The 1,153,433-nt window shown below is 42.0% G+C and overlaps 4 protein-coding genes across 4 annotated transcripts in view; 3 read left to right on the top strand and 1 right to left on the bottom strand.

The window, feature by feature from the left end:
• fitm2 (fat storage inducing transmembrane protein 2) overlaps positions 1–6,339 on the top strand; it is a 17,579-nt gene extending 11,240 nt beyond the window's left edge. Inside the window, exons 2-3 of the mRNA XM_034171551.1 lie at positions 982–1,221; positions 3,980–6,339. Coding sequence (XP_034027442.1) covers positions 982–1,221; positions 3,980–4,589 — 850 coding nt within the window. The 3' untranslated portion in view covers positions 4,590–6,339. The remainder of the gene's footprint in view (positions 1–981; positions 1,222–3,979) is intronic.
• Positions 6,340–22,116: 15,777 nt separating this feature from the next.
• gdap1l1 (ganglioside induced differentiation associated protein 1-like 1) lies at positions 22,117–68,014 on the bottom strand. Its single transcript, XM_034173357.1, has 7 exons — positions 67,858–68,014; positions 67,560–67,817; positions 52,934–53,126; positions 33,294–33,467; positions 29,575–29,669; positions 22,754–22,868; positions 22,117–22,672 (listed from the first exon to the last, which is right to left on the bottom strand). The coding sequence occupies exons 2-7, from the start codon at positions 67,737–67,739 to the stop codon at positions 22,329–22,331; spliced, it is 1,101 nt and encodes a 366-aa protein (XP_034029248.1). The 5' UTR covers positions 67,740–67,817; positions 67,858–68,014; the 3' UTR covers positions 22,117–22,328.
• Positions 68,015–70,921: 2,907 nt separating this feature from the next.
• On the top strand, positions 70,922–148,334 carry jph2 (junctophilin 2). The gene is made up of 6 exons (XM_034173356.1): positions 70,922–71,895; positions 74,239–75,055; positions 116,123–116,241; positions 122,711–123,606; positions 143,363–143,463; positions 147,504–148,334. Exons 1-5 carry the CDS (start codon positions 71,517–71,519, stop codon positions 143,441–143,443), a joined length of 2,292 nt encoding a protein of 763 aa, XP_034029247.1. The 5' UTR covers positions 70,922–71,516; the 3' UTR covers positions 143,444–143,463; positions 147,504–148,334.
• A 47,597-nt stretch (positions 148,335–195,931) lies between these two features.
• On the top strand, positions 195,932–1,141,836 carry agrn (agrin). Its single transcript, XM_034173355.1, has 40 exons — positions 195,932–196,397; positions 202,381–202,642; positions 411,396–411,416; positions 534,970–535,008; positions 737,022–737,237; positions 792,262–792,486; positions 800,831–801,055; positions 807,307–807,513; positions 840,037–840,258; positions 868,966–869,163; positions 870,548–870,748; positions 880,015–880,157; positions 880,242–880,347; positions 884,859–884,969; positions 885,471–885,635; positions 891,117–891,260; positions 893,438–893,562; positions 893,706–893,811; positions 900,460–900,894; positions 916,235–916,360; positions 924,364–924,491; positions 932,226–932,340; positions 941,180–941,299; positions 941,419–941,823; positions 958,124–958,316; positions 964,595–964,810; positions 966,011–966,240; positions 1,004,775–1,004,909; positions 1,031,049–1,031,139; positions 1,031,484–1,031,648; positions 1,081,210–1,081,321; positions 1,095,404–1,095,415; positions 1,097,123–1,097,239; positions 1,100,464–1,100,647; positions 1,101,720–1,101,807; positions 1,108,605–1,108,628; positions 1,110,486–1,110,518; positions 1,113,655–1,113,879; positions 1,122,430–1,122,533; positions 1,139,115–1,141,836. Exons 1-40 carry the CDS (start codon positions 196,203–196,205, stop codon positions 1,139,273–1,139,275), a joined length of 6,330 nt encoding a protein of 2,109 aa, XP_034029246.1. The 5' UTR covers positions 195,932–196,202; the 3' UTR covers positions 1,139,276–1,141,836.
• The last annotated feature ends 11,597 nt before the right edge of the window (positions 1,141,837–1,153,433 follow it).

Here is a 1,153,433-nt window from a genome sequence, read left to right as displayed (position 1 = left end):
TCTTCAGGTCACTGACCAGGTCCTCCTGTGTAGTTCTGAGCTTTCTCAGAATCATCCTTACCCCACAAAGTGAGATCTTGCATGGAATCGCAAACCGAGAGAGATTGACAGTCAATCTTGTGTTTCTTCCACTTTCTAATAAATAATCATAACAGTTGTCTTCTACCAAGCTGCTTGCCTGTTGTCCTGTAGTCCATCCCAGCCTTGTGCAGGTCTACAGTTTTGTCCCTGGTGTCCTTAGACAGCTCTTTGGTCTTGACTATGGTGGACAGGTTGGAGTGTGATTGATTGAGTGTGCGAACAGGTGTCTTTTATACAGGTAACAAGTTCAAACAGGTGCGATTAATACAGATAAAGAGTGCAGAATAAGAGGGCTTCTTGAAGAAAAATTAACAGGTCTGTGTGAGACAGAATTCTTGCTGGTTGTTAGGTGTTCAAATACTTATTTGCAGCAGTAACATAGAAATAAATTATTAAAAAAATCATACATTGTGATTTCTGGATTTGTTTTTTTTTTTTAGATTATGTCTCTCACAGTGGACATGCACCTAAGATGAATGGATCGTGGTCTTTATGGGGGTGGGGGATCCAAATAGACTGCAAGAGGGCGGGGAGAGGAATATTTTGTCTTCCATGGAATAATTTGCCAAGTCATATATTCTCGCATCAGCTGATGTTTTATTTAAACTCAATTATGACCGTTTTTACATTGCTGGCATTTTATATATTTCTTGATCATTTTTATTTGTCTGTTAATTTTTATATTCGTAGACATTTGTATATTTATGCATAATGTTTGCGTTTTATGGAATATTGTACGCTTTTTATCACACTAATAAATTATTTATTATGAATTACGGTGTTTTCTTGAAACCATCCGTTTGACGCTGACATTAGATGTAAATAAACGTCTGTTCATAATCATTTCACTTCGTGACGGTCGCTTTGACTTTAATTTTGCTGCGTCCACTTTGTCACGAGGCCTCGCCTCATTGGCTGCATCCCAGTGACGTCACGGTCACGCCTACCTCCTCCTGCTGGCGTCAACATGGCAGCGGTGGATGTCATTGTGGAAAAGTTAGCGGCTTTTTGGAGGAGACGGATCGTTCGACAAAACTTTCCTTGGATGTTTTTGCTGATTTCAGCGGTGGGGTCAGTTCTGAAGGAGCTGCAGCTCGTCCCGCAGACATATTTCAGCAGCAGTAGGAACGTCCTTAATGTGTAAGTCCTGCGTGTTGAGTTGCTAACTGCTAATTAGCTAACACCCAACATAAACAATCTGTCACTGAGCGGGTCATCGCCAGCTCATGAGAGAAAACGGGCTGTTTTCTTTTAGGTCTGTTGTCATGATTTTAGCAGTGTTGGTTGTAACTATTAGACTATTTGATCAGCTGTAAATCACGGGCAGGTTCGACTTATAAATTCTTCAGTTCTCTGGAACCAGGACGATCTCGGTGCCACATAAATGTATTCATGTCATGCGTTTTGGTCCATATCTCCCGTAATATTTGTCGTGCTATTTTTTTTTAAACGTGTTCCTCATGTAATGCTCTTCAAGAATAGCATATTGAATTGTATTGACCGCTCACTAAAAAAGTATAGTAAGTCCCGAAAAATGGGGTAAATTTGTGCTCTGAGAGGTATTTTTAATCTCTGCGGGCGGCCAGCTGCCAAAACACTGTGATTACATTATGTTCTGATATATAAAATCTACATCCTGTATTTAGTGTAGTCAGCAAACTACATGGGAATATTCATGATACAGTGAATCTATGTCAGGCTGACTCAGTTAAAACGCGATTCGGTACTATTTACCACTTTTTGGTGTGCTGTCAATAAATGTGTTTGTGCACAAGAAACAGGAAATGTGTCCTTAACACATACCTGAAGATGGGTAGATGCCCCAATGAAATGACCTTGTCTTATCAAGATACCAGATCAAGTGTCTTCAAGTGTTCCAAATATGTCATGGCAAAATGTCTGAAACCATGGCCAAGGCTTTGATCACTACATGGCCAAGGCATTCATGCATTCCTATATCTGCTTACTTCAAGCCAAGGCATAAATAAATGAACAATTTATGGATCGTGAAGAAGAGCCTTTATTGTCATTATATGTGCATACAATGGAATTTGTCAGTATAATTGCAGTTAGACACAATCACTACTAGGAACAGTGGGCAGCCACAGTCCGGCGCCCAGGGACCAACTCCAGATGTAGAGACGCTGCCTTGGTCAAGGGCAGAGAAAGGAGCAGACTAGGGCTGAAACGATTAATCGAGTAATTCGAATAATTCGATTACAAAAAATGTTCGAGGCAAATTCTTTGCAGTGTAAAGCTGTAGTACATACGCCAGTCCTGTATGTGGCGCTGTAACGCTCCTACAAAAATACAGAAGAAGACCATAGCGCTAATCAATGTAGCAGGCGATGCTACAAGTTTGCAAAGCCACACGCTGAGTAAAATAAAGCCTTTTAAGAGAAAGGGTCCGCGGATCGTCTGAAACAGACTTATTGTGCATTTAAAGTGAAGCAGTGTGTTTGTATATATATTAAAAAAAAAAACACGTTTTGCGCCACTGGCCGTTCTCCACCTCCGCAGATGAAGCGAAAGGACGCACACTTTAAATGAGTCATGTTTAATGATTAAAAAAACCTTTAATTCAGATTTGGTAAGAGTTTTTATCAACGGGCAGCTTTTGTGGAAACGCTGCAATCCACAGCCGTTTTTCAAAGGCTGTGATATTTGCCAAGTATCCACAGAAAACAAAGAATTTGACTTTGGTTTGAGCTACACTCTGTACAGCATGTATAAAATATACACTAAACACTGAATAAATCACAGTAATAAAAAGTGCAAATAAAATATGCAATAAGAAGGAAAAAAAGAATGCACTGTCCGCAGACTGAAGATTTCACAGACTGCCTGGTCTTATGGTTTGGCAAAGCTCTAAAACTCTTAATATGAGCAAATAAATAATAACCCAGCAAAACAGAGAAAGGGTACACCCTAAACTTAAAAATCTGCATGATGGCACAGAAACATTGTGCCACTGCTTAGGGAGAGCCCTGCCACTACTGACACTGTTTAAAAATACAAAGGTACTTTTTATCTGATTAATCGATAAAATAATCGAGACAATATTCGATTCCAAAAATATTCGATAACTGCAGCCCTAGAGCAGACCCTAAATAAGCATGGTTTTGACTCTGGGAGGAAGCCCAAATAGACATGGGAAGAACATACTAACTCCATACTGAAAGGACCAGACAGGAAGCGATCCCAGGACCTTCTTGCTGTGAGGCAACAGTGCGACTAAGTCACAGTGCCACCATGGTGACAGAGGTTCAGACAAAAGTGAAACTATGAACATAGATTTTTATAGCCAAAATGTCATGCATTATGAAAGTAATGTCAAGATTAGTACCTGTTTCCTGTAAAAGTAGCATTCTGTATTGTACAGGATGTTTTGGTACCTAAAATGTATTTGAAATGTGGACAGAAATAGTTTGGACATTTGGCCAGCTGTATCCAAATATTCATGAAGTCTTAGCAGCATGATGTCCAATCCGGTTTTGGTCGAGTCTTGCAGGCACAGGAAGTGGCTTTATGTTGATTTTAGGATTGGTTAATGATCAAGGTCAAAGGTGACTGTCAGTAGCATAATGAATAGTTTTATGTAAATTAGTTTGGCTATTTTAGTTTCAGTGAACATGATTTTTAAAATCCCATCTAACATTTTCTCGGCACACGTGTTCCTTTGAAATACGGGTGTTCGCTGTTCTCTCTGAGTACTTTTGCTCTCATGTCATTTGGGCAGTTCTTTAGTAATAGAATTACAATGATGGCAAAATCTGGCCATATTTTAGCTTACAATTTAAAAATTTGCTCTTATTATAATTCCATTACCATTTCTTGTTACTTCAGTTCCTTTTTGATTTCTGCTTGGAACTGATTCAAACTCATGTTTGTCTTGTAGATATTTTGTCAAAGTGTCCTGGGGGTGGACCTTGCTGCTGCTGACACCCTTCCTCCTGCTGTCCAGCTCCTCCTTTAGCAGGAATGTCTCCTTCCTCACCCGCCGATTGCTGTCACTGGTGGTGGCAACAGCCATCTGGTACGTCTGCACTGAAACCTTCTTCTATGTAGAGGATGCGACGGGATCGTGCTTTGAGTCCGACCCTGGGGGTGATGTCAAGAAGGAGTTCACATCCAAAGCCAGCTGCAGGAGGGCCGGCTACCAGTGGCACAGCTATGACATCTCAGGACACTCTTTCATCCTGGTCTATTCGTCTCTTTTCATCATGGAGGAAATGGCCCCAATGACCTCCATGAAGGCAGCCAGGATGTCTGCACTGCCAAAGATGATTCTCAACCTGCTGTATGTGGCCCTGAACCTGATAGTGACCATCTGGGTGTGGATGTTTGTCTGCACTTCTGTGTACTTCCATGATCTGTCTCATAAATTGCTGGGGACCCTATGTGGCCTAGCAGGGTGGTTTGTAACGTACCGATTTTGGTATCTGAAATCTCTGTCACCAGGACTGCCCCCTCAGCGCCAGTCAAAGGAACAGAAACAACATGCCTAAGCAGGCGGTGAACCCTCCTGAAATTCACTGTTGCCAGTGTTACGGCGATCCTCAAAACGACGCACTACAGTTAATTGCATTTGTCTTCGAAGTCCAAGATGGTGGTGCTATTTAAAGTTATTTTGTACAGGATGATTGCAGTTCCTCCATAGAGGCTGGCAGCTGCCGTTCCCAAAATGACTCTGGGTAATAAGAGACAAAAGCTCTGTTGTCCAGCTTCATCTTCAGCTCCTGCAGCCTGCATGTCCCCGACTTGTTTGACTGACATTCTGTTGCCTTGTGATGCTGATGTTTTTGAGACGTGGGAACACCGGAGAATGTTTACACTTTCAGTTCCAGTATCGCACTGATCAGTGTATGTTTTCAGACTAATAGGTATTCAATGTTTTTGTTTTTTTATAGGTAAACAATGTTCTAAACAAAGTCATAAACTACGATGGGCCTGTATTTCATCCTATATGTAGGATTTTAATCATCACACTTGGTTTGGAGTCACAGCAGTAATTTCCCTGTAAACACTACTAACTGTGTGCTCAGAGTTTAATGACAGCGGGTGTAAGCAAAATAAGTTTCATGTATAACTGTGCCATAGTTTGTCAATATAACACTGGGTCAGTCCTGCAAAAAACAACATGTAGACCAGGGTTCAAATCCCATTTAAGCTACCTTTCTGTCATTGACAAGACACTTCATATTGTCTCATGTTGCATTCAAAACCCTCAGAAGGTCTGCGATTCTCACCTCTAGCTCAGGGAAAAATTCCTTAAATGCTCCATTGGGCTGGAATTTTCACTTGGAAGTTAATGAAGAAATTGAGCAACCTGAGGTGTCCCAAGTTGACGTCACAGCCATGGCAGCTATGTTTGCAATTAGTGAGACAACGTTACTAATGTTGAAAATGGATCTTTAAAAGGAAGTTTTAACAAGACATTACTGCTTGATGTAATGTATTCACATTATATTAACAATTAGTGAAGTTACCAGCACCATATATCAGCAAAAACGTCTTTGACGACTTAATTTCACCCAGATGATATTGTTAGCGTAGTCCTATTGTGATAGGCTAAGTAGTTGATCCATAGTTCTCTCTGAGGTAATCTCATGAACGCAGTTTTTCCAGAAGTACTTTTTTTTTCTCATGTCTGGTTTTTCTGAGTGTTCTGGACGCAGCATCAGTCCAACCAGCTGTAAATGTGTACTGGCCTCAGCTGGGGAAGTAACATACGATGGGCTGGTGTCCCCTCCAGGGGGCGTCATAGACTCATTTGCTTGATAGTATAATTCAGAGATATGCACTCGCACCAACTGGCCTCAGGCTCTGTGTGGTACTTACTTGTACTACTTTTTCTTCATCCTGCAAAATCTCCATAATTTTAGTTTTAAGTTAGTTCATCAGCATGTCTAATGTGTTGTTACTTGCTACTCTGTTTCCTACAAATTAGTTGGTTAGTTATTGAGTAAGCATGCAAAGGAAAATCCAACTTGGTGAAGGTTAACAGTGTTACAAATAAAATTATATCAAGATCCATCAATTCCTTTTTGGAACCCACTTATTCCAGCTACCATTCATTTACTGTGTGGCTGTTTGGTTTCAGTGGTGGTAGAGCCGAGGGCGGAGTTAGCCCATTGCACCCCTAAATATATTTTAAGCACCCCTATATATATATATATATATATATATATATATATGCCAAAATATGTATTACAAGAACACAGTAATTGATCATCTCCCCTTCTTGGGCAAATGGTTCAATCCCACTTTAAATTTTATTTAAAATGGGATTTTCTGTAATCCCATGCATGCTCTAATCTCTGTAATTTTATTACAGAGATTAGAGCATGCCATAGGTATTAAAGGCACTGCGCTGCAGTGGTTTGAATCATATTTATCTAATAGATTACAATTGGTTCATGTAAATGGGGAGTCTTCTTCACAGACTAAGGTTAATTATGGCATTCCACAAGGTTCTGTGCTAGGACCAATTTTATTCACTTTATACATGCTTCCCTTAGGCAGTATTATTAGAAAGCATTGCTTAAATTTTCATTGTTACGCAGATGATACCCAGCTTTATCTATCCATGAAGCCAGAGGACACACACCAATTAGTTAAACTGCAGGAATGTCTTACAGACATAAAGACATGGATGACCTCTAATTTCCTGCTTTTAAATTCAGATAAAACTTAAGTTATTGTAATTGGCCCCACAAATCTTAGAAACATGGTGTCTAACCAGATCCTTACTCTGGATGGCAGTACCCTGACCTCTAGTAGTTCTGTGAGAAATCTTGGAGTCATTTTTGATCAGGATATGTCCTTCAATGCGCATATTAAGCAAATATGTAGGACTGCTTTTTTGCATTTGTGCAATATCTCTAAAATTAGAAAGGTCTTGTCTCAGAGTGATGCTGAAAAACTAATTCATGCATTTATTTCTTCTAGGCTGGACTATTGTAATTCATTATTATCAGGTTGTCCTAAAAGTTCCCTAAAAAGCCTTCAGTTAATTCAAAATGCTGCAGCTAGAGTACTGACAGGGACTAGAAGGAGAGAGCATATTTCACCCATATTGGCCTCTCTTCATCGGCTTCTTGTTAATTCTAGAATAGAATTTAAAATTCTTCTTACTTACTTATACGGTTTTGAATAATTAGGTCCCATCTTATCTTAGGGACCTCATAGTACCATATCACCCCAATAGAGTGCTTCGCTCTCAGACTGCAGGCTTACTTGTAGTTCCTAGGGTTTGTAAGAGTAGAATGGGAGGCAGAGCCTTCAGCTTTCAGGCTCCTCTCCTGTGGAACCAGCTCCCAATTCAGATCAGGGAGACAGACACCCTCTCTACTTTTAAGATTAGGCTTAAAACTTTCCTTTTTGCTAAAGCTTATAGTTAGGGCTGGATCAGGTGACCCTGAACCATCCCTTAGTTATGCTGCTATAGACTTAGACTGCTGGGGGGTTCCCATGATGCACTGAGTGTTTCTCTTTTTGCTCTGTATGCACCACTCTGCATTTAATCATTAGTGATTGATCTCTGCTCTCTTCCACAGCATGTCTTTTTCCTGGTTCTCTCCCTCAGCCCCAACCAGTCCCAGCAGAAGACTGCCCCTCCCTGAGCCTGGTTCTGCTGGAGATTTCTTCCTGTTAAAAGGGAGTTTTTCCTTCCCACTGTCGCCAAGTGCTTGCTCACAGGGGGTCGTTTTGACCGTTGGGGTATTTCTGTAATTATTGTATGGCTTTTGCCTTACAATATAAAGCACCTTGGGGCAAATGTTTGTTGTGATTTGGCGCTATATAAGCGCACCTATATTCATCTCTCTCTCTGCTCTGGCATGTGTTTGTGTCACGTGGTGTTGCGGGTGGCGCACATTTAGCAGAGGCGCTGTCCTGTGAGCGCTGGTGGTAACCTCGCCCAGCCGCGCTGTCAAGTGATTGCCAGGCAGCGGTCACATTTGCGAGGTATTTATTCAGTTTATGTCTCTGAATGTGAAGAGCAAGTACAACTTTCTGAAAAGTGCTTATTTTACTCACCTAGCGACCTATCGCTAAACACAGTATGTTGCTCTACAAATTAGTGCACGCTGTGCGTGGTCAATTGTAAGATTGATTGTGTTGTCTTTTTTTTTTCTTTCAACTAAATCCTCTTGTTAGCTACTAAATGGTGCTGCCCTTCAATCTGTGTAGCTTCCATGAACAAATCCCTCTCCTACATCAAATACCATGTACACAGATCTGACCTTAAATGCTTAGTTAAGGTCCTTAACTAAGCATTTCAGAATTAAGACAGTAAACGTTACCACAAAGTTTAATGCACAGCATGATAAGTGAATAATTAAAATTCCTGCCAAAAAGGTATAAATCATAAAACTCATTTTGTATTTTTAGTTGTTGGCAGTAAGTGGCAAACCAAGCCTGCAGTGCAGTGATGGATATCAGAGAATTTTTTTTCAAAAGCAAAAAAGCTTCAGGTGAGGTTTGCGCACTCTGTAGACTTTATGTGATAGTAGATATGGACATTGAGAATAGCAAAGGATGGAAAGTGAAGCTAAGGGTAAATTGAATATGTGTATCAGACTGTGGAGGTGTCTTACTTGTGTTGCTGGTGTTTTGGTATGAATTCTGACTTTTAAGTCACACTTTTAAGGACTTCATTAGATCTTGTCTGTCCTTTCTATGCTTTGCTGTTAATTCAATAAATAATTCATATTCATATATTTCTTATCCTGAACCCATTTATGTGCAGTTAGACCATCTGTGTTCTCCATCCAGCCTTATAGTGGAGTGCTGCTGTAGCTGTGCTAAACCAGGTCCTCCTGCACACAACACTAAACCTCACTGATCATAACAACTACTGTATTTTTATGACTTACACCGTGGATGTACGTGCTGCCAGAAAAACCAAGACGTCAATCAGTTTGTAGAATAAATAAATGAATAGCCAAAACTAAAACACAATCTAAGTAATGCCTAAAACTATCTAAATGTAATTGAAAAGTGATACCAGGGTGAGTGTTCTGTACTAAGTACTATGACATAATAATCTGTTAATAACTATAGGCTCATAAGACTACTATAAAAAGGATAATATACTTTACTCAGCCTCTGAATATTTCAGACCTGCTCCTAAGTTGCAATTACTGTTTGCCCTCACCACATTAGGAGATTCAATTATTTGTTATATAAACTGCACCACAATGCAGGAATTTTATGTATGGGCCGTTATGCATTGATAATATTCATTTTTTTATCATTTTGACAATGAATGCAGCTTTTACAAGCAATGTTTTCACTCTGAAATCATGGGAAATTGTATTTCTGGACATCTAGATTTTAACATTTTTTAAAATGTGCTAAGCACCCCTAAAACTGGAAGTCTAAAATCACCTCTGGGTAGAGCTCTTTGCACCCTGTGCCATCTTTGGGGTGAACCAGTTTCTGTCTGACGTTATTGCCGAGAATGTAAAGCACAGGAATGTTGTATTTGTTGAAAATCCTCCTGAGTTTCTGTTAAATTCCAGCCACATAGGGAATTAAGTGTTATTCCTTTTGTTCTTTTTTTCTTCATGATCCACATTTTTGTTACTCTTTCTGGCGCTTGTTTTCCACAAAGGTCCGGTTAAGATATCCACAAACTTTAAGTGCCTCCTTCAGGTGCATTTTCATTATTTATTTGTCATTGATGGCAACTCAATAAATTAAGGCTTATGAACAAACATCTTAAAAAGCACCATAAATAAATGCATATATAGAAATATAAAAAAATAAAAGGCAACATAACTCACAAATCATAATCACCCCCCACCCCACTCTTGAAATACAGATCGGAGTTGTCGTAACTGGTGTGCTTGCAGTGATCACAAATGTGTTCGTTGTGTTTCATCCATTTCCTGGTGCGTCACTCGACAAAACAAGCACAAGACTGAGTCGGTACAAATAAATAAAGAGACTGAAGGGAATACCGACATACAATTGAACTTATCAAATCATAAATGGGTGATTCTTAGACTATGGGCACTTATTATGTCCTTTGATCATATTGTATGAAAAACAGAAAAAAGGGGAAATTTCACACTTTTATAGTTATCTTTACAATGAAAGTGTTAAGAAATTTGTTCTAGTAGTCTATGATGACTTTTCCACCTTTTTTCAGCATCATTATATGCAAATATTGCTGTTTTGTGCTTGTCCCACACCCAGACTTTTGATCTTCAATGATAAAAATGAATGGTAAAGAAATGTTTTTTCTAATGTTTTAAAATATCTCTGAATAAAATCAGTAAAATAATCAAAACATAATTGGGGTATTCAATGTCATACAACTGTTGTGATTTTTTTTAAACAAAATGTAGTTGTCCCACGCTATTGCCGTAATTTCCACCACAACACTGTAATGTCCCTAAACAGTTTGTATGAAAGATTGTTTGGGTAGTTTCTATGGAGATAAACAGTGACATCAGAGCACATGTATATAGCGCCAAATCACAACAAACAGTTGCCCCAAGGCGCTTTATATTGTAAGGCAATGGTGTGGTGGAAATTACATTTACAAGGCCAATAGTGCCCGTAGTTAAAGAATCACCCAAATGCGTTTCATTTTTGTACACTTTCCAAATACATTTTATAAAATCATTTGTGCCTTTTATGTCTGCTGCTCATGCAAAAACAGTCTGGTAGCAACTCTCTTTCCTACAGTGTATTTCTGACAGTTTGTTCTATACAGACATGAAGGATCGTTTCCATCACGTCTGTGTTCGCTTTGCGTTTCACACGGGTTGAACCAGACGTCCGGTATGGCAAGCCAACAGTGCCACAATTAACGCCACTTTCAGACGCGTTTCACCCAAAAAAAACGGCGTTTTGTCAGTTATTACGGCGCTTTTTACGCCGTAATTAAAGACGCCGCCGTTAAATGCACCGTAATGTGTCAAACAATACGTCGATTTTACGCTGCAATGGAGCCCTTAAACGCCATTAAAAAAAAACAGTTTTTTTGGTGAAACGCGACTGAAAGTGGCGTGTGACACGTGAAAGGAAAAGCTGATCATCATCTTTGGTTCAATAGTCTGTCTGCCACATCTCGAGCTTCACATCCACTTTCAGATTCTGTTGCATTCTGCGTCTGAAAAGCTCATCCAGGTTCACAGAAACTATTCATGATCCAGGGTTTAACTAGAGTCGCACATTTACTGCGTCGGTGACGGAACACAAATTAGAAAGACTGGTCTGTCTTGCAGAAGAGTCTGTCACACTTGAGGGAGACCAGAAGCAGAACCTTATGTTGTGAAAAAGTACGTTTCACGACAAGAAACCTAACAGGTTGTTAAAACTGAATGTTTTCTGGTTTGAGTTAACAATGTGAGAGGAGGAAAAAAAACTAAAAAAATACACCGGATCGCCACGTGGCCGTGTCAAACTCGCCCCAAGCCTGCACGAGTCAGCTTTTCCTGCCCGATTCTCTCATTTAACCTTTCAGCTCCTTCAGGTTTCTGCATGGCAACACAATTAAAAAATATCTCGCTGTACAAACAGGCTGCAAGGAAACAAACATACAAAATGAAAGTTTTGCTGCGGGCATGTTTTGGTAGACATTATGTCATATTTCAGGTCTCTTTTGATGTCAAATTATTCTCGAGGCAAAATTTTTAAAGGTGACGTGGGCCCTATCTTGATGGTCTAATTAGCAGGAGAGATATGTGTAAAATATTGCTATTGTGCATTTTAAGGTAAAAGTGCCAAATTTTGCTGATATTGTTTAATATACACTCAACAAAAATATAAACACAACACTTTTGGTTTTGCTCCCATTTTGTATGAGATGAACTCAAACATCTAAAACTTTTTCCACATCCACAATATCACCATTTCCCTCAAATATTGTTCACAAACCAGTCTAAATCTGTGATAGTGAGCACTTCTCCTTTGCTGAGATAATCCATCCCACCTCACAGGTGTGCCATATCAAGATGCTGATTAGACACCATGATTAGTGCACAGGTGTGCCTTAGACTGCCCACAATAAAAGGCCACTCTGAAAGGTGCAGTTTTATCACACAGCACAATGCCACAGATGTCGCAAGATTTGAAGGATTTGAAGGAAGCATGCAATTGGCATGCTGACAGCAGGAATGTCAAACAGAGCTGTTGCTCGTGTATTGAATGTTCATTTCTCTACCATAAGCCGTCTCCAAAGGCGTTTCAGAGAATCTCATACAAAATGGGAGCAAAACCAAAAGTGTTGCGTTTATATTTTTGTTGAGTATATATATATATACACACACAGACACACACATATGTATAAAATTATTTTGCGTTAGTATGATATCAGCAACCCACCACACCAGGTGGGTTGCTGATGAGCTTCTCCCCTGCACATAAACACCTGGTCATCAATGAAATCACCCGCTGAGACACCTGAACATTAATGAAATCACCTGCAAAGGTGACTGGTAGCAAGGAAATCCTGCAATGTCTCGGCCCTTTATGGCACATGATTGCCCACCCCTGATATAGTGGGACACACGTTAAAGAATTGTGCTTTTTATGTTAAAAGCACCAAATTTTGCAAGGACGTGTGATTTTGATTGATTGATTGATTTTATATATATATATATATATATATATATATATATATATATATATATATATATATATATATCACACCATGCTTAATTTTTCACATGATGATAAATAGCTAAATCAAAGCTGGCTGCCATGCTACGCTGTGCAAGAATATCTTCAAACTGCTTTGTCATACAGGCACAAATGAGGTGTAGTTTTATATAATTTCTTACACGCTAAATCCAATTTTAACAATAATTACATTTGTTTGTTTTTTAATTGAGCATGGCAAAATAACCTTTTTTTAAATATCAAATAATGTCTGTAAAACCTGTTGCTTTCACCATGAAATGCATAGTTTCACATACTTGCCTCGCTAAAAGCACTTATTCCATTTTAGGTGCATCAAACTACATTCTGCTATTTTGTCATTTAATCAGGGATGTGTTTTGGGCATAACATCATAAACCAATGAGATTGTCATTCCCTGTAGGAGCCATGGTGCACCAGTTGGTGATGTTCTGCTGTTTTGATGGACTGAAGTAAGATGTTTTCTGGCAAGTTGACAGATCTGTGCACAATGCATCAAAGCACTCAAGCTGAGAGCAGACACCAAAGCTCCCTGAGGTGAAGCAGTAAGGTGATGCTTTGTATTTTGTAGTGACACCGCCAGATGCATATGCTGTTGTGATCGCCCATGTTTATATTTATATGTTGGCAAGTTATTTCTAATCAAACTTGGCAGGTGCACCTAGAGAAGGTAAAAATGTAATTTGGTTCTGGTGAGGAGTGGCCGATGAGCACGGGCAAATTTCTGGCTAATATACAGCGACATAGCTAACTATGGAAATGAATTAAGATGTTTTGTTTTTATGGAACTTGATGGTTTAACAGTCCACCTAACAGTTTCTCTACATGCCTGACTATTTGAAATGTGGGCGTGGCATTTGCTCAATTAGTGTTTATTTTGTTTCATGTTTTCGATTCAGTTTCATTGCTTGTACATTCATCATGAATCTGATATGAAAATGACAGCTGTGTTGTTTGGAAACTGAGTGGACGAATTGGACCCTTCATTAGAAACAGAAGTGTTATGATGGTTATGGCCAAAACCAACAAAATAGGCTCAATACTCAAATCTCATTATCTGCTCAAGCTGGAGTGCAGATTTTGGGTTTAAATTTACTCAAAGACCCCAGATTTCATAGTCAACATGGATCCAAATTAACATTTTTCCTGCAAATGCCCCCCCCCCCCCCAAAAAAAATGTTGTGAGCCGTTAGCCTGATTATTAAAAAAAAAAAAAAGCCTTGCTGTAATGTGTAACGCTGACACGTACAGAAACTTTCTTTTTGTAGTTCTGTAAGGAAACTGTTTTGTACATTTGGAATAATTTGACATCAAAATCAAGAGTGTACAGTGATGACAAAAGATTTGTTCAGGATACATTTTTGTCCTTTTATACAGATTTATTCCCAAATAACATATAATTGTATATATGTTGTCAGATAAATCATTATTAATTAATTTTCTGATTCCAGCACTTTATCCACATCCAACAAAAAACTGAAACAGGACCTGTTTCAAACCACAACCCTGAAATTTTCACCTTGCAATGTTTTTAAAAAAGTGTTTAAAAATATTCTGATTCACCCATTTTCCCAAATTTAATTTGGAAATAGATTTTGGGGTTGGAGAGAAAATAAGCAGTTTTAGGGCCCTGTTCCACTGGCGTTTAGGAGGATTTGCGTATGGATTGTGCACAAAATTGGCCCATATTCCCAAACAGCCGCAATATCCGTGTAACATGCCTGTATGAGTCGGCCAACATCTGAACACGGCCATGATCATCCGCAGAGGCACGCATGTCCGCAGCCAGGATTTTTGAGTAGCTCAAAAATCTGGATGCGGATAATATCCGCCTTACATACTCCATACATACTCAATTCATACACAATACATACTCACTCTATGTGTTGTGAAAGTGTTGGAACACGGACCCACAACAGGGGGCGCAATGAACGGACAATGGAGAAAGTAAATAAGTTTTACTGTCGTGAAAATGCACAACCAATACAACAATTGACAATTTGGGTTTACACCGAATTCCACTGGTGTCGTGTGGGCAGGCTCGAAGGTAGGAGACGTCCGTCCGAGTCGAGCCGGAACCACCCAGATTTCCCCTGCCACCGAACCCTGGAAATACTGGAACCGCCAAGTCCCGAATTCCCAGGTGGCCACTGCCTCCGCTCGTCGGATCCGGTACTGCTGGCAAGAGAACAAACACACAGGTGTGGATGCGGCTGCACCCAGTACACAGAGAGGGAAGAAGCTGACTCCACCTCACGTCAATACTGCAGAAAGGTGAGTACTTCTCCAAGCAATTTAGCTCACAATAATCAGCTGTCCTGCAAAGGTTTAACAAATCTTTTAGCCAGTTAATCAGAATATTAATGCAGAGAACGTTACCTCTAACGTAAGGCGATATCTCGGCATTGAGGTGGAGACGCCGTCCTCCTGATATACCTCTGTGCTGAGTGGAACAGCTGAGTCTGGTGATGGGTGACAGCTGTCACCCAGGCTACTCCCATAAGGCGGCAGCGCCCTCTGGTGCCTGGAGCCCGCACTCCAGGCAGGGCGCCCTCTGGTGGTGGTGGGCCAGCAGTACCTCCTCTTCAGCGGCCCACACAACAGGACCCCCCCCTCAACGGGCGCCTCCTGGCGCACGACCGGGCTTGTCCGGATGGCGACGGTAGAAGTCGGCCAGGAGGGCCGGGTCCAGGATGAAGCCCTTCTTCACCCAGGAGCGCTCCTCGGGTCCGTACCCCTCCCAGTCCACCAGATACTGAAAACCCCGGCCCATCCGACGGACATCAAGGAGCCGGCGGACAGTCCAAGCCGGTGCTCCGTCGATGATCCGGGCAGGAGGCGGCGCCGGACCCGGGGTGCAGAGGGGTGAGGTGTGAAGAGGCTTGATCCGGGAAACATGAAAAACTGGATGGATCCGCAGTGAGGCCGGAAGTTGGAGCCTCACTGCGGCGGGGTTGATGACCTTGAGGATCTTATAAGGTCCGATGTACCGTTCTTGTAGTTTTGGTGAGTCAACCTGTAGAGGAATGTCCTTGGTGGACAACCAGACCTCCTGCCCAGGACGATACTTGGGGGCCGGGGCTCGCCGCCGGTCTGCATGTCTCTTCGCCCTCGTCCGGGCCTGCAACAAGGCAGAGCGGGCGGCCCGCCACACCCGACGGCACTTCCGTAGGTGGGCCTGGACCGAGGGCACACCGACCTCTCCCTCAACCACCGGAAACAAGGGGGGCTGATACCCCAAGCACACCTCAAACGGGGAGAGGCCGGTGGCTGATGACACTTGGCTGTTGTGGGCGTACTCGATCCAGGCCAGGTGGGTACTCCAGGCCGTCGGGTGCGCGGCTGTCACACAGCGAAGTGTCTGCTCCAGTTCCTGATTCGCCCGCTCTGCCTGCCCGTTGGTCTGGGGGTGGTACCCAGACGAGAGGCTGACCGTGGCCCCCAGTCCCGGCAGAAGCTCCTCCAGACATGTGAGGTGAACTGGGGACCGCGATCGGAGACGATGTCTGATGGTATGCCATGCAGACGGACGACGTGGTGGACCAGGAGGTCCGCTGTCTCCTGGGCCGTTGGGAGCTTCGGGAGGGCCACGAAGTGGGCCGCCTTGGAGAAACGGTCCACTATCGTGAAGACGACGGTGTTTCCCTGGGACGGCGGGAGACCCGTGACGAAGTCCAGACCGATGTGGGACCAGGGGCGATGAGGCACGGGCAGTGGCTGTAGCTGCCCTGAGGTCTTTCTGTGGTCGGCCTTGCCCCTGGCGCAGGTGGTACAGGCCTGGACGTAGTCCCGGACGTCGGCCTCCAGGGATGCCCACCAGAAGCGTTGCTGGACGACTGTCACGGTCCTTCGCACCCCTGGGTGACAGGCGAGCTTAGAACCGTGACAGAAGTCCAGGACTGCAGCCCTAGCCTCTGGTGGGACGTATAGTCTGTCCTTTGGTCCGTTTCCGGGGTCCTGGACACGGGTCAGGGCCTCCCGGACGGTCTTCTCCACGTCCCAGGTGAGGGCGGCCACGATAGCGGACTCCGGGATGATGGGATCCGGGGGATCCGACGGTTCCGTTTTGACTTCGTCTTCGTGCACCCGGGACAGTGCATCCGACCTCTGATTCTTGGTCCCGGGACGGTAGGTAATCCGGAAGTCAAAACGGCCAAAGAACAGTGACCAGCGGGCTTGCCTGGGGTTCAGCCGCTTGGCGGTCCTGATGTACTCCAGGTTCCGATGGTCAGTGAAAACCGTGAATGGCACGGCTGTTCCCTCCAACAGATGTCTCCACTCTTCGAGGGCCTCTTTCACAGCAAGGAGTTCCCGATTGCCGACGTCATAGTTCTGTTCAGCGGGGGTCAACCTGCGAGAAAAATAGGCACACGGGTGAAGGACCTTATCGGTCTTCCCGCTCTGGGAGAGCACCGCTCCTATCCCTGAGTCCGAGGCATCCACTTCAACCACTAACTGGCGGCTAGGATCGGGCTGCACCAGAACTGGTGCAGACGAGAAGCGCCGTTTCAACTCCTTGAACGCGGCTTCGCACCGATCCGACCAGGTGAAGGGAACTTTGGTGAGGTCAGGGCTGTCAGGGGGCTAACTACCTGACTATAGCCCTTAATGAACCTCCTATAGAAATTAGCAAAACCGAGGAACTGTTGCAGCTTCCTACGGCTTGTGGGTTGGGGCCAATCTCTCACCGCTGCAACCTTGGCCGGATCAGGGGCGACGGAGTTAGAGGAGATGATAAACCCCAAGAAGGACAAAGAAGTGCGGTGGAATTCACACTTCTTGCCCTTCACAAACAGGCGGTTCTCCAACAACCGCTGCAGAACCTGACGGACATGCCGGACATGAGTCTCAGGATCCGGGGAAAAGATGAGTATATCGTCCAGATACACGAAGACGAACCGGTGCAGGAAGTCCCGCAGGACATCGTTTACCAACGCTTGGAAGGTCGCGGGAGCATTAGTGAGACCGAACGGCATGACCAGGTACTCAAAATGGCCCAACGGGGGTGTTAAATGCCGTCTTCCATTCGTCTCCCTTCCGGATCCGAACCAAATGATACGCATTCCTAAGATCAAGTTTGGTGAAGATATTGGCTCCATGCAAGGGGGTGAACACCGAATCCAACAGGGGCAACGGGTATCGATTGCGAACCGTGATTTCGTTCAACCCCCTATAATCAATGCATGGACGAAGCCCGCCATCCTTTTTACCCACAAAAAAGAAACCAGCACCCATCGGAGAGGTGGAATTCCGGATCAACCCGGCAGCTAATGAGTCCCGGATGTAGGTCTCCATTGATTCACGCTCCGGCCGTGAGAGGTTGTACAGCCTACTGGACGGAAACTCACTGCCTGGAACCAAATCAATGGCACAATCATACGGGCGGTGGGGGAGGAAGCGTGAGAGCCAGATCCTTGCTGAACACGTCAGCGAGGTCATGGTACTCCGCCGGCACCGCCTTCAGATTGGGCGGGACTCGGACCTCCTCCTTAGCTTGGGAGCCGGGAGGAACCGAGGAACCTAGACACTCCCGATGGCAGGTTTCGCTCCACTGAACCACTACCCCGGACGGCCAATCGATCCGGGGATTGTGCTTTAGCATCCATGGAAACCCCAAAACCACACGGGAGGTGGCCTGAGTCACAAAGAACTCGATCACCTCCCGGTGGTTACCTGACACCACCAGAGTTACTGGAGGTGTCTTATGTGTGATTGGTGGGAGTAAGGAGCCATCTAGCGCCCGAACCTGCACAGGCGAGGTAAGAGCCACCAGAGGGAGCCCTATCTCCCTGGCCCATCTACTGTCAAGCAGATTCCCCTCAGAGCCCGTGTCCACCAGTGCTGGGGCCTTCAGAGTGGAATCCTCAAACAGGATCGTGACTGGGAGTCGCGTAGCAATGTGGGTGTGTCCCACGTGAATATTTTGGCCCACCCCTGGCCCAGTCTCTAGGGGCGGGCGTTGGAGTTTAACCGCTCGGGGCAGTCGTTGGCGAGATGCTCACTCGAGCCACACACATAACAAGCTCCGTGGGCCCGCCTCCTTTGTGCTCCAGGTGCCCTAAATGTTGCCCTGCTCGTGTCCATAGCTTCGTCAGCAGGGGGAGCCATAGGCGCACGGAGCGCAGGAACAGAGGAGCGTGGGGAGGGCGGAGCTCGATCGGACCCGGAAGGGAGAGGGACGACGCGTGCCTGGCCACGCCCTTCTCCTCGTTCCCGACGGCGTTCTTCTAACCGGTTGTCGAGTCGTATAACTAGATCGATGAGCCCATCTAAATCCCGCGGTTCATCCTTAGCCACCAGGTGCTCTTTTAGGACCAGTGACAGTCCGTTTACAAAGGCAGCGCGGAGGGCAGTGCTATTCCAGCCGGATCTCGCCGCCGCGATGCGGAAGGCGACTGCATAGGCAGCTGCGCTCCGACGCCCCTGTCTTATTGACAGTAGTGCGGTTGAAGCGGACTCTCCTCTATTGGGATGATCGAACACCGTTCTGAGCTCCCGTACAAACCCATCGTACGTATGAAGGAGCCGTGAGTTCTGCTCCCAGAGCGCTGTAGCCCAAGCGCGTGCCTCCCCGCGAAGCAGATTTATCACATAAGCTACTTTGCTAGCATCAGTCGCGTACATCACGGGACGCTGTGCGAAGACGAGCGAACACTGCATCAGAAAGTCCGCGCACGTCTCCACACAGCCTCCGTACGGCTCTGGAGGGCTTATGTATGCTTCTGGGGACGGAGGAAGGGACCGTTGAACGACCAGTGGAACGTCACTTTCGCGCGCAGGGTCCTCGGGAGGGAGAGCCGCAGCGGCGCCCGAAGGGCGCGCCTCCACTTGTGCGGCGAGAGCCTCCACCCTGCGGTTCAGGAGAACGTGCTGCTCGGTCATTAAATCGATCCGAGAGGTGAAAGCGGTGAGAATCCGCTGCAACTCACCGATTACCCCTCCCGAAGCCTCCGCCGCGCCTTGGTCTTCCATTGGCCGTTCAACAGCCGGTTGACGCCCCTCGGGGTCCATGACGCTGGCCGAGATATCCTGTTGTGAAAGTGTTGGAACACGGACCCACAACAGGGGGCGCAATGAACGGACAATGGAGAAAGTAAATAACAAGTTTTACTGTCGTGAAAATGCACAACCAATACAACAATTGACAATTTGGGTTTACACCGAATTCCACTGGTGTCGTGTGGGCAGGCTCGAAGGTAGGAGACGTCCGTCCGAGTCGAGCCGGAACCACCCAGATTTCCCCTGCCACCGAACCCTGGAAATACTGGAACCGCCAAGTCCCGAATTCCCAGGTGGCCACTGCCTCCGCTCGTCGGATCCGGTACTGCTGGCAAGAGAACAAACACAGGTGTGGATGCGGCTGCACCCAGTACACAGAGAGGGAAGAAGCTGACTCCACCTCACGTCAATACTGCAGAAAGGTGAGTACTTCTCCAAGCAATTTAGCTCACAATAATCAGCTGTCCTGCAAAGGTTTAACAAATCTTTTAGCCAGTTAATCAGAATATTAATGCAGAGAACGTTACCTCTAACGTAAGGCGATATCTCGGCACTGAGGTGGAGACGCCGTCCTCCTGATATACCTCTGTGCTGAGTGGAACAGCTGAGTCTGGTGATGGGTGACAGCTGTCACCCAGGCTACTCCCATAAGGCGGCAGCGCCCTCTGGTGCCTGGAGCCCGCACTCCAGGCAGGGCACCCTCTGGTGGTGGTGGGCCAGCAGTACCTCCTCTTCAGCGGCCCACACAACACTATGCGCTGTATATCTGCCGTTAACCGCTGATATCCGCAACTGACGGGGATTTGCGGCTTGGCAGTGGACTGGGAGTGTGTGTAAAACAGATCTATATCGTGCCCATCATGTCCACATCACAAACTAAAATATGTTGTAGCGAATGCATACAAATTGGCCACGAATAAAGCATTTTTATTACATCTGCTTTGCAGCTGATTTGCGGACAATCTGTGAATGCATAACAAACATGTCACGTAAACCCAAAGTACTATATGTGGCAGAAAGCGACATACCAGTCAGTGCCAGTCCGGCTGTGTAGATCCACAAAGATGTAGCTGCTGCAATCCAGGACTTTTATTTAACACCAGCAAAAGGAAGAGTTGCTGTTTAGCCACAACTCACGTTGATGTCTGTTTTCTGTGACCCTCTCAAAAAAGAAAAAAAAAAAAAACAGTCTCACACCCGAGCGGCTTCCCCCCTCTCGCTCCCCAAACTCATGAACAGTTAACCCTCGCATGACAACATGAACATTAACTCTGTGATCAACTTGTCAAAGTCCAGCACTTGCTCCAGAGGCTGTATTGTTGGTGTGAATAGTGATGCCAAAAGGAGCGAGTGTGCTATTTTATGACCGCAATGCAGATGCCGTGCACGCGCAACACGTGCGCGATGCATTCATAATACACCCGTAATACTGCCGTGATAATCTCAATGTGTCGGATCAGTTTCCTCACTACATGTTATATAACCGTGATTGTTCATCATATATTCGCTATATATTATTAATATATCCATAATTCATACTGGGACATTTGTCATTTTTGGCCATTTTTGTTGCGGACGACAACGAACGCCCACAATTTGTGTACTCAATTCATGCGCAATTAATCCTCTCCCCAGTTGGGACTGGGCCCTTAGGTCTTGCTCAAAAACTCATGGACACCCGCACACACTTGTGGATGAAAATGATTTTGAGGACTGAGCTGTAGTCACTCCCACAGTACTTTAAGACAATCTAAACATGTTCCATCATCATCTGTTGGATTCTCATGCCTGATCTCCCCAAAAAGGAAGAAAAATTTAATTAAAAAAAGACAACTTTGTGTTTATTTCATGGTTCCAACCCAAACATTTGACAGGTTCCGCTCTGGGTTTGATGGACTGTTCTCACCACGTGCAGTAAAATACAGATTTGTAAACCCAGTGTAACACCTTTGAGCTGCACATGCAGAATTTACAATATTTCAGTGTTTTTCCCCTAAATACAACTTTAAAATCACCGGACACTGTGGGGGTTGGTGCTGTGCAATGCCTTGTGCTTGAAATAAACATGACTGAATGCACACACGTGTTTGTTACTATTTGAAAGATGTGCACTTAATTAATGATTCCTCCATCCGTCTTAATCTGGCGGTTTCCGACAGTACAGCTTTTTAATCACAGAGAATTTGTAGCATGAATTCCCTCGGCGTTTTATAAATGGTTTGATGGAGGAGCAAATCTAACGAGGGCGACATGCGAGCTTTTATCTGGGTTTATATTTCAGGTTGAAGTTTTGAGTATATGGCACCTGGTGTGGTCCAGGCCTCCAAATAAACACGAATCGCGGGCTTAACGGCACCAGAGCTGCAACTTCCCAAAAAATGAAATTTGATGAAGTTGATTCTCAGAAAATGTGCTGCCAACAATTTCTGATTATAGAATGTTTTCTTATCTTTATTCATCCAGATAAGTAATAGTATATTTTCTTAATATATAGATTTATTAGGATTTCCCGCAGTCATAAAACATACAGAAAATTTTGAAACATCACACAAATACACAGACATTTAACACAACAAGAGGGGGGGCGTTCACTACATGTATTTCTTTTTTAAATACCAGTAGGCGAAGTAGCCCATCCCTCCAAGGGAGCCCATGAGAAAGGAGGCCCCGAAGAAGGACGGCGGCTTCTTTTTTACCATCCGGAACGCGTTGGGTAGGACGGCCGACAGGAGGGTTGTGTGGATGTCGCCCAACACCTTTCGGAACGCGTAGCGTTTTTGCACACGCATAAAAAAGGACTGCAGGTTTGGCCGGCTGCCGTCCTCCCAGTATTTCTTAGAAAGTCCCAAAAACTTGAGCCTGTGCAACAAGGCTCCAAGGCAGATATCAGCTAGTGTAAATTCAGGTCCACATAGCCACAACTCGCACTTCTGACCTGCAATCAGGGAAAAAAAACATCCCATCACGTAATGCAGGACATTTGTTTGATTGCATGAAAATGAATATGTGAACAGACCTTGATACTCTAGTTTCCTTTTCTCCAGTTCGGCCTCTACTTGATCTAGAACCATGGCTAACTCTCCCAGAATTTTCTTCAGATAATTCACATTGTCATGGTCCAAGATTTTTGCCTGTCAAGTAAATACATAACTAAAAATCAATACACTGTGAAAAAGTTTTTATTGACTCCTCTGGACTCGGTCATCTTGTTGCTTGAGTTTTGTCAGTGTAATGTGTCAAACTGCATTGATGAAAAGTGGACACTTTACACCAACATGACGTAACGCAAAGCAACGGGATGACTGAAATGAGTCAAGAATTTTTCAGACTGTTAAGTACGTTGGCCAATATAGGTCACGACAGATCCAAATTCAGATAACACCAGCAAAAGCAGAAACTCTAACAAATCCAGATAACTATATAAACATGCCGACAGAAAACTCAAGGAAATGTAACCTGCAGCACACACCACAAACACAAATGCTTTGCAAAGGTTTGCAACACAACCTGGGCCGCCACGATTAGTCACGATTACGTCGACTATCACAATACTCTGCGACTGATTTAATGATCAGTGTCATCATTTATTTTTTTTAAGGTTTGTTTGTCTCTTAAAACTGCTTTTCTGTCCATGACACACATACGCAGTAGTGGCAATCCGGGTCAGCTGTGATGACACCGGAAAAGTTATGCCCAAACAATATCATGGCTAGCCAGCAACGAAGCTTAAACGTTTGGGAGCATTTTAACCAAATCAAAGAGAAAAATGTGCAGTGCAAAATCTGCAAGTCAGAATTCGCTTTCCACGACAGTACAACGGCGATGCAGGAGCGTCTGAGAAGGAAACACGTCGTGGCTGATTCAGACGAAGTGAGAGTTGCCTCGGTAAGCTAATTGGCTAGTTAGCTGCTAACATTAACGTCTATAGTGAGCTACTTACTTAGCTGTAAACGTTAACACTGACAATGACTATTTCATTAGCATTAGCACACATATGTGTTTGCTGTAACATAACAGTGATGTCACGTTCGAATAGGAAATGTGATAACAGCAATGTTTTATAACGCTATGTTACAGTGCCAAAAAATGTGTTCCTCTTCAATGAACGACTTTGTTACCAAGTATAAGTTGAATGAACTATCATCTTAACTGTCCTGTGTTTAACTGTCTTGCCAACTCAGTAACCTGAGTTTGGACGGTTAACACAAAATTTTGCAGACTGAGCAGTGGATCTAAAACTAAACGTGTATATTCGGCCTCTACTGGTGGTTGGCTCTCACTGCGGTATTGTATCACTTCCTGTTCCGGAGCACAGCGGTGTTTTTCTGTATCTGTTAGCTGTTTAATCTGCGCAGTTAGATTGATCTAGTTATCTAGATTACGATTTGTTTCCCAGTGTAATCTTTACGTGCCTTAACTAAAGCACTCCTTCTGCTGAATCACCTCTAAATTATTTACACATTATTCACTTTGCGTGTTTTTAGGAATCCGCTAGCTTAGCGTAGCTACTAGCTCTTAGCCGATTTAGCATGGCGGCTTCTCCTGTCTCTCCCGCACTTTTCTGCTCTGGGTGTGAAATGTTTAGTTATTCCTCGGCCTCCTTTAGCAGTAATGGTACTTGTAATAAGTGCAGCTTATTCATAGCTTTGGAGGCCAGGCTGGGCGAATTGGAGACTCGGCTCCGCACCGTGGAAAATTCTACAGCTAGCCAGGCCCCTGTAGTCGGTGCGGACCAAGGTAGCTTAGCCGCCGTTAGTTACCCCCTGGCAGATCCCGAGCAGCCGGGAAAGCAGGCCGACTGGGTGACTGTGAGGAGGAAGCGTAGCCCTAAACAGAAGCCCCGTGTACACCGTCAACCCGTTCACATCTCTAACCGTTTTTCCCCACTCGACGATACACTCGCCGAGGATCAAACTCTGGTTATTGGCGACTCTGTTTTGAGAAATGTGAAGTTAGCGACACCAGCAACCATTGTCAATTGTCTTCCGGGGGCCAGAGCAGGCGACATCGAAGGACATTTGAAATTGCTGGCTAAGGCTAAGCGTAAATTTGGTAAGATTGCAATTCACGTCGGCAGTAATGACACTCGGTTACGCCAATCGGAGGTCACTAAAATTAACATTAAATCGGTGTGTAACTTTGCAAAAACAATGTCGGACTCTGTAGTTTTCTCTGGGCCCCTCCCCAATCGGACCGGGAGTGACATGTTTAGCCGCATGTTCTCCTTGAATTGCTGGCTGTCTGAGTGGTGTCCAAAAAATGAGGTGGGCTTCATAGATAATTGGCAAAGCTTCTGGGGAAAACCTGTTAGGAGAGACGGCATCCATCCCACTTTGGATGGAGCAGCTCTCATTTCTAGAAATCTGGCCAATTTTCTTAAATCTTCCAAACCATGACTATCCAGGGTTGGGACCAGGATGCAGAGTTGTAGTCTTACACACCTCTCTGCAGCTTCTGTCCCCCTGCCATCCCCTCATTACCCCATCCCCGTAGAGACGGTGTCTGCTCCCAGACCACCAATAACCAGCAAAAATCTATTTAAGCATAAAAATTCAAAAAGAAAAAATAATATAGCACCTTCAACTGCACCACAGACTAAAACAGTTAAATGTGGTCTATTAAACATTAGGTCTCTCTCTTCTAAGTCCCTGTTGGTAAATGATATAATAATTGATCAACATATTGATTTATTCTGCCTTACAGAAACCTGGTTACAGCAGGATGAATATGTTAGTTTAAATGAGTCAACACCCCCGAGTCACACTAACTGTCAGAATGCTCGTAGCACGGGCCGGGGCGGAGGATTAGCAGCAATCTTCCATTCCATCTTATTAATTAATCAAAAACCCAGACAGAGCTTTAATTCATTTGAAAGCTTGACTCTTAGTCTTGTCCATCCAAATTGGAAGTCCCAAAAACCAGTTTTATTTGTTATTATCTATTGTCCACCTGGTCGTTACTGTGAGTTTCTCTGTGAATTTTCAGACCTTTTGTCTGACTTAGTGCTTAGCTCAGATAAGATAATTATAGTGGGCGATTTTAACATCCACAGAGATGCTGAGAATGACAGCCTCAACACTGCATTAAATCTATTATTAGACTCTACTGGCTTTGCTCAAAACGTAAATGAGTCCACCCACCACTTTAATCATATCTTAGATCTTGTTCTGACTTATGGTATGGAAATAGAAGACTTAACAGTATTCCCTGAAAACTCCCTTCTGTCTGATCATTTCTTAATAACATTTACATTTACTCTGATAGACTACCCAGCAGTGGGGAATAAGTTTCATTACACTAGAAGTCTTTCAGAAAGCGCTGTAACTAGGTTTAAGGATATGATTCCTTCTTTATGTTCTCTAATGCCATATACCAACACAGTGCAGAGTAGCTACCTAAACTCTGTAAGTGAGATAGAGTATCTCGTCAATAGTTTTACATCCTCATTGAAGACAACTTTGGATGCTGTAGCTCCTCTGAAAAAGAGAGCTTTAAATCAGAAGTGCCTGACTCCGTGGTATAACTCACAAACTCGTAGCTTAAAGCAGATAACCCGTAAGTTGGAGAGGAAATGGCGTCTCACTAATTTAGAAGATCTTCACTTAGCCTGGAAAAAGAGTCTGTTGCTCTATAAAAAAGCCCTCCGTAAAGCTAGGACATCTTTCTACTCATCACTAATTGAAGAAAATAAGAACAACCCCAGGTTTCTTTTCAGCACTGTAGCCAGGCTGACAAAGAGTCAGAGCTCTATTGAGCCGAGTATTCCATTAACTTTAACTAGTAATGACTTCATGACTTTCTTTGCTAACAAAATTTTAACTATTAGAGAAAAAATTACTCATAACCATCCCAAAGACGTATCGTTATCTTTGGCTGCTTTCAGTGATGCCGGTATTTGGTTAGACTCTTTCTCTCCGATTGTTCTGTCTGAGTTATTTTCATTAGTTACTTCATCCAAACCATCAACATGTTTATTAGACCCCATTCCTACCAGGCTGCTCAAGGAAGCCCTACCATTATTTAATGCTTCGATCTTAAATATGATCAATCTATCTTTGTTAGTTGGCTATGTACCACAGGCTTTTAAGGTGGCAGTAATTAAACCATTACTTAAAAAGCCATCACTTGACCCAGCTATCTTAGCTAATTATAGGCCAATCTCCAACCTTCCTTTTCTCTCAAAAATTCTTTAAAGGGTAGTTGTAAAACAGCTAACTGATCATCTGCAGAGGAATGGTCAATTTGAAGAGTTTCAGTCAGGTTTTAGAATTCATCATAGTACAGAAACAGCATTAGTGAAGGTTACAAATGATCTTCTTATGGCCTTGGACAGTGGACTCATCTCTGTGCTTGTTCTGTTAGACCTCAGTGCTGCTTTTGATACTGTTGACCATAAAATTTTATTACAGAGATTAGAGCATGCCATAGGTATTAAAGGCACTGCGCTGCGGTGGTTTGAATCATATTTGTCTAATAGATTACAATTTGTTCATGTAAATGGGGAATCTTCTTCACAGACTAAAGTTAATTATGGAGTTCCACAAGGTTCTGTGCTAGGACCAATTTTATTCACTTTATACATGCTTCCCTTAGGCAGTATTATTAGACGGTATTGCTTAAATTTTCATTGTTACGCAGATGATACCCAGCTTTATCTATCCATGAAGCCAGAGGACACACACCAATTAGCTAAACTGCAGGATTGTCTTACAGACATAAAGACATGGATGACCTCTAATTTCCTGCTTTTAAACTCAGATAAAACTGAAGTTATTGTACTTGGCCCCACAAATCTTAGAAACATGGTGTCTAACCAGATCCTTACTCTGGATGGCACTACCCTGACCTCTAGTAATACTGTGAGAAATCTTGGAGTCATTTTTGATCAGGATATGTCATTCAAAGCGCATATTAAACAAATATGTAGGACTGCTTTTTTGCATTTACGCAATATCTCTAAAATCAGAAAGGTCTTGTCTCAGAGTGATGCTGAAAAACTAATTCATGCATTTATTTCCTCTAGGCTGGACTATTGTAATTCATTATTATCAGGTTGTCCTACAAGGTCCCTAAAAAGCCTTCAGTTAATTCAAAATGCTGCAGCTAGAGTACTAACGGGGACTAGAAGGAGAGAGCATATCTCACCCATATTGGCCTCTCTTCATTGGCTTCCTGTTAATTCTAGAATAGAATTTAAAATTCTTCTTCTTACTTATAAGGTTTTGAATAATCAGGTCCCATCTTATCTTAGGGACCTCATAGTACCATATCACCCCAATAGAGCGCTTCGCTCTCAGACTGCAGGCTTACTTGTAGTTCCTAGGGTTTGTAAGAGTAGAATGGGAGGCAGAGCCTTCAGCTTTCAGGCTCCTCTCCTGTGGAACCAGCTCCCAATTCAGATCAGGGAGACAGACACCCTCTCTACTTTTAAGATTAGGCTTAAAACTTTCCTTTTTGCTAAAGCTTATAGTTAGGGCTGGATCGGGTGACCCTGAACCATCCCTTAGTTATGCTGCTATAGACATAGACTGCTGGGGGGTTCCCATGATGCACTGTTTCTTTCTCTTTTTGCTCTGTATGCACCATTCTGCATTTAATCATTAGTGATCGATCTCTGCTCCCCTCCACAGCATGTCTTTTTCCTGGTTCTCTCCCTCAGCCCCAACCAGTCCCAGCAGAAGACTGCCCCTCTCTGAGCCTGGTTCTGCTGGAGGTTTCTTCCTGTTAAAAGGGAGTTTTTCCTTCCCACTGTAGCCAAGTGCTTGCTCACAGGGGGTCGTTTGACCGTTGGGGTTTTACATAATTATTGTATGGCCTTGCCTTACAATATAAAGCGCCTTGGGGCAACTGTTTGTTGTGATTTGGCGCTATATAAAAAACTGATTGATTGATATTCATTTTGTGAATTGTTCTGTAATTTATGTCTGTTGCACGGCCCAAGCAGAGGGTCACCCCTTTGAGTCTGGTCTGCTTGAGGTTTCTTCCTCAGAGGGAGTTTTTCCTTACCACTGCTGCTCTGGGGGTTGGTAAGGTTAGACCTTACTTGTGTGAAGCACATTGAGGCAACTCTTTTGTGATTTGGTGCTAGATAAATGAAAATAAATTGAAATTGAAACTGAAAACTAGATCGCTGAGGCATGGGTATTAAAAACTATGATCAGCTATTTCAGGCATGGAAGGCTCCACTGAATTTTGGAGGTGATCTGGTTCTGGATTCTGGATCAAGATTTCACTTTTTTTGAGCTTTGAACAATTACATCAAAACTACTTCACAGATTCTCACCAACTTTGCACCACAGATAGACATTAGGGCATCTCAACTGAATGTTGGAGGTGATCCGGCTCCAGATTGGCAGATGTCAGTTGTTTATTTATTTATTTGGTACGAGGCTGTAAACCTGTTTATTTCTACTGTAAAGTTGGGCTTCTACAACAAGTGGTTCGCTTCACTTCAAGTGGCCATTCAAGGAACTGCATAGTTTGACATTTCTGCATTTTCTCTTCCAGATTCAATCAAAGTTCCACTCCAGATTAGCTGAAAATGGCCTCACTAGTTTTTTGAGAAATCCTGCTAATCACCACAGGTTGAAGATATAACTGAAAACCTAAACAAAAGGTAGTTGTAGGAGGCTTTAAAGCAATAAATTTCACTTCACTATAGACCTACAATTAAATTACCAGGATGAAGACTGCCTGTAAAGAATGAAACACCCTCATAAAGACGTAAAAGGACTCTGTCTGAGATCTGCTCTCTCTTACGCACAGCAGTCCAAGAGGCTGAAATAAAGATAAATGTTTTTACACACATTAATGGACTTCATAAAAGTGTGTGCTCACCATGAGCTTCTTCTGCTTGGAGAGGTACGGTTCTGTCAGCTGTGGCTCCTCGTGGTCCAGCTTCATCAACTCTGTGGCAGCATTGGCCAGGTGTCCTAAAGTCACACATCACATTGAATCATTTTATCTTGTTGAGGGAGAAACATGTTTAGATGGATAAAAGTGATATTTCTATGTTTTAAGAAACTCCAATGGAGATTTTAGTCATTTCAGGTTTTTACAACAATGATCTTGGTAAATTATGCACAAATCATGCACTCAATGGACCGGTGGGAATAATGCTGACTGCATCCTTCCTTCGCCTTCTCCTCCTTCCTACCTTCATAGTCCCTGAAGACCGACGTGATTTATGACCCGAGACTGATACGGCTGATACGGCAAGCTGATCGTCTTAAAAAAACTGAAAGGCATTGGAGGAGCAGTGCACAACCCGTGCACGCACAGAATAAATTAGTCTGTGAGCCCAAAGCCAATGTTGACCACTTAAGGGGACTAAACAACACTTACAATCCAGCCTCAGTATACCATGGCCAACACAGAAATGAATGGTGGCCAATGCAGGGTGGCAGCTACAGCCAGGTAGGGGTCAGTGAAGGGTCACACAGGGGTCAACATTTAAAAATGCTCTAATCATATTGAAAAATATACCACATTATTTGTCGGATCATAGAAATTCCAGAAAGGTATAGTTGGGACCAGTGCTGGCACTAACCAATTTGGCACCCGAGGCAACATTTTTGCACACACACACATTCATAATGCACCCCTGTTATTTTTGGTTTGTGAGCCAAACCTTTTCTAAAGTTAAAGCTCATTTGTTCAAAGTCCTTGTAAATCTTCCCACTAATAGACATTATTCAACCAATTTCCTTCATTACTGTTTTGTTCCCCAAACAAACCTCCAGGACCCACAAGATGTTTTCACTTTAACCTCCGTGTTGGTCCATTTTGAAATGTTCCAGAACAAACTAGTAGTCAGTAAAATGTATTTATAAAACATTTTCCAGAGACAAACATCATAAAGTGCTTTACATGAGGCAGTAAAAGGAACAAATGTCATCTGAAAGTTATCAGCACGCTACAAACTTTGAAAACAATTTCAATGAAATTTGGTGAAATCAAAATTATGAAATGAAAAAACTCCCAGATTCCAGCTACATTCTGGAATCTGGGAAACTCAAACATCTCTTTCTGATAGTACAAGGAAGACGGAGGTGGAGCTCACAGATGCACAATTTATTTTTATTACTTGTGAGTTTAATAAAAATTATCGGTGTCATATACAAAAAAAAAAAAATGGTTTTCTCTGACAGACAGACTTAAGTAACATTTAAAAAACTGGACTTTAGGGCCCCCAGGCTATTGGGATGCATGCTTCTGTCTGCAGCCTGACGATATGGGTTTTTGGGGGGCCAGTGATATTAGGGAATAAAAAAATTCTGATACCAATATATCTGCTGTTATCATATACCTATAAATGATACACCAATATGATTGGATAAAACACTAAAGAATAAATAGCAATACACCCTTTTCGCAGACGGGTAATATTTTTCATACCACCCGAGTAATCAGCCAATCCGGACAGCGGAGCAGCGCCACGACGAAGAGGCGCGGTCAGAAGAACTGTGAAATACCGGTGAGTCACTATTAATAATTTCTTACGTGTCCAACCTCATAGGTTGATCATTAAAATTAAATTTGTTAGTTCTAAAAACCATCATAATTATTTATAGGAAAACGTTCTATTTTTTTTTCTACTAAGGTTTGAACTTTGAGTGTTTACACAGGAGAGAAAAGTGAGAAAATGTTAATGCCTGTTTGATAAAAGTGTATAAAGTGTGTAGTGAGGGGTTTTACAGCCTTAAAACATCTCTAATAATTGTAAAAAATAACGCTGACTACTTCACGGATTTCACCTATCGTGGGTTATTTTTAGAACGTAACTCCCTTTTGCAGCCTCGCAGTTTCGCAGATTTTTTTAGTGCAATTTTGCATGCTGTTTTTTTTTTTAACAGCGCATTGTGTTCTGCATCATCAGGCGGGCCAGTTGCGGCACTGGTCGGCATCACCACGATTGCTCTCACTGCCTCTGATGCACTTACTGAGTCTGTGGGCTCGGTAAGCGCCGCAGCAGGCCACTCACACCCCCCCGTCTGCTGTGCCAAGCTGCATCCAACTCCAGCACCAGGTCCAGAGACTATGCTCGCTGTTTTGATGCGCCGCGCCCGCTGCATGGTCTCGGTAACCACAGCCGCAGAGCTCCGTGGCCATGACTTCGATTCTTTGCGGGTCACGCATCCGTACCCCCGGAGGCAGTGAGCGAAGGGAGAGCACGCACATTGTGTTCTGCGTGCATTTATCATTTAGGTGACCATACACCCTGAGGCCATACACCCCTTCAGGGTGTATAAAGCCATATTCATTGGTGAACAACTTGATAACTGATAATATCTACATTTTAAAAAAGCCCATGATTCCTAATATTTTGTTATCAAACCCTTATATATAATTGAGATTTGATGTTTTACAGTGTAAAAATGAGCTTTATTATTAAAAACTGTAAATACAAGTCATTTGCCCATGAGGACAAGGGACACAACTGTAAATTGATTATGACGTCATCTAGTGGGTAATGTGAGTATTTCAGGGTTTCTGCACATACGTTCTACTTGAAACCCAAAATTATGTAAAAAAAAGAAAAGAAAAGAAAAGGAAAGGCATTTCTAAATGTGAGAAATGCATGATTCTTGCCAGGCAGATCTATGACCTCAGTATTAATGTGTGTGTGTGTGTGTGTGTGTGTGTGTGTGTGTGTGTGTGTGTGTGTGTGTGTGTGTGTGTGTGTGTGTGTATATATATATATATATAAAAGACTTGATTTTGAGAGTTTTACGGTTCTTGAGTTTTAGGATGTGGAAGGTTTTGCCGTACGGTATGGACAGAGATGGAAGGACAGCAATTTCTCTTGACAGTTTACAGTTGTGAATAACCAACAACACTGCCTTCACTTGTATTAGATTAGATTAGATCGAACTTTATTAATCCCTTGGGAAGACTCCCTCAGGGAATTTGAGGATTGGCAGTCGCTGTGTCACGTTCAAGGTTGGGTAGGATTACTTTGAAATGTAATCCAAAAGTAATCAGATTACAAGTAATCCAAATGTATGTACATACATACATGTAATCCATGTGGATTACATGTATGTATGTACTTTTGGATCAATCCTACTCAACCTTGGTCACATTCCACTGCAATTGCATAAAATAAACTTCCCGTCTATCACTTGTCTCTTGTTGTTGTAAAACACACACAGTGATTGAAAATGAATGACAGCTGGTCACTTTGTCTTTGTCTCTTGGAGCCAATGTGACCAAGTGGTGATGGGGGTCCCAGCCCTGCTTGACAGCATTGAAACAATCCCTTCGGAGTGCCCCCTGCTGGAAAAACTGTGTAATGACACCATTTCCAACTGTTTTTCTACATTGTTTATTCTGTGAAATAAAAGTTTTCATTTCAGCAACAATAATGTAGATACCGATATGTTTGTGAAAGACTCCTATCGGCTGATAGTATCGGCCAACCGATATGTTGGTTGGGCTCTACTTCTGTTCATTATATACAACCGCTGAGGTTGGTTTGCTAGGTCAGCTTGTTTGCATTCTGTTTTGATTTGAAAAGTCATTCCTGCACAATGCTGTGAGCTGGCTTCACTTACTACGTATTTCCGCGGTGGCGTACTTTGGGATCATTGAGTCGGTGGTGAGCTCTGGATGGAGGATGCAGCCGTGTGTGTAAGCGTCCATGGGCAGACCATCCAGTAGCTGACGGTACTGTTGCACACGATCGTGGAGAGGCGAGTCTGCGTCAGGAATCAGCTGAGCCACAGAGTCTGGAGGTAACACACCAGGATTAAAAAAATAATAATTTGCTTTAACATTTTAAAGGAGGTGAGATCATTGTTGCAGCATTTTCCTCCGAGGTCAAAAATAAACTTAGAAAAACAAGACGTAAGTGCCTTGTGGCTTCTAGGAGCACCTGACGATTCTAAAAGAACACCTGAGGATTTACAGAGGCACCTTGGATCCTGGACAACAGAATACTTATTACCTGGTGTAAAGCAGAGACTTAAACTCAGCCTAGACGTACACCAGGAAGTAACGAAATGACGAAGAGGGAGAATGGATTCCCATTCCCAAAAAAGTGTAGAACTATACTATGCCAATATGCTGGCCATACGAAAGGGAAAATAAGTGCGTCTTAAGTCTGGACTTGAAAGTCTCCACAGAATCTGACTGTTTTATTGACGCAGGGAGATCATTCCACAGAACATGGGCACGATAAGAGAAAGCTCTGTGACCCACAGACTTCTTATTCACCCTAGGGACACAAAGTAGTCCTGCACCCTGAGAATGCAAAGCCCGGGCCGGTACGTAAGGTTTAATTAGGTCAGTTAGGTAGAGAGGTGCCAGTCTGTGAACAATTTTATAGACTAGTAGCAGAACCTTAAAATCTGATCTCACTGGGACAGGAATTGCGTTACTTAGTGCACCATTCTGCCTCAATCGTGTTATGTGTGAAGGGGCCCTAAATGTTGTTCCAGGGTCCCAACTTGTTCAGGAAAGCTATGCTCCAGCGGGAGCTGGCCGATCGTTCAGGAGTGTGCCAGTCAACCTTGAGCCGAGCCATGCCAGCTGTGTGGAACGCAATCATCTGAATGTCATCCAGATACATCACATCCCAATATTACAGTGCAATTTCCAGAGAGAGCCGGTTTCCCAAATGTAACTGAAGCTATTGACTGCACACACATTACTGTAAAGGCGCCATCACATGATGAATTTGTTTTTGTTAATAGGAAACATTTTCAATCCATCACTGTTCAAATCATATGTGATGTGCAAATGCATCTAACTAACATCGCGGCTAGGTGGCCTGGTTCAACCATAGAAGTAGCGAGATGGATTGCCAACTTCTAATCTTGGGGGCTGAGGTTGTGCCGCTTATGCGTGAGAGGACTTGGGGTTCTTTACTTCCGGTCTTTTGCTCTGCAGCCAGCGCTTCTTTCACAGGTATTACAAACTCCAATATTCTGCTGGAAATCAATGATATCAAACATCACAAAATAATAGATTAAAGATTAACATAGATTTTGATCAATTTATCTGAATAATTTTCCGAGCCTTACATTTTGTAGCTGCCCCTGTTTATCACTCGCAAAGTCACCCTGCTGTCCAAATGAAAATGTTTTGTCGGTGCTGAACTGTTATTGCTGTGAAGGTTTCAAAGAACCGGTTAGGTTGAAAGGTCAAGATATAGCCTATGTACGTATACCACACGTCAGGAACTATTCAGATCAAATATATACTCAACAAAAATATAAACGCAACACTTTTGGTTTTGCTTCCATTTTGTATGAGATGAACTCAAAGATCTAAAACTTTTTCCACATACACAATATCACCATTTCCCTCAAATATTGTTCACAAACCAGTCGAAATGTGTGATAGTGAGCACTTCTCCTTTGCTGAGATAATCCATCCCACCTCACAGGTGTGCCATATCAAGATGCTGATTAGACACCATGATTAGTGCACAGGTGTGCCTTAGACTGCCCACAATAAAAGGCCACTCTGAAAGGTGCAGTTTTGTTTTATTGGGGGGGGATACCAGTCAGTATCTGGTGTGACCACCATTTGCCTCATGCGGTGCAACACATCTCCTTCGCATCATCTGTGAAGAGAACACCTCTCCAACGTGCCAAACGCCAGCGAATGTGAGCATTTGCCCACTCAAGTCGGTTACGACGACGAACTGGAGTCAGGTCGAGACCCCGATGAGGACGACGAGCATGCAGATGAGCTTCCCTGAGACGGTTTCTGACAGTTTGTGCAGAAATTCTTTGGTTATGCAAACCGATTGTTTCAGCAGCTGTCCGAGTGGCTGGTCTCAGACGATCTTGGAGGTGAACATGCTGGATGTGGAGGTCCTGGGCTGGTGTGGTGACACGTGGTCTGCGGTTGTGAGGCGGGTTGGGTGTACTGCCAGATTCTCTGAAACGCCTTTGGAGATGGCTTATGGTAGAGAAATGAACATTCAATACACAAGCAACAGCTCTGGTTGACATTCCTGCTGTCAGCATGCCAATTGCACGCTCCCTCAAATCTTGCAACATCTGTGGCATTGTGCTGTGTGATAAAACTGCACCTTTCAGAGTGGCCTTTTATTGTGGACAGTCTAAGGCACACCTGTGCACTAATCATGGTGTCTAATCAGCATCTCAAAAAATGAGGTGGGCTTCATAGATAATTGGCAAAGCTTCTGGGGAAAACCTGGTCTTGTTAGGAGAGACGGCATCCATCCCACTTTGGATGGAGCAGCTCTCATTTCTAGAAATCTGGCCAATTTTCTTAAATCCTCCAAACCGTGACTATCCAGGGTTGGGACCAGGAAGCAGAGCTGTAGTCTTACACACCTCTCTGCAGCTTCTCTCCCCCTGCCATCCCCTCATTACCCCATCCCCGTAGAGACGGTGTCTGCTCCCAGACCACCAATAACCAGCAAAAATCTATTTAAGCATAAAAATTCAAAAAGAAAAAATAATATAGCACCTTCAACTGCACCACAGACTAAAACAGTTAAATGTGGTCTATTAAACATTAGGTCTCTCTCTTCTAAGTTCCTGTTGGTAAATGATATAATAATTGATCAACATATTGATTTATTCTGCCTTACAGAAACCTGGTTACAGCAGGATGAATATGTTAGTTTAAATGAGTCAACACCCCCGAGTCACACTAACTGCCAGAATGCTCGTAGCACGGGCCGAGGCGGAGGATTAGCAGCAATCTTCCATTCCAGCTTATTAATTAATCAAAAACCCAGACAGAGCTTTAATTCATTTGAAAGCTTGACTCTTAGTCTTGTCCATCCAAATTGGAAGTCCCAAAAACCAGTTTTATTTGTTATTATCTATCGTCCACCTGGTCGTTACTGTGAGTTTCTCTGTGAATTTTCAGACCTTTTGTCTGACTTAGTGCTTAGCTCAGATAAGATAATTATAGTGGGCGATTTTAACATCCACACAGATGCTGAGAATGACAGCCTCAACACTGCATTTAATCTATTATTAGACTCTATTGGCTTTGCTCAAAAAGTAAATGAGTCCACCCACCACTTTAATCATATCTTAGATCTTGTTCTGACTTATGGTATGGAAATAGAAGACTTAACAGTATTCCCTGAAAACTCCCTTCTGTCTGATCATTTCTTAATAACATTTACATTTACTCTGATGGACTACCCAGCAGTGGGGAATAAGTTTCATTACACTAGAAGTCTTTCAGAAAGCGCTGTAACTAGGTTTAAGGATATGATTCCTTCTTTATGTTCTCTAATGCCATATACCAACACAGTGCAGAGTAGCTACCTAAACTCTGTAAGTGAGATAGAGTATCTCGTCAATAGTTTTACATCCTCATTGAAGACAACTTTGGATGCTGTAGCTCCTCTGAAAAAGAGAGCTTTAAATCAGAAGTGCCTGACTCCGTGGTATAACTCACAAACTCGTAGCTTAAAGCAGATAACCCGTAAGTTGGAGAGGAAATGGCGTCTCACTAATTTAGAAGATCTTCACTTAGCCTGGAAAAAGAGTCTGTTGCTCTATAAAAAAGCCCTCCGTAAAAGTAGGACATCTTTCTACTCATCACTAATTGAAGAAAATAAGAACAACCCCAGGTTTCTTTTCAGCACTGTAGCCAGGCTGACAAAGAGTCAGAGCTCTATTGAGCTGAGTATTCCATTAACTTTAACTAGTAATGACTTCATGACTTTCTTTGCTAACAAAATTTTAACTATTAGAGAAAAAATTACTCATAACCATCCCAAAGCCGTATCGTTATCTTTGGCTGCTTTCAGTGATGCCGGTATTTGGTTAGACTCTTTCTCTCCGATTGTTCTGTCTGAGTTATTTTCATTAGTTACTTCATCCAAACCATCAACATGTTTATTAGACCCCATTCCTACCAGGCTGCTCAAGGAAGCCCTACCATTATTTAATGCTTCGATCTTAAATATGATCAATCTATCTTTGTTAGTTGGCTATGTACCACAGGCTTTTAAGGTGGCAGTAATTAAACCATTACTTAAAAAGCCATCACTTGACCCAGCTATCTTAGCTAATTATAGGCCAATCTCCAACCTTCCTTTTCTCTCAAAAATTCTTGAAAGGGTAGTTGTAAAACAGCTAACTGAGCATCTGCAGAGGAATGGTCTATTTGAAGAGTTTCAGTCAGGTTTTAGAATTCATCATAGTACAGAAACAGCATTAGTGAAGGTTACAAATGATCTTCTTATGGCCTCGGACAGTGGACTCATCTCTGTGCTTGTTGTTAGACCTCAGTGCTGCTTTTGATACTGTTGACCATAACATTTTATTACAGAGATTAGAGCATGCCATAGGCATTAAAGGCACTGCGCTGCGGTGGTTTGAATCATATTTGTCTAATAGATTACAATTTGTTCATGTAAATGGGGAATCTTCTTCACAGACTAAAGTTAATTATGGAGTTCCACAAGGTTCTGTGCTAGGACCAATTTTATTCACTTTATACATGCTTCCCTTAGGTAGTATTATTAGACGGTATTGCTTAAATTTTCATTGTTACGCAGATGATACCCAGCTTTATCTATCCATGAAGCCAGAGGACACACACCAATTAGCTAAACTGCAGGATTGTCTTACAGACATAAAGACATGGATGACCTCTAATTTCCTGCTTTTAAGCTCAGATAAAACTGAAGTTATTGTACTTGGCCCCACAAATCTTAGAAACATGGTGTCTAACCAGATCCTTACTCTGGATGGCATTACCCTGACCTCTAGTAATACTGTGAGAAATCTTGGAGTCATTTTTGATCAGGATATGTCATTCAAAGCGCATATTAAACAAATATGTAGGACTGCTTTTTTGCATTTACGCAATATCTCTAAAATCAGAAAGGTCTTGTCTCAGAGTGATGCTGAAAAACTAATTCATGCATTTATTTCCTCTAGGCTGGACTATTGTAATTCATTATTATCAGGTTGTCCTAAAAGTTCCCTAAAAAGCCTTCAGTTAATTCAAAATGCTGCAGCTAGAGTACTGACGGGGACTAGAAGGAGAGAGCATATCTCACCCATATTGGCCTCTCTTCATTGGCTTCCTGTTAATTCTAGAATAGAATTTAAAATTCTTCTTCTTACTTATAAGGTTTTGAATAATCAGGTCCCATCTTATCTTAGGGACCTCGTAGTACCATATCACCCCAATAGAGCGCTTCGCTCTCAGACTGCAGGCTTACTTGTAGTTCCTAGGGTTTGTAAGAGTAGAATGGGAGGCAGAGCCTTCAGCTTTCAGGCTCCTCTCCTGTGGATCCAGCTCCCAATTCAGATCAGGGAGACAGACACCCTCTCTACTTTTAAGATTAGGCTTAAAACTTTCCTTTTTGCTAAAGCTTATAGTTAGGGCTGGATCAGGTGACCCTGAACCATCCCTTAGTTATGCTGCTATAGACGTAGACTGCTGGGGGGTTCCCATGATGCACTGTTTCTTTCTCTTTTTGCTCTGTATGCACCACTCTGCATTTAATCATTAGTGATCGATCTCTGCTCCCCTCCACAGCATGTCTTTTTCCTGGTTCTCTCCCTCAGCCCCAACCAGTCCCAGCAGAAGACTGCCCCTCCCTGAGCCTGGTTCTGCTGGAGGTTTCTTCCTGTTAAAAGGGAGTTTTTCCTTCCCACTGTAGCCAAGTGCTTGCTCACAGGGGGTCATTTTGACCGTTGGGGTTTTACATAATTATTGTATGGCCTTGTCTTACAATATAAAGCGCCTTGGGGCAACTGTTTGTTGTGATTTGGCGCTATATAAAAAAATTGATTGATTGATTGATCTTGATATGGCACACCTGTGAGGTGGGATGGATTATCTCAGCAAAGGAGAAGTGCTCACTATCACAGATTTAGACTGGTTTGTGAACAATATTTGAGGGAAATGGTGATATTGTGTATGTGGAAAAAGTTTTAGATCTTTGAGTTCATCTCATACAAAATGGGAGCAAAACCAAAAGTGTTGCGTTTATATTTTTGTTGAGTGTATGTTATAGAAAATATAGATCTTGCAGGCGATTAGCAGCAAGGCAAGTTTTAAAAGACAGTTAAAGTCAACTTCATTCAGTCAGGTAAGGGAAGTGGAACACCACCCTTTTATTTGTTTTTTATGTGATTTCTGGTCCAAAAGACTAGCTTTCTAGTCTGAATCTCTGTGCTATTTGTTGTTGTTTTCTTGTCCAAAACATGATGCTAAATTTGTTGTCTACACTTCTACAGGGATACAGTTGCTATTTATGTTAATTTATTAAGATCTTATTGTTCTCTGTTCATCTCATCTCATCTCATCTTCAACCGCTTTTCCGGGTTCGGGTGGCAAGGGGCAAAAGCTCCAGCAGGGGACCCCAGACTTCCCTTTCCCATGCCACATTGACCACCTCTGACTGGGGGATCCCGAGGTGTTCCCAGGCCAGTGTGGAGATATAATCTCTCCACCTAGTCCTGGGTCTTCCCTGTGGTCTCCTCTCAGATGGACGTGCCTGGAACACCTCCCTTGGGAGGCGCCCAGGGGGCATCCTTACCAGATGCCCGAACCACCTCAGCTGGCTCCTTTCAACTCGAAGGAGCAGCGACTCTACTCCGAGCCTCCCACAGACGACTGAACTTCTCACCCTATCTCTAAGGGAGACACCAGCCACCCTCTTGAGGAAGCCCATTTTTGCCCCTTGTACCCGCAATCTAGTTCTTTCGGTCATGACCCAACACTCATGACCATGACCTTATTGTTCTCTGTTCAATTTGTACTTATTCATTGGCATCCCAGTGTAAATGATGATATATAAACTACACACTTATTGCTACTTACATTAATTGATGAGATTATAATGTCTTTGCAATCTGTAGCCTCACATGGACCACAATGGAAATAAGCCTTTATGTACAACTATTATTGTGTCATGTGTGTATCATTGATATATTCACCTTTCTGTGTTTATATTGATTTTACAAAATTACCTCAATCAATTCTGTAAATACTGATGATTTCTGTTTTCCTGTAAATACTATTTTATCTGACGGAAAAAAGTGTGGCTTGAGATCTGCCCAACAAGGCGGTCCACGTTCCCAAACTGAGAACTGCTCGACTCAGCACCCAACAGTTGGTGAACACCCGGAGTGCCAGCCACATGGTGGTCTCCGATGACATCTGTCACCTCCATCATCCTGTCAGCCGCCTGTGAGGCCTCCCAGTTGATTCCAGATATCTTGGACATCTGGATGATGCAATGACTCAGTTGCTTCTCGAGCAATGTGCACAGTTCTGAAACTACAAAACTTTTATGTCAGTTTGACATCTACATTTACCCACATTGGGTTGAAAAGAACAGGAGATACAAACATACACGCATACATACCCGCGCACTTAATCCGAAAAGGGGTGGGATGAAGACAAACTTGAACTAGTTTAAATCATAAAACCATGCTGGTGATTTTTACATAGTTTTCACAGCTTGATAGAAACGGAAACTGACTGTGTGATACCTTAGTGATATTGAAATAATTGAGCCCTGTCCAGGCTCAAGTGGCTCGTGTCGCCCCATATGATCCACGTCAAGCCACATCTGATCCATGCAGTGCCACGTTAATGCAACGCTGGTGCACGTTTAGGCAGTGGTGGGCACAGATATCCAAAAAATGATCTTCGATAACAGATAATCAAATAACTGAAAAGTTATCTTTGATAAAGATAAACCAATAAACCACCCAAAAATGTATCGGAAGTTACAGATAACCGATAAATTCCAGTATTGTCTCTGGTACATTTGCAACTACTAACAAGCAAAATTTGAGTTTTAACACCAGGATCGCTTTTGGAAGCATCAAAAGTGACCCAAACAATGAGCCCGTACTTCTATGTTTGAACATGCTGCCCCTTGCTGGAAGCTACACAGCTACAGCACGGAAGCACCTGAGAGCAACCACAAAGCTCTCTACCAATCACAATGCTCCGGTCAGGTGGAGGTCTTGAAAAATAAAGGCATGCTGACTTATGGTTTTGTGTAAATACTGATAGAATAACTCCATTAATGTCAATTCTGTCATTTGTACAAAGTTAAAATTTAACATATATCTTTTAATGTTGAATAATGCACTAATTCTGAGGTTTTGTAACAAACACAGACAGATCGCAAAGGATTCTGGGTAAAAGTGCCTCTGCTAAACACTGATTGGTTCAGTCATTCATTATGTAAACCAACACGTTAATGTGACGTGTGTCGTGTGTTGGTGTTTACAGATAAATGTGCTTTTGTAAAATATTCCATTTTTTATTTGTAAAAACAGGCATTTTTACGGGGCCCTGGAAGTGTCATTGCAAAATGTTTTGCATGTGGAGAGAATGTGCGCACGGTTTATTAGTGCCGTGTGCACGTTTTATGATGTTGTAAAAAGTGCACTCAATATTGTCTTGACACATAAATGTTGGCTTTACACTGTGCAAGTTTTGGCCCTTTTTCAGATGATTTTTCATTCGTGCGAGAATTTTTTGGACCGAGTTTCAGGTTAATCGCGCATCCTGCATCGTGTAGTGTAAATGGAGTAACAAGCTGCATTTAACATCTCACGACCACCTCCTGATCGCCGATCGTATGGTCGAATGAAAATCAAACCTGTTTGATATTATTCTGCTCGGCCGTCGTGAGGGTATCCTGCTGCTGAAAAGCTACAAGCGTCCAACCGCTCGCACTGTGCATGTGCAAACACCGCAGAGCTGTCTTGTAATGTTTTGTTGTTGTTGTTGTTGTTGTTTTGTTTTTAAACTTAATTTGTAAATAAAAAAAAGCCATTTGCAAAGCCAAAAAGTTGATTTGACAACCATCTGATGTAACCGGGGTCAAAATAAATAGAACACTGCCATCTACTGGTGCCCAGATGCTTAGTACTTAGGGCAAATACTGCCATGAACACTACTGGCCAGTAGATGACAGTAGAGGCCTTGAAAACTTGCCAAAACAAAATTCCAGATAATCCATGTCTGCTACATTTAAGATGCGTGGAATTTAACCAACGCAAATACAATAATGTCTATAAACCCAGAGAATATATTCACGAGAGTTTTAGGCACTAGAGTTTAATGCTGTTGTCCGTGGAGCCTGAACAGAGTGTCTGAAATGCATTTGTCCTGTCGTGAACGTACTGAGATTACCCAATCCTACAGTATGTGCTCACAAAACCTTAAAAATGAGCACATTATTTTAAAACTAAAACATATATCTGATATTTTCACTTTATAAAACTTCAGACATGGCAGTAATTTTAAATAACTTGTCCAAAATTAGTTTGGTTAAAATTTGAACCATAAGTTAAAAATGTATGCCTCTGGATGACTTGGGTGATATTGCCAGCATATTAGTATAGTGTTAAAGAAAAATATTATTATTTTTTTTGACCAGTTCTCCTTTGCCTGCAGAGGATAGTGTGGTTTCTCCTGAACGCAGCACTCTTCTGTTTGCAGAGAGTGGAACTATACATCTCTTAGGAAATGTTTAACAGGTAAGTCTCAACTGAGTTTCAATTTTAAAAATGTTTGCTGTTGTTCAGCTTTGTTTACTACGTTATCAGTCTAAAAGTTAGCGGACAATAATTTGTTGGAAGATAATTAGTCCGATAATGATTTTTAAAGTTATCTAAAAAGACAATCCGATAATGAAAACATTATCTTCGATAATTATCAGTTATCGGATTATCAGAAGTGTGCCCACCACTGCGTTGAGGCATGGGTTTGGTCCAAACCTCCAGCCCTCCCACACTTGGTCCCCTTAAAATTTGGGTTTTCAATTCACAGCATCCATTCAAGATGTCACATTTTTTAAACGCAGTGCAAAAAAAGACACTTCACTGAGTGAGTGCGCGCTCCCACGCCAGGGGATACAGATTCTGATGGGGATAACTACTCTGGCACAACACTGGCCGGTGTGCGCCAGACTACTGCTCACCTATGTTCCAGAGTCAAATGCAGCAGTTCTGTGTGTTCACCCACCTCTCTGTGACCACAAAAAAAAAGACATCACAATGAGGTGGCCGCTTTAGTTATATACACTAGTGTTCAGAATAATAGTAGTACTATGTGACTACAAAGATTAATCCAGGTTTTTAGTTTATTTCTTATTGTTACATAGGAAACAAGGTACCTGTTGTGTGGGCCGCTGAAGAGGAGGTACTGCTGGCCCAACACCAGAGGGCGCCCTGCCTGAAAGCGGGCTTCAGGCACCAGAGGGTGCAGCCGCCTCCCTGGAACACTGACTGCGACAGCTGTCACTCATCATCCTCATCATCCACCCATAATGCATAACCCTTGATGCAGTTTTCGCTTGTCTTTGCACAGCGTCCCGTCATGTATGTGTCGGATTCCAGCCGGGTGGCTTATGTTGTAAATTTGCTTCGAGGTGAGGCACGCGCCTGGGCTACGGCACTCTGGGAACAGAACTCATGGCTTCTATCAGCATACACTGAGTTTGTGAGGGAGTTCAAACAGGTGTTCGATCACCCTAATAGAGGCGAGACCGCTTCAAGTGTGCTGCTGCTGATAAGACAGGGGTGTCGGAGTGCAGCGGAGTATGCAGTCGACTTCCGCATCGCAGCAGCGAGAGCTGGCTGGAATACTGTTGCGCTCCGCGTGGCCTTTGCAAACGGACTGTCTCTGGTCCTTAAGGAGCACCTGGTGGCAAAGGATGAGCCGCGGGATTTAGACGGGCTTATCGACCTGGTAATACGGTTAGACAACCGATTAGCAGAACGCAGACGGGAGCGAGACGAAGGGCGTGGTCAGACACGAGCCGTCCCTCTTCCTTCCGGGTCCGAAAGGGAGCCGTCTTCCCCACGCTCCAAAGCCAGGGCACTCCATGTGATGACAGCCCCCCCTGCTGGCGTTGCTAGGGAAATGAGGAGGGCCAAAAGAAAATCAGATCAGAGACAAAGGAGGCTGGCCCATGGGGAGTGTTTTCTCTGCAGCTCAACCGAGCACACGCAGAAAAACTGCCCCAAACGGTCAAAACAACAACACTCGCCCTTAGAGACTGGGCTAAGGGTGGCTCACAACACGCATGCGGGGAGTGCACGCAAATCTGCACGAATCCCAGTCACGATCCTGAGTGGGGATTTAACCCTTCACGCCCCAGCACTTGTGGACACGGGGTTGGAAGGGAATCTGCTGGACAGCAGATGGGCAAAGGAAGTAGGGCTCCCTCTAGTGGCCCTCCCTTCACCATTGAAGGTACGGGCACTAGATGGCACCCCTCTTCCACTAATCACACACCAGACACAGCCCGTAACAATGGTTGTGTCTGGAAATCACAGGGAGGAGACTGTGTTTTTTTGTAACACCTTCTACCTCCCGAGTCATTTTGGGTTATCCATGGATGATAAAACACAATCCCCGGATTGATTGGCCATCTGGGGTTGTGGCTCAGTGGAGCGAAACCTGCCACCGGGAGTGTTTAGGATCCTCGGTTCCACCCGGTGTGACCGCTAAAGAGGAGGTTCAAGTCCCTCCCCCAATCTTGCGGCGGTGCCAGCCGAGTACCACAATCTTGCTGACGTCTTCAGCAAAGATCTGGTACTCACGCTGCCCCCGCACCATCCGTACGATTGTGCCATTGATTTGATCCCGGGCGTTGAGTACCCGTCCAGCAGGCTGTACAACCTCTCACGTCCTGAGCGCGAATCAATGGAGACCTACATCCGGGACTCTTTAGCTGCCGGGTTGATCAGGAACTCCACCTCCCCGATGGGTGCTGGTTTCTTTTTTGTGGGCAAGAAAGACAATGGACTCTGTCCATGCATTGACTACAGAGGGCTGAACGAAATCATGGTTCGCAACCGATACCCGTTACCTCTGTTAGATTCAGTGTTCACGGCCTTGCATGGAGCCCAAAATTTCACAAAGTTGGATTTTAGAAATGCGTATCACCTGGTTCGGATCCGGAAGGGAGACGAGTGGAAGACGGCATTCAACACCCCGTTAGGTCACTTTGAGTACCTGGTCATGCCGTTCGGCCTCACAAATGCGCCCGCGACATTCCAAGCCTTGGTTAATGACGTCTTGCGGGACTTCCTGCATCGGTTCGTCTTTGTATACCTAGACGATATTCTCATCTTCTCCCCTGATCCTGAGACCCATGTCATGCATGTATGTCAGGTCCTGCAGCGGTTATTGGAGAACCGGTTGTTTGTGAAGGGCGAGAAGTGTGAATTCCACCGCACTTCTTTGTCCTTCCTGGGGTTCATAATCTCCTCCAACTCCATCGCCCCTGATCCCGCCAAAGTTGCGGCGGTGAGAGATTGGCCCCAACCAACAAGCCGTAGGAAATTGCAGCAGTTCCTCGGCTTTGCAAATTTCTATCAGAGGTTCATAAAGGGCTATAGCCAGGTAGTTAGCCCCCTGACAGCCCTAACCTCCACTAAAGTTCCCTTCACCTGGTCGGATCAGTGCAAAGCCACGTTTAGGGAGTTGAAACACCGGTTCTCGACTGCACCAGTTCTGGTGCAGCCCGATCCCAACCGCCAGTTAATAGTTGAAGTGGATGCCTCTGACTCAGGGATAGGAGCCGTGCTGTCCCAGAGTGGGGAGTCCGACAAGGTCCTCCACCCTTGTGCCTATTTTTCCCGCAGATTGACCTCGGCTGAAAGGAACTATGACGTCGGCAATCGGGAACTTCTGGCGGTGAAAGAGGCCCTTGAGGAGTGGAGACACCTGTTGGAGGGAGCTGCGGTACCATTTACGGTTTTCACGGACCATCGGAACCTGGAATACATCCAGACCGCCAAGCGTCTGAACCCCAGGCAAGCCCGCTGGTCGCTGTTCTTCGGTCGTTTTGACTTCCAGATCACATACTGCCCCGGGACCAAGAACCAACGATCTGATGCACTGTCCCGGGTGCACGAGGAGGAAGTCGGAACAGAGCTGTCAGATCCAGTGGACACCATCATACCCGAGTCCGCTATCGTGGCCACCCTCACCTGGGATGTGGAGAAGACCGTCCGGGAGGCCCTGGCACGGAACCTGGACCCGGGGACTGGACCCCAGAACAGACTGTACGTCCCACCAGAAGCCAGGGCTGCAGTCCTAGACTTCTGTCACGGTTCTAAGTTCTCCTGCCACCCAGGGGTGTGAAGAACCGTGGCAGTGGTCTGGCAGCGCTTCTGGTGGGCGTCTATGGAAGCTGACGTCCAGGAGTATGCCCAGGCCTGTACCATCTGCACCAGGGGCAAGGCGGATCACAAGAAAGGACAAGGACTCCTCCAGCCGCTGCCTGTGCCTCATCACCCCTGGTTCCACATCGGCCTGGACTTCGTCACGGGCCTCCCGCCGTCCCAGGGCATGACGACCATCTTCACGATAGTGGACCGGTTCTCCAAGGCGGCCCACTTCGTGGTCCTCCCGAAGCTCCCGACGGCCCAGGAGACAGCAGACCACCTGGTCCACCATGTCGTGCATCTGCATGGGATTCCTACTGACATTGTCTCCGACCGTGGTCCCCAGTTCTCTTCGCAAGTCTGGAGGAGTTTCTGTAGTGAACTGGGGGCCACCGTGAGCCTCTCGTCTGGGTATCATCCCCAGACCAACGGACAGGCAGAGCGGGTGAACCAGGAGTTGGAGCAGGCTCTCTGCTGCGTGACCTCCGCGCACCCGACGGCCTGGAGCAACCATCTGGCTTGGATTGAGTACACTTACAATAGCCAAGTATCATCGGCTACCGGCCTCTCCCTGTTTGAGGTGTGTTTGGGGTACCAGCCCCCATTGTTCCCACTTGTAGAGGGAGAGGTCGGGGTTCCCTCGGTCCAGGCCCACCTGAGGAGGTGCCGTCGCGTGTGGCGCACTGCCCGCTCTGCCCTGCTGAAGGCACGGACGAGGGCCAAGGCCCATGCAGACCGCCGGCGTTCCCCGGCCCCTGCATACCAGCCTGGGCAGGAGGTGTGGCTATCAACAAAGGACATACCCCTTCAAGTGGAATCCCAGAAGTTAAAAAACCGGTTCATCAGACACTTCCCTATCCAGAAGGTCCTCAGTCCAGCCGCAGTGAAGCTGAAGCTGCCAGCTTCACTGCGGATCCACCCAGTTTTTCACATGTCAAGGATCAAACCTCACCACACCTCATCCCTCTGCACCCCCGGACCGGCACCGCCTCCTGCCCGGATCATCGACGGGGAGCCTGCATGGATGGTTCGCAGGCTCCTGGACGTCCGTCGAAAGGGCCGGGGGTTCCAGTATCTGGTGGACTGGGAGGGTTACGGACCCGAAGAGTGCTCCTGGGTGAAGAGGAGCTTCATCCTGGACCTGGCCCTCCTGGCTGACTTCTACATCCGCCACCCCGACAAGCCTGGTCGGGCGCCAGGAGGCGCCCGTTGAGGGGGGGGAGTCCTGTTGTGTGGGCCGCTGAAGAGGAGGTACTGCTGGCCCAACACCAGAGGGCGCCCTGCCTGAAAACGCGCTTCAGGCACCAGAGGGCGCATCATCCACCCATAAAAGCTGGACAGCGACTCCACTTCCCTGCCGAGAAATCAGCTTACCCGACAGGTAACTTCTCAGCCGTTTCTGTGCCGTAAGCACATATCTGATTCTGAACTCTTTGCAGTCGTAACCTTCAGTTAACTTACAGCTTGGAGCTGGTTAGTGGGAATTTGGAGGAGTTGGCGATTCCACTCCTAAATTTCTTAAGTGTTACAGTAGGCACTGCACGTACTCTGTTTTCCTGCTACCTGGGAGTGGAGGACTTTTCCCTCAGGAAGGAACTGTGAGTTTGCTGACTGTTGCTGGGTGTTCGCATACCCACATAACCTGTTTGTTCTTCCTGCCAGCAGTACCCGGTCTGACAGCTGGAGGCAGTGGCCACCTGGGGACTCAGGACTTGGCGGCTCCGGTGTGTTGCAGGTCTCCGTTGGCAGTGGAAATCGTGTGGGGCCCGGCTCTTCTCTGGACAGGCGTCTCCTATCCTCAAGCCTGCCCACACGTCACCTGTTATTTAATTGACTGTTACTTAAAAGCAGCATCTGTATTCCGTTGTGCACATTTCACCACATTAAATTGTTATATTTTGGCATTTTCATTGTCCGTTCATTTACGCCCCCTGTTGTGGGTCCGTGTCACTACACTTTCCCAACAGTACCAGTAGATTCAGTAGATTCTCACAAATCCAACAAGACCAAGCATTCATGATATGCACACTCTTAAGGCTATGAAATTGGGCTATTAGTAAAAAAAGTAGAAAAGGGGGTGTTCACAATAATAGTAGAGTGGCATTCAGTCAGTGAGTTCGTCAATTTTGTGGAACAAACAGGTGTGAATCAGGTGTCCCCTATTTAAGGATGAAGCCAGCACCTGTTGAACATGCTTTTCTCTTTGAAAGCCTGAGGAAAATGGGACGTTCAAGACATTGTTCAGAAGAACAGCGTAGTTTGATTAAAAAGTTGATTGGAGAGGGGAAAACATAGACGCAGGTGCAAAAAATTATAGGCTGTTCATCTACAATAATCTCCAATGCTTTAAAATGGACAAAAAAAAAAAAAAAAGAGACGCGTGGAAGAAAATGGAAAAGAACCATCAAAATGGATAGAAGAATAACCAGAATGGCAAAGGCTCACCCATTGATCAGCTCCAGGATGATCAAAGACAGTCTGGAGTTACCTGTAAGTGCTGTGACAGTTAGAAGACGCCTGTGTGAAGCTAATTTATTTGCAAGAATCCCCTACAAAGTCCCTCTGTTAAATAAAAGACATGCAGAAGAGGTTACAATTTGCCAAAGAACACATCAACTGGCCTAAAGAGAAATGGAGGAATATTTTGTGAACTGATGAGAGTAAAACTGTTCTTTTTGGGTCCAAGGGCTGCAGACAGTTTGTGAGATGACCCCCAAACTCTGAATTCAAGCCACAGTTCACAGTGAAGACAGTGAAGCATGGTGGTGCAAGCATCATGATATGGGCATGTTTCTCCTACTATGGTGTTGGCCCTATATATCGCATACCAGGTATCATGGATCAGTTTGGATATGTCACAATACTTGAAGAGGTCATGTTGCCTTATGCTGAAGAGGACATGCCCTTGAAATGGGTGTTTCAACAAGACAATGACCCCAAGCACACTAGCAAACATGCAAACTCTTGGTTCCAAACCAACAAAATGAATGCCTCACAGATGTGAAGAAATCATGAAAAACTGTGGTTATACAACTAAATACTAGTTTAGTGATTCACAGGATTGCTAAAAAAGCAGTTTGAACATAATAGTTTTGAGTTTGTAGCGTCAACAGCAGATGCTACTATTATTGTGAACACCCCCTTTTCTACTTTTTTTTTTTACTAATAGCCCAATTTCATAGCCTTAAGAGTGTGCATATCATGAATGCTTGATCTTGTTGGATTTGTGAGAATCTACTGAATCTACTGGTACCTTGTTTCCCATGTAACAATAAGAAATATACTCAAAACCTGGATTTATCTTTTTAGTCACATAGCACTACTATTATTCTGAACACTACTGTACACCCGCTGCTGCAACTGTGTGGATCACTTCCAAAAAAAAAAGTATTTATTTCTTCTGCGGATTACAGTCACTGTGATCCAACTTTTAACTTTGTGTTATGTCTGCAAAATCACTCTTTTGAGCGCTGTCGTTCTGTGTTCTTGGACAGCTCTGTGCTGCTTCTCGTTGGCTTTATTTCTACATGGCATTAAACACACAGCCACTTTGACACCGTGATCCAACTTTTAACTATGTGTTCCTCTGTTATTGACTGCAAAATCACTCTTTTGCGAGCTGGCATTTTGCATAAATGCTCATCTTGGGTGCCAGTCAGTGTGCACAGAGTGTGCCTCATCTGATCCATTAACAAGATGTTAAATCTATCATAATCATACTTTTACAGCTAGGGATGAACATGCAACTGTTTTACCAAGCTATTAAAACATTACAAATAGTTACCTTTAAACTGTTTCAAAATACATTCCTCATGGAGCAGGAGAGAGTGGAAAAAAATCATGATGAAACAGTCTTCTGTGATTGCAGAAGCAATTAGAGGTGTTTTCAATATCCGCTACAAAATAATTATTTCATATACAGCGTTCAGGACACAAAGCAAGTGGGATTGTGCCCAAGAGGGCTGAGCTTCTCCAAAATAACCTCTCAGGTCCTAGTATCTGCCAGGATCTCAGATAATGGGCTTTTAACAGCCTCGTCCTCACAACACACATGCCACTATAATCCCCGTTAGTCCTCGTAGTAACCTGCACACAACCTGCCTCACGCTGTTGTTGCTAAATTTTGAACATCTTGAAATTAGCACCACGCTCAGAGATGAGCCTCTTTAACCAAATATTCTGCCTCTAAGAGCCTCTCAGATCCACTATTCTCCCACGACAGTTGAATACCTCCTCTCATAGGAACAAAAACATGCTGCGTGGCTCATTATTCATCCTTCATTATTTGGTGGGGCCAGGGCTTAAGTAAACAGTGTATTTACATAAATGTTTGGAATGAAGCCAGTGTGGGTACATTTGGGCATGTGCACATTTTAAAAAAATTTTCTTGATGGTGAAACTAGAGCTTCTTAACAAGCCCCCGATTGTCTCCCTGTGTTCAGTATTTGTCAATAAATGCATGCACATAGTCAGGTGCACACACTGTCAGGCACACCTCATTCTCTTTAACTTCAGTGTGTGTGCGTGCTGCTTCCACTTCATGTTTATTCTGGTTGACAGGGTACCAAATAAAATATCCCTGCGTATCTCCACTCCACACTGGCCTGGGAACGCCTCGGGATCCCCCATGAACATACTTGGATCCATGCGTATGCACACTTTGATACATCAGAATTTTTTTGCGCTCATGGCAGTTTCTGGGTTTTGGTGTACGCCATGTTTCAGTTTTGTACATGACGCCCATGGTAAAAATTTCATGTCACTATCACCTTTAGAAATATATTTAGTGAGAAAACAGATGCTGTTTGGATGCAAGTTGATGCACAAATTCTCCAGAAATAGCATTATAAATATAATCAACACCTGGATTTCATTGATTGACACAGAGTATCAACATCATTATTTAATAGAATTCAATATATTGTAATGTTTCCCAAAATTCTGACATGATACATCAAATCTGAAATTGTTTTTTGTTAATTTCGACATTACGTCTACTACTACAACCACCAGGTTCATCATCATGTCCCACAGCAGCCTAAAACACCAGGTTCTTGAAATGGAGCAATATCGCCACCTGGTGGACATTTACCATTAATGTGGGTAGAACAGAATTTCACCAAGAGCTCTTGTCTGTCATAATCCTGGTAGGGGTGGGGTGTCAGGAAGCAAAGTTTTTGTAAAAACAAAATAAAATAAAAAAAATTAGTTGTCTGGCAATATCTTTGTATCTTCAACAAACAAAATTTGTGACTGAATGCTAGTGATTCATGCAAAGAATGTCTGCAAATTTCTTCTATAAACTCTAATTAAAAATAGAGATGAAGTGAAACTGAATTTATTGCTGTGCAGGAGGCAGATCTTCTGCTCCTGAAACCACAGCTTAGCTAAAGCATCAAACTGCTGCTTCGGATTAATAACCAGAACATAAAATAAGAGGGCTGTTGAGCTATAGGAGGGCTCTCAGCAGCCATCAGGTTGTTGGTTTGATGCTCCCAGTATATTACATAACAGCATTATATCTTAACTGCTGATTCTATAGGGCGTGACACTGTAGTTGCACACACATGGATACAGGAAGCTTCTGTTGTTCTAACTGTACAGTCTGCACAGACATTCCCTCACGATGCACGTTTCACATCGTCACACATTTTATGCTGGCAGCAATCTCATTCTTCCAACCTCATCACATCTGAATACCCGCTGACACTTTTTAATTATTTATTTGATCCGCTCCTCTGTGTTTTAGCAGTAACGCATTCCTCTATTGTCTGAAAATCTCCGTCTAATCTTAAACGCTGCTGCTTCAAACTGCCTCGTGGGTTTATTCCATTTTGCCTCCAATCCCATCAGAGGAGTTTGTCTCGTGACGTTGGTGCAAAGACACTGAGGACTTTCACGTCCAGCATGCACGCAGTGTGCAAGGATGACAGATGGCCTCACGCGGCGTTTGCTAACCAGCCTTCTCAGACGTTGCGGCTGCAGCCTGATATCTTCTGCAGCTCCGGAGTCTGTCTGTGCTTTCAAATTAATGCTTAACGTGAGTCGTGACAAACAGAAGAGATGCAGGAGTACCGTACCTCCAACAAAGTTTTTCTCCAGGTAGTCTATAATCTGGTTGTAGTCACTGATGATGGTGTCCCCGTGGAGGAAGACGGGCACCTCCTCACCCAGATTGAGCCTCATGAACCAGGGCTCCTTGTGCTCCTGCAGCGGCAAACTCACATCCCTCTCCTCACACACCAGCCCCTTCTCGTTAATGACCAGACGAACCTGCAGTGACATTTCAAACAAAGACGTGTTTAGCATCATTTTAGTGATACTCTCCAAATGAAAGGGGTGCAGAGTGTACCAGGAGAATGTGAGGGCACTCGGACGATGAAATTTTTTATACTGTCTGTTTTGTCCAGACACTCAGACCACCTCAAAGTCATTTGGACATAAAAAAGAAACAAGCAATGTATTGTTGTGTGTCAGTCCAAGCTGTGACTCACACTCATTCAACCTTTCACACACACACATTTTTCCACTTAAAGGACATGTTGCACATTATTTAACATCCCAGTTAGCAACACAACATCAAAGTATTCATGACTGGGTATTCATGGTTCTGCTGGAGGTTTCTTCCTGTTAAAAGGGAGTTTTTCCTTCCCACTGTAGCCAAGTGCTTGCTCACAGGGGGTCGTTTTGACCGTTGGGGTTTTACATAATTATTGTATGGCCTTGCCTTACAATATAAAGCGCCTTGGGGCAACTGTTTGTTGTGATTTGGCGCTATATAAAAAAATTGATTGATTGATTGATTGAAGTCACGACGACAAGTCACGAATGCCACGAAGTACACATTCTTGGCCGCTGATCACGAATGTGATGATTCGGGGCAGAGGCATCAGGTGTCCTCAGGAACTGCTGCAACCTGTTACCACACGTTACGATTAATGGCATATGTTGCCGGAGAATTATCAGGAACCATTACGCACGGTCAAGAATAGTGTTCCATGCTGTTATGCGCTATTGCGCATCGTTAAGTTCTGTCACGTTGTGAACGAGGTGAATTGTCTCCACACACACACACCCATATTCATCCAACCGAATTCAGATCGCTCCAGTTTTTCAGAAGAACTTTGTGACTGCATGCGTAGTTGGGCTCTGTGCCATGGAGTGGCGCAGAGAGGAGGAGGAGGACAGAGCCAGATGTGTGGCTTCATGCAGCTCTTGTCTGGCACATTTCCCCAAACATCAGGCACATGCAGCAGGTGGAACACCTGCAGGAGCACGCTGAAGAGCGCTGAAATTTGACTTTTAACCAACTTGGTGTCAGCAATCAAACAATGTTGTGCAGCGCAGGGTTTAATTTGCGCGTGCTTCTTCCTCCGCCGAACTGGAGGAGGTGCAGAGATGTATGGCTGCACGTGAGTCTCCTCTCACTCCTCTGGTTCAGACTCGTTCTCCCGCTCATCGGTTACAGCAGGTGGAACACCTGCAGGAGCGTCCTGAGGAGCTTCAGCAGGAACTGTGGACCAACATTTGAAGCTGAGTTTAATTGCGCGCACGTGACAGAAAACTGATCCGTCGTGGTGCGCAGTGAAATGTGATGCCGCGTTACAAGTCTTGTCAAAACTTGACAGTTTCCGTGTTACTTTGTAATAACGCGTGGCAGTTTGGGCTCCAAGAACCATCACAGGAACCACTACGAACGTTGTCACGTTGTATTAAGGATCAATTCTCATCAAGACGGATCAATATGCTCAGTTGCGGCCTCCACGACGTGAGACGAAATGAGGGTGGGGTGTGACATTCATGGAAGTTTTTTTGACAGGCAAAAACATGCTCCACAAATATCAAGAATATCACGCACCAACACGTACTATTAAGAAACATATTCAGATGCGTTAAGTCACATTAAGAATGTCAGGAATGTGTCACGAATGACAGAAAAATGACATTCAAAATGCGTCTTGGTTATGTGTAAATGCACCTTAAGTCTATCCGTGCACGTGGTAATAATTAGTGGTCTCTCATGTATTTTATTGCTAATTATCCCTCTCGCTCTGTTACAGGAGGTGCATTGCCGGAAAACATACTCAGCATTTCTTGCAGTTTCTCGGCATGTGACTTACATTTTAGCAAATGCAAAAACATCCCGATGGCCGACAAACAGAGTGAAACGATTGTAGCTACATCTGATATTGAAGCTTCTGAGCTTTCATTCGGAAGTGATGGCTCGGATTTACATAGGGTGTACAGAGAGTGTCTGTTGGATTTTGGATCCTAACGTGAGCGGACTCTGCTTTTTGTGTTGCAGGATGCTATTTTACTGCCGTCATGAATGCGCACATGGAACGGTTCAATGAAGCTGTTTTTACAGGCTGCCTTAACATGCAGATGTATTTCTTACATTGGAAAAAGTCAGAATACCTTTTTTTCAGGAGATAATGGACTTCTATCTAACGTGTCAGAATCATGAGAGAAGTTTCTGAGTAGCTGATGGAGGAGTTGCTGTGGGAGCATGCCAAAATAGCGGAGATGATCGGAGAGCAAACTGCTTTTGGAAGTGGCCAAGAGAGTCCAGCAGCTGTGGCTCAAGAGGAGTGGGCTGGACACATCTGTCCACACCAGCTGGATTTATCCTTTTTTTTTCTTCTAAATCAGGACCACAATGGGAAAACGTCTCATGCTGTGGCGATCATGGTCAGCCCCTGCACACAGAGGTAGGTGGGCGTAATCACAGCAGAACCATGGAGGACATCTGTCCACAGGAGGACGGTGTGGACCTGGACATGGCTCTCTGGCTGGAAATCGCGCATCATCCATGCATAACCGTGCCAGTCAAGACCTCTTTTATGGTGTGGACCTGGACATTATTCTCCAGCTGGTAATTGCGCGTGATCTGTGTGTGACTACTTCTTTGATGGTGTGAATGTTACATATTTAATCTTGGAAATCATTCTACAAGTGGGTGAGTGCCCTGTTGGTTTTTTTGTAGTTTGTTCTAGTCAGTGTTGTTATTTCTATTTTACTTTGAGAAAATCTGTCAAATTTTGGATCTCAATGTGTGCATAGTCTGATCTCTGTACCAGAGCAACAAGCTGTTTTAACCCTGTTCGAGCTCCCACCATGAATGTACTTGCGGAACTCTCCACTGTTTTTCTGGCTGTCTGATCACACAGATGTATTTCTTAGATTTTTTGCTGTTATATCGATGACAAAACTTATAAACATGCACAAAGCTGAGCCTCCAGCAAAGTCTGTTTTTAACATGCTGCGTTCATGCACACTAAGTCTTCTCACAGTGGAGAGTGGCTGCTCCTTTTACCGTGACTGCATCAAAATAAACTGTTATCACTTAAACACAGTTCGTCCAGATCATTATTGTAAATAAGAATTTTTTTCTTAATAACTTACCAGGTTAAATAAAGGTTAAATAAAAACAACAACAACAACAAAAACGAGTCATCATAGTATGACATCACACTGATATAAATTAAAATTGAAATGCAGGGCAGACTGTTATTTGTGAAGCAATTGGTGGGCGATTTCTTTGCAGCTCAGGTGAAAATGTTGACTGGCCAGCACAACAATCTGTCTGTGGGCATTTCAAAGACTCGCTGTTCGCTGATCTCATTCACTCTCCTCTGGAAATATAACATACATCCATAATCCCAAGAAAGCCACGCCTCTTCAGCAGAAGACAGTTTTTAAATGTTAGAAAAAAATTTTACTTTGCAGTAACGAACATGCCTAGTAGCTAACATGTCATGGGGCTGCCTTCACTGTCACTTGTATTCAGCAGGAACTAAGACACGCAACTTTAGACTGCTGCTGTGGGCAATTGGACCCAGTTTCCTCATTTTGCAGTTGGGGCCAGAAATTGACAATGGGAGACCAGCTTATCATGGTTTTAAGGACTAATACAGATAAAGGCACAAGACATGTTTAACTTTCTGTGTGTGTCTGCATACATGAAGTGCTTATGTAGTTTGACAAAATAATGACTTTGAATAATGTCGACTCTGGTCAGTTAGCATCCGGCTTTGTGTGAAGCATAACCCAATGTCCACAGAGAGCTATCAACCAAATCAGATTACCCAAAGGAAACCACACTTGGGAGTATAAAGTGCTACAATCAGCCGCTTACGCGAAAGAGAAAATAGGAGCCGTGCTTTAATGAATTAAAATGAATGTTGAGGCTCTGTTGTTCCGTAACTCCAACATGTCCACCGGCTCAGACAGCAGGAAAGAGTTATGGCTTCAAACCAAACATGCAAAGGCAAATGCAAAGAAAAACCCATCAACAGGAGGCTGTTACACAACAAATCAAACATCTTTATAAGAAGCCGTCACATTAGTTTGGTGACATGGTGGCGTGTGACGCTCATAATAACAGCCATTGTTGCAACAAGTTTGTTACATAATAATATTAGTCACGCCTTAGCAATGATGCCGAGTGCTGCAGCTGCTTGCCTGTTGCTGCATTGTGTGCATACAGCAGGATCCAGGAGGGGCAAACTCTTCGCAGCGATGTGATCCACTGGACTCTGCACTGACAGGAAAGGCGCTGCTGAGGTTGGCTGCTCTGATCAGCAGAGCTCTGTGTATTTTTCCTCAGATTATATTTGTTGTGTTTGCAGTGAGTCAGATAAATGAAATGGAGCATGAATGCAGATGAGGAACTTCAACAGCAAAGCTTCCCTCTGTTCTCTGTGAAATTTGCTGAGGCATCACAGAGATGTAAATAATCTGGTGAATATCTGATGATGGCAGCATCTCAGGTGGAGATCAGGTTTGATGATCTTTTGGAGGAGCAGCACCTTTGTCAGATTATTGACTGCAAGGTTGATGTCAACACCGACTGTCCTTCAATACATCCTGCAGACTATGCACGTTCACCAGAAAATGTGCCGACTGATTGACTTGAAATATTCAGAAGGTCAAAGGTCACAATCACTGGACTTCAGCTCAGCCTTCAACCACATCATCCCAGAGATCCTGGTCCAGAAACTGACACATCTGGGCATCTCCACCCCCATCTGCCAGTGGATCAAGGACTTCCTCACAAACCGCCCACAGTCCATGAAACTTGGCCCCCACCTTTCCTCCACCATCACACTCAGCACCGGTTCCCCTCAAGGCTGTGTACTGAGCCCCCTCCTGTTCACCCTTTACACACACGACTGCTCTCTGACCCATCCCACAAACACCATCATAAAGTTTGCGGATGACTCCACAACTGGGCTCATCTCAGGGGGGGGATGAGATCGACTAGAGACGAGGTCAATCAACTGACAGCGTGGTGTTCAGCTAACAACCTGCCGCTGAACACCACAAAAACAAAAGAAATAATCCTGGACTTCAGGAAGAACAGGGCTGACCCAGCCCCGCTCTACATCCAAGGGGACTGTGTGGAAAGGGTCAGCTCCATCAGGTTCCTGGGAGTGCAGCTCTCTACTACCCTCCGGCCGACGATATAGGTCAATCAAAACTAGGACAAACAGACTCAGGGACAGCTTTCTCCCCAGAGTGATCAGTGCACTGAACAAAAACAAATCACTCTAATCTACACCTTCAAGTTTCTTGTGCAATATCTGTAAACCATGTGCAATATTCCCGTGCAATATGATTCCACAGTTGTATATAATTCTCGTGTTTACATTTTACTTGGTCCACATTTTATTTTATTTTATCTTATGTTTATTTAGTTGTATATATACTCTGAATAATTTATTGTTAAACTTTATTATCTTTTATGTTTCTAAAAATTACTCGCACCATGGAAAGCACCTTTTTGGAGTTGCACTCAAATCTTGCTGCAATGCAAATTACAGTCACTCTGAAGTATTTTTAAAAGTAACAACACAAAAACATGTGAGTGTGATAACTTAATGCTATTCACACGCGATTGTTGGCAAACTTTCTATATATGTTAGGTAGGCTAATGCCAAGACACCTACATACTGTACATACTGTTAGGATCAAGAGTCAAAGGTCAGGGTCACTTGTGAGCTTTACAAATATATTTTAAAGGCTTGTGATTGTCATACCATCTGCTGTACGCACCTGATTCTTAAGAAGTCTGCAAAGTCTATTAGGCAGGCTGACTCCAAGGCACCTGTTTATATTGAAGTTATAAGGTCAAAGGTCAGGGTCACTGGAAGCTTGGTTTTTGCAAAAAAACAAACAAACAAACAAACAAACAAAAAAAACCCCCCACCACAATAAAAAACAAAAAACCTTGTGATAACATCTCCTGTAGATAGCTAATTGTTAATAAACTTGCTATGTATGTCAGGTATTCTGACCACAAGGCTATTTGAAATCATAAGGCTAAAGGTCAGGGTCACTGCAACATTTTTTAACAAAAAAATGGATTTGTGATTGTGCACACATCTATTGTATGAGCCTTATTTTTGTTGAACTTGCTAAACAACCCATGTTGTTTTGGGATCAGAAGTGTCAAGATTAAAATAAATAATACACATTTTTACCCGACGCCATCAAATATGGCAATCAGGTATTGCAAAGGCTTTGTGTCTGTCTGTCTGTCCGTCCGTCCATTCATCCGTTTCTCTGTGCACAGCACAAATCCAGTCCTGTTACTGCCACAGTCTTCAAATTGACAGGGAACATTCTTGGGACATAGACCTTGGACAAGTTTAATGATGGCGAACCTTGACCTATACTAAGAGGTATTTTAGGAGGTTAAAACGTCACATTCTGTTTCATTCTGTTCCTTTTTTCTTTTTTTGAGTGGCGGAGGTGACAGCCAATTGGAGTAGAGCGGCACTGTGACGTCAGTGACTGGTCTCTCTAAAAACACGTCATTTATGTGTTTATACCACATGTTTCTCATATGTTATGTAAAAGCTAGTGAGAAATAAAGACTTCTAAAATTGAAAACCCTGTTTTTTTTGTTTTTTTGTGACTTTGATTGACAAGACATTTCCCGGACAGTAGCGTGGTGACGTCACAGGCTAGCTGCAAACTGTTTCGTTTGTGTGTAAGTATAATGCCTTTGTCATATATTACGTAAAGGCTAGTGAGAAATAAACACTTCTAAAACTGAAAACACTGTTTTTGTAACCTGGTAACATGTCTGGAGTGATTTACAAGACATTTCAGACATCAGCGTGCACGCTAACTTCCAGTAACTCAAAGCTAACTACCGCGCTTCACAAAAGCTCATAAACTGAAATATTGTTTATGACTGATTGATTGATAGAGGGGCTTTAGTGAACATGTAGAAATTGTACATAAGACAACAGGATCTTAATAATTAATGTAAATAACAATAAATGTGTGTGTGTATATATATATATATATATACACATACGAGGTATCTTATAAAACTAACCGGCAGTTTTATAAAAAAAAAAACTATATGGATTTGATTGACATGCGATTACACCAATCATGCTTGAACCCTCGTGCGCATGCGTGAGTTTTTTCACGCGTGTCGGTGACGTCATTTCCCTGTGGGCAGGCCTTGAGTGAGATGTGGTCCCGCCCTCTCGGCTGAATTCCTTTGTTTCACACGCTGCTCGAGATGGCGCGCGTTGCTTTATCAAACTTTTTTCTGGACCTGTGAGGGATATCCGAGTGGACACTATTCGAGAAATTCAGCTGGTTTTCGGTCAAAACTTTAACGGCTGATGAGAGATTATGGGGTTTTCTGTCGCTGTAAGGACTTCCCATGGAGCGGGACGTCCTGCAGCGCTTCTAGGCGCCGTCGTCGGCCTGTTTCAAGCTGAAATCATCCTATTTTAAGACTCTGTTGACCCAGGATGTCGTGAGAGAACAGAGAAGATTCAGAAGAGGCCGGCATGAGGACTTTATCAATCAATCAATCAATCAATTTTTTTTTTATATAGCGCCAAATCACAACAAACAGTTGCCCCAAGGTGCTTTATATTGTAAGGCAAGGCCATACAATAATGATGTAAAACCCCAACGGTCAAAACGACCCCCTGTGAGCAAGCACTTGGCTACAGTGGGAAGGAAAAACTCCCTTTTAACAGGAAGAAACCTCCAGCAGAACCAGGCTCAGGGAGGGGCAGTCTTCTGCTGGGACTGGTTGGGGCTGAGGGAGAGAACCAGGAAAAAGACATGCTGTGGAGGGGAGCAGAGATCGATCACTAATGATTAAATGCAGAGTGGTGCATACAGAGCAAAAAGAGAAAGAAACAGTGCATCATGGGAACCCCCCAGCAGTCTACGTCTATAGCAGCATAACTAAGGGATGGTTCAGGGTCACCTGATCCAGCCCTAACTATAAGCTTTAGCAAAAAGGAAAGTTTTAAGCCTAATCTTAAAAGTAGAGAGGGTGTCTGTCTCCCTGATCTGAATTGGGAGCTGGTTCCACAGGAGAGGAGCCTGAAAGCTGAAGGCTCTGCCTCCCATTCTACTCTTACAAACCCTAGGAACTACAAGTAAGCCTGCAGTCTGAGAGCGAAGCGCTCTATTGGGGTGATATGGTACTACGAGGTCCCTAAGATAAGATGGGACCTGATTATTCAAAACCTTATAAGTAAGAAGAAGAATTTTAAATTCTATTCTAGAATTAACAGGAAGCCAATGAAGAGAGGCCAATATGGGTGAGATATGCTCTCTCCTTCTAGTCCCCGTCAGCACTCTAGCTGCAGCATTTTGAATTAACTGAAGGCTTTTTAGGGAACTTTTAGGACAACCTGATAATAATGAATTACAATAGTCCAGCCTAGAGGAAATAAATGCATGAATTAGTTTTTCAGCATCACTCTGAGACAAGACCTTTCTGATTTTAGAGATATTGCGTAAATGCAAAAAAGCAGTCCTACATATTTGTTTAATATGCGCTTTGAATGACATATCCTGATCAAAAATGACTCCAAGATTTCTCACAGTATTACTAGAGGTCAGGGTAATGCCATCCAGAGTAAGGATCTGGTTAGACACCATGTTTCTAAGATTTGTGGGGCCAAGTACAATAACTTCAGTTTTATCTGAGTTTAAAAGCAGGAAATTAGAGGTCATCCATGTCTTTATGTCTGTAAGACAATCCTGCAGTTTTGCTAATTGGTGTGTGTCGTCTGGCTTCATGGATAGATAAAGCTGGGTATCATCTGCGTAACAATGAAAATTTAAGCAATACCGTCTAATAATACTGCCTAAGGGAAGCATATATAAAGTGAATAAAATTGGTCCTAGCACAGAACCTTGTGGAACTCCATAATTAACTTTAGTCTGTGAAGAAGATTCCCCATTTACATGAACAAATTGTAATCTATTAGACAAATATGATTCAAACCACCGCAGCGCAGTGCCTTTAATACCTATGGCATGCTCTAATCTCTGTAATAAAATTTTATGGTCAACAGTATCAAAAGCAGCACTGAGGTCTAACAGAACAAGCACAGAGATGAGTCCACTGTCCGAGGCCATAAGAAGATCATTTGTAACCTTCACTAATGCTGTTTCTGTACTATGATGAATTCTAAAACCTGACTGAAACTCTTCAAATAGACCATTCCTCTGCAGATGATCAGTTAGCTGTTTTACAACTACCCTTTCAAGAATTTTTGAGAGAAAAGGAAGGTTGGAGATTGGCCTATAATTAGCTAAGATAGCTGGGTCAAGTGATGGCTTTTTAAGTAATGGTTTAATTACTGCCACCTTAAAAGCCTGTGGTACATAGCTAACTAACAAAGATAGATTGATCATATTTAAGATCGAAGCATTAAATAATGGTAGGGCTTCCTTGAGCAGCCTGGTAGGAATGGGGTCTAATAAACATGTTGATGGTTTGGATGAAGTAACTAATGAAAATAACTCAGACAGAACAATCGGAGAGAAAGAGTCTAACCAAATACCGGCATCACTGAAAGCAGCCAAAGATAACGATACGTCTTTGGGATGGTTATGAGTAATTTTTTCTCTAATAGTTAAAATTTTGTTAGCAAAGAAAGTCATGAACTCATTACTAGTTAAAGTTAATGGAATACTCAGCTCAATAGAGCTCTGACTCTTTGTCAGCCTGGCTACAGTGCTGAAAAGAAACCTGGGGTTGTTCTTATTTTCTTCAATTAGTGATGAGTAGAAAGATGTCCTAGCTTTACGGAGGGCTTTTTTATAGAGCAACAGACTCTTTTTCCAGGCTAAGTGAAGATCTTCTAAATTAGTGAGACGCCATTTCCTCTCCAACTTACGGGTTATCTGCTTTAAGCTACGAGTTTGAGAGTTATACCATGGAGTCAGACACTTCTGATTTAAAGCTCTCTTTTTCAGAGGAGCTACAGCATCCAAAGCTGTCTTCAATGAGGATGTAAAACTATTGACGAGATACTCTATCTCCCTTACAGAGTTTAGGTAGCTACTCTGCACTGTGTTGTTATATGGCATTAGAGAACATAAAGAAGGAATCATATCCTTAAACCTAGTTACAGCGCTTTCTGAAAGACTTCTAGTGTAATGAAACTTATTCCCTACTGCTGGGTAGTCCATCAGAGTAAATGTAAATGTTATTAAAAAATGATCAGACAGAAGGGAGTTTTCAGGGAATACTGTTAAGTCTTCTATTTCCATACCATAAGTCAGAACAAGATCTAAGATATGATTAAAGTGGTGGGTGGACTCATTTACTTTTTGAGCAAAGCCAATAGAGTCTAATAATAGATTAAATGCAGTGTTGAGGCTGTCATTCTCAGCATCTGTGTGGATGTTAAAATCGCCCACTATAATTATCTTATCTGAGCTAAGCACTAAGTCAGACAAAAGGTCTGAAAATTCACAGAGAAACTCACAGTAACGACCAGGTGGACGATAGATAATAACAAATAAAACTGGTTTTTGGGACTTCCAATTTGGATGGACAAGACTAAGAGACAAGCTTTCAAATGAATTAAAGCTCTGTCTGGGTTTTTGATTAATTAATAAGATGGAATGGAAGATTGCTGCTAATCCACCGCCCCGGCCCGTGCCACGAGCATTCTGACAGTTAGTGTGACTCGGGGGTGTTGACTCATTATGCGGACATTCCACTGTTTAAGGACATTTTGTAATGAAAGACGTGCGCAAATTCGCCGAGTCGTTTCCGTGACGACTCGGCAAATCTGTGTGTGCCGCGACAGGAAAAACACCTCCGTGTTGAAAACCATTTGTAAAATTCAGGTGGCTTTTGATGGCTTTCAACAAGTGAGTAACTGAGAAATTGTTTAACAGCTTGGGCATGTTCCAACTTGTCCGTTAAGGTTTCCAACGGAGGTGTTTTTCCTGTCGCAACCCCCCGCGGTCGGGTCCAGCCCGACATGCGACTCTGCTCGCACGTTCTTTCATTACAAAATGTCCGTTAACAATGGAATGTCCGAATAAACTCCTCATGCCGACTTCTTCTGAAAGTTCTCTGTTCTCTGACGACTTACTGGGTCAACAGAGCCTGAAATGTGGAAGTTTTCAACTTGAAACGGTGAGACGCTGCCGCCTCGAAGCGCAGATCGCCGTCAGGCGCCGTGGGCCGTCCTTACGGTGACACTACCAGACCAAAATCTCTCATCAGCCGTTAAAAGTTTTACCGAAAACCAGCTGAATTTATCGAATGGTGTCCACTCAGTTGTGCCTTACAGTTTTGAAAAAATTTTGATCAAACAAAGCAGCAGTCTCTGAGCCATTCCTAAACAATGAAAAAATCGACGAGAGGGTGGGCGACTCCTCACTCAAAGATTGCCCACAGGCGAATGACGTAACCGACAGGCGTGAAAAAACTCTTGCATGCCCACGAGGGTTCAAGCATGTCTGATGTAATCACACGTGATTCAAATCCATATGGTTTTTGAAAAAAATAATAAGGTCGGATACTTTTCTAATAGACCTCGTATATATATATATATATATATATATATATATATATATATGTCAATGGGATACCAGTTAAACAACTGCAAATTATGAAGAAGACAATGCTCATATGGCTGAGGGTATTTTTTTGGCATTGTGTTATTTTTTTATTTCATGTTATTGTTTTTGCATGTCACAAAGTAGAAAGCCATTCAGACATCTGCAGGAGTAAAAACATCCACCAACCACAAATGGAATGTGGTCAGAATTCTGACTTGAACCACATCAGCATCTTCTGGTCTCATGACCACTTTATGTGACAACGTGACTGCATGTAGCCAGACACTGATTGATAACCTCCACCCCACCCATCAAAAATATGATATGTTTCAAAACTGTCAGAAATAATATTGCTAAAATCCTGTTGCAAGCAGCCGTTTGGATTATACGAGGTCTGTTATAAAAGTATCCAACCTTTTTATTTTTTTCAAAAACTATATGGATTTGAATCATGTGCGATTGCATCAGCCAAGCTTGAACCTTCGTGCGCATGCGTGAGTTTTTTCACGCCTGTTGGTTGCGTCATTCGCCTGTGGGCAGGCTTTCAGTGAGCACTGGTCCACCCCCCTCGTCCGATTTTCATTGTCAGGGAAATGGCTGAGCGATTGGAGCAGCACTGAATCAAATTTTTCCAGAAACTGTGAGAGACAGCCAGGTGGAAACCATTCGGAAGATTCAGACGGCTTTCAGTGGCTTTTCAGTCGAGTGAGTGTCAGAGAAATTGTGTAACAGCTGGGCATGTTCCAACTTGTCCTGTGAGACTTCCAACACGGACGTGCTTTTTGTTGTGCGCCATTGTGGCTCCGTCCCAACGCGCGAATTCCTCCGCACGTCTTTCATTACAAAATCTCCTGTAACAGTGGAATGTGTCGCAAAAGTGCTGATGTCCACCTCTTCTGCAATTTCTCTGGTAGTCAGACGACATCACGGATCAACACAGCCTTCACTTTGGAAATGATCTGGTCGTTTCAGCCTGTCGATGGCCGCTCGGAGCGCGGCGTGCCCTCCGCTGCTGTGGGCCGTCTTTAATCCGGTTGTAATGCTCCTTAATCTGTGTAACGCCCAGAGTATCCTCACTGAAAGCCGTCTGAATCTTCTGAATGGTTTCCACCTGGCTGTCTCTCACAGTTTCTGGAAAAATTTGATTCAGCGCTGCTCCAATCGCTCAGCCATTTCCCTGACAATGAATATCCGACGAGGGGGGTGGACCAGTGCTCACTCAAAGCCTGCCCACAGGCGAATGACGCAACCGACAGGCGTGAAAAAACTCACGCATGCGCACCAAGGTTCAAGCTTGGCTGATGCAAGCGCACATTATTCAAATCCATATAGTTTTTTAAAAAAATTAAAAGGTCCGATAGTTTTCTAACAGACCTCGTACAGCACCAAGGCACATCCTCAAGAAATTACATTCTAACATGTGCACATGAATTGGCTGCTGCAGTTTCTCTGATTTGTGTTCACTGGTGTTGGATTCACTCCAGCTCCTCCATGGATGGAGGTGATGATCACAACAGCAAGCCACATGCTTAGCTTCCGCCGAGTGACAACACTAACCCAACAACTTCCAGACTCATACCTAGAGTCTAGAGTCTGGAATTTTTTTGTTGTTGTTGTTTTGGGGGGGAGATACAGACAGTAGGGAGTGAAAAAAATCTATGATACTGAAATATCTGCTGATGTACACATTAAAAACGGGATTGATTCCTAGCATTTCATTATCAAACCCTTTTGACAAAGAAATCTAATTGATGTCAAGATGCAGTGTAATTGATGTTTAACAGTTTAAACAGGAACTTTATTAGAAATAACTATAAATATAACAAACGCACAACCAATGCACGTCACGCTGCCATTTCGCATCCCTCATCATTTACATAACACAGACTTCTACTTTCATCCTGTCTAGCTGGCAGCATAGCGACCACTTATCTGTTGTCGCTGTAAAATGCAGAGTTTGAATGAAAATGATTGGCAGCTGCTCGCTTTTCCTCTGGCTCTTGCAGAGAATGTGATCAAGGGGTTGGGGGGGGGGGGGGGGGCAGCCATGCTTGACAACATTGGAAACAATGCTGTCAGAGTACCCTCTGCTTGACAAACTATGGATTGACACCTTTTCCAACATCCAAAGTGTTTTTCTACATTGTTTATTTGGTGAGATAAAAGTTTTCATATCGACAAAAATAACACCGATATTGATATCAGCCAATATTATTGGGGCTCCACTAACTGACATTCCAACCTGCCACCAACACAATCGAGCAGCCTTTTGGACTCCAGGCAGTTTTCCACCAGAGCTGCAAGCAAGGCAAGAGTATGTAACACCCTGCAGTACGCAGAGGCAAAGCATGACTGTGTGTACACACGAGGCACAGATGGAGGCCACTGAGCAATTCACAAGCATGAACGCACAGTATTTTCATGCACGTTATTTTTCAGAGTTTACTGTCTGCTTAACACGATGAGAACATACATAAAAATGATGATTCAGCTGCACAAAGCTGGAGGAGGTGGCCTTTGGTTTGTTTTGCACGTCATTAAGATCAATTATTTAGGTTAGGTTGTGTATACGCGTGCATTCATCTGCTGGAAAGCGACCAAACAACCTGAAGGCGTTAATGAAACGGGAGAAGGCGGCGGTGAGATGGGCATCGTGATTTGTGCGATTAGGCAGCAGGTTATTGAGCGCATGTGGACCAAACGATCCCCGCGCTGCAGCGGCTCTCAGACGGGAGATCTGCCCACCTACACGATCAAACCGTGGAAGTCTGCGTGCACACGGAGCTCCACGATGTGACTGCCATGCAAGAAGACGTGCAGCATCTTTTTTTTTTTTTTTACCTTTTGAGAGGTGAAAGACTGCGTCCAGTGGTACAAAACCAGCCTGTCTTTGTTAAAAGCTTTGGGCTCTGCCGTCGGTTCCTCGCTCTCCTCCCCGTCTGTGATTTTGTCGTCCTCGTCCATGGCTGAGATGGGCCACCAGCTACAGTTGGTGGGGGTAAGATGGTTGGAAGACGCCATGACAGAGCGTTTCGTGCGTCTGGACACAACCGGGGAGAGGAGAAGGGGGGAGAGAGAGAGGGAGAGAGATAGAGAGAGAAGGGGGGGGGGGGGGGGTGTGGAGAGAGAGGGAGAGTGAAGAGAGAGAAAAAAAGAGAGATAGGCAGAGAGAGAGAGATTTCAGCACCGCGGTTTGAGCATCGTCGCGTCACCGCGGCAGCGTCCGTGCGCTCCGGACAGCTCCGGTGCTGAAATCCAGCTCGCACGCGCAGCTGTCCGTCTAGTCCGACATGCTGCTGCAATCACAATTAAAACGACGTGTCAACCGTTTGTGCGTCACGTGATCAGGCACGCACAAACATGCGCGGTACACGAAAACCCGCTGCGCAGAGAGCCTGCGCTTTATTGGAAGGTCAGACTGCACCCTGTCTGCACCCCCGCCACCTCCACCTCACCACATAAACTACTGCAATTAAATACATATGTCGTATTTAATATTTTGAAACAAATCCCCGCGGCAAATAGAAATTTAAGTAAATTTAACAAATAAGTTGTTAAAAAATACAATACACATGAATAAATGTACAAAAAACCCCAAAACAAAACAAAAACAAAAACCCAACCCAGCTCAAAAATACTTAAATTAATTAATTAAAATGGTAACGTTGATTAAAACAAATGTATTATTTAAGAAAATAATAAAGAGTAAGTTATTTGGATTCTCCTTTTTTGGGGTCGCCACAGCGGATCCATTATGAATCTGCAGGTCTCAGTATTTTGAAACGTCATTGTGATATAAATACTTAAATGCCAATATTCCTTAAAAAAAAAAAAATAAACTGTATATTTAAAAAAACGAATGCCATGTAGTACTTTAAAAGTAACTGTGACAAATAAAAAATATTTGAAATGGTAGCATTCATGAACAAACAAAACAGAAAGAAGAAAAACACGAATACTCAATAAACAAACCTAATGCAGTATTTTAAAATCATAAATAAATAAATGAAACATAAAAAAAAACTAATGCCACCACAACAAATGTGGTATTCCAAAGCAAATGTCAAGGAACACAAATGCGAATTTTAAAAAGTAATATCAGGAGGGCAATACAAATACGATGAATTTGTATGATCGTATGAATTTTCGAAGTCAGTGTCAGTATAAATAAATTTATACTTTTAATAGTTTAGCATCCACCAAATGATATCTATAAATGCAACAATTTCAAATGTTCCCGAGATAAATAAATAAATTTAACATAAAATGTGATACACAATAATAATAATAATAATAATAATAATAATAATAATAATAATACTTTCAGGAACAACAAATAAACTATGTTGACAGATAGTGACCAAGTAAATATACATAAATAAATCTAGCATGTGGGCTTCTCTGTTTTAGGGATTTGCCAAAGAAATAACATCAATGTGACTTAAGTATGACTTCGAATTCTTCCAAGAACGTACATTACAATCAGGTTTCTTAATATTTTGGCAGCATTTAAAGCCAAACATTTATATAATTATTATTCTTAAATATTGCACAGATTTCAAATGGAGAATTGTTCTGCATGTCTGCAGAAATGAAAGACTTTCGCTGCAGTTACAGTCATTGACCAGCAGAGGGAGGAAAGGAGCCTTTGTTGCAAAACATTTCGAATAGTTTGTCTACAAAAACAACGCAAAGCACAATTTCTAAAAAGAAAGAGAGAGAAAAAAAAGCCACGGAAAACATTAAATCATGTTAAAACGTTACATTCTGTCCTACAAACAATCCATTTTTAACACCTTTAAGCAGTTTTTGTTCAAGGTTAAATAACTGTGGAATTGGAAATGAATTGGAAATTGTGCAAATCGATATAACAGGAAGAAATTATAGTTTTGTCAAATCCTGGGTTAGTAAGCTGGTATAATTTTAATATAGCATTCCTGTAAATGTCAAACTAAATGTTCCTATTAAGAATGCAAGTTTGGTGTTTTTGTTTGTCTCTTTGTTTGTTTTTTACTCAGTGTATCAACAGAAAATCAAGTCTGAAGTGTTCAAAGATTTCTCCTCCATTAAAAAAAACAGTCATATTTTTATATATTATAATGTTACAGAGCATATTTTCAAATAAGAAAGTATCTGTGTTGAATCATATGACAACACAGACAGTTGCTGATGATCACTCTGTAATAAAATTATTGTACAACCCTAAATGACAGAAGACCCTCTGCACTATAAACACAGCACATTTAAAGAATTATTCATCTTTAAAGATTTAGCTTTCACATTAAATATGCCAAAACCTTTACAATGTATATCCTGTAGATACAGTGCATCTTTAAAGTATTCACATTTGTTATGTTACAGCCTAATTCCAAAATGGATGAAATTTTTTTTCCCCTTCAAAAATCTACTTATATGTAGACAGGTGTATGTTTTTTCCAAATCATGTCCAATCAACTGAATTTACCCCAGATGGACTCCAATTAAGCTGCAGAAACAACTTAAGGATGATCAGTGGAAACAGGATGCACCTGAGCTGAATTTTTGAGCTCCATGACAAAAGCTGTGAATACTTAAGTACATGTGATTTCTTTATAATCAATTTGCAAAAAGCTCATCCATTTTGGGAAAAGGCTGTAACGTAACAAAATGTGGAAAAAATGAAGCGCTGTGAATACTTTCCAGGTGCACTGAATTAATCCCCTGACCTGTCAGAAGAAAACTAACTCTAAAAGTGATGATTTGTATTGAAAAATAATCATTATGTCGACTGGTGCCTGAACCAGGATTTCTGATTTCTTTTTGTTATTATTTTTTAATAAATTTGCAAAAACAATTAAAAAAATAAGCTTTTTTCATATTGTCATTATGGGGTATTGTGTGTAGTATGTTGATGGGGAAAACTGAATTTTATACATTTTGGAATAAGGCTGTAACATAACAAAATGTGGAAAAAGTGAAGCACTGTGAATACTTTCCAGATGCACTCTATTAATCCCCTGACCTGTCAGAAGAAATCTAACTCTAAAAGTGATGATTTGTATTGAAAAATAATCATTATGTCAACTGGTGCCTGAACCGGGATTTCTGATTTCTTAAATTTGTAATTATTATTATTATTTTTAATAAATTTGCAAAAACAATTTAAAAAATAAGCTTTTTTCATATTGTCATTATGGGGTATTGTGTGTAGAATTAGAGGGGACAAAGTGAATTTTATACATTTTGGAATAAGGCTGTAACATAACAAAATGTGGAAAAAGTAAAGCACTGTGAATACTTTCTGGATGCTCTGTAGATAGATTTATGATTGAAAGAGATTTGTGTCCAGACTGAATTAACTTTGTAAGAGAGAGCTCAGTAACTCTCTCACAGTCCTGAAGTGGTCACACTGTGGCTCCTTGCAGGATTGGGTTGTATTTTTGGAAGCCTGTGCGTGTGTGTGGATCGGTCTCCTTGTTAGGACTGCTGAAACATTTCCATCAGCACTGCCTGTCAGGAGATAGCTGGGTCCAGAGACACGGGGAACGGGTCTCTGTGGCCTCCCTGCAAAGCCATGTAAGACCTCAGGTGTCAGCTCCACCTTTATCGTCACAGACCAATTCACTCTGGCAAGACAAAACTAATCTGGAAAAGTGTGACGTTTACTCGGGACCTCCATGGACTCACTAGGAAATCCACTAAACGATTCTGAGAGAAGAATCTCGCACGGTTTGAGCTCCAAGCAGATCTGGGATCAGTTTTGATGTCACCTGGGGCCGAAGTTTCTTCTTGAGCCAGGTAACAGGTTGAAGTGCAAACATGAGTGGAGGTCGCTTTGAGTTTGATGACGGAGGAGCTTACTGTGGAGGCTGGGAGGGGGGCAAAGCTCACGGCCACGGCATCTGTACCGGACCCAAAGGTCAAGGAGAGTACTCCGGGTCATGGAACTACGGCTTCGAAGTGGTGGGAATCTACACCTGGCCTAGTGGGAACACCTACGAGGGATACTGGTCTCAGGGAAAGCGTCACGGGTTGGGAATCGAAACCAAAGGCCACTGGATTTACAGAGGGGAATGGACTCATGGCTTCAAAGGCAGATATGGAATCCGAATCAGTGTTGGTAGTGGAGCCAAGTATGAAGGAACGTGGAATAATGGGCTTCAGGATGGATACGGCACAGAAACGTATGCTGACGGAGGTTAGCGCTTCATTTTCTGTTGTGCAGAAAAGGAGTAAACTAACATTTTGTTCCACAAGCCATAGATGTAGCAGGATAGGGTGAATTGAAACTGCTCCAGAAACACTATGCACATAGTTCAAACCTTGAATCAAAAAAAGTATTCAGTGTTTCAAATGCTTTTAAATGCAACACGGGCATCAGAAAATGAATCACTGTTCCAAGAGACTCAACACACTGAATGAAGCGGTTGCTTACAAACATGATTCAGTTTTTTTGAAACACTAACTAAACCAGTTGCTACAGAAAACAATCTGCTGTTTCAAAACCCACAGAACGCTAAATGGTGCAATTAGGAAAATTATTCAGTGCTTTCAAAATGCTCAAACTACTACATGACCCCGATAACCTTTAATGGTTGTGCTGGAGTAAATGAACCATCCAGTTCGATCCACTGTTTCAAAAATGATCAAAACAGTCTAAAACGTTTGCTTCAGAACTGTTCAATGTTTCCAAATACTTTAAACAGCACAAAGGCAGCATCCAGTGTGCATGTCTCGGCGGGGGGGGGGGGGGGGGGGGGGGGAATTCCTGGATTTTAACTCTTGAACCCTGATGTGGATTCAGTCACAGCAGGAGATAGAATGTTTATAAGAAAAACACTGTTGGCAAATGAGTTCATGTAAGTCTGGTATCAAGGCATAAGAACTGAAAGATTAATGTAATTGGTTCACCTTTAGTTTTGCAAATTTGTAGATAATATGGTTTTAAGCTTGCTATGACAAGGACAGACTGGGTTAAAGTGCTTCAAACATGTTTAAACTTAGTTGAAATCCGGTATTAAAAGGTTTAAAATGGATTTCTAAATAGATATAAATCAAGTGGAAAATGGTTCTAAACTGTTGGTAAACCTGGTTTGCTTTGAAAAAAAAATGTATGTTATAAACCACATTTTCCTTTACATCGTTTTTAATGTGCTCTAAACCAAAGACAAAATGGTTCAAACTGCTTTTAATCTGGTTCAAATGGGCATTAAATTTAATGAGGTTAGTCCCATTGAGATCAAGATCTCTTTTACAAGGGAGACCTGGACAATTATAAAGTTTCCATTTTACTTAACTTGCATGTCTTTAAATGTGGGAGGAAACCCACGCAAACACAGGGAGAACATGCAAACTCCACACAGAAAGGCCACAGGTGGGAGTTGAACCCATGACCTCCTTGCTGTGAAGCAACAGTGCGACCCACTAAGGCACTGTGCTGCCGTAATCTGATTTCAAATCAGTTTAACTCTCCTCCACCAAGCAAAATGGTTTTGAATGGCTGTTTTTTTACCCTGACGAAGTCAACAGCATCAGGTTTGAATAGTTCTATGCGATGAGAGATCGGTTCAAAATGATCTGAAACAGTTGCAAATGTTTTAAAGTAGTTGAAACCATATATGTAATTTTCCTCTATAATTAAAGGACTGTAACCCAAAGGCAAAAGGTCTTACCTTGGTTGTGGTTTCTTCTTATAAACTGGATTTAATGGGGTTCGATTAGAAGTCATCTCGTTAGAACTGTTGAGATGTTCCAAATGGGCTTCATACAGCAGATATTAGCTGGTCACTTTACTCTTAGCTGAAGTCTTCATGACGATTCACATTTTCAGTGTTGCAGGGTTTCAAAGGTTCATTCATATTTTATTTAAAGTTCTCTCAAGAAGCTTCTGCAACTATTATAGCCCTCTAACAGTACTGGAAATAAACATATACAAATATAATCAATCGTGTTGGCATATGCCTGGGGGCTTTTCCTCATCAGATTTCTATATTTTATAAGTTGCATTAGGAAGGCTGGGTAGCAGGGGTGGTAGCCAAGTGGTTAATGCGCTTGGATTCAGTTTAGAAGTCTCTGGGTTCAAATCCCACCCCTGCCACATTTCTCCATGTAATGTGGAGTTGCGTCAGGAAGGGCATCCGGCGTAAAACCTGTGCCAGTTCAACATGCAGATACACCTTGGATTTGCTGTGGCGACCCCGAGTGCAAACAAGGGAGCAGCCGAAGGGACTTTACTTTTTTAAGAAGGCTGGGGGTGGAGATGTGATGGCACCAAATGTCAGGATGTAGCATTACCCTCCAGGCCTCACCGTCTGAGCCGTCAGGATAATCCACACTCATGTCAATTTTAGCAAGTGCTCAGACTCCAAGATGGCGTGACAGTGGAGATGTTAATGAGTTGTCTGGTGCTATTGATAGCCCTGACATTTTGACAGATTTATCCTTAATCTATAAACAGTTTCTCACATTTTGGTCTGTGGTTTTATCGGGGGAAAAGCTGCTTCTTATGTTCTGTTAAATAAAAAACTCTTGATGCTTTCAGGTACTTTCCAAGGCCAGTTTACTGGTGGGATGCGACATGGTTATGGGGTTCGTCAGAGTGTCCCCTATGGTATGGCAGCAGTTGTCTGCTCCCCTCTCCGGAATTCCTTGTCCTCCCTTCGCAGTGAGCACAGCAATGGCACTGTCCTGCAGCATGACATCCCCATTATCACTACCACCAATGCCTCAGGAGAGGAGACGCCCATTGGTACCCCAACTCAACTGGGGCCATCCCGCGGAGGCTTTGCCCTTACTCTCCAGGTAGACCCAGAGGCTGTAAAACCTAAGAAGAAGGGCCTGTTTCAGAGAGGTTCTCTGCTTGGTAAACTGAAGAAGTCAGACTCGAACACCTCACTGTCCAGCCAGAAGAGCAAAATCAGCTTCCTGAGGACAGAGTCAGCTCTCAGCTCCAACGCCAGCGACACCAACTCCACCATCAGCATCGGAGATGAGAGTCTGACCGGGACTGAAGATTTTCCCCCAGTTGAAGCTGACATTGATGCCACCACCACAGAGGTCTACATGGGCGAATGGAAGAATGATAAACGCTCAGGATATGGAATAAGCGAACGATCCAGTGGGCTGAAGTATGAGGGCGAGTGGCTGAACAACCAGAGACATGGGTATGGCTGCACCACCTTTGCAGAGGGAGGTAGAGAGGAGGGGAAGTACATGAACAACATGCTGGTGAAGGCCGTGAAGAAGCGGGTGATCCAGCTGAAAGGAGCCAAGATCAAGCAGAAGGTGGAGCGGGCAGTGGAGGGTGCACAGAGGGCTGCAGCCATCGCCAAGCAGAAGGCAGAGATTGCTGCTTCCAGGTAAGAAGAGACGAAGAACTCCCATAAAAGTTTGGCATCTACACACTTCTATTGTTGATGGTACTTGGGGCTGGAGATATTAGTTACTGAAATCTGTATACATTTGGAGTGTGGCAGGAAACTGACCCTGACACAGTTGTGTGAGCTCAGTTTGGAAGTTCTAGTAAAAAGACATGCTATAAAAAATGGCTCCTGCAGCCTACGTAGCTTTCAAACCTAAGACCTTTTAGGGTAGAACAACAGTACAAACCGCAGCTTCCATTTATTGGGAGTACATCCTTAAACAAAACAAACATGGTGGTTTGGAGTTACTTGTAATATCCACAGACTACAGTACCAGCTTATGAAACAAGAGCAATCCGAGATTTCTGACAGCCGCCAAGTGTAGACAATGACTCAAAGTAACAGATATGTGATTCACACCGTGACCCGGACTTTACCTGGATCAGGATTCCATAACACAATGCAATAATTGCAGATAGATCCAGAACGGATCAAGATGCTGCAATCTGATATTTAATTCACAAGCCGAAGCAAAATTGTCTTCCTGATCTTGGTTTTACATCATGATGTTGTATCCGCGAAGTAGTTTTAACATAATCCTTAAACGTCTACATAGTGAAATCCCGATCCAGAATCTGGATCCGGATCCAGATCACCTCCAAAATTTAATGGAGTCTTTCATGGCCAAACACCAATGTGTGGTGAAAATGTGGTGAAAATTTGTTAAGTAGTTTTGACATAATCCTCAAAATCTGACAAAGTGAAGCATAGAAATTGAAATCCTGATCCAAAATCTGGATCCGGATCACCCCCAACGTTCAGTGGAGTCTTCCAAGGCTTAATATCTATCTGTGGCAACAGACAGACAGACAAATAAATAAAGAAACACCGATGATTTTATTACAACCTTTGTGGATGTAACAAATGTAATTTGTTGTATACAAATTTGTAGAGTCTGTACCTCAGTGGGATAAGGAGTGGGATTACCAATATGTAGACACTACCTGTCTTTGTTTTTGGACAAACCATGTGTTGTCTCAGCCCACCCAGCTGTGAATAGGTACTGGCCATGACTCGTAGACTCCCAGGGTCTATACAGGACTTGCTTCTTCTTCTTTACTGTTTCATATACAGAGGTGTAGTAAGACAAAACAAAAACGTACGTTTCTGACAGAGAGACAAGATGTCAGACTACAGTATAAATACCTGAAAAATGACTTTACTGAAGTCAAAGGTGGAACGCTAACGGCAACGGTAGTGAACTTAACATATGCTGTACAGACCCAAGACTGAAATCTGCACAGTCTTTACTTGGTTTAAAAATGGGGGGAGATCCCATCTCACACATTTGCGTCACAATTTTGAATGAATGGATGAATTTTATTCGGCGCGCACACACACATACTTAACAAAAGAATCTCTCGTAATAAAAAACAAAACAAAGAAAACAAAAACTTAAACAAAAGAAAACAAAAACGCAAACAATTTCCCAGTTTTGTGCAGCCAAAAGGGTGAAGGCTGAAGCAAAAGCTTATAAACGCCCCCCCCAACTTCACCAGTTGCTATATGCACATATATGTACACTCATAACAACAAATACCAAAAAAGAAAAGAAAGACAAGCAGAGATACTACAGATTAATCAGTAAACTAAAATATCTGCACACAGCAGAACAAACAGCAGTATAACACACAGATAAAACAGAAGAACAGTACCAAAGTCAGTTATCCTAATTTATCAGACTATAATAAGTAATTATATTGGTTTTATGAAGTCTTTTCAAGCCAGCCAAAGTACCAGATAATTTAACACTATCAGAACAGTTTTTCCATATTTTAACACCTTTTAAAGAGATACAGTGACTTTTTACAGTAGTTTGAATCTTTAAACTGTCAAATACTAATGTTCCTCTCAGGTGATAACAGGACGTTTTAAACAGTTCCTGGACATGTTGAGGCAAGAGTTTATTATTAACTTTATACATGGTCTGTATCATAATATAATCAACCAAGTCCCAAAATTTCAATATGTGTAAATAAGCAAACAGTGGGTTTGTTGGCTCACAATATGGTTTTTTACTTATAACTCTTAGAGCTTTCTTTTGTAAGAGAAATATTGGGTTTGTGTTTGTTTTATATGTCTGATATAAAACATATTAATATATTTTGATCATTAGTAGGCTCATTTTCTTTACAAAATCTAATTTTAACTGTATATTTGTTAATTTGATGTACTCTATATGTTCTTTTTATCCATAAACAGATACAAACTGGAATTGTAAAGTCTTAAAGAAAATGTAGCAGATTCTGCCATATTTCATTACAGAATTACGTAATTATTGTATGGCCTTGCCTTACAATATAAAGCGCCTTGGGGCAACTGTTTGTTGTGATTTGGTGCTATATAAATAAAATTGATTGATTGATTGATAGATGATTACATACATGTACAACTAATCAGTATCTATCTATCTATCTATCTATCTATCTATCTATCTATCTATCTATCTATCTATCTATCTATCTATCTATCTATCTATCTATCTATCTATCTATCTATCTATCTATCTATCTATCTATCTATCTATCTATCTATCTATCTATCTATCTATCTATCTATATATATATATAAAAAACAGAATGCAGTGTATGTGCACATCCACCTTCAGGTTGTCTGACCTTACAAGGTTGCAATGCTTTTACACTCATCTTCTGCACCTCCAGTAAACAGTAGTGAGCCTTGTACTGATGGACTACAGATCCCTCTCTTTACAGATGTAAATCTAAATATTTTACTATGAGGATTAACAGACGTCTGTAAGAGTTATGTGTCTGTGTTCATTGCGGCATTACTTTAACCAGACCTACAACACATACACATGATCTGAGCTGAGAATAGAAGCAAATGGTTCATTAGACTTCCAGTTGGAACTTTTCTTCATCAGACAAGTTTAATAAAGCAAAAACAAAACAAAACTAATTCTGAATTCACCCTGGGAAACTTGGGCATGCATGGTTTTTGAACATCGACTTGGACATTAGTTTTAAAATAATAACTGGGCATCAGCAATACAGGAAATAAGTAGCACTTCTTTACTAGTTTTTTCCGGTTGTCTGTAGTACAATTTGGATACAGATGCAATTATTTGGATCTCCCGCTCCACATAAGGCAGTTGGACACTGTCAAGACTTTTAAATCTAAACTCAAGACCCACCTTTGTTCCCTGTTTTATCATGAGTATTTTATGTATGTTCCTATATATTTTTATTTTTTGTATTTTTTTATGGGTTGCTTACATCTGTACTTCAATCACCTGTTTTTGTACAGTGCCACTCCACTACGTTATAGTTATATTAATTTAGCAGTGAATATAGTATTACCTATCTGACTCTTTTACTTCTTACAGAAGTTTTTATTATTATTGTTGTTATTATTATTATTGTTTATGCACCAATAACATCAGATCAAATTTCTTGTATGTGTGAATGTATTTGGCAATAAATTTGATTCTGATTCTGATCTTAGAAAGAAAAATGAGTCTGTACAGTGTAACATGTAGGAAGGGATAACAGACTGGAACTGAAACAAGTTACCTGCAAATAAACAAACAAACAAACAAAAAAAACCCCTTTGGTATCTGGATAACCAGTGATGATAAATTTAGTAAACAGTGTGCAGTAGCAGCAGGCAAAGCAACAGGTGTTCTCAGATCCATAAAAAGAACCCTTACACACATTTCACCAGATATCTTCTGGATACTTTACACGACCTATATAACACTACATCTCAAATACTGTGTACACAAGTGTGGCCACCATATTAACGCAAGGATATAGAATTAATGGCAAAAGGTATTAAAGAAGTGTGACCAAGCTGGTTTCCAGTTTAAACAATGTGGCTTATGAAGAGCGACTGAGGACTCTTAAACCCACTAAAACAGAGAAGGGAGCGAGGAGATCTAGTATTACAGAAACCTCCAGGCTTCTGAAAGGATTTATTAGAGTCAGCCCCAACAAAATGTTCTCTAAGTGCCGACTCCGAGCAGAGCACATAAGAGGACATCCCTTAAAACATCTTCAGAAAGAGGGGAGAACTCCTACCATCACTTCTTCAGAGTTAGAGGCTCATGGAATTCTCTCCAAGAAGAAATAGTCAACCAAAAAACTGTGCAAGGTTTTAAAAAAAAAGCAGTGGATCAGCACTGGGGTGAAGTGAGATACCAACATTAGAGAGGTGTAAGCCTGCACGTAGTCCATTTTATTTGAAAAAAGAAAAAAAAAATCAGAAAGTCAGCATTCTGCTTTTTTTAGACATCACATTGTTTGATTCATGTTTTCATTGTTAAAGTCTGTTTGCCTCCAACTTGTATTTGCTTCATAATGTGACATTATCCTAAAAACAACCAAGTTATTCAAAAAAATGAAAGACATCAGAGAGCTGATCCAGTGCGCTCTATACATACCATTCATTCATTTTCTATATCAGTCCGCTCCAAGCAGTGTTCATGGGGGGCTGTTCCAGCAGCCGTAGGGCGTGAGGCATGGTACACCCCAGACAGGACACCAGGCTATCGCAGTGCCTCATACAGACAAACACATTCACACTCGCTCGCACACCTACGGTCAATTTAGAGCAACCAATCCACCCAAACTGAGAGGAAGCCGGAGCACCCGGGTGGAACCCATGCAAACACGGGCAGAACATGCAAACTCCATACAGAAAGGACCAGATGGGAAGTGATCCCATGACCTTCTCACTGTGAGGCAACTGTGCTAACTAAGCCATTATGCTTAGTTAGCACAGCTTAGGACTCTGACGAGGGCGGTCGCATCTCACACCCAATCTCGGCCACCGCTCACGCCACCCCTTCCCCTCTGGGGGCTGCGTGGTTTTAGCTGCGGCAGGTCCCTGTCCCCCCAAAGCTGGCAGCGGCGCGACTCCAGTTGCAGCGGCTACCACACACTCACATCGCCTCAATTTGGATAACGGACTGTTTCAAATTTAGTGCACATAAACAATGTCAAATGTATATGTGTTGTTTTAATTCTGATGTGTGCCATTATTACGGTAAACAAGTAATAATTGTGGATTAATTGCTGTCTGTGGAAATGTGAGTGTGGACGTAATCTCGTTGTTGTTGCACTTGTAATGACAATGACAATAAATCTCATCCATCCATCCATCCATCCATCCATCCATCCATCCATCCATCCATCCATCCATCCATCCATCCATCCATCCATCCATCCATCCATCCATCCATCCATCCATCCATCCATCCATCCATCCATCATGCCACCAGAAATGTCAGCATTGCATCTGATATTTATACCACTGCTAACCTACCTACTTGGTTAAGTCACTTGTGTAATGGGTTTGAAGAAAGCATAATCAAAAGTTTTTCATTTCCATTCATTTGAGTTCATGAAAACACCAGAAATGTTAGTATTGCCACTTTTTTATGGCTAACAGTGCTAACCTAGCTCTTAGCTAACATGCTAACATAAATACACTTTCTCAGCTGTTCTTACATACAGTAAGAAACATTGACTAATTTGTGTATCGTTTAATTTGTATGCTTAGTTTGAAGACAGACTAAAGAAACCTTTTTCATTTTCATGAGCTGTTTTGAGCAAAAACATCAGAAATCCTACCATTGTTGCTGTTTTGTCAATTTTGCAATTGTAACGTTTCACACAAAAAAATTCAAGAAATTTAAGAATGAAAAAAAAAAACAAAGTTTTGATTCATTGAACTTTAAAGCATTGATATTTTTAGGGAAGGTGAAAGCAACTCTTCTTCAGTGGGTCTACTTCTTTGGTGCTCTCTGCATTTCTCAGTGCTAGGTATTAGGTAACAGTACCCACGGGCATCTGACCTTTGATCCCAGGGCAGGTGTGTGCCACAATTACTCTAAATTTCTTAACTGTCGCCAGAAGTAATTCTTTATGGACAATTTTGGTATCAACCTTCATTGACATGGCAATTTTGGTTGAAATCCGTAAAAGACATGATGTTCGCCCCAGTTAATTTCTAGGCAATTCTGGATCTCACCTCCATGTGGGTGCCACCTTTGGTGCAATTTGGAGTAAAAAACTTAAAATTTAGTGACCTTGACCCCAGTAATTGGCCTTGTGCTAAATTTGATCTTCCCAGTGTAATTCCTGAACCCACCTACCTATGTGTGGCAGGTTTATTGGATATGCATCAGTCTGTCCAACCATTAATTTTCGGAACCTGCTTATGCCAGTTAAGGGTCACAGCGGTGGTGAAGCCAAGTTTGGTGGATGTAGGCATGTAAAAAATTGACCTTTGACCTCAATTACCTTGACGTTTGTCAAAACAAACCCTTTAATTCTGGGATTGATGGTCATCTACAAGTACATATCATGTTTGATTAAGCTGGACCAAAAGACCTGGGAGAAATAGAGGAACGAACAAACAAACATTGCTCAAATTATACTCTGATATTAAACTCCAAATGTGTTGGCTGTGCGTAACTGAACAGTGTCCACACTGGTTCTGTTGAACTGAAAGCCATTATTATATAAGTGGAGGAGACATGACACATCTGTTCCTGGCAGCGGTTTCCTCACTCTGTGATCCATCCAAACAGAGAGATAAAAATAAATGCACAACCTGAACTAGGACTCTAGACCGAGCCTCTGAAGACCCAGTTAGTTAAGCATTCACTGGCATGCAGACCTGACGTGAATATTGTTCTGTTGCATGGAGTAAGACCTCTGCGGCCTAGGCAAGTTGTAAATAATGCACAGACAAAGGCCCTGTGAGGAGCGTTGACTAAATATGGAGACTCACACTGTTGCTATATCACAACCAGAAGGGAATGCAACAGCTGATTATCCGCTGTCTGGCCGGCTTTAGTCACAGTCAGACACCCAGACTGTTTTTCACCCAGTAACACTGCAGTCCACTCTTTAACTGTTACAGCTAACCCACTGCCTATTCAGTTTGTACCGTACAAGCAGCATACAACAGACATGACTCCGCCCCCTGTACAATATCACTAAAATGTTAAATAATTCAGAATTACATGGCGACGGGTCTCGCCTTGTTATATATTTCTCCTGTTTCAGTTTTGCAATGAGAATAGAATGGCACTGGGGTGTTCGTGGTGGGAGTCGGGGTTGAGCTAAATATACTGTGCATATAAGTAATAGAGCTCCGAAATGAGCTCCCGTGTAGTGCTGAAACCTTGATGTAACTCTGGCATAAAACTGGCCTAAGACTCTTAAGATGTATATGTAGAGTGGCCTTTACTAGTGCCCCAGGTGCAAACTAAGTTGAAAATCGTTAAACTGATGGTAGAGATTAGGGGTCGACCAATCATTGGCCAGGCCAACAATATGTACCATACTAGGGGCCAGGGGTGCCAAAAAGGAGAGACTAAGGAGAAGGATTCTAGGGGCCCATGATTGACAGCAGCCCAGAGAGGCCCCTAATATAATTATAATACTGACAAAATCATATAGGGGTGGCCCAGTTAGATTTCTTTTCATGGGGCCCAAAAATCCCTGGCGGTGCCCCTGCTAGGGGATGACTGATTATCGACACTGATAATCCCAGTTTAGTAATAATCAGTTGGCCCCTAATTGGTATACTGAATAAATATGAAGAATTGCCCTTATTTGTTTAATCCATCACCGCTAAAAGAAACAAAGTCCACGCTCGCCACTCAGATTGGTCTTCAAAACACAAAACAGCTATTTTAAAGTGATAGTGTAGAAGCAGCTCAGGTGTTGTCACATATATGCGATGTCACTTTGGAGCCACAGGAATGCGGTAACAATGTCACGATGATGCTATGCAACGTTATGTTGTACCTCACTTAATATAGGCCCAATATTTATCACTATTACCAACTAGCATAGAAATAATCTTTAAGATGTCACAATTGGGGCAGTGTGACATCAGATGAAATGATCATTCCACTCAAGGGATCCCAAGGCTCTCCCCAGAAATTTAGAGTATGATGGTGCTGTACCTCTAGCATTTTCTAATATTTAAGACGTTGCAAATGGGGCAGTGTGACATCGGATAAAATCAGGAAACCTTTCAAGGGATCTGTCTTCCGGATTAACGAATCCAGTCAAGCATTGTGCATAGCACAGTGGGCTATTTAGTTGCCTTTTGTCCAAGTTGATGAGTAGAGTGTTTCTTCTAATGAACAATCATAAGCAAATACTTTATGAAGGCTATATTGAAAATTGGGCAATTCTATGGTAACAGATTGCAGTGATAGCAAAATATGGCCATATTGTATCTTACTGTAAACATTTGCTCTGATTGTAATGTCATTTCCATAGAATTGCTGAATACATGCCCAAAGTCTAACAGGTATGCATTTTGATAAATCACGCTGTAATGATCACTTGCAGCCTTTTTTTAAATTAAGTCAGGGGATGGATTTGTGTAGTGAGAGTAGAGAGCAGGTTTAATCTAGCCTGGGGAGGTGATGGTCTAGTGGTTTAAGCGTTGGGCTTAAGACCAGAGGATCCTCGGTTCAAATCACAGCCTGACTGGAAAATCATTAAGGGCCCTTGGGCAAGGTCCTTAATCCCCTAATTGCTCCTGGTGTGTAGTGGGCGCCTTGCATGGCAGCAGCACATTGATGTGTAAAGCGCTTTGAGCATCTGATACAGATGGAAAAGCGCTATATAAATGCAGTCCATTTTAGCTTGGAGAGGTGGAGATATGCTCTGGAGAGAAGGGGAATAAAAGTCAGTAGGAGCAAGACTGAGTACATGTGTCTGAATGAGAATAGTGCAGTTACAAGGAGTAGAAGTGGTGAAAGTAGATGAGTTTAAATACTTGGGGTCAACTGTTCAAAGTAATGGAGAGTGTGGTAGAGAGATGAAGAAGAGAGTGCAGGCAGGGTGGAGTGGGTGAAGAAAGGTGGCAGGAGTGATTTGTGACCAAAGAATATCAGCAAGAGTGAAGGGGAAAGTTTACAAGACAGTAGTGAGACCAGCTATGTTGGACAGCTTAGAGACAGTGGCACTAACAAAAAGACAGGAGGCAGAGCTGGAGGTGGCAGAGCTGAAGATGTTGAGATTCTCTTTGGGAGTGACGAGAATGGACAAGATTAGGAATGAACATATCAGAGGGACAGCTCAGGTGGGACGGTTTGGAGACAAAGTCAGAGAGGTGAGATTGAGAAGTGTTGGACCTGTGCAGAGGAGGGACCCAGGGTATATAGGGAGAAGGATGCTGAGGATGGAGCCACCAGACAGGAGAAGAAGAGGGAGACCAAAGAGGAGGTTTATGGATGTGCTGAGAGAGGACATGCAGGTGGTTGGTGAGACAGAGGAAGATACAGAGGACAGGGTGAGATGGAAACGATTGATCTGCTGTGGTGACCCCTAACGGGAACAGCTGAAAGAAGAAGAAGTAGTGAGGGGATGGATTTGCTGATTATCTCTTCGAGTGTAACGGTATAATATTGCATAGTGATTTTGTTTATAGCGGACTCACTTCAAACACAGTGATAATAAATGATATTGATTAGTGAGAGAAGCTTCTAAGACAGATGACAACTCTGAAGGCCTTACAAGCTTCGGTGGATGAGGCTGGAGAAACTGGGCATAGTGCAACATTTTTCGGTTCCTTTACCAGTAACTTGGTAGAAAGAAGGTCTTTTTAAAACAAGCACTGGTGAAATCTAGGCGTGTGATGGACGGAGGCCAGCAGGAGTCGCTGTGCAATAGTAGTCAGTAAACCTCACTCCCCAACAGCTAACAGGACTCTCTGGGTTTTAGCCATCTGGTTAGAGTGTCCGCCTCCCATGGGGAGCGAGTGGGAGGAGTCAAACACAACAGAATGCAGAAGAGTACAGCAAGTACACTGGCAAACTCAAACTGTAAAATTGGAAGCGTCCATCACTCATCAGATTAATTTTCTGTCACTTTGCTTGTGAAGAGTGAAATTCCCGTATGTTGCCACGCTGGTTCTATGTATTACTGACTGATTATTCAGCGAATTGTAAATGTTCTTGAAATTATCCTCTGTTGTGCCTAAAAGCCACTGGCTTTAAAAATTATATTTCAGTTTTATGTTAAACAAGGTGCATATTTGTCAGGACTTATTGTTGCTTTATGTTTCTACTTTGGGGCCTGTACCTACAATATAGTCTGTCTGAAGTGTTTATTTCTGATTGTTCATAAGAAGAAACATCCCACTTGTCAACAGACGTATTGCATTTTCTTACGAGGTGATTCAAATTTGGATCATTTGACATTTAAGTGTTATTGCACAGGGACGTGTTCACTTCTCACGTAACTTTGCTGGAGTTCACACGAGCCATCGAACTCACTTTGTTTTGTTGTCGTTGACTGTAGACTTCAGCTCTGTTTCCAGCCAGTCTTTAGAGATCACAGACACCAGTGCATTTTGCGTCAGCACTGGTATCGAATGGTTCCATGGATATAAATAACAAACAGCTCATGGGCAAGTCCAGTTATAAAGGGATAGTGTAGATAAATGATGTACCACACCAAGCTTTAGTTAGGGACTTGTGTTTCATTCTGCTGTGCTGATACAAGCATTTTTTTTCTCTTTAATGCAAGAGTAAAAAAATTACATCTTAAGCCGAGGACCAGTCTCTGATCTCTGCTGTGGTAGTTCCAGAGGGTTTTTCCTTGTTGAGGTTATGGGCGGGGCCCAAGGCATGATTACTTAATGGTGGGGTGAAAGATTTTGTAGTAAATAAACATTTGGAAATAAATTCCACATCTGCTTGGGGTCACCACAGTAGATTTATCATAGTTCCACATCTTGATCTGGCACAAGTTCTTACAGTGGATCCCCTTCCTGATGCAGTTCCACATCAACAAAGAGAAAGAAGCTAATGAGTATTGTTTGGTTGCTGTGGTGGAAGGAAACCAGAGAGGACACACACAGAAAGGAAGTGGTCATTGGTGGATTTGAACCCAAAGCTTTTTTGCTGTGAGGCAAGAAACCACTGCTCCACCGTGCCGCCATGTGCTGGCTACATAAGACAGATAGAATTGACAACATCCAGTTGTTTAAACCCCTGTCACACTGCGTTTGAACTGCACTCAAACACCTCGTCCAGCATTCCTACAGCAGCCGTCACATTGGTGTGTGGCTCATGCTGGAAAACATACGAATGGCGGCAGAGTCAGTCGACCTGCAGTCGTACTGCATTCGACCTGCAGCATGAATTGCATGAATGCCGTACGAAGTGACATTTGAGCTACATTCATGCAAGTCTTGCTTCAGTCCAGCTGTATTCGAATTCCCCTCACAGCATTCATGTGGCACGGCAAATTAGCAGGCCAGCACAAATGTAGAGAGCATGCACACTACGCAATGCTAAAACACCCTCGGCCCTATCTTAAAATAGGTCAAGGTTAGCCATCTTTGAACTTGTCCAAGGTCTGTGTCCCAAGAATGATCCTTGTGAATTTGAAGACCCTGGCAGTAATCGGACTGGACTTATGCTGAGCACAGACAGATGGTCAGACAAATGCATGCATGCACGTAAAATCTTCGCAAAACCTGATGGCCATATTTTGGCCTCTGGTAAAAATCAAACAACGACCCTTCTCAGAAGACATAATTAAACCTTGGAAAACTTTAGAAACAAACAAACTGACAAACTGTAGCTGAAAACAGGATTTGAAATGGCAAATGTCAAGTATCTGGTACAAATTAAATCCTTGCAGGGCTACAACCCCATTAATCATCACCAGAATGGTTTACGGATCTCTCATCTCACTCCTTTGCAGTATTGCAGTAATAATACTACAATGCATGCATTTTGTCAACGGAATTTAATTTCGTCTTCTTTTTATAGAAGCTGTCACTCTTTGCCGCTTCATGTTTTATATTCACACACTTGCTTTGCAGTCAAATCGAACCCTTCACGAAGATCCAGCAGCACATGTTGGGCTGACAAAATATCTGTTGCCATCAGGAGGCTGCAGCGAGATAAAAAAAAAAAAAACAGATGGTTGCAAAACAGCTTGGATCACAGTCAAAGCAGACGTGTAGCATCTCTTTGAAGAAAGACTTTCATGTTTATACAGGCTTTCCAGTATAGTTTATACTCGGATTACTGAGAGAATTTCCATATCTGTGGCTGTTGAAGAGTGTTTCTTCACACTTCAAGGAGCTGATGTCTCATCACTCCTTAGAATACAAGAGTATTTCGGTCACAGTGTCAAATGTTGTGTTTAGTTGGAAGAACAACACACACTGTGGCCGTCACAACAGACACATTGGACACGCGTCACTTCAATAAAATGATTAATTAACAGACAGAAAACTGAACAATATGATATGTGCTGACATCAGTTATATCAGTTATATATATGTGTCGGCTGACAAATTCACTGTTTGGTTTGGTAACAAGAGAACTTGGTCCCTGAGGAAGACTTTGCCCGGGTTAGGATTAGTTTAGGGTTGGGGTAGGGTTAGATTAGGGCTAGTTTAGGGTTGAGGTAGGGTTAGTTTAGGGTTGGGATAGGGTTAGTTTAGGGTTGGGGCAGGGTTCATTTAGAGTTAGTTTAGGGTTGGGGTAGTGTTAGTTTAGGGTTTGGGTAGTGTTAGTTTAGGGTTGGGATAGTGTTAGTTTAGGGTTAGGGTAGGGCTAGTTTAGGGTTGTGTTAGGTTTGGTTTATTGTTGGGGTAGGGTTAGTTTAGGGTTGGGGTAGGGTTAGTTTTGGGTTAGGGTAGGGTTAGTTTAGGGTTGGGTTAGGGTTAGTGTTAGTTTAGGGTTGTGGTAGGGTTGGTTTATTGTTGTGGTAGTGTTATTTTAGGGTTTGGGTAGTGTTAGTTTAGGGTTGGGGTAGGGCTAGTTTAGGGTTGTGGTAGGGTTGTTTTATTGTTGGGGTAGGGTTAGTTTAGGGTTGGGGTAGGGTTATTTTAGGGTTGGGATTGGGCTGGTTTATTGTTGGGATTGGGCTGGTTTATTGTTGGGGTAGGGTTAGTTTAGGGTTGGGGTAGTGTTAGTTTAGGGTTGGGATAGGGTTAGTTTCAGGTTAGGGTAGGGTTAGTTTAGGGTTAGGGTAGTGTTAGTTTAGAGTTGGGGTAGGGTTAGTTTAGGGTTGGGGTAGGGTTCATTCATTGTTGGGGTAGTGTGAGTTTAGGGTTGTGGTAGGGTTAGTTTAGCACTGGGGTAGTGTGAGTTTAGGGTTGTGGTAGGGTTAGTTTTGCATTGGGGTAGTGTTAGTTTAGGGTTGGGGTAGGGTTAGTTTTGGGTTGGGGTAGGGATAGTTTCAGGTTAGGGTAGGGTTAGTTTAGGGTTAGGGTAGTGTTAGGTTAGGGTAGGGTTAGTTTAGTGTTGGGGTAGGGTTCATTCAGTGTTGGGGTAGTGTGAGTTTAGGGTTGTGGTAGGGTTAGTTTAGCATTGGGGTAGTGTTAGTTTAGCATTGCAGTAGGGTTATTTTTGGGTTGGGGTAGGGTTGGATTATTGTTGGGGTAGTGTTATTTTAGGGTTTGGGTAGTATTATTTTAGGGTTGGGGTAGTGTTAGTTTAGGGTTGGGGTAGGGTTGGTTTATTGTTGGGGTAGTGTTATTTTAGGGTTGGGATTGGGTTGGTTTATTGTTGGGGTAGGGTTAGTTTAGGGTTGGGGTAGTGTTAGTTTCGGGTTAGGGTAGGGTTAGTTTTGGGTTTGGGTAGTGTTAGTTTTGGGTTTGGGTAGTGTTAGTTTAGGGTTGGGGTAGTGTTAGTTTGTTGTTGGGGTAGGGTTAGTTTAGGATTGGGGTGGGGTTAGTTTAGGGTTAGGGTAGGGTTAGTTTAGGGTTGGGGTAGTGTTAGTTTAGGGTTGTAGTAGTGTTACTTTAGGGTTGGTTTATTGTTGGTATAGGGTTAGTTAGGGGTTAGGGTAGGGTTAGTTTCAGGTTAGGGTATGGTTAGTTTAGGGTTGGAGTAGGGTTAGTTTAGGGTTAGGGTATGGTTAGTTTATGGTTATGGTAGGGTTAGTTTAGGGTTGGGGTAGTGTTAGTTTAGGGTTAGGGTAGGGTTAGTTTCGGGTTGGGGTAGTGTTAGTTTAGGGTTCGGGTAGGGTTAGTTTAGGGTTGGTGTAGTGTTAGTTTAGAGTTGGGGTCTTGTTAGCCTGGGGCCCAGTTCACACCTGGTTTCGAGTTTGCACGGGGCTGAGTTCTCTTGTATCCGTCTGGTTTCTGCTCTGTTGCTTGGAGAAACACAACCTTGACTTTTCAGATGATACTGTGTTCTTTGCAAAATCAGTGGATACTCTGATTGCAGCAGTTGAGAAACCGAGTGTGGAATCGAAATATCTGAGTTTGCCATTATTCTGAATAACAACTAAAATCTAGGCAGGCTTTCAATGACTTGAGGTTTCTTCCTCAGAAAAAAATGCCAGAGTGTGCCTGTGTACCTGTTCAGGGGAGTTGGTAAGGTTAGACATTCTTTGTGTGAAGCACCATGAGGCAGCATTCCTGTGATTTGTCACTATATATTCCCTCCAGCTTCCTCCCACATCTAAAGAAATGCAGGTTAGGTGAATTGGAAATTTTATAATTGCCCAGATCTCCCTTGTAAAAGAAATCTTGATCTCAATGGGGCTAACATGGTTAAATAAAGGTTAAATGAAATGAAATATATAAATAAAATAACTTGAAATGAATAGAATTGACTTCCTGGATTCAGCCACACAGCAGAATCTCTGTGTGAAGAAAACATTAAACTTGCTGAGACATTCACTTTTCTCTGAAGTAACGTTTATGTCTCTGGGTCGTCAGCTTTTATTTATTTTTTTTATTTAATTTTCTTCTTCATTAGCAAGACAACCAACAAGGTGATACGGGACAAATAAAGTGCCAAACCAGGTAAGCAGACAAACAAACATAGTGAGACCCTTTGGCTGCTCCCTTGTTTTCAATTGGGAGTCACCACAGCAATACCAAGGTGGATCTGCATGTTGATTTGGCACAGGTTTTACGCCGGATGCCCTTTCTGACACAACCACACTACATGGAGAAATGGGGTAGGGGTGGTGTTTGAACTGGGAACCTTCTGCACTTAAACCATGCAAACTAACCAGTGCAGGTATTTGAGTTTGAGAACAGAGTATAGAGTAAATGTACAACCCCTGGCAAAAACTATGGAATCACCGGCCTGGGAGGATGTTCATTCAATTGTTTAATTTTGTAGAAAAAAAGCAGATCACAGACATGACACAAAACTAAAGTCATTTCAAATGGCAACTTTCTGGCTTTAAGAAACACTATAAGAAATCAAGAAAAAAAGATTGTGGCAGTCAGTAACGGTTACTTTTATAGACCAAGCAGAGGAAAAAAATATGGAATCACTCAATTCTGAGGAAAAAATTATGGAATCACCCTGTAAATTTTCATCCCCAAAACTAACACCTGCATCATATCAGATCTGCTCGTTAGTCTGCATCTAAAAAGGAGTGAACACACCTTGGAGAGCTGTTGCACCAAGTGGACTGACATGAATCATGGCTCCAACACGAGAGATGTCAATTGAAACAAAGGAGAGGATTATCAAACTCTTAAAAGAGGGTAAATCATCACGCAATGTTGCAAAAGATGTTGGTTGTTCACAGTCAGCTGTGTCTAAACTCTGGACCAAATACAAACAACATGGGAAGGTTGTTAAAGGCAAACATACTGGTAGACCAAGGAAGACATCAAAGCGTCAAGACAGAAAACTTAAAGCAATATGTCTCAAAAATCGAAAAATGTTCAACAAAACAAATGAGGAACGAATGGGAGGAAACTGGAGTCAACGTCTGTGACCGAACTGTAAGAAACCGCCTAAAGGAAATGGGATTTACATACAGAAAAGCTAAACGAAAGCCATCATTAACACCTAAACAGAAAAAAACAAGGTTACAATGGGCTAAGGAAAAGCAATTGTGGACTGTGGATGACTGGATGAAAGTCATATTCAGTGATGAATCTCGAATCTGCATTGGGCAAGGTGATGATGCTGGAACTTTTGTTTGGTGCCTTTCCAATGAGATTTATAAAGATGACTGCCTGAAGAGAACATGTAAATTTCCACAGTCATTGATGATATGGGGCTGCATGTCAGGTAAAGGCACTGGGGAGATGGCTGTCATTACATCATCAATAAATGCACAAGTTTATGTTGATATTTTGGACAATTGAAAGGATGTTTGGGGATGATGAAATCATTTTTCAAGATGATAATGCATCTTGCCATAGAGCAAAAACTGCAAAAACATTCCTTGCAAAAAGACACATAGGGTCAATGTCAATGAGCAGATCTGATTTGATGCAGGTGTTAATTTGGGGGATGAAAAATTTACAGGGTGATTCCATAATTTTTTCCTCAGAATTGAGTGATTCCATATTTTTTTCCTCTGCTTGGTCTAAAAAAGTAACCGTTACTGACTGCCACAATCTTTTTTCTTGATTTCTTATAGTGTTTCTTAAAGCCAGAAAGTTGCCATTTGAAATGACTTTAGTTTTGTGTCATGTCTGTGATCTGCTTTTTTCTACAAAATTAAACAACTGAATGAACATCCTCTGAGGCCGGTGATTCCATAATTTTTGCCAGGGTACAGAAAGTAGAGTGTGTGTACACGTGTGTGTGTGTGTATATATACCTGAATGAGAGACAGAAGATGTGGTATTAATGTTCACACCCATAGTGGGAACAATAATAATGATGATAGGTCTTTTTTTTTTTTTTTCCTTCAAAACAAAATTCCAATTCTAACCAAAAAAACCCATAAAATATTGTTTGTATGAGAGAGGTGGGGATTGGTTCTCATGCACAGCAGAAATCAAGATGCAAATAATGAGTTATAGACAAAACAGGTGTATAGGAAGTTGTTGAGTGGAGACCAGATGGAGAGGGGTTCTATCACTGAGAGCTGGGTGAAGTGTTCCACAGAGATGTAATCAGTGAGTAGGTTTTCCACTGTGCTGTACTGATTTTATTCCTAAATTTCCAGGTCATGAGGATAGTTTTTCTTGGTGACAGTTGGGGCTATGAGAATGAGTTTATTGTTGGAACTTGTCAGGTTTATTCTTAAGGTGTCACCAAGTAAGCAGGGAGAGGACGGGGACAAGGGGATGTAACACCCCAAAAACAGCGACTTTGTGACCTCATACCAAAATAGTTGAACAGGTGTGCAGTTCCAGATGACGTGGGTATTTTTTATTTTTTTTATTAATTTTTTTTTTTTGTCATAAGATAAATGTTTTGGCAGATTTCAATCCAGAAGATGGCATCAGGGGCAATTTAATAAATCATTTTCCCATTTTATTGTCGGTTATGGCGAGTGATTTATCTGAATATGAAATGATTCTGTATATTTTGGAGATAGTTTTTTGATGGCTGGATCTAAACATGAGGCTGATGAGGCTGAGGTTAGTAGTTTAAATGTCAAATGCGGCTTGAACTGAGGATTTAAGTTGTGAGTATTCAATAAACTGATTGCTGCTGATGCCAAACTCCTGGACCAGGTGAGTGAGTGGAATGAGTGCGTTATTCTGAATGATGTGCTGTAAGTGAGTAATCCCTTTGTTTGACCATGAGTAGAGGTGGAGTGTTTTTTATTGAATTTAGATGGACCTGATGTAGCGTATGTAACTTTTTAAAATTTCCACCAGGCTGCCAGAGTTGTGGGCAGCACAGTGGCTTAGTAATACACTGTTGCCTCATAGCGAGAAGGTCATGGGATGCATTCTCACCTGTGACCTTTCTGTGTGGAGTTTGCATGTTCTTCCCATGTTTGTGTGGGTTCTCGCCGGGTGCTCCGTTTTCCTCCCACATCCAAAAACACTCAGGTTAGGTGGATTGGAAACTTTAAATTGCCTGTGGGTGTGACTCATGCCCTGTGACTGCTGGGATAGGCTCCAGCCCCCTGTGACCTTTAATTAGAGTAAGTGATTGAAGATGTGTGAGTAGGTCAGAGATATTGTTGTTCCTTTGAAACATTGATGGTGTTTAACTGAGTGACTAAGAAATGATAAGTCTGAGATGGTGGTTTTTGCAAAATATCTGTTCAATGTTCAGCCATGTATTGTCTGATTGATGGGGATGGATCCATTTATGTATTGTAGCTGATTTACGAGGTAATAGAGGAGCTGGAGGAGGTGTGTGTGGATCGGGAGGTCTGGGCAGCTTTGCTTGAGCTGCTGCCCCCGCGACCCGACTCCGGATAAAGCGGAACAAAATGGATGGATGGATGGATGGATAATGATAGTAATTAGGTGCTGCAAGTCCTCCCTGGGTCTTTGGTTTCTGAAGAGTTATGAGTTTGATTCTGGGTGGGTTTTTTCCTGATAAAATTTTGTAATGATAGAATCAACCAGGACATTGAGGGTTTAGATGGAATCATAGAGAGAAGATAATTAACTTGAAGAAGTACTGACATCTTTATTGTAGCAATTCAGCCTAATATGGAGAGTGGGCAGTTCATCCAGAGAAGAAGTTTGTCAGTTATTGATCTGAGAAGTGGGGTGTACTTAAGATCAAGCAGCTCTTGCAGCCTGCGGGAGACATTAATACTGAGATATGTAATATGACTGGTGCATAATGGAATGGGCGGAGTTTGAGCTGCTACATCCCAGCTGTTTCTGTACAGTGGAAGGGTAGAAGACTTTTGCCAGTTTATGGAGTAGAGATTTTGGAAAATGAGTCAATAAGTTTTATTGTTTCTGATAGGGTTGAGTGAGGGTTCTCTAAAAAGAGTAAAATATCATCGGCATAAAGACTAATTTTATTATGTGCTTTTGGTGGTTGGATTCCTTTGATGTTATTGTTCTGACGAGTGGGTTCTCAGCCTTTGAGAGGCACCTGGGAAGACCTTTCTGAGTCATGAGGTCCCTGGGCAGAGACGTTTCGCAATGCTGATACTTTTACAGGAGAACGAAAGCCCAAGTATTTTGCATAGTGGTTCTTCCTGTCTTACTGTACGGATGTGGGACTTGAATGCTAACCAGTGACCTAAGATGAAGACTCCATGTCTTTCATACTAGGTCTCTTTGAAGGATGACTTGGAATCAACAGTTACTTCAGGAGACTCACAAGAGGGGTATCAATTGTGAGGGAGCATCAATTATGACATTTAGGCCATGTAACAGATTTCTGATGATGATTTAATGCATGCGACGGGTACACTCACAGCGGGTTAATATTCTGCATTTGACTACTTTGATGCAGCCATGTTTGATAGTGTGATTTTTCTTCACGAAAATTCATTCAGATCAGAAGATCAGTTAGCTGGTTTGGACTCGAAGAGGAGGGCGTGTTCAGGTTTCTCTCGTCACACACTGAACCACCCACGTTTCTCCCCTTTATACATTAATGAGTTCATCATCCCGCTCACGTCCCGCTGCTGTCAACATGGCGACGCCCATACACGGACTTCATATCGACTGTTCTGGGTCTCTGTAGAAAACCTATGGATAATGTCACGCAGGCTTTGTCCAGTATATATACAGTCTATGGCCACGACAAACACATAAATGGACAAAGAGGTGGAGCTTGGATGGCTCTGTTGTCTGATTAAAAACAGCATGAACACACCCCTATCTTCAAGTCTAAAACAGTATAGCTAACAGGCTAACCTTGGTTCGAGTGTTTATTAAATCATACTCAATTAAAGACTTGTGTGGTGGTTCTCATAACAGTTAGCTTTGGTGTGGGCATACAAAATTATGAGTCAGTTTTCTCAGTAATCATGCATTAAATGGACCTAATGGATTAGGCTACCAATAGCTGCTAAATATGCTAATTCCATTAGCATACAACATTAAAAAAGATGAAAGTTTCACTCAGTGCGAATATTGCAGCAGATCTACTACAGATCTTACATGATCTGTTTGGGCATTTCACCACACAACAAGCCATATTACTCCAGGTGTTTGTAATCAAATACTCAAAACGACAGACACAACCGTCCGTCTGCAACAGCCAGCAGCCACTTCGAGCGGACAATGAGTTACTGATGTTACGAGAGGTGGAGGCGCCCGCATGAGCCACTGTCACTCAAAGTGACCAAGTATCTACTTATACATAACTTTATGGCTTAACATGTCTTAAATGAAATAGAAAAACTTCACACCCACCTCTCCTTGCCCCAGCCAGCCTCAAGTGGCCAGTCAAGGAACTGCAACTGTTTCTTCTTCCAGGTGGGCTTCATCAGAGCCCATCGAAGTTGCTGACAGCTTGGTTCCACTGTCTTCAGAACCTGTTGCTAAGTAGCAGCTGTTGTTGAAACTGCATTTAGTGGAAGATTTCAGTACCAGTGTGGGAGAACTGGGGCAGAGGTCAAAGAGCTCCATATGTCACCTGCATCAGCAACAGAGGAACATTTATGGAACCCAAACGCTGTTATAATATGATGCATTCAGAATAATGGACAAGTGATTTTGATGGAGGGTACATATGGTTGTCTTGGAGTTGAGGTGCTGACTGTGAGCAAACAGGTGTAGATCCTCTATGTTAAAAATGGAACCTCCAGAGCCTCTAATTGTTCCACCAGGAAGGACCTACCCCACAAGTCTTAAAGTGTGCAAGAGGTTATTTTTAGCCCAGTATAAAGTTACAGTATGTCAAGTATCCACAGAGTAATCACAATCACTAATGCTTGCAGTTAACGCGGAAAAAAATATGAGCAGACCAGCAGCTGGACAGCAAACATATACAGGAGTCAATGTGTCCAAACTGAAACAGTTTGTCCTGTGCAAAATGTGCCTTTGCTTTGGTTCTAATGGCATCTTAGTCAGATGATTACTTGCCAGTTCAATTTATTTATAGAGTACCAAATCATAACATATGTCCCCTGTAGGTGCTTAATAAGCATACGGCCTAGACCTGAACCACCCTGTGAGCAGTTACATCGGTGACAGAAGAGATCCGAAGGCCCACAGGTTCAAGTGTTCACAGAGTGAAACAGATGAATGGTTATGACTTCCACTGGATGGGATACTAGTCTGTCACAGGTTACTTCCCCAGCCAAGACCAGTCCCTTTTTACATTTTGGTGGACTGGGACAATGCAGCTGCAAACCTCCAAAGACAACACCCCTGGTACTCTACTGTGCTTTCTTCTTGTCAGGAGTTGAGGCTTCAAATGGCTTTTCCCCATCCCCTTCATGGTCCGCAATGCCTTCCAATGGAAGGCAGCAGCAGAGTTACTTTTATGGACAGCAGAAACAAGAATCCTTCTTTGAGCTGTGCGAGACGTTTTTATGGTGGCTGAAGTGCCAGTCCTGCCCCCAAAAGGATTAAATGTACACTGGAGGACCATCTACACTTCTGGATGCAGAACCATGTCTGCATGCTGACTATTACCTCCCAAAGAGTTCATCTGCCCATTGACAGATTTTGATTTTCATCCTGCTGGGTGTCATGACACCCTCCTCACCAGTGCAAGCACTAAACTAGGGCACTAACAATCAACACCAGTCACCCATCCATGTGGCAGGTTGTGCTGGGTTACAGGATTACCAATAGCAGAATCAATGCTGACCCTAACCTGACATGACCAGTCCTCTACCACCACCACCACAGAAGATGGTGATGTTATGGATGCAGTAAAGCGCAGCACTTGTACATGCTCCCAGGAGAAGAAGCAACAATGCAAATGAAATATCTTGTCCAAGGACAAAGACAGGGAGCATGAACTGGAATCAAATGCTTTCATCACCTCACTGTTTTTTGATTACAGGAAGAAACTTTAAGCAGATCCAACTCTCTGGGGTGTCCATCTGCTACGGCCACATTAATAAGACAGAATACAGTGTGTAACAATGACAGAAATGTTGCAGCTTAACCTTCTGGGACCGATGCCGTCATATACGATGGCTAAGACCAAGCTTTACTAAATTATAAATAACTTTTTAATGATATGAGATAGAAACGTACTTTTTTTTTTACTGAAAAGTTAACTCCGCTGACTTTCGAGCCAGTCATCGGCCATCGTTGTACTCCTCATAGAAGCTGTGTGATGACGTGCGCAATGTGAGTGTCCAATCGGAATTGGTTCACCGTCACATGGTTTTCCAAAATCCAATCGTAGGGCAGATTTACCTCAAGAGAAAAGCCAAAGATCGTTTACAGGAGTGATATGTTACTGGTTGGCCCGTTTGAATAGCAGTGCTCCAATGAGTACATACTATTAGTACATACTCAGTGTGCCCTGCGCCATTACACACAGTGACCAGTGAAAGCAGGAGCAGACAGAGAGCCTCTGATGACAATCTCATGGGCTCAAACAAAGAGTGTGTAACTATCAGGATTGCTCCACTAGTTTGCATGTGAATGTTACTGGATAACTCTGTTGCTTTCACTGCGTAAAGCACTGTTTACCATATCAATGGACAACAAAACACATAGACCATTTTGTATATATTGTTTAAAATGTGCATTTGTGTTTATTGTTTGAACCTTTTTGTTGTACATTCTTTCACACAAGACCTCATATTACCTTTATAGAGTGTCAAAACAGTTGTTTATTATAGTTTGCTGTGTGTTTTGAGTAAATGTGTGTGGAAAATTATTTTTCGCTTAATTTTTTCCTTGGCTATTTTTGATTGTAAACCTTTATTACACTTATAAAACACAACAAAAACATATATATTCTGAAAGCACAGGTTGTCCTGAAAAAAAAGAGACATAAAACTTGATTGTGGGATGCAGGGAGAGCTGTTAACAGCAATAATAAAACATTTATACCAGGCGAGTGAACTGTCCAAAAAATGCCCTTGGACCCCAGAGGGTTAATAATCACATACAGTCCAATGTTCACAATGTTCACAATGACAGGAGAGTTGAAAAGACAACAATGAGGTGTAGAGACTGCATTACTACAGATTCGGTATTGAGACAAAATATTTCCCATAGCTCACCCCCAACCAAAATGAAGTCTGATCTCTCCCCAGGATGCTCCATCATCCAGTAAAGTATATTCCCATATATGCATACTGATGCAAGTTCAAACCCATTCATATATGAGCAGTGGTGTGCACAGCTAACCAAAAAGTTAGCATCGACAACCATTAATCCGATAACTGAAAAGTTATCTTTTATGACACTAAACCAATAAAAATGTATATTTATTACAGATAACCAATAACTATTAGTACTGATTTGGACGCAACCACAACAGATTACATTGTCGGCTTCTGATAAATCAGTTTCACCTTAAGCGCCGCAGGGACTTCTGGGTAAATTCAGGGATCACAAACACAAAGAACACATGAAAAATGAATAAATAAAAAAATAAAACCCCAAACACTGTCATCATCTTTCAAAAGCAGTAAAACACAGTATTAGAAGCCACAGTTTATCTCGGTATTAGATACATCGTCATTTACGAACTAAAAGCTGCTGCCTTTTTCACACGCTTTGAACCCTGCAGCTTAAACAATGGAAATACGTCCATTAATGCATTGATTGGCAGAATAAAAGACACGTAGTAAATATAAATTCTTACCTGTTAAGTTTCAGTGGGGTTCATCTGAAGAAATAATCCACATAAAGCGTCCTTTAAAAAAAAAAAAAAAAAAAATCCAAAACGGTGTCTAAACAGTGAAGAAAAGTCCCTCCTTCACAGAATCTCACTGTTTTACTGATGCAGGGAGATCATTCCACAGAACAGGGGCATGATAACTGGCACGATAACTAGTCTTCTATGGAAATAGAAGACTTAACAGTATTCCCTGAAAACTCCCTTCTGTCTGATCATTTCTTAATAACATTTACATTTACTCTGATGGACTACCCAGCAGTGGGGAATAAGTTTCATTACACTAGAAGTCTTTCAGAAAGCACTGTAACTAGGTTTAAGGATATGATTCCTTCTTTATGTTCTCTAATGCCATATACCAACACAGTGCAGAGTAGCTACCTAAACTCTGTAAGGGAGATAGAGTATCTCGTCAATAGTTTTACATCCTCATTGAAGACAACTTTGGATGCTGTAGCTCCTCTGAAAAAGAGAGCTTTACATCAGAAGTGCCTGACTCCGTGGTATAACTCACAAACTCGCAGCTTAAAGCAGATAACCCGTAAGTTGGAGAGGAAATGGCGTCTCACTAATTTAGAAGATCTTCACTTAGCCTGGAAAAAGAGTCTGTTGCTCTATAAAAAAGCCCTCCGTAAAGCTAGGACATCTTTCTACTCATCACTAATTGAAGAAAATAAGAACAACCCCAGGTTTCTTTTCAGCACTGTAGCCAGGCTGACAAAGAGTCAGAGCTCTATTGAGCTGAGTATTCCATTAACTTTAACTAGTAATGACTTCATGACTTTCTTTGCTAACAAAATTTTAACTATTAGAGAAAAAATTACTCATAACCATCCCAAAGACGTATCGTTATCTTTGGCTGCTTTCAGTGCTGCCGGTATTTGGTTAGACTCTTTCTCTCCGATTGTTCTGTCTGAGTTATTTTCATTAGTTACTTCATCCAAACCATCAACATGTTTATTAGACCCCATTCCTACCAGGCTGCTCAAGGAAGCCCTACCATTATTTAATGCTTCGATCTTAAATATGATCAATCTATCTTTGTTAGTTGGCTATGTACCACAGGCTTTTAAGGTGGCGGTAATTAAACCATTACTTAAAAAGCCATCACTTGACCCAGCTATCTTAGCTAATTATAGGCCAATCTCCAACCTTCCTTTTCTCTCAAAAATTCTTGAAAGGGTAGTTGTAAAACAGCTAACTGATCATCTGCAGAGGAATGGTCTATTTGAAGAGTTTCAGTCAGGTTTTAGAATTCATCATAGTACAGAAACAGCATTAGTGAAGGTTACAAATGATCTTCTTATGGCCTCGGACAGTGGACTCGTCTCTGTGCTTGTTCTGTTGGACCTCAGTGCTGCTTTTGATACTGTTGACCATAAAATTTTATTACAGAGATTAGAGCATGCCATAGGTATTAAAGGCACTGCGCTGCGATGGTTTGAATCATATTTGTCTAATAGATTACAATTTGTTCATGTAAATGGGGAATCTTCTGCACAGACTAAAGTTAATTATGGAGTTCCACAAGGTTCTGTGCTAGGACCAATTTTATTCACTTTATACATGCTTCCCTTAGGCAGTATTATTAGACGGTATTGCTTAAATTTTCATTGTTACGCAGATGATACCCAGCTTTATCTATCCATGAAGCCAGAGGACACACACCAATTAGCTAAACTGCAGGATTGTCTTACAGACATAAAGACATGGATGACCTCTAACTTCCTGCTTTTAAACTCAGATAAAACTGAAGTTATTGTACTTGGCCCCACAAATCTTAGAAACATGGTGTCTAACCAGATCCTTACTCTGGATGGCATTACCCTGACCTCTAGTAATACTGTGAGAAATCTTGGAGTCATTTTTGATCAGGATATGTCATTCAAAGCGCATATTAAACAAATATGTAGGACTGCTTTTTTGCATTTACGCAATATCTCTAAAATCAGAAAGGTCTTGTCTCAGAGTGATGCTGAAAAACTAATTCATGCATTTATTTCCTCTAGGCTGGACTATTGTAATTCATTATTATCAGGTTGTCCTAAAAGTTCCCTAAAAAGCCTTCAGTTAATTCAAAATGCTGCAGCTAGAGTACTGACGGGGACTAGAAGGAGAGAGCATATCTCACCCATATTGGCCTCTCTTCATTGGCTTCCTGTTAATTCTAGAATAGAATTTAAAATTCTTCTTCTTACTTATAAGGTTTTGAATAATCAGGTCCCATCTTATCTTAGGGACCTCGTAGTACCATATCACCCCAATAGAGCGCTTCGCTCTCAGACTGCAGGCTTACTTGTAGTTCCTAGGGTTTGTAAGAGTAGAATGGGAGGCAGAGCCTTCAGCTTTCAGGCTCCTCTCCTGTGGAACCAGCTCCCAATTCAGATCAGGGAGACAGACACCCTCTCTACTTTTAAGATTAGGCTTAAAACTTTCCTTTTTGCTAAAGCTTATAGTTAGGGCTGGATCAGGTGACCCTGAACCATCCCTTAGTTATGCTGCTATAGACGTAAACTGCTGGGGGGTTCCCATGATGCACTGTTTCTTTCTCTTTTTGCTCTGTATGCACCACTCTGCATTTAATCATTAGTGATCGATCTCTGCTCCCCTCCACAGCATGTCTTTTTCCTGGTTCTCTCCCTCAGCCCCAACCAGTCCCAGCAGAAGACTGCCCCTCCCTGAGCCTGGTTCTGCTGGAGGTTTCTTCCTGTTAAAAGGGAGTTTTTCCTTCCCACTGTAGCCAAGTGCTTGCTCACAGGGGGTCGTTTTGACCGTTGGGGTTTTACATAATTATTGTATGGCCTTGCCTTACAATGTAAAGCGCCTTGGGGCAACTGTTTGTTGTGATTTGGCGCTATATAAAAAAATTGATTGATTGATTGATTGATTGATAAGAGAAAGTTCTGTGACCCACAGACTTCTTATTCACCTTAGGGACACAAAGTAGTCCTGCACCCTGAGAACGTAAAGCCCGGGCCGGTACATAAGGTTTAATTAGGTCAGCTAGGTAGGGAGGTGCCAGTCCATCAATAACTTTATACGTTAGTAGCAGAACCTGAAAATCTGATCTCACTGGGACAGGAAGCCAGTGAAGAGACGCCAAAATGGGTGTAATGTGGTCGAACTTTCTGCTTTGTGTCAAAAGTCTGGCTGCAGCATTTTGAACCAATTGGAGACCCCTAATGCTAGACTGCGGTAAACCAGAAAATAGAACATTGCAGTAGTCCAATCTAGAAGAGATAAATGCATGGATTAGGGTCTCAGCATCAGCCATAGACAGGATGGGACGAATCTTCGCTATGTTTCGCAGGTGGAAGAAAGCAGTCCTAGTAATATTTCTAATGTGGAGGTCAAAGGACAACGAAGGATCAAAAATTACCCCAAGCTTCCTCACTTTGTCAGTGTGATGTATGACACACGAACCGAGGCTGAGTGTTAACTGTTCAAATTGATGCCAATGTCTCACTGGACCAAGAACCATCATTTCAGTCTTATCAGAGTTTAAAAGTAGAAGGTTTCTAGACATCCAACTTCTCACTGCTGCAAGGCAATCTTCTAAGGATTTTATGTGAACAAGATTACCAGCAATTATCAGCATATATAACTGAGTATCATCTGAATAGCAGTGAAAGGTAATCCCAAAATGCCACAATATGTGCCCAAGGGGTGCTATATAAAGGGAGAAAAGCAGGGGGCCTAAGACAGACCCCTGTGGAACCCCAAATTTCATGTCACTAAGGTTAGAGGTAGTGTTACTGTACAAAACACAGTGAGAACGACTGGTCAAGTATGACGTCAGCCATGCAAGGGCACTCCCAGTAATCCCAAAATGATTTTCCAGCCTATCAAGGAGAATATGATGATCCACGGTATCAAATGCAGCACTGAGATCTAACAGCAGCAGAACCGTAGTGGTGTCTGAATCCATTGTAGACAGAAGATCATTCACCACTTTAGTGAGAGCCGTCTCTGTGGAAGGATATTTTCTAAAAGCAGACTGCAGTGGCTCAAAGAGATTATTCTCAGTAAGATAGTCTACGAGCTGCCGTGACACCACTTTTTCCAGACTTTTAGAGCAAAATGACAGATTTGATATCGGCCGATAGTTTGTCAATAGACTAGGATCAAGATTAGTTTTCTTAAGTAATGGTTTAATCACTGTATATTTGAAATGTTTAGGAACAGATCCAGAAGTTAAAGAAAGGTTAATAATTTCCAGTACAGTCGGCCCAAGAGTGGGCCACAGGTCCTTAAACAGTTTTGTTGGTATAGGATCAAATAAACAGGTTGTGTTTTTTGTTGAAATTACAAGTTTTGTCAGCATGCCTAGTGAGATACTGTCAAATTCTGTAAATCTAGGTAACACCTCAGTAGTGGCGCCCACATCAATAGCAGGGTGTAGTGGCTGGGTTAAGGCATGCCGGGATATGTTCAACCTAATGTCTTCCATTTTCTTCCCAAAGTAATTTTAGGGTCTACAAATGTTTCTGACTGTTTAAACTTTGCTCACTTTACCAGCAAAATTTTTTTTATCGGACTGAAAGTTCTCGGGACTAAATTTATCGGAACATCATTGATCTGATGATGGTTTTAAAACTTATCTGAAAAGCTAATCCGGTAGCAAAAACATTAGCTTAGATAATTATTGGTTATCAGATTAGCTGAACTGTGCCCACCACTGAATATGAGGTGACCATGAGTCCATCTCACACATATTCTAAATCCCAAATTCCTTCAATACTGACACTCATTAAAGTCTCCAAATTAGATCCTGAGACTCAACAGCAGTTGAACCCGCACATCAGTCGATATGATCCAGCCAATGAATGAATCCCTCAGGTCCAGGAAAGGCTCTGATGCACATTCACATCATCTGAGCCATTCAGACTGGGACATCTGGACGGTGGACTCACAAGCTACAGCATCTTGTTGTCACAGCAGCTCAAGTGCAGCCACTAAAGAGGAGGCACTGGGAGAGGCACCAGGCAGGAGCTTGGACAGACAACGGAACATAAATAAAGGTTGAGAAAGACCAAACCATCTTAATACCCATTTAACATCCAATTAACATACCAACAATAAGTCACGGTCCCTGTGAGAGTGTGCAAAGGATCCTTATTTTCTGTTCCAGCAAAAAAATAAAGGCACCTCCTAATAATACAACCTCAGTTTTTGGACATGAATGAATGCTACACACGACATGTGTTGAAGTATTTTTGGTCTGTTGTCTCTAAGGCTTCATATTGCAGGACATACAGTAGGTTGGTTTTGGGGTGTTGCAGTGGCTGACGTCTTTGTCATTGTTAAACAGAAGGTCAGTGTTAATGCAAAGACCAAATTTGTTTAGTCATTTACATAAAAAAACAGACTTTGAAATGATTCTTGATGAATTTTATGTTAGTTTCTGAATACCCAGATAGCAAATAGATCTGGGCCGGTTGTAGTCCAAGATCTGGTACCAATCCTGAAAACAGATCCGGTCCAGACAATTTTTGCACCCTGGCCCAGATCCGGCATGGCTCCACTTTACAGTTCTGGAACAGATCTGGACCAGATCTGAACTGGATCCGCAAAAGACTAACCGTTTACAGCCCATATGGCATGGATCTGGGACAGATGTGGACCGCATCACAGCACTGTGGCAGGAACAAGTTTTACAGGGGTAAGTTCTATGGATCCAAGGAACTGATCTGTATCTGTAACACACAGATCAGTGTCCGTGGACTTATCAAACTTGATTGTTGTAAAGAAACAAATCGCTTTGTGAGAAGCATTTAAAAAACCTCAGTGGCGATAGTACACACTAACACCTCCCCCCCTGCCAATGATCTGTGGAGTTTTCACAGCCCTGAGTTTATAATCGCTAATGGATAGTTTCTGCCAAGTGCAGATAAAATTGCTTATCATTATGCTAACCCCATGTTCCTGCCACGGTGCTGTGATGCGGTACACATCTGTCCCAGATCCGTGCCAGATATGGGCTGTAAACAGTTGATCTTTTGCAGATCCAGTTCAGATCTGGTCCGGTTCTGTTCCAGAACTGTAAAGTGGAGCCATGCCTGATCTGGGCCAGGGTGCAAAAATTGTCTGGACCGGATCCGTTTTCAGGATTGGTACTGGATGTTGGACTACATCCGGCCCGGATCCATTTGCTGTCTGGGTATGCATAAGAATGTAACCTTACAAATCTATAGATGCTCCATTTTCTACATGCCTTTGTTATGCCGCAGTTCACTAACAATCTGACAGCAGAGGAAAAAAAATGCACAAATGTAATCTGCTTTTTCTGAGATGTGCTGCTGCATCAGTGTGTTTGTCCAGTTACTGGAGCTGATCAGTCATTTGTAAATGTGTGATATTTTAACCGTAATATATTTTTGTTGCTCCGTGACCCGGTCCTGGTTAAGCGGTTGAAGATGTATGTATTTTGTTGTACTTTTCAGAGTAGTCAGAGCATGAGATCATCTTGAACCCACAAAAATATAGCCAATGAAACTACAGTGTCTATGGTACCAGCACACAGCAAAACAAACGTGATTTAGAGTCTCGAACTGCTGGCACAGGAGCAGGATCCGATCCATCAGGCGATTTCATTACAAGTCAGGGTCAATTCTATACAAACTGTATTCTGCACCCTGACAGGTTTACAACCTGATGTGAAAACATTATTATCTCCACCACAGAGGTTCTGTTTACCGCCACCAAGAAGGTTTTGTTTTCAACTATGTGTACTGTTGTTTTCTGCTTGTGAGCAGAACACTGAAAATGGGTCAAAGAAAGAATACATAAAATTATAATGTGAATTCAGTGATGGTATACAAAAATATTGCCTTTTAAGTTCTGACATCATCAGAGAAAATCTAATACAGGGTGGGCCAATAAAATGTTACCACTTTTTTTTAATTTGTACAATTAGAGAGTGTACTACAACAACCCACAGACCATTGAGGCCCCTGAAGACCAACATCTGTCAACTAACCCTAACCCTCTTGAGATGTGTGGCAATGTCATCACAAACTTCAAAGTGCATGTTGCAGCTGTAAGCCAAAGAAGAGACGTGTGGATTGAACATTGAACTGTACAGAAACAAGAGACAAAGTGGGAAACCTTTGGTATCAGATGCGTGCCTTGCAGATGAAGATGAAGATTTTGGAGGCTAGGGAATATTCTTAATTCATAATTGGGATTTGGTTGTTCAAGTGAAGCTGTAAAAAGTGTTTTTCACTGCTCAAACCACAACACGGCAGGTTTATCAGCCTGAAGGACAAATTGCCCTGCTGTTTTCAGCCTTGGTGAACATTTGGCTGTTTTCTTATCTCAACTCACAAAGACAGTAAACTGTTTCACAAGACTGAAGCATGCTCCACTCCCTCTCCCCACCACCCTCCTACCCCCCATCATGCACCCCCCACTCCGGCTTCTACTCACATCATCCCTTCCCTTCGGTGGGGGTGGCGCAGTTTTAGCTGCAGCTGGTCCCCGTTCCTTCCCCGAAGCTGACGGTGGCGCATCTCAGGGTTGCTGCGTGGCCTTCACCCACTTGCCTCAATTCGGATAACGGACTTCTTCAAATTTAGTGCACATAAACAATGTCAAATGTGTATGTGCTGTTTTAATTCTGATGTGTGCCATTATTACGGTAAACAAGTAATAATTGTGGACTAATTGCTGTCTGAGGTAACTGTAGTGTAAACATAATTTCTCCATTGTGAGATCAATAAAGTATAAAGTAAATGTTAATTTGATGCTTCTGTTACAAGTCTGTGAAAATTTTTTCGAATAAGTTCTCATTTCAAAAACCTGTGTTCAATCAAAAAGTGGTAACATTTTATTGGCCCACCCTGTATGCCTTTTCAAATCTTCTATTATTGCTTCAATATCATAAATAAAGTCTTACCATCTTGTTTATGACACTGTAAAGAAAATACTAACTTTCCTACCTTTTGAAGGTTTTATTTTGATGACCTATGGCACACAGGAAAAAAAACTGCATATAACCAGTACATTGGGGTGTGTTCAACTCCTAATTACTGTTATGTGTCGGACGCAGCTCGGAGAACCGACCAGCGTTTGAAGGACCCAGTATGAAATAAGCAGAGCACGGTACAAAGGCTAACTGAATTTAATACATAACAGTGATAATATAATAACAAAAAGGTGCGGCCTGGCGTGGTGCGCTCCCAGCAGCGCTAACGGTCCGGAGCCAGAAGCTGTTTCGGACCCAAGGACCCCGCCGACACCCCCCAGGTGGCCGCAACAACCGAGTCTGTGAAAGAAGGAACCATTATGTGAGTCCACACTCTACACACAGAGAGAACACTTAAAGGTGTACAAACAGCAAACACTTCCTGGCTTGATTACTGATCAGCTTCCCAACCTGCAGGCATGGAACATCCCGTTCACAAAACTCCACCGCAGTGGAAGCTGATACATGACTAACATACAGCTCAATACAATAAGGTGTGAGGGACACCACATTTACTGACTGTATAACTGTTAGTCACAAAATCCAACGTACCTCAGGAAGTGTGCTGACAAGCGTGAGACCTCACCCCCTCCTCTTTCACAGACCGTGCATCAAACCTGGACATTCTCAGCGTCCGCTGCTGATGAGATGGCTCCCGAGACGACGATCTCACCCGTCTGGTCACAAGGTTGAGTCTCTGGCAAATACACACTGTGCACTCCAGACTTAAATGCCAACATGTTCCAATCCATCCAGATGCACCTCAGCTGTGAGTCCTGACGAGTCGCAGGTGATCAGGGTGAGGTCCTGACAGCCTCAGCAACACAGCCACTCAGTCCCAAATGCACGCCACCTGGGAGGAAAACAAACAGACAAACAAACCGGCAGCCAGGCCCCCCCAGCCATATAACAATTACCGCTACATGTAATGTAAGCACGGGTTGTAATTTGTCACTTCATTAGTTGTGGGTGTTTTTTTGGGCATAACAGGAAATAAACCAATCACACTGTCATTTTCTGTAGAACATAGTAAGTGTGTCAGCACCTGCCACATTGTTATTTGGATGGCAGATTCAGAAGTGAGAGGTTTTCTGCCAAGGAATTGGTTCAGTGGACAGTCTGTGTCCACATGTCCTGAATCTGCCTCTATGAGGGGTATCTGATTAATGCACCACTTGAATAACAGAAAAAACTCTGTGCTGAACTTTAGACCACATATTGGTGGTCTTGTGTTTTCTCTGTTGTTTTCTGCTTTCACACCGTGCCTGACCGTGCATCTCTTTAAGACCAACATGCCCATAGGTACCTGGATGAGCCTAGTTATGCATGGTACTTACATAACTTGGCCACTGGATGTGAAAATTACAGCTGTGTTGATTGTACACTGTCAATGACACTTGCACTGCCCTCTGTGCTGCTCAGTGGTGTTAGAGTACGGAAAATCTATACTCAAGTAAAAGTACAATTGAAGGGTACAGATGCTAATCACAGAATGTGCTTTAAAAAAACCCAAAAAAAACCAAAAAAACTACAACCCCTGGCAAAAATTATGGAATCACCGGCCTCAGAGGATGTTCATTCAGTTGTTTAATTTTGTAGAAAAAAAGCAGATCACAGACATGACACAAAACTAAAGTAATTTCAAATGGCAACTTTCTGGCTTTAAGAAACACTATAAGAAATCAAGAAAAAAAGATTGTGGCAGTCAGTAACAGTTACTTTTTTAGACCAAGCAGAGGAAAAAAATATGGAATCACTCAATTCTGAGGAAAAAATTATGGAATCACCCTGTAAATTTTCATCCCCCAAATTAACACCTGCATCAAATCAGATCTGCTCATTGACATTGACCCTATGTGTCTTTTTGCAAGGAATGTTTTTGCAGTTTTTGCTCTATGGCAAGATGCATTATCATCTTGAAAAATGATTTCATCATCCCCAAACATCCTTTCAACTGTCCAAAATATCAACATAAACTTGTGCATTTATTGATGATGTAATGACAGCCATCTCCCCAGTGCCTTTAGCTGACATGCAGCCCCATATCATCAATGACTGTGGAAATTTACATGTTCTCTTCAGGCAGTCATCTTTATAAATCTCATTGGAAAGGCACCAAACAAAAGTTCCAGCATCATCACCTTGCCCAATGCAGATTCGAGATTCATCACTGAATATGACTTTCATCCAGTCATCCACAGTCCACAATTACTTTTCCTTAGCCCATTGTAACCTTGTTTTTTTTCTGTTTAGGTGTTAATGATGCCTTTCTTTAGCTTTTCTGTATGTAAATCCCATTTCCTTTAGGCAGTTTCTTACAGTTTGGTCACAGACGTTGACTCCAGTTTCCTCCCATTCATTCCTCATTTGTTTTGTTGTACATTTTTCGATTTTTGAGACATATTGCTTTAAGTTTTCTGTCTTGACGCTTTGATGTCTTCCTTGGTCTACCAGTATGTTTGCCTTTAACAACCTTCCCATGTTGTTTGTATTTGGTCCAGAGTTTAGACACAGCTGACTGTGAACAACCAACATCTTTTGCAACATTGCTTGATGATTTACTCTCTTTTAAGAGTTTGATAATCCTCTCCTTTGTTTCAATTGACATCTCTCGTGTTGGAGCCATGATTCATGTCAGTCCACTTGGTGCAACAGCTCTCCAAGGTGTGTTCACTCCTTTTTAGATGCAGACTAACGAGCAGATCTGATATGATGCAGGTGTTAGTTTTGGGGATGAAAATTTACAGGGTGATTCCATAATTTTTTCCTCAGAATTGAGTGATTCCATATTTTTTTCCTCTGCTTGGTCTAAAAAAGTAACCGTATACTCACTGCCACAATGTTTTTTTCTTGATTTCTTATAGTGTTTCTTAAAGCCAGAAAGTTGCCATTTGAAATGACTTTAGTTTTGTGTCATGTCTGTGATCTGCTTTTTTTCTACAAAATTAAACAACTGAATGAACATCCTCCGAGGCCGGTGATTTCATAATTTTTGCCAGGGGTTGTACACTTTAAAATAGAGATTTAGAGGAAAACCCGTTAGAAAATGTAGTTTTCCATAAATAAAAAAAAAAAAAAAAAATTGCACACTGATACTCGCCTAAGCAGCCACACTGTAAATTGTGATTTTGTCTGTTTGTTATCTTAACAGATTATTCTATGTAATTAAGACACATGATTACTGAGGTTGTTATAATAACATGAAATTATTAGTTAAAAATGTCTCAACTACAAAATAAATGCTAATTTGAAAATCCAGGCCCAACTGAATTAGAAATGTAAGTCAACTTGACTTTGGGGATAAAAACACCTGCGTCATCATGCTTTTCTTGAAATGCATTGTGGGAATGCAGCTGCGGGCGGGTGAACATGTGCTCCTTTCCTCCCTTCCTCCATTTTGGACGCACGTTGGAGGGCATCGTCGACCGCATGTTTCTTCGGAGGTAAAACTTTCACTCGGTGAAATTAATCGATTTAATTTAAGTGTGTGTGTGTGTGTGTGTGTGTGTGTGTGCAAATTCAAATCACAACCAAGCAGGTCAATCAATTAATAAATCCAAGTCAACTGACACAAAAAGTTTACACAACTTACAGTTTTAATTAAAATGAAACAGATTTGCTAGTTCAGACAACTACCCTAAATAGTTAAATCAACTGACAAATCCAAGTCAGCTTAACTGAAACAAAAGGTTTATAAAACTGACCATTTCAGATTCAAACAACTACCTGAATGAGTTAAATCAATTATGAAAGATAAATCAACCCAAACTAATGCAAGAGTTTACCCAACAAGGAATATCTAACCTAGATAACAACTTATTTTCTTTCACTTAACTTGAAATTTTAAGGCAGCCCTTTCACTTGTATTTTTAAGTTGAAATGACACGTTAGATTTTACAGTGCAGTGCTGGATACAGTGCCGCTAATCCACTAACTGCTAATTAGCGAAGCTAACTTTTTCATTAGCGGATTAGCTTTTTAGCTAATTTTGAAAACCATGAGCAGACCAATTAGCTTTCACTTAGTTCCGCTAACTTTCAGCCCACTAACAAGTTTTTTTGCTGGTAAAATCAGTAAAGTTTAACGGTCAAAAACGTTTGTAAACCCTAAAATTATTCATTAGTTCCTGTCTGTTGTGTGTTCTGTCGAGATGAGCTCCCGCAGCGCAAATCGACAGTGTGTCAAGTGTAGCTTCCGGTTCACAGCTCAAAGCACACGAGTGCTGGTAAGAAGACACTGCTGTTTTTGCAACATAGAGCCGAAAGAAGTTACACTGTGGACAAAATCAGTATGTAAACAGCTCAAAACTCAGTATTTTTATTTATTTATTGTTCGTGCGTTTATTTTGTGTTTGTGAATGCAATACAGGTGAGCCGTAGCTCTGTTAACGGTTTATCAATATATAATATAGAGCTAAACTGTGACTTCTAATACTGCGATTTGATAAAGATGATGACAGTGTTTGGGATTTTAGTTCTTATTTATTTATTTTTCATGTGTTCGTTTTGTGTTTGTGAGTCTGCAGCTCTTAAACTCAAAGTTGTCTCATCAATAGCCGATAGTGTGTCCGATGTGGCTGCGACCGAGCCAGTACTAAAAGTTAGCAGTTAGTGGTAACTTCTGCTAAATTTTTTTTAGCAGTTTATCAGTTTAGCATTATAAAAGTTAAGCTTTCAGTTAGCAGGTTAATGGTTATCAAACTAACTTTTCCGTTCGCTGTGCCCACCAATGTAAGCAGCCAAGTGTATGTTGGCCTCAATTTGACATTTTTGGAGGTCCTGGGTTTTGCATCTGAACCCTTCAGATACTACAACAAGAAGTACCTTGTTAATAAAGTGCTCAAAGTACATGTTGCTTTCTTCAACCCCATATCATGTTTGTCGGTTTACGGTTGCTTCATGATCATTATAAAACTACGGTCTTATGTGCACCCTCATTATCAATCAATCAATTTTTTTATATAGCGCCAAATCACAACAAACAGTTGCCCCAAGGCGCTTTATATTGTAAGGCAAGGCCATACAATAATTATGTAAAACCCCAACGGTCAAAACGACCCCCTGTGAGCAAGCACTTGGCTACAGTGGGAAGGAAAAACTCCCTTTTAACAGGAAGAAACCTCCAGCAGAACCAGGCTCAGGGAGGGGCAGTCTTCTGCTGGGACTGGTTGGGGCTGAGGGAGAGAAGCAGGAAAAAGACATGCTGTGGAGGGGAGCAGAGATCGATCACTAATGATTAAATGCAGAGTGGTGCATACAGAGCAAAAAGAGAAAGAAACAGTGCATCATGGGAACCCCCCCAGCAGTCTAAGTCTATAGCAGCATAACTAAGGGATGGTTCAGGATCACCTGATCCAGCCCTAACTATAAGCTTTAGCAAAAAGGAAAGTTTTAAGCCTAATCTTAAAAGTAGAGAGGGTGTCTGTCTCCCTGATCTGAATTGGGAGCTGGTTCCACAGGAGAGGAGCCTGAAAGCTGAAGGCTCTGCCTCCCATTCTACTCTTACAAACCCTAGGAACTACACACCTTTTGCACTTTTGATGATTTTTAGTCATCAAAATAAAACCGAAGCATGTTACTTTACCTTTGTTGCACTGCTGATATGCTGTCAGTCTTAAAACTGCAGAAACCTTTTCTCAGTTTTCCTGTGCGTATTTCCCTTTTCATTTCCGTTTGAGTTCAGCGGGACCAACTGCTGTGGAGTTGGAGCACACGGTGTGCGGCGCATGGCTTGTGGCGCACGGTGTGCAGCACTTAATGGCAAATGTACTTAAAACAGTAAATTATTGGCTTAAAAAATTACTTGAGCAAGAATAGAAATACAGTTTTAAAAAAGAATATGAAATGTGCTCTTTCCTCTAAAAAAAGAAAATACATTTTTTTAACTGAAGTGTGTTACCTGTAAGCCCCTTTCACACCGGGGCTGCTCCCAGTTGCTTCCTGTGGTGTCATGAGGACGCAGGAATATCTGTGTCAGGTGCGTGTAGCAGGGGGCAGAGAGGACGTGAGAACGCAGCCTGCAGGTTCTCTGCACAGAGAAGTCCTGACTTCTCTTCTACTTCTTGTTGTGCTGAGCTACAGGGCTGAGCTCTGAGTTCTGTTATAGTTTATCTTTCCTCCCTTGACCGTGAGATGCGCTCGCGTGCGCACGAACCGTCGTTGAGCGGATGTGGAGATGTCTGGAGTTCTACTTGATGTTGACATGTCCTGGACTTATGTCCTTTTTTAACTGTGATGAGAGAGTCTGAGGAGAGAAAGGAACTAACAATGCAGACAATTTTTTTTCTTTTCTTTCCTCCTTTGACCGTGAGATGCGCGCGCGAACGAACCGATGTCTGGAGTTCTACTTGATCTTGACATGTCCTGTCTCAGGACTTATGTCCTTTTTTGTCCTTTTTTTAACTGTGATGTGAGAGTTTCAGCAGAGAACAAGGAACTAATGCCTGCAGACAGACTTTTTTCTTCTTTGAATTGTTCACATGTGCGCGCGTGAACGAACGTCCATGAATGGACAAGAGATGGCTGGACTTTTTACTGGATATTTCTGGCAATCAGTCTGCATTTTTTTTTCTGTGGTCCTTTTTTTGGAGGTGTAGTTTTTACTGCATTAAGTACATGGTATAAAAACAATCCTGCGTGATTTATACTGCAAACAGCAGGAATCATAAATTGTCTCCGAGTCACGCCGGGTAACGCCTCTTTGCCCCGACTTGCACTGGAACCACTTCCTTTCTGCGTCGAGCACAGGACGCCCGACTTGCTTCCTCCTTTGCGCCCCTCGCGCTGTTGTGGCGCCGAGCTGCATCGTCTCGGCACTGAGTTGCTTCCACGCGGCGTTGTCATAATGACGCACGGTGCAACCGGGAGCAACCGGGAGCACCCCCGGTGTGAAAGGGGCTTAAGAGATTACCACCACAGTCTCTGCTTACTACCCACCCCTGGTGCTACTTTGCACCAGTGAGATCGAGCCCATAATCTCTGCTAATAATTCTCATTAGTTACTTCATCCAAACCATCAACATGTTTATTAGACCCCATTCCTACCAGGCTGCTCAAGGAAGCCCTACCATTATTTAATGCTTCGATCTTAAATATGATCAATCTATCTTTGTTAGTTGGCTATGTACCACAGGCTTTTAAGGTGGCAGTAATTAAACCATTACTTAAAAAGCCATCACTTGACCCAGCTATCTTAGCTAATTATAGGCCAATCTCCAACCTTCCTTTTCTCTCAAAAATTCTTGAAAGGGTAGTTGTAAAACAGCTAACTGATCATCTGCAGAGGAATGGTCTATTTGAAGAGTTTCAGTCAGGTTTTAGAATTCATCATAGTACAGAAACAGCATTAGTGAAGGTTACAAATGATCTTCTTATGGCCTCGGACAGTGGACTCATCTCTGTGCTTGTTCTGTTAGACCTCAGTGCTGCTTTTGATACTGTTGACCATAAAATTTTATTACAGAGATTAGAGCATGCCATAGGTATTAAAGGCACTGCGCTGCGGTGGTTTGAATCATATTTGTCTAATAGATTACAATTTGTTCATGTAAATGGGGAATCTTCTTCACAGACTAAAGTTAATTATGGAGTTCCACAAGGTTCTGTGCTAGGACCAATTTTATTTACTTTATACATGCTTCCCTTAAGCAGTATTATTAGACGGTATTGCTTAAATTTTCATTGTTACGCAGATGATACCCAGCTTTATCTATCCATGAAGCCAGAGGACACACACCAATTAGCTAAACTGCAGGATTGTCTTACAGACATAAAGACATGGATGACCTCTAATTTCCTGCTTTTAAACTCAGATAAAACTGAAGTTATTGTACTTGGCCCCACAAATCTTAGAAACATGGTGTCTAACCAGATCCTTACTCTGGATGGCATTACCCTGACCTCTAGTAATACTGTGAGAAATCTTGGAGTCATTTTTGATCAGGATATGTCATTCAAAGCGCATATTAAACAAATATGTAGGACTGCTTTTTTGCATTTACGCAATATCTCTAAAATCAGAAAGGTCTTGTCTCAGAGTGATGCTGAAAAACTAATTCATGCATTTATTTCCTCTAGGCTGGACTATTGTAATTCATTATTATCAGGTTGTCCTAAAAGTTCCCTAAAAAGCCTTCAGTTAATTCAAAATGCTGCAGCTAGAGTACTGACGGGGACTAGAAGGAGAGAGCATATCTCACCCATATTGGCCTCTCTTCATTGGCTTCCTGTTAATTCTAGAATAGAATTTAAAATTCTTCTTCTTACTTATAAGGTTTTGAATAATCAGGTCCCATCTTATCTTAGGGACCTCGTAGTACCATATCACCCCAATAGAGCGCTTCGCTCTCAGACTGCAGGCTTACTTGTAGTTCCTAGGGTTTGTAAGAGTAGAATGGGAGGCAGAGCCTTCAGCTTTCAGGCTCCTCTCCTGTGGAACCAGCTCCCAATTCAGATCAGGGAGACAGACACCCTCTCTACTTTTAAGATTAGGCTTAAAACTTTCCTTTTTGCTAAAGCTTATAGTTAGGGCTGGATCAGGTGACCCTGAACCATCCCTTAGTTATGCTGCTATAGACGTAGACTGCTGGGGGGTTCCCATGATGCACTGTTTCTTTCTCTTTTTGCTCTGTATGCACCACTCTGCATTTAATCATTAGTGATCGATCTCTGCTCCCCTCCACAGCATGTCTTTTTCTTGGTTCTCTCCCTCAGCCCCAACCAGTCCCAGCAGAAGACTGCCCCTCCCTGAGCCTGGTTCTGCTGGAGGTTTCTTCCTGTTAAAAGGGAGTTTTTCCTTCCCACTGTAGCCAAGTGCTTGCTCACAGGGGGTCGTTTTGACCGTTGGGGTTTTACATCATTATTGTATGGCCTTGCCTTACAATATAAAGCGCCTTGGGGCAACTGTTTGTTGTGATTTGGCGCTATATAAAAAAATTGATTGATTGATTGCTGCTGTGGAATTAAGTATTACACAGGCTGGATGGAATAACAGTCAGTATCCTGACCATTCTTCTCTGTCGGTTGACAGAGCGATGTGCTTTGTGAGTGTCTGTCAGTTTTTCTTTCTCTGTATTTTCAGTTCATTTCCTTTGTAATCCTTTATCATCCTACTAATGTAGAAAAGTCACCTGATGATAAAACTGACTCTTTAACTTACATACAGGAAGCGCTTGCCTAACTCTATATCTGATCAACTTCAACACATTCATGAAGACCAACAATGGCACCTGACACCACAAATGCTATTTTTGACATCTAAAAGTGGTACACAGACACTTCATCAATTACGGTAATTATTTTTATTGAGACTGCGTTAGTAGTAACTGTCTCACTTGCAAGAACCAGGTTGCCTTTCTCAAATAAAACACTTTCAAAGCTGCTATTTTTTGCACAGAAATTTCTAGTTACCCCCCCCAGTAGGGGTCAAACTGGCTGGTTGCCGCCATGTAATCTGAGTTTTAGAGCCGTGACTTAGGACGGCCATTTGCCGGAATATCAAATGGACTTCTTTCCGGCATTAACTCATGTTGCAAACGTAACGTGGAAAGAGAAGATGCTTGGAGGATTAATGATTCCCGAAGTATCAGTGATTTGTGTTCTTTCCTCTGCAGGACAACTCATTCTAAAGCCAAGTCAGAGGCGGCAGAACAGGCGGCTCAGGCTGCCAATGACGAGTCCAACGTTGCCAGATTGGTTGCCAAAGAACTCTCCCCTTCCTTCTACCAGCCAGGTCAGTGGAGATCAGCTTGTTATCTGAGAATACTGCAGAAGAGAATTTTAATATGCATACTAAAAGAGTGTACAACGTGATCTCTAGAGTGTTGATGGCAGCAGTAACTGCAGTATTTTCTCCATAAAGTGTTTTCAAAAAATCGTGGCTTAAAGCAGTGATTTATATGTATTAAAGAAGTCACATTCAAGACAAATCACATGCAACGTCTCCCCTAAACACCACACATGCCAGTGACTGATTCAGCCAAACTAAATGTAGTTCCTCCATATTGTCCATGAGACCGCAAACGACTTTTCCCAATCAGTACCACCAAAAGTGATTAAACAGCACTTTCAATCTAGCCTCAGTTTACCATGGCACACAAAAATGTACGTTGACAGGTGTACCACAGTAAAAACTCCGGGATAGCTTTCATTTTTTATGTAGGCCGTGGTCAAGGCTGGATGGTAAGTGCTCTTTAGTCACTTCAGGTGGTATTGAAAACCTGCTTGTTTCATAGACTAATACTCACATATTGAGACAGCAGATCCTTCACTGAGGCTGTGTTGCATTTGAATGTCTAAAAAACCGAGCCTCTTATTGGGTGAAAGGGCTCATATCAGTTTCATGAGAAGCCTGGTGACACACAGCTGTACTTTCACATAAAAGCACTGGAGCTGTTCAGAAGCCTTTTACCTCCCCGTCACTGCCTGCAAAGAGAGCTGATAGGAATCAAACATGATCCACCTCAGAGTGGGGATAAATCTTCTTCAACTAATCCTGCAAATGGATGAGTCCTGAATCCTTACATGGTAAAGTTAACCAAGCAATAAAGCATCAGCGTGTACCACTTTATTTCCACCCACCAGTGTTCATTCACAAATTAATAATGAAATGTTCAGTGTTGTTCTGGGTCCACGGCCTTAAGCCCCGTTTACACATAGACAGTAAGAACTCCCGGAAGCGTCCCAGAAGAGTTTTTGGCCGTCTTAAGGATCAAATGCCGTTGTTCCCTTCTGTCTGATCATTTCTTAATAACATTTACATTTACTCTGATGGACTACCCAGCAGTGGGGAATAAGTTTCATTACACTAGAAGTCTTTCAGAAAGCGCTGTAACTAGGTTTAAGGATATGATTCCTTCTTTATGTTCTCTAATGCCATATACCAACACAGTGCAGAGTAGCTACCTAAACTCTGTAAGTGAGATAGAGTATCTCATCAATAGTTTTACATCCTCATTGAAGACAACTTTGGATGCTGTAGCTCCTCTGAAAAAGAGAGCTTTAAATCAGAAGTGCCTGACTCCGTGGTATAACTCACAAACTCGCAGCTTAAAGCAGATAACCCGTAAGTTGGAGAGGAAATGGCATCTCACTAATTTAGAAGATCTTCACTTAGCCTGGAAAAAGAGTCTGTTGCTCTATAAAAAAGCCCTCCGTAAAGCTAGGACATCTTACTACTCATCACTAATTGAAGAAAATAAGAACAACCCCAGGTTTCTTTTCAGCACTGTAACCAGACTGACAAAGAGTCAGAGCTCTATTGAGCCGAGTATTCCTTTAACTTTAACTAGTAATGACTTCATGACTTTCTTTGCTAATAAAATTTTAACTATTAGAGAAAAAATTACTCATAACCATCCCAAAGACGTATCGTTATCTTTGGCTGCTTTCAGTGATGCCGGTATTTGGTTAGACTCTTTCTCTTCGATTGTTCTGTCTGAGTTATTTTCATTAGTTACTTCATCCAAACCATCAACATGTCTATTAGACCCCATTCCTACCAGGCTGCTCAAGGAAGCCCTACCATTATTTAATGCTTCGATCTTAAATATGATCAATCTATCTTTATTAGTTGGCTATGTGCCACAGGCTTTTAAGGTGGCAGTAATTAAACCATTACTTAAAAAGCCATCATTTGACCCAGCTATCTTAGCTAATTATAGGCCAATCTCCAGCCTTCCTTTTCTCTCAAAAATTCTTGAAAGGGTAGTTGTAAAACAGCTAACTGATCATCTGCAGAGGAATGGTCTATTTGAAGAGTTTCAGTCAGGGTTTAGAATTCATCATAGTACAGAAACAGCATTAGTGAAGGTTACAAATTATCTTCTTATGGCCTCAGACAGTGGACTCATCTCTGTGCTTGTTCTGTTAGACCTCAGTGCTGCTTTTGATACTGTTGACCATCAAATTTTATTACAGAGATTAGAGCATGCCATAGGTATTAAAGGCACTGTGCTGGTTTGAATCATATTTATCTAATAGATTACAATTTGTTCATGTAAATGGGGAATCTTCCTCACAGACTAAGGTTAATTATGGAGTTCCACAAGGTTCTGTGCTAGGACCAATTTTATTCACTTTATACATGCTTCCCTTAGGCAGTATTATTAGATGGCATTGCTTAAATTTTCATTGTTACGCAGATGATACCCAGCTTTATCTATCCATGAAGCCAGAGGACACACACCAATTAGCTAAACTGCAGGATTGTCTTACAGACATAAAGACATGGATGACCTCTAATTTCCTGCTTTTAAACTCAGATAAAATTGAAGTTATTGTACTTGGCCCCACAAATCTTAGAAACATGGTGTCTAACCAGATCCTTACTCTGGATGGCATTACCCTGACCTCTAGTAATACTGTGAGAAATCTTGGAGTCATTTTTGATCAGGATATGTCATTCAAAGCGCATATTAAACAAATATGTAGGACTGCTTTTTTGCATTTACGCAATATCTCTAAAATTAGAAAGGTCTTGTCTCAGAGTGATGCTGAAAAACTAATTCATGCATTTATTTCCTCTAGGCTGGACTATTGTAATTCATTATTATCAGGTTGTCCTAAAAGTTCCCTGAAAAGCCTTCAGTTAATTCAAAATTCTGCAGCTAGAGTACTAACGGGGACTAGAAGGAGAGAGCATATCTCACCCATATTGGCCTCTCTTCATTGGCTTCCTGTTAATTCTAGAATAGAATTTAAAATTCTTCTTCTTACTTATAAGGCTTTGAATAATCAGGTCCCGACCTCATAGTACCATATCACCCCAATAGAGCGCTTCGCTCTCAGACTGCAGGCTTACTTGTAGTTCCTAGGGTTTGTAAGAATAGAATGGGAAGCAGAGCCTTCAGCTTTCAGGCTCCTCTCCTGTGGAACCAGCTCCCAATTCAGATCAGGGAGACAGACACCCTCTCTACTTTTAAGATTAGGCTTAAAACTTTCCTTTTTGCTAAAGTTTATAGTTAGGGCTGGATCAGGTGACCCTGAACCATCCCTTAGTTATGCTGCTATAGACTTAGACTGCTGGGGGGTTCCCATGATGCACTGAGTGTTTCTTTCTCTTTTTGCTCTGTATGCACCACTCTGCATTTAAGCATTAGTGATTGATCTCTGCTCCCCTCCACAGCATGTCTTTTTCCTGGTTCTCTCCCTCAGCCCCAACCAGTCCCAGCAGAAGACTGCCCCTCCCTGAGCCTGGTTCTGCTGGAGGTTTCTTCCTGTTAAAAGGGAGTTTTTCCTTCCCACTGTCGCCAAGTGCTTGCTCACAGGGGGTCGTTTTGACCGTTGGGGTTTTTACGTAATTATTGTATGGCCTTGCCTTACAATATAAAGCGCCTTGGGGCAACTGTTTGTTGTGATTTGGCGCTATATAAATAAAATTGATTGATTGATTGATTAACGCCAGCACTAGGGGGCGTGGCTTAGTTCCGGCTTTACCGGGAATCGAAAAAATTATTCAACATGTCGAATAATTCCGGGAGCACTCCCGGAGAATTTGCGTGATGACGGAGACAACGCGAACAACGGTGTTTGATTTTTTTTAATCGCCATTTCATCCTGCTCCTTCCTGTAGTGCCGCAGTTTACACCGCCGTAATTGCCGGCATTGTATCCCTAATCAACGCCGTGTAAAACGGCGATAGAGCCCACATCGGCGTCCTCAAGGGTGTTTTAACCGGTGACAGAGGCAGACAAAACGGCAGCGCTAGCGGACAGTACACCGTTCTAAACACCACCTCCCGGTTAACGGTGTTCCAAACGGCCGATAGGCGGCGGTCAGTATAAAAATGCTAGCGCACTGCATGCAGGCCTCTCACTCACGGCCAGCTCCAGATATTTTTGCAGAGAAGCTCCAGTATTCCTCCTAAAAGAAAATTGGCAGTGGCAAGGACTTACCAAGAGGTCTGGTTCAGAAGTAGAGGGGAGGCCTGTAGTGGAGACAGAGCAACACGTTGAGGAGGGGAAAAGGAAGGAGAAGAAAAGGCTGAGTATGATCTCCCTCTGCAGTGACAGACACATGTATTCCTGCTGCTTCAGCCTATTATACTCTGGGGGCGGTGCCTATATGCAAAAGTTCCTGGAGTAACGCAGGATTTGCCTGGATAAAACCAGCGGTACACAGGGCGTTATCGGCGGCAGCAGAACACCGCTGTTCTCACGCATGTCTTAACTTGCGATTGTACAGGATGCAACTGGGTATTAACCCCCGTTGCCTGACGTGTGCCGGATGCTACGGCGTCAAAACACCGCTTTGTTCGGCGGATTTAGCGCGTTTTATCCGCGTATTTGTGGCTAGTATGGCGGTCAAAACGCCGGCGAAATGCTCCGCCCCTTTCCACCGCGAAAACAGCCGGAACTACCGCGAACTTCGGTCTACGTACTACCCACCGACAAAACCATCTATGTGTAAACGGGGCTTGACAGATCTGGACATGTCTCGGAAGAGCTTATGGCATCATGGACTGAGGTGTTTGGTAATACCGATATGGGAACACGTATCACCAGTGCAGGCTCCCAGACTTCACCTCACCCTGACCTTTGTTCAAAGAAAATGCCAGCACAAAGTTTAGTCTTTTTTATTAGTTTGGTTTATTTCAATACCCTTTAGCAATTTGGCTTATATACAGTCCATTTTAATAGCACTTTTCCATCTGATACAGATGCTCCAAGTGCTTTACAATGATACCTCACATTCACCGACACACCTGTGTCAGTGTGCTGCCATGCACACCTGGACCAACTTGGTGATTAAGGACCTTGCTCAAGGGTCCTCTAGTCACAAGAGCCTTCGCCTCTGAGGGCTCAACGTGTCAGAACTTGTGGTGCCCCATATTTTAAGTACAGAATTTAAAATATGTCCATAAATGTAGGTGCAACTGGAAAAACTGGCCATAGCTTAACTTTTTGTGGTTACATCACTAGTCACCGCTTGAGTCTCCTAGATGAGTTCTGGCAAATTACAGTTGAAATTTCATTTGCTATGCAAAAGATTCTCCAGTCAAATTAATAGAAGCCTCTTTCACACAAACAGACTCAACAAGCTCATCAGGAGAGCTGTCTCTGTCATGGGGGGTGAGCTGGAGTCTGTGGTGGAGGTTTTAGAGAGGAGGATGTTGAGGAAACTGCTCAACATCCTGAACAGCACGTCCCACCCCTTGCATGCCACACTGACGCCCTGACAGAGCACCTTCAGCCACAGACAGAGACCACTGAGGTGCACCACAGAAAGCCACAGGAGGTCCTTCCTACCTGTGGCAATCAGACTGTATAATTATACATAATGAACAGAGTCATTCAGTCACTCGTGCAATATTATCGAACATCTTGTGCAAATGGTTACATTTCACAAACGGGGCCTAAAAAGTGTAACAGGGTCAAATGGTCATTTTTTTTCCAAATTCATTATGTACACATGTATCCTTTTCAAATGCAACCTTCTGGATTTAATTATTCCATTTAGTTTTACAGAAAAAGCCAATTTATGTGATATAAATAAATGGAAAATGTATTGGAATTAAAAACGTTTTTGTTGATTTTCTCGGAATTGACCTTTTTTTTTTTTGCAAAAACTAGCATTATTCAGTCAATTTTCATGCAAAATCTATGGAACTGGTGTCAAAATGTTCTGAAGAAACCGTTCTTGCATAATATACCATTTTTAAAGACATCTGGGCAAAAAAATGACTGTTTATTGAATCACAATCACCCCCACTGCCGAGTCCACCCCTGACAATTTTTTCAACAGACCACAAGTTCCTTGATTTATGTCCAGATGTTATGAAATCACTGGAAAGAGAACATCCTGAGCTTTAAAATGACACCAAAATTGTCTTGATAGGTTTTCTCTTCTCCAAAAATTTACATCTGATGTTCATAAAAATTAACCAGAGTGTTACAGGTCCACCCTTTTTGATGCACCAGTATATGAAATGCGACCAAATGTCTTCCAATCATTTCATATAAATTTGTTGTACTTATTGAAAAACAAAACCATTGTTCACTGTTTACTGTTTTGGTACTCTGGGAACATAATTTCCTTCGGGATAAATAAAGTTGATATGATCTTATCTTTCTGAGCTGTCATTAGGATCATTTGTTGTTGTTCAATAATTATGGACATTTTTGTAGCTTTGTTGATCAAAGATCAGCTTATGGTGTCACTTATTCTCCTTTGTAATCCTCCTCACTACCTCCTTTGCACAGGCCCCGAGTACCTGAAGAAGAGAGTGCTGCAGGAGGTTGTGGAAGGCAGTGAGAACACAGACACGGTCATGCATGAGCCGCTGCTCGCTGAGGAGGAACCTTTGCCCACGCCACCCGAAAGCCCGCTCATAAATGAACTGGACAACCTCATGCCGGGCTCCTCCCCCAGCCACACTCCCTCTCCCAGCCCAGCCATCATCCTCAATAAAGAAGACTCCAAACACCTCAGTCCAGGAAGCTGGAATGAAGACAAATCCAGTAAAGGTGACAGCACTAAGAATAACAGTAAACCCAGCAGCAGAGTTGGTAGTCGCCCCATTACCCCGTCATCTTCTGTTTCTGCTCCTACTGTCACTGTTGCTGAAACTGTGGCCCCCTCCGGCAGTCGAGGCCCCTCTCGTTCCCCCAGCCATCACAGCAGCAGGAACGAGCAGGGTTCCGACATGGAGATCAAGCCCCTGCAGAAGTTTGACTCTGAGGCAAAAGCTGCAGACGTCGTTCCTGCTGTTTCTGCCTCAGCGAGGAACAGCCTCATCTCCCCAGATGAAGAAGAACCACCTCGGCCCAAACCTGTCACACCTGAGCCTAAACCTGCTGAACGCAAACGTGAGCAAACACTGTCTGCACACAAACAAGTTCCATCCATTGCTGAGAACATGGTAGAATCCAAAGAGGCAGTCCGGCCTTCGAGCAAAGCTGAGATAAAGCTACCACCAAAACGAGAACCCAGCCCAGCTCCTCCAAAGCCTGCACTGAAAGCTGAATCTAAACCAGTTCCCACACTGGTGGCAGTTGAAGCTGTTGTTGCAAAGTCGGTTCCTAAACCAGCCTCAAAGGCAGAGCTCAAGGTAGCAAGCCCAAATAAAGACCGGAGTCAAGAGTCTTTAGAGCCAGAGGTAAGTCAGTAAAGATCCACCCTGACCGTTTAAACAAGTTGTCATGGTCATCTGTGTGCTATATGCACACAAATCCTTCTTAACTCAATAAATCACACTAAGGCACTTGACACTTAGACCATAGATACTTCAAGAGGAGTAGATGAACTGACTGCATTTTAGGGTTGTTTGATTTGCATATTAATGGAGATGAAGTATTTATTTAATATCCTACCAGTTGTAAGGCCAGAAGAGGGGGTGTACATCCGTGTGTGTACTCGTATGTGTATGTGTATTCCTGCATGCATTCCTCGTGCTTTTTTGTGCACATCATGATTTGCCTCTACTGGTGGTTGGCTCTCACTGCGGTATTGTATCACTTCCTGTTCCGGAGCACAGCGGTGTTTTGCTGTATCTGTTAGCTGTTTAATCTGCGCAGTTAGATTGATCTAGTTAACTAGATAACGATTTGTTTCACAGTGTAATCTTCACGTGCCTTAAGTAAAGCACTCCCTCTGCTGAATCACCTTTAAATTATTTACACATTATTCACTTTGTGTGTTTTTAGGAATCCGCTAGCTTAGTGCAGCTACTAGCTCTAGCTTGGTGGCTTCTCCTGTCTCTCCCGCACTTTTCTGCTCTGGGTGTGAAATGTTTAGTTATTCCTTGGCCTCCTTTAGCAGTAATGGTACTTGTAATAAGTGTAGCTTATTCGTAGCTTTGGAGGCCAGGCTGGGCGAATTGGAGACTCGGCTCCGCACCTTGGAAAATCCTACAGCTAGCCAGGCCCCTGTAGTCGGTGCGGACCAAGGTAGCTTAGCCGCCGTCAGTTCCCCTCCAGCGGATCCCGAGCAGCCGGGAAAGCAGGCCGACTGGGTGACTGTGAGGAGGAAGCGTAGTCCTAAACAGAAGCCCCGTGTACACCGCCAACCCGTTCACATTTCTAACCGTTTTTCCCCACTCGGCGACACACCCGCCAAGGAACAAACTCTGGTTATTGGCGACTCTGTTTTGAGAAATGTGAAGTTGGCGACACCAGCAACCATAGTCAGTTGTCTTCCGGGGGTCAGAGCAGGTGACATTGAAGGAAATTTGAAAGTGCTGGCTAAGGCTAAGCGTAAATTTGGTAAGATTGTAATTCAAGTCGGCAGTAATGACACCCGGTTACACCAATCGGAGGTCACTAAAATTAACATTGAATCGGTGTGTAACTTTGCAAAAACAATGTCGGACTCTGTAGTTTTCTCTGGGCCCCTCCCCAATTGGACCGGGAGTGACATGTTTAGCCGCATGTTCTCCCTGAATTGCTGGCTGTCTGAGTGGTGTCCAAAAAATGAGGTGGGTTTCATAGATAATTGGCAAAGCTTCTGGGGAAAACCTGGTCTTGTTAGGAGAGACGGCATCCATCCCACTTTGGATGGAGCAGCTCTCATTTCTAGAAATCTGGCCAATTTTCTTAAATCCTCCAAACCGTGACTATCCAGGGTTGGGACCAGGAAGCAGAGTTGTAGTCTTACACACCTCTCTGCAGCTTCTCTCCCCCTGCCATCCCCTCATTACCCCATCCCCGTAGAGACGGTGCCTGCTCCCAGACCACCAACAACCAGCAAAAATCTATTTAAGCATAAAAATTCAAAAAGAAAAAATAATATAGCACCTTCAACTGCACCACAGACTAAAACAGTTAAATGTGGTCTATTAAACATTAGATCTCTCTCTTCTAAGTTCCTGTTAGTAAATGATATAATAATTGATCAACATATTGATTTATTCTGCCTTACAGAAACCTGGTTACAGCAGGATGAATATGTTAGTTTAAATGAGTCAACACCCCCGAGTCACACTAACTGCCAGAACGCTCGTACCACGGGCCAAGGCGGAGAATTAGCAGCAATCTTCCACTCCAGCTTATTAATTAATCAAAGACCCAGACAGAGCTTTAATTCAAGCTTGACTCTTAGTCTTGTCCATCCAAATTGGAAGTCCCAAAAACCAGTTTTATTTGTTGTTATCTAATTTAATTTATTTTATTCATTTATATAGCGCCAAATCACGATAAAGTCGCACCAAGGCGCTTCACATAATTCACAACAACACAAATTAATCTAAATTCAAAATTAAAAGCAAGAAAAGCACAGTTAAAAGATAAAACACAGTAGAATAAAAAGAAATTACAAAGCAAACACAAACAGATTAAAAAATTAATGATAAGACAGTCTAAAAAAGTGGGTCTTCAGTCTTGATTTAAAAATCTCCACCGTGTCAGACTGCCGAATAACAGCAGGTAGATCATTCCAAAGAGCCAGACCACGGTAGGAGAAGGCTCTATACCCCACAGACTTTTTGTTCATCCTCGGAACACACAGAAGCCCTGCACCCTGCGAACGCAAAGGCCTCGCAGGTACGTAGGGCTTAACCAAGTCCGCCAAGTAGGAAGGCGCCAGTCCATGAACAATTTTATAAACCAACAATAAAACTTTAAAATCCAATCTGGCAGAAACCGGTAGCCAATGAAGGGATGCCAGAATGGGAGTAATATGGTCAAACCTTCTACTTTGTGTCAAAATTCTGGCAGCAGCATTCTGCACCAACTGAAGTCCTCGAATGCTAGACTGCGGCAGACCAGAAAATAAAGCATTACAATAATCCAATCTAGAAGAGACAAATGCGTGAATCAGAGTCTCAGCATCAGCCATAGACAGGATGGGGCGAATCTTTGCTATATTTCTCAGATGAAAGAAAGCAGTCCTCGTAATGTCCCTAATGTGGAGGTCAAAGGACAATGTAGGATCAAAGATTATCCCAAGGTTCCTCACTTTGTCAGTATGATGTATAACACATGAACCTAGGCTAAGCGCCAGCTGATCAAATTGGTGCCGATGTCTTGCTGGGCCAAGAACCATCATTTCAGTCTTATCAGAGTTCAAAAGTAGAAAGTTGCTAGACATCCAACTTCTCACTGCTGCAAGACAGTCCTGTAAAGATTTTATGTGGACAGGATTTCCAGCAGCTATCGGCATATACAACTGAGTATCATCAGCATAACAATGAAAAGCAACCACGAAATGCCGCAAAATGTTCCCAAGGGGTGCCATATACAGGGAAAAAAGCAAGGGACCCAGAACGGATCCCTGCGGAACCCCAAACTTCATGCCCTTAAAGTCAGAGGTAGTGTCACTGCACAAAACACAATGGGAACGACCAGACAGATAAGACGTCAGCCACACAAGAGCAGTTCCAGTAATCCCGAAACAGTTTTCTAGCCTATCAAGTAGAATATGATGATCAACTGTGTCAAACGCAGCACTGAGATCCAACAACACCAATGCTGTAGTAGTATCCGAGTCCATTGCTCACAGAAGATCATTAACTACTTTAATAAGTGCTGTTTCTGTGGAGTGATGTCTTCTAAAAGCAGACTGCAGTGGCTCAAAAAGGTCATTCTCAGTAAGATAGTCCACAAGCTGCCGTGAAACCACCTTTTCCAGAATTTTAGAGCAGAATGATAGATTTGATATCGGCCTATAATTTTTCAATTCACCAGGATCAAGATTAGATTTCTTGAGTAGTGGTTTAACCACTGCAGATTTAAAACAATTTGGAACAGATCCAGAGTTTAAAGAAAGGTTAACAATTTCCAGCACAGTTGGCCCAAGAATGGGCCAAAGATCCTTAAACAATTTTGTTGGTATAGGATCAAATAAACAAGTTGTGCTTCTAGTAGACATCACGAGTTTCGTCAGCACACCTTGTGAGATACTGTTAAATTCCGTGAATCTAGGTAGCACCTCAGTAGTAGTCCCCAGCTCAGTAGCTGGATACAATGATTCAACCAAAATATGCTGAGATGTGCTCAACCTAATATCTTCTATTTTCTTTTCGAAATACTCCAGAAAGTCCTGTGCTGAAAAAGGAGAACGACCAACATGTGGCTGTCCATGAATAAGAAATCAAACAAGAACTTTGAGTTATGCTTGTTTTTGTTGATAAATTCAGAATAATACGCCTGCTTCGTAGCCAATAAAGCATGCTTATAATCTAAAATAGCTTCACGCCACGCAAGGTGAAACACCTCTAGTTTGGAACTACGCCATTTCCGTTCCAACCCTCTAGCCTTCTTACTAAGGTCACGCAAATAACTATTGAACCAGGGTGTCTGTTCTTTGGGAAGGCGTGGCTTTAATAGAGGAGGCGCAATCTTATCAAGTGTGGTTTTTAGCACTAAATTCAGGCTATCTGCAAGACTGTCTACTGACTGAAATTTCATCAAGCTTGAAGTTAGGATTTCAGGTAGTCTTGCTTCGAGTTCAGTCAAAGTTGAAGGTTTAATTTGTCGCCGCAATGATAGGCAAGGTTGTTGCTCCACTAAACGCGGCAGCGTAATTGTAAACCTAATAAGCGAGTGGTCAGAGACCGCAGATGCAAGAGGCAGGATGTCGATATTTGTGACAGCAAGGCCACGTGCAAGAACCAAATCCAGAGTATTACCACTGATATGCGTTGAACCATGAACGAACTGCTGAAATCCTAATGCATCCATGATTTCCATAAATGATTTACCAAGGGGATCAGAGAGCTTATTTATATGAATGTTAAAGTCACCAATAATCAAAATGTTGTCTACACTAGTTGAAAGACTAGAGATGAACGTGCCAAATTCATCTAAAAAATCAGAATATGGGCCAGGAGGCCTGTAGACAGTGACAATATAACATAGCTGATTTCCAGTTTTATGACCTTGGCAGTACTTAGCATCATGGGCATAGCGGAGAATCAGATGCTCAAATGAATTATATTTCTGACCCCCAACAGTTACTAAAGTAAACCTGGATTTATAAATAAAAGCAACACCCCCGCCTTTCTTCACATCACGTGAAACGTTACTAAAAGTGTACTCCAGTGGGCAGGCCTCATTCAGAGGAAGGACAGCTGTGGATTTAATCCAGGTTTCACATAATCCAAGCATATCCAGACGATGATCCACAATTAAGTCATTCAGCAGCAATGACTTCAGAGACAATGATCTAATGTTAATGAGACCCAAACTAAGGATCTCAGTGGGATCAGCAGGTTTTAATGAGGTCATGCAGAAGTTCTGCTCCTCGGCAGCCAGTGACGCAGCGTGTTTCAACAGCCGGAGGAGCTCAGGTGAAACGCCGCGTCTGAGAGCCCGCAGACGACAGCACCGCCGTAAAAACTCTGCAGCCCGGCGAGAGGCAGCAGCGGGAAGCTGCGGCACAAACGGGCACAGCTTTAGCGGAGCTGGTCCGGTCATCAGTTCAGGAACAGGACGAATCCAGCAGCCTCTCTTGTGCAGCGCGCGCTCCCACGCCCAAAAATATCGTCCATCACAGAGGCGGCGAGGATCAGACCCTCTAGTGAAGGCTGCCAGGTAAAACTTAAGTTTCACCAACAGACCACTCCGCTTTCCACACCTTCTAAAGCGCCTCCTCCGGAGAGGAGCGCAAGGAAAACGGAGCAGGTGGAGCGGGACGTCCACGAGCACAGGTGGCAGAGCAGGGCGGGGCCCTCCAAGCCCGGATCCAGATGACAGCAGTGGCTCATAAAGAGCATTAATGTCCAAGAGAGACTGGCGACCATACACAAGCAAGGCTGAAGTGTCCCGGCAGAACACACAGAGTAAAAACACAGCAACAAATAGCAAAAAACTCGACGAGCGACAGGGCTGACGACATGCCAAACACACAGGCACCATCTTCCTCCATTCCTATCTATCATCCTCCTGGTCGTTACTGTGAGTTTCTCTGTGAATTTTCGGACCTTTTGTCTGACTTAGTGCTTAGCTCAGATAAGATAATTATAGTGGGCGATTTTAACATCCACACAGATGCTGAGAATGACAGCCTCAACACTGTATTTAATCTATTGTTAGACTCGATTGGCTTTGCTCAAAATGTAAATGAGTCCACCCACCACTTTAATCATACCTTAGATCTTGTTCTGACTTATGGTATGGAAATTAAAGACTTAACAGTATTCCCTGAAACCCCCCTTCTGTCTGATCATTTCTTAATAACATTTACATTTACTCTGATGGCCTACCCAGCAGTGGGGAATAAGTTTCATTACAGTAGAAGTCTTTCAGAAAGCGCTGTAACTAGGTTTAAGGATATGATTCCTTCTTCATGTTCTCCAATGCCATATACCAACACAGGGCAGAGTAGCTACCTAAACTCTGTGAGTGAGATAGATTATCTCATCAATAGTTTTATATCCTCATTGAGGACATTTTTGGATGCTGTAGCTCCTCTGAAAAAGAGAGCCTTAAATCAGAAGTGCCTGACTCCATGGTATAACTCACAAACTTGCAGCTTAAAGCAGATAACCCGTAAGTTGGAGAGGAAATGGCGTCTCACTAATTTAGAAGATCTTCACTTAGCCTGGAAAAAGAGTCTGTTGCTCTATAAAAAAGCCCTCCGTAAAGCTAGGACATCTTACTACTCATCACTAATTGAAGAAAATAAGAACAACCCCAGGTTTCTTTTCAGCACTGTAGCCAGGCTGACAAAGAGTCAGAGCTCTATTGAGCCGAGTATTCCTTTAACGAGTAATGACTTCATGACTTTCTTTGCTAATAAAATTTTAACTATTAGAGAAAAAATTACTCATAACCATCCCAAAGACATATCGTTCTCTTTGGCTGCTTTCAGTGATGCCGGTATTTGGTTAGACTCTTTCTCTCTGATTGTTCTGTCTGAGTTATTTTCATTAGTTACTTCCTCCAAACCATCAACATGTCTATTAGACCCCATTCCTACCAGGCTGCTCAAGGAAGCCCTACCATTAATTAATGCTTCGATCTTAAATATGATCAATCTATCTTTATTAGTTGGCTATGTACCACAGGCTTTTAAGGTGGCAGTAATTAAACCATTACTTAAAAAGCCATCATTTGACCCAGCTATCTTAGCTAATTATAGGCCAATCTCCAACCTTCCTTTTCTCTCAAAAATTCTTGAAAGGGTAGTTGTAAAACAGCTAACTGATCATCTGCAGAGGAATGGTCTATTTGAAGAGTTTCAGTCAGGGTTTAGAATTCATCATAGTACAGAAACAGGATTAGTGAAGGTTACAAATGATCTTCTTATGGCCTCAGACAGTGGACTCATCTCTGTGCTTGTTCTGTTAGACCTCAGTGCTGCTTTTGATACTGTTGACCATAAAATTTTATTACAGAGATTAGAGCATGCCATAGGTATTAAAGGCACTGCGCTGGTTTGAATCATATTTATCTAATAGATTACAATTTGTTCTTGTAAATGGGGAATCTTCCTCACAGACTAAGGTTAATTATGGAGTTCCACAAGGTTCTGTGCTAGGACCAATTTTATTCACTTTATACATGCTTCCCTTAGGCAGTATTATTAGACAGCATTGCTTAAATTTTCATTGTTACGCAGATGATACCCAGCTTTATCTATCCATGAAGCCAGAGGACACACACCAATTAGCTAAACTGCAGGATTGTCTTACAGACATAAAGACATGGATGACCTCTAATTTCCTGCTTTTAAACTCAGATAAAACTGAAGTTATTGTACTTGGCCCCACAAATCTTACAAACATGGTGTCTAACCAGATCCTTACTCTGGATGGCATTACCCTGACCTCTAGTAATACTGTGAGAAATCTTGGAGTCATTTTTGATCAGGATATGTCATTCAATGCGCATATTAAACAAATATGTAGGACTGCTTTTTTGCATTTGCGCAATATCTCTAAAATTAGAAAGGTCTTGTCTCAGAGTGATGCTGAAAAACTAATTCATGCATTTATTTCCTCTAGGCTGGACTATTGTAATTCATTATTATCAGGTTGTCCTAAAAGTTCCCTGAAAAGCCTTCAGTTAATTCAAAATGCTGCAGCTAGAGTACTGACAGGGACTAGAAGGAGAGAGCATATTTCACCCATATTGGCTTCTCTTCATTGGCTTCCTGTTAATTCTAGAATAGAATTTAAAATTCTTCTTCTTACTTATAAGGTTTTGAATAATCAGGTCCCATCTTATCTTAGGGACCTCATATTACCATATCACCCCAATAGAGCGCTTCGCTCTCAGACTGCGGGCTTACTTGTAGTTCCTAGGGTTTGTAAGAGTAGAATGGGAGGCAGAGCCTTCAGCTTTCAGGCTCCTCTCCCCTGGAACCAGCTCCCAATTCGGATCAGGGAGACAGACACCCTCTCTACTTTTAAGATTAGGCTTAAAACTTTCCTTTTTGCTAAAGCTTATAGTTAGGGCTGGATCAGGTGACCCTGAACCATTCCTTAGTTATGCTGCTATAGACTTAGACTGCTGGGGGGTTCCCATGATGCACTGAGTGTTTCTTTCTCTTTTTGCTCTGTATGCACCACTCTGCATTTAATCATTAGTGATTGATCTCTGCTCTCTTCCACAGCATGTCTTTTTCCTGGTTCTCTCCCTCAGCCCCAACCAGTCCCAGCAGAAGACTGCCCCTCCCTGAGCCTGGTTCTGCTGGAGGTTTCTTCCTGTTAAAAGGGAGTTTTTCCTTCCCACTGTCACCAAGTGCTTGTTCACAGGGGGTCGTTTTGACCGTTGGGGTTTTTACGTAATTATTGTATGGCCTTGCCTTACAATATAAAGCGCATTGGGGTAACTGTTTGTTGTGATTTGGCGCTATATAAATAAAATTGATTTGATTTGATTTGAACAAATGAGTATCTTGGATGGACAGCACGGTGGCTTAGTGGTTAGCACTGTCGCCTCACATATGGAGTTTGCATGTTCTCCCCGTGTTTGTGTGGGTTCCCTCCGGGTGCTCCGATTTCCTCCCACATCCAAAGACATGCAGGTTAGGTCGATTGGAAACTTTAAATTGTCCGTAGATGTTTGTTTGTCTATATGTGGCCATGTGACAAACCGGCGTCCTGTCCAGGGTGTACCCCGCCTCATACCCTGTGACTGCTGGGATAGTCTCCAGCCCCCCATGACCCAGATTTAGAGTAAGCGGTTGAAGATCAGTGAGTGAGTGAGTAACGGGCGAGTTTGAATTTGAGCATGACTCTCATATAGGATCCCACCTACTTTACTTAATAGAGATGTTATTATTGTAATTTATCCTTTATTATCCAGTGGCAGCCATAGGCTTTTGGTTTTGTTATTTTTTTTGTTCAGTATTGTTTTTTTTTTTATCTCAACTCTAACAATTCGCCCTATTAAGATATCCCATAATCCCTTGCACGCCAGAGAGTCACTGTCGTCAAAACAGCAGAGACAATCCACATGATGACAATTGCAAATGAACATTATGCGACCAAAATGTAATTTTTTTATGCTTTTCATCATGTTAATAAGAGACTGCTGCATGAGACCCTGAAAACTTGCTAAAACAAATATTCCAAATAATCTGTGTTTGATACGTTTAACCTGCGTGGAATTTAATAAACGCAAACCGAATGTCAGACATTTTATATATATTACTCTGGAACAAAGAGGACAAACAGTGTTGTAAAGAACAATAATCAGGACGTTAAAGACCTTCTTCTTTGTCTTTGTCTTTCGGCTGTTCCCGTTAGGGGTCGCCACAGCAGATCAATCGTTTCCATCTCACCCTGTCCTCTGTATCTTCCTCTGTCACACCAACCACCTGCATGTCCTCCTTCAACACATCCATGAACCTCCTCTCTGGTCTCCCTCTTCTCCTCCTGCCTGGTGGCTCTCCAAAGCATATCTCCACCTCTCCAGACTAGACTCAACTTGCTCTCTACTCTCACTACAGATCACAATGTCATCTGCAAACATCGTCGTCCATGGGGACTCCTGTCTGATCTCATCCGTCAACCTGTCCATAACCACTGCAAACAAGAAAGGACTCAAAGCTGATCCTTGGTGTAATCCCACCTCCACCTTGAATGAGTCTGTCATTCCGACTGCGCATCTCACTGCTGTCACACTATTCTTGTACATGTCCTGCACTACCCTAACATACTTCTCTGCCACTCCAGACTTCCTCATACAATACTACAGCTCTTCTCTTGGCACCCTGTCATAAGTCCACAAACAAATCAAATCAATTTTATTTATATAGCGCCAAATCACAACAAACAGTTGCCCCAAGGTGCCTTATATTGTATGGCAAGGCCATACAATAATTACAGAAAAACCCCAACGGTCAAAACGACCCCCTGTGAGCAAGCACTTGGCAACAGTGGGAAGGAAAAAAACACACAATGTAACTCTTTCTGGCCTTCTCTGTACTTCTCCAACAGTATTCTCAGAGCAAACATTGCATCTGTAGTGCTCTTTCTCGGCATGAAACCATATTGCTGCTCACAGATCTTCACCTGTTTTCTAAGCCTAGCTTCCACTACTCTTTCCCATAACTTCATGCTTTGGCTTATCAACTTTATCCCTCTGTAGTTAATGCAGCTCTGCACATCACCCTTGTTCTTGAAAATAGGAACCAGCACACTTTGTCTCCACTTCTCAGGCATCCTCTCACTTTCCAAGATTTTATTAAACAATCTGGTTAGAAACTCTACTGCCATCTCTCCTAGACATTTCCATGCCTCCACTGGAATGTCATCTGGACCAACTGCCTTTCTACTCTTCATCCTCTTCATAGCAGCCCTCACTTCTTCCTTACTAATGTCTTGTACTTCCTGATTTACTGTCACCACATCATCCAGCCTTTTCTCTCGCTCATTTTCTTTATTCATCAGCTCTTCAAAACATTCCCTCCACCTTCTCAGCACACACTCCTCACTTGTCAGCACATTACCATGTACATCTTTTACCACTTTAACCTGCTGCACATCCTTTCCAGCTCTGTCCCTTTGTCTGGCCAATCAGTACAAGTCCTTTTCTCCTTACTTACTATTCAACTTCTTGTACAGCTCGCAATATGCCTTTTCCTTCGCTTTTGCCACTTCTCTTTTTGCCTTACGCCGCATCTCCTTGTACTCCTGTCTACTTTCTTCGTCTCTCTGACTATCCCAAAATTTTTTCGCCAACCTCTTTCTCCTTATGCTTTCCTGGACCTCTTCATTCCACCACCAAGTCTCCTTGTCTTCCTTCCACTGTCCAGATGTCATACCCAGTATTGTCGTAGCCGTCTCCCTCACCACATCTGCAGTACTTTTCCAGTTGTCCAAAATTGCTTCCCCTCCAGCCAGTGCTTCTCTCACCTGCTCGCTAAATTTCACACAACAGTTTTCATCCTTCAGCTTCCACCATCTGATCCTTTCTTGAGCTCTCACTCTCTTCTTCTTTACCTCTAAAGTCATCCTACAAACAACCATCCTATGCTGTCTAACGACACTCTCTCTTGCCACCACCTTACAGTCTCTGATTTCTTTTAGCTTGCATCTTCTATAAAGAATGTAGTCCACCTGTGTGCGCCTTCCTACCACTCTTATATGTTACCCTGTGCTCCTCCCTTTTCTTAAAGTAGGTATTCACCACAGTCATTTCCATCCTTTTTGCAAAATCAACTACCATCTGTCCTTCCCCATTCCAATCCTTGATACCATATGTACCCATTACTTCCTCATCACCTCTGTTTCCTTCACCAACATGCCCATTGAAGTCCACTCCTATCACCACTCTTTCATGCTTGGGCACACTCTCCACCACCTCATCTAACACACTCCAGAAATCTTCTTTCTCCTTCATCTCACAACCTACCTGTGGGGCATATGCACTGATGATATTCATCATCACCCCTTCAATTTCCAACTTCACACTCATCACCCTGTCAGACACTCTTTTAACCTCCAACACTTTTAACATACTCTTCCTTTAAAATGACCCCAACACCATTTCTCTTCCTGTCCTCACCATAGTACAACAACTTGTACCCACCGCCGATGCGCCTGCTCTTACTTCCTTTCCACTTGGTCTCTTGCACACACAATATGTCTATCAATCAATCAATCAATTTTATTTATATAGCGCCAAATCACAACAAACAGTTGCCCCAAGGCGCTTTATATTGTAAGGCAAAGCCATACAATAATTACGTAAAAACCCCAACAGTCAAAACGACCCCCTGTGAGCAAGCACTTGGTGACAGTGGGAAGGAAAAACTCCCTTTTAACAGGAAGAAACCTCCAGCAGAACCAGGTTCAGGGAGGGGCAGTCTTCTGCTGGGACTGGTTGGGGCTGAGGGAGAGAACCAGGAAAAAGACATGTTGTGGAGGGGAGCAGAGATCGATCACTAATGATTAAATGCAGAGTGGCGCATACAGAGCAAAAAGAGAAAGAAACAGTGCATCATGGGAACCCCCCAGCAGTCTAAGTCTATAGCAGCATAACTAAGGGATGGTTCAGGGTCACCTGATCCAGCCCTAACTATAAGCTTTAGCAAAAAGGAAAGTTTTAAGCCTAATCTTAAAAGTAGAGAGGGTGTCTGTCTCCCTGATCTGAATTGGGAGCTGGTTCCACAGGAGAGGAGCCTGAAAGCTGAAGGCTCTGCCTCTCATTCTACTCTTACAAACCCTAGGAACTACAAGTAAGCCTGCAGTCTGAGAGCGAAGCGCTCTATTGGGGTGATATGGTACTACGAGGTCCCTAAGATAAGATGGGACCTGATTATTCAAAACCTTATAAGTAAGAAGAAGAATTTTAAATTCTATTCTAGAATTAACAGGAAGCCAATGAAGAGAGGCCAATATGGGTGAGATATGCTCTCTCCTTCTAGTCCCCGTCAGTACTCTAGCTGCAGCATTTTGAATTAACTGAAGGCTTTTCAGGGAACTTTTAGGACAACCTGATAATAATGAATTACAATAGTCCAGCCTAGAGGAAATAAATGCATGAATTAGTTTTTCAGCATCACTCTGAGACAAGACCTTTCTAATTTTAGAGATATTGCGTAAATGCAAAAAAGCAGTCCTACATATTTGTTTAATATGCGCATTGAATGACATATCCTGATCAAAAATGACTCCAAGATTTCTCACAGTATTACTAGAGGTCAGGGTAATGCGATCCACAGTAAGGATCTGGTTAGACACCATGTTTCTAAGATTTGTGGGGCCAAGTACAATAACTTCAGTTTTATCTGAGTTTAAAAGCAGGAAATTAGAGGTCATCCATGTCTTTATGTCTTACAGACATAAAGACATGGATTTACATGAACAAATTGTAATCTATTAGATAAATATGATTCAAACCACCGCAGCACAGTGCCTTTAATACCTATGGCATGCTCTAATCTCTGTAATAAAATTTTATGGTCAACAGTATCAAAAGCAGCACTGAGGTCTAACAGAACAAGCACAGAGATGAGTCCACTGTCCGAGGCCATAAGAAGATCATTTGTAACCTTCACTAATGCTGTTTCTGTACTATGATGAATTCTAAAACCTGACTGAAACTCTTCAAATAGACCATTCCTCTGCAGATGATCAGTTAGCTGTTTTACAACTACCCTTTCAAGAATTTTTGAGAGAAAAGGAAGGTTGGAGATTGGCCTATAATTAGCTAAGATAGCTGGGTCAAGTGATGGCTTTTTAAGTAATGGTTTAATTACTGCCACCTTAAAAGCCTGTGGTACATAGCCAACTAATAAAGATAGATTGATCATATTTAAGATCGAAGCATTAAATAATGGTAGGGCTTCCTTGAGCAGCCTGGTAGGAATGGGGTCTAATAGACATGTTGATGGTTTGGAGGATGTAACTAATGAAAATAACTCAGACAGAACAATCGGAGAGAAAGAATCTAACCAAATACCGGCATCACTGAAAGCAGCCAAAGATAACGATACGTCTTTGGGATGGTTATGAGTAATTTTTTCTCTAATAGTTAAAATTTTATTAGCAAAGAAAGTCATGAAGTCATTACTAGTTAAAGTTAAAGGAATACTCAGCTCAATAGAGCTCTGACTCTTTGTCAGCCTGGCTACAGTGCTGAAAAGAAACCTGGGGTTGTTCTTATTTTCTTCAATTAGTGATGAGTAGTAAGATGTCCTAGCTTTACGGAGGGCATTTTTATAGAGCAACAGACTCTTTTTCCAGGCTAAGTGAAGATCTTCTAAATTAGTGAGACGCCATTTCCTCTCCAACTTACGGGTTATCTGCTTTAAGCTGCGAGTTTGTGAGTTATACCACAGAGTCAGGCACTTCTGATTTAAAGCTCTCTTTTTCAGAGGAGCTACAGCATCCAAAGTTGTCTTCAATGAGGATGTAAAAGTATTGACGAGATACTCTATCTCACTTACAGAGTTTAGGTAGCTACTCTGCACTGTGTTGGTATATGGCATTAGAGAACATAAAGAAGGAATCATATCCTTAAACCTAGTTACAGCGCTTTCTGAAAGACTTCTAGTGTAATGAAACTTATTCCCCACTGCAGGGTAGTCCATCAGAGTAAATGTAAATGTTATTAAGAAATGATCAGACAGAAGGGAGTTTTCAGGGAATACTGTTAAGTCTTCAATTTCCATACCATAAGTCAGAACAAGATCTACCTTTCTCCTCTCCATCATATCAGCCAGCTCTCTCCCTTTACCAGTCATACTACCAACATTCAAAGTCCCCACTCTCATTTCCACCCTTCTAGTTTTCTTCTTCTCACACTGTTTGTGGAAACATTCTCCTCCTCTTCTTCGTCGTCTTCGCCCAGCAGTAGCCCAATTTCCACCGGCACCCTGTTGGGCAACAGCACCGGTGGTGGACGTTGTTAACCCGGGCCGCGACCGATCTGGTATGGAAATTCGATTCTTAGTCTGCATAGTTGTTTGGCTTGTTTTACGCCGGATGCCCTTCCTGACGCAACCCTCCTCATTTATCCGGGCTTGGGACCGGCACTCAGAATGTACTCGCTGCACACCCCATGTGACTGAGTTAGGACGTTAAAGACCAAACTTCATTTTCTCCCAGAACGACATGAACAGCAAATGATCACAGCTCACAGAGATTCCCATTGAAAATAACGGAGAAACAACCTGAGCTTCTCGCACGTTTACATAAAACAAACACAATAACAAAGTCTAAAATAGTGCCGAGTTGAAAACATCAATTCACTGATTTTAAATTGATTCTCATTTTAATTCCCACAGATTGATCCATACATCCAAAGATCGATTTTTTTCAAAAATAATAAAAATATATATAAATATATATGCACTTATCACCAACATTATAATAGCATGTCTGAAAAAATACACTGCAGTTGGGCTGCTGCGCTGTTTCCAAGGGTGTGCATATTAGCCATTTAAAGGTGTTAATCATGACTACCAGGACTGTTGTTGTGGGAAAGAAAAGAAAATCGTCCGCTGTTTAATTCACACAATTGTTCTTTTTTTCCCGTTCCTCTTAATGTGCCATTTCCATAGAACAGCGCACAAAGATTCTCTCGTATGGACTGTGTTCTCCGTGTTCTCCTGCAGCAGGAGAACACGGCTTCCCCCGCTGAAGGATAACTTTTCTAATAGCCACATTCTCCTCCTTCAGCGAGTGCTGCAGGTGCGAGATTTGTAGGGGAGACCGGGCCGTTGTCCCCCAGAAAATTTTTAAATTTATAACTCTCTGAAACACTATTGCCTGCATTTTGAGGGACAAATTTTGTAAAGTAGCATTACTATATTGCATAACTAGACAATCATGTAATAGCTCAAATAACGTTTTTAATAACACTAACCCAAATCGAGACTGGTTCAAATCAAATCAGAATAATCGATTCTGAATCTTAAGAATCATAATCGTATTGATTCTTGAAATTTGAATCAATACCCAGCTCTCGTCTAAAAACCCAGATGATATATTTACGCGAGTTTGGCACAATATACAAAGAGTTTTAAGTTGTGATGTTAATGCTGTTGTCCATGTGCAGCGGTTAAAGTGCAGCCTGATCAGAGCATCTTAATGCAGTTCTCAATGTTACTGACATCTCACAGAGCGGCAAACTCTCTGATGTTTTGTGAGATTTTGCAGGATTTAAAACCTCAATAGGGCAAATACAGGTGTGCGTCTCACTCTCTTATAAAATTATACAATGCCTGTCTAGATACATGTGCTTCAATACAGTTCAGTAAACATTACTTATTCCAATCCGGTGTGAAAAGATCTAATCCAATACAATTCTTTGGTTATTGCAGACTGATTTTTTTTTTCCATAGTGAATTTGAACCATCCAAAAGTAGCATTACTTTACCATCAAATACATTTTTCATGGAAACCACGGACCTTGTTGAGGTTTTTCTACTGTGCTGTAGCATGTTGGTGCTGCCTCTACTTTTCTTTTGTTCACCACTGGGGGCAACAGCACATGAGGTAACAGAAATCACAGCATAGAAGAAGCCAGCTGTCATTAGCTTAGCATAAATGTTCCCATTCTGAACCAGTACGATAGTATTAATGAACAGTGACCTGAACATAAGTATTTATATATTATACTGAGTACCATCAGTCATGTTGATGTTAAAACATTCCTGTGGACAGGCTCACATGCTGACCTTTGAACTTTTAAGAGCATTTGAAGACCTGGAAGCAGCAGAAAATGTTGGGAAAGTGTAGTGACACGGACCCACAACAGGGGGCGTAAATGAACGGACAATGGAAGGAGTTAAATTAGAACACTTTACATAATCAAACTTCTAGGGTCTTTAATAATTGCCAATGAATCCTGTAATTAAAGTGCCACTTGGTAACGACTCCCCCCACTCCACCTTCACACACACACAAACCCCCTCCCCTTCAAACATGATTTTTTTTTTTAAATAATTCTGGGTGATGCTATTATGAAACCCAAAGGCTGGAATGGAATAATCCAGGGTCACCATATGTGTCTCAGGGAATGTCTGGCATGTTGTGGACATTTGTCTCTTCAGCTATTTCTTTACATGCCACGCTTCATATGTTGTCTGAGTCCCAGCTGTTCAGGGTTACAACATATTTGTTACTGCAGTTTTGTGCACAGTAGAAGTGTGGAGTCTGTGCTGGTGAATAAAATAAAGACCATTTATTTCCATCACTTTTGATTTTAAATCTATACAGTAACATTGATTTAAAGGCATTGCATGATACTTTTTATTGGGCCCTATCTTACAACAGACACAACACAATGCAGTTGTGGTTTTCACACCCAGAACTCGTGTTCCTTTAAACTGCAAGTACAGTTGTGCTCATTTGTGCACAGATGGGCAAGCTGGTGTAAAAATAAGGTGCGGTCAGGTGCACTGGTGCATTGGTATCGAAACAGAAAGGCATTGCACCATAGACCAGCAAGAAACACTAAAGTCAAATACTATGCATCTGTGGAATTTAAAAGGTGCAATTCTCAGCCACACCTTACATAAGAAGGTTCATGATTCTATACACAACAAAACTGAATTTAAAGCCACCATTAAAAGAAATAAAAATAAACACATGGAAAAACACAAAACTTCACCTTACAGCTTCACTTCAGGGCAGGGTCGGACTGGGAACAAATTTCGGCCCTGGCATTTTTCCTCTGGACCAACCTCTGGACGAATCCACCCCCAAACACGCACACCCACCCGTCCATACCGAACCCCCATTGAACAAATACTATACACCTAAACACCATGAACACACACCTAAACACACACTTTCACTGTCATTTCACCTTGATCATAGTACAAAACGCGGACCCGGCTCCACAAGGGGGCATCCTGATAACATTAAAGCCAATTACATATTTTGCCGAAATTACAAGTTTAAATGACTATATATATATATATATATATATATATATATATATATATATATATATATATATATATATATATATATATAAAACATCATGAGGTTTATGTCACAGAAATCCTACTTTACAATCACACTGCAGTCATTGTTAAATTATTTTGTTTTGCATTTATAATAAACATTTGTATTTATTTAGTGTTTGTTTTTCTGGTTGAAATAAGATATAAATAATCTACCACACTTCAAAAAATATACAAGTTTCCATGTTATTTTATTTGTCTAAAAATAAATGTCTGAGGTTCCTTATGTTAAACAAGAAATTATCTAATCTGAAATAACAGGTGGTTTTAATACAGATGAAAGGTTTCTAAAGAACCATTTATTGATTTATTTACCTGTTTGAATTACAAGTGTTCTAAACTTTTTTAACAGTAATTTTAATTTTTTTAACAGAAATTTTGAGGTAACAACAACAAAAAAAACATTTCCAATGATTTTTCTTCAGAAAACTGCTCTATAAATGAGCAGTCCTGTCACACATTAATGTTTTGTACAGATCAGTGGTTTCTGCACCAATCGGATTGGTCCAATCCATTTTGTAGAGATCAGTGGTTTCTGCCACAAGTCTTCCGTGTTTTGGCCCGACGCGTCGTTCCTATTGGAGAATGCGAAGGTACGTCATAGCTCAGTGTCGAAAGTTGGCGCACCTCATCTCGACAGAACACCGGCTCTGTGGTATGCAGAAGATCACTTGACCGAGGGTCTATACGTTCAAATAATAATTTAAAAAAATACTGTCATCACTCTTCACTCTTAGTCAGTCTCTTACAACGGTGCAGCGTAAATACACGAGCTTTCCAGGAGCGCACGTCTCCTCCGGTGCACACTATTTTTGTTTTTTTTTTGTTTTTTTTGGGGGGGGGCGACCCCACCCCCTGTGATTTTTTTTTTTTTCTGGCGCCAGGTCTGACAAAACGGAAGCAAAAGCACACAAGCGGCAAAAGGTTTTTGTGTCTCCAAAGTGTGTGAGTGAGAGACAGAGAGAGAGAGAGAGAGGTAATGTGTAACCACTGCTAGGATTCACACAGCAGCAAATTAAGGAGCTGAAGTCCGTAGCTGTTGCATTTAAAGATTAACAAAAGTAAAGCACAGTTAATTAAGATAAAAGAAATGATTACAACCTTGTATCAGTAGAAGAGCGGAGAGAAGTCCAGGCGCCGAGGACTCAATCCATTCACAGGGGCGGGAGCGGCCGCCTGCTCTTCCTGCAATCTGATTGGCCACCCTGTATGCTTCTGCATTGTCATTGGCTGTTGGTCATGTCAGTCATTGTGCTTAATGTAATTCTCTGTTGTGTGATCAAATGGAAACAAAAATGAAACCTAGATTAAGACTGCGCCGTGTATGAAACACTACAGAACTTTTATTTTTACACATATTCAGGACGTGGCTCTGCAGCTGCACCGATTAAATGCTGTAGCTTCACCGATCACGGACTTTCCTCGTGTTGACAGCAGCTCGCGGTTCGAGAACACTGTATATTTCCATAATCTCTATAAATATCAGAGGGCCGGCCCACGCACGTCTAAACGTGCAGCGGCCCACCGGGCAAATGCCCAAAATCACAGATTACCAGTCCGAGCCTGCCTCAGGGCACTTTGGTGGCCACTGTCTGTTGATGAGCTCTTACACGTTTGCTCAGATGTATTAACTCACCAGAAAACTCCTTAGTGTAGCTCAATTTCTTAATAGTAGAGTGGTGTGCACCTGGTGCACTGCAGCTATTAAAGGGAATAACAGATGACACTCTAATGGGTTTATTTCATGTTATGTCCCTTAAAAAAGCCTGTGACTAATTTACAGGATAAATCTAATCCTTTGAACCTTTACTGAAATAGCAAAGTGGAGTTAGTCACAACCCAAATCCACTTGTACCGTGTGTTTTACACTCTGCACTACAGCTTCATCAAGACAGGGAACCTCATCACTTTTTGAAATGGAGTTTGTCACAAATCAAATTCCATACATTCAAACACTAGACATAGTAAATCAAAGGTCAAAATAAGGTAACTGTAACTGCTTAATGAATCACTTTAAATTAAAAAAAATGTCTTTTCCTTTCAAGGGCCCAAACACCATCATGGTCTGCATGGTCATCCTGCTCAACATCGGTCTGGCTATTCTCTTTGTGCACATTTTGTCATGAGACGTTCTCCACCACCTCAGGTAATAAATGTGATTTTATGACATCATTTTTGCTCCTGCTTATATGTAAATGAGGTCAACAACATATTAGAAATATTTATTTAATGAATTTGTATAGAACATCTCCTCAAAGTACTTCTTCAGTGCATTTGAGTCTTCAAACAAACTGTTCTGCACATATTATGTTGTACACCAACTGGCCACTTCATTAGGTACATGTTTGGACTTAGTTTTGCCTTAATATCTGCCTCAACTGCCGGATATCTTTTTTGTTATAGGTTTAACGAGGTCCTGGAAACATTCCTCAGAGATTTAGTTCCATATTGACATAATACATTTACATTTCTCCAGTCTTCCATTGAGCCGTGCTGATGAGACCGTGCTCTCTCATAAATTCCTGTTGGTTGCTGACAGGAGTGGTTCCTTGTGTGGTCTTCTGCTGCTGGAGCCCATCTGTTCCGTGGGTGGTGCATTGAAAGATGATCTTCTTGGTTCTAACCAAGCCCCAACCTCTTGTGATGAAAAATTAAACAGACACGGAAGTGCCAAGTCTTGCAGTCCTACAAATGGGGACTTAATGCTGGTTCCATAAATGAGTCACTTGCCATAGACCCCCATGTTAAATTTCCCAACTTTACAGCAGAACGTAATGTATTTTCAGGCTGGTACACACACACACACACACACACACACACACACACACACACACACACACACACACACACACACACACAAAAGATTTTGGTCACTATAGCTAGTTTCCCCATTTATGACAACTACACTGGAAAGTTTTGCTTATAACTCATTAGTTTCAGCTATTTTACACCATGAAGGTATGATTAACCCTCTGGGGTCCGAGGACATTTTTTGGACAGTTCACTCTCCTGGCATAAATGTTTTATTATTGCTGTTAACAGCTCTCCCTGCATCCCACAATCAAGTTTTATGTCTCTTTTTTCAGGACAACCTGTGGTTTCAGAATATATATGTTTTTTGTTGTGTTTTATAAGTGTAATAAAGGTTTACAATCAAAAATAAGGAAGAAAAAAGAGAAGTGGAAAATAATTTTCCACACACATTTATTCAAAACACACAGCAGACTATAATAAACAACTGTTCTGACACTTTAGAAAGGTAATTTGAGGTCTTGTGTGAAAGACTGTACAACAAAAAGGTTCAAGCAATAAACACAAATGCACATTTCAAACAATATATACAAAATGGTCTATGTGTTTTTTTTGTTTTGTTTTTTTTTTGCTTCATCTCAAAGCAATTTCTGTCTGCTATTACACAAAGGTTACAACACAAACTTCTACTCTGTTTTGGACTGTTCTGTGCTGCTCCTAAAGCAGCTTTCATGTGAGATTGTCATCAGAGGCTCTCTGTCTGCTTTCACTGATCACTAAGATCTGCCCTAAGATTGGATTTTGGAAAACCATGTGACAGTGAACCAATTCCGATTGGACACTCACATTGTGCACATCATCACACAGCTTCTATGAGGAGTACAAAGATGGCCGATGAGTGGTTCGAAAGTCAGCAGAGTTAATTTCAGCAACAAAAAAAAAAAGTAAGTTTCTATCTCACAGAGGTGTCAAGTAACGAAGTACAAATACTTCATTACTGTACTTAAGTACACTTTTTAGGTATCTATACTTTACTCCTTTACTTATTTTTCTGCCTACTTCTGACTTCTACTCATTACATTTTCACACAACTATCTGTACTTTCTATTCCTTACATTTTTAAAACAAACAGCCTCGTTACTCTTGGCTTCAGTTTAATGTTTTTATATATATATATTTCACGTCATGTGCGCCTGTAATTAACTTTTCTGCAGCGCGGCTTTGCTTTGAACCGTGAACCAATCCAAGCAGTGGTTCGCAGATTGAAGCAATGCTTCGACCTATTGCTTCGTTTATTCTTTCTTTCTTTCGCTTAATTTTCCCCCGCTAAAACCGTAAAGAGCATACGTCTGTGAGTATTATTTATCTTTTCTATGTTAAACCGATCTGTTATGGTCTTCTGAAACAGTTGAGAGATGTATTTTATAACTTAAAAACGGGAGCGACGCTAACGCGTTAGCATGTCTATGGCATTTTCAATGTTAAAAGTTAGCATTAAGCAGCTCTCGTCACGTTCGGGTACATTTGTTTTCAAATTGTAATTCTTAAATTTATTTTTGTTTATATATTAATAATCTAATGATTATTATATACAATTTTAGAGAAAGAGGCAAAAAGAACCTGAATAGAAACACAACAGAAAATATAAAAGCAACTAACAATGAACATACATATATGAATACATACATAAATAAATAAATAAATGTTTCCTGTGAACACCTAGTGACTATTACACCTCCACTTCATCCCTGTCTTATTTAATGACAATTTGTTTCGGTCAAACCATATTTTCAGTTTGTTAATTTCTTCAGTTATTTCCTCCTGAACTATCTGCCAAACTAGAAAACTGCTGCATCCTTGTAAGAGCAGAATACTACTGGAATGAATTTGAATAAGGAAAAAAAATTTTTTTTTTCTCACTAAATGGATGCTGCACTCACTGCAGTTTATCGTCTGGAATAATCCCAGATTGCATTTCAGAGCTTCGAGAATTCAAACATTTTCATGCAGGTGGTGTTGGGGGATAATTTGGGGTTTTGGGGTCTTGGGCCACATGTAGAACGAATCAGTTTTTAAATTAAGATTTCAATTCATATAGTGGCATCTACCTTTTTTTTTTTAAAGGTTACTTTATACTTTTATACTTTAAGTAGGTTTTGGAGCACATACTTTTTCACTTTTACTTGAGTAAAGAGGTCAAGTTGATACTTCAACTTTTACCAGAGTGTTTTTAAACTGCAGTATCTATACTTCTACTTAAGTAACAAATGTGTGTACTTTTGACACCACTGCTATCTCATATCATTAAAAAGTTATTTATAATTTAGTAAAGTTTGGTCTTAGCTGTCGTATACGACGGCGTCGGCCCCAGAGGGTTAATTTAAGATAGTGGCATATAGAGCTGCCCCATTTGAGCTTTAAACCCTCAATGATGTCCATTATATTCTGTGGTTGTAACGGGAGGCTATTTGAATTATGAGTGACTTTTTATCAACTTGAACCTGAGAACCTTCACCCATTGGACTTGTCTTCTATTTCAGGTAACTCTAGAGATCACTGTACATGAAAATCCCAATCAGCAGTTTGTGAATGTTCTAAAAGTGCACTGACATGAGCATGACTTTGATTCACACACTTGCATGCCCATCATCCTGATGATCCCACCCGCTGTGATCCCACCCGGATGCCGTGCTTTGTTCCACCGCCTCCCACATGCTCTGCACTGGACGCTGTGTGTATAAAATAATTATTTCGTGGTGGATCAGTCAATTCTAACAAGCTGGAGAAAGCATTTTGAGCCGTCTAAAACGGTAATTATTTGCCATGTTTACATTTTCATGGCTTGGTAAAACAGTTGCATGTTCTTTTCTTCTTGTGTGCAGCTGTTAAAGTATGTTTATGATAGATTTAGCATCTTTTATAATCATTCAGACGAGCTGCTCTCTGATGCGATCCGCAGATGCAACCACTCGCTCTGTTCACTTCTTCTTTACTTCACTTGACGAGCTGCACGTCATGTTGACGATTAGATTGCACCGCGTAGCACGACATTTATGCATGAAGGATTTGTTGAACATTTCAAAATTCTCTTTGCGCAATTGCATGTGCCGGCGCCCTTCTTACGTTCAGTCTGCACCACTTAAAGACGAGTTTACTCTCCTGCATGACACAGGTCGTGCATGTGCATGAATCAAAGTCATGCTCATGTCAGTGCACCTTAAGTCACTTAAATTGCCTTTTTTCTTTGATCCTCTTGACCACAGAGTTTCTGCCAACAAGAGCTTGAGCAAGGTGTACCTAATAAAGTGGCCAGTGAGTGTATTTGTTGACAGTTTGGCAAAGTGTTGGTAGGAATTATTAGTTGTTATTCAGATGTCATTCACAAGTGTGACTGAGTTTGAGTGAAAGCACTCAGTAAGTGTTGATTTGTCGCAGGTCAGAGGCGGCGTTGCAGAGAAAAGGCATGCCTCCTCAGCAAGGGGCCGAGATCAAACAGACCACGGAGACAATCGGAGGCCTCGCATCTGCAGCTGCAGCTCTTCAAAAGCCACTTTGAAGTAGCTCTGTGTCCGGAGCTTTGGCCACCTGAGGGACTCCAAATAACTGATTCCATATACGGCTGAACGTGATGGTGTGTTTGAACGTGAAGGCCCGGAGGTAGAAGTATGTCTCGGTGCTTATGGAGGCGAGGTGTCAGGCTTTGCACGCGAGGGATGTTGGCTTACAGGAGATGATTCAGCTTCGTCACACACGTGTCACTGTGTTTTTTTTTTGTTTTTTTTCTGATGGCTTACGTAGTGCACAATGAAGGCACAATCAGGCAGATTAGACAAACTCAAAGTGAAATTATGCATCATAATGGACACATTTGTTGTTCAGTAATGACCGGCCTGAGGAAAGCAGACTTCCAGACTGAATATTCTCTCCACAGTGCCTTGCACTTGATTGTTTAAACAGACTACTGTAGCAGATGTGTGAAGGATTTAAGTGTGATAACCACAACTGCAATTGTTTTAATTATCTGCAACTTCCTTTGCGTATATATACACACACTTTTAAAAAAAAGGGCTGATATCAGTTAAATAAGCATCTGTCTGTTGCAGTGTTTGTTACTCTTCACTCTCCTTAGCAAGCTAATTGTTCTGCATTCTGCAAAGCCTGCCTTTGACACTGTGGTGTAAAACACTGTGAAATCTTATATTTTGACTGTGATTTTCATGAATTTTGCTGTATTGATTTAGGAGTTGACAAGCAAAATGAATAAGGGGAAAAAGGAAAACAACTGCGGCTAGTGTCTCTGCTTTTGTTCGCTATAGGCTGTGTGCAGTCACGTGACCTTCAGCCTCAGCTTCGCCATTTTGGAGGCAAAAAAGGCGTTCCAAATGCAAAGCGCAAGCATGAATCTGCTGTTGGTAGGAATGTCTCAGTTCAGTCACAGAGATCAATATCATGGAGCTGTTGAGCATTTTTCCAGAAAGTCAAACTAAGTAAAACTGTTCAGTTTTCCCATGAAAACTCTCCCTAAGGATGAATGTTATCAAAGTTTTTGACCTTGAAGAAAATACTGTGAGTTCCATTGGTGCAGCTGCAAAACAAAATTGGTTACATAAAAAAAACAAAAAAAACAATGGAGCTTAGAATCTGTGAGGCAAAAATGAATAAATGAATAACCTGACTGGACAGACCCAATCAAGTGGTTCTATTATAATTATTGATGCAGTTGGATGTCATAAACACGAGCCTCACACTGATCAGTCGGCGTGTCTGTCACCACCGTTCTATCCTTGCTTGCGTCTCATTTACCAGCAGTTTTAAAGGCATATTTATGCTCTGTGTCACTTCAAATATGCACCATATTTGTTTGATCTGCACCAAATTTGCACGCGGTATCCTTTTTACTGACCAATATGGTAGCATTTGAATGTTTCTCATCATCCTGTATGTAATTACCTCCTGTACAGGCCCGTAAGTAGAAGGACGAGGGGTCTGAAGATCTTGGTAAAGGCTCACTCATTTTTATGCATATAATAATGACAATAATAAATGTCGTTTTAACAACTAAAACACATTCTTTGCCATCATTCTACAATCCATATCATCTGTTCAGTATTCGTAGTATGTTTTAGTTTTTCTACTACAATGCTGCACAAAGTGGAATGGGTGAGAGCCATATTAAAAAAAATCTGCATGAATACTTTTTTGTTTTGTAATAAATAAATCAATGAATAAAAACATTAAGTAATGCATTGCAGAGCTGTTCAATTGTCAAGCATATCCACTGGATTGACTTTAACGTTGCTTGCAATATTTTCTGGGCAACACAGGAAAACACAAGCATCAGATTAGGACTTGGTATTGGCAGATACTCATTATTAAATGACCAAAAGGCAATAAATCTTGATTGGGACCGCCCCAGCTGCTCTGAAATATGTTGAACACGTCAGTGGAGACGTTAAAGAATGATGTGACAAATAACACAATTCAAAGTTCAAGTCAATTACAAAATGAACCTGAACATCTCTTATCGTAGAACAAAATATGTTCCTTTAGTCTGAGCTGGATTGTACCAGAAGGTTCACAGTGAAAACTGAAGACCGGCATTAACGATTTAGCTTGTTGTCAAACTGAACAGAGTCTTTCTTGTCCTCCAACACAGTGATCACGTGATCCGACAACATCGGCTGCACAGGGTCTATACAATGCAGTGTCGGTTCAGTTTTAAGTGAAAGTTGTGTGTTTTTGCAATAGTGTAAGACAGAAAAAGGGAGTGAACTCAAGACCTCTTTGCTAATGGAGCATTAGTGTCGGTGTATGTGGTAGGCGGTTGGTTCTATGTATGTACAGGATAATATAGTCACGAGGTCGTTTGGAGTGTTTTGCCCTGTCAAGTACTGTGTGTGTGTACATGGATTCATGTACAAACACTCACCGATGTTTGATCCAAGTCCTGTTGAGCTTACAAACAAATATCAGTTCAACTTTTGTCCACATGGGGGCGCTTTGTGTGGATTGTGGCTCCTTTTTTAAGTGCACCTCTTTTCAGCGGTTACACTTTTTCGCTTTTTCACAAAACATTGTATTTTACCTCATGATTGTGTCATGAAGTGATTTTCAGCTTCACATCTTACACCGAGTGCCGTCACGCTTCAGAAGTGCTCTCATGTTTAATGTTTAAATGTGTAGTCCATTTCAATATTCTACAAAATTTACTTTGTATTGAAATCTAATTATGATGTAGTGCTGCTAAATCCGTGGTACATCACTAAATTACAGCTAATTTTCTTGCTGGTAAAGTGCTTATTTGAGGGGGATTCAAATAGTGGCAAATAGTGACTTCACTCTCTGGGACCTTGAAGGCTCCATTCAAAGGAAATGAGAAACTCAGAATTTTCAACTTACAACTAGGAAAAGTGCATATAGAGTCTAATAAAGTTATGATATGACATTAGTGTAATCACTGATTAATCTTAGTATTAATATTTGACACAGTAGACCTGTGTGAGTGTTGTCTTACCTGCCCAGAAGATCTCCAGCAAAACTTTTATGTGAAATTTCTCCAGATTTTATCCAGAATTCTTTGCAACAGGATCTGTGGTGTCTTGTGTTTGTTATTTCTCTGTTGCTGTCTTTGGTTCAGTTTTATGTTTTTATGTGTTTTTTGTGTGTGTGTGTGTGGGGGGGGGGGGGGGGTATCATGCACTTTCCGTTGTAAATGGTCTGTGATGCCGGCTGTAGCATGTTTAGTGGTGCGCTCAGTTCAGCCCTCAAACCGCAAGCATGCCCTCTTAAACAAACTTTATATCTTTATGAACAACGGAAACGTGCACAGTAACAGATTTTCAAAAATAAGACACCACATTAGACTAATATACAACCCCTGGCAAAAATTATGGAATCACCGGCCTCAGAGGATGTTCATTCAGTTGTTTAATTTTGTAGAAAAAAAGCAGATCACAGACATGACACAAAACTAAAGTCATTTCAAATGGCAACTTTCTGGCTTTAAGAAACACTATAAGAAATCAAGAAAAAAAGATTGTGGCAGTCAGTAACGGTTAGTTTTTAGACCAAGCAGAGGAAAAAAATATGGAATCACTCAATTCTGAGGAAAAAATTATGGAATCACCCTGTAAATTTTCATCCCCCAAATTAACACCTGCATCAAATCAGATCTGCTCGTTGACATTGACCCTATGTGTCTTTTTGCAAGGAATGTTTTTGCAGTTTTTGCTCTATGTCAAGATGCATTATCATCTTGAAAAATGATTTCATCATCCCCAAACATCCTTTCAATTGTCCAAAATATCAACATAAACTTGTGCATTTATTGATGATGTAATGACAGCCATCTCCGCAGTGCCTTTACCTGACATGCAGCCCCATATCATCAATGACTGTGGAAATTTACATGTTCTCTTCAGGCAGTCATCTTTATAAATCTCATTGGAAAGGCACCAAAGAAAAGTTCCAGCATCATCACCTTGCCCAATGCAGATTCGAGATTCATCACTGAATATGACTTTCATCCAGTCATCCACAGTCCACAATGGCTTTTCCTTAGCCCATTGTAACCTTGTTTTTTTCTGTTTAGGTGTTAATGATGCCTTTCGTTTAACTTTTCTGTATGTAAATCCCATTTCCTTTAGGCGGTTTCTTACAGTTCGGTCACAGACGTTGACTCCAGTTTCCTCCCATTCGTTCCTCATTTGTTTTGTTGTGCATTTTTCGATTTTTGAGACATATTGCTTTACGTTTTCTGTCTTGACGCTTTGACGTCTTCCTTGGTCTACCAGTATGTTTGCCTTTAACAACCTTCCCATGTTGTTTGTATTTGGTCCAGAGTTTAGACACAGCTGACTGTGAACAACCAACATCTTTTGCAACATTGCGTGATGATTTACCCTCTTTTAAGAGTTTGATAATCCTCTCCTTTGTTTCAATTGACATCTCTCGTGTTGGAGCCATGATTCATGTCAGTCCACTTGGTGCAACAGCTCTCCAAGGTGTGATCACTCCTTTTTAGATGCAGACTAACGAGCAGATCTGATATGATGCAGGTGTTAGTTTTGGGGATGAAAATTTACAGGGTGATTCCATAATTTTTTCCTCAGAATTGAGTAATTCCATATTTTTTTCCTCTGCTTGGTCTAAAAAAGTAACCGTTACTGACTGCCACAATCTTTTTTTCTTGATTTCTTATAGTGTTTCTTAAAGCCAGAAAGTTGCCATTTGAAATGACTTTAGTTTTGTGTCATGTCTGTGATCTGCTTTTTTCTACAAAATTAAACAACTGAATGAACATCCTCCGAGGCCGGTGATTCCATCATTTTTGCCAGGGGTTGTAGCTCCTCGATGTGCCAGTGGAGGATCAGAAGTCCCCCACAGGTCATCTATGACGTCACATGCAAGCATGCTGCATTCAAAACCCTCAGAAGTTCAGAGATTGTGACTTCTAGCTCGGGGACAAATGCCTTGAAGACTACGTTGGACTGGTGTCGCAGACTGAACAGTCCCTCCTAAAAATCTGTTCACCCTGTCTGCATGTGTCATTAGCCGCGGTTCACCGATTATCACCTCGTTCCTGCTTAAAATTGTGCCCCAGTCATCATCTATCTCAGCGACAGATATCTGAAGCTTTTGTACAACAATCATTTCCACATAAATTGAGCATTATTTCATCATAAAAGATGGAGGACACGGTTTCACCCCCCATGCTCCACCTTTTTACCAATACGGCCTGCTGACACACACACACACACACAACCAAATCACTTTATATATAGGATTCACTTTGTGGCCTCGTCTCCTTTGTGTTTGGGGATTTAAGTTTTTTTTTAACACATTGTTCCTCTATTGTAGACTTTATTTGAATTTTGTGTCAGTCTGTGTTTGCTGCATTCGTCCTCCCTGTATGACGCTTATTTTTGGTATTTCCTCGTGTGCTGCCCTATGTCCTGAGTGGTTGATACTTGTTTTAGTCACTTCTGGTTTTGTGGTAGTTGCATTTACGGTTTGTGAACAATATTTGAGGGAAATGGTGATATTGTGTATGTGGAAAAAGTTTTAGATCTTTGAGTTCATCTCATACAAAATGGGAGCAAAACCAAAAGTGTTGCGTTTATATTTTTGTTGAGTATATTTACTCTTTCCTTCTTTTCTCTGTCTCCCTCTGGTGTCCGTTGGTGGGGTTGCACTGTTCCCTGGTAAAAGGCAAACAACTGCATTTATGGCGATTTCATGGTCAAAGTGACTAAGCCACATTTATGTCTTGTGTCCTGTGTCTGCCTGCATTTTAGTTTAGAACATTACACAGCCATTATTTTTCCTTTCATTTAGTTTTAAATTGAGTTATCTTTACTTTTAGTAAGGTTTCATTTTCAGTTAACTAGTTATCTTAAGTTGTAAACTCAGTGTAAAACTAATCCAAATTCTGAAAATACAATTGCATTAGTTCCACATATGATTAAGAATGCATTAAGATTTTTTAAAAAAATAATGTGATTCTGTACAAATCAAACATCATGATTACAAATATAGAAATACTGAAGGCATTTTTCCAGTTTATTTCAACATGCTACATTTCAATGGTCTAGTTTTTCAAGATTATTTGAGAAAAATAATGCAACACAGATATGAGTGACAGTATGTAGTGTAGACAGTAATATGACCTATAGAGGGAGCTATTGTCCAAGTAATCTACCAGTGCAGCTCTTCAAAGAAACATTCACAACGATTTACTGCACCAGTTCTTAAATGTCACATCAACTTTCATCTTTTATAATGAATAATGACTGTAGTCTGTTCTGTTGTCACTTTAAATAGTGTCAGAATTGATGTTACAGCTACAAAACAAACACTGCAGTTGCTCTTTGTTGATCATGTTCCTGGGCGGCACGGTGGCTTAGTGGTCAGCACTGGTGCCTCACAGGAAGAAAGCAGTGGGATCGATTCCTGTCCTTTCTGTGTGGCGTTTGCATGTTCTTCCCGTGTCTGTGTGGGTTTCCTCCGGGCACTCCAGGTTCCTCCCACAATCAAAAACATGCTTCTTTTTCTGCCCTCATTGTTTTCCTGAATGACTTTGTACCAATCAAACAGTTACTCAGGGAGACTGAGATGACTTAGATAGTGGTGGGTTTCTGTGGGTATGATCCAGCAGCTGGAGAAGGCCAAGGAGACGCTCACGTTTCACCTGACTGCAACAGATAGATGGTTACTCTCGAGGCGTGGGGTTAAATCCACTGTCCATCTGGGTGGATGCCATTAAGGACCAAAGATGGCTCCATTCTGTGGCAGGCGCAGTGATGTGCGGCACAAGTGTATGCTCTCAGACCTGAACTCAGCTCACTGTTTAGGTCAGCAAACAACATATACTGTAGATAACAGTGACCAGATGATTTCATGTTTAACTGGAATTTCAACTATTAGTTGATGTTTGACATTGATTTCAGTTTAAATGTTTTATACCATCCAGCCGCACCCTGTGAGTGTTGTGGCAATATTCAGTTTTCAGTTACTTCAATGGAATGTCTTAGTTTTGGAGCATGATGATTGTACAAAATGTATTGTTCATAAAAAAAAAAAAAAACACCAAGATGGTGGTGTTTGTATGGTGTTACAAATTCTTATTTTTTTTTACCTGATTGTGGCAGGTGGATGGTTACTTTCAAGAAATGAAGATGGGCCGGTTGTCTGCCTGGAGGGTTGTGTCAAATTGCCCATTCTGAATTATTAATAAATGTTTAATTTTGACCATCAAAAATGGACTCTGCCCACCAAATGTAGCAGTTTGGTGGCCCATGGGTCCAAAGCCTCGGTACAAGCCATGGTACACCCCTGGGCTAAAGCCTAGGGTTGTACCGTGTAAAGCACAAGAGCCAGTAGTCAACCATCTGACCTCGTATGGAGCCAATGACCCAAGTCGGCTCAATGTGTCCCACCATTAGTGGCTTTTTCCATGAGTCAACATGATGAAGTGACAAAACAAAGCAAATGACAAAGTCAAGAGGGCACGCATCACATACTGTATATAAAGAGTTTGACACAACAGCCGTCAGCGACGACCAGGAATGTGGTAAAAATGTTGAGCAAATGCTGCTTTCTTTCTTTATCTTAGCCCGACAATTGGCCCTGAATTGGGCCAGATACTGGCCTCTCTTTCCTAGCCTGTGATTGATTGGCGGCAGAGATGCTGATGTCAGTGTTGGTCAGCCTCAGTTTGGGGATGTGGCACGAACGCTGCTCTCCTATTGGTCATTTAGGAGTGGGAAATCTCACTCCAATACTCCAATGAATTGGGCCAGTATCCGGCCCAATTCATAGCTGGGCTGGTTGTCGGGCTAAGATTATCTCTCCACAGGATCCAGATTTCCTTTCTGAAAAATATACACAGACTAGCACCACCTGCTGGCATGGAGAGTTCACACATGCATAGAACGTACACGCTAAATGTCTGCTGTTTCCAGTGTACAAATTTTTTCAGGCCTGGAGGGCTGGATGGACGTGAAGTTGCAGTTGATCGACGTTGCCACTGGTGATGGATAGATGTATCAATCCCTTAATCTTATTAGATACTGTAATTCAGACTCAATAAAAAAAAAGTAAGAGGGTAGATAATGATGTTAAACATTAAATTTTGGTTAAGTTTGATCAACCCAAAAAGCAACTTTATTTTACATATATAATATACCACCGACAAGTGCAGCCGGCGTAAAAAAATCAATAAAATAAAATAAAAAACCTGCGCCAAATCCCAATGCGCTGGATCCGCAGTGACGACCCTGAACAAACGGGAGTGGCCGAAAGGCAAACAAAAACAATATAAAATACACCTGTCTGCTACATGGTGACCACTGCCACCTGCTGGACATGTCTGAGTTTGTTGCAGGGTATAATCATCATAACATGCATGATTAGAATTAGGAGCAGGTGTAGTTGAAGTTGCATGTAACTTGAACTTGTTTTTTCAGTGTATTTCTGTGTTTTATGTGTAAAGCTAATCCTTTTCTATTTACATGTCATGAGCTTTTAAAATTAATAACAATGCAATTCTAATCAGTAGCCAGTGGAGTTTAGAGCCAGAATATTACATTATGCAACATTAGATTAGATTAATTTGCAACTTCAACAGTCTTGCCAACAGTGAAATATTTGGTTATAAGTCTGGCTACAAGCTTTTTATTTAGAGAATTACAATTTAATCTAAGCTCTCACTTTGTGTACTTCAAATAGACTCGGCACAATTTAATATCAGTGATGAAGTCACACAGGCATGTGGTTTAAACTAATATAAACTTGCATCTGAACTCTATTTAATTAACGACGAGCGTGATCAGTATTTGCTGCTGTTGTTGAATGTGGTTCGTCTTGGTGAGTGCACAATACAGCTGTCTTTGGTTATTAAATTGCTTAAAATATTATGTCAACTCTGCTGCTCTTCAACTATGGGATTCTAAAAGCATAAGCTAATTATAATAAAAAGGCAAATATAATTGCAACCTTATGAATCCCTTTTCTTTTCCCTTTTGATGTAATTGGTCTTGAGAACAATTAATGCAGAGATGTACATACATTAAATCAAACCTCAGTCAGGTTCATGATATTATCTCTGTTTGTTTGTTTGTCTGTTTGTGAACAGCCTGGAGCCCATAGTTTTTCATATATCATTATGAAATTTTACCAAAGATTCATATCCTAATGGGCAAAGCCTGCTTCGATTTTCAAGGTCATAGGTCGAAATCAGGAAAAATCTTGGAAAATTGGAAAATCCCTATCTCAACATTGAACAAATTTTCAAAAATTTATAACTCTGACAAGAAATGGTCAAATTCCTTTCATATTTGATGGCATTGTGTAGGATGGTCTCCTTTATCAACCGACAAACTGTGATCTGGATCTGATCCAGATTACAAATTTTGTGGCAATTTAAATTGACCATGGAAAACCCCATTTAATGTATATTTTACATTATATCTTAAACATACCACAATCACTCACATATTTGAAAGTGAGGTGCAGACTAGTGCTCAGTATCGACTGACAAAGTTTGATCTGGTTCTGATCTAGATTACATATTTTGCGGCCATTTAGCTTTAACATTGAAAACCCCATTTAATGTCTATTTTACATTATATCTTAATCAAATATACCACAATCACTCACATATTTGAAAGTGAGGTGCAGACTAGTGCTCACTATCGACTGACAAAGTTTGATCCGGATCTGATCCAGATTACAGATTTGGCGGCCATTTAGCTTTAACATTGAAAACCCCATTTCATATATATTTTACATTATATCTTAATCAAATGTGCCCCAATCACTCTCATATTTGAAAGTGAGGTGCAGATTGGCACTCACTATTGACTGACAAAGTTTGATCCGGATCTGAATTTAATATTGAAAAGCCCAATTGGTGTACATTTTGCATTATACTTCAGTCAAAATTGCTTCAATCGCTCTCATACAAATCTAACCATGTAACTTAATGAGAAAACTACCGGAATGTAATATTAACTGAATACAAAGCTAACCGTTATAAAATGAACTCAATGAAAAATACTGCATGAATATTAATGAACTGAAATTAAAACTCACAGAAATGTTCAGTGACTCTAGAAATTATCCAAATATGAAGCTAAATTATGTTAAAAGTGACTGACTGTAACAATAAGAGAACAGGGAAAGCCTTAATTCACTGATATTATGGGGTGAGGGAATAGAATAAGTGAGAATAAATCAGTGTTGGAACGCAACATAATTACTTTGTCTCTGAGTCACGTTTTATTTCTCTGAGGAGATGCAGATGCTCTGCACACAGACACCTGTCTGTCTGTCTGTGACTCTCACTCCTGTTTCAGATGAGTGCTTTTCACTCGTGCGTGTGAGACAGATTGCAGAGTGGACATGTTGAAGATGAAGTGAACATAAGGCACTCGTGCAGCACGGGGTTCTTGTCCTAACAGGCCTTCAGCCTCCGCTGCTCAGTGACAGACAAGATGCTGGACGAGCTTTCATCACTCTGAGCCTTTGATTCCTCCACTGTCACTCCCGTGTATTTCCCGCTTTTCCTCTTCACTCAGCCCTGCTTTTGAAATATTCCCCCTATGATGGAACCTTGGCTGAAAAAGCCAAACTTCATCCACCCACCGTATTTATCTCCCATCTATTCATCCATCCACTAAGCCTTCTTTTTCCATCCCTCCATCCCCTTGTCATGCATTTCACACTTCCCCCTTTCTCCATTTCATTCCACAAGTTCTCACGGAGGTCTGTGAAGGAGAAGGAGGGATTTGGAATGAGTAAAAAAATTCCTGGGCACGTTTTCATACAGTAACATCTGTTTCTAACGGACGGGGGCGGCTCTTATCCTCTACCTGGCCACAGCCCAGGACTGGATCTGGGTCTGAACCTGTCTACCGATTCACCCAGACAACACACACGTGCATCTGTTCCACGTGACACGTCCATCAGGTCTGATACAGTAGTCGTCATCGGTCTCATAACGACACCTCAAACTGACATCTGGTTGTAATTATAAGCTTCAAGTCCAGCTCCAATTTACAGCTGAACCAAAGGCATAACAAAAATAAAGCTTAGAGCAACGCATAGCTGAAGCAATTAAATAATTAGTGACTGAATGAAAAAAAAAACTGTTTAAGGCACTTTTCACATTTTTAATAAATTATACTTTTTCCAGATGTTTAATGAGGCAATTAATTAGGTTTCTTTGTTATAGCACAATGAATTAGAAAAACTATTTTTAAGCATTTGGACAGTCACATACAATCATTTAAAGACACACACACACACGCACACACACGCACACACACACACACACACACACGCCCAATGGCAATAGAGTGAGAAGTTTTGAGCCTGACCCAGAAAAACCAATACGACCACAATTTCTGGAATTCATTCTGGAATGAGGCTCTAAACTTGTCTCAGCTGCCTAGCAACTTTAAAAAATTATGTTCTCTTATGGTTTTGTTTTAGGGTTAGTGTTGTGCTGCCTTGGTGTTTGCTCTCCTCCCCCTCCCTTCCTGCTCCTCCAGGTGAGCTGATTGCACGCACCTGTCATCAATCATCTGCACCTGTATTTAAAGCCTGGTTCAGTCACTCCACCTTCTCCAGTGACTCAGTTTTCATCCTGTGGTAACCTGGCCTCTGTCATCTTCAATAGTTTTCATGATTCTTCTATTGTTTTCCTTCCTGCGATTATTTTGTCGTGTTTTTTTTTTTTTGTTCCAGCAACTTCTCCTGCAGTCAGCTCTATTCACACCCACCTGATTCCTGGTTCCCTGCCGTTTTCTGGTCTCCAACCATTTTGGTCCAGCTTTTGCCCCGACTCCTGCGCCTCAGAATTCATTTCTGTATCAACATTCTACCTTGTACAATAAACCATTATCTTGTTTTTTCTACTCCAGCTCCCAGCATGTTTGGGTCCAAATCTCTCATTGCAGTTAGTCCGTACCAGTGAGGACTAGAATCGTGGTCTATGATATGCATAACTTTTGAAAAACACACAAGATGTTTGAAGAGTTGAACAATACTTCCATTTCTGAACCACAGCTTTGTGCACGTCTGTGAGAATTGCACAGTAACACAACTCTAATATGGTCCAAGTCTCAATTGAGAAAATCCAGATTTGCAAACTGCATGTAAGAAGAGAATGCATTGGAACAGGATTAAAGTTTCTCAGTGGCGTAGCAACCTCAGAACAGGCCCCAGTCTAAGATATATTGACAGGCTTTACCACGTGTGTTACTACTTATTAGGCTTACACACGCAATCACGCACACCCACACTATGAGATATATATATAGACTTTTACCAACAGTGTGCTGGATTTTACAATCAAATAAATGACTTGGGTTATTGTATTAGAAAATTTTTAAGAGGTCAAGAATCTAGATTTAACTGCCAGCTCTGAATCGTACGCGCACAAGAGTGTGCAGCCAACAGACATCATCATCAGACAGTAGGGGAGGAGCTGTCTAATTCATGGCAGTGCTGAAATGACTACAAAGTCATTTTTCTTGCAAAGTCAAGAGTGCACCCCAACATGATACACCTTAAGGCAAGAAGAGATAATAACATGAAGCCTAAAGCATAACAAGACAGACGAAAAATATGATTGGTTTTTTTTTTGACATTTTATTTAAAGATCTTCTGATCAAACAGCAACTATGTAACAACTGAAAAACTCAGACCTCTCGTGAAACTGGTGCACAGCGGTGATCAAACAGGGAAGGGGCATGGCAACCCACCACCGTCAGATTATTAAGATACCCCAAGTTCCTTGAAAAATATTTGGCTCAGTGAAGGGCATCTTGCGAGCCTTCCATTGGGCAAAATCCTGTATAACATCCCCGATGTTCAACTCCCCAGCTCTGGAGTTTTCAATGGAGGTAAGGCACTCAGCCGCTCCTGCCCCATGGTGCTCCTCAAGTACATCTTGTTCATTTTTAACTTGGAAAACGATCTCTCAGTTGATACCACTGTCACCGGCAACATCAGAAACAAGAGGAGCAGCCTGGTCCCGGACCCATTGGTTGGCGGCTGGTACTGGCTACTGGCTGTGCTGGAAAATCCAAAACTGTCTAATTTCGTCATCTTTGCTCTCTTCTCTTCTCTTTCTTTTCTGTCCTTTCTTTTATGACTACCGGATTTATGTTTGTAGGAAGACATTTTTCTGCAAGGTCTTTGGTGTCACTAGTTGTTATAAATCTAGCTATGCCATTGGTTGACATGGAGGCAGCATATAGTTTATACAGCATTCATCACCGCATAGCATCTTATGAAATATCCCAACAGACATTATGTTATTCTTTTAAATGAGTATTCATTTAAAAAAACACACCATTTTGGAATATTTGCACTTAACTATCTCACCAATTGGAAACCATGATCAGTGACAGGTTTGCTGATCATGGTTAAAGCCTAGGAAAGGCTAGACCAAAATGGTTGACAACCAGAAAACAGCAGGGCACCAGGACCAGGAGGTCAAGCTGAGCTCCTTTTGGGGATGCTCCGGTTATACCCAATCATGACACTCAACCGGTTTCCAATTAGGTGTTCTTTGAGCATTCATCAACTTTCCCAGTCTTTTGTTGCCCCATCCCAACTTTACTGAAACGTGTTGCAGGCATCCATTTCAAAATGAGCAAATATTTGCACAAAAACAATAAAGTTTATCAGTGAACATTAAATATCTTGTCTTTGTGGTGTATTCAATTGAATCTAGGTTGAAGAGGGTTCGCAAATCATTGTATTCTGTTTTATTTACATTTTACACAACGTCCCAACTTCATTGGAATTGGGGTTGTAGCACAAACATTGGATTAGTTGAACTAATACGAGAACAAGCCATGTGATTGAATGAATCAGCAGAACTGATGCAAAGGAAAAGAGAAAAGTAGCACAGAGGCAGCAAAGTCCACACAATCAGCTAATGGAAATATACAGAAATTTAGTGCTCGTGATTGTTTCTTGAGTCACAATGATGCTGCAGTTTGTTCTGGCACATTTCTCTGTTGTCCTTCCTAAAGGACGGACATCTGCACAAGCACAGGGTTAATCCACTGATCACGTCTCCTCCATCCCGTGACACCTGTAGACTAAACACCAATGAATCACATTGTTGGAAAGTTAAGGCCATTTGATGGAAATGAGGATAGTCTTAAGGGCAGAGCTTCTGTGCATCAAAAAGCCCTTAGTAAGAGGACATAACCATAATTAGCTTGGCGGTTTCAAATGGTGCACAAATGCTACACAAGCATTACTGTGTACCCTGTACAGTCCTTAGCGGTCATCCTCTTCATGTCAAACAGTGCAGGAATGATGTTGCATATTAATGTTGAATTGTTCTCGCACAAATGTGTTTGACATCAAACTGGCGTTGCACATTTAAAAACTGGACAAGTGAGCTGATCTAGAATACAAATTCAGCCCGCCTTGGATAAGAAATGAGATGGGGTCCAACAGGCTTTGATCTTGGCTTCGATGTTGTACGCGTTTGCAGCACACTCATCTCCTAATGGATTCTGAGAAGCACCTGCCAAAGACAACGCCATGCAAAAATGAATGGCTTCCATTAAACAAAATGACCGTGAGTGAATTGTGGCCACTCTGCATAAATGAGCAGTTGGTGCTGCAGCAGAAAGATGGAGGAAAACAAGCTAGCTCACTACTGTGCACTGCTACTCTACTGTTAATACGGCTGTCAAACAGTGCCCAGCTGGTTTTAAGTGTAATGCATTGATAGGATGTTCTATTGTTGTGAAAATGTTACATCTGGGAGGTTATACAGTTTCCCTATGTGGAAACAAGATATGACAAGGACAGTCGGTAAGGACAGTTTCCCAATGTGGTCTTTAGTTGGCTGGCATTCCTCAGAAACACTCCGTGACCTGCTCCCTGTCCATCTTATCTATGGTTGCATTCAGATAAGACTAATGTGGGTGGTGGACCTCATCATTGTGTGTTTGGGTGTGAGGATGACAGAAAGAGTGGTTGTGTCCTTAGCAGGACACACATTTGATGGGAGGTGACGGTCTCGGTGGCCTTGAGACCACATAATCCTCAGTCCAAATTCCAGTCAGACCTGAAAGTCACTATGGGTCCTTGAGCAGGGTCCTTGAGCAGGGTCCTAACCCTAACCTTAGTCTCCAAGTTGCTCCTGCAGTGGAGTTGTGAATGTGAGGTATTAATGTAAAGTACCTCCAGCTTCTATTGCAGAAGTTAAAGCATGATACAAATGGAGTCCATGTACTGTATTTGGCCTTTTCTGGCACCATCATTTATGTCTCTAAAGCTATATGAAAGATTGCAATCAGAAACTAATCATGTAATCTGTTACAGATTTTGTGTACACGACCAAAAGAAAAATAATTATTTGGGTGTGGTGTTATTTTTAACCTTCTCGCTGCTCTCCTCCTCAAATCAGACTCCACAACATGGATATTATGGAACATCTTCTCATTCTTTGCTTCTGGCCATGGAAACTGTTAAAATCTTAAAAATCCATGTATTTACTTTCCTTGTCCCTTTATGGGAAAATCTTTGAGGGCTTTCCAAGCATTTAATCATGTAAAAAGGCTTGAGAGTACATTGTTGATCCTGCATCACTATCCAAGTAGCTTCATTTATATGAAAGAAACCAAAGTGAATGGATTCCAATCAGAAAGGAATCATTTTGATGGGTGAATCCACATGGATCATTTACATGTACATAGCAAAAAAAAAAAAAAAAAAAGCAAGCTGATGCACATGTTGTGTTACTCAAAACAACTGGATTGGTTATACTGGCATGAGCACAAAGCAGCTCCTGTTGCCCCATCCAAAGTTCATTTCAGCAATGGAGTCACATTGTAATAATTTTGCTGCTCAGACTGCACCAGAGGATATTCATATCTTAATCAAGAGCGCAGCAGAATCACACCACGTAGTTGTGGCTTTTAATTCCTCCTCTTTCTCACCCTTGGACAAAACTCCTCAACAAGGGCTGGTGCTTCATGCACATTACAAAAAATAAAAACTATTTATTCTGTTTGTTCCTGTGCAGCTAAAGAGTATTTTCTTAATGTTTCAAATCTATGCAGTCACTTCCCTTTTTCCTTTTTGGAAAATCTCTGAAGGCCTTTCAGGTATTTAATCACCTAAAAAGTCCTCAGAGTATGTCATCAATCTTGCATCCCTATGCAAGAACCAATGTTTGTGAAGATGAAAGAAACCAGAAACTATACTGAATGGATTCCAATTGGAGAACAATCATTTTGATGAATGAATCCACATGACCACAAAAAAAACGATGAAGTGGATGTGCACACATCAGCCCCTGTTGTCCCCTCACCATTTCATTGCAGCAATGGGTTCACATTGTTAGAATTTTGCTGCTCAAACTGCAACAGGAGAAATTTTATCTCAACAAAGTGAGCAGCTGAATGGCATCATGTCTTTGTGTAATTTTACTTCCATCTTATTCTTACCCTCAGACCAGAGTGTGCAACAGAAGCTGAATGTTCACGGACAAGTACAGATTCTGTTTGTTTCTGGTCATCAAAGCAAACGTCTTTATAAACATCCGACGATCTTTTCTTTTTGATGATTAAATGCTGAGTCCTCAGAGTATGTTGATGATCTTGCATCATTATGTGCAGAGCATTCTGTGTGTGGAGAACAATCTGATCATGTGTTTGCATGACTGTTTTCCAACCTAATGAACTGCAAAAGGATTGAACCACCCTTGTTGTTCCAAACGGTTGTGTGATCAAATCTACAGACTTCATTCTGTTCGGAGAATTTGAGTCATTTCTGTTTAGATTTTCAACATTCTGAATAAAAATGCATTATTTGGGTTCATGTAAATGCCTGTTATAAGAGAAAGTTGGAGAAAGGAAAAGGGTGGGGCTCCATAGGGCCTTGAACTATAGAACACTCCAACTAACTGCACAAGAAAAACCAGGTGTGAAATCACCTCTCGTTGAGACTTGACATCTCAAAGCAGAGGACCATCTGGCAATCTGTCAGACGGCTTAACAAAGCTGCTGCTGTTCCGCCTTCACGCCGTCTCAGGAAAGTGGTGCTGCCGTTATAAAACACTGAATTTTCTTCTTCAACTTCTCCATTTAATTTGTATCCAGCGTAAGGAACGAAGCATGCTTTCCTCTGGATGCCAATATAGGAAATAGAACAGAGGGAAAATATAACTTTTTTCCTTTTCTCATTATGGATGTCAACAGAAAGCGCCACTTGTGAAGCAAAGCACATTCCAACAACTACAACAGCTCAATGTTAAACTGTGAAAAGACACAATTTAACCACACTGAAATTCCAGACACCTCTCAATGAAACGGTACAATAGTCCCAAAATAGTGTTCATTTGCAGAGAAACCTTCAAGAAAGCTACTATCTGCTGAAAATGCTGTGAGCTGATGTAGCTACATTTTACAATATTGCAAATGCAACAATTCAATAGCTAACCAAAGACTTACTGAAGACACTTTGTAGCACATAACAATCTTATGGGAAAAAAAAAACGTTTATAGCAAGATAATTAAGTCCACATAACTTTTTTGGTGATGCTTATTGCTTGTTGTGCAACTGAAATTATTCAGGATTTTTTTATATGCAAACCTTGGTTGAGTTTGCAGTCCTTGTGTTCTGCTCTATTGTGCCTGGTGTCCTGGATGGTGTGTGTTGCACTGCACCACGTTTGTTCTTTCATTGCTTTGGCGTCTTCTTTTGTTGATTTTTGGCATCTCCCATTTTAGCTGCTACAAATGATGCTTTTCTGATGAGCTTCCAAACTGCCTGATACTGCGTAAGTGTTGTCCTGCGATTGTCTTATTCATGATGTTATTTTCTGGTACAGATTGTAGTTTTGACCTTTTGCATGTGGAGATGCAACTCTGTGTGGAAACTGATTCTTCCAGACCCTCTTCATTCCATACCTCTCGTTACATCTCTCTCACTCTCTTTTTCTTTCACAGCTGAATTCATATAAAACCTTATCTGCATGATTTGTGTTGGCATGATCGTGTTATTAGAGTTTTAGAATGTTTTATTTCTCTGATTTAGTACCTTTCTGTGCAGAAAGAGTGAATATGTCCCAGATGACAGCACCTGCTCCTAATCCACCATCAATCCAGCATCCAGTAACCATTTATGTGATATTATACAGGCAACAAGGTTGGGTAGGATTACTTTGAAAGAATACATGTGGATTACATGTACGTATGTACATACATTTGGATTAGTTGTAATCTGATTACTTTTGGATTACATTTCAAAGTAATCCTACCCAACCTTGACAGGCAACACACAAAAAAAAACGTAAAGCAAAGTTGCTTTTTGGCCCAAGATTTGAATGGGTTTGTCCTCATATAACCATCATATAACCAGATATTACATTTATTGGTTTTGTGTTATCATCAGTGGTGGGCACACTTCCGATAATCCGATAACAGATAATTATTCAATCAATCAATCAATCAATTTTTTTTATATAGCGCCAAATCACAACAAACAGTTGCCCCAAGGCGCTTTATATTGTAAGGCAAGGCCATACAACTGCTTGTAATAAAAGTGTCTCAATCCTCTACAGACAAAGGAGAAACGGCCCAAAAAAAAAAAAACCCAACAACATTTCCTTTAACATCATACCGATATGCTGGCAATATCACCTAAGTCATCCAGAGGCATACATTTTTAACTTATAGTTCAAATTTTAACCAAACTAATTTTGGACAAGTTATTTAAAATTACTGTTATGTCTGAAGTTTTATAAAGTGAAAATATCAGATATATGTTTTAGTTTTAAAGTAATGTGCTAATTTTTAAGGTTTTGTGAGCTCATGCTGTGGTTTATTGTTTTATCTTTATCGAAGATAACTTTTCAGTTATCTGATTATCTGTTATCGAAGTTAATTTTTTGGTTATCTGTGCCCACCACTGGTTATCATGTTAATAACCTACCGATCGATCTATCTATTCATTCACTCACTGCCTTGTATGAGGGGCAATTGAGAAGTTTTGAGCCTGACCCAGGAAAAGTAGGGTGTGGTTCGTCATCTTTTGTATTCTGAGAAACCAACATTTCTCAAGAACATGTGAAGTTTTGACTCACTGGGTGCAAATGTTGAGAAATGCTTTCTCAGAATGCAAATAAAAAAACAAAGATAGAGAAGCACGCCCTAGGCTCAAAACCTCCTCATACAGGATCCATGCTGAGGCTTTTTCCAAAGCCTAGATGCAATCACACATGCAGACAGACACAGGTGAAAGCTTCCATGTTGGATTTACTTTATCACACTTGTTTCCAGTGAATCCTGAATATGGATTCCCATGTAAAAGGACACAAACAAATCCATGGCATCATTTCATAGATTCATCTGGATACATGTTGTTGTCTCTTTGATTCCGGCAGCCGGGTACATCATGGCACAGTCAGACAGCAGAGAGAAGGGGGTGGCAGGCCGGGTGAAACTGGACACCGTGCTGAGGTCTGCAGTCGATAGGTGCCAAGCAGGCGAGGCTGCTCCCGAGCTGATACCTGATAACGGGGACTGTTCCTGTCATCTGGAAAAACGAGCTACAGTAGCTTCTTCCGATAACGCTGGAATGTCTGAGTGTGAGCGGGCACTGTACTTGTGAGTGTGTGATGCGAGCTGGGTAACGCTGAGAGGGTGTGTGCCTGTGCACATAGCAAACAGAGCGGCGGAGCAGCAGACACTATCAGCATGTTTGAAACAGAAAGCAGTGCTGGATGCCAAGATGCAGAATTATTCTAGTTGGAGAGGTGCATTATTTATACAGTACGCGCCGCAAGATATCACTTACATGACTCATGTACACACAAGCCCAAAAGGCTGGAAAGGCTGTCTATGGAGTGCTGCACTCTGGTTCTCTGATTGACCATGATGCTTTGATACACAGGGGTGCAGCCATGCAGCTGCTTCTACAGCCTGCGGGCTTTGCATACAGTTTGGCTGCCGACGTTGTATCTCAGGTTACTCCTCCTGGTTTTCCACCAACACATACAAACTTTCCATCTGTGAAGGTCTCCTCTGTGGAAACCATCAAGTCCCAAGATTATGGAGAGTACAAGCCGACCAGTGTGAGGTTTTCAAGGTCAATGTTGAACAAAATGAGACTATGGAGACTCATGATATTTGATATACTGTAGTCTGATTTCCTGCCAAGTATTTTTCTTAATGGTTTCTTTCGTGCTGGAAGAGGTGTTGATATAATTCTGCAGCAAACTGACATTGTACCGACTGCAGCACTGCTGTAAACATGCTAACAAGAGGCATTTTTTGAAATGCCTGAGTGAAATGTTGCAGTGAATGTGTGTTGCGTTCCATTGTTAACAGGAACTCAGGAAAACACATGCTCCGACTCGAAATAGTGCAGCTGAACGGCAGCCATTCAAGTCAGAATTCCAAGTTGGAAACTCGAGCACAATCCATGTGGACGGAGATTGTCGATCGGACGTCACAGCAATATTAGATTAGATTAGATAGAACTTTACTGATCCCTTGGGAAGACTCCCTCAGGGAAATTGATGTTCCAACAGCATTGTATAGTGGCACACAGGGTAAGAAGCACACAGAGTATCAAAAGAAAAGGAAAAAAAAACAGTTTGCAAATATAAATATAAATACAAATACACAAATATAAATTCCAGACATACTGATCACTACTGGTTTACTGGCTACTACTGTTCCTCTCCTTCCCATCCTCTGTCTTCCTGTTACTCCTCCTCCCTCTGAGTGAGGAGTTGTACAGTCTGATGGCCTGAGGGACAAAGGAGTTTTTCAGTCTGTTGGTCCTGCACTTGGGAAGGAGCAGTCTGTGGCTGAAGAGGCTCCTCTGGTTGATGATGATGATGACTGTGTGCAGAGGGCGACGCACTCAGTGAGCAGCAGAGGCGGGATTAAGTCACTGTCAAGTCATTCTCAAGTCATCAATCTGCAAGTCCCAAGTCAAGTCTCAAGTCAGCTTGCAAATACTTGGTGGTCATTATGACTTGAGACTTGACTTGGGACTTGCAGATTCATGACTTGAGAGGGACTCGATAGTGACTTAAACAGTATACAGAATTAGCTTTTCTTCCATTTTTACTTGTATGTAGTGTTTGATTGCGGGATTTGTATAAGAAATTTAACCAGAGGCGGTTTAACCAGTAAAAGAGCACAGGGTTTCCCCCAAGTATGTTAATGCATGCATGCATGTGTATGTAGAGGCTGTACTCTCTCTGCTTCTGTGTTGTGTTGTCGACTGCTCCAACCCACTCCCCTCAGGACACAAACTCACCATCTCAGGCAAGGGAGGCGGATGCTCGAACCAAAAGGCCAAAATCTGGCTTTTGGCTTTTATCTGTTGGGGAGTGAGGTTTACTGACTACTATTGCACAGCGACTCCTGCTGGCCTCCATCACGTGTAGATTAAAGAGTTATTGACACAATGAACTTATTAACAGGCCGAGTTAACACACAAACCAAATAACATGAAAATTTAATTCAACAGAAATACTGGAGCACGCACTTCATAAATGGCCGTTGGGACAACTAATCACACAACAAGGCATATTATTACAAATATCTGTCATAAAACTTTCAGAAAGGAGGAACACAGTCCACCTGCAGTAACTATTACTCGCCGCTGCTAGTCTGATCAGCTCAGTCGTATATATACAGTGGTGGGCACACTTCCGATAATCCGATAACAGATAATTATTGAAGATAATGTTTTCATTATCGGATTATCTTTTTAGATAAATTTAAAAACCATCATCGGACTAATTATCTTCCGATGAATTACCTTCCGATAACGTACTAAACTAAGATGAACAGTGAAAAACATTTTCAAAACAGTTATAGCTGTTGAGACCTACCTGTTAAAAGTTTCCTAATAGGCATGTTGTTCTATCCTCTGTATGCAAAGAACTGGTGACCAAAAAAAGTAATTTCCTTTAACATTATACTAATAATCGCAATGTCACCAAGTCATCCAGAGGCATACATGTTTAACTTATGGTTCAAATTTTAACCACTCATTTTAGACAAGTTATTTAAAATTATTGTCATGTCTGAAGTTTATAAAGTGAAAATATCAGATATATGTTTTCCTTTTAAAATAATGTGCTAATTTTTAAGGTTTTGTGAGCACTTGCTGTGCCAGGCAGCAATGCATTATGGGTAGCATAAGGTAATCTCAGATGTTCACGACAGGACAAATGCATTTCAGACACTCTGTTCAGGGTCCACAGATAACAGCATTAAACTCTAGTGCTTAAAACTCTCGTGAATATATTCTCTGGGTTTATAGACGTTAGTGTATTTGCGTTTGTTAAATTCCACGCATCTTAAATGTAGCAGACACAGATTATCTGGAATTTTGTTTGACATTTTTTCAAGGCCGCTACTGCCATCTACTGGCCAGGAGTGTTCATGGCAGTATTAAACGTCTGGGTACATGGCTGCTCTCAAAGTGTCGGTATTGTCCATTGTCCAGGTGCTTTTTGTGTGCATATATTTGTTAACTTTGTATTCTAAAACTACGGTTAGAAGTAATTCCGACTCTTTATTGGTCCACACGAACGAGGTTGGCGCCATGTTTTTAGTTTCTGTGGAAGTGACGACAAGAGAATAAGGCTCCTGATTGGATAGAATTTTAATCAGTACCGCCACCCAAAGGTGTGGCAGACTAATTACAACACATTTATATGGTTCGATGTGGATGGATTTTTTTTTTTAAACGACGTAGTGTGGATGAAGTTTTTTCCCCAAACTGAAAGGGTAAGATATTCGGTTTTACAAATACCGACAATGTGTGTACATGGCCTTATGTCTGTGAAAGGCACTATATAAATAAATTTACTTACTTACTTACTAATATTGAGTGCACATTTTACAACATCATAAAAGTTTTAAAACATGCAATTGCGATGACACTTCCAGGGCTCCGTAAAAATGCCTGTTTTTACAAATAAAAATGGAATATTTTACAAAAGCACATTTATCTTTAAACCAACACACGTCACGTTAACGTTGGGTATTTTCTCCTCCAAACATTTTTAAAACCTTTAACAAGACAAACAGAGTCAAGAAACACCAGTGAGACAGAAAGTCAAATATTACGCGCGGAGTGCGGCCAGGCTGTACACCAAGGCTACACTAAAGTCTGGCCTGCTTTTCCGCTCTTTTTATTAAGAGACGCCCTCATCACATAAACAAGAAACTTGTCCTAAGGGTGGGGGTAATGACGCAAGACAAGTTTCTTCCCATAACATAAACGCATACGTCAATAAGTGCAGCTGTAAGGAAGAACACTTCAGGTCAGCACATCTCGTTCGTCTGTTGCAGGTATCAGCTGTTCTGCATCTGCCTGAAGTGTCCTGTCTTCCACACTCCTTCACACTAAACACCACATCACAAACGTCAAAACAAAATTGAATTCTCAGGATTGCATTAAGACAGGTGCAAAACAGCACATCTCCGTTCTCATGAGAAAGAAGACAAAGCTAAACAAGGTTGAATAACACGTACGTTCTCAGGGTGAAGTGCAAAACAGCACAACACCGTTCTCATGAGAAAGAAGACAAAGCTAAACAAGGTTGAATAACACGTACGTTCTCAGGGTGAAGTGCAAAACAGCACAACACCGTTCTCATGAGAAAGAAGGCAAATGTACAAACGTTTAACAGTGATAACATATATACAAAATCTCTAACATTCCCCTCCTGTTTATCGCCTGTTAAAACATACAGTAGGCATCACTCAGCTTAGCACTTCTTTTTGAGATTTTCACTAAGAGGTTCATCATGGTATGTTTTCTCTAGGCTTACACCCCAGAGGTGATGTCATCATTGTCACCATCATCGGTGTCTGGGTCATCATACTTCCATTGGTCTGGGTACAGGTCAGGAGAGCCATCGTCCTCCTTGTCGTCATCTGTCCCCAGAAGTGGATATGATGCTGGACCCCCTCCTGGTCCTGGACTTATTGCTGTGGTTATCATTCTATTTACAAGGCCTCGGAGACATGGAATACAACAACATCCACACAATGTTAGAATTGCAGCAAATACTGCTATAGACACTAATAGTGAAGAAATCAAAGACCTCCATTTTCCCATCCCTTCCAGCCACCAATCCCAGCCTTCGGTGTTTACTCCACTGTGCTCTTTCATCTTCCTGTTCAACGTCCTCAGCCCGTCAATGGCTTGAGTGAGACTGCCGTCTGCAGCTGTGTTGTTGGGAATGAATGTGCAGCATTGTTCTCCGAACATGGCACAAACACCTCCTTTCTCTGCCAACAACATATCCAGAGCAATGCGATTCTGGAAGGCCATAAGGGACGTGGCTTCTAACTGTGAATGGACAGCCTTAAATCCTTCCTCAGTCCAATTTCCTAATTTCTGTACATTGTAGTGGATGTAGTTTATTCTGTCCACGTTTTTATTAATTGAGCACCACCAACAGATGGAAGATTCGAATCCAGTGCTATTTGATTAACCAGTTTATACTCGTCAGGCACTCCCCTGGGGACTCCTATTGCGTCAATATATGTTGGATTTCCCACTCCTTTCCAATCTCTTTTCACTCTATGTCTGGCTACGCCTTTCTGCCAATCTTCAGGAATAAGAGAGGCTGCATATGTCGTAACGTCTTCAGGGGTCATGGGTATGGCTTCAACTGGTAACAATAATGATATTAATGCACAATAACCTGACACATTTCGTGGCAGTCTGTCAAAGATTCTGTTATCCCCACACCACCACCATACGTCACTCCTCCCGACAGGTTTGAATGTGGGAGTACTATGGACCACATTCTTACACCAGGCGGTGTGGTTTAAGCTACCCAAAGTCTTACTTGTCCCTGTCAAGTGTACACATGTATGGTTAGCATGCCCAACTTTGCTTGAGAATAAAGGTTTAATCTTAGTCAATTTGGTCACTGGATAGATCTTGTCCCACTTAGAACATTTGTTGTTTGCCGCAATGTATGTCTGTGTCATAGCAGTCAGTAGACAGTCTTTGGGTAATGCTGCCGGTATTACCTGTAATATAGGTCTGGGTCCCATACATACAACACAGTCCTTCTTTGCTGCTAGTCCTGCTTGTTCTGCCATTAAAAGCCAATTGTTATTTTGTCCACTAATTCCAGTAGTTACTAGGAACCAGTCATCTGCCTTCATGTCTTTTGTGCCTTGTACAGACACCCCCTTTGCTTGTATGGACACCCCCTTTGCTTGTATGGACACCCCCTTTGACGTACTTAATTCGGTCAATATTGGTTGCTGTACTCTATCTGTTTCACAGAGGAAGAAATGGAAATACGGATCTTTTCCTTGTTTGTATACCCAAAGGAGGAACAACCAACAGTCTCCCTCTATATCAGGTGGGAATATGGTTCCTTTTTCTGTGGTATTCACCACTATAGACAGCTTATCATCTGTTTGATACATTTTGAGAATTTGACTCTGGTACTTAGCCCACTCGGTTTGTGCCCATCTTGGTGTCCATCTACTCCATTCATCGGCTACCAACGTTTCCCATCTCCTATCTTGTTGATCGTTGGTCATATACCATGAGAAACTATTTCCGTAATTAGTCCCTCTGTCACCATCCGGCATTCCATGGGTAAGAGCACTATATGGTACAGAGATGATCACAGAAGTATTTCTAGGAATGCAGGCCTGTACACCAAATCGGTACGCATTATTCCCATCACAGCTATGTACTGTGGCATTAATTATCGGACTGGGGTCTTTGTTACTTCTTTTTGGTCTCTGCAATCTGCGGATGTGATCCTTATTATCATGTCCCGTGCTCATGGCTTTTAATAATGCTCCCAATTCAAAAAAGAAAAGTAGCATAACAAGGACTGTCCGTGGGGTCCAGAAACCCCCGTTCTTTTTATTTTTTTCTTTCGCCATTTCTGCACACTACAGCACACCTATGTTCAGAACAGTGGCTTCTTAATGTCTTCTGCTAGCTTTCGTGTCTAACCTGGATCTCAACACCAAGCTCACACACTATTACTAGTCTTGTCCTACTGTTCTTACTGTTTGTCTGTGTCTGCAGAAATGACTTTCTTACAGTGAGTTAAATGAATCCATGTACTTCTTTCCCCAATTTTCAAAGCTGTGGGTGTTGTGAGTAGTACTTGATAGGGCCCTTCCCATTTAGGTGAATGCCAGTGTTTTCTCTTGATGCTTCTTATCAACACCCAGTCTCCAGGTACCACTTTAGGGTCCTCCTGTGGAGAAATGGGATCATCAGTGTTTGGAACTCTCCCTCGTTGTCCTTCTAACATTTTTCTCATGTAATCCGCCAAATTGGCTTCCTCAGGTACATCCCAAATTTGTCCATAATATGGCAATCGATATTTTCTGCCAAACAATGTTTCATACGGTGTCAACCCCATGGTACTAGTTATGTTTATATACATTTTTACCAAATCTACACAATGTGTCCATGGTCTGCCTGTTTCCTCCATTGTCTTTCAAAGTCTGTTTTTTACTGTTCCATTCATCCTTTCCACTAATCCGGCACTTTGTGGATGATAAGAACAATGATTTTTGAGATTAACCTGTAGTGCTTCTCCTACGTATTGCACTATTGCATTAACAAAATGCGCTCCATTATCTGAATAGACTGTTTCTGGTATTCCAAATCGTGGGATGATGTCTTTGCATAATGCTTTAGCCACTGTAAGTGAATCTGCATGTTTTGTAGGGAACAATTCTACCCATTTTGAGAAGGCATCAATTATGACTAAACAAAATTCCTTCCCTTCATGTTTACTCAGCTGTATATAATCCATATGAATCACTTGAAAGGGATATTGTGGTGTTGGAAATTTACCTCTTTGGGGTCTCAAATTGCCTTGTGAGTTGTGTTTTGCACATATCATGCATGCTCTACAATGCTGTTTTGCATATGCTTCGAACCCATAAAGACAAAAAATAGATTGCAATTGCGATATCATACCCCCTGATGAGACATGCGTCACGCCATGGCTCATAATAGCTGCCCATTTAAACATATTTTTTGGCAATATGGGTTTCTTTTGTGGTCATACGCACAAGCCATTCGCATACGTAGCTCCTTTAGCTATCCACATTTGTTTCTCTCTGTCAGTTGCCTGCTGTTGCATGTCAGCAAGCAGTGTATGACCTAAATGCAACTCTGGGGTAGTTTCCTGTACAACAAAAATAGAAGGAGCTGCTGCTGCCTCTTTTGCTGCTCTGTCAGCAAAATCATTTCCTTTTGAAACACTGTCAGAGCCATTGGTGTGAGCCGCACATTTGCATATAGCAATTTGTTGAGGCAACTTCACAGCTTGCAGTAGGGCAGTTAGGAGAGTGGCATGAGTCACTGGCTTTCCAGACGACGTCACCATTCCACGCTCCTCCCACAGTTTTGCAAACACATGCACTGTGCTAAAAGCGTACTGGCTGTCTGTATAAATTGTTACAGCCGTACCTTCAAACAGATAGCAAGCTGCAGTTAAAGCAACTAATTCAGCTGCTTGTGCTGAAAATGACGATGGCAATGAAGCAGAATCTAATACTTCTGAATTTGTGACGACAGCATATCCAGATTGCGTTTGTCCATAAGCATTTTTGGTGGAAGAACCATCCACATACACGATTGTACTGTTTGGGATGGGTGTGTCCTGGAGGTCTGGGCGTGCTTTTGTACAAACTGTTGCTACATCAAGACAATTGTGCGGCTCACCATCCTCAGGTAAAGGTATCAATGTGGAGGGATTCAATGTTGTACATCGCTCTATCGTAAGGTGTGGCTGTGATAATAGCAAGGACATGCACGAAAGATGTCTTGCTGGGGACAAAAGGCTCATGTTTGTCTGCAACAAAAGTGCAGAGACTGCATGTGGAACTTTCAATGTCAACTGATGGAATAGAACAACATTACTGCTACTTTGAACAGCCATAGAGGCCGCAACAACAGCCTGTACGCATGGTGGTAAAGCACTTGCTACTGCATCCAATTTAGATGAGTAGTAGGCAACTGGCCTCAATTTTGAGCCATACACTTGAACCAAAACACTAGTCATGAACTTATTCTTACAATCAACTGTTTGAATGAATGGTTTACTATAATCTGGTAGTGCCAAAACTGTGGATGACACTAATGTTTGCTTTACTTTTACAAAGGCTTCCTCAGCATCTTTGTTCCATTCCAACACGGTTGACATTGAAATATCATCTTTGTACATCAAATCAGAAAGTGGACTAGTCAACTCTGCATAGCAGGGAATCCATGCCCTGCAGTAATTAGTCAGTCCAAGAAATGACATCATCTGCTTTTTGGTTTGTGGTTTTGGAGCGTGCAAAATTGCTTCCTTCCTGTCAGACAGGATCGTGCGCCCTGTGGCTGATAACTCATGTCCTAAATATTTTACTTTATCCCTACACAACTGAACTTTGTTTTTACTCACTTTGTGGCCATTATCAAATAAGAAACATAATAATGCTACTGTGTCAGTTATGCAGTTTTCTCGTGTGTCAGAGGCAATCAAAATGTCATCAACATACACTAATAGTTGGCTATCTGCCGGTGGAACAAAATTGGCTAAACATGCTGACATGACTTGAGAATAAATAGTTGGGCTCTCTGCGTAACCCTGCGGTAATCTGGTGAATGTATATCGTTGTCCTTTAAAGGTAAAAGCAAACCAGAATTGACTATCTGGGTGTACTGGCACAGAGAAAAATGCATTACTTATGTCAATTACTGAGAAACTATTAGAATTTGGTCTCAGCGAATTTAACAAGGTATGTGGATCTGGGACACATGGTGCTCTTTTAATCACAGCAGCATTTACTGCCTGCAGATCTTGAATCATTCTCCACCCCACTGAGGGCGGAGCCTTTTTCACAGGAAATATGGGTGTGTTACATGGTGAATCTGGACATGGCACTATTACTCCTGCTGTTAATAAATCCTCTATTACTGGCCTGATTCCGTCAATTGCATCAGGTTTCAATGGATACTGTCTTACACATGGTCTGTATTCTGTTTTTGGCCTTATAACTACAGGTTGTGCATTTTTAATCAGTCCTACGTCTGAAGGACCTGCTGTCCACAATCCTGACGGTACTGAAGAGAGAAGAGCATCCTCTTCAGGACTCAACTGAAACACTCAGGATTGTGAAGTGGACGCATCAATGTGTGTTCCAGCTGTCAGCACCAATGAGACATTAACTAGCACTTTATACAACTTGGTTGATGGACTGAACTCCGTTCGTGGGCCAACTCTACTCCAATCAGAGGCTGACAAAGCTGTTATGACTGTCAGTCCCAATTCTTGCCATTCTGTCAAATATGGCTTACAAAGTGACATATGTAATGGCATACCTGTGAATTTCAATTTTGATACATCTTCAGTGGCGCCTGTTACTGTTATGACGGCTATTGAGTTGCCATCATGAATCAAATCGGTCATTGTCAGTTTCACAGGTGAAACATTTTTCAATTTAGTTTCATAGTCACCATCCGGACCTGGAGGATCTTTATGCCACATTGTGACATGCAGGTCAGGTGGTGACATCTGTTGTTCAGGATTTTTTAGTAGGGCTGTCGCTTGCAAGACGACATCTTTACCCCATCCTGCAGCATCTTCTTCTGAGATGTCAAATGTATAGTAATAGTGGAATGTGGGGTCAGCGCTTTCTTCTCTTACCATGTTAACGCCTCCTGTGCGTTCAACAACTAATTTCCCTTGTTCCACAATTATGGACAAGCCCAATGCAGTCTCGTCCTAGGAGGTTAACTGGACATTGTGGCATGCTTAACACTGACATAGTACACGTCAGGCCAAATGGATCTGTCAACGTTATGGGTTTGGTGATAGGGACGTCTGATGTTTGTCCATTTGCAGAGCGAACCCTAAAGAGTTCGTTGCTTAATTGATGGACAGGTATGTTGTCATTACATGTGGTTCTACATGCTCCTGTATCACAAAGGAATGTCACTGGTCGTCCATTTACCAACAAAGTCACTTCTGGTTTTGGTACCGGATTTCCCAGCAAGGCACACAGATCCATACATACAGATTCAGACTGCCTATCTGATATGGAATCATGGATTATGGATTCTAGTCATTGTGGATACTGTGGCTGCGGAGGATTATTCCGTTGTGGAATTCTCCCTGCTGCTCCCTCAGTAGGTGGATTTGGACAATTTCTATACATATGTCCCTCTCTTCCACAGTTCCAACAAATCAGGGGACCACGTGGTGGCCCTCCCTGCTGTTGTGGTTGCCATGGTCCTTGACGTTGTGGCTGTCCACCTTGTCTATTTTGCCATGGCTTTTTGGGGCGTTTGCACTGCTTCTGCTGTCTTAAGTTGCCCTGCTGGTAATATATTTCATCATCTCCATGTGCTACATACACTCCTTTGTCGCTGTTTCTTGTCTTTTTCTGTTTTAAGACTTCTTCTGCATGACAGCAGTGTGTATGTGTGTCTTCCAATGTGCCTGTAGGCAATCCAATCCAATGTTTCTGTATCCAAGCTTTTATATCCTTATTGGAATGTTGGATCAGAGCGTTTTTCAATTGTTGTTCATACACAGGTGTTTCTGGCAATATGCCACTATGGACCCTAAACACATTCTCAAATCTGCACCTAAACTCTGTCCATGGCTCTCCTTCTTTCTGAGTTGTCCTGGTAATTTCAGTATAATTTATCTTTGGTCCTAACACTCCTTTTGCACGTGTAATCATAGCTTCCACTCTTGTTTTCAAGACTAGATCATCATGTGTCAGTGGTACGCCTTGTTGATCTGCAGGATTCCAGTCTCCGCGTACCTGACTCCATTTAGGGCCACATGCTTTCATCCACACCTGTTGGACTTCAGGTCCATTAAGGTGGTAAGATGTTCTAATGTTTTCTATATCCTGCATAAATCCCTCAATATCGACATGTGGCGATGGTATCATGTCGACTGCTGCTTTGATATCATCAGCATTCCATGTCCGATAAACGAGCATGGTTGGTAGCTGTCCTGCTGTTCCTGCACGAGGATTTGGTACTTCTATCATAGGATAGGCACCTCCCTGATCACTATGTTCCACCATGGGAGGGGCTGTAGGCACTTTCGCTTGACTGCGTGTTTGTGGTTTTTCTGGTTTTTCTCTTTTTACCTTAGGTTTTACCGCCAAATCATACTGTGGTGGCGGTACATCGTCATCCTCTGGTAGAGGAGATAAAGGTCTCTTTGTCACCGACGATCCAGCCGGCGGTGATTGTTGAGGCTGTTCTGGTTCTCTGTGCTGAATTATCACATCTTCTTCTGCCTTACCTACAGCTTTCTTTTTCCTTGCTTTCTCTAATCGTCGCTTCTCTGCTCCTTTCTGTCTGTTCTCTGCTTCTTCCTCCCAAAATGCCACTAAATCTGCCCCTACTTTCTGCATCTTTTTCTCATCACCTTTATGTTCCCGTTCTAACTCCTTCTTCAGCTTTTGTATGCTGATCAGGTTCAGTCGTCCGTCAAAGTCATGTTTATTTATCCAGGTCTCCAATTTCTTTGTTGCTTTTGGATTTTTTGCCTCCATAACTTTCCAGTCGTCAGTTGATAAATTTTCCTTATTTTTAGACGTCTTACCCCCCATTTTTATTATCCCTTGTTATAATTTGAACTTCAGACGGGGGCACACCTAGGGTGTTCTAAATCTGAAGTTTTCACACTTTCTTTGGACGTGACAATTAATTTGCCGTCATGTGGTTGATTCCTTTCACCTCCCCGTAGGAAGCGGAATCACTTGCCTGCTGCTTCCACACGCACGGTTGTCACTAACGTTGTCCAAAGTATTACACTTTCACACAGTTATTTACACTTGCACAAAACACTATTTACACATAGAAACACTCCTAATAATCGTACGCGTATTCTTATGTCAGGGGAGCTCGCCCTCCCGTGAAATTTAACTAATGTCCTGCCTTAGGGGACTCCGCCGTACCTGCCAAATTTAACTGCCTTTTTACAGTGCACATATTTCTACCCGGGATTTCCTGTACGTATTAAAACAGAGGAGTCTGTATCCTCCTTCCGGAATTTAACTACTTGCGTCCCTCGCAACCGTAGAGGAGTCCGCCCTCCTTACAGAGTTTAACTGTGTTTCATTAACAGACGATTCTGTATCATCGCTTACGGAGTTTAACTGTTTTATGTGATCACTTTTATCCCCTACCGGTACGCGTATATAAACAGAGGAGTCCGCACCCTCCTTACAGAGTTTAACTGCTTTGCATTAACAGGCGATTCTGTATCATCGCTTGCGGAATTTAACTGTTTTATGTGATCTGATCACCACTCACTCAGTACTGTTTACAAAGAAATTTTACTCACTGACTCGACTTCCTGTCTGTCTTCTTCGGGAAAATCTCGTCAACCAGACGATGCCAACGGTGGTCGACAATTGCAGACACGATCAATCGATCGATCAGACCTTGGCCAAGGATTTACGTCTGGACTTGACGACCTCCGCCGGACACCTCCGGTGTTGTTGAGATCCCGGACGAGCCCCCAGTCAATGTTGGGTATTTTCTCCTCCAAACATTTTTAAAACCTTTAACAAGACAAACAGAGTCAAGAAACACCAGTGAGACAGAAAGTCAAATATTACGCGCGGAGTGCGGCCAGGCTGTACACCAAGGCTACACTAAAGTCTGGCCTGCTTTTCCGCTCTTTTTATTAAGAGACGCCCTCATCACATAAACAAGAAACTTGTCCTAAGGGTGGGGGTAATGACGCAAGACAAGTTTCTTCCCATAACATAAACGCATACGTCAATAAGTGCAGCTGTAAGGAAGAACACTTCAGGTCAGCACATCTCGTTCGTCTGTTGCAGGTATCAGCTGTTCTGCATCTGCCTGAAGTGTCCTGTCTTCCACACTCCTTCACACTAAACACCACATCACAAACGTCAAAACAAAATTGAATTCTCAGGATTGCATTAAGACAGGTGCAAAACAGCACATCTCCGTTCTCATGAGAAAGAAGACAAAGCTAAACAAGGTTGAATAACACGTACGTTCTCAGGGTGAAGTGCAAAACAGCACAACACCGTTCTCATGAGAAAGAAGACAAAGCTAAACAAGGTTGAATAACACGTACGTTCTCAGGGTGAAGTGCAAAACAGCACAACACCGTTCTCATGAGAAAGAAGGCAAATGTACAAACGTTTAACAGTGATAACATATATACAAAATCTCTAACAGTGTTGGTTTACATAATGGATTACTGAACCAATCGCTGTTTAGCACTTTTACCCAGAATGCTTTGCGGTCTGTGTTTGTTACAAAACCTCAGAATTAGTGCCTTATTCAACATTAAAAGATATATGTTATATTTTAACTTTGTACAAATGACAGAATTGACATTAATGGAGTTATTCTATCAGTATTTTCAAAAAAACATAAGTTAGTTGTGGTGGGAGCGCTGTTGTAAACAAGAGCTTCCAGCAGCGGCAGAATGTTGAAAGAAAAATGATTATGATTAGTAAAGAGTTGATTTTGTGGATGCTCTCAGGATTTGTCTGTGCTGTTTCCTGCAGAGGACAGCATGGTTATTCATTATTATTATTATTATTCATGGTTATTCATTCTTGGTTATTCTTTAGGTCTTTTACCGCTTTTGATGCTTTCAAAAGCGATCGTGTTAAAAATCAATTTCAGCTGTTTAGTAACTGCAAATGTCCCATAGACAACACCGGAATTGATCGATTATCTGTAACTTCCGATACATTTTTGTGTGGTTTATCGGTTTATCTTTATCAAAGATAACTTTTCAGTTATCTTATTATCTGTTATCGAAGTTAATTTTTTGGTTATCTGTGCCCACCACTGTATATATACATTTATGTCATAAATAGTGGGGAACCCTAAAATTGTTTATTTATTTTGGTTTGGACTAATATTAAGACATTTCTATAAATAATTCATGCAAGTGTTCCTCCTTTCCTTTAACTACCATTTCCTGTTTTACTCATTACAGTAAAAAAGATTCTTTTGATCAATCTAAATTTCCACATAGTAAAATTGCAGATGTATAAATCTATACTTTCAAGTAAAACCTTTCAGAGAATTATACCTTTTTTGACAGCTGCCTATTCCACACTTTTTTGAAATACATGGTTCCAAAATGTAATTGCCATTTGATTTATTTCATCTAAATGTTCATATAAATTATATTTTACAATTATTAGTAGCAAACACATAAATGCTCTCAGGAACTCTTTTCGGGGAACCGTCTCCCTGTCAGCCGGTGAGCTGCCTTCAGGAAAACCAAGTCTGACGCCTTTTGCTGGGCAGCTCGTCTTTATCTCCTGCTGTAATTGCATCTGGCTGCACTTTGATTCACAATAGAAGCTCCTACTTTCATTCAAATACCTGTTTAAGCTTGTTTACTTCCTGGCCTGTTTGTGCTGAGGTATTTGTAGGAGTGGCCCCTTTGAGTTGAGTGGCCTCGCTGAATTAGCTTTGGATCTTGTACAAACAGTAGCTCTTCTTTTAATGCAGGAAGGCCTAGCTGATGTATGTAGCAGGGATGTTCACTAGGGCGGGGCTGGATGGGATTCCTTTTAGAACACTGGAGCATTCTGTTGTGTGGCATGTACAGTGCATCTGGAAGGTGGTATATGATATATATAATTAAATTGATGTACAGGATAATTCCAGGTATTTTATGAAAGTTTGTGTGTCCTAGCGAGAACCCTTCTATTGCTGACAAGGCAAAAAAGCAAAGGTAAATTAACTAGAAATAAATTAAAAAGACGTGACGATCACGCACCTCTCTCCTCATTCATGTATTTCAACAGAACCATTTCTTTGTATCTTTTTTTGAATTGATGGATGTTAGGACATCGCTTGAGCTGAGGTGCCAAACTATTCCACAGCTTAATGCCACACACAGACACACAGAAACCTTTCCTGGTAGTTCTCACTGCCTTGACTTTAAAGTTACCACATCCCCTCAAGTTATAGCTTCTTTCTCTCTGGGTGAAGAGACTCAGAATATTACTGGGTAATGAGTTTCTACTGGCTTTATATAATAATTGTGCAGTGTGAAAATTAACCAGATCTGACATTTTCAACAATTTGGATTGCAAAAATAGACTATTTGTGTGATCAAGATATCCTACCTTATAGATGATTCTTATTGCCCGCTTTTGGATTATACAGAGGGGATGTAGCAAACTTTTGTAATTGTTACCCCAGATTTCTATACAATATGTTAAGTAAGGAGAGATTAAAGAACAATACAATAAATATAATGCATTATGATCCAGAAAATATTTTGCTTTGTACATAATAGAGACATTCTTGGAAACTTTTTTTATGTATGTGGCTGATATGAGACTTCCAGCTTAATTTACTATCAATGGTTATCCCTAAAAATTTGACTTCTGACACTTTATCTATTTCGACACCGTTTATATTTATTGATAAATTAGAATTGACATTATGATTTCCAAAAAACATGACTTTAGTCTTTTTTATATTTAGGGATAATTTATTAATATTCAACCAAGTTTTCAGCTTAATGAATTCACTATTTACCACATTAATAAGTTTGCTATAGTTATCATTGGAATAGAATATATCATCTGCAAATAATAATAATTTTAATAATTGTGACACATTAAATATGTCATTTATATAAAGATTAAAAAATGTGGACCCAGTATGGATCCCTGTGGGACCCCACAAGGGATGCCCAAACACCCAGATTTAAATGCACCCATATGCACAAACTGATGTCTCTCCGTTAAATAGCTTTGAATCCAGTTCCAAGCCACTCCCCTGATACCATATCTTTCCAATTTATTGAGTAGAATTGAGTGATTAAGTGTGTCAAACGCTTTCTTTAAATCAATGAATATTCCAACTATATAGTTTTTACTATCTAAGGTGTTTGTAATCTCTTCTATTGCTTCAATTATTGCAAGTGAAGTTGACCTACCAGACCTAAACCCATATTGACATTTGTTAATTATGTTATATTTTTCTATAAAGGATCCTAACCTGTTGTTAAAAAGCTTTTCTAAAATTTTGGAAAATTGTGGAAGTAGAGAGACCGGTCTGTAGTTTGTGAAGATATGTTTATTTCCATTTTTGTATAGTGGAATAACTTTTGCCATCTTCATTTTGATCGGGAATGTCCCAGTTTGAAATGACAAGTTACATATATGAGTCAGGGGTTTTGATATGCTTTTGATTATTGTTTTTACTAGCTTCATATCTATGTCATAACAGTCAGTTGATTTTTTATTTTTACATTTATTAACAATATGTATTATTTCAGCTTCACTAACACTGGAGAGAAACATTGTGTTTGGATTGATTTTTATGAGTGATTCCTGCTCCTTGTTACAACCATCGGGAATTTTTGCTGCCAAGTCAGGTCCAATATTAACAAAGAAGTTATTAAAACCATTAACTATGTTATACATATTATAGATGTCCTTGTTCTTATTAATAAAATAATTTGGATAAGAATGACCTCTTACCTTGTTTTTGATTATAGTGTTAAGAATTTCCCAGATTCTCTTGGTGTCATTTTTATTATTATTTAATAGATTGGTATAATATAATTTCTTGCTGGCTCTGATTATATTAGTTAGTTTGTTTTTATATAATTTATATCTATGTTCAGATTCTTTTGTCCTTAGTCTAACAAATTGTCTGTATAATGTATTCTTCTTTTTACAAGCATTTTGTAGACCTTTTGTTAACCATGGACAGTACTGTTTTTGTTGACTTGGCGTATTGGACAGTTTATCTCATATAATGAATTGAAAATGTCTAGAAATTTATTGAAGGCACAATCCACATCATTTTCCCTGTACACAGTGCGCCAGTCCTGTTTTGTTAAGTCATTATTGAGGTGATCTATTGCTTTTTGGGTTCTTACTCGTTTAAATGCAGAGTATTGGGGTTTTACCTGAAAATTACAATTGGAGTCATACACAGTGAACACAGGAAGATGGTCAGTTATGTCACAAATCAATAAACCACATATATTTTTAGTTTCTATGTTTGTGAAGATGTTATCTATTAGAGTTGCACTATTCAGTGTAATTCTGCTTGGCCTGGTGATAACTGGGTATAAGCTCATGCTGTACATTGTGTTTATAAATTCGTCAGTTGATGTGTGCCTATTGGGGTTTATTAAATCAATGTTATAATCTCCACATATAAATATTTTTCTGTTATTTATTGATGAAAACATTCTGTCCACCCAGTTTGTAAATGTAGCCATATTTGAGCCTGGCGCCCTAAATAAACAACTTATAATAATGTTTTTCTTGTTTCCATTATAAATTTCTATTGATATACATTCTAACACATCTTTTATTGTTAATGTCATACTTTCTATTACCTTAAATTGAATATTTTTCCGCACATATATAGCAACACCTCCACCTCCTTTATTCACTCTGTTGATGTAGTTTAGATCATAACCATCCAACTCAAATTGTATCCCTTTTTGCACATTGAACCATGTTTCTGAAATTGTTATTATACTAAAGGGTTTTGTAAACTGCTGAAGAAATTCTTTGATACTGTTAAAGTTTGTGTACATACTTCTGCTGTTAAAGTGGATAATTGATAATTTACCTTCTGTTTTAACTGTATTATTGTAATCCTGTTCCGTATAGTAGTTGCAATAAACGGTATCAGTTGAAAAAAACATATTATCTGGGTCTATTTTGTTTTCCAAATCCATTATCTTATGTTCGGTGTACTCAGTTGCTTTTAATTCCAATAATTCCTGGTTTATTATCCTCTGTTGTATTATTTCATCTCCTGAAGTAGAGATTATGGGTTTTGATTCAATGGTTTGTGAAGTAGAACTAGTTTTTTTTTTTCTCCATACATTATTGACTCATATTTCATATTTTTCCAGCTCTTTTATGTCCTTAATAACCAGCACCTTAGCTACTTCAGGAGACCCATTCAGTTTAATGAAGTCTTTACAATTCCTGACCCATGTATTCTGAATTTTGTTTGTTTTCCTTAAGTATCTGGCTTTTTTAGCAACGTCTGCATTTGTTTTTGTCAAGTGATCATTCAAATAAACATTTGTACCTTTCAATTTTCTTCCTTGCCTCAACAATGTGACCTTATCCTTTCTGTTGAGAAACTTCATGATAAGCACAGGAGGAGCGCCTTTCTTCGTAGGGAGAGGGTGACAAGCTTCAAGACAATTTATGTCCAAATCAGTGTCCCTGGACGCCAGGAACGCGGCGACCTGTTGTTCCGCAGAGCTCTCCTCCATCTCGCCAGGTTCGAGATCACTGCCCGCGGCCACTGTGTGGGCATATGAGCGGGGTTTAATCTTTAAACCAGTCACAACCACATCGTTAATCCTTGAGTACTGCTCCAAGTCCTCAACTCTCTTCTCGAGAGCCTCGATCCTCTTGTCCTTGTCCTCTAATAAGGCTCGTAGTCGCGTGACTTCCTCCACTAGCTTGAGTATCTTGTCCTGCTTATTCTTTATGTCAGCTACGTCCAGTGACACTAACTCAAGCGCCTTTTTAACCTCCTCCGACTCCTCCACCACCGAGCTTTTCTTTGGTCCCATTTTGTAGTGATTTCGTCTTCGGCGTTTTACCCTGCTCGGTACCTCACCTGTTAGCAGCGTGGCTAACTGCTAGCCCCGGTCCCAGACTGCACTGAAAGTTACTGTTTTACATAAGTCCGAGGTCCAATATCCTTTTTTTTACGTTGTATTTTTATCCATAGCCATTGTCCGTTTAGTCCGATTCCGAAGAAAAAAATTATATAAATAAGTTTTCAAAGTTTCTTTTGCCTCTTCTCACGCTGCTCACACTCGGATAACCCGGAACTCCTCCAATACAATATAGCTTTATTCCAAAATGGAGTAAATTAATTTATTTGCTCAAAATTCTAATCACAACACCCCATAATGACAACATGAATTTGTTTTTCTCAAGACCTGAGGCCATAATTGCTGCCAAAGGTATTCGGCAAAGGGTGTAAATACTTATGTACATGTGATTTCTTAAGGTTTTTTATATTTCAGAAATTTGCTAAAATTTAAAAAATTTTAAATTTATGTTGTCATTATGTGGTGTTGTGAGTAGAATGTTGAGGGGAAATGAATTTACTCCATTTTGGAATAAGGCTGTAACATAACAAAATGTGGAACAAGTGAAGCGCTGTGAATACTTTTTCATGATAAACTGGTAATGTGAATTTTTTTTCCCAAGACTTAGCACTGTAATTGCTGCTAATGGTATTCAGCAAAGGGTGCAAATACTTATGTACATGTGATTTCTTAGTTTTTTTTTATGTTTCATAAATTTGCTAAAATTAAAAAAAAATATGTTGTCATTATGGGGTGTTGTGAGTAGAATTTGGAGGGAAAAATGAATTTACTTCATTTTGGAATAAAGCTGTAACATAACAAAATGTGGAACAAGTGAAACGCTGTGAATACATTTTCATGATAAACTGGTAATGTGAATTTTTTTTCCCAAGACTTGGCACTGTAATTGCTGCTAATGGTATTCAGCAAAGGGTGCAAATACTTATGTACATGTGATTTCTTAGTTTTTTTATGTTTCATAAATTTGCTAAAATTAAAAAAAAATATGTTGTCATTATGGGGTGTTGTGAGTAGAATTTTGAGGGAAAAATTAGTTTACTCCATTTTGGAATAAAGCTATAACATAACAAAATGTGGAACAAGTAAAGTGCTGTGAATACATTTTCATGATAAACTGGTAATATGAATTATTTTTCCCAAGAATTGAGGCTGTAATTGCTGCTAAAGGTATTCAGCGAAGGGTGCAAATACTTATGTACATGTGATTTCTTAGGTTTTTTATGTTTCATAAATTTGCTAAAATTAAAAAAGAAATGATGTTGTCATTATGGGGTGTTGTGAGTAGAATTTTAAGGGAAAAATGAATTTACTCCATTTTTGAATAAAGCTATAACATAACAAAATGTGGAACAAGTGAAACACTGTGAATACTTTCTGGATGCACCGTAAGAAGCCCAGTGAAACTATAATTTAAAGGCCAGTCATCTATTTAGGTTGACCCAGCTGTCAGAGTTGAGGCCGACTCCAACAAATTTCTGCAAATATCCTCTCTAGCAACTGTGCTTAACCAAGCCTGTCATTTTCCCAGCAATAGAAGTGTAGTTAAAATTACAGCATTTGAGGAGCGGACATTTACGCACTGTTCTGCTCTTAAATAGACGCGCTTACGAAGAGGACATATGGTAACATTTACAGATTTCAGCTTGGGAAGGTTTATGATATGAGGGGAATCTTTAATGATATGACACAGCGTTACAGGTTTCAGGATCCCACCAAGGTCTTCTCAGTCCAAGCTGAGGAACTAGATGCCAGATTTTAAAGTGATAGTACACCAGAGAGTGTCAGATGGGGTTTGTGTGTGTGTCACACCTTTTAAATAACACAACTTCCAAAGTGATGCAGGTTGTTTGGCTACGATTTATTAAGTGATGCCTTTTATTTTGAGCATTTGTGAGTGTTCCTGCAATATCACGTGAGGTCTGAAAACCACATCAACTGAGAATCCTACACAAATCCACAGATTTGACCCCAATACCACCCTGATATATAACAATAACAAACATACTGTATTTCTAAGTTAGACATGATGTGATACATATGGTGCAGTGCCAGTCGTATGACAGATGGCTCCACAGTGACTAATGAACTGTCAAAGAGAATTGAGGAGGAGGAGGAAGAATTTCACAGCCTGACAAATTAAAAACAGGTTGAACTTCTTTCATACAGAAAAAGTACAGTTTCACGTACAGGAATATTTTCCATGATAAACTAGAAACAAACTGTCCATTTGTCAGCTGAATATTTACCTCCGCCAACGAAGTTGGACAGAGGTTATGCTTTCGCCCTGTTTGTTTGTTTGTGAACGGCCTGAAACCACAAATTTTCACATATCGTTATGGAATTTTTACAGAGGATTCATATCCTGATAGGCAAGAACTGACTAAATTTTCCAGGTCATAGGACAAAGATCAAAGTCAGGAAAAATGTTGGAAAAATCTCTATCCTTTAACCCTGAACAAATTTTCAAAAATTCATATCTCTGTTAAAAAAAAAATCTAATTTATTTAATATTTGAAAGCGTTATGTAGGACGGTATCCTTTATCGACTGACAAAGTTTGAACCAGATCTGATCCAGATTACAGATTTTGTGGCCATTTATATATTTAACATTGAATACCCCATTTAATATATAGTTTACATTATATCTTAAACAAACGTGCCCCAATCACTCTCATATTTGAAAGTGAGGTGCAGACTAGCACTCACTATCACCTGACAAAGTTTGATCCAGATCTGATCCGGATTGTGGATTTTGTGGACATTTGAATTTAATATTGAAAAGCCCATTTTTGTGTACATTTTGCATTGTATCTCAATCAAAAGGGCCTCAGTCAGTCTCATTTGAGGTGCAAACCAGCACTCCCATTGAATAGACCAAGTCTGATAATGGTCCATTTCTGAACATGTCGGTCATAGTTCATGGGGAACTTCTTGTGGTCCTTCATGAGGTGAAAGAGGTCACTTGATTTCAGGAGAGAAAGCGAGGTATCTTGAGCATACCGATCCTCCAGGTAGAGACGTCCTACCATTGCCAGGCAGCATTTTGGAGTGAAAAATGCATGATTTGGGGGGTTTTGACTTCAAGGGGGAGTTAGACTAGATCATTTCATCAATGATTTGCATTTTCTTGTTCATAATAACCGTCCCCATATTTTTAAGGAGGTATTTAAAAATATTTGTGCTAAAACCAACCCTGACCGTTATGGACATAAATGCTCACATTATTCAAACCTCACAATATCTACAATGTTCCTGTGATATTGTTTTTGTGTGTGATGAAGGAAAATGCAACTAAAATAGCTTTCTTTATTGTATTTTATTTATTCACCCTAACCCTAACCTTTTATTTTCAGGCTCTGTGTCATTGCCAGGCAGCATTTTGGAGTAGCAAATGCATGTTTGAAGGGGTTTTTGACTTCAGGGGTGTGTGTACAGGGGGTTAGATTAGATCATTTGGTCAACTGTCCACATATTTTTAAGGGGGTAATACACTGCAAAATTTACTTTTTCAAAATAGTACCACCCTCAATGCACATTGAGTATTGTGAGTAGAATTGTGAGGTAAAAAATGAATTCACTCCATTTTGGAATAAGGCTGCAACATAAAATGTGGAAAAAGTGAGGTGCTGTGAATACTTTCTGGATGCGCCGTATTTGCACTGTGTATATACTCCTTCAGTTCTTACGGTGTATGGTGTAAGGAGTCAGGCGTTTGGTGCATGGTGTTAACCAAGATGAGAATGATGATGATGCTTCACAAGATTGCTCCAGCAATAAATGCCTGTTTGAAAGAACCTACGTCTGTGGTCATGAAGAGAGTTACAGTCGCAGCTGACACTCCCTCACAATGCAAGTGATTCTCCTCATCCTAGTCTCTCTTTGTAACCACTCACTTGATACAAAGTCATTCTAGCGGTATCCAGTGATCCTTGAAACACAGCTAGTAACATAAACATCCAGTCGTCACCTTCGGTCACTCTTACAAACAAACAGCAAGACAGGCAGCATCAGGACCTGAAAAACGTGGACCATTGTTCCCCTGCAAAAATATCAGCACCGCCTAAAAACCTCCCGTTGTCTTTGAAGTTACTTTGACACACAGGAGTAATTACAAAACTCTGCTTGTATGATTCTAGATCTGCATCTTAATCTAGAAGTCCTGTATTTGCTTATCTCTGGATTTCGTAGCATCAAGCAGATGAGAGTCTACAACACCTGCTGGGTGGGACACCAGTCCAGTGCAGGTTACTTCCCCAGGTGAGGCTGGACCACAGTACAGCTTTTGGACTGGCACAATGCAGATTAAGTGTCTTTTCCAAGGACACAGACATGTAGCATGAGTGAGATTCAAACCCATGTCTACATATTGGCAGGCCAGCTCCTTATCCACGCCGCTACCTCCTCTAGAATCTGAATCTACATCCATCTTAAAATATCATTTGAATTGACCTGAGCAAGAAATTTTCTTTTAAATCTTTCATCATTCCTTTTTTTTTAAGATATCCACATAAAACAGACAAACAAATCAAATACATTTGAATATGACGATATAAAATATTTGACATGGAGATTTTGCCATTTGTAAAATGTTTGTTGAATGTTACATATCATAAGACGCAGTCACAGTTATGTTATACCCTTAAAACGCAACGTACGTACAAAATTTGTTTTCTGTATTCATAGCAATTGGAAAAGTTGAAGATTGTACTGTGTAAAATGTAATGAATGAGTGAAGATACTGTAGGTTAATGAGCCTGCCTACCTCCAGTTTGTTAACACGATAACTCAAAAACAATTTATGCTTTCTTTTTTTATGTCTGCACATTAAAAGGGCACATAATGGGGATTTACCTGTTACAATTTGGTGAGATTTGATGCCCCTAGAAAAAAGCAATTCGGTTTTGCTTATGCAATATCCTCTTGACCTGCTTGCTGAACTGCCACCTGATGGATGGTAAGCAGTACTCCTCACTGGAGTCTCCTGAAGAATTTGATTAGAGACCACTTTCTCAAGATTTTTCAGTGAAAACAATAAATTCTAAACATGCCTATAATTTGCCAGTATCCCACGGCAACTTTAGAACAAGCAGTAACAACTGAAGTAGTGACCAATAAGTCAACAGCTTTCAACACAGAGTCTAATACTGAACAGAGACATTTAACAAGCCAACATGGCAATGGATAAAAAAATAAAAAAAAGTTGTACACATGGCGCTCATAACCTTCTTTAACAAATTCTCTAGAGAAATAATTGTAACTTCACAAAGAATTGGTTTTGAATCAGGGTCACTGTGTGATACTCTTAAGGGATTCCCAGTATAACTATGGCAGGCTGGGACACTTTGTTCGTAATATACTTTATGTTTTGTTAACAAAAAAACCCACAAAACAATAAAACATCAGTCAGTTTCCTTCTACAGCCGGGGTCATGAACTCTGCTCCTGGGGATCACCTGCTCTGCACGTTCTCTAATTATCCCTCGGGTTCCCACTGCTAATTACCTAAACCAGGTGTCCTCAGCCAATCAAAGCAAGGAAACAGCAGACTTGTCCAATAAACTGTGGTTGCAGCTCGAGGAGGACATGGAGGGCAGATGATCTCCTGGAGCAAGGTTGGTGACACCAATTTAAAGCTGTAGTGTGCATGATTTAGTGTCATCTAGTGGTGAGGTTTGGAACTGCATTATGTCCTTGTCTGTCCTGATTTTATTTGCCGTCACATTTTCACTTCTTTGGTGACGGGGATTAATGCTCCCTTACCTTCTCTTGTGGTTTTCAATATGCATGAACCAAAATGAGGCTTCTTAAACTTGGTAGTCTGCACTCGCAACCAACAGACCATATTTTGCAGACTAACCTCCCCTGTTGATAGATCCTCTTCTTTTTTTTTCTTCAGTCTTATGGCTGTGCTACATGTAAATGACCTTTTGCATAACAGACCATTTCTAAAATGTGTTGTTTTTCATGTTAATTCATTTTTTTTTTTCTCAGCGTTCTTTAAGGCCAGGTTATTTATTCAGTTATAACAAGTCATTAGATTTGATGCTTTTATTTTGAAAGGCATCTCACCAAAAACGAGAAGTTTCTGAAGTTTTGTCGTCAGTGTGTCAGAAATGCTAATTACCATCTTACTGGTTCAGGTTAAAGGAATCACTTCATAGATTTTGAATGCAAGAGATTATTTGTGTGTTTTAAATTAGCTTTAAAACATAGGTTGACTTTAGGTTAAAATAGGCTCAAAAGTGATTTTTCTATAACAGATAAAAAATACAGAATTTAATTTGGGTGAAGGTTTATTGCAGTGAAAGAGGATACTTATATTTTTATTTATCTTTTTGTCTTTTATAGCTCTTACGGTGTGTTCAAGCTTCAAGTGTGAAAATAACCACCCTGAAGCATCAGTTAAAGATTCTGACCGTCATTCAGCCGGGACGCTACACTGCAAAATATGAAAGGCAGTGTAAGTTAGAGTGCAAATACCTCGACCCCATCCAGTGGAACCCGGCGGATTGGGCTGGGGTTGGACAAATATTTTGAAATAATAGTCAGGTTTGGGTCGGTCTTGGTTACGTCAGCACAAGACACTGAACTTACAGAACTTTTCTAAAACAGTGATGTGATAGCCCAGCCTCTCTAACCTCAGACATTCGTAATTAATGACCTGTTGTTGTTAACAGTGTAATTTAACATTTTTATTATTATTTTGCCTTTGTGGATCATGGGATTTATTTTCGTCATGAGCAGAATACTGAAGACACGATGGATGGTTCTTGTGAATGCTGATCATGAATAATTCGAGCGCTGTGATGCCAGTAAAATAGCTGCAGAAAGGACTTTCAGCTTTTAAAAATAAGTTATCTGTCTTCTTGTTGGTGACGGGAAAAAGCAGCGAGCAGTCTTTGATAGTGTAAACATTAATGCAGCTCAGTGGCACACACTATCTGTGACCATTCGCCTAATTATGCATCATGTATTTATGGCCTAAAACATTTTTAACTTATGAGTTATTTTTAAAAAAATCATCTTTGTGCAGTTGTCATGGAGGGGGAAACTAGTTATAGACACCAAAGCTTTTTTTTTTTTTTTTTTTTTTTTTTTTTGTACCAGGCTGTTAATGCATTCATTTCTCCTCTAAAGTTGGACATTTTAACATGGATTCAATGGGAATTTGCTCTCTTTTGTATCCAGTCTCAAGTGGCCATTCAAGGAACTGCAACATTTTCTTCTTCTGGGTGGCTTCATTTTTAACAGTCAGAGGTTGGGGCACCTCATGTCAGCTTCCATCAAGGGGGTCTGGCCCATGTACATAAGAAGGGTTCATTTCAAAGCTCCATTGTTGCACGTGGTTAGCCATCTATTTTCTACGCCTGCTTACTCCAATTAAGGGTCATGGCAGGCTGGAATCTATCCCAGCAGTCATAGGGTGTGAGGCGGGGTACAGCCTGGAAAGGACACCAGAGCCATAAAAAACAGACAACACATTCACACCCACACATCTACTGTCAATTTAAAGGTTCCAATTCTCCTAACCTAGCATGTCCGGAGCACCTGGAGGGAAACCATGCAAACACGGGGAGAACATACCATCTCCACACAGAAAGGCCACAGGTGGGAAGAGATCCCATGACCTTCTTGCTGTGGGGAAACAGTGCTAAGCATTAAGCCATCATGCTGCTGCAAGTGGTTATAAACACTTATCATTTCTAAACATTGCACTTTTTCTTATATACCTGAAATGATGGTTATTTTTGGATGCAACCCCTGAGTGTCTTTTTGGCTACAAACTTTAACACACATGACATACACGAGCTTGTTAAGAAAATATGCATGTACAATCCCGTTAAAACAAAGTTCATGGCATCTTATCTCTTGAACTTTGACCCATCAGGGGTCAAAATTCTAAATTGTTTACAAATAGTGCAAATTTTGATGACACTGGCAATGTCGTATTATGAATCCCTTATATTTAAATGTTATGGAATAAAATTATAGTGATGCCAAATAAAATTCTTTTTATGACTTAGATCTTAAAAAACCCAAAGGCTGAACAGCTTTAACCCTCAAGTGACGAAGCAATTTTAACGACTAATGTGGTAGGATAATTACAGCATCAAATATAGAAGAACTGGTGACTAGAAAATATGACATTACTTTAACACAAATCTCAATGGACACATCAGTCATCCTTTGTGACAATCATGAGCCATTTTCATCCTCATTCTGGGCAGCAAGAATCAGTCTCAGTGTTTGTACAGTAATATGCGCATTGAAGGATACGTCCTTCAATGCACATATTAAGCAAATATGTAGGACTGCTTTTTTGCATTTGTGCAATATCTCTAAAATTAGAAAGGTCTTGTCTCAGAGTGATGCCGAAAAACTAATTCATGCATTTATTTCCTCTAGGCTGGACTATTGTAATTCATTATTATCAGGTTGTCCTAAAAGTTCCCTGAAAAGCCTTCAGTTAATTCAAAATGCTGCAGCTAGAGTACTGACGGGGACTAGAAGGAGAGAGCATATCTCACCCATATTGGCCTCTCTTCATTGGCTTCCTGTTAATTCCAGAATAGAATTTAAAATTCTTCTTCTTACTTATAAGGTTTTGAATAGTCAGGTCCCATCTTATCTTAGGGACCTCATAGTACCATATCACCCCAATAGAGTGCTTCACTCTCAGACTGCAGGCTTACTTGTAGTTCCTAGGGTTTGTAAGAGTAGAATGGGAGGCAGAGCCTTCAGCTTTCAGGCTCCTCTCCTGTGGAACCAGCTCCCAATTCAGATCAGGGAGACAGACACCCTCTCTACTTTTAAGATTAGGCTTAAAACTTTCCTTTTTGCTAAAGCTTATAGTTAGGGCTGGATCAGGTGACCCTGAAGCATTCCTTAGTTATGCTGCTATAGACTTAGACTGCTGGGGGGTTCCCATGATGCACTGAGTGTTTCTTTCTCTTTTTGCTCTGTATGCACCACTCTGCATTTAATCATTAGTGATTGATCTCTGCTCCCCTCCACAGCATGTCTTTTTCCTGATTCTCTCCCCTCAGCCCCAACCAGTCCCAGCAGAAGACTGCCCCTCCGCGAGCCTGGTTCTGCTGGAGGTTTCTTCCTGTTAAAAGGGAGTTTTTCCTTCCCACTGTCCTTCCACTCACAGGGGGTCGTTTTGACCGTTGGGGTTTTTCTGTAATTACTGTATGGCCTTGCCTTACAATATAAAGCACCTTGGGGCAACTGTTTGTTGTGATTCGGTGCTATATAAATAAAATTGATTTGATTTGATTTGTGCAGCTGTAAATCTTGTAGTTCCTGGTCTGTTGGCTTCCCTGCAAAACAGTAAAATATAATGATTAGAGTTGGCAAATTACAATACCATCTGAAGCTATAATGTCAAAAATCTCATAGATCTTGCTGGGGGGAGGGTCATAAGGGACCCCGCACAAGTTTGGATTATACTTGCCACACAGACTGACCGTTCCTTGCAAAATTCTATAAACAAATGCAGGACAAATAGATTGACAAATTCATGGTAGGAAACTTTTTTCCGATTAAAATTATGCCCGGGGGTCATCACAGGTACAAGCGCTGTGTGTCCGACAGGGGGCGTCGTTGGACTCCACTTTCTGCACCCGCACTTGTTGGGATCAGCAATTCAAATTACATGCAAATCAAAGGAGAGCGTCGCTGTGAAAAAGCGTGCGTGAGAGGTTACAGGAGAGGGGGAGAGAAGTGCAGCCACATTCCTGAGAGAGCTCCCTGCCCCTTCCTCCTCCTCTTCCTCCTCTTTCCTGGCTTCTCTCGCGGCGGCACACAGGACTTGGATCCCGGGCTGTGGATGCGGGGAGCTCCGCTGTGAAACGGACAATCCGCGGGGAAGTTTGTGGTGCACAGTTTGGACGCTCCAGGAGGTCGTGTTTTTTTTTTTTTTTTTTTTTTTTGGATTCTGGTTAACTTTTTGGTTGATGGGATCCCAACGGAGACTCGGAGCGCTGCTGCTCCTGGAGCTGCTCCTGCTCGCTGCGCTCCGGCGACGCTGCGCCGCAAGTTGTCCGGAGAAAGACTTGGAGGAAAGAGAAGAGGAGGCCAACGTAGTTCTGACCGGCACCGTGGACGAGATCATTAACGTGGATCCGGTGCATAACACCTACTCCTGCAAGGTAAGACAAGAAGTCTCCGGCCCATAGACACCTGCTCAGTGCGCCAAACGCGCTCCGTGGAACCGCTCGCGCTCAACTCTGTCATCCACACACACACCACAAACACACGCACGCGCAGACTGTCCGGTCTGCCTTTAAAAATTCTGTTAGTCCGCTTCTTTCCTCCTACCCACTGTGTAATCAGTCATCTCCAAACGTGTTGGCGCAGGTGCGCGACACGTGGAGCAGATCACTGTAACGATCGGTCATTTCTGGAAACAAGCACCAAAATTGGCACACATCCTTAGACATTACACTTGAAAAAAAAAAAACGTATTGGCCACTTGAAATTTCAATAGACAGCCAAGTAGGGGGTCATTTAATTACCAGCACCACTGGTGTGTATAAATAATTTATTACATGAGCATATCAGAATTGAAATATCGTTTTACTGGAGTGGGGTGACTTCACCTGGGGTGAGTTTGCAGGTGGGTGACCTCACAATGAACCAACAGCAAGATAGACAGATAAACTTTATTGATCTCACAGAGGAGAAATTCACATGTTACTTCAGCTCTTAAGAAAACACACAAGGGTGCAAGTAGAGGAAAATGTTCATCGAACAGCATGTGCAAGGATAAGCGTAATAATACTTGTGACAGTACAAGACATAAGAAATGAGGTAGAAATAGAATATGTATCTATAAATATATATATATATATACATACATACACACCCAAGAATGGTGACTTCAGTTTGTACAGGGCCCCAAAAGTTAAAGTTGCTCTAATTTTGGTAAAAAGTCATGCAAGTTATTGGTTGAGTTAATAGGAATTTAAAAAGGAATAGTTTGCACCATGCGTCATGCTTAGTTTTCATGTTATGGGGTAAAATATGTCACATGTCAGAGAATCCAATGGACGTCAACATTGTTGGACTTTGGAGACCAAACATTCAACACAGTCAAAACTGTTCCATTTATTAATCCTATTAGCTCAACCAATAATTTTCACCACTTTTTACCAAAATTGGAGCAACTTTAACTTTTGACCCCTGAATAAACTGAAATTGACCTTTACCACCATTCTTGTTGTCGCCAATCTTTTTTTTTCAAAAGAGTAATGTCTAAGAATATTTGTGTCGAATCTGGTGCTTATTTCACCATTTGAAAGATTCCTTTGTAAATATTCTGTTATCTGCTGCACTGTGGCTCCTCGTGGCTGCAGCTCGTCACCTTATTTTTGATCATATTGAGAATTACTTAAAATGTCAAAACACGTCATTAGATCAAAAGCTGGCAGTGTAGTCCAGGATTTATGTACGTATTTGTTTGTATTGTTCTAACCGATAAACCTTAAACTCAGTGTAAAAGTTTTAATTACCTTTACAGTATGAGTATGTTTCCTTTTTGAGATGAAAGATCTGTAATAAAATCATCATCGAAGACTACAGAGGATATTACTGTGTGTGTGGGGGGGCAAATTCCACACCAAACTGGAATCTGTATTTTTTGTAATCAGAATTGGGGCTGCACCTGTCTGTTTTATGTGTTTATTTATTTTTTTTTAGGATTGATTAATCTCAATTATTTTCTCAATCACTTATTTGACTGGAAACTTAAAATCTCAGAAATTAGTGGAAAAATGTCAGTGTGACATCTCCAAATGTCTTGTTTTGTCCAAAACCCAAAGATATTCAATTTATTGGCAGAAAGGAGTAAAGAAAGTAAGAAATAAACTAGGAAATACCCAAATTTAAAGAACTTAAATGGGAGAATTTGGGTATTTAAAAAAATCAATTATCAAAATAGTTGGCAATTAATTTTATAATCAGTGTTAAATGTTGCAGCTTGAATCAAAATTAATCATCAGTTCAATTCAGTCAGTGTCTCACGCTTAACTCATCATGTGGTCTGATGTCAGTTTCAGCTTCTCAGTCATAAAGATGAGGTGTGCATTATATCTGCATTGTCAGGGAGCGTCAACTGCGACTTTTTTGTCATGTGGTGCGTTTCTGTGGGTGTGAACCAACGATCCAACACACAGCCGGTGCCTCAGTGTTGAGGATCACAATGGTTTGGAAAAGTCAAGAAGATGCCCTTGTTTCAGCTGGCTGTGGCAGATACAGGGTTACTTTCCAGAGGTGGGGATGGAGTGGTTGTCTGCCTGCGTGGTTGGCATCCGGGACTTAAGGCGGTGCTGTACTGCGGTTAATGCGGTACATGTTTTCAGACCTGACCTGTTATTTACAGCTGCTTTTATGCAAACAAATTTCTGTCAACATAACGTTTTAGTTTTTTCTTTTGGCGATCTAAAAGGGGTTTCTCTTCCTCTCAACTTTGAAAAGTAACCAAAAGTACTACAATAAAATCAGCACATTATGCAAAATGAATTTTGGTAGTATTTGACTAGAGGGCCACTCGGTAGATTGTAGTATTCCTTCACCAGGAGCAATAGGTCATATTAGCTCCAACCTACAATCTGGACTTTCAGTCATATGCAGGATTGTTACCTTCAGCAAGAGGATGGAGACTCAGAGGAGGAGAATCACTTCCACTATGGGGGACCATCAGCTTATTGTATCACATCAGTTCAATTCTCTGGACATCATCCAGCACGCAGTGTTGAGGACCCCAGCATCTGGAGTAGGCCAAGGAGACAGATGTTGCAGATGGATGGTTTCCTTCTAGAGGTTGAGATGTACAATGATTATCTGTCTGGGTGGCAGCCATGCAGGATCCAAGGTGGTGCAACATGTGACACCAGCTCATGCTCCCTGACCTGACCTGACCTGACCAAGAGGATAAGAGCCTCAGCCTTTTTTGTTAGTTTGCAGGATATTACAAGAGCACACGAACTGTTTTTAATGAAGATCAGGACTTGGGAATATGGACAAAACAGCCCCTCCTATATACCTGCATTTTAACGTGGTTAATGACAGAAAAAAAATGAGGACTGTTGGGTTTGGGGAGGTGATAGTCTAGTGGTTAAGCGTTGGGCTTGAGACCAGAGGATCCTGAGTTCAAATCCCAGCCTGACTGGAAAATCATTAAGGGCCCTTGGGCAAGGTCCTTAATCCCCTAGTTGCTCCTGGTGTGTAGTGGATGCCTTGCATGGCAGCAGCCTCACATCGGGGTGAATGTGAGGCATTATTGTAAAGTGCTTTGAGCGTCTGATGCAGATGGAAAAGCGCTATATAAATGTAGTCCATTTGGGTCTTAGTGGCGGTATGTGCTCACATAGCACCCTCTAGCTTAGTTAATAAGAAATTGTCAAAAATAGCCAATCTCATTTTGTTATGTTACAGCCTTATTCCAAAATGGAGTACATTAATTTTTCCCTTCAAAATTCTACTCACAACACCCCATAATGACAACCTGAAAAAAGTTTTTTTTAACTTTTGCAAATTTATTAAAAATATTAATAACAATAAAAAAGACTAAGAAATCACATGTACTTAAGTATTCACACCCCTTGCTCAATACTTTGAGGAAAAAAAAAGAAGTGGTTTTTTTTTCCGGGCCCAGTTCCAATCTAGCCACTAAGTTTTAGAAAAATTGGTCCATAAAAACAAATCAGCAAATGCAGGTGAAACCACAACATCTTCAGGGGATGTGCTCAAAGGTCATATTTAATGTTTGAGCCTTTTTTATTTTGGGTTGGGGGGGGGGTGTATCACATCCAGCTGTCCATCTATAAACGTTTAATTTCTGCACAATAACTAAATAATGCCTTGTCAGTTTGCAACTGTTTCTCAGTGGTGTATCTGAAGAAGCTAGAGGAAGGTTCCTTTCAGTTATCCAATATGTCCGCTATGGACGGCATCTCGATTTCTGTTTCCACGCAATAGCTAAAAAACACCTTGTCTGACTGAAACCATTTATTGTTGGTGAATTTGAAGAAGCTAGAGGAGGGCTCCTTTTAAAAATGGGGCTTATCTACTATGGCCGCAAGTGCCATCTTGATTTTCGTTTCCGTTCAGTTACTAAAGAATGCCTTGCCTGATAGAAACAGTTTTTTTTTTTTTTTTTTTGGTAGTGCAGTGGGGAGGGTAGAGGAAGTATCCTTTTGAAAATTGGGCTCAATACACCATGTACCAATTGTAAAGTGGATATCTTTCACGGTACAAATGCACCGTGTACCATCTTTAAAGCACCAGTTTTTTGCTGTAGAAATAATTCCTACACTTCATTATCACCTCTCCTATCAAACCATACACCAACTTAACGGCCCTTTCACACATAACACGAAAGACACACAAACCGGAACAAAATCCGCAAACTAAAAACAAAATGGGGAACCGTGAAACATTCCACCTGCTGTCGGGAGGGACGCACGGTCACAACTCTCCATAAAACAACACCTCAATTTATAATATTTAATTCCTCCTGTTGAGTTGCAGGTCTCTGTCTTTTTAATGTAACACCTCGTGTGCACTGAGCGATCATTTCCAGCTGTCAGTGTGTGGCTGGGCAGCAATCAGCTGAGAGGTGCCTTGAGTGGTGTGCACGCTCAGACGTGGCTGGCTGGTCCCCATGTAGTCATGTCTGTACATACATATCAGCATTTCATGCAAGTGCGGCCCCCCGCCCCACACACCACGTGTTGAGGGGGAGTCAACACTCTGGCACGCCACATGTGTGTTGCTCGGTTACGCCAAACTCATGTGGCACTTAGTCACTTTTCACAGACAGCTTGAATGTGGTCGCCTGCTGTCTACTATCATGCCGGGAGCGCAAATAGCCACGTCTTTTCTAAGTGCCAGGCGAGTGGTGTTAGATGTTCATGTTTGGCACCTGGAATTTGGCAGACACCTGCCAAGAGAGGGGTTGAATGGGCACTTGCTGCAGGGTATTCGCTGTCTTTCAGCCACTTGTGTGCGCAAATGGTTGTGGCGACAGCTATACAAGGCGTTTGAGGTGGCTCCGATTTTTAAGGAGTGGCATGCAATTCCTCTGTGAGCCAGTCGGCTTCAATCTTATATGTGGAGGAGCCCTAGCATACGAGCGGGGCCAAATGCCATGCTTAGTGTTTTGTTTTTAAAAATCCATATGGTGAAAGCTGCATTGCTAATATTTTACTCAGGGAGTGCGTACCTCTACCACTGCAATAATGGCCCATCACTATTATGGTAACAAGTGAGACTTTTATTCCATCACTCCTCTGTGACATCATAAGGCAACATAGATAAAAGGAAACATTATTGATCAGCTTTTGCCTGATCCAAGGATTATCTCTAAACAAAATATTGGGGAAATTTGAGAGCTAGTATAGGTATTACATTTACTATATGTTGCACGTGAAACCTGTGTGATGGGCTGGGTCCAAACCTAAATGTCAGATCCTGTCATGTCACAGGAAAATTATGTCCCTGTCTAATCGACCACATAATACCACAGTGTGGTCCTGCTGTTCCACGCTATAGCTGCCTTCTTCTTTCCTGCTTCCATGGCCATGCAGAAACAAACCTTTGCGCCGTCGTAGAGAGACTCATGGTTGACCGCTCTGTAGTTTTTCCAAATAAATAACCTGCGTTTGGTCATGTCGCTTGCTGCTCTTTTCCTCAGTAACAGTTTGCTTTCTGGCTCCTGATGAATGAACAGAGAAGATCAGAGATGCACAGCTCTTGTTCTGACAGCAGAAACTGTCGCCTGCTGCCAATATGAAACGCGACAGCTAATAGCAGAATCTTTTGCTTTCCCAGGATTGCACAGCGGACAGCCTCTGATGCAGTTGCCTGAGTGCATGTAAAGCTACAATATTTTCAAAGGCCTTAACGCTCCAATTCTGGTGTTTTGCACATACAAAAAAAAAAATCGCCATTTGGACTCACATTGTCAGTGATGCCATTTAAATAGTTATGACCTGAAGTTTGACGTTTCAGGTTGGCCCAGTGTCATAGGTCATGTGACTAATACATAACATCTGACTTGCTGTTTTGCTTGTTTTGTTTTTGAATAAATGCTAAAGTATGTGCCGTATTTCCCGTGTTGTTCAATTGCAGGTCAGAGTGTGGCGCTATTTGAAAGGGAAGGCTGTCGTCAGCAATGACATTCTCTTGGACGGTGGCAACAAGGTGATGATTGGAGGTTTTGGTAACCCTGGGATCTGCGATAACCAGGTATCCACAGGTGACACTCGCATATTCTTCGTGAACCCTGCTTCAATGTACATGGGGCCAGAACACAAGAACGAACTCATGCTCAACTCCAGTCTGATGAGGATTACTCTGCGTAACCTGGAAGATGTGGAGCATTGTGTGGAAGGTAAGGAACTGCACGATTGGCCAAGTTGAACGAGATCATTTAGATCATAGTGTTAAATAAATGTCCTTCTTGGGTTATAATTCATTATGTCTTGTTGGGAATCTATAAAAGACAGACGTGTGCTGTTAGTATCTCTACCTGGACGTTTAGTCAAAAACAACTGGGTAGCTTGTATAGTCTTCAAGATGTTTCATCACTAATCCCAATGGTAGTCCAAATCTGAGTGGACATTATTCCAGCAAAACATATGTGATGTGTGTCTCTTCCATTGTTTAATATGTGGTGCACTGGAACAGTCTTGCAGAGAAGAATGTGACATTCGCCATGGGACGCTTCCAAGGCTCCAGTTTGTTGAACATTGACTATAAATGTGCTCACCATTGTAGACACAGTCAATTCTGTGTAGAGCTCACTTCAAAAACATTTCAGTAGTTGAAGCAGATTAGTGAGGGAAGCTCACAAGAGATTACAGAAAGTTCTCTGATGCTACAGAGAACTATAGAATTGTTCCAATTCATTGGATTTACACAGCAAGACATTACTAACTTAATCATCGGAAAACTATAAGTGATACTCACAAACTTATTCAAAACTTAAATGTTCAAGATACTTCAAGTTTAACCTGAGTTTTGAGGTATTCAGGTGAAAGAAAACCAAACCCATGAGTGCTACATTTTTAGCATTTAGCATACTTCCAAGATTCCAATTCACAGGATTTAGACAGCAAGATATTACTAACAAAATCATCAGAAAACTATTCTTGAGGAAAGCAAGAATTCATACTTCTGTGATTGGCCACATGGTGAAAACATGCTCAGGCTATAGGCTGTTCTACTGAAACCAGCCAGTTTGGTTTTGTCTCTAACTTGCTTCTAACAGCCAGCTGGCGGTTATCACTGTCTGGAACGGTGAGATTTATACACCAAGCTGACCTGAAATGAACTGTTGTACATTAAATTGACTTTATTGACGAGTCTGAACCCTTTGAAAAGTGACCAAATTACATGTATTTGAACTGAGATGGGCTTTTTCACCAATAAAAAAATGACCCCTAGAGGGCACTCGGGTAATGCCCGACCTCGAGAATAAGTGATGCTCGTAAGTTTGTTCAGAAGTTAAATGTTCAAGAAGTTCAACTGTAACCTCGGTTTGAGGTATCTGAGTATAAGGAAACTGAACCTATATAAGTGCTCCAGTTTTTTAGCATTACCATATTATGAATTATTTTTTGTTATTATTGTTTTTTTTTTAGTTATTAGCATTAGCTTATCCTCTGTGACTGTCATCTCAGCAGAGGATACGCTAATGGTAACAACAAAATTGGTTTCCTTTGAAGATCAAAGTTAGAAAAACAAAAAAACAACTTGGAAATACAACTGTCCACTTTGTTTACACACACACACACACACACACACACACACACACACACACACACACACACACACATATATATATATATATATATATATATATATATATATATATATATATATATATATATATATATATACACCTTGAAGTCTGAAACAAATGTAGTCAAGCTAATGACACGGCTCATGCTAGCAATATTTAGCAGTGGGTGCCAAGCAGAAGAAAGTATGGAACATCCACTGATGTAGTGAAAGGTAAACAAGAAACCTAAGATTTTTGGATGCTAATTCACCACATTAGCCGGACCTGATATATTTTTAGTCATCAACTTGTAGCTACTTTGTTTTGATATTGTGTGTTCAGTATATTCAAGTCTGCAGAATAATTGTAATTCACTTTGAGTAGCTAAAGATTTCATCTGTTGATGTTGCGTAGCCTCGGGCTGGCAGAGGCAAATCCTTTCAGAACTCAGTGGCACACGGACGCCTGAGTCACTTCAGGAGTTTTGTTGCCATGGTGACGTGCCAGCCTTTCCCAGCTGTAGCCTGGAGGCGGGCGTGCCTTATAAACACCTTCAGGGCCGCACTGCAGTGGTTAAGAGACAATTCCCGACCTTTGCACCTTGCCACCAAGCTAGTTTATGAGGTTTGAGCTGGAACCGTTTGACATCACACACGAGCTGCGAACTTTACAGAGAGCTGCAGGTTTCAACAGGCTTTACAAAAAGCCCCACAAGATCACAGTTTAATGCACCTTCACTGAAAATAGAAACACAAATGCGCACTGAGACAAAGAAAACAGTAAAAGCAAGCAATGAATGATTCGGGCAAACTTGCCTGTGCATGAAATCATCTGTGAACTTTTTAGGGGAAAAATTGCATTCTTTGTTTCAATAACAGGTGTTTTATCTATTGATTTATGAGATGAACTGTGAAGCTGTGACTAATAAATCCCATCATCCTACATCAGTGTAGCAGCTTGATCCCCCATCCATAGTGCTAATTACAGGGGGGTCTGCCCCCCCTTTCCCCAAAAAAGAGGTAAAACAGTAGTTTGGGTAGGTTAACCCTCTGGGGCCGACGCCATCGTATACAACGGCTAAGACCAATCTTTACTACATTATAAATAACTTTTTAATATGAGATAGAATAGATTGCTGAAAAGTTAACTTCGCGGACTGTCGAGCCAGCCATCAGCCATCTTTGTACTCCTCATAGAAGCTGTGTGATGACGTGCGCAATGTGAGTGTCCAATCGGAATTGGTTCACGTCACATGGTTTTTTCCAAAATCCAATCGTAGGGCAGATTTACCTCACATGAAAAGCCAAAGATCGTTTTCAGGAGTGATATGTTACTAGTTGGCCCATTTGAATAGCCCACTGGGTGCTCCAATGAGTACATGCTATTAGTACATACGCAGTGTGCCCTGCGCCATTACGCACAGCGATCAGTGAAAGCAGGAGCACACGGAGAGCCTCTGATGACAAGCTCACCTGCTCAAACAAAGAGTGTGTAACTATCAGGATTGCTCCATTAGTTTGCATGTGTTACTGGATAACTCTGTTGCTTTCTCAGCATAAACCACAAACAAAATGCAGAGACAAACAAAATGCATAGACCATTTTGTATATATTGTTCAAAATGTGCATTTGCGTTTATTGTTTGAACCTTTTTGTTGTACAGTCTTTCACACAAGACCTCAGATTACCTTTATAAAGTGTCAAAACAGTTGTTTAATATAGTTTGCTGTGTGTTTTGAATAAATGTGTTTGGAAAATTATTTTTCGCTTTATTTTTTTCCTTTCTTATTTTTGATTGTAAACCTTTATTACACTTATAAAACACAACAAAAACATATATATTCTGAAAGGACAGGTTGTCCTGAAAAAAAGAGACATAAAACTTGATTGTGGGATGCAGGGAGAGCTGTTAACAGCAATAATAAAACATTTATGCCAGGTGAGTGAACTGTCCAAAAAAATGCCCTTGGACCCCAGAGGATTAACTGTAGCTATTACAATAACATATTTCCTACATGCATACCTATAAGAAACTGAAACAGTTTCAGACACTGAAAGTGGGCCATACCATTTCTAGTTGATCCACTTGTCTGCCTGCCTCGCTTCCATTGCAGTGGCACATTTAAAAGTGTACAGCCTTTCAAATTTTTAAGATTTAATTCCTAAAAAATTTTCTTTGCTACTACTATAATTTTATTTTTTTAGCTTTTAAATAGGGGATTCATAATATGGCATTGACAATATGATAAAAATTTGTGTTGTCTGGAAAAGAAATTAATAAATAGTTTCAAACAAACAGGTGGCCTTGAACTACGTTAGATAGCAAGAAATAGTCTGCGGTAGTGACCATGGTGATGTCATAGATCACGTGGGGCGTCGCCCAACTTACACGAGAGATTCCGGGACAGCACACGGCGCTGGCCAATCACAGTAGAGAAGCACAGTGACATCTGCTGGGTGCTTGCTTGTACAAAATAATTTAGTGTGGCGAAAAACACTCAAAAACAGCTTATTTCTGTGTAAATTTGTTTCTCATATATTTGATAAACGTTAACAAGAAACAAACACTTCTAAATCTAAAAACACTGTTTTTGAAACTACAAAACACCTCCTGAAGTGATTTACAAGACGTCTTAACAATGTTAGCGTGCACTCCCCATGTACACGCATCACGCAAGGTTAAACGTAACGTCTGGTAATTTCAAAACCTCATGCATGTGCACATGCATTTCCTCCTACAGATAGCTTTAAAAATAAAATATTTGTTATGGAATCTCCCCCAGTAAATAGGCTCTCTTCATTAAAAAATGAGCTGTAGTTTTGCAGCATGTTTTAAAAATAAACCTACATTTAGAATTTTTAGAAATTAAATGTTGTTAGTTTTGTGAAATTTGACAGGCCGTACAGCTTTAAATCTACAGTTCAGCGTGTGACGCAAGCTAAATGATACTAGTAGGTTAGCGTAATTGGCTAATTAGCTTGTTTATACACTTTACTTTCTAATATTCAGATATTCTGAGTGGCACACTGCAAAAACTAGGTTTTCAAAAACAAGAAAAAAGTTCTAATTTAAGGGATATATCACTTAAAACGAGCAAAATTATCTACCAACAGAAGAAATAATTACAGCTTGTCAAGTTTTTTAAAAACAAGTAAATATATCTAGTAGAAAAAAAAACATGAATATCTTATAACTACTATGTTTTGACATAAAACAAGCAGAATATCAAGGAATTACTTTCTAAGTATAAGAAAATGTCCTTAAATTCAGTGCTCTCATTATCCATAAATAAGGACATATGGCTGGTAATTTATCTTGAATCGAGTCCAGTGCAACTTAAACAAGACAACAGATAAGTCAACAAATAAGGAACAAAATACTTGAAACAAGTGATATTTTTAGCAGTCTAAAAATAAACAGTTTGCCTTAAGATTTCATTTTTTGCAGTGACATTGGGTAAAATGTTGACAGATGAATGCTAATGCTAGCTCATTTGTAACTCTTGCCTTGCGTTTTTGTTTAGCTAACTAATGCTGGCTAGCTAAAGCTAACCAGTGCCTGACCGAACACATGCTAACTAGGCCAGGACTCCCCGATGGTCTAATTCGCACTCTGCCCCCGTGCCAGTACACACAGAATACTGCTGTTTAACTTTCAGTGTTGCTTGATTTTGTTGGTTGCAGGAGAACTCCATGGGGAAGTAATTCTGAGCGCAAATCGCCTTGTTGGAGGCTTTCTGGGGCAGGCTGTATTGCAGAGATGTAGGGTCTGTTCGCTGTGCTTTATTCAGAACAGGCCTGCTTGGCAGAATGTCCTGTGGAAGGGTTTGTTTGTGGTGTTAAGTTGCATAAAACGTCTTCTGTTTGTCCAGGCAGGAAACACTGCACTGTTAACCTTTTTATTCTTCTCCCTTTTCTTCTTTTTGGACTCCTGTTGGGGAAAGAGGAGTTTCTTGGCTTTGGCAAACTGTCTAGAATGTGGCCTTTATTTGTTGTTGTCTGGCTTTGTATTGTGAGGAGGGTTTTCCTCGCAGAGCCTGATTTCTCAAGAGATAGCGGTAAGAACATATTGAATGAAGAATGGTTGGCAAAGAATAATGTTTTCAGATTAGAGCTGAGTGATATACTGGTATTAAAGTCACCACGGGTATGACTGGTATTATATATGCGTTAGGCAATACTATTAATACTGCAGTAGCCTATAACTACCCTTTAACATGACAAGTGTGCTGCTAACATGGTCTCAGTCAGGATGGGAAAAGGAACCCAGTTCCGAATTGTCATATCCATTGGAATTGCATTCACAGTTTAAAGGTTCATTCATTTTCTATGCCACCTTACTCCAGTCAAAGGTCACAGGGGGATGGAGCCTATCCCAGCAGTCATAGGGCAGGTGGCAGGGCACACCCTGGACAGGATACCAGTCTTTTCCAAGGCACAGATTAAACATATTTATTATAAAGAACTATAAATATAGCCAACATCCAAGTAACATACATCACGCTGACATCATAGTGCCTTTACTTGTTTTGACAGTTGCCATAATGCATCGCTCTGCATTTGCATAAAATAGACTGGTCTTCTATTTCACCCCTCCTAGCTGACAGCACAGTGAACACTCATCTTAAAAGGCCCACTGTTTGAAAATGAAATGGTCACTTTGCTTCTCTCTTTTACCTAATACGACCAAGGGGTGATGGGGTACCACCCATGCTTGACAACATTGTAAACAATATCGTTGGAGTGCCCTCTGGACAAACCACATAATCATACCATTTCATACAGCCAAAGTGTTTTTCTGCATCGTTATTTGGCAAAATAAGTTTTCATATTGACAAAAGTAACACACATACTGACATGTTTTTGAAAGGCTCATACTAGCTGATATTGATGGGTGATGCTGTAGTAGTTAAACGGTGGGTTTGAGACCAGATGATCCTCGGATCAAATCACCGCCAGACCAAGAGCCCTTAGTCAAGATCTTTAATAAGCGAAGTGCACATCTTGGGCTGCGTGGTGCATTATGGGTACGCTAATGCTATGATGGCGGAAAGCAGTGAGGAGTGCTATGATTTGGATCATTTCAGCGGCTGGAAAGTTGACGATTTAAAGTGTTTTTGTAATCTCCGTGGATTGCCTGTTACAATCAGGACTACGTACGACAGTGGACAGAAACAGAAAGAAGAGCTGGCTGTGCTTGCGTGTGCTACATCCTTACAGAAACTACCGTTGGTGCCGACAAAGGAGGAAGAGAGAGCCGCTGTTGAAAATGAGCAATCCTTGTTGATATTTGGAGACAAACAAATTTCTGACCCCTTGAAGGCAACTGACGGATGGTTAGACGAAGTCCAGAGTCTGAAACTGTGGATATTTCAGAATATTTGCTAAGCAGGGACGAGAACTCGCTACTCCGCCGGCTTCATAATGACTACAATGAAGGTGGGTCTCACATATAACCTCTTTGGTGTCATGTTTGTGTTGATAAGTTGACAGACATACAATATGTGCATGTGTGCAGTTTGTTTATAGAACATGTCAATTTTACAATATTACGCGCCACGTCATTCATGACGCGACATTACAGTCATATGCACAAAAACAGCGCCATCAACCACATTATAATTTGGCACAGTTTCAGGATATTGACAAAATAAATGTTTGCAAGAAATTTACAATTTTAGTTCGTCTTTTATGTCCGTCTGGATCTTTCTTTTCTGTAGGGAAATTGTGTAGAATGAACAGAGGTTTATGACCACATTTCTTCTTCTTTCCATCTTTGAGTGGACTTGGCGGAGCTTTGCAATCGTGTGTTTTCAGCCAACTTTCAAGTCTATAAATTACGTTTGAGCATTTGAAAACAGCACAATGCACACCTGTCATTATTGTATGCGTCGCTTAAGGCTTAAAGCCTTTGAAACAATCCCTGTAAGCCTTAACTTTTACAGCCCGCTAACGCTACCGTATACGAAATTCAATGGGAGCAGTGTGAGTTTGGTAGCATGAATTTTTGCCCCCCTTTGACCCACGCATACACAGATGCGTTGCACACTTCGCTTATTCTCCAGTTGTTAACAAGTTCCTTGTATAGCAGCTTCTTTACATAGGTGTGTGTGTGTGTGTGAGAATGGGTGAATTCGAGGCATCATTGTAAAGCACTTTGAGCTTCAGATTCAGATGGAAAAGTGCCATATAACTGCAGCAACATTATCAGCCAACAGATATATCGGTTGGGTTCTAGTTTCTCATAACAAAATGATTTCACACAGACTGCTTTCACATTAAAATGACTTTTTAATGGCATCCATCCATAAGGACAGTGATCAGCATTCGTTTTACAAATGCACAAATCTCTGCTCCACTGTGCAACAGAACAGCAAATAGTGGACCTTCACCTCTGAGTAACTGGTGCAAAGTTTGCACCAAGATGGTTATTTTATTTCATTTTATTTCATTTTTCATCATCAGTAGAAGGCCACGTGTATTGTCAGAAAGCCCGGGGTTGTGTTATCTTTGTTGTGTGTTTCTGAAGAAACCCAAAGTATTAAGTGTATTTTGTTTAAATGATAAATACTGTGATACTGATAACTGAAAATGCCATAATTTAGATTCTCCTGGCTCATCCACATTGGTCTGAAATTGTCCCTGATAATCAGCTGGCATTTATCGGTGCAAAATAAACTCTGAGGCTTAGTTGCACTGAAGCGTTTTTAATGAAGACTCAAGTCACCTCCCATCAATTCTGTGCAGCCACGACCCCCGATACTGTGGGAAGTCGGTGCAGCGGGACAAGACTCTACCTGCCGCAGCGCTCATTGTACCTTCCTCTGCAATTCTCCTCATTCTTGACATTTTCGATAGCTAGGATAGACTCAGGAATGTCTGGCAGAGGGTTCTGGTGGGAGGTGCATTGTCGGAGGCAGAAGAAGTAAGGCTTTGTGTGTGCTCCTTCTAATCCAGAGTTTTGAATTGGACACAAACATGCAGTAAAATTAGAAGACTGATGTATAATGGAGCGAAAAGAAAGGACAAGTGCGACTGAAGGAATTTTTTTTCATGTACATGTGAGAACGTGCAATGTGAGTGAAGTGTCTGAGTTTGGAACAAGCCTGGAGATGTACCTCCTCGTGCTTCTCACACTGTGTGGCGTGGCACCTTCAGGGTCACTCAGGTCATGATTGAATCTCCGGACTTGCTACATCTGAAGAGTGTTTGCAAAATCACTGTAAAAACGTGTAATACTTGTTGCATGACATATTGCTGCAAAAACAGAAGAGGCTCTCTGCTCTTTTGTGATGTCCTGTCTTGGTTTTCTGAACAGGTGTCTTTGTGGTCTACATAACCTCATTTACACTGGCTCAGTTAAAGTACACTGACCTCAACTTGAGATAAGACTACATACAGGGGTGGATCTAGCTTCAGGTGAAGAGGGGGTCGTGATCTGTTTGGGTGTGCTGAAGGCACGACCCTACTCATGGTCACACTAGAGTCCCTTTATACAGAGAGTTACAACATGACGAGTCGAAAAAAATATGGTCACGTGACTCGTGGAGGGCTAAATTTGCTTTTTTCCCCCCTCATCCCTTGTCTTCTTTTTTTATTGCTTTATATCATGGTTAGGGTTGGGTATCGAAAAACGTTTTTTTTTTTTAGAATTGTTAGGAAATGATTCAATCCACAGACATCAATAGCCTTTTTCCTTAATGATTCCATTATCGGTCCTTCAGAGCAGCCGTTGGTTTTGAGGGTGTTTGTCAGGAAAATGATCATTTCTCTACGTTGATTGCAGACTGCAGCAGGTCTGCAATCAATCACCTCTGCATTGTCTTGGCTTCAAGCAATGAAGTAGTGCTCCGACCCCACTGCTTCATTGGTTCTCTGCTTCACTGCTTTTCAGAAGCAGCAAGTCGGCTTCTTATCCCCTCTCAAAGCCATTTCAGGACGTCAATCATGAGTCACTGTTGTGCAGATTAAAGTCACTAACTGGGACTCTTGTCTTGTTACAGTCAAGAAAAGAGAATCTTCCTCCGTTCCGTTCTGTGCAGCTCTCTGCCGAGTCATAGAAAGACAGATTTTGTTCGGAATTAATAACTTCAAAGCGAATTGCTGTTTTAAATCAAATGACACCTCTTTCCAAATGCTGTAACACAGACAGCAAACTACAACAGACCAAAACATTTTTTTCCTCCCAAAATGAGATATCATCCTTTCTTTATGAATCCTGACGTGCAGTGCAGCCGCCTGCAAGAGCTCAGCTCAGCGGCTACGGACTTACATTTGTGTCATTAATAATTGAAAATAAATGTTTTTGACAAAAACTGCAGATTTTTTTTATTTTTATGTATGTCTGGAGATCAATGATTCAGTGACCAATTTCGTATTCGTTTACTTTAAGAAGCCTACTTTAAATGCACAGAAAATTCACAGGCAGTATTGATAAGGAAGCAGATCAATAATGGCATTGATATAGATAAAATCTTATCAGTACTCATCCTTAGTCATGATAAACTTGCAGAATTATGCAAGGTAGCAATGTCGTACGGAAGTGAAGGGTCTCAACTATGTGCAGGCACCAAAAATGAGTTTAAACCAGTCTGTTCTTAGTGCACATGTAAAGAACCAATCAAGTAGTTGGTTTCAAACCAGTTTATGTAAAACAAAATAGCAGAACACAATTGCTATTTTAAGAATCTGCAGCATTTTATTTATTTTCTGGATAAATGACAATAATAATTCATTAATCAGTTATGAAAGTAAGTAAATTACTTAATTAACTAATTAGGGGAAACCGGGGCACGGTGAATCACAGGGCACAGTGATTCAGTAGCTATATCTGCAAAACTACATATATATTTGCAGCAGTTATGCCATATTGTTATGCATAAAGACATCCCCCTTATAAATTAGTGTTTTGTTTTTGGATACATTAAGGGTTAAACAAAGTGGCAAGTGAAGTCAGTTTTTTTTCCTATCAAAAGTAAATTTTGTGGATGTCAGTGTCTTTGTATTTATTTCTCACAACAGAGGAAAGGTGGCCCAAAAACTTGTTCTTAGTTTGAAGACTACCCCGTCCAACTGATGAGCATGTGTTATGTCTTCTCCAGAATATCAGCTATTTGATAACATGACTCATGTGTGTCACATGCACCCAGACCACAGTGAATCAGTCTAGAAAGTGATTCACTAAGCCCCAGTATCAAGTGGATGACAAATATTACTTGTTGAAGCTTATACATTTATTTTTCCATGAATTATTTCTATAATTTTTTTTATATAAACAACTGTTTTCAGGTTTGAACAGAAATGATGACAGTTGTATTTATAATAGTTTCTAAAGGACTTATATCACTATATAAGACACTCACACGTCACATAGCTGGTTTGCTGGATTATAGTTTGTAGATGCATCAGAATATATTTAATAATTTTGAAGAAATCTTTAAAATCATGTGTTTTTTCATTATATTCTGATTCACTGTGCCCCATGAATTAGTGTCCGGGGCACAGTGAATCAAAAAATTTTAAACTCGATTTTAAACACCTGTAAATTACACTTGGGGAGGCATAAATAACACAGCCTTATAAACAATAACTTGCTGTATTAAATCCACAATAGAATGACCTAAACCTTTGCAAAATGTCTTTAGGCTGCCACAAAACAACATTTCTGATCCACTGTGCCCCGGCTTCCCCTAATTGTACCTGCTGTGACTAAGAGTCATGCATACAGTTACCTCAGTAATCATGTTTTCTTTAAAGATTTTAGTCATATCGTGCTTCATATTTTAAGTAGTTACTACCTCGTGTGGCTTGTGTGCAGTTGTAGTTGTGTTTTATAGTTAAATATAACAGGTTCTTTCTGACCTGTGTCAGAGACTCGCTGGAAACGCCGTTAACTCCTCTTGATGATGGAGGTTCCACTTTGCCAGCAGGTGGTCTTGCTTGATGATGGGCGAGGAGACAGTCACATGAAATGTTGATTGGGTTGGGTGGGATATGTATTGTTCTACCCCCCCCCCCCCCCCCCTCCAGTTCTCTGAATGAACATCAGCCTCCTACAAAAGGTTCAGCTTTTCCCCCCTCACTATTTGCACAAGGAGGAGGTGTATAATACACTGGAATTCCTAACCTGCACATGCTCCTACCTGGATCCCTCCTCCCTCTTCTTCCAGTTGATATTCAAGGAGATAAAGATGGAGTGATAACGGGGGGTGAGGGGGGTTGAAGACTTCCATTTTTAGGTATGGGATCTGCTTTTTTCCTTTTTTTTTCTCAGAACAATCCAAGTGCCGTTCTCCTTATGGGTGGTTGAATCTACTAACAAACAAAATATAACACCATGAAATAATCATGTGTTACCTCACTGCTACAGGAAATGAATGACTCAAAGCCCAGAATATGTTCAGTAATGTTGTGAGAATGTGTTTTTTCTTTTTAGCTGCTTTCACAACCCTGAACTCATCAATATACTACTGAATATTCACAAGTGCAGATTTCCAAAGTAGCTGGACCGGTGTCGCAGACTGAATGGTCCCCCGTGATGACGTGGTTCACGGATTATCACCTTGTTTCTGCTTCAAACTGCCTCCAGTCATCATCTGTCTTCATCTGGCTTTTCTACAACAATCATTTCCACATAAATTCAGCATTATTTTATCATAAAAGGCAGAGGAAGTGATCAGAGCACCGCGAGGTGATGCATTCACAAGGCGTCGGACATTTCAAAGCGTCATGGAATTTTGCCTCGTTTCTGCTTAAAACTGACTTTAGAATGATTTAAGAGGTTTTATCTTTATCATCTGATGATTAATAATCCCATTAATCCATTTGACTGCTTTGGTTGAGGAGACTCCATCTCAGACGTGCTGCTGTGGTCTGAAATGACCAGCCCAGTCTCACGGTTTTTTTCGTGCTCCCGTAATGAAATGATTCAAATTTTCGTGACAGGTTTTTTTTTTTTTTTTTTAACTCTACTAACCCTACTCCTTCCCCCCACCCTAATCATAACCACCCCGACCACCCCGCTTCACTTTTAATTTTGTGGTGCCATCACGGAATGTATTAGAATGAATTCATGCTGCTGTGATGAAAATGAGGCGCTTTTCATCACAATATCATGAACCAATAGTAAGTAAGTCCCTTCGGCTGCTCCCTTGTTTGCACTCGGGGTCGTCACAGCAAATCCAAGGTGTTGATTTGGCACAGGTTTTACGCCGGATGCCCTTCCTGACGCAACTCCACATTACATGGAGAAATGTGGCGGGGGTGGGATTTGAACCCGGAGCCTTCTGAACTGAAACCAAGCGCATTAACCACTTGGCCACCACCCCTGCCATTATCACGAACCAATAGATTAATGTATATTTCGTGCTGCTGAATCACGAAATGCTGTGAGACTGGGTTGAAATGACACATGCACAGATGCAAAAGGCGGACTGATTTTTAGGGGCGGACCATTCGGTCTGCTACACCGGACATTAAACAGACTTTGACCTGTTAGCTCTCCACCTAACAATTATACTTTCCTACAACATTGTGGCAGTGTTAGAAATCGACATTTCAGCAGTATAAATGTGTAGAGTGGTGGGAAATGTTGGGAAAGTGTAGGAACACGGACCCACAACAGGGGCGCAAATGAACGGACAATGGAGGAAGTCAAATAACAACACTTTACTGTTGTGAAGAAGCACAACCAACACGGCGAATAACAATCGTAATCAAGTAGTCAATTCACAATAAATGTGTCACGTGGGCAGGCTCGAAGATAAGAGACGTCCGTCCAAAGCAGAACCGGAACCACACGATTTCCTCTGCCACCGAACCCCGGGAATACTGGAGCCGCCAAGTCCCGAACACCCAGGTGGCCACTGCCTCCGCTTGTCGGATCTGGTACTGCTGGCGAGGAACAAAAACAGTTAGATGTGGGTGCGCGTGCACCCAGCAACACGTATGGTGGGAAAACCACCTCCACCTCTCGTCGAAAAAGAAACAGAATATCTGCTGTCCAACACACACAAGCAATAGATATTCCTGTCAGAGAATCAACACAGTCAGCTGAGATCGTTACCTCCTTGGTAGAGCGATATCTCGGCAGAGAAGTGGAGATGACGTCTTGCAGATATACCGCTGTGGATCAGAAGATTGGTAACAGCTGTCGTAGGTGACAGCTGTCACCCCGGCTGCTCCTGTGAGATGGCAGCGCCCTCTGGTGCCTGGAGCCCGCACTCCAGGCAGGGTGCCCTCTGGTGGTGGTGGGCCAGCAGTACCTCCTCTTCAGCGGCCCACACAACAGGAAAGTCGCCACGACATTGTAATACAACATGCCAACAGTGTTGTTATTGGCGTATTCTGACCTTTAAACAACAAATGAAGAATCTGTTTGATGGGATTTTAATGGAAAATATGCAGCACACACTCAAAAAAAAGATGACTCATTGGATGATCTTAATTCAATTATGAGCAGGATTTCCATCTGATAAATATATGTAACCCCAACTCAAATAAAGCACATTCATGAAAGATAACTTAATTTAATTGGGACTACATATATATATAGGGTGTCTCAAAAAAATGTACCCAAAAGTCCTCTGAAATATGAATACCAGGAAATGGTTTTACTGGGAAGTAATGGTGTTTTGGTGTTTGGAAAGGGCCAACAAAATCATCAGGCAGAGTCAATAGCCAGAGAGAGTTCCACAGCCTACTTTTCACCTCATGTCTGACCTCCTGCACTCTGTACTCGGGCAGCAGCCCTCAACTAATCCACTGGATGAGACCAAGACTGACGTGGACAGTCTGCTGCTGTGTGGCACATGTGTGAAAAGGTAGCAGCCAAACCTACAATCAACTCTTACTAAGACTTTCTCTTTATGTTGGTGGTTATGATTTCATCCATCCATCCATTTTTCTATACTCTCTTACTCCAGTTAAGGGTCACGGGGAGCTGGAGCCTATCCCAGCAGTCACAGGGCATGAGGCGGGGCACACCCTGGACAGGATGCCAGTCTGTCACAGGACATTATAACTTCAGTTTAGAGCACATAGGCAACATAGGCAACAGTGTTACGGCAAAACTATCAAACTCCAGCATGTGACCAGAGATTTGCTGCCTCTTTGACTTTCCCAGGTATAAAAGTGATCAGGCGTGTGTGTAAATTCCAAGATGAGATGGAACTATTTTTATTGGGGCTGTGGAAAAGCTGCATGAACACTCGCAGTTCCACCCAGGGGCCTGAACAAAATTGCTGCTGTCTTTGTGGCGTTCGCCTCCGCACATGCAGTCTTTTGCTTTGAGTCATGTGAAGTCAGAAACACAATTTCAGGGATTTTTCTCAGGGGTCTAGAGGGATTAGGTTATAGGTTGAGAGCTGGCCTGCTACAGAGCTTTTCTGTGCAGCTTCTGTCAGCGCACCGATGCAGTCGAGTGAACAGATTTGGACAAATAGAGAGTCCTAGTGGAAGGCTTTGTTGATATAAACAGCACAGGCTGACAAAAATGAGCAACAGACCTGTTTGCCAGCGAACCCAGCGTCTCCAGAGTTATTGTGTGTTTTAGATTTTAATTAAAAAATACATGAGGTTGCTTGGCACGGCAATAAAAGGGACCAAAATGAGAAAGTCTTGAAAGACGGAACACAGCAAAGGAGGAACGGTTCACTTAACCGGAGTCAATACATCTTGGCTTGAGTCCCAGTACGATTGTACACTTGCATCCTGATAGAAGCACAGATCACACTGATATATATATATATATATATATATATATATATATATATATATATATATATATATATATATGATTGTCATGAAATGTCTGTCACTATGTGTTACATGCCATGTTGTCAGTTTAGCGCCCGTGTCACTAGATTTAACAACTTTTTCTCTTCCATTGTGACTAAAAGCAACTAGTGACAGATCTGGTGACAAGTTTGTAAATGGTTACTTGAATATTATGAAATCACAAAATCTCCTTCAGAGACTATATGACCATCATGAACTGTTTTCATAGCAACTATAGTACTCGTTACATATTTGGTAGTGGCCAGTATTTGGGACTAGATCCCAAATCGGTCTGTCCACCGGAAACTGTGTTGTTGGTCTTTCATTATTCCGTAGTTTGTACTATGTATTCTTGAAAACTGATTGATCTGTTCTTGGAAGGATTTACACTCTGCTTAATAGAGCTGGATGTCGAAAATGAAAGGATTTGATCCACCAACATCAGTAGCCTTTTTGCTTAACGATTCCCTTATTGGTTCTTCAGTTCACATTACACCGGTGTGTCAGTTGTTTTTGAGGGTGTGTATCAAGAAAATGATCATTTCTCTACATTGATTGTTGACCTGCTGTTTCTATAGGGGGTCACAGCGCTGTTTCGCTGCTTGACACAGTGAAGCTTGAAGCAGCAAAGCTTCAAGCTTTTCTGCTTTTCAGAAGCGGCAGGTCGGCAATTTTTCATTAACTCCCCCTCAAAGCCATTTAAAGATGTCAATTGTGACTCACCTTTGTCCTGATTAAAGTCACTAACTGGGACTCTTGTGTTGTTGTGGGCAAGAAATGAGAAGCATCCTTTGTTCTACACCATAGTTTTTATTTGTTCTTCATTGCGATGGTTCTCTTGCCGGTTCAAAAACTGAAGTCACTTTCCCTCAGGTAAAGGAAATGATATTATTATTATTATTATCTGTTTTGTGGGACTAACTACATGGCTCCAAGCATTGGAAAGATAGATTCCGGTTGAAATTAATAACTTCAAAGCAAATCACCATTTTTAATCAAATGACACCTCTTTCCAAATGTTGTAATACAGACAATAAACTACAACAGACCAAAACCAGAGTTTTTTTTTCTACCAATGAGACATCCTCCATTCTTTATGAATTACATTGATGTTGATGTGCAGCACAGCTGGCAGCAAGAGCTCAGCTCAGAGACTGTCTCATTTATACCTGAAAGGAAATGCTTTTGACAAAAACTACAGATTTTGTTTATTTCAAGTTATGTTCAGAGATCACAGATCCAGTGACCAATTTCTCAATAAAAATGTTGTTGACCTAAAAAAACTTAAAAGCCTACTTTTAGTACACAGAAATTTCACAGGAGGTATTGATAAGGGAATCAACGAAGAATCTGATCGATAAGCGGAATTGATAATGGCACTGACATCAATAAAATCTTATCAATACCCATTCTTCTGCTTAATCAGGATTGTGTACCTTTGCACTTTCTGTTCATGACCCAATTACTCAACCACCTGGAGGCACAAAGACTAAACACCCGAGATGGACTGCTTCTTAGTTTCAATTAAGGACTCTGTATTTGTTGCTAGGGGTGATGGCCAAGTGGTTGGTGTGCTTGGTTTCAGTGTGGAAAGGTTCCTGGTTCTAACCCCATCCCTACCGCATTTCTCCATTTAATGTGGAGTTGCGCCAGGAAGGGCAAACGGCATAAAACCTGTGCCAAATCAAAATGCAGACCCACCTTGGATCTGCTGTGGCAACCCCGAGAGAAAAACAAGATCAAATGTCAGCAGTGTCCTTACAGCTTGAGACTGAGTATTAATTCAGATTTTTGTGTCAGAATTCACAAAAACAGACCTCTACACACTCTGGTTGTACAGATTACTCGAGCAAACATTTTACTTCCTTTGGCAAATCCACCAACTGTGACTGATTGGATGTAATTCAATTTCAATACAATTTATTTTCATTTATATAGCGTCAAATCACAACAGAGTTGCCTCAAGGCGCTTCACACAAGTAAGGTCTAACCTTACTAACCCCCAGAGCAATAGTGGTAAGGAAAAACTCCTCTGAGGAAGAAACCTCAAGCAGACCAGACTCAAAGGGGTGACCCTCTGCTTGGGCCATGATATAGACATAAATTACAGAACAATTCACAAAACAAATATACAGGAAATGCTGTTGGTGCACAGGACAGGAGGGTCTCCAGCAAAAATACCACACCCATCTCTAGATGGAGCTGCACCTTAAACAGAGAGAAAAAAACAGAATCAAGCATGAGAAAGACAAGAAATACTGTATAATTTGTCAGCATTAAACAACAAGAAAAACAAGAAATACTAAGGTGATCGCCGGCCACTAGCCCTAAGCTTCACTAAAAGACCCAGAATTTAGGTAAAGCTGGGGCCGCGGCCTGCTCCAGTTACTCATAAAATGAAATGAGTAAAAAGCGTAAAACAAAACTGTACCCGTATGCTAGCCATACGAAAGGGAAAATAAGTGCGTCTTAAGTCTGGACTTGAAAGTCTCCACAGAATCTGACTGTTTTATTGACACAGGGAGATCATTCCACAGAACAGGGGCACGATAAGAGAAAGCTCTGTGACCCACAGACTTCTTATTCACCTTAGGGACACAAAGTAGTCCTGCAACCTGAGAACGTAAAGCCTGGGCCAGTACGTAAGGTTTCATTAGGTCAGCTAGGTAGGGAGGTGCCAGTCTGTGAACAGTTTTATAGACTAGTAGCAGAACCTTAAAATCTGATCTCACTGGGACAGGAAGCCAGTGAAGAGATGCCAAAATGGGTGTAATGTTGTCGAACTTTCTGCTTTGTGTCAAAAGTCTGGCTGCAGCATTTTGAACCAATTGGAGAGCCCTAATGGTGGACTGCGGTAAACCAGAAAATAGAACATTGCAGTAGTCCAATCTAGAAGAGACAAATGCATGGATCAGGGTTTCAGCATCAGCCATTGACAGGATGGGACGAATCTTTGCTATATTTCGCAGGTGGAAGAAAGCAGTTTCTAATGTGGAGGTCAAAGGACAATGTAGGATCAAAATTACCCCAAGGTTCCTCACTTTGTCAGTGTGATGTATGACACACGAGTGTTAACTGGTCAAATTGATGCCGATGTCTCACTGGACCAAGAACCATCATTTCAGTCTCATCAAAGTTTAAAAGTAGGAAGTTTCTAGACATCCATCTTCTCACTGATGCAAGGCAATCTTCTAAGGATTTTATGTGAATGAGATTACCAGCAGTTATCGTATGTGTATAACTGAGTATCATCAGCATAGCAGTGAAAGATAATCCCAAAATGCCAAAATATGTGCCCAAGGGGTGCTATGTAAAGGGAGAAAAGCAGTGGGCCCAAGACAGATCCCTGTGGAACCCCAAATTTCATATCACTAAGGTTAGAGGTAGTGTTATTGTACAGAACACAGTGAGAACAACTGGTAAAGTATGACGTCAGCCATGCAAGGGCACTCCCAGTAATCCCAAAATGATTTTCCAGCCTATCAAGCAGAATATGATGATCCACTGTATCAAATGCAGCACTGAGATCTAACAGCAACAGAACCGTAGTGGTGTCCGAATTCATTGCAAGCAGAAGATCATTCTCCACTTTAGTGAGAGCCGTCTCTGTGGAATGATATTTTCTAAAAGCAGACTGCAGCGGCTGAAAGAGATTATTCTCAGTAAGATAGTCCACGAGTTGCTGTGACACCACTTTTTCCAGAATTTTAGAACAAAATTATGGATTTGATATCGGCCTATAGTTTTTCAATACACTAGGGTCAAAATTAGGTTTCTTAAGTAATGGTTTAATCACTGCAGATTTGAAACATTTAGGAACAGATCCAGAAGTTAATGAAAGATTAATAATTTCCAGCACAATTGGCCCAAGAGTGGGCCACAGCTCCTTAAACAGTTTTGTTGGTATAGGATCAAATAAACAGGTTGTGGTTTTTGTTGACGTTACAGGTTTTGTCAGCATGTCTAGAGAGATACTATCAAATTCTGTAAATCTAGGTAATACCTCAATAGTGGCGCCCACCTCAATAGCAGGGTGTAGTGGCTGGGTTAAGGCATGCTGGGATATGTTTAACCTGATGTCTTCTATTTTCTTCTCAAAGTAATCCAGGAAATCTTGTGCTGTAAAACGAAACTGCAAGTGGTTGTCCGTGAATAAGTGCTGCATCGTGTTGAACAAGAACTTTGAGGTATGCTTGTTTTTGTTCATCAAATCAGAGTAGTAAGTCCGCTTTGTAGCCAATAATGCATGCTTATAGTCTAAGATAGCATCACACCACGCAAGGTTAAATACCTCTAATTTTGAATGACGCCATTTTCATTCTAGACCTCTGACCTTATGCTTGAGGTCACACAGGTAATCACTGAACCAACGTGACTGTGATTTAGGCAGTTTTAACACAGGTGGTGCAATCACGTCGAGTGAAGTTTTGAGCACTGAGTTTAAACTGTCCACAAGTCTGTCTACTGACTGGGTATTTGCCAAATGTGAAGCTAAGACATCAGGCAGTCTAGCTTCGAGTTCAGTCGTAGTTGAGGAGTTGATGCATCGCATTCACAAAGTTTGACTCCCTTTCTGTATACTGAAATGAAAGGACCTAAGACCTTTGTCTTAGGTCCTTTGCTTCGGCCAAGTGGAGGAGTTCAAATATCTCAGTGTCTTGTTCACCAGTGGGGTAAGATGGACGTTGAGGTAGCCAGAGGAATTGCAACTATGTCTGAAGTCCTGCGGACACTGTTTCAGACTATTGTGGTGAAGTAGGAGCTGAGAACGCTTCTAGCCTCACCCATGGTCATGAACTTTTGGTAATGACCTGAAGAACAAGGTTGTGGTGCAAGTAACAGAAATGAGATTCCTCTGTTTGTGATCTGGGATGAACTTGGGAGTAGAGCTGCTGCTTCTTCACATCAAAAGGAGTCAGCTGAGGTGGTTTGGGCATTTGGTGAGGATGTCCCCGGTTGGCTCCATGGGGACGTCTTCCAGGCATGTCCAACTGGGAAGACACCCCCAGGGAAGATCCAGAACATGCTTGAGTGTTTTTTATTCCTCATCTGGCTTGAAAACACCTTGGGATCCACCAGGAAGAGTTAGAGGACTTGGCCAAGGATAGGGAAGTATGGCATGAGCTGTCTGGTCTGTTGCCACAACAACCAAGATCTGGATAAGTGGCAGAAAATGAATGAATGCTATGTCTTTTTAAAATTATTAATTAGCTATATTCATTATATTTGCACATATCCTGACATCACATCAGTTAAACAGCTCTTTAGTTAAGAAACAGCGAAGTGGAGCTGATCCGGGAGCCTCTGAACGGGCCGTGAATACACAGTGACCCAGAAATGTCCTTGTTTTATTGTAGACATAAAGGGCTCAGAGCGGCTGTCTGCATGGGATCTCAGCTCCCTCTGGGGAACTGGACCTGTGACAAAACATCACCTCCAAGACTGCATTTCTGAAGTAGGACAGCTGCTGTGGCAAGTGTGGCAACTTAGGACCAGCACACTAAAAACATCAGGTTTAGAGAAACGAGTCTTGGTGGGCAACCAGGGGGGACAGCAGAAGCCCAAATGGGGTTTGTACCGAATTCAGGTCAGCTCAGCTGTCACCCCAGGGTGAGTCAGATCAGAAGAAAACAAGGGAAGGAAATTAAAAATGCAGAAACAGTGTTTCTTTGCTCTGCATATTCTTTTGATTGAATGTTAACCTTGAGTCCTCTTACAAGGTTTGCAGAGTTGATGTGGTCTTCCCTGTGTGTCTCGTACTGTACACTAACAGAAAAATGACTCATAGGGATGAACTCAATTCAGTTATGTGCAGGATTTCCATCTAATAAATATATGTAGCCCCAACTCAAATAAAGCACATCCATGCAAGATCATTTCATTTAATTTAGTTGGGACTTCATATATTTGTTAGATGGAAATCCAATCCAATGAGTCAGTTTTTTGAGTATAAGTAAGGAGTATAACTGCGTTCAGTGGTGCACCCATGGGCGTGTGGTCAGGTGCACCTAGTCTGAGTCTGAACGTAGAGCTTTTTGGTTATTTGCAATTGGGCATGGACTCACAGGGACATCTTTTAGTGCATCATACTACAATAGAACTGAGTTCAAAGCCAAAATGAACAACAAAATCAAAGTACTGATTGAAATTTGAAATAATCAAAATGGGAATGAGTCTCGGTGTTAGAATATTTTTACTCTGGTCTTCTGCTTCCCCAAGTTGGCAGGCGAGGAACATGAAGTCATGATTGGGCACAGTGCCCATGTGCAGCAGGGATGGGGCTATGCTCCCATCTTCAGACGGTGGGATATGGGTGAAATCAGTTAGTTGGAGAAGGAGGTGTTGTGGGAACAAGTCACTTAAATGCTCCACTCCACGGCGACGTGGTGGATGATACAATAGATCAGGACGGAGCCTTAAGACCCCAGATCCTAGTTTAAAAATTAGTTTAAAAAAATTGTTTCTATGTTGGTTGATAGATGGAATCAAGGCAACAGCCTTCTCGATTTTAATGTTGAAATGGTTATTTGGCTGACAAAACATTTCCATATCTGTGTCCCAGTCAAGTTGTTTTTTTAATCAATTAATATTAAGTATCTGCCGATGCCAAGTCCCAATCCAATACTTGTATGACATTTTCATAGGGCACAGTGCAAGTACATTCAAGAGAATATAGTCTAACACTTCACAACCGAAGAGCCGTGCAATGCATTAAGAAAAACAAACCTACCTACGAGCTGCTTCTGTGATTTTTATTTTTAAACAAAATAAACTTTTTATGTGGCTCTATGAGTTCCACCTAGTGCAGCATTGGAGTTTAAAACCCCTTCTAGCCTGTATATCCCATCGATGGGAAATTTCACTTTTTATTTGTAAGATACTGATAAGCCAAAATGAGGTGGGTGGTAGAGGGTTAAAATAAATGGGGGGTGATTATGGTGTTTTAATTCTGAAAACTGTCAGTAGTGATAGTTGAATGTGTAATAAGACAGAAGAGAAGGTAGTAGTACACATTCCTGTCTAATGGGGCTATTCGACATAGGGCCGTGTTTTGAAGCTTCATAGTAACTTCTTGATCCATCTTGTCAATCTTGACCAAACCTGTTGTACATAGTAGTTACAGCCATCATTGGCACCACTTTTGAAATTGGAGTCAAATTTTTAAACTGTCCAAAATTTCATCCCAGTTCGCAAAATCGTCTCTAGTACATGATAAGTTACCATTGATAACGTCCGGGTGTTTGTAGTCTTTACAGACTTTTTTGTTTTCGGGCAGATTGCCAGGTCTGCACACTTTGTAAACCAGCCTGTAAACCAGATTAAGCCGTTTCGTCTCATTTTTGCACTTCTTTCAATCATGGGCAATCATAGTAGATTGGCACCCTGTGGAATAGGGGTGTAATTGGTGGCAGTAATTCGCTAACATGTTGTCAACTGCCAGTAAATTCTGCAAAAGGTTGGGGAGGTGATGGTCTAGTAGTTAAGCGTTGGGCTTCAGACCAGAGGATCCTCGGTTCAAACCCCAGCCAGACTGTTAAATCACTAAGGGCCCTTTGGCAAGGTCCTTATTCCCCGAGTTGCACCCTCACATCGATGTGTGAGTGTGTCTGTGTGAATAGGTGAATGTGAGGCATAACTGTGAAGTGCTTTGAGCTTCTGATGCAGATGCAAAAGCACAGTATAAATGCAGTCCATTTACTAAAGAACAAAATGCAGTAGAAAAAAATGACTTAAACAAACAAAAAAAACCCTACATAATAATTACAAGGAGGGAAGTGACAGCTTTTAAAAATAGAGTGTGTAATTATAGCAAAGCAGAGCATTGATATGTTTTTGAAATGTGGCGCCATGCTCTTGGTGAGCTAGCAAGCACTGAGTGTAGCGGTGACAATCAGTTCTGTCAACATGTTGATTCCGAAAGACCACAGATAGGTGAGGATGAATCTCGTGTTTAATGTAGCCCATTTTAATCAGTGTGAATATATTCTCATGGAGGCTGTGAAAAGGGACATGCTGACTCCGTTGTCGCTTAGCTTTTTGTGCAGGCTGACATGTTTGACAACGATGATTTGTGTGAAATGGAGTATTGTACATATTACTTATCACAAGAGAAAGCAAGGAAGCTTGAAAAACACCTTTAAAAAGAAGCAAAAACGTAAAGGGAAACAAAATTAAGGCCTGCAACAGTATAATGCAATTTGAAAATTTACCACTAGATGACACTACAGCCGACAACTGTAGCTTTAAATATAATTGATTTGCTTGGTGACAAGACTTTGCATGAGTCTACGGGCAACCTGCCTTGACACAAATATCAAAACAAGGCAAATGAAATGTTTTGTGCAAACGAAATCTGACCCCATTGCCCCGTGGTTGAATAAAACCTGAATGAATTCAAAAGCCACTTAACGTTCTTTGATTTCCTGGATGTGGGTTTGAGATACTCTGACCCTGTTGTGGTAAAGCCTTTATCCTCCTGCACAGGATATTACGGACAGCTCAGGATCCACACTCACAAAGCACAGCAGGATATACAGGCGGTTTCCGTCCTGTTTTGTTGCCGGGAGAACATCTTGTCGTTTCCAATGCTTCCTCTTCTCCCCTTCATCTGTCGCTGTGTTGACCAAATCCAGGATGAACGTCAGTCCTTTGTGTCTTGTCGTTCAGTTCTTCGATTTTTGCTAATTCTTACATCTTTTGTTCTGTTGTGTCGCTGTTGAACATGTTTGATTCTTGTTGGGTTCTCTGCAGCATCTTTAAGGGGATGACGTGCCGGCTTTCCGGCACTTTATATTTTTGATTTGATGCCTCCTTTCTGACATTTAACAAGCATTGAATTATTCTAGAGTCTTTTGAAGACCCTATTCCTACTCTCTCCTCCTCTCTTCTCCGTTCTCACAGTGGTCATCTTTCGTCTCCCAGTGTTCCTGTGTTGGAGGAGCTCCACTTGTAATTACGCTGGAATCCCGCTGCCTGTAAAGCTGTCATAGCGCTAACAACCAGGTGCAGCTTCTGCAGCTCTGAGCCTAACCACCGACCACAAGCCTCATCAGTTTGTCATTCGCAGCTCTATAACCAGACCTGGGTTTGATTCCTGCTCACGTTGCCTCTCTTTGTCCTCGGACGAGATCTTTAACCTGTATTGTCCCAGTCCACCTAGCTCTAAGTGGGTGCTAGTCTGAGCTGGGGAACGTAACATACACAGACTAGCATCCCGTCCTGAGGAGTTGTAGACCCTCATCAGATTCACGCGATAGAATCCAGTGATAAACACCGACACCAACAGGCTTCAGGGCCTCTGTAGGACTTGTTTTGTCTAATGTGGGAGAGATGCTAAAAATTAATGCCCAGCAAAGAAGAAAGGAAGAAAAAAGACCGTCCATATCAACTCTTGAGACTAAAATTTTATTGCCATTTAAGGTGTTAAAATGAACTTTGTCTGTGAATTGTGAAACTGTGATACAGTCTGTGTCTTCTTCCAAACCCTTGAGATAACATTCTTCTGGGAGATTAAATCTCTCAGGAATCTATCGCTCGTTCTTTCTGTCTTGCTTGTCTCCACCCCTCCGTCATTGCCCGCTCCTCAGGCTCACGGATTCGTCTCGCTTCCGCTGTTGTTTTACCCAACAATGACGAGGATGTGATGCCTCTCCGAGACAAACAGAGATATCTGGCAGAGGATGTCTCGAGCTCAAGCATGTATCTGTGCCTGCAAACAGGTAGAGAGAAGCGCAGACCTTATGGACTTAAACATGGATATAAAGACGTGTGGTGCTCTGCTGTGACAAGGGTCGCTTTCCACAGTGGGCTCTATAGGAATCACCTTGGCCATCTGCCCATTATCTAATTTTTTTGTGGATGTCTATGAAACTTCATAGGAAGATATAAAAAGAATTAAGTTCCTATACAGACCTTGAGGCATATTTGAGCGTATAGTTTTCCCAGATGATAGTCAAGGATTCCCCCTGGACAGGGTGCCTGTCCAACACTGATTACATCCCCAGCCAAGGCTGGTGTCCATTTACAGCTGGGTGAACTGGAACAGTGAAGATAAGGTCTCTTGTCCAACTTGGTCTCACGGCAAGTCATGATTCAACAACATGAAATATACATAAATCTATTGGTTGTGACAAAAGCGCCTCATTTTTGTCACGGCAGCACAAATTCATTTTTATTCATTCTAATACATTCTGTGATGGCTGCACGAAATTAAAAGTGAAGCAGGGGGGTTGGGGTGGTTATGGTTAGGGTGGGGAGGAGTAGGATTAGTAATAGTGAGTTAAAAAGAACGAAGATTTGACTCATTTTGTGATGGGAGCATGAAAAAAAAAACGTGAGACTGAGCTCGTCTTGTCTTAGGATACAACACGTAGTGTGATTAGGAATCAAACCGAGGTCTATGTGTTGGTAGCCCAACTCCTTATCCCATTGATATATTTGCTCTACTTATGAAAATATGCATAAATGGAAAATAATTCTGGTGCAATGTCGTCAAGGGGAGATAATTACACTTTCATGTTTAACGTACACATCATATACGGTAAATGCACAATCAGGTGTTACCATTTTAATAATGCAATGTTACCAACCTATATCTCATAAAATAATGCCATTAGGGACATTAGAAGCTATTGCTAAGGACCCTTGGGCATACCTTTATCTGTGCTCTGCTTTTTACAGTTTGAAAATGCATAAAAAACCTCAAAAATGGTGAATATATGGTGAAAAAAATGCAATTTTTTGCATGTTACCTCGTTTCATGTGAAATTTGCTCATTATATAATAAACCTGATATTTATCCTCTCAAACCTTTCAAAGAACTACACCAATCAGTGACATTCCCAGTATTTCTCTGGTCATGACACAAGTTATGGAATCAAAATATCTTCACTTGGAGCCAAGCAGCAGTCATTTCAGTAAAATAATAGGTTTGTAACCAGAATCCAAATTTGTCAATTCATTTGAGAAAACACTATGTTCTAAACATAAATCCTTTGATTTCATAATTCCTCTTTATTAGATTTGACACCTAAATGGATCCTCTACAAAACACTGCTAGTAATTTGTTTCAGTTTTATTGCTGGAACGTCTGGGAAATTCACATAATCAGGGATGTGGATATCCCCCAAAATATTGTAGTCTCCGTAGTAGCATACTCACAGAGAGGCAACACTAGGTGCAGGAATGATACCAATATATTTCACTAGAGTGTCTTTGTCTCAACCATGATCTAGAAATTGGAAGTGATATATTTATTTTTAGTACCTCAAGAATGACAATTTGTGCCAAATGTAGTCTCCGTAGAGCCTTGTAGTCTCCGTAGTAGTAGCTCTATACTGGAATCACTTGTAAAACTATGATTGAGATTTTACAGCAGAAATTTTGGTCCAGTCTTTTGACTCACATTATAGGACACAGAAATAACACAATTTCCAATGCTTTGGTGTGTAACTTTTTGGAATAAAAGAGTTCTTCACAAACCTAATGTAGTCTCCGTAGTACCTGTTTTTGTTCACAAGGATCAAGCACTCAGTCTGTCACCGAAAAAAATCTGAATGGTATTTGCTCATGAAATTCTGCATGAAGATCCCTTGGGATGTTGTTATCATTGTGAAACAAACTATTAAGCATTATACTGAATTTCTTTTTTCGCCAAAAGTGAAACACTAGTGGTACACCTGATTGTGCAATTACTGTATAACATTCACCTCGTAAGCACACCTGCTTTTAAACTAGTTAATGACTTTCAGTGAAATTTCACACAGTAGTACAAACTACTTGACGAAATTCATGAACCAAAATAATTTCAGTCAAACATATTTACGGGGAGGTAACTGGACATTTACATACATCAGATATGTCAATTACATGTGCAGAAAGTGACCTCTTTAATTCAGGTATTTCATCACAAGGTTTACTACCAGTGACAGCACAGTGGCTTAGTGGTTAGCACTGTTGCCTCACAGCAAGAAGGTCATGGGATCGAGTCCCACCTGTGGCCTTTCTGTGTGGAGTTTGCATGTTCTCGCCGTGTTTGCGTGGGTTCCCTCCGGGTGCTCCGGCTTCCTCCCACTTCAAAAGATATGCAGGTTAGGTGGGTTGAAAACTTTAAATTGTCCGTAGGTGTAAATGTGAGTGTGAATGTGTTTGTTTGTCTATATGTGTCCTTCTGACAGACTGGCATCCTGCCCAGGGTGTACCCCGCTTCACACCCTATGACTGCTAGGACCAGTACTGGCACCTTCTTCAGCTTCACTCCACTGCCTTGTATATTGCACCCTTTGTTCAGTGTTGATTTGGCAGCTTTTAATGCATTGTGCCACAGAGTTCTAGTTTGTGTCAGAATTCTGGCAGAATTGATCTCTTTTGTCTGTTTTATGGCATTTTCTTGACTTGAGGCCCACATAGAAATTGAAGCAGTGTCTCAGCAAACACCACGAGGTGGCTTTTGGCATTTTGCAGCACAGACATGAAGTCTTGGAGAGGTTTGGCCTGAGGGAACAGGTTCTATCACAGGCTAAAAGCTGTTGTCAGAGGTAAGCCTCGAGCAGCCCTCTTTCTCGTTGTCACTCTGAATCCTGTGTTAAAAAGACAGTGTGGCCTTATTATCGTACAGTGCTGTCAGCCATTTTATGAGACCCCCAAATCCACTTGTGCCCATAAGAGCAGCAACAACAGATAAAGACATTTCTGCTTCCACTTTTGACACAGCAGAGGTTTTTTCTATGTACTGCGAGCCTGGCCTGGAAGAGCACTTTGAGCAGACATGTTTCAGAGGTCTTATATGGGACCTGAGATGGCTAGAGGTACAATATGGGGTGTGTTTTGGTTCTCTCTGTGACACTTGCTTGAATGGGTTGGCATACATAAATAAAGCTTTAAAAAGAAATACGAAGACTGGATTTGCAAAGTAACTGCTGTGTTTCATTGGAAATGACACGTCAGTCTTCCGTAGCCAGACCTTTTGTCATCCCCGCGTGTATACTGATGAACAAACGCTGTGTAGAAAGGGGCCGAGACGTGGCACAGGTCCAGAACCCCAATATATGGATGTTTATTCAAAAGTAAGCAGACTTCTTGTCCTGTCCTCAAGACTTTTCATCACATATCTAAGTGACTTCTTCTTTCTTCTTTTTGGTAATCTTTGACTTTTTTCCAGTTTATTTATGCCAGTCCTTCTCCATTTCTGGTCCTCTGGAGCCACCATACTGCACTTTTGGCATTTCTCCCTGCTGTACCTGCTCGTAGTGAGCCAACTCTGGTGTGTTCCATTGTTCAGCAAGGTGATTGGCTGAGCACACCTTGGGTCCCAAGGACCAGGATCTTGCAACCATTGTAAAGGCCCTGTGACACTTTCACGACTTTGATACACGCACTTGCATGCATGTCGTCGTGACGATCCCACCCGCTGTGTTCCCAGCTGGACACCGTGCTTTGTTCCACCGGCTGCCACGTGCTGGATGCTGTGTATATAAAATAATTATTTCGTAGAGGATTAATCATTTTCTCTGCAAGTTGGTTGCTAAAAATGGCTCTAATAACTTTGTGTTCACGCGCAAGCCAAACGAGCTGGAGAAGGCATTTGGAGCTGTCTAAAAAGGTGATTATTTGTCATGTTTATATTGTAATGGGTTGGGAAAGCAGTTTTGTGTTCTTTCCTTCTTGTGTGCAGCTGTAAAAGTATGTTTGTGACAGATTTAACATCTCGTTCTAATCATTCAGGCGAGCTATGCTCTGATGCGATCTGCTAACACAACCACTCGCTCTGTTCACTTCTTCTTTACTCCACTTGACAAGATCGCAGATCGCACCACGTTGCACAATATTTATGTGTGAACAATTTTTTTGAATACTTCAAAATTCTTTTTGCCCCTCTCACGTTCAGTCTGCACCCGTTAAACATGAGTTTACTCTCCTACACGACACAGGTTGTGCAAGTGTCAGGGGGCCTTAAGTTGAATGTGTTTTTTGTCATATGTGGGTTTCCTGATGGTCACCCCACTGACTGTGGTCTCCTCTCAGGTACTTTTCCTTAAAATTTAGATTTCCCCCCCCCCCCGTTTCTCATGGTGATGAGAAGGTCTCAACCTCACTCTTGAAAGACCTGGTTGACCACAACGCAGATCTTGAGCACAGAGGCTCAGTGGTTAGCACATTTGCCTCATAGCCAGAAGGTCTTGAGCATGATTCCCCCATGTCCTGTCTGTGTGGAGTTTGCACGTACATGTTCTGCCCTTAATTGTGTGGTTTTCTACCAGTAACTCCACTTTCCTCCAACTATCAAAAACATGCACATTCGAGTCATGCTTCTTCCTCTGCCCTTGACCAAGACAGCGTATCTAGATTTCATCCCTGGCTGCCCACTACTGCTAGAAGTTGGAATGGCGAGGCAGCAATGACCTAGCATTCCTGCCTTCAAGAGAATGTATATATTACAATAAAATCAAGAGACTAAAGTGTTGTAGAAGCAATTCAAATCCTAATGGTCTGCACACTATTTGTTAAATGGTATTGATTTAGTAACCTCATCTACCTAGAACAAATCAACACTAGTTATTTCTAATTAAACATGTTTGTCTTCCCTGTATTTGAGCTCCTAGAGGTCATCAGTAACTCATCAAGCTTAGGACAAGTTGACGTAGTTCTACTCTGATGCAGCGTTGAATGAAGCAGGAGGAAAAAAACAGAAAGAAAAAGAAATGTCATGTTTTATTGACTGCCTACAAATATTTGCTTCCACCTCTCCGGTATCAGATGGATTGGATATAGTAGTCGAATGTTCCTCTAAAGGTCAAACGAACCTTTCTTTGGTTTTCATTTGGATGTGTATTGATTGTGCACTTGATGTATTATTTCTTACCAGGCAGAAATGTATGGGGGCTTTGTGTTGGGGTTTTCTGCAGGTGTATAAACTGGACTGAATGTAACTTTATTTCCTATCTGATTACCACTGTGAGTAGTTGTTTCTTTGAAAACTGTGCAATTTTAAGTCACTACCTTTTTCCCTATATGTAGACTTCGGTTTGATACCCAGTCACACCACCTGACTGTGTCCTTTGAATGTTCATCTACATTGTCCAAGTCTACCCACCTGTGAATTGGTACTGATCTTGGCTGGTGAGGTAACCTGCATTGGACTGGTGTCCCATCCAGGGGCGTTGTAGACTTTCACTGGCTTCAGAATTCAGGGACAAGCACTGGCACCAGTTGGGGCTATATCAGACTTACTCTTCAAACACACTTAATAAAAGTAAACTTAATCAGGCCTTGACACAGAATTCCAGATGGATTTTGTCCTTTTACAATACAGATTCCATGGTCTGATTTTGCCTCAGACAGCGTTGCCTGCAGACATCCAGTTCCTGTTAAACAACAGAAGCGCCAAAGTAGCCCTTAGTTAGACTTTACATGAAGTCAGAGGGAGTGTACGAGGTTGAGGGTGAACTCAGGGTTATCTTTGATGTTCCCAGATGAAGGATAAGAGATTAGATTATGTAGAATTTTATTAATCCCTTGGGAACACTCCCTCAGGGAAATTGAGGTTCCAGCAGCATTGTACAGTAGCACACAGGGTAAGAAGCACACAGAGTATCAAAAGTGAAAGTAAAAAACAATTTGCAAATATAAATATGCAAATATAAATACCAGAAATACTGCTTGCTACTGGTTTACTGGCTATTACTGTTGCTCTCTTTCCCATCCTCTGTCTTCCTGTTACTCCTCCTTCCTCTGAGTGAGGAGCTGTACAGTCTGATGGCCTGAGGGACAAAGGAGTTTTTCATTCTGCGGTCCTGCACTTGGGAAGGAGCAGTCTGTGGCTGAACAAGCTCCTCTGGTTGATTATGATGGTGTGCAGTGGCTGACTGGTATCATCCATATAGAAAATGTATTTTTTAAAGACATTTGTGTAACAATCCAGCATTATTATGTACCAGTATTTTCCCCATTAATACGTTTTACAGTGTGTCCAACTATTTCCTTTCAACGTCTTGCTTTTCTCAATGGAGCCATTAGTTTCTGTATGTCTGCCCCGATGTGAATTCACTTGCCGTTATTCTCCGTCTCTCTCTGTCTCTCTCTCTTTCTGTAATCTGTATCAGTATGGCTCTCTCTCTCTCTCTGTCTTTCTCTAATCTGTATCAGTATGGCTCTCTCTCTTTCTCTAATCTGTATCAGTATGGCTCTCTCTCTCTCTCTTTCTCTAATCTGTATCAGCATGGCTCTCTCTCTCTCTCTGTCTTTCTCTAATCTGTATCAGTATGGCTCTCTCTCTTTCTCTAATCTGTATCAGTATGGCTCTCTCTCTTTCTCTAATCTGTATCAGTATGGCTCTGTCTTTCTCTAATCTGTATCAGTATGGCTCTGTCTTTCTCTAATCTGTATCAGTATGGCTCTCTCTCTCTCTCTCTAATCTGTATCAGTATGGCTCTCTCTCTCTTTCTCTAATCTGTATTAGTATGGCTCTGTATTTCTCTAATCTGTATCAGTATGGCTCTCTCTCTCTCTCTAATCTGTATCAGAATTCTTCTCTCTTTCTCTAATCTGTAAACTGGAAACAGGTTTGATTTACTACCGGCAATGCGAACCAAGCTCCTGCTGCAGTCGTACAGGGACCGGCTAGCCCTTAGCAAAGGACCCCGGACCCCATACTCCCGGAGCACCCCCCACAGGGTGCCCCGAGGGACATGGTTGAATGCCTTCTCCAGAACCACAAAGCACATGTGGACTGGTTGGGCGAACTCCCATGAACCCTTGAACACACATGGAGTGTGTAGAGCTGGTCCAGTGTGCCGCGACCAGGATGAAAACCACACTGCTCCTCCTGAATCCGAGGTTTGACTATCAGTCTAATTGTCCTCTCCAGTACTCTGGAATAGACCTTACTGCGGAGGCTGATGAGTGTGATCCCCCTGTAGTTGGAACACACCCTCTGGTCTCCCATCTTAAACAGAGTGACCACCACCCCAGTCTGCCAGTCCAGAGGCACTGTCCCCGACCACCATGCGATGTTGCAGAAGCGTGTCAACCAAGACAGTCCCATAACATCCAGAGACTTAAGGTACTCAGGACGGATTTCATCCACCCCAGGAGCCTTGCCACCAAGGAGCTTTCTAACCACTTCGATGACTTCGGCCTGGGTGATGGATGAGTCCGCCTCTGAGTCCCCAGTCTCTGCTTCCTCTTTGGAAGACGTGATGATGGGATTGAGCCATACTGACGTCAATGCCATTGTCACATCAGTATGGCTCTCTCTTTTTCTGATGGCTCTCTCTCTCTCTGTCTGTCTCTGTCTCTGTCTCTCTTTCTTTAATCTGTATCAGTATGGCTCTCTCTTTCTCTAATCTGTATCAGTATGGCTCTCTCTTTTTCTAATGGCTCTCTCTCTGTCTGTCTCTCTCTTTCTCTCTTTCTCTAATCTGTATCAGTATGGCTCGCTCTTTCTCTGTCTCTCGTTCTCCAATCTGTATCAGTATGGCTCTCTCTTTCTCTGTCTCTCTTTCTCTAATCTGTATCAGTATGGCTCTCTCTTTCTCTAATCTGTATCAGTATGGCTCTCTCTCTCTGCAGTTTACAGCACCTGTGTTATCAGCATTCTTTTGTATAGTAGTGAGACCTGGACCACATATGCCACACAAGAAAGGAAGCTAAATACATTCCATCTACGTAGCATTCGCCGCATTCTAGGCATATCATGGGAGGATAGAGTGCCAAACACTGAGGTGCTGTCTCGCGCTGACCTTCCGAGCATGCATACTCTCCTTAAACAATGCAGACTGCGCTGGCTGGGTCATGTTCATCGCATGGAGGATGGGCGTATTCCCAAAGATGTCCTCTATGGCGAGCTGGCAATGGGCAGGAGAAACATCGGCCGCCCTCTGCTGCGATACAAAGATGTATGCAAGAGAGACAGGAAAGCTCTTGATATAGACATCTACCAATGGGAGAGCCTCGCAGAAAACCGCCCGAGGTGGAAATGTACCCTGAACCAACAACTTAAGTTAGGGGAACAGAAGCTGGTTACGGATGTGATGGAAAGGCGTGTACGCAGGAAGGAGAACAGCTCCAACAGACCAGAGACCACCTACAGATGTGACCACTGCAACAGGGACTGTCACTCGCGGATCGGTCTCTATAGTCACATGAGATACTGCCCCAATCTACCAGACACAGGATAGGATGAAATTATCTATGGTCAATCTTGAGTGACAGAGGCCTACTACTTCTCTAATCTATATCAGTATGGCTCTCTCTTTCTCTAATCTGTATGAGTATGGCTCTCTCTTTCTCTAATCTATGTCAGTATGGCTCTCTCTTTCTCTGTTTCTCTTTCTCTAATCTGTATGAGTATGGCTCTCTCTTTCTCTAATCTATGTCAGTATGGCTCTCTCTTTCTCTGTTTCTCTTTCTCTAATCTGTATGAGTATGGTTCTCTCTTTCTCTGTCTCTCTTTCTCTATTCTGTATCAGTATGGCTCTCTCTTTCTCTAATCTGTATCAGTATGGCTCTCTCTTTCTCTGTCTCTATTTCTCTAATCTATATCAGTATGGCTCTCTCTTTCTCTAATCTATATCAGTATGGCTCTCTCTTTCTCTAATCTGTATCAGTATGGCTCTCTCTTTCTCTAATCTATATCAGTATGGCTATCTCTTTCTCTAATCTATATCAGTATGGCTCTCTCTTTCTCTGTCTCTATTTCTCTAATCTATATCAGTATGGCTCTCTCTTTCTCTAATCTATATCAGTATGGCTCTCTCTTTCTCTAATCTATATCAGTATGGCTCTCTCTTTCTCAGTCTCTCTTTCTCTAATCTGTATCAGTATGGCTCTGTCTCTATTTCTCTAATCTATATCAGTATGGCTCTCTCTTTCTCTGTCTCTCGTTCTCCAATCTCTCTCTGTCTGTCTCTCTCTTTCTCTCTTTCTCTAATCTGTATCAGTATGGCTCTCTCTTTCTCTGTCTCTCTTTCTCTAATCTGTATCAGTATGGCTCTCTCTTTCTCTAATCTGTATCAGTATGGCTCTCTCTCTCTGCAGTTTACAGCACCTGTGTTATCAGCATTCTTTTGTATAGTAGTGAGACCTGGACCACATATGCCACACAAGAAAGGAAGCTAAATACATTCCATCTACGTAGCATTCGCCGCATTCTAGGCATATCATGGGAGGATAGAGTGCCAAACACTGAGGTGCTGTCTCGCGCTGACCTTCCGAGCATGCATACTCTCCTTAAACAATGCAGACTGCGCTGGCTGGGTCATGTTCATCGCATGGAGGATGGGCGTATTCCCAAAGATGTCCTCTATGGCGAGCTGGCAATGGGCAGGAGAAACATCGGCCGCCCTCTGCTGCGATACAAAGATGTATGCAAGAGAGACAGGAAAGCTCTTGATATAGACATCTACCAATGGGAGAGCCTCGCAGAAAACCGCCCGAGGTGGAAATGTACCCTGAACCAACAACTTAAGTTAGGGGAACAGAAGCTGGTTACGGATGTGATGGAAAGGCGTGTACGCAGGAAGGAGAACAGCTCCAACAGACCAGAGACCACCTACAGATGTGACCACTGCAACAGGGACTGTCACTCGCGGATCGGTCTCTATAGTCACATGAGATACTGCCCCAATCTACCAGACACAGGATAGGATGAAATTATCTATGGTCAATCTTGAGTGACAGAGGCCTACTACTTCTCTAATCTATATCAGTATGGCTCTCTCTTTCTCTAATCTGTATGAGTATGGCTCTCTCTTTCTCTAATCTATGTCAGTATGGCTCTCTCTTTCTCTGTTTCTCTTTCTCTAATCTGTATGAGTATGGCTGTCTCTTTCTCTAATCTATGTCAGTATGGCTCTCTCTTTCTCTGTTTCTCTTTCTCTAATCTGTATGAGTATGGTTCTCTCTTTCTCTGTCTCTCTTTCTCTATTCTGTATCAGTATGGCTCTCTCTTTCTCTGTCTCTCTTTCTCTAATCTGTATCAGTATGGCTCTCTCTCTAATCTATATCAGTATGGCTCTCTCTTTCTCTAATCTGTATCAGTATGGCTCTCTCTTTCTCTGTCTCGCTTTCTCTAATCTGTATCAGTATGGCTCTCTCTTTCTCTAATCTATATCAGTTTGGCTCTCTCTTTCTCAGTCTCTCTTTCTTTAATCTGTATCAGTATGGCTCTCTCTTTCTCTGTCTCTCTTTCTCTAATCTATATCAGTATGGCTCTCTCTTTCTCTAATCTGTATCAGTATGGCTCTCTCTTTCTCTGTCTCTATTTCTCTAATCTATATCAGTATGGCTCTCTCTTTCTCTAATCTATATCAGTATGGCTCTCTCTTTCTCTAATCTGTATCAGTATGGCTCTCTCTTTCTCTAATCTATATCAGTATGGCTATCTCTTTCTCTAATCTATATCAGTATGGCTCTCTCTTTCTCTGTCTCTATTTCTCTAATCTATATCAGTATGGCTCTCTCTTTCTCTAATCTATATCAGTATGGCTCTCTCTTTCTCTAATCTATATCAGTATGGCTCTCTCTTTCTCAGTCTCTCTTTCTCTAATCTGTATCAGTATGGCTCTGTCTCTATTTCTCTAATCTATATCAGTATGGCTCTCTCTTTCTCAGTCTCTCTTTCTCTAATCTGTATCAGTATGGCTCTCTTTCTCTGTCTCTATTTCTCTAATCTATATCAGTATGGCTCTCTCTTTCTCTGTCCCTATTTCTCTAATCTATATCAGTATGGCTCCCTGTTTCTGTATTCTGTATCAGTATGGCTCTCTCTTTCTCTGTCTCTATTTCTCTAATCTATATCAGTATGGCTGTCTCTTTCTCTAATCTGTATCAGTATGGCTCTCTCTTTCTCTGTCTCTCTTTCTCTAATCTATATCAGTATGGCTCTCTCTTTCTCTGATCTGTATCAGTATGGCTCTCTCTTTCTCTAATCTGTATCAGTATGGCTCTCTCTTTCTCTAATCTGTATCAGTATGGCTCTCTCTTTCTCTGTCTCTATTTCTCTAATCTATATCAGTATGGCTGTCTCTTTCTCTAATCTATATCAGTATGGCTCTGTCTTTCTCTAATCTATATCAGTATGGCTCTGTCTTTCTCTAATCTATGTCAGTATGGCTCTGTCTTTCTCTAATCTATATCAGTATGGCTCTCTCTTTTTCTAATCTATATCAGTATGGCTCTGTCTTTCTCTAATCTGTATCAGTATGGCTCTCTCTTTCTCTGTCTCTATTTCTCTAATCTATATCAGTATGGCTCTCTCTTTCTCTAATCTGTATCAGTATGGCTCTCTCTTTCTCTAATCTATATCAGTATAGCTATCTCTTTCTCTAATCTATATCAGTATGGCTCTCTCTTTCTCTGTCTCTATTTCTCTAATCTATATCAGTATGGCTCTCTCTTTCTCTAATCTATATCAGTATGGCTCTCTCTTTCTCAGTCTCTCTTTCTCTAGTCTGTATCAGTATGGCTCTGTCTCTATTTCTCTAATCTATATCAGTATGGCTCTCTCTTTCTCAGTCTCTCTTTCTCTAATCTGTATCAGTATGGCTCTCTTTCTCTGTCTCTATTTCTCTAATCTATATCAGTATGGCTCTCTCTTTCTCTGTCCCTATTTCTCTAATCTATATCAGTATGGCTCTCTGTTTCTGTATTCTGTATCAGTATGGCTCTCTCTTTCTCTGTCTCTATTTCTCTAATCTATATCAGTATGGCTGTCTCTTTCTCTAATCTGTATCAGTATGGCTCTCTTTCTCTAATCTATATCAGTATGGCTCTCTCTTTCTCTGATCTGTATCAGTATGGCTCTCTCTTTCTCTAATCTGTATCAGTATGGCTCTCTCTTTCTCTGTCTCTATTTCTCTAATCTATATCAGTATGGCTGTCTCTTTCTCTGAACTGTATCAGTATGGCTCTCTCTTTCTCTAATCTATATCAGTATGGCTCTGTCTTTCTCTAATCTATGTCAGTATGGCTCTGTCTTTCTCTAATCTATGTCAGTATGGCTCTCTCTTTCTCTAATCTATATCAGTATGGCTCTGTCTTTCTCTAATCTATGTCAGTATGGCTCTGTCTTTCTCTAATCTATATCAGTATGGCTCTCTCTTTTTCTAATCTATATCAGTATGGCTCTGTCTTTCTCTAATCTATGTCAGTATGGCTCTGTCTTTCTCTAATCTATGTCAGTATGGCTCTGTCTTTCTCTAATCTCTATCAGTATGGCTCTCTCTTTCTCTAATCTGTATCAGTATGGCTCTCTCTTTCTCTAATCTGTATCAGTATGGCTCTCTCTTTCTCTGTCTCTATTTCTCTATATCAGTATGGCTGTCTCTTTCTCTGAACTGTATCAGTATGGCTCTCTCTTTCTCTAATCTATATCAGTATGGCTCTGTCTTTCTCTAATCTATATCAGTATGGCTCTGTCTTTCTCTAATCTATGTCAGTATGGCTCTGTCTTTCTCTAATCTATATCAGTATGGCTCTCTCTTTTTCTAATCTATATCAGTATGGCTCTGTCTTTCTCTAATCTGTATCAGTATGGCTCTCTCTTTCTCTGTCTCTATTTCTCTAATCTATATCAGTATGGCTCTCTCTTTCTCTAATCTATATCAGTATGGCTCTCTCTTTCTCTAATCTGTATCAGTATGGCTCTCTCTTTCTCTAATCTATATCAGTATGGCTATCTCTTTCTCTAATCTATATCAGTATGGCTCTCTCTTTCTCTGTCTCTATTTCTCTAATCTATATCAGTATGGCTCTCTCTTTCTCTAATCTATATCAGTATGGCTCTCTCTTTCTCTAATCTATATCAGTATGGCTCTCTCTTTCTCAGTCTCTCTTTCTCTAGTCTGTATCAGTATGGCTCTGTCTCTATTTCTCTAATCTATATCAGTATGGCTCTCTCTTTCTCAGTCTCTCTTTCTCTAATCTGTATCAGTATGGCTCTCTTTCTCTGTCTCTATTTCTCTAATCTATATCAGTATGGCTCTCTCTTTCTCTGTCCCTATTTCTCTAATCTATATCAGTATGGCTCTCTGTTTCTGTATTCTGTATCAGTATGGCTCTCTCTTTCTCTGTCTCTATTTCTCTAATCTATATCAGTATGGCTGTCTCTTTCTCTAATCTGTATCAGTATGGCTCTCTCTTTCTCTGTCTCTCTTTCTCTAATCTATATCAGTATGGCTCTCTCTTTCTCTGATCTGTATCAGTATGGCTCTCTCTTTCTCTAATCTGTATCAGTATGGCTCTCTCTTTCTCTAATCTGTATCAGTATGGCTCTCTCTTTCTCTGTCTCTATTTCTCTAATCTATATCAGTATGGCTGTCTCTTTCGCTGAACTGTATCAGTATGGCTCTCTCTTTCTCTAATCTATATCAGTATGGCTCTGTCTTTCTCTAATCTATATCAGTATGGCTCTGTCTTTCTCTAATCTATGTCAGTATGGCTCTGTCTTTCTCTAATATATATCAGTATGGCTCTCTCTTTTTCTAATCTATATCAGTATGGCTCTGTCTTTCTCTAATCTGTATCAGTATGGCTCTCTCTTTCTCTGTCTCTATTTCTCTAATCTATATCAGTATGGCTCTCTCTTTCTCTAATCTATATCAGTATGGCTCTCTCTTTCTCTAATCTGTATCAGTATGGCTCTCTCTTTCTCTAATCTATATCAGTATGGCTATCTCTTTCTCTAATCTATATCAGTATGGCTCTCTCTTTCTCTGTCTCTATTTCTCTAATCTATATCAGTATGGCTCTCTCTTTCTCTAATCTATATCAGTATGGCTCTCTCTTTCTCAGTCTCTCTTTCTCTAGTCTGTATCAGTATGGCTCTGTCTCTATTTCTCTAATCTATATCAGTATGGCTCTCTCTTTCTCAGTCTCTCTTTCTCTAATCTGTATCAGTATGGCTCTCTTTCTCTGTCTCTATTTCTCTAATCTATATCAGTATGGCTCTCTCTTTCTCTGTCCCTATTTCTCTAATCTATATCAGTATGGCTCTCTGTTTCTGTATTCTGTATCAGTATGGCTCTCTCTTTCTCTGTCTCTATTTCTCTAATCTATATCAGTATGGCTGTCTCTTTCTCTAATCTGTATCAGTATGGCTCTCTCTTTCTCTGTCTCTCTTTCTCTAATCTATATCAGTATGGCTCTCTCTTTCTCTGATCTGTATCAGTATGGCTCTCTCTTTCTCTAATCTGTATCAGTATGGCTCTCTCTTTCTCTGTCTCTATTTCTCTAATCTATATCAGTATGGCTGTCTCTTTCTCTGAACTGTATCAGTATGGCTCTCTCTTTCTCTAATCTATATCAGTATGGCTCTGTCTTTCTCTAATCTATGTCAGTATGGCTCTGTCTTTCTCTAATCTATGTCAGTATGGCTCTCTCTTTCTCTAATCTATATCAGTATGGCTCTGTCTTTCTCTAATCTATGTCAGTATGGCTCTGTCTTTCTCTAATCTATATCAGTATGGCTCTCTCTTTTTCTAATCTATATCAGTATGGCTCTGTCTTTCTCTAATCTATGTCAGTATGGCTCTGTCTTTCTCTAATCTATATCAGTATGGCTCTGTCTTTCTCTAATCTATGTCAGTATGGCTCTGTCTTTCTCTAATCTATATCAGTATGGCTCTCTCTTTCTCTAATCTGTATCAGTATGGCTCTCTCTTTCTCTAATCTGTATCAGTATGGCTCTCTCTTTCTCTGTCTCTATTTCTCTAATCTATATCAGTATGGCTGTCTCTTTCTCTGAACTGTATCAGTATGGCTCTCTCTTTCTCTAATCTATATCAGTATGGCTCTGTCTTTCTCTAATCTATATCAGTATGGCTGTCTTTCTCTAATCTATGTCAGTATGGCTCTGTCTTTCTCTAATCTATATCAGTATGGCTCTCTCTTTTTCTAATCTATATCAGTATGGCTCTGTCTTTCTCTAATCTGTATCAGTATGGCTCTCTCTTTCTCTGTCTCTATTTCTCTAATCTATATCAGTATGGCTCTCTCTTTCTCTAATCTATATCAGTATGGCTCTCTCTTTCTCTAATCTGTATCAGTATGGCTCTCTCTTTCTCTAATCTATATCAGTATGGCTATCTCTTTCTCTAATCTATATCAGTATGGCTCTCTCTTTCTCTGTCTCTATTTCTCTAATCTATATCAGTATGGCTCTCTCTTTCTCTAATCTATATCAGTATGGCTCTCTCTTTCTCTAATCTATATCAGTATGGCTCTCTCTTTCTCAGTCTCTCTTTCTCTAGTCTGTATCAGTATGGCTCTGTCTCTATTTCTCTAATCTATATCAGTATGGCTCTCTCTTTCTCAGTCTCTCTTTCTCTAATCTGTATCAGTATGGCTCTCTTTCTCTGTCTCTATTTCTCTAATCTATATCAGTATGGCTCTCTCTTTCTCTGTCCCTATTTCTCTAATCTATATCAGTATGGCTCTCTGTTTCTGTATTCTGTATCAGTATGGCTCTCTCTTTCTCTGTCTCTCTTTCTCTAATCTATATCAGTATGGCTCTCTCTTTCTCTGATCTGTATCAGTATGGCTCTCTCTTTCTCTAATCTGTATCAGTATGGCTCTCTCTTTCTCTGTCTCTATTTCTCTAATCTATATCAGTATGGCTGTCTCTTTCTCTGAACTGTATCAGTATGGCTCTCTCTTTCTCTAATCTATATCAGTATGGCTCTGTCTTTCTCTAATCTATGTCAGTATGGCTCTCTCTTTTTCTAATCTATATCAGTATGGCTCTGTCTTTCTCTAATCTATGTCAGTATGGCTCTGTCTTTCTCTAATCTATGTCAGTATGGCTCTCTCTTTTTCTAATCTATATCAGTATGGCTCTGTCTTTCTCTAATCTATGTCAGTATGGCTCTCTCTTTCTCTAATCTATATCAGTATGGCTCTGTCTTTCTCTAATCTATATCAGTATGGCTCTCTCTTTCTCTAATCTATATCAGTATGGCTCTGTCTTTCTCTAATCTATATCAGTATGGCTCTGTCTTTCTCTAATCTATATCAGTATGGCTCTCTCTTTCTCTAATCTATATCAGTATGGCTCTGTCTTTCTCTAATCTATGTCAGTATGGCTCTCTCTTTTTCTAATCTATATCAGTATGGCTCTGTCTTTCTCTAATCTATATCAGTATGGCTCTGTCTTTCTCTAATCTATATCAGTATGGCTCTCTCTTTCTCTAATCTATATCAGTATGGCTCTGTCTTTCTCTAATCTATGTCAGTATGGCTCTCTCTTTTTCTAATCTATATCAGTATGGCTCTGTCTTTCTCTAATCTATGTCAGTATGGCTCTCTCTTTTTCTAATCTATATCAGTATGGCTCTGTCTTTCTCTAATCTATGTCAGTATGGCTCTGTCTTTCTCTAATCTATATCAGTATGGCTCTGTCTTTCTCTAATCTATGTCAGTATGGCGCTCTCTTTCTCTGTCTCTCTTTCTCTATATCAGTATGGCTCTGTCTTTCCCTGCTCATCTTGTACAGATTGAACTTGTTGGTTACGATGCTCGCTGAATCTTGATCAGTCCCACTTTACATGAAAACAATGGTGGCAGTTGAGAGGCGATTTTCTCTCCTTTTTGTCTCTCATTTGCCCTCTGTGAAACTTTTATTCTTCTTCCTTGTCTTCTATTCTGTGTCTGAGTCTTTGCCAACAGCCTTCAACCTTCTTCCTGTATTGTGTTTATTAGACGATGGGCATCTTGAGAGACAGAAAATAAAGGATGCAGAGGGAGCCTCCTTAGCACAATAATAACCTGAATGCTTCTGGACCTAATCTGTGCTCATGAGGACACAGCAAGCAGTTTTAATGAACTCCACTTCTGATACCGCGTGGTGCCATCAGTAACAGAAGATTCATTTGGCATCTCTTTGCTTGAGTTTAGCCGCATGTTCTCCTTGAATTGCTGGCTGTCTGAGTGGTGTCCAAAAAATGAGGTGGGCTTCATAGATAATTGGCAAAGCTTCTGGGGAAAACCTGGTCTTGTTAGGAGAGACGGCATCCATCCCACTTTGGATGGAGCAGCTCTCATTTCTAGAAATCTGGCTAATTTTCTTAAATCCTCCAAACCGTGACTATCCAGGGTTGGGACCAGGAAGCAGAGTTGTAGTCTTACACACCTCTCTGCAGCTTCTCTCCCCCTGCCATCCCCTCATTACCCCATCCCCGTAGAGACGGTGCCTGCTCCCAGACTACCAACAACCAGCAAAAATCTATTTAAGCATAAAAATTCAAAAAGAAAAAATAATATAGCACCTTCAACTGCACCACAGACTAAAACAGTTAAATGTGGTCTATTAAACATTAGGTCTCTCTCTTCTAAGTCCCTGTTGGTAAATGATATAATAATTGATCAACATATTGATTTATTCTGCCTAACAGAAACCTGGTTACAGCAGGATGAATATGTTAGTTTAAATGAGTCAACACCCCCGAGTCACACTAACTGTCAGAATGCTCGTAGCACGGGCCGGGGCGGTGGATTAGCAGCAATCTTCCATTCCAGCTTATTAATTAATCAAAAACCCAGACAGAGCTTTAATTCATTTGAAAGCTTGTCTCTTAGTCTTGTCCATCCAAATTGGAAGTCCCAAAAACCAGTTTTATTTGTTATTATCTATCGTCCACCTGGTCGTTACTGTGAGTTTCTCTGTGAATTTTCAGACCTTTTTGTCTGACTTAGTGCTTAGCTCAGATAAGATAATTATAGTGGGCGATTTTAACATCCACACAGATGCTGAGAATGACAGCCTCAACACTGCATTTAATCTATTATTAGACTCTATTGGCTTTGCTCAAAAAGTAAATGAGTCCACCCACCACTTTAATCATATCTTAGATCTTGTTCTGACTTATGGTATGGAAATAGAAGACTTAACAGTATTCCCTGAAAACTCCCTTCTGTCTGATCATTTTTTAATAACATTTACATTTACTCTGATGGACTACCCAGCAGTAGGGAATAAGTTTCATTACACTAGAAGTCTTTCAGAAAGCGCTGTAACTAGGTTTAAGGATATGATTCCTTCTTTATGTTCTCTAATGCCATATAACAACACAGTGCAGAGTAGCTACCTAAACTCTGTAAGGGAGATAGAGTATCTCGTCAATAGTTTTACATCCTCATTGAAGACAACTTTGGATGCTGTAGCTCCTCTGAAAAAGAGAGCTTTAAATCAGAAGTGTCTGACTCCATGGTATAACTCTCAAACTCGTAGCTTAAAGCAGATAACCCGTAAGTTGGAGAGGAAATGGCGTCTCACTAATTTAGAAGATCTTCACTTAGCCTGGAAAAAGAGTCTGTTGCTCTATAAAAAAGCCCTCCGTAAAGCTAGGACATCTTTCTACTCATCACTAATTGAAGAAAATAAGAACAACCCCAGGTTTCTTTTCAGCACTGTAGCCAGGCTGACAAAGAGTCAGAGCTCTATTGAGCTGAGTATTCCATTATCTTTAACTAGTAATTTGTTCATGACTTTCTTTGCTAACAAAATTTTAACTATTAGAGAAAAAATTACTCATAACCATCCCAAAGACGTATCGTTATCTTTGGCTGCTTTCAGTGATGCCGGTATTTGGTTAGACTCTTTCTCTCCGATTGTTCTGTCTGAGTTATTTTCATTAGTTACTTCATCCAAACCATCAACATGTTTATTAGACCCCATTCCTACCAGGCTGCTCAAGGAAGCCCTACCATTATTTAATGCTTCGATCTTAAATATGATCAATCTATCTTTGTTAGTTGGCTATGTACCACAGGCTTTTAAGGTGGCAGTAATTAAACCATTACTTAAAAAGCCATCACTTGACCCAGCTATCTTAGTTAATTATAGGCCAATCTCCAACCTTCCTTTTCTCTCAAAAATTCTTGAGAGGGTAGTTGTAAAACAGCTAACTGATCATCTGCAGAGGAATGGTCTATTTGAAGAGTTTCAGTCAGGTTTTAGAATTCATCATAGTACAGAAACAGCATTAGTGAAGGTTACAAATGATCTTCTTATGGCCTCGGACAGTGGACTCATCTCTGTGCTTGTTCTGTTAGACCTCAGTGCTGCTTTTGATACTGTTGACCATAAAATTTTATTACAGAGATTAGAGCATGCCATAGGTATTAAAGGCACTGCGCTGCGGTGGTTTGAATCATATTTGTCTAATAGATTACAATTTGTTCATGTAAATGGGGAATCTTCTTCACAGACTAAAGTTAATTATGGAGTTCCACAAGGTTCTGTGCTAGGACCAATTTTATTCACTTTATATATGCTTCCCTTAGGCAGTATTATTAGACGGTATTGCTTAAATTTTCATTGTTACGCAGATGATACCCAGCTTTATCTATCCATGAAGCCAGAGGACACACACCAATTAGCTAAACTGCAGGATTGTCTTACAGACATAAAGACATGGATGACCTCTAATTTCCTGCTTTTAAACTCAGATAAAACTGAAGTTATTGTTCTTGGCCCCACAAATCTTAGAAACATGGTGTCTAACCAGATCCTTACTCTGGATGGCATTACCCTGACCTCTAGTAATACTGTGAGAAATCTTGGAGTCATTTTTGATCAGGATATGTCATTCAAAGCGCATATTAAACAAATATGTAGGACTGCTTTTTGCATTTACGCAATATCTCTAAAATCAGAAAGGTCTTGTCTCAGAGTGATGCTGAAAAACTAATTCATGCATTTATTTCCTCTAGGCTGGACTATTGTAATTCATTATTATCAGGTTGTCCTAAAAGTTCCCTAAAAAGCCTTCAGTTAATTCAAAATGCTGCAGCTAGAGTACTGACGGGGACTAGAAGGAGAGAGCATATCTCACCCATATTGGCCTCTCTTCATTGGCTTCCTGTTAATTCTAGAATAGAATTTAAAATTCTTCTTCTTACTTATAAGGTTTTGAATAATCAGGTCCCATCTTATCTTAGGGACCTCGTAGTACCATATCACCCCAATAGAGCGCTTCGCTCTCAGACTGCAGGCTTACTTGTAGTTCCTAGGGTTTGTAAGAGTAGAATGGGAGGCAGAGCCTTCAGCTTTCAGGCTCCTCTCCTGTGGAACCAGCTCCCAATTGAGATCAGGGAGACAGACACCCTCTCTACTTTTAAGATTAGGCTTAAAACTTTCCTTTTTGCTAAAGCTTATAGTTAGGGCTGGATCAGGTGACCCTAAACCATCCCTTAGTTATGCTGCTATAGACGTAGACTGCTGGGGGGTTCCCATGATGCACTGTTTCTTTCTCTTTTTGCTCTGTATGCACCACTCTGCATTTAATCATTAGTGATCGATCTCTGCTCCCCTCCACAGCATGTCTTTTTCCTGGTTCTCTCCCTCAGCCCCAACCAGTCCCAGCAGAAGACTGCCCCTCCCTGAGCCTGGTTCTGCTGGAGGTTTCTTCCTGTTAAAAGGGAGTTTTACATCATTATTGTATGGCCTTGCCTTACAATATAAAGCGCCTTGGGGCAACTGTTTGTTGTGATTTGGCGCTATATAAAAAAAAAATTGATTGATTGATTGATTGAGTTTTCAAGAATTCTGGTCCCTTTAGGTAGGATGCATCCTGAATCAGTGAATAAGTGAAAATTTTTTTATATATATTTTGAGGTGATATTTTCAGTCAGTATTTGTCCGATATTGGGCAAAATTGATATTTTGCGAGGTTATTTTTGATCAGTATTGGTCTGATATTGGGCAAAATTATTGGATTGGATATTTAGGGTGGGGAGTCATTCTGAGTCTTCTAATGCATACCCGAGTCATGTCTCCTCCAGACCCAAGAGGCAAGTCAACTGTGTTTGACTCCTCACTCCGGGGGAGGAGGAGTAACAGGAAGACAGAGGTTGGGAATGACAGAGACAGTAGTAGCCAGTAAGGCAGCATTGATCAGTGTGTCTGATATTTATATTTGCAAACTGTTTTTCTTTTTTACTTTCACTTTTGATACTCTGTGTGCTTCTTACCCTGTGTGCTGCTATACAATACTGCTGGAACCTCAGTTTCCCTGAGGGAGTCTTCCCAAAGGATCAATAAAGTTCTACCTAATCTAATCTAATCTGATGACAGCATATCATTTGGCATTCACTTGACTTTACAGAAGGAAATCCAAACGTAGAACAACTCTCATTTCTGTATGATGGGATTGCAGCACGATTCAATGAAACCTCACCTTCCACTCCTTTCTGAAAGACATTCCCACACTCAGCTCACCACATTTTGACACAAAACCTTTATTGTTACCAAATGTTAATCTGTGACCAGTTTGGTACTTGCTTCGCATTAGTTAGTGAAGTGCAGGGAAGAGCTAACCTTAACCTGAGCAACAACCCAAACATAGATACGCGTTCCCTGCTGGGTCGATGAGTCAAGCAGATAGTTTTGTATGTTATTTAAATTAGGCTGCTTTATGTTAATGGGCTACCCAGTGTGTCACAGTGTGTCGCCACGGGGGTTACCCAACTGATCGCATATAGATGCTAAAGGATCCTGATGAAGCATGAAAATGTGAGTTGGGAGTGAGAATGAGTAGGTTATTGATTATGGGATGTAGCACTATACAACTGGAACCATGGACTCCTCCAGTTGATCTGTAGATAAGATGAATCATTCCACCAAATGTCATGGGGATCATTTGAAAACCTTTTGATAAGGCCTGATTAACAGTCAACCAACCAACCGGATAAAAATGGAATTACTGCTGAAACAATTAAATGTAGCTCATGAAGCAGTAAGAGTGTCAATTGGAAGACTGTTGAAGTTTCAAAAGCTTTTTTTTTTGTTATTTTTGACCTTTTGCCATGTACAGTAGTGTTCAGAATAATAGTAGTGCTATGTGACTAAAAAGATGAATCCAGGTTTTGAGTATATTTCTTATTGTTACATGGGAAACAAGGTACCAGTAGATTCAGTAGATTCTCACAAATCCAACAAGACCAAGCATTCATGATATGCACACTCTTAAGGCTATGAAACTGGGCTATTAGTAAAAAACAGTTTTTCAGGATTTCTTCGCCACTCCAAAACATTAATTTTGTTGGTTTGGAACCAAGATTTTGCTGGTTTACTAGTGTGCTTGGGGTCATTGTCTTGTTGAAACACCCATTTCAAGGGCATGTCCTCTTCAGCATAAGGCAACATGACCTCTTCAAGTATTCTGACATATCCAAACTGATCCATGATACCTGGTATGCGATATATAGGGCCAACACCATAGTAGGAGAAACATGCCCATATCATGATGCTTGCACCACCATGCTTCACTGTCTTCACTGTGAACTGTGGCTTGAATTCAGAGTTTGGGGGTCGTCTCACAAACCGTCTGCGGCCCTTGGACCCAAAAAGAACAATTTTACTCTCATCAGTCCACAAAATATTCCTCCATTTCTCTTTAGGCCAGTTGATGTGTTCTTTGGCAAATTGTAACCTCTTCTGCATGTCTTTCATTTAACAGAGGGACTTTGCGGGGGATTCTTGCAAATAAATTAGCTTCACACAGGCGTCTTCTAACTGTCACAGCACTTACAGGTAACTCCAGACTGTCTTTGATCATCCTGGAGCTGATCAGTGGGTGAGCCTTTGCCATTCTGGTTATTCTTCTATCCATATTCTTCCACACGTCTCTGGTTTTTTGTCCATTTTAAAGCATTGGAGATCATTGTAGATGAACAGCCTATAATTTTTTTGCACCTGCGTATAGGTTTTCCCCTCTCCAATCAACTTTTTAATCAAACTACGCTGTTCTTCTGAACAATGTCTTGAACGTCCCATTTTCCTCAGGCTTTCAAAGAGAAAAGCATGTTCAACAGGTGCTGGCTTCATCCTTAAATAGGGGACACCTGATTCACACCTGTTTGTTCCACAAAATTGATGAACTCACTGACTGAATGCCACACTACTATTATTGTGAACACCCCCTTTTCTACCTTTTTTTTACTAATAGCCCAATTTCATAGCCTTAAGAGTGTGCATATCATGAATGCTTGGTCTTGTTGGATTTGTGAGAATCTACTGAATCTACTGGTACCTTGTTTCCCATGTAACAATAAGAAATATACTCAAAACCTGGATTAATCTTTTTAGTCACATAGCACTACTATTATTCTGAACACTACTGTAAAACTAAGTAACATTTTTATTACCTTCATCCATCCTCTAAAGGAGAAACCATGGTGACGGCAGAAGCTTGATGCATAACAACTATTACGTCAGAGTTGAAAACCATAACAAACATGGTATGGTGGCCATCAAGACACCAGGGCCTCTTGGAGGCCATTTAAAAATGGCGTTGATTCTTAACATTTCGTTAGTAAACCCGTATGACAAAGAAATGTAATTGAGGCTTGATGTTTTACAGCTGGTTAGCTTAGGGAGGTTTAATATTGGTGGATTACCTGCAGTCACTCCACCACTGTGTTGAAGAAGTTTTAAAGGGGATCTGCCATGCACTGGTTCCCCGTAATAAAGAGCAACACTTCACCCACCAGATTTGGTTCTGACTTTTATCAAAAAGCTTCATTTCCAAGCGTCTCTGTTTTTTCCATTCCGGTGTTGATCACGGAGACGTGCACGCTGTGATGAGGTTGAGACGTGTGCGCTCGTGTTGAACCCGTTGCCGTATGTGTGTGATTGTGTGTCTTGCTCAGTGTTCAGTGTTTTTATTTGTTCGCCTTCGTTGTTGTGTGGGTTTGTGCATCCAGAGGAATGAATAAGAGCCGCAGTCTTTATCTCTCAGGCATTAGTGCAAAGTGAAAGAGCGCGGGCGGCTTTTTAATTTTGCGCTCTCCTCCATCGTTCGAAGGAATTCACAGCAATTAAATTGTGCAGAGAAAAAAAGCCTTTTTTTCTATCAGGAGCAAAGTTTGAGAGCTAACTTATCAGACTCATTCATTAAGCGCTGATAGGTAGTCTGAGCAGGGCTTCATTATCGTAGCTGCTGGCGGGACGCTCAGCAAGGATTGTGGAAAACGTGCCTCGCTTTGGAGAAAATTGAAACTGATCACTCTCAGGCCACAGCCACAGCGAGTCCTTTTCAGATCAGGTTGACAAAGGCACAGACATTGGATTCTGGTGAATTTGCAGAGGGTGGGGGCAGCCTTTGTTGTTGACTTCTCATCTTCTTTTTTTTTTTAACCCTTCCTCCAAACCACACATCTTCCATCATGGCACAACAACCAGTTGTTAATTCAAGCTGCTACTGCTCAACCACCTGGTCTCAGTTCTGTTCTTTACACCCTGATTGATATGTCTTGTAGGCAAATATGAACTTATTGGTTTCAACGTTATCTTTGCCCATATGAAAACTTTTATTTTACTAAAAAACACTTCGGTTTTGGAAATGGCATCATTATGTAGTTTGTCAGGCAGATGGCACGTCAAAGGCATTGTTTACAATGGCTTTTTTTGTTTTTCACCACTTTCATCCCTGAATATGTCAATCGTGAGTCACTTTTGTATGGATTAAAGTTACTAACTGGGACTCCTGTCTTGTTGCGAGAAAGAAATGAGAATCGTCCTCCATTCTGTTCACACAGCTCCAAACACTGCGCGGCTCTCTGTAGAGTCAAGTTAGAATGATAGAGTCCAGTCGGAATTAATAACTTCAAAGCGAAACACCGTTTTGTTTATTTTTATTTATGTCCAGAGATCAAGGATACAGTGACCAATTTCATATTTATTTACTTTAAGACTCAATGAAATACATAGAAAACCTGTAAAGCCTACTTTTAGTACAAAATTCACAAGAGGTATCGATAAGAGAATCGATAAGGAATCGGATCGATAAGCAGAATCGATAATGGCATCGATATCGATAAAATCTTATCAATACCCATCCCTAGTCCTAGGTGTATGCCACCCTGCAGCAGTTTATCAAAGGAGGAGAAGGGATTAAGGAGCGAAACCTTGGTTGTTGTTACCTTCTGCTTACTAAAGTGTACAGGGTATTCTCATGAAGTGAGAGTTGCAGGATTGTTGTTGAAGCAGCTTTCAAGCTTTAATACTATGTTGTGTTGCCCTCAGTCATGTCTTCTACATTCTGTGATGCTTGTCTTCTGGAAGGAAAAAATAAAAATACATATACATACAACCATTGACTGGATTAGTTCATCCAGATGACAGGATCCCATGAATGAACTGTTGATTTCATTTAATGTCACATTGGACCAGTTCCAACACCTCAAACCTTGTCAGTGTCATGCTAGTAGGTAACAGTAACAAACATTGCACCCATATAAATTATGTTACTTCATAAAGTACCATAATATCATCCTGAAATTTTCACAGCCTACCTGGGGTGGAGATCGAGCCCCAAAGTGTGTGCATTCAGAACAACGCTCAAGTTCTCTTCCTTATCTTCTCAAAATGACTGTTTTGTGTGTTTTTAAAGTGTAATATGTGAACTTGTTTCATCCTTGTGTACAATGGTGATGAATTAAACACAAAAAGTGACTTATTTATATATATTTAATATACCAAGTGGCAGTATAATTTCATTTTAGTTTGCAATCAGAGTGAGAGTAAAGTGGTGTTACGGCAGAGTTAGTTTGTGCCTGGAGAGTTAGTCTACTCCACACTATGCACAAACCTTCTTGCACTAATTTTACAGCAGAAGAATGTCATGGTTACAGCCTATGGAGCTGTACTATGTGTATGTACAGTATGTTCCCCTTCATGCACACCCCAGTACTGGCAAAATATCCCAAGGACCTAGACCTTGAACGGGTCTAGCTACAAGGAAAAGAATTTTTCCCATTTTGGTTGCAAAACTGTGAGAAGAGATATGGAACAAGACAAGAGCCGCCGCTGTGTGTGTGTGTGTGTGTGTGTGTTGTGTATGTAGCATATCGTGTTCTGACTGTTTGCAGTTAAGCCACAAAGTCAAAAGCTGTCTGCCTGAACAGGTTTTTTTTTGCAGGGAGAACATGAATATATTCCAGCTCAGGGAGGCAGATTGTCATGTTGGCGTATTATTCATGGTTTGCTCTCAAAAGAGGTGAAGTTATTGCAGCCTTTTCAGAAGCCACTGCCAGGAGGTGGGCTGCTTCTTTTTGTTTTAGCCTCCTTCTGTTGTCCTGCGTGTCAGAGTAACCTAACCCCAAAAGAGACAGATGATTAACTGCAACAAAAAAATTTAGGCTTATTTGGACTGTGAGGACCAGATATATGTTAGAAGAGCTCTTCTGTCTTTGTGTAGCTCTTCCATCTCCACTTCCCATAAAGATAAATCCTTACTGCTACCTGGCTTCCAGGAAGAAGCCACAACTGCTGATTTTTTCTTGCACCAGGATGGAGAGATGCTGAAAGTACTCTGTTATGGATGTAAAGGTACTATAAACACAGGACATGAGTCTTAGCTGGTTGAACTTCTTGTTCATCACCGACAATGTCGGTATTGATGAACTGATAATTGTCATGTTTTCATCACATATTTTTCTGTTTCTGAAGATAGACAACTTATCAAGTATACAGGAGAAAGCAAGTCTTAATTACACAGTTGAATGAGGATCCAATATCAGTTGATTAGGTATAATTCAATAACCTAACAAGTATGCAAAGACAACTTATTGAGTGTGCAAATTCATGACTTACCGACTACACCTTCACATGCTTAAGCCCCTTTCACACCGGGGTGCTCCCGGTTGCTCCCAGTTGCGCCGTGTGTCATTATGACGACGCCGCGTGGAAGCAACTCAGTGCCGAGATGATGCAGCTCGGCGCCACAACAGCGCGACAGGCGCAAAGGAGGAAGCAAGTCGGACGCCGAAAAATTAAACCTGTTTAATTTTTTTGGCGTCCTGTGCTTGACGCAGAAAGGAAGTGGTTCCAGCGCAAGTTGGGGCAAAGAGGCATAATTCGGGATAAAGAGGCGTTACCCGGCGTGACTCGGAAGCCAATTTATGATTCCTGCTGTGTTCTATTGTTCCCTCAGTATAAATCATGCAGGATTGTTTTTATACCGTGTACTTAATGCAGTAAAAACTACACGCTGAAAAAAAAAGACCACAGAAAAAAATTGCTGATTGCAGCTCAGCTCCTCTCTGTGTGGAGCTGTCTGGTGAAGAGACGCACTGTGAGGCAGCAGCAGCTTCTTCTCTCACAAATGTGTTTAAATAAAATCCATAAAAGTCCTGCTCACAGACTGATTGCCAGAAATATCCAGTAAAAAGTCTGGACATCTCTAGTCCAGTCATGCGTGCATTCACGCGCACACATGTAAACAATTAAAAGAAAAAAAAAAGTCTGGCTGCAGGCATTAGTTCCTTGTTCTCTGCTCAAACTCTCACATCACAGTTAAAAAAAGAACAAAAAAGGACATAAGTCCTGAGACAGGACATGTCAACATCAAGTAGAACTCCAGACATCTCCACATTTGCTTACGGACGGTTCACTCGCGTGTGCATCTCGCAGTCAAAGGAGGAAAGATAATCTATAACAGAACTCAGAGCACAGCCCTGCAGCTCTGTACAAGAACAAATATAAAGTAGAAGAGAAGTCAGAGTGCACAGTCTGTCTGCAGCCAAACTGTGCACTCTGACTTCTCTGTGCAGCTAACCTGCAGGCTGCGTTCTCACCTCCTCTCTTCCCCCTGCTACGTGCACCTGACACAGATATTCCTGTGTCATCATGACACCACAGGAAGCAACTGGGAGCAGCCCCGGTGTGAAAGGGGCTTTAGACACGACCAATGCTGCAAGCTTCCCATCAGTCATCTCCTGGTCAATCAAAAAAAAAAAAACCTAAAAGAAAAAAGCAACATTTGTAGTAAAAATCCATTTTTTTAATTCTTATTACGTCCGTTTCCCCTGCAGAATCATGTATTACATTGAAAAATGTATTTACTACTGCATCTCTATAGTACAAGAACCTTAGCATGTTGGATGTTGAAAGAGGCTGATTAGACTCAGCTTTATAACACTTTATAAAAGCCTTGTCACTGTTAGAATGGCCTAAGCAGTGGGTCACCCCCCTGAGTCTTTTCTGCTTGAGGTTTCTTCCTCAATATCATCAGAGTGAGTTTTTCCTTCTTAGTTGTGTGAAGCACCTTGAGGCAGCTTTGTTATGATTTGGTGCTATATAAAATGAAATAAATTAACCTTCTGGGGCCGACGGCTAAGACCAAGTTTTACTAAATTATGAATAACTTTTGAATGATATGAGATAGAAACTTACTTTTTTTTTTGCTGAAAAATTAACTGCAGACTTTCGAGCCAGTCATCAGCCATCTTTGTACTCCTCATAGAAGCTGTGTGATGACGTGCGCAATGTGAGTGTCCAATCGGAATTGGTTCACCGTCACATGGTTTTCCAAAATCCAATCGTAGGGCAGATTTACCTCACATGAAAAGCCAAAGATCGTTTTCAGGAGTGATATGTTACTAGTTGGCCCATTTGAATAGCCCCCTGGGTGCTCCAATGAGTACATACTATTAGTACACTCAGTGCGCCCTGCACCATTATGCACAGCGATCAGTGAAAGCAGGAGCAGACGGAGAGCCTCTGATGACAGTCTCACGTGCTGAAACAAAGAGTATGTAAGTATCAGCATTGCTCCACTAGTTTGCATGTGAATGTTACTGGATTACTCTGTTACTTTCTCTGCATAAAGCACTGTTTACTATATCAGTGGACAACAAAGCGCATAGACCATTTTGTATATATTGTTCAAAATGTGCATTTGTGTTTATTGTTTGAACCTTTTTGTTGTACAGTCTTTCACACAAGACTTCAAATAACCTTTATAAAGTGTCAAAACAGTTGCTTATTATAGTTTGCTGTGTGTTTTGAATAAATGTGTGTGGAAAATTATTTTTCGCTTTATTTTTTCCTTGCCTATTTTTGATTATAAACCTTTATTACACTTATAAAACACAACAAAAACATATATATTCTGAAAGCACAGGCTGTCCTGAAAAAAAGAGACTTAAAACTTGATTGTAGGATGCAGGGAGAGCTGTTAACAGAAATAATAAAACATTTATACCAGGTGAGTGAAATGTCCAGAAATGCCCTCAGACCCCAGAGGGTTAAATTAATTAAATGTCTGAAAGCCAGTCCAACAAAGAATATCAGTTACAATCTTGAAAGATAAATCATGTATTATGTTGATAGGTTGGGTTGGTGCCTGTGCTTATTGCCGAATTCCATAGAGTTAAGCGGAGTCTACAACTTCCCCTGAATGGGACGCCAGTTCAATGCAGGTTTCTTCCCTAGCTGAGGCCAGAACCCAATTACAGCTTGGTGGACTGAGAGAATGTAGATTAACCCCTTAACGCCTATTGTCGCATATATGCTACAATATTTGACTCAAATATGCAATATACCAAATTGACCAATATGCCTGTTGTCGCAAATTTGCAACATACCATTATTATTATTATAACATTATAACATAAAGTCATTACCAAAATACCAAAATTACTATTTATTTTTTGTGCAAAAGTGAAATGAATAATCTCAACATTATTTACCATCTACATAAAGACAAAAACACACACAAAACATTTTTTTATATACAGCTATATAAATTCAGGCGTTAAGGGGTTAAGTGTCTTGTTCAAGGACACAGACGGGTAGCACAAGCAGGTTTTGAACCCGGTCTACATATTGGTCGGCCAGGTCTTTATCCACTCAGGCACCTGCTGTCCCCCCAAAATAAATACATTAATAAAAATGGAATGGTGAGTAGACATAGAGGAATTTTCCTAAACTTGGAAGTGGAAAGCAAGAGTTATGGCATTTGGAAGTTTGCACAACTTAGCACTCACTTCTTCCAGCATTCTTCCCTGAGTCCTCAGAGGAAGGTAGTGCATCCTGTGACTTGGGTATTTGTATTTGTTGGTCCCTGTCATGGCTGTGCATGAGCCTGTGTGTGTGTAAATGCGAGTTGATCCACTGTGCTCACTAAGCAGTGCTGTAAATTCCTGCATGGACAAGCTGTCCCACTTTGATGTCTGGGACCGCAAGTTTATTCAATATTTGTGGACGGTTAAGTGCGACGGAAGTTGCGTGTTTCTTTGTGGGAGCTTCGGTGTGCACGTACTGTATACTGAGCAGATCTCTGCAGCATATACAAACAAGGTCTCCTAATGGCCTCCATGTCGTCTGCAAACATCGTTAGCAATTGATGCAATGACTTTCAGTCTCTGTCTGAGGGTCAGTAAGGAGGTTTTTGAAGAACTGTGATCAGTGTCAGCAAAAGTTCAGTCATTGAGATCTGAACCGCAGCCAAATGCAGACATTGCAGATAATTTTTCCATTCCAGATTTATCCACTGGGTCATTCCTTTCCAGTTCGTGAGTGTTCTGTTCTGCTCTGTCGCTCATAGAGGACTGCAGTGTGGGGGGGCTCTCTGGGAGAATGGAGGTGGGGCAGAGCCAGACGACATGGAGTCTTTTGAGGTCTCTGACTGGGGGATGGGGTGCAGCGGCCGTAGTTTTGTGTGTTTTCCTTCTGTTTGGCCCTTTTGTCCACATTGACCTGGCAGTGTAAAGTTAATCACTTCAGGAGCCACGAAACGGTCATTTTTCCTGATGACACGATCCTCCATTACGAGCTTGGGGAATTGCACCAGTATGTTTAAAATGTTCTCCTCCACTGGGAAACCACTGTGCACATGTTTCATTTTATTATGTCCTAAAGGAGAAATTGATTTCATGATTCAGTCTTATGTAAAATTGGCAGTTCATTTATTGGTAATTGGCAATTTTGTGTTTTGTTTGACTAATTTCCAGGAGAGATTCTCTTTTTCTTCCTCACCTTCTCAGAGGTCATGATTTAATTAGAGCACAGCAATTCTGAAGCTAATGGGGATGTTGATGTTTTGTTTCTAATTTTAATCAAATCCCACGTTGCAAGTCACAAAACTCAAAAATCTCATGCTATCTGTTTTTTCCAAATACATTTCAAGCATCGTTCCTATGTGGTTTCAAATCAGGTCAGATTCCAGGTGTGTTTTGTACCATCTGACTTTTCACTTCAAAGCTCATAGAGGAGGTTTACATGGCGAGAGCTGCTGTGAGAAACGTACACTTCCCCTGCTGTGCACAGCCACTGCTGCTTCACTCTCGCTCCCTCCTCTGTCAGTTTTTACCCACTGTTCACTTCAAAAAAGCGAAAAACGTTCGACATGAGGTGGATTTACAGGGAGGTGCTGTCAGCTGTGACAACCATTATTCAGCTCAGAGCCACTGAGGAAAACACACACACAAGCAAGACCAAACAATCCTGTCAAACATTTTATTATAATATATAAAATTCAAAATATAAATGTATAAATACATATAAACTTACCATGACCTTTGATGATGTTTATAATCCATGAGAGCTCTGTGTGGGTTTACTTGCAGTCAAGTCATGTGACTGTTCCCAAATCTGTGAGTTTCATTACAATATCAACTGATGTGGATAAGACGGAGACATGAGGACTCATTTAATATATGTGAGTTTGCGCATATATTATGTGCAAACTCAATCAGTGAGATCAAGTTTGAATCTGATGTGCAGTAAATCCAATTTGGACTGGCTGTGTTGACCTATCACTACAATTGGACTATCAAAATAAAGTTACAACCCCTTGATATAATGTTGAGAAGGAAACAATGGCATCTGACTCAACCTCTCACCTTCTAGCTCCAACACTTCCAAAGCCTACAACCACTGTGCCCAGGAAAGGCACTTTAGTTTTCTGTAATATCAGCCACTGAAGAGCACCCGTCCAAGCATGGGCACATTGTATTTATTTATTTTTGACAAAGGCTTCTTCCTGTTCAAGTTTGGATCTTAAGTCCCTGTCAACCTTGATAATTTTGCATGTGTGTGCTGACATATTAAAAATATGCTGAATACGCTGGCAGATATCTAATAAGTTATGGGTAAGTTTTGTATAAGTTAAGAGCACATTATAGCACGCTAGTATACATGGTAGTACAGCGAGGTCATTGAAAAATTTTGTGCATGCACAGTATATTTGATGCATACCAGCATATGGCTCAGATGTCCTACATAATTTGTAGGTAAGTTATGCGATTGTAGACACACATTACGCATAAGTCAAAATATGTCCATTGATGCTGTCCATTGATTGGCTCAACAACTGAAAGCTGCAGTCCTCATGCGAAAAGTTCAGACTGTTTCAAATACTAAAATCATTCAGACACTGAGCAAATATGATCTTAATCTTACCTGTTACGTTGTTTCAGTCGGATTCATCATCACAGCCTGACAAAGTCGTATCCACATAAAGCGTCGTTTGAAAATAGTTCCTTGTCACGGCTGAAGAAATGTAGTTGGAACCCACATGAAAAATCAGATCATTAAACCTATATATGTAATTTAGATACTTTCAGTGCACCTCCAGTAGGGGGCAGTGTCCCCGGGCACCTAAATCAAGTATCACGTGAAGTCTACACCTTTTATACCCAGTCATGACACTCACAGTTAGTGTCCTCAGTTCCCAAACGCTTATTGAATGTTGTTAGAAGGAAAGGTGATGTAACACAGTGGTAAACATACCACTGTCCCAAGTTTTTTGAAACGTGTTGCAGGCATCCATTTCAAAATGAGCAAATATTTGCACAAAAACAATAAAGTTTATCAGTTTGAACATTAAATATCTTGTCTTTGTGGTGTATTCAATTGAATATAGGTTGAAGAGGATTTGCAAATCATTGTATTCTGTTTTTATTTACATTTTACACAACGTCCAAACTTCATTGGAATTGAGGTTGTATTTGTTCTATCTTAGCATTAAAGTGTCAGCTGTTCAAAGTAGACCAACAACCTCTCCTTTTTGTGAGTAAATTCCTGGTGTAACTCCTCTTGAACCTAGAGTGATGTGATGACTCTCTAACCTGAAGGTTAGGGCTAAAGGTGCTACATGGTGTTTTTAAAGCAGTCTTTCTGTGTTTGGTTCAGGCTGAGAAACCCACTGAGAGCAGACAGGAAAACGCAGGTGCTTTGTCCCACAACAAGAAAATTTACTTATTTTAAAAGTTGAAAGAGTCACAGCCCCTCATTCATTCATGTCAGCATCGACTCTTCAGCATTCTGCCCACGTTGAAAATAAATCCTGTGATCTACGAAGACAAAAATAAAATAAAAAAATGTTAATTTACTCTGTTTGGCCTCTGGTTGGAGGGGAGAGGCCACGCGACAGCATACACGTGCCCGATGACATGCATGTCAACATCTAAAATGCTCTGCCTATCAAACAAAAGGTACTGCTGGTGGTGGAAACGCAAACCAGACTTAACCATTCCAATCTGTACCATATAGTGCCGTACAGACCTGGACCGCTCGGGGGAAATTCCATGGGACTCTTGCAAGGGCGGTCGCATCTCCTCCTCTCTTCTCTCCTTCTGTGTTTTTCCCTATCTCTGCCCCAAACTTCAAAAGTCCCAACTTCACCAGGCTGTGTATTCTTCAAACTATATTTGGAATAACTGGAATTGATCAGCTGGTCTCTCAGTGCTATTGACACCATTTTGTCAACAAGGAATCAGGGCTGGGGGACCCTGCGTGCCCAGATGGAACCTATCCTGTGGGCTATGTTCTCGACACCTGGGAGAAGGGGCATGTCGTGTGCTTGGCACCACTCTCTTATTTGACTTTATGGTAGGAGGTCTTTTGCTGCTTGGATTATGCACTGCCCTGACCTACCGGAAAACTGGCAAGATGGCTACTACCAAAACCACAACCCCATATCTGTCCTTCATGATTAAAGGGGTGGGCAAGGTGGTACAATCTCAGACTGTGTTAACTTTTGAACTTAAATACAAGTTGGAACCCGAACCACGGAGCAATTGTCTTCCCTGGAAAGGAATTGATGTTAGAGACCAGTGAATATTCACAATTGGATCTGGATGGTTAAAGAGGCCGTATTGGAATTCTGTGTCTCTCTGTCTAAACCAAACATGGCAGCCTTATCAGCTACCGAAGGTCAAAATGCCCTGCTGTTTTCCTCCAGAAGGATTTCAACGGCCTTGGTGAAGCATTTGGCTCCCTCTTCATCTGCCCCCATAGACTGATATGAACTCATCTGCCCTCCCCTACAGCCATTCCAGACTCTACGCATACACAGACAGAAACTGATATGAACTCATCTGCACACATGATACATGCCCCCTACCCCTCCTTTGTGTTTCTGTCCCCACCCCCGCCCCACCCTAGAGCCTCTGCTCTACCACTCCTTCCCCTCCAGGAGGCTGTGCAACACGGCTGCATGAAGCTACTGCAGCCCACACTCACATTGCCTGAATTCGGATGACGGACTGTTTCAAAGTTTATCGTACATAAACAATCAAATGTATATGTGCAGTTGTTTAATTCTGATGTGTGCCATTATTACATTCCAATAGTAATAATTGTGGATTAATTGCTGTATTTTTGTCTGAGGTAATTAGGTGTGATATTAATTACCCTTTTAGGGATCAATAAAGTTGTTTGAATCTTGAAACTTGGAAATGGGACTGCCGGTATACGCTGGTTAAATCGTCATGGTGTGACAGGCCCATTAGGAGATTAATGCAGAACTTCCCCGGGTCTCGTTATCAGATGTCACACGGATGCATTTTAAATATTTATTGTACCAGGGACTCAAGTGTCATCATCAATCATGTTTATTGAAGTTACAGTATATCACACTTTTAGGAAACAAAAGGACAAATGGACACAGGCAAAGAAATATCGCACTTCTAAAGTATTGGCAGCAACCCAGAAGGACACTTGATGTGTTTATGTAACCACCTTAGACATATTTATTCACTCTTTAATGTTTTTCTCAACTGCTTTGGAATTTACAGTCTTTAATGTGCGTATTGAACAAAGGAGCAGCTGTCTAACATGTAGAAAGAGTATGAAGTCGGGGACTTTTCAGCACACTCATGACTATTCTACAACCAGGCTTTGAGGTTATCTGTGAAAACTTTAAACAGGTTAAACTAAAGTGAAAACGAACAAGCCAGCAGCCTGTTAGACAGACATAAATAGTGTTATGTGTCGGACGCAGCTCGGAGAACCGACCAGCGTTTGAAGGACCCAGTATGAAATAAGCAGAGCACGGTACAAAGGCTAACTGAATTTAATACATAACAGTGATCATAATAATAATAAAAGGTGCGGTCTGGCGTGGTGCGCTCCCAGCAGCGCTAATGGTCCGGAGCCAGAAGCTGTTTCGGACCCAAGGACCCCGCCGACACCCCCCAGGTGGCCGCAACAACCGAGTCTGTGAAAGAAGGAACCATTATGTGAGTCCACACTCTACACACAGAACACTTAAAGGTGTACAAACAGCAAACACTTCCTGGCTTGATTACTGATCAGCTTCCAACCTGCAGGCATGGAACATCCAGTTCACAAATCACCACCGCAGTGGAAGCTGATACATGACTAACATACAGCTCAATACAATAAGGTGTGAGGGACACCACATTTACTGACTGTATAACTGTTAGTCACAAAATCCAACGTACCTCAGGAAGTGTGCTGACGAGCGTGAGACCTCACCCTCTCCTCTTTCACAGACCGTGCATCAAACCTGGACATTCTCAGCGTCCGCTGCTGATGAGATGGCTCCCAAGACGACGATCTCACCCGTCTGGTCACAAGGTCGAGTCTCTGGCAAATGCACACTGTGCACTTCAGTCTTAAATGCCAACATACTCCAATCCCTCCAGATGCACCTCAGCTGTGAGTCCTGACGAGTCGCAGGTGATCAGGGTGAAGTCCTAACAGCCTCAGCAACACAGCCACTCAGTCCCAAATGCATGCCACCTGGGAGGAAACACAAAAGGCAAACAAACCGGCAGCCAGGCCCCCCCAGCCATACAACAGTACCCCACCCTCACGGGAAGCCTCCCGGCGACCACACACACCTGGCCCAGGAGAAACACCCCCCTCCAGGGACCATGGCTGGAAACCACGTCCGCGCTCGTCCTCCAACAGACTGCCCGAACTGGCTGCATATTTGCCCTTGGTTCTAACAGTCTTAGCACAGGTGTGGCCAGGAGTTCCTACACCTGTGCGGTCAGCCTTTAACCAAAACATGTGTGATTAGTCAAAAACAAAACAACCAAAACATCCCCCCCCCTCCCCAGGGGACCGTCCCATCAAACCCCAGGGAAGGGGAGAAAGGAAAAACAACCCACATGTAAACACAAACAAAAATGCCAAAAGACCCCCCCTCCTCCCCCCCAAACGACACGCAGGGACCAACACCCCCCAGAGGGCCACCCGCCAGCTCCAGGAGTAATAACCACGGCCGAGGTCCCTCTGGGATCCACCGTCACCCACGGGGACTACCAGCGCCCCCCAGAGGACCACTCGTCAACCCCAGGAGACGCCTCCCCACACGACCAATGGACCCAGCCCCGGCCGCCCACGGCTAGATGGACCCAACGCCTTTTCCCCCCCAGAGGACACCACAGTCAAACCCTGAGGGTGGAAACTGGGGGAGGAAAAACAAAACAAAAACCCCAAACCCCCCCCCCTCCCCTCCCGGGTGCAGAGGCCACCTGGGAAACGCCCAGTACAACCTAACTGCACCCCTCCAGCAATGCCGACACAACGGCACCCCCGGCTGGAGTCAGAGGAGAAGAGAGGGCATAACAAAAAACAAAGAGAAAAAACAACCCAAATACCACCCCATCACCCCCCAGGGGACCGTTCCATCTAACCCCGGGGAGGGGGGAAACAAAAAGAAACAAAGAAAAAAAAAAAACAGACCAACACACAGTTATTTGGGTCCCCGTCTTTCCTTTTCTTTTTTTTTTTTTTTTTTTTTTTTTTTTGTGTAGCAAAGGCTGCAGGATCACACCCCCAGACAAACAGTGGACAACAAAAAACAAAAACCCACTCAAAAAACACCCACACAAAATGAACCAACACAAAACAAATCAGTGAGTTATACCGTCAAGCTCAACCACATGGAACACACCTGTTCCTACTCAAGAGCTTGACGGTACCGTGATTCAGTCACCACAAGGGGGAACCAGAGTGCTAAAAAATGAAAAACCCCCTTTGGTGACAAAAAACAAACGAGCTGCATCTTCGTGCGCAGCTGTGTGCAACACAATCAAAATGTGCTCAACTAAATAACGCCGGAGCTGAAACAACAGACGCAGTAGTTACCTTTTATCCGGGGAAACGGGGCTACGACTGTAGCACAGGAAGCCCAGCGACCCGTGCTAACAGAGCTCCGCCGTGCGCGTGAACCCATTACAAACGCACTCTTGCAGCTCCCGTTTAAGCCTCTTATCCGGTCGGAGTGTGACGCGAAGCTGTCGCCAGTCACACTCCACCACGACCCACGGATAAGGCACAAACACAGGACACGGCTGCAAGAGAGCACAAATTAGTATCCAGTAATGGGTTCTCAAACACGCACCTTCCGGGCGGAGAGCCCCGCAACTGATCCGGATAACCACTGAACGTCTGCTGCCGCCTTCCCGGCGCGTTACCGTCTCTGCTACCGCTGGGTCCGTGATGTTTGGCCAGAGACTACTGTTATGTGTCGGACGCAGCTCGGAGAACCGACCAGCGTTTGAAGGACCCAGTATGAAATAAGCAGAGCACGGTACAAAGGCTAACTGAATTTAATACATAACAGTGATCATAATAATAATAAAAGGTGCGGTCTGGCGTGGTGCGCTCCCAGCAGCGCTAATGGTCCGGAGCCAGAAGCTGTTTCGGACCCAAGGACCCCGCCGACACCCCCCAGGTGGCCGCAACAACCGAGTCTGTGAAAGAAGGAACCATTATGTGAGTCCACACTCTACACACAGAACACTTAAAGGTGTACAAACAGCAAACACTTCCTGGCTTGATTACTGATCAGCTTCCAACCTGCAGGCATGGAACATCCAGTTCACAAATCACCACCGCAGTGGAAGCTGATACATGACTAACATACAGCTCAATACAATAAGGTGTGAGGGACACCACATTTACTGACTGTATAACTGTTAGTCACAAAATCCAACGTACCTCAGGAAGTGTGCTGACGAGCGTGAGACCTCACCCTCTCCTCTTTCACAGACCGTGCATCAAACCTGGACATTCTCAGCGTCCGCTGCTGATGAGATGGCTCCCAAGACGACGATCTCACCCGTCTGGTCACAAGGTCGAGTCTCTGGCAAATGCACACTGTGCACTTCAGTCTTAAATGCCAACATACTCCAATCCCTTCAGATGCACCTCAGCTGTGAGTCCTGACGAGTCGCAGGTGATCAGGGTGAAGTCCTAACAGCCTCAGCAACACAGCCACTCAGTCCCAAATGCATGCCACCTGGGAGGAAACACAAAAGGCAAACAAACCGGCAGCCAGGCCCCCCCAGCCATACAACAAATAGCAGAAGATGGGGTGTGTTAAACACCATTTGCAACAAAGTCCAGCTTTCATAATTTTTTTGAACCCACTTGTTGCTATTGAGGCTCAAAGGGGTGCTGGAGCTGATCCCAGCAGTCATAGGGCGAGAGGCGGGGTGCACCCGAGACAGGCCGCTAATCTATCGCAGGGTCACTTATCAACAAACAAACTCAATCAGACTTACGGTCAATTTAGAGTTTCCAATTGACCAAACTTGCATGTCTTTGAAGGCAGGAGGGAAGGAAACCACACAAACACGGAAGAATAGGCACCTCACAGAAAAGACCATGTTAGATTGGAACCTGGGACATTTTCCTTGGAACCATGACCCAGGGAAAAGCCTGATAAGTGGATTTACTGTACAAAGCAACTGTACTAAACACTACCCCAAAATACAACAAGGTGGACACACAGTATTTCCAATAAAATGGCAAATGGACTGCATTTATGTTGTGCTTTCATATTCAAAACGCTTTACAGTGATGCCTCACATTCACTCTTTCACACACATACTGATGTCAGGGTGCTGCCATACATGTGTTCATTACACACTAGGAGCAACATGAGGATTAAGAAACTTGTCCAAGGGCCCCTGAGTGAGTTTCCAGTCTGATGGTGATTTAAACAAAGGAACCTCTAGTCACAAGCCTACCGCTTAACAGATCAAAACCACTTGACCATCACCTCCTTATTATACTGTCAGCCTTGTGGGATAGGAGTTAAGACTACCCACTTATAGATTGTGGTTTGATTTACATTGGCTGGGGAAGTAACCTGTGATGGACTGTTGTCCCATCCAGGGGAGCCTTGAACACCCATCTGCTTCACATTTGGTATTTGGGGATAAGCACCAGCTTGATAGACCTCAGGGTCTGTACATACTTCTGCTTTTTCCTCAAACAAACTGCGTATACTTAGATTATTTCAAGAAATTAAGGGTTCCGACCTGTGGAAATGTTTTAGTGAGACATTCCTGTTAATTGATTTGAGTACCTGCTTAGTTGCGGGGACTAAACTCAGTGATGACGGTGTTGCTTCTTTATGTTGATATGGAGTACACGGCTGAATGAGAGGGTGACAGGACACTGGTTGAAGGGAGTGAGTTGAGGATGGGTACAATGAACATTTAATGGAGAAACACAGCTGGATGAGAATTACTGGCAAAGATTGAGCTACTGGAAGAGATCCTTAAACCGGGGAAAGACCGGATAAGTGGATTTACTGTACAAAGTATTACTGTCTTCAGAAGTCTTTCAAGAATTAAAGGACAGGATGAACTCTGCAAGGGACTGCAGATGTAAATTAGCTTTAAGCTAACTCTGATACAATGCATCAAATGGAATCATTTATGTTCTTTATTGTACTTGGTCCCTTTACAAATAAATGAATAAAAAAAATTGCATGTCAAGTACTAAAGTCTGGAACATAGAATAAATAAAATAGATCCTGATAGGATTGGGTGATATGACCTAAAATTACTCACAGTATTTTTTTAAACTTCTTGGACGGATGCCCCCTGGACGCCTCGCCGGAGAGGTGTTCCGGGCACGTCCCATTGGGAGGAGGCCCCGGGGAAGACCCAGGACACGCTGGAGGGACTACATCTCTCGGCTGGCTTGGGAATGCCTTGGGGTTCCCCCGGAGGAGCTGGGGGAAGTGTGTGTGGATCGGGAGGTCTGGGTGGCTTTGCTTGAGCTGCTGCCCCCGCGACCCGACTCTGGATAAAGCGGAAGAAAATGGATGGATGGATGGTTGGCTTTGCACTATATCTTCTTCTTTGTCTTTCGGCTGTTCCCGTTAGGGGTCGCCACAGCAGATCAATCGTTTCCATCTCACCCTGTCCTCTGTATCTTCCTCTGTCACACCAACCACCTGCATGTCCTCTCTCAGCATATCCATGAACCTCCTCTTTGGTCTCCCTCTTCTCCTCCTGCCTGGTGGCTCCATCCTCAGCATCCTTCTCCCTATATACCCTGGGTCCCTCCTCTGCACATGTCCAAACCATCTCAGTCTCGCCTCTCTGACTTTGTCTCCAAACCGTCCCACCTGAGCTGTCCCTCTGATATGTTCATTCCTAATCTTGTCCATTCTTGTCACTCCCAAAGAGAATCTCAACATCTTCAGCTCTGCCACCTCCAGCTCTGCCTCCTGTCTTTTTGTTAGTGCCACTGTCTCTAAACCATACAACATAGCTGGTCTCACTTCTGTTTTGTAAACTTTCCCCTTCACTCTTGCTGATATTCTTCGGTCACAAATCACTCCTGCCACCTTCTCCACCCACTCCACCCTGCCTGCACTCTCTTCTTCACCTCTCTACCACACTCTCCATTACTTTGAACAGTTGACCCCAAATATTTAAACTCATCTACTTTCACCACTTCTACTCCTTGTAACTGCACTATTCCACTGGGCTCCCTCTCGTTCACACACATGTACTCAGTCTTGCTTCTACTGACTTTCATTCCCCTTCTCTCCAAAGCATATCTCCACTTCTCCAGACTAGACTCAACTTGCTCTCTATTCTCACTACAGATCACAATGTCATCTGCAAACATCATAGTCCATGGGGACTCCTGTCTGATCTCATCTGTCAACCTGTCCATCACCACTGCTAACACGAAAGGACTCAGAGCTGATCCTTGGTGTAATCCCACCTCCACCTTGAATGAGTCTGTCATTCCGACGGCGCATCTCACCACTGTCACACTATTCTTGTACATGTCCTGCACTACCCTAACATACTTCTCTGCCACTCCAGAATTCCTCATACAATGCCGCAACTCTTCTCTTGGCACCCTATCATAAGCTTTTTCTAAGTCCACAAAAACACAATGTAACTCTTTCTGTCCTTCTCTGTACTTTTCCAACAGTATTCTCAGAGCAAACATTGTATCTGTAGTGCTCTTTCTTGGCATGAAACCATATTGCTGCTCACAGATCTTCACCTGTTTTCTAAGCCTAGCTTCTACTACTCTTTCCCATAACTTCATGCTGTGGCTGATCAGGTTTATGCCTCTGTAGTTACTGCAGCTCTGCACATCACCCTTGTTCTTGAAAATAGGAACCAGCACACTTCGTCTCCACTCCTCAGGCATCCTCTCACTTTCCAAGATTTTATTAAACAATCTGGTTAGAAACTCTACTACTCTACTCACCACATCATCCAGCCTTTTCTCTCGCTCATTTTCTTTATTCATCAACTCTTCAAAATATTCCCTCCACCTTCTCAGCACACACTCCTCACTTGTCAGCACATTACCATGTGCATCTTTTACCACCCTAACCTGCTGCACATCCTTTACAGCTCTGTCCCTTTGTCTGGCCAATCGGTACAAGTCCTTTTCTCCTTCCTTACTATTCAACTTCTTGTACATCTCGCAATATGCCTTTTCCTTAGCTTTTGCCACTTCTCTTCTCGCCTTATGCCGCATCTCCTTGTACTCCTGTCTACTTTCTTCATCTCTCCCCCCATTCCTATCCTTGATACCATATCTACCCATTACTTCCTCATCACCTCTGTTCCCTTCACCAACATGCCCATTGAAGTCTGCTCCTATCACCACTCTTTCATGCTTGGGCACACTCTCCACCACCTCATCTAATACACTCCAGAAATGTTCTTTCTGCTTCATCTCACAACCTACCTGTGGGGCATATGCACTGATGATATTCATCATCACCCCTTCAATTTCCAACTTCACACTCATCACCCTGTCAGACACTCGCTTAACCTCCAACACACTTTTAACATACTCTTCCTTTAAAATGACCCCAACACCATTTCTTTTCCTGTCCTCACCATGGTACAACAACTTGTACCCACCGCCGATGCTCCTGGTCTTACTTCCCTTCCACTTGGTCTCTTGCACACACAGTATGTTTACCTTTCTCCTCTCCATCATATCAGCCAGCTCTCTCCCTTTACCAGTCATACTACCAACATTCAAAGTCCCCACTCTCATTTCCACCCTTCTAGTTTTCTTCTTCTCCCACTGTTCGTGGCAACGTTTTCCTCCTCTTCTTCGTCGTCTTCGCCCAGCAGTAGCCCAATTTCCACTGGCACCCTGTTGGGCAACAGCACCGGTGGCGGACGTTGTTAACCCGGGCCGCGACCGATCCGGTATGGGAATTCGATTCTGAGTCTGCATAGTTGGGTTGGCTTGTTTTACGCCGGATGCCCTTCCTGATGCAACCCTGCTCATTTATCCGGGCTTGGGACCGGCACTCAGAATGTACTGGCTGCACACCCCATGTGACTGAGTTCGGCTTTGCACTATATGACGGCTTTAATAATTATTTTATTTGAGCAAGAGGTTAACCTGGACTACTTTCATTTTCAAATCTGCTCCTTTACAGTTAAAATTTGGATGAAAATCTTAATGAATCAAACATTTTACAGTTACATTTCAGCCATTTCAGAATGAGCCCGTCATATCCACATTGGCATGAAATACGCGATGCTTTTTTGACAAGCTCCACCAATATAATGAGAAATGTTCTTTATGTAAAGGCCAGAGTGCCTAAATGTGTTGTGAATGAAACTACAAATAGTGAAGATACATGCTATCAAGCAAGATAAGGCCTGCAGTTTTATGGCATCCTGCTGTTTTTACCAGCAGATCAGCTTTTCCCCAACCTGGAATGCAACTTTTCAATGCTTTTGTTTTCCCTAAAGATGGATTATGGGCAGTTGCTTTCTTTTTTGTCCGTTCATTTAGACATTTTTTTGTTTTATTCCTGTCTTTACCCCACAGCCAGGTTCATTCTTTGTTCAGCTTTAAGTCCAATCACCACCAGGTCCATTATCTTTTGTATCTGCACCACCTTTGCCCTGTTACCTTCAAACCATCTACAGACTTGTGACCTTGGACACTACTTTTTCAGCCCTGTCGTGTTTCTTCTGGGATTGTCTTGAGGTCACCCCACACACAGACTACCATTTTAGAATATAAAATGAACAACAACAAAAAACAGAACTAACAATCAGAGTGACATTTGGTCAATTCTGCCCAAACTTAAACCATGTTGACTTTGACTAACATACAGCTCTTCCACCATGTTTAACCCATATTGGTGCCAAACTGTTTGAGTTGAACAGTTATGACCTTGAGTTTGACCTTTCAAGGCTCAAAGGTCATGTGACCAAGACAAAGTTGATATATCTTCTTGTTAGTGTTTGGTAGTAACTGTAGGTGTGTCGTTAACCAGTTCTTTGAAATAACATTTGACTTTTCAGTGTCAGATCTCATGGGACAACTAGAAAGGTGATGCATGAGTTCATATTGTTGAATATGAATCACAAGCAGTTCATTGAACTAATCGCGCTCAATATCTCCTTCATATTAGCATCGAGCTAAAATTATGACTCTGTCCTGTGAACGTGACTTTTACTGTTTTGTTCTCAAAGTAAGATCGATTTGTCTTCCGGCTCCATCAGTGTACATGATGTAACCAACCAACCAACAAACAAAAAACATACATATTGACTTGCCAAAACAATGCAAGATCTGTTCATTTATTACTGTTGTTGGTATAATTTGGTGTTGAAGTTGCTATTGTTCACAGTTTTCTTGCAATGAGTAACCACTGAAGTTGAACTTGAAGAGGTCATTTAGTTGAGTATTAGTTCCTTTGTTGACTTATTGAAATTGTTCAGATTCCTGTGTGCATTCATGTTTTGTGTGTATGTTGCCACCATGTGCCTTTTTCTGGTGTAAGTCCAAACTGTACACTGTACTCTGCCCCCTCCCTCCCCCCATAATGAAACCCATGGACCTGCCGCGCCCCATGTCGTCCTCGGCTTGTTCTGTTAGAATACTGACATTCAAAGAGTGAGTAATCTCCAGGAAGACCATTAGTTAACACTCAAGAGACTGTAAAAATAAATGTGTAACTTGAGGTGCTTTCTGTTCTCCAGCATTAACTTGCATTTAGTTGTCCTTCTTATTCTCTTTATTGCTTCCTTTTATAACTTCCTTTTATGCTTCCTTTTCATTTATATCCTCACCTTCTTTATATCCTCACCTTCTTTATATCCTCACCTGATGGATGCATTACTCACTTGTTTTCTCCATCTGTCCAGTGCACCCTCTTAGTTTCTGAACTTCAAACACACAGGGTGAAACTGTTGCTCTGTAAATTACTACCTGGTTTGTAGTTGTAGAGGTCTTTAACCAAAAAAACACTGAGTGAGTTCATGAGGAAGAATGTGAGCATTGTAAAGTGCAGAGATCAGAGATTTCTGTCTGTCACTACTACAGCATTCGTAAAAACTTTTACATTTTGTGTAAGATTTATTTATCCCCATTGCTGTCTTCTTCTCCTGGGCTCTCTGTCCACATCAGGGGGCTTAAAGAGACCCACTTCTCCTTATCTTGTTGAAATCACTGAACCGTACAGTATGTGCCGCCACATGCCATACGACAGTGGTTCCCGAGCTTTTTATGCAGGTTTGCCCTTTTGAAGATAAAAATATTTTTGAGCGTCATCAGTGTTGCCAGATGCAGGGGTGGTGGCCAAGTAGTTAATGCGCTTGATTTCAGTTCAGAAGGTTCCGGGTTCAAATCCCACCCCTGCCACATTTCTCCATGTAATGTGGAGTTGCGTCAGGAAGGGCATCTGGTGTAAACCTTGTGCCAATTCAACATGCAGATCCACCTTGGATTTGCTGTGGCGACCCCGAGTGCAAACAAGGGAGCAGCCGAAGGGACTTACTTACTATCAGTGTTGCCAGATACAGCTGATGGTTTTGACTCCAAAAGCTATTAAAAACAACCAAAACACACACAAAACTAGATTACAATGATATATATATATATATATATATATATATATATATATATATATATATATATATATATATATATATATATATATATATCTTTATCCAATCTCCCTCTTGCTTGCCTCTACTGGTGGTTGGCTCTCACTGCGGTATTGTATCACTTCCTGTTCCGGAGCACAGCGGTGTTTTTCTGTATCTGTTAGCTGTTTAATCTGCGCAGTTAGATTGATCTAGTTATCTAGATTACGATTTGTTTCCCAGTGTAATCTTTACGTGCCTTAACTAAAGCACTCCTTCTGCTGAATCACCTCTAAATTATTTACACATTATTCACTTTGCGTGTTTTTAGGAATCCGCTAGCTTAGCGTAGCTACTAGCTCTTAGCCGATTTAGCATGGCGGCTTCTCCTGTCTCTCCCGCACTTTTCTGCTCTGGGTGTGAAATGTTTAGTTATTCCTCGGCCTCCTTTAGCAGTAATGGTACTTGTAATAAGTGTAGCTTATTCGTAGCTTTGGAGGCCAGGCTGGGCGAATTGGAGACTCGGCTCCGCACCGTGGAAAATTCTACAGCTAGCAAGGCCCCTGTAGTCGGTGCGGACCAAGGTAGCTTAGCCGCCGTTAGTTACCCCCCTGGCAAATCCCGAGCAGCCGGGAAAGCAGGCCGACTGGGTGACTGTGAGGAGGAAGCGTAGCCCTAAACAGAAGCCCCGTGTACACCGCCAACCCGTTCACATCTCTAACCGTTTTTTCCCACTCGACGACACACCCGCCGAGGATCAAACTCTGGTTATTGGCGACTCTGTTTTGAGAAATGTGAAGTTAGCGACACCAGCAACCATAGTCAATTGTCTTCCGGGGGCCAGAGCAGGCGACATTGAAGGAAATTTGAAACTGCTGGCTAAGGCTAAGCGTAAATTTGGTAAGATTGTAATTCACGTCGGCAGTAATGACACCCGGTTACGCCAATCGGAGGTCACTAAAATTAACATTAAATCGGTGTGTAACTTTGCAAAAACAATGTCGGACTCTGTAGTTTTCTCTGGGCCCCTCCCCAATCAGACCGGGAGTGACATGTTTAGCCGCATGTTCTCCTTGAATTGCTGGCTGTCTGAGTGGTGTCCAAAAAATGAGGTGGGCTTCATAGATAATTGGCAAAGCTTCTGGGGAAAACCTGGTCTTGTTAGGAGAGACGGCATCCATCCCACTTTGGATGGAGCAGCTCTCATTTCTAGAAATCTGGCCAATTTTCTTAAATCCTCCAAACCGTGACTATCCAGGGTTGGGACCAGGAAGCAGAGTTGTAGTCTTACACACCTCTCTGCAGCTTCTCTCCCCCTGCCATCCCCTCATTACCCCATCCCCGTAGAGACGGTGCCTGCTCCCAGACTACCAATAACCAGCAAAATCTATTTAAGCATAAAAATTCAAAAAGAAAAAATAATATAGCACCTTCAACTGCACCACAGACTAAAACAGTTAAATGTGGTCTATTAAACATTAGGTCTCTCTCTTCTAAGTCCCTGTTGGTAAATGATATAATAATTGATCAACATATTGATTTATTCTGCCTAACAGAAACCTGGTTACAGCAGGATGAATATGTTAGTTTAAATGAGTCAACACCCCCGAGTCACACTAACTGTCAGAATGCTCGTAGCACGGGCCGGGGTGGAGGATTAGCAGCAATCTTCCATTCCAGTTTATTAATTAATCCAAAACCCAGACAGAGCTTTAATTCATTTGAAAGCTTGTCTCTTAGTCTTGTCCATCCAAATTGGAAGTCCCAAAAACCAGTTTTATTTGTTATTATCTATCGTCCACCTGGTCGTTACTGTGAGTTTCTCTGTGAATTTTCAGACCTTTTGTCTGACTTAGTGCTTAGCTCAGATAAGATAATTATAGTGGGCGATTTTAACATCCACACAGATGCTGAGAATGACAGCCTCAACACTGCATTTAATCTATTATTAGACTCTATTGGCTTTGCTCAAAAAGTAAATGAGTCCACCCACCACTTTAATCATATCTTAGATCTTGTTCTGACTTATGGTATGGAAATAGAAGACTTAACAGTATTCCCTGAAAACTCCCTTCTGTCTGATCATTTCTTAATAACATTTACATTTACTCTGATGGACTACCCAGCAGTGGGGAATAAGTTTCATTACACTAGAAGTCTTTCAGAAAGCGCTGTAACTAGGTTTAAGGATATGATTCCTTCTTTATGTTCTCTAATGCCATATACCAACACAGTGCAGAGTAGCTACGTAAACTCTGTAAGGGAGATAGAGTATCTCGTCAATAGTTTTACATCCTCATTGAAGACAACTTTGGATGCTGTAGCTCCTCTGAAAAAGAGAGCTTTAAATCAGAAGTGTCTGACTCCGTGGTATAACTCACAAACTCGTAGCTTAAAGCAGATAACCCGTAAGTTGGAGAGGAAATGGCGTCTCACTAATTTAGAAGATCTTCACTTAGCCTGGAAAAAGAGTCTGTTGCTCTATAAAAAAGCCCTCCATAAAGCTAGGACATCTTTCTACTCATCACTAATTGAAGAAAATAAGAACAACCCCAGGTTTCTTTTCAGCACTGTAGCCAGGCTGACAAAGAGTCAGAGCTCTATTGAGCTGAGTATTCCATTAACTTTAACTAGTAATGACTTCATGACTTTCTTTGCTAACAAAATTTTAACTATTAGAGAAAAAATTACTCATAACCATCCCAAAGACGTATCGTTATCTTTGGCTGCTTTCAGTGATGCCGGTATTTGGTTAGACTCTTTCTCTCCGATTGTTCTGTCTGAGTTATTCTCATTAGTTACTTCATCCAAACCATCAACATGTTTATTAGACCCCATTCCTACCAGGCTGCTCAAGGAAGCCCTACCATTATTTAATGCTTCGATCTTAAATATGATCAATCTATCTTTGTTAGTTGGCTATGTACCACAGGCTTTTAAGGTGGCAGTAATTAAACCATTACTTAAAAAGCCATCACTTGACCCAGCTATCTTAGCTAATTATAGGCCAATCTCCAACCTTCCTTTTCTCTCAAAAATTCTTGAAAGGGTAGTTGTAAAACAGCTAACTGATCATCTGCAGAGGAATGGTCTATTTGAAGAGTTTCAGTCAGGTTTTAGAATTCATCATAGTACAGAAACAGCATTAGTGAAGGTTACAAATGATCTTCTTATGGCCTCGGACAGTGGACTCATCTCTGTGCTTGTTCTGTTAGACCTCAGTGCTGCTTTTGATACTGTTGACCATAAAATTTTATTACAGAGATTAGAGCATGCCATAGGTATTAAAGGCACTGCGCTGCGGTGGTTTGAATCATATTTGTCTAATAGATTACAATTTGTTCATGTAAATGGGGAATCTTCTTCACAGACTAAAGTTAATTATGGAGTTCCACAAGGTTCTGTGCTAGGACCAATTTTATTTACTTTATACATGCTTCCCTTAGGCAGTATTATTAGACGGTATTGCTTAAATTTTCATTGTTACGCAGATGATACCCAGCTTTATCTATCCATGAAGCCAGAGGACACACACCAATTAGCTAAACTGCAGGATTGTCTTACAGACATAAAGACATGGATGACCTCTAATTTCCTGCTTTTAAACTCAGATAAAACTGAAGTTATTGTACTTGGCCCCACAAATCTTAGAAACATGGTGTCTAACCAGATCCTTACTCTGGATGGCATTACCCTGACCTCTAGTAATACTGTGAGAAATCTTGGAGTCATTTTTGATCAGGATATGTCATTCAAAGCGCATATTAAACAAATATGTAGGACTGCTTTTTTGCATTTACGCAATATCTCTAAAATCAGAAAGGTCTTGTCTCAGAGTGATGCTGAAAAACTAATTCATGCATTTATTTCCTCTAGGCTGGACTATTGTAATTCATTATTATCAGGTTGTCCTAAAAGTTCCCTAAAAAGCCTTCAGTTAATTCAAAATGCTGCAGCTAGAGTACTGACGGGGACTAGAAGGAGAGAGCATATCTCACCCATATTGGCCTCTCTTCATTGGCTTCCTGTTAATTCTAGAATAGAATTTAAAATTCTTCTTCTTACTTATAAGGTTTTGAATAATCAGGTCCCATCTTATCTTAGGGACCTTGTAGTACCATATCACCCCAATAGAGCGCTTCGCTCTCAGACTGCAGGCTTACTTGTGGTTCCTGGGGTTTGTAAGAGTAGAATGGGAGGCAGAGCCTTCAGCTTTCAGGCTCCTCTCCTGTGGAACCAGCTCCCAATTCAGATCAGGGAGACAGACACCCTCTCTACTTTTAAGATTAGGCTTAAAACTTTCCTTTTTGCTAAAGCTTATAGTTAGGGCTGGATCAGGTGACCCTGAACCATCCCTTAGTTATGCTGCTATAGACGTAGACTGCTGGGGGGTTCCCATGATGCACTGTTTCTTTCTCTTTTTGCTCTGTATGCACCACTCTGCATTTAATCATTAGTGATCGATCTCTGCTCCCCTCCACAGCATGTCTTTTTCTTGGTTCTCTCCCTCAGCCCCAACCAGTCCCAGCAGAAGACTGCCCCTCCCTGAGCCTGGTTCTGCTGGAGGTTTCTTCCTGTTAAAAGGGAGTTTTTCTTTCCCACTGTAGCCAAGTGCTTGCTCACAGGGGGTCGTTTTGACCGTTGGGGTTTTACATAATTATTGTATGGCCTTGCCTTACAATATAAAGCGCCTTGGGGCAACTGTTTGTTGTGATTTGGCGCTATATAAAAAAATTGATTGATTGATTGATATATATATATACACACACACACACACTAAATGGTAACAAATATTTCAACTGCCTCAGTTGTTTCGTGTATTGTGAAAGAAAACGAGACATCTGAAGCATAAAATCCTATAGCAACAAACCGTTTGTTTGGAACAAACCAAATTTATTTGACCTACAATACCACCTACAACCTTCATACCCCAAAGATAGGGAGGGGTGCCCTCTTTGGGAAGGCCCTTTTGCCTTTTTGAGTGTTCAGGTGAAGAAACTTGACCAGTTATTCAACTTTTACGTTTTGGACTTCTGTGGAATAGATTACAACAATCAAACTCTGAAGTTTTTAAATCAAGGCTTAAAATTTATCCATCTTTTGTAGATTTATAGTCATGGAATTGACTTTAATTTGATTCTAATCTTTGGATTCATGATGTGCTGATGTTAAAGCAGTTGGTTTTTGAATTTTGTGATGTTCTTGTTCAGCTGCTCACATTTACAGATGTTGTTTGGATACATGATAATGCCAACAAGAAAGGGTGTATATGGCCAAGGGGTTATAGGTTCAATTCCCCAATCAGGCAGATAACCTTGGACATGGTCCTTAATCTCCACGTTGGTCCTGGTGTTCAGTTGAGTAGCACACTGAGCTACCTGTGCTTGGGCTTACAAGGTGTCGACATCATTATGCGATTAAACATAATGTGATTAGGTTTGGCTAAAACCAGCAAAGGTGCGTCAGCATTTTTGCTGTTACAGTTCAGCAGACTTGCTGCCGCATTCAGAAAAGGAAGTGTTTGCTTCTCTCCAGCACTGGACGCTGAAGTGGGAGCACTTAAAAGTAATCAGATCTGACACCATCCTTGCTTTTCATAGCACAGTTTTGCCAAGTAATGAGAGAAAATCCATTAACACAGCACATTGTATCATTCATACCTTCAAGAGATCTCTGAGATGGTGGTAATATCAGTCAAAAAAAGCTGTTGAAGTTTTTTATTCTTTTTTTTTTGCATCCCATCATCTGCTTTGTGCCGCAAGTCACACACATAAGACTTCCTGCAGTGTGAATAGGGTGACTGAGGGCGTTGTGCTGGGAGACTTTAGTTTAGTGACTCAGTCTTGTTCCAACAGTGGATGTTGAAGTTGAATGAAACATTGTCTGTAACTGCATCTTGGATTATGCAGCTCCTCCAGGTAAACAACTTCAAATGGCTGCTTGGCGTGCAGCTGGGTTTGTGAAGGCTGAGGTGTTTTACTGCAGGGAAACAATAAGGTATGGAAATATCTGCGTCTCACCTTATTGATGTTTGGTTGTGAGAAAACACTTGTATTGCCCCATTAGTTTTAAGATCATATGTACATTCTCTTGTTGGGTCTTTCTCAGACATGCACAGGAACATACCAAATTAGTATAAACCCCATTTCATTTAGAGCGCTTTCACCCCAGCCTCATTTAGGTTGGACTTTCCAGTTTGTTCCAGGATGTGTATCCATGATCTGGACCAAATGGAACAGTGTAATAGTTTGTTTATAGTGGGGAATATGTTTTTGGGTGATTTGGACATATGACCCAAGACATTTGAGCAAAGTTGGGTATTATTACTCACCTTTTGATCACCCCTTAAAGTGGAATTGTGAGCCTGTCATCCTCTGTCATGCACCTTATACCTTATTACAACAAAAAGTTGTGTTTTATCGTTAACGGACCTTAAGTGGGCATACTTTAAAGAAATCGCAAACAATTCCAGGTCATTTTGTCTGTATGTCTTACATTTTGTCTTGACCACTTCATTGGACATTCTGCTTTTAAGTCTTAATTCCTAACAATAACATTAACCAACCACAGTTTTGAAGCACACATTTTCTGATATTATGAAGAAGGTGCAGTGCTTTCATGCCACTGTGCTGTTAGCGGTAACACGGACATGCTCGCCACAAAGTTTATCGTGGTTATGCTTCACAGTATGCTGGTGAGCCAGTACTGCACCTGTTTCATAATAAGAAAACTGGTCGTTCAAAGCCACTTGTGCACCTGCTTGATGTTTATTTTTTTGTTTTCTGAAATGCTCCTGTGTCTCGTATTTGAGAGTATGAACCAACGTCCTCTACCGTCATACGGGTTGGAGGATTTGGTGGAATTGCTGTGGCTTGCTGGATTATGTGTGCTTTCCTCCTCCTTTCGTCTTGGTTTTGGTACAGTTTTTCACACCAGGAATTTGTTGTTGTTTATTTTCTGTGAAGTAATTAATACTGGTATTAAGACAGTAATAAGACGATTCTGATGCAAATGAACCATCCATCTGCAAATAAGGGTTCATTTCAGGTCTGGGAGTGTGGTGTGATCTACCACACCGTGCAATAACCCTCGGTCCTGGATAGTAACCACTCAGGCAGAAAATCCAGTCCATTCCCACTTTTGAAAATCACCATCTACTGTATCTGCAGCAGCCACATGACCAGGAGGTGTATTTGGACTTTTGCAATTTTTGGGATCCTCACCACGGAGGCACCTGCACGCTGGCTCATGCCCAGAGAAATGTGTCACATGGCCAGATGTAGCAGCTGACATTCCCTCACTATGCAAGTGATGCACAAGTCTACAGACCACTTGACTGCAAATATACTCAACAAAAATATAAACGCAACACTTTTGGTTTTGCTCCCATTTTGTATGAGATGAACTCAAAGATCTAAAACTTTTTCCACATACACAATATCACCATTTCCCTCAAATATTGTTCACAAACCAGTCGAAATCTGTGATAGTGAGCACTTCTCCTTTGCTGAGATAATCCATCCCACCTCACAGGTGTGCCATACCAAGATGCTGATTAGACACCATGATTAGTGCACAGGTGTGCCTTAGACTGCCCACAATAAAAGGCCACTCTGAAAGGTGCAGTTTTGTTTTATTGGGGGGGGATACCAGTCAGTATCTGGTGTGACCACCATTTGCCTCATGCAGTGCAACACATCTCCTTCACATCATCCGTGAAGAGAACACCTCTCCAACGTGCCAAACGGCAGCGAATGTGAGCATTTGCCCACTCAAATCGGTTACGACGACGAACTGGAGTCAGGTCAAGACCCTGATGAGGACGGCGAGCATGCAGATGAGCTTCCCTGAGACGGTTTCTGACAGTTTGTGCAGTAATTCTTTGGTTATGCAAACCGATTGTTCCAGCAACTGTCCGAGTGGCTGGTCTCAGACGATCTTGGAGGTGAACATGCTGGATGTGGAGGTCCTGGGCTGGTGTGGTTACACGTGGTCTGCGGTTGTGAGGCTGGTTGGATGTAGTGCCAAATTCTCTGAAACGCCTTTGGAGACGGCTTATGGTAGAGAAATGAACATTCAATACACGAGCAACAGCTCCCTCAAATCTTGCGACATCTGTGGCATTGTGCTGTGTGATAAAACTGCATCTTTCAGAGTGGCCTTTTATTGTGGACAGTCTAAGGCACCTGTGCACTAATCATGGTGTCTAATCAGCATCTTGATATGGCACACCTGTGAGGTGGGATGGATTATCTCAACAAAGGAGAAGTGCTCACTATCACAGATTTAGACTGGTTTGTGAACAATATTTGAGAGAAATAGTGATATTGTATATGTGGAAAAAGTTTTAGATCTTTGAGTTCATCGCATACAAAATGGGAGCAAAACCAAAAGTGTTGCGTTTATATTTTTGTTGAGTGTATATGGAGCTGCAGCTCATGTGGGTGAGGATGAGAGGACATGCAAGTATCTGTCTAAACATCTGTGCTACACTCCCACATTTTCTGTCAAAGTCCAACCCCTCAGCCACAACGTGACACCTGAAGGATCAAGTAAGGAATTGCCTGTTGGGGTGAAATATGGTAGGGATCTTTGTGTGCTCTGTGGCCACTACGGTAGCCATGAAGGAAGAGATGATGCTATGAAGACTGCAGTAGATCCTCAGACCTCCTCCATTTCCCAGCAGTCGGACCAGTCTGTGGTTTTGTCGATGTGAAACAACATTCCCACATTAAACAAACCCACACACAGGTGTCGCTAGACAGATCCTGGATGTAGAATCTCATCCGGGAATCGTCCAAGATGTCACCACTGAGGGATTGCCATGACAATGCTCATAATTGCAATGTGAAACTAAAATCGGTGGCACATTTTGTTGCAGCCCTTCTTTCAAGCGCCCTTAAACTGATTGCATGTGACATGTAACAGCAGCCGTTCACTTCTGTGTTTTCCGCGTGCTGCACTTGCTCACACTGCGGTGGGAGGTATTGTTTAAATTGAGGCTGTTGCGATAAGTTGCTGTGATTGAACGTCGGAAACACAGGTGCTGTGACTCAGTGTTTGCTTATTTGGATTTGTTATTTGGTGCTGATAACAAGCCGGGAGGGCCGGTGAGGGAGAGCGGCGGGCGAGCGAGGTCGAGTTAAGCAACCTGTTCATTAAAGCGGCTGGCTAATGATTTACAGCCATTTGAGAAATGCACTGAGCAGAGTTAGTCAGCTGAGGTGAGCAACAGAAGGTGAATCACAGGAGCTCTGCATGTCTGTGCCGGCCGCACAGTTCCAAACAGCATCATTAATTTCTGTTAAACACGGCGGATTTCTGGGACGGGTTGGTTGTTGCTAAGTGGCGACACACGTGAATCCTGGCATCACTCTGAAATATTTACACATCAGCTGCACCTCGAGGCTGATGAATGAAAGTATACCTCAAACGTCATACTAGACATTTTAGTTTGTATGTTAGACATGAAACAAGACCATTTTTGCGCCATTTCCCCAAGGTCAAGTTGAGTAAAAGTATAACATGGGACAGCATAACTCTGCAGTCAACTTAAGTAATACTACTCAACAGTAAGTACAACAGAAGAGATTCCTGAAGCTTCATTTTCAGTACGGTATGGAACGCTATTTTGTATATTTCCACATTCAGATTTAGGGATGGGTACCAAAGTAACTGACCTGCACCATACCACTTTTTGGAACCCTTAGCTTGGAGTACCAAAATAATGGAATGGTAACAAAAGGGAGGAGCTAACCCACTGCTGTCTATTGATTGGCTCATAGCAACATAGGAACGTCATCGCCCTGCAATAGCCTACGAACAATACAGGATCCTGTCCAAAATATACACGGCGTTTTAAATATCCACACAATGACGAACCTTGGTGAAAAGCAGCCAGGCTTGGTCCGTCAAACAAGCAACAGTGTGTGTGCCCATCTCGATGACGTACCTGTCGAAGTGTACCGCGCTCCACCTACCAAACAAAGGGTCCTGCTGGCAATGGAAATGTAAGTGCAGCCATCCTTAGCCATTTCAAACAGTACCGTACCACGCCGTACCCACCTGGACCGCTCGGTGGAAACGAGGCCTGAGCGTATTAGGAAATACACTTTGTGAAAAAAACAAACAAAGAAACAAAAAGTGCAGTACTTGAAATAAAATTGCAGTACTTGAAATATTTTCTACTCATGTAAGTTAGAGCTGCAATGACAAACCAATTAATTGACTATTAAATCAGTTAATAGGAGCGATTTTGATAATTGATTAATCACTTGTGATCTTCTTTATTTTTATCCAAATTCTTTATTTCAGCTTCTTAAATGTGAATATTTTTGGGTTTATTATATTTTTGTCTGCTTTACTCTTATCTGGCGGCAAACTGGATATCTCTGGGCTGTGGACAAAACAAGATATTTGAAGGCATCATCCTGGGCTCTGGTTAACATTGATCAGCATAATTCACTGTTTTTGGACATTTTATTAATTAATCAAGAAAATAATTGCTCCATTAATCGATTACCAAAATAGTCATTAGTTGCAGCTCTACTGTAGGTTTGGCGACAGCATAAAGACAACAATTGTTGGATGTAAGGCTTCCAAATATCAGTTATTTTTATTATTAATTCATCTGTTTATTTTTGTAACAGTCTATAGAATAGGAAATGAAAAGTCCATCTGAGCACAAAGTGGGAGCGTAACCAAAGTGTGTCAGATTTAACCAGCATTTATACTTACTTTAAAGGTATAGTGCCACTGGGTCTTTTAAGATTTAAATCTTAAAAATATTTTTCTTTGACATCACTATAATTTTTTTTTCCTTAGCATTTAGATAAGGGATTCATAATATGATATTTCCAATATGAGTAAAATTCATGCTGTCTGGAAACAATTTAGAATTTCAACACTGAGGGGGAGAAATTCAAGGGATCAGATACTATGACTGACATTTGGAAGTGATTTACAAGAAATGGATGCTAATTTTAATTTTTTTCAATTTCCATTTATTTTCATTTATATAGCACCACATCACAACAGAGTTGCCTCAAGGTGCTTCACACATTAAGGTCTAACCTTACTAATCCCCAGAGCAGCAGTGGTAAGGAAGGCAGTGTGTGAAGGCAGTGATCACATTTAGAGTCTTGAGGGGAGTTGGTCTTGGTCTGGTCCCAAACGAACTCTGGAGCAGTCCATTTGTGATGAGATTACAAACAGAACCAACAGATGATGGATCCAGTTGTGAATGGTGTATGATTTATTTTGCTAGCAAACTTTGGTGTGCAGTTTAGCACCTTGCATTGTGGCACTATGACATCAGTGTGTGTATATGTGTGATCCATTTACCATCACTGCTGTGTAGAATTCAGAATTTAATTGAAAATGTCTCTTGCAATTCAGTTCTTGAATTTCAGTAACATTTTGAACTGTGGCAGCAAACAGGATGCAAAATTGCAATTGTAAAATTCTGAATATTGCACAGCTCTGTTTCCCTGTAGTTTGTAAAATGGTGCTACATGAAAAACACAAGTATTTTTCAGGAAATCACTGTAGGCTAGGACTAGCTGTACTATTAGCATGTTCTTGTACTCCCAAAGCCACTATTATGATGCAAACCCCGGAACATTATGCAACATTCTGCCATTCTGGACCAGTGAGGGAACAGCGTGTTCAAAACGCTTTTTTTCTTGTCTTTTCTTTGTCTTTCCATGTTTTTGTCCTCCTATATGAAATCAAATCAAACCCAGATAAACAAAACATTTTAACATTTTATATTTGCTACAGTAGATGGCACCATTTTGGAAAATATGTTCATTTTTGATTGTAACAGATAATAATTTTGTGTTTAGAGTTGGTTGACTGGCTGATTAAACACATGCACATTGCAAATGATGTTTGATGGAATTAGAATAGTGTGATTTTACGTTTTTGGTGATACACTGTGAATACTTTGCAACTAGCTCATAGGTCAACCTTGATCCAACAAAGTGAACAATGGTTCTCTTGAGGACTGGAAAACATTATGGGAGTCTTAGATACCCACAGCCTGAAGTGTTTTTAGTAAACAGTACAGTAGTTTGTCATAAAATACTCCCTAAAATACATTAAACAAATACTCCTAAATTAGGTCTGAGATGTCAAAGGAAGTTGTTCCCTGACTAATTCCCTTTGCTTTAGTAACCCTGGAACCATTGTGCTTTGTGCCACATATTATTATTATTACATATTACTATTATTATTACTTTGCATGTAATGTCTGTGTTGTAAAAAATCAGTTTTGGATTAAAAACTTTGGGGAAGAAGACAGCTGTTATCCCCCGCAGGTTCAGAATCAGAATCAGAATCAGAATTTCTTTATTGTCCCGTAAAGGGAAATTAGTGTTGCAGCAGGAGCACACAAAGGACAAGATACACAAAGATAACAATATCAACTGTGAAAATAAGACCAAATTAAAAGTCTAAAATCAAACATAATAAAAATAATAATAATAATAACCAGTTAGTTAACCAGTCAGTCCTACTTGGAAGGAAAAGCGCTCATGTCTTACTTCATAACGCAGCTTCCCGTGCAACGAGGCGGACTCTGAGACGGGAACACAAGCCTTTGACATCTGGTTGTCATTTCTCAAAATGATAATTGGATATTGGGATTAGCCTGGGCCAAAGAGCCTGGGCTCACTGTTGATGTAACTGGATTGGTGTGCTCATAGAGAGCAGGGAGGAAGAGAAAAAAAAAACCCTTTCTCGGGGTTTGTAAAGTAATTCCAGCACTTTCACTGCAGTAATGAGCAGCTGCAGTGCTCAGGTTCAATCACAGGGGTTAAAGCCCAACGGTAAAGTGTCCACCACCAGCCTGGACTGTAGCCCAGACATTAGAGTGGACGTCTGTCCCGTAAGCCCAGAGGCTAGACACAGACCGCACAACAAAAGGCTTAAAACAGCAAAAGTAAACCTCAACGTGTTCCATTTCCCTTGTGGTTCGACGAGGTTTTAAATTAACCATCCCCGTTAAAGATCCTTCCACATCTCCTCTTTATAGCACCGTCCCGATGACAGCTGATTTCATTTTCTATTTTTTTTTATTTTTATTTCATTGCGACTTGATCTCTTCCTGCCACACTCGGTTGAAGCACAGTTCTATTTGTGAAGGCAGTTGTACTTTGGAAATGTGCAATAAGCACATTAGCAGGTTTTTCTCAGCTTGCAGATCATTTCTGTGCTCTGAGGAGAAAGAGTCATAGGACAGAAGATGCATAAAGATAACGCAGATGATGGTTTGTTTTTATTTCCTTTCTATAAAAGGCAAAAACACTGAAGTGCTGTTAAAAAGCGAAATAAGAGAGCTGCACGGGTGCAGCGTTCAATGTTCCTGTATAATGTTTAGGAAATTCCAGAAGTTATGTGGCAGTGTTGTGTAATTTACTGGTGTTCCCATATTTCCACAAAGGACTCTATCTCCCGCATGTTGACTTTAGGCATTTCCTAGAAGGACTTTCAAAGACAGTCTGGAGATGCATTGAGTTGTATAGGTGGAGAGAGTTCTTTCTGTCTGCGATGAAGGATGGTAAGCACAAAAAAGGCATCCAGTGTTTCTTGTGCATGTGCATCTCCGTTTTGACATATTGCTGCTTTTGCATTTTTGACAAACACAGGGTCTATCTTCTACCAAATTAAAACGGTATTATATGTCTAGTGCTCATGTTCCTTAAATGACATGCACCCTTGCACTCATTTGCGCACCAATTGGGTGGACTGGTCTTAAAATGAAGTGTGGTCATGCACAGTGTTGGTGCTTTGCTATGACAAGGGCAGAAGAAAGTGATCACACCATAGACCAACAAAGACCTGGTCTAAAGTCCAGTATTGTGCATTTCTGGTATTTATAGGGCACATTATTCAGGTGTGACTGATACAGGGAGCTTTGTGGCATGCATACACACTGCATGTACTTGCAGAGATACTGATTTGAAGACAGCAGTTACCATATTTTCTTGAGTATGTCACACCAGACTTGAAGTTACACCTGTTAAAAATGCCTCTTGAAGAAGAAAAATCCATATATAACCCCTATATAACTATTTCTGTATTATCAGCCTTTAATTTTTTATTTTTTTCATTTATTCTTGTATTATTAGAGTTATTTTGTTTCATCCTTTGATTCCCAGGAAAGTACTATATAAATAGTCTTGATAATTATTGTTACTATTAATAGTGAATGTGTAATTTATCAGTATGTAAGTCCCAAGAGCACCCAAACTAGTGAAAAAGATGTGACTTGTATGAGGCAAAATACAGTAAACTCAATGAAACATGAATGGAAAAATCCTAAATGTTATCTTTCTGTTTCATTGCTTCACCTCGAGGAGCTTTGGTAGCTCGTATCCATTGACTTGTCTTGATGATGTGCACAGATCTGTTAACCCACCGGAAAACCTCTCACTTGGTTCTGCTTTGCAAGTAGGAGTGCACTTTGGCTTTTAAAGGGGATGTGAACTGATATTCTGATTGGTTTAGTTCATGTTACGCCCAAAACACACCCATGATTAATTGACTAAATACAACCATTAGATGCCCTACTTTGCTTTGGTGCTGCGCACCATGTAAATAGCAAAGTGAGGTCAGACACATCCCACGTGCAAAAGCCCGTGCACAATACATTCACTTACATTGATATGTTGAATCAGTGCTTCATAGTGACCTTTTGACCCCTGCAAAGAAAGGTTAACCACAGTGATCTGTTTCCGTCTATAGAAAGTATCCAGTTGACCCTTTTTTGTTAAAAGGGGATCTTAACTGATTTTAATGAAATTCTGTGGGGAAGCAGAGGCTGACACAGTGTAATTTCTTTTTTAATATGGTTTTTATAATCACATGGATTTTCATGTTGTTTACATTGACACCTCCACATGCCTTGTTGAGGACAGATAAACTCTATTTTTTTTCCACATGCAGTGATCAAGTGAAAAAGATGGTGGTACAAGGGGTAACTGAGAGGTTTTGAGCCTTAACCTGAAAAATTAGTGCGGGGTTCTCCATCTTTTGCATTCTGAGAACCCAACATTTCTCAACAATGCAAGCAGTGAATCAAAATTTCACACATCCTTGAGAAATGTTGGTCTTACCAACATACCTTTTCTGGGTCAGGATCAAAACTTCTCAATCACCCCTTATAACACTGAATTTGCACCAGTTTAACATCAAAACCTTACTTTTTAATGATGATTTTAGAGGATGTTTTTACGCTTCTATAAATGTTCAACGGGATGCTGGAAATGTAAGTAGTGGTTTTGGTTTGTCAACAGAAAAACCACATGCCAACTTGACATAAAAATCCTGTCCAGAGTAGTTGAATTCCTTTCATGCTCTCTTCAAATCAAATCAAATCAAATCAATTTTATTTATATAGCGCCAAATCACAACAAACAGTTGCCCCAAGGCGCTTCATATTGTAAGGCAAAGCCATACAATAATTACAGAAAAACCCCAACTGTCAAAACGACCCCCTGTGAGCAAGCACTTGGCGACAGTGGGAAGGAAAAACTCCCTTTTAAGAGGAAGAAACCTCCAGCAGAACCAGGCTCAGGGAGGGGCAGTCTTCTGCTGGGACTGGTTGGGGCTGAGGGAGAGAACCAGGAAAAAGACATGCTGTGGAGGGGAGCAGAGATCGATCACTAATGATTAAATGCAGAGTGGTGCATACAGAGCAAAAAGAGAAAGAAACACTCAGTGCATCATGGGAACCCCCCAGCAGTCTAAGTCTATAGCAGCATAACTAAGGGATGGTTCAGGGTCACCTGATCCAGCACTAACTATAAGCTTTAGCAAAAAGGAAAGTTTTAAGCCTAATCTTAAAAGTAGAGAGGGTGTCTGTCTCCCTGATCTGAATTGGGAGCTGGTTCCACAGGAGAGGAGCCTGAAAGCTGAAGGCTCTGCCTCCCATTCTACTCTTACAAACCCTAGGAACTACAAGTAAGCCTGCAGTCTGAGAGCGAAGCGCTCTATTGGGGCGATATGGTACTATGAGGTCCCTAAGATAAGATGGGACCTGATTATTCAAAACCTTATAAGTAAGAAGAAGAATTTTAAATTCTATTCTAGAATTAACAGGAAGCCAATGAAGAGAGGCCAATATGGGTGAGATATGCTCTCTCCTTCTAGTCCCTGTCAGTACTCTAGCTGCAGCATTTTGAATTAACTGAAGGCTTTTCAGGGAACTTTTAGGACAACCTGATAATAATGAATTACAATAGTTCAGCCTAGAGGAAATCAATCAATCAATCAATCAATTTTTTTTATATAGCGCCAAATCACAACAAACAGTTGCCCCAAGGCGCTTTATATTGTAAGGCAAGGCCATACAATAATTATGTAAAACCCCAACGGTCAAAACGACCCCCTGTGAGCAAGCACTTGGCTACAGTGGGAAGGAAAAACTCCCTTTTAACAGGAAGAAACCTCCAGCAGAACCAGGCTCAGGGAGGGGCAGTCTTCTGCTGGGACTGGTTGGGGCTGAGGGAGAGAACCAAGAAAAAGACATGCTGTGGAGGGGAGCAGAGATCGATCACTAATGATTAAATGCAGAGTGGTGCATACAGAGCAAAAAGAGAAAGAAACAGTGCATCATGGGAACCCCCCAGCAGTCTACGTCTATAGCAGCATAACTAAGGGATGGTTCAGGGTCACCTGATCCAGCCCTAACTATAAGCTTTAGCAAAAAGGAAAGTTTTAAGCCTAATCTTAAAAGTAGAGAGGGTGTCTGTCTCCCTGATCTGAATTGGGAGCTGGTTCCACAGGAGAGGAGCCTGAAAGCTGAAGGCTCTGCCTCCCATTCTACTCTTACAAACCCTAGGAACTACAAGTAAGCCTGCAGTCTGAGAGCGAAGCGCTCTATTGGGGTGATATGGTACTACGAGGTCCCTAAGATAAGATGGGACCTGATTATTCAAAACCTTATAAGTAAGAAGAAGAATTTTAAATTCTATTCTAGAATTAACAGGAAGCCAATGAAGAGAGGCCAATATGGGTGAGATATGCTCTCTCCTTCTAGTCCCCGTCAGTACTCTAGCTGCAGCATTTTGAATTAACTGAAGGCTTTTTAGGGAACTTTTAGGACAACCTGATAATAATGAATTACAATAGTCCAGCCTAGAGGAAATAAATGCATGAATTAGTTTTTCAGCATCACTCCGAGACAAGACCTTTCTGATTTTAGAGATATTGCGTAAATGCAAAAAAGCAGTCCTACATATTTGTTTAATATGCGCTTTGAATGACATATCCTGATCAAAAATGACTCCAAGATTTCTCACAGTATTACTAGAGGTCAGGGTAATGCCATCCAGAGTAAGGATCTGGTTAGACACCATGTTTCTAAGATTTGTGGGGCCAAGTACAATAACTTCAGTTTTATCTGAGTTTAAAAGCAGGAAATTAGAGGTCATCCATGTCTTTATGTCTGTAAGACAATCCTGCAGTTTAGCTAATTGGTGTGTGTCCTCTGGCTTCATGGATAGATAAAGCTGGGTATCATCTGCGTAACAATGAAAATTTAAGCAATACCGTCTAATAATACTGCCTAAGGGAAGCATGTATAAAGTAAATAAAATTGGTCCTAGCACAGAACCTTGTGGAACTCCATAATTAACTTTAGTCTGTGAAGAAGATTCCCCATTTACATGAACAAATTGTAATCTATTAGACAAATATGATTCAAACCACCGCAGCGCAGTGCCTTTAATACCTATGGCATGCTCTAATCTCTGTAATAAAATTTTATGGTCAACAGTATCAAAAGCAGCACTGAGGTCTAACAGAACAAGCACAGAGATGAGTCCACTGTCCGAGGCCATAAGAAGATCATTTGTAACCTTCACTAATGCTGTTTCTGTACTATGATGAATTCTAAAACCTGACTGAAACTCTTCAAATAGACCATTCCTCTGCAGATGATCAGTTAGCTGTTTTACAACTACCCTTTCAAGAATTTTTGAGAGAAAAGGAAGGTTGGAGATTGGCCTATAATTAGCTAAGATAGCTGGGTCAAGTGATGGCTTTTTAAGTAATGGTTTAATTACTGCCACCTTAAAAGCCTGTGGTACATAGCCAACTAACAAAGATAGATTGATCATATTTAAGATCGAAGCATTAAATAATGGTAGGGCTTCCTTGAGCAGCCTGGTAGGAATGGGGTCTAATAAACATGTTGATGGTTTGGATGAAGTAACTAATGAGAATAACTCAGACAGAACAATTGGAGAGAAAGAGTCTAACCAAATACCGGCATCACTGAAAGCAGCCAAAGATAACGATACGTCTTTGGGGTGGTTATGAGTAATTTTTTCTCTAATAGTTAAAATTTTGTTAGCAAAGAAAGTCATGAAGTCATTACTAGTTAAAGTTAATGGAATACTCAGCTCAATAGAGCTCTGACTCTTTGTCAGCCTGGCTACAGTGCTGAAAAGAAACCTGGGGTTGTTCTTATTTTCTTCAATTAGTGATGAGTAGAAAGATGTCCTAGCTTTACGGAGGGCTTTTTTATAGAGCAACAGACTCTTTTTCCAGGCTAAGTGAAGATCTTCTAAATTAGTGAGACGCCATTTCCTCTCCAACTTACGGGTTATCTGCTTTAAGCTACGAGTTTGTGAGTTATACCACGGAGTCAGACACTTCTGATTTAAAGCTCTCTTTTTCAGAGGAGCTACAGCATCCAAAGTTGTCTTCAATGAGGATGTAAAACTATTGACGAGATACTCTATCTCCCTTACAGAGTTTAGGTAGCTACTCTGCACTGTGTTGGTATATAGCATTAGAGAACATAAAGAAGGAATCATATCCTTAAACCTAGTTACAGCGCTTTCTGAAAGACTTCTAGTGTAATGAAACTTATTCCCCACTGCTGGGTAGTCCATCAGAGTAAATGTAAATGTTATTAAGAAATGATCAGACAGAAGGGAGTTTTCAGGGAATACTGTTAAGTCTTCTATTTCCATACCATAAGTCAGAACAAGATCTAAGATATGATTAAAGTGGTGGGTGGACTCATTTACTTTTTGAGCAAAGCCAATAGAGTCTAATAATAGATTAAATGCAGTGTTGAGGCTGTCATTCTCAGCATCTGTGTGGATGTTAAAATCACCCACTATAATTATCTTATCTGAGCTAAGCACTAAGTCAGACAAAAGGTCTGAAAATTCACAGAGAAACTCACAGTAACGGCCAGGTGGACGATAGATAATAACAAATAAAACTGGTTTTTGGGACTTCCAATTTGGATGGACAAGACTAAGAGACAAGCTTTCAAATGAATTAAAGCTCTGTCTGGGTTTTGGATTAATTAATAAGCTGGAATGGAAGATTGCTGCTAATCCTCCACCCCGGCCCGTGCTACGAGCATTCTGACAGTTAGTGTGACTCGGGGGTGTTGACTCATTTAAACTAACATATTCATCCTGCTGTAACCAGGTTTCTGTTAGGCAGAATAAATCAATATGTTGATCAATTATTATATCATTTACCAACAGGGACTTAGAAGAGAGAGACCTAATGTTTAATAGACCACATTTAACTGTTTTAGTCTGTGGTGCAGTTGAAGGTGCTATATTATTTTTTCTTTTTGAATTTTTATGCTTAAATAGATTTTTGCTGGTTATTGGTAGTCTGGGAGCAGGCACCGTCTCTACGGGGATGGGGTAATGAGGGGATGGCAGGGGGAGAGAAGCTGCAGAGAGGTGTGTAAGACTACAACTCTGCTTCCTGGTCCCAACCCTGGATAGTCACGGTTTGGAGGATTTAAGAAAATTGGCCAGATTTCTAGAAATGAGAGCTGCTCCATCCAAAGTGGGATGGATGCCGTCTCTCCTAACAAGGAGTGATGAGTAGTAAGATGTCTTAGCTTTACGGAGGGCTCTCTTGTCGAATAAAACTGCATTGTACTCGTCAAAATGTGAAATGACTGTGTTTTATGACGACATCTCCACTGATATTGAGCAGCTGACCTCTTGCTAGACTTTGGTAGCTGCAGTGCCTCTGTGCGTCGTGTTAAAATGACATACAGTATTACTGTTGTATTGCAGTTAATTTGATTTCTCCAGTGCCACCTGTTGCATATTTGAGTCCTCATTATTAAGATCTTGCTCTTCAAACTACAACGGCAGCTTCGGATGAAACAGAACTTGAGTTTGTTTTTTGTAATTTGAATAAATCCCTCACAGATTGATGGAAAAAGATGAGTCCCATAAATCTTGCACAAGTTGTCCACTTTGACCGAAGTAAACGTTTACAGCATTGCTGAGCCCATCAAAATGCGCCTGCCTCAGTGGTCTCCTGTGGTTCAGGCCTCGCACCCGTACTGACTCAACCTCCCCCTCTGACCATCTCTTGGCCGAGGTATTGGGTAACCATAACCATTGCCATGGGAACACCCCTGCCAAGCCTTATTAACCCCACCGTCTCTCAGGGTTCTTGACAGCTGGCACATTGTGGCTTCTGTCCATTGACCCAGGAAGAGCTGCCTTTTCCCTCCGGAGGTGGTCTGCAGATTTCAAAAAATCCTTGGCTCTCACCCAGCGGATATCCAGGCCAACAAATTCTCCACTGCTCACAACAACACTATCCCCTTGCTTACGTGCTTTAACACAAGGGAAAGAAAAGCAAAAATAAGAGGATTTCAGAAGACAGACATTGCCACAAGTGACTGAATGTGGTGGACAAATAGTTTTCTACCTCAGTTGTTCTTGACTAAATATACTTTTAGGCCGCTACTACCCCTGTGCACTTAGAGAGATCCAGCAGTTGGATGGGCTTCAAACCTTGGGCAAGTATGGCCTGGCCGTTATTATACCTAATAGGAAGCAGATTCTTAAACACATGGTCCTACTTGATAAAATCCCGGCGCTCTCGGAGGAAATGTTGTATTTCCACCTTATAAAAGGAGCCAAGAAGTTCCTGTCAGTTTGTTAACTTTTCATTTCAAACTGCTTTAATTATGTTATGTTGAACCAATGGAGAGTGACAGCTTTGTAGATTGGGCTTCAAGCCCTTTTCTTTCACTGTAGCTGTTCACATGTGCCTCATATTTCTAACCATGAGAATAATATGATGACAAGAAGTCTTATATACGAGTCTTATATACCTCGTAGCCTCGAGGCTCATTGTGGCAGCAGGTAGCTCAGTGGGTTAATTAACTGCTGCCAATATTTAGACCTGGATTTGATTCCTGGTCAGACTGTCTGTGTCCTTTGACAAGACACATCATACGCGTTGTCCAGTCTACCTATAAATGGGTGCCAGTCTTGGGTGAGAGGGGTGTGTCTTAAGGCAGGTTTTGATTACCCTCCAATGCAATAGCCTTCCTTTGAAAAATACTTAAACTGTTTTACACTTACATGAAGCAGTTTATCAGGGGATTTGAACAAGCCTTATTTTGAAAAACTACAGTGGAAAGACTTTGACTGTGATGACAGGTCACATGACTAGCATTCTAAAATACACGACATGGTACTGCTAGATGGAGTATGAAAGAGAGCTTGATGAGGTTACATCAATATTGGATAAAAAACAACAAAGTGGTAATATTTAGTGGGACTTACCATTCCATCCCAATGACTATTACACTCTCGTCACACATAGTAAGAATGCGCAGGAACCAGGCCGACACGGCAGAAATGGCCAAAATCTGGACGCAGTCGGGAGGAAAAGAGGTGTGCAGACTATGGGTCCAGACTACCTCGTCCACACCTGCACGATCACATCCAAATCATATTTAGACAACAGTTAGCCGACACAGATTGCTGTCAGATGGCCATAAAAAGTGCTTAAGACTGCCCGATGTCCAGACGTTTGGATGGCAAACACAGGACCAGAGTGGGAGGCAGCACTCTGTCCTCCCTTTGCACAGGACCTGCCGGTACTGGACCGGACTCATGCCATATGTGTCAAAAGCCGGCATTTGTGCTGTCAGTCACTTACTCCCATGCAATCACATCTTCGCTTGTCCTCTCTTTCCCAGTGCTCACTGACCTCACAGCAGGAGACTGTGGGTGTGTAGAACAGGTGATGAAATGATGACATGATCACTCAGCTCTGTGTGTGTGTTCAGAATGGCTGAACGAGCCACTACACATGCGCACAGGGCACGCGTGCACGTGTGCGCCGCCTTCAGCCACTGGACACCTTTTGCTGTTGAAGTTTGCTGGCAATGGGTCAAGCTTTCTCATGTACACAACAGACATCAGATGCAGCCATCCCAGCGAACTTTAATTTCTTCTTTTTTTTTTTTTTTTTTTTTTTGCACACTCCAGCATAAGCAGCACAATGCAACTCTGTACACCGCAGTGTCCCGTTGGATAATTGGTCCCTGGCATGTCACATGGGATTTATTAATGCCATAGTTGTTTGCAGCACACAGCACAGCCGGGTGAGAGGGGTTCATCACAGGCTGCGGTTCCTGGCTCCTGTCCGCCCTGCACTGTGAAACGCTCCTGTGGCCCTGCCGGAGGTGAGAGGTGTTTAATAATGTTGTCATGGCCTGGCAAAACAGTTTCACATCATAACTCCTACAGAGTTAGATGGGGATCAAGTAATGAGATCCGTTCAGCTCCCAGCATCTGGCATGTGCAATGACACACTAATGCGCATTAGACAGCGGTGGGGCGCATCTGCCTGTGGTGTCATAGATATGATGGGCACAATATTTCACAATATTTATGTCGCCCATATGAAAGAATGGACATGTATCTGTACTGTAAGGTCTGTTATGGACAGTGGTGGGCACAGTTCTGCTAATCCGCTGACCGCTAATTATCAAAGCTAACATTTTCATTATTGGATTAGCTTTTCAGATAACTTTGAAAACCACCAGATCAATTATCTTCCAATAAATTTTGGTCTGATAATTTTTAGACCGCTAACATATTATTGCAAGCTTAGTGAATAAAGCTTTAACAGTCAATAAACATTTTAAGGTCTGATATCAAAGATTTTAGAGCCTACCTGTTGAATGTTTTGTAGTAGACATGCAGTTCTATCCTCTACAAACAGAGGAGAGCTGGTTTCAAGAGAAACTGCTCTATCCTCTGCAATCAAAGAGAACTGATTACAGAAGACAAACAAAACAACACCATTTCTCTTGACACCCTACTAACCAGCCGGCAATATCACCCAAGTCATCCAGAGGCATACAGTTTTAACTTATGGTTAAAATTTTAACCAAACTCATTTTGGACAAGTTATTTAAATTAACGTCAGTGAAAATATCAGCTATAGGTTTTAGTTTTAAAGTATTGAACTAATTTTAAAGGCTTTAGTGTGGACATGGTGTGTGCGCAGTGCATTATGGGTACTGGAAAAGTTCACGACAGGAGAAATGCAATTGAGACGCTCTGATCAGGTTCCACACAGACAACAGCATTAAACCCTTTTTATATTGTGCCTAAAACTCTTGTGAATATATTGTCTGGGTTTATAGATGTTGTTATTGTGTTTGTTTTATGTAAAAATGCCAGAAGAAGCTCAGGTTGCTTCTCCATTATTTTCAGTTGGAATCACTGTGAGCTGCAATCGCTTCCTGTTTGCTCTATAATGTCCTAGTTATTGTCCTTTACAACACTGTTTGTTGTCTTTGTTCCAGAGTAATATATATAAGATGTCTGAAATTCGGTTTGTGTTTATTAAATTCCACGCAGATTAAACGTAGCAGACACGGATTATTTGGAATAGTTGTTTTGGCAAGTTTTTGCGGTCTCTACTGCCATCTACTGGCCACAAGTGTTCATGGCAGTATTATCAGGTTATATCAAACGGTTGTCTAATCACAACTTGACTTTTGGCTTTTGCAAATGCCTTTTTTTTTTACATATGAAAAAATGGCATATTTTACAAATGCACATTTATATGTAAACCAACACACACATCACGTTAACGTGTTTGTTTTTACATAGAATGAATGAGTCAACCAATCAGTATTAGCGGAGGCTATTTTATCCATAATCCCTTTGGCATGTGTGTGTGTTTGTTATAAAACTTCAGAATTATTGCATTATTTAAAATTAAAAGATATGTGTTGTGTTATATTTTAACGTTGTACAAATGACAGAATTGTCATTAATGTAGTTATTCTATATAGAACAATTTGATTTATAAATCAAAACCATAAGTCAAAACTGCTTTATTTTCAAAGACCTCTGCCTCATGGCGGAACAGCTGTATGTGGTTAAGGAATAATGTTTTTTGTTTTGTGACAACCTGGTGGTCAGGCTCATTTTGCTGTGGTAGAGTAAAATACGTAGTAAACAGGAGCTTCCAGCAGGTGGCACAAAGACAGAAGTGGTGATTCATTGTTTGGGTTTGTGATCGTGGTGTTAAAACTCTATTTTGAAAGTTATCGGTTAGCTGTAGTCTCTGATAAATTTTTGGGTGGTTTATCAGTTTAGCTTTATAAAAGATAACTTTTCAGTTAGCTGATTAGCTGTTATCAAAGCTAACTTTATGGTTAGCTGTGCCCACCACTGGTTATAGATATAACAGCCTGTTCAGCGGCAGTGTGCACTGTGCGCTGTGTGACACATTGACCTGCAGTGGCACACAGTGCTTTCAGTTTGATTACACTCTGTTCACATCCACTGCACATGATGAATGCATGCCGCATACATGTTATTACATTTCCTTTGCCCTCCCTGGCCAGGGTCCATTGGAAGTGGACATACGTGCCACAAGCAGGACATGCTGGCAGGCTTTGCTGTGACGATCCATCTCAGAGCTCAATCAACTGCGATCAGATCGCTTGAAATGATGCCGTCAGAATATGTAGATTGCGATGAGATGGTGCACAAACTGCACATAGGCCACCATCTTGACAGTGCCATCAGTGTTTTTAACTGTGCAACACACTCGGGACAACCGAGCGAATGGGACCAACTATGTAGTTCTCTCAGACTGCTGTCCACCAGTCTTCAGACCACACCTGGACACTTCCTGATTGTGGGTGGATGTGCCATTCTGATGCCATTTGGCCTACGTGTGACAGGGATCTTAGATGTAGAGTTTGTTACGACAGTTATCGTAAAAAGTCAGAACCTAGTAGCCACATTCCATCAGTCAATGGAAACACTGTCATTTTGCTATTGTGTTTTGTGCAAATCTGTAAAGGAAACCCAGTTATTGACTTCATAGTTTTCACACTACAGAATCCGGGGATAAGCACCGGCTCTGTATGTGTTCCGTGTTTCTAATCACGGAAATGGGTTAATTATAAAATCATTGTATATAGCTTGCTCTCGAAGTTGTACCACTCTGCATGAACTAGCAAGATTTTGTTCTTAAGTGTTCTCAAGGGCAGAGCAGACACGCCTCTGGGATGTTTCATAGGCCAAATGAAGTTGCTTTAGGCATTGGTCAGGTGCATCAAAGTTCATCAGAAACTAATCAAATCATCCTCAATAGGCACTTGCGTTACTTTGGTGAGTTGCAAGATGATAGTGTTTAATTTTGAGTTATTGTTTGCACATTTTTGTTTGCACACCCACTCATCTAAATTTTTGCTGTCTTTGCTTTACACTCTTACCAATGCAGGGAATTGAAGGACAAGTGTTTCTGAAATTGTTATTAATTAATCATGTAGTGCCTTGTCTTCTCTGTGGAAATCATACTGAGCTCCACCTTTCCAAGCTGGAAGAGAATCCATGACAGCTGTAATTCTGGAAATCATTGAATATTCGTGATTTGTATGGTGTTGCTGTTATCATTTTATTGCCACCGTCCCCCAGGCTGCTCATTTAGAGAACTTCATTGTCATGTTAAACCCTCATTTACATAACACTGGCAGACATGATGCTAATGACGGGAAAAATTAGTAGTAATTCAGGCATCTGGGAGGCAGCATTTCAACTGTAAATGAGTGAGATGAAGCCAAAGTCTGATTAACACATGCTCTTGGCATGATGGATTATTTCTCCCTCCGTATTTCTCTATACCCTTCACTGCACTAAAAGGGCTTATATTTCGGTTCATCTGTCAAATGGAGTCAAAATGGCAAAGGTCTTTGTGGGTTACATCTGAAGGAACATGATGTCAAGGACACAGAATCCCCTTAGTTTGTCATACTTAAAAGTTTGCTATGCATTGCTTTTTCAAGCACTAATTTCATGTACTGCATATAGTCACATCTGAGCCAATGTAGGGGGCGCAGTCTTATTATTCTCTTATTTTTGCTGAGATTTACTGTGAGCTGTACTTCCAGTCGCGATGTAACTGATGCAGTGTTCATATAAAGCGAGTGTTAAGAATACAGCCAGTAAGTGCAAACCGGGCTAAAAAAACAAAGCAATCAATATATACCCTACAACACAACCGCATCCCACTGATTTTACTCACGTGGCCCTCAGCAGCCACATAGAAGACTGAGCTGCTGTCTGACGCTGTTTCTGGTTTCACACAGCTTCAAAAACTTTGATATTTCCACGTTCCACACGTTTGACATGACATCATTAAACAACTGATTGCCATCGTCATATTTCTGATTCTTGATAATTTCTTTTGTCCAAAAAAACAGTCCATAAGACCCCAAGCACAGACATTGCTAAGAACTCGGAGCACTCCTAGTGTCTTCAAAGTCCACAACACAGAGATCCCTTTGAGATCAGTTACCCAACTTCACTCCTTCTCCAAGCCTTCCTGGTCATACTCATGCAAAATGGGATAAGCTTGCAGATCTTTCTTGTAGACACATGTAAAAATAAAGCAGAATTGCCAGGTGATTGATGATGGTACAGCTGGTGCAAGAACCGGCACGTCCACTAGGTGGCGAGTATGTTTTGGCCGAAGATGGCTGAAGTGTACCAAGCTGGGCCCGGAACATGTCGGTTGTTGTCATTGACAACCACACACGCAAGGGTGATGCTGTCATGATACAAATGCGATAAGGCCAAGAAGCTGAAAACATCGTATGGGGTGAGTGTTCCCCCCGAAGCGACCCTGAGCCATATTTACAGCCAGCATGCATGTGGTGTACTGGTCAATGGAAGTAGCTTGGATACTAAGTACAACAGTTGCAAGGTGAGTTCTTCCTCGTCCGCTTCTTCTTCTTCTTCTTCTTCTTCTCTGTAGTTCCATCCGCTTGGTCCCGCCCACCTCCTGGAGGAGTAGTTGGATGACATCCCTATTTTTGTCAATTTTAATCAAATACTACTGCTGGGCTGTGAGGCTGGTGTTGTCATGTTAATTCATATTACAAAGGGAAATTTAATTTCCCAACTTGAAAATTTTACTGTAATGTTTGTTCTCAGTTTCTAAGAAAAAAAAAAACCTCCATCCCTCATCACTTTCTTCTCTGATGTCAAGGATGCTAAACTCCTTATCGACTTCAGTGCCCCTTAACCTCCAACAAATTATATTCATCCAAGACAGGCATCATCACTCAATAAGAACATCTTGATCAATATTTAATTGAATATTTTGTGCAGCCCACTATATGAATTTTTGATAGAATCATCCAGGTGTGTATTTGTGTCTCAGTTGTGTTTTTGCACTGCATACTTTCAGCATAAATTTGATTTAATATTTTTATTGTGGCTGAGAAAAGGATTAAAAACATTTTATATGGTTGATTTCATCGAAAGGGTTTGTAATTTAATCCTCTTCATTTGAATACCTGAGTTGATTTGTCTGTTCGATGCCATGAATTCAAATCATGTTTCAATTGCATAGACAGTTTAAAAATACGGTACAATAACTTGTGATTCTGTGTCAGATTTCTGTCTGAATGAAACACTGTCTTTCCTGTAAACTTCCACAAAGTTTAAAAGTTATCAGCAGTGACGGCAGGCCGAATACCGGCTGTTTATTAGCGTGAGACAATAGTGGCCATCTTCTGTCCTCTCTGTCGCTGTTTCAAAGGCAACTTAGCAACTACGCAAACAATAGCAGAGCTAGTCATGACCACAGCGCCTGTGTGGTCTGTTCCCAGCGGGAAAGAAGCATAACAAAGCGACTTGGTGAGCGCGAACTCCAGTGTGCACAGGTTAAACTGGTTCCAAAGGTGAATGTATGTTTCAAGGGACAATTGAGTAGCATGTGGACATGGAGACATTGAGTGATTTTACGTGAGGTGGACTTGGACAGGGTGTATATGTTATAACCCTGGTTACTGTTTCTTTGTTAAGGTAAGCATTTTTGACCTTTGGTCCTCCCTGAGCTGCAAGACATCAATAAGTAATCGTAAAAATTCAATAATGTTGATTTTACCCTTGGTAGTGTTCAGTCAGAGGGCGAGATTTGATATGATGGCAGTTCTCTCATGAAAGTGTCCTTGGTTTCTTTATGTAGTGCATCCAGAAAGTTTTCACAGCACTTCAGTTTTTAGATATTTTGCTATGTTACAGCCTTATTCCAAAATGGAATGAATTCATTTTTCGTTCAAAATTCTACTCACAACACCCCATAATAACAACATGACAAAAAAGTTTTTTTTGTGTAATTTTTGCAAATTTATTACAAATAAAAAACTAAGAATTCACATAAGTGTTCACAGCTTTTGCGCAATACTTTGTTGATGTACCTTTGGCAGCAATAAGCGAAGTGCACAACGCACACGCGTGGGTCAAATGGGGGCAATAATCCCAGCTACCACACTCACACCGCTCCCATTGAATTTCATATACAGTAGTATTAGCAGACTATAAAAGTTAAGGCTTACAGGGATTGTTTCAAAGGCTTTAAGCCTTAAGCGACGCATACAATAATGACAGGGGCGCATTGTGCTGTTTTCAAATGCTCAAATGGAATTTATAGGCTTGAAAGTTGGCTGAAAACACATGATTGCAAAGCTCTGCCAAGTCCAAACAAAGACGGAAAGAAAAAGAAATGTGGTCTTTTCTGCGTACACGCCACAAATAGAGTCGCTTGAGGTATGCTAAAGCAGTATGCATGGCTGAAAAAGAACACAGCATTCCAAGAAAAATGCTTGCTACCTACAGTAAAAGTTGGAGGTGGTTCCATCATGTTGTGGGGCTGTGTGGCCAGTGCAGGTACTGGGAATCTTGTTAAAGCTGGGTAACATGGATGCCAGTCAATATCAGCAGATTCTTGAGAACAATGTTCATGAATCAGTGACAAAGTTGAAGTTGCGCCAGGGCTGGATCTTTCAACATGACAACAACCCTAAACACTGCTCAAAATCTACTAAGGCAGGGGTGGGCATCGAGGGCCGAGACACTGCAGGTTTTCCATGTAACCAATCATCTCAGCAGGTGGGTTGCTGATGAGCTTCTGCTCTGAACATAAACACCTGGTTGTCAATGAAATCACCTGCTGAGACACCTGATCATTAATGAAATCACCTGCTGAGGTGATTGGTTGCACGGAAAACCTGCAGTGTCTCGGCCCTTTATGGCACATGATTGCCCACCACTGTACTAAGGCATTCATGCAGAGGAACAAGTACAGTGTTCTGGAATGACCATCTCAGTCCCCAGACCTGAATATGATTGAAAATCTGTGGTGTGATTTTAAGTTTGCTGTCCATGCTCGGAAACCAACAAACCTGAGATGTTTTGTAAAGAAGAATGGTCCAAAATACCTTAAACCAGAATCCAGACTCTCATTGGAAGCTATTGGAAGCACTTAGAGGCTGTTATTTCTGCAAAAAGAGGATCTACTAAATATTGATGTATTTTTTCTGTTGGGGTGCTCAAATTTATGCACCTGCCTAAATTTGTTTAAAGAATTATTGCACACATTCGGTAAATACTAGAAACTTCATTTCACTTCATTTCACTTCTCAAATATCATTGTGTTTGTCTGCTATATGATATATTTACCTGAAATTTCTGATCCAGACAACCAGTGATTTTTAAAGGAAAATCTTTAAAATTATCAGGGATGTGCAAACTTTTGCATACAACTGTATGTACATGTGGCTTCTTAGTTTTTTATTTTTAATACATTTGCAAAAATCTAAAAAAAAAGTCTTTTTCATATTGTCATTATGGGGTGATGTCTGTAGAATTTTGAGGGAAAAAAATGAATTTCATCCATTTTGGAATAAGGCTGTAACATAACACAATGTGGATAAAGCGAAGTGCTGTGAATACTTTCTGGAACGAGCATATTACGCGTGGGTGACCTTCTTGGGAGGAAAGAGTACAGTAATCTGGTTTCTTTTCTCATGCACTGACAGCCTCAACACTGCATTTAATCTATTATTAGACTCAATTGGCTTTGCTCAAAATGTAAATGAGTCCACCCACCACTTTAATCATATCTTAGATCTTGTTCTGAGTTATGGTATGGAAATAGAAGACTTAACAGTATTCCCTGAAAACTCCCTTCTGTCTGATCATTTCTTAATAACATTTACATTTACTCTGATGGACTACCCAGCAGTGGGGAATAAGTTTCATTTTGTAAGTGAGATAGAGTATCTCGTCAATAGTTTTACATCCTCACTGAAGACAACTTTGGATGCTGTAGCTCCTCTGAAAAAGAGAGCTTTAAATCAGAAGTGCCTGACTCTGTGGTATAACTCACAAACTCGCAGCTTAAAGCAGATAACCCTTAAGTTGGAGAGGAAATGGCGTCTCACTAATTTAGAAGATCTTCACTTAGCCTGGAAAAAGAGTCTGTTGCTCTATAAAAAAAGCCCTCCGTAAAGCTAGGACATCTTACTACTCATCACTAATTGAAGAAAATAAGAACAACCCCAGGTTTCTTTTCAGCACTGTAGCCAGGCTGACAAAGAGTCAGAGCTCTATTGAGCCTAGTATTCCTTTAACTTTAACTAGTAATGACTTCATGACTTTCTTTGCTAATAAAGTTTTAACTATTAGAGAAAAAATTACTCATAACCATCCCAAAGACATATCGTTATCTTTGGCTGCTTTCAGTGATGCCGGTATTTGGTTAGACTCTTTCTCTCCGATTGTTCTGTCTGAGTTATTTTCATTAGTTACTTCATCCAAACCATCAACATGTCTATTAGACCCCATTCCTACCAGGCTGCTCAAGGAAGCCCTGCCATTATTTAATACTTCGATCTTAAATATGATCATTCTATCTTTATTAGTTGGCTATGTACCACAGGCTTTTAAGGTGGCAGTAATTAAACCATTACTTAAAAAGCTATCACTTGACCCAGCTATCTTAGCTAATTATAGGCCAATCTCCAACCTTCCTTTTCTCTCAAAAATTCTTGAAAGGGTAGTTGTAAAACAGCTAACTGATCATCTGCAGAGGAATGGTCTAGTTGAAGAGTTTCAGTCAGGTTTTAGAATTCATCATAGTACAGAAACAGCATTAGTGAAGGTTACAAATGATCTTCTTATGGCCTCAGACAGTGGACTCATCTCTGTGCTTGTTCTGTTAGACCTCAGTGCTGCTTTTGATACTGTTGACCATAAAATTTTATTACAGAGATTAGAGCATGCCATAGGTATTAAAGGCACTGCGCTGCAGTGGTTTGAATCATATTTATCTAATAGATTACAATTTGTTCATGTAAATGGGGAATCTTTTTCACAGACTAAGGTTAATTATGGAGTTCCACAAGGTTCTGTGCTAGGACCAATTTTATTCACTTTATACATGCTTCCCTTAGGCAGTATTATTAGACGGCATTGCTTAAATTTTCATTGTTACGCAGATGATACCCAGCTTTATCTATCCATAAAGCCAGAGGACACACACCAATTAGCTAAAGTGCAGGATTGTCTTACAGACATAAAGACATGGATGACCTCTAATTTCCTGCCTTTAAACTCAGATAAAACTGAAGTTATTGTACTTGGCCCCACAAATCTTAGAAACATGGTGTCTAACCAGATCCTTGCTCTGGATGGCATTACCCTGACCTCTAGTAATACTGTGAGAAATCTTGGAGTCATTTTTGATCAGGATATGTCATTCAATGCGCATATTAAACAAATATGTAGGACTGCTTTTTTGCATTTACGCAATATCTCTAAAATTAGAAAGGTCTTGTCTCAGAGTGATGCTGAAAAACTAATTCATGCATTTATTTCCTCTAGGCTGGACTATTGTAATTCATTATTATCAGGTTGTCCTAAAAGTTCCCTGAAAAGCCCTCAGTTAATTCAAAATGCTGCAGCTAGAGTACTAACGGGGACTAGAAGGAGAGAGCATATCTCACCCATATTGGCCTCTCTTCATTGGCTTCCTCTTAATTCTAGAATAGAATTTAAAATTCTTCTTCTTACTTATAAGGTTTTGAATAATCAGGTCCCATCTTATCTTAGGGACCTCATAGTACCATATCACCCCAATAGAGCGCTTTGCTCTCAGACTGCAGGCTTACTTGTAGTTCCTAGGGTTTGTAAGAGTAGAATGGGAGGCAGAGCCTTCAGCTTTCAGGCTCCTCTCCTGTGGAACCAGCTCCCAATTCGGATCAGGGAGACAGACACCCTCTCTACTTTTAAGATTAGGCTTAAAACTTTCCTTTTTGCTAAAGCTTATAGTTAGGGCTGGATCAGGTGACCCTGAACCATCCCTTAGTTATGCTGCTATAGACTTAGACTGCTGGGGGGTTCCCATGATACACTGAGTGTTTCTTTCTCTTTTTGCTCTGTATGCACCACTCTGCATTTAATCATTAGTGATTGATCTCTGCTCCCCTCCACAGCATGTCTTTTTCCTGGTTCTCTCCCTCAGCCCCCACTAGTCCCAGCAGAAGACTGCCCCTCCCTGAGCCAGGTTCTGCTGGATGTTTCTTCCTGTTAAAAGGGAGTTTTTCCTTCCCACTGTCGCCAAGTGCTTGCTCACAGGGGGTCGTTTTGACTGTTGGGGTTTGTACGTAATTATTGTATGGCCTTGCCTTACAATATAAAGCGCCTTGGGGCAACTGTTTGTTGTGATTTGGCGCTATATAAATAAAATTGATTGAAATTGATTGATGCACTGGTGGAGATCAATGTGCTCTAAGTGATGCACAGTCGATTTGGGGTTCTCTGTAACTAATGTGCTCTTGCAGCAATTTTGGAGCCAACTTGACATGAGCAACAGCCTTCTTTTCTACTCAGAAGAAGAATGGTCCTGTCAGCTGTACCCGGAGAGATGACTTCATCTGTCCGCTGATAATTAGATCACAGCCCACTGCTTCCTGAAAAGTTACAGAAAGCCATGTTGGGCTCCAGTGGCACTGAATCGGTGACAGTGTATCTCCAGCGTGGCGTTGGAGACAATGGGGAGAATGGAATGCATTAATAGAAGTGCTTTGGTGCAGAGGGGGTTAGGGTGAGGATGAGGAGGGAGCTTAAAATGGTTCCTCTGGGACTCCTTTACCTTTAACATGGCTTTTCAATTATTTGTTTGTGTTCTTGTCATATAAATGAAAATGTTAACATTGTGTGATTTATAAAGAGGCAGTAAATGGCCTGATCAACCCCTCTGGGGCCAAGTTGACTTCACTATTTAGTTGTGTAATCTTTCACAATTTATTACTTTGCTGTGCTTTCTGAACTCGCATAGCAATGAATGTTTGAACAAATATAGCCTAGAAAATCTCTAAAAAGCCACTTGGTACAAATCTGTAGTATTTAATCTTAAATAATTGATCTCTGTGCTATATAAATTTTATATTACATACTTTTGATTCCTTTTAATTGGAATATAATATAGTTTTCAGGGTTCTCAAAAGGATTTTTCACAGCATAGGAGAGAACTTAGCGTGGCATAGTCATGCAGTGAGTGCTGCAGGCATGAGTATTGTAGGAGGGAAATTTTGAAATTTATAACCCTCTGAAACAATATTTCCTGCATTTTGAGGGCCAAATTTTGTAAGGGCCCTGTCCCTTTGGCGTTTAGGAGGATTTGCACATGAAATGAGGAGACAAAAGCTGAGCGTCCGCAACAAAGGTGGGCGGAAATGACAAATGTCCCGGGGTGGATCAGCGAATACATGAGGAAGATAAGCGGATATAACAGGGAACAGAAGCGAAGGCAACCGCGGAGGCGCCCCCATGAGGGGCACAGCAGCCGTGATGCACTCGCTTCATCCGTGCCCACTCTGTCTGCATGAGCGACATGCCATTTGCGACCGTGATGTGGCCGTACTGGGCACGTGTCATATCTGTTTTGCACGTTGTGCGGTCCTCCACCAAGCCACGCCAACCCGTCGGTTGCGGATATCAGCGGATGACAGGGGATATGTGGCGCGTTGGTTGTGTATGTCCTGCGTATGTCTTCAGTGTGTGTTCAGGCAGTGATGCGGATCTCATCCGCAGCAGGATTTTTGAGCCGCTTAAAAATCCTGGCTGTGGACATGCGTGCCTCTGCGGATGATCACGGACGTGTTCGGATGGCGGCCATCTCATACAGGAATGTTACACGGTTACTGCGGTTGTTTGGCGGATGTGGGCCACTTTTGTGCGCATTCCATCCGCAAATCCTCCTAAACGCCAGTGGGACAGGGCCCTAAAGTAAAGCCCAAGATTTTTATCTTTGTTACAGCTTTGCTTTAAAACCAAAAGAAATAAGCGTCAGGCCAAAACACAGAAGACAAGAGTGTAGAAATGTGTGTTAAAGGAACATCAGAACTGCTAATGTATACACATCAGTTTACTAAAGAAAATCCTTACAAATGAGTTACTTCAAGATTAATTTCTGATTACTGTACATTTTGAAGTTAAAAATGTTTCTTACATTATACAACTTGTAATTAAAAGTTTTAAATTAAAAAAAGATTCTTTCAAAAGTTGTTTCAGAAGAGATGATTTCTTGATCAACAATATAATGAACCTTGGCATTTATTTTTAGACAAATAAAATAGCATAATCATTAATGTGTACATTTTTGAGTCTGGTAGATTCATTCATTCATCTGCATTTCAACCAGGAAAAAAGACACCGTAAATAAATATAAATATTTATTTTCATCATAACTGGTGATGTAACAATGATGAATCCTAATGAACAATGTGTTTGTTCATTAGGATTTCTCAATGTGATAGAAACGTCATGATAAAATCAATTATTAATTTTGTCATTTCAACGTTTAATTATGTCCTCGTTGACTATGTGATTGTGTTTTAATCAGGACAGAGTAATTACTGAAATATGAATTTGACTATTCTAGTGATTGTGAATGCTTTGAAATTATGCACAGTAGGGGTGGGGCTTCTTCTACCTGTACAAGTGCCTTTTTGACTGAACTTTGACTTCATGGACATGTTTAATGAGTCATTCATTTAATGTTAAAATATAAAAGGAAACTGTTTTTTTCAAATAAAATACTTTCTTTTCAAAAAGCCTTTGTTTTATTTAGAAGAGCAGCAGCGGGTGTTGGTTTTCAGAGAGGACAGGTGAGCTGGACCCTCAGGACATTTAACCAGATGAATGTCTGCTCCACAGGTTCAGCCATTTGGTGGGCTTTTTGGAGACACTTTCGTCACATTTTGAAGAGCAGAGATGCTCTCTTCTTCCTTCTTGACTTCAGTTTTTTGGTGTTCAGCTCCATCACTGGAAGTTTTGAAGTGCATCAGGATTGACCAGGTTCTCAGCACAGCAGGTGTTGAATTGTTACTGACATGGGAAAAGTGAAGAAATACAGTACTATGTAAAGTTTGGGCAGCCCTGATGATTTCCATGGCTTTCCTTTGTAAATCATTGGTTGTTTGGATCAGCAATTTGAGTTAAATATATCATATAGCAAACAAACACAGTGATATGTGAGAAGTGAAATGAAGTTTATAGGCTTTACAGAAAGTGTGCAGTACTTCCTGAAACAAAATTGGCAGGTGCATAAATTTGGGCACCCCAACAGAAAAAATACATTAATAGATCCTCCTTTGGCAGAAGTAACAGCCTCTAAACGCTTCCTATAGCTTCCAATGAGAGCCTGGATTCTGGTTTAAGGTATTTTGGACCATTCTTCTTTATAAAACATCTCAGGTTCGTTGGTTTCTGAGCATGGACAGCCCGCTTAAAATCACATCACAGATTTTCAATAATATTCAGGTCTGGGGACTGAGATGGCCATTCCAGAACATTGTACTTGTTCCTCTGCATGAATGCCTTAGTAGAGTTTGAGCAGTGTTTAGGGTTATTGTCTTGTTTGAAGGATCCAGCCCCAGAGCAACTTCAACTTTGTCACTGATTCAGGAACATTGTTTTCAAGAATCTGCTGATATTGACTGGAATCCATGTGACCCTCAACTTTAACAAGATTCCCAGTACCTGCACTGGCCACACAGCCTCACATGCCACACAAACCATTTGTGCCACTCAGAAAAGGAGGTCTTGAGTTGGACATGTCATGGGCCTGACACCTTGTCATTCCTCCTGTTGTTCACCTGGAGGCAGCATTGGCACCCTAGTCTGTATTTGGTGGCTTTTTCCCCCTATCCCCTATCACTATCCCCCAACGTGGTGATAGTGATCAACCCATATGGGGTTAGTCATTTTGATTGGTTTACCTCATGCATTCTTCTACCAATGATAAAGAAGAAGTCTTGTGTGTGTCCCCAGCCAGAGAGGAGAAAAGAGGAAGACGTTCACATGTATACTGAAGGAAGCACCTCCACAACCAAATACGTGGTGATCATTTTTGATTAGTTTAGGTCATGCATTTTCCACCAAATGATAAAGGAAAGTCATGTTTTTCCCATGTAATTGCTCTGGCCAGAGAGGAAAAAAGAGAAAGAGAACTCCTGTTCATGCGTGTGTTGCATGAAGCACCAGTCCACACATCACCAAAATATTCAGGAAACAGCCTGGTGAAAATTATTAGCCATGGTTGAAGTTTTACTGGACCTATCAACAAAATTTAAAAACTGGTATATAGTTTGAAGTCCGCACTTTCAACACACATTCAAATGGAAACTCAGATTTGTGAGGGATTTGGTGGGAGGACCACTTAATTTGGTCACATTACTTTGATGTGTCTCCACCTCAAACTACACCAGAGGGTTAATGAAAACAGTTGAACACTGGGTGCATAAATGATTATATTCTGTTCAGATTGGTACTGTTCCACCATCAGTGGAACTAGTTTCATCAATCTACCTGCTAGTTCAGCGACCCTGTCTGCTAATGATGCGAACATAAAACTAAACAATTAAAATTTCACTCAACAGAAATACTGGAAGACTGACTTTTTGATGGTTCCTTTAGTGCCATTAACCTCACAGCTATGTCATCTCAGAGATATGAAAGAAAATGCTTATAAGGGACCATTAGTCAACTCAACCCAGTCAAATCACCGGTAGCTGGCAGCTATTGTGAGCAGAACGCTGACTCCAGCACATAAAGATGGCACTTGAAGTGACCACACCCCTAATTAATTATTTCATTATGTCTCAAAATAGCTTCAACTGATGATTTACTTAAAAAAATTAAATTCATCCGAATACAGTTTTCACGAAGGGAAGAAACTAGCTATTGAGACATTCAAGCATTATTTAGCATATGAAGCTTTTTTTTTTTTGTACCAGGCTGTTGAAATGATTATTTCAGCTGTAAAGTTGTAGAATATAACATTGGATTCTGGGGGGAGTGACACGCTTTTGGTGCATCCTCAAGTGGCCATTGAAGGAACTGCAAGATTTGTCACTTCTGCATTGGCTTCATTCATCAGGACCAGAAGTTAGGGCTTGGATTCAACTGACTTCAGCTCCATGGTTTATCTAGCAAAGATGTCCTTTTGAGCCGCTGCCTCTATATCATTATTCAGACATGCAACATATCTAATTACTTCTCTGACAGAATGTTTTGTAAATCACAAGTTGAGGTCAGTCAGGAAGCCTTTAAATAATAGCGGCTAGGTGCTGGTAATAAGGGAAGTGTGCAACACATCTGTGCATGTGTGGGTCAAACAGGGGCAAAAATCCCAACTACCACACTCACACCACTTCCATTGAATTTCATATACAGTAGCATTAGTGGACTGTAAAAGTTAAGGCTTACAGGGATTGTTTCAAAGGCTTTAAGCCTTAAGCGACACACTATAATGACAGGTGTGCATTGTGCTGTTTTCAAATGCTCAAATGGAATTTATAGGCTTGAACGTTGGCTGAAAACACACAATTGCAAAGCTCCGCCGAGTCCACACAAAGACGGAAAGAAGAAGAAATGTGGTCGTAAACCTCCGTTCATGCTACACAATTTTGCCACAGAAAAAAAAATGAGGTGGGCTTCATAGATAATTGGCAAAGCTTCTGGGGAAAACCTTGTCTTGTTAGGAGAGACGGCATCCATCCCACTTTGGATGGAGCAGCTCTCATTTCTAGAAATCTGGCCAATTTTCTTAAATCCTCCAAACCGTGACTATCCAGGGTTGGGACCAGGAAGCAGAGTTGTAGTCTTACACACCTCTCTGCAGCTTCTCTCCCCCTGCCATCCCCTCATTACCCCATCCCCGTAGAGACGGTGCCTGCTCCCAGACTACCAATAACCAGCAAAAATCTATTTAAGCATAAAAATTCAAAAATAAATAATAATATAGCACCTTCAACTGCACTACAGACTAAAACAGTTAAATGTGGTCTATTAAACATTAGGTCTCTCTCTTCTAAGTCCCTGTTAGTAAATGATATAATAATTGATCAACATATTGATTTATTCTGCCTTACAGAAACCTGGTTACAGCAGGATGAATATGTTAGTTTAAATGAGTCAACACCCCCGAGTCACACTAACTGTCAGAATGCTCGTAGCACGGGCCGAGGCAGAGGATTAGCAGCAATCTTCCATTCCAGCTTATTAATTAATCAAAAACCCAGACAGAGCTTTAATTCATTTGAAAGCTTGACTCTTAGTCTTGTCCATCCAAATTGGAAGTCCCAAAAAACAGTTTTATTTGTTATCATCTATCGTCCACCTGGTCGTTACTGTGAGTTTCTCTGTGAATTTTCAGACCTTTTGTCTGACTTAGTGCTTAGCTCAGATAAGATAATTATAGTGGGCGATTTTAACATCCACACAGATGCTGAGAATGACAGCCTCAACACTGCATTTAATCTATTATTAGACTCAATTGACTTTGCTCAAAATGTAAATGAGTCCACCCACCACTTTAATCATATCTTAGATCTAGTTCTGACTTATGGTATGGAAATTGAAGACTTAACAGTATTCCCTGAAAACTCCCTTCTGTCTGATCATTTCTTAATAACATTTACATTTACTCTGATGGACTACCCAGTAGTGGGGAATAAGATTCATTACACTAGAAGTCTTTCAGAAAGCACTGTAATTAGGTTTAAGGATATGATTCCTTCTTTATGTTCTCTAATGCCATATACCAACACAGTGCAGAGTAGCTACCTAAACTCTGTAAGTGAGATAGAGTATCTCGTCAATAGTTTTACATCCTCATTGAAGACAACTGTGGATGCTGTAGCTCTTCTGAAAAAGAGAGCTTTAAATCAGAAGTGCCTGACTCTGTGGTATAACTCACAAACTCGCAGCTTAAAGCAGATAACCCGTAAGTTGGAGAGGAAATGGCGTCTCACTAATTTAGAAGATCTTCACTTAGCCTGGAAAAAGAGTCTGTTGCTCTATAAAAAAGCCCTCCGTAAAGCTAGGACATCTTACTACTCATCACTAATTGAAGAAAATAAGAACAACCCCAGGTTTCTTTTCAGCACTGTAGCCAGGCTGACAAAGAGTCAGAGCTCTATTGAGCCGAGTATTCCTTTAAGTTTAACTAGTAATGACTTCATGACTTTCTTTGCTAATAAAATTTTAACTCTTAGAGAAAAAATGACTTATAACCATCCCAAAGACGTATCGTTATCTTTGGCTGCTTTCAGTGATGCCGGTATTTGGTTAGACTCTTTCTCTCCGATTGTTCTGTCTGAGTTATTTTCATTAGTTACTTCATCCAAACCATCAACATGTCTATTAGACCCCATTCCTACCAGGCTGCTCAAGGAAGCCCTACCATTATTTAATGCTTCGATCTTAAATATGATCAATCTATCTTTATTAGTTGGCTATGTACCACAGGCTTTTAAGGTGGCAGCAATGAAACCATTACTTAAAAAGCTATCACTTGACCTGAGAAATCTTGGAGTCATTTTTGATCAGGATATGTCATTCAATGCGCATATTAAACAAATATGTAGGACTGCTTTTTTGCATTTACGCAATATCTCTAAAATTAGAAAGGTCTTGTCTCAGAGTGATGCTGAAAAACTAATTCATGCATTTATTTCCTCTAGGCTGGACTATTGTAATTCATTATTATCAGGTTGTTCTAAAAGTTCCCTGAAAAGCCTTCAGTTAATTCAAAATGCTGCAGCTAGAGTACTGACAGGGACTAGAAGGAGAGAGCATATCTCACCCATATTGGCCTCTCTTCATTGGCTTCCTGTTAATTCTAGAATAGAATTTAAAATTCTTCTTCTTACTTATAAGGTTTTGAATAATCAGGTCCCATCTTATCTTGGGGACCTCATAGTACCATATCACCGCAGTAGAGCGCTTCGCTCTCAGACTGCAGGCTTACTTGTAGTTCCTAGGGTTTGTAAGAGTAGAATGGGAGGCAGAGCCTTCAGCTTTCAGGCTCCTCTCCTCTGGAACCAGCTCCCAATTCAGATCAGGGAGACAGACACCCTCCAGTCCCAGCAGAAGACTGCCCCTCCCTGAGCCTGGTTCTGCTGGAGGTTTCTTCCTGTTAAAAGGGAGTTTTTCCTTCCCACTGTTGCCAAGTGCTTGCTCACAGGGGGTCGTTTTGACCGTTGGGGTTTTTCCGTAATTATTGTATGGCCTTGCCTTACAATATAAGGCGCCTTGGGGCAACTGTTTGTTGTGATTTGGCGCTATATAAATAAAATAAAATAAAAATTTTGAAAAGAAAGATCCAGACAGATGTAAAAGACGGACTAAAATTCTAAGTTTCTTGCACACATTTATTTTGTCAATATCCTGAAACTGTGCCGCCGTTTTCGTGCATCGGCTTATGATTATAATGTCGCGCCATGAATGGCGTGGCGCGTAATATTTTAATATTGACATGTTCTATAAACAAACTACATGCATGCACATATCATTGTATGTCTGTCAACTTATCAAAACAAACGTGACATCAAAGAAGTTATATGCGAGACCCACCTTCATTATAGTCATTACGAAGCTGGCGGAATACCGATTTCTCATCCCTGCTTAGCAAATATTCTGCAGTATCCTCAGTTTCAGACTCTGGACTTCGTCTAACCATCCAATCCATCAGTTGCCTTCAAGGGGTCAGAAATTTGTTTGTCTCCAACTATCAACAAGGACTGGTCATTTTCGACAGCGGCTCTCTCTTCCTCCTTTGTCGGCACTTCTGTAACGATGCAGCACAAGCAAGCACAGCCAGCTCTTCTTTCCGCTTCTGCCCACTGCTGTACGTAGTCCTGGTTGTAACAGGCAATCCGCGGAGCTTACAAAAACACTTTAAATCATCAACTTTCCAGCGGTTGAAATGATTCAAATCACAGCACTCCTCACTGCTTTCCGCCGCCATAGCTTGTGGGTTGGTAGTCGAACAATTTAGCCTACCCATAATGCACCGCGCAGCCTGAGATGCGCACTTCGCTTATTGAGAAAGTCTAGCATGCCTCAGTTAAGCTTCCACAGTAACACCGTTTGCTGTGTGAGCGCCACTGCTTTTATGACAACAAACTTTTGTTGTGAAGCACATGAAGAAAAATTAGCAGCTGCTTTACACATTTCACTTTACTACTTGCAGCATTGCAGGCAGGCATGACTGTCTACAGGAGCTGTTCCTATATAAAGTGTACTCTTAAGCCTACTTCCAGAAAATTAGATTCAGCAGGTTGCTGACACTGTGTAACAATAAGGGAAACCCTGATGCTCATAGGTCGCATTGGTCATCTGTGTGGGAAAACCGTAGACAACAAACGTGAGTATTTATTGATAAACCTGCCGGGATGTGCCTGAAAATTGTGTTACTCTGCCATTTTTTTCTTCATCTTCTTTTTTTTATAGTAGCAGTACTTTCTCTGCACAGTGCTCGTCTTATTTAGCAGAATACCTGTGTCAGGGTGCTGCTGCACTCCAACTACTTTTACAACAAAGGGATCCTTTCTCAATCCACTCCTCCCTCCTTTACTCTCTCTTTCCCACTAAGAACACTGCAGACAAGCTTTTTTTTGTCGGCACACTCAATAAGACCTCTCAGCTGAGCTGTGATTCATTACTGTATGCTAAGGTCAGTGCCATTTGTCACAGTGCAAATACAAAGCCAATGGCACTGATGGCTCAAGAAACATCATAATGTGAATTCCATCCTTTCCATTGCAAGTTGCACATAATGGATAAAGCATGTTTTTCTAGTAACTTGATTAATGCTACTTTAATGGGAACTTGTCCAGGGAAGGTTGCTGGCATTGCTTGTGTATATACCAACTCAAATTCATATAACACTGACGCATCCAGAATAATTGAAGATTTGTCTGATGAATCAGTGAGTCATTTTATAGCACGTTGATGTTAAAGTAGACCTGCATTGAAATAAATGTGGTCAGATCTCAGAAAGAAATAGCTGATATGTATTTAAAGGACCCTTATGAATGCAGTAAAGTAAGTCTGCAAGCCCAAATTTGTAATTCAGCTGAGAAATCTTCGTTTAAAAATGACAAATTTGCAGCTAAAATTTGGCCCTCAGCGAAAACTGTTTGTACATCCGGGACATTGCAGTGACATCCGGCAGAAGATGGAGCTCTCCCGCCTTCAGTCCGATCCCACATTGAAATTGATTTTATCTGTTAGTAATGTTACTGTTATACACATCCTGGTTTCAGCATCCAAAAGTAACCTGCAATGAATGTGAGATACAGCTCTGCATGCTCAGATCAGCGGCGACATCGACAGCGGGTGACCTTCTTCCCTGACATCTCGCTCTCTGCCACAGCTGCGCTTACTGAGTCTACGTGCTCGGTAAACGCCGAAGCGGGCCAGTCACATCGCCCCCCTGTCTGCTGTGCAGCCGGCACCACCTCTCTCTACTGAATGGAGGTGCAGCCAACTTGGCAAAAGTCCAGAGAATACGCTCGCTGTTTTGATGCTGAGCAGCCGGTGACACCTGTTGCTGCAAGGAGAGACTTTCCGCAGCACCGCACGTCTCGGTAATCGGAGCCGCAGAGCTCCGTGGCCGCTGAGACAGGTTTATATCTTTTTAATGACGGGTCCCGCCTCCATACCCCGTGACGGTAACACCGGAGGCGAATGACAGTAGATTTTCAATGCGACACCACTCAATCAAACGGGCGTATGAAAAAGTCCCCCAAAATAATTTTCAAGCACAAATAAAAGAAATGTGTACTCACCAAACGTGCCGCAAGACAATATGAAGTTTTAAAAAAAGTAGATCCTTCCGTATAAGACAAGAAAAAGGTGCCGATGCAAACTGACGTAAATCCACAAATTACAGTTGGCATGCTGGGATAGGGTCTTTTCCCTGACGTCTCGGCAGCGTCCCGGATGTGATGACAGTTTTGCGGAGGGCTACATTTTAGCTGTAAATTTGTCATTTTTAAATGAAGATTTCTCTGTTGAATGACAGATCTGGGCTTGCTGATTTACTTTACTACATTCAGAAGGATCTTATAAGTCATTTTTTGGTCCAAAGATCTGACTGCATTTATTTCACTGCAGGTCTACTTTAAGGATTCTTCTGCTGGCTGCAGGTTCAGTCAAGTTACCTGTATTTCTTTTGTTGTTTCTGTATGAACCTGGTGTATTTGTGCAGTCTGAAGTTTGTTTTTCTCCATGCTAAAGAAAAAAACTGAGCAGAAAAGGAGATCATACTTGATGAATCAGACTCCATAAGGTTAAACTACAATGTTCTCCTCACTGACATAGCTGCAGAGTTTTTCATAAAACGCTTACCGGGAATGTAGGGAAGGTAGTACAATGGGCCATGAGCTATCAATGCACTATGTAGACCTGGGATTGATTCCTGATCACACTACCTGTCTGTGTCCTTGAACAAGATACTCTTTCCACGTTGTATAAGTCCATGTTTGGGATAATTCAACACGTCACGTTATCGCAAAGCAGACAGTCGATCCATCCTCGCCTATCAAACTTAACCATCCTTCTGCTGCAGTCAGGTGAAGTGTTGGAGTCCTCTTGGCCTTCACTGAGACACATGACTCACGTACATAGAAACGTGCCTCATGACCAAAATGACATAGCTGGTGATCCTTCATGTTGCAAGTGATACGTCTCACTTCAGTCTACCTAAAGTAACCACTGATGTGACACAGTCATTCCAGTGGAACCCAAGGAACCTTCAAAGATATGTAGTACCAAACACATCCAGTCATTGCCTTATGTCACCAGTTAGCATCTGTAGGAAGCACCAGGACCCTGAAGATTCTCTTGCAAAGATGTCAACATCAGGAAACACCTTTGTCCAGCGACCTAATGACTCTGTAATCTCTTCCCACGTGTCTCTCAGTTTTAAAGACAGAAGACAGGGAGACCAGAATGTTACTGCTCAGATAAGATAATGCCTCTACAAGTCCCAGTCCACTCAGTTGTAAATGGGTATCAGCCTTGGTTGGAGACGTAACCTGTGATGGACTGTAGACGCTCATCTATTTGGAATCTGGAGAAAAGCACCAACTCCAATGGGAGTTGGTGCAGGGCTTATATATGGCGGACCCATCTCATTATTTGAATGAAAAAGCTGCACAGGTGTACACTAAATCCCAGAGTCCCTACATCTAAGAAGCACTGCAGTTACCCTGAAGTCATCTCAGACATCATTGAAAAAACATCAGCAAGGCATTTTGGTCATGCTGTACAGACAACCTGACACCAATATCAGACTTTCTAAGTGGGAAAAGTCTTGTTTGACGAACTTTCTTGTCTCATCGAGTTTCTGAGAGGCTCAGTGCTGCTCTGTGCTGAGCATATACGCTGGAGTTGACTATGAATAATGCATAGCAGTGCGTCGCCAATGGAGCACTTGTGAATTTATGAGGAAGGTATATATGGAGGCTACCGAACACAGCTGACCCATTTCCAATTCATCATGTAACTTTTAATTCTCTGTATGGCACTACACTGAGCAGTAGGTGCATTTTTGCAGTCAAAGTACAATTTTATAAAGACATAAATAAAAATGCCCTAGTTTGTGTAGTTTGTATACGACCCATTACCAGCTAGACAGATAAAATCTATTCCAGAAATTATTGCCACGGATTGATGGCTTGGGATAGTTTCCCACACTTGCTATGCACATGTTAATAAGAAAGAAACAGCAGAATGAGACCTCGGCTACAGAAAGAGATGCGGCTTTTACACAACAGCAACTATTTTGAAAAGAAGGAACTTTGACAGAAGCTTTCTTTGATAAAATATGTTTCATATCTTGTATTATGGCCTACACCAGAACAGGACGTCTATGATTGTATAGAAACTCAAAGGTAGAACTTGACCTCTAATTTCCTGCTTTTAAACTCAGATAAAACTGAAGTTATTGTACTTGGCCCCACAAATCTTAGAAACATGGTGTCTAACCAGATCCTTACTCTGGATGGCATTACCCTGACCTCTAGTAATACTGTGAGAAATCTTGGAGTCATTTTTGATCAGGATATGTCATTCAATGTGCATATTAAACAAATATGTAGGACTGCTTTTTTGCATTTACGCAATATCTCTAAAATTAGAAAGGTCTTGTCTCAGAGTGATACTGAAAAACTAATTCATGCATTTATTTCCTCTAGGCGGGACTATTGTAATTCATTATTATCAGGTTGTCCTAAAAGTTCCCTGAAAAGCCTTCAGTTAATTCAAAATGCTGCAGCTAGAGTACTGACAGGGACTAGAAGGAGAGAGCATATCTCACCCATATTGGCCTCTCTTCATTGGCTTCCTGTTAATTCTAGAATAGAATTTAAAATTCTTCTTCTTACTTATAAGGTTTTGAATAATCAGGTCCCATCTTATTTTAGGGACCTCATAGGACTGGACTGGGTTGCTTGACGTGAGGATGTTTCGCTTCAAATCACAGAAGCTTCCTCAGCTAAAATTCTTGCTCTGGTAGTCTGACTTCTGTCTTGACTCTTGTAGAGAAGAATAAACCAGAAGCCAACACAAGCTGGAGTTTTTTACCCTAACCAGACCCCACCTACCGAGAGGCTGACTGCTATAGGCTAGTGACTAAACAATAGCTCTAATTAGCACCTATTGTGCTCTAGTTAGCACTCTCCTAATGACAGGACGGAAGCCTCCCCTGATGGCTCCCTTGACGACTCTCTCCTGATGACGTGAATGACGTGAAGAGTTTGCAGCTAGCTCCCACCCTGTGATGGCACCACACTAATGTCCACAAAATGTCTTATAAATCACTTCAGAGGTGTTATCAGGGTCCAAAAACAGCATTTCCAGTTTTAGAAGTGTTTATTTCGCCCTAGCTTTTACATAATATATGACAAAGAGGTTATATTTACACACAAATGAAACAGAGTTTGCAGCTAGCTAGACCAGCCTGTGATGGCACCACACTAATGTCCACAAAATGTCTTATAAATCACTTCAGAGGTGTTATCAGGGTCCAAAAACAGCATTTCTAGTTTTAGAAGTGTTTATTTCGCCCTAGCTTTTACATAATGTATCAATTTATCATCAATTTTATTTATATAGCACCAAATCACAACAAACAGTTGCCCCAAGGCGGTTTATATTGTAAGGCAAGGCCATACAATAATTACGTAAAAACCCCAACGGTCAAAACGACCCCCTGTGAGCAAGCACTTGGCGACAGTGGGAAGGAAAAACTCCCTTTTAACAGGAAGAAACCTCCAGCAGAACCAGGCTCAGGGAGGGGCAGTCTTCTGCTGGGACTGGTTGGGGCTGAGGGAGAGAACCAGGAAAAAGACATGCTGTGGAGGGGAGCAGAGATCAATCACTAATGATTAAATGCAGAGTGGTGCATACAGAGCAAAAAGAGAAAGAAACAGTGCATCATGGGAACCCCCCAGCAGTCTAAGTCTATAGCAGCATAACTAAGGGATGGTTCAGGGTCACCTGATCCAGCCCTAACTATAAGCTTTAGCAAAAAGGAAAGTTTTAAGCCTAATCTTAAAAGTAGAGAGGGTGTCTGACTCCCTGATCCGAATTGGGAGCTGGTTCCACAGGAGAGGAGTCTGAAAGCTGAAGGCTCTGCCTCCCATTCTACTCTTACAAACCCTAGGAACTACAAGTAAGCCTGCAGTCTGAGAGCGAAGCGCTCTATTGGGGTGATATGGTACTATGAGGTCCCTAAGATAAGATGGGACCTGATTATTCAAAACCTTATAAGTAAGAAGAAGAATTTTAAATTCTATTCTAGAATTAAGAGGAAGCCAATGAAGAGAGGCCAATATGGGTGAGATATGCTCTCTCCTTCTAGTCCCTGTTAGCACTCTAGCTGCAGCATTTTGAATTAACTGAAGGCTTTTCAGGGAACTTTTAGAACAACCTGATAATAATGAATTACAATAGTCCAGCCTAGAGGAAATAAATGCATGAATTAGTTTTTCAGCATCACTCTGAGACAAGACCTTTCTAATTTTAGAGATATTGCATAAATGCAAAAAAGCAGTCCTACATATTTGTTTAATATGCGCTTTGAATGACATATCCTGATCAAAAATGACTCCAAGATTTCTCACAGTATTACTAGAGGTCAGGGTAATGCCATCCAGAGTAAAGATCTGGTTAGACACCATGTTTGTAAGATTTGTGGGGCCAAGTACAATAACTTCAGTTTTATCTGAGTTTAAAAGCAGGAAATTAGAGGTCATCCATGTCTTTATGTCTGTAAGACAATCCTGCAGTTTAGCTAATTGGTGTGTGTCCTCTGGCTTCATGGATAGATAAAGCTGGGTATCATCTGCGTAACAATGAAAATTTAAGCAATGCCGTCTAATAATACTGCCTAAGGGAAGCATGTATAAAGTGAATAAAATTGGTCCTAGCACAGAACCTTGTGGAACTCCATAATTAACCTTAGTCTGTGAAGAAGATTCCCCATTTACATGAACAAATTGTAATCTATTAGATAAATATGATTCAAACCACCGCAGCGCAGTGCCTTTAATACCTATGGCATGCTCTAATCTCTGTAATAAAATTTTATGGTCAACAGTATCAAAAGCAGCACTGAGGTCTAACAGAACAAGCACAGAGATGAGTCCACTGTCTGAGGCCATAAGAAGATCATTTGTAACCTTCACTAATGCTGTTTCTGTACTATGATGAATTCTAAAACCTGACTGAAACTCTTCAAATAGACCATTCCTCTGCAGATGATCAGTTAGCTGTTTTACAACTACCCTTTCAAGAATTTTTGAGAGAAAAGGAAGGTTGGAGATTGGCCTATAATTAGCTAAGATAGCTGGGTCAAGTGATGGCTTTTTAAGTAATGGTTTAATTACTGCCACCTTAAAAGCCTGTGGTACATAGCCAACTAATAAAGATTGTTTGATCATATTTAAGATCGAAGCATTAAATAATGGTAGGGCTTCCTTGAGCAGCCTGGTAGGAATGGGGTCTAACAGACATGTTGATGGTTTGGATGAAGTAACTAATGAAAATAACTCAGACAGAACAATCGGAGAGAAAGAGTCTAACCAAATACCGGCATCACTGAAAGCAGCCAAAGATAACGATACATCTTTGGGATGGTTATGAGTAATTTTTTCTCTAATAGTTAAAATTTTATTAGCAAAGAAAGTCATGAAGTCATTACTAGTTAAAGTTAAAGGAATACTCGGCTCAATAGAGCTCTGACTCTTTGTCAGCCTGGCTACAGTGCTGAAAAGAAACCTGGGGTTGTTCTTATTTTCTTCAATTAGTGATGAGTAGTAAGATGTCCTAGCTTTACGGAGGGCTTTTTTATAGAGCAACAGACTCTTTTTCCAGGCTAAGTGAAGATCTTCTAAATTAGTGAGACGCCATTTCCTCTCCAACTTACGGGTTATCTGCTTTAAGCTGCGAGTTTGTGAGTTATACCATGGAGTCAGGCACTTCTGATTTAAAGCTCTCATTTTCAGAGGAGCTACAGCATCCAAAGTTGTCTTCAATGAGGATGTAAAACTATTGACGAGATACTCTATCTCACTTACAGAGTTTAGGTAGCTACTCTGCACTGTGTTGGTATATGGCATTAGAGAACATAAAGAAGGAATCATATCCTTAAACCTAGTTACAGCGCTTTCTGAAAGACTTCTAGTGTAATGAAACCTATTCCCCAATACTGGGTAGTCCATCAGAGTAAATGTAAATGTTATTAAGAAATGATCAGACAGAAGGGAGTTTTCAGGGAATACTGTTAAGTCTTCAATTTCCATACCATAAGTCAGAACAAGATCTAAGATATGATTAAAGTGGTGGGTGGACTCATTTACATTTTGAGCAAAGCCAGTTGAGTCTAATAATAGATTAAATGCAGTGTTGAGGCCGTCATTCGCAGCGTCTGTGTGGATGTTAAAATTGCCCACTATAATTATCTTATCTGAGCTAAGCACTAAGTCAGACAAAAGGTCTGAAAATTCACAGAGAAACTCACAGTAACGACCAGGTGGACGATAGATAATAACAAATAAAACTGGTTTTTGGGACTTCCAATTTGGATGGACAAGACTAAGAGTCAAGCTTTCAAATGAATTAAAGCTCTGTCTGGGTTTTTGATTAATTAATAAGCTGGAATGGAAGAATGGAAGTGTGATTCAGGGGTGTTGACTCATTTAAACTAACATATTCATCCTGCTGTAACCAGGTTTCTGTAAGGCAGAATAAATCAATATGTTGATCAATTATTATATCATTTACTAACAGGGACTTAGAAGAGAGAGATCTAATGTTTAATAGACCACAATTAACTGTTTTAGTCTGTGGTGCAGTTGAAGGTGCTATATTATTTTTTCTTTTTGAATTTTTATGATTAAATAGATTTTTGCTGGTTATTGGTGGTCTGGGAGCAGGCACCGTCTCTACGGGGATGGGGTAATGAGGGGATGGTAGGGGGAGAGAAGCTGCAGAGAGGTGTGTAAGACTACAACTCTGCTTCCTGGTCCCAACCCTGGATAGTCACAGTTTGGAGGATTTAAGAAAATTGGCCAGATTTCTAGAAATGAGAGCTGCTCCATCCAAAGTGGGATGGATGCCGTCTCTCCTAACAAGACCAGGTTTTCCCCAGAAGCTTTGCCAATTATCTTTCAAGCCCACCTCATTTTTTGGACACCACTCAGACAGCCAGCAATTCAAGGAGAACATGCGGCTAAACATGTCACTCCCGGTCCGATTGGGGAGGGGCCCAGAGAAAACTACAGAGTCCGACATTGTTTTTGCAAAGTTACACACGATTCAATGTTAATTTTAGTGACCTCCGATTACAATCTTACCACATTTACGCTTAGCCTTAGCCAGCAGTTTCAAATTTCCTTCAATGTCGCCTGCTCTGGCCCCCAGAAGACAATTGACTATGGTTGCTGGTGTCGCTAACTTCACATTTCTCAAAACAGAGTCGCCAATAACCAGAGTTTGATCCTCGGCGGGTGTGTCGCCAAGTGGGGAAAAACGGTTAGAAATGTGAACGGGTTGGCGGTGTACACGGGGCTTCTGTTTAGGGCTACGCTTCCTCCTCACAGTCACCCAGTCGGCCTGCTTTCCCGGGTGCTCGGGATCTGCCAGAGGGAACCTAACGGCAAAGAGGTTATATTTACACACAAATGAAACAGAGTTTGCAGCTAGCTAGACCAGCCACTGAAGACACTGTGCCGCTCTACTCTGACTGGCTGTCACCCCCGCCACTCAAAATAAAAAAAATGAATCAAACATAATGTGACATATTAACCTCTTAGAATAGGTCAAGGATAGCCATCTTTGAACTTGTCCAAGGTCTGTGTCCCAGGAATGTTCTCTGTGAAATTGAAGACTCCGATGGTAATAGGACTGGAGTTATGCTGAGCATGAATGGACGGACAGATGGACGGACGTAAAGTCGTCTCAATCCCCGATGGCCATATTTTATGGCCTTGGGTAACAATAAAATGAAGTTTCAATAAATATTTCTTGAATGTGTCAGTGTTTTACAGAACTTTGCAAATATTGTTGACATTTTCATTGTTGTCCTAAATATTCAACAATAATGTTTAAATTTTCACCAAGATGAGCACCAACAGCACCACTCTAGGGACACCCCGCTTGGGGGGGCCACCAGGCCTGATTTTTTTTTTTTTTGATAGTATCAAATATTAATAAATTTGGATGTCAGTTTCTGTGCATCCTTTCCCGAACACTATGAGTGTCCTCTGTGGAGTGAGTACCTTGTTGCAAAGCCACCATCTCATTCTCCCGCATCACTCATGATGATTAAAGAGATGTCTTGAAACATTGACATGTCACACTTCAGTGCATCTGTTTTAGCTCCAGAATCATGGTAGCACTGCTTCACTTCTGTAACACAAAGACGGCTGTGGATTTGAAACGATGACCTGCCTTGCTTTGAGAACACCGACCCCAAACATCACACGGCTTCACACCTGCTGTGTGATAAGCTCGGCTTGCTGGTGTGATCCAGAGCCGATTAGATTCATTCACAACTCTGTGACAACTCAAACAAAACACTTAACAACGTTAATCAGGGAGGTAAGAAAATAAACTCACTCACACACAAGTGGCATCAAACAGGGCTCAGTGTGCTCCAGGCCGTCCAGTCAGTGGTTATGAATACATGAGCAGCCAAAGTAAATGAGAGCTGCACTGAATTTTAAATGACCTTCCATTGTGTTAACCACTATGACAGTCAAGCATGCTTAAAAAAGTGCACACCTGAATTTCAAGTACATACCTGTAAGTCTGAATATCTTTATAAATAGACACAATTCAATCCACATCAGTACACAGTGCAACCAGAACGTATTCACAGCACTTCACTTTTTCAACATTTTGTTATGTTGCAGACTTATTCCAAAATGGAGCAAATAAATTTTTTCCCTCATAATTCTACTCACAACACCCCATAATGAGAACATGAAAAAAGCTTTTTTGAAATTTATGCAAATTTATTAAAAATAAAAACTAAGAAATCACGTGTACATAAGTATTCACAGCCTTTTGCTCAATACTTTGTTGATGCACTTTTGGCAGCAATTCCAGCCTCAAGTCTTCTTGAATATGATGCCACAAGTTTGGTGCACCTATCTTTGGACAGTTTGATCCATTCCTCTTTGCAGCACCTCTCAAGCTCCATCAGGTTGGATGGGGAATGTCGGTGCACAGCCATTTTCACGTCTCTCCAGAGATGTTTTGTCTGGGCTCCGTCTGGCCACTCTACCATACAGGCCTGATTGGTGGATTGCTGCATAGATGGTTATCCTTCTGGAAGGTTCTCCTCTCTCCACACAGGAATGCTGGTGCTCTGACAGCATGACCATTGGGTTCTTGGTTACCTCCCTGACTAAGGCCCTTCTCCCCCGATCGCTCAGTTTAGATGGGCAGCCAGCTCTGTAAGAGTCCTGGTGGATCCACATTTTTTTCTACAAATGATGGAGGGAACTTCAAAGCAGAAGAAATGTTTCTGTACCCTTCCTCAGATTTGTGCCTCAAGACAATCCTGTCTCGGAGGTCTACAGAGAATTCCTTTGACTTCATTCTTGGTTTGTGCTCTGTCAACTGTGGGACCTTATATGTAGACAGGTGTGTGTCTTTCCAAATCATGTCCAATCAACTGAATTTACCCCAGGTGGACTCCAATTAAACTGTAGAAACATCTCAAGGATGATCAGTGAAAACAGGATGCACCTGAGCTCAATTTTGAGCTTTGTGGCAAATTTGTGAATATTGACGTGCATGTGATTTCTTAGTTTGTTTATTTTTTTTTTTTATTTTATTACATTTGCAAAAATTAAAAAAAAAGTTTATTGACATTGTCATTATGGGGTATTGTGTGCAGAATCTTGAGGGAAACAAAAATTGATTTCATCCATTTTGGAATCAGGCTGTAACACAAAATGTGGAAAAAGTGGAGTGCTGTGAAAACTTTTTGTATGATTTTTAAATAATTAATTTGCATTTTATTGCATAAAATATAAGTATTTTACCCCCTAGAAAAACAGAGCTTAACAATTGGTACAGAAACATTTGTCTGCCATTACAGAGGTCAGACATTTCCTGTAGTTCTTGACCAAGTTTTCACACACTGCAACAGGGATTTTGGTCCACTCCTTCATACAGATCTTCTCTAGATCTTTCAGGTTTGGGGTTTCAGCTCCCTCCAAACATTTTCTATTGAGTTCAGGTCTGGAGACTGGCCAGGCCACACCAGGACCTTGAAATGCTTCTTACAGAGCCCCTCCTTAGTTGCCCTGACTGTGTGTTTGGGGTCATTGTCATGCTGGAAGACCCAGCCATGACCCATCTTCAATGCTCTTACTGAGGGAAGGAGGTTGTTTGCCAAAATCTCACAATACATGACCCCATCCATCCTCCCTTCAATATGGTGCAGTCGTCCTGTCCCCTTTGCAGAAGAGCACCCCCAGAGTATGATGTTTCCACCCCCATGCTTCATGGTTGGGATGGTTTTCTTGGGGTTGTTCTCATCCTCTAAACATGGTAAGTGGAGTTGATTCCAAAAAGCTCTATTCTGGTCTCATCTGACCACGTGACCTTCTCCCATGCCTCCTCTGGATCATCCAGATGGTCAGTGGTGAACTTCAAACGGGACTGGACATGTGCTGGCTTGAGCAGGGGGACCTTGCTGCCCTGCAAGATTTTAAACCATGACAGCATCATGTGTTACTAATGTAATCTTTGTGACTGTGGTCCCAGCTCTCTTCAGGTCATTGACCAGGTCCTCCTGTGTAGTTCTGAGCTTTCTCAGAATCATCCTTACCCCACAAAGTGAGATCTTGCATGGAATCCCAGACCGAGGTAGATTGACAGTCATCTTATGTTTCTTCCACTTTCTAATAAATAATCATAGCAGTTGTTGTCTTCTACCAAGCTGCTTGCCTGTTGTCCTGTAGTCCATCCCAGCCTTGTGCAGGTCTACAGTTTTGTCCCTGGTGTCCTTAGACAGCTCTTGGACAGGTTGGAGTGTGATTGATTGAGTGTGTGAACAGGTGTCTTTTATACAGGTAACAAGTTCAAACAGGTGCAATTAATACAGGTAAAGAGTGAAGAATAAGAGGGCTTCTTAAAGAAAAATTAACAGGTCTGTGTGAGACAGAATTCTTGCTGGTTGGTAGGTGTTCAAATACTTATTTTATGCAATAAAATGCAAATTAATTATTTAGAAATCATACAATGTGATTTTCTGGGTCTTTTTTAGATTCTGTCTCTCAGTTAAAGTGAACCTACGATAAAAATTACAGACCTCTACATTCTTTGTAGGTGGGAAAACCTGCAAAACTGACAGGGGGTCAAATACTTATTTTCCCCACTGTAAGAGCAATATTGCTGAATCCCAAACTGTGAATGAAGTTGAATCGTGGTTGCCTGGACCTCACCTGTTTGGCCTCATGCTGAAGATAGCAAAACCTACATATTATTAAACAACATCCACATAATTTGCAGGTGACGTGCCGCTTATCTTTAACCCACTTAAAAACCTTGTACATCTGCTCTGAGACCTGATGGTGAAGCATTGCAGCTCTAATTTAACTATTTAGCTGCTGGAAAAATCCCAGACGTTTGTGTGTTCCTGAATTAAAAAGTTCAAACACTTGACTTTCGCCATTTTACGCTCTACTCGTCTGGATCTCAGCCTCTCTTGAATGACAGCATCATTGTTTAATGGCCTGCAGCTTTGGGCTTTCAGGATTTCTCTTAATTCTCTTGTGTTGCAGATGTTGAAATATGAAATAGCTCACAGTCTTCCTGAAATCCTGAGATTTACTGTACTACGTTGCTTTTTGTCGGCTCAGCTTTCTTCATTTACTCAGGTCTGTGTTCTAGCAGCAGAATCGGCTCCTCCACTCTTTGCACAGGTGTTACAGGGATGAATTAAATCCATCTAGCCTCTGGAGAGCAGCAGTATTTATTGCCGTGACCCTGAGTAGCAGGTCAGCACTGGGGTTGGAAGTGCTGGAAGAAGAGTTGACAGAAGTGTTGGTGGGGGTTCGTCTGGTTGGAGGTTCAAATTAGGGAGAGACCAAACAGCAGGAACATATGGCAGCTCGTTTGCAATGTTCTTCCTCACCCATCGTCCTCCAGATCTGTGTATTTGTCTTCCTTTCTTCTGGTTTGCAGACAGCCAGCTGGCCATGAATGTGAATGGAGATGATTTCAATGTGACAAAGAAAGAAAATGCAGCTCAAAGTGTGGGGTCAGCTTGTATGAAAGGACCAGAAACAGGGGTTGTTGGTGCAAGAGCACCAATTTTTATTTGAACATGTCAGGCTCTCGCATCCTGTTGTGATCTACATCACATGCATTGATGGATTTTATCGAAAATATAGCGACTGCAGTAGATAATAAGCAATATACAGTAGGTATTTTTTTTGATTTACAGAAAGCGTTTGATACTGTTAACCATGAAATATTATTAACCAAATTACAGAAATACGGAATTAGAGGATTAGCATATGATTGGATAAATAGTTATTTACATGGTCGGTTTCAGTATGTTCATTATAATAACATTGATTCTGGACTTCGGGAAATTACGTGTGGGGTGCCCCAGGGTTCGGTGTTAGGACCCCTGTTATTTATACTATATATAAATGATATAAGTTGGGTGTCAAGAGTACTGAGGTGTGTCCTTTTTGCAGATGACACAACTGTGTTTTGTAGTGGTGACAATCTTGAACAGCTTTTGGATACTGTGGAAAATGAATTGGATAAATTCAAGGCTTGGTTTAACGCTAATAAATTGTCACTTCACCTTGGAAAAACTAAATGTATTATATTTGGAAATAAATTTGTACCTAAATGTAAAAATGTAACCATTAACAATATGGAAATAGAGACAGTGACTGAGAATAAATTCCTTGGTGTTATAATTGATAATAAACTCAGCTGGAAACCGCATATAAATTATATAAAATTGAAAATGTCAAAATCTATCGCCATCATGTACAGGGTCAAGGACACACTGTTACAGGAAGGATTACTCACTTTATATCATTCTTTAGTAGTATCATATATGACATATTGTGTGGAGTCTTGGGGTAACACTTATAAATCAAATACCAATCAAGTATTTCTCTTACAAAAACATGCCATTAGAATTATTTGTAACAAACATTATCTTGAGTCAACGCATTCTTTGTTTATGATTTTAAATTTATTGAAATTTAGAGATTTAGTGGATTATATCACAATACAAACTTTGTACAAAGCAAATAATCGAGCCTTACCACTTTATGTCCAGAACCTGTTCAAGACAAGGGATTCTGGATATAGTTTACGAGGATGTGCTGTGTAACGCACTAATATAAAGGGTTTTTGTGTTTCAGTTAAGGGGGTGAAGATTTGGAATAAATGTCCTGTTGAAATTAGATTATGTAGTTCTTTAGTTTGTTTTAAGAAACGTTATAAAAACCTATTAATTTCTGGATATATTGGAAAAGGAAATTGAATTTAATGTATAAATATGATGTATAAATTTGTTAATGTATGGTATGTATCTGTGGGGAATGTATGTATATATAGGAGTGTGAGCAAAAATGGATATGTATTTATGAGTCCTATTTTTTTTTTTTTTTTGGAGTATAAGTGTAAAATGTGTTGGACTGGATTTTTGGTATAGGGGTGGGTAACTTATAAGCTTTGCTTCTTCCCACCCCTTTTCAGACACACAGTGCAAATTTTGGTTTTGGTTTTTGTTTTGATTTGTTTTGATATGTTGTGTCTGTACTGTGTTGATGCTGAAATAAATTTCATTCATTCATGCTGAAATAAATAAATTTCATTCATTCATTCATTGTTTTTAACCATCAAAGTAGTGCATCTGCTGGGTATCTATATTATAATAGCCAAGTGACCTCTGTGTGCGCATGTTTGACTTCGATCACGCAAAAACCAGGGAGAGCTGACATTTGCCGTTTGACATGCTTATTTATTTTGGATCAAGAATGAACGCTGCAGAAACGGAAAGTTGATAGGACAAATATTTTTGGAGTAATTAGCAATTTTAGTTAACTAATAAACAACGAATGCTGTGCTGCAGTGCACGATGGGCATTCAGGGTTTGGAGGTTTTAAATGTTGTTGCTGTGGTTTATGTTAATTTAACAGTATTGTTAGTCTTATTGATTTATTGTGCTTTTGTAGCTCAATTGATTTAGTCAGTTTAAGTAAGTTTCATGTTGCTCTTACCATGAGTGGCTTAAGTTTCATGTTGGTACCATGAGTGAAATGTTTAATGGTTTTAATGTCTTCAGCCACTGTCTTTGTTTGTCAAATTAAAACCACCTGCTTTAAACAGCTGTGCATGCGTGTAACTTCAATCAGGGACAAACAGAGCACAGCTGACATTTGCTATTTGGCATGTTTATGTATTTTGCAGAGTTCTCAAGTCTCACTCATTTGGAGTGAGGTTTTCACTTAAAAGGGGTCCTGTCAGGTCTCACGCATTCGTCATGAGACTCAACATGTTGTCCTGCTCTCATACTAATGCATGACATTCTGAAACATTTCACCGCTATGATCTGCAAGACAAGATTTTGGTGGAAAATAACTTCTTGTGGTCCATTTAAAAATCAAATGACAAAATAGAAGTACTAATAAAATAAAAATAATAATACTAATAATGATTATAATAATAGTGTCTGTATGATAAAAACAATCTAATCAATTTTTAAATACATCCATCCATCCATTTTCTTCCGCTTTATCCGGAGTCGGGTCGCGGGGGCAGCAGCTCAAGCAAAGCCGCCCAGACCTCCCGATCCACACACACCTCCCCCAGCTCCTCCGGGGGAACCCCAAGGCGTTCCCAAGCCAGCCGAGAGATGTTGTCCCTCCAGCGTGTCTTGGGTCTTCCCCGGGGTCTCCTCCCAATGGGACGTGCCCGGAACACCTCTCCAGCGAGGCATCCAGGGGGCATCCGGAAAAGATCAATCAATCAACTTTTTTCTTGTATAGCGCCAAATCACAACAAACAGTTGCCCCAAGGCGCTCCACATTGCAAGGCAAGGCCATACAATAATTATGAAACACAGTCTACGTCTAAAGCAACATAACCAAGGGATGGTCCAGGGTCACCCGATCCAGCCCTAACTATAAGCCTTAGCGAAAAGGAAAGTTTTAAGCCTAATCTTAAAAGTAGAGAGGGTATCTGTCTCCCTGATCTGAATTGGGAGCTGGTTCCACAGGAGAGGAGCCTGAAAGCTGAAGGCTCTGCCTCCCATTCTACTCTTACAAACCCTAGGAACTACAAGTAAGCCCGCAGTCTGAGAGCGAAGCGCTCTAATGGGGTAATATGGTACTACGAGGTCCCTAAGATAAGATGGGACCTGATTATTCAAAACCTTATAAGTAAGAAGAAGAATTTTAAATTCTATTCTAGCATTAACAGGAAGCCAATGAAGGGAGGCCAACACGGGTGAGATATGCTCTCTCCTGCTAGTCCCCGTCAGTACTCTAGCTGCAGCATTCTGAACCAACTGAAGGCTTTTTAGGGAACTTTTAGGACAACCTGATAATAATGAATTACAATAGTCCAGCCTAGAGGAAACAAATGCATGAATTAGTTTTTCAGCATCACTCTGAGACAAGACCTTTCTGATTTTAGAGATATTGCGTAAATGCAAAAAGGCAGTCCTACATATTTGTTTAATATGCGCTTTGAATGACATATCCTGATCAAAAATAACTCCAAGATTTCTCACAGTATTACTAGAGATCAGGGAAATGCCATCCAGAGTAACGATCTGGTTAGACACCATGCTTCTAAGATTTGTGGGGCCAAGTACAATAACTTCAGTTTTATCTGAGTTTAAAAGCAGGAAATTAGAGGTCATCCATGTCTTTATGTCTGTAAGACAATCCTGCAGTTTAGCTAATTGGTGCGTATCCTCTGGCTTCATGGATAGATAAAGCTGGGTATCATCTGCGTAACAATGAAAATTTAAGCAATACCGTCTAATAATACTGCCCAAGGGAAGCATGTATAAAGTGAATAAAATTGGTCCTAGCACAGAACCTTGTGGAACTCCATAATTAACTTTAGTCTGTGAAGAAGATTCCCCATTTACATGAACAAACTGTAATCTATTAGACAAATATGATTCAAACCACCGCAGCGCAATGCCTTTAATACCTATGACATGCTCTAATCTCTGTAATAAAATTTTATGGTCAACAGTATCAAAAGCAGCACTGAGGTCCAACAGAACAAGCACAGAGATAAGTCCACTGTCCGAAGCCATAAGAAGATCATTTGTAACCTTCACTAATGCTGTTTCTGTACTATGATGAATTCTAAAACCTGATTGAAACTCTTCAAATAGACCATTCCTCTGCAGGTGATCAGTTAGCTGTTTTACAACTACCCTCTCAAGAATCTTTGAGAGAAAAGGAAGGTTGGAGATTGGCCTATAATTAGCTAAGATAGCTGGGTCAAGTGATGGCTTTTTAAGTAATGGTTTAATTACTGCCACCTTAAAGGCCTGTGGTACATAACCAACTAACAAAGATAGATTGATCATATTTAAGATTGAAGCATTAAATAATGGTAGGACTTCCTTGAGCAGCCTGGCAGGAATGGGGTCTAATAAGCATGTTGATGGTTTGGATGAAGTAACTAATGAAAATAACTCAGACAGAACAATCGGAGAGAAAGAGTCTAACCAAATACCGGCATCACTGAAAGCAGCCAAAGATAACGATACATCTTTGGGATGGTTATGAGTAATTTTTTCTCTAATAGTCAAAATTTTGTTAGCAAAGAAAGTCATGAAGTCATTACTAGTTAAAGTTAATGGAATACTCAGCTCAATAGAGCTCTGACTCTTTGTCAGCCTGGCTACAGTGCTGAAAAGAAACCTGGGGTTGTTCTTATTTTCTTCAATTAGTGATGAGTAGAAAGATGTCCTAGCTTCACGAAGGGCTTTCTTATAGAGCAACAAACTCTTTTTCCAGGCTAAGTGAAGATCTTCTAAATTAGTGAGACGCCATTTCCTCTCCAACTTACGGGTTATCTGCTTTAAGCTACGAGTTTGTGAGTTATACCACGGAGTCAGACACTTCTGATTTAAAGCTCTCTTTTTCAGAGGAGCTACAGCATCCAAAGTTGTCTTCAATGAGGATGTAAAACTATTGACAAGATACTCTAACTCCCTTACAGAGTTTAGGTAGCTACTCTGCTCTGTGTTGGTATATGACATTAGAGAACATAAAGAAGGAATCATATCCTTAAACCTAGTTACAGCGCTTTCTGAAAGACTTCTAGTGTAATGAAACTTATTCCCCACTGCAGGGTAGTCCATCAGGGTAAATGTAAATGTTATTAAAAAATGATCAGACAAAAGGGAGTTTTCAGGGAATACTGTTAAGTCTTCTATTTCCATACCATAAGTCAGAACAAGATCTAAAATATGATTAAAGTGGTGGGTGGACTCATTTACTTTTTGAGCAAAGCCGATAGAGTCTAATAATAGATTAAATGCAGTGTTGAGGCTGTCATTCTCAGCATCTGTGTGGATGTTAAAATCGCCCACTATAATTATCTTATCTGAGCTAAGCACTAAGTCAGACAAAAGGTATGAAAATTCACAGAGAAACTCACAGTAACGACCAGGTGGACGATAGATAATAACAAATAAAACTGGTTTTTGGGACTTCCAATTTGGATGGACAAGACTAAGAGACAAGCTTTCAAATGAATTAAAGCTCTGTCTAGGTTTTTGATTAATTAATAAGCTGGAATGGAAGATTGCTGCTAATCCTCCGCCCCGGCCCGTGCTACGAGCATTCTGACAGTTAGTGTGACTCGGGGGTGTTGACTCATTTAAACTAACATATTCATCCTGCTGTAACCAAGTTTCTGTTAGGCAGAATAAATCAATACGTTGATCAATTATTATATCATTTACCAACAGGGACTTAGAAGAAAGAGACCTAATGTTTAATAGACCACATTTAACTGTTTTAGTCTGTGGTGCAATTGAAGGTGCTATATTATTTTTTCTTTTTGAATTTTTATGCTTAAATAGATTTTTGCTAGTTATTGGTGGTCTGGGAGCAGGCACCGTCTCTACGGGGATGGGGTAATAGGGGGATGGCAGGGGGAGAGAAGCTGCAGAGAGGTGTATAAGACCACAGCTCTGCCTCCTGGTCCCAACGCTAGACAGTCACAGTTTGGAGGATCCCAAAAAAATTGGCCAGATTTCTAGAAATGAGAGCTGCTCCCTCTAAAGTGGGATGGATGCCGTCTCTCCTAACAAGACCAGGTTTTCCCCAGAAGCTTTGCCAATTATCAATGAAGCCCACCTCATTTTTTGGACACCACTCAGACAGCCAGCAATTCAAGGAGAAAGATGCCCGAACCACCTCTACTGACTCCTTTCTACGTGGAGGAGCAGCGGCTCGACTCCGGGCTCCTCCCGAGTGACCGAGCTCCTCACCCTATCTCTATGGGAGTGCCCAGCCACCCTGCGGAGGAAACTCATCTCGGCCGCTTGTACTCGCGATCTCGTTCTTTCGGTCATGAGCCAAATCTCATGACCATAGGTGAGGATCGGAACGTAAATTGATCGGTAAATCGAGAGCTTTGCCCCCCCTACTCAGCTCTCTCTTCGCCATGACGGTCCGATACAGCGACCGCATCACTGCAGATGCTGCACCGATCCGTCTGTCGATCTCACACTCCATCTGTCCCTCACACGTGAACACCCCGAGATACTTAAACTCCTCCACTTGAGGCAAGGACACTCCACCGACCTGAAGAGGGCAAAGCACCTTTTTCCAGTCGAGAACCATGGCCTCGGATTTGGAGGTGCTGATTTTCATCCCGGACGCTTCACACTTGGCTGCAAACCGCCCCAGTGCACGCTGAAGGTCCTGATTTGACTAAGCCAACAGAACCACATCGTCCGCAAACAGCAGAGACGAGATTCTGACAGTAAATTAACATTAAAGGGATTGATTTGTTCTTCTAAAAATTGTTGAGGTCTAAGGTTCTAAAAACATTCTGGACTCACACACCATTCCAACTCATTACTTAATTTATTACAATCCTTGAAAAATGTCAGCTACCTCTTTTATAAATACTACCCTATCTGGAGCCCATGGATCCCCACAGTCAACATGCTTGTGTTTTATTAAAATACAATCTATCTGCTTTGTTTGTTTGTTTGTTTGTTTGTTTACCGTTCAGTGCAAATATTTGGATGGTGGTACTGCACTCACTCTGGGTGTTCTGCTTGTAAATATGCCAAAAAAGGGGTGCATGGTCAATATTGCCTTTGATGAAATACCCATCACGTCCTGATGAACCCATAAATGGATAAAGAGGTGGAACATTGATGATGTCCTGCTTGACCTGGGCAGGAAGAATCAAGCCCAAACAGACCCCATCTGAGTTATAACATTCTGAGAGCTAACGGGCTAACTTCTTAGTTCAGGTGTTTCATTAAGATATGTTTTTGAGGACTTGGTGGTAGCTTTCATGTTTGCTTGTTTGTAGGTATTAAATTATGACCAGTTTATTTCCTCAGTAATCAAAGATTAACTGGACCTAAAGTCATCAAGCTATGATAATCTCATGAATGATATCAAATTAAATAACACAAAAATTTCACTCGATGGAAATACTGGATCACAGACTTCTTAGATGATACGCTAGGACAATTAACTGCACAGCAAGCAATATTATTACCGATATATTGCCATAAAATTCTCAGAAAGGACAGACACGGTCCTCCACAACAATTAGCAGCCACGGCTAGCAGGACTTCGGTAGCAGCGCTCCAAATCTGAGGAAAGACGAGCGCAAACTAATAACATCAGCCAGCAGGATCAATTCAATTTCAATCAATTTTTTTTTTTATATAGCGCCAAATCACAACAAACAGTTGCCCCAAGGCGCTTTATATTGTAAGGCAAGGCCATACAATAATTATGTAAAACCCCAACGGTCAAAACGACCCCCTGTGAGCAAGCACTTGGCTACAGTGGGAAGGAAAAACTCCCTTTTAACAGGAAGAAACCTCCAGCAGAACCAGGCTCAGGGAGGGGCAGTCTTCTGCTGGGACTGGTTGGGGCTGAGGGAGAGAACCAGGAAAAAGACATGCTGTGGAGGGGAGCAGAGATCGATCACTAATGATTAAATGCAGAGTGGTGCATACAGAGCAAAAAGAGAAAGAAACAGTGCATCATGGGAACCCCCCAGCAGTCTACGTCTATAGCAGCATAACTAAGGGATGGTTCAGGGTCACCTGATCCAGCCCTAACTATAAGCTTTAGCAAAAAGGAAAGTTTTAAGCCTAATCTTAAAAGTAGAGAGGGTGTCTGTCTCCCTGATCTGAATTGGGAGCTGGTTCCACAGGAGAGGAGCCTGAAAGCTGAAGGCTCTGCCTCCCATTCTACTCTTACAAACCCTAGGAACTACAAGTAAGCCTGCAGTCTGAGAGCGAAGCGCTCTATTGGGGTGATATGGTACTACGAGGTCCCTAAGATAAGATGGGACCTGATTATTCAAAACCTTATAAGTAAGAAGAAGAATTTTAAATTCTATTCTAGAATTAACAGGAAGCCAATGAAGAGAGGCCAATATGGGTGAGATATGCTCTCTCCTTCCAGTCCCCGTCAGTACTCTAGCTGCAGCATTTTGAATTAACTGAAGGCTTTTTAGGGAACTTTTAGGACAACCTGATAATAATGAATTACAATAGTCCAGCCTAGAGGAAATAAATGCATGAATTAGTTTTTCAGCATCACTCTGAGACAAGACCTTTCTAATTTTAGAGATATTGCGTAAATGCAAAAAAGCAGTCCTACATATTTGTTTAATATACGCTTTGAATGACATATCCTGATCAAAAATGACTCCAAGATTTCTCACAGTATTACTAGAGGTCAGGGTAATGCCATCCAGAGTAAGGATCTGGTTAGACACCATGTTTCTAAGATTTGTGGGGCCAAGTACAATAACTTCAGTTTTATCTGAGTTTAAAAGCAGGAAATTAGAGGTCATCCATGTCTTTATGTCTGTAAGACAATCCTGCAGTTTAGCTAATTGGTGTGTGTCCTCTGGCTTCATGGATAGATAAAGCTGGGTATCATCTGCGTAACAATGAAAATTTAAGCAATACCGTCTAATAATACTGCCTAAGGGAAGCATATATAAAGTGAATAAAATTGGTCCTAGCACAGAACCTTGTGGAACTCCATAATTAACTTTAGTCTGTGAAGAAGATTCCCCATTTACATGAACAAATTGTAATCTATTAGACAAATATGATTCAAACCACCGCAGCGCAGTGCCTTTAATACCTATGGCATGCTCTAATCTCTGTAATAAAATTTTATGGTCAACAGTATCAAAAGCAGCACTGAGGTCTAACAGAACAAGCACAGAGATGAGTCCACTGTCCGAGGCCATAAGAAGATCATTTGTAACCTTCACTAATGCTGTTTCTGTACTATGATGAATTCTAAAGCCTGACTGAAACTCTTCAAATAGACCATTCCTCTGCAGATGATCAGTTAGCTGTTTTACAACTACCTTTTCAAGAATTTTTGAGAGAAAAGGAAGGTTGGAGATTGGCCTATAATTAGCTAAGATAGCTGGGTCAAGTGAAGCCATGAGAAAACTTATTACTTGATGTTACTGTCCTGCAGTACTGCATGATCAGTGTATTGGGATACACTTACAGTAGGATTGGCAGGGATAATGCAGTGATCTGTTGCTAAATATATTTTTCTTTTTTTTTTTAGCTGCAATTTTGTGCAATCATGAAAAAAACTTTGTGTCTCATCCAGAACAAAGTCTTTGCTGCAAATGTACTTCTCCTGTTGCCCTTATTTAAAGATTCTCCTGACAAAGTCACCAGCCAAGCATCCACAGCACGGCTGCAGAGAAAGTTCTAATGAAATTGTTGTGTTGGATCCTGCATGTGCATTGCATTAAGTGTAATCAATCAATTTATTTTTGTGTGCTGGCAGCCTTCCCTTTTCAGAATCTCAATAAGGCTGAGTGCTCTCTGGATAATGAAGATTGCTTGGGAACTTGATTACTTTTGGTGCCATTGAACTTAAAGGGTCAGACTTGGCAATTTCTCTGTCCTGTGCCATTTCTCCACACTGTATACAAAGGTTGTACATGATGTTGCACAAATTCTCATGGGTAATGTGACATCACATGCAGACTACCTGTAGTTATAGTCAAAGTACTAGTTGGATGATGAACTGAGTTTTTCTTGCAGTTTCCTTTGGTCTTCTGTCTTTCTATTAGCATTTTCTTTTTTACATTCTCAGGAGAAGATCTTCCTCATTTTGTCTTGTGTCCAAGTTATTTCATCTGAATGACAAGGGGAAGGTGCATTTTCTAAAATTTCAGTCTGAATCCAACTGTGCAACTTCGTCTTGTTGTACTCGAGTCCAGTCTTGGTCTCGAGTTTGGTCTTAAATTCGCCTTTTCACTTACTTGGTCTTGTGTCTAAATGGAAAGCAGTTATATTTGATCTTGACTTGGTGTTGTACTAGAGTAAGAATACACATGAATAAAAAATTACAATATTAAATTAATAAATTAATTCACATTGTGTTGATTGGCACTATATTTTTATTGTCTTACCTGTTGTTCAGCGCTATACACAGAGAAAATCACTGTAACTGTGCTGACTTACAGTGAGAGCGACATGATGTCACTGAATATGTCGCACTTTGTGAACAACACTTTGCAATTAATGTGAGCCGTCAAAAGAGCTCAGGGTCTGTCTCAGATTTATGCTGCATTCACATGTTGGCTGTAAATGGCAGATGGAAAACCTGATGTTCTAAAGTTTTCAGTGAGAGGGTGATGGAATAATTCTGCCTCTGCTGTCTACGAGCACAGCAACTGTGCACCGTGACGGTACTTACTATCAAAGGTTAAACATTTTCAACCTTTCCCGCTTACTACAGTGAAAAGGACAAACCGGATTTTTTTCTTCAGCGAGGAGGAAAGACGAACAGTGAGAGGTGGATCATTTAAGTTCAGAGAGTCACCTGGATTTAAAATCAGTTAAATTACTACAGATTGGAATTAGTCTAGAACCTCAGGAAAAAAGTTTCGTTTTTAAGTTGCCATCAGAACAAGGGCTACCTGTTTTAAATATTAAGCTCTGCAAAATGCTAAAATTTTGTTGTAGCTTTTAATTACGTAGATTATTAGATCTGCTGTAGTGATGCCGAATGAAAAAAAGAGAGAAACTGAAGGGACTTATTCCTGTCCTTGTTGTTACCATTAAAAGTCTCCGTGCCTTAAGGTTCTGCTACTGACCTATAAAATTATTCATGGACTGGCACCTCCCTACCTAGCTGACCTAATTAAACCTTACGTACCGGCCCGAGCTTTACGTTCTCAGGGTGCAGGACTACTTTGTGTCCTTAAGGTGAATAAGAAGTCTGCGGGTCACAGAGCTTTCTCTTATCATGTCCCTGTTCTGTGGAATGATCTCCCTGCGTCAATAAAACAGTCTCTGGAGAGACTTTCAAGTCCAGACTTAAGATGCGCTTCTTTTCCCTTTCATATGGCTAGCATAGTGGTACAGTTTTGTTTTACGCTTTTTACTCTTTTAGTTCATTTTATTAGTAATTGGAGCGTGCCGCGGCCTTAACTTGACCTAAATTCAGGGTCTTTTAGTGAAGCTCAGGTCTAGTGGCCGGCGATCACCTTAGTATTTCTTCTGTTTTTCGTGTTGATTAATGCTGGCAAATTATACAGTATTTTTTTCTTTCTGATGCCTGATTCTGTTTTTTCTCTCTGTTTAAGGTGCAGCTCCATCCAGAGATGGGAGTTGTATTCGTGTTGGCGACTCTCCTGTCCTGTGCACCAATAGCATTTCTTGTATATTCGTCCGTGAATTGTTCTGTGAATTGTTCTGTAATTTATGTCTGTATCATGGCCCAAGCAGAGGGTCACCCCTTTGAGTGTGGTCTGCTTGAGGTTTCTTCCTCAGAGGGAGTTTTTCCTTACCACTGTTGCTCTAGGGTTTAGTAAGGTTAGACCTTACCTGTGTGAAGTGCCTTGAGGCAACTCTGTTGTGATTTGGCGCTATATAAATGAAAATAAATTGAAATTGAATTGTGCCTCATAACAACCCCATGACTGTTTTTCTCCCGCTAACGTGGACGCTGCGTGACAACGTTCACTTTTTTACTTTATGCAGACTTGAGGTTGACCGCAGCTGTCTCCTCGACAGATATTTCACTTTTAAATACTCCTCCACCAAAAACTCAATCTCAACTTGATCTAAACCATTCCAAATTCTCAAAGTTTTGGAATCACACTTGACCCTTTTAAGGTCTTGGTTTTAGTTCAAACATCACATAGGTGAAACACTGTATTTTCTTTTTTTTTTTAACTTTGTTGTCAAATAAGGTCAATTGATTTGCATTAATAACCATTTTTTACCCTCAAACATGGATTTTTCCTTAAACTTGTGATTTAAAATTGTTTTTTTCCCCCCGCTGCTCCTCCACGTCGAAAGGAGTCAGTTGAGGTGGCTTGGGCATCTTTTCTGGATGCCCCCTGGACGCCTCGCTGGAGAGGTGTTCCGGGCACGTCTCATTGGGAGGAAGCCCAGGGGAAGACCCAGGACACGCTGGAGGGACTACATCTCTCGGCTGGCTTGGGAACGCCTTGGGGTTCCCCCGGAGGAGCTGGGGGAGGTGTGTGTGGATCGGGAGGTCTGGGCGGCTTTGCTTGAGCTGCTGCCCCCGCGACCGGATAAAGCGGAAGAAAATGGATGGATGGATGGATTTTTCCCCCCCTCCCGTCACCTGTTTTGAAGTCTTGTCACATCAGTTTCCTGGATATGATTTTCATCTGATGGTGCTCATTTGTATTCTGTCAGTAAGCCTCTCCAGCATCCTGATGCCTTTGTGAGAAATGGAAGGCAGAGGAAGGTGACCAGAGTGAAGCTGATGGCAAACTGACAGTCAGGCTGTAAATATTTCAGGGCTTGTCACAGAGTTAAAGAATGGTCACCAGAGCACAAAATGTTGGAGTTTCTCTGTTCAGCAGTTAATACTGTGCGGTCCAGTGGGATCTTTGACAGAAAACGAGCTGGAACTGCAACGGAAAGCCAATCGTCTCACTGTAGTATTATTACAATAACAAATAACAACTTTATGAAGTTGTTCAAAAGCAAAATTTCAAAGTACCTTCAAATACAAAAAGTTAAAACTCAGCAAGTTCAAATGTATTCGAAAGGAAAAAAAAAGTCTTCAAAATGTTCCTCTTTATTGTGTGGATTTCTTTCTGCTTCTTCAGTACGACTCTGATATGATGTTGTCATAAATACCCTGAAAGGAGACACTAAGCACCAGGAGCTAAAACAAGCAGTCCGGTGGAACAGAAGATCAATGCTCATTTTGTTAAAAGGCGCAGCGTCATGGGGCTTGATGTGATTGCGTTGTGATTCAGAAAGGCAGATGCTCTCACAGTGAAGGCCGGGGATGGAGCCTTTCTTTGAAATATGAAGGCTGATAAGGTTCTTTTGTGTGCTGCTTTGACGGGTGTTTCCTCAAGAGTCCTCAGAGCTGCTGTACAGTGGAGTCTGTTCCTTTCTAGTTAAAAAGCCCGTCATGGCAACATGTCGGCTTTGTCTTCCATTAAAGCTTTTGATGCTTCCGTCTAGACGTTCTTTTATCAGTGCAGCGACTGTGTGTCTGTAAACCTGACTTAAAACCTAACCTAAAGCATCTAATGTTGTCTCTCTCTCTCTCTCTCTCTCTCTTTTTCATATGCTGCTCATCTTTTGTCCTGGCGACGCCCATCCAGGTAAGGCCACTCCCTTAATTTTAATCTCTTTGTCATCACGGTCATGGTATTTTTCCCAAACCACATCTGCTCATCCCCCACGGCAGAATGATTTCTAAAGAGCGAGCCCGTCTCCAGAGACGTGTGGACAATGGCTTGGCTTTGGAAAGTTTGTGGTAACTGGGAAGTTGATGAGATTTGTGTTCTGGTTATATAACAATGTATGAATGATGCAGTTCCTTCTTGATGTCCAAGATTTTAACTGAACACGGATGGTTTTGTTGCCGGCTATTTTCTGCCCAGAGTGTATCAAAATGACACCCAGAATCTCTCTGCAGTTGTGTACTTCCATTTACCATATATGGCACTTTTCCCCTGTATACTATCTACTTGATTTGGCACTACCATCTTATTTTTATTTTTTATTTTTTTGGGTGGGGGGCAGGTTCCACTGGCCAAACCTAGTAGCGAGTATCTGGTACCTGGTCTTGTTTTTGGTATAACCTCAGTCATGGTTCCAATTTATCTGAGATTATACCAAGAGTTGAGGTGAAATCACTGCAGATTACTGATTGGTCAGAGAGAATTGTTACTCACTGCATCATCGTCATTGTGCTGGAGGGATGACAAAAGATGTTTCAAACAAAGCTGCCATTTTTAAAATTGATCATTTAGCAAGTAGTGCTGTCTGTACTGTAATGCTTAAAGTATTCACTGATCAGTGTGTGTTGTAGGGGATGTGTGAAGTGACCAAAATCTCATATCCAAATAATTATATATATATATATGTGTGTGTGTGTGTGTGTGTGTGTGTGTGTGTATGTATATTAGGGTGGAGCTTAAAATTAACTATTTGTTTTATTTTAGATTTTCTATCTTCAAAAAGTTTCTTTGTTAGTTAAAAAGTATATAGGTAAAATTTGAGTCCTATGATAATATTTAGAGGTAGCTCAAAGAACTCAAAGGTTGATCATAACAATTATATTGAACTGAATGCAAAATATTAAACCCTGTTGTAGAAATAAGTGAAACTTTTGAAAAATTACCAAAGCATAACACATAGTTTAATACAAGCTTTAATAATATAAACATTCAACAACAGTAAATACTGCAATGAAATTTCAATCAAATTTATGGATTTATATACGAGGTCTGTTAGAAAAGTATCTGACCTTTTTATTTTTTTCAAAAACTATATGGATTTGAATCACGTGCGATTACATCAGACAAGCTTGAACCCTCGTGGGCATGCAAGAGTTTTTTCACGCCTGTCAGTTACGTCATTCGCCTGTGGGCTGGCCGCCACTGTCTGCCTGTTTCGAGCTGAAAGCTTCCAAATTTAAGCCTCTGTTGACCCAGGACGTCGTGACAGAACAGAGAACTTTCAGACATCAGCAGTTTATCCGGACATTCCACTGTTAAAGGAGATTTTGTAATGAAAGACGTGCGGACTGATTGGCGCATCAGGATGCAGCCGGCGCCGCGCGCCGCCACAGGAAAAACACCTCCGTTGGAAGCCTTAAGGACAAGTTGGAACATGTCCAGCTGTTAAACAATTTCTCAGATACTCACTCAACTGAAAGCCATCAAAAGCCGCATGGTTTTTACAAATGGTTATCAACATTGAAGTGTTTTTCCTGTGGCGGCGCACTGCGCCGGCTGCGTCCTGCGCGTCTTTCATTAATAAAATCTCCTTTAACAGTGGAATGTCCGGATAAACTGCTGATCCCGACCTCTTCTGAAAGTTCTCTGTTCTCTCATGACGTCCTGAGTCAACAGAGGCTTAAATTTGGAAGCTTTCAGCTCAAAACAGGCAGACAGCGGCGGCTCAGGGTGCGTCGCGACGTCCCACTCCGTGGGCAGTCCTTAAAGCGACAGCAACAGTCCATAATCTCTCAACAGCCATTAAAATTTTCACAGAAAACCAGCTGAATTTCTTGAATGGTGTCCACTTCGATGTGCCTCACAGTTTTTGAAAAAATTTTGATCAAGCAAAGCGCCAGTCTCTCAGGAAGTTGTCAGACAAAGAGATTCCGACGGGAGGGGTAGACCACTCCTCACTCAAAGCCAGCCCACAGGCGAATGACGTAACCAACAGGCGTGAAAAAACTCACGCATGCGCACGAGGGTTCAAGGTTGTCTGATGTAATCGCACGTGATTCAAATCCATATAGTTTTTGAAAAAAAATAAAAAGGTCCAATACTTTTCTAACAGACCTCGTATACAATGTAGAGTGTAGACTGACTAGACTGCAGAGTCTGTAACTGAGGAAGTAGTGGCTGTTGCAGTTAATGCCTTCTTGTGGCAGTCTGGGTAATCTTTGCAGTGTTTTTCAATCATTTTTAGCAGGTACTGCAGCTGAGATTCATCCTTTGTAATAAAACCACAGTATTCTTGAACAAGGGCTACACCTCGCTCTGCATGATCATTCACAACTTTGATGGCCATCACAGTTTTGCGAGCCAGTTGGTAGTCTTCCCTTTCATCCCGTTCTGCTGGGTCTACTTCAAGAAATGTTTCTGGCAATTTCAGCATGTTAAAGATAACCTTGGATTCTGGAGAAACAAAATCTTCAAGATTCTTGGTGTTGATTGAGGTAAGGTCTGCTTGGATTCTTTTGCTGTGACCTGTATTCTGGTCATCATCTGAAACATTGTCAACTTTGGACATTGCCATCACCATAAGTCTCTTCGTTTCCATGTTGACGTGTTTGTCATACAGTGCCAGACTAACACGTTCTGGTGACAGATACCACAGGTGATTTGATAGTTTCTGAGATGCTGCCTGAGCAATACCAGTATTGATTGCCCTGTAATTCAGAAGATCCTTCATTAGTTGCAGGTCATTATTTGGTGCACATGCAGTCAGTGGAGCCATTATCCAAAACTTTATGTAGACACGGATGGAGAACACACAGATATCTTCTAGCTTTGAGATTTCTCTTCTTGTAAGGGTGAACTTTGCACGAAACATCCAGATTTTCAGACAGTAGATGACTTTTGCCATCCAACGGGCATGATGTGCAGCACCAGGGGCTTTGAAGGACACTCGTTGAGCTGATTCAGCACCAAGGAAGATGATTGCCAATTCAAAAAGTTCCTTGTAATCATCACGCGGCTGTTTTTTTTCAAGGTTTGCATTAGCAAATTCAAGCAGAGACTCCCGAATATCTTCTACTTGATTTCTGACCTTTTCAGATGTCATTCTTGTTTCATATCTGCTATGATCCATATATATATATATATATATATATATATATATATATATATATATATATATATATATATATATATATATATATAAGTTCAATGAATTAATAGTTTATGCATAGTGACCTATAAAGACCTATTTTTCTATTACATTTTAAATTACAACCTCAAAAGTAAAGCGATATAGTCATATTTGATTTGCCTTTTTATTTTTTGAGCCGCTGCAGTCTGCTTTTAGGAAATATCACTCCACAGAGACAGCGCTCACTAAAGTTGTGAATGATCTTCTGCGAGCAATAACCTCAGACACCACTACGGTTTTGGTGTTGTTAGATCTCAGTGCTGCGTTTGATACCATGGATCATCATATTTTGCTCAATAGGTTGGAGAATTTTTTTGGGATTACTGGAAGTGCCCTTGCCTGGTTGACGTCATATCTGTCCAGTCGTTCTCAGTGTGTCTTGTATAATGGCACTACCTCTGACCTTGCTGACATGAGATTTGGGGTTCCACAGGGATCTGTTTTAGGCCTCTTGCTTTTCTCCCTGTATGTGGCACCCCTTTGGCATTTTGGGATTGCCTTTCATTCTTATGCTGATGATACTCAGTTGTACATGCCGATAACTGTGGGAAATCTCACTCCAATAGAATCCCTGGAGGACTGTCTTCTATCAGTGAGAAGTTGGATGTCTAGTAACTTCCTACTTTTAAACTTTAATAAGACTGAAATGATGGTTCTTGGTCCAGCGAGACATCGGCATCAGTTTGATCAGTTGGCACTCAGCCTGGGTTCCTGTGTCATACATCATATGGACAAAATGAGGAACCTTGGGGTAATTTTTGATCCCACGTTGTCTTTTGACCTCCACATCAGGGATGTTACTACGACTGCTTTTTTCCATCTGAGAAATATAGCGAGGATCTGACCCATCCTGTCCATGGCTGATGCTGAGACCCTGATTCATGCTTTTGTTTCTTCTAGACTAGATTATTGTAATGTTCTATTTTCAGGGTTACCACAGTCCAGCATTAGGGGTCTTCAGCTGGTTCAGAACGCTGCCGCCAGACTTCTGACACGTAGCAGAAGTTCTGAACATATCACACCCATTTTGGCATCTTTGCACTGGCTCCCTGTCTCTGTGAGAGCAGATTTTAAGGTTTTGTTATTGACTTATAAGGTTGTTCATGGACTGGCGCCATCTTATCTGGCTGATCTGGTGGAACTCTACGTGCCGGCCCGGGTTTTGCGGTCGCAGGATGCGGGACTTCTTTGTGTTCCCAGGGTGAAAAAGAAGTCAGCAGGTCAAAGAGCCTTTTCGTTTCGTTCACCCACCCCGTGGAACAGTCTTCCTGCGACCGTGAGGCAGTCTGAGTCCGTGGACATTTTTAAGTCAAGACTCAAAACCTATTTTTATTCTCTTTCTTATGGATAGTTTTTATTTTTATTTGTTTTATTCTTTTACTTCTGTTTTATTTATGTTTTTGAATTTTTTTATTCATTTTTAATTATTTATTCAATTTTATGTTGACTTGTTTTATGTAAGGCGCCTTGAGATGGCTTTTGCTGTGATTTGGCGCATTATAAGCTAATTAAATTAAATTAAATAACCATTGGATAAATATTTAAGTAAGTTAAAAAAAAATTACTCTAATTTTTGAAACATCCTTATTTACTGAAGTTTTTTTTGCAACTTGCACTTACTTTAACAGTGGAATTTCTTTAAATATAATGAAGTAAAAGTATATCAATACAAGTGAACTACTTTTTAAACAGTTACAACTGATTTCATTTAATGTAAACATTACCTGTTTGTTTGAGGGATAGAATGCGAGATCACATGAGGTGACAAAAATGTATTGATCTCTGAATTAAATCGTTAATTTTGGACTGTTTTACAGCAGCTACGTGCACAGGCACCTCTGCATTGTTCAAACCTTGGGTGAAGCTTTTTTTTCTGCCTGCTTCTTGTCTTCTTACCTTGTCTGATATGCAGCGCTTAGAAATGTGACACAGAGTGTTTTATCTACTAAACAAACTCAGAGCGGTTTGCAAAATGGAATGCACATCACAAAATAAATGACAGAGCATAATATGAAATGATAAATGTTTTCGATCATCATGTCACACAGCCCGAGTGTGTCACATTGAACATGCCATTTCATGCTGTGGCGAGTTAGAGGTACCACAATGGGCAGCGGAAAGTGCAGCAAAGTGAATTGAGGAGAGTCTAGTTCAAAGGTGACACTTGTCAGAAGTTCAGCGTGGTTCTGGATGCAAAATAAGTTCAAATTAGTTGTTTTTTGGTGGAAAACAGAGGAATTGTTGCCTCATTTTTAGCACAGTAGGATGGCGTATACATGTTTTACCTTCTTGAGCAAAGACTATTTTATGTGCATTTGGCAGGGAAATGATCTCCATCTCATTTAAGAGAAGAGACGAGGACATCCACTGAGATCACAGCGAGTCAAAGCTTCCATCACTCTTTTAGCAGGCCTGCAGATGAACTGTCTGCCCTTTTGTGTTGCTGTCATTGTGCACATAGAGCACTGATCTCCAGAATGCCAGATGAGTCATCAAAGAAAGCAGGTGGTTTTTCTCAGGCAGATGCCTTTCACGCTTTGATGGAAGGTGCGACCACCGCTGGATGACATGAGGAGCAGTGGCGGAAAACAACGGGCATTTGTCAGGGAATCCAGAGCTCTGGCGAGGGAAGGTCTCAGGAGGACGTCTTTTGTCATGCATATTAAGAGCTCTCCAGTCAAAACAAGGCCGCACAGTCTGTCATTAAAGCTATGACAGAGTGCTCCTTTCATGTCTTCTCCACTCTGGGCACTTCCCTTCCTGTTAACATAGCCCCAACCAAGCACAGGATTGTGAACAGATTGGCTGAGAGGAATCTAAGCACACTGTAAATTGCATAAATGTTCCACAGCATTGTGTAATCAATAATCATGTTCCTTTAAATTTAAGCAAACATGTACACTTGCTACTTATTTACAACCTTTGACTTGAAAGCTTTTGGCTCTCTGAATGAGACCGTGGTTTGGGTTGGCGACCGCATTTAAGTAGCTTGCAGGGTGCAGTTGCATTTCCGAGGAACAGTCAATCCATTGTGTGTCGTAATAGGATTTTAATACCCTCTCTTTGTGGCTCAGAAGATTTCCTGATTAAATTCCAGGCCGGCTTTGTGAATCCAATCCATTTTGAAGGATAAACACACCTGAAGTCATAAAACCTGTTCACCTGACAAATGGAGAACTTGCTAATTTAGAAGCGAAGTGGCTTCAGGTGATGCTGGTCGCGTTCTTTCACCATCAGGGGAGCTTTGTGGTTGATGTTGATTGAGTTTAAGATTGTAAGACGAAAAGCAGTGAGTTTGCCTGAGTTGTTTCACTCTGCATGTATGGGGTTTCTTCAAAGCCTTTCGTGGAAGTGGCCACTATAATGGTCACGTCATGCCGCTCTGAGTGAGACAAAATGCCTGTCAGCCGTGGTCACGCATCATCACAATGCCTGTGGAAGTGGGAGGTACTGTTATTGCCCGCCCTTTCCCTTCAGAACATATCTTTTGGAAGAAGAATCTCTAAAAGGGTCTTTTCAACCATCAAACAGGAGTTTTCCTACCCCCCAACCCATTGAGCCTTTATAGAGTGGGCTAGTGTGCATTGCTAGTTTCTGTTCTGTTTACGTGCATATTTGTGTCTCTACATATTTGCCTACTGCCACACTATCACCATAATGATGGAAGCCATGAGCTGCTTTCACACATGCACTTCATTCCACTTTTATTTAACCACAATTTGGCTCCATTGCACTGTTGAAAAGGCAATAAATTACTTTTTTGTGAAAGCTGCAATTTACTTTAACTTGTACTACCTTTTATTTATTTTACTTTATTTTATTTTTTTTAAACAATTTAAGTTATTAAAAAGTTTTTGGACACCACTATAATTTAGGATACAGAATGTTATATTGCCAACAGAATCAAAATTAATCGTTTCTGGGAACAAATTCAGCATCTTGAACATCATGGGTAAAAACTCAGTTTCCCAGCATGCCTCCTGAACACTGGCTGAGGATTTTGTCCTTGTTTTTAACCTTGATTCTGTAATTGTTATTTAGCATATACCTATATAAATGTTATGTCTGTGTTTTTATGGTTGGCCAGGGGGTCTGCAATGAATTGCCCTTTAAGGGACTAATAAAGTATTCTGATTCTGATTCTGATACCATCTGAGAGTCAAAACTCAGTGCTGTACTGCATATACTGGTGTTATGGTGTGTTCTATTTGTACTTGAAGGTTGTAATTTCCCAGTTACTCTCCACACTGTAAAAAGAGAATGTTTGAACCAACTTAAAAAAGTGTTACAATTTGTAAAAACCTGAATGAATTAAGTTGTTTGAACTTAAGTTTGTAAGTTAGAGTTAATTTACCTTTCAAATTTAAGTTCAAACAACTTAATTCATTCAAGTTTTTACAAATTGTAACTTTTTTTTAAGTTGGTTCAAACATTCTCTTTTTTTCAGTGCAGGGAATCTTCATTCCAACTTGTCAGCTCATATGAACTCCGTGTACTCGAGTTCAGAATCCAACATGGCTGCTCCCAGCAGCAACAGCAGTGAATAATGTAGATTTTGATGTTTTGTTTTAGCACTTCTGTCTTTTTTGTGTCCACTTTAATAAATCCTTCACAAAGTACTGTCCTACTGCTCTGTGTACTGTTACTGCAACATTTTTATGTCTGAAATACCATGTAATGTGTTGTTTAACAACTGGTGGTGCTAATATTGGCTAATCCAGTAGCCATTGCTTACAACATTGAGTGTCTACACCACTCTACAAACTGAGCAGTAAATTAAAACGCTAATGTAATTTCTGGGCCATCTGTTATCGTCCGTAAGGGCGCTTTGGTGGACTGAATATTTTTTTGTACTAATCACACGTTTATCTTGGGTGTGACATCATTCACAGTTACGATGTCCGAGGTTAATAGAATGCAGCATTAGCTTTATGGAGCTGAAGAAGCGTGGTAGACCTTAAAATGTGAGTATATAGAACCAAAAAGACAGTAACGCACACAACAAATAAAGACAGGCCACCTGAGATCTGGTTGTGAAAACTGCTTATTGTTATTATTCACCCTTTTCTGTTGCATTACTGCTCTGTCTGCTGCACGTTTGAGACCATCAGCTTCAGAGAGACATGAGTTTTGCACATGGGTGTTGTTTGAAACAACCCAGCCATTTCCACAATGACATTATTTGCTGTTATTACCAACTGAGGCTGAAATGCAGATTTCGTATCCTCCCAGATAATGAGATTAAGAACGTGCCTCCTGAGAGAGGAATTCCAGCTATTCCTCTTCTAGCGACAGGCCTCCTGCTCTGGACAGGTATAACTCTGTTCTCCTCATCAAGCTGCTTTCTCGTTTAAGCCCGAGCTTGTAAAAATAAAAACAGACATAACTGTTATGATGTTGTCATTTAAACCTTATAATATGAGGAGATAATAAACAGAGGACAAACTCATCACTAATTCTGTTTTATAGAGGGTCCAGATCAGAATGATTGCAACCTCTGCATTTTAAGTACAGCATTTAAAACATGTCCTGAAATGAATATTTTAATAGTGTAACTGGTGATGCCAAGTCCCAATCTGAGACTTGCATTTCCTAGATACTCGGCAAGTGCATTAAACTCAATCACATTTGCATTAAAAAAAAGACCTGAAATCCAAGCGGCTTCTTCGTGCTTTTTAATTTTTTTTAAACAAAATGCCAAAGTAAGCAGGTATTACATGATTATCAATTCTAATTGTACAGCAGCGTAGTAGTATTTCCTTAAGAAGGGGGATTCGATGATTATGGAGTTATAATTCTGACCACTACGTGTCAATAATGACAGTTAAATGTGTGATAATACCATAGACTGTATATATAATAGACAAAGTCCACCCATAGGTTTTATACATCCAAACAATATGAAGCCCGTGTTTGTTAGTTGCCATGTTGCCAGCACTAATTCTGGCTACGTTATGATGAACTCATTAATGCATAAAGGGGTGGAACATGGGTGGGTCATTGTGTGATGAAAGAAACTTGTACACAGCCCTATCTTCAAGTCCGAACCAGCTAAGCTAACAGGCTAACCTTGGTTTTGGTGAATATTTTTGAGGACTGCACGTTGGCTCTCCTAACGATTTGCTTTGGTGTAGACATTAAAAGTTATAAGCTGCTTATTTTCTCAGTAATCGTGCCTTAACCCTCTGGGGTCTGAGGGCATTTTTTGGACAGTTCACTCGCCTGGCATAAATGTTTTATTATTGCTGTTAACAGCTCTCCCTGCATCCCACAAGTTTTGTGTCTCTTTTTTTCAGGACAACCTGTGCTTTCAGAATATATATGCTTTCTTGTGTTTTATAAGTGTAATAAAGGTTTACAGTCAAAAATAGGCAAGGAAAAAATAAATAATTTTCCACACACATTTATTCAAAACACACAGCAAACTATAACAAACAACTGTTTTGACACTTTATAAAGGTAATTTGAGGTCTTGTGTGAAAGACTGTACAACAAAAAGGTTCAAACAATAAACACAAATGCACATTTTGAACAATATATACAAAATGGTCTATGCGTTTTGTTGTCCATTGATATGGTAAACGGTGCTTTACACAGAGAAAGCACAGGGTTATCCAGTAACATTCACATGCAAACTAGTGGAGCAAGCCTGATAGTTAACACTCTTTGTTTGAGCATGTGAGATTGTCATCAGAGGCTCTCCGTTTCAGCAAAAAAAAAAAAAAAAGTAAGTTACTATCTCATATCATCCAAAAGTTATGTATAATTTACTAAAGCTTGGTCTTACAGCTTGGGTAATACTCAGAAGAGAAGCTAGTTGTCCACACTTTTGTCCAGTTGCTGACAGTAATGTGCTAACAGGTTGACAGGCGCCAATTAACTCTGCAAAAGAAGAAGAGAAGGTAGTAGACGAAGATAACTGCATAAGCAAAGCTACATGAAAACACAAGAGATTTACAAATAGTTTGTGTAGTTGAAGCAGAGCGTTTGTTTTTGTATCTCGCCACCTCGCTGCCAGTGAACTAGAAACTCTTGAATGGGGTTCTGACCATTCGCTCGGTTTCTGTCACGTCCAACACAGACCGCAAACGAATTGGGTGGGACTCGTCTTTCGTAAAGTCGATGTTGTGAAAGTGTAGGAACACGGACCCACAACAGGGGGCGCAATGAACGGACAATGGAGGAAGATAAATAACAAGGTTTACTATTGTGAAACAAGCACAATAAGTACAACAATCACAATTTGGGGTCGAATTTGCTGGTGTCGTGTGGGCAGGCTCGAAGGTAGGAGACGCCCGTCTCAGTCGAACCGGAACCACCCCGATCTCCTCTGCCACCGAACCCTGGAAATACTGGAACCGCCAAGTCCCGAATTCCCAGGTGGCCACTGCCTCCGCTCGTCGGATCCGGTACTGCTGGCAGGAGAGAGCAACAACACACAGGTGTGATGCGACAGCACCCAGTAACGAAGAGGGGAGAAGCCGCCTCCACCTCTTGTCAATGCACAACAGGAAGGTGAGTACTTATCCAAGCAATATAGCTTTTAGCAGTCAACAATCCTGAAAAGGTTTAACAAATGATTAGCTGGTTAATCAGAATAAGAATGCAGAGATACTACCTCAGTCTTAGGCGATATCTCGGCACTGAGGTGGAGACGCCGTCCTCCTGATATACCTTGGTGCCGAGTAGAAACAGCTGTGTCCAATAATGGGTGACAGCTGTCACCCTGGCTGCTCATCTCAGGTGGCGACGCCCTCTGGTGCCTGGAGCCCGCACTCCAGGCAGGGCGCCCTCTAGTGGTGGTGGGCCAGCAGTACCTCCTCTTCAGCGGCCCACACAACAGTCGATCCAGAATATTCCAAACATGCTTTGCTCAGACCCAGTACTGATCTTTGAGATCTGTCTGAGACATCCCCATCTTCACCACCGACCAACTCAACAACCTCCACTATGGCTCTGCTCGGTCTTGGGGTTCTTACTCTGCAGGAATTGGACTCCTGACACCAGTCTGCTGGTTGGGCCACCAACTTGGCAACATAGGAATGAAACGTGAATAGCCCACTTTTGTACAAAAGTACAAAATTTCCGAGAGTTAACTCCAACTTAGTTTGCTAATCTGTCCACGGGTTTCCACGACCCTCCAAATTGCACAAATCGAAGGAATGAATTACAAATGCACTGATTGGAAATGTGTTTTTTTTTTTTAAACTTTCAGATGCTAAAACATTTTTACACTCACATGAGGTGGTTTTTAAGGTGATTCAAAAAAGCCTTATTAAAAAAAAAAATTCTGGTCATGGAAAGACTTTTTCCAGTGTTAAAGGTCGCATGGCATTCTAAAATACTTCAAATAAAATAAAATACAGGACTTTTATGCCTTCCCAGGGTGAATAAAAAGTCTGCCGGTCACAGATCTTTCTCCTACCGTGCCCCAGCTCTGTGGAACGATCTCCCGGCACACGTACAGCAGTTGGATACTGTGGTGACTTTTAAATCACGTTTAAAGACACATTTGTTTTCCTTGTTTTCTCATTAGTGTTGTGATGTGTTTTTATTCTTGTATTCTTTTATGGTTTTGTCTTTTTATTGTGTTTTTAAATTTTTAATTCAGTTTTTTCTGTTTTATTATGCTGTGTGAAGCGCCCTGAGGCGATCTCATTGTGAATTGGTGCTATATAAATTCATCAATTTGAATTTGAAATTTGAAATTTAAAATACATGAAGTGGTTGGTATGGACCCAGTAAGGGATGGAGAATAAATGATTGAATTTATTTTTTTGGCACACTGATGAACAACAACAAAGACAATAACAAAACACATAAAAAGAACAATGTACGGCGAACCAGTGTGGCTGAAAGGGTGAAGGCAGAAGCAAAGCATGTAAATACTCTCCCCTTATACCAAAAAAATAAAGAATGTATACATCTATAAATATATATACTCATAACAATACAAAACAAATGTGCACAAACAAAATAGCTTAATTAATGTACTAAAATTTCAAGACACAACCAAACAAGCAATAATGCACAATCCCAAGCACAATGACAAAATTGGTAAACGTAATTCTTCAAACTGTAACAGGTAAAGATGTTCTTTATGTAAAGCCTTTTACAGTAAGTAATTTAATATTATCAGGACAATTATTTCGAATATTAATACCTTTGACAGAAACACAATGACTTTTTACAGTAGTACGGATATTTAATTTCTCAAATAATAATGTTTCTCTCATTTTAAACAGATTCTGGACATGTTGAGACAGTTTATTTTTAAGCTTGTTAAATGATCTAAACTATGATGTTATGTCAATATTGGTTCAAAAATGAAACCAAAACAACAACAACAACATGGCAATATTTATCACGACTTACTGTTCCTTCACTATGTCTATTGAAATTACAGTTCTGGTGACATCTCTCCTTGTAACAGCACGTGACTGTGCACTGGCGTGCACGCTGCACAAACACATAACGATGTCGTCACATTAACTGAAAACCAATACTTCAGTAAATGAGTGGGTGCCATTTTTGTCCCAGTGTGTCCAATAAAACTTTTTCTGACCGCTGCACCAAACTAAATCCAGTCATTATGACTTCCTGTTGGATTATGTGTCATCTCTTGTGGAATCCTAACAGCACTTTGGAAGCAGATGATCCACCCAGGAAGGCGGTGGGGGGGCGTTATATTAATTATGGCTTGCAAAATTACAGCCCATCATCCTCCCTTTCCTTTCTAACGAGCACTTTCCCAGACGAAAAACATGACAGAATTCTCAATGACAGGTATCGCTGACGTCCTGAGGAAAGAGTTCTTTATAGTCCTCTGTTGTTGTCCACATGCAGCTGTGTGTTTTGGTGACATTTTGCATTTCGAAGCAGCAGTAATGGTACAGAGATCCCACACAGTTATAGGCACCGGAATGCTGAATAGTGTGTGTGTGTGTGTGTGTGTGTGTGTGTGTGTGTGTGTGTGTGTGTGTGTGTGTGTGTGTGTGTGTGTGTGTGTGTGTGTGTGTGTGTGTGTGTGTGTGTAACTTGAGCCTCTCCACGTGACGAGTCTAGTCCCATGTTGCCCATTGACCCGTAATTACAGGTCCTCCTGAGAATCACACACTCCCAGTGTAGGAAACATCCGACATGGGACTTCTCTGGCACTTTCCCAGAACCTTCTCCCCTCTTAGCGGCTAAACTAGAAACTGATGCACTGTGCACACTTCAGAGCGCTCTGTCAATGTGCATCATTGTGCTCACTGGAAAAAACTGAGCAGAAAGTGTACACCGAAGCAACGAACGGAGATGTCAGACTGAAAGAACAGACTTATTTAAACACACTCACACACATGCACGCACACACACATGCACACAAACACACAAACAAGTTCAAGCCTGCTGTGATGTCAGCGTGCACCAACATTCCTCTTTGTACAGTGATGGTTCCAGTGATTGGTCGTAGGAGACACTGCACGTGAAAATGCAAGTCCTGTAAATATTAATGTGTGCAAAAGTGACGTGAACGTATCCATGTCTGCGGTTTAAAAAAATATTAAATATTATTATATTAATGGCTTCCTTCATTTTAGATCCTGAGCTTTTCACAAACATCAGAATCAGCTTTATTTTGTCCATATGGAAACTTAACGATGTAGAAAAATTCTCTGGCTGTTGGAAATGGTGTCATTACATAGTTTGTCCAGCAGTAAAAAAACTTGTTTTTGTAACCAGATAATGCCTGTGAGTTGATTTGTATTTCTGTTTTCTTGATTTATGATAAAGTTTATGTTTAAACCATAAAACGTCAAGCCTCGGCTGCCTTTCTTCATCATAAAAGTTTTATAATGAAATATTAGAAATCATTGTCATTTTTTATGTGTATATCTGCAGATATGTCAGTTTCCTAATTTTTTGCTCCCTAATATTTATCTGCAACCCCCCCCCCCCCAAAAAAAAAACCAACATATAATTTAGGCTCTTACTTAATTTATCAAGTTTACATGAACGGATAAATATATATGAGTGGTAGCACTATTGCCTCCCTACAAGGGGTTTCTCTTGCCTTGTGCCCAATGACTTCGGGGATAGGCTCCAGCCCCCTGTGACCATTAATTAGAATAAGCAGGTCTAGAAAATAAATGAATGGGGATTAGAATAATGCAGTTTTACCAAGACATCTGTGATATTTGTGGTTGAGTTGCACCCAATAGGAAAGCTTGCATAGATGACAGTGATAGGAGTGTCTACTCAATAAACGTGCTTGACAATTGCCGTTGCTCAAGAAGAACAAAAGAAAGGAGAAAATTTTGAGAATGAATAGAATGGATTTGTCTCTGTGTTTTGCTTTCCGTCATCTAGCTTCTGTCTAGATACCTGCTGAGTTCATTTTTTTTTTTTGTTTCTCGTCTGTTTGGGCTGTGCACAAAGGCACATGCTTCTTGCAGTAGCACACTCTCTGGGCCAAAGCAGGTGGTCTGAACATCTCTCATACAAAGCATTTTCCATCCCACTGTCTTTCTGGCTTTAATTTTTGATCTTCATACAGAGGCGTGCAGCCTGTTTGCAGTGTACCCTGTCCCTGTGTTATAACAAGAGCAGTGGGTCTGAAGAGGGACACAGGTATGGCAGTACCGTGAACCTGATCATATGAATTCATACCTGTGATGTGTGAACTCAGTGGTACATACATTCGCCATAAATAAATGATAATAAATAAACTTCGAGAGTGAATGAAACACCTACATGCTTGAGATAAACCGCGGAAAACTCCTTTACCAGAGAATATTAACTGACGTGTCTCTTTGCCTGGGATAAATATAACCTGATGTAATTTCTATGGATGGTTTTACATAAGGTAAAGGTTACAGGAATCTTTACTGCCACGGGAGCGCACACTCTGTAAAGCACTAAAACAGTGCTTTTCGACTGGACAGAAAAAAACTAAAAAAAAAAAAAATCACTGATGAACTCAGAATAATTACATTACCCCACCCCACACACCCCCCCCATGTCAAATTAATCCCATCCAAATAGGGCTGTAGACTCTCATCGACTTGAATGTGCTAAATCCAGGGACGGATAAGTCACAGTGGGCCTCAGGACCTACAGAGCACTAATTTAACCCACTCTGATTTTTACCAAGCTGAGAGTTGTAGAAGTCAGAGCCTCTGCGTCTTGCTTAAGGGCACTTTACCATACAGGAGCCCTGGGGAACATATTCACCAAGCTTTTGTTCCAATCCAGCAACCTTCTACATGAACCGTAGTTGCTCAGCAAACAGGTGGGACATCCATCCATTTTGTAACCAGCTCATTGCAGTTAAGGATCACCAGCTCATTCCAGTTATGGGTCATGGGTCGGTGGTTGGGATGGGGTTACCAGCGTTGGCTGGGGAAGTAACCTGCTTCTGACTGGTGTTCCGCCCAGTGGAGTTGTAGGCTTTCATTCCCTTCTTGCTATGCAATCTAGAGGTAAACATGTACAGCAGTCAACCTCAGTACTGTACTTTTTTTAGTGGAAGTGAAGATGCTTCACATCTAATCCAAAAGACTTCATTATTTCCGGTGGTTAAGGAGAACTGCTGTCATTTAAACCTTTCAGGATCATTAACAGCATCACCTTTGGTATCTTCTGAATAGGCGACGCAGATGTTCAGGTCAGAGTATGTCTCATGTGGCTTCTTTGAACTCTATTCATCAGGCTCTGAGTCCGTCATGAGTGACCCATGACCACGGCAAGTCTCAGGTAACAGCAGCACCTGAAAAAGCCTTAAAGGTTCAAATACTTCACATTCCTCACTAATCGCGAGAACTAAAAGTCTACTGGGTGACACAAGATTTATGAATCAAATATATTTTTCCTTTGCAGTCAAATATAAACTAGTCGAGCACAGACTAAAAATGTATCTTAAAAACAAGCTAATTACATGACCTTAAACACTGTCCCTTCCTTCTTGAATAAATATTCATAGAAAATTAAGATTTAATAGTACGTTTTAATAGCTGAAGGGCTCATATTCTGCTGTTTTTGTCTTCTTTAAATATTCATTTCATGCATACTTGTGAATGCGTGGGTCAGAATTTTTTATATGCATCATTACAGTGTTTGTCAAAGTGTACTTGGCATCAAACGGCCTCATAATCTTATTTTAATGATGTTGTAATAGCCTAGGAACAAGTGTCTCAATAATTATTTGCTTAATGGGTAGAAGTTTAACAGCTAATCATGGATGTGGAGTCATGCATTCCTCCACAGTCTCTTCTTTAATTTGCTTAGTGGGCGAAAGAGTTGGACTACCAAGCTTGGGTTCAATTTTCAGTCATGGTACCCGTCTGTTGTCTCAGTCCACCCAGCTGGAAATGGGTAACAGCCTTAGCTGAGGAACCTGCGATGGACCGGCGGCACGTCCAGTGGAGGTTGTAATCTGTCATCTGCTTGGACACGCATGCACATTTAGTGCGTGAGATTTCTGCATGTGCACAATTACCACATGAGTCCTGCCTTATGAAACCATTTATAAAGGAATAGCAGTACTCACATCTCGCATTATAGTATGTTACTTTTTTTTTTCAAGATGGCGCACGACATCTATTTTCCAAAAATGTATCCAAATGCCTGTGACCAAGAAAGTAGTTGGACTTAGTCTGTTTCTTTTTCCTTGTAGATCACTGTAAGATTTGTTAAAAGTCTCTAATTGTTGTTACTTGTGATCGATGCGGGTTCGGGAGGAGTGGTCAAGAAGGGAAACTGTTTTGACTCTCAAAAATGGAGCTAGGGCAACATCTAGTGGCCAAAAAAAATAATAATAATTTTTGTTCATGTAGTTAAATGAACTTTATTATTTTTTTCTTTTAGCTAACCTAATATAATTTTGTTGACTTGTTGACAACATACATTTAATTCAAGTCATTTTTCTTTTCTTTCTTTTTTGTTGTTTTTTTGTTTGTTTGTTTTGGAGAGGGCGGTATCATGCGGCCAAATCTGATTAGAATTTTCCATCCTGCTTCGAAAATGTTGCAAAGTGCAAATAGAAAACCCTCAGCATTTATTTAATACACGTTTTTTGCGCAGGAGTTTCAGCTCCCTGATGCAAAACTGTTACTGTCATTCGTCACCTGCCACTGCTGTCAAATTTGATTCTGAGAGCCTGTTTGGTGTCAGTGAGGGTGTCTCAGAGGCTTTAGATGTTAAAAGTTGATCCTGAGCAGTGTCACTTCTCCTCGTTAAGGAGATAGATGGACTGTGATTCCTCTGCGGTCTCTCCTGTGGGCGCTTGGTATGTAACCTAAACCCTCAAATCACAAAATTCTTTGAGCAGATGGCCGCAGGGGAGCGAATTTTGATTCTTTTCTTTTTTTCAAAGTGTGAGTCTTCCCTTTAAAACAAGGGAATATAAAATCCTCACACATCCTGCTCCAAGTGAAACATTGTTTTTTCATTTTTCTTAAGGTTTGTTGGTTAAAAGCAAAAGTCACACTTGCTTAAAATCAGGCTTTTGAGTTTGGAGCTCGACGTCCTGAGAGTGTGTGTTGCTGGCTCTACACATGTACGTCACGGCTATGCATTATTTTTTTTTCCCCAGCCTGCTTGTTGTGTCGTGAAGAGGGCTCGAGCTGTATTGTTTGCTGTCTCTGTCGGAACATAGGTGGCCATTGTTGGGTGCTTTGATTCTCAGGTCAGCGGGGGCAGACAGCTGATGCAAAGCTGGAAAGCAGCCCAAAAAATACTGGGGCGACTGGCTTCGCTGGCCGTGGTCTGCATGCGTCTGTGTGCTTGCAGTGCTTCAATATTCTCATTCCACATGCAACCAACATGGACATCATTTCTGTCCAGAAATGTTCATGTATCCACCCCCGAGTCACACTAACTGTCAGAATGCTCGTAGCACGGGCCGGGGCGGAGGATTAGCAGCAATCTTCCATTCCAGCTTATTAATTAATCAAAAACCCAGACAGAGCTTTAATTCATTTGAAAGCTTGTCTCTTAGTCTTGTCCATCCAAATTGGAAGTCCCAAAAACCAGTTTTATTTGTTATTATCTATCGTCCACCTGGTCGTTACTGTGAGTTTCTCTGTGAATTTTCAGACCTTTTGTCTGACTTAGTGCTTAGCTCAGATAAGATAATTATAGTGGGCGATTTTAACATCCACACAGATGCTGAGAATGACAGCCTCAACACTGCATTTAATCTATTATTAGACTCTATTGGCTTTGCTCAAAAAGTAAATGAGTCCACCCACCACTTTAATCATATCTTAGATCTTGTTCTGACTTATGGTATGGAAATAGAAGACTTAACAGTATTCCCTGAAAACTCCCTTCTGTCTGATCATTTCTTAATAACATTTACATTTACTCTGATGGACTACCCAGCAGTGGGGAATAAGTTTCATTACACTAGAAGTCTTTCAGAAAGCGCTGTAACTAGGTTTAAGGATATGATTCCTTCTTTATGTTCTCTAATGCCATATACCAACACAGTGCAGAGTAGCTACCTAAACTCTGTAAGGGAGATAGAGTATCTCGTCAATAGTTTTACATCCTCATTGAAGACAACTTTGGATGCTGTAGCTCCTCTGAAAAAGAGAGCTTTAAATCAGAAGTGTCTGACTCCGTGGTATAACTCACAAACCCGTAGCTTAAAGCAGATAACCCGTAAGTTGGAGAGGAAATGGCGTCTCACTAATTTAGAAGATCTTCACTTAGCCTGGAAAAAGAGTCTGTTGCTCTATAAAAAAGCCCTCCGTAAAGCTAGGACATCTTTCTACTCATCACTAATTGAAGAAAATAAGAACAACCCAGGTTTCTTTTCAGCACTGTAGCCAGGCTGACAAAGAGTCAGAGCTCTATTGAGCTGAGTATTCCATTAACTTTAACTAGTAATGACTTCATGACTTTCTTTGCTAACAAAATTTTAACTATTAGAGAAAAAATTACTCATAACCATCCCAAAGACGTATCGTTATCTTTGGCTGCTTTCAGTGATGCCGGTATTTGGTTGGACTCTTTCTCTCCGATTGTTCTGTCTGAGTTATTTTCATTAGTTACTTCATCCAAACCATCAACATGTTTATTAGACCCCATTCCTACCAGGCTGCTCAAGGAAGCCCTACCATTATTTAATGCTTCGATCTTAAATATGATCAATCTATCTTTGTTAGTTGGCTATGTACCACAGGCTTTTAAGGTAGCAGTAATTAAACCATTACTTAAAAAGCCATCACTTGACCCAGCTATCTTAGCTAATTATAGGCCAATCTCCAACCTTCCTTTTCTCTCAAAAATTCTTGAAAGGGTAGTTGTAAAACGGGGACTAGAAGGAGAGAGCATATCTCACCCATATTGGCCTCTCTTCATTGGCTTCCTGTTAATTCTAGAATAGAATTTAAAATTCTTCTTCTTACTTATAAGGTTTTGAATAATCAGGTCCCATCTTATCTTAGGGACCTCGTAGTACCATATCACCCCAATAGAGCGCTTCGCTCTCAGACTGCAGGCTTACTTGTAGTTCCTAGGGTTTGTAAGAGTAGAATGGGAGGCAGAGCCTTCAGCTTTCAGGCTCCTCTCCTGTGGAACCAGCTCCCAATTCAGATCAGGGAGACAGACACCCTCTCTACTTTTAAGATTAGGCTTAAAACTTTCCTTTTTGCTAAAGCTTATAGTTAGGGCTGGATCAGGTGACCCTGAACCATCCCTTAGTTATGCTGCTATAGACGTAGACTGCTGGGGGGTTCCCATGATGCACTGTTTCTTTCTCTTTTTGCTCTGTATGCACCACTCTGCATTTAATCATTAGTGATCGATCTCTGCTCCCCTCCACAGCATGTCTTTTTCCCGGTTCTCTCCCTCAGCCCCAACCAGTCCCAGCAGAAGACTGCCCCTCCCTGAGCCTGGTTCTGCTGGAGGTTTCTTCCTGTTAAAAGGGAGTTTTTCCTTCCCACTGTAGCCAAGTGCTTGCTCACAGGGGGTCGTTTTGACCGTTGGGGTTTTACATAATTATTGTATGGCCTTGCCTTACAATATAAAGCGCCTTGGGGCAACTGTTTGTTGTGATTTGGCGCTATATAAAAAAAATTGATTGATTGATTGATTGAGTTGTCCAAATAAAACATCCCTGTGTTGGCGACAGCTTAGAGTTTGAACAGCAGAAGTGCAGATGGCCGGATGAGTGTGTTGGCCCATCTGAGCCAGCTTGGATAGATAATGACTCAAAAACAATAAACGCTGTCTTCTTGTAACTCACCAAATTAAAACCAGCACATAACAAGCCCCCAAAGATACTCTGTTTTTTTGTACATGTTTCTGCTTCACAACTGTGGGGAGAAATATTATGCTCAATATGTGGACAAATTCAACAGAAAATATACACCAGAGTAGACAAGAACTAGATTGTCAAGGTTACTGGGCACAGTGTTATAAGATAAGATAAGACTTTATTGATCTCACAGTGGAGAAATTCACATGTTATGAGTCATGTGGGTTTACCGGCTCAATTAAACCCCAAGGCAAAATGATCATCTTCAGCATAAAGATGGCCACTATTTCCCCAAATAATTTTTGGGACAGGAACAATGTCAATCACCAATATTGTGTCCTTGTTAAATTAAAAGACAAGTTATTGGAGAGTTTTGAGAAAATTGGGCCCAAATACCTAAATTGGCTGTTTTCACCATAAAAATGGCTGCTATTTCCAAATGAACAAATCTATGCCTATAATTTTTTGACGTGAAATATGTCAATGACCAGTGATGCCGGTAACGCGTTACTTAGTAACGCGTTACTCTAATCTGACCACTTTTTTTAGTAACGAGTAATCTAACGCGTTAATCTTTCCAAATCAGTAATCAGATTAAAGTTACTTCTCCATGTCACTGTGCGTTACTATTATTTTTCATTGTGGGTCGACAGCAGCATTAAACTTGGTCCGTGGGCAGGAGGTCGGGGTTCGACTGAACTGCTCACTTTAAGCGAGCTGTGAGCTTTTCATCCACGGTTTTTTGCAGCTGCTTGACTCGTCCTCACCTCTTAAAGCGCGGTGACAACAGCACACCTGCACTGAGCTTTACAAAGTCATTTTTATGCTTTATTTTTCTCCTTTATTTATAATTCTGAGCTGAGCCGCTCCGTATCGTCTCGTTAAAAACAGCTGATCCTCCGCGACGCGTCAACAACTAACACTATTTTCCACTCAAATGCACCTAAACTCTCTTTCTGAGGACCACATGATGTGAAAATGCAATAAAACTTTCTTACGTGTAAATCTGGTCATGTTTTCTGCATAAATAAATGTTATCCATTCTTTGTGCTCAAACGCCAAAGCAGGGGCGAATCCAGATGGAATGGGGGCGTGGGGCAAGGATGTGCCCCCCTCACAACACCCCTAGATTAAAGGTCCAGTTTTGAAGCCTTTTTTTACTACAACTACTAATACTACTTAAAATAATATTAATTTTGACAAGTAAAATATTTAGAGAGAATTTAAATGTTAGAAAAATACTAGAATGAATTTAATACTTACATTTATAAACAATGTAGGTTCAAAATTGCAAGTTTTACTGTTACAGTGCTGTCAACAGTTAAATATGAGGTCAAGAAAGAGGTCTTTATTTTGCTTTTTATGAAACAAGTATTTATTTTCATTGAAGTCAAGAAAGGGTGACTATAAAGTAAGTTTTGGCAAAACAGGTATCATTGTCATGTTGAGGTGGCAGAGGGTTGTTGTCGGCAGCTGGGGAAAGTAACTAAAAAAGTAACTAGTAATCTAACTTAGTTACTTTTACAATTGAGTAATCAGTAAAGTAACTAAGTTACTTTTTCAAGGAGTAATCAGTAATCAGTAATTGGATTACTTTTCCAAAGTAACTGTGGCAACACTGTCAATGACCCATATTATGCCCTTGACTAATTACAAAACAAGTTATCAGACAGTTTTTGAGAAAATTGCCTTTAAGTGCTTAAAATAGCTATTTTCAGCAAATATGATTTTTAGACAGCAGCAATGTCAATGACCCATATTACTCCCTTGACTAATTAGAAAAAAGTTATGACAGTTTTTGAGACATCGCAATAAACGGATGACGCCGACGGCTACGACGGACGCTGTGCCACGACATAGGGTTAGCAGCCTCTCGGCCGGTAACCCCAACAAAATCTAGAATTAAAGAATTTGTAGTACATGTGGTTGGGGTTGGTGCCAAAACTTTTCATTGCTACTGCAAATTATTGATGGCTGACATGAAACACCTCTATGAAACCCGTGTTTTGAACATTGTTCTGTTGTTATGTGTCCGACGCGGTCGGAGCACCGACCCAGCGTTTGACAGGACCCAGCACGAAATAAGCAGAGCACGGTTCAAAAGATAACAGAATTTAATAATCATAATAAGTGCAGTGATAAACAACCAAAAATGTCCGCGGTCTGGTGAGGTGAAAACACGGCACGCTCTCAGCAGCGCAAACGGTCCAGAGCCACAGCAGTTCGGACCCAGGGACCCCGCCGACACGCCCCAGGTGGCCGCAGCAAACCGAGTCTGTGAAGAAAGAAAACATGAGGTGAGTCCAACACTCTCCACCCAGAGACACAGCTCAAAAGGTGCACACAATCAGCAAACACTTCCTGGCTTAAATATATATCAGCTTCTCACCCTGCAGGCACGGAACAACTCAGTTCAAATCTCCACTGCAGCAGAAGCTGATTAGACAATTAGCATAACGTGACAGCTCAATAACACAAGGTGTGAGGGACACCAAATCCACTGTCATTACTTCATAAAAGTCACCAAAAACCAAATTACCTCAGGAAGTGTGCGAGACCTCACCCAATCCTCCTTCACAGACTGTGGCGTCAAACCTGGAGCGGTCTCTGCGTCCGTGATGGTGAGATTGTTCTCCTGACGTCGATCTCACACGTCTGCTCACAAGGTCGAGTCTCTGGCAATCACACACTGTGCATTCAAGGTTTAAGTGCAGCAATCGCTGATCAAGACAGAAAACACCACAGCTGTGAGTCCTGATGACCTGCACGAGAAAACAAGCTTCAGGTGTTCAGGGTGAGGTCCTAATGCTCAGCCACTCAGTCCTGAATGCATACCACCTGGTGGGAGAAACAGAAAACAAAAACCAAGCCAGCCAAACACCCCAGCACACAACATCTGTAGCCTGAATGACAAGGAAGACGTCACAATACAGACCAAACTCTACGACAAGCAAAACCTGAATTAAAGAACGATACACCATCTGGAGTTACTGCCAGTATGTTTCATCTGTACTGCAAGTTACTGATGGATAACTCAAAACATTGTCCTAGAGCCCATATAACAAGACATGACATGCTCTGCTGTCACCTGGTGAACACTGATGCCTGCTGGTTGGCTCAAAAAGGTGCAGCCACAACATATTACACTTTTTTTAATTCAAGGCTGTAGTCAGTGCAAGACCTGCATGTGCACGGATCCTTGTGCATATTGTACATTTTCTGTCTGTATTTTATTATTATTATTATTTGGTTCGATTCCCACCTGTGGCCTTTCAGTGTGGAGTTTGCATGTTCTCCCTGTGTGTGTTTGTGTGGGTTCTCTCCAGGTGCTCCGGCTTTCTCCCACATCCAAAGACTTGTAGGTTTGGTGGGTTGGAAACTTTAAATTGTCCGTGTGTGTGTGTGTGTGTGTGGGTGTAAATGTGTTTGTCTGTATGTGGCCCTATGACAGACTGGCATCCTGTCCTGGGTGTACCCCACCTCACGCTCTGTGACTGCTGGCATAGGCTCCAGCCCCCCGCGACCTTTATTTAGACTAAGTGGTTGAAGCTGAGTGTGTGTGTGTGTGTGTGTGTGTTATTGGTTTTAATTTTGCTATGCTATTGCTACTGCTATGCAATAACTTTGGATACTTTGTTCAATACTGGCATTATCCAAAATCTGTTTATTTGTATTAACCAGTTTTGCCCCACTCTCAACAATTTTGTGTTTCACTGTCATTTTCTACTCACAATAAAAAATCTCAAAGGTACTAATGCAACTTTTTCCACTTAAAAAAAAAATCTGTGCATAAACGGGTTAATTTCTGCACATATTTTATACTTTGTATTTAAAGGGGTGCCACTAATTACAGCCAGAACTCTATAGGCCCTTTAAATCAGTGAGTTACTGTATTTATTGTATTTTTCCCTCCTTTGGGAGGTGATGGTCTAGTGGTTAAAGTGTTGGGCTTGAGACTAGAGGATCCTTGGTTCAAATCCCAGTCTGATCAGAAAATCACTAAGGGCCTTGGGCAAGGTCCTTAATCCTCTAGTTGCTCCCGGTGTGTAGTGAGCGCCTTGTATGGCCGCACCCTCACATCGGGGTGAATGTGAGGTGTTATTGTAAAGCGCTTTGAGCGTCTGATGCTGATGGAAAAGCGCTATATAAGTGCAGTCCATTTACCATTATTCCTTTAACATGATAAAACAGCATTATTGCACTGCGCTATGTATAATTAATAACTAGTAACCCGACTAGTACGTCTTTATTTGACTCATTGTTATTTAATCTGCATTCTGTGTTCACACCGCTTCTACAGTATAAGAGCTAATTCTCCATTCAAGCTGTCTTACAAACAGTGAATATTGCTTTGTAGCGGAACAGAACTTGTACCGTTTGTCTGCAGGAGTATAACTGGGTGCTGTTTATACCTGATTGCAATTTCAAGTTGCACCATTACACTGATGGATAAAAATAAGAAGCATGCACTGACAGAGCAGCTCTGCACTTGAACTGGTTGAAGGTTTTTTAAAATTTTTTTGCCATCAGCAGATCTTCAGCTTTATGCGATGGTGTGTGTCCGAACGCGCCCACACAAATGCATACCTCCTCCTCCTCATTCTAAACCCCAGGCGTGGCTGTCGGAGGCTTTGTATATGAGCCAGCTTGTTGATTGCAGCATTTAATTAGTGGTTCATGACTCCACTATTGTGTGATGTTATTAAATCCTCTCAGGGCCTATTAAAATGATTACATAGGCTATAGAAAAGGCTGATGATTTCTTGCAATGCAGTCAGGATTGAAGTCTTACAGTTGAGAAGAAATGTATATTTTGAATCACGTCTTTGACAGAAAATCAATTATAATTTGACTTTTGGATAAAATTAGCTTTCTGATTACATCACAACTTAGAGTTTAATTTTTTTTTTGTTGTGTGGTAAACCGAACCATTAAAAAGAAATTGAGCTACAGAAGAGTAATTGTAAAATAAATACATCATTTCCCTGCTCCTTTCATGTCAAGTCTATTTGAAGTTAATTCTACATTTCTTGATAAATTATGGAGTTTATTGTCAGCACGACAACCACGTAGTATTATCATACTTTATTATACTTCTGCAATATTTGGAAAGGACTCGGCATGTGTCCTGTAAAATGCAGTGATTGAATGAATTTCTTTTTGTTGATGATGTAGTTCTTTTGGCTTCATCAGACAATGACCTGGGCAACTGGGATGAAGATCAGCTTCTCCAAATCTGAGACCTTCATCTTCTGTTGGAAAAGGGTGAATTGGCTCATTAAGCTCACGGTAAAATTACTGCCCCAACTAGAGGACTTCAAGTATCTCTGGGTCTTATTCACAAGCGGGGTAAGATGGAGTGTGAGATCGGCAGCCTGATTAGGGCTTCATCTGTGTTCCTGTGGACATTGTACCACAATGTAATGAAGAAAGAGACCCTCGATTTGCCAGTTGATTTACATGCATAACCTCACCTGTGGTTATGAACTTTGGGTAATGACCAAACGAACAAGGTGGCAGATAGAAGTGTCTCGGCTTACACTCAGGGACCGGGGGAGAACCTCGATTTTCTGTGAAGGACTCAGAGTAAAGCCTGCTGAGGATGCCCCCTGGTCATGTCTATAGAGAGATCTTCCAGACATGTCCAACTTGGACGAGGCCCCAGAGAAGACCCATGACACGCTGGACAGATTAGATTAACCCATTATCTTGGGAATTCCTTGGAATCCCCCCAGGAAGAGTTAGAGGGAGGATAGGGAAGTGTGGGTGGAGCTGCCACCATGACCTGGACTCATATAAGCCATGTCCAGAGAAAATGATTGAATAGAGTGATAGATTAGTGCATCCCCCCCTTGGTAAACACAGATCAGGTCTCATGCATGGGAGCATGCTATGGTGCCAATTGTCGCTGAAATTTGCACAACACAGAACCACTGGAAGTCCTAAATGCCAAAGAGCCGTGCTTGTTTATCAAAACGAGTCTGAATAATTAATTAAGCTATTCACAGATTTAATGACCCGTTCACACTCTGATGATTAGCCCGGTATTTGTTGCCGGAAAGTGGAAAGTTGCCTACCGTTGACCAGCACCTGTGTCCTGCAGACTCCGCTGGAGCTACATCAGCATCAGTTGAGCAGACTGATGTTGATCGTGGTCCCAGAAAAATTTTCAATATGCTGAAAATCTTCAACATTCGTGCTAAACCGCCAGCAAGAGTTGAGCTGCACTACGGATTTGTCACCTCAGCAATGTCACCGCTGCCCAGCGTCGGAGGCTTGACTGGATGCACCACCTCCGCTGGATTGCTTGGGCATGAAGAAATGTGAAGGAATATGTAGAACCTGTATTGATGACTAACCAGTAGCCGATACTATGCTACTGCTCCGCAGAGAGCGCTACCAATACACCCATCCTCTGATGGCGAAAGTTGAACCACGTCCAACAGTAAGTCCGTGGACCGTTGCCAAACAGCGCCCTCTGCTGAGCTACGTTGACCTGCATTGAAGCCAGGAAATTTGGACCCCTGGAGCGAGCTTTCTCCGGTGTTTCACAGAGATTTTTAAGAATCTGCTGCATCAGCCACCTCACGTCACAGTGTGAAAGGACCCTCCAGGAAAGAATGTTTGACAAAAGAGCATTTTATTTTTTCTTTAATTGGTTCCAGTTGTGTGTTTGATGCTGATTATATGATTATTTCACTTCTCCAGTTGATAATTTACAAAATCCAAAGCTTGGTGTCAAAGGGCCAGACAGTGGTGAGGTGGTCATGCAGCACTCATTTCACAGCAAGAAGGACATAGTTTGATTCCCCCCCAAAACTTCTTTTCTGTGTGGAGTTGGTATGTTCTCGCCATGTCTCTGCGGGTTTCCTCAGCTCACTGTGGTTTTCTTCCACCATCTAAAGACGCACCAGTGGTTCATGTTCCTGCAGCTGCTTTTTGAAAAGACAGTGTTTGTAGATGTTGATCTGGTCTTCGGGTGCTGTGCTGCCGGTGCCTGTAGTATAGATGGGTCAATGAATTATACCTTATTTGAGTGCTCAGCTCGGAAAAACTGTTTCTGTGCCCCCTTTATTCAGTGGAATCCACATAGTGTTTTTGATGTTCTTTTTTTCATGTAACACGTCGGTATGTTACTGGGAACTTTGCAGTGGCTCACTAATGGTTTTAGTAATTGCAGAATATTTGTTATTAGTTTTGGGAAATGTCTATAAACTCAGCATTACTGCCTCAGTTCTTGTAATTTAGCGGTTCCTAATCCCAATCCTCATGGACCCCGAACCTGCACATTATTCATCTCTTTCTGCTCTGCCAAAAGGTGATGAGCTCATTAAGGTGTGCTCAGCCAATCAAGAAATATCAGACATCTGAGTGAGCACAGTGCTGTTGGCAGAGCAGGCAGAGATGAAAAGTGTGCACGTTTGGGCTCTCAAAGGAGCAGACTTGGGAAGAGCTGCCCCAAATTTAATGGAAATGCAGCAGCAGAGTGAGTTTGAAGAAGCATACACCAGCAGCAGTACTTTCCTGTTGAAATATGGGTGGTGTGCGGTAGTTACTCATTGCTGACTGCAGGTCTGGGAGCATTGCCGTATGCACCACACCACAGAACTGCCCCAGGTCCTGGATAACAACCAGCTGGGTGGACAACAGGTCCATCCCATCTCTCAAAAGAAGCCATCAATCTGCCCCAAATGAAACATAAAATGTGGGCAACGCCTTGGCTTTTTCAAGTGGCTGGAGTCCTCAGTACTAAGGTACCGGCATGCTGGATCGTGCACACAGAAACGTATCACATGGCCAAACTGCTGTAGTTGACATTCCTTCACAATCCGAGTCGCCCCAAGGAACCATTCATTTGACACAGTCATTCCAGCTGTACCCACGGCTTCACCAAACAACCATACCGTCATTGCCATAGGTCACTGGTTAGCGTCCAAGTCTCATAACCACAAAGTGAGACATTCAGTTCAATTTATTTTAATTTATGTATCGTCAGATCACAACAAAGTTGCCTCAAGGGGCTTCACACAAGTAAAGACTAACCTTACCAACCCCTAGAGCAAGAACACAGGCAACAGTAAGGACCCTCTGATGATTTAAGGAAGAAACCTCAAGTAGACCAGACTCAAAGGGGTGACCCTCTGCTTGGGCCATGCTACAGACATAATTGACAATATGAATATACAGGAAATTTTGGGAGTCCATGCACCAGGCATGAAAGCACCAAGACCCTTGGACCTTCATTCTCCTACAAAAGTATCAGCATTGTCAAACACGTCTGTCTAGGGACCTGATGTCTCCATTAGCTGTTCTTTTCTCTTAGTAAGGATGACCGTCTTTGTTTTTCCATTATTGTTATTACCACTAATAGTGATGGCAACTTTTGAATGCATTTCAGCATTTTTTTTCATATCACACTGAAATGATGGACTTCCAAATTAATGGACATATCTTGATATTTTTCTGAATTTAATCAGCATTTTTGGTTCCTGTTGTTAAAAACATTTCTGACCTGCCAGGATGTGTCGTCAGTTGAGGAAACATTGTCACAAAGAAACAAACATAGCGGTACTGCATCGTCAATCTGTCTAGTGTTGGCATTTCTCAAAATGTCAATGCAAGGAGACAAGTGAGGTCGACACCCATGACAAGTCTGAAGGAGTTATAGGCTTCAGCAGCTGCGAGTGGAAAAACAGTGCTTGGTTCAACTTCTGTCACTCCCATCCAACAAATGGATTGTCTAATTTTCTCCTCAAGTTCCAATGAAAGCTGCCAGTTTTTGTAGATACTGAATCTTAACTGTTGCAGTATATCAAGCTGAAAAACAAATGCATGTTGAAGTTTAAATACTTCCATCATGATTGTGAACAAGCTGCTCTTGTCTTCACTCTGGCAGTTAACATTTCTTTAATGACACGTGTTGGAGGGAGACGAAGCGCCTCAAGATTGATTCCCCGAAGCCCGAGTCATCAACAGCTATACAGCAACCTCATAAAGTTCTAGTCGACGGGACTCGTCAATCTGTCATACTTGTCATTATTTGTGCTCATGTCACATTCTCCGGCAACCACATTTGTCAGAGTTATTCATGTGCACGTTTCCACGTTCACAGCTGGAGTTTAGCGGAGGCTTGGAGGCTACAGATCCTTGCTCGTGGTGCTCTGGAATTAAGAGAGCTCGCACAATGAAGGGATGAAGGTTGTGGATGCAAAAATAAGTCAGAAAGGCAATCTGCCCACCAGCTGCACTGATGCTTTGGTCCATTTTCTTACCTAAAGGTTAGAGAAGTTGGCTTGCAACGAGAAGTCACAGGTTCAAATTCCCTATCAAGGAAGGAAGGAAGGAGGACCTTTATTGTCATTGTATGTAGATTAATGCACACAGGGAATTTGTCCTCTGCATTTAGCCCATCCTAATTACAGTTAGACACAATGCAACCAGTAGGAGCAGTGGGCAGCCACAGTCTGGGCCGGAGGAAACCCACACAGACACAGGGACAACATGCAAGCCCAACCCAGAAAAGACCAGGTGGGAAGTGAAGCAAATATCTTCTTGCTGTGAGGCAAGAGTGCTAACCATTAATCCACTGTGCCAGACAGGACAGTCTTTAAAGTACCCGTGAAGAATTTATAGAGGGATTTATAGTGAGATAAAAACATCCAGAATAGGAACGTGAGGAAAAAAGGCCAATACGAGATGAGTTCCCTGCATTTGTATGCAGGACAGTGTGGATGATGAGGTACACCTAGCAAGCCAGCGCTCACTGGAAGACCTCTCATTAGCACTTGCTGTCAGCCAGAACACTTAAGACAATTGCTTCCCCGATGACCCGAAATGTGTGGGAGGTGGAGATAAAAGGCAACAGAATGTAAGAAGTGAGAAAGAGAGAGAGAGAGGAAAGGACATGGGGTAAAGAGACGGTGACAAGATGGTGCAAAGAGATGCGGGAACATGGTACAAGATGCTGATATTAACTCTGTGACAGAGGTGTTTTTTTTTAAACTTGTCAGTCACAGTCAAACTTTGGTAGAAAAAAACTCAGACACTGTGTCCTCTCATTGAAGACTTCAGGGAGCAATGAATTAAACTGAATAATCTAAATGGCAGTATACACTTGAACCCCAATTTCTAATTCTGACTTCATGTTGATTTCAGAAACTCCAAATATTTGTAAGGGCCCCTTCACACATAATACAAAGCTAGACAAAAGAAGCAGGAACCGACTGAAAAACTGCAAAAAACAAAACAAAACAAAAAACAAAATGGAACCACAAAACATTCCACCTGCTGTTGGAATGGACACAGGCACCTGGAAAGTGTGACACCACATCGCTCCACTGCTGTGGGGAAAAAACACACACATACACCTAAGAAAAAACACTGCAATTTCTGATATTTAATTGCTCATATTGAGTGGACAATATAAGTATGATCCTACTGTTCCTCTGTATATGAGCCATCATAGATGTAAAGTCATGAACTGACATGAATGAAGCCATGTGTTCTTATCATGTCCACAGCCGTGTGTCCAGCGAGCAGCGCGCTGAACGACATTGTGTCATGTGAACCATAGCTGACGTGGTGGACATGACTTTCAGATCGCCAGCTGAGCGTATACATGATCAGATGGTTCTTTTCACATGGGACAGCCTGCCGATGTGCGCGCTGATGCGGTTGCTCCTGTCTGTTACAAAGGCGACATGTGTTTTTTAATGTATTTCCATGTGAGGACAGCATGCCCACCCACATGCCTCATGGTGGAGTGTTGTCAGGTCATGTCCTTCATGGCACGGTATATGTTCTCCAGCTGTGATGTGGACACACCCACCTGTTCAGCGGCAGAACACATATCTGCCATCAACTCATAACGTGCCACAGCAATGCACATGTGTGGCCGGGCTCTCATGACATACTGATCATTGTTTTATTATAATTATTTATTGTTCTTTGTTGTAATTTAACACATGGTCACCCTGTCAGTGTCGGCTGCGAGAGTGAGTCTGAGCTGGACATGCCCCCGTATCTGCAGAGCGAAGCAAAGCCATCACGCATGAATGAGCTCAGGCTGTTGTCCACATTGCTTGTATTTTTTATTTTACTGCTATTTCTTTTATTTGAACACCTCACTGTCACTCGCACTCCCACCTGACAACGTGCATGTCATCTGACAGTGTCAGTGAGCCTTCGCTGACATGATCTGAGGGACATGCCCATGTCATGTGACCACATGTCACGTGGCTGTCTGCTCATTGTCCACACTGGCCACAGACCGAGCTTTTTTTTTATTATTATTTGTAACTCTGCCGTGCCGGAATGTGTTGCGTGGTGATCCCACCTCCAGAGGGACATGCAGAATATGACATGTTGGGCGGTTCACAGCTCCGACATGCTGGTCAGCTGTGCGCACAAGCCTGTCTCATGCATCAACTTGCGTGGGCATGCAGCTGCTTGCAGCTGAAATGATCATAATGTCCCATTTTGTGTAATGGGAGGGAATGTGAGACATGATGTCCATCATGAATGTGACGGGCCATCCAGATGTGCACATTGTGCTGTACAGCATTACCACTGCACTCTGGCCACTGTTGGAGCATTTTCCACATCAGCATGGCAGGTGATTTCGTGCAGCTGATCACCCGCTGCACAATATGTCCAATCTGCATACGAAATACCGTTCAAATGCTCCGAACATGATCAGATGGCAGTGTGATCTCATGTTGTCCGCCGTTGGAATGGGTTTCCGGCGCGAGGGGCACACAAACATAGAGTGCATGTGCTGTGCCTGAATGATTGTGGCGACTGCTGTACGAGGTGTTCCAGTGCAGCTCTGATATCCCAAGAGTGCCATTTGACTCCTCCATGCGCCATTCTGCCTCAATCGTGTTATGTGTGAAGGGGCCCTAAGTTTGTGCACCAAATTCATTGTGTTTTTTCTTATAAAAATGTATGTTGTACAAAAGGGATGTAACAATTCACTTATATCAAACCGAAATTGATTTTAAAGTCAAAGAAATGATAAAGTGAAGCAGTTGATGGCGCAATTATTATTCTTTTTAACGTGAAAAAATTAGTTAGTACATTTTACCCGGATAAATGAGGTGGGTTGCGTCAGGAAGGGCATCCGGCGTAAAACAAGCCAACCCAACTATGCAGACTCAGAATCGAATTCCCATACCGGATTGGTCGCGGCCCGGGTTAACAACGTCCGCCACCGGTGCTATTGCCCAACAGGGTGCCGGTGGAAATTGGGCTACTGCTGGGCGAAGACAACGAAGAAGAGGAGGAAAACATTGCCACGAACAGCGGGAGAAGAAGAAAACTAGAAGGGTGGAAATGAAAGTAGGGACTTTGAATGTTGGTAGTATGACTGGTAAAGGGAGAGAGCTGGCTGATATGATGGAGAGGAGAAAGGTAGACATATTGTGTGTGCAAGAGACCAAGTGGAAGGGAAGTAAGAGCAGGAGCATCGGTGGTGGGTACAAGTTGTTGTACCATGGTGAGGACAAATCAAATCAAAATCAAATCAATTTTATTTATATAGCGGTTTCAGGATATTGACAAAATAAATGTGTGCAAGAGACTTAGAATTTTAGTCCGTCTTTTACGTCCGTCTGGATCTTTCTTTTCAATTTTTTAATTTTATTTATATAGCGCCAAATCACAACAAACAGTTGCCCCAAGGCGCCTTATATTGTAAGGCAAGGCCATACGATAATTACGTAAAAACCCCAACGGTCAAAACGACCCCCTGTGAGCAAGCACTTGGCAACAGTGGGAAGGAAAAACTCCCTTTTAACAGGAAGAAACCTCCAGCAGAACCAGGCTCAGGGAGGGGCAGTCTTCTGCTGGGACTGGTTGGGGCTGAGGGAGAGAACCAGGAAAAAGACATGCTGTGGAGGGGAGCAGAGATCAATCATTAATGATTAAATGCAGAGTGGTACATACAGAGCAAAAAGAGAAAGAAACACTCAGTGCATCATGGGAACCCCCCAGCAGTCTAAGTCTATAGCAGCATAACTAAGGGATGGTTCAGGATCACCTGATCCAGCCCTAACTATAAGCTTTAGCAAAAAGGAAAGTTTTAAGTCTAATCTTAAAAGTAGAGAGGGTGTCTGTCTCCCTGATCTGAATTGGGAGCTGGTTCCACAGGAGAGGAGCCTGAAAGATGAAGGCTCTGCCTCCCATTCTACTCTTACAAACCCTAGGAACTACAAGTAAGCCTGCAGTCTGAGAGCAAAGCGCTCTATTGGGGTGATATGGTACTATGAGGTCCCTAAGATAAGATGGGACCTGATTATTCAAAACCTTATAAGTAAGAAGAAGAATTTTAAATTCTATTCTAGAATTAACAGGAAGCCAATGAAGAGAGGCCAATATGGGTGAGATATGCTCTCTCCTTCTAGTCCCCGTCAGTACTCTAGCTACAGCATTTTGAATTAACTGAAGGCTTTTCAGGGAACTTTTAGGACAACCTGATAATAATGAATTACAATAGTCCAGCCTAGAGGAAATAAATGCATGAATTAGTTTTTCAGCATCACTCTGAGACAAGACCTTTCTAATTTTAGAGAAATTGCACAAATGCAAAAAAGCAGTCCTACATATTTGTTTAATATGCGCATTGAATGACATATCCTGATCAAAAATGACTCCAAGATTTCTCACAGTATTACTAGAGGTCAGGGTAATGCCATCCAGAGTAAGGATCTGATTAGACACCATGTTTCTAAGATTTGTGGGGCCAAGTACAATAACTTCAGTTTTAAAAGCAGGAAATTACAGGTCATCCATGTCTTTATGTCTGTAAGACAATCCTGCAGTTTAGCTAATTGGTGTGTGTCCTCTGGCTTCATGGATAGATAAAGCTGGGTATCATCTGCGTAACAATGAAAATTTAAGCAATACCGTCTAATAATACTGCCTAAGGGAAACATGTATAAAGTGAATAAAATTGGTCCTAGCACAGAACCTTGTGGAACTCCATAATTAACTTTAGTCTGTGAAGAAGATTCCCCATTTACATGAACAAATTATAATCTATTAGATAAATATGATTCAAACCACCGCAGCGCAGTGCCTTTAATACCTATGGCATGCTCTAATCTCTGTAATAAAATTTTATGGTCAACAGTATCAAAAGCAGCACTGAGGTCTAACAGAACAAGCACAGAGATGAGTCCACTGTCTGAGGCCATAAGAAGATCATTTGTAACCTTCACTAATGCTGTTTCTGTACTATGATGAATTCTAAAACCTGACTGAAACTCTTCAAATAGACCATTCCTCTGCAGATGATCAGTTAGCTGTTTTACAACTAGCCTTTCAAGAAATTTTGAGAGAAAAGGAAGGTTGGAGATTGGCCTATAATTAGCTAAGATAGCTGGGTCAAGTGATGGCTTTTTAAGTAATGGTTTAATTACTGCCATCTTAAAAGCCTGTGGTACATAGCCAACTAATAAAGATAGATTGATCAAATTTAAGATCGAAGATCAGCCTGGTAGGAATGGGGTCTAATAGACATGTTGATGGTTTGGAGGAAGTAACTAATGAAAATAACTCAGACAGAACAATCAGAGAGAAAGAGTCTAACCAAATACCGGCATCACTGAAAACAGCCAAAGATAACGATACGTCTTTGGGATGGTTATGAGTAATTTTTTCTCTAATAGTTAAAATTTTATTAGCAAAGAAAGTCATGAAGTCATTACTAGTTAAAGTTAAAGGAATACTCGGCTCAATAGAGCTCTGGCTCTCTGTCAGCCTGGCTACAGTGCTGAAAAGAAACCTGGGCTTGTTCTTATTTTCTTCAATTAGTGATGAGTAGTAAGATGTCCTAGCTTTACGGAGGGCTTTTTTATAGAGCAACAGACTCTTTTTCCAGGCTAAGTGAAGATCTTCTAAATTAGTGAGACGCCATTTCCTCTCCAACTTACGGGTTATCTGCTTTAAGCTGCGAGTTTGTGAGTTATACCACGGAGTCAGGCACTTCTGATTTAAAGCTCTCTTTTCAGAGGAGCTACAGCATCCAAAGTTGTCTTCAATGAGGATGTAAAACTATTGACGAGATACTCTATCTCACTTACAGAGTTTAGGTAGCTACTCTGCACTGTGTTGGTATATGGCATTAGAGAACATAAAGAAGGAATCATATCCTTAAACCTAGTTACAGCGCTTTCTGAAAGACTTCTAGTGTATTGAAACTTATTCCCCACTGCTGGGTAGTCCATCAGAGTAAATGTAAATGTTATTAAGAAATGATCAGACAGAAGGGAGTTTTCAGGGAATACTGATAAGTCTTCAATTTCCATACCGTAAGTCAGAATAAGATCTAAGGTATGATTAAAGTGGTGGGTGGACTCATTTACATTTTGAGCAAAGCCAATTGAGTCTAATAATAGATTAAATGCAGTGTTGAGGCTGTCATTCTCAGCATCTGTGTGGATGTTAAAATTGCCCACTATAATTATCTTATCTGAGCTAAGCACTAAGTCAGACAAAAGGTCTGAAAATTCACAGAGAAACTCACAGTAACGACCAGGTGGATGATAGATAATAACAAATAAAACTGGTTTTTGGGACTTCCAATTTGGATGGACAAGACTAAGAGTCAAGCTTTCAAATGAATTAAAGCTCTGTCTGGGTTTTTGATTAATTAATAAGCTGGAATGGAAGATTGCTGCTAATCCTCCGCCTCGGCCCATGCTTCGAGCATTCTGGCCGTTAGTGTGACTCGGGGGTGTTGACTCATTTAAACTAACATATTCATCCTGCTGTAACCAGGTTTCTGTAAGGCAGAATAAATCAATATGTTGATCAATTATTATATCATTTACTAACAGGGACTTAGAAGAGAGAGATCTAATGTTTAATAGACCACATTTAACTGTTTTAGTCTGTGGTGCAGTTGAAGGTGCTATATTATTTTTTCTTTTTGAATTTTTATGCTTAAATAGATTTTTACTGGTTATTGGTGGTCTGGGAGCAGGCGCCGTCTCTACGGGGATGGGGTAATGAGGAGATGGCAGGGGGAGAGAAGCTGCAGAGAGGTGTGTAAGACTACAACTCTGCTTCCTGGTCCCAACCCTGGATAGTCACGGTTTGGAGGATTTAAGAAAATTGGCCAGATTTCTAGAAATGAGAGCTGCTCCAACCAAAGTTGGATGGATGCCGTCTCTCCTAACAAGACCAGGTTTTCCCAGAAGGCTTTGCCAATTATCTATGAACCCCACCTCATTTTTTGGACACCACTCAGACAGCCAGCAATTCAAGGAGAACATGCGGCTAAACATGTCACTCCCGGTCCGATTTGGAAGGGGCCCAGAGAAAACTACAGAGTCCAACATTGTTTTTGCAAAGTTACACACCGATTCAATGTTAATTTTAGTGACCTCCGATTGGCGTAACCGGGTGTCATTACTGCCGATGTGAATTACAATCTTACCAAATTTATGCTTAGCCTTAGCCAGCAGTTTCAAATTTCCTTCAGTGTCGCCTGCTCTGGCCCCCTGAAGACAATTGACTATGGTTGCTGGTGTCGCTAACTTCACATTTCTCAAAGCAGAGTCGCCAATAACCAGAGTTTGATCCTCGGTGGGTGTGTCGCCGAGTGGGGAAAAACGGTTAGAAATGTGAACGGGTTGGTGGTGTACACAGGGCTTCTGTTTAGGGCTACGCTTCCTCCTCACAGTCACCCAGTCAGCCTGCTTTCCCGGCTGCACGGGATCTGCTGGATCTGTCCTTCCTAAAGGACAGGAAGAGAAATGGTGTTGGGGTCATTTTAAAGGAAGAGTATGTTGGAGGTTAAGCGAGTGTTTGACAGGGTGATGAGTGTGAAGTTGGAAATTGAAGGGGTGATGATGAATATCATCAGTGCATATGCCCCACAGGTAGGTTGTGAGATGAAGGAGAAAGAAGATTTCTGGAATGTGTTAGATGAGGTGGTGGAGAGTGTGCCCAAGCATGAAAGAGTGGTGATAGGAGCAGACTTCAATGGGCATGTTGGTGAAAGGAACAGAGGTGATGAGGAAGTAATGGGTAGATATGGTATCAAGGATAGGAATGGAGAAGGACAGATAGTTTATTTTGCAAAAAGGATGGAAATGGCTGTGGTGAATACCTACTTTAAGAAAAGGGAGGAGCACAGGGTAACATATAAGAGTGGAGGAAGGTGCACACAGGTGGACTACATTCTTTATAGGAGATGCAAGCTAAAAGAAATCACAGACTGTAAGGTGGTAGCAGGAGAGAGTGTCACTAGACAGCATAGGATGGTTGTTTGTAGGATGACTTTAGAGGTAAAGAAGAAGAAGAGAGTGAGAGCTCAACAAAGGATCAGATGGTGGAAGCTGAAGGAGGAAGACTGTTGTGTGAAATTTAGCGAGCAGGTGAGAGAAGCACTAGTTGGAGGGAAGCAGTTTTGGACAACTGGAAGAGTACTACAGATGTGGTGAGGGAGACAGCTAGGGCAGTACTGGGTATGACATCTGGACAGTGGAAGGAAGACAAGGAGACTTGGTGGTGGAATGAAGAGGTCCAGGAAAGCATAAGGAGAAAGAGGTTGGTGAAAACGTTTTGGGATAGTCGGAGAGATAAAGAAAGTAGACAGGAGTACAACGAGATGCGGCGTAAGGCGAGAAGAGAAGTGGCAAAAGCAAAGGAAAAGGCATATTGCGAGCTGTACAAGAAGTTGAATAGTAAGGAAGGAGAAAAGGACTTGTACCGATTGGCCAGACAAAGGGACAGAGCTGGAAAGGATGTGCAGCAGGTTAGGGTGGTAAAAGATGCACATGGTAATGTGCTGACAAGTGAGGAGTGTGTGCTGAGAAGGTGGAGGGAATATTTCGAAGAGTTGATGAATAAAGAAAATGAGCGAGAGAAAAGGCTGGATGATGTGGTGAGAGTAAATCAGGAAGTAAAAGAGATTAGCAAGGAAGAAGTGAGGGCTGCTATGAAGAGGATGAAGAGTGGAAAGGCAGTTGGTCCAGATGACATTCCAATGGAGGCATGGAATTGTCTAGGAGAGATGGCAGTAGAGTTTCTAACCAGATTGTTTAATAAAATCTTGGAAAGTGAGAGGATGCCTGAGGAGTGGAGATGAAGTGTGCTGGTTCCTATTTTCAAGAACAAGGGTGATGTGCAGAGCTGCAGTAACTACAGAGGCATAAAGCTGATCAGCCACAGTATGAAGTTATGGGAAAGAGTAGTAGAAGCTAGGCTTAGAAAACAGGTGAAGATCTGTGAGCAGCAATATGGTTTCATGCCGAGAAAGAGCACTACAGATGCAATGTTTGCTCTAAGAATACTGTTGGAAAAGTACAGAGAAGGACAGAAAGAGTTACATTGTGTGTTTGTGGACTTAGAAAAAGCTTATGATAGGGTGCCAAGAGAAGAGTTGTGGCATTGTATGAGGAAGTCTGGAGTGGCAGAGAAGTATGTTAGGGTAGTGCAGGACATGTACAAGAATAGTGTGACAGCGGTGAGATGCGCAGTCGGAATGACAGACTCATTCAAGGTGGAGGTGGGATTACACCAAGGATCAGCTCTGAGTCCTTTCTTGTTTGCAGTGGTGATGGACAGGTTGACAGATGAGATCAGACAGGAGTCCCCATGGACCATGATGTTTGCAGATGACATTGTGATCTGTAGTGAGAGTAGAGAGCAAGTTGAGTCTAGTCTGGAGAAGTGGAGATATGCTTTGGAGAGAAGGGGAATGAAAGTCAGTAGAAGCAAGACTGAGTACATGTGTGTGAATGAGAGGGAGCCCAGTGGAATAGTGCAGTTACAAGGAGTAGAAGTGGTGAAAGTAGATGAGTTTAAATATTTGGGGTCAACTGTTCAAAGTAATGGAGAGTGTGGTAGAGAGGTGAAGAAGAGAGTGCAGGCAGGGTGGAGTGGGTGGAGAAAGGTGGCAGGAGTGATTTGTGACCGAAGAATATCAGCAAGAGTGAAGGGGAAAGTATGCTATGTTGTATGGTTTAGAGACAGTGGCACTAACAAAAAGACAGGAGGCAGAGCTGGAGGTGGCAGAGCTGAAGATGTTGAGATTCTCTTTGGGAGTGACAAGAATGGACAAGATTAGGAATGAACATATCAGAGGGACAGCTCAGGTGGGACGGTTTGGAGACAAAGTCAGAGAGGCGAGATTGAGACGTTTTGAACCTGTGCAGAGGAGGGACCCAGGGTATATAGGGAGAAGGATGCTGAGGATGGAGCCACCAGGCAGGAGGAGAAGAGGGAGACCAAACAGGAGGTTCATGGATGTGCTGAGAGAGGACATGCAGGTGGTTGGTGTGATAGAGGAAGATACAGAGGACAGGGTGAGATGGAAACGATTGATCTGCTGTGGCGACCCCTAACGGGAACAGCCGAAAGACAAAGAAGAAGATTTTACTCTGCAAAAATTACTGTGTATCAAAAGTGAAAGTAAAAAAAAATAAAAATAATAAATAAGTACACAATATGAATACCAGTTAGTTCCAGAATTTGTTAATACTGTCATACTGGTTTAGAGCAGGACTTGATGCTAACAGGCTAAAAACAACGAGCTTTTTGTTATTCTGAACTTTTACTGCACTGCACTGTCTGCTACTTTATGTAGTGCTGCTCCCAGTGGTGATCAAAAGGTGAGCCAAGGCAGTGCCAACGCGCTGCAGCACAGCAGTAAAAATCTGATGAGGGTCCTTAATCTTTCATAAAATGTGTATTTGAAGATTTGCAATTCCAGTTTTGGCTTATTTTAATTTATCATGAAAAATGAAGGTATACATTAAACAAAGAATTGACATTAAACATTAAACATTGTATTGCACTGAATTGAATTGTTCCAACATAAATATTACCATCCCTGAATTGTACCTTATACCATGTATCTACATACATATCATATCATTTTATAAGGGAGAGATTCTCATCACTATTGTACAACTGGTCTGCTCCAGAAAAAGCACACTTCAAAGAATCTAATGAACGCCCAATATTACCATGACATGACATGTTCACGATGCGTGTATGTAAATGTGTATTTAAACGTAAATACTCATTTTTGTGATTTTTCTTCGTTTCTGTTATGTCAGGGGGCTGACATTTCTAATCCATGTTTTGATACAAACGCAAGTTTTAGATGTTCTAAAGATTTTGGCATTGAGCTAACAATAATTAAATAAGACTTTCATATTTTCTTTATCAGCCCCTATCGTACATTAGGTCCGATTAATGGATCCATGATTCTCTTTTATTAACTGGAAGTTTCAGCTCACCTGGAATGGAAACCAAGCGGAAAATCAACTTGGCATTCATCACAGCTGAACAGCAAATTAAAGCAAAACTAGAATTCCTGGAGCAACACTGAACGACTGAGCGGACGTGTAGGCATCCTGAGTGCACAGAATGGACCTAAATATCTCTGAAGGTGTTATATCCTTAATCAATATGGAATGGCAGCAAGTCAGTAAACTCCTTAATGAAGTCTCCTTGATTTAGAGAAAGAAGAGAGGTGGATGCACTTCATTAACCTTGGTGTCGGCACACACACATTTGCACAAGACAAGCCGAGAAAGACTGAGTGTACGTTGAGGGTGGAAGTAACTAAAGCACATGCCAAGTGGATGAAGATGGATGGCAACCTTTTCACTGAGTGCTTTATCTTGGCCCTCACAAGACAAAAACGGCAGCCTCATCCACGTCTCACTTGGTTTTCCCATTGGACAATACAGAGACGGTGTCTCACGACTAAAGTCCTTGATGTTTATGGATATTAACGACATGTCCGTTGGGCTGCAGAAAGGTTTACGGTATTTGAAAATAGGGACAATACCTGTTAAATGTGACTACAGTTCAAAAACTACTCAGCTCAATAAATCCTCTTAATCCTCAGTTGCTTCACTGATATCAGGAGTAAAAACTCACTTTGAAATGATGTAAATTACTCAAGATTTTAAGACACTGTTTTAAGCACGGTGTGGATTATGGTCGAACAATCTACTCCACTCTCAGACTTCTTGCTGTTAAGAACTGGAAGCAGGGATTCCCTCAGGATTGCCTTGTTGGCCCCAAAGGTCAAGTCCAAACACCAGCTGACCCACCAACCAATCAACCTTTTGAATTTTAGCATTTAAATGGCAAATTTGGCCATTAATAATGACATTTTGAGCCTGTATGGGTTTGGGGAAACTCTCAAAAGTCACTTATTGTTGTAACCTACTGTTGTTGTCAGTTGCTCAACTTCATTGTGTTTTGTCACATGTAACAGATTCTGTTAGACATGCAACAATTCTAATAAATATTGTTTTTTATTTAAATAACCTTAGGTGAACATTCAATAAGCTTTGGTACTTTACAAATGCTTTGTGTATATTAAAATAGTTTTATTCTGAAACACATTCAGAGAAAGGAGTTATCAGCCGTAACTTTACATATTTAGCTTTACTATCTACAGCAGAAAACGGCACAACTGTCCACAACATCAGGCTCTTGTGTCTTCTGAACAGCTGCCAGAGTTGGGTCCACTGGGCACATACATTAACTGGAGAAGGTCTGTGAAGAGTTTAAACTACTTTTCAAATCCACAATAACTTTTCAGGCATTTTACATCTCAGGTGCTTCTTTAGTTATAAGAGGCGATTCAGTTTAATCATACGGCGCTAAAGCACAACATAATTTGCTCGAAAGCGTGCCACACAAGTAAAGTTTAAACTTTACCCACACCCAGATCAAGCACATTTTCAACAGTGTTAAGGAAAAACTCTTTAGGTGTTTTTTTTTTTATTATAGGACGAACCCTCCAGCAGAACAGACCCAGTGGGGTGACCATCTGCTTTAGTACACAAAAATAAAATGATGAAATAAAACAAAAGCACTCCAAGGAAATGTCAAACATGCAGATAGAAATGTCACAACACCCAATGGCTACAAAGTCCACCAAGAGGTGAAGAGCAGCATCCCAGTAAAATTGACCAGTCAATGTTTGTATTGATGCCAGACCAGTCTATAAATAAGACATCCTGAGAATTTTCACCCCAGCACACCTTTCTGTGCACATGATGGTCCCCTCGATTCAAATGGCTCTCATGTAGACCCAACATGTCCCAGTTCTGAATGGATCTTGGATGGTTCCCTCAGATGAACCACCGACAGGCACTGATATGTAACAGACACATGTTCTCCATTGTTGCATGTAGCGTAGACAACAAGCAGCCACCAGGACCAGGAGGTTCCACTTCTGCATTCCAGGCAGGAGCAGAGGAATTGTGGGGGGCACAGATGCCTCTCCTGAGTCAGTTCTTGGTGGTGGTACGTGTAGACCTTCAGGACAACGTGGTAAACAGATTAAAGGGTTATTTAAGATAATGGCTTTTGCAGAAAACTGTTTGGGATGAGTGCAACAAATGCAGCACACTCCTCATATCATGACCTTCACCATCTTATCAGCTGAAAGCCTCCAGCTCCCTCACAACAATCTGTCTCGCGTATGTGACCATAATTTCTGCTCGTTTTGCCTCAGTAAGAAGAATGCCTGGACCTTGAATGGACATTTGATTTTTAAATGTACAAGGCTGCTCCTTCATTAACCACTACTCTTGATTTGAAAGTTCTCTCTTCTAGTGGCCGGACATGAATCAAATTCTAATATCCCTCATCTGCCAAGTGGCTCCACCCATCAGCAGTCAAGGACGTTGCACTGCTGTATTGCCACCCTCTCCACGTCCTCTTCCTGCTGGCTAATCACTTCACCATTGCTTCACATCTTTTATTTGTCATGTTTGAGTCTTTGCGTGATTCTGACTGAATATTGCAGTCTGATGCTTTGATGTGTGTTTTTGTTTCATTCTGTGAATTTGTTGCTCTGCTGATGAGTTAACAGGCTTATTTGAGGAAATTAAAAGCGATTTCCTCCAACAGCGTGAGATTTAATAACCATTAATGATTCGGCCTGTTTTACTAAATGGGTGCGTGAGGTGTTTCTCTGATCAGAGGGGAAATCGATTAAACAGAATTGGCAGTGAAGGATGGGGCGCCGTGTACTAAAGAGGGAGTCTGAGGATTCATTGCCGTCACCATCGGCTCCGGGAAGCGAGAGTGGACTCATTGCTCTTTGGAGATTAACGGTTCTTTTCATTTTCCTGTGTCTTTTTGACTTTGACCAGGCCAACATTAGCTGCTCGCCTGAAATATACAGTACGGCCCATTCGCAGGCTCAGCAGAGCCACGCCCGCATTAAGCCGTAGAGCGATGATCGTGATGCATTTTATTAATAAAGCATACACCACATAACTGCCACCGGAAGCATTTATCAGGCCAACGATATGAGATGACACTAAATGATCATCTTCTCCGTTTGTGTTGACTTTCTTCATGTGTGTTAAGTTAGCAAAAGGTTGGTTCAGCCTTTGACAAAGATCTGCAAGCTTTTCTTTATGTATTGGTTCTCAAGACCAGGCACCTAAGTGGCTCTATTCTACTCTTTTCTGCTCTCCTATTTTACTCTTCCTTTTTAGATATTTAGATATACCTTTATATACTGGCATAGTTCCACCTTAGAATTGGAATATAATATATAAGATATACAGTACCTTACTGAATTTACATGAAGTACAGTTTCTCCATTCACATCTAGGTGGCTTCCTTCACTCGTCTTCTTCTTGCACGGGCACTCTGTTTGTAAAAACTGCCAACACTAAAAAGATTTACCATGCAACACTGTACAATGTGTCAAAGAAACATTTGTTGACTAGTTTGTTGAAGTTTTCATGTATCCACCTCACTTGTCTAAAGAATAGTAAGTCCCTTCGGCTGCTCCCTTGTTTGCACTCGGGGTCGCCACAGCAAATCCAAGGTGGATCTGCATGTTGAATTGGCACAAGTTTTACGCCGGATGTCCTTCCTGACGCAACTCCACATTACATGGAGAAATGTGGCAGGGGTGGGATTTGAACCCGGAACCTTCTGAACTAAAACCAAGCGCATTAACCACTTGTCCACCACCTCTGCACTCACTTGTCTAAATAATACTGGCTGCAAAAGTGATGATTTGTAAGAACAAAATTTATTATATTTTGTCCAATTATTTATGACCCCAGAAAATGTAGGGACTATGTATATAAACAGCTCAAATAACTGAAAGGTGAATGCAGTAATTTTGTTCAATCCTTTGGATTAAAGCTGAAAGTTTAAAATACAGACACATGTGGAGTGTTTCATTTAAACACCAGTGTGATGATCAATAGAATAGACAAAAGTCCAAATATGATCTTATCCACCTATTTTATATACCCGCTTACTCTGATTAAGGGTCACTGGGGGGAGCTGGAGCCTATCCCAGAAGTCTTACAGCATGAGGCGCGGTACACCCTGGACAGGACACCCTTCTGTTGCAGGGCCACATATAGACAAACACGCACAGTCACACCCGCACGCACACCTATGGACAATTTGAAGATTCCAGTTGTTCTAGTCTGCATGTCTTTGAATGTAGGAGGAAGCTGGAGCACCCAAAGGGAACCCACACAAACATTGGGAGAACATGCAAACTCCACTCATAAAAGCCACAAGTGGGAATCGATCCCATGACCTTCTTGCTGTGAGGCAACTGTTCGAATCACTAATAAGCCACCGTGCTGCCTTTATGATCCATAATCATCATCCAAATACTTATGGGCTAATTTGTATGTAAAAAGGTGTGTGATACTTCTGTGGAACATGAGTCATGCTGAGAACAACCAGTTGGCCATCAAACCAATTTGGGTTTCATTTAAAGTTTTCACCTACTGTACCTGGATGATGGTCAGAGAAAACAGAAGGGAGTAAATTCTGTCCATTTATGAACATTCAGTAGTCTAATGGAGTGACTGAATTTGAATAGTGTTTGAATTGCCCAAAAGTTCAATGGTGGAGGTAAAAATGTCATAGTGTCAACGAGCCCAAGGACACAGCTTTGCTTTCTCCATCCAAAATCCAGAGATTCCTTATTGCTGTTTGGTAACCAGCAAAATCCAGTTTAAAATTATAGTTTAAATCAAATAACCTCGAGGTTGGAGTTATTATAAACAGTTAGGTTGAGTTTAAACGTATTAAACACCATTTGAAGCATGTGCCTTTAAACAGTTTAACCACTGGCTCAGCTTTAAAACTGTTGAAAACACCAAAAATCAAAAGGTTTAAATCCATCTGAACCCATGTAGCCCCCCCCCCATTTTTTTGAAATGTTTACCTTTTTGTAGATAGATTGATTGCTGTGAATGATGCATCTATTGCCAGTTTAATGTCCATTTTCCATATTATCAGACTAATCACTTAATTGGCGAATGATACAGTATCAATCAATCAATCAATCAACTTTTTTCTTATATAGCGCCAAATCACAACAAACAGTTGCCCCAAGGCGCTCCACATTGCAAGGCAAGGCCATACAATAATTATGAAAAACCCCAACGGTCAAAACGACCCCCTATGAGCAAGCACTTGGCCACAGTGGGAAGGAAAAACTCCCTTTTAACAGGAAGAAACCTCCAGCAGAACCAGACTCAGGGAGGGGCAGTCTTCTGCTGAGACTGGTTGGGGCTGAGGGAAAGAACCAGGAAAAAGAGATCGATCACTAATGATTAAATGCAGAGTGATGCATACGGAGCAAAAAGAGAAGAAACAGTGCATCATGGGAACCCCCCCCACAGTCTACGTCTAAAGCAACATAACCAAGGGATGGTCCAGGGTCACCCGATCCAGCCCTAACTATAAGCCTTAGCGAAAAGGAAAGTTTTAAGCCTAATCTTAAAAGTAGAGAGGGTATCTGTCTCCCTGATCTGAATTGGGAGCTGGTTCCACAGGAGAGGAGCCTGAAAGCTGAAGGCTCTGCCTCCCATTCTACTCTTACAAACCCTAGGAACTACAAGTAAGCCTGCAGTCTGAGAGCGAAGCGCTCTAATGGGGTAATATGGTACTACGAGGTCCCTAAGATAAGATGGGACCTGATTATTCAAAACCTTATAAGTAAGAAGAAGAATTTTAAATTCTATTCTAGCATTAACAGGAAGCCAATGAAGAGAGGCCAACACGGGTGAGATATGCTCTCTCCTGCTAGTCCCCGTCAGTACTCTAGCTGCAGCATTTTGAATTAACTGAAGGCTTTTTAGGGAACTTTTAGGACAACCTGATAATAATGAATTACAATAGTCCAGCCTAGAGGAAATAAATGCATGAATTCGTTTTTCAGCATCACTCTGAGACAAGACCTTTCTGATTTTAGAGATATTGCGCAAATGCAAAAAGGCAGTCCTACATATTTGTTTAATATGCGCTTTGAATGACATATCCTGATCAAAAATAACTCCAAGATTTCTCACAGTATTACTAGAGATCAGGGAAATGCCATCCAGAGTAACGATCTGGTTAGACACCATGCTTCTAAGATTTGTGGGGCCAAGTACAATAACTTCAGTTTTATCTGAGTTTAAAGTAGGAAATTAGAGGTCATCCATGTCTTTATGTCTGTAAGACAATCCTGCAGTTTAGCTAATTGGTGTGTGTCCTCTGGCTTCATGGATAGATAAAGCTGGGTATCATCTGCGTAACAATGAAAATTTAAGCAATTTAAGCAGTATAATTACTAGTTACCAGAGGGTAAGCGAGTTTGTCACAAATCATGCTACCTCTTATTTAATCTGAGATCATTTATTTTTGTGCTTGACTTATACTTATGTATGACAACGCAGCTGTAACTAGAGATCAGTGACTAAACGTTTGGACTCAGGGATCCAAACCAGCAGTCATGCAAAGAATAACTGGCTGCAAAAAACACATGCCTCATCATAGAGTGGTTACCCTTTTTTAAAAGCTTTACAAAATGTTCAGAACAGGAGGCAATGATGCATTTTCATTTTGAGGTGCCTTAGCTTGGAGACCCAAAGGAAAGCTCCACACTTAGAGAAACATGGGGCCTGTCAGACTTACGTGCCACGTGATGTCCACGGTTCCACAGTTTGGTGGAACAGCGGCGTCCCCACATATCAGCTCACACTTTTGACTTCTGAGCACAGATGAAGCTGACTCCTGGGCGGTCAACAATCAAAAAGTCATACGTCTTCAGAGTGGGGGTTGGATGGGGGTCCACACTGCCCTGTCAAAATACAGATAACACTCACCTCCTTCTGAGGAGATGAACTGGCACTATCACCGCAAAAGCAGACAGCACTCAAATGTGACATTATCAGTTATCAAGGACTTTTCTCTCAGGAATCTTGGCTTTAAAATCAGACTGAAAGATGAATTTAGAGATACTAGATAAGTATCACACATGGACACGAGCAAGAATGAAGACGTAAATCCAGCTCATGTAGCAGCTGTGACTTTTTTAGCCTGTCCCTGTGTCTGTCTATCTGTCTGTCTGTCTTTCTGCATTCTGCTGCAGGTGTGCGTGCCATGAAATTAGATGCTTTTGAAGTATTCTATTGGAGCAAATGTAATCTTCTTTTTTTCTTCTGCTTCTTGCATTTCTATTTTGTCTTATATGTAATCAGGATTGCACAGCACTGCATATCCAAATACCCAATTACCAAATCAAAGTGGCGTCTGTGCCCTTCTGATCGTTTCCTCATTGACACAGTCCTGATGTTCTAATCTCTCTCGCTCATGCAGAAACACGCTCACATCCTCTGATTGAAGTCGGGACATTCAGTGTATGTAATAAAATGGATAAAAACAACAAGCAAATGTTGCCAGAGGAGAGCGTTGGTGGTTCTCATCCTGCAAAAGCCTTATTTAAACTTGTTCCGTTTAAGTGGGACAAGCTCTACCCGGGACGAGCCCTCTTCAAATTCAAGTGGGATAAGTGCAGTTAATATACACATTGGACAAACTGCCGGCTGTGGCAAGACGGAGCATAACACACGATGTAAATTATGCTCTTCGTGATGTGCTTTGGGAGGCTTCCGAGACATATACCCTCAGAACATTTTATGACAGAAGCAGCAGTATAGAAGGCTGACTCTATACTGCTGATAGATCATAGTCAGGGTTATGTTTAGGGTCAACATTAGGGTCAGGACAAACCTCACCGCTCACAGCAGTATGATGAAATGTGAAACTGCCGTTCTTGCACAGGATCTTCTCCCCATATCACAATCAGGACAAATGTTTCCAGTCACATTGCATTGTGATGATGAAACTGTACAGAAACTAATAACAATATTGTGTGTGTCCTTGAAGAACAATATGCACAAATATGTTTATTAACTGGCAGCCAACAGGAGGTGCTGTTCTGTGAGTAAATCTCAGTCCCTGATATGTGAAGATGTTATAGTGACAGATGCTAGAGTTTTAGCTGTTTAGCCATTCACTGAGTTTGAGAACAGTGCTGCATACTGTGCAGTGCTACATTTACGTGGTCATGTTGGAGTCCAGACTGTGGGGTCAGGAAGAATTTCAGATTTGTCTTTTCTTGCATATGTCACAGTTTCTTAGCATATCAATTTTGGTCCAGATTGGTAGGCAGACATTCCAGCCTCAAACATTTTGGCCTTGTGCTCATAGCCTACATGCTGATTAGTGTAATTATGAGGATTTCACCTTTTTGTGTTTGTCTTGTGAGTATTTCACCTTTTTCTGCTTGCCTCTACTCCAGTGCAGTTTAAAAGACCAGCTCATTCATCCAGTCCTCGCTAGTTCCTTAACCCACTTCCTCTACTGGCCACGCCCATCATTGCCACCTCTTCCACCCACACCTGCGGTACACTTTGGACTTTTTGGACAGATCACTAGTTATTGGACTCTGACTCTGGTATTTTGGAAAATAAAATCACTTATTTTTCTAAGTCTCTGCATTTTGGGGTCCAGTTTATTTGTCTGTGTAACAGTAATATTAGTGTTAGACATTCAAATACATAAGAACCCCAAGTAATCTTTATTTTAACTTTACTTTTCAATGCTTAGATGAAAATATGTTTTAAATTCTGTTAAAGCAAAGAGTTAGGGTTAAGACAAAAGTTAGAGCTCAGTGGTTTGAAAGATGTCATTTCTGGACAAAACACCCACATTATGGAATATTTTTTGGCTGGGACATCCGTGGCTGAAATGATCACTCATTCTGGACCACGCCACAAGGAATCATTGGTACCTATTTACAGCTGGGTGGACTGTGAGGCACAGAGAGGTAGTGTGACCGGGCATCAAACCTAGGCCCATGTGTTGGTAGTCCAACTCTGATCGCATTGAGCTATCTGCTCTGTCCAGAGTATTCAGGGATCATAAATGTGATGTTATTATCACACATGGGTATAACACTGGCAGCCCACAGAATGGGTGAGCACGCCATTGTTGTCGTCGCCGTCAACAATTCTTGTAATGGATGAGATTATTAGGTGTGGTAAGGGACTGGAAACCCTTCCTAATCCATATAGAACACAGTACAGAAATGGAGCCATGACCTGACAAACTAATTGCATTTGGAATTGGGACAAATCTACACGTATTTGATTGTCCTGCTTCTTTCAGCCCAACCAGAGCATGTCTTTGGCTTCAGCTGTATTCTGTATTGCATGGACATTTTAATGAAGGGCCCACGTTATTCATAACAAATGAATCCAATGATATTTGTGATATAAAATCATACCTTTGATGAAGTGGTCACAATAAAGATGTGCTCCTTTTCCACGGGCTGGTTTTCAGTGGTTCCTGTGGGTCTCCCCTATTGATCTCCCTTTACGGTTTATTCCCAGTTGGTCTACTCCCATTTTGTCTACTCTTAGGAAAGTACATAAATCCCATTTCATCTACTCCCATTTTGTTTTGGATTTTTATGCAAATGAAACTTAAAATTCAACTTTTAGTTGATAGTTTTATTTTTTGCATGAAATTAAGGAAATTAACTTCCACAATATCCTAAAACCTAGCTTTCTAAATAAACTAAAAGTGTAATATTAATGACTTATTTTTGTCTTTAAACATAGCAACTGATATAAATACAAAAGAAACTCCAGGCTAAAACTAACCCTAAATAAAAATGCTGAAAAAATATTTTGAAAATTGGGGGTATTTTTGGTTTATCTAATCATTACTGTTATGTGTCGACGCGGGTTGAGGAGCGGACCTGCGTCAGACGGAACCCAGCGCTAAAAATAACCAGAAAAGCGGTTCCAAAAACAATATATTTATTTCACCCGCTGTGCTTAAAAGGTGTAAAAACAAAAATAGCGTCCTTCTGGTGGAGTGACTGTTGGTACGCTCTCCAGCGCCCGCAAGGATCAAAGCCCGGCGTTCCTGGACCCACTACCACCGCCAAACACTCCCCAGGTGGACACGACAAACTGACTCTCTGTGAAGCAAAGAAGAGGTGAGGTAAGTCAGCAGTTACAATAACTTTCAAAAGACACGCTATCAGCAACACATTCAGGTCTGTATCTTTTTAACTTTATGCAAATGAGCAGCTTCTCACAACAGGTGGAGGATCACTTATCCGCACGCCACAGCAGTGAGAAGCGAGCTGCACAATTCTCATCACAATTCAAGTATACTGTGTAACAAAACACCAAGTTACTATCAACAATTAGTCAAACACTTAATCACCTTTGATGTGTGCTGACAGCATGTGTCCTCACCCTTCCCTGCTTCACGGGCTCGATGTGTCAAACCCAGGCGCGGTCCTCAGCGTCTCACAAACGAACATCACAAGGTCGAGTTCCCAGCAGTTCTGCTTGAATCACACATGCCTTAAATGCAGAACGCCATCCAATTATCTGCTTCAGCTGAAAGTCTTTAAGGTTGCATGTGAGCACCAGTCACAGGTGCTTCACATGATGTTGATGAGGGTGAGGACTCTTCAGCCAGCACCTTCTCCACAGAAGAATCAGTTTCCATGCCACCTGAAGAGCAAAGCAAAGAAAAGAAAACACCACCAAAACATCCAGCCACACCCCCCAACACATAACAGTACCCCCCCATCAACGGGAAGCCTCCCGGCGACCGAACAGACCAGGCCCGAGAACAGCACCTCCCTCCAGGGTCCACGTCAGGAAGCAGACAGCACCACGCTCCTAAGGTCCACCACAGACAGCAGGACAGGCACCGCAGCTGGAAGGCCGGCTGGCATCAACAAAAGCCCCAAAACATTCCCCAGTACAATTCAACACACAGAAAAAACATAAAACCCACCCAAAACCTCCCCAGGGGACCGTCCCATCAAACCCCGGGAAGAAAAGAAAAACTCCCAAATGCAAAAACCCAACACAGCCCCACAAACACAATACAAACGTAAATGCATAAAAGAAAAACAACAAACAACCCCCCCAGAATGACCTGCAGAGCCCAACCCCCCCCCCCCCCCCCCCCCCCCCCAGAAGGCCTTCATCACCAGTTCCAGGAGGAACAGCCAGAACCATAATCCCACAAAGGTCCCCAGGTGTACATGGAGCAAACGGCACCCCCCCAGAGGACCGTACCATCAACCCCAGGAGGTACCCTCCTCACAACCCCGGAACCCCAGACCCGGTCACACTTGGCTAGTCAGCCCCAAGCCAATTCCCCCCCAGAGGACCGTCCCATCAACCCTGGAGGTGGAACCCGGAAGGAAACAGAACAAAATCAAAAATCAACCCCCGGAGGACTACCAAAAACAACCCCAGGGGGATATAAAATGACCATAAACCCTGTTACTCTCCCCGGCACCCCGAAAGACCCCAGGTCCCTCCCAGAGCCCTTCGGCGGCTCAATTTTGGCGAACGGCTCAAAATAGTAAGCCGGAGAAGGGAACAGGAAAAAACTAACCCAGCTCCAACCCCAAGGCGCAGCAGAGAACCGGAAATGCATCCGGTGCCCCAACTCGACCATACCCCAGCCTCTCGGGAGGGGTGGAACTACCGAAATGGCGAACGGCAACAGATCGGCCCACCCCTCCGACCGAGGTAAGTCTCCGCTGCACCACACCCCGGCAACACCAATGACGAACGGTACAAAGGCTCACCGAGGCTGGAGTGGAACCGGGCCCTAACCAAACCAAAAAAAACACCTCTAACACCCCCCCTCCCCCCCAGGTGCAGAGGTCTTCTGCGAATGCTCAGCGTGACCAACCTGCACCACCCCACAACCCACAAGACAAACGGTCTTGGGGCAAGTGAGGTTGGGGTTAGGGATGTAGAGAAATAAAAAACAAAATAAAACGACCCAACAACCCAAACAGAAAATACCTAAAAACACATAAAAAATTAACGATTAAGTGAGCCCAGGCGGACTTCTAACCGCATAACAATCACTCCACCAGATACGCCTCTGACTCCCCATACAATTATAACCCCTATTTAAAGAAAACAAAACATTTACTCGTGCTAGATTTTTTATTTTTTTTTATGTGTGTTATTTTGCCTGTCCCAGAACACCTGGAGATACGTCACCATTATTTCTCTTGACGCTTACGTGTCGGGGAAATACAGGAATCTCTGCTCGTCCGAGCTGCATGGGCTCGTCAACAGGAGGAGCCAGAGGTCCCGTCGGAGGAGCCTCAGTGGGGCGAAGAAGAGGCGGCCCAGATTTGTGTCGGGGAAAGCCCCGAGACGAAAAAACCCGCTCTGATGGGCGTCCTCTCTCGCGTCCACGCTCCTTCATCCGATCATCTAGACGAATCACCAACGATATTAGCTCATCTAAATCGTTTGGCTCGTCACGGACTGCCGGCTCGTCTTTTAATGACTCATTTATCCCATCTACAAACATTCCTCGTAACGCTGCGGCACTCCAACCTGACTGAGCAGAAACCAGAGAACATTGCATCACCGCACAAGGCTCCGGACGACAAACAATCGGTTCGGACGCCGAATCTCTGGGTGACGGAGTTATCTGCACTAGTATCGATGATGCCGCAGCTGGAGCAGCAGGAAGCAGAACGGCTTGCGCTGCAAGCTCCGTAACACGGGCGTCTGTTTGTTTAATTTGGTTTGCGAGATGCTGTAATTGCTCCCATATTTTCTCCAAGTGTTCTTGAACTTTTTCGGCAAAAGGAACCGCCTCTGCCGCTGGGTCCATTATGGAATGGCCAGGAACTACTGTTATTTGTTGACGGGGGTTGAGGAGCGGACCTGCGTCAGACGGAACCCAGCGCTAAAAATAACCAGAAAAGCGGTTCCAAAAACAATATATTTATTTCACCCGCTGTGCTTAAAAGGTGTAAAAACAAAAATAGCGTCCTTCTGGTGGAGTGACTGTTGGTACGCTCTCCAGCGCCCACAAGGATCAAAGCCCGGCGTTCCTGGACCCACTACCACCGCCAAACACTCCCCAGGTGGACACGACAAACTGACTCTCTGTGAAGCAAAGAAGAGGTGAGGTAAGTCAGCAGTTACAACAATAACTTTCAAAAGACACGCTATCAGCAACACATTCAGGTCTGTATCTTTTTAACTTTATGCAAATGAGCAGCTTCTCACAACAGGTGGAGGATCACTTATCCGCACGCCACAGCAGTGAGAAGCGAGCTGCACAATTCTCATCACAATTCAAGTATACTGTGTAACAAAACACCAAGTTACTATCAACAATTAGTCAAACACTTAATCACCTTTGATGTGTGCTGACAGCATGTGTCCTCACCCTTCCCTGCTTCACGGGCTCGATGTGTCAAACCCAGGCGCGGTCCTCAGCGTCTCACAAACGAACATCACAAGGTCGAGTTCCCGGCAGTTCTGCTTGAATCACACATGCCTTAAATGCAGAACGCCATCCAATTATCTGCTTCAGCTGAAAGTCTTTAAGGTTGCATGTGAGCACCAGTCACAGGTGCTTCACATGATGTTGATGAGGGTGAGGACTCTTCAGCCAGCACCTTCTCCACAGAAGAATCAGTTTCCATGCCACCTGAAGAGCAAAGAAAAGAAAAGAAAACACCACCAAAACATCCAGCCACACCCCCCAACACATAACAATTACAACCTCTTATAATTCAATTAATTCAAAAAATCAGGAAAATGCGAGAGTAGATGAAATGGCACTACTCTACAATTCTGAGAGTAGACGAACTGGGAAGTTACACTCTTTACTACTGCTTTCTCCTTTGGAGTTCTGTGAAACTTCAGGTATGTTTATTTGTCTGTGTCCCTATTTGTGCATCCATAAATTATGCACTACTTCCCCTTTGTCCATTTGGATGTTGATCACTAAAATGTGGGGTTGTTGGGTAAACACTATACATTTTGGCATTGCCAGGTTAGCTGTGCTGGCAGCCAGGCTACTTCAAGAGCTGGAGATCTCCAGAATTGACCTTACATCGAATTCTCCAAGAGTTGGAGCAGCCCAGTCTTCATTTCCTATCAGCTCAGGCGAAACCAGACCGACAGAGCAAATTTTGCATGTTCTTCTGGTGAGCAGTTGTTCGGCAAAGTCCATCAAGGCCGTGTAAACTGGGGAGATGTGAAGGATGTGTTGTATGAGGTAAACAAGTGCCAAAGGGATTCTTTCCTCCTTTTTTCTTCTCTCACGCTCTGGCCCATTTCTCAGCCTCTATTTATTCAAGCCTGAAGAAAAGGAGGGGACGGTGAAAGGGTTGTATACACCTCACAGCTGGAAACTGAACGGACTTTTAACGACCCGCAGTGTCCCATGTGTGAGAACATTTCATAGATTGTCCAAGTCCCTGAGAAATCTGCCTCTTTCCCAGTTTTTGCTTGACCTCAAAGGCTTGTAAGTCCAAACTCCTATCAGAAGTCTCAACCTTGCAGCTTCCCTTTTGGATCATGGATCTAACATTCTACATTTTATTACAAAATTCAGTTTTTTATTTTTATTCTTTTTTTTTTCCTCAGACAGTAGTGCCTTGTTCACAATCCAAATTATGACTTGCTCATTAAACACTCGAGGCAGGTTGATTTTTGCTGCCAATGAATTCGGCACTGTTCTGCAGATATTTGAGTTTCCCCCTTAAATCTGTGACCGGTGTGAAAACAGAGGGGGGTCTTTCAGAGTGTACAATAGAGCTGGAGAGGGGGAGGGCGGATGACACATTTTTCTTCCTGTCTGCAGAATCCTGCCTTTTTTTTTTGGGGGGGGGGGGGGGGTGGAAAGTGAGGGTGTCAACAGTTGTGTTTCAACAAAAGCCCCCCCCTCCAACTCCAACCTGCCCGCCAGCATCACCACCACTTGCAAGCACATGCTGAGGATTAAGGCCTGCTCTGTGTGCTTTTGCACATTATGCTGCTGAATGTGCCTCAGAGAAAAAACTGCCCTTTGCTTTCTGACAACATATTTTGGTTTCATTACAGACAGACACATTCCAGATAGACAAATTCCATTTCGACAAATGTTGCAACAATGAGGACAAATACTCTATTAAAGCTGTACAGCCTTTAAAATATCATAAAATTAACAACATTTACTTTCTACCCAAATCTAAGCATTATAGTGTCAGTTTATTTTTGGAACATGTTGCAAAATTACAGCTGATTTTAATGAAGAGACCATATTTGCCTGGGGGGTGGGGGGGGGGGGGATTCCACGTCGAATATTTTCTTTTCCTTCTAATGGCATTGTGCAGATGAACTGTAGGAGCAAGCGTGTGTGCACATGCGTGAGGTTTCAAGTTTACCTGTAACCTGACCCACTTGCTTGATGCGAATTTCCGGGGCGTGCACGCTAACATCCGTAAAATGTTATTATTTCAGAGGTGTTACCTAGTTACAAAAATAACTTTTTTAGATTTAGAAGTGTTTATTTCACACTAACCTTTACAAAATATATGAGAAACATGTTAGATTTGTGCAGAAATAAGCTTTTTTATGTTTTCCACCATCTTGGATTATTTTGTTTGAGTGAGCAGCTAGCTGACATTACACTGCCTTACTTTACTTTGAGTGGCAGTCGCTGTGTCCTTCCCAGCATCCTCACACAGACTGGGGGAAGCCCCCATGTGATGTATAACATTGTAACCAAATGTAATTCATGGCATCTGATTGCTTGAATTTCTTCCCTTTAGGGGTTGAAATTCTAAATTGTTTCCAGACAGTGTAGATTTTTATCATATTGGCAATACTGTATTATGAATCCCTTATTTAAAGGCTAAGGAATAAAATTACAGTCGTGGCAAAGAAAATTTCTTTTATGATTTAAAACTTAAAAACCCCCCAGCAGCCATACAGCTTTAACTCCAACCCTGAATACGCAATGACTGTATAATTACAACAAAAAGCCATAAACGTTTCACAAAATAATATAGCAGAAATTTTGATTCATATAATTCTAAATTTAAATTGATATATTAGAAGCCCTTCTCAGTCAGGTGTGGTGGCAGAGCAGTTTGTGTGATTGTTTCCAAAGTAGAAGGTTCTTGGTTCAAGGCCACCCCTGGTCATACTCCATGTGATTTTGAGTTGTGTCAGCCAAATTAACATCCAGATCCATTTTGAATCTGCTATGGAGACCGAGAAAAAAAAAAAAGGAAAACAGAAGGGATTTACTAGACCATTTTCTCAAATGTGTTTAATTTCACATTGTTGGAAACTGTTGTCAGAGCCTCACGAGAAACTTGATTGAATCAGTGTATTGTTTGTTCTTTGGTTTTTCCATTTTCAAAATCAATTCAGGAAATAGAAACAAAGAAAATGGGGAAGAAAAAAAACATTGCATCTTTTTGTTGTTGTTTTTTCTGATTTTTGAAACTGAAAAACCAAAACACCAACCATTAGCATTTATTTGATTGGCTAGTTTTTCTTTATTTTTTGTTGCATGTGGCCAAGGACGTTCACTCATCCTCACCTGTATCTATCTGAACCCAAGAGGTTGGAGCTGAATTTGCAGTAGTTTTTACAGAGTTGTTGTATTTATGGAGATTTTACATTCTGACTGATGGACTCCATGAATCCTGCTAATCTGACAGAATACCATTTCTCAATATGTCTGGGAGGGTAATATTCAAAAGATACCATTATACAGTATTTGTACTTATTACCTTCAAAAATGTTATCTGTAACCTAATCCAACTACCACAATGTTACAATCAAATTCTACTTGATCCTTCTAGATTATTGCAGGTTATCAGCAGCACGGTGGCTTAGTGAGATTAGCACTGTTGCCTCGCAACAAGGTGATCATGGGATCGATTACCAACTATAGCCTTTGTGTGTGGAGTTTGCATGTTCTCCCTGTGTTTGTGTGAGTTCCTTCTGGGTGCTCCGGTTTCCTCCCACATTTAAAGACATGCAGGTTAGGTGAATTGGAAACTTTATAATTTTCCAGGTCTCCCTTGTAAAAGAAGATCTTGCACTCAATGGGACTAACCTGGTTAAATAAAGGTAAAATTAAATTGTGGGTAAAATTCAACTTATGAGGATAAATGCTTCATGCTTTGGGCACTAACATGTGACCTAATATGAAGATTGGAAGTCTTTGGAACAAGATCTCTTTGGAGGATCCTTGGGTGCTGCTGGAATGTCTTTGTATCAAACAAACTGTTCAGGAGACCCAGATGAGGAGTATTTGTGCTGTGACAGAATGGCCATGTGGTGTGTTTGTTTCAGCATGGTCCAACACGCCGTTGCCTCATTGTTGAGGAGCTCAACAAATGGTAATAGCCAGGGTGACACCCACATTTCACTTGGCCGCAACGCAAGAAATAGTTGCTTTACATACAGCATGTGGCGATGGCTTGGTTGTCTGCCTGGGTGGTTGCTATCCAGGACTTGGAGCTTCTCTGTAGTGTGGCGACATGTCTTTGCATTTTTCTGTTTCCCCAGATTAAAACAATTGGCAAAGAACAATCTAATAATAGTTTAATGCTTTTTCCATTGTGCAGCATCAGTTATCTTTTTTCATGGTTGCTACTGGTTCCATTTATCATATTTTCTGTATTAGAAATGATGTTTCTTTTATGTATGTATGTATTTATTTATTTATTTTTTACTAATTCAGGGGTTTCTGCAGTTTATGCTCCAGTCAGTTTCATGTCGTCAGTACAAAAAACATGGATCTAAAATTTTACTTTGAAAGTGTAATCCTGGAGATTAAAAGAAAAAAAAACAAACAAGCAGTGTTTCTGTAATCCGATGCCGTATTTTATTCCTGTAGCAGAATAGTTTTGTTTCTTTGAGTTCTTAGTGGCCTATTCCACGTCTTCTGTTACTCCTTAAGCCTTCTGCTCACGCACATCAAACGGGTAAGAATCACTCTCATGGTAAGAAAAAACTGTCGTGAACTTCTTGACGTGAGGATTAAGTTGGCGTGCGTTCGTGCGTGAATGTTTGACAGCTAAATGAAAACAAATTCAAGCACTGGTGGATTCAATCAAAGGAACTCTGTTCATTTCTGACCTTGGGTGGTACCACTGACTTTGTGCACACATTCATGTGTGCTAATTTCACTACCAGCCACTAAATCCAAACCTTGCTATGCAGTGCTCGTGTTCTCATTTGAAAGGGAAGTTCTGCGACCCCGCTACACAACATCCCCCCCACCCCCGGCCTGACATGAATCACTTAGAACCAACACACTTGGAGCTAAATGAACCGCCCCCTCTCACCCACCCTTAATCACATTAGCTTAAGTGATATGGGAATGCTGGGGCGCGCGCACACACACACACACACACACACACACACACACACACACACACACACACACACACACACACACACACACACACACACACACACACACACACACACACACACACACACACACACACACACACACACTCCCTCCTTCTCTTTCTGTCTTTCAGCCCAAATAAATAGCCACTCCTCTGGAGCTTTAAATTGTCTTAAGCTCTATTTTTGGAAAATACGTAAATGTCATTTGCTCCCTCAAAGAATCCCAACGTGGAATAATGAGGATGAAGATGGGAGCAGGAGGAAGCAGGATAACAGGGAGGAGCAAAGGGGGAGAACTGACATTTGACTAATACCCACCACGGGACACAACTCATCAATATGTCTTGTTTTGTCAGAGTTATTGTGCTGAACAGTTACGGGATTTGTTTTTTTTTTTGTTTTTTTTGTAATTACAGTGGTCCCTCGCTATAACATGGTTCACCTTTTGTGGCCTCGCAGTTTTGCTGATTTTTTTTTAGTCCAATGTTGCATGCTTTTTCTTTTTTTTTTTTTTTTTACAGCGCATTGTGTTCTGTGTCCTCATCAAGCAGGCCGGTCGCGGCACCGCAAAGGCAGAGTACGCGCATTGTGTTCTGCGTGTCTGTTTATAAGAATCTTCTCGCCCAGAAGAAAAAAGAGCGCCAACAACTACCCATAACTGTGTTCTTCACTCGGAAAAAGACACCTGCACTGAGGTGTGACTCAGTGGAAAAAGACGCGACAGCGCAGCAGTGCCACGACGAAGAGGCGCGATCAGAGGAACTGTGAAATACTGGTCAGTCACTATTAATCATTTCTTATGTGTCCAACCTCGTAGGTTGATCGTTAACCCCTTAACGCCCGAATTTATATAGCTGTATATAAAAAAATGTTTTGTGTGTGTTTTTGCCTTTAAGTAGATGGTAAATAATGTTGAGATTATTAATTTCACTTTTGCACAAAAACTAGATAGTAATATTGGGTATTCTGGTAATGACTTTATGTTATAATGTTATAATAATAATGATGGTATGTTGCAAATTTGCGACAACGGGCATACAGGTCAATTTGGTAAGTTGCATATTTGAGTCAGAGATTGTAGCATATATGCGACGATGGGCGTTAAGGGGTTAAAATTAAATTCATAATTATTTATAGGAAAACGTTCTATTTTTATTTCTCAAACAAATGTTTGGGCCTGAAAACAGGTTGGTCTTATTTTTCTACTAAGGTTTGAACTTTAAGAGTGTTTACACACGAGAGAAAAGTGAGAAAATGTTAATGCCTGTTTGAGAAAAGTGTATAAAGTGTGTAGTGAGGGGTTTTACAGCTTTAAAATGTCTATAATAATTGTAAAAAATAACACTGACTACTTTGCGGATTTCGCCTATCGTGGGTTATTTTTAGAACGTAACTCCCGCGATAAACGAGGGACCACTGTATTACAAATGGCTGTTTCTTGGATTGTAAGGATAATTCTGCCTTTTGGTAGGTGGCCTCACATCCGCTTCATGTTGTGGAACCCAGACAAAGCACTGGCACCAGTGGTCCCCAGGGGCCTACATTGTACTTACCGTTAGCACCAGGTTAGCATGAATTAGGAGGTAGCATAGCGATGTTCACTCCACACTGGTTGCTACAGTGTGTATCATTCTGCATTAGAAGGGCTCCAGCCAGATGCCAGGAATGCCCCCAAAGTGACACAGAGTGTCGTGATCCAGAACCGGGCAAAGTGATCCATTTCCAGCAAATATTTGCACCACACATAATGTGGCTTCACACTTTAAGTAGAAGGGCTACACCATCCAGACTTCTTCAGCTAAATAACATCCAAATACCCAATACAACAAAACACAATAAAGGACATTCAGTTGCATTATGGCTCCGTATAGCGGGACTTGAAAAAAGGTGATCCGTAACTGGGCAACCGTCTGTATTTAATAAGTGTGATATGGGTTTTTTTTTTGTTTGTTTGTTCTTTTTTTTGTCGGTGGGGGGGTGTTCAGATGCTCAGACCTCATTCCAGTCCAGGTCACGTTGTCCTGCCAACACTCCACCTGTTTACTACTCAATTATGATTTGGCAGGGAGTCGAGAGGAATCAACCACTGCCAAGATGGTGACATTTGAAGCTTCGGAAAAGCTGTTGGTGACATCATACAGGGTTTGTCTGGTGTATATACAGTCGATGGTAGAATTCCATTGAAGTCAGAAGTCATCTGACAGTTTGATCGTTTCTTCCTTCTGTCTTTGTAAAGCACACACAGATTATGTCTTCTTGTAGCACCAACTCTCTCGGGCTCTAAAGGTGGAAAACTTCAAGCAGTTATCCACAGAAGATGGCAGCTCTCATTTTGGTGAGACTAAAATAATAATTGCTTCTGAATTCTTAAGTTCTTGAGTTCTTAAGTGTTGAGTTGTGTCAGGAGGCCAGTTGAATTTTTATCTTCCAGGCCTGTGTTGAACTTTAATGTATCAATGAAACATTGATCACAAGGTTGAGGAAAATTGTAAAACCCATTTAATCTGACCCTGTACATGTCCTGGTCAGTCAATTGAAGATTTTTTTTTTTGTATGAAGTTACATCTCAAACATGGTTTACAATATTTGCTCACTTTCTGCTGCTACATTATAACAAGTGGCAACTTGATAGAGTTTAATTTACAAGGACATAATCAGACCTGGGGTCTGTATGCTGGATACCCAGACAGGGAAGAAGAGAATTTGTCCTTGTGCGCCAAATTAATAATGGATGAAGGGAACACTGTTATTCCTCAATAAATATTTCTCCATCTCTAGCCCGGCCCAGCACATGTTTTATGGATGACGCTCTCATATGCCTTGTCAACACCACTCCTCCTCAGTCTGCATCTGCTGGGCAAACAGGACATAGTCAGTCAGGTGTATTGATGGCTTCCACTCAGTGCAGTTTTCATTCTTATCACAGAGCAGCCAGCGGGCTTGACAAGCGACATTTCAGTTATGAGCGAGATTACTTCAGTTGTACTGGAATGATTGTCACCAAACATGGGATATGCCTTATGCATAATGACCCCAAGAAGCCTATTGATTTTGGGGTCAAAAGGTCAAAGGTAAAGCTCCCTGAAGCATACTTTGTACAAATCTTATAAGCATAGTAACTTCTTTTTTTGACTGCTCAGTTGTCACAAAATGTGGTATGTGTGTATGCATAGTAATTTTGGGGTGAAAAGACAAAATCACCAAACTATAGTATGTGTAAAAACCTTCTGTAGAAAGCATCACCTGTCAATGGTAAGCATTTGGCCATGGTGCCATGGGCGAGTGCAGACTATACACTTGTTATGCCTACGTGCACTCCTGTGGGCGTGTTGGGGAAAATACTAATGGACGACCTGAATGTATCTGGGGCAAATAGTGCAGCAGATAATAGAATATTTAGAGCAGAATCCTGCAAATGGTGATACAAGCATCAAATTCAGCACAAATACTCCTTAGACTTTCCTCTTTCGAAAAAAAACAAAAAAACAATTGGCCACTTGATAGGGGTCAATTGAAGAATTACACAGGGGTCAAAATTAAAAGATTCTCCAATCATACTGAAAACTACACCACATTATTTGCCTGATCACAAAGATTCCAAAAAGGTGTAGTTTGGACTATCTGTGACTGAATGTTATGAATTTATGAGGTAAAAACAGCAAGAATGGTGACAAAGGTCAGTTTCAGTTTGTACAGGGGTCAGAAGTTAAAGCTGCTCCAATTTTGGTAAAAATGTTATGCAGATTATTAGTCGCGTTAATAGGGTTTTTAAAAGGAATACTTTGCATCATGTGTCATGGTTAGTTGTCACATTACGGGGTAACATATGTCACATGTTGTGAAAGTGTAGGAACACGGACCCACAACAGGGGGCGCAAATGAACGGACAATGGAGAAGGTGACTAACAAGGTTTTACTGTTGTGAAACGTGCACAACTAATACAACAATTGACAATGTGGAGGTAAGCCGAATTCCACTGGTGTCGTGTGGGCAGGCTCGAAGGTAGGAGACGTCCGTCCAAGTCGAACCGGAACCACCCGGGTTTCCTCTGCCACCGAACCCTGGAAGTACTGGAACCGCCAAGTCCCGAATTCCCAGGTGGCCACTGCCTCCGCTCGTCGGATCCGGTACTGCTGGCAAGAAAACAGTAGACACACAGGTGTGGGTGCGGCTGCACCCAGTAACACAGAGGAGGGGAGAAGTCGCAATGTCACAATGCTGCAGGAAGGTGAGTACTTATCTGAAGCTACGGCTTCTTGTAAACAGCTGTCCTGCAATGCTCAACAAGAAAGACAATATAATAATGTACGAAGTACAGCAGAGAAAGTTACCTTTATCTTAAGGCGATATCTCGGCACTGAGGTGGAGACGCCATCCTACTGATATACCTCCGTGCTGAGTGGAACAGCTGTGTCCAGTGATGGGTGACAGCTGTCACCCAGGCTGCTCCCATAAGGTGGCAGCGCCCTCTGGTGCCTGGAGCCCGCACTCCAGGCAGGGCGCCCTCTGGTGGTGGTGGGCCAGCAGTACCTCCTCTTCAGCGGCCCACACAACAGGACCCCCCCCTCAACGGGCGCCTCCTGGCGCACGACCGGGCTTGTCCGGATGGCGACGATAGAAGTCGGCCAGGAGGGCCGGGTCCAGGATGAAGGTACTGAAAACCCCGGCCCATCCGACGGACGTCGAGGAGCTGGCGCACAGTCCAAGCCGGTTCCCCGTCGATGATCCGGGCAGGAGGTGGTGCCAGACCCGGGGTGCAGAGGGGTGAGGTGTGATGGGGTTTTATCCGGGAAACATGAAATACTGGATGGATCCGCAGCGAGGCCGGAAGCTGGAGCCTCACTGCGGCGGGGTTGATGACTTTGAGGATTTTGAAAGGTCCGATGTATCGTTCCTGGAGTTTTGGGGAGTCCACCTGCAGAGGAATGTCCTTGGTGGACAACCATACCTCCTGCCCAGGACGATACTTGGGGGCCGGGGCCCGCCGCCGGTCTGCATGTTTCTTCGCCCTCGTCCGGGCCTTCAATAAAGCAGAGCGGGCGGCACGCCACACCCGACGGCACTTCCGTAGGTGGGCCTGGACCGAGGGCACACCGACCTCTCCCTCAACCACCGGAAACAGGGGGGGCTGATACCCCAAGCACACCTCAAAAGGGGAGAGGCCGGTGGCTGACGACACTTGACTGTTGTGGGCGTACTTGATCCAGGCCAGGTGGGTACTCCAGGCCGTCGGGTGCGCGGCTGTCACACAGCGTAGTGTCTGCTCCAGTTCCTGATTTGCCCGCTCTGCCTGCCCGTTGGTCTGGGGGTGGTACCCGGATGAGAGGCTGACCGTGGCCCCCAGTTCCCGGCAGAAGCTCCTCCAGACGTGCGAGGTGAACTGGGGACCGCGATCGGAGACGATGTCTGATGGTATCCCATGCAGACGGACGAAGTGGTGGACCAAGAGGTCCGCGGTCTCCTGGGCCGTTGGTAGCTTCGGGAGGGCCACGAAGTGGGCCGCCTTGGAGAAACGGTCCACTACCGTGAAGACGACGGTGTTTCCCTGGGACGGCGGGAGGCCCGTGACAAAGTCCAGGCCGATGTGGGACCAGGGGCGATGTGGGACGGGCAGCGGCTGTAGCAACCCTGAGGTCTTTTGGTGGTTGGCCTTGCCCCTGGTGCAGGTGGTACAGGCCTGGACGTAGTCCCGGACGTCGGCCTCCAAGGGCGCCCACCAGAAGCGCTGCCGGACGACTGCCACGGTCCTTTGCACCCCAGGGTGACAGGAGAGCTTAGAACCGTGACAGAAGTCCAGTACTGCAGCTCTGGCTTCCGGTGGGACGTAGAGTCTGTTCTTTGGTCCGGTTCCGGGGTCCGGGTCACGGGTCAGGGCCTCCCGGACGGTCTTCTCCACGTCCCAGGTGAGGGCGGCCACGATAGCGGACTCCGGGATGATGGGATCCGGGGGATCCGACGGTTCCGTTTTGACTTCGTCTTCGTGTACCCGGGACAATGCATCCGATCTTTGATTCTTGGTCCCGGGACGGTAGGTAATCCGGAAGTCAAAACGGCCAAAGAACAGTGACCAGCGGGCTTGCCTGGGGTTCAGCCGCTTGGCGGTCCTGATGTACTCCAGGTTCCGATGGTCAGTGAAAACCGTGAATGGCATGGCTGTTCCCTCCAACAGATGTCTCCACTCTTCGAGGGCCTCTTTCACAGCAAGGAGTTCCCGATTGCCGACGTCATAGTTCCGTTCAGCGGGGGTCAACCTGCGGGAAAAATAGGCACACGGGTGAAGGACCTTATCGGTCTTCCCGCTCTGGGAGAGCACCGCTCCTATCCCTGAGTCCGAGGCATCCACTTCAACCACTAACTGGCGACTAGGATCGGGCTGCACCAGAACTGGTGCAGACGAAAAGCGCCGTTTCAACTCCTTGAACGCGGCTTCGCACCGATCCGACCAGGTGAAGGGGACTTTTGGTGAGGTCAGGGCTGTCAGGGGGCTAACTACCTGACTGTAGCCCTTAATGAACCTCCTGTAGAAATTAGCAAAGCCGAGGAACTGTTGCAGCTTCCTACGGCTTGTGGGTTGGGGCCAATCTCTCACCGCCGCAACCTTGGCCGGATCAGGGGCGACGGAGTTAGAGGAGATGATAAACCCCAAGAAGGACAAAGAAGTGCGGTGGAACTCACACTTCTCGCCCTTCACAAACAGGCGGTTCTCCAACAACCGCTGTAGGACCTGATGGACATGCCGAACATGAGTCTCAGGATCCGGGGAAAAGATGAGTATATCGTCTAGATACACAAAGACGAACTGGTGCAGGAAGTCCCGCAAGACATCGTTTACCAATGCTTGGAAAGTCGCGGGAGCATTAGTGAGACCGAACGGCATGACCAGGTACTCGAAATGACCTAACGGGGTGTTAAATGCCGTCTTCCATTCGTCTCCCTTCCGGATCCGAAACAAATGATACGCATTCCTAAGATCAAGCTTGGTGAAGATTTTGGCTCCATGCAAGGGGGTGAACACTGAATCCAACAAGGGCAACGGGTATCGGTTGCGAACCGTGATTTCGTTCAACCCCCTGTAATCAATGCATGGACGAAGCCCGCCATCTTTTTTACCCACAAAAAAGAAACCAGCACCCATCGGGGAGGTGGAATTCTGGATCAACCCGGCAGCTAATGAGTCCCGGATGTAGGTCTCCATTGATTCGCGTTCCGGCCGTGAGAGGTTGTACAGCCTACTGGACGGGAACTCACTGCCTGGAACCAAATCAATGGCACAATCATACGGGCGGTGGGGAGGAAGCGTGAGAGCCAGATCCTTGCTGAACACGTCAGCGAGGTCATGGTACTCCGCCGGCACCGCCTTCAGATTGGGCGGGACTCGGACCTCCTCCTTAGCGTGGGAGCCGGGAGGAACCGAGGAACCTAGACACTCCCGATGGCAGGTCTCGCTCCACTGTACCACTACCCCGGACGGCCAATCGATCCGGGGATTGTGCTTTAGCATCCAGGGAAAACCCAGAACCACACGGGAGGTGGCCTGAGTCACAAAGAACTCGATCACCTCCCGGTGGTTACCTGACACCACCAGAGTTACTGGAGGTGTCTTATGTGTGATCGGTGGGAGTAGGGAGCCATCTAGTGCCCGAACCTGTACAGGCGAGGTAAGAGCCACCAGAGGGAGCCCTATCTCCCTGGCCCATCTGCTGTCTAGCAGATTCCCTTCAGAGCCCGTGTCCACCAGTGCTGGGGCCTTCAGGGTTGAATCCTCATACAGGATTGTGACTGGGAGTCGTGTGGCAATGTGGGTGTGTCCCACGTGAATGTTTTGGCCCACCCCTGGCCCAGTCTCTAGGGGCGGGCGTTGGAGTTTAACCGCTCGGGGCAGTCGTTTGCAAGATGCTCACTCGAGCCACAAACAAAACAAGCTCCATAGGCCCGCCTCCTTTGTGCTCCAGGTGCCCTAAATGTTGCCCTGCTCGTGTCCATAGCTTCGTCAGCAGGGGGAGCCGTAGGCGCACGGAGCGCAGGAACAGAGGAGCGTGGGGAGGGCGGAGCTCGGTCGGAACCGGAAGGGAGAGGGACGACGCGTGCCTGGCCACGCCCTTCGCCTCGTTCCCGACGGCGTTCTTCTAACCGGTTGTCGAGTCGTATGACCAGATCGATGAGCCCATCTAAGTCCCGCGGTTCGTCCTTCGCCACCAGATGCTCTTTTAGGACCAGTGACAGTCCGTTTACAAAGGCGGCGCGGAGGGCAGTGCTATTCCAGCCGGATCTCGCCGCCGCGATGCGGAAGGCGACTGCATAGGCAGCTGCGCTCCGACGCCCCTGTCTCATTGACAGTAGCGCGGTTGAAGCGGTCTCTCCTCTATTGGGGTGGTCGAACACTGTTCTGAGCTCCCGCACAAACCCATCGTATGTATGAAGGAGCCGTGAGTTCTGCTCCCAGAGCGCTGTAGCCCAAGCGCGTGCCTCCCCGCGAAGCAGGTTTATTACATAAGCTACTTTGCTAGCGTCAGTCGCGTACATCACGGGACGCTGTGCGAAGACGAGCGAACACTGCATCAGAAAATCCGCGCACGTCTCCACACAGCCTCCGTACGGTTCTGGAGGGCTTATGTAAGCTTCTGGGGACGGAGGAAGGGACCGTTGAACGACCAGTGGAACGTCACTATCACGCGCAGGGTCCTCGGGAGGGAGAGCCGCAGCGGCGCCCGGAGGGCGCGCTTCCACTTGTGCTGCGAGAGCCTCCACCCTGCGGTTTAGGAGAACGTGCTGCTCGGTCATTAAATCGATCCGAGTGGTGAAAGCGGTGAGGATCCGCTGCAACTCACCGATTACCCCTCCCGAAGACGCCGACGCGCCCTGTTCTTCCATTGGCCGTTCAACAGCTGGTTGACGCCCCTCGGGATCCATGACGCTGGCCGAGATATCCTGTTGTGAAAGTGTAGGAACACGGACCCACAACAGGGGGCGCAAATGAACGGACAATGGAGAAGGTGACTAACAAGGTTTTACTGTTGTGAAACGTGGACAACTAATACAACAATTGACAATGTGGAGGTAAGCCGAATTCCACTGGTGTCGTGTGGGCAGGCTCGAAGGTAGGAGACGTCCGTCCAAGTCGAACCGGAACCACCCGGGTTTCCTCTGCCGCCGAACCCTGGAAGTACTGGAACCGCCAAGTCCCGAATTCCCAGGTGGCCACTGCCTCCGCTCGTCGGATCCGGTACTGCTGGCAAGAAAACAGTAGACACACAGGTGTGGGTGCGGCTGCACCCAGTAACACAGAGGAGGGGAGAAGTCGCCTCCACCTCACGTCACAATGCTGCAGGAAGGTGAGTACTTATCTGAAGCTACGGCTTCTTGTAAACAGCTGTCCTGCAATGCTCAACAAGAAAGACAATATAATAATGTACGAAGTACAGCAGAGAACGTTACCTTTATCTTAAGGCGATATCTCGGCACTGAGGTGGAGACGCCGTCCTACTGATATACCTCCGTGCTGAGTGGAACAGCTGTGTCCAGTGATGGGTGACAGCTGTCACCCAGGCTGCTCCCATAAGGTGGCAGCGCCCTCTGGTGCCTGGAGCCCGCACTCCAGGCAGGGCGCCCTCTGGTGGTGGTGGGCCAGCAGTACCTCCTCTTCAGCGGCCCACACAACATCACATGTCAGAGAATCCAATGGATGTTGAACTTGTTTGACCTTTACTTTGTAGGCCAAACACTCACCACTGACAAAACTGTTCCATTTATTAATCCTATTAGCTCAACCTATAATTTGCATCACTTTTTTTATGAAAATTGGAGTAACTTTAACTTTTGATCCCCGTACAAGCTGAAATTGACCTTTGTCACCATTCTTGCTGTTGTTACCCATAACTCCATAACATTCAGTCACAGATTGTCCAAACTATACCTTTTTGGAATATTTATGATCAGACAAATAATGTGGTGTAGTTTTGAATTTGATTGGAGCATTTTTAAATTTTGACCCCTGTGTAATTCTTTAATTGACCCCTACCTGGCTGCCTATTGAAAATTCAAGGGGCCAGTCAATTTTTTTCAAAAGAGTAATTTTGTGCCATATTTGGTGCTTGTATCACCACATGAAGGATTGTTTCACTTATCTGCTGCACTATTAGAAAGAATTTGCATTGATAACAAAAACCTGCTGAGACTTTGTTTGCTACATAAACGATGAATCTGTTATCAATACAGTGATTATTTGTCTGTTGATTATCTAACTGATTATTCAACTTGTCCTTTCAACCCTTATTATAGTGTCCTTTTGTCAGGACTCTGATTATGACCTGGGAAAGTCCTTCAACATCTCTCTCCTTGTCACTCATTTATCTCATCCATCTTTTTCTGCTTTATTCCTTCATTGTATTTAAATGCACTCTGCTTTATGTGAATACAGTTTTGGTCATTTCTCTTCAATTAACTCTTGTTTTTTTCTCGTCTTTTTCCCTTTTGCCTACTGAAGCTCACAAATATATCATTGCAGGTAAGCACATGCTGTTTTCTGTGTGTTATCACATTATTATGGAGCAAGCAAGCATAGGAGCTGAGGTCAAAGGTCACTCATGGAGGGGTTATGAAGGTTCCTGTACCTGCAGCAGCAGCTTTCCTTGGGGATCTCGTTAACCGGCATTTACACACAGTGTCCGTCACATTCAAGCAACATAACCAAACGGCTTCTAGAGCAGAATGCAGTGCGTTGCAACACTCAGCCACTCTTCCAGTATGTCTGAAAAAAATTGGATGGATGCACTAAGATCTTGTATAACACAGTAGGTACACTGTAGAAACCAATAAGGATGTGATGTGTCTCCAAAAATGTGGAGGATGTGGTTGCACTTTGGAGGCAGTATAAAAGTAAATGACATAGTAATGATGTAGCTAAAACCTAGCAGGGCTTCACTGATGTAGTAGAGTGCAGCATCCCTCCCCCACCTCCTCACAAATCAAGGTTTGTTTCAAACCATGTGCCTGCATGCACGCACAGAGCACATCTGAGTGTGTTTAAATTGATAGAGCTGTTTTTCTGACTGTAGTTTTTTGTTGAACCAATATGTGGACACAAGAAAACTTGCAGAATGATTGAAAAAGAGCACAGTATGGCACAGTGTTGATAAGGACAGGACGCACAAAGTGAGAATGTGGTATGTGCTTAGTGCAATGTGATTGTTTATAGCAGGGGTGGAGGGCTCATTAAAAGCCTGCTAACGAGTCTTTCATGGGATTCAGGTGTGTTGGAACAGAGAGACAACTAAGAGTGTCAGGAAGGTAGATCTTGAGGACCGAACTTGGGCACCCCTGGTTTATAGTAAGGATGCTGTAAAAACTAATCAGCCATGGCAAATGTCTACCATGGTAGACACTGAAAACATGGCAAGGAGGTAATCAGAATGAAGTATGGACTTGAAATGGCAACGTTTTTTATCTTGACCACTGCCTCACTGCATTCATCAAAATTTTCAGGATGGTGTGTGGCCTTCGTGTGAGTGTGACGATCCTTTATACCAGAGGTGGGACAAAGTCACAAGCAAGTCACTCTCAAGTCATGAATCTGCAAGTCTCAAGTCAAGTCTCAAGTCATAATGACCACCAATGGTTTGCAAGCTGACTTGACCATTTTCCTCAACTCTCCACCAGATAACATGCAGCTCAGTAAGATAGGGGCTGGGCTACCAGTATGGAGCCATGGATTTGATTCCTGGTCCTGGTTATATGTCCTTGGAAAAGACACTTCATCTGCATTGCCCCATTGTGACCAGCTCCAAATAGGTACCAGCCTTTGCTAGGGAAGTAAGCTGTGATGGGCTGGTGTCTCGTCCAGGGGATTTGTAGCCTCTCGCATTCTCCTGACTACCAGAATCTGGCCACCAATGTGCCACAAGATTGATATAGGATTTATTTATTTATTCCCTCCGTAGGGCTTGATTGCACACAAATCAGGTAACCTTCTATGCGTGGGTATTGTGACCATGAGACACTCTTGTGTGCTCACCAGGGTTTTACTCAAGCAGCCGTATTCAACCTGACACAGGTAGTTTGACTCCTTTCAGAAGCAATCCACCATGAACAACACACACCTGGAGAGATGAAATCTTTTGTATGCTGAACTATCAATCAAGCAGACACCAATTTCCTGCCCAGCTCAAACATGGCTCTGCTGTTCCTTTTGACTGCACCGGCACTCTGTTGGCAGCCCTGTAATGTGAATTTTATACGTAGTAATAGAATGCAACTGTGTACTGCCTGAGGTTCAGCACATCAAAAGGTTACAGTGTACCACTTCCAGTTCTATAACGTTCAGTTCCTGAGCGGTTAGGTGCCATTACCACACCTTGTGGATGATGGGCTGTCTTCAGAGTTGACCTTAAAAAAAAAAGGCAACAGATTTGTTTATGAATTGCAGCTGTTTCTTGTCCAGAATGGCTTTGTTTCAGCCGAGCCAGTCTGTTTATTTATATATCTATCCATTTTCTACTGCTTATCTTCAGCTGGTTCATAGTGGCAGCAGAGCAAGCAGGGAAACCCAGATGTCCCTTTCCTAAATGACATCCTATATTTCCTTCTACTTCATCTAGGGCAGACTGGATATACGAGGTCTGTCCATAAATTAACGGTCCTTTTTATTTTTTTAAAAAACTATATGGATTTCATTCATATGTTTTTACGTCAGACATGCTTGAACCCTCGTGCGCATGCGTGAGTTTTTCCACGCCTGTCGGTGACGTCATTCGCCTGTGAGCACGCCTTGGGAAGGAGTGGTCCCGCCCCCTCGTCGGATTTTCATTGTCTGGAAATGGCGGAATGAAAAGGACTTTTTTCCATCAGAATTTTTTCAGAAGCTGTTAGAGACTGGCACCTGGAAACCGTTCGAAAAATTTATGTGGCTTTCAGTGACAAGTTGGGACATGTCTATCTCGGCTTTCAGCGCTTACCAGTCGAGTGAGTATAAAAGAACTTGTGGAGAGCTAGACATGTCCCAACGTGTCCTCTAACACTCCGAAACGGAGGTGTTCCTTTGTCTCGCTTCATCAGCGAATCGATCGTGATGCGCGAAGCCTCCGCGCGGCTTTCCATGACAAAATCTCTTGTTAAAAGTGAAATCTGCAGGAAAATGGCTGATGTCCAGGTCTTGTGATAACCAGAGAAAGAGCACATGACGGTCTCGTATCCACAGAGCCATCAGCTTAGAAATGATCCAGTGGTTTGTGCCGCATCGTCGCAGCTCGCAGTGCGGCACACCGACCGTCCTTAAAGGGGTCCTGAAAGCTGTAGTTAAAGTCCTTATTTTCTGTGAAGCCCATAAAATTTTCACTGAAAGCCACATACATTTTTCGAATGGTTTCTAGGTGCCAGTCTCTAACAGCTTCTGAAAAACTTCTGATGGAAAAAAGTCCTTTTCATTCTGCCATTTCCAGACAATGAAAATCCGACGAGGGGGCGGGACCACTCCTTCCCAAGGCGTGCTCACAGGCGAATGACGTCACCGACAGGTGTGGAAAAACTCACGCATGCGCACGAGGGTTCAAGCATGTCTGACGTAAAAACATATGAATGAAATCCATATAATTTTTGAAAAAAATAAAAAGGACCGTTACTTTATGGACAGACCTCGTATGCAGTAGTCCTTTTCCAGCATATTGTGGGTTTAATGCAGAGTCTCCTTCCACTTGGATATATCTGGAAAACCTCCAAACGGATGCATCTAGGGGGCACCCTTACAAGTTCTTCTGATGTGCAGCTGACAATGAGCATAACTAATTAGTTACCTGTTTATTTATTTGTAATCTGATTTCTAGTCTTATCTGGCTATCCGCCACTTTTAAGGTTGTTAGATGGGTTTTTCTTAGATCATATACAAAACCAGTAAAGTTAATCCTGGACAATTCCTGCCCAATATGAATTTGACTTGATAGTATTCATTTCAATCTATCCTACTTATAGTTTGACCAACTCCAACCACTAGGAGCAGAAGGAGCACCAGTAGCACGTTGGATTAGTGGCCTTACAGCAAGAAGGTCATGGGAGCGATTTCCACCTGTGGTCTTTCTGTGTGGAGTTTGCATGTTCTCCCTGTGTTTGCGTGGGTTTCCTCCGGGTGCTCCGGTTTCCTCCCACATTTAAAGATATGCAGGTTAGGTGAACTGGAATCTTTATAATTGTCCAGGTCTCCCTTGTAAAAGAAGATCTTGATCTCAGTGGGACTAAACCGGTTAAATAAAGGGTAAATTAAAAAGATAGTCACAGTCCAGCCAACAAGAAACAATTGTAGGTTGAGTAACGGTGCTTTAGTCAATGGCTGTGAACCCAATGTGCATGATGGTTGGAGGTAACCAGAGAGCTTAGACAAAACAAGCAGACACTGGGACAGCATGCAAACTTCATACAGAAAAGAACTTCACATTGGTGGAATTGAACACCAGGACCTCTTGATGTGTTTAGCAAGAATGGTAACCAGTGTGCCAACCAATTGAGTATTCCTTCCCCAGCCAAGGCTTGTACCTGTTTACAGCTGAGTGAACAGGGATTATGCAGTTGAAGTATCTTGTCCAAGAACAAAAACAGGTTGACTTACCAGGAATTGAACCCAGGTCTGCATATGGGTCAGCCAACTCCTATGTAATTGAGCTACCTGCTCTGGACGGTTATCTGGACAATCCATAAATTCTTTCATGTACCTGTTTTAACATTCAGCGCTCTTGCATACTTTTATTATTTCCCATAAAAACCCAGGGCAGATTTCGACCAGACAGTAGTCCCATGTTATTTTCAGACTCTCCATCACTGGCACCTCCCTTGTCATGTTCCCATAACTCTTTTTGTTTGGTTTATTTTCCACCTCTTTCTCTGAGATCATAGTGAAGCTCCTGGGAGGAGGTCAGGCTTGGGAGGAAGCTTGATTTTGGATCGGAGACTTCCTCATCTATCCATCTAACAGATGACCTCCCTGTAGTCAGGGCCACCCTGACCTTCTGTGTCAAACTTTCTTCAGATAAGAGTCTAATGAGGTGACATGTTCACAAGAGACCACACTGATGGTTTTCCAGTCTTTCTCTCCTTCTTGGTTTCCTCTCAGCGGACCCAAACTCCCCACTGACCAGGCAGGCTCTGTTCTCAGTTTATGCAAGTGTGCTGTGAAAATAAACTTGCAGTGACTCAGTTATGATAGTCAATCAGCCAACTGAGCTTGGTTTATTTGTCTTGTGATTTCTGTTAACATTGGTGCAATAGAATTACAGTGTTTGGATAGGAAACTTGCCCATAGTAATTCATTTACGGATATTTGACATTTTTGAGTTTGCTCTCAGAGAGCATTTTGGAGGTTGTGAAAAACAGAATGCAAACTGGTTTGATGTGGGTGAACTTTTTGTGAATACATTGAATACACAAAGAAGAAGGAAATGTCGTCAAGTGTAGTGTTGGTGCATTACTATCATCTGGCAACAGAAAACAATCCCATGACCCTGAAAATGTGTATTTAGCCACTGAAATCAAGATCCTAGGTCACTGAGAAGTCAGGCTATTGAAAAACTCCCATTTTAAGCCGCCATTTTTACAAATCCAAGATGGCTGCCATGGTGACTTCCAGGAAAATGGAATCACCCATTTTCTGACTGGCTGTTCCACGCACTATTTCAAAAATGTATAATTTTGCAAATCTCCACAAAATTCACATCTTTCCTCTATCAAGGTGGACAAGTTTCTCTTGTTTGTTTTTATGTAGTTTCTGGCAGTGTTGCTGAACTCTTATGGGTCAACTTTAATGAAACACAGCAGAGGCTGAACATTAAATTACATTTTCACATTACTTTATAATACTACTACTACTACTACTAATAATAATAATAATTTATTAGACACCCATGCATAACAGAAATTCACTCATATGACCAAACTCATAACAGAAAAGTCAAAGGCGGAAAGAAATATAAGAAAATAAACCAAATACATGGTGCCTAAAGGCGTAAGCAGAAGCAACGCTTATCCACACCTACCCTCCTGTATAAAATCAATCGGGCATATATGCCTGTTCATAGACATTTAGATCCAACACAATCTGAACACAGCAATTACAGATAAAAGAAGTCAAATGTTTCTCCAGACAACTCACAAAAAAAAACAAAGGTTCCAGTACAGCAGCCTCTACATATAACACAACTCAACCCTATTAATCTAATACATATCTAGAAAATACCATTTGTTTGTATAAATGTTTGAACCGGTTAATATCTGGACATTGCTTAAGTTTCTCTGGTAAATTATTCCATTTTTTGGGCCACAAATGGAAACACAGAAGCACCTCCTAGTCGTCCTAGCGCCTGCAATTTTAAAAATAAATCATACCCCTTAAATTATACGTACATTCCTTCTCTCACCTTAAAATATTCTTGAATTCTGAGAGGTAATTGTTTATTTCTTGCTTTATGCATCAACTGAACAGTCTTAAATGAAATCAAATCATAAAATTTTAATATACAACAGATTGGTATGATCCCAAAACCCTGAATTATGAATTATTCTTAATGCTCTTTTTTGAAGGATGAATAATGATTGTAATGTATTTTTATAGTTTTTACCCCAAACGTCCGCACAGTATGTCAAATAAGGTGCAATCAATGCACAATACAAAGTATGTAGTGATTTCCCATCTGAATATACTTTGCCTTATTCAATATTGCAATACTTTTAGAAACTTTCTTTTGAAATGATGAATATGAGCTTTCCAGTTAATTTTATCATCAATAATCACACCTAACAACTTATTTTCCTTGACATCTTATATTTACCCCAGTATATTTAACTGTATTTGTACATCCAATTTATAATTTCCAATAACATTTACATTTCAAGATTTCCCCCGCTTTTGCAAACTCTACATGAATGTGCATATTTAGGTGTTTTTTACCCAGTTGTCTTGAAATAAGGGATGAAACTTGGAAAAAAATGTGTATAAAGTAGTGTATGATGTGCAAATGTACATTTGAAGACTTATTCACTCTACTCGTAGTTTAGAGAGCTTGAATCTTCGACTGGACTGGGTTGCTTGACGCGAGGACGTTTCGCTTCAAATCGCAGAAGCTTCCTCAGCTAAATTCTTGCTCTGGTGGTCTGACTTCTGTCCTTACTCTTGTCTTGACTCTTTATTCTTCTCTACAAGAGTCAAGACAGAAGTCAGACCACCAGAGCAAGAATTTTAGCTGAGGAAAACGTCTGCGATTTGAAGGCGAAACGTCCTCGCGTCAAGCAACCAGTCCAGTCGAAGATTCAAGCTTCTCTACTATGGAAACCACACTGGACCAACTGAGAGCCTACACAGAAACATTAACCTGTAGTTGTTTATTTCCGTCTGCTTGAAGAGAAAGTGGTATACCTCCAAAAACTGCAGTGCTGTAAAGAATGAAAATTAAGAAATTAATCAGGCAGTGCCTGTTTGGACTGTTTGCAGGTTTGTTGAGAAAAAGTATCCACATTCTTATTTCTCACAAGCTTTTCTCGATGTCATATGTTAATGTTTATGAATTTAAGAGCTTAGCAGAAAATGGATTACACTTTCCAGGAGTGTCTGGCTACGGCTGCTATTATAAAGGTTTGTCAAAAATAGGTACAGAATAATTTTGAAAAATTGGTACTTTCTGTGTTTTGTCCATTTTTGCTGCCATAATCTCAAAATATGCGATTGCTCGTGATAACTGCTTGCTGGACATATACCCCCCCCCCCCCCCCCCCCCCCCAAAAAAAAAAGAATTAAAGTGACAAACTATACAGCTTTTTAAAAAATATATGAATGCTGTTTATTTTTTAAACAACCAACTCTTCAAAAGGATTTTTTTTATTTGATCACATTTCCTTGTCTGATAATAACATGAATATTAGCCGGCAGTGCTGGTCTGTACCTTTTTAATGTGATAAAATGGAAAGCTGAATCGTTTTTTTGGAATGGAAAATCTAAAGGTGCATGAATCTTGACCCCTTTTGCACAAATCTGGATGTTTTAATCAGTCTCAAAGTGCTTCTCTCTTCAGTATAAAGGCGCTAATGTGTTTCAAGTGCAGCTCTCCAGTTTGACAGACTGTGAGATTATTGTTGCTGTGAGGAATGTTTATTGAGTTTCTCATTTTTGGCAGCTCCTCACAGTGTCGGCCGTCTGCTGGCTCTTAGTCAGGGTCGTTGTCTTCGTTTCGTTATTGGGACAAGATGCTTTTTGGCGCTCTTCCTTTGACTCACACATTTCTGTCTAAACACATTGGTTGGAACATGTTGAGGGCACTGAGTAGTGATGCACGATGCTCTTTAACCCTGCAGGCTTCAAGACTCTCTCTTCTACCTACATCTGGTGTTGGTCAACTTTTGATTCCCTAAAGGTAATTTTTGTAGCGATTATTTCTTCTACAAATTTATAGAGAATAAAGTCAACTTTCTAACCGACTGAAAATTCATACTGTTTGATAACATGGAGGAGGGCTACACAATATTAGAGAAAAAATTATAATGCAAGATTATTTTTGGCTGATACACACGCAGGTATGGTGCATTCAAAATGTATCCGACCTTATTTAGCCCACAGAAACAAATGCAGTGTGCGAGTTGTCGTCTTGAACGTCCCATGTTCCTCAGGCTTTCAAAGAGAAAAACATGTTCAACAGGTGCTGGCTTCATCCTTAAATAGGGGACACCTGATTCACACCTGTTTGTTCCACAAAACTGATGAACTCACTGACTGAATGCCACACTACTACAACCCCTGGCAAAAATTATGGAATCACCGGCCTCGGAGGATGTTCATTCAGTTGTTTTATTTTGTAGAAAAAAAGCAGATCACAGACATGACACAAAACTAAAGTCATTTCAAATGGCAACTTTCTGGCTTTAAGAAACACGATAAGAAATCAGGAAAAAAAATTGTGGCAGTCAGTGACGGTTACTTTTTTATACCAAACAGAGGGAAAAAAATATGGAATCACTCAATTCTGAGGAAAAAATTATGGAATCATGAAAAACAAAAGAACGCTCCAACACATCACTAGTATTTTGTTGCACCACCTCTGGCTTTTATAACAGCTTGCAGTCTCTGAGGCATGGACTTAATGAGTGACAAACAGTACTCTTCATCAATCTGGCTCCAACTTTCTCTGATTGCTGTTGCCAGATCAGCTTTGCAGGTTGGAGCCTTGTCATGGACCATTTTCTTCAACTTCCACCAAAGATTTTCAATTGGATTAAGATCGAGACTATTTGCAGGCCATGACATTGACCCTATGTGTCTTTTTGCAAGGAATGTTTTCACAGTTTTTGCTCTATGGCAAGATGCATTATCATCTTGAAAAATGATTTCATCATCCCCAAACATCCTTTCAATTGATGGGATAAGAAAAGTGTCCAAAATATCAACATAAACTTGTGCATTTATTGATGATGTAATGACAGCCTTCTCCCCAGTGCCTTTACCTGACATGCAGCCCCATATCATCAATGACTGTGGAAATTTACATGTTCTCTTCAGGCAGTCATCTTTATAAATCTCATTGGAACGGCACCAAACAAAAGTTCCAGCATCATCACCTTGCCCAATGCAGATTCGAGATTCATCACTGAATATGACTTTCATCCAGTCATCCACAGTCCACAATTGCTTTTCCTTAGCCCACTGTAACCTTGTTTTTTCTGTTTAGGTGTTAATGATGCCTTTCGTTTAGCTTTTCTGTATGTAAATCCCATTTCCTTTAGGCAGTTTCTTACAGTTCGGTCACAGACGTTGACTCCAGTTTCCTCCCATTCGTTCCTCATTTGTTTTGTTGTGCATTTTCAATTTTTGAGACATATTGCTTTAAGTTTTCTGTCTTGACGCTTTGATGTCTTCCTTGGTCTACCAGTATGTTTGCCTTTAACAACCTTCCCATGTTGTTTGTATTTGGTCCAGAGTTTAGACACAGCTGACTGTGAACAACCAACATCTTTTGCAACATTGCGTGATGATTTACCCTCTTTTAAGAGTTTGATAATCCTCTCCTTTGTTTCAATTGACATCTCTCGTGTTGGAGTCATGATTCATGTCAGTCCACTTGGTGCAACAGCTCTCCAAGGTGTGATCACTCCTTTTTAGATGCAGACTAATGAGCAGATCTGATTTGATGCAGGTGTTAATTTTGGGGATGAAAATTTACAAGGTGATTCCATAATTTTTTCCTCAGAATTGAGTGATTCCATATTTTTTGTTTCCCTCTGCTTGGTCTGAAAAGTAACCGTTACTGACTGCCACAATTTTTTTTCTTGATTTCTTATAGTCAATCAATCAATCAATCAATTTTTTTGTATAGCGCCAAATCACAACAAACAGTTGCCCCAAGGCGCTTTATATTGTAAGGCAAGGCCATAGAATAATTATGTAAAACCCCAACGGTCAAAATGACCCCCTGTGAGCAAGCACTTGGCTACAGTGGGAAGGAAAAACTCCCTTTTAACAGGAAGAAACCTCCAGCAGAACCAGGCTCAGGGAGGGGCAGTCTTCTGCTGGGACTGGTTGGGGCTGAGGGAGAGAACCAGGAAAAAGACATGCTGTGGAGGGGAGCAGAGATCAATCACTAATGATTAAATGCAGAGTGGTGCATACAGAGCAAAAAGAGAAAGAAACAGTGCATCATGGGAACCCCCCAGCAGTCTACGTCTATAGCAGCATAACTAAGGGATGGTTCAGGGTCACCTGATCCAGCCCTAACTATAAGCTTTAGCAAAAAGGAAAGTTTTAAGCCTAATCTTAAAAGTAGAGAGGGTGTCTGTCTCTTAAAGCGTTTCTTAAAGCCAGAAAGTTGCCATTTGAAATTACTTTAGTTTTGTGTCATGTCTGTGATATGCTTTTTTTCTACAAAATTAAACAACTGAATGAACATCCTCCGTGGCCGGTGATTCCATAATTTTTGCCAGGGGTTGTATTATTGTGAACACCCCCTTTTCTACTTTTTTTTCTAATAGCCCAATTTCATAGCCTTAAGAGTGTGCATATCATGAATACTTGGTCTTGTTGGATTTGTGAGAATCTACTGAATCTACTGGTACCTTGTTTCCCATGTAACAATAAGGAATATACTCAAAACCTGGATTAATCTTTTTAGTCACATAGCACTACTATTATTCTGAACTCTACTGTATATATATATATATATATATATATATATATATATATATATATATATATATATATATATATATATATATATATTCATTTTTTCCATAGATTGTTATTGCATTTAAGTCAGCTGATTGGCTGGAGCATTCTAGCAGCTTTATTTTCATTCACATCCATAATAACCATAATATTACAGGTACACTGTCATTCCCTCTTATGGGTTAGATAAAGTATTTGTGATGTTACATTCATCATAGCTGTAACACCGCATACAACTGTGCCACAGCGAGTCAATGCATTTCGAAGGCGTGGCGCAGCACAGCGCATCTGACTGTGGTGTCACAGCTGTAATAAACATATGACAGGTACACCATCTAAAGGTGTCCTGACACTTGCATGACTTTGGTGCACACACTTGCACGCACATCATTTTGACGATCCCACCTGCTGTGTTCTCAGCTGGACGCCGCACTTTGTTCCACTGGCTGCTACGAGTTGTGCGATGGACGCTGCCTATATAAAATAATTATTTTGTAGCGGATTAATCATTTTCTGTCCGAGTTAGCTGTTGAAAATACCTCTAATCGCTTCCAGAATCACAGGAGGGCTCCAGCTGCTGCTTTTCTCACGCACACGCTGAATGAGGTGGAGCATTTGGAGCCATCTAAAAATGTAATTATTTGTCATGTTTATATTGTAATGGCATGGTAAAACAGTTGCATGCTTTTTCCTTCTTGTGTGCAGCTATAAATGTATGTTTATGATAGATTTAACATTTCGTTATAATCGTTCAGATGAACTGCGCTCTGACGTGCAACCACTTACACTGTTCACTTCTTTACTTGACTTGACGAGCTGCACGTAGTGTTGGCGAGTAGATTGTGCAATGTTCACTACCACTTCACATTTGTTGCACGACATTTATGCATGAAAGATTTTTTGAACATTTCAAAATTCTCTTTGCGCAGTTGCACGCGCCAGCACTCCCTCATATTCAGTCTACACCTGTTAATAACAGGTGTACCAAGGCATTACAATGTAAATAATGTAAATTATGACCTTTGGAATGGCTCCAGATGCACCTCTGACCGCACGGCGCTCAGTAGCCACACTGCAGGCTGTGATGTAATCAGTGTGAACCTGGGAGTGACGTGAGAAGATGACATCTGCCATGATCTGAGTACAAATGCACTGTCCACTACAAAATAAGTATTCCATATGATGCCACGCCCAGCGGTGCAATGTGTGGCATCCAGCCAGACAGCGGGATGCCCCTCTGTCCATCTGGACAAAAGACAGCTTGCTGCTCGCTCACCTGCCCTCTCTCTCTCAGTCTGTCTGTCTCTGTGTCTCTGTTTGTCTGTCTCTCTCTCTTACTCTCTCCAAAAAATCAGACCTTTAGCAGACAGCAGGGCGGACCGCCACACACGCACACACCACATATGTTGCAGGCGTGTGTTGCATGGTTGCATGTGTGGGAGGCGTGTGTATAAATTCCGACCTGATCTGAACCGGCAGTGAGGATCTAAAGAGTCGTATCCAAAAACTTAGCTTGGGGAACATCCACACACACCCGTCCGCCCTCATTGCTGCGTGCAGTAGCCGGACAACAGCATGGTCCTCTGCGCATCAAAGCATGTAACACCCAATCGCATGGTTCAGAGAGTCCGTTATGTGCAGAATTGACTGATTGGCAGGACACACATGCAGGGACCAGTGTGATCTGTTCATAGAGCTACATCTGGAGAGGGGAAGGGTGTGAGAGGCAGAGTGAGGGAGAGAGAGAGAGTGTGTGACTGACGGAGGAGCTGGCTGGCCGCTGTGTAATGCTTTCATATCAACACCTGCCTTGGCACTTCTCATATTATGTATGTCCAATATATGGCCTGATACATGTAACCCAGGTTCTCCTGATTATGAGTGTACTGTAACGTATCACGGGCTGGAGGCTATCACTGCCGTACTAGTAATAATGTGTGTGTATGTCAGTGATCTGATGGCCGTAGTAGTCTGATCACACGCATGTACATGTACTACAGTGATGTGATAGTCAGTAGACCCTGGTTTACATGTCCTCACTTCATAGGTTGGATGTCATTCGACATCCAGCAGAGAGACATGGCAGGCCTTCAAAAGATAACGGATCACAGCGCTCACTCTGCCACGCTCCTACCCTTAATTGCCTTCCACCCAGACTTCGGGTGGCATTCAAATCGCAGTCGTACAGCATTCGAGGTGCATTCATAGCATTCCTACTGCAATCTAGGTATTTGTACTGTGTTCCAAGTACATTTGGACTGCATTCGAAAGATGATACACATGGAATGTGCACGAATCAATCGAGGCGAGATCCGCCCACATTCTAAGTAGGTGAATGGCCTTCTTACATAGCTGTTGGAATATCTGCCCCCCCCCCCCCCGACTATGGCTCAAATTGTGGCTTTTTTATCTGTTTGGCCTGATTCTGCTTGATTCCTGCTCATTCTTGCTAACACCCACACATAGGCCGATTGAGGACAAATGGTGTCAGAATGACATATTCAGCCACAGTCAGGAAGTATTGAGGTGTGGTCTGAAAATGGACGGACAGCAGTCTCAGAGCAGTCTACATAGTTGGTCCCATTCACTCGGCTGTCTCGAGTGTGTTGCACAGTTCAAAACACTCTTGGCTGCACATAGACCGCCATCAGATGGGTGTCCGGTCCACATGCTGGTTCCACTCCGATGTCCAGTACTGGCAGGGCCTGTGCAAGGGAGGACACAGCACTGCCTCCCACTCTGGTTCCGTGTTTGCCATCCAGGCGTTTGGACACCGCACAATCTTCAGTGCCTTTTATGGCCATCTGACAGCAATGTGTGTCGTCTAACTATTCTCTAAATCCGTTTTGGGTGCAGTCGTGTTGGTGTGGACAAGGTAGTCTGGACGGGATCTGCCCACAGTCTACACGCCTCTTTCCTTCCCGACTGCGTCTGGATTATGGCCATTTTTGCCATGTCGGCCTGGGCCCTGCACATTCTTACTATGTGTGACGGGGTTTCAGTGTGAAGGGGCCCTCAAGAATGTCAAGAATGAATGATATGAAGTTTGCCAGTGTTGTCTGCTGAAAAACAGCCCCACACCATGATGTTCCCACCTCCAAACTTCATTGTTGGTATGGTGTTTTTGGGGTGATGTTCACTACCATATATGGTGTCTATTATGGCATCTAAAGGAGTTCAGTTTGTTCTCATCTGAACAGAATATTCTCCTAGTATTTCTCAGGCTCGTCAAAATGTTGTACAGAAAAATTTAAACGAGCTTCAACATGATTTTTCTTCAGTAATGGAGTCTTCTACGGTGAGCATACATACAGGCCATGATGGTCGAGTGCATTAATTATGGTTTTCTTTGAAACAATTGTTCCAGTGCTCTCTACAAGTGATCCTTAGCTCTTGGACAGCTCTTCTGATAATTCTTTTCAGTCCTCTGTCAGAAATCTTGAAATGAGCACTTGGTCATGGGCAGTTTATGGTGAATTGGACATGTTGGGAACACAGTAGGAACTTTTTTTGTTGTTGTTGTATCAAATGTTCGAAATAAACAGTTTTCATTCATTCATTCATTCATTCATTCATTCATTCATTCAATTGATGTTCTTTTCACTTCTGGATTATGGCCCCAACAGTGCTCACTGGAACATTCAGAATTTTAGAAATCCTTCTGGGGCCAAAGCAATCCAGTATGTTTTGCAACAATGAGGTTGCAAGGATCTTGAGAGAGCTCTTTGCTTTTACCTATCATGAGATGTTTCTTGTGTGACACCTTGGTAATGATACACCTTTTTATAGGCCATCAGTTGGGACTGAACTAGCTGATATTAATTTGCACTGACAAGGGGCAGGATCACTTTCTAATTACTGATAGATTTCAGCTGGTGTCTCGGCTGTCCACCTCCCTTTCTTCAGGTGCTCAATACTTTTTTCCTGTATCATTTCACATTATTACTTTATTATTCATTTATGGACATCTATGGTTTGATTTCTTTGTGTGTGTGGATTACTTGGGTTGGTACAGATATCTGGTGAAAAATTCATGCCAATAGCACCTTTAGAAATATATTTACTGAGAAAAATGGTGACATGTTCAATATTTATTTTACCTGCTGTATGTATGTGTGTGTGTGTGTGTGTGTGTGTGTATATATATATATATATATATATATATATATATATATATATATATATATATATATATACCTTAGTATATATACACTAACAGAGTTCTTCTTTAGAATTTGAATATATTATAGAAGACATAACTTACTGAATTTTCATATAGGGAAATGTGAGTTCTTCATTTTTATGACTTCAATTGGACATATTGTATTATGTGAGTTGTGGGAACTCACCACACATAAAAAATATCTGATGCTTAATACAAGATTTTGAGAAGCAGGTGTCAATTTTCTGGTGGAAACTGTATTGCCTTCTTTATTGCCCAATTTTGTTTTTGAGAAACGCTGTTAATAAACAGAGATGAGGTATAAATTCCACTGGCAGAGGTAATCAGAGCCAAAATGATTGAATTCATGTTTTTATTTCTGGAATATTTACATTTTATGTCCCCTCATGACATGAATCTGGATGCTGTTGATGTTTGCTTGAAGGTAAAATATCTCCAGCATTCATTTTCATTATTACGTCATCCATCCTTTGTAGTGTGACACAGTAAGAGACTCTGTCCACCTGTGGAGGGTTTATGGACAGAACCAGGCTACTTTGTGCCTCTGCTGCCATCTAATGGCGACTGGCTGTACAATCCAAAGACTGTCTCAGTCAGGCGAAGTACAGTTGGGATTTACAGCAACGCCTGTCAGACTCTGTGACATCACACAATCAGAAAACTTGTCTGTGTCGTTGAATGTAAATTGCCAAGTTCTCGCTCGTTACTCTGGATTTGTTTGTTGTCCTGAGGGTTAGAAATGCTGCTTTTTGTCTGGAGGCTGATGATAAATAAAACACGATGCACCAGCAGGAAAATGGAAACCGATAACGCTCTGAAATCACTGTTCCTGCTCTGAGCTGTGGGCTTTGAGGAAAGTCACACAGCCTTCACAGGTTTGTCTGATCGTGAATAGGTTTATTTTTGTTGTTGTTGTCCACTTTTTAAAATCACACTTAACAGGAGCCACGTGTGCACACACTCTTTGTAACAGTTTATCTTCCCTACTGAATATCTTCTCCTGGGGGGAGATATCCAGGGGAGTAAGATATACTGTTACACCGGTTTAGATCGAATGTTGAATTTTTACACGGATGGCCCATTCCTGACACTCATGTCATAGTGCTGCTGCTGGAAACTCTGAACCTCCAAAACTGAGGAACAGTACAAATGCACAGGAACAAAGGAGGAGAGTCGGCAGCAGCACCAGGACGAGGGGAGAGGAGCAAACACAGAACTGCAGTAACCACTGCCAACAGGGGCTGAACAAACCGGAAGGACAAACTAAACACTGACATGTAACCAGAAGGTGAGACGGAGAGGGTGAGTGCGATGTGGCACAGCTGTGAAGAAACACCAGGTGACAGGATCACACCTACAAACACACACAAAGACAGAGTGAACCAACAAACCGAAGAGAACCTTGGCGGGAGTTGCACCTAAAACATTCCATAAATAACAGCAAACTAAATGGGAACCAAAAACTGAGTGGAAAAAACAAGAGATAATGGCTGAAAACTAAAGTGGAACTCAAGAAAGGCCAGTGTGAAGTTCAGGAAACACAACAACAACTAAAAGACAGGACAGGGGACAAGTCACAGCCCCCGTGAAAGAACTCTAGGTGTGAAGTAGAAGTAAGTCTGATATAGGTCCAAGGCCCAGTGGTGCTTTTCTATGGATTCCATAAGGATACGCAGATGAGAGTCTGACTTCCCCTGGATGAGACACCAGTCCAACATTTCCCCAGCTGTGGCCGGAACACATTTACACCTGGGTGGGCAATAAAGATGAAGTGTCTTGGTCAAGGACACACACAGATAGCATGTGTGGGATTCGAACACTGGTCAATCAATCAATCAATTTTTTTATATAGCGCCAAATCACAACAAACAGTTGCCCCAAGGCGCTTTATATTGTAAGGCAAGGCCATACAATAATTATGTAAAACCCCAACGGTCAAAACGACCCCCTGTGAGCAAGCACTTGGCTACAGTGGGAAGGAAAAACTCCCTTTTAACAGGAAGAAACCTCCAGCAGAACCAGGCTCAGGGAAGGGCAGTCTTCTGCTGGGACTGGTTGGGGCTGAGGGAGAGAACCAGGAAAAAGACATGCTGTGGAGGGGAGCAGAGATCAATCACTAATGATTAAATGCAGAGTGGTGCATACAGAGCAAAAAGAGAAAGAAACAGTGCATCATGGGAACCCCCCAGCAGTCTATGTCTATAGCAGCATAACTAAGGGATGGTTCAGGGTCACCTGATCCAGCCCTAACTATAAGCTTTAGCAAAAAGGAAAGTTTTAAGCCTAATCTTAAAAGTAGAGAGGGTGTCTGTCTCCCTGATCTGAATTGGGAGCTGATTCCACAGGAGAGGAGCCTGAAAGCTGAAGGCTCTGCCTCCCATTCTACTCTTACAAACCCTAGGAACTACAAGTAAGCCTGCAGTCTGAGAGCGAAGCGCTCTATTGGGGTGATATGGTACTACGAGGTCCCTAAGATAAGATGGGACCTGATTATTCAAAACCTTATAAGTAAGAAGAAGAATTTTAAATTCTATTCTAGAATTAACAGGAAGCCAATGAAGAGAGGCCAATATGGGTGAGATATGCTCTCTCCTTCTAGTCCCCGTCAGTACTCTAGCTGCAGCATTTGAATTAACTGAAGGCTTTTTAGGGAACTTTTAGGACAACCTGATAATAATGAATTACAATAGTCCAGCCTAGAGGAAATAAATGCATGAATTAGTTTTTCAGCATCACTCTGAGACAAGACCTTTCTGATTTTAGAGATATTGCGTAAATGCAAAAAAGCAGTCCTACATATTTGTTTAATATGCGCTTTGAATGACATATCCTGATCAAAAATGACTCCAAGATTTCTCACAGTATTACTAGAGGTCAGGGTAATGCCATCCAGAGTAAGGATCTGGTTAGACACCATGTTTCTAAGATTTGTGGGGCCAAGTACAATAACTTCAGTTTTATCTGAGTTTAAAAGCAGGAAATTAGAGGTCATCCATGTCTTTATGTCTATAAGACAATCCTGCAGTTTAGCTAATTGGTGTGTGTCCGCTGGCTTCATGGATAGATAAAGCTGGGTATCATCTGCGTAACAATGAAAATTTAAGCAATACCGTCTAATAATACTGCCTAAGGGAAGCATGTATAAAGTGAATAAAATTGGTCCTAGCACAGAACCTTGTGGAACTCCATAATTAACTTTAGTCTGTGAAGAAGATTCCCCATTTACATGAACAAATTGTAATCTATTAGACAAATATGATTCAAACCACCGCAGCGCAGTGCCTTTAATACCTATGGCATGCTCTAATCTCTGTAATAAAATTTTATGGTCAACAGTATCAAAAGCAGCACTGAGGTCTAACAGAACAAGCACAGAGATGAGTCCACTGTCCGAGGCCATAAGAAGATCATTTGTAACCTTCACTAATGCTGTTTCTGTACTATGATGAATTCTAAAACCTGACTGAAACTCTTCAAATAGACCATTCCTCTGCAGATGATCAGTTAGCTGTTTTACAACTACCCTTTCAAGAATTTTTGAGAGAAAAGGAAGGTTGGAGATTGGCCTATAATTAGCTAAGATAGCTGGGTCAAGTGATGGCTTTTTAAGTAATGGTTTAATTACTGCCACCTTAAAAGCCTGTGGTACATAGCCAACTAACAAAGATAGATTGATCATATTTAAGATCGAAGCATTAAATAATGGTAGGGCTTCCTTGAGCAGCCTGGTAGGAATGGGGTCTAATAAACATGTTGATGGTTTGGATGAAGTAACTAATGAAAATAACTCAGACAGAACAATCGGAGAGAAAGAGTCTAACCAAATACCGGCATCACTGAAAGCAGCCAAAGATAACGATATGTCTTTGGGATGGTTATGAGTAATTTTTTCTCTAATAGTTAAAATTTTGTTAGCAAAGAAAGTCATGAAGTCATTACTAGTTAAAGTTAATGGAATACTCAGCTCAATAGAGCTCTGACTCTTTGTCAGCCTGGCTACAGTGCTGAAAAGAAACCTGGGGTTGTTCTTATTTTCTTCAATTAGTGATGAGTAGAAAGATGTCCTAGCTTTACGGAGGGCTTTTTTATAGAGCAACAGACTCTTTTTCCAGGCTAAGTGAAGATCTTCTAAATTAGTGAGACGCCATTTCCCCTCCAACTTACGGGTTATCTGCTTTAAGCTACGAGTTTGTGAGTTATACCACGGAGTCAGACACTTCTGATTTAAAACTCTCTTTTTCAGAGGAGCTACAGCATCCAAAGTTGTCTTCAATGAGGATGTAAAACTATTGACGAGATACTCTATCTCCCTTACAGAGTTTAGGTAGCTACTCTGCACTGTGTTGGTATATGGCATTAGAGAACATAAAGAAGGAATCATATCCTTAAACCTAGTTACAGCGCTTTCTGAAAGACTTCTAGTGTAATGAAACTTATTCCCCACTGCTGGGTAGTCCATCAGAGTAAATGTAAATATTATTAAGAAATGATCAGACAGAAGGGAGTTTTCAGGGAATACTGTTAAGTCTTCTATTTCCATACCATAAGTCAGAACAAGATCTAAGATATGATTAAAGTGGTGGGTGGACTCATTTACTTTTTGAGCAAATCCAATAGAGTCTAATAATAGATTAAATGCAGTGTTGAGGCTGTCATTCTCAGCATCTGTGTGGATGTTAAAATCGCCCACTATAATTATCTTATCTGAGCTAAGCACTAAGTCAGACAAAAGGTCTGAAAATTCACAGAGAAACTCACAGTAACGACCAGGTGGACGATAGATAATAACAAATAAAACTGGTTTTTGGGACTTCCAATTTGGATGGAACAAGACTAAGAGACAAGCTTTCAAATGAATTAAAGCTCTGTCTGGGTTTTGATTAATTAATAAGCTGGAATGGAAGATTGCTGCTAATCCTCCGCCTCGGCCCGTGCTACGAGCATTCTGACAGTTAGTGTGACTCGGGGGTGTTGACTCATTTAAACTAACATATTCATCCTGCTGTAACCAGGTTTCTGTTAGGCAGAATAAATCAATATGTTGATCAATATTATATCATTTACCAACAGGGACTTAGAAGAGAGAGACCTAATGTTTAATAGACCACATTTAACTGTTTTAGTCTGTGGTGCAGTTGAAGGTGCTATATTATTTTTTCTTTTTGAATTTTATGCTTAAATAGATTTTTGCTGGTTATTGGTGGTCTGGGAGCAGGCACCGTCTCTACGGGGATGGGGTAATGAGGGGATGGCAGGGGGAGAGAAGCTGCAGAGAGTGTCTGTAAGACTAAACTCTGCTTCCTGGTCCCAACCCTGGATAGTCACGGTTGGAGGATTTAAGAAAATTGGCCAGATTTCTAGAAATGAGAGCTGCTCCATCCAAAGTGGGATGGATGCCGTCTCTCCTAACAAGACAGGTTTTCCCCAGAAGCTTTGCCAATTATCTATGAAGCCCACCTCATTTTTTGGACACCACTCAGACAGCCAGCAATTCAAGGAGAACATGCGGCTAAACATGTCACTCCCGGTCCGATTGGGGAGGGGCCCAGAGAAAACAACAGAGTCCGACATTGTTTTTGCAAAGTTACACACCGATTTAATGTTAATTTTAGTGACCTCCGATTGGCGTAACCGGGTGTCATTACTGCCGACGTGAATTACAATCTTACCAAATTTACGCTTAGCCTTAGCCAACAGTTTCAAATTTCCTTCAATGTCGCCTGCTCTGGCCCCCGGAAGACAATTGACTATGGTTGCTGGTGTCGCTAACTTCACATTTCTCAAAACAGAGTCGCCAATAACCAGAGTTTGATCCTCGGCGGGTGTGTCGTCGAGTGGGGAAAAACGGTTAGAAATGTGAACGGGTTGGCGGTGTACACGGGGCTTCTGTTTAGGGCTACGCTTCCTCCTCATAGTCACCCAGTCGGCCTGCTTTCCCGGCTGCTCGGGATCTGCCAAGGGGGAACTAACGGCGGCTAAGCTACCTTGGTCCGCACCGACTACAGGGGCCTGGCTAGCTGTAGAATTTTCCACGGTGCGAGCTGAGTCTCCAATTCGCCCAGCCTGGCCTCCAAAGCTACGGAATAAGCTACACTTATTACAAGTACCGTTACTGCTAAAGGAGGCCAAGGAATAACTAAACATTTCACACCCAGAGCAGAAAAGTGCGGGAGAGACAGGAGAAGCCGCCATGCTAAATCGGCGAAGAGCTAGTAGCTATGCTAACCTAGCGGATTCCTAAAAACACGCAAAGTGAATAAGTGTGTAATAATTTAGAGGTGATCAGCAGAAGGATTGCTTTAGTTAAGGCACGTAAAGATTACACTGGGAACAAATCGTTATCTAGATAACTAGATCAATCTAACTGCGTAGATAAACAGCAACAGATACAGAAAAAACACCGCTGTGCTCCGGAACAGGAAGTGATACATACCGCAGTGAGAGCCAACCACCAGTAGAGGCAAGCTGGTCTGTATATTGGCAGGCTAACGCTTTATCCACATCACTGACATACAAAATGACAGCCCTCATTGGTTTAGAATTATTGTCTACATAAGCAGATGAATTCATTCCCTCACTCACCCACTCATCTGCAGGGGTGGTGGCCAAGTGGTTAATGCGCTTGGTTTCAGTTCAGAAGGTTCCGGGTTCAAATCCCACCCCTGCCACATTTCTCCATGTAATGTGGAGTTGCGTCAGGAAGGGCATCTGGCGAAAACCTGTGCCAATTCAACATGCAGATCCACCTTGGATTTGGCTGTGGCAACCCCAAGTGCAAACAAGGGAGCAGCCGAAGGGACTTACTTACTCACCCACTCATCTACATTTTTTTCCGTACAGATTTCTTCCGTTGATTTTATCAGTATGTTGATATGGAACAGCCTGTGTGCAGAATCTCAAGTGCAAAACACATTTAAACTCACTGGATAAACCATTTTTATACACTGGTTATAGCTCTCAGGAGTCTTTTCCTTTTATTCAGTATTAACCTAAACATTTAAATAGTTTTAAATTGTATTTTTGTTGTTGTTGTTTTACTGTGTCTATGTTAGTTTGTCACTTTATTCCATATTGTGCTCATGTTTTAATTTATCTCCACTCTCAAGGACCACAGTGGAAATAATTGCTTTCACTTTTATTCTTTGATGAATCTGGATTTTGTTGGGCTGCAGACAGAATCACTTGCTGTCTCCACAGCTGCTAGGACATACAACTCCACTAGGGGGCGCAAATGATCAAACAGTGATTGGAGTCGGAGGAGGCTCATCCAGCTGGTCACCTCCTCCTCCATCCTTCTTCCATCGGAGGACTCTGAACCTGATCTGAGCTGGAGGCCACACAGAGGCTGTTGTTGTTCTGATGCACGCACGTCTCACGTGCAGTTCATCCCAAATGTACCGTCACCACTTTTTTCTTTTTTCTTTGTATTTTATTGTGCATCTGGTCTTCAAAAAAGAAAAAGAGCAGAGAGTGAAAACAGTGACAAAAGAGAACAGACACAGTGAGATGGACTTGAAACAGACATAAACTCGTCCTCCACCCAGCTCTCCCAGACAGCGGAAATGGGGAGGGGCGTTACGCACATTCATATTTAATTTATCATTTGAGCGACTGTGGCTCCTCTCATTCTGGTGGCTCAATAGTAAGAAGTGTCGTCCTGCACAGTGCTGCTGCTGGAGTCATTCTTTCGCCAGGGGCGGCGCCTCCATTGTGACAGAGGAGGTCATGGGGGGGGGTAATATCTAGGCTGTGGCAATATACTCTCTTTCAGCCGTGATCACACCCACTGTGTGTACAAGAGGCTGGAGCCAATGAATGCGTGTGCATGCATGCACGTGCATGTGCCCATATGCATGCCAAGTAGGTAAATGGGGGCTGGGGGGGGGGGGGGACAGCAAGTGCTGTCTCATGGGTGCGGCCTCACCACGCCCCAAAGTCCACCATCTCCACTCAGTGCACATTAAGAGGCTAGATGACCCAGAATTCTTACCCCCGTCATGGAGCACGTCCACGACCTCCTCCCCCCCATGCTAAATGCTCCCCTCCTACCCATTTCCTTCTCAGGACAGACGGCCTCATGGGAGAGACACGGAGTGAGGTCTCCATTAGTAGCCTTGAGGTTGATGGAAGGCTGCAGCGTTGCATCTGGGGTCCTGTACTGAAGAGAAATGGGAGTTAAAAGCGGCCGTGTCAGCTGGTGGATTTGTACAGACGGAAAGCAGCTGAAGTGTTATGAGCTGCAGGAGCAGTGGGGGGGGGGTGTAACCTTTGGTATATGATGGTTATAAATATATAAATATAATTTCACCTGGAAACGTCTGTGAGCCAAACATGTACGTGTTTGTCACCTGTGGTACAGCATCGGCACATCCTTAAAACAGCCAAATGGTCGATTTCAAAACCAGGCTTCAAATAGCATTAAAATGCTTCTAATCTCTTGAAAATGTTTGCATTCCGTCACACTTTGGACATCAGGTGTCATCAGAACGTGCAGTGTCTCATGTCAGGAGCTTGATCATCATTTAGGAGAGGAGAACTCAGCTGTTCTAGGTTACCATGACCAAAATGAACAACTTGGGATTTGTGCCAAAATCTCTATCCAGAACCAACAGCCCCAACATGACCACACCCTATTTTTGCACAGAGTGTTCCTTCAAATACAGCTGTATTTTCTAAACGGCAGCAGCTACAGATGTTCCAAAGTACTCAATATGTTCAGAATGACCAGTACATGTTTGGCAGGGTCTTGGAAAGGTTTAAAATTTAAAGAGAAAATGGCTAAAATAAATGTGTTGCAGATCAAAAGAAAAGGAATATTTGCCAAATATATAATTAAATTGTATTTTCAGTCAAAGAGTCAGAGCTTTATTGAGCCGAGTATTCCTTTAACTTTAACTAGTAATGTCTTCATGACTTTCTTTGCTAATAAAATTTTAACTATTAGAGAAAAAATTACTCATAACCATCCCAAAGACGTATCGTTATGTTTGGCTGCTTTCAGTGATGCCGGTATTTGGTTAGACTCTTTCTCTCCGATTGTTCTGTCTGAGTTATTTTCATTAGTTACTTCATCCAAACCATCAACATGTCTATTAGACCCCATTCCTACCAGGCTGCTCAAGGAAGCCCTACCATTAATTAATGCTTCGATCTTAAATATGATCAATCTATCTTTATTAGTTGGATATGTACCTCAGGCTTTTAAGGTGGCAGTAATTAAACCATTACTTAAAAAGCCATCACTTGACCCAGCTATCTTAGCTAATTATAGGCCAATCCCCAACCTTCCTTTTCTCTCAAAAATTCTTGAAGGGTAGTTGTAAAACAGCTAACTGATCATCTGCAGAGGAATGGTCTATTTGAAGAGTTTCAGTCAGGTTTCAGAACTGATCATCACCTCAGTGCTGCTTCTGATACTGTTGACCATAAAATTTTATTACAGAGATTAGAGCATGCCATAGGTATTAAAGGCACTGTGCTGCGGTGGTTTGAATCATATTTATCTAATAGATTACAATTTGTTCATGTAAATGGGGAATCTTCTTCACAGACTAAGGTTAATTATGGAGTTCCACAAGGTTCTGTGCTAGGACTAATTTTATTCACTTTATACATGCTTCCCTTAGGCAGTATTATTAGACGGCATTGCTTAAATTTTCATTGTTATGCAGATGATACCCAGCTTTATCTATCCATGACGCCAGAGGACACACAACAATTAGTTAAACTGCAGGAATGTCTTACAGGCATAAGGACATGGATGACCTCTAATTTCCTGCTTTTAAATTCAGATAAAACTGAAGTTATTGTACTTGGCCCCACAAATCTTAGAAACATGGTGTCTAACCAGATCCTTACTCTGGATGGCATTACCCTGACCTCTAGTAATACTGTGAGAAATCTTGGAGTCATTTTTGATCAGGATATGTCATTCAAAGCGCATATTAAACAAATATGTAGGACTGCTTTTTGCATTTGCGCAATATCTCTAAAATTAGAAAGGTCTTGTCTCAGAGTGATGCTGAAAAACTAATTCATGCATTTATTTCTTCTAGGCTGGACTATTGTAATTCATTATTATCAGGTTGTCCTAAAAGTTCCCTGAAAAGCCTTCAGTTAATTCAAAATGCTGCAGCTAGAGTACTGACGGGGACTAGAAGGAGAGAGCATATCTCACCCATATTGGCTTCTCTTCATTGGCTTCCTGTTAATTCTAGAATAGAATTTAAAATTCTTCTTCTTACTTATAAGGTTTTGAATAATCAGGTCCCATCTTATCTTAGGGACCTCATAGTACCATATCACCCCAATAGAGCGCTTCTCTCTTAGACTGCAGGCTTACTTGTAGTTCCTAGGGTTTGTAAGAGTAGAATGGGAGGCAGAGCCTTCAGCTTTCAGGCTCCTCTCCTGTGGAACCAGCTCCCAATTCGGATCAGGGAGACAGACACCCTCTCTACTTTTAAGATTAGGCTTAAAACTTTCCTTTTTGCTAAAGCTTATAGTTAGGGCTGGATCAGGTGACCCTGAACCATCCCTTAGTTATGCTGCTATAGACTTAGACTGCTGGGGGGTTCCCATGATGCACTGAGTGTTTCTTTCTCTTTTTGCTCTGTATGCACCACTCTGCATTTAATCATTAGTGATTGATCTCTGCTCCCCTCCACAGCATGTCTTTTTCCTGGTTCTCTCACTCAGCCCCAACCAGTCCCAGCAGAAGACTGCCCCTCCCTGAGCCTGGTTCTGTTGGAGGTTTCTTCCTGTTAAAAGGGAGTTTTTCCTTCCCACTGTCGCCAAGTGCTTGCTCACAGGGGGTCGTTTTGACCGTTGGGGTTTTTCTGTAATTATTGTATGGCCTTGCCTTACAATATAAAGCACCTTGGGGCAACTGTTTGTTGTGATTTGGCGCTATATAAATAAATTGATTTGATTCTGATATTTTTATCAATGGAATATTGATTTAAAGTGAAAAATACAAAACCAAACATGTTTCTTTAGCAGACAGTAGAATCTAGAAATCTTAAATGTTTTAAAGATTATCAGGAAAATTTCCAACAGCCTTTAGCCCAAAAAGTTTAAGCTACTAAATATGTGGTGATTCCAGACTGTATGTAGGTCGTTTGACCTCATGTTTTCTCACAGTTTTCTCTTAAAATATCAAAATGAGAAATTTTACACTCTTCTGTGACCGTCCCAAACATGTACTGGTCATTCTGAACATATTGAGTACCTTGGAAAATCTATAGCTGCTACAGTTTAGAAAATACAGCTGTATTTGAAGTAACACTCTGGATGAAAATGGGCGTGGTCATGGGCTGAACAGTTATCCTCTCCTAAATGATGTGCATACATGTCTAAGCTAGGTCCAAGACTAAACTGCCGATTCTCTGTGTCTATCCCAGCCAACTTGTGTAGGCAATCACTCAAGAACAGCCAATTGTGTCTTTCTGTATTTATCCAAATTTAAAGTTCATATAATGACAACAAGCCAATGAAAATATGATTAATTTTGATGCACCAAATCTATCAAAAAAGCAAGTGTGTTTAGCCTATGTCATACTGCGTAGGCATATTTGCCATCTTGCTGGATGCAGGTGGACGCCTTCATGTGAGCTAACAACTTCATCTCGCAAATCCAACAAGACCAAGCATTCATGATATGCACACTCTTAAGGCTATGAAATTGGGCTATTAGTAAAAAAAAAAGTAGAAAAGGGGGTGTTCACAATAATAGTAGCATCTGCTGTTGACGCTACAAACTCAAAACTATTATGTACAAACTGCTTTTTTAGCAATCCTGTGAATCACTAAACTAGTATTTAGTTGTATAACCACAGTTTTCATGATTTCTTCACATCTGCGAGGCATTAATTTTGTTGGTTTGGAACCAAGATTTTGCACGTTTACTAGTGTGCTTGGGGTCATTGTCTTGTTGAAACACCCATTTCAACGGGATGTCCTCTTCAGCATAAGGCAACATGACCTCTTCAAGTATTGTGACATATCCAAACTGATCCATGATAGCTGGTATGCGATATATAGGCCCAACACCATAGTAGGAGAAACATGCCCATATCATGATGCTTGCACCACCATGCTTCGCTGTCTTCATTGTGAACTGTGGCTTGAATTCAGAGTTTGGGGGTCGTCTCACAAACTGTCTGTGGCCCTTGGACCCAAAAAGAAGGTAACTCCAGACTGTCTTTGATCATCCTGGAGCTGATCAATGGGTGAGCCTTTGCCATTCTGGTTATTCTTCTATCCATTTTGATGGTTGTTTTCCGTTTTATTCCACGCGTCTCTGTTTTTTTTTTTTGTCCATTTTAAAGCATTGGAGATCATTGTAGATGAACAGCCTATAATTTTTTTGCACCTGCGTATAAGTTTTCCCCTCTCCAGTCAACTTTTTAATCAAACTACGCTGTTCTTCTGAACAATGTCTTGAACGTCCCATTTTCCTCAGGCTTTCAAAGAGAAAAGCATGTTCAACAGGTGCTGGCTTCATCCTTAAATAGGGGACACCTGATTCACACCTGTTTGTTCCACAAAATTGACCAACTCACTGACTGAATGTCAAACTACTATTATTGTGAACACCCCCTTTTCTACTTTTGTTTTTTTTACTAATAGCCCAATTTCATAGCCTTAAGAGTGTGCATATCATGAATGCTTGGTCTTGTTGGATTTGTGAGAATCTACTGAATCTACTGGTACACTGTAAAAAATGTCCGTGAAAATTACAGTGAAAAACTGAAACGGCAACAGAAATAAACCCTAAAGCAAGAATAAGCTTATTGTTGTAGAATAAACACTGAATTACCATAAATTTAAAAACTGTCAAAAATGTTATTTTTAATTGTTTTAACGTGAAATATATGGTGAAAAGCTGAAATGGTGGCAGCATTGGACAGTCATATTAAAAATAGCACATTACTGTATTATTCACGGAATATCACCAAAGTCATCCAGAGGCATACATTTTTAACTTATGGTTCAAATTTTAATCCACTCATTTTGGACAAGTTATTTAAAATTACTGTCATGTCTGAAGTTTTATAAAGTGAAAATATCAGATATCTGTTTTCGTCTTAAAGTAATGTGCTAATTTTTAAGAACCAATCAGTGTTTAGCAGAGACACTTTTACCCAGAATGCGGTCTCTGTTTGTTACAAAACCTCAGAATTAGTGCATTATTCAACATTAAAAGATATATATGTTATATTTTAACTTTGTACAAATGACAGAATTGACATTAATGGAGTTATTCTATCAGTATTTTCACAAAACCATAAGTTAGTATGACTTTATTTTTCAAGACCTCCGCCTGACCGGAGCATTATGATTAGTAGAGAGCTGATTTTGTGGGTGCTTTCAGGATTTGTCTCTGCAGCTTCCTACAGGGAGCAGTATGGTCAAACATGGAAATACTGGCTCATTCTTTGGGTCTTTTGTCGCTTTTGATGCTTTCGAAAGCGATCATGTTACAAGTCAATTTCAGCTTCTTAGTAATTGCAAATGTACCAGAAAAAACACTGGAATTTATCGATTATCTGTAACTTCCGATACATTTGTGCTGTTCTTTTTAGCAGGAATAAACCATAAAATAGGGTAATAAATTATGTGGAATGGATAGAAATTCACCTTAAAAGCAAAGGGTTTATACTGTGAATTGAACAGTCATACCGTCAAGGCATAAATAATTGTGCTGTTGTTTTAACAGAAACTGACCATAAAATAGGACAATAAATGCTGTGGAATGGATAGTGTTTCACTTAAAAAGCAACAGGGTTACATTGTGAATTGTACAGCTATACCATGAGCCTATATACAATTTCACCGTTATTTTAACAGTAACTCATCTTTATTGCAACATTTTCAAACTGTTGTTTTTACAAGTGTTAATATACCTTACCGTGAAGCCATATACAATATCACTGTATTTTTATGGTGAAAAAATGGCAACCACAGCTGCCAGATTTTCACTGTAAATTTGACAAGATGTTTTTTACAGTGTACCTGTTGTGAAAGTGTAGGAACACGGACCCACAACAGGGGGCGCAATGAACGGACAATGGAGAGAGTAAATAACAAGATTTACTACTGAAACAAGCACGAGTAATACAACAAACACAATTTGGGGTCGAATCCGCTGGTGTCGTGTGGGCAGGCTCGAAGGTAGGAGACGTCTGTCTCAGTCGAACCGGAACCACCCAGATCTCCTCTGCCACCGAACCCTGGAAATACTGGAACCGCCAAGTCCCGAATTCCCAGGTGGCCACTGCCTCCGCTCGTCGGATCCGGTACTGCTGGCAGGAGAGAGCAACAACACACAGGAGTGGATGAACGCACCCAGTAACAGAGAGGGGAGAAGCCGCCTCCACCTCTTGGCAAAGTATAGCAGGAAGGTGAGTACTTATCCAAAGAATGAGGTTTTCAGTAGTCACCAGTCCTGAAAAGGTTTTAACAGTCTTAGCTGATGATGCAATGTATAACTGCAGAGAATACTACCTTGGTCTTAGGCGATATCTCGGCACTGAGGTGGAGACGCCGTCCTCCTGATATACCTCGGTGCTGAGTAGAACAGCTGTGTCTGGTGATGGGTGACAGCTGTCACCCAGGCTACTCCCATGATGCGGCAGCGCCCTCTGGTGCCTGGAGCCCGCACTCCAGGCAGGGTGCCCTCTGGTGGTGGTGGGCCAGCAGTACCTCCTCTTCAGCGGCCCACACAACAGGACCCCCCCCCTCAACGGGCGCCTCCTGGCGCACGACCGGGCTTGTCCGGATGGCGTTGGTAGAAGTCGGCCAGGAGGGCCGGGTCCAGGATGAAGCCCTTCTTCACCCAGGAGCGCTCCTCGGGGCCGTACCCCTCCCAGTCCACCAGATACTGAAAACCCCGGCCCATCCGACGGACGTCAAGGAGCCAGCGGACAGTCCAAGCCGGTGCTCCGTCGATGATCCGGGCAGGAGGCGGCGCCGGACCCGGGGTGCAGAGGGGTGAGGTGTGAAGAGGCTTGATCCGGGAAACATGGAAGACTGGATGGATCCGCAGTGAGGCCGGAAGCTGGAGCCTCACTGCGGCGGGGTTGATGACCTTGAGGATCTTATAAGGTCCGATGTACCGTTCTTGCAGTTTTGGAGAATCAACCTGTAGGGGAATGTCCTTCGTGGACAACCAGACCTCCTGCCCAGGACGATACTTGGGGGCCGGGGCTCGCCGCCGGTCTGCATGTGTCTTCGCCCTCGTCCGGGCCTGCAACAAGGCAGAGCGGGCGGCCCGCCACACCCGACGGCACTTCCGTAGGTGGGCCTGGACCGAGGGCACACCGACCTCTCCCTCAACCACCGGAAACAAGGGGGGCTGATACCCCAAGCACACCTCAAACGGGGAGAGGCCGGTGGCTGATGACACTTGGCTGTTGTGGGCGTACGCGATCCAGGCCAGGTGGGTACTCCAGGCCGTCGGGTGCGCGGCTGTCACACAGCGAAGTGTCTGCTCCAGTTCTTGATTCGCCCGCTCTGCCTGCCCGTTGGTCTGGGGGTGGTACCCAGACGAGAGGCTGACCGTGGCCCCCAGTTCCCGGCAGAAGCTCCTCCAGACATGTGAGGTGAACTGGGGACCACGATCGGAGACGATGTCTGATGGTATGCCATGCAGACGGACGACGTGGTGGACCAGGAGGTCCGCTGTCTCCTGGGCCGTAGGGAGCTTCGGGAGGGCCACGAAGTGGGCCGCCTTGGAGAAACGGTCCACTATCGTGAAGACGACGGTGTTTCCCTGGGACGGCGGGAGACCCGTGACGAAGTCCAGGCCGATGTGGGACCAGGGGCGATGAGGCACGGGCAGTGGCTGTAGCTGCCCTGAGGTCTTCCTATGGTCGGCCTTGCCCCTGGCGCAGGTGGTACAGGCCTGGACGTAGTCCCGGACGTCGGTCTCCAGGGATGCCCACCAGAAGCGTTGCCGGACGACTGCCACGGTCCTTCGCACCCCTGGGTGACAGGAGAGCTTAGAACCGTGACAGAAGTCCAGGACTGCAGCTCTAGCCTCTGGTGGACGTATAGTCTGTTTTTGGTCCGTTTCCGGGGTCCGGGACACGGGTCAGGGCCTCCCGGACGGTCTTCTCCACGTCCCAGGTGAGGGCGGCCACGATAGCGGACTCCGGGATGATGGGATCCGGGGGATCCGACGGTTCCGTTTTGACCTCATCTTCGTGCACCCGGGACAATGCATCCGATCTCTGATTCTTGGTCCCGGGACGGTAGGTAATCCGGAAGTCAAAACGGCCAAAGAACAGTGACCAGCGGGCTTGCCTGGGGTTCAGACGCTTGGCGGTTCTGATGTACTCCAGGTTCCGATGGTCAGTGAAAACCGTGAATGGCACGGCTGTTCCCTCCAACAGATGTCTCCACTCTTCGAGGGCCTCTTTCACAGCAAGGAGTTCCCGATTGCCGACGTCATAATTCCGTTCAGCGGGGGTCAACCTGCGAGAAAAATAGGCACACGGGTGAAGGACCTTATCGGTCTTCCCGCTCTGGGAGAGCACCGCTCCTATCCCTGAGTCCGAGGCATCCACTTCAACCACTAACTGGCGGCTAGGATCGGGCTGCACCAGAACTGGTGCAGACGAGAAGCGCCGTTTCAACTCCTTGAACGCGGCCTCGCACCGGTCCGACCAGGTGAAGGGAACTTTTGGAGAGGTCAGGGCTGTCAGGGGGCTAACTACCTGACTGTAGCCCTTAATGAACCTCCTATAAAAATTAGCAAAACCGAGGAACTGTTGCAGCTTCCTACGGCTTGTGGGTTGGGGCCAATCTCTCACCGCCGCAACCTTGGCCGGGTCCGGGGCGACGGAGTTAGAGGAGATGATAAACCCCAGGAAGGACAAAGAAGTGCGGTGGAACTCACACTTCTCGCCCTTCACAAACAGGCGGTTCTCCAACAACCGCTGCAGGACCTGACGGACATGCCGGACATGAGTCTCAGGATCCGGGGAAAAGATGAGTATATCGTCCAGATACACGAAGACGAACCGGTGCAGGAAGTCCCGCAGGACATCGTTTACCAACGCTTGGAAGGTCGCGGGAGCGTTAGTGAGACCGAATGGCATGACCAGGTACTCAAAATGGCCCAACGGGGTGTTAAATGCCGTCTTCCATTCGTCTCCCTTCCGGATCCGAACCAAATGATAGGCATTCCTAAGATCAAGTTTGGTGAAGATATTGGCTCCATGCAAGGGGGTGAACACCGAATCCAACAGGGGCAACGGGTATCGATTGCGAACCGTGATTTCGTTCAACCCCCTATAGTCAATGCATGGACGAAGCCCGCCATCCTTTTTACCCACAAAAAAGAAACCAGCACCCATCGGAGAGGTGGAATTCCGGATCAACCCGGCAGCTAATGAGTCCCGGATGTAGGTCTCCATTGATTCACGCTCCGGCCGTGAGAGGTTGTACAGCCTACTGGACGGAAACTCACTGCCTGGAACCAAATCAATGGCACAATCGTACGGGCGGTGAGGAGGAAGCGCGAGAGCCAGATCCTTGCTGAACACATCAGCAAGGTCATGGTACTCCGCTGGCACCGCCTTCAGATTGGGCGGAACTCGGACCTCCTCCTTAGCTTGGGAGCCGGGAGGAACCGAGGAACCTAGACACTCCCGATGGCAGGTTTCGCTCCACTGAACCACTACCCCGGACGGCCAATCAATCCGGGGATTGTGCTTTAGCATCCATGGAAACCCTAAAACCACACGGGAGGTGGCCTGAGTCACGAAGAACTCGATCACCTCCCGGTGGTTACCTGACACCACCAGAGTTACTGGAGGTGTCTTATGTGTGATTGGTGGGAGTAGGGAGCCATCTAGCGCCCGAACCTGCACAGGCGAGGTAAGAGCCACCAGAGGGAGCCCTATCTCCCTGGCCCATCTGCTGTCTAGCAGATTCCCTTCAGAGCCCGTGTCCACCAGTGCTGGGGCCTTCAGGGTTGAATCCTCATACAGGATTGTGACTGGGAGTCGTGTGGCAATGTGGGTGTGTCCCACGTGAATGTTTGGCCCACCCCTGGCCCAGTCTCTAGGGGCGGGCGTTGGAGTTTAACCGCTCGGGGCAGTCGTTTGCCATATGCTCACTCGGGCCACAAACATAACAAGCTCCGTGGGCCCGCCTCCTTTGTGCTCCAGGTGCCCTAAATGTTGCCCTGCTCGTGTCCATAGCTTCGTCAGCAGGGGGAGCCATAGGCGCACGGAGCGCAGGAACAGAGGAGCGTGGGGAGGGCGGAGCTCGATCGGACCCGGAAGGGAGAGGGACGACGCGTGCCTGGCCACGCCCTTCGCCTCGTTCCCGACGGCGTTCTTCTAACCGGTTGTCGAGTCGTATGACTAGATCGATGAGCCCATCTAAATCCCGCGGTTCGTCCTTAGCCACCAGGTGCTCTTTTAGGACCAGAGACAGTCCGTTTACAAAGGCAGCGCGGAGGGCAGTGCTATTCCAGCCGGATCTCGCCGCCGCGATGCGGAAGGCGACTGCATAGGCAGCTGCGCTCCGACGTCCCTGTCGTATGGACAGTAGTGCGGTTGAAGCGGACTCTCCTCTGTTGGGATGATCGAACACCGTTCTGAGCTCCCGTACAAACCCATCGTATGTATGAAGGAGCCGTGAGTTCTGCTCCCAGAGCGCTGTAGCCCAAGCGCGTGCCTCCCCGCGAAGCAGATTTATCACATAAGCTACTTTGCTAGCATCAGTCGCGTACATCACGGGACGCTGAGCGAAGACGAGCGAACACTGCATAAGAAAGTCCGCGCACGTCTCCACACAGCCTCCGTACGGTTCTGGAGGGCTTATGTATGCTTCTGGGGACGGAGGGAGGGACCGTTGAACGACCAGTGGAACGTTACTTTCGCACGCAGGGTCCTCGGGAGGGAGAGCCGCAGCGGCGCCCGAAGGGCGCACCTCCACTTGTGCGGCGAGAGCCTCCACCCTGCGGTTTAGGAGAACGTGCTGCTCGGTCATTAAGTCGATCCGAGAGGTGAAAGCGGTGAGGATCCGCTGCAACTCACCGATTACCCCTCCCGAAGCCTCCGCCGCGCCTTGGTCTTCCATTGGCCGTTCAACAGCCGGTTGACGCCCCTCGGGATCCATGACGCTGGCCGAGATATCCTGTTGTGAAAGTGTAGGAACACGGACCCACAACAGGGGGCGCAATGAACGGACAATGGAGAGAGTAAATAACAAGATTTACTACTGAAACAAGCACGAGTAATACAACAAACACAATTTGGGGTCGAATCCGCTGGTGTCGTGTGGGCAGGCTCGAAGGTAGGAGACGTCTGTCTCAGTCGAACCGGAACCACCCAGATCTCCTCTGCCACCGAACCCTGGAAATACTGGAACCGCCAAGTCCCGAATTCCCAGGTGGCCACTGCCTCCGCTCGTCGGATCCGGTACTGCTGGCAGGAGAGAGCAACAACACACAGGAGTGGATGAACGCACCCAGTAACAGAGAGGGGAGAAGCCGCCTCCACCTCTTGGCAAAGTATAGCAGGAAGGTGAGTACTTATCCAAAGAATGAGGTTTTCAGTAGTCACCAGTCCTGAAAAAGGTTTTAACAGTCTTAGCTGATGATGCAATGTATAACTGCAGAGAATACTACCTTGGTCTTAGGCGATATCTCGGCACTGAGGTGGAGACGCCGTCCTCCTGATATACCTCGGTGCTGAGTAGAACAGCTGTGTCTGGTGATGGGTGACAGCTGTCACCCAGGCTACTCCCATGATGCGGCAGCGCCCTCTGGTGCCTGGAGCCCGCACTCCAGGCAGGGCGCCCTCTGGTGGTGGTGGGCCAGCAGTACCTCCTCTTCAGCGGCCCACACAACAGTACCTTGTTTCCCATGTAACAATAAGAAATATACTCAAAACCTGGATTAATCTTTTTAGTCACATAGCACTACTATTATTCTGAACACTGCTGTATGTATGTGATGACATAAACAATGGAATAAGAAAGTAAACCCGGAATTAAACAAAGCCATTAAAAGAGGCACAGCCGCGTTGAATGGAACATTTCATCTTTCACCTCATTAAATATTCTTTCCATTGCACGAATGAAAAAACATTCATTATTTGTTTTATATAATGCCTAAAATATAACCTTGTCATTGGATATTTTATTAACTTATAAACAAGAGAAAAGGGACTTACATTTTGGTGTGTGTCACAGGTCCTTTGAGATCAAGAGGTTCCAAACACTCCTACACAAACTTTATATAGCAATCCAATACAATCCAAAATTGTTCTCAGTGAACTTGCAAAAACAGTCAGATAGTTCAAAAACGATCCAAACAATTGTTCGTATACAGACTGCCATCTGCTTTCCTTAGTCCAGTGAAAAATCGCAACAGAAATTTGTCCAGCTCTTCATCCGTCAGTAATTCTACTTCAGCTAGAGACGCGCCAGTGAATACTGTACATGCCTCCAGATCTCTTACGGCGTACTGGATTTGTGTGTGTGTGTGTGTGTGTGTGTTAGAAGAATGAGCACCATCAATAAGCTTGTTCAAATTGTTCTCTATCACCAAAACAAACGCCACCATGTTTGTTTTTAAACTAAGCTCCTTCGCTATGTTTTTACATTGAGGTGGTGGCGGCATGCAATGGTGCAAAATGTATGGAACCAAAATTGCACCTGTAAATGGAACCAAAATTGCAAATGGGACGAATGATCAATATCACGTGATACACAAACCACTAATTAAATGAGAAGTATCTATTTAGGTGTTACATAATAAAAGTTATGCACTGACCTTCCACATTTCACAGAGGATGGGTTGCCGCGGACTTTACCCCAGTACCCTCTGGTGGCCATTTTTGTCTGATGAAATATTGCCGAACGCAGGACAAATACATGTAATTTGTGTCACTTTTAAAAGGGGTGAGATTGATCATTAAAGTAAATTTAATGTTCAATGGTTCATTTCAGGTCAGCCTGGTGTATAAATCTCACTGTTCCCAGCAATGAGACCTGTCAGCTGGCTGATAGACGCAAGTTAGAGACAAAACTAAACCAGCTGATTTCAATAAACAAGTAATCAGCCCGAGCGTGTTTTCATCGGGCATCCAGTTGTGGAATTACAAATTCTCGCCTTCGGATTCGTCACTTCACCAGAAGTGATGTACTCGTGCCAATGCATACATTCAAAGTGGCAACAACATTTGTTTTCAGTTGCAAGTAATGTTTCACTGGTGTTCAGCACAACTTTTACCAGCAGCTTTAGTTAGTTTGTTTTTTGGACGCCCTCCTGGCTTCTTTTGCTTGGCTGTTTACTGACTGCTACCAGCTGCTCTCATTAAACTTGCTCACTACTGCCAGCTGGAGTCCTGGAGAAAATTGCACCATGGAATGCACCACTCTTTGGCTGTGCACAGCCATCTGGTGGTGGCTGCAGGCAACTGCATCAACCGGGGTTGTGATCACCTTGGTATCAATGCAATTGATGAGGTTTAACGTGAAGTCCAAATTTACGCCCCCATGCCAGCATATATGAAAATGACTAATTTCACGGACAGGACGTCTGATATTTGATTAGTAGTGATTGTTTAAAAGCCTGTGTAATATTTCCTTTTGAAATATGGGTGCATCATCTCTGTGCTCTTTGAGCACTTTTGGGACAGTTGAGAAATTGTCACCACATTTGTGTGGCCAGGCCAAAAAAAAAAAAAAAAAAAACCCAAACAAACAATAAAATTGCCTGAAAGTGGGGCTTCTGCTGTTATTGCCAGGTTTTAAACATTTGTTGTGATTGGAAAAGTGGGGAGGGGTTAAAAAGTCTTCAGTTTTATTTTCCAATACTGTAAATATCCGGATGTGAACAAATTAATGTTATTTCCTATGATTAGGAGGAGAAATCATCAGTGTAACGGAACTGGTGAATGAGTGAGATAAAAACACATTTTTATCTGCAAGAGTATTATTTTTTTCTCCATGCCCCCTCCACCCCCTGCTCTATATATCCATCTGCTGTGCTCCTCCTGCTCCCCATCCCTGGCACCACCTCGACCTGGATCCAGTCATTGCACCCATTCATCTGTGCACAGACTCTCCTCAGGCACTGACCCACTGCCTGGGAAAAGAAACTTTATGAGGATGTGGGCCACACCCACAGGTTTTTTTTTGTTTTGTTTTGTTTTTTTTGTGGGTGGGGGAGAGGTTGCAGACAAATGCTGTAGGACAAACTGTGACCCTGAACATCGGCAAACACGATTTACCATCCTTAATGCACATAGCGTTAAAGTGGATATGACACTTAAAGACAACATAGTCTTATTACATGTAACAAAAGTTATAATAATAATAATAATAATTGATCAACATATTGATTTATTCTGCCTTACAGAAACCTGGTTACAGCAGGATGAATATGTTAGTTTAAATGAGTCAACACCCCAGAGTCACACTAACTGTCAGAATGCTCGTAGCACGGGCCGAGGCAGAGGATTAGCAGCAATCTTCCATTCCAGCTTATTAATTAATCAAAAACCCAGACAGAGCTTTAATTCATTTGAAAGCTTGACTTTTAGTCTTGTCCATCCAAATTGGAAGTCCCAAAAACCAGTTTTATTTGTTATTATCTACCGTCCACCTGGTCGTTACTGTGAGTTTCTCTGCTCAGATAAGATATAGTGAGTGATTTTAACATCCACACAGATGCTGAGAATGACAGCCTCAACACTGCATTTAATCTATTATTAGACTCAATTGGCTTTGCTCAAAATGTAAATGAGTCCACCCACCACTTTAATCATATCTTAGATCTTGTTCTGACTTATGGTATGGAAATTGAAGACTTAACAGTATTCCCTGAAAACTCCCTTCTGTCTGATCATTTCTTAATAACATTTACATTTACTCTGATGTACTACCCCAGCAGTGGGGAATAAGTTGCATTACACTAGAAGTCTTTCAGAAAGCGCTGTAACTAGGTTTAAGGATATGATTCCTTCTTTATGTTCTCTAATGCCATATACCAACACAGTGCAGACTAGCTACCTAAACTCTGTAAGTGAGATAGAGTATCTTGTCAATAGTTTTACATCCTCATTGAAGAGCTTTAAATCAGAAGTGCCGTGGTATAACTCACAAACTCGTAGCTTAAAGCAGATAACTCATAAGTTGGAGAGGAAATGCCGTCTCACTAATTTAGAAGATCTTCACTTAGCCTGGAAAAAGAGTCTGTTGCTCTATAAAAAAGCCCTCTGTAAAGCTAGGACATCTTACTACTCATCACTAATTGAAGAAAATAAGAACAACCCCAGGTTTCTTTTTAGCACTGTAGCCAGGCTTCCTTTAACTTTAACTAGTAACGACTTCATGACTTTCTTTGCTAATAAAATTTTAACTATTAGAGAAAAAATTACTCATAACCATCCCAAAGACGCATCGTTATCTTTGGCTGCTTTCAGTGATGCCAACATTTGGTTAGACTCTTTCTCTCTGATTGTTCTGTCTGAGTTATTTTCATTAGTTACTTCCTCCAAACCATCAACATGTCTATTAGACCCCATTCCTACCAGGCTGCTCAAGGAAGCCCTACCATTAAATAATGCTTAGATCTTAAATTTGATTAATCTATCTTTATTAGTTGGCTATGTACCACAGGCTTTTAAGGAGGCAGTAATTAAACCATTACTTAAAAAGCCATCACTTGACCCAGCTATCTTAGCTAATTATAGGCCAATCCCCAACCTTCCTTTTCTCTCAAAAATTCTTGAAAGGGTAGTTGTAAAACAGCTAACTGATCATCTGCAGAGGAATGGTCTATTTGAAGAGTTTCAGTCAGGTTTTAGAATTCATCATAGTACAGAAACAGCATTAGTGAAGGTTACAAATGATCTTATGGCCTCGGACAGTGGACTCATCTCTGTGCTTGTTCTGTTAGACCTCAGTGCTGCTTTTGATACTGTTGACCATAAAATTTTATTACAGAGATTAGAGCATGCCATAGGTATTAAAGGCACTGCGCTGCGGTGGTTTGAATCATATTTATCTAATAGATTACAAGTTGTTCATGTAAATGGGGAATCTTCGTCACAGACTAAGGTTAATTATGGAGTTCCACAAGGTTCTGTGCTAGGACCAATTTTATTCACTTTATACATGTTTCCCTTAGGCAGTATTATTAGACGGCATTGCTTAAATTTTCATTGTTACGCAGATGATACCCAGCTTTATCTATCCATGAAGCCAGAGGACACACACCAATTAGCTAAACTGCAGGATTGTCTTACAGATATAAAGACATGGATGACCTCTAATTTCCTGCTTTTAAACTCAGATAAAACTGAAGTTATTGTACTTGGCCCCACAAATCTTAGAAACATGGTGTCTAACCAGATCCTTACTCTGGATGGCATTACCCTGACCTCTAGTAATACTGTGAGAAATCTTGGAGTCATTTTTGATCAGGATATGTCATTCAATGCGCATATTAAACAAATATGTAGGACTGCTTTTTTGCATTTGCGCAATATCTCTAAAATTAGAAAGGTCTTGTCTCAGAGTGATGCTGAAAAACTAATTCATGCATTTATTTCCTCTAGGCTGGACTATTGTAATTCATTATTATCATGTTGTCCTAAAAGTTCCCTGAAAAGCCTTCAGTTAATTCAAAATGCTGCAGCTAGAGTACTGACGGGGACTAGAAGGAGAGAGCATATCTCACCCATATTGGCTTCTCTCCATTGGCTTCCTGTTAATTCTAGAATAGAATTTAAAATTCTTCTTCTTACTTATAAGGTTTTGAATAATCAGGTCCCATCTTATCTTAGGGACCTCATAGTACCATATCACCCCAATAGAGTGCTTCGCTCTCAGACTGCAGGCTTACTTGTAGTTCCTAGGGTTTGTAAGAGTAGAATGGGAGGCAGAGCCTTCAGCTTTCAGGCTCCTCTCCCCTGGAACCAGCTCCCAATTCAGATCAGGGAGACAGACACCCTCTCTGCTTTTAAGATTAGGCTTAAAACTTTCCTTTTTGCTAAAGCTTATAGTTAGGGCTGGATCAGGTGACCCTGAACCATCCCTTAGTTATGCTGCTATAGACTTAGACTGCTGGGGGGTTCCCATGATGCACTGAGTGTTTCTTTCTCTTTTTGCTCTGTATGCACCACTCTGCATTTAATCATTAGTGACTGATCGCCTTGGGGCAACTGTTTGTTGTGATTTGGCGCTATATAAATAAAATTGATTTGATTTGATTTGATTTATATAATTCCGTCAACCTAAGCGTTTTGGGAAGATGGACGCAGTTCTCCCATTATATTCAACATTTGAACGTCCCGCCACTGAAAAATCTGCACACCCCGTGACCAGCTTCCCGCTAAGCACCAAACCTGAAATACGTCACTGCCTGTAGACCGTATCTGCTTGCACGCTTGGCGGCTGTTGTTTACACTTTTTTAGCAGCAGAAACTTTGATTAAACACAACTCTCAGGGACTTGTTTGTCGATATGCCTGACCAGTGTGTCGCAACATATTGCACAAACACAAGGGCGAAAGGTTTTAGCCTTTTCAAGTCCAGGCAGATTGATCGAAAGCCGCGGTGTTGTGTGATGCACGAAATGTCAGGCTGCCGCTCGCACACCCGCATTTGCTCCTGACAGCAGACACTTTACCGTCTCCATGTTCTCGCATCATTCACATGAACACCTAAAATATCAATCCAAAATAATATGTTCACAATAATCTTGAAATGGTCAAGGAACTTGTAAAAATATCAGTGCAATACGTAGTAAACATGGCGGCGGCATGTTCACTGTTTTCGGCGATCTTTTTTGAAACTTTCGGCATTTATTTCCTATTCTTTTGTGGAAATAACGTAACTAAACAGGAATGAATGCAATGCCAGGCACTGGAAAACAGCAAAAACCCGAAGGTAATAGCTACACTATCGCGGCTCCGGAACAATAACAAAGGCAGTAAACAGACGCTAGAAATGAAAATGCTATAATTATAGTGTTATAAACAGCAGCAACAAAAATCAAAGCCTCTCTTACCATTCCATATTCTGCAGCCTTTCAAAATCCATCGGAATTGACACGTCTCTTGCCTCTGCTTTGGCTCCGCCATAAGGACCGTTGGCATTATTTTTGCTGTCAGAATGCTCCTGGTTTGAATGTTCGTCCAAAAGATACGGCTCCAATCTGTAGGGTCTAGTCACTGCTGTGACATCCTCAGGATCTGAGTCAGTCTCTATTTCCTCACAGAAATAATCCACACATGAAGAGGAGTCAAAAAAGTTCTCGTTCTTGTCACTGTCCATGCTGAGGTCTATCTGTTCCTGTTGTCAGTCGAACAGACAAAGACGGGACTCTACACGCTGTGACATCACGGCATCACGTGACCGCTGATGGAACGCTGCCAGCGTGCTTTCCAAGAAACACACTTTTGAGAAGCTGTACAAACTTTATTTCTCAGTGATAATGATTAAAAGCACTTTCAGCTTACTATACTGTATGTATATTTTGATATTTATATCAGTTTTTTTTTTTAGATGTCATATCTACTTTAAAGCTACAGTGTGTTGGATTTAGTGTCTCCTAGTGGTGAAGTTCCAGATTGTGTTATGCCATCACTGTCACAATTGTTGCCCTTCACGTTTAATATCACTTTGAGCAGATGGAATCAGTTAATCAGTGAAATCACCTGGTGGAGTCAGTGCCTGCAAAGAAAACCTGCGCCCTCTTGGCCCTTTCTGGAACAAGTTGCCCACCCCTGGTTGGTGTATAGCAAGTGATTTAGTCTATTAGTTTGTGATACCATCATGAAATGAAGTAGATTTTTGTGATGTCATGAAAGAAAATTTGCAGTGGTATCACAAAATTTGGGGTGGCACAGAGGCCGCGGTGGGTGGTTCAGTGCATTGGGGTTATGGTTGCAGTTAGAGATAGGATTAAGATTAGGGTAGGTGTTAAAATGAGTGAGCTAAGGGTGACCACATCACCAAAATGTCATACATTTTGTGACGTATCACGAAAACAAAAACGTGAGACTGGGCTTGGGGGGTGCTCCCATGTAGATACGAAGGAGGCCTCATTCCAAACTTATGAAACACATCGTTTCATTGTTGCAGGTATTTAGACACAATTGAGTAGATGGTTCCGAATGCTATATTCACATGATGATTTTTGATCAAGAAACCTGCCATGAGTAACAAGGTGTGTGGAACTTTGATTCTTTTAATCACCAAAGCTTTCTTTTCTGTACTTTCCTTTATTTTGAAGGCAGATGTGATCATTTATGATGAATGTAGATTCTGACACGTTGGCTTTTCACGCGGCATTGTCACCCCCGTTGTGTCACGGCGAGGAGACTTGTTTGTGACAGAGCCGGGGAAATAAAAACACAATATATGGTGCTTTATGATCAAACTGTAAGCATCCCAAATAGTTTTGCTTTAATGGAACTCAAGCCCCATCAAGTAGTGTGTAGGAGGCAGCATCTAAAAGCCATTAAAATCCAGGCTTCCACTGAATGCTTAATGACTACATGTACAAAATAATGCTTCCAAAGCGATGTCAGAATTTCAACTGATTGTTGATCAAACTGGGAAATAAAGGCACAAAAACCCCCTTTGGCTGCTGCCGCAAACGAAGCAGTAGATATGTGACATTTTGTCTGCAGTCATTTCTCCGCCTGATCATCTGCTGCCCTCCAGGAACATCTGGAAATGATTCATGAAAGTACTCAATTGTAATTTCTTTAAATTGTCTGCTGCCATTATCACTGAATCATTGTATGGTGAATTTGAATAAATTGGTTTAAGGATTTATTTAGCTCTGTGCTTTGTTTATGAGGTGATTGTGCTCCATGGGGGAGCCTTATTTCTCATTTCGAGAAAAAAAAAGATAACAGTGGTCTAATTGATAAGATAAACAGGCCATTACTGGGTTTCTTGCTAAACCCTGTAAACTGAATTGAGTTAGGGGTTATTTTCCCTCCCTGTTGTGTAACTCTAATCTGTCTCCCTGTTCCTTAATGTAATGCATGTAAGAAGCGACAGCATTGTCAGACCCTTTCAATTCTAATGTGTGCTGCAAGAATAAATAATTTTGTGTGCTCAAACAGCAAACATCTAGCTCTGCTTTTGTGCTGACTGTTGACTTGGTTCTATAAAAGTTCCATTATTTGGGCTGATAATAATATCATCTTCTTCTTCTTCTTTGTATTCTTTTGGCTGCTCCCTTTAGGGGTCACAATCATCTCATCTTCTCCTCTCAATCTTCTTCTGCCAAACCAAACACCTAAATGTCCTTCCTCACCACATCCATTGTACCTGGTGGCTCCATCCTCAGCATCCTTCTCCCTGTATATCCTGCATCCCTCGTCTGTATGTCCAAACAATCTCAGTCTCGCCTCTCTGACTTTTTTCTCCAAACCGTCCTACCTGCACTGTACCTCATGTGAAAATAGGTACAATGAAGGTGAAATTAATAAATAATGTTTTGTTTGTTTAAATTTGATTGCAACTCCATAACATCATATGTCATGGCATAAATTATAAAAATTCCAACAAACCCTTCATGAAGTGATGGCCGAGTATAGTAATAATTAGAAATATACATCTGGACAAAGAAATTAATGAAAGCACAAGACAAATGTACATAAAAACAAATAGGAATACGTAGATTTCAACCTTAAATGACTAATAAAAATAATTGAACAAAGCTGTCTTATATCCCACCAGGGATTTAGTATCACATATGTAGATGGGAAGATGATTGTAATAATAAGATGTACAGGGAGGTGATGGTCTAGTGGTTAAGCGTTGGGCTTGAGACCAGAGGACCTCAGTTCAAATCTCAGACTGACCGGAAAATCACTAAGGGCCCTTGGGCAAAGTCTTTAATCCCCTAGATGCTCCTGGTGTGTAGTGAGTACCTTGTATGGCAGCACCCTAACATTGGGGTGAATCTGAGGTATTGATGTGTAAAGCGCTTTGAGCATCTGATGCAGATGGAAAGGTGCTATATAAAGGCAGTCCATTAAATTTAATTTATATTCCAAAATGGATGAAATAATTTTTTTCTTCAAAACTCTACACACAATACCCCATAATGACAATGTAGAAAAATGTTTTTTTTTTTAATTTTACAAATGTATTAAAAATAAGAAGTTAGAAATCACATGTACGTAAATATTCACAGCCTTTGCCATGAAGCTCTCACATCAGGGTGAATGTGAGGTATTATTTGTAATGCGTTTTCAGCGTCTGTTGCAGATGGAAAAGCGTTATGTAAATGCAGTCCATTTACATTTAAATGCAGTCCATTTATGTAACTTCAAAAGTAACGAATCTTTCAAGGTGCTGAGGTGCAGTACACCGGATGCTGTAGTATGAAGAATACAAGAGTGTCTGACATCTCCTGGATAGGAGGTTCATCATAGGATACTTCCCCAGACATGACTGGGACCCATTTAAAATGGGGTTGACTGGGACATTGTAGATGGGGTGTATCCAAGGACACAGGCAGGTAGCCTGAAGTCCACACATGAAATTGAACCCTGATCTGTATGTTGGTAGCTCAGCTCCTATACCACACAGCTCCCTGCTGGTGAGATAGGTGAAAGACTAGTAAAGTGGAAGCTGCTGCTGGACAAAGAATGATAAGAGGACACGTGGAAGTTTATGTTTTCTTACCCCCATTCTTGCCTAATTGATGTTGTGAGGGGTCAGGGGTCTTAGTGTATGGTCGTGAGACTTGCACAGTAACCAGTCAGCTAAAGTGATGATTAGATATGTTTACATCAGGAAATTCAGATTGGGAGTATCACTTGCATTGTGATGGAATGCCAGCTATGACATTTTGGTCACAGGGTGCATTTCTTTGGGCATTGTTCAACATGCAGGTTCCTCAGTGTTGAGGCCCCCAGTGGCTGGAGAAGGCCAAGGGGATGCTCGCGTTTCATCTGGCTGTGACAGAGAGGTTGTAACTTTCAAGAGGTGGGAACTAATCTGCTGTCATCTGGGGTGTGATCGCCATCCAGGAGACAACGCTGTTCCATAGTGTGGTGGATACGGTGACGCGTGGCGCCTGCGTGCGCTCCCAGACCTGCTTTAACCTGAGGTCAGGGAGATTGTAGACAGTGGTTTCACATTGGGCATGAGCCTCTAAATGTATGGAAACTGTATTTGTTTGAACGTTGGATGTTTCTGGAGCTCAGGCGGCATCTTACAGAGAACTGAGAGAGCTCTCATCAGGACAAGGCATTAAACATTTACACTGACCTACAAATGCTGACAGTTCAGTCACGCCCATCACTGCTCTTCCCTTTCCTATGTATTCTCTGCTCCACACACACATTCTATCAGCTCTGTTGTCCTTTGGTGATAATGAGAACCCCCTCTGGTTTGAAACAGCTTGTTTTCAAACCTGTAGTTCAGTTCATTTGTTCTTGGGCAAAGAGAAAACGAAGCATGAAGTCACCTGAACTGATGCATTTGTGAAAGTTTTTTTCTGACTGTCACTTTACATCATCGATGTTACATGGAACCACAGAGTAAATCAAAATAATGTTTAGTCTGGTGGCTGACTGCACATCACTGTCATACACGTTTCTTTTCCTGTGATGGCACTGACAGCTCAGTGTCGCAGGAGAATTCCTGTTAAATATGGAGTGTACAATGCAGCCGCTACGTTTAAATTACTTTCTTTTTAAATCGTGGACAGGTACACCACCCAGAGAAGCCCAGACGTCCTCCAAAGCTACTTCCTGCGCGGGAATCTCAAGACGTTCTCAGGCCAGATGGCAGATCCAGCATGTTCTGGGTCTATTGTGTGGTCACATCCCAATTGGGCGCACCTGGAGCAGTTGCAGGGAGCATCCAAATAAGTCACCTCGGCTAGCTCCATTTAGCAGGAAAGAGCAGAGGATTTTAGATTTTCCAAATGGATCACACATAAACCAGTTGAAAATCTTGTTTACCTGGTAGGTTGATGAGTTTTACTACAAGCTCCATAAGGGATTCATTCCATCTTTCCCTGGATCAACTCTAGTAGAAGAAAGAAGTCCTATATAGGCCCCGAGGCCTGTTGATGCCCGTGCTTATCCCTGGATTCTGCAATATGAAGTGGAAGAGAGTAGGGCTGCACAGTGTGACCTAAAATTCATATCGCGGTATAAATTGAATCCCTTCACGGTAACGGTATAAATCACGATATAAAGCTAAGTGTAAAAATTATAATATGTTTCTGAATGGGTCCCTTAGCAAAGATAAATTGATCAAAATAAATCAATAAAAACAACAACAACAAAACAAAAACAGATATAATGTAATTTTGAAAACATTTATTGTGCAGATCTCAAAACTATAGGTACAGTTTGCCGGAAGGTACATCTAAGATGCAAGCCGAGATTTGACGTTTTTGGTGAAAAAAATTAAATACATTTATGGTAAGTGGCTGAAGTTTAATCTCTTGAACACTAGATGGCACACCCGCTCTGAATACATAAGTCACTTTCAGGACGGTCTCTTCCTCATTTACAAAACTCAACACGAAACAGCCTAAACATTTCATAAAAAACAATTTACTCATGTTTGAAGTCAGTCTGGGTAAATTGACGTTACCTGGCTGATTTTGTCTTTCTTATCCATTTTTTTTAAAAAAACTGTTGCCTTATTAAATGTGGCACTTTCTCAAATGTTTGATTCAGGTCGTGACGGACCCTCCACCTTCCCTCAGTGCGTCGGCTGAAATAATTTGCAAATATCAGCGACAGAACAGGCATCTCACAAACCTACATGAGCAGCGGTGAGAGTCATCTCATCTCAGAACACCCACCCCCCGCAGCAAATTGATTCACACACACACAACCGCTTCACAGAGGAGTTTTTCTGGACCAAAAAAACTCTGTGGGCATTACCGCGATTAGTTAGTGGAGTCCAAATCTCTACTGTGGGCCAAAATGATACTGTATCACAGTTAAACCAGCTATACCGCGCAGGCTTAGAAGAGAGTTTACGACAACCCCTGGTTGGGATAACAGTCCAACTCAGGTTACTTTCCCACTTTCCCCTGGTACAGCTGGGTGGACTGGGACAATACAGACTAAGTGTCTTGTGCAAGGACACAGAAAGGTAGCAAGAATGGGATTTGAACCCAGATCTACATCTTGGCATGTTGATATTTCAAAAGGATGGCTTGGCCTAAGTGCCTGAAGTAATGGGCCATTTTCAATATCTGATTTTGAGTTCATTTAATTTATTTTGCTGTGCTGGGCCCTTCTTAGACATCAATGGGCTTATGCAAAGAGGAACAAATTAAAATTGACTTGTAATGGTTTTGTATATGTTTCAGGAGCGTGAGTGTTACATGCTGGTCAGGTCTTCTTGACTGCGGTGGAAGAATATGCTTATGATTCACTGAGATTCCACACACTATTATATCTGTGCACTATCATTTCCTTCTTAAATTTTAATTTGGAAACTAGAAGAGAAGTATGCATGGAATACCTGTGATATGTGTGTGCAGCAATAGGTGCACTCTTCTTTCAACATCATGTTGGACCACATTCAATATTTTGTCAACATTGTTTGATTTTGCGCAAATGACACTTGTTCCAGATTTAAAATCATTGTGGGCAGCATTGCTATTCGGTGAGCATCCCATGAGTGAAATAATTCATGTTAAAGGTCACCTATTTTAATTAGCTTGGTCACGTAAATGTTGTCCACTGCTGCTAGTGGCAGTAAACTCTCATGTACATATCACACACAGGCGGACTGATCATATGTGGACAGCGGTATAATACAAATGTGGATCGGTATAATGAGCGTATACACTTTTAGGCTAACATTTTTTGGGGAAAAGGTAAGCTATCAAGATGCAGGCACAAGAAATCTAGTTTTGGGTTTAAGCTTATGTTTGGGAGCTTTTTGATGCTTTCTTTGAAAATCAAATGCATAGAAATATCAATCACTGAGCAACCTGATGTCTTACACTTGTCTTTGGTGGTTCCAATTCCACATTTTAGGTGTGTGTGTATATGCACTCAATAATTGTCAGTACTTTACTCGTAATTCAGTGGTTTAATGCAGAAATCATCCTGCTGCAGTTTTTACTCGTGCAGCTGTTTGTTTTTTAGGGAAACAAATGAGACTGATGCGGGCTGTTTATCACGATGGGCTGCAGATATCTTCTGGTCAGCACGCTCTGCTGTGGAAATGGTTTAGCTGCTGAAAGAGGGAAGAAGAATGGAGCTGAATAAAAAGGGGAAATGAGAGTTTTCGCTGTATCTCTCATTCGCTTCCTTTCTTGATCCATCAGTGGGCCGTAATAGAAGTGATGGAAATTGATTTTCAGGTGAATTATTTTGTGTGTCCAGGAGACTGTGATCCTCCAGCTTCTCCCCGGAGTCTCGTGTGAATCCCAGGCTGCCTGTTTGTGCTCTTGCTTTCCTGCTTGCTTTAATTGTCCATTTCAATATTGTGTTTTTTGTGACTCTTTCACCCCAAAGCTTCCTGTGCCTATTCTTTCAAACAGGCCGATCGATTGAATGGATAACGATGTGGCGAGAGAGCAAAGCTGGATTCACTGGACAAAGAATATATTTAAAGGACAAGAGAGCTCCAATCATTTTTTTTCTTGGTTTCAGAGCAGCCGTGCTTCTCCTGTCGTACAAATCATGTCTTTATCTTATCTCGCTGGCTAAATGCCAGTGCAACTGATTTTTTCCCTGTTTTTCTTTTCAGTAAACTGCCAGAAGGAAACAGTTTGAGCTTTCTGAATGAGGCTTTATTGTCGGCAGCAGTCCCTGGTTTTCTGAGTGTCGATCGGTCCTTGTGGGTCATTTTCTTTGTTTCTTCTCCACAGCCTGAGGCAGAATGGAAACACTGTGGTGTACTTCATCAACAGCAGGGGAAGGGGTGGCCAATGAGTCAACATTATTGACTGGGGGATATGGGACTGAGAACAGAAACCGTGCTGAAGGGGTGATCAAGCTCACTTTCAGTTGTATCTTACATCCTCAGATATTTTGGGCTTTGAGGCCAAATCCTGCGTTGAGTCCAGGTCAGACATCAGGGATTTTCAGGCTGAATTACAAAGCATGGAATACTCTGCTCTGTAACATGATTGACACGTGTAGTTCGGCATCTTCTTTGACATATATATACACCTGTTCATTTGATCCCATACCAACAAAATTGTTTAAGGACCTGTGGCCCACTCTTGCGCTGACTGTGCTGTAAATTGTTAACCTTTCACTAAATTCTGGATCTGTTCCAAATTGTTTTAAATCTGCAGTGGTTAAACCATTACTCAAGAAATCTAATCTTAATCCTGGTGTATTGAAAAATTATAGGCCGATATCAAATCTATCATTCTGCTCGAGAATTCTGGAAAAGGTGGTTTCACAGCAGCTCGTGAGTCACCTTACTGGGAATGATCTTTTTGAGCCACTGCAGTCTGCTTGTAGAAAATATCACTCCACAGAGACAGCACTTATTAAAGTAGTGAATGATCTTCTGCGAGCACTAGACTCAGATACCACTACAGTCTCGGTGTTGTTGGATCTCAGTGCTGCGTTTGACACCATTGATCATCATATTCTACTTGATAGGTTTAGGATTACTTGAACTGCCCTTGCGTGGTTGTCATCTTATCTGTCTAGTAGTTCCCACTGTGTTTTGTTTTTTGTGCAAAGACACTACCTCTGATTTTAGGGGCATGAAGTTTGGGGTTCCGCAAGGATCTGTTCTGGGCCCCCTGCTTTTTTCCCTGTATATAGCACCCCTTGGGAACATATTGCGGTATTTTGAGGTTGCTTTTTATTGCTATGCTGATGACACTCAATTATACATGCCGATAACTTCTGGAAATCTTGCCCACATAAAATCTTTAGAAGATTGCCTTGCAGCAGTGAGAAGTTGGATGTCTAATAACTTTCTACGTTTGTACTCTGATAAGACTGAAATTATGGTTCTTGGTCCAACAAAACACCGGCATCAATTTAACCAGCTAGTACTTAGCCTAGGTTTGTGTGTTATACATCATACTGACAAAGGGAGGAACCTTGGGGTAATTTTTGATCCTACATTGTCCTTTGACCTCCACATTAGTGACTTTACAAGGACTGCTTTCTTCCATCTAAGAAATATAGTGAAGATTCGTGCTATCCTATCTATGGCTGATGCTGAGACTCTGATTCATGCTTTTATTTCTTCCAGATTGGACTATTGTAATGGTCTGTTTTCTGGTTTACCGCAGTCCAGCATCAGGGGTCTTCAACTGGTTCAGAATGCTGCTGCCAGACTTCTGACACAAAGTTTGCATAAAATCAAGAATGGTGATCCCTGTCTGAAGACAGGAAATGATTTTGTAGTTTGTGGTCATGGTTCCATGTACTTTCTTTGCACATATACCACAGATTATTGATAATGTTCCTGCACTTACAAGAAACAGCTGTGGTAGAGACATGATCCTGGAAAGAGGTTGCAAAACATTTGTCAACTGGTTTGAGCTTTTTGTTGTGTGACTGGATGGGTTTGGGTGATATTTTTTTCCTCCATAGGAGAAAAAAGTCATAATTGTGTGTTTATACAGCAATAATTAGCCACATTGGTCCCTGAAACAGTCAATTAGTCTGTCCAGAGAAGGTGTTAATGGATGGAAAATTGCTTTTCCCATTCTAAATTTAATACTTTGGCTATTTTTACAGTTTGGACAGCCTATTGTTTGAGAGGAAAAGGTAATATCACTCATTGCCATGAAGGCAGTAAAGGTTACCACAATCTGACATTTGACCCCAGAGACTCTGACCTTCAATCAGTTCTGGAATCCACCTGTGTTCTTCAGTATTAAGCAAAAGGAATACTAATGTATACAGTGCAAAGTATTCACATTGCTTAATGTTTTCCACATTTTATGTTACAGCCTTACAACTAGGGATGTCCCGATCAGGTTTTTTTGGCCCGATCCGATTCTGAGTCATTTGATTTTGAGTATCTGCCGATACCGAGTCCCGAGCCGATACATTAAAAAACTGAATGAACAATGAACAAATGCTAAATATATAATAATTTTATTTTAATCACCTTATTTTATTGTTAATCACTTAAACAGTGCACTTCTCCTTGAGGTAGCTTGAACAATCAAGTAATAATCTACCAGACTTAAAAAATGTACAAATTTCCATGTTATTTTATTTGTCTAAAAATAAATGTCCAAGGTTCCTTACGTTAAACAAGAAATTATCTAATCTGAAATAACAGGTGGTTGTAATTTATAGATGAAATGTTTTTAAAGAACCATTTATTGATTTAGCTATTTTAATTACAAGTGTTTTAAACACTTTTAAACAGTAGTCAGAAATTTTGAGGTAACAAACAACAACAACAAAAAACATTTCCAAGGATTTTTCTTCAGACACGTGGTTTCTGCACTGATCTGTGGTTCAAATCCCCGCCTGACTGGAAAATCACTAAGGGCCCTTGGGCAAGGTCTTTAATCCCCTATTGCTCCCGGTGTGTAGTGAGCGCCTTGTATGGCAGCACCCTGACATCGGGGTGAATGTGAGGCATACCTGTAAAGCGCTTTGAGCATCTGATGCAGATGGAAAAGTGCTATATAAATGCAGTCCATTTACCATTTGTACAGATCAGTGGTTTCTGCCATGAGTCTTCCGTGTTTTGGCCTGACGCATCGTTCCTGTTGGACAGCGCGAAGCTACGTCACAGCTCAGAGCGTCGAAAGTTCAAAGTCAACTTGAAAAGTAAAAGGAAAAAAAAAAAACAACTTACATTTGCGTCCTGACAGTCCTCAGTGTCCCTCTGATGCTTTATCAGTGTTCAACAAGTTCAGAGCAGCGCAGTCAACGTGAATGAAGACGGGAGCTCTTTAAGATGCGCTCCTAAATGTGATGAGTGTGCACGTCGTTCGTGGGCACACCATCTCTCGCTCCATTTTGCAGACAAACGATCACAGGACAATTTGTTTTTTTCTTTTTGTTAATCAGATGACAGATCGTCGTCCTGAGGACTTGGTCAGCACCGGGTCCTGCTGCGCATGGAAGGATGACTAAGCAAGAGTTTCAGTGGGAAAGTGTCCATCATCCTCTTGTCATTCCATCGAGGCGTCAGGCTGAGTGCGTAAACACACCAACAGCATTCTCTCACGCGTGTGCGAGAATGTCCAGTTGAACTTGTGTTTTTTTCTTTTGTTCAATTAAAAAACAAAAAAACAAAAGATTGGGTTGAACTTTGACCGCGTCAGCCTGCCAACAAGCTGCAATGCGCACTCCCATCAGACACGTCTGACACCTCTAAAAAGCAACGCGTTTCACACCTCTGATGCTTCCGACACGTGAAAGGCCCACTAATCTGCAATAATGAGCCTGAAATAGCGCTGATCAAAATGAGGATAAAGTCTATATCGGATTCCTGATCGGGATGCAACGTCCGATTTCGATCAAGTCTGAAACCACGAGATCGGGCCCGATTTCCAATCACGTGATTGGATCGGGACATCCCTACTTACAACATTAATTATTTATTTATTTATTTTTGCAAATGTATTAAAAATAAAAAATGAAGAAATCACATGTACAATACAGTGGTCCCTCATTTATCGCGGAGTTACGTTCTAAAAATAGCCCGCGATAGGTGAAATCCGCAAAGTAGTCAGCGTTATTTTTTACAATTATTATAGATGTTTTAAGGCTGTAAAACCCCTCACTACACACTTTATACACTTTTCTCTCCTGTGTAAACACTCTCAAAATTCAAACCTTAGTAGAAAAATAAGACCAGTATTATAGAATGAAACCAAAGATCAAAACCTGTTTTCAGGCCCAAACATTGTCTGTTTGTGGCCCTGCGATACACTGGCATCCTGTCCTGGGTGTACCCCGCCTTGCGCCCTATGACTGCTAGGATAGGCTCCAGCCCCCCCGAGTCCTGGTGGATCCAAGCTTCGTCCATTTATGGATGATGGAGGCCACTGTGCTCACCAGGACCTACAAAGCAGTAGAAATGTTTCTGTACCCTTCTCCAGATTTGTGCCTCCAGACAATTCTGTCTGGACTTCATGCTTGCTTTGTGCTCTGTCAACTGTGGGACCTTATATGTAGACAGGTGTGTGCTTTTCCAAATCATGTCCAATCAACTGAATTTATCCCAGGTGGACTCCAACTAAGCTGTAGAAACACCTCAAGGATGATCAGTGGAAACAAGATGCACCTGTAAAATTGAAAATTGAGCATTAATTGAAAATTAATACATTTTCAAAAAAAAAAACTTTTCACATGGTCGTTATGGGGTGTTGCGGGTAGAATTTTGAGGGAAAAAGTCAATTTATTCCATTTTGGAATAAGGGTGTAACATAGCAAAATGTGGAAAAAGTGAAGTGCCCTGAATACTTTCCGGATGCACCATACATTTGTTCCAGATTGGGTTGAAAATCTAATTCATTGACCCTGACCTTTGCCAAAATGAATTCTTTAAGGCCAGTTCTGAGGTCAACCTTCAGTGGCATACCAAGATTGGAAGAAATCAATAAAAAAACAGGGGAGGATATGGTCATGACCTAAACGACCTTGACTCCAGTGATAGACCTTGGCAAATTTCATCTTGCCTGGGAAATTACAGACACATCAACATATGTGTACAGGTTTGGTGCAAATTAGACTGAACAACTTAACTTTTGACTTTTTATCTCAATGACCTTGATCTTGATGACTGGCCTTTGGTCATTTTGCTGTCACCTGGGTAGTTCCATGGATCTGTCTATATAAGTGTGCCATGTTTGGTGGACATCAGATTAAAAAATGAAAGCCAAACTCTAAATTTTTGAACCAAGAGATCTTCACGTTAATCAAATCAAAGTTTCAGAGCAATTCTAGGCTCGATATTCATCCACATAGTAAATTGGTGGAAATTGGACCAAGGACCTGCGAGGCATTGGGGAACCAACAACATAATGTGGTATGGTAAATGGACTGCATTTATATAGTGCTTTTTCATCTGCATCAGATGCTCAAAGTGCTTTACAATAATGCCTCACATTCACCCCCATGTCAGGGTGCCGCCATACAAGGCGCTCACTCCACAATGGGAGCAACTAGGGGATTAAGGACCTTGCCCAAACAGCCCTGCAGAAGGACCTCCCTTATGACCTCCCCTGGTATGAAATAGTGTTAGGGGGGTATAGTGATCAGCATGTCCATTTTCGCTTGTTAGTGTGATATCTGAAGAACTAACTGACCAACTTTATTCATATTTGGCATAATCGTGTACTTGAGTGATCCCCCCGACACTTTGTATTTGTGGGGACCGGGTGATATGTCATCTCCTTCTGCTTCTTGTTAAATTTTTATTTTGATTCCAGCAATTTCATATGTTGAGGAAAAAGTGCTGCTTTCCACCACAAATTAAGCTCTTTATTTTTTCTCCAACTGCACACGTTGAGCTCTGTGTGCACTTTTGTTCATCTGTGCGTTTCCTGGGGATGCGTGTTGGCTGTTTATGTGCTACTTGTAACCTGATCCAGCTGGACTGTGTTGGAACAGGGCGGGCAGACTGGCTGTGTTATGCCAGAATTCCCTCCCGCCCAAGTCCCAACCACGGAGAGGCAGAGGAGGCTGACATCACCTCTCAGACCTGCCGGCGTAGCGTGCACACTGTAGACTCACAAGTGCTTGACGCACATACACCCTGTCGACAGCAGGGTCTTGAGGGCACCCGGCTCAATTTCTCTACCTTCGTTCCTTCTCCTGTTCTTTGTCTGTGCAGCGGCTGCTTGCACCCTTATCAGTCTCTTAACATGCACTTCTTTTCTTTTAACTCAGTCCAAATGAATCCTCCTCCCCTCACAGTGCTCCCGCTCTCTCGCTGTGGTTCGATCTTCACAACTCCCTCTTCTGCTGCTCAATCGGTTTGTGCGTCCGGCCTGGCCGGTCCACCCTCTCATTTAAACCCTCGCTCTCTCTCTCGCTCTCTTTCTCTCTCGCTCTCTGCCTCCCTGCAGTGTTCTACTCTTTCAACTCTGCACTAACTTGCCTCCTCCTCTGAGCTCCATCTCCTTTTCCCCTGAGGTGTGATTGCTCGCAGCGCCAGCGTGCAGAAGCTTGATTGTGCTTGTGCATGGCTGTGAGTGCAAAGTGTGCAGACTTCAGCTTGTTTGTGCAGATTCGTGTGTGTAAGTGACTCCATACAGTGTTTATGTGTGTGTATGTGTGTGTGTGTGTGGTTGGACCTTCCACCCTTTTTGCCCTGCAGTGAAGCAGATTACATTAGCGGGATGTAGGTGCCATGAGATCTTAACAGTGTGAGCCACAGGTTTAAACCTCCAGTACACATACACACCGTCTCCCCCGAGCAAACTCACCAGCTCCCAAATCATTTATCACACAGTAATGGCTCTGATGGTCTTTCTCTCCCTCTCCCAATCTTTCCACTTACAGGCTTTGCCCTGGATTTTCAATCAAAAGATTGAAACGCCGCCAGCAAAAACACAACTGTTTCTAATCACCTGTTCACGTGTGTTCATTTTGCCTGAAACAGGTACTAAATATCTAATATTTATAAATATTGAGACAATAAAATCCTCGACCGCTACCGCCATCCACAAAACTTTGCCTATTTAATTGATTTTGACACCCCAGTTGAATCATACGCCCCATACCCCAAATCGTTGGTGGCGGTCCTGTTCAAAGGTTGGTGGCCAACCACCAATAAAGTCCACAGAAGAAGTTGCAGCATCATCACACTTCAAAATAATGAAAACATCAACAGTCCAACTGGCTATACTAAAATACGAAATGGACGAAATAGAGCGAAATGGAGCCTAATAATCACGAAATGGGGTAAAAAGTAACGAAATGGAGCAGACTGACCCAGATTGACCCCAAATATGTTTGAATATAATTCATTTAATTACTTTTATTTAATTATTTTTAAGGGCAATGGAGCGAAATGGGGAGTGATAATAAGGAAACGGGGATAAAACTTAACTAAATGGAGCAGACTGACTTCAAATATGATTCAATTAATTACTTTTATTTAATTATTTTTAAGCGAAATGGGACTGATAATAATAAAATGGAGTAGACTGACCCATTGACTGGAGTTTCATCTCTTGAACACCAGATGGCACACCTGCCCCTACCACATGTACTGAGCGCATCTCACAAAAAAAAGCTAAACAATGAAATAAAAGTAATTATTTGGAGCCAGTCTGGTTCGCCTGGCTCCATTTCGTTACATTTTATCCCCATTTTGTGATGATCAGTACCCATTTCGCCCCATTTTGCTCCATTTATTATTTCAGTATGGCCCCAGTCCAACAGATGACGAGATTTTGCAAAGGCTGTTTGTAAAGGTGATATCATGCATTTCAGGTCAAAACAAGCCTGCACTTGAACGTTGTGATCCAGATCTCTTTGGAGTTGACTGAGCTTCAGTTCTTCATATGTTCTTCCATAACTTGTAGTACCATCCTGTCCATTCTGTGTCCTGTCATCAAATTAGAATACTTGTGTTTTAAGTAAATATCCAGCCTCCAGTGGCACATCAAACTTGAACAAATCTAGCAGCTGCCCAACTGTATCATGAACCAGCGTTTCGCAGGACTGAGGCATGAACAGATATCAGTGACACAGTGACATTACTGACATTGTCAGTAACTGGACAGCGCAGTCTCGTCTGAGGGCGGGTGCTAAAGGGGTAAAATATGATGCATATGATGTCATTTCTTTACTTCCGGGGTACAAACTACGGCATTTTCAATGGGATTTTGAGCAAATTACACACAAACAAAGTGAAAAATGTAAAGAAAACGTGACGATGCGGTGAGAAAGTGGACATGTTTGTTTATGATCCAGAGTACAAACGTGTCGAGGCGGTTTTGCAGGCGAGAGAACGGAGCTTCTTTGGTTAGCTGTGTAGGCTAACACTTACCGACACGACGTCTCCTACCTCCTCGCCTTTTCTCCTCTACCGGGAACCAAAAAAAAAAAAAAAAAAACTTTTCGTGACTGCTTCGGTGATTGCAGCTGAAAACAAAACCATACACCATTTATCCGTGTGAAGTTATGTTGTATATATATTAAATGGAGGTCCCCGTAAGTGGTCAAATCCCACAATATCATGGAGGGTTCAAACAAGACTGCGGTGCTCTATAGACGGCTTTATGTGTCAAATTTCACGTGTAATCACGTTCTCACTGGGGAGGCCGAGATTTCATTGTCAGTGTAAACAAGCGTTTGTGGCAACTTTTTGCAACATTGTATCATTATGGAGGTGAGTTCAACCAAAATATGTATTTAGGTGTTTAAGTAAGATAATTGTGAGTCTTTAATGTGAGTTTTATAATAAAAACAAAACAAAACAACAAAAAAAAGTTGTTGTTATGGTTGGGAACCGGTTCTTTTCAGGTATCATTAAGAAATTATTCGCTCCATCAACATCAATAGCCTTTTTGCTTAACGATTCCCTTATCAGTTCTTCAGAGTGGCCGTTGTTTTGGGGGGCATTTGTCAGGGAAATGATCATTTCTCTACATTGATTACAGACTCTACAGCGGGTCTGTATAATCAGCCATTTCTGCAGCGAGGCTTTGCTTTGAACCTTGAATCAATGAAGCAGTGCTTTGATCTTCAATCTGCTGCTTCGTTGGTTCTTTGTTTTATTTTGCTTTATCTTAATTTTTCCCCGCTAAAACCCTAAAGAGCATATGTCTGTGAGTAATATTTACCTTTTTTTTATGTTAAACCAACCTGTTATGGTCTTCTGAAACAGTTGCTAGATATATTTTATATCTTTAAAATGGAACGTATGCTAATGCGTTAACCTATCTGTGGCATTTTCAGTGTTAAAGTTAGCATTAAGCTGAGCCATTATCAAGCCTCCCTCCCCAGCGCGCAAAGGATTCTGGGATACTCTAAAGTGAAAGTTGACCAAAGGCAGGGGGGGATTAGATATTAGGTTAGGTATTAGTATTGGTATTAGATATGTTAGATTGTGTCTCATTTAAGTGCTTTTTAGAGTCGAAGCTGTGACTAGCTTCACGCGAAAAGCTTTACTGATGTTTCATAAGTGTTTTGCAACACATAATCAGGGCATGTGACATCGGGGACATGATATTAATCAGACTCTATATAACATGTAAACAGGACTTTGACTGAATCCAGATCCAGATCACCTCCAAATTTTAACGGAGTCTTCCATGGCCTCATATCTATCTGTGGTGAAAATTTTGTCAAAATCCATGCAGTAGACACACAAATAAATAAATATTGATGACTTTATTACAACCCTGATTCCAGTGAAGTTGGGACGTTGTGTAAAATGTAAATAAAAACAGAATACAATGATTTTCAAATCCTCTTCAACCTATATTCAATTGAATACACCACAAAGACAAGATATTTAATGTTCAAACTGATAAACTTTATTGTTTTTATGTAAATATTTGCTCATTTTGAAATGGATGCCTGCAACATGTTTCTAAAAAGCTGGGACAGTGGTATGTTTCCCACTGTGTTACATCACCTTTCCTTCTAACAACACTCAATAAGTGTTTGGGAACTGAGGACACTAATTGTTGAAGCTTTGTAGGTGGAATTCTTTCCCATTCTTGCTTGATGTACGACTTCAGTTGTTCAGCAGTCCGGGGTCTCCGTTGTCGTATTTTGTGCTTCATAATGCGCCACACATTTTCAATGGGCGACAGGTCTGGACTGCAGGCAGGCCAGTCTAGTACCCGCACTCTTACTATGAAGCCACGCTGTTGTAACACGTGCAGAATGTGGCTTGGCATTGTGTTGCTGAAATAAGCAGGAAAGTCCCTGAAAAAGACATTGCTTGAATGGCCGCATGTGTTGCTCCAAAACCTGGATGTACCTTTCAGCATTGATGGTGCCATCACAGATGTGTAAGTTGTCCATGCCATGGGCACTAACACACCCCCATACCATCACAGATGTGTAAGTTGTCCGTGCCATGGGCACTAACACACCCCCATACCATCACAGATGTGTAAGTTGTCCGTGCCATGAGCACTAACACACCCCCATACCATCACAGATGTGTAAGTTGTCCGTGCCATGAGCACTAACACACCCCCATACCATCACAGATGTGTAAGTTGTCCGTGCCATGAGCACTAACACACCCCCATACCATCACAGATGTGTACGTTGTCCGTGCCATGAGCACTAACACACCCCCATACCATCACAGATGTGTAAGTTGTCCGTGCCATGAGCACTAACACACCCCCATACCATCACAGATGTGTAAGTTGTCCGTGCCATGAGCACTAACACACCCCCATACCATCACAGATGTGTACGTTGTCCGTGCCATGAGCACTAACACACCCCCATACCATCACAGATGTGTACGTTGTCCGTGCCATGAGCACTAACACACCCCCATACCATCACAGATGTGTACGTTGTCCGTGCCATGAGCACTAACACACCCCCATACCATCACAGATGTGTACGTTGTCCGTGCCATGAGCACTAACACACCCCCATACCATCACAGATGTGTACGTTGTCCGTGCCATGAGCACTAACACACCCCCATACCATCACAGATGTGTACGTTGTCCGTGCCATGAGCACTAACACACCCCCATACCATCACAGATGTGTAAGTTGTCCATGACATGGGCACTAACACTCCCCCATACCCTCACAGATGCTGGCTTTTTAACTTTGCACTGGTAACAATCTGGATGGTCTTTTTCCTCTTTTGTCCAGAGGACACGACGTCCATGATTTCCAAAAACAATTTGAAATGTGGACTCATCAGACCACAGCACACTTTTCCACTTTGCGTCTGTCCATTTCAAATGAGCTCGGGCCCAGAGAAGGCGGCGGCATTTCTGGATTTTGTTGATGTTTGGCTTTCGCTTCACATGGTAGAGTTTTGACCTATGACCTTGAAAATTGAATCAGTTCTTGCCTATCAGGATATTACTGATAACTACTGGTGGTTGGCTCTCACTGCGGTATTGTATCACTTCCTGTTCCGGAGCACAGCGGTGTTTTGCTGTATCTGTTAGCTGTTTAATCTGCGCAGTTAGATTGATCTAGTTAACTAGATAACGATTTGTTTCACAGTGTAATCTTCACATGCCTTAACTAAAGCACTCCTTCTGCTGAATCACCTCTAAATTATTTACACATTATTCACTTTGCGTGTTTTTAGGAATCCACTAGCTTAGCGCAGCTACTAGCTCTTAGCCGATTTAGCATGGCGGCTTCTCCTGTCTCTCCCGCACTTTTCTGCTCTGGGTGTGAAATGTTTAGTTATTCCTCGGCCTCCTTTAGCAGTAACGGTACTTGTAATAAGTGTAGCTTATTCGTAGCTTTGGAGGCCAGGCTGGGCAAATTGGAGACTCGGCTCCGCACCTTGGAAAATTCTACAGCTAGCCAGGCCCCTGTAGTCGGTGCAGACCAAGGTAGCTTAGCCGCCATTAGTTCCCCTCTGGCAGATCCCGAGCAGCCGGGAAAGCAGGCCGACTGGGTGACTGTGAGGAGGAAGCGTAGTTCTAAACAGAAGCCCCGTGTACACCGCCAACCCATTCACATTTCTAACCGTTTTTCCCCACTCGACGACACACCCGCCGAGGATCAAACTCTGGTTATTGGCGACTCTGTTTTGAGAAATGTGAAGTTAGCGACACCAGCAACCATAGTCAATTGTCTTCTGGGGGCCAGAGCAGGCGACATTGAAGGAAATTTGAAACTGCTGGCTAAGGCTAAGCGTAAATTTGGTAAGATTGTAATTCACGTCAGCAGTAATGACACCCGGTTACGCCAATCGGAGGTCACTAAAATTAACATTGAATCGGTGTGTAACTTTGCAAAAACAATGTCGGACTCTGTAGTTTTCTCTGGGCCCCTCCCCAATCAGACCGGGAGTGACATGTTTAGCCGCATGTTCTCCTTGAATTGCTGGCTGTCTGAGTGGTGTCCAAAAAATGAGGTGGGCTTCATAGATAATTGGCAAAGCTTCTGGGGAAAACCTGGTCTTGTTAGGAGAGACGGCATCCATCCCACTTTGGATGGAGCAGCTCTCATTTCTAGAAATCTGGCCAATTTTCTTAAATCCTCCAAACCGTGACTATCCAGGGTTGGGACCAGGAAGCAGAGTTGTAGTCTTACACACCTCTCTGCAGCTTCTCTCCCCCTGCCATCCCCTCATTACCCCATCCCCGTAGAGAGGGTGTCTGCTCCCAGACCACCAATAACCAGCAAAAATCTATTTAAGCATAAAAATTCAAAAAGAAAAAATAATATAGCACCTTCAACTACACCCAGAAACCCAGACAGAGCTTTAATTCATTTGAAAGCTTGACTCTTAGTCTTGTCCATCCAAATTGGAAGTCCCAAAAACCAGTTTTATTTGTTATTATCTATCGTCCACCTGGTCGTTACTATGAGTTTCTCTGTGAATTTTCAGACCTTTTGTCTGACTTAGTGCTTAGCTCAGATAAGATAATTATAGTGGGCGATTTTAACATCCACACAGATGCTGAGAATGACAGCCTCAACACTGCATTTAATCTATTATTAGACTCTATTGGCTTTGCTCAAAATGTAAATGAGTCCACCCACCACTTTAATCATATCTTAGATCTTGTTCTGACTTATGGTATGGAAATAGAAGACTTAACAGTATTCCCTGAAAACTCCCTTCTATCTGATCATTTCTTAATAACATTTACATTTACTCTGATGGACTACCCAGCAGTGGGGAATACGTTTCATTACACTAGAAGTCTTTCAGAAAGTGCTGTAACTAGGTTTAAGGATATGATTCCTTCTTTATGTTCTCTAATGCCATATACCAACACAGTGCAGAGTAGCTACCTAAACTCTGTAAGTGAGATAGAGTATCTCGTCAATAGTTTTACATCCTCATTGAAGACAACTTTGGATGCTGTAGCTCCTCTGAAAAAGAGAGCCTTAAATCAGAAGTGCCTGACTCCGTAGTATAACTCACAAACTCATAGCTTAAAGCAGATAACCCGTAAGTTGGAGAGGAAATGGCGTCTCACTAATTTAGAAGATCTTCACTTAGCCTGGAAAAAGAGTCTGTTGCTCTATAAAAAAGCCCTCCGTAAAGCTAGGACATCTTTCTACTCATCACTAATTGAAGAAAATAAGAACAACCCCAGGTTTCTTTTCAGCACTGTAGCCAGGCTGACAAAGAGTCAGAGCTCTATTGAGCTGAGTATTCCATTAACTTTAACTAGTAATGACTTCATGACTTTCTTTGCTAACAAAATTTTAACTATTAGAGAAAAAATTACTCATAACCATCCCAAAGACGTATCGTTATCTTTGGCTGCTTTCAGTGATGCCGGTATTTGGTTAGACTCTTTCTCTCCGATTGTTCTGTCTGAGTTATTTTCATTAGTTACTTCATCCAAACCATCAACATGTCTATTAGACCCCATTCCTACCAGGCTGCTCAAGGAAGCCCTACCATTATTTAATGCTTCGATCTTAAATATGATCAATCTATCTTTGTTAGTTGGCTATGTACCACAGGCTTTTAAGGTGGAAGTAATTAAACCATTACTTAAAAAGCCATCACTTGACCCAGCTATCTTAGCTAATTATAGGCCAATCTCCAACCTTCCTTTTCTCTCAAAAATTCTTGAAAGGGTAGTTGTAAAACAGCTAACTGATCATCTGCAGAGGAATAGTCTATTTGAAGAGTTTCAGTCAGGTTTTAGAATTCATCATAGTACAGAAACAGCATTAGTGAAGGTTACAAATGATCTTCTTATGGCCTCGGACAGTGGACTCATCTCTGTGCTTGTTCTGTTAGACCTCAGTGCTGCTTTTGATACTGTTGACCATAAAATTTTATTACAGAGATTAGAGCATGCCATAGGTATTAAAGGCACTGTGCTGCGGTGGTTTGAATCATATTTGTCTAATAGATTACAATTTGTTCATGTAAATGGGGAATCTTCTTCACAGACTAAAGTTAATTATGGAGTTCCACAAGGTTCTGTGCTAGGACCAATTTTATTCACTTTATACATGCTTCCCTTAGGCAGTATTATTAGACAGCATTGCTTAAATTTTCATTGTTACGCAGATGATACCCAGCTTTATCTATCCATGAAGCCAGAGGACACACACCAATTAGCTAAACTGCAGGATTGTCTTACAGACATAAAGACATGGATGACCTCTAATTTCCTGCTTTTAAACTCAGATAAAACTGAAGTTATTGTACTTGGCCCCACAAATCTTAGAAACATGGTGTCTAACCAGATCCTTACTCTGGATGGCATTACCCTGACCTCTAGTAATACTGTGAGAAATCTTGGAGTCATTTTTGATCAGGATATGTCATTCAAAGCGCATATTAAACAAATATGTAGGACTGCTTTTTTGCTTTTACGCAATATCTCTAAAATTAGAAAGGTCTTGTCTCAGAGTGATGCTGAAAAACTAATTCATGCATTTATTTCCTCTAGGCTGGACTATTGTAATTCATTATTATCAGGTTGTCCTAAAAGTTCCCTAAAAAGCCTTCAGTTAATTCAAAATGCTGCAGCTAGAGTACTAACGGGGACTAGAAGGAGAGAGCATATCTCATAATGGCCTCTCTTCATTGGCTTCCTGTTAATTCTAGAATAGAATTTAAAATTCTTCTTCTTACTTATAAGGTTTTGAATAATCAGGTCCCATCTTATCTTAGGGACCTCGTAGTACCATATCACCCCAATAGAGCGCTTCGCTCTCAGACTGCAGGCTTACTTGTAGTTCTTAGGGTTTGTAAGAGTAGAATGGGAGGCAGAGCCTTCAGCTTTCAGGCTCCTCTCCTGTGGAACCAGCTCCCAATTCAGATCAGGGAGACAGACACCCTCTCTACTTTTAAGATTAGGCTTAAAACTTTCCTTTTTGCTAAAGCTTATAGTTAGGGCTGGATCAGGTGACCCTGAACCATCCCTTAGTTATGCTGCTATAGACATAGACTGCTGGGGGGTTCCCATGATGCACTTTTTCTTTCTCTTTTTGCTCTGTATGCACCACTCTGCATTTAATCATTAGTGATCGATCTCTGCTCCCCTCCACAGCATGTCTTTTTCCTGGTTCTCTCCCTCAGCCCCAACCAGTCCCAGCAGAAGACTGCCCCTCCCTGAGCCTGGTTCTGCTGGAGGTTTCTTCCTGTTAAAAGGGAGTTTTTCCTTCCCAGTGTAGCCAAGTGCTTGCTCACAGGGGGTCGTTTTGACCGTTGGGGTTTTACATAATTATTGTGTGGCCTTGCCTTACAATATAAAGCGCCTTGGGGCAACTGTTTGTTGTGATTTGGCGCTATATAAAAAAAAATTGATTGAAATTGATTGATTGATATGAATCTTCATTGAAAATTTCATAATAATATATGAAAAATTGTAGGTTCCATGCTGTTAAAAAACAGATAAACAAACAAACGGGTGATAACACAACATCCTCCAACTTTGTTGACGGAGGTAACAAATAGGGAGGTCTGATATTCAGTATCAATGGGCAGTATTGGGTCTGTCCAAGACTTTTTTCTTTTTTAATTGATTGATCAGGGTTGGTTTTATTAAAACAAAAGTCCCACCCTGGAAGGTCCATGATGAATTTCATATGTGATGCTTCGACAGACCTGGTGGCTGCTACTTGGTGTTTGGAGCTTTTGTCACCGAGAAAAAGGACCTGAGTATTTGCTGTGCCACAACACAGCAGCAATTACTGCAATTCAAAAATAAAACACTCAAAATTCAAGGATTCGCATGAGTGCTTCATCAAACTAAAGCACAAGCTCACGAGGGTTTACATCTTTATTTTCTTTCTCATCCTTTTGGTATAAAGCATCAGACTGCTGGTAAATACAAAGGGATGCCTACAGGTTTTTAATCCTCAGAATTTCAAATCCGTTTCATCTCTTGGCTGTTTTATATTTGGTAGTGTGAAATAATAACATTGTGTTCCATAGATATAATACCATTATAATACCATTAATACGTCGTCATGGCAATGCCTGCGTGGTGAGGATGATCAGCTCTTGTTTGATTACCAAATGGATTGGTGGATGCATAGAAAATATACACCCCGGGGTAGAGACACCTGTGTGTGGGTTTGTATAGCACGAGAATGCTGTTGCACACCAACAAACACGACTCATGACAAATCAGGGTTTGATGAACTGCTGCAGCCTTCATCTGCCTTCACAGCCGTTGGATTTCAAGCCATCACCTCCTCCACCTGATCTGCCGTTGAGCACGTCTTGTTTCACCAGAGCCCCGTTCCCCGTCTCGTGTTTAGGGTCCCTCTTCAGCCACCATGGTTACCGTCAGGGCCACAGGGGACACAGGCTCCCCACCGTATTTAACCCCAACATGCAATCCCCTACTTCATCCGTTACCCAGGTGTCACAGTGTATTTTGACACCCATGAATATGTATAGCTAAGGTCACTACTTTAAAGCTTGTGTCAGATTTAGTGTCTTGTAGTGGTGAGGTTGCATATTGCTTTATGACGTCACCAGTCACGATGTCCCTTCACATTTTCAGTATTTTGGTGACGGGGATTCATACACCCTTCTAATATGTATCATTCTCCATTTCTCAAAAATGTGGGTTCCCAAACATGTTAGCCTGAATTAGCAAGCAGTAGACAGTGTACTAGGGAGTGACCACTGATTACACTTTTTCTTTAGTCTTCTGGCCACACTACAAAAATACGAGACAGAGTAACTTTGTCATCTTTGGGCATACTGTATCAATATGGCCCTGTTCCATGTTGACATGAAGCACTCAATGCTAAGCTTTTGGAACACATCAGTATATTATTGCAGGTAACGACACACAAATGAACAGATGATTATGAATCAGTGGTGGGTACAGTTCCGCTAATCTGCTAACTGCTAACTAGCGAAACTAACATTTTTGATAGCAGATTAGCTTTTCAACTAATTTTCAAAACCATCAGCAGACCAATTAGCTTCCACTTGTTCCTATAACTAAGATTTTTTTTTTTGTTGGCATAGAGATAAAGCTGAATGGTCAGAAACATCTGTAAAACCTAAAAATCCTACGTGTTAATGCCTGTCATTTCCATGTCATTCACTTTTGACATCCTAATAGACAGTGGGCAAGAGACATAAAGTGCAAAACACCTTTCACTCATGGTTTCATTTAAAACCAACTAATTCCGGACAGTTTAGCAAAATTAAGGGCAACTCTGTTTTTTGCAAAGTGAAAATATAATATTGCTCATATTTTTTAAAGTAATGCACTAATTCCTGAAGGTTTGAGTGTTAAACAGACACATTTGCCAAAAGGCATTATGGGAAAATTCAAATAAGCTGCTCTCTTCACTTCCTGCCCCTGTCAAAATGCATCTACTGGATGGGAGTGTAAATAGACCAACATATTCAGAATGTCTCAATATATATTAACAGTTCATCGATGACACGTATCATGAAGACCAACACATAAGTTACAGTAACTTTACAGAGGGTTCAAAATTGGCATGCTTTTTTTGTTTGTTTGTTTTTTTCAGTTTCACAGCAGTATATCATTTTAAATTACCACGATTTGCCCCATTGACATATCCCATAATCCCTTGCACACCAGAGTTGCTGCAGTCAAAATAATACTGAGAAATTACATGACAATTGAAAATGAATATTATACGACCAAAATGTAACTTTTATGCCTTTCATAATATTTTAAGAAACTGCTTCATGAGACCCTGAAAACTTGCTAAAATAAATACTCCAAATATTCTGTGTCTGCTGCGTTTAACCTGCATGGAACTTCATAAAATAAACCAAATTTCAAACATTTTATCTATATTACTCTGGAACAAACAGTGCTGTAAAGGACAATAAGCAGGATCTTAAAGAGCAAACTTCAGTTTCCTCCAGATAGCATGACATGAACATGAAGCGATCGCGGCTCACAGCGATTCCCCACCCACTGTAAATAACAGTGCTTCTCGCAGGTTTACATAAAACAAAACACAATAACGTCTATAAACACAGATCATATATTCACATATGTTCGTGTGCAGTGCAATGGTTAAATTGCAGGCTGATCAGACAGTCTCAATGCAAACTCTGAAATTTTGTGACATTTTGTGACATTTGAAACATCAGTACCACACACAAATTACAGTTGCTCTATTTACACTCCCATTCAGTAGATGGCAGTGTTCTTTTGACAGAAGCATTTTGACAGAGGGGGGAGGAGGAGGTGATGAGAGCAGCTTATTTGAATTTTCCCATAATGCCTTTCAGCTTATGTGTCTGTTTAAAGCTTAAACCTTCAGAATTAGTGCATTACTTTAAAACTAAAACCTATAGCTGATATTTTCACTTTGTAAAAATGACAGAGGTGACATTAATTTTGATAACTTGTCCAGAATTAGTTTGTTTAAAATTTTAACCATAAGTCAAAACTGCCTTGCTGTGGATGTCTCCTGTGACATGTCTAAAAGCCTGTATGGCTGCGAAAATAAATTATCTTCCACCCGCTCCTCTTTCTGGTAACTAGGTTTCTTTTGCTGAGAGAAGGCTAATCTTAGACAGAAACTCTGGCTTGTTGTTGTTTGGGATTGCTTTTGAATTTACTCAGAAGTGTCAATAGCTGCCAGTGTACTGGAGTCAGTACTAAAAGTTATCGGCTTAGCTTTTAGCTGTAATGCCCGCTAAATTTTTTAGGGGTTCATCGCTTTAGCTTTATAAAAGTTAACTTTTCAGTTAGTGGATTAACTGTTAACTTTTTGGTTAGCTGTACCCACCACTGCTATGGATGCTGTATTCCATTTCTTTTAGTAAACACTCTTAAATCCTGCACACTGTAGCTTTAAGCCTTAAAACTCCAAAATGATCTTCTGTATCTAAAAAATACTTTTTATAGCAGAGCTGTTTATACAGCACTTTATTTAATTTTCACTGCTGTTAAAATTTGACCTTTAGTTTTGCTTTTGAGCTTGATTAAAACATGCCAATATGTGCACAGATGCATGCTTACCCTGGTGTAATAATATAAAAGTACCTGTAGGCGAAAGTGCTACATCCCCGTTGGGGTGCTGCTGTTAGGTGCGGTGTCATGGAGTTCATGACAGCCAGTCAGGCAAGCTATTGAATGCCTGGTTCATGTGTTACTGTGGCGAGACGAGATACACTATCCGTCCATGGCTCCCTCAGGACACATTGGGTCCAGCAAGGGCTCACAGGGTCAGATGGCTAAGATCTGGATTTGATCAAGGGGGCGTATAGCAGGTATTTTCTGCAGAAACCTGATAGGAGCAGTGGGATTTGTGGTGCAGCGGGTAAAAGGAGAACGAGAAAGAAAAACAGGGATACAAAATCTCCCGATTTCCCCCCCTACTCGAGATGCAGGAGGTGTTGTGTTCTGGCCCGTGCAGCAATTGCCAGTATGTTATCATTCAGGAAATGTAGTGGCATGTGGAGGAATGAAAGGAGGTGGTAAAACTGACAGAATGCAAATGGCTCGCAGGTGTAAGAATGAAAACGACATGAATGGCAGATGAGGTGTTTCTGTTCGTCTGGAAGAAATATGGTTACAAAAGTGACCCAAATTGTCTAAAGCGTGCGGCGAGTACGGCGTCTCCACTCCCCGCGCTCTCCTTCTCACTGCATCTACTCCTTCTTCTTTCATTTTGTACTGTCACTCTTTTCTCCTCTCCCCCACTCATCAGCGAAATGGCTTTCAAAAAGAAATCTCGCATATTTGTGTTTTTCATACCACGGCATGGGTGTTTTCTGCATATGTGGCGTTACCGTAGCAACAGGGCAGGAATGTCTCCCCCTGCCGTCTTGTGTAGATTGTGTGGCTTAAATTTGCCTTGACGTGAGAATGTACAGATTTATATTTTTTGATGACGTGAAGTAGGGAGATCTGGTCTCGGGGCTTCTGGGTGATGATGGGGAAACCCAACACCTTTGGTCGTTTGCAGAAACCCTCCCGAGGACTTGGCCGAGGATGAGTTCGGTTTCGCTCTGACCCTCTGTCCAGACCTCGTTGTTTACCTCACAGATTAATATGCGCCTCAGGATGCTGCTGGCGGCGCCGCTGCCTTCTAAATATTTCTTTCGGTCTGTCTGCATGATTTTCGCGGCCGTTGTTCCTCTTCATTTACCTTGTTTATCAGTTTATTACTCAGATGAATAATGGATGAGGCTGCTTGTTGCCTCGGCGACATGCCAAGCTCATCATTGTCATGTGTTTGCTTGCAAAACCAGGTCTGTTGCCCTCCATCCTCTCTCTGATTCCACCCCCGCCACTTCTGGATGACAGGCGAGTTGACACATCGGCTTCTGCTGTGAGTGAGTCTTGGCTGTTATTCAAAAGCTGGTGTAGATAAAAAGGCATGGACAAGAGAGGATGAGGACAAATTGAGGCATGAGTGGATCCACAAGTTTAGATGTGGAGAAGTAGTCACACACTTATTGTCAAAAGATGGAATGAGTGCAAATTTGTTTGATCTATTGGTTGATAGCAGATTCTCTGCAGTTGCTTCCATCTATGCTTTATTGTTGTTCTTAATGTCTATTTTCTGGACTTAATCTTGAGTATTCCTCAACAGATATGACCCATATTTGGCGTTGTGTTCCTCTGAGGTCTAGGCTAGTGCATCCTTCAATTTCATCGAGATCAGATCAGAACCCTAAAGGTATTTGGCATTGAAATGATTTCAGTATTGAGTTGACTTTCCAGAATCCCACTTTGCTAAACCTCAATCAGGTGGATCAGATCAGGTGCGGTCTAGGAGCATGTGCTCATGCCACGCATGGTCATGCCCATAACACTATGGAACCTCTTTGGATCCTGGAAGTATTAGATGCCAACCATCCAGGCAGACAAATGGTCCATCCCATCTCTCAAATGCAACCATCTGTTTGCTGCAGCCAGGTGAAATGTGGGTGTCCCCTTGACCTTCTCCAGCCCCTGGAGTCATCAACACTGATGCATCTGTGTCTTGGATCATACTCCAAGAAAAGCACTGCATGGCAAAAATGTTGCACCTGATATTCCCTCACAATGCAAGTGGAACTCCTCATCTTACTCTCCTTAAACAACTGTTGCTTTGACACAAAGTATAATTCCAACTGTACCCAAGAATCTTTAGAAGAGAGTTTGTACCAAAGGCATCTATCTATAGTTGTTGCTTTATGTTACTGGTTAGCATCAAAATCTCACCACCATACAATAAGACAAGACACACCACTACCCTAAAAACCTTGACCTTCGCTCTCCTGTAAAGATACTGGCATTGCCACACACCTCTGTCCAGGACCCTTATGACTGCCTGAGCTCTTCACGTGTCTCTTAAACTCAGTGGCCTAGGACTTGAATGTCACTGCTGAAATAAATGAATGTCTCTACAAGTTTGACCACATACAGAAACAGTTCTGATGTCCGGCTCCAGGAAGTCATTGATAACTTGGGTCTTAGTCTTGACTTGAGTATAGTCACAAATCCAGACACTTATTTGTCACTGAACTTGCAAAGTGTAATCTGTCTACCCACTGATCAGTAAACGGTGTAGGATGTATCACATACAGTAGTGTTCAGAATAATAGTAGTGCTATGCGACTAAAAAGATAAATCCAGGTTTTGAGTATATTTCTTATTGTTACATGGGAAACAAGGTACCAGTAGATTCAGTAGATTCTCACAAATCCAACAAGACCAAGCATTCATGATATGCACACTCTTAAGGCTATGAAATTGGGCTATTAGTAAAAAAAAGTAGAAAACGGGGTGTTCACAATAATAGTAGCATCTGCTGTTGATGCTACAAACTCAAAACTATTATGTTCAGACTGCTTTTTTAGCAATCCTGTGAATCACTAAACTAGTATTTAGTTGTATAACCACAGTTTTTCATGGTTTCTTCACATCTACGAGGCATTAATTTTGTTGGTTTGGAACCAAGATTTTGCTGATTTACTAGTGTGCTTGGGGTGATTGTCTTGTTGAAACACCCATTTCAAGGGCATGTCCTCTTCAGCATAAGGCAACATGACCTCTACAAGTATTTTGACATATCCAAACTGATCCATGATACCTGGTATGCGATATATAGGCCCAACACCATAGTAGGAGGAACATGCCCATATCATGATGCTTGCACCACCATGCTTCACTGTCTTCACTGTGAACTGTGGCTTGAATTCAGAGTTTGGGGGTCATCTCACAAACTGTCTGCGGCCCTTGGACCCAAAAAGATCAATTTTACTCTCATCAGTCCACAAAATATTGCTCCATTTCTCTTTAGGCCAGTTGATGTGTTCTTTGGCAAATTATAACCTCTTCTGCACATGATAATTATATTTTATTTTTTATAAAATTATTAATTATTTTATAATTATAAGATAATTATAGTGGGCGATTTTAACATCCACACAGATGCTAAGAATGACAGCCTCAACACTGCATTTAATCTATTATTAGACTCTATTGGCTTTGCTCAAAACGTAAATGAGTCCACCCACCACTTTAATCATATCTTAGATCTTGTTCTGACTTATGGTATGGAAATAGAAGACTTAACAGTATTCCCTGAAAACTCCCTTCTGTCTGATCATTTCTTAATAACATTTACATTTACTCTGATGGACTACCCTGCAGTGGGGAATAAGTTTCATTACACTAGAAGTCTTTCAGAAAGCGCTGTAACTAGGTTTAAGGATATGATTCCTTCTTTATGTTCTCTAATGCCATATACCAACACAGTGCAGAGTAGCTACCTAAACTCTGTAAGTGAGATAGAGTATCTCGTCAATAGTTTTACATCCTCATTAAAGACAACTTTGGATGCTATAGCTCCTCTAAAAAAGAGAGCTTTAAATCAGAAGTGCCTGACTCCGTGGTATAACTCACAAACTCGTAGCTTAAAGCAGATAACCCGTAAGTTGGAGAGGAAATGGCGTCTCACTAATTTAGAAGATCTTCACTTAGCCTGGAAAAAGAGTCTGTTGCTCTATAAAAAAGCCCTCCGTAAAGCTAGGACATCTTTCTACTCATCACTAATTGAAGAAAATAAGAACAACCCCAGGTTTCTTTTCAGCACTGTAGCCAGGCTGACAAAGAGTCAGAGCTCTATTGAGCTGAGTATTCCATTAACTTTAACTAGTAATGACTTCATGACTTTCTTTGCTAACAAAATTTTAACTATTAGAGAAAAAATTACTCATAACCATCCCAAAGACGTATCGTTATCTTTGGCTGCTTTCAGTGATGCCGGTATTTGGTTAGACTCTTTCTCTCCGATTGTTCTGTCTGAGTTATTTTCATTAGTTACTTCATCCAAACCATCAACATGTTTATTAGACCCCATTCCTACCAGGCTGCTCAAGGAAGCCCTACCATTATTTAATGCTTCGATCTTAAATATGATCAATCTATCTTTGTTAGTTGGCTATGTACCACAGGCTTTTAAGGTGGCAGTAATTAAAATTTAAAATTTAAAATTCTTCTTCTTACTTATAAGGTTTTGAATAATCAGGTCCCATCTTATCTTAGGGACCTCATAGTACCATATCACCCCAATAGAGCGCTTCGCTCTCGGACTGCAGGCTTACTTGTAGTTCCTAGGGTTTGTAAGAGTAGAATGGGAGGCAGAGCCTTCAGCTTTCAGGCTCCTCTCCTGTGGAACCAGCTCCCAATTCAGATCAGGGAGACAGACACCCTCTCTACTTTTAAGATTAGGCTTAAAACTTTCCTTTTTGCTAAAGCTTATAGTTAGGGCTGGATCAGGTGACCCTGAACCATCCCTTAGTTATGCTGCTATAGACGTAGACTGCTGGGGGGTTCCCATGATGCACTGAGTGTTTCTTTCTCTTTTTGCTCTGTATGCACCACTCTGCATTTAATCATTAGTGATTGATCTCTGCTCCCCTCCACAGCATGTCTTTTTCCTGGTTCTCTCCCTCAGCCCCAACCAGTCCCAGCAGAGGACTGCCCCTCCCTGAGCCTGGTTCTGCTGGAGGTTTCTTCCTGTTAAGGGGGGGGTTTTCCTTCCCACTGTAGCCAAGTGCTTGCTCACAGGGGGTCGTTTTGACCGTTGGGGTTTTACATAATTATTGTATGGCCTTGCCTTGCAATGTGAAGCACCTTGGGGCAACTGTTTGTTGTGATTTGGCGCTATATAAAAAAACTGATTGATTGATTGATTGATGTCTTTTATTTAACAGAGGGACTTTGCGGGGGATTCTTGCAAATAAATTAGCTTCACACAGGCGTCTTCTAACTGTCACAGCACTTACAGGTAACTCCAGACTGTCTTTGATCATCCTGGAGCTGATCAATGGGTGAGCCTTTGCCATTCTGGTTATTCTTCTATCCATTTTGATGGTTGTTTTCCGTTTTCTTCCACGTGTCTCTGTTGTTGTTTTTTTTGTCCATTTTAAAGCATTGGAGATCATTGTAGATGAACAGCCTATAATTTTTGCACCTGCGTATAAGTTTTCCCCTCTCCAATCAACTTTTTAATCAAACTACGCTGTTCTTCTGAACAATGTCTTGAACGTCCCATTTTCCTCAGGCTTTCAAAGAGAAAAGCATGTTCAACAGGTGCTGGCTTCATCCTTAAATAGGGGACACCTGATTCACACCTGTTTGTTCCACAAAATTGACGAACTCACTGATTGAATATCACACTACTATTATTGTGAACACTCCCTTTTCTACTTTTTTTTTACTAATAGCCCAATTTCATAGCCTTAAGAGTGTGCATATCATGAATGCTTGGTCTTGTTGGATTTGTGAGAATCTATTGAATCTACTGGTACCTTTTTTCCCATGTAACAATAAGAAATATACTCAAAACCTGGATTAATCTTTTTAGTGACATAGCACTACTATTATTCTGAACACTACTGTATTTGTGTGTGCCCCCCCCCCCAATTTCTAAGGGACCAAAAGTAATTGGACAAGTCACTTGGCTGTTTCACATAAAGGTGTGTTACTCCCTTGTTATTTAATTGACAAGATGGCAAACAAAGCTCTCAGCTTTTGATTCCAAATGTTGCATATCTTCATGCACCAGAATACTGACAGGAGAAGACAAAAACAGGCCACGCATAGTTCATATAGTGAAATACGACGAAATGAGAGCTGCTCTGGAAAGATACACTTTACTGCCAACTTTGTCAACAGCAGTTAGAAGCCAAAATTGAGACCAGTCATCGGGGAAGATTGAGGTTTTTCTGTTGTGACCTAGCTTCAGAAGATGTAATACTTTATTGATCCCTGTGTTGAAATGGTCTTTTTTTTTCCATTCCCCCAAATGATGAAGGCCAGAGGTCCAGCTCACCTGCAGGAGAGTACCCAGGAACTACCATCGAGACATTCAACCTCCTGCTGGGGACACTATTGCAGCAAATGTCACTAAATTCCATAAAAGGGCTTTTAGAGAAATCTTCATACACAAAAGCAGCAGGGCTTTTATCCAATCTTAAACTTTGAGGAATACATTTTTTTCTTCTTTTTTTTTTCTTGCAGCCCATTTATTTTAACCCTGGAACACCTTCTGGCATTTGAAGAAGGTCTGTTGCGTTATTTTTCTCTGTCATGTACAGAATTTCAAATTATTGTGCTTATCTTGTTAGAATGTGCATGTTTGAGCGTCTCAGAGTCTAAGAAGGGAAACACGAGAAGCTATGGGAGGGCGTCAAGTTGATAATATGCACAACCAGTTGGCTGAAAAGGGTTCGGATGATGGCTCTTACCTGGGAAAGTGCCATTTTTCTTAACCTTGGTTTCCTTGTAAGCGGAAACCATATTAAAGCACCAAACTGCTTAATGAATAGAATCCAACAAAAACAGTTTAAAAAGCCATTTTTATTTTGTTGCTCTGCCATAATTTGAGCAGGGCTGATGTTTGGTGATAAAGAGCCGCTATTAAACCAAATGTGGCCCATCGGTCCTTCAGTCCTTGACATTCCCCTGTTCTCAGTGGGAAAACAAATTATTTCTGCTGATTATCCCAATGAATTTTACTTCTAAAACTGAGTAGACATATAAAAAAGGCTCAGTCTCCATTAGCTCATTTGCATATCCAATTAGAGGATTTTTGGGCTTTTAAGGACCAACAGTTCTTTACTTGTTCTTCACAGAGTTTGGGTGGAGTTAAGGGTACCATTTTGTCAAAGTACAGGTTAGCGTGCTTTTTCAAAATAAATAAATACATAAAGTGCCAATTACATGAACATTAACAGGAGGTAACTGGTATGATTTTTTTTTTTTTATTGAAGTAATACATACAACTGCATTGATATGATGTTGTGTTAAGCCTGTTTCTCTGCTCCTTCTGCATCTTAAAATGCTTCTAAAAGTTCAAAGTTTGACACAAGGTTCTTGCCAGACCAGTCACAGGAACGTTAACTTTGTGGCAGAGGTATAAGAGAGAAATGTACCTCTTTGAACTTTAAGTACTGTCCAGTGTTGCCACAGTAAAAATTTACTTTATTAGTTACTTTTTACAGTTACTTGAAACAACTGCTTCATTAGCAGCTGCGGACAACTTGTCGGCAGCTGCTGAATGTAAGTAATAAAGTAACTAGTACTCAAACTTGGTTATTTTTAATATTGAGTACTCAGAAAAGTAACTATTAGTTACTCAGTTTTAAGACTAACCAAGTTAGATTACAAGTTACATTACTTATTTGTTAGAAGTTGTTGGCAGCTTCTAATAAATTAACTGCTTAAAACTGCTAATGAAGTAACTATATAAAGTAACAGTATAAAGAAAAACTATAAAAGTAACTGTGGCAACACTGGCAGTGTCACACCAGCACAGAACGGGTAATTTACATCGTGCTAAAACCAGCCATAGACTGTATATAGTATAATGGGCGGAGCCTGCGTGACGTCACCCACTGGTTTTCTATAGAGACCCAGAAGAGCCAAAAAGAACTAGGCTGTGTTCTGTGCGGTGCCATGTGCACTGAAGCTAAACGCTGAATTCATTAATACATAAAGGGGTGGAGTGTGCATGGTTCTACGTGTGATGAAAGGCACCTCAACACACCGTTTTTTAAGTCCGAACCACCTAACATGGGTTTGAGTGTTTATTAAATCAATTTTTGGGGGACTGCATGGTGGTTTTCCTAACGGTTTACTTTGTTGTTACATTAAAAGTAATGAGCTGTATATTTTCTGAGTAATCATATATTAAGTGGATCTAACGGGTGAAACTTCCAACACCTCCTAAAAGTGATAATCATTAGCATATAACATTAAATCAGATGAGAGCTTCACTCAGTGGGTCTTCTGCAACAGGAACGTCTGATCCTTGAGGATGTTTCACTGCAACAAATGTGTTAGTCCAGGTGTTTGTCATAAAATACTCCAACCAAGCAGACGCCTTCTCCCCGACCAGCCGTATCAAGTGGACTCTGAGCTAAAGATGAGACACGGAGACGGTTAGCAGCTAATAGCTATCACTTAAAATACCCCCCCCCCCCCAATTATACAGAACTTTATGGCTTAAACAACTTAAGCTAAGATACCAGGAAAAAAAAAATTCACCCTCCGTACAGTTGTCACAGAGACAGAAACTGTGGAAAGAGATCAAAACTGTAAACATGTTTATTTCTGCTCTAAAGTTGGACATTTTAACATGGACTCCTATGGGAAAGAGCGCTGTTTTGAAGCCAGCCTCAAGCCGCCAGTCAAGGTACTACACATGATAAGCGTCTATTGGCGGCCATTTTGGACGCCATTTTGAATCTTAAACCCATGAATGAATTTAGTTTAGGCACAAATGAGTTTGCTGTGACCTTCAATGGTCTTCCCATTGAATATTTAAGTTGTTTATATGTTGTTTAAAGGTGTTTTAGTGAAAAGCCCTATTTTGGCGGTCATCTTGGACACCATCTTGGATAACTGGCACCGTAGAGACGGTGCCTGCTCCCAGACCACCAATAACCAGCAAAAATCTATTTAAGCATAAAAATTCAAAAAGAAAAAATAATATAGCACCTTCAACTGCACCACAGACTAAAACAGTTAAATGTGGTCTATTAAACATTAGGTCTCTCTCTTCTAAGTCCCTGTTGGTAAATGATATAATAATTGATCAACATATTGATTTATTCTGCCTAACAGAAACCTGGTTACAGCAGGATGAATATGTTAGTTTAAATGAGTCAACACCCCCGAGTCACACTAACTGTCAGAATGCTCGTAGCACGGGCCGGGGTGGAGGATTAGCAGCAATCTTCCATTCCAGCTTATTAATTAATCCAAAACCCAGACAGAGCTTTAATTCATTTGAAAGCTTGTCTCTTAGTCTTGTCCATCCAAATTGGAAGTCCCAAAAACCAGTTTTATTTGTTATTATCTATCGTCCACCTGGTCGTTACTGTGAGTTTCTCTGTGAATTTTCAGACCTTTTGTCTGACTTAGTGCTTAGCTCAGATAAGATAATTATAGTGGGCGATTTTAACATCCACACAGATGCTGAGAATGACAGCCTCAACACTGCATTTAATCTATTATTAGACTCTATTGGCTTTGCTCAAAAAGTAAATGAGTCCACCCACCACTTTAATCATATCTTAGATCTTGTTCTGACTTATGGTATGGAAATAGAAGACTTAACAGTATTCCCTGAAAACTCCCTTCTGTCTGATCATTTCTTAATAACATTTACATTTACTCTGATGGACTACCCAGCAGTGGGGAATAAGTTTCATTACACTAGAAGTCTTTCAGAAAGCGCTGTAACTAGGTTTAAGGATATGATTCCTTCTTTATGTTCTCTAATGCCATATACCAACACAGTGCAGAGTAGCTACCTAAACTCTGTAAGGGAGATAGAGTATCTCGTCAATAGTTTTACATCCTCATTGAAGACAACTTTGGATGCTGTAGCTCCTCTGAAAAAGAGAGCTTTAAATCAGAAGTGTCTGACTCCGTGGTATAACTCACAAACTCGTAGCTTAAAGCAGATAACCCGTAAGTTGGAGAGGAAATGGCGTCTCACTAATTTAGAAGATCTTCACTTAGCCTGGAAAAAGAGTCTGTTGCTCTATAAAAAAGCCCTCCGTAAAGCTAGGACATCTTTCTACTCATCACTAATTGAAGAAAATAAGAACAACCCCAGGTTTCTTTTCAGCACTGTAGCCAGGCTGACAAAGAGTCAGAGCTCTATTGAGCTGAGTATTCCATTAACTTTAACTAGTAATGACTTCATGACTTTCTTTGCTAACAAAATTTTAACTATTAGAGAAAAAATTACTCATAACCATCCCAAAGACGTATCGTTATCTTTGGCTGCTTTCAGTGATGCCGGTATTTGGTTAGACTCTTTCTCTCCGATTGTTCTGTCTGAGTTATTCTCATTAGTTACTTCATCCAAACCATCAACATGTTTATTAGACCCCATTCCTACCAGGCTGCTCAAGGAAGCCCTACCATTATTTAATGCTTCGATCTTAAATATGATCAATCTATCTTTGTTAGTTGGCTATGTACCACAGGCTTTTAAGGTGGCAGTAATTAAACCATTACTTAAAAAGCCATCACTTGACCCAGCTATCTTAGCTAATTATAGGCCAATCTCCAACCTTCCTTTTCTCTCAAAAATTCTTGAAAGGGTAGTTGTAAAACAGCTAACTGATCATCTGCAGAGGAATGGTCTATTTGAAGAGTTTCAGTCAGGTTTTAGAATTCATCATAGTACAGAAACAGCATTAGTGAAGGTTACAAATGATCTTCTTATGGCCTCGGACAGTGGACTCATCTCTGTGCTTGTTCTGTTAGACCTCAGTGCTGCTTTTGATACTGTTGACCATAAAATTTTATTACAGAGATTAGAGCATGCCATAGGTATTAAAGGCACTGCGCTGCGGTGGTTTGAATCATATTTGTCTAATAGATTACAATTTGTTCATGTAAATGGGGAATCTTCTTCACAGACTAAAGTTAATTATGGAGTTCCACAAGGTTCTGTGCTAGGACCAATTTTATTTACTTTATACATGCTTCCCTTAGGCAGTATTATTAGACGGTATTGCTTAAATTTTCATTGTTACGCAGATGATACCCAGCTTTATCTATCCATGAAGCCAGAGGACACACACCAATTAGCTAAACTGCAGGATTGTCTTACAGACATAAAGACATGGATGACCTCTAATTTCCTGCTTTTAAACTCAGATAAAACTGAAGTTATTGTACTTGGCCCCACAAATCTTAGAAACATGGTGTCTAACCAGATCCTTACTCTGGATGGCATTACCCTGACCTCTAGTAATACTGTGAGAAATCTTGGAGTCATTTTTGATCAGGATATGTCATTCAAAGCGCATATTAAACAAATATGTAGGACTGCTTTTTTGCATTTACGCAATATCTCTAAAATCAGAAAGGTCTTGTCTCAGAGTGATGCTGAAAAACTAATTCATGCATTTATTTCCTCTAGGCTGGACTATTGTAATTCATTATTATCAGGTTGTCCTAAAAGTTCCCTAAAAAGCCTTCAGTTAATTCAAAATGCTGCAGCTAGAGTACTGACGGGGACTAGAAGGAGAGAGCATATCTCACCCATATTGGCCTCTCTTCATTGGCTTCCTGTTAATTCTAGAATAGAATTTAAAATTCTTCTTCTTACTTATAAGGTTTTGAATAATCAGGTCCCGTCTTATCTTAGGGACCTCGTAGTACCATATCACCCCAATAGAGCGCTTCGCTCTCAGACTGCAGGCTTACTTGTAGTTCCTAGGGTTTGTAAGAGTAGAATGGGAGGCAGAGCCTTCAGCTTTCAGGCTCCTCTCCTGTGGAACCAGCTCCCAATTCAGATCAGGGAGACAGACACCCTCTCTACTTTTAAGATTAGGCTTAAAACTTTCCTTTTTGCTAAAGCTTATAGTTAGGGCTGGATCAGGTGACCCTGAACCATCCCTTAGTTATGCTGCTATAGACGTAGACTGCTGGGGGGTTCCCATGATGCACTGTTTCTTTCTCTTTTTGCTCTGTATGCACCACTCTGCATTTAATCATTAGTGATTGATCTCTGCTCCCCTCCACAGCATGTCTTTTTCTTGGTTCTCTCCCTCAGCCCCAACCAGTCCCAGCAGAAGACTGCCCCTCCCTGAGCCTGGTTCTGCTGGAGGTTTCTTCCTGTTAAAAGGGAGTTTTTCCTTCCCACTGTAGCCAAGTGCTTGCTCACAGGGGGTCGTTTTGACCGTTGGGGTTTTACATAATTATTGTATGGCCTTGCCTTACAATATAAAGCGCCTTGGGGTAACTGTTTGTTGTGATTTGGCGCTATATAAAAAAATTGATTGATTGATTGATTGAACTGGCTTGAGGCCAGTTTTTATTTTTGGGAACATCCTGATTGTGTTTTGGGGTCATCTAAGGAACCTAAAAAAGTTGGTTTGGTTTAGTCTTGGGGGTGGGGGGGTGCAAAGGTAGTGGTTGTAGCTCCCCTACTAATGGGCATACAGAGCTACACATGTAACAACACCCTTATTCCACAGAGCACCGTTCGATTACTATCCCCCACAATCCAGAAAAAGTACAAAAATGGGATGAAACGGCTTACTCCAGCATGCCTCCTATCAGGCAGGCTTCTAAAATGCAGACCTCACAACTGGCTGTCTTCTAAAGTGCATACCTGGCAATCCGCTTGAAAACAAAAGTAAAACTGAGTTCTCAGCCAGAACCACAACAAACACTTCTGCTTCAAATTTTTACCCCGATGGGGCACAATCCCATAAGATTCAAGCTGTCCTCACTAGGAATACCCTGTTTAAAGACCTTTGAACATGATTGAAGCTGTTAAGACATGAACGCTCGCAGGTGACCACATAATGATGCCGATTTGGTGAACTGAGATGAAATTTTATGAACAGCTTGAAAATTTTTACCCCAATATCAAAACTGGTGCCAATAATGGCCATAACTACTGCATATACCAAGTTTGTTCAAGAATGACAAAAGATGGATCAACATGTTACTATGACCCTTAAAAACACACCCTGATTTGCTATTCGAGATGAACTGGAAGGGAACAGAGCTCTGTAGAATGGGGGTATAAGGTGCTTTCTAGGATATTAATCAAAAAGGTCATGGAGCCACACTCTTTGAGCCAAAACCTACATCCCCAGCAAATTTCAATAAAATCTGACATATTGTGCTTGCAGGAAAAGAAACAGGACAGAAAATATTAACTCTGTGTTGGAAATTATATAATCATGCCTGAGGTGTTATTTCCTGCTGTTACCAAAAGTGTAGTCGGATCTCCTTGGAAGAAAATTCCACAATATTTCTCCATACTGTGGTGTAGCCTTGATTGTCTTCTGGTGGTTGAATTGTGTCCGAGTGACGACTCTCACTTTATCAAAGAAAATTCCAAAAGGATCACGTGGCTGTGAATTTATCTTAATGTGATGTGTTTGCAAGCAAATTCCAACTCAGTATGAAATTTGTCAGTTTTTTTTTTTTAATCCAATTCAATTAATATGATTTGTTGGGGTATTTTCTTTCTTTAATGGGATTTTTATTGTACCACATTAGTTTAGATCTACCTATGTTGGTCTCCAATAAGGAAGATTTGTGCATAAAGAGCTCATTTTGGATTATTGATGTTCCATATTGGAACTACCATTTACAATGACACACCATACAGCTGTGGGAGGAGGTTTTTAATTTTACAGTCACATAAATGGATCTACATCTTTTCTCTTTGTTGTAATTGCTATTTTTCATTCTCTCCGACAATGTCACTTTGACCGTTTCATGTTTCATTTCATTGGGTTGACGTAGATAATGACAGCAGGCAGACTGTGACATTATTCAGGCTGAATTTCTGACACTGCCAGAATTTTGTTTCATCACAAGCAGCCAAATTGGCTGTGCGTGAACGTGTCTCTGTGTGATCTACAAGCACTATTTTTGAAAAATAACTATCACAGATTTAATCACATTTCTCACACATTTGATCAAGCTGTGCAGCCTGTTGGAGTCTAAAATCGAGTTTTAGTTCAGTTTGAAATAGTGCTTTCTCATTTTTGTCATTTAAACGTGGTCTTATTGTATTATTTCAGTGGGACAGCAAACGTCACCAGGTGTTCTAAAAACAGAGGAAAAGCTTATAGCTGTAAATATCACGGTTCAACTTACAGGCGGTACTCGGAGGGTCTGACCACCCCCGTATAAACACTTACATCACCCCCCTTCCCCCACCCCCCCCCCAAAAGGTAAAACACCATTTTAGGGCCCTGTCCCACTGGGGAGAGGATTAATTGCACGTGAATTGAGTATACAAATTACAGGCGTTCGTTGTCGTCCGCAACACAAATGGCCAAAACTGACAAATGTCCCATTATGAATTAGATATATTAATAATATATAGCGAATATATGATGAACAATCACGGTTGTATAATGCATGTAGTGAGGAAACAGATCAGATGCATTGCGATTATCATGGCAGTATTACGGGTGTATTATGAATGCATCGCGCACGTGTTGCGCGTGCACGGCATCTGCATTGCGGTCATAAAAGAAGCGCACTCTGGCCGTTGTCATCACTATTCACACCAACAATACAGCCTCTGGAGCATTTGCTGGACTTGGACAAGTTGATTGGAGTAAAGAAGCAGTGAACAGGGCAGTGAACAGGCCTCTTGCTTGCCTCTACTGGTGGTTGGCTCTCACTGCGGTATTGTATCACTTCCTGTTCCGGAGCACAGCGGTGTTTTGCTGTACCTGTTAGCTGTTTAATCTGCGCAGTTAGATTGATCTAGTTAACTAGATAACGATTTGTTTCACAGTGTAATCTTCACGTGCCTTAACTAAAGCACTCCCTCTGCTGAATCACCTCTAAATTACTTACACATTATTCACTTTGTGTGTTTTTAGGAATCTACTAGCTTAGCGCAGGTACTAGCTCTTAGCCGATTTAGCATGGCGGCTTCTCCTGTCTCTCCCGCACTTTTCTGCTCTGGGTGTGAAATGTTTAGTTATTCCTCGGCCTCCTTTAGCAGTAATGGTACTTGTAATAAGTGTAGCTTATTCGTAGCTTTGGAGGCCAGGCTGGGTGAATTGGAGACTCGGCTCCGCACCGTGGAAAATTCTACAGCTAGCCAGGCCCCTGTAGTCGGTGCGGACCAAGGTAGCTTAGCCGCCGTTAGTTCCCTTCCAGCAGATCCCGAGCAGCCGGGAAAGCAGGCCAACTGGGTGACTGTGAGTTGGAAGCGTAGCCCTAAACAGAAGCCCCGTGTATACCGCCAACCCTTTCACATTTGTAACCGTTTTTGCCGACTCGACGACACACCCGCCGAGGATCAAACTCTGGTTATTGGCGACTCTGTTTTGAGAAATGTGAAGTTAGTGACACCAGCAACCATAGTCAATTGTCTTCCGGGGGCCAGAGCAGGCGACATTGAAGGAAATTTGAATGGCTAAGGCTAAGCATAAATTTGGTAAGATTGTAATTCACATCGGCAGTAATGACACCCGGTTACGCCAATCGGAGGTCACTAAAATTAACATTGAATCGGTGTGTAACTTTGCAAAAACAATGTCGGACTCTGTAGTTTTCTCTGGGCCCCTCCCCAATCGGACCGGGAGTGACATGTTTAGCCGCATGTTCTCCCTGAATTGCTGGCTGTCTGAGTGGTGTCCAAAAAATGAGGTGGGCTTCATAGATAATTGGCAAAGCTTCTGGGGAAAACCTGGTCTTGTTAGGAGAGACGGCATCCATCCCACTTTGGATGGAGCAGCTCTCATTTCTAGAAATCTGGCCAATTTTCTTAAATCCTCCAAACCGTGACTATCCAGGGTTGGGACCAGGAAGCAGAGTTGTAGTCTTACACACCTCTCTGCAGCTTCTCTCCCCCTGCCATCCCCTCATTACCCCATCCCCGTAGAGACGGTGCCTGCTCCCAGACTACCAACAACCAGTAAAAATCTATTTAAGCATAAAAATTCAAAAAGAAAAAATAATATAGGACCTTCAACTGCACCACAGACTAAAACAGTTAAATGTGGTCTATTAAACATTAGATCTCTCTCTTCGAAGTCCCTGTTAGTAAATGATATAATAATTGATCAACATATTGATTTATTCTGCCTTACAGAAACCTGGTTACAGCAGGATGAATATGTTAGTTTAAATGAGTCAACACCCCCGAGTCACACTAACTGCCAGAACGCTCATAGCACAGGCCGAGGCGGAGGATTAGCAGCAATCTTCCATTCCAGCTTATTAATTAATCAAAAACCCAGACAGAGCTTTAATTCATTTGAAAGCTTGACTCTTAGTCTTGTCCATCCAAATTGGAAGTCCCAAAAACCAGTTTTATTTGTTATTATCTATCGTCCACCTGGTCGTTACTGTGAGTTTCTCTGTGAATTTTCAGACCTTTTGTCTGACTTAGTGCTTAGCTCAGATAAGATAATTATAGTGGACGATTTGAACATCCACACAGATGCTGAGAATGACAGCCTCAACACTGCATTTAATCTATTATTAGACTCAATTGGCTTTGCTCAAAATGTAAATGAGTCCATCCCAAAGACGTATCGTTATCTTTGGCTGCTTTCAGTGATGCCGGTATTTGGTTAGACTCTTTCTCTCCGATTGTTCTGTCTGAGTTATTTTCATTAGTTACTTCCTCCAAACCATCAACATGTCTATTAGACCCCATTCCTACCAGGCTGCTCAAGGAAGCCCTACCATTAATTAATGCTTCGATCTTAAATATGATCAATCTAACTTTACTAGTTGGCTATGTACCACAGGCTTTGAAGGTGGCAGTAATTAAACCATACCTTAAAAAGCCATCACTTGACCCAGCTATCTTAGCTAATTATAGGCCAATCTCCAACCTTCCTTTTCTCTCAAAAATTCTTGAAAGGATAGTTGTAAAACAGCTAACTGATCATCTGCAGAGGAATGGTCTATTTGAAGAGTTTCAGTCAGGTTTTAGAATTCATCATAGTACAGAAACAGCATTAGTGAAGGTTACAAATGATCTTCTTATGGCCTCAGACAGTGGACTCATCTCTGTGCTTGTTCTGTTAGACCTCAGTGCTGCTTTTGATACTGTTGACCATAAAATTTTATTACAGAGATTAGAGCATGCCATAGGTATTAAAGGCACTGCGCTGCGGTGGTTTGAATCATATTTATCTAATAGATTACAATTTGTTCATGTAAATGGGGAATCTTCTTCACAGACTAAGGTTAATTATGGAGTTCCACAAGGTTCTGTGCTAGGACCAATTTTATTCACTTTATACATGCTTCCCTTAGGCAGTATTATTAGACGGCATTGCTTAAATTTTCATTGTTACGCAGATGATACCCAGCTTTATCTAGCCATGAAGCCAGAGGACACACACCAATTAGCTAAACTGCAGGATTGTCTTACAGACATAAGGACATGGATGACCTCTAATTTCCTGCTTTTAAACTCAGATAAAACTGAAGTTATTGTACTTGGCCCCACAAATCTTAGAAACATGGTGTCTAACCAGATCGTTACTCTGGATGGCATTACCCTGACCTCTAGTAACACTGTGAGAAATCTTGGAGTCATTTTTGATCAGGATATGTCATTCAATGTGCATATTAAACAAATATGTAGGACTGCTTTTTTGCATTTGCGCAATATCTCTAAAATTAGAAAGGTCTTGTCTCAGAGTGATGCTGAAAAACTAATTCATGCATTTATTTCCTCTAGGCTGGACTATTGTAATTCATTATTATCAGGTTCTCCTAAAAGTTCCCTGAAAAGCCTTCAGTTAATTCAAAATGCTGCAGCTAGAGTGCTAACAGGGACTAGAAGGAGAGAGCATATCTCACCCATAATGGCCTCTCTTCATTGGCTTCCTGTTAATTCTAGAATAGAATTTAAAATTCTTCTTCTTACTTATAAGGTTTTGAATAATCAGGTCCCATCTTATCTTAGGGACCTCATAGTACCATATCATCTCAATAGAGCGCGTCGCTCTCAGACTGCAGGCTTACTTGTAGTTCCTAGGGTTTGTAAGAGTAGAATGGGAGGCAGAGCCTTCAGCTTTCAGGCTCCTCTCCTGTGGAACCAGCTCCCAATTCAGATCAGGGAGACAGACACCCTCTCTACTCCCATGATGCACTGTTTCTTTCTCTTTTTGCTCTGTATGCACCACTCTGCATTTAATCATTAGTGATTGATCTCTGCTCCCCTCCACAGCATGTCTTTTTCCTGGTTCTCTCCCTCAGCCCCAACCAGTCCCAGCAGAAGTCTGCCCCTCCCTGAGCCTGGTTCTGCTGGAGGTTTCTTCCTGTTAAAAGGGAGTTTTTCCTTCCCACTGTTGCCAAGTGCTTGCTCACAGGGGGTCGTTTTGACCGTTGGGGTTTTTCCGTAATTATTGTATGGCCTTGCCTTACAATATAAGGCACCTTGGGGCAACTGTTTGTTGTGATTTGGCGCTATATAAATAAAATTGATTTGATTTGAACAGGGCGAGTGGAGAAGTCAGTGGATCGCTTCAGAGCGCAGCTCGTCTGAACAATTATAACAATAAGTTAAATCTGTTATAAACACAGGAACAAATACTGTAACAGCTGCAGACATAAGGAAAAAACACGCAACTGTTTTATCAAGCCATGACAATGTAAGTCATATAATTACCTTTTAAGATGGATCAAAATGCTTTCTGCAGCTTGTTAGTCGTGCACGCGTGCGTGAACGGCCCAGCTGCAGCTTTCTCTGTGATTCAGGAGGTGATTAGAGCCGTTTTCAACAGGCAATTTGCAGAATAAAATGATTAATCCACCATGAAATAATTACTTTATATAGGCAGCATCCAGCGCAGAGCACGTGGCAGCTGGTAGAACATAGAACGGCGTCCAGCTGTGAACACAGCGCATCTAATTTGCATCCACTGCAAATCAGATGCAAAGCAGACGTAATAAAAACGCTTTATTCGTGGCCAGTCTGTAAGCAGTCACTACAACTTATTTTAGTTTGTGATGTGGACATGATGGGAATGCAAAATATCTGTTTTACACACTGTCCCAGCCTGCTGCCAAGCCACAAATCCCTGTCAGTTGCGGATATCAGCAGATGACGGCGAATATACAGCGCATAGATTGAGTATGTTTGTGTATGTATTGTGTATGTATGGAGGATGTAAGGCGGATGTCATCCGCAGCCAAAATTTTGTGCAGCTCAAAAATCCTGGAAACGGAAAAACGTGCCTCTGCAGATAATTGCGGACGTGTGCGGGTGTCAGCCAACTCATACAAGCATGTTTCACGCATATTGCGGATGTTAAGCGAATATCAGCCAATTTTGTGCACAATCCATACGCAAATCCTCCTAAATGCCTGTGGGACAGGGCCTTTAGGAAGTTTAAAATATTTATATATACTTTATGGCTGAAACAGTTAGTCAAGTAACTTGAATAATTCAATTACAAAAAATGTTCGAGGCAAATTATGTGCATCAAAGCTTTGTTTAATGTCATAGTACATATGCCGGGCCTGTGTGTGGCGCTGTAACATCCCCAGATAAACAAACGAAGACTAGAGCACGCATAAGCCGTGTAAGCGCTAATCAAATTAGCACAATAGCTACAGCTTTCCAACACGACACACAAAGTGAAATAAAGCCTTTTAGGAGAAAAACGGTCCACGGTGATCTTCTGAAATAGCTTACTGCGCATTTAAAGCGAAGCAGTGTGTTTGTTTGTTTTTTAAATCACAAACCGTTTTGTCTGCTACCTGCTCTCTGCTGTATGTGGGAAGTGGCTATTCGTGCGGCGGCCGGTGGCTGCCTCTCTGTGCCCGCTGTGAGCGGCTCAGCTCTGCCCTCACAGCTCCATCCCCGGACACACTGAAGAAGTCCACTCTTCCTTCTGTGTTTTGCTCAGACTCGCACTGAGTGTTTCACTTTTTAATTTTCGCTTTTTTGGGCAACACACAATGCTTCACAAACAAGGTAACAAATAAAATAATAATAATAAAAAAACTGACTGCGACGCTTGCATGTTCAACCTCCAGCTGAAATGCTTCTGTTGAATCACAGAGAAAGAGGGATTAAAAAAAAAATCACGCTGGGACCCAGTTCACCAACCTTAAAATAAATAAATAAATAATAATAAGTAATCGATAGCTGCAGCCCTAATATACTTCTTCATTTGTAAATCTTACAATATATTTCCCATATTCATGCTGAGAAGAACTTTGACAACCATTTTTTTTTTTTTATTCATAGTTCATCGTTGCATTGGTTAATATAAGCAAGTAGATATCTAACTTATGGAATAATTTTATATTCTTCCCTTCAGTTTTTCTGAATTCGATTGTATTGTGTGTACGGGTGAATGCGAACATTAGCTAGTTCCTAATTTTGCCTTAAGTTATGGTTTGATGAGCAAAAGCTAACATTTGGCTTCCCTAGCATTTGCTAACTAATATTAAATTAGGGTCTCCGATAGATAACTAAGACAGCAAGAAGGTCATGGGATTGATTCCCAACTGTGGCCTTTCTGTGTGGAGTTTGTGTGGGTTCCCTCCGGGTGCTCCAGCTTCCTCCCACATCCAAAGACATGCAGATTTGATGAATTGGAAACTTTAAATTGTTTGTAGGTGTGTGTTTGTTTGTTTGTTTATCTATATGCGGCCTTGCGACATACTGACGTCCTGTCCAAGGTGTACCCCGCCTCATGCCCTATGACTGCTGCGATAGGCTCCAGCCCCTTTTGACCCTGAATTAGAAAATGGATGGATAGATGGATAGATAACGACACCCCTGGTTGTGACTGTATACCATATTTTAGTATAAGTTGCACCATTTTCTGTATCATGACCCGTTTAATTTGGGATTTTTGTGTATTGTGGTGTGCTTTGTATATCTGGCATTTATTCTTTTATGTTTGTAATTTATGTTGTTGAGTGCTTTGATTCCTGGGAAAGTCCGACATGAATATTTATTATAATCATTAAAAATGAATGCACGATTTTTTTTTTTTTTTTTTGGTATTTAAGTGGCACGTACAGTATGAGTCGCAGGATCTCTCAAACTAGTAAAAAGAAAAAAAAAGCAACTTATGAGTATGGTAATTCAACCTTTGGTAAACAGCCTACAGACTCTGAAGCGATGTGTCTTATAATCTGGTTCCAATCACATGAGTGTGTTGGATAGAGTCGAGTCCGACTCAGTGGGCGTGTCTCATAGAGCAATCAGAGATTCCAATATGGACTTTAGCCACAAATGTCGCAGAAGCCTAAATAAGCAGTTCCATACCTAAATTTTGCTTAAAGCTGGTGAGCAATGTATAAACGTACTTTTCAGAAACTGTGTCGGTCATGAAACTTTCTACCAAAACTCCAACTCCAAAATGGAAACAAAAAATCGAATCCGTTAAGTCGGACTTCAACCCAAGTTGAAAAAGTGCAGCTCATAGCCCCTCCCACTTGGATGATGCAGGTTTTCTTTGAAACCAATCACCACACCAGGTGGTTTTTACCTGGGAGGAACTCCTAACATTTAAAATCGCAGACGGAGGCACTCAGTAGCAAGGAAAACGTGCGCCATCGTGGCCCTTCAAGGCACACTGTCACCCATCCTGATTCCAGCCGCAGTGTGTTTACATACGTCACATACGAAAAGGCTTCAGGTAGCCGATCTGCTCTGTGTCAGTCTGATCCAGTCAGATCGCAGAAGCTAAGCAGTGCGGGGCCTGGTTGGTACTTGGATGGGAGACCTCTTTGGAACACCAGTGGCTGTGTGTGTTTCTCCAGGTTACACTGGAGTTGTCAGGAAGGGCATCCGGTGTAAAACTTGTGCCAAATACTGATGCTGATCTGGCTATATCCGCTGTGGTGACCCCGATCAATACGGGAGCAGCCGAATGGACAACAACAACACATGAAAAGGCTTCAGCTGGTTAATTGTCCAGTCTACACTTTGCTGATGGAGCTGGTGTTTCTTCCGCTGCACACGTAGAACAGAGTCTCGTTTCACTCAAACTGACTTGCTAATATTCTGTGCACCTTGTGTGCATTTACACCTGGATTTTATCGTCGCTTGGTCAGAATCGAGTCCAGCAGACACGGGATGCATTTTAAACACCTGGCGCTAAGCAGGTCATTCATTTTCCTGACTGTGATTGCAGCCAGAAAACAGATATTTCGTCATTGTGGCCCCTTATTTTCATTAGGCTTCTACTTCCAGCACAAAGCCTCGTCTCACTGTGTTCTTATCAAAAGGAGCTGGAATTATTTACTTGGAGATAGAAAGAGGAGAGCACAGAAGCTGTCTTGTTTGAGGGAATAACATCAGGGCACGCTGTCTTATTAGGCATATAAATAATTTAATGTTGTTTCATTTACAGTCTGCATCTCAACAAGGGGTAGTTTCTTACCGATTAATATTCCCTCTGTGCGCTCGAGCTAAGATGATCAAGCTCGGCGTGCGGAGAGAGAGAGTGAATTGGAAAGGAGGAGAAAGTTCATTTCTGTAAATGCAAATTAAACGGTCTCGGCGTGTAGCTTATCACTGTCAGCTTTGATGCTCGAAGCAGATCAGGTAGTTTCTGCCTGCGTGCAGTTTGGGTATGTCACAGCCACACACGCTCAACTCTCACGCTTTTGCTAAACAGCGGTAAAGGAAGGAGTAATTACATGTTCAGTGAAAGCGGTATAATGGAACACAAAAGGATTCGCCGTTACGTGGCGTGTAAGCTCTTTGATGGAACTGGAAACACCAATGTAGAGTGTTTCTTGTTCACATCAGCATGCACAATCACGCTGTTCTGATGGCGTTCATGCAGCTCATTAAATAACGGAAGCACTTTATGTGCAAGACATATGAACGTTCCTTCACGTTTCATGTCTTGGCATCGTGTCCCCAAGGATTTAACCATTATTCACTTTTGAAATCACAGTTTCGTGTATCTCTGACTCTTAATTTATGGCCAGCTCAGTGCATGGAGACGATCAGTAATCACATATAGATCTGTGAATATTATTTCACTCAATACAATTTTTTCTGTTTTGTCAGCTCTTAAATTTTGGATTTTTATACATCGTTGTGACTCGAGGTGGGAGATATAAACAATATATTCGGTTCATGGTATAGATTTTTGCTGATGGTAGAGGTTTAGGCTCCACTTGCAGTAATGCTTGTTGATGACGTCATTGTATTTTCCTCAGTGACTCTGAACGACTGGAAAAGGCTGCACTCAGTGCTTTGGACACAGGCTCCATCTCCACCTCGACAGATTAAAACTTCTTGTAAGAGTGTAAAATTATATAAATTATTTTAACCCTCTGGAGTCGCCTGACTGAATTCATCATGTAAAAGTCACACAAAGTCGTATCAATTTGACGAGTTAACACTCAGCCTCGGCTCGTGTGTCATACATCACACTGACAAAGTCAGGAATCTTGGGTTAATTTTTGATCCTTCATTGTCCTTTGACCTCCACATTAGAAATATTACTAGGACTGCTTTCTTCCACCTGCGAAATATAGCAAAGGTTCGTCCCATCCTGTCTATGGCCGATGCTGAGACCCTGATCCATGCATTTTTCTCTTCTAGATTGGACTACTGCAATATTGTATTTTCTGGTTTACTGCAGTCCAGCATTAGGGCTCTCCAATTGCTTCAAAATACTGCTGCCAGACGTTTGACATGAAGCAGAAAGTTCGACCACATTACACCCATTTTGGCATCTCTTCACTGGCTTCCTGTCCCAGTGAGATCAGATTTTAAGGTTCTGCTGCTAGTCTATAAAATTGTTCTCAGACTGACACCTCCCGAGCTAGCTGACCTAATTAAACCTTACGTACCGCCCCGGGCTTTGCGTTCTCAGGGTGTAGGACTACTTTGTGTCCCTAGGGTGAATAAGAAGTCTGCAGGTCACAGAGCTTTCTCTTATCGTGCCCCTGTTCTGTGGAATGATCTCCCTGTGTCAATAAAACAGTCAGATTCTGTGGAGACTTTCAAGTCCAGACTTAAGACGCACTTACGAGGTCTGTCAATAAAGTATAGGTCTTTTTTTATTTTTTTCAAAAACTATATGGATTTCATTCATATGTTTTTACGTCAGACATGCTTGAACCCTCGTGCGAATGCGTGAGTTTTTCCACGCCTGTCGGTGATGTCATTCTCCTGTGAGCACTCCTTGTGGGAGTACTCAGCCAGCCCCTCGTCGGAATTCCTTTGTCTCAGAAGTTGCTGAGAGACTGGCGCTTTGTTTGATCAAAATTTTTTCTAAACCCATGAGGCACATCGAAGTGGACACGGTTCGAAAAATTAAGCTGGTTTTCCGTGAAAATTTTAACGGCTGATGAGAGATTTTGAGGTGATACTGTCGCTTTAAGGACTTCCCACGGAGCGAGACGTCGCGCAGCGCTCTCAGGCGCCGACGTCAGCCTGTTTCAAGCTGAAAACCTCCACATTTCAGGCTCTATTGATCCAGGACGTCGTGAGAGAACCGAGAAGTTTCAGAAGAAGTCGGTTTCAGCATTTTATCCGGATATTCCACTGTTAAAGGAGATTTTTTTAATGAAAGACGTGCGGGCGGATTGCATCGTCGGCTCGCAGCCGCCGCGACGCTCCGCCACAGGAAAAACACCTCTGTTGGAAGCCTTAAGGACAAGTTGGAACATGTCCAGCTGTTAAACAATTTCTCATATACTCACTCCACTGAAAGCCATCAAAAGCCGCCTGGATTTTACAAATGGTTATCAACACGGAGGTGTTTTTCCTTTTCCCCCACAACATGAGCCAATCAGGATCATCAACCCACATGGTGGTGTCTCTGAGGTCATTCAGGACAAAACGCCACCAAAAGCAGACAAACTAACACTGCCTCCTGCTGTACAGAAGCAGGAATGGCAAAAGGAGATTATTCCAATGCACAAAAACACGTCTAACAAGTCAGAGAATCAGGTGCTCAAAATTAATTATATTATCTGTTTTTGTTTTTTGTTGTTGGTTTTTATTTGTTTATTATAATCAATTTAGCTTTGCAAAGGGACTATATAACCCATTCAGAAACACTTCCATTATAACTTTTACACTTAAGTTTATATTGTGATATATACCGTTACCGTGAAAGGATTCAGTTTATATCGTGATATGAATTTAAGTCATATCACCCAGCCCTAATTGTGACATACTTTTTAATTGCTATTTATTCTTTTGTGATTGGTGTTTACAGTATTTTGTTTAGTGTTTTGATTCCTGGGGAAACACTATATCAATAATTATTATAATTGTATTTTAATAATAATATTATATGTAAGCAGGGGTGGTGGCCAAGTGGTTAATGCGATTGGTTTTAGTGCAGAATGTTCCGGGTTCAAATCCCACCCCTGCCACATTTCTCCACGTAATGTGGAGTTGTGTCAGGAAGGGCATCCGGCGTAAAACCTGTGCCAATTCAACATGGACTCCCCAGGAACCTACGCTAGGATCCTGTTTGTGGACTTCAGCTCTGCATTCAACACCATCCTTCCAGCTTTGCTCCAGGACAAGCTTTCTCTGCTCCACGTGCCCAACTCCACCTGCAGGTGGATCACAGACTTCCTGATGGACCGGAGTCAGTGTGTGAGGCTGGGAAAGAATGTTTCGAACACTCTGGCTCTCAGCACAGGATCTCCACAGGGCTGTGTCCTTTCCCCTCTGCTCTTCTCCCTCTACACTAACTGCTGCACCTCCAGTCACGACTCTGTAAAGCTCATCAAGTTTGCGGATGACACCACCCTCATCGGACTCATTTCGGATGGGGATGATTCTGCCTACAGGAGGGAGGTGGACCGGCTGGTGACCTGGTGCAGCAGCAACAACTTGGAGCTCAACGCCCAGAAAACAGTGGAGATGATCGTGGACTTCAGGAAAGCCACAGCCCCCCCGCCCTCCCTCGCCCTCACCAACAGCCCCATCACCACTGTGGTCTGTCACCGCTTCCTCGGCACCACCATCACCCAGGACCTCAAGTGGGAGTCAACTATCAGCTCCCTCATCAAGAAGGCCCAGCAGAGGATGTACTTCCTGCGGCAGCTGAAGAAGGCCAAGCTGCCTGTCCAGCTGATGGTGCAGTTCTACACGGCCATCATCGAGTCCATCCTCTGCTCCTCCATCACAGTGTGGTACACCGGGGCCACAGCCAGGGACAGACACAGACTGCAGAGCATTGTGGCCTCTGCTGAGAAGGTGATTGGCTGTAGCCTTCCACCTCTCCACGACCTGCACGTCTCTAGGACTCTGGGCCGAGTAGGTCGGATCACAGCTGACCCTTCTCACCCTGCACACGGTCTATTCAAACCACTCCCCTCGGGCAGGAGGCTACGGTCCATCCGGACCAGAACCTCTGCCGTTAGACTCATGAACTCCTCATAACTCAGTCACCTTAAGCTTAACTCTGTCACTTTATCATTTTATCACGGGTCACTTTAGACAGTGTACTTTGGTTTTTAATTGCACTCCTCCCACTGCACTGTTTTTTCTGTTTCTCTGTTTTTCTGTTGCACACAGCCTTTCATATTTCATATTTCTTTTTTTTTTTATCTTATATTTTATCTTATTTTGACACATATGTTATATTTTATCCTAGCATTTTATCTCTTGTTAATGTTGCACCATTGTACCGAAGCAAATTCCTAGTCTCTGAATCCTGTTCACTGGCAATGGCAATAAACTTCTTCTGATTCTGATTCTGATTCTTTTCACAGAAAGTCATTGCAGCGGTACCCAGAGATCCTCCCAAGACACAAAGTCATTTTCAGTCACTGGTTAGGATCCAAGCCTCACAATTTGTAAGACAGGAAGTGCCACGATCTTAAAAACATGGACCTGCATTCTCCTGCAAATGTATCAGCATCACCCGACTCCTTTGTCCAGAGTCCTCAGGACTCCATCATCTTTTACTAGACATGAATGTCACTACCGAGATAACAACAAGTCCAGGAAGTCGTTAAAATTCTGTATCCTGCCTTAATCCAGGACAAGTACAGACGTAGGCACTCCACCCCCTCACTTAGCTTCTCGAGTGTTGCAGTCAGTGAATTGATCCCAAGAGGTTAGAGAGGTGGGCCTGTGATGAGAGGATCCTCGGTTTTGTTCCCCACAACACAGGCAGCTCATCAAGGTCTTTAATAGCAGCAAGTCCTTAATAGGGGTGCAAAAAAAAACAAACAAACAAAAAACAAAAAAACAAAATGTGAAATCGAAAACCCCCAATATTTTACATGTACCAAACATGAACTTTTCTCATGCTATTATTCAGTCTTGGAAACATGGCATTAATGTACCATGATTTGAAATGGACCACAGCTGTCCTGAACTGTTCAGGATGGGGTACCATTGAATTCCTACTTGTCAGGCTTTGGGTCCTGTTTGCTGCTTTCCTGGTTTTGGTTTGCTTATATTGTTTTGTCTCTTGCTGGGGGGTTTTTCCTGTCTGGATCTGTCTGTCGCTTTCTCTGTTGTCTGTCTGTGTTTTCTGGTGGTGGGTGTGTCCTTCTCCCTGGCCACTCCTTCTTTCTGGGGCGTTCCACACACACCTGCTCTCAATCTGTACCTCATCACCTGGGTGTACATAAGCTCCTTTGTTTGCCTCATTTCTTTGCCAGATTGTTGTGCCTTGTGCCTACTGCCCAGCTCTGTATTGTATTCTTGTCCTTCCTGCTTCACGTGTGTTACGCCTACCTGCCTGTATCCTCGACCACGCCTACTGCCTGATGTTTCTGTTTGTATCACTCTTGTTGGACTGCCTTTCCGTGTACCAAACCACGTTTACTGTTTCAGTAAACTGCTGTGTCTTACAGAGCTTGTTGTCAGAGTCCTGCATTTGCGTCCAGCCTATTCCACCCTTCAGACCTGTCACTACTCCTCAAATCTTCTCTTTTTCTGGCTTTTTTAATAGCAGCATGCTGACATCAGTGTGTGTTCATGTGAGACCACTGTAAAATGCTCTCAGCGTCTGCATCAGACTGAAAAGCCCTGTAGAAATGTGGTCCATTTACCTTTTATCATAGCATCATCCACAGTGTCGAGGTTGGTAAAGCTTTCCTCCTCGACCAAGGTGCCTAAGATGCGGGACTCTACAACCCTACCCAGTGCCCAGTCCATGCAGTCATTGAACAATGTAGGACCCAGACCATGTCCCTGAGGAACGCCAAGATTCACTGGGAAGAAGTCAGATTGTCTGTACCTGTGTACAAACTGGTCATGATATACAACAACTTGTTAGTGCTCTCAGAAATTTTCAGGATGTCCGTCAGAACAGAGAACTTGGTCAACTGAATTACACACTTCATGAAAATCAACATAGGCGGCAAACAATCACTGTTGATACTTGATTAATGAACATATTCTCCTGCTAACTTCGGTACATAATCTAAATTTTGTTTCTGTCTGAAGGTGAACTTCATTTTGTAGCTCTGGTTTTGAGGAAAATTCTGGATATGTCATCTGTTGTGTGGATGTTTTGGTTGTCATAATAACATTACTCAGAGAAGCAGCTTGTATTTGTCCTTCATCATTCCCTTCTTTTGCACCTCCTACTTTGTCTTGTGGAATCCAAGTTCATCGGAGGTTAATGCTGTTAGCCATGAACAGCTGTGATTGGCGCTGGCCTTTTTTTTCCACTGGAAGCCTGCTGGTGATTTCATTGCTTGATGATGGGGAATATCTGGAAATATTTTGGACATTTCAGCAATGTCTGACTTATGTTGACTGGAGCAAGACAAATGGCCCACCTGCGAGCATCGCACACTGTAGCCACTGGGTGAGGAATCTGGGCTTCACTCCACAGGTGCAGCTGCATGGCTCGATGCACATGAAGAATCCAGCATGGCCTTCTGATGTCAACCTAATGTCCCTGAAAGCTGAATTATGTGGTCTTGAATTCATAATTCATGTCAGAATCCATTGCACTCACACAAAGTGAGTCATGCTGCAGTATCGTTTTGATGGAATAACCCACATTGTACCGATTTACCATCAACCACACATGCACCAAAACAAAACAATGCGGCCAAAATACTGTACGGTATCCAAGACCCAACCTCCACTGCAGAAAAAGTTAGCCAGCGCAGAAGTGGCAAATCCTGCAGTTCCTTGAATTGCCACGTGAGGTTGGCTGCAAAAGTGAATCACTCCCTATAGAAGCCCTGGGCCCAGTTTCATAAAGCAGTCTAATCCAGTTTAGTCGAATAAACTCACTTAGTTGACTAGTTTTTTGACATTAGTTGTTGCACAAAGCACTTAGTTGGCTGAAGTTTCACTTTACCCGACTAAATTTTTTAGCCTGGTTACAGAGGAGGCTAATCTTATTTTTGTTGATAAAACTTCAATGTCTTATCTCAAAAAATGCCAGCTACCATGTATCACCACATGAAGGGCCACTCAAAACCACCCTTACATCACTCGTATTCCTTCAAAAGGAGAGCTTCCTCTGCTTTTGGCTGTGGTTGCAGCAGACGAGTATCATGATGTGTTTGTGACAGTTCTCACATGAGCCACCAGGTGTCGCTGTTACACTGAGCAATGTTGCATGTACAAAAAGGATCATGAAAGTGTAGAAGAAGAAACTGCTAGGCTAAGTGCTAAGCACATCATTTTGCAGTTCATATGGGTCCGTAAATGTTAATAAAGCCAGTTAACAAAACAAAGGCTGGATAGTTCATGACACCGACCAACCCGGAAGTAAACAAAACCATCGTGCATGGAGCCGTCTCTTGGCAACGGCACGCGCGAGGCTGTTATGCATGTGAAAACAGTCGACTAAGGTAAGACAACTAATCTACAAGTTTAGCCATCGATGTGAAACAGTGATTAGATGGACAGTGTTGGGTGACTAACTGTAATCCACTAAGAAAGTTTAGTAGACTGAAAGATTAGGTTGCTTTATGAAACCAGGCCCTGGTTAGAATTCTGAGCTTTACAGTAGAAATAAACATGTTCACAGCCTGGTGCAAAAATGATTTTGGTGACAACTGTATGGCAGGTGAATTTTTTAAATAACCCCTCAGTTTAAGCTACACTCAACAAAAATATAAACGCAACACTTTTGGTTTTGCTCCCATTTTGTATGAGATGAACTCAAAGATCTAAAACTTTTTCCACATACACAATATCACCATTTCCCTCAAATATTGTTCACAAACCAGTCTAACTCTGTGATAGTGAGCACTTCTCCTTTGCTGAGATAATCCATCCCACCTCACAGGTGTGCCATATCAAGATGCTGATTAGACACCATGATTAGTGCACAGGTGTGCCTTAGACTGCCCACAATAAAAGGCCACTCTGAAAGGTACAGTTTTGTTTTATTGGGGGGGGATACCAGTCAGTATCTGGTGTGACCACCATTTGTCTCATGCAGTGCAACACATCTCCTTCGCATAGAGTTGATCAGGTTGTCAATTGTGGCCTGTGGAATGTTGGTCCACTCCTCTTCAATGGCTGTGCGAAGTTGCTGGATATTGGCAGGAACTGGTACACGCTGTCGTATACGCCAGTCCAGAGCATCCCAAACATGCTCAATGGGTGACATATCCGGTGAGTATGCCGACCATGCAAGAACTGGGACATTTTCAGCTTCCAAGCATTGTGTACAGATCCTTGCAACATGGGGCCGTGCATTATCCTGCTGCAACATGAGGTGATGTTCTTGGATGTATGGCACAACAATGGGCCTCAGGATCTCGTCACGGTATCTCTGTGCATTCAAAATGCCATCAATAAAATGCCTCTGTGTTCTTCGTCCATGACAGATGCCTGCCCATACCATAACCCCACCGCCACCATGGGCCCTTGATCCACAACATTGACATCAGAAAACCGCTCACCCACACGATGCCACACACGCTGTCTGCCATCTGCCCTGAACAGTGTGAACCGGGATTCATCCATGAAGAGAACACCTCTCCAACGTGCCAAACGCCAGCGAATGTGAGCATTTGCCCACTCAAGTCAGTTACGACGACAAACTGGAGTCAGGTCGAGACCCCGATGAGGACGACGAGCATGCAGATGAGCTTCCCTGAGACGGTTTCTGACAGTTTGTGCAGAAATTCTTTGGTTATGCAAACCGATTGTTTCAGCAGCTGTCCGAGTGGCTGGTCTCAGATGATCTTGGAGGTGAACATGCTGGATGTGGAGGTCCTGGGCTGGTGTGGTTACATGTGGTCTGCGGTTGTGAGGCTGGTTGGATGTACTGCCATATTCTCTGAAACGCCTTTGGAGATGGCTTATGGTAGAGAAATGAACTTTCAATACACGAGCAACAGCTCTGGTTGACATTCCTGCTGTCAGCATGCCAATTGCACCCTCCCTCAAATCTTGCGACATTTGTGGCGTTGTGCTGTGTGATAAAACTGCACCTTTCAGAGTGGCCTTTTATTATGGGCAGTCTAAGGCACACCTGTGCACTAATCATGGTGTCTAATCAGCATCTTGATATGGCACACCTGTGAGGTGGGATGGATTATCTCAGCAAAGGAGAAGTGCTCACTATCACAGATTTAGACCTATTTGTGAACAATATTTGAGAGAAATGGTGATATTGTGTATGTGGAAAAAGTTTTAGATCTTTGAGTTCATCTCATACAAAATGGGAGCAAAACCAAAAGTGTTGCATTTATATTTTTGTTGAGTGTATTTTAAGGTATGAACTTAGGAATAATTAGGAGTGCTGAGTGACAGCTGTGTCAGGGCCCTGCTAGCAGTGGCTGCTAACAGCTGTGAACGTCTCCTTTTTGAGCATTTTATTCCTAATATTTGTGATAATTTAGCTTGCTGTACGGTTAATTGTACTAACAGACCATCAAAGAAGTCAGTGCTCCAGTATATCAGTTGAGTGAAATTTTTGTATAATTTATATAGGTTTGTGCCACTGTTACATATTATATGTTAGCATCACTAATTAGCAGGTAGCTTGGTGACATTAGGTCCACTGGCGGTGCAATGGTTACTAAGGCGTTATGCTTGTCGTCAGACATTTTAATAACTGCACTCGAGCCTCCATTTGTCATAACCACCTCCCAGTCCACAAAATATGCTTTAATTAAACACCCAAACTAAAGTTAGCCTTTTACACTTAGGGTCCATTCACACCATAATGTGAAGTGTCTGATGAATCACAAGAATCTCCGTGAAATGCCAATGAAGGCTCGCTCCAGGGGTCCAGATTTCCTGCATGTGTAGAACCTCAATAAGGCAGCAATAGCAAGCGATGCAATCACAGAGTTACAGAGAGTACATATAGGCAACATCATGTGGCGTCTCTAACGTTGAATTCACTTAGTGCACCACCAAGCTGTGCTACTGCTCCACAGAGTGGACTAAAAATGCGCCCACCCTCCAACAGTGGAAGGTAAACTATGTCCCTTCTGAGTTAGTAAACTGTTGCCAAATGTCAAGCGTCACCACTACAGTGGTGCCCTCTGCTGGGCTGTGCCAACCTGCACTGATGACAGGAAATCTGGACTCCTGGAGCGAGTCTTCGCTGGTGTTTTAGCATAAATGTTGAAGATTTTAAACATGTTGAAAATTTTTCCGGGACCACAATGAACATCAATGTTGCCCGACTGACGCCATCTTATCTCCTGCTGAGCCTGGTGGACATCGGCACTGGTCAACGACAAACAACTTTTCACTCTCTGTCAACAAATGCTGGGTTTATCGTCAGCGTGTGAATGGGCCATTAACTTTGCTTGGTTGGTAACTGCGGGTTTTGGGGTGGGGATCTTTTCAGACGTCATTCGTCACACTGCTCCTCAGCCCTGCCCACACACCACTTCATTACCCATTTATGCGTAGGCCAGGCGTTGGACGAACTCTGGCACTGCTACAATGGTGATATCTGGACCCGGCCAATTTGAGTGTTAAAACTGAGGGGGAGGTGATGGTCTTGTGGTTAAGATGTTGGGCTTGAGACAAGAAGATCCTCGGTTCAAATCCCCGCCTGACTGGAAAATCACTAAGGGCCCTTGGGCAAGGTCCTTAATCCCCTATTGCTCCCAGTGAGTAGCGCCTTGTATGGCAGCACCCTGACATCGGGGTGAATGTGAGGCATTATTGTAAAGCGGTTGAGCATCTGATGCAGATAGAAAAGCGCTATATAAATGCAGTCCATTCAAAACTGCTCTTAAGAAAACCTGTGGGTGACATCACAGAGGGTTTGTTCAGTACAGTCTATAAAATGATCTTACAAATGAGGATCATGAGTAGCTGAGTCGTCTGGCTTTATTGTAGGTAATTGGCAAAGCTGCCATAAATTTTTACAGACATTATTCTTTTCATCAGTATCATTAAAGCTTTCATTTACGATGGACAGCGGGAAAGGATGATATTTAATTCCGTTAGTGAAAGCACCAGCTTCACTTTTGATAGCTCCTGTTTTGAAAAATGGACAGCATCCATCTCTAATGGTGTGTTGGTTAATTCATCAGCAGATATATTTTTCTGCCACATCTGCTAATGTACAAAGCTCTTATCCTGCATTTAGCTGCTGTCTTTCCCAAGGCTTATTTCATGAATACAACTCAGACAGAAAGTTAGTGAGCTTTGAAAAGTGTTTTTTTTTTTTTTTTTGTCATTGTTACGCAGATGATACCCAGCTTTATCTATCCATGAAGCCAGAGGACACACACCAATTAGCTAAACTGCAGGATTGTCTTACAGACATAAAGACATGGATGACCTCTAATTTCCTGCTTTTAAACTCAGATAAAACTGAAGTTATTGTACTTGGCCCCACAAATCTTAGAAACATGGTGTCTAACCAGATCCTTACTCTTACTCTCAATTTTTTTAATGAATAAAATGTTCTTTTTTGGACCCTTAACGAAAAAGGTATGAGCTAAAAGCTGAAGCTTTGTCCTCATATTGATTAACTTTATAACAGAGAAGAATTTTCAAGTTCAAAAAATGCAAAAATGCAATTGGAGCAGTTAGGGGGCTATTCAAACGGGCCAACTAGTAAGATATCACTTCTGAAAGCAATCTTTGCCATATCACATGAGGTAACGATTGGATTTTGGAAAACCATGTGACGGATAACCAGTTCTGATTGGACACTCACATTGCGCACGTCATCACACATCTCCTCTGAGGAGTACCAAGATGGCCGATGGTGGATCGAACGTCCGCAGTTAACTTTTCAGCAAAAAAAAAGTAAGTTTCTATCGCATATCATTAAAAAGTTATTTACAATTTAGTAAAGCTTGGTCCCAGCCGTCGTATACAACGGCGTCGGCCCCAAAGGGTTAATGGTGAATGGCAATAATTGCCAGAGCCCTTCAGGACGACCATTGAATCTAAATGTTTCAACCTCTTAGCAGTAAACGAAAGTTTTTCATGCTAGAAATAAGTTCTACACAATGTGGGCTTAATAAAAAGTGTGACAGACGCAATGAAGCACATTTGACACATTACTACATAAACCGAGTTAATCAAACTGAGTTGAACTGAAACAGGAGAAATGTGGGGTGAATGTAATCCCAAAGTTATTACAAACAACATCCTCATAAATTTACTTGTATGCTTTTGTCAGCCGATCAGTGCAGTGTGACGGTGAACTACGGGGGCCAGTGATGAACACATTTAAACAGGGGTGTAAGCAGCTCTGTTGAATGGAGTCAGAGCTCCATCTAGTGGACAAACAGTGCAAGGACATTTTACATTGCCGACACAAACATTATTTCAGTAACTGTTCTGTTTAAGAGAAATTATCGGCGTTCTGTCGGCAAAATTTCGGCCAATAGTGAGTACTTTGAAAAGGGCTTATATTGGCCGATAATAACGGCCGGCCGATATATCTGTCGGGCTCTAGTTTTTACTTCAATGTGCTCCGTGGCTATGCTATTTGGCCATGAAGCAACTATGGGTTGGGCCAAAGCAGAGAGTTCAACACTGGGGGAGGTTCTACATTTCTCGGCAAAGAGCAGACCAGTGCAGGCTCAGTGGTGATACACAACTCAGCAATCAGTTTTTATGTAGCGCACAGATAAGTTAATCCAAGATATCAAGAAGAGTTCACCTGCCTGGAGTTATGTGGGGGTGGCGCTTGGGTTGTGCTTGGCACTCATTAGCTGAACGTAGTTTGGGCAGACGTGGTGGTCCAAGCAACTGCAACTCATTGATGTGCTTAGGAACTGGTTGCACAACCTTCTTGGGAAAAATTAGCTGATGTGCACTGTTACTCTGCCCATTATAGTCAATAGCAATAGTTATAGTACTGTAAGTAAACACATAAGAATTTACTTATTTTATATGAGTAGATTTTTTTCAAATATACAAAAACTGTGTGCTGATTTCATCGCTCATTGTGATGTTTTAATGTAGACATATTGATATGCCATTTAATTAATCATTGCCCAATCCTAAGTGAAAATTTGGTCATCCAGTTCTGAGTGCTGTTTATTTATTAGTTAGGTTTTTTTTTTGTTTGTTTGTTTTTTTGTGCCCCCAGTACCCCCCCCCCCCCCCCCCCCCCCCCAATGTGTCTTTCTTCTTTTTTTAAGTAGATGTGTATTAGCAAAATACGTAACTACCAATTTTACCTTTTTGGAACAGAAATTGTCATGCAACAAAGCCAAACACTGTTTTCTCTTTGCTCAATTACTTCGACACCAACCAGCTGTAAGAATGGGATGTGCACTGGACTATACACGCACACACCTGAATAAAGCATTATCGCCCATCAGCCAGTGAACCTGACACGCCTCACCCCGTGCATACCTAACAGTGCACATACAGGGACGTGCATGTGCATCAACTTCTCAGGTTAACTTGTACCATTAAACACGAGAGCAGCTCCTGTGGTTTCTTAAGGGAAATTGCCATTTCAAAGCCTCCAGAGAGAGACGTTAACCTTCCGCGTTACTTGTAGCATTAAAAATGGATCAAAGCAACCAAGCTTTGATGTCGACAGAAGACCTGATTTGGGTTGTACAGCAGCGTAGAGTGCCCGACTGGCTCCCTGACACCCCCTGCTGAGATGATTTGGCACGTCTTCCAGGGCTGCAAGTTGTGACAGTGTTGTTTGTCTGGGTGGCTTTTATTGTTTTTTCCACCCTTTTTGGCGAGCAAACTTTCATTTTAAAGCATAACCATGATAATAAAGACAGTTTAAAGTAGAATAAAGACAACAGGAGACGTAAGTGAGGCAGCAAAAAAGGGACAGCAGATGTTTCTTTTTCTTTTCAGTTTCTCCATCAATCAAGTTTTGTTATGCAACGGGAGAGGTGATGCGAAGCATCTGGGGTATTATTTGTGGGAAGGGCAGTGAGAGGAGGCACATCTGGATGGGTGGTGCTGCAGAAGATGGGGATCTGAACTCGTGACCCTCAGCAGGCAGTCTGAAAAACACTGCCCCCCTCATATCAGAGAGTTTCCCACACAGAGAAACTGAACATGCTGTCTGAAGATTTATAACTCTGGAGGAAACCATCAGCCATGGAGATGGAACCACAGAGTGATAAAACATAAATAATTGATGATATATACCATCTTGCATCTGCCGCCGAGTTTGATCTCAAAAGATATCGATTCAGGGTCTTGCTCAAACCCAGTGAAACCACCCCGCTGCTCTCGAGTCATTATCACATTAGAAGAGCAATAATGCGTCGCTTTTAAAAGGCCAAAAGAAATTACACGTGATGAAATGGATGCAAGGATTTCTGTCTCAGATCATTTGCCAGATCTGCTAAATATTCATTTTCCCCATAATTTTGCACAAGTGAGAGGGGAGGAAAAAGAAACCTATTCCTGTGTCATCCATTTGAAGAAGCTGCAGTAATGTGATTGTGAAATAATTGAATATTGGATGTTGGGAAAGCACGCAGAGGTTCTCAGGCTCATTTCAGCACTGATCGTGGAGTTTGGATAAAAAGAAGTCGAAAAGACTCAATGCGTGATTGACTTTAATGTATTTGCGTGTTGCACTCAGTTTGCCACATTAAATCTTTTGTTTCAGCCAACTAAAAGACTTTCTTTTGATTAGGCTGTAAACAAATGAAGGGGCTGATTGACATCTTCTAAGACCGTGGCCCTCTTTTGTTTTGCCACTGCCCCCCCCCCCCCCCCCCCCGCACGCTCCGACAGGACTGAAGCACTATTCCGAAAAGCCTTTCTTCTCTGCTTCTTTTTCCGTTCTCTCACCCGACTCCGATCCCTCCTCCCCGTCTTTTGTTAAAGACAGCCCCTCTTCTACTACTCTCCACACCTCTCTCAGTCTGTCGCGCTCCCTCTCTCATTATGCACTCATCTGTTCCACTGGCTGAGAGCTGAGACAGAAGCGCTCACCAGGAGAGTGTTTGGGAACCCAGTGACACGCTGCTGTTGTTTTCTGCATAAAAAAGCCGACAAGGTGGACCAAAGTGTCAGGAGAGGATTTTCCTTTCGCCAACACTACTCCTCCCTCTCATTTACTTCTCTGCCGGCTCTGTTCTCAGACTTATCGCTCTCCCCTCATTGACTCCCTCCTCCCTGCTCCAGCTGGCTGACTGAGAGCGCTGACTGACACTGGGACCAGTACCTGCTGCCTGGGGATTAAGCTCGCTATGAATATCCAGAGCGTAATTTGTTGTTTTGGCTCTTGGTGAATGCAGGATACTCTCGCAAGAAATGCCGGACTGTAAATCTGAACGGTGAAGATGTTGGGAGCGGTCTGCACAAAGAAATCGCACCAAAGAAGAGACCAGATACTTGAAGAAGAATAAGACTTAAGAAAGCAGGAAAAAAAAAGGGAAAGACAAGTTCTGTAGACGAGGTTAAATCAACAAGGCGTCCAAGGACCACAAAGAAATAAAATCTTTTTCTCTCATTAGGTTGGGATTCTCTTTCTGGTTGCTGACATGAGGGAAGAAAGCCCAACAAATCTCCGCCTCGAGCTTCGTCGTTGATTTATGATCACACACAGGCTTTTCTCCCTTTCTTTCCAAGACTTTATGCACTCCGAGCGTCTCTGTCATCTGTAACCGCTTGTGGCAGAAGCCGACTGAGTTGACAGGTCATGGGGGATTGTGAGCGTTCCCCTCTCTGACTACATCCCCCGAATTCTCCACTTGTTCTGACCTGCTTTTCGCCTCAGGACGCTGGCAGAGAAGGGGCTGACGCCTCGCCGTACCGTGGGACTTGATAAAGGTTATTGAACCGAGGATGATCGGCAGGCATGCCGGCAAGAAGAGAAGGTAAAACAGCAGGAGGTCTCTGTGATCCCAGGGCGAAAATGGTTTAGGGTGGAAGCGGCCAGCTGTTTTCCAGCCACGCTGCTGGTCACGCACAAGTTGCTCCTGTGACAGTGTCAGGTTTGGATGGATCTTGCATGCCGCTGTCTTATATCTCTGTACCGTGACTGAAGCTGCCAGAACAGAAGCTGAAGGGGCCGGCTGAGCGGCTGAGCATATACAAACAAGCAGCTGAGTTGCGTTCGAGGAGCGGCAGGCAAATGAATGCACTGGTGAAGCCACATGAGCGCACCTTACCCTCGTAGTCCCAACAGGCAACGCATCAGGGAGGCTAAAAACGATGCTCTGCTCTCACCTCTTGGGGAAATACGTGTTGGTAGCAAACACCAGATCCAGGTCTATTTTTGGCTCATAAAGGCTTATGACAAAGAAAGGAGGGGGGTCAACCTCTGACACCTGTCACCTCTGACTAATTACCTCTCGGGGGATACTCTGATCCTGTTGTGGATTTACTGCTTTGGAAGTTTCCTTCATGGATACCTGACAATCAGATCTTTAAATACAAATTCCTGGTCTTCAGTGTGTTTCACACGCATCCATACCCAACCGGCAGGAGCATACATTTCCAAACACACACACATTCCCACTGCACGTTTAAAACACCTTGCGTGAACTCATTTAAAGTCCATCAGTTTGTCTATTTTTCCCAGTGGGTGGCAGAATGGAGGTTATGTGGATGGGTAGAGGGCAGTAGAAGTCTCGCTTCCATTTCCCCATGCCTGCCTCCGTTCCCCCAAATGGATGTTATTTTCTCTAAAAATGTGTTGCTTGGAAACCAGTGAAAGCTTGCTGCTGCGATCCTCTGACAGAAACATTCACCGGGTTCTGGCCGCGGTGCACAGCTGGAACCGGAGCTGAGACACAGACCATTACTCACCTTTCGTTTTAGTTTTGTCCTCATCCTCTGCTCTCACCCCACCGCCATCATTTTTTCCAGCGGTTCCTTGGGCACCGCTTGCCGCTCTCTTCATCCCGCCGTCTCCTCCGCCCTGGAGGGGAGGGGGTCATTAGAGTGGAGCATGAGCGGTTGCCACTATCCCTCGCCGCCACCGCCGGAGCGGGATCGCAGGTACCAACACAAGGTGTCCCTCGTGGTGCGATACTTCATGATACCCTGCAACATCTGCCTGATCTTGTTGGCCATGTCGACGCTGGGCTTTGCTGTGCTCCTGTTCCTCAACAACTGTACGTCAGTTCACCACAAAACACACAACGTCACCGTCTGCACATCTGCTACACCTCGTCACAAATATACTGTGTTGTCATGTTTGGTGCTTTTCCTGTGAAGAATTTAAATTCACTGTTAGTGCAGCCTTAGATTTAGAAATAAGTGAGGCAGAATTAAAGATGCACTGCACACACTACACAACTTTTGCATTAACCGTCCCTGTCGAAACAACTCCCCTCTTACCCGACCTCGCTTGGCAGCCTTATCTAGATCTCAAGTTGGGACATCAGAACAGCTAAAGTCACAGTACGAGGTCTGTCCATAAAGTATCGTACCTTTTTATTTTTTTTAAACTATATGGATTTGATTCATATGTTTTCATGTCAGACAAGCTTGAACCCTTGTGCGCATGCGTGAGTTTTTCCATGCCTGTTGGTGACGTCATTCGCCTGTGAGCATGCCTTGTGGAAGGAGTGGTCCTGCCCCGTCGTCGGATTTTCATTGTCTGGAAATGGCGGAATGATTTGGGGTTTTTTTCCCATCAGAATTTTTTCAGAAGCTGTTAGAGACTGGCACCTGGAAACTAGCTTCACAGAGAATAAGGTCTGGTAGTACAGCTTTAAGGACCCCTTTAAGGACGCTCAGCGCGCCGCGCTCTGAGTTTGTGCCGTGTCGTCGCAGCTCAGAGCGCGGTGCGCTGAGCGTCCTTAAAGGGGTCCTTAAAGCTGTACTACCAGACATTATTCTCTGTGAAGCCCGTAAAATTTTCACCGAAAGCCAGATACATTTTTCGAATAGTTTCCAGGTGCCAGTCTCTAACAGCTTCTGAAAAACGTCTGATGGGAAAAAAACCCCCAAATCATTCCACCATTTCCAGACAATGAAAATCCGACGACGGGGTGGGACCACTCCTTCCACAAGGCGTGCTCACAGGCGAATGACGTCGCCGATAGGTGCGGAAAAACTCACGCATGCGCACAAGGGTTCAAGCTTGTCTGACGTGAAAACATATGAATCAAATCCATATAGTTTAAAAAAAAAAAAAAAGGTACGATACTTTATGGGCAGACCTCGTAGTCGCCCCTTCTTGACTTTCTGTCTGCAGCCACTTGAAGCAACTTCATATCTGCTCTCCCAAACGTTGCCTTTTACTTTGTTCTTGGGGATAAAGTTGTAATAAAGTAAAGTGCGATTAAGTGCAACCAAAGGAGGAAAGGTTTCTTTTGACATTGAAAACTCTGATCTGTCTCAAAATTTGCATCTTCTGAGCAGTTGTTGTCCTTTGTATGCATATGGAAAGTGCAGTGCTCATTAAGATAAAGCTTACTGTATTTTCCAGAATATAAGTTGCACCAGAGTATAAGTCGTACCTATAAAAAAAAAAGGTCTTTTGAAGAGGAAAACGTTTAAGTTGCACCATTTTTTTGTATTATCAGCTGTTTAATTTGGGATCATTGTGCGTTGTTGGGGTGCACATTTATTGTTGGCATTTTTCTTTTATTATTGAAGTTTATTTTGTTTCTTGCTTTGATTCCTCTCAAATAGTTATTATTATTCATTCATTCATTTTATATACCTGCTTACCCCAGTCAAAGGTCACAGGGAGGCTGCAGTCTGTCTCAGGAGTCATAGGGCGTGAGGCGTAGTGCACCATGGACAAGATGCCAGTCTGTTGCAGGGCCACATATAGACACACATTTACACTTGCACACACACCTACAGCCAATTTAAAGTTTCCAGTTCACCTCACCTGCATGTCTTTGGAAGTCGGAGGAAGCCAGATCAAGCATGGGGGGAACGTGCAAACTCCATAGAGAAAGGACCAGGTGGGAAGCCATCCCATAACCTTCTTGCTGTGAGGGAACAGAGCTAACCACTACTCCACCGGTATATAAGTCACAGGACCTCCCAAATTAGTTTAAAAAATCATGACTTAGACTCTGGTATGTGCACCACCATTTCTCAAATCATGGTGGCCATTTCTTGTTCAGTGAGCTTTCTGACAAGAGTGGAACCTTTAAAAAAATCTGAGCATGACCCAATTTGTCTTTGTGTCAAGTCTGCCTGCTCTCTCAGAAAATGATCACTAGCTGGCTGAAATGCAGTGCATCTGGAAAGTATTCACAGCACTTCACTTTTTCCACATTTTATTATGTTACAGCCTTATTCCAAAATGAAGTAAATTCATTTTTTTCCCCCTCAAAATTCTACTCACAGCACCCCATAATAACAACATGAAAGTTTTTTATTATTATTATTGCAAATTTATTTAAAACAAAAAACTAAGAAATCACATATATCTAATATTCACACCGTTTGCTCAATATTTTGTTGATGCACCTTTAGCAGCAATTACAGCACCAAGTCTTCTTGAATATGATGTCACATGCTTGGCACACTTATTTTTGGGTAGCTTTGTCCGTTCCTCTTTGCATCACCTCTCAAGCTCCATCAGGTTGGATGGGGAGCGTCGGTGTACAGCCATTTTCAAATCTCTCCAGAGATGTTTAGTCAGATTCAGGTCTGGACTCTGGCTGGACCATTCAAGGACATTCATGGAGTTGTCCTGAAGCCACTCCTTTGAGCTTCATTCATTCCCGGGGTCCTGTGGCGGAGGAAGCCGTGTGGTTCCGGTCTTACCTTGGAGAGGCGTCTCCTATCTTCGAGCCTGCCCACACGACACTTTTGTGAATTGACTGTTGTCCATTGCTGTGATTGGTTGTATTCGTTGTGCACATTCACAACAGTAAAGCTTTGTTATTTTGACTTACTCCATTGTCCGTTCATTTGCGCCCCCTGTTGTGGGTCCGTGTTCCTACACTTTCCCAACAGGATATCTCGGCCAGCGTCATGGATCCCGAGGGGCGTCAACCGGCTGTTGAACGGCCAATGGAAGAACAGGACGCGCAGGCGTCCGCGGGAGGGGTAATCGGTGAGTTGCAGCGGATCCTCACCGCTTTCACGACTCGGTTGGATTTCATGACCGAGCAGAACGTCCTCCTGAACCGCAGGGTGGAGGCTCTCGCCGCGCAGGTGGAAGCGCGCCCTCCGGGCGCCGCTGCGGCTCTCCCTCCCGTAGATCCTGTGCGTAATGTTGACGTTCCACTGGTTGTTCAACGAACTCTCCCTCCTTCCCCGGAAGCATACATAAGCCCTCCAGAGCCGTACGGAGGCTGTGTGGAGATGTGCGCGGATTTTCTGATGCAGTGTTCGCTCGTCTTCGCACAGCGTCCCGTTATGTACGCGACCGATGCTAGTAAAGTAGCTTATGTCATAAACCTGCTTTGCAGTGAGGCACGCGCTTGGGCTACAGCGCTCTGGGAGCAGAATTCACGGCTCCTTCTGACATACGATGGGTTTGTGAGGGGGCTCAGAACCGTGTTCGATCACCCTAATAGAGGAGAAACCGCTTCAACCGTGCTACTGTCAATGAGACAGGGGCGCCGGAGCGCAGCTGTTTATGCAGTCGACTTCCGCATCGCGGCTGCGAGATCCGGCTGGAATAACGCTGCCCTCCGCACCGCCTTTGTAAACGGACTGTCTTTGGTTCTCAAGGAGCACCTGGTGGCTAAGGACGAACCGCGGGATTTAGACGGGCTTATCGATCTTGTCATACGGTTGGACAACCGGTTAGAAGAACGTCGGCGGGAACGAGACGAAGGGCGTGGCCGGGCACGCGCCGTCCCTCTCCCTTCCGGTTCTGACCGCGCTCCGCCTTCTCCACGCTCCACGGCCCCTGCGCTCCGTGGGGCCACAGCTCCCCCTACTGACGAAGCTATGGACACGAGTAGGGCAACATTTAGGGCACCAGCTGCACAGAGGAGACGGGCCCATGGAGCTTGTTTTGTTTGTGGTGCACTAGAGCACCATGTGAGAGACTGCCCCGAGCGGTTACAACACCAACGCCCGCCCCTAGAGACTGGGCTAGGGGTGGGCCGAGACATTCACGTGGGACACACCCACATTGCTACACGACTCCCAGTCACGATCCTGTATGAGGATTTAACCCTGAAGGCCCCTGCACTGGTGGACACGGGCTCTGAGGGGAATCTGTTGGACTGCAGATGGGCCAGGGAGATAGGGCTCCCTCTGGTGGCGCTTACCTCACCTGTGCAGGTTCGAGCGCTAGATGGCTCCCTGCTCCCTCCGATCACACATAAGACACCACCTGTAACGCTGGTGGTGTCAGGAAACCACCGGGAGGTGATCGAGTTTTTTGTGACTCAGGCCACTTCCCGTGTGGTTTTAGGCTTTCCCTGGATGTTGAAGCACAATCCCCGGATTGATTGGCCGTCCGGGGTAGTGGTTCAGTGGAGCGAGACCTGCCATCGGGTGTGTCTAGGTTCCTCGGTTCCTCCCGGCTCCCAAGCTAAGGAGGAGGTCAGAGTCCCGCCCAATCTGGGGACGGTGCCGGTGGAGTACCACGACCTTGTCGACGTGTTCAGCAAGGATCTGGCGCTCACACTCCCCCCCCACCGTCCATACGATTGTGCCATCGATTTGGTTCCAGGCAGTGGGTTCCCGTCCAGTAGACTGTACAACCTCTCACGGCCTGAGCGCGAATCAATGGAGACCTACATCCGGGACTCGTTAGCTGCCGGGTTGATCCGAAATTCCACCTCCCCGATGGGCGCAGGTTTCTTTTTTGTGGGTAAAAAAGATGGCGGACTTCGTCCATGCATCGATTATAGGGGGCTGAACGAAATCACGGTTCGCAACCGATACCCGTTACCCCTGTTGGATTCGGTGTTCACGCCCCTGCATGGAGCCAAGATTTTTACCAAGCTTGATCTTAGAAACGCGTATCATCTGGTTCGGATCCGGAAGGGAGACGAGTGGAAGACGGCATTCAACACCCCCTTAGGTCACTTTGAGTACCTGGTCATGCCGTTCGGCCTCACAAACGCCCCCGCGACGTTCCAATCCTTGGTTAACGACGTATTGCGGGACTTCCTGCACCGGTTCGTCTTCGTATATCTAGACGATATACTCATCTTTTCTCCGGATCCTGAGACTCATGTCCGGCATGTACGTCAGGTCCTGCAGCGGTTATTGGAGAACCGGCTGTTTGTTAAGGGCGAGAAGTGTGAGTTTCACCGCACCTCTTTGTCCTTCCTGGGGTTCATCATCTCCCCCAACTCCGTCGCACCTGATCCGGCCAAGGTTGCAGCGGTGAGAGACTGGCCCCAACCCACAAGCCGTAGGAAGCTGCAACAGTTCCTCGGCTTTGCGAATTTCTACAGGAGGTTCATTAAGGGCTACAGTCAGGTTGTTAGCCCCCTGACAGCCCTGACCTCACCAAAAGTCCCCTTCACCTGGTCGGATCGTTGCGAGGCCGCGTTCAAGGAGTTGAAACGGCGCTTCTCGTCTGCACCCGTTCTGGTGCAGCCCGATCCTAGTCGCCAGTTAGTGGTTGAAGTGGACGCCTCGGACTCAGGGATAGGAGCTGTGCTGTCCCAGAGTGGGAAGACCGATAAGGTCCTTCATCCGTGTGCCTATTTTTCCCGCAGGTTGACCCCGGCTGAACGGAACTATGACGTCGGCAACCGAGAACTCCTTGCGGTGAAAGAGGCTCTTGAAGAGTGGAGACACCTGTTGGAGGGAACGTCCGTGCCATTCACGGTTTTCACTGACCACCGGAACCTGGAGTATATCAGGACCGCCAAGCGGCTGAATCCCAGGCAAGCCCGCTGGTCACTGTTCTTCGGCCGTTTTGACTTCCGCATCACCTACCGGCCCGGGACCAAGAACCAGAAATCGGATGCCTTGTCCCGGGTACACGAAGACGAGGTCAAAGCGGAGTTGTCGGATCCACCGGAACCCATCATCCCGGAGTCCACTATCGTGGCCACCCTCACCTGGGACGTAGAGAGAACCGTCCGGGAGGCCCTGGCACGAAGCCCGGACCCCGGGACTGGACCAAAGAACAGACTTTACGTCCCACCAGAGGCAAGGGCTGCAGTCCTGGACTTCTGTCACGGCTCTAAGCTCTCCTGTCATCCAGGGGTGCGAAGAACCGTGGCAGTTGTCCGGCAGCGCTTCTGGTGGGCGTCCCTGGAGGCCGACGTCCGGGACTATTTCCAGGCCTGTACCACCTGCGCCAGGGGCAAGGCCGACCATCGCAAGGCTCCGGGACTGCTACAGCCGCTGCCCGTGCCTCATCGCCCCTGGTCCCACATCGGCCTGGATTTTGTCACGGGCCTCCCGCCGTCCCAGGGAAACACCGTGATCCTCACGATAGTGGACCGATTCTCCAAGGCGGCCCACTTCGTGGCCCTCCCGAAGCTCCCAACGGCCCAGGAGACAGCGGACCTCCTGGTCCACCATGTCGTCCGCCTGCATGGGATACCATCAGACATCGTCTCCGATCGCGGTCCCCAGTTCTCCTCGCATGTCTGGAGGAGCTTTTGCCGGGAACTGGGGGCCACGGTCAGTCTCTCGTCCGGGTATCACCCCCAGACCAACGGGCAAGCAGAGCGGGCCAATCAAGAAATCGAGCAAACACTGCGTTGTGTGACAGCCGCGCACCCGGCGGCCTGGAGTACTCATCTGGCCTGGATCGAGTACGCCCACAACAGTCAAGTGTCATCAGCCACCGGCCTCTCCCCCTTTGAGGTGTGTTTGGGGTATCAGCCCCCATTGTTCCCGGTGGTTGAGGGAGAGGTCGGTGTGCCCTCGGTCCAGGCCCACCTGCGGAAGTGCCGTCGGGTGTGGCGTGCCGCCCGTTCTGCTTTGTTGAAGGCCCGGATGAGGGCGAAGACCCATGCAGACCGGCGGCGGACCCCGGCCCCTACGTATCGCCCCGGGCAGGAAGTGTGGTTGTCCACAAAGGACATCCCGCTACAAGTGGCCTCCCCAAAACTGCAGGACAGATACATAGGACCGTTTAAAATTCTCAAGGTCATCAATCCCGCCGCAGTGAGGCTTCGGCTTCCAGCCTCACTGCGGATCCATCCAGTATTTCATGTGTCAAAGCTCAAGCCCCATCACACCTCGCCCCTCTGTACACCCGGTCCGGCACCACCTCCTGCCCGGATCATCGATGGCGAGCCGGCTTGGACAGTGCGCCGGTTGTTGGACGTCCGACGGATGGGCCGGGGTTTTCAATATCTGGTGGACTGGGAGGGGTACGGTCCCGAAGAACGCTCCTGGGTGAAGAAGAGCTTCATCCTGGACCCGGCCCTCCTGGCCGACTTCTACCGTCGCCACCCGGACAAGCCCGGTCGGGCGCCAGGAGGCGCCCGTTGAGGGGGGGGTCCTGTTGTGTGGGCTGCTGAAGAGGAGGTACTGCTGGCCCACCACCACCAGAGGGCGCCCTGCCTGGAGTGCGGGCTCCAGGCACCAGAGGGCGCCGCCGCCTCATGTGAGCAGCTACGGTGACAGCTGTCACCCATCACCTGAGACAGCTGACGGCAATCATCTGTGGGGTATATCAGCAGGACGGCACCTCCACCTCATTGCCGAGATATCGTTTCTACCAGAGAGGTAACGTATCGAAGCTACGGAGTGTATCTTTTTGGATTGTGCTAGTTTGTGGATTACTGTTCCAACGAGAGGTGGAGGTAACTTCCCTGCTGTTCGGAGTCCTGGGTGCAAACGCGCCCCCATCTAACTGTCCTTTGTTCCTCGCCAGCAGTACCAGGTCCGACACGCGGAGGCAGTGGCCACCTGGGAGTTCGGGACTTGGCGGCTCCAGTATTCCCGGGGTCCTGTGGCGGAGGAAGCCGTGTGGTTCCGGTCTTACCTTGGAGAGGCGTCTCCTATCTTCGAGCCTGCCCACACGACACTTTTGTGAATTGACTGTTGTCCATTGCTGTGATTGGTTGTATTCGTTGTGCACATTCACAACAGTAAAGCTTTGTTATTTTGACTTACTCCATTGTCCGTTCATTTGCGCCCCCTGTTGTGGGTCCGTGTTCCTACACTTTCCCAACAGTGGGACTTGATAAAAATCCTGGACCATCATCTCCCTTAATAAGGCTGCAACATAACAAGAAAGTAAGTAAGTCCTTTCAGCTGCTCACTTGTTTGCACTCAGGGTCACCACAGCAAATCCAAGGTGAATCAGCCAAGGTGATGCTTTTCCTGACGTTATTCCTGTCGTATCTCCACATTACATAGAGAAATGTGGCAGGAGTGGGGTTTGAACTGGGATCCTTCTGCACTGAAATCAAGTGTACTAACCACTTGGCCACCACTCCTGCATAAAACGTGGAAAAAAGTGAAGCGCTGTGAATACTTTCCGGATGCACCGTAAATCTAACGTCACAGGAATCAGGTGTATAAAAATACCTTCAGGTGTTTCTCGCTGATATTAGTCACGTTTGTTAACGTGTTCAGACTCTTGACTCTCACACTCTTACATGTCTATTTTTGAGCGCCTTATCAGGTGGTGATGTGTGAGGTGAATTTTCTCTCAGTTCTCCAAAGCAGGTTTTGATTTGTGCAGAGGTAGCTCAGTGGGATAATGAAGTAGACTGCTGGTGTGTAGACCTGGGTTTGAGTCCTGTTCACAAGACAGTTTCCACAAGACACTTCATCTGCTGTGTCTCTTGCCACCCAGCTGTCAATGAGTATGAATCTTGGGTGGGGAATAGAGCGACATGACCTAAAATAATATCACTGTATTTTTCACTTTATGGCAAGATTATCTTATTATCTTTAGCTAGAGTTAACCCAGAATATTAAAATTTGGAATTTGTTCCTACAAAGTAAAAATATGGATGAAAACCTTCTTGAATCAAACAGTTTTTCAGTTAACAAATAAGCTGCTGTATTTTTTAAGTCCAGTTGAGGCTTAAATGTGCGCGCAGTGTAACAGTCTCCTGGTTCACACAACAGAATCACAATTTAACCATTTCCATGACTTTTAACATTTGTGTTCAAATGAAAACGGAACACATTCTTACTCCCAACTCATCACAATTTGATGCTTGGTCAGTATCTCTCTGCATTTTGGTGCCCCCTTTGCATCATTTAGTGATGTGTGAGGTAGGAACCTGATTTCTCTCTGATAGCATACAGCGCTATCTGCTTGACACTCGCGTCATCAGTTGACAGCGGAGAATGTTTATCTATGTCTGGGTTAGGGTTAGCAGTTCTCCACTCGTCACAAAATGATAACTCCAAACATATTGACATTCGTTCACAACATAGTGCAGCAAATAACTGTAACAATACTTCACATGGTGATACAAGCACCAAATCCAGCACAAATTCTCTTTAGACGTTGCTCTTTGGAAAAAACTGACGGCCACGTAGGGGTCAATTGAAGAATTACACAGGGGTTAAAATATAAAAATGCTCCAATCATATTCAAAACTATACCACATTATTTGTCTGATCATAAAGATTCCAAAAAGGTATAGTTTGGACTATCTGTGACTGAATGTTATGGAGTTATGGGGGTAAAAACCTTAAGAATGGTGACAAAGGTCAATTTCAGTTTGTACAGAGGTCAAAAGTTAAAGTTGCTGCAGTTTTAGCAAAAAATAGTGCAAATTGTTGATTGAGCTACTTGGATTAATAAATGGAATAGTTTTGACAGTGTTGAATGCTTGGTCTCTAAAGTAAAAGTCAAATAATGTTGACGTCCATTGAATTCTATGACCTGTGACATATGTTACCCTGTAACGTGATAACTAAGCATGATACATGGTACAAACTATTCCTTTTTGAAACCCTATTAACTCAACCAATACTTTGTTTTTACCCCATAACTCTATAGAATTCACTCATAGATAGTCCCCAAACTATACCTTTTTGAAATTCTATTAACTCAACCAATAATTTGCGTCACCTTTGAACAGAATTGGAGCAACTCTAACTTTTGACCCCTGTACAACCGGAAACTGAACATTGCCATCACTCTTGTTGTTTTTACCCCATAACTCTATAGAATTCAGTCATAGATAGGCCAAACCACACCTTTTTGGAATCTTTACCATCAGACAAATAATGTGGTATAATTTTCAATATGTCTGGAGCATTTTTATATTTTGACCCCTATGTAATTCTTCAGTTGACCCCTACGTGGCCGCCTATTGAAAATTCAAGTGGCCCGTTGGTTTTTCAAAAGAGTAATATCTAAGGTGTACCAAAATGTGGTGCTTGTATCACCATTTGAAGGATTCCTCTGTAAATATTCTGTTCTCTGCAACACTAACAAGGGTTTTGCTTCAGAATATGACAAACTGGGTGTGAGAATGTTCTGGAACTTTTCTGTACAGCCACTTACACCAATAAGAAAAGCATTGAACTGGTGTTTTGACTCGTGGAGCTTGACATAACAGGAAAGAAAATGCAGAGCTTTGACCATCACAAATGAGATTAGATTGGATTAGATAGAACTTTATTGATCCCTTCCTCAGGAAAATTGAGGTTCCAGCTGCATTGTATAGCAGCACACAGGGTAAGAAGCACACAGTATGAAACGTGAACGTTTAAAAAAAAAACAGTTTGCAAATATAAATATATAAATTCCAGACATACTGATCACTACTGGTTTACTGGCTAGTACTGTTCCTCTCCTTCCCCGTCCTCTGTAGGAGTTGTACAGTGTGATTGCCTGAGAGACAAAAGATTTTTTTAGTCTGTTGGTCCTGCACTTGGGAAGGAGCAGTCTGTGGCTGAAGAGGCTCCTCTGGTTTGCAAATTAATGCATATTTGGCATTAATTTTAAATTTCGCCATTTCATCTTTGTTATTTTTCATTTGTGTCATTAAAAAGTTAATAATTAAAAATCTAGTGCTTCTGGGATTCTTGTTGACCTGATTTCTCACAGTGTTTATAGCATTAGGCAGTCCATATTGTGGTGCACTGCCACACTGGTGATGACTATGATGTTGGTGTGCTGTCCCACCCCTAATGGGGAGGTAACGTTTATGGCCTGGCATCCTGCCCAGGAGGAGTCTATCCACTTCATGCTACAGAATCCTGGAATAAGCACTGCCACTGGTGGACCTCAGGGTCTATGTAGGGTCTTGTGATCAGTGTCCAATCTCCTGTCTCTTTCTTGTTACCCTGCTGTTGACTTTATAGCTGTTGACTTTCCAGTTATTTGCATTGCAAGAGTGCCCTAACCTGGAGGATCTCCCTGCATTTATTACATCTGGATTGAAACAGAACAAATGCAACTTTTTTGCATTTCTGAACATGTGTGCCTCTCTTTAAGGTGTCAGGTTTTTTCCCCCATTTGACAGTCTTGTTGGTGGAACTTGTTGGTGCGGCACATTTGTAACCCCACAGTGTTACCGAATCAATTTCAGCCAGACAGATTCTATTAGATTTAATAGAAACTCTGTTAAAGCGGCCAATCTTCACCTCTCAGATGACCAACGGACAAGAAATGTGCACTGGAGAAATTGAAGTGAAAAAGGCTCTATTATGTTGCCAAGAGCACTCTCCATGTGGCCATAAGGACAGCTGGGCCGCACAGCGATAGCACCGGCTGTAGCGATGTGCCGGGAGAAAGGGTGTTGGTGAAGGCATGCAACCTTGGAGTCGCAATTTCTCTCGTCACCATATGGGGTGAAGCACGTCCGTGCACACACAGTTTGTAACAAAGAAAAAACCCAAGTATTTTAGCCACTTAGCCACTTTATCATTCTGTACAACTATATATCAGGCACAAGGAGGAGGAAGGTGACACACGAACACTGATGCCCAGGCACGTTCATTCCTTCACGATGGCTAAATGTCACAGTCAGACACGTATTGATGTGCTGAAGATATAAGGTGGATGGATGGTGGCCGCGTGGTGATATTCACACCAGAGCAGGAGAGACGGGAGTGGCTGCTTTGTTGGTGGAGAGGACTGATCCTCCCGTTTGGTTATGGGAATGTGAAGAAATCCTTTAGCTTCGCCCTGCATCTCCTCTCTGTCAGGCTCTGCTTCTTACCTCGCGTGAGAAAGTGCCTGCATCTGTTGGCCTGTGTGCTTGTGCGTACCGATTCAAGACACACGGTACAACCTGTGTGGATGTTTGTGCTTTTCCTTCCTTCACGCTCTTTACAGAACTTTTTCTATATCTGCGTCATGCCAATTTTTGTTCCTCTGGTTTGATTTTCTTTTCTTTCTTTTTTTTTTTTAATCCCCCCCTAGATGGAAATCACTTCCTATCATGACTGACTGGGAAACGGCTCTAGCAGACACTTCATTATTCACCTCTAGCACCAGCCTCGCTTCTCTCTTCCTCCCTTGAAACCCCGGCTGTTGACAAGCAATTTTAAACAAGCCTAAATTTAAAACTCAGCTCCATCTCAGGATGTCGACGGGCACCGAGTGAGTTGTAGAAGCCTCGGGTAAGGTCTTCCTGGCTGCGGTGACGGTGGCCTTGGGAAAAATGCATTAGCGGCGTAATTGATGTGATGTGTTTTATCTGTTTCCTAATTCTCTGTCACTGTGCAGACACGTCAGAGATGGCTGAGCGGCTGCACATCTTTTTGTGTTGGTGTATTGTTTGTTTGTTGAAGGCAGTTCTGACGACTCACCAGGGCTCTGCTGAGTCAGACAGACAGCCGGCGACAGGCCGGTTGACTGCGAAAGTACAGATGGTGGTTGGGGTTGAGTTGGGTACTCGAGTGTACTGGAACACTGTGACCACAGTGTCACACTAGTCTGAAGTAGAAAAATGTGTTGTTGTTATTTATGATCGTCTCAGGATTTACTCCCCCCCTTCAAAAAAAAAAACATCTTTATAAATATTGGCTGTTAAGGTTTCCTGTCGTTACACATTGTTGGTAGAATGCGGTGGTGGGCAGAAAGCCAACCTGCCACAGGCCGCCAAAATCCTGGTGTAATGTCCAGGTCAGTGTTGTTCTGGTATTTATTAGAATAATATTAAGATACACCCTATATATGCAGGTTAATGACTCATATACACTGTCCTTGTATATGCAACAAAGGTAGCTAGAGGTAGAGACTGCACTCAGTTTTGTTGTACTTGTGCAATGATATTAAAGCTGTCATATCTAATGTCATATAATATAAACTGAAAATTACTGTTAAATGAAGGAAAATAAGCACTAATGGAAAAATACTAAACACCAGCTTCACTGCTTCACCTCAGGGAGCTTTGGTGGTGAAAAATCCTTAACCTTCCCAGAAAACCTCTCACATGACTCCACTGTCTAAATAGTAGTGCACCGGAAAGTTTGCAGGATGCCAATTTTTAAATGGAAATGGTTTATTTCATGTTATATCCAAAACGCATCCATGAGTAATTAAGAGAATGGATTGGGACTGGACCTCTGTTGTCTGCTTAGGTGGTTTCTATCCAATGCCCAGTGCAGATCCATAGCATGGTTGATGCTGCAATGTGCATCACCATGTGTCGTCCTTTTGGCTTCTCCCTTTTCACTCAGGGTCACCACAGCAGATCCCAGGTGGATCTGCATATTGTTGACCAAGGCGGTTACTATCCACCTCCCAAGGCAAGCAGGGTAGATGCAGCAATGCAAAGCACCAAGGAATACGTCCAGATTTGACTTCTGCACCTTGTAATCAAGTGCCTCCAAGGTGGATCTGCATGGTGGATGGTGGTTCTGCCATTTTTAAGTAAAAACAGGCATCATGGTAGAATCAAACATTTGCTTTTTCCAGATTTTAATATGATAATATTTGCTGTTTCCCCTGAAATAGTTTTCTTTGCAGTATGCAGGTATGTCATCACAAGACTGTGTCTGTAGATCTTAAATTCCCCACAAATAGGTTATGGTACCCTCTCTGTCCACTCTATCACTTGATGAAATGTCCACAGATAGCTGTAATTTTGTTTCGGTGTTGCATGATTAAATTCCATGAAGTCCTGTTGAAATACATGAAAACACAAATCTTGTATTGTTCCAAACATTACTTGTCAGGAGGTTGTCCTGGTGATCAGTTGTGTACTTTTGTCAAGCTTTTTTGTGTAGCTTTTTGTGTAATCGCTTCATCGGTGATCATGTTGGGAAGGTGTCGTGACACAGACCCACAACAGGGGGCGTTAATGAACGGACAATGGATAAGCCAAAAGTAACAATTTAATGTTGTGAATCGCACAACGAAATACAGACAATAACAATACTGTGGATTGTCAATTATACACAAGGTGACGTGTGGGCAGGCTCGAAGATAGAAGACGTCTGGCGAGAGAAGAGCCGGATCCCACACAGCTTCCACCACCAACGGATCTGAAGAACACCGGAGCTGCCAAGCCCTGCGCCCCAGGTGCCCACTGTCTTCAGCAGTCAGACCCGGTACTGCTGGCAGAAACAGAAACAGTTAGTGGTGGGTGTGTGAATACACACCCAGCAATCTTACAGTGCTTAGTCCTCCAGTAGGGAAAACCTCCACCTCCAGATACAGAATCACCCGTGCAGCTCCTGTAGGTCTCCTTCCTGGATGGAGTGAGAGACAAAGACCGTCGTCCTCTCACTGTCCGCCAATCCAGCCTTCAATAGACCCCGCAGGAACACGGCTGCACACAGACCACTGTTTACAACAATGAATAATCACAGCAGAGAAAATTACCTAAATGGTAGCTGATTTCTCAGCGGGGAGGTGGAGTTGCAGTCCGGCTTTTATGGAGGATGAAGTTGATGAGTGACAGCCGGTGTTGATGTGTGACAACTGTCACTCCAGTAGTTCCGACACCCTCTCGTGCTTGAAGCCCGCACTCCAAGCAGGGCGCCATCTGGTGGTGATGGGCCAGCAGTACCTCCTCTTCAGCGGCCCACACAACAGATCAGGTATAATAGACTGTACAGTTGCTTGTGGAGCCATGACTTTTTCGAGATGGCTCATAAGGAGGAACCTGACTTTATGTAGATCCACATATGTGTAAAATAATATGTGAAGGCATTGGTTCTACAGGTAGCTTCTTAACAATAAACAAAGATTCACCAATAGGGTTTAGGAACTAACGGCGTGCCACCTTGCATTACAAAATGTTACAAAAATCCCAAATTAAAGAGCTGATTAATTAAAAAAATGTGTTATTGGGTCAGAAGTCCATGTTCATCTGCCTCAAATAACCTCCAATATGTTGTCCATTGCATATTTATTTGTCTGTCTTTCTTATTTTTGAAATTTAAAAGTCCTTTTGGCACACACCACAAGCTGAGAGCTTCCAGAAAAAATCCACTGTTCAATTCCCCATCTGTGTCCATCTGATATTTGTTGTTGTCCAAACTGCATGAAACTATCATCCAATATATTATCCATCACACGTTATTTATTCATCTTCAGTTTTGGAATCTAAAAGTCCTTGTGCTAAGTAACACCACACACTGTGATGTGCACATGCGCTACACTGAGCTCATGTCTGTTGTTACCCAAGGAAATGCTGTGTTCCACATCCAGAAAAAAAGGTGTGCCTCATACTCTGGTGCAATGTATACTCTGGAAAACACATTTCTGGAATTTTCTGTAACGTTCCATACTATTTCAAGAGGCGGTAATGTTGTATTTAAATTGTTGGGTCACTGAAAATCTGGCAGTGAATAAAAACAAGCTATTATTTTAAAACAGCTTTTTATGGAAATGAAGTCAACACTGCAGTTGACTCACACATACCGTTTTGTTTGCCAAGTAGGAAAATTGAGAGTGAACATTTATTTCCAAGGTATATGTAAACTTACGTCCACACCTTTAGCATCAGTATGTTGAGACCGTAAAGAGATCTTGTTGGTGAAGTTTGTCTCATGAGTGTTTTTGCAGATTCCATTATTTGAAGCCACAGGTCATGTTCTGTGGTTCCCACCGATAGTCTTATGTCTTTGTCTGCTGGGTGTTGAGGAGACACGTGATGTCATCTGATGGATGACGAGGAAACACTCGGATCTGTTTAACATATGGAGAAAGGGATGGAGGGGTTGAAGGGGGACTGTGATTAATTATTATTTTCAAAGATGTAGGTCATCCCTTTTGTCATCACACACTTTCCAGCCAACATCCAGAACTGATCTTTTTTTTTTCTCTTTCTCTCTATTATCTTGTGGTTTTATAATATCAGAGTTGATGCCGTGTGGATTGGGATGGATAGACCATAGAAACAATGAATGACAAATAACTGATAATACTGCTATCGCTGAACTGTTCCGTTGATTAGCTCAGCTGGGTTCCTGCGGGGTTCAGTCGTGGCATTAGAATGTGTAAGATAGAAAAACCAAGCCTGGAGAGAGAATGTCTTTTTTTTTTTTTTTTTTTTTGAGCAACTCAATTACTTGGCCTTTACCCGTGGGAAGTCTCCAAATCTCCCCAAAACTAAAAACCCATTTCGCTCTCTCTTTATCTCTTTCAGACAAACCTCCTCACTTCACGCTGGCTCAGCCTCCTAATGGTAAGTCCATTGTGGGTTTTATTTTTTCTTCTTCTTCTTCTCAACTCTGCTGACCACTAGGGTTTTGTGGGAGCTCCTACTAATAATGACCTCAGATTCTGGATCATGCCTTTGAAGTGGGCTTCTGCTGGTCTGGTTTTTTGACCCTGTGCTGTTAGTATGGCAGGCACGTGGGCCGCGGTCTGCTCAGGGCTTTGATATACGAAGGATCTTTTGATGACTTTATTTGATCTGCTCCTCATAACTGAGTTGATGTTCTTATTGTGAGTTGTTGTGAGTTATTGCTATCCTGGCAACGACACTTGGCAGACTTTGTGTCACTGTTCCTCTTCGGCATACTGCATCAGGTCTTGACTTCCTGTTCCGGAGCACAGCAGTGTTCTGCTGTATCTGTTAGCTGTTTGAACTGAGCTGTTTGAGTTCTTTGAATTAACAGTCTTTTTCAAGACTTTTTTACTTTTTTTTTACTTTTTCACCGTGCTCCAACGCCTAAAGAAGACCTCTAACGGTCGAAGCATCGCGACGGAGCACTTTTATCAGCTAACCTTCATCAGCGTTGGCAAGCTAACTAGCTTGCTAACGCTTTCGTTTTTATTTTTATTTTATTTTTTAGCACTGTTGTCGTGCTGCTCCACAGCCTGTTCAGTGGATTTTTATTTTTTTTTTTAGCACTGTTGTCGTGTGTTACCTGTGCTGCTCCACAGCCTGTCTAGTGGATTTTTATTTTATTTTTTACCACTGTTGTCGTGTGTTATCTGTGCTGCTCCACAGCCTGTCCAGTGGATTTTTATTTTATTTTTAGCACTGTTGTCGTGTGTTACCTGTGCTGCTCCACAGCCTGTTCAGTGGATTTTTATTTTATTTTTTAGCACTGTTGTCGTGCGTTACCTGTGCTGCTCCACAGCCTGTTCAGTGGATTTTTATTTTTTTTTTAGCACTGTTGTCGTGTGTTACCTGTGCTGCTCCACAGCCTGTCTAGTGGATTTTTATTTTATTTTTTTTTAGCACTGTTGTCGTGTGTTACCTGTGCTGCTCCACAGCCTGTTCAGTGGATTTTTATTTTATTTTTTAGCACTGTTGTCGTGCGTTACCTGTGCTGCTCCACAGCCTGTTCAGTGGATTTTTATTTTTTTTTTTAGCACTGTTGTCGTGTGTTACCTGTGCTGCTCCACAGCCTGTCCAGTGGATTTTTATTTTATTTTTTTTTAGCACTGTTGTCGTGTGTTACCTGTGCTGCTCCACAGCCTGTCCAGTGGATTTTTATTTTATTTTTTAGCACTGTTGTCGTGTGTTATCTGTGCTGCTCCACAGCCTGTCCAGTGGATTTCTATTTTATTTTTTACCACTGTTGTCGTGTGTTACCTGTGCTGCTCCACAGCCTGTCCAGTGGATTTTTATTTTATTTTTTTTTAGCGCTGTTGTCGTGCGTTGCCTGTGCTGCTCCACAGCCTGTCCAGTGGATTTTCATTTTGATTTTATTTTTTTTAGCACTGTTGTCGTGCGTTACCTGTGCTGCTCCACAGCCTGTCCAGTGGATTTTTATTTAGCACTGTTGTCGTGCGTTACCTGTGCTGCTCCACAGCCTGTCCAGTGGATTTTGATTTTTATTTTATTTATTTTTTTTTAGCACTGTTGTCGTGCGTTACCTGTGCTGCTCCACAGCCTGTCCAGTGGATTTTGATTTTGATTTTATTTTTTTTTAGCACTGTTGTCGTGCGTTACCTGTGCTGCTCCACAGCCTGTCCAGTGGATTTTGATTTTGATTTTATTTTTTTAGCACTGTTGTCGTGCGTTACCTGTGCTGCTCCACAGCCTGTCCAGTGGATTTTGATTTTTATTTTATTTATTTTTTTTTAGCACTGTTGTCGTGCGTTACCTGTGCTGCTCCACAGCCTGTCCAGTGGATTTTGATTTTGATTTTATTTTTTTTTAGCACTGTTGTCGTGCGTTACCTGTGCTGCTCCACAGCCTGTCCAGTGGATTTTGATTTTGATTTTATTTTTTTTAGCACTGTTGTCGTGTGTTACCTGTGCTGCTCCACAGCCTGTCTAGTGGATTTTTATTTTATTTTTTACCACTGTTGTCGTGTGTTATCTGTGCTGCTCCACAGCCTGTCCAGTGGATTTTTATTTTATTTTTTAGCACTGTTGTCGTGTGTTACCTGTGCTGCTCCACAGCCTGTTCAGTGGATTTTTATTTTATTTTTTAGCACTGTTGTCGTGCGTTACCTGTGCTGCTCCACAGCCTGTTCAGTGGATTTTTATTTTTTTTTTTAGCACTGTTGTCGTGTGTTACCTGTGCTGCTCCACAGCCTGTCTAGTGGATTTTTATTTTATTTTTTTTTAGCACTGTTGTCGTGTGTTACCTGTGCTGCTCCACAGCCTGTTCAGTGGATTTTTATTTTATTTTTTAGCACTGTTGTCGTGCGTTACCTGTGCTGCTCCACAGCCTGTTCAGTGGATTTTTATTTTTTTTTTTAGCACTGTTGTCGTGTGTTACCTGTGCTGCTCCACAGCCTGTCCAGTGGATTTTTATTTTATTTTTTTTTAGCACTGTTGTCGTGTGTTACCTGTGCTGCTCCACAGCCTGTCCAGTGGATTTTTATTTTATTTTTTAGCACTGTTGTCGTGTGTTATCTGTGCTGCTCCACAGCCTGTCCAGTGGATTTCTATTTTATTTTTTACCACTGTTGTCGTGTGTTACCTGTGCTGCTCCACAGCCTGTCCAGTGGATTTTTATTTTATTTTTTTTTAGCGCTGTTGTCGTGCGTTGCCTGTGCTGCTCCACAGCCTGTCCAGTGGATTTTCATTTTGATTTTATTTTTTTTAGCACTGTTGTCGTGCGTTACCTGTGCTGCTCCACAGCCTGTCCAGTGGATTTTTATTTAGCACTGTTGTCGTGCGTTACCTGTGCTGCTCCACAGCCTGTCCAGTGGATTTTGATTTTTATTTTATTTATTTTTTTTTAGCACTGTTGTCGTGCGTTACCTGTGCTGCTCCACAGCCTGTCCAGTGGATTTTGATTTTGATTTTATTTTTTTTTAGCACTGTTGTCGTGCGTTACCTGTGCTGCTCCACAGCCTGTCCAGTGGATTTTGATTTTGATTTTATTTTTTTTAGCACTGTTGTCGTGCGTTGCCTGTGCTGCTCCACAGCCTGTCTAGTGGATTTTTATTTTTATTTTATTTTATTTTTTAGCACTGTTGTCGTGCGTTACCTGTGCTGCTCCACAGCCTGTCCAGTGGATTTTTATTTTTATTTTATTTTATTTTTTAGCACTGTTGTTGTGCGTTACCTGTGCTGCTCCACAGCCTGTCTAGTGGATTTTTATTTTATTTTAGCACTGTTGTCGTGCGTTACCTGTGCTGCTCCACAGCCTGTCTAGTGTCGGATTCCCTGTTTGGGAATCCGCTAGCTTAGCGTAGCTACTAGCTCTTAGCCGTTTTAGCATGGCGGCTTCTCCTGTCTCTCCCGTACTTTTCTGCTCTGGGTGTGAAATGTTTAGTTATTCCTCGGCCTCTTTTAGCAGTAACGGTACTTGTAATAAGTGCAGCTTATTCGTAGCTTTGGAGGCCAGGCTGGGCGAATTGGAGGCTCGGCTCCGCACCGTGGAAAATTCTACAGCTAGCCAGGCCCCTGTAGTCGGTGCGGACCAAGGTAGCTTAGCCGCCGTTAGTTCCCCCCTGGCAGACCCCGTGCAGTCGGGAAGGCAGGCTGACTGGGTGACTGTGAGGAGGAAGCGTAGCCCTAAACAGAAGCCCCGTGTACACCGTCAACCCGTTCACATCTCTAACCGTTTTTCCCCACTCGACGATACACTCGCCGAGGATCAAACTCTAGTTATTGGCGACTCTGTTTTGAGAAATGTGAAGTTAGCGACACCAGCAACCATTGTCAATTGTCTTCCGGGGGCCAGAGCAGGCGACATCGAAGGACATTTGAAATTGCTGGCTAAGGCTAAGCGTAAATTTGGTAAGATTGTAATTCACGTCGGCAGTAATGACACTCGGTTACGCCAATCGGAGGTCACTAAAATTAACATTGAATCGGTGTGTAACTTTGCAAAAACAATGTCGGACTCTGTTGTTTTCTCTGGGCCCCTCCCCAATCAGACCGGGAGTGACATGTTTAGCCGCATGTTCTCCTTGAATTGCTGGCTGTCTGAGTGGTGTCCAAAAAATGAGGTGGGCTTCATTGATAATTGGCAAAGCTTCTGGGGAAAACCTGGTCTTGTTAGGAGAGACGGCATCCATCCCACTTTAGAGGGAGCAGCTCTCATTTCTAGAAATCTGGCCAATTTTTTGGGATCCTCCAAACTGTGACTGTCCAGTGTTGGGACCAGGAAGCAGAGTTGTAGTCTTACACACCTCTCTGCAGCTTCTCTCCCCCTGCCATCCCCTTATTACCCCATCCCCGTAGAGACGGTGCCTGCTCCCAGACCACCAATAACTAGCAAAAATCTATTTAAGCATAAAAATTCAAAAAGAAAAAATAATATAGCACCTTCAATTGCACCACAGACTAAAACAGTTAAATGTGGTCTATTAAACATTAGGTCTCTTTCTTCTAAGTCCCTGTTGGTAAATGATATAATAATTGATCAACGTATTGATTTATTCTGCCTAACAGAAACTTGGTTACAGCAGGATGAATATGTTAGTTTAAATGAGTCAACACCCCCGAGTCACACTAACTGTCAGAATGCTCGTAGCACGGGCTGGGGCGGAGGATTAGCAGCAATCTTCCATTCCAGCTTATTAATTAATCAAAAACCTAGACAGAGCTTTAATTCATTTGAAAGCTTGTCTCTTAGTCTTGTCCATCCAAATTGGAAGTCCCAAAAACCAGTTTTATTTGTTATTATCTATCGTCCACCTGGTCGTTACTGTGAGTTTCTCTGTGAATTTTCAGACCTTTTGTCTGACTTAGTGCTTAGCTCAGATAAGATAATTATAGTGGGCGATTTTAACATCCACACAGATGCTGAGAATGACAGCCTCAACACTGCATTTAATCTATTATTAGACTCTATCGGCTTTGCTCAAAAAGTAAATGAGTCCACCCACCACTTTAATCATATTTTAGATCTTGTTCTGACTTATGGTATGGAAATAGAAGACTTAACAGTATTCCCTGAAAACTCCCTTTTGTCTGATCATTTTTTAATAACATTTACATTTACCCTGATGGACTACCCTGCAGTGGGGAATAAGTTTCATTACACTAGAAGTCTTTCAGAAAGCGCTGTAACTAGGTTTAAGGATATGATTCCTTCTTTATGTTCTCTAATGTCATATACCAACACAGAGCAGAGTAGCTACCTAAACTCTGTAAGGGAGTTAGAGTATCTTGTCAATAGTTTTACATCCTCATTGAAGACAACTTTGGATGCTGTAGCTCCTCTGAAAAAGAGAGCTTTAAATCAGAAGTGTCTGACTCCGTGGTATAACTCACAAACTCGTAGCTTAAAGCAGATAACCCGTAAGTTGGAGAGGAAATGGCGTCTCACTAATTTAGAAGATCTTCACTTAGCCTGGAAAAAGAGTTTGTTGCTCTATAAGAAAGCCCTTCGTGAAGCTAGGACATCTTTCTACTCATCACTAATTGAAGAAAATAAGAACAACCCCAGGTTTCTTTTCAGCACTGTAGCCAGGCTGACAAAGAGTCAGAGCTCTATTGAGCTGAGTATTCCATTAACTTTAACTAGTAATGACTTCATGACTTTCTTTGCTAACAAAATTTTGACTATTAGAGAAAAAATTACTCATAACCATCCCAAAGATGTATCGTTATCTTTGGCTGCTTTCAGTGATGCCAGTATTTGGTTAGACTCTTTCTCTCCGATTGTTCTGTCTGAGTTATTTTCATTAGTTACTTCATCCAAACCATCAACATGTTTATTAGACCCCATTCCTGCCAGGCTGCTCAAGGAAGTCCTACCATTATTTAATGCTTCAATCTTAAATATGATCAATCTATCTTTGTTAGTTGGTTATGTACCACAGGCCTTTAAGGTGGCAGTAATTAAACCATTACTTAAAAAGCCATCACTTGACCCAGCTATCTTAGCTAATTATAGGCCAATCTCCAACCTTCCTTTTCTCTCAAAGATTCTTGAGAGGGTAGTTGTAAAACAGCTAACTGATCACCTGCAGAGGAATGGTCTATTTGAAGAGTTTCAGTCAGGTTTTAGAATTCATCATAGTACAGAAACAGCATTAGTGAAGGTTACAAATGATCTTCTTATGGCTTCGGACAGTGGACTTATCTCTGTGCTTGTTCTGTTGGACCTCAGTGCTGCTTTTGATACTGTTGACCATAAAATTTTATTACAGAGATTAGAGCATGTCATAGGTATTAAAGGCATTGCGCTGCGGTGGTTTGAATCATATTTGTCTAATAGATTACAGTTTGTTCATGTAAATGGGGAATCTTCTTCACAGACTAAAGTTAATTATGGAGTTCCACAAGGTTCTGTGCTAGGACCAATTTTATTCACTTTATACATGCTTCCCTTGGGCAGTATTATTAGACGGTATTGCTTAAATTTTCATTGTTACGCAGATGATACCCAGCTTTATCTATCCATGAAGCCAGAGGATACACACCAATTAGCTAAACTGCAGGATTGTCTTACAGACATAAAGACATGGATGACCTCTAATTTCCTGCTTTTAAACTCAGATAAAACTGAAGTTATTGTACTTGGCCCCACAAATCTTAGAAGCATGGTGTCTAACCAGATCGTTACTCTGGATGGCATTTCCCTGATCTCTAGTAATACTGTGAGAAATCTTGGAGTTATTTTTGATCAGGATATGTCATTCAAAGCGCATATTAAACAAATATGTAGGACTGCCTTTTTGCATTTACGCAATATCTCTAAAATCAGAAAGGTCTTGTCTCAGAGTGATGCTGAAAAACTAATTCATGCATTTATTTCCTCTAGGCTGGACTATTGTAATTCATTATTATCAGGTTGTCCTAAAAGTTCCCTAAAAAGCCTTCAGTTGGTTCAGAATGCTGCAGCTAGAGTACTGACGGGGACTAGCAGGAGAGAGCATATCTCACCCGTGTTGGCCTCCCTTCATTGGCTTCCTGTTAATTCTAGAATAGAATTTAAAATTCTTCTTCTTACTTATAAGGTTTTGAATAATCAGGTCCCATCTTATCTTAGGGACCTCGTAGTACCATATTACCCCATTAGAGCGCTTCGCTCTCAGACTGCGGGCTTACTTGTGGTTCCTAGGGTTTGTAGGAGTGGAATGGGAGGCAGAGCCTTCAGCTTTCAGGCTCCTCTCCTGTGGAACCAGCTCCCAATTCAGATCAGGGAGACAGATACCCTCTCTACTTTTAAGATTAGGCTTAAAACTTTCCTTTTCGCTAAGGCTTATAGTTAGGGCTGGATCGGGTGACCCTGGACCATCCCTTGGTTATGTTGCTTTAGACGTAGACTGTGGGGGGGTTCCCATGATGCACTGTTTCTTTCTCTTTTTGCTCCGTATGCATCACTCTGCATTTAATCATTAGTGATCGATCTCTTTTTCCTGGTTCTTTCCCTCAGCCCCAACCAGTCTCAGCAGAAGACTGCCCCTCCCTGAGCCTGGTTCTGCTGGAGGTTTCTTCCTGTTAAAAGGGAGTTTTTCCTTCCCACTGTGGCCAAGTGCTTGCTCATAGGGGGTCGTTTTGACCGTTGGGGTTTTTCATAATTATTGTATGGCCTTGCCTTGCAATGTGGAGCGCCTTGGGGCAACTGTTTGTTGTGATTTGGCGCTATATAAGAAAAAAGTTGATTGATTGATTGATGTTCAGTACCTGTTACAGCCGCCGCCACCTTTGCATTGCACCCTTGCATCCTCCTGTCACCACCATCATTATGCACTTGTTCTGCGCCGCGTCCCACACACGTACAATACTTACATTGTCGTTTCTTTTTCTACCCTGTAACATGAGCTGTTAATTTAAAAAAGCAACAATTTATTTGCAAAACGTTGGATCTTGGCAAGTGTTAATTGCAGAAAAGCAGCTGGCTTTCAAGCTGCTGTCATGAATATTTATCGGAGGTAGCACAGGCAGTAGCAGCATTGTTTGATAGACTTTGGTGTTTTTATTTCCTTACTGAGCAGGCAGGTGGTCGGGGATGGACCCTGACTAGTTCTGAAGGTGCCGTGTGCTCCTGCCTGTACGCAGTCTGCAGAAACACGAGGAGAAACAGCTTCTAATGGTTACAACGAAGAACCTAACACCAGGAACGAAGGTCTACAGCCGGAGCTCATTGATGTGTTTGTGATAATTGCTCAGTCAGCCGTTTCTTTTCAGAAAGCATTCTGTGGAAGACGTCATCAAAAAAAACTACATCCATTTAAAGCCGGCTTCTGATTAATGTTATTTTGAGCTGCAGACAGAACAACAGGCAGTTTGACGTCAATATGAAATAACTGCAGCATTTGACTTCAACAAATAATGGTGCTTGAATGGAGCATTTCTTAGCTCACATTCATCTCAGTGTCTGAGGACTGCTGGCGATATCTATTTTTATCTTTTCTGCCTCCGAACCCAAAACACTGGAGATCCACTTACAGACGGCACCGTTTACAGCTACCATTCGTTCTGGTTTTAATGACAGAAGAAATGGACGTCACAAATGATTTGATTTCACAAAGTGCTTGGTGTTTGTTTGTTTTTCCTCTGTTTTTTTCGCAGCAAATATTGCCACAGAATTTGATTCTCTGGTGGGAAAATGAGAAACTGTACTCAGGCAGTGAAACAGCCCATGCCTTGCATTGAATTTTCCCTCACAAAAGGAAAAAAGAGCCGGCTTATCGATCGAGCCGCTCATTTCCCGCGTATTAAAGTTTTTTTGCTGTCTGCAGAGCCGAGTTTGTTTCTTTGCTACTCAACCGTTTAAAAGCTGCTCCGAACTCTTAATTACATTTGCAATAGTTTTTTTACAGCCTTCCGTCTGCAGCGTGTGCTTTTATGATACGCCAAGCACAACAAAAAGCAAAGTCTCCCGTCATTAGGGTCGGCGGTCGCTGTGGGACATGGTTTCTCTGGGTCATTTGGTGCACGACAGATTAGTGAAACAATTAGAGTTGGCCCAAATATGACAGTCGGCCACATTTGTGGAGACTTATTGATACGGTGGCGGTGGGGTTATTTTAAAAGGTGCTCCAGAACAGCACAGGGCTAATATAGCTCTGTCATTACTCAAGTCTGCTCTAAAGAGCAGAGGGCTTCTTCCACTCAACTTGTCCAAAGCACCAAGGACACAGCACTCCCCGATTGTTAATTACAGGGAATCACAGCCAAGATATGAAGGTCTGCATTTTTAAACGCCCCAGTTTGTCTTTGAACTGCACGTCTATGATGCATCCTTATTAGTGCAATGAGATTCCAGAGAAACTGAAGAAATTTGTTCTGCAAATTATAATTGGGGTGTGCTATGGAAGGGGAGGATGCATGTTTGGCACAACACGTGTGACAAATCTTGCCCAATGACAATCCAATGCACAGCAGTAAGAACAAAATAGACTAAACTTGCAAAACAGCTTTTAATTAGATTCTTTCTTTGAAAGCTCAGAGCTGTTACTTGGCTCATGCTGCACTCATTATTGCCTGTCGTCAACTGCTGGTTAGGCATTTGTTGCATTTTTTGGTAGGCCTAGCTTTGTTCAGACTGCCAGTTTAAACCAGATTTATAGTATATCTGATTTAAATGTGATCTTGCTGATTGACTATCCACATTATATATAGCATGTGACCACCTCTGATATGTGTGTGCGTGTGGCAGTCCTCATTGGCCAACTTATACACATTAGTTGTTAGAGTGCTGAAATTCATGCACATGGAAACAGTAACATGACTGCTGTCTAGTGTATAAACACTGCAACTAAACCCACACAGAGCTCTGTGACTCAGGATGTGGATGACAAAAATGTGGAAGTATAAAATAATCAGAGGCTATGGTGAGTTTATATGTATTAATATGTTTATTTTCAATTTTTCAATTAATTTTCATTTATATAGCACCAAATCACAGCAGAGTTGCCTCAAGGCGCTTCACACAAGTAAGGTCTAACCTTACTAACCCCCAGAGCAGCAGTGGTAAGGAAAAACTCCCTCTGAGGAAGGAACCTCAAGCAGTCCAGACTCAAAGGGGTGACCCTCTGCTTGGGCCATGATACAGACATAAATTACAGAACAATTCACAAAACAAACATACAAGAAATGCTGTTTGTGCACAGGACAGGAGGGTCTCCAGCACAAATACCACACCCATCTCTGGATGGAGCTGCACCTTAAACAGAGAGAAAAAATCAGAATCAGGCATCAGAAAGACAAGAAATACTGTATAATTTGTCAGCATTAAACAACAAGAAAATCAGGAAATACTAAGGTGATTGCCGGCCACTAGCCCTAAACTTCACTAAAAGACCCAGAATTTAGGTAAAGTTGAGGCTGCAGCACGCTCCATTTGCTAATAAAATGAATTAAAAGAGTAAAAGGTGCAGAACTATACTATGCCAGTATGCTAGCCATACGAAAGGGAAAATAAGTACGTCTTAAGTCTGGACTTGAAAGTTGCCACAGAATCTGACTGTTTTATTGACGCAGGGAGATTATTCCACAGAACAGGGGCACGATAAGAGAAAGCTCTGTGACCCGCAGACTTCTTATTCACCCTAGTGACACAAAGTAGTCCTGCACCCTGAGAACGCAAAGTCCAGGCCGGTACGTAAGGTTTAATTAGGTCAGCTAGGTAGGGAGGTGCCAGTCCGTGAACAATTTTATAGACTAGTAGCAGAACCTTAAAATCTGATCTCACTGGGACAGGAAGTCAGTGAAGAGACGCCAAAATGGGTATAATGTGGTCGAACAGCCGGCCCAACACTAACCTCATCTGGACTGCCCATAACATCTAAGTCCACTGAGCTAAGAAGCTGTTCTAACTTACGGACATGGCTCTCTAAGAGAGCCACCCTGTCTTCCAACATCACGCAGAATTTACGGAGGGTGTAAAGTAGTGTACTTCGTGCACTAGGAAATTCAAGAGTATAGCCAAGCAAGCATGAGCTAACCAATAATGAATAAGCTAATCACTCCTAAGGCTCACACAGGATTCACACAGATGTAAATAAATTAATTAAAATTCACAGTTGTTACACTGAAAAAGAGCAGAAGTATTAGACTTGAGGAACAGTAAAAAAAAAAAAAAACCTCCTATGAGTAAACCACTCCTAAGATTAACACAAGAGTAAAGTACTAAGCTAAAATTCACAACACACTAAAAAACTAACAGGATTATTAAAGAAACGGGGGAGGGGTCGAACTAGCTAACACAAGCTAATCACTAGCGAAAATGCTGGCCAGTCCTAAGATTTACACAGGAATAAAATAATGACCTAAAATTCACAGCAGTTACACTGAAATCTAACAGAAGTATTAAACAGGTAAAAAAGAAACAGCTATAAAAGTAACGGTGGGTGGGGGGGGCTGACCTAGCTAGCGAATGCTAATCGCTAGCGAATGCTAATCTCTAGCAAACGCTAACCACTAGCGATTCACAACAGGACTGTAGTTAAATAAGATTCAGAGTAGATACCCTTAACAACCAGAAGAGTGCTAAACAGAAATAAAATAAATGTATACAACCGTGTAAAGTTTGGAAGAGCGTCACAACAGCAACCACTTCACTGGATGTTTATATTTTTAAGATTATTTATTACAAAAATGTGCAACACGAGGTGTGCTGTCAGATATGCACCAAACCAGGTGCATACACACACAAAAGCCCAAACTGACTATGCACTTTTAAAAACCATGTTTAAAAACAGTGAAAGAAAATGCAGAGAAGTGTGCGCCATTTCAGATGTAACAAAACATACCCAGAGTCACATCTGAGCATTCACACCAAAATGGACTCACAAAAATATGATTGGTATCACATTTCAAACATCCCATGATGTTTTGGTCACACGGCAACGGCAATAGCTGGACAAAGGATAAAAAGTCAAAAAGTCAAAAATCATCAAGAAAAGTTGGATGAAAGATCCTGCATTTTTCCCCATCACCGAAAATCCCATGAATCAAGCAAACTTAAACAGAATTTAAAATGAAATTTGTTGATAACTTCTGTGAAGATTTCAACAAAGGATTGAATGAAAGGAACGAGACAAAACTGAAACTAACGAAAAAAACCCCAGAAGCGAACGTCGACCTAGACGCTTTAAACAAAATCAAAATGAAACATTCAAAATGATGTGACAGAAAGCGGGTATAAAACTGAGCACAGCCAGGCTTGTCCTCATGTCCACGGTACTTGCAGGTGCGAGATTTTGTTTGTCTTGACAACAAGTTTTGTTTGTCTCACATTCTGAGTTCTTGTGGCGTGTCTGTACCTTCGTGTACACTTTATCAGTGATAGTACTTATCCTGATGAGTACCTTTGACAAGTCCATGGCATCAGCCATGGGGAACTGTCTGTATCAGATGAAGGTTACTCCCGAAGATACACACACACAGGCACGCATAGGCCAGCCACAAACAGTTGAAACGTAACTAGTTAAAGTTGTTGATAAAATGCGCTTAACACTGTTGTTCCTGTATGAAAACGTTGCTTTTTCATCCCAAAATGAACGATTCATTAAGGATACAAGGATGTTTTGTTGAGCTTGTTGATGCTTTAGTTATTGATTTGTTCAGATACCACTGTGTCCATAAACCTACGTTTAATACGTTGGTCTTGTGATATTGAACAAAGTTAACAAAACCAACAAGAACGAAAGCAGAATGATCCAGAGGGATCCTCTTGCTTGCCTCTACTGGTGGTTGGCTCTCACTGCGGTATTGTATCACTTCCTGTTCCGGAGCACAGCGGTGTTTTTCTGTATCTGTTAGCTGTTTAATCTGCGCAGTTAGATTGATCTAGTTATCTAGATTATGATTTGTTTCCCAGTGTAATCTTTACGTGCCTTAACTAAAGCACTCCTTCTGCTGAATCACCTCTAAATTATTTACACATTATTCACTTTGCATGTTTTTAGGAATCCGCTAGCTTAGCGTAGCTACTAGCTCTTAGCCGATTTAGCATGGCGGCTTCTCCTGTCTCTCCCGCACTTTTCTGCTCTGGGTGTGAAATGTTTAGTTATTCCTCGGCCTCCTTTAGCAGTAATGATACTTGTAATAAGTGTAGCTTATTCGTAGCTTTGGAGGCCAGGCTGGGCGAATTGGAGACTCGGCTCCGCACCGTGGAAAATTCTACATCTAGCCAGGCCCCTGTAGTCGGTGCGGACCAAGGTAGCTTAGCCGCCGTTAGTTACCCCCTGGCAGATCCCGAGCAGCCGGGAAAGCAGGCTGACTGGGTGACTGTGAGGAGGAAGCGTAGCCCTAAACAGAAGCCCCGTGTACACCGCCAACCCGTTCACATTTCTAACCGTTTTTCCCCACTCGACGACACACCCGCCGAGGATCAAACTCTGGTTATTGGCGACTCTGTTTTGAGAAATGTGAAGTTAGCGACACCAGCAACCATAGTCAATTGTCTTCCGGGGGCCAGAGCAGGCGACATTGAAGGAAATTTGAAACTGCTGGCTAAGGCTAAGCGTAAATTCGGTAAGATTGTAATTCACGTCGGCAGTAATGACACCCGGTTACGCCAATCGGAGGTCACTAAAATTAACATTGAATCGGTGTGTAACTTTGCAAAAACAATGTCGGACTCTGTAGTTTTCTCTGGGCCCCTCCCCAATCGGACCGGGAGTGACATGTTTAGCCGCATGTTCTCCCTGAATTGCTGGCTGTCTGAGTGGTGTCCAAAAAATGAGGTGGGCTTCATAGATAATTGGCAAAGCTTCTGGGGAAAACCTGGTCTTGTTAGGAGAGACGGCATCCATCCCACTTTGGATGGAGCAGCTCTCATTTCTAGAAATCTGGCCAATTTTCTTAAATCCTCCAAACCGTGACTATCCAGGGTTGGGACCAGGAAGCGGAGTTGTAGTCTTACACACCTCTCTGCAGCTTCTCTCCCCCTGCCATCCCCTCATTACCCCATCCCCGTAGAGACGGTGCCTGCTCCCAGACCACCAATAACCAGCAAAAATCTATTTAAGCATAAAAATTCAAAAAGAAAAAATAATATAGCACCTTCAACTGCACCACAGACTAAAACAGTTAAATGTGGTCTATTAAACATTAGGTCTCTCTCTTCTAAGTCCCTGTTGGTAAATGATATAATAATTGATCAACATATTGATTTATTCTGCCTAACAGAAACCTGGTTACAGCAGGATGAATATGTTAGTTTAAATGAGTCAACACCCCCGAGTCACACTAACTGTCAGAATGCTCGTAGCACGGGCCGGGGCGGAGGATTAGCAGCAATCTTCCATTCCAGCTTATTAATTAATCAAAACCCAGACAGAGCTTTAATTCATTTGAAAGCTTGTCTCTTAGTCTTGTCCATCCAAATTGGAAGTCCCAAAAACCAGTTTTATTTGTTATTATCTATCGTCCACCTGGTCGTTACTGTGAGTTTCTCTGTGAATTTTCAGACCTTTTGTCTGACTTAGTGCTTAGCTCAGATAAGATAATTATAGTGGGCAATTTTAACATCCACACAGATGCTGAGAATGACAGCCTCAACACTGCATTTAATCTATTATTAGACTCTATTGGCTTTGCTCAAAAAGTAAATGAGTCCACCCACCACTTTAATCATATCTTAGATCTTGTTCTGACTTATGGTATGGAAATAGAAGACTTAACAGTATTCCCTGAAAACTCCCTTCTGTCTGATCATTTCTTAATAACATTTACATTTACTCTGATGGACTACCCAGCAGTGGGGAATAAGTTTCATTACACTAGAAGTCTTTCAGAAAGCGCTGTAACTAGGTTTAAGGATATGATTCCTTCTTTATGTTCTCTAATGCCATATACCAACACAGTGCAGAGTAGCTACCTAAACTCTGTAAGGGAGATAGAGTATCTTGTCAATAGTTTTACATCCTCATTGAAGACAACTTTGGATGCTGTAGCTCCTCTGAAAAAGAGAGCTTTAAATCAGAAGTGTCTGACTCCGTGGTATAACTCACAAACTCGTAGCTTAAAGCAGATAACCCGTAAGTTGGAGAGGAAATGGCGTCTCACTAATTTAGAAGATCTTCACTTAGCCTGGAAAAAGAGTCTGTTGCTCTATAAAAAGCCCTCAGTAAAGCTAGGACATCTTTCTACTCATCACTAATTGAAGAAAATAAGAACAACCCCAGGTTTCTTTTCAGCACTGTAGCCAGGCTGACAAAGAGTCAGAGCTCTATTGAGCTGAGTATTCCATTAAGTTTAACTAGTAATGACTTCATGACTTTCTTTGCTAACAAAATTTTAACTATTAGAGAAAAAATTACTCATAACCATCCCAAAGACGTATCGTTATCTTTGGCTGCTTTCAGTGATGCCGGTATTTGGTTAGACTCTTTCTCTCAGATTGTTCTGAGTTATTTTCATTAGTTACTTCATCCAAACCATCAACATGTTTATTAGACCCCATTTCTACCAGGCTGCTCAAGGAAGCCCTACCATTATTTAATGCTTCGATCTTAAATATGATCAATCTATCTTTGTTAGTTGGCTATGTACCACAGGCTTTTAAGGTGGCAGTAATTAAACCATTACTTAAAAAGCCATCACTTGACCCAGCTATCTTAGCTAATTATAGGCCAATCTCCAACCTTCCTTTTCTCTCAAAAATTCTTGAAAGGGTAGTTGTAAAACAGCTAACTGATCATCTGCAGAGGAATGGTCTATTTGAAGAGTTTCAGTCAGGTTTTAGAATTCATCATAGTACAGAAACAGCATTAGTGAAGGTTACAAATGATCTTCTTATGGCCTCGGACAGTGGACTCATCTCTGTGCTTGTTCTGTTAGACCTCAGTGCTGCTTTTGATACTGTTGACCATAAAATTTTATTACAGAGATTAGAGCATGCCATAGGTATTAAAGGCACTGCGCTGCGGTGGTTTGAATCATATTTGTCTAATAGATTACAATTTGTTCATGTAAATGGGGAATCTTCTTCACAGACTAAAGTTAATTATGGAGTTCCACAAGGTTCTGTGCTAGGACCAATTTTATTCACTTTATACATGCTTCCCTTAGGCAGTATTATTAGACGGTATTGCTTAAATTTTCATTGTTACGCAGATGATACCCAGCTTTATCTATCCATGAAGCCAGAGGACACACACCAATTAGCTAAACTGCAGGATTGTCTTACAGACATAAAGACATGGATGACCTCTAATTTCCTGCTTTTAAACTCAGATAAAACTGAAGTTATTGTACTTGGCCCCACAAATCTTAGAAACATGGTGTCTAACCAGATCCTTACTCTGGATGGCATTACCCTGACCTCTAGTAATACTGTGAGAAATCTTGGAGTCATTTTTGATCAGGATATGTCATTCAAAGCGCATATTAAACAAATATGTAGGACTGCTTTTTTGCATTTACGCAATATCTCTAAAATCAGAAAGGTCTTGTCTCAGAGTGATGCTGAAAAACTAATTCATGCATTTATTTCCTCTAGGCTGGACTATTGTAATTCATTATTATCAGGTTGTCCTAAAAGTTCCCTAAAAAGCCTTCAGTTAATTCAAAATGCTGCAGCTAGAGTACTGACAGGGACTAGAAGGAGAGAGCATATCTCACCCATATTGGCGTCTCTTCATTGGCTTCCTGTTAATTCTAGAATAGAATTTAAAATTCTTCTTCTTACTTATAAGGTTTTGAATAATCAGGTCCCATCTTATCTTAGGGACCTCGTAGTACCATATCACCCCAACAGAGCGCTTCGCTCTCAGACTGCAGGCTTACTTGTAGTTCCTAGGGTTTGTAAGAGTAGAATGGGAGGCAGAGCCTTCAGCTTTCAGGCTCCTCTCCTGTGGAACCAGCTCCCAATTCAGATCAGGGAGACAGACACCCTCTCTACTTTTAAGATTAGGCTTAAAACTTTCCTTTTTGCTAAAGCTTATAGTTAGGGCTGGATCAGGTGACCCTGAATCATCCCTTAGTTATGCTGCTATAGACGTAGACTGCTGGGGGGTTCCCATGATGCACTGTTTCTTTCTCTTTTTGCTCTGTGTGCACCACTCTGCATTTAATCATTAGTGATCGATCTCTGCTCCCCTCCACAGCATGTCTTTTTCCTGGTTCTCTCCCTCAGCCCCAACCAGTTCCAGCAGAAGACTGCCCCTCCCTGAGCCTGGTTCTGCTGGAGGTTTCTTCCTGTTAAAAGGGAGTTTTTCCTTCCCACTGTAGCCAAGTGCTTGCTCACAGGGGGTTGTTTTGACCGTTGGGGTTTTACATAATTATTGTATGGCCTTGCCTTACAATATAAAGCGCCTTGGGGCAACTGTTTGTTGTGATTTGGCGCTATATAAAAAAATTGATTGATTGATTGATTGAATGAAATATGGATGAATTGAGGTTGTTGGTGGTGTTCGTACAAATTTTTCAACAGTTTAAAAATTCTGATGAAACACCAGCTGCAGGAACGAAGCTGAATGAAGGCTAAATGATGCCTCCAAAAGTCAACGAAAGTCCAGATTTCTTTAGTAGAGAAGCTTGAATCTTCGACTGGACTGGGTTGCTTGACACGAGGATGTTTCGCTTCTAATCGCAGAATCAGACTCTTACAAGAGTCAAGACAAAAGTCAGACTGCTGACTGCTGAGGAAGCTTCTGCGATTAGAAGCGAAACGTCCTCGCGTCAAGCAACCCAGTCCAGTTGAAGATTCAAGCTTCTCTGCTATGGAAACCACCTGGACAACTGAGAGCCTTCACAGAAACATCCAGATTTCTTGTTTCATTTTGGCTTTGTTGTCCTTTGTTAGTGCCGTGTGACCGGGGCTTGAATGAGGCTTGAAACAAATTTGGGAAAATGGATTTCATGCAGATTTTAACTGTTCAGACTTGCAGCGTGGAATCTGAATCAAACTGGGTATGCACATAGATTTTTACTGGCACTCTGAACTAAATTTCACATAAATAGCAGCCATAGCAATTAGAAGGAGGTGAGCTTGAAGGAATGCTTGATAAATGTTGCTGTTAGTCTGAGATTGTTGGTCTTCCCACGTCTAGATAAAGCACAGAGCATGTGTGTCCAGTACTTAGAATATACAAAGCACACAACAGTAGTGTTGGACATGTTGCATTTTCCACTGTGCAATGTGGACTCACGTGAGAAATCTGATTTTGATGAGCCAGTCATGCACGTTGGCCATGTGCAAAATCTATTATTTCTCTAATTCCGTGATTAATTTATCAATCAATCAATCAATCAACATTTATTTATAAAGCGCTTTACAGCACCGACTGGTGTCCAAAGTGCTTAACATTAAAAACACAAATTTACAAAAATAAAACACATATAAAATAAAATTTTAAAACAACACATAAAAAAGAACATAAAAATAACAGAACATGTCACCTCCCCACTAAGTGTTAAAAGCCAGTTTAAATAAATAAGTCTTTAACTTAGATTTAAAAAGTGCTAGGTCAGGAATAGTACGTAACTCAAGAGGTAGCTCATTCCACAGTCTCGGGCCAGCTACCGCGAAAGCATGATCACCCCAGCGTTTATATCTTGACCTTGGAACATCTAAGTAAAGCTGGCCAGACGCCCTTAATATCCTACTGTAGGTGCGCAAAGTTAAAATTTCAGACAAGTAGGGAGGTGCAAGGCCATAAATAGCTTTAAAAACAAACATTAAAATTTTAAAATCAATTCTAAAACGAACTGGAAGCCAGTGGAGTGAGTACAGGACGGGCGTAATATGCTCACGTCTAAAAGTGTTTGTCAAAAGACGAGCAGCAGCATTCTGCACCAACTGGAGACGTGCAAGAGACGACTGATTAATGCCCGAATAAAGTGCATTACAATAATCAAGTCTGGAGCTGATGAAAGCATGAATGGCCATCTCAAGATCACGTCTACTGAGAAAGTGCTTTATTTTAGCCAAAAGGCAAAGTTGGAAAAAACTAGCTTTGACAACAGAATTTATCTGTTGATCGAACCTCAAACAGCTGTCAAATATCACTCCCAAATTCTTGACAGCTGGTTTTACATAGTTAGCCAAAGCACCAAAATTTGGTGTTACCACATTTGGTATGCCAGTGCGCTCAAACACCATGATCTCAGTTTTACCATCATTCAGGTAAAGGAAGTTTTGGGACAGCCACTGCTTTACATCACGAATACAATTAAATAATGATGACAAAGCATCACTCCCATTAGTCCTCATAGGCAGATAGATTTGCAGATCATCTGCATAACAATGAAAGGACAGGTTGTGCTGGGTTATAATTGACCCCAATGGCAGAATGTACAAAGAAAATAGAATCGGCCCAAGGACAGAACCCTGCGGCACTCCACAGCACAGAGGAGCAGCTGATGAGGAGAGGTCCCCAATCATGACAGAAAAGCTCCTTTCAGCCAAATATGATCTAAACCACTTAAGTGCAGTACCATGAATGCCAATAAAATGTTCTAACCGGGAAACAAGTACTGTGTGATCCACAGTATCAAAGGCTGCTGTGAGGTCCAACAGAACGAGCACAGCAGGATTCCCTGCATCCACCGACAGAGTAATATCATTATGAACTTTTAAAAGTGCTGACTCAGTGCTGTGTCGTGATCTAAACCCAGACTGGCATTTTTCAAGGATGAGATTGTCTTCTAAAAATGATTGTAACTGTAAAAAGACAACCTTTTCTAAAACCTTAGACAGAAATGGCAGATGAGACACAGGTCTAAAATTGGTTAAAACTGATGAGTCCAGGTGAGGTTTTTTTAAGAAGAGGTCGAACCACAGCATGTTTAAAAGCAGCTGGAACAGACCCTGATCTAAGACAAGCATTGATAAAAGTTAGGAGACCCGCCCCAACAGTATTAAAAACCTCCTTCAGCACCTTAGCTGGAACAACATCAAAAGGACAACTTGTAGATTTTATGTGTTTTACAACATCAGCGAGAGATGCAAAAGAAATGGGCTCAAACTGTTCGAGCACAGCAGAATGTGCACGAGGAGCAGACAACTCAACATTACAGCTCTGATCAGCGTTCTGTCTGACTGATGAAACCTTATCAATAAAAAACTGAAGAAACTCCTCACAGGTTGTGGTTGTAACGTCCATCAAAACAGAGGTGTGTGGATTTACAACTGAGTTTATAGTCTGAAATAACACACTGGGACGATGACAACTGCTCGAAATAATATGAGACAGATATTGTGCTTTTGCCTCCTTCACAGCCTTCTGATAGTCAGTCAGACTGTCCCTCAGAAAACCCAGAGACACCTGTAGTTTGTCCTTTTTCCATTTTCTCTCCTTCCTATCTTCTCTAATTTAGATTAGTTAATCACAAAGCATGTAACTAATTAGATTCATTTTTGAAGAGCTTGGCAGCCCCTAGTTTGTATGCGTGCCGTGTCAGCAAGGTCAAACGTTTATTTCTCTCAGGGGTTTGTTGGAGTTCACAAAGATGCAGGCCACATGAATAGGCACAAAGGTCACATTTGGAGACTGTGAAAAATGAGGAAATACAAAACTCTCTTAAATTTTTTTGTCAGAATTGAATCAGCTTAGAGAGCAGAGCAAGTTGGCTACCAACCAAACAGTCAAGCACCTGAATGCCAGTCAGTTTTTCCTTTGTCTCAAATGATTTGTAAAATGTTGCGTTTCACTTGGTTGTATTAGCACTCCAACAACTACAAATACACGTCTTGGAGCTGCAGTTAGCGGGTACAGTGCTGCACTGTAATGCCGTAGTTATGAGCCCAAGCCACCTGACACTAGTGGATGTCAAGTTTGTGGCCATATTGTGAGGGAGTTGGCTGTTATAAACAAAATCATATATATAATTTCACCTGATTTTCATTGAATATGGATTATTTAGTGGGGCGGCATAGCAAAACAATTATGCACTCTGTGATGATATCATCAGATTTGGCATACATATTCTAAATTAACTATTGTTTATTTTCAGATTTGGAGACATCCTGGAGCTGACCTCTAATGAGCTACAGGGTTCAATAAAGAATTACACAGGGTCATGCTCCAATCATGTTGAATGATTATCTATACCGCATTATTTGTCTGATCATAACGATTCCAGAAAGGTATAGTTTGGACTATCTATGACTGAATGTTGTGGAGCTATGTGGTAAAAACAGCAAAACTGGTGACAAAGGTCAGTTTCAGTTTGTACAGTGGTCAAAGTTTAAATTACTTCAATTTCGGTTAAAAAGAAGCGATGCAAATTATTGGTTAGGTAATAGGATTAATAAATTGAATGGCTTTGACTGTGTTGAATGTTTGGTCTCCAAAGTAAAGGTCAGATAATGTCAACGTCCATTGGATTCCATCACATGACATATGTGACATATGTTACCCTGTAACATGATAACTAAACATGACAGATGGTGCAAACTAGTCTTCTTAAAAATACTATTAACCAATAATTTGCATTTTTTTAACCAAAATTTGAGCAATTGATTTGATTTGATTTGTTTATTTACCACAAAATAAAACTCATACAAAATAATGTATATACATAAAACAATAAAAGAGAGAGAGAAAAATATATAATATGAGTAATGTGCAAGGGAGTGGTGGAAGGCTAAAGGGCTTATCGAAAATCCAGTCCCCAACAAAACAACATAACAACAGTATACAACAGAATTACAAGATTTTATCCAGATTGTAACAAGTCATTGTAAATACTCCTGCAGGATCTTTGCTTTTAGTCCACTTTTATATCTATATAAAATGATGGATGGATTTACAAAATGTACCATGTCATTCCAAGATTTAACACCGTGATATCTGATGTGATGCTGACAACAAGTCGCTCTATGCAAAGGTAAATGCAAATGTGCACTTCAAATTTATATATAAATCTGATGATGTTGGGGTGTGCAAATGTGCAAACTGAAAGTAACCTTTGTCACATTTCTGTTTTTGTAAACACATAAATCAGGAAAAAGTTCACAAAAAATAAGTTTGTGTTTTCACATTATTACTTTATTATTTAGTTATCCCAACTCAACTCTTGATTATTCAGTGAGCAGTAGATATGAAAATCTAATGGAACAATACAGAATTCATAATTTACAATTTATAGTTGATGCATAGTTTTCAATCAATCAATCAATCAATTTTATTTATATAGTGCCAAATCACAACAAACAGTTGCCCCAAGGCGCTTTATATTGTAAGGCAAGGCCATACAATAATTACGTAAAAACCCCAACGGTCAAAACGACCCCCTGTGAGCAAGCACTTGGCGACAGTGGGAAGGAAAAAACTCCCTTTTAACAGGAAGAAACCTCCAGCAGAACCCAGGCTCAGGGAGGGGCAGTCTTCTGCTGGGACTGGTTGGGGCTGAGGGAGAGAACCAGGAAAAAGACATGCTGTGGAGGGGAGCAGAGATCGATCACTAATGATTAAATGCAGAGTGGTGCATACAGAGCAAAAAGAGAAAGAAACACTCAGTGCATCATGGGAACCCCCCAGCAGTCTAAGTCTATAGCAGCATAACTAAGGAATGGTTCAGGGTCACCTGATCCAGCCCTAACTATAAGCTTTAGCAAAAAGGAAAGTTTTAAGCCTAATCTTAAAAGTAGAGAGGGTGTCTGTCTCCCTCATCCGAATTGGGAGCTGGTTCCAGAGGAGAGGAGCCTGAAGTAGGAGTTTTGTTGTTTTTGTTTCAGTAAACACTTTAAAACTTCATTACCTCTCTCATCATTCATGTCAGACTGGATTTCTGTTGTGACATATTTAGAATGAACAAGACGGAGTGCCAGTCCATGTCCATTTACATTTCTGTGTCTAACAGCATCAGCCTGATTGAAATATGTCTTTGCACAATCAATTTTTCTGAACTGTTTGTCTCCAACTAGGGTTCACAGAGAATGAATGTAATCAATCTAATGTGACCATTAGAAACCACATGCATACTGTTAACCCAACACACTAAAATTTATAAATATTATTTAGGATAAATCACAGGTGTAGTGTTATTTTAGGGTTTGAACTGTCTGATAGCTTTTTACCTTTTGAGTTAACATTATTTATGTGGGTTTGTACAATCCACTGGCACATAATGTGCGTGTTTTTAGCTGTGGTGAGTCCCTCACAAGATGGCAGTTGCATTTACATTTAATTTCCCTGACTTGTCACTTCAAATTTATATATAAATCTGTTGATGTTGGGGTGTGCAACCTCAGCACATGCTCCTCATTGACAGTAGCAGGGGTTTGAGAGAAACGTTTTCTGGATGGACAGCAAAAGAAATGGTGAAAATGAGTGAGTGGTTGATCTGGTGAACCAGCAGCAGTGACCTCACCGGCCACCAGGACCCTGCAATTAGCAACCAGGCTTGACAAGCAACTTAATAGGCCAGTATTATTTATTTATTTTTATTGTGCCCCTTGTACATGTAAAATGATGCCAGTATGGCCCAAAATAAGAGGTTCACTGGTCCTCTCCTGTGTTTACCACCAAAACCCAAAATTTCAGATCTGACTACGCAGTGGTTTTGACAGCATTTTGACAACATTTTTGAACCACTGACACCATGACTGACTAAATCATTCCAGACATTTATGTTTGAAAGTCTGAGCCCACTTTGAAACCTGAAAGCTGCCTAGGACCCACTCAAATCCTTTATCAGAATTTTGTTTGACATATGAGACTAAGATTAAGTATTTCCATAGATTTTAAATTTAAATCTCATGGCTTTGTTTTTTTTTATGTTATTTTTTTATTCATTCTGTGAATTTTTCTGTAATTTATGTTTGTAGCATGGCCCAAGCAGAGGGTCACCCCTTTGGGTCTGGTCTGCTTGAGGTTTCTTCCTCAGAGGGAGTTTTTTCTTAGCACTGTTGCTCTGGGAGTTGGTAAGGTTAGACCTTACCTGTGTGAAGCACTTTGAGGCAACTCTGTTGTGATTTGGCGCTATATAAATGAAAATAAGTGAAATTGAAATTTATTATTTATTATCTGTGGGTAACTTTAGCTTCATGATAAATTGAAAATCAATGATTTTTGAAAAATGTATTTTTAATGGTCTCTCATGGCCCCCCTGCAGTACCTTCACAGTCCAGCAGGGGAATCAGTGCATTAATCCTATGCTTGCCCTCCTAATTGAGTGGTTGCCCACTAGAGGCACTTCCTGTGTCAACACTGACTTTACTGTTGGTTGCAAAGATGGCAGAGTGAGTAGATGTGCCTTGACTGGGAATAACATTGAGCCAATTCGCAAACTTTGTGAAACTTATCAAAATAAATAAATAAATAAATTGTCAAAACAGTTTGCTGGAATCACAGCTGTGGAACTTGTGTTTGAAGGTTGTGGAACTGGTCAGTTGAGTGGGAAAAGTGCCACTTCCTTTTTTCTTCTGCCATTCAGAATGGCTTTGTTTGTTCTACAGTGACACCAAATGGTCTGGAGTTGAAGTGCATCTAATTAAAAACTCAGAAATTGTGTCATTGCGCCAGCAGGCCTTAATCTGTCGTAAAGTTTCCAGGCTGAGAACAAAACAAGGTGACTGTAGGTCCCTGGAGGTCTTCGTGTGTGGTCATCCGATTACAACCCCAACTGACTAAACGCTGGTGACACAAGCTCCAAAATAGGTAAGACATCAAAGAAACGATGTGTAACGGAGAAGCAGAGGCCTTGGACGGGACTGTGGGTCTCCTGTGACTGCAGCTGTCTTCAGCGCGTCCTGCCTGCCAGGTTCACACTCGCCCATGATTCCTTCGATCTTCTCTTTGTCAGTGACAGCGTACCCCAGAGATCGCGCCTCGCTGACAGACAAATAAACATCTGGACTTGAATGCGATTTGATCTCAGATGGTGGGATGCTGCCGTGCTCCCTGACACATTGGGGGCTCTTCCCCAACAATGAACAAAACTCTGTCAGCTCTGGGAGCGTACAGTAACTCAGAACCTCGCACCATTACCCTGTCACATAGGGGGTCCGAACAGGCACACACAGGACACACCCGGTGTAATTTATTCCGCCGGAAGTCTTTCCCTGTGTTCTTGACAGTAAACCTGACTCAGACAGAGGCAGAATTAATTATGACTCCTCAGGCCTATCTAATTAAATCTTTTCACATCACAGATTTCACACAACAGAGGCAAAAATCTCTACCTCCTCTTTTCTCCGGGGTACGGGATACAGGCTGAGAATGTCTTGCATCAAGATATCAAAGGTACACTGTGAGGTTGCCTCTCCAGGATTAGGATTTTACACAAGAGTTGTCATGTCTGCCTTTTAAGAGAAAGCAGCTTGTTAGCCCGTTGTTGTGGCGGCTGGGGGGTGGGCTGTTTGGGGGGGCGGGGGGGGGGGGGGACGCAGCCTTGACTTTATCAGGGGAAAGTTTGTTGCCCTTTTAAGTACACAGAGCTTTCAAACTGCACAGCTGAACTCTGTATCCTCGCCTTGTCAAGGGAAGCCTCTCTTGTTTTGTGTGCGCATTTCGACTTGGCGGATCTACGCTAGCGCCCGGCTAACACACGAGGGGCTTACTGGCAGCGAGGTTCTTTTTCTGTTTGCCATAAATGAAGGTGAAAATGGAGGCAAATTAGCCAAGACCTGTCAAGCCCCACTTCTACCCATCCACGTCTGACAGCATTCCCATTCATCTCATCTCAGCTGACCCCGTATCGATCTGCAAGATAGTTAGGAGCAACGGACCAAAGAGTAAAGAAAAGAAAAACCATAAAATACTAACCGTGATGAAGAGAATGGTGTGGAAAGTGCAGTCCTGTTTTCTTTCTTTCTTTCTTTCTCTCTTTCTCTCTTTCTTTTCCTTGACACATTTAGCCGTGCGGCTTTGCTTTGATGTGTCACCAGACTGTGGAACAGTCTGACTTATTCTTGAAGCTTGTAACGTTGTTAAAATTAGCTGCTCGTTGATGTGGATTGAGAGCAAGGTCTGACTGCATTTGTCCTCTCTGTCGCGCTGAAGTAAATTAGTCAACCAACAAAAAATTGTCTGCCCACATTTTAGGAGTCAATTTGTTGTTTTTCGATTAATGTTGTTCAGAACATTTAGGGCATTCTGGATATGCAGCATGTAGCTGTTTCAAGCAGACATTGTTGCATAACAACGGCATGTTAGTTAATATTTAAGAAATGTTAGCCATCAGTAGTGGTTGATGCTACTGTTTGGGGAAAGCAGTTCATGCTAATAGTTAGCGGTTTATGCTGAACACAGGATACACGAAGGGCCTGATGTCCACAAGGTTTGCATCTGTTACAAATGCGCAACCATCATAGCACTTCTAATAAATAAATGAATAAATAAAATTAAAAACTGCGTGTAGATTGACTCTGAGGCTTGGGCCTGTCAGATATGCAAAATAGCCGTGTGGTACATTTAGCACATTTGCCTTCATGAATATGCAATTTGGGATTTGTTCACTTGAGTGTGCAGAATTGTGGGAGGAGACATGCAAATTGGTAATGTTTGCACACCTTGGCATGCCTCGCGGGGAACTCTACATGCTCCAGAAAATTTTGACCATGTTCAAAACCATCACTAATTTAACTGACCGTTCCTGATTGTGCTGATCAATGCCAGGCAGCTTTGGGAAATTAGCTGAGGTCTGCTGAGGCAGTTCAGTCTCCCACTGTTTTTTCATGCTCCCGTCACAAAATTAGTCACATTTTCGTGATGCAGTTTTTTTATTTTCCTGTTTCTAACCCTAACCATAACCCTACTCCTTCCCCTAACTCTACCCATAAACCCTGCAGACAGCCCCCCCCCCCCCCCCATGTCACCCCACATTTCATGATCCCATCACGAAAATGTGACACAATTTGTGATACAATCACAAAAATGAGGCTTATTTTGTGACGGAGCACAAACTAATAGATTAATTCACTTTTCATGATGCCATCACAAACTAGCGAGAGATTGGGTTGGCCTAGGGCTATGTGTGCCTAGGCCTGCTATGGCACTAAATAGCACAAAACCTGGCCAGGTGTGAGAAGTGTTGTAATGTAATGCCTGTATGTAATGTAATAATGCAATAATGTAATAATAATGTAATGTAATGTAATGTAGTGCCTTTAATGTATTAAAGGCACTGTGCTGCGGTGGTTTGAATCATATTTATCTACAACCCCTGGCAATAATTATGGAATCACCGGCCTCGGAGGATGTTCATTCAGTTGTTTAATTTTGTAGAAAAAAAGCAGATCACAGACATGACACAAAACTAAAGTCATTTCAAATGGCAACTTTCTGGCTTTAAGAAACACTATAAGAAATCAGGAAAAAAATTGTGGCAGTCAGTAATGGTTACTTTTTTAGACCAAGCAGAGGGAAAAAAAATATGGAATCACTCAATTCTGAGGAAAAAATTAAGGAATCACCCTGTAAATTTTCATCCCCAAAACTAACACCTGCATCAAATCAGATCTGCTCATTAGTCTGCATCAAAAAGGAGTGAACACACCTTGGAGAGCTGTTGCACCAAGTGGACTGACATGAATCATGGCTCCAACACGAGAGATGTCAATTGAAACAAAGGAGAGGATTATCAAACTCTTAAAAGAGGGTAAATTATCACGCAATGTTGCAAAAGATGTTGGTTGTTCACAGTCAGCTGTGTCTAAACTCTGGACCAAATACAAACAACATGGGAAGGTTGTTAAAGGCAAACATACTGGTAGACCAAGGAAGACATCAAAGCATCAAGACAGAAAACTTAAAGCAATATGTCTCAAAAATCAAAAATGCACAACAAAACAAATGAGGAACGAATGGGAGGAAACTGGAGTCAACGTCTGTGACCGAACTGTAAGAAACCGCCTAAAGGAAATGGGATTTACATACAGAAAAGCTAAAGGAAAGCCATCATTAACACCTAAACAGAAAAAACATGGTTACAATGGGCTAAGGAAAAGCAATCGTGGACTGTGGATGACTGGATGAAAATCATATTCAGTGATGAATCTCGAATCTGCATTGGGCAAGGTGATGATGCACTTTTGTTTGGTGCCGTTCCAATGAGATTTATAAAGATGACTGCCTGAAGAGAACATGTAAATTTCCACAGTCATTGATGATATGGGGCTGCATGCCAGGTAAAGGCACTGGGGAGATGGCTGTCATTACATCATCAATAAATGCACAAGTTTACATTGATATTTTGGACACTTTTCTTATCCCATCAATTGAAAGGATGTTTGGGGATGATGAAATCATTTTTCAAGATGATAATGCATCTTGCCATAGAGCAAAAACTGTGAAAACATTCCTTGCAAAAAGACATATAGGGTCAATGTCATGGCCTGCAAATAGTCTGGATCTTAGTCCAATTGAAAATCTTTGGTGGAAGTTGAAGAAAATGGTCCATGACAAGGCTCCAACCTGCAAAGCTGATCTGGCAACAGCAATCAGAGAAAGTTGGAGCCAGAATGATGAAGAGTACTGTTTGTCACTCATTAAGTCCATGCCTCAGAGACTGCAAGCTGTTATAAAAGCCAGAGGTGGTGCAACAAAATACTAGTGATGTGTTGGAGCGTTCTTTTGTTTTTCATGATTCCATAATTTTTTCCTCAGAATTGAGTGATTCCATATTTTTTTCCTCTGCTTGGTCTAAAAAAGTAACCGTTACTGACTGCCACAATTTTTTTTCCTGATTTCTTATAGTGTTTCTTAAAGTCAGAAAGTTGCCATTTGAAATGACTTTAGTTTTGTGTCATGTCTGTGATCTGCTTTTTTTTTCTACAAAATTAAACAACTGAATGAACATCCTCCGAGGCCGGTGATTCCATAATTTTTGCCAGGGGTTGTATTTATTCAACCGCACAAGAAATGGAGAACTAGAAATCCCCGATGTATAGGCCCCGATGTCCATTGTGATGGTGCTTCTCCCAGGATGCCATATCATGAAACAAATGAGAGTACAACTCCTCGTGCGTGGGCTGCCAGTCCAAAACAAGTTACTTCACCAACCATGGTCAATACCCACTTACAGCTGAATGGACTGAGACAATACAGATGAAGCATCTTCTCTGAGAACAATCCTCGAGCCAAACACTGGGCTATATTCAGTATCTTTCCTCACGGTATGTGCACACACTGAAAACTGCATGTCATACAGGACTTGAGGCCCATTCCTTAGGCACTTATCCCCAGGATACCAGTCCATTGCAGGATCATTCCCCAACCAAGACTGGTTCCCCATTTCCAGCTGGATGGACTGGGGCAGTGCAGTTGAAGTGTCTTGTAGGAGGACATACTTAGAATCAGCAGTGGTACCTTCCCTCACAGTACAACGATTACAAAAACCCCACTGTGAAATAGAGGCAGCACGGTGGCTTAATGGTTAGCAGAAGGTTGTGGGATTGCTTCCCGCTCTGGCTTCCTCTCACTTCCAAAGACGTGCAGGTGAACTGAAAACTTTTAATTGACTGTAGGTGTAGGTGTGAATGTCTGTCTGTATGTGGCACTGCGATAGACTGGCGCTCAGTCCAGGGTGTCCTGTCTGTCACCCGGTGATTGCTGAGATGGCCACCAGCCCCCGCTGTGACCCTTAATTGGAATAAGCAGTTATAGAAAATGAATGACAGTGAAACAGAAAACAGAATTCTACAATGCCAGCTGTCTAAAACAGAACAAATGACATTCGTCGGATAAACAAAACCCCATCGTCAGTATGAATCTATGAGAGCTAATTAATAGTTTCCAGCTGCTTATCGTAGCCGTTATCACTCAGCAGGCCCGTGCAGAGCAACGGTTGAACGCTCGTCCCTTCCCGACTCTTTGTCCTGTATTGGCACTAATTAGCATGTGGGATGGGCCGAGACTGCTGTAAATGAGCGCTGTTTTTGCCATGTCGATGTGTGATTCGGTCCATTCGGCGCCGATGAAAGGATGTGTGCTTCACTCCTTCTCATTAACACAGCAGCAGCGAGTCATTTTAACACAGGATTCACTTCTCGATTTACTTACAGCTGTGATGGCCAGGTGCTAATTTAATTGTTGCGTGGCAATGTCAGAAAATAAGCAAAGTGGAACATGTAGCCAGTGCGAGGAATTTCATTGTCATGCTGTTAATTAGTGGGAAATAAGTAGCTGGCCGAGTCGTCACATTGCTGAACAATATTGCGCTGTGATATCCTGCTATTAGCAGAGTCGTGCATCGCAGGCAGTGTTTTCCTTATTAAGAAGTGGAAGTTAATGGAGCATTTCACTCTGTGCTGACAGTCGCCACACCATCCACAGACACGCCGTGTTTGTCTTCCTGCACAAGCAACACTTGGCGTGTCCTCGTGTCCTGTCACACAGACATGCACTCATTCTCCTGAACATTTTAGCCTTTGCTTCTTCTTGGGTTTTTTTCCCACTTGGGCAGATTGCAGTTGGTCCACAGGGTGTGTGTGTGTGAGGTGTGTGTGTGTGTGTGTGTGTACTGACTGCACGTACACAGAACAGCTACAATCCAGTTTCACAGTTTGTCTCGACTTTGTGTATGTGCGCTCTGCGCTGCTGTGTGTTGTTTGTTCCTGTATGCATTTGCCGTGTGTCCACGGTGAACCTCTCAGCTTCAAGTTGACCCCGACGCACACATTATGTTTTTGTAATTTCAGGGGACATTGGTTTGATTTGTACCATCTCCCCGGTCAAAACCTTTTCCGAAAATGTAGCGTGCCTCGACCCCAATACCTTGGTTTTTAGGATTGTCACATGTGACCAAACATACGAGGTCTGTTAGAAAAGTAACGGACCTTTTTATTTTATGCAAAAAATATATGGATTTGATTCATATGTTTTTATGTCAGCCAAGCTTGAACCTTCGTAAAGGCAACGGATAATATTATCCGTTGCCATATTCTCCAACACCGCAGGTGGCGGTAATTAGAAAATACACTGACAAATAAGCCATAGGCTGGAATATTTGGCACTTTATCACAAAGAAAATGCATATTTCTTTTAAAAAATAAACAAGATCTTCGGTGGATTTTGTGAGTATTTTTTTTAATAGATGGGTGATTCTTTAACTATGGGCACTATTGGCCTTGTAAATGTAATTTCCACCACACCATTGCCTTACAATATAAAGCGCCTTGGGGCAACTGTTTGTTGTGATTTGGCGCTATATACATGTGCTCTGATGTCACTGTTTATCTCCATAGAAACTACCCAAACAATCTTTCATACAAACTGTTTAAAGGGACATTACAGTGTTGTGGTGGAAATTACGGCAATACTGTGGGACAACTACATTTTGTTTAAAAAAATCACAACAGTTGTATGACATTGAATACCCCAATTATGTTTTGATTATTTTACTGATATTTTATTCAGAGATATTTAAAACATTAGAAAAAAACGTTTTTTTACCATTCATTTTTATCATTGAAGATCAAAAGTCTGGGTGTGGGACAAGCACAAAACGGCAATATTTGCATATAATGATGCTGAAAAAAGGTGAAAAAGTCATCATAGACTACTAGAACAAATTTCTTAACACTTTCATTGTAAAGATAACTATAAAAGTGTGAAATTTCCCCTTTTTTTCTGTTTTTCATACAATATGATCAAAGGACATAATAAGTGCCCGTAGTCTAAGAATCACCCAGATGTTCGTGCCTGCGCCTGCTGTGATGGCCGTCATAATGTAACGATTTTTAAACACGTTTAATTTATGTACATTTAATGTTTCACTGTCATGCTAAAAATTTTGACATCAATATTTACTGCCAAGGGTGATCATATTTTGATTACCGGGAACCAGGACACTCGGTCGGCAATGAGATACTCAAATGATGCTCAAAGATGAAAAACAGTGAAAAGCAGGACATTGTCATCACTTTCTAAAAAAAAAAAAAAAAAAAAACCCAGGATGTGAAAACAGGACACATCCTGGGAAAATAGGGCATTTGGTCACCCTGTTACTGCTCCCTAATGTTTGTATAACATTGCATTTTGTAGCTCTTACCAATTGAAGGATATGGATCAGCTCTGGCTCGTTTTATTTACTCGTCTTCTTTTGGCTTCTCCGTTTTTTGATCAGGATCACATCGGCTCCGATATGGATCTGCATAAAGGGTGAGAATCCTGAAGAAGCATACGTTTGTGAATGCTTTTTACTTGATGTTTTGGTTTGTGTGATTGGATGATGGCATATTACGGCAATTAATTAATTGTTTTATGCCTCCTGTGGGAAATTGCTAATATTCACAATTGAATAATAATAAAAATGTTTTAGGAAACAATTATTACCTCTGCCAACGAAGTTGGATGAGGTTATGTCATCGCCCTTGTTTGTTTGTCTGCTTGTGAACAGCCTGGTACCTGCATTTTTTCATATATCTTTTTGAAATTTTTCTGTAGATTCAATCAGGAAAGATCTTGGAAAATTGGAAAAATCCCTTTATTTGACATTGAACGAATTTTCAAAAATTCATAACTGTCAAAAAAAGATCATATTTCTTTTATATTTGACAGCATTTTGTAGGATGGTATCCTTTATCAACTGACAAAGTTTGATCCGGATCTGATCCAGATTACAGATTTTATGGCCATTTAAATGTAACATTGAAAACCCTATTTAATGTATATTTTAAGCGATATCTTAATCAAATGTGCCCCAATCACGCTCATATTTGACAGTGAGGTGCAGACTGGCACTCACTATCACCTGACAAAGTTTGATCCAGATCTGATTTGGATTATGGATTTTGTGGACATTTGAATTTAATATTGAAAAGCCCATTTGGTGTACATTTTGTATTATATCTCAATCAAAAGTGCCTCAATCACTTTCATTTGTGACAATGAGGTGCAAACTGCATCTGATCCGTATTGCAGTGGCTATTTGATTTTTAACATTGAAAAACCTTTTTGATCTATATTGTGTATTATATTTTACCTTATAAAAAGCCACTTCGAACTGGAATTTATCCTTGAAATTTTTTTTCCAGAGGTAAAAATTTGTGGAATTGGAAACTACTGCTGGTGGAAGTTTGCACTCTGTGAGTGCAGTGCTTTAGTTTATATATATATATATATATATATATATATATATATATATATATATATATATATATATATATATACACAGTAGTGTTCAGAATAATAGTAGTGCTATGTGACTAAAAGATTAATCCAGGTTTTGAGTATATTTCTTATTGTTACATGGGAAACAAGGTACCAGTAGATTCAGTAGATTCTCACAAATCCAACAAGACCAAGCATTCATGATATGCACACTCTTAAGGTTATGAAATTGGGCTATTAGTAAAAAAAAGTAGAAAAGGGGGTGTTCACAATAATAGTAGCATCTGCTGTTGACACTGTAAGTCCCTTCGGCTGCTCCCTTGTTTGCACTCGGGGTCGCCACAGCAAATCCAAGGTGGATCTGCATGTTGAATTGGCACAGGTTTTACACCGGATGCCCTTCCTGATGCAACTCCACATTACATGGAGAAATGTGGCAGGGGTGGGATTTGAACCCGGAGCCTTCTGAACTGAAACCAAGCACATTAACCACTTGGCCACCACCCCTGCTATCTGCTGTTGACACTACAAACTCAAAACTAATATGTTCAAACTGCTTTTTTTTAGCAATCCTGTGAATCACTAAACTAGTATTTAGTTGTATAACCACAGTTTTTCATGATTTCAACAAACTGAAAACTAATATGTTCAAACTGCTTTTTTTTTTAGCAATCCTGTGAATCACTAAACTAGTATTTAGTTTTATAACCACAGTTTTTCATGATTTCTTCACATCTGCAAGGCATGGAGTCAACCAACTTGTGGCACCTTTCAGCTGTTATTCCACTCCAAGATTCTTTAACAACATTCCACAATTCATTCACATTTCTTGGTTTACTTCAGAAACAGCTTTTTTGATGTCACCCCACAAGTTCTCAATTGGATTTAGGTCCGGGGATTGGGGAGGCCACTCCAAAACATTAATTTTGTTGGTTTGGAACCAAGATTTTGTTGGTTTACTAGTGTGCTTGGGGTCATTGTCTTGTTGAAACACCCATTTCAAGGGCATGTCCTCTTCAGCATAAGGCAACATGACCTCTTCAAGTATTTTGACATATCCAAACTGATCCATAGGCCCAACACCATAGTCGGAGAAACATGCCCATATCATGATGCTTGCACCACCATGCTTCACTGTCTTAACTGTGAACTGTGGCTTGAATTCAGAGTTTGGGGGTCGTCTCACAAACTGTCTGCGGCCCTTGGACCCAAAAAGAACAATTTTACTCTCATCAGTCCACAAAATATTCCTCCATTTCTCTTTAGGCCAGTTGATGTGTTCTTTGGCAAATTGTAACCTCTTCTGCACATGTCTTTTATTTAACAGAGGGACTTTGCGGGGGATTCTTGCAAATAAATTAGCTTCACACAGGCATCTTCTAACTCTCACAGCACTTACAGGTAACTCCAGACTGTCTTTGATCATCCTGGAGCTGATCAATGGGTGAGCCTTTGCCATTCTGGTTATTCTTCTATCCATTTTGATGGTTGTTTTCTGTTTTCTTCCACGCGTCTCTGTTTTTTTTTTTTTTTTTTTTGTCCATTTTAAAGCATTGGAGATCATTGTAGATGAACAGCCTATAATTTTTTGCACCTGTGTATAAGTTTCCCCCTCTCCAATCACCTTTTTAATCAAACTACACTGTTCTTCTGAACAATGTCTTGAACGTCCCATTTTCCTCAGGCTTTCAAAGAGAAAAGCATGTTCAACAGGTGCTGGCTTCATCCTTAAATAGGGGACACCTGATTCACACCTGTTTGTTCCACAAATTGACATTGAGACATGGCCATTGTCTGGTGCATAGTTTGGAGGTCTCGTAAGCTACGGTAAGAACCTCTGCGTGGCACAGCTCTAATCCTTTCTGTTCCAGCATCAAAGTATAAACCAGAGTTAACTTTGAGGTGATACTGATCGGTTCATGAAGTCTTGCTGGTAAAGACTGCATTCATAATTCGCTGCTCCCATGGTTCTTCCACCTGCAGCGTCCAGGCGATCACACCTCACACGGACACCAAGCGGCTCTTGCGTGCATGTGTTGATGTCATCCTCTTTGATTTGACTTTTGGACCTTGAGAACTTGATGTCATCCAGAGTAGATTGCTGTTGTTACGGGGTATATTTACACCACACTGACATATGGCCCAGTAGCGTGTCAGTAACAACATTTACAGGTGATTCTTAGACTACGGGCACTTATTATGTCCTTTGATCATATTGTATGAAAAACAGAAAAAAGGGGAAATTTCACACTTTTATAGTTATCTTTACAATGAAAGTGTGTTAAGAAATTTGTTCTAGTATTCTATGATGACTTTTTCACCATTTTTCAGCATCATTATATGCAAATATTGCAGTTTTGTGCTTGTCCCACACCCAGATTTATGATCTTCAATGATAAAAATGAATGGTAAAGAAACGTTTTTTCTAATGTTTTAAAATATCTCTGAATAAAATATCAGTAAAATAATCAAAACATAATTGGGGTATTCAATGTCATACAACTGTTGTGATTTTTTTAAACAAAATGTAGTTGTCCACAGTATTGCCGTAATTTCCACCACAACACTGTAATGTCCCTTTAAAACAGTTTGTATGAAAGATTGTTTGGGTAGTTTCTATGGAGATAAACAGTGACATCAAGGCCAATAGTGCCCGTAGTTAAAGAATCACCCTTACACCCTGCTGGATTACCCCCCCCCCCCCCCCCCCCCAAAAAAAAAAAAAAAACAACAAGATGCTGCACACAGAATTTCATCAGCTCACACTTTGGTGTTTGCGTCAGTGTGCAGCATGCTGATCGCTGGCCCTCTCGCTGAGCTTTAATAAGATTTATTATAGCAGAGCGAGATAGAGCCCAAAAGGGATTGAAACAAAGAGAACTGCAGATTATTATTTCAACATTTCTCTTTGGTGTTTCCTCTTTCTGGGCTCCACATAAAAAATAGTGCTAATAGTGTGTATGTTGCAGGAGATGAAGACAGCTTAGTCTATAACACAGGGACACAAAAGAGGTCAGGGGGGCCACACAATCAGAGACATCTTTGTTGTACTTATTTTATTCAATCAACAGTCCAAAGTTAAAAAAAAAAAAAAAATGGATTTTTCAAAACCCATTTTATCTTAAACGTAGCCAATGAAGCTTCAGTTCAGATTGGTCCACTGGATCAGGTCCGGTCGTGGAGCACACGCTGGTGCCACACATCACCGCATCCACCACACTATGGGACCGTCTTGGGTCCTTAAGCACAACCACCCAAGCAGACAACCAGTCCTTCTCCATCTCCACCTCGAGAGTAACTACTGTATTTTCAGGATAGTAAGATTCATTATATAATTTCAGTGTTTTTTGTTAGTTTTTTTTTTTTTTTTTTGTAGATTACAAAAGCTATACATTTTTGGAATGCAATAGGCAAGCCACCATAGACCATAGATCTGCCAGGGATGTTGGGAAGGACACGGCGACTGCCAATCACAGTAAAGAACGTCAGCGTTGACATCAGCCGGCTGCTCGAACAAAATAAACCAAGTTGATGGAAAACGCTTATTTCTGTATAAATCAAATATGTTTTTCATATCTTATGTAAAAGTTAGTAAGAAATAAACACTTCTGAAGCTAAAAGTGTTGTTTTTGAAGCCAGATAACACCTCTGACGTGATTTACAAGACATCTTGCGGATGTTACCGTCCACACCCCGGGAACATATACATTAAGAAAGTGGGTGAGGTCACAGGTCATCTCCAAACCTCACGCATGCACACACACACACACACACACTTCCTCCTGTCATTCATCTGCATGAGGGCACTAAAAGGAAAATAAAATATTGGCTACCCAATGAGCTGTCATTTTGAAACACATTGCACAAATAAAGCCACGTTATCATGGTTGGATTTTGGTAGAAACTAAATTATGTCAGTTTTGTTGAAACGGTGTACAGCTTTTAGGCTTCAACGAATGATTCAGGCTGCCAAATGTCCTACATTTCATATATTTTTGCAACAGTTATTAAAGGAAGTTATACCTCTAATAAATGTAATTAAAGGGTGTTTGACTTGTGTGTGGAGCAGAGCTACAGAAAACATGAACGGAGCTGTTTATTTTTCAGTCTGAGAACAACTTCAAGAGCTGTGGATGTGCTGAAATCATTATTAAAAAAAAAAAAAATTAAAAATTCTGTCCTGGTGCTGATGTTTACAAAACTGCCGTGGAGCGAATAATTAACAGGTCAAAGGGCATCAGGAAGTGTGATTCATCACGATTACGTTTCTTGACATGTTATAGATTCTATAATGAATCAGTCTAAATGAACGTGTTATTTTGACAGCCATAATTGTAATTGATGGTGAATCTTAACAGAGTTGAGATTTAAGAGTTGGCTGGGGTGGTAGGGGGCGGGGGAGTGACAATCCACAAATATAGATGTTCCATTTCAAAGTAAAAGTCACCATCGACAACTGAGAGGATGCACTTCAATGTTTATGTGGAAGAACAAACATCTCTGTCTGTGCTGATTACCTTCATTGTGTTCAGGTTCTTTTACTCGCACACCTCATGTTGCTTCGTATTCTAGCTCAGCCACCTGCGTGCTGATTTCTATAATGAGAACACAAGAGGAAGGAGGTGACTGAGCAAAACTATTGCACTGAAGAATGCACAAGGACAACAGGAACAATTTAGATATCGTATTTACTTTAATCGCCCCAGGGGCGTGAAATTTTCATGAAGGGGGGAGTTTATTCATGATCATTTGCATACATGTGCATACATGCATGCTGTACACAGTACAGCCTTACAGTACATACGGAGATGCAGACTGCATGCAAGAGAAATAGCGCAGACTCGAAACAAATTGTGTTTTTCTGCATGCAGTAGCTGTTCCATGCAAACGTTTTCACTTGGCAGCATTCAAGCTAAAAGTTGTGAAAGAAGTGGAAGCGATGGGGAAGCACTAGTCGATAGGAAACGTGCCTGGGAGTGGTGTAGGAACAAGGATACACTTGCAACCTGTTGGGAAAGTGTAGTGACACGGACCCACAACAGGGGGCGTAAATGAACGGACAATAGAAGGAGTTAAATTTGAACACTTTACTGTTGTGAATGACACAACCACACACAGCAGATTATAGAATAAATACAAGTCAATGGATAAAGGTGTCGTGTGGGCAGGCTCGACGATAGGAGACGTCCGTCTGGAGAAGAACCGGAACCACACGATTTCGACCGCCACCGAACCCGAAGGATACTGGAGCCGCCAGGTCCCGAGTCCCCCAGGTGGCCACCATCTCCGCGTGTCGGATCTGGTACTGCTGGCGAAGAACAAAGACAGTCAAGTGTGGGTGTGTGTACACCCCGTAACAACTACGGTGGGAATTCCACCTCCACCTCTAACACACACTCGTGCAGCGTCTGAGTAACCACTTATCTGGTGGGAAGTAGAACGAAACAGTCGCGGCCCACACCGGTCCTCTGGGGAGACAGCTGCAACAATGTAGCTCTTGACTATCACTTAGTAGAATACGCAGGCAGAGAAAGTTACCTCCAAAGAAGTACGATATCTCGGCGACGTGGTGGAGGTGTCATCCTGCTTTATCCGGGGTGAAGTGCAGATGATCGGTGACAGCTGTCATAGTTGATGAGTGACAGCTGTCACCTCGGCTGTTCCTGTAAGGCGGCAGCGCCCTCTCGTGCCTGAAGCCCGCACTTCAGGCAGGGCGCCCTCTGGTGGTGGGCCAGCAGTACCTCCTTTTCTGGCGGCCCACACAACACAACCCTGGCCAAAACAGCAAAACAGCTGCCTGGAGGGGGGATAGCAGGTGTTTGCATGACAGGGAAGGGTCCGAAACACAAGGCTCTGTGGCTGCATAAACAACCTGGAAACCAGAACAGACTTGATGAGATTTCATGCTAATGAGGTAGCACTACTTCATTTTCATTTTACTATGTTCTCTCAGGGTAAGTCCCTTCAGCTGCTCCCTTGTTTTCACTCGGTGTCACCACTGCAGGTCCAAGGTGGATCTGTATGTTGATTTGGTTTTATGCCGGATGCCCTTCCTGACGCAACTCCACATTACATGGAGAAATGTGGCAGGGGTGGGATTTGAACCGGGAACCTTCTGCACTGAAACCAAGCGCACTAACCACTTACTGTGTTCATTCAGGAATTCACAATTTCACAACATGTAATGTGCCAAAAAAAAATGAAAGGGGTGGGGGGTGGGGGTGCTTTATTAGAGAGGGAGCGTTTATGAGAGTAGATACTGTATTTTTCATATTTTTATGTTTTGAAGAAAGCGATAGTAAAGTTCAATTCATACACCATAAACCCTTATCCACACAGCCAAATTATACAGCTCCAGGTACACACACACCACACACACACACACACACAACATCCTGTTGCTGTGTATTTGGCTGTGTGGATAAGGGTTATGGTGTATGAATTATAAATTGGTGCATACCCACATGTGATGAGCATAAAAGGAAGAAAGTTTTGTGGAAAATGTCAAAGGTTTCAAATAATAAAGCAAAAGCTCGGCTGGTGTGTGTGTGTGTGTGTGTGGTGTGTGTGTGTGTGTGTGTGTGTGTGGTTGTGTGTGTGTGTGTGTGTGTGTGTGTGTGTGGTGTGTGGTGTGGTGCTCAGCATTAGCTGGGCTGAACTTGTTTTTCTGCCGGAGTTTCGTGCATTTCGGTGCACTCTGAAACTGAATAATTAGGTTTGGTGTCACTGAAAACAAACAGTGTGTGTTGCTGCAGTTTAAGGAAGCTGATATATTGAAAACCTATTTATCTTAATGCTGCTATTCGGGAGAGGACTTTTTTTTTTTTACAGGATCAGGATTTCTGGTTGCAATGAAAAGCAGATGGGAACTCAGAGTGCATGCCTCTGCCAAAAGTGAAGCACCCAAATTTATAATGTATTAAGTATCACACTCTTTAGAAGATGCCCCCCAATTCAGCTTTTTTGTCCAGTCTGGTCTTTTTTTTATGGATCAGATTGAAAATTCAAGAAAGAGGTGGATGTTTAAATTTGTGCTTAAAAACTTTTCAAGAACTAGAGTTTAGGGTCATACGTTTTTTTCTGTCACCTAAAATGACGTGAAAGTTATACACGGGGATACTGTTTTTCGGGTCCATTGTTTTTCTGGAGTTTCCTCTGACCAGCTGTTCTCAAACAGTGGTCTGTGAGCGCCACCTACTGGTGTGTGATTATATTGACAAAATATCACATTTATATCATATTCTAAATGAAAACCATTTCTCAAACTGTTTAAAAATGACTCCAAGCCGCCAAGATGCATCATCAATATTATAATAGGAAAGTGGCCTCTGTGTGCATGTGTGCGAGTGCGTGCTGTGTATGCCTTTGATCACGCAAAAACCAGTGATTTACAATCAGTTAAACTAAATTGAGGCATGAAGCGTTTTTGCATTCATTGTGGGACCACCTGTGACATCCAGGACTGTGTCTTGTCCAGTATCGGTCCATCAGCTTGATGGAAATAAATTTACATTAGATTCTACAGAGTGTTAGGCAAAGAAGTTCAGGAAAATTTGTTTCATTCTTGATTTCTTTTCCGAAAGAGACTGGGGTTATTTAGCAGAATGTGAATCTAGTATATTCATAATTTACTTCCTGTTCCACACTCCAGTCCAGTGGTGGCAGTAATGCACCGGTCAGTTAGTTGCCAATGGCCATTAAACACAAAGAAGAAGAAGAATTAATTGCTGTGTGCACACAGTGTTGAGTGACACCCCTTGTACATCTAACGTAACAGGTTCACACACATGTAGGAGATTTCTGTCAGTTTATAATTGCTCTCCGTCACATTTGTCTGTTAAAGCAAAAGCTGATCGCCATCTGAAGCGTGTGTTAGCTGAGTCTGACTCTTATAAGCATTGCTTCATTCACTTCACTTATAGAGCTGAGTCCAATCCTTATGACATTGCTTCATTTCACTTACAGCAGAGATTCTGTGTCAGATCGTCTTCGTTTAAGTTGCTGGGGGGGCAGTTTTAAAACCACTGCTTTAAGGTTCACGGTTCGCTGTCTGTACTCAGATTTCATCGGCAATGTGAATGGGAGCCTGAGTGGTTCACAGATGTGTTGTGCATGTCACTTAAAAACAAACATACTTTTTTTTTTTAAGATTAAAAACTTAGTTTAAATATAAGTTCAGTGCTTATGTTATGTGCTGACGCGGGTCAGAGAACTGAACCAGCATCTGACAAGGGCCCAGCGCTAAATAACCAGAAAACGGTTCCAAAAAACAAAACAAATTTATTTCCCTCCTGTGCAATAATTTGTGTACAACATAAATGTTCAGTTGTCTGGCGAGGTGAAGGACGGCGCGCTCTCCAGCGCCCAAATGGATCAAAGCCCAGCGCTTCTGGACTCAGATTCACCGCCGAACACCCCCCAAGTGGATACGACAAACTGACTCTGTGAAGGATGGAAAAGGTGAGGTAAGTCAACAGAGTTACAACAAATATCCTTCAGAGGCACACACTATCAGCAACACATTCAGGTCTGAATTTAAACTTATGTAAATGAGCTTTCACAACAGGTGGAGGATCATCAGTCCGACGCCACGACAGTGAGGAGCAAACTGCACAATTCTCATCAATGTTCAAATATACGGTAACAAAATACCAAATTACTATTAACACTTATTCAGACAATCATCACCTAAGATGTGTGCTGACAGCATGTGTCCCTCACCCGTCCTCCTTCACAGGCACGATGTGTCAAACCCTGGCGCGGTCCTCAGCGTCTCACAAACAAACGTCACAAGGTCGAGTTCCCGGCAATTCTGCTCGAATCACTCATGGCTTAAATGCAGAACGCCATCTCATTGTCTGCTTCAGCTGAAAGTCTTTAAGTTTGCACGTGAACATCCTCCGCAGGTGCAGCCAATAGTTCTGATGAAGGTGAAGGACTCTTCCGCCAGCACCTTCTCCACAGAAAAAAAACAGTTTGCATACCACCTGGAGAGCAAAGAAAAGAAAACACCAAAATGTCCAGCCAAACCCCCCAACACACAACAGCTTAAAAGTTTTGTGGTTTATGTTTTGTGTTTTTTTTTTTTTTTTATAAAAAAAACTCTGACTATACGTACACGTACCACAGTTTCAGAACTATGGCTCTAGACCATTGCAAGGTGGTACCCATGGGTGCTGTAGCAGGTCTGGTATATGCCCAAAGACCCATTGGTGCCAGTGCTTATCTCATGATTCTAGAATGTGAAGCTGGTGAGTGTCTAGGACTCCCCCTGGATGGGACACCAGTCTGACTCAGCTTATTATCCCAGCCGAGGCCGGTCCCTATTTACAGCTCTGTGGACTGAGACATTGTAGGTTAGGGTGCTGTCTCACTGGGCTGCCACAGCTTGTAGCCCAACATGGCTTTTGCGAGAGATTTCACAGGACATTCGCTGGGCGTTGTTATCCCTTTCACATGATTCACAGGGCATCGCAGGGCAACAAAGGTGCTCACCAAATACTCCATGCCATCGCTGGCGTCAACAAGCCCTCTGATTATAGTTTCCATGATGCAAAACATGCGAGAAATGTGAGAACTTTGTGAGGGGTTGATGACAGCCCTTTGCTTTTATATGATTGGAGAGGAACAGAACTTCTGGAAGTGGCCAAGCGAGTCCAGCATCTTCCAGCCATGCTTGACATTCACGAGAGTGCCACGTGGCACTTGAGCAGCACTATAATGCAGACTACTCATGATTTTTTGCCCCATTTTCCCTGCCAGTCAATGTGACATTCAGCCCACATTCGGGCGGTATGTACGAACATGTCGTAAGTACCAGTTCACTGAGATACCATCTGAGAATTTGTGTTTTGTTGTTGTTGTTCTCCAGCTACTCTCCAACAATCCATCATCTTGTCCAAGGACGGACAATTGAGGTGATATTGTTACAAATTCTGCACAGTACCAATGTATTAATGTACAAAATTAGACCAAGACAAGTACTACCTCCTGGAGAAATATATTTTCAAGATGCCCATGTGTGAACAAAATAACTCGAAGCTTGTATCCCATTAGGAAGAAAGTTAGCAGAATGATAGAGGCCCACTCAAGAAAAAAAAAATGGTTTGACTGTGAGGGAAAATTTGATAAAAGTCAAGGTCATGGACCAAGGTCAGAATCAGGGCACAAAGTGTACACAGTTGTATATTGGGATACTCAGAATGTGTATTTTGAGGAACTGCTTGAAGATACTGTACACCTATGGGTAGTATCAGACGCTAATATAAAGTGATGTATGTGTTATATTTTGATCACATAGTCTTTGACCTTGGATAACTTTGAAAGGTCAAACTCAAGGTCATAGCTGTTAAATTTAAACTGCTTATAGACAGTATGGATTAAATGCAGTTGAATCACAAACAATTAACTGCCTAAAATCTGGATCAAACATGTTAGGCACGGGTGGCTTTCTTGGACTTCATGAGAGTTTGTGGCACTTTGTTGAAAGGGTGCACCTTCAAACTGCCCCGTGTGGTTGCCGTGAGATTTGCAGAAACGTATTTTGTGCTGGTGGCTCTGTCCTGATTGCTGCTGTTCCCATCATGCGTGTGGGTGTGTGCACTCCCTGTGTAAACACATTAAGTAATTATTCGCTTTTCCATACAGCTGAGTGCTTTGCCTGTGGCTGATGTTAATTTAACAGAAGACAATTTGCTGTCACTGTGACTAAAAAAAAGAAAAAGCACTCCTGGAAAAATACCTTTAACAACATTTCAAACCAAAAAACAGTGTCACTGAGCTGAGAACTCTGAGTTGCATGTTCTGGTGAGATGACCTGATCATATATTTGTTCAGTGTCGTGTGTTGTGTAGAACATGGCAGTGGGGACACACGGACCCAGCTCAAAGTGACGTTGTTTGTTTGCGTGCTCAGTTTATGGCCGGATGGCTCGCCTGTCAGGCGCAGAGTGTTCTAACTCAGCGAGTCCGTCACGGACATGCGTGCCACACATGCCGCGCGAGAGGAATTCTCCTGCACGTGAGCTCATGTCTCACTCGCTGGCTTGTAGGACACAACGCTTCCACTGTTTGTCCCACCGCATGTGATGCATATTAGCTGTGACGTTTCCCACTCGTGTCAGACAGCTGTACTCGCACACAGCTGTCTCCATCACTAACCCTTAGTTTTACCAAAAGTATTCCACTGTTTCCCGTCTTGATGTTTTGTGTCTCTGTAAGGAAAAAACGTCATGACCTTCCTACTCTCTGGAGTCTTCAGTATATGTAGAGGTTTTATGTGTCGGTTTGTATAATTCAGCCCGTTGTTAGTCATAGATGTTGCTCAGGCTACTGCTGCTGTGGAGGAAGTGGATAAATAATGCCTCAGGGATCTTCTGAAAGTGTGCATTTTAAGGATGGAGGAAGGAAGAGCAGGTTGCTTGGACAGAGGAACAACTCATTTGTCCCAGTCTCGCACAGCGGAAGTGTCATTTCCAGTTTACAACCGATGCAGTTGTTGTAAACATTAACTACAGTACAACATGTGCCTGTGGTCAGCTGTGTGCCGGGTGGGTTGTTGGTGGTCATAAAATGAGTGTGGCCAATCAGAATCCCAGTCTGGAGCGTTGTCCAACCACAGGGTATGAACGCATGGGTATTGTAGAAGCAACTCAACTCAACTCAAACTTTATGTCTAGAGCACATTTAAAACAACAAAGTGCTGTACACATTTAAATCAAGATAATCAATTAAATGCAGCAGTTACAATAAATAAATATACATACTATAATACATAACAGTGCTATAAATTATAATAAAATTGAATTAAATTAATTAAAAATAAATAATAATCTTGCCAAAAGCCTCACTTAAACTTGATTAAAAGCCAGGGAGAAGAGGTGTGTCTTTAGGGTAGATTTAAAAACCTCGATCACACAGGCACTCCACGTTCACTCACACACTACATGCTGTTTGTCTTGCAAGAACAAATTGAATAGAATTGCAGGGGAAGCCGGGGCACAGTGGATCAGAAATGTTGTTTTGTGGCAGCATAAACACATTTTGCAAAGGTTTAGTTCATTCTATTGTGGATTTAATACAGCAAGTTATTGTTTATAAGGCTGTTATTTTTGTCTCCCCAAGTGTAATTTACAGGTGTTTAAAATCGAGTTTAAAATTTTTGATTCACTGTGCCCCGGACACTAATTCACGGTGCACAGTGAATCAACTTAGAATATAATGAAAAAAAACACATGATTATTTCTTAAACATTATTAAATATATTCTGATGCATATACAAACTGTAATCCAGCAAACCAACTATGTAACGTGTGAGTGTCTTACAATGTATATAGTGATATAAGTCCTTTAGAAACTATTATAATACAACTGTCATCATTTCTGTTCAAACATGAAAACAGTTGTTTATATATACAAATTATAGAAATAATTCCTGGAAAAATAATGTATAAGCTTCAACAAGTAATATTTGTCATCCCCTTTCTAGACTGATTCACTGTGGCCCGGGTGCATGTGACACACATGAGAACAATTTTTTGGCCCACCTTTCCTGAGAAATAAATACAAAGACACTGACATCCACAAAATTTACTTTTGATAGGAAAAAACTGACTTCACTTGCCACTTAGTTTTACCCTTAATGTATCCAAAAACAAAACACTAATTTATAAGGGGGATGTCTTTATGCAAAAGAATATGGCATAGCTGCTGCAAATATATATGCAGTTTTGCAGGTATAGCTAATGATTCCCTGTGCCCCGTGATTCACCGTGCCCCAGTTTTCCCTATATATGTATATAAATGGTTCTGCCAGTTTGGCATTTACCATCACTACATATGCAGACAGGGTGGAAAAAAAAAGAAACCTTGATCAGTCCCACAGAGCGGATGTGCCAGGGCAGATTGTTCCAGACCCTAGGAGTAACAAACAAATACAGGACAAAACCGTAAATAAATGTGTAACCACTGGGAAAGCTCTCCGTCTCATGTCTGCTCAAAGTTTTGAGCATGCACAAAACTTTCCAGTGGACATTCCAGTGGATATCAGCTGACAAGGAACACATTTAACAAATGAGAAAAGGACTTGCACAGAACAAAAATGGACATGGACGGATATCAAAATTTAGTATACGTTGCTCATACATTTCCTTAATCTGTCATAATGTGATGCACACTTAAATGATCTGCTTGCGTACTTTGATCTTTCATAAGATCTGTAGGTACAGGTGGAACAACTGTATCAAATGAACAACTGCTCATTTCAGAGAGACTGAAATGAGCAGGGGATTGTCAGCTATGACATTTTGGCTATGTGTTGCACTTCTCTGTGTATGATTTAGCACACAAGTACCTCAGCGTTGAGAACCTGAAGGAGTGAAGTAGGCCAATGGGACACTTACGTTTCATCTGGCTGCAGATAGTTATTTTTGAGATGTGGGGATGGACCTAGTTGGTTTCCATCCAGGACCTGAAATGGTTGTGTAGAGTGGAGGATGTGATGATGCGTAGCACAAGCACATGCTCCCAGACTTGACTTGACCTGACTTGAATTGAGAGCAAGCGTCAGCAGTGACATGTTGGCTGTGTGGTGCACTTCTCTGAGCATGATCCAGCACACAGGTGTCTGTCTCCTTGTTGGGGACACCCATGTTTTAACACTTGGAGATAGACCTGTTATCAGTCTGCGTGATTACATCCTGCTCATGCTCCCAGGCCTGACTTGGAACACAGAGCCGGTTTGTCACTGACAAATCTCTCACTGGAGTCTAACATCTAAATAGCAATGGACCAGGTTCAAATGGACATGATTCTTAGCTAGAAAAGTAGATGACAAGTTGATTTATTTTATGTTAAAACCAAAACACACACATGATTAATTAAGAGACCAAACACCACATTTTTGCACCCTGCACCTTATATTGCACTCAGATTGAGTGCTGTGTCAACAGCAAAGCGGAGCTGGATGTGCCCTGAATGCACTTGCATTATGCATTTAAAAACTTGTGCTGTGGATTATCAAGATAGGGCCCTTGAAGTGTCCTACAGCAAGAAAAAAAGATGAAATAGTGAGGATGGAGAAAAAAATTGGCTTTGAAATGTAAAGGAGGAAAGAAAATTATGAAGGGACAGAAGGAAAAAAAGCATCAATGGCAAAGAAAAGCGAGAAGCAAGAGCACTTTGTGTGGAGGAAGAAGAAAGAAAAGAAATGGAAATAATGAAATAAAAAAAAAAAAAAAGGAGTGAGGACTCAGCAGGTTTGGTAAAAGCTCAAAGAGCACCGTCACTTGTCCTGCACACTGAATATTAAGCTGTCACTTTAAAAAAAATTTGACCAGAACTTGATTTCACCTTGAATTGGACTCTTTTCTTCAGCTCTATTCAAGCCTTCACCCTCTTTCTTTTTCTTCAAATCCACCTCCCAGAAATCCCTTCCACTTTGCCCCGGCACTAAGGGCATGTCAGTCTGGAGGGAGGACTTAGCACCTCCGTGTGTGTGTGTGTGTGTGTGTGGTGTGTGTGTGTGTGTGTGTGTGTGGTGTGTGTGTGTGTGTGTGTGTGTGTGTGTGGTGTGTGTGTGTGTGTGTGTGTGTGTGTGTGTTTGAGAGAGAAAGAAAGGCAGATAGAGAATTTAATTAAAACAGGTTGGTTCAATTGTTTCCTCTACTACTCAAATAGTACTTTGGATTAATCTATAACGAGTTGGAGAAGGCATCGCTTCATTGGTAGCTCAGCACACTCTCTCTTTCGTTCCAAAGCCGGTATTAGTCCATTACTTATAATAAAAGGCCCATAAATCAAGCCAGTATATAATTGGGGAACTGAAACTGAATTTCCAGGTGAACAGTTATCTGGATTTTCTCTAAATGAATTCCACTCGGCATGTTGTGACTGTATTTACACACAAAGAGAGGACGGGGTCAAGGCTGCAATATACAGGTCACATTTCTGGTCAAAGATGCAGGTATTATGTGGTCAACTTTTGCGTTCGTCAGTCATTTTGGTCCCGCTGCCAATTTTCTGCCCACTCAGCCCGTCAAGCAACAAACACCATGTGGAGATTGTTTTGGCTCCTCCCTTTTTGTTTGGGTTAAACACAGCAGATCCGATGTGGATCTGCATGTTGATTTTATGCCACATGTCCTTCCTGGTGCAAGTCCAGATCACACTGAGAATGAGCACAGCTGGACTTGAACAGGGGATCTTCTGTTTTAGAAGTAAATGTTCTCGCCACTGTCCCCACCTAGAGCTGCAATGAATAGATAATTAACTGACTATTAAATGAATGAAGCAAAGCCTGAGAGCACCACAGAACCGCTTTGGGTTCTTGGATGGCAACCACCCAGACAGACACCCCCACATCTCTAAAATAAGCATCTATCTGCCGCTGCCAGGTGAAACGTGGGCGCCCCCTTGGTCTCCTCAGCACTCAGGCGCCTGCGTGTTGAATCACGCACAGAGAAACAGCTCACGTGGCCAAAACGCTCCCTCACAATGCAAGTGATAAGTGATTAAAATGATCACCACCTGCTTTCATAATCAGTTCATCATTTTGTGTTATTGTCTCTCTGATTCAGCTTTTTGAATTTCATGACTAATTTCTTTCCTCCTCTCAGACAATAAATGGAATATTTTTGGGTTGTGATCAAAACTAGACATTTAAGAACTTCATACTGGGTTTTGGGAGACACAGATTGACATTTTTCAACATGTTATGGTATTTTATGTACAAAATAACAAATCAATTAATTGAGAAAATTAGATTAAAGATTAATCAATTCTGAAAAGAGTTGTTGGTTGTGCCCCCTACAGGTGCGAAGTGCAATTCTCCTTTTTAGCCCTGACATATAACTACAACCCTGTGAACATAGACATTATAAAGAGGTGTAGACACTGCTTTGGTTTCTGTGGCGCAAGAAATGTGGCCGCCATCTTGGAGTGGTCATCGTAATGATTCTATTACAAGGCACAGTGAAGGTTTGATTTTCTAATCTTATTTTTTTTTTTTTTATCTTTCTAACATAATATGTGTGAAATACCAAGTGTTCCAATACTTTTGGAGGGCACAGTATCCTCAGCTTACTGTTTTGTTTAAGAATGTTTAATTTTCACTGTTGCTGCACTTTGTGTGAAATCATAGTCATCTTATATTATATTGATATAACATATTTCAATATGATGATTTGGGCATATTGTAGGCAAAAAAAGAAAAGAAAAATGCTTTAAAAGGTGTAGGGTGTGGGGGAGCGGAGCTGAAGCTGACTGTTTTTAGCCATGCTCATGCTCTGCCGAAGCATTTACTCAAAAAAAAAGTCTGAAGGATCTCATTGTCCACAATTGATTGATAGGTTGTCTCAAACAAATGTACCCAAAAGTACTCTGAAATATGAATACCAGGAAATGGTTTTACTGGGAAATAATGGTGTTTTCACATTAAGGGTTAAGGATTAATTGCGCATGAATTGAGTACACAAAGTACGGGCGTTCGTTGTAGTCCACAACAAAAATGGCCAAAAGTGACAAATGTCTCAGTATAATTACGGATATATTAATAATATATAGCGAATATATGATGAACAATCACGGTTATATAACACATGTAGTGAGGAAACAGATCAGACGCATTGCGATTATCACAGCAGTATTACGGGTGTATTATGAATGCATCACGTGCACGCCATCTGCATTGCGGTCATAAATGAAGCGCACTCAGGCTGTCGGCATCGCTATTCACACCAACAATACAGCCTCTGGAGCATTTGCTGGACTTGGACAAGTTGATTGGAGTAAAGAAGCAGTGAACAGGGCGAGTGGTGACGTCAGCGGATCACATCAGAGCGCAGCTCGTCTGAACGATTATAACAAGAAGGTAAATCTGTTATAAACAGGAATAAATACTGTAACAGCTGCAGACAAGAAGGAAAAAACACGCAACTGTTTTATCAAACCTTGACAATGTAAACAAGTCAAATAATTACCTTTTTAGATGGATCCAAATGCTTTCTGCAGCTTGTTAGCCATGTGCGCGCGGCCCAGCTGCAGCTTCCTCTGTGGTTCAGAAGGTGATTAGAGCCGTTTTCAACAGCCAATTTGCAGAATAAAATGATTAATCCGCTACAAAATAATTTTTTATATAGGCAGCATCCAGCACAGAGCGCGTGGCAGCTGGTAGAACAAAGAACGGCGTCCAGCTGTGAACACAGCGCATCTGATTTGCATCCGCCGCAAATCAAATGCAAAGCAGACGTAAAAAATGCTTTATTTGTGGCCAATCTGTATGCAGTCGCTACAACTTATTTTAGTTCGTGATGTGGACATGATGGGCACGCAAAATATCCATTTTACACACTGTCCCAGTCCAACTCAGCCACATGGGGTATGCAGCGAGTACATTCTGACTGCCGGTCCCAAGCCCGGATAAATGAGGATGGTTGCGTCAGGAAGGGCATCCGGAGTAAAACAAAACAACCCAACAAACAACAACTATGCAAACTAAGAATCGAATTTCCATACTGGATTGGTCGCAGCCCGGATTAACAATGTCCGCCACCGGTGCTGTTGCCCAACAGGGTGCCGGTGGAAATTGGCTACTGCTGGGTGATGACGACGAAGAAGAGGAGGAGAACGTTTCCACAAACAGCAGGAGAAGAAGAAAACTAGAAGGGTGGAAATGAGAGTAGGGACTTTGAATGTGTAGTATGACTGGTAAAGGGAGAGAGCTGGCTGATATGATGGAGAGGAGAAAGGTAGACATATTGTGTGTGCAAGAGACCAAGTGGAAGGGAAGTAAGAGCCGGAGCATCGGCGGTGGGTACAAGTTGTTGTACCATGGTGAGGACAGGAAGAGAAATGGTGTTGGGGTCATTTTAAAGGAAGAGTACGAGTATGTTAAAAGTGTGTGGAGGTTAAATGAGTGTCTGACAGGGTGATGAGTGTGAAGTTAGAAATTGAAGGGGTGATGATGAATATCATCAGTGCATATGCCCCACAGGTAGGTTGTGAGATGAAGGAGAAAGAAGATTTTTGAGTGTGTTAGATGAGGTGGTGGAGAGTGTGCCCAAGCATGAAAGAGTGGTCATAGGAGCAGACTTCAATGGCCATGTTGGTGAAGGGAACAGAGGTGATGAGGAAGTAATGGGTAGATATGGTATCAAGGATAGGAATGGGGAAGGACAGATGGTAGTTGATTTTGCAAAAAGGATGGAAATGGCTTTAAGAAAAGGGAGGAGCACAGGAAGAGTGGAGGAAGGTGCACACAGGTGGACTACATTCTTTATAGGAGATGCAAGCTAAAGGAAATCAGAGACTGTAAGGTGGTGGCAGGAGAGAGTGTCATTAGACAGCATAGGATGGTTGTTTGTAGGATGACTTTAGAGGTAAAGAAGAAGAAGAGAGTGAGAGCTCAACAAAGGATCAGATAGTGGAAGCTGAAGGAGGAAGACTGTTGTGTGAAATTTAGCGAGCAGGTGAGAGAAGCACTGGTTGGAGGGGAAGCAATTTTGGACAACTGGAAAAGTACCACAGATGTGGTGGGGAGACAGCTAGGACAGTACTGGTATGACATCTGGACAGTGGAAGGAAGACAAGGAGACTTGGTGGTGGAATGAAGAGGTCCAGGAAAGCATAAGGAGAAAGACGTTGGTGAAAAAGTTTTGGGATAGTCAGAGAGATGAAGAAAGTAGACAGGAGTACAAGGAGATGTGGTGTAAGGCAAAAAGAGAAGTGGCAAAAGCAAAGGAAAAGGCATATCGCGAGCTGTACAAGAAGTTGAATAGTAAGGAAGGAGAAAAGGACTTGTACCGATTGGCCAGACAAAGGGACAGAGCTGGAAAGGATGTAGCAGGTAGGTGGTAAAAGATGCACATGGTAATGTGCTGACAAGTGAGGAGTGTGTGCTGAGAAGGTGGAGGGAATATTTTGAAGAGCTGATGAATAAAGAAAAAGGTGGCAGGAGTGATTTGTGACCGAAGAATATCAGCAAGAGTGAAGGGGAAAGTTTACAAAACAGTAGTGAGACCAGCTATGTTGTATGGTTTAGAGACAGTGGCACTAACAAAAAGACAGGAGGCAGAGCTGAAGATGTTGAGATTCCCTTTGGGAGTAACAAGAATGGACAAGATTAGGAATGAACATATCAGAGGGACAGCTCCAGATGGGGACGGTTTGAGGACAAAGTTGGGAAATTAGCTGAGGTCTGCTGAGGCAGTTCAGTCTCCCATGTTTTTTCATGCTCCCGTCACAAAATTAGTCACATTTTCGTGATGCAGTTTTTTTATTTCCTGTTTCTAACCCTAACCATAACCCTACTCCTTCCCTAACTCTACCCTAAACCCTGCAACAGCCCCCCCCCCCCCCCCATGTCACCCCACATTTCATGATCCCATCACGAAATGTGACACAATTTGTGATACAATCAAAAATGAGGCTTATTTTGTGACGGAGCACAAACTAATAGATTAATTCACTTTTCATGATGCCATCACAAACTAGCGAGAGATTGGGTTGGCCTAGGGCTATGTGTGCCTAGGCCTGCTATGGCACTAAATAGCACAAAACCTGGCCAGGTGTGAGAAGTGTTTGTAATGTAATGCCTGTATGTAATGTAATAATGCAATAATGTAATAATAATGTAATGTAATGTAATGTAGTGCCTTTAATGTATTAAAGGCACTGTGCTGCGGTGGTTTGAATCATATTTATCTACAACCCTGGCAATAATTATGGAATCACCGGCCTCGGAGGATGTTCATTCAGTTGTTTTTTGTAGAAAAAAAGCAGATCACAGACATGACACAAAACTAAAGTCATTTCAAATGGCAACTTTGGCTTTAAGAAACACTATAAGAAATCAGGAAAAAAATTGTGGCAGTCAGTAATGGTTACTTTTTTAGACCAAGCAGAGGGAAAAAAAATATGGAATCACTCAATTCTGAGGAAAAAATTAAGGAATCACCCTGTAAATTTTCATCCCCAAAACTAACACCTGCATCAAATCAGATCTGCTCATTAGTCTGCATCAAAAAGGAGTGAACACACCTTGGAGAGCTGTTGCACCAAGTGGACTGACATGAATCATGGCTCCAACACGAGAGATGTCAATTGAAACAAAGGAGAGGATTATCAAACTCTTAAAAGAGGGTAAATTATCACGCAATGTTGCAAAAGAGTGTTGTTCACAGTCAGCTGTGTCTAAACTCTGGACCAAATACAAACAACATGGGAAGGTTGTTAAAGGCAAACATACTGGTAGACCAAGGAAGACATCAAAGCGTCAAGACAGAAAACTTAAAGCAATATGTCTCAAAAATCAAAAATGCACACACAACAAAAAAATGAGGAACGAATGGGAGGAAACTGGAGTCACGTCTGTGACCAAACTGAAGAAACCGCCTAAAGGAAATGGGATTTACATACAGAAAAGCTAAAGGAAAGCCATCATTAACACCTAAACAGAAAAAACATGGTTACAATGGGCTAAGGAAAAGCAATCGTGGACTGTGGATGACTGGATGAAAATCATATCAGTGATGAATCTCGAATCTGCATTGGGCAAGGTGATGATGCACTTTTGTTGGTGCCGTTCCAATGAGATTTATAAAGATGACTGCCTGAAGAGAACATGTAAATTTCCACAGTCATTGATGATATGGGGCTGCATGCCAGGTAAAGGCACTGGGGAGATGGCTGTCATTACATCATCAATAAATGCACAAGTTTACATTGATATTTTGGACACTTTTCTTATCCCATCAATTGAAAGGATGTTTGGGGATGATGAAATCATTTTTCAAGATGATAATGCATCTTGCCATAGAGCAAAAACTGTGAAAACATTCCTTGCAAAAAGACATATAGGGTCAATGTCATGGCCTGCAATAGTCTGGATCTTAGTCAATTGAAAATCGTAGAATGAAATCTTTGGTGGAAGTTGAGAAAATGGTCCATGACAAGGCTCCAACCTGCAAAGCTGATCTGGCAACAGCAATCAGAGAAAGTTGGAGCCAGAATGATGAAGAGTACTGTTTGTCACTCATTAAGTCCATGCCTCAGAGACTGCAAGCTGTTATAAAAGCCAGAGGTGGTGCAACAAAATACTAGTGATGTGTTGGAGCGTTCTTTTGTTTTTCATGATTCCATAATTTTTTCCTCAGAATTGAGTGATTCCATATTTTTTTCCTCTGCTTGGTCTAAAAAAGTAACCGTTACTGACTGCCACAATTTTTTTCCTGATTTCTTATAGTGTTTCTTAAAGTCAGAAAGTTGCCATTTGAAATGACTTTAGTTTTGTGTCATGTCTGTGATCTGCTTTTTTTTTCTACAAAATTAAACAACTGAATGAACATCCTCCGAGGCCGGTGATTCCATAATTTTTGCCAGGGGTTGTATTTATTCAACCGCACAAGAAATGGAGAACTAGAAATCCCCGATGTATAGGCCCCGATGTCCATTGTGATGGTGCTTCTCCCAGGATGCCATATCATGAAACAAATGAGAGTACAACTCCTCGTGCGTGGGCTGCCAGTCCAAAACAAGTTACTTCACCAACCATGGTCAATACCCACTTACAGCTGAATGGACTGAGACAATACAGATGAAGCATCTTCTCTGAGAACAATCCTCGAGCCAAACACTGGGCTATATTCAGTATCTTTCCTCACGGTATGTGCACACACTGAAAACTGCATGTCATACAGGACTTGAGGCCCATTCCTTAGGCACTTATCCCCAGGATACCAGTCCATTGCAGGATCATTCCCCAACCAAGACTGGTTCCCCATTTCCAGCTGGATGGACTGGGGCAGTGCAGTTGAAGTGTCTTGTAGGAGGACATACTTAGAATCAGCAGTGGTACCTTCCCTCACAGTACAACGATTACAAAAACCCCACTGTGAAATAGAGGCAGCACGGTGGCTTAATGGTTAGCAGAAGGTTGTGGGATTGCTTCCGCTCTGGCTTCCTCTCACTTCCAAAGACGTGCAGGTGAACTGAAAACTTTTAATTGACTGTAGGTGTAGGTGTGAATGTCTGTCTGTATGTGGCACTGCGATAGACTGGCGCTCAGTCCAGGGTGTCCTGTCTGTCACCCGGTGATTGCTGAGATGGCCACCAGCCCCCGCTGTGACCCTTAATTGGAATAAGCAGTTATAGAAAATGAATGACAGTGAAACAGAAAACAGAATTCTACAATGCCAGCTGTCTAAAACAGAACAAATGACATTCGTCGGATAAAAAACCCCATCGTCAGTATGAATCTATGAGAGCTAATTAATAGTTTCCAGCTGCTTATCGTAGCCGTTATCATCAGCAGGCCCGTGCAGAGCAACGGTTGAACGCTCGTCCCTTCCCGACTCTTTGTCCTGTATTGGCACTAATTAGCATGTGGGATGGGCCGAGACTGCTGTAAATGAGCGCTGTTTTTGCCATGTCGATGTGTGATTCGGTCCATTCGGCGCCGATGAAAGGATGTGCTTCACTCCTTCTCATTAACACAGCAGCAGCGAGTCATTTTAACACAGGATTCACTTCTCGATTTACTTACAGCTGTGATGGCCAGGTGCTAATTTAATTGTTGCGTGGCAATGTCAGAAAATAAGCAAAGTGGAACATGTAGCCAGTGCGAGGAATTTCATTGTCATGCTGTTAATTAGTGGGAAATAAGTAGCTGGCCGAGTCGTCACATTGCTGAACAATATTGCGCTGTGATATCCTGCTATTAGCAGAGTCGTGCATCGCAGGCAGTGTTTTCCTTATTAAGAAGTGGAAGTTAATGGAGCATTTCACTCTGTGCTGACAGTCGCCACACCATCCACAGACACGCCGTGTTTGTCTTCCTGCACAAGCAACACTTGGCGTGTCCTCGTGTCCTGTCACACAGACATGCACTCATTCTCCTGAACATTTTAGCCTTTGCTTCTTCTTGGGTTTTTTTCCCACTTGGGCAGATTGCAGTTGGTCCACAGGGTGTGTGTGTGTGTGAGGTGTGTGTGTGTGTGTGTGTGTGTACTGACTGCACGTACACAGAACAGCTACAATCCAGTTTCACAGTTTGTCTCGACTTTGTGTATGTGCGCTCTGCGCTGCTGTGTGTTGTTTGTTCCTGTATGCATTTGCCGTGTGTCCACGGTGAACCTCTCAGCTTCAAGTTGACCCCGACGCACACATTATGTTTTTGTAATTTCAGGGGACATTGGTTTGATTTGTACCATCTCCCCGGTCAAAACCTTTTTCCGAAAATGTAGCGTGCCTCGACCCCAATACCTTGGTTTTTAGGATTGTCACATGTGACCAAACATACGAGGTCTGTTAGAAAAGTAACGGACCTTTTTATTTTATGCAAAAAATATATGGATTTGATTCATATGTTTTTATGTCAGCCAAGCTTGAACCTTCGTAAAGGCAACGGATAATATTATCCGTTGCCATATTCTCCAACACCGCAGGTGGCGGTAATTAGAAAATACACTGACAAATAAGCCATAGGCTGGAATATTTGGCACTTTATCACAAAGAAAATGCATATTTCTTTTAAAAAATAAACAAGATCTTCGGTGGATTTTGTGAGTATTTTTTTTAATAGATGGGTGATTCTTTAACTATGGGCACTATTGGCCTTGTAAATGTAATTTCCACCACACCATTGCCTTACAATATAAAGCGCCTTGGGGCAACTGTTTGTTGTGATTTGGCGCTATATACATGTGCTCTGATGTCACTGTTTATCTCCATAGAAACTACCCAAACAATCTTTCATACAAACTGTTTAAAGGGACATTACAGTGTTGTGGTGGAAATTACGGCAATACTGTGGGACAACTACATTTTGTTTAAAAAAATCACAACAGTTGTATGACATTGAATACCCCAATTATGTTTTGATTATTTTACTGATATTTTATTCAGAGATATTTTAAAACATTAGAAAAAAACGTTTTTTTACCATTCATTTTTATCATTGAAGATCAAAAGTCTGGGTGTGGGACAAGCACAAAACGGCAATATTTGCATATAATGATGCTGAAAAAAGGTGAAAAAGTCATCATAGACTACTAGAACAAATTTCTTAACACTTTCATTGTAAAGATAACTATAAAAGTGTGAAATTTCCCCTTTTTTCTGTTTTTCATACAATATGATCAAAGGACATAATAAGTGCCCGTAGTCTAAGAATCACCCAGATGTTCGTGCCTGCGCCTGCTGTGATGGCCGTCATAATGTAACGATTTTTAAACACGTTTAATTTATGTACATTTAATGTTTCACTGTCATGCTAAAAATTTTGACATCAATATTTACTGCCAAGGGTGATCATATTTTGATTACCGGGAACCAGGACACTCGGTCGGCAATGAGATACTCAAATGATGCTCAAAGATGAAAAACAGTGAAAAGCAGGACATTGTCATCACTTTCTAAAAAAAAAAAAAAAAAAACCCAGGATGTGAAAACAGGACACATCCTGGGAAAATAGGGCATTTGGTCACCCTGTTACTGCTCCCTAATGTTTGTATAACATTGCATTTTGTAGCTCTTACCAATTGAAGGATATGGATCAGCTCTGGCTCGTTTTATTTACTCGTCTTCTTTTGGCTTCTCCGTTTTTTGATCAGGATCACATCGGCTCCGATATGGATCTGCATAAAGGGTGATAATCCGAAGAAGCATAACGTTGTGAATGCTTTTTACTTGATGTTTGGTTTGTGTGATTGGATGATGGCATATTACGGCAATTAATTAATTGTTTATGGCCTCCTGTGGGAAATTGCGAATATTCACAATTGAATAATAATAAAAATGTTTTAAGGAAACAATTATTACCTCTGCCACGAAGTTGGATGAGGTTATGTCATCGCCCTTGTTGTTTGTCTGCTTGTGAACAGCCTGGTACCTGCATTTTTTCATATATCTTTTTGAAATTTTTCTGTAGATTCAATCAGGAAAGATCTTGGAAAATTGGAAAAATCCTTTAGTTGACATTGAACGAATTTTCAAAAATTCATAACTGTCAAAAAAAGATCATATTTCTTTTATATTTGACAGCATTTTGTAGGATGGTATCCTTTATCAACTGACAAAGTTTGATCCGGATCTGATCCAGATTACAGATTTTATGGCCATTTAAATGTAACATTGAAAACCCTATTTAATGTATATTTTAAGCGATTATCTTAATCAAATGTGCCCCAATCACGCTCATATTTGACAGTGAGGTGCAGACTGGCACTCACTATCACCTGACAAAGTTTGATCCAGATCTGATTTGGATTATGGATTTTGTGGACATTGAATTTAATATTGAAAAGCCCATTTGGTGTACATTTTGTATTATATCTCAATCAAAAGTGCCTCAATCACTTTCATTTGTGACAATGAGGTGCAAACTGCATCTGATCCGTATTGCAGTGGCTATTTGATTTTTAACATTGAAAAACCTTTTTGATCTATATTGTGTATTATATTTTACCTTATAAAAAGCCACTTCGAACTGGAATTTATCCTTGAAATTTTTTTTCCAGAGGTAAAAATTTGTGGAATTGGAAACTACTGCTGGTGGAAGTTTGCACTCTGTGAGTGCAGTGCTTTAGTTTATATATATATATATATATATATATATATATATATATATATATATATATATATATATATATACACAGTAGTGTTCAGAATAATAGTAGTGCTATGTGACTAAAAAGATTAATCCAGGTTTTGAGTATATTTCTTATTGTTACATGGGAAACAAGGTACCAGTAGATTCAGTAGATTCTCACAAATCCAACAAGACCAAGCATTCATGATATGCACACTCTTAAGGTTATGAAATTGGGCTATTAGTAAAAAAAGTAGAAAAGGGGGTGTTCACAATAATAGTAGCATCTGCTGTTGACACTGTAAGTCCCTTCGGCTGCTCCCTTGTTTGCACTCGGGGTCGCCACAGCAAATCCAAGGTGGATCTGCATGTTGAATTGGCACAGGTTTTACACCGGATGCCCTTCCTGATGCAACTCCACATTACATGGAGAAATGTGGCAGGGGTGGGATTTGAACCCGGAGCCTTCTGAACTGAAACCAAGCACATTAACCACTTGGCCACCACCCTGCTATCTGCTGTTGACACTACAAACTCAAAACTAATATGTTCAAACTGCTTTTTTTAGCAATCCTGTGAATCACTAAACTAGTATTTAGTTGTATAACCACAGTTTTTCATGATTTCAACAAACTGAAAACTAATATGTTCAAACTGCTTTTTTTTTTAGCAATCCTGTGAATCACTAAACTAGTATTTAGTTTTATAACCACAGTTTTTCATGATTTCTTCACATCTGCAAGGCATGGAGTCAACCAACTTGTGGCACCTTTCAGCTGTTATTCCACTCCAAGATTCTTTAACAACATTCCACAATTCATTCACATTTCTTGGTTTTACTTCAGAAACAGCTTTTTTGATGTCACCCCACAAGTTCTCAATTGGATTTAGGTCCGGGGATTGGGGAGGCCACTCCAAAACATTAATTTTGTTGGTTTGGAACCAAGATTTTGTTGGTTTACTAGTGTGCTTGGGGTCATTGTCTTGTTGAAACACCCCATTTCAAGGGCATGTCCTCTTCAGCATAAGGCAACATGACCTCTTCAAGTATTTTGACATATCCAAACTGATCCATAGGCCCAACACCATAGTCGGAGAAACATGCCCATATCATGATGCTTGCACCACCATGCTTCACTGTCTTAACTGTGAACTGTGGCTTGAATTCAGAGTTTGGGGGTCGTCTCACAAACTGTCTGCGGCCCTTGGACCCAAAAAGAACAATTTTACTCTCATCAGTCCACAAAATATTCCTCCATTTCTCTTTAGGCCAGTTGATGTGTTCTTTGGCAAATTGTAACCTCTTCTGCACATGTCTTTTATTTAACAGAGGGACTTTGCGGGGGATTCTTGCAAATAAATTAGCTTCACACAGGCATCTTCTAACTCTCACAGCACTTACAGGTAACTCCAGACTGTCTTTGATCATCCTGGAGCTGATCAATGGGTGAGCCTTTGCCATTCTTGGTTATTCTTCTATCCATTTGATGGTTGTTTCTGTTTTCTTCCACGCGTCTCTGTTTTTTTTTTTTTTTTTTTTGTCCATTTAAAGCATTGGAGATCATTGTAGATGAACAGCCTATAATTTTTTGCACCTGTGTATAAGTTTCCCCCTCTCCAATCACCTTTTTAATCAAACTACACTGTTCTTCTGAACAATGTCTTGAACGTCCCATTTTCCTCAGGCTTTCAAAGAGAAAAGCATGTTCAACAGGTGCTGGCTTCATCCTTAAATAGGGGACACCTGATTCACACCCTGTTGTTCCACAAATTGACATTGAGACATGGCCATTGTCTGGTGCATAGTTTGGAGGTCTCGTAAGCTACGGTAAGAACCTCTGCGTGGCACAGCTCTAATCCTTTCTGTTCCAGCATCAAAGTATAAACCAGAGTTAACTTTGAGGTGATACTGATCGGTTCATGAAGTCTTGCTGGTAAAGACTGCATTCATAATTCGCTGCTCCCATGGTTCTTCCACCTGCAGCGTCCAGGCGATCACACCTCACACGGACACCAAGCGGCTCTTGCGTGCATGTGTTGATGTCATCCTCTTTGATTTGACTTTTGGACCTTGAGAACTTGATGTCATCCAGAGTAGATTGCTGTTGTTACGGGGTATATTTACACCACACTGACATATGGCCCAGTAGCGTGTCAGTAACAACATTTACAGGTGATTCTTAGACTACGGGCACTTATTATGTCCTTTGATCATATTGTATGAAAAACAGAAAAAAGGGGAAATTTCACACTTTTATAGTTATCTTTACAATGAAAGTGTGTTAAGAAATTTGTTCTAGTATTCTATGATGACTTTTTCACCATTTTTCAGCATCATTATATGCAAATATTGCAGTTTTGTGCTTGTCCCACACCCAGATTTATGATCTTCAATGATAAAATGAATGGTAAAGAAACGTTTTTTCTAATGTTTTAAAATATCTCTGAATAAAATATCAGTAAAATAATCAAAACATAATTGGGGTATTCAATGTCATACAACTGTTGTGATTTTTTTAAACAAAATGTAGTTGTCCCACAGTATTGCCGTAATTTCCACCACAACACTGTAATGTCCCTTTAAACAGTTTGTATGAAAGATTGTTTGGGTAGTTTCTATGGAGATAAACAGTGACATCAAGGCCAATAGTGCCCGTAGTTAAAGAATCACCCTTACACCCTGCTGGATTACCCCCCCCCCCCCCCCCCCCCCCCAAAAAAAAAAAAAAACAACAAGATGCTGCACACAGAATTTCATCAGCTCACACTTTGGTGTTTGCGTCAGTGTGCAGCATGCTGATCGCTGGCCTCTCGCTGAGCTTTAATAAGATTTATTATAGCAGAGCGAGATAGAGCCCAAAAGGGATTGAAACAAAGAGAACTGCAGATTATTATTTCAACATTTCTCTTTGGTGTTTCCTCTTTCTGGGCTCCACATAAAAAATAGTGCTAATAGTGTGTATGTTGCAGGAGATGAAGACAGCTTAGTCTATAACACAGGGACACAAAAGAGGTCAGGGGGGCCACACAATCAGAGACATCTTTGTTGTACTTATTTTATTCAATCAACAGTCCAAAGTTAAAAAAAAAAAAAAAATGGATTTTTCAAAACCCATTTTATCTTAAACGTAGCCAATGAAGCTTCAGTTCAGATTGGTCCACTGGATCAGGTCCGGTCGTGGAGCACACGCTGGTGCCACACATCACCGCATCCACCACACTATGGGACCGTCTTGGGTCCTTAAGCACAACCACCCAAGCAGACAACCAGTCCTTCTCCATCTCCCCTCGGAGTAACTACTGTATTTCAGGATAGTAAGATTCATTATATAATTTCAGTGTTTTTTGTTAGTTTTTTTTTTTTTTTTTTGTAGATTACAAAAGCTATACATTTTTGGAATGCAATAGGCAAGCCACCATAGACCATAGATCTGCCAGGGATGTTGGGAAGGACACGGCGACTGCCAATCACAGTAAAGAACGTCAGCGTTGACATCAGCCGGCTGCTCGAACAAAATAAACCAAGTTGATGGAAAACGCTTATTTCTGTATAAATCAAATATGTTTTTCATATCTTATGTAAAAGTTAGTAAGAAATAAACACTTCTGAAGCTAAAAGTGTTGTTTTTGAAGCCAGATAACACCTCTGACGTGATTTACAAGACATCTTGCGGATGTTACCGTCCACACCCCGGGAACATATACATTAAGAAAGTGGGTGAGGTCACAGGTCATCTCCAAACCTCACGCATGCACACACACACACACACACACTTCCTCCTGTCATTCATCTGCATGAGGGCACTAAAAGGAAAATAAAATATTGGCTACCCAATGAGCTGTCATTTTGAAACACATTGCACAAATAAAGCCACGTTATCATGGTTGGATTTTGGTAGAAACTAAATTATGTCAGTTTTGTTGAAACGGTGTACAGCTTTTAGGCTTCAACGAATGATTCAGGCTGCCAAATGTCCTACATTTCATATATTTTTGCAACAGTTATTAAAGGAAGTTATACCTCTAATAAATGTAATTAAAGGGTGTTTGACTTGTGTGTGGAGCAGAGCTACAGAAAACATGAACGGAGCTGTTTATTTTTCAGTCTGAGAACACTTCAAGAGCTGTGGATGTGCTGAAATCATTATTAAAAAAAAAAATTAAAAATTCTGTCCTGGTGCTGATGTTTACAAAACTGCCGTGGAGGCGAATAATTAACAGGTCAAAGGGCATCAGGAAGTGTGATTCATCACGATTACGTTTCTTGACATGTTATAGATTCTATAATGAATCAGTCTAAATGAACGTGTTATTTTGACAGCCATAATTGTAATTGATGGTGAATCTTAACAGAGTTGAGATTTAAGAGTTGGCTGGGGTGGTAGGGGGCGGGGGAGTGACAATCCACAAATATAGATGTTCCATTTCAAAGTAAAAGTCACCATCGACAACTGAGAGGATGCACTTCAATGTTTATGTGGAAGAACAAACATCTCTGTCTGTGCTGATTACCTTCATTGTGTTCAGGTTCTTTACTCGCACACCTCATGTTGCTTCGTATTCTAGCTCAGCCACCTGCGTGCTGATTTCTATAATGAGAACACAAGAGGAAGGAGGTGACTGAGCAAAACTATTGCACTGAAGAATGCACAAGGACAACAGGAACAATTTAGATATCGTATTTACTTTAATCGCCCCAGGGGCGTGAAATTTTCATGAAGGGGGGAGTTTATTCATGATCATTTGCATACATGTGCATACATGCATGCTGTACACAGTACAGCCTTACAGTACATACGGAGATGCAGACTGCATGCAAGAGAAATAGCGCAGACTCGAAACAAATTGTGTTTTTCTGCATGCAGTAGCTGTTCCATGCAAACGTTTTCACTTGGCAGCATTCAAGCTAAAAGTTGTGAAAGAAGTGGAAGCGATGGGGAAGCACTAGTCGATAGGAAACGTGCCTGGGAGTGGTGTAGGAACAAGGATACACTTGCAACCTGTTGGGAAAGTGTAGTGACACGGACCCACAACAGGGGGCGTAAATGAACGGACAATAGAAGGAGTTAATTTGAACACTTTACTGTTGTGAATGACACAACCACACACAGCAGATTATAGAATAAATACAAGTCAATGGATAAAGGTGTCGTGTGGGCAGGCTCGACGATAGGAGACGTCCGTCTGGAGAAGACCGGAACCACACGATTTCGACCGCCACCGAACCCGAAGGATACTGGAGCCGCCAGGTCCCGAGTCCCCCAGGTGGCCACCATCTCCGCGTGTCGGATCTGGTACTGCTGGCGAAGAACAAAGACAGTCAAGTGTGGGTGTGTGTACACCCCGTAACAACTACGGTGGGAATTCCACCTCCACCTCTAACACACACTCGTGCAGCGTCTGAGTAACCACTTATCTGGTGGGAAGTAGAACGAAAACAGTCGCGGCCCACACCGGTCCTCTGGGGAGACAGCTGCAACAATGTAGCTCTTGACTATCACTTAGTAGAATACGCAGGCAGAGAAAGTTACCTCCAAAGAAGTACGATATCTCGGCGACGTGGTGGAGGTGTCATCCTGCTTTTATCCGGGGTGAAGTGCAGATGATCGGTGACAGCTGTCATAGTTGATGAGTGACAGCTGTCACCTCGGCTGTTCCTGTAAGGCGGCAGCGCCCTCTCGTGCCTGAAGCCCGCACTTCAGGCAGGGCGCCCTCTGGTGGTGGGCCAGCAGTACCTCCTTTTCTGGCGGCCCACACAACACAACCCTGGCCAAAACAGCAAAACAGCTGCCTGGAGGGGGGATAGCAGGTGTTTGCATGACAGGGAAGGGTCCGAAACACAAGGCTCTGTGGCTGCATAAACAACCTGGAAACCAGAACAGACTTGATGAGATTTCATGCTAAGAGGTAGCACTACTTCATTTTCATTTTACTATGTTCTCTCAGGGTAAGTCCCTTCAGCTGCTCCCTTGTTTTCACTCGGTGTCACCACTGCAGGTCCAAGGTGGATCTGTATGTTGATTTGGTTTTATGCCGGATGCCCTTCCTGACGCAACTCCACATTACATGGAGAAATGTGGCAGGGGTGGGATTTGAACCGGGAACCTTCTGCACTGAAACCAAGCGCACTAACCACTTTACTGTGTTCATTCAGGAATTCACAATTTCACAACATGTAATGTGCCAAAAAAAAATGAAAGGGGTGGGGGGTGGGGGTGCTTTTATTAGAGAGGGAGCGTTTATGAGAGTAGATACTGTATTTTTCATATTTTTATGTTTTGAAGAAAGCGATAGTAAAGTTCAATTCATACACCATAAACCCTTATCCACACAGCCAAATTATACAGCTCCAGGTACACACACACACACACACACACACACACACAAACATCCTGTTGCTGTGTAATTTGGCTGTGTGGATAAGGGTTTATGGTGTATGAATTATAAATTGGTGCATACCCACAATGTGATGAGCATAAAAGGAAGAAAGTTTTGTGGAAAATGTCAAAGGTTTCAAATAATAAAGCAAAAGCTCGGCTGGTGTGTGTGTGTGTGTGTGTGTGTGTGTGTGTGTGTGTGTGTGTGTGTGTGTGTGTGTGTGTGTGTGTGTGTGTGTGTGTGTGTGTGTGTGTGTGTGTGCTCAGCATTAGCTGGGCTGAACTTGTTTTTCTGCCGGAGTTTCGTGCATTTCGGTGCACTCTGAAACTGAATAATTAGGGTTTGGTGTCACTGAAAACAAACAGTGTGTGTTGCTGCAGTTTAAGGAAGCTGATATATTGAAAACCTATTTATCTTAATGCTGCTATTCGGGAGAGGACTTTTTTTTTTTTTACAGGATCAGGATTTCTGGTTGCAATGAAAAGCAGATGGGAACTCAGAGTGCATGCCTCTGCCAAAAGTGAAAGCACCCAAATTTATAATGTATTAAGTATCACACTCTTTAGAAGATGCCCCCCAATTCAGCTTTTTTGTCCAGTCTGGTCTTTTTTTTATGGATCAGATTGAAAATTCAAGAAAGAGGTGGATGTTTAAATTTGTGCTTAAAAACTTTTCAAGAACTAGGTTTAGGGTCATACTTTTTTTCTGTCACCTAAAATGACTGAAAGTTATACACGGGGATACTGTTTTCGGTCCATTGTTTTTCTGGAGTTTCCTCTGGACCAGCTGTTCTCAAACAGTGGTCTGTGAGCGCCACCTACTGGTGTGTGATTATATTGACAAAATATCACATTTATATCATATTCTAAATGAAAACCATTTCTCAAACTGTTTAAAAATGACTCCAAGCCGCCAAGATGCATCATCAATATTATAATAGGAAAGTGGCCTCTGTGTGCATGTGTGCGAGTGCGTGCGTGTGTATGCCTTTGATCACGCAAAAACCAGTGATTTACATCAGTTTAAACTAAAATTGAGGCATGAAGCGTTTTTGCATTCATTGTGGACCACCTGTGACATCCAGGACTGTGTCTGTCAGTATCGGTCCATCAGCTTGATGGAAATAAATTTACATTAGATCTACAGAGTGTTATGCAAAGAAGTTCAGGGAAAATTTGTTTTCATTTCTTGATTTCTTTTCCGAAAGAGACGGGGTTATTTAGCAGAATGTGAATCTAGTATATTCATAATTTACTTCCTGTTCCACACTCCAGTCCAGTGGTGGCAGTAATGCACCGGTCAGTTAGTTGCCAATGGCCATTAAACACAAAGAAGAAGAAGAATTAATTGCTGTGTGCCAACATGTGTTGAGTGACACCCCTTGTACATCTAACGTAACAGGTTCACACACATGTAGGAGATTTCTGTCAGTTTATAATTGCTCTCCGTCACATTTGTCTGTTAAAGCAAAAGCTGATCGCCATCTGAAGCGTGTGTTAGCTGAGTCTGACTCTTATGAAGCATTGCTTCATTTCACTTCACTTATAGAGCTGAGTCCAATCCTTATGAACATTGCTTCATTTCACTTACAGCAGAGATTCTGTGTCAGATCGTCTTCGTTTAAGTTGCTGGGGGGGCAGTTTTAAAACCACTGCTTTAAGGTTCACGGTTCGCTGTCTGTACTCAGATTTCATCGGCAATGTGAATGGGAGCCTGAGTGGTTCACAGATGTGTTGTGCATGTCACTTAAAAACAAACATACTTTTTTTTTTTTTAAGATTAAAAACTTAGTTTAAATATAAGTTCAGTGCTTATGTTATGTGCTGACGCGGGTCAGAGAACTGAACCAGCATCTGACAAGGGCCCAGCGCTAAATAACCAGAAAACGGTTCCAAAAAACAAAACAAATTTATTTCCCTCCTGTGCAATAATTTGTGTACAACATAAATGTTCAGTTGTCTGGCGAGGTGAAGGACGGCGCGCTCTCCAGCGCCCAAATGGATCAAAGCCCAGCGCTTCTGGACTCAGATTCACCGCCGAACACCCCCCAAGTGGATACGACAAACTGACTCTGTGAAGGATGGAAAAGGTGAGGTAAGTCAACAGAGTTACAACAAATATCCTTCAGAGGCACACACTATCAGCAACACATTCAGGTCTGAATTTAAACTTTATGTAAATGAGCAGCTTCTCACAACAGGTGGAGGATCATCAGTCCGTACGCCACGACAGTGAGGAGCAAACTGCACAATTCTCATCAATGTTCAAATATACTGGGTAACAAAATACCAAATTACTATTAACACTTATTCAGACAATCATCACCTAAGATGTGTGCTGACAGCATGTGTCCCTCACCCGTCCTCCTTCACAGGCACGATGTGTCAAACCCTGGCGCGGTCCTCAGCGTCTCACAAACAAACGTCACAAGGTCGAGTTCCCGGCAATTCTGCTCGAATCACTCATGGCTTAAATGCAGAACGCCATCTCATTGTCTGCTTCAGCTGAAAGTCTTTAAGTTTGCACGTGAACATCCTCCGCAGGTGCAGCCAATAGTTCTGATGAAGGTGAAGGACTCTTCCGCCAGCACCTTCTCCACAGAAAAAAAACAGTTTGCATACCACCTGGAGAGCAAAGAAAAGAAAACACCAAAATGTCCAGCCAAACCCCCCAACACACAACAGCTTAAAAGTTTTGTGGTTTATGTTTTGTGTTTTTTTTTTTTTTTTTTATAAAAAAACTCTGACTATACGTACACGTACCACAGTTTCAGAACTATGGCTCTAGACCATTGCAAGGTGGTACCCATGGGTGCTGTAGCAGGTCTGGTATATGCCCAAAGACCATTGGTGCCAGTGCTTATCTCATGATTCTAGAATGTGAAGCTGGTGAGTGTCTAGGACTCCCCCTGGATGGGACACCAGTCTGACTCAGCTTATTATCCCAGCCGAGGCCGGTCCCTATTTACAGCTCTGTGGACTGAGACATTGTAGGTTAGGGTGCTGTCTCACTGGGCTGCCACAGCTTGTAGCCCAACATGGCTTTTGCGAGAGATTTCACAGGACATTCGCTGGGCGTTGTTATCCCTTTCACATGATTCACAGGGCATCGCAGGGCAACAAAGGTGCTCACCAAATACTCCATGCCATCGCTGGCGTCAACAAGCCCTCTGATTATAGTTTCCATGATGCAAAACATGCGAGAAATGTGAGAACTTTGTGAGGGGTTGATGACAGCCCTTTGCTTTATATGATTGGAGAGGAACAGAACTTCTGGAAGTGGCCAAGCGAGTCCAGCATCTTCCAGCCATGCTTGACATTCACGAGAGTGCCACGTGGCACTTGAGCAGCACTATAATGCAGACTACTCATGATTTTTTGCCCCATTTTCCCTGCCAGTCAATGTGACATTCAGCCCACATTCGGGCGGTATGTACGAACATGTCGTAAGTACCAGTTCACTGAGATACCATCTGAGAATTTGTGTTTTGTTGTTGTTGTTCTCCAGCTACTCTCCAACAATCCATCATCTTGTCCAAGGACGGACAATTGAGGTGATATTTGTTACAAATTCTGCACAGTACCAATGTATTAATGTACAAAATTAGACCAAGACAAGTACTACCTCCTGGAGAAATATATTTTCAAGATGCCCATGTGTGAACAAATAACTCGAAGCTTGTATCCCATTAGGAAGAAAGTTAGCAGAATGATAGAGGCCCACTCAAGAAAAAAAAAATGGTTTGACTGTGAGGGAAAATTTGATAAAAGTCAAGGTCATGGACCAAGGTCAGAATCAGGGCACAAAGTGTACACAGTTGTATATTGGGATACTCAGAATGTGTATTTTGAGGAACTGCTTGAAGATACTGTACACCTATGGGTAGTATCAGACGCTAATATAAAGTGATGTATGTGTTATATTTTGATCACATAGTCTTTGACCTTGGATAACTTTGAAAGGTCAAACTCAAGGTCATAGCTGTTAAATTTAAACTGCTTATAGACAGTATGGATTAATGCAGTTGAATCACAAACAATTAACTGCCTAAAATCTGGATCAAACATGTTAGGCACGGGTGGCTTTCTTGGACTTCATGAGAGTTTGTGGCACTTTGTTGAAAGGGTGCACCTTCAAACTGCCCCGTGTGGTTGCCGTGAGATTTGCAGAAACGTATTTTGTGCTGGTGGCTCTGTCCTGATTGCTGCTGTTCCCATCATGCGTGTGGGTGTGTGCACTCCCTGTGTAAACACATTAAGTAATTATTCGCTTTTCCATACAGCTGAGTGCTTTGCCTGTGGCTGATGTTAATTTAACAGAAGACAATTTGCTGTCACTGTGACTAAAAAAAAGAAAAAGCACTCCTGGAAAAATACCTTTAACAACATTTCAAACCAAAAAACAGTGTCACTGAGCTGAGAACTCTGAGTTGCATGTTCTGGTGAGATGACCTGATCATATATTTGTTCAGTGTCGTGTGTTGTGTAGAACATGGCAGTGGGGACACACGGACCCAGCTCAAAGTGACGTTGTTTGTTTGCGTGCTCAGTTTATGGCCGGATGGCTCGCCTGTCAGGCGCAGAGTGTTCTAACTCAGCGAGTCCGTCACGGACATGCGTGCCACACATGCCGCGCGAGAGGAATTCTCCTGCACGTGAGCTCATGTCTCACTCGCTGGCTTGTAGGACACAACGCTTCCACTGTTTGTCCCACCGCATGTGATGCATATTAGCTGTGACGTTTCCCACTCGTGTCAGACAGCTGTACTCGCACACAGCTGTCTCCATCACTAACCCTTAGTTTTACCAAAAGTATTCCACTGTTTCCCGTCTTGATGTTTGTCTTGTGTCTCTGTAAGGAAAAAACGTCATGACCTTCCTACTCTCTGGAGTCTTCAGTATATATGTAGAGGTTTTATGTGTCGGTTTTGTATAATTCAGCCCGTTGTTAGTCATAGATGTTGCTCAGGCTACTGCTGCTGTGGAGGAAGTGGATAAATAATGCCTCAGGGATCTTCTGAAAGTGTGCATTTTAAGGATGGAGGAAGGAAGAGCAGGTTGCTTGGACAGAGGAACAACTCATTTGTCCCAGTCTCGCACAGCGGAAGTGTCATTTCCAGTTTACAACCGATGCAGTTGTTGTAAACATTAACTACAGTACAACATGTGCCTGTGGTCAGCTGTGTGCCGGGTGGGTTGTTGGTGGTCATAAAATGAGGTGTGGCCAATCAGAATCCCAGTCTGGAGCGTTGTCCAACCACAGGGTATGAACGCATGGGTATTGTAGAAGCAACTCAACTCAACTCAAACTTTATGTCTAGAGCACATTTAAAACAACCAAAGTGCTGTACACATTTAAATCAAGATAATCAATTAAATGCAGCAGTTACAATAAATAAATATATCATACTATAATACATAACAGTGCTATAAATTATAATAAAATTGAATTAAATTAATTAAAAATAAATAATAATCTTGCCAAAAGCCTCACTTAAACTTGATTAAAAGCCAGGGAGAAGAGGTGTGTCTTTAGGGTAGATTTAAAAACCTCGATCACACAGGCACTCCACGTTCACTCACACACTACATGCTGTTTGTCTTGCAAGAACAAATTGAATAGAATTGCAGGGGAAGCCGGGGCACAGTGGATCAGAAATGTTGTTTTGTGGCAGCATAAACACATTTTGCAAAGGTTTAGTTCATTCTATTGTGGATTTAATACAGCAAGTTATTGTTTATAAGGCTGTTATTTTTGTCTCCCCAAGTGTAATTTACAGGTGTTTAAAATCGAGTTTAAAATTTTTGATTCACTGTGCCCCGGACACTAATTCACGGTGCACAGTGAATCAACTTAGAATATAATGAAAAAAAAAACACATGATTATTTCTTAAACATTATTAAATATATTCTGATGCATATACAAACTGTAATCCAGCAAACCAACTATGTAACGTGTGAGTGTCTTACAATGTATATAGTGATATAAGTCCTTTAGAAACTATTATAAATACAACTGTCATCATTTCTGTTCAAACATGAAAACAGTTGTTTATATATACAAATTATAGAAATAATTCCTGGAAAAATAATGTATAAGCTTCAACAAGTAATATTTGTCATCCCCTTTCTAGACTGATTCACTGTGGCCCGGGTGCATGTGACACACATGAGAACAATTTTTTGGCCCACCTTTCCTGAGAAATAAATACAAAGACACTGACATCCACAAAATTACTTTTGATAGGAAAAAACTGACTTCACTTGCCACTTAGTTTTACCCTTAATGTATCCAAAAACAAAACACTAATTTATAAGGGGGATGTCTTTATGCAAAAGAATATGGCATAGCTGCTGCAAATATATATGCAGTTTTGCAGGTATAGCTAATGATTCCCTGTGCCCCGTGATTCACCGTGCCCCAGTTTTCCCTATATATGTATATAAATGGTTCTGCCAGTTTGGCATTTACCATCACTACATATGCAGACAGGGTGGAAAAAAAAAGAAACCTTGATCAGTCCCACAGAGCGGATGTGCCAGGGCAGATTGTTCCAGACCCTAGGAGTAACAAACAAATACAGGACAAAACCGTAAATAAATGTGTAACCACTGGGAAAGCTCTCCGTCTCATGTCTGCTCAAAGTTTTGAGCATGCACAAAACTTTCCAGTGGACATTCCAGTGGATATCAGCTGACAAGGAACACATTTAACAAATGAGAAAAGGACTTGCACAGAACAAAAATGGACATGGACGGATATCAAAATTTAGTATACGTTGCTCATACATTTCCTTAATCTGTCATAATGTGATGCACACTTAAATGATCTGCTTGCGTACTTTGATCTTTCATAAGATCTGTAGGTACAGGTGGAACAACTGTATCAAATGAACAACTGCTCATTTCAGAGAGACTGAAATGAGCAGGGGATTGTCAGCTATGACATTTTGGCTATGTGTTGCACTTCTCTGTGTATGATTTAGCACACAAGTACCTCAGCGTTGAGAACCTGAAGGAGTGAAGTAGGCCAATGGGACACTTACGTTTCATCTGGCTGCAGATAGTTATTTTTGAGATGTGGGGATGGACCTAGTTGGTTTCCATCCAGGACCTGAAATGGTTGTGTAGAGTGGAGGATGTGATGATGCGTAGCACAAGCACATGCTCCCAGACTTGACTTGACCTGACTTGAATTGAGAGCAAGCATCAGCAGTGACATGTTGGCTGTGTGGTGCACTTCTCTGAGCATGATCCAGCACACAGGTGTCTGTCTCCTTGTTGGGGACACCCATGTTTTAACACTTGGAGATAGACCTGTTATCAGTCTGCGTGATTACATCCTGCTCATGCTCCCAGGCCTGACTTGGAACACAGAGCCGGTTTGTCACTGACAAATCTCTCACTGGAGTCTAACATCTAAATAGCAATGGACCAGGTTCAAATGGACATGATTCTTAGCTAGAAAAGTAGATGACAAGTTGATTTATTTTATGTTAAAACCAAAACACACACATGATTAATTAAGAGACCAAACACCACATTTTTGCACCCTGCACCTTATATTGCACTCAGATTGAGTGCTGTGTCAACAGCAAAGCGGAGCTGGATGTGCCCTGAATGCACTTGCATTATGCATTTAAAAACTTGTGCTGTGGATTATCAAGATAGGGCCCTTGAAGTGTCCTACAGCAAGAAAAAAAGATGAAATAGTGAGGATGGAGAAAAAAATTGGCTTTGAAATGTAAAGGAGGAAAGAAAATTATGAAGGGACAGAAGGAAAAAAAGCATCAATGGCAAAGAAAAGCGAGAAGCAAGAGCACTTTGTGTGGAGGAAGAAGAAAGAAAAGAAATGGAAATAATGAAATAAATAAAAAAAAAAGGAGTGAGGACTCAGCAGGTTTGGTAAAAGCTCAAAGAGCACCGTCACTTGTCCTGCACACTGAATATTAAGCTGTCACTTTAAAAAAAAATTTGACCAGAACTTGATTTCACCTTGAATTGGACTCTTTTCTTCAGCTCTATTCAAGCCTTCACCCTCTTTCTTTTTCTTCAAATCCACCTCCCAGAAATCCCTTCCACTTTGCCCCGGCACTAAGGGCATGTCAGTCTGGAGGGAGGACTTAGCACCTCCGTGTGTGTGTGTGTGTGTGTGTGTGTGTGTGTGTGTGTGTGTGTGTGTGTGTGTGTGTGTGTGTGTGTGTGTGTGTGTGTGTGTGTGTGTGTGTGTGTGTGTGTGTGTGTGTTTGAGAGAGAAAGAAAGGCAGATAGAGAATTTAATTAAAACAGGTTGGTTCAATTGTTTCCTCTACTACTCAAATAGTACTTTGGATTAATCTATAACGAGTTGGAGAAGGCATCGCTTCATTGGTAGCTCAGCACACTTCTCTCTTTCATTCCAAAAGCCGGTATTAGTCCATTACTTATAATAAAAGGCCCATAAATCAAGCCAGTATATAATTGGGGAACTGAAACTGAATTTCCAGGTGAACAGTTATCTGGATTTTCTCTAAATGAATTCCACTCGGCATGTTGTGACTGTATTTACACACAAAGAGAGGACGGGGTCAAGGCTGCAATATACAGGTCACATTTCTGGTCAAAGATGCAGGTATTATGTGGTCAACTTTTGCGTTCGTCAGTCATTTTGGTCCCGCTGCCAATTTTCTGCCCACTCAGCCCGTCAAGCAACAAACACCATGTGGAGATTGTTTTGGCTCCTCCCTTTTTGTTTGGGTTAAACACAGCAGATCCGATGTGGATCTGCATGTTGATTTTATGCCACATGTCCTTCCTGGTGCAAGTCCAGATCACACTGAGAATGAGCACAGCTGGACTTGAACAGGGGATCTTCTGTTTTAGAAGTAAATGTTCTCGCCACTGTCCCCACCTAGAGCTGCAATGAATAGATAATTAACTGACTATTAAATGAATGAAGCAAAGCCTGAGAGCACCACAGAACCGCTTTGGGTTCTTGGATGGCAACCACCCAGACAGACACCCCCACATCTCTAAAATAAGCATCTATCTGCCGCTGCCAGGTGAAACGTGGGCGCCCCCTTGGTCTCCTCAGCACTCAGGCGCCTGCGTGTTGGATCACGCACAGAGAAACAGCTCACGTGGCCAAAACGCTCCCTCACAATGCAAGTGATAAGTGATTAAAATGATCACCACCTGCTTTCATAATCAGTTCATCATTTTGTGTTATTGTCTCTCTGATTCAGCTTTTTGAATTTCATGACTAATTTCTTTCCTCCTCTCAGACAATAAATGGAATATTTTTGGGTTGTGATCAAAACTAGACATTTAAGAACTTCATACTGGGTTTTGGGAGACACAGATTGACATTTTTCAACATGTTATGGTATTTTATGTACAAAATAACAAATCAATTAATTGAGAAAATTAGATTAAAGATTAATCAATTCTGAAAAGAGTTGTTGGTTGTGCCCCCTACAGGTGCGAAGTGCAATTCTCCTTTTTAGCCCTGACATATATAACTACAACCCTGTGAACATAGACATTATAAAGAGGTGTAGACACTGCTTTGGTTTCTGTGGCGCAAGAAATGTGGCCGCCATCTTGGAGTGGTCATCGTAATGATTCTATTACAAGGCACAGTGAAGGTTTGATTTTCTAATCTTATTTTTTTTTTTTTATCTTTCTAACATAATATGTGTGAAATACCAAGTGTTCCAATACTTTTGGAGGGCACAGTATCCTCAGCTTACTGTTTTGTTTAAGAATGTTTAATTTTCACTGTTGCTGCACTTTGTGTGAAATCATAGTCATCTTATATTATATTGATATAACAATATTTCAATATGATGATTTGGGCATATTGTAGGCAAAAAAAGAAAAGAAAAATGCTTTAAAAGGTGTAGGGTGTGGGGGAGCGGAGCTGAAGCTGACTGTTTTTAGCCATGCTCATGCTCTGCCGAAGCATTTACTCAAAAAAAAAGTCTGAAGGATCTCATTGTCCACAATTGATTGATAGGTTGTCTCAAACAAATGTACCCAAAAGTACTCTGAAATATGAATACCAGGAAATGGTTTTACTGGGAAATAATGGTGTTTTTCACATTAAGGGTTAAGGATTAATTGCGCATGAATTGAGTACACAAAGTACGGGCGTTCGTTGTAGTCCACAACAAAAATGGCCAAAAGTGACAAATGTCTCAGTATAATTACGGATATATTAATAATATATAGCGAATATATGATGAACAATCACGGTTATATAACACATGTAGTGAGGAAACAGATCAGACGCATTGCGATTATCACAGCAGTATTACGGGTGTATTATGAATGCATCACGTGCACGCCATCTGCATTGCGGTCATAAATGAAGCGCACTCAGGCTGTCGGCATCGCTATTCACACCAACAATACAGCCTCTGGAGCATTTGCTGGACTTGGACAAGTTGATTGGAGTAAAGAAGCAGTGAACAGGGCGAGTGGTGACGTCAGCGGATCACATCAGAGCGCAGCTCGTCTGAACGATTATAACAAGAAGGTAAATCTGTTATAAACAGGAATAAATACTGTAACAGCTGCAGACAAGAAGGAAAAAACACGCAACTGTTTTATCAAACCTTGACAATGTAAACAAGTCAAATAATTACCTTTTTAGATGGATCCAAATGCTTTCTGCAGCTTGTTAGCCATGTGCGCGCGGCCCAGCTGCAGCTTCCTCTGTGGTTCAGAAGGTGATTAGAGCCGTTTTCAACAGCCAATTTGCAGAATAAAATGATTAATCCGCTACAAAATAATTATTTTATATAGGCAGCATCCAGCACAGAGCGCGTGGCAGCTGGTAGAACAAAGAACGGCGTCCAGCTGTGAACACAGCGCATCTGATTTGCATCCGCCGCAAATCAAATGCAAAGCAGACGTAATAAAAAATGCTTTATTTGTGGCCAATCTGTATGCAGTCGCTACAACTTATTTTAGTTCGTGATGTGGACATGATGGGCACGCAAAATATCCATTTTACACACTGTCCCAGTCCAACTCAGCCACATGGGGTATGCAGCGAGTACATTCTGACTGCCGGTCCCAAGCCCGGATAAATGAGGATGGTTGCGTCAGGAAGGGCATCCGGAGTAAAACAAAACAACCCAACAACAACAACTATGCAAACTAAGAATCGAATTTCCATACTGGATTGGTCGCAGCCCGGATTAACAATGTCCGCCACCGGTGCTGTTGCCCAACAGGGTGCCGGTGGAAATTGGGCTACTGCTGGGTGATGACGACGAAGAAGAGGAGGAGAACGTTTCCACAAACAGCAGGAGAAGAAGAAAACTAGAAGGGTGGAAATGAGAGTAGGGACTTTGAATGTTGGTAGTATGACTGGTAAAGGGAGAGAGCTGGCTGATATGATGGAGAGGAGAAAGGTAGACATATTGTGTGTGCAAGAGACCAAGTGGAAGGGAAGTAAGAGCCGGAGCATCGGCGGTGGGTACAAGTTGTTGTACCATGGTGAGGACAGGAAGAGAAATGGTGTTGGGGTCATTTTAAAGGAAGAGTACGAGTATGTTAAAAGTGTGTTGGAGGTTAAATGAGTGTCTGACAGGGTGATGAGTGTGAAGTTAGAAATTGAAGGGGTGATGATGAATATCATCAGTGCATATGCCCCACAGGTAGGTTGTGAGATGAAGGAGAAAGAAGATTTTTGGAGTGTGTTAGATGAGGTGGTGGAGAGTGTGCCCAAGCATGAAAGAGTGGTCATAGGAGCAGACTTCAATGGCCATGTTGGTGAAGGGAACAGAGGTGATGAGGAAGTAATGGGTAGATATGGTATCAAGGATAGGAATGGGGAAGGACAGATGGTAGTTGATTTTGCAAAAAGGATGGAAATGGCTTTAAGAAAAGGGAGGAGCACAGGAAGAGTGGAGGAAGGTGCACACAGGTGGACTACATTCTTTATAGGAGATGCAAGCTAAAGGAAATCAGAGACTGTAAGGTGGTGGCAGGAGAGAGTGTCATTAGACAGCATAGGATGGTTGTTTGTAGGATGACTTTAGAGGTAAAGAAGAAGAAGAGAGTGAGAGCTCAACAAAGGATCAGATAGTGGAAGCTGAAGGAGGAAGACTGTTGTGTGAAATTTAGCGAGCAGGTGAGAGAAGCACTGGTTGGAGGGGAAGCAATTTTGGACAACTGGAAAAGTACCACAGATGTGGTGAGGGAGACAGCTAGGACAGTACTGGTATGACATCTGGACAGTGGAAGGAAGACAAGGAGACTTGGTGGTGGAATGAAGAGGTCCAGGAAAGCATAAGGAGAAAGACGTTGGTGAAAAAGTTTTGGGATAGTCAGAGAGATGAAGAAAGTAGACAGGAGTACAAGGAGATGTGGTGTAAGGCAAAAAGAGAAGTGGCAAAAGCAAAGGAAAAGGCATATCGCGAGCTGTACAAGAAGTTGAATAGTAAGGAAGGAGAAAAGGACTTGTACCGATTGGCCAGACAAAGGGACAGAGCTGGAAAGGATGTACAGCAGGTTAGGGTGGTAAAAGATGCACATGGTAATGTGCTGACAAGTGAGGAGTGTGTGCTGAGAAGGTGGAGGGAATATTTTGAAGAGCTGATGAATAAAGAAAAAGGTGGCAGGAGTGATTTGTGACCGAAGAATATCAGCAAGAGTGAAGGGGAAAGTTTACAAAACAGTAGTGAGACCAGCTATGTTGTATGGTTTAGAGACAGTGGCACTAACAAAAAGACAGGAGGCAGAGCTGAAGATGTTGAGATTCCCTTTGGGAGTAACAAGAATGGACAAGATTAGGAATGAACATATCAGAGGGACAGCTCAGATGGGACGGTTTTGAGACAAAGTCAGAGAGGCGCGATTGAGATGGTTTGGACGTGCAGAGGAGGGACCCAGGGTATATAGGGAGAAGGATGCTGAGGATGGAGCCACCAGGCAGGAGGAGAAGAGGGAGACCAAAGAGGAGGTTCATGGATGTGCTGAGAGAGGACATGCAGGTGGTTGGTGAGACAGAGGAAGATACAGAGGACGGGGTGAGATGGAAACAATTGATCTGCTGTGGCGACCCCTAACAGGAACAGCCGAAAGACAAAGAAGAAGACACACTGTCCCAGTCCGCTGCCAAGCCGCAAATTCCTGTCAGTTGCGGATATCAGCAGATGACGGCGAATATACAGAGCATAGATTGAGTATGTTTGTGTATGTATGGAGTATGTAAGGCGGATGTCATCCACATCCAAAATTTTGTGCAGCTCAAAAATCCTGGCGACGGAAAAACGTGCCTCTGCACATAATTGTAGACGTGTGTGCGTGTCAGCTGACTCATACCAGCATGTTTCACGCATATTGCGGATGTTAAGCAAATATGAGCCACTTTTATGCACAATCCATATGCAAATCCTCCTAAACGCCAGTGGGACAGGGCCCTAAAGTTGAGAAAAAATGCTGCAGTTGACAATAATTCAGAGAACAAAAATCATTGAGTTCTGTTCAACGCATCCTAAGGGCTGACTTACATCTCTTTCCAGACAAAATTCAGTCTCAGAGTGAACTAACTCCCCAGCAAATGCCAAGGAGTCTTGAATTTGCCAGGTGGTTTTCCAGAAAACTGGAGATGGATGATTTGTTTCTTTGGAAACTTCAGTCGAGGACGTTACATTGATCATCTGTTGTAAAAATATAAAAGACTGAACTAAAAACTGTGCATTGGAGAGAAAAATTACATTTCGGTCACATGGTCATGCAAAAAATGTCTGATTATATTTATTGGTTTTTCTGTGCTGTCAGAATACTTTTGGGTACATTTTTTTGAGACACACTATAAATATGCACCATATGCATTTTTGATCTATAATAAACTGGTTGACAGATCAGATGGTAAAAGCAGCCGCTTTGCTTTAAAACCAGTGTCCTTCCAGTGTGTGACCCTGGTGTAGGAAGCTTTGTGAGTAGTGGTGACGTCTGCAGACGCTCTGGGTGCGAACAAAGTTAATATTCTGATGAGTGATACATTAAATATATAAACAAGAGCAGTCTGAGATTTCTGACGTCCGCCAAGGGTTGACGACGACTCAAAATAAGAGATATGTGATTCCCATAGTGACCCAGACTTTACCTGGATCTGGATTCCACAACACAGTGCAATAATTGCAGATTGATCCAGAAGGTCCGACTGATCAAGATGTTAAAATCTGATATTTAATTCACTAGATGAAATAAATAGTGTCTTCCTGATCTTGGTTTTATATCGTGATGACGTATCTGCAATGTAGTTGCTGATAGTGACCGTTTTGATATGTTTTTGGTTAAAAATATTATTGATTGCATTGTTAAGCCTTCAACATATATCTGTAATTTGTGATTAATGACTGGGAAATTTCCTTTCAAAATGAAAATAGCTAAAGTGATCCCATTGTTCAAATCTGGTGACAAGCATGTCTTTTGCAATTATAGGCCAATCTCCCTCTTACCACAATTTTCCAAAGTTCTGGAAAAGGTATTTGAAATTATGTTAAACAATTTTTTAACTAAACATCATATCCTTAACGAGCAGCAATATGGTTTTAGAAAGAATCGCACTACTTTGTTGGCTGTGATGGATTTCGTTGAACAAATTACCAACGCGATTGAAAATAAGCAATATACTGTAGGGGTTTTTTTTGATTTCCAGAAAACATTTAATACTATAGATCATACCTTGCTATTGGACAAATTACAGAAGTATGGTATCAGGGGATTGGCACATGACTGGATAGCGAGCTACTTAGACAGTAGGTATCAGTGTGTCCACTTTGGTGGGACAAATTCAGAGTTTTTGAAGATTACTTGTGGGGTGCCCCAAGGTTCAGTCCTGTGTTTTGTAGTGGGGATCATTTGGGACAGCTCCTGGACAAGATGGAGAACGAATTACATAAATTTAAAAAATGGTTTGATTTAAATAAATTATCGCTCCATTTTGGTAAAACTAAGTGTATGATATTTGGGAATAAGACCAGGAATTTAAGCAAAAAACTATTACTACATGATACTGAAATTGTAACAGATACAAAATTTCTTGGTGTTCATATTGATAGATTAAGCTGGAAAACACATATTAACTATGTTAAAACTAAAATGTCAAAAGCCATTGCAATTCTGCACAAAGCCCAGGACTTCCTCATCCAACATGCATTGACCACATGCATTACTTGTTCCATATATGACATATTGTGTTGAGGTTTGGGGAAATACATACAGAACTAATACTAAACCAGTTTTTCTGTTGCAAAAGAAAGCTATAAGAATTATCAGTAATAAACCATATTGAGAGCCAACAAATTCGTTATTTGCTTGTCTGCAAATTTTAAAATTCTGGGACTTGGTTGATTATATTACAATACAGATTATGTATGAAGTTAAAAATAAGCTTTTGCCTCTACATGTCCAGAATCTGTTTAAAATGAGAGACTCCAGCTCCAGTTTGAGAGGAACATTATTATTTGAGAAATTGAAGATCCGTATTACTGTTAAAAGTCATTGTGTTTCCATCAGGGGTGTTAATATTTGGAATAATTGTTCATTGTGTTTCCATCAGGGGTGTTAATATTTGGAATAATTGTCCTGATAATATTAAAATACTTGGTACATTGGTTGGTTTTAAAAGGCTTTACAAAAAGAACATATTTATCCGTTATAGGTTGAAGGATTAGGTTTACATTTTGTCACTGTTCACTCTTACTTGTTTGGTTGTGTTTTGAAATTTTGTGATAGAGTTAAATTGTTTATGCACTTTTTTCCTTTTCTTTTCTCTCTTTTCTTGTACAGTTATTATGACCATATGTGTAGGTGTGTATGTATATGTATATATGTGTATATATGTATGTGTGTGTATATGTATATATACATTCTTTATTTTTAATGGTATAAGGGGAGGGTGCTTATAAGCTTTGCTTCTGCCGTCACCCTTTCGGCCACACGGGTTTTCGTACGTTGTTTCTTTTATGTTTTATTATTGCCTTTGTTGTTGCTCAGTTGTGTGCCGGATAAATAAATAAATTCAATTCAATTCAAATTCAATTCAATAGGTAGTCTACAAAGTGAAATTCTGATCCAGAATCCGGATCCAGATCCAGATCATCTCCAAAATTTAATGGAGTCTTCCAAGGCCTGACACCAATGTGTGGTGAACATTTGGTGAAAATCCGTGAAGTAGTTTTGACATACTCCTCAAAATCCAACAAAGTGAAGTGTGCAAATTGAAATCCTGATACAGAATCCGGATCTGGATCACCTCCAAAATTCAGTGGAGTTGTCCGTGGCCTAATACCTATCTGTGGTGCACATTTCTTCAAAAAGATAGCGTAGAACCAGCTTGAGTGTTGGTATGGATACATGACGTCACACTTCGGAGCTCATTTTAATTCAGTTTATTTATATTGCAGCAAATGAGAACATAAGTCACCTAAGGTGCTTTACAGTTCAGTTCATTTGAATGGGGGAAGTGGTTCCTAATCTATGGCTGCCTAGTCTGAACTGAAGCAGTGTGAAATCACGGACCGTTCAGTGCTCTGGTTCGGTGGATGCTCAGGGCTGGAACTGGTACAGACAGGCAGGGGCACTGACAGACACGCACTGATCAGATCCCGGGCCGTGTGAGATTGGTCACAGCAGTCCTCCTGCAAAAGATGAGATATGGTGTTGGAGCTCAGAGGGCGGCTACACATGCAGAGAAACTCTCATCATGCTTACTACGTGTGAGCATTTGTATGCGTCATCACCCCCTTAGCCAGTATAAGTCAACAAAGAGGGAACTGTGAAATGCGTCATGAAGCCAACTGGTGTGAGTTAGAACTGATTTGGGCTGTCTCTGTTGTTCACATCGAAACACAAGAAGCTAGAGACTCAGGCCAGGTGGGATTGGTGCCAGACACTGTAATTATTCTGAATTTAAGCAGTCGATCACATGCATGTGACCTGCTCACAATAGCGTTTTCAGTACTGCAGTGGCGTCGGATGCGGTGCTACAATCATGTGCTGCTCTTAATGATACTTGTCTAATCCTACTGCTAATACCAACTCATAATGTTTTCAATCTACTTAATGATAAAAATATTTTACTGTGAAACCAGAAATAGTAGTAGTCTGTGAGTTAGCACCACCCCCTTTTGCACCAAACCAAATATTTTGGGATCCTCAGACCAGTGGTTCCCAACCTTTTTTCCTTGGAGCCCCCAACTGTTGTTTCAAAGAAAGTGTGACATGACCCCAAAACATAATCTGGATGTTCCCAGAATTAAAACCTGGCCTGAAGCCAGATATTCAAGATGACTTCCAAAATGGAAGTGCAGAGGGGAGGGGGTGCAGAGGCTCCATTGCAGGTCTCAGTAATCTTAGCAAATAAAGACTGAAGTCACTTTTCTATCCTGAAAACAGACTCGCCAAGACACTTTTTCAGGAGATCATTGTGAGGATGGTTTCACACACATGAAAACCCAGAACAACATCTGAACCAAGCTTCATGTTTGCATAGTTTTGGTCTAGTTTGGTTTCAAATTGCAATGCTGCGGTCAGACTAAACTTTTCATTGTGTACTTGCGTCCTGATTTCATCATCTATGGAGGCTTCATCTCCCCGTACTTGACATTAATTGGCTTGTAGATGTGCGTGTGTCTGATGTTGGCTTGTCAGTTTGGTGAATAATTCAGTTTAAACACAGAACAATGGAGATGAATTTCAGTTTCAATTTCTCTTCATTTATACAGCGCCAAATCACAAAAAAGCTGCTTCCCTCAAGGTGCTTCACACAAGCAAGTTCTAACCTTATCAACCCCTAAAGCAAGCAATACTCTAGGGCTCTAGACACAAATGAATGGCTGGATTCTGTAAATCATTATAGAAGTCTGGCGTGCCCAACCGGTCGATTGCGGGCTGAGTTCCATTCCAGTCAGTCAATAAAAAAAAAAAAATTGTCAAGGATTTAGTGCTGCTGTAATAGACTGATGCAGCAGGTGGCAGCAATGCACCAACAATGATGCCGGCTGCCGTTAAACGCCAGAGTAGAAGACGAGCTCTTCTTCTGTGATGGATAAATGATCATTTTCATCCTGTATTATTTTTTTCAGTTATTCAAATGGCAAATCCATCTGTCTTATCTGCAATGTAAACGTCGCTTTACTGAAGAAAGGGAATTTGGAGCAGCATTTCAGACAATTCACAAGAAATACGATGCTAACTTTAAGTGATTACTATTTGGATTTGTTTGCCATAAGATTCCATAGAAATAGGGCAAGCCCAGTCAAGGAGAATAGCGGTCATGTTTACTCTGAACTCTCGGTTCAAAAGTTCTAATTGAACTCACATGTTTAGACTAAAACCTGCATTGGTGGCTGGTTATTTTTACCAGCACCATGCGATGGCAGTTGCCATCAAAAGTTAAATATTTTCAAGTCTTACCACTTTTTACAGCAACAGACATCTTCTTCTTGTGTTTAATGGGTAACAATAACCTTCCTGCTTTCTGTAATTTTTACCAAAGCCCGAACCATCAAAAACGTGTTTTCACATTGCAAATTCCCTAGACCATGGTTCAGTTCAGACCAAAATTTGGCCCTTTGGTTTGGACTATGGTACGTTAGCTTTCACACCTGCTATTTTGTTTCCAACCAAACCGAAGAGTCCAAATGCCCGGACCACACAAATAATTGGGACTGGGACTACGGATGGAAATTAGTACCTTGCTATAATCCGTCATATTTACATGTAATTATGTCCATTATGCACTGTCCCATTTCAAATAAATAAATAAATAAATATATATATATATATATATATATATATATATATATATATATATATATATATATATATATATATATGTGTGTGTGACAAATTATAATGGCAAGCCCAGGTGGAATGGCAGTAGCCTGTTAGCTTACATCCTATTCAGAGCTAACATTTAGCAGCAGGAATTTGAAATTCCCTCCAGATTTTTGCGATACCGGGACTGCAACAAATAATTCAAATGATATTATCAGTTATCAAGTTGTTCACCAATGAATATGGCTTTATACACCCTAAAGAAAACCATACACATGATTTTATTATATACCTATAAATGATAATTGTTGTATGATTTTCTGAAGGGTGTAAAAAGCCATATTCATTGGTAAAACAACTTGATAACGATTTTATCATATACCTATAAATGATAAATGTTGTATGGTTTTCTGAAGGGTGTAAAAAGCCATATTCATTGGTGAACAACTTGATAACGATTTTATCATATACAGTGGTCCCTCGTTTATCGCGTTACATTCTAAAAATAACCTGCGATAGGCAAAATACTCAAAGTAGTCAGCGTTATTTTTTTACAATTATTATAGATGTTTTAAGGCTGTAAAACCCCTCACTACACACTTTATATACTTTTCTCAAACAGGCATTAACATTTTCTCACTTTTCTCTCCTGTGTAAACGAAAAGGGTGTATTGCTATTTAGTCTTTAGTGTTTTATCCAATCATGTTGGCGTATCATTTATAGGTATATGATAAATCTCTATATCTCTCTTTATATATACATATAGAGAGATATGGCTGCAATGCTACGCGCGCTCTGATTGGCTGATTACCGGACAGATATTTTCCCATATCCAGACTGGTTACCGTGACAATTGATCTGCAACGCGTATTTTCATTACAAACCAGGAAGCTAAAAACACGATTAGAAAAACCAAGTCGGACATGAACGACTTTCATAAATATCTCAACAGCATCGGAAAAAACACACAGATTGAAAGCTTACCAGCTAACGTCCGGGCACCTCTTAGCAATTTCTTCATGGAGGTGAAGAAAGCGAACGGGCTCAATGGCGTCAGCAGCATATTCAGGTGATACTGTAAGTTTCTGTGTTTATATGTATAACAGCCATATAATGAACAAATTATTAACCTCATTTGCTCGGTCTGTACGAGGATATCAGACCTCTGTGTTTTTTGCACGGACACCTCAGGCTCATATTTCCCCGTACAGACCTCTCACTCGGTTAATAATCCTTTATTATCTCTCTATCTGTATGTTCATTTATATTGGTGGACTTCTTTCTTCAATTCATTGTTGAAATCCTGATTTAAAAAAACACTGTACTTTGAAAGGTTCATTTTCATTAGTGGCAAAAAAAGTTCAACATATATACCGAGGAAAAGGTACAAGTAGAAGAGTCATAAGCTTTAAAGTATGGGAGAAAGTTAGCATACTGCATTGAAGCTATGGCCAAAAATGATGGTAATAACTTTAGCACAGTATACTGTATATTCACAGGGCTGTGGATTAGTCAACTAACAGTTCAACCTTAACCCTAAAATACGCACGAATGGAATGTATTGACTCTAATATATTAGCATAATTCCTGCCGAGTCATCAGTGACGCTGTAACACTCATACTTCAACTACATTCAAATCTTGGTCTGGTTACTGAAAGTGGAGCAGATTTAGGGTGCTTTAGAAAGGGTCTCTGAGTCTTCATTGAGTTAAATTTTGCAAAGAGTCATAAATATTTAACGTGGTTGGATGCTCCTTTGAGAGTCCTTTTAAATTTTTAAAAGGCTAGCTACGTCATCTTCATACAAAGCTGCTGTTTTGCTGCTTCCATATGAACTCCACTGATACAATGTGATAAATTATTGAGTCTGTATCCAAACATGCAAACAAAAATGCAAAGAAATTTAGTAGATTATCTGTTTAGCTGATATTATATATATAGCATTTATTATTGATATTCTTGAGTTTCTGTGTCGGATGAAAAAGCACTGTAAGAATGTAGTTTTCTTGAAGTAGAAGGCCACTCATTATAGTGTTTAACTCTACCAGCACTTAGATGATTGTACAGAGTTGACCAACCCCACAATATTATGGTATTTCACCCAGGCCAGAATAAACATTTCAGCAAGTTTTATAAACTGTTCTGGCAGGGCCACCTTATCTGCCTCCTTCTCCAAAAGTATTCATATTTATATACCAGGTCCTAGTATTTTTTATGAAGCCTCAAAAATCTGTTGTTAGAAAAATTAATGGACTATCTTTGCAAAAACAAATGAATACCTAAATAGAGTGTTCCTCCAATAGACTATATATGTCTAGAATAAACCCTCTGTGACATCACCCAGAGGTTTTCTGAAGACCTAGTTTGAAACTCAAACTAGGTGCTTTGAAATGTCTCCATCTTTGTAGTACCAGACTCTAAATCCCAGCCAACCTATTAATGGGTAAAGAGGTGAACATGAGCAAGACCGGTGTGATGAATGAATCTTGAACTTGCTCCCCAGTTAACGCTAACTTGCTAATTTTGGTTCAGGTGTTTTTTTTTCTGACTACGCGGTAGTTCTTATAATTGGTAGCTTGTGTGCAGGTATTAAAATTATGACCAGAATATTGCCTCAGTAGCCATGGAGTAACAGTGGAGCTACCATCACTAAGCTATACTTGCTAATCACTACTAACAGCACTAACATACAAATTAAATACTAAAATTTCTCTCATTGGAAATGCTGCAGCACTGATGTCTTGGATGGTCCATTAGTACAATAGTACAAATAGTACAATAGTACAACCATATAGCAGTATTATCATATATTTGTGGTCAAGTCCATAGCAGCTAGCTAGCTAGCAGCTAGTTAACGGATCCCTGGACCTGCTGGCATAATAGCTGTCACTTTAAGTGACTACTAACCTAATTATTCGTAACTTAAAATAGCATAAACTGATGAGTTATATAAATGTTCACTGCCTGTACAGTTCTCATGAACTAGGAAAATAGCTATAGATAAGAAAACATTTTTTTTTTTTTTTACCAGGCTGTGAACATATTTCAGTCTAGTGTAAACTTAAGCAATATAACAAGAGTTTCTTTAAGGATTGACTCACTTCTGGAGACATTCTCAAGCAGCCATTCAAGGAACTGCAAGATCTGGCTCTTCTACATTGGCTTCATTTTTCAGCACAGAAGATTGCCATTGGTTCCTCCCCTGTAACTAAGTTCAAAATTTAATTCAGTATTTTCCAGGGTAGACCCAATAGACCAACGCTTTTCATCAAGTTTTGTAAGTCTTTTCAGTACGTTTTTAGCAATCCTATAAAAAACAGGACCTGTCAAATGCACAACCTTCTTCTTGGAAATTTAAAACCGTTTAGCAGCACTTACATGCTGTCAGAATGTTTCTAAAATCTGGTTTCTTCTGTAGTCTGGATCATTCTTTTGCAGAATCCATTATGTTGATAGAGAGAGTCAAGGTCTGTTGTGTCAGAGACACTGTTGCTTTTAGAGCAAGTGCTCAGGTTGATTAATTTTTAATGAATTTGGCGAGAAACCAGCCGAGAAGTCACACACCACTTTTTCTCACCATCTTCTGAACTATATTCAGCGCACAGGTACACCTGAACTGGCAAGATTAAACAGAGCTAATGTTGCACATAATGAAACACAGGATTATCACAGTGGTACTTTTTTGTCTTCCTTAAAAAGGGAGACTATCAGCTGTGCAGATGGGTGATGGAAATGCTTAAACAAAGCTTTTCTGGAGTTAATTTCTGCCATTTTCCAAGATGTAGTTATGCAATTTCAGACATGTTGAAATGGGTGTACTTGGATTCATATGTGTGTGTAGGTACATTATATGTGCATAGTATGGATATATAGACAGGGTATAAACATTAGGAAAATATTTATTTAATTTACTATTGATTACCTTTATTTATTTTATTTGTGAATATTCATAAAAGGAAACATGAAAATAGAAATGGGAAAAAAAATTGTGAGTATGTGTATATGTAAATATGTTTATATGTAGGTATGTGTGAATGTGTATATGTATAGATATTTTTAAATCTCTTAGGTGTTAAAGATATGTAGATGTGGGTGTATTTATAATGTTTTGTTCATGTGGTTTTTGACATGTCTGGAAAACCTGATCTGAAGAATGTGTCTAAGGGCAACATATACTCAACAAAAATATAAACGCAACACTTTTGGTTTTGCTCCCATTTTGTATGAGATAAACTCAAAGATCTAAAACTTTTTCCACATACACAATATCACCATTTCTCTCAAATATTGTTCACAAACCAGTCTAAATCTGTGATAGTGAGCAGTTCTCCTTTGCTGAGATAATCCATCCCACCTCACAGGTGTGCCATATCAAGATGCTGATTAGACACCATGATTAGTGCACAGGTGTGCCTTAGACTGCCCACAATAAAAGGCCACTCTGAAAGGTGCAGTTTTATCACACAGCACAATGCCACAGATGTCGCAAGATTTGAGGGAGCGTGCAATTGGCATGCTGACAGCAGGAATGTCAACCAGAGCTGTTGCTCGTGTATTGAATGTTCATTTCTCTACCATAAGCCGTCTCCAAAGGCGTTTCAGAGAATTTGGCAGTACATCCAACCAGCCTCACAACCGCAGACCACGTGTAACCACACCAGCCAAGGACCTCCACATCCAGCATGTTCACCTCCAAGATCGTCTGAGACCAGCCACTCGGGACAGCTGCTGAAACAATCGGTTTGCATAACCAAAGAATTTCTGCACAAACTGTCAGAAACCGTCTCAGGGAAGCTCATCTGCATGCTCGTCGTCCTCATCAGGGTCTCGACCTGACTCCAGTTGGTCATCGTAACCGACTTGAGTGGGCAAATGCTCACATTTGCTGGCGTTTGGCACGTTGGAGAGGTGTTCTCTTCACGGATGATGCGAAGGAGATGTGTTGCACTGCATGGGGCAAATGGTGGTCACACCAGATACTGACTGGTATCCCCCCCAATAAAACAAAACTGCACCTTTCAGAGTGGCCTTTTATTGTGGGCAGTCTAAGGCACACCTGTGCACTAATCATGGTGTCTAATCAGCATCTTGATATGGCACACCTGTGAGGTGGGATGGATTATTTCAGCAAAGGAGAAGTGCTCACTATCACAGATTTCGACTGATTTGTGAACAATATTTGAGGGAAATGGTGATATTGTGTATGTGGAAAAAGTTTTAGATCTGTGAGTTCATCTCATACAAAATGGGAGCAAAACCAAAAGTGTTGCGTTTATATTTTTGTTGAGTATATGTCTCCATTCATGTGTTCAAGCATATTCAGTTAGATATTTTTTAATGTATTAATATAATATTAACAATATTAATTTTGGGGGGATTTTGAAGTTGTTGATGTTGTTGATGAATGAGACAGGAAAGGGGACATTACAACATATTAAATTATATTTTTGTAAGATGGAATGTATTTATGTTATAGTAAAATCAGTCCTGTATTTCAGAGGCATCAAACTGTTGACTCTTGAGACTCTGACAGACTCTGACAGTGTGCTTGCAAGGATGCAGAGCTTTTATTTATTTATTTATTTGAGAAATTGAGAGAAGTAGTTAGGGAGGTAAGACTGCCACAATTTCACCTCTTCCAACAGAATTAAACCAAACTCACTTTTTTTTAGATTACTTAGATGATCCCAAAAACACCATCTGGATTCACCCCCCACCCATCCCTCCAAAACCCCCTCAGACCAGATATTAAAAATGGCTACCAAAATATGATGTTCTGTTATTATTAACAAAATTTAACAACAAAATTCTGCTCTGCCTGCATTAATTCTTTTGAACCTGCATTAATGGTAAATGTCCACCAGGTGGAGATATTGCTCCATTTCAAGGATATTGGAACGCCATTGTGATCATTCTGTTGCTTATAGCAGTAGGTAGGGATGCAGTGATCTGAGGGCAGTGACCAGTATCTAGTCCAATCAGTGCAATTTTTAATTGATCAGAATCAGATTTATTAAAAACGAATCTTGCACTGATTAGTCTGCATACCATGTGACTCCCTTACTTAAGTACTGTGCTTATGCAAGTGTAGCCACCGCTTGCTGCCAGCTTAGCAGCAGTGTCACACCACACAATTAATAAGCATATTTATGCTCTGCTTTGCTTCAAATACATCATTTCACACCACAGCTGAAATTGGAAGTGCTTATTTTTTTTTAAACATTTATATTATATAGTTCTTGTGTTTCTTTCAGAATGTGATGTGCAGTGTTATCCTTTCACATAGCCTGTATATCCCATTGATGGGAAATTTCACTTTTTATTTGTGAGATACTGACAAGCCAAAATAAGGCGGGTGGTACGGGTTAACATTAATAGCAGTACTAATGGAACAAAATTTAAAACACTGAGTAGATGATGTGCTAATTTGTTCTATTTGTTCAATATCAGCTGGAAGCAGCATATATAAGAAATGTGAATTGTTCATTGTGTCGATGGTCAATTCTCCTGCAGGAAAGTCTCTTTTGGTCGGAGTGGGAGCATTGTAATTAATCTAAAAAAACCTCCTTGGTGTTTTTGCCTATCAGGTTTTAGTTTTTATCAATCAATCAATTCAATCAATTTTATTTATATAGCGCCAATCACAACAAACAGTTGCCCCAAGGCGCTTTATATTGTAAGGCAAGGCCATACAATAATTATGTAAAAACCCCAACGGTCAAAACGACCCCCTGTGAGCAAGCACTTGGCGACAGTGGGAAGGAAAAACTCCCTTTTAACAGGAAGAAACCTCCAGCAGAACCAGGCTCAGGGAGGGGCAGTCTTCTGCTGGGACTGGTTGGGGCTGAGGGGAGAGAATCAAGAAAAAGACATGCTGTGGAGGGGAGCAGAGATCAATCACTAATGATTAAATGCAGAGTGGTGCATACAGAGCAAAAAGAGAAAGAAACACTCAGTGCATCATGGGAACCCCCCAGCAGTCTAAGTCTATAGCAGCATAACTAAGGGATGGTTCAGGGTCACCTGATCCAGCCCTACCTATAAGCTTTAGCAAAAAGGAAAGTTTTAAGCCTAATCTTAAAAGTAGAGAGGGTGTCTGTCTCCCTGATCTGAATTGGGAGCTGGTTCCACAGGAGAGGAGCCTGAAAGCTGAAGGCTCTGCCTCCCATTCTACTCTTACAAACCCTAGGAACTACAAGTAAGCCTGCAGTCTGAGAGCGAAGCGCTCTATTGGGGTGATATGGTACTATGAGGTCCCTGAGATAAGATGGGACCTGATTATTCAAAACCTTATAAGTAAGAAGAAGAATTTTAAATTCTATTCTAGAATTAACAGGAAGCCAATGAAGAGAGGCCAATATGGGTGAGATATGCTCTCTCCTTCTAGTCCCTGTCAGTACTCTAGCTGCAGCATTTTGAATTAACTGAAGGCTTTTCAGGGAACTTTTAGGACAACCTGATAATAATGAATTACAATAGTCCAGCCTAGAGGAAATAAATGCATGAATTAGTTTTTCAGCATCACTCTGAGACAAGACCTTTCTAATTTTAGAGATATTGCGTAAATGCAAAAAAGCAGTCCTACATATTTGTTTAATATGCGCATTGAATGACATATCCTGATCAAAAATGACTCCAAGATTTCTCACAGTATTACTAGAGGTCGGGGTAATGCCATCCAGAATGCCAAATTAGAGGTCATCCATGTCTTTATGTCTGTAAGACAATCCTGCAGTTTAGCTAATTGGTGTGTGTCCTCTGGCTTCATGGATAGATAAAGCTGGGTATCATCTGCGTAACAATGAAAATTTAAGCAATGCCGTCTAATAATACTGCCTAAGGGAAGCATGTATAAAGTGAATAAAATTGGTCCTAGCACAGAAGCTTGTGGAACTCCATAATTAACCTTAGTCTGTGAAGAAGATTCCCCATTTACATGAACAAATTGTAATCTATTAGATAAATATGATTCAAACCACCGCAGCGCAGTGCCTTTAATACCTATGGCATGCTCTAATCTCTGTAATAAAATTTTATGGTCAACAGTATCAAAAGCAGCACTGAGGTCTAACAGAACAAGCACAGAGATGAGTCCACTGTCTGAGGCCATAAGAAGATCATTTGTAACCTTCACTAATGCTGTTTCTATATGTGCAGCTACGCTGAGCGCTGCTGCCATAGTGACGGGTTTATCCAGAAGGTACTTACAGTAAAATCAAACTTGTTTAGGCACAGGAGGGAAGTGAAGCAATAACTCTGGTTTGTCACCTCACTGAACTACAGGACCACAGGCAGCTCACACTTGGAAATCTGTCTTAAAGAGTTATATTTCACTCATTTAAGCAGTTGTGCAGTGCCCTCATAGGATCTTGACTCACAGATACTGTATTAGTGAGCACAGAGTAAAGATGGCTATTTCTGGGCTCAGTATCCTGACGAACACACACACACTGTACCACCCAGGTAGCGCTCCAGGCGACATCTGCATTCACAGTCTGAGACATTTACATATGGTACAAGCTGCAGAAATTCACATAAATGTAAAGAAAAAGGAACACCTCATAGTGTATTCCTCACAGATACACAACTTTAAACAGTAAAGGAAAGTTAAGGCACTAATTGCACTAATCCTGTAATGGAATATTAATGCATTCTTTGTAGTAATAATTAATTATCTTACTTACATCTCATTTACACCAATGGGTATCTTATGCATTTAAAAGTAAATGCACTTGGTTGTAGGACATTTCCCTCTCTAGAAAGGAAAGGAAAGGAAAGGAAAGATGTGTGTATGTATGTATGTTTACGCTAACATATATATGGAAATCTTCATCTTAGTCTCCTGTGTTGGTCAAACCTGTGATTAAAGGTTTGGTGAGCCCCAGACGACTGTCTGCTTTCAAAGTGGGCCCCATCGTTCTTAAATATGGGAATGGGGGGCATCAACAGTAATACCGTTTTCTGAAAATGGAAGGACCATGAACCTGAAAGTCTACATCAGAAGTAGACCTTAATTGTTTCATTTCAGCTCCAATGTGTTGGTGTACAGAATCATCCATCCATCCATTTCTTATATCCACTTACTCCAATTAAGGGTCATGGGGGGGAGGTTGGTGCCTGTCCCAGCAGTTATACGGCATGAGGTGGGCTACACCTTGGAGAGGACGCCAGTCTGTTGCAAAGGCATATAGACAGACAAACACATTTTACACATGCACACACACCAATGGACAATTTAAAGTTTCCAATCCACCTAACCTGCATGTCAGGAACCCACGCAAACACAGAGAGAACACGCAAACTCCACACAGAAAGGCCACAGGTGGGAATCGATACCATGACCTTCTTGCTGCGAAGCAACATTGCTAACCACTAAGCCACCGTGCTGCACGTGTACACAATCAAATTGGCAAACTTGGCCTCCTTGTCTAAATCTTTACACACCTGGGTGTATGTGTGACATATGCACATTTTCACCACATATTCAACTTTTTATAAATTCTACTTCATGCGTGGGAAAAGTCTGTGACATGGTTTTTGTGCAAACACATTATTTGTAAGCGAGGCCTCGGGTGAGCCGTACCGCCTCGTTATAAAGGTGTATAATACGACTCCTTCAGACTAAGAATTGTTTCCAGCAGAAGTATGTATCACATGTGCTTTTTACTCGCATCTAAAACACACCTTGGAGGGGAATTAGGTCTTCTGCATAGTGCTTTTGTGTGTGTCTGTGTGCACGTGCACCCACGTGTGTGTGTATGTGAGTTTGTGTGGCCACATGTTGTGCCTGAAGGCCTGGCAGGGGGGTTTGGGTGTTAATAATACACCAGGTGTAATGTTGTACATGGTCCCCCAGGCCTACATTTTTGTCTTCTCACCTCCACGGAGTCCAAGATTCAGGTGCGAGTTCCAATCCCTGTGTCCAGTCTGCATCCTTGAATGTGTATCTGTTAGTTGGAGGAAGAAGAGTCATGGGGCTAGAGAAGACAGCAATGATTAAACTATTTTTAGATGGAGTGCTGGGAAGTGTATAAATTATTGAGACCTGAGCGTCCGCGTCTATGCAGTCTGGAGGAGTCTTGAGTAAAGGAAGATCTTCTGTGAAGATTAATAATGAAGACCTGAAGTGTCAAAGAGATGGAGTGAAGAGAAGAAAGAGAGGAGGGTAGATTAGTGTGGAGGTGGAGGATGGGTGGTGCGGCCTGTTGGTTTACCCGAGGGTGATAATAAATCAGCCCAACATATTTGTCATCACTGACACTTGACTGGTCCAGAATATTAAAGCAAAGCCTGAAGAGGATGCACGCTTTGAGTGTTTGGTTTCAGATCTCTCTCAGCCATTATTTCCATATTTCAGGAGAGGTGTTGAGTGAATTCAAATTGTTTTTGGAAATCATGGATGTCATGTCCTCTGGACAAAAGAGGAAAAAGACCATCCAGATTGTTACCAGTGCAAAGTTCAAAAGCCAGCATCTGTGATGGTATGGGGGTGTGTTCGTGCCCATGGCATGGACAACTTACACATCTGTGATGGCACCATCAATGCTGAAAGGTACATTCAGGTTTTGGAGCAACACATGCTGCCATCCAAGCAACGTCTTTTTCAGGGACGTCCCTGCTTATTTCAGCAACACAATGCCAAGCCACATTCTGCACGTGTTGCAACAGCGTGGCTTCATAGTAAAAGAGTGCGGGTACTAGACTGGCCTGCCTGCAGTCCAGACCTGTCGCCCAGTGAAAATGTGTGGCGCATTATGAAGCGCAAAATACAACAACAGAGACCCCGGACTGTTGAACAACTGAAGTCGTACATCAAGTAAGAATGGGAAAGAATTCCACCTACAAAGCTTCAACAGTTAGTGTCCTCAGTTCCCAAATGCTTATTGAGTGTTGTTAGAAGGAAAGGTGATGTAACACAGTGGGAAACATACCACTGTCCCAGCTTTTTTGTAACGTGTTGCAGTCATCCATTTCAAAATGAGCAAATATTTGCACAAAAACAATAAAGTTTATCAGTTTGAACATTAAATATCTTGTCTTTGTGGTGTATTCAATTGAATATAAGTTGAAGAGGATTTGAAAATCATTGTATTGTGTTTTTATTTACACTTTACACAACATCCCAACTTCAATGGAATTGGGGTTGGGTGGTGGCCAAGTGGTTAATACACTTGGTTTCATTTCAGAAGGCTCCAGGTTCAAATTCCACCCCTGCCACATTTCTCCATGTAATGTGGAGTTGCGTCAGGAAGGGCATCCGGCGTAAAACCTGTGCCAATTCAACATGCAGCTCCCCCTTGGATTTGCTGTGGTGACCCCGAGTGCAAACAAGGGAGAAGCCGAAGGGACTTAAATATATAACTTATATTAATGGCTGTACTTTTAAATTGTTCTATGTCACTATACACAATAATAATTTGTAAGCAATTTTAGAATAGCTAAATAGTTTTAATGACATATTGTGTGTAATAGAATTGCTTTTTATACTTTGGTATTGAAACCTATATCAGGCATTGTGGACTTGGTATCTGACATTATATTACCATGGTACTCTTATTAATAGGTTAACATTTTTTGTGTATTTTGTTTTTTTTGTTTTTTTTCTGTTCTTGACCATTTTTGGTCATCAAAACTCAACATAGAAATGACATTTTATTGGTCGGCAACAAGTTGTTTATTACAGTTGAGATTACAGGATGAAACACACAGATTTGTTTATTTCTGGTCATCTAATTCAATCCAATCATTCCTAAAATCAGCATCTTATTTCTCAGTGTAATAAGTCTATTTTGTTTCATCCTTTATTGTAATTTCTTGTATATTTTTTGTCACTGTCAATACAAGGCTTAGCCCTGCTTTGCTTTAGATTGGTCTCATTTTATTACATGAGCGGAAGGTTGAAGATGTGTTTGTGACCGCTGTGGCAGCTATTATCCACAACAGGATTGAAGGATATTTTAAAAATGTGTGTGACAGCGCCGCATGAGATGTCTTCATCTTTGTATTCAGCCACCGTGTCTGTCTATATGCTGATGTATATAGTTAAATTGAAGCATTATTGACAAGCCAGCTTGGGCAATTACTTTCTTATTGGAGCCATCTGTGTTGGAGGTATTGTGAAGACCTGGCATCTGTCCATCTGTCTGTGTTCAGCATAAGTCCAGTTCTGTTACTGCCACAGTCTTCAAATTCACAGGGAAAATTCTTGGGACACAGACCTTGGACAAGTTTGAAGATGGCTAACCTTGAGATATTTTAAGAGGTATTTTGAGAGGTTAAAAACTCACATTCTGTGTCCACCTGTTCTGTTTTGTTTTTGAGTGGCAGGTGTGACAGCCAATCAGGGTAGAGCTGTACAGTGACGTCAGTGGCTAGTCTCTCCGAAACCATGGAAATAGAGAACTGGAATGGACGTCACGTGACTAGCGGCGTGGCACACGGCGGCCATTACTAAGTGTGGAGAGAGCGCCTTGAGCCAGTTAAGGCACCTGTTAAACAGAAGTGAAATGTGGGGAAAAGGCAGCCAGTGCTTCATAATCAACTGCACCAACGACGAAAACAAATTCTTGAACACTAAAATGAACTGTACAAGAGCCTTAATGTAATTGTGTAAAATAAATGTCTATTTTAAAGTTATGTCGCAATTTAATATTGATATAAAGAGACTATAACTCAACGCCATATTTCTTTTCATTAAGCTGCGTTCACATGCATACAAATACGGATATATATATATATATATATATATATATATATATATATATACACACACTTGCTGTTGTTTTACTGTTGTTTAATATGATATGTACATGGTGGTCACAGGCAGCATTTGAATTTTAACAGTGTGGTTGGAGGGGATGGAGGAGGTACTTTTTACCCTGACTGAGGGTCAAAAGTCATAAATTCTGAATGGCTTTATATCTACTTGTAATAAAATGTTAGTAAAAATCATATATATGTTGTTGTCATTAAAAGACTAGCAATAATATTACAGTGGAAAAAGCAGCAAAGTAAATGAGCATGATAGCAAGACTTCAGATTTATTTTTTAATACATAAGGATTTTTTATCCAGGCATGTATGGGTTCATTAGAGCTTTTAATCAGCTTGAATACAACTTACAAGGCCTCATTTATAAAAATCCATCAAGAATTATGATGACAGGAAAAAACCATCACAGTAAATGAACCAAATGGCATATTTTTCCCCACTTTTCCACACTTTACATAAAACATTTTTTTTTCTACCCAGACATGTATGGGTTCATTAGAAAAATCAATTAAAGGGCTTTAAAACAAGCCTACTTTTATTAAAATCTGTTAACAAATAGCGACAATAGGGCGAGAAAAGCAGCACAGTTTGTCATAATTTCCCCAAATTTCTGCATTTTACAAAAAAGTTTTTTTTTTCACCCACACATGCATAGGTTCACTGGAAAGAGCTTTCAAAGGGCTTTTAAAACAAGCCTACATTTATTAAACTCAGTTAAGAAATAGCGACGCTAGTGCAAAAAAGTGGTCAGTTTATTATCGATGATCTGCACATTTCCACCCTTAGTAATGGCGCCTTCCTGTCCTGAGCGACGCTAATAGATTGAGGCGTGCACGTCCATTCCAGTCTATATTTCCATGTCTGAAACCACTTCATTTTGTGTGTTTATAAACATGTTTCTCATATATTATGGAAAAGCTAGCGAGAAATAAATACTTCTAAAACCGAAAACACTGCTTTTGGAACCTAATAACACCTCTGAACTTATTTCATGGACATTAGCATGGTGACGTCACAGGTTGATAGCTAGCTACAAAACTCTGTTTCGTTTGTGTGTAAATATATCCTCTTTGTCATACATTATGTAAAAGCAAGTGAGAAATAAACATTTCTAAAACTGAAAGGGGTGTTTTAAGAACCTAATAATACATCTGAAGTGATTTAAAAAACATTTAGCAGATGTTAGTATTCAGTCTGTTTAGTTTTTGAGTGGCGGCGGTGACAACCAATCAGAGCAGAGCTGCACCATGAAGTCACAGTCTGGTTTCTAGCTGCAAACTCAGTTTTTGGAACCTAATAATTACTTAAACAACTGCATATTATAAAGAACACAATGCTCATACGGCCGAGGGTATTTTAGCATTGCATTATATTTATTTGTTTGTTTATTTTTGCCCTAACAAATCCGTGAGTTCCCATGGTCCACCATAATAAGCTCCGTTATTTTAAGCCTTCCCCTTGAACGCACAAGAAGTCGGGTCAGACAATCGCTCTGTGTGACCTCATTATTTCTGGCCAATTTCCAGGTTGTAAACAGTCCTACGCGGAGTTGAATACATATGGCAAAGGTGAAGCATGAATATGGAAGAGTCCTGACTATTGCATGTGCACACAGACACAAACACCCATTAGCAGCCATTCACAATCCACCCCCAAACCAGATGGAGATCATCTGCAGGGAAATGATGGACATCGAGCAACTTGACCTCCGGCAACCTCATGTAAAATTCATGATGACCTGTGCCGTCATTGACTGGAATGACCTGTGGCCCCCGGATGGCTGAGGCAGGTGTCACTGTTTTTAACCTTTTAACGTGGCACCCAACCATATGTGTGTGTGTGTGCCCATTAGCATAGCAGTGGAGCCGCGTATTACGTACAACTCGTAGTGCTTACAAAGACAGCTCAACAGGAGAAATGGAGAAATGTAAGACGGTGGATATGGACTTATAGAAGAAGCCAATATTTTGTAGTACGACATATTTGATGCAAATCCCCCCACACTCGCACCCTACCAATGGGGAAGTATAGTTGGAGAAAATGTTTCCATCTTCTGCGGTGGAGCTGAGGAGAAGCTCATGAAGCAGCAGGAGGAAACTGTGGTCTTATTTATACCACCTTATAAATACATACAATGTAACGGTGAATATTAAACCACCATTAGTTGATGTATATTATGTGAATATTGTCTCCGTCTTTTAGGGAATTGTTTCCATTGTCTTGTTGCATATTGTTGAATCCTACAGTATCTCCTTTTGCATGGTGAACACCGTATATGTTGGTCTTCAGACCGTTGTGTGTCAGTCTATTGAAGCTGCTATCAGCCAAAAAAAGTCATGTTTTGATGTCACAGATATTCAGATCTTACTGATCTGTGTGTGGCTACAAGTTGGTCTGAAAGGTGGTATTACCCCAGTCACATCCATTATTGGACTGAAGTATTCATAAGCCCGAGGAGAGACCTTATTTGTCATTATGAAACAACAAGAGATCTGAAAGATACAGCGTTGACAAAAATCAAGGACCTACCAAGACCAGGTCATTTTTCTCAGGATTTGGTGAAAACCAATCAAACACTAATTAAATTAGAGCCTGAATGACTTGCTTTTGTCATGTGGTCGACTCCACATGAATTCACCAGTTTTTCCCCATTTACAAGGCGGCCTCCTTTGCATATAGTTCATTGAAAAGTCATAATATGTTGGGGAGGTGTCGTGACACGGACCCACAACAGGGGGCACTAAGGAACGGACAATGAATAAGCCAACGAGTAACAATTTAATGTTGTGAAAACACACAACGGAATACAGACAGAAATATGGATTGCCAGTAATACACCAGGTGACGTGTGGGCAGGCTCGAAGATAGAAGACCTCTGGCGAGAGAAGAGCTGATTCCCACACAGCTTCCACCACCAACGGGCCTGAAGAACACCGGAGCCGCCAAGTCCCGAGTCCCCAGGTGGCCTCTGCCTTCGGCTGTCGACCCTGGTACTGCTGGCAGAGAATAGAGAAAATCCAGGTGAGTGTGAGCCCACAAACTCAGTAGTCCACTCACAGTTAATGTTCTTTTTAGGAGGGGGATTCCTCCACCTCCAAACACACACTCGTGCAGCTCCTGTTACCACTTATCTGAGATGGAGCGTGATGCGAAGTCGTCGCGGTCACGCCTTTACGCCAAGCTCCGATAAGGACACCACAGGGCAAACGGCTGCAAAGAAGAGTTCAGTTGTAGTTTAGCAGAGAAATTACAATAGAGACAGGTTACCTCTTGGTTGCTGATTTCTCGGCGGGGAGGTGGAGTGGCAGTCCGGGTTTTAAGGGTGAAGAGGTGATGAAAGACAGCTGGTGTGTAGGAGTGACAGCTGTCACGGCCGGTGGTTCCGGCGCCCTCTCGTGCTTGAATCCCGCACTTCAAGCAGGGTGCCATCTTGTGGTGGTGGGCCAGCAGTACCTCCTCTTCAGCGGCCCACACAACATAATATCCACAATAAAACCTTATGATGGACAAGAAATGTGTTGGTGGGGGTTGGAGGGGGGCAGCTAAATGGTGACCATTGTATGTAATTTGTACAGAGTTCATTTTACATCCTTTACACTGGCCACTCATAAATTAATCACTATTCATATACGGTGCATCCAGAAAGTATTCACAACGCTTCATTTTTTCGGCATTTTATGTTACAGCCTTATTCCAAAATTAAGTAAATTCATTTTTTTCCCCTTAGAACTCTACTCACAACCCCCCATAATGACAACATGAAAAGGGTTTTTTTTAAATTGTTGCAAATTTATTGAAAATAAAATTTATTAAAATAGTTTTTTATTTAATTTTTAATAAAGTTGCAAAATTGTGGGGTATTGTGTGTAGAATTTTGAGGGGGAAAATTGATTTCATCCATTTTGGAATAAAGCTGTAACATTAAAAAAAATGTGGAAAAAGTGCAGCGCTGTGACGTCAAGGCCTCCTTCAGTAAAAGTAAAGAAAATTTATTTTAACCACAAAACCCCAGGAATACAAAGTGTTCTTGATATATTCATTTATAAAAAACTTCACATAAAAAGACAAATCTCAAAGTGCTGATATCTCAGATTAATTTTTTTCAATGCCCATCTTAAAAACTGGATGTGGAGTTTCATGCCACCACAGCCACCTGTGATGAGCAGCGGAGCGAGGACACCACCCCCCCGGAGATTTGTCTGGAGCATGTTTGGATTGTCTGCTTCATGTCAATCTGCATTCATCCTCACAACTTCATCGCACAGCCACAGTGCATTTCACCAATTTCACATACAAATAAAGACTTGGTGCCATCTTTCAGTTTTGAACTCTCTGACTTACACTCTGAAAATACATACAACCCCTGGCAAAAATTATGGAATCACCGGCCTCAGAGGATGTTCATTCAGTTGTTTAATTTGTAGAAAAAAAGCAGATCACAGACATGACACAAAACTAAAGTCATTTCAAATGGCAACTTTCTGGCTTTAAGAAACACTATAAGAAATCAGGAAAAAAAATTGTGGCAGTCAGTAACGGTTACTTTTTTAGACCAAGCAGAGGAAAAAATATGGAATCACTCAATTCTGAGGAAAAAATTATGGAATCATGAAAAACAAAAGAACACTCCAACACATCACTAGTATTTTGTTGCACCACCTCTGGCTTTTATAACAGCTTGCAGTCTCTGAGGCATGGACTTAATGAGTGACAAACAGTACTCTTCATCAATCTGGCTCCAACTTTCTCTGATTGCTGTTGCCAGATCAGCTTTGCAGGTTGGAGCCTTGTCATGGACCATTTTCTTCAACTTCCACCAAAGATTTTCAATTGGATTAAGATCCGGACTATTTGCAGGCCATGACATTGACCCTATGTGTCTTTTTGCAAGGAATGTTTTCACAGTTTTTGCTCTATGGCAAGATGCATTATCATCTTGAAAAATGATTTCATCATCCCCAAACATCCTTTCAATTGATGGGATAAGAAAAGTGTCCAAAATATCAACGTAAACTTGTGCATTTATTGATGATGTAATGACAGCCATCTCCCCAGTGCCTTTACCTGACATGCAGCCCCATATCATCAATGACTGTGGAAACTTACATGTTCGCTTCAGGCTGTCATCTTTATAAATCTCATTGGAACGGCACCAAACAAAGGTTCCAGCATCATCACCTTGCCCAGTGCAGATTCATTCAGAGTCATCCACAGTCCACGATTGCGTTTCTTTAGCCCATTGTAACCTTGTTTTTTTCTGTTTAGGTGTTAATGATGGCTTTCGTTTAGCTTCTCTGTATGTAAATCCCATTTCCTTTAGGCGGTTTCTTACAGTTCGGTCACAGACGTTGACTCCAGTTTCCTCCCATTTGTTCCTCATTTGTTTTGTTGTGCATTTTCGATTTTTGAGACATATTGCTTTAAGTTTTCTGTCTTGACGCTTTGATGTCTTCCTTGGTCTACCAGTATGTTTGCCTTTAACAACCTTCCCATGTTGTTTGTATTTGGTCCAGAGTTTAGACACAGCTGACTGTGAACAACCAACATCTTTTGCAACATTGCGTGATGATTTACCCTCTTTTAAGAGTTTGATAATCCTCTCCTTTGTTTCAATTGACATCTCTCGTGTTGGAGCCATGATTCATGTCAGTCCAATTGGTGCAACAGCTCTCCAAGGTGTGATCACTCCTTTTTAGATGCAGACTAACGAGCAGATCTGATTTGATGCAGGTGTTAGTTTTGGGGATGAAAATTTGCAGGGTGATTCCATAATTTATTCCTCAGAATTGAGTGAGTCCATATTTTTTTCCCTCTGCTTGGTCTAAAAAAGTAACCATTACTGACTGCCACAATTTTTTTCCTGATTTCTTATAGTGTTTCTTAAAGCCAGAAAGTTGCCATTTGAAATGACTTTAGTTTTGTGTCATGTCTGTGATCTGCTTTTTTTCTACAAAATTAAACAACTGAATGAACATCCTCTGAGGCCGGTGATTCCATAATTTTTGCCAGGGGTTGTATTTATTTATAGGTTTTTATATAGTGATCAGCTTGTCCGTCTGTCAGTTTTCACTTGTGATATCTCAAAAACCGCTTGACCAATTTCATTCATATTTAGCATAAGCATGTACATGGGTGATCCCCCTACCCCAGTAGATTACATTGACCTTGGCATCAGTTTCGAGGTCACAGCGAGATATTCAAGATAGTTGACCAATTTCATTCATATTTAGCATAAGCATGTACTTGGGTGATCTCCCGAACCCAGTAGATTATGGTGTCCTTGTGATCAATTTCAAGGTCACAGTGAGATATTCAACATATTTCTCTTTTCCACCCTTGTTTGCATGATATGTCAAGAACAATTTCATTGACCAATTTCATTCATATTTAGTAGTGTGTACTTGGGTGATCCCGACACTTTGTATTACTGATTTGTGGTGACGGGGGATATGACTCTTGTTACGTTGTAACAGGGACAATGGAATTCTTGTGTTTGTTGGGGCTGTGGGCAACTCATATGGCACAAATGAACCATATAACATGACATACAAACCACCAATCAAATGACAAAGATCTATTTAGGCATACAGTAGTGTTCAGAATAATAGTTGTGCTATGTGACTAAAAAGATTAATCCAGGTTTTGAGTATATTTCTTATTGTTACATGGAAACAAGGTACCAGTAGATTCAGTAGATTCTCACAAATCCAACAAGACCAAGCATTCATGATATGCACACTCTTAAGGCTATGAAATTGGGCTATTAGTAAAAAAAAAGTAGAAAAGGGGGTGTTCACAATAATAGTAGTGTAGCATTCAGTCAGTGAGTTCATCAGTTTTGTCTAACAAACAGGTGTGAATCAGGTGTCCCCTATTTAAGGATGAAGCCAGCACCTGTTGAACATGCTTTTCTCTTTGAAAGCCTGAGGAAAATGGGACGTTCAAGACATTGTTCAGAAGAACAGCGTAGTTTGATTAAAAAGTTGAAGAAACCAGAGACGCATGGAAGAAAACGGAAAACAACCATCAAAATTTATAGAAGAATGACCAGAGTGGCAAAGGCTCACCCATTGATCAGCTCCAGGATGATCAAAGACAGTCTGGAGTTACCTGTAAGTGCTATGACAGTTAGAAGATGCCTGTGTGAAGCTAATTTATTTGCAAGAATCTCCCGCAAAGTCCCTCTGTTAAATAAAAGACATGTGCAGAAGAGGTTACAATTTGCCAAAGAACACATCAACTGGCCTAAAGAGAAATGGAGGAATATTTTGTGGACTGATGAGAGTAAAATTGTTATTTTTGTGTCCAAGGGCTGCAGACAGTTTGTGAGACGACCCCCAAACTCTGAATTCAAGCCACAGTTCACAGTGAAGACAGTGAAGCATGGTGGTGCAAGCATCATGATATGGGCATGTTTCTCCGACTATGGTGTTGGGCCTATATATCGCATACCAGGTATCATGGATCAGTTTGGATATGTCAGAATACTTGAAGAGGTCATGTTGCCTTATGCTGAAGAGGACATGACCTTGAAATGGGTGTTTCAACAAGACAATGACCCCAAGCACACTAGTAAACCAGCAAAATCTTGGTTCCAAACCATCAAAATTAATGCCTCGCAGATGTGAAGAAATCATGGAAAACTGTGGTTATACAACTAAATACTAGTTTAGTGATTCACAGGATTGCTAAAAAAGCAGTTTTAACATAATAGTTTTGAGTTTGTAGCATCAACAGCAGATGCTACTATTATTGTGAACACCCCCTTTTCTACTTTTTTTACTAATAGCCCAATTTCATAGCCTTAAGAGTGTGCATATCATGAATGCTTGGTCTTGTTGGATTTGTGAGAATCTATTGAATCTACTGGTACCTTGTTTCCCATGTAACAATAAGAAATATACTCAAAACCTGGATTAATCTTTTTAGTCACATAGCACTACTATTATTCTGAACACTACTGTATATAAAAGCTTGTTTCAATAAAATTAGCAGCTTCCTGTAACGTGGGAGTGTAAATTCTCTAAATCTAATATCTCTGGAGTCCGTGTAGTAAATCTAAAATCTAAAATAAAAGTAAATATAACTAAATCTAAATGTAAATAAAACAAATCTATAATCTAAAGTAAAAATAAAAGTAAATCTAAATAAAATGAATAAATAAATAAATGAAAACCTAAATAAAAGTACATCTAAAATCTAAAAAGGAGCTATGACCATCTATGACCACTACACAACTGATTGGTGGTGACCGGCGGGAATACATCATCTCCTGATGACTCTTGATACATTGTAACAGGGACAATGGAATTCTTGTGTGTGCCAGGCTGGTGGGTAACTCCACATCACAATGTTAGTGAGCCATCACCAGTAGACAGTGGAATTGTCCAAACACCCAACCCTACTGATGACTACATACTACTGTTTTTAAAAATCCTACTCAACCTGCAGACAAGTTGGCACTTTGTACAGTATGAAACTTTAAACTCCACAGCTTTGAAAATGCAAAAATAGCATCATGCTGAAAATGACAACCAGCAAAATGATCTGAGAAACAAATAAAAGCACAGACTCACTCACATTATGGAACAATAGTCTGGAATCTTTTTTTAATGCTTTATATATGAAATTCTCCTTTTTAAATGAATGCTTAAACAGCCTTCTTTGAAGAAAAGCAGGTAACAGTATTAATGAAGTGCTTTGACTGTCAAAGTTTGCAGTTTGATTCCGCTGTCGTGCATTTAATTTCCTAATCTTTCATTTCAGTTATTTTGCAAATCTAAGAATCCAGTGCTTGCTGCAACAGTCTCAGATGCTCCAACCAGAGGTGACAGACGCACACGGAGACACAAACTCACACTCCAGCTGACTTCACTTTGTCTCCTGCTGTTGTGTATGAAAATGAATTTGCTGCATGCATAATGGCCAACAAGGCCCTTGGGTCTGTCTCTTTCTGCTTCCACACTGTTTTGCTAACTAAACTTGCTGTTGTTCTTCATATCTTGGCGAAGCATATATTCATAAATTCGTGCCGGGGAAAAAGAAAGACGTACCTAGCTCTACTTACCATATGAATGGCTCATCATTTAGCATAAGTGATTCAACTTAATGCAGTCTGGCGCACTATTAAATGGAAAGAGAATCAGATGCAATGTCAATTTCAAGGCCACTCGTGAAATCCACTGGCTTCCACTCCAGTGACAAACTCTCCACACATTTGGCTATTTTAACAACAGCAAACCCACGTACTGCTGTCACCTTAGTCTGCCTTGAAGAGCTTCCAGAGATCATAATTATGAGCCAAACACCAACCAGCAAGTTGACAAAGAGGTTAACGCGAGTCATAAATTTGTAATTTGCAATTATTTGCAAGCTGTTTATGCTGATGAGAGCGTTTTTGACTCTGGAGGTAACGTTGATATATTTAATGCTTAACAGTTAGTTGGTTTTATATGTATTAACAGTCCCATTATATGATTACAGTCAGGTCCAGAAGTAATTAGACAGTGGTGTTTTTGTTTTGTTTTTGTTTTTGTTTTTTCACTTTTTTGCCGCCACAGTGGAGTTTGAAATGGAACAATTAGGATGTGATTTCATCTTAAATTCAAGGGCTTTCACAAAAATACCGCACTAACCATTTAAGAATTACAGCAGTTTTTGCAAGCAGTCCCTCCATTTTCAGGGTCCATAAGCAATTGGACAGACATAGTAAAGTATAGTCAAGTCAAATATGGTCAGCTTTGGTTCTGAATGGCAACCACCCAGGCAGACAACCAGTCTACCCCCACATCTGTAAAATATAACTATATAAAATGCTTTTTTCCAGCAAATAATCACTTTTACAGCCAGTCAGGCAAGTGTTTCCCAATCCTGATCCCCGGGACCCCAAGTACCATGCTTTTTCCTTTTCTCCGTGCTGGGTGGGTTCCATTGTTGCCAGCTGTTGATTGTCTGAACACACCTGACTGGGGTAAATGGAAAACATCCAGTACATTGGGCCCCGAGTCCAAGAAGGAATACATGAACATTTCCAAATCACTGAATATATGTTGGACTTCATTTATATTAATCAGTGAGAAGTGGTTGATGACTGTCTTGAGCTTAAATCAGTGGGTTGTAACCAGATGATACTTGGCTTGATTCCCCATCAGACAGGAAAATCACTAGGATCCCATGGACAAAGTACGAGGTCTGTCCAAAAAGTAACGGACCTTTTTATTTTTTTCAAAAACTATATGGATTTGAATCACGTGTGATTGCATCAGCCAAGCTTGAACCTTTATGCGCATGCGTGAGTTTTTTTCACGCCTGTCAGTTGCGTCATTCACCTGTGAGCAGGCTTTGAGTGAGCAGTGGTCCACCCCCCTCGTCGGATTTTCATTGTCAGGGAAATGTCTGAATGATTTGGAGCTTTGCTGCATCACGTTTTTCCAGAAACTATGAGAGACAGCCAGGTGGACACCATTCGCTAAATTCAGATGGCTTTCAGGGACGATTTTATAGGGATCACACAGATTGAGGAGTGTTACAGCCGGTTTAAAGACCACCCACAGCGGCTGAGAGCGCGCCGCGTTCCGAACGGCGATCGACAGGCTGAAACGACCAGATCATTTCCAAACTGAACGCTGTATTGATCCGGGACGTCGCCTAACTACCACAGAAATGGCAGAAGACGTGGACATCAAGACTTTTTCGGCACATTCCACTGTTACAGGAGTTTTTGTCATGGAAATAGGAGCAGAGGAATGCGCCACTGTGCCACGAATGGCGCGTCACAAAACCACCTCCGTGTTGGTCTCACAGGACGGCTTTCAGATGGCTTTCTGACGGCTTTCGGTGGCTTTTCAGTTGTGTGACTATCCGAGAAATTGTGGATTAGCTGGACATGCCAGAACATGTCCTGTGAGGCTTCATCATGGCGTTGCTTTGCACCATGCGGCTCCGTCCCGACGCGCGAATTCCTGTGGTTTTGTCCCGCGCCATTCACGGCACGGTGGCGCATTTCTCTGCTTCTCTTTCCATGACAAAAACTCCTGTAACAGTGGAATGTGCCGAAAAAGTCTTGATGTCCACGTCTTCTGCCATTTCTGTGGTAGTCAGACGATGTCCCGGATCAACACAGCGTTCAGTTTGGAAATGATCTGGTCGTTTCAGCCTGTTGATCGCCGCTTGGAAGGCGGCGCGCTCTCAGCCGCTGTGGGTGGTCTTTAAACTGGCTGTAACACTCCTTAATCTGTGTGATCCCTATAAAATCGTCCCTGAAAGCCATCTGAATTTAGCGAATGGTGTCCACCTGGCTGTCTCTCACAGTTTCTGGAAAAATTTGATGCAGCAAAGCTCCAAATCATTCAGACATTTCCCTGACAATGAAAATCCGACGAGGGGGGTGGACCACTGCTCACTCAAAGCCTGCTCACAGGTGAATGACGCAACCGACAGGCGTGAAAAAAACTCACGCATGCGCATAAAGGTTCAAGCTTGGCTGATGCAATCACACATGATTCAAATCCATATAGTTTTTGAAAAAAATAAAAAGGTCCGTTACGTTTTGGACAGACCTCGTACTTAATGAGTGTGTGGGAATGGAGACATTCTGTGCAAAGATGTCTGAGTGTCTATAGCAGATGGAAAAAGCATGAGCAGTTCTTCTGAAAGTGCAAACAGTATGTTACTGAATAGTTATTCTGTCTGAAGTAGCATGTTTGGTGATAGTCCAACACAGTGACCAGTGAAGGAAGCCACCAAGACACCCATGACAACTCTGAGGGCATATAGACTTCTGTGGCTGTATATGGTACAGTGACACCTTCATAGTGGAGCGGCACATCTTACAGTATGTATCCACCACCTGAAAATTCACAGGGAAAGTGATAATTTATTTTAATCTTTATATATATTTAATTCAATTTCTTATGGCCTCTGAAAATGATGAGACTCTGTATACAAATGGCCATGATCCCTAAATGATTAGTGTGACATTTTTGTTTAACCACTTGAATTGAATAAGGGTGTGCACTATAAGCACATCTGGATTGTTTTATTTAAACTTCACTGGGCTGGTGCGCAGAGGCAAAATTAGAAAGATTGCATCTCTGTCCAAATACTTATGGACTGGATTGTACTGCAGAGGAGGCTGTCTTTAATTATTTATAACTAATTGTGTTTGTCTTCTGGATCCTCAGCCTCTGTGAGTCAAGAGGCACCTGAGAAGAGCTTGTGGACTCGTGAAGTCACTGGACAGTGGTGTTTGGTGATGCCAATGTCTTTGCAGGATAACAAAGGTCCAAATCTTTAGGGTCCTGGTGCTGCCTGTCTTACTATATGGTTGTCAGACTTGGATGCTAACCAGATGACTGGATGTCTTTGGTCCTGGGTGTCTTTGAAGGATCCTTGGGTACCGATGGATTGACTTTGTATCAAACGAGCAGTTAGATGAGAATTATCACTTGCATTGAGAGGGAGCGTCAGCTATGACATTTTGACCATGTGGCCCATTTCTCTGTGCATGATCCAGCAAGCAGGTCCCTAAGTGTTGAGGACCCTGGTAGCTGGAGAAGACCAAGGGGGCACCCACATTTCACCTGGCTGCAGCAGATGTCTAAATGCATGGTTGCCATCTCAAATGTTGTTGACATGGCAAAGCACAGCACTGCCACATGCTCGCAGACGTCACTTGACTTGTTTGTCTTCCTTTTGTTTTTGCAAAGGTTGGACTCAGATGATCAGGCTGTTCTGTGGGCCACTCTGAGCATTTGTTGGATCACCAATAAGTTAGTTGGAATCTCGAATGTGGGTTTTGTCTAAGATGTGTATTGACCTCTACTGGACTCGACTCGGTGGTGGTTTAGGACGTGGTGTCCACTAGCCTTGACTTTGCTGGCCATGCTGTCATCAACGAATGTCCTGATTAAGAAGCTTTTAAAAAGCATGTCTAAACTTGTGTGTGTGTGTGTGTGTGTGTGTGTGTGTGTGTGTGTGTGTGTGTGTGTGTGTGTGTGTGTGTGTGTGTGTGTGTGTGTGTGTGTGTGTGTGTGTGTGTGTGTGTGTGTGTGTGTGTGTGTGTGTGTTCTGGATTGACATTAAGATCCAGGCTTTCATTGACTCATAGGTCTCAGCCAGCATTGGTGTAGTGAGACTGTTGACCTCACTGAGGGATTCACTTTAGTCAGTTGTGACATTCAGGTCACATCAGAGGTCAACGGCCGTCTGGACGAGACTATAGCAACATGACGTCTCTGGGGATTTTGCTCGATGGGTTTGCCCTCGCTATTGTTGTGTAGCTCTGTCACATTTGAGAAAGCACCCAGAAAGTACATGAGTCCCATGTCTCATCTGACATGTGATCACTCATGAGGTCACACTTACAGTGCACAAAAAAAAAAACAGATTACACTTAAGGCTGTGTGCCTGTTACTCTCAAACCATCAAACCAGAGCTGAACCTCTTCCGCCTGACATGATCCCCGTTGATAAGTAGTCAGATTGTGGCGTCGTATTCGGCCTCAAACATATGTCACTTGGGCTAAGGATCATTAGCGTGTCTTCCAGGGGGAAACGTTTCACGCAGTCGAGCTGATGATAATTCAGAAATGAATACCTTCTCTTGTCCTTCTCTTGTCCTCTGTTCCCAGAGGTAGAAAGGGAAGATGAGTGCAGAGAGAGCACAGAGAGCGCGAAGAGCATTTATCTGCACTCCCATATGTGTTTTTACACTTTGAGAAGCAGAATGGCTGAGCCAAAAGCTTTTAATAGATGAAACATTGCCATATGCTTCAAAAGACCATCTCGTTTACGAGGGATGCGCCTGTCGCTGTACATTAAAAGTGGTTTCCATATAAATTGGTCTGTGTGTACTGTGATAGATAAACGAGAGAGAGAGAGAGCGAGAGAGAGAGAGAGAGAGAGAGAGAGAGAGAGAGAGAGAGAGAGAGAGAGAGAAGCCGACATCTTAGAATGAGCCATGATTTGTTGTCATGCTGTTGCATTTATATATTTCCATTTTTATTTTGCATTAGAACAAAAGCGTAGTTACATATTCAATTAGTGGCAGAAATGACTTTCAGCTCCTTTCATTATCAATGAAATGTCGAATTCATTTACCAAGAAAAAATGCCAACTTTACATGTATTTTATACAGCTTCAAAAATGTGAATATTTGCTCATTTTCTGTTTGAGACAAAAAAAAAAAAAAAAAATTGAAGACAATTTGAGACAAATTTGTTTTAAAACATTGTAGAGCTCAGACAAACTGGTTTAGGCAGCTTTAAACATTCCTCAAATATGTCTCAAACAAGTTCAAACCGGAGCCCAAACAATTTCGACCTTTTGTCGGGGGGGCTCGCATACGGTTGTATGTAAAAGTTTGGGCACCCCTGATGATTTCCATGATTTTCCTTTATAAATCATTGGTTGTTTGGATCAGCATTTTCAGTTAAATATATCATATAGCAGACAAATACAGTGATATTTGAGAAGTGAAATGAAGTTTATAGTATTTACAGAAAGTGTGCAATAATTCTTTAAACAAAATTAGGCAGGTTCATAAATTTGGGCACCCCAAAAAAAACAAAACAAAAACATCAATATTTAGTAGATCCTCCTTTTGCAGAAGTAACAGCCTCTAAATGCTTCCTATAGCTTCCAATGAGAGTCCGGATTCTGGTTGATGGTATTTTGGACCATTCTTCTTAGAAAACATCTCAGGTTTGTTGGTTTCTGTGCATGGACAGCCCGCTTAAAATCACACCACAGATTTTCAATAATATTCAGGTCTGGGGACTGAGATGGCCATTCCAGAATGTTGTACTTGTTCCTCTGCGTGAATGCCTTAGTAGATTTTGAACAGTGTTTAGGGTCGTTGTCTTGTTGAAAGATCCAGCCCTGGCGCAACTTTAACTTTGTCACTGATTTACACATTGTTCTCAATAATCTTCTGATATTGACAGGAATCCATGTGACCCTCAACTTTAACAAGATTCCCAGTACCTGCACTGGCCACACAGCCCCACAGCATGATGGAACCACCTCCAAATTTTACTGTAGGTAGCAAGTGTTTTTCTTGGAATGATGTGTTCTCTTTCAGCCATCCATACCGCCCCTTGTTATAGCCACATAACTCAATTTTAGTTTCATCAGTCCACAGCACCTTATTTCAAAATGACGTTGGCTTGTACAAATGTGCTTTAGCATACCTCAAGTGACTCTGTTTGTGGAATGTATGCAGCAAAGGCTTCCTCTGCATTACAGCATCGTACAGCATCTCTTTGTGCAAAGTGCGCTGTATAGTTGAACCATGCACAGATACACTATACATCTGCAGCAAGATCATGTTGTAGATCTTTGGAGCAGGTCTGTGGGTTGACTATGACTGTTATCACCATCCTTCGCTTCAGCTTATCTGAGATTTTTCTTGGCCTGCCACTTCGGGCCTTAACTAGTACTGTGCCTGTCGTCTTCCATTTCCTCACTATGTTCCTATGCTGTATCCTTCCCCTAAACCATAATGTTGAACATTCTTAGTTTTCAGGTCATTTGAGAGTTGTTTAGAGGCTCCCATGTTTCCACTCATTAGAAGAGGAGAAACATTTGCAAATACCACCTTAAATACCCTTTCTCATGATTCGATTCACCTGTGTAAGGAGATCAGTGGTCAGTGAGCTTACCAAACCAATTTTGTGGTCCATTAATTAGTGCTAAATGTATTCAAATCAATAAAATTACAAGGGTGCCCAAATTTATGCACCTGCCCAATTTTGTTTAAATAATTATTTCACACTTTCTGTAAATACTAGAAACCTCATTTCACTTCTCAAATATCAGTGTGTTTGTCTGCTATATGATATACTTAACTGAAATTTCTGATCCAGACAACCAATGATTTATAAGGGCCCTGTCCCACTGGTGTTTAGGAGGATTTGCGGATGGAATGCGCACAAAAGTGGCCCACATCCGCCAAACAACCGCAATAACTGTGTAACATTCCTGTATGAGTCGGCCGCCATCCGAACATGTCCGTGATCATCCACAAAGCCAGGATTTTTGAGCGGCTCAAAAATCCTGCTGCGGATGAGATCCGCATCACTGCCTGAACACATACTGAAGACATACGCAGGACATACACAACCAATGCGCCGCATATCCCCTGTCATCCACTGATATCCGCAACCGACGGGTTGGCGCGGCTTGGGGGCGGACCGGGACAGCGTGCAAAACAGATATGATGCGTGCCCAACACGGCCACATCACGGTCGCAAATGGTATGTCGCGCATGCAGACAGAGTGGGCACGGATGGAGCGAGTGCATCACGGCCGCTGTGCCGCTCATGGGGGCGCCTCCACGGTCGCCTTCGCTTCTGTTCTCTTCCTCATGTATTTGCTGATCCACCCCGGGGCATTTGTCATTTCCGCCCACCTTTGTTGCGGACGCTCAGCTTTTGTCTCCTCATTTCATGCACAAATCCTCCTAAACGCCAGTGGGACAGGGCCCTAAAGGAAAATCATGAAAATTATCACGGGTGCCCAAACTTTTGCAGACAACTATATCTCTCTGACTGTCAAATCGGCCTCAGCTTTCGGACATGGCTTGCGCATGGCATGATGATGTACATCCTTTATTATGAAAAATTTTGGGGATTAATTTTCCAAACCTTTATTCTGAAGTCATCATTATTATTGGCACAAGGCGGAACATTTCACGTCCCAGCTTCACAAAGATTGTCGACAATGATGCCTATCTCTAACGCGTTCACAGGGGAGAGTCAGAAGAAATAAATTAAAGAAATAAATAATACACAAACACTGAGAGACGTCCCAGCTTCACAAAGATTGTCGACAATGATGCCTATCTCTAACGCGTTCACAGGGGAGAGACGGAAGAAATAAATTAAAGAAATAAATAATACACAAACACTGAGAGACGTCCCAGCTTCACAAAGATTGTCGACAATGATGCCTATCTCTAACGCGTTCACAGGGGAGAGACGGAAGAAATAAATTAAAGAAATAAATAATACACAAACACTGAGAGATATGCAAGCCACAGATACACACATGCTTCTTGCTTTATTATCACAAGGTGGAACGTTCTCAGATTGGCTCAGTGGGTGTGTTTCAAAGAGTAACCAGGAGCTCACACATGGATTTCTGTGACATATGTCACGCAAGTGTAAAATGATCCATATCATGCTGGAATTTTGCTCATAAGACTGTTTCTGTAGAATCGTCGAACCTTCAGTATGTTTAACTTGAAATTCCAACAGTAAAAGGACCTAACCCCTTTAATTGGTCATGTTTTGGCTTTTATTATCTTCAACGATTTCTGTGCACAGATTAAACTGGAAAAGTACTTTTAACCCCAAGTTCAAACCAGATAATGGCTATTACAGACACATTTAATCTAACTGGTACACAGGTTTTAAACAGGCTAAATTGGAGATCAACTATTTTTGAGTGATCAAATGAAGATATTTTGTTTTTTTGTGCCATTGATAGGCTAAAACAAGACTTTTTTTTTTAAGTTCTGAGATTTAATGTGGATTATTTTCTGCTATGCTGACATTTATTAGACTGAACGTTTAATGTCAAAAAAAAAAAGATCTATAGATTAATCCATGTGAAAATCTTTCCTCACACCATATTGCTCCAAAATGAGAGTAGCTCAAAACCTGCAGGCGCACACTTGTTTTCTCTCACGTTTACGGATAATGTGAGGACGGATCAGTGGCAGGTTTGTGTTCTGTTCCGCTGGCTGTGCTGCATTAACACACATGCACAGGTGTGTCTGAGAAGATCAGAATCACTCACTTATCACTTATCACACAAGTTTTCCAGGCTTCCACTCTGTTTATGTGTGTGTGTTTCTACACCTCACACCCTAATGCTCTGTTTTAGAATGTACGATAAACCACATATTGGTTGCTTTGGGTATGTTCACTGTACTTTGAATTTTTGAAAATATATGGCTGCATTGGATAAATCAGAGATCAGTAATCCTGACACCATATTGCACATTTAATTGTTGCACCATATTGCACATTTCCTTTTTGCACCATACTGCACATTCAGTTTTGGCACCATATTGCACATTCAGTTTTGGCACCATATTGCACATTTACATTGCACATCCACCTTCAAATCTGGCATCATATTGCACATTCAGTTTTTGCACCATATTACACATTCGCATTGTACATTCAATTTCAAATCTGGCATCATATTGCACATTCACATTGCACATCCACCTTCAAATTTGGCACCATATTGCACATTTAATCATTGCACCGTATTGCACATTTTATTTTTGCAACATATTACACTTCCAAATTTGGCATTATATTGCGCATTCAATTTTTGCAGCATATTGCACATTCACATTGCACATTCAACTTCAAATTTGGCATTATATTGCACTTTCAATTTTTGCAGCATATTGCACATTCACATTGCACATTCAACTTCAAATTTGGCATTATATTGCTCATTCAGTTTTTACAGCATATTGCACATTTATATTGCACATTCAACTGCAAATTTGGCATTATATTGCACATTCAATTTTTGCAACATATTGCCAGTGTTGCCACAGTTACTTTGATAAAGTAATCCAATTACTGATTACTGATTACTCCTTGAAAAAGTAACTTAGTTACTTTACTGATTACTCAGTTGTAAAAGTAACTAAGTTAGATTACTAGTTACTTTTTAGTTACTTTCCCCAGCTGCCAACAACAACCCTCTGCCACCTCAACATGACAATGATACCTGTTTTGCCAAAACTCACTTTATAGTCACCCTTTCTTGACTTCAATGAAAATAAATACTTGTTTCATAAAAAGTAAAATAATCTTTCTTGACCTGATATTTAACTGTTGACAGCACTGTAACAGTAAAACTTGCAATTTCTAACCTACATTGTTTATAAATGTAACTATTAAATTCTAACATTTTTCTAACATTTAAATTCTCTGTAAATATTTTACTTGTCAAAATTATTATTATTTTAAGTAGTATTAGTAGTTGTAGTAAAAAAAACGGCTTCAAAACTGGACCTTTAATCTATGGGTGTTGTGGGGGGGCACATCCCTGCCCCACGCCCCCATTCCATCTGGATTCGCCCCTGCTTAGGCGTTTGAGCACAAAGAATGGATAACATTTATTTATGCAGAAAACATGACCAGATTTACAGGTAAGAAAGTTTTATTGTGTTTTCACATCACGTGGTCCTCAGAAAGAGAGTTTAGGTGCATTTGAGTTGAAAATAGTGTTAGTTGTTGACACGTCGCGGAGGATCAGCTGTTTTTAACGAGATGATACGGAGCGGCTCAGCTCAGAATTCTAAAGGAGATAAAAAAAAACATAAAAATGTCTTTGTAAAGCTCAGTGCAGGTGTGCTGTTTTCACCGAAGTTTAAGAGATGAGGACGAGTCGTAGCTGATGAAAAGCTCACAGCTCGCTTAAAGTGGGCAGTTCAGTTGAACCCCGACCTCCTGCCCACGGACCAAGTTTAATGCAGGTATCGACCCACAATGCAAAAATAATAGTAACGCACAGTGACTTGGAGAAGTAACTTTAATCTGATTACTCATTTGGAAAGATTAACGCGTTAGATTACTCGTTACAAAAAAAGTGGTTAGATTAGAGTAACGCGTTACTAAGTAATGCGTTACCGGCATCACTGCATATTGCACATTCACATTGCACATTCAACTTCAAATTTGGCATTATATTGCACATTCAGTTTTTGCAGCATATTGCACATTCACATTGCACATTCAACTTCAAATTTGGCATCATATTGCACATTCAGTTTTTGCAGCATATTGCACATTCACATTGCACATTCAACTTCAAATTTGGCATTATATTGCACATTCAGTTTTTGCAGCATATTGCACATTCACATTGCACATTCAACTTCAAATTTGGCATTATATTGCACATTCAGTTTTTGCAGCATATTGCACATTCACATTGCACATTCAACTTCAAATTTGGCATCATATTGCACAATCCACACTTGCATTACAAGCAAGGCGATGAACGGCCTAATGAGAAATGTTTGTTCATTTTAAAATATGTTAATCATGTATACACACTCAACAATATGTTTTAAAATAAAAGATTTCTGTCAGAGAATGGTTGCATGAGAGCTTGTAGTAAGAAATTTCCCCTTCTGAATAGTAAAAATGGTGAAGGTACAATATGACGTTCGGATTACTGATCTCAGCACAGAAATTGAGCTACATACAGTAAATCATGAATGGCTGTCCTTAATTTTGGATAAGCATGCTCCTGAGTACAGCAGCATATTTATTCAGTGTGAATCAGGTAAAAACGCTGCACTACCACCCAAGGGAACAGGGTTCAATGCCCACTCAAGCTATCTGTTTGTGTCCTTGGAATAAGATACTTCATCTGTATTGTCCCAGTCCACCCAACACTAAATGGGAGTAGGTATGGGCCTTGGCTGTGAAGTAACCTGCGATGGACTGGCATCTCATCCAGGGGAAGTAGTAGACTCTCACCTACTTCACATTACGGTATCTGGTTATATGCACAGGCCCCATGTGTCTCAGGAATTGTGTAGGACTTGTGCTCCTGAGCGTCTTGCACAGTTTTCACACAGAATGGAAGTGCACCAACTTGGAATGACCTCAATTTATGTGACATCTGAGCTCTGCAGCCAGCTCGGCCTAGCACATTGTTTAGCTGTTCCTTTTTCTGTTCAGTCAGCATCTGGATCCACTCGGACACTTTTTGGTTCTATTCGGGTAGTTTGCTGGATTGTACAATTTATTGGATGAATGCAATGACCAGAAAAAAAGTCACCCACGGCAGCTGACTTAAATTGGTGCCGCTCTTTTTTCCAGCCTAATTTAAACTGTACAGCAGGTGGTAAACTTTGCTCTCTTAGTTTTCTTTTCTCTCTTAAATCAGTTTTACTTTTCCAGGAGAGTAAAGAGTTTATAACCCTCTCTGGGATTGGTGAGACAGACCCTTGTGTGTTACTAGGTAGCAGGATACCGAGGACTAAAATGAGCTTTTATTCACAACAGATGAAAACTGGCAGCTGACACATAGCGATTTCACAGCTGTGTTTTCCTCACACGATTTCATTTATAGCCGTTACGTATACACAGAATGGGGCTTAAAAGAACCGTATGCCACTTCTCTATGAAAAAATGGGATTCATAAAAAGAGTTTCTTGAACGAATGTGCACATCTGTACATGCGCAAACATTTTAGAGAAGCTCAATATTAGCAGTGCAAATGGTGACGTTAATGATGCCGGATTTAGGAGAGAAGCTCCACGGGCAGTTTATTTCCAGCTATATCAAATTTAAAAATAAAATATTATGAGCCTGTGGGCAGAGTTTTCATAACAACGAGGCCGAACAAAATTATATATATATATATATATATATATAAAATAGCCTCTTTGTTTAATGTGAACCTAAGATGCAAAGTTTTACAAAGAAAAAGACGGAGTAACCCGAGAATGAGAATCAATCTAATTAGCAGAAGTTAAAAATGTAATTCTAAAATATTTGGTTTTCACCTAATGGTTATTTTAGTTGTCATTTTGTTCATAGTTTTAACTATTACCAACAACAACAAAAAAATCAATTAGACTTTAGAATTTCAGATAATAGTAGATTTTTTTAACTAAATTTTAAAAATCTTTTTCTCAAAGCATCTTCAGCTTAGTTATACATTGTATGTGTGTGTATGTGTCTGCCCTGCTTTGGAGACTTCACCTCTCGATTATTTTTTTTTATCAGTTGATCCCTCAATTAGTCAGTTAATCTGATTATGTTCTGATTTGTTGATTATTCCTTTAATTTACAGTTTCACGTCAATCACAAATTCCACCATGCATCACATTGCTTTCTTCTTCTTCTTCTTCTTCTTTTTCTTCTTCTTCTATTGGCTGCTATCATTAGGGGTCGCCACAGCAGATGAATCGTTTCCATCTCACCCTGTCCTCTGTATCTTCCTCTGTCACACCAACCACCTGCATGTCCTCTCTCAGCACATCCATAAACCTCCTCTTTGTCTCCCTCTTCTCCTCCTGCCTGGAGGCTCCATTCTCAGCATCCTTCTCCCTATATACCCTGGGTATTCCTACTGCACATCTCACCACTGTGACACTATCCTTGTACATTTCCTGCACTACCCTCACATACCTCTCTGCCAATCCAGACGTACCACAACTCTTCTTTTGGCACCCTGCTATAATCAGAGGTCTCAAACTGATTCCAGAAAGGGTCAAGAGGGTGCAGGTTTTCTTTACAACCACCCACTCCACCAGGTGATTTCAGTGATTAACTGATTCTAACTGCTTAAAGTGGTGTTAATAGTATAACTTCAAAGGCTCATGCCGACTGTAGTCTGAGATGCCCTTGTATTTTTTATCTGCAAAAGGTTGATTATGCTGACTTAATTAAATACCATTACCACAGCTATGTGAACAGAAATCTATGTCAGTTTGTTTTATAGCTCTATATGCAAGTAAAAACAACAGAACTGCTTACAACTTGCTAATGCCTTAGAAAGCAGCATCACCACACTAACATCTGCATCTGCTCTGGGGAGTCTTTGTTGAGTTCTTGTCTGAAACACGACAAGATGCAATGACCAATCCCAGGTGCTGGCTACCAACCAACAATCAGACAAAATTCACTGTAATAGTCCAGATCCTTACGCTGCTGTCTCGTTGTTCGGAGGTTGGGGAGCCCCAGGATATTTCCTTTCGAGATGCTCAATCACAGCAGTTGTGCCGCTGTGGTCGTCCATTTCATTTACACAAAGCAAGCAGGGCACCGATTTATATCTGTCTTTGAAGAATTCACTCACGTTTTCCGATCAGGTTGAGTCTCTTTGGAATAAAAAGTCATTGTCACCATGCCTGGGAACAGAAACCACCATAATTAAGAAGCAACGTGCACAGTGCAACACGTCAACACATTCCACACGTCGATGTATAAAGGTAATTGATGCAATTAATGATATTAATGCGTGATTACAGACACAGTCAAAACCATGTGATATACAAATGCTCCTTGCAGTACAGTAGTAATTTCTTACATTTATTTTATTTGCTATTTATATTTTATTTTTCTTATGTGGCAAATTAGAGTGAATTTTAGTACATTTGCTATAGTTTTAATGATTTCACATTTTGAAAGTGTTCACCTCTTGAAACTGCTGCATGTAGGCCTATTAATAGGCATTTAGTATTGACTATATCATGTTGTAATATTTAATATATGCAGGCAACATGGACAAACGTCAGTTTATGCCACTAAGTGTTCCAATGACAATATTGTAGTTGGAGCATAAAAAAATTTAGTCCGGCATACCTGAAAACAATTTGACAAGATCACACTAATCAAATAAGTAACAACATATTTGTGAGAAAAAAATGATTTTGAGGTCAATTTGATGGCCATTGTGAAATGATCAAAATCAGAATCAGAATGCTTTATTCTTCCCAGGGGGAAATTGCAACCAAATCCAAGATGGCACAAATTATTTGCCATCTTGGATTTCATTGCTACTGTGAAACAGATCCGTTGTTCATTCATTCATTCATTTTCAGTCGCTTATCTGTGTCCGGGTCGTGGTGGCAGCAGAGGAAGCTATCCTCGGCCAAGTCCTGTATCTCTTCCTGGGAGATCCCAAGGTATTCCCATGCCAGCTGGGAAATATAATCTCTCCAGTGTGTCCATGGTCATCCCCAGGGCCTCATGCCATTTGGACCTGCCAGGAAGCCCTCCTTAGGGCCCGGTCCCACTGGGGAGAGGATTAATTGCGCATGAATTGAGTACACAAAGTACGGGCATTCGTTGTCATCCGCAACAAAAATGGCCAAAAATGACAAATGTCCCAGTATGAATTACAGGTATATTAATAATATATAGTGAATATATTATGAACAATCATGGTTATATAACGCATGTAGTGAGGAAACGGATCAGACGCATTGCGATTATCACGGCAATATTACAGGTGTATTATGAATGCATCGCGCATGTGTTGCGCGTGCACGGCAACTGCATTGCGGTCATAAAAGAAGCGCATTCGGGCCATCGGCATCATTATTCACACCAACAATACAGCCTCTGGAGCATTTGCTGGACATGGACAAGTTGACTGGAGTAATCAAGCAGTGAACAGGGCGAATGGTGACGTCAGCGGATCGCATCAGAGCTCAGCTTGTCTGAACGATTATAACAAGAAGTTAAATCTGTTATAAACATAGGAATAAATACTGTAACAGCTGCAGACAAGAAGGAAAAAACACGCAACTGTTTTGTCAAGCCTTGACAATGTATTCAAGTCAAATAAGTACCTTTTTAGACGGCTCAAAATGCTTTCTGCAGCTGGAGCCGTTCGCACGCGCGTGCACAGCCCAGCTGCAGCTCCCTCTGTGATTCAGGAGGTGATTAGAGCCATTTTCAACAGGCAATTTGCAGAATAAAATGATTAATCCGCCACGAAATAATTACTAAATAATTACTTTATATAGGCAGCATCCAGCTCAGAGCACGTGGCAGCCGGTAGAACATAGAACGGCATCCAGCTGTGAACACAGCGCATCTGATTTGCAGCGGATGCAAAAGCAGACGTAATAAAAACACTTTATTCGTGGCCAGTCTGTATGCAGATATTTTAGTTTGTGATGTGGACATGATGGGCATGCAAAATATCCATTTTACACACTGTCCCAGTCCACTGTCAAGCCGCAAATCCCTGTCAGCTGCGGATATCAGCAGATGACGGCGAATATACAGCGCATAGATTGAGTATGTTTGTGTATGTATTGTGTATGTATGGAGGATGTAAGGCGGATGTCATCCGCAGCCAAAATTTTGTGCAGCTCAAAAATCCTGGAAATGGAAAAACGTGCCTCTGCAGATAATTGCGGACGTGTGCATGTTTCACGCATATTACGGATGTTAAGAGAATATGAGCCAATTTTGTGGGCAATCCATACACAAATCCTCCTAAACGCCAGTGGGACAGGGCCTTTAGGGAGATGACCAGGGAGCATCCTCGCCAGATGTCCAAACCACCTCAACTGGCTACTTTTGATGCGAAGAAGTAGCGGCTCTACTCTAAGTCCCTCCCAGATAATCAAGCTTCTCACCCTTTTCCAGGAGTGTAAGCCCAGATACCCGATGGAGGAATCTCATTTCTGCCGCTTGCATCCATGAAATTATTCTTTCAGTCATTACCCAAAGCTCATGACCATAGGTGAGGATAGGAGTGTAAATTGACTGGCCCTGACAGCCCCATACAACATCCATAAAATTTCAGATGCCACCCCAATCTGTCTGTCGATCTCCCAACCATCAAAATGGATAGAAGAATAACCAGAATGGCAAAGGCTCACCCATTGATCAGCTCCAGGATGATCAAAGACAGTCTGGAGTTACCTGTAAGTGCTGTGACAGTTAGAAGACCCCTGTGTGAAGCTAATTTATTTGCAAGAATCCCCCGCAAAGTCCCTCTGTTAAATAAAAGACATCAATCAATCAATCAATCAATTTTATTTATATAGCGCCAAATCACAACAAACAGTTGCCCCAAGGCGCTTTATATTGTAAGGCAAGGCCATACAATAGTAAGTCCCTTCGGCTGCTCCGTTGTTTGCACTCGGGGTCGCCACAGCAAATCCAAGGTGGATCTGCATGTTGAATTGGCACAGGTTTTATGCCGGATGCCCTTCCTGACGCAACTCCACATTACATGGAGAAATGTGGCAGGGGTGGGATTTGAACCCGGAGCCTTCTGAACTGAAACCAAGCACATTAACCACTTGGCCATGGGAAGGCCATACAATAATTACGTAAAAACCCCAACGGTCAAAACAACCCCCTGTGAGCAAGCACTTGGCGACAGTGGGAAGGAAAAACTCCCTTTTAACAGGAAGAAACCTCCAGCAGAACCAGGCTCAGGGAGAGGCAGTCTTCTGCTGGGACTGGTTGGGGCTGAGGGAGAGAACCAGGAAAAAGACATGCTGTGGAGGGGAGCAGAGATCGATCACTAATGATTAAATGCAGAGTGGTGCATACAGAGCAAAAAGAGAAAGAAACACTCAGTGCATCGTGGGAACCCCCCAGCAGTCTAAGTCTATAGCAGCATAACTAAGGGATGGTTCAGGGTCACCTGATCCAGCCCTAACTATAAGCTTTAGCAAAAAGGAAAGTTTTAAGCCTAATCTTAAAAGTAGAGAGGGTGTCTGTCTCCCTGATCTGAATTGGGAGCTGGTTCCACAGGAGAGGAGCCTGAAAGCTGAAGGCTCTGCCTCCCATTCTACTCTTACAAACCCTAGGAACTACAAGTAAGCCTGCAGTCTGAGAGCGAAGCGCTCTATTGGGGTGATATGGTACTACGAGGTCCCTAAGATAAGATGGGACCTGATTATTCAAAACCTTATAAGTAAGAAGAAGAATTTTAAATTCTATTCTTCAACTCCTCCACTTGGGCCAGTAACTCTCCCCTGACCCAGAGGGGACAATCCACTGTTTTCCAACAGAGGACCATGGTCTCAGATTTGGAGGTGCTGATTCTCATCCCAGGTGCTTCACACACTGCCTCAAACCTGGTCAGTGCGCATTGGACGACATCACCTGATGAAGCCAACAGAACCACATCATCTGCAGAAAGTAGAGATGCAACTCTGAGGTCACCAATCTGGACACTGGACAATTTGGTGTCCAGTTTGGTGTCCAGATCCATTGTTATAGGAGCATTTCAATGCAAAAAGTATTTTTTTTCAGTAGGTCACCATTTTGCTAATAAAATAGATGGGGATGCCCATGTTTCACCTGGCAGCAATAGACAGATAGTTTGTGTGCCTGGGTCGTTGCCACCAGGAATCAAGACTGTTCCATGATGTGGTGGAGGCAGAAATGCGTGGCACCAGCACATGCTCCCATACCACACCAAACATGCCCTAATAATTTAGTCATAATCAATTCAGATGTAAAATGAGGAATAATATTGCATGAGGTCTTGTGACTTTTCTTCTCCCAAGAAGCAATGTCTTGTACGTACTGAAATGTACAGTGATTGTCTATTTTACACTATAACCACTTAATTTAAATCAATAAATTACAGAGCTTCTAATACCCTGGTTTTTAATTCCTGTCTTCCTCGTTTATGTGTACTTCATTATTCATTAATTGCTTTGCTTTCACTCGTTACAGTGAATTGTGGAAGTGTTGAGGGTGAGATAGGACGCCCATTCTGCACAAATTTACATCTTATCCAGCTTTATAAGGGGAAAATTCATTTGCACTGCAGTTGGTAATTTTAATTATTTTCTTGTGTTCTGATTGGTCAACTGTTCACAGGAAATGTTTTAGTGTTAATTCTGTGCAGACTTTTATGAGGCCCCTGATCTCTCTTCAACTGCACTTGAAACTTTTTTTTTTTTTTGCCACACCACAAGTCGAGGGCTTCTTGCATAAATCCACTGTTCATCCCATGTTGCTGTGGGCCAGCAATCTGTGTCCATCTATTTCTTTTGTTCAAATTACATCAGTTAACGTCCAGTGTGTTGTCCAATGCACATTTACTTGCCCATATTGCTTATTTTAGGAATTTAAAAGTCCTTATATGAAATAGCAGCACAGGCTGTTGTGTGCACATGTGCTGCACTGAGTTCCTTCCCATTTTTAAACTCATCCTGTGAGAAACATTGTGTTTCAAAGTTTATTCCACAAACCAAAAATAACAAAAAAACAAACAAACAAACAAACAAAAAAAGCAAACAAACAAAAAAACAAAGAGTTGAGACTTGTACTCCAGTGAGACTTATACTCCCTAAATTTGGTAACTGTTTTTAGTGCTATTTGGTTGATATTGCCGTTGTGTGCTGTAATCGTTCCAGCACGGATGTTCTGTAAACTTCAAATGGGAAATTCTGAGGCACAAAATCACCTCGAGAAATTTTGAAGTATTTTCTACGAATCAGATGGTCGCATATTGAAGCCGGCATGGTGGTTTTAGCACTGGTGCCTCACAGTAAGAAGGTCGTGGGAATGTCTTTCCGCCTTTTCTGTGTGGAGTTTGCATGTTCTCCCCGTGTCTTCATGGGTTTCCTCTGGGCACTCGGTTTCCTCCCACAATCAAAACAGGCTTATTTAGGGTCTCTGCCCCTGACAAAGGCAGATTCTCTACATCTGGAGTTGGTCCCTGGCCCCGGACTGTGGCTGCCCACTGCTCCTAGTGGTTGGATTGTGTCTAACTGTAATTAAGATGGTTAAATGCAGAGGACAAATTTCACTGTATGTATGTATGTATATACTGTATGTACAATGACAATAAAGGCTCTTCTTCTTCTTCTTCTTCTGATGAAGCCGCCCTTTTGATATGGACAACGCAACTGTGTTTGAAACAGTTTTCAAAATATTCTGGAGAAGTGTTTCAAGTTAGCCACCATTAACTTGGTCGTGCCTCCAAAAATGTGTAAACTGACCCCAGCCACACATTCTATATGTTCTTTAATTCTGGTTTCCTTTTCCTGTTTTGCTGTGTGTAGTGTCGAGTATTCACCCATGTAGTTGGCATTATGTGTCTCCCTGCAGTTGTTAACTCATTAGCTGGGCGGAGCGGAGCAATGTGTACATGACATGTCCACTGTACAGGAGGCACGCAAACAGCATGTGAGTTTCATCCACAGCTCTTCATAATTTTCTTCAATTTAGCAATGAAGTAACCATTAACTGATGCAACCAAGTCTCACAGCGTGTCGTGATTCAGCAGCACGAAATATGCATTCATCTATCATTCATCTGTTCATTGTGGGAGCACAAATTTATTTTAATACATTTCGTGATGGCTGCACGAAATTAAAAGGTTGGGGTGGTTATGGTTAGGGTTAGGGGAAGGAGTAGGGTTAGGTTATGGTTAAGGTTAGGGTTGGGGATAGGGATTGGCTTAGAAATATTAAGTTAAAAAAAAAAAACCCGTCACAGTAATTTGAATCATTTCATGACAGAGTGCTAATGTGAAGGCATGCACCTCCACTAACCATCCAGCAGGTGGCAGACATATCTATGAAATATAATATAGCAAATACAAATTTGCTCTTTTGATTGATCTGCTGCATCAGATTTGAGTACATGAAATGGGGTTTCTCCAGATTATATGTTCTTTTAAATTGTTGAGCTATGAGATGATAGCATTTACTGTGAGCAGCACGGTGGCTTAGTGGGTAGCACTGTCACCTCACAGTAAGAAGGCCATGGGTTCGATTCCCACCTGTGTCCTTTTTGTGTAGAGTTTGCTTGTTCTCCCTGTGTTTGTGTGGGTTCCCTCCGGGTGCTCCAACTTCCTCCCACATCCAAAGACATGCAGGTTAGGTGGATTGGACACTTTAAATTGTCCGTAAGTGTGAATGTGTTTGTCTGTTTGTGGCGCTGCAGCAGACTGCCACCCTGTACAGGGTGCACCCCAGCATAGGCTCCATCTCTACTGTGACCTTTAATTGCAGTAAGCGTTTGAAGATGAGTGAGTGAGTGAGTGAGTGAGCATTTACTGTTTTTGAGTTATTCACTACACAAGCTGGCTGAGATGAGCTCACTCACTCACTCACTCACTCACTCACTCACTCACTCACTCACTCACTCACTCACTCACTCACTCACTCACTCACCCACGCATCTACATTTTTTTGCCCTACACTGTTACTAGTGCAGGGAAAAAACTGAAGAGAAATAAATGAAGGTTATTTTATCTTGGCATGCCTGTGTGTTTGGTTCAAAGCATCACAGCCACATCTCTTCCACTCGCTCTTTCACTGTCACATGAAACTGTTAGCGTGGCAGTGGGAACACCGTGGCAGCTGTTAATTATGTTTGTTGTTCACTGCCAAGATAAATTGTGTGTGTGTGTGTGTGTGTGTGCGTGTGCGTGTGTGTGTACACAAGCACTTGCCCACGTGTGAATACCTGTCAGACGTGACACATTTGTAGACTCGTCGTACGTGTGCACACGCACAGCACTTAACCAGAGGAAAGTGTGTGTGTGTGTGTGTGTGTGTGTGCGCGTGTGTGTGCACGTGTGTGTGCTGCATAAGGATGAATGTCAGTTTATATGAGTCTACTGTACGTGTGAGACAAACACTTTGCTTGATGGAAGTAGAGTAGCTGTAAATATTTGTTATACCCAAATAGTACAACATATGGTTGCCAAAAACAACCCACACTTGACTTGGACAGAATATTCACTCAGATGAGGTGAATGTAATCATTTGTTGACTGTTTTTATAGATTCTGAAACAAGTGGTGTAGATGTGCTGTAATTGAGCCAATAACATGGCTAATGCTAACAATGGAGCTAATTCGAAAAAAATATCGGATATAGCGATCAACATGTCCGTCCGTCCATTTTCGCTTGTTTGTGCAATATCTCAAGAACAACTTGACCAGTTTCATTCATACGTAGCATCACTTGGGTGATGATTACGATGTCAGTTTCAAGGTCAGAGTGAGATATTCAAGATATTATCACTTCGGCAAAGTGGCGAGAATTCGTGCTTCCGTGACTGGTGACAACACACTTGGGCTGAATGCTGTTCTATTGAAATCAGCCAGTTTTTTAATGTCTCTTACTTGCTTCTAACGGCCAGCTGACAGCTCTCACTGCCTCAAACAGTGAGATTTATACACCAAGCTGACCTGAAATTAACCATTGTACATTAAATTGGCTTTATTGACAAGTATTACCCACTTGAAAAGTGACCAAATTATATGCATTTATATTGAGTTCAGTGATATTTTCACAGAGAAAACCCGCCCCTCGAGGTTAAATGCCCGGACGACCGACCTTGAGAATTGTCATTGCCACCCTTGTTAGCGCAATATCTCAAGAGAAGGTGGAATCAAGAAACATGCTAAAGCCATTCCCACACCCAGTTCATCACATACTTACGCTTGGGAAGGACCCTTTAGCTACAATATGTGATGAGTTGGGGATCCCCTTCGCATTGTTTAATGAAGCCCCTGGTTAGCACATTAGCATACAGTAGTCTGATTGCTAACTTGTGCTTGACTCTCGACACAACATGGAACATTCACCTATCAATCAATCAATCAATCAACTTTTTTCTTATATAGCGCCAAATCACAACAAACAGTTGCCCCAAGGCGCTCCATATTGTAAGGCAAGGCCATACAATAATTATAAAAAACCCCAACGGTCAAAACGACCCCCTGTGAGCAAGCACTTGGCAACAGTGGGAAGGAAAAACTCCCTTTTAACAGGAAGAAACCTCCAGCAGAACCAGGCTCAGGGAGGGGCAGTCTTCTGCTGAGACTGGTTGGGGCTGAGGGAAAAAAACCAGGAAAAAGACATGCTGTGGAGGGGGGCAGAGATCGATCACTAATGATTAAATGCAGAGTGATGCATACGGAGCAAAAAGAGAAAGAAACAGTGCATCATTCATCACGAGAAACCTGATTGTTATCCAAACACTGGCTGTTATCTGACTATTAAGTGGTCATGGAAACAACAAAATCTCTGTTTTTCACTTCGAAAGAAATCCAACTAATCAACTAATATCATGTAAACCAGGTTTTTCCAATTACCGTATTACTGAAATACATGTCAACGCGGGAGATCAGATTATTGCTGTTATGTGATTACTTCAAGTTATCAGGTTATTATGATCACGAAAAACGTGCTCCAAGAACGTATCAAGTCATTGTTACAGAATTATATGCTAATGAACAGATGGCTATAGATGCGATATTCTAGTTCTGCTAATAAGCACAACTAAATCCTACACAATATAGCTTTAAATTGGGTATATCAACAATATTACGACACGTCATATATTTATTTTCAAACTATAGCTGCTTCGAAGTAGTTCAGTCAGTTATGGTAGAGTCACATTAGCTACAAAGACGGTGACAAACAGGTGGATTTTGCTGCATGATGCGCATTCCCGCTACATTTCCATACGATGTCTTGTAAAATACTTCTGAGCTGTTAAAAATGGTTTAAAAATGGCTTTTTTATATTTAGAATTGTTTAGTTCTTGCTAACATTTGCAAAATATATGAGAAACAGATTTATACAGAAACACAGCTGTTTTGGAGCATTTTCGACCATGTTGGATTATTTTGTTCGAGTGAGCAGCTAGCTAAATGGTAAATGGACTGCATTTATATAGCGCTTTTCCATCTGCATCAGACGCTCAAAGCACTTTACAATTATGCCTCACATTCACCCCGATGTCAGGGTGCTGCCATACAAGACGCTTACTACACACCGGGAGCAACTAGGGGATTAAAGTAAAGCTGCCTGTTCACTCTGATTGGCAGTCACTGTGTCATGTCACTCAGTATTTACATAAAATAGACTTCAAGTCAATTTTCGCCGTGTCTAGCTATCAGCGGAGCGACCGCTGTCTCTTGCTGCTGGAAAACGCCCCCTCTGATTGAAAATGAAGCTGTCGCTTGTAGCTAACATGACTGTAGGATTACTGAGATCCTAAGTTTGGTTGACAACAGACAAACAGCGCGACTCTTGCTACAGGTTTAACGTAATCCTAGATTTTGTTCGTACCTATGAAAAAACACTCAAAATCCAAGTGAGCTGGTGAATGTGGAAAGTTGTTTGACATCACTTGTACATACCATTTACCAACAGATCTGTTTGTACGAGTGACTTTTGAATGAGGCACAGTTTTTAGCCATGAATTAAGTCAGAAGTAAATTCAGCACCACTGAAAGGTCTGGGGTGGCAAAACTCTGCACGGACCAATGTGGCATGCACATTGTAATAATGTGGATCCCTTTAACATGACCTTCTATTCTAATGCAAGGTAGCAAAGAAACCTGACTGAGCAATCATGTTTGTCTAGCAGAAATTCTATTAATAATGAAAACATTGATTGTGCAGGTAATGATTTAATTTCCCCTCTGAATGTTGACTTTCTACAGGTAAGCAGGCATAATGGTGAATTCATTCATGGCCTCATAGCAGTTTCTTTGTCGGAAATAATCTGTGTGAAATCACATTTGCTACACCACAAAAGTAAAAAAAGAAAGCAGTAAATGATATTACTCCAGCATTTATTTATTGACTTCTTGCTTTATTTTGCACTGTATCATTAATCAGGACTGGTGTTGGGTCGTGTGTGATGCATTTGTTCGGATTTAGATTTTTGCACATTTTATTGTCCTTGTGGGGAAAACTCGTCTATGGCTTCATCATGTTCTTCATCTGCCAGAAATGCTACACGCCTCATAAATAATTATGGGGCATAAACAAATGACAAGTTCCATTACATACATACACAACCCCATGCGACACACACAATGCAAACAGCCACACGACCACCCACAACAATCTCATCTCACCCACTAATCCCTGACATGTATGTTCACACCTGCCATTGAAGGTTTATTACATGATCCCTGCAGCCAGAAACACATTAAATTGTAGTCCTTAAGTAGGTGTATATTAATTGTTATGTGTCGACGCGGGTTGAGGAGCGGACCTGCGTCAGACGGAACCCAGCGCTACAAATAACCAGAAAAGCGGTTCCAAAAACAATATATTTATTCACCCACTGGTGCATAAAAAGTGTAAAAAAAAACAAAATAGCGTCCTTCTGGTGGAGTAAAGGCTGGCACGCTCTCCAGCGCCCAAAAGGATCGAAGCCCGGCGCTCCTGGACCCACTACCACCGCCAAACACCCCCCAGGTGGACACGACAAACCGACTCTCTGCGAAGCATAGAAGAGGTGAGGTAAGTTAGCAGTTACAACTAATATCCTTCAAAAGACACACACTATCAGCAACACATACAGGTCTGTATTTTAAGCTTTATGCAAATAAGCAGCTTCTCACAACAGGTGGAGGACCACTTGTCCGCATGCCACAGCAGTGAGAAGCGAGCTGCACAATCCTCATCACAGTTCAAATATACTGCGTAACAAAATACCAAGCTACTATCAACAATTAGTCAAACACTTAATCACCTTTGATGTGTGCTGACAGCATGTGTCCCTCACCCTTCCTTGCTTCACGGGCTCGATGTGTCAAACCCAGGCGCGGTCCTCAGCGTCTCACAAACGAACATCACAAGGTCGAGTTCCTGGCAGTTCTGCTTGAATCACACATGACTTAAATGCAGAACGCCATCCAATTATCTGCTTCAGCTGAAAGTCTTTAAGGTTGCATGTGAGCACCATTCACAGGTGCTGCACATGATGCTGATGAGGGTGAAGGATTCTTCAGCCAGCACCTTCTCCACAGACAAATCAGTTCTCATGCCACCTGGAGAGCAAAGAAAAGAAAAGAACACCAAAATATCCAGCCACACCCCCCAACACACAACAGTACCCCCCCTTTAACGGGAAGCCTCCCGGCGACCGAACAAACCAGGCCCGAGAACAGCACCTCCCTCCGGGGTCCTCGTCAGGAAGCAGACAGCACCATGCTCCCAAGGTCCACCACAGACAGCAGGACAGGGCACCGCAGCTGGAAGGCCGGCTGGCATCAACAAAAGCCCCAAAACATTCCCCAGTACAATCCAACACACAGGAAAAAACACAAAACCCACCCAAAACCTCCCCAGGGGACCGTCCCATCAAACCCCGGGAAGAAAAAAAAAAACTCCCAAACACAAAAACCCAACACAGCCCCACAAACACAATACAAACATAAATGCATAAAAGAAAAATAACAAACAACCCCCCCAGAACGACCTGCAGAGCCCAACCCCCCCCCCCAGAAGACCTTTACCGCCAGTTCCAGGAGGAACAGCCAGAACCAGAATCCCATACAGGTCCCCAGGTATACATGGAGCAAACGGCACCCCCCAGAGGACCGTACCATCAACCCCAGGAGGTACCCTCCCCACAACCCCGGAACCCCAGACCCGGCCACACTTGGCTAGTTGGCCCCAAGCCAATTCCCCCCCAGAGGACCGTCCCATCAACCCTGGAGGTGGAACCCGGAAGGAAACAGAACAAAATCAAAACTCAACCCCCGGAGGACTACCAAAAACAACCCCGGGGGGATATAAAATGACCGTATATCCTGTTACCCTCCCCGGCACCCCGAAAGACCCCAGGTCCCTCCCAGAGCCCCTCGGCGGCTCAATTTTGGCGAACGGCTTAAAACATTAAGGAGGAAAACTAACCCAGCCCCAACCCAAGGCGCAGCGGAGAACCGGAAATACGTCCGGTGCCCCAACTCGACCATACCCCAGCCTCTCGGGAGGGGTGGAACTACCGAAATGGGGAACGGCAACAGATCGGCCCACCCCTCCGACTGAGGTATGTCTCTGCTGCACCACACCCCGGCAACACCAATGACGAACGGTACAAAGGCTCACCGAGGCTGGAGTGGAACCGGGCCCTAACCAAACCAAGAAAAACGCCCCTGACACCCCCCCCCCCCCCTAGGTGCAGAGGTCTTCTGAGAATGCCCAGCGTGACCAACCTGCACCACCCCACAACCCACAAGACAAACGGTCTTGGGGCAAGTGAGGTTGGGGTTAGGGATGTAGGGAAATAAAAAACAACAAAATAAAACGACCCAACAACCCAAACAGAAAATATCTAAAAACACATAAAAATTAACAATTAAGTGAGCCCAGACGGGCTTCTAACCGCCTAACATTCACTCCACCAGACACGCCTCTGACTCCCCAAACAAATTATAACCCCTATTTAAAGAAAACAAAACATTAACCCGTACTAGATTTTTTTTTTTTTTTCTTATGTGTTATTTTGCCTGTCCCAGAACACCTGAAGATATGTCACCATTATTTTTCTTGACGTTTCTATGTCGGGGCAATACAGTAATCTCTGCTCGTCCGAGCTGCATGGGCTCGTCAACAGGAGGAGCCAGTGGTCCTGTCGGAGGAGCCCCAGTGGGGCGAAGAAGAGGCGGCCCAGACCTGTGTCTGGGAAAACCCCGAGACGAAAAAACCCGCTCTGAGGGGCGTCCTCCCTCGCGTCCACGCTCCTTCATCTGATCATCTAGACGAATCACCAACGATATTAGCTCATCTAAATCGTTTGGCTCGTCACGGACTGCCGGCTCGTCTTTTAATGACTCATTTAACCCATCTACAAACATTCCTCGTAAAGCTGCGGCGTTCCAACCTGACTGAGCAGAAACCAGAGAACATTGCATCAAAAACGAAGCACAGGCTTCAACGTCTCCCGCATAAGGCTCCGGACGACAAACAATCAGTTCGGACGCCGAATCACTGGGAGACGGAGTTATCTGCACCAGTATCGATGGTGCCGCAGCTGGAGCAGCAGGAAGCAGAACGGCTTGCGCTGCAAGCTCCGTAACACGGGCGTCTGTTTGTTTAATTTGGTTTGCGAGAAGCTGTAATTGCTCCCATATTTTCTCCAAGTGTTCTAGAACTTTTTCGGCAAAAGGAACCGCCTCTGCCGCTGGGTCCATTATGGAATGGCCGGGAACTACTGTTATGTGTCGACGCGGGTTGAGGAGCGGACCTGCGTCAGACGGAACCCAGCGCTACAAATAATGAGAAAAGCAGTTCCAAAAACAATATATTTATTCACCCACTGGTGCATAAAAAGTGTAAAAAAAACAAAATAGCGTCCTTCTGGTGGAGTGAAGGCTGGCACGCTCTCCAGCGCCCAAAAGGATCGAAGCCCGGCGCTCCTGGACCCACTACCACCGCCAAACACCCCCCAGGTGGACACGACAAACCGACTCTCTGCGAAGCATAGAAGAGGTGAGGTAAGTTAGCAGTTACAACTAATATCCTTCAAAAGACACACACTATCAGCAACACATACAGGTCTGTATTTTAAGCTTTATGCAAATAAGCAGCTTCTCACAACAGGTGGAGGACCACTTGTCCGCATGCCACAGCAGTGAGAAGCGAGCTGCACAATCCTCATCACAATTCAAGTATACTGCGTAACAAAATACCAAGTTACTATCAACAATTAGTCAAACACTTAATCACCTTTGATGTGTGCTGACAGCATGTGTCCCTCACCCTTCCTTGCTTCACGGGCTCGATGTGTCAAACCCAGGCGCGGTCCTCAGCGTCTCACAAACGAACATCACAAGGTCGAGTTCCCGGCAGTTCTGCTTGAATCACACATGACTTAAATGCAGAACGCCATCCAATTATCTGCTTTAGCTGAAAGTCTTTAAGGTTGCATGTGAGCACCATTCACAGGTGCTGCAGATGATGTTGATGAGGATGAAGGATTCTTCAGCCAGCACCTTCTCCACAGACAAATCAGTTCTCATGCCACCTGGAGAGCAAAGAAAAGAAAAGAACACCAAAATATCCAGCCACACCCCCCAACACACAACATTAATGCCTGTTTGTTGGTGCATGAAGAACTTCAACCTTTTTGGGAAACGCTGGAATTCAGGATATAGGACACAAGTGAGGTCTGACAATATTTTCTTTTGATCATAGATTTCTTAAATCTTATATCTTGTACAGCAAAAATGCAGATGAGTGGGTGAGTGAGTACGTTTTTCCATTTTTTTTTCCAATTTTTTGCAGACATGAACTCAAAAACAATAACATCATTCATCTTTTAATACACCAAATTTAAAAGATTTCATAATAAGGGTAAACTTACTAGTCTGTGTTGAACTTTGATGCTTGAGGTCAACCTCAAAAGGTAAATTTGTTTTGTGTATATAATGTCCCATAGATGTGTCTGCGTTATCTCTTTCATTAGCATCAGCGAGCAACCAGAACATATATAGAGAATATAGAGAACAAATATGATGCCTATGTATTGGACAACTGGGAATTTGGAAGAGAACATCAATGTAAAACCAGACATCTAGATATGACGTATGCCTGGGGGTGGTGGCTAAGCTTTTCTTCTGCATAGCTTTTACAACCTATGAAACACGTTTTTTGATAAGAGTTTGAGAGTCTGTGTAAAAAGAAAAAACAAAAAGAAGAACCCATGAGGTGCTGTGCTGACTCCTGGTGAACACTGGCCCCTGCTGGTCAGTTGACAAATACATATCCATGTCAAATTAGGGTGCAGTCAGCACAGGGAATACTGAATGCATCATCTCAGAGCTACATTAGTGATATCCTCCTGGGACCCAGCCCATTACGTCCACTGTAGTAGACAAAAAAGTTAAATGGAAAGATACTTTTATTTTCTTGATTCTCAGGAGGATATGATGGGCAGTTGAGAAGTTTTGATCCTGATCCAGAATAAGTAGGGCATGGTTCTCTATCTTTCGAATTCTGCGAAATAATTTTTCTTGAGAATGTGTGAAACTTTGACTCACAGAGTGCGATGCTGAGAAATGTTGGTTTCTCAGAATTAAAAAGATGGAGAGTCATGCCCTACTTTTTCTGGGTCAGACTCAAAATTTTTCAGTTGTTGGGTCAAATATCTCCTGCATATTGTGTGTGTGTATGTGTGTGTTTTTAAATAAGTATTTGACTATGGTGATGGACCCATTGCCACAAGATTTCATGAAGCCTAATTGTTAATATAAAATCTTTTTTTTTTTTTTTTTTTTAAGAATAGCACTGGGCCATGATTAATTTTAAATGGTATCAGATTTAATGCATTAGGTGTATTAAAATGCTTTTTAATGATAATGAGCTGAAATAAATGGAAAGGTTCCATTAATATCACTGTCAAAACAACTCATTTGTTTGCCTTTAGTCAAGGCCTGTTTTTGTGATTTTTTTTTTTTTTTTTGCAGGTACGGTGTTTAAACATATGTCTTAATAATTGCAGCATGTGGTGCAGCTTGATAAGTGCGCCCGTTGGCATGCCGAGTCTTACTCATCGACTGAGTGAAGTGCAGGCAAAGAATGATGTGACTGTGCACAGGGCTTGGCAGTAACAGTTGCCCAGTTGCCCCGGGCAACTAGAAAGCAGCGCTGTTGCATATCTTGTTTGGTCTGGATGCCCTGTTGGCAGCTATTTTTCCCATGTTGCCTTGCCGTTTGTTTTGAATCCACTTCCACGGTTGAATTAAGAGACCAAAGTTTGGCAAACGAGCAGCACAACCAAAATGGTGAAGGTGGGGCATCGCTACAGTATCGTTCCTTCCTCAGAACAGAGTTGAAATACCAGCACCAGACATCAAGCCTTCTGGTGAAAACATTGTACCATGTTTGTGGAATTGTTAAAAGCCTTTTTCAGGCTTTAACTCATCTGCTGCCTCTCCATACGGGAAAACATCTTCAATCTGACGCGACTGTAAACTGACGGTGCCCATTGGCTTCCTAAAGGCTTCACTTTGTAAATCTCTTTTCTAAATTTCAGATGCACAGTGGTTTTCTGTTCATTCTATACTCAGAAAAAATACAAATGCAACACTTTGTTCTCACTTTTTTACAATTCAAAACAAATTATTTAATACTTCTATGTGCACAGAAGGTTTATTTCTTCAAATTTTGTTCACAAATGTATTAAAATCTTTGATAGCGGGGTCCTTTGCCAAGATAATCCATCCACCTGGCTGGTGTGACATATCATGACGCTGATTAAACAGCATGATTATTGCATAGATGTGCTATGGAATGACCACAATAAAAGAGCACTCTAAAATATGCAGTTTATCTTGAACAAAAGGTCTTTATTAGGTCAAAGCTGGATGTGTCAGTCTTGGCCGGGTGTGATTACATGCGGTCTACAGTTGAGAGACTGGTTGGAAACAGTGTTGGAGGTGTCTTATCAGCTCTGGTTTACATTCCTGCAGTCAGCATGCCACACTCAAAAAATGGCTCTTTGGATTAACTCAATTCAATTATGAGCAGGATTTCCATCTAATAAATATATGTAGCCCCAACTCAAATAAAACACATCAATGCAAGATAATGTTATTTAATTTAGTTTGGACTTCTTCTTTGTCTTTCGGCTGTTCCCGTTAGGGGTCGCCACAGCAGATCAATCGTTTCCATCTCACCCTGTCCTCTGTATCTTCCTCTATCACACCAACCACCTGCATGTCCTCTCTCAGCACATCCATGAACCTCCTCTTTGGTCTCCCTCTTCTCCTCCTGCCTGGTGGCTCCATCCTCAGCATCCTTCTCCCTATATACCCTGGGTCCCTCCTCTGCACATGTCCAAACCATCTCAATCTCACCTCTCTGACTTTGTCTCCAAACCGTCCCACCTGAGCTGTCCCTCTGATATGTTCATTCCTAATCTTGTCCATTCTTGTCACTCCCAAAGAGAATCTCAACATCTTCAACTCTGCCACCTCCAGCTCTGCCTCCTGTCTTTTTGTTAGTGCCACTGTCTCTAAACCGTACAACATAACTGGTCTCACTACTGTCTTGTAAACTTTCCCCTTCACTCTTGCTGATATTCTTCAGTCACAAATCACTCCTGCCACCTTTCTCCATCCACTCCACCCTGCCTGCACTCTCTTCTTCACCTCTCTACCACACTCTCCATTACTTTGAACAGTTGACCCCAAATATTTAAACTCATCTACTTTCACCACTTCTACTCCTTGTAACTGCACTATTCCGCTGGGCTCCCTCTCATTCACACACATGTACTCAGTCTTGCTTCTACTGACTTTCATTCCCCTTCCTGAGACACGCTTTGTCCCCTGTTTACAATGGGGTACTCAGGTCAAAGCAGTTTCAGTCTTTTGTTCATGGTAATGAGTCATTCACGTCATCAGGAGAGTCGTCAAGGGAGCCATCAGGAGAGGCGTGCTGCCCTGTCATTAGGAGGGTGCTAACTAGAGCACAATAGGTGCTAATTAGAGCTATTGTTTAGTCACTAGCCTATAGCAGTCTGTCTCTCGGTAGGAGGGGTCTGGTTAGGTTTAAAACTCCAGCATTTGTGGCTTCTGTTTATTCTTCTCTACAAGAGTCAAGACAGAAGTCAGACTACCAGAGCAAGAAATTTAGCTGAGGAAGCTTCTGCGATTTGAAGCGAAACGTCCTCGCGTCAAGCAACCCAGTCCAGTCGAAGATTCAAGCTTCTCTACTATTTATTAGATGGTAATTCTGCTCATAATTGAATTGAGTTCATCCAGTGCATCAGCTTTTTTGAGTGCAGTGACACGCACCCTCAAAACTGGTGACATTGGTTGCATTTTGTAGCGTCATTAAACTGCACATTTTAGAGTTGGCTTCCATTGTAACCAGTAGGGTTGGGCTGATTTGTCTTAATTGGAAAATCATAGTATCTGCAGTAAAACATTACAATGTTTATAAATTAAATAATAAAGTAAGTGATGTGTATTTATTTATTAATATTAATTTATCCTAATGGGCCAAGCAACAGCAAACCTCAGCAGATTGTCTGAGGCAGCTGTCACCAAGCTGCAGTGTCCCACTTACGTCTTCTCAACTCCAGGGAGGAGAGTTCTTCTTGATCTCTTCAATGATTTTTTTTTTCTGTGTACAGCACTGAATGTTGTACGTCATCCAGCCTCTAAATTGACTGACCTACAACACACATCACACTGCTGGAGCGTACTCATGTTGCCGCACACAGGGCATCTCAGCTTTTTCACATCCAGATCAAGACTTGTGTCCATCCTTAATTTGTGGGCTCAATGACTAATGCACCTTAAACTATATATTCGTCACTGCTCAATTTAATCTCTGGGAACATCAACACAAATAACTAAATTTACATTACAGTAGGGACAAAGGAAATAGCATGTGGCAGGCTGGGGGCACAGCGTCATGTTGATGATGATGATGATGATGATGCCATCATGATGTCACTCAGCCATCAGCAATGGATGATGGAATCATCCGACCACTAAACCCTAGTGACAAGTCACGCTGTTCCAATATGTCACACCAGCCAGGTGGATGGATTACCTTGGCGAAGGGGAGGAGCACAATAATGTTTTAACAAATTTTTGTCCAAAATCTGAGCGATATAAGACTTTTGTGTGCATAGAAAATCTACGTTGATGTTTTACGTATGTCTTTGCATGAAAAATGGGAAGGAACACAAGTATTTATATATTTTGAAACATAGCCAAGACTTTTTAGTGAAACATAATGTGAAGCTGGATGTGTGACAATATAGCAGACAATCACTACATACAGTATGGCAACTGATCTGTAATATTTTGCTACTGAAGCCTTCTTACCAGCCTGCACACTATTTTCAAAACTTTATGCGGGGCTCATATCCATATCTGTATCATTAGGTGTGTGTGTGTGGTTTATGTTACTGGCACGTATAACAGGCACACATGGCGTGATAATGGCACCTGGCTCTGATTGTTAGTGTTAATGCATACACTGTATGTAGGTCTGCATACTGTCGGTGTTTGCCAGCGCCTGTGGGAATGTGCAGGCTTCTGCATGTTCATGCGCACAGCTGTTATACGGCAAAGCCACCACGGTGCAGGTCAGGATGGGCTAAACGTTCTAAAGAGAGAAAATGAAGACAAATTAAGAGAGAAGCTAAACACTCTTCCAGTCAGCTCCATATTACTTGTCCTCTGAGCTTTCTCCCTCGCCTTCTTCTCTTTTCCATCATCCCTCAGTCTACTGGGAAAAAAAAAAGAAAAATTACAAAGCCACACACAAAAAGACTCCTGGTGCGGTAATGAAAGGCGCAAAAGCGTGGTGCTTTTTGTGCTACTTTCACATCACCAGCAATTAATTCCCCAGCGGCAGCTGGCAGCAGCCTGTGGTGCTATAATACTAATGCTAAAGCCAGCAGTGCGTGAACGCCACCTATAAATTTGAATCTACGTCAGGCACTTTTCGCTCTCCGTCTCTTCCATTTACCCACCCTGCTGGCTGGATGTATGCGTATTTGTATTATGGAAGCTTCAGGCTTATCGCGAGCCTTCGAGCAAAAGTTCAGGTTGACGGATAGACAGCCGATGCCGATCTTTGATTTTCTGAAAGTAACACAATCATATGCTACATTCACCTTTCAGGGCTATTAAGAGAGAGAGGGGAGGTGATAAAAATGTGTCGAAGTATGCGTACAAATGAGTCAGTGGTGGTGGCAGGGTTTAAATGAGCAGCGGCGGTCTGAAATATAGACGGCCTTCTAATAGGCTCCATTTGCCTCTTTACGCTCCCTTTGGACGGTTGCACAGGGAGCGAGAAAACCGAGGAGGAGGCACAGCGAGGGAGGTCACTTTTTACTATTTCATTACTCTACCATCTTTGTATTTGTTACTCTGGTTTACTGGGAGGGAAGCCAGCAAAAGAGGGTGGGATGAAAAAAGAAAATGAAGTGATTTGTGGCTGTATTGATCGACAGGTCAGGGCTATTGATCAGGGAGTGGAAAAAGATTGAGGGATGGGATGAAGATGTGGAGGGGGTAGAGAGAAGAATAATGGCACTCTTTGCTTAGATGAAGAGAGCCACTGATGGGGGTGCTCCTCCCCCGTGTAGCTAGAAAGCCCACAGGGTGCCAAACTAGGGCACCCAGAGCCCTCCCCATCATGCTGATATTGATCTATAGACTCTCAATGAAGGTAATGCCCTTTACCTGTCTTATTCCAAATTGTCCACCAGATGAAGACTTCCAAGAATTCCCTGCCCTATTTTCTATTCTGTTTTTACTTTTTTCTCCCCCAGTGTGGCAGCATAAAACAGGCTGGCTCCTTATTTCCCCTTTAAACAGAATTAAACACGCTTTTGCCTGTGAAATTGGTCCTTTCTTCTCCAAACTACCCTGAATTCTTTCCAGTAACGATGGCAATGATGGTACGGGAAACTTGTGAGTAGGCAGTGCCGATGAGCATATGGTGGAGGCTGCTTCTCTTTTATCCAGTGCAGACCAGCTCAGCACTTGAGAGCTGCCGCTTCCTGGCTCGCCTTCCAAGCTCTCCCCAGGTTGTCTCTGAGCCTCATCCTGCTGCCATCTGCCACCGACTTGGACTCCCTCCAGAAATCTAAAAAAAACTGAACCCCCTCTCCTCCCTGTAGTGAGGAGCCAGTGTGGAGGCCCAGTTTCCTCTCCAGTTCTTCACTTTAAAGGAAGGCGCCGGTGGCTTGCGTTCCCTCCGGCAAGACCAACCGCTAATGTTGCATCTTGGGACATATGGGAGTATGGCGGAATGATTTGATGGTTCAAAGGAAGCGAAAGCGGCCGTTTGCGCCTCCCACTTAACATATCTGGCTTATGAGTTGACACTCGTTACTCATTCAGTGCGATTTTTAGGTTGTTTCCACTTGTTGGAAAACAAAGAACAAACTCCTCCCCCATCCCCGTCTTCACTTCTCAGTGTTCCTGTTAAACAAAGTAAGACATAAAGTTGTGCGTGACGATGGATGAAACATTTGTTGGATGAATACAGATCGTACACAACATAATCATTAGGGTTATCATGATACATCGTGAATCTTAATAACCATATTATCTTAATAACCGTACCATTCACCCTATCGTATACCTATAAATGATAAATGTATGGTTTTCTGAAGGGTGTATAAAGCCATATTCATTGGTAAAACAACTTGATAACGATTTTATCAAAAAGGAGTGAGAAGAAGTCGAAACTTATCTAATCCCATCCCTTCTCCCTGTATAATGATTTATATATTAATCCCTGGTTCCTTAAAAATACTACTGACAATCATGATGATAATAATAATAATAATAGTAGCAACAACAATAATACTAATAGTAACAATAATAACAATACAATGATACAATACAATTTTAGAAAAAAGACAGACATAAGGAAACCGACAAAACAAAACACAACAGAAAAGATAGACCCAACTAACAATGAACATAAATAAATCCATAAAACAAATAGAAATAACTAATCAATAACACTTTTCCACTTTATCCCTAAAATAGATAACATCAGTGATTTCTTCCTTAACATGTTACTTTAACATGCACCAGAGATTACTTTCTACATAATTAACTGTGGCTGTTGATGTAATTATGTATCGGTTTTTGAAAAAAATAAAAAGGTCTGATACTTTTTGGACAGACCTCGTACATACATACATACATACATACATACATATATATATATATATATATATATATGAATTCCTTTAAGAATTTTTATACTTGGTAATGCAAATGCTTAATAAAAGCAATATTACAATTATATTTAAATAATTTCAGGTATTATAACATACACAAAAATAAACCCCAACAACAAAACACTACAACCTTTGGCTCCCTCAGGGACACCAAAAGACATGTGATATGGGTCCAAATATTCATTTGGCACAAATTAGACACTTTCCTGATGCAATTCCAGATGACCATAGAGAACATCCACAGGTGGTCTTGAACTGGGAACCTTCTATTTTGGGATCAAGCACACTAACCACTTGCCCCACCGCGCTGCTCATATAACAACATATCAATAAAATCAGTAAAAGCCCCTAAACACCTATGAGGAGCGACTGAGAAGTTTTGAGCCTGCTCCAGAAAAGTAGGGGGTGGTTCTCCATCTTATACATTCTGAGAAACCAACATTTCTTGAGAATGTGTTTTTTTTATTTTACATTAAAATGCTTTTGCTTTTACTTTTGCTACCTGTAGTCAACAGGTTTTATTTCCAGCAGCCCCTTCCTTTAATGGTACAGGATACCCTGACATACAGTATTTACATGAACACAACATGAAGGAGGAAATATTAACAAAGAACAGGGCTCTTCTGAGAAGTGGAATGGCCCAGTCCAGAACTTTGATATTTTACTGATCATCAGAGAATGTTCAAATAAATTACATAATGGTCCAAAATGGTTGAAAAGCTCCATTGTTTGTGCTTTCACATAATGGTGTATTCCAAAGTCCTTGAAAGCACATGCTGTAACAATGTCACAGTTTGCTAATCAGTGATGGCCAAGAAGGTGGTGATGGCTAAATTCAAATTTTCCATGCAGCTCCACAATCATCGAAAGTCTGCATTGATTTATGCTTCAATGGACCACTGTCTTTTTCTTAAATATTTTATTTTTTTTAATAGAGTGTAGCAATAAGCTGCAGACAAAACCCAGTGACACACTACTATACTTGCGTGATGTGGTCAAACTGTGTTTGGCTCACTGTGTACTCCTTATTGAAGCCAGGCACTATGATTAGCAGCAACAGCAAGGAAATCAATACCAGTGTGCTTCTGGCATCATACTCTGAACATGCACCCAGCATTTTCCATACACATTTGGGTCTTGCACCACAGCTGAGATCATTTTCTTGGCTGAAGATACTTACTGAAACAAATAAAATCTTGCTGTGGAGCCATATTCTGCAGGTAGCTCAGTGGGATAAGGAGTCGGGCTGCCAATATGTTCTATTTTTCAGACTACAAGTTGCGCAGGAGTTGTAGTATCATCTGTCCAAAAATGTTTCACAAAGACGGGAAAACAAATGTCTAAAAGTTGCATCCATCTTTAAGTTAACAAGAAGCAAAATTAATTTAATCTGCATATTTATTATGTTATTGTACTTGGCCCCACAAATCTTAGAAACATGGTGTCTAACCAGATCCTTACTCTGGATGGCATTACCCTGACCTCTAGTAATACTGTGAGAAATCTTGGAGTCATTTTTGATCAGGATATGTCATTCAAAGCACATATTAAACAAATATGTAGGACTGCTTTTTTGCATTTACGCAATATCTCTAAAATTAGAAAGGTCTTGTCTCAGAGTGATGCTGAAAAACGAATTCATGCATTTATTTCCTCTAGGCTGGACTATTGTAATTCATTATTATCAGGTTGTCCTAAAAGTTCCCTGAAAAGCCTTCAGTTAATTCAAAATGCTGCAGCTACAGTACTAACGGGGACTAGAAGGAGAGAGCATATCTCACCCATATTGGCCTCTCTTCATTGGCTTCCTGTTAATTCTAGAATAGAATTTAAAAATTCTTCTTCTTACTTATAAGGTTTTGAATAATCAGGTCCCATCTTATCTTAGGGACCTTGTAGTACCATATCACCCCAATAGAGCGCTTCGCTCTCAGACTGCAGGCTTACTTGTAGTTCCTAGGGTTTGTAAGAGTAGAATGGGAGGCAGAGCCTTCAGCTTTCAGGCTCCTCTCCTGTGGAACCAGCTCCCAATTCAGATCAGGGAGACAGACACCCTCTCTACTTTTAAGATTAGGCTTAAAACTTTCCTTTTTGCTAAAGCTTATAGTTAGGGCTGGATCAGGTGACCCTGAACCATCCCTTAGTTATGCTGCTATAGACTTAGACTGCTGGGGGGTTCCCATGATGCACTGAGTGTTTCTTTCTCTTTTTGCTCTGTATGCACCACTCTGCATTTAATCATTAGTGATCGATCTCTGCTCCCCTCCACAGCATGTCTTTTTCCTGGTTCTCTCCCTCAGCCCTAACCAGTCCCAGCAGAGGACTGCCCCTCCCCGAGCCTGGTTCTGCTGGAGGTTTCTTCCTGTTAAAAAGGAATTTTTCCTTCCCACTGTCGCCAAGTGCTTGCTCACAGGGGGTTGTTTTGACCGTTGGGGTTTTTACGTAATTATTGTATGGCCTTGCCTTACAATATAAAGTGCCTTGGGGCAACTGTTTGTTGTGATTTGGCGCTATATAAATAAAATTGATTGATTGATTGATATTTATTTATGAGGCAAATACCATGTTAGTGCATATGAACAGATGATCATAAGTGAGTTAAACATGCGCTGTAATTAAATGTTTGAAAACGTGGTGTAGTATTTATTTATAATGCAAATACCTCTTTAGCAATCAGAAGCTAATGAGCTGATAAATGTTAAGGTATGAGGCACAAACATGAGGACATTGCTTCTTTTGGCCACTGATCAGATGATCATACATGTGCTGTAATTAAATGTTTGAAGACTCAGCGCGTTATTTATTCATAATGCATCACCACTACCTTTTGCTCCAGATTGTGAATCACCATCCCTCATTCATTATACAGCAGCAGCTTGTCATGTGTATTGATGGTGCCACCTTGTGGCCATAGATAAAAATGTAGTATTTTTTCAGAATTCTTTAAGTCTCAGGACCTCCCAAACTATTTAAAGAAAGTGACTTATAGTCCAGAAAATGAGATTGTATTGAAGTGATTCTCAGGCAGTGGTGGGCACAGTTCAGCTAATCCACGAACCGATAATTATCGAAGCTAATGTTTTTGCTAGCAGTTTAGATTTTCAGATAACTTTTAAAACCATCAGCGGACTAATTATCTTCCAATAAATTTAGTTCCGATAACTTTCAGTCCACTAACATTTGGTGACATTTGCTGGTAAAGTGAGCAAAGTTTAACGGTCAAAAATGTTTGTGAACCCTACAATCAAATATGTTAGTCCATTTGTTGTGTGTTTGTGGCTGTTTGTGGATGTCGCTTGCTGATGATGTCATCATTAAGCACAACACGTGATTGGCTGGTCGACGCAAGGAGCATTGTGGGTAGTGTAGTTCAGGTTCACTTTGGACCTTGCAGTGAGTGTTACTGTCCGCTTGACACAGAAACAAAACACACTAATTTTAACATTATTTTATTTTATTTTTTTGTGGCTGATGGCATAATTTAATTGCCAAGACTCGGTGGGAGAGAGGAGATCTCACGGCGTAGCTGTGTTACAGAGGGAATTTTCTTAGTCACGGTTTTGGATAATCAGGATGCTTTATGTGGATTATTTCTTCAGAATTTAATGAACCCCACTGAAACTAACAGAATTTACATTTACTACGTGTCTTTTATTCTGCCAATCAATGGACGTATTCCGGTTGTTTAAGCCACAGGGCTCAAAGCGTGTGAAAAAAGCAGCAGTTTTTACTTTGTAAATGACGGTGTATCTAATACCAAGATAAACTGTGACTTCTAATACTGTGTTTTACTGCTTTTGAAAGATGATGACAGTGTTTGGGATTTGATTTTTTTATTCATTCATTTTTCCTGCGTTCTTTTTGTGTTTGTGATCCTTGAATTTACCCAGCAGCCCCTGCAGCGCTTAAAGTGAAACTGGTTTATCAGAAGCCGACAATGTAATCTGATGTGGCCGCGTCCGAATCAATACTAAAAGTTATCAGTTATCTGCAATAAAGATTTTTTTTTTTTTTTTGCAGTTTATTGGTTTAGCGTCATAAAAGATAACTTTTCAGTTATCAGATTAATGGTTATCAAAGCTAACTTTTTGGTTAGCTGTGCCCACCACTGTTCTCAGGCATTCTATCTGGCTGTCTATCGGTGCCAGTCCACCCACCTGTAAATGGGTTCCAGCCTCTGCTGGGGAGGACACCTGTGATGGACTGGCGTCCCATATAGTGAGAGTCATAGACTTTCAACCGCCTCACACCATGGAATCAAGGGATAAGTACTGGCTCCAAATGGGCCCTTTAGGACCTTTTAGTGAACTTACTTCTTCTTTCTCTAACAAGGAACTTGAAAAATTTGTAGCACATCTAGATCCTGTTTGACAAGTCAGCTTTTTTTAAGTGCCCAGTCTTGGCGTAATTTTCAAAGCTGATGATCATTTACGAAGTTATAAGCATGTATTTTTTTTTTAATCTTTCAAAGTGTTTTCAAAACAGTTTTTACAAAGTCCAAAGATGGATTTTATGATTTTTTGCAGTGAGTTTCTTTTGTACAGTTTCCTATTTACCCATTTTTTCTGGTGGTGTATCTCATATCATCTATACCTGTTACATCCGCTATGTGTTCTACGTTTTGTTGTTGTGCACATTATGCAGCTCTTTTCCTTTCAGCTGTGTGAAAGGTCATACATACTCTGTTGATGGTGCTCAAGCAGAATGTGTGAAGATTTTTCAATGAGGCATAAAACCGTTTTGTCTGTCTGTTACACACAAACTTTCAGTGTTGCTACTGTGACACGAGGGATTCTTTGAAACTGCTGCAATTTGATGCCTTCGCATTTACATAACTGCCCAGATGAGCTACACTGAAAGGTATCCAGACGAGAACATGAATGAATTACCTTAGACAGCTCTGCAAACTATGATTGTAAATAACCTGAACTGTAAAGACTTTATTTAAATTGAAGTATACAGTGCACCTGGAAAGTATTCACAGCGCTTAACTTTTTCCACATTTTATGTTTCACCCTTTATTCCAAAATGGTTTAATTTTTTTCCCCTTAAAATTCTATACACAACACCCCATAATGACAATGTAAAAATAGTTTACAAAAATAATAAAAAAAAAAAACTTTTTTCATGTTGTCATTACGGGGTGTGATGAGTAGAATTTTGAGTAAAAAAATGAATTTACTCCATTTTGTAATCAGGCTGTAACATAAAATGTGAAAAAGGTGAAGCACTGTGAATATTGTACGAATGCACTGTACGATACGTGAAATGTCATCTCCTTCAAATTACTACTGCCCAGAAAACAGGAGGTGTTCACCATTTAAGTTGTTGACTCTTGTTCCATTTGGATTAATGTACAGTCAGGTACTTTAATAGTTTGAAGAGTGACAGTTGTAGTAGTTGAAGGATCTTCATATAAGAAACCCAATCGAATCTTGGCTTGAACCTTCCATGTGCCTTCTGGTAAACCGTAGCTGAGGGGACATTCACACTGTGACGTGAAGTGGCTGACTCATTTTACGAAACTCCTTCTTTGCTCCATGGCACCATGAAGCTGTGGAACTGGTGATTCAAAATACAAAAGTTGCATCTCCAATCAAAGCTGCACAGGCCTATACGTTCTTCAGAGTCTTCTGGATGCCTTGGTGGCTTCCCTCATTAGTCCCTTTCTTGTACAGTCACTCAGTTTTTGAGTACTGCCTTCTCCTGACAGATTTACCGTATAGCATCATACTGTTTGTATTTAATGATTGATATAAATGACACCCAGAACACATTCAGTGCCTTTGACATGTTCATGTATCCAGCCCCTGATTTGTCAGAAGACATTTGGCTGTAAAAAGTGATGATATGTGTCCAATTATGTGTCTCTAATTAGTTTGTCTAATTAGAAATGAAGGAATGAATGCATACAAATTGGCTGTAACTCCTGCTATATGGCTTATGCAGTACTTTTCTTGAAATCCTTGAATTAAAGCTGAAGGTCTACACTGCAAGCACATCTTGATTGTTTCATTTCAACTCCACTGCGGTGGTGCTCGGAGGTGAAATTATAAAAATTGCATCACTGTAGAAATACTTATGGACCCAAGTGCACGTTGCATAAGCAGCTGTCTGTGTTCCAGACTGGAACTTTGTACAGTAGTGTTCAGAATAATAGTAGTGCTATGTGACTAAAAAGATTAATCCAGGTTTTGAGTATATTTCTTATTGTTACATGGGAAACAAGGTACCAGTAGATTCAGTAGATTCTCACAAATCCAACAAGACCAAGCATTCATTTTGTGGAACAAACAGGTGTGAATCAGGTGTCCCCTATTTAAGGATGAAGCCAGCAGCTGTTGAACATGCTTTTCTCTTTGAAAGCCTGAGGAAAATGGGACGTTCAAGACATTGTTCAGAAGAACAGCGTAGTTTGATTAAAAAGTTGATTGGAGAGGGGAAAACTTATACGCAGGTGCAAAAAATTATAGGCTGTTCATCTACAATGATCTCCAATGCTTTAAAATGGACAAAAAACCAGAGACGTGTGGAAGAAAATGGAGATCAACCATCAAAATGGATAGAAGAATAACCAGAATGGCAAAGGCTCACCCATTGATCAGCTCCAGGATGATCAAAGACAGTCTGGAGTTACCTGTAAGTTAGAGGTTATAATTTGCCAAAGAACACATCAACTGGCCTAAAGAGAAATGGAGGAATATTTTGTGGACTGATGAGAGTAAAACTGTTCTTTTTGGGTCCAAGGGCCGCAGACAGTTTGTGAGACGACCCCCAAACTCTGAATTCAAGCCACAGTTCACAGTGAAGACAGTGAAGCATGGTGGTGCAAGCATCATGATATGGGCGTGTTTCTCCTACTATGGTGTTGGGCCTATATATCACATACCAGGTATCATGGATCAATCAATCAATCAATCAATCAACTTTTTTCTTATATAGCGCCAAATCACAACAAACAGTTGCCCCAAGGCGCTCCATATTGCAAGGCAAGGCCACACAATAATTATGAAAAACCCCAACGGTCAAAATGACCCCCTATGAGCAAGCACTTGGCAACAGTGGGAAGGAAAAACTCCCTTTTAACAGGAAGAAACCTCCAGCAGAACCAGGCTCAGGGAGGGGCAGTCTTCTGCTGAGACTGGTTGGGGCTGAGGGAAAAAAACAGGAAAAAGACATGCCGTGAAGGGGGGCAGAGATCGATCACTAATGATTAAATACAGAGTGATGCATACGGAGCAAAAAGAGAAAGAAACAGTGCATCATGGGAACCCCCCCACAATCTACGTCTAAAGCAACATAACCAAGGGATGGTCCAGGGTCACCCGATCCAGCCCTAACTATAAGCCTTAGCGAAAAGGAAAGTTTTAAGCCTAATCTTAAAAGTAGAGAGGGTATCTGTCTCCCTGATCTGAATTGGGAGCTGGTTCCACAGGAGAGGAGCCTGAAAGCTGAAGGCTCTGCCTCCCATTCTACTCTTACAAACCCTAGGAACTACAAGTAAGCCTGCAGTCTGAGAGCGAAGCGCTCTAATGGGGTAATATGGTACTACGAGGTCCCTAAGATAAGATGGGACCTGATTATTCAAAACCTTATAAGTAAGAAGAAGAATTTTAAATTCTATTCTAGAATTAACAGGAAGCCAATGAAGAGAGGCCAACACGGGTGAGATATGCTCTCTCCTGCTAGTCCCCGTCAGTACTCTAGCTGCAGCATTCTGAACCAACTGAAGGCTTTTTAGGGAACTTTTAGGACAACCTGATAATAATGAATTACAATAGTCCAGCCTAGAGGAAATAAATGCATGAATTAGTTTTTCAGCATCACTCTGAGACAAGACCTTTCTGATTTTAGAGATATTGCGTAAATGCAAAAAGGCAGTCCTACATATTTGTTTAATATGCGCTTTGAATGACATATCCTGATCAAAAATGACTCCAAGATTTCTCACAGTATTACTAGAGATCAGGGAAATGCCATCCAGAGTAACGATCTGGTTAGACACCATGCTTCTAAGATTTGTGGGGCCACGTACAATAACTTCAGTTTTATCTGAGTTTAAAAGCAGGAAATTAGAGGTCATCCATGTCTTTATGTCTGTAAGACAATCCTGCAGTTTAGCTAATTGGTGTGTATCCTCTGGCTTCATGGATAGATAAAGCTGGGTATCATCTGCGTAACAATGAAAATTTAAGCAATACCGTCTAATAATACTGCCTAAGGGAAGCATGTATAAAGTGAATAAAATTGGTCCTAGCACAGAACCTTGTGGAACTCCATAATTAACTTTAGTCTGTGAAGAAGATTCCCCATTTACATGAACAAACTGTAATCTATTAGACAAATATGATTCAAACCACCGCAGCGCAGTGCCTTTAATACCTATGACATGCTCTAATCTCTGTAATAAAATTTTATGGTCAACAGTATCAAAAGCAGCACTGAGGTCCAACAGAACAAGCACAGAGATAAGTCCACTGTCCGAAGCCATAAGAAGATCATTTGTAACCTTCACTAATGCTGTTTCTGTACTATGATGAATTCTAAAACCTGACTGAAACTCTTCAAATAGACCATTCCTCTGCAGGTGATCAGTTAACTGTTTTACAACTACCCTCTCAAGAATCTTTGAGAGAAAAGGAAGGTTGGAAATTGGCCTATAATTAGCTAAGATAGCTGGGTCAAGTGATGGCTTTTTAAGTAATGGTTTAATTACTGCCACCTTAAAGGCCTGTGGTACATAACCAACTAACAAAGATAGATTGATCATATTTAAGATTGAAGCATTAAATAATGGTAGGACTTCCTTGAGCAGCCTGGCAGGAATGGGGTCCAATAAACATGCCGATGGTTTGGACGAAGCAACCAATGAAAATAACTCAGAACAACCGGAGAGAAAGAGTCTAACCAAATACCGGCATCACTGAAAGCAGCCAAAGATAACGATACATCTTTGGGATGGTTATGAGTAATTTTTTCTCTAATAGTCAAAATTTTCTTAGCAAAGAAAGTCATGAAGTCATTACTAGTTAAAGTTGATGGAATACTCAGCTCAATAGAGCTCTGACTCTTTGTCAGCCTAGCTACAGTGCTGAAAAGAAACCTGAGGTTATTCTTATTTTCTTCAATTAGTGATGAGTAGAAAGATGTCCTAGCTTTACGGATCACTTTGGATACACCAAAATACTTGAAGAGGTCATGTTGCCTTATGCTGAAGAGGACATGCCCTTGAAATGGGTGTTTCAACAAGACAATCACCCCAAGCACACTAGTAAACCAGCAAAATCTTGGTTCCAAACCAACAAAATTAATGTTTTGGAGTGGCCTCCCCAATCCCTGGACCTAAATCCAATTGAGAACTTGTGGGGTGACATCAAAAAAGCTGTTTCTGAAGCGAAACCAAGAAATGTGAGTGAATTGTGGAATGTTAAAGAATCTTGGAGTGGAATAATAGCTGAAAGGTGCCACAAGTTGGTTGACTCCATGCCTCGCAGATGTGAAGAAATCATGAAAAACTGTGGTTATACAACTAAATACTAGTTTAGTGATTCACAGGATTGCTAAAAAAGCAGTTTGAACATAATAGTTTTGAGTTTGTAGCGTCAACAGCAGATGCTACTATTATTGTGAACACCCCCTTTTCTACTTTGTTTACTAATAGCCCAGTTTCATAGCCTTAAGAGTGTGCATATCATGAATGCTTGGTCTTGTTGGATTTGTGAGAATCTACTGAATCTACTGGTACCTTGTTTCCCATGTAACAATAAAAAATATACTCAAAACCTGGATTCATCTTTTTAGTCACATAGCACTACTATTATTCTGAACACTACTATACCTGAGACCCTGCGCTGTGGTAACATTGCAAAGTTTTATTCTGTGTTACTTTCTCTTATTTAACACACACACATGCAAAGAGTGGGGGTGAGGGCTTATTTTTGATATATGAAGTGAGGTGAAATGCAACAGTGATGAAACATGTGATGATGTTGATGAGAGATGGAGTGAAAGAGCTGACAGCCTGAGTGAGCGAGCAGAAGGCAGCTGTGGAGAAGCTGACATGATATTAGCTTTCGACACTTTTGTGTGTCTCTGTGCGCATGTGTGTATCCATCGATATGACCCTCCTTTGTTAGAAAGCGAACCTTCGCTGTCACTGCTCCCTGGTGCCAATTACAGTGAGCAGGCATTAAAGATTCTGTGCCGCGTGATCCAAAAACCACATCTGGACGTCAAGCGGTCATTAAAGTTGTACGGAAAGTAACAACGAGCGCCAACGATGATCCGTGTGAACGATAAAACGGGCTGCCTTTGCTGAATAATTTAATTCAGCAGTGAGGTGGCAGCCATGCTGGATTTCTTCATGTATATTGCAGACCAGCAGTGATCTGTTGTTGAGGAGCATCTTTGGCTGCCTCCTGCTGAGCCGGTACAGGAGATGAGAGGTGACAGAATAGGGCTCTGTCACCGGCACTTCCATTATTGATAAGATTGGGCAGAACGAAGCTGGGAGAAGGAAATGGAGGAGCAGGAAAACTGTAGCAGTAAAACCAATATTTTAGTTTAATTCGGCACATGGGTTGGTTCAGTTCCCATATGTGTCTCAGTACTTCAGTGCAAAGCACAACTTCAGTTCAGTTTATTTATGATAGAAGTTACCTCAGCGCGTGATACACAAGTAAAGGCTAAATCAAGGTTGGAAAACAAGTGCCTAGGTGGTGTCGCTTTTCCTTGCAAGCGATTGCCTCAGCAGGTGTTTTTCTGATTCTCCCCTCAACTTAAAGTTCTGATCATCTGTGAAAACACCTGCTGAGGCAAACCTGAGAACTGTTGCCCATTCCCTGGTCTAGAACTTACCCACCCCATGAGCAAGCACATTGACCACAGTGATAAAGAAAAAACTACCTCTGCCACTCTTTGATTGTAGGAAGAAATCTCAAGCAGACCAGGCTCAGAGGGGGGGAGCATCTGCTGTGGCTTTTTCAACAAGAGAAAAGCAAAGGATTGACAGAACCTGATTATTCAGGGACATTCTCACTCCCAACTCATCACATTTGTACTCTTCTGTCAGTGCTCCTGTGCGTCACAATGTAACAAGTTTGGTAACCCCTTTGGACACTTTGGGAATGGCAGTGGTTTTGATCATAGTTACAGTTAGAGTCAGCAGGTTATGTTCAGTTCTGAAACAGTTCAAGGAACAGGATAAAGACCCAAAATGCAAGGGGGCAGCAGTAAAGTGTGACAGGTTTATGAATGAAATTCTGAGCTCAGGAGGAAAGGATGACACTGGGAACTTTGGTGTGCAATGAGGATTGCTGAGGCCAGGTGCACGAGTGGGTGGAAGCTGTGGCAGCAGGATGGTTCTAAAGATACAAAAACAAACAGGTTCAAAAGTCCAACAAAGCTTCAGAGACACAGGGGTTAACTCAATGAGAAACCTGCAAGCGCAAAGGACCAGAGGTACCGCTTGGAATTCAGAATGATCTGGAGACACTTGGGTGGAAATCCTGGGAATAAGCAGCCTGGTAAATGAGGTGCAGGTGTGATAGCTGCCACAGGTGTCCACAATCAACAATCAGTAGTCCAAAATGCCACTGACAGGAGTGGGGCGAGGATTGATATCAACATCATACCAACTATTAAAGAAATCCATCAAATGGTTGCTGAAATGTTTGTCCAAAGAATGCTTTTACATGGGTAAAATTGGCAATTTCAATTTATTTTCATTTATATCGCACCAAATCACAACAGAGTTGCCTCAAGGCGCTTCACACATGTAAGGTCTAACCTTACCAACCCCCAGAGCAACAGTGGTAAGGAAAAACTCCCTCTGAGGAAGAAACTTCAAGCAGACCAGACTCAAAGGAGTGACCCTCTGCTTGGGGCATGCTACAAACATAAATTACAGAAATAATTCACAGAACAATTCACGGACGAATATGCAAGAATTGCTGTTGATGCACAGGACAGGAGGGTCGCCAACACAAACACAACTCCCATCTCTGGATGGAGCTGCACCTTAAACAGAGAAAAAACAGAATCAGGCATCAGAAAGACAAAAAATACTGTATAATTTGTCAGCATTAATCAACAAGAAAAACAGAAGAAATACTATGGTGATTGCCGGCCGCTAGCCCTAAGCTTCACTAAAAGACCCAGAATTTAGGAGACGTTGAGCCCGCAGCACGCTCCAATTACTAATAACATGAATTAAAAGAGTAAAAAGCGTAAAAGCGCAGCAAAACTGTACCCGTATGCTAGCCATATGAAAGGGAAAATAAGTGCGTCTTAAGTCTGGACTTGAAAGTCTCCACAGAATCTGATTGTTTTATTGACGCAGGGAGATCATTCCACAGAACCTTAAAATCTGATCTCACTGGGACAGGTGCCAATGCCGGCACCGATGCCGATGTCTCACTGGACCAAGAACCATCATTTCAGTCTTTTCAGAGTTTAAAAGTAGGAAGTTTCTAGACATCCAACTTCTCACTGCTGCAAGGCAATCTTCTAAGGATTTTATGTGAACGAGATTACCAGCAGTTATCGGCATATATAACTGAGTATCATCTGCATAGCAGTGAAAGGTAATCCCAAAACGCCGCAATATGTGCCCAAGGGGTGCTATATAAAGGGAGAAAAGCAGGGGGCCTAAGACAGACCCATGAGGAACCCCAAATTTCATGTCACTAATGTTAGAGGTAGTGTTGCTGTACAAAACACAGTGAGAACGACTGGTCAAGTATGTTGTCAGCCATGCAAGGGCACTCCCAGTAATCCCAAAATGATTTTCCAGCCTATCAAGTAGAATATGATGATCCACTGTATCAAATGCAGCACTGAGATCTAGCAGCAGCAGAACCGTAGTGGTGTCCGAATCCATTGTAAGCAGAAGATCATTCACCACTTTAGTAAGAGCCATCTCTGTGGAATGATATTTTCTAAAAGCAGACTGCAGTGGCTCAAACAGATTATTCTTAGTAAGATAGTCTACGAGCTGTCGTGACACCACTTTTTCCAGAATTTTAGAGCAAAATGATAGATTTGATATCGGCCGACAGTTTTTCAATACACTAGGGTCAAGATTAGGTTTCTTAAGTAATGGTTTAATCAATCAATCAATCAATTTTTTTATATAGCGCCAAATCACAACAAACAGTTGCCCCAAGGTGCTTTATATTGTAAGGCAAGGCCATACAATAATTATGTAAAACCCCAACGGTCAAAACGACCCCCTGTGAGCAAGCACTTGGCTACAGTGGGAAGGAAAAACTCCCTTTTAACAGGAAGAAACCTCCAGCAGAACCAGGCTCAGGGAGGGGCAGTCTTCTGCTGGGACTGGTTGGGGCTGAGGGAGAGAACCAGGAAAAAGACATGCTGTGGAGGGGAGCAGAGATCGATCACTAATGATTAAATGCAGAGTGGTGCATACAGAGCAAAAAGAGAAAGAAACAGTGCATCATGGGAACCCCCCAGCAGTCTACGTCTATAGCAGCATAACTAAGGGATGGTTCAGGGTCACCTGATCCAGCCCTAACTATAAGCTTTAGCAAAAAGGAAAGTTTTAAGCCTAATCTTAAAAGTAGAGAGGGTGTCTGTCTCCCTGATCTGAATTGGGAGCTGGTTCCACAGGAGAGGAGCCTGAAAGCTGAAGGCTCTGCCTCCCATTCTACTCTTACAAACCCTAGGAACTACAAGTAAGCCTGCAGTCTGAGAGCGAAGCGCTCTATTGGGGTGATATGGTACTACGAGGTCCCTAAGATAAGATGGGACCTGATTATTCAAAACCTTATAAGTAAGAAGAAGAATTTTAAATTCTATTCTAGAATTAACAGGAAGCCAATGAAGAGAGGCCAATATGGGTGAGATATGCTCTCTCCTTCTACTCCCTGTCAGTACTCTAGCTGCAGCATTTTGAATTAACTGAAGGCTTTTTAGGGAACTTTTAGGACAACCTGATAATAATGAATTACAATAGTCCAGCCTAGAGGAAATAAATGCATGAATTAGTTTTTCAGCATCACTCTGAGACAAGACCTTTCTGATTTTAGAGATATTGCGTAAATGCAAAAAAGCAGTCCTACATATTTGTTTAATATGCGCTTTGAATGACATATCCTGATCAAAAATGACTCCAAGATTTCTCACAGTATTACTAGAGGTCAGGGTAATGCCATCCAGAGTAAGGATCTGGTTAGACACCATGTTTCTAAGATTTGTGGGGCCAAGTACAATAACTTCAGATTTATCTGAGTTTAAAAGCAGGAAATTAGAGGTCATCCATGTCTTTATGTCTGTAAGACAATCCTGCAGTTTAGCTAATTGGTGTGTGTCCTCTGGCTTCATGGATAGATAAAGCTGGGTATCATCTGCGTAACAATGAAAATTTAAGCAATACCGTCTAATAATACTGCCTAAGGGAAGCATGTAAAGTGAATAAAATTGGTCCTAGCACAGAACCTTGTGGAACTCCATAATTAACTTTAGTCTGTGAAGAAGATTCCCCATTTACATGAACAAATTGTAATCTATTAGACAAATATGATTCAAACCACCGCAGCGCAGTGCCTTTAATACCTATGGCATGCTCTAATCTCTGTAATAAAATTTTATGGTCAACAGTATCAAAAGCAGCACTGAGGTCTAACAGAACAAGCACAGAGATGAGTCCACTGTCCGAGGCCATAAGAAGATCATTTGTAACCTTCACTAATGCTGTTTCTGTACTATGATGAATTCTAAAACCTGACTGAAACTCTTCAAATAGACCATTCCTCTGCAGATGATCAGTTAGCTGTTTTACAACTACCCTTTCAAGAATTTTTGAGAGAAAAGGAAGGTTGGAGATTGGCCTATAATTAGCTAAGATAGCTGGGTCAAGTGATGGCTTTTTAAGTAATGGTTTAATTACTGCCACCTTAAAAGCCTGTGGTACATAGCCAACTAACAAAGATAGATTGATCATATTTAAGATCGAAGCATTAAATAATGGTAGGGCTTCCTTGAGCAGCCTGGTAGGAATGGGGTCTAATAAACATGTTGATGGTTTGGATAAAGTAACTAATGAAAATAACTCAGACAGAACAATCTGAGAGAAAGAGTCTAACCAAATACCGGCATCACTGAAAGCAGCCAAAGATAACGATACGTCTTTGGGATGGTTATGAGTAATTTTTTCTCTAATAGTTAAAATTTTGTTAGCAAAGAAAGTCATGAAGTCATTACTAGTTAAAGTTAATGGAATATTCAGCTCAATAGAGCTCTGACTCTTTGTCAGCCTGGCTACAGTGCTGAAAAGAAACCTGGGGTTGTTCTTATTTTCTTCAATTAGTGATGAGTAGAAAGATGTCCTAGCTTTACGGAGGGCTTTTTTATAGAGCAACAGACTCTTTTTCCAGGCTAAATGAAGATCTTCTAAATTAGTGAGACGCCATTTCCTCTCCAACTTACGGGTTATCTGCTTTAAGCTACGAGTTTGTAAGTTATACCACGGAGTCAGACACTTCTGATTTAAAGCTCTCTTTTTCAGAGGAGCTACAGCATCCAAAGTTGTCTTCAATGAGGATGTAAAACTATTGACGAGATACTCTATCTCCCTTACAGAGTTTAGGTAGCTACTCTGCACTGTGTTGGTATATGGCATTAGAGAACATAAAGAAGGGATCATATCCTTAAACCTAGTTACAGCGCTTTCTGAAAAACTTCTAGTGTAATGAAACTTATTCCCCACTGCTGGGTAGTCCATCAGAGTAAATGTAAATGTTATTAAGAAATGATCAGACAGAAGGGAGTTTTCAGGGAATACTGTTAAGTCTTCTATTTCCATACCATAAGTCAGAACAAGATCTAAGATATGATTAAAGTGGTGGGTGGACTCATTTACTTTTTGAGCAAAGCCAATAGAGTCTAATAATAGATTAAATGCAGTGTTTAGGCTGTCATTCTCAGCATCTGTGTGGATGTTAAAATCGCCCACTATAATTATCTTATCTGAGCTAAGCACTAAGTCAGACAAAAGGTCTGAAAATTCACAGAGAAACTCACAGTAACGACCAGGTGGACGATAGATAATAACAAATAAAACTGTTTTTTGGGACTTCCAATTTGGATGGACAAGACTAAGAGACAAGCTTTCAAATGAATTAAAGCTCTGTCTGGGTTTTTGATTAATTAATAAGCTGGAATGGAAGATTGCTGCTAATCCTCCGCCCCGGCCCGTGCTACGAGCATTCTGACAGTTAGTGTGACTCGGGGGTGTTGACTCATTTAAACTAACATATTCATCCTGCTGTAACCAGGTTTCTGTTAGGCAGAATAAATCAATATGTTGATCAATTATTATATCATTTACCAACAGGGACTTAGAAGAGAGAGACCTAATGTTTAATAGACCACATTTAACTGTTTTAGTCTGTGGTGCAGTTGAAGGTGCTATATTATTTTTTCTTTTGAATTTTTATGCTTAAATAGATTTTTGCTAGTTATTGGTGGTCTGGGAGCAGGCACCGTCTCTACGGGGATGGGGTAATGAGGGGATGGCAGGGCGAGAGAAGCTGCAGATTTGAAACATTTAGGAACAGATCCAGAAGTTAAAGAAAGATTAATCATTTGAATGAATGAATGAATGAATGAATGAATGAATGAAAACTGTTTATTTCGAACATTTGATACAACAACAATTACAAGATAGATCAGTAAAGACAACAACAAAAAAGTTCCTACTGTGTACCCAACATGTCCGAAAAGGGGTAGGGTGAAGCATCAGCTTATTTATCCCTACCCCTTCTTCCCCACAACCAGTAATACCCTTTGCCACATATACACATAAATTCCTACACACCTAAACCGATATCAATATATATATATATACATATATATACACACACATACATATACACATCAACATACACATATATACACATATACATATATACACGTATATATACACAAACATAAATATACACCTACACATACCTACTTACATACAAAATACTATATATTTACAAGCCGAAGCAAACAACAAAAACACCCTAACCCTCATTACCCTTCCTCCTCCCTATACCCAGAAAAAACATATTTTTGTACCGCTGTTTGAACTGGTTCATGCTTGGACATTGCTTGAGCCCCACTCCCAATCTGTTCCACATCCTCACCCCACAGACAGAAATACAGAAACCTTTTAATGTTGTTCGTGCCCACTGATGCTTTAAATTAAATTTCCCCCTCAGACTGTAATCCCCTGATCTGTTAAAAAACATATTTTTAATATTTGCTGGAAGTAAATTGTTTATTGCTTTATACACAATTTGTACTGTTTGAAAATGAACCAAGTCTGTGAATTTTAATAATTTGGATTGTAAAAATAGTGGATTTGTATGATCTCTATAGCCAGTATTATGAATAATTCTTATAGCTCTTTTCTGCATTACTGATAGTGATTGTGTTGTACCTTTATAAGTATTACCCCATACCTCTGCACAGTACTGTAAATATGGTAAAACCAGTGAGCAGTAAAGAATGCGGAGTGAGTTGTGGTCCAGAATATGTTTCGCTTTGTTTAGAACTGAAATGCTTCTTGACAGTTTACTTTGTATATGTTTTATATGAGTCTTCCAGTTTATCTTATCATCTATTATCACCCCCAGAAACTTATTTTCATGTACCCTTTCAATATCTACCCCCTCGACTTGTAACTGAACCTGTATGTCTGTATTACAATAGCCAAATAACATGTATTTTGTTTTACTTAAGTTTAATGATAATTTATTTCTGTCAAACCATATTTTCAATTTTCCCATTTCTATACTGATCCTCCTCAATAACTCCTGCAAATCCCCCCCTGAACAAAAAATGCTTGTGTCATCTGCAAATAATACTAATTTTAATATTTTGGAAACATTGACAATATCATTTATATAAATTAGAAACAGTTTTGGACCCAATACTGACCCCTGTGGGACGCCACAAGCATTGTCCAAGCATGATGATGTATATTCCCCCAACTTCACAAACTGTTTTCTGTTACTTAAGTAGCTTCTCACCCTGTGCAACACCAACCCCCTAATCCCATACTGTTCAAGTTTACTGATTAATATGTCATGATTGATTGTATCAAAAGCCTTTTTAAGGTCTATAAATATTCCAACTGAATGTAATTTGTGGTCTATGGCGTTTGTAATCTCCTCAACTGATTCTATTAATGCAAGTGATGTTGAACTATGTGCTCTGAATCCATATTGACTATCAGTAAGTAATTTATGTTTATTTATGAATTTGTCTAATCTATTATTGAATAACTTTTCTAATAATTTGGAAAATTGTGGAAGCAAAGAAACAGGTCTATAATTTGTGAAGTGGTGTCTATCCCCAGTCTTATACAGCGGCACAACCTTAGCTATTTTCATTTGATTGGGAAATTTACCGGTTTGAAATGATAAGTTACAGATGTATGTTAATGGTTCTACAATCCATTCAATGACCTGTTTTACCACCACCATATCAATTTCATTTAAATCGGTAGATGTTTTATATTTACAATTATTCACAATGTCTATAATTTCATTTCCATCCACTGCTGTGAGGAACATTGAACAGGGATTTCTTTCTATGAGATTATTATCCCAATCCTCAGGTTGGGAATCGGGAATTTTTTCTGCCAAGCTTGGTCCAATATTTACAAAAAAATTATTAAAACCGTTGACTACCTCATCCTTATTTTCCTTCTTGACATTATTATCAATGAAATACTGAGGGTAACTCTGTTTTTATTACCATTTTTGATAATGCTATTTAATATATCCCATATTCCTTTAATATTGTTTTTGTTATTATATAATATGTTACTATAATATTCCTTCCTACATACCCGTATAATATTAGTTAATCTATTTTTGTATTTCTTATATCTATTTTCTGCCTCTTTAGTCTTTAGTTTTATGAATTCTCTATACAGTGTATTTTTCTTATTACATGCATTTCGTAACCCTTTCGTCATCCATGGTCGAGCTTGGATTTTTGTTTTCTGTAGTCTTGTTTAATTGGACAATTTTTATCATATAATGATGTAAATATTTGTAAAAAAGTTTCATATGCACTATCAACATCACTTTCACTGTATACCTTTTCCCAGTTTTGCTCCTGTAAATCCTTCTTTAGTGTGTTCATGTTTTCCTCTGTCCGCACTCGCCTGTATTTTATTTTCTCCTCTGGCTGATTCCGCCGATGGTTTCTATTATAAACGATGAAAACTGGTAGATGATCACTAATGTCATTGATTAATAATCCACTCACAGTGTTATTCTCAATATCATTGCTGAATATATTATCAATTAAGGTAGCACTATGGGATGTAATTCTGCTTGGCCTGGTGATTTTTGGATATAAACTCATACTGTACATTATACTGATAAATTCATCTGTTATTTTATGCTTATTTGGATTGAGCAGATCAATATTTAAGTCACCACAAATGAACACAGTTTTTTGATTAGTTTTTGAGAACATTTTTCCCATACAGTCAGTGAATGTTTCAATACTAGATCCTGGTGCTCTATATATACAGCTGACTAATACATTTTTGCTTTTTTCTTCACATATTTCAATAGTTATACATTCTAATAAGTTATCAATCACAGTTGTCATATTGTCTACTATTTTATAATCCATGTTCTTATCCACATACACAGCCACTCCTCCTCCACTCTTATTTTTTCTGTTTACACAATTAAATTCATATCCATCCAGTTCAAAATCCATTCCTTTATCTTCATTGATCCATGTTTCTGATATAGCAATTATGTTAAATATTTTTTTAAACTGACTTAAATATTCTTTAATGTTGTTAAAGTTTGCATATAGACTTCTGCTGTTGAAATGGATTATTGATAATTTGTTATCCGTTTTAATGATCCGATTAAACTGTTCATCTGTATAATAGCAACAACTGTCATTGATATTTGAGAAGAAATTATTGTCCGGGTCTATATCGTGCTCCAAGTCCAGTACATTGTGGTCTGTGTATTTAAATGTTCTCAGTTCTACTTTTCCATGATCAGCAATCCTTTGAGTTATATCCTTCTTGTCTCCAGATGTAGATGAATAGGTAGTAGATGAATAGGTTCCTCTGGTCTGTGTCATGGTGTTGTGATGTGTTTGTGTCCTCATACCTTATTGGTCATATCTGTCCAGATCCTCGCTTTAAGAAACACTATTGTTCATATTTGTCCAGCTCCTCGATGTTCCTTATTGCCATGACTTTTGCTTGTTCTGGTGATCCGTTCAGTTTGATGAATATTTTACAGTTTGAAGTCCATGTGTGCTGGATTTTTCCCTGTTTCTTCAAGAAGCGTGCTTTCCTGGCGATGTCGGCATTCCGTTTGGTGAGATGTTCATTGATGAATACGTTTGTCCCTTTCAGTTTTCTTCCTTGTTTTAACAGTGCTGTTTTGTGTTTTCTGTTGATGAATCTCATGATGACGGTTCGTTTATCACCGTCATTTCTCCGGGGCAGAGGGTGGCATGCTTCAATGTTATTTAAATCCATTTCTATACCTTTAGATAGGAGGAAATCAGCAACCTGTTTTTCCACAGAGCTGACCTCCTGTTCACTGGGCTCCCCTCCGCTCTCATCTGTTACCGCCCGTGCGTAGGACCGTGGTTTGATGTGAAGACCTGTGATGATGACGTCGTTGATTCTGGTGTACTGCTCCAATTCAGCCACTCTATTTTCCAGCTGCACCAGATGCCGGTCTTTCTCGGCATTCTGGAGCCGTAATGCCTTCACCTCCTCCACCAGATCCATGATTGATTTCTGTTGCTGCTTCACAACAGAAATCTCCTCTGATAAAAAGTCCAGAGATTTTTTAATATCGTCACCTTCCTCCGCTGTCAGAACCTTCTTAGGCCCCATGGTCGGCTTATGAGCAGCTTGTCGATCGCCGATGTTAACAGCCTGCGTTGTTTGTCACCGGGATGGATCTGCACTTCGCTGGTGCCGCGCGGCCTCGGTGTTTCCGCGCTGATGGATGCGCGGTGGCTGCACGAGGCCTCGGGGAAGCGGCACTCGTGACGCGCGGTTTCCAGCACAATCGGCCCAAGAGTGGGCCACAGGTCCTTAAACAGTTTTGTTGGTATAGGATCAAATAAACAGGTTGTGCTTTTTGTTGACATCACGAGTTTTGTCAGCATGCCTAGTGAAATACTGTCAAATTCTGTAAATCTAGGTAATACCTCAGTAGTAGTGCCCACCTCAATAGCAGGGTGTAGTGGCTGGGTTAAGGCATGCTGGGATATGTTCAACCTAATGTCATCTATTTTCTTCTCAAAGTAATCTAGGAAATCTTGTGCTGTAAAAGGAGAGCGAGCTACAGGTGGTTGTCCATGAATAAGTGTTGCCACTCACAGTGTTGCCACTGTGTCGAACAAGAACTTTGAGTTATGCTTGTTTTTGTTGATCAAATCAGAGTAATAGGTCCGCTTTGTAGCCAATAATGCATGCTTATAGTCTAAGATAGCATCACGCCATGCAAGGTGGAATACTTCTAATTTTGAACAACGCCATTTTCATTCTAAACCTCTTGCTTTATGTTTGAGGTCACGCAGGTAATCATTGAACCAAGGTGACTGCGATTTGGGGGAGCGCGGTTTCAACACAGGTCATGTCGAGTGTTGTTTTGAGCACTGAGTTTAAACTATCCACAAGTGTGTCTTCTGACTGGGTATTTGTCAAAATTGAGACTAAGACATCAGGCAGTCTAGCTTCTAGTTCAGTCTTAGTTGAGGAGTTGATGCATCGCTGCAGTGATAAATAAGGTTGTTGTTCCACTAAACACAGCAGTGAAACTGTAAACTTAATGAGTCATCAAAGACCACTGATGTAAGAGGCATGATGTCAATATTCGTGACAGCAATACCACATGCGAGAACCAGATCCAGGGTATTTCCACTAATGTGCGTTGAATCCCGAATGCATTGCCGAAATCCTAATGCATCCACAATTTCCATAAATGATTTGCAGAGGGGATCAGAAGTCTTATTTATATGAACGTTAAAGTCACCAATGATCAGAATGTTATCTGCACTAGTTGACAAGTTAGAGATGAACGCACCAAATTCATCTAAGAATTCAGAATATGGGCCAGGAGGCCTATAAACAGTGACAAAGTAATACGGCTGATTTTTATTCTTCTGACCTTGGCAATGCATAATATCCTGAGCGGAGCGGAGAATCAGATGCTCAAATGAGTTATATTTGTAACCCCCAACAGCTAATACACTAAACCTAGATTTATAAATAAGAGCAACACCCCCGCCTTGCTTCGCATCACGAGGGATGTGACTAAATGTATATGCTGGTGGGCAGGCTTCATTTAAGGGGAGGACAGCTGTAGGTTTAAGCCAGGTTTCACATAACCCAATCATATCTAAGTGATGATCAATAATTAAATCATTAATCAACAATGATTTTGAGGACAGTTAGCTTAGACCCAGTCTATGGACCTCAGTGGGGTTGACAGTTGAACTGTTTGGGTTTAGGGGTGGTTCCAGAGTAGCATATATAAGATGCCTAGAAGTAGGTTTAGGTTTGAGACATTCCACGCGCGTTGTAGGTAGCAGACACGAAATCTTTGCTATTACTGGAACAACCACTGGGCCATCCTCAATTTCAACATGATCCAGTATAGTAATGGGTATTAAGTTTGCAAAGCATATCCCTCTATGATTTTTATGGACACGTCTACGGGAGCAGGCCACAGACTCAACTTGTTGAATTTCCCTCCCTGGCAGATAAACTGCACTATCACCATAGTGGATTTTCTGCACTAATTTCCCCGCTAAGCTAATGGATTCCACACCCACATTTGTCATAAGCCTTGCAGAGTCTCTAATCACCTGCTCCGTGACCTGCTGTAGATTCGTAGGGCCGTATTGTTTCTCCAAATTTACTTCAGCATTCAGTTATGACATCATGTTGGGTAGGAAAAAAATCATAGAGCAGTCATTGAGATCTCACTTTAAAAAATAATTTCAGTTCAATGTTTTCCTCAAATTGCTCCCCCGTCCTCATGATATCTTTTGCTGTCTGCTCCCAGCTTTCATTTCCTTGTCGCTGCTGATCATGAAATTTAACCAAGTGTTTTTCTTCATGTGCCCTTCATGTATTTGTCTTCCATAACAAGCGTGATTAGGCAGATGTTCAGAACTCTGAAGTGCTGTCATATTTCAGGCTTGATTTATGAGGATTCTGCACCTGCTATTTCCTGAGCACTAAAAGATAATGTGGGGAGGAAAAAGGAAAAGTGGGTAAAGACAGATCATTTGTTCAGATATTCCCACAAGTCATTGTCAAAATATTTCAATATGTAAATGTGGTCGAGATCTGGAGATAAATTTAAGGCAGTGCATTGTAGTAGAATGTCATAACTGTATTTCAGTGATCCCACATTTCTGTCTCTGGTTAACCAACAGGAACAATCAGTTTAACACAGACCTCATTGTGATCACTTTCTGCATTAGGGTTTAATCTCGGGCTGATTACGCGTCGACTCCAAACGCTGCTTTGGGGCTCGGCTTGAAATATATTTTGAAAAAGCTCTCAACAAGGTCTCAGTCTAATTGGTTTGGCGTCTGCTGTGTTCTCTTATGGCCAAACAGTGAACAAATGCAACAACTGCCCCAGGGTCTGAAATAACTTCTCAAAGTCAAGTAGGTGGACAAATACATTTGCTTTTTGTTTTGATTGCCAGAAAAAAAAAAGACCATTGAAAGGAGTTCAGTGGAGCGAGTCGGATTCAGCTCTACTCTGCGGAAAACCAATCGACACTCAGACAGATTTCAGCCTTGATGAAGAATGAATGCCAATTAGATCTTCTAAAAGTTAATTACCTTCAAATACAGCAGTCTTCATTCTTCACATCGTCTGAGTATTAAAGCAATGCATCGTGTCATCATTTAAAATAGACCGACACACAAAAAAAGGAAATCTCCACCAAGTGTTCCATAGCAGTGACTCCCGAAGTGTGGGCTGCAGCCACCTGGTGGGTTGTGGAGGTACTGCAGCTGCTAGACCATTATAGGTCTAAAGAATTATAGAGTGTATGTAGTTACGAGAGTCTGCAGTAAGACAGCGTGTGTGGCGTTCACAGCGACACTCTGAATAGTTACTACAGTGCCCAGTAGAACCAAGTTTTAACATTGTATTGCAGTACTACATTATGGAAAGATTTCTTAAAAACTCAATCACTGGAAAATTGCTGATGTTTCTTGTGTAATGTGCATTTCTATTTTGGATTTTGGCACAAACTGTGCATGTCATAGTTACTGAAAGAGGAAAAAAAATGATATGGATAATCACCTTGTGGTGTAACTGGGTTAGTAGTACTAGTACTACAATACATTGTTTGTCGTACTGGGTTCTGTCATAGATGCTCAGTACTACAGCCTGGCATGTGTGAAAATAGCTTATCTGTGTAGTCACTACCACACATGGGAGACAAGTGTTGTACATAAGCCATGTCCCCCCCCCAAAAAAAGGGAAAACCATCTTTGATCGCCAGTTTAGTTAAAAAACAAAAAACAAAAAAACAAAAACCTTCCCCTCCGTTTTGCGCGGGCACGAGAGACAGAGGGGTGTCTCAGTTCTCTTTTTGGAGCGAGGCGGAGGGCTACAAACCCCTTCAAACGGCGTGTGCATTCAGATTCACTCCGTTTGAAGGAATAGGAGGAGCTTACCGCTGTCTCCAAAGAAACAAACATGGCGCCGAAAGAGCCGCACAAATGAAAGCGACTTTCATTACAAATTACACTGTTTAAAAAATTATAACTTGCCAAAAAACTTTACAGGCAGTTGCCTATGACAGCAACATGTATGCTGCTGGATGCATGTTGCATATATTGTCGTTCTGAAGAATATGGTAACTTCGCTCGTGTGCTGAGACGTTATAATGCACATACACATGAACACTACGATAAGACACTTTTTTATCTTACAATGGAGAAAATCATGATAAAAGATAAGCACGTTAATTTGTATGTTCATAAATCTTTGGCAGTGATGCCAGTAACGCGTTACTCTAATCACTTTTTTTAGTAACGAGTAATCTAACGCATTAATCTTTCCAAATCAGTAATCAGATTAAAGTTACTTCTCCAAGTCACTGTGCGTTACTATTATTTTTGCATTGTGGGTCGAAAGTAGCATTAAACTTGGTCCGTGGGCAGGGGCTCGGGGTTCGACTGAACTGCCCATTTTAAGCGAGCTCTGAGCTTTTCATCCGCGGTTTTCTGCAGCAGCTACGACTCATCCTCACCTCTTAAAGCGCGGTGACAACAGCACACCTACACTGAGCTTTACAAAGACATTTTTATGCTTTTTTTCTCCTTTATTGAGGGAGGTGGTGGCGTAACAGCTTGCATGTTGGACTGGGACGCCAACGACTCGGGTTCGCTTCCCGATTGCAGCCATGCTCCTGACTGGCACTCTTAACATCGGTGCTGGGGAGGAGGGAGAGACACGTGCCGTGGGCCCTTCTGGAAACAAGCTTCGTGCTTTTGTTGGTTACCCACATTAAATATGATCCTCTTCTTCTTCTCTATTTAGAATTCTGAGCTGAGCCGCTCTGTATCTGCTCGCTAAAAACAGCTGATCCTCAGCGATGTGTCAACAACTAACACTATTTTCCACTCAAATGCACCTAAACTCTCTTTCTGAGAACCACATGATGTGAAAATGCAATAAAACATTCTTACCTGTAAATTTGGTCATGGTTTCTGCATTAATAAATGTTAACCATTCTTTGTGCTCAAACGCCAAAGCAGGGGCAAATCCAGATGGAATGGGGGCGTGGGGCAAGGATGTGCCCCCCCCCCCACAACACCCGTAGATTAAAGGTCCAGTTGTGAAGCCATTGTTTTTACTACAACTACTAATACTACTTATAATAATTTTGACAAGTAAAATGTTTAGAGAGAATTTAAATGTTAGAAAAATGTTAAAAGAATTTACTAGTTACATTTATAAACAATGTAGGTTAGAAATTGCAAGTTTTACTGTTACAGTGCTGTCAACAGTTAAATATGAGGTCAAGAAAGAGGTCTTTATTTTACTTTTTATAAAACAAGTATTTATTTTCATTGAAGTCAAGAAAGAGTGACTATAAAGTGAGTTTTGGCAAAACAAGTAGCATTGTCATGTTGAGGTGGCAGAGGGTTGTTGTCGGCAGCTGCGAAAAGTAACTAAAAAAGTAATTAGTAATCTAACTTAGTTACTTTTACAATTGAGTAATCAGTAAAGTAAAAGTAACTAAGTTACTCTTTCAAGGAGTAATCAGCAATCAGTAATTGGATTACTTTTTCAAAGTAACTGTGGCATCACTGATCTTTGGATAATAGCGACCCCTGCTGTTGGATGTCAAGGACTGTAACACGTGTGTGTATTTTTGTAAACAAACAGGGAGCCCTGAGCTCTCTCGTCTACTAATAAGCTTTCAGGCAGAAAATGAGGAGAAGTTTCATCAATGGGAGTAAGTTGGAAAATATATATACACATACATGTATATGTGTAACACATAACCTGATGTCCTAATAGACTGATATTATTTGTCAAGGAAATTTCTAAAGGAAATAGGGCTGGATGAAAAAATGGAAAATTGGAAAAAGAAATATAAGGTTAACAGAACTAGATGCAGCCCATAACATACTTACAGGTGCTGGTCATATAATTAGAATGCCATGGAAAAAGTTGATTTATTTCAATAATTCCATTCAAAAAGTGAAACACAGACTGATATATTTCAAGTGTTTATTTATTTTAATTACTAATTAATTAATTAATTAATTACCAATATGTTAATTAATGATTAATTCAATTAGCAATAGGAATTATTGCTATTATTAATGATTAATTATTATTAGTATTATTGGCATTAACAAATTATTAATACTATTAATTATTATTATAAATGACTAATTAATTAAATTAATTATTAATACCACATTATTCTCCAACATGATTGTGATGCGTCATAGAAATATGCGACGACTTCTATTTCTTTGCATTTACACAGAAAGGCGAGAAAATGAAAAGAGCAAACAGGCTACTGCAAGAAGTTGCGCTTCAGTTGCCATGTTGACAAAAAGTGAAGACGGCAGTTTGAGACGGGCAGTTTTTCCCCCCCCTAAGGCAGAGGGGTGTCTCAGTTCATAGGGCTACAGGCATACCCCTTCACCTTACCCCTTGTTTTAAAGGGGTAGACGTAGGGGTAGGGGTAGGGCCAAGGGGAAGGGGTACAAAAGAGAATTGAGATTGGGTCTAAGTTTCATGTTAATCAAACTGTAATGAAATGTTGGGTAGGACTGCAGAAGATTTTCAGATTTCAAAGTTGGTTGCAGGATTCTTAAATTTGGGACTAATCTATACTAGTATGTGTTTCTGGCCATTTTTGTTACAGCGATTTAATTAAGATTAACCCTCCATAAAAATGTATTTTTGTTCCACTGTATTTGAACTTTTATATGAACCCACAGAAAATCTTCCACTTTTATAGACATAACAGCAAGTATGCACAGTTTTTTTTTTCCTGTCAGGAGAGTTGTAATATATCTTAGAAAGTACATGTTGTTGTTCCTTCGGCTGCTCCCGCTTTGTTCCGGGCTGCCACAGCAAATATAGTCAGATCTGCATTAGTATTTGGAACAGGTTTTATGCTGGATCTCCTTCCTGATGCAACACTAGTTTTACCTGGAGAAACACACACAGCCCCTGGTGTTCCACAGTTGTCTCCTGTCCAAGTACTAACCAGGCCACACACCAGTTACGGTGGATCCAGAAAGTATTCACAGTGCTTCACTTTGTCCACATTTTGTTATGTTACAGCCTTATTCCAAAATGAAGTAAATTAATTTTCCCCTCAAAATTCTACACACTACACCCCACACTGACAACCTGAAAAACCTCTTTTAAAATGTTTGCAAATTTATTAAAAATAAACTAAGAAATCATGTGTAGATAAGTATTCGCACCCTTTGTTCAATACTTTGTTGATGCACCTTTGGCAGCAATTACAGCCTCAAGTCTTCTTGAATATGATGCCACAAACTTGGTGCACCTATCTTTGGGTAGTTTTGCACATTCCTTTTTGCAGCACCTCTCAAGCTCCATCAGGTTGGATGGGGAGCGTTGGTGCACAGATCTCTCCAGAGATGTTCAATCGGATTCAGGTCTGGGTTCTGGCTGGGCCACTCAAGGACATTCACAGAGTTGTCCTGAAGCCGCTCCTTTGATATCTTGGTTGTGTGCTTAGGGTCACGGTCCTGCTGAAAGATGACCCGTCACCCCAGTCTGAGGTCAAGAGTGCTCTGGAGCCGGTTTTCATCCAGGGACAGAGTGACCATCGGGTACTTGGTCAACTCCCTGACTAAGACCCTTCTCCCCCACTCACCCAGTTTAGATGAGCAGCCAGCTCTTGGAAGAGTGCTGGTGGATCTGAACTTCTTCCATTTTTAGATGATGGCGGCCACTGGGACCTTCAAAGCAGCAGAAACGTTTCTGTACCCTTCCCCAGATTTTTGCATCGAGACAATCTGGTCTCAGAGGTCTACAGACAAATCCTTTGACTTCATGCTTGGTTTGTGCTGTCAACTGTGGGACCTTATATGTAGACAGGTGTGTGTCTTTCCAAATCATGTCCACTCAACTGAATTTACCCCAAGTGGACTTCAATTAAGCTGTAGAAACATCTCAAGGATGATCAGTGGTATCAGGATGCAGCCGAGATCGATTTTGTGAATACTTATGTACATGTGATTTCTTTATATATACGAGGTCTGTTAGAAAAGTATCGTACCTTTTTATTTTTTTCAAAAACTATATGGATTTGATTCATATGTTTTTACGTCAGCCAAGCTTGAACAAGGGGACAAGTTGGGACATGCCCAGCTCTCCACAATTTCTCTTATACTCACCCGACTGGTAAGCACTGAAAGCCGAGATAGGCATGTCCCAACTTGTCCTCTAACACTCCAAAACGGAAGTGTTCCTTTGTCTCGCTTCATCAGCGAATCGGTCGTGACGCGCGAAGCCTCCGCGCGGCTTTCCATGACAAAATCTTTTGTTAAAAGTGAAATCTGCCGGAAAATAGCTGATGTCCAGCTCTTGTGATAACCAGAGAAATTGCACACGACGGTCCGGGCTCCACACAGCGATCCGTTTAGAAATGATGTGGTGGTTTCTGCCTCTCGATGGCGGCTCGGAGCGCGGCGTGCCGTGCACCATTGTGGGACGTCCTTAAAGCTGTAGTAACACTCCTTATTCTCTGTGAAGCCCGTAAAATTTTCACCGAAAGCCAGATAAATTTTTCAAATGGTTTCCATCTGCCTGTCTCTAACAGTTTCTGAAAAAATTCTGATGGGAAAAAAAAGCCCAAATCATTCCGCCATTTCCTCGCAATGAAACAGCGACGAGAGGGGTGGAGCAGTGCTCACTCAAAGCCTGGCCACAGGCGAATGACGCAACCGACAGGTGTGGAAAAACTCACGCATGCGCACGAAGGTTCAAGCTTGGCTGACGTAAAAACATATGAATCAAATCCATATAGTTTTTGAAAAAATAAAAAGGTACGGTACTTTTCTAACAGACCTCATATATATATATATATATATATGTTTTTTCCACTTTTTTCACATAGTCATTATGGGGTATTGTGTGTAGAATTTTGAGGAAACAAAATTTATTTTATCCATTTTCGAAAAAAGCCGTAACATAAAATGTGGAAAAAGTGAAGCACTGTGAATACTTTCCAGAAGCACTGGAGTTTCTGAGATCTGACAATATCAGGCTGAACAGAGCAGATGTGCTGCATTTCTTAGAAAGTACATGAAAAAAAAACTATTGACTTGCTACTGCTATATCTGTTCTAAAATTTGATGGGTTTTCCTTTAGTCTGTGCTCAAGTACAGAGGAGGGTTTTATTTCACCAAAACATTAAATCTCGGCTTGCATCTCAGATGTACCTTCTGGTAAATTGTAGCCAAATTTTCAGGTCTTATTTTTAATAAAACCCTCCTCTGTACCACTTCATCATGAAGCTGTATAACCAGCAATAAAAAATGTAAAACTTGCACTGTGCACAATTTCTCCAATCACAGCCACAGAAGCCTATAACTTGTTCTGGGTTGTCTGGGTGTCTTGGTGGCTTTCTTCACTCTTCTTCTTCTTTTTGATAACTACTACACACAGATTTACCATAGAGTGCCATACTGTTTGTATTTCTTCATAACTAATGTAAAAGTTCAAGACATATTCAGTGACTTGGAAATGTTCATGTATCCATCCCCTGACTTGTCTGAAGAAAACTCGCAATAAAAGTGCTTATTTACAGGTGTTATACCAAAGGGGTTGATTACTTATGCAACCCATCATCTTAGCTTTTGTATTTTTAATTACTTTATATCAAGTTGTAGAGATTTGCTTTCAGTTTGAGTCTAAGGAAGATAATTTTAGAAATTTTTATATTGAGAAGCCTGATTTACTTTTTCTATTTGAAATGGCAAAAACAAATGAAAATGAATTAAATTCCAAGGGGCTGAATACTCTTGCAAGCCACTGTACATACTATATGCACTACAATTAAATATTAAAACAAAATAAAAAAAAACATGGCATAAAAATAAAACACAAAGAATGATTGTAAAGAAATATCACAGAAATGTATCAAATGAAAAATTGCTTACAGAATAAAACATAAAAATACTCTACAACTAGGCACCTCCTGGGTCATGTAATGGAAAATAAGGTTAAATTAGGTGTGTTAGGTTTTGCAAAATCTTGCATGTAGACACAAACTAACAAACAGTATTGAAAATGTTAGTGAAGTCAATAAAGAGTCAATAAATATAAATAATTCTAAAAATATTGTATTGGTAAACAGTTTCAGTTCAGATTTTGGCTGAACTGCTTTGAGCTCCCTGTAGCTTTATATAGTTTGTTTACTTGTGCATAATGCCAGTGGGACTTCATTAAAATTAAGTAAGTAACCACCACCAAGGGAGGCTGGAAATAGCGACGACAGTCAGAGATTACTGTGCAACAGAGGAAATGCAAACATCTATAGGCCGATTGATTTTAAAGGCACAGTTCCTCCTAACGAGCTGTGCATCAGCTCTGTTCGCCGATGGTCCGTCAATACTCAGACGAGGGGCTGGTGAATTTTAGAGGACATCGATGTCGAATTAAACAACTGCAGAGGAAACACACATAGATAAATAATTCACTTAGTCTTAAACACGGTGGAATGTGAAACCAAATGTCGTTTGTCCAGAAAAACTGAGAGAAAATCATTTCTGCCTGAAATATTCCTCTGTCTTCCGAGGCCTTGCAGCTGGTGAGGGTTTTGACTTCCTTGATTGAACAAGGCGCAAGTGTATGAATTTCAAGGGATTTGTGCTTTGGCGCTCACATTTCTCTTTAACCTTCCAACACCTCATTTTCTTTTAGTTATACGCAGTGTTTCGTCTAATAAAAGCTCCCATGTCTTTTTCCTCTGCGCCCCTTCGTCTCAGTATTTGGAACGTTATCGCTCCCTCTGCACACAACGCAGAGATGTGAAGCCGCGCGCTGTGCACCACACAGGGATGCCAGCTCTCCGTAAATAAGTTTGCTCTGCTTGTTCGTCAGGTCAGGACCCCAGTGCGCAGCTGTGCGAGCGCATGTGCTGGATTCAGGAAGGAAGGGAGGAGGAAAATTGATTGTCCCCTTGTTGTGAAGGGATGAGAAAATGCTGTGCTGTCAGACTCACACGTCTCAAAATTGTCTTTCTTCAGTGAGAGAAATGCAGGCAGGAAATAAACAATGTAGTCTTAAGAGTTCATTTGTCAGTTTGGTCATCCTGCTGTTTCCCCTGATGAAAACAAAGAATTTGAAATAAAAAATAAATTAAAAAAAAGACACATTATGTTCTTCTGAAAATGCTTTGAAAAGCTCCATTACCCACCACCATACATTTTTATTACAAGGAAATATGGTTGTAAAGCACCTTTGTTATGACCACTATTGCAATTTCTCATGGCTGTAATTTGGGGTGTTACAGTATATCAATCTGGATCAATGTATTGATTCAACAATCAATAATCTTATGTTATTGATGAAAATTGATGACATTGGTGCATGCTTTTATTGTGAAAAAGAAACTGAACATCATTGACAAAAGTTTGTGTTCATCAACACATTTTTCCTAAACTGTGGTAGCTGCAATACCTCCTCATGGAATTAATAGAATTGTGACAGACTTTGTGGTATCATCAAATATAACATCGTTGACCGGATTCAGTATATATGTAATGATTAATACAACTGCACTCTAATTACTACAATAGTGGTTGATCTTCCTGTGTGATTTCAGCTGCTGTTGCCATAATTATCAGGAAAGTAACTGTTATCTGGCTGAGAATTGATCTGCAAGCAGACTTAAATTCTTGGAAAGAAGCATTATTACAATTTGTGGTTGGGTTCCTGCTGAATTTCTTCCATCATTGTAATAATTATTACAATAGAGCAGGGGTGGCCAAGTTTGGTCCTCGAGAGCCACATTCCTGACACTCTTAGTTGTCTCCCTGCTCCAACACACCTGAATCCAATGAAAGGCTCATTAAAAGTCTGCTAACGAGTCTTTCATTGGATTCAGGTGTGTTGGAGCAGGGAGACAATTAAGAGTGTCAGGAATGTGGCTCTCAAGGACCGAACTTGGCCACCCCTGCAATAGAGCTTTGTTACAACAGGGGTGGCGTTCAGATTTCCATGTAATGTGGAGTTGCATCAGGAAGGGCATCCAGTGTAAAACTTGTGCCAAAAATCAACAGTCCATAATATGATCAGAAGATTCAGAGAATATGGAGAACTTTCTACAAGTAAGCGGCAAGGCCGAAAACCAACATTGGATGCCCGTGACCTTTGATCCCCTTTGCCATCATTGTGTAAAGGATCTTACCACGTGGGCTCAGAAACACTTCAGAAAAGCATTGTCAGTTAACACAGTTCATCGTTACATCTACAAGTGCAAGTTAAAACTCTACCATACAAAGCGAAATCCAAACATCAACAACATCCAGAAACACCGCCGCCTTCTCTGGGCCCAAGGTCATTTGAAATGAACAGACACAAAGTGGAAAAATGTGCTGTGGTCTGATGAGTCCACATTTCAAATTGTTTTTGGAAATCATGGATGTCGTGTCCTCTGGACAAAAGAGGAAAAAGACCATTCAGATTGTTACCAGCACAAAGTTCAAAAGCCAGCATGGTATGGGGGTGTGTTAGTGCCCATGGCATGGACAACTTACACATCTGTGATGGCACCATCAATGCTGAAAGGTACATCCAGGTTTTGGAGCAACACATGCTGTCATCCAAGCAACATCTTTTTCAGGGACGTCCCTGCTTATTTCAGCAAGACAATGCCAAGCCACATTCTGCACATGTTACAACAGTGTGGCTTTGTAGTAAAAGAGTGCGGGTACTAGACTGGCCTGCCTGCAGTCCAGACCTGTCAACAACTGAAGTCGTACATCAAGAATTCCACCTACAAAGCTTAAAAAAATAGTGTCCTCAGTTCCCAAACGCTTATTGAGTGTTGTTAGAAGGAAAGGTGATGTAACACAGTGGGAAACATACCACTGTCCCAGCTTTTTTGAAACGTGTTGCAGGCATGCATTTCAAAATGAGCAAATATTTACACAAAAACAACAAAGTTTATCAGTTTGAACATTAAATATCTTGTCTTTGTGGTGTATTCAATTGAATATAGATTGAAGAGGATTTGAAAATCATTGTATTCTGTTTTATTTACATTTTACACAACATCCCAACTTCATTGGAACTGGGGTTGTAGTTTTGATATGAACATTGTTGCTTTAGCCACGCCCTGAGACTTGAATGTAATGTAGAACTGAATATCATTTGCATTGCAGTGGTGTGAGATGCATTCAGAAGTATTCAGTTTGTGTCCAAGGGCAAGCATTTTTAGAAACAAAACAAAATGGGTCCCAAGAGACAACCTTGAGGCACACCACAGGACAGGTGAAAAGCAGGACACATTATTAGAAGCTGAAAAAACTCTTTTAAAACCTCAGCATTAAGAAAATGTTTTACCATACTGCTGTTGAGGTGCTGCTGATCTTTTGTGAGAACACAGTTTTTACACTTGGCATTGTATGATCCAGATCAGTAGTTTTGCATGGGTCCCCTGAGGGCCACCAAGCAAAGATCAAGAGAGAACTACTCTTCCCTCAGATATTTTACCATGTAAAAATGTTGATTACTGTCATTTTTTGACGCTGATTTGATACACATTTTTGACATTAGACTGGTGGACCTGACATTTGTCTGTAAATAATTGCACTGATAAAGAAAGTGGCTTCTCTATAACTGCTGATCAATGCCTTTCTGATCTTTTGTTTTCCTCACATACATGAACAGCTGTGGCCTCACTATGGCCCACAGACGCAGTGTAATTAGATTTTTAAAATTAGATTTCCAGCCTGAAGTATTGACCGCAGAGTAAGCGAGAGAAAGAATTGCACAATGACGGCAAATGAAAGGTCAGTACCAATTTAATTTTTTTTTCAAAAGGTTGCGAAGAGATATAGTGGTGACACAGGGCAAAGGCAGTGGTTCTTGCAGAGGCTGCACATGTGTTTTGTTCCTCGTAGACACGGACATAAACCACCTGTGCACATGATGGAAAGTTTCCATCCTCAGCCAGATGAGGCAAGCTGCTCTGTGCCGATTGCATCACCTGCTGTTGCCATAGCAACTGGTCCCCTCACCGTGGAGGTCTTTTGGCACGGCTGTGCTGATAGACACTAAATCCCTCTTAAAGAAAGAGAGAGTGAAGCGATGTTAAAATCCACCCGGCCAGGAACACATCTGTATTACTTAGCGTCACTTTGGGGAAAAAAAGGTTTTTTTTATTAGGAAATAAGTGGAAGATGTCCCACAGGAGTGCTGGAGCATAATGAATTTGCACTCATTCAACATTAATGTGATGTCGTGTACATGCCACCAAGCTACTACCTCCCTCAATCAACTTCCACTTCCTCATTCCTGACAATCCGTAGGTCATTCATCAATGAGAAACCACTGTTGGGAGACTTAATCTGATCATGGCTTAACACGCTTTTACCTTAACGGGTTACTCAACACGTTTGCCATTCGTGCACCACTGTGCCGCTGTCTCCGCTACTCAAACGCTCTTCTCACCCATCACCCATGTAAAGTTCACAACTCTTAATTATTCATATGCACCTTTCCTTCCTTTCCTTTCCTTTTCTTGGCTTCTTCCATCTAAAGCAAACTGGACTGCTGTGAAATAATTCAGATACCTCCGAGGTATCCTCACCCTACCCGCGCACAGAATGGCGTTCTTGCCCTAAAGTAGCCATTTTGAGTTTGTCAGGGTGATTCTGTCGAGCTTTATTGGCTCAGAGTTTACTCATCCTTGCCATGACAGTCCATTTCTCCCCTTCTCATATTATTTGAGGTAAATGCAACAAGGTGGGAAAACGATGGAACTGATGGAGCGTTTCACCACAAACACAGACTGTGGGGACGTTGTTTTCACAGTAGAAACGATTTCAGGGTAATAACAATGACTTCTTTTGAGGTTGTAGCTATTGAAACTGTGTCTTTCTGAATCTATGAAAACAAAACTACTGAATTAAATTATCTAGAACCTGCTCCATAAGTATTTGGACAGTGACACATTGTAATTAGCCTGCACACTGGTGAAACAGGGTATTGTCACTGATCCTATGTGTCAGTTTGACAAACAAGATAACTAAAAAATAGCTGGATGGATTTTCACCAAACTTGCTGGGAAGATAAGACATCTCAAGATTATTAAGTCTGGAGAGGATCAGAAAATAATTTAGTTCAGTTTTGGGAGTGAGAGAATAATAAACATAGGAAGTTGTTTTACCTTTCATCAAAAAGTCAGAGGGTTCTTATAGAAACAAATTATCAACACTGTGCACACTTAAAAGCTTACTTGTAGTTGTAATGTGAACTATATCAGACACTGATATATATCCTCATGTGCCATGCACTCACTGGTACCTTTCACTTTGCTTCTGTGCACCACCACACTGGAGTTGAAATTAAGTAATCAAGATGTGATTGTGAATTTGAAGAAAAAGGGTCTTTGTTGCCATTTTGTGTACATACAATGAAATTTGTGGTCGACATAAACACATCATGATTCAACCACTACAAACAGTGGGCGGCCATGGTCCAACACCGGGGACCAGCTCCAGATATAGATGCACTGCCTTGGACATGAACAAAGAAAAAAAAAGCTGACCCCCACACAAACACAGGGAGAATATGTAAACTCTAATCAGAGAGGAACTGGGCAAGGGTGGACATTGAACCCTAGACCTTCTTTCTGAGAGGGAAGAGTGCTAACCACTGATCCACCATGCCACCCATTTCAAGTGGTTAAACAGACCCATCACCATATCCACTTTTTCATGCATGGCCCCTCTTTGTCAGAGGTAAAAATATTACTAAGTGCTTAATAAGCCCTCCATGACGTGGATGAGAGTCTACAAATCCATGTGGATGGGAGGCCAGTCTCCAATGCCAAGATTGGTTCCCATTTACAGCTGGGTGGACTGAGACAATGCAGATGAACTATCTTGTCCAAGGACACAGTCCAGTAATGTGACCTGGAGTCAAACCCAGGTCTGCATATTGGAAGCCTGGCTCCTTATTTCACTGAGCTACCTGCTCTGCAAGCTGCAGCTCTTTATGTCTGGGACTTAATTTAAGTCAGTCATTTAAAAAGACAAACTGTATGATAAATCTGACTGGAGTTGGCAGCTCTTGAAAATGCAGCGATAATGCAAGAAGGAGAAAAGTGAGGGAAGCTACCAAGACACCCTTCACAGCTGTAAAATAGTTATAGGCTCTTGTGGGTGTGAGTGGAATAATTGGATAAAGTGCAAGTTTTTCCTGATGTGTCAGCACTCAGTTTCTCTTAAAAAGAAGACCTGAAAGTTCAGCTACAATTTGCCAGAAGGTACATCTGAGATGCAAGCCTGGATTTGATGATTTGGTAAAAGAACATCCTTCTCTATACCGCTTCATCATGAAGGTGTATAACTGGGGATACAAAATACAAAATATGCACTATGCACAATTTCTCCAATCACAGCCACAGAAGTCTATAACTTCTTCTGGCTTGTCTGGGTGTCTTGGTGGCTTTCCTCACTGTTCTCCTTCTTGCACAGTCATTCAGTTTTTGAGAACTGTCTACTCCACCCAAATTTATCATAGAGTGCCATACTGTTTCTATTTCTTTATAATTGATATAAATAAAATCCAAGACATATTCAGTGACTTGGAAATGTTCATGTATCCATCTCCTGACTTGTCTGAAGGCAACTGGCAATAAAACTGATTATTTACAGGTATTATACCAAAGTGGCTGATTACTTATGCAACCCATCATCTTGGCTTTTATATTTTAATGAATATATATCATGTTGTAGAGATTTGGTTTGAGTTTAAGGAAGATAATTTTAGAATTTTTTATATTGAGAAGCCTGAATTACCTGTTGTAGTTGAAATGGCATGAACAGATTAAAATGTGTAAATTATCAAGAGGCCCAATACTTTTGGAGGGCACTGTACATAAAAAAGAGAATTCTCTTTCAAAGAAGGAACTAAATAAAGCTATTATAAAAGGGATATTTACCACTGGAGAATAGCAAAACCATTAAGCTGCCATCTTGCACAAAACCAGTTCTACATTTCCTGTGTTGCCAAAGACAGGATAATGAGGAATTGCATTCACCGGTTCAAGAACTCTCATTCACTTATTTAATTTATATGTTAGCACCATTAGCACCAGGTTTGAAAATCCCCTCCAGTGAAATGAAACCAAGATTGAAATGATGAATTCCGCAGTTCCTTAAATGACCACTTCAAGCTGGTATTAACGTCTCGTCACTCTCCATAGAAGCTCATGTTAAAATGCCCAACTTTAGAGCAGAAATACGAGGTCTGACCCAAAAGTATCTGACCTTTTTTTTCAAAAACCTGATGGATTTGAATCACGTGTGCTTGCATGAGCAAACCTTGAACCTTTGTGCGCATGTGTGAATTTTTTCACGCCTGTTGATTGCGTCATTTGCTGGTAAGCAGCCTTTGTGTGAGGATGTGTGTAGCGCTCTCGTCGGAACTTCATTGCAAGGAAAAAGACGGAACGACTGGAGCAGCGCTACTGCATCAAATTTTGCCAGAAACTGGGCGACAGCCAGGTGGAAACCATTCGGATGATTCAGCTGGCTTTCGGTGACTTTTCAGTCATGTGACTATCCGAGAAATTGTGGAAGATGTGGGCATGTCACAGCATGTCCTGTGAGACTTCACACGAAGGTGCTTTTGCTCCGCCGTCAGCAGCTTCGGCATGAATTTCACCGCCACTCTTTTCATGGCCAAATCTTCTGTCACAGTGGAATGTGCTGAAAAAGTGCTGATGTCCACCTCTTCTGCAATTTCTCGGACAGTCACACGATGGTCCCACATCACCACAGGGTTCACTTTGGAAATGATCTGGCCATTTCAGCATGTTGATGGCTGACTGGAGCGTGGCTCGCTCTCCACCATTGTGCGGCCGTCTTTAAACCATTTGTACCACTCCTTAATCTGTGTGATGCCCAGAGGATTGTCACCAAAAGCCATCTGAATCTTCCGAATGGTTTCCACCTGGCTGTCGCCCAGTTTCTGGCAAAATTTGATGCAATAGCGCTGCTCCAGTCATTCCGTCTTTTTCCTTGCAATGAAAATCCAACGAGAGCACAACACACGACCTCACACAAATGCTGCTTACCAGAAAATGACGCAATCGACAGGCGTGAAAAAATTCACGCATGCGCACGAAGGTTCAAGGTTGGCTCCTGCAAGCACACGTGATTCAAATCCATCAGGTTTTTGCAAAAAAAAAAAAAAAAGGTCTGATACTTTTCTAACAGACCTCGTAAACATTTTTGGGCTCCATAACTGCATGGTGGTGGATTTTTTTAATTAAGCTAATCCATCAATTGAAGCCATTTTAAGATATAAAGTTGTGAACACTTTGGGTGTGATCACTTTGAGTGACAGCTGTGTACTGGAGTCAGGGGCCCCGCTAGCAGTGTCTGCTAGCTGCTGCAGACTCAGTCCGCTCAAGTTGACCGTTTCTGCTTTCAGAACATTTTATTAGAAATGCCTGAGATAGCATGCCTTGCTGTGCTGTTAATTGCAGTCAAAGAAGTCGGTGCTCTGGTATTTACATTGAGTGAAATTGTAGTATTATTTATCTTATATGTTAGCACTGTTAGCAGCAGGTTGGCACTCGTTAGAAGTTTAGATTGGTGACAATAGTGAACGATGGTGCAATATTTGCTTAGGCAATATGAGCTACGTTTGAATACCCGCTCTCAGACCCTGGACAGGCCACAAAAAAAAAAAAATAAATAAAAATCAAACACCCGGACCAAAATTTCACCTGTTAGTCTCAGCTTAGCTTAGCTCTTTTGGTAAAAGTGAAATGGGGTGTGTTTGGGGTTCAGTTGCCCCACTTAGGTCACGCCAGTCTTTGCCACTCTTCACATCTTTGCCCGTTTTTGGGTTGACCGAAGGTTAGGGGGAATTAGGAATTACCACGATGGCTACATTTGGAGCTGCCCTAGTTCAGCTTCAGAATTGCTCTTTGGAAAATCTAAAAATAAAGTGGTGCAACTGGGATATACGCTTTGCTTTTTTAACTTTTTTTGGACCTCATTGCAGTAATGTTTCAGTTTTCTGAATTGGTGTGATCAGCAAAAAAAGATCAAAATAAGACTCAAATTGCTGTGTTCTTAGAAATAAAACACAGTCCACGTGGTCCACGTTGGTGGGGATTGGGGAATGATTTTAACAACGGTTAAACAAAACAAAATTGTAATTTATTTGGAACAACAATCCATGCTCTGATAAACCAAAATGGGTCTCATGTCAAACCCACATATCCGAACTGCCAGCAGATCTACTCGAAAATTGCCTCCACCAAACTCAAACACACTTTCTTTCAGCTGCTAAGCCATGACTTTTTCCCAGTGGCTTTAATCGTAATTCCGTGTCCCTTTCACGACACCATTGACACACTGAGAGTGTCTCTGAGGCTTCAACATGGTGTCATATTTAATGTGCGAGCTGTCCAAACACAGGATGAAGTGTTACCTGGACGCAACATTTGGCTTGACAAGCACAAACCGGACATGCTGTGTTTACTCCCTAATGGTATTTTCTTCCTTCGTCTGCAGTGGGAAAAAAACACCAGCATGGAAATGGAGCTTTTAACGCTGCGGGGCTGCAGGGAGATTACTTTACACACACACATGGGCCTGTAAATACACACTCCCACTCCTCACGCTCAAAAAGACATTAGCACAAGAACCTGCAAAGCTGATTTTCATATAACGGAAATGACATCACCTTGAGTGTGCTCGCACATTTTTGTTGACAGAGTAACACAACCTGAGCAAAATAGCCAGAATCAAAGGTGGAACCCAAGTACAAGATCAGGTCCATCTGCTCATTACACCACCCCATTGGAGTTGGACCAAAAAATAATCGAGATGTGACTACAGTGTAGACTTTCATCTTTACTTCAAGGGGTTTAATAAAAATATCTCATCAAGCATTTAGGAATTACAGACATTTTTATAGACTGCCTTATTTTCAGAGACCTCCAGTAAATGGGCAAACAGGGTTTTGTGGATATATGACCATGTTTTTGGTGTTTTCCAAAATAAGTGCTTTGAAACAATCAGAGCAGAACTGTGCACTTCTCTGCTTCTGTGCATAAAAGCTCTGTCTCTCACTAACAACTGCCCTTGGTCCTAATTCATCATCAATCAAGTTTTCACTGAAGATACAGTAGGTGCTAAGCAGGCCTCTGGGATGTAACACAAGCAAAACAAGGCAGATTTCCACATTGATCTGCTGTGTCAAAATCCACCTGATTTTTGATGAGGTTATCCCCATTATGTGCCTTTTTAATACAGGAACTGACATGATAACATTGGTAAAAAAATAAAAAAAAATCTTGCATGGACTTTGAGAATTGATTTAGGGTCATTTTGGGGTGCTGAATCCAAATCTGAGCTCATATTTCATCTATCACATCACATTTATGTGCAGTCTGCATGTTCCGTATTGATTATGCAAAAGTTGCACATTCACTCACAAGTTTGACGCCACTAATCGTGCACAAAAGCTGCTTCAAAAGCATAGTTTTTAAACCAGGTTCACGAAATGTGAACAAAGAGCTGTAATATCGTTTATGGTGTCGAAAAGTTGTGCGAGACTGCAGCTTTTGCTTCAAGAAAAAATAGCTGTTTCCAGACAAAGTTGTAAGGTTAAGAAATGTTGTCATTTTTAAACATATATTTGATTGTAAAAGCATTAGTTTCTTAAAAGGAATGTTTGTTATTGTGCGTAAAAAATATCATTTTTGTTTGCATTTTGTTTTTATATCTCAAAAATGTGATGTGATCACCAGATTCGGATTCAGTGCCCCCACATTACCCAAAATCCATTGAAAAACTCTATGCAAGAAAAATTGTGTTGACCAGTGTAAGAGCATTTATTTCTTTTGATTTATGTCAACAAACTGAAAGGAATGCAGTCATTTATTTATTTATTTATCTATGCATTTGATGCATTTTACAGGGTACATGCTGAGGATTTTCTAAATCCCAGTATATGATGTTACTGGAAATGAGTCATGGACACAAAAATTCTATTTGAAACTGATTTGTATGAGTTCAGTTACGTCAACTCTATAATATAATGTGAGATTTAGAGGTAGAGCTGCAGTTAGCAATTATTTTGGAGTATCTTTCGGCTTCTTCCTTTTATTTCATTGGGGTCACCAGATCCAACATGGATCCGCATGTTGATTTGGCAGATTTTTTTTGTTTGTGTTTTTTTGATGCCCAATGTGTTTCCCAAAGCAACTTCATTTTGCATGCATGGTGATTGGGCATGGGTAGTCTTGAACCTGGAACCTTCTATTTTTGAAGCAAGTGCACTAACAACTTAGCCACTACAATTATCAAGTAAGGGTCCTGTCCCACTGGCGTTTAGGACGATTTGCACATGAAATGAGGAGACAAAAGCTGAGCGTCCGCAACAAAGGTGGGCGGAAATGACAAATGTCCCGGGGTGGATCAGCGAATACACGAGGAAGAAAAGCGGATATAACAGGGAACAGAAGCGAAGGCAACCACGGAGGCGCCCCCATGAGGGGCACAGCGGCTGTGATGCACTCGCTTCATCCGTGCCCACTCTGTCTGCATGCGCGACATACCATTTGCGACCGTGATGTGGCCGTGCTGGGCACGCGTCATATCTGTTTTGCATGCTGTCCCAGTCTGCTGTCCCAGTCTGCCGCCAAGCTGCGCCAACCCGTTGCAGATAACCGCAACACCGGTTGCGGATATCAGCGGATGACGGAATATGCGGCTCGTTGGTTGTGTATGTCCTGCGTATGTCTTCAGGCAGTGATGCGGATCTCATCCGCAGCAGGATTTTTGAGTCGCTCAAAAATCCTGGCTGCAGACATGCGTGCCTCTGCGGATGATCACGGACGTGTTCGGATGGCGGCCGACTCATACAGGAATGTTACACGGTTATTGCGGTTGTTTGGCGGATGTGGGCCACTTTTGTGCGCATTCCATCCGCAAATCCTCCTAAACGCCAGTGGGACAGGGCCCTAATCTGTCAGTAATTTTTTTTGTGCAATCAATTAGTTGTTTGGTCACCCGAAAATTGTGCAGACATTTATCGTTGTTTCTCAGAGTCCACAATAATATCATTAAATGTCTTGTTTTGTTTTCAACTCAAACATATGTTATTTATTTTTAAGCTGAAGAAGGAGTCCTACTTATCTTGGTTGGTAGGTGGGACCCCAGAGGCAGCTGACAGGTACCGGCAGGCCAAGCGTGCCGCAGCCCGTGCGGTCGCAGAGGCAAAAACTCGGATCTGGGAGGAGTTCGGGGAGGCTATGGAGGAGGACTATCGGTCGGCCTCGAAGACATTCTGGCAAACCGTCCGACACCTCAGGAGGCGGAAGCAGCTCTCCACCAGCACTGTTTACGGTGCGGGTGGGGAGCTGTTGACCCTGACTGGGGATGTTGTCGGGCAGTGGAAGGAGTACTTCAAGGATCTCCTCAATCCCATTGTCACATCTTCCGAAGAGGAAGCAAAGACTGGGGACTCAGAGGCGGACTCATCCATTACCCAGGCCGAAGTCACCGAGGTGGTTAGAAAGCTCCTCGGTGGCAAGGCCCCTGGGGTGGATGAAATCCATCCTGAGTACCTTAAGTCTCTGGATGTTGTGGGGCTGTCTTGGCTGACACGCCTCTGCAACATCGCGTGGCGATCGGGGACAGTGCCTCTGGATTGGCAGACCGGGGTGGTGGTCCCTCTGTTTAAGAGGGGGGACCGGAGGGTGTGTTTCAACTGTAGGGGGATCACACTCCTCAGCCTCTCTGGTAAGGTCTATTCCAGAGTACTGGAGAGGAGAATTCGACCGATGGTCGAACCTCGGATTCAGGAGGAGCAGTGTGGTTTTCGTCCTGGTCGCGGCACACTGGACCAGCTCTACACACTCCATCGGGTGCTCGAGGGTTCATGGGAGTTCGCCCAACCAGTCCACATGTGTTTTGTGGATCTGGAGAAGGCATTCGACCGTGTCCCTCGGGACACCCTGTGGGGAGTGCGCCGGGAGTACGGGGTCCGGGGTCCTTTGCTAAGGGCTATCCGGTCCCTGTACGACTGCAGCAGGAGCTTGGTTCGCATTGCCGGTAGTAAGTCAAACCTGTTTCCAATGCACGTTGGCCTCCGCCAGGGCTGCCTTTTGTCACCGGTTCTGTTCATTATTTTTATGGACAGAATTTCTAGGCGCAGCCAGGATGTAGAGGGGGTCTGGTTTGGGAACCACAGAATCTCGTCTCTGCTGTTTGCGGACGATGTGGTTCTGTTGGCTTCGTCAAATCAGGATCTTCAGCGTGCACTGGGGCGGTTTGCAGCAGAGTGTGAAGCCTACGGGATGAAGATCAGCACTTCCAAATCCGAGGCCATGGTTCTCGACCGGAAAAAGGTGCTTTGCCCTCTTCAGGTTGGTGGAGTGTCCTTGCCTCAAGTGGAGGAGTTTAAGTATCTCAGGGTCTTGTTCACGAGTGAGGGACGGATGGAGCGTGAGATCGATAGACGGATCGGTGCAGCATCTGCAGTGATGCGGTCGCTGTATCGGACCGTCATGGTGAAGAGAGAGCTGAGTAGGGGGGCAAAGCTCTCGATTTACCGATCGATCTACGTTCCGATCCTCACCTATGGTCATGAGATTTGGCTCATGACCGAAAGAACGAGATCGCGAGTACAAGCGGCCGAGATGAGTTTCCTCCCCAGGGTGGCTGGGCGCTCCCTTAGAGATAGGGTGAGGAGCTCGGTCACTCGGGAGGAGCTCGGAGTCGAGCCGCTGCTCCTCCACATCGAAAGGAGTCAGTTGAGGTGGCTCGGGCATCTTTTCCGGATGCCCCCTGGACGCCTCGCTGGAGAGGTGTTCCGGGCACGTCCCACTGGGAGGAGGCCCCGGGGAAGACCCAGGACACGCTGGAGGGACTACATCTCTTGGTTGGCTTGGGAACGCCTTGGGGTTCCCCCGGACGAGCTGGGGGAGGTGTGTGTGGATCGGGAGGTCTGGGCGGCTTTGCTTGAGCTGCTGCCCCCGCGACCCGACTCCGGATAAAGCGGAAGAAAATGGATGGATCTATGGATGGATGGATTAATTTATTAATATTAATATTATTAATATATTTTATTTCATTTATTTCAACTCAACACATTCTGTTTATTGCAAGAGAGGAGTAAAGAAACCAGAAAAAAATCCAAATTTAAGAAGCTGAAAACAAAGAAATTTGACATTTTTAAAAATGCCTCAAAATTGATTGATTTTTAATTATTAAGTAACAGCTATATTTGAAAGTTTGTGCTCTTGCTGCACTTTGCCACAAGCACCTCTTCACAAAATGAATTCAGCTCCCAACTGGTGGGCACCCAGACAGATCCTGAAAGTTACCATCTGTCTGACACAGCTTAGTGCTATGTGGGCGTCTCCTTTACCTGATCCAGGCACTGGAGTCCTCAGCCACGATGTACCTACTGTACATGATGGATCAAGGTCAGAAAAATACACCCCATGCAGCAAAGTGAAGAGAACATCTTATACTGACAGTAATTTCCTAAAATATCTACCAGGTTCTATGAGAACACAATGTTGTGTATTTTTGTACCACACACACACACACACACACACACACACAAGTTCCATCAAACACTACAGTTTAGTGTGGCTGCGTCACTCTGTATGTAATTGCTGAGTTTCAATGTCAGAGGCCTTGGCTTATCCATCTTTTCTCTAGTCTAAGCTGGAGAAGATGATGTCCTTGTATGATAAGAGTTCAGGAGTGTGGACTTATCTGTATCAGACACACAGTCTGATTCACGTTCCACCACAATGGGACATTGCATGAAGATGCTAAGCTTTCCATGCAAGAACTGAAAGCATGGTTAAACAACAGTCCATGCTAATCACGCAAACCATCACCAGATTCAAAAATAAAAGTCAGGCAAATCATCATCAGATTCAAAATAAAAGTCACGCAAACCATCACCAGATTCAAAAATAAAGTCAGGCAAATCATCATCAGATTCAAAATAAAAGTCACACAAACCATCATCAGATTCAAAATAAAAGTCACGCAAATCATCATCAAATTCAAAAATAAAAGTCAGGCAAATCATCATCAGATTCAAAAATAAAAGTCACGCAAACCATCATCAGATTCAAAAATAAAAGTCACGCAAACCATCATCAGATTCAAAAATAAAAGTCACGCAAACCATCATCAGATTCAAAAATAAAAGTCACGCAAACCATCATCAGATTCAAAAATAAAAGTCACGCAAATCATCATCAGATTCAAAAATAAAAGTCACGCAAATCATCATCAAATTCAAAAATAAAAAATCTACTATACACAGAAAAATCAATGCACTACTGAGCTCCATACATCAACTGACAAAGGAATCATTTCCACGGTCGATAAAACCCCCTTCACAATAGTGGTCGAGATCAAGAACTCCCTTCAACAAGTAGGCACGTGTTAAAATCAGTAATCAAGATAAGGCACTGCAGAGGGTTTACCACATATATATGCAATTGACGTTAGGTCTCCCATTGCTGATTTTTGATGCCCAATTGTCTACGTTTTGTCACAAAAAACAACTGGATACCCAGTTAAGGCCTGAACACTGGGGTAATCGTTGTAAAAGTAGCATTGTCAAATGTTGTTAGCAGTCTGGATACACTATGATCCATATAATATGAATAATAGGAAATGCAAAACAGGATATTGTGTAGAAGTCAGTGAAAGAGGACAAGCGGGTACAACAGGGACGAGCAGGATAAATCAGGATCTACCGTTCTGTGAGCAGAAACCTCCTTCTGATCCTCCTCTACAAAAGCATGTCACACTATTCAAGAGACAGTTTTGAGATGTCAACAGACATGTTTTTGGTTTTTGGAAATATGTGGGGGAAAAATTGTAAATAGCATTTTGATCTTCTTTGATCGTACGTACTCTGGTGTGTTTGCCAATACTCGGTTACACTCCTGTGTAAGAAGAAGTAAGTACTATATAAGTACTACACGAGTCCTGGGGCCTGTTGCTTATCTCTACATTGTGTAGCGGGAAGTGAAGCAGACAAGGCCAGTACCCATTTACAGTTGGGTGGCAGGATTCTAACCCAGGTCTTCATATGGGCAGGGCAGCTCCTTATCCACTGATCTTCCTGCTCTATACTCATATGGAAGTGGACATGAAGTAATACAAAATTTGGCACGATTTCTTCAGTTTTGAAATTGGGATGGAAACTGGGGGCCAAAAATTAGCATCCAAGATCTAAGATTATTAACAAATGCACAAAAATCCTGTAGAGCCTGCACAGTTCTAAACTAAACTCCTAAAGAAATATGAAACAAAGATCATCCTGCATGAGATGGGAATGCTCAGATGAAAATTTTATTGCTCAGAGTTTGCCCTTCTGCAGCTTGAGACAAAAGTGAGATTTTTGCTTCAGCCTCATTTTAGTTTCCATTTTGTCTCTGAAAATGACAGCTTGATGAAATCTCTTTTGGAACTTTAAAGGAGGCTAATTTGAGACCTTGTACATCTGTCTGTTTTGGAGATATACCGGAGAGATGGGAGAAATAAGCCATAATCTCATTTTGGTTTCAAACAGACTTAAAAGCTGCCGAGAAGAAATTAATGACATTTTTGAGCTCTTGTTTCGAATTTTCCTTCCTCTGTGTCGGTATGTGTGAGAAAGGTGCTGATAATTTAAAGCGGACCAAGAAATCTGTAATGACGACAAGGACATCTATAGTGAGTCTGAGTCAAGACCAAAACTTTTGGATTTTGGAGTGGTCAAGACTGAGACCTAAAAATACAGTACAAGTCTGTTTTTAAGACCATGAATTTAGTTAGATTGGATGTCAGTCCTGTTAATAATCAAATTGGAAATTTCTGTCGGTGAGATGGACTCAGCAGCTCAGTTGTGGGTCAACCATAATATTGTAAGGTCAAAAGTAAAAAAAAAAAAAAAAGTACACCAAAATTGAACATGTTGAAAAATTCTTTGGCATAAATATTGAGCTCTTTTTTGTTAATATAATAATTATTATTACATATCTTAATGTGTATACTTAATCAATTGAACTAGACAATTTTTGAAACTCATGAGCCTTAAAAGAACTATACAGCTGAATGTCATCAGCATAGAAATGATAAGAAATAATATTACAACATCTTATAATCTGTCCAAATGGGAGTAGCATAAAGAAGAAAGGGAACAGGGCCGAAAATAGAACCCTGAGGTCCCCCACAGGACAGAACAGCTTTTTTCAGACATGACCTGATTCACACAAACATTCTTATTCATCTTCCCAGCCCTTAGGTCATCTGGGCAAAGGTTGATGATAGTCCCGTACACTTGTATTAAAATTCGTGAGGATCAATCATTTCAAGCCATTGCACCAAGACTCTGGAATGCTCTTCCTCTGTCTTTATGCTGCACAGATGCCACTGTCTCTTTTAAAAAGCAGTTTTGGACACTTTTATACAGCTAAGCTTTTCAAATCAAATCAAATCAGTTTTATTTATATAGCGCCAAATCACAACAAACAGTTGCCCCAAGGCGCTTTATATTGTAAGTCAAGACCATACAATAATTACGGAAAAACCCCAACGGTCAAAACGGTCTGTGAGCAAGTACTTGGTGACAGTGGGAAGGAAAAACTCCCTTTTAACAGGAAGAAACCTCCAGCAGAACCAGGCTCAGGGAGGGGCAGTCTTCTGCTGGGACTGGTTGGGGCTGAGGGAGAGAACCAGGAAAAAGACATGCTGTGGAGGGGAGCAGAGATCAATCACTAATGATTAAATGCAGAGTGGTGCATACAGAGCAAAAAGAGAAAGAAACAGTGCATCATGGGAACCCCCCAGCAGTCTAAGTCTATAGCAGCATAACTAAGGGATGGTTCAGGGTCACCTGATCCAGCCCTAACTATAAGCTTTAGCAACAAGCAAAGTTTTAAGCCTAATCTTAAAAGTAGAGAGGGTGTCTGTCTCCCTGATCCGAATTGGGAGCTGGTTCCACAGGAGAGGAGCCTGAAAGCTGAAGGCTCTGCCTCCCATTCTACTCTTACAAACCCTAGGAACTACAAGTAAGCCTGCAGTCTGAGAACGAAGCGCTCTATTGGGGTGATATGGTACTATGAGGTCCCTAAGATAAGATGGGACCTGATTATTCAAAACCTTATAAGTAAGAAGAAGAATTTTAAATTCTATTCTAGAATTAACTGGAAGCCAATGAAGAGAGGCCAATATGGGTGAGATATGCTCTCTCCTTCTAGTCCCTGTTAGTACTCTAGCTGCAGCATTTTGAATTAACTGAAGGCTTTTCAGGGAACTTTTAGGACAACCTGATAATAATGAATTACAATAGTCCAGCCTAGAGGAAATAAATGCATGAATTAGTTTTTCAGCATCACTCTGAGACGAGACCTTTCTAATTTTAGAGATATTGCGCAAATGCAAAAAAGCAGTCCTACATATTTGTTTAATATGCGCATTGAATGACATATCCTGATCAAAAATGACTCCAAGATTTCTCACAGTATTACTAGAGGTCAGGGTAATGCCATCCAGAGTAAGGATCTGGTTAGACACCATGTTTCTAAGATTTGTGGGGCCAAGTACAATAACTTCAGTTTTATCTGAGTTTAAAAGCAGGAAATTAGAGGTCATCCATGTCTTTATGTCTGTAAGACAATCCTGCAGTTTAGCTAATTGGTGTGTGTCCTCTGGCTTCATGGATAGATAAAGCTGGGTATCATCTGCGTAACAATGAAAATTTAAACAATGCCGTCTAATAATACTGCCTAAGGGAAGCATGTATAAAGTGAATAAAATTGGTCCTAGCACAGAACCTTGTGGAACTCCATAATTAACCTTAGTCTGTGAAGAAGATTCCCCATTTACATGAACAAATTGTAATCTATTAGATAAACTGCAGTGCAGTGCCTTTAATACCTATGGCATGCTCTAATCTCTGTAATAAAATTTTATGGTCAGCAGTATCAAAAGCAGCACTGAGGTCTAACAGAACAAGCACAGAGATGAGTCCACTGTCTGAGGCCATAAGAAGATCATTTGTAACCTTCACTAATGCTGTTTCTGTACTATGATGAATTCTAAAACCTGACTGAAACTCTTCAAATAGACCATTCCTCTGCAGATGATCAGTTAGCTGTTTTACAACTACCCTTTCAAGAATTTTTGAGAGAAAAGGAAGGTTGGAGATTGGCCTATAATTAGCTAAGATAGCTGGGTCAAGTGATGGCTTTTTAAGTAATGGTTTAATTACTGCCACCTTAAAAGCCTGTGGTACATAGCCAACTAATAAAGATAGATTGATCATATTTAAGATCGAAGCATTAATTAATGGTAGGGCTTCCTTGAGCAGCCTGGTAGGAATGGGGTCTAATAGACATGTTGATTGTTTGGAAGAAGTAACTAATGAAAATAACTCAGACAGAACAATCGGAGAGAAAGAGTCTAACCAAATACCGGCATCACTGAAAGCAGCCAAAGAGAACGATACATCTTTGGGATGGTTATGAGTAATTTTTTCTCTAATAGTTAAAATTTTATTAGCAAAGAAAGTCATGAAGTCATTACTAGTTAAAGTTAAAGGAATACTCGGCTCAATAGAGCTCTGACTCTTTGTCAGCCTGGCTACAGTGCTGAAAAGAAACCTGGGGTTGTTCTTATTTTCTTCAATTAGTGATGAGTAGTAAGATGTCCTAGCTTTACGGAGGGCTTTTTTTATAGAGCAACAGACTCTTTTTCCAGGCTAAGAGAAGATCTTCTAAATTAGTGAGACGCCATTTCCTCTCCAACTTACAGGTTATCTGCTTTAAGCTGCGAGTTTGTGATTTATACCACGGAGTCAGGCACTTCTGATTTAAAGCTCTCTTTTTCAGAGGAGCTACAGCATCCAAAGTTGTCTTCATTGAGGATGTAAAACTATTGACGAGATACTCTATCTCACTTACAGAGTTTAGGTAGCTACTCTGCACTGTGTTGGTATATGGCATTAGAGAACATAAAGAAGGAATCATATCCTTAAACCTAGTTACAGCGCTTTCTGAAAGACTTCTAGTGTAATGAAACTTATTCCCCACTGCTGGGTAGTCTATCAGAGTAAATATAAATGTTATTAAGAAATGATCAGACAGAAGGGAGTTTTCAGGGAATACTGTTAAGTCTTCTATTTCCATACCATAAGTCAGATGGTTGTTTTCTCTGGGCCCCTCCCCAATCAGACCGGGAGTGACATGTTTAGCCGCATGTTCTCCTTGAATTGCTGGCTGTCTGAGTGGTGTCCAAAAAATGAGGTGGGCTTCATTGATAATTGGCAAAGCTTCTGGGGAAAACCTGGTCTTGTTAGGAGAGACGGCATCCATCCCACTTTAGAGGGAGCAGCTCTCATTTCTAGAAATCAGGCCAATTTTTTGGGATCCTCCAAACTGTGACTGTCTAGCGTTGGGACCAGGAGGCAGAGCTGTGGTCTTATACACCTCTCTGCAGCTTCTCTCCCCCTGCCATCCCCCTATTACCCCATCCCCGTAGAGACGGTGCCTGCTCCCAGACCACCAATAACTAGCAAAAATCTATTTAAGCATAAAAATTCAAAAAGAAAAAATAATATAGCACCTTCAATTGCACCACAGACTAAAACAGTTAAATGTGGTCTATTAAACATTAGGTCTCTTTCTTCTAAGTCCCTGTTGGTAAATGATATAATAATTGATCAACGTATTGATTTATTCTGCCTAACAGAAACTTGGTTACAGCAGGATGAATATGTTAGTTTAAATGAGTCAACACCCCCGAGACACACTAACTGTCAGAATGCTCGTAGCACGGGCCGGGGCGGAGGATTAGCAGCAATCTTCCATTCCAGCTTATTAATTAATCAAAAACCTAGACAGAGCTTTAATTCATTTGAAAGCTTGTATCTTAGTCTTGTCCATCCAAATTGGAAGTCCCAAAAACCAGTTTTATTTGTTATTATCTATCGTCCACCTGGTCGTTACTGTGAGTTTCTCTGTGAATTTTCAGACCTTTTGTCTGACTTAGTGCTTAGCTCAGATAAGATAATTATAGTGGGCGATTTTAACATCCACACAGATGCTGAGAATGACAGCCTCAACACTGCATTTAATCTATTATTAGACTCTATCGGCTTTGCTCAAAAAGTAAATGAGTCCACCCACCACTTTAATCATATTTTAGATCTTGTTCTGACTTATGGTATGGAAATAGAAGACTTAACAGTATTCCCTGAAAACTCCCTTTTGTCTGATCATTTTTTAATAACATTTACATTTACCCTGATGGACTACCCTGCAGTGGGGAATAAGTTTCATTACACTAGAAGTCTTTCAGAAAGCGCTGTAACTAGGTTTAAGGATATGATTCCTTCTTTATGTTCTCTAATGTCATATACCAACACAGAGCAGAGTAGCTACCTAAACTCTGTAAGGGAGTTAGAGTATCTTGTCAATAGTTTTACATCCTCATTGAAGACAACTTTGGATGCTGTAGCTCCTCTGAAAAAGAGAGCTTTAAATCAGAAGTGTCTGACTCCGTGGTATAACTCACAAACTCGTAGCTTAAAGCAGATAACCCGTAAGTTGGAGAGGAAATGGCGTCTCACTAATTTAGAAGATCTTCACTTAGCCTGGAAAAAGAGTTTGTTGCTCTATAAGAAAGCCCTTCGTGAAGCTAGGACATCTTTCTACTCATCACTAATTGAAGAAAATAAGAACAACCCCAGGTTTCTTTTCAGCACTGTAGCCAGGCTGACAAAGAGTCAGAGCTCTATTGAGCTGAGTATTCCATTAACTTTAACTAGTAATGACTTCATGACTTTCTTTGCTAACAAAATTTTGACTATTAGAGAAAAAATTACTCATAACCATCCCAAAGATGTATCGTTATCTTTGGCTGCTTTCAGTGATGCCGGTATTTGGTTAGACTCTTTCTCTCCGATTGTTCTGTCTGAGTTATTTTCATTAGTTACTTCATCCAAACCATCAACATGCTTATTAGACCCCATTCCTGCCAGGCTGCTCAAGGAAGTCCTACCATTATTTAATGCTTCAATCTTAAATATGATCAATCTATCTTTGTTAGTTGGTTATGTACCACAGGCCTTTAAGGTGGCAGTAATTAAACCATTACTTAAAAAGCCATCACTTGACCCAGCTATCTTAGCTAATTATAGGCCAATCTCCAACCTTCCTTTTCTCTCAAAGATTCTTGAGAGGGTAGTTGTAAAACAGCTAACTGATCACCTGCAGAGGAATGGTCTATTTGAAGAGTTTCAGTCAGGTTTTAGAATTCATCATAGTACAGAAACAGCATTAGTGAAGGTTACAAATGATCTTCTTATGGGTTCGGACAGTGGACTTATCTCTGTGCTTGTTCTGTTGGACCTCAGTGCTGCTTTTGATACTGTTGACCATAAAATTTTATTACAGAGATTAGAGCATGTCATAGGTATTAAAGGCATTGCGCTGCGGTGGTTTGAATCATATTTGTCTAATAGATTACAGTTTGTTCATGTAAATGGGGAATCTTCTTCACAGACTAAAGTTAATTATGGAGTTCTACAAGGTTCTGTGCTAGGACCAATTTTATTCACTTTATACATGCTTCCCTTGGGCAGTATTATTAGACTGTATTGCTTAAATTTTCATTGTTACGCAGATGATACCCAGCTTTATCTATCCATGAAGCCAGAGGATACGCACCAATTAGCTAAACTGCAGGATTGTCTTACAGACATAAAGACATGGATGACCTCTAATTTCCTGCTTTTAAACTCAGATAAAACTGAAGTTATTGTACTTGGCCCCACAAATCTTAGAAGCATGGTGTCTAACCAGATCGTTACTCTGGATGGCATTTCCCTGATCTCTAGTAATACTGTGAGAAATCTTGGAGTTATTTTTGATCAGGATATGTCATTCAAAGCGCATATTAAACAAATATGTAGGACTGCCTTTTTGCATTTACGCAATATCTCTAAAATCAGAAAGGTCTTGTCTCAGAGTGATGCTGAAAAACTAATTCATGCATTTGTTTCCTCTAGGCTGGACTATTGTAATTCATTATTATCAGGTTGTCCTAAAAGTTCCCTAAAAAGCCTTCAGTTGGTTCAGAATGCTGCAGCTAGAGTACTGACGGGGACTAGCAGGAGAGAGCATATCTCACCCGTGTTGGCCTCCCTTCATTGGCTTCCTGTTAATGCTAGAATAGAATTTAAAATTCTTCTTCTTACTTATAAGGTTTTGAATAATCAGGTCCCATCTTATCTTAGGGACCTCATAGTACCATATCACCCCAATAGAGCGCTTCGCTCTCAGACTGCGGGCTTACTTGTAGTTCCTAGGGTTTGTAAGAGTAGAATGGGAGGCAGAGCCTTCAGCTTTCAGGCTCCTCTCCTGTGGAACCAGCTCCCAATTCAGATCAGGGAGACAGATACCCTCTCTACTTTTAAGATTAGGCTTAAAACTTTCCTTTTCGCTAAGGCTTATAGTTAGGGCTGGATCGGGTGACCCTGGACCATCCCTTGGTTATGTTGCTTTAGACGTAGACTGTGTTTCATAATTATTGTATGGCCTTGCCTTGCAATGTGGAGCGCCTTGGGGCAACTGTTTGTTGTGATTTGGCGCTATACAAGAAAAAAGTTGATTGATTGATTGAAGTGAGGATACGTTTTACTTACTGATGGTGATACTGACAGTAACGGCCAACAAAAACATAGGAAGTGAAGACATTTGCAGTCTTGCAGGGAAGAAACAGCATCTGGTGTCTGCTACGGGTTTGAAACATCAGGCAGATGCTGACTAAACAGGATCTACTTCCAAGTATTGAAAATGGTAATTTAACTCCTACACCATTCACAATTTACATGTAAATACCCTCAAACTAAAGCTGAAAATCTGCCCTTTGAGCTCATGTTCTGCATTTGTTTTCAACTTCAGTTTTGTCTAGAAAGCGAAAGCAACAAAAAGGATAATACTTTTGGCAAATTTCAAAAACCGACTCCCCACACACACACATGCGCACAGACACACACACACAGTCATTAATTTTTTTTCTTATCACTGACTTCTCAGGCAGAACTAAACACTGTGCGGTTCGACCCCATGGACAGACTAACAGGTGGCTTTTCTTCCCGGCGGTTGCTCAGACTGACAATCAAGTACAAATGTGAACACACACACACACACACACACACACAGAAAAGTTTTTGTATGCAACACAGACAACTGGCCCAGCATCTGCCCAAGGCGTCTCATTCCGTCTCCCAGTCTGCGTGTCACACTGCGTGTGGCTGTTCGCTGTGGGAGTGCACCTGACAGCTACCTGAGCTCACACCGAAAGACAGTCACGCTTTTGTATTCTGGGAAACCAAAGAATGTGGGAAGTTATTGCAGCTGGATTGCTGACAGTGTGTGTGTGTGTGTGTGTGTGTGTGTGTGTGTGTGTGTGTGTGTGTGTGTGTGTGTGTGTGTGTGTGTGTGTGTGTGTGTGTGTGTGTGTGTGTGTGTGTGACTCGGAGGGGTAGGCATTAGATGTCCTTCCCAGCACACACACAGACACACTCACACACACACAGTGGTTTACGTGCTTGGTGGTGAATCCATGCGAGCGGAGTGACAAGAGGTGAAATTCAATCAAAATGTGTCAGATGTGTACACGAAAGCGAGAGAGTCTGTCTGTTAACATGACAGGAGGGGAGAGAACACAGGAGCACAGAAGACTGAGATCGAGGGTGACACCATCGTCTCAGTGCAGCTTAAACGCACCAGCTGGGGCAGTAACGCGCCGACAAACAACACGCTATATCATAACATATGAATGAGTTTGTGAAAACGGTCAAATTGGTTCCGACGTGAGCACACGACCTGGAGAAAAGAAAAACATCACGACAGACAAAAGCTGGTGGCTGGATCTCTTCTGTGATCCTTTTTTCTTTTTCGGATTTAAAAAAAAATGATTGTTTTATCCTCCGGCTTTCCCGACACCAGAGCCGAGGGGCCGAGGAAAAGTGGCCGTATCAAGTGCCGGCAGTTGACCAAATGTACCGACCTGTTGTTCCTCCCTGACAAAATCCTCCAGGACATAAGAAAAGGCTTATTTTTATTTCAGCTTTGTTTAAAGCACAAGGAAAGTCTCCGTAGTTACTGTCAGTAACGACGACTACAATATCGAAGAAGAAAAACGTCAATACTTTCAACAAAAACTGAAAGAGCAGACCTCACGAGCCTCAACCCTGGTTGATTGACCTGTCTTGCAAAATTATGCCTGGCCAAAACTTTTATGGCCACCAGTTTTATAACTTCCACTCGAAAATCAAATTTATGGAACTTTATACATAGCTTTTTTTTTTATCTCAACATGACAAAAAGCTCTCGAGAACCTGAAATATGAATTAAATAAAAATACCGTATTCGCGCCTTGGAGTGCTGAGGGCTTTGCAAGTAAAATTCTGCCTGTTGAGGGGGTGGGCCGATTCACGAACACGGCCATTATTACATTTGTTGGAACACCTATTTCACAAATAAATCACCTGTTTGTGTCTGTTGTTATCATCTACCAATTCTTTTTTCACTCATTAAATGTGTTCCTTGTCAGTTGATGCCCGTCTGAAAGTTGTGTACATCCTCAAATCTTTGAGCGGACATCAGACAAGGAACTTTCCTGATGCACAGTTGTTTTCTCCTGTTCGTAGCTTTTGAGTGGACGACCAGCAGAATAAAACTGTCACAGCAAAAGCAGATTCATTTTTTTTAAAGTCCTGACATAAACAATGATTATTTTTATTTCCTAGAATCAGGAAGACTCCAAACAGTGTATTGTAGAGGATCAATTTCAGTTCTGAAGAAAGAAGCTATGAATCTGTCGTGCCAGTATGAAGAATGAAAAGTTGCTTTCCAGAAAAATGAGTAATTAAAGTCAAGTTGGAGTTTTCCGGCTTTGATTCAACCTCATTAATTTCCTGTAAAGATTAGTCGTTAAGGCGTGGACTGATGGCTTCACTCTAATGCAGTTTTTCCATTCACAGCTACAAAAGTCTGTAACTCCTTCAGAGCTGTCATTGATGTCTTGATTGTTTCTTTTTGTCCCTCCATCATAGATTTTGAACACATATAACAAATTTGGAGCAGAGATGCATCCCTTGAAGGTGTCAGTCAGGTTTGACAATGAGTGATTTTGACCTAATATTGAACGTCACAGAGCCAAAATTGGTGTCTGTGTGTGCTGAAGACTGTACTCTCAATAACTTTCCAAGAATTTCAGAGAGGTTCAACAAATTTGCAGCAAACATGCATCCCTTCAAGGTCTCAGTCACCTTCAATGACGCCTGACCGTGACCAAATTTTGAAGGTCACAGGGCCAAAAATATCCACAACACTGTCCTCCCAATAGCTTTCCAAAGAAATAAGAGAGAGTTGATCAAATTGGGAGCAAGGATGCAACTCTTGAAGCTTGAGGTCATGTTTAATGATAAATAGCCATCACCTAGTTTTGAAGGTCACAGGGCCAAAAATTGGGTCAGAGTACGATGAACACTGACCTCTCTATAAATTTCCTGGTATTTCATTTGAAGCAAGGATGCATCCTTTGAAGATCTAGGTCAAGTTCCTACTCCAGCACTGTAGCCTTCATGCCCTGTTTCACTCAGACTTCCACATCTTTCCCATAGTTTTTTCAAACCAATAAAATCATGACTTTCACACAAATTGTTCCTGGTTCCTCTTCAATAAAATCTTGTAAAATTGTGTTACATTGGAGGGGGCACTTGGGACATTTGGCTCGCTTTGGTGTTGCATACGACCCCCACTTGGGACATTGGGGGCACTCAGGTGCATTTGTGCCAGATCCAGGGCATTTGGCCGGGTTCTGTATTGGCTGGCCATTGAGGTATATCAACCGATCCCATTCAAGTGTTTCGAATGCTGAGACTGCAGTCTGACTGCACTTCAACCGCCGTTCGAGCATTTTCCACCTCGACAGTTGGGTGCAAGTGCTCTACATTCGGCCTAGCCGTGTGAATGCGCCTGACTGTGTGGGTTGCAGTCAGTGTTCCAATGTGCCACAACTTTGGCCGAATGGCAGTCGAGCTTTAATTCAGTCGGCATTTGGGCTCATTCGGTCTCTAGTGTGACGGGCATTCCGACATTATTGGCAACCGCACGACTGTGCCCACCTGTTTAACTGCTGTGCAAATGCTATCCGACGTTTCCTAATGCACCTCGACACATGCATAGTGTGGTTCAAATCGTCATTCGGCCTCATTCATGCTAAGTGTGACAGGGATATAAAGGAATCTCTCAGTAAAAGGGGTGATTTTATCCTTAGATTTATAATTAAAAACAAATAAATCTAAACACAATATGGAGCTTTTAAAATGGGGAGTTTCTTTCATTTCCAAAACCTAGGCTGATAAGGTCAACACTGTTGGTGGGAGCCAACTAGAACAGAAAGTCTGCATCATGAAAATTAATACAGAATTGTCGAATCACGTTACCAGGTAGAGCTGTTTGCCCCCTCAAATGGAACCAAGGCCCTTCAGCAATGAGGGTGTATTGACAGTTAACATAATAAGATTAAAAATGCAAATTAACACTTCAAATCAACATCATAGCTTTTATCTGCTTACTGGTAAATGAAATAATGAGGGAGCAAACACACACCTGGCCATGAAACAGCTGTGCAGCAATTATACCATTCTTTTGAAACAGAGGAGATCACACTCAAAGTTCCTACACCTCTCATCAACCTGGGATGTGTATCCACTTACTTTAAGGCTGGAATGCTGCCTTTTCAGCTCATATTCATTCATTTGATTTAGCACTAATATTCGCGGGAGAATAAACAAATGTTTGTTAATGTCCATAATTTTATGGACCTGACAAGGGAGCAGCCGAAAAGACTGACTTACTTATGTACAGCAACTTTCAATCATGCTGCCTCCATGGAGCAACCTCCAGTGCTAAAAAAGAAGCCCACATGGAAGTGCCAAAACCCGTGTTTCCGTAAATGGCCACTAGAGGCTGGCCCCAAAAGTGAGTCAATCCTCAGAGTAGCCCATGTTAAAATGTTCAACTTTACAGCAAAATAAACATGTTTAAAGGCAAAATAACTAGCGTACTCATTCATGACAAGTGTAACAAGGAGGGGTGGGAGATTTTTTTTATGTAGCTCATTCATTTAAGATATAAGTTGAATAATTAGGGAGGAGTCATTTTAAGTGACAGCTGGTGTGCCAGGTCAAATGTCCCGTTAGCAGAGACTGCTAGGTGCTGTAGACTCAACACTGTTTGTAGTTTCTGAGAATTTTTTTTTCAATATTTATTTCATTCATTTAAAAGAAAAACAGAAAAAACAGAAATGAATATATTACAAGACATTGAATGAAAAGGAGCAGAGGGAAGAACAAGTCTTATATTTTCTGTCCCTTTTTACAATACAGTCTTTCAATTTTAAGCATCATTATTCAACATTATTTAACAGATTACATTTTTTTATTGCAAATATTTGAAATAGTAATAGCTTTCTCTGCAATTAATTGTATTAACATTGAAGAAGTCAGTGCTACAGTATTTCCCTTGAGTGAAATTTTAGTATTACAACCTCAGTTCCAATGAAGGCATCAGCCTTGATAGCTTTGTAACCTCAAGATAGGTGAGTGTGTTTTGGCTTCATTTGTTCCACCAAAGTCACATTGGTCTTGCCCGTGCTTCACTCCTTTACATATTTATGGGTTGACCAGTAGATGGGCGGAGTCACACAGTGCCAAGATGGTGACATCTTGACTCGTCCAATTTGAGCTACAAATCCACTTTTCTGAAAACATACTGATGATGTCACAGACCTCTATGGTAGCCTCCCTTTGAGAGTTCACCATCTCTTTTAACACCCCAGTTTGAAGGAAGGACGCCACAGCAGCTAGCTTCCCTAAAGCCCACACAGTGGGAACAGCGTCACAGCGGCTGTATCTGTCAAACCACCGCTCAGTTGTTCTCTAACAAGCCGATATGTCCACCTTGTTTGGTTTGTGCATTTGGCAGCCTCTGACAAAGTTTGGAGTTTGCTGTTGTAAGTGTGATCAAAGCTGCTGAGCCGGTGGGAAGTTGAGGATGAAAGTCTCCGGACGTGTTGTTCCTCAGCTTGTGAGACCTTGAAGTTTTGGCTGACCTTGGGTTGTCTTCATGCTGCCGTCCCCTCATGTTTTCCTGCACGGTGGATCATTGATGTTTCAAAGGCTCCAGTCTCTTCAGGGGGTGAGCAGAAGCCCTCCACCAGGCTGATGAGCTGCCTGCAGATTGATTTTAGTCTTGTTGCTGACATTTCAAATTTCTAACATTGAAGCTGTTCATATTAAATTCTCCAATTGAGGAAGCACAGCAAGCAAACACTGACAGAATCTCCCTAAATAAATTAAAAACATCTGCTTGCTGTACAGCAGAGAAACATTTAAAGCTTGATTTGATTTTGTGCGTAATGTTACAGCTGACAGACATCAAGGTGAACCTGAGCGGACGTTACAGCATAAATTTTCATTGCAGTTCTGATTCATTTTTGGACTTAACTGTGATTTGCTTAGTGGCATTCTGAATAAACTCCTCCCTCTTTCTCTTCCTTTCTGTAGGCTGCAGAGGGATGTTGTGTGGCTTTGGCGCCGTCTGCGAACGTGACCTAAGCGACCCAGGGAAAGCTGAGTGTGTTTGTAAGAGGGTGGATTGTCCGTCCTTGGTGGCACCGGTTTGCGGCTCGGACTCGTCGACCTACACTAACGAGTGTGAGCTGGAGAAAGCTCAGTGCAACATGCAACGGCGCATCAAGGTGCTGCGCAAAGGACCCTGCTGTAAGTTCCATGTGCCAAACAACTGTCCTGAAACAATACCTGTCGTACCAACTCATACAAGTGTGAGTGTGTGAATGAGTGAATGTGAGGCATCTCTGTAAGGCGCTTTGAGTGTGTGCATCAGTTAGAAAACGAGGAGCATAAAGGCGGTCCTGTTACACGCACTCAGCGTCCACTGCCGGTAAGTTGTACCGTGGCGTGCTGTTGGTTTAGTGTTGGCCAATAAATTCACTGAAGGGCATCTTTTGTTTAGTCAATCAATCAATCAATTTTTTTTTTTATATAGCGCCAAATCACAACAAACAGTTGCCCCAAGGCGCTTTATATTGTAAGGCAAGGCCATACAATAATGATGTAAAACCCCAACGGTCAAAACGACCCCCTGTGAGCAAGCACTTGGCTACAGTGGGAAGGAAAAACTCCCTTTTAACAGGAAGAAACCTCCAGCAGAACCAGGCTCAGGGAGGGGCAGTCTTCTGCTGGGACTGGTTGGGGCTGAGGGAGAGAACCAGGAAAAAGACATGCTGTGGAGGGGAGCAGAGATCGATCACTAATGATTAAATGCAGAGTGGTGCATACAGAGCAAAAAGAGAAAGAAACACCAGTGCATCATGGGAACCCCCCAGCAGTCTACGTCTATAGCAGCATAACTAAGGGATGGTTCAGGGTCACCTGATCCAGCCCTAACTATAAGCTTTAGCAAAAAGGAAAGTTTTAAGCCTAATCTTAAAAGTAGAGAGGGTGTCTGTCTCCCTGATCTGAATTGGGAGCTGGTTCCACAGGAGAGGAGCCTGAAAGCTGAAGGCTCTGCCTCCCATTCTACTCTTACAAACCCTAGGAACTACAAGTAAGCCTGCAGTCTGAGAGCGAAGCGCTCTATTGGGGTGATATGGTACTACGAGGTCCCTAAGATAAGATGGGACCTGATTATTCAAAACCTTATAAGTAAGAAGAAGAATTTTAAATTCTATTCTAGAATTAACAGGAAGCCAATGAAGAGAGGCCAATATGGGTGAGATATGCTCTCTCCTTCTATTCCCCGTCAGCACTCTAGCTGCAGCATTTTGAATTAACTGAAGGCTTTTTAGGGAACTTTTAGGACAACCTGATAATAATGAATTACAATAGTCCAGCCTAGAGGAAATAAATGCATGAATTAGTTTTTCAGCATCACTCTGAGACAAGACCTTTCTGATTTTAGAGATATTGCGTAAATGCAAAAAAGCAGTCCTACATATTTGTTTAATATGCGCTTTGAATGACATATCCTGATCAAAAATGACTCCAAGATTTCTCACAGTATTACTAGAGGTCAGGGTAATGCCATCCAGAGTAAGGATCTGGTTAGACACCATGTTTCTAAGATTTGTGGGGCCAAGTACAATAACTTCAGTTTTATCTGAGTTTAAAAGCAGGAAATTAGAGGTCATCCATGTCTTTATGTCTGTAAGACAATCCTGCAGTTTAGCTAATTGGTGTGTGTCGTCTGGCTTCATGGATAGATAAAGCTGGGTATCATCTGCGTAACAATGAAAATTTAAGCAATACCGTCTAATAATACTGCCTAAGGGAAGCATATATAAAGTGAATAAAATTGGTCCTAGCACAGAACCTTGTGGAACTCCATAATTAACTTTAGTCTGTGAAGAAGATTCCCCATTTACATGAACAAATTGTAATCTATTAGACAAATATGATTCAAACCACCGCAGCGCAGTGCCTTTAATACCTATGGCATGCTCTAATCTCTGTAATAAAATTTTATGGTCAACAGTATCAAAAGCAGCACTGAGGTCTAACAGAACAAGCACAGAGATGAGTCCACTGTCCGAGGCCATAAGAAGATCATTTGTAACCTTCACTAATGCTGTTTCTGTACTATGATGAATTCTAAAACCTGACTGAAACTCTTCAAATAGACCATTCCTCTGCAGATGATCAGTTAGCTGTTTTACAACTACCCTTTCAAGAATTTTTGAGAGAAAAGGAAGGTTGGAGATTGGCCTATAATTAGCTAAGATAGCTGGGTCAAGTGATGGCTTTTTAAGTAATGGTTTAATTACTGCCACCTTAAAAGCCTGTGGTACATAGCCAACTAACAAAGATAGATTGATCATATTTAAGATCGAAGCATTAAATAATGGTAGGGCTTCCTTGAGCAGCCTGGTAGGAATGGGGTCTAATAAACATGTTGATGGTTTGGATGAAGTAACTAATGAAAATAACTCAGACAGAACAATCGGAGAGAAAGAGTCTAACCAAATACCGGCATCACTGAAAGCAGCCAAAGATAACGATACGTCTTTGGGATGGTTATGAGTAATTTTTTCTCTAATAGTTAAAATTTTGTTAGCAAAGAAAGTCATGAACTCATTACTAGTTAAAGTTAATGGAATACTCAGCTCAATAGAGCTCTGACTCTTTGTCAGCCTGGCTACAGTGCTGAAAAGAAACCTGGGGTTGTTCTTATTTTCTTCAATTAGTGATGAGTAGAAAGATGTCCTAGCTTTACGAAGGGCTTTTTTATAGAGCAACAGACTCTTTTTCCAGGCTAAGTGAAGATCTTCTAAATTAGTGAGACGCCATTTCCTCTCCAACTTACGGGTTATCTGCTTTAAGCTACGAGTTTGAGAGTTATACCATGGAGTCAGACACTTCTGATTTAAAGCTCTCTTTTTCAGAGGAGCTACAGCATCCAAAGCTGTCTTCAATGAGGATGTAAAACTATTGACGAGATACTCTATCTCCCTTACAGAGTTTAGGTAGCTACTCTGCACTGTGTTGTTATATGGCATTAGAGAACATAAAGAAGGAATCATATCCTTAAACCTAGTTACAGCGCTTTCTGAAAGACTTCTAGTGTAATGAAACTTATTCCCCACTGCTGGGTAGTCCATCATAGTAAATGTAAATGTTATTAAGAAATGATCAGACAGAAGGGAGTTTTCAGGGAATACTGTTAAGTCTTCAATTTCCATACCATAAGTCAGAACAAGATCTAAGATATGATTAAAGTGGTGGGTGGACTCATTTACTTTTTGAGCAAAGCCAATAGAGTCTAATAATAGATTAAATGCAGTGTTGAGGCTGTCATTCTCAGCATCTGTGTGGATGTTAAAATCGCCCACTATAATTATCTTATCTGAGCTAAGCACTAAGTCAGACAAAAGGTCTGAAAATTCACAGAGAAACTCACAGTAACGACCAGGTGGACGATAGATAATAACAAATAAAACTGTTTTTTGGGACTTCCAATTTGGATGGACAAGACTAAGAGACAAGCTTTCAAATGAATTAAAGCTCTGTCTGGGTTTTTGATTAATTAATAAGCTGGAATGGAAGATTGCTGCTAATCCTCCGCCTCGGCCCGTGCTACGAGCATTCTGACAGTTAGTGTGACTCGGGGGTGTTGACTCATTTAAACTAACATATTCATCCTGCTGTAACCAGGTTTCTGTTAGGCAGAATAAATCAATATGTTGATCAATTATTATATCATTTACCAACAGGGACTTAGAAGAAAGAGACCTAATGTTTAATAGACCACATTTAACTGTTTTAGTCTGTGGTGCAGTTGAAGGTGCTATATTATTTTTTCTTTTTGAATTTTTATGCTTAAATAGATTTTTGCTGGTTATTGGTAGTCTGGGAGCAGGCACCGTCTCTACGGGGATGGGGTAATGAGTTTAGTGAGACTGTTTTTTAATCATAACAACCTGCATGTTGAAATTTTTTCATTTATTGATTCATTCATTTTATGCCACTTATCCGGGTGAAAATCGTGACGCCAGCAGATGGAGCAACTCATCCTACATCCCTCCCAGTTGAATGTGTCTGAAAGACCTCCCTCGGTAGACGACCAGGGGGTGTCCTCCCCAGATGCCTGACCCACCTCAGTTGGCATCTTTCATTGTGAAAGGAGCCAGTGTAACAGTTTATCTTCCCCCCTCGATAACGTTGTAACTTTAAAAGCTTTATAAACTTTTTAGAAGCTTTTGCTTCAGCCTTCACCCTTTCGGCCGCACAAAACTGGGAAATTGTTTGACTTTTTGTTTTCTTTTCTTTTGCTTTGTATTATAAGAGATTCTTTTGTTAAGTGTGTGTGTGTGTGTGTGTGTGTGTGTGTGTGTGTGTGTGTGTGTGTGTGTGTGTGTGTGTGTGTGTGTGTGTGTGTGCACCGAATAAACTTCATTCATTCATTCACTTCCCCCCCCGGATATCTTGCAAGATATGTTTGTTATGATGTATGTTTGTTTTTTTGTTTTGTATGTTTGTTTGTTTGTAACCATTGCATTTTTCACCTATAACTTGCAAGTAAAGTATCTTTCAGTACACAAAAGGATCAAGCTCAAGGTCGAAGGTCAAGGTCACAGGAAAGTCAAACACTAAATTCAACTAAACAACTTTTCTGGTTGCAATTTTTGAAATTTTTCCTCCAAATTTGGCATGAACATAGTGATAGGCCCATACGCCATTACCTGGGACATGTGATTGACCTTGACCTTCTGGGTTTCGTTTGAGGCCAAATGTCACCTAAATTAGGTCAAACTTCAGATTACAGTAAAACATGTTGTGTAATACAGCAAATTAATAATATTTTATGATTACACATCAGACTTCAGACAACTTTATTGATCCCAAAAAAGGGCAATTACATTTACACTCCAGTTACCTCAGACAAGATACAGCAATTAATCCACAATTATTACTTGTTTACCATAATAATGGCACACATCAAAATTAAAGACAACACATATACATTTGACATTGTTTCTGTGCACTAAACTTGAAGCAGTCCATCATCCGAATTGAGGTAAAGTGGGTGAAGGCCGCTGCAACTGGAGTCGCGTCGCCGCTAGCTTGGGGGGAACGGGGACCTGCCGCAGCTTAAAAACCGTGCAGCCCCCGGAGGGGGAAGGGGTGGCCGGGATGGGGTAAGTGATGGGGGATAAGGGAGAGTGGAGGAGATGCGACCGCCCTCGTCGGAGTCCCAAGCTTTCATATATTTCAGGTTGTCAATTAGGTCCAGTTGTAGAGTATATTTGGAAGGGGGATTTAAAGATACTTCAGAATAGGAAATACTTTATTACTATTCTAGATAGCTATAGATACATACGGAAAGAATACCAATATCATTCACCGTCAATCAAACTGCTTCATCTGGGACAATAAAACATCCATGAAATATAGAGTTTAAAGTTTGCTGTTCCTCATTGGGCCTTATCAAGGTTTGGGTTAATCAGTGCTGCCCTGTAGGAATGTTGCCTGTTGGGGGGGGGGAGATATACTGTTACACCGGCTCCTGTAGACCCTTTATGATATAAAGGGTCTACCGGTCTATATGGTCCTATAGGCGCTATTGGAGTCATGACAGACACAGAGATGGAGCCACCTCTTCTGGATTAGGGATATCAGGGCCTCCTCCTGGTGGGAGGGCGGGGTGCCTGGTGACTGAGTCTCCAGCTGTGGGACTCGGTTGGGTTCAGCCTGAAAAAACAAAATGGTGCCACCTCCAGGTGGGTTCACCACCTACAGGGAGTCTGTGAAGGGTTTCCTTTGCTGTTTTTTCTGGCAGTGGATGGGATCAAATGCCCACATAGACTGATATTCTGTTATGAAGTTTGTTGAGATTTTGTGTAAAAAAAAGTTTCTGATTAATGTGCAATCGCAATGCGCATTTTACCTGAATGCACCGGCACTAATGTTTTAGGCGTGATATAGCCTTGTCTGCTTGCAAGCTGCATGGAAAATAATTGCAATTAATATCCACAAATGTAATCATGTACCTGAGGTTAGGATGGCGCTGCCTTTCCTGGGGTACTGTACGATGAGACCAGCATTTGAAGAGCGCCACCCGTCATTCGATCAGGAGATGTACCATGTTAACATCGGCAAGGTGGAGTTAGCAGTAAAAACAGTTGAGTTTAATTGTTGGTGCACACAGACAGCAGAAACTGTAAATTTTCCTTCTGGCAAACACAAGAAAATGATGGATATGTTTCAATCATTCATGTTGTGAGGATGTGCTGTGCTACTCATTAGGCACAGTAGGAATCGAACGGTACCCGGATGATCTACTACCTCAGTAGTCTGCAAACGGACTGCACTTTGCTATCCCAAGAGGCAGCTGGAGCTTTCTAATCAAAGAAGAACAACTTCCCACAAAAATTCCAAGAATATAGCAGACACACAGGAAAATTTGCATTGGTGCCCAAGAGGCCATGGCATTGTACAAATACACATTTATGAACCATACCATACCATACCAGCTTTATTTATAAAGCACCTTAAGACAGCCAGCGCTGACACAAAGTGCTGTACACTCAAAACATGAGACAAGGTAACATACAATAAAGTGCAAATAAGAACTAGTAAAATGCAACTTAAAATATTATCAAACTAAACCTCGTTTGTGCCAAAAGCCAAGGAATAAAAATAGGTTTTTAAACGAACTTTAAAAATGGCCAATGAGGGTGCCTCCCTAACACCCAGAGGCAGACTGTTCCACAGTTTGGGAGCAACGACAGACAAAGGCCTGTCCCCGCTGAGCTTTCTGTTTGACCTGGACACCAGCAGGAACAACTGGTCAGCTGACCTGAGAGACCGACTTGGTGCATAAGGCTGAAGAAGCCCAGATAGGTATGACGGAGCTTTACCGTGGAGAGACTTAAAAATGAACATAAGAATTTTAAATTGGACCCTAAAATGAACCAGCAACCAATGAAGTGCGGCCAGGACAGTTGTCGTATGCTTGCTCCTCCATGCTCCCGTCAGAAGCCACGCTGCAGCATTCTGGACCAACTGCAGACGGGAGAGAATTGTCTGATTTACTCCCGCATAAAGCGAATTGCAGTAATGCAGACAAGATGATACAAAAGGGTGAATGACCATCTCGAAATGTTGCCTGGAAAGAAAAGTTTTCAATGTTGGCAAGCTCCGCAAGTGATAAAAACCAGATTTCACCACTGCTGCAATTTGTCTGTCCAATTTAAGACCACGATCCATCTTAAAACCGAGATTAAGAATAACAGGTTTAAAATATGCCTCCAGGGGTCCCAAAACAACCGAGGAGGACTTGCAAAGCGTACTACGTTAAAAAACCTTCACCTCTGTTTGCTTTTCATTAAAACTTAGAAAATTCAGGGCAAGCCAGGCTTTAATATCTTCTAAACACGCCAGGAGCCATTTTAAAGACTGGCCATCCCTCTGAACCACCGGCAAATAAATCTGGCAATCATCTGCCTAGCAGTGGAATAAGATACCATGTCTTCTGAGAATTGTCCCCAGAGGCAGTAAATATAAAGAAAACAACAGAGGCCTCGAAATAGAGCCCCATGGGATGCCGCATGCCAAAGGGACTACAGAAGATTCAAAGCCATCAACATACACAGAAAATGACCTGTCTGTCAGATAGGACCGGAACCATACAAACACGATAAACATGATACCACCAATGCCCACCAAGTGATGTGTCGTGTCAAAGGCAGCCATTAGATCCAGCAAAACCATGATAACAGAGTTACCCTTGAAGTATCAGGAGCTGAAAAAGTCTGCCATTGCAAAATAGAAATTTTTGTGCCATATGTACGGAAAGTGTATGTGTCATCTGTAAATATCAGGATCCAAGGACAGGAAAGAAGTATGTCCAAATTGGTTAGGTGGTAGTTTCCCATCCTACAATCTAAAAAATGTTAATGTGTTCTGCTCAATTGTTTTGGTGCAACATTTAACCTTAAAAATATTGAGTAAATTAAAAAGGCTGTGAAATCATTTAAATATACTTCATGATCTTGTAAATCTAAGTAAAAATATAAAGTATATTAGTCATTTCCAAATATTTTGAATGAATTTTACCAAACAAATTAAGTAAACGTCATAAAATATAATTTGTTAAGCAAATGCTAATTTATTTAAGTGAAATAAACTCAAAAAATAATAAATGTAAAGTTAAGATAAAATGAATTGTTACATTTTTAGGCATTTCTGTTTGTATATCCAACTCAGACAATCAACTGAATGTATTTCAGAGATTTTATTAACTCAGTATAGCTGTTTTGTACTGTGATATATACAAAGCCACTGAATTACTTTTTAGATTGTATGTAAGTGTATAATGGGTCGTTCTGTCTGTAATAAAGAATTGTCTGTTCCCCATGACTATATTGAATAAATAATGTCCATCTGTTTTTCACACCTTCAGCAATTAGTACCTGCGGAAACACTGTGATGACATTGCGACCAGTGATGCCGGTAACGCGTTACTTAGTAATGTGTTACTCTAATCTGACCACTTTTTTTAGTAATGAGTAATCTAACGCGTTAATCTTTCCAAGCCAGTAATCAGATTAAAGTTACTTCTCCAAGTCACTGTGCGTTACTATTATTTTTGCATTGTGGGTCGATAGCAGCATTAAACTTGGTCCGTGGGCAGGGGGTCACTAGCACTGCCCACTTTAAGCGAGCTGTGAGCTTTTCATCTGCGGTTTTCTGCAACAGCTACAACTCGTCCTCACCTCTTAAAGCGCAGTGACAACAGCACACCTGCACTGAGCTTTACAAAGACATTATAATGTTTTTTTCTCCTTTATTTAGAATTCTGAGCTGAGCCGCTCCGTATCTGCTCGTTAAAAACAGCTGATCCTCTGCGACGCGTCAACAACTAACTATTTTCCACTTAAATGCACCTAAACTCTCTTTCTGAGGACCACATGATGTGAAAACGCAATAAAACTTTCTTACCTGTAAATCTGGTCATGTTTTCTGCATAAATAAATGTTATCCATTCTTTGTGCTCAAACGCCAAAGCAGGGGCGAATCCAGATGGAATGGGGGCATTGGGGCAAGGATGTGCCCCCCCACAACACCCCTAGATTAAAGGTCCAGTTTTGAAGCCTTTTTTACTACAACTACTAATACTACTTATAATAATAATAATAATTTCGACAAGTAAAATGTTTACAGAGAATTTAAATGTTAGAAAAATGTTATAAAGAATTTAATAGTTACATTTATAAACAATGTAGGTTAGAAATTGCAAGTTTTACTGTTACAGTGCTGTCAACAGTTAAATATGAGGTCAAGAAAGAGGTCTTTATTTTACTTTTTATAAAACAAGTATTTATTTTCATTGAAGTCAAGAAAGGATGACTATAAAGTGAGTTTTGGCAAAACAAGTGTCATTGTCATGTTGAGGTGGCAGAGGGTTGTTGTCGACAGCTGGGGAAAGTAACTAAAAAAGTAACTAGTAATCTAACTTAGTTACGTTTACAATTGAGTAATCAGTAAAGTAACTAAGTTACTTTTTCAAGGAGTAATCAGTAATCAGTAATTGGATTACTTTATCAAAGTAACTGTGGCAACACTGTGACTATGTGAGTTAGAGATTGCCTTGATTTTCATTTTGCTGCACATGTTGACAGGTTCAGCTTGTATATCTCATGCAGGAGTGCAAAACTGAAAAAGTACATTTAAAGTTTGGCTTTTTCAAAATGCCTCCCTCAAACTTTAACAAGCAACAGAGGATGTATTTTACATGTTTGAAGACAACAGTGGTAGAGACATTTTTGTTCATCTGCTACATTTGTCTTCCCCACTTTCCAAAGACTTCAAAAACAGAATAATGCTCTTCTTTGAAGAATTCTAGCACTTGCAGATTTTTAGTATCAGTGTATCATATTTGAAGTGTTACCATTAGCATATCCAGAGTTTGAACATTTGAGAGTATTGTGCCTTTGATCCAGAAAAGATCAATGCAGAAAAGGCTGCTGAATCTATTTCAGAGAGGGGAACATCTGATATGTCCATTAATCTTCAAAACTTCAGAAGCTGAGTGAAAAAGCTGTGAAATATAGTTGACAAAAGCACTTAAAGCACTGTGATTCTGTTTGCTGTTAGGATGTTTTCAGCAGAGTCATGACAACAGGACTTGGTATTTGAATGTTTGGGAGAGGAAGCTACACCATTAAATAAGTGCAAGTGCTGGTATCCATTTACATCCTGGTGGACTGGGGGTTTGTGGAGTCTTGGGGTTACTACATAGAGGTCTCTGGCAATCACATTAGTTTTGTAGGAGAATGAAGGTGCATGTCTTTAGGGTCCTGGTGCTTCCTCTGTATGGCCATGAGACTTGCAGTGACCTAAGATGAAGACTGGATTCCTTTGGTCTCTTTGGAGGATTCTTGGGTAGCAATGGAATGGCTTTCTGTTAAATGAATAGTTTAGTGAGTGCAAGTGAGAAGTGTTACTGGCACTGCATTGTACCTCTGGTCCAACTTGTACATCTCGTCCAACTTTTCGGCCATGCAGCTCATTTCTCTGGACATAATGCAGCACACAAATGCCTCAGTGTTGGGCACTCCAGTGGTTGAAAAGTCCAAGAACAAGCCCAACTTTCACCTATCTTCCCGGTGGGAATGCACCAGCTGTAAAATGCACCCAAAATGGAAATGGTTCTGTGGTGATATGGATGCAACAGCATGCTATACCAGTGCTTACTCCCTGCCATGGCTTGAGGTGGACTGGAACAATTCAGATGAAGTGTCTTTTCCAAGGACACAGAAAGGTACGAGGAGTGACTGAGACATTTTGAGCCTGACATTGAGAAATGTTGGTTTCTCAGAATGCATAAGATGGAGAACCAGGCACGAATGAAAGCATCTCAGTCGCCCCTTGCAGTTCATGTGAAATTTAACTGTTGTCTCTTGGGTGGCGGTGCAACTTTGTTACCACTGATCTACCTCATCTGAAGACAGATGCCACATTATTTAATTGGTCAATACTTAATCAGGACATACAATAATATTTGAACATTTTAAGCAGTGTTTAAACAGGTTAAAACAGGAAAGCAGTAGAAGGTGGTGGGTTAAAGAATTCTGCTTTTGTTAGTGTTACAGGTTAATCTCTCTCATGTCAAACAAATGATTCCTGCTTTTCTCTGACACAAAACTGGGGGCATCTGCACTCAACAAATTAATCCCCTTACTGTTGACCATAAAATTTTATTACAGAGATTAGAGCATGTCATAGGTATTAAAGGCATTGCGCTGCGGTGGTTTGAATCATATTTGTCTAATAGATTACAGTTTGTTCATGTAAATGGGGAATCTTCTTCACAGACTAAAGTTAATTATGGAGTTCTACAAGGTTCTGTGCTAGGACCAATTTTATTCACTTTATACATGCTTCCCTTAGGCAGTATTATTAGACGGTATTGCTTAAATTTTCATTGTTACGCAGATGATACCCAGCTTTATCTATCCATGAAGCCAGAGAATACACACCAATTAGCTAAACTGCAGGATTGTCTTACAGACATAAAGACATGGATGACCTCTAATTTCCTGCTTTTAAACTCAGATAAAACTGAAGTTATTGTACTTGGCCCCACAAATCTTAGAAGCATGGTGTCTAACCAGATCGTTACTCTGGATGGCATTTCCCTGATCTCTAGTAATACTGTGAGAAATCTTGGAGTTATTTTTGATCAGGATATGTCATTCAAAGCGCATATTAAACAAATATGTAGGACTGCCTTTTTGCATTTACGCAATATCTCTAAAATCAGAAAGGTCTTGTCTCAGAGTGATGCTGAAAAACTAATTCATGCATTTATTTCCTCTAGGCTGGACTATTGTAATTCATTATTATCAGGTTGTCCTAAAAGTTCCCTAAAAAGCCTTCAGTTGGTTCAGAATGCTGCAGCTAGAGTACTGACGGGGACTAGCAGGAGAGAGCATATCTCACCCGTGTTGGCCTCCCTTCATTGGCTTCCTGTTAATGCTAGAATAGAATTTAAAATTCTTCTTCTTACTTATAAGATTTTGAATAATCAGGTCCCATCTTATCTTAGAGACCTCGTAGTACCATATTACCCCATTAGAGCGCTTCGCTCTCAGACTGCGGGCTTACTTGTAGTTCCTAGGGTTTGTAAGAGTAGAATGGGAGGCAGAGCCTTCAGCTTTCAGGCTCCTCTCCTGTGGAACCAGCTCCCAATTCAGATCAGGGAGACAGATACCCTCTCTACTTTTAAGATTAGGCTTAAAACTTTCCTTTTCGCTAAGGCTTATAGTTAGGGCTGGATCGGGTGACCCTGGACCATCCCTTGGTTATGTTGCTTTAGACGTAGACTGTGGGGGGGTTCCCATGATGCACTGTTTCTTTCTCTTTTTGCTCCGTATGCATCACTCTGCATTTAATTATTAGTGATCGATCTCTTTTTCCTGGTTCTTTCCCTCAGCCCCAACCAGTCTCAGCAGAAGACTGCCCCTCCCTGAGCCTGGTTCTGCTGGAGGTTTCTTCCTGTTAAAAGGGAGTTTTTCCTTCCCACTGTGGCCAAGTGCTTGCTCATAGGGGGTCGTTTTGACCGTTGGGGTTTTTCATAATTATTGTATGGCCTTGCCTTGCAATGTGGAGCGCCTTGGGGCAACTGTTTGTTGTGATTTGGCGCTATATAAGAAAAAAGTTGATTGATTGATTGAATATATGAGGCTTTGATTTGCTGTCATAATCACCAGTAATAAACCACATCATGGCCAATCCATTGTCTGCCAACATGGCTACATTCCCAGCACCACCTACAGTCACAAACAAAAATGGTGCCACTCACCCACTCTTCCCATTTGCAGTCTTCTATTGGTATTACATCCTTTAGCCCCTGGTGGATGCCAAGAGTACCTCTCACTCCTCTTCTTGAGCAAAGCCCATCAAAATCCAAGGTACTGGTGGAGGCAGCGGACGCTGGCCAATGCTGCAGCAGCCTTGATCATGAGTGGGGTGTTTTCAGCTTGTTTGTGTGGGCTCACTGCTAATTCCACGGGTCTATTTCTAGCAGCGATTAGGCCCAGTATTAATAACAAGTTTGGTGACGGCAGATAGGAAATGCCAAGATTTGGTAGAAAGGCTAAAGAGGTGCCAGTGGGGGGCTGGTGGTTACCGTGTGGAAGAAGGGGCTCAGGACAGAGGCTAGTGAAAAATATTTAAGCTGTTCAAGATGTACAGAGGTGGAGCATAAAAAGAGCAAATGAAAAAGACAAAATAAACAAAACGAGCAAATGAATGTCTGAATCATATGTAGGCATTAGGTAAAGTGGTGGGGAAGTGCAGTAATGATGGCATTTGGGCGGTTAAGGCCATCAAACACACCATAATTACTACTGGCAACAACAGAAGGCAGTTTGGAGCAAAAGAAATTATAGTATTGTTGATAATAACACAGTAAGAGAACAGAGATTATCTCTCTTCATGACATGCCCCATCTATAAGAAGAAGCCAAAAGCTCTTGCAAGCACAAACAAAACCCTGTGCAGGACAGTTTAGTTTTCCTGTCATTTTTCAAAATTCAGAGGAGAAAATTATATTATAAGAGAAAATCTGCCATATACAGTCTTACTTGTTTATTTCATTTCATTTTCATTTATTTATACAGCGCCAAATCACAACAAGCTGCCTCAAGGCACTTCACACAAGTAAGGTCTAACTTCAGATAAATGCAGATAGGTGGCGCTCTGGCAATTTTATAGAAATATAGGTCCCCCCCCAACCAAAATATTAGCAACCATGAGTTAGATTTCCTTCATATCTCCAACAATGCATTATAAAGATTATACAGCAGTGCAAATGTAAGACCATGTCAAGACAATATTTCGGAGTGTAAATTTTGATTTGGCCCACAGGCCATGATATTTAGTGGCCCTTAAACCGTGATGTTATAAACAAAATTAAATCTTTGACATCTCTTTTTGTTTTAAAACCAAATTTCAAAGCCAAGTTTCTAATTTCATATATCAAAATAATTTTGAAAGTAACTGACAAAGTAATTGTTAGTTGCAGCCTTAAACAAAAAAGTTTTAATGTAATGTCACTTTGTATTGTTTACAAAAAAATATATTATTTTCTGAAGCAGCAATGCCAGTTCACAAGTAAACAGGAAGCGTCTAATGCCAACTTAAGAAGGAATGTAAAGCCCTTTCCTTCCTCAGAACAGAAGAGAAAAATCCTGTGTCTTCAGGAAAAAGAAAGAAAGATTGTTTGTTTTGCCTGAGAATTGGACCAGAGTGCTGTATAAAATCAATTAAGACTCAAGTTCTAAAAATAAAAAAACAGCACCTCAGATAATCAACTGACAATGTAATAACAATAACATTTGAAAAAAGGTGGCATGTAATTTTTTTTCCCAAAGAACAAGCTTTGTAGGTATTAAATATAACTCAATGCTAAAATACCCTGGCTGTATGAGCATAAAAATGGGAATGTGACCCTGTGACCTCTTAAAATAGGTCAAGGTTAGCCATCTTTGAACTTCTCCAAGGTCTGTGTCCCAAGAATGATCCCTGTGAATTTGAAGACCCTGGCAGTAATAGGACTGGAGTTATGCTGAGCACAGACAGACAGACGGGCAGATGGATGCAAGGCCTTTGCAATATCTGATGGCCATATTTTGGCCTCGGGTAAAAGTGACACAAAATAGAAAATAAGTGTAATGCAGTGAAGACACGCACATCCAAAACATGTAAAAAGGCGTGCTGGACCAAGAAAAAATATACAAAGATAGAAACCGAATGATCCGCACAACCTCAGTGCTTCAATACAAAAAAAGCTTTATTTAATAAGACATAACGTTTCGGGCAACCTGCCCTTCGTTGTGCAGATCATTTGGTTTCTGTACAAAATAGAAAAGTAGTCAGCACTCTCAAATATTATTCAACACTTTGATGAATAAATATATATGCACAGCAGCAACATGCACACGGATGCTTTTCAGGATGCAGAGGAAAACCCCAAGCTGAAACAAGAAATTTCTCTGAGATTTATAAATGCCATCCATCCATCCATTTTCTTCCGCTTTATCCAGAGTCGGGTCACGGGGGCAACAGCTCAAGCAAAGCCGCCCAGACCTCCCGATCCACACACACCTCCCCCAGCTCCTCCGGGGGAACCCCAAGGCGTTCCCCAAATGCCTTTTTTTTTTTTTTTACTGAATTTTAAGCTTCAAGTAGGAAATTGCTAGAAGCAGTGAAATGTTCACATTGCCCACTAGATGGTGACAAAAGCTGCTCAAATGTGCAGCGAGGTCTTGACTGCTTATTCATGTGAGAAGTTAACTTTTGGAAAAAAATAAGATGGGCTAACAGCCAAAAGTGAACTTCCAGTTGTGTCCCTTTGCCCTTTTGGGCAACTTGCAGGCTTGGGGAGTAATGGAATACATGTAACGGCGTTACGTAATTAGGATACAAAAAACAGGTAACTGTATTCCACTACAGTTACAGAAAAAAAGACATATTCAGATTACAGGTATATTTAGTAAAAATGGGGATTACTTTGCAGGATTACAGTTTTAATGCATTTTATGATATTATCTGTATATAATATTTTTTTTTCTTTGAAACGAAAACAGCCCTTCATGGACAGCGACATGACGTCTCCTAACCGGGCAAAATATTGATGAAGTACCTGGGTGTTAATGCATTTTCAATGGAGATTTGCGACTGGACACACTCAGAAAAATGCTCGCAAAATACGTGTTAAAATGCCATTTTGACCTGGATATTGAGCCAGTAAAATTAAATTAAATTAAATTATGTCAGGAAAGTATTAAACTTACTCTGACACACACACACATTCCCAAATATTAGTGTTGAAAGTTACACGGATCTGCGCTGTTCAGGCTGCTGAGCTGAAGCATCCTGCTGCTGGCCTTCACAGCTGCATTCACATTAGAGAAGAGCTCTTGCTTGCCTCTACTGGTGGTTGGCTCTCACTGCGGTATTGTATCACTTCCTGTTCCGGAGCACAGCGGTGTTTTGCTGTATCTGTTAGCTGTTTAATCTGCACAGTTAGATTGATCTAGTTACCTAGATAACGATTTGCTTCACAGTGTAATCTTCACGTGCCTTAACTAAAGCACTCCCTCTTGCTGAATCACCTCTAAATTATTTACACATTACAAAGCTTCTGGGGAAAACCTGGTCTTGTTAGGAGAGACGGCATCCATCCCACTTTGGATGGAGCAGCTCTCATTTCTAGAAATCTGGCCAATTTTCTTAAATCCTCCAAACCGTGACTATCCAGGGTTGGGACCAGGAAGCAGAGTTGTAGTCTTACACACCTCTCTGCAGCTTCTCTCCCCCTGCCATCCCCTCATTACCCCATCCCCGTAGAGACGGTGCCTGCTCCCAGACCACCAATAACCAGCAAAAATCTATTTAAGCATAAAAATTCAAAAAGAAAAAATAATATAGCACCTTCAACTGCACCACAGACTAAAACAGTTAAATGTGGTCTATTAAACATTAGGTCTCTCTCTTCTAAGTCCCTGTTAGTAGTTAGTAGTTAGTGAAAAGAGAGCTTTAAATCAGAAGTGCCTGACTCCATGGTATAACTCACAAACTCGCAGCTTAAAGCAGATAACCCGTAAGTGGAAGTGGAAGTGCCTATGGAAAAAGAGTCTGGAAGTGGAAGTGCCTATGGAAAAAGAGTCTGTTGCTCTATAAAAAAGCCCTCCGTAAAGCTAGGACATCTTACTACTCATCACTAATTGAAGAAAATAAGAACAACCCCAGGTTTCTTTTCAGCACTGTAGCCAGGCTGACAAAGAGTCAGAGCTCTATTGAGCCGAGTATTCCTTTAACTTTAACTAGTAATGACTTCATGACTTTCTTTGCTAATAAAATTTTAACTATTAGAGAAAAAAATTACTCATAACCATCCCAAAGACGTACCGTTATCTTTGGCTGCTTTCAGTGATGCCGGTATTTGGTTAGACTCTTTCTCTCTGATTGTTCTGAGTTATTTTCATTAGTTACTTCATCCAAACCATCAACATGTCTATTAGACCCCATTCCTACCAGGCTGCCCAAGGAAGCCCTACCATTATTTAATGCTTCGATCTTAAATATGATCAATCTATCCTTATTAGTTGGCTATGTACCACAGGCTTTTAAGGTGGCAGTAATTAAACCATTACTTAAAAAGCCATCACTTGACCCAGCTATCTTAGCTAATTATAGGCCAATCTCCAACCTTCCTTTTCTCTCAAAAATTCTTGAAAGGGTAGTTGTAAAACAGCTAACTGATCATCTGCAGAGGAATGGTCTATTTGAAGAGTTTCAGTTAGGTTTTAGAATTCATCATAGTACAGAAACAGCATTAGTGAAGGTTACAAATGATCTTCTTATGGCCTCAGACAGTGGACTCATCTCTGTGCTTGTTCTGTTAGACCTCAGTGCTGCTTTTGATACTGTTGACCATAAAATTTTATTACAGAGATTAGAGCATGCCATAGGTATTAAAGGCACTGCGCTGCAGTGGTTTGAATCATATTTATCTAATAGATTACAATTTGTTCATGTAAATGGGGAATCTTCTTCACAGACTAAGGTTAATTATGAAGTTCCACAAGGTTCTGTGCTAGGACCAATTTTATTCGCTTTATACATGCTTCCCTTAGGCAGTATTATTAGACGGCATTGCTTAAATTTTCATTGTTACGCAGATGATACCCAGCTTTATCTATCCATGAAGCCAGAGGACACACACCAATTAGCTAAACTGCAGGATTGTCTTACAGACATAAAGACATGGATGACCTCTAATTTCCTGCTTTTAAACTCAGATAAAACTGAAGTTATTGTACTTGGCCCCACAAATCTTAGAAACATGGTGTCTAACCAGATCCTTACTCTGGATGGCATTACCCTGACCTCTAGTAATACTGTGAGAAATCTTGGAGTCATTTTTGATCAGGATATGTCATTCAATGTGCATATTAAACAAATATGTAGGACTGCTTTTTTGCATTTATGCAATATCTCTAAAATCAGAAAGGTCTTGTCTCAGAGTGATGCTGAAAAACTAATTCATGCATTTATTTCCTCTAGGCTGGACTATTGTAATTCATTATTATCAGGTTGTCCTAAAAGTTCCCTGAAAAGCCTTCAGTTAATTCAAAATGCTGCAGCTAGAGTACTAACGGGGACTAGAAGGAGAGAGCATATCTCACCCATATTGGCCTCTCTTCATTGGCTTCCTGTTAATTCTAGAATATAATTTAAAATTCTTCTTCTTACTTATAAGGTTTTGAATAATCAGGTCCCATCTTATCTTAGGGACCTCATAGTACCATATCACCCCAATAGACCGCTTCGCTCTCAGACTGCAGGCTTACTTGTAGTTCCTAGGGTTTGTAAGAGTAGAATGGGAGGCAGAGCCTTCAGCTTTCAGGCTCCTCTCCTGTGGAACCAGCTCCCAATTCAGATCAGGGAGACAGACACCTTCTCTACTTTTAAGATTAGGCTTAAAACTTTCCTTTTTGCTAAAGCTTATAGTTAGGGCTGGATCAGGTGACCCTGAACCATCCCTTAGTTATGCTGCTATAGACTTAGACTGCTGGGGGGTTCCCATGATGCACTGAGTGTTTCTTTCTCTTTTTGCTCTGTATGCACCACTCTGCATTTAATCATTAGTGATTGATCTCTGCTCCCCTCCACAGCATGTCTTTTTCCTGGTTCTCTCCCTCAGCCCCAACCAGTCCCAGCAGAAGACTGCCCCTCCCTGAGCCTGGTTCTGCTGGAGGTTTCTTCCTGTTAAAAAGGAGTTTTTCCTTCCCACTGTCACCAAGTGCTTGCTCACAGGGGGTCGTTTTGACCATTGGGGTTTTTACGTAATTATTGTATGGCCTTGCCTTACAATATAAAGCACCTTGGGGCAACTGTTTGTTGTGATTTGGTGCTATATAAATAAAATTGATTGATTGATTGATTGCTGCTGCTGCGGCTCCTAAAACCATTACAATACATTTATATACATATTATATCCATCCATCCATCCATCCATCCATCCATTTTCTTCCGTTTTATCCGGAGTCGGGTCGCGGGGGCAGCAGCTCAAGCAAAGCCGCCCAGACCTCCCGATCCACACACACCTCCCCCAGCTCCTCCAGGGGAACCCCAATGCGTTCCCAAGCCAGCCAAGAGATATAGTCCCTCCAGCGTGTCTATACATATTATATTTTTACACAATTATCCTTTATTGACCGAGTTTCATTCATGAAGTCAGTGGTGTGGGTACACATCTCTATGTGTGGGTGTGACTGTGAGCGGCACAGCACGGGTCATTATAATCTCATTATTTTAAGGTGCAAATTAAAAAAATCGCCAGTCTTGTCGAACAATTTTAATCACTAACGACAAGTATTTTAACTAGACATTGGTGTAGCAGTGGAAAATATCAACTAGACATAAGTGAAGAGTTAATGGTCCGTGTCATCTGGTGACACGGCAGGAAACATACAGCTGTTTATCATCCAAATATCATGGACAAAGTGTCAAGAAGAACCAAAACCACTTACTTATGGAATGAAATATTGTCTCCCTTGTTCCTCCGTTTGTGGCTTTGCCAACATGCGCAGCTTTCCAGTATATTCCACCTGTTTTTTGAACTTCTATGCATGCAAATCACTAACTTGCTCGGAATTAGAATGTTGACCACGCCTCCTTACTGACAGGATTTACTTAATGGTTTTCATTATGCTTTTGTTCTTATTTTGAAAGTTCAATAAGTGGACTGATATGTTAAACATTGTGTGAATTTACTGAACAAGTAGTAGACTTTTTTGTTTTGTATATTGTTCTGCAAGACACTTTTAATTACAAATTCATCTGCACACGCCTGAGTTTTCATTATCCTTCATTTGTTTGGCATTTTTTGTTGAAAATTTAGCAGGTGAACACTGGGTGTGTTTAAAACAATATTGTGGTGCTCTTAATTCATAATGTGAAGTAAAACAGAGCATGTCATGGAAAAGAAACAGTTTTATTTTTGCTTAATAAACGGTACTATGTGGTCAAGACTATTTCTATTTAGTTTCTTTTGTCTGTATTAGCATATTTGATATTGGAGTAATCCAGAAGTAATTGAAAGTAATCAAATTACATTACTTTAATATTATGGTACTTGGATTACGTTACTGATTACATTTTTCAACAGGTAACTAGTAACTGTATCGGAATACATTTTTAAAGTAACCCTCCCGACTCTGGCAACTTGCTTGTATATATAATGTTTTAAATTTAAAACAAAAAGCAAATGTTGACTAACAGTGATTACTTTTGCATTGCCTCAGTCAGCAGATTTCTATCATTCCAGCTCTTATTCTTTTCTTGCTGCTGATGTATAAATATATACTTATATTCTACATACACATTCGTTATTATTTCTAACTCCACTGAGGCAGAACAGTAGGATTTAGCCTGTTGCCATGGTGAATCTTGTTATCTGTTTTCCACTGATGTTGGCTGTTTTTTTTTAATCTTCTGATGAACACACTTTATTCTGGGTAAGTTGGACTCAGTGAACTAACTCCAATCACCTGTTCTGAAACCGGCAACTCTGAGGTTTCCAGCTCAGAGTTAGTCAAGCCAGAGTTGAGGTTTACAACTCAGGGTTTGTTTGACCCTGCTTTCTAAAATAGGCCCCAGATTATGCAAATGCTTGACCAAACATAAATTGTTGTATCAACCCCACCCCCACAAAAACAACCCCTTATCAAGAAACCGTTAACATCCTGCAACTCTTACATTTCAGTTCGCTGTAAAATTAAATCATGTTTGACTGACTGTCAAATTCCGTATATTGCTAACCACGAATTCTAAAGTGTCTGTCTTTTTCTTTATTCTTCTATTTCAATGCAAGTGTTCACCATACAGTCTGCGAACCACTTATTTATCTTTTGCTTTATTGTAGCAGCCAAACCAAATGACTTTTGCAAATCGTATTCAAAGAATATTTTTATTGGATGAAAAAAGGTCAACCAATTTATAAGGGCAGGCTAACACATCTTTCAAAAGACATCTGTGTGTATGTTCGTACGTGTGTGAGTGTTAATGGTGGGGGTTAGTGATGTATGCCTATAGGTAGGAGCACAGGCGTAGATTTCTACAACATTCATTTCTGTCTGAAAATGGAAAAAGTGTTTTCAAGTGAGGGGAAGCAGACTGACTGTTATTCTCTTCCAGTCTCCAATAATTTCATCCAGCACACGGGGTTAGGACAGATCACTCAAACTGACATGATGGAGTTGCCTCGGCTGAAGGAGGAAAAGCGAGGAACAAGGGCGAGCGAGTGAGGGAGCTTTTTACTTTAAGAATACTGTGGGCGGTTGGATTGGTGTTTTTGTGTGAAGCCTCATTGGACTTATTTGATTTGAATGGTGGGTTTCCATTTGGCTAAGTGAATTGGCTGCCTTTCTGTCCGATTCAAATCAACTCACGAGTATTATCTAGCACTCAGGAGTACAGTCACAAAAGAAAAATTTTTTTTTTCATTGCTCACACATTAAATTCTTTTTTAATGGGACTAAAATTGAGCAGAGCATTCTGTGAGCACCAAGAAATGAGCGGGTATTTGGGGCTCTGAAAAGTATTGTTGAAGATTTGTGCCCAAATTAAAGTAAAGAAAGACCGTCAAACCACTGCTGTCCATCTGCGCTTATATTTATTTATTTTAAAAGTCTCATGTCAACATGCAATTGGGCATAATTGTCAGATTTATTGCATTTTGTGTGAATGGTTAAATCACACTGCCATAGGCCCCGTCCGTTCCTCCATTCATGATCTCATTCGCAACTACCATATTTACTGGAGGATACGTTCTGGTTTTTTTTGTTGTTTTGTTTTGTTTTTTTTTACTTGTTTGGAAGATCCTGCAACTTATACTGTATCCTGAAAAATCACACATTCTTAATAATAGTGATTATTATTATTACAATTTCTATTGGACTTTCCCAGGAATCAAAGCATTAAACAAAAACAATATATATATATATATATTAATAAAAGATAAATAAATGTCAATATTTAAGAAGTACACTATAACAGTGCACAAAAATCCCAAATTAAAGAGCTGATAGCACAGATAAAAGGTGGGATTTATACACCAGGGCAACTTATATATGGGTTTTTCCTCTTCAGTAGGCATTTTTTAACATGAAAATATGTTATACATGAATGTACCACTTCAAAAGTGTGGTGATGACATTTGACCACGTCCTGTATGTTGTGGCAATCCCTCGGTGTCGAGGAAGATAGTCTCTGAATTGATTCCTGGATGGATGGTGGACATGGAGTTGACTGAACAGGCCCAGTTTTGACACACAGCTTCTGACAGATGCTACACGTGGTTGCTCTGGGAAGCTTCTGCTGGTCAGGATCTTGCTGTCTCTCATTCCTCTTCTCAATTTCAGTTTCAATTTATTTTCATTTATATAGCGCTAAATCACAACAGAGTTGCCTCAAAGCGCTTCACACAGGTAAGGTCTAACCTTACCAACCCCCAGAGCAACAGTGGTAAGGAAAAACTCCCTCTGAGGAAGAAACCTCAAGCAGACCAGACTCAGAGGGGTGACCCTCTGCTTGGGCCATGATAAAAACATAAATTACAGAAACAATTGACAGAACAATTTACGGACGAATATACAAGAAATGCTATTGGCGCACAGGACAGGAGGATCGCCAGCACAAATACAACTCCCATCTCTGGATGGAGCTGCACCTTAAACAGAGAGAAAAAACAGAATCAGGCATCAGAAAGACAAGAAATACTGTATAATTTTCCTGCATTAAACAACAAGAAAAACAGAAAAATACGTTTACGTATACGTAAAAATAAGTTTAGGGCTAGTGGCCGGTGATCGCCGGCCGCTAGCCCTAAACTTCACTAAAAGACCCAGAATTTAGGTGAAGTTGAGGCCGCAGCACGCTCCAATTACTAATAAATGAATTAAAAGAGTAAAAAGCGTAAAACAAAACTGTACCAGTATGCTAGCCATATGAAAGGGAAAATTAGTGCGTCTTAAGTCTGGACTTGAAAGTCTGCACAGAATCTGACTGTTTTATTGATGCAGGGAGATCATTCCACAGAACAGGGGCATGATAAGCGAAAGCTCTGTGACCCGCAGACTTCTTATTCACCTTAGGGACACAAAGTAGTCCTGCACCCTGAGAACGTAAAGCCCGGGCCGGTACGTAAGGTTTAATTAGGTCAGCTAGGTAGGGAGGTGCCAGTCCATGAATAATTTTATAGGTTAGTAGCAGAACCTTAAAATCTGATCTCAATGGGACAGGAAGCCAGTGAAGGGATGCCAAAATGTGTGTAATGTGGTTGAACTTTCTGCTTCGTGTCAAAAGTCTGGCAGCAGCATTTTGAACCAGTTGGAGAGCCCTAATGCTAGACTGCGGTAAACCAGAAAATAGAACATTGTAGTAGTCCAATCTAGAAGAGATAAATGCATGGATCAGGGTGTCATCATCAGCCATAGACAGGATGGAACGAATCTTCGCTATATTTCGCAGGTGGAAGAAAGCAGTCCTAGTAATATTTCTAATGTGGAGGCCAAAGGACAACGAAGGATCAAAAATTGCCCAAGGGTTCCTCACTTTGTCAGTGTGATGTATGACACACTCTGTGGAATGATATTTTCTAAAAGCAGACTGCAGTGGCTCAAAGAGATTATTCTCAGTAAGATAGTCTACGAGCTGCCGTGACACCACTTTTTCCAGAATTTTAGAGAAAAATGATAGATTTGATATCGGCCGATAGTTTGTCAATACACTAGGGTCAAGATTAGGTTTCTTAAGTAATGGTTTAATCACTGCAGATTTGAAACATTTAGGAACAGATCCAGAAGTTAATGAAAGATTAATAATTTCCAGCACAGTCGGCCCAAGAGTGGGCCACAGGTCTTTAAACAGTTTTGTTGGTATAGGATCAAATAAACAGGTTGTGCTTTTTGTTGACATTAAGAGTTTTGTCAGCATGCCTAGTGAGATACTATCAAATTCTTTAAATCTAGGTAATACCTCAGTAATGGTACCCACCTCAATAGCAGGGTGTAGTGGCTGGGTTAAGGCATGTCGGAATATGTTTAACCTGATGTCTTCTATTTTCTTCCCAAAGTAATCCAGGAAATCTTGTGCTGTAAAAGGAGAAAGAACTACAGGTGGTTGTCCATGAATAAGTGTTGCCACCGTGTTGAACAAGAACTTTGAGTTATGCTTGTTTTTGTTGATCAGATCAGAGTAGTAAGTCCGCTTTGTAGCCAATAATGCATGCTTATTGTCTAAGATAGCATCACGCCACGCAAGGTGAAGTACTTCTAATTTTGAACGACGCCAATTCCGTTCTAGACCTCTTGCTTTATGCTTGAGGTCACGCAGATAATCATTGAACCAACCTGTGTTGTTGGTCCAAATTATTTTGAAGATGTCCACTCCTGTTTGGATCACTGATCACCATCTTGCTCAGTCCCTCACTTGCAGTTCTTGAGGTTGTGCTTCAGGAAGTCCTTGTAGCATTTGGGGTAGGTGATGGTCTAGTGGTTAAGCAGTGGGCTTGAGACCAAAGGACCCTTGGTTCAAAGCCGTCAGCTCAGAAAATCACTAAGGGACCATGGGCAAGGTCCTTAAATTCCAAGTTGCTCCCTGTGTGTATTGAGTGCCCTGCATGGCATCAGTGTGTGAATAAGTGAATAGGCATCATTGTAAAGCACTTTGAGCTTGTGATTCAAATGGAAAAGCACGATATAAATGCAGTCCATTTACCACTTTCTGCCCTCTCAAGATCTGCTTGGGAAGTCGGATTAATCTATTTGCTACAAGAACACCGTGACCTTTTTACTACGTAGAAGATGATTCATCACGATTCAACCAAAAACCACTATGGTTTAGTGCGGCACCACTGAGAGTCTATCAACACTGTAGTTAGACCTCACAAAGCCCCTTTACCACAATCATGATTTTTGACTGCACTACCACCACCACTATGAAATCACAGTATACATCTACAAGTTCTGATTGCATCCGCCTAATTGTCTGAGTGTGATGGGAGTTAAATCATGGTGGTTCTTGCTTCACACACGGTGAATCTTCTTTGACATTGTCAACATTGATGTGGTGTATTCATGAACAGTAATGCTCAAAACCGTGTAGGTCAGAACAGGGTTTTACATGATGCTACTTCTTCCTAGACCCTACCCTTTGGCGTATGCCCGTATATTTTCACAGTTCTGACGGTTCTGCTCAGTTTGCCTCATTGTTGGGAGAATCCCCATTACCACATTCATTTAACAGCTTGCTCGTAACACTGAACTGGCTATTACAACATTTAAGTGCCAAGGTAACGGTTTAAGTCCTCTCCTGAGGGTTCAAAAAACGACCCATGTGTTGTTCAGGCATGGGCACTTAGTTGCCCCCAGCGCACTGCTCTAATATTCACATAACTTGTTTCTTAATGGATCAATCCAGCCCAGCGCCAGCTTCTTCATTATCTCCCCTTTTGTTCCAGATGGATGATTTGGGATCGACTGGGTTATATTTCCAGCTCTCAGACTGTCAAGCGGGCAGGCGGTAAGCAGATAATGGCCTCAGATATTATCGAAATTAAAAGAAGAAGCCGTGTTTAAATTGGCCTGGCAGGAGAGCTTGATAAGAACACAGGGCAAGGGGAAAAAGACGCTAGTTAAGAAAAGAGGAAGCGAAACAGCCAGGAGAAGCACTTTACGGATGAAAGTAACAAGACATTTGGGGAGCTGTGTATGTGTGTGTGTGTGTGTGTGTGTGTGTGTGTGTGTGTGTGTGTGTGTGTGTGTGTGTGTGTGTGTGTGTGTGTGTGTGTGTGTGTGTGTGTGTGTGTGTGTGTGCACGTTTGTGCACACGCTGCAGTTGGTGAGGGGAAAGAAAGTGCACCGTGTTGGCTCTCCTAATATTGAAGTTGGAGAAAATGCACTCCCTTTTCCAGAGAGTCGGAGAACTGCCGCACTGTCGCGGAACTCATCTTATGTGGCCATTCTAGTGGAACGTTGAGTTTTATTTCTTGCTTGCTTTCATACTTTTACCCTTTCTTTCATTTTCTTTAATTGAAAGAGAGCAACAAGTAAAGAAAAATGTGATGTGTGCATGTGTGTGTGATGAATGGGGATTGAGGGAGTGATCAATAGAGTGATTTTCTTATAAATATATTTTGTGCACGTGTGCGTGCCATGTGTGTTCTTGTGAGTTGGCCGTACGTACCGGCTGCCGGCTGGTACTCTATCAGTTGCCTTTATTGCTCTGTCTGCTTTAGAGGAGGGCTTTATCTCTCCACCACCGACACACTCTGGTGTCCTCACAGTGAAAGCAGAAAGACATCAGTACTCCACACCTGGCACTTGCTCTGCGGCAACATACTGCATGCAGTCACACTTGAGACGACAAGGATGTGAAGCTTTCCAGCTTAGACCGGCAATGCATAATGTAACTCTTTGTATGCTTTCACATACAGCTGAAGACACGCGTTTACATATATACCTTGGCGAAAAAGGTTAAAACTCAATTTTTCCCCAACTGCACAATTCATCAAACAAGACATGTGCACATACACACCTGCACACCATGTAGTGATCCCTAACAGGAGTAGGCAGAAGAAGAAGTCAGTTAATACTTCAAATAGAATCGTTACTTCAGCTGTTTGCTATTTTCCATAATACATAATAAAGTAAGCTGTTTAATCTTGTTTCGTTGATTAAACTCACTTAGTTGACTAATCTTTTGATGTTAGCACAAAGCGCTTAGTCGGCTCAAGTTTTGCATTAGCCAACTAAAACTTTTAGCCTGCTACAGAGGAGGCTAATCTTATTTTAGTCGATAAAACTTCATTGTCTTGCCTCAAAAATGGCAGCTGTCATGTACCACACCTTGCGGCAGGAGCAGGTGTTCGGGTGTTCCGAGACCGGAATAATCCATTGGAGATGTATATGGACACCAGGGCTGGGAACGCTCTCCTCTAGTGCGATGGACTTGGCCATGTTTGTAACAGACGACCAACCTGTAAGTAAACAAGACTCTCACTCATTGGAGGCGTTTCTTGGCAACGACACTGGCTGCTTATGCCCATTAAAATCATCGGCTAACGTTAGACGGCTAATCTACAAGTTTAGCTGTCGATGTGAAACACAGATTAGATGGCTAATGTTGGGTGGCTAATCTTACTCGACTAAGTAAATTTAGTAGACTAAAAGATTAGACTGCTTTATGAAACTGGGCCGAATAGAATAGAATAGAATAGAATAGAATAGAATAGAATAGAATAGAAACACAAAATGCACAGTTGACAGCACAAGCGTCTATTAAAGGATTATTAATCTTGTTTGCTCGGTCTCTACGGGAAAATATCAGACTGAGGTGTTGACAGTACGGACTGAGCGTTAGCAAGGTCTGTGCAAAAAACACTGAGGTCTGATATTCCCGTACAGACCGAGCAAGCAAGGTTAATAATTTGTTTATTATATGGCTGTTTTTGTAGCTGCAATCAGAGCACGCGTTGCATCGCAGCCATATGATGACTAGTCTTATTGAGGGTTGCTACAGCAGAGGGGATGAAAGATTTCTTGTAAGTGTTTCTTGGAAGTGGGTTCAAACTGTTGTATCATGTGTGGATGGGAGGAGAAATGGTGTTGTCACCATTCTGATGGAAGAGTATATTGCGTTGGAGGTAAAGCGAGTGTCTGATAAGGTGATGAGTGTGAAGTTGGAAATTAAAGGGGTGGTGATGAATGTCATCACTGCGTATGCCCCACAGGAAGGTTGCACAATGAAGGAAAAAGACTGGAGTGAGTTAGATGAGGTAGTAGAGAGTGTACCCAAGGAAAGAGCAGTATTTGGAGTGGACTTTGCATGTTGATGAAGACAACAGAAGTGACAAGGAAGTAATGTTATATGGTATCAAGGACAGGAATGCTGGAGGGCAGATAGTGGTAGACTTTGTGAACAGGATTGAAATGGCTTTGTGAATACTTATTTTAAGAAGAAGGAGGAGCATTAGCTGATGCGTAACAGTGGAGGGAGGTGCAGAGAGTTTGACTATATCCCATATAGGAGATGCAAACTAAATGAAATTGGAGTCTGTAAGGTGGTAGCAGGGGTAAGCATAGCTAGACAGCAGCGGATGGTCATTTTCTGGATAGTTTAGAGGTGAAGAAGAATTATGACATGAGTTCTGAGCCCAGAATCAAATGGAGGTAGCTGAAGGAGGACAACTGTTGTGTGAAATTCAGGAAGTGAGACAAGAAATGAGACGAACTGAACAGAGATGAAGTGGTTCTGAACAGGTACTACAGATGTGATGAGGGATGAGGGATGAGGGAGAACAGATAAGAAGGTGCTGGATGTGGCATCTGGACATAGGAAGGAAGGCAAGGTGACTTGATGGTGGAAAGAAGTACAGGAAAGTTTAAGGAGAAAGAAGTTTGTGAAAAATAATTGAGAAGGTCAGATAAATAATAAAAGTAGGCAGAAGAACATAAGGTGTAAGGTGAAAAGACAAGTAGCAAAAGCTAAGGAAAGGGCATATAGTGAGCTGTGCATGATGTTGAACACTACGGAAAGAGAAAAAGACTTGTATTGATTGACCAGACAGAAGGATTCACCTGGAAAGGATGTACAGCTGGTTACGATGACAAAGGATGCATAAGGAAATGTGCTGACAAGCGAGGAAAGTGTATTGAGAAGGATTGAGAGACTATTTTGAGGCTCTAATGAATGAAGAAAATGAGAGGGAGAGAAAACTCGATGATGTGGAGAGAGTAAATCAGTAAGGGTGAAGTCAGGACAGCTATGAGAACGAAGAACAAAAGAAGGGCAGTTGGTCTAGATGAGTCCAGTCAAAGCATGGAAATGCTGAGAGAGATGACAGCGGAGTTTTCAACTCGATTGTCTAATACAATCCTGGAAAGCAAGATGATAACTGAGGAGTGGAGATGAAGTGGAGTGGTTCCAGTTTTTAAGAACAAGGATAATGTGCAGAGCTGCATCTACTAAAACATTATAAAGTTGATGTCCCACAACATAATGTCATGGGAAAGCGCAGTTGAAGCTAGGCCGAGAAATGAGATGACCTGTGAGTGTCATAATGGTTTCATACTGAGAAAGAGCACTGCAGATCCAATGTTTGCTCTGGAGAAGTATAGAGAAGGCCAGAATTCATTGCATTTTCCCTTCATGGATTTAGAGATTTAATAATGACTTGGATTTATAGAGTGCCTTATTATTGCTAAGATAACCAAAGCGCTTACAAGTTGCATTATTAATTCATTCGCACATTCACACATTGGTGGTGGTAAGCTACTAGTGTAGCCACAGCTACCCTGGGGCAGACTGATGGAAGTGTGGCTGCCATGCTGCGCCTACAGCCCCTCCAACCACAACCTCATTCATGCATATTCATAAATAAGCATGTTTTTGATTGTGGGAGGAAACCCACGCAAACAGCCTTGGCAGAGGAAGTAACCAGGTTTAGACTGGTGTCCTGTCCAGGTGGAGTTACACACTCTCAACTGCTTCACACTACAGAATCCATGGATAAGCACCGACACCAATGGGACATATGGGACTTACTTCTTATCCCTCATTTGTACTTCCTTCCCCTGTTCCTGTCATTAGCACAATGTTAAAAAAGACAGGAAAGAAAAAACCCTCTTCCTTCAAAAATCCCCTATATGTTACCAATTCTATTCCTTCTTTCCCATTTGCTTCTTGAAGACAATATCTCTTCATGTCAGCAGTAAGACGTACACACGCACACGCAGAATAATCAAATGTCTCTCTGGTGATTGCCAAACACATTTATGCACACACATACGCACGTGTGCACACACACAAGGTGAGAGGTCATTGTAAATAAGTCGGTTTTCGTGCTTTCATTTCCCGGAGGCTTTGAGTGTTGCTTGGTATTCATAACCACAACACGCACAGCCTGACGGTCTTATACAGCTCTGTGTGTATGCGTACTGATACTGTATTTATACTCCAATACTTTGCACACTTTGCACTCAGGAATATGTGCACAAGCTGGAGGCATTTTGCAGAGGGACTGGAGAATATAGCATGTTGTTATCTTTCTTACACAAACCCACAGAGAGACGGAGCGTAATGGACTTTGCTGGACTTATTGAGACATTGCTCGCTTCTCATGTCCATGACCATTGATGCTTATAAGATATAAACCCTCTGTCTCATATGTTAATCTTGCTAAAACCTGCAGATAATACATATTCTCTACACGTACACATACAGTGTTCATATCTACACAAATCTTTCTAAAGGAGGATTCCAGCAATTCTGTATTTTTGAGAAGAAAATTCAACATCAAGTAAAGAACATCCTGTCGCTGTGGGTTTTTCTTCTGTGCTTGATGGGAACCAACGTTCGATTGATTTGTTTTAGTACAGTCTACTTCATGGTGATGTTCCTGTTTCACTAGTTAGCATGTGAACATGTACGTAAGATGTCTTATAAATCACTTCAGAGGTATTATCTGGTTACAAAAACAGTTTTTTTAGATTTAGAATAGCTTTTTGTTTTTCTAAACCGGGAAATAGGGGCACCACACCCCCTTGTTTGACATCCTTTAAAATACCCCAACGCCATTTCTTCTCCCATCCACACCATGACACAACAGCTTGAACCACCTTCCTATGCTCCTGGACTTACTTCCCTTCCACTTGGTCTTTTGCACACACATGACTACCTTTCTCCTCTCAATCAGATCAGCCAGCTTGTTCTCCCTTTATCAGTCTTAATGCCATCATTCAAAGTCCCGACTCTCACGTTCACCCTCTTTTCCCACTGTCTCTGGACATGTTTTCCTCCTCCTCTTCTTCTTCTTCTTCTTCTTCTTCTTCACCCAGCAGTAGCCCAATTTCTGTTGGGCAACGGTACCGGTGGCGTTCGTTAAGCTAGGCCTCGACCGATCCGGTATGGAAATTTGATTTGTATTCTGCATGGTTGTGTTGGAGAAGGTCAGGGGATCGATTCCCACCTGTGGCCTTTCTGTGTGAAGTTTCTGTGTTCTCCCCATGTTTGTGTGGGTTCTCTCCTGGTGCTCCAGCTTCCTCACACATCCAAAGACATGCAGGCTAGGTGAACTGGAAACTTGTCCGTAGGTGTGCATGCGGGTGTGAATGTGTTTGTTTGTTTATATGTCGCCCTACGACAGACTTGCGTCCTGTCCGGGTGCACACTGCCTCACGCCCTGTGACTGCTCCAGCCCCCAGCGACCCAATCTTGGCTAAGTGTGTGTGTGTGTGTGTGTGTGTGTGTGTGTGTGTGTGTGTGTGTGTGTGTGTGTGTGTGTGTGTGTGTGGTTGTGTATCAACACAACCACACACACTACTCTTCTTGACGTAACCCTACTCATTTATCCAGACTCGGGGACGGCACTTGGACTGTACTGACTGAACACCACATGTGCCTGAGTTGACAAACTTTACGGTTAATGCCCGGCCTCCTTCTACTCTCCTCATTTATCCAGGCTTGGGACCAGCACAAGAATATACTGGCTATACACTCCTTGTGGCTGAGTTATTGTATATTGTCTCAATAACCAGTTGACCACTTTCATTCATATTTAGCACTAGGATGTACTTGGGTCATCCTGCCACTTTGTATTACTGATTTTTGGACCCGGGGGGGGTGTGTCCCGGAACTATGCCCACCACTGTAAAAAACATTCTGTGGAACTGGGAAAGACAGGTCACCACACTGTCTTTTGTAAAATTTTGATGTTTTCTTCTCAAAATTTAACTAACAGACACAGTTTGCCCGCAGCAATAAGGTGTCAAGTACAAGAGAGCTAGCCCAAGTTATTTTCATCTCCTCTTTGCTGTGAATAAATGTCAGTGCTCGCTGCTCATCCTGCAGCCTCACTGCCGTCTCGCTGCCTCTCCTAGAGAGACTTCTCAAAGTAGCTGAAATTAAATTGTTGTCATGTTAAGCAGGGGCCTATATCGCACGGCTTTAATGGGCAAGTTGATTTGGAGAGTTGATCTGACTGTGAGGGTGTGTGAACGTGAGAGAAAGAGAAACGGAGAGATTGCGGGAATTAAAAAAGGTACAGTTTAGTGTGTACTGACACCTGTGCACACACCGTGCATGTAGTTTCTAATTAAAATGTGTGGCTGCACTTAATGTTAAATTAGTGTTCGCATAACACAAGCACATTAAATGTGAGAGAAAAAGAGAAATCACAAGAATTAAAAAGTACGATTTAGTGTGTACAGACATCTGTGTGTGTAGTTTCGAATTAAAATGTGTGGCCTAGTTGTGTTTCAGTGTTTCAACACCAAAGGGGTTTAATCAGCTGGAATGTTTGGAAGTGATTGTTTTAAAATGGTTGGTGACGTACGTATGTGGTGACTCATATGTATTTAGCACAGCGCGTGAGGTCTTCCTCGTGATACAGACTCTGGAACAGTGTTTGAAACACGGTTGTTTCAAAGGTTTTGAAAGTTTTTGAAATAGTTTACCATCACTAATTTGCAGTACTGACAAAAAGTTTTGGTACCACCAGGAGCCACATGTTGTATCCATTCTTTAATTACCGTCTTAAGTTCCCATTCTTTTTAGATACATAATCCTATATTGATCAATGTAGTGGGAATTGTGTCTTTCCACGTGGTTGGTAGCTGGTTAGCTGGACGGAGCACACAGGCTCCAGTATTCAGGGCGCACTTAAACTGCCATCCACTGCCCACCCAGCAGGTAAGAGACAGTGGTTTGCCAAGTGGGCAGCTTGCCCCCATTGGGGGGTCCAGAGGTGGGCGGGGCATCAAGGCAGATGAATGACACACCTTTTATTTTTGCTGCAGAACTTTGCTTTGGCCACATTTCTTTTTATAATAGACCTAAGAAACCAGGACAGTTAACATAATTATTTATATTTAGATCCATTGATGTATTATTTATTTATTAAATAGCTAATATTTTATAGTTATGCAGCACCAATTTTGCAATCCGTTGTTGCCCATAAAGTGCCTCAAACTCAAACAAACTTCTGTTTCACACTAGACATCTGTGTGGTATACGCCAAAGTGTCATTGTTTTAAAAAGGTATCAAACTTTAATGATCCACGTGATGATTTATTTGGGGAGTCGCTGGGCAGCGTCTGAATCAGGGTAGCTAATTATCAGCTTGTGGGCCATGACTGGCCAGGACTCTTTTGAAATGCTTCACAATCACAAGGGGTCTGAAGTCAAACTTTCAAGGAAATAGTTGATACACATGCACCCTGAGACCTGTCAGTGATGACTGAGGGCATTCTGATGAGAAATGTGTGCATTAAAGTTTGCTTATACCCATATATATTGTTTGCACCCATGCAGTAAGCAGCAGGGAGGATAGTGATGCTGAAACTGATTGATCCTAGATTTTATGAATTTTTTATGTTCATGTGATTTTTGTAACAAATATATTGTAAAAGTGATCATTTCACACACACACACACACACACTTGAGTGTCTACAGCCAAAATGCTTTCAAAATAAATATAGTCAAACTCTACTAATTCCGGGCCACTGAGAAGAAAATGACGCTTGAAATTGTGGATTAGCTCTAGTTCTTAAAATATGCTACCAAGGGTTAATATATAACCCGTTTACTGATTTTTAAAGTGTTACAAAAACAGCACAGGTGAAATATATAAACAACCAGAAAAACATGAAGAAACTTATTTTTATGAGTTATTACAAAAACTCTACTATCAACACAATATTATGCAGATGTAAAATGTAAAAACTTAAATATCTTGGAAACATTAGCCAATCAGCCATTTATGTTGATGTATTTGAATTCAGCCAACGTAATAACACATTTTATTTCTGAAGCAGTGTAACCAGTATCAAACATTTAGTCCACATATTTTAGCTTAATTAGATGTGTGTGTGTGTGTGTGTGTGTGTGTGTGTGTGTGTGTGTGTGTGTGTGTGTGTGTGTGTGTGCGCGCAGGAAATTCTTCTTATTCTTATTCTTATGCCTTCATGTTGATGCATCTCAGTGCTTGTTTTTGTGTGGAGGACCCACATCCACTGCACTGCACAGCATATTGCACCCAGCAGCCACTCATTAGTGAGTGTTGACGGCAAAGGCCGAGTATAATTTGTGGAGCTTTGCTGCATATTAGCGATGATTATTGGTTCCCACCATGGCTGACTTGTGTTAATCAGCAAATAATGAGAGGGAACTCATGACATATGCAGCAATTAGGCCAGATGAGAGCTTGAACCTCTTTTTGGAGCCAGGATCACGCTCGGTGCTCTTCAGAATATGTACGTTGAGTATTTCTGATGATGTTTTGCACGTTTTCTGCTTTTCATGCTGACTTGTGAATTTTTTCCTGTTTGTTTGTACCGTTGAAGCTTTAGAGCGGAAACATTTTATCACTGAATGAGCTGTCGAGCAAATGTTTGCTATCGTTTAACAAGAGTTTAGTGAGTTTTACCTCACTGCTGGTGATCTTACGGTGACTCCACTGTTTGCAGCAGTGCATATGCATTATTGATTATGCAGAATCTAGCCTTAAAGCTGTAAACAAACGAGTTAATGCTCTCTCAGGCTGCACTGTCTGACTTATTTCAGCACTAATATCGTCTTTGTTGAGTTCAAAAGGCATAGTTAACTCAACTCTTGTGGAAATCACTCACAGTTTTCCAGTAGGTTACAGGGACTTTTTCTCAAAGGCCATTTAAGTCGTTCACATCTGAAAGAGACTGTCTGTCAGCTTGAGTCATCTTTCCTTTTTTAATCTTGGATCTCTTTTAAATGTCTGAAATCAAGTCAGAAATAACCATCCACTGTTGGGATTGTAATACATCTCAGAGAGTTTATTAAAATAGGTCAAGGAGATTGGATAAATTGCTTCTTTTGATATTACACTGAACAAAAATGTAAACGCAACTCTTTTGTTTTTGTTCCCATTTTTCATGAGCTGAACTCAAAGATCTAAAACATTTTCTATATGCACAAAAGACCTATTTTTCACAAATATTGTTCACAAATCTGTCTAAATCTGTGTTAGTGACCACTTCTCCTTTGCCAAGATAATCCATCCCACCTCACAGGTGTGGTTGATTAGACAGTATGATTATTGCACAGGTGTGCCTCAGGCTGGCCACAATAAAAGGTCACTCTGAAATGTGCAGTTTTATCTCACAGCTCAATGCCACAGATGTTGTAGGTTTTGAGGGAACATGCAGTTGGTATGCTGACTGCAGGAATGTCCACCAAACTGTTGCCCATGAACTGAATGTTCATTTTTCTACCATAACCCATCTCTAAGGGCCTTTCAGAGAATTTGGCAGTACATCCAACCAGCTTTACAACCGCAGACCACGTGTAATCACATCAGCCCTGGACCTCCACATCCAGTATGTTCACCTCCAAGATAGTCTGAGACCAGCCACCCGGACAGCTGCTGCAAAAATTGGTTTGCAGAAACAAAGAAATTCTCCACAAACTGTCAGAAAGCATCACAGGGAAGCTCAGCTGCATGTTTAACCTCCTCATCAGGGTGTCAACTTGACTGCAGTTTGTCGTCACAACTGACTTGAGTGGACAAATTCACATTCGATGGCATCTGGCTGCTGATCAACTCTATGCAAAGGAGATGTGTTGCACTGCATGACACAAATGGTGGCCACACCAGATACTGACTGGTTTTCTGACACCCCCCCCAAACCCCTCCAAATAAAGGAAAACTGCACATTTTAGAGTGACCTTTTATTGTGGCCAGCCTAAGGCACACCTGTGCAATAATCATACTGTCTAATCAACCACACCTGTGAGGTGGGATGGATTATCTTGGTAAAGGAGAAGTGCTCACTAACCCAGATTTAGACAGATTTGAGAACAATATTTGAGAGAAATAGGTCTTTTGTGTGTATACAAAATGTTTTAGAACTTTGAGTTCTGCAAACAAAGGTGTTTATATTGTTGTGTATATTGTTTTATGTGTTATATCCAGCAGTCATCATTTCGAAGCTTAGGAGTTTTTGTCATTGTTGTCTTTTAGAAGCGGTAGTTCTTCTTTTAGGAGAGTTCCTAACTAATCCCCAATCAGATTATAGCATCTCTTGCACGTATCAGGATTCCCCCCTTCAGCATTTATTCTGCTGCAGTTATTACAACTCTATGTGCAGATATTTTTCAATAGCTACTTGATTTGATATGCACTACCTGAATCCTCGTCCTCGCTTCACCAGCATACGTAGGACAAAGTTTCTTCCAAACACACATAACTGCCACTCATGAAGGTCACTGCAGACAGTGTGGTTGGGTTTGAGATGAAACTTTGGGTAAGACTTTGAGTTCAAAGGATGTCCTTTTGTGAGTCTCCCGCTTTGAACCCCACAAGTAAAAATCAACAAACAGTATGAAGGTAAAAGAAAAGTTGACAAAGCTGTTCAGTGTGAACATTCTGTCAAATGTGGTTTGATTTAGAATAATGTCCTCCAAGTATTGTTCCGTCAAGCCCTGTTCTCAATTTCATTGATATACATCCCAGAAGGCCATGGTTTGAAACCTTCGAAAACCTTAGAAAGTCTGGGATGGTATCTGTGATGAACCACATTATCCCTTCAGTGTGCCCTGGTCTTGTTTTAATGGTGGTGCAATATTCAAGGTTTTTAATTCCATTTCAATTTATTTATACAGTCCCAAATCAGAACATAAGTCATCTCAATTTTTTTTTCTTGATTGCAGAAAGAAAACCCAGACAGACTGGACCCAGTGGGGTGACCATCTGCTGTGGCCATACCAACAAATTAGAAGAAAGCACAACAGATGTGCAGGGACAAAAATGTGAAATGTTGCATCTATGTGTCAGTGTGTCACAATCCTGGTTCTTGGGACCCAAAGTACTGCACACTTTCTGTTGGTCTCTGAACTAATCAGCAGATTAGCTCAGTCAGATTTGTTCAGGTAATCAAAAGATGATTGAGCTGATCTGCTCTGATTAGTTGAGGGACAAATGGCAACTGTGCAGTACATTGGGTCCCAGGAATCAGGATTGGGGAACATTGTCATATGTTGTCCATTGTTCACAATGACATATGGTTGAAAAGACAACAAAGACTGGAGTCACAGTAAAATAGACTGCATTAGTGAGTCAGCTACTTTAATGTTCACAGGTGGGGGGGCTGGAGTGGTTCTCTTGCTGGCCGGTTGCTATCCAGGATGCAGGGAGGTTCCATGGTGGATGCGGTCCATCTTCACAGACACGTGACAAGCAGCTGATGCCCCATCCTGCTCACCCAGCAGTAAAAGGGGTTAGGGTTGTTGGGATGCCATGCTGTGCCAATACCATTCCGTGACCGAGCACATCTGCTATCCTCAAATGATTATGGGACTTATCTTACTCCATAAAGGTTCCGTGAATGCCCCAATGCTAAGTTCAAGTACTTCTCCACAAACACTTGGCTTCAGCTTCGCCCAGTGACATCATGTTTTCTGCTGCGCATGTGGTCAGGAGAGTGATGTGCTGATGAATGCTTTTCATCGTCCGTTATCTGTTCTCAAGCACAAAACAGCCAAGTGTGTAAAAGAGAGCAATAGCCACAATTCAGCGGCGCGCTTTGAAGAACAACATCAAACGGGGAAGCATCTTCAGCCAGTGGCCTCACAGTAAATAAAGTGGAGGAAGAGGCTCTCTCTCTCTGTGTGTGTGTGTGTGTGTGTGTGTGTGTGTGTGTGTGTGTGTGTGTGTGTGTGTGTGTGTGTGTGTGTGTGTGTGTGTGTGTGTGTGTGTGTGTGTGTGTGTGTGTGTGTGTGTGTGTCTTGGTCCTTCCCTCTCTCCCTTGCCGGCTGCTCCTCATCACTTCATTTGTATGTCTGGCTGCACGTTCCTGTCCATATTTACTTCTTAGCTCTCTGTTGATCTTGTCTGTTAATCTTGTTTGATTTCTCATCACTCATACACATCATGTCTTCCTCCCGCTTGCAATCTGGCCCGCACTCTTACTTTGCTTCTAACGCTTTTGTCTCCTCCTGTTCACACTTGCCTGAGGTCATGTCTCAAACCTCTTTCTTTGGATTTATGTTCCTGTCATTGTTGCAATACAGCTTGTTGAATGTTCCAGGGATCTCCTAATCACAATCCTGCACAATAAAGTGAAGTGTAATGCAGATTGAAGGACTTTGAGTGTGTTGAGATCTTGAGTGATTGGAAAAATGGAGCGTAGGATTTCCTGACAGATTGCGGAAGCGTCAGCTGTCATGCAGGAGCTTTGATGGTGTTGCAGTGAAAGGCGAGCTGAGTGCAAAGGCAAAGCTCTCAATTTAACATCTGATTTTACGTTTCAGCCTTCATCTTTGGCTGTCAAAATGAGATTTGGGTAGTGCCTGAAAGACATGACAGGCCAACAGACCAGGTCTTTTTGGCTGCTACCCAAAAGACTGGTGTTTCTTGCTGAAGTTACTTGTTTGTGCCTTTGGACAAGACCCTTCATGTGCATCATACTCAACCACCCAACTGTAATTGGATACCAGTCTTGACAGGAAAGAAACCTTTAATAGACTGGCATCCCATTCAGGGGAAGGAGTCATAGTCTTTCTGTCCACTTCACAAATGGTATCCAGGGATAAGCAGTAGTCCAATGTGCCTTGGGGCCAGTGTAGGACTTACCTCTGAAAGAAGACACAATATGAGTCCAACAAGAGTTTTCCATCACTGGGTCACTGTGCTCAACCCTTGAGACAGGGTAAAGAACTTTAACATCAACTCTAACAGATTTACTGCTCCATTTTCTTGATAAGGGTTGAATTGATTTGGTTTAGAATACTGATGTGATTGACTCTTGGACATGTACAAGGATGTATGTAGAAGGAGTCCTTCAAGTAGACCCAGATATCTGTTCTTAAAAACCTTCATATACCTCAGTAGAAACTACAGGACATGAATGTCTGAGTTACCTTACTTAACTTGTTGACTCTATGACCAGTTCTGTGTCTGAAAATTTAATATGTACTAACATTGCTAATTACATGCTACCCCACCGTTACGACAATACCTACTGGAAGTAATCGAGTACCAGGGATGTAATTCAGACGCGCTATGCTCCCACCATCTTACCTGTCCTTAGAACTTGATGTTTACAGATGAGGTACGTATACCACATACTCATGTATGCAGGAAACAATTCTGTGTTTCAAGCGTAGACTTTTTTAAATGGTTGTTGATCTATACTTGTACAATGACACAGCCCCTTGGATACCATTGCCATTTTGATGTATGTCCACTACCTTCTTTTGATTTTTCTAGGAAGTTCTTTGGTTACAAAGCTTCAGTTGCCACTTGGAAATTGTATTGCAGTGTGTTTGCACACTATAGAGGTAGTAGATTGTCCAAGTACTGCTCAACTGCTGTGTTTAATTACCCTATAGATTGTGATGTACTGGGTTTTTTGTTATGGATTTGATCCCGAAACACCTGGGTTAGACTCCAATGTAGGGAGGCTGAATGAAAAAAGAAAACCAGATTTATTGCACAAGGACTGTACAAGAACAAGTGCAGTGGGAATGGTGAGTACAGTCTTGGAGGTTAGCTGAGTGGAGACCCGGCCCGCGTTATGGTGGGAACCGGTGGTCACAGCCCAAGTGGATCCGGTGTGCAGGTGGAGTTCCAAGGTGTGGAATTGTGCGTGGTCCGTGGTCCAGGTGGCCCCCAGTGGAGCTGACGGAGAGTGGTGTCACAGGTCGTGAACACTGAGTTTCTGGCGCCGATAAGCTGTTGAACCAGGGTTTTTATGGAGGCAGGTTGATTGTAGACAGGTGTGCTCATCAGCTCCACAAGGAATGCCACCTGGAAGAGAGAGAGAGAGAGCAGAAACCAGGGCGACACACAACATTTTTTGTACTATACAGGATGTTAGCATGAGTATTCTGATGTGGCCCTAGTCTTGGATCAGCAATGGTTGTATAGTTGCATGACTATGAAGAAGCAGCTGTATGCTGAACGGTCAGACAGTGAATTATAAAATGGAAATCTGCTCTATCAAAGGAAAAATATATCAATAAATGTGAAATCTTCCAGGTTCCATCAGTGTCACGAGTGAGTTACAGAACCAAGAATAGACATCTGTAGGTATTAAATATTTCAGACAGTAAACAGCTAAATGTTTCACTCTTTGCTTCTGTTTTTCTGCATTTTCTTGTTGTATTTTCGTCTGTGTTGACTCTGTTTTTCTGTCTTCTCCTGCTGGTGATTGGAGGGATGGGTGGGGGTTGATTAGAAGAGACATTAAGTTCTCGCATATTGCATCATTACGTTTGATTAGCTCAACTCCCCCCCCCCCACCCGTGTTCCCCCCTCATGACTTTTAGCACAACAGGAAGACCACACACACACACACACACACACACACACACACACAAGGAGACATATCACAAAATGACTTGCAGAGTTGTCTGAACTGTGTGTCTCTGAGTGCGCGCTGTCAACGATGAACCCGATCCCACCACAGATGCACATCTGGGCTGCTGCCTGTGCGGTGGCAGCAGGGGGGCTGGGTAAAACCAGCGTGGTGTTGACAGCTCCCTGTCCCTAATGAACCATTAATAAACTGCAGCACAAAACACCGGATCACACAGAGCGGCAGACAAGCGAGCCTCACCAACGCAAGAACCTTCCACCTGCTGGGCGACATCTCTGCAGGCTGCCAGGGAGAGAGATGAAAGGGGTGAGGATAACCATAATCCCCCATCCTCCAAAGCCCCTCTGCCCCAGTTTTAAAAAAAACAAAAAAAAGCAAAAAAGCCATCCCTTCCTTCACCTGCTCTTCAGAAGTGTGCTGAAGGTTCTCTAACTTTCCAGTTTGATGTCAAAAGCAACTTGAGTGTAATTTATCTACTGCTGTAAAGTACCAGCCAAGTTTGAAATGCTCACTCTTTAAATATAATTAAATGCAATTACAAGATTAATGAATCGCACAAAGAACTGCTGCAGTTCCCACAGTGTCAGTGTGAGTCAAGATATTAAGGAAGTATCACGAATGTAACCTTTTGTCTATTGACACAACACCAATCAGATGGTGTCATTTCTTCTGTGCCAATGAGTGACTCTGTTACATAAATCGTTCTGGCTGTTGTTGACTTCTTACCCATGTAAAGTTTGAGAATAGTTGAATAGATTCCATTTGTTAACATTCATTTGTAAATCCATTTTGAGATTTGACACAATGTGGCACCCACTACGTATGGGCACAGTACTGTGGCAGTGGAGTAACAAGATTGGGATTGGTTACAGTGTACGCCCGATGTAATGTGGAATATGATTGGCTCTGTGACTCTGTTACATAAATCTTTTCGCCCGGTCTGTCTGTTATTTACTTCTTATACCAAATATTAATGGACCTGCAGTGTGTATCTCCATCCATCCATCCTTTTTCAAAACCAGCTTGTTCCAGTTTAGGGTCACAACTGGCTGCAGTCTTTCCTAGCAGTCACAGGGTGAGAGGCGAGTACAGAACCGACATATTATAGACAAACAAACACATTGGCAGCACAGTGGCTTAGTGGTTAGCACTATTGCCTCATATCAAGAAGGTCATGGGACCTGTGGCCTTTCTATGTGGAGTTTGCATGTTCTCCCCATGTTTGCGTGGGTTTGCTCTGGGTGCTCTGGCTTCCTCCCACATTAGGTGGATTGGAAACTTTGTCCAGGTCTCTCTTATAAAAGAGATCTCAGTGGGACTAACCTGGTTAAATAAAGGCTAAATTACATTAAATTAAACATTCACACTCTCACTCAAACTGACAGTCAATTTTGAGTCATCAATTCACCAAAACTCCATGTTTTTGGACGTGGGAGTGTGTATATCATAAAATATTAATCAGGTCAGGTCTCGTTTGGGACCATGCGTTAGTGCTACACATCACCATGTCCACAACCACTTTAGGTCCTGGATGGCAACCACCCAATTAGTCCATCCCCGCTTCTCAAATGTACCCATCTAACTTCTGCAGCCTTCTCCAGCAGTTGAGGTCCTCAACCTTAGTCCTTTCTGTCAGCATAAAATATTAGTAAGGTCAAATCAAATTTACAGACAGTATGGCATACGTTCCTCATGAATGTTGCTTAATCTACGAGGTGAAAGTAACAGAATTAAGAAGTGATTGTTGTACTACAGCTAAAGGTATTCTGTAACTTTGCTCCCAAGGGAAGATGGTCAACGTTTCTCTGCCAGAGTCCAAAAAAACATGTGACATTGCCTCTCAAAGTTGAATGTGTCAGAGTAGTTGTTGAGGATGTTAATCTGCTGATCATTTAACACAAACAACGACATGACAACCAAACTGATTTCTGTCTGTTTGAACCTTGACTTTACTGTCCTGAGTGCATAAACATTCATGTTTTTGTCATGGATGGGACACAGCACAGAGTTACAATTAGACACACAGGTAATCCACTACACAGGTGACACACTACAGACTGACAGACACTGTAGCGTGTAGCCAAGTCAGTTTGGTGGGTCCACCATCTGTCTTGTGGAAGGTGATGTTCTAGAGGTTAGAATCCCTTTCAGACCAGAAAAAGTTCCTTAATCTTCAACTTGCTCCTAGTGTGCACTTGAATGCATTGCATAGCAGCACCCTGACACCAGTGTGTGTGTGTGTGTGTGTGTGTGTGTGTGTGTGTGTGTGTGTGTGTGTGTGTGTGTGTGTGTGTGTGTGTGTGTGTGTGTGTGTGTGTGTGTGTGTGTGGTTGAGAATGGGTGAATGCAAAGCATCATTTTAAAGCACTTTGAGCATCAAAATCAGATGGAAAAGCACTATATAAATGCAGTCCATTTGCATCATTTTGGGTATTTTAGCTCTTGAGGTTTGTTGACACACAGTGCAGTGAGCCTCGCTGTTCATCCCACACAGAACACCGCTTCAGGCACCTCTTCTTGCAGTAGGAGTCGCACTACCTTGCTAACCCAGTAGCATGTTAGCTACCTGCAGGGGATCGGAGTTGGCGAGACTATCCTCCTACGGGCAAGGACCCGAACACACTGTTGGTGCCTCGTCATCCTCATGTGGGTGCCAGCTCATGTTTACCATCACATTTCATGCAGCAGGAAAAGTCTCCTTCTTGTTCAAAGCAGTTCCAGCTTTAGCTAGAAATAACAACTACTGATGGGTATCTGCGATTAAAAAAAAGGCCAGCAAAACTGCTTCATTACGGAACCTGACAACATAAAAAAAAACATTAAGATAAATCCTGTGATAATTCATTTGTTAACTCTTAGCCTTCTTAAAAACAACAACAACAAAAAAAAAACAAAGTTTTGTCTTATTTTCTATTGAATGACAAGTGCTGCCAAATCAACACCTATGATGCCTACTGCAAATTTCAAGTATTTATGCTTTAAACCACACTGGACAGTAATAATAATAATAATAATAATTATTATTATTATTATTATTATTATTATCCTATTGCTACATTGTACAACTTATCGATTGCAAAAATGAACAAGAAAACTGTTAGCCCCTTAACGCCTATTGTCGCATATATGCTACAATATTTGACTCAAATATGCAACATACCAAATTGACCAGTATTCCTTTTGTCGCATATTTGCAACATACCAGTATTATTATTATAACATTATAACATAAATTATTACCAAAATACCAAAATTACAACTTATTTTTTGTGCAAAAGTGAAATGAATAATCTCAACATTATTTACCATCTACTTAAAGGCAAAAACACACACAAAACATTTTTTTATATACAGCTATATAAATTCAGGCGTTAAGGGGTTAATATTAGGAAAGAACAATAAACAAAGAATAAATTCAGAATTTCCCCAAAGTACATTACCAGATTATAGCAAATAGATAGCAAAAATAGATAGATTGCAATTTATTATATGGCTGCGATGCTACGAGCACTCTGATTGGCCGATTTGCGGTCTGATATGGGAAAATATCAGACCAGTTACCATGACAATCCAAAACCAAGTGGGACATGAACATACGGAAAAAAAAACACACAGATTGAGGGCTTATCAGCTAACGGCCAGATCATCTGTTAGCAAGTTCTTCACGTAGGTGAAGAAAGCGAACAAGTCTGACTACGAGCACAACACCGTCAGCAGCTTTCATATGTATAATAGCTATATAATAAACAAATTACTAACCTCGCTTGCTCGGTCTGTACGGGAATATCAGGCCTCACTGTTTTTCGTATGTTTATCGTACTGTCAACACCTTGGTCTAATATTTTCCTGTACAGACCTCACACTCAGTTAATAATCCTTTAATATCGACATGCTGATATATCGATATAAAAACTGGATATCAGTGACAGCCCTAGATATCCGTAGTGGAAATACTGGGCAAACTTTTAACTACTTGCTCAACTCTGCTTCTGTAAAGTCTCTGGTTTATTGCATAATTCACAGTTCTCACGCATTGTGCTTTGTCACGGTACACAAAAGTTTTGTAGTGCAATGTCAGGCCTTTTGGGGGTGCTGTGGCAATGGCACATCTATCATTCTCTCTGTTGTAAGTTTGTGTACCATGAAAAGGATTTTGAAGCTGTCATTTAACGGTTAATCAAGGCCTCAATATTGACACCTGCCCTCAGAAAAATAGGATGCGATTTTGGTTTCTTTCTTTCATCAGAAACCTGCGATGTCATCTCTCCTTGTTTGTGTTTGGATCTGTATTCTCTCTTTGTGTCATTTTTCTTGTTATTCCTGCAGCCCAAACTGAGCTGATCCCTGCTCCGTTGACGTCGGCCCATCTAATTGGCAGCAAGGATCATTCTAATTTGGCACAGCTAGCTCTGCTGACTTTTTGAGCTCCCTGCTTCCTCTTCCTGTGCTGCCACCTCACTCGTGATAATAATGAGAAAATATAAATCACCACCCCCTGGATTCCTTTTTTCATGTGTGCTTGTTACACCGATCACATCCACCCATGCAATTTGCCTGCTTTTCTGAGTCTGAGAAGGGAGACTTATCTGCACTAACGCCCATTCGAGCCTGCGCTTCTTCTGAAAACCGGCCCCTGTTAGCATTCAAATCAGGATCCCCCGCCTCCCCTCCTCGTTCTACCTAACTAGCTCCTGCTCCTCGCTATCGCCTCGCCTTCTGCTTGTCACCGCGCTAGCATCACTCTGAGAAAAAACACAGGCATTTATTTAATGGGATCAAGAGGAGCAGGAAGAAGGCTCTTTACTGTCACAAAGCAACTGGGACCCTGTGATCACTCTGCTGCTCCTTCATCTTCCTCAGCTTCATCACCACTGGGTGGCTGTTCCAAATTCTGCCACCACCATTATAGTGGAAACCGATCTGACAAGACATTGTTCCTTGTCTGGAATGCGTACAGCCAACATACCGCCTTTGATTCACAGCAGCAGGTGAATCAGAAAGTAGGGCTTAAAAAGTTTACTTACACAATAATAACAAGAGGTCAGGCTGTTTTAGGAGTTGCATACTTCATGTTTGTGTTTTAACCAAATCTGACAGTTTTAACAAGGTCATTAGTGCAGTGCTGTTTCCGAGAAGTCATTAGTGGCTTATTAAGAACAGGTGGTTTGTGGGTTAGGAGTTGGATGATCATCCTATATACCACGGTTCAGTTCCATGTTTGTACTTCAGGCTACATGTCTGTGTCCTTGGACAAGGTGTCGGTGCATCCAGCTGTAAATGGGTATGAGCCTTTGTGGGGAAAGTAGCATGCAATGGATTGGCAACTCCATCCAAGGGGAGTCACAGACTCTCATCCTCTGTTCACTATGGTATCTGGGGATATGCTCCGGCCCAATGGACCTCAGAAACTATATAGGACTTCCTTCTTCTTCTGCTTCACAATTAAAGGTCAAGCATCTCAAACACTGACTCGTCCACACTGGCTATCACAACAACTTGTAATTTGACTTGAAAACTGAAATGGCCTTAAGTTTTACTGGTGCAAATTGTCACTCGTTTCCAACTGATAGTGTTGCCACAGCCGCTCATGTTGTATAGGCAGCAAATGTACTCACACTCATCTGTACAGCCATGGGTATGTTGGGTATGACTGTGGGTATGAACACAGTAGTATTGGTGCATTGCTGTGATGTGGCAGTAGAAATAGGTTGCGCTATAGACCACCAAACACCTGAACGTTCTGCTATTTATACCTGGAGCTGAATATCAATAAAAAAATGTCGATACCGGTGCCAATTTTAATACCTTCACTTTCGATACCTGTTCCTGAACAATACTTTTTTCAATACCAATTTTATAAGATCAATTCTAACAAAAAGAAAATTTCATTACACATAGTACAAATCTTGAGTTTTATTTTTTAGCTTTGGTAATTTTCCACTCCAAGCAGTTTTCTTACCGAAAAAATAAGCAACAAATAATTTCCAGTGCAAAAGAACACTTGAAAACACTCTATAGTTTTTGTCAAAAGCATTTCCTTTCAGACATTTCTGCATAAATGTCACACCATAGAATCTGAGCTGAGATCAGCTGGCTTGCAATGTTTGGAAAGAGGTGTCATTTGATTTAAATGGTGATTTGCTTTGGAGTCATGAATTCCGACCGGACTCTATCTTTCCAACATGACTCGCACGGCAGAGAGTTTGGAGCTGTTTGAACGCAACAAGAAAGGAGTCCCAGTTAGTGACTTTAATTTGCACAAAAGTGACTCATGTTTGACATATTTTAATGGCTCTGAGAGAGGTTAAGAAGTGGAGTTGCAGCTTCTGAAAGGCAGCGAAGCAAAGAACCGAAGCAGTGGGTCGGAACATTGCTTCATTACTTCAAGTTTCAAAACGATGCACGTATTAAATTGCAGTTGAAACGGAGTCCAGTGGTGGAGATTTTGAATTAGGCTGCTCGTGCTCTGTAACGTCCACAGGTGGACATGAGTGCTGAGAGCAGGATGGCTGTAGACTGCTCTTCTTGCATGTGATTAACCTCTGGGTACAGAAACTTGGCACCAAAAGACGAGGCATGTTTTGATACTCGGTACTACTGAAGCATTTTGGTCAGTGCCACAAAAGAACCAAAGTTCAGTACCCAGTCCTACAACCCCAATTCCAATGAAGTTGGGATGTTGTGTGAAATGTAAATAAAACCAGAATACAGTGATTTCCAAATCATCTTCAACCAATATTCAATTGAATACACCACAAAGACAATATATTTAATGTTCAAACTGATAGACATTTTTGTTTTTGTGCAAATATTTGCTCATTTTGAAATAGATGCCTGCAACAGGTTTCAAAAAAGTTGGGCCAAAAGACTGGGAAAGCTGATGAATGCTCAAAGAACACCTCTTTGGAACATTCCACAGGTGAACAGATTAATTGGAAACCGGTGAGTGTCATGATTGGGTATAAAAGGAGCATCCCCAAAAGGCTCAGCCATTCACAAGCAAAGATGGGGCGAGGATCACCACTTTGTGAACAACTGCATGAAAAAAAGTCCAACAGTTTAAGAACAATGTTTCTCAACATTCAATTGCAAGGAATTTAGGGATTCCATCATCTACAGTCCCGTAATATAATCAGAAGATTCAGAGAATCTGGAGAACTTTCTACACGTAAGCAGCAAGGCCGAAAACCAGCACTGAATGCTTGTGACCTTCGATTGCTCAGGCAGCACTGTATTAAAACTCGACATCATTATGCAAAGGATCTTATCACCCAACCTGGTCTCACGGCAAGTCGTGCTTCAGCAGCACGAAATATACATTAATCTACTGGTTTGTGATATTGTGACGAAAAGCGCATCACTTTCATCACGGCAGCATGAATTCATTCTAATTCATTCTGTGATGGCTGCACAAAATTAAAAGTGAAGTCGGGGGTCGGGGTGGTTATGGTTAGGGTGGGGGGAAGGAGTAAGATTAGGTTATGGTTAAGGTTAGGGTTGGGAGTGGGAGTAGGGTGAGTAATAGTGAGTTAAAAAAAAAAGCTCAGTTCGTCACGGGAGCACGAAAAAGAAACGTGAGACTGGGCTGTACCGTGTGGGCTCAGGAACACTTCAGAAAACCATTGTCAGTTAACACAGTTTGTCGCTACATCTACAAGTGCAAGTTAAAACTCTACCATGCAAAGTGAAAGCCAAACATCAACAACATCCAGAAACGCTGCCACCTTCTCTGGGAGGAAAAAGAAAAAGACCATCCAGATTGTTTCCAGCACAAAGTTCAAAGGCCAGCATCTGTGATGGTATGGGGGTGTGTTAGTGCCCATGGCATGGACAACTTACACATCTGTGATGGCACCATCAATCAATCAATCAATCAATCAGTTTTTTTATATAGCGCCAAATCACAACAAACAGTTGCCCCAAGGCGCTTTATATTGTAAGGCAAGGCCATACAATAATTATGTAAAACCCCAACGGTCAAAACGACCCCCTGTGAGCAAGCACTTGGCTACAGTGGGAAGGAAAAACTCCCTTTTAACAGGAAGAAACCTCCAGCAGAACCAGGCTCAGGGAGGGGCAGTCTGGTTGGGGCTGAGGGAGAGAACCAGGAAAAAGACATGCTGTGGAGGGGAGCAGAGATCGATCACTAATGATTAAATGCAGAGTGGTGCATACAGAGCAAAAAGAGAAAGAAACAGTGCATCATGGGAACCCCCCAGCAGTCTACGTCTATAGCAGCATAACTAAGGGATGGTTCAGGGTCACCTGATCCAGCCCTAACTATAAGCTTTAGCAAAAAGGAAAGTTTTAAGCCTAATCTTAAAAGTAGAGAGGGTGTCTGTCTCCCTGATCTGAATTGGGAGCTGGTTCCACAGGAGAGGAGCCTGAAAGCTGAAGGCTCTGCCTCCCATTCTACTCTTACAAACCCTAGGAACTACAAGTAAGCCTGCAGTCTGAGAGCGAAGCGCTCTATTGGGGTGATATGATACTACGAGGTCCCTAAGATACGATGGGACCTGATTATTCAAAACCTTATAAGTAAGAAGAAGAATTTTAAATTCTATTCTAGAATTAACAGGAAGCCAATGAAGAGAGGCCAATATGGGTGAGATATGCTCTCTCCTTCTAGTCCCTGTCAGTACTCTAGCTGCAGCATTTTGAATTAACTGAAGGCTTTTTAGGGAACTTTTAGGACAACCTGATAATAATGAATTACAATAGTCCAGCCTAGAGGAAATAAATGCATGAATTAGTTTTTCAGCATCACTCTGAGACAAGACCTTTCTGGTTTTAGAGATATTGCGTAAATGCAAAAAAGCAGTCCTACATATTTGTTTAATATGCACTTTGAATGACATATCCTGATCAAAAATGACTCCAAGATTTCTCACAGTATTACTAGAGGTCAGGGTAATGCCATCCAGAGTAAGGATCTGGTTAGACACCATGTTTCTAAGATTTGTGGGGCCAAGTACAATAACTTCAGTTTTATCTGAGTTTAAAAGCAGGAAATTAGAGGTCATCCATGTCTTTATGTCTGTAAGACAATCCTGCAGTTTAGCTAATTGGTGTGTGTCCTCTGGTTTCATGGATAGATAAAGCTGGGTATCATCTGCGTAACAATGAAAATTTAAGCAATACCATCTAATAATACTGCCTAAGGGAAGCATGTATAAAGTGAATAAAATTGGTCCTAGCACAGAACCTTGTGGAACTCCATAATTAACTTTAGTCTGTGAAGAAGATTCCCCATTTACATGAACAAATTGTAATCTATTAGACAAATATGATTCAAACCACCGCAGCGCAGTGCCTTTAATACCTATGGCATGCTCTAATCTCTGTAATAAAATTTTATGGTCAACAGTATCAAAAGCAGCACTGAGGTCTAACAGAACAAGCACAGAGGCCACTGTCCGAGGCCATAAGAAGATAATTTGTAACCTTCACTAATGCTGTTTCTGTACTATGATGAATTCTAAAACCTGACTGAAACTCTTCAAATAGACCATTCCTCTGCAGATGATCAGTTAGCTGTTTTACAACTACCCTTTCAAGAATTTTTGAGAGAAAAGGAAGGTTGGAGAATGGCCTATAATTAGCTAAGATAGCTGGGTCAAGTGATGGCTTTTTAAGTAATGGTTTAATTACTGCCACCTTAAAAGCCTGTGGTACATAGCCAACCAACAAAGATAGATTGATCATATTTAAGATCGAAGCATTAAATAATGGTAGGGCTTCCTTGAGCAGCCTGGTAGGAATGGGGTCTAATAAACATGTTGATGGTTTGGATGAAGTAACTAATGAAAATAACTCAGACAGAACAATCGGAGAGAAAGAGTCTAACCAAATACCGGCATCACTGAAAGCAGCCAAAGATAACGATACGTCTTTGGGATGGTTATGAGTAATTTTTTCTCTAATAGTTAAAATTTTGTTAGCAAAGAAAGTCATGAAGTCATTACTAGTTAAAGTTAATGGAATACTCAGCTCAATAGAGCTCTGACTCTTTGTCAGCCTGGCTACAGTGCTGAAAAGAAACCTGGGGTTGTTCTTATTTTCTTCAATTAGTGATGAGTAGAAAGATGTCCTAGCTTTACGGAGAGCTTTTTTATAGAGCAACAGACTCTTTTTCCAGGCTAAGTGAAGATCTTCTAAATTAGTGAGACACCATTTCCTCGCCAACTTACGGGTTATCTGCTTTAAGCTACGAGTTTGTGAGTTATACCACGGAGTCAGGCACTTCTGATTTAAAGCTCTCTTTTTTAGAGGAGCTACAGCATCCAAAGTTGTCTTCAATGAGGATGTAAAACTATTGACGAGATACTCTATCTCACTTACAGAGTTTAGGTAGCTACTCTGCACTGTGTTGGTATATGGCATTAGAGAACATAAAGAAGGAATCATATCCTTAAACCTAGTTACAGCGCTTTCTGAAAGACTTCTAGTGTAATGAAACTTATTCCCCACTGCTGGGTAGTCCATCAGAGTAAATGTAAATGTTATTAAGAAATGATCAGACAGAAGGGAGTTTTCAGGGAATACTGTTAAGTCTTCTATTTCCATACCATAAGTCAGAACAAGATCTAAGATATGATTAAAGTGGTGGGTGGACTCATTTACTTTTTGAGCAAAGCCAATAGAGTCTAATAATAGATTAAATGCAGTGTTGAGGCTGTCATTCTCAGCATCTGTGTGGATGTTAAAATCGCCCACTATAATTATCTTATCTGAGCTAAGCACTAAGTCAGACAAAAGGTCTGAAAATTCACAGAGAAACTCACAGTAACGACCAGGTGGACGATAGATAATAACAAATAAAACTGGTTTTTGGGACTTCCAATTTGGATGGACAAGACTAAGAGTCAAGCTTTCAAATGAATTAAAGCTCTGTCTGGGTTTTTGATTAATTAATAAGCTGGAATGAAAGATTGCTACTGAAAGGTACATCCAGGTTTTGGAGCAACACATGCTGTCATCCAAACAACGTCTTTTTCAGGGACGTCCCTGCTTATTTCAGCAAGACAATGCCAAGCCACATTCTGCACGTGTTACAACAGCGTGGCTTCGTAGTTAAAGAGTGCGGGTACTAGACTGGCCTGTCTGCAGTCCAGACCTGTTGCCCTTTGAAAATGTGTGGCACATTATGAAGCGCAAAATACAACAACGGAGACCCCGGACTGTTGAACAACTGAAGTCGTACATCAAGCAAGAATGGGAAAGAATTCCACCTACAAAGCTTCAACAGTTAGTGTCCTCAGTTCCCAAACGCTTATTGAGTGTTGTTAGAAGGAAAGGTGATGTAACACAGTGGTTAAAATACCGCTGTTCCAGCTTTTTAGAAACCTGTTACAGGCATCCATTTCAACATGAGCAAATATTTACACAAAAACAATAAAGTTTATCATTTTGAACATTAAATATCTTGTCTTTGTGGTGTATTCAGTTGAATATAGGTTGAAGAGGATTTGCAATTCATTGTATTCTGTTTTTATTTACATTTTACACAACGTCCCAACTTCACTGGAATTGGGGTTGTATTTATACCACACAAAATTCAGGTACGCCTCACATAGATGGATTCATGATGTACATAGACCCTGTTTGTACACATAAGGATGCACATTAGTACTCATATTCCTCCTTTTTACTCATCAAACTGAATTAACAACAATTTAAAAGTACAGCTAATGGAAAAATACAAAAGTTTAATGACAGGATCGTTGACAGGGAGCATCAAAACGGTGTTGGCCACAGGATGGTCCATTAGTAACAGGAAAAGAGCAGTACTGTCTGGGATCGGAGGAAATCAGGTGGATAGAGGAGGAGGATGTGTTGTATGGATGAGATGCTCAACTTCATCATCTCAAGGAGCCCTGATATATGACGGCTGATCATGTAACTGCTGTTGCACTAATCACAGTTGTTTCATCACCAGAAAACCTCTCACTTTTCAGTCCACCATTGAAATCATTGAAATAGCAAAGCACCAATGTCAAGCACACAATGCTTTTGAAGACGATAATAGATGACAGTCTGGTTTAGTTCATAATACCTGTGATTAGACATTTGCTTTAAAGTTTCTTTTGCAATGCAGCAAGGGCATAACGTAAAGAAAAAGCTTTGGTTAATGAGTCAAGCGTGGCAAACCGCAGAAGGACTTGACAGGAGGGAGTGAAAAAAGAAAGGAGGGGTTGTCATGAAGATGAGGTAAGCGAGATGTGGAGCTGAGTATCCTTTGATCAGGCAGCACAGCAAAGCACTCCTCATAGCACACTGTCTCTTTACACATCCATAATGTACGTATATCTCTGCATGCAATCCAGTCCCGAATGCGAAAGACGTACCATATGGATTCCATAATGAAGTAAGTTACTGAATATTAAAAATGGCAGAAATATGCTTTTGTGGAGTTTTTTCTCCTTCAGAGGTCAGAGGCGTGCTTGTGAAGGAAAACAGACTGTGCATGTAACATACTGTTTTGTGATGTCACTCATAGTTTTTCTGAAGGCCGGCTTTGATTAGATGTTTGATTAATGGATATTTTTCTGGACTGGGTGCTGACTTTCATAAAGGCTGGCTTTGTGGCAGGTGTCATGAATGGGAAAACTAGCTATGGAGAACAAAACCATTTCTATAAAATGCTGTAAACATGTTTATTTCTGCTCTCAAGTTCAGGGATTTAACATGGGGGGGGGACCAAATCCCAACCTCTGGCCATCAAAATCAAGCCACCGGTTAGAGGGAAGAAGTTGTAGTTGATAAAATGATATTCCCATAGAAGGCCATATTACAATGTCCACCTTTAGAGGTGAAATAAGCACATTAACATCCTGGTACAAAAAAAGGTTTTGGTCTCTATTGATCTTTGCCCCCTCCATGACAACTCTATTGGGGGGGTGGGGTTCTAATTAGTTTAAGACATTTTAGGCCATAAACTTAATTAATAATTAATTAGGGATGTGGTTGCTTTGAGTGATATCTAGCATGGTGTCACTGAGGTCTACTCAGAGACCGCTAGCTACTGCTGCTAACTGTTTTGGAGGACTGTGTCTGTCCATTTTAAGCATTTCTTTCCCAAAATATCAGAAATAATATGACTTGTTGTGCAGCTAATCATCAAAGATGTCTGCGCTTCAGTATTTACGTCAAGTGAAATTTTTGTGTCGTTTAATTTTGTATGCTAACAGCATTAGCACTTTTAGCAGCTATGGGTTAGCTCGATGACATTAGGTCCAGTTAGTCCATGATTATGGAATTAGTAAGACAAATCCTAATTTTTAATAACTACACTCAAGCAAACCATTATAAAAACCACCGGGTAGTCGCTAAAAATATGATTTAATAAATATAGCTTGAGCTTGCTTGTTCATGCTTCATTCATGTTGCCCAGGTCACACCTCTTTACCCATTATTGGTTTTGCCAGAATGTAGGTAGAGTAGGCACTGCCAACATGGCAGCACCCAGAGCAGCACTTGAGCTTCAAAAACCTATGGGTGGGTTTGTCCAACATACACATTCTATAGGTGCACTGACACTAGCGGCACACTTGCACGCACGTCATCGTGATGATCCCACCTGCTGTGTTCCTAGCTGAATGCCGTGCTTTGTTCCACCACCTGCCTCTCTGCTGGACGCTGCGTATATAAAATAATTATTTCATAGCAGATTAATCATTTTCAATTTCTGACGCAACCACTCGCTCTGTTCACTTCTTCTTTACTCCACTTGACAAGCTGCACTTCCTGTTCTTTGTGCAGTTGCATGCGCCGGTGCCCCTCTCACGTTCAGCCTGCACCCGTTAAAGTCGAGTTTACTCTCCTGCACGACACAGGTCGTGAAAGTGCGTGATTTGGTGTCAGTGCACAGTATGTGTGTGACTCCCATTTGGAGCGAACTTCAAGCAGCCATTCAAGGAAGTGTTAGTTTTTTGTATGTTTGGTGGGGGTGGGGGGTGGGGGAGTGGGGGGGGGGGGGGTGTTATCCCATTTCCATGTTGGATTCATTTCCCAGCAATGGCAGTGTGAGTCTTGAGAAAAACAAGGACAGAAACCTCTTTCCTTTAAATTCATTGCTTTTGCAGAGAAGACGACAGAATGATATTGGACACTGATCCTGTAAATATTTATTGTAAATGTGTCGGGTTTAGGAAATGAAAAGCTGCCAGACCTGGGCTTCTCTCTTGAGGGAGTCCATGTTATTCTATGACAGTCATAAAACTGCATTATAGATAACGCTGATTGTAAACTGATGGTCGCCCACTTTTGGAACATAGGAAACTTTAGAAAAGCCCCAACAGTCGCAAACACTGGTGAAATGAAAAGTGTCGAGCTCTCAGTGGAAAGAGTCGCTCTCGGTGACAAGCGGTACGCTGTTGAATTAGGGAGGAAGCAGTCCCCAGGGGCCAGTACCTGTCTGCTGTTTCCTCTCCCTTCTCTCGCCTAATTTGCAGGAAGGTAAATATTCAGAGGGACACTTTTCAAGCGTGGTGATTAACGTGGCACTTTGGCTTAGCAGCCGAGAAATTCTTTTGAATGCAAAGCCCCTAATTCAAATCGCCTCCTATTGCATGATGAAATAGAACTTGCGTGTGTACGAGTAGACGGCTGTGATGGCGCGTCTGCTCCCTTCAAACACACAATAATTGCCCTTGGCTTTTGAAAGTCCACTGACAGCAACTTACATGAGGCAGTGCGTCAGTCTTGATGCTCTCCGGTGTGCAGGATTAGTGGGCGCCCTGGAGTACAACTTGCTGGGCCGGCGTATTGAAGCTTGTGCTTATGTTTCTCTCTGCTCACAGCTCTGAAGGACCCGTGCAGTGACGTGTTCTGCAGTTATGGCAGCACTTGTGTCCAGTCGTCAGACGGCCTGTCGGCTAAATGCATGTGTCCCATCAGCTGCACTGGAAAACCTCAGCAGACAGTGTGCGGCAGTGATGGAAAGGACTATCGCAACGAGTGTGAGCTCCATCAGCAAGCCTGCAAGACCCAGAGGAACATACGAGTGCAATATCAGGGGCCATGCGGTGAGTTAAATCCTCAACACTTTTATGTCCCATCACAATGTATTGTAAATAGAACGCGTGCCATGAAGTTGTCATGGGTTCATTTGTCTGTCTGTCAGATTGTGTATGTGTGGACACATTCAAGACACTTAATCCTTACACCAATACCCTTTGGAAAATAGACAAACTGATGAGATTGTAGGGTTTTTGCAGGTTTTTCTTTGGAGAGGCGATGTCTGTATTTTTGCACATTAATGTTTGAAGTTATAAGGTGTGATTGAAACGTTTAGAGTCCAACCAAGAAGAAACAAATGAATTATGTTTCATTTCTCTACAATATGTCTGCAACATTTGACCCAGTGAGTCAAAATTTCACACATGCTCAAGAGAAATGTTGGTTTCTGTTAGAAAAGTATCCGACCTTATTATTTTTTTCAAAAACCATATGGATTTGAATCACGTGTGATTGCGTCAGACAAGCTTGAACCCTTGTGCGCATGCATGAGTTTTTCCACGCCTGTCGGTTGCGTCATTCGCCTGTGAGCAGGCTTTGAGTGAGGAGTGGTCCACCCCCTTGGCGGATTTTCATTGTCAGGAAACGGCGGAATGATTTGGGCTTTTTTTCCATCAGAATCTTTTCAGAAACTGTTAGAGACTGGCAGCTGGAAACCATTAGAAAAATTTATCTGGCTTTCGGTAAAAATTTTACGGGCTTCACAGAGAATAAGGACTGTTACTACAGCTTTAAGGACACTGGGCGCGCCGCACTCCGTGCCGCCATCGAGAGCCACAAACCACCGGATAATTTCTAAACGGATGGCTCTGTGGAGCCGGGACCGTCGTGTGCACTTTCTCTGGTTATCACAAGAGCTGGACATCAACCGTTTTCCAACAGATTTCACTTTTAACAAGAGATTTTGTCATGGAAAGCCGAGCAGAGGCTTTGCGCGTCACGACCGATTTGCTAATGGAGCGAGACAAAGGAACACCTCCGTTTTGGTCTCACAGGACGGCTTTGAGATGGCGTTCAGACAGCTGTCGGTGGTTTTTCCATCAAGTGATTATCCGAGAAATTGTGGATGTGCCTGGACATGCCAGAACATGTCCCGTGAGGCTTCATCACGGCGTTGCTGTGCGCCATGTGGCACCACCGTGACGCGCGAAGCCTCCACTCCTCTTTCCATGACAAAAACTCCTGTAACAGTGGAATGTGTCGTTCATTTCCAAACTGGACGCTGTGTTTTATCCGGGACGTCGTCTGACTAGCACAGGAATTGTGAAAAGATGTGGACATCAGCACTTTTTTGGCACATTGAGACAGACGTGAGGAGGAATTCCGCATGTCTGTCTATTAGGTCAGTTTAGACCTTTCTAGGTCTATTAGACCTTTCTAATAGACCTCATAGACCTGCCTATGAGGTCTATTAGAAACTACTTTTCTAATAGACCTCGTATATCGTTGCAAATACATAGTAGACACTTAGTACTTTCACCATGAGTGTCCCTGTGGGAATCGAGTAGTTAATTAGATTTTTGGGTTGTTTGGTGTATGCATGTGTCTATTTATGATGATGCAATGTTTTTCATGTCATCTATTTTTCATGTTCTATGTCTATCCAGCTGTGTGTGTAACTCAGTGCTCAGTTGACATTGAACACTTGAGTTGTTTTGTAGGGTTTTAATATTAGAAAACAAACCAAATCTAGGGACAAGGCTCCCACATGCCTTCTGGTAAAGTATCAAAAATGTCATTATCTTCTTAAAATCAGTGGAATGGCTCCACTCCACCATCATGCTGCATAACTGGCACAGAAGCCTATAACTTAAGAGTTGTCATGGGTGTCTTGGTGGCTTCCCTCACCCGTCTCCTTCTTGCAGAAATGTCTCCTCCAGACACATTTACCACACAGCATCATACTGATCGTGTTTCGTAACTGATGTAAATGAATTTCAAGACAAACCCATAAAAATGAAAAAAATCTTGGAGCTGACATTGTTATCCTCTGAACCAATCACTAATGAGAACATTGGGCCGCCATCTTGTATAGGGAAATTAGACAATATAAATAGAGGAAATTGATTACTGAGGTTGGCACCCAGTCATCCAGTCTGCTGGCTAATGATACAATGCTTCATATTCAGGATGAGAACTACACCAACACTACGACAATAGACTGTATGATTCCAGAGACATCCAAGTTTGAAGCGATCAATATTCATATTAAATACACAAGAACACAACTTTCAGAATCACTTGCATAATGGAGAATGACATAAAGAAGGCTAGATTCTACACTCAACAAAAATATAAACGCAACACTTTAGTTTTGCTCCCATTTTGTATGAGATGCACTCAAAGATCTGAATCTTTTTCCACATACACAATATCACCATTTCCCTCAAATATTGTTCACAAACCAATCTAAATCTGTGATAGTGAGCACTTCTCCTTTGCTGAGATAATCCATCCCACCTCACAGGTGTGCCATATCAAGATGCTGATTAGACACCATGATTAGTGCACAGGTGTGCCTTAGACTGCCCACAATAAAAGGCCACTCTGAAAGGTGCAGTTTTATCACACAGCACAATGCCACAGATGTCGCAAGATTTGAGGGAGCGTGCAATTGGCATGCTGACAGCAGGAATGTCAACCAGAGCTGTTGCTCGTGTATTGAATGTTCATTTCTCTACCATAAGTCGTCTCCAAAGGCGTTTCAGAGAATTTGGCAGTACATCCAACCAGCCACATAACCGCAGACCACGTGTAACCACACCAGCCCAGGACCTCCACATCCAGCATGTTCACCTCCAAGATCATCTGAGACCAGCCACTTGGACAGCTGCTGAAACAATCGGTTTGCATAACCAAAGAATTTCTGCACAAACTGTCAGAAACCGTCTCAGGGAAGCTCATCTGCATGCTCGTCATCCTCATCGAGGTCTCGACCTGACTCCAGTTCGTCGTCGTAACCGACTTGAGTGGGCAAATGCTCACATTCGCTGGCGTTTGGCACGTTGGAGAGGTGTTCTCTTCACGTATGAATCCCGGTTCACACTGTCCAGGGCAGATGGCAGACAGTGTGTGTGGCGTCGTGTGGGTGAGCGGTTTTCTGATGTCAATGTTGTGGATCGAGTGGCCCATGGTGGCGGTGGGGTTATGGTATGGGCAGGCGTCTGTTATGGACGAAGAACACAGGTGCATTTTATTGATGCCATTTTGAATGCACAGAGATACTGTGACGAGATCCTGAGGCCCATTGTTGTGCCATACATCCAAGAACATCACCTCATGTTGCAGCAGGATAATGCACGGCCCCATGTTGCAAGGATCTGTACACAATTCTTGCAAGCTGAAAATGTCCCAGTTCTTGCATGGCCGGCATACTCACCGGACATGTCACCCATTGAGCATGTTTGGGATGCTCTGGACCGGCGTATACGACAGCGTGTACCAGTTCCTGCCAATATCCAGCAACTTTGCACAGCCATTGAAGAGGAGTGAACCAACATTCCACAGGCCACAATTGACAACCTGATCAACTCTATGCGAAGGAGATGTGTTGCACTGCATGAGGCAAATGGTGGTCACACCAGATACTGACTGGTATCCCCCCCAATAAAACAAAACTGCACTTTTCAGAGTGGCCTTTTATTGTGGGCAGTCTAAGGCACACCTGTGCACTAATCATGGTGTCTAATCAGCATCTTGATATGGCACACCTGTGAGGTGGGATGGATTATCTCAGCAAAGGAGAAGTGCTCACTATCACAGATTTAGACTGGTTTGTGAACAATATTTGAGGGAAATGGTGATATTGTGTATGTAGAAAAAGTTTTAGATCTTTGAGTTCATCTCATACAAAATGGGAGCAAAACCAAAAGTGTTGCATTTATATTTTTGTTGAGTGTATTTACAAAAGCTGTTTTTCACTAAAAAACACACTCACGAAAAACAAACATACATACAAAATGGAAAATGAAACCAGCTTTTCATATTCTGTGATTTTGACTTAGCAAAACTAAACTCTCTGGAAATGTAATGATTTGTATTTTTCTGATTCACAACTGTAAGTTGTACTTATCAAGAGAAATTGTTGTCCTTCAGTTCGTTCTTCCATCCATTCACACAGCAAAACCTTCTCAAACTCAAGAACCATAAAACTCTCAAAATCAAACTTTTTATACACTAATACTGGCATATCAAAGCTCCGCCTGCCCCCCCCCCCCCCCCCCCCAAAAAAACAGCATACATTTTTGACATTTATAAATGCATTTTATGGAATTTTAGGTTTCAAGTATGAAATGTAGCAGAAGCAATGACATGCCCGCATCACCCACTAGATGGCGACAAAAGCTGTTTAAATGTGTGACAAGGTCTCCTTTGTTTATGCATTTATGCTCTTATGAGAAACGTATTTGTTCCGAAACAGTTCACGCAATATTTTTGTTGAAGCCCTTGAATTAATGTGAACAGTCGACATCACAAACACATCATCGTCACTTCATTTCAACTCCACTGTGGTGGTGCTCAGAGACAAAATTACAAATATTGACACCATCCAATTAATTATGAACCTGATTTGTATATGATCTCATCCTTTTTGCTTGTGTCTGCCACCTGTCGTCTGTCTTCCGTGCTCCCTGCCTCTATTGTCTTCTTTTCATTCTGTTTACCACCTTTTGGTTGTTTGTGTTTTTTCTTTGCTAATTTTCATTTTTTATTCAGGTTGTCTTGCTCCACACAGGTACTCCTGCGGTGCGGATTGCTGTTTTCTCTAAGTAGGTCTTCCGAGCTGTCGTTTTCATCAACAGGCCCAGCTTTCTTCGCTTGTCCTTGTTATCATCACACAATGGTTGTTTACTCCCAAAACGCTCAACTTTTTTTTTTTCGAGAATGCCAGATGGAGAGAAAGAAAACAGGAGCGGCACACTCCGTCTCTTCTCGGCGAGAGCCTGCGGGAGACGGAGTTGAGTGTTCGGCAATGGGAGATGGATGTGCATGTCCAACAGCGGAAGGTTGGCGGTATAAATCCAGCTGGCGTCAGCTGAAGTGACCCGAGCAGCTCTGTTCTCCCCGGGGACGGCAGAGGCTCAGGGGACAAGTCAACCCTGATGGTTCTCTAAATCTTCCTGTAGCCATTTCATCTAAAGCCTGAGCTATTCCAGGTTGCTGGTCCTATCCAGACAAATGCAGCTGATTTATCCAGGCTGTGATTTTTGTGGCAGCCAGGCCATTCTTATTGTAACTACCCTCCTTGCTCAGCCGTAGCAAGGCATGGATCCTGGAAGCTGTTCTTCTCAGTTAATGGGAGGTAATGGTCTTTCTCTCCGATAATGGTGTGGCTGGCGGGTGAGGCGCTGCATTATGCAGAGACGGGACATGCATTACCACAAAGCCCCCGCTTTCTTGCTTGCTAGTCTCATCTTTGAGCTGTTGCATAGAAAACAATCCCAGACCTGGGCAGAGCTGACCGCGCACGTGCCGCCTAACTGCCCTCCGCAAACACGCTGCACAGTTGCTTTTTCTTTTTTCATTCCCACATTGTTCTTCTCTGCATCACTGCCAGGGAAAACCATCTCCTCATATTTTCTTTTCCTCGTACCCATTGCAGCTTCCCGTCTCATCCTGATGATAGGGTGTTTCATCCTTGGCATTTTGTGAATGACTCGCCGGCAGCTTGGCAGTGATTTAATATGTTACAGTGCAACATAAATCCTTTGTCTTCAAGAATGCAAAAACCGTGGCAACCAGGATAAATTCCAGGCTCCGGTTTAAAGGAGCAGCACCCACATCCCACACAACCGCAAACCAATTCCATTACGATCATGACTGATATACCAGACAGCAAAGGGAGGTGCCGGGTTTCAAATCATACCAACTGTCTCTTCATCCATTTCCTTGTCTCCTCTTCACATTCAAGGTCCCACTCTGGGCTGCTGATAACATCTGAGGAGCACCAAAATGATTGAAAAGCATCTGTCTCCTCATTTTCGCCTCATTATCCTTCATCTGCTCTCTTTTTCAGTCTCTTCATTTCTGTACTCTTTAGAGGAAAAAAAAATTTCACAACCAACAGTTACTGAGCTCATCTTTTGGGCTTGAAAAATAATTGCAGGTATCCTGATATTCTCTGAAAAAAAATACAAAGTAACTGTTTCATCAAAGCTGATTTTTTAACGTATAGAGCCCAAAGAGTAATTTCCCTTTTAAGTACTTGCATGATACTATCATACTAATGTTTTGCATATCAAAATGTTCAGAACAATCTCAGCTTTCTGGATTTGAGGCATGTTTTTGTCTAACACACTGTGTAAAGATATAATTTGGCTCTAAATCTGAAAATATAAAATGCATTTTTTTGAAATTCTTCAAATCTTTTGAGGAAATGCATCTTTATTAATGTGAATGAACTGTATTGGTGTTCGAAATGGATTTAACAACCTAATTGGGTTACAAATGTAGTGTAATTATCGCTTTTTTTAAGATTATTCACATTCATTTCCAAAATGGAAGCTTGTAATTTCACATACTGAGTGAAAATGCTCTTTTTCACTGTATATTATAAACTTTTTTGAGTGATTTAAAATATATATATATATATATATGTATGAAGCTTAATTCATTCATTCCTTCTTTCCTTCCTTCCTTAATTCATTCTTTGTGCACTACTGTTAAAAAAAATTTCTGGGGCCGCCAGTGGCCAAGAGACAGTATTCATATCCATGACTTGTGTTTTCTTTCGCACCACACATAACAAACGGAGAAGGATTTGTGATCACTTTGAAATAGTCAGGCTAATGTACAGTCACATTCGTCGAACACTGAAACAGGCAGACGTAAACTAAAAGATGACAGCTCTATTGTGCCATGCAGCACACATCTGGAGCAAATGTTCACATAGCGATCATTTGGAGCTGTCTGGATGATACACTAGAAGATATTAATAACAGAAAAACACTCACCAAGTGAATGAATGTCTTCTTTCTTCAAGAATTAAAGAAGAGAAAAGTATCCGTGGGTCTCTGAAAGGTCGACGTCTATGTCAATGAACTGCACAGTTTCTCTGTGTGATCAGATGGAACTTATTCCTCCACGTTTCTTTACAGTGATTTACTTTTACGAGAAACTGAATAAAAATTAAAGCATTTTCCAGTCTTTAAAAAGGCTCTTTCATCAGTTTATAAGCCTTTCTTCCCATGTTCTGTCAATGAGAATGAGAACAGTTCAAAATTTGCACAATCACATGCATGCAGAGCACGTCACTCTGCCTGAGCAGAGAGCTTTGGCCATGTGATCGTCTCCAGCCTCTAGGATTAGTTGTGAAAGGTCGTCTCCAAAGATGCATGTTCTTTGTGAGAACCTGTAGTGTCAGGAAAAAGTCGAATGAGGTCGCATTCCGAATCTGTTCATTGAAACATGACAAAAAGTTGACTATAACGCAGGGGTGTGACATTAATGGGGTTCAGAGGCTTAAAGGGATGTAAACTGAACCATTGCCAGAATTGGCACAGGTCATGTCCGTAGAATGTATGTAAACCCTCCATAACATCACCCATAGGTTTTGTGAAGAGCTGGTGTGAAGCTCAAATGGATGGCTCTACTATGTGTTGCCATCCTGACTTCGCCCAACTCTAGACCAACCAAGTGGTTAAAGCGGTGGACCATTTGGCATGATCAGCCTAACCTGGGTGTCCACCACACTGTGGAATTGCCTTGGGTCCCGAATGGCGACTCCACAGGCAGACGACCCACCTTTGAAAAGTAGTCATCTACGTATTTGCTGCAGCCAGGTGAAACCTGGACTTCCTGTTGGCTTTTTCCTCAACACTGAGAGACCTGTGTGTTGACCCTTGCCCAGAGAAATGTGCCACATGGCCAAAATGTCATAGTTAATGTTCTCGTCACAAGACAAGTGAAACTCAGCCGTTCATTTGACACACATTCATTTCTAGTGGCATCCAATGATCCTCTGAAGTTGACCTGTTACCAAAATCAACTAATTATCACCTTGGGTCACAATTATGGGAATGGTATTGACACCGTTCAGCCAAAAAGAAACCCTGTTGTGTATTTTTGGTGCTTTATCATTTGTGTGTATTTGTGTGTATTTGTGTGTGTGTGTGTGTGTGTGTGTGTGTGTGTGTGTGTGTGTGTGTGTGTGTGTGTGGTGTGTGTGTGTGTGTGTGTGTGTGTGTGTGTGTGTGTGTGTGTGTGTCCTTCATCCCAGTCGGTTTAAGGAATGCTTTTGTGTTCTTTCCACAAGGATCCAGTTTTAACAAACATGTTTTCCTAAATCAACTTACGGACCATATGCTGCTTTGTGTTGCTGATAAAAAGCTCATTCTGCCTTCCTATCCACAGACCCATGCAAAGACACTGACAACAATGTGAATGTAATGTGCCGCGTGGAGGCCCTCACCCGCCACACGCTCATCTTTGCCTTGCCGGAATCATGTCCCTCCATTAATGAGCCACTCTGCGCCAGTGACGGCCAAACATATGCCAGCGAGTGTGTTATGAGAGCAACGGGCATGCAAAAAGGCATAAACCTCAGGAAGATCCACAAAGGACCGTGCAGAAAACTGGGTAAGCCCTCTGAGGACGAGCTTCTTAGCCATTAGCAAAGAAACCCAAGTGTCAGAAACTCACATGGAAGGACCATTGATCTTGGATCATACTAAAAGTTGTAATATATAACTGTTTGCCCTCTTTCAGCCAACACCCTCGTGATGTTTGTCATATTTGAGACACGCCCAAATGTACTTTTCTCCTTTTGCAACTTCACTCAGTGGTTGCATCTGTTTGCTTTTTCTTGCTGAGCCAACTTGCTTCTTTTTGACAAACAAGCTACATAGCACACCCATCTTATCACATCCTTTGTCCTTGTTGATTGGTCCCCCATGTTTTAAGTGATTAGCTTGGACCATAATGGGAACATCACAGCAGTTCACTTAGTCTGATACATGTGGACACATGGGTGGACCCAGTACTTTCATCTAGTTTTGTAGGAACTAGTGAGGGGATGTCTAAAACACTGTCATCCAAAGTCATCAAATGGTGACTCTTTGGTCTTTACAGAAAGATGTGTTAGTCACCCATCTGCATCAGAAGAGCGATACGCTTCGAAATACTTATTAGTGATGCTATTCTACTTGTTTTACTGTTGTTTTAGTTGCCATTAGGGAAAAAGCATTCTTGACTTATCTACTAATACCAGCAACAGGTTGGTCATCGTTGCCAGCCTATACTCAAGGTTCTTGAAATGGAGCAGTATCTCCATCTGGTGGACATTTGCCATTAATGTAAGTACAATAGGGTTTTGCCAAGAGCTTTTCTTATCTATGCCAAGGAGATACTGTTGTTCTCTCCTTGGTTTGTTAGCACCGTGTCTCAAAAATGCATGAAAAGATTTCATTAAAATCTGGCAGTTAGGTCGGGTGGGGTGGGGGTGGATATCTCTCCAAGTAATATGTCCACCAAAGTTAGCAGAAATCCGTCTAGCTGTTTTTCAGTTATCTTGTCCACAGACACACACACGCACGCACAGACACACGTCCACGCAGCATTGAAAACAATACCCTGCTATCTTCACTTTACCAACACACAGGGTAATCATGATTCCATTCAGAATTGAATGAACTAATCCGGTCACTCGCTGTGTGGCACAAAATGTGCCATAAAGTGGTTCATATACACATACATATCTCTTACAAATGACATATTGAATATAAATTGTGATATAATCCTGATTTTGGCTTAAGATCTGAGGAAAAGCATGAACAATACAAAGCACCAAAACTCTTAAGGCCCAGCCCTGGTGAGACAGCGTTAAACTCGTAATATGTCGCTGCATTCCACTCCAAACTGGACAGATAAAAGACTCAGAGATCTCCAGGTCTGCACTGTATCCATGCTAGCAGTGCAGTAGCCTCTGTTAGCTCGATAAGCGCCTCCAGGGCTGTTATCTGTACTGTTAGAAAAGGGGCTTTAAGCCTTAGTCAACAAAGTGCTGTCAGCTCTTACTGTACATGTGATAACCATCGGTGGAAAGCCAATTTTCTCGCTGTGTTGTCAACGGGGCCTGGCCAAGTCACAGTTGTGTAATTTTACGACAGAAATGTGCTGAGCATCCTTCCCCCTCCCAGCGGTGCGCTGAGACCCCCAACCACTCTAAAGACCAGAAGAGATCACAGCAGGATGTCTTTTTGCACAGTCGACAGCGACGCCCGACGCGCTTCTTTAACACACCAGGATGCTCTTGTTTGTTTTGTTTGACAGGCTTCATGCCGAGCTGGAAGTTGCTCTCATCCGACTTTATGCTTTTGTGTCAATGCACATGGACATGTTCGTGATAGTGGAAGTGACTTTTTTTTAATTCCGGCTTCTGATGTGCCTTTTCAAATTAAATAATAATTCAATTTGGTACAGAGCTGCATGAAATCATATCCCTAAGCAAATTACAAATTGGTAACTAATGAAAATGGCTATTTCAACTTGCAACCATGACATTGTACATCCTTGTAGCCCTCTCACGCGGATGGAGCAGCAGTGTAATTAAGTGTGGCATGACAGACTTTTAAAGAAAAGAGCAAAAGGAATTGAATTGCTGGACAAATTTGATCCTCTGATCAGGAATGAAATGTATTTGAAGCCGAGCGAGCGCCTCCAGAACAGAGGTCTGCTTCAAATTGGATTTTGTCACTTCAATGGCAAATTTGCTATTTTGCATAACCAGTATATCTTTTTACTTAATTTCTATGGTAGATTTCTGCTTAGCAAGTCAAAATGTATTGAGCATCGCACTTCAGACTTTAACTCAACCCTAAAATTAAATTCTCCAGAGTTCCGCTGTTATTTTAAAGTTATTGGAAAACTTTATTGCATGTACAGCAGTCACTTCAGACGTGTTGCTTAAGTAGTACTTTAAAAAATAAAGCAAAATAAACACAAACCTTAAAATCCTATCTGTCAATCAGCCTTTCAAAAAAAAAAAAAAATCTATTTACTTTATTTTTGTATTTTTGTATTTATTTTATTTTATTTTGGGGGGGGGGGGGGGGGGGCTCTTGTGTTCCAGTCCCTGGTGTTAAGAGGAATAATTTCTGCGATGATAATAAATTATTCTCCAAGCTTTAGAGTTGAGCAAAAAACAAAGTGAGTGATGTTTCTCTGTTTCCTGAAGACAAATTCAGCCATTTAAATGCTTTTCCAACTAATGTGTGTAGACAAAATGAAGACTAAACAAACATTTTCAGAAATTACCATTTCCTTTTTATGAAGATGGACCTGTTTGCTCATTTTGTCCTTTTTAACTTCCATTGTTCACGTTTGTCATTCATTCACACATTTAAAAGTAGCTCAATTAATTTCCACACTGTTTTTTCTCAAATTGCTAATTATTATGTTCATTACACATTTGTTGCTTAGGTAACAGTCTGTTTTTTTTTCTTTTTTTGGTTTCATGTTTTATAGGACAGTTTCTATGCTATAAAACATTAAGTTACCCATTAAAAGTTTTGAAGATTAAATAGATTTTACCGGCCATATTCTTATGAACAGTTACTGTAGATACACCACTTAAACAAACATTTGGATTGGATAAAGGAATGGCCCTGTTTGTCCATTCAACATCAAATATGTAAAATATAGGACAGCAAGACTGATCACTGAGGAATCAAGGAATGGAGACAGTTCTACCAAAATCAGACAAGACTAATAACAATGACAAAGTAGATGTTCAGACAAGAACATTCCCGTGACAGTGACACATCCATTTCTGCTATCATTGGTTCTGCTATAATCTAACCATCCCAGAGAATTCTGGTTTGTCCATTATTTTGTCACCCTTTCAATATAAGATGTCTCTGGGTTGGCTAGATCACATTATGACCACTGAAAGTGATAATGAAAATGACAGTCTCATGGAATTGACCACAAGTAAAAATATACATCTGTACCTGTATCACTTTTCGATTCATCTCAGCCTGGAGTTACACCTTTGCAAGTTGGTACCCAGTAGATGTCATACGTTCTGATGATATTTACCTCTGATTCTACACAGTACAGCTATATTCACGGCCAAAATGAGACCAAAACAAGACCTAAGTACAACCTCAATTCCAATGAAGTTGGGACGTTGTGTAAAATGTAAATAAAAACAGAATACAATGATTTGCAAATCCTCTTTAACCTATATTCAATTGAATACACCACAAAGACAAGATATTTAATGTTCAAACTGATAAACTGTTGTTTCTGTGCAAATATTTGCTCATTTTGAAATGGATGCCTGCAACACATTTCAAAAAAGTTGTGACGGGGCAACAAAAGACTGGCGTCTTTTTCAGGGACGTCCCTGCTTATTTCAGCAAGACCATGCCAAGCCACATTCTACACGTGTTACAACAACGTGGCTTCGTAGTAAGAGTGCGGGTACTAGACTGGCCTGCCTGCAGTCCAGACCTGTCACCCACTGAAAATGTGTGGCACATTATGAAGCGCAAAATATGACAATGGAGACCCCGGACTGTTGAACAACGGAAGTCGTACATCAAGCAAGAATGGGAAAGAATTCCACCTACAAAGCTTCAACAATTAGTGTCCTCAGTTCCCAAACGCTTATTGAGTGTTGTGAGAAAGAAAGGTGATGTAACACAGTGGTAAACATACCACTGTCCCAGCTTTTTTGAAACGTGTTGCAGGCATCCATTTCAAAATGAGCAAATATTTGCACAAAAACAATAAAGTTGATCAGTTTGAACATTAAATATCTTGACTTTGTGGTGTATTCAATTGAATATACACTCTGGGGTCCGAGGGCATTTTTTGGACAGTTCACTTGCCTGGCATAAATGTTTGATTATTGCTTTTAACAGCTCTCGCTGCATCCCACAATCAAGTTTTATGTCTCTTTTTTCAGGACCACCTGTGCTTTCAGAATATACACTCAACAAAAATATAAACGCAACACTTTTGGTTTTGCTCCCATTTTGTATGAGATGAACTCAAAGATCTAAAACTTTTTCCACATACACAATATCACCATTTCCCTCAAATATTGTTCACAAACCAGTCTAAATCTGTGATAGTGAGCACTTCTCCTTTGCTGAGATAATCCATCCCACCTCACAGGTGTGCCATATCAAGATGCTGATTAGACACCATGATTAGTGCACAGGTGTGCCTTAGACTGCCCACAATAAAAGGCCACTCTGAAAGGTGCAGTTTTGTTTTATTGGGGGGGATACCAGTCAGTATCTGGTGTGACCACCATTTGCCTCATGCAGTGCAACACATCTCCTTCGTATAGAGTTGATCAGGTTGTCAATTGTGGCCTGTGGAATGTTGGTTGACTCCTCTTCAATGGCTGTGCGAAGTTGCTGGATATTGGCAGGAACTGGTACACGCTGTCGTATACACTGGTCCAGAGCATCCCAAACATGCTCAATGGGTGACATGTCCGGTGAGTATGCCGGCCATGCAAGAACTGGGACATTTTCAGCTTCCAAGAATTGTGTACAGATCCTTGCAACATGGGGACGTGCATTATCCTGCTGCAACATGAGGTGATGTTCTTGGATGTATGGCACAACAATGGGCCTCAGGATCTCGTCACGGTATCTCTGTGCATTCAAAATACCATCAATAAAATACACCTGTGTTCTTCGTTCATAACAGACGCCTGCCCATACCATAACCCCACCACCACCATGGGCCACTCGATCCACAACATTGACATCAGAAAACCGCTCACCCACACGATGCCACACACGCTGTCTGCCATCTGCCCTGAACAGTGTGAACCGGGATTCATCCGTGAAGAGAACACCTCTCCAACGTGCCAAATGCCAGCGAATGTGAGCATTTGCCCACTCAAGTGGGTTACGACGACGAACTGGAGTCAGGTCGAGACCCCGATGAGGGCGACGAGCATGCAGATGAGCTTCCCTGAGATGGTTTCTGACAGTTTGTGCAGAAATTCTTTGGTTATGCAAACCGATTGTTTCAGCAGCTGTCCGAGTGGCTGGTCTCAGATGATCTTGGAGGTGAACATGCTGGATGTGGAGGTCCTGGGCTGGTGTGGTTACACGTGGTTTGCAGTTGTGAGGCTGGTTGAATGTACTGCCAAATTCTCTGAAACGCCTTTGGAGACGGCTTATGGTAGAGAAATGAACATTCAATACACGAGCAACTGCTCTGGTTGACATTCCTGCTGTCAGCATGCCAATTGCACGCTCCCTCAAATCTTGCGACATCTGTGGCATTGTGCTGTGTGATAAAACTGCACCTTTCAGAGTGGCCTTTTATGGTGGGCAGTCTAAGGCACACCTGTGCACTAATTATGGTGTCTAATCAGCATCTTGATATGGCACACCTGTGAGGTGGGATGGATTATCTCAGCAAAGGAGAAGTGCTCACTATCACAGATTTAGACTGGTTTGTGAACAATATTTGAGGGAAATGGTGATATTTGTGGGTTCTGTGGAGTCAATCATAGGTTGCGTGATAATTTTGTTCAGCTAACTCAAGTAATATAGTAATATAGTTGATGAGATAAAATGTAATTTTGCATTCACTGATCCTGTGACTTAATTAATATGGAAATCAGGTCACTGTTGCCATGGTGATCAGTCCCCCCACTGGGACTTCCCATGCACCAAGTTTGGTTACTTTGGGCCCAAGAGCTTTGGAGATATAGTGGCAAATGTTCAGAAGGATGGACTGCATGATGCTCTAATTTATATGGTGTCCCTGCTGATACTTTGTTTGAACAGTGGGGGATAATAATGAGGTATATATAAGATGTTTTAATTTCTTTTCTACCCCTCATTCCCCAGAGCAATGCAAGGAGGAGTGCCTATTCAATGCTGTCTGCGTTGTGGAGAAACTCAGGTCACGCTGCTCCTGCGACCCCATCGAGTGTGACGGCACCTACAAGCCCATCTGCAGTAGGGACGGCCAGACCTACAGCAACGACTGTTTACGGCGCAAGGAGGAGTGCCTGAGACGGAAGCCCATCCCCATCAAGCACCAAGGGCCTTGTGGTGAGTGGAACTGGAGCATGGGATCGAGGGGTGGCAGCTGGTTTGAGCCTTTAGCAGTGCTGTCTCCTCTCTGTCCCACCCCTTCTTCTGTGGTTCTCTGCTTATATGTACTCTATATTCAGTGTGTTTTCTTGTTCTGTCTGAGGCCAACTGTGCTTTAAATGTTACTGCCGTATGTTTCAAATGGTTCGGTGGGAAGGGTAGCTCAGATAGACAGGACGCATTAGCCTTCACGCTGCCACTCATTCACGTCCCATCCATCTCCTCATCTCTGTCACACCATCACACACCCACACCCAATTGAACACCACCTTCATGTTTCATTCATCGGTTCGTCGTCTTCTGTTCCTCCAGCTGTGCCGTTCTTCCACTTCGGTGGCTCTTGTCATATTTATTCCTCTGTCTTTGTCTTTTTGTCTTATTCCTTGTATAAAAAGCTGTTCTTTCTTGTTTCAGTGCGTCAGTCAATGTGTCTGTCTGTCTTTGTCCATGTGGCCGTCCTCCTGGCTGTTTAGCCAACAGTGGAAAGGGGGCAGGTCACCTAGTGGGCGACCTCATCAAGAGGATTCTGACGGGTGAAGCCCTTCTCCACGTCAGCTCCTCTCCACCTGGACCTAACAGGAGTACTGCTGTGTTTTTCCTTTCACTGTTTATGTCTCTGTATCAGTAATGTCTTTCTTCCTGTTTAACCCCTGCAAAGATCTGATCCATGAGGTTGGAGAAGTCTTCCTCTCTCCCTGTGTGTGTTTCTTCCCTAACAAATGCTAGTGCTTTCTGCTCAAATACAGCTGACTTCTGACCCCTTTTCCTTCTGCACGTTGTGTTGCATGCCAACTCCAATCCTACTGGCTTCCCCAACAGTCCCCATCATAAAAGGATTGTCTGTGTTCTTCTGAAGTGTTTTACCAACACTTTGCAGTTATGCACTTTACACCCAGAGTAGATGAATCAGTATGAAAATTAAAGGGTCTCTTCATGCATGTTTTGTGGTATCATAACCCAACCCCTCATCCGAAATGTAACACCTGCATAATGGATCAAGTAGGGGATTGCTTGTTGGGGCGAAATACGGCAGGGACTTTGTGTGCCCCCTGGTCGCTATGGTACCCTGGAACGAACAGGAACCCTGAACATGAGACAGCTAACGGAGCTCTGGTGAAACAACAAGTCCTCAATGGCAGATCAGGCAGAAGAGGTGACGTCTTGTAACCCAACAGCTGTGAAGGTGGATGAAGGCTGTAGCAGGTCCTCAGATATTAGTCCGTGGGATGAATCATGAATTGTACACTTTTGCCGCACTCCCCTTGTAACTTTAGTTTGATGGTTCCAGCATGTTCCTGGGTCATATGGGATAACATTTTCACTTGTTGTCGTTCGCACAACCCGGCAGGTAATTTTGACAACAGCATTTTATAATCGGGGGGTCAGTCAAAACAGCCGATTTCATGTCTTTATATCAAGCCAGCTAAAAAACATGTTTTGTAGTTCCAGGATCTTCAGAATGGTTGGATAGCCACAAAAAAGTGTGATACTAACCTAACTGAGCCAGTAAAAATTTATATTTTTCCATTTGTCTGCTTAATAGTTAATTTTTTGTCAAATCATGCCTGAGTTTCAGCCCCAAAACTGTAAAATAAATAGTAATTCATGTACTAATATTTACTTCAATACTGTTTTTGCTTTAAGTCAGTTGATTATCTGATAAGATGGTGCTTTTATTTTATCCAAAAAATAATATTATGACATGCTGATAAATAAATCTAAGATACAAGTCTAAGGTATATGTTGTGAAAGTGTAATGACACGGACCCACAACAGGGGGCGTAAATGAACGGACAATAGATGAGCCAAAAATACAACACTTTACTGTTGTGAAGCGTGCACAACGAAATACAGACAAATGCAAAATTTGGACAGAGTCAAATGTACAAAGGTGACGTGTGGGCAGGCTCGAGGATAGAAGACGTCTGTCCAGAGAAGAGCCAGATCCCACACGATTTCCACTGCCACCGAACCCGCAGAATACTGGAGCCACCAAGTTCCGAGTCCCCGGGTGGCCACCGTCTCCGGCTGTCGGATCTGGTACTGCTGGCAGGAAGCAGAAACAGTTATGTGTGGGTGTGTGTACACCCAGCAAATACAAGCAGCGACAGTTCCTTAATGGTGGGTAAGACACCTCCACCTCCAAAACAGGAACACAATAACAATACCAGTAGCACCTACTGAACACGGCTGAGAGTTTTACCTCCAAAGGCAAACGATATCTTGGCGACGAGGTGGAGATGTCGTCCGGCTTTTGTGTGTGTGGTTGATGACCAGGAGATTGGTGACAGCTGTCATAGTTGATGAGTGACAGCTGTCACCCCAGCTGTTCCTGAAAGGCGGCAGCGCCCTCTCGTGCCTGAAGCCCACACTTCAGGCAGGGCGCTCTCTGGTGGTGGTGGGCCAGCAGTACCTCCTCTTCAGCGGCCCACACAACAGTATATATATTAAACAGCTTTATTCATGTAATCTTATCAAACACATACAAATATGTATAAAACAAACTCTAAAGAATAATGAGCATATAACTATTTCCATAACTGTCTCTGATCTTTGTACATGTGCTACTAGTATGCATAATATCCCAGATGTGTCACATTATATATTTAATGCCATATAGCTCTGTCTCCACAAATATACATGAATTGTGGGTGGCCATCTTACTACACATATGTCTATTAGTGAATGTCCTGTAGTACAGCATTAACTCTCTGTTGAGAGTGTTCAATCTTCATCATCAGAGTCAGTGTCAGTCACATAAGTGTTCTGAGTATTGATGCAGTCGGTGCAGCCACAAGCATCTGTGCATGGCAAGACATTTTTTTGTCATGAACACCTGCCCCCTGCACAGTGGTCTTTTCTTTATTTGCAACAGATGAGTTGCAAAAGGGCCTGTGGTGCAGGTTCCTGATCCATCCAGTGGATCGAGATGTGGCCGTCAACCACATCCCATCCATGGGCGTTTGGACTGGGTGTTTGAGCAGCCGCATCCAGAGACCGACACCAAATACATGCTTGATAATTGGCTCGTGCAACATGGTACCTTAGTGCATCTTTGGTGGGTGGCAGATGGGAGGTTTGAGCATTTTTGTTGCAGAAGAGTTTGTACCTGACGCTGTCCGTGTCCTCTCCCTTGTGCCCATACAAGGAGCAGACAAACCGAGCACATCCTTTTAGGCGCTCATCATCATCATTGAATGAGTTGCCAACCATCTTCATGGCATTGCACAGATCTGTATCTGACTCCACCAGCTGGAATGCCTGTTTCTTGCCTTTGCCTACAAATGAGCTGGTGTTATCACACCCTGTCAAGGCATGCATTCCTGGTAATGCTTCACACAAGTCCTCACCAAGTGATTGTCCAATGGCACTATTGTCAATGTACCTCTGCCTCTGCTTTGTTCCTGTACAGAAGAGGATCCTGGCATCTGTTTGGCTGATGAAAGTACAGGCTAGCAGAGCAACATCTGTATCTGGGGACTTTAACACAATGCATTCATGTCCACCTGATGCTGCATGGTTTGCAAGAAGCAGAATTTGTGTGTCAGCTTCTTCTTGCTGTGTACACAGTTCATCCACTCTGCTGCAGACCAGGCCATTTTCCCCTGCTGCAAGCTTGTGACACTCTGAACCATGAGCGATGTAAAGTTCACCAAATCCTGCATACCTTGGGAGGTAGTGTGGTTGCAGTCAACCTGTAGGTACACATAGATGAAATACACAATGAACATATGCATGTATTATTTACAGAGAAATAATTGTTCGGTCATATAACTTAACTACAGTACAAGATCTTAATTAAAGAGCCATACAGTATCGGTTTCACTGTAGTCTGAAGAAACATATAAAATATGAAAGCTCAAACCTTAACTATGGCTCCAGTACTGGTCTACACATTGTATGACAATTTCTCCATACTCCTGTTATGACTTACTGTATTCTCAAAACAAGAATCGCGCAAATTTAAAAACAGAGTTATTATGGAATGAATAATAATGGCTCCCCCTCTAGCTGCCACCTTATCATGGTGGGGGAGTTTGCGTACCCGGATGATCCTAGGAGCTATGTTGTCAGGGGCTTTGTGCTCCCTGTAGGGTCTCCCAAGGCAAACAGGTCCTAGGTGACGGGTCAGACTAAGGGCAGTTCAGAAACTCCATGACCAGTAAAAGATCAAGCGCCGAGATGTCGCCCGGTATGGCGGAGCCGGGGTCCCACCCTGGAGCCAGACCTGGGGTTGGGGCTCGCGCGCGAGCGCCTGGTGGTCGGGCCTTAGCCCATGGGGCCCGGCCGGGCTCAGCCTGAAAGAGCGACGTGGGCTCGCCCTCCTGTGGGTTCACCACCTGCAGAGGGGGCCATGGGGGTCGGGTGCAGAGAGGATTGGGTGGCGGTCGAGGGCGGGTGGCAAGGCGGCCCGGTCCATGCTCACAGCCCCTGGCTGTTGGAACATGGAATGTCACCTCGCTAGGGGGGAAGGAGTCTGAGCTTGTGCAGGAGGTTGAGAGATATCGACTAGAGATAGCCGGGCTCACCTCCACGCACAGCTTGGGCTCTGGTACCCAACTCCTGGAGAGGGGCTGGACGCTTCATTTTTCTGGCGTCGCCCATGAGGAGAAGCGGAGATCTGGGGTCGCATTGCTTATTGCTCCCCTGCTCAGTCGCCAAGTGTTGGAGTTCACTCCGGTGAACGAGAGGGTCGCGTCCCTACGCCTTCGGGTCGGGGACAGGTCTCTCACCGTTGTCTCGGCCTACGGGCCGAGCAGCAGTGCAGAGTACCCGACCTTCCTGGAGTCCCTGGGAGGGGTACTAGATAGCGCTCTGACTTGGGACTCCATTGTTCTCCTGGGGGATTTCAATGCCCACGTGGGCGGCGACAGTGAGACCTGGAGGGGGGTGATCGGGAAGCACGGCCTCCCCGATCTGAACCCGAGTGGTGTTCAGTTGTTGGACTTCTGTGCTAGTCACAGTTTGTCCATCATGAACACCATGTTCGAGCACAAGGGTGTCCATAAGTGCACGTGGCACCAGGACACCCTGAGCCGGAGGTCAGTGATCGACTTTGTAGTCGTATCATCTGACCTTCGGCCACGTGTCTTGGAGACTCGAGTGAAGAGAGGGGCAGAGCTGTCGACTGATCACCACCTGGTGGTAAGTTGGATCCACTGGGAGGGGAGGAAGCCGGTCAGACCTGGCAGGCCCAAACATATCGTGAGGGTCTGCTGGGAACAACTGGCGGAACCCTCTGTCAGCGAGGTCTTCAACTCCCACCTCTGGGAGAGCTTCTCCCAGATCCCAGGGGAGGTTGGAGACATGGAGTCCGAGTGGACCATGTTCTCCACCTCCATTGTTGATGCGGCTGCTCGTAGCTGTGGTCGCAAGGTCTCTGGTGCCTGTCGCGGTGGCAATCCCCAAACCCTTTGGTGGACACCAGAAGTAAGGGATGCCGTCAAGCTGAAGAAGGAGTCCTACTTATCTTTGTTGGTAGGTGGGACCCCAGAGGCAGCTCACAGGTACCGGCAGGCCAAGCGTGCCGCAGCCCGTGCAGTTGCAGAGGCAAAAACTCGGGTCTGGGAGAAGTTCGGGGAGGCTATGGAGAAGGACTATCGGTCGGCCTCGAAGAGATTCTGGCAAACCATCCAATGCCTCAGGAGGCAGAAGCAGCTCTCCACCAGCACTGTTTACGGTGCGGGTGGGGAGCTGTTGACCCTGACTGGGGATGTTGTCGGGCGGTGGAAGGAGTACTTTGAGGATCTCCTCAATCCCATCCTCATGTCTTCCGAAGAGGAAGCAGAGACTGGGGACTCAGAGGCGGACTCATCCATTACCCAGGCCGAAGTCACCGAGGTGGTTAGAAAGCTCCTCGGTGGCAAGGCTCCTGGGGTGGATGAAATCCGTCCTGAGTATCTTAAGTCTCTGGATGTTGTGGGACTGTCTTGGCTGACACGCCTCTGCAACATTGCGTGGCGATCGGGGACAGTGCCTCTGGATTGGCAGACCAGGGTGGTGGTCCCTCTGTTTAAGAAGGGGGACCGGAGGGTGTGTTCCAACTATAGGGGGATCACACTCCTCAGCCTCCCCGGTAAGGTCTATTCCAGAGTACTGGAGAGGAGAATTTGACCGATGGTCGAACTTCAGATTCAGGAGGAGCAGTGTGGTTTTCGTGCTGGTCGCGGCACACTGGACCAGCTCTACACGCTCCATCGGGTGCTCGAGGGTTCATGGGAGTTCGCCCAACCAGTCCACATGTGTTTTGTGGATCTAGAGAAGGCGTTCAACCGTGTCCCTCGGGGCACCCTGTGGGGAGTGCTCCAGGAGTACTGGGTCCGGGGTCCTTTGCTAAGGGTTATCCGGTCCCTGTACAACCACAGCAGGAGCTTGGTTCCAATTGCCGGTAGTAAGTCAAACCTGTTTCCAGTGCACGTTGGCCTCCGCCAGGGCTGCCCTTTGTCACCGGTTCTGTTCATTATTTTTATGGACAGAATTTCTAGGCGCAGCCAGGGTGTAGAGGGAGTCTGGTTTGGGAACCACAGAATCTCATCTCTGCTGTTTGCGGACGATGTGGTTCTGTTGGCGTCATCAAATCAGGACCTTCAGCGTGCACTGGGGCGGTTTGCAGCCGAGAGTGAAGCGTCCAGGATGCAAATCAGCACCTCCAAATCCGAGGCCATGGTTCTCGACCGGAAAAAGGGGCTTTGCCCTCTTCAGGTCGGTGGAGTGTCCGTGCCTCAAGTGGAGGAGTTTAAGTATCTCAGAGTCTTGTTCACGAGTGAGGGACGGATGGAGCGTGAGATCGATAGACGGATCGGTGCAGCATCTGCAGTGATGCGGTCGCTGTATTGGACCGTCATGGTGAAGAGAGAGCTGAGTAGGGGGGCAAAGCTCTCGATTTACCGATCGATCTACGTTCCGATCCTCACCTATGGTCATGAGATTTGGCTCATGACCGAAAGAACGAGATCGCGAGTACAAGCGGCCGAGATGAGTTTCCTCCCCAGGGTGGCTGGGCGCTCCCTTAGAGATAGGGTGAGGAGCTCGGTCACTCGGGAGGAGCTCGGAGTCGAGCCGCTGCTCCTCCACATCGAAAGGAGTCAGTTGAGGTGGCTCGGGCATCTTTTCCGGATGCCCCCTGGACGCCTCGCTGGAGAGGTGTTCCGGGCACGTCCCACTGGGAGGAGGCCCCGAGGAAGACCCAGTGTGTGGATCGAGAGGTCTGGGCGGCTTTGCTTGAGCTGCTGCCCCCGTGACCCGACTCCGGATAAAGCGGAAGAAAATGGATGGATAATAAACCATATGGATACAAATTTTTGCTTAAACTAAAGGTGCCTGAAATCTGAAATAATACAAAAACATAACAATGAAAATAAATAATGAAAAATAGTTAGTTATTTTAGGAATTAATGATTATTCTAGACTTTTAGCACTGAAAGAATGAAAAATTGGTCACAAAACGGCAGAAAAATTACATTTTTCAATAGATAAATGGAAAAATATATGAGTTTAATGGCTTAATTAAGTCATTACATCCTTTATGGTGGCTATCCAACCATTCTGAAAAACCTGGAACTACAAAACATGTTTTTTAGCTGGCCTGATATAAAGACATGAAATCGGCTTTTTTGACTGACCCCTCGCTTACAAAATGCTGTTGTCAAAATTTCCTGCCGGGTTGTGCGAACGACAAGTGAAAATGTTATCCCATATGACCCAGGAACATGCTGAAACCATCAAACTAAAGTTACAGGGGGGGTGGAGCCAACTCCTTAATTAGGGCATTATTTTGATTTGGCCCACGGACTATATCCGATCGTCTGGGATTTTCCAGCTGTTGGACCAGGCTAAGGATCTCAAGCACCGTGTGTTTGCCAGCTTGCAGTGACATTCCTACGTTAAACAGATCCACACACAGGCGTGTCTGGATCAATCCTGGATGGTAGATCTGTCAAGAGACTATGTTCCTCACCACTGAGGGATTGCCATAATATAGGCAAAACCTATATAGTTCACCATCATGTACGGATTGGGCGTCCGTACACAACGTTCGTGCACAGGAGCCCAATTCATACTTATCTATAACTATCAGTTTTTTCCACCAAAATGAATAAAAACAGCTTGTTTGCTTTTCAGTTAACCTATTATAAGACACACATAACTTCCTCTGCAACATAAGAAACATAAGTTAGAGATTTGTATTTCCCGCTCCTTCCTGTCTTGTGCGGGTTATCCCGCCTGTGATTGTTTTGGGTGCGATTTGAATGCTTGTTTAAAGTGAGGATAACTGTGAAGCAGATCCATTTTTTCTCTATTCTATCATTGAGCCTCACACCGTGCATGACATGTAAATTGTTCACGCTGTTTTTTGTCACACATTCCTCAATCAACAAATCAGTCAAAGGTGTTGTAGCATTTTGCCTCCGTTTCAGCTCCACATTTCCTCTGTTGTTGTGACGGAGGCTGATAAAACACGGGTGATGTGTCTGGCCTCTGGGCGTCGGGGTGCAACTTAATACCAAGTTCTCCGGAACCACAGCATCGCGGGGCAACAGCGTTCACTAGCATCACTCAGTCTGAGTTGTGTATGAATTACACAGTAGGAACAGCAGCCTGAGCACTTATGTGTTTTGATGTGTTTCATTATTTCTTGTAAATGGCGTGTGTCTGCCCCCCCACGACTCACCCCCCCCACCAGCCCGCCCAGTTTGTTCAGCCGTTTTACTTTTTCGCTCCCCATCCTTCTTTCCTTTGCACATCACAGCCGTCAGTGACTGCTTGTATGTTTCTTTAATGTATTTTTCTCGACATTTGCATATTGTTCCAAACAGAATACCATCCCCACTCCCCACCCCGATTCAATTTTAATTAAACATCAAAAGAGATGAGTGTAGGTGCCCAGTGAGGCTGTTGCTTTAGTCAAACAGATGATATGCAGGCACAGATTGCGCCAGCCTGCATTGCTCTCCTCATCGCCTATTCCGTCATGATGTTTGGAGGACTTAAATTCAGATTATACTGCAGATAGAAGCTCCTCCCGATGACATCAGTGCTCGAAAAACTCCAGCGCTTCTCAACTCCAAGAGAACGATGTTTCCACTGTGTCGTTCTGCCACACACCATCAGCTGGAGGCTTCAGGCAAATTTAATATGTGTGAAATAGAAGAATTTGGTGCATCAAATTTTTCATATTTTATAACTAACGATCTCTTTTGCACCTCTGACGGCTGAGTGAGTTGTACGGGTGTCGCGGGGTGATCGATCGCCCCGTCACATCTCAGACGGCTTGAATTCTCCACTTCTGACACTGTCGTCAATCTATCGTCACATCGCCTTACCGGGCCTCCTACGCAGCGCGCTCATCATGCGCAGCGCGCTCATCGTGCACAGTGCACTCGTTGTGCACAGTGCCTACGTCCCTGTAATGCCCTGACAGCATTTATCCACAGGAAAAGATTTGATACCTAAGCAGATCCATTTATAGACGCCCATGCTACATGGCAGGGGTGGGCAACGAGGGCCGAGACACTGCAGGTTTTCCATGCAACCAATCACCTCAGCAGGTGGGTTGCTGATGAGCTTCTCCCTTGAACATAAACACCTGATCATCAATGAAATCACCTGCTGAGGTGATTGGTTGAAAGGAAAACCTGCAGTGTCTCGGCCCTTCATGGCACATGATTGCCCACCAATGCTACATGGTGTCGAGCTAATTAAATTGGGCAAAAATCTTCAAAATGTATGAGCACACATGAGGCATGTGATGGATTTACCGAGAGTGAATCACGGCAGTGTGCAGAGTGAATCCGTCTGCATTGCCTTGGACAGTGAGAGAGGAAATAACAGATTTTTGACCCTGAAAGAAAAAAAGAGATGTTTCTTATCACCTGGCAGCACACTTCAACAAGGTGTTTTTTTTTTTTTTTAGCTTTGGGGGGTTTTTTCCTCATGTCTTCCATCATGGTGATTGAACACATTAGAATTATGTCTAAAAACAGGATAGGTCTGTGTGACCTTGGCTTTTGAGCAGTTTGGTCCAAAAAATCATCAGATACAACATCTTGGCCACATGGTGCATCTCTCTGGGGGGTATCCAGATGTCTCAGTGTGGAGGACCTCAACAACTGGAGGTGACACCCGCATTTCACCACGTTGCAGGAGATAGTTACTTTGCAGAAGTGGGAATGGGCCAGATTGGCTGCCTGGGCGGTTCCCATCTGGGGTTCTCATTCATCAACCATTCATACGCACGTATTTGTGCTTAAATTGTGGTTATGGACATTTCAAACCAAAATGTATAATTTACCACCTTGCACTCATACTTAGGAATGTGTGTAAATATACACACAGTTCTGACTATGCGAATGCACAGGATATAGTGGTAGTACAGAGAAAAGACGCATTGGTGTCAATTGACATCTGTGGGAACCTCAGCAGTATGTCACCACTAAGCACCTTGGTCTCTGTCTGTTACTACAAGGTATGAATCAAGTAGATTCCATCCTGCAGTTTTATATTAAAACTGCAGGATGGAATTTTTATATTAAAAATATATTTATATTAAAAATTTTTATATTAAAAATGCAAAAGATTCTGCAACAACTGTAATGAAAAATAATTGTCTACTTTTTCTGTTAATTAGAAACTTTTATGCTGGTTCTTGTGGTGAACTTGTTCAAACTTTAAAGCTTGTTAAACCTATGTCCATAAGTGATCGTGATGTCTAAATTAAGAAATAACACGACATCTCGCTACATGATTTATTTATTTACTTATTGGTAATTTTTGTCTCGTTGTGAAAACAAAAATCACCTCAACATTCATTTTACAAAAGTTGGTTTTCTTCACTTGTTCTGTTATTCCAGTGATGAACACAAGCAACAAAAGGAACACATGGGATTTATCAACAGCCGATACTTACTGATGTGCACACGACTGGCATTCGCCTGTTTAATAAATACTGATTATTATTATCACTTACTATGGAGTTGCTGGGCTGGTAGCATAGATTTACATTTACGCTACCTGTCCATACCTGTTCGCAGTAAAGTGATGATGTCATATCATGCGCAACCCAAGAACTGTCCACAGACGATAACATGAAAAGGCGAGAAGTGTGTTTTGGTCCCAATATGGATATTCTGGATGTTTTCTCATGGATAGTCTGACAATGAACAGCAGTCAAAGCAGCCAGCTTGATGAGGATGCACTGACGAATTTGGAGAGCAGCGTGGTACCAGCCAACACGACAAAAGTTAAAGTGAGCCAACTTTTTACGTATGCATTTGCTGGGTGTCGTGCGTTTTGAAATGACATTAAATATTGTTAATGTGTTGTGTATCTCAGTAAGTGATAATGACCGATATTATTAATATCGGTCATTTTGGGTGACTGGGCATGGACGGAGGGACTCAAAAAATGCATATCGCCCTCCAAAAGCATGTTATTGTATTAATATTTTTTATTTTTTGTACTAACACACATACTAAATTTTGTTTCAAAGACAGCATTTAGAAGCTTTTGTAAGGTTTGATAAATAAGGGCCCAGGAACCAACCTGGTTCCATAGTGTGGTGGATGCAACAGCACACAGTTCCAGCACATGTTCCCTGACCCAACCTGTCAAAAACTGAAGAACTTGATTCTTGACTAATTCACCACCCTTCCACCGTGAGCCAATCCATGCTGAATCCAAACTGTTGGTGTTAAACATTTATGACCTTAAGTTTGACCTTCCAGGTTCACTCAAGGTCAAAAGTTATGTGACTAATAGATAAGCACTGTGATTTCATATTCGTAACTATTGGTATATCACGAACCAATTCCTCAAAATAACTGTTCTAACTATCCCGTACATAGAGTATAGCTTTGAGACAGATTTTGACCTTGGCCTGTGACCTTTAATTTGAATTCTCCTTCAACTTGAGTCATTTTGTCTTTGGATGACCCTGAAACATTCCACCAAGTTTTGTCTAAATTAGATCCAAACACACGAGTCTGAAAACAATACCCCAACATGCACTAATAAAAAGCAGTGCCACCCTGAGCAAGCAGTTATTCTTGCTATTTCTTTTTTCTTTCTTTGGAGTAATAGACCATTCCTCATCTGCAGAGGAATGGTCTATTTGAAGAGTTTCAGTCAGGTTTTAGAATTCATCATAGTACAGAAACAGCATTAGTGAAGGTTACAAATGATCTTCTTATGGCCTCGGACAGTGGACTCATCTCTGTGCTTGTTCTGTTAGATCTCAGTGCTGCTTTTGATACTGTTGACCATAAAATTTTATTACAGAGATTAGAGCATGCCATAGGTATTAAAGGCACTGCGCTGCGGTGGTTTGAATCATATTTGTCTAATAGATTACAATTTGTTCATGTAAATGGGGAATCTTCTTCACAGACTAAAGTTAATTATGGAGTTCCACAAGGTTCTGTGCTAGGACCAATTTTATTCACTTTATACATGCTTCCCTTAGGCAGTATTATTAGACGGTATTGCTTAAATTTTCATTGTTACGCAGATGATACCCAGCTTTATCTATCCATGAAGCCAGAGGACACACACCAATTAGCTAAACTGCAGGATTGTCTTACAGACATAAAGACATGGATGACCTCTAATTTCCTGCTTTTAAACTCAGATAAAACTGAAGTTATTGTACTTGGCCCCACAAATCTTAGAAACATGGTGTCTAACCAGATCCTGACTCTGGATGGCATTACCCTGACCTCTAGTAATACTGTGAGAAATCTTGGAGTCATTTTTGATCAGGATATGTCATTCAAAGTGCATATTAAACAAATATGTAGGACTGCTTTTTTGCATTTACGCAATATCTCTAAAATCAGAAAGGTCTTGTCTCAGAGTGATGCTGAAAAACTAATTCATGCATTTATTTCCTCTAGGCTGGACTATTGTAATTCATTATTATCAGGTTGTCCTAAAAGTTCCCTAAAAAGCCTTCAGTTAATTCAAAATGCTGCAGCTAGAGTACTGACGGGGACTAGAAGGAGAGAGCATATCTCACCCATATTGGCCTCTCTTCATTGGCTTCCTGTTAATTCTAGAATAGAATTTAAAATTCTTCTTCTTACTTATAAGGTTTTGAATAATCAGGTCCCATCTTATCTTAGGGACCTCGTAGTACCATATTACCCCAATAGAGCGCTTCGCTCTCAGACTGCAGGCTTACTTGTAGTTCCTAGGGTTTGTAAGAGTAGAATGGGAGGCAGAGCCTTCAGCTTTCAGGCTCCTCTCCTGTGGAACCAGCTCCCAATTCAGATCAGGGAGACAGACACCCTCTCTACTTTTAAGATTAGGCTTAAAACTTTCCTTTTTGCTAAAGCTTATAGTTAGGGCTGGATCAGGTGACCCTGAACCATCCCTTAGTTATGCTGCTATAGACGTAGACTGCTGGGGGGTTCCCATGATGCACTGTTTCTTTTTCTTTTTGCTCTGTATGCACCACTCTGCATTTAATCATTAGTGATCGATCTCTGCTCCCCTCCACAGCATGTCTTTTTCCTGGTTCTCTCCCTCAGCCCCAACCAGTCCCAGCAGAAGACTGCCCCTCCCTGAGCCTGGTTCTGCTGGAGGTTTCTTCCTGTTAAAAGGGAGTTTTTCCTTCCCACTGTAGCCAAGTGCTTGCTCACAGGGGGTCGTTTTGACCGTTGGGGTTTTACATAATTATTGTATGGCCTTGCCTTACAATGTGAGGCGCCTTGGGGCAACTGTTTGTTGTGATTTGGCGCTATATAAAAAAAAAATTGATTGAATTGATTAATATGAGATGAAACTGGAGACTATTTGATTTTGGATTTCTTCTTCGAGCACACAATAGGTCCAATCTCTGCCAAAACAGAAAACTTATTTGGGATATAATTTGGCATAAAGAAGTTGGCCGTATCTGAGCCATGCTGGCAGCAATCATGGTGAAAATTGCTTAGTGAGACCTTGGCTCTTCATCCTACCTGTAGGTAGTGTAGTCTACTTAATGTGTTTTTGCTCAGCCCCTGGAAATGCTGCTCGCAGGTTTATGAAAAGATATTTGGAGCTGCGGCATGTGTGAGCAAAAACATACTTTAATTACTGTTTGAAACCAGCCGCACTCTGTGTGTGTGTGTGTGTGTGTGTGTGTGTGTGTGTGTGTGTGTGTGTGTGTGTGTGTGTGTGTGTGTGTGTGTGTGTGTGCGTGCATGTGTGTGTGAAATGGACAGTGGTGCTCTCAAAAAGCTGGAGCCACAAAATAATTATTAAAAATGATTCCATTTTTTTTTCTGTTTGCCTAATTTGAATTGATGTCCCTTTGTGGTGGTATTATTCATAAACGCGGTCCCTCTGAGTGAGGCTGGTCCAGCCAGTTTCAGGCGGAACAGATCTGGTGTGCCGTGGTTGCCTGCAGAGACAAGAGGCAGGTTGGCTGGTGCATCCATTAGCTGGAGTGATTAGCAACAAATTATCTGGAATAAGAAATATTAAAGTGGCAACCTTTAGGTGCTAAAAAAAATGAGCCAGTGTGCAAGTGCAAAAAGCTGCAGTTCCTTGAATAGCCACTTGAAGTTAGCTGCAAAAGCAAGTCAATCCCTGTAGAACCCGCTGTTAAAATGCTCAATTTTAGGGCCCTGTCCCACTGGGGAGAGGATTATTTGCGCATGAATTGAGTACACAAATTGCGGGCGTTTGTTGTCGTCTGCAACAAAAATGGCCAAAAATGACAAATGTCCCAGTATGAATTACGGATATATTAATAATATATAGCGAATATATGATGAACAATCACGGTTATATAACACATGTAGTGAGGAAACTGATCCGACACATTGAGATTATCACGGCAGTATTACGGGTGTATTATGAATGCAACACGTGCACGGCATCTGCATTGCGGTCATAAAAGAAGCGCACTCAGGCTGTCGGCATCACTATTCACACCAACAATACAGCCTCTGGAGCATTTGCGGGACTTGGACAAGTTGATCACAGAGCTTGTTCATTTTGTCATGCGAGGGTTAACTGTTCATGAGTTTGGGGAGTGGAAGGGGGGAAGCCGCTCGGGGGTGAGACGTTATTTTTTTATTTTTTTATTTATTTTTTGAGTGAGTTGTGGCTAAACAGCAACTCTTCCTTTTGTTGGTGTTAAATAAAAGTCCTGGATTTCAGCAGCTATTATGTCTTTGTGGCTCTACACAGCCGGACTGGCACTGACTGGTATGTCGCTTTCTGCCACACTTTGGGTTTATGTGACATGTTTGTTATGCATTCACAGATTGTCCGCAAATCAGCTGCAGAGCAGATGTAATAAAAACGCTTTATTCGTGGCCAGTTTGTATGCATTTGCTACAACATGTTTTAGTTTGTGATGTGGACATGATGGGCACAATATATATCTGTTTTACACACTCTCCCAGTCCACTGCCAAGCCGTAAATCCCCGTCAGTTGTGGATATCAGCGGTTAACGGCAGATATACAGCGCATAGAGTGAGTATGTATTGTGTATGAATTGAGTATGTATGGAGTATGTAAGGCGGATATTATCCGCATCCAGATTTTTGAGCTACTCAAAAATCCTGGCTGCGGACATGCGTGCCTCTGCGGATGATCACGGGCGTGTTCGGATGACGGCCGACTCATACAGGCATGTTACACGGATATTGCGGATGTTTGGCGAATATGGGCCAATTTTGTGCGCAATCCATACGCAAATCCTCCTAAACGCCAGTGGGACAGGGCCCTTACATCAAAAACAACCATGCTTACTATATTATATATTTATGCTTTGCTTCTTTCAAATACACACAAAGTTTGTTTCTGAGGAAGGTGCACCTGATAAATCCATGGATAAAACCTTCTTACCTGTCATTTATGTAGCGTTTTACACATAAATTCACAAAGTTTTCTTTTCGTCATTCCTCCTGCTCTCGTAGACTGTGTGAAGAGGTGTAGCCAGGGGGGCAAGGAGATGAAACGCCCGACCCCCTTAGAGTAAAAGTCCACTGTAGAATACAAGTAATACTGTTAATTCTAGAATAGAATTTAAAATTCTTCTTCTTACTTATAAGGTTTTGAATAATCAGGTCCCATCTTATCTTAGGGACCTCGTAGTACCATATTACCCCATTAGAGCGCTTCGCTCTCAGACTGCAGGCTTACTTGTAGTTCCTAGGGTTTGTAAGAGTAGAATGGGAGGCAGAGCCTTCAGCTTTCAGGCTCCTCTCCTGTGGAACCAGCTCCCAATTCAGATCAGGGAGACAGATACCCTCTCTACTTTTAAGATTAGGCTTAAAACTTTCCTTTTCGCTAAGGCTTATAGTTAGGGCTGGATCAGGTGACCCTGGACCATCCCTTGGTTATGCTGCTTTAGACGTAGACTGTGGGGGGGTTCCCATGATGCACTGTTTCTTTCTCTTTTTGCTCCGTATGCATCACTCTGCATTTAATCATTAGTGATCGATCTCTGCCCCCCTTCACAGCATGTCTTTTTCCTGGTTCTTTCCCTCAGCCCCAACCAGTCTCAGCAGAAGACTGCCCCTCCCTGAGCCTGGTTCTGCTGGAGGTTTCTTCCTGTTAAAAGGGAGTTTTTCCTTCCCACTGTAGCCAAGTGCTTGCTCATAGGGGGTCGTTTTGACCGTTGGGGTTTTTCATGGTTGTTGTATGGCCTTGCCTTACAATATAGAGCGCCTTGGGACAACTGTTTGTTGTGATTTGGCGCTATATAAGAAAAAAGTTGATTGATTGATTGATAATGATAATGTTTTTATCAGTATTACCTAATTTAACTATTCTGCATAACTAAAATGGGATGTCAAGCAAGTCTTGGAGCAGGCGCTGGTGCTGTGCTTTGCTGCATCCATGACACCACAGAACCTCCTTGGATCCTGGATGTCAACCACCCAGGCAGACAATTTGGCCATTCACACATCTCTGAAATAACCATCGATTTGCTGCAGCCAGGTGACACATGGGTGTCCCTTGGCCTTCTCCAGCTACTGGGGTCCTCAGCACTTGGGCACCTGGGTGCTGGATCATGGACAGATAAATAGGCGTGAAGACATGTGAGCAAAATGTCATAGCTGACACTCCCTCACAATGCATACAAAGTCATTCCAGCAGTACCCAAGTGTCCTCTGAAGAGACCTCAGGCCAAAGACATCCAGTCATCTCCATGGGTCACTCCTTATTTACACACACTTTCCCATTCAGTTAAGGGTCACGGGGGGCTGGAGCCTATCCCAGCATTCATAGGGCATGAGGCAGGGTACATCTTGGACAGAACGCCAATCTTTCACAGGGCCACATGTAGAAAGATTAACACATTCACACCTGCATGCGCAATTTAATGTTTCCAATCCACCTCACCTGCATGTCTTTGGATGTGGGAGGAACCTGGAGAGAACCCATGCAAACATGGGGAGAAAATGCAAACTCCACACAGATAGGCCACAGGTGGGAAGCGAGCCCATGACCTTCTTGCTGCGAGGCAACAGTGCTAACCACTAAGCCACCGTGCTGTCCTGCTCATGGTGATGTTTTGGATACAACATGAAATAAGTCAGATTATCTGTAATCCCTTTTACAACCACACTGAATGGATCTGGCACAGTAGCTGTCACTCAAAGCAGCCACGCCCTTAGTTATTCATAAATTTATGTCTTAAATTAGCTTAAATGGATGAATTATACAACAATTCATCCTGGTATAGTTGTCAGGAACAAGGGAAGTTCCTATAGAGGCCAAATCTGTTTTTTGTTTTTTTGTACAAGGCTGTACAATACTATATATTAATTGGAGTAAGCAGGTAGAGAAAATGGGTGGATGGATGACTTTGATTAATTATGTGACTAATTGCAACCCTTTTGTACACTGGTTTTCCACTCAAACCTGACTGGAGTTGAACAAGCCCCCCCCCCCCCCCCCCCACACACACACACACCAATGCATTAGCACAACGTGTTGTCAACCGTGCACCTTTGATGGTCAGGGTCGAGTCAACAGTATGAGAAGAGAACCATTCATACAAATAAGTCACAACATGAACATGTTGGTTACAGAATACTTTATTTTAAAGGTCTTTTGTCATTTAATGTAACACAACTGAGAGTGTGCAAGATTAATAGTGCACAAAAACTCATACAAGAGAAAGCGAGTTGCTTGAAATGTCTTTCCTGTCGCCTCTGGAGGTTAACACAATATCACTCAGCGGCAGACGCGTTGTCACTGACAAAGAGCTCTGCAGAGCGGGAAAAACCTGCAGAGGGAAATCAGTCACCTTCGGTGTCAAGACTGTGTTCCGACTATTTTGTCATTTGCATGCATATTTGATGAGGATCTCCGCCTGCGTGTCCACACGTGGCTGTGGTGATTGGACTCACAGTCGTGAGCTTCAGTATGCAAGTCAGCCTGAGCTCACCAGTGCTGTTTTTCCTAATCAAGTTAATTAGAGGAAGTGCAGTGGGAGCCTGATTGACAGCAGCCAGGGACCAGCGGTCCACTTAGTGCGGCCCCCAGCTTGCCATCGCACATAAATTGCAAAGAAATGTGGGTCAATGGCGAGTCGGCATTACGGATGTTGGCCTGTGATCAGCCATACATTTCTTCTCATTTGTACAACAGTTCATTGTCTGCTGATTCCTCCTGGAGTTGTGTGTTTTAGATTTTAAACTTTTTTTTTTACATTCAGCTGGTATTAGTAGTTGTTGCCTCTGCCGAGGACGTTATGTTTTTATTCGTGTCTGTTGGTTGGATGCTTTGTTTAGTAGTAGGATTACTCAAAAATGCTTTTAACCAATCAGCACAAGTCCTGGCAGAATGCACACCCTAATCAAGAGGAATAACTCATTTAGTGTTCATTGGCATCCAGATATGGTTCTGTGTAGTTCGACCATTAAGACTCAGAAGACTTGTCCACACAGAAACAGAGCTTCCCTAAACAATCTTCTTCTTTGTCATTTTCAAAAAGTGCTCTATAAACATAGCATCGTTTCCTGAAATATTTGCATACAGAAAAAATACTAAAAATGACCGAGAACGCTGCAGTTTATATGCCAGACCTGTATGTGGCACTGTAACACTCCCACAAAAAATGAAGAAGATGATATGAAGCATGCGCATATAAAGTCAAACTTCTGCTTTTGAGTAACACATTATTAGCTAAATAAACTACAAAAGAGTCTTGACTAGGAATTCCATTAATCCAATTATGCCAGTATAATGGACTGTTTCAGGCACAGTACCCGAGACACCCGACAGAGAAAGACATGATGTCTTGCAGCTAGGGTTAAGGCTGAGGTTAGAGAGATGGGGCTATGACATCATCCGTTTACAAAAGTTGTGAATTGGGGGTACACACAAAACACAAAGCCGGTGTGTTTGAGATTTATCCATTCTGGGACCCGTTTTCAAAAATTTGTGTTTTTGGACTCCGAAAATGCTGGTTCCGTGTGGATGAAATGCAGGTACAATACAAAACTTTAACAGATACGTCTAAACTCATCCTGTGTGGACAGGCCTGTTATCCATAGAGATACTGTCCAAAATACTAGGGCAGTGTGTGGGGCAGGTCCCAGTCTTGATCTTGAATCCTGCCATTGGAAGAAGGCAGGGTGGACCCTACCCATAGTGTCAGACTGGGAAGAACTGGTGATGGTGAGGTGGAGGATGGAGTGTTTCTGTCCAGCAACTGCAAACAGCAGAAAGATGACCAGTGACCTAAGATGACGACTGATGTCTTTGGTACTAGGTGTCTTTGAAGGATCCTTGGGTACTGGTGGAATGAATTTGTATCAAATAAGCGGTTACTAAGAAAGACTAGGATGAGGAATACCACTTGCATTGTCAGGGGGCATCAGCTACGATATTTAGGCTATGTGGCATGTTTCTCTGTCCATGATCCAGCACACCCCAGTAGCTAGAGAAGACCAAGGGGACGCCCACATATCACCTGGCTGCAGCCGAGGGATGGATATTTTTAGAAATATATGAATGGACTGGTTGATTGCCTGGATGGGATCCAGGCAGGATGGATCAAGGATCCATGGCTGTGCCATGGTGTTGTGAATGTTGCAAAGCACAGCACCACCACGTGCTTCCAGGCTTGACTTTTGGTTGTGAGTTGATCACTAACATGTGGATCATCTGCTTCCCATTAGAGATATGGCTGTTGCTGATTTGGCCAATCTGAATGAAGCTTGAAAATTGAGTCTTCCTGGTAAAACGTGTGCTATGTGAGATTTCTTTCTCCTCTATTAGCAGTGCCACAGGAGGTGTCCGCTCTTGTGAGGGTTGGTTTCCATGGAACTGTGTCTCTATTTGAATTTTTGCAAGGTATCTTGAGAATGCTTAAACCAATATGTATCAGCCATGGCAGGTGCTCATTGGGCCAATGTATGGAAGGATGGGATTAGATTTTGTTGTGATTGGTCAACGGTCAAGATCAGAGGTCACAGTCATATTTCTAGCCCCATGTTGATATATAAAAAAATGGGTATCTGTATGGAAATGAGTTTGCACAGTTTATTCGTCATGAACTTAACTGTTTAAAAGAACTTGTTGCATTTTGTCTGCATGTTTGGTGCTTTGAACTGTGGATTGTGTGTCACAACTTAAGTTACTCAACATTTGCCAGAAGATTTTAATGTGATCTCCAGAAAACCTGAGGGAAAGAGATCTCGTGCTGAGAAGTAAATTTTGGTGATGATCCTCATTAAATTCCATTTGGTTTCACACCCCCCCCACCGTCTGTGGAACATCCCAGTAGCTGCTTCAGTTCAGATTCCCCCGTCCAAGCAGCAACAGAACTGCATGTTAATGTCCGTTTGACTTTCATTCCTCTCTTGAAATTAATCGATAACTACTGTGGTTTAAAACTGAATTCACGCAGCGATTCCTTGAGTTGAAAGTAAAGCTTTTTTGAGGGAATTTGCTTTGATGTCTGTCTTGATCAAACCTGTCAGTCATACACAGATCCCATGACAGGCAATCAGCAAGAGAAATTTCCACAGACCTGCAGTGAGATATACATTTTGACAGGGGTGATAATGAAGTTATTGTATTGCAATAATGTAATGTGGTTCGGTCGAGGCGCGTGTGCTGCATCCACCACTCCACGGAACCTCCTTGAGTTCGGGCGTGCAACCACCCAGACAGATAGCCAGTCCATCGCCACCAATTCAAAAACATAAACACAAACCAGTGATCTAAGGTGATGACCGGATGTCTTTGTTCAACACTTTGTGTTGAACAAACTGTAACTTACAGAGACTCAGATGAGGGATTGTGAGGAAATGTCAACTACACGACTCAATTTAGCATGTAGGTGCCTCAGTAGCTTGGCATCTGTGACACATTTGTGCAAAGGTTTACCAGTATTTTCAGAATATCTATTTTTTTTTTTTTTTTTTTTTTATGGAAAGTTGCAAAATAGTCTCCATTGAGTGATCGAATGCCACTGCTGGGTTTTGTCCTCTCGTGATAACCATCATTCTAACTAGACTCTCACCCGGACAATAATTGCACTATGTCATGGCGATGGATCTGTGCTTCTCGCTAAATGTTGCCATTTCATTGTTTTTTAATCATTTCTGTTCGTCATGTGACCTGTAATAGCGGAAAAAGTATTTCCAGTGCAGTTTTTGTGAAATGACTTTTTTGAATCACCTCATGCAACCATTTTTTAATGGACTTTTTTTGTGAAGCGTATTTGCAATTCACTACTTCGATTTGGAGGGTTTTGGGAGGGTAATGGAAACCAGCCTGTTGAAAACCCCGGCACCACCTGGAGAAGGCCAAGGAGCCCGGCTGCAGCATGCGGGTGGTTACTTTCAAAAGGGATAATATTCAGTGGCAAGAAGAAATATATGAAGCCTTGAGCTATTACACATCTTAATTTTGAAATATCAGATTTGTAATAATAATAATAAAAGTAATTGCAGCCTTTAGTATAAGACAAGTAAATCATCACGTTAACAGCAACTTTTCTCAGGGGATGGATACATGAACATTTCAAAGGAACTGAATATGTCTTGGACTTTGTTTGACATCAATAATTAAGTTTTGCATTTTGCATCAGTAATTATACAACTATACATACGAGGGCTGTCAATAAAGTAACGGTCCTTTTAATTTTTTTCAAAAACTATATGGATTTCATTCATATGTTTTTACGTCAGACATGCTTGAACCCTCGTGCGCATGCGTGAGTTTTTCCACGCCTGTCGGTGACGTCATTCGCCTGTGAGCACTCCTTGTGGGAGGAGTCGTCCAGCCCCTCGTCGGAATTCCTTTGTCTGAGAAGTTGCTGAGAGACTGGCGCGTTGTTTGATCAAAATTTTTTCTAAACCTGTGAGACACATCGAAGTGGACACGGTTCGAAAAATTAAGGTGGTTTTCAGTGAAAATTTTAACGGCTGATGAGAAATTTTGAGGTGATTCTGTCGCTTTAAGGACTTTTCACGGTGCGAGATGTCGCTCAGCGCTCTCAGCCGCCGTCGTCAGCCTGTTCAAGCTGAAAACCTCCACATTTCAGGCTCTATTGATCCAGGACGTCGTGAGAGAACAGAGAAGTTTCAGAAGAAGTCGGTTTCAGCATTTTATCCGGATATTCCACTGTTAAAGGAGATTTTTTTAATGAAAGCCGGCGGTGCAGCGGCACAGGAAAAACACCTCCGTGTTGATAACCATTTGTAAAATCCAGGCGGCTTTTGATGGCTTTCAGTGGAGTGAGTATATGAGAAATTGTTTAACAGGCAGGACATGTTCCAACTTGTCTTTAAGGCTTTCAACAGAGGTGTTTTTCCTGTGGCGGAGCGTCGCGGCGTCTCTCATCAGCCGTTAAAATTTTCACTGAAAACCAGCTTAATTTTTCGAACCGTGTCCACTTCGATGTGTCTCACAGGTTTAGAAAAAATTTTGATCAAACAAAGCGCCAGTCTCTCAGCAACTTCTCAGACAAAGGAATTCCGACGAGGGGCTGGACGACTCCTCCCACAAGGAGTGCTCACAGGGGAATGACGTCACCGACAGGCGTGGAAAAACTCACGCATGCGCACGAGGGTTCAAGCATGTCTGACGTAAAAACATATGAATGAAATCCATATAGTTTTTGAAAAAAATAAAAAGGACCGTTACTTTATTGACAGCCCTCGTATAACAGGATTGTCTGAGAAAGAAGACTTGAAAGTTCATCTGTGATGACATATGGGCGATGCAAACCTAATTTTGCTGTATCTAACATTCTGCAAATATATGTACTTATGTCTCCATATACATTTCTACACGCTTTACTTTTTCTTGCCCCCCCCCCCTTTTAATATTATTATATTTAAGTAAATATGGGAAGAGTGGGGTACAATTAGTTATACCTAACAGCTAACGTTAGCTCATCTAGCCAGCCTTAGCAACGTTCATCGTAGCTTACAAAATAGTTGGTTCCTTTGTGTTTGATAACAATCTTCTCCTGTGATGTCTTATCCTTCTTATGTCTTATTACTTATTATATTATTATACCTTTTTCTTGAGCTGCTTGGGTGTGTAGGGAGAGTTCCCATGGGATAATAAAGCTTTTTAACCTACCATCCCTGGTTCTCAAGACCAGGCACCTAAGTGGCTCTACTCTACTCTACTCTTCTCTACTCTCCTATTTTACTCTTCCTTTTTAGATATTTAGATATACCTTTGTATACTGGCATAGTTCCACCTTAGAACTGGAATATAATATATAAGATATACCTTACTGAATTTTCATGAAAGTCCTTCTAAAGCTGTAAGTGGTGATGTGACGTGCAAAACTTGCACCATGCATGAAAATTCAGTAAGGTATGTCTTCTATAACACATTCGAATTCTAAGGTAGAACTCTACTAGTGTAGGCAGCATGGTGGATTAGTGGTTAGCACTGTTGCTTCACAGCGAGAAGGTCGTGGGTTCAATTCCCGTGGCCTTTCTGTGTGGAGGTTGCATGTTCTCCCCATGTTTGCGTGGGTTTCCTCCGGGTGCTCTGGTTTCCTCCCACATCCAAAGACATGCGGGTTAGGTGGATCGGAATCTTTAAATTGTCTGTAGGTGTGTGTGTGGGTGTGAATGTGTTTGTTTGTCTGTTTGTAGCCCTGCGACAGACTGGTGTCCTGTCCTGGGTGTACCCCGCCTCGCACTCTATGGCTGCTGAGATAGGCTCCAGCCCACCGCGACCCTTAATTGGACTAAGCAGCAGAAGATGAATGAATGAATGAATGAACTCTACTAGTGTATACTAAGGTATATCTAAATAAAAAGAGTAGAGTAGACTAGAGCCACTTAGGTGCCTGGTCTTGAGAACCAGGGATGGTAGGTTGCATGATTTATACATTTGCAGCCATGGAAGCTGATTACATCTTCAGGGTTATCTGGGTGTCTTGGTGGCTTTCCTCACTAATTTCCTTCTCACGTGGCCAGTTACTTTTTTAAAATAAAATAACATAGTCCTGTAATGACATTGTTAAAAAAAAAAAAACTCATGTTGCCCTTTTTGAGTGGCTTTGTGATTCTTTGTTTTGTTGGTGTCAGTCTGTGAAAAATCTATATAAATCAGTAAATCCTGAAAACACACACAGTCCAGTGATAAAATGTCACCAGCTTGCATCAGACATGGGCTTTAGATGTCCTGCCTGTAATAGATACAAGTCCCAAGATCAGGGCTCCCGGCTTTCTTTTTTTCTTTCCCCACATTGTTTTTGCTTGTTTCCATTTTGAGCGGCTCGTTCTTCGATGTTGAAACACAAAGAGGCTCCGACTCATCTCTTCGTATCCAGACAGATGGCGCCTGTTGGTCTTCCTTTTGTTGTATGCAAATATTGCCATTTCGCTCCACCTTGACTGATATGATATATAAATGTTTGAGGAGTTGGAGGGTTAGTAGGGCATGTGAACACTGTGGATCAGGAACATGGTAGGTGGGACTTGCTGCAGATTGGATGGCCCTTGCTGGAGAACAGTGTTGCCCTGTTTTGCAGTTGTAGATTACTCTCTTTGCCGGTTGGCTGTGGTGAGCATCACCTGGAATACATCGATTCACGGCCCTGAATAATGCAGGCGAGCCATTTTGGAATTACACACGGACCCGAGGGGAGAAGTCCAATTAACATATGTATGAGCTGAACAGAGATGGAGAATTCTTGTCCTAGCGTTTTGCCGACACGTTACGGGGTGTTAGTGGTGAACACTCGCATACTGCATCAGCCGTATAAACAGTCCTGCCGGAGCTCTCTGTTACTTCATGCCCGCCCAGTAAGAGGGGTTCAGCTTTGGGAGAAATTACACTGGCAGGCTGCAAACATCCTCGCCACTTTGCACTTGAGATAGCACAACTGTTGCAGTAATGATGCTTCAGGCGGACGGGTGAGCAAACACGAGAGCATCAGAGGGATGTTCAGTCTCGCGAGTCAACAATGTTGGATGCTGACCCCGCTGGTGCCAGTTGACACGGTGCAGCCTCACCTGGAGTAATCCCCTTTGAGTCCTGAAGCAGGGTTGTGCCATTAAAATGGCACACTAATTAAAATAGAATAGTTATGCGATGGATGACAGCAGAGAGACCGAGATGACACCCAGAATGTAAAGTCTCCTCTACCAGCGATGCGGTAGAAAGAGAGCTGAGCAGAATCCTTGATTAGAAAGAATTATTCATGTTCTTTTTTTTGTGTTCCTGCTGTTCCCACTGACTTCATGCCTGCCACAGCAGACTGCTCGCTGCACCTGCTCAGCCTCTAAAACAATGCCTTGGCTTACCAAATCCGCGTCTTTGGCAGTGCAGATGTTCCCATTCTACTGTTGAGGTAATTCCACATTAAAATAATAATTAAAAAAAGCTTGGTTTAGATCCAGAAACTTAATGTTTTACTCTGAACCTGCCTGACAGAAGTATTGATACATGCATGAAGAGATAGCATGAAGTGCTTGGAGGAAGGCCAGATAAAGAGAGCGAGAGCTGGAACACCACAAGGCGTAGTTGTGACACGCTGCCATTTCAAAACATCTGACTGCATCGAAGAGGCAGAGAAGAAGAAGAAAAACACTTTGAGTTTAACTGTGTCATACGGTTTTTTCACATGGGGGATTTTTTTTAACCATAACCCTCTCAAGTTAATAAAACAGACAGAACTTTCTGCCCCCAAGAGGTAGGGGATGATAAAAAATTAGTTATGGAAGAGAATACTTTTATCTTTTTTATGAGCAGGAAACAAAGAGGAAAGGAGACAAAGGTCTTATCGGAGACCGCAGTAGGAACCTGTCCTTGGGAAGTGGGCTGGCAACATTTTACAGAGGCCAAGGTTGTAGTTAAGCTTGGATCACAGGCTTACAGCTTTTAAACACACACACAGACGCGCACTGGAATGAGATCACGGGGAAATGATTGTTTTTGAAGCCGTACCAAATTAAACATTGTTGAACAGCTTACATATTTATGCAGAACGTCCAAGCTGAAATTGATAGCACCATTCCACCTTCTAATCTGGACAAGGACATTCCTCGAAGAACAAAATATTTGCCACTGCAGTTGAGGAGCAGTTACAGAGTAATTGTAACATGACTGAGCTGCAGTGTTGGTTGGCATCAGCAAAGTTGAGGGCATCGCTTCAGACTGTTGTTGTGAAGGCTGAGTTCAAAGTATGAAAATGTCCATTTTCCCATTGAGTTTTAGTATGTTCCATGTCTACATGTGGTTATGGGGCCGTACCCAGGTTTGAGTCCTGGCCTGAGTGATCTTTGCTGCCTGTCTCTCACTGTCTTTGATTCCCTGTTTCCTGTCTTGCTTTCACTGTCGCTATATAATAAAGAATGAAAAAGTGATTCAGCCCTGGAGAAGCGGCTGAAGACAGAACAAATGGTTGAACAGATGATTGGAACCATCACAACCTGATCACACGGCAACAGCCTGATGATGTCAAAAAGTGACTTAATGTAGTAGTTTGTGATACTGTCATAAAATTATTTTGTGATGGATCATGGAAATTTGGGGTGACATTGAGGTTGGGTGGGGAGCATTGGATTTATGGTTAGGGTTAAAAAATAATGACCAAAATTTGACTGTCTCACAGAAATGTAGCGCATTTTGTGACGTTATCATGAAACAGAAAAAACCCCCCAAAAAAACAAAACATGAGACAAAAAAAACAAAAACATGAGACTGGGCTGACCATCAGTAGATGGATAAACTACAACACAATGAATGACTGATATCCACAATCCTCTTTAACCCTCATCCTACCACTAGGGGTCTGATTTATTATTTTACTTGCTGTTCAAATACCGTATTGTTATACCAGGCTAATATTTTAAGAATTTGTTGGGCCTATAATTCTGCCAGAGGAAATTACACTTGTTTTATCCACTTTCATAACTTTTAACCACTTTTATCAAATACATGTTATAAGATGAAAGAAGTTATGTGTTGCTTTGGTCTCAGGTGACAGCATCATTGTTGACATCTGCGCAGCAACGCGGTCATGGGGTGGAGTCACACATCAAATGTCAAACGGTTTTAATATTTTGCCACGTCCACATGATATTTTATGGTCTGAAATCTCACACAATTAACCAATCAGTCAGTCATCTTCAACCACTTTTCCGGGTTCAGGTCGCGGGGGCAACAACTCCAGCAGGGGACCCCAAACTTCCCTTTCCTGTGTCACATTGACCACCTCTGACTGGGGGATTCCGAGGCGTTCCCAGGCCAGTGTGGAGATATAATCTCTCCACAAAGTCCTGGGTCTTCCCCAGATTCTCCTCCCAGATGGACGTGCCTGGAACACCTCCCTTGGGAGGCATCTAGGAGGCATCCTTACCAGATGCCTGAACCATCTCAGCTGGCTCCTTTCAGTGCGAAGGAGCAGCGACTCTACTCCAAGCCTCCCACGGATGACCGAACTGCTCACCCTATCTCTAAGGGAGACACCAGCCACCCTCCTAAGGAAGCCCATTTCAGCCGCTTGTACCCGCAATCGAGTTCTTTCGGTCATGACCCAACACTCATGACTAGGGTTGAGTATCAAAAACCGGTTCCTTTCGGGTATTGTTAAGAAATGATTCGATCCACCAACATCAATAACCTTTTTGCTTAACGATTCCCTTATCGGTCCTTCAGAGTGGCTGTTGTTTTTGGGGGCGTTTGTCAGGAAAATGATCATTTCTCTACATTGATTACAGACCCTGCAGTGGGTTTGTAATCAACTTTTCTGCAGCACGGCTTTGCTTTGAACCTTGAACCAGTGCTTCGATCTGGTGCTTTGTTGATTTGTTGTTTTATTTCGCTTTATCTTCATTTTCCCCGCTAAAACCCCAAAGAGCTTATGTCTGTGAGTAATATTTACCTTTTTATGTTAAACCAACCTGTTATGGTCTTCTGGAAGTTGATATATGTATTTTATAACTTAAAAATGGGACAGATGCTAACGCATTAGCATGTCTATGGCGTTTTCAATGTTTAAGTTAGCATTAAGCTGTTCGCATCTCCGCAGGTTGTTTGTGCATTTGTTTTCTGCATAATCATAAAAGAGCCAAATTGTATTTTTTTTTCATTTCTTTTTATTCATATATTAATAATAATAGCAACAACTTCAATAATAGTAATGACAACTCATAACTAATATGCTACAATACAATTTTAGAGAAAGAGACAAAAAGAACCTGATGAAACAAAACAACAGAAAAGATAAAACCACCTAACAATGAAAATAAATAAATACATATAGAAATAAATGTTTCCTGTGAACACCTAGTGACTCTCACATCTCCACTTCATCCCTGTTTAAGTTTAATGACAATTTGTTTCAGTCAAACCATATTTTCAATGTGTTAATTTCTTCAGTGATGTCATCTATCTGCCAAACTAGAAAAGTGCTGCATCCTAGTAAGAGCAGAATACTACTGGAAAGTTACTACTAAGGAAAGTTTTTTTTTTTTTTTTTCTCACCTAAATGGATGCTGCACTCGCTGCAGTTTATTGTCTGGAATAGTCCCAGATTGCATTTCAGAGATTCTAGAATTCAAACATTTTTTTGTGCGGGTGGTGTTGGGGGGTAATATTGGGTTTCAGCTTTTTTGTTTTTTTTCACCACTTTCATCCCCGAATATGTCAATTGTGAGTCACTTTTGTGTGGATTAAAGTGACTAACCTGTCCTCTCTTGTAGCGAGAAAGAAATGAGAATCATCCTCCGTTCTATTCACACAGCTCCAAATGCTGTGCAGCTCTCTGCCGAGTCAAGTTAGAACGATGGAATCCAGTCGGAATTAATAACTTCAAAGCGAAATGCCGTTTAAATCAAATAGACACCTCTTTCAAATGTTGTAATACAAACAAACTGCAATAGAACAAAACGTTTTTTCCAAAACGAGACGTCCTGCGCTGACGTGCAGCAGCCGGCTGAGCTCAGCTCAGAGGTACGGAGAGACATTCATGCCAAAATGTCTGAAAGGAAATGCTTTTGACAAAACTACAGATTTTATTTATTTTAAGGATCCAGTGACCAATTTAAAATGTTGAATGTTGACATAGAAAACCTGTAAAGTCTAGTTTTAGTACACAGAAAATTCACAAGAGGTATCGATAAGGGAATTGATAAGGAATCGGATCAATAAGCAGAATCGATAATGGCATCGATATCGATAAAATCTTATCAATACCCATCCCTACTAATGACCATAGGTGAGAGTAGGAATGAACACTGACCAGTAGATTGAGAGCTTCGCCTTTTGGCTCAGCTTCCTTTTGGTCACAACAGTACGGCAGAGCGAATGCAACACCGCCCCTGCTGCGCCGATTCTCCGGCCAATCTCACGCTCCATCGTCCCCTCACTCGTGAACAAGACCCCAAGGTACTTGAACTCCTTCACTTGGGGCAAGGCTGTATTCCCTACCCGGAGTAGGCAATCCATCGGTTTCCTGCTGAGAACCATGGCCTCAGATTTAAAGATGCTGATCCTCATCCCAGCTGCTTCGCACTCGGCTGCAGACCGCTCCAGTGAGTCTTGGAGGTTCAGATTCATGGAATTAAAATTACAGTGGTGCCAAAGAAAATTATTTTCATGCCTTAAATCTTAAAAAAAAGCTTAGTGGCCCTACACCTTTAAATAAGATCTGGCTTAGATCTGGGCTCCCGTTAATGGCGCAGTTATTGTTGAGGTGTTGTGCAAAGATGACCAGGTGACTCTGATCGTTATCTCACATGAAATGGAAGAAACTATTTGCCCAACTGAGGTAAAACGTGAAGCAGATTGCTCCAAAAAATGCAGTTGCTCCCCTGTGATGTCACCAAATCCCAAAATAATCACAATAAAGACACAGCTATGGGAGGCTTCATTGTTGGGGGCAGTATCTGTGACATCGTCTCCTCCACTACCAAAAAAAAAATAACAAACTTAAAATGCACTTTGATATTTGTTCCCGCTTCTCATCAGAAATTATTTGAAGCCTCTTTCTGGATTATTTATTTATTTTTATTTTTTTTTTTTTTGTAATCTGCAGACAGTCTAATGATGTCCAGCCTTCAAATGCAAAATTTGCTCTGAACCCAGAGGAATCATCTTGTGCTTACTCTTGATATCAAATCCTAAATCTTGTCTTTTCACCCTAAAGCTTTGCCCTCGGCGTTCGTCCACACACACACACACACACACACACACACACACACACACACACACACACGGTTCCTCTGCCTCACATACAAAATGCTGCTAAACAGAAAAAAAAGGATCGATTGAGTTGGAGGCTGTGATCAAAGGATTGTTCATATCACTTTTCCAGGTTTTCTTGCGTGATCAGGTCAGATTATGAGTCCAGTTTAGGCACATTTGCTACGACAGAAAGTCATAGGTGCAAAACACATTTGTCATCTTAATAAAGTTGTGCCGGAGCTGCAGTGAGAGAGGCAGAGACTGAAGCAGACACCTCACTGTAATGTTCACATTTCATATCTGCCGCTGCCCAGCAGCTTGCCTTTTTTGAATTATTAAGCGGAGAATTCATTTTTATTTCTTTTTGCCTGTTTCTTCTTTTTTCCTCTCTCTGTCTTTCTTTCTTGCTCCTCCGTGTCAGCTGAACCAGCGCTGGCTGAAATGGTGGCTCTCACTGAGATGCAAATGCCAGCCTTTGAAGGGGTGCATTGGGAACGTCAATTAATCCGGACGTTTACTTGCCTGGAAAAAAAAAACTGCACAACCATTGTTAATATGCTGTTTCATCTCCAGCAGTGAGGATAAAATGCAGCCACACAGAAATAGGCCTGTTTGCACATTTGTTCATATCGCTTTTCCTCCCACAATGCTTTTCTAACACAAGACCCGCAGTTCTTCATGTAGCTGAACTCTACAGTGCATCCGGAAAGTATTCACAGCGCTTCACTTTTTCTACATTTTATAATGTTACAGCCTTATTCAAAAATGGAGTAAATGAATGTTTCCCCCAAAATTCTCCTCAAAACACCACATAATGACAACATGAAAAAAGTTTTTTTTTTCCAAATTTATTAAAAAAATAATAATAATAATCTAAGAAATCACGTGTCCGTAAGTATTCACACCCTTTGTTCCAGTGCTTTGTTGATGCATCTTTGTCAGCAATTACAGCCTCAAGTCTTCTTGAATATGATGCCACAAGCTTGATGCACCTATCTTTTGGCAGTTTGGTTCATTCCTCTTTGCAGCACCTCTCAAGCTCCATCAGGTTGGATGGGGAGCGTCGGTGCACAGCCATTTTCAGATCTCTCAAGTGATATTCAATCAGATTCAGGTCTGGGCTCTGGCTGGGCCACTCAAGAACATTCACAGAGTTGTCCTGAATCCACTCCTTTGACATCTTGACTGTGTGCTTAGGGTCATTGTCCTGCTGAAAGATGAATCGTCGCCCCAGTCTGAGGTCAAAAGCTCTGAACATTATTGCGTTCATCTTTCCCTCAATCCTGACTAGTCTCCCAGTTCCTGCTGCTGAAAAACATCCCCACAGCATGATGCTGCCACCACCATGTTTCACTGTAGGGATGGTGCCTGGTTTCCTCCAAACATGACTCCTGACATTCACACTGAAGAGTTCAATCTTTCTCATCAGACCAGAGAATTTTGTTTCTCATGGTCTGAAAGTCCTTCAGATGCCTTCATCTCAATTTTGAGCTTCATGTCAATGGCTGTGAACACTTATGTACTTGTGATTTCTTAGTTTGTTTATTTTTTATAAATTTACAAAAATTTCCAAAAACTTTTTTCACATTGTCATTATGGGGTATTGTGTGTATAATTTTGAGGACAAAAACGAATTTCATTAATTTTAGAGTAAGGCTGTAACATAACAACATGTGGAAAAAGTAAAGCGCTATGGATACTTTCTGAATGTACTGTAATGTTCCTTCCTGTCACCTAACTCCTTCCCAACCCTGGCCTTTTCTCCCACATCTGCTTTATATTGTCCATGTTGTCTCCTGCCTGTTTAGTTTCACCCTCTAACTTTGCTCTCTATCTTTTGGCTGGCTGGGCTTCAGATCTCCATGTGCCAAGCCCCTGCTTGGAGAAGAAGTGTGATCACGGGGCGGTGTGTGTGGTGAAGAACAATGAGCCAGTGTGCGAATGCCCGGAGGCCTGCCCGCAAATGTCGGACCCGGTGTGCGGATCCGATGGCCAAAGCTACGGCAGTCCCTGTGAGATGCGAGCAATCGGTTGTGCCCTGCAGAAGGCCATTCACATCCAGCACAAAGGACCCTGCGGTGAGTAAATGTGCAGGAAAACACCACAGAGCATGAGCATGTTTTGTGCTTCATTCATTCATTGTCAGCTTTCTGTTGCATATATTACAGGCTGTGTGAATTCAGATTTTTTTTTAAGTTCAGAATTATGGCATCAAAGTCGAGTTGAGGTCGATCAACTACTGATGTCGTTATTCATAAAACTATTTTTGCAGATGTATATCCAGAAAAATTAATGCTTATGCTGAAAAGAGATGGCTCATGCACACATCTTTTACAAAACCAAGTACAAATGAAAGGTGTCAGAGGTCTGACCCTAACCCTGAACTTTGACCAAGCTACTCCAGAATGTTTCTGTGAAGGCTCTCAGTTGTCCAGGTGGTTTCCATAGTAGAGAAGCTTGAATCTTCGACTGGACTGGGTTGCTTGACGTGAGGACGTTTCGCTTCAAATCGCAGAAGCTTCTTCAGCTAAAATTCTTGTTCTGGTAGTCTGACTTCTGTCTTGACTCTTGTAGAGAAGAATAAACCAGAAGCCAACAAAAGCTGGAGTTTTTTAACCTAACCAGACCCCACCTACCGAGAGGCTGACTGCTATAGGCTAGTGACTAAACAATAGCTCTAATTAGCACCTATTGTGCTCTAGTTAGCACTCTCCTAATGACAGGACAGAAGCCTCCTGTCCCCCTGTTTACAATGTGATACTCAGGTCAAAGCAGTTTCAGTCTTTTGTTCATGTTAATGAGTCATTCACGTCATCAGGAGAGAGTCGTCAAGGGAGCCATCAGGGGAGGCTTCCGTCCTGTCATTAGGAGAGTGTTAACTAGAGCACAATAGGTGCTAATTAGAGCTATTGTTTAGTCACTAGCCTATAGCAGTCAGCCTCTCGGTAGGTGGAGTCTGGTTAGGTTAAAAACTCCAGTTTTTGTTGGCTTCTGGTTTATTCTTCTCTACAAGAGTCAAGACAGAAGTCAGACTACCAGAGCAAGAATTTTAGCTGAGGAAGCTTCTGTGATTTGAAGCGAAATGTCCTCACGTCAAGCAACCCAGTCCAGTCGAAGATTCAAGCTTCTCTACTACTCCAGAATCTGATCAACTCTAGATATCTATCCATGTAGTATTCCAACCAAGTTTGAAGGAAATCTATCCATCTGTTTTTGAGATATTTTGTCCACAGATACATCAGTGAAAACAATACCTTTCTGTTGCTGCTTTGCCGACACGCGGAAACAACAGTTTGCACCTTAAGCAGCAAGAGTAACGCTTGGGTGGTACAAGTTACATTAAGGGCAAAACTAGAAAAGCGATTGAAATGACAGCGTCACAGAAAATTTAAGTTACACAAAGATCCAGCCTGTCATGTGTGCTAAGTTTTTGTAGCTTGTATTCTCTGTTGTCCAACTCAGCCATTAGTCGTTTGTAATGTCCGTAGTCTGGATGTCTTGAAATCCATGTTCAAACCCACTTTTTTCTTCTTCTTTGTTGTTGTTGTTGCAGTGTAATCTGCAGTGAGTGATGCAAACTGGTACCCATCATGTGTTCCTTTTCTTATGCTTAAAAATGTGTATGTTTAGTGCAGTCAACAAAAGCACATGATAATAACACACACATCCTGATAACAATGTACCGCTTCCTGTCAGGTCATCCTGTGTAAAGCTGGTTGTGATAGTCTGTTTTGTTAGCTTTGCTGCTACGCCATCTGCCAAACTGATAACTGTGGCTGTCTCAGTTCAGGGGCCGCATCCTTCTGAGGCTGCATTTATCGACTGCATGCATCATCGTGAAGGGACTGTGAAGGCTCATTGGAATGTGGCTGACGAATGTAGCCTTCTTTCCCCCAAAAATGAAGGATACAACACGTCTGGCCTATGTGGCCCAAATAATCCCAACAGTCCCAAGAGTTTTTATAATACTGAAATGGTGCATAATTTTTTTAAAGGTTCAGTGTCAGGCTCCATATTGTCAACAATGCAATCAGAAAATGCTTCATGGAGTAGCCTGTCTCACTTCAGAAGGTTGGTTCAGCCTGCACGGTGTTGGTATCCCAGATCATTTGTAGAAGGCAGCCTTAGAAGGATGTGGTCCCTGACTTGAGACACAGCCTTTGTGGTGCCACTGTACGCTTGCGTGGCCTGACAGGCGGTGGAATGCACTGTCTAGCCTCTGCCTCTAGCTTGTCCCGCGAGGAATTGGAGCACATTTCTCACAGAAATACAGCACAGCAGAGAGCAAGTGTCATAATCACATGATCAGCGACTAGTCAACGTCAAGATTAAAGCGTCATTGCAGAGCAGTACAGCCGATCGATCAGTGTGTGCAACCCCTGTATACAGACATTATGCAACAACATAACACAATGCAGTTAGGAAAGAGGGGAAATGCTGCACACCGTAGCTAACAGGTCAGAATTGATCGCTCCCTGTGGAACGTCATTCATCTCATGTTAATTAATAGCGCTGCATCACTGATCGATGAAACTATAATCTACAGATGGTAACAATGATGTATGACCAGGAAGAGACTTCACAATTAAAACCCAACACAGTCGAAACAAAGCTCAGCACATCTGCTCGTCTCTTAAAGGATTTCCTCGTCTCTCGTCCATTACTCTTCTGAGACTCAAATTGCCTGTTTTGACCTTTGAGTGAAGATGCACTTTACTCCCGATGAAAGAGAGCGCGCTACAAACCCGCCTCTAATTGACTACATGAGTGACTTGGCTTTGTCTTGTAGCGAGTCTCAACTAGTTATTAGTACAGCAGAGCTTCAAGTGGCGGAAATATCTTCAGCTCTACTACTTGGGCTTACAGCTATATGGATAAATATCATATATATAAAATAATCAAATGCATTTTTGTAAGACTAGTCGTTCTGTGAGCTTGAATTGATGAGTATGTTTCTGAGCTCACAGTTAAGAGACTTGCTTTTCAGACACAGTTCGGATGTGCAGCTGTTATTATGCTCTCGCTCTGAGTCTTTAAGTTACCTCATTTCCTCAGTTTTACTGTAATGGGCTTTTTATGCATACTTTGAAGACTATAACTATGAATCCAAGCTACTCTCAGTGGTGCTCTGTTTGTGGAAGAGCTGAACATTGAGTAGAGTGATCAATAGAACTAAATTGGTCTCTCTTTGCAGTGGAACATTGTCATCATGTGCAAACAATTCATGCAGCCTATTTGTTTATATCAGCCACAGAGTCATTAGGGTTTTTTTTTTAATGGGTAGAGGTTTGGGTTTATGTTTGCACTCAGTGGACAGGACGAGTTGTTGGACTGTTTTTTTTTCTCTCTGCCTGCATGTTGCATCGTTTCAGCTTTACTCATGGTTGATTTGTGGACCCTGAAAATTTAGACTACTGTATGTTTCTGGTCAACCTCATTACCTCACGGTTTCAGATAACTTAATGAGGTTCACCTGTATGTATGTATTTATGCCGTAACAACACCTCCCTCCACACACACACACACACACCACCACCACACAACATATATTGCAAATGATTTGGTTTTTACCAAGAAAAAAAGCTTAGATTTAGAATAGTTAGATAATTTATCTTATTTTAAAAGTTAATTTCTTATTTTAAATGTTCAACATGCTTATTTTTAGATTTAACAATCTTAATTCAAGAATCTTGTCAAGTGAAATTATCTTGCTACATGGACAGATAATTTCACTTGTTTCGAGGACCTTTTCCCTCAGATTTAGGGTTTTTATCTTGTTTTTAGACACCCCTTTTTTGCAGTGAACACACACGTATGCCCCGCCCGTAGGGCAGGTTTTTGCTGGTCAATAATGACAATTCCTCAAAAAGATGATGATGACTACCAAGGATAGAGGGAAGATATAATATATAGATATTGAAAGAATCCTTTTACAATTCAATTCAATTCAATTTGTTTTTTATATAGCGCCAAATCACAACAAACAGTTGCCCCAAGGCGCTTTATATTGTAAGGCAAGGCCATACAATAATTATGTAAAACCCCAACGGTCAAAACGACCCCCTGTGAGCAAGCAGTTGGCTACAGTGGGAAGGAAAAACTCCCTTTTAACAGGAAGAAACCTCCAGCAGAACCAGGCTCAGGGAGGGGCAGTCTTCTGCTGGGACTGGTTGGGGCTGAGGGAGAGAATCAGGAAAAAGACATGCTGTGGAGGGGAGCAGAGATCGATCACTAATGATTAAATGCAGAGTGGTGCATACAGAGCAAAAACAGAAAGAAACAGTGCATCATGGGAACCCCCCAGCAGTCTACGTCTATAGCAGCATAACTAAGGGATGGTTCAGGGTCACCCGATCCAGCCCTAACTATAAGCTTTAGCAAAAAGGAAAGTTTTAAGCCTAATCTTAAAAGTAGAGAGGGTGTCTGTCTCCCTGATCTGAATTGGGAGCTGGTTCCACAGGAGAGGAGCCTGAAAGCTGAAGGCTCTGCCTCCCATTCTACTCTTACAAACCCTAGGAACTACAAGTAAGCCTGCAGTCTGAGAGCGAAGCGCTCTATTGGGGTGATATGGTACTACGAGGTCCCTAAGATAAGATGGGACCTGATTATTCAAAACCTTATAAGTAAGAAGAAGAATTTTAAATTCTATTCTAGAATTAACAGGAAGCCAATGAAGAGAGGCCAATATGGGTGAGATATGCTCTCTCCTTCTAGTCCCCGTCAGTACTCTAGCTGCAGCATTTTGAATTACCTGAAGGCTTTTTAGGGAACTTTTAGGACAACCTGATAATAATGAATTACAATAGTCCAACCTAGAGGAAATAAATGCATGAATTAGTTTTTCAGCATCACTCTGAGACAAGACCTTTCTAATTTTAGAGATATTGCGTAAATGCAAAAAAGCAGTCCTACATATTTGTTTAATATGCGCTTTGAATGACATATCCTGATCAAAAATGACTCCATGATTTCTCACAGTATTACTAGAGGCCAGGGCAATGCCATCCAGAGTAAGGATCTGGTTAGACACCATGTTTCTAAGATTTGTGGGGCCAAGTACAATAACTTCAGTTTTATCTGAGTTTAAAAGCAGGAAATTAGAGGTCATCCATGTCTTTATGTCTGTAAGACAATCCTGCAGTTTAGCTAATTGGTGTGTGTCCTCTGGCTTCATGGATAGATAAAGCTGGGTATCATCTGCGTAACAATGAAAATTTAAGCAATACCGTCTAATAATACTACCTAAGGGAAGCATGTATAAAGTGAATAAAATTGGTCCTAGCACAGAACCTTGTGGAACTCCATAATTAACCCTAGTCTGTGAAGAAGATTCCCCATGTACATGAACAAATTGTAATCTATTAGACAAATATGATTCAAACCACCGCAGCGCAGTGCCTTTAATACCTATGGCATGCTCTAATCTCTGTAATAAAATTTTATGGTCAACAGTATCAAAAGCAGCACTGAGGTCTAACAGAACAAGCACAGAGATGAGTCCACTGTCCGAGGCCATAAGAAGATCATTTGTAACCTTCACTAATGCTGTTTCTGTACTATGATGAATTCTAAAACCTGACTGAAACTCTTCAAATAGACCATTCCTCTGCAGATGATCAGTTAGCTGTTTTACAACTACCCTTTCAAGAATTTTTGAGAGAAAAGGAAGGTTGGAGATTGGCCTATAATTAGCTAAGATAGCTGGGTCAAGTGATGGCTTTTTAAGTAATGGTTTAATTACTGCCACCTCAAAAGCCTGTGGTACATAGCCAACTAACAAAGATAGATTGATCATATTTAAGATCGAAGCATTAAATAATGGTAGGGCTTCCTTGAGCAGCCTGGTAGGAATGGGGTCTAATAAACATGTTGATGGTTTGGATGAAGTAACTAATGAAAATAACTCAGACAGAACAATCGGAGAGAATAAGTCTAACCAAATACCGGCATCACTGAAAGCAGCCAAAGATAACAATACGTCTTTGGGATGGTTATGAGTAATTTTTTCTCTAATAGTTAAAGTTTTGTTAGCAAAGAAAATCATGAAGTCATTACTAGTTAAAGTTAATGGAATACTCAGCTCAATAGAGCTCTGACTCTTTGTCAGCCTGGCTACAGTGCTGAAAAGAAACCTGGGGTTGTTCTTATTTTCTTCAATTAGTGATGAGTAGAAAGATGTCCTAGCTTTACGGAGGGCTTTTTTATAGAGCAACAGACTCTTTTTCCAGGCTAAGTGAAGATCTTCTAAATTAGTGAGACGCCATTTCCTCTCCAACGTACGGGTTATCTGCTTTAAGCTACGAGTTTGTGAGTTATACCACGGAGTCAGGCACTTCTGATTTAAAGCTCTCTTTTTCAGAGGAGCTACAGCATCCAAAGTTGTCTTCAATGAGGATGTAAAACTATTGACGAGATACTCTATCTCACTTACAGAGTTTAGGTAGCTACTCTGCACTGTGTTGGTATATGGCATTAGAGAACATAAAGAAGGAATCATATCCTTAAACCTAGTTACAGCGCTTTCTGAAAGACTTCTAGTGTAATGAAACTTATTCCCCACTGCTGGGTAGTCCATCAGAGTAAATGTAAATGTTATTAAGAAATGATCAGACAGCAGGGAGTTTTCAGGGAATACTGTTAAGTCTTCTATTTCCATACCATAAGTCAGAACAAGATCTAAGATATGATTAAAGTGGTGGGTGGACTCATTTACTTTTTGAGCAAAGCCAATAGAGTCTAATAATAGATTAAATGCAGTGTTGAGGCTGTCATTCTCAGCATCTGTGTGGATGTTAAAATCGCCCTCTATAATTATCTTATCTGAGCTAAGCACTAAGTCAGACAAAAGGTCTGAAAATTCACAGAGAAACTCACAGTAACGACCAGGTGGACGATAGATAATAACAAATAAAACTGGTTTTTGGGACTTCCAATTTGGATGGACAAGACTAAGAGTCAAGCTTTCAAATGAATTAAAGCTCTGTCTGGGTTTTTGATTAATTAATAAGCTGGAATGGAAGATTGCTGCTAATCCTCCGCCTCGGCCCGTGCTACGAGCGTTCTGACAGTTAGTGTGACTCGGGGGTGTTGACTCATTTAAACTAACATATTCATCCTGCTGTGACCAGGTTTCTGTAAGGCAGAATAAATCAATATGTTGATCAATTATTATATCATTTACCAACAGGGACTTAGAAGAGAGAGACCTAATGTTTAATAGACCACATTTAACTGTTTTAGTCTGTGGTGCAGTTGAAGGTGCTATATTATTTTTTCTTTTTGAATTTTTATGCTTAAATAGATTTTTGCTGGTTATTGGTAGTCTGGGAGCAGGCACCGTCTCTACGGGGATGGGGTAGTGAGGGGATGGCAGGGGGAGAGAAGCTGCAGAGAGGAGTGTAAGACTACAACTCTGCTTCCTGGTCCCAACCCTGGATAGTCACGGTTTGGAGGATTTAAGAAAATTGGCCAGATTTCTAGAAATGAGAGCTGCTCCATCCAAAGTGGGATGGGTGCCATCTCTCCTAACAAGACCAGGTTTTCCCCAGAAGCTTTGCCAATTATCTATGAAGCCCACCTCATTTTTTGGACACCACTCAGACAGCCAGCAATTCAGGGAGAACATGCGGCTAAACATGTCACTCCGATTGGGGAGGGGCCCAGAGAAAACTACAGAGTCCGACATTGTTTTTGCAAAGTTACACACCGATTTAATGTTAATTTTAGTGACCTCCGATTGGCGTAACCAGGTGTCATTACTGCCGACGTGAATTACAATCTTACCAAATTTACGCTTAGCCTTAGCCAGCAGTTTCAAATTTCCTTCAATGTCGCCTGCTCTGGCCCCCGGAAGACAATTGACTATGGTTGCTGGTGTCGCTAACTTCACATTTCTCAAAACAGAGCCGCCAATAACCAGAGTTTGATCCTCGGCGGGTGTGTCGCCGAGTGGGGAAAAACGGTTAGAAATGTGAGCGGGTTGGCGGTGTACACGGGGCTTCTGTTTAGGGCTACGCTTCCTCCTCACAGTCACCCAGTCAGCCTGCTTTCCCGGCTGCTCGGGATCTGCCAGGGGGGAACTAACGGCGGCTAAGCTACCTTGGTCCGCACCGACTACAGGGGCCTGGCTAGCTGTAGAATTTTCCACGGTGCGGAGCCGAGTCTCCAATTCGCCCAGCCTGGCCTCCAAAGCTACGAATAAGCTACACTTATTACAAGTACCATTACTGCTAAAGGAGGCCGAGGAATAACTAAACATTTCACACCCAGAGCAGAAAAGTGCGGGAGAGACAGGAGAAGCCGCCATGCTAAATCGGCTAAGAGCTAGTAGCTGCGCTAAGCTAGCGGATTCCTAAAAACACGCAAAGTGAATAATGTGTAGATAATTTAGAGGTGATTCAGCAGAAGGAGTGCTTTAGTTAAGGCACGTAAAGATTACACTGGGAAACAAATCGTAATCTAGATAACTAGATCAATCTAACTGCGCAGATTAAACAGCTAACAGATACAGAAAAACACCGCTGTGCTCCGGAACAGGAAGTGATACAATACCGCAGTGAGAGCCAACCACCAGTAGAGGGGAAGGTGGTGCCCAGACATTAAAAACACAAACTAACCAGGCAGAGACCTCAGTCTAGTGACAGGGGAAGGCCCAGATGACTGGAGGCCTACTGCGTTCCTCATCTGCCTTAACAGCCTGTAACAGCTCTTTACACCATTGGGAGCTGGAGTCCTTCACCCACCAATCCATTCACCAGTGGAGCCCCTACCAGCAGTACAAGGCTCCAGCCGATTTTCTTGGAGTGCCATTGGGACACCACAGCAAGGTGATGCCCACAAGGCCTGTCACCCTCATCAGAAATCAGGGCAGATCCACGTGGCCTGCTTCCGTGAGACGTTCCAGCGCCCAGGTGCCTCAGTGCTTCGTACCTCATAAAGTGGGCGGGCACGTTATCACCTGACGGCAGCAGATAGATTGCTACTTTTTGGAGGTGGGGAGGAACCGTTGTTTTGCCTGGGTGGTTACCAATCAGACCCAGAGTGGTTCCATTATGTGTTGGATGCAGCGACGTGCAGCACCAGTGAATACTGCCAGACATGACCTGATACCTCTGTGATACAAAAATAATCATAAGAAAGCAAGATTGACAGCAGAAATTCAAAGAAATGCTGGCTGTTTGGTGCCATGTGCTCAAAGATGTTTTTCTCCCCATTGTCCCTGATGATATCCCACAGATACACACACACACACACACACACACACACACACACACACACACAAGGCCCAGGGACCACAGTGTTTGTTCAGAAGTCAGTGATAGTGAATTTGAACTTGTCTTTGTCATTTTTCAGTATCTGCCTTTGTGCCTGTCAGTTCACGTCTGTCTCTCAGAGTCTGTATTTTTAGCCCCTTTTATATATGCAGAAAGTCAGATATCTGCAGTATTTTGTTCTGGTACTGTGTGGGAATAATAGACTTTGCATGTCAGGGAGGGAGATGCACGTGCACAACCCAGTGTGATGTTCACTTCACTAATGTTTGTGTGTGGTGTGATGAGGCTGCAGAGTGAAGAGCGATATGGTTCCATGATGACCCCACCCCGTTTACTGACATTTTTTTTCTCATAAATTTGCGAGTTTAGTCTCGGAGAATTTGTCAAGTTGTATTTTTTTGATCACAAAAGTATCAGTAAATATCCATGTTATTTGCTTTAGATTTTGTTGTGTCTAAGTTTGTGACTTTTTTCTCACTTCCTTGCTATTTTCTGTCCCCTACAGTCACTATGATAACTTATCATATGCATGTTGCAGGTGAGAGGAAACCACAAACACAGACACAAAAATTGACACACACACACACACGCACACACACACACTGGCAATTGAAGACAAAGAGACCAAGAGACACAAAAACAGACAGAAATAGTGGTGCAGAGACAAAGAGGCAGAAAGGCAGCAAAGTCTTTCTAAATTCACTCTCAGCAGTACACAGAAAAGTGCACTATGGTGCCTCAGACTCCCTTAATAATAATAGTGATGTTTATTCATACACCTCTGCTTCATACACAGTGTAAATACAACTCAACTCAAAAACAAAGAACAAAATGAAATCGGTTTATCACACAATTTCCATCTCATACTTTTGTGTAGCAGCCTTTAATTATTATTATTAAATTATTTTTATTGTTTCAAAATTTAAACAGGATACAAGAACAAGAGAACAGTAGAATAACAGTTTCTGAATGTTCGTGGCCCACTAGTATTAAAGAAAATTTGGTAAAGCAAGCCCACCATCGTCTCTCGGTCAATTTAAAAACTCTCTCCTAATTCGGGGTATATTTCTATTCCAAAGAAACCCGGACAAGTATCTATTAAATTCTTTAAAATAAGCTTTGGGAATGAAAACCGGTACAGTCTGGAATAAATAAAGAAGTCTGGGAAGAATTACCATTTTTACTAGGTTGACCCTTCCAACTAACGACAGCGGGAGTTTGGACCATTTATCCATATCCTGTTTAGATTTATCCAGCGCGCCTGTAAAGTTTTTGGTAAACAACGGCTCTTAGTTGTAAGTAACGCTGACCCCCAAGTATTTAAAGTGGTTTTTACACACCTTAAAGGGGAAACTCTGGAAATCCAGCTGCTGCGCTTTCTTATTTATTGTAAAAAGGACGCTTTTAGATAAATTCAACTTGTAACCTGACACCTGACCAAAAGATTTTAAGAGCACAGGGAATAGTATTGTACGGATCTGAAAGAAAGAGGAGATCGTCAGCATACAGAGATAATTTCTGAGTTTGTCCTCCTCTTTGTATTCCAATTAGCTGTACATCATCTCTCAGTCGTACTGCCAAAGGTTCGATAGCAATATTAAATAATAAGGGGCTAAGCGGACAACCTTGGCTAGCCCCACGAGATAGAGGGAAAAAACTAGATAAAACCTTGTTTGTGCGTATTGCTGCTTGTGGCCGACAACAACCCTCTGCCACCTCAACATGACAATGATACCTGTTTTGCCAAAAATCACTTTATAGTCACCCTTTCTTGACTTCAATGAAAATAAATACTTGTTTTATAAAAAGTACAATAATCTTTCTTGACCTCATATTTAACTGTTGACAGCACTGTAACAGTAAAATGTGCATTTTCTAACCTACATTGTTTATAAATGTAACTATTAAATTCTAACATTTTTCTAACATTTAAATTCTCTATAAACATTTTACTTGTCAAAATTATTATTATTGTAAGTAGTATTAGTAGTTGTAGTAAAAAAAAAACGGCTTCAAAACTGGACCTTTAATCTAGGGGTGTTGTGGGGGAGGGGTGCACATCCCTGCCCCATGCCCCCATTCCATCTGGATTCGCCCCTGCTTTGGCGTTTGAGCACAAAGAATGGATAACATTTATTTATGCAGAAAACAGGACCAGATTTACAGGTAAGAAAGTTTTATTGTGTTTTCACATCATGTGGTCCTCAGAAAGAGAGTTTAGATGCATTTGAGTGGAAAATATTGTTAGTTGCTGACGCATCGCGGAGGATCAACTGTTTTTAACCAGCAGATAGGGAGCAGCTCAGCTCAGAATTCTAAATAAAGGAGAAAAATAAAGCATAAAAATGACTTTGTAAAGCTCAGTGCAGGTGTGCTGTTTTCACCGCGCTTTAAGAGATGAGGACGAGTCGTAGCTGATGAAAAGCTCACAGCTCGCTTAAAGTGGGCAGTTCAGTCGAACCCCGAGCCCCTGCCCACGGACCAAGTTTAATGCTGCCATCGACTCACAGTGCAAAAATAATAGTAACGCACAGTGATTTGGAGAAGTAACTTTAATCTGATTACTGATTTGGAAAGATTAACGCGTTAGATTACTCGTTACAAAAAAAAGTGGTCAGATTAGAGTAACGGGTTACTAAGTAATGCGTTACCGGCATCACTGGTAATGGCATTGCTTATTTCTGACTGAGTGATGTCAGATTCCAATACGTTTTTGTCATTATCTTCTAAGGTGTGAAAAGGTAGGTCGCTCAAAAAATTTTCAACTTGAGTTGGATCAGTAGCTTCAGAAGCGTACAGCTTCTCATAGAACAGTCGGAACTCGTTATTTATGTCCTTTTGGTCTGTTAATACATGTCCGTGTTCATTTTTTATTGCAGAAATAGAGCCTGCTGTGGTTGTTTGTTTAATTTGGTGGGATAATAACTTGTTGGCGCGGCCGCCATGCTCATAATAGGTGAGCCGGGACCTCAGATGGAGATCAATTGCTTTAACATTCGTAATCGAGTCATATTCGGTCTGAAGCAAGACTCTCTTCTGATATAATTCAACAGAGGGCGATGCTGAATGCTGCCAATCCAGTTCCTTTATGTCAACTAGTATTTCCGACGCTCGCTTCATCCGCTTCTTTTTCTCTGCTGCCGTATAAGATCAATCAATCAATCAATCAGTTTTATTTATTTACAACAAACAGCCGCCCCAAGGCGCCTCACATTGCAAGGCAAGGTCATACAATAATTACGTAAAAACCCCAATGGTCAAAACGACCCCCTGTGAGCAAGCACTTGGCGACAGTGGGAAGGAAAAACTCCCTTCTAACAGGAAGAAACCTCCAGCAGAACCAGGCTCAGGGAGGGGCAGTCTTCTGCTGGGACTGGTTGGGGCTGAGGGAGAGAACCAGGAAAAAGACATGCTGTGGAGGGGAGCAGAGATCAATCACTAATGATTAAATGCAGAGTGGTGCATACAGAGCAAAAAGAGAAAGAAACACTCAGTGCATCATGGGAACCCCCCAGCAGTCTAAGTCTATAGCAGCATAACTAAGGGATGGTTCAGGGTCACCTGATCCAGCCCTAACTATAAGCTTTAGCAAAAAGGAAAGTTTTAAGCCTAATCTTAAAAGTAGAGAGGGTGTCTGTCTCCCTGATCTGAATTGGGAGCTGGTTCCACAGGAGAGGAGCCTGAAAGCTGAAGGCTCTGCCTCCCATTCTACTCTTACAAACCCTAGGAACTACAAGTAAGCCTGCAGTCTGAGAGCGAAGCACTCTATTGGGGTGATATGGTACTACGAGGTCCCTAAGATAAGATGGGACCTGATTATTCAAAACCATATAAGTAAGAAGAAGAATTTTAAATTCTATTCTAGAATTAACAGGAAGCCAATGAAGAGAGGCCAATATGGGTGAGATATGCTCTCTCCATCTAGTCCCCGTTAGTACTCTAGCTGCAGCATTTTGAATTAACTGAAGGCTTTTCAGGGAACTTTTAGGACAACCTGATAATAATGAATTACAATAGTCCAACCTAGAGGAAATAAATGCATGAATTAGTTTTTCAGCATCACTCTGAGACAAGACCTTTCTAATTTTAGAGATATTGCGTAAATGCAAAAAAGCAGCCCTCATATTTATTTAATATGCGCTTTGAATGACATATCCTGATCAAAAATGACTCCAAGATTTCTCACAGTATTACTAGAGGTCAGGGTAATGCCATCCAGAGTAAGGATCTGGTTAGACACCATGTTTTTAAGATTTGTGGGGCCAAGTACAATAACTTCAGTTTTATCTGAGTTTAAAAGCAGGAAATTAGAGGTCATCCATGTCTTTATGTCTGTAAGACAATCCTGCAGTTTAGCTAATTGGTGTGTGTCCTCTGGCTTCATGGATAGATAAAGCTGGGTATCATCTGCGTAACAATGAAAATTTAAGCAATGCCGTCTAATAATACTGCCTAAGGGAAGCATGTATAAAGTGAATAAAATTGGTCCTAGCACAGAACCTTGTGGAACTCTATAATTAACCTTAGTCTGTGAAGAAGATTCCCCATTTACATGAACAAATTGTAATCTATTAGATAAATATGATTCAAACCACCGCAGCGCAGTGCCTTTAATACCTATGGCATGCTCTAATCTCTGTAATAAAATTTTATGGTCAACAGTATCAAAAGCAGCACTGAGGTCTAACAGAACAAGCACAGAGATGAGTCCACTGTCTGAGGCCATAAGAAGATCATTTGTAACCTTCACTAATGCTGTTTCTGTACTATGATGAATTCTAAACCCTGACTGAAACTCTTCAAATAGACCATTCCTCTGCAGATGATCAGTTAGCTGTTTTACAACTACCCTTTCAAGAATTTTTGAGAGAAAAGGAAGGTTGGAGATTGGCCTATAATTAGCTAAGATAGCTGGGTCAAGTGATGGCCTTTTAAGTAATGGTTTAATTACTGCCACCTTAAAAGCCTGTGGTACATAGCCAACTAATAAAGATAGATTGATCATATTTAAGATCGAAGCATTAAATAATGGTAGGGCTTCCTTGAGCAGCCTGGTAGGAATGGGGTCTAATAGACATGTTGATGGTTTGGATGAAGTAACTAATGAAAATAACTCAGACAGAACAATCTGAGAGAAAGAGTCTAACCAAATACCGGCATCACTGAAAGCAGCCAAAGATAACGATACGTCTTTGGGATGGTTATGAGTAATTTTTTCTCTAATAGTTAAAATTTTATTAGCAAAGAAAGTCATGAAGTCATTACTAGTTAAAGTTAAAGAAATACTCGGCTCAATAGAGCTCTGACTCTTTGTCAGCCTGGCTACAGTGCTGAAAAGAAACCTGGGGTTGTTCTTATTTTCTTCAATTAGTGATGAGTAGTAAGATGTCCTAGCTTTACGGAGGGCTTTTTTATAGAGCAACAGATTCTTTTTCCAGGCTAAGTGAAGATCTTCTAAATTAGTGAGACGCCATTTCCTCTCCAACTTACGGGTTTACTGCTTTAAGCTGCGAGGTGTTAGTTTTGGGGATGGAAATTTACAGGGTGATTCCATAATTTTTTCCTCAGAATTGAGTGATTCCATATTTTTTTCCTCTGCTTGGTCTAAAAAAGTAACCATTACTGACTGTCACAATCTTTTTTTCTTGATTTCTTATAGTGTTTCTTAAAGCCAGAAAGTTGCCATTTGAAATGACTTTAGTTTTGTGTCATGTCTGTGATCTGCTTTTTTTCTACAAAATTAAACAACAGAATGAACATCCTCCGAGGCCGGTGATTCCATAATTTTTGCCAGGGGTTGTAAAATAGCTGTTCCTCTACTCTTACTCTTGAAATCTGAACGAAAACACTGTGTAAAACCACCCCTGAGAAGTCTTGAGTGGTCTTTATTGGCCAATTTGGTTTCTTGTAGATAAACTATCTAGCTATGTAATTTATTAAAATGGGAAAATATTTTATTGCGCTTAATGGGACTGTTTAAACCACGAACATTCCAGCTCACCAGTGTAGTGGGGCTACCTGCCATTCATAAAATATAAGAAGGATGGTAGTAAAGTGGATGAAAGAGTAACAGCCCATAAAAGTGAATAAAAAACACACACACACACACACACACAGAGCACCTAACCGTTCACCAACATCAGAACACAGGGGGGGAAACATCTCGAAAAACAAGAAAAAATAAGAAAAAGAAAACCTGGTCCCAAAAGGGGACTTATGTGCTTCCTGGTCTCCACTGCTTACCATGGTGGCCCCCACAGGAAACAATATTTAACATATTGATTATAACGCAACCCACCTTGTAGTAAATAATGCAAAGATAATATATGTCTATATATACACGTGCCTGCACACCTGCACGCACACTTATATACATACACACTCACTTAAAATAACAAAAACATCAAAGCGTTCCTTCTGCCCACTCTTAAACTTAAATCAGTCCAGTAAAACGAACATAAAAGAAATAGTAAAAGTCCTCCTTAATGCTTTACCTGGTTCCAGTAGAAGTCTTCACCTGACAGTTCAGCTGATCCAAACACAGCTCCAAACGTGACTGGCATGGGAAGTACGAGCATAATGTCCTCCGGATTTATCCCTTCATTATTTCTCTCAGGACAAAATCCTTAGCACGCTTGGGATCTTTGAACGTGTGGACGCCGTGGAAACTCTCAGCGTCGCCAGATATCTCAGCCCATAGCGAACTCCAGCGCAGCCCCGGAGCATGTTTCTCACCTCTGTGAACTCTGCGCATTGTTTACTCACAGCCTGCGTGTAATCAGGCAGGATGCGGATGCAGTCTCCCTCAGTAGTTGTTATCCCCCGCGCCTCAACTGCCTTCTTCAAAAGTGCCTCTTTTTCAGTAAAGTAATGACACTTTACAACAAAAGCGCGTGGTGGCTGGTCGTCTTGTGGTTTGGTGCGGAGGGTACGGTACGCTCTGTCCAAACACGGAGGCTTCTCCAAACTAAGAGCAGCTTTCAGCATGTCCGCCACGTACCTGGAGGGGAGTTGCCCATCCTCTCTGCCCTCTCTTATCCCAGTAATCCGGACATTGCAGCGGCGTGAACGTGCCTCTAGGTCCTCACATTTAGATTTGACTGCGGCAAGCTCCTTCTTCACTTGAGCCATGTCTTTCTCCAAAGTAGCAATAGAGTCCGACTGAGCCCCGACATTTAGTTCCAGCTGTGTTGTGTGGCTCTCTGCCTCATCTAGCCTCTGATTAATTTGTCCGATGGCGTTACGCACCTCCGTCTGAGTCTCATTGGCTTTTTCTTCGATCTTATCCAGCAGTTGTTGCTTCAGCGCTTGGACTGCTTCCAAAACTTGTTTGTTAGTCTCAGAAGTCGCCAGTGGCTCTGCACAAGTTGCACTAGCATCAGCCGGGCTAGCGCTAGCTGCAGCTCTCGTGTCTTGTTCGTTCCTGGTGGTGTTAGGCGATTTTTTAGGCGACATCGCAGAGGTGGGCAGATAAAAGACTAGTATAAGTCACTCCACTAACGTTTCTGTGTAGGCTCTCAGTTGTCAAGGTGGTTTCCATAGTAGAGAAGCTTGAATCTTCGACTGGACTGGGTTGCTTGACATGAGGACATTTTGCTTCAAATCACAGAAGCTTCCTCAGCTAAAATTCTTGCTCTGGTAGTCTGACTTCTGTCTTGACTCTTGTAGAGAAGAATAAACCAGAAGCCAACAAAAGCTGGAGTTTTTAACCTAACCATACCCCTCCTACCGAGAGGCCGACTGCTATAGGCTAGTGACTAAACAATAGCTCTAATTAGCACCTATTGTGCTCTAGTTAGCACTCTCCTAATGATGGGATGGAAGCCTCCCCTGATGGCTCCCTTGACGACTCTCCTGATGATGTGAATGACTCATTACCATGAACAAAAGACTGAAACTGCTTTGACCTGAGTACCCCATTGTAAACAGGGGACAAAGCGTGTCTGAGACCCGTCCCCCGGTTAAGGCTGGGTTTCAACTGTTTTACAAAGAATGCTTCCTTGACACCTCTCTCAAACCATTTCTTCTCTCTGGCTAAGATTTTAACTTCCTTGTCCTCAAACGTGTGGTTAGTGTCTTTCAGGTGGAGATGAACTGCAGACTGAGGTCCACTGGCGACCTCTCTGCGGTGCTGGTATAGCCTCTTGTTTAAAGGTTGCTTAGTCTCACCTATGTAGTGTTCATTACAGTTTTCCTGACTTCTGATATAATACACTACATTGCTCTGTTTGTAACTAGGGATCCTTAGGGTGAACTAATTTCTGTCTCAAGGTGTTAACCGGTTTAAAGTAAACTGGGATTTTACAGAGAATCTTCATTAGGAGAGTGCTAACTAGAGCACAATAGGTGCTAATTAGAGCTATTGTTTAGTCACTAGCCTATAGCAGTCGGCCTCTCGGTAGGAGGGGTCTGGTTAGGTTAAAAACTCCAGCTTTTGTTGGCTTCTGGTTTATTCTTCTCTACAAGAATCAAGACAGAAGTCAGACTACCAGAGCAAGAATTTTAGCTGAGGAAGCTTCTGTGATTTGAAGCAAAACGTCCTCACGTCAAGCAACCCAGTCCAGTCGAAGATTCAAGCTTCTCTACTATCACTCGACTAAAGCATAGTTATGTTGCGTTATTTCAACGTTACACGGCGCCGCCCATCCCGGAAGTCATTCGTGTAGCACCCTTTAAAACATGATTTCATCCTTTCATTTTAGATTTCATAGAACTACTGTATGTTCCAGACTCTATGTCACACCAGAGTATTAGTGAAATTTGTCAAAAAAATGCATCATGAACAGAAAAAAAATCTTTCAAGTATCTGTCTATAAGGCACATTCATTTTTTAAATTTGATGTTACGGCTTCATTCAAAAAAGCATAAAATTAATTTACTCAGCCCATTATTTATTTATAACGCAAATAACACATTAGCAAGCAGAAGGTAATGGGCTAGTTTATGTTATTGTATGAGGCACAAAGAACTCAAGATCAAACTGCTTCTTGTTGCCACTGAACAGAAAAGAAATCTCAAACAGAGTTAAACATGGGCATTTTTTAAACTTTTAAAGGACTACACCTTTTGAAAACATAGTTAGCCTACAAAGTGCAAACAACGAGCATCAAGTAGTATGAAGCTTATTCCCTCTCTCTGAGTGTGGTCTTTCAGTTTGAGAACATGATTTTGAATTTCACGTATTCTCTTAAAACCCACCACTTCCTTCTCATTCAGAACTACTGCTTCTTAGTCTTCTTGTTCTTTTGTTTTACAGTGGTTGGCATCCAGCATAATAGTGCATTACCACCACTTTCTGCTGCAGAGAGTGGATCAGACAGTACCTCTTTCAGATCAGTGTACAGGAACAGGGATCATGGATGTAGATGGTGCTATCTTGTGACCATAGATGATAATGCAGCTTTTTTCATAAGTTGTGTCAAAATATAAGTCTCAGGTCCAGTCACATAAGTAAAAGTAACATGAATTATAGTCTGAAAAATACTGTAACCTATAAATTGTAAAACTGTAGCACAAAATGTATAGATGTGTGGAGTTTTACTAATTAAAAAAAGAGTTATTATTGCCAATCAAATGAACTATATAGATAAAGACTGAAAAGGTGGATGTTAAGAGAAGACGTAGGAGAGTTGCAAAACAAAAAATGTGTATGTGTGAGTTTCTTATGGGCTGAGTCAGAATTTCATATCCTTCCCTCAAGGCTGGAAAAATAGTGGTTATCTATATGGCTCAGGTGCAGCCTGATAGCAATGTGAGTGACATTTGTTATTATTCTGAGATTTTATGTTATATATATATATATTTTCCTTTCTGCTGTGTTTGAGTGGCGGGCGACCTTGTAAGGTGGGATGTGAGCAGCGCACTTGGTTAATAGACCCCACAGATGGATATCACTCGCTTCAGAAAGAGGTCCATTCAAAAGGCTTTACCCAAACAGATGAGAGCAGAGGCGCCAGAATCATTTGAGAAAAGGAAAAAAAAAACAAATTCCCTTTTTTTCTCCCGCAGGTGTTGGAAATGATATACAGAGTTGAGTAAGAAATATAGGTCACACTATCAGTATGAAAGTGGTCGGAGGGAAGAGGGGAGGGGAGGTAATAAACGCAGGCAATGAAGGAGACTGAGGTAAATAAGATGAGGAGGTGCGGTGAAAGACGGGGACAGAGTTAATGTGGTACCGAGCCTTCAGCAGGGGAGTTGTTATCACCCAGCCATGTTCACAAGCCTTCAAAACACAACCCAGCCTACTCCTTTCTGCTTAATTCAAAGCCAGTTCTCCTCACAGACCCCCTCAGACACTATTTTTTTTTTCCTGTGAGGATATCAACAAAAACACCATGAAGCATCAATCTGTTGTGTTTTCAAAATCACTTTTCATATCAACTTGTCCCCATTCCTCACTCACAGGTCTACAAAAACCACATCCATATCAGGACCCCTTCACACATAGTGCGAATTTGGTGGAATTGCGCATCAAGTGGGCATGAAGCAGGAATCGTATGAAAAAGTGTAATTTCGTAGCTGCCTCCAGCACCTCGTACACCTGTTGCTACAATTATTTGCACACACCAGTGGCTGAAAGACAGAGTGTGCGCTGTGAGAGTCCATCAAACCCTCTCGTGGCAGGTGTTGGCCAAATTCTACGCACGCACATCTAACACCGCTTGCATGGCACTTCACGAAAACAGTCAGCAGATGATCACTGTCGGGCTGGTAGTGAAATTTGTCTAAGTGCCTCGCGAGTGTGGCTTTGCAAACAGACACAGTGACACGTTGGTGTGCACACGGAACTGGCAGGGGGCGTGGCAACAGACAGAAGCGGCTGGGGAGAGCTGTAGATCTGGATGTCACGGCTGGACAACACGTAATGTGTTTGGATGGACATTGACTAACAACTGCCCACTGTGTGTCTGCTTGCTGTCATCTACTTTTAAGATTAGGCTTAAAACTTTCCTTTTTGCTAAAGCTTATAATTAGGGCTGGATCAGGTGACCCTGAACCATCCCTTAGTTATGCTGCTATAGACTTAGACTGCTGGGGGGGTTCCCACGATGCACTGAGTGTTTCTTTCTCTTTTTACTCTGTATGCACCACTCTGCATTTAGTCATTAGTGATTGATCTCTGCTCCCCTCCACAGCATGTCTTTTTCCTGGTTCTCTCCCTCAGCCCCAACCAGTCCCAGCAGAAGACTGCCCCTCCCTGAGCCTGGTTCTGCTGGAGGTTTCTTCCTGTTAAAAGGGAGTTTTTCCTTCCCACTGTTGCCAAGTGCTTGCTCACAGGGGGTCGTTTTGACCGTTGGGGTTTTTGCGTAATTATTGTATGGCCTTGCCTTACAATATAAGGCGCCTTGGGGCAACTGTTTGTTGTGATTTGGCGCTATATCAATAAAATTCATTTGATTTGATTTGATCACATGGACAGAAATAATATCATATATCGCTGTGGTGACGGGCTGCAGCGAGTGAGCATGTGCACTGCTTGCACATTGACAGGATGCTGGACCGTCAGATAATAACATGCAGCGGGCGATTTGACTGTCATGTCACCCATGTGGGCTCTGTTCCACATGACGCAGTGTCAGTCCTGTGGCACGCCGCAAGACACCCATGTTGAGCAGGACACACGCGCGGGCCGGCTGGACACACTGGACCAGCAGATGCGGACATGAGAAGAGCGAACTGCTTCATCATTCATTTCATGACTGTACGTCTGTGACCATGGGTCATCTACAGAGGAACAGACAGATCATATTTATATTGCCCGCTTTATCAAGTGGGCATTCAATAAAATGCAGTCTTTTATACAGTGTGTGGTTTTATTTTTTTAAATACATCCATGTCCTTCCTGATACCAGGCAGTTTGCTGCACCTTTCACAGGACAGCAATGGTAGCTCAGTGGTAAAGTTTCTGACGGGCAATCAGAGCTTTTGGAAAGCAAAGGTTTGAATCATTGCACAGCTGCTCGCACTGTGTTCCCACATGCTCGAACTGTCGCAGGGGCATCATGCACGCCTGCCTGTCGGCACAATGTTTCGTGGTTTGCTCATATGAGCTGTTCCGACGTGAGTTGCCCTGAGTTGTACGTATTCGCAGTATGTGTGAAGGGGCCCTAAGCTTTCACAGTATTTTTTGCTTTTGGCTGCTCCTCGGTTGCCCAAGCAGACCCATTAGAGATATTCAGTGTGATTTGGCACAGGTTTTACATCAGATGGTCGTCCTGTCACAACTCCAGTTCTACGTGGAGAAACATGCAGTTCCTGGTGTTCCTAAGAGGACTTCCATAGCCACGTACCAATCAGAACCTTCTCTTCTTGACTTCCGAGATCTGATCAGAGCATTAAAATCTTTGGGACCAGAAATTCGGTGTAAGGAATTCCAGCAGCTCAGACCAAAAGAACAAGTGTCATTGTTAGTCTCCCCTTGAAGCAGATATTATTTTTACATCCAGAACCCTCCTCCTCTAATATCAATCCTGCTTGCACTCATGTGGGCATGTTGGCCGAAAAATGGGGCGTGGTCAGGCGCATATCATTTGTCACCAGAAATTGTGTGCATCTTAGGTGAGTAAAAATGTGTTCTAAAATCCAAGTCTGCAGAAAGAGTGTGCAGGATCTTGCCCTCTCTCTTTCTTCTTTCTCCCTTTCTCCTCTTATTAGTTTGCATTTTTTCAAAAAGTTCCACTCCCATGTGGATGATCATTACTCACCAGCTGTCTCAGTCCCAGGTCTTTCAATTGATGGAGCAGCTCTTGAGCTTGTCCTACAGGAAGTCCTTGTAGCTTTTCTTCTGCTGTCCTATGGATTGTTTCCTTTCACTCAGCTGGGAGAAGAAGATCTGTGTAGAAATGGCGTGATCCACCCACTGATCTTGGTTCTTGATGATGTTGGTACAGTAGTCTTCCTACCTGATACAGATGATACTCCTCAGGCAGCATTGGTGGAATTGCTCGAGGGTCTCCAGGTAGGTTTGACATAACAACAGCTCTCTGGAGACAGTGGTAGAGAAGAGAACACTGGACAAACTGCTGGACATTATGGATGATGCCAGTCACCGTCTGCACACCGTCATCAGCAACCAGGGGAGCGTCTTCAGCCACAGGCTGCTCCTTCCCAAGTGCAGGACCAACAGACTGAGAAACTCCTCACTCACGGGGAGGAGGAGTAACAGTAGTAGCTAGTAAACCAGTAGCGAGCAGTATTTGTGGTATTTATAATTGTGTATTTATATTTATAAATTGTTTTTTACGTTCACATTTGATGCTCTGTGTGCTTCTTACCCTGTGTGCTGCTATACACTGCTGCTGGAACCTGAATTTCCCTGAGGAAGTCATCCCAAGGGATCAGTAAACGTCTATCTAATCTAATCTAATTTGCAGAAGAGGATTTTCATGACTCATTTCAAAAGTTGCTGTTGTTTGCAAACTTCAAAGGCAGTTGCTGCACGCCAGTCTGCGTTGGATCTCATCATCAATGTCAGCATTTGATGACACATGGCTGCCACACCATGGTACAAAAAGGCCACATTCTCCAGGACCTGTTTGTACAGTCTGACAGCAGGCTCGGCTATGCTGGGTGGAAGCTGATACACGATCTTTGTCTTCTTGAGGTTAATGTGGAGACGAAGCTTGGCGTAGACTTCGTCAAAGCTTTGACAGATTTTCTGAAGACCTTCTTCTGTAATACACAGCACGCTGCTGTTGTTAGTATACTGGGAGTCCAGGAACAAAGTGGCTCAGGTTGAAGAGACAGCATATTTTGGCCACTGTCCACAGCCATCACCACCAATTTGGACTTAATCTGCTAATGTGCCAGAAAGCCTTTCACTTGTCATTTTCCTGTGCTTCCGTTTAAAGGGGAAGACTGGTTGATATCATATTGCAGACTGTAATACATACACGCCTAATGAATGCCATAAATCCAACCCTTTTGCATCCAGCTGCAGGCTTTGCACCAGTATTTCTTGCCACTTAAATAATAAAGTGCACTTGGACACACCCCAGATGGACACCCCCCACCCCACCCCACCCTCCTTTTAGAGCTTTCGGGCATAATAGGGTTTATCACAAGCTCCATCCAGACATGCACATTGTGGGATTACTGTGCTCACAGTTTGACTCTACAGCAGGGGTATTCAACTCGTTCCAGAAAGGGCTGAGAGGGTGCTGGTTTTCTTTGCAGCCACCAGCAGATGGAATCAGTTAATCCATAGGGCAGACAACCGAGCCATCCTCACCTCTCAAATGTAACCCTCAATCTGCTGCAGAAAGGTGAAACATGGACATGTCCATGGCTTTCTCCTGCCTGATTCACAAGATATCCAAAATTTGACCCAGTCCCAGAGGTTGTGATGGTCACAAGGTCATATTCTGGTTCATCCATGTTATTTCTATCCCTTATGTTTCTTTTTTTTTTTTTTTTCCAGTCACTCTTAATCGTTATTCCAATGTCATGTCATTTTTGAATATAAAATCATGAAACCAGACTTGGTGACATCTAAATCAGAGACAGCGAACATTCTCAACGTTGTTGCTCATGGCGACACGCCTGTCTCTCTTTCTCTGTCTCTCTTTTGAGTTGGCGTGTCTCGCTTTTTGCATTATTTGTTTGCCATGCATGTTGTCTGGAGGCTCAGGCGGCATGGAGCCAGGTGCGAGGGCCTGGAGGCGATAAAGAAGCGAGGCTGCTATCGGGACACGGCACTTGATAAAGGACAACGCTCACCGCTGCCGCGTGCTGATTTATAGCTGCTGTGACTGCAGAAGCACCATAACGACTCAGCCCCATTTTACCCAGACTTTTTAAAAATGTGTATTAGATAACATTTGTTGTTATTTTTTAACTCGACGTTTGCAGATTCATAGGTGTTCTGAAGCTACATTGTTTACAGTACAGTGTTTCCTGGTGTTGGTGACTCAGAGTAATGCAGGTTATCCACTGGTCCCTGAACTACTCACACCAGATCAGCTCAGTCAGGTGTGTTCAGCCAATCAGCAGCTTTCTGAACAATGGGACACACCTGATTAGCTCATTATGTGAAGTTACAGCAAGGACAAATAGAAAATGAAAATTACTTTTGGTCCCGAGGACCAGGATTGGGAAACATCTTGTACCTCTAAATAATAATAATAATAATACATTTTATTTGTATAGCGCTTTTCTAGAAACTCAAAGACGCTAAACCCCTTCTGTGTGGAGTAAGGGGAGGAGCCAGTGTCTGATTACTGATAAATTCCAATCAGTATGATCAGTTACCAATATACAGTGGTGGATACATTTCAGCTAACAGGTAATTACAAAAGCTATCGTTTCAGGTTCCAATTAGCTTTTCAAGTAAAATGTTCTTAAAGTTTAACTTGATAAAAACTGATATGTTTCCTCCTGCTTATACACTTAATCACCCGATGTGTAGTTCAGTGCCTTATGTTGTTGCACCCTAACATCACGTGTGTGTGTGTGTGTGTGTGTGTGTGTGTGTGTGTGTGTGTGTGTGTGTGTGTGTGTGTGTGTGTGTGTGTGTGTGAATGGGTGAATGTGAGGCATTATTGTAAAGCACTTTGAGCTTCAGATTCAAATGGAAAAGCACTATATAAAATGCAGTCCAATTACCATTAAATCCAATAAGTACACAAAGGCAACAAGCTTCACCTCGAAGACATGGAGGAGCAGGACGTCAGGTGTGTTAATTATATTGTTAAAAAATGATTTTTCATGTGTTTTTTATTAATATTTCTTATTGTTTTGACTGCTTTCAGCTGTATGTTGAATGTAAACTTCTGTTTAATTTCATTTGTTCATTTCATTATCGACATCTGATCTTGGCATGCTAAACGTTTTTGGGACTCTTCATTATACTTTAGCATATTAAAAATTTCAGCTTTTTAGTTCTGTTTTTTTAGGGCTTTAGAGCAAAAAAAAAAAAAAAAAAAAGCCAAAGCTAAGTTCATATATTCAAAAGTGAGCAGATATCAGTTAACTTCAGCTTAATGTTTTAGCAGTTTATCTGTTTAGCATTATCAGTTCACTTTTCAGTTAGCAGATTAGCGTTTATCAAAGCTAGCGTTTAGGTTAGCTGTGCCCATTTCAATTTCAGTTCAGTTTATTAATTTATATAGCGCCAACTCACGACAAAGTCGCCCCAAGGCACTTCACACAATTCATAACAATGCAAAGTAATTAAAAATCAAAATTAAAATCAAGAAAAGCACAATAAAAAGACAAAACACAATAGAATAAAAAGAAATTATAAAGCAAAAAAAAAAAAAATTAGATTAATAATAAGAGTCTAAAAAAAGTGGGTCTTCGGTCTTGATTTAAAAGTCTCCACCGTGTCAGACTGCTGAATAACTGCAGGTAGATCGTTCCAAAGAGTTGGACCACGGTAGGAGAAGGCTCTATACCCCACAGAATTCTTGTTCACCCCATAGCTGCCAATATAACACCTTAGATTGAGCACTGGCCCTGCATTCTCCTCTTATTTAATTTTTTACTTATTTGTTGTTATATTAGTAAAAGCTACTAGTGTAGGAATGATAAGTGTGGCATGTTGCCACATCCATCTGGCAGTCAGGCCGTGAATCCAAACAGGGAGTGGATTTCAGCCCAAGATGAAGAGATGAAGGAAACGAAAGGCTCTGAAAGAGTAATAAACAGATTAATAATGTGTAAGGTTCCAGCGGCCAACCTCATGTCTCTCAATTAGTGCTAAATCAGCAGCAGTTATTAGCCTGCCCCTAATTGAATGTGATCGAGGGCTCCGCTAATGCAATCCTGCAGGTGTAATTGGTGTCAAAGGGAGCGGTGCAGCTTCGTCTAGCCTTGTCTGTCACCGAGGCCTCACATTTGCTGGCTCATCCATTTCCACCCTGTGCCCCTGAACACGTCTGATCCTGTATTTCCATTCCTAGAAGTGAAATGAAGCTCAAGAGATGGTCCAGTGATACTAACAAGGACATGCAGTAAGGATTTCTAAGCACCCTTTTATAGGGAACTCGTCACCCCCCTGCCTGAGTCTGTTTTTCAGAACGGCATATATAAAAGCGGTGCAAAGAAATGATCAGTCAGAAAATGAAATTCCAGTACTTGCCACAAAGAAGCATCCCCGTTGGACGATGCTGGCCCCATGCCTCCCAATGGGGATAGTAGCAGCCAGGTGCTCTGCAGTAGTTGTTTTCACGAGCTCAGTAAATTGGCATTCAGTCCAAAGGCTTCAGTTTTTCCCTCGTATAACCAGAGTCTTTTCTTTCATGTTCTCACAGTCCTTTAAGTGCCAACAGGAACTTCAATTCCCTCGCCCGTAGTGTTCTAATTGATGGAGTAGTTGGCTTTCCTTCTGGCAGCCTCTTCCATTTTTTGCAGAGCAGTTCTGAAGCTCTGCCCAATTACTGTTTTTGAACTCCAGAAAATATCTATGTAGCTCCATATGTCTTCTCCAAGGGAGCCTGCTGTGCTGTACAGTAACTTTCAGTGCTAAAGAATTTAAAAAACATTTTGAATTTACAGTACCTGGTGGAGTCCAGCACAGTGGAGTCTGTGGAAAAGCACTGTAAGATCCTGCTTAAAGAGCTCAGACCCATGATGTGCAATATCGTTCACTCCCACGTGAATAATCAGACTCAGTGCCTTCAGATTATACACACAATCTTCTGTAGATGCCTTATCAAGTCAATCACTATAGTTCCACTAAAGTGACACTTGCATGAGTTTGATCATTGCGTGCCAGTGTGGGAATCAAACCTGATCAAACCCGAGCATGTGAACCTGAAATTAGATTATGATGAGATGTTACATCTATAGTAAACATAACTTTACAGATACATTATCTAACTCATAAGAAGGAATGAAAATGCAACTGTTTTACCAAGCCATTACAATATGAGGTCTGTGAGAAAAGTATCCGACCTTTTTATTTTATGCAAAAAATATATGGATTTGATTCATATGTTTTTACATCAGCCAAGCTTGAACCTTTGTGCGCATGCGTGAGTTTTTTCACGCCTGTCGGTTGCGTCATTTGCCTGTGGGCAGGCTTTGAGTGAGCACTGGTTCACCCCTCTCGTCATTTTTTTTCATTGCGAGGAAATGGCGGAATGATTTGGGCTTTTTTTTCCATCAGAATTTTTTCAGAAACTGTTAGAGACAGGCAGCTGGAAACCATTCGGAAAATTCACATGGCTTTCGGTGAAAATTTTATGGGCTTCACAGAGATTAAGGACTGTTACTATCGCTTTAAGGCCCACAATGGCGCACGGCGCGCCGCGCTCCGAGCCGCGATCGACAGGCAGAAACCACCAGATCATTTCTAAACGGATCGCTGTGTCGATCCGGGACCGTTGTGTGCAATTTCTCTGGTTATCACAAGAGCTGGACATCAGCCATTTTCCGGCAGATTTCACTTTTAACAAGAGATTTTGTCATGGAAAGCCGCGCGGAGGCTTCACGCATCATGATGGAGCTGCTGATGGAGAGAGATAAAGAACACCTCCGTTTTGGAGTGTCAGAGGACAGTGGAACAAAGCCCAAATCATTCCGCCATTTCCTTGCAATGAAAAAACGACGAGAGGGGTGGACCAGTGCTCACTCAAAGCCTGCCCACAGGGGAATGACGCAACCGACAGGCGTGAAAAAACTCACGCATGCGCACGAAGGTTCAAGCTTGGCTGACGTAAAAACATATGAATCAAATCCATATATTTTTTGCATAAAATAAAAAGGTCGGATACTTTTCTCACAGACCTCGTATGTATAATATTATAAATAATTACCTTTGAGACCATATTTAAAAGACGTTCTCCACCACACGACGAGCACGAGACAACCTGCAGCTGTAGATAATTTCTCTATGATTCTTGGAGTGATGAGAGCCAAGTTCTGAGAGAAAATGAATCATCAGTTACGACATGATTATTTTATTTAATGTGGCATCAAGCGAGACAAAGCGGGATGCATTGGCACGATGAATTGCGCAGCAGCGCGGGGATCAAGTTCATGCAAGTGTTAAGGTGCCTTAAGACTCTAGACATGAAGTTGCTTTGAGCGAATGCATTACTCTTAACCTTGAGTCTGCCCCTGGGGTGTATGCAGATTAACTGGCGTGCCCTTGTTCAGCTTTTTTGGTTCACAGAAAGTCACTGAGGGTGCTGCACAAAGCAACTGAAGGAAAGGACAACACAAAGAAAAGTGGCTCTGTTTTGTAAGATATCGGCCATTGTTTCTCAGGTTGTCTCTGTCTGTGTCTCACAGATCTGGATGTGTCTCTGTACACTGACTTGTCACGGTATATCACATTTGTTTCATGTATTCCCGCTGTTGCCGCAGCTGCCAGGCGCTTTTACATTTGTGGTTGATGAATGAATGACCCTCTGCCTGTTTTGTATCTATCAGTTCAAATCCTACAGTCTAATCTTGTCAACTGCCCCCAGACAAAACCTTTCATCATACCCTCCAGTTTATAATACAGCCATGAAGCCACTCTAATCTCTTTATTCCCCTTCTTTTTCATTTTTCAACATATAGATGACGCCTGCGCTAACTGTTCTTATGGACAAATCTGCGACAGCCAGACCGGGCTGTGTGTGTGTCCGTCGGAGTGCGTAGAATCCCACCAGCCTGTGTGCGGCAGCGATGGTATGACCTACAACAGTGAGTGCGAGCTGCACGTGCGGGCCTGCAAAGAACAGATGGAACTCCGTGTGGTCAACCAGGGAGAGTGCAGTAAGTACCGCGTGCTATTCTGCTCGCTGGCCACGAGCAGTCACCAGTACACCTGCTTGTTCATGCAAATATGCAAACGGGCAGCCATGTGGAAGCCACCAATGCATAATAACATTCAGACACGGTCAAAATGGCTCAGTTATTGTTCAGACCAAACATCGTAATGAGGTAGACATGTGATCTAAGTGACTGTGACTGTGGAATTATTGCTGGTGCTCGACAGGGTCTGACTGTTTCCGAAACTGCTGATCTGGGAGTTTTGTGTGTTTACAGAGAATGGTGTGAAAACAGCCAGTTCTGTGGGCAAAAATGCTTCATAAATAAGAGGAGGTCAGAGGATAATGGCCGGATTGGTTCAGGCTGACAGGAAAGCTCAAATAACCACACGGCTCTCAGCATGGCCAACACACGGCAAAACCCTTCACAATATGTTTGAGCTGAGAACTTTATGAACAGCGAACACACACTCATGACATTTTGTTAAATACGCCTTTCTACTGAATAAAGTGGTAATTGTGTGGACATTACCGACTATTATTTCTCTTCCTTTTTAATCTGAAGGTTATGAAGTTATGATCTCCAGCATTTAAAAACATTAGATTGGCAAAAATAACTGTATTTGCTCATCAGAGGACCCAGAGCGCTCTACGCCAAATTCTGCCTGAAAAGTGGGGGCGGATGCACTTTTGTTAGCACACCCATTTCAATCAAATATCTCATTCATCACAAATAAAAATAATTCACAAATAAATTACCTGTTTGTGTCAGTTTTTGTCCTTTTCTCATTTATTAAATGGGTTCCTTGACGGCTGATATCTGGCAAGTCTGTCGGAAAGTTTTGTGCATGCTGAAAACTTTGAGCGGACACCAGACAGAGACCTTTCTCAACGGTTGTAGATTTGTTTTGTCCTGTAGCCATTTGTAACTTGCTAGGAGACTTGCTAGGAGACTTCCAGTCGCCGTTAACCTGTTTTCTTCCATCGGCAGCATAACAACTATCACAGCAGAATTCACTCTTATCCTTCACAAAGCTAGCTGTTATTCCAGAACACTTCCTGCTTTCTTGCACAAGTGTTTCAGAATAAGCGCACATTTCAGCATAAACTGTGGTCCTACTACCAGCACACACTGATGATGTTGTCAAAGGTAAAACACGGAAGAGATGAGAAAAACATCATGAAAACTAATTTTTTGCTTTATACGATGTTTTGGGGGTCCCAAAATCCTCAGTATTAAACCAACTTGCAGAGGGTGTGTGTCTCAGCAATTCATTTAAATGATATTTTGTGAATGAAATCTATCAAATGTTGCTCCATGACTTCTTTTTTTTCTTCTCATGGATCCATCACGCTCTGACTGTAGCTCTGTGGTGTGTCTATTGCAGAAACATGCAGTGGCACTGTTTGCTCGTGGGGTGCCAGCTGTGTGCAGAATAAGTGTGAGTGCCCACGGTGCTCGGGTGAAGCCTTCTCCCTGGTGTGTGGAAGTGACGGCACCACCTACAACAATGAGTGTGAACTCCGCATGTCCTCTTGCATCCTGAAGAGAAGCATTGATGTGGCGAAGCCCGGCAGCTGTGATGAAGGTAGGAAATGGACTTTGAAATGGTGTAATTATGTTAACCAGTCAGCCATTGAAATGGTGCAATTATCTTTATCAACTGACCTGCGCTACAGAATTCATTCATCTTTGACTTTTCATAATGGTTATGTATTCTACCGCCGGCGTGTTAACAGGATTACATGGGGAAAACTGAAAGCAAAGTCACGCTGGCATTCACAAAAACAAACAAACAACGACAACAAAAAAGCCTTGTTTGGTTTCAGAAGCAGAAATGACTTCTGGATGATTAAGCTCAGCTGTATATTTTAGAAAGAACACCTTCCTGCTGCGTCGTTTGCTTTGCAGCGCACCTCATAAACACCATGCATTCAGATATACATTCCATCCAAACTTCTACCCAATTATCCTTTTTAAGTGCATGACCGATGGCGCCGACTGTGGGTTTTTCTAATTTGTATGCCTCCCGTGCCTTCGTCCTGCTGCAGTCTGAATAAATTAGATCAAACTCACCGTATAAATGTTGATCAGCACTAATGGATCTGCACAGGATATTACAATCACTCAGTCCACCGTTCTGGGGACGGTCCAGCTCTGCAGGCAGCGACGCCTCAACCATCAGTTGTCATGCAAGCGTCCATTGCTTGGGGGTGTCATCATGAGGTGGGGGGGGGGGGGGGGGGGAGCAGTCATCCTTTAACAAGGTGTGAAGGGGAGCAGATTACACCTGCCACCAGGGGGGATGGCTGCACAGTAGAGAACAGGGGTAGATGGAGAACAGCAGACAGAGATGAGAAGGATCCACTTTCATTTTGATTGCAAAGCCGGAGGTCTCTTGTACAGCCCCCCCCATTTTTTTATTTTCTGTTTACGACATTGTCCACCATACAGGCCCACTTCTGTGAGGAGAATCGTACCGCCAAGGCATCTTGCGCTCAATTTAACATGTTTTCGTTGACTGTGACAAGTGACCTTTTTTGTATGTGGAGCATGAACAAATGTGAAGATGCATGCATGCGATGCACGCTCGCTGTCGGTGCACGTGATGCGTGCTCTGCTCTCATTGTCTGTTCATTGTCTTATATTAGGCAAAACACTCTCTTTTTACCTCCCAGAGGGCATTGCTGTGCTTGTGGTGCCTAATGACGGTTTCGGTTTGTTTTTGGTTTTTTCCCCGTTTTCTCCCCTCGCTCACCCTCTCGAGTACTGTCTCTGAACATCCCCATTTTTTCCCCATCACTTGTTCATTCTGATTCACAGAAAACCATCAAGCTTACACAATAGAATTTTTTTTTTCCTTTTCATCACTGCATCTCCTTTGCCTTCCCACTCACTCTTGTCTCTCCATTTTGCACTCTCTGCAGTCAAAATTATAGCCCTTGACAAAGGGCACTGGTGCTTTCAGAGATCGGAGTGGAGATGCCATCATCTGCAATCGATAAACTTCACCCTCGGGGCGGTTTTGACTCCAGTGCTTTTCAGCAGCTACAGTCTGACCCAGACCCACCACATGAAACCTGGTGTGACTGCAAAATGATCGAAGCCCAGTTTGAGTTTTCTTTTTCATGGTTATTTCTATATTGGCTGTAAGTTATGTCCATTTATACCATATCAGCCATTTGATTGTTGAGCCAGATATAGAATTATCATACACATTATGTTATCAGCAAATGAAACAGATATTAAAAACATTTTTTGCTGTCTTCTTCAACCAGATAAACCATGACTTACTGATACTTAGTGATACTTGAGCCTAGACTTGGTTTGGCAACACAGATGATTTAACTTATACACTGGTATTGGTGCATATGCTCCAATCCCATAACTGGAATTGGAGTACGCATTTAATAAGCAAATTCTGTCCCCAGTGTCGCAGACCGAATGGTCCGCCCTGCCTCCACTGCGCATGCATCATTTCGGAGCTCAGCCGCTCATCTAAGACAGAGTCTCTTCACCCCAAGTGATCAAATGGATTAATGTGATTATTAACAATCAGATGACAAGGTAAAACCTCTTAAATCATTCTAAAGTCAGTTTTAAGCAGAAACAAGGCCGTTTTAAGCAGAAACGTGGTGACACTTTGTGACGTTTTGTAATGACGACACGCAGTGAACACATCAGCTAGCAGCTCATGTAGCCACGTTGCTCTGATCGCTTCCTCCGTCTTTTATGATGAAATAATGCTGAATTTATGTGGAAATGATTGTTGTACAAAAGCTTCAGATATCTGTCGCTGAGACAGATGACGATTGGAGTGCAGTTTTAAGCAGAAGAGGTGCTAGAGGTGATAATCTGTAAACCGCGGCTAATGATGCATGTGCAATGAAGGCAGGGTGAACTGATTTTCAGGGGGGACCATTCATTCTGTGACACCAGATAAGAAGAGGATAAGAGGAGGGTAGAAGTAGACAGGGTGTAAGCTTAAAAGTTTGTCATATCTCAGCCATATGGCATGTGCAGCCAATACACTCTCAGTGCTCATCCCAAACACAGATACATGAGTAGGGTTACATCAGGAAGGGCATCTGGCATAAAACAAGTCAACATAACTATGCAGAGTACAAATCTAAGCAATGAAGAAACTGGAGAATGTAAGGTGGTGGCAGGGGAGAGTGTAGCTAGACAGCACAGGATGGTGGTTTTTAGGTCAGCTTTAGAGATGAAGAAGAGAAAGAGAGGATGGACAGGATTAGGAATGAACATATCAGAGGGACAGCTCAGGTGGGACGGTTTGGATACAAAGCTAGAGAGGAGTGATTGAGATGGTTTGGACATGTGCAGAGGAGGGACCAAAGGTATATAGGGAGAAGGATGCTGAGGATGGAGCCACCAGGCAGGAGGAGAAGAGGGAGGACAAAGAGGAGGTTCATGGATGTGCTGAGGGAGGACATGCAGGTGGTTGGTGTGACGGAGGAAGATACAGAGGACAGGGTGAGATGGAAACGATTGATCTGCTGCGGCGCCCCCTAATGGGAGCAACCGAAAGAAGTGTTTCTGTGATTTCTTAGTGATTTCTACATGTGATTTCTTCTGTTTTTGTTTTTGTTTTTTGTTTTTATTATTTATTTAGTTACAGATAGTGGATTACAACATATATCTCACAAGTACAAAAAGGTTTTCTATACATTTCACCACCTGTTGATTTTTTTTTTTTTTTTTTTTATAGAACAAACATTTTGGAACTTAAAGAACTCAAAAGGGAGAGAGACAATGCACACCTATACCTTAAATATTGCCGGGTGGAATGGTAAAGTGACCGATGAGAGTAGAGAGAAAAAGAAAAAAAATCTGTTGCCCTCAGTTAAGTTGTACCTCTACAAAGTCTGGTTGTAGATGTTTAATGTATTTGACCCAGCTTGACCATAATTTAACATAAGCAGGTTTTTTCAGCCTGATAGAGTAAGTAATCGCTTCCATTACATATATGTCATTCATTATTTTGATCCATTCAGATATGGTGGGGGGATCCGGAAGTAGCTGTCAGCTTGTAATTGCTTTTTTAGCAGCTGAGATCAGAATAGCCACAAGATATTTGTTTTTAAAATTTATATTGTTAATTTGGCCAAGGAATAGAGTTGAAAATTGGTATGGTATTTTAATCTGAAAAATGTTTGATACCGTTGTGTGGAACTCTGGCCAAAGTGGTGTGATCTTTGAACAGGCCCAAAATATATGCCAATGGTCAGCTTCAGAAGCCCCACACTGTCTCCGGCAGGCTGCATTTCCTGCTCAAAAATGAACCTTCTGCTTGGGAGTAATAAAAAATCGCATTAGACATTTCCATCTGAACTCACGCCATGAATGTGAATTTGAACATTTCCACTGAGATTCACATATGTCCAGCCAGTCATCTTCTTCTGGTTTTTTAATCAATTTTTGAAAATCTAAAAAAAAAAAAAAAAAAAACAAAACTTTTCGCATTGTCATTACGGGATATTGTGTGTAGAATTTTGAGTAAAAAAATGAATTTCATCCATTTTGGAATAAGGCTGTAACAACTGTGAAGTGAATATTTTCTGGACGTCACGTATATCTCTGTCCAGACTTCCTGCTTGTTTACCCTGGGCCTAGATGGGTCGGTGTTCCTAATGAAACTGGGAGTGGCGTTATGGCACAAAATATAAGTGTAAAGTCTGTATGTTCTGGCTCTGACCCTACATCACTGCTGTACACGCTCCCAACGCACACTTCTTATCAAAGATAAGAGTGGTGAGGGGCGGAACATGTGATTTATTCCCTCATGTAGGCCCGGCTTAAAAACCATCCTCATTACTCTTGCTGAGGAGGGGACACGGAACATAAAAATGGAAGTTCTTTTCTCCGCCTTTTATTTAGCAGTAATGAAAAATGACAGTGTTTCCACTGTTGGCCATACAGGGAAATTTATCACCTCTTTAATTTCACACTCGGGTAGGCCTGGACTCAGCCACTTTCTCGTCACTGACGGAGCAGCAGCTGAGAGCAGTGTATCACCTGCAGGGGAGTAGCCCTTCTTTAATTGAAGACACTTTTAATAAATAACATTATGAGCAGTGGATTGACGCACGGTTACACCCTGCTCTCCACGTGGCACAAACCAGATCAAACGATCACAAAGCGCAGGTGTGTGGTGAGACACCAGCAGCTTCTCTTCTTCTGGCATTTTAAAACCATCATCACATCACAACCCTCCCTCCTCCACCCCCGACCTTTTTTTTTGTGTGTGTGTGAAACTTCATTTGAACTAACGTGCTGTCACATCCACCGTACACGCACGCTGATAAATGGAGCCAAAATGACGAGACGGAGCATGGCGAGCGAGCCGCGCTGCGCTCTGTCTGAAAAGGCCGCTGTCATTTTTGATCTTGACATGAGCCGCGATGATGGAGGATTTGTGGCCAACAACACACGTCCACGTTGACATTTACACGGGTCACGGTATCGCAGGTATCACATTATTATTGTTTGATCCAGGATTCCCACATCACAGAGGCTGATATTGACACTGTACAATCTAGTCGACCCGACACCCAAAGACTTGCTCTCCTCACTTTCTTTTCCCTCCCCAGTTATTTCAGTCATTTCTGGATGGTTTTGACTGTATCGTCCCTTCTGTCACTCTTTCTATTATTTTGTCAAATTCGAGTAATGCTTTTCTTTTCTCCTTTTTTCCCCTTAAGGCAGAATCCGTTGCCTATTTAATTATTTTCTTCTTTACGCTACTGAGTTCTGTCTTCTAAATGGAGCTCCTTTGGCTAAATAGACCCGGACGTCTGATGCGATGGAGTACAAGGGGACGGTGGGGCCGTGCAGAGAGAAGAGCTGATGCAGCTGTCTTTGCTGGCAATGTATTAATCGAAAGATTGACGGGCCGCATGGGTGGACATCAAGGAGCAGCCACTAGTAACAACCCCCACCCCCCCTTTGCGCTCTTACTTTTATTTATTCCATTTGAATATCTCACCTCTTTAATTTATTTATCTGCGTGAAGGCACCTGAGCCAAATATGAATTGGCTGCTACTGTATTTCCTTTTTTGATTCAGGCTCGCCGTGCCTGGCGTGCACCGGTGGCCACCCACAGTCTTGGCTCTTATTATATTTCCCTGTTGTTCTGAAGAAGTCTTCTTCTTTTCACACGACTAGCGTGTCATAATGTCAGCAGCGGCCGCAGCCATTAGCGCCATCACAAAATGTTCTCTTTAACTCAGAGCGCCGTTCACAATCGATAAGTAGCTACTACATCAAATTCAAGCAAAAGGATTGGGGTCAGAGGTCGTGCCGGAGACTGAGTGAGTCCTTAACAAGTTTTGATGTTTGTCAGGAGATGTGTGTTCACATCTCTGGCCTCTAAAGCTCTACATAAACCTCCAGTCTTGTGTCGAATACTAATAAAAGAATGCCGCGCCCCCACAGCTGTTGCGGCCCGTCGGTGACGACCGGTATCACATCGTGAGACGCCTTTTCTCAACCCTAACCCCTTCACCTGCTCCGTAATCTACTTTAGAACACAGATTAGACTAAGTGGCACGTCCATCGCTATATCATTGATTTCGCTCTTCGAGGGAGCGCGTCAATACAGAAGCCGAGTTCAGTGAGTCCTGAAAGTCAACAGGAGCTGGAAGAAACAACTTGATTACCTGATGTTTTTTGGCTCCTTTAGCGGTGCTGGAAGCTTTTGTTTGGATTGTATTCTTTTTTCCTCTTTCCTTTTTTTTTTTGGAATAATAGATGTTTTTTAAATGAACTTCTCACCAAACCCAAGGGTATCGCTTTCTGTCTTACGAGTCTCTCCATCTTCCTGTGCTGCTGTTCTTTCCCACACTTCTCTTCTCCCTCAGGAGTCTTTTGGAGATGAATTTTGAAACTTCAAACGCTGGATCCGCCTTCATTCGCCACATGCTGTAACAGCCCGTGTTTTGTTTTCTTTCATGAAATTCCAGCTTCTGGATCTGTTCTCCTTATTATGTCCCCATATGGTTTGTGTTCCATATGTCGTCTTTGCGCTGGATAATATGACTACAAATCAATATCACAATCAATTATTTCAAACTAATTCTGATTACAGTTAATGGAGGAGTCCTACTAAGTGGATGGAGAACATCAAGGGGATGTGCACTCTTTACCTGCTGCAGCAGATAAATGGTTACTTTCGAGATTTGGGGATGGACAGGTTGTCTGTCTGGGTGGTTGCCATCCACATCACAAGGCGGTTCTGTGGTGTCATAAATGCGATAGCACCACATGCTCCTAGACTTGACCCTGAGGCTCATTGTTGGCTGTGCTGTTCACTGGACTCTGTAGCAACTCTACCTGGATGGGGCTCCAGTCCAATGTGGGTTACTTCCTCAGCCAAGGCTTGTACCCATTTTCAACTGGGTGGAGAGTGATGAAGTGTCTTGTCAAGGACACAGACAGGTAGTAGAACCAGGAATCAAACCCAAGTCTACATACATCATTATTGTGTGGCCTTGCCTTACAATATAAAGCGCCTTGGGGCAACTGTTTGTTGTGATTTGGCGCTATATAAAAAAAATTGATTGATTGATTGATACAGATACAGAGACACAGATACAGATTGTTTATTGTCATTCTAACCAACTACAATGAAAGGTGAGGTGCAAGCCTTTCAGTGCAAATATATAACCTGTGTAAACCACACGCAGACTTGAAAGATCTGGAGAAGAAAAGAAAAGAAACATAAAATTTAACCGAATGAAAGAGGCGTGTCCAGAGCGCAAATTAAAAAAGACAAAAAATATAAGAACATAGTAGCAAAAAAAGAGATTGCATATACAAAACTGGATATTTCCAGCCCAGTCTCACGTTTTGTTTTTTTTGTTTGTTTTTTTTTGTGCTCCCATGACGAAATGAGTCAAATTTTTGTGATGGGGTTTTTTTTTAAACTCACTATTCCTAACCCTACTCGTACCCCCAACCCTAACCATAACGCCCCCCCCCCCCCCCCCCGCGCTTCACTTTTAATTTCGTGCAGCCATCACGGAATGAATTAGAATGAATTTGTGCTGCTGTGATGAAAATGAGGCGCTTTTCGTCACAATATCACGAACCAATAGATTAATGTATATTTCGTGCTGCTGAATCACGACTTGCCGTGAGACCAGGTTGATATTTCAGTGGCAGTGGATATTGCGCATAAATAAATACTGCACTCATTTCAAGTTGACATGTGACCTGGCTGTTTGGTTCCAGTGGCATTCATAACTCAAACAGCAGCTGCGTAGAAATTGTTTTTCAATCTATACATATTGGTAGTCCAACACCTTATCACTGAGAAATCTGGTTTGTAAGTCAGGATTAAACAATGAGAAGCCGTGCATTATACGGTTTGAATGCCGTTGCTTTTGCTGTTCTTCTCGTTTGCTCTCCTTTCCATTCCTCAAACATTTTATTTTGGCCAAAAAATGTTAAAATTCACTTGGAAATCCATGTTTTATTGCATTTCTGTCATTCACCTGTCAAAACACAGCTGATCTGCACCAGCTGGTTTGAACGTTGCTATGGTGACTACCAGAGCAGATTGATTATAACAGTGACTTAACTCGCCAAACTACGTGTGCGTATACACGAAGATACGTGATGCACGCCAGTTCGACATGGAATTCTCACTGTCCATGGTATAACTACAGTTAATGAGCAATTATTATTTAAATGCTTTTCTTAACTACCCTCATGCACAGTCATAAACTGACAGATCTCAGGGTATACATGCACCTCCTATTTTCTCAAAAAATTATTTCCAGGCACAGTTGCTGAATTCAATCAAAGCAAAAAGAATTGAGGGCCAAATATGGCCTGTGGACCCTAATTTGGACAGACCTGGTTTGCAATTTTGCACACTTTAAAGTGAGTTAGCAACTCGCTATCCATCACCACAAACCCATAACAGGGTTCACATTCAAAAGCCATGACGTTTTACATCTTTTTTTTTTTTTTTTTTGTTATGGCATTTCTGCATTCAAGCAAAAATGACTTCAGCAATGCAGCCGTCACACACATGACACATTGTACAACAAGTCACACACATTGAAATCTAATGAGTAGGCATCAGGAACTGATGTCTAATGCCTTGCTTTGGGAGCCCTGAAATATTAACCAGCATGACCAAGTGAGGACTTCTGTCAATTTCAAGACATTTTCGGTTACTTGTTCAAGCCCTGTGTTGTCTTGACGTTTAGACAACAGTTTTTTGAGCCTGCGAGTCCTTGGCAGTGATTACGGGACTATGTTTGGCCTCGCAAAATGCTTCAAATAAAATTACCAAGACCACAGTTAGTTTGAGTAAGGTCTATCTTCGATCCAGAGAAGTGCGGCCTTAAAACAAACAAAAAGCTTTCAGGGGTCATAGATAAAGTGTTGCTGGTACAACTTTTCTTTAAAGACTCGGAAGATAATTAGATTTTACACAACACTTTGTAATTAGTTGCATTCTCATATCAGGGAGCGGGCACCCGTAACACAGGCCTTGCCACCAAATCGCTGTGCACACTTGGATACCAGAGTTAATAATTCTCTCCTTTTTGTCTGTGATTTAATTGAAATGAAAAAGGGTGCCTTGCTGGTGGTGCAGAGATGTTACGTCTAATTTATTTAGTCAATCTCTTGGTTGGTCATTATCTTGTAGTACCAGCTGCATCTTTAGCTCCCTCTTGCTGCCACCAGCGTGAAGAAAATGTAAATTACCAAAACTTTGCGATGCTTTTAATGTGCACATGGCGCCTTAAAGATAGGAGAAATGACATATTTTTCCTTGACTGTGTGAGCTTGACTTTGTGCACGTTTTGTGTATACAGACTGTGGATCAGGAGGCTCGGGCTCAGGGGTGGAGAGCTGTGAGCAGGACCGATGTCGCATGTTCGGAGGATCGTGGGATGAGGACGTCGAGGACGATCGCTGCGTGTGCGACTTCACCTGCCAAAGCGTTCCGCGCAGCCAGGTATGACTGCACCCAAATCCCTGGAAAATACATGTTTAAACCCCGACGTTATGCAGTCCTGAACTTCGCACGATTCTCTTCTAGATTTGTGGTTCCGATGGAAAAACTTACAGTAATGAGTGCGAGCTGAAGAAGACCCGATGTGAGAAACAAAGGCACTTGTTTGTTCAGAATCAGGGACCCTGCACAGGTCGGTACATCAGATGCACGTGCACCAGGACTCATTGTCATTCATTCCATTTCTCCACTCATTTCATCCATTGATGGCGTTGTAACGGTCTGCAGGAACACTGGCAGCACTGCTGCTGTTGTTCTGCAGCCATGAGCCCATAAATGGAGGCAGGTCAAGGATAACCATGGTTTGTACTGTTTGTCTGGTTAGCTCAGGGAAGGTTGGCTCAAACCACTCGTGGCTTTGTTGCAAAGCTCTCCAGTGTTCTGTGTTTGTTCATATCTGAAGGCTGAACAGTCCTCTTGGGTCCATTTGCACTCTGCTGAGCTGATAATCTTTCTCACAGGCACATAGACGCCACAAATGTACAGAGCTGAATGGACTAATGATTCACTTTTTCTGTCTGATGGCTTAAATAATTAAACTTGTGGACACACACTCGCTCCTTAACCCTCAGGACAGGACGCCACCCCACCGCTTCTTAAAGTGGAAAACGCTGTTATTGCGTGAAAGCAAATGGCTTTTTTCAGTCAGAATCGTCACATTAGCAGTTAAGTCGGAAATGTTAATATTTTCTCCTCATGCCTCGTGCTTTTGCTGCACTGCCAGCACAGGCCGGCGAGCAGAGCAAAAAGGTACTTAAGGGATTTTGTGTGATCATTCTCGCCTGTTTGATTCCCTGTGGGTCGCAGAGAGGGGAGGATGGAGAGCGCCAAAAGAGCGGAGCTGTGAATGTTTTCACACACACACCTCTCCTTCCGAAGCCGGCCTCCTTGGGCATTTACTGTCACACTTCTCTACCATCCATGGATAATCTAACTTTTTTTTTTTTTAAGAGTTCTCTGTGGGTGCGAGACCTCTGGGCTTTCTTGGATAATGGAAAACCTCAGATCTTTGGGAAGTTGACTGACTTATACTTTAGCTACATAAGAAGACATTTCATTTGACCTTATGTCGCTCCTTAAGCTGAGCAGGTAGGTCAGTGGGATAGAAGTTGGGCTACAATATTTAGTCTTGGGTTCAAATCCTGTTCACGCATGTTTGAGACCTCGGACACTTTGGGCCCGAATTACTAAAAGTTTTCATAATAAAGGCTTACATTTGCAAACGCCACAGCTCCCGCAAATAATGTGCATGCTGATTTACTAACGGCGCACTCTGAGGATTGCCTCATTGCAATGTGTAAAATAGCACATATTGTCCATTTAACATGTTTAGCTTCATAAATATGCAATATGAAGTGTGTCCACCCAAGTGTGCAAAATTGTAGGTGTTGAACATGCAAATATGTGAATTTAGCACATGCAATGTGATTCGTCAAGATCAAAAGGAAATTTTTCAGGTGCTTTTTGCTTCTGTGTATTGCACATTTAAAACCTGGGCGTTAACTTATTCCGTTTGACAGACTGCTGTTTCAGCCGCCGAACACTGCCGTTTCCTTATAGACAGGATTAAATAACCATTCATTGTAAACATCGGGCATAGTTACAGAGTTAACAGTTTACATTGTGCTTGTTTCCTTAAGAACAAATGTCTCCATGCATAACAGGTGGACCATATTTCTGTAAAAATTTCACATGAATCCTTATCATTACTGTGATTTAAGTACTTTAAAGTCACTGTAATGTGAATGCTGGAATAAATGTCCGAAAATGAGTAGAAATTGGTTTCTGTAGTGTTTGTGTATGTGACTAAAAAGATGAATCCAGGTTTTGAGTATATTTCTTATTGTTACATGGGAAACAAGGTACCAGTAGATTCAGTAGATTCTCACAAATCCAACAAGACCAAGCATTCATGATATGCACACTCTTAAGGCTATGAAATTGGGCTATTAGTAAAAAAAAGTAGAAAAGGGGGTGTTCACAATAATAGTAGCATCTGCTGTTGATGCTACAAACTCAAAACTATTATTACTGCTTTTTTAGCAATCCTGTGAATCACTAAACTAGTATTTAGTTGTATAGCCACAGTTTTTCATGATTTCTTCACATCTGCGAGGCATTAATTTTGTTGGTTTGGAACCAAGATTTTGCTGGTTTACTAGTGTTCTTGGGGTCATTGTCTTGTTGAAACACCCATTTCAAGGGCATGTCATCTTCAGCATAAGGCAACATGACCTCTTCGAGTATTTTGACATATCCAAACTGATCCATGATACCTGGTATGCGATATATAGGCCCAACACCATAGTAGGAGAAACATGCCCATATCATGATGCTTGCACCACCATGCTTCTCTGTCTTCACTGTGAACTGTGGCTTGAATTCAGAGTTTGGGGGTCGTCTCACAAACTGTCTGCGGCCCTTAGACCCAAAAAGAACAGTTTTACTCTCATCAGTCCACAAAATATTCCACCATTTCTCTTTAGGCCAGTTGATGTGTTCTTTGGCAAATTGTAACCTCTTCTGCACATGTCTTTTATTTAACAGAGGGACTTTGCGGGGGATTCTTGCAAATAAATTAGCTTCACACAGGCGTCTTCTAACTGTCACAACACTTACAGGTAACTCCAGACTGTCTTTGATCATCCTGGAGCTGATCAATGGGTGAGCCTTTGCCATTCTGGTTATTCTTCTATCCATTTTGATGGTTGTTTTCCATTTTCTTCCACGCGTCTGTTTGTTTTTTTGTTTTTTTTTTGTCCATTTTAAAGCATTGGAGATCATTGTAGATGAACAGCCTATAATTTTTGCACCTGCGTATACGTTTTCCCCTCTCCAATCAACTTTTTAATCAAACTACGCTGTTCTTCTGAACATTGTCTTGAACGTCCCATTTTCTTCAGGCTTTCAAAGAGAAAAGCATGTTCAACAGGTGCTGGCTTCATCCTTAAATAGGGACACCTGATTCACACCTGTTTGTTCCACAAAATTGACAAACTCACTGACTGAATGCCACACTACTATTATTGTGAACACCCCCTTTTCTACTTTTTTTTACTAATAGCCCAGTTTCATAGCCTTAAGAGTGTGCATATCATGAATGCTTGGTCTTGTTGGATTTGTGAGAATCTACTGAATCTACTGGTACCTTGTTTCCCATGTAACAATAAGAAATATACTCAAAACCTGGATTAATCTTTTTAGTCACATAGCACTACTATTATTCTGAACACTACTGTATGTAGTAGAGTTGGAGGACACCACACATATGCAAGTTGCTAATAGAATTTCTTTTTGCACTTATGGTTATTAAAACATGCAAAATCCTCATGTATATACTGCTGTCTACATCATGTTGCTACATGCTGTCATGTATGCAGTTATTACACATTATCTGGGATTTTATTAAATCAGGCCCTTCATGTTATTGATGGATGGACCATATAACTGAAAAATTTATATTATTACTGTATTTTTTCACTTTTTGGTTCAATAACATTCAAACAGTTGCAGGTTTTTCTTTGCAGGAAAAGAAGAGACAATATTTCATCACTGCAGTGTAAAAAGTAAAGCAGTAGGGCTTGAAAACTGTTGGAGGGGAGGTATTGCATGTCAGAGTTAGCTGCATCACACCGGACATTGGCATCTTGAGGAAGGAAAAACCCTTGAAGGGTGTCAGAACATATGAAATTAAACGTTCTTCTCCTAATAGGCTCAATACAGATAGCTGAATGGAGCAGTGGAAAGTAGCAAGTTAAATGAACTGTGTCCAAAGCCCATCTCTGGAGTGGGAAAGCACTGGAAAAAGACCGAGTCGAGTCATCACCATTAGGCTGAGGCTCATCTCAACACCAGTAACAGTGTGATTTATGGCTCCTGTATCTGCAGCCTCCAAACTCTAAACGAGCAACACAAGAGAAAAATATGAGGGGGGCAGGGAAGGAGGAAAGATTTCACCTTTTCTACCTTGACGTTTTTACCTTTCACTTTAATGCCTGGTCAGATGTTAAACAATGTTGTTTTTGCTGCAGCCGTTAAAAGTAAAAAGCCTGACTCCTGCTGTAAGTTTTGTTCTCCTCTTCCAATTTGCAGAGGGGGTTCCAGGTTCAGGAACACATTTGTTTTTCCATTTGGATTGAATGGAGTTCTCTATTCAGAACTGTCATGCTGGTTTGAAGACTGGTGCATCCTCAGACAAAGAAACGTAACAAAACTCTGTGTGCAGGCAGGAACAGCTTGGCACATTATGCATCCTGCTTAATGTCTTTTTTGTAAAGGTTGTAGGGTGACAGTGCAATTCCATAATGTCAGACAAGAATAAATGAAGACAACATGCTGGTACTGCTGGAAATTTACCAGCGCTGCCATTGTTTGTTTTCACTGGCGGTAATAGCATCTTTTCCCCCTGATTTTGAGCCATTGTTGTGGAAGTGACAAATAGAATTGTTATCTTGACTCCAGCTGCCAGCCTCTCCACCTCTGCCCCTTGAGCCGGTCTTATTGTTGGCAAAAAGTTCCATGTTGCTCAGAGATTGCGTTGTCTAATTCCCCTCTGCCAAACCCCTCTGTAATTGCTCAAGTGTTGGTGTTCTCTTTTTGTACCATCTCCCGTCTCCCCCTCCCCGTTTGTTCCTGCATCATCAGCCACATCTCTGGCTGAGCCGGCAGCACCCCAGCACTGCAGCCTGTCCGTGTATGGCTGCTGCTCCGACAACACCACGGCTGCCTTAGGAGTGGGACTGGCTGGATGCCCTAGTAAGTCCTGTTTTCCAGCCCTCGTTTACCTCTGATGGGACCTGTGTTTATTTTCTGCACTTCAAAAATATTTGCAGATAATATCAGGTTGTTTCAGCATATAGGGCCGATTGTCCTTGTCTGCAGTCACAGAACAGTGAAGCTGCAGAGTTGGAAACATTTCGTCTTAATCCAGCAAATCATTATGATAACGCTGGAACTTATCAACATAAAAATCTCTTTATCTGATGATCTTGATGAATGATGGCATTCAGATGGGGGGAAGAAAATGCTGCATAAAGCTCATAGCTAGATAAGACTGTATAGATGGAGAGAATTATGGTTATACAGAGATTTAGAAAAGACAAAACTTGCCTTTTTAATTTGCTGGACAAGCTGAACTAACATTTCAGCCAAGTGGAACTCTTTAGAGCCTCGTCTTTATCAGTCACAAGGTTACAAAACAAAAGGTTTTTCCCTTTAAAGTGTCAATCATAAGTGGTGTCTTGTGGCTCTGCTCAGGTACGTGTCAGTGTAATGCCTACGGTTCCTACAAGAGGACGTGTGACCCAGCCACCGGTCAGTGCTCCTGCAAACCTGGTGTTGGGGGACAGAAGTGTGACCGCTGTGAGCCAGGTCTCTGGAATTTCCGCGCCATTGTGACAGAGAACATGAGTGGCTGCACACGTAAGGAATCATTGATTTCTTTATTTATCTGCAGCAGGGCTTACCAACCCTGCTCCTGGAGATCACCTGAAACATGATTTCCACTCACTGCTAATTAACTAACTCAGGTTTTTTTGGTGTTTTTTGTTTGATGAATGCCCTTCCAGGTGTAAATCCAGGAGTAACACCCTTGTCACACCTTGATGATTTAGCCAGTGTATGCCGGCCGTATTAAAAATGCTGGTATACACTGGCGTACGTCACATAAGTTATGGATAAGTTTTGTATAAGTTAAGAGATGTTGAAGGACGCTGATATACATCGTAATACGCCGAGTACCTTGAAAAAGTTTGGGCATGCGCAGTATTTTTGACATATGCCAGGGTATGACTGATATGTTCCACATTCATCGACCATAAGTTGTAGGCAAGTTATGCGATTGTTGACACGTTTCTTGTAAGTTACTCATAAGTTGAAATACATCCATTGATGCTGTCCATTGATTGGGTCAAAGCTGCAGTCCTCATACAAACAGACTGTTTCAAATATTAAAACCATTCACACATGGAGTAAATATAAAGTCTTAATCTTACCTGTTAACATCATTTTAGTTGGATTCATCATCACAGCCTGACGAAAACATATCCACATAAAGCATCCTGATTTTGGAAAATGACATTTGAAAATACTTTAGTTCCTTGTGATAGCTGAAGAAACGTAGCATTTTCAAAGAAGTCCCTCTGTGGCTTGTGTGTTTCTCACCCTAACACAGAGGACGATGGCATTTTGTGCCACAAGACAATTAACTTATTATAAAAGCTGGAAGAGTCACAGCGCCTCATTCATTCACGTCAATGTTTACCACAGACATCAGTCGATTCTTCAGTATTCTGCATGCAATAAAAATAAATCCCATCATCCACAAGACAAAAATAAAATAATGTTAAATTACTCTATTTTGCCTCCGTGTGGAAAAGAGATGCCGAGCGGCAGCGTACGTGCGCTCAGTGACGTGCTCGTCAATATTTAAGTTTTCCACCTGCCAAACAAAAGGGTTCTGCTGACACTAGAAACACAAACCAAGCCAGAAGTAACTGTTCCGATACGTATCATACCATGCAGTACCAACCCAAACCACTCAGTGAAAACGGGACTGTCAGCATACGCTGTCTAAATCATCAAGGCCTTAAAAGGGGATAAGGGCAAGGGTGGCCTTGAAACTGGCAATCTTCTCATTGGGATCCAAGCACGGGACCTGCTTGTGCCATCATGCTACCACTGTTAATATTTATTGTACAACACATGCTCAGTGAAGAGTAGGCAGCTCTGTTGGACAGGGGTTGGACTACCAATATGTAGACCCAGGTTTGAGTCCCAGTGTGTTGTTAAGTCTACCAGTCTTTGTCCTTAGACACTTGCGTGGTCCCAAATACTTAAAAAAGTACTGGCCTTGTCTGGGGAAGTCACAAGAGGTGGACTGGTGTCCTGTCCCAGGGGAGTTGTTGACTCTCATCCACTTCATTATATACCCAGGTAACACACAACGTAAATGCAACATTGCTGTAAGGTTGCTGAGTTGTGGGGAGTCTACAAATTCATATTCCTACAACGTTGCGACACAACTTTGCTGACAAAGTTGCAGCAACGTTGTGGGGGGTCTACAAATTCACGTTGCTACAACGTCATTGCAACTTCTGTGCAACACTACGGCAAGGTCAAATTGTTAGCTGGGTAGTATCAAGGGATAAGCACCAGCCCAGCTGTTCTCTGGGTCACAAGACTCACTACTACTACTACTACCACTACTACTGTAGTGCATCCTCAAAGATTATAGTGAGTCACTGAGATGTGGGCCTGAAGCAGTGTAAAAGTTTCCGATCCAAACTGCCGTGTGATTACTTTGGCTGTCACTTTAGTTTTGTGCCTTAAGTCCATGTGGGCTGAACAAACAATGCTGCTGGAACCATTTAAAGAGAAATCAGTGACCTTTACTACTGGCCGATATGGATTTTTAAGGATTTCAGTTTTGCTTGGAGTAACAGCAGCAACAATGTTCCTTGCTTAGTAATTATCAGTGGTTGTGTTAACTCAAGTTTGTGTTATGCACATAACAGACTCAATCCCAAGAGGAACATCAGTGAAAACACACTGTCATTTTATGTCTACTACCTTAAATCAGCGATGAAGATTTGAGTAAAATCAGAATCGCACTGAATGAACACGACCTCTATTTGTATTCAGAAGGAGCACGGGGTCAGGTCCCCTTGTTTGTGTTCATGTAATGCAATATGGTGACCAGCTCATATCCTGCCTCTGAGAATGAAAATGTTCCCTGGATTTGCAAGCACAGTTCAATGTATCATTGAACTGTGCTTGCAAATCCAGGGAACATTTTCAGTCCACAGCAGGAAGCCTGCAGGTGCCTCGTCTGTGGTCTGACCTTAACAAGGTTTACTCACCACAAGCAGACAGCACGCGCCAAGTAATTCAAGCATTAGCAAGATGGGAGGAAAAAAACACATTATTGATTCTTGGAACATGATGATGTTTATGTACTTCCCTGGGGTTGTTTTCTTACGTTTCTGTTGCATCATCCTCATCATTCTGTGTTGCTGAACTACTCGATTCTGACTCAAAGACGTTCATGATGCTATGTTCAAACGCAAAAGCTTATTTAGTTATGTACAACAACGACAGGTGTGTATCTCCCTTATAAAATCATCCAGTACGTATCTAGACATACATGGGCTACAAGGTGATTCAGGGGCGATGGAGCATGTGGATTTGGTGCAGTTTGTTCGGTGCCATCCAATTAAATATGATACAATTCTTTGGTTAATGTTGACTTTTATTTTCTGTGATAAATTAGAATAAGCCAAAGGTGGCATTGCTTATCTTCAAATACATATTTCTTGAAACAACAGGGACCTTCGTCAGGTTTTTATGACTGTGTTGTACCACGTTGGTGTTGCCTTTTGTTCACCACTGGAGGCAACACCACAACTCACTGCAGAAAATGCAGCATAGAAGAAGGTAGCACAAATACCATGGCATAACTTTATCATTTTGAATACGTATAACAGTATTAATGGCAGCACAGTGGCTTGTTGGTTACCACTGTTGCCTCACAGAGAGAAGGTCATGGGATCGATTCCCACCTGTACCTTTCTGTGTGGAGTTTGCATGTTCTCCCCATGTTGTCCTCCAGGTGCTCCGGCTTCCTCCCACATCCAAAGACACGTAGGTTAGGTGGGTTGGAAACTTTAACTTGTCCGTAGGTGTGATTGTGTTTGTTTGTCTATTTGTGGCCCTGTGCCAGCCTGGCGTCCTGTACCCTGCCTCACGCCCTGTGACAGCTGGGATGGGTTCCAGCCCCCCGTGGCCCTTAATTGGAGTAAGCGGTTGAAGATGAGTGAGTTAGTGATAGTCGTAGTAACAAACTGTAAAGAGAACATGACGTTCAGATGGATGCAGTTTTTCCAGAGTATAATTCATGTTTGATTTTTTTTTTCTTTCTTTCTTTCTTTTTACTTGTTTGGGAGGGCCTACAACTTATACCCTGCTGTAACATATACAAAAAACATGGCTTCCTTATTAATAATGACAATTTTTTTTAATTCAAACTGCATCATATATTAGCTGTCACACATTTCTTTGTCCATCTTGCTTATTTATGTAATTTAACTGTCCTTAGGTGACACACCACAAGCTGAGGGCTTCCTGCATAAATCCACTCTTAACTTGTCCATGTTGCTGTGGGCCAGAAATCCATGTCCATCTGATTTATTTTGTCCAAACTGCATCAAATAGCATCCGATATGTTGTCCAATACAGTGGTCCCTAGTTTATTGCGGGAGTTACGAGGTCTGTTAGAAAAGTATCCGACCTTTTTATTTTTTTTAAAAACCATATGGATTTGAATCACATGTGATTGCATCAGCCAAGCTTGAACCTTCATGCGCATGCGTCAGTTTTTTTCACGCCTGTTGGTTGCGTCATTCACCTGAAAATCTGAATTTTCCGAATGGTTACCACCTTGAGGTCTCTCACAGTTTCTGGAAAAATTTGATGCAGCAAAGCTCCAAATCGTTCAGACATTTTATTCACAATGAAAATCCGACAAGAGGGATGGACCACTGCTCACAGGTGAATGACGCAACCAACAGGCGTGAAAAAAACTGACGCATGCGCACGAAGGTTCAAGCTTGGCTGATGCAATCACACGTGATTCAAATCCATATGGTTTTTAAAAAAAATAAAAAGGTCTGATACTTTTCTAACAGACCTCGTACGTTCTAAAAATAGCCCGCAATAGGCGAAATCCGCGAAGTAGTCAGCATTATTTTTTACAATTATTATAGATGTTTTAAGGCTGTAAAACCCCTCACTACACACTTTACACACTTTTCTCAAAACAGGCATTAGCATTTTCTCACTTTTCTCTCCTGTGTAAACACTCAAAGTTCAAATTTTTGAGAAATAAAAATAGAACGTTTTCCTATAAATAATTATGATGGCTTTTAGAACTAACAAATTCAATTTTAACGAGGTTGGACACATAAGAAATTATTAATAGTGACTGACCAGTATTTCACAGTACTTCTGATTGCTCCTCTTCATCCTGGCGCCGCACCGCTGTCGCGTCTTTTTCCACTGTTTGACACCTCAGTGCAGATGTCTTTTTCCGAGTGAAGAACACAGTTATGGGTAGTTGTTGGCACTTTTTTTTCTTCTGGGTGAGAAGATTCTTATAAACAGACACGCAGAACACAATGCACGTACTCTCCCTTCGCGGTGCCACGTCCGGCCTGCTTGATGAGGACGCAGAACACAATGTGCTGTAAAAAAAAAAAAAAAAAAAAAAAAGCATGCAAAATTGGACTAAAACAATCCGCGAAACTGTGAGGCCGCAAAAGGTGAACCGTGTTATAGCGAGGGACCACCGTACACCTTTATTTGTCCATCTTGCTTATTTTAAGAATTGAGCACAGGCTGTGTTGTGCACATGGGCTACACTGAGCCCCTGTACATTGTTAAACTCGCCCCCGTGGAAATGTTGTTTTAAAAAGTGAGTTTGATGTTAGATGTGAGACTTGTACGCCAAAAAAAAAATCCTGTATATTTATCTCTTATACCACCTGTAACTGTCAGACATGTTGATTTTAATTTTACCTCACAGGCAAAGTTAACATTGCAGCGACCACTCTGAGTGCCTCACACTGACCTTTGAACTTTAATGAGAGTTTGAAGACATGGAAGCAGTGCAGCAGTTTTACTCAACTGATTTACTATATTAAAACTGAGCCATTGACCAGTTCATAGTATGTTCAGATTAATTCAGGGGCATATATATCGATGCCGCCGTATCTTTTACTTTCAAATCGATTTCCAATTCGTATCTGTGAATTGTTACATCCTGAACAACAGCCTAATTGAGTCCTTCTGCCTTCATCCTCAATCAGTTTTGTTCCCCCCTCTCCTTATTTGCTGTCACTGTTCCAGCGTGTAACTGCGATGCCGTGGGATCGGTACGGGACGACTGTGAGCAGATGTCGGGCCGGTGCTCCTGCAAGATGGGAGTGAAGGGCACGAAGTGCAACCTGTGTCCAGATGGAACCAATATGGGCATGAACGGCTGCGACAAAGGTAATAAATAACAGATGCTGTTGTACCAAGGTAGAGTGAAATAAAATGCAGTCCCTTAACTCTCTTTACAGACTGGTGGCAGCTTGCGTCCCTCTTTCTAAAGTGATTTTTCCCTCGTCTGAGACACCAGTTGTCTCCACGTAACAGTTCTTTCTCTGCCTTTTACATCTATTTGGCTAATTAGCATAGGAAGGAAGTGTCTGGGAGATAGTTGTAGTTGTTAATCAATACTGATTAAATACTTTAGTGTAGAAATGACATCTGCAAGTGCAGTATTTACATTATTGATCCTTTATTTTCTCCATGTGCGACTGATTTTTGCACGATTCATAAGACATGCATGTGTCCATTTCTGCTTCTAGGTAGAACGTATTCAGATTAATAATGAAAGCGGTCCCTGTGATTGCATGAGCTAAAAAGCTGGTTGAAGGAAAGGTTAGTTCCTGCTGTGGGCAGCCTGCAGCTCTTTGATTAAGATGCACCATCAGATAACAAATGGAAGTCAAACGCTTAATGAAGCCAGCCGTCCCGGCACAGTAGTAGTGGGGCACCCCGCCAGATGAAAAGACAAGATACCGAGAGGTAGTAGCACATGAAAGCAGTAGCAAAGAGTAGGGGGTACTCTAAGCTTCTGTGAAGTCGTAACAATGCAAAGATCTCACTCTCCCCGCCTGGAGAGTCAGCGTTAGGTTCCCTGGCAGGAACCCCTGCTGCAGAAACTTCAAGGCTTCAAACGAAGCTTTGGAGTTGTGGAGAGGGAAAGAAAAAAAACAACTAAAGTTTACCGAGTGGATGTGTGTACACAACTCAGAAGGTCCACTTCACTGAGATTGAGACTGAGTTTTATGCAGAATGTTGTGGTCTGCTCCAGGCTGTGTTTGATACAAGCAGTAGTGGCCTTGGTGGCCACCAGATGTTGGCTTTGGGAGTGAAAGAAACTGACGAGCAAGCTCATTTCAAGCTGTGTACATATCCACTTGCTCCTAATTTCCATCATGCATGTGATAATAAGATTACTCAAGAACTGCAGCAATCTCCTTCATATCCAGAAGGTGGCAGAAATGTGTATGGGATATTCAGCCCAGTCTCACATTTGTTTTTGTGATACCGTCACGAAATGCGTCACATTTTTGTAACGTGGTCAACTTTCAGTCACTATTTTTAGCCCTAATCATAACCGCAAACACCCACCTCCCCCATGTCACCCCAAATTTTGTGATACCATCATGAAATTGAAACAAATTTCATGATGGTATCACAAATTAATCACTTTTCGTGATGCCATCATGAATTTGGCATGAGATCAGGTTGAGTATAAGCAAAACAAAGTTGCCTTTTGTATTGATATGTGATGTCAAAGTTAACCAACATCTAATTATTTTATCCTCCTTGTCAGCTCTTTTAATGTGGTGACTAAGCATCATTTAATGTGTTTGCATTACTGTGTTAAACTGGACGGATGGACTCATTTCTCGGTTTATTCACTCGGGGTACGTGTCTCAGCTGAATGGTGCATTTTAATCATCAACCAAGCAATAGAGGAAAATCTCAAAAAGTAGCTAATGGACTAAACATAATTTTATGGAGAATTTTATTGATTAAATTTTTCAGTCACAGTGATGCCACAGTTACTTTGAGAAGTTACTTTATTAGTTACTTTATGCAGTTACTTCATTAGCAGCCGCCAACAACTTGTAACTAATAAGTATTGTAACTAATAAGGTAACTCGTAATCTAACTTGGTTACTCTTACGATTGAGTTATCAGCAAAGTAACTAATCAGCAAAGGACTAATAGTTACTTTGCTGAGTACTCAATCTTAAAAATAACCAAGTGAGATTACTAGTTACTTTATTAGTTACATTCAGCAGCTGCCGACAAGTTGTCCACAGCTGCTAATGAAGTAACTGTATAAAGTAACTGTAAAATGTAACAGTAAAAAGTAGTTACTGTGGCAACACTGTTACTTATTTTTTTTAACACTGCAAGATTTTTATATATATATATATATATTGCCTCTTACAATTCTGACCTTATGACATCACAAAGCTCTGACTAGGTGTAAAAGTCAGAATTACCCTTCCGTTTTGCAATGTTTTTGAGGTCTAGTTGCAACATTTTCTCCCCAAATGACTAAGAGTTGAGCAGAGTTGACACAATCTACAATTTTTTAGCAGGTCCGAAGGCCCCAACGTCATGTGATGAGGTACAGTGCAGCTTTGGAGCTTCTTGCATCGAGGTCAGTGGTCAAGCTCACTGTGAGTGCCCTTCGCCTGACTGTGATGAGAAAAACAAAACCAAGGTGGGGTCTTTCAGCTCTTTGCACTCACAAAATAAGTTGTTTGGTCCACAACATTGCAGAAAAGATGTGTCCAAGGTGATACTGGCCTGCAGAGAGGTAACGTGTTCCTTTCTTCCCGTTGCCAATCTGTCAATGTGGAGCAGGTGTGTGGCTCAGATGGAGTGACCTATGCCGACCAGTGCCAGCTGAGGACTATAGCCTGTAGGCAGGACAAGGACATTACGGTGCAGCACTTTGGGCATTGCACAGGTGAGCCCCGTCACAGCCAGCACACACATCACGCTTCACGCACACAGCCAGCTGTTCCAGGCACCAAACAAAAGATAATGAGTTGTGCCACTGATATGAAATCATCATCATTTACAGTTTACATCTATTCACCTCCGTCTCTCGGAGACTGAAGTTGCAGCACCTGCAAGGCAAGTATTACATTAAAAGCTTGTGCAGCGTGATGAAAGTTATCTGACAACTGTTTAATTTCATGGTGTTTTGTGATATACTGCAGAGTGAGAGAGAAATCATGTGTGACACTGCAGAAAGAGCACAGGATTTAAAAAGGACACGTTCACACTGGGATTTCACAGGGATTGAAATGTTAGACTGTCGATAGCTGTGTTCATGTTCCAGGATTTATGTCTTTGTGGTAACTCGGGAAGGCTGAAAAACAGAGATGCTAATATAGTAAAGCTATCACTGGACTCAGCAGCTTTAAACCAGTGAGGTTTTGATTTGTTTGTTTGTTTGTGGCATGACACTGTATTACAACAGAGCAGGTGGATCAGTGGACTACCGATATGGAGACTTGGGTTTGATACCTGTTTGTCTTTTTGACATCTGTCTTACCCGATCCATCCAGCTGTAAATGGGTACCGGCCTTGTCTGAGGAAGTACCCTCTGTCAGATTAGCATTCCGTCCAGAGGGAGTTACAGACTCATATTCGCTCCACACCACATTATTCGGAGATAAGCACGAGCATCAGTGGGCCTCTGGCCTTACTTCTCCTTATTACTGTACTACAGACTGGTGAAAACTCTTCCCTGGAAGTACTTGACTGAACATTTTACACGTTTTTATATATTTGGCATTTGACTGTACAGAGTTATGGTCATCTGAACAACTTTTTCCTGAGGCTTAAGGTCATTAATCGACTTTAATCTACAACTCATTCTGACATGTCTCTTCACAACAAAACAAACTATAAATGGTAGGAAATTCACATACTATGGGTTGGGAAAGCTTTCTAACCACGAGTGAAACGGGTCACGGTCCACTTTAATCCTTCCTAAATCCCACCTTTTCAGGTCTCTCATGGTGTCCTTGTTTAGTTTACAGCAGGGTTCAAAGCACTGATCTCTATATAACACTGGATCGCTCACTGGCCAATATTTCTGAAGCAAACCGGCTGTTCTGCTCCTGAACGGTCTTTTATGCAACTTTATTCTTTGTAATTTTGTTAAAAAATACCTTCATGTGCAGCTACAAACTGCGCAAATCACCAGTTCAAAGACTGTGTACAAACATTTCACCTGTGAGTATATTGAAATGGAAAGTAATGAACAATAATTTGAAGAGTTCTCTCCTTTATTCCAGCATATAGGCATAGATAATAATAATAATTCTAGAATAGAATTTAAAATTCTTCTTCTTACTTATAAGGTTTTGAATAATCAGGTCCCATCTTATCTTAGGGACCTCGTAGTACCATATCACCCCAATAGAGCGCTTCGCTCTCAGACTGCAGGCTTACTTGTAGTTCCTAGGGTTTGTAAGAGTAGAATGGGAGGCAGAGCCTTCAGCTTTCAGGCTCCTCTCCTGTGGAACCAGCTCCCAATTCAGATCAGGGAGACAGACACCCTCTCTACTTTTAAGATTAGGCTTAAAACTTTCCTTTTTGCTAAAGCTTATAGTTAGGGCTGGATCAGGTGACCCTGAACCATCCCTTAGTTATGCTGCTATAGACGTAGACTGCTGGGGGGTTCCCATGATGCACTGTTTCTTTCTCTTTTTGCTCTGTATGCACCACTCTGCATTTAATCATTAGTGATCGATCTCTGCTCCCCTCCACAGCATGTCTTTTTCCTGATTCTCTCCCTCAGCCCCAACCAGTCCCAGCAGAAGACTGCCCCTCCCTGAGCCTGGTTCTGCTGGAGGTTTCTTCCTGTTAAAAGGGAGTTTTTCCTTCCCACTGTAGCCAAGTGCTTGCTCACAGGGGGTCGTTTTTGACCGTTGGGGTTTTACATAATTATTGTATGGCCTTGCCTTACAATATAAAGCGCCTTGGGGCAACTGTTTGTTGTGATTTGGCGCTATATAAAAAAATTGATTGATTGATTGATTGATTGATAATAATAATAATAATAATAATAATAATAATAATAATAATAATAATAATAATAATAATAATAATAATAATAATAATAAGTGGCTTGTGTGTAGCCACATGTTGAGTTTTGTGTTGGACAAACTATTTTAAGATATTTATTAGGGCTACTTGTGCATAGTTTTGGAGCTTTAGGTGTTGTTGCTACGAGCTTATTACTAATATCACACTGAAGCTTATAGAGCTATGTGTAATAAATGTTGTCATTGCAAGGGAAAACCACCTCTCCTGTAGCTAGTTAAGTGCTGTTTTATTCTTTTAGTGCAAGTATTAAAAAATCCACTATTGCTATATTATTCATCATGCCTTTTATTATCCATCCACTTTTGTTCATGATATGGTACCAATATATACATATGTCGATAAGCTTGCTGACGATTACACAAAACTTACATAAACTTTGATTAAAGAATCAGATTTTTTAGACTGGAGTGTTTGTCCCAGTGAGATCTGAGTAATTGAGAATAGAAGGGGAGAATGTCAAAGTACTAAAAGAAAGAAAGGAAATAAATCAATTGTCTAATCATGGCAGACACAGATTAGGAGGGATGAAGGTCACATTATCTGGAGAACAAAAATAAGAAAATGGGAGAACCAGTTCAGTTATTACTCCAAATTGTTAACGTTCTAATAAGCCATCTATGTGCGGTCTGCATAACTTGTGAGTGGTAAGATGGCCGCCAGTTTGCTTCAACAGTTTGTACGGCGTGTGTGGGCCAGTAAGCTATCCAGTAATATATACACATCAGTGGTTCAAAGACGTGTTTACACCTTCCCGAATGAACCAAACTATCAGAGGGAAAGGGCCACAGTCTGATTACGTCTTATTGTATATAGGTATTGAGGCCCATTGATGTTTATCTCTTGATACTATAGCGTGAAGTGGATGAAAGTCCACAACTCACCCCAGATGAGACGAAGATTCATTCCAGGTTACTTACCCAGCCAAGACGGTACCCATTTGAAGCAGAATGGACTGGACCAATGCTGATGAAATGTCTTGTCCAAGTACACAGACAGTCTAACTAAAAGAAACCAAATAACAGCGGTGCGAAAGCACCCTAATTTGTCAGTCTTGCAAGATATCCATAACACTCTGACTTCATCTCCAGAATTCTTAGGTAGGATTGGCATCACTCTCTTCACATCTTTAACTGCTAGAAACACAGTCCTGCTTCAGTACGATGGCAGACAGAAAGTACTTGAGTCCTGAGTGAAAGGTGCAGTTCTTGCTTTTTGGTCCAGATGCTGATGAACATTGTTGTGATGGAGTTAATGGGTGTTCAGACCAAGTCAAGGCCAAGACTTTCATGTAGTGGGAAGTTGTAGCGCCGGCTGCCAGTTTAAGCCACAGCAGGGTGCGAGATACACTGCCAGCAGTCACACTGGGGAAGAGGATCAGCAGCTGTGTGGTTCTGGCCAGGAGCCAATGCCAGGTGGAGAAACGTTCACTCAACCCATTGCACAATGGGTACAAATCAAATTCTTGCATGAGTGCCCATTGATGGAGCTAAACTACGTCAAATCTGTAGGAGGCACGGCTGTAGAAACTGTAGAAAATCTGTTGACCTGCAGTTGCAGGTACACAGAAAAAAAAAACATGCACAAATAAGCTCAGGAATAGATCAACAAGGCTTTGATAAGTCCCTGAACATCTGGTAATTACAAATTCTGTGCTGATGGTAACCAGCAAAAGGAATCAAAATCCAGTCTGATTTCACATTCGTCTGTTGCCTGGCGATGTCCATGTGGGTTGTGCGTAATTGCTAACCTAGCATTGCTGCACACAGACGGCACAAAGACGCCCAGCAGCGGATTCTTCCCTATCAAACCCACAGGGAAGAAGCAGACAGTCGAGCGCTCAGGCCCGCCGACAGCCACACGGGATCTTTTAATTTCTTCTCCCGGATGCGGTTGCGCCACGGGTAGCCGCTCCGCTGCTGCTGTCGGCTCGGGGGTTAGATCTCAAGCTCATTTCACGTGTGGCTGGGTGCGAATTAGCATTTGCTCTGCCTCTCCCCCTCGCCACGCCGCAGCCCTCCCCGCCATCCCTCTCGCTGTTTACTCACAGAGCTTCCAGTCGCTCGGCTTCAGTCGCTATGTGGATTGATAAGAGAGCAATGCCAACGGCTTAAATAAATGAAGGAATATTGATCTTTCTTATCGAACTGCAATGCTATTGATCTGTTTCTATACCACTACAGCTGCACACACGATCGCTAATGAGCACAAAAATTTTACCCGGCGGCAGAAGCTCCTCCAAATGTCTCTTCTTGTGACAGAAAACTGTGAAGTTTCACAGTTTTCTCTGAAGTCTCTTATCTGAAAGACGGAGCGGCGGAGCCACTGAGGAAGGAGCAGTTTTTTTTTTTTTTCTGCCTGCTCTGGCTTGTCCCAGTAAAAGATGAAACAAAATACGTTAAAGAAATGAGCTGCTGTACAGTACGTCACATGTGAGGGACAGCTTTTGGACCAGTGAACAAGTTATGGCACAGGGTTATAATGGTCACCAGGTTGGCACTGGTCTAGCTCACCCATATGGTGTTCTCACCTGTAGGTTTGCAGCAAATTGGCAGCGAATACCAGCATATGGCACTGGCAGCCCTCCGCCTGCATGTTAGTCAGGGTTGTCTTCTCCATTGCTCCTCCGTGTTGTGTTATTTCACTCTCACTACTCCCTCCTTGTCTCTGTCCGTTGCCCTGTTCTCCCACTGATACTGTAGCTTTTCTTAATCTTTTGTTTTCGGATTTAAATCCTTAACTTTTCCTCTTCCTTGGACCGCAGTTCTCATCTTTGCCTCCAGTCTCCTGTATCTACATTCATCCTCCCCCTTGCTGCGTGTGCCTGACACATCAAACAGTCTTAATAACCACCTTTCAGAGATAACTACACAGCTGAGACCAGCCAAGATGACACTGATTTTTTTCCCTCACGGTGTTTTTACTGTCCACTGCTCCGAGGACGAAAAAGGCAAATGGAGTGTTAAACCTGATTTGGGGAAGAATCAGCTGAACAAGCCAGTCGGTCCTTCTTTACCCTCTTGGAGTCCTTACCCCGTGTTGTGGAAACCGGTGCTCAGGATACCTACATGCTCAGACACACACATTAGGCACATCTCAGGTGCACGCTGCCTGACACTAAGCTTGACACCTGACAGACAGGTGTAGCCAAGAGGAAAAGCAAGACGTGCTTCTATTCTTAGCGATAGCATCGCCGCTGTGTGCACTCCACTCCAACCCTGCCTGTATATAAATAAATATACGTCATGCTTTAATCTGACACCCGGTGCGCCTCTGAGGCTTCCTGCTGTCCCTGGAGGTGTCACGTTTCACACCTTGCTGAATAATTCCTGAGCAAATAAGCGATTATTACAGTATAATTATGGCCTACATGTAATATTAGCTTAATCTACAGTGGAGGCGCTTTGTTATCTTTATATCCTGTTCATTTCTCCCACACGCTCACGCACATTTATACCCGTGGGACGTAGCGAGGTAAAAGAAGAGCGACAGTATCGTCACGCCCGCTTGCCTCGCCTAACTCTGAAGTGCTCGCTTACGTCGCATCTCCCTGCCAACTCATTTCTCCCCCACAGGAGCTTTTGTCCTATTTATGGTTCTTTTATCACACGCAGTTTGTCCTTTTGCACTGGAGCTTTTTTTTTTTTTTTGCATCCATAATGATGGTCTCCGCTGCATACAGCCTCTCTTTTTTTCGCTGTCTCATTTGGAGTGATTGTTGCCGCGTTGTTTGTGTGTATGTTGACAGCAGTGTGTTTGTGGCGGCACTGACGGATGCTTTGCGCGAGCAGCACGCAGTGCGCCGTCTTTGAAGCCAGAGTTAAAGCCAGCTTTTTCTCTTTTTTTTGCCCCGTTTCTATCAATCATTCATCACCGGAGGCACTGGCTGTTGGTGATTAAAGCTTTGCTGCTGGAGGGCTGCTTTTGAATATGGATATATAATTCATAGGCACTGGAAAAGCACGTGCACAACACACAAACATGGCACATCGTGCACGCCTAAGCAGAAGCTGTGGCAGCATGCGTGTGCAAAAACATGCTTCCGAGCAGCACTGCTCATCTGCAGTCCAAAGACACTGCGATGCATCTACGTCTGAATGCCGTATGTCATTTGTTGGCATCTTCCATATTCACTGTGCGTATGGATGCACTTTCATTACTCTGTGTTTGTCAAATAAAGATTCTAAACACCTCATCCATTGCAGGGCTTTTAATCATTGGTTGCTTTTACAAATGTGAGACTGTACGTGGGCGTAGTTTTAAAATCTACTAGCATAATGACTTTGGTAGCATGAGACAGAGGGGTTAGATGATTAAAAAGCCATTTCATTCAACATATATAGCGTTAAAATGTAATCATTAAGGGTTCGTTGGTGCTTCAATGCGTAATGTTTTTTTTATAGGCTGTACTTATTGTAGGTAAAGTAAAATCAAGCATTTCCATCTTTGCTCAATCATTCATCCATTCCTTGCTTCCTCCCCTTCCCTCCACCAGAAACCATCACCGAGCCAGCTGACCGAACCACCCCCAACCCCCTCGCCACCACCCCCAGTCCAGCTGCCGCCTCCACCATCACCACCACCCCCTTCCCCACTAACAGGGTGTGGGCCATGCCGCCTCCCAGGACTGTCGAGAGTGAGCCGCTGGCATCTGGCCGCTTTTCCCCTACCACCCATCACAGCGCCCAACAAAACCACCACCACCACCACCACCACCCCACCCACACACAGCCTCAACCACCACAACCAGCCACCGCTGCCACCACTTCCTTCGCTGGCAGCAGCCCCAGCCCCTCCGCTGCGGCTTCTTTTGAAGAGTCAGGCAGTGGCGACCCCAGCGGGGACGACCAGACGGAGGAAGGGGAAGAGCGGGAAGAAGAAGCAGGTAGCGGTGTCCCAATGGAGGCCAGTGGTGGAGATGAGCCCATTGGTAAATCCCTGCTCTTTCACTTCATTACCCATGATGCTTTGAGGGGTATGTGGGGGGTTATGCAGTTTTCATTAAGTAAATGATAACATTTTCATGCCATCATCTGTTGTTAGGTATTAATGGAAATTTCCGTGCCAGCACAGCGCTGTGTGTACCCGTACGCAAATTATTTATTGGGAAGACAAGTGTCAAACTCAGGGAAGTGGGGATAAAGAAAACTGTGTAAACGGAGGCTGTTATTGTCACTGCTACTTGCACAAGATGCATATCTCAATTTTCAACAGAAAGGATTCTATTTGCATGGTTCAGTGTTGCTGCATCACCCATGCTCTTTTCTCCCATTCCACCAGCACGCTCGCTCGCTCTCAGAAAGTTAGCAAAACAAACCCAGGCTCTGTAAAATACACTCTCTGCAGGGAAGATGAAACTGTTGGCCCGCGTCCGGGGCTCTGTGGAGCTTGACTTGACAGGCTGATGTGACTGTGGGGCTGAGGTGTAAGAGCGTGAAGGTTGCGTGCCATGTCACACGGCTAGTCTCAACTCTTTCCCAACATGCACTCCTCACTGTAACAGTCCGTTGCGGTTTCGGCCTGCCGCTGGGACACCAAGGGACAACTGAAACTTTTCAATCAGGCCTTCTTTTTTCTGTTGTTTTCCATTCCCCTTGTCTGCCAGCTCACGGTAACAGGATGTGATTGATGGAGCAGCGTGGCTCCCGTCAGCTCTTCCTCGGCTTGTGCTCGCCGTCCTCCTCCTCCCTGTTTCTTCTCCCTGAATGTTGGATTTATTCTCTTGTCAAAGGCTGACCAGAGTGCTCAGTGACGCTGCGAGCATGTAGCCTGTCTGCCAAGCAGGCCTGATGCCAGTGGCAGGTGGTGCGCATAAGTGTAGGAATGTGTTCCCTGGTGTGCCTGGAGGGTTCGAACCCCTCGGCCCAAACATAGTTCTGCAGAGAGATATTGTTGCACCTTCTGGTGAGGGTGTGTGTGTGTCTGTCAATGCATTAACATTACCAACTAGAGCACCGCGCTCATAGAGCGCAAACCTCTGCCAACACTAGTTTCCAATTCCATAAACTGTTACCTTGGAAAATATTATCAAGGTAAAAGTCCTGTTAGAAGTGGCTTTTCATAAGCTAAAATATAACTCAAAATATACATCAAAAGGGCTTTTCAATGTTACAGATCACATGCAGATCAGACTTAGTCTGTTCATTGAGAGTGCCAGTTTGTGTCTCATTGTCACAAAAGAGAGTGATTGGGGCACTCTTGATTGAGATATAATGCAAAATGTACATCAAATGGGCTTTTCAAAATTAAATTCAAATGTCCACAAAATCCATATTCCGGATCAGATCTAGATGAAACTTTGTCAGGTGATGGTGAGTGTCAGTCTGCATCTCACTTTCAAATATGAGGGTGACTGGGGTATGTTTAATTCAGATATAATGTAAAATATACATTAAATGGGTTTTTCAAATTTAAATGGCCACAAAATCTGGAATCCGAATCAGATCCCTTGCAAGCTTTGTCAGTTGATAATGTTATGTGGGCCGCTGAAGAGGAGGTACTGCTGGCCCACCACCACCAGAGGGCGCCCTGCTTGGAGTGCGGGCTCCAAGCACGAGAGGGTGCCAGACCCAGAAGAAGTGACAGCTGTCATTCAACCTCTGCACCAGCTGTCACTCGTTCATCATCATCATCATCATCACCATAAAGGCCGGACTGCAACTCCACCTCCTCGCCGAGAAATCGACTACTGAAGAGGTAATTTCTCTGCTGACTCATACGTTGTGTAATAATCTGAACTTCTGTTGCAGCCGTTTTCCTGGTGTTTTCCTTATCTGTGGGATTGGCGTTTGGTGTGACAGCGACGGCTTCGCCTCACACCCCAAACCAGATAAGTGGTTAATCAGGAGCTGCACGAGTGTGTGATTGGAGGTGGAGGTGCTCCCTCCTAACTGTGTGCAGACTGTGGATTACTGAGTGTGCGGACTCACACTCATTCATCTTGTCTCTGCTTTCTGCCAGCAATACCAGGGTCGACAGCCGAAGACAGAGGCCACCTGCGGACTCGGGACTTGGCGGCTCCGGTGTTCTTCAGACCGTTGGTGGTGGAAGCCGTGTGGGACGCGGCTTCTCTCTCGTTGGGGGTCTTCTATCTTCGAGCCTGCCCACACATCACCTGGTGTCAATTGACTTTGCAAATTCTGTGTATTTAGTTGTGTATTATCACAACATTAAATTGTTACTTTTTGGCTTATTCATTGTCCGTTCATTTGCGCCCCCTGTTGTGGGGCCGTGCTACGACACCTTCCCAACAGGATTTCTCGGCCAATCGTCATGGATTCCGAGGGGCGTCAACCCGAACTTGAACGGCCAATGGAAGAGCCAGGAGCGCAGGTGTCAGTGGGTGGCGTGTTGAGTGAGCTGCAGCAAATCTTAACCGCCTTCACGGCTCGGCTGGATTTAGTGGCCGAGCAGAATGTTCTCATTAACCGGAGGGTGGAGGCTGCGCGATCAGGGCGCTGCTGCAGCCACTCCTCTTGCTGGTCCTGGGCCTGTAACAGACGTTCCACTGGTCGTTCAACGACCCCCCCCACCGTCCCCTGAAGCATACATAAGCCCTCCGGAACTGTACGGAGGCTGTGTTGAGACGTGCGCAGACTTCCTCATGCAGTGTTCGCTCGTCTTTTCACAGCGTCCTGTCATGTACGAGTCAGACGCCAGCCGGGTGGCTTATGTTATTAGTCTGCTTCGAGGAGAGGCACGCGCCTGGGCTACGGCGCTTTGGGAGCAGAATTCACGGCTCCTAACATCTTATGCTGAGTTTATACGGGAGTTCAAACAAGTTTTTGACCATCCCAACAGAGGCGAGACCGCTTCGAGCGGGCTGCTGTCAATGAGACAGGGGCGTCGCAGCGCAGCTGAGTATGCAGTCGACTTCCGCATCGCGGCAGCGAGGTCCGGCTGGAATAACGTTGCGCTCCGCACCGCCTTCGTAAATGGACTGTCTCCGGTCCTGAAGGAGCACCTGCTGGCTAAGGAGGAACCGCGGGATTTTGACGGGCTTGTCGATTTGGTTATACGCTTAGACAACCGTTTGAATGAGCATCGTCGGGAGCAGGCCGGGGGGCGTGACCGGGCACGAGCCGTCCCTCCCCCTTCCGGTTCCGAAAAGGTGACGTCGTCCCCACGCTTCACTGCCAGAGAGCTCCGTGTGGCTACAGCTCCCCCTGCTGAGGAGGCTATGGACACGAGCAGGGCCAAAGTGAAAACAAACATCAGACAAAGGAGGCTGGCCCGCGGGGAGTGTTTTGTCTGCGGCTCTTGTGAGCATATGCAGAAGGACTGCCCCAAAACGGTCAAACTACAACGCCCGTCCTTAGAAACTGGGCTAAGGGTGGGTTATAACACGCACGCGGGGAAATCAACTGACAAAGCTTGCAAGGGATCTGATTCGGATTCCAGATTTTGTGGCCATTTAAATTTGAAAAACCCATTTAATGTATATTTTACATTATATCTGAATTAAACATACCCCAGTCACCCTCATATTTGAAAGTGAGATGCAGACTGACACTCACCATCACCTGACAAAGTTTCATCCAGATCTGATCCTGAATGGTACCAGGGTCGACAGCCGAAGACAGAGGCCACCTGGAGACTCGGGACTTGGCGGCTCCGGTGTTCTTCAGACCGTTGGTGGTGGAAGCCGTGTGGGACGCGGCTTCTCTGTCGTCAGGGGTCTTCTATCTTCGAGCCTGCCCACACGTCACCTGGTGTCAATTGACTTTGCAAATTCTGTGTATTTAGTTGTGTATTATCACAACATTAAATTGTTACTTTTTGGCTTATTCATTGTCCGTTCATTTGCGCCCCCTGTTGTGGGTCCGTGCTACGACACCTTCCCAACAGATAAAGGGAAACTATCCTACATAACTCCACATAAATATGAAAGAATTTTTATCTTTTTTGACAATTAAACCCGTGTTGGCCTCTCTTCATTGGCTTCCTGTTAATTCTAGAATAGAATTTAAAATTCTTCTTCTTACTTATAAGGTTTTGAATAATCAGGTCCCATCTTATCTCAGGGACCTCGTAGTACCATATCACCCTAATAGAGCGCTTCGCTCTCAGACTGCAGGCTTACTTGTAGTTCCTAGGGTTTGTAAGAGTAGAATGGGAGGCAGAGCCTTCAGCTTTCAGGCTCCTCTCCTGTGGAACCAGCTCCCAATTCAGATCAGGGAGACAGATACCCTCTCTACTTTTAAGATTAGGCTTAAAACTTTCCTTTTCGCTAAGGCTTATAGTTAGGGCTGGATCGGGTGACCCTGGACTATCCCTTTGTTATGCTGCTTTAGACGTAGACTGTGGGGGGGTTCCCATGATGCACTGTTTCTTTCTCTTTTTGCTCTGTATGCATCACTCCGCATTTAATCATTAGTGATCGATCTCTGCCCCCCTCCACAGCATGTCTTTTTCCTGGTTCTTTCCCTCAGCCCCAACCAGTCTCAGCAGAAGACTGCCCCTCCCTGAGCCTGGTTCTGCTGGAGGTTTCTTCCTGTTAAGAGGGAGTTTTTCCTTCCCACTGTTGCCAAGTGCTTGCTCACAGGGGGTCGTTTTGACCGTTGGGGTTTTTCATGATTGTTGTATGGCCTTGCCTTACAATATAAAGCGCCTTGGGGCAACTGTTTGTTGTGATTTGGCGCTATATAAAAAAAAAGTTGATTGATTGATTGATAAATTCATTCAATGTTAAAGGATAGGGATTATTCCAATTTCCAAGATTTTTCCTGAGTTTGACCTTTGGCCTATGATCTTGAAAATTAAATCAGTTCTTGCCTATCGGGACATGAATCCTCTGTTTAAAAATAATAATAATAATAAAAAAAAATAAATAATAAATTCATAACGATAACGAGAAATTGTGGGTTCCAGGCTGTTCACAAACAGACAAACAAACAGGGGGCGTGTCCAACTTTGTTGGCAGCGGTTAATATGGTTTGACAAAAAGATGACTCCATACTTTTCGTTTGGGATGAATTAAGATCTTGAACTTACTGATTTGACCAAGTACAAACTAAATATGTACATAAATACAGTTATGATTTAATGACATCAATTACAGTTGCATTCTAGTTCCTAATTTTGGAAATTATTCCAGGGACATGTGTGGTTTAGCCACATTAAAGAATTTTGACTATGGCTGTATTCTGCTTATGTATGGGTATGTAATCAAAAAGCAATATGTAAAAGTGTGCACAAACAAGGGCTTGTACGACTTCAGATTTTTTTTAAGTTGACATTTATGTCGTTACAGTTGAATCATTTATGAAACCATGAGAGAAGGTAATACTGTAAAGGTGTCCTGACACTTTTCATGTATTCATAAAAAAAATGAATATCTTTAATAGAAAAAGTAGAAATGAAAGGCATCAGAGGGCTGATGCATATTCTGCACACTTTACACACCACAGTATAAAGGTACAAGTAAGTATATATGTCTAAGGGTATGTTTGACAATTTATGGCTTCATCGTGACCTCTGTGTGACTTCATTATTAAATCAGTCATACCAATCAATTACATTTTGCTGATGCATCAAGGCTTTATGTTTGAGATATTTTTAAAAAGGTGTTTTTCAGACCATGTTTTCCTTGACCTCAGACCAAACTACTACAAAATCTAATCAACTCAACATATCTATCCAAGTAGAATTCCTACCAAGCTTGAAGGAGAACCATTCAACCTTTTTTGAGTTGTCTTGTCTCGCAGGCAGACACACACACACAAACACACACACACACACAAACACACACACACACACACGCCAGTGAATACAACACACAGCTACCGCCGGTAACAACAGGTCACAACTCAGCACCAGCAACAACACTTGTATATTAGGAGTTTCTTTTAAGTGTGAAAGGTGAAAAAAGAATGAAATGCCAAGATACGAAAAAATTAGGCGCAATACGTACGGCGCTTGGAAAATTGTCCTTTTCCAATTTAACCATCAGCCCTTCAGCTCCTTTCACATCAGGCCAATGTAGAATTGCGTAATAATACAATAACATGCTTTTGGGGGGCGGTATGCATTTTCAGAGGCCCGACGTTCATGGCCAGTTGCCCAAAATGACAGATATTCGCCCGAGTTAGACGAGTGTGCGGTCTGGCGTGGTGGTGATACGGTGCGCTCCCAGCAGCGCTAACGGTCCGGAGCCAGAAGCCGTTCGGACCCAAGGACCCCGCCGACACCCCCCAGGTGGCTGCAACAAACCGAGTCTGTGAAAGAAGGAACCATTATGTGAGTCCACACTCTACACACAGAGAGACCACTCAAAGGTGTACATAAACAGCAAACACTTCCTGGCTTAATTACTAATCAGCTTCCCAACCTGCAGGCATGGAACATCCAGTTCACAAAACTCCACTGCAGTGGAAGCCGATACATGACTAACGTACAGCTCAATATAATAAGGTGTGAGGGACACCACATTTACTGACTGTATAAACGTTGGTCAAAAAAATCTAACGTACCTCAGGAAGTGTGCTGACGAACGTGAGACCTCACCCCCTCCTCTTTCACAGACCGTGCATCAAACCCTGGACGTTCTCTGCATCCACTGATGATGAGATGGCTCCCGAGACGACGATCTCACCCGTCTGGTCACAAGGTCGAGTCTCTGGCAAATACACACTGTATACTCCAGTCTTAAATGCCACCATGTTCCAATCCATATAGATGCACCACAGCTGTGAGTCCTGACGAGCCGCAGGTGATCAGGGTGAGGTCCTGATAACCTCAGCAACACAGCCACTCAGTCCCAAATGCAAGCCACCTGGAAGCAAAAACAAAAGACAGAAACAAAAAGGCAGCCAGGCCCCCCAGCCATACAACAGTACCCCACCCTCACGGGAAGCCTCCCGGCGACCACACAAACCTGGCCCAGGAGAAACACCCCCCTCCAGGGACCATGGCTGGAAACCGCATCTGCATTCGTCTTCCAACAGAATGGTTGATGTCCTCTCCTCTGGCTGCATCCTTGCCTTTGTTTCAGTCAGTCACTTAGCACAGGTGTGGCCAGGAGTTCTTAAATCTGTGCGGTCAGCCTTTATCCAACCATGTTCGGTCTTTAGTCATAAAACAAAAAAGACAAACACAAACAACCAAAACACCCCCCCTCCCCAGGGGACCGTCCCATCAAACCCCGGGAAGAGGAGAAAAGAAAAACCCCAAACTTAAGCTTACAAATAAAAGTGCTAAAACACCCCCCCCCCCCAAACAACATGTAGGGACCAACACCCCCCAGAGGACTTCCCGCCAGCTCCAGGAGTAATAACCACAGCCGAGGTCCCTCTGGGATCCAACGTCACCCACGGGGACTCCCAGCGCCTCCCAGAGGACCACTCGTCAACCCCAGGAGACGCCTCCCCTCATGACCAATGGACCCAGCCCCGGCCGTCTATGGCTAGATGGACCCACAGCCCTTTCCCCCCCAGAGGACACCACAGTCAAACCCTGAGGGCGGAAACTGGGGGGAAAAACAAGAAGAGAGGGAAAAAAAACATACAAACAAAACAACCCCAACCCCACCCCCTTGGCGCAGTGGAAACTGGAAGCACGTCCAGTGTCACCAACCGTGACTATACCCCAGAAGCCAACCGGGAGGAGTGGAACAGCGGTTATGGCAAACGGCACAAAACGGCGCCACTCCTCCAACTTCTACACCAGCCACTAGCTGCGGGTATATCCCACTGCCCCAAACCTCAGCCACGCCGATGGCAGACGGCCAAAGGCGTGCTGAAACCGGAGGTGGAACAGGGAATCAAAAAACACCCCCCCCCCCCCCCACCCAGGTGCAGAGGTTACCCAGGAAACGCCCAGTATAACCAAACTGCACCCCTCCAGCAACGCCGACACTACGGCTCACCCGGCTGGAGTCAGAGGAGAAGAGAGGGCATAACAAAAACAAACAAAAAAAAAGAAAAAAAAAAACCCAAATACCACCCCATCACCCCCCAGGGGACCGTCCCATCAAATCCTGGGGAGGTGAAACAAAAAGAAATAAAAAGAAAGACTAACAGACCAAGATACAGTTGTTGGGGTCCTTTTTTTTTTTTTTCTTCATAGACAGGCTGCAGGGCCACAACCCCAGACACAAACAGTGGGAAAAAAAAAAAATAAATCCCACACAAAAACCAACTCAAAAAACACCCACACGAAATGAACTAACACAAAACAAATCAGTGACGTATACCGTTAAGCTCAAACAAATCGAACACACCTGTTCTAACTTAAGAGCTTAACGGTAATGTGACTAAGTCACCAAAAGAGGGAGCCAAAGTGCTAAAAATGAAAAAAACCCCTTTGGTGACAGAAAACAAACGAGCTGCATCTCCGTGCGCAGCTGTGTGCAACACACAACCAAAATGTGCTCAACTAAATAACGCCGGAGCTGATACAACAGACGCAGTAGTTATCTTTATCCGGGGAAACGGGGCTACAACTGTAACACAGGAAGCTCAGCGACCCGTGCCACAGAGCTCCGCCATGCGCGTGCACCCATTACAGACACACTCTTGCAGCTCCCGTTTAAACCTCTTATCCGGTCGGAGCGTGACGCGAAGCCGTCGCCAGTCACACTCCACCACGACCCACGGATAAGGCACAACACAGGAACACGGCTGCAAGAGAGCACAAATCAGTATTCAGCAATGGGTCTCAAACACGCACCATCCAGGCGGAGAGCACCCGCAACTGATCCGGATAACTACTGAACGTCTGCTGCCGCCTTCCCGGCGCGTTACCGTCTCTGCTACCGCTGGGTCCGTGATGTTTGGCCAGAGACTACTGTTATGTGTCGGACGCAGCTCGGAGAACCGACCAGCGTTTGAAGGACCCAGTATGAAATAAGCAGAGCACGGTACAAAGGCTAACTGAATTTAATACATAACAGTGATGTGATACAAAACAACAAAAGAGTGTGCGGTCTGACGTGGTGGTGATACGGTGCGCTCCCAGCAGCGCTAACGGTCCGGAGCCAGAAGCCGTTCGGACCCAAGGACCCCGCCGACACCCCCCAGGTGGCCGCAACAAACCGAGTCTGTGAAAGAAGGAACCATTATGTGAGTCCACACTCTACACACAGAGAGACCACTCAAAGGTGTACATAAACAGCAAACACTTCCTGGCTTAATTACTAATCAGCTTCCCAACCTGCAGGTATGGAACATCCAGTTCACAAAACTCCACTGCAGTGGAAGCCGATACATGACTAACGTACAGCTCAATATAATAAGGTGTGAGGGACACCACATTTACTGACTGTATAAACGTTGGTCACAAAATCTAACGTACCTCAGGAAGTGTGCTGACGAGCGTGAGACCTCACCCCCTCCTCTTTCACAGACCGTGCATCAAACCCTGGACGTTCTCTGCATCCACTGATGATGAGATGGCTCCCGAGACGACGATCTCACCCGTCTGGTCACAAGGTCGAGTCTCTGGCAAATACACACTGTATACTCCAGTCTTAAATGCCACCATGTTCCAATCCATATAGATGCACCACAGCTGTGAGTCCAGACGAGCCGCAGGTGATCAGGGTGAGGTCCTGATAACCTCAGCAACACAGCCACTCAGTCCCAAATGCAAGCCACCTGGAAGGAAAAACAAAAGACAGAAACAAAAAGGCAGCCAGGCCCCCCAGCCACACAACACTTTTAACAGGAAAAAAACCTCCAGCAGAACCAGGCTCAGGGAGGGGCAGTCTTCTGTTGGGACTGGTTGGGGCTGAGGGAGAGAACCAGGAAAAAGACATGCTGTGGAGGGGAGCAGAGATCAATCACTAATGATTAAATGCAGAGTGGTGCATACAGAGCAAAAAGAGGTGAATAAAAAGAAACACTGGGTGCATCATGGGAACCCCCCAGCAGTCTACGTCTATAGCAGCATAACTAAGGGATGGTTCAGGGTCACCTGATCCATCCCTAACTATAAGCTTTAGCAAAAAGGAAAGTTTTAAGCTTAATCTTAAAAGTAGAGAGGGTGTCTGTCTCCCTGATCTGAATTGGGAGCTGGTTCCACAGGAGAGGAGCCTGAAAGCTGAAGGCTCTGCCTCCCATTCTACTCTTACAAATCCTAGGAACTACAAGTAAGCCTGCAGTCTGAGAGCGAGACAAGATCTTTCTAATTTTAGAGATATTGCGCAAATGCAAAAAAACAGTCCTACATATTTGCTTAATATGCGCATTGAAGGACATATCCTGATCAAAAAGGACTCCAAGATTTGTCACAGTATTACTAGAGGTCAGGGTAATGCCATCCAGAGTAAGGATCTGGTTAGACACCATGTTTCTAAGATTTGTGGGGCCAAGTACAATACCTTCAGTTTTATCTGAATTTAAAAGCAGGAAATTAGAGGTCATCCATGTCTTTATGTCTGAAAGACAATCCTGCAGTTTAACTAATTGGTGTGTGTCCTCTGGCTTCATGGATAGATAAAGCTGGGTATCATCTGCGTAACAATGAAAATTTAAGCAATGCTTTCTAATAATACTGCCTAAGGGAAGCATGTATAAAGTGAATAAAATCGGTCCTAGCACAGAACCTTGTGGAACGCCATAATTAACCTTAGGTATGTATTTAGTCAATACATACCTGCATTGCTAGATTTTCTTCATCTCACTGAACTTTGCTGGCAGTGAACCTTCTAAACCACAGAAGAAGAAGAGGCAGGCCAGGCTTCCCCTGCAGCCAGCATTGTTTTTCATGACACAGGCATTCCACCGTACTCGATATGCATTTCAGTGCGACTCTACGCACGCCCAATGTGAAAGGGGCTTTCATCATGTCTGTTGTCCAGTCGTCTACAAATCCATGCTTGAATCCACAATTTTTTTTCTTCTGTAATCCAACAGTGAATGACAAAAGCTGTTATCTATGTTGACCATTTCTCACACATAAAAAACTTGTACATTAATGCATGTATCAAAAGCAGATGACAAATAAGAACACATCCTGATTAGAGTGATGTGCTGTGTAGCTTCAGATTGGATTGTCTTGGTGTGGCTGGTTTAATTTATTCATCACCATCATTGTCTGTGTGAGCTGCTAACTGTTAGCTTGCCTGAGATGATGAATACAGAGAAGCGCCGCTGTGCCCATGCATGGAGTAACAGGAAGTGGAAGGTACTGAGGTGAAGTGCACAAGGATGTCTCACAGAGTCGTGCTGTGTTTAAACAGACAAAATATTTACAAATGTTTGTGATTCTGATTAATCACAGCAGTGGATTTTGTGAATATCTTGCCTGCCTGAGCACAGCCTGGGAGTCTCCCCGGCATGACCACTCTGTTCATTATCGATGTACAGCGTGTCAAGGTCCAACCCCACGTCCATGTCGGGACACCTGAGTGATAGATCACGTAGGGGATTGGTTGTTTGGGTGAAATACAGCGGGGACCTTGTGTGCCCCATGGCCACTACGGTAACTACAGTGCATCCAGACGGTATTCACAGCGCTGCACTTTTTCCACATTTTGTTATGTTACAGTCTTCTTCCAAAATAGATGAAATTTGTTTTTTCCTCAAAATTCTACACACAATACCCCACAGTGACAATGGGCCTCATGTATCAACGTGCGTACGTATAATATGGGGTGTACACCAAAACGGCTGCGCCACTTGGCATTTATCAATGTGGTTGTTGGCATACGCTGCGCTGAAAATATACACCAGGTCGAGAGGTGGTGTAAATTATATGCCAAAATGAACCAGCGCTGGAATCCATATAAAAATGAAACTGATCAACATGATAAACAGTGCCATTATACAAATCAATGCATATGTTACATAAATAACACTTTCCTGATTATACTACATAATAATCAATACAAATCCCGCTTTTGCGGGATTGTTGGTCTATGGAGCACGATCCGTGGCCACAGCGCCGACTGCAAAGAAAGCGCTGCTCGCCTTTTTCTCCAGAGCCCGGAGCCAGAGCAGCGCTGAACGTAACATTATGTGGTGTGATCGTTTTAGACAATGGAATTGATAATTACAACTGTAGTGTTGTCATTCCCTTCACCCGTGCTGCAATCAGGTTTTGTCGTCTCCATTCGTTTGTCACAATAAAATAAATAAAGAAATACATTTTAAGAATAAAGAAATCTGAAAAAATTAGGTGTGTCTTATTAATTGAGCGAGCAAATATCCACGTCAAGAATTATTGACGTGAAAAGAGAATACAGTGGTCCCTCGCTATAACGCGGTTCACCTTTCACGGCCTCGCTGTTTCGCAGAGTTTTTAGTCCAATTTTGCATGCCTTTTTTTTTTTTTTACAGTGTTCTGTGTTCTGCGTGTCTGTTTATAAGAATCTTCTCACCCAGAAGAAAAAAGAGTGCCAACAACTAACCATAACTGTGTTTGTCACTCGGAAACAGACACCTGCAGCCAGGTGTGAGTGGAAAAAAGCGCGGCGCCAGGATGCAGAGGCGCAATCTGTGAAATACTGGTCAGTCACTATGAATAATTTCTTATGTGTCCGACCTCGTTCGTTGATCGTTAAAATTACATTCGTTAGTTCTAAAAGCCATCATAATTATTTATAGGAAAATGTTCTATTTTTATTTCTCAAACAAATGTTTGGGCCTGAAAACAGTTTGGTCTTATTTTTCTACTAAGGTTTGAACTTTGAGAGTGTTTACACACGAGAGCAAAGTGAGAAAATGTTCATGCCTGATTGAGAACATGTATAAAGTGGTTTTACAGGGTTTTTACAGCTTTAAAACATCTATAATAATTGTAAAAAATAACGCTGACTACGTCGCAGTTTCGCGTATTACGGGCTATTTTTAGAACGTAACTCCCACGATAAACGAGAGACCACTGTAACACTTTTTTGATTATACTACAAAACAATTGATACGACGGCCACTTTTGACACTCTATTGGCACGCGTTGTGATTGGTGGAGTTCTTTTTCTTTGCCGTCTTCCCGGCTTCCATGTCGTAAAATGAGGGTGTGTCTGAAGCGGAGTCTGAATATTTATGGGTGCGTGTTTATTAGAATTGCGATTGTTTTCACCCGCCGCATTTATCAAGGTCGCGTCAGGCGTACGCCGGAAATGGGCAGGTGCGCACTGCTTAGTACCTGTCACGGCAACTTTGCTGTACTTCAAATTTACACCGTAAATTTACGCCACAAGTGCACAGGCACAAAAATTTGTCTGAGCAGGTCAGCAGCTTTTGCAAGTTTGCACGGCGGCGAAACCTGCTCCGATCTGTGTTTGCGCGTGTTGCTGTCTGACTTTGAGACTGCATATTTATTTGACAGCTCTCATGGTTCCCAGTGGAACCGTGCGGCGTCCGCCTTCCCTTCTGTCCCCCCACCAGTGCGTTCCTCTTTAACGCAGTGTCTGTAAATCTTCAGGCCGCATGCCAACAGATGCCCTAGAAGCCTCGCTCCTCCACTCCTCCCCTTCTTCGCTCTCCTCTTGCCTCCTTTGACCGCAAGTCCTTGAACGAAGCACCCCTCTCTTCTGGCGTCTTTATGACTTGTTTAACTGTGAGCTGTTTGCTGCTGCGATTATTTCTAATCTCAGTGCGGCTGTAAAAGGCACCGCTTCGGCCACGAAACCCCCACTGTGAGCGCTGTTATTAGAGAAGAGGATGGATGCTGTTATACACGCTCATCCCTCACCACTTGTACACCCAGAGAGAAAAGCATCAGCTACTTTTTGATGTCTTTTATGTCCCATGGTAGCTCAATATACTGTGACTGCAGTACTGTGGGGATTTTTTTTTTCCCCCTAACACCAAGTTTTGAAAGTAACCTTCAGCTAATCAGCACGGTGTGATATTGTTGCAGTTTGTCTGTATATGACAGTTGTGTGATATGAGTGGTAACACGTATGTGGCATCTCCCTGAAAAAAACAAAAAAAAACTTCTCAATCTATACTCAACAAAAATATAAACGCAACACTTTTGGTTTTGCTCCCATTTTGTATGAGATGAACTCAAAGATCTAAAACTTTTTCCACATACACAATATCACCATTTCCGTCAAATACTGTGCACAAACCAGTCTAAATCTGTGATAGTGAGCACTTCTCCTTTGCTGAGATAATCCATCCCACCTCACAGGTGTGCCATATCAAGATGCTGATTAGACACCATGATTAGTGCACAGGTGTGCCTTAGACTGTCCACAATAAAAGGCCACTCTGAAAGGTGCAGTTTTGTTTTACTGGGGGGGATACCAGTCAGTATCTGGTGTGACCACCATTTGCCTCATGCAGTGCAACACATCTCCTTCACATCATCCGTGAAGAGAACACCTCTCCAACGTGCCAAACGGCAGCGAATGTGAGCATTTGCCCACTCAAATCGGTTACGACGATGAACTGGAGTCAGGTCGAGACCCCGATGAGGACGACGAGCATGCAGATGAGCTTCCCTGACACAGTTTCTGACAGTTTGTGCAGAAATTCTTTGGTTATGCAAACCGATTGTTTCAGCAGCTGTCCGAGTGGCTGGTGTCAGATGATCTTGGAGGTGAACATGCTGGATGTGGAGGTCCTGGGCTGGTGTGGTTACACGTGGTCTGCGGTTGTGAGGCTGGTTGGATGTACTGCCAAATTCTCTGAAACGCCTTTGGAGACGGCTTATGGTAGAGAAATGAACATTCAATACACGAGCAACAGTTCTGGTTGACATTCCTGCTGTCAGCATGCCAACTGCACGCTCCCTCAAATCTTGCGACATCTGTGGCATTGTGCTGTGTGATAAAACTGCACCTTTCAGAGTGGCCTTTTATTGTGGGCAGTCTAAGGCACACCTGTGCACTAATCATGGTGTCTAATCAGCATCTTGATATGGCACACCTGTGAGGTGGGATGGATTATCTCAGCAATATTTGAGAGAAATGGTGATATTGTATATGTGGAAAAAGTTTTAGATCTTTGAGTTCATCTCATACAAAATGGGAGCAAAACCAAAAGTGTTGCGTTTATATTTTTGTTGAGTGTATTTTAGTTGTTGAACTTGACCCTGTCATAGAGTGGTGTGCTCACAATGGAAGCTAAAGAGGTAACATACAAGTTTGACATCCCCAGAATTGTCCAGCAAATTAGTTTCCTTTAAAAAAAATAATAATAATATGTATGTCAGCTTTCAAATACAGCCATCTGGTGATTCACAACATAATGTTAAAAGTATCGACATGGCTAATGCTAGTCCACCCAGTGATTCCTCAAAGCCTCAAAAGTGGATTTGAAGTCAAAAATTTTAAATGCTTCACTGGTTACCCTGACCCATGTCTGTATCGCTCATAGGTCCAACCCCAGCGAGCGCTACTGTGCTCACAGCCGAGGACCGGTCAGCCTGCGACAATACGCCATTTGGCTGCTGCCCCGATGGCAGGACGCCATCCAGCACTCCAGAGGGTGCCAACTGTCCCCGTAAGCCAAAATACCCCCTCGTCCTCTTCATCTGTCCTCCACTTACTCATATTTTATTTCATGTCTATGTTTGCTGTGATTCAAGTGTGTTTGTTGTCTATTTCATTGTAATATGTGAAACATCACAAACCAAATTACTAAAAAAAAAAAAAAAATTGTGTTAAATATTTCAATTTTCACATCATTGTTCTAAGTGCAAAGTAATACTTTTGTCAGTACTTGTCTCTCTTCTCACTTCTGGCCCATCTTGCTTTCTCGCAGTACATTATGAGCATAAACAGAGTTTATGCTCATAATTTCTTGGTAATAAGTACAATATTTTTCATGTTCAACATTTATTGCAGTAAAATTTATGTTGAGCCATCTGCCTGAAATTACCAGATGAGCAGGTGTTTTTTTTTGTCCACGCAGTGATTTTAAGAGTCTCCTCTTTCAATTAAAGGCAGGAAATACAAAAAAAACAACAAAAAAAAAACAGAACAAAGAAGCACACATAAACACAGTGAAAAAAAAAGTTATATTTTGTCTTTTCAGCAAGTTAATATAGGTCACCTGGTGTCTTCAAAATGTTTCTTAAACTTTGTTGAAAGAACTACCACATGGACATTGAGGTGATGCATGCCAAAAAAGAAAACCTGCAATATTTTGGGCTCTCAAAGAAACAATCTGGAACATGTCACTTAAAATGGAAAACAACTGCTGCTTGTCACACAATGTCTATACATTGTTTTTGTTTCTGTGTCTTGTAGAGCACGTATGAGTATAAAATGCAACACAGCACTTTAAAACAAACCACTTCAGGTCCAAATTTTGTCGGGAGTCGAAAGATCCTTTGCCATATTTATTTGTAAAACGTAGGCAAAATTAATTTTGTATAATATGGCCTCTTCAGTAAACCATTGTTGCATTATTTGGCATGTGCATGATAAGTACTCTGGAAGTCTCTCACGTGGAACCAGTGGTGGGCACAGCTAACCAAAAAGTTAGCTTCGATAACTGTTACTCCGCTAACTGAAAAGTTAACTTTTAAAAAGCTAAACTGATAAATCCCTAAAAAAAATAGCGGAAGTTACAGATAAAATCTAAACGAGCAGGGGTGGTGGCCAAGTGGTTAATGCGCTTGGTTTCAGTGCAGAAGGTTTCTGGTTCAAAACATGCAGATCCACCTTGGATTTGCTGTGGCAACCCCGAGCGCAAACAAGGGAGCAGCTGAAGGGACTTACTGTTCTATTCAGAAATAAAAATTGTGTTGAAAAACAATTAATGGCGAGAGAATCAGTATTTAGTTTCCCAGATTGCCTTAGAATGCAGGGAAAAGGCTATCGCATATGATCCCCTGAAGTCAGCACCCAGCACAAGGGAGCAGCCGAAGGGACTTCCACAGATAAAATCTAAACCAATAACTTTCAGTATTAACTTCAGTACATGGCAGCTACTGACACAACAACGAGAAAGCACCTCTACTCAGATTGGCCTTCTCTCAGCAAAAGAGACCTGGTAACCAGAGAGAAGAGAAAGGAAAGGAAAGGAAAAGGGAGAGAGAGGGGGGAAAAAAGATAATTTCTCTTCACACCATACAGACCTGCCAGTCATTTCACTGGAGTCTTGCACAGGCGGACAGTTTTGACTTCTGGTTATAATTTTAAACAAACTAATTCCGGACAAGTTATTGAAATTAACATCACATCTGTTGTTTTACAAAGTGAAAATATCAGCTATATCTTTTAGTTTTAAAGTAATGCATTAATTTTGAAAGTTTTAGCATTTAGATGCACATGCCGCATTGCATTATGGGTACATTAGTTTCCTGATGTCAGTGGTTGGCTGGTTGGTGTAACACACAGTTATTAAAACGTGTGGTGGGTTTTACAAATAAATCTGTATTTGTAAATATGTCATTTTTTCATTTCAAATGGCCTTTTTTTTTTTTTTACAAATGAGGGGTCATAGGTGATGATGGGTACCTTTAGTAGCTGTTTGTGTCAACTTGTGTGCATTTTATTGGGCAAAAATCACCAGGGTATGTAAACTTTTGATCAGGGTCATTTGAGTATTTTCTGGTGTTATGATGATTTAAAGAGTAAACACAGTTGTTTGACCATAAATGGCTTCACACAACCATGAACCATGAGTGAAAAAAAGTTTTTGTGTTATCATTCATATTCTCTGAAAAATGGCCCAAAAATCTAAAATTCTGCTTAAGGTAAACTTTAGTATCACAGTGCAAATCTGGAAATCCAGTCATTTTATTAAAACTTTAATCCCTAATGGTTTTGAAGTTTAGCCTCTCCATAGAAGAGTCCATATCACGCTTTAGTGCCGCATTGCATTGTTTTAGAAAACAACCTTCGGAATTTCTGTTTCCACTTTGTCCTTCTTTTTTTTAAGATCCAGCCTCTCTGCTTCTATTCGCTCCGTCTCACACACACACACACACACACACACACACACACACACACACACACACACACACACACACACACACACACACACACACACACACACACACACACACTCTCTCTCTCTCTCTATCAGTCAGTGCCACTGCTCAGGTTCACCCCGTTCTGTTATATCTCACTCTCTTCTCCCTCTCAGGCCTTCCAATCTCAATTCAGTCTTGCATCAGTTCTCTCTCGGGAGTTGAGCAAGGAGACACTCAAGGGACTACCAGAGGCCGACAAGTACCATTGTACCACTCAGTTCCTTCTGGCAGACTTGGTTCATACAGATAAATGTCTTCCTTCTCCCTGTTGCATCTCTCTTCTTCCTTCTTTCCTATCTTGCTCCTTCCATTCCTGTTGAATTCCACTCTGTGTATGTCTCAGCACTGTTAGTCTCACTGATCACGAAGGGAGGGGTTCTCTACAGCTCCCTTGGGAGCTCCAGGTCATGACATGAAAGCACTGTGGCAACAGGTCGGAGCAGGTGGTGTATTTCTAGTATTGTGAAGGTCTCAAAGCTTCTCAATAAGGCAGTGATATTTACTGTTGCACTGTGTACTATGAAGATATATGAAGCCATTTTTTGGGCCTCACCAATCCTCTCTCATCTACGTATTCTTTCACAGGATAAATGACTAAAAGGAAGTAACTCATAAGGGGGCACATCTCTGGAGATCAATGTTTTTGGTCAAGGTCTAAGCAACTATCCCAATATTATATATATATTATAATTTCAGACTGCTCCTTGAAATGGTTTCTACAACAGGACAGACTGGTCATCACATTTGGGGAAACCCAGTTCATTTATTTTTAAAGGTACAGAGTGTAGGCTTGACGGCCATCTAGATTAAATTACATAGAACTTTATTGATCATTTGGGAAGACTCCCTCTGGGAAATTGAGGTTCCAGCAGCATTTTATAGCAGCACACAGGGTAAGAAGCACACAGAGTATCAATAGTGAAAGTAAAAAAGAAAAACAGTTTGCAAACATAAATAGAAATACCAGACACACTGATCAAGACTGGTTTACTGGCTGCTACTGTTCCTCTCATTCCTGACCTCTGTCTTCCTGTTACTCCTCCTCCCCCTGAGTAAGGTGGTGGTGAGGTTGAAGATTGCATTGTTTCCCTTTAAACTTTCACGTCTTGGGTGATGGAGATTCATGCTCCCTTCACGTCTCTTGTGATAAGCAATATGTGTGATCCCCCACTTCACAAAAGTGAGGGTTCAAAAAATAATTAGGCGGTAAACATGGCGGTGCAACATGGCTGGCTAATTGAGGGTGCCCCCGCTTCCATATAGATATGAAGGGCTCATTCTAGGCTTATGAAAATAAATCAATTTGTGGTTACAGATGTTATGAATGCTGTATTCCACTTTTGCTGATAAAGACTCTAAATCCAAAATAAAAAATGGTTGCAGGCGATTGAAGGTGTGATGTTCCACAAATTATGTGTTGTAGAAACTCATTTGACAGAAAGAAAACATAACCTTCATTGTGCAGGTGACAAATCCACTAAAGCCTGTAAATATTGAACTCCTCCAAAGAGCAAACAGTGATGCTTCACTACCAATCGATACTTCATTCAGCTTGAGCGTTACCCAATAAAAGCAGGCAGTCTGATCAAGGTGGGATCTCTTTTCTTCTTGAGAAGGACTTAGTTGGACTTACTTTGTCCCATTTCGCAGTACCCTTGAGTTTATTGATGCGAGTTGCTGTGTTACACAATAACGACTAATTGTTGGCTTTTCTAGTCTTCACATTAACCTAGAAATCCATTTGTAAAGCAGCTCCAAGTTAAATCAAGAGGAGAGAAGATGTATCAAACCCCTCTGTTGTTCTGAGCCGGACTTATTGCACATTTTTCACGATCCCCCTACAGGTGTGAAGCCTAATTCCCCACCGTCTAAAATACAAGTCATGGTTCTGGCAGCAGCACATGTGCATTTGTTGACTAAAGCAACGTTTCAATCATCAAAGCAAAGCAACGTTACAGGATTTTACACAAGTATGCCGGCAAAACGCTGTGTGTTGTGATGTCATAGAGAAAAGCTAATGTAACAAGGTGAATGTTAGCCAACACAACAAGACTGTAACTAACGATGGACAACTTTCAAGTACTGATGTCTGAATTTCATATGTAGAAAATTTGCTAACATCACCTCAAATTTTTTATGTACTTCTTCAGTTTCTTCATTGGCTCTGCCATGATGGCTGTATTGGGAATAATGAGCTAGCGACTTTTTGGCTAAACTCTACCTATGTACAATCTTTGCCGTCGTGTGTGTGAGACGTACTGAGTGCAGTACCAGGCAATTTGGGGGGTACTGTGGCACCGACAGAGATGCCAGTTGGTGTACCATCAAAATCATATTAAAACTTTTCTGATTAAAAACACTCCATGTTGTTGCTTTAACATTACAACGTGTTGGCTTTAAGGATGTTTATTGCCACACACATGTTGATCTTGGTAGATCACATCTGAATAAATATATATGCTTCATCATGGTTGTTGCTCCATTACACCACATTCCAGATAGTTCCAAACTGGACAATTGGGAGCTCCCTCTAGGAAATCTGGTTATGTTTTCACTTGCAACCATTTTTGATTACATTAACAGCAGGATTACTTGTGTAGGATTTAGTGTGTTCATTCAGTTTGTTTTTTTGGGGGGGGGTTTTCGGACACTTATCCGGGTCAGGGTCACAGTGGAAGAAGACTAAGCAGCTTATCCTACACTTCCCTGCCCTCGGCCAAGTCCTGTAACTCTACTCTGGGGATCCTGAGGCTTTTCCAAGCCAGCTGGGTTTATTAGCAAAAATACCCCTCATGCCCTATGACTGCTGGGATAGACTCCAGCAACCCCCCCCCCTGCCCATCCATGGATGCATGGATAGATGGATAATATAGCACTCATCTGTTCATTCATATATAATCACCTGCAACAACAGATTGGTGCATTTTCATGAGTGATGGAAAAAAAAGAGTCGGTGGTCACTCCCCTATACACTGTCTATAGTGCAGCAGATAACTGAAACAATCGTGCAGATGGTGATACAAGCACCAACGTTGGCACAAATACTCCTTAGACATTACTCTTTTGAACAAACCGACTGGCCACTTGAATTTTTAATAGGCGGCCAGGTAGGGATCAGTTGAAGAATTACACAGGGGTCAAAATTTAAAAATGCTCAGATCATTTTGAAAACTACACCACATTATTTGTCTGATCGTAAAGATTCCAAAAAGGTATAGTTTGGACTAACTATGACTGAATGATCAGGAGTTACAGGGTAAAAACAGCAAAAATGGTGACAAAGGTCAGTTTCAGTTTGTACAGGGGTCAAAGGTTAAAGTTCCTTCAATTTTGGTAAAGAGTGATGCAAATTATTGGTTGAGCTAATAGGATTAATAAATGGAACAGTTTTGATTGTGTTGAACGTAAGTAAAGGTCAAACAAGGTCAACGTCCATTGAATTCTATGACATGTGACATATGTTACCCTGTAACATGATAACTAAGCATGATACATGGTGCAAACTATTCCTTTTTAAAACCCTGTTAACTCAACTAATAATTTGCATCATTTTTTTTGCCAAACTTGGAGCAACCTTAACTTTTGACCCCTGTACAAACTGAAACTGACCTTTGTCACCATTTTTGCTGTTTTTACCCCATAACTCCTGATCATTCAGTCATAGACAGTCCAAACTACACCTTTTTGGAATCAGTACGATCAGACAAATGATGTGGTGTAGTTTTCAAAAGCATTTTAAAATTTTGACCCCTGTGCAATTCTTCAATTGACCCCTACCTGGCCGCCTATTAAAAATTCAAGTGGCCAGTCGGTTTGTTCAAAAGAGTAATGTCTAAGGAGTATTTGTGCCAACCTTGGTGCTTGTATCACCATTTGCATGATTTTGCTCTAAATATTCTCTTAGCTGCTGCACTGTCTACTGGTTGCTAGTGCAGACTAACAACCTTGAGAATCCTCACTTTTGCAAAATGGCAGAATCATACACCTAATTTATCACAAGAAAAGGCAAAGGGAGCATGAATCCCTGTTGCCAAAGACGCGAAAACCTGAAAGGAAACACAACGGTCACCATCGATGGCATAAAGCAATGTGCAGCCTCACCACTGCATCACACTACATTTTACACACTGTCACTTTAAAATAAGTTGACGCAACAAGGTCTGCGGAACATCTCCCGAAGCAAACGAACCATACGTTACATTCCATCAAGGTTAAAGCGTTCATGCCATCAGAAGGAACAGGGAACAAAAGTTGTGTAAACTCTTCCATATGGCCGTTGAGTCAACACTTTAGAGTTGAGTACAATCTGATCGCTCTGTCTCCTGCTTTATCATTCTCTTTTTCCTCTCTCTTTACATCCGTTATGGCAGTGGACTGGAAAATCATCCTCTGTGATGTTTGTCTTTTTGGCAGATTAAAAGTTGGATCTCGCATGCTTTTCTCCCCCCGCCCCTTTCGCCTTTTTAGCCAGTCCTTGGCCATTTGGCTCTATTTTATGGATGCCGTCACATCTGAATCGATGCCTGCTGTAAGGGCGACGGGTGCGTGTGTGTTGGTGGGGTGGATGGGAGGTGGGCTGGCGGGGGGGTGGTGTCGACTGTCCTGTTCATGCAACTGTAACCGGGCGGTGTCAGTCACCGGTCTGGCGGCATTAAGTAGACAATTATAGCTATCTTTCACGATAATCATACAAGTGCTCTTGCCGTCCTCCACAGCGTCGCTCAGGAAGGGGCAGCTGTGATTGATTTGGGCAATTTGTTCAGCTGATTACAAGCAGCGTGGAAGCCCAGCATCGGTGCTCGTCCGTTCTCCACACACACACACACACACACACACACACACACACACACACACACACACACACACACACACACACACACACACACACACACACACACACACACACACACACACACTTTCAGCTTTATTTCAAGCCCTCTCTGCTCTGGCAGCACTATGAGGAAACTGTATAAAGAGCTGATAGATGTTGGACAACATAAACTCCAAGGTCGCACAGGGGGAGTCGCTCTTTGCTGAAGAAGCCGTATTTGAGAGAGTCTGTGGCTTTTTTACTTCTTTGCATGTGTGTGTGTGTGTGTGTGTGTATCTTTTCCTTTATGTATTTATGTGTCTAACTTGTTGTCTTTTTACCCAGCACTCCATGCCCTGGCCAGCTTTTGGGACGAGTCTCAGTCTGGTAAAACCTGGCCCACTTTTCCCCACCTTACCTTTTGTTCATTCTTTAATTCCTTCTTTGTCTCCTTCTTTCATGTCACCCAATCCAACACCACCTCTACGTTCTTTTACAGCCAAACTCCTGCCTTTTTTTTAAATCCCCACGCAATCAGCAGCAAAATCACTAACCTCCTCTCAACAAACACACAATCCATCACTAATCCGAGAGCCCGAAGTGAGCGCTGTGTATAAAGGCAGAGGAAAGCGAGTGATTAAAAAAAGAGTTTGAGTTATGGTGCTCTGGTTTTGATGCACATTTGTTTCATTGAACCCTTCTCCCATCTAGCCACCTTGAAGTTCAGCGGACTCCTGCACTTGGACCAGGTGGAGAGCCAGGAGATTTTCTACACCCCCGAGATGGATGATCCCAAGTCAGAACTGTTTGGAGAGACGGCTCGCAGCATAGAGAACGCTGTAAGTCCTGTTGGAGCCTGTTCTTTAAGAGCACACTTGGACTACCAATCGTGTTTTCAAGCAGTTGTTCCAGGCAGATGATGTCTTGATGCATATCTAGATACATGGGCTATGAGGACATGATTGGTGCAGTAATATGACATTCCATAGAATTCTTTGTTGAATCTATACATTAATTTTCTATGATAAATTGCAATAAACCAAAACTGACATTGCTTACCTTCAAATACATATTTCCTGAAAACCCCGGGACCTTCTTCAGGTTTTTTCTACTTTGCTGCAGCACACTGCGTTTCTTCTGTTTGCCATTTTTTTTAAACCACTGGGGGCAGCAGCACATATAGTAGCAAAAAGAAGAAGCCAGCTGTTGTTAGCATAGCATAAATAGCATAGCATGAGTTTCCCATTCTGAACTGGTATGACTGTTATCAAATTGTGGACTCAAACGAGTACATTTATTTGTTGTCCTGTGAGAGCCTCCAGCTGATCTTTGAACTTATAGGGGAGTTTGAAGACACATAACTGGTGGCTTAAAACAGTTTAATTTATCACATTTATAATGTTGGCGCCATCGAATGATCACAACTCATTTAGATCCTTTCCGGGGTCCATCTACAGTAGTGTTCAGAATAATAATAGTGCTATATGACTAAAAAGATTAATCCAGGTTTTGAGTATATTTCTTATTGTTACATGGGAAACAAGGTACCAGTAGATTCAGTAGATTCTCACAAATCCAACAAGACCAAGCATTCATGATATGCACACTCTTAAGGCTATGAAATTGGGCTATTAGTAAAAAAAAAAAAAAAAGTAGAAAAGGGGGTGTTCACAATAATAGTAGCATCTGCTGTTGATGCTACAAACTCAAAACTATTATGTTCAAACTGCTTTTTTAGCAATCCTGTGAATCACTAAACTAGTATTTAGTTGTATAACCACAGTTTTTCATGATTTCTTCACATCTGCGAGCCATTAATTTTGTTGGTTTGGAACCAAGATTTTGCTCGTTTACTAGTGTGCTTGGGGTCATTGTCTTGTTGAAACACCCATTTCAAGGGCATGTCCTCTTCAGCATAAGGCAACATGACCTCTTCAAGTATTTTGACATATCCAAACTGATCCATGATACCTGGTATGCGATATATAGGCCCAACACCATAGTAGGAGAAACATGCCCATATCATGATGCTTGCACCACCATGCTTCACTGTCTTCACTGTGAACTGTGGCTTGAATTCAGAGTTTGGGGGTCGTCTCACAAACTGTCTGCGGCCCTTAGAGCCAAAAAGAACAATTTTACTCTCATCAGTCCACAAAATATTCCTCCATTTCTCTTTAGGCCAGTTGATGTGTTCTTTGGCAAATTGTAACCTCTTCTGCACATGTCTTTTATTTAACAGAGGGACTTTGCGGGGGATTCTTGCAAATAAATTAGCTTCACACAGGTGTCTTCTAACTGTCACAGCACTTACAGGTAACTCCAGACTGTTTTTGATCATCCTGGAGCTGATCAGTGGGTGAGCCTTTGCCATTCTGGTTATTCTTCTATCCATTTTGATGGTTGTTTTCCATTTTCTTCCACACGTCTCTGTTTTGTTTTTGTTTTTTTTGTCCATTTTAAAGCATTGGAGATCATTGTAGATGAACAGCCTATAATTTTTTGCACCTACGTATAGGTTATCCCCTCTCCAATCAACTTTTTAATCAAACTACACTGTTCTTCTGAACAATGTCTTGAACGTCCCATTTTTCTCAGGCTTTCAAAGAGAAAAGCATGTTCAACAGGTGCTGGCTTCATCCTTAAATAGGGGACACCTGATTCACACCTGTTTGTTCCACAAAATTGACGAACTCACTGACTGAATGCCACACTACTATTATTGTGAACACCCCCTTTTCTACTTTTTTTTTACTAATAGCCCAATTTCATAGCCTTAAGAGTGTGCATATCATGAATGCTTGGTCTTGTTGGATTTGTGAGAATCTACTGAATCTACTGGTACCTTGTTTCCCATGTAACAATAAGAAATATACTCAAAACCTGGATTAATCTTTTTAGTCACATAACACTACTATTACTCTGAACACTACTGTATCGTCTTAGTCATGTGTTTTACGCTAAACTGAATTTCCGATTCCTACCTGTTCTTTGTTACTCTTCTATTTGCCACTGAGCTTGTTTCATATTGACGCTTAAAATTTGTGGTGTTTTGTGAGAAGTGTTCTTGAATGGAAAAACCTCATGAGACAGTAAAACTGCAGTGAGGGGCAGAGTAATGAAACTCTTTCAGCGCGTTGAGGTTTGCGGCAGGTTTTACAGACAGACATCCTTTGACCTGCTGAGTGATATTCCACCACACTGGGCTGGTGTGGTTTCTGCTCAGACAGCTGAGAGAAAAATAACAGTGATGAAAAGCATGTTTGCTGGCTTCATTCAGAGAGGAATGTGCATAATATCAGAGGGGGAAAAACAGCACCTGGCTCATCCTGTTTTTTAATCAAAGGCAGATATGTGCAAAGCATTATATCAAGTCAGAGATTCACAAACTGAAACTGGAGCAGAATTTTTTTTTTTCCTGTGCTTAGGAGGTAGGTCAGTGGATGGGCTGCCGATATGTAGACCTGGGTTTGAATCCTCCTGATGCTACCTGCATGTGTCCTTGGATAAGATATTTACCTAGGGCCAATCCCAATACTCTCCCTTCACCACACCACTTCACCTCTTTCCCTTCATTTTGCACATTCTCCTGACTGTAAAATGAAGGTGAAGTGGTCGGGTGAAGGGAGACTATTGGGATTGGGCCTTAATCTTCAACCCAGCTGCAAATGGGTACTGGCCCTGGCTCGGGAAGTAAATGTGAGGCATCATTGTAAAGCACTTTGAGCATCTTCTACTGTAGATGGAAAATCACAATAGAAGAGTATATAAATAAATAAATACAAGAGATAGAGTCTATGCATCCCCCTGCACAGGACACCCATCCAACTTGGTTTACTTCTCCAGCCAATTCTTTTACCCATTTACAGCTGAGTGGACTGGGACAATGCAGATGACATGCCTTGAAGGTTCTGATAGCGTGACCAGGAATAGAACCCAGGTCAAAATATTGGAAGTCCAACTCCTATTCCATTGATTGCCCTGCTTTGCCGAGATATCTGCAGAGTTATTTTGCCGCCACGCGAGCTGTTTCTGTGGGGTTATTTCAGTGGGGCCACTTGTCAAAACTGGAGCGTCCAGTCATTTTCAGATCAGATCAAATTTGGCTTAATTTATGCACAAAATCTGCTGTGATGCCTCACCGATTATTGAGATAACGTGATGTATGGTTTCATTGACATCAAAGTTTGAAAATAGGCATTTGAGGTCATTTTCAGACGGAATATTAAAACAGGTGAAATTGAAACTTGTAACTATTAATTTGAGCCACAGATCTGCTCTCTGGCATTTGTGATTACTGTGATCCAAGCAGTTTGTGAATTGGTATCTAATGTCTGTTACCATGGCAACACCAGCTTCTGTTATATCCTATAGAAACTTTTATCATTCAGATAATGAAATTTGACACAAGTAGACTATAAGGCGCTATATGTTCATATTTATTTATGGGGGCGATCAGGTTTTTAATGGGTTTGGTTGGTCTTATGCGTCTTTTGCTTGCATTGCAATCAGGATTATTGCAATTCACATTTTCCTTCCAGTCCTTTGGTCATTTGCTGAACGGCTGCACCCGGTGACTCAGGCTCACCACAGTTTGGTTTCTTATGATGTACTCCATCATGCCAGTGTTCATCATTAGAAAATGAAATGGTTGAAGAACAGCTTGTGAAATTTGATTTATTGCTTTATTTGGATGTTGAATATCCAATATCCAGCATCTTCACATCATGTCAGTCATTACCGAAGAGAAGTAGCATCACAGTGCACAATCTGATGCTCTTGAGATTTTTGTTTAAACTGCTGAAAATGAAGAATGTCCACTCACAAATTTAATCACAGAACTGGAAAAGCAGCTTTCTGCAGACTTCTGAAAAGACTAATATTGTTGACTGCTTGTCCAATACTTTTCAACATCAGAAAATATGACCTGCACGCAATATTTGTTGCATTTTTCTCAGATATTTTAAAAATCAAGTCATGCATGTTTGAATGCTTGCAAAGCCTGTCTTCACTGCTTGTTTAGCCTGCTCGGGTTTCTTCACACTGAGCTCAGACCTTTGAACAAATGTCTCTGTTGTCAAAGCCAGGGCCTCGCTCGTCTGATGAAATGGGGCCGTGTATAACTGGCCCCATGTTCGGCGTGCACAGTGCACATCTACCAGCTGTTGAATTGGTGTCACCAGCCCCCACTGGGACCTAATCTGCTACCTCACAGTGATTTGTGCACGTGTGTGCGCTTGTTAGCTCTCTTAGACTGTGTACTCGAAGCTTGTTGTGCCACTTGACAGCTACCCATACTCATCCCCCCCCCCCCCCCCGCAATAATACACACAAAGTACACACGTGGAGACGTGGTGCACATACAAATAGAATGAAGACGCCGTGGCCTTTTTTAAATGCAGCAACCTGTTACAATGTAGTGAGCAAGAGAGAGACGAGGGAAAGAAGAAAAGTGAAAGAGGAGATGAAAGGTCAGTGTTGGAGCAGTGACTGAATGTTGTTTGTCTTTGGTCTATCAATAGCATTTAACACTCCCTGGCCTCTTTATTAGGTACGCCTTACTCGTACCCGGTTGCACCTCCTTTTGGCTTTCATATTGACATGACGGCATCACACAGTCGCCCATTCAACCAGTCTGCCCATTCTCCTCTGACCTCTGACATCAACAAGGCATTTTTGTCCATACAGCTGCCGCTCACTGGATGTCGTCTCCTTTTCGGACTGTTCTCTGTAAACATTAAAGATGGTTGTGCATGAAAATCCCAGTAGATCAGCAGTCTCTGAAATACTCAAACCATCCCGTCTGGTACCATCAACCATGCCACATTCAAAGTCACTTAAATCCCCTTTCTTCTCCATTCTGTTGCTCAGTTTGAACTTCAGCAGGTCGTCTTCACCACGTCTAGATGCCTAAATGCACTGAGATGCTACCGTGTGACCTGTTTGTGTCAACAAGCAATTGAACAGGTGTGCCTAATAAAGTGGCCAGTGAGTGTCTACTGTACATTGTAACCAGATTGTAACCACATAGTGCATTTTCCTGAAAGTAATCCAGGGGCTTCATTGCTGATGACATGGGCAACTCGACCAAGCCAAGGGGACGTCCACATAACAGTAACACCTGGCTGCAGCAGATAGATGGTTAGTTTTGGGGGATAAGTATGGACTAAAGGTGTGCATTTTTAGTTGGCAACAGGGATTCATTGCACTTGCATTCAGTACTGGCAGTCTTATCCTGATCTGAGTGTCGGGGGCAGAGAACGTTTGCATCATATTTCAGACCCCTTATTCAAGTCTTCCACCTGAATATGTAACTAAAGTAAAAATCTTATGTCACAGTTATTGTAGGAGGGCTGCTTAGCCCAAAATTCTGACTCACCTGCAGATAGGTTGTTGTCTATACAAAACATGTTGACTATTGGAGCCATCTGGATGATACCATTAACAGCTGTAAAAGCCATTTAGAAGGGGCAGTAGGTTTACCGTATTATTTACCTGATTGGCTGAGCTTTGATAAACATTAGGAGCATTGGAAGCCTCAGGGGACACAAGCAGACTAGTAGATAATTATTAAGAAATATTGTGCACTGTCAGTGGGACATTTGTGTTGCATAAACATGCAAAATGAAGGAACCATCAGCCCCTATTTTGGTTCCTGTTGAGGTTTTTTATGTGCCCTCTCTGTTTTGGCAGATGGGGGATCAAAGTTTTAGTAACATATGTCCATATGTGCTTATTACTATGATTAAAAGAGACTAACTGGATGTTGACACTTTATTTTTGGCAGATGGGTTCAAAGATTAAGATTGGCTGACATTTCAGTAGACCAATGGTCAAATATTGTAGTTGTTTCAAAAAGAAGAAATATCTCTGAATTGTTTGAGGATAAGTACTGGCTTAAGTGTGTCATAGGTCAAAGTGGAAGTTCCAGGTTGAACAACTACTACTTGTCTGTCACATAAGTGCCTTCTTGTGGGTTTATGAGAGAGAAAGAATCAACGTCTATGAAGAAATTTCAACAGAGTCTCATGATAACCAAGAACATTGGTTCTGTCATGTCAGTCATACCAGTTTGAAAAATGGCTGCGATTACGTTAGATTTGTGCATCGGCTCACTATACTGATCTGTTCAGAATATATTAATCTATGAATACATTATGTTGCTGTTCACCTTGTGGCTGGTTCCATTTGTTTGGGATCACCACAGTGGATGCAGCACAGAACCGCATTGGGATTTGGCACAAGTTTTACACCGGATGCTCTTCCTTCTTCCTGAGGTAACTCCAGTTTTACGTGGAGAATCAGACACACAAAGCATCTTGATTTGTGCTTGACCTGGATCAAGATCTAGGCTTGCAAGAACTTTTAGAAGTTGGCTATCAAAAGCAGTGAAAGTGTCCAAATTAGATTCACTTCCCGGTATCTCAGCAGTGGCATTCAGGTCTGTGCTGCCTCAGCCTTGGAGGTTGAGAAACGCCTGGGAAGAACTTATGTAGTCATGATGTTGTTGGTGTTTAATGATGGTGATATATTTGAAGGAGAACGAAGGTCCAAGTCTTTAGTACCCTTGTGCTTCCTGTTTTACTGTATGTCTGTGACCACAGACCTTAGGTGACATCTAGATGTCTTTAGTACTTGGTCTCTTTGAAGGATCCTTGGGTACTGCTGGAATAACTTTGTATCAAATGAGCAATTACTTATTAATGGAGACAGATGAGAAGTATCACTTGGCTTGTGAGAAACCATCCTCTCTGTGCACGATCCAACATTCAGGTGCTTCCGTGCTGAGGACCCTAGTGGCTGGAGAAGGCCAAGGGGATGTTCACGTCCCACCTGGCTGTAGAAGATAGATTGTTACTTTCAAGAAGTCGAAATGGACCGGTTATCTACCTGGGTGGCTGCCATCCAGGACCTGGGGCTGTTCCGTGGTGTGGCAGAGGTGACAAAACACACCTGACTTGGATCACAAAAATGCACCGTGTCATTATCAGTTTGCACAGTGAGAGTGGTGATTGTTTTTTTTTAATAAAATCTGTGAGATGCAGAAAGCTCTCTCTCTCTCTCTCTCTCTCTCTCTCTCTCTCTCTCTCTCTCTCTCTCTATATATATATATATATATATATATATATTCTTACATAAGTGTTTCCAAATTGTAGACGAGCTCATTTTGAGGGGCTAAAGGCAGACTAATGTAATATCACTGTTGGCATTAAAAACCCATTTTATGGAGCTTGTCTTTCCATTATTGCACGCTTACACTCAATGCATCAGAAGCAAAAACCAATCAGGAACACGTGTCGACGTGCCACGACATTTATCTTGGCTCCTCTTGATTTCTTGTTCCCTTAATTAATGCCAAAACTGCAGCTAAATGTCAATTTGTGTGCCGACACCCAACAGGTTTCTTTTCTGCTCCCCAATTTGCGTGCCAGTCTTTCTTTCCGGGGAGATCGAATGCAGTCATTTGGGATTGGAGTTTCCGTTCCGAGAACGTGGAGCTTGTTACCAGCCTCATTTATCACTTGTTCTCTCTGTCTGTCGTCTCACTCTAAATTTGTTTCTCTCCTCCTCAGCTCACTGATTTGTTCAAGAAGTCAGGAGTGCGGAAAGACTTTATGAGCGTCCGTGTACGTAGCTTGGTGCCCAGCAGCTCCATCCTGGCCTTCGTGGAGGCTCACTTCAAACCAGGTCAGATGTCACTGAAGAGACAGTTTGAAAATCTCAACATAGTTAACGAACAAAACCAATGATTGATTATTTTGTGATGATGCCCAGTAATTTATATTTGCGTTTTTAAATTTTTCAATTTTTTTCCCCTTCTACATCTTCCATTAATATCATCCACTTATAGTGCAGAAGACTGAGAGAAAAATATTCTTAAAGCCGTACAGCCTTTCAAATTTCACAAAACTGACAAAAAATTAGTTTCTACTCAAATCCAAACATTACAATGTTGGTTTATTTTTGTAATACTTTGCAAAATTACAGCTCATTTGAATGAAGAGAACATATTTATCTGAGGGGAATTCCAGAACAAATATTTTATTTTCCTTTTTAACACTGTCTTCAAGAGGAAGTGTGTGTGCACATGCATGAGGGTTTGACATTACTGAAAGTTATCTTTGACCTTACGTGTGTTGCACATACATGGGATGTGCACTCTAACATCCATAAGGTGTCTTGTAAGTCACTTCAGAGGTGTTATCTGATTACAAAAACAACATTTTTAGATTTATAAAAACTTTATAAAATATATGAGAAACATTAGATTTATATAGAAATAAGCCGTTTGGGAGTGTTTTCCACCATTTTTGGATTATTTTGTTCAAGCAAGCAGCCATTTGACGTTACTCTGCCTCTCTACTCTGATTGGCTGTGGCTGTGTGCTTCCCAGCGTCCCTTGTGCAATTCAGGGCAACCCCCCATCTTATCTGTGACATCGCTATGGTCACTACCATAGACTGTATGGGTCGTTACCAAAAGTAGTTCAAGGCCATCTGTTCATTTGGAATTTTTCCCTTCTTGGAAACTATTTAGTAATTTTTTTTACCAGAGAATGTGAATTTGTGTCATACTGGCAATCTTATATTATGAATCCCCTAATTAAAAACAAATTAATAAAATTATAGTGGTGCCAAAGAATTTTTTTTTACTTAAATCTTAAAAACCCCAAAGGCCGTATGTACCCTTTTAACTATAAACAGATTGATCACAGATAAATAAAATAAAATAAAATTAACAATGATGCCTTGCAATTTCATCTTGTCCTCAAGATCATCTGTTTTTGTTTTGTAGTTTTCATTTGCATGCAATATGCAACTATACAACGCACTTGAGGTGCAGATTCTTGTGCAGGTTTTTTTTTTAAGTTGAAAATATCTTGTATCCCCCCCTCTATTTGAGGGTTCTCTTTGAACCCATCTGAATCTTCATTACTTCAGTTTCAATTTATTTTCAATTTTTAATTTATATAGTGCCAAATCACAACAAAGTTGCCTCAAGGCGCTGCACATAAGTAAGGTCTAACCTTACCAACCCCCAGAGCAAGAACACAGGCGACAGTGGTAAGAAAAAATTTATTCTGATGATTTGAGGAAGAAACCTCAAGCAGACCAGACTCAAAGGGGTGACCCTCGGCTTGGGCCATGATACAGACACAATAGACAGTACAGGAAATTCTACAGGAAATTTTGGGAGATTTCCTGTGTAATGTATCACTTCATCTACACATTGTTGGCACCACACAGCAAATAAACATAACCCCCTTTAAATGCATATTTTGATCCACAAAATCTGGATTGTTATCTCAATCTGCACCAAATCGAACCTGTCCTTAGATATTGGTGGTCTACACATGCCTATGTTTTCCCATACAGATCTGTGCAGTATCGCTTGAGAAATTCATGAAAATGTTGACAAATGTTGCAATGTTAAAGAAAAAAGGCGGGGGGGTTCTGTTTGTGCCCCATGAATCAGATCTGCTCCAAAAGTTGATGGTTTCGAAAGCCAGTTCAGTAGTTTTTGTGGAATCCTGATAACAAACAAAGAAAAACAAACAGCATTGAAACTATTCCCTCCTTGGCAGAAGCATTTACAGCACAGTATCACATGCACACATTTGTTCTGAGTTACTTTGCAAAATGTAACAACAGTTTTCCTACAGGTGGCGCTACAGCATGATAAATTCAAATAGACATGAGTTGTTGTGAAAGTGTAGGAACACGGACCCACAACAGGGGGCGTAAAATGAACGGGCAATGGATAAGCCAAAGAGTAACAATTTAATGTTGTGAAGTGCACAACGGAATACAGACAAATACAGTTTTGTTAATACAGACAATTATATGTTGAGTGACGTGTGGGCAGGCTTGAGGATAGGAGACGTCCGTCCAGAACCGAACCGGATCCCACACCACCCTCACCGCCAGGGGATCTGAAGAACACCGGAGCCGCCAAGTCCTGGATCCCCAGGTGGCCACCGTCTCCAGCTGTCAGACCTGGTACTGCTGGCAGAGAACAGAAACAATATAGATGAGTGTGAGTTCGCACACTCAGTAGTTCCACAGTCTGTGTTCTTTTGGGAGGGAGCACCTCCAATCACACACTCGTGCAGCTCCTGTCTAACCACTTATCTGGTTGGGGTGTGAGGCGAAGCTGTCGCTGATCACACCAAATGCCAATCCCACAGATAAGGCAACACCACAGGAAAACGGCTGCAAAGAAGTTCAGACTATAAGTCAGTGTTAAGTTCAGCAGAGAAATTACCTCTTCTGGTAGCTGATTTCTCGGCGGGGAGGTGGAGTGGCAGTCTGGCCTTTATGGTGATGGTGATGTGTGATGAGTGACAGCTGGTGCTGATGACGAGTGACAGCTGTCACTCCCGGTTGCTATGACGCCCTCTCGTGCTTGAAGCCCGCACTTCAAGCAGGGCGCCATCTGGTGGTGGTGGGCCAGCAGTACCTCCTCTTCAGCGGCCCACACAACAGGACCCCCCCCCCCCCCCCCCCCCAACGGGCGCCTCCTGGCGGTCCAAGCCGGCTCCCCGTCGATGATCCGGGCAGGAGGCGGCGCCGGTCCGGGGGTACAGAGGGGTGAAACGTGGTGAGGTTTGATGCGTGACACATGGAAAACCGGGTGGATCCGCAGCGAAGCTGGCAGCTTCAGCTTCACTGCGGCTGGACTGAGGACTTTGAGTATGGTGAAAGGTCCAATGTATCTGTCCTTCAACTTCTGGGATTCCACTTGCAGGGGAATGTCTTTTGTGGAAAGCCAAACCTCCTGCCCAGGCTGATACATAGGGACCGGGGCACGCCGGCGGTCTGCATGGTTCTTGGCCCTCATCCGGGCTTTGAGCAGGGCAGAGCGGGTGGCACGCCACACCCGACGGCACCTCCTCAGATGGGCCTGGACCGAGGGCACCCCGACCTCTCCCTCCAGTAGCGGGAACAATGGGGGCTGGTACCCCAAACACACCTCAAACGGGGAGAGGCCGGTAGCAGATGATACTTGGCTGTTGTGAGCGTACTCGATCCAGGCCAAATGGTTGGTCCAGGCCGTCGGGTGAGTGGAGGTTACGCAGCGGAGGGCCTCCTCCAATTCCTGGTTCGCGCGCTCTGCCTGTCCGTTCGTCTGAGGATGGTACCCGGACGAGAGACTCACGGTGGCCCCCAGTTCCCTGCAGAAACTCCTCCAGACCTGAGAGGAGAACTGAGGACCACGGTCTGAGACGATATCCGATGGAATCCCATGCAGACGCACGACGTGGTGGACCAGGAGGTCTGCAGTCTCCTGGGCCGTCGGGAGCTTCGGGAGGGCCACGAAGTGGGCCGCCTTGGAGAACCGGTCCACTATCGTGAGGATGGTAGTCATGCCCTGGGACGGCGGGAGACCCATGACAAAGTCCAGGCCGATGTGAGACCAGAGGCGACGAGGCATGGGCAGAGGCTGGAGGAGGCCTTGGGCCTTGTGGTGGTCGGCTTTGCCCCTGGCGCAGGTGGTGCAGGCCTGGACATACTCCCGGACGTCGGCTTCCATAGACGCCCACCAGAAGCGCTGCCGGACCACTGCCACGGTCCATCGCACCCCTGGATGACAGGAGAGCTTGGAACCGTGACAGAAGTCTAGGACCGCAGCCCTGGCCTCTGGTGGGACGTACAACTTGTCCTTTGGACCTGTCCCCGGGTCCAGGCTCTGTGTCAGGGCCTCCCGGACGGTCTTCTCCATGTCCCAGGTGAGGGTGGCCATGACAGTGGACTCGGGAATGATGGTTTCCGTAGGGTCTGACAGCTCGGTCTTGACCTCCTCTTTGTGCACCCGGGACAGGGCGTCAGATCGTTGGTTCTTCGTCCCGGGGCGGTAGGTGAACCGAAAGTCAAAACGCCTGAAGAACAGTGACCAGCGGGCTTGCCTGGGGTTCAGACGCCTGGCGGTTCGAATGTACTCCAGGTTCCGATGGTCCGTGAAAACCGTGAATGGTACCAATGCTCCCTCCAACAGGTGTCTCCACTCCTCCAGAGCCTCTTTCACCGCTAGAAGTTCCCGATTGCCGACGTCATAGTTCCTTTCAGCCGGGGTCAACCTGCGGGAAAAGTAGGCACATGGATGGAGAACCTTGTCGGACTCCCCGCTCTGGGATAGCACGGCTCCTATCCCTGACTCAGAGGCATCCACTTCAACTATAAACTGGCGATTGGGATCGGGCTGCACCAGAACTGGTGCAGTCGAGAACCGGCGTTTAAACTCCCTAAACGCGGCTTCGCACCGATCCAACCAGGTGAAGGGGACTTTTGTGGAGGTCAGGGCTGTCAGGGGGCTAACTACCTGACCGTAGCCCTTGATGAACCTCCGGTAGAAATTTGCAAAACCGAGGAAGTGTTGCAGTTTCCTACGGTTTGTTGGTTGGGGCCAGTCTCTCACCGTCGCAACCTTGGCCGGATCAGGGGCGACGGAATTGGAGGAGATTATGAACCCCAGGAAGGACAAAGAAGTGCGGTGGAACTCGCACTTCTCGCCCTTCACAAACAGCCGGTTCTCCAACAACCGCTGCAGGACCTGACGTACATGCTTGACATGGGTCTCAGGATCCGGAGAAAAGATGAGTATATCGTCTAGATATACGAAGACAAACCGATGCAGGAAGTCCCGCAAGACATCATTAACCAATGCTTGGAACGTCGAGGGCGCATTGGTGAGGCCGAACGGCATAATCAGGTACTCAAAGTGACCTAACGGGGTGTTAAATGCCGTCTTCCACTCGTCTCCCTCCCGGATCCGAACCAGGTCATAAGCATTCCTGAGATCCAATTTAATGAAAATGTGGGCTCCATGCAAGGGCGTGAACACTGAATCCAACAGAGGTAACGGGTATCGGTTGCGAACCATGATCTCGTTCAGCCCTCTGTAATCAATGCATGGACGGAGTCCGCTGTCCTTCTTGCCCACAAAAAAGAAACCAGCACCCATCGGGGAGGTGGAGTTCCGGATCAACCCGGCAGCTAACGAGTCCCGGATGTAGGTCTCCATTGATTCGCGTTCCGGACGTGAGAGGTTGTACAGCCTGCTGGATGGGTACTCAGTGCCCGGGATCAAATCAATGGCACAATCGTACGGACGGTGCGGGGGCAGCGTGAGTGCCAGATCCTTGCTGAAGACGTCAGCAAGGTCATGGTACTCGGCTGGCACCGCCGCCAGATTGGGGGGACTAAAACCTCCTCCTTAGCTGTCACACCGGGTGGAACCGAGGATCCTAAACACTCCCGGTGGCAGGTTTCGCTCCACTGAACCACAACCCCAGACGGCCAGTCAATCCAGGGATTGTGTTTTAACACCCATGGAAAACCCAAAATCACTCGGGAGGTAGAAGGTGTTACATAAAGCACAGTCTCCTCCCTGTGATTTCCAGATGCAACCACTGTCACTGGCTGTGTCTGGTTTGTGATTAGTGGAAGAAGGGTGCCATCTAGTGCCCGCACCGACAATGGTGACGGTAAGGCCACTAGAGGGAGCCCAACCTCCTTTGCCCATCTGCTATCCAGCAGATTCCCTTCCGACCCCATGTCCACCAGTGCTGGGGCGTGAAGGGTTAAATCCCCACTCAGGATCGTGACTGGGATGCGTGCAGATTTTCGGGGTCTCCCCGCGTGGGTATTGTGACCCACCCTTAGCCCAGTCTCTAAGGACGAGTGCTGCTGTATTGACAGTTTGGGGCATTTTTCCTGTGTGTGCTCGGTTGAGCTGCAGAGAAAACACTCCCCACGGACCAGCCTCCTTTGTCTCTGATCTGATCGCCTTTTGGCCCTGCTCGTCTCTCTAACAACGTCAGCGGGGGAGCTATCATCACGTGGAGTGCCCTGGCTGTGGAGCGTGGGGAAGACGGCTCCCTTTCGGACCCGGGAGGAAGAGGGACAGCTTGTGCCTGACCACGCCCTTCGTCTCGCTCCCATCGGTGTTCTGTTATTTGGTTGTCTAACCGTATAACCAGGTCGATAAGCCCGTCTAAATCCCGCGGCTCGTCCTTCGCCACCAGGTGCTCCTTAAGGACCAGAGACAGTCCGTTTATGAAGGCGGCACAGAGCGCAACAGCATTCCAGCCGGCCCGCGCTGCTGTGATGCGGAAGTCGACTGCATACTTCGCTGCGCTCCGACACCCCTGTCTTATCGACAGCAGCACGCTTCAAGCGGTCTCGCCTCTATGAGGGTGGTCGAACACCTGTCGGAACTCCCTCACAAACACAGCATATGTCGTTAGGAGCCGTGAATTCTGCTCCCAGAGCGCCGTAGCCCAGGCGCGTGCCTCTCCTCGAAGCAAATTTATAACGTAAGCCACCCGGCTAGCATCTGACGCGTACATGACGGGACGCTGTGAAAACACGAGCGAGCACTGCATCAAGAAGTCCGCGCACGTCTCGACACAGCCTCCGTACGGCTCCGGAGGGCTTATGTATGCTTCAGGGGAAGGTGGGGGGGTTCGTTGAACGACCAGTGGAATGTCTGTTTCTGGCATTCGGTCAGCAGGAGGAGGTGCTGCAGCAGCGCCCTGAGCATGCGCTTCCACCTGGGTGGTGAGAGTCTCCATCCTCCGATTGAGAATAATGCTCTGCTCTGTAACTAAGTCCAACCGAGCAGTAAAAGTGGTTAAGATGTGCTGCAGCTCACCTAACACGCCTCCTGCTGGTGCCTGTGCACCTCGCTCTTCCATTGGCTGTTCAAGCGATGGTTGACGCCCCTCGGGATCCATGCCGCTGGCCGAGAAATCCTGTTGTGAAAGTGTAGGAACACGGACCCACAACAGGGGGCGTAAAATGAACGGGCAATGGCTAAGCCAAACAGTAACAATTTAATGTTATGACGTGCACAACGGAATACAGACAAATGCAGTTTTGTTAATACAGACAATTATATGTTGAGTGACATGTGGGCAGGCTTGAGGATAGGAGACGTCCGTCCAGAACTGAGCCGGATCCCACACGGCCCTCACCACCAACGGATCTGAAGAACACCGGAGCCGCCAAGTCCTGGATCCCCAGGTGGCCACCGTCTCCAGCTGTCAGACCTGGTACTGCTGGCAGAGAACAGAAACAGTATTGATGAGTGCGAGTTCGCACACTCAGTAGTTCCACAGTCTGTGTTCTTTTGGGAGGGAGCACCTCCACCTCCAATCACACACTCGTGCAGCTCCTGTCTAACCACTTATCTGGTTGGGGTGTGAAGCGACGCCGTCGCTGATCACACCAAACGCCAGTCTCACAGATAAGGCAACACCACAGGAAAACGGCTGCAAAGAAGTTCAGACTATAAGTCAGTGTTAAGTTCAGCAGAGAAATTACCTCTTCTGGTAGCTGATTTCTCGGCAGGGAGGTGGAGTGGCAGTCTGGCCTTTATGGTGATGGTGATGTGTGATGAGTGACAGCTGGTGCTGATGACGAGTGACAGCTGTCACTCCCGGTTGCTATGACGCCCTCTCCTGCTTGAAGTGCGGGCTTCAAGCAGGGCGCCATCTGGTGGTGGTGGGCCAGCAGTACCTCCTCTTCAGCGGCCCACACAACATGAGTCCATTTCAACTTTTACATATTTCATCCTTATGCGCAACATAGATTTTTATTCATTTGTTTGTTTTTTTTGTTCTCCATAAATCTCCATAATTGTTTCTCCATAATTGTTTCTTTTGGTGGACCAAAAGAAACAATTATGGAGATTTATGGAGAACAAAATAAAGAAAAAAAAAAACAGGATAATTTTTTTTACTACATTTCATGTCATACATTAAAATTACACATTTAAAGAACTTTACAGGCTTGGCAGTGTTACACATTTGTAGAATGCTCTCTGCTGATATATTTATTTAGCTCATAATCTTGTGAGACAGTCGTCATTTTTCTCCCGTTTTTATCTTTTTTAATTTTCTTTCCCGTGCAGCCTTAATCTCCTTCTTGCCACGGCGTTATTTTGCCTTCGTTATTTTGCCTTCGCCCAACTGTTTACAGTGTTCTGTAACCAGAACCAGAAAGAAAAACAATTCCCAAAAACCGTCATCCAAGTGAGGCTGTAGGTTTGTTCTTCTTTTCATCTCCCCTCATCACCTCCATGATTAAAATAATGATGACAAAGTGCCAGTTTTCTTCGAATTTATCTTAAAATCTATGTGGTGTGAGAAATATTAAGGATTTATCTTTAGGAGTCACACAAACACTATTGTTTTGTTTTTTGTTTTTACGAGGTCAGTTTTGCGTCCTTCAAAGCCTTCATGTGTGGCGACGGGTGCTGTTAAGTAGCACTCCTTCACGGCTAGTAAAGCAAACATCTGCGGTGAATGTTATGAGAGCGATTCATCTGGAAAAATGGCGGCCAGCGGCGGCTGGAGGACAAGTGGTCCCCAGAGAGCCTCCACCTGTCATACACGTGGTTTTGTGATGGATCCACTGTATGCACGTTGCTCTCTGTTCCGTTAAAGAAGCTGGAGTCCGGTGTTTGGTGTGAAGTGGTCCTAAGAGTCCGTGTCCTGAGTGCCCGTACTTCTTGTTTATGGTAGATACAAGATACACGGTGAAGGATGTGGAAGGAGCCCTGCTGAAGCAGCTGAAGGCGTCCAAAGACACCAGCATTGCCGTGAAGAAGCCAGAGGATGAGAATATTAACTTCAGCATTTCAGGTAATTGTAACACAGAGCGTGGGCTTCAAGGAAGGGAGAAGACTTTTAAAGTTCTTCATGAGGTCATTTATCAGCGGTTTTTACAGTGGATTCAACACACCTTCTCATTTCTCTAACAGGTTTCTCCTCCATCCCCATCTTCACCACCACGACCACCACCACAGCTTCCGTCACCACCCCTGTGAGCACCACCACCGCCGCCACCACCGCCCGGGCTCCAGTGACATCACCATACGTCACCCGTCGCCCACCGGGTACCACCCGCCGGCCTTACAGTGTCAGGCGAACAACCACGACTGCAGCACCAGTCACGACAACGCTGCCGCCCACCACCACCGCCCCCGCTACCACGACCATGCCGCCTCCTTTCACCACCACACATGCTAAGGGCAAGCATCACCAACACAAGGTCCAGAAACCCTGCGATTCCCACCCGTGCCTGCATGGGGGAACCTGCGAGGATGAGGAGGGTGACTTCAGCTGCAAGTGCCCCGCTGGACGAGGAGGCTCTGTGTGTGAGAAAGGTTGGTTAATGTCACTCTATTTTTCCATTACCTTCCAGCCTGTTTTTGGATTTGTTTTACCAGCAAAAGCATAGGTTCGAGTTCTGTGTGTGTGTGTGTGTGTGTGTGTGTGTGTGTGTGTGTGTGTGTGTGTGTGTGTGTGTGTGTGTGTGTGTGTGTAAGATGCTCAACACTGAAGTGAAAACTTGTACTTCCTTAAAATGCTCCAAAAGTGAGTCACTCTTCATAGAGTCCCATGTTAAAATCTCCAATTTTGGAGCAGAAATAAACATGCCTGGTACAGCCTGGTAGGAAAATGTTTTGGTCTGTGTATATATATATATATATATATATATATATATATATATATATTCTCCACTCAGATTGCAATAGCCAATCACAGATTAGCCTTTCTGTCCATCATTTACCTGTATTTTGGCATGCCTGGCACCAGAAAGTTATGTTGGATCCAAAAGAATCCAAAAAGGCTAAAACCAAAAGTTACATTGGATTGGTTCCCACTGACCAATAGCGTTAGAGCTTACTGCCAACAGCTAGCCAATCAGAGCGCAGCATACGAAGGTTAGGAACTAGCTAACAGACGCTGGTTGAAAAAATGGCAACAAACTTGTCAACAACAGCAGAAAATCGTCTGCCAGCGAGGTTTGCTGAGTTCACAGAGGAGGAACTGGTGGAAATATTGAACTCCAAGGATGCCAAAAACACTAAGAAGGTAGGCAAGCACGCTACTGACGTTTTAGAAGCATTCATATGCTGTTCACAACAAAATAAATTGATCTAATTTACTTGACTCTTTGTTGTTTGCTTAATTTGGGAGGGGGGTGGAGAACATAACAATTGATGGATGGCAAGTCATCCAACATAGAGAAATATTGGATGAAGAAAAGTTATATTTCTCTATGTTGGACTCCAGGGGTGTGCTGGGAACATTTTTCAGCCCGGGAGTTTCATATCCAACCAGCCCACAAACCGCCAGCGCACAGGGATACTAAGAGTTGTGCTGTGGCATTTATGTGCTGACTGACTGTGAAAATCAGGTGGCTTATACAACCCCTGGCAAAAATTATGGAATCACCGGCCTCGGAGGATGTTCATTCAGTTGTTTAATTTTGTAGAAAAAAAGCAGATCACAGACATGACACAAAACTAAAGTCATTTCAAATGGCAACTTTCTGGCTTTAAGAAACACTATAAGAAATCAAGAAAAAAAGATTGTGGCAGTCAGTAACGGTTACTTTTTTAGACCAAGCAGAGGAAAAAAATATGGAATCACTCAATTCTGAGGAAAAAATTATGGAATCACCCTGTAAATTTTCATCCCCAAAACTAACACCTGCATCATATCAGATCTGTTCGTTAGTCTGCATCTAAAAAGGAGTGAACACACCTTGGAGAGCTGTTGCACCAAGTGGACTGACATGAATCATGGCTCCAACACGAGAGATGTCAATTGAAACAAAGGAGAGGATTATCAAACTCTTAAAAGAGAGTAAATCATCACGCAATGTTGCAAAAGATGTTGGTTGTTTACAGTCAGCTGTGTCTAAACTCTGGACCAAATACAAACAACATGGGAAGGTTGTTAAAGGCAAACATACTGGTAGACCAAGGAAGACATCAAAGCGTCAAGACAGAAAACTTAAAGCAATATGTCTCAAAAATCGAAAAATGTACAACAAAACAAATGAGGAACGAATGGGAGGAAACTGGAGTCAACGTCTGTGACCGAACTGTAAGAAACCGCCTAAAGGAAATGGGATTTACATACAGAAAAGCTAAACGAAAGCCATCATTAACACCTAAACAGAAAAAAAACAAGGTTACAATGGGCTAAGGAAAAGCAATTGTGGACTGTGGATGACTGGATGAAAGTCATATTCAGTGATGAATCTTGAATCTGCATTGGGCAAGGTGATGATGCTGGAACTTTTGTATGGTGCCGTTCCATTGAGATTTATAAAGATGACTGCCTGAAGAGAACATGTAAATTTCCACAGTCATTGATGATATGGGGCTGCATGTCAGGTAAAGGCACTGGGGAGATGGCTGTCATTACATCATCAATAAATGCACAAGTTTATGTTGATATTTTGGACAATTGAAAGGATGTTTGGGGATGATGAAATCATTTTTCAAGATGATAATGCATCTTGCCATAGAGCAAAAACTGCAAAAACATTCCTTGCAAAAAGACACATAGGGTCAATGTCAATGAGCAGATCTGATTTGATGCAGGTGTTAATTTGGGGGATGAAAATTTACAGGGTGATTCCATAATTTCTTCCTCAGAATTGAGTGATTCCATATTTTTTTCCTCTGCTTGGTCTAAAAAAGTAACCATTACTGACTGCCACAATCTTTTTTTCTTGATTTCTTATAGTCTTTCTTAAAGCCAGAAAGTTGCCATTTGAAATGACTTTAGTTTTGTGTCATGTCTGTGATCTGCTTTTTTTCTTTTTTTGAACATCCTCTGAGGCCGGTGATTCCATCATTTTTGCCAGGGGTTGTAATAGAAAGTAAAAGTTAGTTAAGCTGGGAATACACTGTATGATATTTTCAATCGTTGTACTTGGCTCCAGCTCAGACTGTGCGACAAAACCGCAGGGTTTAAAAGTTCAGAGTGCACGATTCATGGTCTCACACTGTACGGCCCGATGCTCTGGTGCGATCTGACTGCTCACATTGTACGTTCAAAAACCACACGTCAGGAAGCAAAACGTAACAGAAGCTTTTTTTTTCCTTTTAAAAAAAATTTATTTCATGCCTATCAGTGCGCACAGTGAGTGAAATGGGGGGGGGGGGGGGGGGGGGGGGGGGACTGAGCGCAAATGCGCGCGTGTGCACACAGAGCAACATGATTCATGAGAGGACGGTAAAAAAGAAAACCTAAACATTCATAACAGGTGCTGCTACTTACACTGTTGTATAAATAAACTATATTTCATACGGAGTCTTACAGCTGTGCTCATCTGTCGTAAATCCTGTTGTTGTCTGCTGTGTGTGTGCGCGTGCACATATACGTTCAGTCTCCCCCCACCTGATTCCACTCACTGTGCACGCTGATAGGCATGAACTTTAATATGATATTAGGTTATTGCAAGGGAACACAATAAAAAAAACCACAAGACTTTACATGAGATCACTCTTTGCTCTCTCCAGTGTTTGCTCATGCACAGAACAGCGCAGAACCCTCACGAGTCACGACGGCCGACCAAAATATCAAACAGGTTTGATTTTTATCCAACCATATGATTCCCCATCGGGAGGTGGTCGTGAGATGTTAAATGTAGCTCGTTACTCCATGTAGACTGCACGACGCAGGATGCACGATTAAGCTGAAACTCAGCGCGATCCAAAAAATTCTCGCACGAGTGAAAAATCGTCTGAAAAAGGGCCAAAAATCGCACAGTGTAAGCCCAGCATAAGGCTGGTGTACAGTGTGAGACCATGAATCGTGCGCTCCAAACTTTTAAAACCTGCGGTTTTGTCGCACAGTTTGAGCTGGAGCCAAGTACAGCGATTGAAAATATCGTACAGTGTCTGCCCATCTTACATCCGGGGCTGGCGGCGGAGGCATCGGTGGAGGCGTTTCATCCAGGCCGAGGCATCGGTGGCAGCGATACATCTAGGCCCGAGGCGTCGGCTACATCCGAGGCTAACAGCGGCTACGTCCGGGGCTGGCGGCGGAGGCATCGGTGGAGGCGGTTCATCCAGGCCCGAGGCATCGGTGGCGGCAGTTCATCCAGGCCCGAGGCATCGGTGGCAGCGATACATCCAGGCCCGAGGCGTCGGCTGCATCCGAGGCTGGCAGCGGAGGCAACCGAGGCTGGCGGCGGTAACATCTGAGGCCGCCTACGGCTACATTCCTGGCTGATGGCGGCTGCATCCGTGGCTAGCAGCGGCTACGACCGAGGCTGGGGGCGCCTGTGAACGAGGTTGGCAACGGGGAGGGTTGGTGTGCGGTGACCGGACCTGTGGTGGTGGAGGTTACGGGTGAAAATTGTTTTTTGCAATTAACAGTGGCCATACTAAGCCACGATAGTTAACATGGCACCACCCAAGAAAACGGAGAAACTTGAGGAAAATATAGAGGAGATAAAGACCTCAATAAACCAGATATTAAACGACATGTCTAATTTAGACAAGCTGACGGTGGAGATTAAAGAACTCCAAAAACTGGTTAAAGAGAAGGACAAGAGCATCAAGAAACTTGAACAACGTGTAGATGAACTTGAACAATTCACTAGAAAAGATGATGTTATAATATCTGGACTAGAAACAAGGCATCGGACATATGCAAGGGTGGTGGATTCTGGTGGAACCAGTGGGGAGAATGCACCACCTGAAGAACGACAATCATTGGAACAGCAAGTTACAAACTTTTTATATCAAAATGGTGTTGACATCCATCAAGACACAATATCAGACTGCTATACTGTTCCAACTAAAGATAGAAAAAACAAACTGTCTAACATTGTTATACGATTTACAAGCAGAAAATATAAAAATGAAGTATTAAGACAGGCAAAGAATTTGAAAGGAACAAGTGTCTATATAAATGAGCATTTAACAAAAAAAAAAATGCAGATATTGCTAGGGAAGCAAGACTATTAAAAAAACAGAAGCACATTGTTGCTACATGGGTCTGGAATTGTAGAGTGTGGATTAGAGTAAAAGAAGGAACAAACGGTATACAAATCAAAAACATGGAGGACCTTACAAAATACAGACCTGAATAGACAATCAAATATGACGTCTGTTGGTAATTGGACCAACAAAAAAAAAATCTGATCAAACATGGAAATAGATGATAAAATATATGACATAGACACTAATATTGATGAAAGTATATTTGACTTAAAAACGATTGGTTGTGAGTATTATACAGTAGAACAGCTGAATAGTGAAAAAATTGCAGAAGATACCCTGTCACTCTTACATATAAACAGTCGAAGCTTGTATTGTAAAATGTCGCAAATAAAAGATTATTTAAATCAATTTAAAAATAGATTTAGTATTGTTGCAATCACTGAATCTTGGCTTAATGATGATCTCATGGCTGATGTTCAAATGGAGGGATATGAGCTGTATTTTGTGAACAGAAGAGATAAAAGGGGCAGTGGTGTTGCTCTGTACATAAAGGCAGATCTGATATGTACAATTGTAGAAGAAATGACAACTGTGGATGACATCATAGAAATTGTAACAGTGGAACTTGTACATGAAACATCTAAGAATATTTTAATCAGTTGTGTATACAGAGCACCAGACACTTGTGTTGTGAAATTTACAGATAGAATAATAGAGTTATTCCATCAAATTAAAAACAAAACGCTTTTTATATGTGGAGACTTTAACATTAACATAGAGAGCTCCAGTTGCCAAAGAATAAGTGATTTTGTGAATTCAATGTTTAGTTTGGGGTTATTCCACTTGATAACAAAACCAACCAGAATTACATCGCAAAGTGCAACGGTAATCGACAATATATTTACAAATAGAACAGATGAAATTATCAGGAATGGGATCTTGATGACAGATGTTAGTGATCATTTACCAGTTTTTTCAATATTTAAATATAAAAATAGGTACAAGAAAAAAACTATTATAAACTTTAAAAGCGATAAGTCAGTAAAAGCCTTAGAGGCATTAAAATATGATCTTAAAAATCAAAATTGGGAAGAAGTTTATGTCAGTGATGTTAATGTAGCATATAACTCATTTATGAAAATATTGATGAAATCATATAATAAAAACTGTAAATTAATAGAAATTAGTAAGAGTAAATAAACCATGGCTGACAAAGGGAATAAAAAATGCTTGTGCAAAGAAAAACAATTTATACAGGTGCTTTTTAAAAAATGCAAACAAAGGAAACAGAACACAGATACAAAAAATATAAAAATAAACTATTGACAATAATTAGGAAACAAAAAAAAGATTATTATAGTGAACAATTAAATAAGAGTAAAGATAATATGAGGGCAACATGGGGAATTATAAAAAGTGTGATTGAAAGTGATGGAGCGAAAGCAACTTTTCCAAATTACTTTGTCAAAGAAAATAAAGAGATATATGACATAAAAGAAGTGGCAAATGGGTTTAATGATTATTTTTCAAATGTAGGATCAAGTCTGGTGGGAAATAAACCAATAGTAGAAGATACATTACATACACGTAAATACGGTCAATAGTATTTTCCTGGACAATGTGGAAAAAGATGAAATAAGAAATATTGTAAAAAACTGTGTAAGCAAAAGATCAACTGACCATGAAGATTTAGACATGATGACTGTAAAAAGTATAATAGAAACTGTTATTGAACCATTTACTTATATTTGCAATCTGTCTCTGTCAACAGGGATTTTTCCAAATGAAATGAAAATTGCCAAGGTAGTCCCATTATATAAAAATGGAGACAAACATAAATTCTCTAATTACAGGCCAGTATCATTGCTTCCACAGTTTTCTAAAATTATGGAAAAAGTTTTTGTGACAAGGTTGGATAAATTCACTGAGAAACATCATATTTTAAATAATGCTCAGTATGGATTCAGAACAAAACATTCGACAGCTATGGCAATTATGGAATTAATAAAGAAAATATCAACAACAATAGAAAATAAGGATTATTTTGTAAGTATTTTTATTGACTTGAAAAAAGCTTTTGATGTTATTGACCACTCAAGATTGCTTCACAAGTTACAACAATATGGAATAAGAGGTATTGCACATCAGTGGGTAAAAAGCTACTTAGAAAACAGAAAACAGTTTGTTCAGATAAATAATATCAAATCAGAATTGTGTAATATTGCTTATGGAGTACCACAAGGATCAGTACTTGGACCCAAACTGTTTATTTTGTATATCAATGATTTTGTGAATGTATCTAATGTGCTTGGTAGCATTTTATTTGCTGATGATACAACGCTGTTTTACTCTGGATCAGATATACAGGAAGTAGCACAAGTGATAAAAACAGAATTGGAAAAGGTTAAGCATTGGTTTGATATAAACAGACTGTCACTAAATATTAATAAGACAAATTTCATATTGTTTAATGACAGAGCAAAAAAAAATGTGTCATTACAAATAGATGGAATGGATATACAAAGGGTAAAAGAAATGAAATTTTTAGGAGTCATAATTGATGAAGATCTTACATGGAAGTCACACATAAATTACATAAAAGGAAAAATAGCGAAAGCCATTGCTGTTTTGCATAAAGTAAAATATTCATTAAATAGTTATGGTTTATTAACATTGTACAATTCATTGATTTTCCCAAATTTAACTTATTGTGTAGAAATCTGGGGATCAACATATACAACTTATATACAACCTTTGTTTATTCTGCAGAAAAGGGCTTTAAGGGTGATTAGCAACAGTGGTTTTAGAGATCCATCTAATCCATTGTTCATTAAGTACAGGGTACTTAAATTTCGTGATTTGGTCGATTTGAAAATATTACAAACAATGTACCAAGCTAATAAAAATGCTTTACCAACAAACATTCAAAATATGTTTGAGAAAAGAGTAAGTAGTTATAAACTGAAAGGAATAGAAGTCTTTAGAAAACCAAGATACAGAACCAAAGTAAAAGAACAGAGTATTGCAGTAAATGGTGTAAAATTATGGAACAATCTCAACAAAGAAATTAAAGAATTAAGGTCGCTTAAATTATTTAAAAAACGTATTAAACTAGATGTATTAAGTAAGTATGAAACTATAAAATAAGTTAGTGGGCTGTAAGGAAGTAAAAAAAAAAAAAAAAAAGTAATTTGTTAATAATGTATAAATGTTTTAAGTTTAAAAATGTAACCTGTCAGAGATGTAATCTATTTAATAATGGTCATAATTATGAAATAAGTCAGTGGTATGTGACAAGTTAAAGAAATACAATCTGTTAAATAATGTTGAAAAATGACGCTGGATATTGAAAGATTGTATTGTAAAAAGGGGCAGAAAATATAAGACTTGTTCTTCTCTCTGCTCCTTTTCATTCTGGTAATGGAGATGCTTTATTTCTGCTTTTCTGTTTTGTTTTGTTTTTCTTTTAAATGAATGAAATAAATAAATAAATGAATGAATGAAATGAAATGAAGTCAGTGAAGTCTGTAAGTAGTAGTAGTAGATACGGCTGACATCCGGGCATAACAGCCCGGCCCTATTTACCATTTCCCTCTTTGCTCTGTCTTCTTGAAAAAATATCTGTGAGCTTTGCACACTTGGCAGCATCTTCCTGCAAAGCTTTTCTTTTTCTTAATCTAGCTTTTTCAGCTCCACCTGGCTTTTTTCTGACCATCTTTTCACTCACAGGCCACTCCTCCTGTATTTGCTAGTAACGCAAGTCCCATCTGGGTGCACAGGGTTTGGTTGGACTGAACTAACTGTAATGAATGCATCGTCTTAAGTTATTTTCTTGTGAATTTTCGTGATTGTAAAACATTTATAACACTTAATGTCTTCTCTTTATGATACAGCAGCCCAAGTGTCTTGTTGTGTAGCCTAACAGTTAGTGGTGGTCATATATGTATGCATATATATATTAACACCCCCTCACAACGGCCCCAGGTTGGACCAGCCCACCGGGAAAACTCCCGACTCTCCCGATTACCCAGCACGCAGTAGCTGGACTCCTTACCATCCATTATTTGTATAATATACAGACCAAAACATATATGATTTGGTTTTCTATGTCTTGTATGACCTCTATTTTGTTTATTTTATAACCAATTCTTGCCTGTCCAGCCTTACATCCTACCTGTATAGTTTAGTATGTGGTGTAAATAAACTCCTTGAATATAGATAGATAGATGGATGGATGGATAGATGGATGGATGGATGGATGGATGGATGGATGGATGGATGGATGGATGGATGGATGGATGGATGGATGGATGGATGGATGGATGAGTCCACTCGCAAGGGCCCTGGATGTCGCTTCTATGGGCCAACTGCATGTGTCTTTTCTGCTCATTTTGTTACAAAATCTAAGGTTGTATGTGTGGATGTGTGGTTAGTTGTACTAACAGATAATCTAAGAAATGGTGATCCAGTATTTCCACAGAGTGAAATTTCAGTATTATATAATTTGTATGTTAGCACACTTAGCCCTGTTAGCAGGTATCGTGGCTTAGTGATGTTTGTTGTGGAATTTTCGTCATGAAGTCAGCAGAAAATGAGACCAGCGAGCAAGGAACACCAGGAACAGATATACGATGCAGAGAGAGATTTAATTACACTTGAAGCAGAAACAGATGCATCTGGAGAGAATGGGATGCATGGCACCTCAAGTAATGGTTTTTACAGCGGACTCACACACCTTTTCATTTGTCTAACAGGTTTCTCCTCTCTCTGAGTGCCCACCCAACTCTTCTGACTCGGGTGGGCACTCAGAGAGAGAGAGAGAGAGAGAGAGAGAGAGAGAGAGAGAGAGAGAGAGAGAGAGAGAGGTGTCAAGGACCCTTGACTTATGAAAACAAATCCATAATACATACATGGCCTTTAGCTAGTCTGGGCCACAATCAGATGTTTTGTCGTGGACTTGGAGAAACACAACCTGTTCTATCAACACAGACCAGCAGATGAGTGATGACACAGTACACAGACATGTTGAGCAGCAGGTTTTCACAGGTCCACTGACGCTGAGGCCACATGCTGAACCAATATTAGCCGGTTATCCTTAACTAGTTTTGGAACTCTGAGATGGGGGAATGTTCAGGCTTCAGTCGTCGGACCTGAGCCACACTGGTTTCACCCTCACTCCGCCTCTTTATTCATTCATGAGTTAGCCAGGAGTTGATGCTAAGGTGGCGCCATTCAAAGATGCCACATTAGATGATGCCCTTATCACATCTAAACTCCACTTCACAAATTGTAAATAAGATGATCCTATTTTCTTATTCCAATCGTGTTTATATATTGCCTTGTTACTGCAACTTTTTTATCTATTTTAGATTATGGAGACCTGTTATATAGGAATGCTTCAGCTCAGTGCCTGAGAAAGATTGGCTCTGTATATCATGCTTCCTTGAGGTTCATTACGAACTGTAGGACCCTGACTCAACATTGTGAACTATATTCTGAAGTGAGATCAATCAATCAATCAATCAGTTTTATTTATATAGCGCCAAATCACAACAAACAGTTGCCCCAAGGCGCTTTATATTGTAAGGCAAGGCCATACAATAATTACGTAAAAACCCAACAGTCAAAACGACCCCCTGTGAGCAAGCACTTGGCGACAGTGGGAAGGAAAAACTCCCTTTTAACAGGAAGAAACCTCCAGCAGAACCAGGCTCAGGGAGGGGCAGTCTTCTGCTGGGACTGGTTGGGGCTGAGTGAGAGAACCAGGAAAAAGACGTGCTGTGGAGGGGAGCAGAGATCAATCACTAATGATTAAATGCAGAATGGTGCATACAGAGCAAAAAGAGAAAGAAAGAAAGAAACACTCATTGCATCATGGGAACCCCCCAGCAGTCTAAGTCTGTAGCAGCATAACTAAGGGATGGTTCAGGGTCACCTGATCCAGCCCTAACTATAAGCTTTAGCAAAAAGGAAAGTTTTAAGCCTAATCTTAAAAGTAGAGAGGGTGTCTGTCTCCCTGATCCGAATGGGAGCTGGTTCCACAGGAGAGGAGCCTGAAAGCTGAAGGCTCTGCCTCCCATTCTACTCTTACAAACCCTAGGAAACTACAAGTAAGCCTGCAGTCTGAGAGCGAAGCGCTCTATTGGGGTGATATGGTACTATGAGGTCCCTAAGATAAGATGGGACCTGATTATTCAAAACCTTATAAGTAAGAAGAAGAATTTTAAATTCTATTCTAGAATTAACAGGAAGCCAATGAAGACGAGGCCAATATGGGTGAGATATGCTCTCTCCTTCTAGTCCCCGTTAGTACTCTAGCTGCAGCATTTTGAATTAACTGAAGGCTTTTCAGGGAACTTTTAGGACAACCTGATAATAATGAATTACAATAGTCCAGCCTAGAGGAAATAAATGCATGAATTAGTTTTTCAGCATCACTCTGAGACAAGACCTTTCTAATTTTAGAGATATTGCGTGAATGCAAAAAAGCAGTCCTACATATTTGTTTAATATGCGCTTTGAATGACATATCCTGATCAAAAATGATTCCAAGATTTCTCACAGTATTACTAGAGGTCAGGGTAATGCCATCCAGAGTAAGGATCTGGTTAGACACCATGTTTCTAAGATTTGTGGGGCCAAGTACAATAACTTCAGTTTTATCTGAGTTTAAAAGCAGGAAATTAGAGATCATCCATGTCTTTATGTCTGTAAGACAATCCTGCAGTTTAGCTAATTGGTGTGTGTCCTCTGGCTTCATGGATAGATAAAGCTGGGTATCATCTGCATAACAATGAAATTTAAGCAATGCCGTCTAATAATACTGCCTAAGGGAAGCATGTATAAAGTGAATAAAATTGGTCCTAGCACAGAACCTTGTGTAACTCCATAATTAACCTTAGTCTGTGAAGAACATTCCCCATTTACATGAACAAATTGTAATCTATTAGATAAATATGATTCAAACCACCGCAGCGCAGTGCCTTTAATACCTATGGCATGCTCTAATCTCTGTAATAAAATTTTATGGTCAACAGTATCAAAAGCAGCACTGAGGTCTAACAGAACAAGCACAGAGATGAGTCCACTGTCTGAGGCCATAAGAAGATCATTTGTAACCATCACTAATGCTGTTTCTGTACTATGATGAATTCTAAAACCTGACTGAAACTCTTCAAATAGACCATTCCTCTGCAGATGATCAGTTAGCTGTTTTACAACTACCCTTTCAAGAATTTGTGAGAGAAAAGGAAGGTTGGAGATTGGCCTATAATTAGCTAAGACAGCTGGGTCAAGTGATGGCTTTTTAAGTAATGGTTTAATTACTGCCACCTTAAAAGCCTGTGGTACATAGCCAACTAATAAAGATAGATTGATCATATTTAAGATCGAAGCATTAAATAATGGTAGGACTTCCTTGAGCAGCCTGTTAGGAATTGGGTCTAATAGACATGTTGATGGTTTGGATGAAGTAACTAATGAAAATAACTCAGACAGAACAATCGGAGAGAAAGAGTCTAACCAAATACTGGCATCACTGAAAGCAGCCAAAGATAACAATACATCTTTGGGATGGTTATGAGTAATTTTTTCTCTAATAGTTAAAATTTTATTAGCAAAGAAAGTCATGACGTCATTACTAGTTAAAGTTAATGGAATACTCAGCTCAATAGAGCTCTGACTCTTTGTCAGCCTGGCTACAGTGCTGAAAAGAAACCTGGGGTTTAGGTAGCTACTCTGCACTGTGTTGGTATATGGCATTAGAGAACATAAAGAAGGAATCATATCCTTAAACCTAGTTACAGCGCTTTCTGAAAGACGTCTAGTGTAATGAAACTTATTCCCCACTGCTGGGTAGTCCATCAGAGTAAATGTAAATCTTATTAAGATAGAAGGGAGTTTTCAGGGAATACTGTTAAGTCTTCTATTTCCATACCATAAGTCAGAACGATATGATTAAAGTGGTGGGTGGACTCATTTTCATTTTGAGCAAAGCCAATTGAGTCTAATAATAGATTAAATGCAGTGTTGAGGCTGTCATTCTCAGCATCTGTGTGGATGTTAAAATCGCCCACTATAATTATCTTATCTGAGCTAAGCACTAAGTCAGACAAAAGGTCTGAAAATTCACAGAGAAACTCACAGTAACGACCAGGAGGACGATAGATAATAACAAATAAAACTGGTTTTTGGGACTTCCAATTTGGATGGACAAGACTAAGAGTCAAGCTTTCAAATGAATTAAAGCTCTGTCTGGGTTTTTGATTAATTAATAAGCTGGAATGGAAGATTGCTGCTAATCCTCCGCCTCGGCCCATGCTACGAGCGTTCTGGCAGTTAGTGTGACTCGGGGGTGTTGACTCATTTAAACTAACATATTCATCCTGCTGTAACCAGGTTTCTGTAAGGCAGAATAAATCAATATGTTGATCAATTATTATATCATTTACTAACAGGGACTTAGAAGAGAGAGACCTAATGTTTAATAGACCACATTTAACTGTTTTAGTCTGTGGTGCAGTTGAAGGTGCTATATTATTTTTTCTTTTTGAATTTTTATGCTTAAATAGATTTTTGCTGGTTATTGGTGGTCTGGGAGCAGGCACCGTCTCTACGGGGATGGGGTAATGAGGGGATGGCAGGGGGAGAGAAGCTGCAGAGAGGTGTGTAAGACTACAACTCTGCTTCCTGGTCCCAACCCTGGATAGTCACGGTTTGGAGGATTTAAGAAATTGGCCAGATTTCTAGAAATGAGAGCTGCTCCATCCAAAGTGGGATGGATGCCGTCTCTCCTAACAAGACCAGGTTTTCCCCAGAAGCAATTATCTATGAAGCCCACCTCATTTTTTGGACACCACTCAGACAGCCAGCAATTCAAGGAGAACATGCGGCCTAAACATGTCACTCCCGGTCCGATTGGGGAGGGGCCCAGAGAAAACTACAGAGTCCGACATTGTTTTTGCAAAGTTACACACCGATTCAATGTTAATTTTAGTGACCTCCGATTGGTGTAACCGGGTGTCATTACTGCCGACGTGAATTACAATCTTACCAAATTTACGCTTAGGCTTAGCCAGCAGTTTCAAATTTCCTTCAATGTCGCCTGCTCTGGCCCCCGGAAGACAATTGACTATGGTTGCTGGTGTCGCTAACTTCACATTTCTCAAACAGAGTCGTCAATAACCAGAGTTTGATCCTCGGCGGGTGTGTCGCCGAGTGGGGAAAAACTGTTAGAAATGTGAACGGGTTGGCGGTGTACACGGGGCTTCTGTTTAGGGCTACGCTTCCTCCTCACAGTCACCCAGTCGGCCTGCTTTCCCGGCTGCTCGGGATCTGCCAGAGGGAAACTAACGGCGGCTAAGCTACCTTGGTCTGCACCGACTACAGGGGCCTGGCTAGCTGTAGAATTTCCACGGTGCGGAGCCGAGTCTCCAATTCGCCCAGCCTGGCCTCCAAAGCTACGAATAAGCTACACTTATTACAAGTACCATTACTGCTAAAGGAGGCCGAGGAATAACTAAACATTTCACACCCAGAGCAGAAAAGTGTGGGAGAGACAGGAGAAGCCGCCATGCTAAACCAGCTAAGAGCTAGTAGCTGCGCTAAGCTAGCGGATTCCTAAAAACACACAAAGTGAATAATGTGTAAACAATTTAGAGGTGATTCAGCAGAAGGAGTGCTTTAGTTAAGGCACGTGAAGATTACACTGGGAAACAAATCGTTATCTAGGTAACTTGATCAATCTAACTGCGCAGATTAAACAGCTAACAGATACAGCAAAACACCGCTGTGCTCCGGAACAAGAAGTGATACAATACCGCAGTGAGAGCCAACCACCAGTAGAGGCAAGCAAGAGCCAAATTGGGTAAATTACACCAATCCTATGGTAAAGATAATGAGATGGCCTTCTTTGTCCACCAGGAGGTTGAGCCACTGGTATACTTTTATTTATAAGGCCATGCTTGGATTACTGCCCTCGTACATCTGTAACTTAATCACACAGAGAAGTGTTGATTTGCTACTCTCTGTTCCTTATGTCCGCACTGAAACTGGAAAAAGGTCCTTCACCTTCTCTGCCCCTTCTTCATGGAACACTTTGTAAAAGGACTGGAAACTTACAGAACTGATCACATTAAATGACTTTAAAGCCAGACTGAGAGCACTTGAGACAGCCTCCTTCACATGTACTTGTTTTAATTTATTTATTTATTAATTTATTTGTTATACTGTAACTGTATTTTTATTGCTGCATCTTGGCCAGGGCTCACTTGAAAAAGAGGTTTTTAATCTCAGTGGGACTTCCCTGGTAAAATAAAGGTTAAATGAAAAAAAAAAAAAATATATATATATATATATATTATTTCTACCTCATTTTCTTATTTTATTGTATTGTTACAAGTGTTATTATTGCTTATCCTTGCACACTCTGTTTGATGCACATTTTCTTCTACTCGCACCCATCTTGTGTGTTTATTAAGAGCTGACGTAACGTGAATTTCTCCACTGTGAGATCAATGAAGTCTTATCTATCTCTACAGTTTAAAAATAGCTTTGCAGAAAGCCAGTGAGTGATGTCATGGCGGGTTTGTCCAGTACATATGGTCTGTACCCATACTTCATTCTCCTTGTACATCTGGAGTTGCATCAGGAAGAGCAAAACTGTATCAACTTGTGGATCCATCCTGGATCTGCTGTGGTGACCACAAGCAAAATAGGAGGAGCCAAAAGGAATTAGTCTTTTTTTGTTGTTGTTGTTGGTTTTTCTTAACAAAATAAGTCTCTTCCTTCTGCTTTGCAGCAGAGTTGCCAGATTGTTGCTTAAAGTGGCTGCAAAGTGACACCTTAAGTAGCAGTATGAGGAATGACGGTGTGTGAGGGGAGGAATATGTGAAAGAAATCAAACATCGCAGATGTGGATTTATTGGGTCATTTACAACATCGTGCGAACAATCAGTGCTAAGGGCTGAGAATATCGGTTTAACGGCAGGATCTTTTTTTTTTTTTTTTTTTACTTTTTAACTGAGAGTACCAGTGGGATGAATAGACACGTCTGCTTGAAAATCATCTAAAGTGACTCCGGCAGGTTCAGCACCTCAAGAGGGAGGAGCCGATGAGTCCAATCAGCACCACAGAGAAAATCATAAATCACACAGAACTTCTCGACCAGCACAGCTGGTTTGTTTCTTCCATCTTTACCCAATTTTTTACCCACTGTTATAATGAATCTCACACAGTAGGTTTACTATAACTGCCACTAATTGCTTGGATTGGAATTAGTTAGTGAGAATCAATGCACGCCTTTTGAGTCGAAGTGGCTAAATGATACACGTGCATGCAGACCGCATGCCACCCTCCCATAGATCAGAAAAGACGCCGCTCATCAGCTGCCATTCTCCTCGGGCAGAAAGAACCGACGGAGAGACGCAGCGCCCGAGGCAGAAAAGGGAAAATAATAATCATTATTGTTGAGTGGCAGAACAACAAGATTTTTTGTGTGCATTTGCGCTCAGCTCGACCCTCTCCTTTTGATCAATTCATCAACCATTCCAGAAGAACATCATTCTGAAAATAACCTCGCGGAAAAGCTTATTTTTCTGTCATCAAGAAGCAGCACCACTGCGTTTAATTATGCACATTATCTGCCTATTAGGCTGTGATAAAGCACATCACTTCATGATGTGATTGACATGTTGTCTTCATTCCTCCACAGTGATCAAGTACTTCATCCCATCATTCGGTGGCAAGTCCTACTTGGCCTTCGCCACCATGTCCGCCTACTACACTGTCCGCATCGCCATGGAGTTCAGAGCGGCCGAAATGACGGGCATCCTCCTCTACAACGGCCAGGATGGCAAGAAGGACTTCATCTCTCTGGCTCTGCTGAACGGCAAGGTGGAGCTCAGGTGAGCCGGCCCACAAGGGCGATGATGTTGCAAGCCGCCGATTTGGGATGTTTTTCTTCCATTAAGAAAACTTTAATGATCCACGTGAGTAAACGGGGTCGTCATAGTGGCGACCGAGAGATTGGCGATAAGAAAAAGACAAGTAGAGAGGAGTGGAGATAACGAGGCAAATAATTACAGCAACCGAGCATCTTGAGAAACAGTGCTGATGAGAAAATAAACAAAGAAGCTTCTCGAGCAGATTGTCACGTTAAGAGCATGAGGGCGAGGAATCAGGAAATGTGTTCAGATTTGCAAATTGACATGATTATGTTTGCAGATGGTGGTAAGTTAACATATGCAGTGAAATGTGGTGCAGCAGGTCCAAATGAAAATTTAGTGCAGTTATGCAATTGCAAAGAATATCAATGTTCAACTACGGTGCATCCATGCTGCTAAGTGTCACGCATATTACAGTATGCAGCAGATTAAAAACAGTCCAAATGGAAAGCATCAGTGGGTGGATACAAACTCTGCACATGTCCGTGCCCAGTGGTTCCTGTTTGTAGTACATGCAGACATTGAGTGTGCAGTGTTTTGTCTATAAAAGCCCTGGTGATAATTTGTTTCATAATGGCCCCTTCACACTCTAACTGATTAGCCCGGCGTTTACTGATGGAGAGTGAAAGTTGCTTCCATTGACCAGACTCCCCAGGAGATAAGTTGACGTCAGTCAGTCAACACTGATGTACATTGTGATCCCGGAAAAATGTTCAACGTGTTTAAAATCTCTACATTCAGGCTAAAACACTGGCAAGAGTTGAGCACCTGTGTCACTTCTGCTAGTACATCGTTATTTCTCAGTTTCCCTCCACCAACCTTAGCCAACGTCAGAGGCTTGATTGGACATATCACCTCCTCTAGGTTGCTTGGGCATGAAGAAATATGTAGCAATATGAAGGAATATGTAGAACCTGTCTCGGCGACGCAACAGCCGCAAGTGATGCAGTCATAGAGTTACATTCAGTTTATATAGGATACGTCACGTGATGTTTCATATGTTGAGTCAACGATCAGCTCTGCCAAGCTACGGTACTGTTCCATGCAGTGCAATATCAATGCAGCTACCCTCCAGTGGCAAAAGTTGAGTAAGTTCTGTGTAAGTCAGTGAACTGTCCCCAAACGTTTATCTCTGCCAATACAACAGCACCCTCTGGTGGGCTACGTTGACCTGCATTGGAGACAGGAAATTTGAATCCATGAATTGAATTTATTGCGAAGTAAGTTCGCACATACAAGGAATTTGATTTGTTATTGGTGCATAAACAATAGGAAAAGAAATGCACTTCTACAAAAAGTGAAAAGTGTCAAATAGATAAAAGTACGAGGTCTGTTAGAAAAGTATCCGAACTTTTATTTTTTTCAAAACCTGATGGATTTGAATCACGTGTGCTTGCATGAGCAAACCTTGAACTTTCGTGTGCATGCGTGATTTTTTCACTCCTGTCGATTGCATCATTTGCTTGTAAGCAGCCTTTGTGTGAGGATGGGTGGAGTCTCTCGTCGTTTTTCTTTGCAAGGAAATGGCAGAACGACTGGAGCAGCGTGACTGCATCAATTTTGCCAGAAACTGGGCGACAGCCAGGTGGAAACCATTCGGTATTATTCAAACGGCTTTCCGTGACGATCCTATGGGCATCACACAGATTAAGGAGCGGTACAAACCGGTTTTAAAAATGTCCGCACAACGGTGGAGAATGAGCCACGCTCTGGTCGGCCATCAACATGCTGAAAGGACCAGATCATTTCCAACGTGAACGCTGTGGTGATGTGGGACCGTCGTGTGACTATCCGAGAAATTGTGGAAGAGTGGACATCAGCACTTTTCGGCACATTCCACTGTGATAGAAGATTTGGCCATGAAAAGAGTTGCAGCAAAATTCATCGGCACGAAGCTGATGGCGCAGCAAAAGCGCCACCGTGTTGAGCCTCACAGGACATGTTGGGACATGCCCACCTCTTCCACCATTCTGAAGATTCGACGGCTTTCGATGGCTTTTCAGTCGTGTGACTATCCAAGAATTGTGGACGAGCTGGACATGTCACAACATGTCCTGTGAGGCTTCAACACGGTGGCGCTTTTGCTTCGCCATCAACTTTGTGCTGATGAATTTTGCTGCAACTCTTTTCATGGCCAAATCTTCTGTCACAGTGGAATGTGCCGAAAAAGTGCTGATGTCCACCTCTCCACAATTTCTCGGAGAGTCACACGATGGTCCAGCATCACCACAGCGTTCACTTTCCTTGCAAAGAAAAAACGACGAGAGACTCCACCCATCCTCACACAAAGGCTGCTTACAAGCAAATGACGCAACCGACAGGCGTGAAAAAAATCACGCATGCGCACGAAGGTTCAAGGTTGGCTCATGCAAGCACACGTGATTCAGGTTTTTGAAAAAAATAAAAAGGTCGGATACTTTTCTAACAGACCTCGTATATTCACTGTAAATAAGTTGTAATGGAATAGGACAGTGCAAAAACACGTGATTGGAGTGCAGATGTACAGTACCTTTCAGTACAGGGATGACCAATCAGTACTTTATGGTAATGGAGGAGGGAGGCAGAGTAAGTGGGGGTCTCTGGCATTGTTTTTGAGTCCAGCTGCAGATGGACAGAAGCTGTTTTTATGTGTTGAGGTTTTGGTCCTGATGGACCTCAGCCTCCTGCCAGAGGGGAGGGTGACAAACCCTTTGTGTCCATGGTGGGAGGAATCAGCCACAATCTTCCTTGCTCGCCTCAGGGCCCTGGAGGCATACAGGTCCTGTAGGGATGGCAGGAATGGGCCCTAAGCTACTCACACAGAAAGGGTTTCTGGCATTTAGAGGTGCATGCAGCAGTCATCACCCAAATGAGCACTATCTGCCAGAAAACATGTTACACAATTCCACATCATTGCTGGCACTTGCCAGGGTGTGGTGAGTGCTTTGGTTATGTTCAAAACTATCACCACTCAACTTCACTCATCATGTGGTCACCACTTACACACCACTAACATGTCACACACACAGTATCTGTGTGACAGGCTGAAAAGCACCAGGTTGTCCAGATAAAATGGAAAAAATAAATAAATTTGATAAACACTGGCCAGGAAGTAGCAGATGACATGCTATGATAAACACTACTGAACCTCGCCAGGTGAACTGAACCACTGAACCAGTGGTCACACAGCGGGCACACACCAGCAGTCAGCGGTATTGGCAGCAACCGCTGGCGAGTATAACATGCCAGTAGCTGCCTTCTGTGGGAGAGGGGCTTTAGAATCTTCCAGCATTTTGGTGAAAGCTAACACAACATCCTGTGTTTATGACTCTCTCTCTCCTAAACTGAGCTCATTTATAAACAGGGAGCATGGTAACCTCAAAGAGAAAGAACAATGTCATTTTTGAACCAGCATGACGTCCTTGTGACTTCATCATGACAGTACTTATACCAATTAATCACAAATATTTTGCTGATCAGTATCGACTTCAGATCATCTCTCGCCTTATAGGTTGTGGCGATATAGATGAAAGTGCTTTTTTTGGACATTGTTTTTCTTGATCCTCTCCAGAAGTTAATGATCTTAAGATATCTGGCCATGTAATATTCCCACCACGTTTGGTGAACAATCCTTCCTAACATTTTCAGTTAAATTGTTCACAGACAGACAGACATCGGACTGATTACAATATAGTACTTCACACAGACCTTGTTTAAAAATATTCCATAATAATAATTTTTACTGCCCATATTACCTTTTTTTTTTTTTACAAACCATATGTGTTATACAAAGTCAGAATTATGGATGACTCTTTAAATCACACAGAATGTTTCTGAAGAATCCAGCAACTGAAGCTTATGAATAACTATTTGGCATAATTCAGGGTGAATTGGAGAACCAGCACATTCTTGCATTAGTAGCAGGAAGATAGAAACATTTCTAATGAAGTAAGCCAAGGCTTCAGGAGCACAGTTTATGATTTCCCCCACTCCAGGTTCCCCCTTAGGAACCACCCTGTAAGATTCCTGGTACCACAAGCAATCTTTTGTACAACAATATACTGCAGTACACTTGGGACAATGATGACCACACATCATTGAGGAAGGAAACCAGAATTAACTCCCAGGAATTAACAAACATTTTCTTTAAAGGTCCTAAAGAATCTCTGGTCCACACCAAAGGAAGTGATGGAGTTGGAAGCATCAGACTGAAATGCGCCATTTTAAATATTCAAGAGCTCACTCCATCAATCACAATGTGAGACTGTTGACCAAGGAATTAATCCAAAATTGGTATTAAAAGCTTGCCAGATGTTTACAGTTTATCACCCAGGGCAACGACCAGGTCTGTATTTAATGTTAGTTTTGGATTAATGGCTTCACATGTGGTCATGGGTTTTATGAAAACTGTGGACACTATAGGGTTAGCTGGATCATTAAGGGAATAAGAGTGAGGAACTGAGGCTGAAAACAGCATTTTAAATCACCCTATTGAGGTTTCAAATCCCGCAAAATCTCCAAAAACTTCGGAGAGTTTGCCGCTCTGCGAGATGTCATTAACATTGAAAACTGTCTGATCAGGCTGCGCTATAACAACTGCACATGGACAAAAGCATTAACATCACAACATAAAACTCTTTGTATATCGTGCCTAAAACTCTCGTGAATATATTACCGGTTTTTAGATGTTGTTATTGTGTTTGTTTTATGTAAAAATACAAGAAGCTCAGGTTGTTCCTCCGTTATTTTCAGTGGGAATCTCTGTGAGCTGCGATTGCTTCCTGTTCATGTTGTTCCGAGGGAAAGTGAAGTTTCCTCTTTAACATCCTGCTTATTGTCCTTTACAGCACTGTTTGTCCTGTTTGTTCCAGAGTAATTTATATAAGATGTCTGAAATTCGATTTGCATTCATTAAGATTAAACGTGGCAGACACAGATTATTTGGAATATTTGTTTTAGCAAGTTTTCAGGGTCTCATGCCTGCAGTCGCTTAATAATGTGATGAAAAGCATAAAAAATTACATTTTGGTAGTATGTTCATTTACAGTTGTCATCATGTGGATTCTCTATGTTGTTTAGACTGGAGCAACTCTCTGGTGTGCAAAGGATTATGGGATATCTCAATAGGGTGAATTGAAATTGTTTTGACGGGGCTACCCCACCCTAGAACCGCCTGTGATATGAGTATTTGAGGTGTGTGATACAAATATTGCTCTGCAGGGACCATCGTGCTTTGGATGCTGTATTTTAAATTGCAGGAATAGTAAGTTTTCGTCGGTTCCCCACTATGGGACTGGATACAGAGTGATTAGAGATTCTACACTGCATACGTTTATGTGACTTCCTTATCATTTGAGGTTTGTTTTTCCTCCTGACTCCTTGCAGACCTTTATAGTGCAGCAGATAACTGAAACAATCCTTCACTTGGTGATGCAAGCATCAGATTTGACATGAATGTTCTTCATAAATCAGTGTTTGAGGAAAAAGTGCTGGCCACTTGAAAATCCAATATGGCGGCCAGGTAGGGGTCAATGAAGAATTGCACAGAGGTCAAAATCTAAAAATGCTCCAATCATATTGAAAGCTATACCACATTATGTGTCTGATCACAAAGATTGCAAAAAGGTATAGTTTGGATGATCTGTGACTGAATGTTTCACCAAGTGAACAATTCTGGCCAGAAATCATACTTATATCTGCTTCACTATTAGGTCCTTCACAAGCCAACCAGGTTAGAGTACTCCATTCAGAGTCAAACCAATAGCAAACCGAAGATCATTAGTCGCCGGCGTTTTCAGATGAAGCTGTTCCAAAAATACAGCTGTGAGATTACCACCCACAGCTCTGCAAATCCAAAATGTGGAGAGAAGAGCTAATTATTGTGGCAGATAATTGCTCTCAGGTTGTGCTAATACTACGATATGTGGGTGCACATCCCACGGCAGCGCTATCCTGCAAGGATGTGGCCTTTTTCTCAACAAAATCTCATTAAATAGAATCTGGGGTTGAAAAGATGGTGTGAAAGCGAGTATGTCTGCCACATAGTTTAGAATCCCAAATGAGACGCCTCATATCTTCTTTTCTTTCATCTCTCTCCTGCTTGTGGAGACATTTAAGAATATTCTCCTCATCATTAGGAGCTGCTCAGTAAGGAAGAAACATTTTTGGGGAAATATGGATAGTGTGAAGAATACAGGCTGACAGCAGTGAGTGTAAAGACTTTAATGTTGATGGTTTCTATCCACTCTGATTTGTCTCAGGTTCAACACAGGTTCAGGCACGGGAACGGTGGTCAGCAAAGTACCCATCAAGCAGGGCCGCTGGCACCAGCTGGTGGTGACTCGCAGTCGGCGCAGCGCCATGCTCAGCGTGGACAACGAGCCGCACGTCAAGGGCGAGAGCCCACACGGCACAGAAGGCCTCAACCTGGACACCAACCTGTTCATCGGAGGCGTGCCTGAGGACATGAAACAGGAGTAAGACCTTTGTTTGGTGAGAGTGTGGAGGTCAGACAAGGATCCCCTGTGTAACACCAGCTAAAGAGCTCGTGAGAGGGTGGATCTCCAGCACAGACTCAATGTTTATTTTTCTGATTATTGACTTGATTGCAGAATTACAGGCACCGATGTTCAAAATGATTAGTGAAAAGTTTAGGACTAGAATCCAAATCACTGCCAAAAGGTGCAGAAGGAGGGTTATGCTGGATGCCCTTCCTGACACAGCTCCACCTTACATGCACAACGGGTACCAGGAACCTTCAGTTCTCAAAGCAAGTGTACTACTCACTTTGCTACCAATTCCTTGCAGTAGCCATTCTAAATGAGTTTGACCTTTCAAGGTCATCTAAGGGTAAAGGTCATATACAGAAAGTTGATTTGACTTTGTATTTAACACAGTGGTGTCCGAAGACATTCCAGAAAGGGCCATGTATAACATCACTTTGAGCACATAGGATGAGTTCATCAGTGAAATTACCCCCTGTTGACCCTTTCTGGAATGTCTTTGGGCACCACTGGTTTAACAATAACCATAGGTGAGACTATGTCCTCAAAGTAGCCCTTTACTGTGGCTAACTCCTTCCAAGCATCCATCCATCCGTTTCTGAACCCAATCATTCCAGTTAAAGGTCACAGGGGGCTCGACCCAATCCCAGCAGTCATTGGGGGTGAGGTGGGGTACAGCCTGGACAATCCAACAGTCTATAATTCAGGAACAAACACATTCACATCTACAGTCAATTTAGAGTCACCAAGTCAACCTAACCTCCATGTCCTTGGAAGTGGTAGGAAGGCGGAACACCTGGAGGGAACCCACCCAAACACGGGGGGAGAACAGGCAAACGCCACACAGAAAGGGCCACGTCAGAAGTGAGCCTATACTTTCTCACTGTTTCGCCTGTGATATTGACTTTTAGCCATTTTGTTACAAAATCAAACCACTTTGTCTTTAGGTGAACCTTGATCATATAACCAAGGTTAGTCCAAATCAGATCAATCCACAAGGTTGAAAACGATACCCCTGTTTGGCCTACCGCTGCATGTGGGTGTAATGAATACCAAATTAAGATACTGTCACAGTCAACTCACCTCAGAAAAACACTCAGTAAACTCAGAATTCATGTTCACTTGCAGGCTCTGTCAGACTTTGTGATGCTGTGCTTTGTGTGTGTTCTGCAGTGTAAAGGAAAGGACAGCAGTGGGCACAGGTCTGGTGGGCTGCATCCGCCTGCTCGATGTCAACAACCGAGTGCTGAATCTACAGCCGAACGATGGCAACATTCTTTACGGCAGTGGTGTGGGTGAATGCGGAAACAACCCCTGCCAGCCAAATCCATGCAAGAATGGAGCAGCTTGTCAGGTCAAAGAGGCTGAGATGTTCCACTGCAAGTGCACCAATGGCTTCTGGGGTAAGATCATGGAGGGACCTGAGAAATCACGTTATTCTGCAAAATGTGTTCATGTCAAGGAAGCTCACAGTTGAATACTGGGAATGTCAAGAATTTAAATAAAAGGACTAGGCGATAGTACCTGTGTACATGAAGTTACTGAGGCAGTTAGGTATGAAAGCATCAAGAAAGATGTGGATACCATGTTTATCACAGAATTTCCAGATAAACGGCACACGTTTTGCCTAGTGAAAATCTGACCTTTGGCTTCTGTTCCCTTGACCTTCACTGAAATGATTGACCTTTGGTCTTCGAAGGCCAGTTCAAGTTTGATCCAAGTCTGATTTAAAACCTAAATTATTGATCTTCACCCCAGTGACCATGACCTAAAATAAATCCTTTAAAGCTACATTTTATTGTACTTAGCGGTGTTTATTAGCAGAAGTAGGAATATAGTATTTGTAACCATCATTTCATTAGTGTATAATTGCGTGTATCAATGAATCTTACTGTTTTCATAACATAACATATGATCGGAACATAAGAATAAACTCTTCATTATCTACATGGGAGTAGGCCTCCACATGGAGGCCATCATCTTCCACCACCATCTTGAGGCAGAAAGCTCTAAGGACTAACTTACCAGGCTTTGTGCAGTGCCAGAAGGCAGAAGAAATGAAAAGGGCTTAGTGGCTACTCCCTGTACACTATTTATTGCTAGCGCAGGCTAACAACTTGAGAATCCTCATTTTTGTAAAATGGAGGATCATACATTTTGCTTACTACAAGAGAAGGCAAGCTATTTGTTAATATGGCCTAAGCAGTTGGTCACCCCTCTGAGTCTGGTCTGCTTGAGGTTTCTTCCTCAAATCTTGCCCAAGTGTGTTTTCCCTTACCAATGTTACCTACATGCTTGCTCAAAGGGGTTGGTAAACCCTTAGCCGGTTAGCCCTTACCCTTGTGAAGTGCCTTGGGGTGACTTATGAGGGGGGATTGACAAGGTTTGAGCCTGACCCAGAAAAGTAGGGCATGGTTCTCCATCTTTTGCATTCTGAGAAACCAACATTTCTCAACATTGAACCCAGTGAGTCAAAAGTTCACACATTCTGGAGAAATGTTGGTTTATCAGAATATAAAAGATGGAGAACAATGCCCTACTTTCTCTGGGTCAGGCTCAAAACTTCTCAATCACCCCTCATACGTATGTTGTGATTTGGTGCTATATACATACAGTCTCTTTCAAAAGTATTGGAACAGTAAGGCCAATTCCTTTGTTTTTTGTTGTTCACTAAAGGCATTTGGGTTTAAGATCAAAAAATTTATATGAGACAAGAGTTCAGAATTTCAGCTTTTATTTCCTGGTATTGTCTTATATGTCTTAAAGAACTCAGGACATACCATCCTTTGTTTGAACACACCCATTTTTCAAGTGAGCAAAACTATTGGAACATGTGACAGACAGGTGCTTCTTGTTGCCCAGGTGTTGCCTTTTAGGTTGATGGTTCACACATTAAATAGCTCTGCATGACTAGTGTAGGTTTTAGCCTTGGGTTTAACCTATCAAGACTACATTTCTTGTTAAAGTGTATAAACCAATATGAAGCTCAGAGAGCTGGGAGAAAAGCAAACCATTTTGAAGCTGAGAAAAGAAGGAAAAGGACGAACATTGAGCATAGCCAGCACAACAATTTGGAATGTCCTGAAAAAGAAAGAAAATACTGGTGTACTGAGCAACAGACAGCGAACAGGTCGGCCAAGGAAAACAGCAGCAGGTGATGACAGAAATATTGTGAGAGTTGTGAAGAAAACCTCAAAAACATCAGTAAGAGACATCACCAACAATCTCCACAGTGCAGGGGTGAAGGTATTACAATCTACTGTTCTAAGAAGACTCCGAGTGCAGAAACATAGAGGTCATACTACAAGATGCAAACCACTCACCAGCCAGATTACAATTTGCAAAGAAGTATAGAGATGATTCACAAATGTTCTGGAACACAATCTTATGGACTGATGAGACCAAGATTAATCTCTACCAAAGTGATGGAAAGGCCAAAGTGTGGAGATAGAAAGGAACTGCTTATGATCCAAAGCATACAAGCTCATCTGTGAAGCATGGTGGAGGTAATATCATGGATTGGGTTTGCATGGCTTCTGGAACAGGCTGATTAATATTTATTGATAATGTAACTGATGATGGTTGCAGCAGAATGAATTCTGAAGTGTACAGAAACATTTTGTCTGCCAATTTACAGAAAAAGGTGTCCAAACTAATGGGGAGGAAGTTTATCATGCAGCATGATAATGACCCAAAGCACAGTTCCAACAAAACAAACGACTTCATCAGGGGAAGGCTTTAGAATGGCCAAGTCAATCACTTGACCTTTGCCCAACAGAGCAGCATGCATGTCACCTCCTCAAGAGGAGACTGAAGGGAGAGCCCCCCCCGACCCAAGACAAACAAGAACTAAAAGAAGCTGCACTAAAAGCCTGGAAAAGTATCACAAATGAAGAATGCAACGGTTTGGTGATGTCCATGGGTCGCAGGTTTCAGCCAGTTATTTCAAATAATCAATCAATCAATCAATCAACTTTTTTCTTATATAGCGCCAAATCACAACAAACAGTTGCCCCAAGGCGCTCCATATTGTAAGGCAAGGCCATACAATAATTATGAAAAACCCCAACGGTCAAAACGACCCCCTATGAGCAAGCACTTGGCCACAGTGGGAAGGAAAAACTCCCTTTTAACAGGAAGAAACCTCCAGCAGAACCAGGCTCAGGGAGGGGCAGTCTTCTGCTGAGACTGGTTGGGGCTGAGGGAAAGAACCAGGAAAAAGACATGCCGAGAAGGGGGGCAGAGATCGATCACTAATGATTAAATGCAGAGTGATGCATACGGAGCAAAAGAGAAAGAAACAGTGCATCATGGGAACCCCCCCACAGTCTACGTCTAAAGCAACATAACCAAGGGATGGTCCAGGGTCACCCGATCCAGCCCTAACTATAAGCCTTAGCGAAAAGGAAAGTTTTAAGCCTAATCTTAAAAGTAGAGAGGGTATCTGTCTCCCTGATCTGAATTGGGAGCTGGTTCCACAGGAGAGGAGCCTGAAAGCTGAAGGCTCTGCCTCCCATTCTACTCTTACAAACCCTAGGAACTACAAGTAAGCCCGCAGTCTGAGAGCGAAGCGCTCTAATGGGGTAATATGATACTACGAGGTCCGTAAGATAAGATGGGACCTGATTATTCAAAACCTTATAAGTAAGAAGAAGAATTTTAAATTCTATTCTAGAATTAACAGGAAGCCAATGAAGAGAGGCCAACACGGTGAGATATGCTCTCTCCTGCTAGTCCCCGTCAGTACTCTAGCTGCAGCATTCTGAACCAACTGAAGGCTTTTTAGGGAACTTTTAGGACAACCTGATAATAATGAATTACAATAGTCCAGCCTAGAGGAAATAAATGCATGAATTAGTTTTTCAGCATCACTCTGAGACAAGACCTTTCGATTTTAGAGATATTGCGTAAATGCAAAAAGGCAGTCCTACATATTTGTTTAATATGCGCTTTGAATGACATATCCTGATCAAAAATGACTCCAAGATTTCTCACAGTATTACTAGAGATCAGGGAAATGCCATCCAGAGTAACGATCTGGTTAGACACCATGCTTCTAAGATTTGTGGGGCCAAGTACAATAACTTCAGTTTATCTGAGTTTAAAAGCAGGAAATTAGAGGTCATCCATGTCTTTATGTCTGTAAGACAATCCTGCAGTTTAGCTAATTGGTGTGTATCCTCTGGCTTCATGGGTAGATAAAGCTGGGTATCATCTGCGTAACAATGAAAATTTAAGCAATACCGTCTAATAATACTGCCTAAGGGAAGCATGTATAAAGTGAATAAAATTGGTCCTAGCACAGAACCTTGTGGAACTCCATAATTAACTTTAGTCTGTGAAGAAGATTCCCCATTTACATGAACAAACTGTAATCTATTAGACAAATATGATTCAAACCACCGCAGCGCAGTGCCTTTAATACCTATGACATGCTCTAATCTCTGTAATAAAATTTATGGTCAACAGTATCAAAAGCAGCACTGAGGTCCAACAGAACAAGCACAGAGATAAGTCCACTGTCCGAAGCCATAAGAAGATCATTTGTAACCTTCACTAATGCTGTTTCTGTACTATGATGAATTCTAAAACCTGACTGAAACTCTTCAAATAGACCATTCCTCTGCAGGTGATCAGTTAGCTGTTTTACAACTACCCTCTCAAGAATCTTTGAGAGAAAAGGAAGGTTGGAGATTGGCCTATAATTAGCTAAGATAGCTGGGTCAAGTGATGGCTTTTTAAGTAATGGTTTAATTACTGCCACCTTAAAGGCCTGTGGTACATAACCAACTAACAAAGATAGATTGATCATATTTAAGATTGAAGCATTAAATAATGGTAGGACTTCCTTGAGCAGCCTGGCAGGAATGGGGTCTAATAAACATGTTGATGGTTTGGATGAAGTAACTAATGAAAATAACTCAGACAGAACAATCGGAAAGAAAGAGTCTAACCAAATACCGGCATCACTGAAAGCAGCCAAAGATAACGATACATCTTTGGGATGGTTATGAGTAATTTTTTCTCTAATAGTCAAAATTTTGTTAGCAAAGAAAGTCATGAAGTCATTACTAGTTAAAGTTAATGGAATACTCAGCTCAATAGAGCTCTGACTCTTTGTCAGCCTGGCTACAGTGCTGAAAAGAAACCTGGGGTTGTTCTTATTTTCTTCAATTAGTGATGAGTAGAAAGATGTCCTAGCTTTACGGAGGGCTTTTTTATAGAGCAACAAACTCTTTTTCCAGGCTAAGTGAAGATCTTCTAAATTAGTGAGACGCCATTTCCTCTCCAACTTACGGGTTATCTGCTTTAAGCTACGAGTTTGTGAGTTATACCACGGAGTCAGACACTTCTGATTTAAAGCTCTCTTTTTCAGTGGAGCTACAGCATCCAAAGTTGTCTTCAATGAGGATGTAAAACTATTGACGAGATACTCTAACTCCCTTACAGAGTTTAGGTAGCTACTCTGCTCTGTGTTGGTATATGACATTAGAGAACATAAAGAAGGAATCATATCCTTAAACCTAGTTACAGCGCTTTCTGAAAGACTTCTAGTGTAATGAAACTTATTCCCACTGCAGGGTAGTCCATCAGGGTAAATGTAAATGTTATTAAAAATGATCAGACAGAAGGGAGTTTTCAGGGAATACTGTTAAGTCTTCTATTTCCATACCATAAGTCAGAACAAGATCTAAATATGATTAAAGTGGTGGGTGGACTCATTTACTTTTTGAGCAAAGCCGATAGAGTCTAATAATAGATTAAATGCAGTGTTGAGGCTGTCATTCTCAGCATCTGTGTGGATGTTAAAATCGCCCACTATAATTATCTTATCTGAGTCTGGTCTGCTTGAGGTTTCTTCCTCAAATCTTGCCCAAGTGAGTTTTCCCTTACCAAGGTTACCTACATGCTTGCTCAAAGGGGTTGGTAAACCTTAGCCGGTTAGCCCTTACCCTTGTGAAGTGCCTTGGGGTGACTTATGAGGGGGGATTAACAAGGTTTGAGCCTGACCCAGAAAAAGTAGGGCATGGTTCTCCATCTTTTGCATTCTGAGAAACCAACATTTTCAACATTGAACCCAGTGAGTCAAAAGTTCACACATTCTGGAGAAATGTTGGTTTATCAGAATATAAAAGATGGAGAACAATGCCCTACTTTCTCTGGGTCAGGCTCAAAACTTCTCAATCACCCCTCATACGTATGTTGTGATTTGGTGCTATATACATACAGTCTCTTTCAAAAGTATTGGAACAGTAAGGCCAATTCCTTTGTTTTTGTTGTTCACTAAAGGCATTTGGGTTTAAGATCAAAAAATTTATATGAGACAAGAGTTCAGAATTTCAGCTTTTATTTCCTGGTATTGTCTTATATGTCTTAAAGAACTCAGGACATACCATCCTTTGTTTGAACACACCCATTTTTCAAGTGAGCAAAACTATTGGAACATGTGACAGACAGGTGCTTCTTGTTGCCCAGGTGTTGCCTTTTAGGTTGATGGTTCACACGTTAAATAGCTCTGCATGACTAGTGTAGGTTTTAGCCTTGGGTTTAACCTATCAAGACTACATTTCTTGTTAAAGTGTATAAACCAATATGAAGCTCAGAGAGCTGGGAGAAAAGCAAACCATTTTGAAGCTGAGAAAAGAAGGAAAAGGATGAACATTGAGCATAGCCAGCACAACAATTTGGAATGTCCTGAAAAAGAAAGAAAATACTGGTGTACTGAGCAACAGACAGCGAACAGGTCGGCCAAGGAAAACAGCAGCAGGTGATGACAGAAATATTGTGAGAGTTGTGAAGAAAACCTCAAAAACATCAGTAAGAGACATCACCAACAATCTCCACAGTGCAGGGGTGAAGGTATTACAATCTACTGTTCTAAGAAGACTCCGAGTGCAGAAACATAGAGGTCATACTACAAGATGCAAACCACTCACCAGCCAGATTACAATTTGCAAAGAAGTATAGAGATGATTCACAAATGTTCTGGAACACAATCTTATGGACTGATGAGACCAAGATTAATCTCTACCAAAGTGATGGAAAGGCCAAAGTGTGGAGATAGAAAGGAACTGCTTATGATCCAAAGCATACAAGCTCATCTGTGAAGCATGGTGGAGGTAATATCATGGATTGGGTTTGCATGGCTTCTGGAACAGGCTGATTAATATTTATTGATAATGTAACTGATGATGGTTGCAGCAGAATGAATTCTGAAGTGTACAGAAACATTTTGTCTGCCAATTTACAGAAAAAGGTGTCCAAACTAATGGGGAGGAAGTTTATCATGCAGCATGATAATGACCCAAAGCACAGTTCCAACAAAACAAACGACTTCATCAGGGGAAGGCTTTAGAATGGCCAAGTCAATCACTTGACCTTTGCCCAACAGAGCAGCATGCATGTCACCTCCTCAAGAGGAGACTGAAGGGAGAGCCCCCCCCGACCCAAGACAAACAAGAACTAAAAGAAGCTGCACTAAAAGCCTGGAAAAGTATCACAAATGAAGAATGCAACGGTTTGGTGATGTCCATGGGTCGCATGTTTCAGCCAGTTATTTCAAATAAAGGTTATGCCACCAAATACTAAATGTTATTTGCTTTAAGATAATTTTTTTAACACATCTAAATGTATATACCAGAAAATAAAAGCTGAAATTCTGAACTCTTGTCTCATATTCATCTTTTGATTTTAAACCCAAATGTCTTCAATGAAGAACAAAAACAACTCAACTGAAGTGACCATAAATTTCTGTTGCCACAGAAGTGAAAACATAAAAGGGAAACAAAGTCATGACCAGTGGTGACACAGTGCAATCTGCAGTCCAACCACTAGATGGTGCTAAATGCTGCACAGTGGAGCTTTAAGCAGAATTTCAAGGTGGACATATAAACCCACAGACCATGTTTGGTTGAAACTGGGCAAAGATCCTGGTGAGAGCAGGTTAACAGACAGATGTGACTTGAACACCAAACACTGACTTTTTGCAAATTTGTCTTGGTGATTCTAAGACCCATCAATGTGTGGGTCCTTGATCTTTGTCAGAATGAACCCTTTCAGGGCAATTCCAGGGCCAACCCTCATCCACATACCAAGTTTGGCAGAAATGGGACAGAACACCTCATATATATATATATATATATATATATATATATATATATATATATATATATATATATATATATATATATATATATATATATAATTTATTACACACCCATGCATAACAGAAATTCACTCATATACAAATGACCAAACTCATAACAGAAAAGTCAAAGACGAAAAGAAATATAAGAAAATAAACCAAATACATGGTGCCTAAAGGCGTAGGCAGAAGCAACGCTCATCCACGCCTACCCTCGTGTATAAAATCAAACAGGAATATGTGCCTGTTCATAGACATTTATATCCAACATAATCTGAACACAGCAGCACATACTTACAGATAAAGAAGTCAAGTATTTTCCAGACAACTCACAAAAAAAAAAAAAAACAAAGGTTCCAGTACAACAGCCTCTATATAACACAACTCAACCCTATTAATCTAATACATATCTAGAAAATACCATTTGTTTGTATAAATGTTTGAACCAGTTAATATCTGGACATTGCTTAAGTTTCTCCGGTAAATTATTCAATTTTTTTGGGGCCACAAATGGAAACACAGAAGCACCTCCTAGTCGTCCTAGCGCCTGCAATTTTAAAATAAATCATACCCCTTAAATTATACATTCCTTCTCTCACCTTAAAATATTCTTGAATTCTGAGAGGTAATTGTTTATTTCTTGCTTTATGCATCAACTGAACAGTCTTAAATGAAATCAAATCATAAACTTTTAATATACAACGGATTGGTATGATCCCAAAACCCTGAATTATGAATTATTCTTAATGCTCTTTTTTGAAGGATGAATAATGATTGTAATGTATTTTTATAGTTTTTACCCCAAACGTCCGCACAGTATGTCAAATAAGGTGCAATCAATGCACAATACAAAGTATGTAGTGATTTACCATCTAGAATATACTTTGCCTTATTCAATATTGCAATACTTTTAGAAACTTTCTTTTGAATATGATGATTATGAGCTTTCCAGTTAATTTATCATCAATAATCACACCTAACAACTTATTTTCCTTGACATAAACTGTATTTACCCCAAGTATATTTAACTGTATTTGCACATCCAATTTATAATTTCCAAATAACATTATTTTAGTTTTTGACCAATTTAATGACTCCGTCATTTAATGTCTCCGTCTGTGGCGAACACAGACAGAGACATTGCTCAAATTCTAAAATGATACAGGTGACATTTTTCAGAACATTTTCACACATTTACTCAAACACCACCAACAAAGCGTGAAAGGAAGAGAGATTTTTGTTGCTCACATAGTGGAAAACTCTTGAACAGCAGTAATGGCTAAAGTATTACCCAGTGATTAATCATAATTCAGTTTGAATATACAGATGGTTTTAGCAGTCAGGATTCAAAGCAAAATTGGCAATTAAGAGAACATTAAAGTTGATTCTCACAAATAGGATTTGCAATGACGAGTGTATTTAACAGTCCTGAGTACTTCAGCCATTCAGCAGGAAAGGAGCATAAAAACTGCCATATTCAGGACCGTTCAGATACCTCGCACATATAATAATGTTTACATCTCCACTTTGTGTTCAAGGTCATAACAACCTCACACATTGTTCCTTCCCACTGTTGCCAAGTGCTTGCTCACAGGGGGTCGTTTTGACCATTGGGGGTTTTTCCGTAATTATTGTGTGGCCTTGCCTTACAATATAAAGCGCCTTGGGGCAACTGTTTGTTGTGATTTGGCGCTATATAAATAAAATTGATTTGATTTATTGTGCGGGAGGTTGACTGTTTCTTCTGGCAGCACTGCATGGTGTTCAGTGAACACGTCAAATCAGTGTTGCCGAAACAGAAAACACAAAATCTAAACTTTGGCATTGTTCCACTTCCATATATATTTGTTCTTTCTTTCTCCTTCCAGCAGAAATCTAACAAGCAACCGAGAGAGAAGGTAGTTAAGAGGTGGGCGCCATCAGGGCCCCAACCAAGCGTGCCGCTCACAGGCAGCGGCAGCCTCAGTGGTTTTGATGGTTTTTATTTGTTGGTGGAAGCTGATTATTTAGTGATTTGGCGACACAATATGTTGTAAATGTGCAAATATATTGAAAAGAAAATTTTGCATGCATACTAAATACATGTTAATTCACACACACACACACACACACAAATAAACAACAAACAGATGGACTGTTTAAAACAACTTCTGTGTTGAAAATCATTGCAGTTGTCCTGACAAGGAATAAATGCAAAGTTGGAAAATTTGGCAAAACATACAGGTGTAACGACCATCGATGCAATGAGGACAAATTATCTCCTCAAGAGGGCGCTATTCTTCAGTCCTTCTGAATGTTGGACTCTTTTACCAGGTTCTGCTGTTTTGATGGAGTTGGTGTAACATTAATTAGTCAAGTATTTTTGTGTATGTACTATGAACTAATTTCCATAAATTAGCCATTTTCCTAGCATGGGGCCACAAATCTGATCTTGACAGCTGACCTTGAACCGATCCAAACTAATACCAAATCACGTCTTCCCATCCATAGGCCCAGTGTACCTCCCAAGTTTGATCAAAGTGGGATTAGAGTGTTTTAAGATATTTGGTGAACGTACATACAGGCGTAGACATTAAGGTGATCACAAGAGCACACATCTCCAGTGGCGTTGCAAACACATACGTGAGTGACGTGAGCTTCTTCATTCGATCCCAGTTCAGTGTAGCAAAGATATCTCATGGGTGCCCTGGAAACTGGGGTTCCGTGAGATCAGTTCAATAAAAAAAAAAAAAAAAATGGTTCTTTAAGTCAAATTTGAATGGCAAAGGTCATTCTCTGGTTTGTGAACTACTGAAATTCTGTGCTCACTGGTTGTAGTTCCCCTGGAAGGTTCCAACCCACACACCAGATTAATTGGAACCTTAACCCTTAAAGTGCAATATGTGAAAGAAATCAAACATCGCAGATGTGGATTTATTGGGTCATTTACAACATCGTGCGAACAATCAGTGCTAAGGGCTGAGAATATCGGTTTAACGGCAGGATCTTTTTTTTTTTTTTTTTTTACTTTTTAACTGAGAGTACCAGTGGGATGAATAGACACGTCTGCTTGAAAATCATCTAAAGTGACTCCGGCAGGTTCAGCACCTCAAGAGGGAGGAGCCGATGAGTCCAATCAGCACCACAGAGAAAATCATAAATCACACAGAACTTCTCGACCAGCACAGCTGGTTTGTTTCTTCCATCTTTACCCAATTTTTTACCCACTGTTATAATGAATCTCACACAGTAGGTTTACTATAACTGCCACTAATTGCTTGGATTGGAATTAGTTAGTGAGAATCAATGCACGCCTTTTGAGTCGAAGTGGCTAAATGATACACGTGCATGCAGACCGCATGCCACCCTCCCATAGATCAGAAAAGACGCCGCTCATCAGCTGCCATTCTCCTCGGGCAGAAAGAACCGGAGAGACGCAGCGCCCGAGGCAGAAAAGGGAAAATAATAATCATTATTGTTGAGTGGCAGAACAACAAAGATTTTTGTGTGCATTTGCGCTCAGCTCGACCCTCTCCTTTTGATCAATTCATCAACCATTCCAGAAGAACATCATTCTGAAAATAACCTCGCGGAAAAGCTTATTTTTCTGTCATCAAGAAGCAGCACCACTTGCGTTTAATTATGCACATTATCTGCCTATTAGGCTGTGATAAAGCACATCACTTCATGATGTGATTGACATGTTGTCTTCATTCCTCCACAGTGATCAAGTACTTCATCCCATCATTCGGTGGCAAGTCCTACTTGGCCTTCGCCACCATGTCCGCCTACTACACTGTCCGCATCGCCATGGAGTTCAGAGCGGCCGAAATGACGGGCATCCTCCTCTACAACGGCCAGGATGGCAAGAAGGACTTCATCTCTCTGGCTCTGCTGAACGGCAAGGTGGAGCTCAGGTGAGCCGGCCCACAAGGGCGATGATGTTGCAAGCCGCCGATTTGGGATGTTTTTCTTCCATTAAAGAAAACTTTAATGATCCACGTGAGTAAACGGGGTCGTCATAGTGGCGACCGAGAGATTGGCGATAAGAAAAAGACAAGTAGAGAGGAGTGGAGATAACGAGGCAAATAATTACAGCAACCGAGCATCTTGAGAAACAGTGCTGATGAGAAAATAAACAAAGAAGCTTCTCGAGCAGATTGTCACGTTAAGAGCATGAGGGCGAGGAATCAGAAATGTGTTCAGATTTGCAAATTGACATGATTATGTTTGCAGATGGTGGTAAGTTAACATATGCAGTGAAATGTGTGCAGCAGGTCCAAATGAAAATTTAGTGCAGTTATGCAATTGCAAAGAAATATCAATGTCAACTACGGTGCATCCATGCTGCTAAGTGTCACGCATATTACAGTATGCAGCAGATTAAAAACAGTCCAAATGGAAAGCATCAGTGGGTTGATACAAACTCTGCACATGTCCGTGCCCAGTGGTTCCTGTTTGTAGTACATGCAGACATTTGAGTGTGCAGTGTTTTGTCTATAAAAGCCCTGGTGATAATTTGTTTCATAATGGCCCCTTCACACTCTAACTGATTAGCCCGGCGTTTACTGATGGAGAGTGAAAAGTTGCTTCCCATTGACCAGACTCCCCAGGAGATAAGTTGACGTCAGTCAGTCAACACTGATGTACATTGTGATCCCGGAAAAATGTTCAACGTGTTTAAAATCTCTACATTCAGGCTAAAACACTGGCAAGAGTTGAGCACCTGTGTCACTTCTGCTAGTACATCGTTATTTCTCAGTTTCCCTCCACCAACCTTAGCCAACGTCAGAGGCTTGATTGGACGTATCACCTCCTCTAGGTTGCTTGGGCATGAAGAAATATGTAGCAATATGAAGGAATATGTAGAACCTGTCTCGGCGACGCAACAGCCGCAAGTGATGCAGTCATAGAGTTACATTCAGTTTATATAGGATACGTCACGTGATGTTTCATATGTTGAGTCAACGATCAGCTCTGCCAAGCTACGGTACTGTTCCATGCAGTGCAATATCAATGCAGCTACCCTCCAGTGGCAAAAGTTGAGTAAGTTCTGTGTAAGTCAGTGAACTGTCCCCAAACGTTTATCTCTGCCAATACAACAGCACCCTCTGGTGGGCTACGTTGACCTGCATTGGAGACAGGAAATTTGAATCCATGAATTGAATTTATTGCGAAGTAAGTTCGCACATACAAGGAATTTGATTTGTTATTGGTGCATAAACAATAGGAAAAGAAATGCACTTCTACAAAAAGTGAAAAAGTGTCAAATAGATAAAAGTACGAGGTCTGTTAGAAAAGTATCCGAACTTTTATTTTTTTCAAAAACCTGATGGATTTGAATCACGTGTGCTTGCATGAGCAAACCTTGAACTTTCGTGTGCATGCGTGATTTTTTCACTCCTGTCGATTGCATCATTTGCTTGTAAGCAGCCTTTGTGTGAGGATGGGTGGAGTCTCTCGTCGTTTTTTCTTTGCAAGGAAATGGCAGAACGACTGGAGCAGCGTGACTGCATCAATTTTGCCAGAAACTGGGCGACAGCCAGGTGGAAACCATTCGGATTATTCAAACGGCTTTCCGTGACGATCCTATGGGCATCACACAGATTAAGGAGCGGTACAACCGGTTTAAAAATGTCCGCACAACGGTGGAGAATGAGCCACGCTCTGGTCGGCCATCAACATGCTGAAAGGACCAGATCATTTCCAACGTGAACGCTGTGGTGATGTGGGACCGTCGTGTGACTATCCGAGAAATTGTGGAAGAGGTGGACATCAGCACTTTTTCGGCACATTCCACTGTGATAGAAGATTTGGCCATGAAAAGAGTTGCAGCAAAATTCATCGGCACGAAGCTGATGGCGCAGCAAAAGCGCCACCGTGTTGAAGCCTCACAGGACATGTTGGGACATGCCCACCTCTTCCACCATTCTGAAGATTCAGACGGCTTTCGATGGCTTTTCAGTCGTGTGACTATCCAAGAAATTGTGGACGAGCTGGACATGTCACAACATGTCCTGTGAGGCTTCAACACGGTGGCGCTTTTGCTTCGCCATCAACTTTGTGCTGATGAATTTTGCTGCAACTCTTTTCATGGCCAAATCTTCTGTCACAGTGGAATGTGCCGAAAAAGTGCTGATGTCCACCTCTTCCACAATTTCTCGGAGAGTCACACGATGGTCCAGCATCACCACAGCGTTCACTTTCCTTGCAAAGAAAAAACGACGAGAGACTCCACCCATCCTCACACAAAGGCTGCTTACAAGCAAATGACGCAACCGACAGGCGTGAAAAAAATCACGCATGCGCACGAAGGTTCAAGGTTGGCTCATGCAAGCACACGTGATTCAGGTTTTTGAAAAAAATAAAAAGGTCGGATACTTTTCTAACAGACCTCGTATATTCACTGTAAATAAGTTGTAATGGAATAGGACAGTGCAAAAACACGTGATTGGAGTGCAGATGTACAGTACCTTTCAGTACAGGGATGACCAATCAGTACTTTATGGTAATGGAGGAGGGAGGCAGAGTAAGTGGGGGTCTCTGGCATTGTTTTTGAGTCCAGCTGCAGATGGACAGAAGCTGTTTTTATGTGTTGAGGTTTTGGTCCTGATGGACCTCAGCCTCCTGCCAGAGGGGAGGGTGACAAACCCTTTGTGTCCATGGTGGGAGGAATCAGCCACAATCTTCCTTGCTCGCCTCAGGGCCCTGGAGGCATACAGGTCCTGTAGGGATGGCAGGAATGGGCCCTAAGCTACTCACACAGAAAGGGTTTCTGGCATTTAGAGGTGCATGCAGCAGTCATCACCCAAATGAGCACTATCTGCCAGAAAACATGTTACACAATTCCACATCATTGCTGGCACTTGCCAGGGTGTGGTGAGTGCTTTGGTTATGTTCAAAACTATCACCACTCAACTTCACTCATCATGTGGTCACCACTTACACACCACTAACATGTCACACACACAGTATCTGTGTGACAGGCTGAAAAGCACCAGGTTGTCCAGATAAAATGGAAAAAATAAATAAATTTGATAAAACACTGGCCAGGAAGTAGCAGATGACATGCTATGATAAACACTACTGAACCTCGCCAGGTGAACTGAACCACTGAACCAGTGGTCACACAGCGGGCACACACCAGCAGTCAGCGGTATTGGCAGCAACCGCTGGCGAGTATAACATGCCAGTAGCTGCCTTCTGTGGGAGAGGGGCTTTAGAATCTTCCAGCATTTTGGTGAAAGCTAACACAACATCCTGTGTTTATGACTCTCTCTCTCCTAAACTGAGCTCATTTATAAACAGGGAGCATGGTAACCTCAAAGAGAAAGAACAATGTCATTTTTGAACCAGCATGACGTCCTTGTGACTTCATCATGACAGTACTTATACCAATTAATCACAAATATTTTGCTGATCAGTATCGACTTCAGATCATCTCTCGCCTTATAGGTTGTGGCGATATAGATGAAAGTGCTTTTTTTGGACATTGTTTTTCTTGATCCTCTCCAGAAGTTAATGATCTTAAGATATCTGGCCATGTAATATTCCCACCACGTTTGGTGAACAATCCTTCCTAACATTTTCAGTTAAATTGTTCACAGACAGACAGACATCGGACTGATTACAATATAGTACTTCACACAGACCTTGTTTAAAAATATTCCATAATAATAATTTTTTACTGCCCATATTACCTTTTTTTTTTTTACAAACCATATGTGTTATACAAAGTCAGAATTATGGATGACTCTTTAAATCACACAGAATGTTTCTGAAGAATCCAGCAACTGAAGCTTATGAATAACTATTTGGCATAATTCAGGGTGAATTGGAGAACCAGCACATTCTTGCATTTAGTAGCAGGAAGATAGAAACATTTCTAATGAAGTAAGCCAAGGCTTCAGGAGCACAGTTTATGATTTCCCCACTCCAGGTTCCCCCTTAGGAACCACCCTGTAAGATTCCTGGTACCACAAGCAATCTTTTGTACAACAATATACTGCAGTACACTTGGGACAATGATGACCACACATCATTGAGGAAGGAAACCAGAATTAACTCCCAGGAATTAACAAACATTTTCTTTAAAGGTCCTAAAGAATCTCTGGAACACACCAAAGGAAGTGATGGAGTTGGAAGCATCAGACTGAAATGCGCCATTTTAATATTCAAGAGCTCACTCCATCAATCACAATGTGAGACTGTTGACCAAGGAATTAATCCAAAATTGGTATTAAAAGCTTGCCAGATGTTTACAGTTTATCACCCAGGGCAACGACCAGGTCTGTATTTAATGTTAGTTTTGGATTAATGGCTTCACATGGTCATGGGTTTTATGAAAACTGTGGACACTATAGGGTTAGCTGGATCATTAAGGGAATAAGAGTGAGGAACTGAGGCTGAAAACAGCATTTTAAATCACCCTATTGAGGTTTCAAATCCCGCAAAATCTCCAAAAACTTCGGAGAGTTTGCCGCTCTGCGAGATGTCATTAACATTGAAAACTGTCTGATCAGGCTGCGCTATAACAACTGCACATGGACAAAAGCATTAACATCACAACATAAAACTCTTTGTATATCGTGCCTAAAACTCTCGTGAATATATTACCGGTTTTTAGATGTTGTTATTGTGTTTGTTTTATGTAAAAATACAAGAAGCTCAGGTTGTTCCTCCGTTATTTTCAGTGGGAATCTCTGTGAGCTGCGATTGCTTCCTGTTCATGTTGTTCCGAGGGAAAGTGAAGTTTCCTCTTTAACATCCTGCTTATTGTCCTTTACAGCACTGTTTGTCCTGTTTGTTCCAGAGTAATTTATATAAGATGTCTGAAATTCGATTTGCATTCATTAAGATTAAACGTGGCAGACACAGATTATTTGGAATATTTGTTTTAGCAAGTTTTCAGGGTCTCATGCCTGCAGTCGCTTAATAATGTGATGAAAAGCATAAAAAATTACATTTTGGTAGTATGTTCATTTACAGTTGTCATCATGTGGATTCTCTATGTTGTTTAGACTGGAGCAACTCTCTGGTGTGCAAAGGATTATGGGATATCTCAATAGGGTGAATTGAAATTGTTTTGACGGGGCTACCCCACCCTAGAACCGCCTGTGATATGAGTATTTGAGGTGTGTGATACAAATATTGCTCTGCAGGGCCCATCGTGCTTTTGGATGCTGGTATTTTAAATTGCAGGAATAGTAAGTTTTCGTCGGTTCCCCACTATGGGACTGGATACAGAGTGATTAGAGATTCTACACTGCATACGTTTATGTGACTTCCTTATCATTTGAGGTTTGTTTTTCCTCCTGACTCCTTGCAGACCTTTATAGTGCAGCAGATAACTGAAACAATCCTTCACTTGGTGATGCAAGCATCAGATTTGACATGAATGTTCTTCATAAATCAGTGTTTGAGGAAAAAGTGCTGGCCACTTGAAAATCCAATATGGCGGCCAGGTAGGGGTCAATGAAGAATTGCACAGAGGTCAAAATCTAAAAATGCTCCAATCATATTGAAAGCTATACCACATTATGTGTCTGATCACAAAGATTGCAAAAAGGTATAGTTTGGATGATCTGTGACTGAATGTTTCACCAAGTGAACAATTCTGGCCAGAAATCATACTTATATCTGCTTCACTATTAGGTCCTTCACAAGCCAACCAGGTTAGAGTACTCCATTCAGAGTCAAACCAATAGCAAACCGAAGATCATTAGTCGCCGGCGTTTTCAGATGAAGCTGTTCCAAAAATACAGCTGTGAGATTACCACCCACAGCTCTGCAAATCCAAAATGTGGAGAGAAGAGCTAATTATTTGTGGCAGATAATTGCTCTCAGGTTGTGCTAATACTACGATATGTGGGTGCACATCCACGGCAGCGCTATCCTGCAAGGATGTGGCCTTTTTCTCAACAAAATCTCATTAAATAGAATCTGGGGTTGAAAAGATGGTGTGAAAGCGAGTATGTCTGCCACATAGTTTAGAATCCCAAATGAGACGCCTCATATCTTCTTTTCTTTCATCTCTCTCCTGCTTGTGGAGACATTTAAGAATATTCTCCTCATCATTAGGAGCTGCTCAGTAAGGAAGAAACATTTTTGGGGAAATATGGATAGTGTGAAGAATACAGGCTGACAGCAGTGAGTGTAAAGACTTTAATGTTGATGGTTTCTATCCACTCTGATTTGTCTCAGGTTCAACACAGGTTCAGGCACGGGAACGGTGGTCAGCAAAGTACCCATCAAGCAGGGCCGCTGGCACCAGCTGGTGGTGACTCGCAGTCGGCGCAGCGCCATGCTCAGCGTGGACAACGAGCCGCACGTCAAGGGCGAGAGCCCACACGGCACAGAAGGCCTCAACCTGGACACCAACCTGTTCATCGGAGGCGTGCCTGAGGACATGAAACAGGAGTAAGACCTTTGTTTGGTGAGAGTGTGGAGGTCAGACAAGGATCCCCTGTGTAACACCAGCTAAAGAGCTCGTGAGAGGGTGGATCTCCAGCACAGACTCAATGTTTATTTTTCTGATTATTGACTTGATTGCAGAATTACAGGCACCGATGTTCAAAATGATTAGTGAAAAGTTTAGGACTAGAATCCAAATCACTGCCAAAAGGTGCAGAAGGAGGGTTATGCTGGATGCCCTTCCTGACACAGCTCCACCTTACATGCACAACGGGTACCAGGAACCTTCAGTTCTCAAAGCAAGTGTACTACTCACTTTGCTACCAATTCCTTGCAGTAGCCATTCTAAATGAGTTTGACCTTTCAAGGTCATCTAAGGTAAAGGTCATATACAGAAAGTTGATTTGACTTTGTATTTAACACAGTGGTGTCCGAAGACATTCCAGAAAGGGCCATGTATAACATCACTTTGAGCACATAGGATGAGTTCATCAGTGAAATTACCCCCTGTTGACCCTTTCTGGAATGTCTTTGGGCACCACTGGTTTAACAATAACCATAGGTGAGACTATGTCCTCAAAGTAGCCCTTTTACTGTGGCTAACTCCTTCCAAGCATCCATCCATCCGTTTTCTGAACCCAATCATTCCAGTTAAAGGTCACAGGGGGCTCGACCCAATCCCAGCAGTCATTGGGGGTGAGGTGGGGTACAGCCTGGACAATCCAACAGTCTATAATTCAGGAACAAACACATTCACATCTACAGTCAATTTAGAGTCACCAAGTCAACCTAACCTCCATGTCCTTGGAAGTGGTAGGAAGGCGGAACACCTGGAGGGAACCCACCCAAACACGGGGGGAGAACAGGCAAACGCCACACAGAAAGGGCCACGTCAGAAGTGAGCCTATACTTTCTCACTGTTTCGCCTGTGATATTGACTTTTAGCCATTTTGTTACAAAATCAAACCACTTTGTCTTTAGGTGAACCTTGATCATATAACCAAGGTTAGTCCAAATCAGATCAATCCACAAGGTTGAAAACGATACCCCTGTTTGGCCTACCGCTGCATGTGGGTGTAATGAATACCAAATTAAGATACTGTCACAGTCAACTCACCTCAGAAAAACACTCAGTAAACTCAGAATTCATGTTCACTTGCAGGCTCTGTCAGACTTTGTGATGCTGTGCTTTGTGTGTGTTCTGCAGTGTAAAGGAAAGGACAGCAGTGGGCACAGGTCTGGGGGCTGCATCCGCCTGCTCGATGTCAACAACCGAGTGCTGAATCTACAGCCGAACGATGGCAACATTCTTTACGGCAGTGGTGTGGGTGAATGCGGAAACAACCCCTGCCAGCCAAATCCATGCAAGAATGGAGCAGCTTGTCAGGTCAAAGAGGCTGAGATGTTCCACTGCAAGTGCACCAATGGCTTCTGGGGTAAGATCATGGAGGGACCTGAGAAATCACGTTATTCTGCAAAATGTGTTCATGTCAAGGAAGCTCACAGTTTGAATACTGGGAATGTCAAGAATTTAAATAAAAGGACTAGGCGATAGTACCTGTGTACATGAAGTTACTGAGGCAGTTAGGTATGAAAGCATCAAGAAAGATGTGGATACCATGTTTATCACAGAATTTCCAGATAAACGGCACACGTTTTGCCTAGTGAAAATCTGACCTTTGGCTTCTGTTCCCTTGACCTTCACTGAAATGATTGACCTTTGGTCTTCGAAGGCCAGTTCAAGTTTGATCCAAGTCTGATTTAAAACCTAAATTATTGATCTTCACCCCAGTGACCATGACCTAAAATAAATCCTTTAAAGCTACATTTTATTGTACTTAGCGGTGTTTATTAGCAGAAGTAGGAATATAGTATTTGTAACCATCATTTCATTAGTGTATAATTGCGTGTATCAATGAATCTTACTGTTTTCATAACATAACATATGATCGGAACATAAGAATAAACTCTTCATTATCTACATGGGAGTAGGCCTCCACATGGAGGCCATCATCTTCCACCACCATCTTGAGGCAGAAAGCTCTAAAGGACTAACTTACCAGGCTTTGTGCAGTGCCAGAAGGCAGAAGAAAATGAAAAGGGCTTAGTGGCTACTCCCCTGTACACTATTTATTGCTAGCGCAGGCTAACAACTTTGAGAATCCTCATTTTTGTAAAATGGAGGATCATACATTTTGCTTACTACAAGAGAAGGCAAGCTATTTGTTAATATGGCCTAAGCAGTTGGTCACCCCTCTGAGTCTGGTCTGCTTGAGGTTTCTTCCTCAAATCTTGCCCAAGTGTGTTTTCCCTTACCAATGTTACCTACATGCTTGCTCAAAGGGGTTGGTAAACCCTTAGCCGGTTAGCCCTTACCCTTGTGAAGTGCCTTGGGGTGACTTATGAGGGGGGATTGACAAGGTTTGAGCCTGACCCAGAAAAAGTAGGGCATGGTTCTCCATCTTTTGCATTCTGAGAAACCAACATTTCTCAACATTGAACCCAGTGAGTCAAAAGTTCACACATTCTGGAGAAATGTTGGTTTATCAGAATATAAAAGATGGAGAACAATGCCCTACTTTCTCTGGGTCAGGCTCAAAACTTCTCAATCACCCCTCATACGTATGTTGTGATTTGGTGCTATATACATACAGTCTCTTTCAAAAGTATTGGAACAGTAAGGCCAATTCCTTTGTTTTTGTTGTTCACTAAAGGCATTTGGGTTTAAGATCAAAAAATTTATATGAGACAAGAGTTCAGAATTTCAGCTTTTTTCCTGGTATTGTCTTATATGTCTTAAAGAACTCAGGACATACCATCCTTTGTTTGAACACACCCATTTTTCAAGTGAGCAAAACTATTGGAACATGTGACAGACAGGTGCTTCTTGTTGCCCAGGTGTTGCCTTTTAGGTTGATGGTTCACATTAAATAGCTCTGCATGACTAGTGTAGGTTTTAGCCTTGGGTTTAACCTATCAAGACTACATTTCTTGTTAAAGTGTATAAACCAATATGAAGCTCAGAGAGCTGGGGGAAAAGCAAACCATTTGAAGCTGAGAAAAGAAGGAAAAGGACGAACATTGAGCATAGCCAGCACAACAATTTGGAATGTCCGAAAAAGAAAGAAAATACTGGTGTACTGAGCAACAGACAGCGAACAGGTCGGCCAAGGAAAACAGCAGCAGGTGATGACAGAAATATTGTGAGAGTTGTGAAGAAAACCTCAAAAACATCAGTAAGAGACATCACCAACAATCTCCACAGTGCAGGGGTGAAGGTATTACAATCTACTGTTCTAAGAAGACTCCGAGTGCAGAAACATAGAGGTCATACTACAAGATGCAAACCACTCACCAGCCAGATTACAATTTGCAAAGAAGTATAGAGATGATTCACAAATGTTCTGGAACACAATCTTATGGACTGATGAGACCAAGATTAATCTCTACCAAAGTGATGGAAAGGCCAAAGTGTGGAGATAGAAAGGAACTGCTTATGATCCAAAGCATACAAGCTCATCTGTGAAGCATGGTGGAGGTAATATCATGGATTGGGTTTGCATGGCTTCTGGAACAGGCTGATTAATATTTATTGATAATGTAACTGATGATGGTTGCAGCAGAATGAATTCTGAAGTGTACAGAAACATTTTGTCTGCCAATTTACAGAAAAAGGTGTCCAAACTAATGGGGAGGAAGTTTATCATGCAGCATGATAATGACCCAAAGCACAGTTCCAACAAAACAAACGACTTCATCAGGGGAAGGCTTTAGAATGGCCAAGTCAATCACTTGACCTTTGCCAACAGAGCAGCATGCATGTCACCCCTCAGAGGAGACTGAAGGAGAGCCCCCCCCGACCCAAGACAAACAAGAACTAAAGAAGCTGCACTAAAAGCCTGGGAAAAGTATCACAAATGAAGAATGCAACGGTTTGGTGATGTCCATGGGTCGCAGGTTTCAGCCAGTTATTTCAAATAATCAATCAATCAATCAATCAACTTTTTTCTTATATAGCGCCAAATCACAACAAACAGTTGCCCCAAGGCGCTCCATATGTAAGGCAAGGCCATACAATAATTATGAAAACCCAAACGGTCAACACGCCCCCTATGAGCAAGCACTTGGCCACAGTGGGAAGGAAAAACTCCCTTTTAACAGGAAGAAAACCTCCAGCAGAACCAGGCTCAGGGAGGGGCAGTCTTCTGCTGAGACTGGTTGGGGCTGAGGAAAGAACCAGGAAAAAGACATGCGAGAAGGGGGGCAGAGATCGATCACTCATGATTAAATGCAGAGGTGATGCATACGGAGCAAAAGAGAAAGAAACAGTGCATCATGGGAACCCCCCCACAGTCTACGTCTAAAGCAACATAACCAAGGGATGGTCCAGGGTCACCCGATCCAGCCCTAACTATAAGCCTTAGCGAAAAGGAAAGTTTAAGCCTAATCTTAAAAGTAGAGAGGGTATCTGTCTCCCTGATCTGAATTGGGAGCTGGTTCCACAGGAGAGGAGCCTGAAAGCTGAAGGCTCTGCCTCCCATTCTACTCTTACAAACCCTAGGAACTACAAGTAAGCCCGCAGTCTGAGAGCGAAGCGCTCTAATGGGGTAATATGATACTACGAGGTCCGTAAGATAAGATGGGACCTGATTATTCAAAACCTTATAAGTAAGAAGAAGAATTTTAAATTCTATTCTAGAATTAACAGGAAGCCAATGAAGAGAGGCCAACACGGGTGAGATATGCTCTCTCCTGCTAGTCCCCGTCAGTACTCTAGCTGCAGCATTCTGAACCAACTGAAGGCTTTTTAGGGAACTTTTAGGACAACCTGATAATAATGAATTACAATAGTCCAGCCTAGAGGAAATAAATGCATGAATTAGTTTTTCAGCATCACTCTGAGACAAGACCTTTCTGATTTTAGAGATATTGCGTAAATGCAAAAAGGCAGTCCTACATATTTGTTTAATATGCGCTTTGAATGACATATCCTGATCAAAATGACTCCAAGATTTCTCACAGTATTACTAGAGATCAGGGAAATGCCATCCAGAGTAACGATCTGGTTAGACACCATGCTTCTAAGATTTGTGGGGCCAAGTACAATAACTTCAGTTTTATCTGAGTTTAAAAGCAGGAAATTAGAGGTCATCCATGTCTTTATGTCTGTAAGACAATCCTGCAGTTTAGCTAATTGGTGTGTATCCTCTGGCTTCATGGGTAGATAAAGCTGGGTATCATCTGCGTAACAATGAAAATTTAAGCAATACCGTCTAATAATACTGCCTAAGGGAAGCATGTATAAAGTGAATAAAATTGGTCCTAGCACAGAACCTTGTGGAACTCCATAATAACTTAGTCTGTGAAGAAGATCCCCATTTTACATGAACAAACTGTAATCTATTAGACAATATGATTCAAACCACCGCAGCGCAGTGCCTTTAATACCTATGACATGCTCTAATCTCTGTAATAAAATTTTATGGTCAACAGTATCAAAAGCAGCACTGAGGTCCAACAGAACAAGCACAGAGATAAGTCCACTGTCCGAAGCCATAAGAAGATCATTTGTAACCTTCACTAATGCTGTTTCTGTACTATGGATGAATTCTAAAAACCTGACTGAAACTCTTCAAATAGACCATTCCTCTGCAGGTGATCAGTTAGCTGTTTAAACTACCCTCTCAAGAATCTTTGAGAGAAAAGGAAGGTTGGAGATTGGCCTATAATTAGCTAAGATAGCTGGGTCAAGTGATGGCTTTTAAGTAATGGTTTAATTACTGCCACCTTAAAGGCCTGTGGTACATAACCAACTAACAAAGATAGATTGATCATATTTAGATTGAAGCATTAAAATAATGGTAGGACTTCCTTGAGCAGCCTGGCAGGAATGGGGTCTAATAAACATGTTGATGGTTTGGATGAAGTAACTAATGAAAATAACTCAGACAGAACAATCGGAAAGAAAGAGTCTAACCAAATACCGGCATCACTGAAAGCAGCCAAAGATAACGATACATCTTTGGGATGGTTATGAGTAATTTTTTTCTCTAATAGTCAAATTTGTTAGCAAAGAAAGTCATGAAGTCATTACTAGTTAAAGTTAATGGAATACTCAGCTCAATAGAGCTCTGACTCTTTGTCAGCCTGGCTACAGTGCTGAAAAGAAACCTGGGGTTGTTCTATTTTCTTCAATTAGTGATGAGTAGAAAGATGTCCTAGCTTTACGGAGGGCTTTTTATAGAGCAACAAACTCTTTTTCCAGGCTAAGTGAAGATCTTCTAAATTAGTGAGACGCCATTTCCTCTCCAACTTACGGGTTATCTGCTTAAGCTACGAGTTTGTGAGTTATACCACGGAGTCAGACACTTCTGATTTAAAGCTCTCTTTTTCAGTGGAGCTACAGCATCCAAAGTTGTCTTCAATGAGGATGTAAAACTATTGACGAGATACTCTAACTCCCTTACAGAGTTTAGGTAGCTACTCTGCTCTGTGTTGGTATATGACATTAGAGAACATAAAGAAGGAATCATATCCTTAAACCTAGTTACAGCGCTTTCTGAAAGACTTCTAGTGTAATGAAACTTATTCCCCACTGCAGGGTAGTCCATCAGGGTAAATGTAAATGTTATTAAAAAATGATCAGACAGAAGGGAGTTTTCAGGGAATACTGTTAAGTCTTCTATTTCCATACCATAAGTCAGAACAAGATCTAAAATATGATTAAAGTGGTGGGTGGACTCATTTACTTTTTGAGCAAAGCCGATAGAGTCTAATAATAGATTAAATGCAGTGTTGAGGCTGTCATTCTCAGCATCTGTGTGGATGTTAAAATCGCCCACTATAATTATCTTATCTGAGTCTGGTCTGCTTGAGGTTTCTTCCTCAAATCTTGCCCAAGTGAGTTTTCCCTTACCAATGTTACCTACATGCTTGCTCAAAGGGGTTGGTAAACCCTTAGCCGGTTAGCCCTTACCCTTGTGAAGTGCCTTGGGGTGACTTATGAGGGGGGATTAACAAGGTTTGAGCCTGACCCAGAAAAAGTAGGGCATGGTTCTCCATCTTTTGCATTCTGAGAAACCAACATTTCTCAACATTGAACCCAGTGAGTCAAAAGTTCACACATTCTGGAGAAATGTTGGTTTATCAGAATATAAAAGATGGAGAACAATGCCCTACTTTCTCTGGGTCAGGCTCAAAACTTCTCAATCACCCCTCATACGTATGTTGTGATTTGGTGCTATATACATACAGTCTCTTTCAAAAGTATTGGAACAGTAAGGCCAATTCCTTTGTTTTTGTTGTTCACTAAAGGCATTTGGGTTTAAGATCAAAAAATTTATATGAGACAAGAGTTCAGAATTTCAGCTTTTATTTCCTGGTATTGTCTTATATGTCTTAAAGAACTCAGGACATACCATCCTTTGTTTGAACACACCCATTTTTCAAGTGAGCAAAACTATTGGAACATGTGACAGACAGGTGCTTCTTGTTGCCCAGGTGTTGCCTTTTAGGTTGATGGTTCACACGTTAAATAGCTCTGCATGACTAGTGTAGGTTTTAGCCTTGGGTTTAACCTATCAAGACTACATTTCTTGTTAAAGTGTATAAACCAATATGAAGCTCAGAGAGCTGGGAGAAAAGCAAACCATTTTGAAGCTGAGAAAGAAGGAAAAGGACGAACATTGAGCATAGCCAGCACAACAATTGGAATGTCCTGAAAAAGAAAGAAAATACTGGTGTACTGAGCAACAGACAGCGAACAGGTCGGCCAAGGAAAACAGCAGCAGGTGATGACAGAAATATTGTGAGAGTTGTGAAGAAAACCTCAAAAACATCAGTAAGAGACATCACCAACAATCTCCACAGTGCAGGGGTGAAGGTATTACAATCTACTGTTCTAAGAAGACTCCGAGTGCAGAAACATAGAGGTCATACTACAAGATGCAAACCACTCACCAGCCAGATTACAATTTGCAAAGAAGTATAGAGATGATTCACAAATGTTCTGGAACACAATCTTATGGACTGATGAGACCAAGATTAATCTCTACCAAAGTGATGGAAAGGCCAAAGTGTGGAGATAGAAAGGAACTGCTTATGATCCAAAGCATACAAGCTCATCTGTGAAGCATGGTGGAGGTAATATCATGGATTGGGTTTGCATGGCTTCTGGAACAGGCTGATTAATATTTATTGATAATGTAACTGATGATGGTTGCAGCAGAATGAATTCTGAAGTGTACAGAAACATTTTGTCTGCCAATTTACAGAAAAAGGTGTCCAAACTAATGGGGAGGAGTTTATCATGCAGCATGATAATGACCCAAAGCACAGTTCCAACAAAACAAACGACTTCATCAGGGGAAGGCTTTAGAATGGCCAAGTCAATCACTTGACCTTTGCCCAACAGAGCAGCATGCATGTCACCATCCTCAAGAGGAGACTGAAGGGAGAGCCCCCCCCGACCCAAGACAAACAAGAACTAAAAGAAGCTGCACTAAAAGCCTGGAAAAGTATCACAAATGAAGAATGCAACGGTTTGGTGATGTCCATGGGTCGCATGTTTCAGCCAGTTATTTCAAATAAAGGTTATGCCACCAAATACTAAATGTTATTTGCTTTAAGATAATTTTTTAACACATCTAAATGTATATACCAGAAAATAAAAGCTGAAATTCTGAACTCTTGTCTCATATTCATCTTTTGATTTTAAACCCAAATGTCTTCAATGAAGAACAAAACAACTCAACTGAAGTGACCATAAATTTCTGTTGCCACAGAAGTGAAAACATAAAAGGGAAACAAAGTCATGACCAGTGGTGACACAGTGCAATCTGCAGTCCAACCACTAGATGGTGCTAAATGCTGCACAGTGGAGCTTTAAGCAGAATTTCAAGGTGGACATATAAACCCACAGACCATGTTTGGTTGAAACTGGGCAAAGATCCTGGTGAGAGCAGGTTAACAGACAGATGTGACTTGAACACCAAACACTGACTTTTTGCAAATTTGTCTTGGTGATTCTAAGACCCATCAATGTGTGGGTCCTTGATCTTTGTCAGAATGAACCCTTTCAGGGCAATTCCAGGGCCAACCCTCATCCACATACCAAGTTTGGCAGAAATGGGACAGAACACCTCAGAATTATATATATATATATATATATATATATATATATATATATATATATATATATATATATATATATATATATATATATATATATATATATATATATAATTTATTAGACACCCATGCATAACAGAAATTCACTCATATACAAATGACCAAACTCAACAGAAAAGTCAAAGACGAAAAGAAATATAAGAAAATAAACCAAATACATGGTGCCTAAAGGCGTAGGCAGAAGCAACGCTTATCCACACCTACCTTCCTGTATAAAATCAAACAGGAATATGTGCCTGTTCATAGACATTTATATCCAACATAATCTGAACACAGCAGCACATACTTACAGATAAAAGAAGTCAAGTATTTTTCCAGACAACTCACAAAAAAAAAAAAAACAAAGGTTCCAGTACAACAGCCTCTATATATAACACAACTCAACCCTATTAATCTAATACATATCTAGAAAATACCATTTGTTTGTATAAATGTTTGAACCAGTTAATATCTGGACATTGCTTAAGTTTCTCCGGTAAATTATTCAATTTTTTTGGGGCCACAAATGGAAACACAGAAGCACCTCCTAGTCGTCCTAGCGCCTGCAATTTTAAAATAAATCATACCCCTTAAATTATACATTCCTTCTCTCACCTTAAAATATTCTTGAATTCTGAGAGGTAATTGTTTATTTCTTGCTTTATGCATCAACTGAACAGTCTTAAATGAAATCAAATCATAAACTTTTAATATACAACGGATTGGTATGATCCCAAAACCCTGAATTATGAATTATTCTTAATGCTCTTTTTGAAGGATGAATAATGATTGTAATGTATTTTTATAGTTTTTACCCCAAACGTCCGCACAGTATGTCAAATAAGGTGCAATCAATGCACAATACAAAGTATGTAGTGATTTACCATCTAGAATATACTTTGCCTTATTCAATATTGCAATACTTTTAGAAACTTTCTTTTGAATATGATGATTATGAGCTTTCCAGTTAATTTTATCATCAATAATCACACCTAACAACTTATTTTCCTTGACATAAACTGTATTTACCCCAAGTATATTTAACTGTATTTGCACATCCAATTTATAATTTCCAAATAACATTATTTTAGTTTTTGACCAATTTAATGACTCCGTCATTTAATGTCTCCGTCTGTGGCGAACACAGACAGAGACATTGCTCAAATTCTAAAATGATACAGGTGACATTTTTCAGAACATTTTCACACATTTACTCAAAACACCACCAACAAAGCGTGAAAGGAAGAGAGATTTTTGTTGCTCACATAGTGGAAAACTCTTGAACAGCAGTAATGGCTAAAGTATTACCCAGTGATTAATCATAATTCAGTTTGAATATACAGATGGTTTTAGCAGTCAGGATTCAAAGCAAAATTGGCAATTAAGAGAACATTAAAGTTGATTCTCACAAATAGGATTTGCAATGACGAGTGTATTTAACAGTCCTGAGTACTTCAGCCATTCAGCAGGAAAGGAGCATAAAAACTGCCATATTCAGGACCGTTCAGATACCTCGCACATATAATAATGTTTACATCTCCACTTTGTGTTCAAGGTCATAACAACCTCACACATTGTTCCTTCCCACTGTTGCCAAGTGCTTGCTCACAGGGGGTCGTTTTGACCATTGGGGGTTTTTCCGTAATTATTGTGTGGCCTTGCCTTACAATATAAAGCGCCTTGGGGCAACTGTTTGTTGTGATTTGGCGCTATATAAATAAAATTGATTTGATTTATTGTGCGGGAGGTTGACTGTTTCTTCTGGCAGCACTGCATGGTGTTCAGTGAACACGTCAAATCAGTGTTGCCGAAACAGAAAACACAAAATCTAAACTTTGGCATTGTTCCACTTCCATATATATTTGTCTCTTTCTTTCTCCTTCCAGCAGACTCCAATCTAACAAGCAACCGAGAGAGAAGGTAGTTAAGAGGTGGGCGCCATCAGGGCCCCAACCAAGCGTGCCGCTCACAGGCAGCGGCAGCCTCAGTGGTTTTGATGGTTTTTATTTGTTGGTGGAAGCTGATTATTTAGTGATTTGGCGACACAATATGTTGTAAATGTGCAAATATATTGAAAAGAAAATTTTGCATGCATACTAAATACATGTTAATTCACACACACACACACACACACACAAATAAACAACAAACAGATGGACTGTTTAAAACAACTTCTGTGTTGAAAATCATTGCAGTTGTCCTGACAAGGAATAAATGCAAAGTTGGAAAATTTGGCAAAACATACAGGTGTAACGACCATCGATGCAATGAGGACAAATTATCTCCTCAAGAGGGCGCTATTCTTCAGTCCTTCTGAATGTTGGACTCTGTTTTACCAGGTTCTGCTGTTTTGATGGAGTTGTGTGTAACATTAATTAGTCAAGTTTATTTTTGTGTATGTACTATGAACTAATTTCCATAAATTAGCCATTTTCCTAGCATGGGGCCACAAATCTGATCTTGACAGCTGACCTTGAACCGATCCAAACTAATACCAAATCACGTCTTCCCATCCATAGGCCCAGTGTACCTCCCAAGTTTGATCAAAGTGGGATTAGAGTGTTTTAAGATATTTGGTGAACGTACATACAGGCGTAGACATTAAGGTGATCACAAGAGCACACATCTCCAGTGGCGTTGCAAACACATACGTGAGTGACGTGAGCTTCTTCATTCGATCCCAGTTCAGTGTAGCAAAGATATCTCATGGGTGCCCTGGAAACTGGGGTTCCGTGAGATCAGTTCAATAAAAAAAAAAAAAAAATGGTTCTTTAAGTCAAATTTGAATGGCAAAGGTCAGTTCTCTGGTTTGTTGAACTACTGAAATTCTGTGCTCACTGGTTGTAGTTCCCCTGGAAGGTTCCAAACCCACAACCAGATTAATTGGTAACCTTAACCCTTAAAGTGCAAATAATTTTTGTATTCAAGTGGTTGGCTCTCTACTGGTGGTTGGCTCTCACTGCGGTATTGTATCACTTCCTGTTCCGGAGCACAGCGGTGTTTTTCTGTATCTGTTAGCTGTTTAATCTGCGCAGTTAGATTGATCTAGTTATCTAGATTACGATTTGTTTCCCAGTGTAATCTTTACGTGCCTTAACTAAAGCACTCCTTCTGCTGAATCACCTCTAAATTATTTACACATTATTCACTTTGCGTGTTTTTAGGAATCCGCTAGCTTAGCGTAGCTACTAGCTCTTAGCCGATTTAGCACTGGGGGCTTCTCCTGTCTCTCCCGCACTTTTCTGCTCTGGGTGTGAAATGTTTAGTTATTCCTCGGCCTCCTTTAGCAGTAACGGTACTTGTAATAAGTGTAGCTTATTCATAGCTTTGGAGGCCAGGCTGGGCGAATTGGAGACTCGGCTCCGCACCATGAAAAAATTCTACAGCTAGCCAGGGCCCTGTAGTCGGTGCGGACCAAGGTAGCTTAGCCGCCGTTAGTTACCCCCTGGCAGATCCCGAGCAGCCGGGAAAGCAGGCTGACTGGGTGACTGTGAGGAGGAAGCGTAGCCCTAAACAGAAGCCCCGTGTACACCGCCAACCCGTTCACATCTCTAACCGTTTTTCCCCACTCGACGACACACCCGCCGAGAATCAAACTCTGGTTATTGGCGACTCTGTTTTGCGAAATGTGAAGTTAGCGACACCAGCAACCATAGTCAATTGTCTTCCGGGGGCCAGAGCAGGCGACATTAAAGGAAATTTGAAACTGCTGGCTAAGGCTAAGCGTAAATTTGGTAAGATAGTAATTCACGTCGGCAGTAATGACACCCGGTTACGCCAATCGGAGGTCACTAAAATTAACATTAAATCGGTGTGTAACTTTGCAAAAACAATGTCGGACTCTGTAGCTTTCTATGGGCCCCTCCCCAATCGGACCAGGAGTGGCATGTTTAGCCGCATGTTCTCCTTGAATTGCTGGCTGTCTGAGTGGTGTCCAAAAAATGAGGTGGGCTTCATAGATAATTGGCAAAGCTTCTGGGGAAAACCTGGTCTTGTTAGGAGAGACGGCATCCATCCCACTTTGGATGGAGCAGCTCTCATTTCTAGAAATCTGGCCAATATTCTTAAATCCTCCAAACCGTGACTATCCAGGGTTGGGACCAGGAAGCAGAGTTGTAGTCTTACACACCTTTCTGCAGCTTCTCTCCCCCTGCCATCCCCTCATTACCCCATCCCCGTAGAGACGGTGCCTGCTCCCAGACTACCAATAACCAGCAAAAATCTATTTAAGCATAAAAATTCAAAAAGAAAAAATAATATAGCACCTTCAACTGCACCACAGACTAAAACAGTTAAATGTGGTCTATTAAACATTAGGTCTCTCTCTTCTAAGTCCCTGTTGGTAAATGATATAATAATTGATCAACATATTGATTTATTCTGCCTTGCAGAAACCTGGTTACAGCAGGATGAATATGTTAGTTTAAATGAGTCAACACCCCCGAGTCACACTAACTGTCAGAATGCTCGTAGCACGGGCCGGGGTGGAGGATTAGCAACAATCTTCCATTCCAGCTTATTAATTAATCAAAAACCCAGACAGAGCTTTAATTCATTTGAAAGCTTGTCTCTTAGTCTTGTCCATCCAAATTGGAAGTCCCAAAAACCAGTTTTATTTGTTATTATCTATCGTCCACCTGGTCGTTACTGTGAGTTTCTCTGTGAATTTTCAGACCTTTTGTCTGACTTAGTACTTAGCTCAGATAAGATAATTATAGTGGCCGATTTTAACATCCACACAGATGCTGAGAATGACAGCCTCAACACTGCATTTAATCTATTATTAGACTCTATTGGCTTTGCTCAAAAAGTAAATGAGTCCACCCACCACTTTAATCATATCTTAGATCTTGTTCTGACTTATGGTATGGAAATAGAAGACTTAACAGTATTCCCTGAAAACTCCCTTCTGTCTGATCATTTCTTAATAACATTTACATTTCTCTAATGCCATATACCAACACAGTGCAGAGTAGCTACCTAAACTCTGTAAGTGAGATAGAGTATCTCGTCAGTAGTTTTACATCCTCATTGAAGACAACTTTGGATGCTGTAGCTCCTCTAAAAAAGAGAGCTTTAAATCAGAAGTGCCTGACTCCGTGGTATAACTCACAAACTCGTAGCTTAAAGCAGATAACCCGTAAGTTGGAGAGGAAATGGCGTCTCACTAATTTAGAAGATCTTCACTTAGCCTGGAAAAAGAGTCTGTTGCTCTATAAAAAAGCCCTCCGTAAAGCTAGGACATCTTACTACTCATCACTAATTGAAGAAAATAAGAACAACCCCAGGTTTCTTTTCAGCACTGTAGCCAGGCTGACAAAGAGTCAGAGCTCTATTGAGCTGAGTATTCCATTAACTTTAACTAGTAATGACTTCATGACTTTCTTTGCTAACAAAATTTTAACTATTAGAGAAAAAATTACTCATAACCATCCCAAAGACGTATCATTATCTTTGGCTGCTTTCAGTGATGCCGGTATTTGGTTAGACTCTTTCTCTCCGATTGTTCTGTCTGAGTTATTTTCATTAGTTACTTCATCCAAACCATCAACATGTTTATTAGACCCCATTCCTACCAGGCTGCTCAAGGAAGCCCTACCATTATTTAATGCTTCGATCTTAAATATGATCAATCTATCTTTGTTAGTTGGCTATGTACCACAGGCTTTAAGGTGGCAGTAATTAAACCATTACTTAAAAAGCCATCACTTGACCCAGCTATCTTAGCTAATTATAGGCCAATCTCCAACCTTCCTTTTCTCTCAAAAATTCTTGAAAGGGTAGTTGTAAAACAGCTAACTGATCATCTGCAGAGGAATGGTCTATTTGAAGAGTTTCAGTCAGGTTTTAGAATTCATCATAGTACAGAAACAGCATTAGTGAAGGTTACAAATGATCTTCTTATGGCCTCGGACAGTGGACTCATCTCTGTGCTTGTTCTGTTAGACCTCAGTGCTGCTTTTGATACTGTTGACCATAAAATTTTATTACAGAGATTAGAGCATGCCATAGGTATTAAAGGCACTGCGCTGCGGTGGTTTGAATCATATTTGTCTAATAGATTACAATTTGTTCATGTAAATGGGGAATCTTCTTCACAGACTAAAGTTAATTATGGAGTTCCACAAGGTTCTGTGCTAGGAACAATTTTATTCACTTTATACATGCTTCCCTTAGGCAGTATTATTAGACGGTATTGCTTAAATTTTCATTGTTACGCAGATGATATCCAGCTTTATCTATCCATGAAGCCAGAGGACACACACCAATTAGCTAAACTGCAGGATTGTCTTACAGACATAAAGACATGGATGACCTCTAATTTCCTGCTTTTAAACTCAGATAAAACTTAAGTTATTGTACTTGGCCCCACAAATCTTAGAAACATGGTGTCTAACCAGATCCTTACTCTGGATGGCATTACCCTGACCTCTAGTAATACTGTGAGAAATCTTGGAGTCATTTTTGATCAGGATATGTCATTCAAAGCGCATATTAAACAAATATGTAGGACTGCTTTTTTGCATTTACGCAATATCTCTAAAATCAGAAAGGTCTTGTCTCAGAGTGATGCTGAAAAACTAATTCATGCATTTATTTCCTCTAGGCTGGACTATTGTAATTCATTATCATCAGGTTGTCCTAAAAGTTCCCTAAAAAGCCTTCAGTTAATTCAAAATGCTGCAGCTAGAGTACTGACGGGGACTAGAAGGAGAGAGCATATCTCACCCATATTGGCCTCTCTTCATTGGCTTCCTGTTAATTCTAGAACAGAATTTAAAATTCTTCTTCTTACTTATAAGGTTTTGAATAATCAGGTCCCATCTTATCTTAGGGACCTCATAGTACCATATCACCCCAATAGAGCGCTTCGCTCTCAGACTGCAGGCTTACTTGTAGTTCCTAGGGTTTGTAAGAGTAGAATGGGAGGCAGAGCCTTCAGCTTTCAGGCTCCTCTCCTGTGGAACCAGCTCCCAATTCAGATCAGGGAGACAGACACCCTCTCTACTTTTAAGATTAGGCTTAAAACTTTCCTTTTTGCTAAAGCTTATAGTTAGGGCTGGATCAGGTGACCCTGAACCATCCCTTAGTTATGCTGCTATAGACTTAGACTGCTGGGGGGTTCCCATGATGCACTGTTTCTTTCTCTTTTTGCTCTGTATGCACCACTCTGCATTTAATCATTAGTGATCGATCTCTGCTCCCCTCCACAGCATGTCTTTTTCCTGGTTCTCTCCCTCAGCCCCAACCAGTCCCAGCAGAAGACTGCCCCTCCCTGAGCTTGGTTCTGCTGGAGGTTTCTTCCTGTTAAAAGGGAGTTTTTCCTTCCCACTGTAGCCAAGTGCTTGCTCACAGGGGGTCGTTTGACCGTTGGGGTTTTACATAATTATTGTATGGCCTTGCCTTACAATATAAAGCGCCTTGGGGCAACTGTTTGTTGTGATTTGGCGCTATATAAAAAAATTGATTGATTGATTGATTGAAGTGAGATTTCGGTGCTTAAGGTGTCTTTCAGCCAAATTTTAAGACCTATTTTTCACATTATTATTGGCTTACAGTAGTGTTCAGAATAATAGTAGTGCTATGTGACTAAAAAGATTAATCCAGGTTTTGAGTATATTTCTTATTGTTACATGGGAAACAATGTACCAGTAGATTCAGTAGATTCTCACAAATCCAACAAGACCAAGCATTCATGATATGCACACTCTTAAGGCTATGAAATTTGGCTATTAGTAAAAAAAAAGTAGAAAAGGGGGTGTTCACAATAATAGTAGTCTGGCATTCAGTCAGTGAGTTCATCAGTTTTGTGGAACAAACAGGTGTGAATCAGGTGTCCCCTATTTAAGGATGAAGCCAGCACCTGTTGAACATGCTTTTCTCTTTGAAAGCCTGAGGAAAATGGGACATTCAAGACATTGATCAGAAGAACAGCGTAGTTTGATTAAAAAGTTGATTGGAGAGGGGAAAACTTATACGCAGGTGCAAAAAATTATAGGCTGTTCATCTACTATGATCTCCAATGCTTTAAAATGGACAAAAAAAACAGAGATGCGTGGAAGAAAAATGGAAAACAACCATCAAAATGGATAGAAGAATAACCAGAATGGCAAAGGCTCACCCATTGATCAGCTCCAGGATGATCAAAGACAGTCTGGAGTTACCTGTAAGTGCTGTGACAGTTAGAAGACGCCTGTGTGAAGCTAATTTATTTGCAAGAATCTCCCGCAAAGTCCCTCTGTTAAATAAAAGACGTGCAGAAGAGGTTACAATTTGCCAAAGAACACATCAGCTGGCCTAAAGAGAAATGGAGGAATATTTTGTGGACTGATGAGAGTAAAATTGTTCTTTTTGGGTCCAAGGGCCGCAGACAGTTTGTGAGATGACCCCCAAACTCTGAATTCAAGCCACAGTTCACAGTGAAGACAGTGAAGCATGGTGGTGCAAGCATCATGATATGGGCATGTTTCTCCTACTATGGTGTTGGGCCTATAAATCGCATACCAGGTATCATGGATCAGTTTGGATATGTCACAATACTTGAAAAGGTCATGTTGCCTTATGCTGAAGAGGACATGACCTTGAAATGGGTGTTTCAACAAGACAATGACCCCAAGCACACTAGTAAACCAGCAAAATCTTGGTTCCAAACCAACAAAATGAATGCCTCGCAGATGTGAAGAAATCATGAAAAACTGTGGTTATACAACTAAATACTAGTTCAGTGATTCACAGGATTGCTAATAAAGCAGTTTGAACATTGAAAACAGCAGTTTTGAGTTTGTAGCGTCAACAGCAGATGCTACTATTATTGTGAACACCCCCTTTTCTACTTTTTTTTACTAATAGCCCAATTTCATAGCCTTAAGGGTGTGCATATCATGAATGCTTGGTCTTGTTGGATTTGTGAAAATCTACTGAATCTACTGGTACCTTGTTTCCCATGTAACAATAAGAAATACACTCAAAACCTGGATTAATCTTTTTAGTCACATAGCACTACTATTATTTCATTTCATTTCATTTATTTATTTATTTCATTCATTTAAAAGAAAAAAACAGAAAAGCAGAAATAAAGCATCTCCATTACCAGAATGAAAAGGAGCAGAGAGAAGAACAAGTCTTATATTTTCTGCCCCTTTTTACAATACAATCTTTCAATATCCAGCGTCATTTTTCAACATTATTTAACAGATTGTATTTCTTTAACTTGTCACATACCACTGACTTATTTCATAATTATGACCATTATTAAATAGATTACATCTCTGACAGGTTACATTTTTAAACTTAAAACATTTTATACATTATTAACAAATTACATTTTTTTTAACTTCCTTACAGCCCACTAACTTATTTTATAGTTTCATACTTACTTAATACATCTAGTTTAATACGTTTTTTAAATAATTTAAGCAACCTTAATTCTTTAATTTCTTTGTTGAGATTGTTCCATAATTTTACACCATTTACTGCAATACTCCGTTCTTTTACTCTGGTTCTGTATCTTGGTTTTCTAAAGACTTCTATTCCTTTCAGTTTATAACTACTTACTCTTTTCTCAAACATATTTTGAATGTTTGTTGGTAAAGTATTTTTATTTGCTTGGTACATTGTTTGTAATATTTTCAAATCGACCAAATCACGAAATTTAAGTACCCTGTACTTAATGAACAATGGATTAGATGGATCTCTAAAACCACTGTTGCTAATCACCCTTAAAGCCCTTTTCTGCAGAATAAACAAAGGTTGTATATAAGTTGTATATGTTGATCCCCAGATTTCTACACAATAAGTTAAATATGGGAAAATCAATGAATTGTACAATGTTAATAAACCATAACTATTTAATGAATATTTTACTTTATGCAAAACAGCAATGGCTTTCGCTATTTTTCCTTTTATGTAATTTATGTGTGACTTCCATGTAAGATCTTCATCAATTATGACTCCTAAAAATTTAATTTCTTTTACCCTTTGTATATCCATTCCATCTATTTGTAATGACACGTTATTTTTTTTTTTTGCTCTGTCATTAAACAATATGAAATTTGTCTTATTAATATTTAGTGACAGTCTGTTTATATCAAACCAATGCTTAACCTTTTCCAATTCTGTTTTTATCACTTGTGCTACTTCCTGTATATCTGATCCAGAGTAAAACAGCGTTGTATCATCAGCAAATAAAATGCTACCAAGCACATTAGATACATTCACAAAATCATTGATATACAAAATAAACAGTTTGGGTCCAAGTACTGATCCTTGTGGTACTCCATAAGCAATATTACACAATTCTGATTTGATATTATTTATCTGAACAAACTGTTTTCTGTTTTCTAAGTAGCTTTTTACCCACTGATGTGCAATACCTCTTATTCCATATTGTTGTAACTTGTGAAGCAATCTTGAGTGGTCAATAACATCAAAAGCTTTTTTCAAGTCAATAAAACACTACTGAACATTCTGAACACTACTGTATGTTTGGTTGTTATTGCGAGTCAGAGAGTGAAAGATAACCATCCTCTGATTATGCATCGCTGGGATCAACACTGATGAGAACTGCAGCGTTGCCTCGGGACATACTTTCAAATTAATTCTGCCATCGTGTCAATTAGAAAGAGGGCACGGCGAGCAGAGACAAAGTGTGCGAATGCGTGGAAGGAGTCACAGTTGGAGGGAGGACAGCGGGATCAATGAGCGAGGACAGAGTGTGTTAGAGTTCACAAAACAGCAGGAGTGAAGGAAGAGAAATGATGGGCTGCGGGATAGAAGACGGCTTCCAAAAGAGAGTGAGGGAAAGGGGAGAAGCCCACGCGCTCAGTGTGTGTGGGGTTCATTAAAGCACTCTCCTCACCACAGGCCCTGACTGCTGAAGTAATGATGGGTGAATTCAGATGGGCTGAGGCAGAGGGCAAAACCATCAGCCGCCAGACGCTCCAGAACTGTTCCCACAGTCAGCGTTGGCCCAGAAACATGGCTGCGTGGCGGGGAGTCTCTCCACTGTTTAATCTGGATGTGTAATATTTCCAAATCCTATTAGAAAATGACCTCCATTACAGAGGAGAGCCGCAAACCTTCTTTCCTGCCCCTCCTCAAAGATAGAATAAAGAAAAAAAGACATTCCCAAGGTATAAACCTTGGGAATGTAGATGCTTGGATTCGTTGGTTTCTCCTCCTGGTTTATATGTGCATATATTTGTGTGTGTTTTTATGCTTGTGTGTGTCTAGGCCCTACTTGTGCTGATGTCCATGACCCATGCGCACCCAGCAGATGTCATCCATCCTCACTGTGCCAAGTGCTTCCAGAGGGAGGCTACAAATGCGTCTGTCCAATGGGGCGCGAGGGGAGGCACTGCGAGAACGGTAATTCAGCTTCTGTATTTGTACTCACGTGCGCTTGATGCCGAGGCGACGTTTACACAAAAAGTCTTGATGCTTGTTTCCAATTTTCTGCCAGTCTGTTTTGTTTTGTTTTGTTTTTTGGAAGAGTGAAAGTATGAGTCCTTAGAGTCCTGGTGCTTCCTGTCTTACTGTTTGGTTGTGAGACTTGGATGCTAAATGGAAACCTAAGGCGAGGACTAGGTCTCATCACAGGATCCTTGGTTACCACTAGAATTACTTTGTCAAACAAGCAGTTACTTGGGGAGACTCAGAAGAAGAGTATCACTTTCATTGTGAGGGGACATCAGCTATGACATTTTGGTCAAGTAACGTGTTTCTCTGGGCCTGAGTTGGCATGTAGGTGCAGGTGGATCAGACCAAGGAGGCACCTACATTTCACCTGGCTGCAACAGGTGTAGTAGGCATCTATTTAAAAATCAGACATGTTTCCCTTTAAGTTCCAGGAAGCTCCTGATAACTGCTACCTTCCTGCCCTTATTGGACTACGGCGATGTCTTATACAGGTTCACCTCAACCAGTTGGCTACAGTTCCAGACCCCACTGTATCACAGTGCCTTAAGTTTCATCACTGGTTGTATCCTCCTCACACACCACTGTGAGTTGTATGCTAAAGCTGGCATGCCCTCTTTGACTGTAAGGCAATATACACATTGGATCACGCTGGTCTTCAAGACTCTTATTGGACTGGTTCCAACCTACAGTATTTTTGCAGTTTACCTCAGAGATCGGAAAGCTGTTACGCTCACCGTTCAAACGACACGTTAGGTTTTCGTGTACCTCGTGTCCGCGCTGAAACAGGAAAGAAATCTTTCAGTTGTGTTGTGTGGGCCGCTGAAGAGGAGGTACTGCTGGCCCACCACCACCAGAGGGCGCCCTGCCTGGAGTGCGGGCTCCAGGCACCAGAGGGCGCTGCCGCCTTATGGGAGTAGCCTGGGTGACAGCTGTCACCCATCACCAGACACAGCTGTTCCACTCAGCACAGAGGTATATCAGGAGGACGGCGTCTCCACCTCAGTGCCGAGATATCGCCTAAGACTGAGGTAATATTCTCTGCACTTATATTCTGAACAACCAGCTACACTTGTTAAACCTTTTCAGGACTGTTGACTACTGATAGCTTCATTGCCTGGATAAGTACTCACCTTCCTGCTGTACTTTGACAAGAGGTGGAGGCGGCTTCTCCCCTCTCCGTTACTGGGTGCGGTCGCATCCACACCTGTGTGTTGTTGCTCTCTCCCGCCAGCAGTACCGGATCCGACGAGCGGAGGCAGTGGCCACCTGGGAATTCGGGACTTGGCGGTTCCAGTATTTCCAGGGTTCGGTGGCAGAGGAGATCTGGGTGGTTCCGGTTCGACTGAGACGGACGTCTCCTACCTTCGAGCCTGCCCACACGACACCAGCGGATTCGACCCCAAATTGTGATTGTTGTATTTATTGTGCTCGTTTCACAATAGTAAACCTTGTTATTTACCTTCTCCATTGTCCGTTCATTGCGCTCCCTGTTGGATTCGGTGTTCACCCCCTTGCATGGAGCCAATATCTTCACCAAACTTGATCTTAGGAATGCGTATCATTTGGTTCGGATCCGGAAGGGAGACGAATGGAAGACGGCATTTAACACCCCGTTGGGCCATTTTGAGTACCTGGTCATGCCGTTCGGTCTCACTAACGCTCCCGCGACCTTCCAAGCGTTGGTAAACGATGTCCTGCGGGACTTCCTGCACCGGTTCGTCTTCGTGTATCTGGACGATATACTCATCTTTTCCCCGGATCCTGAGACTCATGTCCGGCATGTCCGTCAGGTTCTGCAGCGGTTGTTGGAGAACCGCCTGTTTGTGAAGGGCGAGAAGTGTGAATTCCACCGCACTTCTTTGTCCTTCCTGGGGTTTATAATCTCCTCTTACTCCGTCGCCCCTGATCCGGCCAAGGTTGCGGCGGTGAGAGATTGGCCCCAACCTACAAGCCGTAGGAAGCTGCAACAGTTCCTCGGTTTTGCTAATTTCTACAGGAGGTTCATCAAGGGCTATAGTCAGGTAGTTAGCCCCCTGACAGCCCTGACCTCACCAAAAGTCCCCTTCACCTGGTCGGATCGGTGCGAAGCCGCGTTCAAGGAGTTGAAACGGCGCTTCTCGTCTGCACCAGTTCTGGTGCAGCCCGATCCTAGCCGCCAGTTAGTGGTTGAAGTGGATGCCTCGGACTCAGGGATAGGAGCGGTGCTCTCCCAGAGCGGGAAGACCGATAAGGTCCTTCACCCGTGTGCCTATTTTTCTCGCAGGTTGACCCCTGCTGAACGGAACTATGACGTCGGCAATCGGGAACTCCTTGCTGTGAAAGAGGCCCTCGAAGAGTGGAGACATCTGTTGGAGGGAACAGCCGTGCCATTCACGGTTTTCACTGACCATCGGAACCTGGAGTATATCAGGACCGCCAAGCGGCTGAACCCCAGGCAAGCCCGCTGGTCACTGTTCTTTGGCCGTTTTGACTTCCGGATTACCTACCGTCCCGGGACCAAGAATCAGAGGTCGGATGCATTGTCCCGGGTGCACGAAGATGAAGTCAAAACGGAACCGTCGGATCCCCCGGATCCCATCATCCCGGAGTCCGCTATCGTGGCCACCCTCACCTGGGACGTGGAGAAGACCGTCCGGGAGGCCCTGACCCGTGTCCCGGACCCCGGAAACGGACCAAAGAACAGACTATACGTCCCACCAGAGGCTAGGGCTGCAGTCCTGGACTTCTGTCACGGTTCTAAGCTCTCCTGTCACCCAGGGGTGCGAAGGACCGTGACAGTCGTCCGGCAACGCTTCTGGTGGGCATCCCTGGAGGCCGACGTCCGGGACTACGTCCAGGCCTGTACCACCTGCGCCAGGGGCAAGGCCGACCACAGAAAGACCTCAGGGCAGCTACAGCCACTGCCCGTGCCTCATCGCCCCTGGTCCCACATCGGCCTGGACTTCGTCACGGGTCTCCCGCCGTCCCAGGGAAACACCGTCGTCTTCACGATAGTGGACCGTTTCTCCAAGGCGGCCCACTTCGTGGCCCTCCCGAAGCTCCCAACGGCCCAGGAGACAGCGGACCTCCTGGTCCACCACGTCGTCCGTCTGCATGGCATACCATCAGACATCGTCTCCGATCGCGGTCCCCAGTTCACCTCACACGTCTGGAGGAGCTTCTGCCGGGAACTGGGGGCCACGGTCAGCCTCTCGTCTGGGTACCACCCCCAGACCAACGGGCAGGCAGAGCGGGCGAATCAGGAACTGGAGCAGACACTTCGCTGTGTGACAGCCGCGCACCCGACGGCCTGGAGTACCCACCTGGCCTGGATCGAGTACGCCCACAACAGCCAAGTGTCATCAGCCACCGGCCTCTCCCCGTTTGAGGTGTGCTTGGGGTATCAGCCCCCCTTGTTTCCGGTGGTTGAGGGAGAGGTCGGTGTACCCTCGGTCCAGGCCCACCTACGGAAGTGCCGTCGGGTGTGGCGTGCCGCCCGCTCTGCCTTGTTGCAGGCCCGGACGAGGGCGAAGAAACATGCAGACCGGCGGCGAGCCCCGGCCCCCAAGTATCGTCCTGGGCAGGAGGTCTGGTTGTCCACCAAGGACATTCCTCTACAGGTCAACTCACCGAAACTCCAAGAACGGTACATCGGACCGTATAAGATCCTCAAGGTCATCAACCCCGCCGCAGTGAGGCTCCAGCTTCCGGCCTCACTGCGGATCCATCCAGTTTTTCATGTTTCCCGGATCAAGCCCCTTCACACCTCACCCCTCTGCACCCCGGGTCCGGCGCCGCCTCCTGCCCGGATCATTGACGGAGCACCGGCTTGGACTGTCCGCCGGCTCCTTGATGTCCGTCGGATGGGCCGGGGTTTTCAGTATCTGGTGGACTGGGAGGGGTACGGACCCGAGGAGCGCTCCTGGGTGAAGAAGGGTTTCATCCTGGACCCGGCCCTCCTGGCCGACTTCTACCGTCGCCATCCGGACAAGCCCGGTCGTGCGCCAGGAGGCGCCCGTTGAGGGGGGGGTCCTGTTGTGTGGGCCGCTGAAGAGGAGGTACTGCTGGCCCACCACCACCAGAGGGCGCCCTGCCTGGAGTGCGGGCTCCAGGCACCAGAGGGCGCTGCCGCCTTATGGGAGTAGCCTGGGTGACAGCTGTCACCCATCACCAGACACAGCTGTTCCACTCAGCACAGAGGTATATCAGGAGGACAGCGTCTCCACCTCAGTGCCGAGATATCGCCTAAGACTGAGGTAATATTCTCTGCACTTATATTCTGAACAACCAGCTACACTTGTTAAACCTTTTCAGGACTGTTGACTACTGATAGCTTCATTGCCTGGATAAGTACTCACCTTCCTGCTGTACTTTGACAAGAGGTGGAGGCGGCTTCTCCCCTCTCCGTTACTGGGTGCGGTCGCATCCACACCTGTGTGTTGTTGCTCTCTCCCGCCAGCAGTACCGGATCCGACGAGCGGAGGCAGTGGCCACCTGGGAATTCGGGACTTGGCGGTTCCAGTATTTCCAGGGTTCGGTGGCAGAGGAGATCTGGGTGGTTCCGGTTCGACTGAGACGGACGTCTCCTACCTTCGAGCCTGCCCACACGACACCAGCGGATTCGACCCCAAATTGTGATTGTTGTATTTATTGTGCTCGTTTCACAATAGTAAACCTTGTTATTTACCTTCTCCATTGTCCGTTCATTGCGCTCCCTGTTGGATTCGGTGTTCACCCCCTTGCATGGAGCCAATATCTTCACCAAACTTGATCTTAGGAATGCGTATCATTTGGTTCGGATCCGGAAGGGAGACGAATGGAAGACGGCATTTAACACCCCGTTGGGCCATTTTGAGTACCTGGTCATGCCGTTCGGTCTCACTAACGCTCCCGCGACCTTCCAAGCGTTGGTAAACGATGTCCTGCGGGACTTCCTGCACCGGTTCGTCTTCGTGTATCTGGACAATATACTCATCTTTTCCCCGGATCCTGAGACTCATGTCCGGCATGTCCGTCAGGTTCTGCAGCGGTTGTTGGAGAACCGCCTGTTTGTGAAGGGCGAGAAGTGTGAATTCCACCGCACTTCTTTGTCCTTCCTGGGGTTTATAATCTCCTCTAACTCCGTCGCCCCTGATCCGGCCAAGGTTGCGGCGGTGAGAGATTGGCCCCAACCTACAAGCCGTAGGAAGCTGCAACAGTTCCTCGGTTTTGCTAATTTCTACAGGAGGTTCATCAAGGGCTATAGTCAGGTAGTTAGCCCCCTGACAGCCCTGACCTCACCAAAAGTCCCCTTCACCTGGTCGGATCGGTGCGAAGCCGCGTTCAAGGAGTTGAAACGGCGCTTCTCGTCTGCACCAGTTCTGGTGCAGCCCGATCCTAGCCGCCAGTTAGTGGTTGAAGTGGATGCCTCGGACTCAGGGATAGGAGCGGTGCTCTCCCAGAGCGGGAAGACCGATAAGGTCCTTCACCCGTGTGCCTATTTTTCTCGCAGGTTGACCCCTGCTGAACGGAACTATGACGTCGGCAATCGGGAACTCCTTGCTGTGAAAGAGGCCCTCGAAGAGTGGAGACATCTGTTGGAGGGAACAGCCGTGCCATTCACGGTTTTCACTGACCATCGGAACCTGGAGTATATCAGGACCGCCAAGCGGCTGAACCCCAGGCAAGCCCGCTGGTCACTGTTCTTTGGCCGTTTTGACTTCCGGATTACCTACCGTCCCGGGACCAAGAATCAGAGGTCGGATGCATTGTCCCGGGTGCACGAAGATGAAGTCAAAACGGAACCGTCGGATCCCCCGGATCCCATCATCCCGGAGTCCGCTATCGTGGCCACCCTCACCTGGGACGTGGAGAAGACCGTCCGGGAGGCCCTGACCCGTGTCCCGGACCCCGGAAACGGACCAAAGAACAGACTATACGTCCCACCAGAGGCTAGGGCTGCAGTCCTGGACTTCTGTCACGGTTCTAAGCTCTCCTGTCACCCAGGGGTGCGAAGGACCGTGACAGTCGTCCGGCAACGCTTCTGGTGGGCATCCCTGGAGGCCGACGTCCGGGACTACGTCCAGGCCTGTACCACCTGCGCCAGGGGCAAGGCCGACCACAGAAAGACCTCAGGGCAGCTACAGCCACTGCCCGTGCCTCATCGCCCCTGGTCCCACATCGGCCTGGACTTCGTCACGGGTCTCCCGCCGTCCCAGGGAAACACCGTCGTCTTCACGATAGTGGACCGTTTCTCCAAGGCGGCCCACTTCGTGGCCCTCCCGAAGCTCCCAACGGCCCAGGAGACAGCGGACCTCCTGGTCCACCACGTCGTCCGTCTGCATGGCATACCATCAGACATCGTCTCCGATCGCGGTCCCCAGTTCACCTCACACGTCTGGAGGAGCTTCTGCCGGGAACTGGGGGCCACGGTCAGCCTCTCGTCTGGGTACCACCCCCAGACCAACGGGCAGGCAGAGCGGGCGAATCAGGAACTGGAGCAGACACTTCGCTGTGTGACAGCCGCGCACCCGACGGCCTGGAGTACCCACCTGGCCTGGATCGAGTACGCCCACAACAGCCAAGTGTCATCAGCCACCGGCCTCTCCCCGTTTGAGGTGTGCTTGGGGTATCAGCCCCCCTTGTTTCCGGTGGTTGAGGGAGAGGTCGGTGTACCCTCGGTCCAGGCCCACCTACGGAAGTGCCGTCGGGTGTGGCGTGCCGCCCGCTCTGCCTTGTTGCAGGCCCGGACGAGGGCGAAGAAACATGCAGACCGGCGGCGAGCCCCGGCCCCCAAGTATCGTCCTGGGCAGGAGGTCTGGTTGTCCACCAAGGACATTCCTCTACAGGTCAACTCACCGAAACTCCAAGAACGGTACATCGGACCGTATAAGATCCTCAAGGTCATCAACCCCGCCGCAGTGAGGCTCCAGCTTCCGGCCTCACTGCGGATCCATCCAGTTTTTCATGTTTCCCGGATCAAGCCCCTTCACACCTCACCCCTCTGCACCCCGGGTCCGGCGCCGCCTCCTGCCCGGATCATTGACGGAGCACCGGCTTGGACTGTCCGCCGGCTCCTTGATGTCCGTCGGATGGGCCGGGGTTTTCAGTATCTGGTGGACTGGGAGGGGTACGGACCCGAGGAGCGCTCCTGGGTGAAGAAGGGTTTCATCCTGGACCCGGCCCTCCTGGCCGACTTCTACCGTCGCCATCCGGACAAGCCCGGTCGTGCGCCAGGAGGCGCCCGTTGAGGGGGGGGTCCTGTTGTGTGGGCCGCTGAAGAGGAGGTACTGCTGGCCCACCACCACCAGAGGGCGCCCTGCCTGGAGTGCGGGCTCCAGGCACCAGAGGGCGCTGCCGCCTTATGGGAGTAGCCTGGGTGACAGCTGTCACCCATCACCAGACACAGCTGTTCTACTCAGCACAGAGGTATATCAGGAGGACAGCGTCTCCACCTCAGTGCCGAGATATCGCCTAAGACTGAGGTAATATTCTCTGCACTTATATTCTGAACAACCAGCTACACTTGTTAAACCTTTTCAGGACTGTTGACTACTGATAGCTTCATTGCCTGGATAAGTACTCACCTTCCTGCTGTACTTTGACAAGAGGTGGAGGCGGCTTCTCCCCTCTCCGTTACTGGGTGCGGTCGCATCCACACCTGTGTGTTGTTGCTCTCTCCCGCCAGCAGTACCGGATCCGACGAGCGGAGGCAGTGGCCACCTGGGAATTCGGGACTTGGCGGTTCCAGTATTTCCAGGGTTCGGTGGCAGAGGAGATCTGGGTGGTTCCGGTTCGACTGAGACGGACGTCTCCTACCTTCGAGCCTGCCCACACGACACCAGCGGATTCGACCCCAAATTGTGATTGTTGTATTTATTGTGCTCGTTTCACAATAGTAAACCTTGTTATTTACCTTCTCCATTGTCCGTTCATTGCGCCCCCTGTTGTGGGTCCGTGTTCCTACACTTTCACAACAAGTTGTTCTGCTCCTTTTGATTGGAATGTCCTCCAATCTGAACTGAAATTGTCTGGGTTAACTTCTCTGAATGCCTTCTGCTCTGTTTTAAGAGATCGCAAATGGAATTAATTTGCACAATGCCTGTGTCTTTAAATTCTATTCTGTTTTTTTTTTTTTTTTACATTCTAATCTGTTTTTTTTCTTTGAATTCTAATGTTTTTTCTTTGAATTCTAATTTTTTTTCTTTAAAGTCTAATCTGTTTTTCCCACACATCGTTACAACTCACAATGAGCAAGATGATTGTGTTTTATTTGTTATTAATGTTCTTGGCCAGGTCACCCTTGCAATTAAGGTCTCAATCTCAATGGGATTTTATCTTGTTAAGTACAGGTTATTATTATTATTATTGATGGTTACTTTCCAGCAGTAGTTATGCATGGTTGCCATCCACAACACGGGACAGTTCTGTGGTGTGATGGATGCGGTGACACACAGCTTGACTATATCTGACACTTGGATTTACATGATTTTGACTTGAAATTCACAAGATGCAAAGCTATAGGTTTGGAAATACTTTGTTAAAGGTCCACAAAGACTTAATTATGACTTCAGGTGGAGCAGAAGGACCTAAGCTTGGGGGTGTGCAGCAACAATCATCTTTCTCTCTGTCCACAGAAAACTGTGAGCGAGTACTTGTCATGAGACAATGACGAGGAAATTCTGACTTGTATGTTTGGACCACAACAGATATCAGATGTCTGATTTCTTTCAACGTATGAAGTAGAAATAAATCCTGTTGCAAGTCTGGGCTGGCATTTATGCCGGCATGACTGTTGTGGACTGGATGGTACGCCACTCCATAGCAGGTTACTTCCCCAGCCAAGGCCCATAACCATTTACAATGGGTGGACTGGGGCAATGCAGATGAAGTTTTTTTGTCCAAACACATACACGGGTAGTGTGAAGCTCAGACAAGGAGTTGAGCCCCTGGCTGTATATTACTAGTCCTGTCCTACTGACCCACAGACCCTGCATATGGCCATAGGGTTACAACGATGGATCAAATATACTTACCCCGGTAATATCATCAAAACTTAATGGACTCAGTTCAAATGCAGTAGCGTGGCTGCAATAGTCCTGCTGTAGTTCAAGAAATTATCTGTGCATGTGATGGAGGAATGCATATGATATGCAGAGTGTGTGGCCTCAACACCATGCAGTAAGTAGTGTGCTGTGTGCATGTGATTGAGGAATGCACAGTGCAGGTTAGAAATTCAATTGAATTAGCATTAAGTGTGATTGTTTCAACCAAGATTATGTGGCAAGATATTTTTTTTCAATTACATTTCAGTTCCCTGTTATAGGCTAACCTGCAATTTTTGCATATTTCCAGTTTAATCTTGTTAATTTCAATATATTCCTGCTAAATCCCATGGAATGTTTCTAACTTTGAAATTTCAAAATTTTCGCAACCCCACGTAGCTCATTTTGGATCTGAGAATAGCTTTTGTCACAATCAACATGTTCACAGATCAACAGATCAAAACCAAGTTGTTTGTATTTGGCAGATGTAAATACAGTCTTACCGAAATCATTCTGGATTTCAGGTGTTGGTTTTGTGATGAGGATTGTGAGTAACATCCTTCACATTTTTTTTTGCTTTTTGCTTTACTCTCCTTTTCTTTTCCTTCTGTGACATTTCCAACCTGGATCGAACAGGGAGATCAAAGGAAGTAAGGGAAGGGGAGGGCACTGAGCCCATTTGCGCAGGGGCTGCAGTGGAACTGAGGTAGATGATTGGCCCCATCGGGCTGTTCACCACATTGACTCTGCTACACTTGTTAGCGGGAAGACGGCAGTGAAGACGCAGCCTTCCGCCTCTCCCACTCCTTTCTGTCCGCCCACAGGTGTTGTGTTCAAACATGTTTGGTGGGCCATGGCTGAGGAAACAGGCTGCATACAGCTCAGCTGCTTCTGAACCTCATCATTAGCACTACTGGTGCCACATTCTGAAGTCTAAACCTTCGTAGCTTGACATGTCATGGATGTTTGCAGAAATTGACTTGTGCATCTGTGCTCAAATGTGGTTTAGTTTTCGAAATGAGGATGAAGAAGAAACGTGTGCACCTTGGTACACATAAACCTAGGGGGCAGGGGGTGGGGGGCAGACAATATATACTGGACAAACTCTCAGTGACATCAGCCATAGGTTTTATGAAGATCTTATTTGGGGTGGCAGGTGTAGGTCACAGTACAGGCCAGTGGAGGCCACCTCTGGTCTTGCAGGACTGTTTTGTGGGCACCATACGGGAGCTCTTTGAGGAACCAGACATTGAGCTCCACATGTCCTCTGTGCTGTCGTACATGTTTCTTCATGGACAATGTAACAACAAGAAAACAGGTGAAAATATTCCCCCAACAAAAAAAACCTCTGCTTTAACACCAATATCAGACCACTACTCCATGTCAGGGATTCAGCACTGAGGTCGAGAGACAGGGAGGCACCAAGCCGGCTAAAATAAAGTACAGGAAGCCAAATTCAGGGATAACAACCCCCGCTCCACGTGGAAACGCACCCAGAACATTACGGATTATAAACAGTGCCACAACACCCCCTCACTTACCAACACTTCTCTCCCAGACCAGCTCAACAACTTTTTCTCTTGCTTTGAAGAGGACAGCAGACAGGCAGAGGACACACAGCTGACACCATCACCAGCATGGCCAGCACCCCCACCACCCAACAACATCAAGTACTACAACGTCGATATCAGCAAAGCACCAGGACCGGACAGAGTGCCAGGGAGGGTGTTGAAATCATGTGCCCATCAGCTTGCTGCAGTGTTCACTAACATCTTTAACCATTTGCTGCAACAAGCCACGACCCCTACCTGCCTGAAAACCGCCACCATAATCCCTGTGTCCAAATCGTCTGCCGTCACAGGGTTAAGCCCCGGTCACACGGCACTAACGAAGGACACTGAAGCCAAAATGAAACAAGAAATCTGGTCTAACGTTGACTTGAGACATGACTTGACTCAGAGACATCGTTTAACTATCGTCCAGCTTTGGTCCTGTAGCTGGAGCTTCGTCAGAATTTTCACTCCCGACGACAACCTCAGTTTGTCCATAATCCATTTTTCTTTCTGTCTTGACAGTTCCTCATTGTTTGCGTAGTTCCCGTACCATCAGCATTCTATTTGACTGTTGTCCAACTTCATCCAACCACCCAAGTCCGACGTCTTGCACAAACATTGGCGATATCTGATAACTAAAGATCAATAACTAAAGATCTGACGAGCTGAACGTGACTCGTCCATGTGTGGGATGAAAAGCAACATTTCCATACAGAAACAATAGCGGCAAGGACATTTGATCAAGTACTTTAACTATTTACACATGTTTGCATGCCGTCTGTGGTTGGAACGTTGCAGCCACCAATGGCAGGTGTGCCTGCAGGTGCTGTGGAGAGCGCACATTGGCTGCAGTATTGATCACAGGCTGGCGCTCGGTCTGATACCCGCTTTCAAGTTACGTCATCATGAATGTTTTGTTTTGATTTTGTTTAAAGATCAAGGTCGCCGTTCGATTTGTTTTTCTTTTGTTAGTTTTATGCGCTCTGCACTCGCAGGCTTTTCAGTGATAGGAGAAGTGCCCGCTCATTCATCCACTTTTTCTCAGCGATTTGTGGCTTTGTGACTTTGTTTCTTTCATTCAGCTAACGCTGTGTGCCTTGTGACCGGGCCGTTAAATGATTACCGGCCTGTTGCCCTGACACCGGTGATTATGAAATGCATGGAGAGACTGGTGTTTCAGCATGTCAAGGCCCATATCCCACCCGACTTTGACAATACCAGTTTGCCTATAGGTCCAACACATCCACAGACAACGCCATCTCCATCACCCTTCATACCATTCTCAGCCACATCGAAAGCCCCCAAACACACATCAGGATGCTGTTTGCTGATTTTAGCTTGGCATTTAATTCCATCAGCCCCGGCCAAGTGACTGCAGACACTGCAAATGTCTGTGGATCAAGGACTTCGTGGCTAACAGATTCCAGCACATCAGGATGAGCACCTCCACATCCTCTACCATCCTCCTCAGTACTGGTGTTCCTCAGGGCTGTGTTCTGAATCCTCTCTTGTACACGCTGTACACCAATGATTGCGCCACCACCCATGGCTCCGACACCCTCATCAAATTTGCAGATGATACAACCATTGTTTAGCTGGCCAACAACAATGACGAGGCACCGCACAGGGAGGAGGTTCAAGCACTGGCAGCCTGGTGCTTTGACAAGACCCTCAACTTCAACATCAAGAAGACAAATGAAATTATCATTGAATTCCAGAAGTCAAGGGCCACACGGCACTGAGGCCTGAGCATCAATGGGGAAGAAGTTGAGGGGGTCACAAACTTCAAGTTTCTCGAACTGTACATCTCAGAGGACCTTGGTTGGACTGTGAACACCACCAACGTTATTAAAAAGGCCCAGCATCCTCTCTTTTTCCTGAGAACACTGAGGAGAAACAAACTCCCTCCACCTCTGCTGGAAAACTTTTATCGCTGCATAATAGAGAGTGTCCTGACCTATGGATGTACAGAGTGTTATGTCAGCTGCACTGTATCCAGGAAGAAACAATTGCAGCGGGTCATCAAGACTGCTCATTGGCTCTCCACGCCCACACCTAGAGGAGAGCTACTCGCGCAGTCTCCTCCAACGGGCGACAAAGATCCGGGACGACCTCGCCCACCCAGGACTCTGTCTTTTCACCAGCCTTCCCTCTGGCCCCATGACCCCCCCCCCACACACACACACATTTACTACTACCTCCCAGTCCAATAAATAGACTATTGCACACAACTGTTCTTTGCACTAGATTAATACAGACTATTTATATATAACATATTTAACTACACTTAATATTTATTACTTAAGTTACCTTTAAAAACAAGTTTTTCTCTCTTTATGCTTGTGACATTGTAGCTGGTAAAAGAGATGCTGCCAAAGAGAATTTCAATTTATTTTTTGTACAATGACAATAAAGCTTCTTCTTCTATTGCCATCTTGGCAGTTTTTGACCTCACATAACTCCCAGCCAACCCGTAAATTGGTAAAGGGGTGGAGCGTGAATAAGCCCGCCATCACTTGGTCAGGAAGAATGAAGCCTGAACATGCTCATCTACAGTTGTGCTCATAAGTTAACATACAGTGGTGGAATTTTGTTTGTTTATTTGTTTTTACCATTTTTTATAGAATATTAATAACACAAAAACATTTTTTCACTAATGGTTAGTAGTTGTATGAACCCATTTATTGTCAAAGTGTTTACTATTTTTAAATCATAATGACAACAGATACTACCCAAATGACCCTGATCAAAGGTTTACATACCCCAGTTCTTAATACCGTGTATTTCCCCTTTTAACACCAATGACATGTTGTCATTATGGTTTAAAAAGGGTAAACACCGTTGTTTGACAAAAAAATGGCTTGACACAACCGCTAACCATGAGTGAAAATGCTTTTTGTGTTATCGTTCATATTCTCTGAGAAATGACCATCCATTCATCCATTTTCTTCCGCTTTATCCGGAGTCGGGTCGCGGGGGCAGCAGCTCAAGCAAAGAGTTGCTGAGAGAGCTGCTGAGCTGCTGAGAAATGACCAATAAATCGAAATTCTGCCAGGGTATGTAAACTGTGAGCATGAATGTATCTCAAAAGATATCAAGCTAGCCAAGGCTAACGGGCTAGATCAAATGAATTCAGATGATAAACATGTATTTTTACAGATTGTTCGGCAGGTCTTTTAATGGGTGACCTGGGTGCAGGTGTTAAAAACTATGAACAGTGGCAGTATCGGTTTAGGTTCCTTCACCAAGCTGTCAATACCTGTCAATTAGTGCAAACACACAAATTAAATAACACTAAAATTTCACTCAGCTGAAACACCAGAGGACTGATTTCTTAGATGGTCTGACAGCACAATTAGCCACACAACAAGCCATATATGTAATAAAATACTCAGAAATGATGAACACAGTCAGATACCAGTTAGCAGCCACTGTTTGCTAGCAGGGCACTAGACCTGACACACAAGTTGTCACTCAAGGCAGCTTTGCGCCTAATTTCATAACACTGTGGCTTCAACTGATGACTTGTATAGAAATTCAACCCCACCTCTGTACAGGAAAACTATTTAAGGAACAGCAGGTTTTGGTACTTCCATGTTGGGTTCACTTTTCAACTGCAAATGTAAAGGCTTAGAACAGAAACAAATAGGAATAGCCTCCTTTCAAGATCCAGTTAGCAGGTGATTAAAATAAATTGAGGTCAACCGAAATCAATGCCATGTGAGTGAGAATGTCTCCCATTCCAAAACACTGCCCCCTACCACCACCACCACCACTGGAATCAATGAGATGACTAATCACATCACTCCTACCTGCCCGTGGTGATTAATGGGCGCGTCAGTCAGCCGCAGTGTCAACCCCAGACAGAAGCTCCCAGATAAGGCGACAGCCAGGCGGCTGAACCCTCTGAGGGCTGCAAAAAGACAGGTAGCTTAGAGTCTACTCATCAGAAGTCCGAAGGTGAATTAGTTGTACAAAGTGTCTGAGTGCGTACGTTACTCTGAGCTGTGACTTCCATTTCTATTCTGTTCCACCGGTGCAGCTTGCTGCTCTGATATTCAGCGTCAAGGACTTTCCTCAAGGGTTTTCTGATAATATCGAATGGCCTACTTTCCTCAGTGCTTTTACCCTATGATAGTGTAAATCATGACAATGTAGTGATGAAAACCAGACCTCTTGGTCTACTTCAGTACTTAACTACTAACTGCAAGGGGAGCTTGAATTTGAAGGTTCTCTCAGTGCTCTGCCAACAGTGTGCAGGGTTTTGTTCTAAGACAGCGACAGATCTGACAGTGAATTACTACCGTTGAGTAAAAATTTCAAGAATCAGTGAAATTACCTGTTGTTTGTATTTGAGGTGAGAACCTGTAGGCTGGTGGCCCCTCCGTGCCACAGGGTTCAGGCTGTTGATTCAGTGACTTGGCTGCATTAAGCTGGAGAACACTTGATGTATTTTTCTATTTTGGGGCAGTGGTGAGCAACAGCATGTCACGAAGGGCAACAGTGGTCTTTCTTACAACTGGTTGTCTCAGCGGGTGTTTTTTACTGACACGCTCCTTCCCTAGACTGATGGTCCTCATCATCTGTGAAATGACCTGCTGAGGTGATCTGTATGAAGGAAGACCTGTACTGTCTTGACCCTTCATGCCCAACCCCTGAATTTGGCACCATTCAGACTTTGGTTCGCAGAGTCCAGCTTCAGCCAGATTCCATCTAGAATGCTTTGTAGCCAAATAGCATTCAGACCTGTTTTTCAAATCAGGCTCATCCTGCACACGTGTCTAAAATCAGTCTGGCTCAAGCCTAAAGAGATGTTTGGAAGTGAGATCGCAGTTGTGGATCGGGACATGACAACGCAGGTTTGTGTGACACATGGAAGGGAACACACTTGGTAGATTTTATTGGCGAGAAGGTGTTGCAGACACCTTCCCGCCAATTGTTTGCTGTCCTCACCATTGCAGCCGCACCTAACACTGCCACAGTGCAGAGGACGCCGTGGGCGCGCAAACGCAGTGAGGAAGTATGATGTCATAATCCCTGAGCCACATTTGCATTCAGACCTCTGTGAATCCCCCTCATATCCGGCTCAACCCTTCTCTGAGAAGTGATTGAGCCAGATGGAAAACAATCCAGCTTAAATCCGATTTGCGCCATTCACATTTGGAAAGAAAAAAAAACCTATCTGGATTTGGTTTGAATCCCCGCTCAAACTGGATTGCCAACCCTAGTCTGGATGGGGATCTTAGAGTATTTGTATATTGGACATGTGATGAATAGGATATAGATAGGTTGTGGGAGTTTATAAACTACCTTCTTTCCACTGAGCTTGTGACGTGGAGTCGGCCCTGAGGTCAAGTGCATTGAAGCTATTCCTGCTTCAGACTGGCCATTCTTAAACACAACATGTGGTTAACTGATGAAATTCACATCATGAGCTAGTACTTGTACTAACGCATTAGTGGTTAAGTGGTTCAAGGTTTCATGTGTGCTCCTGCTCACTTTGTGAGACCTTGTAATTTCCCCTCTTAATGTTCGAGGATTCGTGTTGAGATGTTGTTCAGTTGTTCAGGTATCTGTTTCATTTTAGAAGGCAACACAAATCTGCAGTGCATATCCCAGAAATAATAGTAAAGAAGAACACAGTGTCACAACAGGGCAGATGTAGAACTACATCAGAACTTCTGTAAACTTCAAGGAAGCTTTTAGCAAACCTCCAAGCTTGCTTTGTTTATTTCTGCTGATTCTGAGCAGATGGTGACGGGGGAAAAGTTCAGCTTGACCAACTTTTCTCCGGCATTAAGAGTGAACCTCCATCTAACATTTAACTTTACTTGGTCACGAAGCACTTTCCAATTCTTGAACCTCTGGTGACTTATTGATCAATGTGCTTTCAATTTGAACAGAGTGAAAGAGAGAAACTCCACATTTTGTCCAGTAAATTTGTGGTTTGACCTGCGTAAACTGCAGCAGAAGCACATCATGTATTAAGATGTGCAGGAAGATGTGTATTAAAATTGGCCTAAAATCTAAGTGGTGGGCCAGTTCCTAATTTTAAAAATCATAAATAGCCAGCAGATTACAAGGGCAATTGCTTCAGTAATAATGAAAAAAGTAAAATTCGCATTCCATTCCCTATTTAATTCTGCTTTCTGCATTTTGCTTTGTGTTCACATGTATTGCTTGTAGGCAAAGGCTATACGCCCAACCGCTGGGCAGATAAATATAATGTCTTATCTTATTCGCCCAACCGTGATCGTGTATTTGAAACATTTTGTGCATCGAAACTATGTTTTTTACATGACTTTTTGGCGTATGTTTGACACATTTAACGGTGCCGTCTTTAATTACTGCCAAAACACCGCAATGGATGAAAACAGACAAACTTCATAAGCATTTTGTACGGAAGCCTGTTAACGACGATGAAACAGTTTTTGAACAAAATGCTGCTTGTTGGCTGTAAGATGGTGTTAGTTTGACACAGTTCCCTGGGTGTGATGAGCCAAACAGAACCACTTTAGATCACAGCTCCTCCGTGGACTGCGAACCCTCCCACAGCCGGCGAGAAAATATCCGCCTTTTTTCCCTCCCGCATTGAAACCGGAAGTGAGCTTACAAGCGCGCTCATTGGTCGGTTGTGGTTGGGCGTATATGCTCATGAATTTACTTTATTGACCCAATGGTTGGGCGTATAGCCACTCTCTTGCTTGTACTATGTATGCTATTTTTGTTTTGCTTGCAATTTTTCACTGCATTTCCACACACACTCCTAAGCTCCTCAGGCTGTCGCTCTGCTCAGTGGGGTCCCATCGCCCTCCGATTCCTGCTCTGGGAAAAAAAACACCTCTCTAATTTTACGTAAAATATCAATAAAAATCAATCAAGCTATCTGTCTATATCAGTCTATTTAGGTGTAATATAAAAGAAATAGTGCATGTTTTTCATTTGAACAATGGAAAGAATATTTTTATTCATTGATATATGGATGATACCATTCAACTCGACTGATATCTCCTTGAATGGTATCTTCTTTATCCTGACAAATGAAAGTATTCTTACTGTTTCACTCATGTAAGTAAGTTCCTTCATCTTCTCACTTCTTCACTCTGGGTTGCCACAGCAGATCTGAGGTGGATATGCACACAGGTTTTACATCACATTTCCTTCCTGACGCCTCTCCGCATTACATGGACAATGGGCGGGGTGGTTTTGAACCAGGAACGTTCTGTTCTGCAAACAAGCATGCTAGCCGTTTGGCCACCACGCTGTCCGCTCTTGCTGTTGCACTCAAACATTCATGATTTGTATACTATTAACCCCTTAACGCCTATCGTCGCATATATGCTACAATCTCTGACTCAAATATGCAACTTACCAAATTGACCTGTATGCCCCTTGTCGCAAATTTGCAACATACCATCATCCATCCATCCATCCATTTTCTTCCGCTTTATCCAGAGTCAGGTCGCGGGGGCAGCAGCTCAAACAAAGCCGCCCGGACCTCCCGATCCACACACACCTCCCCCAGCTCCTCCGGGGGAACCCCAAGGCGTTCCCAAGCCAGCCGAGAGATGTAGTCCTTCCAGCGTGTCCTGGGTCTTCCCCGGGGGCCTCCTCCCAATGGGACATGCCCGGAACACCTCTCCCGCGAGGCGTCCAGGGGGCATCCGGAAAAGATGCCCGAGACACCTCAACTGACTCCTTTCGACGTGGAGGAGCAGCGGCTCGACTCCGAGCTCCTCCCGAGTGACCGAGCTCCTCACCCTATCTCTAAGAGAGCGCCCAGCCACCCTGTGGAGGAAACTCATCTCGGCCGCTTGTACCCGCAATCTCGTTCTTTCGGTCATGAGCCAAATCTCATGACCATAGGTGAGGATCGGAACGTAGATCAATCGGTAAATCGAGATCTTTGCCCCCCTACTCAGCTCTCTCTTCACCACGACGGTCCGATACAGCGACCGCATCACTGCAGATGCTGCACCGATCCGTCTATCGATCTCACGCTCCAGCCGTCCCTCACTCGTGAACAACACCCTGAGATACTTAAACTCCTCCACTTGAGGCAAGGACACTCCACCGACCTGAAGAGGGCAAAGCACCTTTTTCCGGTCTTAGTTTTTTGTTTTCAATAAATTTGCAAAAAAAAAAAAAAAGAGAACCATGGCCTCAGATTTGGAGGTGCTGATTTTCATCCCGGACGCCTCACACTCGGCTGAAAACCGCTCCAGTGCACACTGAAGGTCCTGATTTGATGAAGCCAACAGAACCACATCGTCCGCAATTCTCCTCTCCAGTACTCTGGAATAGACCTTACCAGGGAGGCTGAGGAGTGTGATCCCCCTATAGTTGGTACACACCCTTCGGTCCCCCTTCTTAAACAGAGGGACCACCACCCCGGTCTGCCAATCCAGAGGCACTGTCCCCGATCGCCACGCGATGTTGCAGAGGCGTGTCAGCCAAGACAGTCCCACAACATCCAGAGACTTAAGGTACTCAGAACGGATTTCATCCACCCCAGGAGCCTTGCCACCGAGGAGCTTTCTAACCACCTCGGTGACTTCTGCCTGGGTAATGGATGAGTCCACCTCTGGGTCCCCAGTCTCTGCCTCCTCTTCGGAAGACGTGACGATGGGATTGAGGAGATCCTCGAAGTACTTCTACCACCGCCCAACCAACATCCCCAGTCAGGGTGAACAGCTTCCCACCTGCACCGTAAACAGTGCCGGTGGAGAGCTGCTTCCGACTACAAAGTCGATCATTGACCTCCGGCTCAGGGTGTCCTGGTGCCACGTGCACTTATGGACACCCTTGTGCTCGAACATGGCGTTCGTGATGGACAAACTGTGACTAGCACAGAAGTCCAACAACTGAACACCACTCGGGTTCAGATCGGGGAGGCCGTGCTTCCCGATCACCTCCCTCCAGGTCTCACTGTCGCCGCCCACGTGGGCGTGAAATCCCCCAGGAGAACAATGGAGTCCCCATTCGGAGCGCTATCTAGTACCCCTCCCAGGGACTCCAGGAAGGTCGGGTACTCTGCACTGCTGCTTGGCCCATAGGCCGAGACAACGGTGAGAGACCTGTCCCCTACCCGAAGGCATAGGGACGCGACCCTCTCGTTTACCGGAGTGAATTCCAACAATAATCAATAATCAATTTTATTTATATAGCGCCAAATCACAACAAACAGTTGCCCCAAAGCGCTTTATATTGTAAGGCAAGGCCATACAATAATTACGTAAAACCCCAACGGTCAAACGACCCCCTGTGAGCAAGCACTTGGCAACAATGGGAAGGAAAAACTCCCTTTTAACAGGAAGAAACCTCCAGCAGAACCAGGCTCAGGGAGGGGCAGTCTTCTGCTGGGACTGGTTGGGGCTGAGGGAGAGAACCAGGAAAAAGACATGCTGTGGAGGGGAGCAGAGATCAATAACTAATGATTAAATGCAGAGTGGTGCATACAGAGCAAAAGAGAAAGAAACACTCAGTGCATCATGGGAACCCCCCAGCAGTCTAAGTCTATAGCAGCATAACTAAGGGATGGTTCAGGGTCACCCGATCCAGCCCTAACTATAAGCTTTAGCAAAAAGGAAAGTTTTAAGCCTAATCTTAAAGTAGAGAGGGTGTCTGTCTCCCTGATCCGAATTGGGAGCTGGTTCCACAGGAGAGGAGCCTGAAAGCTGAAGGCTCTGCCTCCCATTCTACTCTTACAAACCCTAGGAACTACAAGTAAGCCTGCAGTCTGAGAGCGAAGCGCTCTATTGGGGTGATATGGTACTATGAGGTCCCTAAGATAAGATGGGACCTGATTATTCAAAACCTTATAAGTAAGAAGAAGAATTTTAAATTCTATTCTAGAATTAACAGGAAGCCAATGAAGAGAAGCCAATATGGGTGAGATATGCTCTCTCCTTCTAGTCCCCGTCAGTACTCTAGCTGCAGCATTTTGAATTAACTGAAGGCTTTTCAGGGAACTTTTAGGACAACCTGATAATAATGAATTACAGTAGTCCAGCCTAGAGGAAATCAATCAATCAATTTCAATCAATTTTTTTTTTTATATAGCGCCAAATCACAACAAACAGTTGCCCCAAGGCGCTTTATATTGTAAGGCAAGGCCATACAATAATGATGTAAAACCCCAACGGTCAAAACGACCCCCTGTGAGCAAGCACTTGGCTACAGTGGGAAGGAAAAACTCCCTTTTAACAGGAAGAAACCTCCAGCAGAACCAGGCTCAGGGAGGGGCAGTCTTCTGCTGGGACTGGTTGGGGCTGAGGGAGAGAACCAGGAAAAAGACATGCTGTGGAGGGGAGCAGAGATCGATCACTAATGATTAAATGCAGAGTGGTGCATACAGAGCAAAAAGAGAAAGAAACAGTGCATCATGGGAACCCCCCAGCAGTCTACGTCTATAGCAGCATAACTAAGGGATGGTTCAGGGTCACCTGATCCAGCCCTAACTATAAGCTTTAGCAAAAAGGAAAGTTTTAAGCCTAATCTTAAAAGTAGAGAGGGTGTCTGTCTCCCTGATCTGAATTGGGAGCTGGTTCCACAGGAGAGGAGCCTGAAAGCTGAAGGCTGTGCCTCCCATTCTACTCTTACAAACCCTAGGAACTACAAGTAAGCCTGCAGTCTGAGAGCGAAGTGCTCTATTGGGGTGATATGGTACTACGAGGTCCCTAAGATAAGATGGGACCTGATTATTCAAAACCTTATAAGTAAGAAGAAGAATTTTAAATTCTATTCTAGAATTAACAGGAAGCCAATGAAGAGAGGCCAATATGGGTGAGATATGCTCTCTCCTTCTAGTCCCCGTCAGCACTCTAGCTGCAGCATTTTGAATTAACTGAAGGCTTTTTAGGGAACTTTTAGGACAACCTGATAATAATGAATTACAATAGTCCAGCCTAGAGGAAATAAATGCATGAATTAGTTTTTCAGCATCACTCTGAGACAAGACCTTTCTGATTTTAGAGATATTGCGTAAATGCAAAAAAGCAGTCCTACATATTTGTTTAATATGCGCTTTGAATGACATATCCTGATCAAAAATGACTCCAAGATTTCTCACAGTATTACTAGAGGTCAGGGTAATGCCATCCAGAGTAAGGATCTGGTTAGACACCATGTTTCTAAGATTTGTGGGGCCAAGAACAATAACTTCAGTTTTATCTGAGTTTAAAAGCAGGAAATTAGAGGTCATCCATGTCTTTATGTCTGTAAGACAATCCTGCAGTTTAGCTAATTGGTGTGTGTCCTCTGGCTTCATGGATAGATAAAGCTGGGTATCATCTGCGTAACAATGAAAATTTAAGCAATGCCGTCTAATAATACTGCCTAAGGGAAGCATGTATAAAGTGAATAAAATTGGTCCTAGCACAGAACCTTGTGGAACTCCATAATTAACCTTAGTCTGTGAAGAAGATTCCCCATTTACATGAACAAATTGTAATCTATTAGATAAATATGATTCAAACCACCGCAGCACAGTGCCTTTAATACCTATTGCATGCTCTAATCTCTGTAATAAAATTTTATGGTCAACAGTATCAAAAGCAGCACTGAGGTCTAACAAAACAAGCACAGAGATGAGTCCACTGTCTGAGGCCATAAGAAGATCATTTGTAACCTTCACTAATGCTGTTTCTGTACTATGATGAATTCTAAAACCTGACTGAAACTCTTCAAATAGACCATTCCTCTGCAGATGATCAGTTAGCTGTTTTACAACTACCCTTTCAAGAATTTTTGAGAGAAAAGAAAGGTTGGAGATTGGCCTATAATTAGCTAGATAGCTGGGTCAAGTGATGGCTTTTTAAGTAATGGTTAATTACTGCCACCTTAAAAGCCTGTGGTACATAGCCAACTAATAAAGATAGATTGATCATATTTAAGATCGAAGCATTAAATAATGGTAGGGCTTCCTTGAGCAGCCTGGTAGGAATGGGGTCTAATAGACATGTTGATGGTTTGGATGAAGTAACTAATGAAAATAACTCAGACAGAACAATCTGAGAGAAAGAGTATAACCAAATACCGGCATCACTGAAAGCAGCCAAAGATAACGACACGTCTTTGGGATGGTTATGAGTAATTTTTTCTCTAATAGTTAAAATTTTATAGCAAAGAAAGTCATGAAGTCATTACTAGTTAAAGTTAAAGGAATACTCGGCTCAATAGAGCTCTGACTCTTGTCAGCCTGGCTATAGTGCTGAAAAAGAAACTGGGTTGTTCTTATTTCTTCAATAGTGATGAGTAGTAAGATGTCCTAGCTTTACGGAGGGCTTTTTTATAGAGCAACAGACTCTTTTTCCAGGCTAAGTGAAGATCTTCCTAAATTAGTGAGACGCCATTCCTCTCCAACTTACCGGGCCTATCTGCTTTAAGCTGCGAGTTTGTGAGTTATACCACGGAGTCAGGCACTTCTGATTTAAACCCCTCTCAACACATGGCGACTGAGCTGGGGAGGAATAAGCAATGCAACCCCAGCTCTCCGCCTCTTCCCGTGGGCAACGCCAGAAAAATGAAGCGTCCAGCCCCTCTCCAGGAGTTGGGTACCAGAGCCCATGCTGTGCGTGGAGGTGAGCCTGACTATCTCTAGTCGGTATCTCTCAACCTCCCGCACAAGCTCAGGCTCCTTGCCCCCCAGTGAGGTGACATTCCACGTCCCAACAGCCAGGGGCTGTGAGCATGGACTGGGCCGCCGGGCCACCTGCCCTCGACCGCCACCCAATCCTCTCTGCACCCGCCCCCCATGGCCCCCTCTGCAGGTGGTGAACCCACAGGAGGGCGGGCCCCACGTTTCTCCTTCAGGCTGAGCCCGGCCGGGCCCCATGGGCTAAGGCCCGACCCCCAGGCGCTCGCGCCCGAGCCCCAACCCCAGGCCTGGCTCCAGGGTAGGAGCCCGGCTAAGCCATACCGGGCGACGTCTCGGTCCTTGATCTTTCACTGGTCATGGAGGTTCTTCATACCATCATTATTATTATAACATAAAGTCATTACCAGAATACCCAATATTACTATCTAGTTTTTTTGCAAAGTGAAATTAATAATCTCAACATTATTTACCATCTACTTAAAGGCAAAAACACACACAAAACATTTTTTTATATACAGCTATATAAATTCGGGCGTTAAGGGGTTAAACTGATATTTAGTAGTGAATGTTGACCAGCACGGAGCTATAGTGGTTAGCACAGATGCTGTCACAGAACTAAATATCGATGCACTGCACAAATCAATAAAAACACAGAATAAAAGCACAGAATAAAAGTCAAAGGTGTGTGATAGTAATAAATTGGGTTTGAAACAAAACTATTGATAACTGTCTCTATATTTGTATATACACAGCATACAACAAAAATAAATAAGAACCCGGTTATTACACATATGAAGATGCTACAAGGATAAAGTTGCTACTAGATTCTTTTGTGTATTCTATAGCCTACATTCTGATGAATACTTTATTGAGCAAGTTAAAAACATTTATACATTGCGCACATTCATCTTTGAAAATCCGTACATTACTCAAAGGGAGTAGAATGAAGTAAAACTTATATTTTCTACCCCCTTTCACATGTTTTATTTTCGACTACGCAGACAAGAATAAATAAAAAATTTTTGAGATCATATATACCTATATAAACACACACCTTGCATTTTACATATCAACATGTATTTACATAAATACACTACCTCTATACACAAATACCCTTGCATACACCAATACACACACTAGATTCAATGAGATTTGACAGTATAACACTTTTAACCCACATACATGCACCCATGGGCACCCAGCCCATGCATGCATGCACGCACATTTACCTATATTCGATTAAACTTGATGATATATTAATTTTTTTTTTCCCCCACACACATGTATCATGGGCAACTCGTGTGCATTCATATTTCCCATACGTTCGTCATGCCCAAATAATATAACAGTTTAGATCCACAAACATGCACACCTGTATGTATACTAAGAATTATGTTATTCAGTTTCATATTTTTTTTATATTTTGAGTTTTACATTTCTTTTGAATTGATGTACTGTAGTACATACTTTGATGTCCTCAGTTAGATTATTCCATAAATCCACCCCATGTCCCGTAAGGCACATTTGTTTCATCCTTCTATGTTGCACAGTTGTTTCTATTGATTTGGATTTAACTGGCTTGTGGCAGTTGGGTAAAATCTGTCCCTGAATCTGCTGTTCCTGAATCCTCAGGGTATGGTGCTGTCTACCTGAGGACAGGAGGGAAAATAATTTGTTAAAGCGATGTTTATCTAATTATCCTTCTTGCCCTGGATGAGCAGCGCTGTTCTGCCAGTTCACCAATGGTTGGCAGCCTGACCCTAATAATCTCTCTGCTGCCCTCACAACCCTCCCCAGCGCCTTCCTGTCTGCAATTGATTGGAGGTAAGCAGATATAGAAAATGATTGAATGAATGTTGGCTGGACGATGTGCTAACAGACACAGGCGGACACTTGCTGACAACGTCCTCATATCCGAATGTAATTAATTACAGGTCTGCTTCTCCACATAACTAAATTAATATTAATAATTAATTGATAATAATTAATATTATATTAAAAAGTTACCAGTTAGCAGAAGCTTCAGCTAAACATTTTTACTGAAGCTAACTTTTAGGATACCTGCGCCACCGCTGGATGTATGATTGTTTCCAGCTATTTGTGGCAAGTTTGAGCTATTTGAGACATATCTTTAGTGGACCTACTACCTCATCAGAGATGACACACCGTGTGCAGCTGTGTTGCTCCAGAGTTCAGATTTGTGCCCAATTCCTTGCTGTGTGCAGAAGACTTTTCTCTCCCTCTCTTCCTCTACGGTGCGCGCCGTCATCATTAGCAGTCTGTATAAAGCTAATTAGCTTTCTCATCTCAGTCTCCTTTCCTCATTGTGCCTCGTCACAGCTAATCCCAGCTAATTACAAATAAATCCTTCTTGCCAACTGTATAGGTGCTTGTGTTTGTGTGTGTGCACTTGTGCCACTGCACACATTTCAGAATGATTGTAGTTTTTGCAAACTGCACCATAAACACATATCCTCAGGTGACACTTTGGCGATCTGCCTCCTTTTTTAATGTCACGCCACTTGTTGGAAGGATGGCACGGTGCCTGTCCTAATCACTCCAGACAGCCAGAAGTGGGACATCCTGATGTGTAGATCCGTCACAGTGACATGAGTTTGAATTTAAAAAGGCCTGCCAAAATACAATAGCTGCATTATTTCATGGGTCCCGACTGCGGTGTTAAATACTACATGTTTCCAAAGGTTCTTTGTTCGACTGTGATGGGCTGTGTAATCAGCCTGACATAAAGGTTTCTGAGTCTTTTTTTTTTTCTCCGTCGAGAAAAAGTCTTTATCCCAAAGCGTATGAGAGCACAAAACCATCTCTTTCCATAATGTTGATGGGTCCCTCAAAGATGTGCAGGCTTTCCCTGAATTTCAATTCTGTCAGCAACAAAAACAGAACCTGAGGATGAATATCGGCTTTTTGTTTTCAGTGGCTGAGAGGAAAGGGACTTACATGCCATTATTCAACGGTGACTCGTACCTGGAACTGAAGGGGCTGCACCTCTACGGGCACGATCTGCAGTAAGTCCCCCCCAATCTGAAAATGTAACTTCCAAAGACAAGTCTTGTATGCATGACTGAAAAAGGGATATTATGGAGTTTTCATAGGCTGAGAATGTTCGGGTGCCAAAGGCAGAGCAGTCCTCTTCGTTTCTGAGCTGAATTTGCAATGAGGCTTTACACAAATATCACGCCGGCGAAGCCTGAGCGTGACGAATATATAGCGTCTCTGCTGATATTCCTATGCAGAAGGAGCAGCATGTGTAACAAAAAGGATGCAGAAGGCAAACACACATCCTTTGTTTTGTCTTTTGTGTCTATAATTGTGAGTCTGTGGATGTTCTATTTGTTTCATACATCCGCAGGCAGAAAGTCAGCATGACAGTGGTTCTCATGACCAACGACTCCAATGGTTTGATTTTCTACAACGGCCAAAAAACAGACGGCAGAGGAGACTTCATCTCTCTCGCCCTCAATGACGGGTTTCTGGAGTTCCGCTATGACCTGGGTAAAGGACCTGCTGTCATCAGGTTAGTATATCAGAGCATCTTACAAGAGAAGTTTTTCAGGAACTCTGCAGCCAAAACGTGAACCATTTGTAGCTGCTTTTCTAGATATGTATTCTCAACTTCTCCCAGTCCCAGTGAAACTCATCCATTTGTCCTTCTGAAGTTTCTAATTTCCATCTCTTCTCCTGGAATATTCATGAAATTGCAAAGCAGAACAAAAAAAAACAAACTCTTCGAATGTGTGTCGCAAACATCACTTGATATGAAATACAAATATGAAAAACGAACGACTTGAAGGAACTGCATAGTTCTTATTGTTGAGAATCCTGGGAAAAGTATTTCTCATTCAGAGCTTTTTATGGAAAGTCAAAGTCCTGCTTTCTCAGTCTGAGCTGATTGTCAAAGAAAATACACAACTCTAAATGTAACATATAAACTTAAGCAATAATGCAGATGCATAAAATGTATATTTGGAGGAATTATGCCTATATTTTTTTCTGTCTGGTCAAGAAAAGCAAATGTCTGTTATTACAGGACGCCTGTGCATCCATTGCATGAAATCCAGCTGCTCTTTATTGCAACTGCTCAGGGACATTTAAAGTTGGACTTTCGTATTATTTATAAATCACAGCTGCAGCACATCCCCACAATTATTGTTAAGTACACATCCCTTTTTATATCCTCAAGAGAAAGCAGTTAGAACTAGAATAGGCAGTCAGAGAGTCCAAGAACTGTGCTCCGAGTTAATGCATATTGACTTCAAATTTTCCAACAGATTTGACCTTGAGTTTGCTGTTCTAGGTAACCATTGGTCAACGGTCATGTCTCCAAGATAAAGTTGATATATAACTGTATATTTATGTTTAATAGTAACCACAGTTTTATTTTTAACCCATTTCTCAAAATAGCCATTATAAGACATCTAAGGTCGACAGTCATGTGACCAATAGGAAGGCGATGACTGACTTAAGTTTAATACTAACTATGGGTTATCTCTAACCACGTCCTCTCAATAGCCATTGTAGATGAGTTTGACCTTTCAAAACCACCCAAGATCAAAGTTCATATGACTAATAAAACGGTGCAATGTGATGTCATATAAATGTTTAATTAACAGCAACTATGTGTGCAGCTCTAATTTGGTATTCTAAATGACTTTGACCTTTCAAATCCCCCAACATTAAAGCTCATGTGACCAACTGAAAGGTGACGTATGACTCATTTAAATATGGAAAATAGTATTTAAAATGACTATTTCAACATTCTAGATATCGTCAAATTCTAAACACTGGGCTAAAATTCTGACCTTGGCATGTGACCTTGAAGTTTAACGATTGTCCTTGGCTGACCCTTCATGAGTCCATCATGTTTGTTCCAAATCGGGTCAAAACTCTTTGACCTGATGACATATAGGTATAGGGAGGTGGTGGCCTCATGGTTTGTGTGTTGGACTGTGATGCCCGCCATCTGTCTTTGTTTCCTGATTGCAGGAAAGTTCCCAACTGGCACTTCCAGAACTGAGTGTCATACTGTCTCCAGCAGTGTTTCCATGGGCCTTCTGGAAATAAGCTTAGTATTTTGTTGGCGACCCATGTTAAAACTTGGACAGTCAGACAAACAGACACACACATTACCAAAAACAATACCCCTGCAGGTGTAATAACAGAAGAAAACATCAAGATATTTGATTCTACTGTCCTCTGAGAGTTTTAACATGCTGCAGGGGCCATTCTTAAGACACTGATACTTTTGTTACACCTACAGTGTACTTTCCTGCTATATGACTAATATGTGTTTAATTCAGGACTAAAACAAAATCAAGATGAATGTCTGGAACACCATCAACCTGGAGCGCTCCAACCGCAAAGGAGAGATCATGGTCAACAAGAAGGACCCTGTGCGAGGAGAGGCGCCGGAAGACAGCGGGCTAATAAACGCCTGTTATGTTTCTGTTGCAGTCAGCATGCACAGCTGATTGGCCGCCGCTATGCTTAGCCTTGCTTGTTCCTGTATATATTATATTTGTTTGTTCATCTGCGTGCCGTTATTACTTCATCGCCACATCCTCGGGCTTCATTGCTCCCTTTTGCCCATGCAGAGGTAATTTCAGCTTGCCATTTTTGGTTTGAGTCAGCAGATTTGTCCACTTTGCTGAGGTTTTCCACGCTACTTCACACCACACAGCTTCTGCCAGTTTGATTTCTCAAAAATATCCCACTATCTCCCTGCAGGCGTCAGGGTACACAATAGAAAGAGTTGCTGGTTTTGAGGGTCAGCTTGGCCCGCTGTCTAAATTTTTGAACCCCTGTATTTTTTTTTTCAGACCTTCAGCTTTGTCAAATATTAGAGATAAAACTCTGTTTTCCATATAGAATGTACCGTGCATCGGGAAAGTATTCACAGCGTTTCACTTTTTCCACATTTTGTTAGGTTACAGCCTTATTCCAAAATGGATTAAATTCATTTTTCCTGAAACGTCTACACACAATACCCCATAATGACAATGTGAAAAGTTGGTTTTTTTTTTGTTATGTTCTTAAATTTTTGCAAATTTATTAAAAGTAAAAAACTAAGAACTCACATGTACATAAGTATTCCACAGCCTTTGCTGTGAAGTTTGAGCTTCAAACTTGAGCTCAGGTGCATCTTGTTTCCACTGATCATCCATGAAATTTTTCTACAGCTTAATGGAGTCCACCGGGGGTAAATTCAGTGATTTCATATGATTTGGAAAGACACACACCTGTCTACATACAGTACAGGCCAAAGGTTTGGACACACCTTCTCATTCAATGCGTTTCTTTATTTTCATGACTATTTAGTACATTGTAGATTCTCACTGAAGGCATCAAAACTATGAATGAAAGGAGAGTGATGGAGTGCTGCGGCAGATGACCTGGCCTCCACCACAGGGTGAAGGCAAAGGGGCCAACAAGTGCTAAACACCTCTGGGAACTCCTTCAAGACTGTTGGAAAACCATTTCAGGTGACTACCTCTTGAAGCTCATCGAGAGAATGCCAAGAGTGTGCAAAGCAGTAATCAGAGTAAAGGGTAGCTATTTTGAAGAAACTAAAATATAAACATGTTTTCAGTTATTTCACCTTTTTTTGTTAAGTACATACAGTAACTCCACAGGTGTTCATTAATAGTTTTGATGCCTTCAGTGAGCATTTACAATGTACTAAATAGTCATAAAAATAAAGAAAATGCATTGAATGAGAAGGTGTATCCAAACTTTTGGCCTGTACTGTATAAGGTCCCACAGTTGACAGTGCATGTCAGAGTACAAACCAAGCATGAAGTTAAAGGAATTCTTTGTAGACCTCTGAGACAGGATTGTGTCAAGCCACAAATCTGGGGAAGGGTACAGAAACATTCTGCTGCTTTGAAGGTCTCAATGAGCACAGTGGTCTCCATCATCTGTAAATGGAAGACTCTTCCTAGAGCTGGCTGCCAGTCTAAACTGAGGTGATCGGGGAAGAGGGCCTTAGTCAGTGAGATGACCAAGAAAACGATGGTCACTCTGTTGAAGCTCCAGCATTCCTCTGTGGAGAGAGGAGAACCATCCACAAGGACAACCATCTCTGCAGCAATCCACCAATCAGGTCTGTATACTAGAGTGGTCAGATGGAAGCCACTCCTTAGTAAAAGGTACATGGCAGCCCACCTGGAGTTTGCCAAGAGACACCTGAAGGACTCTCAGACCAGGAGAAACAAAATTCTTGGCCTGGTGAGACAAAGATCAAACTATTTGGCATGAATGTCAGGCATCATGTTTGGTTGAAACCAGGCACCATCCCTACAGTGAAGCATGGTGGTGGCAGCATCACACTGTGGGGATGTTTTTCAGCAGCAGGAACTGGGAGACTAGTCAGGCTTCAGGGAAAGATGAATGCAGCAATGTACAGAGACATCCTGGATGAAAACCTGCTCCAGAGCGCTCTTGACCTCAGACTGGGGTGACGGTTCATCTTTCAGCAGGACAGTGACCCTAAGCACACTGCTAAGATATCAAAGGATGGCTTCAGGACAACTCTGTGATTGCCTTGAGTGGGGCCCCCAGCACAGAGCCCAGACCTGAATCTGATTGAGGCATTTGGAGAGATCTGAAAATGGCTGTGCACTGATGCTCCCCATCCAACCTGATCGAGCTTGAGAGGAATCAATCAATCAATCAATCAAATCAATCAATTTTATTTATATAGTGCCAAATCAACAACAAACCGTGCCCCAAGGCGCTTTATATTGTAAGGCAAGGCCATACAATAACTTACGTAAAAACCCAACGGTCAAACCGACCCCCTGTGAGCAAGCACTTGGCGACAGTGGGAAGTAAAAAACTCCCTTTTACCGGAAGAACCTCCAGCAGACCAGGCTCAGGGATGGGCAGTCTTCCTGCTGGACTGGTTGGGGCTGAGGGAGAGAACCAGGAAAAAGACATGCTGTGGAGGGGAGCAGAGATCATCACTAATGATTAAATGCAGAGTGGTGGCCTACAGAGCAAAAAGACAAAGAAACACTCAGTGCATAATGGGAACCCCCAGCAGCTCTAAGTCTATAGCAGCATAACTAAGGGATGGTTCAGGGTCACCTGATCCAGCCCTAACTATAAGCTTTAGCAAAGGAACGTTTTAAATCAATCAATCAATCAATTTTTATATGAGCCAAATCACAACCAACAGTTGCCCCCAGGGCGCTTATATTGCAAGGCAAGGCCATACAATAATTATGTAAAACCCCAACGGTCAAAACGACCCCTGGGAGCCAAGCACTTGGCTACAGTGGGAAGGAAAAACTCCTTTAACAGGAAGAAACCTCCAGCAGAACCAGGATCAGGGAGGGGCGTCTACTGCTGGGACTGGTTGGGTGGCGAGGGAGAGACCAGGAAAAGACATGCTGTGGAGGGGAGCAGAGATCGATCACTAATGATTAAATGCAGAGGGTGCATACAGAGCAAAAGAGGAAAGAAACGATGCATCATGGGAAACCCACAGCATGTCTACGTCTATAGCAGCATAACTAAGGGATGGTTCAGGGTCACCTGATCCAGCCCTAACTCTAAGCTTTAGCAAAAAGGAAAGTTTTAAGCCTAATCTTAAAAGTAGAGAGTCCTGAAGAAGGTCCAAAGAACCGGGGGTTGTTCTTATTTTCTTCAATTAGTGATGAGTAGAAAGATTGTCCTAGCTTTATGGAGGGCTTTTTATAGAGCAACAGACTCTTTTTCCAGGCTAAGTGAAGATCTTCTAAATTAGTGAGACGCCATTTCCTCTCCAACTTACGGGTTATCTGCTTTAAGCTACGAGTTGAGATTTATACCACGGAGTCAGGCACTTCTGATTTAAAGCTCTCTTTTTTAGAGGAGCTACAGCATCCAAAGTTGTCTTCAATGAGGATGTAAAACTATTGACGAGATACTCTATCTCACTTACAGAGTTTAGGTAGCTACTCTGCACTGTGTTGGTATATGGCATTAGAGACATAAAGAAGGAATCATATCCTTAACCTAGTTACAGCGCTTTCTGAAAGACTTCTAGTGTAATGAACTTATTCCCCACTGCTGGGTAGTCCATCAGAGTAAATGTAAATGTTATTAAGAAATGATCAGACAGAAGGGAGTTTCAGGGATACTGTTAAGTCTTCTATTTCCATACCATAAGTCAGAACAAGATCTAAGATATGATTAAAGTGGTGGGTGGACCTCATTTACTTTTGAGCAAGCCATAGAGTCTAATAATAGATTAAATGCAGTGTTGAGGCTGTCATTCTCAGCATCTGTGTGGATGTTAAAATCGCTCACTATAATTATCTTATCTGAGCTAAGCACTAAGTCAGACAAAAGGTCTGAAAATTCACAGAGAAACTCACAGTACCGACCAGGTGGACGATAGATAATAACAAATAAAACTGGTTTTTGGGACTTCCAATTTGGGATGGACAAGACTAAGAGTCAAGCTTTCAAATGAATTAAAGCTCTGTCTGGGTTTTTGATTAATTAATAAGCTGGAATGGAAGATTGCTGCTAATCCTCCGCCCCGGCCCGTGCTACGAGCATTCTGACAGTTAGTGTGACTCGGGGTGTGACTCATTTAAACTAACATATTCATCCTGCTGTAACCAGGTTTCTGTTAGGCAGAATAAATCAATATGTTGATCAATTATTATATCATTTACCAACAGGGACTTAGAAGAGAGAGACCTAATGTTTAATAGACCACATTTAACTGTTTTTAGTCTGTGGTGCAGTTGAAGGTGCTATATTATTTTTTCTTTTTGAATTTTATGCTTAAATAGATTTTGCTGGTTATTGGTAGTCTGGGAGCAGGCACCGTCTCTACGGGGATGGGGTAATGAGGGGATGGCAGGGGGAGAGAAGCTGCAGAAAGGTGTGTAAGACTACAACTCTGCTTCCTGGTCCCAACCCTGGATAGTCACGGTTTGGAGGATTTAAGAAAATTGGCCAGATTTCTAGAAATGAGAGCTGCTCCATCCAAAGTGAGATGGATTGCCGTCTCTCTCCTAACAAGACCAGGTTTGCCCCAGAAGCTTTGCCAATTATCTATGAAGCCCACCTCATTTTGGGACAACCACTCAGACAGCCAGCAATTCAAGGAGAACATGCGGCTAAACATGTCACTCCCGGTCTGATTGGGGAGGGGCCCAGAGACGTTTTAAGCCTAATCTTAAAAGTAGAGAGGGTGTCTGTCTCCCTGATCTGAATTGGGAGCTGGTTCCCAGGAGAGGAGCCTGAAAGCTGAAGGCTCTGCCTCCCATTCTACTCTTACAAACCCTAGGAACTACAGTAAGCCTGCAGTCTGAGAGCGAAGCGCTCTATTGGGGTGATTATGGTACTATGAGGTCCATAAGATAAGATGGGACCTGATTATTCAAACCTTATAAGTAAGAAGAAGAATTTTAAAATTCCATTCTAGAATTAACAGGAAGCCAATGAAGAGAGGCCAATATGGGTGAGATATGCTCTCTCCTTCTAGTCCCCGTTAGTACTCTAGCTGCAGCATTTTGAATTAACTGAAGGCTTTTCAGGGAACTTTTAGGACAACCTGATAATGATGAATTACAATAGTCCAGCCTAGAGGAAATAAATGCATGAATTAGTTTTTCAGCATCACTCTGAGACAAGACCTTTCTAATTTTAGAGATATTGCGTAAATGCAAAAAAGCAGTCCTACATATTTGTTTAATATGCGCGTTGAATGACATATCCTGATCAAAAATGACTCCAAGATTTCTCACAGTATACTAGAGGTCAGGGTAATGCCATCCAGAGTAAGGATCTGGTTAGACACCATGTTTCTAAGATTTGTGGGGCCAAGTACATAACTTCAGTTTTATCTGAGTTTAAAAGCAGGAAATTAGAGGTCATCCATGTCTTTATGTCTGTAAGACAATCCTGCAGTTTAGCTAATTGGTGTGTGTCATCTGGCTCATGGATAGATAAAGCTGGGTATCATCTGCGTAACAGTGAAAATTTACGCAATGCTGTCTAATAATACTTGGCCTAAGGGAAGCATGTATAAAGTGAAATAAAATTGGTCCTAGCACAGACCTTGTGGAACTCCATAATTAACCATAGTCTGTGAGAAGATTCCCATTTACATGAACAAATTGTAATCTATTAGATAAATATGACTTCAAACCACCGCAGCGGCAGTGCCTGTAATACCTATGGCATGCTCTAATCTCTGTAATAAAATTTTATGAGTCAACAGTATCAAAAGCAGCACTGAGGTCTAACAGAACAAGCACAGAGATGAATCCACTGTCTGAGGCCATAAGAGATAATTTGTAACCTTCACTAATGCTGTTTTCTGTACTATGAAGAATTCTGAAACCTGACTGAAACTCTTCAAATAGACCATTCCTCTGCAGATGATCAGTTAGCTGTTTTACAACTACTACCCTTTCAAGAATTTTCTGAGAGAAAGGAAGGTTGGAGATTGGCCTATAATTAGCTAAGATAGCTGGGTCAAGTGATGTGCTTTTTTAAGTAATGGTTTAATTACTGCCACCTTAAAAGCCTGTGGTACATAGCCAACTAACAAAGATAGATTGATCATATTTAAGATCGAAGCACTTAATTAATGGTAGGGCTTCCTTGAGCAGCCTGGTAGGAATGGGTCTAATAGACATGTTGATGGGTTTGGATGAATTAACTAATGAAAATAACTCAGAACAATCTGAGAGAAAAAAGTCTAACCAAATACCGGCATCACTGAAAGCAGCCAAAGATAACGATACGTCTTGGGATGGTTATGAGTAATTTTTTCTCTAATAGTTAAAATTTTATTAGCAAAGAAAGTCATGAACAGTCATTACTAGTTAAAGTTAAAGGAATACTCGGCTCAATAGAGCTTGACTCTTTGTCAGCCTGGCTACAGTGCTGAAAAGAAACCTGGGGTTGTTCTTATTTTCTTCATTAGTGATGAGTAGTAAGATGTCCCAGCTTTACGGAGGGCTTTTTTATAGAGCAACCGACTCTTTTTTCCAGGCTAAGTGAAGATCATCTAAATTAGTGAGACGCCATTTCCTCTCCAACTTACGGGTTATCTGCTTTAAGCTGCGAGTTTGTGAGTTATACCACGGAGTCAGGCACTTCTGATTTAAAGCTCTCTTTTTCAGAGGAGCTACAGCATCCAAAGTTGTCTTCAATGAGGATGTAAAACTATTGACGAGATACTCTATCTCACTTACAGAGTTTAGGTAGCTACTCTGCTCTGTTTGGTATATGGCATTAGAGAACATAAAGAAGGAATCATATCCTTAAACCTAGTTACAGTGCTTTCTGAAAGACTTCTAGTGTAATGAAACTTATTCCCCACTGCTGGGTAGTCCATCAGAGTAAATGTAAATGTTATTAAGAATGATCAGACAGAAGGGAGTTTTCAGGGAATACTGTTAAGTCTTCTATTTCCATACCATAAGTCAGAACAAGATCTAAGATATGATTAAAGTGGTGGGTGGACTCATTTACATTTTGAGCAAAGCCAATTGAGTCTAATAATAGATTAAATGCAGTGTTGAGGCTGTCATTCTCAGCATCTGTGTGGATGTTAAAATCGCCCACTATAATTATCCAAAGGTGCATCAACAAAGTATTGAGCAAAAGGTTGAATCTTGTGTACATGTGATTTCTTAGTTCATATATATATATATATATAGTAAGTCCCTTCGGCTGCATATATAAATTCAAAAAACCTTTTTCATGTTGTCCTTATGGGGTGTTGCGAGTAGAATCTTCAGAGAAAAAAATGAATTTACTCCATTTTAGAATAAGGCTGTAACATAACAAAATGTAGAAAAAGTGAAGCGCTGTGAATTCTTTCCAGATGCACTGTATAAGCACTTTTTTTAATATGGCTGTACAGCTCATTTTATAAATTGAGTCTTTGAGCAGTGTCAGAGGAGGTGGAGGCAGATAAAACAGATAGTGGCGGTAATGGAACTCTTCAACCTTGCTCTAGACCAATAAAACAGCAACACGCTTCCAAATGAATGCAATCTAACAGTGGACATGCCTATAAGTCATCCAATTATATTAAACAGTGTCATTTGTGATTACGAACATGCATTCTTTCAACTCCATCATTTTCCTCCTTTTTTCCCCTACGTTCTTCCCCCACTGCCTGTCATCGTCTGGATGCTAATTGTGTTTCACTCCAGCAACACAGGCAGAAAATCCTATTAAAAGTGAAGCGTAAGAGGGAGCGTGCAGATGGGGGAGTGCTGAGGATGGGTGGAGACTAGTTACAGTGCTCAGTGCAGAGGACCCCATCTTGTACGGCTCTCTGCTAATTCTCCACAACTCTGCATTAACAACCAGAAGGGAGTTGGGGTATGTTGTGCTCAGAGAAGCCCCTGTCAGACTGAGCATGGTCACGCACATATATTTGTGGGTTGTAACACGTGCTCAGACTGCACTCACTGCCGGATTGTGTTTTAAAGCTACAGTGTGGAGGATACACTGTCATCTGGTGAGGCTGTCTATTGCATTATGCTCTTTCCAGTCATGTTTTTTGCAACTTTGGCGACGGGTATTCACGCTCCTTTTCCTTCTCTTTCATTATGTGCGATCCTCTATTTCACAAAGATGAGAGTTCTCAAACTCGTTAGCCTCCGCGAGCAACCAGTAGGCAGGGGAGCAACCACTGATTGCTTTGGCTTCCAGCCGTGCTGCAAAATGCAATGCCGGTGTAAGAATGTGTCTTTTGGACTGCTGTGCTAATATGGCAGCCTCCATGTGGGGGCCTGCTACCGTGTAGATATGAAGGCCTCATTGTAAACTTATGAAACACACTGATTGTTTAAGGTAATTAAGATAAGATAAGATCAACTTTATTTATCTCAAAGTGAATTATTTCACCACAGTACAGAAATAAACAGTTTTACAGAAAGTACAACACATTTACTCTGAATAACTCTGTTCATTATGTATTCATCCTGCAGAAGTGGGAGGAATTATACAGTCTGATTGCCACAGGTAGGAAAGACCTCCTGTGGCGTTCTGTGGTGCACCTCACTGGTCTCAGTCTATGGCTGAAGGTGCTCTGACACGACATCAGTGTGGCATGCAGGGGGTGGAAGGTGTTGTCCCAGATGCTGTGCAGTTTCCTCAGCATCCTCCTCTCTGACACCTCCACCACAGACTCTAGCCGAACCCCCAGGACAGAGCCAGCTCTCCTGATGAGCTTGTTGAGTCTGTTTGTGTCAGCTGCCTTCAGCCTGCTGCCCCAGCACAATACAGTGTAGAAGATGATGCTGGATACCACCGAGTGATAAAATATCTGCAACAATTTCTGCAGACATTGAAAGATCTGAGCCTCCTGAGGAACTACATTCCATATTTTCCATAGTATAACGTAGGTTTTTGTTTTGTTTTATTAATTTATTTTTTACTAGTTTGGCAGGTTCTGTGACTCATGATGCATTTGCGCTCTGACAGTTAGCCTGGCGTTTGCCAATGGAGGGTGAAAAGTTGATTGAAATTGACCAGTGCTGCAGCCTACCAGACTCCACAAGAGCCACGTGGATGCCAGTCAGGCAATACCGATGTTTGTCGTGGTCTCGGAAAAATTTTCACCATGATTAAAATCTTCGCTGTTCATGCTAAAACGCTGGCAAGTGTTGAGATACGCTACCATTATGTCACTTACGCTAGTATACCATTAGTGCTCTGTTCCCCTCTGCTGGCCAATGTCGGAGGATTGACTAGATGCACCACCTCCTCAGGGATGCCTCTGTAGAAATATGATGGAATATGCAGAGTCTGTCTCATCGATGCACCAGTAGCTAGTGACCCAATCACAGAGTTGCATCAAGTTTATATAGAGTATGTATGTGACGTCACCAACATTGTGTCAAAAAACAGCTCCAAGTAGTATGCTGCCAATGTACCCATCGTGGTCTCGGAAATATTTTCACCATGATTAGATTCTTCGCTGTTCATGCTAAAATGCTGGCAAGTGTTGAGATACGCGACCGCTATGTCACTTCCACTAGTATGCTGTTACTGCTTCATTCCCCTCTGCTGGCCAATGTTGGAGGCTTGATTAGATGCACCACCTCCTCTGGATGCCTCAGTAGAAATACAAAGGGATATGTAGAAACCTGCCTCATCGATACACGAATCACAGAGTTACGTCAAGTTTATATAGGGTATGACATGTGACATCACCAATGTTGAGTCAATGAACAGCTCCACGGAGTGCGCTACCAATGCACCGTCTCTCCGATGGTGAAAGTTGAACTACATCCTATAGTAAATCTGTGCACCGTCAGACATCACGCTCCGCCACTACAACATCGCCCTATGCTGAGCTATGTCAACCTGCGGTGAAGACAGGAAATTTGCACCCCAGAAATGAGCCTTCTCTGGACTTTCAGAGAGATTTTTGAGAATCTGTTGCATCGACTAGCGTCAGCCACTTCATGTCATAGTGTGAATGAGCCCCCATAAACCAAAAAAACAGACATTCATTATTAATAGTAATAATAATAATAATAATACTAACTATCTAGAGTAACTTTTTCCACTTCAAGAGCGATTTTTTGACAGCTGTGACTTACGCTTCGATGCACCATACTCTGGAAAATGGAGTATACAATGATGAACAGATGACTATGAATGATATATTTCATTTCTGCTAATAAAGAGCCATCAATATTACACACTGTAGCTTTAAGAAAAACAGGTTTTAGCAACAAAGAAATGTGCAGTACAGTTGTCCTCTGGGCTTAGGATAATTGGTATGTTTCACAAATCCATCTATGACATTTTCCGTGTCATTTTTTCAAGATGCACCATCTGCTTCATGCATGGCCTTCTTAGAGCTGAAATTTTATTACACTTATTTTGTGTTCATTGTGTTGAAACACACACTTGCACAGCTATGGATTTGCATGCAAGAGAACAGCTACTTTTGCATATGCAAACTTACATGCACAAAAGACAGACTTCCTCACGTCTTCCGCTCATATTTTTAACTGTTGTCCATATTCACATGCCGGTGCAATGCAAAATCTGTTTTATTGTTGTTTTGAACTAATGCCACTTGCAGTGATTAAAGTGTGTGCATGTTTGAATGCTGTGAATGTTGCAGGGAGCGAATGGCAGACACAGGCAGGTCATCTGAAGGAGTGTCTAACCTCTATTCAGGGAGAAATACGGCCACTGAAATCAGGCATGTGAATGTATGAAACAAACATCAGTAGGTGATATGACTGGTGAACATTCCACTTTTCATGTTTGATGAGTTGTTGAGGACCCCAGTTGCTGGAGGAGGCCAAGGGGACGCCCTCATTTCACCTGGCTACAGCAGATAGATGGTTACCTTCAAGAAGGTGCAACTAACCGGTTGTCTGCCTGGGTGGTTGCCACCCAGTACTCAAGGTGGTTCCGTGGTGTGGAGGATGCAATGACACGTGCGCCCTCACCTGGCCTGCCTGACATGACCTACATATGCAGCACTTTGAAATAAAAGTCACAGATTGTTTAAGAACATCCATAAAATTAGTAACAAACACAAGACAAAAAAAACTATTAAAATGTACAGTGATGAAAAAAACATGAAACCTCGTAGTCGGAACAAAGTCCACAAACTAATTAAAATCCAAATAAAAAGCCAACAAAGCAGAAAGACAGCAGTTCAGTATGTAATTAAATATGTGTACTAAATTCAGACAAGCATGTCTGCACATCAATTAATTAGAAATGACATTAAATAGATACAATTTTAGTCTTGATTTGACTGTTTCAACCAAATATCTAAAAATCTAATTTTGACAGGCAGATTGAATATTCCACAAAATGCAGTGACCCAGCACTCGTTGACCCATGAGATAAGGCGGTGCACAACCATTCTGTATTTTATATATCAGCTGCTAAATCTTGAAATCTGCTCTCCTGTGATGAGCAGCCATCACTGTAGTACTGCATTTGACTGAATATAAAACAACCCCAATTATGAGACAACTCCTTTTGTTAGTTGTTTTTTTTTTTTGGCACAATATTTTCTGAAGATCAGATCTTTTTTTAAGAAATATTTTCATTTGAAATAATGCCAATAAAGGCACATTGAGAGAAAAACAGGCAGTAGTGCAATGAAGTGGTACCTTGACTCCTCAGATCATTATGTCCTTCCCCATTTGCATTATGACATAAGAACAGAGACGTACTCCAAGGACTTTCCAGATGAGGAGATTCTCATGAAGGGAGAATGAAAGGCGACAGTCGAGATTTCAACTAAAGTCTGGGATCATGCGCTGGTGCTGCACTTCACTACAACCTCAACACCATGGAACTGCACTGGGTCCTTGACGGAAACTACAGAGGCAGACAACTGGTCCATCCTCACATCTCTAAAATAACTGCCTGACTCGCCGTGAATTTTATTTAACATGCTTAAAAAAATAACTTTTTCAATGGTCAAAAATCAATAAAAACAGTCCCTGTTCACAGAAACTATTGAAAATCTGCCTGGCTGCCTAAAGCAGATAAAGTGCTGCTCCAGTTCTTCTTCATACGATACGTAATAAAAGTGGAAGTCAAACATGGCACGATGTGGTGCAATTCTGCTGCAGTCTTTGTTATTCTCTCCTGATGCAGTTTGAGCTGTGAGAATAATGCGGCGCCATTGTTGAAATAAAATTGAATTGGAGGGAACAACAGGAAAGGGTTTGTGCACATGTCTCAACAGTCAGCGCAGTTATCAGGATTGGATGTGATTCTGATGTGGAGACTGGAGTGCAGGGACTTCTGAGAGAACCATAAATAACTGTAAAAAAGTGTGATTTATTGTGTTATTTGTGAATGATATATGCTAGGTATCGTGATGATCTTATTAAAGTGGGATAGAAAATGATTGCGATTAAATGCAGATACATAAATGGCATTCGGTTGCAAAGCCGTGACGTAACGCGTCACGTTATAAATCTCTTTCCAAATCCAAACAAACTACGCATGTGAGTTTCTCTACAGCGATGGCTGAGCCGGTCACTTTATGTTGACAAACCTCACATCGGGGTGAATGTGAGGCATTATTTGTAAAGCACTTTGAGCGTATGATGCAGTCCATTTTACTTCTTTTCTTGTGCACCAGAAAGGGTTAAAAAGGGCATGAATGATGTCTGTAAATGTTGCAAATGGTACAGGATGCCGGCTGCCATTAAATGCCACAGAAGAACTTGAACTTGAATGTATTTATTTTGGCACACAAACTCGACAATAACAAACTGATACACAAGACAATTCCACAGTGACATGTGTGACCAAAAGGGAGGTGAGCAGAAGCAACGCTTATAAACGCCCACCCCATAGATACATGCATACGTACATACATATATGCTCATTATCTACCCCCAGAGCAAGCACACAGGCGACAGTGGTGAGGAAAAACTCCCTCTGATGTATTGAGGAAGAAACCTCAAGCAGACCAGACTCCAAGGGGTGACCTTCTGCTTGGGCCATGCTACAAACACATTTAACAACACAACTCAAATCCCATTATCATAAACATATCAAGTGAACACTGTGTCTTCGTCTACATACATATTTACATACATATACAGTATACATGTCTACACCACACAACATACACCTACACATTCATACATAATTACACACACACACACACACACACACACACACACACACACATATATATATATATATATATATATATATATATATATATATATTATATATATATATATATATATATATATATATATATATATATATATATATGTTATGTTATCTCCGACCACCAGCTAGCTCCGGCACAGTGTGAACTGAATAACAAATAATTTCTAGATTCTTAACGATAATTAACGATACGATATTAATTAAATACTTTTGCAAAGGCAACATTAGCATTATCTGTTGGGTCCCACTTGGCAGTAACATGTCTAATATAGTCAGGTTTATTTACCTTATCAGCTATAGCCTAAACCTATAGAAAGACAAATCCGGTGAAGTTTCAGGTTGATTGGTGCACATGGGCACACAACTCTGTGGCATTCTTTCACTGTTTACACTGTGCCGCCAGAACCAACGAGTGCAGAGAAAAAGTTTTCTTTGTTTGGGTTTGGAAGGAGATTCACCACGTGACGAATTCAGCACCATAAGTGTGACATATACCTCAGCTCATGACGTTCACAGAGTGTTTGGCACCATCTATTGGTGTGGATGTCTGATACATAAAGTCTAGTCTGCAGTCATAAGATGACACCATATTTTTCAGATGTGATTTAAGAAATACCATCGAACAATCATGCCATTATAAGATAATAATATAATGGGGTAAGTTTTTGTGATATCAATCAATGTTCCTTGAAGTGTCTGTCTATGTGTGGGTGCATGTGCCAGTTTTCTACTTGCTTTGCTTTGCATGCTTCTCTGTGCAAACTCACTTACTAGTCCTTCCCTAATAACCTTTTTCCTCCTTCTCCCCCCACCCCTTCTCTATGATATGCTGTCTGGAAATAAGAAATCACGCAAGGTAAGAGACAAGTCCTAGTCACACCTTAGCCCATGTTTCATTTGAGTCCACGCCCTCTCACCCATGTCTCCATGTGTCAACGCCACACAAATGGCACGTCTATAGGGGTGCCAGCACCACAGCAAACTTTGCCATCTTGCATACGACACACACACACAGCACCAAAGTGGAGATGCTGCTAAAGAACACGGTTTGGCTTTCACCTTGGTCCATCTGTTGTGGGGGTGCGAGGGTAGGAGGGAAGAAGGAAGGGAGGCAGTCGTCTTTCTGATGACCATTGTTTTTAGCAACAAAGAAACGTCTTCATTAGGCCGGCGTAGGTGGGAATATCACACCAGTGCCGCGTGGCAGTTGAAAGTGAGAGCAGAGACGTAGGGAGGAGAACGCAGGAGAGGTAGTACACTGATGGTGAGGTGCCAAGCCAAGCCGGGCTGTTCTTTTCTCATCTGCTCGCACTTCTTTGCAAAACAGGAGCACTTCTTCATAATATCATGAAATCACTCCCTTTTTCACCAACTCACTCACTCATAACCACACAAACAATGCTCACTGAGCAACAATCACATCGCCGAAGCAGCTGACATCTTTTACAGAGTTCAGGTTCTATATGAGAAAACACATGCTGCATGAACTCCCACTGTGGAGTAATTTCACGCGGGCTGTCAGATCACTATCACCAGAAGAGATCTTAAACAGTGTTAAAAGACAAAGGTCCAAGAGCAGGTTTTTGGTTTTACCCATACTGAGTGATGCACAGCAGGAAGGCGTAAGCGTGGAGACTGAGGTGACTGCATCGTCTCTGCAGCTCCGCCCAAAAGCATCGGTCACAGCTGCGTCTGGCAGCCTTGGCCGGGCTTCCTGCCCCGTCTCTGTTTGAAACGCCCTGAAGGTGCATTGACACAGCTCGGAGCTCCGGGCTCACTCCCGCACTCCAAATCCCTTCCTAAGTATAAGTCGACCCAACGCCAGGCTTTCCTGCTTTGATTGGCCCCTTCCATCATCTTTCCAGCGATTACTTCCACTTTACCCCTCCGGCAATTACTGGCCTACATAAAATAAAGATAATTAATTCCTTCTTTCTGAAGTGGCCGACACGGCATCGCAAAAGGAGGAAGTGCTACCTTGCTAATGCAAAATGAGGGTTGGCTGAGAAGAATCACATTTCATGGTCGCCTGCTGCCAAGTGAATAGCAATTAATATCTCCACAGCGAACAGTTTGAAAGGTCGCTGCTCATAATCAGCTGTTCATTAGACTTTAAAGAAGCAGCTGCAACCTGCTCTGATTTACATTGTGCTTTCTTCTTTCGTCTTGCACATAATTGACCACTGTCTTTGAGAGACAGGAATCAATGACGTATAAAGTATTAAGTGTATTGATGTAGGTGGAAGACGAGGAAGTGCAGTTAAAGTATCTGCCGGCTACAATGTGGATAAATCCTTGTTGTGTTTCTTTTAGTGGGACGATCAATATGACTCTGGCATGTGTGCGGATCTTAATATTGGTCTTTGTATCAGACCCCCTGGGCACAAATCTGTAAACCTTCATATTAAAGCTTGTGAAACAAATTGCAGAGAGTGTGGAAAAGATTAAATTGAGGATTTTTAAGCACCAATGTTGGATGGGAAAGCTGAGCGGGACTTGTCGTATTTTCCAGCCTGGCAGCTGAAATGTGTTTATGTCCTATCTCCTCAGAACCAGCACACCGCTCTTAATCTGAAAGAGTCTCTTTACGTTGGTGGAGCGCCTGATTTCAGCCGGCTGGCGAGGGCCGCTGCACTGAAGGACGGTTTCAAGGGAACAATCCAAAAGGTAAATGTTTAGTTGGGGTCCATTTCTCCGAGGACCAATATGTCATTAGTTATGTTTGTGCATCTTTTTTCCTAACGTCTTCTTGTTATTGATGCAACTTTGGTTCGTGCCTGCACACAGTACAAAGTCAGACATTAAGTTATTAGTTATCTGGCTGTCATACGACTTGAGTTTTCCCATTATAAGCTCACATCGTGACGGGCGTTGGCCCCCGCTCATTTGATTAGCGGGTACTAATAATAGAATGCACATTTTGAAGTCCTTCCATTTTCTCTCCTCAGAACTCTCCTTGACGGCCTTCCAGTTTTTTTCACCACTCGTCTCCAACAAAAAGCTCATCTGTGAATGCCAAAAATAACCCTGTAGAACAAAGGCAGGATGGGAATGTTTGTGCAAACTTGTCATTAGTTCTCATCTGCAAACTTTCCCTTAACAGTTCTGAGTAAATCAGAACATAAATGTGATGTTTGTCTTAGTTGGCCTGCAGGGAATGGTTAATTGTGAGGGAGACATTACGCATTCTGCTTAGATTATCATGCATATTGCATGATCACCTCATTTCTGAGATGCTTTGCTGTGTGCTGACAGTGTGGAATTAAAAAAAAAAAACATGCAAACTGAATCCACAGCACCACTTTACATATTTATCTGTTCTGGGCTTTTGTTGTCATAATTAGGCTTAACGATCATTCTGCAGAGAACACAAACTTATTGGGGGATTTATTTAGCTTATTTTTGCCCAGCAACCAAAATTAGTTGCAAATTAAACGCCTTTTTTTTTTGTGAAACATAAACTTGAAATTAGAATGAGCAGTCAGAGAGCACCACACCCGAACTTCACATTTGACGCTGATTCATGCAGATTAGTTTTTCTAATATATGATTCTCTGTGGTCTTGATTGCATCAGTTCTGTCCAAGCCTAACTAGATTGTTGACTAACATACATCCCTTCCACCAAGTTTAATCCATATTGGCTCCAATTGTTTGAGTTACACACTTACAGTATAACCTTGAGTTTGACCTTTCAAGGTCACTCAAACTCAAATGTCAATGTCAAATGTGGGTAAAGTTCATAATCATGTTTAATAGTAACCATAATTGTAGCTGTAATCAGTTCTTTGAAATCGCCATTCCACATACCTCCCATATGTAATAAGCACTGAGCCACTATTTTGTCCTCAACCTGTGATCTTGACATTTAACCTTTTTTCCCCCCAATCAATCAGGTCAGTTAAATCAGTTATTTATACTCCATCAAAGCACATCACACCAGTAAGGATAAAATCTTGCCCACACCCTGAGCAAGCACATTGGCAACAGTGGTAAGAAGACATTTTTTGATTCCGGGAAGAAACTTCCAGCAGACCAGACTCATTAGGCTGATCATCTGCTTTGGTCAGTCTCATAAAAACAAAACCAACAAAATAAAAAAAAGCACAACAAGGAATTGTCAAACATGCAGAGACTGAAATGTTACAATTAAGCAGCCATATACCTTGAGAGTCCAGTGATCCCAACAACCGAAGGCTCAAAAGATAACCAAGAGGAAATGAGCAGAGTCCCAGTAAAATGGACTATGATTGGCCAGTCTCAGTTATTGTACTGATGCCAGATCAGTCATTCCCCAATTTTTGTCCACATGATGGTCACCTAACGAAACCCATAGGCATACTCTGGATCTCAAATAGCTCCTATGTTGACCCGCAGTCCCAGTCACTTTGATAAATCAGCTCTTTGTCCTTGGTTGACCCGCACTCAATCCACCAATTTTGGTCCAAATCAGATAAAAACTCTTCAATGGGAGGGATCTCCCATTTGAAGAGTTTTATCTGTCCATCTGTCCCAGTGAGATGAGATCCTAAGGTTCTGCTACTAGTCTATAAATTGTTCACAGACTGGCACCTGCCTACCTAGCTGACCTAATTAAGCCCTGCGTACCGGCTTGGGCTTTGTGTTCTCAGGGTGCAGGACTACTTTGTGTCCCTAAGGTGAATAAGAAGTCTGTGGGTCACAGAGCTTTCTCTTATCGTGCCCCTGTTCTGTGGAATGATCTCCCTGTGTCAATAAACAGTCAGATTCTGTGGAGACTTTCAAGTCCAGACTTAAGACGCACTTATTTTCCCTTTCGTATGGCTAGCATACTGTTATAGTATAGTTCTACACTTTTTACTCTTTTTAATTCATTTTATAGGAAACGGAGCGTGCCGCGGCCTCAACTTTACCTAAATTCTGGGTCTTTTAGTGAAGCTTAGGGCTAGTGGCCGGCGATCACCTTAATATTTCTTCTGTTTTTCTGTTGTTTAATGCTGACAAATATACTGTATTTCTTGTCTTCTGATGCTGATTCTGTTTTTTTTTCTCTCTGTTTAAGGTGCAGCTCCATCCAGAGATGGGTGTGCTGAGACCCTCCTGTCCTGTGCACCAACAGCATTTCCTGTATATTCGTTTTGTGAATTGTTCTGTAATTTATCTCTGTATCATGGCCCAAGCAGAGGGTCACCCCTTTGAGTTGGTCTGCTTGAGATTTTTTCCTTACCACTGCTGCTTTGGGGGTAGTAAGGTTAGACCTTTTACTTGTGTGAAGCGCCTTGAGGCAACTCTGTTGTGATTTGGTGCTATATAAATGAAAATAAATTGAACTGAGGGAGGATTGGATAGGCATGCAAGACTGAAACAATTACATTAAAAGCTACCACATCAGAATAATAATAATAATGACTTGGATTTACTAGAGTGCTTTCCAAAAAACCCAAAGCACTTTATAAGTTGCATTATTTATTCACATCGCACATTCCGTGGTAGCTGCTAGTGTAGCCACAGCTGCCCTGGGGCAAACTGGCCGATGCGTGGCTACCATTCTGCACCTACGCTCCCTCCAACCACCACCTCATTCATACACAGGTAAGGTGGGCTAAGTGTCTTGCCCAAGGACACAACAGCAATATGCAGATTTTTGACTGCTTGGGAGCCAGTTACGAACCGCCGAACCTTCGGTCATAAGACGGCTTGCTCTGCCAACTGAGCTATTGCCGCCGCAAATGGGTCTGAAGAGGACATTTTTCGAAATTAGATTGATTAAGAATCACAGTGCAGGAACACATTCTCAACATGTAAAACTGAAACATTTTTGTACTCAAGCTGACCTTTAGATTCATTGTGTAGTGCACTTACAGTCCAATACCCTCTGTGTCATACTTCCAGATCATTGTGATGGGTACACCCATCCTTAGAAAGGAGAATGCACTGCATTCCAGCAACGTGGCCATGTTTCAGAGACACCCGTGCGCCCAGGAGCCCTGCCACAATGGCGGCCGCTGCAACCCCACGCTGGACACCTACGAATGCGTTTGCCTCAGTGGGTTCTCAGGGGGCCACTGTCAGAACGGTGAGGAGCTCTGCTTTTTAATCTCATCTTCATGAGCATATTGCATGTTTTATTAATCTTAGTTATCAGCGTGTGGAAGAAATGCTCATTACTCAGCCGTTACTCGAGATTCTTGCAGTCCCTCTGTCTTTGAATTATAGATTTTTTTTTTTCATTTTGTTCATCATATACAGCCTTACTTGCAACTTGAAGTTCAAAGCAATAAACCGCTTTGGATGTTTGTCCGCCCGTACTTGCTTAGTCCCGCCCACTTTCAGATGACCCAAACATAACAGTCTGGACGTGGAATCCACTGCAGACTCACACCTTGTGAAAATCTGTTACACCCTAGAAGCCGAGTCGTCGTCTATTTCTGTTTGCCTAAAGTGCTAATGATTCTTAGTCATTGCTGCTTTTCATTTCGGTCCTGAGGACACACACAGATATTGGCGCCGGCATAATTAATCCCGCAGCACCTTGTTTGCTTTGAAGGTTTTCTAACCCTTACCCAGTAGATAACATTTCATCACCTAGCATTTGTAATAAACCATTGCAGCTGTAACGCTCATTCTATTTCCACATCAAACACATTTTTGTTTGATTCCAAAGGAAGCGTGCTTTTTAACGTGTAACAAGAGCGTAACTGCTGCCTTCTGGAGACGGTCAGCTTTTTCTTCTTTGGTTTTGGTTCCGCTCCATCCTGTCAAACTGCTTGAAGCATTTTGTTATGAGAAGTGATATCAGGTAAGTGTTGATTTGAAACTCAATCGACAGTTATGAAAAATGATGAAATGCTCATTTCCGAGAGTTGCACATTCTTTTCATCATCTTAGTGTCACTCTGCCTCCTCTCCGCTCGCCGTGGGCTGATTTTCGCGTACTCTCTCGTCACATTTCTCATTAACCTTGTGGGTGCAGCCGGCTGTCCCTCATTAATACAAACATTATATAATACAATACATTAGTACAAACACTCGAGCACTCGCCCTGTCACATTTGCTCACAGTCCATTGCCTTTGGCTCTAATAAAAAAAGCCTTGGTTTTATTGATTGGCGTGATCTCATCCTCTTCATCGCCCCGCCCTTCTCCACAGTCATCTACGAGAAGTCTGCCGGTGAGACTGAAGCCATTGCCTTTGACGGGCAGACGTTCATCGAGTACCACAATGCTGTTACCAAGAGGTAAGGGAGAGGACATGAAGAACGTCTCACATCTCTTCATTAAACATTTCCACTGTAATAGCTATTGGCCAAATAACACCTTCGTCTATCCTTCCCCACCTGTGCCAGCTATGATGGCCATGTTGATGATATCATCAGAGCGACGGCTTCAGGGTGAACTGTGTGCAGCCCTTTTACCATCGCAGTTCCGCTCCACTTTTGACAAGATTTCACTAATTAGCGAAAGGATTAACAGTCACCGTGTGGCCCTGAGCGCTCTCATTTCCCTCTGGGGTCGACTTTTTAGGACACACTGGACAGTAATAGTGCAATTACATTTCTGTGCCGTTTGAAATTGTTTCTAAAAACAAGCACCTGAAGAGGTAAACTGTGCAATCCCAGCATGCACTGAGCAGTGTTCACCCTAGACAGGTTCACAGTAGGGCTTACACCATGATTTTTTCAAAGGTCAACAGTTCTGAAATTCGAGTTGAGTTTGAGTAGCTGACTCAACATCATTATTAAAACTACATGAGAAGGCAGTGATTTATTAGCGATAGTCCATATCCACGTGACCTATTAAGTTCCAAGTGTAAAAGATGAAGAAATATTTGAAACATGGCTATAATAGAAAATTCCGAGCAATTTTATTTATTTATACACCGCCTAATCACAATACAAGTCACCTCAAGGAGCTTCATGAGAGTAAAGTCTAACATTACTCACCCCATGAGCAAGTACACTGGCAACAGTGGTCAGAAAAAACTCCCTCAGGTGTTTTTTGATTATAGGAAGAAACCTCAAGCAGACCAGTGCCTGTGGGTTGACCATCTGCTTTGGCCATATGAATAAAAAACAAAATAAATGGCAAAGAAATTTCAAACATGCAAGGACAGAAATGTTGCAGCAATGCAACCCATAATAGATTCCACTGGTTGGAACAACTTGATATCTCAAAATTCAGATGAAGAACCGTCACCAAACACCAGGATACAAATGGCAGGTTAGTGTTGATTCTATTTCCCATAAAATCATAGTCTGACTGGCTCCCGTAAATGTAATGGGGCTGTTCCACAGAGCGCCAGTCCCTCTGTTTCTTCCCAAATAGCAATCAAGCATGTTTTGAAGCATCGTAGTACTTCTTGATCTATCTTTGTCATTTTGATCAAAGTTGGTATACATAGTAGCTATGGCCATCATTGGCACCAAATTTGAAAATTTCAAACTGTTCAAAAATTTCATCCCTATTCGCCAAATCATCAATGTGGCAATTGGGGTATTCCTAGTAAGTACTTGTTTGATCGTGCTCCATCCGGGTAAAAATTTGAGGCAGAAGCACCGCTTGTTGCAGTTCTGGTTGAGGACATAGCCTGGTGCAGTTCCTTACTTTAGTTTTTGGGGTGGTTGCCAGGTCTGCATTTCATAAGCCAGCCAGTTGCCTTTGTAGCCAGTCTGTTAGGAGGCATGCCGGAGTAAGCTGTTTCATCCCATTTTTGCACTTTTGTTGGATGTGAGCGATCATAATAGTATGGCGCCCATGTGGAATAGGGGTTTAATCAAGCGAATATTATAAGCAAGACTTTAAATTATTATTCTTGGGAAGACAGAAGACTGGTTATACTTTGTGAAGTTTTGAAGCTCGACCATCAGTTGTGAAAGTTCTCATTGTTAGATGTCCATTGTTCAAATTTCTGGAAATCTGTTGTTGATCCCACAGTAGTTGTTGTGGCTTGATCCAGTGACGGATGCAAGCAGGTGGTAACCACAGTGGTAACCATTCAGAAAAAACCCACAAATATCCAAATTCCAAATCAGACATAGACATTAATGAATGAATATTCGCATAGTTGAATATAGAGATCCAGCTCTACCGGTCTGGTGATACTATTTTCAGTACCGAAAAACTTGGTCACTATATCCAGGTTGGACGTTAGCGCACTCCGCATGTGTACCTGAAGTACGTGACACTACCGTACACTTCCGGCTTCTGGCATGTCGCATCCTGTCGGGGTCCCGTGTCATGCCAGGTTTCAGCCATTTCCTTGCCATTGTGGTCCTTCCTGTCACAAGTTTACCTTTTTGGGTCCATAGTGTTGAATTCCATTGGAGATTGTCCACATGCACGTTGTGGCAGGAAATGGAAGGCAGTTTTCAGCATGAAACCCCACTTTGTAGAATCTGCCATAATGAAAAGCTATTCAGAAACGCATTCTAAAATATAATGCAATCCTAAATACCCTCGACCATATGAGCATTGTGTTCTTTATAATTTGCAGTTGTTTAATTCATTATTAAGATCCTATAGTGTTACGTACAATTTGTACATGTTCAAATCAAATCATCTTTTTTTTTCATTTCGTGCAAATCATGGAATATATGTAGATCACCCTCTGTGCTTTTGCGGTTATTAATGAGACAAATTTAACTCCATAGGAAGTTAGCTTTGAGTTAGCGAAAATTAGCGTGCAAGCTAACATCCGCAAAATGCCTTGTAAATGATTGTAGAGGTGTTATCAGGTTAGAAAAACAGCATTTTAGATTTAAAAGTGTTTATTTCTCGCTAGCTTTTACATAATATATCAAAACAAAGCTGTTAGCAAGTAGCTACAGGAAGTGACATCACTATGCTAACCTCCCCTGTTATTAGGTTACAAAAATAGTGCTTTCAGTTTTAGAAGTGTTTGTTTATCACTAGCTTTTAGATAATACAACCCCTGGCAAAAATTATGGAATCACCGGCCTCGGAGGATGTTCATTCAGTTGTTTAATTTTGTAGAAAAAAAGCAGATCACAGACATGACACAAAACTAAAGTCATTTCAAATGGCAACTTTCTGGCTTTAAGAAACACTATAAGAAATCAAGAAAAAAAGATTGTGGCAGTCAGTAACGGTTACTTTTTTAGACCAAGCAGAGGAAAAAAATATGGAATCACTCAATTCTGAGGAAAAAATTATGGAATCACCCTGTAAATTTTCATCCCCAAAACTAACACCTGCATCATATCAGATCTGCTCGTTAGTCTGCATCTAAAAAGGAGTGAACACACCTTGGAATGCTGTTGCACCAAGTAGACTGACATGAATCATGGCTCCAACACGAGATGTCAATTGAAACAAAGGAGAGGATTATCAAACTCTTAAAAGAGAGTAAATCATCACGCAATGTTGCAAAAGATGTTGGTTGTTCACAGTCAGCTGTGTCTAAACTCTGGACCAAATACAAACAACATGGGAAGGTTGTTAAAGGCAAACATACTGGTAGACCAAGGAAGACATCAAAGCGTCAAGACAGAAAACTTACATCAATATGTCTCAAAAATCGAAAAATGTACAACAAAACAAATGAGGAACGAATGGGAGGAAACTGGAGTCAACCTCTGTGACCGAACTGTAAGAAACCGCCTAAAGGAAATGGGATTTACATACAGAAAAGCTAAACGAAAGCCATCATTAACACCTAAACAGAAAAAAACAATGGGCTAAGGAAAAGCAATTGTGGACTGTGGATGACTGGATGAAAGTCATATTCAATGATGAATCTCGAATCTGCATTGGGCAAGGTGATGATGCTGGAACATTTGTTTGGTGCCTTTCCAATGAGATTTATAAAGATGACTGCCTGAAGAGAACATGTAAATTTCCACAGTCATTGATGATATGGGGCTGCATGTCAGGTAAAGGCACTGGGGAGATGGCTGTCATTACATCATCAATAATGCACAAGTTTATGTTGATATTTTGGACAATTGAAAGGATGTTTGGGGATGATGTAATCATTTTTCAAGATGATAATGCATCTTGCCATAGAGCAAAAACTGCAAAAACATTCCTTGCAAAAAGACACATAGGGTCAATGTCATGGCATAGGGTCAATGTCAATGAGATCTGATTTGATGCAGGTGTTAGTTTTGGGGATGAAAATTTACAGGGTGATTCCATACTTTTTTCCTCAGAATTGAGTGATTCCATATTTTTTCCTCTGCTTGGTCTAAAAAAGTAACCATTACTGACTGCCACAATCTTTTTTTCTTGATTTCTTATAGTGTTTCTTAAAGCCAGAAAGTTGCCATTTGAAATGACTTTAGTTTTGTGTCATGTCTGTGATCTGCTTTTTTTCTACAAAATTAAACAACTGAATGAACATCCTCTGAGGCCGGTGATTCCATAATTTTTGCCAGGGGTTGTATATGAGAAACGTATATAAGGGTGATTCTTAGACTACGGGCACTTATTATGTCCTTTGATCATATTGTATGAAAAACAGAAAAAAGGGGAAATTTCACACTTTTGTAGTTATCTTTACAATGAAAGTGTTTTAAGAAATTTGTTCTAGTAGTCTATGATGACTTTTTCACCTTTTTTCAGCATCATTATATGCAAATATTGCCATTTTATGCGTGTCCCACACCCAGACTTTTGATCTTCAATGATAAAAATGAATGGTAAAAAAAAAACGTTTTTTGTAATATTTTAAAATATCTCTGAATAAAATATAAGTAAAATAATGAAAACATAATTGGGGTATTCAATGTCATACAACTGTTGTGATTTTTTTAACAAAATGTAGTTGTCCCACACTACTGCCGTAATTTCCACCACAACACTGTAATGTCCCTTTAAACAGTTTGTATGAAAGATTGGGGTAGATTCTATGGAGATAAACAGTGACATCAGAGCACATGTATATAATGCCAAAACACAACAAACAGTTGCCCCAAGGCGCTTTATATTGTAAGGCAATGGTGTGGTGGAAATTACATTTACAAGGCCAATAGTGCCCGTAGTTAAAGAATAACCCATAAACACACAAAACAAAGCAGTTTTGAAGAGACCAGTAACTGACGTCACAGTGCAGCTCTCCTCTGATTGGTTGTCACCAGCGTCACTCAAAAACAAAATAGATTAGATTGAAATGGACTGTGAAATTTCAACCTCTTAAGATAATCTTTGAACTTGTCCAAGGTCTGTGTCCCAGGAATGTTCCCTGTGAATTTTAAGAGTCTGGCAGTAAGTGGACTGGACTTAAGCCCCGGTGACCTGGCACTAACGAAGGACACCGAAGCCAAAACAAGAAATCTGGACTTACGTTGACTTTCAGAGATGTCATTTAACCATCGTCCAGCTTCATTCCTGCAGCTGACACTTCATCAGAATTTTCAAACTGTTAAAAAAAAAGGTGAACGAATCCTGACAACAACTTCAATTTGTCTGTATTCCATTTTGCTTTCTGTCTTTACGGTTCCTCGTCATTTGCATAGTTCCCGTACCGTCAGCGTTCCATTTGACTGTCGTCCAACTTCGTCCAGCCTCCCAACTCTGATGTCTTCCACAAAGGTTGACGATATCTGATCAGTAACTAAAGATCCGACGAGCTGAACGTGACTTGTCCATGTGGGAGGAAAAACAATGTTTTCATACAGAAACAATAGCGGCAAGAAGGTTTTTATCAACTACTTTAACTATTTACGCATCCGGCTGGAATGGCTCTGCGCACATTCGCATGTTTCATTTTGATTTTGTTTAAAGCGTCAAGGTCAGCATTCCCTTTGTTTTTTTTGTTAAGTTTGGTTTTGTTACATTCCCTTATGTGGTCTTTTCGGTGATGGGAGAAGCACAGGCTCATTTGTCCACCTTTTCTAGACGATTTGTGACTTTGTGACTTTTTTTCCTTCGTTCAGACTGGGCCATTATGCTGAGCACAGACAGACAGACATACGATTGGGTGGACGAAAAGCCTTCACAATACCCATATATTATTGGCCTTGGGTAAAAATTGGTTTTAATTACAATTTAAAGTGGCTACTTTTTTTCTGGACTATAAGTTGCATAATGAAGAGGGGAAGAAAATACATGAGTGGAACTTATTTTTAATCATATATTTTTACTTAAATTCAAGAAAAAAATACCATTTTCTAACAATCTGGAATGACTATTCAGTTACACTGTACCTTAAAAAACAGGCTAAATATCTTCAATGCCATGTTTCTTGTTTTTGCTGTGTTTTTTGTGTACTGTTACACCACTATTTTATTGATATACTAAATTACTTTGGAATACAAGTTGCATGACCTCCCAAGGTAATAGTGAGTACTTGGGGTCAAATGTCAAGTTATTGCAGGGCAGTATGGTCGACTGATGGTCCGTGCAGCCACTAGTTCCCAGTGCATTCACTCAGGTCAAACTTGTAGCTACTAATTAGGATGTTGTTGGGCTGTGAAAGGAAGCGGCTGGAATTGATCCCAGGATCTTCTCATTGTGAGGTGGCAGCACTAAATGTTGTCTATTTTTGTATACAAGCCTGCATATCCCATCAAAGGCAAAGGAAAAGCTGATGAGGTACTGTATGTGTAAAACACCTTCATGTACAATAAGAGAAATCGTGTCCCTTTAGGAGCCGATGTGACATTTTTAGTCTTCTATCCATCGAGCAGGTTGGCAGCAGCATGCCTCCAGGTTGGCATAAAGCACATGTTTATGTGACAAACCTGAAAAGACATCAAGCATATGTCCGTGTATCTTCATCTCACAGTTCTTCACACAAACATTCACAGGTGAAAATGGCCACAGTCTGCAGATCACCACAAAATTCATGTGCACCCTCAAAAACAACCCAATATGTGTGTGTGTGTCTATGTGGCTTTGCTGTGTTTCCATGGTTTCAGCACTGTCTGTCATTTGTTTTGTCTGCGCCTTGTCATTGTCTACGTTGTGTCTTGATTCGTGCAGTAAATGCCCTTCACTGTTTTTCCTTTTCACTCAAGCCAACTGACCAATGAGATCCCAGAGTAAGTAGATTTATCATCTGGGTCTGTGCCCAGCGTCAAATCAAACCCAACTAACAGCAATAAAAAATAAAAAAACACCCTCATTTTTTATAGTTAACCCAAGTGAAAATAAATTACAGTCCATTCAGTTTCCAACCATAATTCATTCCCAATCACCAGAGGTGGGACAAAGTCACTCTCAAGTCATGAATCAGCAAGTCCCAAATCAAGTCTCAAGTCATAATGACCATCAATTGTTTGCAGGCTGACTTGAGACTTGACTTGGGACTTGCAGATTGATGACTTGAGAATGACTTGAAAGTGACTTCGTGCCACCTCTGCCAGTCCCACAGGAAAAAAGAGAAAAAAAAATCATTAAAATCATCTCCACCACAAATGTCAGATTTTCTATTCAGGCTCTTTAACCATAATTTAATTTGACACATTTCATTATTTTTAACATTTTGCAGCATCATTTCTTCCTTACTCCCAGCGTAAAGTCGAGCATGAACGTGTGCATGATAAGCATTGTGCTTCAGCTGCAGAGAAACCAAATGCGCTGTATTTTATGCATGTTGTAACTGTTCCATAAATGAAATGAATTGCCGTTCACTTTACGCTGAACGGCATTATCAGCTTTGTGGAAAATGAATGAGACCCGTTGAAAGCTGCAGCAAATACCTCTTATCCTAGATTCTGCTGCCGGTCCTCTACTGTAGAGTTGGTGTTTAGAAAGAAAAAAAAAGCCCTCAGTCGTAAGTTAGTTATTAAGGCTTTACTTCCTGCTCATTAGCTCGATAAGTAACCTCTTTTTTTAATCCCCACAAAGCAGTGAAGCAAGATTCAGCACAAATTAAGCCGAGTGGATTCAGCCCACAGATCCGAACCACGCCAGGGCTTCTGTCATTTCATTTTTGCCAGATCTGTAACTATAATTGTGAATAATTACAGCGTCCTCTGCACAGAGAGACAGTTACGTGTTAATCACAGATTTGTCCCTCTTTGCAGATTAGACCTCCTCTCTCTGCAGCGCGTAGCTACGGGGAATCAGTCTCACTTAGCAGGAGGGGACGGCGGCCCTCGGAGCCGCACTGTCAAAAGTGTAATGGCTGTCACGTTCCCTAAGAGCCACAATGAACTCGACTGAAAGCAAACCGGAGCTCTGCGCCGCACTCTGAAAAGTGCGCCGATCAGTTTGGTGCAATTTGTTTTTGTCACCAAAAGGTATAAATTTCTCCAGAGGGGATTTAGAGCTTAGCGGAAGCTCACCTGGGGTTAATGGTTGCGTTACTATTTGCAGAACCTTTTGATTGTTACCCTTCACCTCGCCGCTATTACTTGAAAGCTGAGGTGATATGCTAAAACCTCCATTTATTTCTCTGACAAATCATATCTGGCTGCAACTCTCTCCACTGACTGCGCTTGACCCCATTTTTGAAGATTGCCCGATTTTTGTCATTCGTCGCATCTCAAGACAGAAGGTAATTGCTGCTGCATTGTGCCCACAGCACCATAAATATCAAGGAGATGTCCAATTATTAGACTTGAAGTAGCCTTTGTCCTCGTATGGAGATTCAACGTCATCCCTGGATGTTTTGGAGCTTTACTCGTTCATCTTTCATACTGGTTCGCCTGAGAGTGTCAGTTTGTAGACGCAACTATGATCACACAGCAGCGCCTACAGACGTCTGTCAAGGACAGTAGTGTTGTCGAGAACACTCAGGTGTACTCGACCCCCCCCCTTTGCAATGCAGTCACCTAGCTGGCTCACGACATCCTTCCTTTCCTTTTTCCTCCCCCCTTCTTTCCTTTTGTCTGGCCTCTTGCACTTATCTGCATGCTGTTGACTTCCTCCCCTGATCCCTTAAGTCCCAAGTCTCTGGAGAACCATCTGACCAGAGGTGAGTCTCTCAAAGCTTTTAGCCATTAGTGCCACCGCCCCTGACCTTTGACCTCCCCATCCTCCCTTTTGCTTGACAAACCCGCAAAGCTGTGACAGGGCTCCTCCCACACTGCTGCCATGAGTGAGATGGTGTTGTTGCCATTATGAATTACAGATCCTCTCTGAATGCACTTCAATTAATTGTAAAGTTCAGAGATATGATAGCGTGAGAAGGAGCCGTTGCACTCTGCTGCCCTCCATTAGTTTAACCACTACTGCCACCTAGAGCTCATGCAGAGAACAGCAGGCTGGTAGCTGCTTTGAGCTTCAGTAGATACAAGCAGCAGATAAAGTCGGTGTTTATGAGCGGAAGGTGAAACACACCAGAAAGCCGTGAAGCCGGTGTTATGTTTGTGATTCCACACCTGTGTGTTTTATTCATGTTATATTCAGCACTTTTAATAACCTTGAACTTATCACTGACAAGCTGGAGATTTATTGGGGCCTGTGAGCTCTTTGAGGGTTTGCCAGCAAAAGGCTTCACCAAGCTGTAAGCTGTACTAAAGTTCTCTCTGTCTCTCTCTCTACTGCAAAAAAAAGACGTTCTTACATCTTTTTCCCCCGTTTACCTCAGCGGACTCAGTAATCACGGGGTCAGATTTTTCACACTAAGCATGTTTTGAAAGAGAAAATCAAATTAAATTTTGAAGCCGTTCCCTCGTCTGCTGATGTAAACAGTTACAGTTGAGCTGACGAAGCTGCCTCGCTTTAGGCCAGCGCTTAATTAAGAGCAAAGTAAAATATCATTCCACTGCTTACATACCTGATAGTATTTATTCATGTTCATTAAGTAACAGAACTGAGTAGAAAAGGAGAAAATACTCCTTCAGGAAATGTTGTCATACTCTGTTTTTCCCCACACAAACCTCCATTTACTGTCTTTTGTGCTCCCATGAGCCTCTGCGTTTGTTGTACCGGTGTTGCAGACCGAAAGGTCCTCGCTAAAAATCAGTCCGTCCTGCCTTCACTGTGCATGCGGTTCACCGATTATCACCTCGTTTTGCTTAAAACTGCACTGCAGTCATCATCTTTCTCAGCGACAGATATCTGAAGCTTTTGTACATCATCAATCATTTCCGCATAAATTCATCATTTTTTCATAATAAAAGACGGACGAAGCGATCAGAGCGCAGCAGCCAGGCGAGCTGCGAGCTGCTGCGTTCACTGCGCCTCCGTCATTTCAAAGCATCAGCAACAACTCACGGATTATCTCCTCGTTTCTGCTTAAAATGACTTAAGAATGATTTAAGAGGTTTTACTTTGTCATCTGATGGTTAATAATCACATTATTCGTTTTGATCGCTTTGGGGAAAAGCAACATTTCCATACAGAAACAATAGCGGCAAGGACATTTGATCAAGTACTTTAACTATTTACACATGTTTGCATGCCGTCTGTGGTTGGAACGTTGCAGCCACCAATGGCAGGTGTGCCTGCAGGTGCTGTGGAGAGCGCACATTGGCTGCAGTATTGATCACAGGCTGGCGCTCGGTCTGATACCCGCTTTCAAGTTACGTCATCATGAATGTTTTGTTTTGATTTTGTTTAAAGATCAAGGTCGCCGTTCGATTTGTTTTTCTTTTGTTAGTTTTATGCGCTCTGCACTCGCAGGCTTTTCAGTGATAGGAGAAGTGCCCGCTCATTCATCCACTTTTTCTCAGCGATTTGTGGCTTTGTGACTTTGTTTCTTTCATTCAGCTAACGCTGTGTGCCTTGTGACCGGGCCGTTAAATGATTACCGGCCTGTTGCCCTGACACCGGTGATTATGAAATGCATGGAGAGACTGGTGTTTCAGCATGTCAAGGCCCATATCCCACCCGACTTGACAATACCAGTTTGCCTATAGGTCCAACACATCCACAGACAACGCCATCTCCATCACCCTTCATACCATTCTCAGCCACATCGAAAGCCCCCAAACACATCAGGATGCTGTTTGCTGATTTTAGCTTGGCATTTAATTCCATCAGCCCCGGCCAAGTGACTGCAGACACTGCAAATGTCTGTGGATCAAGGACTTCGTGGCTAACAGATTCCAGCACATCAGGATGAGCACCTCCACATCCTCTACCATCCTCCTCAGTACTGGTGTTCCTCAGGGCTGTGTTCTGAATCCTCTCTTGTACACGCTGTACACCAATGATTGCGCCACCACCCATGGCTCCGACACCCTCATCAAATTTGCAGATGATACAACCATTGTTTAGCTGGCCAACAACAATGACGAGGCACCGCACAGGGAGGAGGTTCAAGCACTGGCAGCCTGGTGCTTTGACAAGACCCTCAACTTCAACATCAAGAAGACAAATGAAATTATCATTGAATTCCAGAAGTCAAGGGCCACACGGCACTGAGGCCTGAGCATCAATGGGGAAGAAGTTGAGGGGGTCACAAACTTCAAGTTTCTCGAACTGTACATCTCAGAGGACCTTGGTTGGACTGTGAACACCACCAACGTTATTAAAAAGGCCCAGCATCCTCTCTTTTTCCTGAGAACACTGAGGAGAAACAAACTCCCTCCACCTCTGCTGGAAAACTTTTATCGCTGCATAATAGAGAGTGTCCTGACCTATGGATGTACAGAGTGTTATGTCAGCTGCACTGTATCCAGGAAGAAACAATTGCAGCGGGTCATCAAGACTGCTCATTGGCTCTCCACGCCCACACCTAGAGGAGAGCTACTCGCGCAGTCTCCTCCAACGGGCGACAAAGATCCGGGACGACCTCGCCCACCCAGGACTCTGTCTTTTCACCAGCCTTCCCTCTGGCCCCATGACCCCCCCCACACACACACACATTTACTACTACCTCCCAGTCCAATAAATAGACTATTGCACACAACTGTTCTTTGCACTAGATTAATACAGACTATTTATATAAACATATTTAACTACACTTAATATTTATTACTTAAGTTACCTTTAAAAACAAGTTTTTCTCTCTTTATGCTTGTGACATTGTAGCTGGTAAAAGAGATGCTGCCAAAGAGAATTTCAATTTATTTTTTGTACAATGACAATAAAGCTCTTCTTCTATTGCCATCTTGGCAGTTTTTGACCTCACATAACTCCCAGCCAACCCGTAAATTGGTAAAGGGGTGGAGCGTGAATAAGCCCGCCATCACTTGGTCAGGAAGAATGAAGCCTGAACATGCTCATCTACAGTTGTGCTCATAAGTTAACATACAGTGGTGGAATTTTGTTTGTTTATTTGTTTTTACCATTTTTTATAGAATATTAATAACACAAAAAACATTTTTTCACTAATGGTTAGTAGTTGTATGAACCCATTTATTGTCAAAGTGTTTACTATTTTTAAATCATAATGACAACAGATACTACCCAAATGACCCTGATCAAAGGTTTACATACCCCAGTTCTTAATACCGTGTATTTCCCCTTTTAACACCAATGACATGTTGTCATTATGGTTTAAAAAGGGTAAACACCGTTGTTTGACAAAAAATGGCTTGACACAACCTAACCATGAGTGAAAATGCTTTTTGTGTTATCGTTCATATTCTCTGAGAAATGACCATCCATTCATCCATTTTCTTCCGCTTTATCCGGAGTCGGGTCGCGGGGGCAGCAGCTCAAGCAAAGAGTTGCTGAGAGAGCTGCTGAGCTGCTGAGAAATGACCAATAAATCGAAATTCTGCCAGGGTATGTAAACTGTGAGCATGAATGTATCTCAAAAGATATCAAGCTAGCCAAGGCTAACGGGCTAGATCAAATGAATTCAGATGATAAACATGTATTTTTACAGATTGTTCGGCAGGTCTTTTAATGGGTGACCTGGGTGCAGGTGTTAAAAACTATGAACAGTGGCAGTATCGGTTTAGGTTCCTTCACCAAGCTGTCAATACCTGTCAATTAGTGCAAACACACAAATTAAATAACACTAAAATTTCACTCAGCTGAAACACCAGAGGACTGATTTCTTAGATGGTCTGACAGCACAATTAGCCACAACAAGCCATATAGTAATAAAATACTCAGAAATGATGAACACAGTCAGATACCAGTTAGCAGCCACTGTTTGCTAGCAGGGCACTAGACCTGACACACAAGTTGTCACTCAAGGCAGCTTTGCGCCTAATTTCATAACACTGTGGCTTCAACTGATGACTTGTATAGAAATTCAACCCCACCTCTGTACAGGAAAACTATTTAAGGAACAGCAGGTTTTGGAACTTCCATGTTGGGTTCACTTTTCAACTGCAAATGTAAAGGCTTAGAACAGAAACAAATAGGAATAGCCTCCTTTCAAGATCCAGTTAGCAGGTGATTAAAATAAATTGAGGTCAACCGAAATCAATGCCATGTGAGTGAGAATGTCTCCCATTCCAAAACACTGCCCCCTACCACCACCACCACCACTGGAATCAATGAGATGACTAATCACACTCCTACCTGCCCGTGGTGATTAATGGGCGCGTCAGTCAGCCGCAGTGTCAACCCCAGACAGAAGCTCCCAGATAAGGCGACAGCCAGGCGGCTGAACCCTCTGAGGGCTGCAAAAAGACAGGTAGCTTAGAGTCTACTCATCAGAAGTCCGAAGGTGAATTAGTTGTACAAAGTGTCTGAGTGCGTACGTTACTCTGAGCTGTGACTTCCATTTCTATTCTGTTCCACCGGTGCAGCTTGCTGCTCTGATATTCAGCGTCAAGGACTTTCCTCAAGGGTTTTCTGATAATATCGAATGGCCTACTTTCCTCAGTGCTTTTACCCTATGATAGTGTAAATCATGACAATGTAGTGATGAAAACCAGACCTCTTGGTCTACTTCAGTACTTAACTACTAACTGCAAGGGGAGCTTGAATTTGAAGGTTCTCTCAGTGCTCTGCCAACAGTGTGCAGGGTTTTGTTCTAAGACAGCGACAGATCTGACAGTGAATTACTACCGTTGAGTAAAAATTTCAAGAATCAGTGAAATTACCTGTTGTTTGTATTTGAGGTGAGAACCTGTAGGCTGGTGGCCCCTCCGTGCCACAGGGTTCAGGCTGTTGATTCAGTGACTTGGCTGCATTAAGCTGGAGAACACTTGATGTATTTTTCTATTTTGGGGCAGTGGTGAGCAACAGCATGTCACGAAGGGCAACAGTGGTCTTTCTTACAACTGGTTGTCTCAGCGGGTGTTTTTTACTGACACGCTCCTTCCCTAGACTGATGGTCCTCATCATCTGTGAAATGACCTGCTGAGGTGATCTGTATGAAGGAAGACCTGTACTGTCTTGACCCTTCATGCCCAACCCCTGAATTTGGCACCATTCAGACTTTGGTTCGCAGAGTCCAGCTTCAGCCAGATTCCATCTAGAATGCTTTGTAGCCAAATAGCATTCAGACCTGTTTTTCAAATCAGGCTCATCCTGCACACGTGTCTAAAATCAGTCTGGCTCAAGCCTAAAGAGATGTTTGGAAGTGAGATCGCAGTTGTGGATCGGGACATGACAACGCAGGTTTGTGTGACACATGGAAGGGAACACACTTGGTAGATTTTATTGGCGAGAAGGTGTTGCAGACACCTTCCCGCCAATTGTTTGCTGTCCTCACCATTGCAGCCGCACCTAACACTGCCACAGTGCAGAGGACGCCGTGGGCGCGCAAACGCAGTGAGGAAGTATGATGTCATAATCCCTGAGCCACATTTGCATTCAGACCTCTGTGAATCCCCCTCATATCCGGCTCAACCCTTCTCTGAGAAGTGATTGAGCCAGATGGAAAACAATCCAGCTTAAATCCGATTTGCGCCATTCACATTTGGAAAGAAAAAAAAACCTATCTGGATTTGGTTTGAATCCCCGCTCAAACTGGATTGCCAACCCTAGTCTGGATGGGGATCTTAGAGTATTTGTATATTGGACATGTGATGAATAGGATATAGATAGGTTGTGGGAGTTTATAAACTACCTTCTTTCCACTGAGCTTGTGACGTGGAGTCGGCCCTGAGGTCAAGTGCATTGAAGCTATTCCTGCTTCAGACTGGCCATTCTTAAACAACATGTGGTTAACTGATGAAATTCACATCATGAGCTAGTACTTGTACTAACGCATTAGTGGTTAAGTGGTTCAAGGTTTCATGTGTGCTCCTGCTCACTTTGTGAGACCTTGTAATTTCCCCTCTTAATGTTCGAGGATTCGTGTTGAGATGTTGTTCAGTTGTTCAGGTATCTGTTTCATTTTAGAAGGCAACACAAATCTGCAGTGCATATCCCAGAAATAATAGTAAAGAAGAACACAGTGTCACAACAGGGCAGATGTAGAACTACATCAGAACTTCTGTAAACTTCAAGGAAGCTTTTAGCAAACCTCCAAGCTTGCTTTGTTTATTTCTGCTGATTCTGAGCAGATGGTGACGGGGGAAAAGTTCAGCTTGACCAACTTTTCTCCGGCATTAAGAGTGAACCTCCATCTAACATTTAACTTTACTTGGTCACGAAGCACTTTCCAATTCTTGAACCTCTGGTGACTTATTGATCAATGTGCTTTCAATTTGAACAGAGTGAAAGAGAGAAACTCCACATTTTGTCCAGTAAATTTGTGGTTTGACCCTGCGTAAACTGCAGCAGAAGCACATCATGTATTAGATGTGCAGGAAGATGTGTATTAAAATTGGCCTAAAATCTAAGTGGTGGGCCAGTTCCTAATTTTAAAAATCATAAATAGCCAGAGATTACAAGGGCAATTGCTTCAGTAATAATGAAAAAAGTAAAATTCGCCTTCCCATTCCCTATTTAATTCTGCTTTCTGCATTTTGCTTGTGTTCACATGTATTGCTTGTAGGCAAAGGCTATACGCCCAACCGCTGGGCAGATAAAATATAATGTCTTATCTTATTCGCCCAACCGTGATCGTGTATTTGAAACATTTTGTGCATCGAAACTATGTTTTTACATGACTTTTTGGCGTATGTTTGACACATTAACGGTGCCGTCTTTAATTACTGCCAAAACACGCAATGGATGAAACAGACAAACTTCATAAGCATTTTGTACGAAGCCTGTTAACGACGATGAAACAGTTTTTGAACAAAATGCTGCTTGTGGCTGTAAGATGGTGTTAGTTTGACACAGTTCCCGGGGTGTGATGAGCCAAACAGACCACTTAGATCACAGCTCCTCCGTGGACTGCGAACCCTCCCACAGCCGGCGAGAAAAATCCGCCTTTTTTCCCTCCCCGCATTGAAACCGGAAGTGAGCTTACAAGCGCGCTCATTGGTCGGTTGTGGTTGGGGCGTAATATGCTCATGAATTTACTTTATTGACCCAATGGTTTGGGCGTATAGCCACTCTCTTGCTTGTACTATGTATGCTATTTTTTTTTTGCTTGCAATTTTTTCACTGCATTTCCACACACCACTCCTAGCTCCTCAGGCTGTCGCTCTGCTCGTGGGGGGTCCCAATCGCCCTCCGATTCCTGCTCTGGGAAAAAAAAACACCTCTCTAATTTTACGTAAAATATCAATAAAAATCAATCAAGCTATCTGTCTATATCAGTCTATTTAGGTGTAATATAAAAGAAATAGTGCAGGTTTTTCATTTGAACAATGGAAAGACATATTTTTATTCATTGATATATGGATGATACCATTCAACTCGACTGATATCTCCTTGAATGGTATCTTCTTTATCCTGACAAATGAAAGTATTCTTACTGTTTCACTCATGTAAGTAAGTTCCCTTCATCTTCTCACTTCTTCACTCTGGGTTGCCACAGCAGATCTGAGGTGGATATGCACACAGGTTTTACATCACATTTCCTTCCTGACGCCTCTCCGCATTACATGGACAATGGGCGGGGGTGTTTGAACCAGGAACGTTCTGTTCTGCAAACAAGCATGGCTAGCCGTTTGGCCACCCACGCTGTCCGCTCTTGCTGTTGCACTCAAACATTCATGATTTGTATACTATTAACCCCTTAACGCCTATCGTCGCATATTATGCTACAATCTCTGACCTCAAATATGCAACTTACCAAATTGACCTGTATGCCCCTTGTCCGCAAATTTGCAACATACCACATCCATCCATCCATCCATTTTCTTCCGCTTTATCCAGAGTCAGGTCGCGGGGGCAGCAGCTCAAACAAAGCCGCCCGGACCCTCCCGATCCACACACACCTCCCCCAGCTCCTCCGGGGGAACCCCAAGGCGTTCCCAAGCCAGCCGAGAGATGTAGTCCCTTCCAGCGTGTCCTGGGTCTTCCCCGGGGGCCTCCTCCCAATGGGACATGCCCGGAACACCTCTCCCGCGAGGCGTCCAGGGGGCATCCGGAAAAGATGCCCGAGACACCTCAACTGACTCCTTTCGACGTGGAGGAGCAGCGGCTCGACTCCGAGCTCCTCCCGAGTGACCGAGCTCCTCACCCTATCTCTAAGAGAGCGCCCAGCCACCCTGTGGAGGAAACTCATCTCGGCCGCTTGTACCCGCAATCTCGTTCTTTCGGTCATGAGCCAAATCTCATGACCATAGGTGAGATCGGAACGTAGATCAATCGGTAAAATCGAGATCTTTGCCCCCCTACTCAGCTCTCTCTTCACCACGACGGTCCGATACAGCGACCGCATCACTGCAGATGCTGCACCGATCCGTCTATCGATCTCACGCTCCAGCCGTCCCTCACTCGTGAACAACACCCTGAGATACTTAAACTCCTCCACTTGAGGCAAGGACACTCCACCGACCTGAAGAGGGCAAAGCACCTTTTTCCGGTCTTAGTTTTTTGTTTTCAATAAATTTGCAAAAAAAAAAAAAAGAGAACCATGGCCTCAGATTTGGAGGTGCTGATTTTCATCCCGGACGCCTCACACTCGGCTGAAAACCGCTCCAGTGCACACTGAAGGTCCTGATTTGATGAAGCCAACAGAACCACATCGTCCGCAATTCTCCTCTCCAGTACTCTGGAATAGACCTTACCAGGGAGGCTGAGGAGTGTGATCCCCCTATAGTTGGTACACACCCTTCGGTCCCCCTTCTTAACAGAGGGACCACCACCCCGGTCTGCCAATCCAGAGGCACTGTCCCCGATCGCCACGCGATGTTGCAGAGGCGTGTCAGCCAAGACAGTCCCACAACATCCAGAGACTTAAGGTACTCAGAACGGATTTCATCCACCCCAGGAGCCTTGCCACCGAGGAGCTTTCTAACCACCTCGGTGACTTCTGCCTGGGTAATGGATGAGTCCACCTCTGGGTCCCCAGTCTCTGCCTCCTCTTCGGAAGACGTGACGATGGGATTGAGGAGATCCTCGAAGTACTTCTACCACCGCCCAACAACATCCCCAGTCAGGGTGAACAGCTTCCCACCTGCACCGTAAACAGTGCCGGTGGAGAGCTGCTTCCGACTACAAAGTCGATCATTGACCTCCGGCTCAGGGTGTCCTGGTGCCACGTGCACTTATGGACACCCTTGTGCTCGAACATGGCGTTCGTGATGGACAAACTGTGACTAGCACAGAAGTCCAACAACTGAACACCACTCGGGTTCAGATCGGGGAGGCCGTGCTTCCCGATCACCTCCCTCCAGGTCTCACTGTCGCCGCCCACGTGGGCGTTGAAATCCCCCAGGAGAACAATGGAGTCCCCATTCGGAGCGCTATCTAGTACCCCTCCCAGGGACTCCAGGAAGGTCGGGTACTCTGCACTGCTGCTTGGCCCATAGGCCGAGACAACGGTGAGAGACCTGTCCCCTACCCGAAGGCATAGGGACGCGACCCTCTCGTTTACCGGAGTGAATTCCAACAATAATCAATAATCAATTTTATTTATATAGCGCCAAATCACAACAAACAGTTGCCCCAAAGCGCTTTATATTGTAAGGCAAGGCCATACAATAATTACGTAAAAACCCCAACGGTCAAAACGACCCCCTGTGAGCAAGCACTTGGCAACAATGGGAAGGAAAAACTCCCTTTTAACAGGAAGAAACCTCCAGCAGAACCAGGCTCAGGGAGGGGCAGTCTTCTGCTGGGACTGGTTGGGGCTGAGGGAGAGAACCAGGAAAAAGACATGCTGTGGAGGGGAGCAGAGATCAATAACTAATGATTAAATGCAGAGTGGTGCATACAGAGCAAAAAGAGAAAGAAACACTCAGTGCATCATGGGAACCCCCCAGCAGTCTAAGTCTATAGCAGCATAACTAAGGGATGGTTCAGGGTCACCCGATCCAGCCCTAACTATAAGCTTTAGCAAAAAGGAAAGTTTTAAGCCTAATCTTAAAAGTAGAGAGGGTGTCTGTCTCCCTGATCCGAATTGGGAGCTGGTTCCACAGGAGAGGAGCCTGAAAGCTGAAGGCTCTGCCTCCCATTCTACTCTTACAAACCCTAGGAACTACAAGTAAGCCTGCAGTCTGAGAGCGAAGCGCTCTATTGGGGTGATATGGTACTATGAGGTCCCTAAGATAAGATGGGACCTGATTATTCAAAACCTTATAAGTAAGAAGAAGAATTTTAAATTCTATTCTAGAATTAACAGGAAGCCAATGAAGAGAAGCCAATATGGGTGAGATATGCTCTCTCCTTCTAGTCCCGTCAGTACTCTAGCTGCAGCATTTGAATTAACTGAAGGCTTTTCAGGGAACTTTTAGGACAACCTGATAATAATGAATTACAGTAGTCCAGCCTAGAGGAAATCAATCAATCAATTTCAATCAATTTTTTTTTTTATATAGCGCCAAATCACAACAAACAGTTGCCCCAAGGCGCTTTATATTGTAAGGCAAGGCCATACAATAATGATGTAAAACCCCAACGGTCAAAACGACCCCCTGTGAGCAAGCACTTGGCTACAGTGGGAAGGAAAAAACTCCCTTTTAACAGGAAGAAACCTCCAGCAGAACCAGGCTCAGGGAGGGGCAGTCTTCTGCTGGGACTGGTTGGGGCTGAGGGAGAGAACCAGGAAAAAGACATGCTGTGGAGGGGAGCAGAGATCGATCACTAATGATTAAATGCAGAGTGGTGCATACAGAGCAAAAGAGAAAGAAACAGTGCATCATGGGAACCCCCCAGCAGTCTACGTCTATAGCAGCATAACTAAGGGATGGTTCAGGGTCACCTGATCCAGCCCTAACTATAAGCTTTAGCAAAAAGGAAAGTTTTAAGCCTAATCTTAAAGTAGAGAGGGTGTCTGTCTCCCTGATCTGAATTGGGAGCTGGTTCCACAGGAGAGGAGCCTGAAAGCTGAAGGCTGTGCCTCCCATTCTACTCTTACAAACCCTAGGAACTACAAGTAAGCCTGCAGTCTGAGAGCGAAGTGCTCTATTGGGGTGATATGGTACTACGAGGTCCCTAAGATAAGATGGACCTGATTATTCAAAACCTTATAAGTAAGAAGAAGAATTTTAAATTCTATTCTAGAATTAACAGGAAGCCAATGAAGAGAGGCCAATATGGGTGAGATATGCTCTCTCCTTCTAGTCCCCGTCAGCACTCTAGCTGCAGCATTTTGAATTAACTGAAGGCTTTTTAGGGAACTTTTAGGACAACCTGATAATAATGAATTACAATAGTCCAGCCTAGAGGAAATAAATGCATGAATTAGTTTTTCAGCATCACTCTGAGACAAGACCTTTCTGATTTTAGAGATATTGCGTAAATGCAAAAAGCAGTCCTACATATTTGTTTAATATGCGCTTTGAATGACATATCCTGATCAAAAATGACTCCAAGATTTCTCACAGTATTACTAGAGGTCAGGGTAATGCCATCCAGAGTAAGGATCTGGTTAGACACCATGTTTCTAAGATTTGTGGGGCCAAGAACAATAACTTCAGTTTTATCTGAGTTTAAAAGCAGGAAATTAGAGGTCATCCATGTCTTTATGTCTGTAAGACAATCCTGCAGTTTAGCTAATTGGTGTGTGTCCTCTGGCTTCATGGATAGATAAAGCTGGGTATCATCTGCGTAACAATGAAAATTAAGCAATGCCGTCTAATAATACTGCCTAAGGGAAGCATGTATAAAGTGAATAAATTGGTCCTAGCACAGAACCTTGTGGAACTCCATAATTAACCTTAGTCTGTGAAGAAGATTCCCCATTTACATGAACAAATTGTAATCTATTAGATAAATATGATTCAAACCACCGCAGCACAGTGCCTTTAATACCTATTGCATGCTCTAATCTCTGTAATAAAATTTTATGGTCAACAGTATCAAAGCAGCACTGAGGTCTAACAAACAAGCACAGAGATGAGTCCACTGTCTGAGGCCATAAGAAGATCATTTGTAACCTTCACTAATGCTGTTTCTGTACTATGATGAATTCTAAAACCTGACTGAAACTCTTCAAATAGACCATTCCTCTGCAGATGATCAGTTAGCTGTTTTACAACTACCCTTTCAAGAATTTTTGAGAGAAAAGAAAGGTTGGAGATTGGCCTATAATTAGCTAAGATAGCTGGGTCAAGTGATGGCTTTTAAGTAATGGTTTAATTACTGCCACCTTAAAAGCCTGTGGTACATAGCCAACTAATAAAGATAGATTGATCATATTTAAGATCGAAGCATTAAATAATGGTAGGGCTTCCTTGAGCAGCCTGGTAGGAATGGGGTCTAATAGACATGTTGATGGTTTGGATGAAGTAACTAATGAAAATAACTCAGACAGAACAATCTGAGAGAAAGAGTCTAACCAAATACCGGCATCACTGAAAGCAGCCAAAGATAACGACACGTCTTTGGGATGGTTATGAGTAATTTTTTCTCTAATAGTTAAAATTTTATTAGCAAAGAAAGTCATGAAGTCATTACTAGTTAAAGTTAAAGGAATACTCGGCTCAATAGAGCTCTGACTCTTTGTCAGCCTGGCTATAGTGCTGAAAAGAAACCTGGGGTTGTTCTTATTTTCTTCAATTAGTGATGAGTAGTAAGATGTCCTAGCTTTACGGAGGGCTTTTTTATAGAGCAACAGACTCTTTTTCCAGGCTAAGTGAAGATCTTCTAAATTAGTGAGACGCCATTTCCTCTCCAACTTACGGGTTATCTGCTTTAAGCTGCGAGTTTGTGAGTTATACCACGGAGTCAGGCACTTCTGATTTAAACCCCTCTCAACACATGGCGACTGAGCTGGGGAGGAATAAGCAATGCAACCCCAGCTCTCCGCCTCTCCCCGTGGGCAACGCCAGAAAAATGAAGCGTCCAGCCCCTCTCCAGGAGTTGGGTACCAGAGCCCATGCTGTGCGTGGAGGTGAGCCTGACTATCTCTAGTCGGTATCTCTCAACCTCCCGCACAAGCTCAGGCTCCTTGCCCCCCAGTGAGGTGACATTCCACGTCCCAACAGCCAGGGGCTGTGAGCATGGACTGGGCCGCCGGGCCACCTGCCCTCGACCGCCACCCAATCCTCTCTGCACCCGCCCCCCATGGCCCCCTCTGCAGGTGGTGAACCCACAGGAGGGCGGGCCCACGTTTCTCCTTCAGGCTGAGCCCGGCCGGGCCCCATGGGCTAAGGCCCGACCACCAGGCGCTCGCGCCCGAGCCCCAACCCCAGGCCTGGCTCCAGGGTAGGAGCCCGGCTAAGCCATACCGGGCGACGTCTCGGTCCTTGATCTTTCACTGGTCATGGAGGTTCTTCATACCATCATTATTATTATAACATAAAGTCATTACCAGAATACCCAATATTACTATCTAGTTTTTTTGCAAAAGTGAAATTAATAATCTCAACATTATTTACCATCTACTTAAAGGCAAAAACACACACAAAACATTTTTTTATATACAGCTATATAAATTCGGGCGTTAAGGGGTTAAACTGATATTTAGTAGTGAATGTTGACCAGCACGGAGCTATAGTGGTTAGCACAGATGCTGTCACAGAACTAAATATCGATGCACTGCACAAATCAATAAAAACACAGAATAAAAGCACAGAATAAAGTCAAAGGTGTGTGATAGTAATAAATTGGGTTTGAAACAAAACTATTGATAACTGTCTCTATATTTGTATATACACAGCATACAACAAAAATAAATAAAGAACACCGGTTATTACACATATGAAGATGCTACAAGGATAAAGTTGCTACTAGATTCTTTTGTGTATTCTATAGCCTACATTCTGATGAATACTTTATTGAGCAAGTTAAAAACATTTATACATTGCGCACATTCATCTTTGAAAATCCGTACATTACTCAAAGGGAGTAGAATGAAGTAAAACTTATATTTTCTACCCCCTTTCACATGTTTTATTTTCGACTACGCAGACAAGAATAAATAAAAAATTTTTGAGATCATATATACCTATATAAACACACACCTTGCATTTTACATATCAACATGTATTTACATAAATACACTACCTCTATACACAAATACCCTTGCATACACCAATACACACACTAGATTCAATGAGATTTGACAGTATAACACTTTTAACCCACATACATGCACCCATGGGCACCCAGCCCATGCATGCATGCACGCACATTTACCTATATTCGATTAAACTTGATGATATATTAATTTTTTTTTTTCCCCCACACACATGTATCATGGGCAACTCGTGTGCATTCATATTTCCCATACGTTCGTCATGCCCAAATAATATAACAGTTTAGATCCACAAACATGCACACCTGTATGTATACTAAGAATTATGTTATTCAGTTTCATATTTTTTTTATATTTTGAGTTTTACATTTCTTTTGAATTGATGTACTGTAGTACATACTTTGATGTCCTCAGTTAGATTATTCCATAAATCCACCCCATGTCCCGTAAGGCACATTTGTTTCATCCTTCTATGTTGCACAGTTGTTTCTATTGATTTGGATTTAACTGGCTTGTGGCAGTTGGGTAAAATCTGTCCCTGAATCTGCTGTTCCTGAATCCTCAGGGTATGGTGCTGTCTACCTGAGGACAGGAGGGAAAATAATTTGTTAAAGCGATGTTTATCTAATTATCCTTCTTGCCCTGGATGAGCAGCGCTGTTCTGCCAGTTCACCAATGGTTGGCAGCCTGACCCTAATAATCTCTCTGCTGCCCTCACAACCCTCCCCAGCGCCTTCCTGTCTGCAATTGATTGGAGTAAGCAGATATAGAAAATGATTGAATGAATGTTGGCTGGACGATGTGCTAACAGACACAGGCGGACACTTGCTGACAACGTCCTCATATCCGAATGTAATTAATTACAGGTCTGCTTCTCCACATAACTAAATTAATATTAATAATTAATTGATAATAATTAATATTATATTAAAAGTTACCAGTTAGCAGAAGCTTCAGCTAAACATTTTTACTGAAGCTAACTTTTAGGATACCTGCGCCACCGCTGGATGTATGATTGTTTCCAGCTATTTGTGGCAAGTTTGAGCTATTTGAGACATATCTTTAGTGGACCTACTACCTCATCAGAGATGACACACCGTGTGCAGCTGTGTTGCTCCAGAGTTCAGATTTGTGCCCAATTCCTTGCTGTGTGCAGAAGACTTTTCTCTCCCTCTCTTCCTCTACGGTGCGCGCCGTCATCATTAGCAGTCTGTATAAAGCTAATTAGCTTTCTCATCTCAGTCTCCTTTCCTCATTGTGCCTCGTCACAGCTAATCCCAGCTAATTACAAATAAAATCCTTCTTGCCAACTGTATAGGTGCTTGTGTTTGTGTGTGTGCACTTGTGCCACTGCACACATTTCAGAATGATTGTAGTTTTTGCAAACTGCACCATAAACACATATCCTCAGGTGACACTTTGGCGATCTGCCTCCTTTTTTAATGTCACGCCACTTGTTGGAAGGATGGCACGGTGCCTGTCCTAATCACTCCAGACAGCCAGAAGTGGGACATCCTGATGTGTAGATCCGTCACAGTGACATGAGTTTGAATTTAAAAAGGCCTGCCAAAATACAATAGCTGCATTATTTCATGGGTCCCGACTGCGGTGTTAAATACTACATGTTTCCAAAGGTTCTTTGTTCGACTGTGATGGGCTGTGTAATCAGCCTGACATAAAGGTTTCTGAGTCTTTTTTTTTTCTCCGTCGAGAAAAAGTCTTTATCCCAAAGCGTATGAGAGCACAAAACCATCTCTTTCCATAATGTTGATGGGTCCCTCAAAGATGTGCAGGCTTTCCCTGAATTTCAATTCTGTCAGCAACAAAAACAGAACCTGAGGATGAATATCGGCTTTTTGTTTTCAGTGGCTGAGAGGAAAGGGACTTACATGCCATTATTCAACGGTGACTCGTACCTGGAACTGAAGGGGCTGCACCTCTACGGGCACGATCTGCAGTAAGTCCCCCCCAATCTGAAAAGTAACTTCTCAAAGACACGTCTTTGTATGCATGACTGAAAAAGGATATTATGGAGTTTTCCATAGGCTGAGAATGTTCGGGTTGCAAAGGCAGCAGAGCAGTCCTCTCGTTTCTGAGCTGAATTTGCAATGAGGCTTTACACAAATATCACGCCGGCGAAGCCTGAGCGTGACGAATATATAGCGTCTCTGCTGATATTCCTATGCGAAGAGGAGCAGCATGTGTAACAAAAAGGAGCAGAAGGCAAACACACATCCTTTGTTTTGTCTTTTGTGTCTATAATTGTGAGTCTGTGGATGTTCTATTTGTTCATACATCCGCAGGCAGAAAGTCAGCATGACAGTGGTTCTCATGACCAACGACTCCAATTGTATTGATTTTCTACAACGGCCAAAAACAGACGGCAGAGGAGACTTCATCTCTCTCGCCCTCAATGACGGGTTTCTGGAGTTCCGCTATGACCTGGGTAAAGGACCTGCTGTCATCAGGTTAGTATATCAGAGCATCTTACAAGAGAAGTTTTTCAGGAACTCTGCAGCCAAAACGTGAACCATTTGTAGCTGCTTTTCTAGATATGTATTCTCAACTTCTCCCAGTCCCAGTGAAACTCATCCATTTGTCCTTCTGAAGTTTCTAATTTCCATCTCTTCTCCTGGAATATTCATGAAATTGCAAAGCAGAACAAAAAAAACAAACTCTTCGAATGTGTGTCGCAAACATCACTTGATATGAAATACAAATATGAAAAACGAACGACTTGAAGGAACTGCATAGTTCTTATTGTTGAGAATCCTGGGAAAAGTATTTTCTCATTCAGAGCTTTTTATGGAAAGTCAAAGTCCTGCTTTCTCAGTCTGAGCTGATTGTCAAAGAAAATACACAACTCTAAATGTAACATATAAACTTAAGCAATAATGCAGATGCATAAAATGTATATTTGGAGGAATTATGCCTATATTTTTTTCTGTCTGGTCAAGAAAAGCAAATGTCTGTTATTACAGGACGCCTGTGCATCCATTGCATGAAATCCAGCTGCTCTTTATTGCAACTGCTCAGGGACATTTAAAGTTGGACTTTCGTATTATTTATAAATCACAGCTGCAGCACATCCCCACAATTATTGTTAAGTACACATCCCTTTTTATATCCTCAAGAGAAAGCAGTTAGAACTAGAATAGGCAGTCAGAGAGTCCAAGAACTGTGCTCCGAGTTAATGCATATTGACTTCAAATTTTCCAACAGATTTGACCTTGAGTTTGCTGTTTCTAGGTAACCATTGGTCAACGGTCATGTCTCCAAGATAAAGTTGATATATAACTGTATATTTATGTTTAATAGTAACCACAGTTTTATTTTTAACCCATTTCTCAAAATAGCCATTATAAGACATCTAAGGTCGACAGTCATGTGACCAATAGGAAGGCGATGACTGACTTTAAGTTTAATACTAACTATGGGTGTATCTCTAACCACGTCCTCTCAATAGCCATTGTAGATGAGTTTGACCTTTCAAAACCACCCAAGATCAAAGTTCATATGACTAATAAAACGGTGCAATGTGATGTCATATAAATGTTTAATTAACAGCAACTATGTGTGCAGCTCTAATTTGGTATTCTAAATGACTTTGACCTTTCAAATCCCCCAACATTAAAGCTCATGTGACCAACTGAAAGGTGACGTATGACTCATTTAAATATGGAAAATAGTATTTAAAATGACTATTTCAACATTCTAGATATCGTCAAATTCTAAACACTGGGCTAAAATTCTGACCTTGGCATGTGACCTTGAAGTTTAACGATTGTCCTTGGCTGACCCTTCATGAGTCCATCATGTTTGTTCCAAATCGGGTCAAAACTCTTTGACCTGATGACATATAGGTATAGGGAGGTGGTGGCCTCATGGTTTGTGTGTTGGACTGTGATGCCCGCCATCTGTCTTTGTTTCCTGATTGCAGGAAAGTTCCCAACTGGCACTTCCAGAACTGAGTGTCATACTGTCTCCAGCAGTGTTTCCATGGGCCCTTCTGGAAATAAGCTTAGTATTTTTGTTGGCGACCCATGTTAAAACTTGGACAGTCAGACAAACAGACACACACATTACCAAAAACAATACCCCTGCAGGTGTAATAACAGAAGAAAACATCAAGATATTTTGATTCTACTGTCCTCTGAGAGTTTTAACATGCTGCAGGGGCCATTCTTAAGACACTGATACTTTTGTTACACCTACAGTGACTTTCCTGCTATATGACTAATATGTGTTTAATTCAGGACTAAAACAAAAATCAAGATGAATGTCTGGAACACCATCAACCTGGAGCGCTCCAACCGCAAAGGAGAGATCATGGTCAACAAGAAGGACCCTGTGCGAGGAGAGGCGCCGGTAAGACAGCGGGCTAATAAACGCCTGTTTATGTTTCTGTTGCAGTCAGCATGCACAGCTGATTGGCCGCCGCTATGCTTAGCCTTGCTTGTTCCTGTATATATTATATTTGTTTGTTCATCTGCGTGCCGTTATTACTTCATCGCCACATCCTCGGGCTTCATTGCTCCCTTTTGCCCATGCAGAGGTAATTTCAGCTTGCCATTTTTGGTTTGAGTCAGCAGATTTGTCCACTTTGCTGAGGTTTTCCACGCTACTTCACACCACACAGCTTCTGCCAGTTTGATTTCTCAAAAATATCCCACTATCTCCCTGCAGGCGTCAGGGTACACAATAGAAAGAGTTGCTGGTTTTGAGGGTCAGCTTGGCCCGCTGTCTAAATTTTTGAACCCCTGTATTTTTTTTTTCAGACCTTCAGCTTTGTCAAATATTAGAGATAAAACTCTGTTTTCCATATAGAATGTACCGTGCATCGGGAAAGTATTCACAGCGTTTCACTTTTTCCACATTTTGTTAGGTTACAGCCTTATTCCAAAATGGATTAAATTCATTTTTCCTGAAACGTCTACACACAATACCCCATAATGACAATGTGAAAAAGTTGGTTTTTTTTTGTTATGTTCTTAAATTTTTGCAAATTTATTAAAAGTAAAAAACTAAGAACTCACATGTACATAAGTATTCACAGCCTTTGCTGTGAAGTTTGAGCTTCAAACTTGAGCTCAGGTGCATCTTGTTTCCACTGATCATCCATGAAATTTTTCTACAGCTTAATTGGAGTCCACCGGGGGTAAATTCAGTTGATTTCATATGATTTGGAAAGACACACACCTGTCTACATACAGTACAGGCCAAAGGTTTGGACACACCTTCTCATTCAATGCGTTTTCTTTATTTTCATGACTATTTAGTACATTGTAGATTCTCACTGAAGGCATCAAAACTATGAATGAAAGGAGAGTGATGGAGTGCTGCGGCAGATGACCTGGCCTCCACCACAGGGTGAAGGCAAAGGGGCCAACAAGTGCTAAACACCTCTGGGAACTCCTTCAAGACTGTTGGAAAACCATTTCAGGTGACTACCTCTTGAAGCTCATCGAGAGAATGCCAAGAGTGTGCAAAGCAGTAATCAGAGTAAAGGGTAGCTATTTTGAAGAAACTAAAATATAAAACATGTTTTCAGTTATTTCACCTTTTTTTGTTAAGTACATACAGTAACTCCACAGGTGTTCATTAATAGTTTTGATGCCTTCAGTGAGCATTTACAATGTACTAAATAGTCATAAAAATAAAGAAAATGCATTGAATGAGAAGGTGTATCCAAACTTTTGGCCTGTACTGTATAAGGTCCCACAGTTGACAGTGCATGTCAGAGTACAAACCAAGCATGAAGTTAAAGGAATTCTTTGTAGACCTCTGAGACAGGATTGTGTCAAGCCACAAATCTGGGGAAGGGTACAGAAACATTTCTGCTGCTTTGAAGGTCTCAATGAGCACAGTGGTCTCCATCATCTGTAAATGGAAGACTCTTCCTAGAGCTGGCTGCCCGTCTAAACTGAGTGATCGGGGAAGAAGGGCCTTAGTCAGTGAGATGACCAAGAAAACGATGGTCACTCTGTTGAAGCTCCAGCATTCCTCTGTGGAGAGAGGAGAACCATCCACAAGGACAACCATCTCTGCAGCAATCCACCAATCAGGTCTGTATACTAGAGTGGTCAGATGGAAGCCACTCCTTAGTAAAAGGTACATGGCAGCCCACCTGGAGTTTGCCAAGAGACACCTGAAGGACTCTCAGACCAGGAGAAACAAAATTCTTGGCCTGGTGAGACAAAGATCAAACTATTTGGCATGAATGTCAGGCATCATGTTTGGATGAAACCAGGCACCATCCCTACAGTGAAGCATGGTGGTGGCAGCATCACACTGTGGGGATGTTTTTCAGCAGCAGGAACTGGGAGACTAGTCAGGCTTCAGGGAAAGATGAATGCAGCAATGTACAGAGACATCCTGGATGAAAACCTGCTCCAGAGCGCTCTTGCCCTCAGACTGGGGTGACGGTTCATCTTTCAGCAGGACAGTGACCCTAAGCACACTGCTAAGATATCAAAGGAGTGGCTTCAGGACAACTCTGTGATTGTCCTTGAGTGGCCCAGCCAGAGCCCAGACCTGAATCTGATTGAGCATTTTTGGAGAGATCTGAAAATGGCTGTGCACTGATGCTCCCCATCCAACCTGATCGAGCTTGAGAGGAATCAATCAATCAATCAATCAATCAATCAATTTTATTTATATAGTGCCAAATCACAACAAACAGTTGCCCCAAGGCGCTTTATATTGTAAGGCAAGGCCATACAATAATTACGTAAAAACCCCAACGGTCAAACCGACCCCCTGTGAGCAAGCACTTGGCGACAGTGGGAAGGAAAAAACTCCCTTTTAACAGGAAGAACCCTCCAGCAGAACCAGGCTCAGGGAGGGGCAGTCTTCTGCTGGGACTGGTTGGGGCTGAGGGAGAGAACCAGGAAAAAGACATGCTGTGGAGGGGAGCAGAGATCAATCACTAATGATTAAATGCAGAGTGGTGCATACAGAGCAAAAAGAAAAAGAAACACTCAGTGCATCATGGGAACCCCCCAGCAGTCTAAGTCTATAGCAGCATAACTAAGGGATGGTTCAGGGTCACCTGATCCAGCCCTAACTATAAGCTTTAGCAAAAAGGAAAGTTTTAAATCAATCAATCAATCAATTTTTTTATATAGCGCCAAATCACAACAAACAGTTGCCCCAAGGCGCTTTATATTGCAAGGCAAGGCCATACAATAATTATGTAAAACCCCAACGGTCAAAACGACCCCCTGTGAGCAAGCACTTGGCTACAGTGGGAAGGAAAAACTCCCTTTTAACAGGAAGAAACCTCCAGCAGAACCAGGCTCAGGGAGGGGCAGTCTACTGCTGGGACTGGTTGGGGCTGAGGGAGAGAACCAGGAAAAAGACATGCTGTGGAGGGGAGCAGAGATCGATCACTAATGATTAAATGCAGAGTGGTGCATACAGAGCAAAAAGAGAAAGAAACAGTGCATCATGGGAACCCCCCAGCAGTCTACGTCTATAGCAGCATAACTAAGGGATGGTTCAGGGTCACCTGATCCAGCCCTAACTATAAGCTTTAGCAAAAAGGAAAGTTTTAAGCCTAATCTTAAAAGTAGAGAGTCCTGAAGAAGTCCAAAGAAACCTGGGGTTGTTCTTATTTTCTTCAATTAGTGATGAGTAGAAAGATGTCCTAGCTTTATGGAGGGCTTTTTTATAGAGCAACAGACTCTTTTTCCAGGCTAAGTGAAGATCTTCTAAATTAGTGAGACGCCATTTCCTCTCCAACTTACGGGTTATCTGCTTTAAGCTACGAGTTTGTGAGTTATACCACGGAGTCAGGCACTTCTGATTTAAAGCTCTCTTTTTTAGAGGAGCTACAGCATCCAAAGTTGTCTTCAATGAGGATGTAAAACTATTGACGAGATACTCTATCTCACTTACAGAGTTTAGGTAGCTACTCTGCACTGTGTTGGTATATGGCATTAGAGAACATAAAGAAGGAATCATATCCTTAAACCTAGTTACAGCGCTTTCTGAAAGACTTCTAGTGTAATGAAACTTATTCCCCACTGCTGGGTAGTCCATCAGAGTAAATGTAAATGTTATTAAGAAATGATCAGACAGAAGGGAGTTTTCAGGGAATACTGTTAAGTCTTCTATTTCCATACCATAAGTCAGAACAAGATCTAAGATATGATTAAAGTGGTGGGTGGACTCATTTACTTTTTGAGCAAAGCCAATAGAGTCTAATAATAGATTAAATGCAGTGTTGAGGCTGTCATTCTCAGCATCTGTGTGGATGTTAAAATCGCTCACTATAATTATCTTATCTGAGCTAAGCACTAAGTCAGACAAAAGGTCTGAAAATTCACAGAGAAACTCACAGTAACGACCAGGTGGACGATAGATAATAACAAATAAAACTGGTTTTTGGGACTTCCAATTTGGATGGACAAGACTAAGAGTCAAGCTTTCAAATGAATTAAAGCTCTGTCTGGGTTTTTGATTAATTAATAGCTGGAATGGAAGATTGCTGCTAATCCTCCGCCCCGGCCCGTGCTACGAGCATTCTGACAGTTAGTGTGACTCGGGGGTGTTGACTCATTTAAACTAACATATTCATCCTGCTGTAACCAGGTTTCTGTTAGGCAGAATAAATCAATATGTTGATCAATTATTATATAATTTACCAACAGGGACTTAGAAGAGAGAGACCTAATGTTTAATAGACCACATTTAACTGTTTTAGTCTGTGGTGCAGTTGAAGGTGCTATATTATTTTTTCTTTTTGAATTTTTATGCTTAAATAGATTTTTGCTGGTTATTGGTAGTCTGGGAGCAGGCACCGTCTCTACGGGGATGGGGTAATGAGGGGATGGCAGGGGGAGAGAAGCTGCAGAAAGGTGTGTAAGACTACAACTCTGCTTCCTGGTCCCAACCCTGGATAGTCACGGTTTGGAGGATTTAAGAAAATTGGCCAGATTTCTAGAAATGAGAGCTGCTCCATCCAAAGTGAGATGGATGCCGTCTCTCCTAACAAGACCAGGTTTTCCCCAGAAGCTTTGCCAATTATCTATGAAGCCCACCTCATTTTTTGGACACCACTCAGACAGCCAGCAATTCAAGGAGAACATGCGGCTAAACATGTCACTCCCGGTCTGATTGGGGAGGGGCCCAGAGACGTTTTAAGCCTAATCTTAAAAGTAGAGAGGGTGTCTGTCTCCCTGATCTGAATTGGGAGCTGGTTCCACAGGAGAGGAGCCTGAAAGCTGAAGGCTCTGCCTCCCATTCTACTCTTACAAACCCTAGGAACTACAAGTAAGCCTGCAGTCTGAGAGCGAAGCGCTCTATTGGGGTGATATGGTACTATGAGGTCCATAAGATAAGATGGGACCTGATTATTCAAAACCTTATAAGTAAGAAGAAGAATTTTAAATTCCATTCTAGAATTAACAGGAAGCCAATGAAGAGAGGCCAATATGGGTGAGATATGCTCTCTCCTTCTAGTCCCCGTTAGTACTCTAGCTGCAGCATTTTGAATTAACTGAAGGCTTTTCAGGGAACTTTTAGGACAACCTGATAATGATGAATTACAATAGTCCAGCCTAGAGGAAATAAATGCATGAATTAGTTTTTCAGCATCACTCTGAGACAAGACCTTTCTAATTTTAGAGATATTGCGTAAATGCAAAAAAGCAGTCCTACATATTTGTTTAATATGCGCGTTGAATGACATATCCTGATCAAAAATGACTCCAAGATTTCTCACAGTATTACTAGAGGTCAGGGTAATGCCATCCAGAGTAAGGATCTGGTTAGACACCATGTTTCTAAGATTTGTGGGGCCAAGTACAATAACTTCAGTTTTATCTGAGTTTAAAAGCAGGAAATTAGAGGTCATCCATGTCTTTATGTCTGTAAGACAATCCTGCAGTTTAGCTAATTGGTGTGTGTCCTCTGGCTTCATGGATAGATAAAGCTGGGTATCATCTGCGTAACAGTGAAAATTTAAGCAATGCTGTCTAATAATACTGCCTAAGGGAAGCATGTATAAAGTGAATAAAATTGGTCCTAGCACAGAACCTTGTGGAACTCCATAATTAACCATAGTCTGTGAAGAAGATTCCCCATTTACATGAACAAATTGTAATCTATTAGATAAATATGATTCAAACCACCGCAGCGCAGTGCCTTTAATACCTATGGCATGCTCTAATCTCTGTAATAAAATTTTATGGTCAACAGTATCAAAAGCAGCACTGAGGTCTAACAGAACAAGCACAGAGATGAGTCCACTGTCTGAGGCCATAAGAAGATAATTTGTAACCTTCACTAATGCTGTTTCTGTACTATGAAGAATTCTGAAACCTGACTGAAACTCTTCAAATAGACCATTCCTCTGCAGATGATCAGTTAGCTGTTTTACAACTACCCTTTCAAGAATTTTCTGAGAGAAAAGGAAGGTTGGAGATTGGCCTATAATTAGCTAAGATAGCTGGGTCAAGTGATGGCTTTTTAAGTAATGGTTTAATTACTGCCACCTTAAAAGCCTGTGGTACATAGCCAACTAACAAAGATAGATTGATCATATTTAAGATCGAAGCATTAATTAATGGTAGGGCTTCCTTGAGCAGCCTGGTAGGAATGGGGTCTAATAGACATGTTGATGGTTTGGATGAAGTAACTAATGAAAATAACTCAGAACAATCTGAGAGAAAAAGTCTAACCAAATACCGGCATCACTGAAAGCAGCCAAAGATAACGATACGTCTTTGGGATGGTTATGAGTAATTTTTTCTCTAATAGTTAAAATTTTATTAGCAAAGAAAGTCATGAAGTCATTACTAGTTAAAGTTAAAGGAATACTCGGCTCAATAGAGCTCTGACTCTTTGTCAGCCTGGCTACAGTGCTGAAAAGAAACCTGGGGTTGTTCTTATTTTCTTCAATTAGTGATGAGTAGTAAGATGTCCCAGCTTTACGGAGGGCTTTTTTATAGAGCAACAGACTCTTTTTCCAGGCTAAGTGAAGATCATCTAAATTAGTGAGACGCCATTTCCTCTCCAACTTACGGGTTATCTGCTTTAAGCTGCGAGTTTGTGAGTTATACCACGGAGTCAGGCACTTCTGATTTAAAGCTCTCTTTTTCAGAGGAGCTACAGCATCCAAAGTTGTCTTCAATGAGGATGTAAAACTATTGACGAGATACTCTATCTCACTTACAGAGTTTAGGTAGCTACTCTGCTCTGTGTTGGTATATGGCATTAGAGAACATAAAGAAGGAATCATATCCTTAAACCTAGTTACAGTGCTTTCTGAAAGACTTCTAGTGTAATGAAACTTATTCCCCACTGCTGGGTAGTCCATCAGAGTAAATGTAAATGTTATTAAGAAATGATCAGACAGAAGGGAGTTTTCAGGGAATACTGTTAAGTCTTCTATTTCCATACCATAAGTCAGAACAAGATCTAAGATATGATTAAAGTGGTGGGTGGACTCATTTACATTTTGAGCAAAGCCAATTGAGTCTAATAATAGATTAAATGCAGTGTTGAGGCTGTCATTCTCAGCATCTGTGTGGATGTTAAAATCGCCCACTATAATTATCCAAAGGTGCATCAACAAAGTATTGAGCAAAAGGTGTGAATACTTGTGTACATGTGATTTCTTAGTTCATATATATATATATATATAGTAAGTCCCTTCGGCTGCATATATAAATTCAAAAAACCTTTTTTCATGTTGTCCTTATGGGGTGTTGCGAGTAGAATCTTCAGAGAAAAAAATGAATTTACTCCATTTTAGAATAAGGCTGTAACATAACAAAATGTAGAAAAAGTGAAGCGCTGTGAATTCTTTCCAGATGCACTGTATAAGCACTTTTTTTAATATGGCTGTACAGCTCATTTTATAAATTGAGTCTTTGAGGCAGTGTCAGAGGAGGTGGAGGCAGATAAAACAGATAGTGGCGGTAATGGAACTCTTCAACCTTGCATCTAGACCAATAAAACAGCAACACGCTTCCAAATGAATGCAATCTAACAGTGTGACATGCCTATAAGTCATCCAATTATATTAAACAGTGTCATTTGTGATTACGAACATGCATTCTTTCAACTCCATCATTTTCCTCCTTTTTTCCCCTACGTTCTTCCCCCACTGCCTGTCATCGTCTGGATGCTAATTGTGTTTCACTCCAGCAACACAGGCAGAAAATCCTATTAAAAGTGAAGCGTAAGAGGGAGCGTGCAGATGGGGGAGTGCTGAGGATGGGTGGAGACTAGTTACAGTGCTCAGTGCAGAGACCCCATCTTGTACGGCTCTCTGCTAATTCTCCACAACTCCTGCATTAACAACCAGAAGGGAGTTGGGGTATGTTGTGCTCAGAGAAGCCCCTGTCAGACTGAGCATGGTCACGCACATATATTTGTGGGTGTAACACGTGCTCAGACTGCACTCACTGCCGGATTGTGTTTTAAAGCTACAGTGTGGAGGATACACTGTCATCTGGTGAGGCTGTCTATTGCATTATGCTCTTTCCAGTCATGTTTTTTGCAACTTTGGCGACGGGTATTCACGCTCCTTTTCCTTCTCTTTCATTATGTGCGATCCTCTATTTCACAAAGATGAGAGTTCTCAAACTCGTTAGCCTCCGCGAGCAACCAGTAGGCAGGGGAGCAACCACTGATTGCTTTGGCTTCCAGCCGTGCTGCAAAATGCAATGCCGGTGTAAGAATGTGTCTTTTGGACTGCTGTGCTAATATGGCAGCCTCCATGTGGGGGCCTGCTACCGTGTAGATATGAAGGCCTCATTGTAAACTTATGAAAACACACTGATTGTTTAAGGTAATTAAGATAAGATAAGATCAACTTTATTTATCTCAAAGTGAATTATTTCACCACAGTACAGAAATAAACAGTTTTACAGAAAGTACAACACATTTACTCTGAATAACTCTGTTCATTATGTATTCATCCTGCAGAAGTGGGAGGAATTATACAGTCTGATTGCCACAGGTAGGAAAGACCTCCTGTGGCGTTCTGTGGTGCACCTCACTGGTCTCAGTCTATGGCTGAAGGTGCTCTGACACGACATCAGTGTGGCATGCAGGGGGTGGAAGGTGTTGTCCCAGATGCTGTGCAGTTTCCTCAGCATCCTCCTCTCTGACACCTCCACCACAGACTCTAGCCGAACCCCCAGGACAGAGCCAGCTCTCCTGATGAGCTTGTTGAGTCTGTTTGTGTCAGCTGCCTTCAGCCTGCTGCCCCAGCACAATACAGTGTAGAAGATGATGCTGGATACCACCGAGTGATAAAATATCTGCAACATATTTCTGCAGACATTGAAAGATCTGAGCCTCCTGAGGAACTACATTCCATATTTTCCATAGTATAACGTAGGTTTTTTGTTTTGTTTTATTAATTTATTTTTTTACTAGTTTGGCAGGTTCTGTGACTCATGATGCATTTGCGCTCTGACAGTTAGCCTGGCGTTTGCCAATGGAGGGTGAAAAGTTGATTGAAATTGACCAGTGCTGCAGCCTACCAGACTCCACAAGAGCCACGTGGATGCCAGTCAGGCAATACCGATGTTTGTCGTGGTCTCGGAAAAATTTTCACCATGATTAAAATCTTCGCTGTTCATGCTAAAACGCTGGCAAGTGTTGAGATACGCTACCATTATGTCACTTACGCTAGTATACCATTAGTGCTCTGTTCCCCTCTGCTGGCCAATGTCGGAGGATTGACTAGATGCACCACCTCCTCAGGGATGCCTCTGTAGAAATATGATGGAATATGCAGAGTCTGTCTCATCGATGCACCAGTAGCTAGTGACCCAATCACAGAGTTGCATCAAGTTTATATAGAGTATGTCATGTGACGTCACCAACATTGTGTCAAAAAACAGCTCCAAGTAGTATGCTGCCAATGTACCCATCGTGGTCTCGGAAATATTTTCACCATGATTAGATTCTTCGCTGTTCATGCTAAAATGCTGGCAAGTGTTGAGATACGCGACCGCTATGTCACTTCCACTAGTATGCTGTTACTGCTTCATTCCCCTCTGCTGGCCAATGTTGGAGGCTTGATTAGATGCACCACCTCCTCTGGATGCCTCAGTAGAAATACAAAGGGATATGTAGAACCTGCCTCATCGATGCACGAATCACAGAGTTACGTCAAGTTTATATAGGGTATGACATGTGACATCACCAATGTTGAGTCAATGAACAGCTCCACGGAGTGCGCTACCAATGCACCGTCTCTCCGATGGTGAAAGTTGAACTACATCCTATAGTAAATCTGTGCACCGTCAGACATCACGCTCCGCCACTACAACATCGCCCTCTGCTGAGCTATGTCAACCTGCGGTGAAGACAGGAAATTTGCACCCCAGAAATGAGCCTTCTCTGGACTTTCAGAGAGATTTTTGAGAATCTGTTGCATCGACTAGCGTCAGCCACTTCATGTCATAGTGTGAATGAGCCCCCATAAACCAAAAAAACAGACATTCATTATTAATAGTAATAATAATAATAATAATACTAACTATCTAGAGTAACTTTTTCCACTTCAAGAGCGATTTTTTGACAGCTGTGACTTACGCTTCGATGCACCATACTCTGGAAAATGGAGTATACAATGATGAACAGATGACTATGAATGATATATTTCATTTCTGCTAATAAAGAGCCATCAATATTACACACTGTAGCTTTAAGAAAAACAGGTTTTAGCAACAAAGAAATGTGCAGTACAGTTGTCCTCTGGGCTTAGGATAATTGGTATGTTTCACAAATCCATCTATGACATTTTCCGTGTCATTTTTTCAAGATGCACCATCTGCTTCATGCATGGCCTTCTTAGAGCTGAAATTTTATTACACTTATTTTGTGTTCATTGTGTTGAAACACACACTTGCACAGCTATGGATTTGCATGCAAGAGAACAGCTACTTTTGCATATGCAAACTTACATGCACAAAAGACAGACTTCCTCACGTCTTCCGCTCATATTTTTAACTGTTGTCCATATTCACATGCCGGTGCAATGCAAAATCTGTTTTATTGTTGTTTTGAACTAATGCCACTTGCAGTGATTAAAGTGTGTGCATGTTTGAATGCTGTGAATGTTGCAGGGAGCGAATGGCAGACACAGGCAGGTCATCTGAAGGAGTGTCTAACCTCTATTCAGGGAGAAATACGGCCACTGAAATCAGGCATGTGAATGTATGAAACAAACATCAGTAGGTGATATGACTGGTGAACATTCCACTTTTCATGTTTGATGAGTTGTTGAGGACCCCAGTTGCTGGAGGAGGCCAAGGGGACGCCCTCATTTCACCTGGCTACAGCAGATAGATGGTTACTTTCAAGAAGGTGCAACTAACCGGTTGTCTGCCTGGGTGGTTGCCACCCAGTACTCAAGGTGGTTCCGTGGTGTGGAGGATGCAATGACACGTGCGCCCTCACCTGGCCTGCCTGACATGACCAACATATGCAGCACTTTGAAATAAAAGTCACAGATTGTTTAAGAACATCCATAAAATTAGTAACAAACACAAGACAAAAAAACTATTAAAATGTACAGTGATGAAAAAAACATGAAACCTCGTAGTCGGAACAAAGTCCACAAACTAATTAAAATCCAAATAAAAAGCCAACAAAGCAGAAAGACAGCAGTTCAGTATGTAATTAAATATGTGTACTAAATTCAGACAAGCATGTCTGCACATCAATTAATTAGAAATGACATTAAATAGATACAATTTTAGTCTTGATTTGACTGTTTCAACCAAATATCTAAAAATCTAATTTTGACAGGCAGATTGAATATTCCACAAAATGCAGTGACCCAGCACTCGTTGACCCATGAGATAAGGCGGTGCACAACCATTCTGTATTTTATATATCAGCTGCTAAATCTTGAAATCTGCTCTCCTGTGATGAGCAGCCATCACTGTAGTACTGCATTTGACTGAATATAAAACAACCCCAATTATGAGACAACTCCTTTTGTTAGTTTTTTTTTTTTTTGGCACAATATTTTCTGAAGATCAGATCTTTTTTTAAGAAAATATTTTCATTTGAAAATAATGCCAATAAAGGCACATTGAGAGAAAAACAGGCAGTAGTGCAATGAAGTGGTACCTTGACTCCTCAGATCATTATGTCCTTCCCCATTTGCATTATGACATAAGAACAGAGACGTACTCCAAGGACTTTCCAGATGAGGAGATTCTCATGAAGGGAGAATGAAAGGCGACAGTCGAGATTTCAACTAAAGTCTGGGATCATGCGTTGGTGCTGCACTTCACTACAACCTCAACACCATGGAACTGCACTGGGTCCTTGACGGAAACTACAGAGGCAGACAACTGGTCCATCCTCACATCTCTAAAATAACTGCCTGACTCGCCGTGAATTTTATTTAACATGCTTAAAAAAATAACTTTTTCAATTGTCAAAAATCAATAAAAACAGTCCCTGTTCACAGAAACTATTGAAAATCTGCCTGGCTGCCTAAAGCAGATAAAGTGCTGCTCCAGTTCTTCTTCATACGATACGTAATAAAAGTGGAAGTCAAACATGGCACGATGTGGTGCAATTCTGCTGCAGTCTTTGTTATTCTCTCCTGATGCAGTTTGAGCTGTGAGAATAATGCGGCGCCATTGTTGAAATAAAATTGAATTGGAGGGAACAACAGGAAAGGGTTTGTGCACGTGTCTCAACAGTCAGCGCTGTTATCAGGATTGGATGTGATTCTGATGTGGAGACTGGAGTGCAGGGACTTCTGAGAGAACCATAAATAACTGTAAAAAAGTGTGATTTATTGTGTTATTTGTGAATGATATATGCTAGGTATCGTGATGATCTTATTAAAGTGGGATAGAAAATGATTGCGATTAAATGCAGATACATAAATGGCATTCGGTTGCAAAGCCGTGACGTAACGCGTCACGTTATAAATCTCTTTCCAAATCCAAACAAACTACGCATGTGAGTTTCTCTACAGCGATGGCTGAGCCGGTCACTTTATGTTGACAAACCTCACATCGGGGTGAATGTGAGGCATTATTTGTAAAGCACTTTGAGCGTATGATGCAGTCCATTTTACTTCTTTTCTTGTGCACCAGAAAGGGTTAAAAAGGGCATGAATGATGTCTGTAAATGTTGCAAATGGTACAGGATGCCGGCTGCCATTAAATGCCACAGAAGAACTTGAACTTGAATGTATTTATTTTGGCACACAAACTCGACAATAACAAACTGATACACAAGACAATTCCACAGTGACATGTGTGACCAAAAGGGAGGTGAGCAGAAGCAACGCTTATAAACGCCCACCCCATAGATACATGCATACGTACATACATATATGCTCATTATCTACCCCCAGAGCAAGCACACAGGCGACAGTGGTGAGGAAAAACTCCCTCTGATGTATTGAGGAAGAAACCTCAAGCAGACCAGACTCCAAGGGGTGACCTTCTGCTTGGGCCATGCTACAAACACATTTAACAACACAAACTCAAATCCCATTATCATAAACATATCAAGTGAACACTGTGTCTTCGTCTACATACATATTTACATACATATACAGTATACATGTATACACACACCAACATACACCTACACATTCATACATAATTACACACACACACACACACACACACACACACACACACACACACATATATATATATATATATATATATATATATATATATATATATATATATATGTTATGTTATCTCCGACCACCAGCTAGCTCCGGCACAGTGTGAACTGAATAACAAATAATTTCTAGATTCTTAACGATAATTAACGATACGATAATTAATTAAATACTTTTGCAAAGGCAACATTAGCATTATCTGTTGGGTCCACTTGGCAGTAACATGTCTAATATAGTCATGTTTATTTACCTTATCAGCTATAGCCTAAACCTATAGAAAGACAAATCCGGTGAAGTTTCAGGTTGATTGGTGCACATGGGCACACAACTCTGTGGCATTCTTTCACTGTTTACACTGTGCCGCCAGAACCAACGAGTGCAGAGAAAAAGTTTTCTTTGTTTGGGTTTGGAAGGAGATTCACCACGTGACGAATTCAGCACCATAAGTGTGACATATACCTCAGCTCATGACGTTCACAGAGTGTTTGGCACCATCTATTGGTGTGGATGTCTGATACATAAAAGTCTAGTCTGCAGTCATAAGATGACACCATATTTTTCAGATGTGATTTTAAGAAATACCATCGAACAATCATGCCATTATAAGATAATAATATAATGGGGTAAGTTTTTGTGATATCAATCAAATGTTCCTTGAAGTGTCTGTCTATGTGTGGGTGCATGTGCCAGTTTTCTACTTGCTTTGCTTTGCATGCTTCTCTGTGCACACTCACTTACTAGTCCTTCCCTAATAACCTTTTTCCTCCTTCTCCCCCCCACCCCTTCTCTATGATATGCTGTCTGGAAATAAGAAATCACGCAAGGTAAAGAGACAAGTCCTAGTCACACCTTAGCCCATGTTTCATTTGAGTCCACGCCCTCTCACCCCATGTCTCCATGTGTCAACGCCACACAAATGGCACGTCTATAGGGGTGCCAGCACCACCAGCAAACTTTGCCATCTTGCATACGACACACACACACAGCACCAAAGTGGAGATGCTGCTAAAGAACACGGTTTGGCTTTCACCTTGGTCCATCTGTTGTGGGGGTGCGAGGGTAGGAGGGAAGAAGGAAGGGAGGCAGTCGTCTTTCTGATGACCATTGTTTTTAGCAACAAAGAAACGTCTTCATTAGGCCGGCGTAGGTGGGAATATCACACCAGTGCCGCGTGGCAGTTGAAAGTGAGAGCAGAGACGTAGGGAGGAGAACGCAGGAGAGGTAGTACACTGATGGTGAGGTGCCAAGCCAAGCCGGGCTGTTCTTTTCTCATCTGCTCGCACTTCTTTTGCAAAACAGGAGCACTTCTTCATAATATCATGAAATCACTCCCTTTTTCACCAACTCACTCACTCATAACCACACAAACAATGCTCACTGAGCAACAATCACATCGCCGAAGCAGCTGACATCTTTTACAGAGTTCAGGTTCTATATGAGAAAACACATGCTGCATGAACTCCCACTGTGGAGTAATTTCACGCGGGCTGTCAGATCACTATCACCAGAAGAGATCTTAAACAGTGTTAAAAAGACAAAGGTCCAAGAGCAGGTTTTTGGTTTTTACCCATACTGAGTGATGCACAGCAGGAAGGCGTAAGCGTGGAGACTGAGGTGACTGCATCGTCTCTGCAGCTCCGCCCAAAAGCATCGGTCACAGCTGCGTCTGGCAGCCTTAGCCGGGCTTCCTGCCCCGTCTCTGTTTGAAACGCCTGAAGGTGCATTGACACAGCTCGGAGCTCCGGGCTCACTCCCGCACTCCAAATCCCTTCCTAAGTATAAGTCGACCCAACGCCAGGCTTTCCTGCTTTGATTGGCCCCTTCCATCATCTTTCCAGCGATTACTTCCACTTTACCCCTCCGGCAATTACTGGCCTACATAAAATAAAGATAATTAATTCCTTCTTTCTGAAGTGGGCCGACACGGCATCGCAAAAGGAGGAAGTGCTACCTTGCTAATGCAAAATGAGGGTTGGCTGAGAAGAATCACATTTCATGGTCGCCTGCTGCCAAAGTGAATAGCAATTAATATCTCCACAGCGAACAGTTTGAAAGGTCGCTGCTCATAATCAGCTGTTCATTAGACTTTAAAGAAGCAGCTGCAACCTGCTCCTGATTTACATTTGTGCTTTCTTCTTTCGTCTTGCACATAATTGACCACTGTCTTTGAGAGACAGGAATCAATGACGTTATAAAGTATTAAGTGTATTGATGTAGGTGGAAGACGAGGAAGTGCAGTTAAAGTATCTGCCGGCTACAATGTGGATAAATCCTTGTTGTGTTTCTTTTAGTGGGACGATCAATATGACTCTGGCATGTGTGCGGATCTTAATATTGGTCTTTGTATCAGACCCCCTGGGCACAAATCTTGTAAACCTTCATATTAAAAGCTTGTGAAACAAATTGCAGAAGAGTGTGGAAAAGATTAAATTGAGGATTTTTAAGCACCAATGTTGGATGGGAAAGCTGAGCGGGACTTGTCGTATTTTCCAGCCTGGCAGCTGAAATGTGTTTATGTCCTATCTCATCAGAACCAGCACACCGCTCTTAATCTGAAAGAGTCTCTTTACGTTGGTGGAGCGCCTGATTTCAGCCGGCTGGCGAGGGCCGCTGCACTGAAGGACGGTTTCAAGGGAACAATCCAAAAGGTAAATGTTTAGTTGGGGTCCATTTCTCCGAGGACCAATATGTCATTAGTTATGTTTGTGCATCTTTTTTCCTAACGTCTTCTTGTTATTGATGCAACTTTGGTTCGTGCCTGCACACAGTAACAAAGTCAGACATTAAGTTATTAGTTATCTGGCTGTCATACGACTTGAGTTTTCCCATTATAAGCTCACATCGTGACGGGCGTTGGCCCCCGCTCATTTGGATTAGCGGGTACTAATAATAGAATGCACATTTTGAAGTCCTTCCATTTTTCTCTCCTCAGAACTCTCCTTGACGGCCTTCCAGTTTTTTCACCACTCGTCTCCAACAAAAAGCTCATCTGTGAATGCCAAAAATAACCCTGTAGAACAAAGGCAGGATGGGAATGTTTGTGCAAACTTGTCATTAGTTCTCATCTGCAAACTTTCCCTTAACAGTTCTGAGTAAATCAGAACATAAATGTGATGTTTGTCTTAGTTGGCCTGCAGGGAATGGTTAATTGTGAGGGAGACATTACGCATTCTGCTTAGATTATCATGCATATTGCATGATCACCTCATTTCTGAGATGCTTTGCTGTGTGCTGACAGTGTGGAATTAAAAAAAAAAAACATGCAAACTGAATCCACAGCACCACTTTACATATTTATCTGTTCTGGGCTTTTGTTGTCATAATTAGGCTTAACGATCATTCTGCAGAGAACACAAACTTATTGGGGGATTTATTTAGCTTATTTTTGCCCAGCAACCAAAATTAGTTGCAAATTAAAACGCCTTTTTTTTTGTGAAAACATAAAACTTGAAATTAGAATGAGCAGTCAGAGAGCACCACACCCGAACTTCACATTTGACGCTGATTCATGCAGATTAGTTTTTCTAATATATGATTCTCTGTGGTCTTGATTGCATCAGTTCTGTCCAAGCCTAACTAGATTGTTGACTAACATACATCCCTTCCACCAAGTTTAATCCATATTGGCTCCAAATTGTTTGAGTTACACACTTACAGTATAACCTTGAGTTTGACCTTTCAAGGTCACTCAAACTCAAATGTCAATGTCAAATGTGGTGTAAAAGTTCATAATCATGTTTAATAGTAACCATAATTGTAGCTGTAATCAGTTCTTTGAAATAGCCATTCCACATACCTCCCATATGTAATAAGCACTGAGCCACTATTTTGTCCTCAACCTGTGATCTTGACATTTAACCTTTTTTCCCCCCAATCAATCAGGTCAGTTAAATTCAGTTTATTTATACTCCATCAAAGCACATCACACCAGTAAGGATAAAATCTTGCCCACACCCTGAGCAAGCACATTGGCAACAGTGGTAAGAAGACATTTTTTGATTCCGGGAAGAAACTTCCAGCAGACCAGACTCATTAGGCTGATCATCTGCTTTGGTCAGTCTCATAAAAACAAAACCAACAAAATAAAAAAAAGCACAACAAGGAATTGTCAAACATGCAGAGACTGAAATGTTACAATTAAGCAGCCATATACCTTGAGAGTCCAGTGATCCCAACAACCGAAGGCTCAAAAGATAACCAAGAGGAAATGAGCAGAGTCCCAGTAAAATGGACTATGATTGGCCAGTCTCAGTTATTGTACTGATGCCAGATCAGTCATTCCCCAATTTTTGTCCACATGATGGTCACCTAACGAAACCCATAGGCATACTCTGGATCTCAAATAGCTCCTATGTTGACCCGCATGTCCCAGTCACTTTGATAAATCAGCTCTTTGTCCTTGGTTGACCCGCACTCAATCCACCAATTTTGGTCCAAATCAGATAAAAACTCTTCAAATGGGAGGGATCTCCCATTTGAAGAGTTTTTATCTGTCCCATCTGTCCCAGTGAGATGAGATCCTAAGGTTCTGCTACTAGTCTATAAAATTGTTCACAGACTGGCACCTGCCTACCTAGCTGACCTAATTAAGCCCTGCGTACCGGCTTGGGCTTTGTGTTCTCAGGGTGCAGGACTACTTTGTGTCCCTAAGGTGAATAAGAAGTCTGTGGGTCACAGAGCTTTCTCTTATCGTGCCCCTGTTCTGTGGAATGATCTCCCTGTGTCAATAAAACAGTCAGATTCTGTGGAGACTTTCAAGTCCAGACTTAAGACGCACTTATTTTCCCTTTCGTATGGCTAGCATACTGGTATAGTATAGTTCTACACTTTTTACTCTTTTAATTCATTTTATTAGGAAACGGAGCGTGCCGCGGCCTCAACTTTACCTAAATTCTGGGTCTTTTAGTGAAGCTTAGGGCTAGTGGCCGGCGATCACCTTAATATTTCTTCTGTTTTTCTTGTTGTTTAATGCTGACAAATTATACTGTATTTCTTGTCTTTCTGATGCCTGATTCTGTTTTTTTCTCTCTGTTTAAGGTGCAGCTCCATCCAGAGATGGGTGTGCTGGAGACCCTCCTGTCCTGTGCACCAACAGCATTTCCTGTATATTCGTTTTGTGAATTGTTCTGTAATTTATCTCTGTATCATGGCCCAAGCAGAGGGTCACCCCTTTGAGTCTGGTCTGCTTGAGATTTTTTCCTTACCACTGCTGCTTTGGGGGTTAGTAAGGTTAGACCTTTTACTTGTGTGAAGCGCCTTGAGGCAACTCTGTTGTGATTTGGTGCTATATAAATGAAAATAAATTGAACTGAGGGAGGATTGGATAGGCATGCAAGACTGAAAACAATTACATAAAAGCTACCACATCAGAATAATAATAATAATGACTTGGATTTATAGAGTGCTTTCCAAAAAACCCAAAGCACTTTATAAGTTGCATTATTTATTCACTCGCACATTCACGGTGGTAAGCTGCTAGTGTAGCCACAGCTGCCCTGGGGCAAACTGGCCGATGCGTGGCTACCATTCTGCACCTACGCTCCCTCCAACCACCACCTCATTCATACACAGGTAAGGTGGGCTAAGTGTCTTGCCCAAGGACACAACAGCAATATGCAGATTTTTGACTGCTTGGGAGCCAGTTACGAACCGCCGAACCTTCGGTCATAAGACGGCTTGCTCTGCCAACTGAGCTATTGCCGCCGCAAATGGGTCTGAAGAGGACATTTTCGAAATTAGATTGATTAAGAAATCACAGTGCAGGAACACATTCTCAACATGTAAAAACTGAAACATTTTTGTACTCAAGCTGACCTTTAGATTCATTGTGTAGTGCACTTACAGTCCAATACCCTCTGTGTCATACTTCCAGATCATTGTGATGGGTACACCCATCCTTAGAAAGGAGAATGCACTGCATTCCAGCAACGTGGCCATGTTTCAGAGACACCCGTGCGCCCAGGAGCCCTGCCACAATGGCGGCCGCTGCAACCCCACGCTGGACACCTACGAATGCGTTTGCCTCAGTGGGTTCTCAGGGGGCCACTGTCAGAACGGTGAGGAGCTCTGCTTTTTAATCTCATCTTCATGAGCATATTGCATGTTTTATTAATCTTAGTTATCAGCGTGTGGAAGAAATGCTCATTACTCAGCCGTTACTCGAGATTCTTGCAGTCCCTCTGTCTTTGAATTATAGATTTTTTTTTTTCATTTTGTTCATCATATACAGCCTTACTTGCAACTTGAAGTTCAAAGCAATAAACCGCTTTGGATGTTTGTCCGCCCGTACTTGCTTAGTCCCGCCCACTTTCAGATGACCCAAACATAACAGTCTGGACGTGGAATCCACTGCAGACTCACACCTTGTGAAAATCTGTTACACCCTAGAAGCCGAGTCGTCGTCTATTTCTGTTTGCCTAAAGTGCTAATGATTCTTAGTCATTGCTGCTTTTCATTTCGGTCCTGAGGACACACACAGATATTGGCGCCGGCATAATTAATCCCGCAGCACCTTGTTTGCTTTGAAGGTTTTCTAACCCTTACCCAGTAGATAACATTTCATCACCTAGCATTTGTAATAAACCATTGCAGCTGTAACGCTCATTCTATTTCCACATCAAACACATTTTTGTTTGATTCCAAAGGAAGCGTGCTTTTTAACGTGTAACAAGAGCGTAACTGCTGCCTTCTGGAGACGGTCAGCTTTTTCTTCTGTGCTTTGGTTCCGCTCCATCCTGTCAAACTGCTTGAAGCATTTTGTTATGAGAAGTGATATCAGGTAAGTGTTGATTTGAAACTCAATCGACAGTTATGAAAAATGATGAAATGCTCATTTCCGAGAGTTGCACATTCTTTTCATCATCTTAGTGTCACTCTGCCTCCTCTCCGCTCGCCGTGGGCTGATGTTTCGCGTACTCTCTCGTCACATTTCTCATTAACCTTGTGGGTGCAGCCGGCTGTCCCTCATTAATACAAACATTATATAATACAATACATTAGTACAAACACTCGAGCACTCGCCCTGTCACATTTGCTCACAGTCCATTGCCTTTGGCTCTAATAAAAAAAGCCTTGGTTTTATTGATTGGCGTGATCTCATCCTCTTCATCGCCCCGCCCTTCTCCACAGTCATCTACGAGAAGTCTGCCGGTGAGACTGAAGCCATTGCCTTTGACGGGCAGACGTTCATCGAGTACCACAATGCTGTTACCAAGAGGTAAGGGAGAGGACATGAAGAACGTCTCACATCTCTTCATTAAACATTTCCACTGTAATAGCTATTGGCCAAATAACACCTTCGTCTATCCTTCCCCACCCTGTGCCAGCTATGATGGCCATGTTGATGATATCATCAGAGCGACGGCTTCAGGGTGAACTGTGTGCAGCCCTTTTACCATCGCAGTTCCGCTCCACTTTTGACAAGATTTCACTAATTAGCGAAAGGATTAACAGTCACCGTGTGGCCCTGAGCGCTCTCATTTCCCTCTGGGGTCGACTTTTTAGGACACACTGGACAGTAATAGTGCAATTACATTTCTGTGCCGTTTGAAATTGTTTCTAAAAACAAGCACCTGAAGAGGTAAACTGTGCAATCCCAGCATGCACTGAGGCAGTGTTCACCCTAGACAGGTTCACAGTAGGGCTTACACCATGATTTTTTCAAAGGTCAACAGTTCTGAAATTCGAGTTGAGTTTGAGTAGCTGACTCAACATCATTATTAAAACTACATGAGAAGGCAGTGATTTATTAGCGATAGTCCATATCCACGTGACCTATTAAGTTCCAAGTGTAAAAGATGAAGAAATATTTGAAACATGGCTATAATAGAAAATTCCGAGCAATTTTATTTATTTATACACCGCCTAATCACAATACAAGTCACCTCAAGGAGCTTCATGAGAGTAAAGTCTAACATTACTCACCCCATGAGCAAGTACACTGGCAACAGTGGTCAGAAAAAACTCCCTCAGGTGTTTTTTGATTATAGGAAGAAACCTCAAGCAGACCAGTGCCTGTGGGTTGACCATCTGCTTTGGCCATATGAATAAAAAACAAAATAAATGGCAAAGAAATTTCAAACATGCAAGGACAGAAATGTTGCAGCAATGCAACCCATAATAGATTCCACTGGTTGGAACAACTTGATATCTCAAAATTCAGATGAAGAACCGTCACCAAACACCAGGAATACAAATGGCAGGTTAGTGTTTGATTCTATTTCCCATAAAATCATAGTCTGACTGGCTCCCGTAAATGTAATGGGGCTGTTCCACAGAGCGCCAGTCCCTCCTGTTTCTTCCCAAATAGCAAATCAGAGCATGTTTTGAAGCATCGTAGTAACTTCTTGATCTATCTTTGTCAATTTTGATCAAAGTTGGTATACATAGTAGCTATGGCCATCATTGGCACCAAATTTGAAAATTTCAAACTGTTCAAAAATTTCATCCCTATTCGCCAAATCATCAATGTGGCAAATTGGGGTATTCCTAGTAAGTACTTGTTTGATCGTGCTCCATCCGGGTAAAAATTTGAGGCAGAAGCACCGCTTGTTGCAGTTCTGGTTGAGGACATAGCCTGGTGCAGTTCCTTACTTTAGTTTTTGGGTGGGTTGCCAGGTCTGCATTTCATAAGCCAGCCAGTTGCCTTTGTAAGCCAGTCTGTTAGGAGGCATGCCGGAGTAAGCTGTTTCATCCCATTTTTGCACTTTTGTTGGATTGTGAGCGATCATAATAGTATGGCGCCCATGTGGAATAGGGGTGTAATCAAGCGAATATTATAAGCAAGACTTTAAATTATTATTCTTGGGAAGACAGAAGACATCTGGTTATACTTTGTGAAGTTTTTGAAGCTCGACCATCAGTTGTCGAAAGTTCTCATTGTTAGATGTCCATTGTTCAAATTTCTGGAAATCTGTTGTTGATCCCACAGTAGTTGTTGTGGCTTGATCCAGTGACGGATGCAAGCAGGTGGTAACCACAGTGGTAACCATTCAGAAAAAACCCACAAATATCCAAATTCCAAATTTTAAATCAGACATAGACATTAATGAATGAATATTCGCATAGTTGAATATAGAGATCCAGCTCTACCGGTCTGGTGATACTATTTTCAGTACCGAAAAACTTGGTCACTATATCCAGGTTGGACGTTAGCGCACTCCGCATGTGTACCTGAAGTACGTGACACTACCGTACACTTCCGGCTTCTGGCATGTCGCATCCTGTCGGGGTCCCGTGTCATGCCAGGTTTCAGCCATTTCCTTGCCATTGTGGTCCTTCCTGTCACAAGTTTACCTTTTTGGGTCCATAGTGTTGAATTCCATTGGAGATTGTCCACATGCACGTTGTGGCAGGAAATGGAAGGCAGTTTTCAGCATGAAACCCCACTTTGTAGAATCTGCCATAATGAAAAGCTATTCAGAAACGCATTCTAAAATATAATGCAATCCTAAAATACCCTCGACCATATGAGCATTGTGTTCTTTATAATTTGCAGTTGTTTAATTCATTATTAAGATCCTATAGTGTTACGTACAATTTGTACATGTTCAAATCAAATCATCTTTTTTTTTCATTTCGTGCAAATCATGGAATATATGTAGATCACCCTCTGTGCTTTTGCGGTTATTAATGAGACAAATTTAACTCCATAGGAAGTTAGCTTTGAGTTAGCGAAAATTAGCGTGCAAGCTAACATCCGCAAAATGCCTTGTAAATGATTGTAGAGGTGTTATCAGGTTAGAAAAACAGCATTTTTAGATTTAAAAGTGTTTATTTCTCGCTAGCTTTTACATAATATATCAAAACAAAGCTGTTAGCAAGTAGCTACAGGAAGTGACATCACTATGCTAACCTCCCCTGTTATTAGGTTACAAAAATAGTGCTTTCAGTTTTAGAAGTGTTTGTTTATCACTAGCTTTTAGATAATACAACCCCTGGCAAAAATTATGGAATCACCGGCCTCGGAGGATGTTCATTCAGTTGTTTAATTTTGTAGAAAAAAAGCAGATCACAGACATGACACAAAACTAAAGTCATTTCAAATGGCAACTTTCTGGCTTTAAGAAACACTATAAGAAATCAAGAAAAAAAGATTGTGGCAGTCAGTAACGGTTACTTTTTTAGACCAAGCAGAGGAAAAAAATATGGAATCACTCAATTCTGAGGAAAAAATTATGGAATCACCCTGTAAATTTTCATCCCCAAAACTAACACCTGCATCATATCAGATCTGCTCGTTAGTCTGCATCTAAAAAGGAGTGAACACACCTTGGAATGCTGTTGCACCAAGTAGACTGACATGAATCATGGCTCCAACACGAGAGATATCAATTGAAACAAAGGAGAGGATTATCAAACTCTTAAAAGAGAGTAAATCATCACGCAATGTTGCAAAAGATGTTGGTTGTTCACAGTCAGCTGTGTCTAAACTCTGGACCAAATACAAACAACATGGGAAGGTTGTTAAAGGCAAACATACTGGTAGACCAAGGAAGACATCAAAGCGTCAAGACAGAAAACTTACATCAATATGTCTCAAAAATCGAAAAATGTACAACAAAACAAATGAGGAACGAATGGGAGGAAACTGGAGTCAACCTCTGTGACCGAACTGTAAGAAACCGCCTAAAGGAAATGGGATTTACATACAGAAAAGCTAAACGAAAGCCATCATTAACACCTAAACAGAAAAAAACAATGGGCTAAGGAAAAGCAATTGTGGACTGTGGATGACTGGATGAAAGTCATATTCAATGATGAATCTCGAATCTGCATTGGGCAAGGTGATGATGCTGGAACATTTGTTTGGTGCCTTTCCAATGAGATTTATAAAGATGACTGCCTGAAGAGAACATGTAAATTTCCACAGTCATTGATGATATGGGGCTGCATGTCAGGTAAAGGCACTGGGGAGATGGCTGTCATTACATCATCAATAAATGCACAAGTTTATGTTGATATTTTGGACAATTGAAAGGATGTTTGGGGATGATGTAATCATTTTTCAAGATGATAATGCATCTTGCCATAGAGCAAAAACTGCAAAAACATTCCTTGCAAAAAGACACATAGGGTCAATGTCATGGCATAGGGTCAATGTCAATGAGCAGATCTGATTTGATGCAGGTGTTAGTTTTGGGGATGAAAATTTACAGGGTGATTCCATACTTTTTTCCTCAGAATTGAGTGATTCCATATTTTTTTCCTCTGCTTGGTCTAAAAAAGTAACCATTACTGACTGCCACAATCTTTTTTTCTTGATTTCTTATAGTGTTTCTTAAAGCCAGAAAGTTGCCATTTGAAATGACTTTAGTTTTGTGTCATGTCTGTGATCTGCTTTTTTTCTACAAAATTAAACAACTGAATGAACATCCTCTGAGGCCGGTGATTCCATAATTTTTGCCAGGGGTTGTATATGAGAAACGTATATAAGGGTGATTCTTAGACTACGGGCACTTATTATGTCCTTTGATCATATTGTATGAAAAACAGAAAAAAGGGGAAATTTCACACTTTTGTAGTTATCTTTACAATGAAAGTGTTTTAAGAAATTTGTTCTAGTAGTCTATGATGACTTTTTCACCTTTTTTCAGCATCATTATATGCAAATATTGCCATTTTATGCGTGTCCCACACCCAGACTTTTGATCTTCAATGATAAAAATGAATGGTAAAAAAAAAACGTTTTTTGTAATATTTTAAAATATCTCTGAATAAAATATAAGTAAAATAATGAAAACATAATTGGGGTATTCAATGTCATACAACTGTTGTGATTTTTTTTAAACAAAATGTAGTTGTCCCACACTACTGCCGTAATTTCCACCACAACACTGTAATGTCCCTTTAAACAGTTTGTATGAAAGATTGTTTGGGTAGATTCTATGGAGATAAACAGTGACATCAGAGCACATGTATATAATGCCAAAACACAACAAACAGTTGCCCCAAGGCGCTTTATATTGTAAGGCAATGGTGTGGTGGAAATTACATTTACAAGGCCAATAGTGCCCGTAGTTAAAGAATAACCCATAAACACACAAAACAAAGCAGTTTTGAAGAGACCAGTAACTGACGTCACAGTGCAGCTCTCCTCTGATTGGTTGTCACCAGCGTCACTCAAAAACAAAATAGATTAGATTGAAATGGACTGTGAAATTTCAACCTCTTAAGATAATCTTTGAACTTGTCCAAGGTCTGTGTCCCAGGAATGTTCCCTGTGAATTTTAAGAGTCTGGCAGTAAGTGGACTGGACTTAAGCCCCGGTGACCTGGCACTAACGAAGGACACCGAAGCCAAAACAAGAAATCTGGACTTACGTTGACTTTCAGAGATGTCATTTAACCATCGTCCAGCTTCATTCCTGCAGCTGACACTTCATCAGAATTTTCAAACTGTTAAAAAAAAAGGTGAACGAATCCTGACAACAACTTCAATTTGTCTGTATTCCATTTTGCTTTCTGTCTTTACGGTTCCTCGTCATTTGCATAGTTCCCGTACCGTCAGCGTTCCATTTGACTGTCGTCCAACTTCGTCCAGCCTCCCAACTCTGATGTCTTCCACAAAGGTTGACGATATCTGATCAGTAACTAAAGATCCGACGAGCTGAACGTGACTTGTCCATGTGTGGGAGGAAAAACAATGTTTTCATACAGAAACAATAGCGGCAAGAAGGTTTTTATCAACTACTTTAACTATTTACGCATCCGGCTGGAATGGCTCTGCGCACATTCGCATGTTTCATTTTGATTTTGTTTAAAGCGTCAAGGTCAGCATTCCCTTTGTTTTTCTTTTGTTAAGTTTGGTTTTGTTACATTCCCTTATGTGGTCTTTTCGGTGATGGGAGAAGCACAGGCTCATTTGTCCACCTTTTCTAGACGATTTGTGACTTTGTGACTTTTTTTCCTTCGTTCAGACTGGGCCATTATGCTGAGCACAGACAGACAGACAGACATACGATTGGGTGGACGAAAAGCCTTCACAATACCATATTTATTGGCCTTGGGTAAAAATTGGTTTTAATTACAATTTAAAGTGGCTACTTTATTTTCTGGACTATAAGTTGCATAATGAAGAGAGGGGAAGAAAATACATGAGTGGAACTTATTTTTAATCATATATTTTTACTTAAATTCAAGAAAAAAAATACCATTTTCTAACAATCTGGAATGACTATTCAGTTACACTGTACCTTAAAAAACAGGCTAAATATCTTCAATGCCATGTTTCTTGTTTTTGCTGTGTTTTTTGTGTACTGTTACACCACTATTTTATTGATATACTATAAATTACTTTGGAATACAAGTTGCATGACCTCCCAAGGTAATAGTGAGTACTTGGGGTCAAATGTCAAGCATTATTGCAGGGCAGTATGGTCGACTGATGGTCCGTGCAGCCACTAGTTCCCAGTGCATTCACTCAGGTCAAACTTGTAGCTACTAATTAGGATGTTGTTGGGCTGTGAAAGGAAGCGGCTGGAATTGATCCCAGGATCTTCTCATTGTGAGGTGGCAGCACTAAATGTTGGTCTATTTTTGTATACAAGCCTGCATATCCCATCAAAGGCAAAGGAAAAGCTGATGAGGTACTGTATGTGTAAAACACCTTCATGTACAATAAGAGAAATCGTGTCCCTTTAGGAGCCGATGTGACATTTTTAGTCTTCTATCCATCGAGCAGGTTGGCAGCAGCATGCCTCCAGGTTGGCATAAAGCACATGTTTATGTGACAAACCTGAAAAGACATCAAGCATATGTCCGTGTATCTTCATCTCACAGTTCTTCACACAAACATTCACAGGTGTGAAAATGGGCCACAGTCTGCAGATCACCACAAAATTCATGTGCACCCTCAAAAACAACCCAATATGTGTGTGTGTGTCTATGTGGCTTTGCTGTGTTTCCATGGTTTCAGCACTGTCTGTCATTTGTTTTGTCTGCGCCTTGTCATTGTCTACGTTGTGTCTTGATTCGTGCAGTAAATGCCCTTCACTGTTTTTCCTTTTCACTCAAGCCAACTGACCAATGAGATCCCAGAGTAAGTAGATTTATCATCTGGGTCTGTGCCCAGCGTCAAATCAAACCCAACTAACAGCAATAAAAAATAAAAAAACACCCTCATTTTTTATAGTTAACCCAAGTGAAAATAAATTACAGTCCATTCAGTTTCCAACCATAATTCATTCCCAATCACCAGAGGTGGGACAAAGTCACTCTCAAGTCATGAATCAGCAAGTCCCAATCAAGTCTCAAGTCATAATGACCATCAATTGTTTGCAGGCTGACTTGAGACTTGACTTGGGACTTGCAGATTGATGACTTGAGAATGACTTGAAAGTGACTTCGTGCCACCTCTGCCAGTCCCACAGGAAAAAAGAGAAAAAAAAATCATTAAAATCATCTCCACCACAAATGTCAGATTTTCTATTCAGGCTCTTTAACCATAATTTAATTTGACACATTTCATTATTTTTAACATTTTGCAGCATCATTTCTTCCTTACTCCCAGCGTAAAGTCGAGCATGAACGTGTGCATGATAAGCATTGTGCTTCAGCTGCAGAGAAACCAAATGCGCTGTATTTTATGCATGTTGTAACTGTTCCATAAATGAAATGAATTGCCGTTCACTTTACGCTGAACGGCATTATCAGCTTTGTGGAAAATGAATGAGACCCGTTGAAAGCTGCAGCAAATACCTCTTATCCTAGATTCTGCTGCCGGTCCTCTACTGTAGAGTTGGTGTTTAGAAAGAAAAAAAAAGCCCTCAGTCGTAAGTTAGTTATTAAGGCTTTACTTCCTGCTCATTAGCTCGATAAGTAACCTCTTTTTTTAATCCCCACAAAGCAGTGAAGCAAGATTCAGCACAAATTAAGCCGAGTGGATTCAGCCCACAGATCCGAACCACGCCAGGGCTTCTGTCATTTCATTTTTGCCAGATCTGTAACTATAATTGTGAATAATTACAGCGTCCTCTGCACAGAGAGACAGTTACGTGTTAATCACAGATTTGTCCCTCTTTGCAGATTAGACCTCCTCTCTCTGCAGCGCGTAGCTACGGGGAATCAGTCTCACTTAGCAGGAGGGGACGGCGGCCCTCGGAGCCGCACTGTCAAAAGTGTAATGGCTGTCACGTTCCCTAAGAGCCACAATGAACTCGACTGAAAGCAAACCGGAGCTCTGCGCCGCACTCTGAAAAGTGCGCCGATCAGTTTGGTGCAATTTGTTTTTTGTCACCAAAAGGTATAAATTTCTCCAGAGGGGATTTAGAGCTTAGCGGAAGCTCACCTGGGGTTAATGGTTGCGTTACTATTTGCAGAACCTTTTGATTGTTACCCTTCACCTCGCCGCTATTACTTGAAAGCTGAGGTTGATATGCTAAACCTCCATTTATTTCTCTGACAAATCATATCTGGCTGCAACTCTCTCCACTGACTCGGCGCTTGACCCCATTTTTGAAGATTGCCCGATTTTTGTCATTCGTCGCATCTCAAGACAGAAGGTAATTGCTGCTGCATTGTGCCCCACAGCACCATAAATATCAAGGAGATGTCCAATTATTAGACTTGAAGTAGCCTTTGTCCTCGTATGGAGATTCAACGTCATCCCTGGATGTTTTGGAGCTTTACTCGTTCATCTTGTTCATACTGGTTCGCCTGAGAGTGTCAGTTTGTAGACGCAACTATGATCACACAGCAGCGCCTACAGACGTCTGTCAAGGACAGTAGTGTTGTCGAGAACACTCAGGTGTACTCGACCCCCCCCCCCTTTGCAATGCAGTCACCTAGCTGGCTCACGACATCCTTCCTTTCCTTTCTTTCCTCCCCCCTTCTTTCCTTTTGTCTGGCCTCTTGCACTTATCTGCATGCTGTTGACTTCCTCCCCTGATCCCTTAAGTCCCAAGTCTCTGGAGAACCCATCTGACCAGAGGTGAGTCTCTCAAAGCTTTTAGCCATTAGTGCCACCGCCTCCCTGACCTTTGACCTCCCCATCCTCCCCTTTTGCTTGACAAACCCGCAAAGCTGTGACAGGGCTCATCCTCCCACACTGCTGCCATGAGTGAGATGGTGTTGTTGCCATTATGAATTACAGATCCTCTCTGAATGCACTTCAATTAATTGTAAAGTTCAGAGATATGATAGCGTGAGAAGGAGCCGTTGCACTCTGCTGCCCTCCATTAGTTTAACCACTACTGCCACCTAGAGCTCATGCAGAGAACAGCAGGCTGGTAGCTGCTTTGAGCTTCAGTAGATACAAGCAGCAGATAAAGTCTTGGTGTTTATGAGCGGAAGGTGAAACACACCAGAAAGCCGTGAAGCCGGTGTTATGTTTGTGATTCCCAACACCTGTGTTGTTTTATTCATGTTATATTCAGCACTTTTAATAACCTTGAACTTATCACTGACAAGCTGGAGATTTATTGGGGCCTGTGAGCTCTTTGAGGGTTTGCCAGCAAAAGGCTTCACCAAGCTGTAAGCTGTACTAAAGTTCTCTCTGTCTCTCTCTCTCTACTGCAAAAAAAAGACGTTCTTACATCTTTTTCCCCCGTTTACCTCAGCGGACTCAGTTAATCACGGGGTCAGATTTTTCACACTAAGCATGTTTTTGAAAGAGAAAATCAAATTAAATTTTGAAGCCGTTCCCTCGTCTGCTGATGTAAACAGTTACAGTTGAGCTGACGAAGCTGCCTCGCTTTAGGCCAGCGCTTAATTAAGAGCAAAGTAAAATATCATTCCACTGCTTACATACCTGATAGTATTTATTCATGTTCATTAAGTAACAGAACTGAGTAGAAAAGGAGAAAATACTCCTTCAGGAAATGTTGTCATACTCTGTTTTTCCCCACACAAACCTCCATTTACTGTCTTGTTTGTGCTCCCATGAGCCTCTGCGTTTGTTGTACCGGTGTTGCAGACCGAAAGGTCCTCGCTAAAAATCAGTCCGTCCTGCCTTCACTGTGCATGCGGTTCACCGATTATCACCTCGTTTTTGCTTAAAACTGCACTGCAGTCATCATCTTTCTCAGCGACAGATATCTGAAGCTTTTGTACATCATCAATCATTTCCGCATAAATTCATCATTTTTTCATAATAAAAGACGGACGAAGCGATCAGAGCGCAGCAGCCAGGCGAGCTGCGAGCTGCTGCGTTCACTGCGCCTCCGTCATTTCAAAGCATCAGCAACAACTCACGGATTATCTCCTCGTTTCTGCTTAAAACTGACTTAAGAATGATTTAAGAGGTTTTACTTTGTCATCTGATGGTTAATAATCACATTATTCGTTTTGATCGCTTTGGGTGTAGAGATTCAGTGTCAGATGAGCTGCTGTGGTCCCAAATGACACATATGCAGTGAAGGCAGGGCGGACCGATTTTTAGGGGGGGACATTTCAGTTTGCAAGACCAGCTCTGTCTCAGTGTTTTGTCTTGTTGAATATTTATGTCCAGTATTGTGCTTTTTAGAAAAAAATCTTGTGTGTATGTTCACTTTGTTTATGTTCCGTTTGAATAAAGTTGCAGTCGATCCATCTGGCAGATGCACGCACTCCCACACACCTACATACAGAGTGATGACATCGCGGGAATAACCAGAAACTTATTTTGAGGACATCCTCCTGTCCTCGAGGCCAGTGGTTCCCAAACTTTTTTTTTTTTTTTTTGGAGCCCAAATATGGCCATATTTTGCTGTCATTGAAATTCCGTTCCCTTAGAGTTGCCCTGATTCAATTATATAGCATTTATTACAGACACAAAAGTCACAAAGTGGTTCACAAAAAAACAGTCCAGTCCCAAAAAAACAGATGTTCATGCTATTTTTTGCATGTATTCTAAGTCAGATTTTCCCCTTTTCCATATGTGGTGCCCACTAGTGACCTACTTCTCCCAAATTTGGCAGACATCCTTTGCTCAATATTATAGATCATTGTGTAAAGTTTCATGCTTATCTCAAGTAATGTTGCGAAGATATGCAACATTTTCTGTTGTGACTGCTCCCTGCAGTAGGTTCTTCATAAAATTATTTAAAAAAATATTGCTTTAATAAAAGCCTCCAAATTTCAAAACAGTTTACTGTAGTAATCATTTTTTTTTTCAAATATTTATATATTTTCCCGATTGACGGCCACCCTTGCCCATTCTCCATGTAATGTGGAGTTGTGTCAGGAACATCTGACATAAAACTTAAATCAACATGCAAATCCACCTTGGATCTGCTGTGGCAACGCCGAGTGAAAACGAGAGACTACTTTTGAAACAGTGACTCATATTTTCAACATATGGAATCTTCACTGTGTTGCATTTTGAAACATTTTGTGAAGCACTTGGCGTATTGAACATTTCAAGCCTTTTCAAACAGTAAATTATTGTTTCCTGTCATTAATTTGCATAGATCTTTGAACATTTCAAGTGAATGAATCATTTTCTGAAGCAACTGTTTCATTCACTGCTTCAAGCTATTCCAGAGGATCACTTTCTGGAGAAATTGATTAATTTTTGTTGATAATATCACCCTCCTCTCCCTCCCTTGGGAATGGGTGTAAACCTTAAGTCCCACCCCCAGGATGTGTGTGGACTGCAGAGGAGACACAGGCAGCACGGGCATGTGCATGCACGAGGTGCACGCCACGTTTTGTGTTTTTCCGCACACAGCGATGACAGTGATGTCGAGTGTCTGTTAAAGCGAGATAGGACTCACCTCGTCTCAGCATCCAAATCACCCACACAGCCGTAACAGTCAGGAGAGTGAGGATCAAACAGCTGCCTAAACGCCACACGTGCACACGCACACAGATATCACGGAGCAGCAGTGCAGTTCAGGCTCAGCAGGACTGTGGGGATCCGAGACGGAAAACAGCCTCCAAATCTCACTTACAACCTGATTCTTCTCATGTGTCTCTAGAGGAACCTTTCAGGCTGTGTGTGTGTTATAAAGAGCCAGGTGTCACAGGGGAATCATGGGTATTGTGGCATTGATACAGCAGCAGTACTGTGTCAGCTCCACTGGTGATTGAAAAGCTTTTTGAGTCATTAGATCCAAAGATAACTGAGGTTTCTTCTGCTGTGCCAGTGAGAAAGCTCTGCTCGTGAACAAGTTTGAGCTGAGCATCAGGACGGAGGCGACCCAGGGCCTGGTGCTGTGGAGCGGGAAGGGCGTGGAGCGCTCCGACTACATCGCCCTGGTCATCGTGGACGGGCACGTCCAGATGACGTACGACTTGGGCTCCAAGCCCGTGGTGCTGCGCTCCTCGGTGCGTGTCGACACCAACCGCTGGATCCGCATCAAAGCCAGCCGGTAAGATGGGAAATGTCAGTGAGTAAAACTGTGATTGCACTTTATTTATACTGTCGGAGCGCCTCAGCTCCTCACAGCAATCTCCTGCTGCACAACGATGAGCGCTGAGTCTCAGATTAAATTTATCGTCACAGCTCGTCATGCTTGAACATGATGCAACTGCAGTGCAGCAGGACAGCCGAGACACTCATCTTAAAATTACACTTAAAGATAGAAATCACAAGGAAACAAGAATTTTAAAAAAAAGCTGTCTGAAAAATTCCACATTCACACAATTTTGTAAACAGAAGAGTTTTATTTATTATTATTTTTTCATTTTATTAGATTTTTATTTGTTAATTTCATTGACTTACGGAACCCTGGAGAGGTCACTTAAAGTGATTTTTTTTTTTTCTGGCCATGATCATTTGTGCGCACGTTTTCCTTTAATGAGCCCACAAATTAATACAACGTGTTCACGTTTTGCTGGCCGTGATAATTTGTGCACACGTTTTCCTTTAATTAAGCCCTCGAATTAATAAAACATGTGCATGTTTTCCTTTAATTGAGCCCTCAAATTAATAAAACGTGTGCACGTTTTCCTTTCGTTCAAAATTATATGACCTAAATTATCATCCTCACGATGGGGAGACACTTCACCCTCACCATCCTTTTTAATGTGCTTAAACTCTAGATGATGCCATGCTGGGCAGCTATAGTTCTCTATATGTCCTTGTGCGCCCAAACCATGACACCCTGACCACATCCATTTCTAATGAGGAAATGTATTACACTGTCTCCTGGTTTGTTGGCTAATAGCCAACATTTATGTGTCAAGACAATATTGAGTGCACGTTTTACAAATTGTGGCCATGTTTAAGTAGATCGTGGCCTTGTTTTGCGCACAATATCATAAAACGTGCGCACAATATCATCAAACAAGTGCACATTTTCTCCACATGCAAAACATTTATGTGTCAAGACAATATTGAGTGCACGTTCTACAAATTGTGGCCATGTTTAAGTAGATCGTGGCCTTGTTTTGCGCACAATATCACAAAACGTGCACACAATATCATAAAACGAGCGCACAATATCATAAAACGTGCACACAATATCATAAAATGTGCGCACAATATCATAAAACGAGTGCACAATATCATAAAACGAGCGCACATTCTCTCCACATGCAAAACATTTATGTGTCAAGACAATATTGAGTGCAAGTTTTACAAATTGTGGCCATGTTTAAGTAGATCGTGGCCTTGTTTTGTGCACAATATCATAAAATGTGCGCACAATATCATAAAACGAGCGCATATTCTCTCCACATGCAAAACATTTATGTGTCCAGACAATATTGAGTGCACGTTTTACAAATTGTGGCCATGTTTAAGTAGATCGTGCCCTTGTTTTGTGCACAATATCACAAAACGTGCGCACGATATTATAAAACGAGCGCACAATATCATAAAACGAGCGCACATTCTCTCCACATGCAAAACATTTATGTGTCAAGACAATATTGAGTGCACGTTTTACAAATTGTGGCCATGTTTAAGTAGATTGTGGCCTTGTTTTGCGCACAATATCATAAAACGTGCACACAATATCATCAAACAAGCGCACATTCTCTCCACATGCAAAACATTTATGTGTCAAGACAATATTGAGTGCACATTCTACAAATTGTGGCCATGTTTAAGTAGATTGTGGCCTTGTTTTGCGCACAATATCACAAAACGTGCACACAATATCATAAAACGAGCGCACAATATCATAAAACGAGCGCACATTCTCTCCACATGCAAAACATTTATGTGTCAAGACAATATTGAGTGCACGTTTTACAAATTGTGGCCATGTTTAAGTAGATCGTGGCCTTGTTTTGTGCACAATATCACAAAACGTGCGCACAATATCATAAAACGAGCGCACATTCTCTCCACATGCAAAACATTTATGTGTCAAGACAATATTGAGTGCACGTTTTACAAATTGTGGCCACATTTAAGTAGATCGTGGCCTTGTTTTGCACACAATATCATAAAACGTGCGCACAATATCATAAAATGTGCGCACAATATCATAAAATGAGCGCACATTCTCTCCACATGCAAAACATTTTGCAATGACACTTCCAGGGCTCCGTATTGACTCTCTTTTGGATCTCTATTTTTTATTGCCATTTTTTTAAATGTTAATGATCTATTTTTACAAATCAACTGCAATGTGCGAGATGCACCAGTGTACTTTGTACAACTATATTTTTATATATATATATATATAGTCATATATATATGTGTGTGTCCCACGTGAATGTCTTGGCCCACCCTAAGCCCAGTTTTTAGGGGCGGGCGTTGGTGTTTAACCATTCGGGGCAGTCTCTCAATTGATGCTCAATTGAGCCGTAGACAAAGCACGCCCCGCGGGGAAGCCTCCTCTGTCTATTCGGTGGTCTGAATGTGGCCCTGCTCGTGTCCATAGCTTTGTCAGCAGGGAGAGCTGTAGCCACACGGAGCGTAGAGGCCATGGAGCGTGGGAAGGGCGGACCTTTTTCGGACCCGGAAGGAAGAGGGACGGCGCGTGCCCGGCCACGCCCCTCGTCTCGTTCCCGATGGCGTTCCTCCAACCGATTGTCTAACCGTATAACGAGGTCGATAAGCCCATCTAATTCCCGCGGTTCATCCTTGGCCACCAGGTGTTCCTTCAGGAACGACGACAGTCCGTTTACGAAGGCGGCGCGGAGCGCAGCGTTATTCCAGCCAGACCTCGCAGCCGCAATGCGGAAGTCGACTGCATAAGTGGCTGCACTCCGGCGTCCCTGTCTCATTGACAGCAGCACAGTTGAAGCGGTCTCTCCCCTGTTAGGGTGGTCAAACACGGTTTTGAACTCCCTCACAAACCCAGTGTACGTATGAAGGAGCCGTGAATTTTGCTCCCAAAGCGCCGTAGCCCAAGCACGTGCCTCTCCTCGAAGCAGATTAATCACATAAGCTACTTTACTAGCATCAGACGCGTACATGACGGGACGTTGTGCAAAGACGAGCGAACACTGCATAAGAAAGTCTGCGCATGTCTCCACACAACCTCCGTACGGCTCTGGGGGGCTTATGTATGCTTCAGGGGATGGTGGGAGGGGTCGTTGAACGACCAGTGGAACGTTTATATCCTGCACAGGATCGGCAGGAGGAGGAGCTGGAGCAGCGCCCTGAGCGCTCGCTGCCACCTGTGCGGAGAGAGCCTCCACCCTGCGGTTCAGGAGGATGTTTTGCTCGGTCATCTGATCCAACCGAGCAGTAAAGGTGGTGAGGATGTGCTGCAACTCACCAATCACGCCTCCTGCAGACGCCTGTGCACCCTGCTCTCCCATTGGCCGTTCAACTGCTGGGTGACGCCCCTCGGAGTCCATGACGAGGTGGCCGAGATATCCTGTTGTGAAAGTGTAGTGACACGGACCCACAACAGGGGGCGCAAATGAACGGACAATAGGAGAAGTCAAATTTGAACACTTTACTTGTTGTGAATGCCACAACTGCACACCACAGATTATAGAATGAATACAAAGTCAATCAATCAAGGTGTCGTGTGGGCAGGCTTGACGATAGGAGACGCCCGTCTGGAGAAGAACCGGAACCACACGATTTCCTCCGCCACCGAACCAGGAGAATACTGGAGCCGCCAAGTTCCAAGTCCCCCAGGTGGCCACCATGTCCGCGTGTCGGATCTGGTACTGCTGGCGAAGAGCAAAAACAGTCAGGTGTGGGTGTGTGTACACCCTGTAACAAGTATGGTGGTTAGTCCACCTCCACCTCTCATCCACACTCGTGCAGCTACTGTCAATCACTTATCTGGCAGGATGCAGAGCGAAGCAGTCGCGGCATACGCCGGTTCTTCAGGAAGACAGCTGCAACAATGTATTTACTGAAAACAACGTTAGTAACACTCAGGCTGAGATAGTTACCTCCTTGATAGAACGATATCAATCAATCAATCAATCAATTTTTTAATATAGCGCCAAATCACAACAAACAGTTGCCCCAAGGCGCTTTATATTGTAAGGCAAGGCCATACAATAATTATGTAAAACCCCAACGGTCAAAACGACCCCCTGTGAGCAAGCACTTGGCTACAGTGGGAAGGAAAAACTCCCTTTTAACAGGAAGAAACCTCCAGCAGAACCAGGCTCAGGGAGGGGCAGTCTTCTGCTGGGACTGGTTGGGGCTGAGGGAGAGAACCAGGAAAAAGACATGCTGTGGAGGGGAGCAGAGATCGATCACTAATGAATAAATGCAGAGTGGTGCATACAGAGCAAAAAGAGAAAGAAACAGTGCATCATGGGAACCCCCCAGCAGTCTATGTCTATAGCAGCATAACTAAGGGATGGTTCAGGGTCACCTGATCCAGCCCTAACTATAAGCTTTAGCAAAAAGGAAAGTTTTAAGCCTAATCTTAAAAGTAGAGAGGGTGTCTGTCTCCCTGATCTGAATTGGGAGCTGGTTCCACAGGAGAGGAGCCTGAAAGCTGAAGGCTCTGCCTCCCATTCTACTCTTACAAACCCTAGGAACTACAAGTAAGCCTGCAGTCTGAGAGCGAAGCGCTCTATTGGGGTGATATGGGACTACGAGGTCCCTAAGATAAGATGGGACCTGATTATTCAAAACCTTATAAGTAAGAAGAAGAATTTTAAATTCTATTCTAGAATTAACAGGAAGCCAATGAAGAGAGGCCAATATGGGTGAGATATGCTCTCTCCTTCTAGTCCCCGTCAGTACTCTAGCTGCAGCATTTTGAATTAACTGAAGGCTTTTTAGGGAACTTTTAGGACAACCTGATAATAATGAATTACAATAGTCCAGCCTAGAGGAAATAAATGCATGAATTAGTTTTTCAGCATCACTCTGAGACAAGACCTTTCTGATTTTAGAGATATTGCGTAAATGCAAAAAAGCAGTCCTACATATTTGTTTAATATGCGCTTTGAATGACATATCCTGATCAAAAATGACTCCAAGATTTCTCACAGTATTACTAGAGGTCAGGGTAATGCCATCCAGAGTAAGGATCTGGTTAGACACCATGTTTCTAAGATTTGTGGGGCCAAGTACAATAACTTCAGTTTTATCTGAGTTTAAAAGCAGGAAATTAGAGGTCATCCATGTCTTTATGTCTGTAAGACAATCCTGCAGTTTAGCTAATTGGTGTGTGTCCTCTGGCTTCATGGATAGATAAAGCTGGGTATCATCTGCGTAACAATGAAAATTTAAGCAATACCGTCTAATAATACTGCCTAAGGGAAGCATGTATAAAGTGAATAAAATTGGTCCTAGCACAGAACCTTGTGGAACTCCATAATTAACTTTAGTCTGTGAAGAAGATTCCCCATTTACATGAACAAATTGTAATCTATTAGACAAATATGATTCAAACCACCGCAGCGCAGTGCCTTTAATACCTATGGCATGCTCTAATCTCTGTAATAAAATTTTATGGTCAACAGTATCAAAAGCAGCACTGAGGTCTAACAGAACAAGCACAGAGATGAGTCCACTGTCCGAGGCCATAAGAAGATCATTTGTAACCTTCACTAATGCTGTTTCTGTACTATGATGAATTCTAAAACCTGACTGAAACTCTTCAAATAGACCATTCCTCTGCAGATGATCAGTTAGCTGTTTTACAACTACCCTTTCAAGAATTTCTGAGAGAAAAGGAAGGTTGGAGATTGGCCTATAATTAGCTAAGATAGCTGGGTCAAGTGATGGCTTTTTAAGTAATGGTTTAATTACTGCCACCTTAAAAGCCTGTGGTACATAGCCAACTAACAAAGATAGATTGATCATATTTAAGATCGAAGCATTAAATAATGGTAGGGCTTCCTTGAGCAGCCTGGTAGGAATGGGGTCTAATAGACATGTTGATGGTTTGGATGAAGTAACTAATGAAAATAACTCAGACAGAACAATCGGAGAGAAAGAGTCTAACCAAATACCGGCATCACTGAAAGCAGCCAAAGATAACGATACGTCTTTGGGATGGTTATGAGTAATTTTTTCTCTAATAGTTAAAATTTTGTTAGCAAAGAAAGTCATGAAGTCATTACTAGTTAAAGTTAATGGAATACTCAGCTCAATAGAGCTCTGACTCTTTGTCAGCCTGGCTACAGTGCTGAAAAGAAACCTGGGGTTGTTCTTATTTTCTTCAATTAGTGATGAGTAGAAAGATGTCCTAGCTTTACGGAGGGCTTTTTTATAGAGCAACAGACTCTTTTTCCAGGCTAAGTGAAGATCTTCTAAATTAGTGAGACGCCATTTCCCCTCCAACTTACGGGTTATCTGCTTTAAGCTACGAGTTTGTGAGTTATACCACGGAGTCAGACACTTCTGATTTAAAGCTCTCTTTTTCAGAGGAGCTACAGCATCCAAAGTTGTCTTCAATGAGGATGTAAAACTATTGACGAGATACTCTATCTCCCTTACAGAGTTTAGGTAGCTACTCTGCACTGTGTTGGTATATGGCATTAGAGAACATAAAGAAGGAATCATATCCTTAAACCTAGTTACAGCGCTTTCTGAAAGACTTCTAGTGTAATGAAACTTATTCCCCACTGCTGGGTAGTCCATCAGAGTAAATGTAAATGTTATTAAGAAATGATCAGACAGAAGGGAGTTTTCAGGGAATACTGTTAAGTCTTCTATTTCCATACCATAAGTCAGAACAAGATCTAAGATATGATTAAAGTGGTGGGTGGACTCATTTACTTTTTGAGCAAAGCCAATAGAGTCTAATAATAGATTAAATGCAGTGTTGAGGCTGTCATTCTCAGCATCTGTGTGGATGTTAAAATCGCCCACTATAATTATCTTATCTGAGCTAAGCACTAAGTCAGACAAAAGGTCTGAAAATTCACAGAGAAACTCACAGTAACGACCAGGTGGACGATAGATAATAACAAATAAAACTGGTTTTTGGGACTTCCAATTTGGATGGACAAGACTAAGAGACAAGCTTTCAAATGAATTAAAGCTCTGTCTGGGTTTTTGATTAATTAATTGCTGGTTATTGGTGGTCTGGGAGCAGGCACCGTCTCTACGGGGATGGGGTAATGAGGGGATGGCAGGGGGAGAGAAGCTGCAGAGAGGTGTGTAAGACTACAACTCTGCTTCCTGGTCCCAACCCTGGATAGTCACGGTTTGGATGATTTAAGAAAATTGGCCAGATTTCTAGAATTGAGAGCTGCTCCATCCAAAGTGGGATGGATGCCGTCTCTCCTAACAAGACCAGGTTTTCCCCAGAAGCTTTGCCAATTATCTATGAAGCCCACCTCATTTTTTGGACACCACTCAGACAGCCAGCAATTCAAGGAGAACATGCGGCTAAACATGTCACTCCCGGTATCTCGGCGACATGGTGGAGGTGTCGTCCTGCTTTTATTTGGGGTGAGGCGCAGATGATTGGTGACAGCTGTCATAGCCAATGAGTGACAGCTGTCACCCCGGCCGCACTTGTGGGGCGGCAGCGCCCTCTCGTGCCTGAAGCCCGCACTTCAGACAGGGCGCCCTCTGGTGGTGGGCCAGCAGTACCTCCTCTTCTGGTGGCCCACACAACAGGGACATTATTACTGTTTACTGTTTCAGCACTCTGGCAAAACAATTTCCTTCGGGATTAGTAAAGTTACTCTTATTCTTGCGTATTTTTTGTCTTTTCTTGCATGCTGTCTTATTCTGTTGTCACACCAGCTGATGTGCAGATTTTAAGAAAATAAATGTCATTTATATTATGTGATAGAATTACAATGTCAGTTGTAGTTTTCTGCGGTGACTGCATGAATAAATCCACATAATAAAAAACAACAACAAAGGCACACTTTTTGCCACACAGTGACAACACTTTAATGGATTCATTCACTCATTAAAAGTAAATGAACCATTGAAGACCATCTGTGTGATCTGACTTTATCACTGCTGGGTATTTGCTGTCAACATCCTGAAGAGCGTGGTTGTTATTTATGGCGATATGGGCGATAATAAGACTGGTTTCATTATTCCAGACACAAATAATCGATCTCAGAAGCACCTGCATTCATTTCAAACAGGAATCAGACCAAGTCTCATTCCAGGCTTATAAGTCTGGCGTGCGAGCTGCAGGAAGATGACTTCATTTAGATGTTGATGATGGTGTAAATTGCAGCATGTGGCACACAGCGTGCGTAGTTACACAGCTATCTGTGTTTGCAATTTGCCTTCAATGATATTCTCTCTGCAGGAAGCCCACTTTCCTGCTTTCAAATTAGCGCTGTCGTCAGAATTCTTAAGTGTGCAATAATGCTTAGTGCAGATCCACCTATAATGAATGGTGCGCTAAGCACATCTGTTAGCTGCTAGACAGGCATATTTAAAATGCTGTTTGGCAAAAGGCAGTTTATGTGACTGCTTAGTGAGCTGGCAGCGGAGCAATGGAGTCTTGATGCTTCCGATGAAATGAAACTGCAAGTTAAAGCTATTCAGTGTGACACACATTCATCAATGTGACTTCACACTGTTTCTGTGTGTTTTTCACTCTCCTCCGCAGAGCGCTTAGAGACGGCGCTCTACAGGTTGGCAACGAGGCACCGGTAACAGGGTCATCGCCTTTGGCTGCAACACAGCTGGACACAGACGGAGCGCTGTGGTTGGGTATGTACTTTTAGAAGAAAAAAGTTCTCAGACTTGCATGAGTTTTTACGTCCATTTGACGTTCACTGATGAAGGGACAGAATTTTGGTTGTAACTCATCAAAGATTGTGTTCACGTCATGGGTACTTTATGTGGAGTTGATGATGCAACATTAGGGTTGCTGTGATATTTTAAGAATTTGTACACTGTGTTTTCCAGAGTATGTCCTGTGACTTATACTCTAATGCAACTTCATCCATTATTAATAATATGAATCATAATAATGATTTATGTAGGGCTTTTATGAAAGAATCAAAGTACTAAAAAAAATTAATTCCAATAATGAGGGAATAAATGGCAATAACGAAAAGTACATAACAACAATGGAGAAAAATCCCAAATTACACTCACTTGCTTACTTCATTCATCTTCAACCACTTACTCCAATTAAGGAAACTGGACAGGACGTTAGTCTGTTGCAGGGCCACATATAGACAAACAAAGACATATACACCCTCAGGCAGACCTACGGACAATTTAAAATTTCCAAAATGGCCCAATGATATTGATGTTAGGAGACTGAGATGCCCACTCCAGAACCTTTACTTTATTCTGCTGTAGCCAATGACAGGTCGACTTGGCCTTGGGTTTTGGATTGTTAGAACGTTGTTGATTCCTCTCCAAATATAACATTTATGGTTGCGGCCAAAAAGTTCAATTTTGGTCTCATCACCACAAATGACTTTGTTCTCTGTGCTGTTTGGCGTATTGTAATTGGGATACTTTGTGGCATTTGGGGAGTAATGGCTTTCTTCTGGTGAATCAACCATGTAGCCCATTTTTCTTCAAGTACCTCCTTATTGTGCATCTTGTAACAGCCACACCACTTTTTTCAGAGAGTCCTGTATTTCAGCTGAAGTTATTTGTGGGTTTTTCTTTGCATCACAAACACTTTTCCTGGCAGTTGTTGCTGAAATTTTTGTTGGTCTACCTGCCCATGGTTGGGTTCAAACAGAATCCCTCATTTTACACTTCTTAATTAGAGTTTGAACACTGCTGATTGGCATTCTCAGTCCCTTGGATATCTTTTTATATCCCTTTCCTGTTTTATACAGTTCAATTACCTTTTCTTTGACAGTTCTTTTGCTTTCTCCCTGACTCAGAAACCAGAAACGTCAGTGCAGCACTGGATGAAAGATGCAAGGGTCTGTCAGGAGCCCAGAAATTCACTGACCTTTTATACACACACACTGGTTACAAGCAAATAGATCACAGGTGAGGATGGTTACCTTTTGTAGCCATTCAAACCAGTTTGTATGAACTTGTGTGCATGTTATCAGGCCAAAATCACCAGGGTATATAAATTTTATATCAGGGTCATTTGGGTAATTTCTGTTGTCATTATAATTTAAAAAGAGTAAACACAGTTGTTTGACAATAAATTGCTTCACACAACCACTAACCATGAGTGAAAAAATGTTTTTGTGTTATCAATCATATTCATAGAACAATTGAAGCTGAGAGTAAATATAAGACATATAAAAACAAGCTAACCATTATTATGCAATCTTGCAAAAGGCAGTATTAGAGTGATTTATTGGAAAAATAAAACAAGCATAAAGGTACTTGGAAGCTCTTAAATGAAATCATCAAAAATAAAAAAGTTGTCAAAGATTATCCAACATATTTTTGCACAAATACTGATTCAGTTGTTAAGGGAAAGAAAGCTATAGTGTTGGGAAAGTGTAGTGACACGGACCCACAACAGGGGGCGTAAATGAACGGACAATGGATAAGCCAAAATACAACAATTTAATGTTGTGAATGTGCACAACGGAAAACAGACAAATGCAATTTTGGAACAATAGTCAATAATACAAAAGTGACGTGTGGGCAGGCTCGAGGATAGAAGACGCCTGTCCAGAGAAGAGTCCCACGCGATTTCCACTGCCAGCCGATCTGGAGCACAATGGAGCCGCCAAGTCCCGAGTCCCCAGGTGGCCACTGCCTCCGACTGTCAGATCTGGTACTGCTGGCAGGAAGAACAGACAGGTGATGGTGGGTGCGTGCACACCCAGCAAACAGTCAGCACAGTTCCCTCTTGGTGGAAAAAACCTCCACCTCCTAATCACAATTCTCTCGGAGCTCGTGCAGATCCTAATGTCACACTTAGCAGAGTCTGGAATGAGGAGCGGAGACGCCAACTCCCCAAACACAGCTACAACTCGAGGTGTACAAAAGGTACGTCAGCAAACTCAGAATTAATTAGTCAAGCACAGAAGCAAGGACGTTACAACTGCTGACGCTGTCACGTGCCCGTGGCTCAGAGGACAGTGACAAGGAGGAGACACAAACGAGAGGATTAGAAAAATAGAAGTATTTATTTACAGTAGTTTAAGTCATAAATTAAAAGGTGCAAAGATGTGCAGCTGTGCAAAAAGGCGCTCTGCTACCGGTCGGTGCAGCGAGACATCCTAGAAAGAGAGAGGGAGAGAACAAAATGAATTAGTTGGGCCCACTTAAATAAGAGACAGGGACACCAGGCCCAGGTGCCCCTGATTATGGGCCCGCCCCGCTACAAGACGGCGGGGACCGTCACAACGCTTAGCTGAACAAATGTGTTCATATGGCACAAAACAGGCTGAGAAGTTTACCTGACGGGCAGAACAATTTCTCGGCAGAGAGGTGGAGTTGCTGCCCGGCTTTTATGGGATGGGGTGATTGTGGCTGATGACTGACAGCTGTCACTCCCGGCTGATCCTGAGGGGCAACTGCGCCCTCTCGTGCCTGAAGCCCGCACTTCAGGCAGGGCGCCCTCTGGTGGTGGGCCAGCAGTACTTCCTCTTCAGCGGCCCACACAACAGGACCCCCCCCCTCAACGGGCGCCTCCTGGCGCCCGACCAGGCTTGTCGGGGTGACGGGTGTAGAAGTCAGCCAGGAGGGCTGGGTCCAGGATGAAGCTCCTCTTTACCCAGGAGCGTTCTTCGGGCCCATAACCCTCCCAGTCCACCAAATACTGGAACCCCCGGCCCATTTGACGGACGTCCAGGAGCCTGCGAACGGTCCAAGCAGGCTCCCCGTCGATGATCCGGGCAGGAGGCGGCGCCGGTCCGGGGGTGCAGAGAGCAGAGGAGTGGTGTGGTTTGAGACGTGAAACATGGAAAACGGGGTGGATCTGCAGTGAAGCAGGGAGCTGCAGCTTCACTGCACCGGACTGAGGACTTTGACGATCTTGAAGGGTCCAATGAAGCGGTCCTTCAGCTTAGGGGAGTCCACTTGTAGGGGTATGTCTTTGGTCGAAAGCCACACCTCCTGCCCAGGCTGGTATGCATGGGTGTTGGCCCTCGTCCGGGCCTTCAGCAGGGCAGAGCGGGCGGAGCGCCACACCCGACGGCATCTCCATAGGTGGGCCTGGACCGAGGGGACTCCGACCTCTCCCTCCGTGATCGGGAACAATGGGGGCTGGTACCCCAGGCATATCTCGAACATGGAGAGGCCGGTAGCAGAGGACACCTGGCTGTTATGCGCATACTCGATCCAGGCCAGATGGTTGCTCCAGGCCGTCGGGTGCGTGGAGGTTACGCAGCGGAGGGCCTGCTCCAGTTCCTGGTTTACCCACTCTGCCTGTCTGTTCATCTGTGGATGATACCCGGACGAGAGGCTCACGATGGCCCCCAGTTCTCTGCAGAAACTCCTCCAGACTTGTCAGGAGAACTGAGAACCACGGTTGGAGACAATGTCGGTTGGTATCCCATGCAGACGTACAACATGGTGGACCAGGAGGTCTGCTGTCTCCTGGGCCATGGGGAGCTTCGGGAGGGCCACGAAGTGGGCCGCCTTGGAGAATCGGTCCACTATCGTGAGGATGGTAGTCATGCCCTGGGACGGCAGGAGGCCCGTGACGAAGTCCAGGCCGATGTGTGACCAGGGGCGATGAGGCACCGGAAGCGGCTGGAGGAGTCCTTGAGTTTTTTGGTGGTCAGCCTTGCCCCTGGCACAGGTGGTACAGGCCTGGACATACTCCTGGATGTCGGCCTCCATGGATGCCCACCAGAAGCGCTGCCGGACCACTGCCACAGTTCTTCGCACCCCTGGGTGACAGGAGAGCTTGGAACCATGACAGGAGTCCAGGACTGCAGCTCTGGCTTCTGGTGGGACATAAAGTCTGTTCTTAGGGCCGGTCCCCGGGTCCGGGTCCCGTGCCAGGGCCTCCCGGACAGTCTTCCCCACGTCCCAGGTGAGGGTGGCCACGATAGCGGACTCGGGGATGATAGGTTCCGGTGGATTTGACAGCTCGGTTTTGACTTCCTCTTCATGTACCCGGGACAAGCCGTTGGATCTTTGGTTCTTGGTCCCGGGGCAGTAGGTGATCTGGAAGTCAAAACGCCCGAAGAACAGTGACCAGCGGGCTTGCCTGGGGTTCAGACGCCTGGCGGTCCGGATGTACTCCAGTTTCCGATGGTCCGTGAAAACCGTGAAAGGTACCGCAGCTCCCTCCAACAGGTGTCTCCACCCCTCAAGAGCCTCTTTCACCGCTAGGAGTTCCCGATTGCTGACGTCATAGTTCCGTTCTGCCGGGGTCAACCTGCGGGAAAAATAGGCACAAGGGTGGAGGACCTTATCGGACTCCCCGCTCTGGGACAGCACGGCTCCTATCCCTGAGTCAGAGGCATCCACTTCGACTACAAACTGGCGATTGGGATCGGGCTGCACCAGTTGTCGAGAACCGGCATTTCAACTCCCTAAATGCGGCTTCGCACCGATCTGACCAGGTGAAGGGGATTTTAGTGGAGGTTAGGGCCGTCAGGGGGCTAACTACCTGGCTATAGCCCTTTATGAACCTCTGGTAGAAATTTGCAAAGCCGAGGAACTGCTGCAATTTCCTACGGCTTGTCGGTTGGGGCCAGTCTCTCACCGCCGCAACCTTGGCCGGATCAGGGGCGACGGAGTTGGAGGAGATTATGAACCCCAGGAAGGACAAAGAAGTGCAGTGGAACTCGCACTTCTCGCCCTTCACAAACAGCCGGTTCTCCAACAACCGCTGCAGGACCTGACGTACATGCTGCACATGAGTCTCAGGATCCGGGGAGAAGATGAGAATATCGTCAAGGTATACAAAGACAAACCGATGCAGGAAGTCCCACAAGACGTCATTAACCAACGCTTGGAATGTCGCGGGCGCATTGGTGAGGCCGAACGGCATGACCAGGTACTCAAAATGACCTAACAGGGTGTTAAATGCCGTCTTCCACTCGTCTCCCTCCCAGATCCGAACCAGGTGATAAGCATTCCTAAGATCCAGTTTTGTGAAAATTTGGGCTCCATGCAAAGGCGTGAACACTGAATCTAACAGAGGTAACGGGTATCGGTTGCGAACCATGATCTCGTTCAGCCCTCTGTAATCAATGCATGGACGGAGTCCGCCGTCTTTCTTGCCCACAAAAAAGAAACCAGCACCCATCAGGGAGGTGGAGTTCTGGATCAACCCGGCAGCTAACAAGTCCCGGATGTAGGTCTCCATTGATTCGCGTTCCGGACGTGAGAGGTTGTACAGCCTGCTGGACGGGTACTCAGCGCCCAGTATCAAATCAATGGCACAATCGTACGGATGGTGTGGGGGCAGCGTAAGTGCCAGATCCTTGCTGAAGACGTCAGCAAGGTCATGGTACTCGGCTGGCACCGCCGCCAGATTGGGGGGGACTAGAACCTCCTCCTTAGCTGTCACACCGGGTGGAACCGAGGATCCTAAACACTCCTGGTGGCAGGTTTCGCTCCACTGCGTCACAACCCCAGATGACCAATCAATCCGGGGATTGTGCTTTAACATCCATGGAAAGCCCAAAATCACTCGGGAGGTAGAAGGTGTCACATAAAACACAATCTCCTCCCTGTGATTCCCAGACACAACCAATGTCACTGGCTGTGTTTGGTGTGTGATTAATGGGAGAATGGTGCCATCTAGTTCCCGTACCGACAATGGTGACGGTAAGCCCACTAGAGGGAGCCCAACTTCCTTTGCCCATCTGCTGTCCAGCAGATTCCCCTCCGACCCCGTGTCCACCAGTGCTGGGGCGTGAAGGGTTAGATCCCCACTCAGGATCGTAACTGGGATGCGTGCGGATTTACGGGGTTTCCCCGCGTGAGTATTATGGCCCACCCTCAGCCCAGTCTCTAAGGGCAGGCGTTGTCTTGACCGTTTGGGGCAGTTTTTCTGTGTTTGCTCCTTTGAGCTGCAGAGAAAACACTCCCCACGAGCCAGCTTCCTCAATCTGTCATCTGATCTTATTTTGGCCCTGCTCATCTCCCTAACAACGTCAGCAGGGGGAGCTGTTGCCACACAGAGCCCTCTGGCTGTGGATCGTGGGGAAGACGGCTCCCTTTCGGACCCGGAAGGAAGAGGGACGGCTCGTGCCTGACCACACCCTTCGTCTCGCTCCCGTCAATGTTCCGCTAATCGGTTGTCTAACCGTACTACCAGGTCGATAAGCCCGTCTAAATCCCGCGGCTCGTCCTTAGCCGCCAGGTGTTCCTTAAGGACCAGAGACAGTCCGTTTACAAAGGCGGCGCGGAGTGCAACAGTATTCCAGCCGGCCCTCACTGCCGCGATGCGGAAGGACTGCATACTCGGCTGCACTCCGACGCCCCTGTCTCATAGACAGCAGCACACTCGAAGCGGTTTCGCCTCTATTTGGGTGATCGAACACTAGTCTGAACTCCCTCACAAACTCAGTATATGCTGATAGAAGCCGTGAGTTCTGCTCCCAGAGTGCCGTAGCCCAGGAGCAAATTAATAACATAACCCACCCGGCTGGAGTCCGAAGTGTACATGACGGGACGTTGTGCAAAGACGAGCGAACACTGCATTAAGAAGTCTGCGCACATCTGTACACAACCTCCGTACGGTTCCGGGGGGCTTATGTATGCTTCAGGGGACGGTGGGGGGGTTCGTTGAACAACCACTGGAATATCTGTATTCGGCACCAGGTCAGCAGGAGGAGGTGCTGCAGCCACACCCCGTGTGGGCACTTCCACCTGTGCGGTGAGAGCCTCCATCCTGCGGTTGAGTACTGCGCTCTGCTCGGTCACTAAGTCCAACCGAGCAGTGAAGGCGGTTAAGATTTGCTGCAACTCACCTAACACGCCTCCTGCTGGCGCCTGTACACCCTGCTTTTCCATAGGTTGTTCAACCGGTGGAGTCCATGACATTGGCCGAGAAATCCTGTTGGGAAAGTGTAGTAACACGGACCCACAACGGGGGGCGTAAATGAACGGACAATGGATAAGCCAAAATACAACAATTTAATGTTGTGAATGTGCACAACGGAAAACAGACAAATGCAATTTTGGAACAATAGTCAATAATACAAATGTGACGTGTGGGCAGGCTCGAGGATAGAAGACGCCTGTCCAGAGAAGAGCCGGGTCCCACGCGATTTCCACTGCCAGCGGATCTGGAGTACAATGGAGCCGCCAAGTCCCGAGTCCCCAGGTGGCCACTGCCTCCGACTGTCAGATCTGGTACTGCTGGCAGGAAGAACAGACAGGTGATGGTGGGTGCGTGCACACCCAGCAAACAGTCAGCACAGTTCCCTCTTGGTGGAAAAAACCTCCACCTCCTAATCACAATTCTCTTGGAGCTCGTGCAGATCCTAATGTCACACTTAGCAGAGTCTGGAATGAGGAGCGGAGACACCAACTCCCCAAACACAGCTACAACTCGAGGTGTACAAAAGGTACTTCTGCAAACTCAGAATTAATTAGTCAAGCACAGAAGCAAGGACATTACAACTGTTGACGCTTAGCTGAACAAATGTGTTCGTATGGCACAAAACAGGCTGAGAAGTTTACCTGACGGGCAGAACGATTTCTCGGCAGGGAGGTGGAGTTGCTGCCCGGCTTTTATGGGATGAGGTGATTGTGGCTGATGACTGACAGCTGTCACTCCCGGGTGATCCTGAGGGGTGACTGCGCCCTCTCATGCCTGAAGCCCGCACTTCAGGCAGGGTGCCCTCTGGTGGTGGGCCAGCAGTACCTCCTCTTCAGCGGCCCACACAACATATAGTAGATCATTTTAATGATTATTTTGTTAATGTGGGGAAAAAAATTTGCAAACGCAATTGTACCTTCTAATATGTGTTCTTGGGATAACAGTACAACAAGAAATAACCCTTTGGATTCAATGTTTATCAGAGAACTTGATGAAATAATTGACATAGTTCATAAACTAAAGGGGAAAATCTACTGATTGCGATAATTTTCACATATGTTTTTGGTAAAAAAAATATATATATTGTGTCACTAAACATTTAACTTATATTTGTAATTTGTCATTAATAACTGAAAGATTTCCTTCCAAAATCAAAATAGCTAAAGTGATACCGCTGTTCAAATCCAATGACAAACATGTTTTTTTTCCAAACTACAGGCCATTCTCACTGTTACCTCAATTTTCAATAATTCTGGAAAAGGTATTCATTATGAGGTTCAATGATTTCATATCCATCCATTCATATCCATTACATACTAAATGAGCAGCAATACAAATTTAGAAAAAAAATTTTTACTACTTCATTGGCGGTAATTGATTTTGTGGAACATATTACAAATGCAGTTGAAAACAAGCAACATACTGTAGCGTTTTTGTTTTTTTTTACTTACAGTAAGCATTTGATACCATAGATCACGTCTTATTACTGGATAAACTATGAAAGTATGGTATCAGAGGATTAGCTCACGATTGGATAACAAGTTATCTGCACAGTAGGTATCAATGTATTCATATTGGTGGCACAAATTCTGAAATTTTTCAAGTGCACTGTTGGGGGTGCCCCAAGGTTCAGTCTTGGGCCTTGTTGTTTCTTTTATATACTAATGACATATGTTTGGTTTCTAAGTTTGTGAATTGCATTTTATTTGCTGATGACGCAACTGTGTTTTGTAGTGGGGATCATTTGGGGCAGGTTCTGGGCACGATGGAGAGGGAACTACAGAAGCTCAAAGAATGGCTTGATTTAAATAAATTATCTCTTCATTTTGGTTAGACTAAGTGTATCATATTTGGAAATAAACCCAGGAACCCAATTCCAATGAAGTTGGGACATTGTGTAAAATGTAAATGAAATCAGAATCAGAATCAGAAGAAGTTTATTGCCATTATTGCCATGAAAACAGAATACAATGATTTTCAAATCCTCTTCAATCTATATTCAACTGAATACACCACAAAGACAAGATGTTTAATGTTCAAACTGATAAACTTTATTGTTTTTGTGCAAATATTTGCTCACTTTGAAATGGATGCCTGTAACACGTTTCAAAAAAACTGGGACAGTGGTATGTTTAAATGTGGACTCATCAGACCACAGCACACTTTTCCACTTTGCGTCTGTCCATTTCAAATGAGCTCGGGCCCAGAGAAGGCGGCAGCGTTTCTGGATGTTGTTGATGTTTGGCTTTCACTTTGCACGGTGGAGTTTTAACTTGCACTTGTAGATGTAGCAACAAACTGTGTTAACTGACAATGGTTTTCTGAAGTGTTCCTGAGCCCACACGGTAAGATCCTTTACACAGTGACATCAGTTTTTAATGCAGTGCCACCTGAGGGATCGAAGGTCACGGGCATTCAGTGTTGGTTTCCGGCCTTGCCACTTACGTGTAGAAAGTTCTCCAGATTCTCAGATTCTTCTGATTATATTATGGACTGTAGATGATGGAATCCCTAAATTCTTTGCAGTTGAACATTGAGCAACATTGTTCTTAAACTGTTTGACTATTTTTTTCATGCATTTGTTCACAAAGTAGTGATCCTCTCCCCATCTTTGCTTGTGAACGGCTGAGCCCTTTTGGGGATGCTCCTTTTATACCCAATCATGACACTCATAATTAGTGTCCTCAGTTCCCAAATGCTTACTGAGTGTTGTTAGAAGGAAAGGTGATGTAACGCAGTGGTAAACATACCACTGGCCCAGCTTTTTTGAAACGTTGTAGGCATCCATTTGTAAATGAGCCAATATTTGCACAAAAACAAAATTTATTAGTTTGAACATTAAATATCTTGTCTTTGTGGTGCATTCAATTGAATTGAAGAGGATTTGCAAATCGTTGTATTCTGTTTTTATTTACTTTGTACACAACGTCCCAACTTTATTGGAATTGGGGTTGTATGTAGAAATTTACTAGTACACAATATTAAAATTGAACTTGTAAATGAAACTACATTTGTTGGGGTTTCATTGACAATAAATTGTTTTGGAAAACACATATAAATTATGTTAAATCAAAAATGCCAAAGCCATTGCCATTTTATATAAAGCACAAGACTTCCTCCCCCAACACTCATTAGTTACCTTATATCATTTATTACCTTTTCTGTATATGACCTATTGTATTGAAGTTTGGGGAACCACCTACAAAACAAATACAAATGCAATATTTTTACTACAAAAGAAAGCCATAAGAATCCTTAGTAATAAACCATATCCTGAGCCTACAAAACCCATTGTTTATGTTTACACATTTTAAAATTTGGGGACCTGATTGATTCTAGCATAATACAAATTATGTTTAAAGTGAAAAATAAACTTTTACCACCACATGTCCAGGACCTGTTCAAAATGAGGGACTCCAGTTAGAATTTGCAAGGAACATTATTATTTCAAAAAAGTCAAAAGTCATTGTGTTTCTGTTAAAGGTGTTAATATTTGGAATTTGTGACCAGAAAACATAAAATCACTAACTTGGTTGATTTAAAAGGCTCTACAAAAATCATCTAATTACTTGTTATGGTGTGATGAATTAGGTTTATCGATTTTGGGTTTTGGGGGGGTTTGTGCATTGTGCACTGCTGTTTGCATGTTTTTGTTTTGAAATTTTAGTTCAGTGATTAATTTATATTTTGTATTATTTATCATGGGTATATGTATATTATTATATACATATGTATACATTTTTACTTTTTTGTTAAAGGGGTGGGCGTTTATAAGCTTTTGCTTCTGCCTACACCCGTTCGGGCACATGGGTGCATTGTTGGATTGTTGTTTGTTATTTTGGGTCTGTGTGTGCTGAATAAATTCATTCATTCATTCATATTCTCTGAAAAATGGCCAAAAAAATCAAAAATTCTGCCAGGGTATGTAAACTTGTGAGCACAACTGTACGTGTTCTTCCTCTTCACAATACATTTGTTGACTTATTATCTGGAAAATACAGTGCTAATGATACATTTTTGTTGAGGTCAGCTCAGGTTTGGAATTGTCTACTGGTGCCATGTATAAATACATGTACCACTTCACAGAAGTACCCTGGACCACCCAAGTAGACAACCAATCCATCCCACCTCATGCATGAGGTGCATATATATTTTCATGAAAATATCCATTTGCTGCAGCCACCTGAAACATGAGCCTTTTCCAGGTGCTGGAGTTCTCACTACTGTAGCACCTGTGTACTGAATCATGCACATGGCCAAAGGTTCATAACTGATGTTCCCTCACAATACAAGCAGTACTCCTCATCTTAGTCTCCCTAAGTAGCCATTTGCTGGCCACAAAGTAATTCCAGCAGTGGAAGAGTCCTTGTACCAAAGGCATCCAGTCATCACCTTAGGTCACTGGTTAGCATCCAAAGCTCACAACCACACAGAAAGAGTGGAAGCACCAAGACAGACTTGGATCTTCATTATCCTACAAAGATCTCGACGCTTCCATGGACAGAAACACAAGTTGTTCCACTTAGGTTACTGGTCGACAGTGCCTCATCATCTCGGCAGGGAATTACACACCCCAAGTGCCTCTTGTTTAACCTAGTTACAAATGAAAGACACAGAAATGAGCAATCAGTTCACTGGCAACGCAGAGGATGAGAAATGTCCTTGTCAGGGAGAAAATAAGAGCAGTTTTGGGCAAAATGAAACCGACGAACCGATTCATGTATTCTGTTGAGAAATTTCAAAAGGCTGTTTGAAGCATTCAAAATCTGGCAACTCTTCAGGAGAGAAAATGGCCCAAGTTACCTACTCTGAATTTAATATAATTAACTGAGGAATAATTTTTGAAAGAACGCACGCAGCAAAACCTGGATGAACATTGTGAGGGACTAATATTGGAGACAGGCGGTGAAATGAAGTCAAACTCTTCTTTAAAATGCACACTGTGATGTGGAAACACGGGAGCTTCGGGGGGACATTTAAGAGACACACTGCATGCACACCTAGATGTGTGCGCACACACACACACATCACGAAACACACACTGGTGGGCAACACGGTGGAACAGGTGCTGAGCAAGGCCTGCGGCAAGAATGCATAATCCTCATGCAGGCCTCCCATCAAGAGCCCGTCTCCTTTGTAGATCTTTTTTCACTGTTCGTCATTAATTCAGCTGTAACTCACATGAAATTAGCCCTGTCGTTCTGCGGTTTAGAGAAGTGCAATCTGACTGAAGAGGGCAGCAAAGAGGGATGTAAAGAGCTCAACCGGGATATGAACTCTCAACCTGACAGATTAGAAAAGCGAAAACCCGAGAAGAGAGGAAAATGAGGAATGAAGCGTGAATAAAAGAGTTTGACAAACATAATGAGACCTGGTCAAACCTTGAAATCTAGGGCCGGCCTCTCTGGTTGTAAGAACACAGCTCATGAAATTGTAAAGAAGGAAATTTCCTGCTGTTAAATGGAGAAAGGCTCTATTGAGGTTGGGTGTATCAGCTCAAAATAGCAGCACCACCAAAAGGAAAAATGAGAATAGCACAAAACCTCCAATTAGGTCAACAAGCATGCCGAAGTGAATGGGTGTATGAAAATTAAAAGACAAAAAATGATAAAGTAGGGAATATTAAAGGTCAATATGGGGAATTTTTGTGTTGTCCCCAACATACGAGGTCTGTGATAAAAGTAACGGACCTTATTATTTTTTTCAAAAACCATATGGATTTGAATCACGTGTGATTACATCAGACATGCTTGAACCCTCGTGGGCATGCGAGAGTTTTTTCACGCCTGTCGGTTACGTCATTTGCCTGTGGGCACTCTTTGAGTGAGGAGTCGCCCATCCTCTCGTCGATTTTTTCATTGTTTAGGAATGGCTCAGAGACTGCTGCTTTGTTTGATAAAAATTTTTTCAAAAACTGTAAGGCACAACTGAGTGGACACCATTCGATAAATTCAGCTGGTTTTCGGTAAAAATTTTAACGGCTGATGAGAGATTTTGGTCTGGTAGTGTCGCCGTAAGGACGGCCCACGGCGCCTGACGGCGATCTGCGCTTCGAGGCGGCAGCGTCTCGCCGTTTCAAGTTGAAAACTTCCACATTTCAGGCTCTGTTGACCCAGTAAGTCGTCAGAGAACAGAGAACTTTCAGAAGAAGTCGGCATGAGGAGTTTATTCGGACATTCCATTGTTAACGGACATTTTGTAATGAAAGAACGTGCGGGCAAAGTCGCATGTCAGGCCGGACCCGACCGCGAGGGGTCGTGACAGGAAAAACACCTCCGTTGGAAACCTTAACGGGCAAGTTGGAACATGCCCAAGCTGTTAAACAATTTCTCAGTTACTCACTTGTTGAAAGCCATCAAAAGCCGCCTGAATTTTACAAATGGTTTTCAACACGGAGGTGTTTTTCCTGTTGCGGCGCACACAGAATGAAAGACGTGCGCGCAAATTCGCCGAGTCGTTTCTGTGACGACTTGGCGAATTTGCACGCACGTCTTTCATTACAAAATGTCCTTCAACAGTGGAATGTCCGCATAAAGTCCTCATGCCGGCCTCTTCTGAATCTTCTCTGTTCTCTCACGACATCCTGGGTGAATTAAGGATTAGGATGTTTTCAGGTCGAAACAGGCCGACGACGGTGCCTGGAAGCGCTGCGCGACGTCCTGCTCCGTGGGAAGTCCTTACAGCGACAGAAACACCCCATAATCTCTCATCAGCCGTTAAACTTTTCACCGAAAACCAGCTTAATTTCTCGAATAGTGTCCACTCGGATATCCCTCACAGGTCCAGAAAAAATGTTGATAAAGCAACGCGCGCCGTCCGCAGCGGCTGTTCAGACAAAGAGATTCCGACGGGCGGGGTGGAGCACTCCTCACTCAAGGTCTGCCCACAGGCGAATGACGTCACCGACGCGTGAAAAAACTCAGGCATGCGCACGAGGGTTCAAGCTTGTCTGACGTAAAAACATATGACTCAAATCCATTTATTTTTTGAAAAAAATAAAAAGGACCGCTTTTTTCATCACAGACCTCGTATAGTATTACCAAAATTGTTGCGATTGTCTTGAATCAAGACTAAGATCCAGGCTTTCAATGACTTCTTGTCATCAGAGGTGTATCTGTATGTGGTGAAAGTGTAGAACTTCACTTTAGTTTGCAGTGATATTCATGTCTGTAGGTCCTCTACCTCTAAGATCAAGAGATATCTGGGAAGAGTTCATAAGGTCGTTGGACAGATGTGTTTGGTGATGCTGATATCTCTGCAGGAGAACAATGGTCCAAGTCTTTCGGGTCCTGGTGCTTCCTGTCTTACTGCATGGTTGTGAGACTTGGATGCTAACCTGTGAGCTAAGGATCCTTAGGCACCACGAGAATGACTTTGTGTCAAATGAATGTTTACTTAAGGAGACTAAGATGAAGAGTGTCACTTGCACTGTGAAGGAGCATCAGCTGCAACACTTTGGCCATGTGGCATGCTTTGCTAAGTGTTGTCTATTGTTAAGGACCCTAGCTGATGGAGAAGCCCAATGGAATGCCTACATTTAACCAGGGTGCACCTGAGAGGTGGTTACTCTTAAGAGGTGGCTATGAACCAGTTGTTTGTCTGGGTGGTTGCCACGCAGGACCCAAGGATTTTCTACCAGCCCACGCTCCCAGAATTGCAGTGCTGCCAATTGTCCCGCACTGGGTGGGACAGTCGCGGTATTTACCCCCGTGTCCTGCATGAGTGTGTGCAGGATGTCCATTAGTCCCGCATTTGTGTGGTCCGGGCATGCCCCTGGACACCCCTAGTTACGCTTCGCGCTATTGGTGCTCACGGCCGTGCGTAGGCGTCCCACAGTGGTGAATTCAAATCTTGGCGGGTATGGAATTGACTTGACTTGAATCTAGAATGAAGGGAACTCAATGAGATGGTGAAAAAGAGCTAAAAAAAATACATTTAATTATGTTCTTCCAGATATGTAATTTGGAAAAATGTTTTAGGTTCAAATGTTTCTGTGTAGGCTCTCAGTTGTCCATGTGGTTTCCATAGTAGAGAAGCTTGAATCTTCGACTGGACTGGGTTGCTTGATGCAAGGACATTTCGCTTCAAATCACAGAAGCTTCCTCACCTAAAATTCTTGCTCTGGTAGTCTGACTTCTGTCTTAACTCTTGTAGAGAAGAATAAACAGAAGCCACAAAAGCTGGAGTTTTAAACCTAACCAGACCCCTCCTACCGAGAGGCAGACTGCTATAGGCTAGTGACTAAACAATAGCTCTAATTAGCACCTATTGTGCTCTAGTTAGCACCCTCCTAATGACAGGGCAGCTGTCCCTCCTAATGATGGGACGGAAGCCTCTCCTGATGGCTCCCTTGACGACTCTCCTGATGACGTGAATGACTCATTACCATGAACAAAAGACTGAAACTGCTTTGACCTGAGTACCCCATTGTAAACAGGGGACAAAGCGTGTCTCAGACCCCCTCCCCGTTAAGGCTGGGTTTCAACTGTTTCACATAGAATGCCTCCTTGACCCCTCTCTCAAACCATTTCTTCTCTCTGGCTAAGATTTTAACTTCCTTGTCCTCAAACGTGTGGTTAGTGTCTTTCAGGTGGAGATGAACTGCAGACTGAGGTCCACTTACGCCCTCTCTGCGGTGTTGGTATAGCCTTTTGTGTAAAGGTTGCTTAGTCTCACCTATGTAGTGTTCATACAGTTTTCCTAACATCTGATAGAATACACTACATTGCTCTGTTTGTTACTAGGGATCCTGGATAACTAGGGATAACTAGGGATTATGGGGTACTCAGGTCAAAGCAGTTTCAGTCTTTTGTTCATGGTAATGAGTCATTCATGTCATCAGGAGAGTCGTCAAGGGAGCCATCAGGAGAGGCTTCCGTCCCATCATTAGGAGGGACAGCTGCCCTGTCATTAGGAGGGTGCTAACTAGAGCACAATAGGTGCTAATTAGAGCTATTGTTTAGTCAATAGCCTATAGCAGTCGGCCTCTGGGTAGGAGGGGTCTGGTTAGGTTTAAAACTCCAGCTTTTGTGGCTTCTGTTTATTCTTCTCTACAAGAGTCAAGACAGAAGTCAGGCTACCAGAGCAAGAATTTTAGCTGAGGAAGCTTCTGTGATTTGAAGTGAAACGTCCTCACGTCAAGCAACCCAGTCCAGTCGAAGATTCAAGCTTCTCTACTTTAGGTTAAAATATTAAAATGTAAGATGCAAAGGAAAAAACAAAAACAATAATCATCCATGTTTTACAAATTTTCTGATATTTGCACTTTGAAGCACAAAAGCAGCATTGACAGTTTTGTCATGTCAGTATAAATCCATGTGCCGATTGTCGTGTGACGTCATGATTGTGTTGTTGATTTACCAATGATCTAATCCCTGCCTTCATCTTCCCCACAGGCGGTCTGGAGGACCTGGCAGTGACGCGTCGTTTGCCCAAGGCCTACAGCACCAGTTTTGTCGGCTGCATTAAGGACGTGGTCGTAGATGGCGTGGAGCTCCACCTAGTGGAAGACGCCTTAAACAGCCCTAAAATATTACACTGTTCCGCCACCAAATAACCCAGCAGAGATAAAAATAATGAGAAATCAAACAAAACATCCGCCCGCCTACTCCCACCATACCACCCATGTCTCCTGCTGTAATTATTTTCTATTTTTGTATACTTTTCATTGCTTTTATATGGAAAGAACATGAATATGTTTTAATTTTTTTTTATTTTGTATATTTTAATTTTTTTTTTCAAACCACACCTCGGTCACAGTATATTCTTCCTCCTCTGCCGTTGCAGTCATTCATCTTCCTCAAAAAAGCAGGCATCTCTGAAAAAGAGGGATTTTATTATTTTCTCTCTTTTTTTAGCTTTTTGTCAGTTTTGTTGTTTTAAAACAAACGCCAATATTTAAAAAAAGCCTGCTCTTCTTCTTCGCTCATTACTTGAACAGTGGTGGACATCTCCGATGACCTCTGGTTACCGCCTTGTCTCGGTGCCATATCAGTCGTTCACATTCCCCAAGCATGGCTTCTACGTTCATAAATCCATTGGCGGACATTCCCCCTGTGAGCCCTGGACACGGCGTGCTGCGGAGCTGCAGCCAGAGCTGGAGTGTACAGCCACAAAAAATAAAAAAAAATTAAAAAAAAACACCTCTATATTCAGCCCCAGTAGCCACTGTATTTCCTTAATGGGAGTTTTTAGCATCCGTCAAGCTGCTACACTGAGAAAGTGCACAGTCGAAACCATTCGATCAAGCCCCATCTCACAGCGCAGAACGCTCTCCGCTCAGCGTGAATCCCATCAGAGCCTTTAGTTTTGAAATATGACTCACTAACACTGCGACCTGTGCAGGCGACCGGAGCGCTGCCTTCCACAGTGACTCGCATATCATTAGTCATCAGTCAAGAATGGTAGACGTGGATAAATATTATAAATATAGAATATATAAATAATACCTGAGACTGTGAATGAATGTGTACGATGGGTTCTCATGTACTTTTGTGCGTTTTGTTTTACAATCAGCAGATGAACTTCTGATGACCACTATACGAGATCCATGCACTTCTGCAGTGTTGTTCTGAATGGTTTTGGGTTTTTTTTTACTCCAATTATGTTCCATAAAACCTTCCTACTGGGAAAACTATCACTTCTTTTGGTATGACTTTGATGGAAATTAGGATTTTTTTTTTGTCTTTTCTGTTTTTCCCCCTCTCTGTATCTCTTTTTGTCTTTCTGCTTCGCCTGGTGTGGTCAGTTATTCAGGTCCTTGAATGGTGCATAAGGGAAGCGTTGTTACCATTTTTGACCTTAAGGAGGCGCTCAGAGCAAAGACTGAAGGAAAGGACTCGAGGAGAGACATCATCACGTGAGGCGAGTGCCTGCTTGCGTCAAAAACTCTGAGATTTAATTTCTTTTTTTGACCTACAAGCATTCCAGGAGGAATCCATAGAGACTGTAATGTTGTTGTGACATTTGAAGCCATAACAGCTGCAAATGAGGAACGATGCGTAATCCTACAGTATGTGCTAATTAACATATTAACGCATGGGTTTGTATTCTTGACAATTCTTGTAACGTTCAGTGAACTGATGCAAACTGGAGTCGTCGTTGCCGAATCCCAATAATCTGCGATGAGCGACTTAACAGACACTTTTGATAAGCGACCCTTGGCAATACCTGAAAAAAATACAAAAAAAAAAAAAACATGCCTGTTCGTGGTTGAGTAGCGAATGGTCTTGTACTCATTTTTGTTGAGCGTTATAACTTCTGTTTCTCTTCTGAAATCATCCAGCAAAGCGTTTTGTACAGCCCTGCAATTTTTAAGTGTGAATTTAGCAAACGTGTGACCTGTGGAGGTTTGTGTTTTTAGTAAAATACACTGGAGCCATGTCCAACTTGTCTGTTCACCCACATGTTGAAATGTAAGCTTGGGGGTAGGGAATACGCGAAGGCCCCACCCTAAAGGTGGAACGTTGTCTGTAATCAAAGCGGACCTGGAGACACTTTGTCTTGTAATCGTCCCCACAGACGCGTAAATCCCGTCGCTCAGTCTGTATTGACTTTACCTCTCTGCGGAATCGCCCGTTCCAGGGGTAATACTTAATAAGTTTGTGTTTTTTGGACGGGCACATTTATACACTATGGACTCAATAATCAGTCTACTGTTTGGCTGGAAACTACAAATTGCCTTAAAAACCAGTCGCCTCGACTCTGAGGAGGTGACAAATGCGTCATTCATAGAACTCTTTGTGTTCTCTTACTTTTAACCAGTGTATTAGCCAGTGTATCAACCCCATGATGTAAATGGGTAATCATAATTATAAAAGTAATAATGCTCACACCCTCCTCCCTCCCCCACACCCCTAAAAAGGAGGTGGGTCTCTGCTACTGTTTCCTCTGGAGTTTTATGAAAGGTCTTCTATTTACTGTCTTTAGAATCTATTTTCTGTTCCTTATTTATGTCTACATACAAGTCTGGCCTCTGTAAACTACTGTGTCTGACTGCGTAAAACCTCCTGAAAAGGCAGCGCACCGACTTAAGCGTGGCATGACCTGAACATTGCTAACTTTATGACCTTTGTCTTGTGTTCCTACCACCATGAAATAAAATGTCAACCAAATGGAGCCCCCCTGTGTCAGCTGTCTCCTTTCATTTATTGTGTTACCGTGCTTTCACCTTAATCCGAGTCACTGTTGGTGCATCTTCCATATAATGTATAAAGAGATTGTGTACAGTAGATCCTTGGGACACAAACTCACTTGGGATTGCAATATCTGCAAGATCACTTTAAAATGAGACAGAGAGATTTCTTTAGGCTTCTCTGGTTTTGCTTGAGGTTCCCACAGATATGGCACAGGTCTTACACCAGATCCCCTTCCTAATGCTCCTCCGGATTTAGAAATAAAATGGGAAACAGGTGGCTTCAAGCTGGTGATTTTCTTCTTTAGTACAACCCAAAATCATAAAACATTGGGACAATATGGAAAATTAAAAAAAAGAAAAGAAAAGAAAGCCTGCAGTGGTTCTTACATTTAGTTTGACTTCTCTTTCCATTTTGGCAGTATGAACCCAAGATATTTCATGTTTTGTGTAATCAGCTTCATGTCATTTAATATGCATCTATTCCTGCATTTCAGGCCTGCAGCACATTAACAGAAAAAGTCAAGATGGGGGCAATTTAGGGTTAGTAATGATGTTTAAAATAAATAATAAATTACCTTATTTCCAACAGGTGATTGTATGATTTAGTATAAAATCAGTGCTTATGAAAATCTGAGTCTTTGAGGAGCAAAGATGCCCAGAGGATCTCCAATTTGTCAAAAAATGGGTGAGTGTTCCTCAAACAAAGATTGGAAGGGATTCAGTGCATGACATCATGAAATGATTCAAGTATTCTGGAGGAATTCCAGAGCATAAAGAGCAAGAGTGTGAGCCTAAACTGAACACCTGTGATGTCCATTCCTTTAGATGGTACTGCATCAAGAACCCTCATTCATCAATAGCCGACATAACCACATGGGCAAGGGATTGCTTTTGGAAACCTTTGTCAAGTACTACAATATGGTGTTATGTGCACAAATGCCAATTAAACTTTACTGTGCAAAAAAGAACCCTATGTCAACCTTGTCCAGAAGCGGCATCAACTTGTCTGAGCTTGGAGACATCTGGTTTGGACCATCGCACAGTGGAAATGTGTATTGTGGTCAGACAAATCAGTATCTCAGATCATTTTTGGAAGAAATGGACACCATGTGCTCTGGACTAAAGATGAAAAGGACCATCCAGGCTGTTCTCAGCAACAAGTCCAAAAGCCAGGGTCTGTCATGGTATGGGGTTGTGTCAGTGCCTTTGGCAAAGGTACTGTGAATACGGCATTAATGCAGAAAATTACATTGACATTTTAGGGCAACATATGCTGCCTTCAAGACAACATCTTTTTCAGGGATGTTCACATGCCTGTTTCAACAGGAGAATGCAAAACCACATCCCGTGTACATTACAAAGAGCAAAAAAGGGTACAGATACTGGACCTACCTGCCCCCAGTAGAAAATGTATGAATAATTTTGAAAGGAAAAATGCAGCATCATGACCCATACTGTTGCACACCCTAAGACACTTATATCATGCCTCCATATACATTTCAACACGCTTTACTTTTTCTTGTTCTCCCTTTTTAATATTATATTTATGAAAATACTGGAGGAATGGGGTACAGTTAGTTATACCTAACAGCTAACGTTAGCTTATCTAGCCAGCTGTAGCACCATTTATCGTAGCTTACAAAATAATTGGTTCTTTTCTGTTTGATAACCCACATTAATTCATACTTTTGTCCACATTTATCTTTATATGTATTTGTTAATAGCGTTATTGTAGGTTTATTGTACTTTATACACTAATTACCGTTTTTGTTTATCTTATTAGCTTGCTAGGTACTGTTGGCTTATTAATGGCTAATTTAGCTCTTCTAACTAGAACTAGCTTATTTTCGTTATTTACAATTTTATTTTACATGGTGTAGATTTTTAATGATTCATCAGTTTATGTGTTCTTTTTAAAGATATCAACATATAGTACCTTAGTTCTTAGGTTTCCATTTGACAGCATATAGATTATGCTTTTTATTTTCCTGTAGTATGTATAGTATATATACACATTACATTACATCATAGCTTCTGGTGTCTTATTTTTCTTATGTCTTATTATTTATTATTATATATACTTTTTCTTGAGCTGCTTGGGTGAGTAGGGAGAGTTCCCATGGGATAAAAAAGCTTGTCAACCTACCATCCCTGGTTCTCAAGACCAGGCACCTAAGTGGCTCTACTCTACTCTTTTCTACTCTCCTATTTTACTCTTCCTTTTTAGATATTTAGATATACCTTAGTATACTAGCATAGTTCCACCTTAGAACTGGAATATAATATATAAGATATACCTTACTGAATTTTCATGTTTGCAAGAACAATGGGGGGAAAATAACACCTGAAATGCTTCATCGCTTAGTATCTTCAATGCATAAATGTCTTTTAAGTGTTGCGAGAAGGAAGGGCAACATTAGAAAAAGGTAAATGCTTTAGCATCCCAACCTTTTTTCCAGCCCTTTTCTGCAAAACAGACGTGCAGTATTTGTCTCGTCCTTTGTGAGTGTGAATATATAACACTATATAAAACAGACACCTACGCCACAGCCAAGGCTTCAAGCTTCAGCCTAATGGATAACCAGCTCCATCATTTTGAACAAAGTGTTCTTAGGTCGGAGGAGCAAAAAGTAATTTTGTGCCGTTCTGCTATGTGTCAGTTTAACATCTGAAAGAAAAAGCAAGCAGTGAAGTTTTGTTAGATAACTGGCGATGTGTTCTAGTCGACTATCTTACCTAGTTGCACATACTATACTGTTGTACTGTTGTGTTGTGCAGTTGAGGCACTCATGACGTCAGGTGTTACATATCAGACAGTATGCATGTGACTGCTGCATTCTGCCATGTACCCTAATTCTCCCTAACACATAAAGGAAAAATTGACCCAGAATGCATTGTGTTGTCAACATGCGCAGTATTTTTGATGACAAACATACTTCCCGTAACATTAGAATGCCATCGATTTTTCGCTTACCCGTGCCTGACTAATGTGGTTTATTTGTTAATTATTGTTCACATGTGTTAGCCCAAAGTCTGTCGTCATGGAGGAGCGTGATGATTTCAGGAATATGACGGTGCCACAGCTGAAAGAACGTATTACAACAGGTATCGGCATTTAACAAATAAAATTAATTTCTCATTCAAAATCACTCAAAATTATCTTGTTTGTTTCCAACACACAAACACAAACAAGCAAACAAACTCAACAATGGTGTATGTAAAATGAGAAACTCTGAGTCTGCACGGGTGCATCTGGCATGAGCTCCAAACCAGCGAAGACCTCCCAGGAGTCTCCCGTGTGATCCAGAGCTGTGCTGGAGCGTTTCTACCCGTCTGCTGGCAACAGTGGTCGCCCCATTGGTGGTTTATGTTGCATTTCTCCACATTTCACCTAGTGAGTCAAAACTTCACACATTCTCCAGAAATATTTGTTTCTCACCAGTGGTGTCAAAAGTACACACATTTGTTACTTAAGTAGAAGTATAGATACTGCAGTTTAAAAACACTCTGGTAAAAGTTGAAGTATCAACTTGACCTCTTTACTCAAGTAAAAGTGAAAAAGTATGTGCTCCAAAACCTACTTAAAGTATAAAAGTATAAAGTAACCTTTAAAAAAAAAAAGGTAGATGCCACTATATGAATTGAAAGCTTAATTTAAAAACTGATTCGTTCTACATGTGGCCCAAGACCCCAAACCCAAAATTACCCCCCAACACCACCTGCATGAAAATGTTTGAATTCTCGAAGCTCTGAAATGCAATCTGGGATTATTCCAGACGATAAACTGCAGTGAGTGCAGCATCCATTTAGTGAGAAAAAAAACAAAAAAATTTTCCTTATTCAAATTCATTCCAGTAGTATTCTGCTCTTACAAGGATGCAGCAGTTTTCTAGTTTGGCAGATAGTTCAGGAGGAAATAACTGAAGAAATTAACAAACTGAAAATATGGTTTGACCGAAACAAATTGTCATTAAATAAGACAGGGATGAAGTGGAGGTGTAAGAGTCACTAGATGTTCACAGGAAACATTTATTTATTTATTTATGTATGTATTCATATATGTATGTTCATTGTTAGTTGCTTTTATATTTTCTGTTGTGTTTCTATTCAGGTTCTTTTTGCCTCTTTCTCTAAAATTGTATATAATAATCATTAGATTATTAATATATAAACAAAAATAAATTTAAGAATTACAATTTGAAAACAAATGTACCCGAACGTGACGAGAGCTGCTTAATGCTAACTTTTAACATTGAAAATGCCATAGACATGCTAACGCGTTAGCGTCGCTCCCGTTTTTAAGTTATAAAATACATCTATCAACTGTTTCAGAAGACCATAACAGATCGGTTTAACATAGAAAAGATAAATAATACTCACAGACGTATGCTCTTTACGGTTTTAGCGGGGGAAAATTAAGCGAAAGAAAGAAAGAATAAACGAAGCAATAGGTCGAAGCATTGCTTCAATCTGCGAACCACTGCTTGGATTGGTTCACGGTTCAAAGCAAAGCCGCGCTGCAGAAAAGTTAAGTAGAAGTCAGAAGTAGGCAGAAAAATAAGTAATGGAGTAAAGTATAGATACCTAAAAAGTGTACTTAAGTACAGTAACGAAGTATTTGTACTTCGTTACTTGACACCTCTGTTTCTCACAATGCAAAAGATGGAGAACCTGTGTGTAGGTGCGGAGTATTAAGAGTCATTACAGAAAGAAAATCTGATTTACAGAGATCTGATGATACAAAATTTGTTCTTTTGCATTTATTTCTGAAGATATTCTGAATGACCTTATTTTCCAAAGAATAAGTCATGTTTTTTGTCGTAGTTTGGGAAGCCCTGCGACTTATACTCCAGTGCCACTTATATAGAGAAAACCCATAAGTTTGTTATTAATAATAAAGGATTATTAACTGAGCACGAGGTTAGAGTAGGGTTATGTATGGGAAAATATCAGACCCAGATGTAAGTACGAAAAACACAGAGGGCTGATATTCCTGTACAGACGGAGCAAGCAAGGTTAATAATTAATTTATTATATGGCTTCTGACAGACTGACATCCTGTCCTGGGTGAACCCCGCCTCACGCTCTATGACTGCTGGGATAGGTTCCAGCCCCCCACGACTCTTAATTGGACTAAGTGGTTGAAGATGAGTGTGTGTGTGTGAGTGTATATGGCTACTATACAGTATGTATATAAACATGCAAATTTACTGTATTGCCCAAATATGAAAGCTGCTGACAGCTCGTAGTCAGACCTGTTCGCTTCACCTCCGTGATGAACTTGCTAACAGATGGTCCCGTAGTTAGCTGGTAAGCTTTCAATCAGTGTTTTTTTTTTTTCCGATGTTTAGATATTTATGGAGTATGTTCATGTCCAACTTGGTTTTTCGAACTGGGTTTTTAGCTTTCTGGTTCGTAACTAATGTGATACATCACGTATTCCAGCCTGATTGTCATGGTAACCAGTCTGATATTTTCCCATATCAGACTGGAAATCAGCCAATCAGAGCGCGCGTAGCATTGCAGCCATATAATAATAGTAATAATGACTATTTATTTAGAACTACAACAAGAATCAACGCACTAAACAAAGGCAGTAATAAAAAATACACAACAACAATGCACAAAATCCCAAATTAAAGAGCTCATAACACAGAAAACGGTGCGACTTATAGTCCAGAAAAGATGGTATACATTAGAAAATCTGGAGAGCCAATATCTTGGCTCCTGAATGGGATCAAAGAATTATGTGCAGCCAGGTGACACTTCATAAAAATAAAATGTCATTTAAGGATAAAACTCAAAATATCAGATTTTTACTTATTACTGTGTCAAACTCCAGCTTCTGCGTAATCACAGCTGGTGATGAGACGGTTCCGCTCGTGTTTTAATGAAACTGTCCAGCACGTATTCAGCACTGCTGCACACATCAATACGTTTTTAGCTTCACCGATATTTACTCGTCTCCTTCAAATCAAAAATCCTTGATGCCCAACTGCAAACTGAAAGAGGAGAAAATTCTCCAAAGCTTTAAACATCATTCGGCAGACCCCAGATCTGTGTGGAATATTCTCATTAAGCCGGCGACTTAATGACTTTCATATTTTCCTCCTTAATGAGACAGGAGGATACTGCATTTCGTGGGCTGTTAATTAAAAGTCTTCTGAAATGGTGCTGATGCTCAGCCAGGGATCCTACGGAGGAATGATTACATTCTTAAGCTAATAAGTATAAGTAGTTTGATTAAAGGGTTTAACATCAAAACAAAATAAGACGTCCAAATATAGGAGCAAGTGAAGGAAGTGAGGATCAACATGTGTGTGACGGTGACACCTGGAGGAAGATTTTTTTTTTTTTTTTTTTTTTGGTTTCAGGTGAAAATGTGTCTTTTAGAGGATGGGGGACTTTTATAGGTCTAACAGAGAGAGCTCATGTCAGTTTTTGACTTTCAGCAAGAAGAAGCAGAAGCACAGTTCTAAGACAACTAATGTGTTGGCCGTGGGGATCCACGGGATCTACATTGGGTAGTGTTTAGTTGACATTTTTCAAGGGTGGCAATAAATTCCAATTTTCAATTTCAATTTCAATTTATTTTCCTTTATATAGCGCCAAATCACAACAGAGTTGCCTCAAGGCGTTTCACACAGGTAAGATCTAACCTTACCAACCCCAGAGCAACAGTGGTAAAGAACAACTCCCTCTGAGGAAGAAACCTCAAGCAGACCAGACTCAAAGGGGTGACCCTCTGCTTGGGCCATGCTACAGACATAAATTGCAGAAACAATTCACAGAACAATTCATGGATGAATATACAAGAATTGTTGTTGGTGCATAGGACAGGGGGGTCGCCAACACAAATAAAACTCCCAATTCCCACTAAACATTAGACATCTAATGTTTTCTATGGACCCTACAGACACAATATAGACATGATCTGCATGTCCATAAGACATTAGTGGGTTATACAAAGAATCTATAATGATTTGGAATAGCGTGTGAGCCCAGACTGTAATTATCGACATCCATTGTTCACTGTTGTTATGTAATATCCATAATTTCTCCAAAAATACATAGGAATACAAAATGGCAAATGTCAGCTCTCCCCTTTCTCTGTGATCAAAGGTACAAACACACACACATACACGTACGTAGACGCCACTTCGTTTTTAATATATGGAAGATTTACCACCCCCTGCTGGAATGGCGTGTGAGTCCAGAATTTATTTATCAATGCCAATTGTTCACTCTTACCTAATATCCCTCGTTTCACCAAAAATATTAGTCATATCATCTTTCCATTTTGGCGGCATTCATCCTTGACCCAAAATACATAAACATTCCAAACTGCAAATGTCAGCTGTCCCCAATTTCACCGTGTTCTAAGTTATACACACGTATGCACACATACAAGTACACAGAGGCCACCTGGCTTTTAATATATAGAAGTTCCTTTAATAGGCTGGATAATCTCCCATTGTTTCAACCCTATAACCGTTTGGTTTGACTTATAGGAGACTGTCTAACCAGTGGGTCAAATTTAGAGGTATGTTTCTGTGCTCAACTTTAGGCAAAACTCAAGTACCAGTGGATTCACTTTGATGTATCAAAACCATACTTAGTACATGGACTCAGGACATCATTGTGAGGAAGCACAAAAACTTGATGTTATTTAACCTCTAGGGGGAAACACTTGGCCCCTCCTTGCTTGCAGCTTTTTTCACCAAAAGACTGACAGTCAGTGTCAAGAACATACATAAATATCTACTGAAAATTCTAGGTTGGATTTTTAATGCAAAAATTGTACATTTAGTTGAAAAGGTTTGCTACATGTTTATTTTATTATTGAGCTTAAGTTTTCATTAGATATTTCAGTAATTGCTTCACTAAATGTTTGGCTGACAATTTGGCTGAAAATTTAATTTCTCCAAATATTTAGTCAAGTATTTATTTAAATATCTAATTAAATTTAAGCTTAATATTTAACGAAATATTAAGTTGTACATTGAGCTAAAAAGGTTTGCTATATATGTAACATGTAAATTGCATGTAATTGTTCATTACATATTTAGGGTAATGCTTTGCTAAATATTTATTTGACCATGTCGCAGAAAATTTAGTTGAGCAAACTCTGTAACATTTTAGCTGTTTATTTAGCTAAATATTTAGTTGCACCTTCAGGTAAAAAGGATTATTAAATATTTAGTTAAATATTGATCTTAAATTTTCAATCCACATTTTGGCAAATAAAAGTAAGTTCCTTCAGCAGCTCCCTTGTTTGCACTTGGGGTCGCCACAGCAAATCCGAGGTGAATCTGCATGTTGAAATGGCACAAGCTTTACACCGGATGCCCTTCCTGATGCAACTCCACATTACATGGAGACTTGGCCACCACCCCTACATGTTTAGGCAAGTGCTTCACTAAATATTTAGTTGACCATTTAACCCAAAATTGAATTTAGTTAAATATTTAGGGAAGCATTTACTTCAATATCTCATTAAAATGTAAGCTTGGTATTTAACTAGATATTTACTTGGACATTTGCTAAATATTTAGACAAATACTAAATAATTAGCTAAATTACTGAACTAAAGTTTTAATTAGATTTTTAGGTAACCGATTCACTAAATGTTTAGCCAAACAATTTCGCACTTAACCATTGAAATGTTTTCCATTTAAGCTAACAGACTTAAATATAAAATGATACACTATATTTTTGTTCAGCTTTTAGACATTCTCTTAAAAGTAAATAAATGAATAAATAAATAAAAGCATTTCACCAGCTTTTGTGGGAAACATGCCAGTCTTTTGGGCTCTTTGTGTCCTTTCATTAATAGATGCTCTTTGTCTCTTGGCTTCAGCTGTCAGCTGGATCCTCCTCAGTCTAATTGTTCTTTGTCCTCTTCTCTGGATTTATCAAATAATTCTGTCAGTTTTCTCAGGGTACAAGGGTCAAAGGTCACAAGCTCAGAAAAGCAGCTACTTCATTGTGGGATGGGCATCCTGGATGTGTTCTGTGCTCCTGAGTTTAGAAATCACAACAGGGGTGGTGTCCAAGTGGTTAGTGCACTTGGTTTCAGTGTGGAACGCTCTGAGTTCAAACCCCACTCCTGCCACATTTCTCCATGTAATGTGAAGTTGTGCCAGGAACGGCATCCGGTGCAAAAGTTGTACCAATTCAACATGCAGATTTGCTGTGGCGACCCCAAGTGCAAAGAAGGAAGCAGCCAAAGGGTCTTACTTTTATTTAAGTCCCAGTGGTGTTATTTAGAAAAGATGTTCAGGCGTTCAGGCGGCTTTGCTTGAGCTGCTGCCCCCGCGACCCGACTCCGGATAAAGCAGAAGAAAATGGATGGATGCATGGATGTTCAGGCTTGTTTCAATGCTTCCCTGTATTTCCTTCATTTACGGGTCAGATCAGGGAAAGTGCTCATGCTGCATGCTACCGTGTCCACCAAGGAACTATCTACAACTACCCTGGGTCCTGGATGGCAACCACTCAGACAGAAACCACGTACACTCCCGCTTCCCCAAAGCAGCCATCCATCTGTCACTGCCAGGTGAAAAGTGGGCGTGGTCTTCACATTTCCCAGGTTCACTGAAGCACAGTGTTATAAATACATTCATTCATTCATTCATTTTCTGTACCCCCTTATTTCAATTAAGGGTCATAGGGTGATGTGTGTGTGTGTGTGTGTGGGGGGGTCTTGCGGCTGTCCCAGAGGTCATTAGGTAAGACACAGCTGAGAGGCTGCCAGCCTACAGTATTCTACACATTTGGATTATTATTTCCTAACAGTAAAATCACCCTTTTGTGGTTATTATTGCAGTGTTTGCTGTGATAGGGTACAAATCACACAAGCATTAAAATAAAACTTCACTGACCTTTCCCTCAGATTCACTTCAAACACAAATCGAGGTTAACGATTAGGAAAGGTCTGTTACAGCCTGCAGTAAAACATCCTACTGCAACATATTGACTCGCTCCCCAAACTCCACAAATTCTTATACTGTCAATAAAATGTAAAAAACAAAACAAAAAAAAAAAAAAAAAACAAAAAAAAAAAAACCTCTGCAAAACAAAACTGTGGACTTGCATACTTGGAAATTCTACATTATAAGTAGCTTTTGGTTTCTGCAAACTATGTTTGGGAGAAAAATGCTGATGTATTTCTGGTTATGGTTGCATCTAACTACACTAAAAAAACTTTCTTTTATTAGATTTGCATTTTTTTTTAAAACGTGCAACAATATAGAACATTTTACAATTTACTAACCTTTTATTCACAAATTACTGGATAACATAACCAACATATGTCAACAAACAACTCAGTCAATATGAAAAATGGCCATCTTCTTGCTATATAATAAATTATAAATTATTTTATTTCATTACATCTTCACTTATTCGTGCTGCATTTTTACATTATTATGCTGTAACATTTCTGGAAGGTTTGGTGATTTTTTTTTTTTCATTATAATGGATTGTTGTCATTCTAAAGTTCATCAGCTTTTGAAAAGTTGAATGTTTAATTTGCATTTTGTATGACTACTATAAAGGTTTTAAAGAAAGCCACATATGCAAAACGATTTTTTTTGTTGTTTTTTGGTTACTTCCTCGAAATCACAACAGTGTCAATATTGAACACTGAATATGTATTTAGTATTATTCAGAATAAAATTATACAAATATTAGTAGTCTCTCCTTTCATTTCCACTATGCATTGTTCATAGAATATTATCCTCCCACTGTGCAGCACAATCGTTAAATGCTCACCAGACCCAAACAATGACCCTTATGTTCAAAATCATCCAGCCTGGAGCTGATTTCATTTGGCAGAGAAAAAGCATCGGCACTGACACCAGACTTTCCACAGGAGCAGAGAAATCCCCATGCAGTCTGCTGTCTCACTGCAAGCTGTCCTTACATCGATAGAAACAATCCAAAATCTCTCATCAGCCGTTAAAATTTTCACCAAAAACCAGCTGAACTTCTAGAATGGTGTCCACTTCGATGTGCCTTACAGGTTCTGAAAAAATTTTGATCAAGCAAAGCGCCAGTCTCTCAGGAAGTTCCCAGACAAAAGAAATCTGACGAGAGGGGTGGACCACTCCTCACTCAAAGCCAGACCACAGGCGAATGACGCAACCGACAGGTGTGAAAAAATTCACGCATGCGCTCAAGGGTTCAAGGTTGGCTGATGTATCGCACGTGATTCAAATCCATATAGTTTTTGAAAAAAATATAAAGGTCGGATACTTTTCTAATAGACCTCGTATGTAACACTGCATGATAACGTGAATGTATATACCATTTCAGGCCACTAGGGGGCATTTTTTAGCAGAGTTACAAGACGAGCAGTGTGTACTTTTGTTAAGCTGCTTTTAATTTTTAAGATCTGAATAGCTGCATTAAGTTTAACTGTTCAGCGGAATACTGTGTATTAAAAGTTTGTTGTTGTTCATTTTTGTGTTGTTTATTTATGAGCCAAACAATGTATTTAAACAAACAAACAAACCAACAAACCAAACAAAATTTATAACACAGTAACACGTAATTATTGGCCTAATCAAATGTA

The sequence above is a fragment of the Thalassophryne amazonica genome, chromosome 6 (assembly GCF_902500255.1).
Source record: "Thalassophryne amazonica chromosome 6, fThaAma1.1, whole genome shotgun sequence".
NCBI lineage: Eukaryota > Metazoa > Chordata > Actinopteri > Batrachoidiformes > Batrachoididae > Thalassophryne > Thalassophryne amazonica.
The sequence above is the reverse complement of the archived record's forward strand: the minus strand, read 5'-3'. Positions and strand labels throughout refer to the sequence as shown.

Bases quoted from the DNA above. Each gene is read 5' to 3' on its own strand.
- jph2 (XM_034173356.1), top strand. From the start codon at position 71,517: ATGAGTGGAGGTCGCTTTGAGTTTGATGACGGAGGAGCTTACTGTGGA. The intron at 71,896-74,238 runs GTTAGCGCTTCA...TGATGCTTTCAG, and splicing joins AGAAACGTATGCTGACGGAG to GTACTTTCCAAGGCCAGTTT. The intron at 123,607-143,362 runs GTAAGTCAGTAA...TTTCCTTTCAAG, and splicing joins AAGAGTCTTTAGAGCCAGAG to GGCCCAAACACCATCATGGT.
- gdap1l1 (XM_034173357.1), bottom strand. From the start codon at position 67,739: ATGGCGTCTTCCAACCATCTTACCCCCACCAACTGTAGCTGGTGGCCC. The intron at 29,670-33,293 runs GTAAGTGAAGCC...GTGTGACTTTAG, and splicing joins CGCCACCGCGGAAATACGTA to GACACCTGGCCAATGCTGCC. The intron at 22,673-22,753 runs GTCTGTTCACAT...CCCTGATTGCAG, and splicing joins AAGGAAACTAGAGTATCAAG to GTCAGAAGTGCGAGTTGTGG.
- agrn (XM_034173355.1), top strand. From the start codon at position 196,203: ATGGGATCCCAACGGAGACTCGGAGCGCTGCTGCTCCTGGAGCTGCTC. The intron at 932,341-941,179 runs GTCAGATGTCAC...TGTTTATGGTAG, and splicing joins GGAGGCTCACTTCAAACCAG to ATACAAGATACACGGTGAAG. The intron at 1,031,140-1,031,483 runs GTAAGTCCCCCC...ATACATCCGCAG, and splicing joins CTCTACGGGCACGATCTGCA to GCAGAAAGTCAGCATGACAG.